Here is a 1,045,162-nt window from a genome sequence, read left to right as displayed (position 1 = left end):
CAATTACCATTTCTCTTATAGATAAAAGATTATAATATGATACTTACAATAAGACACGGTATCTTAATATTATAAAAACTGCACAGACTCATCTTTAGGAAGCTTTGCTGTGTTTATCAAACTAACAAAGTCTTAAGCAAAAGCATATCTTGAGGATACAAACACCACACACCTCAATCCCCAACCAGGATGCTTTTCTGGAAAATCTCGAGCATGTTTCAAGGTGGCTGGTTTGCGGTTTGTGCGTTCAGCTTCCTGCAAGTCATTCTCTAAGGGACTCTGTGACTGATTTCCTGGGCACCAGGTCACTGGCCAGTAAGTGCATCCCCAACACCTCCACTTTCAAATGATCGTGGGTCTGTCACACCAGGGTCTCTGGGACACTTGCTTCTAAAGTCATTCTCCACCTAACCTGCATATGTCACTGCTCTCCACTTTGAGAATCAAAGCTGGCTGTTTTCCACTATTGCTTCCCTTCCTTTTTTCTTCTTTTCTTCCACACTCTGGAATGGAAATCTCATCCCTAGGAGTTGCTGTGGGAGTATTAAGGGGCTGTAGGGGGAAGCCATGTGAAGCTTGAGTGCTGGAGGCCGACTTACTACTTAAAGTCTCCACCCTCCACTACGACTACCTTCCACTAGAACTTTCCACGTTACCTGAGTCTCAGGGGGGAGAGGATTATGTTACCTTGTGGTGTGGGGCTAAATCATTTATTCACATAAAACACTGAGCACAGTCCATGCTTGACAGAGAGCCAGCCATTGCATCTCACCATCATCATCACCATGAAGGAGCTGACTTGGCTTTTTGTGCCAAGATGGATAAAGATGGCTTTTTAAAAGTGGCTGGAGTGGGAGATGATACAACGTTCATAGCAGCATTATTTACAATTGCCAAGACATGGAAGCAACCTAAGTGTCCATATACAGATGAATGGATAAAGAAGATGTGGCATATATATATATATATACACACACACACACACACATACACACACAATGGAATACTACACAGCCATAAAAAAGAATGAAATAATGCTATTTGCAGCAACATGGATGGACTTGGAGGGCATTATGCTAAGTGAAATTAAGTCAGACAGAGAAAGACAAATACTGTATGATGTCACATATGTGGAATCTAAAAAATACAAAAAAATACAATAAACTAGTGAGTATAACATAAAACAAGCACACTTGCAAATATAGAAAACAAACTAGTGGTTACCAGTGGGGAGAGAGAAGGGACAACACATGGGTGAGGGCGTGAGAGGTACAAACAACTGGGGTACGATAGGCTACAAGGATGTACTGTACAACACAGGGAAGATAGCCCATATTTTGTAATAACTGTCAACGGAAAGTAACTTTAAAAAATTGTATAAAAAGAAAAAAGAAAACTGGAAGACAAAAATAATAAAACAGCGAAAAATTGGCTGGGGTGGAAAGAGGAGGAACGAGGCAGGAAGTGGCCTCTCTCCTACCCGGCACAACTTCCCTCTGCATCTTGGTCTTCCTTGAACTGGAAGGTCTTCCTAAGCCTGTCTGCCAGTGGCTGTAGTAACTGTGGTAGAGCAGAGCTGATCAGAGGAGAGGAGTTTATTATTTACATTTTGAACCCACAGGTCCTATGAGATCCCTGAACACTGAACTGGAGCTGCCGCCACCTTCTTTTCTTATTTCTAGAGATACATGATTTTCAAAATGGAAACTTACGGAGTAAAAAAGCCATTGAATCACTTTATAATGACTTCTTGTTTCCCTTTAATTGCTCTTACAAGTCTTCACGGAAATTCTTAAAGCTTTAAAATATTCCTAAAATCCCAACAAGAATTGTGTCCATTTGTCTTTTCTTCTGTCTCTCCCCAAGGCAGAACATGGCTCTGTGGGGTTGGGCATTCTCATGGAAAACTCTTTAGTTTCATGTCTCCACAGCTACTTTTGAATACAATTTTCATTTTTTCTCTGGATGTGATTATAATCAAGATAGAAATATTTGAAAGACTTAGATTCCTAATTAGTTGATTTTCCTAAAACATCAGGTGAATTTTTGAGCAGTAGTTATCCAAGTTAGTAGAAGTTTCTGAGTTGTGGTCAGCCAGGTGCACGCCCCAAGCATGGTACCTCACCTCTGCGTGGTCTCCCTGCGGAATGACCCATACAGCACTCAAAATGAACATTCTCATTCCTTCCATTAAGTAAATGGTTAGCTTTGGGAGAAGATGGGATCAGATAGCCCTTACTACTAGATACTTTATGTGGCCTGCCCGAGAACTTTATATTTTAAATATTTGAACTTGGTAAGCCAATGTGATGGCTGTCTAGCAGGAGAATGGGACAGGAAATGTCAAGTATGCACCTTGTACTCTGTGCAAATGAGGAGTTACCTTTCTGTAAAAGGAACCCTCCACCCCGTGCTCTCTTCCTCAAAAAAACCCAATGGCTGAAATAAATCAGGGGTCGTTTTTATCTCATGAAAAGGCAGAATGGAGATAGGTGGTTCAGGACCAGCATGGCGACTTCATGAACTTCCACTTTGCCGTTCTCAGAATGTGTCTCTTGTTCTCATGTTCCCAAGATGGCATCTGAGCCCAAGCCAACCTGTGCCCATATCAGATGGAAGAAGGGAAAAGGCAAAAGGAACTGTCCCACTTGTATCAGTAGCTTTTAAAGAGTATCTGAAGCCCTGTCCAATCCCTTCTGCTTATACATCACTGCCTAAACTATAGCTGTGACCAGCCCTAGCTGTAAAGGAGGATGGAAAATGCAGTCATTTATTTTGTTCTTTGTAACTGAGCACATGGCAACCCTGAAAACATGAGGTTCTACTGGAAAAGAAGGAGAGAATGAGTTGACTATTGGAGAGGTCTTCGCAGCTCTGCACTCTCCTTATCATAGAGTATGTCCAGATCCCAATCAGAGAAACGCTTTATAGACTAGAATCAACTCCTGAAACTCCATAAGGATTTTTTAATTTGTCTTCTGTCTATCCCTGTTGCAGAACATGGTTCTACGGGGTTGGGAGCTCTCACAGAAAACTCTTCAGTTTTGTGTGTCCCCAGCTAGTTCTGAAGCATTTTCCATTACTGGGGCCATTTATATTTAAACGCTTTCTACTGGTAAAACATCCCATCTAACAACGTTGAGCATTAAACACCTCCTTAAACTACTCATATGGTTTACTTTTTAGCTCACAGCACAGTTTACACCATCCTCCCAAAGAGGCAGTCAATTGATCACAGCCACCTGTGGCGGATCCCCGCCACCCCCATCCCTGACCTTTAGGTAGAAACACAGTATCAGCCTCTCAACCACTGCAGCGCTCACTTTGAAGTCAAAACTTGCTAAACTGTCCTGGGAGAAGCAGCAACAGCTCAAGTTGTCTTTTTAACTGGAATATTTGCCTGTGAATTTCTGAGTTAATATATTTTGACCCCAACCTGGTTTTCTGGCCTTGATTTTCTTTATTTCAAATTTGTGCTCTTAGCTCCTTAGAAGTTCTTGGAACTAGTTCTTATAAATGGTGCTACGATAAACCCTGGGCTGTTGTCTCTACTATCCCATTGCCCCCCCAAAAATGCTACCTTAAAGTGATTTTCCCGCCACATCAGCTAGAAGGAAAATCATTCCTTTATTCTTACCTTTGCTAAATCATCTGTCTTTGGCAAGAGATCACAGAGAAACTACAAACGGGTATAACCATCCTGCCTGTAGACCGACGGTCTGGCCAGAGATGCCTTCTCTTCCAGACCTCTCCCTCTCCCAGTCTCTCTCTTCTTTAGCAAGTTTGCTCTCCTATTGGTTTGCATACTGAATTTCTTCCTTCTGTCCGCATCACTAGCTCTATGTCATTGAATTATCTTCAGTAATGAAGTGAAAGAGAAATGAGGAGCAAAATGTTAAAATGATTTTCCAGAGGAAACCCTTTAATATTTTCTCTCTATATATTTTTTGTTTTGTTTTTTGTTGCTTTTTCTGTTTTTTTTTTTATATTGGAGTAGAGTTGATTAACAATGTTGTGTTAGTTTCAGGTGTACAGCAAAGTGATTCAGTTATACATATATACGTATCTATTATTTTTCAAGTTATTTTCCCATTTAGGTTATTGCAAAATATTTTCGATATATTTTAGCCACATAAACCTTTTTTTAAGCTCTTCTATCCATGAATCTGTCATAGTTCCCATAATTATCTCTTTCATACCAAGTAAATTTAAAATTCATTAAATTGCCTCAACTTTGATGAAGGATGGAGCTCTGAAACGCGATGGTTTGAAGTGAGGCATAGATTAGCAGAATGATTTCCTTTTCTCTATGCATGGAAAAGATTATGCCACATTTAGCAAGTACCTACTGGAATTCTTAACTGCAGTTAAATCATGCTAGTATTTTCCTTCGGGTTGAGGCAGAGCGGTTGAGTCCGGTGAGTGATTCCACACAGGTGAAAACTTGGCGAGGAGCCTTGTAACCTCAGGCTGTGAATCTGAGCTGAGCTATAATTTTCACACAACCCTCTGCATCCCTCAGAATACATAGGAGGGACTGAGTTCTAACGAGGGAGTGCAATTATTTCTATTTACTCAAGAACTGAACAGAGCTATTAGAAAGAAGGTCTTTTGCAGGATGAAAATAATTCTTCAACAGCAGCAAGACAGTGATGGAAGTTTTGTGAGCTAAGAGGAAGTCAGCTGAAAAGGGCTAGAAAAATCATCATGAGTGTTTTTCCACTCCTGTAAGTCATTAAAACTGACTTAAAATATTGAGAGTGATTTTTCATTGAAATCACTCATCCTACCGTAACCTAATGGTCAACATAATGCTTTCTCTTCTTTCTTTTTTTGATGTGGACCATTTCCGAAGTCTTCACTGAATTTGCCACAATGTTGCTTCTGTTTTACATTTTGATTTTTTGGCTGTGAAGCATGTGGGATCCTAGCTCCCTGACCAGGGATTGAACCCACACCCCCCGCATTGGAAGGCAAACTCCCAACCACTGGATCGCCAGGGAAATCCCTCTCTTCTTTCTTGATTTTTAAAAGTGTTACACTGAAGCAAGGTAAGTTTACTCAGAAACTAGACAGTGCTGATGCTTCTAGAAGCACTCTTGGATATTCTTTTCGCTGGTGGTACCGTTTAAAAGAGAATTGGTTTTGAAGGAAGAGTCTTAGAGTTTGATTCTGCATTTGTCAGCTATGACCTGGACCATTTCATCTTTGAGTCTCAGTTTTCTTGTGTGAAAAAAATGGAGAAAATCATATCAAATTGCTGGCTTGTTGAAGAGGTTATGCCAAAGCCCCTAGCACAGTGCTTGGCACACGGTAGGGACTCAAGAAGTGTTAAATGCCTTCTTGATGCTAGTGATGTTACTTTATAGTAAGATTATTTTATTATTTAGAGTACTACACTAGATTTATAAAGAACTGAAAGCAAGCAAGATAAATGAATGCAGCAAATCATTTCTTAGTAGAGATTAGTTAGCAGTACACATAATATTGGCATAGATTGACAGGTATTGCGTGTCTTCAGGGTTGATTCTTAGTTGTGAAAATACTTAGTCAAAAGGAAAGTACGTTTTTTATTTGATAGTTATTAGCAAATTTCTCTCCAAAAAGACTGCTCCAATTTTGATCCCCCCTAAAGGTGTATGGGAGCACCCAGTTTTCCAATCCCTGAGCAGAGCTGTTTATTTTAAAAGTTTTAATTCGGGCACAACTATGAGAGGTAAGATCATATATTATACTGGCAAACCATTAGTACAGGATTTAAACCTAAAAGTGCTGGGCAATTTCCAGAAGGCTTGGTCATGAAGTGCTCTCTGTATTTTACTAGCATGACTTACCTTCTTCCTTCTATTGGCCTGTTCTTCTTTCCACTGTTTAATTGCTGGGTGAAAATACCCTCCCCTTTGCCTTCACCGCCATTCCCCAGATTCTTATTTCTTTCCAGGCTTTTGCAGAGTCATGTTTCTTAATCCAAATTAACACAAACAGGGATGACCTTGTTATCACCGTCCCTTATTGCTAAAGAAACTTCTCTAGGTTAGACCTGTACAAAATCAGTAGAGACTGTGATACTCAAACTAGAGTGTGTGTAAAAATCAGAGCATTGTGATAAATAAAGATTTGTGGGGTCTCCCCAATAGTGTCTCGTTCTGTAGGTCTGGGATGGAGCCTGAACATTTGTTTTCAGTCACACCGTAGGTGATGCAGGCAACCCCCGAACCTGACTGGTTATAGGAGATAGCCACGCTTTACCCAACTAGATTCAGTCTCTGTGAAGATGTCTTTTATACTCATGATTGACAAGTAGGTCCCGGGCATTAGACTTCCCCAGTTACTGCGTACTCTCTGCCTTTAAGCTGTGTTGAGTCTTTGGGAGGTGCAGCCAAAAGGCCAATGCTTCATGTCAGTTAAGAAAGTATTTTATTGGGACTTCCATGGTGGTCCAGTGATTAAGACCCCGTGCTTCCACTGAAGGGGCCACGGGTTCCATCCCTGGCCTGGGAACAAAGATCCCACGTGCTGCTTGGAAAAAAAAGACAGTTTTATTGACATGGTGATAACTCAGTAGCCTGAAGGCAACTTTACTGAAACTCCTTGGCAGGACAGCCCTACACACCTGACCAACTTCTTTCTGCCCTTTGTACCACCTGGGTCCCTGTGACCTCAACAGAATGGGCAAAACTCTGTCAGGGGCAGCACCGTAATGGTGGTATGAAATCATGGCTTGGGAAGGGGAGGAGGGAAAAGGGGCATCTAGAATTAGCTCTTGTTTGTCTTGGAGTTTTTCAGCTCTCTAATCAGGTTTGTTAATGTTGCTATTGATTGATTCAGCCAGCCTGGCTTCTGTACATAGCATGGTTCCCAGTATGCGATGTGTAGCCAATACCTGTTTACTGGACGCTCGTACATGCACACATGCCTGCAACAAACTTCTACTGAGAGTCTACTTCTACTGAGGGCAGGCATTTGGATCCTAGGGGTATGATGGCAAATGAGATGGACCTGGTTGTTGCCCCAATAGGGTTTACGTTTCTAATTGTCAAGTTCACTGCAAACTATAATTCTATCAAGTGCTACAAAGAAGAATGTACAGGCTTTAGTGGGAATAAGCAATCTAACTGGGGGATCAGACTTAGAAAAGTATTTCTTCAGAGCATTCAAAACCAAAAAGAAACAAAGAAAATAATGAATCTTTTTGGTCAAGATGATCATCTATTTCAGGGTACTTGGAGTTGTTTGGAAGAAGAGCTTCCCAGGTCTGATGGGTTTGTCTTCTAGTGCAGTTATATAATGTATAGGCTTCTTACCATAGCTACTTGGTTCATTCTCAAAGGCAGGTAGGTATCTTTGCCTCTTTTAACCCGATATCCAGACCTGTGCTAAGTTCCCTGGGATCTTTCCAGTATCAGAGCTGATTTTAGGCCCCATACGTGGCTTCCAGCCAGAGTGTTCTTGGGACCACGTCCTGAACGTGCTCAGGGAAGCATGATAACTGTTGTCTGGAATGAGGATGCAGTTTCTCTGAGCTTTACAGGTAGATGACTCCATGGATGGATGGCTCGTGAACAGCTTGAACATCCTTCCGTGTTGTTTTTTGGATATCTCTTCATCACCATATTTCGGGACATCTGCTATTGGGGATCCTGTGAAATAAATTAATTTGGGATTTGATTGGTCTGCCCATGTAACCTGGATACTTGTTTCCTCTTCGCTCCTACTATGCAAATGAGTAATTATTAATGTCCATTAACGTACTCCAAAAAAAAAAAAAAGTATGTGCTGTTGACCCAGTGACATAATTAAGAATGCTCTCTTATCCTCAGGGAAGAAGCTTCCAATATGCTTATTACTGGTACCAATCAATGTCAGAGTGTGAGTCCGGAAGCGGTTGTAGAGCTGCTAAGTGGAACTTCTCTGAGCTAATTCCATGTAGAATCTGAAAATCCAGCAGTACTCAAATTAGAGAATGCACAGAAATTAGAGTGTTTGTAAGGAATTGATACCTTTTGGCGCCATAATTTGAACTGTTCAGAAGCAATGGTTTATGCCCATTGAAATCTATTTAATATTCTGCAGAGTGGCCTCACACTGCCCTAGAATTCCTGAAGTGACTCAGCAGTTATCCAGGTCAACCCAACACATACTTATTAAAGACCTCATCTGTTCCAGGGACCCTTTGCTGGATGCTGAGAGGTGATAAAGAATCAATAAATTAAGGTTTCCACCCTCAATATTCCATCAGCCTGGGGAATTTGTGGGATGTAAGTCACAAAGCAGATTGACCGATATCAAGGTAGTTTACTGTAATACTCCTTTGGACCTAGGACAAAGTGGAGGATGTATGGCTAGTTACAAGGGGGTGAATAAAACGATACGTCAGCCTTGATGTTAGTGACCAAACAGCATGATGTCATTTTACATTGTTCCTAAAATTTTCATATCTAATATAACAAAGCAATTCAGAGCTGAATGAAATCTCTCTGAAAATTATTTTATTGGTCTACCATTCACTTTTTAACCTTCAGGGCAATAGTTGCCTCTCTCGTGCGGCCACCCTGCCTGACCTCTCACCTTTATTCCCCATGTTCCTCATGTCTCTCTCGCACAGTATCCTCTGTCTGCCCACGGCTGAGAAGGCTCACAGGAAAGAACTTTGCCTTCTGAGAATCAGAACTTTCAACTCTCAGATAACAAATTAAAAAAATCAATCAACTAAAAAAAAACTTTTCTACGTTGCCATTTGGATCCATTCAGCTATTGCACTAATTTCCTAAAACACAAATGTACTTTTTGCACCAGGGAAAGGTGCGGGGGGAGGAGAGGCAGGATGCAGTCATCTCAACCTTCAACAGGCTGTCCTGGTAGGAGTTTTACCACTTTAGGCAGCCAATGCCACGTTGGCGTGCGCTGAAGCCTCATGGTGAAGTGGAATTTACACTGACTTCTTGCAGGGAATGAGACAGAGCAACCTAAACACATCCTCATACAAGCATCCAAAGAGTTGTTGTGGCTGAAGGCTAACCCTTGACTGACTTATCCATAGGCGACTGTCGATGACACTCCTGCTGATGCCTAAGGAGAGCTACTTCCGGCAGGAGGGAAGGAGGGGAGAGCTGAGTTCCTCCCACTGGGGGGTTGGATGGAGTTTAAGATGTTGGGATGCAGAAAGATGGGAGGTTGTTCCAGGTGGTTTCAGGTGAACTCGGAGACTTAATAGATGGTGCTGTGGCACGAGCTGAGCCTGACTGGGAATTCAAGCCCTACTCCCTGCATTACACAGCTGGCTAGCGTTTGGGGGCTCCTCTGCTTATGAATAGTTGCGATCACTCAATGTCAGGTAATGTGCATGATTACATTTTCTGGACTTTGTTTTAATGAATGAATGTCATATTTTCTCAAGATAACTCTTCCTGTTTTAGAATCTGTATTTAATAAAGGGAGTGATGAAATGGAAAGGCTCGGGGCTTTGGAGTCAAGCGGACTCCAAAGTGGGATTTGTCTTCAAATCCTGGGGGGCAAGTTACTGAAACTCTCTGAGCCTTAGTTTCCTCATCTGTCGGGTTGTGAGGAAAATGCTCACCTTGTAGGGATCTAGTGAGGATTAGCAGTAATGTACGTAAGGCATCTAACATAATATCTGGCCAAGATCAGGCACTGGATAAATTATTATATTATTATTTATTTCCTTGAATCTGCCAGCAGGGCTTTGGTATAATCCTCTGTGTTCATGGTCAAGGCTCAGCTGTCTAAACTGAGTTACAGACGTGGCAAAGAACACCTTTCCCTTATTTCCATGATCCTCTGGGTGAGCCTGGGCAGAATGTATTTTAGAAGCTGCTCTTTTCATTTCTGTGACATGTGCCTTTTAAAAAAATTATTGTAAACACCTGATTTATATAAAAAAAAAATATACTCAACATACAACAACCTCCCATGGCATCTTAGAATCTCCCAAGCGGGGCTGCAATTGGTTACCTGAGCAATGGAGACTCCCTCCAGGGCTGTGGTTCTACTTGTGAAACGTAAGTCTCCGAATCGTGACTGAGGTGGGTGAAAAGACTTCTTTCAGTAATGGTGCAAGCTGGTCAGATGTCTTGGCACCAGATGAGGCAGGGTTTTATAGGATCCCATTACCATATACGTTTTGGCTATAGAGACCGGCCCTCTAGACCTTTTTTGTTCAGGACCTTCTATTTTGTTTTTGGAAAAACAGGCAGCAAAGTTCTTGGGGTTCGATTAGCAGCAAGTATACAATTATCAGCACACTGCTTGTATACCCCTGAGATGTCATTCTGTGTACAAGATGTCCCCAGTCCCCCAGTAAAGGGCACACACATCTAGTTGCCTGCAAACTATACTTGACGGTGAACTCACAGTGGCTGCTGTTACCTTGGTTTCTTTCTTAATTTTCTCACCTTAGTATTGATTGATTACAAAGGGGCCAGGTGCTTCAGGGGATGCAGAGGTGACTAAGGGCTCCCCATCTCTGTACCCAGCTCTTGCGGGAGGGCACCAAGGGGCATACCCCAAGCGTACAAATAACTACTATATTTAGTTATTTGTATAATATACAAATTATACAAATAATTTGTATCCTATAAATTTATACAAATTTAAATTTGTATAATTTAAATTATACAAAGTACTGGATGAGAACTCTCTTAAGAGAGATAACAGACAAATGCCATGAAGATTCTAAGGAAGGCAATGTTAAATCCAGGGATGGAGAGTTGGGAAATTTTCAGAGAGAAAGACTCCTTCCTTGTGGTTAGAAGATCATGTGTTGGGTAGCAGTCCAACAGGTAAGAGGCAAGTAGGTCTTAAATAAAACCATACTCTGTGGTTGCAAAACCAACTTTGGACTAATGTGACGCTTGATCACTTTAGCATATAAGAATCAAAAAGGGAACAGTGAACTAGGGCTCCCCAAGACACACCCCACAGACCCTTCCAAGAGGCAACATGGGATTTTTGATGCAAGAGGTTACGGCTTATTCATTGAACTCTAAATACACAAATCTAAATATACCCAAGTGTACAGATGTTTGAAGACCGGTGGATCACTGTAGAGGGTAAATGGTTGTTTCTCTAGAGATGTTACTAGTGTCAGTGACCCATAAACCCACCATCCTATGTTTAGCTCATAACACCTTCAACCCTAAAATAAAGCAAAGCTGGTTTTATGACATTTTGATAGGATCTTGACTGCTTTCGAGAAACTTTAGCGTTCTTTTAAAAAAAGACCTACTGTTTCTTCCTCAAATCACTGGTTGCAGAAACATGGACAGATGTACAAATTAACATGGGAACCACATCCCCATTTTATCCAAGTTTTATTGTGGGCCTGGACTGGCCTTTACATTTCTCTTCAGGGCTTTGAGTTCTGGCTGGGCTGGAATTTTATAATTGAAAAAATGTCCATCTGACTTTGGCCCTTCAAGTAAATACTGTAAAAGCTCTTCATTTTAAATCAGGCCAAGTTTGAAGGGAGTCAAAGCTCATGTGCAGTGGGGATGGATCTAAACAGAGAAGTGATTCTGTAACTGTGCCATTCAGTGCCTTCCAGTGTTGCCCCAATTACTCGCCATCCAACAGGAACACCCCCCAAAGGATCGGTGCTTCATGCACCTTTCTCTCAGCATAAGCACTGAATGGCCCTGGCTCCATCCTTCCCTGTTTTCTCTTCTCTCCTGTGCTGCCTTTGTGCTCTATTTCCTCCCCCTCTCCCGTTCCCCATTCTCTCTGAAACCTGGGGTCACTTGCTGCCTAAGATGCCCTTTACCCCCTCTCCATGGTGACTTTTCCAAATGTCTTCTGTCCCCCAGCCCCATGAAACATCCCTTCTCTCTCTTGTATCTGCAGTCTTTCTCCCCGCCTGCCCCCCACTGGCTTACCCTTTCCTTCTGTTTACAAACATCTTGTTTTTTCATGTCTTAATAAAAACGAAGATTTATACGTGTACGCGTAGCCTTTAACCCAGTCACGTTGCTGTACACCTGAAACTAACACATTATTAATCAACTATGTGCCAACATAAAATACAAACTTAAAAAGAAATTTGATACATATAATAGTTTTAGATCAGTGCCAGGTTTATTATTGTTATCACTAACATAATTAGTCATGTCTTGCCTACCTCATGGAATATTCCATGAGAACTGGAACTTTTTATTTCTACTGTTTTACCCTAATGCCTTAATCACAATGTGGTACATAACAGGTTGTTGCTAAATATCATTTGAATAAATGATGACTTACACATGAAAAAAACACAAAAATTAAAAACAAACAAAGAAACGGTAACAATGAAAAACTTGCCCAGACCTATCAGGGTGGTTTCTGATTTCTTCCGCATCTAGACTTCGGATGAGACTAGGCTGTTCCTAAGTTGTTGCTTCTTCCACTAAATTCTGCTTTCATCTCCAAGCACTTTAGTCAAACTGATCACCCGAAGGTAACCAGGGGCTTCCTGTTGATCAGATGCAGTGCAGATTCTCCACTCCCATGTTATTTTTTTAAATTAATTAATTATTTATTTTAATTGACAGAGTTGATTTCCAATATTGTGTTAATTACTGCTGTACAACAAAGGGATTCAGTTATACATACATGTACATTCTTTTTTAAAATATTCTTTCCCATGATGGTTTATCATAAGATTTTTTTTTTCGGTACACGGGCCTCTCACTGCTGTGGCCTCTCCCGTTGCGGAGCACAGGCTCTGGACGCGCAGGCTCAGCGGCCATGGCTCACGGGCCCAGCCGCTCCGCGGCATGTGGGATCTTCCCGGACTGGGGCACGAACCCGTGTCCCCTGAATCGGCAGGCGGACTCTCAACCACTGCACCACCAGGGAAGCCCTATCATAGGATATTGAATATAGTTCTCTGTGCTGTACAGTAGGACCTTGTTGTTTATCCATTGTATATATAAAAGCTTACATTGGCTCCCATGTTAATTGACTTTACATGAACCCTGACACTGTCAACCACCTCTTCTAACCCCTTGACCTCCGTCCTTTAGAGACTCTCCTCTTCTGGCTCCTCTTCTCCTATCCACCTCTCAAAAGCAAGTGTTTCTCAAGATTCTGTGCCTGCTCTCCTTCTGGTCAGACTACATTTTCTTCCGTGTCATCTCATTTAGGTCTAAATCTTTGGATATCATGTCTACATTGATAACTTCTAAATCTGGCTTTCTAGCCCTCATTTCTTCCCTGATTACTGAAGACTGTTGAAAAAAAATTTGCAGGTGGCTATGCATCCAGACCCTTTAAACTCAACAGCACATACATCCAATTTATCTCCCCAATTTATTTTCCCATCTAGACTTGCTTCTTCCCCCGCATACCTCATCTTTGTTAACTACATCCATGTTTTTTTTGTTTTTTTGTTTTTTGTGGTACGTGGGCCTCTCACTGTTGTGGCCTCTCCCGTTGCGGAGCACAGGCTCCGGACACGCAGGCTCAGCGGCCATGGCTCACGGGCCCAGTCGCTCCGCGACATGTGGGATCTTCCCGGACCGGGGCACGACCCCGTGTCCCCTGCATCGGCAGGCGGACTCTCAACCACTGCGCCACCAGGGAAGCACGATCCATCTTAAAGCTAGGCAAGCTGGACCCCTTTGACATGTTCCCCACCTTCACTCTCATCATCTGACCAACCCAATACCCAAATGTTTCCTAAATTATACCTTTTCTGTTTTTATCACATTATTCTAATGAGGGTTTGGATTATTTCATTAGTCTCCTGGGTTCCACTCTCTTGCTTCTCCAAAGCATCATTTCCTCTGATTCTAAAGCTATCTTTTTAAATCATAGTCCAAACTATCTCACCTCTTCTTGCTTTCAACAGCTTCTCATTGTCTGAATGATTAAATCATCGCTCCCAAGCCTGGCCTTCAATGTCTTCCATTATGTGATATATCCCTTTAGGTTGCTCTCCCACAGTGTGTCTTCATGTACCTTACATGCAGTTGAAGACACACCAGAATACACAGCAGGCACCCTCAGGTCCCCTGACCTTTGCTCGTGCTCCTGTCCATATCAAAATGGCCCTAGGATTTCTCTGTTCTGTCCCTTGTTCTGCTCCACAACTTTCCTGAAGTCTTTCTTGATACTTCCAACAGAATTATCTGCTCGAAACCCTATAACATATTGTAATGGACACAGCATGATAGATGGGAAAGAGCCCTGATTTTTGCACTCGATGACCTGAGTTTAAATTCCTCTGTCACTGGCAAGTTTTGCAGCTCACTGTGGCTTCCAAGTGGCCCGGAAAGACTTCGCCACCCCCATGCCTACACTCTCAGGAAATGGCAGCTCCATTCTTCCAGTTGCTCAAGTTACAAACCTCGTAGTCATTCTTGACTCTTCTCTTTTTCCCACACCTTACATCGAATCCAGCAGCAAATAGTGTTGTCTGTGCTTCCTAAATAACCTGTAATAAGACCACTTCTCGCAACCTCCCTTGAGGTCTCCCAACCACCTGAGTCCACGCCACCTTGCTCCCTTGTCTGGTTATTTGCAGGAGCCTCCGCCCTGGTTTTCCTGCTTCCGCCCATGTCCTGCTTCAGCCTCTTGTCTGCACAGCATCTGCAATGATCCTGCTGTCCTGTGTCAGGTCTCATGCCTCTGCTCAAAACTCTGTGATTATTTTCTGACTCACGCATCAGTGTACAAAGATGAAGATGTGACCTGTCTCCCAGCATCCTCATTTTTCTCTCCTTATCTCCTACTGCTCTTTCCCTTTCCCACCCTTCCCTCGTGGTTCCTTAAACATGCCAGGGACAGTCCAGCCCAACCCTAGGCCTTGAATTTCCTCTTCCCCAGATAGCCACACTTCTCAGAAAAATGCTCCTTGGCCAAAAACATCATGAAAATCTGTTGGTAATAAAGACAATAGATTATTGTCTATTTATATAAGTATTTATTCCACAAGCAGGTAGAGGGGGACGTAAGTCACATTGATTGACCTCATTGAACTGGGTATTGAGTTAGAATGATTTCATTGTGTGACTTAGTTCTCATAGTAATCATGGAGCCCATTTTATAGGAAAAGAAAGCCAGGTTCAGAGATTAAGTCATTTGCCTGTAAGAGAGAAGAAGAGCTAAGATTTGTAGTAGGGCTTCACGTCAATGCCCAGGCACTGCTCTTTTTTTTTAATATTCACAATTTATTATTATTATTATTACTTGCATCTACTGTCCACCAGGACCTGTGCAAGAGGCTTCAGATACTGTAATGGATGGAAAGTTGTATTTTGCTCAGCGCGCTCAGTCTAGGGGGAGAGCCATCCTTCTGAGAGGTTCTGGCAGCCGGCCAGCATGCCATAACAGGAGGCAAGGGTGTTGGTAGCAAAACCCAGAGCCCTCTGGAGGGAACCAGCAGTCCTTCCCATGGGAAGTGATGATGTGTGCAACCCAGCACCAGAGAGAAGGTGGTGGGAGTCCTGGGAGGATCCCCCTCGCAGCAGGAACAGAGCAGTTCAAGCCACTGCTGGGAGAGATCAGCCGCTCTGCTGTTCCCTTGTACCCTGTGTGTTAGAAAAGAGCTATTCCTCCAGTGTCAGCATCCTCGCTAATTACTGGCAATAGTTAAAATGATTGCCTCAGTGAGAGCCCAAGGTTGCCAGATCTTCCTTTTTTCTCCCACCCCCAAAGGATCTTGAAATTTGCATACTTTTGTGAAATCCCCTAATGGTTAAATGTTGGCAGTTGGTTCCTTTGTATTAGAATAGTGGCTTGCCAAACGACACGGGTCTCCTGCAGGCCAGGCGTGGTCCCTCTGGCCCTACATTGTGGATCTGGCAACGGGGAGAGAGTGGACTAGTAAACAGGTGAGCCAACCCCAAGGGCTCGGAGAGGGGGTGACCTCACCGCAATCTCCGGGACCCTGCACTGGTCCTGGGAGTGAGTGCTGAAGGCGGCGTTCATATTCCTGTCCCCTCGCCACCAGACCAGCTGTGTCCCTCAGCATCCTCTCTGCTGAAACCCGGTGCCCCCACCTGCAGGCAGGCTCCCCAGAAGTCCCTCCCCGTAGTCTAGGAGGAGTGTGAGAGTGTCCTGCACCGCGATAAAGGGACAGCGAAGGAGGAATACATTCTGGACATCTCATCGTATGTTCTGGAGAAACGCACAGTGAGCAGAGATTGCGGGCACTGTGGTCAGCAGAGGGGCCGTGGGAAGGGGACGCAGGCTGGGTTCAGGAGGTTCGTGGAAGACAGTGACTCTGATGCCCTCACACGGGCTCTTCTAAAACAATCTCAGAAGGGCTCCTTCCCCATTTTCATGAACGTGTTTCTTACAGCAAAGAGTTTTTCAAAAATACAAAATTCAAAAGTGGAGCAACTCAGGAAGATTCTTTTGACCTCCAACATGTTCCCGTTTCTCAGCAGTGGGCTGATGTTTCTAAAACACGCGTCAGATTATGTCTCCACCTACTTAAAGTCCTCTGACGGCTCCTTTTAGGATAAGGTTCATTGTGGCCCCCAACCAGAGTGCCTTATGGCCTCACGCTGGCTCCTGTCTGGCCCCTCCTCCTCCTTCCCTTCCCTGCGCCCCCTGCCCCCTTCCCCCCATCATGCCAGGTGGGCCTCCCCATGGGAAGCTCCTGTGGTCCAGCACCTCCGGGCATTTCACACCTCAACCTTCCACCTGTTCCCTTTTCCTGCTTCCTCCACCCTCAGCTTCCAGCCTTACTAACCCTGTCCTTTAGAACTCAGTTCAAAGGCCACCTCTTCCAGGAAGCCTTCTTACCTCCCTCTTGTCTGATTCAGGTGGGTTTCTGTGTCCTATCAAGCATGCTACCCGCCTCCAACACCGCCTTTTCAAACTGATAGTACTTGTAGGATTTTTTGCACCCCCTCACCCCTCCCCACACCCACTCATTAGGCCATAAGCTCTTTTGAAGACAGGAGGAGTTCTTGTTTGATTTTTTACCCCGATCCTCACGGATAAGTCATACACCAGCGTGCCCTCTGAACGATGGCTCCACTCTCCCCTTGTGAGCCCTGCCTTTTTCTATCCGCTTCCCTCCTCTTTGGTCCACGTGGTATAGAATACATCCTGTTGCTTCTCCACTGCTTTCTCATCCCAGAACACGCTTCAACCTTCGAAGGAGTTCTGCTCTGAGTTACCAGTCGAGGGCCTGATAATGGGTCCTTCTGTGCAGCCTTACTCTTCTCCTTTTCCATGAAAATCTCACAAGGGATACAGATGTGGGCATTTGTGCATGAAGCCTAAGGAACTGTAGAACCCCTGCTTCTAGTGTTTTAACTCTGTTGTTGTCAGTCCTCCCAACAGGCCCCTGAAGGCGAGTACCCATATTTTACAGATGAGGAAACTGAGACTCAGGCAGGTTGAGACCCTAGTTCAAGGTCAGGTGTCTAGGGAAGGACTGAGCCCATGCACTGCCTTGCCTTCTTCATCAGAGGTGGGCAGCGGGGAAGGGAACCTGCAAGTTAAGGGGCACAGATGGGCCTGAAGGGATGAAAGCAGGACAGAGAGCCTAAATGCCCCAGGGGCTGGGCAAAGCGAGACCCACTCAGGGAGGACAGGGACAGTGGCCCCAGGCTTTAATTTTCTTTATGCCTTCCTTTTCACCACTGCTGTTCCTGCCATAGCAGACCCTGTTTGCTTTACAAATTTAAATAATTTTTTTATTGAGTTAATGCCGATTTCCGTGCAATTGTAAGAAATAAGACAGAGCTATCCCATGGACCATTCACCCAGTTTTCCCCACTGCAAAACCACACATAGCATCACAACCCGGGCTACTGACATTGAAACACTGCTGCTCTTATTCAGATCTCTCGTTTTACTTGCATTTGTGTCTGTGTGTTGTGGTGCATGTATGTATTTAGTTCTGTACACACGTGTAGCATCGTGTATCCACCACCACAGTCAAGACACAGACTATTTCCATCACCAAAGCTCCCTACTATTGCCGTTTTATAGCTACACCCACTTCCTGGTAGGGGAAAGCACTTCAACCCTAATCTGTCCCCTGTTTCTAAAATGTTGTCATTTCAAAATGTTCTATGAATGAAATCGTTCAGTATTTCACCTTCGGGGTTGGCTTTTTTTTCACTCAGCATAATTCTGTGGAGATTCATCTATGTTGAACCTATGTTTGACCATGTGGGCGAGGTGGGAATCAGCTGGCTAAAGTATATTCAGGATTTTGTGTCCATGATGGCATATGGCTACAAACCTGGGCTTTGGAGTAATAGTACTGGAATTCATATTCTAAATCTGCTGCTTATTAGCTGTGTGGCCTTTGCAAGTTTCTGAACTTCTCAGCCACAGTTTACTCATCTTTAAAATGGGGATAATCATAACAGCTATCATGTTTTGAGCATTTAATACGTACCAGCACTGTTTCAAACATTTTACATATAAGAATTAATTGTCACTAATATTCCTATTTTGTTGATGAAAAACTCAGAAACATGGAGAGGTTAAGTAACTTGCTTAAGGTCATGCAGTTAGTTAGGGGTGTAACCAATACCAGCCCGGTCTCACTCCAGTGTCCATGCTCTCAACTGTTCAACCGCTAGGCTAAACTCTCAGGACATATACCCTGGAGTATCTGCCTGTTGGGTTTGTTAGGATGATTTTTAAAAAGCCCATATAAAGGAAATTGTCTCATTAAGTTAGATGATCCTATTTAAAGCCTCAATGCTTGGCACGTTCGTGTTCAGTAAATGCTACCAGATGAATTATTATTATTATTAACATCCCCATTATCATTATTTGACTTTTCACTTGGCTGCCAAGATGCATTTAAAATAAATGGATTCCCAGTTGTCTTTTACTTTAACTCTCATCATCAAATCCGTTGAAAAGTATGCAGTTGTTTCTAATTCAAAAATTTCTTTCTGGCATTTCCAACCTCAGTGTTTTGCAGTAACAGGTACTTCGATATGTATAGTTTCTAAGCCGTGTCAGCAAAAAGCCGTTCTGGTCAATTTTAAAAAATTCAATGTCGAGCACAATTTATTTTTCCATCTTGCAAAGTCCTAAAATGTGTTAGGAATAACTAGATCTTAAGAACCTACGAGTTCAGTTTTAAAAATTAATGTGAAATGGTGTCGAGTATAAGAATGTGCGTAACTGTGACGGTGTATAAAATACTTGTGTCCCCCAGAAAGATCGAGACATTTACATTTTTATATCAGTGCTGAATGCTTCTTCAACAAGAGCAGTGTGTCATTTAATACAGCAACAACATGAAACTCTGCAGGGGGTGAGTGTTCAGATACTTTATGTTGCCTCCCCTGCGTGTCTTTTTCATGTTGGCCCCATGCTGAGTAGCAGCCTTCTGTTTAACCTGTCTTAAGGGCCTCAGTTGCTGAAATCAAGATCTCCATTGTCAAAAACTTGATTTTGTCTTATAACATGCCCTACTAAGACCCTTGCTTGTGAGAGTTTTGGTAGACTGAACTTCCCTGTAATACAAAAAACATCCTTCAGGTTTGGCTGTTTTCCTATTTCCAAATCCACAACTCCATTCTGAAATCTGAGTTTCTTCCCTAGAAAAGCTTTCATTTTTCCTCTTTATAGTAGGCTTTCTCTTTTCTAACATCACCACACCTGTGTCATATTATCCTATAAATTCATATTGAGTGCAAATGTATTTTTCTCTTTGTGGGATATAAAGTAACATGTATTCAGAAATATGAATCCATTTCTGCCGAGTATGTGCAATCAATCATTTCATGAATGAATGAAACTTTGGTCCTGTTCTGGTATTTTCAAACAGCTTCTTCATAATATTGCTAGATATTGATAAATTAGTATGCCATCAACCTGTCCAGACATGGCTCCCTTATGTAACAAGGATGTGTTTTATAACAGTTTTCCTCTGAAAGATTTTAAGTACAATTAGAGAATGAAATAGGTACGTGTGGATAAATAAATAATTTTAGACTAGAAGGCTACTATGAAGAAAAATCAGAAGTGAATTCTACAACGGACAAATACTGTTCCTAAAGGCTGTTGGTTCACGGGGCTTGTGGATTTGCCTTCCAAAGATGAACCAGCTGTTTCTCACCTCTGTGAGCAACTGGGAGCATACAGTGAAACTCAATAATTTTAGTATATAACACCTTTCACTCAAGCATCTCCAAAGACCTAATAGATGCTGAGCTCCTGCGAGACATCAACTCAATGCCACTTTTCAGAAAACAAGCCATGCTCTCAATCATATAAATCTGAAGATTTTGGTGGTGATAAGTCTGCCAAGTAATTTTGGCAATTCTTCTTTTCATCAGGTATTCTCGGGGTGAGGGTTGTGAGCTAAATGCTGCATAAACAGAATCTCGAAGATTGCTGCAACATCCCCAATGCCAGAGCCACGTGAATAGCACACTCGTCACACTATTGGAAAACCTGAAGCCTCTACAGGTCTGAAGTCTACAGCTGGGCTTTAAAAAAAATAAAATAAAATAAAGTCTTAACCCCACACTCCAAATTCTACCTCAGTTTCCCATTTAAGCATAATTAGAGCTTTTTCTGTTTTTTAACTGGCTCAACAGTACTGCTCCCTACTATTGAAACCCTCTTTCTCTCCACTCCTGTTTCCAAACTATTGTTTAACCACAATTGCTCATCATCATCCTGGGAAGTCTGCACTGTGCAATTATCCCACACTTTTTCCATCCTTCTCCGCTACCAAAGACTCAATAGTGCTCATTTCTCAAGGCCTTCAGCACCGTCCTTGATTTAATAAATATTTATTGTAGGTCTACCATGCTAGGGCCAGAGAAAAGATGGTTATTCTGCTCCCTGCTCCTTTAGAGTGTAGATTGGCAGGAATACGTACTCATCTATATCTGTGTTTCTTTTGGATTCGGCTGGGCGTAATTTTCACATGCTCACCGAGCCTATGCACATGCAAGTGTTCCATGATCATAAGAAACGTGTTTAATTTATAAATGTTGACAGGTCTTGACTCTTAAGAGTTGCATGGATGTTTGAGTCTGTAACAGGGGCACACATTGAGAATCTGCTTTTACCTTCTGAAAGCTGTATTAGGTCATAGATAATACGTTACTCTGTTCATCTTTGGACTTTTGAAGGATAGTATTTCAGAATGAGATTGTTAATCATGTTTTGAATAATATACAGAAATGAACTAGATGTGTTAATGCTTTATTAACTACTAAGATCTGCCAGAGTTGTGTGTGTGTATCACTGAAAGCATGTAGTAAGTACCTACCTGCAAGCATTAAGGGCTGTGAAGGAAGAACGCAGGGCTCAAGGAGAACACCTGCGGGGCACTTGACCTAGTCTGAGAGTCAGGTCCTGGGGGGGTGAGACTGCAGTGGAGATGGGATGGATCTGGGTTAGTAGGTCAGAGGTAAGTAAGAGTGATGCCGCCAGAGGGAGCAGCACATCGAAAGCGGCATGGGTGGTACTGCAAGAAGGCCACTGATACGTGACTGCAGAGAGCAAGGGGGATGGTTTGAGATGAGTCTGAAGAGGTGGGCGGGGGTTGAATCATCTGGCCTTTAGAGCCACATGAAGGATTTTGGCCTTTATTGTATTGGGTGTCCATTTTCCAGTCTCTACCATCTCCCACCATTATTCTCTAGGACCTCAACCTCCCTTCTATTGATTGTTCTCAAGTACTGGTCTCGTGATTCCTCAGCCTCTCCCACTACTACTCCAGAGCTGGTGTGGATATAGCAGATAGCACAAAAATTGTTAATCTCGGTGCTGGGTAGAGAATGCTAGCTAAGGAAGGGACCAAACAGAAAAGGCCTCACAGAAAATGTGATATTTGACCATCAGCATTTCTACAGGTAGACATGGGCCTCATAAGCCATACCCAGATGTTGATGTCACTCTATGCAAAGTTGGCCATCACAGGTTTAACAAAGGGTGGGGATGTGATCAGTTTGACCTCTTAGAAAGATACTTCTTAGAGGTAATTGGGAGAATGGACCAGAGCAGGGAGGGACCAAAGATTAAGCATTCAATAAGGAATAGGTCTCGATAGTTTAGGTCAGCCATAAGGAGGACCCAAAACTCAGGGACTAAGTTGGCAAAAAGAGTGCTAGATGGAAGAGATTTTCGAGGAGAAGGATGTACAGGATTTGAGGACCAAGGAAATCCAAGGGTGACTTACAAGAGTTCCTTCTTGGATGAGAATATGAATAATGAAGGTAATATAAGAAGCGGTGATGACAGAAGGAAGGATACATTTGGGGGTGAAAAAGGATAAGTGAATGGGGGTGAGGAAGAAGAATTAGTGAACTTTGAGACAGGTTGGGTTCAATGTCTGTGACTGACAGGAAATCCAGACTATATTTAATTTCCCAACCCCCATCTCTCCTCATATTTCTTCCTCTAATAGTTCACCAGTGACACATTTCAGTCAATTCTAGGACTTCGGTTGACAAAAGACTACCAGATTTACATTTCTAGTTTCAACCTCTCTCCTGAGCTCCAGGTATGCATTTCCAGATTCCTGCTGCACATCTATACCAGAGGGCTTGCGGGGACCTCAAATTCAACATATTTAGTCGGAGCTCCATGTCCCTTTCAAAGACCCCTATCTCATTTAAGGTATCTCTCTTTACCTACTCCCCAGGACTCAAAACCGAAGCATTAGTTTCAATACCTCCTCTGTCATCCACACCTCCAAACCACTGCCAAGTTCAGATGATTCTATTTCTATGGCTTGCTAAACTTTGTTTCCCTTCCTCGCTATTGATACTACTCTTGCCTTAGTTTGTGCCTTCATTATGACTCAACTATCCTATGACCAGTCTCTCCTCCTTTAATTCCATCCTACACATGGATGCCCAACCCATTCTCCCAAAGCTCAGATCATCTAATCATGTTTCTTCTAGGCAAACAATCACAACACAAACCAACCAACCGAAAGACAAGAACAACAGAACCACGCAGACACACAACTTTGATAATCCTCCTTTGCCTAATAAAATGTCCAATTGATTTTCAAAGAAGATGTGTTCTTTCATTCTTTGTTTCTAGCCTCTGTTCCCTGTTTTCTTCCGGCAAGCAATTTCCTGCACTGAGTGCTCCGTTCAACATAATCTGCTTGCTGTCTTCCTCCCTTATTGATTGGTTGACTCCTATAACCTATGTGATGCTCAGAGCACAGGAGGCACACTCGGAGCACAGGAGGCACACTCAACAGGTGCATTTGTATTTAGAACCGAGGTAAAAATAACTGTGTCCGAGTGGATGGATAATTTCAACTTTCTAGGGATGGAGCAAAATAGCAGCAAAAAAGGTTTAAGATTTATTTCCTTTTACAGATTCATTAACATTTAAAAGTAAGCTTGAAATCTACAAACAATAAATGCTGGAGAGGGTGTGGAGAAAAGGGAACCCTCTTGCACCGTTGATGGGAATGTAAATTGATACAGCCACTATGGAGAACAGTATGGAGGTTCCTTAAAAAACTAAAACTAGAACTACCATATGACCCAGCAATCCCACTACTGGGCATATACCCTGAGAAAACCATAATTCAAAAAGAGTCAGGTACCACAATGTTCACTGCAGCTCTATTTACAATAGCCAGGACATGGAAGTAACCTACGTGTCCATCAACAGATGAATGGTTAAAGAAGATGTGGCACATATATACAATGGAATATTACTCAGCTATAAAAAGAAACGAAATTGAGTTATTTGTGGTGAGGTGGATGGACTTAGAGTCTGTCATACAGAGTGAAGTAAGTCAGAAAGAGAAAAAACAAATACCGTATGCTAACACATATATATGGAATCTAAAAGACAAAAAAGATGCTATTAGGGGCGGGACAGGAATGGAGACGCAGGTGTAGAGAATGGACTTAGGGATGCAGGTAGGGCAGGTTAAGCTGGGACAAAGTGAGAGAGTGGCATGGACATATATACGCTACCAAATGTAAAATAGATAGCTAGTGGGAAGCAGCCGCATAGCACAGGGAGATCAGCTCAGTGCTTTGTGACCACCTAGAGGGGTGGGATAGGGAGGGTGGGAGGGAGACGCAAGAGGGAGGGGATATGGGGATATATGTAAATGTATAGCTGATTCACTTTTTTATGAAGCAGAAAGCAATTGTAAAGCAATTATACTCCAATAAAGATGTTAAAAAAATAATAAAAGTAAGTTTGAAAGTAACTGTTAGGACATGTGTCCTTCATCAGAGTGAAGGAAAACTTTTATCTTGAAGCTTAGGTTGAAATAAAGCAGAGCCCTCAGGTTCTAGACATCTTGGTTATATAAATAGTTTTATAGATTTGTACACATTTGCTTGTAGGGCAACATAGGCAGTGGAAGGAATGCATCACTTTGGGACCTATTGTTTGTCAGTTCATTCTTAATTTTCTTTTCTTTTTTTCCCTCCTCCCCCACTCCTCCTCTCACTCCCTGTCCCCTTCTTCTCCTTCCTCTCCTTCCCCGCCCCTTTCTTCTCCTTCCTCTCCTTCCCCATCCCCATCCCCTTCTTCTCCTTCCTTCCCTTCCCCGTCCCTTTCTTCTCCTTCCTCTCCTTCCCCGTTCCCTTCTTCTCCTTCCCCGTCCCTTTCTTCTCCTTCCTCTCCTTCCCCGTCCCCTTCTTCTCCTTCCTCTCCTTCCCTGTCCCCTTCTTCTCCTTCCTCTCCTTCCCTGTCCCCTTCTTCTCCTTCCTCTCCTTCCCCATCCCCTTCTTCTCCTTCTTCTCCTCAACTACAACGTATAGGAATCTATTCCTCTTTTCCAAGGAAGTTAAAATTATTAATTAGATTATGCCCAGTATGTGCTTTGCTCATTTCAGAAATGCATTATGTACAATTAAAATTTGAAATGTCCTCAGATATACAAATTAAAAATACTGATAAGTGGAATACTAAATCCCCAAACCTCATTTTAGGACATTTAACTTCAACTGTCCCCCATACTAAACATTTTAGGAGCTCTGTTATAAATAGTGGAATGGTATGTTTCATATTGTAACCCCTTTCCCCTTAGTATCAGGAAAATATATAATTATAGAAGAAAACTAGATACAATACCAGCAACAAGGGTTATCAGTATTCTACAACCTGGACGTTCAGATATTGATGGAGTTGATTATAAATACTAAACTATGTAAAAAAAATGTTTTGACTAATTTTCCCAATTTCCTTTGAGCAATATTTATTTAGAATCCAGGAGTATTAGGGATCTTCATTTCATAGCTGCAGAGTGACCCAGAAAGTAGGGTGATTTGTCTAATATCCTGTAGTTAGCTGGTGGCATTGCTGGGATATCATCTGGGTGAGCAGTAATTTCTAATTTAGAGCTGGGGCGGCCATTTCTATGACATCTCCCTGAACAGTTAGGTTCTGGGCCCAGAATGTGTAGGAAGCTCATCAAAGATCATGATGTGTATAATAATGCTGCCCATTTAGATTGCCCTGAATGCCATGTTTTTACTTTCTTCTCTGGGTCAATGAGATGGTGATAGAGGCAAGGATGGTAAACAACTGCAGTCAGAACTTGTTCTCTCCCTGAAGTTTCAGAGAACCACTTTTATACATTATATATTTCAGATTATATTTGCAAAATGAATCTTGGCTGAATAAAGAAATAGAAGTCTAGAGAGCCTTTGTCTTTTTCTGTCTCCTGAGTGTGCTCAGTTCTTCTCAGTGATCTTATGAACAATAAATATTTTACTTTTTTTAAGGTAAGGATCAGTCTAAGGAGTAGATGAACTTCTCATGTGGCTAAAGCCTGTATATCATTGTAACAAGAGACTCTCATTAAAAACTTTCTAGAAACAAGTTCTTAATGTGTACTTGATTAGGAAAATAAATTAATCATACATGCCAGCTATTTAATATTGTAATTAGGTATATATATATAGATACATCGTCAACGTGACACTAACACTTATTGGTAATGAATACATCATTAATGATCATAGATACTGTGAGGATCTTCCTTCATTCTTATTAATGCTTTATTGTGGAAAGGTGGAAAGTTCATTAGACCATATGTATATGTACGTGCGTATATATAATATACATATATTTTTTAGGTTAAGCTAAATGTTTCTACACTTTCTTTCTTAGCTATTTTCTCAACATAAAATGATGCTCTTCCACACCTTTGGAAAGAGCAGAGGATGCTTTTGGAGGAAGAAGTGCCTTGTAAGGAGGGAACCTGGTGTCATGTGAGGGAAAGGAACACGGGGACAGGGAGAAGAGGTCAGTGGATATGCATATGAGAGACCTGAGTGTGACCTGAGGGGCCTTTGAGGTCATTACCTCACCAAGTACCTCTCTTCACTTCTTCAGTATCATTACACAAAATTCAAAATTAAGTAGCAAGCAAGGTCAGACAGGACTAGAGCAGGATGCTGTTTTCTCTCCATTACAGTAAGATCTTCTTTCCTTCACTCAGCCCTTTATTGCTTTTCTCGCTCTTGCCCTTTTCAGCTCTGTTTCATCTTTCCACTGCTTGAAGCTGTTGTTTGTGTTGTCTGTGGAGTGGAAACGATAACTCTGAGTTTATAGGCCTGGTCATACACGAATGAGCACAAAAGTGGCTTTACCCATGGTTTCAAGGGCAATTAGTCTGGCAGGCTAACGCCCATGGAATAATCTTTCCAAAAAAAAAGAAAAAGAAAAAAAAATAACCCTGAATAAACACATTTTCTACCAACACGTTTTCTAACTTCAGGGGTATTCTACTAAATAGACAAAGCCCTTCAAAATTAGACTTTAAAAAAAATCTTTATTCCATTTAATTTAAGGAAAAAACACTGGTTTCTACATAACTTCTTTCTCCAATAGATTATTTGTGTGCAGAATTCAGAAGCACATATTAAGTTGTACAGGACCATGAGTGTCTGCGAGGGAGACGGGGCAGTGTGGCTTCTATTTTTCTGTGCTGTTGAGTTTTAATGCCAAATTTTAGGAAAATCACATTGTCCTGAATCACTCATGTAGAATCTATTTGGTTGTAGGTCATGTTGGTTTACATTAACATTATTTTAATTTTTGAATAAATCAGGATCTTTTCAGAGGTTTAATAGTCTGTCTTAAGGAAGCTTTGTTCCAAATACGCCTCAAAGGCTCATAGGACTATTTTTTTCATCTGTGATATATTTATTTGTGTTGATTTGCATGGATATAGCAATGATTTACATGGGGGAATGAGGAGATAACTAAGAAAACATGGTAATGTTTTCTTGGTTATCTTTCCCCTGAGTAAACATAGATTCCTATGAAGAAACACAGTGGATAGTATTGTTCATTACCTTAAATTCTGGTGTGCGTATTTCTGGCATTTTTCTCCAAAATGTGTTCTGACTGTTAAATGCTCTTCTTCCCAAATTATTCTTAAAGAGACAATCCTCTTGCATAGATAAAGGCAAATATAAGGTGCCTTTTCTTTAAAACATAAGAGCAGCCCAAATAAAGGATCTGTAAGAATAGAAAATGAATCCTTAAAATTAATCTAGGAACAGGAGATAGATCAAATGTTTCCAATTTATCTTGGAATTTGACATATGGCCTATTTACAATAAAAGATAATTGGGGTCAGACCCGATGGTCTTGTGGATTCTTCTGGCCACCCACCTCGCTTAGTACAGACTTTACAGTGTCAGGTAGCAGGTGCTATGGATAGGCAATTAGCACCAAACTCATGGTTTTTAATCATTTTTTATAAGGCACATCGTGTGGTTTTTGTTGTTGTTTAACTTGCTGTATTTCTTAGCCTAAACACTATGAGAGTTTTACACAACCATGATTAGAATCATTACTCCCTAATTTTTCAATATACTTCAATAATTTGAATTAAATACACCTCACTAGGTAGAATCCTTTGCCACTTTTGTAAGTGTTAGGGTTTTGTGAGATATTGAAGTGGACTGAAGTGGAGAATTATGATATTTAAAAATTTTCCTTTATTTGAAAGATGGTACTCAATGAATAAGTATTTTTGCTAACCTACCTTTTGTGAAAAATTGCCTCAAGTACCAAATCCTTCATGCCCCTCCTCTGTAATACAAAACACAAAGGACAACAAGATCTAGTTCCACCTTTTTCTGATCGTTAAGAATGATATTCAAAGAGCTACTGATAATGGAAAACTTGGCTTTCAATGCAAAACTTGGCCTTCCCTGAAACTTCTGCATATCATAGAGACAGGCCTGTTTATATATATATATGTGTGTGTGTGTGTGTGTGTGTGTGTGTGTGTGGTTTAGAGATGAATAGTCAGGGTAGATGTATGTATTTTGTGTGTGTGTGGGGGGGGGGAGATATAACTGTATCTGTTCCCTTCTTACTAGAACTACATCAGCTATTAAAACAAGAAGGACTCCCATGGTTATTTGGGGCTAGTAAATATTAGCCCACTTGCACACGTGTTTTGCCCTTGGGCCAGCTTCCGTCTGTACACTTCTGTGCATACATATTTAGCTCTGAGAATCCTTGATCTTGCCATTTTCCAGATAGAGGTATGAAGATTTCAAGTGAGTTAGTTTTGAATAAAGGATCTGAAAGAACAGATCTGATATGATCACAAAGTATCTCATGATTTTGTAAGCTAGTTGCTTTTCCTTTAAATTACAAAGTTTATGGATTCCATGCTTAATAATGAAATCACATGCAGTGTAATTTTTATTGACTGTGGATGAAAACTAAACTCAATGGGAATATTTAACTGACATCATCCGTTTCTCCCTGTGTACATTTTTTAAAATTCATTTAACAAGTATGAAATGAATGTCAACTGGTGAGATGGAAAAACAGGTGGCCTGCAAGCTGCTACTTCCTTCTCTTGAGCTCAGAGCAGACATCACTAATCAATCATCTGTAGTCTCTCTTGGTGGAGTCTAGTTGTGAATTCCTAGCTTTTCTCAAAGTACTTCCTCAGACAGACACTGCCACTAAAGTGAAGATGGGAAATAAGACATTTGTTATTCCTGATCTGTAATTTACTCAGCTCTGTGCTAGACATTGTAGGGAAACATGAGTATGAGATATAATTCTTTGAAGAGTTTATAATCTACTTAAGGAAAAACAAAAGAAACAATTAGAGAGCAGCATAAGGCTTCAGATTTAATTTAAACTGAATTGTAATTAGAAGAGGGAAATATTTTAATCATCTGTCATATATTTAACCACACAGCAGCAATAATGTTTTATGTATTCTGATCTAGTAGTTCCAAATTTTATCTGTTCATTTCTTCACTTTATCAATAATTCATGGCATTTGGATTGCTCTTGGAAAACAACTCTGTGTCCTTGGACACAATTCCTTAGATGTTGTGAAAATGATTTTGTTTTCTTTGTTTCTCTGTGTTAGCTTCATTTCAGGATTAACTTGGCTGAAAATCAAAAGATAGATAGCCCAATCAAAAGTTACAATGTGTTCATAAATTTCAAGGGCTTCGAATGTTTATGTTCAGAGATGTCTGTGAAGAGCTAATGAAAAGCTGAACTTATAATAAAATCTCCTTAAATCAGATTAATTTGGAGTTTATGATGATTTGGTCAGCGTCTGGGTGGATGGTTACCAGAATGTTAAGTATTTGAGAGGACTTAGAAAAAGTTAATGCTGCAAATGAAGTAATAAGATAAATTCCTTAATTATGTAAGAGAACAAACCATTTTTAACAATTTTAGAAGCATCTGCCTTACTTTTTCAGTGTAATTGCATGTAATCAGAGACGTGGCTTTTGAATACTTTTTTGATAGTAGTAATTATAAATCCTTCTACTCATTAGTAAACTATGACCTTTTCTAGGCATTGTTTCCTGACCTCACTAGAATTCCATTATGTATTTAGAAATAACATCACATTTCATTAAAAAAACTTATAATTCAGAAATTATGCAATTTTTTTTGACTTCTTATGTAGCGTGAGATACTATTTTGGTATTGGTGGTTTTCTTTACTTTATTTCCTTTAAAAAAATTATTTCCCCATCATGCTTTAAACTCCGAAAAGAGGCACTGGATCTTAAAGGTCCTGGAAACCAGGTGGCTTAAAATTAGATATCTAGACAGCATTATGGTCCTAGCCCCACTTCCTTCAGGAGTGAGGTAGTAGAAAAAATAGGAACTTTGAAGTCAGTCAGCCCTGAGGCCCAATCTCAGGTTGGTCTTGTTCTCTAGGTGTGTAAATATAGAGACTACATTTCTTTCTCCATTTATGAAGTAAGGATAATTTCTGGCATCGCAGGAAGTTATTAAGTCATGCTTTAGTATAATCATTTTCCTAAAAACTGTGACATAAGGCCTGTATATTAGTTAATATTCTTTTGTTTATAAGAAAAATAAACGGATTCTGGCTAGCTTTACATAAAATCAATTTACTGTAGTTTCTGTATGTCTCTCTGTCTGTCTCAGAATTGAAGGTATTACTAAATCTTGGGCAGGGCACATGCCAGAGCAAGGTTGGGGTTCTCAGCAGTAGGATTTCATGAATATTTTCTTCAAGACGCTGCATTAATGAGACTCAGCTTCAGCTCTTCTTTGTGTTCTATGTTTAAATTTCCGAGGGAAGCAGAAACTCTGTGATGAGTCTCAGCAACCTGTGTCTCAACAACCCCTACAGATGATTCCAATGATTGCCTAAGTTTGAGAGGTTACTGGTCTAACGCAACCCCTCTCTTCCTTCCCTGCCCCATCTCTGCTGCCTCTATTTAGAGGAGACTAGAACCAGAGAAAAGTTCACTCCCTGAAGGCCCTTGTGATTCTGCATGTATAAGATAACTGCGGTCTTCCGAATCCTTACTACTGGCATCATAGTACATGCAGGTGCCCTATGGAGGTTCCTCAGGTTTTAACTATATTCCTTCTACATGCCATGGGGAAGCAACCACCTTATTTTCCCTATGCTGTGAGAAATCTCCCAGCAAAAACCATGATCTGTGCCCCCCACCCCCCATTCCTCAAATTGCATATGGAAGACTTGCCTTCTAATGCGATGGAATCATTATTTATCTTCTAGGAATAAGCATTTCTCTTTGGGGCACTAAAGTCTTAAATCAATGGAGTTTAAAATCTTGGCCAGGAATCAGTTACTTGGCAAATGGATCATTAGGTACATTCATGAGAAGCACCAGCTCCACCTACCCAGATGGCTTCCCAGATTTCTTATATTCTAACCATTAAAGAAATGGCAATATATTTAGGCTACAGGCCTAGAGTACATGTTGCATCCCTCAAGACAGCATCCTAGTATTGCCAGGTATTATCACTGAGTCATAAGGTCACTGTCATCTTTCTAAAAGGTCATCTCCTTCTGGATGACACTGAAAATTACAAGACTATGAATGTCATCGGGATTAGCACATTATCACACTATGTAAAAATCAAAGCAGCGTGTAAGAGATTCAGTAAATACTTGTACAAGGATGATGACAAAGGAAGTGACATTAAATCCAAAATAACTGATCTTGATCATTAGGACAAATCGCTGGTCAAGCTATGGGAAAGGCTCAAGGGAATCGACCTATCTATCACATATTCTCTATGCCTGTTTCCTTGTTTGCAAAATGAGGATAATACCTACTTGACGACATTCTTGTTTTACAAACCAACAGTGTTTAGCATAAAGTTAGGACGTTAAATATTAATTCCTTTTCTCTTAATTTTTTCCTACCACCTTATCATCAAACTAGGTCTGAGGAAGAAGAGATGTAGCAGCATGGGAAACAGCATTGTGAAAGATTAGCACTTTGTCACTTACTAGCATTTGGACTTTGAAATAGTTTTCTTTCCTGGTCTCATATGTAAAGCCAGGGAATTGAAACACATGACCAATGGCAAAATTATATTCTAAGATACATGTTCTTATCGTTAGCAGTCAGGAGTCTAGAATCTAGTATAGTAGAAAGTTAGGATCAAAGAGATCTGTATATAAATCTTGAGTCTGAATGACTCTAAATTCTGATCCCGACCTCTGGCTTTTTCACTTGATAGCTGGGTGAGCCTCCCGAGGCCCTCTGAATCTCTGAGTCCTCGCGTGTAAATGTTGGGATAATGTCCTACCTTATAAGGCTGCTATTAAGAGTAAGCGAAGAAGTTATGTAAGGTATCTGGAGCACCACTCTTCAGTGTAGCAGTCTCTGTGATGATGTCAGTGTTCTATCTGCTCTGCCCAATATGGCAGACACTAGGCACATGTGGTTATTAAGCCCTTGGAATGTTGCTAGTGCAACTGAAAAACTAAATTTTACATTTTATTCAATTTTAATAATTTAAAGTACTAGTTGTTCAAAAATGCCTGAGTCCTTTTTATAATTTTTTTAAATTTTATTTTTACTTATTAATATAAAGTTCTAAAAGTCTTAAAATTGAATGTAAATGCTATGGCTTGCACGTTTGTATCCTCCCCCAAATTCATATATTGAAACCTAAAGCCCAAGTGATGGTGTTAGGAGGTGGAGCCTTTGGGAGGTGATTAGGTCATGAGGGTGGAGCCCTCATGGGTTAAATTAGAGGCCTTGTAAAAGAGACCCTATAGAGCTCTTGTGCCCTTCCACAATGTGGGGACACAGCAAAAAGACCACCGTCTATGAGCCAGGCAGTGGACTCTCGCTAAATACTGAATCTGCTGGTGCCTTAATCTTGGACTTCCCAGCCTCCAGAACTATGAGGAGTGAATTTCTGTTGTTTATAAGCCACGCAGTCTATGGCATCCTGTTATAGCAGCCTGGGCAGATTAAGACAGTAAATAACAAGTAGAATACAATCCATAGATTTTTTTCCCCCATCTGATCCTCCTCCTCCATAAAACAGAAGCCTGGAGGAGAGTACGGGGCTGAAAAGGCTGGTAAAGAAGGCAATGTCCAGGGGAGAAAGTGCACTTAATATTGGGCAGATCACATAAGCATATCAATCCAAAGGGACAAGTGAGAGTCAGAGAGTCTAGTAGTGAACCAAGGGGTGCAAGCCAGGGATACCAAGGATGACTGTGGAGGAATTCCCCAACCACAGGGCTCTTCACAGGTAAACAGGGAGTTAGGAGGGTCAGCTACTCTCAGGTGGGACATTCACTGACGCACTGAGATCTAGTACCAGACATCGGCAAGAACCTAGAACTGAACTCTGCTTTGAATAGCAAAAGCCTAGAAAATTGAAATTATTTGTTCAATGTCACGCAAGTGGTTACTGGCAGATTGAGAGTTAGTATCCCTTGCAAACTAGCCAGTCATTACGATAGACACAGCACAGGGAAATATAGCCATTATTTTGTAATATATAGCTTTAAAGGGAGTATAATCTATAAAAATATTGAATCACGATGCTGTACACCTGAAACCAACATAATATTTAGCTATAACTAAACATAACTGTTATAACTATAACGTAAATCAACTATATTTCAATTTAAAAAATGGGCATTTGGTTTTTACTGATGATCAACATGTTCACAAAGGTCATTCCAAGGAGTGATATAAAAGCAATGACATCAGCGAATAACAAAATGAAATTCTTTCTGGGATAATTAATTACAGAAATTGTAGGCATACAATGGCTCAAACTTCAGTGATCCCCAAATCTAATTCTCATAATCCTATCAGCAGTGTCACTTTACATTTCCAGTGAACAATTTACTAGTAAGGAATGATAGATAAAAAATTATGAAGACTTCATTGCCTTTACAATAAGCACTAGAAAGCATCTACTGCATGTTGCAAAATATCACAAATAATTAAAATATATCTACTTATTAAAATATCAGAATAGTGATGCTACAGCCTAGTTGTTGTTTATTTCCTCACGGTTATTTGTAAAATTCAATTTCAGAAGTTAACTGTCATTAGTGCAAAATGGAAAAACATGTGATTAATGAGTTGAAGAAAAAATAGGGCATTGACTGTATAGTTCAGCATACGGTCAATATACTGTATACAAATATACATTGATTGTGTATTTCAGATGGGAATTATGGTCTTCATTTGAGAAAAAATTCATAAATGAATCAACATTTTGCTAACACTCAATTGGAGTGTTATTTTGGGGACAATTATTGAAGTTCTACTTCTGAGTAAATTACAGTTGTATTCAACATGGAAAGACTGGTTAAATGAAAGTCTCTATTGTTGAAAATATCAATATGAAATTCAAACATCAAAATTCAAAAATCTTTTCACTTGTTTTAAGATTAGTAGCTTCAATCAAACAGAGAACATGTAATCCAACCTTGACAAGCTGTACACAAAGAAACTGTAATGAATCTGCAAATTATTCTCCAAACTATGGATAATATCCAGTATTTGATTTTTTTTTTTTTCAACATTACTTGATTTTGGAATTGAATTTGGAGTCAGCTCTCCTGGGTTCTTCAGAGTGGTGAGAGAATTAATGGGACACCATACTGTTTTTCATTGTTTCCTGATGGGAGTGTCTTCCAACAACTTAATTGCTCCTACTTTACTTCCCCCAGCCACCTAATTTTTATCCTTGTCCTTAATTGCTCCTGCCATTGGCACCATATGTGTCAGCCCATGAGGAACAATGTCAGTATCATTTGCTGCAAGATGATCCTCACTCCAGGTGGTTTCATGGCAAGATGAACAAAGGCGAAGGAGAAAGTAATTTATTTTTTAAAAACTAGAATGCCAATTTACTAATGGAAAATTAGAACTATAACTGTCACACAGACTAAAATATGCATCAGTAAGAGTTGTGCTAATAAAAACATTCTGGTCTGTGTGACAGTTATGATTTTTTTTGTAACTTATGAGTTTTTTAGAGTGTAGACTGGTATATAAGGAAAGCCAAATTTTATCCAAAAAGTGCTTGGTGAGGAAAGAAAAATTTTTAATTTTAACATTAGTAGTATCAGGTTAATAGAACCTGGGTCCATAGCCATTTCTAAATGGGGTGAACCTATTATGATTTTAGGATAGTGTACTATTGTGTACCTGAAATTTAAGAGATTGTCATTTAACTACATTAGGTCAAAGATAACCCAAACTTTATATATAGGGGACTATAGCAATAATATTTTTAACATATCTAGTTATTTGTTCAAAGATATCATTCCTGAAACATAGGGACATTGAAAACTAAAATTAATGCCTTAAATCTTACTTGGAATAGAACAGTCAGCCAACATGGTGTGCGAAGCACTGAATCATCTATACTCAAGTTATATTTGATGACATATCTTCAGAATAAAGAATTTATATTTCACTTTATGTGTTGAATGCAGATATGAACACTTTTGCATTACTATTTTAGTGCATTTTGTTATTTTAATTAGCTCAGCAAATTCTTTTTGATTTTATAACATAATCCACAGCCTAAACAAATAGTATGTATTAAAATTAACCTGGTATTTACACTAACATTTTATTGTGTACCTGAAAGACCACATGCAAACATATATTAGTAATTTGAATCCATTTGTGAAAACGATATATATATTTTGACTATATCTAAATAGCCAGCATTTTATTTATGATATGGCTAATGTCTTATTTTCCTAGGCTTTGTGCAACGTTCATGAGTGCCGAAAAGTTTGAGGTTGTATTATTGAACCTGGATGTGATTTTGTGGGGAAGGTGATAGGGAGTATTATGACTCTCCTGTGAAAAACACACACAGAGACATGCAAATAAACATAGTTTTTCTGATCATTTCAAAGACACAGAGAAAGACTTGATGAGGAGTAAGCAAGATGGTAAAATGATTTTGAGTGATACCATGTCCTTGAAAACAAATCACTGAAGTTGTGTCAACAAGCAAGAAGTTAGTACAGTTGGCCCTTGAAAAACATGGAGGAAGGGGGTGGTTAGAGGTGCCCACTCTCTGCACAGTGGAAAGTCCGCATATAACTTTTATCGGCCCTTCTTATCTGTGGTTCCACAACCACAGATTCAACCAACCGTGGATCCTACAGTACTAGGGTATTTACTATTGAGAAAAAATCCACATATAAGTGGACCTGCGCAGTTCAAACCTATGTTGTTCAAGGGTCAAATATATTTTAAAAAAGCCGTACAACTGAGTTCAGGTCATCAGGTCATCTATCTGTGATCCGCTCATTTGTTCATGCCTCCACTCATGTACCAACATAGGCATCAGGCTCTACACAGAGGCAAATGAAACTTGGTCCTTGCTGTTGACAAGTACACAGCCAAGACAGGATGACTATTTAATTCTTTCAGCAATGAATGTTACTTTAGGACATTGGTCTTAGCTTATTCTTATATTATTATGTACTTTGGTCCTTCCCCCATTCAACTTAGCTTTCTGTTCACCATAGCTGTGATTTATTGTTTTAATGCTTTGCATTGTTTCACTGCATTCATCAGTTCTCACTGAATTTCTCTGGATACACTTCTTGATAGGTAATCAATCCTCTTCTAGTTTTACTCTTTGATGTTTTCTTAATTGCTCTCTTCTGGACCTCACAGCTGCCCATTGCTTAGTTACCAACCCTCTCTTAAACTTCCTGTCTCTGATGGGTCTGGCCTGTGTTACTGGAAGGTATACCATACACACGAAGGAATAGGGTCTGCAAATTACCAAAATGGACCTGGGTTCAGGTAAAGATGGTGACCACGGTTGCCATAACCATCACTCTAGGCTTATGTTTCCCACAGGGGGAGAACTTTCAGAAGTCATGGTTTTAAAAGACAAGTAGATCAATCCCCACAAAAAATGTCAAAATGCAGAAGGAGAGGGAGAGGGAGTGGGGGGAGATTATTCTGGCAGTTTCAGAGGGTAACTTTAAGATAAAAATGCTTAAAAAGATTTTTTTAAATTGAAGTACAGTTGATTTACAATGCTGTGTTAATTTCTGATGTATAGAAAAGTGATTCAGTTATACATATATATACATTCCTTTTTTTTTCTTTTCTTTTTTTTTTTTGTGGTACGTGGGCCTTTCACTGTTGTGGCCTCTCCCGTTGCGGAGCACAGGCTCCGGACGCGCAGGCTCAGCGGCCATGGCTCATGGGCCCAGCCGCTCCGCGGCATGTGGGATCCTCCCAGACTGGGGCACGAACCCACGTCCCCGTGAGCTCTCAACCGCTGCGCCACCAGCAAAGCCCTATACATTCCTTTTTTTAAAAAATATTCTTTTCCATTATGGTTTATCATAGGATACGAAATATAGTTCTATGCGCTATACAGTAAGATCTGGTGGTGTATCCATTCCAGATATATTAGCTTACATCTGCTAATCCCAACCTCCCACTCCATCCCTCCCCCTCAACCCCTTCCCCCTCGGCAACCACAAGTCTGTTCTCTATGCCTATGAGTCTGTTTCTGTTTCATAGATAGGTTCATTTGTGTCATACTTTAGATTCCACATATAAGTGATATCACATGATATTTGTCTTTCTCTGTCTGATTTACTTCACTTAGTATGATAATCTCTAGTTGCAACCATGTTGCTGCAAATGGCATCGTTTCATTCTTTTTTATGGCTGAGTAATATTCCATTGTATATAAGTATCACATCTTCTTTATCCATTCATCTGTCTATGGACATTTAGGTTGTTTCCATGTCTTGGCTATTGTGAATAGTGCTGCTATGAACATAGGGGTGCATGTGTCTTTTTGAATTATAGTTTTGTCTAGATATATGCCCAGGAGTGGGATTGCTGGATCATATGGTAGTTCCATTTTTCTTTTTTTTTCTTTCTTTTTTTTTTTTTTTTTTTGCAGTACGTGGGCCTCTCACTGTTGTGGCCTCTCCTGTTGCGGAGCACAGGCTCCGGACGCGCAGGCTCAGTGGCCATGGCTCACGGGCCCAGCCGCTCCGCGGCATGTGGGATCTTCCCGGACCGGGGCACGAACCCATGTCCCCTGCATCGGCAGGCGGACTCTCAACCACTGCGCCACCAGGGAAGCCCCCATTTTTCATTTTTTAAGGAACCTCCATACTGTTTTCCATAGTGGCTGTACCAACTTACATTCCCACCAACAGTGTAGGAGGGTTCCTTTTTAAAGAAGATTTTTAAAATCAAGTTGCGCTATATATGATGAGATGTAACCTCTTTTTCCTTGATAAAACTTAATTAAGGAGCTCCATTAGTCTTTGAGGCTTTGGAGTTGGGTTTGTTTGGATGGAGCGATGTCCTGAGCCTGAGTTCAAAGGGAGAAAAAGAGTCTGGTTGCATTCAGGAAACCTGCCTCTTGGTGTCATCTGGTTAAACTTAGATTTACTCCCTGGAGCTGCTCCTGACATGATAAATCATAGTTGCTCTTGATAGTTCAAGGAATGACACGTTTTTCCTCGAATGTTGGAATATTTCAGGGTAAATGTTGCTGGACTTCTGATCCCAATATGTAGCAGAGTTTTGAAATTTTGGTGTACATCACAATTATCTATGCATCTTTAAAAAAAATATAGGCTGGGGCTTCCCTGGTGGCGCAGTGGTTGACAGTCTGCCTGCCGATGCAGGGGACACAGGTTCGTGCCCCGGTCTGGGAAGATCCCACATGCCGCGGAGCGGCTGGGCCCGTGAGCCATGGTCGCTGAGCCTGCGCGTCCGGAGCCTGTGCTCCGCAAAGGGAGAGGCCACAGCGGTGAGAGGCCTGCGTACCGCAAAAAAATAAAAAGTAAAAAAATATAGGCTATAGATAGGGTCTCAAACCAGACCTCCAGAATCAGTTTCTGCCAGTGGAACCGGCATGTGTGAATTTTCAATAAGTTTCGTAAGTATTTCTGATGTTCAGGAAGGGTTGAAGCCTGAGTTTCCATGCCTTCCCTTGTAGTGGCCTCAGGGACAGGGAATTCTGACTCCATGCTTTGCTCTTGACAGTAGGAAAAGCAGATCTGGAACTTAGAAGCCTGGATACGTACGAGTGCTGAGGCTGCCTCTGCTGAGGATGTACATAGAAAAGGAAAGCCGGGGTCCAAATATTGGAGAATACCTTCAGTGGTGGACCTCAGAGGAGAAAGCTTGCTGGGGAAGAAGACAAAGAAAAGACAATGGAAGTTGAAGAGAGCTCTATCTTACTCATTTCAGGAGAGTGGATTCATCAGGGCGTATGCTACGGGAGGATGAGCACCCAGCAAAGGCAGTTGAACTTGGTGATCAAGAGGTTATCAGAGATGTTCAAGGGAGAAAATCATGATGGGGATAGAAGTTAGATTGCAGAGGTCAAAGGCCACTCTTCTCAACCCTCCTTAAGGAGATTTAAAACCAAAGGAATTTCTGATTCCCAGCCCGGATTTCCAGAAGAGAGGCCTGAGCACCTGTCATCTGAATTTTTAGAAAGCTACACAGGGCATTTGGTAGTAAAGCCAAAGTCCGGGGGCCAGGAAGGAAGCAGAATGTAAGGAGTAGGGGCAGGAATATAGACCACTCTTCCAAAATGGTGGTAGGGAAGGGGGAAAAAACCAGATGGCAGAGAATGAGTGGTAGGTAGAGTGGGTAGAAGAAAACTTTTTGTGCTTTTGTACTTTCCCTGGAAGGAATCGAGCATGTTTGAAGGGCAAGAGTGGTTAAGACCAAGAGTTTACAGGAGCAACTAAGAAAGGGTAAATGAAGTTCTTGAGAAAATAGCATCAAAAACTAGCTTGGGGGGCGTGGGGGTGGGGAAGGTTAGATCAACACTGGATTCTTCTTTCATTGTGAAAATGAGCTGAGGGCAGCCCTTAGGAGCCAGAGAAGTAATTGGTCCTTACCTGAGACTATTTTGTCTTCACCTGTTTGAATGTTGCATTTCAGTGTAAACTCTTCAATCCACATCGCAGCATGGAAATGATGGACCACTGTCAGGTTTGAATGAGCTAAATGGGCCAGAAGGGGTGATGCTAAAGAAGTTCAGGAAAACCTGAGAAAGGTAACTGTTAGTCATTTCACAGGTTTATGGAAATGGTGATTAGGGAGAGTTTAAGCTTCTGTAGACTTTCAGGTCTATTAACAAGTTCCAAAGCTTCTATAATTCTCCACAAAGATGGACATTGATTCTGAACAAGTGCTGAGCAGCACTTATTTATGCTCTCAAAGAAAGTTACCATTTGCCTCTAAAACGATCGATTTTTCATTTCAGTGGAGTCTCCTTTCTCCTGCATTAAACTCCAGGAAATGCCGGGGTGCTGTGTATTCAGCCCGTATTGCAAGTAAATCATGAAAACTCTGGCAAACATAACTTACAGCTGTCAGCTGGCTTATTCTCAATGAATGGTTCGTTGGCAGTATGTGTTTAAGCTGGTGACAATGAGTACGAAGAATGGGATCGAATTTTAACACATGTCCTGCGCAGACCCTAGCTTATTTCACCTGGCTACTGTTCAATCTATTTTTCTAGGTGCAGCAAACGTAAGAGTTCAAAGAAAATAATCTAACTATGAACAAGTGATTTCTCACAAAAGATAGGGCAATGTGGCTGCTTCCTGTCACTGTGTTCATATCTACTCTTTTCTGCTCTTTGCGGGGGAGTGGGGTGGCGGCAATCATGTATACCACCCCTTTAATGGTATCAAGAACCTGTTAAGGGACTAAGAAATGCAGGTGAGCTTATTTAAACTAATGATTTCAGAATTAGGCCTAAGTAGTTAATTTTGTTAGATTCTCTTCTCTTTCCTTCAACAGCTGGATTTTTTTCTAAGATAAAGTTAATATCCACCGGGCCCTTAAAAATATGTAAAATGGACACATAATTTACTTGTTGACTTTATGGTGTTTTTGAAACCAAAGTCCAGGAGAGAGAACTCAGAATTTCTCCCTGCGGCTTACATCCGCTGCTGAGAACTGGGTAAGGCTTGTTACCACTACCTCCTGTAACAGGACGGCCTGTTTAAACTCGAGTCGGTGCATCTGCTCTACAGTAATGCCAAGTGATTCACGTGTGGTTATTTTAGATGCTACTCTTGTAAGAAGTTGCTTGTCCTCCAAATTTTGAAGACGTTATTGCTCAATTCTAAATAATTTTTACAAGTTCACTTATTTATATCATTTATTTATTCTGCCAACAATTTGAGTACCCTCTGCAACGTGCCATGCACCAAATGAATGAAGGAGATCCCGACTGCTGGGAAATCACTATCTAGTAGAGCAAGCTGACTTGTAAATGACACCAGCTTAATAATTAGTACTTTAGAAGTATTTGAATATTAGGCATGTTTGAATGGAGACCTATACTGTCCATGCTGGTGTGGCCGTTTAAGATGGGATTGCTTATCTCTGAGGGTCAATCAGGAAGCCTGAAAAACTCTTTGAAAGGAAGTGCGTTCACCTGTGAAGCAATTCATAAGCCCCGCCTCCCCCTCGCCCAAACCAGAGGGCAACGTCACGACGCAGGAACGTCTTTCTTAAGAAGCTGCCTCACCCTGCTTGACCATCACTTCAGGTCTTTCCCCGTGATAGGTCACTTCAGTTTCAGTGGAAGAGGATTTCTGTGGTCAAACGCTCGGGGTAGGATGAGTTTCCTTGGGTACAAATACCCAAAGTGAAAAACTGCGTCAGGAGGAGTACTCCATCCAGAGATTTATTTTGTTTCCTTCAACAGCCAAAGTGGCTTTTGAAGATCAATATGCCCTTTGTATTGCTGCCAAAAGCAAGCTAATGTGCCAAATCATAAACTGTCTTCGGAGGAATAACTACAGGAAAGCCGGCCAGGCCCGAGGCAGCTGTCTGGCAGCCCGACTGCTAGGAACCCGCCGCCCTTTGGAGCCGTAAATCTTCACCTTGTCGCCCCCGGGGTGACTTGGCCTCCCGGGCATCACGCGCAGGTGAGTGCCTTCAGAGGTGCAAGCTAGGGAGCCTCTCCGATCTGGTGACTCGGGTCACACACTTGAGTAAGAATTTAAATATGCCGAAAAGCAAATAGTGTTCTCACTTTGAATTTCATTTCCCGGGGGAGAAATGGGCCCCAGCCTGTACCATCCTTTCCAGAACTGCTGGAGAGGGTCTGGTGGCTTTTCGAGGTTTCAGAGAAGGTACAGGGGGTCCCGGCAGTGGCAGAGATGTCAAATCCATGAGAGTGATTTGAAGCTTCTTTTGCAAGTAGCTAAATATGGTCTTCCATGAAGCAAATGACATTATTAAAATACTTTTCCGTGGGCAGGCAGGTGGGGAGGAAAGGGAGGAGAGAAGCAGAAGCCTATCTCTCGTGAAAAGAAAACCAAGTCAACTATTTTAGTTCTCAGAATGTCCTCAAAAGAAACCAGGGTGATTTGCTGGATTTTGATAGAAATCTTAAGGAAAGTAGTGGATAACTGGCATTGAAGTAATTGAAACAAACTTTAGAGTGGGCTGAATAACTTCTGTGAACAACCACAGGGAACTATTTTGCAACGAAAAAAGTTGTGTGATGTATGGCTTAAGTCTCTGAAAGGACAAAACTAGAAGTACAATCTCTGTTCTCACTTTGGGACCAGGTTAGCGTTGCTACTGGACTGGGGGTAAGTGGTGTGGAATGTGGCAGAATGTGGTTTGGGCCCATCTTTCAGCTGTGTTAAATGAACCTTCTGGATTGGCGTATCAGTGAAATAGAGGGGGGTCTTGGATTTCCATGGTGAAGAATTCGTTTCAGTTGCTGCTTATTCATTCATTCATTTACGTACTACATAGTTAACTGTCTCCTACATGCAAAGCACTGGGCTAGGTGAAAAAATCACCATGAAAAAATATCACAATCTGTGACCTTAAGGTCCCAACACCAAGTTGGTAGGAGACCAATGAGTGCAGTTGATGAGGAAATCAGGTGGTCTGGAACAAAATGGGAAGAGCTTATTTGTCTTCAATAACTTATATTTTATCAGTAAAAGTTATTTACTGAGAATGAGGTGGAAATGGTTGGCCATTTGAGGAGCACTTGAAAGAGCACTTGGAAAGCCCACAGTGAGAAAGGTGATAGGGCGATGGTCAACAAGGAATCTCAGAGCTGCCTAGTGGTGGAGAGGGCAGGTGCTATCAATAGGTAGCACTAATTTGTTTTGAGATCAGCCTGAACCTTTCTCATAAAACTGCAACGTGGCAAATAATGACCAGGAACACATAAGAAAGTCCTGTGGGCTGGAGGCCATTGAAGATGGTTGTCCCAAAACAGGATGCTTCTGTCTTCTTAAGGGAAGATAACTCAGGAAACACGGTTTGGGGAATAATTTCCAGGCTTGCCAAGGGCAAAAAAGAGGTAAAAATGAACTAAGAAAAAGTCACTAGTGATGAGTCAACATCACAGAGATGAGAATAAGAACACAATCTTTCAGTGCACCACTGAGGCAGCAGAATGTGGCAGAATTGCTGGGGGTTGTTGTAACTCTATGTTTAACTTTTAGAGGAACTGCCAAAATGTTTCCAAAGTGGCAGTACCATTTTACATTTCAACCAGCAATGTAGGAGGGCTCTAATTTTACCACATTCTCATCAATACTTGTTAATTCTACCCATTCTGGTGGGTAGGAAGTGCTATTTCTTTGTGGGTTTTCATTTGCATTTCCCTTATGGTTACTGACGTTGAGCATCTTTTCACGTTGTTAGCCATTGGTATATTTTCTTTGAAGAAATGTCTATTTTGATACTTGACCCATTTTTAGCTCGGTTATTTGTCTTTTCTTACTGAGTTGTAAGTGTTCTTTAAGTAGTCTAGATACAGTTCCTTATCAGATAAATGGCTTGCAAATATTTTCTCCCATTCTGTGGGTTCTTTTTTCATTTTCTTGGTTTCCTCTAAAGCACAAAAGTTCTAAATTTTGATTAAATCCAATTTACCTATTTTTTTCTTATTGCTGGTTTTTGCTGTTGTATCTAAGAAATCATTGCCTAACCCAAGGTCATGTAAATACTGTTATGTGTTTTTTTTTAAGAATTTAATAGCTGTGGTTCTTAACATTTTGGTCTGTGATCCATTCTGAGTTAATTTTTGTGTCTGGTATGAGGTAGGGGTCCAACTTCATACTTTTGCATGTGGATATCCAGTTGTCCCAGCACAATTTGTTGGAAAGAACATTTCTTTCGTCCACTGAATTGTCTTGGCAATTTTGTCAAAAATCAATTGACCCTAAATGTAAGGGTATATTTCTGAACTTTTAATTGATCTGTATGTCTGTCCTTATACTAGCATCACACAATCTTTACTGTAGCTTCATAGTAACTTTTGAATAGGAACTTTGGGAATTCAAATTTTCCAACTTTTGCCTGTTATGGGCCCCTTGCGTTTCCAAGTGAATTCTAGGATCAGCTTTCCAATGTCTGCAGAAAAGTCAGCTGGGATTTTGATAGGGATTTTGCTGATGCTCTAAATCAACCTGGGAAGTATTGACATCTTAACAATAATAAGTCCTCTCTCTGATCCATGACCATGAGATGTCTTTCCATTTATTTAAGTCTCTTTGAATTTCTTTCAACAATTTCCTGTAGTTTTCAGAGTATAATTTTTACACTTTGTTAAATTTATTTCTATGTATTTTATCCTTTTAATGATATTGTAAATAGAATTATTTTCTTTAATTTTGGATCGTTCATTGCTAATGTATAGAAATACAATTGATTGTTGTATATCAATCTGGTACCCTGCAGGCTTGCTGAACTCATTCCTTTTAATAGATTTCAGTGGCTTCTTTAGAATTTTTCTATACACAAGATTATGTGGTCTGCAAAGAGAGAATGTTTTACTTCTTCCTTTCTAATCTGGATACCTTTTATTTCATTTTCTTACCTAATTGCCCTGGTTAGAACCTCCGGTAAGATGTTGAATCAAAGTGGCAAAAATGGACATCCTTGTCTTGTTCCTAATCTTAGGGATTAAAAATTCAGTCTTTCATCATTAAGTATTATATTAGCTGTGGGTTTTTGTAGGTGCTTTTTATCAGGTTGGAGAAGTTTCCTTTGATTCCTAGTTTGCTGAGGGTTTTCATCACAAGAGACGTTGAATTTGTTCAAACGCTTGTCTGCATGATCATGTGACTTGTCTTTTATTGTATTGGTATGGTATATTAAGTAAATTGATATTCCAATGTTAAACTAACCATGCATTCATGGGATAAATCCCACTTGGTTGTAATTTATAATCCTTTATTTCTGGATCTGGTTTGCTAGAATTTTGTTAAGGATCTTGGCATCTGTATTCATAAGAGAATGGCTTGTTTTTTCCTGTGATGCCTTTGTCTGATTTGGTGTCTAGACTACATAAAGAACTCTTACAACTCAATAATAAAGGACAACCCAACTAAAAATGGGTAAAGGATCCAAATAGACATTTCTCCGAGGAAAATATACAAATGGCTGATAAGAACATGAAGATGCTCAACGTCAGTAGCCATCAGGCAAATACAAATCAAAACAGTGAGATAACACTTGACACCCACTAGGATAGCTAGAATCAAAAAGTGTTGGTGACAATGTGGTGAACATTTAGAGTGGCATTATAAGAGCCCCAAAGTAGAAACAACTCAAATTTCTGTTAGCTGCTGAATGGATAGATGAAATGTGGTATGTCCATACATTGGAATATTAATCCTCAATGTAAAGGAATGAAGTACTAATACATGCTACAAATTGGTTGAACTTGGAAAACATTATTTTAAGGGCACAGGAGATCACGTGTTATACAATTCCATTTATATGAAAGGTCCAGAATAGGCAAATCTATAGAGACAGAAAGTGGATCAGTGGTTGCCTAGGGCTGTGAGGGATGGGGGGGTGGGGGGGAGAGGATTGTGGGGAAATAGGGAGTAATTGCTAATGGAGACAGCTTTTTATTTTTTTTCTTTGGTGAGAGTGTTCTAAAATTGATGGTTGCATAACTTTGAATATGTGAATAGAATAAAAGACATTGAATTTTATGCCTTAATTCACATACCATACAATTTACCCCTTTATCTCAATCAAATGGTTATGTGTATATATAAAAATTGATTCTGTGAGCTAGACATCGTGCCAAGTCTTTCACATCCATTACATTGTTTAACGGTGACAGCAACCCTGTTAGCGGGGAATATTATTACCATTTTACAAATGAAAAACACTGAGGCTTAGAGAGGTTAAGTAACTTGTCCCAGGTCATATACCTTGTAAGTAACAGATTAAAGCAGGCAGTGTGCTTGTGAAGCCCCAAGTTAACCATGGATCTCTTCTAGCTGAGGAGACATCTTATTTTAGTCCAACTTACCTCTATCTACTGCATTTTTTTCCATCCTTGGTCATACTCTTTGTATCAGCATAGGGAAAGAAAACTGGAGGCTAAAAGCTCTTTAAATACTGTGAATAGCCTTTTAAATTTGTACCTAGTAAAGAAGAAACAGAATGATCGACGCCAGCTATTTAAGACGACAGCTTAACTCTCTCTGTGTTTTTTCTGTGTAGACACATTCTTCAAGAGAATTCACGTATGTGAACATTTTTTTAAAAAGACTGGAGAGAAGAGCTAGGTTCAGACACTGATTTGTTCTGCAGCAAATTAAGTCAGGGGAATAAGGCTCTCTTTTCCTTTCCTAAAACTCTTGCCATCTGGTTCTCAGTGTCCCTTTAACATAGTTTTCAGGCTATGAAATTCTGTACATCTTTATGAGCTCAAGAATTGACCTTTGAGAGGGAAGTCTTATTTTATTATGCGGACACCACACATCATAACTCTTATTTTGCTTGGAGATCTCATTCACTGTCATCACCAACATGTGTAACAAGAGATACGTCATGTTTATGGCTAGAATATTCCTTTTATTTCCAGTTATAGTTTTCCCATAAAATCGCGACTAAAAATAATCTCCATGTGGTCATTGAATGTTATTGCTTAGAACAGAAATGCTAAAACAATTTGCTTATTTAGGATCCTGGGTGTTTCCCAACATTTTGAAGCACCTCAATCCTCCACGAAATATCTCTTCAGCCAGAGCAGTAGTAATGTAAGTCTGTGGCTTTTCTTTCCATGTATATTATGGGATTGTGTTAGCTGCATAATATATTTGGTACTCCTCCCACGTGTATTGGAGAACAATGGGTAAATAATTCTATTTTGACTCTTCTCTCCTAGATATTTTATGGCTATGATGGACGTTCTTTCAGGAATTGTTCATTAAAAAATAAAATTTCCCAGTGGTAAAAGGCAGGGCCTGCACATTGTACTGAGATCCAAAAACTACTTGTATGCATCTTCAAACTTAGATTTTGTCTTCTACCTATCGTCTTTTTCTATATGTACAAGTTCCCTCTTGAACTGGGTAAACAGGCTGGGAGGGAGACCTTGCCCCAGCAGACCAAGGGCAGAGAAACAGAGGGTCCTTGGAGAATCCTCAAGGTCAAGCGCTGGGAACAAAATCCAAAGGGTTGGTGGCGGGGTGGGAGAGGGAAGCTTGCAGGGGAAGAAGCAGAAAACAAAGTCCAATAGGGAAGAGCCTGGCAGAACTAACGGGATAGGGTCAGAGGAAGGAGTGATTTCCATAAATGTAGGCGACTGTCTAAAACTTGGTACTTGTGATCTGATGCAGCTAAATGAACATGGCTCTGGATTCAAATCTTAGTAAACTAGCTCAAATAAGTGACTTTACCCCTCTGCACCTGAGCTTCTCATCTATTAAATGTGTATCTTCATGATCACATCAACACCATTACAATAACTGTCTCTTCCCCAATACCTGTAATATGCTAGTTATTTTACATAGATAATTGTGTTTAATCATCCCTCCAACCCAATGAGCTATGTTTTATTATCCCCATTTTGCAGATGGGGGAAACCAAATCTCAGAAGTTTTAATTTGTTCAAGGTCCTTTCCCACAGCTGGAAAGTAATAGAAACAGGATTTTAATCCAAGTCTTTTGGACTCCATAGTCCCTTAGACCACCAGATTGGAATGACCTGGAACGCATGTAACCAGAGGAATCCTAGACTCAACTGTAGAGATGCATTAGCATCTCTGGGGATGGGGCCCAGAATCGTGCATTTGAACTCACCTCTTAGGCGACCATTATGCTCTGCATAAAAGTACTTGCTACTCAAGGTGGGGTCTGTGGTCCAGGGCCAGCAGCATCAGCATCACCTGGGAGCTTGTTAGAAACGTACATTCTCAGTCCCTATCCCAGCCCTGCTGAATTAGGATCTGCTTAGAGCTAACAGGATCCCCAGGTGATTCCTGTGCACGTAAGGATCAGTGAAGCCTGTTCTGCAGGGTTGTTGTGAGGATTAAAGATACTAAATATAAAGTGTCTGCCATATCAAAAGGACCCTTTGTTACCGTTCCCTTTTTTGATTGAATAGAAGGTAGTGTTCTGGGAGGGCCTACAAATACAGGGTTAGGGTAAATATCTGTTTTGCTCTCGCCTTCCTTTTGGGTCTGTGCCCAGTGCTGTTAGGTTGTTTTCCAGTATCTCCCACCCATCCTTCCTTTCCTGAAAGCGTATCGTGCTGTACTTCCTCTACCTACCCTTTGTTATGGAGTCAGAAGGTATGGGTTTGACTCTCGGCTTGGCCAATTACTGTCTGTGACCTTGGGAAAATCAATTAACATTTCTGACCCTCAATTTTTTCAATTATAAAAAGAGGATGAGGAGGGTGAAAATACTACATTTTATCACACTAAAACCTAAGAGTTAGTCCTATTTGCCACTATCGTTAGGGCATCAACTGGTGAAGTAAGCACGAAACATAGGAAGAGAAGAAAAGTATTAGAATCTGTATTTTCTTCTAAATTTTAAACAACCTTTAAATCTATTACTCATCTGTTTTAATGACAAAAATCTGCTTTTAGAAACAGGGTAGAAATAATCTACAATAAAAAAAATAAGTTTAGATCTAAATTCACAAAACTTAAAATATGGCCAGAACCTTTAGGAAATTGTGTCATCCAAATTCGTGATTTTTATGGTAGTAGAAACAACAATTAAGTGACTGTTTAAAATGATGGATTACGCTTCAAGATAAGTAAGGAGTAATAAGGAGGAGTAAGACTTGGAGATGAACTTCCTCCCCACAAATACATCAGAAATACATCTACATGTGGAACAACTCCTACAGAACACCTACTGAATGCTGGCAGAAGACCTCAGACCTCCCAAAAGGCAAGAAACTCCCCACATACCTGGGTAGGGCAAGAGAAAAAAGAAAAAACAGAGACAAAAGAATAGGGATGGGACCTGCCCCTCTGGGAGGGAGCTGTGAAGGAGGAAAAGTTCCCACACACTAGGAAGTCCCTTCACTGGTGGAAATGGGAAGTGGGTGGGGAAGGAAGCTTTGGAGCCACAGAGGAGAGCGCAGCCACAGGGGTGCGGGGGGCAAAGCGGAGAGATTCCCACACAGAGGATCGGTGCTGACCGGCACTCACCAGCCCGAGAGGCTTGTTTGCTCACCCGCCCGGGCGGGTGGGGCTGGGAGCTGAGGCTCGGGCTTTGGCCGGAGCGCAGGGAGAGGACTGGGGTTGGCGGCGTGAACACAGCCTGCAGGGGGCTAGTGCACCACGGCTAGCCGGGAGGGAGTCCGGGGGAAAGTCTGGACCTGCCAAAGAAGCAAGAGACTTTTTCTTCCCTCTTTGTTTCCTGGTGCGAGAGGAGAGAGGATTAAGAGCGCTGCTTGAAGGAGCTCCAGAGACGGGCGCGAGCCGCGGCTAAAAGCGCGGACCCCAGAGACGGGCATGAGACGCTAAGGCTGCTGCTGCCGCCACCAAGAAGCCTGTGTGCGAGCACAGGTCACTCTCCACACCTCCCCTCCTGGGAGCCTGTGCAGCCCGCCACTGCCACGGTCCCGTGATCCAGGGACAACTTCCCCGGGAGAACGCACGGCGCGCCTCAGGCTGGTGCAATGTCACGCCGGCCTCTGCCGCCGCAGGCCCGCCCCGCCCTCCATGTCCCCCCCACCCCCCCGGCCTGAGTGAGCCAGAGCCCCCCAATCAACGGCTCCTTTAACCCCGTCCTGTCTGAGCAAAGAACAGATGCCCTCCAGCGACCTACATGCAGAGGCGGGGCCAAATCCAAAGCTGAGCCCCGGGAGCTGTGCGAACAAAGAGAAAGGGAAACCTGTCCCAGCAGCCTCAGGAGCAGCGAATTAAAGCTTCCCAATCAACTTGATGTACCCTGCGCATCTGTGGAATACCTGAATAGATAATGAATCATCCCAAAATTGAGGCAGTAGACTTTGGAAGCAGCTGTAGACTTGGGGGTTTTTTGTATGTGACTGACTAGTTTCTGATTTTTATGTTTATCTTAGTATAGTTTTTAGCGCTTGCTATCATTGGTGGATGTGTTTTCTGGTTTGGTGGCTCTCTTCTTTTTTTATTTTAATAATTTTTTAATTTTAATAACTATTTTTGAGTTTATTTTTTCTTCCTTTTTTTCTCCCTATCTTCTGAGCCATGTAGTTGACAGGGTCTTGGTGCTCCGGCAGGGTGTCAGGCCTGAGCCTCTGAGGTGGGAAAGCCACGTTCAGGACACTGGACCACCAGAGACCTCCCGGCCCCATGTAATGAAAATCGACGAGAGCTCTCCCAGAGATCTCCGTCTCAACGCTAAGACCCAGCTCCACTCAACAACCAGCAAGCTCCAGTGCTGGACATCCTATGCCAAACAACTGGCAAGGCAGGAACACAACCCCACCCATTAGCAGAGAGGCTGCCTAAAATCATAAGTTCACAGACACCCCAAAACACATCACCAGACGCAGTCCTACCCAACAAAAAGACAAGATCCAGCCTTATGCACCAGACACAGGCACAAGTCCTCTCCATCAGGAAGCCTACACAGACCACTGAACCAACCTTACCCACAGGGGGCAGACACCAAAAACAACTGCAACTACGAACCTGCAGCCTGTGAAAAGGAGACCCCCAAACAATAAGTTAAGCAAAAGGAGAAGACAGAAATACGCAGCAGATGAAGGAGCAAAGTAAAAACCCCCCAGACCAAACAAATGAAGAGGAAATAGCCTGTCTACCTGAAAAAGAATTCAGAGTAATGATAGGAGAAATGATCCAAAATCTTGGAAATAGAATGAAGAAAATACAAGAAACATTTAACAAGGATTTAGAAGAACTAAAGAGCAAACAATGATGAACAACACAATAAATAAAATTAAAAATTCTCTAGAAGGAATCAATAGCAAAATAACTGAAGCAGAAGAACAGATAAGTAACCTGGAAGATAAAACAGTGGAAATAACTACTGCAGAGCAGAATAAAGAAAAAAGAATGAAAAGAATTGAGGACAGTCTCAGAGACCTCTGGGACAGCATTCAGTGCACCAACCTTAAAATTATAGGGGTCACACATATTTGACCTATAAATATCAATTAAGTCCAACTTGTTTAATGTGTCATTTAAAGCTTGTGTTTCCTTATTTATTTTCATTTTGGATGATCTGTCCATTGGTGAAAGTGGGGTGTTAAAGTCCCCTACTCTTATTGTGTTACTGTCGATTTCCCCTTTTATGGCTGCTAGCATTTGCCTTATATATTGAGGTGCTCCTATGTTGGGTACATAAGTATTTACAATTGTTATATCTTCTTCTTGGATTGATCCTTTGATCATTATGTAGTGTCCTTTTTCTTTTGTAATAGTCTTTATTTTAAAGTCTAATTTTTCTGATATGAGAATTGCTACTCCAGCATTTCCATTTGCATGGAATATCTTTTCCCATCCCCTCACTTTCAGTCTGTATGTGTCCGTAGGTCTGAAGTGGGTTTCTTGTAGACAGCATATATATGGGTCTTGTTGTTGTATCCATTCAGCCAGGCTATGTCTTTTGGTTGGAGCATTTAATCCATTTACATTTAAGGTAATTATCGATATGTATGTTCCTATTCCCATTTTCTTAATTGTTTTGGGTTTGTTTTGTAGGTCTTTTCCTTCTCTTGTGTTTCCAGCCTAGAAAAGTTCCTTCAGCATTTGTTGTAAAGCTGGTTTGGTAGTGCTGAATTCTCTTAACTTGTGCTTGTCTGTAAAGGTTTTAATTTCTCCTTCGAATTTGAATGAGATCCTTGCTGGGTAGAGTAATCTTGGTTTTAGGTTTTTCCCTTTCATCAGTTTAATTATGTCCTGCCACTCCCTTCTGGATTGCAGAGTTTCTGCAAAAGATCAGCTGTTAACCTTATGGGGATTTTCTGTTACGTTATTTGTTGCTTTTCCCTTGCTGCTTTTCATATTTTTTTCTTTGTATTTAATTTTTGACAGTTTGATTAATATGTGTCTTTGCATGTTTCTCCTTGGATTTATCCTGTGTGGGACTTTCTGTGCTTCCTGGACTTGATTGACAATTTCCTTTCCCATATTAGGGAAGTGTTCAGCTATAATTTTGAACTCAAATCAGTAGAATTAGAAATGAAAAAGGAGAAGTAACAACTGACCCTGCAAAATACAAAGAATCATGAGAGGTTACTACAACCAAATATATGCCAATAAAATGGACACCCTGGAAGAAATGGACAAATTCTTAGAAATGCACAATGTTCTGAGCCTGAACCAGGAAGAAATCGAAAATATAAACAGACCAATCACAAGCACTGAAATTGAAACTGTGATTAAAAATCTTCCAACAAATAAAAGCCCAGGACCAGATGGCTTCACAGGTGAATTCTATCAAACATTTAGAGGAGAGCTAACACCTATCCTTCTCAAACTCTTCCCAAATATAGCAGAGGGAGGAACACTCTCAAACTCCTACTGTGAAGCCACCATCACCCTGATACCATAAGCAGACAAAGATGTCACAAAAAAGAAAACTACAGGCCAGTATCACTGATGAACACAGATGCAAAAATCCTCCACAAAATACTAGCAAACAGAATCCTATAGCGCACTAAAAGGAACATACACCATGATCAAGTGGGATTTATCCCAGGAATGCAAGGATTCTTCAATATATGCAAATCAATTAATGTGAAACATCATATTAACAAATTGAAGGATAAAAACCATACGATAATCTCAATAGATGCAGAAAAAACTTTTGACAAAATTCAACAACGATTTATGATAAAACCCCTCCAGAAAGTAGGCATAGTGAGAAGGGAACTTTTGTCAACATAATAAGGGCCATATATGACAAACCCACAGTCAACATCATTCTCAGTGGTGAAAAACTAAAACCACTTCCACTAAGATCAGGAGCAAGACATGGTTGCCCACTCTCACCACTCTTATTCAACACAGTTTTGGAAGTTTTAGCCACAGCAATCAGAGAGAAAAAGAAAAGGAATCCAAATTGGAAAAGAGGAAGTAAAACTGTCACTGTTTGCAGATGACATGATTCTATACATAGAAAACCCTAAAGATGCTACCAGAAAACTACTAGAGTTAATCAATGAATTTGGTAAAGTATCAGGATACAAAATTAATGCACAGAAATCTCTTACATTCCTATACACTAATGATGAAAAATCTGAAAGAGAAATTAAGGAAACACTCCCATTTACCACTGTAAGAAAAAGAATAAAATACTTAGGAATAAACCTATCTAAGGAGGCAAAAGACCTGTATGCAGAAAACTATAAGACACTGATGAAAGAAATTAAAGATGATACAAACAGATGGAGAGATATACCATGTTCTTGGATTGGAAGAATCAACATTATGAAAAAGACTCTACTACCCAAAGCAATCTACAGATTCATTGCAATCCCTATCAAACTACCAACGGCATTTTCCACAGAACTGGAACAAAAAATTTCACAATTTGTATGGAAACACAAAAGACCCCGAATAGCCAAAGCAATCTTGAGGAAAAAAAAGGAGCTGGGGGAGTCAGGCTCCCTGTCTTCAGACTCTGCTACAAAGCTACAGTAATTAAGACAGTATGGTACTGGCACAAAAACAGAAATATAGATCAATGGAACAAGATAGAAAGCCCAGAGATAAACCCACACACATATGGGTCACCTTATCTTTGATAAAGGAGGCAATAATATATAATGGAGAAAAGGCAGCCTCTTCAATAAGTGGTGCTGGGAAAACTGGACAGCTACATGTAAAAGAATGAAATTAGAACACTCCCTAACACCATACACAAAAATAAACTCAAAATGGATTAAAGACCTAAATGTAAGGCCAGAAACTATCAAACTCTTAGAGGAAAACATAGGCAGAACACTCTATGACATACATCACAGCAAGATCCTTTTTGAACCACCTCCTAGAGAAATGGAAATAAAAACAAAAATAAACAAATGGGACCTAATGAAACTTAAAAGCTTTTGCACAGCAAAGGAAACCATAAACAAGATGAAAAGCCAACCTTCAGAATGGGAGAAAATATTTGCAAATGAAACAACTGACAAAGGATTAATCTCCAAAATATACCAACAGCTCATGCAGCTCAGTACCAAAAAAAACAAACAACCCAATCCATAACTGGGCAGAAAACCTAAATAGACATTTCTCCAAAGAAGATATACAGACTGCCAACAAACACATGAAAGGATACTCAACATCACTCATCATTAGAGAAATGCAAATCAAAACTGCAATGAGGTGTCACCTCACACCAGTCAGAACGGCCATCATCAAAAAATCTACAAACAATAAATGCTGGAGAGGGTGTGGAGAAAAGGGAAGCCTCTTGCACTGTTGGTGGGAATGTAAATTGATACAGCCACTGTGGAGAACAGTATGGAGGTTCCTTAAAAAACTACAAATAGAACTACCATATGACCCAGCAATCCCACTACTGGGCCTATACCCTGAGAAAACCATAATTCAAAAAGAGTCATGTACCACAATGTTCATTGCAGCTCTATTTACAGTAGCCAGGACATGGAAGCAACCTAAGTGTCCATTGACAGATGAATGGATAAAGAAAATGTGGCACATATATACAGTGGAATATTACTCAGCCATAAAGGAAATGAAATTGAGTTGTTTGTAATGAAGTAGATGGACCTTGAGTCTGTCATACAGAGTGAAGTAAGTCAGAATGAGAAAAATACTGTATGCTAACACACATATATGGAATCTAAAAAAGAATGGTTCTGAAGAACCTAGGGGCAGGACGGGAATAAAGATGCAGACATAGAGAATGGACTTGAGGACATGGGGAGGTGGCAGGTTAAGCTGGGACGAAGTGAGAGAGTGGCGTGGACATATATACACTACCAAACGTAAAATAGATAGCTAGTGGGAAGCAGCCGCATAGCACAGGGAGATCAGCTCGATGCTTTGTGACCACCTAGAGAGGTGGGATAGGGAAGGTGGGAGGGATACTCAAGAGGGACGGGATATGGGGATATATGTATACATATAGCTGATTCACTTTTTTGTACAGCAGAAACTAACACAACATTGTAAAGCAGTTATTTTCCAATAACATTGTTTAAAAAATAAATAAACTGATGCCAATCTGGTTACTGGATGTGTTTTATTTTAATTGGTATAATTGTTTTGCAAAAAGTTCTGTTTAATGTTATGTTTTTAAGTATAAACATCTCTCTTAATGCATGTTGAATAACTCCCTGTGGTACAATGTATGTATTAATTCATTAGTTCCAACATTAACTGGTCGCAGCTAACAATTGTCTACTGAAATTCAACTCAGTCAGTTACTAAAGGTGCATTTTGGGGTTGTTTTACCTTAGGAAGGACAATAGGAAGTTGCATTACTCTCAAGGTGTGCTTAGCTGATTTTTTTTTTAATGGTCTTATCAGTGCCTTTTGCATGATACTCTTGGCTTTAGGTGGTATTTTGAGGAAGAGCTTGGCCCCGTCTGTATACATAGCCCAGTTCCCTTCTCTCTGGAGTACCCTTTTTTAGACAACTGTCTCCTGGAGCTTTTGAAGTTCACCTCTTCAAGGAGGCCTTCGTGGGCCACGGTTCTGGGGTAGTTCTTCTTCTTTACATCCTCTCAGCACCCCTACTTTCTCTCTCTGAACTGATTCATTGTCGTTTCTTAGGGTCAATGCTCTCTGGATCAGTGCTTCTGCAGGGGCTATTTGGCAACACCTGTAGGCAGTTTTGCTTGCCAAACCAGTGGCGTTGCTACTGGAATGTAGGAGGTAGAAGACGGGGATGTTGCCAAACCCTCTACACTGTACAGGACCGGCGGCTCACCCCAGCAAAGAGTTATCCAACCCGAAACGTCATAGCACTGACGTTGCTCCAGGTTGATTTGCCATCCCCAGAAGGACCCCACCTTGGCCAAGCCTGCTTCGGTCACCTCTGTTAACCTAGCATGCAAACAATCTCTAGGAAATAAGAATGATTCAATAAGTGTAGAATTACTTTTAATTGATTGGAGGAGCGCATGAATGAAAAAGGAGAGCAACTTTTCATTTAGTACAGTGTTAAAACATGCAGGTCTGCTTTTAACCATAAATATTGGTATGAGGGAAGAGCATATCAAGTTCACTGCTGCACTCTGCTTTTCAAACTTGGGTTGACAATTAATAATGGAGCATTGGAAAAATGCATTGTTCGTGCAGTCTTGCATATGAAAAAACATAACCTAAGATGAAGCAAGATCACTGAGCTGTGAACCTGGACCACTGTGTTAACTTTTCCATCCTCTGAGTTGCTTATATAAACTGTGAACTGTGTGGCACCGTCAGCCTACATTGTAGTCCCTTGTGAAAAACTCCATAAGGCAAGCATGTACGCTAGGGGGTATTGTTGAGAATTTTGCTTATTATGTGACATAGTGCTTCTTATTAAGGGTTCATGGGAGAAACTGCCCTCCTGTTTCTACTGTGCTTCTGACTTGTTCTTGTCTTAGAAATGCTGTGAATTACAGAATTGACTGTGTTTCATTTGTGGCATTGGCTACTAAGAAGCTTAAATATAAATTTATGGCTCATTTTCTTCAAGTGTATAGGGTATTACGGTATGCTAATCTCACCCCGGCTGTCTTCTTTCTTTACATTTCTTTTCATTAAGGTTTTTATCCCCCCCTTCTCCCTCCCTTCCTTCTTTCCTTTCTTCCTGCCATGCTACATGTGTCTTATAAAAAGTGTTTTTCTTCAAAAGGGACATTTTGAGACATAATTTATTTAATCTGTAAGTATCTGAGTGCTTATTTTATTACAGCTGTAGCTTTTTGACAAAGAAATTTACAGTATGCCTTGGACACACAAAACTAATCAAAATGGTCATCATGAGTAGAGACAACCAGTATTTCTATCAGCTTAAGAGCAAGATGCATTCATGGCACTCTTCACTTGCTGTTTCTGGACCCAAGCCCCAGAAAGCATCGAAGGGATGCCCTGGAGATATCTAAGAGATGGAGGGAGAGGAGCGCTAGGTCTGCAGTAATCAAACTGTCTCACAAGTAATGCAGCCAGTTTCCTTTCTACTTAGTGCATATCACGGCTTGGCACACACTTTAACTCATTCCTAACCTTTTGAGGTTTTGTTCAGTTCAGCTGGTTTGGCTGTCCCGTGCTTAGGCTCGATGGGAGCGGGCCCTTTGCTAGTGGGGCCTCTCTAGCTCTCTCAGCCTTGGTTAAAAAAGTCATTACTGTTGAAAAATAATGGATTTTTAAAATTCATCCCATTCCCTGTAAATTTGGGGCTGGGGATGAGGTCTGGGACTGACAAGGATAAACACACACTTACTTGTAATCTAACCACTGAGAGGCAGTGACTACTAACATTCTGATAAAATCTTCTAGGCTTTTCTCCTACGTGTGTGTAAGGATCCATATGTTTTTTAATGAAAAAGGGATGTTATATATATTCCTTTGCAACTGTTGGTGTTCTCTTGTTTGTGGTGGTATTATCTTTCCATGTCAGTGAACATGGTTCTACAGTTTTATGTTTGGTGGCTGGATGGCATTCTGTTGTGTGGATATATCATAGTTTATTAACCAATCCGAAATAGACATTTAAGTTGTTTCCATTGTAAATACTATTAAAGTACGGTGTGTGTGTGTCGTGTACACACATGCTTTTTAAACAGCTTGATTCTGTGATCCAAAGTCAAAACATTTCATAACTTCAATTTAAAGTTTACTTGAGACGGAAATAAAGAATTGGTCCCGATGCAGACTGATATAGCAGCGTGATTTTATAATATACATTAGCATTAATACCAGTTGAATACTCCTTCTTTATATTTAGTCGGAGAAACAATTACAAGTTGTTTAAGAAAACTAAACAATATGGATAGCCTAATTCATCTGTGTATGTAGCATACACCTGTCTAGGCTAGGTGCATAAAGTAAGTGCTAAATCTTAATTTAAAACATTAGTGTTGTTTCTTATAGACCAAGAATTTCAGAGAGGCATTTTTCCTTTTCAAGAAGAAGGTAGGGTAAATATCTTTGAGATTGAATTTCAGTGAGCAAATTGTTGATCACAATTAATCTGCCACTTTCAGGGCAGAACAGCCCAATCTTCTTTCGTATTAAAGAATTACGAGGACTACTTTATCTTCACAAATTACGGAAAAAGAGGTAGAGATAAAAGAGAAGGGGAGGGAAAAGAGAGACAAATCCCCGCAGACCCCCCTGATTTACAGGTGGGATTCAAAAGTCCTGCTGTGTGAAAAAGGCACCATTATGAAGAAACTCTCCTCAAATTACTCAGTCAGAAACAACCCAAAAGGACTCGGGTCGAGCACACCCTTTCAGTATTGTTGCGCTGCCACAGCAAATTAAATTCACTCAGGCTGACTTCATGCTATGCCTCACTTCAAAAATGTTTTCTTGCCTGTGCCTCCCCTACCCTCCTACTTCCGGCCCCCCAACCAAATGAACTGGTTACCCTGGAAACAAGGGAAGGAAAAAAAATAAGTGCGGTGTTCGTAAACAGCATAGCTAAAATAAAATAGAGGAACATTCCAGGCGACTCTGCTGCTATCTTGGTTTGGGGGTCAGTTTTCTGCTTTGTAACATTTGGTAAATATGTTCTTACGTTCTGGCATAGTGTTAAATAAGAATGTAGGATCAGAAAGCATTGTTTTAAATAAAAGGGCTGCCTACTGAATGGGAGGAGATATTTGCAAAAGGTATATCCGATAAGGGGTTAATAGGCACTGAATAGATAAAGGCACCTGGACTGTGGACATTAATTAGGTAATAATCTGTAGAGAAGGGAAATAAAACATTTCCTACTTTTTTAGGTAAAATTTATATTGGTGACTTCAGGAAAGGCAGATTGAATAAAAATATCTGTTTATTTTATCATTTTATCCTTTATTCAGAGATCTTATCATTTGTAAGGTCTTTAATATAAGCCAGACACTATTTTATGTGATTTAAATTAACACCACATCAAAAAAAAAAGCATTGTCTTGACGCCATGGAAAGATTGGATTTTTAAAAAGTTTTATTGGAGTCTAGTTGATTTACAGTGTGTTTCAGGTATACAGCAAAGTGAATCAGTTATACATATACATATATCTAGTTTTATTTTTAGATTCTTTTCCCATGTAGGTCATTACAGAGTATTGCGAAGAGAACAGACAGAAAGATTGGATTTTGACGGACACATGAGTTAGTTTGAATGGGTTTTAAGACCAGGTGTGAAAAAAATTTCCCCAAAACATCCAGGAGCTCAGGAAGGACCGTTTCTACCCCGTGCTGAGATTTGTAAGCAAAGGCTCTGGGAGGTTCGTCTTGTTGGGGCCTTTACTACTGTGGATTTGCAACGGGAGAGTGAGGTCAACATAAGGGCCTCGTTCTGGAAGCTCTGAGTCATTCCGTCTGCCCTCTGCTGTACCTTTTCAACTTTAGTAGCATTTACGCCGCAGGGAGATGCTCAGAACTATGAATCTTTACCCAGGAGCGGGTGCAGTGGCGGCTGTCATGGCACCTGAACAACTCCCACTGTCCTTCCCTCTCTGACCCTGTCCTTGCTGCTGGGGAAATCTGGCCTTTACAGCACATGCTAATAAGACCATCAAGCAGGTGTCAGTTGTTTTTGGATGACACTAGGATGTGGTATGTAAACAGGGCATACCATGAAGGGAACTTCAACTGTCAGACTCATTAAAAAAATGTTTTTTAATTGAAGTATAGTTGATTTACATTGTGTTAGTTTCAGGTGTACAGCAAAGTGATTCAGTTATTTATATATATACTTTTTTCAGATTCTTTTCCATTCTAGGTTATTACAAGGTATTGACTATAGCTCCCTGTGCTACACGGTAACTCCTTGTTACTGATTTTATATACAGTCGTGTGTATCTTTTAACCCCAAACTCCTAGTTTAACCCCGTCCCCACCTTTGGGGACCATAAGTTTCTTTTCTATGTCTGTGAGTCTATTTCTCTTTTGTAAATAAGTTCACTTTTATCATATTTTAGATTCCACATGTAAGTGATATCATATGATATTTGTCTTTGTCTGATTTATTTAGTATGATAATCTCTAGGTCCATCGTCAGACTATTTGTAAATTGTCTTTCTGTACGCCCTTTAGTATGAGAGTGGCTTTTGGCAAAGCTATCAAACCATTCTGACTTTACTGAAGAGGCAAATCTATGTTCAATACAAAACCAAAGGAAAAAGTCTCTCTGTCACATCCTTCTGACCTGCAGTTGACGCCAGCTTTCCTTCGGTGAGTCTAAAATGGAGGGAAATGGCCTGAAGGAAAAGTGTTTGAAGACTGTGCTGTGTGTGTCTTTGTCTATGTACTATGTGCGTATATGTTATCTGTCCCAGGCCCCAGGGTAGGACCGGCTTTCCTGTGCCGGGAGCTCGGGCTTCTGCTGGAAAGCAGGTACACAAAGCCTTCTTTAACTTGCGTGCCGTAAGCGGTGAGATGAAAAACGCCCACTGATGGTCAACAGATCTGTCCCCTAAGACGCCACTCCTCAGAACATGGCATTTGTTGACTCTGGGCAAAGCTTTTAGTATTTTCGGCGTCTAAGATTTGGCCAGTAGCCCTTCTGTGGATGGTCGTATTCCTGAGCCAGAAATGTCAGTTACCAGTTTTCTTTCTTCATCTGTTCATTAAGCCTTTTGTATATTTTCTCTCTGATTCCCAGGAATTAGTGATGACGTGTGTCATTTTCATATCATTAAACTTCCTTAAAGGGGTAAGGTTATAGTCGTTAGCAATTCTCCGCTTTGTAAGGTTTCAAAGATCTGAACCAGGACAGTTCTTTATAAATGAAGTAAGCCCACAAGCTTTATTCCAGAAAGCTCATTCGAGGCAATAATTTTGTCCATAACAACTTGTTAGAACAAATGAAATTGTTCTATGTGGGTTTCCTGTCTTCTGATCCATCTGCGAATGATGGCTCTATGGGGAATCTTCTTACCTCTGTTAGGGTAATGAGAAAACAAGTTGTTGGAAGGCAGAAAGCCATGAGCTAGGAATGAGCCTAGGTAATCAGCAGAGCAAGTGATCACTTTGGGATAAATAAGTTACAGGAAGGGAGACTCACTGGAACCCTCGTTCCGCTGGACTGTCAGATGATGTGTCTCTGATTGTTTTCCTAGATGCCTCCACAAGCTCTGAATCTCAGCTTTGGGTCCAGGAGGGTCTTTCCTGGTCCATTTTTGTGCCCCAGTTGAATTGCCTGTTCTGTGGCTCCCCAGAGGCCCATATTCCCTGTAGAGTCTAATCTTCACATAGAGCTCAAACAGCTCTATTCTCTCTAGAGCAGGGGTCCGCACCTCTCGGGCCGCAGACCCATACCGGTCCGCAGCCCGTTAGGAACCGGGTCGCACAGCAGGAGGTGAACGGCGAGCTAGCGCAGCTTCATCTGCCGCTCCCGGTCGCTCGCGTTACCGCCTGAGCCATCCCCGCCCCCAACCCTGGTCCGTGGAAAAATTGGCTTCCTTGAAACCAGACCCTGGTGCCAAAAAGGTTGGGGGCCGCTGCTCTAGAGGACGGTGGATCGGAGTCTCACCAGCATCTTCCTGTGTAGTTTGGAGCCACAGGGTGGCCTGAAATGGGCTTGTTTTGGAACCTGACATTGTGTGTTTTAGAGAAGTTTCTGAATTGTTCTCTGATTGAGACCCATCCTCAAAGAGAGATCGACAGATTTAGTATGAAATTGCATAGGGATCTGATTAGTGAAAATATCCCACTCCACTGTTCTTCGCTAAGTTCTTTGTGTGTGTCAGAATCTTTAATTCACACTGTATATACGTTTTCTTGTTCAGTCTTATAACCTTTTGAGGTAGGGACTATTTTCACTTCTTGGATGAAGGAACGGAGGCTTAGAAAGCTTGTCGCTTGCCCAAGCTTCCTTAGCTGGGATGGGAAGTCCATCCTGCCCACCCGTGCAACCCTGTGCATTCTTTTTCGTTTGTTTGTTTTTGTTTTTTTGGTGGTACGCGGGCCTCTCACTGTTGTGGCCTCTCGCGTTGCGGAGCACAGGCTCCGGACGCACAGGCTCAGCGGCCATGGCTCACGGGCCTAGCCGCTCCGCGGCATGTGGGATCTTCCCGGACCGGGGCACGAACCCATGTCCCCTGCATCGGCAGGTGGACTCAACCACTGCGCCACCAGGGAAGCCCCCTGTGCATTCTTTCTCCGGGTTATGCTGCCTCTGTTCCACGGTAGACCGCCCAAACCACTTCTCATCTATGACTTCCTGCAGTCCTGTCCTCCACAATGCTCATCTTGCAAGACCCCGACCCTGGATTTGCCATCCTGATCCCAAAAGGGGGCAACTGATATCTGAGGGGGGGAAAACAAACTATAAAACTATGCAGGGCTTCCCTGGTGGCGCAGTGGTTGAGAGTCCGCCTGCCAATGCAGGGGACATGGGTTCGAGCCCTGGTCTGGGAAGATCCCACATGCCGCGGAGCGGCTGGGCCCGTGAGCCACAACTGCTGAGCCTGCGCGTCTGGAGCCTGTGCTCTGCAACAGGAGAGGCCGCGACAGTGAGAGGCCCGTGCACCGCGATGAAGAGTGGCCCCCGCTTGCTGCAACTAGAGAAAGCCCACGCACAGAAACGAAGACCCAACACAGCCAAAAATAAATAAATAAAATTTAAAAAATAAACCCAAACAACTATGCAGATCAGTACCACTAAGATTCCTTCTCCCCACCTCAGCTGGACCCTCTGCATTACCCATCAATCCTTTCAGAGATCCTTGGCCAGTTTCCACTCCCCACACAGAGGAATTCCAAACCATCACCACTCTCCTCCAGCCCCCCTTTTCACCTCTAAACTCAACAAAGCCTCAAACTTCTGGGAGAAACTGAGTCCACCGGAAAATTTCACCCACTTTACTTACAAGGTGACTTACAGCCACATCAATCCTTACCTTTGTATTGCCGGTTTCCAGGTACCAATTTCAGGCTGGGGTCAAACTTGTTAGCTGGGTAGCTGATGACATAACCTTATTCCCCATCAGATAGACCATGTTGATCTAACTGAGCTATTAGCCATTTTTCTCTGATGCACTGGGGAAAAAAACCCTGTTAGCTGGATTGGACCTGTTGTCTGGACCTTGTGAAACCCCTCACCTCCTCCTGTTTCTTTTGGGACCTTGTTCCATTAATCAAAATCCCTCAATTCCTCTACCTTTTATTCTTTCACTCTTTTCACACGTCTTCCCCTCAGCCTAAAATAAGCTCGTGTCTTACCCAATCTGAACCCCGAATCAAGCTTAAAAAATCCAACCCTCTAACGACCATCAAGTCTCTCTTTTTGCACAACTACTCGAAGAATAATCTATTCGATTGGTCATCGGCATCTTCTTTCTCCATTCTTTCACCCATAAGATTTGGCTTTTGTTCTTACCACTCGTTCTTACCTGTTCTTAGTAATCAGGATGCAACCAGGCAAAAATGAACAACTTCAGTGATTTGTGACAAAGAAAATATAAAGCAGGAGAGTTGATTAGGTGGGTGGTAGAGTAACTGAGAAACCAGACAGAGGATGGTGCGGTATCCCAGAGGTGGCCACAGCTGGAAGCTACTCCCACACTTGGAATGGAGGGACAAAGTAAAGATGGCACTCTCAGACCCTGGCCTGCAGATGACCCTAGGAGACATGACCCTTGGATTGGTTGGCTTGTCCTGTGGCAGCTGAAGCCATGGAGGGGATTCAGCCCACGTACTGCCAGACGCTATCCACAGCAGAGAGGAGAAGCAGAAATACCTGACGTCTCTGTTCCCTTCGTCTTTTAGTCTCTCATCCAGGCCAACCATTGGCTCTACTCAGCCCAGCTGGAGACCAGCTGACATTGGAGCCTGGAAAGTGCAGCCTGCAGGTTCAGACATCTGGAACACAGAGTGAGGGGAAGGGTAAGAGGGGAGCTAAAGGCGGACAGATCCAGGACCAGCACGTCATGCAAGGACAACGGTGACTTTCTAGGTGCCAAATCGAGTGGGATTTTAGTTTTTCTATTATTGGAAATTTCCTAATTACACCGGTGATTACTCCCTCCTGGGAATTCTCCACCTTCTTGGCTTCCAAGAGACACAGTATCCTCATTCCATTCTGTCTGTTCCTATAGACTGTACCCCCATAGCTACCACTTAAATATCGGTGTTCTCCAGGATATGGTTGTTCATCCTCAAGGTCTTAACTCCCATGTGGATTCTAATAATTTTAAGATATGTATCTCTAGCCCAGACCTCTCTCATAAAATACCGATCTGTGTTGCCAACTCCCTGCCCCCACAACTGCTTCAAGTTTAACAAGAACAAAAGCAAGCTCATCTTTCTCCCAAATTTCTTATTTCATTCCCCTCTGTTTGCTGTCTCACCCAATGGATTGATTCACTACCCATCTGTTAAAAAGGGTGAGTGGTCTGAGATTTGACCCTACTTATAAGCTCACAGACGTGCCTGCCACAGTTTCATGGTTGCTGGCAGAAGACACAAGTCTCCTGGGTGAGAGACAAAGGACTTTTTTTTTTTTTTTTTTTTTTTTTTGCGGTACGTGGGCTTCTCACTGTTGTGGCCTCTCCCGTTGCGGAGCACAGGCTCCGGACGCGCAGGCTCAGCGGCCATGGCTCACGGGCCCAGCCGCTCCGTGGCATGTGGATCTTCCCGGACCGGGGCACGAACCCGTGTCCCCTGCATCGGCAGGCGGACTCTCAACCACTGCGCCACCAGGGGAGCCCCGAGACAAAGGACGTTTTTACTCAGGGCACAGCAAGCAGCATGAGCTTCATGACTGTGTAGCTTTCCCTACATCCCCGCAAGACCCCCAGGGATGACACGGAGCAATCCAGGTGGATGACACGGAGCAATCCAGGTGGATGCTGCGCACAAGTTGGGTTTGCATCCCTGCTGAGGAACAGGGGGGCTTAGGACCCCCCAGCCTTTCACAATGATCTGCAAGCAAGCCTGCACAACCTGTGCTCCAGAGGGAGACATTATCTTAACTAGACTGGATGGTAAAAACATCTGCTCTTTGCTCTGGAGTGGGGAGACTACAAGACAGTCTGGACAAAGGAGGGGCTCTCTCTTCTATGAGGAAATTGCTACTTCTTTTTCTATGGCTTGCTTTCCTTGTGACTTGTGTTTCCCTTCCCCTTTGGTTTCTTGTCCATCTGAGCTCTACTCATCCTTCAGGGCTCTGCTGCCTGCCCTGCCGCCCATCTACCTGTGTGATAGCTTTTCCTTCCTCAGCAATCCTAAGAAATTCCATATGTTTCTTTATTTTTGGTGTTTCTCATATGACCTGTCTGCCTTCTCATCCAACTGTGAGTGCCTGGAGGGACCATGCACTGTCTGATGTCTCTGTAGCCCTGTGTAGTCGGGCATCCAGTGGACCTCAGTGTCATCTAATGATCTTCTAGACAGTTCATTGTGCTTCTTCCACAGCAGTTCCTCTCTTTTGAACAATCAAACATTAGTTCTTGTTTCTTCTAAAATGGTCTAGGACGCTGAGGTTACCACATCTGTGTTTCTAGGATCGGTTGACATCACAGAAGCATTAAATTGGGAGGGCAACTTTATTTAATGAGACAGTTAAGATAACATGGCAAAATAGCTATTACTTTTCTTTTTCCCCCGGAGTACCTATTATTCCTAGTGTGCTAATACTAGGTGGAACATCTCCCGTACTTCCCTAAAGAGAGAAAGTTAGTCCCAACCTTTCACCTGGTTTTGGTTATTTTACTTTCCTGTCAATAATTTTGAAACATGTACCCATTTTTATTACATGGATGTAACAGAGTGAGTTTGGAGTAACCTGTCTTTAATCAAATTTGGATGACATTTCAGGAGATTTTGCAGTTGGCAAGAAGAGAACCTGGCACACACATATGCACCAACATTTCAAAATGGCATCAGTCCCACTTTTTATTCCTTGAGCAGAGTTCAAAGTTGGTCAGGCTTCCTTCCATTTCTGTAAATTCTGGAAAGTCCAAAATCATTTTGCTCTAACCTCATTGGAAAAACCATGTAATGACTTTCCTAATGAATTGATAACCAGTCAAATATTTTGTCACGCATTTCACATAAAAAGATAAATCCCACCCACTGGAGGATTGATGGAGGAAAAGCATGAAACCACACTAAATCCCAACAATGGTGACTTTTATGAAATTGCTTTAGGTTTTATAGGAATCTGAAATCAATCTGTTATTCATCAAGCACATTACCTGGGTTTTTATTAATATAATCATTCGGATGATATATATTAGGCAGAGCTTTTGAGTCAAGTTCCTGGAAAATTGCTTGATTACTGTTAAAACTGATTAAAACTAAGTTTTTTTTTTTTAACCAAGAAGAAAAGTAAGAAATGAAATTTTTTTATGCTTCATAGTCTGGAGATATGAGCTGTTAAAACCATATCTTTAAAGAAGATAGTGAAAAATTCTACATGTGGTGGAATTTTCATCATTTAGTATATAGATATTGTTAAGCCTTTGCTAATGAAAGGCCAAGCAAAGTTTAAGTCAAATCTTGAAGTCTGTCCCAAACTGGGTCTGTGTTATAGGTGCCAATTAATGAGTGAAACTTTAAAAAAATTTGTCATTTATTATTTATTTTTGGCTGAGTTGGGTCTTCACTGCTGCACGTGGCCTTTCTCTAGTTGCGGCGCACGGGCTTCTCATCGCAGTGGCTTCTCGTTGCGGAGCGCGGGCTCTATGCGCGTGAGCTTCAGTAGTTGTGGCACGTGGGCTCAGTAGTTGTGGCTCGCGGGGTCTAGAGTGCAGGCTCAGTAGTTGTGGTGCACGGACTTAGTTGCGCTGCGGCATGTGGGGTCTTCCCAGACCAGGGATCGAATCTGTGTCCCCTGCACTGGCAGGTGGATTCTTAACCACTGCACCACCAGGGAAGTCCCTAATGAGTGAAACATTAGGTTGCTTAGGTGTTTCTGTGTATTCAGTACAACACAATTTAGGTGAATCTTTTTTTCCTGACAACTAGTGAATAGATTACATTGAGATTTTTTGTTTGATTTCCTTGTACACAAATAAATAAGTTGTGTACCTTTCACAGCATCCTAGATATACTAGCTATTTGCTGCGACCAGTGCTTGTCACCCTAAGTCATCCTGTAAATAGCGTATTAAATTCCTTAAGACAGCTCTGTGAATGAATGAGAGGAAGAAGGAGCAAAGAGAGGGTGGGACGAAGAGGAGGGTGGTACATGCCATGGCCATCTGAGTGGGAGGCAGCCAGTCGAGACCATTTTGCTTTCTGGACTTCTACATGGGTATGAAAAATAATTCTTCTGACTTTTATCTTCATTTGAAAAAGCCATACGTGCTTTTTGTAGAAAATATAGTTTGTAGAAAACAAAACTGAAAAAAGTGCAGTCTTTGTTTCCTTTAAAATAATCTTGAGAGGAAAAGTATTTTTTGTCACGTCACTCTATGTTCCAAGGTCCTGGTTATCTCAGTTGACTCTGTCCTTAGGGACAGGTGTGCATAGCTTCAGTTTCCTTGGCGGGGTGGTTTGTTTTCAGGCCATAATAGCTGAGAAGCTATTTTGAAAATGTGCAGTATTAATCACTAGGGAGACTTAACTCAGAGAATCCGTAATGCATAAAAACTAATCATTACCATTTCTTAAAGAAACAATGCAAAGACCCCTTTGATAGTGGATAAATAGTTTAATCCCAAGCTATAAAAAAAAGATAGTATATTATCTTCAGCGATTTACATAATGGACTAAGGCTTTACTCCTTCTTTTTTATGTCTGTCTGCAAAATTTGCTGTCACATAAAGCAAGTTCAATGGAAGACTCCCCCTAGACATTTTACCTGCAATTAAGGTAGTTACCTCTATATGTGAGCTAGAATTTCCCCAGGTGTGGCCAGATGAGGGACTTAATACAGGTCCTGAGAGTAAATATTTAATCATTTATTATAATTAGAAGCTCAGAGATACTATACAGATACAGCCCAGGAATTAAAGAAACACAAATATTAAGGTACAAATCAGTTTATTTTTTCATCTATAGCTGTGTAATTACTTTAAGAGTTAAGCTTGGGTTCTAGTCATGGTTTCTTGCCAAGTACTTGAAGTTCTCATGCTAATTACTATTTTGTAGTTTGGCTGATTTTTTTTTTTAATTCTACTCATTGATATCAGCTCACTAGTCTCTGTGTCTAAGAGGATGGCTATCTATAGTAAGTGGCTTCTCCTCTCTGTCTTTTTTTTTCCCTCCCTAAAACTAAAAATATGGATTCTGTGATTATCCTTCCAGCCAATAATTATCCATGTTTATTTAGGGTATACTTTGAACATACTCTTTCTTCTTCGACAGTATTCAATTAGTGTCGAATAACTGACTCATTTAGTTCCTGTAGTTTTTTTGTTTTCTAATAGCCCTTCTTTCTGTTTACTGAATCTGCTTTATTTTTTAAAGGGTGTCTATCTCTCTATCCATCCATCCACCCACATACATCCCCCTTTGTTTTTTTGTTTTTTTTTGCGGTACGTGGGCCTCTCCCTATTGTGGCCTCTCCCGTTGCAGAACACAGGCTCCGGACGCGCAGGCTCAGCGGCCATGGCTCAGGGGCCTAGCCGCTCTGCGGCATGTGGCATCTTCCCGGACCGGGGCACGAACCCGTGTCCCCTGCATTGGCAGGCGGACTCTCAACCACTAAGCCACCAGGGAAGCCCCACCCCACCCCCTTTGTTTTAAATGAACTCTTAAAAGGAGTATGATATTTTTAACTTGAAAGTTAAGAAATACAAGCTGAATTTAAGTCAAATGGTAGCTTACTTATGACAAATTAACCCCTGCCTCATACTTTCAAGAAAAGTATGACACAGATATTTAATGATTCAAAACAAGAAAGTAACATTCTTATAAATGATCTTCTAGTTAGTAACAAATCTGACACTTTTTGATTCAATAGGGAATCTAATAGGATCCAAGGGTAAAAATAGCACTTTTGTTACATAAATGACAGACTCAAACACTGGACTTTGATTTGAAGGAAGTAGAAATTAGGAATTTTTTTTAAAGGGTTTGAGATCAGTAAGTCAGAGAATAAAGTGATTTAGGAGGGAAAACTGACAGCAAAACGGTGATTATTTCAAAGTCAAGTGATACGTACTAAAGGAAAATTCTAGTTCCCGGAAGAAAAAAGAATTCAGCCCAGAGCCCCAGGAATAGCAAAAACACGAATGTGTCGGACAGTTGTACCTGGCATAGGGCAAGATCAGAATGTGTAATCACTTGCCATGAAAGTAAGCAAATATATCTGTTCTTGAAAAGAATATTGATCGAGTGAAGGTACAGAGTACTACAGGTTGAGCTGAATCACTGTTTTCTTCTGTAATCGTGCAACATTGCTTTTAAAAATTCCAATAAACGGCTGAATGTAGATTTGACAGATTGGAATCTGCTCCTGTGCTGAGAATCATTAGAGCCATGCCTAACCAGTACATACCAGTACACACTCATTACAACACAGTGTACGTAATTGTTTAGTTCATCATCACCTCTAGAAGAATGCATAATTTGTTAATATGCCTGTTAATAAATATGCAATACATATATAATGTACATATGCATTCACATGCATAATATAAAAACATATACGGACCATAGTATCTAGGACCTGTCAGTATTTGTACCTTCCAAAAGGTGAAAATTCTTCAGTAAACTGCATTTCAGTAACTCACTTATGTTTAAAACAAAAGAACGTTTGCTTTTAGATATTGCATTTTTATGTTTATCATCTGGCCCAAAGCTAGCTTTTTTCCAACCTGACTTGGGCACCATAGAGTGATCTGACCTGCATGTCACAGCTTCTTTTCTTCCCTCATCCGGAGGCGTCCCGTGGCTCTGTGTCGGGAAGCTGAGGTGGCCCTGGCCAATGGCTTTTCCTATTGCCAGCTAATCCCAGATTATCTGTGGATCCAAAAGAGAGCAGTTGGAGAAATGGAATCCTTCCAACTCCCAAGGCTGGTGCCATTCATCATTTCCTAAAACCATTTAATACTTAGCACCCAGAAAATTGTCCATTAAATTATGACAGCAAAGTAATTCCATACCCTCTCTTTCCAGCCGCTTTAGCCCTGGACTTAGTCATTGGCACAGTCGAACATAAAATCAGATAGTCTGGGACACATGAAAAACATTTCTAACAATGATAAGGAAATCTCTATGACAGGCGACTCAAGGAAATGTAAAGTGACAACAACGATACCAGTTCATTTTTTACACCTCCATTTAATGCTGGTCCAAGATTATGTGAGAATTAATGGCTTTAACATCGGAATACCTACAGACACAAGCTCTTCTTTGAAAGCCAGTGACTCCTGACTCTCCCTCAGATTCAATTTTTATTTCTGAGCCCTGGAGAAAAGAGGGCTTCTTAGCCCTTCCAGAGTTCTAGGCTCACTTCATTTATATGTTAATGCCAAATCTTTGTACTGTAGGCTGCTATGTCCACCATTCTAACGTGCTTCTGTTTACTTTTGTACGGTGGATTGAAGGAAAACTTAGGATCAATTTCTGAAAGTTATCTGGTCAGCCTGTGTCTTCTGAGAACATGCTCACATCAGTGGAGGAAAGAACACTTTGCCTCTGATTTTTCATGCTAAAGGAAAGCTAGTTGGTCTGAAAAGATCATTTCCTCCACCCAGTGCCTGGTAAAGTAAGAGGAAACCAGTTGATCTGATTTAATAATTGTCAGTTGGTGAAGACATCACAAATGGGTAATGATATCTAGATATCAGAGATATCTAGAGCAGCGTTAAAAACAATAGGTTTGTGTTTCTGTGTAATGTTCTCCTATATATAAGTAATAAGGTATATTACTAAGGAGTATAGGGCGTGTATGCGGGGTGGGGGAATAAGAAAAAATTATCCTAAATTATAAATTCAAGATTTTCGAAAAAAACAATAGGAGAAAAATAGGAATTGGGATTTACTTAGATTTTGCAATGGTCATCCTCAGATTTTTGCTGGGTATTCTATCATCCTGGCTACATCATTCTGTTCAAGTACAAATAGCTGGGTCAGCTAAGACTGCTGCTTGTACAGTAGAACCAGGGGAGTTGCCCAAGATGCTACGCCAGTTCACAGACAAGTTAAAACAAGTTTGCATATAAAATGAGAAACCATAACTAATTAACACCAGGCAGGTGGCCTTGATGGAAATTTAAAATCCAACCCGGGTCAGCAGGGAATACAAACTTGGCAGATGAAACTGTAACTGAAATGATCCCCCCAAGACCCGCCAAGTGAGCCTTGAGTCAACAGCCCTTCGAAAAAGCTTCCCGTGCCAGTCATTTCTGGGAAGATAGAGCCAAGGACAAATGACTGTAAATCTTAAAATGAGCACGATCACATTAAGATCTCAGGGCCTCCGCCCCCGCTCCCCCAGCCTCCCTGTGTTCACGCGGAGTTTTCGTAAATGCCAGCATCATTTTGTGAGAGCAGAAGTGGGACCAGCCTGGAGGCTGCTCCCCACGCACTTATGTATTAATAGCAGGGAGGACAGTGTGGGGAGGGGCAGGGGAAGCTTTCAGCAAAGGAGAGGGTGTGAAGTTTTGCTGGAATTAGCTGGAGTGGAGAGGGAGGAAATATTTAGACCCCTGTTGAGTGCCAGAGCAAAATCAGATACCAGTAAGGACTGAACTCTCGGAGTAACAGCCAGAATAGCTGAAGTGCTGGGAGTGAAAAATAATTTTACTGCCATGTGATGGGCAAGAGAAGGAAGGCTGAGAAGGTGAGGATGAAATAGAGAAGTAGAGAGAAGGGGGCTGAGGTGTGATTTCTATCACAATGCCATGATGAGATGACTCAGCGATGGATTCCTGCTTTGCTTTCTTTTCCTCCCCGAGGGGCACGTAAAATGCTGGGATGTCAGTGCTGGAGGGGCCCTTAGAGATGATCCCGTTCACGGCCCTCAGTTTATAGCTGAAGAAGCTGTGGCCTGGAGGGGAAGTGTCTCACCCAAGGCCACGGTGAATTCTTTAGCAGAGCTGTCTGGAAACCCGAGACTTGAGTCTTTCCGTTTGTTGCCCTTTCTATTCAAGACGAGGGAATGCTTTCACTGCTCCTTGTTCATTCGCTTTATTGATTAATTTCAAAGACAAACAGAGATTCTGAAGAGAACTGGAGCTTGGGTAGCAATCAAAACAATAGATGGATCATTCCCTGTGAACCGATATTAATTTGAAATTGGTAGGTTTTAAGGGGTCAGCACTGTTCTGAACTAAGCACGGGCTTGGTGGAAAAACTACCCTCAGTAAGATTTTACTTTTTCCGATTCTGAAAAAAATCGGTACACTTGAGGAACTGATAATACAAGACTGCCTCATAGAAGCATCGCTTATACTCTTACTACCGAGAAATAAGCACTGCTAATATTTTGCTCTTTCCTTCCAGGTTTTTCTAACATATTACATTTTATAAAAATTAAGATCATCATAGAATTTTTTAAAAATCAGCTTTATTGGGTTAAAATTTACATATAATAAACTCATTTTTAGGGAAAATGTTAAGGTTCTGACAAGCGCAATTCAAGCCCCCTTGGCGCCTTGTTGTCTGTCCTCTTGCGCACAGCTGTGCCAGCCCTAGGAGCCTTCATTTCTCTCCTGGTCTCTGTCTCAAGCTCTGTCTGTCTTTCTCTGGCTGTCTGTGTCTGTCTCTTTCTGTGTCTCCGGTCCTCCAGATTCTCAACGTATTCATGTAGGGAAATCACGGACACTCCCTATCCCTCCTTTATTTTAATCCAGAGGTCCCTCTGCGTGGGCTAGTGGAGGAGTATGACTGGAGAGGAGGAAGAGAGAGGCCCGATTATTTCCAACTAAAGATGTTATTTAGGTATTTTGCTTATCAAAGGACAGTTTTGCTCTCTAAATGGAAGTCGGTTTCTCTGTTACCCTATGAGAATAATTTAGATAATTTCAGTATTTAGTCTTTTCATCCAAGAAATCGGTATGTTTCACCAAGGTTTTATTTCTGTTGTTGGGTTTTTTTTTCTTTTGTCCTAGAAACAGCCATTTCTTAATTCCCTTTTCTTCTGAGTCACTGTTCTCACCTTAATACCGTTACAGGTGCCTGTCCAGTAGTAATACTGACACTCATGATGACATTTAGAATCTAGTGCTTGTAACACATCACATCACTTAATTCCCTCAGCAACTTTGTGAGATGACCCTTGTCATTCTCATTTTGAAGTTGAGGATATTATAGCTGGTAATAGTTACCAGCTATTTTGTCCTTATTTTGTTATTAATATATTTATATACACACTAAGCAAATATTTTTGTTTTTTTCTTTCTCTTTCCCTCTTACCATCTAACATAAACGTTATTAATAATGATGAACATTGTAGCACAGTGTTTCAGTAACAGGACATCAAAGGAGAAGTATGAACTTTCCCCAAGAATTGTCATTCTCTTCTGGGGAAAGGGTTGGTGTGTTTTCAGTTATGTGAAGGATAGTTGCATTGTGGTAGGCAGAGGTATGGCTTTGTTATTCTCTTTATTTGGAGATGATGATTTTAAGAGACGGGTGCCCAGTGGACAAGAGGTGGACTGTTATGGTCTTTTGATGAGTCCACTGGGCTAGGCTATCACCCCATTATTCAATCAAATGCTGATCTTGGTGTTGCTGTGAAGGTGTTTTGTAGATGTGATTAAAGACCATAATCAGTTGACTTTTCTGAGGGAGATTGTCCTAAATAGTCTGGGTGGGCCTGATTCAATCAGTTGAAAGACCTGAAGAGCAGAGATGAGGGCTCTCTGAAGAAGAATTTTGCCTGTGACTTTATTAATTTTTGTGAATAACTTACTGTATCGAATTAGGGAATGTGAGATTTTCAGGATTTTACCTAATTTGATATGAAAGTTACTTGTGTGTATGGAATTCAGGGTTTTTTCACTAACTTCCCTATAAATAACCACATGGGCTTTTCTACCCCATGTGTTGAGACTTTCATTGAATATAGTTCCTTGAGAAGGTATTCCTCAATTCACTAGACTGAGGGGACTCTAAGTTTTAAAAAGGGGGGGGATATGAGGGATCTCCTCCTCTCAAAAGGCTTTCTAGAAAATTGTTGGGGAAGAGGCTTTTCACTGAAAGCTGGGAGGCTGAGTACTTCAGTGGTTAAGGAATGGATACTCAACTAATCAGATGCAGTGCCCCCTCTATGAAAGAAAGGCACAATTTCTTACATTACATTTGCCATCTTGAAATGAGATTCACTGATAATATAACCAACCACACACACATTAAAAAAATAATAACAATATAATACCCTAACTAGGATGTAGCTGAAACTAAAGGAAAGCCATGTACAATAAAATAACACCTGTTTCTGAATGTGTTTGGGCGTGGCTATGAGCAAAGAGTTCATGAAGGAGTCTGGTGTTTGCCTAGTCACAGAGTCCCTGTCAATGGCACAGGTGCAAATGTAAACTGGAAAGACAAATTACACTGGTGGCTTGGTTGTCATGAGGAGTGATGCAACTGGTGATGTGGTTTTCTGATACAGGGAACAATTCTTGGTGGACTTCAGAACAAAGTTAATTACAATTTTTCCCTCAATTTGCATGGCGGTTGCATTTCAGGAAACATAATGGGATGTTAAGACAGTGCAAAAGTACTTTCTTTGTATATAAAATTGGGTCATGTTCCAGGCTCAGAAAGTTATAATAGGTTTTTATAAGCTCTGGGGATCAGAGAATTTCATTCACCCAGGACCCCTGAAAGAGGGGCTAGCACGTAGCACACATTTAGTTTATATTTGCATGAATGTCTGAAAGTTTATCAGCTCCATGAAATTAGGAGGGACATTTGAGAATCACGCAGGATGAGGGACAATTCTTTGCTGTGCAGGACCACCCCACACCCTGCAGGACAGCTAGCATCCATCGCCCTTGCTCTCTAAAGCCAGTAGTGTTTCTAATTGTTGCGAGAACCCCAAAAGCCACCACCACAAATTTCCAAATTGCCCCTTTGGGTGGTACTGTTGAGAACCACAGAATTAAGTAACGATGTGGGTATGGCGTCTGTCCACCAGATGCCAGGGAAAACCCACTCACAGAAATGATGCCTGAGCCAATGGCAATGGGGAAGCCCTGTTACAGGGACTGTCTGCTTTGAAGTATGTGCACGACAGTGTGGATATGGCATTGAGGGAAAAGTCAAAGCTTTGGAAAGGGGTGTGTGATGTGGGGCATAGCCAACACCAGCTCACAAGGACCTTTGTGTGAATTACAGAAAGGTCCCCTCTCTGGGCAGACCAGTTAGGATAAGGGCTCGGTCTGGTCGCTGTTAAGAGTGTATGGAAGCCACATGGCCTGGCATGTGGAACTCTGCTTGGAAATCAGGTGCCTCTCCTGACCTTTTGGCCCAAGCATCCTTTTTATAGGACCTGACTTGGACTCACCTTGCTGGATTTCCACATGAGACAGAAGTCAAGTGTCAAGAGCAAAAGATAAGTCAATCATGGTGTTGAGAAGAGGACTAAAGGGATTAAGACATGAACAAGAAAGCACAGGTGAAAAGAGGTTACATTTAATGAAATCTACCAACAGGTTGAGGGCGTCATCCCCTCATACTTTGTGTCATAAAGCCGGGTTATACTGGTGGCTTAGTCTATGTGGAATTCTTTGTGGAAGTTTGGAACATGGATAATTGGTGCCCTTTGGGGTAATGAAGTCTTGAGGTGTTTGTCAGAATTCTAGCTAAATGCACAGTTAAATTGACATGTACCAGGAAATCTATTTACAGTGTTCAGTGGTGTATATATTTTGTGGGAAGAGTTATTCTTGACTAGGAAATCAAACTCCAAGAATCAAAGGGCCTTCCTGGGGAGAAGGAAACCAGAGAAGGTCTTTAAGGACATTTCCTTAAGGCCACTACAGAACCCATTGGCCTGCCCTGCCTTATGCCAAAATGTGCCCCCCCACTTTTGTGGCCCCTGACTGCTCACGCCCTCAGAAGTCTCCCCCAACTTGACAGGCATAGAGAAACATGGACAGATTCTTATTCTTTGTCTCTGGTTTGTTGATACTCCATGTGGATCAGCCCCTTTGAACTGTTCATTTCATTGTCAATTTGTTTCATTTCCTTATGATTTTGTTAGAGGGAAGATGTCTCATGTCATAGGTGGCCCACAAGGAGACACCCCGGTACCACCAGGAGGCCTTCTCCCAAACATACGTAGGGTGGGTACATCAGTAAGGATAGGCTAAGTCATGCTGTGTAAAAAATAAAGTTGAAAATCTCAGTGGCGTAACAGAGCAAAGCTTATTTTTTGTTCACACAATGTCCCCTGCAGACCCAATCCAGTTCTCCAGGGAAGTGAAGGTTTAGGACTCTCGGCTACTTCCATCTCCTGGCACCTCCCTCTCCTCCTGTTCGCTGATCACTGTGGCATGGAAGAGAGTTATGGAGTGTCTTGACACAGCAATTTAATGTTTTAGCCCAGAAAGGTGATATGTTACTTCTGCTTGCACCTAATTGGTTAGATTTGGGGGAATTGTCTTCCTGTGCCCAGGAGAGGAGAACCTGGTATGAGTGAGCACTAGGGATGAACTAATACCTGCCATAGATACCATAGCATAGCAGGTGTATTAGTTTGCTAAGGCTGCAATAACAAAATGTCCTAGACTGGGTGACTTCAACAGCAGAAGTTAACTTTTCCCACATTTCTTGACGTTAGAAGTCCAAGATCAAGGTGTCATCAGATTTGTTTTCTACTGAGGCCTCATTATGTTTTCCCAAATTGCAGGGCACAGCTGACCTTTGGGTTTGTCCTCATTTGTACAAGTGGGATGCCTCCATTATGTTATTTGATGATGGCTGGTTGGACCGAGTCATACTAAAGAAGGACCTGGATGTAGGCTCTAGTCATGTCCTTAGAGACTATGGGTAGATTTTGGCAAAAACTGAAGATGGGGTAATATTGTTTTTCCTGTCTTCCTGCTTCTGCCATCAGCAACCTTTTCCAATTTTTTTGTGCTTCTCTCTTCCAGTGGTTAAAAAAGTGGGTTCATTCTTGTCCTACTCCCACAAGGAGGTGTATTTTTTCCCTAATGGGTTCCCTCACCACGGACTTTTAATACCACAGATATACTCTATATCTGTTTATTTACCTTATGTATATCTGTGATTTATACAAAAAAGAGTAAGGTTTTATTTTTCATCCCCCAAGAGCCAATTTTTGCCCTCTTTGTCGTTCCATTGAAAATCCATGTTCTAGGGCCAACTGGATGAAAGAAAGCTTGTCCAGGAGTTGGTCTAAATTAGCGAGTGAAATGGCCAGCCCAGTGCTCTCTTCTGCAGACTTGAGATGTCAGCCAGGCACTCCTATTGTGGCCCTGCACTGGTGCACAGATCACCCTGTAGTAGAAGGTCCACCTTTCACATATTTAGTGAAACAGAGCAGGGATTCATCATGTTCCAGCCTCTGGCAACCTTAAGAAGGATTTGCAAAATTCCTTCTTCTGAAATTCATTAGCTTCATGCTCCAGAGTGTGGTCGCCTCTGGCCCTTCAGGAGCGGGTGGTTCATGTGAGAGTGATATTAATGAGTGGTCGCAGCCATTCTGGGCTGCATTTATGTGGGCCTATTTTTTTTCTCATGGTTTCCATCAGGAAGAGCTCTCATTATGTTTAACTAGCTTAAGCAGCAATTTCAGTATTAACTCCTCATCAAATGGCTCTAGAGCCTCAACCGTGGCTAGTCGATGCCTAAAGCAATGTGGGATTCTAAAAACACGGTCATCAAATTGCTTGTATATGTCTTCCTGAAGGAACTCATCCAGGAGCAAGGCTGCAACCCTTTATTCTTTTGCCTCGGCTTGTATGTGCTTCCTCACACACTGTGATCTCTTCAGAAAGCTTGCTCTCCAAGGTCCTCACGAGGTCCTTGACCTGTACTCTGAAGCTCCATCTGAGTGGGTCATTTCACTCACAGTCATCTTAGTGTGCTTAGTGTACTCTCATGTCAGTACTTTCCTTCCGCCCCACTGATGGCATCGGGATCTCCTAAAGGAAGCAGCCCAGTTAGTGTGGTGACTGGTGGATCAGGGACAGGAACCTTTCCTGAGGTCTGGATGGACTGGTGTCCTTACCGGTGTGGTGGGACAGCACAGCATTGAGACTGTCTCTGCCACGATGTGTGGAATACTTGGGCTCTGGTTCAAATCCCTGTTCTACCACATCCTGTGAGACCTTAGAAATTACTTAATTTTTCTCTGCCTCAGTTTCCTCATCTGAAAATGGGGAAAGAATAGAAGCTACGTCACATGGGATGTTGTGAGGATTTAGTGAGTTAACACACGTGAAGCGTTTAAACTATTGTCTGGTACCTACTGAAGTGCTTGGTAAATTTTTGCTGCTATTCCTACCACCTACTATGATGATGCTTCTGCTACCCCTGCTGTCCTCCCCAAACCTTGTGAGTGTTCCTTCGTCCATGTATGGGGGATGGGAGGAATCTTTTGAGCATGTTTCTCTCCTTTAACTGTAGCTGTGACATTATGGATCCTCACCCTACTCACCTAAGTAAACAAAATAATAACTCAGAAGCATATATGTATTTGTCTCATTAAATTCTTGTTGCAGTTGCATTGTATACAGATCTTTGGTATCAGTTGTAACCTGAAATTAGATTGGAAACTCCATCAGGTCTGTCATTCATTCATCAAACATTACTGTGTGCCACTCCTATCACAGTGGGGATAGAAGACTAAGTCAGGTAGTCTCCCCTCGTCAAGGAGCTTATGGTCATAAGACAGAATAATGTGTAGGTAAAAATAATTTTAATAATAATTATAATAATAATAATAGACATCTGCTCCTTGGCAGGCTGTGCTGAGCACTTTTCCATTTGTTTCATAACTGACTTCTGAAAACAGTCCTACAGCACAGGGAGGCAGAGGTCCTGGAGTTTAAGTAGTAAGTGAAAAAGTGAAGAATTAAACCTTGGTCCTTCTGACGTCCGAGCCTGTGATATGCCCATTCATGAGACAGTGTCACAAGGCTGCTTGGGGGTTCAGAGGAAGGAGAAGTCACTTCTAGCTGGTGTGTTTGTGGTGCAGGTGTGCTTACAAGGAAGGTGAGGTGGCAAAGGTAGCTTTTTAACAGTTCATGCCTGGGACTGGTGGGTGAAATTTATCAATACATGGGAAAGAAGCATCCTGTGAAGGACCAGAATAGAAGTGCTAGACATTACTGTGAAGCTGGTCATTTCCAGGCCCCTGTATATAATTTGTTTTGACCAAAATAGAGGATATGGGCAGGGAAAGTCCAGCTGGAGACATCTTAGGTCCAGACTCCATAAGGCCTTGAATGCCAGATAAAGAGTTTGCATTTTTTTTTTCTCACTAGGGTAGTCTGGGAGAGTAGGGAGATCCCCAGCCATCCAATTGGATACCACTGCATGTGAATAGTAACGTGACCACTTACACGTCAGCTGGGGAGTGTGCCTCAAACTCTCTGATCTTCAGTTTTCTTGCTGATGACCTCAGTAAGGATGTATTCATGCTTGTTTGCGGAATGGGACTACCGCAAACAAGCGGTAGGGACTGAAGGGACCACCTCATCCTACCTCATATTTTATCATTGTGAGATGACAATAACCAAGGCAAAGCACAAGCTTAGCGGTCAGTACATGGCAGCTACCATCGTTAATAAGTAGAGACGTGTCCTTGAGGTTGTTAGGCAATGGGGTGGCATCAGTAGAGTGTGGTTTTTAGATTTCTCTAGCACGTGTGTCTGTGAGGAAGAGGAAATACTGCAAGTGGGGCGCTCAGCAGGAAGCCACTGAGTAATGCATCGGAGAGAGAATGAGAACCTGAACGGAGGTGCCTGACGTGAGGCCCTTGACGTGTCGGGGGGGGGTCAGGGCTGTTGGCTGCCTGTGGGTGACCAAGAATCTGCCCAGGAAGCCTCTGTGTCATAGTGTATCAGGGTACCCCCAGCTATTTCCTCAGTCCTTTTTAACCCATGGGATGTTTGCAGGAACGTAGGGTGAAGCTTCAAGGCAGAACCTAGTTCTAGATGATTCTGACTTCCGTGCATTGAATGCCTCTGCCTTAGTACCCTGCCTCACGTTATGCTAATGAGCTTCAGCATAGCAGCTTCTCCAGCTTCGTTTCTCTAATTCAACAGAAGCCACATCACTGTTGTGACTTGGTGTTTATAGCCTGGGAAAAATCATATGAATATGTCAAATCCAGTAATAGCCAGTAACTATGACCAAATGGATCCCCTCAAAAAATAAAGAGTTTACCTTAGCACTTTGTTCATTTCTATATAACCAAGGTACCGTGCAGCCTGCACCTTCCCACTTTATGAGTACTGCCCATGAGGGTTGCATATTTCTGATAAGAATGAATTCCAAATAATTATTTAGATTTACTATATAAATGCATCTTTGTTGTTCACGTTGCGCCTTGGCCACTGCGTTTCTCTTTGAGTCTGGGACTGGCCTCTACCACTTGAACATTTTTTTTTTTTTCCGTGACTCAGTCACATGAACCTCTTTTGGCAAAAGCAAGAAGGAGGTTTGTAGGACAGGCTCTGTGAGCCCACCAGACGATGGAGGACACCTCGGCCAGTGAGCGGTCAGCCCTGTTTCATGACAAGGCATGAAATATCAACAGCTGGGATTTTTGTTCCTAAACCAAGTCGGAAGGAGGTGAGACATGTTAAGACAGGGTTTTCTTTCTCTTCCTTCCTTCCTTCCTCTTTCTTTTTCTTTTCATTTTTTTTTTTTAGATTGTTTTGATGTGGACCATTTTTAAAGTCTTTATTGAATTTGTTACAATATTGCTTCTGTTTTATGTTTTTCTGGTTTCTTGGCCTGTGGCATGTGGGATCTTAGCTCCCCGACCAGGGATTGAACCCACGCCCCCTGCATGGGCAGGCGAAGTCTTAACCACTGGACTGCCAGGGAAGTCCCTCTTTTTTTTTTTTTTTTTTAAAGAAGACTGGGAATGTAGAAAAGCAGCAGCTTGGACAAATAGGAGGGAAGAATCATAAACATATCCCAGTAAGTCAGGGTCCTGACTTGCCTGTTGGAGCACTGCTCTGACAGCACTGGGATTGCTGTAGCTGAAACCACTTGCATGTTATCTCAGAATTTGCAAACTCCGAAGGGAGCTAAAAGATTCCCTGCGTCTACTACCACCGTGTGTTCAGTATCCCAGCCTCTTGTTAGGTCTCCTTCTGATCATGAGTTTTATTTGTTCGTTTACTGTTGTATTATCAACACTGACCACTGCAATCAACACCCGACACGTAGTAGGTGTTGAGTCAAAGTTTTTATTTTGTAAAAAATTTTTATTGGAGTATAGTTGATTTACAGTGTTGTGTTAGCTTCGGGTATGCAGCAAAGTGAATCAGTTACACACATACGTACATCCACTCTTTTTTAGATTCTTTTCCCATATAAGCCATTACGGAGTATTGAGTAGAGTGCCCTGTGCTCTACAGCAGGTCCTTCAAAGTTTTTAAAGTAAAAATTCCCAATGCTTGGACTCTTGTCTCGTTTCTCATGACCAAACCCTGTCCTCATACTCTGGTCCAGCGCTGAGTTCTCTGGCTTCTTACCCTGGCTTTGCTTTGGACCATTCTTTGATTCCTTGCATTTACCACGTCCTCTGGGACTCAAATCCTGCCATCCCAGTGGTCTCCCTAGAGCCTGAAATTCTTCTGCCTCTGAAGCACCTCTCCTCTGGCTGTTACAGATTGTTTTGCCACCAGCTCTCCTCTTCCTGCCTGCTCCCCAAACCCCTCCTCACACGTCCACCTGCCATGTTGAAGCCCCTCCCTCTTCTCCACCACTGGGACCCTCTTCTTAGCTGCCCTGAGGGGTGGGGCTGTCTAACCTCTGACTCTGGCTTTTTCCACCCAGTCCATCCTCCCACTGACCATGACCTGATTTAGCAGTTACTTAAAAATCTGTGGAAGGCAGCTGGACCTGGGGAGATGGGTGACCAACAAATGCCAGACCTTTTGATGAAAAAGATTTATCTGTGACTTCCAAGAGAAAGAGAAATAAGAGAAAATTCTAAATCCTTACTACACGACCTTTTCAGAACATGTGCTGTGGGTCCCTAGTAGTGAGTATACTGTGATAGTCCCTAATCTGACCAGAATTAGTATTCAGGGATGCAGTTAAAGGAGGTTCCTATTCTTCTTTCCTCAGTACTCACCCTACGCAGCAGGGCGATATCTGAGGATAACTTTCAATCTCTTAGTTGAGGAAATAGATTAAAGCCCTTGAAGGAAGCACCAGAGTTTGACGTTTTCTCCCTTGTACCATCTCTCAAACTGACAAAGGATAAAGCATCCGATACTTCTCACTGAGCCCCAGGATGACAGAGGAAGCTGATTAACATGGCCCTTTGGGTTGGGAACAAGGATCTGGAGAGCTAACCCAGCATGGCAGGGGATAGGCTGAGTTTCATGCTTTGACCCGGCAATTGCACCCCTAATTGGGCACACAGTTGCACTTTCATGCCATTTAAACACTTTAAAGAACCCGTACTCGAGACAGAAGGCTACTGTGTGTTTTCCTGAGGGTGCAGTCAGGGAGTAAAGAATGCAGGGGCTCTTTAAGCATAATTAGGCATTTAATTGCACGTCTAGGCTTCACCGATGGTTTTGCACACCCATTTGATTACGATTCACTTGCATACATCCCACCGATGATAGTCTGTCTTCCATTTCTCTACAAAGAAAATGAGGGAGGAAAATATTTGAAACATTTCATTCTTAAGCCTTATTTCTTTAGTTTCTTTTTAGTTCTAACTTCCCTTCAAGTTTCTAGAGAGTTAAAACAACCACCGCCGCAGGGAATTCCACATCTGACTCTTATAAAGCACATAAAACAGAATGTACATAACTGTGGGTAGTTTGCAATTAGAGCATAAGTATAGTACAAATGTGGTGTCTCTCATCTACCAAGAGCCCCCTTCTTGTTCTCTACCCATATTTTCAGATTGAGAAATCAAGGCATCGGAGTCAAATCTTTGACCTAAGTCACTGAGTAGCAGAGACGGTTTGGGAATATAAATTGCCCTTGGCATCATGTTCTTGTCTGTCATCAAGCCAAGAGACCAGTGTAATGTGTTTTACTCCGTTCTTCAGTTGCGCATGTAAGGCAGTAAACAATGGCTAACCTCTGAGACTTGGGTTATACAGAAATACGGACTTGGATATCTTGGTCCAGTTTCTTTTTCATACCCGTCTCCTTGGTCACAGCATCAGAAAAATTCAAATGCAGACTTTGGAAATGGACGCATCTGTTTCCTTCATCCTTTCTGCCTTCATATTTTGAGTACTTTGGGAATTTTTGCTTTTCGTCCAATTGTATGTTCCATACTTTTTAAATTGACATGTTCCATTGACCAAAAGCCACTTGAGTTGTGTTTGCTACACGTACACCGCTGGCTGCCGCCTCTCCCGGTTTTTCATAACTTGGCCATCCTCAGAGCATTCTCTAAGGAGCAATCTTTAACCTAGTTTTGGCTTAATCTGACTTTGGCTTACTGCGGTAGTCAAGAATGTGTCACCCGGAGTAGACGTCAACCGAATAGAAGATCTTGAGAGGTGGTTAGAGTACGTCTGAACCACCGCCATGAATCTAGGGCTATTCAGTCGTTACTGCATATTCATCAGAGGTGGATTTATACTGCGTAGATAGCAAATGCTTAATGGTAATATTAAACGTTGATTTCTAATCTCTTCTCATTGAGAAATAAGTGAAAACTCAGCCAGATACAGCTGGCTTGTCAGGTTCTTAACAGGAAGTGTGTATGGGAATCACGAGCATGGGGGTGGCGGGCTCCTTCAGAATGTGGAGATACACGCCCTCTGAATCAGAAAGTCCACACTGGGGCCAAAGCCTATATATTTGCAAAACGTTCCGTAGTGATTCTGATGCTTTGCTGTGGAGAAGCGTAAGGTGGGGAGAATAGTCTCTGTTCTGGTCCTTCCTGAAATAGATTGTCTCTTGCCAGGGTGTTAGGTTGGGATTCATGGAATTTGAAGACTTGAATTCAGTTGGGGACTGCACAATTTATTGTGTAAGCTTGGGCCCCAATGTCCTTACCTGTAAAAGGTGAGACGGTCATAGGATCTGTTGAGATTAAGAGAGGAGGTATGCTTGGCCGTGTCTCTGGTATCTACCAGCCATGAGTAGGGCTCATCAAATGAGCTCTTCCTGTCATTATCCTGATAAATTCATGCCCCACACATCCTGTCCATTGTCCTGTATTGGAGTGGTCAAAGTTTTGTATCAGGGTCCTTATTATAGTTTGCAGAGGACTGCCATACCTTATTCCTAATAAACAATGTGAGAGTAATAAAAAAGCATAACTTCCCTCAGATACGCTCTGTGCATTGCCTGCTGGTGCTTTAACTCTTTGCCCCAGCTCTCTGCCTACTCTAACCCCAGCATTGTTTGGCCAGCCTCGTAAGGGGAATAATTTCCTAACGGGTCTGGGCAGAAAGTGGGTTCTCCCACTGGGAAGAGACACGGTCATCCTAAAACTGCCTGTGTGACATCATTCTACCATCATCCTATAGGATGAAGGGTCAGTGAAGTTGACCATGTCATGTCAATGAACACACTGCCCTGTGTGTGGGTGTTTGGGTCTCAACGTTTTGTTTCCCAGCTATATTGTCAGTTCCCCAAGGACAGCCTTCCCCTGTCCAGGGCTTCACGGGGCTCTGGGAACGGGGAATGTGTGTGCCAGGCAGCCCCCCGGCAGAGGCATGGCTTGTTTATCATTCTGGTTTAAATTGCCTCTTTTATGTACCAGTATTTATACGTATAACAAGTGGGGACTGGCTAATTATGTGGTTCTTAGTAGGAGCTGAGTCTCTGCTGGAACCAGCCCAATCTCTGCCCACTATTTATAGCCTTCATATGTCCCAAATTTTCCAGTTCTGATTTCAAATATTCTATCCCACTGTCTCCAGAAGTATACTTTATGCTTGTCAGACCGCATGTCAGTTTATGGTTGAGAAATATAGTCACAGTATTATAGCGGCCACACCAAACACCATATTTTCTGACTGTTAGATTGGAATCCTGCCTTTTCAAAACAAATTGGACATACTTAGGAAGTGTAAAAAAAAACCAAAAATCTTCTTCAAATATTCTTGGTAAGCAATTGACTCGAGGCCTCACCGAAAAACCGTGCAGATCTGAGATTATATGGCTATGTAATAATAAAGAGCTTGATGACAATTGTCCTTGAGAGAGTACCTTTCACAGAGCACATGACCAATAGATAGAATAAACAAACAGATTGAACGATTATATAGAGATTTTCTTCTTACTGTAAACTACAGAACTCCGATCTGAGTGGGTTGTGTTTCTTCCCAGTCATACATGCAGGCAGAACTTTTTGCTGTATTAAGTGAGAAGGGGGCAGATTCCTAACACTGTTTGCTCCCTTCTTTGTACTGGGCGAGATGCTAGGCCCTTTATCTTACTTAACCCTCTGAAGAGCACCAGGGCACAGGCAGCATAATCTTCACATCACAGATTGGAGAATAAAGACTCAGAGATTAAGGGGCTTGCTTGGGACACTCACGGGGTTAGAACCAGAACTCAGGCCAGTGTGACTACAAAGTCTCCTTATAAATCAGAGCTTCTCACATTACTCTTCATTTTCCCGAGAACGATAATAGATGAAATTTAACTGAAATCATATCCCATCAGCCCCAAGCTCCCCATTATGTTAAGAGATATTTGCAAATGTAGCCAGCATGATAAATGTGCCCTTGCTTTTGTCACAGCTTCCTATCTTGTGTGTCAGTGCTGGGATGGGTGTCTGTGTTTTGGGGGGCATACATGGGTGGGAGTGTTTGGAGGCCATGTGGAGAGATTGTCTTCTCCAGGCTTGTGCCTTACCCGTGCTGAAGTCCTCTGGTGGCTCTGCATGGCTGGACCTAATCTTAAAACCTGGTATTTTCAGCAGCACAGAACCACGCCCTAGTCCATGGGACTACTTCCACGTGTCTCAGAAACCAAGGGACAGCTTCTTACCCAATGTCTCCCTACCCCACGTATCCCAACAGATTAGCACTAATTGAATCAGTACAGAATGGCAGCTGCGGGCTCTAGGAAACCGAAAGTCTTTTCAGATATGGCCACCTCTGTGCAGTCTGTGGAAAATGATTTCAATAAAATGTTTAGAGGTTTAAAGATGTGGGGTGCAGCTTCTGTAAGAGGAATGGCTCTAGGGCCTAGAACGGTGCCTGATCCAAAGTTGATGCTAAGTAAATATTGTTGAGTAAATGAATGACTTAACTCAGTGACTCTCTTTCAAAATTTATTATGGAGGAGTCCATAGACCATTGCAGCATCTCATGAACTGGCAGTCATTATGCCCAAGGCAGAGAAGAGTCTCGATTAATCCCTTGTTGGGTATAGCCAGAGGTGGTTCTATTTTCAGAGGTTCCTGGATGCCACAGGGAGCATGCTATCTGTGAAACCCAGATATCCCAGCACTTAGCAGGGTCCTGACATTTAAGAGGCAGGTAACAGTATCAAGACAGTATCTGGGGCTTCCCTGGGGGCACAGTGGTTGAGAGTCCGCCAGCCGATGCAGGGGACGTGGGTTCGTGACCCGGTCCGGGATGATCCCACATGCCGCGGAGCGGCTGGGCCCGTGAGCCATGGCCGCTGAGCCTGCGCGTCCGGAGCCTGTGCTCCGCAACGGGAGAGGCCACGACAGTGAGAGGCCCGCGCACCGCAAAAAAAAAAAAAAAAAAAGGCAGTATCTGAACCGTAGGTTAGCAATGGCTAAGAGTGTGAATTGTAATTCTGTTCTTGATTATGGGATATCCATAAATAGAAAAATTATCTATTAAAAAATACTGCTTTAGACTTAGTTGTTGAGAGAGCCAAGACAACATGCGATCTTCCCAGCTACAATGATCACCTTATTGATGTTGCTGGAAGCTTTGCTTTATGAATAATTTTCTACCACCTCCCTCTGAGGATGCACTGAAGTGGCTTCTTGAGAAAACACTGGTAGGATTGAATGCTTATGAGTTTGAAGCTGCTGGAACACTCTAAACAAAGTAAGTTACCATTAGATAATCCAGAAGATTCTTGGAGAAACTGGGGCTGCATCTGGATTCAGCTGTTACATCTTTTCATTTTAAAACTAAAAGTATGCCTGCCTCTGGGGAAGAAAAGGAAGAATTTGAGCATAAAGTCCAATGAAATGGCCTCCAATCAGTCAGATATACTTGAGGTACTGCGCTGTTTATTTTAGCAGGAAAAAAGCAAACGTATAGGGGCTTGTGGCCGTTTTTCTTCGCTGAACTGTAAGATAGATTATTTGAAGAAAGAAAAGGATCACAAGTTCTCGCCTTTCGAATATGGCTGAAAAACCATATTCGAATTGGATTGGAAACCCTTTCCACCACATGGCATTGTGCTGGTAAACTTTGGAGTGAATTCCTGCCCAGAAGACTGAGACTCCAGCCTTCACCAGTTATGGCAAAGACTGGAATTTAAAAAAAAAAAAAAATGGAGGCAGCATCCTGTTTTTATTTGCTCTGTATTTGGTAGGGCAGGATATATTTTAAACATCAGTTTGCTTAAAATGATACAAATGAACTTATTTACAAAACAGAAACAGACTCGCAGATCTCGAAATCAAATTTATGGTTACCAAAGGGGAAACATGGGGGGAAGTGATAAATTAGGAGATTGGGATTAACATATACACACTACTATATATAAAATAGATAACTAATAAGGACCTGCTGTATAGCACAGGGAACTCTACTCAATATTCTGTAATAACCTATATGGGAAAAGAATCTGAAAAAGAATGGAGATACACACACACACACACACACACACACACACACACACACACAAATATATATATATATATATATATATATATAACTGATTCACTTTGCCGTATACCTGACCCTAACACAACATTGTAAGTCAGTTACACTCCAACAAAAACTTGAAAAAAAAATCACTTTGCTAGAGTGAAAAATGAGGGTTTGTGGATTAACTCTTAATAGAAGCGAATTAAACTTTCCCCTTTACTTCCTGGAGGGTGGCTCCCGCCACAAGATGAAGAAGTGATCAGTTACCGTGGGTCGGGCTTGACAGCTGCTAAGGGTAGATACTGTTTGGTTCTACACCCAGCGGTCTCACATAGAGGCAGTCACAGGATGGAGTTCCCTCCTGCTGGTAAACTACTATTCCATCTGGCAAGGAGGTTAGAAAGAAAGAGGGAAGCGGAGGGTGAGTACCAAGGAGGTGGGGTTATGTGTGCCAAGCTGCACTGTGCACTGGCCAGTGTCCCTTCTAAATGGGTACCATCAGGCTCCCTGTTCTGCATCAGTCATTTCCATCACTCTCCAATCCACCGCAAGCCCAGAGTTTGAGGGTAAGGAAGACAGATGAACAAGGAATGGAAAACATGAATGTTTAAAGGGAAATTTATAACAAAATTGGTCTGGCTTTGTAAAAGGGACTGAACGATGATTGAATGATTTGACTGAATTTCCTGAAAACTGAATTTCCTATCACCAAATTTCTTTTCTCCTCACCTTTAATACTATTTTGAAGCTATTGTGTAGACACACGCGACAAATTGCCTAAAATTGTATTTCTTTTTCTAAATTTCGTTCAACGATGCCTCATTCAGTGATGCCACTATTAAGTGTAAGATTTATAAAACGTGGACCTTGTTTGATGCTTCTGAACTTGAAATGTGGGCTTTTTGATATTGATGATCCGATGGGTCCCATTTTAGATTATTAAACAAAAACAATTTTTTTCTCTCATCTGGAGACACCAGCTGCAGATTTAAAACACCATGTGATGTTTGTAGCGTCCAAAAGGAGTTTGTTGGAAAATCACAAAGTTAGGTGATGGCTCAGCAGAGTGCCTAGGAGGCAGTTGGTGCTCAGTCGGCATTTGTGGGATGAGTGAGTGAATGGCCAGGAGCATTTAGCATTCATTTAGGGGCTAAGCACATCAATACTCTTGACACAGCTATGGAACTCAATCAACTGGTGGCCTGAGGGAACACTTTACCGTTACAATTTGTTATTGATACAACTCACGGGACAGATGCTCATTAGAAGACAGGGAATTAATGAGGCCAAGGATCTCTGTTGAATGCCTCTAGGGGCCAGTTATCTTTGTTCTGTTCCAAGGCTGCATCACAACCCATAACCTTTGCCAGCTGTCACACACCAGGGCATGCTCTTTGTCACACAGAGGCCCAGAAAGGAGATTGTGAGCAGATTAGCTCAGACCCATTACCATGGAAGAGGAATAAAACTACAGGCATGCGCTCTTTAGACAGGGCAGTTGCAACAGTTGAGTGAATGGAGAACAGTCTGTTTTGGAGCCGACAGGACCGAGGCTGTCACCACATGTTGCGGTGGTGTGTGTACGGTGCCTGGGCATGGTTGGCTGTAGACAACCTAGCCACATTTGCTGAACATGGCGTCGTTCCAAAGCCCTGACTCTAGCAAAAAGCTCAACACGCAGAATTCAAAATGGACTTGGGCGTATTACAACCACTTACCCCTTCCAGACCCCCCCCTTTTGCTAAACCTCTATATTTCAGATGATTCCAGCATTACCTAGTAACATTCTTGGAATAGTGGACTAGTCTGTATATTTTCTTCCTGGCAAGCCTTACCTTGATCTGCATTATCATTTAGACCCCATCTGAAAACACCATTCATTTAAATAAGCAGTAGAGACTGAAATAAAATTCCATTCATGCTTAACTCTCCGATGTGGTTTGGAAATGCTTTCTTCTTCAGCCAGTCTTATGTTACATGCTGGATGGTCTTTTCTTTGACCACCTCATAAAAAAGGGCTCATAAATACTTTTCATGTGTTATTTAAACTAGCAGTACTCCCCGAGGCACTACACTCCTATTTTTTTTTAAATCCTTTGTGTATTTCTAAAGCATTTCTAAACCAGTAGCAGAGGTAAAACATATTCTAACTTAAGAGGACCAGGGTTCTATCACCATCAGGCCCCAGATTTCCTTTACTGATAAAAAGAATTTACTTCTCAGCAAAATGTTGCCTGAGTTCTATGCTTTCTTTCTAACAATAATCCTGTGTGAGCTCTAAGTGCCAAAGTTAGAATATGTTTCTTTTCTTAATGCTCAGAAGTGACTTTTTAGCACAAGGATGTCCTAGGATATTCTGATAAACAAGAGCTTTATTCTCTCATAACGATCTATTAACTTCTGTCTTCTCTGCCTCGTTATTCAGAAAAGTTGATGCTGCCTGGTGTACAGGCTCATGATGCTATGTGTGGCATGATCTTGACTTGGAGCTGAAATGGTCCATCGCCCCTTTCTAGCAGGTTAGCACTTCACTACCTTTCTAGGCCGGCACGTCACGGGTGCCCTGACTCACACATGTTTCTTTTCCCTCAAGTATCGTAGCCCTTGTATTTTCATGATGCTTGTCCTTCCAACTCTGAAATAAATTTTGGTTGGCTGTACTGCTGCATCCAACTACAGTGTTCTTCAGCTCAAGTTGACGTGAATCCGCCATTGCTCCCTACGCCTTCCTCAAGTCATAGAATTGTAATATCTATTAGGGTTAGAATGGGCCTGACGGACCATCAGTCCTCCTCCCTTCAAGTACAGGAAACGAAGTAAGGAAATCCTTCCTTCAGTAGTCCACATGCGTACCCCTTTAGTAGTTGTTTCCATCACTTTAGGAACAAATCGTTTTCGGCTTTGCACGCTGTACCCTCATTGCTCAAACTGTAAGACATTCTGAATGTGGATTCTGTCTTCAACCCTCTGTTGGCACTTACAAAGCTTACGAACTCAGTGGAACTTCGTGTACCTAATTTTGCTAGATTCCTTAAGGGTTTGAAAAATGTCAGCTCTAATGCTTCTAACTGCCTTATTTACAATCATACTTCTTCAGACTACATATTTCAATCCATGTGAACTGATATGACTTCTTGACAAAATTCAAGGACCCATATTTCCGGTTGCTTCTTGGTCATCTCTACCTGGATTAATTTTTCTTTTGTTCATTTAGCAGATCTTTATTGATACGTTCCAGGCATTATGCTAGGCACTGGTGGTTCAGATGTGAACCAGAGAACATCCCTGCCCTCTTAGAGTTGACATCTGAAGGGGTGGTTAGACAACAAATATATAACGTGCCCCATAGGTTCCTCAAACAAAATGTGCTTAGATGCTAACCTTTAAGCTTACTTCCTTTTTAAATGAACTCTTCACCCCCTGAAATCCTACATCAGTGCTTCTCAAAGTGTGTTCCCCAGAGTAGCAGCAGATCTGAGAACTTGTTACTGGATTTAAACTTTGGGAAGTGGAGCCTAGAAATCTATGTTAATAAGCCCTCTAGGTGATTCTGATGCACGTTCAAGTTAGAGAACCTTTGTCTATAGGGCATCACTATATAGCAGTCCCTCGATATCCACGGGGGACTGGTTCCAGGACACCTGTGGATACCAAAATCCGCGGATGATCAAGTCTCTTATATAAAGTGGTGCAGTACAATCAGTTCCCCACATCCACAGATTCCATGGTTGGCTGAATCCACAGATGCAGAGCCCATGGTTGTGGAGGGCAAATGCTATAGCCTCTCAAATGAGAAATGCCACAGCCCCCTTGATTTCTCAGTCACTTTTTCTTCTCCAGTCACAAAGTCTTGTTAATTCTCCCTAAGAAATTTCTTCTTCCAGGTTTTAAATTCAGAAATTTCTCCTGCCATGAGAATCTGCTAGGTTTTAAATTCAGACCCTTATGTCTTGCCAGGTGGCAAGACTTCCTAACTGGCTTCTTAACCCTCACTTACTTTCTCATCCAACGCATCCTGCACACAGCCAACAGAGTTATCTTCCTGGGTTAAAAAAGAAAAATCTTGTCCTGCAAAACAGCAGTGATGGAACACAAATTCCTGTTGGCTTCTTGTTACCTTCTGGATAAAATTTAAACTAAGTGAGACACACACAGGTCCTGAAGTTTGAATGGAACTGATCTCACAGCCTTGCCTATGCACCCTTTGTGCTTATTCCCTGATTCTCCCTAACCCCTGAATACACCATCTCTCCATCCCCTTTTGTGTTTGTCTCTGCAAATAGCTCTTGGTTGTGACTACACAGTCACCGCATCCCCTCCTATCCCACAGTCCTGTCCCTGTCTTTTTCAGCTGGTAAAATTCTACTTTCCTTCCAAAACTAGAACAAAGGTCACCTCCTCTGTGAAGCCCTCTTTAATTTCTCTTGGGAGAGTTCCTAGCTGCCCTAACTCCCCACAGCACTTTGTTCATCCCTAGCACAGCGGTGTTCAGTGACCGTTTTGATAAATGAGAATGTGAGACACAGAGACTATATGCTTTTTTCCAAAGTCACACAGCTCGACAATAGCAGAGTCGAGAATGAACCAGGTTCTCTTGGCTACTCATCCAGGGTAATATCTTCTGTGTTTCAAAGCACCTGTTTGGTGTGTTGAGTGGTGGGGTACTGGGCAGTATTTCTTTAGACACTACTAGTGAAATCCAGGAGATTCTTCCTAATCCCACTTAAAGTGGGAGCTTTTGTCTTTGCTCAATTGAGAGCTGGGGAAACTGGACCATTTTATGCTGCTGGAGTCTCCTGCTGAATTCCCGTACTATCAAGATTCTGTTACAACATCTGGCCACTTTACAGGGCATTTCATGGAGCAAATCAATTAACATTAAAAAAAAAAAAAAGTTGGGGCTGAGAGAAAGAAAGAAAATATTTGAATGGTAGCATAGCACTCTCCAAATTCCTGAACTGGGGTGGCGGAATTGCACCAAACCTTGTAACTAATCACTTCTACATAACACAACTTATTCTTAAACAAAATGTAAACTTTTTATTTTCCAATTTAGATCATCAGACTCTTTGGACCATGGACAAATCATAGACATTATTTAATATGAGTGCTCTTAGCTATACCACTAATTTATCCTCTCTCTGACAGTGGGGTCTGAGATCAAGACTGTGGGTTGAGAAATTACATTTAGCCGTTAAGACCCCAGGGGGTGGTTCTTTCGAGATGTAGTCATTGGATTCTGGCTAAACAGCGCAGGGGAGTCTTGGCAGCGGCTACGGCAATCACTTGAACAGTGCTTGATGTACTGAAAACATAGAAGCTATTTCTACTTGTGAAGTTAAATCCTGGTAAATTCACTTCAAATAGTTCAAACTGGTTGCTCCCATAGAGACTCACTGGTTGTACACACACACACACACACACACACACACACACACACACACGATTGTGAAGTCGCTCGTTTATCTCTATTTTGAACATGTAAACACCACAAGACACTGATATAGCTAAAGTACCTAGAACAGTGCTTGACACACATAGGTGTTCCATATATAGGTTGTCAGATTAATAAAGGAGTGTCAGTAAAGAACAGTGTGGATTCTCTAATGGTCTGTTAACCTAGTGTGGTCCCCCTTTGATAAATTCTGTGATATTTTGGAAAGAACCTAATTGCTCTGATTTGAAGAAGTCCTCATCTGCAACGAAAGAGGAGAGCCCGTGTGAGAATAAAATGACATTTACCGAGTGGCTCAATCCACAGTTAGCAGTTCTATGGAAATCGGCGTATTTAACTTGACTCTGTTTCTCTATTAAATGGGGCTTAACATGTCTGGCTTAGGACTCTCCCAGGGTCCAATAAGTCATAAATGTGACCGTACTTACTAAGTTGCAAATGTGAGGCGCTGTCGTCACACGCCTCTGCTAAGAGTTGACGAGTTGATGCCCTTCCCAGGCACTTACTCTGACCAAGGTGAAGATCGTGAAAGGATATGACTTTGAGATCACAAGGTTTGCCTTGTCTTTATTCTCCTCTCAAACATAATGAAATGAATTTACTATTAAGTACCTTTAAAAAAAATTCAACGGTCTTCACTATCACTTAACTGATACAAACGATGCTGAGAGTAAAGGAGCTGTGAAAGATCCAGTCCCCTCCAAGTATTCCAGTTAATGGCGAAGGGTTTCCCTTCTTTTATCCTCTCAGGGAACCTCTTGGGACGAGGCTTTTCCATCTAGTTATTTAACACACTGTTTTCCCAGTCCCTCCCCACCAGGCTCCCCCTGCCCCAGACACACACACACACACACACACACACACACACACACACACACACACACACACACACACACACACACACACAGATATTGAAGTGATACAGGCTTCAGACTTTGTTTTCTCTTTCTCCTTTCCCTAAGTCTTTTCCCATGCTGTGGATGGTAACGGGCTATAATCTGTTGAAAATGGGAACATAGCAATAACTCCAACAGGGAGCCTCACAAGTTTGAAAAACTGAGCCAAGCTGCATGATTTTCTAAACATTCCATCCCATTAATACCTTGTGGGTCTACAGGGACCTTCATCTAAATCTCTCCAAACACTTGCCCCAGTTTGGTTAATCCTCAGTGTAGCCAGAGTGAGACATTCCCACAGGATGGAGGGGCCATGAATGAAGCCCCCCTTGGCCAGGAAGCTGCTCAGGAACCCGGGTGAGAAAAGGAAGCTTCTACCTTGAGCTCCGTTGTCTCTCAGCCCACGCAGGCATGGCCAGCAAAGCCGTGCAGCAGGACGTGGGGAGAAGACAAGGAAGTTTGTTTCAAATCAAAATAAACTTTCAAATGGAACAAGAAACATATTGCTTTATTTTTCATAGCTGAAAGATTCTGTATTTGCCAAACGATGGAATCAAAAGACTCTGTCTATAGTCAACTGCTCTCTGTGGCCCCTGCCTGGAATTTTCCCCATGACCAAATTAATTATTAATAACGTTATTCAATAAACATTTACTGAGCACATTCCAGGCACTTGCCCTAGGTATTAGAAAAAAATAAATGTGGACAAAACTGTACCCCTTGCCCTCAAGGAATTTGCTGTGTAATAACAGAGAGACAAATAGACAAATTATTAAAATAACATGGGAGTAATTTACATGCGCCACACACATGCTTATGAATTCTTTCTTCAATCTTAAAAAACAACTTCTTTCAGGAAGCCTTCCCTGAATGTTCTCCACCTAAAATTATTCCCCTGACTTGCCCTAGGCTTCTCTCTGTGCTTCCATTGTGGTTCTTTTGTCTTCTTACCTTGCGTTACGTATGGTTATGTGCATACATTATTTTCCTTAGTAATCTAAGTCTCTTGAGTAACTCGTGCACAGCAGCCACTTAATAAATGTGAGTTGAATGAATGGATAAGGAACAAGTCAAGGGCTTCCCTGGTGGCGCAGTGGTTGAGAGTCCACCTGCCGATGCAGGGGACACGGGTTCGAGCCCTGGTCTGGGAAGATCCCACATGCCGCGGAGCGACTAGGCCCGTGAGCCACAACTACTGAGCCTGCGCGTCTGGAGCCTGTGCTCCGCAACAAGAGACGCCGCAACAGTGAGACGCTCATGCACCGTGATGAAGAGTGGCCCCCACTCGCCGCAACTAGAGAAAACCCTCGCACAGAAACGAAGACCCAACACACCCAAAAATAAATAAATAAATTTAAAAGAAAGAACAAGTCAAAACTTGGCCAATAACATAAGAGATGTTATACTTTAAAACAGAGCGATATAAATCTTTGTTCATCTCCTACACTGTTGATAGGAATGTAAATTTGTGCAGCCACTATGGAAAACAGTATGGAGGTTCCTCAGAAAACTAAAAATAGAGTTACCACATGATCTGGCCATCCCACTCCTGGGCATACATCCAGAAAAGATGAAAACTCTAATCCGAAAAGATACACGCACCCCTATGTTCATAGCAGCACTGTTCACAATAGCCAAGACATGGAAACAACCTAAATGTCCATCAACAAATGAATGGATAAAGATGTGGTACATATATACACGGGGATACTACTCTGCCATAAAAACAATGAAACAATGCCGTTTGCAGCAACGTGGCTGGACCTAAAGATTATCATACTAAGTGAAGTAAGTCAGACAGAGAAAGACAAATACCATATGATATCGCTTATATGTGGAATCTGAAATATGATACAAATGAACTTATCTGCAAAACAGGAACGGAGAAAACAAACTTATGGTTACCAAAAAGGAAAGGGGGTGGGGAGGGATGAATTAGGATCTTGGGATCAGCAGATACAAACTACTATATACAAAATAGATGAACAACAAGGACCTACTGTATAGCCCATGGAACAGTAATTGATATCCTGTAATAAACCATAATGGGAAAGAATATGAAATATATATAACTGAATTACTTTACTGCACACCTGAAACTAATACAACATTGTAAGTCAACTATACTTAAATAAAAAAATCTTTGTTCAATAAATATCTCTAGTAGCTGGTCCAGTGTAGACAGGGAGGGAGAGAGTGAAGAAGAGAGGGAAGGAGGAAGGACAAAAGGGAAGAAGTCTACATATGGATGATCTATAGGGAGTTTTTGACTAGATTAATGAGAATTTTAAGGCAGTACAACCGATTAAAATGGATTTTTGTTCTTATAATTCACTTCAGCAGATAAACTGAACAACAAATGATGGGATTCCCAACTCATTCAAAGCTCAAGTATCAACCCATATTTTGTGTGTGTGTGTGATTCCTATTCTTTTTTTTTTTTTTTTTTTTTTTGGCGGTACGCGGGCCTCTCACTGTTGTGGCCTCTCCCGTTGCGGAGCACAGGCTCCGGACGCGCAGGCTCAGCGGCCATGGCTCACGGGCCCAGCCGTTCCGTGGCATGTGGGATCTTCCCAGACTGGGGCACGAACCCGTGTCCCCTGCATCGGCAGGCGGACTCTCAACCACTGCGCCACCAGGGAAGCCCCCTATTCTTTTTTTGATATGACAAACTTAAAAGAGAAAAGCTTATGCCCTATATGCTTTCCTGTTCAAAATCAGTATCTGGTGAGTAAACTAGGGCTACTTTTAACTTTCTAAGGGTAAGTCTTTGGTGCTACATGAGTCAATCTGGATCCAAGTAAATTTGGAGGAGAACTTGTAAATAACACGAAAAGATATGAGGCACAGTCGAAATCACAAAACTGTATCTATGAAGCAGAAAAGCTGAGACGTGCAGATAAAAATAGGCATAAGGAACGATGTTAATTGCTGGGAAATACCCGGCAGGATCCAGGTGTACAAATACATGCTGGAGCCTAAGTGTATGCATGATGATATAACATTAGCTATAATAGAATAAGCATGTGAGGAAAAAGTGTCCATTCATTTTTTGGAGCTCCTTCCAGGTCTGCAAGCATGGTTACATAAAGCTTAGGAACCAACTGTTTCATTTTCCTTCGATGGATGCAGGACACATTTGGAACATAGAGCTGTGGCCGCCTGTTCTGCTGGGCTCTTCTCATCTTACCAGGCTGGGGGGGAGGCGGCTTTGTAATGGGGTTTTGGCCGGGTGGACTCGCGGACCAGACTGGGGAGAAGATGGGCTGCATTTCCCCGCCGGGAGGACAGTTGGAGCTACTTCGTTCCTATACTACTGGGATTCCCTTTCAAGGAATATCTTGGACTCAACTGTCTTTTTCCTGATGGAGCATGTTTTGGATCATCGTTTACCAAGGATATAATCACGGGCTGTTAACATTTTTTTGGACTTTGATTTGGCCGGTAACGACCATGTTTCTGGAAACCTGTTTTCATTTACTTTCATTTCCTCTTTCCTGTTAAGCACATCACTGGGCTAGAAGAGCAGAACCTCCGATTTTTGGAACTCTTTGTGTTTGGTGCTGTTCTTTGATTCACATTGGGAGAAGCCTGAGACACACTTCTGACTTGTGTGGTTCCCTCCACGGGAAAGCCAGAATCCACAGCCCGACCTGCCTGAGGTGGGTAGCACAAGCATGGAGACAATAGTCATTTCATACTATCGTAACATTACATAAGTCGTTTCCTTCCCTTCTAGAATGTGAAGGGATATATGAGAAGCAAAGAAAAACTCATATTTTCCACAGGCCTCCAATTACCCTTTCATCTGCCCCCAAATATGGAGGGTGATGTTAAAACCTTGTGTGAGAATCTGGCAGGGTTTTGTACGTTCGTGTTGTCTCTGGTCCGGTTTCTAAAACCATTCTGGTGATTTGGAAGATTTGCCAGCAAGGGCTGATTGTTCCACAGAAGTTGTCGGTTTAATTCTTAGTGGTTTTCCGTGGTTGGTTTGGTGTTGCTTTTAAAGAATACAAAACATGCACGGCAGGATTCCTGCTTACTCCTTTTTGGCAAGTGTGTTTGCCATCCATGTGACAAACAAATTAGTGGCATCTTTGGAAAACACAGGAAATTTATGACATGAGAGAAACATGATGCAAAGGAAAGAAGAAAAGTCTGAGGGAGTGAAATTCATTCTCAGCCGCATAACCCTGTGAACCTAACGGGAGATAGCTTTTCTGTTGCCACCACACAACAGGTAAAAAGGACTGATTTCCCTTTATCCATTCATCTAACAAACATCTTTGGAGCACCCGCTATGTGACAGCACTATTCTTACACTAATGATACACAGACAGCCCTGAGACACAGTGTGGGTTTGGTTCCAGACCACTGCAATAAAGCAAATAGCACAGTAAAGCGAGTCACGAATTTTTAAATTTCCTAGTGCGTGTAAAAGCTATATGTATGCTATACTGTGTTAAGTGTGCAATAGCATTATATCTAAAAAATGTGTATGTCTTAATTCAAAAAATGCTCTACTGCTAACCATCATCTGAGCCTTCAGCGAGTCATAATCTCTTTGCAGTAGTGACATGAAAGATCATTAATCACAGATCACCCTAACAAATATAACCGTAATAAAAAGCTTTGAAATATTGCAAGAATTGCCAAAATGTGACGGAGACATGAAGTGATCAAATGCTGTCGGTAAAATAGTGCCAATAGTGCTTGCTGCAGGTGGCCACAAATCCTCAATTTGTAACAAATGCAGTCTCTGCGAAGCGCAGTAAAGCAAAGCACAGTATGACAAGGTGTGCTTGTAGAAGTTAAAAAAAACAAAACAAACTAGTGCTGTCCTGAAACTTCGTGTAGTGAGATCATGCAATAGTGAAGCAGTGTTCAGTTTGAATAGAAACATGTTAGTGTCACTCGGCCTCCTTTTCAAAAGCTACCGTGAAAATAATTGGAGACTGGTTTTTAAAAAAAAAAAAAATGACAGTGACATGATGACCAATATCTCTTTTATTCTCTTCGACTTAAAAGCTGAGATCTTGCAGAATAGCTTCTGGAAGAGGCGGAATGGCTTATGATGATAAAAATAAAGTGTGAAAGAGGTAAGACACAAGCACAGGCTGTGCACGTGGCAGCATTTTTTCCGGGGAAGGATTTCTTGGTCCAGGCAGGTGTGGGCTTCCATCCTTCAATGTGCCAGCTGGACCACTCTTAGCAAGTCTTGGCCCTGAGAGCTTGTTTCCCATCAGTGGGCTTTTGCCGTCCTGACAGACGTGCTCCATGCAAAAGCTTATCCCTGGCCAAAGGTAGGTAGGATACAGTCAAGCTCACCAGCTTCCGCCGCCCACCTTCTCCCAGTGCCCTTGCTCACCACCATGCCCTCCATAAACCCTGCATCAAACCAATAAGCAAATGCATGGTCATCAGACTCTGGCTATCTGTAGACCACTAACAAAGTGATGAAAACATCTGGTACTCACTGACAACATGAGTGGCAGATATCGCCTGGAGCAGCAAAGGATCAGAGAGCAACTGGGCTTTGTAAATAGCTTCTCTCAGTATCCCCATCTCCTGGCCCAAAACAAGAAAAATAAAAATTAATGGACGCACACACGCTCACAGTTTTTTCCTCTTTTTTCACCATCTGATAGATATTGGGACAGCATTCATGTCCCATATACTTGCCAACCAGCTATTTCAGTGCTGATGATGTGTTTAAGAAAGATGGCTGGTATAGAATGAATTTGACATAAATACCAATAAACGCGACCCCTCCTTCCATAACATTATTCAGCAGAGAGAAGAGTTAATGCCATCTTTTCCCAGCCTGATGCCCAAGTCAAAAATGATCACTAATTGGAATTTTTCAGTGGATCAAAACAGTCAACGTCAAGCTTGTGCAAATGCCTTTTAATATCTAATTTCCCATCTTGATCATAAGGAAGTAGAGTCCTATCAATTCTTTTCCACCAGGAAAAAAGTTTCTCCTCATAAAAGGAAGGGGAGAAGTAGTTAAAAAGGAAAAAAACAAAACAAAACCCTTAAATAGCACACAATCCCTTTTTTCCTATTGAGAAAAAATCAAGTTCTCAGCTTGTTAAGTAACTTATAAATACAGAAGTTTTCTGGTTATTCTCTCTTTGGTGGCAGAGTGTGACTTTGTAGTCAGCCTCACTGTTGAGTGGCTGGACATTGAGCTAATGAGATTTTACTGTTTTGAGCAGCTGGTCAAATTTGGAGGCCCCTGGAGCCTAAAGGCAACTGCTGATTTACACGGATCCTGTAATATAGGCAGCCGTGGCCGATGCTTTTGTTGTTGACTTAGGCTGGAGCAAAGGTGTAGATTTTGTGATGCCTGTAAAAACGTCAAGCGATTGATTTGAGAATATGTAATTCCTGCAGGTAGCCCCTGCTAGGAGCCAGCATCTCGTGTGGCTCATGTTGGAGAATATTTTAGGAAGGTTTGGGTGTTCAATGTGGCCGTACGTTTTCGAGGAGGCAGCTTGGGATGAATTGGCTGTTTACAGCTGGGTGGAGATGGAAAGAAGCCTTTGAAAATTCGAACTCCCTCCTCCTCTCCCTTCCTTGTTACTAAGGATGTCAAAGCAAATTCCAGAACTCATATCATGTTACCTCTACATCTGTGTACCTCGAAAAAATATAGACGTGTTCTTCAGAACATAAACATCGTAATTCTTTGCTATCATCTAAGACCTAGTCCATCTTGATTTTTTTTTTTTTATTGTCTTGGAAGTATCTTTTAAAATTAGTTTGTTCACCCCCGGGGCCAAACAAGGTCACACATTATCATTTGGTTGTTAAACCTCTTTGTCCAAAATAGTCTCCCCTCAGGCAGGTACTTTTATCCCCATTTACAGTCAGGAAAACGGAGGCTACAGAGAATGAGGGGAAACAGTGGTCTCTCAGAACGCAAATCTGTTCCTACACTGCTTCCCTCTTTTTCCCGGCAAATTCATTCTTCCTGTTGAGCTTGAGTTGATTTCTCTGAGTACCTTCCTTTCCACCTTACTATCTGATCCTAATTGCGCCTTCGTAGAATCTCAGAAGCTCAGAGTTCAGCTCGTATTGCTTTCCTGTTGCATGTGTCTGTAGCTTTTTCCTGAATTATTTCAGAAGAAAGAGTGGCCGAAGCACAAAAGTTGGGCAGTGCGCCCTCGAGTCTGGAGGTGAGATGCTGCTGTTTCCCTTGGTAGTTTCTAGAATTCTTCGGAGTGCTCTAGTCAGCTCCCCGGCTCTTTGTGGGAGAAGTGAAGGCTGCAGATAAGGAGAGAAATAAGGCAGGTTTATTTCTCTATTCTTTTAAAGAGTTAGAGCTTCAGTATTTAAGCCAGTAACTAGTCTAGGTGGGTATCAGGGACAGAATTTGTAAATTGTGTTTTCACTAGTACAAGTCCAGAAAATAGAACTTCCTTTCAGGTAGCAGCGAGAGTACAGAGGGGGAGCCCCTGCTGGTCCCCTTGCCTTGGTGGGGCGGCGGGATCAAAGGAAAACACAGGAAACATTTCACACATCCATAAAACCTAGGCTTTACCTCTCTTCGTCTGGACCAGCATTCCATCCCTCCCAGAGGCAACCCTACCCCAGTCCCACCCTCAGCCGTGTCCTCGCATCCTGCCAAGAAGCGGTGGTTTGTTTGAAACCCCAGTGCCGGGTCTACCTTTGCTGCTGCCGCCTCTGGGGCTCCTCCGCTGATGCGCTCATTTCCCCTCAAGGCTCTCACCCCTCGTCCCTCCTGATGCTGAGCCCTGCCATTGCCCCCAAGCTGTGGCACGTTGCCCTTTGGACTTGCTGCGTGCTTTAACACCAAACAGGCCTGAGTTAGAGTCACCGGTCAGCCACTTACTCCCCATAGGATCTTGTCCAAGCCCCTGCATCATTCTGGTCCTGCTGTAACTGCTTTCTGATGAGACCCAGGATGAGAAGATCTAGCCCCTTGGGTTAGGACAGCTAACCCTTTCTGATTTTTTGTCTCAATTGTCTTAGGGAAACTCTGGTATAAAATTATTTCCTTCATTTTTTTTTTGCTTTTTATCTTTCCAGAGTACTAATATTCTAAGTCTCTAGTTAATGGTATTTCTTTGTAATGACCACAGTTTTATTTAGGTGACCTAAAACACTAATTCCTCCATGTAAAATCTGGTACTTCTTCTGTTTACCCCCAAAATATCCCTCTCTTGAATTACCATGAAGTCGTTATTTATTTTTATTATATTCCACATGGTCTCTTTTGAACCCTGCTTTTCTTATATTCTTATGTTAGGTGCATGTGTTCCATTTCTCTTACTGGGCTGTGAGTCCTTTGGAGCAGGGTCTTACCTTAAAAAGTCTTGAACCAAAGCTCCCACCCACCTCAGAACACCTAACAAAGTACTTCAAGCCCATAAAGTATTCGGTGCACATTTATTAATGAATCTGTGATTCCTCAGCGCACTTTGGGAGCAGAGTGGTATTGATTTCCACTTAATCTCTAGGTTTGAGTCTCATGCTAGTTTGGGAGAAGGGATGAAAGAAAAGGGTTGGAAATAGTTGGACGATTACCTGCCTCTCCACCATTCTAAGGCATCTTTCTAGCTTATTTCATTTGCTTATCTTGTTGACTAAATGTTTGTCTCCTGGGTTTCTTCTTCAATAGGTAATAAACATGGACGTACCTATTAAAAAAAGCCAGCTCCGTTTAGTCGTGAATGTCACGTGCTCTTTTAAGATCTCAAGTCAGTATAAGCTCAGGACCAAATGATTTTGGGGAAACCTCTGTATGGATCAGTTGTTGGTACTTATGGTGCCTACCTAGGAAGGTATTTCCTTGGTCTTAGAAACAGAGACTGTTGTAAGCAGTTCTAGAGAGCAAAACTGAGGTCTCTGCTGCACCTGAGAGTCCATTTTTGCTAAGTTTCCTTCCAGTCTTGTTGGGGTGAACTTGGGTGTGAGAGGTTAAAAGAGTGACTCTACCATGAGAAAAGTTAACTAAGGTATTGACTTACCTTGATTTGAGTGTTCATGGGTCCCTCCCCACTGCTCCACATCAGGAGTCAGGGGGCTTCCCACGGCTAGGCTTGCCCTAGGACAGAGGGTCTAGAAATCCTCTGACAACTTACCAGCAGACCCTGGGGGAGCTGATTGAGCGCTGCTTGAAAGTGGCTACACAGAGTTAGCCAAATGGTGAGATTAGGGCGCAGTCCTCCAGACTGCCAAGTCTGCCCAAGACCCTGCAAGGAGTTACGATCTAACAACAAAGTTGGAGGGCACAGTCTCACTTCTGACACCAACAGCAAGTTTGGGGGGCACGTCCTTCAGTCACCTTCAAGTTTGATAATTTGATAGAAGAACTCCTGGAACTCACTGAAAGGTATTATACTCACAGCTGTGGTTTATTATGGGCAAAGGATACAGACCAGAATTAGTCAAAGGAAGAGGTGCATAGAGCAGAGTCTGGGAACGTCCAAACACAGAGCTTCCATCATCCTCAAGGACGTGTTACCCTTGGGCATCAACATGTGACAGTATACATGGAATATTGCCAACCAGGGAGGTTCACCTAAACTTCAGTGTCCAGCGCTTTTACTGGGGCTTCATTACGTAGATATGATTGATTGATTGCCCAGGTCATTGATCTCAGTCTCCAGGTCAACTGCATGATCTAAAGCCTTCACTCAAAAGTACGTGTTTCGTCTCTTTCAGGTGGCCAGGTCCCACCTCAGACTATTGTATATGGCTGGCCCTACCCTAACATCTGGTGTGGCCAGCTTTCTCCCTAAGCAAAGACCCTCCTATCAGGTACGACACTGATTCCCTCCCAGAGCCTGAGGGCAAAGGCCAGACCTCTCATTGGACAAGTCCACCTTCTTTACCAGACAGTGACTTAGCAGGTCTTTTTACTATGCCCAGCTCTTCAACCTCTGGAGCTCTTTTCCTGGCAAATCAATTAAAATAAACCAGCAAAGTTGTTACTCTGTAACACTTCCCTTTAACCCTTGGACCCAAACATCATCACTTGCCAGATTAATGTATATGACGTTGTATTAATTCACCTAGCACAGTATGTAATACAAAGTTGGCATTCAGTAGACCAGAAGTTCTAGTCTGTGAACCCCCTGAAATCATATGTAAAATTTTGCAAGTATGTTTACATTTGGGTTTGGGTGGGGGAATCACAGTTCAAATGTTTCATCAGATTTCAAAGAGGTCTGTGTTCCATAAAAGTTGGAGCCCTCCTGGCCTAGATAAAAGTGAATTCTCTCCCCACACATCACCACTGCTGGACTATTTCTTCATGAGCTCTTGGAATTTTGTTTGCTAAGAAAAGGGGGCACAGAGGAGACAGTGCCTGGTCTGGCAGTGTAAGGGCAGTTTTGCTATCTTGGTTTACAAGGCCTCTTGGGTTAATTCTAGAAGCATCAAAGCAAGCGTTTCTTCTGTCTTTCCTGTGCTCTGCAGGCCAAGAGTTTCTTGTGCTAAAATAAATAACTGGCAGTTTCATTAGACTCCACAGAAGGAAGGAAGAAGTTTATGTTTCATACCTTTTATATTATATAACAACATTACTATGCAAACTTCAATTCTTCAATCTGTTTAGTTTATTTAAACTTAAAAAACAGTACTAATGCTATAAACAGAATAAACCACATCCAATCCTGAGCATCTACAATGAGCATGCAGCCAGTAATAATAGTCTCTGAAATAATAAACCACTTACCCTTGATGGTCAGGAGAGATAGATAGATATAGATATCTCTATATATCACCTTTAGGTTTTATTAAACTGCAGCTGGCTCGGGGGTGGGGAGAGGTTCTACTTGTTTTAAACTATAGAAAAATGCCCCATACACTTTACTTTGCACCCCTCGAAGCTCTTATATAATCATGGAAATTATGACGTGTTTGTGCCAGCCAGCGCTCAATTTTGTTTTACTTTACGTAGAAATTTGAAGTCTGATCATAAAGAAGATATCTGTTTATTTGCAGTTTGTTCTGTTCAGTTCTTAAAATATCTTGATTTTTTGTCAGACAAGGAAATAAGTATTTGATGCTCTGTAATCCTGATTCATTCAGAGGCATCGAGTGCTGCCCAGCACATGATTCAGTAATATATGCTGAGGAGGATACATATGAAATGATTACCCTTGAAATGCTCACAGTTTAGTGGGGAAGATTAGTGGTTCCCAACACTCACAGCGTTTTACTACAGTTATTGATTTACATGTTTTTGTTGTGGACGGTTTCAAAATCCCAATTCCCTTTTTTTTTTTTTTTTTGCAGAAATAGAAAAATCTATCCTAAAATTCATATGGAATCTCAGGGGATACCAAATAGCCCCCAGAAATCTTGGGGACAAAAAGAATAAAGTTGGAGGTCTTATACTTCCTGATTTCAAAACTTAATACAAACCTAAATTAATCAAAACAACATGGTACTGGCATAAAGACAAAAGTATAGACAAATGAAATAGAATAGAGAGCCCAGAAATGAACCCTCACATATATAGTCAAATGATTTTCAACAAGGGTGTCAAGACCATTCGGTGGAGAAAGGGCAGTCTTCTCAACAAATGGACCGGAGAACCTGGATATCCACATGCAAAAGAATGAAGCTGGACCCTTACCTCCCACCATACACAAAAATTAACTCAAAGTGGATCAAAACATTAAAGCTAAGACTATAAAACTCTTAGAAGAAAGCAGAGGAAAAAACTTCATGACATTGGATGTGGCAATGAGACTGTGTTTTATGTTCCAGTAGAGAAGAGCAGTCAAGTTGGGGGCTAGAGTCAGAGAGCTGGGCTCAAACCCAAGACCACCACTCCCTACCTGTGTGATTTTAAGCACATTGCCTACCCTCTCTAGGTCTCAGCTTTCTCATCTGTAAAAAGATGACAATCATGGAACCATGGTGGGAATTAGATAAATTAATGCATGTAATTAATCAACGCTGGTGTCTGGCACAGAGCTTACTATCAGCCACTCCTATCCATTTGGGGGAAGTGGGAGGCGACATAAGACAGTAGTGAAGTTGGGTAGGATTTGAAGTCATGTGTTATCGGTTCATATCCTAGTTCTATCTTTTACCACCTCTGTGACTTTGGGCAAATGCTTTACATTTCTGTAACTGAGGCTTTTTTTTTTTTTTTAACATCTTTATTGGGGTATAATTGCTTTTCAATGGTGTGTTAGTTTCTGCTTTATTACAAAGTGAATCAGTTATACATATACATATGTTCCCATATGTCTTCCCTCTTGCGTCTCCCTCCCTCCCACCCTCCCTATCCCACCCCTCCAGGCTGTCACAAAGCACCGAGCCAATATCCCTGTGCCATGCAGCTGCTTCCCACTAACTATCTACCTTACGTTTGTTAGTGTATATATGTCCATGCCTCTCTCTCGCTTTGTCACAGCTCACCCTTCCCCCTCCCCATAACCTCAAGTCCGTTCTCCAGTAGGTCTGCGACTTTATTCCTGTCTTACCCCTAGGTTCTTCATGACATTTTTTTCCTTAAATTCCATATATATATACAAATAGCATACAGTATTTGTCTTTTTCTCTCTGACTTACTTCACTCTGTATGACAGACTCTAGGTCTATCCACCTCATTACAAATAGCTCAATTTCCTTTCTTTTTATGGCTGAGTAATATTCCATTGTATATATGTGCCACATCTTCTTTATCCATTCATCCGATGATGGGCACTTAGGTTGTTTCCATCTCCAGGCTATTGTAAATAGAGCTGCAATGAACATTTTGGTACATGACTCTTTTTGAATTTTGGTTTTCTCAGGGCATATGCCCAGTAATGGGATTGCTGGGTCATATGGTAGTTCTATTTGTAGTTTTTTAAGGAACCTCCATACTGTTCTCCATAGTGGCTGAACCAATTCACATTCCCACCAGCAGTGCAAGAGTGTTCCCTTTTCTCCACACCCTCTCTAGCATTTATTGTTTCTAGATTTTTTGATGATGGCCATTCTGACTGGTGTGAGATGATATCTCATTGTAGTTTTGATTTGCATTTCTCTAATGATTAATGATGTTGAGCATTCTTTCATGTGTTTGTTGGCAGTCTGTATATCTTCTTTGGAGAAATGTCTATTTAGGTCTTCTGCCCATTTTTGAATTGGGTTGTTTGTTTTTTTGTTATTGAGCTGCATGAGCTGCTTGTAAATTTTGGAGATTAATCCTTTGTCAGTTGCTTCATTTGCAAATATTTTCTCCCATTCTCAGGGTTGTCTTTTGGTCTTGTTTATGGTTTCCTTTGCTGTGCGAAAGCTTTTAAGTTTCATTAGGTCCCATTTGTTTATTTTTGTTTTTATTTCCATTAATCTAGGAGGTGGGTCAGAAAGGCTCTTGCTGTGATTTATGTCATAGAGTGTTCTGCCTATGTTTTCCTCTAAGAGTTTGATAGTTTCTGGCCTTACATGTAGGTCTTTAATCCATTTTGAGCTTATTTTTGTGTATGGTGTTAGGGAGTGATCTAATCTCATACTTTTACATGTAGCTGTCCAGTTTTCCCAGCACCACTTATTGAAGAGGCTGTCCTTTCTCCACTGTACATTGCTGCCATCTTTATCAAAGATAAGGTGTCCATATGTGCGTGGGTTTATCTCTGGGTTTTCTATCCTGTTCCATTGATCTATCTTTCTGTTTTTGTGCCAGTACCATACTGTCTTGATTACTGTAGCTTTGTAGTATAGTCTGAAGTCAGGGAGCCTGATTCCTCCAGCTCCTTCTTTCGTTCTCAAGATTGCTTTGGCTATTCGGGGTCTTTTGTGTTTCCATACAAATTGTGAAATTTTTTGTTCTAGTTCTGTGAAAAATGCCAGTGGTAGTTTCATAGGGATTGCATTGAATCTATAGATTGCTTTGGGTAGTAGAGTCATTTTCACAATGTTGATTCTTCCAATCCAAGAACATGGTATATCTCTCCATCTATTTGTATCATCTTTAATTTCTTTCATGAGTGTCTTATAATTTTCTGCATACAGGTCTTTTGTCTCCTTAGGTAGGTTTATTCCTAGATATTTTATTCTTTTTGTTGCAATGGTAAATGGGAGTATTTTCTTGATTTCACTTTCAGATTTTTCATCATTAGTATATAGGAATGCCGGAGATTTCTGTGCATTAATTTTGTATCCTGCTACTTTACCAAATTCATTGATTAGCTCTAGTAGTTTTCTGGTAGCATCTTTAGGATTCTCTATGTATAGTATCATGTCATCTGCAAACAGTGACAGTTTTACTTCTTCTTTTCCGATTTGGATTCCTTTTATTTCTTTTTCTTCTCTGATTGCTGTGGCTAAAACTTCCAAAACTATGTTGAATAACAGTGGTGAGAGTGGGCAACCTTGTCTTGTTCCTGATCTTAGTGGAAATGCTTTCAGTTTTTCACCATTGAGGTTGATGTTGGCTGTGGGCTTGTCATATATGGCCTTTATTGTGTTGAGGAAAGTTCCCTCTATGCCTACTTTCTGCAGGGTTTTTATCATAAATGGGTGTTGAATTTTGTCAAAAGCTTTCTCTGCATCTATTGAGATGATCATATGGGTTTTCTCCTTCAATTTGTTAATATGGTTTATCACATTGATAGGTTTGCATATATTGAAGAATCCTTGCATTCCTGGAATAAACCCCACTTGATCATGGTGTATGATCCTTTTAATGTGCTGTTGGATTCTGTTTGCTAGTATTTTGTTGAGGATTTTTGCATCTGTGTTCATCAGTATATTGGCCTGTAGTTTTCTTTCTTTGTGACATCCTTGTCTGGTTTTGGTATCAAGGTGATGGTGGCTTCGTAGAAGGAATTTGGGAGTGTTCCTCCGTCTGCTATATTTTGGAAGAGTTTGAGAAGGATAGGTGTTAGCTCTTCTCTAAATGTTTGATAGAATTCGCCTGTGAAGCCATCTGGTTCTGGGCTCTTGTTTGTTGGAAGATTTTTAATCACAGTTTCAATTTCAGTGCTTGTGATTGGTCTGTTCATATTTTCTATTTCTTCCTGATTCAGTCTTGACAGGTTGTGCATTTCTAAGAATTTGTCCATTTCTTCCAGGTTGTCCATTTTATTGGCATAGAGTTGCTTGTAGTAATCTCTCATGATCTTTTGTATTTCTGCAGTGTCAGTTGTTACTTCTTTTTCATTTCTAATTCTATTGATTTGAGTCTTCTCCCTTTTTTTCTTGATGAGTCTGGCTAGTGGTTTATCTATTTTGTTTATCTTCTCAAAGAACCAGCTTTTAGTTTTATTGATCTTTGCTATTGTTTCCTTCATTTCTTTTTCATTTATTTCTGATCTGATTTTTATGATTTGTTTCCTTCTGCTAGCTTTGGGGTTTTTTTGTTCTTCTTTCTCTAATTGCTTTAGGTGCAAGGTTAGGTTGTTTATTTGAGATGTTTCCTGCTTCTTAAGGTCAGCTTGTATTGCTATAAACTTCCCCCTTAGAACTGCTTTTACTGCATCCCATAGGTTTTGGGTCGTTGTGTCTCCATTGTCATTTGTTTCTAGGTATTTTTTTATTTCCTCTTTGATTTCTTCAGTGATCACTTCATTATTAAGTAGTGTATTGTTTAGCCTCCATGTGTTTGTATTTTTTACACATCTTTTCCTGTAATTGATATCTAGTCTCATGGTGTTGTGGTCAGAAAAGATACTTGATACAATTTCAATTTTCTTAAATTTACCAAGGCTTGATTTGTGACCCAAGATATGATCTATCCTGGAGAATGTTCCATGAGCACTTGAGAGAAATGTGTATTCTGTTGTTTTTGGATGGAATGTCCTATAAATATCAATTAAGTCCATCTTGTTTCATGTATCATTTAAAGCTTGTGTTTCCTTATTTATTTTCATTTTGGATGATCTGTCCATGGGTGAAAGTGGGGTGTTAAAGTCCCCTACTATGAATGTGTTACTGTCGATTTCCCCTTTTATGGCTGTTAGTATTTGCCTTATGTATTGAGGTGCTCCTATGTTGGGTGCATAAATATTTACAATTGTTATATCTTCTTCTTGGATCGATCCCTTGATCATTATGTAGTGTCCTTCTTTGTCTCTTTTAATAGTCCTTATTTTAAAGTCTATTTTGTCTGATATGAGAATTGCTACTCCAGCTTTCTTTTGGTTTCCATTTGCATGGAATATCTTTTTCCATCCCCTTACTTTCCGTCTGTATGTGTCTCTAGGTCTGAAGTGGGTCTCTTGTAGACAGCATATATAAGGGTCTTGTTTTTGTGTCCATTCAGCCAATCTGTGTCCTTTGGTGGGAGCATTTAGGTCATTTACATTTAAGGTAATTATCGATATGTATGTTCCTATTCCCATTTTCTAAATTGTTTTGAGTTCGTTATAGGCCTTTTCCTTCTCTTGTGTTTCTTGTCTAGAGAAGTTCCTTTAGCATTTGTTGTAAGGCTGGTTTGGTGGTGCTGAAGTCTCTCAGCTTTTGCTTGTCTGTAAAGGTTTTAATTTCTCCATCAAATCCGAATGAGATCCTTGCTGGGTAGAGTAGTCTTGGTTGCAGGTTTTTCTCCTTCATCACTTTCAGTATGTCCTGCCACTCCCTTCTGGCTTGTAGGGTTTCTGCTGAGAGATCAGCTGTTAACCTTATGGGGATTCCCTTGTGTGTTATTTGTTGTTTTTCCCTTGCTGCTTTTAATATGCTTTCTTTGTATTTAATTTTTGACAGTTTGATTAATATGTGTCTTGCCGTATTTCTCCTTGGATTTTTCCTGTATGGGACTCTCTGTGCTTCCTGGACTTGACTAACTATTTCCTTTCCCATATTAGGGAAGTTTTCAACTATAATCTCTTCAAATATTTTCTCAGTCCCTTTCTTTTTCTCTTCTTCTTCTGGAACCCCTATAATTCGAATGTTGGTACATTTAATGTTGTCCCAGAGGTCTCTGAGACTGTCCTCAGTTCTTTTCATTCTTTTTTCTTTATTCTGCTCTGCAGTAGTTATTTCCACTATTTTATCTTCCAGGTCACTTATCCGTTCTTCTGCCTCAGTTATTCTGCTATTGATCCCATCTAGAGTACTTTTAATTTCATTTATTGTGTTGTTCATCGTTGCTTGTTTCATCTTTATTTCTTCTAGGTCCTTGTTAACTGTTTCTTGCATTTTGTCCATTCTATTTCCAAGATTTCGGATCATCCTTACTATCATTATTCTGAATTCTTTTTCAGGTAAGCTGCCTATTTCCTCTTCATTTGTTAGGTCTGGTGCATTTTTATCTTGCTCCTTTATCTGCTGTGTGTTTTTCTGTCTTCTCATTTTGCTTATCTTACTGTGTATGGGGTCTCCTTTTTGCAGGCTGCAGGTTTGTAGTTCCTGCTGTTTTTGATGTCTGTCTCCAGTGGCTAAGGTTGGTTCAGTGGGTTGTGTAGGCTTCCTGGTGGAGGGGACTAGTGCCTGTGTTGTGGTGGATGAGGCTGGATCTTGTCTCTCTAGTGGGCAGGTTCACGTCTGGTGGTGTGTTTTGGGGTGTCTGTGGCCTTATTATGATTTTAGGCAGCCTCTCTGCTAATGGGTGGGGTTGTGTTCCTGTTTTGCTAGTTGTTTGGCATAGGTTGTCCAGCACTGTAGCTTGCTGGTCGTTGAGTGAAGCTGGGTGCTGGTGTTAAGATGGAGGTCTCTGGGAGATTTTCGCCATTTGATATTATGTGGAGCTGGGAGGTCTCTTGTTGACCAGTGTCCTGAAGTTGGCTCTCCTACCTCAGAGGCAGAGCTCTGACTCCTGGCTGCAGCACCAAGAGCCTTTCATCCACACGGCTCAGAATAAAAGGGAGAAAAAGTAGAGAGAATTAGTAGAAGTATGAGGAAAGAAAGAAGGAAAGGACGGAAGGAAGGAAGGAAGGAAGAAAGAAAGAAAGAAGGAAAGAAGGAAAGAAAGGAGGGAGGGAGGAAGGAAGAAAGGAGGGAAAGAAGGAAAAAAGACAGAAAGAAAGAAGATACAGTAAAAATAAAATAAAGTATAATAAAGTTATTGAATTAAAAAATACTTATTTAGAAAAAAAAGGGACGGATAGAACCTTAGGACAAATGTTGGAAGCAAAGCTATACAGACAAAACCTTACACAGAAGCATACACACACACCCTCACAAAAAAAGGTAAAGGGGAAAAATCATAAATCTTGCTGTCAGAGACCACCTCCTCAATTTGGGGTGATTCGTTGTCTAAAGGAGGGAAGGAAGGAAGGAAAGAAAAAAAGAACGAAGATAAAGTATAATAAAGTTATTAAAATTAATTATTAAGAAAAATTTTTTTAAAAACCATGGACGGATAGAACCCTAGGACAAATGGTGGAAGCAAGACTATACAGACAAGATCTCACACAAGCATACACATACACATTCACAAAAAGAGGAAAAGGGAAAAAAATCATAGATCTTGCTCCTAAAGTCCACTCCCTCAATTTGGGATGATTCCTTGTCTATTCAGGTATTCCACAGATGCAGGTACATCAAGTTGATTGTGGAGCTTTAATCCGCTGCTCCTGAGGCTGCTGGGAGAGATTTCCCTTTCTCTTCTTTGTTCTCACAGCTCCCAGGGGCTCAGCTTTGGATTTGGCCCCGCCTCTGCGTGTAGGTCGCTGGAGGGCGTCTGTTTTTTGCTCAGACAGGACGGGGTTAAAGGAGCCGCTGATTCGGGGGCTCTGGCTCACTCAGGCCGGGGGTGGGGGGGGGAGGGAGGGGCACTGAGTGCGGGGCGGGCCTGCGGCGGCCGAGGCCAGCGTGACGTTGCACCAGCCTGAGGCGCGCCGTGCGTTCTCCCGGGGAAGTTGTCCCTGGATCCCGGGAACCTGGCAGTGGCGGGCTGCACAGGCTCCCCGGAAGGGGGGTGTGGAGAGTGACCTGTGCTCGCACACAGGCCCCTTGGTGGCGGCAGCAGCAGCCTTAGCGTCTCCCGCCCGTCTCTGGGGTTCGCGCTTTTAGCCGCGGCTCGCGCCCGTCTCTGGAGCTCCTTTAAGCAGCGCTCTTAATCCCCTCTCCTCGCGCACCAGGAAACAAAGAGGGAAGAAAAAGTCTCTTGCCTCTTCGGCAGGTGCAGACTTTTCCCCGTACTCCCTCCCGGCTAGCCGTGGCGCACTAACCCCTTCAGGCTATGTTCAGGCCGCCAACCCCAGTCCTCTCCCTGCGCTCCGTCCCCTGAGGCTTTTTTAAAAAAAATTCTGAACAATGGAATTAGTAATAGTACTCAAAGTTGTAAGGATCAAATGCAATAATCCCCTTGTCCAGCTCTTAGAAAAGTAGCTAACACTCCCCAGTGTTAGTTCTTACAGCTGCTACAGTGCTCAGTACAGTGTTGGACAAATAGTACGTGCTCAAATAATGAACCATCATGCTGCCCTAAACAAAGTCTTTTAGGAAGTGCTTAATGACATGAGTAAATAGTAATCATAAACTGTCAGGAAAAACAGCATAAAAAGTTGAATATGCAGTTTGATCTCAACTATGTAAGAATAAAAGCAGAATAAAAGTTTAAAAGTAACTTGTTGAACTATTAACAGTGGTCATTCCTGAGATGGAAAAATCATGCATGGGTTTATTGTTTCTTTATGTTTTTGTGGACTTTTCAGAATTTCTACCATGAGCATGTACTGTGGTCATTGGAAATACTAAAACGCAGTGAAATAAGCTGGAAAGAGGCATAGCAGTCCACACTGTCTACTGCCACTTGGTACACTGGCTTCTAGGAGTAGCTCCCAATAACCGGAAGAGTGCGAACACCATGGCCTTGAGGAAGTGGGATTGTTTGTGTGTGTGTGTGCTTGTGCACGTGGGTTTTGTCTCCCAGAGAGCCTGAAATATCCTTGAGGGCATAGACTCTTTGCCAGCCAATCCCCCAGGCTTTCCTTCTAATCCAGGGTCTAGCATAGATGTTCAGGGTCTACGCACTTATGGTCACTGAATACATCGTGAACCGGGAAATGGTATTGGTAGTGGAAGGAGAGGTTCAAGCCAAGGCTGCAGTGGCAGGGGGCTGACCTGCCTGCGTGACCCAGTGTTCCTCTACCCCACAGACTGGGCAGGCAGAGGAGAAAGTAGAGATCATGGAGAATCAGAAAACTTCACCCCTTGGATTGGGCATGGGCCTCAAAACACTCAGCTTCAGGGGAGAAATTCTCTCTTTGCTGAGTACATGGTGTTTGAGCCAAATCTTGCCAAATGTAGTGATTAGAAAATAGGGAAATTTTTATTTTAAAATTTAAAAAGCTTTGAAATTATTTTAGCTATATCATTTTCTCATTGGAAACTTCAGAAAATAAAGACATTATCAAGAAGTTAGAATGCTTCAAAATTCCACCACTCAGAGATTACCACTGTATATATTGGTATATATTAGTCTCTGTCTTTTACAGTGTGTGCTGTCTGTATCTTGACTTTTTTTTTTCTTGATGAGACAATATATTGTGGACAGCTTTCTATGACTGTAGGCATAGCCCTATATAATTTGTTTAATGGTTGCACAGCATTTCATTGCATAGATGTACTTCAATTTTTAAAAATCAATTCTAACATGTCCTATGTGTTGGAGATGCAATGGCCAAAACAGACATGGTGTTGCCCTCATAGGACTGAGGGGTTAGAGTGGACTTCAGACGATCAAACCTACACAAACAAAGTATGGTAAGTGTGATTTGGGGGTAGAAGTTTCTCTTACAGCACAGAGGCAGAAGTCCCCGGCTTACAGGCACATTTAAGTATAATTCCTAGTACGTCTATATTTGTCATTAAGCATTCATTTTTTTCTTTTATTGAGGTATAATTGACACATTACAAGCAGACCTCAAAGATATTGCAGGTTTGGTTTCAGACCACTGCAATAAAGTAAATATCACAATAAAGCGAGTCACATGAACTTTTTGATTTCCCAGTGCATATAAAAGTTATGTGTATACTATGCAATAGTCTTAAATGTGCAATGGCATTATGTCTAAAAAAGACAGTGTACATACCTTAATTTAAAAATACTTTACTGCTAAAAAATGCTAACCATCATCTGAGTCTTCAAGTCACAAGCTTTTTCTAGGGGAGGGTCTTGCCTCCATGTTGATGGCTGCTGACTGATCAAGGTGGTGGTTACTGAAGGTTAGGGTGGCTGTGGCGACATCTTAAAATAATGATGAAGTTTGCCCCATCGATTGACTCGTCCTTTCAGGAAAGATTGTAGCCTGCAGTGCTGTTTGATGGTATTTTACCCACAACAGAACTTTTCAAAATTGGAGTCCATCCCCTCAAACCCTGCAGATGCTTTATCAACTAAGTTTATGTCCTATTCTACATCCCTTGTTGTCATTTCAACAATCTTCACAGCATCTTCACCAGTAGATTTCATCTCAAGCAACCACTTCCTTTGCTCAGCCAGAAGAAGCAACCCCTCATTTGTTAAAGCTTTATCATGAGGTGGCAGCAATTCAGTCACATCTTCAGGCTCCGCTTCTAATTCTAGTTCTCTTGCTATTTCTGCGACATCTGCAGTTGCTTCCTCTGCTGAAGTCTTGAACCCCTCAAAGTCATCCATGAGAGTGGGAATCAGCTTCTCCAAACTCCAGTTAATCTTGATATTTTGACCTCTTCTTATGAATCACAAATGTTCTTTATGGCGTCTAGAATGGTGAATCCTTTCCAGAAGGTTTTCAGTTTACTTTGCCCAGATCCATCAGAGGAATCACTATCTATGGAAGCTATAACCTTACAAAATGCATCTCTTAAACAATAAGACTTAAAAGTCAGAAATGTATTTCTTAAACAATAAGACTTAAAAGTCAGAATTACTCCTTGGTCCATGAGCTGCAGAATGGATGTTGTGTTATCAGGCATGAAAAAACATGAATCTTGTACATTTCTATTAGAAATGTACATTGTCAATGAGCAGTAATACTTTGAAAGGAATCTTTTTTCTGAGCAGTGAGTCTCAACAGTGAGCTTAAAATATTCAGTAACCATGTTGTAAACAGATGTGCTGTCATCCAGGCTTTGTTGTTGCATTTATAGAGCACAGGCAGAGTAGATTGAGCATAATTCTTAAGGGCCTTAGGATTTTTGGAATGGTAAGTGAGCATTGGCTTTAACTTCAAGTCACCAGCTGCATTAGCCCGTAACAAGAGAGTCAGCCTGTCCTTCGAAGCTCTGAAGCATCGACTTCTCCTCTCTAGCTATGAAAGTCCTAGATGGCATGTTCTTCCAAAATAAGTCTTGTTCTACCTACATTGAAAATCTGTTGCGCAGTGTGGCCACCTTCATAAATTATCTTAGCTAAATATCTTAGCTAAGTATCTTCTGGGTACCTCACTGCAGCTTCTACATCAGCACTTGCTGCTTCACCTTATACTTTTATGTTTTGGAGATGGTTTCTTTCCTTAAACCTCATGAACAAACCTCTGCTATCTGTAAACTTTTCTTTTGCAGCTTTCTCACCTCTTTAAGCTTTTATAGAATGGAAGAGAGTTAGGGCCTTGCTCTGGATTAGACTTTGGCTTGAGGGAGTGTTGTAGCTGGTTTGATCTTCTATCCAGACCACTAAAACTTGCTCCATATCAGCAATAAGGCTGTTTCGCTTTCTTATTTGGGTGTTCACTGAAGTCACACTTTTAATTTTCTTCAAGAATTTTTCCTGAGGCTTCCCTGGTGGCACAGTGGTTGAGAGTCCGCCTGCCGATGCAGGGGACATGGGTTCGTGCCCCGGTCCGGCAAGATCCCACATGTCTTGGCTTTCAATATGCCTTCCTCACGAAGTTTAATCATTTCTAGCTTTTGATTTAAAGTGAGAGACATGTGACTCATCCTTTTATTTGAACACTTAGAGGCTATTGTACAGTTATAAATTGGCCTAATTTCAGTATTGTTATGTCTCAGGGCATAGGGAGGCCCCAGGAGAGGGAGAGAGATGGGGGAACGGCCAGTCAATAGGGCAGTCAGAACACACATAACATGTATTAAGTTTGTTGTCTTATATGGCCATGATTTGTGGCACCCCAAAGCAATTACAATAGTAACATCAGAGATCACTGATCACAGATAACCATAACAAATATAATGATAGCAAAACAATTAGAATTATTGTAAGAATTACCAAAATGTGATACAGAAACATGAAGTGAGCAAATGCTGTTCAGAAAATGGTGTCAATAGACTTGTTTGAGGCAGGGCTGCCACAAAACTTCAGTTTGTAAAAAAATGCAATTATCTGTGAGGCACAATAAAATGAAATACAATAAAACAAGGTATGTCTGTATATTAGGTTTTTTGTTTTTTCGGTACGCGGACCTCTCACTGTTGTGGCCTCTCCCGTTGCGGAGCACAGGCTCTGGATGCTCATGCTCAGTGGGCCCAGCCGCTCCATGGCATGTGGGATCTTCCAGGACTGGGGCACGAACCCGTGTCCCCTGCATCGGCAGGTGGGCTCTCCACCACTGTGCCACCAGGGAAGCCCCTGTATATTAGTTTTAGGTGTAAAACATAATGATTCGATATTTGTATATATTGCAAAGTGATCACAACAGTAAGTCTAGTTGATATCCAACACCACACATAGTTACAAATTTATTTTTCTTGTGATGAGAACTTTTAAGAACTACTCACTTAGCATCTTTCAAAGGTGTGAAAAGTATTATTAAATAGAGCCATCATGCTCTACATTGCTCCCCATAACTTATTTATTTTATAACTGGAAATTTGTACCTTTTGATCCCTTCCCCTGTTTCACCCACCCTGAACCCCTGCTGCTGGCAACTGACAATCTATTATTTGTATCTATGAGTTTAGTTGTATTTTTAGTTTTTTGGGGTGTTCGGGGGGGTGGGGGATTCAACACATAAGTAAAATTGTAGTGTATTTGTCTTTCTCTTTCTGACTTATTTTACAAAGCATAATGCCCTCAAGGTACATTCATATTGTTGAAAATGACACAATTTCATTCTTTTTTATGGCTGAATAATATTCCATTGTGTATATATACCATATTTTCTTTATCCATTCACCCATTAATGGACATTTAGGTTGTTTCCATGTCTTGGCTATTGCAAATAATGCTATAAGGAGCATAGCTTTTCTAATTAGTATTTTTTATTTTCTTCAAATAAATACCCAGAAGTTGAATGCTGGATCATGTGGTAATTCTATTTTTAATTTTTTGAGGAACTTCCATACTGTTTTCCATAGTAGCTGCACCAATTTAAATTCCCACAAACAGTGTACAGGGGTTCCTTTTTCTCCACATCCTCACTAACACTTGTTGTTATTGTCATTTTTGATGATAGTCATTCTGGCAGGTGTAAGGTGATATCTCATTGTGGTTTTGATTTATATTTCCTTGATGATTAGTGATGTTGAGAACCTTTTCTTGTACCTGTTGGCCAACTGTATGTCTTCTTTGGAAAAATGTCTATTCAGATTCTCTGCTTGTTTTTGTTTTTTTTTTAAAGTAATTAATTTATTTTTGCTGTGTTGCGTCTTCATTTCTGTGCGAGGGCTTTCCTCAGTTGTGGCAAGCGGGAGCCACTCTTCATCGCGGTGCCTGGGCCTCTCACTATCGCGGCCTCTCTTGTTGCGGAGCACAGGCTCCAGACGTGCAGGCTCAGTAGTTGTGGCTCACGGGCCCAGTTGCTCTGCGGCATGTGGGATCCTCCCAGACCAGGGCTCGAACCCATGTCCCCTGCATTAGCAGGCAGATTCCCAACCACTGTGCCACCAGGGAAGCCCTCTGCTCGTTTTAAAAATCAGATTTTTTTTTTTTTTTTGCTATTGAGTTGTGAGTTCTTTACATACTTTGGATATTAACCCATTATTAGATATATAATTTGCAGTTATTATCTCCCACCAGTATGTTGCCTTTTCATTTTGTTGATGGTTTCCTTTGCTGTGCAGAAGCTTTTTAATTTGATGTAGTCCCCCTTGTTATTTTTTATTTCGTTGTCTTAGCTTTTGATGCCAAATCCAAAAAATCATCGCCAAGACTGATGTCAAGAAGCTTACCACCTATGTTTTCTTCTAGAAGTTTTATCATTTCAGCTCTTACATTCAAGTCTTTAATCCATTTTGAGGTACTTTTCATGTATGGTATAAGGTAGTAGTCCAATTTCATTGTTTTGCATGTGGCTGTCCAGTTTTCCCAAAACCACTTGTTGAAGAGGCTGTCTTTTCCCCATTGTATATTTTTTGCCTCCTTTGTTATAGATTAATTGCCCATATATGTGTGGGTTCATTTCTGGGTTCTCTATTCTGTTCCATTGATCTATGGTGTTTTTAACACAAGTACCATATTGTTTTGATTATTATAGCTTTGTAATATAGTTTTAAATCAGGGCGCATGATGCCTCCAGCTTTGTTCTTCTATCTCAAGATTGCTTTGGCTATTCAGGATCTTTTGTGTTTCCATACAAATGTTTTGGAATTATTCTATTTCTGTGAAAAATGTCAATGGAATTCTTATAGGGATTGCATTGAATCTGTATATTGCTTTGGGTAGTATGGACATTTTAACAGTATTCTTACAGTCAATGAGCATAGAATATCTTTCCATTTCTTTGTATCATCTTCATTTTCTTTCATCAGTGTCTTACAGTTTTCAGTGTACAGGTCTTTCACCTCCTTGATTAAATTTATTCCTAAATATTTAATTTTTTTTTGTTGCAGTTGTAAATAGGATTGTTTTCTAGTGTTGATTTGCTCATGGGTGGGTCTGGTTCCTGACACAGCTGGCTCTGGGGTGTCCCAGAGCTTGTGCTGTCCTGCTGGTGAGGAGCTGGGTCCCAGGGTGGCTGGCTGAGGAGTCCAGAGTATCTTGGAGCTGGTGTTGGCCCACTGATGGCCTGGAGGCAGGTGGTCCTGGGGCTGGTATTGGCCTGCTGTTGTGTTGGCTGGGTCCTGTGTTGGTCTGAGGTGTCCCAGTACTGGTGCAGACAGACTGGTGTGGGGGGAGGACTGGGTCCTCCCAGCTAACAAGCTAGAGGGAGGATACTAATAGAGCAGTTGCCAGAACCAGTGTCTTTGTGGTAGTGTTCTTGGGGCTTATCTTCCTGGTGCAGGAACCCTGGGCTGGGGAGCCTGATGTGGAGCTTGTACTCCTCATTCCTTGGTGAGAAACTATGCAATTATAATTTTCCTCCTGTTTGCGTGTCTCGCACCCAGTGGTATGGCTCTCAACAGTACTGCATCTCCTCCCCTCCTACTTGTGTTGTTGTGGTTCCTTCTTTATATTTTTAGTTGTAGCAGGTCTTTTCTGGTACGTTCTGGTGTTTCTCAACAATAGTTGTTCTGTATATAGTTGTAATTTTGGTGTGCCCATGAGAGGAGGTGAGCTTAGGGTCTTCCTGCTCTGCTGTCTTGACCATAACTCATAACATCTACTCTTTAATTTCTGATTTTATTTATTTGAGTCCTATCTTTCTCTCTCTCTCTCTTTTGGTGAGTCTAGCTAAAGCTTTGTCAGTTTTGTTTATCTTTTTAAAGAACAGCTGTTAGTTTTATTCATCTTTTCTCTTGTGTTTTTAGTTTCTATTTCATTTATTTCTGCTCTGATTTTTACCTTCCTTCTACTAACTTTGGTCATCATTTGTTTTTCTAGTGCTTCAAAGTGCAAAATTAGGTTGCTTACTTGAGATTTTTCTTGATGTAGGCATTTATCACTATGAACTTTCCTCTTAGAACTGCTTTTGCTGCATTTGATATGCTTTGATATATATTTTTATGTGGACCATTTTTAAAGCCTTTATTGAATTTGTTACAATATTGCTTCTGCTTTATGTTTTGGCTTTTTGGCCCCAAGGCATGTGGAATCCTAGCTCCCTGACCAGGGACTGAACCTGCATCCCCTGCACTGGAAGGAAAAGTCTTAACCACTGGACTGCCAGGGAAGTCCCACTTTGATATATTTTTATTTTCCATCATCTCAAGGTTTTTTAAAATTTATCTTTCGATTTCTGCTTTGGTCCGTTGGTTGTTCAGTAGCTTGTTTCTTCTCCACATATTTATGAATTTTCCAGGTTTCTTCTTGTAATTTATTTCGAGTTTTATACCATTGTGGTTGGAGAAGATGTCTGATATGATATCAGTTGTCTTAAATTTATTAAGGCTTGTTTTGTGCCTAACAGATGATCTCTCCTGGACAGTGTTCCATGTGTACTTGAGGAGAATGTGTATTCTGTTGCTTTTGAGTGAAATGTTTTGTGTATATCTGTTAAGTCTATCTGCTCTAGTATGTTGTTTGAGGCCAATGTTTCCTTACTGATTTTCTGTCTGGGTGACCTATCCATTGATGTAAGTGGGGTATTAAAATCCCCTACTATTGTTGTTTTGCCATCTTTTTCTCTCTTTATGTCTGTTAATATTTGCTTTATATATTTAGGTCCTCCTGTGTTGGGTGCATAAATATGTACGAATGTTATATTCTCTTATTGGATTGACCCTTTATCATTATGTAATGCCCTTCTTTGTCTCTTATTACAGTCTTTGTTTTAAAGTCTATTTGTCTGGTATAAGTAGAGCTATCCCAGCTTTCTTCTGGTTTCCATTAGTATGGAATATCTTTTTCCATCCCTGCACTTTTAGTATGTGTATCCTTACATATGAAGCAAGTCTCTTATAGGCAGAGTATAGATGGGTCTTGTTTTTTCTTAATCCATTCAACCATCCTATATCTTTTGACTGGAGAATTTAGTCTATTTATATTTAAAGCAGTTATTGATAGGGGTGCACTTATTGCCATTTTGTTAATTGTTTTCTGGCTGTTTTGTAGTTCCTCTCTCTTCCTTTCTTCTTCTTTCTCTCTCTCTTTTATGATTTGGTGACTTCCTTTAGTTGTATGGTTAGATTCTTTTCTCTTTATCTTTTGTGTATCTAATATAGGTTTTTGCTTTGTGGTTACCATGAGGCTTACATGTTATGTAACAACTTATATTTACAACAGTCTATTTCAAGTTGATAACAAATTTGAACACGTTCTAAGGCTTTTCATTTTTACTCTCCCTTACCATATTTTATATTTTTGATGTCACATTTTACATCTTTTTTTATCTTGTGTATTCCTAGCTAATTATTGGAGTTATAGTTATTTTACTACTTTTGTTTTTTAACCTTCATATTAGCTTTATAAATGACTAATTCATTACTTTACTATATATTTAACTTTACCATTGAGATTTACACTTTCATAGGTTTTCTTGTTGTGAATTAGCACCCTTTCTTTTCTGCTGAAAGAAGTCCATTTAACATTTCTTGTAAGGCCAGTTTAGTGGTAATGAATTTCTTTAGCTTTTGCTTATCTGGAAACTCTCTCTCTCCTTCAATTCTGAATGACAGATTTGCTGTGTAGACTATTCTTGTTTGGGAGTTTTTTCTTTCAGCATTTTGATATGTTGTGCCACTCCCTCTGGCCTGTAAAGTTTCTGCTGAAAACTCTACTGATAGTCTTGTTGGGATTCCCTTGTATGAAACAAGTATTTTTCTCTTTCTGTTTTTAAGATTCTGTCTTAAACTTTTGACATTTTAATTATAATGTGTCTTGGTGTGGGTCTCTTTGAGTTCAACTCTGTGAAAGTCTCTGGGCTTCCTGGAGCTGGATGTCTGTTTCCTTCCCCCGATTAGGGAAGTTTTCAGCCATTATTTCTGCAAATAAGTTTTCTGCCCCTCTCTCTCTCTTTTCCTTTTCTGGTACCCCTATTATGTGAATGTTAGTCTGCTTGATGCTGTCCTTTAAGTCCCTTAAACTATCTTCACTTTTTTTTTTCATTCTTTTTTCTTTCTGCTGCTCTAACTGGGTGATTTCCACTGCCCTGTCTTCAAGTTCACTGATAGTTTCTTCTGATTCATTTGGACTGCTGTTGAACCACTCTAGTGTATTTTTCAGTTCAGTATTATATTATTCAGCTCTTTGACTTCTATCACTGGTACTTTCTTATATTTTCTACCTCTTTTTAAAAGTTCTCACTGTGTCCATCCATTCTTCTTCCGATGTTTATGACCATTATTTTCAACTCTTTATCAGGGAAATTACTAACCTCTGTTTCATTAAGGTTTTTTCCTGAGGTTTTATCTTGTGGAATATATTCCTCTGTTCCTTCATTTTGCTTGACTCTGCGTTGGTTTCTATGCATCGGATGAAACAGCCACCTCTCCCAGTCTTGAAGGGTTAGCCTTGTGTAGGAGATACATCTTATCATTCAACCCTGCTCTAGCTGTTAGTTGCCTCTCAAACCTTTGTTATTGTCTAAGAGGCCTGTTTTATCTTTAGTGGCTCCCAGTAGTTGAGGGTGTTCCAAGACCTATCAGTGATCTGAAAGGGAAGATCTTAGCACTGAGATTCAGAGTGATTGGAAGCCTGAACTTCAGGCGACAGCTTTTAAAGTATGCAAATATATATAGTCCTGTGGGACCACAGGTGTAAGCTCCACTGGCCACAGGTGCCAGGCAATCTGGAAATGTCCCTTAGGTGACAGCTGCAAAAATTTGGACTCCAGATGAGTGTATAAGTGCCTTTCTGGGAGATACTGGTAAGTTGTACTGAGGCAGAGGGAGAGTGCAAAGATGGTGTCCACTGGCCTATGTCTCCTGAGAGCACCTCCATCAGCCTCTAGATGTGTGCCAAACCTGAAGTCTGCCCCTCAGATTGAAGTTCTGGAACAAGCAAGTAGGCTTCATTTACAGAAAGACTGGGGTTGTGTCTCTGTCTACTGTCTGTGCAGTGCACTGGGGGTGGTAGCCAAGAACTGACTCTCCAGTTGTTACCGTCCTGTGGGATCTAGGAACACAAGCCCACCTGGCCACCAGAGCCAAGTGATCAAGGGGTATCCCCTGGGTGGAAGCAGCAAAAACATGGTACCAGATGTGTATAAAAACTCCCCTCTCGGAGACATTGGTGCTCTGGAGCATAGCAGAGGGAGAGCACAAAGATACCATCCATCCTCTCCAAGATCTTTGGAAGGGATTACAGTGGGCCCTTAGATGTGTGTTTAATTAGAAGCCTATCCCTCAGGCTGCAGCTATGACGATAAGATAATAGGCTTCTTTCATAGAAAGACCGAGCTCCTTGGTCTGTTGCTTTTTACTGTGCCTGGGGGCGGGGTCTCCAGAGCCAGACAATGTAGAGGTTCGCCTGGTGGCAGCCATAAAAATCAGGGCACCAGACCAGTATAAGCTCCTTCTGGAAGATACTGGTGAGCTGGAGTGAGGCGAGCTGGAGAGGGCAGAAAGATTGTGTCCACGGTCCTCCGTTTCCTGAGGGCATCTCTGTAGACCTCAAGATGAGTACCAAACCAGAAGCCTGCCCCTCAGGCCAAAACTTCTGGACAAGTTAAAGGCCTCTTTCACAGAAAGACTGGGGACCAGTTTCCATCGGCTACCTGTACAGTGCCCTGGGGGCATTAGTCTGCCAAGCACTGCGCTCTGGAGCGTGGCAGAGGGAGAGCACCAAAATGGTACCAGCCAGCAGACCCCCTAGACGTGCATTCAATCAGATGTCTACTTCTCAGACTGATGCTTTAAGATTTGCAAATATCTTCTGGAGGGGAGTTTTATATGTATCTGGTACCCTGGTTTTCACATCTGGTGCCCAAATTTTAAGGGCTGCTGCCCAGGGAATGCCACTTGATCACCTGGCTCTGAATCCTGGATCCCACAGTTGGAGTAACAGTTGGAGAGACAGTTCTTGGGCTGCCATTGCTCAGAGCCCTTTGGTGGGTAAGTCTACACGTGAGCCCTTTAAGAGCTGTTTCTCAGATGGTTATAGCCTGTGGGTCTCATGGGCAGAGGCCTCATTGGTTTTCAAGGGTAGATTCAGGTCTTAGAAGTTGGGGTGCCCACTGTGGGGTTCAAACCCTTTGGTCCTCAGGGAGGTACTTCAGGTTTAGAATTCCCGCAATTGTGGGCTGCTGTGCCGGGGATGGGGTTTATGGAGAGATCGTGTCCCAGCCTCTCCTACTTGCTTTCATGGGGGCCTTCTCTCACCTCATGTGTAGGAGTTGCTCAGCCAGTTTTTAGGGTTTCTTTCAGAGGGAGTTGTTCCATGTGTACTGTAGATTCAGGGTGTCCATGGGAAGAGGTGAGTTTAGGCTCCTCCTATGTTGCCATCTTGAACCAGAAGGCAAGCATTCATTTTTATGCTCTGATCATGATTAGCCCAGCCCGGTAATTATATATTTTTGCTCCCCATTGCATCCTTAGCTGTATTATGCCTAATACAACTTCTGGTGAATAAATGATGAATAATATTTCTCTGAATAAATCCCCAGAAGTGGAATTTTATAGCAGCTTATTTAATTGAAATATAAGATACTAGTGTATTTAATATGTAGAAGACATCAAAGAAAAATGCAACAATGGATTAGAGTTTTCGGGGTAACATAAAAATGTGCCTGTTGATCTAAACTATAAATCAATAGCACTGTCAACTGATAACTTCTGAAGATTTACCATGTGATGGGCTGGATACTCTGATGGTATAGGAAATGAGGCACTCTTCCTGCTCCAAGAAGTTTAAAATGCTGGGTAGGGGGTTAAGAAATATATATATGAGAACCAACTACTGTTTTGCAAGGCAACGGATAATACTAAATAAATGGTATAAAGAGTATCTTCCTCAGTAATCAGAGGAGTGCAGCATGATCCAGCTGAGCAGGTGTTGTCAAACAGTTTTACAAAGAGGCTGCACTTCCACTAGTATTAACTCTCTCTTTTATTTCAGTCACTCTGGTTGTATGGGAAGGTATCGCATTATTTTAGTTGTCATTTCTTTGACAACCAATGAAGTTGAGCAACGTTGTCTATTTTTAATCAGCCAGTTGGATATCCTCTTATATGGAGTGTCTGTTCAAATCTTTTAAAAAATCTTTTATTTTTTTGGTCTTTTCCATATTGATTTGTAAGAGTTCTTTATATATTCATTTTATGAGTACTTTGTCAGATATATGTGCTGCAAATCTCTTTTCCCACTGTGGCTTGCCCTTTCATCCTCTCTCTTTTTGTAAAATTTTTATTGAAAAACAATTGATTTACAATGTTGTGTTAAGTTCTGCTGTTCACCAAAGTGATTCAGTTATATGCTCTTTCATTCTCTTAATGGTGTATTTTGATGAGCAGACATCTTAATTTTAATTTAGTCCAAGTTATAATTTTAAAAATGGTTAATAATTTTTTTGTCCTATTAATAAATCTTTCTGAAGTTCATAAAGCTATTTTTATATGTATTTTTCTAATGTCTGTATTACATTTGGACCTACTGTCTTTCAGGATTTTATTTTTGTGTATGGTGAGAGGTAGGGTCAAGATGCATTTTTTACCCAAATGGAAATAAAATTGATCGGCACCATTTATTGAAAAGGCCATCTTTACTGTACGTACTGTCCTAGTCATCAGTGACAGAATATATGTAGTTCTATTTTTTATTCTTTTCCATTTTTCCTTGTTTATTCTAGGGCCAATATCACACTAATTGCTATAGCTTTGTGATTGGTTTTGACATCTACTAGTAGAAGTCTTCCTGCTCTGTTTAGTTGAAGGAATCAGCTTGTGTGTTTTCTCTCTCTTTGTAATATTCAGTCTTCTAATTTATGAACATGGGGCATCCTTCCTTTTATTTAGGACTTCTTCAATTTCTGTCAACAATATTCCTTAGTGTTTAGATTTTCGTTGCAATTAGATGATACACAATTTGATGTTTAGCTTTTACTTTTTGGGTCCAAGGGCTGGCAAATCTTAGAAATACCTGTAGAGTTTTTAAATAATATGGAAATCCAGATCCTACCTCAGAACTACTGCAGCAGGATCTCTGGCAGCAGGGTTCTGAGAGTCTCAAAAGCCTTCCAGATTTCACAATACTTTTGGTGGAAGTGTAAAAATGAGTGCAGTTTTTTTTGCATAATAATTTGGCAAATTTTATTGCATTAAATAGTCATACCTGTTGAGCTTGCACTTAAATATCTAGGAAGTTAAATTATATGAATTATTTGTGCACAGTTATAAATACCCATATAAACGAATGTTTATTACAGCATAGTTTGTAAAGGGAAAAGATAGCAAACTCCCTCAGTTCCTATCAGTGGAAGAGGTACGCTACTCACATATAGTGGAATACTAGGCAGCTGTGGGAAGTGAGGAACTAGGTTTATAAATACTGAAATGGAAAGATATCTAAGATAGTTGAAATTTTAAAATATCAAGAAGCAGGAAATTATGTAAAATAAGCCAGTATGTACCTACATATGCATGCACACATTACACACAAATGTGCAGACACATAAAGGCAGTCACATGACTGTATCCTCTGGGGAATCTGAAGCTTTCCTGTTTCCCGTCATCCCTCTCTCCTTAAGTTCTATAACTGAGCAGTAGTGCAGTCAGTGATTCAGAGTCAAAGTACATGAAACCCAGGATGATTCTAAATGGAAATAGTTGGGGTTTTTGCCAGTGAAGTAGTCAGTGCTGGCATTCAGGAGTCCAGTGGCATGAATTCCTAAGAGTTTGTGAGGGAAATGATGGTTCATTGTACGTTCATGTGGCGGCAGGTTGAGAACAAAAAATCCTTTTACAATTTTACATATTTCTCCATTTCTGATAAGTAGGCATGCTTATATTACATAAACTTTTATTTTGTTTTCCATGTTAATGTTTTTTAAGTATACCATTCAGTGGCATTAAGTACATTAAAATAGTGTGCGACCATTAGCACTGTCCATCTCTAGAACTTTTTCATCATCCCAAACAGAAACTCTGTACTCATTAAACAATAACTGGCCATTTCTCTCTGCCCTCAGCCCATGGTAACCTCTATTTTACTTTCTGTCTCTATGAATTTGCTTATTCTAGGTCCCTCATACAACGTTAGAATCATACAATATCTGTCCCTTGGTGTCTGACTTCTTTCACTTAGCATAATGTTGTTTAGGTTAAGCCATGTTGTAGCATGTACAGAAACATTTAAAAATATTTAAAAGATCATAAATGTGGTGAAAAAAATTCCCAAGTTCATTTTGGTACATGGCCACATTGGGTACCACCGAATGACATGACTTTCCAAAGTATGACTGATGCTGTCACTTGAGTCCGTTTGCCCTCCAGGCTCCTACCTGAGGCCAATAACCTTCCCAAAGGCCCCGCTTAGAGATCAGTTCCTCCAGGAAGTCTTCCTAGACATTCCAGCCAGAAATCTTTTCCATTATCTGCATGTTTTAAACTATGCCCACTGTCCTATTTTAATCCATCTACAGAATTTAAAATTTGGAGCCAGAATTGACAAAGTTTGAGATTCCCACAACCGTTTCCTCGCCCCCCCCGTCCCCCCCCCATATCAGGATATCTGGCTTCCTTGAAATCCGGAAAACCTGACACTCTGAGCCAGCATTCCTTCGTGGCAACAACTGGGTAGAGCTGAGAAGCAGCTGTCAGCTTCGTAGAGCCCTGCTCTCTTCTGACCATCCCCACCTCTTCCCTCCGAGGATGAATGCCTAGGGCTGATAACAGTATACTTTTTTGCATGTTTTTTTTCTAGTGTAGGAAAACTTCTGAACTGTCACTATCAAATCAGAATAAGGTTTTGTTGTTGTTGTTTTTAAATGAGAGGGCCCTGGGATTTCTATAATAGGCCTGAATCCCTCACCCACTTATATTACTTACTGGCCCCTGTTGTCATTTGAGTTTGTAACCTTTGGTGAAATGAACTCTGGGCATTGGTGTGCAGAGCACATCTCTCTTGCCCTTCTATGAATTTCTCGCAGGAGGTAGAAAGCACTCCGTGAATGGTTATAAATGTCATGCTTAATTTTTATAGCAATTTTAAGGCTCAATTTCTGAAACTGTTTTAGTCATGCTTAATTTTTATAGCAATTTTAAGGCTCAATTTCTGAAACTGTTTTAGACGTTATGCTCTTTCCCCCCAGCTTTGCTCTTCTTTCTTTTTCCATCTGTGAAACTCCCACCTGTTCCTCAGTACAGATTAAATGTTACATTCGCCTAGGAATCTTCCCAAAGCACTCATCTCCCCAGTGACCCCTGCGCCCAAAGCCTCCAGTTCATTCTGATCCTTACCGTTCAAGCCCAAATCACCCAACGCTGCCTTTATCTCAGCAGCCCACCCAGACTCCACCCTGGGAAACATGAACTTCTCAGGACCCAGACCCTGTCAGCACCTTGCACCGGGCTGGGCGTACAGTGGGTCTTCAGTACATGCTGAAAGGTGACGTGTCAAAGGGAACTATTTTTTCAGCATCTCATTTTCTTTAAAGCCTGTTGTTGATGTCAGGCTGTTTGGAGCAGTCTGTTGTTTTTCCTGATTCCTGCATTTCCCTTTGTTTTTCATGGAACACGTAGCACTGATTTCCTGTAAGGCTTTGCAAATAAATATCAAGGTCAGGGGCTGGAAGCCTTGCTGGAGCTCTCATGGCACCTTTGGATTCCACTGGGCCAAGAAATGCTTTCAACCCCAGAGGGCAGAAGTTTTTCAAAACAAGACTGTTCCACTAAGGGCGTGTGCTTCCTCTATCAGTGCAGGCCCCCGCCCGCTTGCATTTTAACTACTTTGAGAAGAATGGAAGTTCTGCAAAACCTTTGGTATTTTTGAACCACTGAGTAGGCTAGGTGATGGGGCCTGCGGTGATTTCTCAGTGAGAGGTTGGTACAGACAGGAACATGGGGGGAGGCGGTGAAAGAGGCCCTTTCTGAAGAGCCAGCGGAGGGGCAGGGCTGCCTCCGCTCAGAGCCCCTCTCCCCTTCCTCCTCCGCCCCGGGGGCTGTCTGGACGCGTGCTCACCGGGACTTTGATCCCTGCGACTTCAGGGGGCCCCTGTCCAGGCCGCCTGCACATCAGGGCTAGGGCAAGTACAGGGGGATCCTGTTCAGTTCGTTCTTTTTAACGTCCAAGTTGACACAACAAACCCTCCCTCCCTCCTCCTTCACACACTGTCTTGGTTTTCCTTCTCTTTCTTTCCTTTCTTTTCTTCTCTTCATGGTCGACACTTTGCCTTCCATCTGAGATGGGTGGCGTGCTTGTAAATGCAAGGGACGCAGTCAAAGGGGTTTTGCACTGAAGGGCCTTGGAGAGGCCTCTGGGTGCCAATTTCGTCTCTCCGAGGATGCAGCGTCCCTTAAAGGGAGGTGCGAGGAGTGAGCGTTCGGGGGACCCTCGTCCTCCTGCAGATACTGTTACCTGAAAACTAGGTTTGCCTCTTGGGGGGTGTTGAGCCAATAGACACAACCAAGCCAAAGACGGGGAGCAGGAAGGGCTTATTATTCCTTGCGGCCAGTAAGGAGAACCTTAGGGGTCTTTCCCAAAGCGGTGTCTCCCCAGTAGCAAAACTGGGGAGTTTTTAAGCTAAGGTCCATGTATATTCATGAAGGGGCTTGAGCAGAGGAGAATTCAGCGTAAAATTGGGACAAAGGTCGACAGAATCCGAACTTGAGTTGACTGAAGTCAGGAGGGTCAACTTCATCATTCTGTCCTCCCCTGGGTGGGGACCTTAGACCCTGCAGAACTCAGAGAGGTATTATTCTGTGTATTATCCCCTGAGGAGGCAGGAGGACTCTGCTTTGTCACTGCATATTGTTCTATTGTTCGGCTGGCTTTTCTCTCTTCCTGCATTCCTTTGTTCCCTAAAGCTCATTGATTACTGAGACCTGTTCAAGGGCCAGCATGTGGCCAGGCTTAGATCACAAAATGCTGAGGCCAACATGGTTCCTCTTATGTCAAGAAAGCCATTCCTGGTTCTCTTTCTTCGGGGACCCCATAACCTATCTGCTTACAGCACTACAAAGGTCCTGTCCCCTGCCCCCTGCCCCCCAGCCCATCTCCAGGTTAAGTTTTTGGAGGGTGATAGGAAGGGCCTCCTTGATAAGGAGTGATAAGGTATGCCTCTGGGACACCTGCGAAACGGGTTCCATGTTTCTATCCCCAGGGCTGCCCTAGGACAGACCCTCCTTACATCTCACTTGGGTTATTGCAGTCGGCAGTTATTAAATATTTCTCTCTCTCATTGATCCGGAAGAGGGTGAGGAACCTAGGAGCCTATCAGTATCTTATTCTTTTGTCTCATCTAGGTCGATGAAAATGTCATCCCCTCAATGAGACCTGTTTCCCCAGCCAACATTCATTGCTGTCCCCTCTGGGCTTCTATCATAAGTTAAAATTCTTTGCAACATTTGTCCCCCTAGATTTCCAGTGTCCTGGTCATCCAGTGAGGCCCTCGTCACATCTGCCTTTTCTCACATTCTCTCTGTTTCCCCACTAGATGGCCAATCCCCTGGGGACACCCCTGACAGCAGGCAGAACTCTTCACTCACAGGAGGAGCCCCTTAGATGCTTGAATGGAATTGAGTTGGGGGTCATAAGGATTTCCGGGGCATAGGCATGGCCAACCGGGAATCGGAATGGCTTGGAAGGGAAAGGCCAGGATCTGGGAACTCACACTCCACACATGGCCCAGCCTTGCTGGGAGTTGCGTTGAATGGAGGTCTTTCCCATACCTGGTTGGCCCAAAGCAATGGTTCTTTACCTTGACTGCTGCTGGAGCCCCAACCTAGACAAATTCAATTAGAATCTATAGAGAGGGGCTCAGGGAGTGTTCGAGGCACCCAGGCCACTTCAACGGGCAGCCCATTGAGGACCACTGACGGAAGGATATGAGAGCTTGAGGGGGCCTCCTCTCTTAGGGAGTTTCCCAGAGGTCCCTGCAGAGCCCTGCCAAATGGGGTGGCAGACAGAGGGAGGAGGTGGGGGGAGGAGGTGGACAGCACCCACATGGGAAACACGAGGTAGCTTATCTCCTTTCCCACCTCTGGGTCCTGGGGCTTCATGTCAAGCCAGAGACAAGGTGTGGCAGGCCACGGGGTGCTGGGAGCAGTAGAGAGGAGTGAAGAAAATCCACGTTCAGGATGGTCAGTCTAGCTATGGTCCCAGGCAGCAAAGTCCCCCAGTCAGACCAGCCGACAGACCCCGCCCAGGGCCACCAGGCGGTGTGTAGCTGCACACGCACTAGCTCTGGGCACACTTGGGCCCCCCATCAGAGAGTTCTCTCGGAAGGGCTTCCCTCTGGCGGGGCATCCGTTTTTCTTCTGTTGCCAATAAAAATCCCCGGCGCTGTTTTTTCTCCTTCGCTTCCTTCTATTGCTTCTGACAGAGTTTGCCAGTTAGCTGAGGTCAGGATTTCCTTTTTACAAACAACCTGCTTTCAGTCAGTGGAGCCAAAGGTTTCCTCAATTACAGACCCTTTCATTTCTTCTGCCACAAGTTCGCCTGTCAGTTTGGATAATTGCACAGAACGGAGAGAAATGGAAACGTTTCTGAGAGACACTGAAAGAAAGAAGTGCTATTGCTAACTGTCTCCTTCTGGATTGTCAGAAAACCATCCTGAGTGGGATGGACAGGGCGACGTGAGTCAGCTGAAGCTTCTGTAGCTGCAGAAAGAGAGTGTCGGGGATCCCAGGGTCTGGAAGGAAATTTCTTACAGGTCTTAAATGAACACAGGCTGTCCGCGGCAGCATCTCCACATTGTGTTAAGCAAATGGCTTCCTTTATAGTCATTTGAATTGGGGAACACCCAAGCCCTATTCAAATGTTTTGAAAAGCAACTTTTAAAAGTTATGACAGAATGCACGTGCATTGGACACGTGTAAATGCTGATTGGAAGACAAATTTCAAACCAATCTCTGGAAGGATGACATAGAATTGAGGTGCTGAGGTTTACAACCCAAAGCATTCAGACATCATCGGACAATTGTACTAACGGTGGACAGGACGCCAAATACACCTTGAAAATGGAAAGCCCTGGTGTGGAGCCAGGGAGCAAGGGGCAAAGCCAACTTCTGTTGACCCGAGAGCCCATGATCTTTTCATGATTCTGTGTTGTACCCAAGCGTCGCCTGGGGTTATGACTCTGCCTGATTTGGCTGTGACCTCTTGGACAGAGCATTTAACCTGAGTTTTGTAATCGGTATAATAAAAGGGGCTCCGCTAGGCACTACTTAGGGCTAACATCTAAGTCTAGTTTAATGTGGAATCGTGGCCCCAGTGAAGGGTCCCAGGCTGTTTGTGCTATAATGCAGGAGGCTGAATGCAACCTGTTTCTATCCTCTTGTCTTTCTCCTGTGAAAGAGGAATAGCCATGCTCGTGGGTAATAAAAGCACTAAGCCTGAAGTTCTACTTGGAAGTGAAGGACAGTTCACGCCCTCACCCCTCCCTCTCCCGGCCACTCTGACCCACACTCCCTGCGCTCCTGTAGTCCTGTGGCCTTTCTTCCCTTCTCATCTTCCCTCTCGGCCTCTCTCCTGTGCTCCCCTTCTCCCCACTCTGCTCAGGCCAACTCTAGCCGGCAGGGCTCAGCTTCGGGACGGCGTTTCCTGCCTGCCCAGGCTGCCCTGCTCTCCCCACCTCTCACGCCAGCAGGACCACTCACGGAAGCCTCCTTTATCATTGTGATTCTTTTCTAATAGCCACCATCCCAGTGCTTGAGGTCAGAAACTAGATGGCCTTTTTCATCCTGTTTCCTAGACTAGGCCAGAAAAATGCAGTCCCCTTGTAAATGGTCTGTGCCGTCAAAGAGCTGGTTCTTTAGTTGGGGAGAAAAAAAAAGTCTGAATACTTAGCCAGCATAGTCATGGGCAACATTAAAAAATATGCCAAGCAGTGTCCCAAACACTTTACACATGTTAACTTACTTGGTCCTCATAATGACGGTCTGAAGTAGGTATTATTGTTATTCCCATTTTACAGATGAGGAAACTAAGGCACAGGGAAGTTAAACAACTTGGCTAACTAAAATGGGAAGCTGGGATTCGAACCCAGGCAGTCTGCCTGCTGGGGCCAGGCTCTTAACCACTAGGTGTACTGTCTCACAGTGTGGAGGAGACCCCTCACTCTGGGGGCGTCCAGACTCCTCTTGTGTCTCACTGCTCCCCCCATTCAACCCATTAGCCAAGTGCTGTCCTTGCTGTCACTAAAAATAAATCCAGGTGTCCTTTTCCCCACCCTCATCTGAATCTGGCTGTTGTTCTCCTGGACTGTCCTACTGGCCTGATGACTCGTTGCCCCACTTCTTCTCTCACCCTTCTTTAGCCCATCCTCCACCCAGCAGCCAGAGTGGTCATTCCAAAGTGTGTGTCAGATTGGGTCACAACCCCGTGTAGACCCCTCAGCGGCCATTTAGAATAGCGTCCAAATCCTTCACCAAGACTTTCCCCGTCTCCATTCCTTTCCCAGATCATCTCTTCTGGGACCCATGAGTGTGATTTTCACTCCTAAAACACAGTAAATAGAAGTCTTCTCCTCTGAGGCCCTTTGCCTATATCTTCTGCCCCTCATCTTCACGTGCTGCTTGCTTCTTAGCAATCGGTCTCAGTTCACATGTCTCAGTCCATCCTTTCCAGGGAAGCCCTGTCACCTACCCATATTCCCTGTTTTAATTTTCCACAAAGAATGTTTCCAACTGAATGTATCTTATTCACTCATTCATTCAGTAATTCATTTGTCTGTTCCCGCCTACTCTGATGTAAACTCCATCCTCGTGAGCAGAGACCTCTTATCCTCAGCATCTCGGACAGTGGTGGGGGCCTGGCGAGCCTTTATTTACGGGAGTAGTCTGGACGGCCAGTAAGACTATGGACGTTGGGTGAGAGAAGTTCAAGAGAAGGTGCTAACACCGTGTGCCGTGGTGGGAAAGAAGGTTCTACCGAGGTGAAGGCTCTGGAGCTGGACACGGTTTGGGTGGATTAAAGGTGGAGGAAGTCATTGATGGCAATGGGAGAGCTCTGAGCATTTGGCGGGGATGCTTACGGGCTGTTTGGCCCATTAAAGAGCCCAGTCTATATGTACTGAAGGTTTGTTCCTAAGAATAACGAGAGACAACATGGGAAGAAAGTAGAGGCTGTACTTGGAAACTCTAGAATGGCAGGTAGAGAAATTTGGGCTCTCATCTACGGTTGAAGGGGAGCCCTTTAAGCATTTCGGCCAGAGTGGGGGGGGTCACGTTAGAAGTGGCGCTTTAGAAAATCCATCTTTTGAGGGTATGCTCTCCATTTTGCCTGTTTTCCATACTTTCTTCACCTGAGACCTAAAAGTCCCTCTGCTCCCCACCCCTGCCTCTCTTTACAGACATTCCCCAAACTTTTCATTCTCGGGTGTCTGAGCATGCGCACACACTTCACTAGTGCGTGCATGTGAAAAACGAACATCCTGGGCCTGATAAATGAGTCAGACCACTGCGTGTTTGATGGTCACATGTTTGTATGTATGAATGCTGTGTTTCTAAGATGAAATCCCAGGAGGAAGCAAGTTGTGCTGTTTTATAGCTCTTTGTCTGATTAATCTGGCCAAATCTTAGCGGTGTATGTTGTGGGCGTTCTTTATAGATGAAGCTCATTTCTGTTGCTGTCCCTTGGGTATTTAAGTGGCTAAATCTATGCTCTGGCATCCAAGACACTTGATGCTGAATTCTGTTCTATAGCATATAAGTCTGAGCGGAGGTCTAGTTTATATAGTTTCGGAGGAAGTAAAGAGCTTTTCCATTCATCTGTTCTTACAGTGATCAAAGAAACAGCTGTAATTTTTCTAGCTTAGCCCTCTCAAGGACTGATAAAGCCATTCCTACAGTTGCTCTGTACAACTTCCTTTTGTTGGACTGAGCTTTCTAATGCAACCAAGATCCTACTATTTCTTAGAACCAAGAGATGAAGAAAATACCGACAAGTCAAGGAGCTTACAGTACTTCACAAATCAGTTTTATTAATTTAAACACAAATTGAATGAAGAAAAATTCTGTACACAGTTGTGGACACAACACAACACACCTTTATACAGTAAGGGTAAGATAAACTTTGTCTTTTCAGTCTGCAGAGTACAAAAATGTAAAATGGAAAGGCTGAAAAATTGTCGACTTCTGTTTGCTTCAAGCAAAAGAGGAAAAACAAACTGAATTCAATGATTAAACGATTTTGAGAAATTCACAACTGACTAATTCTAGCAGCAACATGAAACTTCAGAAAAGGATAGAGTAGCTCTTTAGCTACTTTGGGTCAAAGCTGGTGTTATTTTTTTCCCCCAATATACTATTAAAGAAAATTCATCCAAAAAGTAATTTCATGACAATGGAAGGCTTTAGATGAGAGAAACTAGTGTCTAGATAAACTGATGGCTCACTTTTGGAGAAACTTTATTAGGGTATTGCAAAGGTGACAAATTTTATTTCCCAGGTTTACGCTTGTCATATAATACAGAATGGGGGTGAAGAGTAGCATTATTTTCTTGGTGATGATGACCGGGCTGTGTCCCCTGCTGGCAATGAACTTTCCTGGGAGGCTGGGGTGGGAGGTGAGTGTGAAAACAGAAGGAACATGAATGTAGGAAGTAATACAAAGTTTTGCTGATTTCCAGATATGTGGTAATGTCCTTCCTTAAACGACAAAATAGCATCTGAGCACATGAAAACTTTGCTAGTGTCCAATTCATGAGCCATTTCATTAATAAAATAGATCCATCATCTACATTCTTTCTGTGGGACGGAGCGTTTGAATCATCTTTTTCCAAGTAGTTACATATACTACATTAGTGTTGAAAATGAAAAAGTGAGGTTTTAAGAGGGTTTTTTTCCCCAAAATTATTTAAGACAGACACTGCCGTGTTCTTTTACCAAGGCCCTCCTAACAAACAGCATAAAAAAAGAACTGATGGGAAAAAAAATTGGAAAACAAAATCTTATTGACACTTGACATCCATGCTTTTGGTCTTGACAACATGATCTTAAAAAAAAAAATCCATTATCTACATATTTATACCCAGTACTTCGAGAAGGCACTGCACGTCTGTGCATATCCTGCCTCATACTTCACTATCAAGGCATTGCTACCTTTCAATATCATTTTCCTAAACAATATGTAAAAGAATCATCCATTATTACAAATTTACACCCAAAATTCTTTCTGTACATGATTGTCTCAGTGATGTACATATTATACGTTTAAATTAGACATATTTTAAACTACTTTGCAATGTGCTAAAATTCAAAGTACTTGCTGTGTCATGAGGCCAGAGCCTTCAGTCGCTTCTCATCATGCTACTGTCTCTTCAGTTATTTGATGTCAAAAAAGTCTGTTCGCATGAATTGTAGGGTTCCTGAATTATACCTCGATAAAGCTGGTTTTTTTTTTTTTAAGAAGTCTGTTCATAAATAAGTAGAGATGTACAGATGACCCTGGGTATGAGACACCAAAAAAGTAAACCTTTACAAGAAGATCCCCCCACTGGTAATCAGGAAACCCATTTCAGTCTCTGTTGTGCAATCAGGTTTGCTGTATTGGAGAAGCTGTTTAGGTCACACTGAAGATGCTAAAAACGTAAAGCGTCTGCGGGTCCTTTCTTCACAGGTTCGAACCATGTAGTTAATGTGGCCAAGACACGTTACACTGTGCTAGAACATTCTCATGGCTTATTTGCATTGGATTCACAGTACTAGAGTCAACAGCTGTTCTGAAGAAAGGGATGTGGTCCTTCATTTACCACAAGGGCAGAGGCGAGGACCCACAGCAGCTGGGCATCAAAATGTTGAAATCGCTAGTTTGGAGTCCGGCGCCGACTCGGGACTCAGCCTGCTGGATGTGTCCCTGGTCACAGGGCGGTTGTGTGGTTTCAAAGTGCTAGGGGGCCGTTACAGGTACTCCAGTTCCAAGGCATGATGTAGGGCCATGAGGTCCGAGTGACTGGAGACCCTCCAGAAGGGCATGGCGTGCTGCAAAGGGGCAGACAACGTGGTGAAGACAGAGAACACTCCCAGCACAGGCCCTAAAAGGCTGCTTTGGCACTCCACCATGCTGCCCACACCCCCTTATTCAGTACCGTGAAAACTGCCAGTTAAGATCTCAACATCACATCTGTTTAAAACACAAATTCAAACTTAATCCTCCCCTAAGAATACTGGACTGCGTTTTAAAATGTAATTCAGGAGTCTGTTTCTTTTAAGAAGGTGCTGGGTATTTCTTAAGCAGACCTACACTGCGACTTGCATGCCGATTTCAAATAAAATCCAGTAGCTATGAACAAAACCTTGTCAAACATTTGCCTTTCAAAATCTGGATCCAGTGCATTTTTCATGCTGCAAGTTTAAGCGGTTTTCCTTAGCTGGTAGTATTTTACATTTTGCAAAACTTAATTTTACTCCTGTAAGAAGCGACTTTTTTTTCGTTTTTTGCATTGACCCTGAAACAGGTTTACCATATGGGAAATTTTAAATGAACATCTAAGGTAGTTTTTTGTTTTTCTTGGTGGTAGTTTAAAACATCTAGAAATCTAAATGATGGGAATGTTTGTGAAACACCTGAATTAACCAGAGACAAGAAAAGCAGCACACACACACACAAAAGAGGTTACATCGTCCATGAGGGATAAAAACATGATTATAAACTTTACGGCTCAAAAAGCACTATACTAAGTATTTATGTATCAGCAAAATCTTTTTCTTGGTAAGAGAAAGATAATCATCACGCTTCAGAGAACACAATTCTATTAAGCCCACAGAAAACACTGTGGGGTTTTTCTATGCAAAAAATAATGTGAAGGCCTGAGTATAATTTGCAATTATAGGTCTAGGGAATTTTTAAACAATTCACACTATTAGGAGAAGATGGCATGAAAGCAAACAGAATTTAGAACTGAGGAGTTTTTTGGGGGGACTATCTGTAAGTGACAGTAGGAGCTACTAGCTATTTTGGTGCAGATCACATAGCTGTTATTCTGGGGATGCAAACTATTGTTACTTATTAACAAGTAATCTGCTAAAAACATATACCACAGTCCAATATTATATGTAGACCTTTCTGGATTCTATACTATTTTGGAGTATCTCTATTTTTGTTATCCTTCAATAACTGTCCAGAACCAAGTACTAGAGATTTCTTTTTAAAAATTTATGAAAAAAAAAATTTATGATGTTCCACTTGGCAATTTTAGATCATAAAAGTAGACTGTACTATTTTGCATTCATTCATTAGTGATTTTTCGCATTCACAGGCATGGTGTAGAAGACATCCCCAGCCCACCCTCTCACAGTCTGTGGGTGAGTAGCAGAAATGAACAACATAACTGATTCACTTTGTTATAAAGCAGAAACTAACACACCATTGTAAAGCAATTATACTCTAATAAAGATGTAAAAAAAAAGTTACAGTAAAAATACAAAAAAAAGAGAAATGAACAACAATCATGAATGTTCACCTAAAAGGAATAGGCAGGGGTAATTCCCTTTGCCTGGGGAACTGGGAGAGACACTGGTAAGAGGAGGTCATAGTTGAGCTAGTTATGAAAGGCTGATCATTCAGGAGAGCACTGTAATGTCTCTGTGCGTGTGAAGGGGGCTGGGGCAGAGGACAAAGGAGAAGTTCATTGTTAGGATACTGGCTGTGAGAGAGAAAGACATGGCTGTGACATTACCGGCTGTAGGAGCCAAGTGGTGCAGGACCTGGTTAGCCCTGTTAAAGAGTTTATTAATAATAATGATAGTTATGATTAACATTTAATAGTGATAGTTATGATTAACACTTAATAGTGACTAATTCTAAGAAGACTGAGTCTAGTGGAGAGAACAGGGGAGTCAAACATGTTAACAAGTAATTAGAACTAATATTGCAAAATAACATTTTCCCTAACTAAGCACATACTGATGTGAAGCTTTTATGGACCGACAAGAGCTTCCCAGGGCAACTGGGTGCAAAGTAAACAAGTTTTTTCCCTGAATCAATGTTTAGCGTGGAACAAATATTTCTTATATGAAGACAGAGAGATATGGTGGCAAAAGAGGAAAAGAAAAGCAGGTTCTAGAAAGAGGAGACCTGGGTTATACTCTCAACTCTGACTTTTGTCATGATTCGTCATGATTCAAAGTCATGTTACTAATCTCCCTGGAGCCCCAGTTTGTTTATTTGCAAAATAAGGGTTTAGGGGAAATGACTCAGGGTTGCTTCTCGGTTTAATAAAGTCTATAAACTTTTTCATTAAAATATTCTATTACTTGTACAGCTCTGTAGCTACAGCAGATTTGTAAAGTAATATACATACATATGATCCTACTGCCAAGAACCAGCAGGCAAGACATATCTGCTGAAACTATTTCATTACAATGTAAGGCAGTGTGGGACTAAGAATCAAACTGACCTTGCCAGAGAAATGAGGTAAGAAAAATAAATAAAAGCATCAGAATTGGAAAGGGAGAAGTAAAACTATTTGCAGATGACATGATTTTATATATAGAAAATCCTAAAGACTCCAAGAAAAGAACTGTTAGATCTAATCAATGAATTCAGTAAAGTTTCAGGATACAAAAATCAGCATTTTATACACTAAGAACAAATGATCTGATAATAAAGAAAGTGATTCCATTTACAATAAAGCATCAAAAACAATAAAATACTTAAAAAGTGAAGGATTTCTACACTGAAAATTATAAGACATGGATGAAAGAAATTGAAGAAGACACAAATAATAAATGGAAAGGTATCTCATGTTCATGGATTAGAAGAATTAATATTGTTAAAATGCCATCTACAGATTCAATGTGATCTCTATCAAAATTCCAATGGTGTTCTTTTACAGAAGTAGAAAAAACAATCCTAAAATGTATACAGAACTAAAAGACCCCAAATAGCCAAAGCAATCCTGAGAAAGAACAAAGTGGGAGGCAACACACTTCCTGATTTCAAGCTATATTATAAATGTATGGTAATCAAAACAGTATGGTACGGGCATGAAAACAGACACATGGAAAATGGAACAGAATCAAGAGCCCAGAAATAAACCCATGTATATAAGAGCCCAGAAATAAACCCATGTATATATGCTAAACTAATATTTTACAAGGGAGCCAAGAATACTCACTGGAGAAAAGACAGTCTCTTCAATAAATGTTGCTGGGAATACTGGCTATTCACATGTATAAGAATGCAACGATTAACCTGAAAAGGACTAAAGACTTAAATGTAAGACCAGAAACCATAAAAACTCCTATATGAAAACACCGAAAAAAATGTTTGGCTCCTTGACATCAGCCTTGGCAATTATTTTTTGGATGTGACACCTAAAGCAAAAGCAACAAAATAAAAAATAAACATGTGGACTATATCAAACTAAAAAGCTTTTGCACAGCAAAAGAAACATTTGACAAAATGAAAAAAACAACCTATGGAGTGAGAAAAAAATGTTTGTAAGCCATATATCTGATGAGGGGTTAATATCATACAACTCAATAGCAAAACAAAAATAATCCAATTTAAAAATTGGGCAGAGGACCTGAATAGACATTTTTGTAAAGAAGATATACAAATGGCCAACAGGTACATGAAGAGGTGCTCACCATCACTTCTCAGGGAAGTGCAAATCAAAACCACAATGAAATACCAGCTCACGCCTGTTAGAATGGCCTTCATCAAAAAGTTAAGAGGGGCTTCCCTGGTGGTGCAGTGGTTGAGAGTCCGCCTGCCGATGCAGGGGACACGGGTTCGTGCCCCGGTCTGGGAAGATCCTGTGAGCCATGGCCGCTGAGCCTGCACGTCCGGAGCCTTGCTCCGCAACGGGAGAGGCCACAACAGTGAGAGGCCCGCGTACCGCAAAAAAAAAAAAAAAAAAAAAAGAGGTAACAAATGCTGATGAGGATGTAGAGAAAAGGGAACCCTTACGCACTGTTGGTCAGAATGTAAATTGGTACAACCGCTATGGAAAAGTGTATGGCGGTTCCTCAAAAAATTGAAAACAGAACTACCCCATGATTAGACAGTCCCACTTCTGGGTATATACATGCCCAAAGGAAATGAAAACACTATGTTAAAGAGATATCTGCACCCTCATGTTCATGGCAGCACTATTTACAATAGCCAAGACGTGGAAGCACCCAAGGTGTCCACTGACAGATGAATGGATAAAGGCATTGTGATATATACATGATTGAATATTATTCAGCCATAAAAAAGAAGGAAATCCTGCCATTTGGGACAACATGGACAGACACTGAGGGCATTATGCTAAGTGAAATAAGTCACACAAAGACAAATATCGTATGATCTCACTTATGTGTGGAAGCTAAAAAAAACAAAAAAAAACGGAAGTCATGGAAAAGGAGATTAGATTTGTGGTTACCAGAGGCAAAGGGTGGGGGAGGGGAAATTGGATGAAGGTGGCCAAAAGATACACATTTCCAGTTATAAGATAAAAAAGTACTGGGGCTGTAACATACAACATGATGACTGTAGTTAACACTGCTATATGATATATGTGAAAGCTAAGAGTAGTAGATCCTAAGAGTTCTCATCACAAGAAAAAAATTTTTTTTGTATCTATAGGAGATGATGGATGTCAACAAAACTTATTGTGGTAATTATTTCACAGTATATGTAAGTCAAGTCATTAGGCTGTACACCTTAAACTTATACAGTGCTGAATGCCAATTATATCTCAAGAAAACAGAGAATCAAAATGATAAATTCAGAGAGAACTCAGCTGTAAGCTGGAGAGGGTAAATTGGGCCTGTATTGAATTTGTGAAATGGGCAACTTTGGTTAGGTAGATGGAGAGGGATGGGACTCCCAGTCAGGAGATGGTATGTGACAAAGGTGGGATGCACAGAGTACTTAGTGTGGAGGAGATGGGGCTGGAATGGTGTGTTCATAACAAACACTAATAAGAAAGGAGATATTTTTTCCAGGTAGAAGTATGTTATGCAATTTAATGAGGCACTAAAGGAAGGATGGATTGGAGGTGTGGCTGGCTGGTAGCAGAGAAACTAGGCAAAGGAACAGTGGAAATGGAGTGGGTGCAATGGATGGGAGACACACTGTAAAGACAGAGTTCTTGCTAATGGGGGATGGGTTGGAGGTAGAGAACACCAAAGCAAATCTGAGTGGGCGAACTGGTTTGGGACAGTAGAATTCATCTGCTGATATGCAGGTGGATGAAATGGGATACCTACATGGAGAGAGTCCATCAGGTAACTAGAGCCAGGGGACTAAAACACAGCTAAACCACAAATCTTAACAACAGTGATAGCCTAAACTGATGTGTATATGATTAGTTTATCAAGATTAGCATATATTGAGAGAAATGGGCACCAAGACCTAAATCTTGGGAAGTAGCACACGTTTTGGGATCATTAGAACCAAAATATTCCCTAATGATAAAATAAGGACACATCCTTTGTTCCTCTTGCCCACATGTGCAGCTTTCCAAATCCCCTTCTGCCAACTTTCCTCCTTGTCTGGTATTTTGCATTTATCCCTTCTGGGTATACATAAGATCAGTAATATAAAAAGCTGGGTGTGTGGACACATGTAATTTGAATATTGCTGAATTATTAAAAATGTATTAAGAAAATGTTTCAAAACCATAAAAGCACATAACCTTTGCCCCAGGTATTGCACTTCTAGGAATTTATCCCACAGATATACTTGCCCACGCATGAACCACGTAAAGACCACTCACTGCAGAACTGTTTACAATAATAAACACTGGCAACCACTGAAATGTTAAGCCCCAGGGGACTCGTTAAACTACAACATATCAAGGTAATGGAATTGTGATGCGGCCATTTATAAGAATTAGAGATGCAGAGCTCCATGTACTAATATGGAATAACTACCAGGATATATATTAAGTGAAAAAAGCAGGCACGGAAAAAAAAGTGTATAGTTACCATTTGTATAAAAAATAAAGAACAGATCTGTGCTTTCCTATGCATATATTATCTCTAGAAAATTTGCATATGGAGGTACAAATACTTCTCAAATTGTAAATAAAGAGATATTCTGAGAACTCATGAAGCTTACTGCACAGTTTTGCTCTTTGACTATTTGTATATCTGTGTCCCCTCTGGACAGGAGTGAGCTCTTTAAGAATAAAGATGAAATCCAATTTAAGACCTGGCATACAGTATGTGCTCATTAAGTTAAATGAATGTAATGGCTTTAGAGTAATAAAATTCTGTACTCAGTAATCCCTATGTCTCACTGAAATAAAACTAAAAGCAAAAACTTGCATTAAAAATGTTCTTTTAGGGCTTCCCTGGTGGCGCAGTGGTTGAGAGTCCACCTGCCGATGCAGGGGACACGGGTTCGTGCCCTGGTCCAGGAAGATCCCACATGCCGCAGAGCGGCTAGGCCCATAAGCCATGGCCGCTGAGCCAGCATGTCCGGAGCCTGTGCTCCGCAACGAGAGAGGCCACGACAGTGAGAGGCCCACATAACGCAAAAAAAAAAAAAAAAAAAAAAAAAAAAAAAAAAAAATGTTCTTTTAGAAAAAGAAGTTCTTATTTTTCTCCTAAATAAACTCACAATCAAGCATTATTAAGCAGATTCTCAGCTTCATCTTGGTTTTCAGCAAGTTTTGGAATGCACATTGAAAATGGACATTTTTTGATGAAGCGTTTGTCATTATGCAGAATAATGGTGCTTGCCATCCCCCCTTCCCTCCATGTTATTCACAAGAGATTCATTTTAAGTAATTCTCTAAAAAGTAAATAAAGTCAGAGTTATAAAACAAGGCTGTTTTTACTCTAGAAACCAAAACTGCTGTCAGTGTGCAGAAGACTATTATTTACATTTTGATTTTTTTTTAAATCATACATAGGCCTAATTATTTTCACTTGAGGAATGTTGTATTAGGGAAACAAAAAATTTTATGGTAAAAAAATAAGCATGGCAGATTTTGACAACAAAGACATATATCAAAGAAAGATATCCACCAGTAGTGAGATGGCTTCTCTGAATGGTCTTTCTAGGAACAAAGAGGTGCTCAGAGAAAACTCTTACAAGAGATCTTTTTAGAATTTGTCCATTTCTTCTAGGGTGAAAAAGGGAAAGCATTTCCTCTAAGATCAGGAACAAGACAAGGATGTCTAGTCTCACCACTATTATTCAACACAGTCTTGGAAGTCCTAGCCACAGCAATCACAGAAGAAAAAGAAATAAAAGGAATCCAAATTGGAAAAGAAGAAGTAACACTGTCACTGTTTGCAGATGACATGATACTATACATAGAAAACCCTAAAGATGCTACCAGAAAACTACTAGAGCTCATCAATGAATTTGGTAAAGTTGCAGGATACAAAATTAATACACAGAAATCTCTTGCATTCCTATACGCTAACAATGAAAGGTCAGAAAGAGAAATCAAGGCAACAATTCCATTTACCATCACATCAAAAAGAATAAAATACATAGGAATAAACCTACATAAGGAGGCAAAAGACCTGTACTCAGAAAACTGTAAGATACTGATGAACGCAATCAAAGATGACACCAACAGATGGAGAGATATACCATGTTCTTGGATTGGAAAAATCAACATTGTGAAAATGACTATACTGCCCAAAGCAATCTACAGATTCAATGCAATCCCTATCAAATTACCAATGGTATTTTTCACAGAAATAGAACAACAATTTTTACAATTTCTATGGAAACACAAAAGACCCCGAATAGCCAAAGCAATGTTGAGAATGAAAAACGGAGCTGGAGGAATCAGGCTCCCTGACTTCAGACTATACTACAAAGCTACAGTAATCAAGACAGAATGGTACTGGCACAAAAACAGAAACATAGATCAATGGAACAAGATAGAAAGCCGAGAGATAAACCCACACACCTATGGTCCCCTAATCTATGACAAAGGAGGCAAGAATATACAATGGAGCAGACAGTCTCTTCAATAAGTGGTGCTGGGAAAACTGGACAGCTACATGTAAAAGAACGAAGTTAGAACAATCCCTAACACCATACACAAAAATAAACTCAGAATGGATTAAAGACCTAAATATAAGACTGGACACTATAAAACTCTTAGAGGAAAACGTAGGCAGAACACTCCTGGACATAAATAGCAGCAAGATCTTTTCTGACCCACCTCCTAGAGAAACGGAAATAAAAATAAACAAATGGGACCTAATTAAACTTAGAAGCTTTTGCACAGCAAAGGAAACCATAAACAAGACGAAAACACAACCCTCAGAATGGGAGAAAATATTTGCAAACAAAGCAACTGACAGGGCATTAATCTCTAAAATATACAAATAGCTCATGCAGCTCAATATCAAAAAAACAACCCAATTAAAAAATGGGCAGAAGACTTAAATAGACATTTCTCCAAAGATGACATACAAATGGCCAACTAACATGAAAAGATGCTCAACATCACTAATTATTAGAGAAATGCAAATCAAAACTACAATGAGGTATCACCTCACACCTGTGGGAATGGCCACCATCAAAAAAATCTAGAAACAATAAATGCTGGAGAGGGTGTGGACAAAAGGGAACCCTCTTGCACTGTTGGTGGGAATGTATACTGGTGCAGCCACTATGGCGAACAATATGGAGGTTCCTTAAAAAACTAAAAATAGAACTACCATATGATCCAGCAATCCCAGTTCTGGGAATATATCCAGAGAAAATTATAATTTGAAAAATATACATGCACCCCCAACGTTCACAGCAGCACTATTTACAACAGGCAGGACATGGAAGCAACCTAAATGTCCATTAATGGAGGAACAGAAAAAAATGTGGTACGTACAATGGAATATCAGCCATAAAAAAGAACAAAATAATGCCATTTGCAGCAACAATGGATGGACCTAGAGATTGTCACACTGAGTGAAGTAAGTCAAACAGAGAAAGACAAGTATCATATATCGCTTATATGTTGATTCTAGAAAAAGGGTACAAATGAACTTATCTACAAAACAGAAAACAAAGTTATGGTTATCAGGGGGTAAGTGGTGGGGGAGGGATAAATTGGAAGATTGGGATTGACATAAACACAGTACTATATATAAGATAGATAATAACTAAGTAAGGACCTACTGTATATAGCACAGGGAACTTCACTCGATATTATGTAATGGCCTATATGGGAAAAGAGTCTAAAAAAGAGTTGATATATGTAAAAAAGAGTTGATATATGTATATGTATAACAGACTCACTTTCTGTACACCTGAAACTAATACAACATTGTAAATCAACTATACTCCCATAAAAATTTTGAAAAAAGAGATCTTTTTAGAATAACATTGTTTTTTAAAAAAAACAAAGGTATTTCTAACCTTTTCTCTTTGAAGCGTTTTTTTTTTTTTAATGATATGGATTATAGAATTAGATAAAATTACTGATGAAACGCCTGGGACTGTATTGCTAAAGAGAACAAAGGTGACAGAGCAGACTTCAAGTGACCATAACAAAACAGGTAACTGGCAGAATACTTACTAGTTTTCATTTCCGGGCTTAAAAAAATAACTACCTCTAGCAAAAGAACATTATTTAGGGAGATGAAAGACATCTCTACAGGGAAGAGAGGAGACTGTTGTATTAGATTTTTAAAAGGACATAGGAAATGAAGAGAGGCAGCTAAATGGTTAAAATTGATTTAGAAGAAATGCAAAATGTTTTGATTTTGCAAAACATTTTAGTGCCCAAACTTGCAGAACTTCACTGGTTCACTGTTAGTTTTATTTAATCTGAAATGCTTGTGAACCAAATTATAAACTAAAATTAATGATTTATTTGTTAAATTTTAATCATGAGTGTAAAATTGGGAGAAAGAGAACACAACATAGTTCTATCTACCTCCCAAAAGGAAAGAAACTGCACACTATATTCCAACAATTTAAAAAAAGCATTAAAATGTTTTTTTGTAAATCAAATCATATTTAAGATATGTAAGTAAAGTCTGTAATTTGAAGGAATTTTGTGCTGAATCTCACAGATATAATTGGCTTCAAATCCTAGTTTGGTGACTTTCTAGCTGTGTGAGCTTGGCCAAAGTATTTACCTTCCTGTGCCTCCGTTTCCTCATCTATAAAAGAGGTCTGAGGGCTCCTGCCTCATAGAATTGTTGTGAGGATTTAATGAGATAATGGATAGGAAGTGCCTAAAAGAGGTTCTGGGACATAATAAGGGCTTTATAACTGATAGTAAGGATAACCATCTCTTTATTTCTTTAGCTTGAATTTTCATATAGAGTTTGCTAAATTGTAGTGTTCCCTTAAATTAAATATTTCCCTTAAAAATATTAAATATTCTCTATTTCTATGCAGAACCCCAAACATTAAATATACTCATTATTTACTGTGAACTATTAGATCCTTGTCTTTTAACTCATGCACTAAGTACTGCTGTTTAAATACTAGTTAACCTAGAAAGCTTAGACAGACTATAAGAAAGGAATGGTCAATTTGTCCCTCAGGATGATAGATTTATGACATCTGAATCATAGGCACAATTATTAGGAATCTGACTATTTCTGAAAAATCTGTACACTTAACAAACACACATAAAGTTCTTACAACTCCTGGTTACAGTTTCATTAGAGTTCCCATGCTGGTAGCTCTCAAGGTGCAAAGAGTTCCTTTGTAACAGAGAGTACTGGACTGATTGCATACACTTATCCCAAGAAATCAGAACAGAAAGTTGAAGCTACAAGCATTCATTTACAGTCAAAAAACTTAAAGAGGATGTTCGTCGTAGGCAGCTGCCTAATTCTTTTTGGTATAGGTGTGTGTGTTTGTCCTGAATAGAAAGAATAACATGTCCAAAGACAAACAGTGGAAACAACTTTAACTGTTCTTCAAAGAGAGCAAGTACTCAGTACTGTTACTACTTTCAATTCTAACATCAAATCACGAATTCCTTTACTTTTCCCATCTTGTGTTCACCCACACAAATATCTAAGAAACATACTTGTGTTCTTTGAATTTTAGGTCATCACTTTCATAAACATTCTTCTGTCTACCACAAGCTAGAAAGCCACATTTTGGCAACCTCCTCTTGAAATTAAAATATTTTGGTGAGTACTAGGTGGAGAAGGACCAGCTTGGAAGGCAGATTCACACACCTTGGCCCTGGGCCATACTGGCATGAAATGCTGCTCTTCAATTCTGTGATGCTCAGAGGTGCAAATCTATCCCATGTTCCCATAGCCACTAGGAGGTCCTGTCTAGAAATGGCAGGGGATTCCAGAGGCTTTCTCAGGAAAAAGATTTGAGTCTGGATGTTCACCAAATATTCTCTGTAACTCTCCAGGGTTGAGTTTTGGGTACTCTGTTTAGTCTGGGACAGATTTCTTTTTATGAAGACAGCCCAAAGGGCTAACAGATGTACCTAATGACAATGGTGGTTGGCCACTGGTGAAGCTGGAACGCAGAATTAGTGCTTAGATAGCAAATACCGCTTAGAATCAAGCTTTAAAAAAGTGTGTGTGGGTTTCTACCAGCACCGAACACACGTGGGGAGACTGTAATCATGGGCACATTGTGTATCTATGGGTGTAAGTGAAATCTATTATTTATAGCATTAGGGTCAGCTTCTATGCTTCTACTGGAATTCAGAGGCACTGAAGGTGAATTAAGTATTCTTGGACTCTATAAGGAGGCTGGCCACGTGCCATGCTTAATGCTGCATCTATGGGCTGGTGCCATTTCTGGAGTACACTGGAATATTCCAGAAGAGCTTGCCTCCTTTATGGAAAAATGACTTCTGTGAGTGAGTGTATGGGGAAGAGAAGAAAAAAATTATTCTATTGGTTAATCTCATAAAATAATTAATGCTCTTCAATTTAAGAAATAATAGTGCATGACTGTGCCAAGATTTAGGGAACTGTAAAAAAAAAAAAAATGAAGACAGAGTCTCAAACAGCAATCAAGCAAAATAAGATCCCTACATCTCAGGAGCTCACACTTCACTGCTGAAACAGGCACATGCGCAAATGATTAATAATAAGAGCTGCCATTTGTTGCATACCTCATATGTATCAGGCTCTGTTTTATACCTGAACTAAATCTAATCCTTAAAATAGCCAATGAGCTAGGTGCTGCTGTAATCTCCATGTACAGTTATGGAAAGAGAATGGTAAAGTAACTTTTTCGAAGTCACAGAACTGGTAAAATGGTAGAGCTGTCATTCAAACCCAGGGTATCTGGCTCAAGAATCCAAGTTATTTACCAGAGCTTCTGCAATTAAAGTATAAGTGGTGCTACTATAACTGAGTTCGTATAAACAAAGGAAATAGAAAAGGTGGTATGTAAACTGGATTTTGAAAAATGAGTAAGACAGTGACAGTAGGGCACTGGGAAGAGGAGCATTCCAGGCACAACAGCAGCAGGAAGGAGGTGCTGGGCGTGGCCAAAGGAGAGTAAGAAGACCAACGTGCCTACGTTGTTTCTAGATTGTGAAGACCCTGAGTGCCAGGATAAGGAATGTGGCTCCTTCCCCACCTTTAAAATACAATGAAGGACATTCATGAGAAAGCTTTTGCTACGGGAAATGACAGAATCACACTTGCAGGGATGCAGAAGAATAACAAGAAATATCATGGGCAAACGGGGAGTCAAGGGACCTGCTCCTTTCCTCCTTTTTGAGCATCCCAAAAGAGGCAAGCATCGACCTCGTGATCAAAAGAAGGCACCGTACTCTAGGGCAGAAAATAGTTTTGCAAGCCAGCTCTGATTAGCTCCTAGAATCTTTCTGAACTGATGTCTGGAAGGTTCTTAGGCTGCATCCAGGCTCAGGTAACGGACGTCTCATCACCTGGCGATGTCTGCCATGGGTGCAGAAAGCGGCAAGAGCAGGCATGTGTGCTGTCTCTGTTCCGGATGATGGCTGCAGAACTAAGCCTCCTTTTCTGTTCCCCAAGTCTACATTCTGTGAAGACCAGCCATCCATGACCCCCGAGCTTGTGAATACCACTCTTCAAAAAGCTCGCTTCAATAATGACTTAATTCTACTCTGCCCTTGGTCAGCACTTACGGTTCAGAACACATTCATGATCTGTTTCAGAGAAATGGCATGTGTTGAAATGATCCAGTTCTGAAGATTCTGAGGAGTAAGAAAAATTAAAGGGCACAAGAGGCACCAAGGAGGAACACTCACCTTTTTCGCCCCTTGTTCCTCTTCCACACCGTCTCCTATGACAACATACACCACTTTTCTTCCAAACCTCTGAATTATCCTCTCAAAACAGCTTTCCTTTCCTAATGAACAAAAGTACATTGTGAAAAAATGTAAAGTTTGAGTAAGTCAGCACTCTAGGGCTTAAACTTTTTATATAAAATGCTTTTTCCATGCTTCTGATCCAAGTCTATCGTACTTGTGCAAACTAGGAAAAGAGTGCTTTTATATGCCATTTGGGGAGTATGTAGAACAGCACAATACAGCAAAAACTGTAAATGAACGACCCATGTGGTGTCCTGTCCCTTGGGAATGGACAATTTTAGTACTTTTTCTCCCCCAAGACTCATTTATTAAAAAGTAGAATCTAGATCTCAGTAGAGCATTTGGTGGAAAAAGTATTGTTTGGAAATAGTACTTTTCCCCCTACAAGCTGAGACTAAATGAAAGCATGCCATTCTGGCAAAATATTTTAACTTGACTTAAAAAATGTTTCATGATCTATCAAACTCTGAATACAGTATCTGATCGAAAGACTGTTGACAAGGATGAACAAAACCGAAGGATTGGTTTTGTTACGGCAAGAGAAATCCAACACTGGACTTAGTTTATCCCTTCATTTTCAGGTTGGGATGCTCTTTGAATGAAAGACACCCTCCCCCCACCCAGGCCTAATGCATTGACCTGAAATATTCTTGGACAACTGTTTCTGAAATGAATGTCAGGTAATTTGGCGCCCTACAAGACAGAGCGTGCTTACCTGGCCCAGACACCTAATGCTCAGTAAAGCGCTTTCCTAGAGGAAAAGTGGGATAAAGGTAACAGGATACCTGTACCTATCTATTATCTTTCCCATGTCAAGACTTAGTTTAGGCGCCCGTGGCAGCTACACTGTAAGCACGTCCCTGTAGTTAATGTGGCCATTGTTGCTTCTTGGAGCAGGAACTGGGGTTCCAAGTCCTGGGCTGCCAATAAGGTCATTTTAATGGACAATGGGACAGTTTATAGGTTTCAAATGTGAATGGCTGAACGGGGCCTGTACCTCTTTCAAATAAGGATCAGATATACACACGAACAAATTGCTTGTTTGCTTAAACAAATGTCTGCTTTATATTTGTATTTTGCACTAAAATCTCTAGTTTGCATCTGACAGAACGAAATAAGGCCAGCCTTCTTCAAAGGATGTCATTTCAATGCTTCTTCAGTTGCCCTCTAACCTGTGAAATATTAAATCACCTTGAGAAACAAATACAAAGGATGGTTTTCACTGCAAAAAATATGTAACCAAACAGTCAGATGTCATGAAACTTTCTTTCCCCGCTTAGAGGGAAATGTTTATGTGGCTTTGTAAAGTTTCCTTTTCATGGAAAAAAGGAAGGTAAACTCAATGTTATTTAAAAGTAAGTCCCCAACCTTTTTGGCACCAGGGATTGGTTTCATGGAAGACCATTTTTCCATGGACCGAGGGGGTGGGGGTGGGGGGTGGTCAGGGGCCGGGAGATGGGGATGGTTCAGGCAGCAACCCCAGCAATGCTTTGCTCCCCCTTCCGCCGCTCAGCTCCTGCTGTGCGTGTGGGGTGGGGAACCCTGGCCTACAAGGAAAATTCCTGGGTGGTTTTCTGCATTGATCCCCAAATTAGATCTCATTTGATGGCAAAACTAGCAGCAACTTACAGGAGTTTCAATCCCTACTTTTTTTTTATTAGAAATATGGAAAAGTGATTCTACCTATGGTTTTGAGATCGTTTCTACCACCGTACAGTTTTTAAATCAAATTTTTATTCTAGACTGAAAACAATTAAACAAGTCCAATATGGCAAACAAAATGCCCATTAAAAAGTACTTTCTTGATTGTTATTGCAACTTCCTATTATCCTCGCATTTTCAAATTATTTGGGATTAAAGTTCAATGTGCATGACGTGTAATACGCTAATTGTTCTTTTCTTCTGGGAAGTTAAGTGCTATCCCTTCTGTATTATATGCTCATTTGGAATATGTTCTTTCTTTCATGTGCTGATAAACCTTTCCCTTGGATCCTTGTTTACAAAACACAATGATTCCTCTTTACTGATACAGATAGAATAAAGACCTGAGTTCGTGGAAACTGATTGCTATTTTATATGACAACATATAAAAATTCAAGTTCTACTGGGCTACTAGGAGTTCTATTTGGTGTACTCCTTTCGTTTTATAAGTATTTTCCAGTATTCTCTCCTTGGCCCTTCTCAGGAGGCATCAGTCATTCTCAAACTCCAGCTATTTCCAACTTGACAGGGCTATCTGAATATCCCATAGGTTTTTCAAACTCACATTGGTAAGATCAAACCCTTATTATCTTTGCCATCAAACCTGATTTCCCCATCAGCTAACAGTGTCACTGCTGACCCAGTTGCCTAAAAGAAACCTCTGTGTCAGCCTTCTTCTGAATAAACAACCATTTATTCACCCACTTCATTCAACACTGATTGAGTACCTACCATGTGCTGGGCCCTGTAGCCACCATGATGAGTGAGATGGACAGACTCAGTTATCAAGGAGACTATGAACAAATAACTGAACAAGCAACTTTTTAGTGACAATTTAGTAAGTTCTTTGAAGGAGAAGTGCAAGCCAAACAGATAGGGGTTCTGTTTTGCACCTTTTTCTTTAGCCAGGAACAACCTTCTTTCCACCTACCAGGATACTCATCCTCCTTTCCTAGGACTCATGTACATAACATTCATCTCATTAGGGCAACATACGAGGCCACTTATGATAAGACCCAAGTCTACCTTTCCAGCATCAGCTTCCCATGGGCATTGCACATTAGTCACCCCGGACGACTCACAGGTCCCTCAGCAGGGAACACATTTTAATTCCTCTGTCACTTTGTTCTCACTAGCCATCTGCCTAGTAAACTCTTATTTACCCTTCTCTACCCAGCTCAAATGTCCTATCTTCCCTTTACTCTTAACTGACACGTGCCCTCTGCTGCCTCCTGGGTGGCAGTGAATGCTCTCCCATTGAAGTGCACATTTGGGCACTTAGTGGTAGGACCCCTTAGGCTGTGGAAGGGAGCCTGCTGGACCTTGGAATCAGAGAGATCTACTTTGACCTTAACTTTACTAGCTGTTAACTTGAACAATTAAGTCTCTGAGCTTTAGTTTTCTCAGCTGAAAAATGGAAAGGCTTCAAAGACTGACTTTAATATGTAAAATGTTTAGTACAATTCTGAGCATCTAGTAGATACTTGATAAATGCTTATTTACATACTACTTTGTCATATTATAGTTATTCTGATGTCTGCTTCCTCTGCTAGAGATAATGAACTCCCTAAGGAAAGAGCCATGTCTTCTTTTTATCCCTACTTCTGTTTTGTCTTGGTTTATATCTTAACTAAATTTCCCATTAGTCTTCTTTCCCAACTACATTTCCTTCTTGCAAGAATTTAATTTTTTTGATCCCCATAACAGAAATGGGAACTCAATCATTGTAAAATGTTGTAAAATATGGTGAAAAAAATAGTTGTAAAATAAGGTGAAAAAAATGTTGTAAAATAAGGTGAAATGTTGTAAAATAAGGTGAAAAAAATAGTTCCAGTAACAATAATTTATTATTAGAGTTGTTTAATTAAAGCTGCTATTAGCTATTTAATTTCTCCTTTGTATATTTCTATACAACTACTTGTTTAAGCTTATAAAATATTTTCATTGATGTTGCCTAAGAGAATAAAAATAAGATAATACTCTAGAAGTGATGCTAAGTTGCCTATAGCTAAAACGCATAGGTTTTAATGTTCGCCAGTAAAGTAAAATTTTCTGAGTTCAACTACATGGATCGTGCTTTATATTTCTCTTGATATCTAAAGCCAATTTTGACAATAAAATGGGTTAAATCGTTCTTCTAGTTTTCTGATATTTGGCATTCTGAAAAAAGTAGTCCTGTTTATTGTCTTTCATTTTTACTAGCCTGAAAGCAAAGGGTTGACTGTTAAATAAATAAATTAATTAAAAAGCAGCTTACCAATTTTAGTTGCACTGTAAATATTTTCTATGGGAAATACAATTCCTAATCCATACAGCAGGACTTTCGCCAATGCTGGGATAAGCTGAGTAGTTGTTACTAAAATATTAACACAGTTCGTCCTGTGAGAATACAAAGAAAAAAAAAGACAGTTGAAAATTAAATCTCCAAAATGAACAAGCACAGCTCGTTTTCAGGCAAAGGCACTTTGTATGAAGTGACCTGGGGAGAACTTACCGGGAGTGAATGAGTGTGAGAGCTTTCAGGGCCAGTGTCAACCAGGAGTCTGTCAGGGCTTCGATCTCGGCCCTCAGCTGCAACCAGGCTTCCCTCTTAGCTGGACCAAGCAGACCTGTGGATTTAAAAGCACATGAACTACTTCCTCACTAACGTGTCTCGTCAACTTTATAAACAGTAAACACTTAAAACTACTCGAATACTACCCTCAAGCTTTATAATATACTAAGCAATTTTTCACATTATCATTCATTTGACAAATATTTCGCACTGTGGGGAACATATATTGGTTTTGCACTCCTAGCGTCCTTCTTCTGGCTACAGACGTCATCTCTTCTTTTGGGGGAGCCTACTCTCCCCCATTCCCCAACCATGAAGATTGAGCAGAGCAGACCCTACCCTCTGGCTCCCAGAATAGCCATATGTCCTCAGCTTGGCCAGTGAAAGGCTGTTTTGGAACTTTTGCTCAATCTATTGGGAAAGACACTTCCCACCCCATGGAGGCGCTAGACTGGTAGCACATAAGCCTGGGTCTACTGGTAGGCACATTTGCCACCTTTCGGGAGGCGGTAATTTTCCAAAGGAAATTACAGGCCAAAGATTACTGATTGCATCATCTGAGCATCTGGATTTAGCCATGCCAGAAACCAACACCACCTAAACTTTTCATTAGGTCAATATGTTCCTTTTCATACCAAAGCCATTTTGAACCACAATCAAAAGATCCAAGCTAATGCAAACATCTACCCGGTAGAAGGAGCTTTATGATTCGTCTTAAGTCCTTTAGGCAGGAGGTCAAGAAACTTACTCCAGGTCACACCACTACTAAGGAATGGAGCGAGGACTAGACTAGCCTGGCCAGGGCAGCTGGCTCTAGTCTGTTACTTCAGTCACAGCAGAATAATCACTGGTTAGATGAAACGGCTCTCAAAAAAAGCTATTCTATCCAAAAAAGTGTGATGTAAAAGTGTGTGGTACTTTGAGCATCGTATCAAGACTATCTTAACTAACCCAGTAACCTACTGGTGATAGTCACTTGCCTCCAACATTATTTTTGTAGGTATTGTAGATCTCTTTTACTCGTCTGTAACGGAAGGCCAACTTTCTCATCCAGTCTACGCCGCCACGCACACCGGTTGCCAAGCATAAATTAGCGCTGGTTGCCGCAGCAGGAAAGCCATCTGTTCCAAAGTTATATGTGCTATTTAGATGCAAGAAAAGCCCAAAGTTAACCAAACAGAAAGTTCATCTTAATACGCTGAGCAATTAAGCTATAACATGGAGCCCATCACTTCCCATTCATGGGCTCACCTTAGGTCTTGTCCATTGTCATCCGAAGAGACATCATCTATATGAACTTGGTCACATTCCTAAAATGCAATGAAAATGATACATGTTAATTTTCAAAAAGCATCTACATTTATCTACATTTTTTGGAGGGGGGAAAATCCACACAAGCCTGTTTAAAAAAAAAAAAGCCCAAACACTGTAATTGGAGTGTTTTCCGACCACGGCAATCAGTAGGTGGCAGTCTAGTTAAATTGACATTTTTACCTACTTCGGGTCTTTTTACAATATAAGAAACCAGCAATGTCATTAAGGACTACTGTTATTCAGGTTCAGAAAACACATTTTTGTGTTTAGAAAGGAAAGTGATTGATTGAAAACAATTAGCATATGTGTTTCATAAACCTCAGGTACCTGAAGACATCGTGCTGCTCCGAGCTGATGCAGTCAATGCCGAAGCGTAACTGAAACCAGACATTTCGGTAAATCTAACATGCTAGAAAAATTAAACCTGATGCTAACTGCCAATGAAATTATGACCTCTGATTGCTGTCGAGCCACACACCAACACAGCCTGAGGCCAGCGTGTGGAGGAGCCCAGACTAGAAAATCTGTTACTGGTTTGCCATTGATTTGAGAGATGCAAGTTTTATTCTGTGTGTGTGTGTGTGTGTGTGTGCGCGCACGCGCGTGTGTGCGCGTGTGTGTGTGCGTGTGTAGGAAAAAAGCATGGGAGACTTCACAACCTAAATAAAAATAATCAAACCACGAGGTGTTTTTTTACTGTTTTTAAAACTTTTTTTACCTGTTTCACTATTATTACATATTCATTTTAAATATCGGATTGATGAGTTGATTATAGAATAATACGAGTTGAACAGACCTGATTTGAAAATCCCAATCCATGTGTAAAGTGTTTAGAATAGGAAGTGTAACTGTGGGTTAAAGCTCAGTTGGACGGGTTCACGTTGATACACCTGCTCACATATAAGCACGCCCACATCTTACTGCTGTGTCCCCAGCCCCCAGCATCATTGTGGGAAGAGCAGACACTCAGTAAACGTTTGTTGAACAAATGAAGGCAAACTAATTTGGAGACAGACACGGTCCCTAGTCCAGAAACGAGTAACACACACTTGGCATGCTTTACTGTTTTCAGTTATGATTCTCCTCTTGGCAGTCAGCCTCCAGGTACCCCAGAGGCCGTTCTGACACTTATTTCCATTAAAAGTTTTAGTTAAAAAAATTTTAAAAGAATTTTTCAGGCGTGCATCCTGTATTTTAAAAATGTTCTTCAGACTAAAGCTCTGGTTATCTTTCCTATAGAGTTAATTTTATAGAATCTAGCCTATCTGTCCCTCTAATGCTTCACATCCAATGTATAACAAGATGCCATAGGTAAGCACCACAGGAATAGAAGGTGTATTTTTATGTTGCTGGTTCCTTCTGAACAAATTCTTTTCTCTCCATGGATTTGTGAGGAAAGGAGCAGGAGATAGAAGTGGAAAGAAACTCAAACCAGCTGTTGCTTAACAGAATTAAAATCCTGACCCCCCAACCTCTTCTTTCTAAAGCATCTATTTTCCAGGCAACCCTCTCCCAGCAAGCAGCCAGTTCCAAGGAGGAAAGGACTTTGACCTTGTAACCCTCCCCTGCTCTCCCAGGTCCGTAACCCCAGATAAGAAAAAAAAAAAAGAATAAAAGTCTAGGAGGCCTCACAGGCAGGACTGTGAATTTAACATTTAAAAAAACAGGTCATTCCTGCAAAACATGTTTGGAAACTTCTCAGAGTTATTCATTATACATAATTCGGAGGGTGAAAGATGAATGATAGTTGTGTTTTTTCAACAACGTACTTATTCTGGGTTTAAAGAATTACTAAATCATGACTTTCTGCTATCTAGCCATTTATCTAGCCAGAAATACAAAAATTACGCTGTTGGTAAACTACTCTTTTAGGGTGCATGGTTAGTTACAAGACAAACAAATGCAGAAAAGTGTACTCCCCGCAAACAAACAAAAACCCCTAAAGCCTTAGCGCCGCAGTGGAGGATTTTTCTCTCTTGGGAGAGAGAACGGAGAGGAGGAGGAAGTTGAGAAATTAGAAGAGGAAAAGATATGTTAAAGCGAATTTAATTCAAGGAATCAACGGTGACCTAAAGTTACTTGGTTAACTCTAGGGGTGGGAGGAATTCTTTGCAAAAACAGGGTGTTAAGAGGCTTTTCTTAAGCTAATGCTCTTGAAAATCTCCATTACTAACAGAGCAGCCGTTATCTTCTAATGACTGTTGATGACTCTACCGTGGCTATTGTCCATCCACATCCTGTATTTGTTTTCTCCTGCCAGCTTTCCTTAAGACTTTTTGTTCCCAGGCTGAGGCCCTCATTTGAAGTATTGTTCAATATCTTGGTTCGCGCTAAGTGTCAACAGCTTCCAGCTTTTTTAACTGCAGATAACCAAACTCACTTCACGGTGATTTGATTAAAGCAAAGTTTGGCATGGTGGCAACAAGGAAATCCCGCTCGTTAGCTGGAGAATTTTTGTAGAACAATTTTAATCAAAATAGATTTAAAAAATCAAGAGCATTTTTTAAAAGAGCCTGGTTAGCACTTTTAGGAATTAAAACATCGTTAAAATGTCTATGTAAAATGTGTTTTTGGAATGGGTGCTCATTTTACTTAACAATAGACAAGTACTGTGTTGCACAGACTTGGAATTGATAAGCTACATATTAAAGATGCATCCTCGCTGAGTCTCTGTACGAGTTTACAAATAATGGTATAAATGTCTTGGGAAGCAAGCTATGTATTTTAAAAAAATTTTAATGAGAAACTATAATATTACTTTTGATGCTTACCTATGAAAAACGTTAATTCCTTAAAGAATGGAGAGCATTAAGATACTGAAAGATCATTTCATTTCCCAGCAGAGCCCTGTTACATGTGAACTTGTGCTAAGTGTCTTCACCCTCAAATTAGAAACTGCAGTTCCCTACATTCTGATATCCTGCAGTTGTCTCCTCTGTGGGGATGAGGCTCCCCTTCTCCCACTTTTCAGAAGCCATCTAGCTTTTTGTTTGTCTTCCTAAGAGCCTAATTTGAGGTTTTCATTTTTGCTTTCCAAATTTGGTTGCTTTTAGTTTCCAAATTCGTCATAAACCGAGACAATTCGGTAACTGAGGGAGGGAGCAGAGGGGGCTCTGCACCCACTGAAACAACAACAGCAACAAAGTTTAAATCCCCCACTGGTAGACACAGAAGACAATAATGGAAGCTTTCTGTATTTTCACGTCCCAAAATATATCCCTACAAGCCCTAATTTAATGCTTAATACGCAGAGTGCAGATATATAGAATTCCACAAGAAAATACGTTTTTATTCCCAAAAGACTGAATGTGCTGAAAATGTACTTTTGAAATAAACTTCCAAAAAGTATGTGATAGGATTTTAAGGAGTATGTCATTACCAAATCCAAGTCTTGGGGTGGCATCCACACGGGGGGCTCCCACTGCCAGCTCAGCCACTTGAGCATATTTCATGCATTAATCAGTCCTACTGAGACTTGAGATGCCTAAGGGACCCCTAGCATATATGGGTGTCAGGCTTGGGGTCTCACCTGGGCACACAGAGTAGTGATTTTCTGGACTCCTGGCAGACTTTGCACTCAATACCCATCCAAGCAGGCTAATGGATGGCTTGGATTTAAAAGGTGATCATTTATTTATTCATGTGTCTGATTATTTATTAAGGGGTGACTGTTCTGGGTATTGTTCTAGATGCTAAGGATACACCACTTAACACAAAAATCCTTACCATCTTGGAACTAACATTCTAGTTGGGAGAGACACCCGAACAAGAAAATATGCAAAATGTACAATCAGACAGTAATAAGTGCTAAGGAGAAAAAATACAGCAGGCGAGGGGAATATGCAAGGCTGTGGTGCTATCTGGGGAAAGAGCTTTGCAGGCCAAGGAAAGAGCACGTTCAAAGGCCCTGAGGCAGGAGGGGAAGAGTTACATGGGCAGGCAGGTGGCAAGCGGAGGAGCTGGCTCTGCCTTGGAAGTAGCATCAAGTTATCAGTCCCTGCCCTCAAGGCACCTACAGTTTAGCAGGAGGGCCAGAAGTTAATTTAACCAGCTACACATGTGCTAAGTTAATTACACTTGTGGTAAATGCTGCAGAACCCCCCTGGAATCCAAGGGACTATCCTCTTGGAGAACAGGGAACCCTCCTGCACTGTTGGTGGGAATGTTAAGTTGGTACAGCCACTATGGAGAACAGTATGGAGGGTCCTCAGAAAACTAAAAATAGAACTACCATATGATCCAGCAATCCCACTCCTGGGAATATACCTGGACAATACTATAATTCAAAAAGATACATGCGCCCCTATGTTCATAGCAGCACTGTTCACAATAGCCAAAACATGGAAACAACCTAAATGTCCATCGACAGATGAATGGATAAGGAAGGTGTGGTACCTATATACAATGGATACTACTCAGCCATAAAAAAGAATGAAATAATGCCATTTGCAGCAACATGAATGCAATTGGAGATTATCATACTAAATGAAGTCAGAAAGAGAAGGACAAATATATGATATCACTCATATGTGGAACCTAAAATATGGCACAAATGAACCTATCTACAAATGAACAGAGGCAGACTCATAGACATGGAGAACAGACTTGTGGTTGCCCGGGGTTGGGGGAGGGGGAGGGAGAGGGCTGGATTGGGAGTTTGGGTTGGTAGATACAAACTTACGTTTGGAATGGATAGACAACAAGGTCCTAGTGTATAGCACAGGGAACTATATTGAATATCCTATGATCAAACATAATGGAAAAGAGTACAAAAAAAGAATGTATAGATGTACATGTTTCCCAAAAAATAAATAAATAAAAACAAGGGACTATCCTCTTGCTGAATGGTGGAATTCTGTTTAGTCCAAGAGGGTTGCAGAGCTCTGAAAAACTGAAATTATAGTTTGCTAGATCAGAGAGGGACAGCCTGGCCCACTGTTAATTCTGGTTGCTTTTGTGATTAAAGTAATCAAATACAGACATACATGGTGGACAGCTAGAGGTGGTTCACAATCGCTGAAGCTGCGGTAACAGAAACAAAACATAGCTTTTTGATCCCAGACTGTCAACGCCGGTCCTCTACTTTTGAATGGCTGTGGGGTGGAGTAGGGGAAGGTGGCACTTTTGGGGCAAGCCATCCTTCTCTCTAGGAAATACCCTAGACTTAGAGATGCAAAGGGACTCTGTACAGTTAGTGAGCAGGTCCCAGAGGTGAGAGGGAAGGTTCTTGGACATAGTTTCTTTTGCCCCCCAAATTATAGATGTGAGAATTAATGTGGGACTGGAAAGGGATCAAGAGGTGGGCAAAGAGTTATTTGTTGTTCATGGCTTTCCAAAGGCATGTCAAAATCAGTATTTTTGCGTAAAGGCTCTGCGTCACGTCAATCCTAAAGGAATATATAATTAACATTTTTAGTTAACCAGTTTTCACATATACCCACACCTCACAAAGAGATTCCAAGGAAGAGTCAGGCCAGTGCTGGGCACAGTTGTGATTAACCTTCACTAGGAAAATTTCACAATACCAAATTAGATATTGCTAACGCATTTGGCCCACTGTTGCCATCCCGAGCTCAGTCCCTCCCTTTTCAAAAGTCCTAAAGCACCATCCGTTGACATTCGGTTACCAAAGTGTCCCGTGTTGACACTTCGTGTCCCGCAAAGAGCGTATTCCTCCTTCCCTCAAAGTGACGGCGAGCGACTCTGAGTCGTTTCTTATACTTCTGTGGAGTTCCTGCAGAGGCAGGCCCACGGTTTCTCTTATACAGACTCCTATTTCTTGTTGAGTTGAATTACTGTTATTTGTGTAGAACACAAAATAGTATTTAATGTTATAACCCATTTTATAGATGCAAATAAATGAAGATTCAGAAAAGTTAAATAACCTAAGTGCTGAGACACTTATACAGGTCTCTGACCCCCATTCACTGTTTCTTCCCGGGATCCCTGGATTTCACACAGTGTAGACAGGTGGCCACGACCTGGGCCACTGGCACCTCGCCCGTTGTTTCACGTTTAGGGGACCCCTGCTCCAGGATGCATCCCCCCCTTCGTCTGCCCCACACCCACCTGGGTCCAGAGTTTGTCACCACAGCCCCTCTCCCAGCCCGGAGCTCGGCATGTGAGTCCTCCATTCTCCAGTTCAAGCCCCGCCCCTTCATCTCTCCACCATGCCTCCAAATGGCACTCCAGAGAGAAACTTCCGGAAGGAGAGCCATCATGGGAACTGGGGTGGAGGGGACAGGGCACAATGGTAGGCAGTGAGAGCGTAGGTGTTAGTGTGACTTTGACACATGTCCTCATAGGAGCCTTGAAGCCAGGAACAAGGATTTTGGTCACAGTCACGGTAGAGTTGAATGAGGGCAGTTGGCGACGATCAGGGAGGCGTGAGATTGAGCCTACAGGTGCTGGCCTACAGGCTCTGTTCTACCTGAGAGCCTCCTAGGAGCATCCTTTAGATAAACACCACAAACCAAATGACCAAAGTTTACCCTCGCCTGGCTTCCCTTTATGTTCCATGGCTTGTGCTTCACAGAGCGGTAAAGTAAATAAAATTAGCAAGCTTCAGCTACTCCCGGCCCTCAGCCCAGGCATCTCAGCACTCGTGGGGCTGGATTATAAAATGCTCACATGCGTGGCTGGGGAAAACTGCCAACGCATGAAGCAGAACTGAATACCAGGTCTAGACTTAGAGATGCACAGGGACTCTGTGCAGTTAGTGAGCAGGTCCCAGAGGTGAGAGGGAAGGTTGGGAGCGGAAGCAAGCCACGTGAGTACCGTCTCACGGCCAGGCGGCAAAGGCACAGTCTCTCTCAGAACTCTGGTTGCACTGTTATTCTGCCTTTTTGGTCCCTTCTGTCATTATTTTTGGCACTGCGACTCAAGCTGACCTTTTTCTGATCCGTCATCATCTCTGGCCTTCCAGGGCCGGGCCACAGACATGTTCTTTTGGACCAAGCCCCGGGAATAACTCCGATTTTGTACAGGGGCTCATATGCAAAATATTAAGTTATGGCAGAATTTTTCTGCAAATATTTATTCTGCTTTGATACCTTAGTGGTTGGACTTTTCCCCCCAAGCCTTTCACTTGTGCCATAATTATGTAAAAATACACCATACCATTCACATTCATTTAGGAAAATTAATAAAAAGAATTAAGACAGTTACAATGGGTCCTATTATCTGTGCCAAGCACAGTGACGTCATCGCCAGGATGTTGAGGCGTTTATACCCCTGAATCCGACACTAGAAACATAAACTCCAAATAAACCTGCAGGCTTTGAATAAACAGAGACACTTAGAAGACTTTGAGGCAGCCTGCATGTTATGAAAGGGAACAATATAAAATTCTTACAAACACGTCTTTGGAGAAGTTGAGTTACAGAAGCCCTGATTCTGCTGACTGAAGCGGTATTTGCTCCATTTCCCAAATTTACCATGAGAAAACGGACACCTTACTGCCGACTAATTGTATCAATAACTTTCTTTACAAAGTAAAGAAGGAAGGAAGAAAGAGTCACCGGAGAACGAGCTATTTTCATTGTCTACATCAGCGAACCTACTGAGACCCCCTGGAGTTGGTGAAGGCCAAGGAAAGGACGGCTGGGTTCTCTCTCCCCACGTCTGTCATCAAGCAGTTACATCCACTGCTCTGACCTCCGCCCCTCCAACGATACAGATACTTGCCTGATACCTTAGACATCTACAAGTTACTAGGAAGTTTTCCTTTTATTCCTAAACATGAAAATGTTTAATTATACAGAGTACAGGAGTATTTCTAGTACTTTAGAGACAACGCATACAAATTGTCTGAAAGCTTTATTTTAACAAGTGATCAGCAGTGCTTGAAAATGTTTAAAAAAAAAAAAAAAGACCCCCCCCCCCCAACCCCGCACCTGTGGATCTGCCCACGCTATCCTCTTTCTCATAGAAAATCTAAATTGTACTGATGGCATTACGGGGTGACCAGTATTTGAGTGACACAGGTTTTAAGGGAGTGATTTCCATGGCGGCTTTTGGAAATAACTCCCGACTGCCTAGATATTTGCATAGCTTTGTTGGAAAAATAAGGTGAAATGGGTCATCCCTAGAGATTTTCTGTTATTCAGAAGTTCTATGTAGGGGGAAGGAGTGGTCAACAAACAAGTTAATTAATGACAAAGACGTGAAGAATCCTGCTTCTAATTCGCTGACAATTAGAGTCAGCGCTTTGAGCTCGGTGGTTAAGAAATTCTGTCTGTACTGTACAGCACAGGGAACTATATTCAATATCTTGTAATAACCTATAATGGAAAAGAATCAGAAAAAAAATATATGTATAACTGAGTCACTTTGCTATACACCTGAAACTAACGCAACATTGTAAATCAATTATATACTTCAATTAAAAAAAGAAAGAAATTCTGTCTGAGAGTAAATTTGCAGAAGCCAGGGTTTTACTTGCATATTTCGCTCTTTTGCTTTATAAAGGAGGCTGTTCGATCAACGTGCTGTGTATTTAGACTTACTGATGGGGAATAATATGCTTGTAGTGTGCTTTCTATAGGTGTGTCCAAACCCTCACTGCACTTTCAAATGGATGCAATGAGAAGCCATAGAACTGCTGCGTCCCTGTGCCCCTCACCATGGACTGGCGGCAAGCCTGCAGCGCGGGCCACCTGGAAAGAAGGGTATCCGGGTTGCAGCCCGGTGACTCTGGCGCTCAGCGGCAGGACCTGTCATGCCTGTCTGGGGTGCACCTTGTGACCTGCCGATTGCCTGTGCTACCCCACTACAATGCTTCCTTGCAAAAGAAAAGGGTGCAGATTACCCAGGGCTGAGGCACGGGAGATGAGGAACAAAGGGAGTTTTTGAAATCATTCTGTTTGACAGTTTGGGAAACACCAAGTTAAGGAATTAAAATAGAGCTGGACAAATTTATCTCCACATTCCCACTTTAAACTCGGCACAGCGTCCGTGCCAACGCGCATTTTAAGTCAATGTTTAAATATCCCTATCTGTTTTGATAGGAATAGGATGACACTACTATAGAAGCCAGTAGGAAAACATAAAATAAAAACAGAATTTTGAATCTCAGAAACCGATAAGAGGAATTTTAACATCTATTTTTAAGAGCTGGTAGTAAGATGCAACTTGTGGAGACACGTGCTGTTTTTAATTATCGTTTCTTACTTAGAAAAACAGTATTTTAATATATTTAATGTTACCATACCCTGTAGGGATTATATAAACGAGAGAGAGATTTTACTAGAATCATGTTTACTTTAGCTAGGAGAACTAGGTACCTGGATTCAAAACCCAAGATTTGAATTACAGCAGTTTCAACAAAGGCAAGATATTAACTATTTCAATCTCATTCTGTTTAGATGAATATTCATAAAACATTTAGAGAATAAAATCTTTACTGAAAGTACCTGGAGATGGCATATTAAGGCAAAAGATAAAGCGCTTAAGCTACGTTTTCGTATATGTACGAAGTTATACTAAATATTTAAGATCACTAAATAAAAATTACAGGACTCTCAAGCTTCTTATTAACAATAATTAAAGAAAAGATGAGAGCGTGTTTTTAAATTTGTAATATTTTCTTATAATATTAATTCCTTTAAAAATGTGCTCATTAAAAGTAAGATGTCATGATAATACCACTGCAGCATGCTGCTCGAAGAATCCCAAAGGAATTACATGAAGCTGGTTCCTTCTTAGAGAGTGGTACAGTGTTAATAAATATGTCAGTTTCACTCTGCTTGGAGTTCCTTCTTTCTAACCATGAATACCTTCTTTACCTCACGGTTATATTAAATATATTTGTCTTTATTTACACCCTCCACCTTAGGGTGAGGAAAAGAAAGGCTTACTAATGAAAGCCAGAAAGAATTGAAAATGAGCTTTTAAAATAAAATGGGCTTATTTAAAGTCGTTCAACACTGTGTCTCTAAAAGTAGTGGATTCATTTAATTGATAATTATGGCATATTATTACATTTGATCAAATGCTATCAACACATAACTTTACTTTTTAAAAAATATACAATGAATAAAAAAATAAAGTGACTAAAAAGCACAGAGTGAATGAAAAGGTATACAGTGAGTGCCTAATATCTAATGCTACCAGATCCATCTTTTTTTGTTTAAGTTATGTTTTGTGCAAGAGCACAAACTGTATTTCAGTGCATTCTATACCCCTACCACGTGATACTATACATAAACAGCTTTGGCCCAAATACACAGCTCCATTTATCATTCAGCTAATACAAAAAGATATGGCATTTTACACATTTGCAGAGAAATCAGTGAAAATGTTTTATACCTTCAAATCCAAAAATAGGGCAGTGCATCAATGTTTGATATGTCAAATTGTATTATACAGCTTTTCATTAAAAGATCATACATGTTTTTAATTATATCATGTAACTTAAAATCAAGTAGTAAGATAAAAGACTACAGGCTGACAAGGTACAAAATAATAATTCAGAGCCTTAAAAAAAAGGACAACTCAGCACATATCTAATATAGATGTCATTCTTTGGAATGTCAGGACTACTCTTAAGAATAAGACATTGATTTACTGCTGAACTGATTTCTCCGTTTTCAGTGGGTTTGCCCATCATTTTGCAAACATAATTTGTCATTGGCCACAGTGTTCTTTGTAATTCCTGTTGCCTTTCTTTTAGATTATTCCTGCTGAGAGTATCTACCAAAGAAGAATTTTTCACAGTGACACCAGCTCTAGTCTTGCTGTGAATAACCATATTCTCATAAAAATCATTCTTTTTATTGCAAACCTGCTGCTAGAAGCATGGAAACATACCCAAACCAGGAAACCTTTTATACTTTTCTGTAATCACTTTCTTTTAACCTTCTCTGCCATTTGAAGAAAATTAATCACATACTAATATATTCACGAAGCATTTAACTAGATGTTTTCATTTACATGGAATATTTCTGTTTTGATCACACATAAACCAATGAACTAAAGCTGCAATAATTAAACAGGTCATATTATAAGAGAACTCTTTTTTCCTGAAATAATTTTTCACTCTAAAATTCAATATTTGCAACAAACAGAAGTTCCTGTTTGTTGCTACTGTTACTGTTACTGTTCATGTCTATCGGTTCCTCTTTATTGAACTGCAAACCATATGTCAGGACAATTTTTAAGGACATATTTCAATGTAATTGATTTTTTAAGTGACTCTTTTTTGCAGGGGTGAGGAGTAAAATTTGAAACTTTAAAAGAGATCAATTTATTAATTTTAGTTAACTTTTATCATATAGCCAGATGACTTTATAATGGTAAAAAAGAATCAGTTTTGTGTAAAAGAATGTGTAGCTCGGAATAACATCCTTAGTTCATAAGTGAATAAAAATTCTCCAGGCTGATTTCCTCTGTCGTATAATTATTGCTGACTCCAGAGAGAAAAGTAGGCAGAAACGGACATAGGCACTTAAAAAAAAAAAGTTTCCCCATGAGCTTCAGGAAGGTTCCATCATCACCTTCCCTCACTGTCAGCCCCTCATGGGGGGAGTGAGGACCTCAGAGGAGGCCACTTTCTTACTCAAAAAGTTCTCTCCTCTCTTCCAAGTATCAGTGGGTCTGAAATTCCACCCATGGAAATCATCCCTTTTCAATCTTCTTTTATAAGACAAAGACTTCTGGTAAGGGTAAATGACTTAAGCTCCATTACTTTGGTGTGAACTGTCCTATCTGGTAAGTTTCCTCCAGCATGGGGGCTCTGGTGTGCCCCAAACCAATGGGTGTCAGTAGGGGAGGGGGGAGGGGCAAGTGCCTGAAAACTAAGGAAAAATCTTGTTCATACTCATAGTCTCACTCCCTACAAAACCACCCCTTTTCCCATGAATTATATATTTCAAGCCACAAAGACTATGTTTTGGTTGTTTATATATTATTCAGGAAAACAGTATATTATATACCATTAATATAGCATTAATATGATCTGTGTTACCTCTGGAAAAAATATCTTTAGAAAATATATAGGACACACATTCTGTATTCTTTCATTCATTTTGTCATGTATTCAACTATTTATATACCAGGCACCAAGCACACGAAGATAAACGAGATGCAGAAAATGCCAGTAAGCCTTTATAAACATGGGGAGGGGCTGGAGAGAGAGGGTATAAGTGAGTGTTACTATGATTTTTCTCTCAGAGAAGGAACTAGAATTCTCACAAAGCTACAAGAATGGAACGTGGGATTCATCATGCTTCTCGCCCTTCTCCTTTCAACCCAGCCTGTGCATTAATCACCTTCAGATATAGTTTTCTCAAAGAAGGTTTTGCTCTCCCGGGAAATACGATGGGAGAGCTGGTGGAAATCCTCCAGTTAATCCATTGTGGAGGATTAGCTTCTTGGGGGCAGGTAATACATTTCACTTCTGTTTCTGTCTGTCTCTGCCTTTTAACCAGAAGGTGATCAATAGATGCTTTGGAAAAATTAAATTAGAAATACGTTATATATTCCAGTGCAAATGGGCATTCAAGGGCTTCAATCATGAGACTGAACCTTGCCTATCCAGTGCTGTCTGTCTCTCCTTCACAGCCCATCCGGAGGAGGAACACGCTCCTCTCAGGCCAGCCTCGATCAGCCTGGCCTCCACTTCCCTCTTTCGCCACATAACGGTTGTGTCTATTGCTTGCTGGAATGTCTTCTCTCTCCTTTCTCTCCTGTCAAGGCAAGATTCCTCTGGCAAGCATTTTATTATTATTATTATTTGACCAATAAAACTGATGGATTCTTTTCTTTCTCAACCCTGATGTATGCTCTGGAGCTCACTGTCTGGATAACAGAAGCAACAATCATTAAGAGACACTATGCGTCAGGCACGTATACTGCACGCTATGTCCAATCCTCCCTTAAACTCTATATTTGATGGATAAGGAAATGAAGGCTTACACAGATCTGTGTATCCCACCAGGTAATAAATGCTTTGAAGGAAGAGAGAGCTTTTTATGGGTCTTTTTCTCCCTATTTGTATTCTAAGTAGAAACTTATTCCTGCCTGTTCCTTTTCTGTGTGGACCAAGCACATGGACGATACTGAAGGAAACCTTCCAGATTACCTGGCTGCCAGAATTTAATATGAAAAAATGGGGCGACCCAACCAGAAATTAGTTGCTAACATTACTGCATTTTGTCATTGCGGTGTTAAAAATTTAGTAGTTTTATGAAAATAAATTTATTATTTTATCTGATTACAAAAGATACATATTCATGTAGAGAACGCAGGCAAAACACAAAAATATATAAAACAAATAAACTTCAATTCCATTCCTCAGAAGGAGCCAGTCTTAAAATTCTTCCATTGTTCTTCCTGGTCCTACTCACTCAATTATCCATCGTTCTTCACGTTTTTCGTAGAGCTTAAATTTTGGCGCGGGATACGCACCCAAAAAGCCGGGAGAACCAGATACACGTTTTGTAGCTACTTTCCCCTCCACTCAACAATATGGAATAAACGTCTTTTAATATCAATTAATCATCTGTATTATCTTTTAAATTGCTGTATACTATTCCACGTTATGCATGTCTCATATTTCTTTTAACCAAGCGATGGCTGATAGTTTCTAATATTTTCTTAATTCCCTAATATTTAAGTAGGGCAACAACTGTCAATCTTCCTTCCAATTCCATTTTAAGCATCTAAAATAATTAATATTTAATTATTAATTAAATTAATTACTCATTAACAATTAATATTTAAGCATTTTTGTGCATAGAACAGTCATCACTTGATAAATGTTGAAGTGAATGACCACGCTGATGAACAAGCTTAGACAGATTCATGACATTCATTTATCTCTTTAGGCTACATTATACTTTTCCTTACGTGATATTTTTAATCACTCAAATCTCTGAGCCTTGTTCACTATATACCTTCTGCTTAGAACATTCTTCTCTAAAGCCCACCCCACACAGCTCTGTTTATTCCCGTTAATCCTTTGTGACAGTTTCAACAGTCACCCTCATCTTTCTGAGTACTCCTTACTCTGAGCTTATGTGACTTTAAGCACCTTGAGAACATGACTTTCATCTTGTTTACTATCATCCCTAAAAAGTTTTACAAAATTCATTTGTTTCTTAACTCAGATATAAAGTTTAAAAATTTTCTCCTGGATTTTGGAAAAGCCCTTGTCAATTTCCTTCAGGCCTTGGCCAATTATGGGGTATGACTTCTGCTTACGACCATTTGAACAGGTATGTGACTGAAAGTAGAGTGAATTATTCATTTCTGTCATTTTGAATTCAAGTAATTTTCCTTATATTTTAAAGAAAGTAAAGGTTATAATTACTACTTTAAAAGAGAAAATATTATTTCGCCGCACCTCTACATGTTCTTATTATATACATGCTAAATACTATCTTTCAACTGCTAATGTTCCAAGCTACTTACTTTTTGCTTAGTAGAAACATCTTATCTGCAAGTGCAGGGGGACTGCATTAGTATGTGTTTAAAACAAACAATTCCCACCAATTAAAAGGGATGGTATCTTGGATCTAAGAGGTCCCTTTAACTTTTTGACAAAACACCAATACTAGAAGATACTTCTTCGGCCATTATTTGTGAAGAGACAAACAAAATCACCAAATACTGTTGATCAGAAACGGCATCCTCTCCGCCTGCCCCGGCACTGTACCTGCCTTACAAAGGAGTCGCGCACAATTAGCAGCAAGAAGAATCCAGGATTGAGAAAGTTTTTACTTAGAAATGCTGTTAGCATACTGGCCTGGCTGAGCCCAGATAGAGGCTCTATTGTAACTGCCCCGAAACGGGAGAAGACTCCAGGGACCACAACTTAAGCACATTTTGGGGAAGTTGAAGTTACAGGCTTTCTCTTGCACTCGTCAATTTTTTTTTTTTTAAAAAGAATTTTTTTCTCTACTAAGCAAACTTCCTATGAAGGTAAGCGAGTAAAATCTCCCAGATTGAAGATTACTGAGCACCTGTCAAAATGAAGAATCTAAACAGAAAGTCTGTCATAGGTGACACCAACAGGTCAATTTCTCAGGATTTTTAAATAAACTGACAGCCATCGGCCAATTACGTGAAAGCTGCAGTGGCATCTCTATTTGGCAAGAAGGAAAGGCACCCCTGAATACTGAGGCCCAGCGCCATGCACCAGGCATTGGCTGGGGCTCCAGATGACCCTCTCTCCTAACTGCACTGTACCCCTGGGCCACCTCTGACGCTTGCCGGGGTGGATGGGTGAAGGTCGAACATTAGTTTTAAGCGAGACCTGAACTTGCGTCACTTCCAAAGAAGTGTTCGCTCGTTCCTCAGACCACGCTGCCTCCCAGTGGCTTCATCCACAGAATAAAGCCAGTATTTTATAATAACGATAAATGGAATATAACCTTTAAAACTGTGAATCACTATGTTGTACACCTGAAACTTACATATTATTGTAAGTCAATTATACCTCAATAAAAAATAATCAAAAAAGAGACTATGGTAAAACGAGGAAGATAGTTTCACAGGCAGGTCAATTATCAGTTTGCTAGAACGACCACTTTTGCTTTACATACGTTATTTAAGTTTCTGAACAGGGAATCAACAAGCATTTAGATTCTGTGTTTCCAGACAAAAATCTCACAAAGAGATCCCTGCTCTGAGATAATGTTTATCATTCAATACATTCTTCCTGAGAAATCGTAACCAATTTTATGGGTGATGACTTCAAGCTCAATTCTCTCTTCTGAGCTTCAGACCCGCATATACTGCTGCTTGCTGTAGTTTACCTGATGTCTAACACACACTTCAAATTCAACATCTCAAAATCGAACTTAGCATCTTCCTTCCAAAGCCAGCTAGTTGTCCTGGGTTTTCTATCTCTACCTTATTGTTCAGGCCGGAAAGTAAGATTCTTGTTTCCCAGCCCATTACATCAAATCTTTTCTCCCATGCTCTCTAGACGACTTTCTTAAGAGCTCTCCCATCTGCCCCCCGTATTCTGTTCCTACAGACGAACCCTGGTGATTCCTAACCTATCTTACTGACACCTCTGACTTCACAATACAATTCATCTCCATAGCAATGCTAAACATTCCTTAGTGATTACCCTTGGCATTCAGTATGACATTCAACTTCCTTAGCAGAGTGTACAAAGCCTCTTATGATCCGGCTTCGGTCTCCCTTTCTGTCTTCTTTATCTCACAACTGCTCTACATGTGCTCTGAGCTTTATATCTACTCAAACTGTTCCTAAATGCCATCCTCTCTCACACCAAACGTTACGTCATGGGGAAGTCATATCTCCTGTCCTCTCTGCCTTGCCACCTCTCTCCCAGGCTGGGTTAGCCACCCTGCCTTGGACTCTATTAAGATCCTTATGTGTCTCTGTCACTGTGGAGATATACTGTGCTCTGTTTTCTTTTTTTTTTTTTTCGGTACGCGGGCCTCTCATTGTTGCAGCCCCTTCCGTTGCGGAGCACAGGCTCCAGACACGCAGGCCCAGCGGCCATGGCTCACGGGCTCAGCCGCTCCGAGGCATACGGGATCTTCCCGGACCGGGGCATGAACCCGTGTGCCCTGCATCGGCAGGCGGACGCTCAACCACTGCGCCACCAGGGAAGCCCACTGTTTTCTTGCTTTTCTATCTTCACCCCCCATCGTGGCTCTTTGAGGGCAGTGAATATATTTCATCTCTTCTCCTCAATGCCTAGCATAGTGTCCAGAATGGAGTAAGCACGAGTAAGTTTATAGCACTGTAGCTCTTTTTCTGTGCAGTGTAGATACAGGCAGCTAAAATATTTTTGTCTACTCAACAATAGGAATTTACAAGCACATGTCTGTCTGTCCATTATCTGTCTGACAACCTATCTACCTACCCATCTACCTCCAAACCTTTCCAAGACAGATTTTAGCTTGCTTGGTGACCACTAACAGTAGAGTAAGACGTAGTGAGAAACAAAGCTAACAAATAATCCATTAGAGAAAACACGTTCGTTATTGGGATCTGCTGTATGACAACAGTATGTGACAGCACCAACATGCCACTACTTCCTTTATGTTGTTGCAGAGAAATAGCCAGGTCATGGGACACGGCTAGAGAGGTTTGTGCAATGATATTTGGGATCAGAAACCCCTGTTCCCACCTTAGCTTTACCATCACCTAACCAAGTGGCTTTGGGCAAAAATCGCTTCACTTCAACTGTCCACACACGTACACTGGAGATAAGAAGACTGAATTCCCAGTGCTGACGGAGAGTCAAAGTCAATGCTCTGTACTGATGTGAGAAGAGTTTCCCTAAAGCCTGCTGCCCTTCTCCCTCCTATATTGCTTTGTACACAGCAAGGCTCTGCTCCACGCTGCAGACACCACCGGCAAGATCCAGGAGCCACCCTTCAAACATGAAGCAGGAAGAAGACAAGGAAAGGACAACTTACTAGCACAGTCCATGGCCATGAAGCCAGCATCCTCGTTTTCCATGAAGGGACAGCACAGGGTGAGGGAAGCCAGATACAGTAGCTATTTAACTGCCCAAACGAAACCTCCCCTCTTGGAACTAGGGGTGGGAGGAGCATGTGAATGAGGAAAGAACAAAAGGAGTACAGTACACTGTGATGTGCCTGGGACCATCTGCATTTGCAAACTGAACACCGGCAGAACTTCTGTTGTTTTTCTCGTGTGATTTCTGTTGGAATTCTACACGGGAATTTTGGTGGCAAACCACTTATTATTTCACGCGCTTCATTTCCTAACCACTCCCTAAGTCACCCCCTCTTCTTGCTCCATGGCCCTACTCTCCAGTGTTTTGCATCAAAGATACTCGATAAAGAGTAATAGCAGATTGGACTTCCTTAGTGCCTCCTGTGGGCTAGAGCTAGTTCTATGCACTTAACAGGTATTCGCGTCTTGAGTCTTCACACTGACCCTAGGAGGTGGGTACTATCACCATCCAACTTTACAGATGAGAAATTGAGGCACAGAGGGGTCCCTCAAGAATGAATGAACTTGTGAGTTTAACCTCCAGTACCCCTAGAATTGTAAGATAACACACCACATAAATATAGGGCTTTGAGTCAAGTTGGAATAGTTGAGTCATGATTATTCAACAACTTTCTTATTATAAGAAATGTTAACTATAGAAAAGAAAAAATATAAAGAGAACTTATTGTTTACCTCATGGTAGCGTTATCCCACTATCCAGAGGTAAATCCCTTTTTTACTGTAGAAATTATTTATTTTTTGTAACATTTTTAATGTGGAAAATCGTTTTATCTTCTTTTGGATGTACGCGCCTTTTTAGAAAAACCTTAAACTGGATCTACACTGAATATCATTTTATATCGTACCTCTTGCACATCCATGGTGTTTTGCCACTAAAGACTTTGAAAATATGACTTAAAAAAGGATAATATCGGGGCTTCCCTGGTGGCGCAGTGGTTGAGAGTCCGCCTGCCGATGCAGGGGACACGGGTTCGTGCCCCGGTCCGGGAAGATCCCACATGCCGCGGAGCGGCTGGGCCCGTGAGCCATGGCCGCTGAGCCTGCACGTCCGGAGCCTGTGCTGCGCGACGGGAGAGGCCACAACAGTGAGAGGCCCGCGTACCGCAAAAAAAAAAAAAAAAAAAAAAAGGATAATATCAAAGTTTAACTTCTTGGACAATTTCAGTTATTTTTAGGATTTGTGATCAGTCATTTACTTTTAGAAAGTTAATGTTTGCAAATTGTAAAAAGAGTAGGGTTCATTGTAGACTATTACTTTCAAAAATTTGGAAAAAATTAAAAAGACATAGGAGAGCCCTCTGTGTAACCAAATCTGGTGTTAGTGCTTAGGCTTCAACTGGACGAGTCACGGTCCCCGCTCTCAAGGGACTGCCTGGGGGTGGGGTGCAGGTGCAGAAAGAGGTAGACAGAAAATCATAAGATATTACGGGAGGTATCTTTACAGTGAGAACAGCCTCCTCTCCCACTATGGAACCCCAGCTGCCTGCCTGCATCTGTACACCTGCAGAGTCTGCCTGCCTTCTTACTGAAGCCCAACGCTGTACCTGGTGTCCTGAATCCCATCCTCTCCTGCAACCCAAGGACTTCACTCCTTCCGCTGCTCCCTCCCTTTGCCACACCTTGTATCATCTCTACTGGATCATTCCCCCGACCCCCAAACATGTCTAAATATCTTCTATTTTAACACTAACCCACCACCCCTCCCCCCCCCACACACCTTGATCCTATGACCCTCTCCACATCCTACCCATCTCTTTGCATTTTGTCATTGTGGAAACTCTCAATCAATCTTTCCTGTTTTCACGGTGTCAACCCTCATCCTCTTTTCAACCCACTCCCATTGGGCTTACGTCTTCCGCTTCACTGAAACGGCGCTTACCAGGGTCATTACCAGCCAACATTCTTGGCAAATCCAACAGCCACTCGACACAGTAGTGCAACCCCCTCATTCCTGAAACACTATTCCCTAGATTTCTGTGATGCCTTGTACTTTCCCACCTACTTCACTGTCTACTCCTTACCACTCTCTCTTGCAAGTTCTTCTTTCTTGGTCCTGTTTCTAAGTGTTTGATGCCCAATCTTATGCCCTCTTCTCAATTTCCTCTTTCCCCTATGAGATGTTTTGTCTCATGCCTCTATGATTCCCAAAACTATATCTTCACATTTGCCTCTCTCCTCTGAGTTCCAAACCTAAATGTACATAATCTCTTGACCTGAATGTTGAATAGGTATCTCAAACTTAATATGCTCCATGCAAAATATTTGAGGACAACTCTTCCCCCAACCTCGCCACCCCAAAGCGCTCTCTGTCATCTCAGATAACGTGACCACCCATCCAGTTGCTCAGGTCAAAACCTAGTGGCCATCCTGGATTCTGCTTTCCTTCTCCTCCCACATCTGACCCATTAGCAGATTCTGCTGGTGCCTCCACCAAATTATACTGTAAATCCTGCAACTTCACACCACGTCCGGAACTGCTACATCCTCAGCCCAAAGCAACCATCTCCTTACTGGTCTCATTGAGTCCAGTTCCTCATATGATAACCAGTCTATAGTAAACACTAGTCTATCACATTCATGCATAAAACTCTCCAATGGCTTCCCATTGCAATTAGAAAAATTTCCAACTTCTTACCACAGTCTACAAGGCCCTTCATGATCTGGACCCTGTCACTTTTCCCCCATTCACTCTGCCCCAACCAAATGAAGCTCTCGTTTATTTCTTGAAGGAGCAAATTGCATTCCTACCTCAGGGCCTTTGCACAGGCCATTCCCCTTCCAGAATGACTTCCTGCTGTTCCAGCTACTTCCTCTCAACTTCCTGGTTTCTTCACAAATGTCCTCTTTTCAGAGACACCTGTTCCTGAATATTTCAGCTAAAGATGTTCCACTCTCAGCTAAAGAGCCCTTATCCCTTAAATTACACTCTGATTTTCTTCCTAGCACTTATCTCTACCTGAAATTATTTTATTTACATAGTGTTTATTTCCTACTTCCCCTCCACGAAGAGGGTAACCTTCACTCAATTATCGCTGCATCCTCAGCATCCAGAATTGTGCCTGGCACTTAATAGTTAATAAATATAGGGCTTCCCTGGTGGCGCAGTGGTTGAGAGTCCACCAGCCGATGCAGGGGACACGGGTTCATGCCCCGGTCCGGGAAGATCCCACATGTCGCGGAGCGGCTGGGCCCATGAGCCATGGCCGCTGAGCCTGCGCGTCCGGAGCCCGTGCTCCACAACGGGAGAGGCCCGCGTACCGCAAAAAAAAAAAAAAAAAAAAAAAAAAAAAGAGAAAGTTAATAAATATATATTGACTATTGAATGAAGGGCAGAAGGTATAAAGAGTTTACGCAATGCTATAAGCATCTCAGTTTTGAAGCACAACAGAGACACAGTATTTATAACCCCATCATCCAGACTAGCAACATTATAGTGTATTCACCTCCAGTTATTTTTAATATGTCATAGATGCTAAAATCAGAATTATACAGTACAATTTATTCTGTAGACTGCTTATTTTTAAAGTTACATAATGGTAGCTTTTAAAGCTGTATTTTCCTCCAGTTTTCTTAATACGCCATACTTTTTAAAAAAATTAATAAACCTTATTTTTTAGAGAAGTATTAGGTTTATAGCAAAACTGACCAGAAAATACAGAGATTATTCATATACCCCCTGCTCCTACACATGCATAACCTCCCCTCGTATTGACATCTCACACTAGAGCGGTACATTTCTTACAACCAATAAACGTATATTGACACACCATCACCACCCAAAGTCCACAGTTGACGTTAGGGTTCACTCTTGGTGTAGTACATTCTATGGGTTTGCGCAAATGTCTCATGACATGTAGCCGCCATTGTAGTATCACATAGAATAGTTCCACTGCCCTAAAAATCTTCGGTGCTCCAACTAATTCATCCCTCTCATCCCCAACCCCTGGCAGCCAGCTGACCCACAGTGTGCCTTTCCCAGAATGTCAAATAGTTGGTCTCATACTATGTAGCCTTTTCAGATAATATGCCATAAATTTTAACATTAAGGCTACACTGTACTGAACAGTCTATTTTTAAAACTTGAAATGGACCATGAATATTTTCCCTATATTTAATAAGCAGTCTGAAAACAATTTTCAATGAGGATGTATCGTTTATCACTATTCATCTATTTTAGGATATTTAAAATAGTTCTATATTTTAGTGGTAAAAAAACACCATGTGGGAGATATAGCATGGGGTTGAGTGGACTTCTAGAAAGCACTGGACCTGAGTCACTTGTCTAAGCCACTCAGCTGTGTGGCCTTAGACAAGTTTTGTTTTAACAACTCTAAGCTTCTCTTGGCTATTCTATAAAATGGAGATAATAACAGTGCTCTTATCATAGAAATATCAGGGTATCAAGTGGAATAACGTATGTAAAGCACTTAGGACAAGTGTTCAATAAATGTTCATTAATATTGTATCAATTCTCTGCCTCTAACTGTTTTCTTAGAAGTTAAAAGTGAAGTTACTGAGTAAAAGGATCCATACATTAAGGTTCTGAATACATATTATCAAGCTACTTTTCTCAAAACTTGTACCAATTTCTATCCTTATCAGTAACGTACACAAGTGTTCCTCCTACTGCACTGTAGACCATATTACTGATTTTAAAGCTTTGCCAATTTGATGGGCAAGAGGCTGAACACTTACTCTAACATTTCTGATTACTAGAGGTGAAATCCAACACTTTCTTTTCTACGTGTTGAAAATTTGAATGCTTTTCCCTTGTGAATTATCTGTTCATGTCCTTTGTTAATTTCTTTAGGTTTTTCTTAATGAGTTGCAATAATATTGATTATTTTATTGGTTAGAAATAGCTTTGTCTTTTAATATTACCTATGGCTTTCAAAAACAGTGTTTGTTTTCTTCCCTGACTACAAAAGAAATTAGTATATATGTTATAAAGAATTTGGAATACACAGACAAGTACAAATAAGAAAATAAAACCTGGGATCTCAGATAGAAATAACATTAAAATTCTAGAGTACCTCTTTCCATCTGTTTTTTGTTCCTCCATTTATTATTTAACACGTACTTACTGGGTGCCTTCTATGGGCCAGGCACTGTGCTAGAGAAACAGTAGTGCCTATATTTTACATAGGGTATATAATTTTTTAACAGAATCAAGAGCAAACTATGTCTGTGTGTATAGTCCTCAAAATGTTACTTTATAAAAAATAACTTTTTGTTGAAGAAAGTATATATTATAGCTCAATGAATTTTCACAAATGGAACATAGTCATGTAACCAGCTCCTGGGACAAGAAATGAAACATGATCAGAATTCCATAATTTGGAAATATTTATAAATAGTTGCCTTTGTCTTTGACAAGTAAAAATTCCTAGATGTACAATTAGCACAAATGGTATCAATCTTTTTTAGGCTCCGCTTACCGCCAAATGGCTACCCAAAAGTTTATTTCCTGTAAGCAACGTGAGATCTCCTTTTGATCTACCTATATTTTCTCCTTGAGTTTTATTCTTTCACATTTTAACTCTGTAATTTACCTATTTCTGTATATAAACTGAATAATCCATTCCTTCACTGGTTAATTTGTCTGGTTTCATTTAACACATACAAAATTTTTCTACAAGTTGGGTCTGTGTCTGAGCTCTCTCTTCTCCCTATAGTTCAATGTCAAAGCCGTGCCAACATAAATCTTCATATTATTGTCGAATTATAAAACATTTAATATTTGGTGGAGTTGGGTGCTCACTATTACTGCTTTCTGTCCAAAACTTCTAGGTATTTTTGCCTATTTATCCTTCAAATGGACCTTATAACAATTTTGTCATATTACAGAAAAGAAAAGGAATGGAAGAAATCTCATTTATTCAAATCTTCCTTTAGATCCTTCAGTAGGACGTCAAAGTTTTATTCATATATTTCCTATAAACCCTTCTTATATAGGTTACTCCTTATCTTTCCTTTTAATCTTTTTTTGTGTGTTATAGTTACTGCAGTTACTTAAAAATTATAATTTAATTAAATTTTCTACATGGGTGGCTAGAAGAAGGCTATTGATTTTTTAATTTAATTCTATAGTCTTTTACTTTTCTGAAGCCCACTGTAAATTCTAAAACAATTCCTGGAGATTCTCTTCAGTTTTCTATGCATATCAAATATTATGCAAAAAAACAATAATTTTAATCTTTCATTTTATTTCTTTCATATCTTACTGCGCTGCTCCAAATTCCTAGAACAATGCAGACTAACAGTAGTGACAGAGGACATTCTTATTTTGTTTCCATCTTTATGACAATTTGCCTTTATTATTTTATTGCTAAGTACAACGTTGGCTGTTGGTAAAAGGAAAATATCTTTTATTATGTTAAACAGCCACATATTTTGACTCCTAACTTTCTGGTAAACATCCGAATCAAGGAAGTCTTGGAATATAGGTTTATGTTTCTATTTTTTTGCTTCAGATAAAATAAAGATGATAGAATCTTGTGAGAAATGATGAGATAGGAAGAATACATACTTATTCATGAGTAACAATAATGGATAAAATACGGGTATTGCTTCATTTTGATCACCAGTTACAATATGTATTTTGTCTAATAATCATTTGCTGCTTGCAAACTTATTTTGCCTCCTAAACTGAGGGCTTTGGTGTTACTCTTATTAACTAAGAAAATAGATGAGGTCAAGCAACCCATCTTAAAACAGAAAGGCAAGGTCAAGTCCATTGTCTTCCATGGGAAAGGACACAGAAATCGATCTTCTATCTGAGGCAACAGATAAGAATTTAATCTAACAAATACTCATTAATGGTCAACATGTATAGGGCAATATTCTAGGTGTTATGAAGGATGTTACTAGGATTTTTTAAAAAATGGAATCCTTTATGTTTGCTAAATTTATCAGAAGAAAATTAAATACATATACAAAAGCCTGTGTCCAGAGCTGAAAATGACAAGTGGCATATACACATGCCTACGGGTACATTTATATTTAGAATGCAATTACTGATAGGCCCACACACTTTCATAGAGTTGTTTCTTGGCTGTGACACGCACTGAAAGAAGAAAACAGCTCAAGCTCTTCCGGAAGTGTCTTCTTTACAAGCACCTATGGAACCAGAGCATCCTGCGTCTACAAAGAAGCTGGACCCTGGGCATCAGAGTTCATTCTTGTTTAGCAACAAAGCACTTTGTAGGTGAATTATACTTTTCCACTCAAAAAGTCAACTTCTCGATTAGCTTACAACTTTTCCACTTTTGGAAGCACAAGCGTTAATTAGGTCACTACAGAACGCTTCGCTTGAGATCAAAGCTACTTAGCATTGGCATGACTGATATTTTGAAGGAAGAATTTTTTTCCTAGCTGAAAATCAATTTATAAACAAGATATATTAAAATAATTAACAGACGATAACCTAAGTTTTAGACTCATAACATATTATTGCAAATTTAAAGACTGAATGAAACCAAGGGGCAAACTAATTTCTTTGCTTTATAAGAAAACTCATTATAGCCTACTTGCTTTAAATTATGGCATTACTTGGAGACTGTCCATGGTGCCTTTCCTTGGCCTTTGACTCATCAAACCCAGCTCTACTGAGACCAGAACCTTTGGTCCCAGGCCTTTTCTGAATAGAAAATGTGAAAACAAGGAGCTACAAGAGTAGGTGATTGAAAATCAAACCTGGGACAGGAGTCTACATGTCAAAGGCCCAAGAAAGGTCTGGGGTTTTCACACTGTAAAACTTGACACCAAAGAATCCTCTGGTCTGTCCCAACTAACCAACATACTAGGAGCGTGAAGGAGAAAGTTATAGCACAGTTTCACACTTGACTAGGCGAACGTGGTGTGTACAACCCAGAAGACGAGAGGCGGGTCCCTGCTACTTCCCAACCCTGACCCCTGTGGCCTGAGAGCAGAGACTCTTGGAGGCTACCATGTTGATAACATCAGTTAGGATGGCAACCATAACGCCAGTGAGATGATATTACCTAACACCAGATAGAAAGAGAACATTCGACATCAGCTTGTGCCTTATTTTCCTTTAGACTCATATTAATCTTGATGAAATATCATCCTTTAATTGTGGAAAAATCCAGCAGGAGAATCGACAAAAGGCAAGTTAAACTGAAATGTTATCGTATTCAGAAGGTCGATCACCTTTCAGTAAAAATCCAACAGAAAGAGCTCTTTCTCCATTCAGTCAGAAAGAGACAGACTTTACTAAAGAAGCTGGAAAAAACCCTCCAATTGCATACTGTCATTCATAAAAAATGACTTCCATAATAAGCATCGTCGGATTGCACACGGAGACCTTTTGGTAAAATGATACGCAGGGTGTTAGTCAGACTTGGAAATAGGAAAGCCAGGAGTGCGTGGAACTCAAGTCTAAACGCTTCTCTGGGTGGGGGGGAAATATTATTTCCTCTGATAATTGTGTCTCCCTGTCACTCATGGTCCTTCACATGTCAGACATTTTTAATGGTTCGAAAAACCAGCTTTCTCCATTTTATTTATTTTTTCCTGAAGTGTCAACAGAATTAAATTGTGATTGCTTTTATTAAAAACTCTCACTAACTGAGATGACAAATAAGACTTTTAAAACTAAAATGGTTAACTTTTTTATGTCTTAAAATACAGGGACGATACTTCTAAATTACTTGAAAATCATATCGAAAATTTCCTAAATAATATCCTAATAACCATCTTAAGCAAATACTTTGATAACACAAGAACTGTTACTGGAATCTCCTCACGGAGTGTATTTCATTATTGAGAATCTCTTTTAAGTCACAGCTTGAACTAACCAAATTAGACAGAGCGGCTGGCAAAAAGTTAAGATTTTAAAAGAAAACGAGGCTTAAGTCAACAATTCGAGTTCAGAAATCACACTTCAAGCTAACCAGTAGATTGTTAATCTCCTTGAAATTACCTGTACTCTAGATCTTCAAAAGCTAAAAACATGTAATTAAAATATATTAAAATATTCATGTCCTTTACCACAGTACATTGCTAATTGGCATGTGAAATCAAGCATTACCACATCATTTTTGCCTGATGAGACAATTTTGGTTTTCTAAAGGGTATTAAGCTAATACATTTATTTTTGCCAGGAAATAATTTTACTCTATTTTGAAAGAAACTAATATTTGCAATGACCAGTCTCAGGTTTGTTGATTACAAAAATATAAAATGAAGGATTGAAATAAGTACAAAAACCAATGTATTTTTTAAATATTGCACAAATCAAAAGAAGGTAAATAATTTCCGAAGCCAGAGGCTAAGTGAATCTTTCATTTATACTTTTGCTTTATATTATTCGCAAGTAAAATAAAATCAATTTTGGGAAGGTTACAAGCTTAAATAATTTTTCACTATTGATTTTTACATTCGGTTGAATTATTCCTTCATTCTCTTTTCTACTTTACTTATAAGAAAGAGTCCTCATGCCAAGAGGAAAATCTGATATTTCAATATCTATGTGGATCCCTAGTTCTTCTTTTTTAATTTGGGCTTATGAAAAAACTACATCCACTACAAACCTAAACTAGAACTTTTAATATTTACTTTTACTTCAGACCTTCTCTATATAGTTCAGTGTGAATAATGTTAGTAAACAAATAAAAATCTGGCTATATTATATCCAAACTGAGTTAGGAAGCTTTTCTGTCTATATTATGCCAAGTTAACTACTTTGCCTAACTTCTCACTTTTTACCACATAGTTTTGGCACTGTACAGTCAAGCTTTGTCATTTTTAAGAGGGTAGAGTTTAAAAACAATAGAAAATTACGGCTAATTTCTTCTTGATGGATGCTATTAACACCTATTAACATCAGTAAGAGTAACAGGTTTGAACCCAATAGAAAATATCAGCCTAGTCTGTATCGTTGGAAACAACCGAAACTTAGGAAAGGAATTCTAACATATTAGTAAAATACGGAATTTTTTGGTGCTGTTCTCTTATGAAGGGAATCACAACCATAAGGCAGAAACAGCTTTTGAAAAATAAGTATGATTATTAAGCTTTTAGAAAGGCAATTCTGAACTTGTCACTCACTTGGAATATTTCCACCTTAAAAAATAGTAATGCCTTACATGTAATTTCCTTAAGGAAAGCAAACACTTTAAAATGCAAAAAAAAAAAAATAAAATTCTGTATTTCACCCTAAGTGTAAAAATAAATATTTCACTAAGGAATGGGGGAAAAATGAAGCACATTTAAATAATTTCATTGCACTGGAAGTTGCCAATTCGTCTGTGAGTAGTTTCATTGCAGATGAAAAGAAATCAAAATACAGGACAGATGTTGAACAAACCGCATTTAAGTTCTGTCACACACTGGCATTTTTCAAATGATTTTGGCTCATCTATGAAATAAGGTGCATTTTGCTTGATTTTGAAAAGGGGAAACATAAGGAAATATTTAAAGGCCAATTGCTGCCAATTAACTTTGATCAGTAAAAGTTCTATTTGAATCTTTCAGATTCTTCTCCTGTCTGAAATAACATACATTTATAAAATCTAGGAAAACAACAACTTGATGATTAATGCCTGTTGGCAGCCCTACCACAAGCTTGCTTAATAGCAGGATTTAAATAAACAACTCTCTCTATTATGAAGGGAGTGAAATGTAGTTACAGGCATATTTTCTCATAATGGAGCTATGAAAACCAATATTCTTTATTCTTAAAAATGCTTCTGGGGCTTCCTTGGTGGCGCAGTGGTTAAGAATCCGCCTGCCAATGCAGGGGACACGGGTTCGAGCCCTGGTCCGGGAAGATCCCACATGCTGCGGAGCAACTAAGCCCGTGCGCCACAACTACTGAGCCTGCGCTCTAGAGCCCGTGAGCCACAACTACTGAGCCCACGTGCCACAACTACTGAAGCCCGCGTGCCTAGAGCCCGTGCTCCGCAACAAGAGAAGCCACCGCAATAAGCCCGCGCACCGCAACGGAGAGTAGCCCCCCAGCTCGCCGCAACTAGAGAAAGACCGCGCCTAGCAACGAAGACCCAACACAGCCAAAAATAAATAAATTAAAAAAAAAAAAAGCTTCTAATCAAGATCAGCATGTTTGTTATTGCCCGTAACACATTTAACCATCTTACAAAAGTTTCCCCCCAGGTTATAAAGGACAAATAAAATCATCAGCAGTTTGACATAAGGAATTCTGGCAACCCGAAGAGCAGAGGCCTGACTAAAATGTTATACGACCAATTGGGCCAGCCAGACAGAAAAGAATCTGACCCAATACGGTAAGAGTCTGACATGGACAGCATATGAAAGGATCACAAATTCTGTTGGATTCTAAAGGTAACCCATCTCAACAGTGATTATGTAACTGAGAAATCTGTAGCTTCTGATAATCAACACAGTTTAATATAAAACATTCTTGACATCAACTTTTAATCCCTATCAATAATCATGTGGAATCGAATTTTGAAATACAGCAGCCAAAGTAAAGCAAAACAGAAATTCCATGAAGGCAAAACGCATGACCATATAATCAATAATTACTTTATCTCCTTATTCCAATTATATATTCAAAAAATAATATCCCATTGTTATTTTAGGACCAATCACGTATTTCCAAACATGCAACATGAAGAGTATATAAAATAATCAGAACTTACCTCTAAGTCGTTAAAAAATAGATGTGTGTCTGCCAAGTTGAAAATCATTTCTTCCATGCGTAGTCCAAGGGAAACTGAAGTAGGTGGATCCTAAAAGAAGAATTTTACAGGTCAAGAACATACATACTTCAGGGTACAAGAAATACAGTGTCACGCTGAGAGGGAGTTAGCATCAGGAAAGGACAAAAGGCTTGGACTCCAGCTGCTTTTAGAGTGCGTGGCTTATTCTGTATTTGAACTTCAGTGACTTATTTTATTTAAAAAGTACCTCTAAGGTTGTTGGTACTTTGCATAATGAAGAAAAAAATTGCTGCTTATAATATTGCAAAAAATATAAAATCTAGGGTTACTTAGACATACAGAGTAGAGGAAATACAGCTTCACACGTCTGTTTCAGGAGCAAGAAATTCAGTGAATCAGAAAGACATTTTTTTTTTATGTTCCACCTCAATCCATGAAGTGTCTAAAAGCACTGCCACAAATATCAGAAAATAGATATAATATAGATTAATTTCAGAAGGACAGAAAATACCAATTTCACTCCAGATGATAACTACCATTATTTTGTATTTATTCAGATTGCCCGCCAATTTTGAGTATACTCAAAACGGAAGTGATGGTGGCCACTCTGACCAGCTGGCACCATGCCAGTGCAGGAAGCTGATCTTGACATTCATGTGACACTATCCAGTCATCAAACAGCCAGTAACACACACAGGGGAGCACGGTGGCTTCTACCCAACGCTTCAAGCCTTCGACACTAGTGATAGACAGTTTGTCCCACACAACACACATCCTGATGACATCTGTTGGTACTGAAGATGGGGGATATAGAGATATTTGCAAGGTTTTAATGGTGTTACTATATTCGTAATGCATCCAACCCAGGAAGCAACACTGTTCATGGTGAATATCCTGCATAATTAGTGAAAAAGGAAAAATATTCTGTAGAGAAAGTATTCAAGGATATGTGAGTTTTTCAAATTTTTATTGGCATTTTAATAGCAATACCAACTTTCACCTTTACGGCCTTTAAATTTTTCCAAAGAACAAAGTTTCTGATATACTCTTTTATTATCACAGCAAACCTTTGGAATCTATGTGGATCATTTAATTAGAGAAACTGTAACTAGAGAAATTATGCCTTCATGTCGCCCACCCATCTAGCTGGGGTGTACTTTGTGTGTCACCTGTCTTTGAGTCTTAGAGTGGAGAAAAACCCAGAGAAAATAACTCTTGCTTTCTAATACTGTCCAATATAAACCCCGTACATTTTCTCTATTGTCTTCATTTCAAAGCTCAAGACTTGCCTGTGTTTTACTCCCTACCCTCCAAGTATCTAAAGTCCATCAACACCAAGCCCCATCTTCTCATGGGCATTGGGAGGCAGCGACAAACGGTGGAAGAAGAGCCCTAGACCCAGAGGCCAAGCCCTATACTTGTTCTCTTAGTTACTTTGGTGTCTTTATCTCACTGAGCCTCAGTTTGCTCATCTAATAAATCAGGTGGCTTGATGGCAAATATGTTGTTCTCCCATAGAATAAAAAAAAAAACAAAACTCCATCTCTTCATTTGTCACAATCATATGTGTTTATACACCTGGGAGAAAGGAGGGGCCTGGGATGGTGGAGGGGGCAGAGACTCACTGGGTGCCAGCCATGGGCCAATCAACTGTGGCCAGGGAGGCGGAGTCAACACCATCCCTGCACCACCCATCCCACTAGCTCCGCCCACCCCACCAGCACACCCTCAGCTCCAGCACCAGCATGGTTTATCTCACAGGAGTCCCAGAGATGGACAAGAGGAGGTTTGGGGAAAATAGGGCAGGATGGTACTGCTGGTCTCAATTCCCCTCCCACCTAGGCCTTCTCTGCCAGCTGACTGGCAACGTAAAGGAGAGAGAAAACACATTATTGCCAAAAATCTGGGGTTAGATTGGCAAAGGGGCAAAGCAAATACCCCAGGGTTTGTAAGAGGGCAGACAGGAAATAAAAACACATAGGCCAACTGAGTGTCCAAGAGCTGTGCAGGGAGGGACAAATAAAAACACTTCCCTCAAATTTCCTGTACAATGATTAAGGCTTGTTAAATCTTCCCTGCTTGATACTACCTAAAATCTATGAAATTTCATAGGTTGTAGAAGAATTAAAAACTGTTTACAAATAAGTAAAGAAAAACTCTCACTGAATCTTGGTTTTATAGGAAATTGCTCACTTCCAAGAATTCCAAGTATCAATAAGTGTGCTGGAAAAAACAAATGCTCAAACACATACAGCCTAGAGCAGAATTAACCAGGAAGGGAAGTTCAAACAGCTGTTTCTAAAACAAAACACCTGACTCAGGTGTGTCCTCCCTCTAGTTGAGGCCAATAAAAATACGCTGACTTGTCTCATAACCACATCAATGAATCTTTTTATGTGGCCAGGCGAAGGAGACTCACTGCAATTATTTAATGGGCAATTCTAGAATTGATATGCCATGGTATTGTTACTTCTGAAAAAGGATTATTTCTCCTTGATATGGTTGCTTATTTATACCACCATCAAAAGAATTACTCCATTGTTTGTGAATATATAGCCTACTCTAACTTTTCTTCATAAATTACAGTAATGACTTGTGAGTTGGAATACTAATAAATTTTAAAGGCTTGTTCAGTCTTGTGGTCAAATACAACATAGATGTTGGCCTTATTTACCTTTTAATGTTTTTCTCTTTTGTTATTAGCTGTCATTCCTTAACAGTTTTCATACCTGCCACTCCACAGTATTGTTAGGAAACATTTACACCACCAAAAGAACCGTCTGACGATCAACTGAAATGAAAGAATTTTAGAATAGGAAGGGGATCTAGTTGAAAGCAGTGTTTCTCAAATATTTTTTAACCATAATCCACAGTAAGAAAAATCATTTTATACTATGATCTAGTAACATCTCTCTCTCTGTCCCTCACACACACACAGCTGAAAAGTGAGCTTGGCAAAACGAGGCTTTCCACACTGTGTGGAGAGTATTCTGTTACTTTCCATTTCAGCGCCGTTAATGTGTCGAAGTCTACGGTTTGAAAAGCAGAGTTCTAAAGAACACCTACTTTGGATTTCAGAGACAGGAAAACTGATTTGCAGCCGGGTTATGATTTGCTTGTGGTAACAGCGCTGTTAGGGTACAAAGCTATCTCACCCTAAGTGTTTTACCTGAAAGGAAACTAGCCAGAAGAACAGATAGGTAACCATGGTAACAGATCTGCTTCCACATTCTAGCAACTGGAGTTCTTCTCAAATCAAGGTTAGATCGGATCTTCCTATTATAATAATCTTTCAATATTTTCATATTTTTCAAATATGGCTGATACAAGTCAAATGTCAAACAAGCTAACACTGAACAGTTAATAAATTAGTCCTAGCTTGATGGTTTATTTTGGCATATATAGAGGAAGAAGGAAAAAACACATTTTTTAGACCCAAACTGAGACATTAAAGTCACCATGTCTTTGGCTTAATCTTACTTTCCTTGTGCTTTGCAGTAACGAATTCCAGAGCTGTAGTTGTGAAATGGTGCCTTCTAAAACACCATTTTTTGCTACGTCACTTTTGAAAAATTATTTAGAACTTCGCCTCCACTTCCAAGAAACATTTCATTTTAAGTAAACCTTGTTGCCAAATGTTTCCATTCTTTTCTGAACTTGACTCCTCTGTGGTATTTACCACTTCTAATTTCTTCTTAACATTTCTTCTTCCCTTATGTCTGTATCATCAGTCTTTTCTGGGCATCTTCCTCGAATCTGATTATCCATCCTCTATCCCTTCAGTGATGTTGGTTCCTAGGACTGTTTTCATCCATTCCGCATTCTATTCACACTGCCTTACAGACTCCAACACACTCATACCTTCAACTATCACCCCATTCCCCTCTGTTGAACCCCAGACCTCATTTGTAGGCCCATATATCAATCACCTATTGGTCCTTTGTACTTGATGACCCATAGAGCACCTGAAACGCAATGGGCTGCAACCTGGATTCATCATATTTCCCACATCAAATGAACCACATGGTCCTGCCCCTTGGACCTGGAATTCATACCTTCCTTATATTCACCACCATTATCTTTTCTCATGTGTCTCGTTTGTAGCTATCTGTAGTAGCTTCCCTCACTGGATAGGTCTCTCCCGGTTACCGACATGAATACAACCAAGTCTCTGTTCAACCCCCATGCTCAGTCCTGCATCCCACAGGGCGCTTCTTTCAGTGCCCCTCCATCAATCCAGAGGCTCTTCCCCGACTCCTCCCAGCCGGGCTCATCAGCCGCTGGGTACCACAGCTGTATGTGCTCTTGTCTATGTCAGAGACATATCCCTGTTATCTTTCTCTCTCCATCCTTGGGACCATGCACAATGCCTGGCACAGGGCTTTCCCAAAGTTTGGTGGAGGAATAAATGAATGGAAGAAATAAGCAGCAGATATTTCAAATAATTGTAATGAAGAAAAAAATATTAAATTTGATCTTTAGTTAGTTATTAGTGTTTAGTGTCAGTAAAAAAAAAAAAAATCCTAGATACCTAGCTTAGGGGGAAAAAAGGACATTTGATTCCTAAAAGTCATTCTATCTACATAATATGGTATCAATATTAAACATGTTCATTCATACTTTGTACCTGATTAAAGAGCAGCTCATTCTTAGAAGAGCTACTTACAAAGCCTTACTTATCTATTTGATGCAGTGAATAAGATTAACATAAGATCAGCATACAATTATTTATTTTTAAAATTTATCAGTGGTATGCGTTACAACATCTTGCAAAATATATTCTCATATTCTCTGCAATCTAGTTCCCTAGTAAAAACTGAATAGTTCAGTGAAGAGGCTCAAACAGAGAAAATACAATCAAATGCTTTATCATTTTTCTTGTTTAATGAATAAACAGTGTAAACTTACTATAGTTCTTCTGCCCAGGAAATTCTACTAGCTGTTCCTTAACAAGACAAGACAGACAGCATCCAGCACCGCCCCTCACACACACACACACACACACACACACACACACACACACACACACACACACACAGAGGAATTAAATTTAACTCTGATCTTAAATTATTTTGATATGATAGTAAATTGCAAAGCAACCTAAATGTCCATCAATGGATGAATATATAGAGACAATGTTGTACAAATATACAATGGAACATCACTCAGCCATAAAAAGGAATGAAATAATGCCATTTGCAGCAACATGGATGGACCTAGAGATTATCATACTAAGTGAAGTAAGTCAGACAAAGACAAATATAATATCACTTATGTATGGAATCTTAAAAAAGATACAAATGAACTTATTTACAAAACAGAAATAAACTCACAGACATAGAAAACAAACTTATGGTTATCAAAGGGGAAAGGTGGGGGAGGGAGGGATAAATCAGGAGTTTGGGATTAACAGATACACATCACTACATATAAAACAGATGAACAGCAAGGACCCACTGTACAGCACAGGGAACTACATTCAATATCTTGTAACAACATATAATGGAAAAGAATCTGAAGAAGAATATGTATATATATATATATATATTCTATATATATATATTCTATATATATTCTATATATGTATATTATATATATATTCTCTATATATTCTCTATATGTATATTATATACATATATTCTCTATATATTCTATATATGTATATTATATATATATATATATGTAACTGAATCACTTTGCTATACACCAGAAACAGAACATTGTAAATCAACTATACTTCAACTTAAAAAAAATTGCAGTTGTCTGCTTAAAGTCATGAAAATAAGATGAAGGAACTCGTCTCAATGCTAGGCTACCCAGGGCTGTTTTGTGTAAGTCAAAAATAGTCATGTCTATTGAAGAGAAAGCAACATTATACAGATAAATTAGACCCAAGCCTAAAACAATTGTTTTGCTCTCATCTTCTATCCAGTGATCTTTAATTATCCCATTCCCTCAAGATCTTTTTCTCCTGTTTCTAGAACACAGAGCTGCCCACAGAGACTAAAGTTATTATCATCCTGTATTCAAACCATCAGTACCATCCCTGGCCTGTTGTCATTCTTTTACTGTTCCTTGATTTTTTTTTTAGCCTGATCACTGCTATTACACTAGATCCTCATGTGATGAAAATGCTTTAAAGAGAAGAAATTCTCGACAAAATCAGTGCATAGAAATGCTGAAATGCCATTAAATTCATCTTCTAGGGGGATTCATGTCTGTCAGTCTTGAATTGACATGTAGAAAAACTATAATGTGATTTGAAGTAAATGAAAGAAAAGGGTGTCCGTAAATGTATGTGGGTATTAGAACACTGGAGGACTAGGAATGTGGGCTCTTGTTGCCTTGTTTTGCTTTACAGATGAGCTAGGGCATTGGATAAACTTCAAGCATCACTAAAAATGCACTTTTCAGGAAGCACAATCCACAGCAGTTCAGAAATTTGATTTCACCAAGACTCAAACACCAACGAAGACACTGTTGTGACTGCAGGGCTGTGTCATTACTCCCACACATCCATCTAGGAATTCTCTCAGGATGACAAGTAATGAAACTCCTTGTGATCAGAGCTTACAAGGATGCCATCCAGTTCATCTTTGGGCTGAACTAGGTCTAACACTAACCCCAACACAAGGCATTGGCAGGGGTACTTTTTTGCTACATGTCACAGAAATTGAAGGAGCTTCTTCCAAGATAATTGTGCTTCCAACCTGCAGGCATACAGGGTAGAAGGACACTGGAAGTGCACACTCTCACGGTGGTCGTACCATGGGCTTTGCAGTCATGGAGTCTAGATTGGAATTCTAACTTTGCCATTTACTAGCTGTGTGGTGGGCAAGTTCAGTTACTTAAACCCCTGGACCTATTATAGATTAATCACATTAGTTCACTGACTCAGAACTATGGCTGGTAAACTGAAATTCACTATGCTGTTGAAAAGATAATAAAGGAATGTGGCACCTGCATGAGCCACTGAGGATATCTGTCTCCTAGAGGTGATCCTTAACAAGGATGTGTACTAATACTGGAGAGATATTCAAGGACAGAAGATATTTGAGAAAATCTCTAAATTCAGAAAGTGGTTTAGGTTTATCTCAACACTTTGCCTCACCAAAAGTAACTATGGGTTAGTTATTTGCAACAAGCACTGTCACATCTTTTTATTTCTGATGTGCATCCACATATACTTGGTTCTGCTGAGTTAATGAACTTGTGGTTTAACTCCCCTCCCGCCCCCGCCCAAAACTCTGGAATTTTCTCCTTCCTAATCAACTAACTTTGAGCCAATAAGAAAGGATTTACAGGATAATTACAATAGATTGTTAGAGGAGACTGTCCAACCAGCAAGCTGAAGTTTAAAACAAGAGCAACCAGACATTACACATCTCTTACTGGAAGGATATACCTCACCTACGAAGTCTTAACCAAAACAAACAAACAAACCATTAAACCTGAATCTAATTAAGCTTCTGGATCTAGCTACTAATTCACAGGAAATACAGGGGACAAAAGAATATGTGACAAAGGAACACAATGGAGATGCAATCAAGAAAACCCAGTCTCAGACCCTCTATAAGACAGATGATCTGGTTATTTCAACAGAAATACTCAAGGTTAAAAAAAAAGATTGAGTGAGAATGTACAGCTTAAAGACATGTAAGAGACATACAATAAACTGTAAAAAAAAAATTATAAAACCACTGGAGAAAAACACTTTACAAACTAGGAACAGAGGATAGAAGGAAACTATCTCAATACCACAAAGGACATATATGAAAAGCCCACAGGCAACATCATACTCAATGGTTAAAGTCTGAATGCTTTTCCTCTATGACCAGGAACAAGACAAGGATGCCTGCTTTTGCCATTTCTAGTTGACATAGTACAGGAAGTCTTAGCCAGAGCAATTCAGTAAGAAAGAAAAAGAAATAAAAGGCATCCAAATAGGAAAGGAAGAAGTAAAATGTCTTTGTTCACAGATGACATGATCTTATATGTAGAAAATGCCAAAGAGTTTCTAAAAACTGTTAGAACTAATAAATAAATTCAGCACAGTTACAGGATACAAAATCAGGACACAAAAATCAATTGCATTTCTATATACTAATAATGAACAATCCAGGAAGGAAGTTAAGACAATTTCATTTAAAATAGCATCAAAATGAATAAAATACTTAGAAATAAACGTAACCAAGTAGGCAAAAGACTGGTATACTGAAAACTACAAAATGTTGCTGAAAGAAATCAGAGAAGACACAAATAAATGGAAAGGCAGTCCATGTTCATGGATGGAAGACTTAATATTAAGATATCAATATACCCAAAGTGATTTACCCTATCAAGTTTTCAATGATGTTTTTTGCAAAACCAGACATATCCACCATAAAATTCACATGGAATCTCAAGGGACCCCAAATAGCCAAAACAATCTTGAAACAGAATAACAAAGTTGGGTCTCACATTTTCTGATTTCAAAACTTAGTTACAAAGCCACAGTAGTCAAAACAGTGTGGTATAGAGTGATATATAAAGACAGACATATAGACCAATGGAATACAACAGAGAGCTCAGAAATAAATTCCTACATATACGGTCAAATGACTTTCAACGAGGGTGCTAAGATTACTCAATGAGGAAAAGACAGTCTTTTCAACAAATGGTGTGGGGAAAACTGGATATCCACATGCAAAAGAATAAAGTTGGATCCTTACCTTACACCGTATACAAAAATGAACTCAAAATGTATCAAAGACCTAAACCTAAGAGTGAATCTATAAAACTCTTAGGGGAAAAGCTTCATAACACTGAATCTGGCAGTGACTTCTTGGCTATGACACCAAACCCACAGGCAACAAAACAAAAAAATAGATAAATTTGACTATATGTAAAAACTCTGTGCATCAAAGGGTCCAATTAACAGAATGAAAAGGCAACATATGGAATAGTAGAAAATATTGAAACTCATATCTGATAGGAGGTTAATATCCAGGATATACAAAGAACACCTACAACTAAGCAACAAAAAATGAACAACCTGATTAAAAAATGGGCAAAGAACTTGAATAGATATGCTCTAAAGAAGATATACATTAGAAACATCGTATCACTATGTTGTGCACCAGGAGCTAACATAGTGTTGTAGGTCAATTATACTTAAAAAGAAAACAAATAAACTCATAGAAAAAATCAGATTTGTGGTTACCAGAGGTGGGAAGTGGGGGCATGAGGAATTGGATGAAGGTGGTCAAAAGATACTAACTTCCAGTTATAAAATAAATGCTAGGGATGTAATATACAACATGATTAATATAATTAACACTGCTGTATGATATATATGGAAGTTGTTAGAATAAATCCTAAGAGTTCTCATCACAGGTAAAAAATACTTTTTCTTTTTTGTTTATTTAACTTACTGTGATAATTATTTCAAGATGTATGTAAGTCAAATCATTATGCTGTACACAAACTTATACAGTGCTGGATGTCAATTATATCTCAGTAAAACAGGAAGAAAAAAAAGCTAAAATAAAAAGAAGATATACAAATGGTCAACAAGCACATGAAAAGATGATCAACATAACTAATCATTAGGGAAATGCAAATCAAAATCACAATGAGATACCACCTCACACTCATCAGGATGGCTACTATAAAATAAAAAAACAATCTGGAAAATAACAAGTGTTGATGAGGATATAGAGAAACTGGAACCCTTGTGTGCTGTTGGCACAGCTGCTATGAAAAACAGTATGGCAGTTCCTCAAAAAATTAGGCATAGGGTTACTATGTGATCCAGCAGTTCTACTTCTGGTACCTGAAATAATTGAAAGCAGGGTCTCCAAGAGATATCTGTACACCCATGTTCATAGCAGCCTTATTCACAATTGCTAAAAGGTAAAAGCAACCCAAGTGTCCACTGACAGATGAATAGACAAAATGAGGCATACCCATACAATGGAGTATTATTCAGCCTTAAATGAAAAGGAAAGGAATTCTGACACATGCAAACAACATGAACGAACCCTGAAGACATTATGCTAAGTGAAGTAAGCCACTCACAAAAAGACAAATACTGTATGATTTTACTTATATGAAGTATTCAGGAGAGTCAAAATCAGATTATCACACTAACTGAAGTAAGTGAGACAGAGAAAGACAAATATATGATATCACTTACATGTGGAATCTAAAAAATAATACAAATCAACTTATTTACAAAACAGACTCACAGACATAAAGAACAAACTTATAGTTACCAAAGGGGAAGGATAAATTAGGAGTATGGGATTAACAAATACACACCACTATATATAAAAAGATAAAAAACAAGGATTTATTGTATATCACAGGGAATTATATTCAACATCCTGTAATAATCTATAAAGGAAAAGAATCTGAAAAAGTATATATACCTGAATGACTTTGCTGTACACCTGAAACTAACACAATATCATAAATCAACTACAGTTCAATAAAAATTAATAAATAACAGAGCAGTCAAAATCATAGAGACAGAAAGTAGAATGGTGGTTGCCAGGTGCTGTGGGGAGGAGAGGATGGGGAGTCATTTAATGAGTATAGACTTTCAGTTTTGCAAGATCAAAAGAGTTCTGGAGATTGGTTGCACAATAATGTGGATGAATTTAATACCACTGAACTGTATGCTTAAAAACTGCTAAGAGGGCTTCCCTGGTGGCGCAGTGGTTGAGAGTCCGCCTGCCGATGCAGGGGACACGGGTTCGTGCCCCGGTCCGGGAGGATCCCACATGCCGCGGAGCAGCTGGGCCCGTGAGCCATGGCTGCTGAGCCTGAGCGTCTGGAGCCTGTGCTCCGCAACGGGAGAGGCCACAACAGTGGGAGGCCCACGTACCGCAAAACAACAACAACAACAACAAAACACAACAAAAAAAACTGCTAAGAGTTTATCTTACGTGTATTTTACAATTTAAAATCAAAAAAAGAATCGGAGAAATGTAACTGTTGATTAGACATTCAATGATATTAAGAAATTATTATTAATTTTGCTAGATGGCTAAAGTTCTGAGTAACATCTACTATTTCTATTCTAAAAATTCTTTTAATGGAGTCTTAAACACATACTGAAATACATACAAATGAAATAATATGATCTCTGGGACTTGCTTTGAAAAATAACCCTAGGGTAGAGCACGATAGGGGAGGGATGTGGTAAAGGACATACATGCAACAAGATTAACTAGGATCTGATCATTGTTAAAGCTGGCAGAAGTTACACTGGGTTTTGTTATACTATTTCATCTACCTATGTAGATGTTTAGAAGTTTCTATAATAAATTTTTCAAAAATATTCACTGACTCCAGATTGGTTGTCTTTTGGTGGTGAAACTATAGATTAAAAATATTTATTTTGAAAATGTAAAGCACACTCAAACCATACTTTTAAAATGACAAAAGAAATTTTTAAGTCAAAATTACAAAAGTCTTGCAAAATTCCTCAGCATCTCCCTTTTATGGAAAAGATGCTAGGAGTTGCTTGGTAATCTGTACTCAGACTTAAGTGAGATTTGTCATATACAGAAGGATGTAGGTCAGAAGACAATGCTTTTCCTGTATTAACTCTACTAATTTTTTATCATATGGGATGGTCTTTTCCAGAAAACCAGAGAAACTCCTACATTCATAATGGAAGCCACAGGACCTATGTCTTATACGTTTAGGAGCAGCAGTGTCAAATTGCAATGCTGATCGGCTGCAAAGGAGAATTCCCAGTGTAATTTAAGAAGAGCAGTAACCCTAGAAGCATCTCATTTAGCACCTCTGGCATTTATTTTTTGGTTGTGCAGCTCCTGTGGATCCTGATCTTTTTTTTCTGGCTCACAATACTAGTGTTATCATCTGACATCCTATTATTGGCTCTTTCTTACTAGCTAAGTAATTGTAGCTATTAGAGAACACTTGTCATGAGTAATACAGGAAGACTTGTTTCCTTCCTAATATTGTTATTCCTTTGGAGATTCTGTGGTTTCACTCTTTGTGGATTTAGAGTGGCGTTAGCTTAGATGAATTTTGCCCCAATGAAGGACTGCTGTTGAAGACTCATCCATTTCCTACCGACTGCCTCCTTTATTAATTTATAAGCTCCCTGAAGGCGGGAATTACGGTTATGAACCTATTACATTTCTATGTATGTATTCAAGAAATTATAAAGGACTGACATATATACACTATTATGTATAAAACAGACAACTAATAAGAACCTGCTGTATAACAAATAAATTTAAAAAAAAAGAAATCATAAAGGACGGATATTCTGAATGACTCATTGGTATCAGACCAGGAGATAAATGGTGACTCAGGAAGGAGAGGGGTGCACACCGAAGTGTGTCTTAGGTACTACAGCCTGTATAACATGGGTGGTTTTGCGTGTGCAACTTGGAATGGTGCCATTTGGTGGTACAATTTTCTGAATTACTTAATGGATGTTTTCAGTGATCATTACTCACAACGAAACTACTACAGGCCAGAAGGCTAAGGAACTGCGTACCATCTACTGCTTCTACTATGATAAATTCTTTGGATGGGGTCTTAAATTTTGGTTAGTCCTAACATGGAGACCACAAGGCATTAGCGTGGACTCTTACCCAGATGTGTGGGGAGGAGCAGCAGTGGGTACTTTCTGACATGACTTGTGCTCTATTCCAGGGACCAAGATGAAGTTCATGCTGCTCAGATTATTTCGTTGGCCATTTACGTTGAGAAATATCATAGTTACATCTGCGTTGCTAATTCCGGTATTTGTACATGATATTCGATCTTAACTATCTGTAAAACTGTTTGGAAGGATGGGAGGCACTCAGCCCTAATTCTCATTTCGTGGCTTCAATGGCAATTTAATCTACTTTTAATGGCAAACACGAGCACCCCCCATACCTACCACCCCTCGAACTGAGACTGATTAAAAAATGCTTTTCTTGGGCTTCCCTGGTGGCGCAGTTGTTGAGAGTCCGCCTGCCGATGCATGGGACATGGGTTTGCGCCCCGGTCCGGGAAGATCCCACATGCCACTGAGCGGCTGGGCCTGTGAGCCATGGCCGCTGAGCCTGTGCATCCGGAGCCTGTGCTCCGCAACGGGAGAGGCCACAGCAGTGAGAGGCCCGCGTACTGGGGGAAAAAAAAATGCTTTTCTTAACCCATTTTCATTACTTTCTCAAAATTCTACTTTTTGGCTCAGAGTGTCCATGACCCTTTGAGGCTCAAAATAGATAGTTTGAGGAATACCTGTTTATCTCTTCTTGGGTTTTTAGAATAGGATCCAGAATGTTATTCTGAGTACAAAAATAAAATTCTTTGTCCTTTCTCTAGAAACCTTAAAGCTAACCATTCATCTAGCCATAAAAATATCTTTTTTTATATGACTATTTTAAAAGATACATCCCAAGATTTTTAGTTTTGGTTTAACAATGTTCCAATGCCAAATATTACATTAGATCTTGTGTAGTCCAAAAAGAATAAGTCGCTTAAGTTTTACTGAAAAAACAACTAAAAATAGCACCAAATGTTAATAAGAAAGCGATTTCTCTTTATTGCTTAGATATACCAGTAAAATATTAAAAGAAAAAATTGTTCGTATTGTTAATATAGCTCTGGTTCCTATTTCCACACCCTTGAAATTTTGCCCTTTTATTCCTTTTCTTTTACCATCTTAGTTTTCTACACTGAAAAGCAAAAAAATTTAACAGTGAAATAAATCAAGCAAAAGTATAAGGTAATATACATTTATCCAATTCAAATTATTTTAGCTGAGACCTTTAAGAAATATTTTAATATCCAAGTCGTTGTTCTAATATTAGATAGCTGCAGCATTCTGAGTAATAGGAATTCTACAGTAATAGTAATATAGTATAGTAATATAGTAATATTACTGTAGTAATTCTACAGTAATAGTAACAGGGTTCTACAAAGTACCAGTGATGCTGGGGGTTTATTTTACTGAAAGCCGAAAAAATTAATTTTGCTTTTTAATTTTTATCTATTACTATTTCCAATTGCCAAGTACCTTTTAAATACATGATAAATGTCTTTTGCATCTCTCCTATCTGAATACATACCCCACTACATCTATGTGATCAAACCTATACAGAGTCCTGGCAATTGCTATCCTAATACTTTGGATCAAAAAGTGGAATCTATCATGTTTTAAAAATGCTATTTAAAGAGTTTATCTTAGGCTAGAAAGAGGTGCCAGAAGATGGTTCAACTATTTCAGAAAGTCTGACTAGTTCCCTGGGATATAGTACTTACATTTTTAATTTGTGGACTAAAAGGTAAGGTTCTAAAAATTCTATCTGCTCTGATCCTAGGTGGGCAGCTAAGCCTCCACTGGCGAACAATTACTGGGATTGAAGTGGCCCAGTGAGGTGTGATGCGAAGGATGTGAACAGGTTTATGAGGATTTGTTGGTCAATGTGAAAATCTTGTAAAGTCTCCTCAAAGCAACAACAAATCTTGGCCAGTCTCAATCAAAGGAAAGAAAAAAAAAAATACCCATTTTGGACCCCTTAAGCAACTCCTTATTTAGAATGCTAATGTTACAGCCACAGACAGGGCCCAAATGCCATTTAAAATAAATTCTCCCCATTCAGGATCTTTTGTTTTGGAGAAAAAGAAGCTGAAAAACAGGAATGGGCAGGCGCTCTGAGTCCAGGAGTGGCTTATTTTCAAGGCCCCATGCTGGTTGCTCACAAGGGAAGGATTAAAGATAAGATGAGAAAATTAGCTCCCTTCTTGGAGAGAAGGAAAAAAAAAATATGCTAAAATATTATTTCATTTAAAAATATTTCTAAAAGTGTTATGTAAATGATATGTACAACCTATGAGACCCAAAGATTCCACTGTTTTCTTTCTTTTCTCTAACCTGTCTAAAGTTATCAACACCGTCAATGGTTTATTAACTTTTTGCAATTTTATAAGGCCCTATCACTGAACAGCTGGTGTGAAATGCCAAGGTTTAGGAGTTGGGCATAGTTCTGATGCCAATTAAGAAATCACCTGGATTACCAGGAGAGAAGGTACACACATGAAAAATAAATCACAGCTGAATTACTCACTGAATGATTTTAAAAAGAAAAAAATCCAAACCTGTGGTAGGGTTAATCAGGTCATTTTTACTGATTAGATATGTGACACTCGACTGCTCTAATTTTCTCCTATTTAAGAGACTCTCTTTCAACATCATGAAAATAATACCCAAGTAGAGAATAAGGGTAAGAACTTCACCATTCCAAAGAGGAATTGTGATTGTGGAGAAAACCCAATGAATCCCAAACATGGGACAGATGCCAAGACGTGGTACAAAGAGGGAGGAAGGAGAAGAAAGCCAGAACAGATCTAGCCAAGTTGGGGCCCATGCAGTGCCAGCAAAAAGCCTACACGGCTAAATCCAATCAAAAGACATCTAGATTTCACTTGTAACCACTCTCCTATCTCTCTCTCCTTCCTAGTGTTACAGCCATTCTCTTAGACCTTTATTATTTCCTACGGGGAGGACTGTAATAATCTTCTCTGCTATCACATCCATCTTCCAAATGGTACACGTCCATCATGTCGCTCTACTGTTTCAATATCGTTCATGGCATCCCCATGCCCACGTCACAAAATCCTGGCATTCAGGGCTCCTGGCACCCCCCTTTTGAGGGTGATGGGCCCATCAGAAGACTAGATGAAATTCCTGACGTTGTCAGTTAATAGATGTGCTTCCTTGGGCCAATCATTTAATCTTCTGAGCCACAGCCTCCTCATTAGAAAAAAAGAAGGAACTAATTGGATATTTAATCAATGTGAGATGGCAGTGCAGACTGTAGAAGCTGAACAAAGGTGCAGTCTTTTTATTACCATTTCAGTACATATTCTGCTACTCATCTTCTGCAATTCCGATCCTCTATATGTACTTAACAGATATCCAGCCACTTTGCCTCTCATTTCCCTAAACGGTTACACTCTCCTTCCACCTCTCCCAGTCTGCTACCTGGAACGACAAAGTAGTCACTATTGCTCACTCCCTCCTCTGAACCCCCCAAAGTAAGCAGTAACAGCTCTTATTTACAAAGTGCCTATGAGTATTTTTCTAGGTGCTTTACATTGTTTTCCCAACAGCCCTGTGACTGCTCCCATTTTATAGATGGGAAGATGAAGACAGAACAAGTGAGACTTGCATTATCTCCAAGGGGCTTTTCCAGGCCTTAGAGCAAGGGAGGTCCAAAGCTGGTGGTGGCAGGCCAGTACAGTGGCTGGAAAGCTGTGATGGTTCACGTTTGTTCACTGCGTTCCCTTTTACATGTGTGAACATGAAAAATAGGCTTCGTTCAATAAGGTAGCAGGAACATACATTTCAGTCTATGTTATAGCCAGTAAGTAGGAAGAGGCCGCCAGTTAAAGGGAAAGAGAACCACTGTCGGGATAAGGGCAAAAAAAAAAAAAAAAAAAAAAAAGGGATGAAGGAGGCTCTTTCAGCTGGAAATCGCTTTGATAGTCAAAAACATTGTGTTTTGGTTCATTTTGAGAGTTTAGGTTCCATGTCAATTCACAGTATCCAAAGGTTATATTGGGAACCCTAATTTATTTCATCATTTTGATCTAACTTGGCATTGATACACAAAGAAGAGAATAAAATCAGGGAACAATCCTTTGCGAGTAAGTGGCCACTCAGCACACCTGTCACACAGCCCTAGGGCACTTCCCTGCTGGGATGACCAGAGCCACCACAAAGGTTTGAAAGTCTGCTCTGGGTTTTACTCATTTGTCGAATATTTCTTAGCTGAGAACTGTGGCTGCCACGGCCACCCATGCACCCGAACCCATTCTCTGTTTCTTCCTGGGCACACAGCTAGGCTACATCTCCTGGTCCCCTTTGCGCTGGGCCAAGGGAGCAGAGGTTATGTACCCTTCTAAGCCTGGCCCATAAAGCCTGCCACTCGTGCTCCCCCCTGCTTTTTCTCCCTGTGGGCTAGAAAGCTGATGACAAGGATCACAGAAGCCTCAGAAGCTACACGGTGAGATGGTACAACCATCATCTGCAGTGCCAAAGCCTGCCTAAACCAAGCAACCTGCGAGATCCACTCAAGACCATTCAGCAGGAAACAGATACACTTCTGTTGTGTTTGAGCCATGAGATTTGGGGCCTATTTCTTACCACTATTTTACCTACCCTAACAAATTCATGTGCTCCCTTGTGCTTCACTGGGGCCCCAGATGCAGACACACAATGCCTGCATTGAGTTTACTGTCTAGTGAGCCACACTGTGGCCGTCATTGAATTGTCCCGATGTCCTGAAGGCAGGAGTAATATTAACTAACACAAAGTTCAGAGCATGATCTAGAGCGAGGGCAGGCAAACCTTTTCTCTAAAGGGACGGACAAAAAATATTTTAGACTTTGCAGGCCATATACGGTTTCTGAGACAAATTCTTCATCTCTCTCTCTCTCTCTTTTTTTTAATATATATAACCCTTTAAAAATTCAAACAACATTCTTAGCTTGGAAGCTCTACAAAAACAGGCCATGAACCAGATTTGGCCTATGAGATGTGATCTGTCAATCCCTGGTCTAGATTTTTAAAATCCAGTGGAAGGATCATATTTCATGACATGTACAAATTACATGAAATTCAGACTTGGGAACTGTAAGTAAAGTTTTATTGACATTTATTCAGTTACATATTATCTGTGGCTGTTTCTGCACTACCAGGGCAGAGCTGAATAGTTATGACAGGATATGGCCCACAGAGCCTGAAATATTTATTATCTGACCCTTTATCAAAAAAGTTTATGAAACCCTGGTCTGGAGGTTCCAAAAGAGAGATCATCCTGTTTAAGTAACCAGATCCTCTATAGCCCAAGGAGGACCCTGGATGTCCGGCTGCTTGGGTGCCATGCTAAGAACTTGACATCTATAGCCACCAAGGAAGGTGGCTCAACAGAGTGTGGACTTTTAGGGAGTTCTTACCCTAAAACAGGGTAAGAACAGCTATCTTTACTGGCTACCTAGAATGTTCTGATGAAACAGGTTAGATAAGCTGCTGTCAAATTTTTCTTTCATCAATGTGCTGAATGACCACAGTGATACACTCACTAGGGAGGTTCAGTTGATCTAAATTCACTATGACAATGGGGACCTTCCTAGAAGGCTGGTACATTAGAAAACAAACGCTCAGACAGCAGATACAAGATCAATCAGTGACATAGGCTGTTTTTATTATTGGATTATTGCTATTAATAAGGCCCTTCAAATTCATCACACGACTTACATCTTTTTTTTTCCCCTCCAGCCTTATTGCAAAATCATTGGCACTTAAAGCAATGAATTCTTAAAGCAATTATAAGTAGTCAGATTTATGGATATGGAAACTAAGGCTCAGCATGGATAAACAATTTGCCCAAGGTCAATGAACTGAAAATCAGAGCTTAGATCTGAGTCTAGTTCTATCTGAATTCAAATCTGATGCTCCTTCTATTATACCATAAGGCCTATCACATATTGGTACTTCAACAATTTAAAGACACTACCATAATTTACTCACTAGCAACTAAGCCAGATTCAAGGAGTTTTTTGTTTTGTTTGACAGCCAAGGTTCAGCTACATTAAAATACAACTAATATATATTTTATGCCAGACATGATGCTAAGTGTTTTTCACATTTGGTCTCTACCTCTTCAGTTCCCTCATCTGTAAATGGGTTTGGCAATAGCAGTTTCAGAGCACTAAAGTTGAGTTAACTGAGTCCTGGGCACACAGGAGATTCTTAATAAGTAGGGCCTACAATTAAAAATGTTAAGCTTTGGGGTCCCCTGGTGGCGCAGTGGTTGAGAGTCCGCCTGCCGATGCAGGGGACACAGGTTCGTGCCCCAGTCTGGGAAGATCCCACATGCCGCGGAGCGGCTGGGCCCGTGAGCCATGGCCGCTGAGCCTGCGCGTCCGGAGCCTGTGCTCCGCAACGGGAGAGGCCACAACAGTGAGAGGCCCGCGTACCGCGAAAAAATTAAAAAAAAAAAATTAAAAATGCTAAGCTTTATGCTGTCCTAAGTGTTCACACATTTAGGTTTTTGTATAAAATGAGGAGTGAAGCTCAAGACTTTGAAGACCTATTCGAGCCCAAATCTGTATGAGACACAGGTGGTAAAGCAACAATAAAAAGAAAGTATTAAAACAATCAACATACTGGGTATCGTGGGAAGTCCTCCCACCAAAAGGGAATAATGCTTGGGACATAAGCACAATACTTATTTTAAATACAAATCTGGGGTCTGTGCTTTGATATTAACAACTAGATTATTACATTGTCTATTTTAAAGAGAACATTCAACAAAAAATATCAAGACTAGTTTTCTTCAGTAAAATTGGGGAATTTGGATTTAGTTTGAAAGTAACTTAAAAAGAAGCATTAAACAAAAAAAGCTAGGATATTATTAACAACAACCTAATTTACAGTAACACCCATGGACTTCATTTTCCTGCTAATATGCTCTTTCTTTTCTCTTCCCTAAGATCTGAACTGTAGCTAGCACCCTCTTTTTGTTCCCATCACCTTTGTTATAAAACAACACTTCCTTATAACACCCAGCAGGACTGCTTCCCACAGCTAGGATTACATGGAAGGTGGGACATTCTCAAACTTTTTTTGGGTACATATTGCTGTAACATGCCCTAATTTTGCATTATATCAACCAGATCCTGTATCCCCTTACTGAATAGCCTACTCATCCAGGAGCCTAAGCTACTGTGACTAAGCTACTTCTCAAGTATCTGGTTCCCATAGAGACCGGACAGCGATCACATTGTCGGGTATTCAATGCTTTATATGCCTGAAGAGTAAGGCACAGCCACATGCTCCCTTGACAAAGCCCAGTAACATCCCTGAACCTGTGCTCCAAGAAAGACGGCCCGCCCCTGAACTGCTTTAAGATTTCTCTCCTGTGCCCCGAGCAAACAAGAGGGATGCAAGTTCTTATTATTTTTTTAAATTTTTATTTATTTTTTTATACAGCAGGTTCTTATTAGTTACCCATTTTATACATATTAGTGTATATATGTCAATCCCAATCTCCCAATTCATCACACCACCACCTGCCTCCCCACCACTTTCCCCCCTTGGTGTCCATACGTTTGTTCTGTACATCTGTGTCTCAATTTCTGCCCTGCAAACCAGTTCATCTGTGTCATTTTTCTAGGGGGATGCAAGTTCTGATCAGCTTGGTTATTATTATTGTTTGGAAGAATCCTTGTTGAGCCACATGATTATCAGATCTGAGAGCAGTTCTGCCAGACTCTGAAGTTCTCTAATAAAGAGAACATGGAGCAAGCTTTCTTGCATGCCTCAGGCTACAATTCAACATCCTCAGCAATAGCATCTTCAAAAGTCAGGAAGGGGCGTGGCCCAGCAACGGGACCACAGGCTGACCAAGAGTGCCCAGCACAAAGAAGGTGTTTAGGAAGAAAGCAAGCTAATATCGTCTGAGGACCTTCTGATCCTGAGCTGTGCACTGTTGACTAAATCTGACACCTCCTGCCCCGACCACTCCCCCATGCCCAGGCTCACCTTCCAAGTATCTCCTTGCCTAGTCCAAGTGGATGTCTAATGGGCATTTCAAACCAGTATAACACTGAACTCTCCATTTTCCCTCCAAATTAGTTCTTCCCCATCTCAACAAATCTATGACTATTCTCCCAGTTGCTCAGGACAAAACCCTGAGCCTATTACTTATTGCCCACCAGCACAGTCCAATTAAATCCTAATTCTCTATCTGCAATTGTAATAGGGAAGAACCTTTTGTATTCTACTACAAGTTAATCCCTAAAGGGATGTCACCTATAAGCTTACATTATACATAATGGCCCATCTCTGGGAACCCTGCCTCCCGGGTAATGAGCATTAAGCTAAAATACCTTTGTTTAGCTCACAGCGAACATTCTGAGCAGGCCCACCTGTGAATGACTGCAGGGAGGAAGAGATTAACACACCCCTTCCAGAGGCTGATGGGAACCAGCAAATGTTTGACTTTACTCCCTCCCCTTTCAGTATAAAAGAAGACTGAATTCTAACCCAGGCAAGATGTTTCTTTGGGACACGAGTCCACCATCTTCTCGGTTTGCTGGCTTTCTGAATAAAGTCATTATTCCTTGCCCCAACTCTCGAGTATTGGCCTGTCGTGCAGTCAGGAGTACGAGCTTAGATGCAGTAACACAATAGAATCCATCATCCAATCAGCTTCTCCATCTGTGCTGCTAACGCATCAGATCACCCCTGAAACCTCCTCTCTGTTCCTCCACCCCTCTCCCCGTACCATTAATCCTCCACACAACCAAAGTAGGCTAAAAATCTAAATCAGACCTTGTCATGTCCCCGTTCGAAGTCTTCCAAGGATTTCCTACGGCGCGTGCAATGAGATTAACCCTGCTGACCATGGTTGGGAGGCACTCTGTACCTGCCCTCATCCCAGCCCGCACCTCTCTTGACTCTGCATCTCCAACACTAAGCTAGGCAACACCAGCCTCTTTGTCTCTCAAACATCAAACCCTTTCCTGCCTCTGTGCTTGCTGTTTCCTCTGCTTAGAACACTCTTTCTCCTGATAGGCACATTCTCAACTGGACCCTTCAGGTCACTCTGACCTCAGGCTCAAAGGGTCATGCTCAGGAAGATTTTCCCCAACCAGGCTTTCTGAAGTTGTTCTCTTCCCAACCCCCATCAACTTATAAACAAAGGGTAAGCTTACACTTAAACATCTCAAATCATCCATAGTTGAAAGAATATATACCTTTGGCTTTGGGAAATTACAGAAGGTAAAACTTTTTATCACATGCCCCAGTATGAGAAAACTAAACATACAAACAAACAAAATACTATCGGTTGAAGTCTCAAAATACTAATGGCTGACACTTGTAAAAATAAAATTCATGATATTTGTAATGTTTGGTTTAGATCTTGTCAAGAATCCGAATGAAAAATTCTAAGCTGCCAGTGGCTTCTAGGTTAGGTGTGAATTCCATGTGTAAACCAATAATTTATGGCCAGAGATTGACACGAGGTCGTGCGGTCATGGGATGTTCACCACCTCTTTCTAAACTGACCCCTTTCAATGGCTAACAGCACACTGATCAAGACAACTCTCTTTACATCAATTTGGCCTCTAGTGACAAAGCTTTTAAAGACTTGAGACTTTCTGTGTGGTTTTCAAATGTTGGTTTCCTAAGTGCATGCCCTTTTCAACACCTTTCCTTGAGTTCCAGGAGCCAGCTCTCTTCCTTAGGAGTTAGTTGTAGGGAGATTAAAATTGTTCTGTTAAGATGATCTTCAAGACTCTTCATATTCATTGCACTTTGATATTTCAGGCTTTTAAAGTAGTAGTTTTTGTAGAAATAGGGATAGTAATAGTATTGATAGAAGAAATAATATAAAAAATCACAACTAATATTTATTGAATCCTTATTATGTGCTAGCCACAAATAGAGACTTATTTTGAATGACTGATTCTATGACCTTATTTTTTTATAATCTGTGTTTTTGTTAATTGTCTTCTCATAGAAAATCTGTTTAACAATAAGATGGGACATATTGTGTTTTACATATATCTTATTTCTGACAGACATTCAAATGGTGGAATATCCTTGTTCTTATAAATGTGCATTTTTCCAACCCTTTTTTGGGTTAGGTGTAGCTTTAGGGTTAAAAGAAGGAAGATTGCATTGTGAAGCTCATTGATCATTTCTCTACTTTCACCTTCAGACACCTACATATCAGGCACTCAATATGTATTTATTGAAATAACTATTTATGGAAAGAATGAATACCTGCATAAAATCTGTAAAGACAGCATGACCATTTTACATGTATCAATTTTAACATTCAACTGTGATACAAATCTGGAGTCACCAAGACACAAGGATTCACTTCCTAAGGCTTCAAAAAGATTTAATCTTTAAATCTTTCTTTAAAGATTAAAAAGATGAAAAATATCATATTCACAGGATATTTCAGAAATTACTTAAACGCACTTTAAATAACATGATTTTTGCATGGGAAAGGTTTATGCAACCACCAAGCAATCAGAAAGGATTTCCAAGGTTTTGAGAAACCCAAATGCAGAACATTGAAATTGAAGTTGTACTCATGGAAGGTGATCTATAACATTATTCTGTACCTATACCACCAAGATAAATATTGTAACGGCTCAGAATTGGACGTATTGGTCCTTTGTCATTCAGAGGCCCAATTTTACAAAGCATTCGCATAAATTTAGCTCCATAGCAAAGGGACTAATAAAGACATTCATAACAGGTGCTTTGAAAATAAAATACTAACACTGGTAATCACAGAAGACAATATCAAGCACAATATTTGCACCATTGAATATGTTGGGAATAAAGAGAATAAAAGGACATGACAAAAAAATACAACACAAAAGACCTTTCTGTATCATCTATATATTTTACTATTTCATCCTAGAATAGCATCCAATCACCTGTATTCATTGGGGTCTGAAATAAGAATGAATGTAATTGCATGAAGTTTATCTCATTTTTAAGAGCCTAAAAAGAATTCCTTCTGTTCATTTATATGTCCTTGTCTTACATATATGACTATTTCAATAAATCAAGTTATCTTCCTTTTTATATTTTAAATGTATTATTTAAAGTTAAGTCACATTCCCATTTGGATAAAAAAATTCAATTCTAGGAATACTTACTCTAAAGAAATTAAAAACTGATGCCTCGTGATACTCACCCTCCCGTATCTGTTGGCGTAGGACCCAGTGAGCAAGGAGTGGAAAACGATGATTGTCTCGTCCAAGTCCCAGATGAACACCCTCTACAAAGGAAGAACCAATCACTGTGTCTTTCTCTTGGTTGAGAAACCTGCTATTCAGCTAACTTCAACATGAAAATGTAGTCTTTAGATGGGAGACAAATGAAAAATATGAATTTACTATTTTTTTTAAACACAGCTGTTCCAAAGGGTATCTCCTAGCTTTCCTCAGATATAACCTCAAATGAGGTGCAAGAGGATAAATACATTAGCAACACTGACATAAATATAGGAAAAAAGACTATAGGTCCTTCCTACTTCTGTAGTTGTTTCTTAGTCTTAGTTCTAAAGAAATGAAACATAAGCTAAAATGAGTTTGTTTATAACTTCTAAGACAGAGAGGGGCAATCAATGAAAAATCACTCAATTGATCTTTTCCTTATCTCTGCTCTCTGTTCATTAAGAAGTGTTCAAATAACTAATCTTGTGTTTTATTCTTATCAAGCCAAGTATTTAAAAATTGCACATAAAAACTGAAACTACATCATCTATTCTTAGGTTATCTGCTGCGATGTTATCAAATGGATGATATATTGTTCCTGCCCAATTTTCTTCAGATTTCAGAGTTAACAACTTAAGCAGATGCAACACACATGCTCCTGACACACTCTTGGGGTATTTGGAATCGAATTATTGAAGGAACTCATTTCAAAAAGGTCTTTGAGATACCACAAAAGGCCTCCCAAGCCTGCTTTTCTTCTTCTTACCAATCCCACTTACACCAGTACATATTCATACAAGTTCTGCTGAAAATTTTCCATCTTTTCAGCCAAAAGAATCATGTTTTCTACCATCAGTTTCACTTGGGCAATAAAAAGAAACAATTCCAGTGGATTCAAGGCTATGAAATCTATCACCCTTTAAAGTTTTATTTAATCCCTCCTGCTTTGAACTCCACCAAAATATGTCTTGTAAGGTGATAACCTCTTCTGTTTAGAATATCCTGGGTTTTCCTTTCTCAATATACATAGAGTGTCTTTAATTTCCGAGTGGATTTTATTAAGCATTTTTCGTACAACACTTAATTTAAATGGCAATGACAGCAGTACAAGAGAATTTTGTCAAAGCAGGATTATATAATTTATGATGTTTCACTAAAGAGAAAAAAAATGCTTTACTACATAGTTAAAGTAGAAGAGAAAACAGAAATAAATAACTGCTCTATCTTCAATATGGAAAAAAAAAACTGGCTTACTTATAGTTAATATGGAACAGAATGCAGTAACAAAGGCATTTGGACACCTTGCTCACAGCAGGTATACAGAATCACCAGTTAGCTACTAAAACACCTTGCTATTTACTCGGGTCTTGCCAATGACATACCTCAAGATCAGAATCTGGCGGAGGAGAAGGATTATTGTTTCTTCGGCCCCGTCCACGTGACTTCCCATCTGAACCTCGACGCAATCGATCAGAATCTGAATCTTTAATGGGTGTTGACGGGCTGTGGATTGTACTGTACTCTGTGGAAATACAGCAAGGACTTTCATCTCTTGTTCTATCACCACGGTGCCAAGATTATCCTTGTTTTAATCCATAGGGAAGTTGGAAAAGTAAAGCACATTTCATTCTGCTCAAATTCTACATTATCTTTTACAGACATCAGTAAATAATTTAAGAGATAGTTGATGCTAGACTTGTTTGGAAAGAACGTGTGATTAGAAATAATTAAAAATTAATGGAAGGTGGGAGACAACAGGTTGTACCAAGTGGGGGAGATTTTCTTTGTGGTTCTCTGTGGTGAGACAACGGACCCCATCTCCAGGTCCACTTGCTTCTCTCTCATCCCACAAATAGCTGCTGGCCATACTGAGACGTCCACACAATTGCCTTACCAGCCATGCTCCTGCCTACAGAAAGGCTTCTGGTTCATGGAACGAAATGAAAAGAAAAACCCCTGGGCCAGGGAAAATGGAATCAGATGGATTTTTCTTTGAAAATTTAAAATTCTCCATTTTCTCCCTCATTTTATGTGAGAACAAGGGAGCGGCAAGATGAGGAGAGCTCATGTACGAGCAATGCCATACTCTGTACGGCATTCATCACAGGCTCTTCCTGTGTCTTCATCTCTTTGAACCAAATATCCCAAACCAGGCAGCACATTAAAAGTACTCATCTGGGAAACTCAGAAAAACCACAGAAATAATCGTAGAGAAACCACAAAATTAAAAACAACCCCCAACCAGCTCAGAGGAAGAGCTGGGCAGTGGTTGTGGAGTCGGGAAGAGACTCTTATCCTGTTTCCAGAATAAACAAAAAACCCTCTACTCTTAGCCCTAGGTATGTTCTTTTCACAGTCCAACCAGTTCACCCATCAGACAGTCTCTACCTGCCCAAACTCCAGATGTGCCGGCGTGCTGGCTCTCCCCCAACCTCTTTGCCAGATCACTCTACTAGATATGGGTTGGAATCTCTCAGTCTAATAAGAGGAATGATTATTCTCATGAAGACGCTGATGTGCCATTTCACCAAACAGAGAACTGTGGAGAACAGCTAAAGACGTGGTAGCCTTTATTAATGTACTATCAGCCTTGACTCTACCAACAAGGCCTTCCATGTGTCAAACTGTGTGATCTCAGTATTACCTCCAAGTTGAAGTGCTTCTCCAAAGCCTTATGAGTCAGGGTAGATAGGAATGGGCTCTGACAGAGTAAATTCTGTTTTTCAATCACATGAAACAGCCCTATGTCTCTTGTTTAACCTGAAAACCTAATTGATTCCTATCACTTTTAGATGTAGCTTTTGCATGTCCTCTGGCATAGCAAACAAGATGGCAAACTTCCTCATATAAACTGGATATGTGATCCTTGAACCTAGAAACCACCATGATGACTTTCAAGGCTCTTGGTTAATTACGGCAAGAAAATTCAAAACAACTCCACTCAATGCTCAATTTGTGTTAATCGGGATGATTAACATAAACTCTGAGCTAACTCATCTCATAGAACTGTTAGAATACTGTGCCGCCTGGTGAACGATAAACATTCTCTAAATCTATATTAGATGCTTTTCTTGCAGAGGTAGATGTTTGTGGCATCTTCTCAAGATGTTCCAAACCAAGCATCTCTCTTCCATGTTTTATAGAGAATCAGGAAGTTCAAATGAATTTATTTTTTATGGAGTTCATTAGATTCAAAGTTGTGTTTTAAAGAAAAAGTCTTGACCTCTTTTTCTTTAAATATTCTGTGATCTACATCTCCATACAGAATCTTTATAGCCACCACCCTATACAGAACACACACCAATCTCTTTTAACAGTTTCAAAACGGAGCTGGACTTCAAGTACTTGTCTGGAAAGTCTATCTTGAATGGTGCTCAGCTCTCCAGCTTTGGAAGTTCATATCTGAGAAGAAGCTAAAGACACCAAGCAATGTGTCTTATCGCATCATGCTTTACACCTCAACTTCCAGATAGTTTAGAGATAATTTTGTCCTCAAAGTCGTTTATCTTACCTAAGTTTTCTAAGCCTAGATTTCCTCCAGTTGATTGCCTATTCCTTTATTTCTTGGTGTTTACTTCTTTATCCCTTTTTTAAAAACTCAATTAAATCTTTAAAAATACATTCCTTCTCAATTTGTTTGGAAATAGAAAAGCTATAATGAAATCGATTACTTACTTCTATAAACCTCCCCCCAAAGAAAACACATTCAGTGATCAAAGTCTACAAGAAGACTTTTAAATCACGCTATGTAAAGTTTTTCCAGGTGAAGAAAAGAAGCCCTAAAAGATGGACAATCTGACAACTTATTAGAAGGAATATGAAATTTGAATAATGCAAGCTAGTTTTTTCAAAAACTCCTCCTCTTTGTTTTACGAGGTAGAATTAAATGCTTCTACTCTCCTAACCAGTTTTCCTGTCTCTTAGTTCTCCTTCCTCCTACAAGTACAAAACAACAAATAATTTAATCTTCTAATCCACTAACATCTCATGTTTCATTAAAATCCTCTCTAAATTGTTCAACTTTACCCCCACTGAGATAATGGATGTGAAAACACTCAGAAGAGCATTCATTTCATTTAACAAACACTGACTGAACGTTCACACTATTCCAGGCACCGTACTAGAAGCCTGAAGTATAATGATGTATACCAAACAGATATGGTTCCTGCCTTCTTGGAGTTTAACATTCAGAGGAAGGCACTGATTCATCAATAAAAATGAGAGATTACAAAACAACTTGGAAAAGGTTATGAAATGGGAAAAGCAGAATGCTAGGTGACCACAGAGGAAGTGCATATAGCTCCGATTTGCAGGGCCATAGAAGGTTCCTCATGATGGAAGACAAACATGCCAATAAAAAGGGTATGCAAATGTGCTCCAAGTAGTGACATGAGCACGTGTGAAGGTGCAGAAAGAGAGAGCATGTTGCAGAACCGAAAAACCATCAATGTGACCTGACTCTATAGAGATAGAGTACACAGACAAGGCTGGAGTGGCAGCAAAGAATTCAACAAGGGGCTGATGTCATCAAATTTACATTTTTAGATGGAGGACTCTAGCTCCAGTGTAGCAAGGGTCCTGGAGACAAATGAAGACTGAGAAAGGGAGATCAGTCGGGAGGATAACTCAGTCATCCAGGTGATGCATACGCTGGTGGCCCAGATGCAGGCAGTGGGGATAAGGAAGAGTTACAGGTTCAAAGAGTCATTTGGGGGCTTCCCTGGTGGCGCAGTGGTTGAGAGTCCGCCTGCTGATGCAGGGGACATGGGTTCGTGCCTCGGTCCAGGAAGATCCCACATGCCACGGAGTGGCTGGGCCCGTGAGCCATGGCCGCTGAGCCTGCACGTCCGGAGCCTGTGCTCCGCAACAGGAGAGGCCACAGCAGTGAGAGGCCCGCATACCGCAAAAAAAAAAAAAAAAAAAAAAAGTCATTTGGCAGCGAAATCCATAACTAATGGGATAAAGAAGAAGGCGGAAGGTTGATGCCCATGCTAGTGGTTTGGCAACTAGGCAGACTGTAGTATGAGCATGGGGCTTAGGAAGGAGGGATGGAGGGAAAAATGTAGGTGAGAATTTGGGTCCAGCTTTGGACATATTGAAATTGAAGGTCAGCACATTTTTTTGGCAAAGAATCAGATAGTAAACGTTTTAGGCTTTGTGGGCTATGTGGTCTCTGTTGCAGTGACTGAACTCCGCCATTATGGTGCCAAAGCAACCCCAGACAGGATGTTGGTGAAGGAGTATGGGAGTATTTCAATAAAACTTTATTTACAAAGCAGATTTGGCTTGTGGGAGGATATAATTGCATTCATTAATGTAACCGTGTGACTATGAGATTCAAGTAAGTGACTCTGTTGTGACTGAGATTCAAGCAAGTGACTGTCACCTGACTTTTCTGGGTGGTGTCACTTCTTCAAACCTGTTAAATGGTAAACAGTAAAACTGTGTAGTATAGATAGTAAGTGAAACATGTTGCTGAACTAACTGGAGAACAACGTCCAAAATACGGAGCTAATTTTGGGGGAGCTGATAACAAGCAGATAAGGAATTTAATACCTACTTTTGAAAAGGCCCTATCCCAGGTGCTAAGAGACCTGAGCCATCATGTTGTCAAAACATCCCTATCTTGAAAATGCAAACAAAGCAAGAGGAGGATAGGATTTTGTTTTTCTCATGGACACAGTAACCTGACATGCAAAACAGATTACAGATTCTCCTCGGGTTGATACGGGCACACCGACACCTCCATCCTGGGAGGGATTCTGTGTTCTCATCTCCAACAGAACAGACCTCCGTGCAGGCACCAAGCCTAACGAAACCACTGTACGACGGGCACTGTTCCAGATGTGTGACCTTGGGGACACCTGTTGACTGGGCTCTTCTCAGTTGACTGAATCCGGGGGACACAGTCACAGATGACAGTGACACTGCATGAGGAGCTAAGTTTGTTTATGGGAAAAGCAAAACTCAAAGGCCCTGCCTGCCATGGTCAAGCCATACTGTTCGCTAACCAGTCAGTCCTCTGTATCCTCAAGGGTAGTACATCCACAGATCAAAAATGTTTTTAAAAAATTCCAGGAAGTTCCAAAAAGCAAGACTTGAATATGCCACGTGCTGCCAACTATTTACATAGCGTTTCATTATATCAGGTATTATATGTAATCTAGAGAGGATTTAAAGTATAGAGAAGGATGAGCATAGGATATACGCAAACAACTACACCATTTTATATAAGGGACTTGAGCATCCGTGGATTCTGGTATGGTGCGGAGGGCGCGTGTCCTGGAACCAATCCCCCAGGACACTGAGGGATGACTGTACAGGAGAATTAGGAAATCAGGTGAAAGGGCAATTGGAAAAGGAGCACATATGCCTGGCACACCGAACACTTAGATTTTCCTTGACTTGCAGTCACCTCTGACACCTGAATCTGACAGCTATTCCCTCCCAGGTTCTCCCCCAGTCACCCAACAACACTCTGTAAAACGGATTCTCCTCTCCTGTAAGTCAGCCTGGAATCAACCTCTCTAGTCAGAGATCCTCAGAGTTGAAAACTGATATTCCTGGAAGTTTTCTGACAAGGGTTTCTGGCCAGTTTGAATTTGTAGCACACTTGGTAAGCATTGATACTTCTTTTGAGATAATGATTGCTGTGTATTCATTGCTTCCTATTCATGAAGAGGAAAACCAGTCAATGTTCATTTTGACATGGTGTATTGAGATAGAGAGCTGGCGATCTTCTGTCAATGTGAGCATTATATATAATGTACATTTGTGAACACTGCATACAATGTACAGTAGACATTTATACATTTGGTGAAAAGACCTGATTAAATTTGATTAGGCTCTTGACTTTTTTTTTTTTTTTTTTTTTTTTTTTGCGGTACGCGGACCTCTCACTGTTGTGGCCTCTCCCGCTGCAGACGCGCAGGCTCAGCAGCCATGGCTCACGGGCCCAGCCGCTCCGCGGCATGTGGGATCTTCCCGGACCGGGGCACGAACCCGTGTCCCCTGCATCGGCAGGCGGACTCCCAACCACTGCGCCACCAGGGAAGCCCCTTGACATTTATTTTTAAAGCTTGATAGTCTTTGACAGTAAAACAGAAGAAATTAATGTTGTCACTTAAAAAAATACAGTTGACAAGGCTCGTGTTACTTTGGGAACAATTAAAGATATAAAACTGGATAACAAGTACAATTAGGTAAACTAATTGCTCTTGATCTAATGTTCTAAACTAATGCTCTTGATCTTTCTTGATGTTCGCTTATTAATAGATTGAAGTCATCCTGAATGAAAATGAAAATAAAGTAGGTTCAGACAATAAAAAACTCCCCGAAATTCCCATTACTCTCCAAACTCTAAAGAAATTCCAGTGGTGGCCTAAACTTCACGCTTGCACCGTCCGGTGACAGAGTCACTACCATAGAAGACAAATGCTCACAGCAGAGCACGGATGTATATACACACAGTCATTCAGCTAACTTGCTTTTTTCTGCCCCCCAATAAAAGGGGAACAATGTTGGAAAGGTCTTCAAAAAGACCTTTGAAACAAGTCAATTTTAAAGCAGCTAAAAATTGGTCATCTTATCCTTGCCCTGGATCTAATCTTCCATTCATACTATCCTTCTCTGCTGGAGTTTGAGGAATGAATGGGGAGGATTTTCTTATGTCTTTTCTTTTTAAATCAGTCATTAATGCCACATCTATACTGATAATGGACTGTAAACTCCATTGCCGAGTTTCAGTTCTTCCCACCTTCCCCTTTCCACTGTTGTGATTTGGGGAATTCTGACTCAGGAGACACCGCTAGCAAATGTTTTTGGTGATAAAGGTTTCTAAACAGCTCTGATGCATCTTCCGCTCACTTTCTTAGAACGCTGCTATACCTTCACCTCTCTCCATCTGTGATGCCAGCAGCTTCTCTTTCGGATTTGATCTTTCTTAAACTTCTGAGAGAAAGGTAAACACGTAATGCTATCTTCTCAGGAAGTCCTGGCTCCAGCCAGTGCCCCTGGCCTACTGCCCACGGATGTACTTGATCAGATTCGACTGGTAACTGTGTACCAGGCCAGGTCCATGGACTTGTGGCCTGAGCGGTCACAAGGCTGTGCTCAGATGGGCCCTGCACGTGGTTGAAGGCTCTGCTGTGTGGTTTTGAAAGTCTTGATCTACGAACAAAGGGCCTGCATTTTGTGCCCTAGGGCCCACAAACCACGTAGCTATCCTGCCTGCGGCTGCCACGAGCAAATCCCTGAACCAGTGGAGCAAATGCCACTTTAGGATTACGTGCTGAGACCAAGCACCTACTTTGCGCCAGGCAGCGTGCTAAGCACTGGGGACCCAACTGAGCCGGATGGCGGTTCCTGCCTTCACAGAACCTCAGCGTTGCCTATAGTCATGACATACTGAGGCGTCGCGACAGCTTGGGACAGCTTGACCCTCAGGACCAAGTCTCCTTCTAGCCTCAAGCAAGAAACCTGCCTACCTGCCCCCTCATTCACTGAAAAAACAGAAGCACCACTCTCCACAATTTCCATGCCTGGGTAAACCCCCTGCCAGCACTTTTCAGGAACAGTCTCCTCCCCTCTTGTTAGGATGGATAAATTTCTACACTCCCACGGCCAGCCCCTCATTTGGGCATGAGACCCCAGCACCCTGTCACCTACTTCAGCCAGTGTTCTTCCGGATCCCTCACATATGTATACAGGCTGGATATATTTCCTGCCTAAAAATACCCCCAAATTCTCCCTCTAGTTTCTGCCCGATTTCTCTATTACCCTATAGTGTACAGCAAAAGCAACTGAAAGAATTGTATTAGCTGCATCAATTTCACCCTGCTGGACCAATCTTCTGAAACAGTTCACCTGTCCTAACTCTCTTCTCTTTACACACCAGGTCATCCTTCCAGGCACTTCTGTCGACTAGAGGCATTTTTATATTTACTATTGTCTGTGTGCTCCGGTAGAATGTAAACTCCCAGAGGGCAGAGACTTCATGTTGTTCACTGCTGAGTCCCCCGTGTCAAGAACAGAGCCTGGAACATTCTGGAGGTTCAAAACACATGTGTTGTCGAATGAACTAACAACCTGGCACATGGACATCCCTGGTTCACAAAATGCACATGATCACCAATAATCCGCAGAGCAAACATTTTAAACACTCTCTTAAGGAATGTGTCACAAGTGAGTACTTATCAAGGTGGCGTCACACTCGTTCAGGGAGGATCTGACAGAAGGAGAACTCAGACACACGCGGTTCCTTATTCCATCCTCTGGGTTCAGCTGACTTCATCCAGTGCAGAGCTAGGGGTAGACCTTACCCTTCACAGTAAAAGAAAAGTGAGGTCATATTTGGGTTGAAAAGCGGAGGGTAGATTGAACAGGGTTTCCTCTAGGCTTTGAGATGACTTCTCTCATTCTACCTGCCTTCTCTGCCTCATACACTTGACCGGACCTGCCTTGACTTTTCTCAGAGAGAGCATCACTTCTCTATGCCACAAGCCTTGCTTTGCAGTGATGAGAACAGCGTCAGGTGGTCCAGCCTCTGATGGGCTCCTGGATGGGGAGCTTTGGCTGCCACCTTCTCCCAGGGGTTTGGGGCTGGGGGAGGGGAGCTGCCCAGGACCCAGGCTTGGCCACATCAATTATGGAACCTGCACCGACTCTGAAAATATGACCTTCTTCTCTTTCAGTGTTTGGGAAATAATCCACCTATGGAGGGGGTGGATCCTGCAGGCTTTGGTCCATCTCCACTTTTCTCTAACTTATAGGACAGAACACGGAAAACTAAGCAGTTCAAATGTCATCACAGTGGACAGTGTAACCTACAAATCCAGACAGTATGATCTGAATGGGCGTGGTAAGTTGTCATTTAAATAATTATCTGCACACTATCTGGACTTCAGCTTCTTCAACAGTAAAATGAGGATGACACCATTATGAAGAGTAGGTAACGATTTTATGCTGCAGTATTTTGTACAACGTGTTAGTGCCGTCGTGTGAAGTGAATTGTTCAAAGTCACCTCCCTGGATTCAGGTGTCTTATTGGTAAAGACAGTCATAAAGTGATCTTCCAGCTTAGAAATGCTGTTCATCCTTCAGTGAAATGTAAGTATAGTTTAAGTTTGTTCTGATGGAAATGATACCATCACTGAGCTCATTGCAAAGGGTCTGTATCTCCAGCCTTGGATGAATATCCCTTCCCTGTCCTCTGTCCCTCACTCATTCCCATCTTCTGATGCTGAGGATAACTTTTACCTCCTTTATTAGTTTTTTCCCCAAACACTTTACATAAGAAATCTCTGGTTCCTGCATTCTTCTGGAGCGCTTTGCTGCTGCTCCTAGCACTACATTGTTTCAACTCAACCTTTCTTAGGTTTGACTGTTCACACAGAATGCTCCTTAAGGACAGAGAATAACCCTGTTGCTCTCTGTATCCCCACTGCACCTAAGAGTACTTTGTAATTAAGAGATGCACAATGATTAGCTAAGGGCATGTTGGAGAACATCGTCAAATCCTCATTTACAGGTAGCAGTAGAAGAAACCACGCTTTTTGCCCTTCCTTCAATTATGCAGCAGTGTAACAAAATTTAACAGCAAGATTAAGGAATAAATCTCAGGAGAAACATACTTCCTCTATAACCTTTCTCAACATCACAGCTGAGTCAAGGGAGGTAATTAGATGAACAAATGTACTGAAACAGACACATTAGGGAAAACACTAAATGAGAAGCTGGAAAGAAAAGGGATCCCTCAGAAAGAAAATTCTTAGAACGCTCAGAACATTTAAAATGTCATCGGGGATGGAAAAGAAAAGAAACTACAGAAGTTGAAAATGATGTCAGAGGTAGAGAAAATGAACTCTGACCTTTGGGAAACATATTACAATTGGCAACATATTTCTTTATATAAGTTAGCTGAACTGAAATGAATACAAGCCTATGAATTAGATGGGGAGGTATGAGACTCTGGGCAGAGAGAAGCAGAGATGGAGACACGTGTGCTCTTGGGAGGCTATTATTATGAGAATCCTGAAGAGGTTTTTGTGCATGCATTAACCAAAATGGCAGCATTTAAAAGATGGTTGTAATGTCGTTTGCAAAACAGGTGCTTCCTGAGCGTGAGTAGTTGTGATGATTCTTTTCTCTGGCCCTTATTCTTATTGAATCAAACATTTACATTCTTTATTTTATTTTCTGAGTAATTTATATCCTACCTTTCTCCAAAAAGGGTTTAAGATACACACCAAATCTATACACAATAACTCCACAGCAGTCTTTTAAAACAATGAACGAGGGCATGAGACGAAACACTGGAGTGGGGAAGGTAAATAAAATAAAGCTGGGAGGAGAGTGTCAGCACAGGTCTGCTTGCCCTAAGTCTGCAGTCAACACAGGCAGAGGCACAAAGACTCATGGGGCATATAAGGTGAGACGAACCAATTTCGCTACAGAAACGAGAAGGAAACACCTCATGGGACTGCTCATTGAGAGGGTGTGTATGATGCCAGGAACATACCCTCCTGGTAAATAAAACAGCACATTTCACAAGACTCTGACTCCTAAGGCTGATTACCCTGGACTCCATATGGCCCACTCGGCGCTTCAGAGCACAGAACATGGACGGCAGGCATCTTGCTTATCTTAAGGGTAAAACTGAAAATATCTAGAAGAACGAGCCCATTACTTACCCTTCTGGCAGCTAACAGAAGCAAGTTTCCACTTGGGTTTTAGACGGCAATGAGGGAGGAGGTTATACTGATGAGTCACTCGGAGGAGAGTGATTCTCGGCTGCTGGCTTGAGAGGAGGCTTGAACTTTCTTACTAAGTTAGCTGCACTGAGAATGGAAAGGATATTCCCCTATGAAAACCAAGAGACATGTCCAGGGACGATTCCCAGATGGAAGGCCGCAGCCCTGAGGGAAGGCCAGTGGCGTTCCTCAAAAAGCTAATTTAGGACCCACAGAGACCTACAATGTAACGGGCCAACAAGCCTCCAAAGTGACATGCCAATTTTAAACTGGGAGCTTTTTAAAGTGGGAGCTATCTATCCTGGCAACAAACAAACAAACAACCTCATCAAAGCCTTGAACAAATTACATTACATCATACAAGACTCTCAGTGAATATTACCTCATCAAAGGATAAGAGAAGACTTAAAGAAACTTTGATAACTTCAAGTGACCAGTCATAGAATCCTCCCACAAAAACTTGTGTAAAATAAGGCAAGGCAAGTATACTTGTTGACTAGTCTCATAGAAGTAACCAGAAGTCAGAGACCAGTAGATATTAATTCATTTTAGAGAACTGCTTTGATTTCTCTGTCTTCCATGACTATTGCTTCCCTTTCACGAATTACTACCACAGGTAAATTAGGTCCTCAGACAAGGTCTAGTGACTAAATTAAGAGAACTTTATCATCCCTGGAGTCAGGCCATCATCCACTCTCCAGTACTCTATGGAACGACCTCGTAGAAACATCTATCGTCCTCTCACATGCTTCAACCTCTGGCTTAAATCCCCGACAGCCATTCTACGTGAAGAGAACAGGTGAGACACACTTTGAGGGCTTTACCTCTGAAATAACCACAATGCGCAACGCACTACAGCGAGGCTGGGGACCTTGCCTTTCTTGTCACCTCTATGTCCCTGGCACCAGGCGCAGTGCCTGGCACACAGCAAGCACTTGTACAAGTCTGTTGAACGCATAGCTGAAGAAATGAATATCTGAAAGCCTAGTATCTGTCAGTCACTTTGCTGGCCACCACATAATTTCACTCCCTCGTTCATCTTATACACAAGAGTGGTATCATCCTCATTTCATAGAAAACTGATACACTAAAGAGCTAAGTGATGTGCCCAGAGTAAATGACAGAACCAGGATTCCAAGCCGGGTTAGCCCAACTCCGAATCCCTAGGTACCACTCCAGTTTCTCTCAATTATATTCCAAGGAAGTGTGTGGTGCCCAAGAGAAGTTCACAGATATGCCCTGTGGGGGTGGGTGGAGAGTGGTACCCAGGCAGGTGTGATTAGGACACTGTGCATTATATTCAATTCTCAGTGAGTATTACTGTATCAAAGGATCACAGAAGACTTAATGTAAAGGAACCCTGATAACTTTAAACCTGACATCTTGTGTCTCTAACTGATTCCACCTTGGAACTCATTAAAGGACATCCATCTCCATCTTCATGAGATAGCAGTGCTGCCTGGGGCAGTGTGGGAAAATCCATACCACGTCATATCTCCCAAGGCTGCCACTCCAACTTGCCATAAAGACATGTTGCTGACGGCAGGCCACGCGGCTTTGGAAAAATTTAACCTTTTTGGATTCCTTATTCATAATCAGTAGAGTGAAAGTCTTAGGCAAAAGAATCTATAAGGTCACTTCTAACTTTAAAGTTGTTCAACTGCTCCAGGGTAAAGTTACTCAAGTGGATTTGTAGATAGAAAAGAGTTGCCCATTTTCAAATCAGCTATGTTCTAAATATTTTTACATAAGCTGTCTGAAACTCAGAAACTATTTTCTCACAGAAACAATGGTAGACATGATTTCCAAACCAATCCATGATTATCAAGTCAATCAATAATCCAGGTGAAAACTGCACACACGCAACGTAAAACATTAGAAAACTGTACTCAAATATCGGCAGTTACGTAAAAGTGAAAAACAGAAAAATTTGTCTTACATAATGGTTCTGAAGAAAATGCAATTTTCATTTTATAAAGTTTCTAAAGGGGGTCACGTAAATATTTTCAAAAGTGTTGGAAGATGACTGTACTGGGTTAAGATGCCTGCTTTCACTTTAAAATGAATGGCTTTCCTTGAGACAAGAATATCATTATCCCTATACTTAACACTCATCAACCGTGAGCTGTGAGTGGAGAAATAAAGAAAAAAAGAAAAAGTTCCCAAGGTAGAGAATGAGGTCCTTGCAGGGAAAGGGAAAGGAAAGGGTAAAGGGCTGTTGTGAGTATCGTTTCCTAAGCAGGTCCACAGTAGGTAATTATTAAACAGGATAAATAGCGAGTAAGGACAGAACAGATGCAGGAAAGTGGAAGATAAGAAAGTGTACAACTGGTTGTAGCATCATTCGAGAGACCCACAAACTGATCTTATAATTCAGGAAATACAGTAAAAGATCACCTTAGACATATTACATACCATGTCCCTATAATTTCAGACAGACCTACGTTATTTTTATTAGCAAGTAGAGCTCATTCAAACATTGAACATATATTTAACTGAATGCCTCCTAATAGATGCCTTTGCTGAGTAATTATGCTCATATATGCTATGAATGATTAAAGAAAATGAACACCATATAGCTACTACCTTTTGTGACTCTCTGTTTACATTTTCATGTTTCCGCTTGTTTGAAATCTCAAACCCAGTGGTTTCAAGAAGCAGCATGCTTTCCTGATTAAGCACTCAAGTTTGAAGTCAAGCTTCCAGAGGTTAAATCCAGCACTGCAGCTGACCTCTCCTTAGCTGCCCTTGCCTGTAAAATGGGGATAATGATGACATCGCCTATTCTCTCGGACCTGGTAGAAACAAACTAAGTCGTGCACGAACAGTGCTTAGAATGCTGCTCGGTACACAGTAAGTGCTCAGAATATATTCGCCATTGTTATATTTGTATATGAAATATAAAAAACAACAAAACTACATATTGAATTTTTCTCTGTATATTACTAAGAGAAAAATGTAGGGTACAGAATAGTATGTATAGTATTCTAATATCTTTAAGGAAAAAGAAAACTAATTAAAAGTATACATACTTGAATATGCAAAAAAAAAAAGTGCTCAGGGGCAGGTGCTACGTCTATGTTTATATAAGCAAAGTGTATCTGTAGAAGGATACACAGGAAACTCTGCTGAAAGAAACCAAGGAGCTGGGTGTAGAAGATGAAAGGGGTTTTACTTTTCTCTGTAAACCCTCGTGGACCTTTATAATTCTATCCCATGCTCTTTTGTTAGTATTCAACAAATTTAAAAGACATTCATTAAACTTAAATTTTTTTTTGGCTATGAAGCTAGGAATAAAACTGATAGCCATTAATCATCAAAATTACTTTTATTGAAAAGTTAATCCCAAACTTATCCACTAAACCATTCAATCCCAATTAAATGAGGTGGAGGGATGGCAAACACAGGTAACTTTCAAGGTCCTTTTCCCCTGCAATCTCCAATTAAAAAATTGAATCAGTAAATTCTGATGTCCTTCAACTTAAACAAGGGAACTTATTACATTGATTTGTGTTGGCCCCATAGGATGCTTAATACCAATACTTTACTAAAACAATGACTCAATTAGCTACAAAAGAAGATGAAATAATAAATGTTTGGGAGGTTAGTAAACTAATTTAATTAGCTCTATAATGTATGCTTTCTGATTTTTATTATTTATATTCAAATCATCTGTTATGTAAAAATATCAGAAAGAATGACATACTGGAATCCAAGTGTACTAAAATTGACTCTATAAGGGATCCTGAGCTCATGCCAGCTAACTGAAAAAATGAGTGAAACCAGTAACGAGGCACAAAATGGGTAAATGCTAAAACAGTGAATTTTTCGCTTCTTAGAAACGAGTCCCAAATTCACAGGTATGGAAATTCATTTTTATTACATTCCTGGCAATACAGAAAAAGAGTGAATTTTATTTCCAAGAATTTTATAATCTCATTAAGGTTAACGCTGTACATCCCCTGGGGGTAAAAAAAAAAAAAAAAGAAAAAAGAAAGAAAACAAATTCCATCAAGACAACCAAACACAAGAACGCCAAACAAACATCTGTTTTGTTTTCTCACATCTCAATAGCCTGGTTATTTCAGATACAAATATTTGTTTTGCTGACAAATGTTTCCAAAATGTTAGTTAAAATTGTTTTGCTGAAATAGTTGCTTTTCAAGCTGAACACATTGCAAACTCTTCCAAAGTCCACAAGGCATCTGTGGAGCAAAAATATGGCCTAAAGATTTGCAAAACCGCTCACTTGGCAAAATATAGGAGTCAAAATGGAAGCTTACTGCAAACCTCAGGATCATATCTATAGCGAACAGACATAGACATGTTAGGTAGTATAGATGTGGCCCAAGTTTCCTACATTCACAGGGAAGACTGCCGGCAGTTTAGTTTTTCATCCTGTCACACTGAATTCCTGTGAGAGCTCAGAGCGCTCCTGCCACTTTGCACAAGAATGTTCCCCTGTTTTTCATGCGCTTTGCTCTACTTTCCTGGGCCTTGGCAAGGATCAAAGAAGTAAAGGGAACAAATGGTTTCCCATGCATATTGAATTCCCTCTTATACTGATTTTTCCTCTGTCACTTGAAATTCAATATTGGCAAGATTCCTGTACATCACCTTAACCAGTAAATTGTCTGCATGCAGTCAGAGCATGAAAAGGTAGATTTCAACATCAAGTTTTTTGTAAGAAATTCAAATGAACAAATCCTTTGAAAAAGGAACTTTTCTATAGCATCCGTGCTAAAATTCGTTCCTAATACATAATTAGCTTTTATTTCACATTAACCTAAAATGATGATTTATCATTTATTTTCATCCCTCTCTCTCTGATTGCTTTGTACTATTTTAAAAATACAATGTTACAGGTGAATAGCCCTTTCATAAGAATTTGGCCTCAAAATTCCTGATTAAGTTAATAACACCTAACATTTACTGAGCATTCAAGAGCCATGTGCCTCTTTTTCCTCATCTGTAAAATGGAGACATATAGTACCTAATTCATGGGTATATTTATAAGGTTGAAGGTAATATAATGTAAAGCTCTAAACACAGTAATTGTGTTTTTATTATGTATTATTATTATGGTCACTGTCATAATTATTATGAGATGTTCTAAGAGATTTTGGACAAAAAAAAATGTTTTCAAGCCAAATTATTTAAATATAGCACAGTAATTGGATTACAAATGAGTGTTCATATTTTGACATATGATAAAGAAAAACATTTTTTAAAGAATGGCTTAAGTGTTCTTTTGATAAACATCAATTAAAAAATTCCTTCATGAATAACTCTCGAGTGTTAAATTATTTTTTACCACTTTTTAAAAAATACCACTTTTTTTAATATACTCTTTACACTTCAGTGGCTAGGAGGGATGAGGGTTTAGATATTAGTACAAAAGGGAAACATCCTAAAATGTCTTTTTCTTTTTTTATTTCTCACCTCTATGTTTTTAAACATAGAAGAAAATCAGTAACTTTGCAAAGAAAAATATTTTAAAAAGAAATTTAAAAGAAAATTTTCTTTTAAAAGTTTAAAAGAAATTTTAAATGAAATCCATCATTTAAAAATTAAAGTAATATTGGATGTAATTTTAATATTACTTAGATTTGGATGAGGAAAAAAAAAAGAGTTGACTGTGACCAAAATTATCTTATATAGACAGTAGAATTGGAATGGACCATGTAATAATACCCTTCTCTCAGAAACTAAACACATTTTCTAAGAACTGAAAGCCATTTAAGTAGGAGGATGTGAATAACTATGACTGTAACAACGATTCTTACTGTATACCATCAAATTTCTAAGATTTTTCTCTGATAGGATGTTTATAAATATACACCTCTTTGAAAGGGAGGGCTTCAATGGTAATGAAAATAAAAATATTTTGAACTAAATGAAAATGAAAAAAAAAACCCTATCAAATATTGTGGTATGCAACAAAAGCAGTGCTTAGAGGGAACTTCATAGCATTGAATGTGTATATTAGAAAAGAAGAGACTTAAAATCAATCATCTAAACTTCAAACCTTAGAAAACTAGAAAAAGAGGGGCAAATTAAATCAAAAGTAGGCAAAAGAAGGGACTTCCCTGGTGGCACAGTGGTTAAGAATCCACCTGCCAATGCAGGGGACACGGGTTCGAGCCCTGGTCCGGGAAGATCCCACATGCCGTGGAGCAACTAAGCCCATGCGCCACAACTACTGAGCCTGCACTCTAGAGCCAATGAGCCACAACTACTGAGCCCGCGTGCCACAACTACTGAAGCCCACACACCTAGAGCCTGTGCTCCTCAACAAAGACAAGCCACCCCAATGAGAAGCCTGTACACCACAATGAAGGGTAACCCCTGCTCGCCGCAACTAGAGAAAGCCCACGTGTAGCAACGAAGACCCAATGCGGCCAAAAATAAATAAATAAATTTATATATATATAAAAAAGTAGGCAAAAGAAATACTAAATAACAGAGAAGCCAATGAAATTGAAAACAGGAAAACAACAGAGAAAAATCAATAAAACTAAAAATTGGCTCTTTGAAAAGGTCAATAAAATTAATAAAACTCTAGAGGGTTAACCAAGATAAAAAGAGAGAAGATTAAACTTACTAATATCAGAAATGAAAGAGGGGGTCCATCATTAGCAAGCCCATGGACGTTAAAAGGATAATAAAAGAATATTATGAACAACTCTATGCCCCCAAATTTTCTAGATCATAACATTAGAGAAAACCTATGGTTTGGCAATGAGTCTTTAGATACAAAACCAAACGCATGTTCCATGAAAGAAAAAAAATGATAAGATGGAGTTCATTCAAATTAAAAACTTCTGCTCTGCAAAAGGTAATGTTAAGAGAATGAAAAGACAAGACAGAGACTGGGACAAAACAACATCTGATAAAGGACTTGTATCCAAAATATACAAAGAACTTTTAAAATTCAACAATAAGAAAACAAACAACCTGATTAAGAAGTGGGGAAAACATCTGAACAGATACCTCATCAAAGAAGATACACAGATGGCAAATAATTACATGAAAAGATACTCAACATCATATTTCATTAGGAAAATGCAAATTAAAACAATTAGATACCACAACACACCTATTAGAATGGCCAAAATTTGAAAACTGACACCACCAAACCCTGGTGACGATGTGGAGCAACAGGAACTCTCATTCTTGCTGGTAGAAGTGCAAAATGATACAGCCACTTTGGAAGACATTTTAGCAGTTCTTATCAAACTAAACATACTTTTACCATACAATCTAGCCATCAGACTCTTAGGAATTTGCCCAAATGAGTGAAAACATATGTCCATACAAAAACCTATACAAATGTTTATAGTAGCTTTATTTATAATTGCCAAAATTGGAGGCAACCAAGATGTCCTTCAACAGGGAGTGGGGAGGTTGGCACTGCTAGCTGAAGAGTAGGCACTATTTTCTTGAATCCAATAAGTAAATTAAAACATTGGTGAATGATCAGATAAATCTCACTATGTTTCTCAAGTATATGGATTCTTACATATCTCCAGATGATGTAAATTGTATTTTATTAAGACAGTCAATGCATGACTAATAAACTCATTTTTTTTAAATGAATGCAAAGGCACTGTTTTTAGTTTTTAAAATTTGAGAGTAAGCTTTCATATGCAAGTTATGTTATTTTTAATGTATTACACATGCCTAATGAAAAGAGGGTAAAGTTTTCAATATTTAATTACAAACATATTAAAATAAGTTTTGAACTTAAGATTCATGAGGAGGTACATATTTATAAGTAATACTGCATAATATCACGGACTTGAAAGATTACTATTGTTCATACCAATTTTAAAATGCACAATTAAAAATAAATGAGTCCCTACATGTTTACCCTGAAAAAGCCTTACAAGGCTATCTTATTTGTTCATTATGACATAACGATTCTATGAACAATAAGGAACAGATATAAAGTATGGAAGAACTCATGTACTGTGGATTCATCTGTACTGCGTAATTCCATGAAACTGAAAGGCAGAAACCTGGTCATACATAAGATCAGATAATGACTAGAATTTAACTTTCCAGTTTTAGAAAATACTGACTTTAAACCCAATAGACTATTAAAAGAAAAAAACCACCTGAAATAACTTCAACAAAAATAGACATTCATTATTTTAACTATTTTTTATTTCAATCTTGAAACAAAAACATTAGGTTATATGTAATAAATCATTCCTTCTAATTCGTTAGTTTAATGATTTTTAGGTACTTTATCACCAACACTTACTTTTCATCAAGAAGGATAAGTCTATAATTTTACACATGACTAGTAAGAAAGGAAAGTTAATGCCAAACAACTTAGGCTGAATCCACAATCTTACGACAAAGTTTAAAAAATAAAAAAGACTAAATTTTCCTTGAATTTTTAAAGTAATCCACATTTCTTTTTCAATGTGTAAACTCACTGAACTTTCGACTCCTAACTATGTAAGACAAGAAAGGCTGATCCCTACACATGCGTTTTAGTGGGAAGTGGTGAATATAAAAAAATCTGAAAAATATTATTTTCTCCCCATTTCAATTCATTCCTATTCTGTAGCCATAAAGATACTGAAATTGAAATAAGTACCTAAAACACTAAGCATGTATTCAAATAAAACCTAAGATAGATCATTCAATCTTAAAATAAAATTATATATACCTTTCAAAAATTATAATTTCGCATTGTTTCCCATCTGGCGTGGCTTCGTGCCCACTCATCCCCACTCTCTCACACAGCATCCCTTTTATAAATAAAATTCACTCAGAACAATGTCAAGTTTCAGAGATAAAGTTTTATATGTCCAAATGGCCTTTTTTTAAAGCTCTAATCAACCTTAATTTAAGAAACATGATTAAGTCTTCACCAGTTTGTTTTATTCTGTTCTCTTCACAACCAAAATGTCATGAATTAAGTAAAATTATTCTGCTGTCTCCTTTTCTCAATCTCTTATTCCACAGACCCTAAAGAGTTTTTCTATTTCTCATTCACATAGCTATCCTCATTTCAAAATTCCTTCTGATCCTTGAGAAGTTTGCACGGACCCAGATGGTTCATGTAAAACACTGGGATACGATGGACAGTCCTACCAAATCAAACTTCTAAGGTTTCTCAAACCTTAGAAGACTAGAAAAAGAGGGGCAAATTAAATCAAAAGTAGGCAAAAGAAGGGACTTCCCTGGCGGCACAGTGGTTAAGAATCCACCTGCCAATGCAGGGGACACGGGTTCGAGCCCCGGTCCGGGAAAAACATTCTAGTTTTCTAAGTGCGAGAGAAAACGTAAGAAACCTAGTTAGAGACCAATTCAGGAAATTAAGCATACAATACTAAGAGTTCCAGAAAGAATTAATGGAGGGGAAGAAATGTTAAAAACATAGCAGATAAACTTCCAGAGATGGAGAGACTTGCATTTGAAAAGGCCCCTCAAAGGTTGTGCAGGAGTATAAGAAATGCCCACCCTCAGATACATTGTTAAAAAGTTCACAGCAAGTCAGGAGTGGGAAAGGTTAGGCCAGGAGAATCACTATTTTCCATGATCAACCCTTTGATGCTATTTGATTTTTTTGAAAAACATTAACTGTTTCATGATGATAAACATTAAATTCGAGGTGATGTCTTTTATCTTCATATTCATATGTCAACAGTTATAATTATAGGTCAGCATTATAGCTAAACATTTATACTTATGCATCTAAAAAGCTATATATATCTTGAAAACTGAGTATAGGTACGACCAAACCAAATCTCTATTTCATGTACTTTTGAAGTTACGCACTTTGTACTAAAATTTTTAAGCAAGTAGAAATAAAGCTAAGGTCACCGTCATGCTACTTGACTTAAGGCCTTGCCAAAACTTGTCAAAGGCGTGCGACCACTGTCCTGAATATATGACTGGGGAAAAATGCATCTCAACCACCAGAAACATAGCGTGCAGGACTAATAAAAATGCACGTAATTACCTGCTGTGGGATCTGTCACTGCTTGGCTGGTGATGCCAGATGGCGGTTCCTGAAGCTGGTAAGTGGCATTCGTGGACGGCGTCGTTGGGCTGCTGTTGCTACTTGTCATGTAATGTGCCGGGTACGGCGAGCTGTTGTAATACTGTGCATACTGACCCTGGCCAAAGCTGGGATACGATGGATAGTCCTAGCAAATCAAACCACACAAGAGCAACCTGTCAGAATACGGCTGCTGCTTAGCGTTTTCAGAACGTAACCGTGAATGTGTTTGCACTTCCGTCTTCTCTGACTTCACAAAGGGACACACAAGCACACGCTGACTGAAGTGAGCAGACTTGCAAACCAGTTTTATGTAAGATCAGATTCCCTCTTCATATTTCTATTCCATGATTTCTAGGTAAAATTCAACCAATCTGAGAACCAAACAACTCACCATATAGAACCGCTAAAGAGATTTTTGAAGGAGGAAAAAAAAAAAAACTATTAGAAGGCTTAAGAAAGGTCTCGCTTATAGTGTAATATAAATGGACCTTTCTTTACCTAAGAAACTCATCTGTTGCATTTCTTTAAATTTCAGAAGTTAAACTGGCTTTGAAAATTACCTGCTGTGAACTGTTAAATCCAGAGGAATTCGTGAGTGAATTATTTCCTGTATATAATCCTGATGATGTTGTAAAACTGCTACCTAAAAAATGAAAAGAAATATGGTTGACTAAGCCATGCCAAGTAATGTGCCTATAGGAAATTATTATTTAGATAAAGCAGGGTTGGAGTTCACTGCAAATGTGTTTGGTTTATCTTTGAAACCAGAATCCATTGCCATGGCTAAAATTTTGTTTTCTTAAAATGGTTGACAATTTTAGTTTCACTATACTACAAATAATTAAAAAGTACAGAGGTTTACATTTCTGAGGACATGAGGAACTCATATAAACTATGGACAAAATTATACATTTGTGCAAAAATATTAGACACTGAGCTTTCCATTTCAATTTGTAAAACACACCAGGATTTTTCATGTCTTTACATTAAATACGCTTATTGTAAAGTAACAGGATCAGATTGAATGATCTTTAAAGTTCCTGCTAGCTCAAAAACTATGATGCTACTTCCAAAGATGCAAAATGCTTTCCAACTTGTACTTGCCATTTGAATGGCCACCGAAAAAGCTGGTTATTTCATTTCACAGAAGAATGAATGGAAGCACTTGACGTATTTGATAAAAACAAAGATCAAATAGGAACATGACCAGTGTTTTATGTATTACATGTGCTGTGTAGGCAACATCCTGTTTGTTGAATGTCTCTGTGTCAAAAGATACAGCAGGCGTTGTACAGGATTCAAGCCAAAGAGCAAATCTTGGTCCCCTCCTTCAATGGATTTACTATCTTACTGTTTAACCACGCAAAGTGACAACACACCATTTTCTTCTTGAAGTATAGTTGATTTACAATGTTGTGTTAATTTCTGCTGTACAGCAAAGTGATCCAATTATACATACATATACATTTTTTAATATTCTTTTCCATTATGGTTTATCTCAGGAAATCTAATATAGTTCCCTGTGCTATACAGTAGGACCTTGTTTATCCATTCTATATGTAATAGTTTGCATCTGCTAACCACAAACTCCCATTCCATCCCTCCCCTACCCCCCAACCCCTTGGCAACCACAAGTCTGTTCTCTATGTCTTTGAATCTTTCTGTTTCCTAGATACGTTCATTTCTGTCATGTTTTAGATTCCACATATAAGTGATATCATATAGTATTTGTTTTTCTCTGACTTACTTCACCTAGTATAATAATCTCTAGGTCCATCCATGTTGCTGCAAATGGCATTATTTTGTTATTTTTAAGGCTGAGTAGTATTCCATTGTATATATATACCACATCTTCTTTATCCATTCATCTCTTGATGGACATTTAGGTTGTTTCCATGTCTTGACTATTGTGACAGCACTGCTATGAACATAGGGGTGCATGTACCTTTAATAATACACTATTTTTGATGAACATTTTGGCAAAGATTTTTGAAAAGATCAGGGACTTGCAAACGTGTAAAAAATGGCATTCATACACAACAAAATGGGAATTTAAATAAGACAAGCTATTGGGCTATTTGGTCATGATCAAGAAATTTTATATATCATTTAACCCAGCAATTCTATTGCCAGGCTATCTAAGAAAATATGGATTTATACAATGACGTAGTTAGTAAAGATATTCTTCAGTGTTATTTCTAGTAACAAAACATAGAGAGCATCCCCAAGTTCTTAATAGGTGTTATTTGGAAAATGGAATATTATGAAGCTGTTGAAATAGTATCATAATGACGTTTAAAGACACAGGAAATTTTTTCATACTAATTTGTTAAAATAAAAACTAAAGCAACAAAAATGTTCTTTGTGATCTCATTTGAAATATTTTTAAAGCATAAAGTATTTCCAGAAAGCACAAAAATCTCAATCTATGGAGGGGTGCAATCTATGGTCACATAATATTCATGGAGCCAATGTACATTTTTCAATTTTCCACTCAGAACTGTGTTACTTCTGTAAACAGAAAAACCATCTTTTTAAATTAAAATTTTATGGCAAATGAGCAGTCTAGGCAGTAAGTGCATGGGCAGTTTAAGGAGGACATCTTCGATGCGAACTGCCTAGTCACAGATGCCTTCAGGTACAATGTGGTAGTTAATATATGACAATTATTTACTTGCTACTGAACATTGAAGTACTGGCTAAAGAGTCAGAAAACATAGAGTTTCCAGTTCATTACTTATGAGCTGTTTGGACTCTGGACAAATCACCTAACTGCTCTAAGAAATAATTTCCCTAGCTGTAGAAACTCTATTTCATAGGCTTCCTAAACAGATCAAATGAAGTAATGTTTTGGAAAACATAATGAACAAGCCACAGTGACACACAAATGTTCGGAACCGTTACCGTTTAGTCCAGTAAACGTTTCTAAAATTCTCCACCGTATTTATCTTTTCCCTCTTTTGACTTTCCCAAACTAGATAAATATGACTTAATCTCTTTGCATATCTAAAATTCTTTTCCTACTTATTTATCAAGCATCTACGCACTTTGAAAACCCAATCAGAGGATTTGTTATTTTTGGATGTAGGGTATCTTTTTTGGTAGGTTCCAGTACTTTTTTGTTCAGCAGTTAGTTGTGATTCCGGTGTTCTTGTAAGAAGAGGTGACAGCACGTCCTTCTACTCCGCCATCTTGAGCTAATCTCAAGGATTTGTTACTTTTATTAAGAGGGGAAAATATTTCCTAAGATGGTTTTAAATGTAGTTATTACAGGCTCATATTTGAGGTTTCCTCATTTGTAAATTTTAGGAACATCGGTTGTTCAAAGTGCCCAGAACACCTATCACAGATAAGCTGCGAGCTCTCACACAACTAATACTTGTTTCACCACAAACGCAGGGGCAACAACAGACAAGCTTTTCATATTAATGATCATTTGCACGTGGCAACCACATACTTACTAAGCAAGTATTAAATGTAGGGCTTGTGGTGATAATTACATGAGGACAGAAGATACAGGCTTGGACCTCTAGGACTTACCAGGTTAACATTAGTTCTGTTTTTTTTCTTTTTAAACACTGGACTTCATGGGCATATGACTCATTCATTATTTGTATATCAGTGAACAATTAACATTAAATCTATATCTATACCTATATATCACAAACGTATAATGAGCATTTAAAAAATTCCTTATAAAAATTCAAATTTATTCTGGGTAAGAGTGTGAATATCAATACTTTTGAAAACTGTATTATGTACATTTTATAGGAAAAATTACTTTGGGTTATGACTTGTGACTTTCATTTAAACTACACATTTCTGAACAATAAATAGTGACCTCAATAGTCCCCATCCACCAAGAAAATGAAGTAAGATATAGAAAATATATTTTAAAAATGGACGTTTTTATTCCATAACTTATTCCCTGGAACAAAGTAGAAAAGACCATGGAAGCTATAATGGCACATATAGGCCATTGGGGTCTGACCAAGTAAATCACTGTTCAGTACTCTAAACGGTACCCCAGTGACTCCCCAGACTTCACGCTACTTCGACGGCTGTACGTTAGCTGGAATTCCACATAAGTTATACTCATTTACTGGCTGACTGCAGACTGAGATTCCATTCCATTTCACATGCAGGAGTTTAACAGCACTCCAGTGGCCTACAAGACTTAACGCAACTTCCACGAGGATCTAACTTACGTCAGGCAGAGATGGACATGCGGGAGAATTAGGCTCAGGCAGTATTAATTTTTAACCCCAGAATCAGATCTGCAGGGCTGCCCACCCGCCTCCACGGAGGACTTAGGAAATAGAGCTGATAACTTTTAGTCCAGGCCACCAGCACTGGATTTCTTCAACAGCCTGCTTCCTGGTCTCCTGCCCATCTTCCGGCCCCTACAGCTCATTCTCCACACCAGCAGTAGAATACTTTCTCTAAGGTGCATATCTCATCTTCTCACTCCCTTGTTAAAAAAGTAACTGCCCCTTATTAGCCTCAGGATCAAATTCAAACTCCTTACCAGGGCTTATTTATTAGGCCCTACTTGGTCTGACTGTAGTTTTTCTCTTAGATTTCTTTGATCTCTTCCCAGAAACTCCCAGCCCTCACCCACCCAGATACACATTCCAGCCTCATACAAGGGAAGCAACACGCGGTTCTCTGAAGGTTACTCTTTGCACCTCTCCCTCCCTCCCCACTCCCACTATATCCTGGCTAACTTCTAATCAGCTTCCCAATTCAGCACAGACTAGAAACTCCTTTCCTCAGAAAAACCTTCCCTGAATTCTCCTCTTCTCCTCTTTCCTCCTAAGCCTGGGTTACTGAATTTCTCTCTGTCTCCTGCTCCTTCTCTGTGATGTTTATATTTTATATATATGACATATATGAACAATAAAAATGGAAAACATGCATTGAATACTTACTATATGTTAGGAATAAGTTCATCTTTCACATGCTTTATCTATCAAAATAACTTGATACTATAGGGAACCAGAGGGTTAGGCTAGGGTAATATAGCTTCCATGGCATGGAAGTAAAATTAAACATAGCTCCGTCTGGTTTTAGCGTCTATACGATGCTCTCTCATGTCCTCTTACCCTGTTCTCTGTTGCTTTATGGGAAGATCTGAAGTTTACTAAAGTGTTCCCAGGGATCATTCTACAAGGATGAAAAAAAACAAACAAAAAACCCTAGGAAGCAAACATAGAATCAAAATAGGAGTGACAAGAATAATTATACTTAAAACATATCAAGGGCTTACTCTGAGCCAGGCCAAGCAAATATTTTACATGTTACAACTCACGAGCTCTCACAACCACCCCTCAGGAAGGTACTATTATACCCCATTTTACAGATTAAGAAGCTGCCCAAGATGACAAGCAGTGTGGCAGACCTGGGGTTCAATCCCAGGCCATTTGGCTCCAGAGTTGAAGTTCGCCGTGTATTGCCTCTCAAAGTAACCAGGGTTCTTTTTCCTTTAATATATATTTTTTTAACCAACGTATTCAACATATGGCTAACTATCTGCCACGGAATCACCAGGAGGTGTTTGTTAAATGGCACCAATCTGGGCCCTTCCCCAGACACAGAAATCACCATCTTACTGAGGCAGGAGGGGTAGGACGTGACCTGAAAACCCACAGGGTTACTGAACACCTAAAGTCCCTGATTTCTAGCCACTATGTTTTAGTACCAATTCAACTGGTGTTTCAGCAACTGCTTCAAAAACCCCCGCTAGTATAAGTTTTGTTTTTACACTAAGAAAGTAATCGCACTCACCAGGAATTTAAAGAATGGAAGCGTCTCAGGGACTGTTTTGGGTATTTGTGGCCCTTGAGCTGGGCTAAACAAAGCTCATAGGGAGTGAAGGGTCTGAGAGCTGATCTGATGCAGATTGGGTGCCAGCATTACCAGGTGAATTTCAGCGAAGCTTAGAACACCACAAAGGCAAAATAGCAATGACACTGCTCCTAAGAAAGCGTCCGTGAGTAGCTACTAAACCCACTTCCTACTCTACACAGGCCTGGGAGACGAGGCACATTTGTGTAGAAGGCCACCACGTACCAGACTTAAGCATGTATGCTACAGGGGAGAAAGGGCAGGACATGACGAGGAAAAACAGACCTCCTTCTTCCATTAAGATCCTTCCTCTTGAGAGTTTCTGTTCGATTCACAAGAGTCTTCACTTACAACGTTAGGTCACAGAATTAGGCTTAGCATTGAGAATTCATTTATCAAAATAATATAGAAGTATTTTCCTTCCTAGATCCAAAAGATTTTACATGAAAAGTCACCTCTAGGTAAAGAGAACAGAAATATTCTATGATAAATTGTTTTACATTTTATGTAACAAATCATGAAAATTCCCCAAAGTAGAAAGAATTCCCATTTCCAATCCATTATTTCTCACTCAAGGAGTTTGGCAGAGATTGGTTCAAATGGAGCTCCAATAACGCCCAATAGCATTCTTGGTAGAGTTTGGAATTAAGTTACCTTCCAAGCAGGGTGGCAGTGGTGATACTTTCTCCCCCACTAGTGAAAAGGAAATCTTATCTGTTTAAATAGTTTACTATTGTGAAAAATCATAGCCATCCTTCTTTTCTGGCATGGAGGGGAGACACTCATTTCCAGACTAGAACACTGGAAAAATCTTTCCTTTCAGAACTTCTCTAGGAGACAAAATTATTTTTCATTCCATTGTCTTCTTTTTAAAGTTGAAAATTTTTATATTCTGAATGGGAAGATTATATAGGTTATACTATGAAAAAAAAAAAAACCTTTCCAAGTTAGTTCAGTCCACAGCAACTACCGGCACATCTAATTGGCACACTTACTACTCTAGAGGGTGTTGTGGACCAAAAGAAGCGGGTGTCATGAGTCTATCCTTTGAGGAAAGTTAAAAACACACAATCTCATGAAAGCACCACGAAGAAACATTAGCTTGTGTTATGTACATGAGCACCACGAGTTCCGACATGGAGCTGCTCAGTCAATGAAATGAAAACATCTGATTAGACTGAGAAGGACAATACACAGAAAATACACAGAAAATGTCAAGGAGCGTGTTCCTGGTACACAGTGAGTATAAACTATCCAAAGGAGAAGATGTGAGAGTGAAAGGTTTATAGGGAAGTAGGGAAAGAGACTAAAGGTAGGTGACAGAAGTTTCTTGATCATTTAAGAAAAGGATAACAGTTCAGCAAAATGACATTCTTTATCAGAAAAACCCAGGAATCTGAATATTGATCATACCAATATTAGCATATTGGGACGTGGGAAATGTTATGATTCTGATTTTCCTTTTAAGGATTGGAGGAGGTGTTATAAATGCAAAGATATTTTTGTTTATATGACTGGGCCTGGAGATGGGGGTGGGTTAGCGTTTGGGGTGGAGAGGTGGGGATGGAGGTGCCTGGGAGAGGAATATGCTCACCAAGCTACTTTCCAAGGCTTGCCTGTCCACAGCTCACTACATGAATTCAGGATGGGGTCCCCGCTATCCTGAAAACGCATCTTATTCATTCTTGCTCCTCTTATTTAATGCTTCTCTCCGTCAATCCCCATTTCCCATCCTTCATGATCTGGCTAAGGTCCTATCTTCCCAATAAGCTTTCCCTGACTGTTCTTCTCTGCACTGATTTTACCTTCTGGGAACTCGAGCTCACTAATAATTGATACCATTGTTCTCAGAACAGCCTTCATTGGCCTTGCTTTTATCCTCACCGTAAGTTCCTTAAATTCATGTGTTTTACTTATTCACCTGTCTCACATGGACAAGGAGAAACCACGTCTGACTTTGAAGGGTTCGTGTAGGCTCCAGTAGGAGACAGAACTGGTACTTGAGTTTCAATCCAGGATGGTAATGACAACAGGGTCCAGTGAGAATACGACTGTCATAAAGAAGCAGGTGTAGTAACAAGAGGAAATCTTTCCACAATTATGTGTGTGAGTGTGTGTGTGTGTGTGTGTGCGTGTGTCTGGTAATGATGGCAGAAGGCTGTTTGGAAGAGCGATTTGAAGTCTCATCTCTCAACTTCCTTATGTGTTTGGCAATGAAAAAGACAGTGGGGAAAGGAAAAATAACAAAATAATAATTGTTTATTTCTCAGATTTTATCTAAAGGACACACACTTTACTGGTTTCTTTTAAACTGGATGATATATGAAGGCCTAGCTTTAAAAATTAGATTATAGGGGCTTCCCTGGGGTCGCAGTGGTTGAGAGTCCGCCTGCCAATGCAGGGGACGCGGGTTCGTGCTCCGGTTGGGGAAGATCCCACATGCCGCGGAGCGGCTGGGCCCGTGAGCCATGGCTGCTGAGCCTGCGCGTCCGGAGCCTGTGCTCCGCAGTGGGAGATGCCACAGCGGTGAGAGGCCCACGTATCACACACACACACACAAAATTAGATTATAATCACTACTTTAGATGTAAATTACATGAAGAATATTAAATACAGGACTTAGAAGCACCTTCTGGAAGGATTTAAAATATGTCTGAATTTCCGGAAAGAAAATCCAGCAGGGTTTTAAATCAAATAAAATATTAAATTAATTAAGCATCATGAATTTTGAACAGCTCATAAAATATCACTGATCTAGCTCAGATATTGGTATTTCATGGGTACATGAATGAAAATAAGAGCCTTGCTTACAGATGAAAAATCTCAAATTTAGAACGCAATAACATCCTATGATTTTACAGTCCATTTATATTTCAGTATTTCCACATCCATTGTCTCAGGTTATTTCCCACATCAGTATGTGAGGTAGGATCCTTGTCAGAGAGAGAATGGTGATTTCCTGGCCCAAGGACTCTGAGTTAGGGATTGGCCATTATCTCCACTTCCAGGCCACCATTTACCATTCTACCACACAAAACGCACCCTTCAGATGCTCTGATTCAGCGATGCTGAAAGTGAATTATATATTGTAAAAAGTCACATTTTTAATTTAACTTCAATTTTTTATTATTGAAGTAGAGTTGACTTACAATGTTGTGTTAGTTTCTGGTATACAGCAAAGTGATTCACCTACACACATATATATATATTCTTTTTCATATTCTTTTCCATTATAGGTTATTACAAGAATATGGAATATAGTTTCCTGTGTTATACAGTAGGTCCTTGCTGTTTACCTATTTTATATATAGTAGTTTGTATCTGCTAATCACCTATATGTGGAATCTAAAATATGATACAAGTGAACTTACTTACAAAACAGAAACAGACTCACAGACATAGAAGACAAATTTATGGTTACCAAAAGGGAAAGGGGTGGGGAGGACAGAAAAGCGGTATTAATTTTTCGCTGGACAAACATCACAGACACACAAAGGGTAGAGACAAGGGCATCTGAGAAATTTCATAAATAATGGTCTCATTTCTAAAAGACTTCTTCATTGTAACTCTTTTGAGGCTGGTGAATAATTTTAAAAGGAAATTATATAGTCACCCAAGGATAGTGATCAGAAATATTGGCTTTCTTCTTGTCACCATCAGGGGTTGCTATAGGGAAAAGGTGGTGGTCTCGTCAACCAACCGTAACAAACAAGAAACAGTCTTGCTAGAAGACCCTGTGTGGCCACCCAGTTCTATAGATGCTAAGCGATTGTAGTTTAAAAATAAACCAACCCCTCCAAACCTTTATTAATAAATCCTTACTACTGTTTCATAGTGAAGAAGAACCCAGCCTATGTTGATTTATAACATGATTTAAAATATCAAGTCAAAGTTTTGTGTGTGACTTAACCTGGAGAACACTGCCCAGCTATAACTTCAAAAAAAAAAAAAAAAAGGGTAACATGTAGGTCAAAGGTCTACTGAACAGAGAACAAGGACTCACATTAAAACCCAGAATCCCAGCCAACATAAGAATGCTGGAACCTGCTGGGGCCTGTCTGTATTTCCCATGTTTTAGAGCATTTTCTAGCACTTACTCGGCAAGCAGGATGCTATCTGTCCCTCGTGTATTTTCACAGAAGTCCATTTGCTTTCCTTCCCTGGCCTCTTTGCCATGGGCTATGTCCATCATCGGGCGCAATCTATGTGGCAGAAGTCAGTGGAGCTCCCTGCGGAAAAGCCTCTGAAGGCCAGATGGGCTATTTAAAAGCAAAGTTTTCCCCTTTTCTTACAAGAAGGCTTTTAAATGACCAAGGTTTCCTTTTTATCTCAGTAATAGTTTTTCTATTTCAAAGACAATTTGTAACTAGGGTAATAAAGACTACAAAACCTCGTTATTTATCTTTCTTCATCTATTTCTCTATATTTTACTAAAAACCAATTCATACCGACAATAATTTGGGTATTGATCTCTGATTAATTATCGCTATTACTGGATTTCAAAAGATCTCCATACAATTTTCAACACTTGTCATTTGAAATAACACAAGATGCCAAAAGAACTGAAACAAAATGTTACTGTTAAAAAATCAACTTAAGCCAAAAAAAAATTCTAGAATGCAAAAAATATAAATGTGAGTAGAATGGCAAAGCAATTAAGAGAAATTGTGAACATCGGTGCAAGCTGCAATAGCTTTTCTCCAATTGTAACTCTCATCTGTCATTTTATGCCAGAAAGTGCACATCTCGAAGGCTTTATCAGAGCAGATTATTAAAAAGGTTTAATAAATATTTTCTTAAAACCATATATTTGAAGTTAGGAAAAATACCATTTCTATAGATAATGAAAAAACTTTAACAGTACATTTTGGTAAGCAGTTTCGAGGTTCTAAAAAACTAATAAACTGAAAGACTTCAACTATATATTTGAAAAGCTATAGACAGGCAGACCAACGGAAGTCGGGGTGGTTGTCCTTATTAGATTATTATTGGACGGTTCCCGCTTCATAACGAGCCCCAGATCGGCGAGGTGCAGAGAACTGTGGAGCTGTCACCCTTCAGCGTCCCATTAACAAACCCCTGTCCTTGTTTTTTGTCTCTCCTCACTGGTTGGAACTCCAATCTCTCTAACAGAGCAAACAACATTATATACAAAGACGGAGTTAGAATTCGTGTGATTTTCTCCTTTAAAAGAGAGCAATAAAACCGAAAGGAAAATAAACCAAGCGGGGTTTCCAGAGCCCTCTGGGTTTCGGGCATGCGCATCTGTGTAGTCCCTCCCATCTATCGTGGCAAATCCTGACACCTTCTTGCTGCAGAATGACAGGAATATCCCCACCTCACTGCTTCTCTGGGGCACTAAAACACTCAGAAAGGCATTCCACACAACCACCGCGATTCTGTGATGTCTCCATCCAGCTCCCCCTACTAGTGTGAACACAGGGGAAGACTGCTTTGAACAAACTACGATAATAAAGTAACCAAGGATTTTACGATGCTAAATTCCAAATTCGTTTCCCCAAATGAAGAGAACTAGAGTTCTTATGAATCTTAACTTCCAACTGCTATTGTGAAACAGACCTCTCCACTCCCAGCAAAACATTTGTATATTTCAGACATACTACCAAATAAAATGAAAATATGAGAAGAGATGGTCACCCCCTGCAACTGTCGATCAATAGAACTAAGTTATTAGGGAAACCTGGGTTTGCCTCAAAGCTGAAGCTTAACCAGTTAAGAGACCAGACTTAACTTGAATTACTTTTCGTGTGAAAATTGTTTGCACTTCCTTATCTCAAACAGATTGCTAAACAAAATGTCATTTTCTTCCTATGACTCAGCCTCAAAATTTTGAACAGTTTCTTGTTTTCTGTGGTTGATGGTACTCTTAAGTCTATAGTGTATGGGACGGGGGGGTGGGTGGGTAAATGAATGAATGGGGATGCCAGCAATAGGTCTGGAACTTGTGTTTTTAAGAAATTATAACTAAAAGCTTGATTTCAAGTCAGATGCCTCTTTTACATAAAAGGAGAATAAAATTTGCTTATGACAAGCTTAGCAGATATTCTGTGAAACGGGTCAGTGAATCATAGGCTAAAGCAGTTTCTCCTAAGTTTCTTGCCCTTGGTACATGTACGCACGCACGTGTGCACACACACACATACACACAGACATACACATAAACTCACACGCCCCCCCCCCCCTTCATTCCTGTTGTCAGTGCCCTTTGATTGGCAGCATTGAAAACACTATCTACAGGATCTGCACGGTTGACCCAGGGGTCTCCAGGCACCCTCTGTCCGTCCACACTCCCTCATTCAACTCACTCATTTGCATGTTTGTCAATGGCGTGTGAAGAAAAATCTCACACCATCCAAAACTTCTTCCAGAAACACTGAAGCTGACCCTGGGGAGCAGGCAGATGTCAAAAACTACCAGCAAGGATTTCACTTCCTCAGGGTGAACTCTACAGTTGTCCACGAACAGAAACATCTTGTCTTTCTCTGTAAAACTTAAGTTTCTAATCTTTCACTGGATGTACAAAAGAGATCCAATAAAAGCAGAGATAGAATTTTCCAGAATCTTGCAGCAAAGGTAAAAGCAATCAGATTTTCCAGTGCCTGAGGTTTTACTCTGTGGGCTTTTAGTATTAGTGCATTTAAAAACGAGTGCATTTAAAACTCTGATCCTTGTTTGCCTTAAAGCGGCATGCGCCAGATTCACCGAAGCCTGCCACGGACATGAGTGTTGAACATTGGAGCTGGAAGGATCCAGAAGGTTCACCTGGACTAAACGAGGGCACCGAGGCTGGCCTAGTTCACAAGATAAGGCAGCGCCAAAATGCCCACAAATTACCAGTTCAACCTTCTCCTTAAGTGTCGTGAAAATGTTAAAACACAGTGCTCGGAAATGAGCTCTCTAAAAAAAGTTTTCTAAGCTTCACGAGCTGGTATTTTTTTTACTACTTACATAGCTAGCCGTGTAATGCAGTATCTCAGTTCCCAAAAGAGCAAATCCACCCTTCAGGAAACATACTACAGGCAACTACATTTCGTTGTTTTTGTTGTTTTCTGTAAGTGCCTCCCCTATAGGTGTGGTCATTTAAGCGTATAGAAAACATGGCAGGGTCGACAGTTCTAAACCATTCTCCATTTTGATGTATTCGTCAGCATATTCAGATTCTTAACCTTCAAAGCCATTGTTCAGGGTCGTTGCAGGGATGAAATAATATATGTAAGATAATTAGAAAAGTGCTGGGCATATGGTAAGTGCATATGATAAACAGTCGCTGTTTTTTTGTGTTATGGGCAGCAGAGTTTTCCATCTCGATAGAGCATAGCTTGTCACGTTCCCATCTTCCTCCCTAATCTTGGTTTCCGAACTAAATAATTTGGTGTTCACACGGCTATGACCTCCCTTTTCCCCACCAGTTCCTCACACTCAAGTCGCACGGTGGCTGCAGGGATTCCTGGGGCGTAAGGACCTGGTTGATGCCGCTTTCTTTCCCATCACGGCAGAGCTGAGTTTATTTCTTTGTCCGCGTGGCCCTTCTGTGTTACCCACTGCTCCTGCTTTCCAGCGCCCACCACCGCTGCTGCCAACACAGGCATTTCTCTCTTCTGATTTTCTTCTTCACGTTCTCGGCTGTTCTCTCTTGTTTCTTCTGTACGTTTGTATCGTGTACACAAAGCCTGACCCTTTTGATAGTGATTCTCCTTCCTTGCCAGCACATGAGTTAGATCTGGCTCTTTCTTTGCTACGCCTGTTTGGTTACTGGGTTCTTGGAGCTCTCTTTGCTGGTTATATATATATACATATATATGTGTACAGACACATATATAATAGTATACATATTAAATTTTTTATATTTATTTCATATAGAGAGAATTTTTTTTCCTCCTGGGGAAGGGGAGAGAAGGAGAATTTAGGTAATGCTTCCTAATCTGGAACTATTTCAGAAGCCTGGATTATGATGATGATGATGATGATAATAATAACAATAATAATAATAATCACCCCTCCCCCACCACTACCACATCACTGCCACAGTGAACACAGTAAAGAAAAATAAGCCTTTGAATGCGGACTACGTGCCAGATGTTGGTCAGTGATATACACGGATAATCTCAATGAAACCTCACAATGCTACTGTGGGAACAGATAATATTATCCCCACATTTGAGACGAAGAAATGGAGACATGAGACGTCGAGCCCCATGCTGAAGTCCCACGGACAGCAAGGGCAGGGCTGTTGCACAGGCAGTCTGACTCCAGAATTTATGTTGTTAGCCAGAGTGCAAGATTTCACTGTACCTTTAAGTCCAACCTTCTAAATCTCACAGAACCAAACAGGTGATCATCAAAAATTTTCCTGAAGTGAATCAGCATAACACTCACTGAGTCATCTGGGTTACTAGACTATTCCTTCTAGTATCGTGAAATCCTAACATTACGAAATCTTAGTAACTAAATCTCTGAATAACTCATCATCATACCTTATATTTAAAAGGTATATATTTAAAAGTTCAAAGGATATTGGAGAAAATACTAGGTAAAACGCTCCCAAATCACTAAAAAACATATACTGTCATCCAAGATTCTAAGATCTTTTAACCGATATAAGATTGATACAAGCAAAAATCACTGTTATTCATTAAGGATAATAGAATTTAGAGAATTTTGACAATAATTTCAGACATTATAGAAAGTTTTATATTAAAAAGAAGTATTGAAAAGACAAAGGTCTATAGACTCCCATGACTGGGCACATAAAATCATTTCATCCACTTCATTTTCTACAATGCACTTAATATTTAAGAAATACATATTAATCAGAGTTTACTTATTTATCCACATTTGACCATAAGGAGTTTATAGCATATCACGTATCATTATCCATCATCAGACTGGCAACTTTCAAGTTAATAGCATATTATTCTTTGGCTTGGTGTGTGAAAGTCATATTTTAGATTATTCTGAAAATGAGTGAGGTGCCGTTATAGAAATATCCCTATGAAATAATACCTCAGTCATGGAAAAAGGGCTCTAAAATCCCACTGGAAAGGCCATTCAACCAGGGGACGCCTAAAAACACAGAAAGTTGTAACGCAACATCCCAGATGCGATGAAACCTATAACTAGAAAAGCAATGCTATATTTGGTGCTACACATGTCCTTATTTCTGCTTTAAAACAGACTTTTTTCAGCCTCCAAATTAACGTTCTTTTCTCCTCTTTCATGTCCACTCTTCTCTCTACACTGACGCTATGCTTACAACTCTGACAGCTAGTTAGTCCTCTTAGGAACTTTCCTGCCACATAAGCTTTGGATCTGCGAGGACAGAAAGATAAAGCTAAGTCAAGGGCAATATTTCTCGAACTCTCTGAGACCCACAGCATGCTTCTCTTCTCCTAATCCTTCCCAGGCTGACAATTTAGCAAAATATAATAGTTATGTATGACTAAAAGAATGAGATGAAAAAAGAAAAGACACAGAGTGCATGTCTGATTTCACCACCATAAGATTTACTACGGACGTACCATGAAAGTTTCTAAACACTTAACTCGCAATTTCTGTACTCAGCCCATTGTGGATGGTACCCAAAGGGCCGCACATGGGCTCAAGCCCAGGAATCACACATGTAGTTACCTCTCCTCTCCGGAAGGCGCTTCACCTGTTTCATTCTGACCTTTAGGATCCACTTCTCCTTAAAGAGACTGGATGCCCGGAGTAGAACGGAACCGACCATAGTGCCAGATTTTTTCCCCATAACTCTCCTAAGACTCTGCAATTGCATAATGTATTTGTCTGTTTGCCTACTGTCTCTCTCCTTGACACCAATGAAAGCTTTAGGAGCGAACAGACTTTGCTTGCCTTATGATCCGTTTCATTACTAAAGCCTAAGACTATTCGATCCTTTAATGAAGTCTCATCGATGTTTGTTCTTTCTATCCCTTTACTTAACTGATATTCAGCATGTGGAGAAACATAGCTCTTTTCCAAGAGCAGCTTTCAAGTTTTGGAATCAAGCACATGAGTAATATCCTTCTAACACTAAACGCTATCTGTCATAAGGTAATTTTAATTTTGTAGCCATCAAATATATCAAAACTTTACAATCCATGCCTTTTTATACCAAAGGCAAAACCAAGTATGAAAGGATTAATGAATCTGGTCCCACAAAATTTTAGCTTCCCGTGCAGGAAAAAAAGCTCTTAAAAATGATAAACCGGAAATACATCTATAAAACATTACTAAAGTTTAAGAGACGTAATATAAGAAATAATAAGAAAAGACAAACACCACCATGCAAGAAAAGAAAAACTGGTTTACCAGCTCAATTTTCTAAAAATACACATGAAAACAACAATAAAATCTCGGATCTTCCAAAATGACAACTTTTTTTTAAAGTAAAATATTTAACGTGTTCACGCTAATTCACAGCCCTTCCTTGTGGAAATATATAACAAATCCCTAAGAGTTGAAAACAGTTTACCTAGCAATTCCACACTTAAGTTTACTCAAAGGAAATAATTAAGCATGCACATAAGATATTCGTGGCATTGCTCCAGACGTCCAATAATAGGGGGGTTAGTTAAATAAGATATATCTGTGAAACCATGCAGCCATTAAAATGATGCCATAAAATAGATTTTATTGATGTGAAAAGATGTCTATAACATAGCTGTTACTTAAAAGAGCAGGTTGCTAAGTCTACCAGCGGATGAATGGATAAAGAAGATGTGGTATACACACACACACAATGGAATACTACTCAGCCATAAGAAAAGAAAGAAATTTTGCCATTTGCAGCAACAAGGATGGACTTGGAGGGTATTATGCTAAGTGAAAAATGTCAGACAAAGGTGGACAAATACTGTATCCTATCACTTATATGTGGAATCCAAAAAATAAAACAAATTAGTGACTATAACACAAAAGAAACAGACTCACAGATACAGAGAACAAACTAGTGGTTACCAGTGGGGAGAGGAAAGCGGGGAGGGACAAGATGGGGGAGGGGATTGAGGGGTACAAACTATTATGTATAAAATAAATGAGCTACAAGTATGTATTGTACAACACAGGGAATATAGCCAGTATTTTGTAGTAACTATAAACGAAATATAACCTTTAAAAATTGTGAATCATTATGTTGTACTTCTCTAACTTATGTAATATTGTACATCAACTACACTTCAATAAATAAACAAATAATTTTTTAAAAAATAGCAGGTATTTAAATCTACTATAGCTTGGCACTATTGAAAGGATGCATATCATTTGTTAAACTGATTAGCGGTAAAAACAAAATATTAGGAGAATGTTTAAATTAGGTGAGAACAATTTTCAAGTATTTTAGACACATTTGCATGATAATAATCTAATTACAGTAATGCCTACTCGTGAAACAGCTCTGACAACTGTAAGCTTTCAGCTGTCATCCATATGACTTGCACTTACATTATGTTTTGTCTATAGTTTGAAAAATCAGAACCCAGGGATGCGTCCTTGGAAGCAATAGCTTGAAGATGCATTTAGTGGCTGTCAGTTTGATCTCCTGGTCTTTGGCAGATCATTTAGTCAACACCTATCACATGCTCTATTTCCAGAGCCGTGAAAATGAAAATGAAGAAAACATACCCCTTTGAGACAGGTTGATTGGCGACACCAAGTGCCAGGGTTTTTAGCATGTATCATACTACAACCTCTTACACCATTGACTTTGCTTTTTTTTTTTTTCACTCTTTTTTTAGTTGATAGAAGCAAAGGCAGAAAACTTCAATGACACAAAGAATTTTAGAGCTTTTTGTAAAAGAACCTGAGTGATCATCCAGTCTAACCCCTGGATGTTATAAATATGGAAATTTAGGCCTGGAGAGCAGGGAAGTAAAGAACCAGACTAGAACCAGGTATCTTGCCTCCAAGCCCAGCCCACTTTCACCATCATCCGCTACTTACACAGAATATCAGGTGCCACTTTAGAAAGTAATTATTGTCCCACAGGATTAATGAAAAGAGCAATGCCAGTGTGTATACAGACCTTGCATCTGGTAGCTGTACGGTGCCTGTCCAGGTTGAGGGGTCCCAAAGCTTGTACCATAGCTGAGAAATCCTGTCTGTCCAGGTGACTGAGACTGTGACAATCCACCTTCAGTCTTGATGCCTGCCCACAATGCACCTAAATCAGTTAGTGATAGCTTATCTATCTGTTCATTTTCAAAAGCTGGTCCATATACACAAACACTCCCACAACTATCCAATTACAAACGCTTCCCCCCGCAGTGTTATCTCAATAACCAAGGCCATAGCGTGAAATACCCTTCACCGTAACTTCAATTAAAAAGAATAAAACCAGGATTATTACAGATTTCAATGCGTATCCGCGCTATTCTTTTCTTTTGTTTTCCTGAATTCCGTTTTCTATAAAATTTAACTCCAGTGATATCATTTCTATAATTAGTTGTATTGCTGTACAAGAGTTTAAGATCATCTTTACAGTCCAGAAATGGCCATAATTAAACTTGAACATTATTCTAAATGTTGTTGCATTAACATCAGAATCAAAATATTTTTTCTAAAAAGTGATTAATTAGAGTCTCTAGCCTCGTAACATTAAAAACATCTTTTTTCTTTACTCTTTCTACCACAAAGCTGATTTTAGTACACATCACAGTTTGAGGTCAGAGGTAGCAATATTGGGCATAGAACTAAGCAACACAGGGGGAAGCCTTCTCCCAGATATCCAGATCCTACAGGCAGTAAGCACAAGAGAAGAAGAAGAAGAACTCAATCCTATAGAACAGCATAGCGCTTTATAAACAGCACAGAGAAATTGACAAGTAGTTCTCCTTCTGTCCCTTATAGTTTCAGGTTTTTATTCAAATATAATTGTTTTAAGTGTAACATAAAGTACACTTTCTTTTCATCACATAATGTAAAAATAGTGTATTTGTGGCCCCCCAATACTTCCCAAAGTGCCAAGCTGACATCCTAATTTCAGGACTTGGGTTTGGCGGTATCGTTGTACAGGGCTCAGCCCTGGACCATAATTAAAGACACTCATGAAAGTTAACAACTGTCCTTAATTCCCACAGAGGGAGGGGATGAAAATTTCTGCCAAGGGAATTCACATTTCGGAATAATTTTACTTTTCACTTAAGATAAATAATATCTTTGGGATCTAGAATACACAGTAGTCTCACTGTTTATTTCCATTTTAGGGGAATTTCATCAGTAGAATGAAGTTAGGTAACTTTCCTAAGGCAGTGGAAGAATCTGACTCTTGGCGAAGAGAGCCTACTCTAATTCCTGAAGTATCTCTAAGTAACCTCATAATGGCCTTACATTTCAGTCTTAACACAACCTTAGCATTTTTTAAAAATGTGACTTTCCCTGTACAGGCAATCCCAAACCAATGAATAACCCAAACTTATAAATGGTCCCTGGAAAAACAAGTGCCCAAGACAGGTGGTTAGATGGCTCTAGAAAACTCCCTTCCTTTTCAGGGTGTCACAATAGAGATTTTCCCCCTTCTCTCTCCATTTGATGCTATAATGATCTGCTTTCAGTCTTCACCTGTGCCACCTCTGTTTTTAGCCTGGAGGCTCAGGATGGGAATCTTTGTGATAAGAACAGGTAAGGAAAAGCAGGAAGAGGTAGAAAACACCCATAGCCACACCTGTGTCCATAGCTTCTATCCACAAGCTGTCAAACTCATCTCACTGGTCGACTCCAGGCAGATCCAGTGAAGAATGGCACGACCTCTTCCTCCTCGTGGACCCCTTGCTCTTACTATGAAAAGATTTGCCTATCTTTTCTTATTGGGTCTAGGTGAAAAGTCAGGGGACACAAGTCCTTGGAGAAAGTCTTCTAGAACTATCAGGACCTTAACTATCAGCAGTTAAAACCCCTAAACGATGTGCTCTTCCTTCAGAGCAAGCAATAGGGGAAGGCTACCATATTTTTCCATGCACTGGCCCAAGGAAAAGAGAATGGCTGGTCAGAAGCACTGGGGCATCTCCTTGTCCTCAAGGTACGAAAAGAGAAGAAAGAAGGTGATCAGAAAAATACTAAGGACTGAGAATTATTCCCAGGAGATTTATAAGCATGGAAGTTCCTGGGATCAAAGCCCTCTACACTGAGACTCACTCTCACCACCTCCCCGATCCCCACCTACCACATGAAAATCCCCATCTTCATCCTACTAGTTCTGAGCCTAACCTCCGAACCTCTGCTCATCTCACTCTACTGGAACAACTATTTCAGACAACAGGGCCATCTGTTGATGGTTTAGAACTAGAGAAGTCCTTACCCCGCAGCCCAGAAATTGGCAAAGGGCCCTTCCATGACTGAATGGGGAAGAGAAAGAAAAACAAGAGAGTTGTGTGAGTGGCAGCCAAGGCGGTAACAGGAATGGTACCTTCCCCCGGCAGCACTGATAGGTCTACAGTACTTGAGTATTGCTTGTACTGGAAAATACATTTCTACTTCAAATAATCAGCTTACAAATAAATTTTGAGGATATAAATTGGGGACTGCCTTAACTCACATTATAGAATTGAAGTTACACAATTCAAACCATAGACTCTTTTCCCTCTTTTAGCATAAGAATAGTTTAAAAGTAAATTACAGACAAATTTAATCTATATTTAACGTTATTTTGAGAAACGACTAAAAGTCATGGAAATGAAAGATAATTCTAGAAAGTCCATTTTATGGCTGTTTTTAAAGTCTGGTTGAAAAACGCCTCCCTAGATCACATTCAGTTGTGATCTTTTTAAAATAAAACTATGAACGTTGAAGTCATACATAATTTAGATTTTAATTTCTATATATTTTATAAGAAATTTATATATATGGCCAATTTGGGGTAAAGACAGAACAAAAAAGCAAAAAATAATTTACCTTCTAATGATTAATGAAATGCTTAAAGAAGAACATTATTTCTTTCAGACTGAGAAAAGATTATTATGAAATAACGATAGCAGCAGAAGCATAATTAGAATATTGATCACAAAATACTCCACCAGTTTTTTCTATCAGTCTTGCTTCCAAACTTTCATGTATTTTTTTCTGATCACTAGGTTTTATTTATTTCTTAATAAAATGCCAATAATCCACATTTTTCTCTTCCAACAAGTTGCAGTTTGTTTGAAATTACAGCTACCATTCAATGGAAGTGAAGGTATTCTGGAATCCTAAGCTTTTAAAAAATTAAACTTTGAGGTTTGGCTGGATTTATTTTTAATTTACAGGTATTGACCCTGTAACAATTGAGTTAAATTACGCTAAGATAAAGATAATCTCCAGGTGGGAAGGAACAAATAGGGATGTGAGCTTTAAATGTTTCCTGATTGGCCTCTTTAAAGTGCAGCCCAAGCTGTGATATAGATCACTTTTCCTAATGGTTGATAATGCTGAAATTTGAGACTACTACCCCCCCTCAAGTTTAGAGCCAGGGTTTGTTGAACTCTGCTTGTACTTCTCTAATCATAGCTCAGCATCTGATAAATAGGAAATGAATCTTCACCCCAAAAGACTCCATTCACAGAAGTTTTATCAGAAATATGCACCAAAATACTTTGGATTCCAGAGCCAAGCGCTCAAGTGGCAAATTAAGAATTGAGATATAAATGGAAACAAAACAAAACAAAACAAAACGAGAGCAAGAGGGCATATGAACCATGGTATTTGCCACCTCTGACCTCAAGATAAGTAACTACCAGCTCTTCCAATGCGCATTAGAAACGATCATTTTAAGAATTTAGACACAAAAGGTGACCACCCTTTCTCAAGTGGCCCAAGAGGACCGTCTTTAAGTACCACTCCTGTGAAACTTTCACATGTACAGGTGTGCCCACTAGGCAACGTCAGTGCTAAAGCCGAGGGATTACTCACCATAGGAGGAAATTCCATAGGGCTGTCCCGGCTGTGGGTACGTGGCATAGGCTGTAGCTTGTTGCATTCCTGTGGTAAACTGTGTTTGCCCATATGCAGCCATAGTTTGTGAGGAAGGGGTAGGGAGAATATGTGGGTATGGTCTGCTATTTGTCAGAAATGACAGAAAATAGAAAGCCCATGCATTAGATGGAAACATGCAAGGTAACTGATTAACAACCAAATCACAAATTCCAGTTAAGACTGTTTCTTAATGTATAACTTTCAAGTGTAATACACAAAGAACCAAAATACTACAGTGTCCCTCTTAGGTGATGCCCCAAATAAATTTGCGTAAATACATTCAGGTCTCTATGAAACACGCTTTAGGTTAAATTAAGATGTAACACGTGGGCACCAGACACGACTTGAAATAAGGTAAAAGACTACTCAGAGAAGTTATTTATTGATTAAGAGAAAATATATCTTACTTGGAAGGATAAATCTGTGGTGGGGAGAATTGGTGAGACGGTCTTGGGCTGAAGCTACTGCTCCCAATGGCTGGAAAAAGAAAAATAATGCACAATAATCCAAGCAAAATACAAATTATGTATAAAGCATTGATATAGTTTCAACTATAGGTTGTGGCCACATGAAACCGTAGACCTTTTGGACCCGCAGAAATGGCAATTTCATAAGTCAACCTAACAGAAAGTTAACTATATTAAGGAACCTATAGGAACTGATCCAGTGATTCGAATTTTAAATCAACTCTTAGAAAACACAGTCATAATATTCTTAAATACCTGTCAGTGATGGCTTTTACAGTGGCAATACTTTAAGAGCACAGGGAGTCCCGGCCACTGGTTGGAACCACTGCGCTGAAAGGGGAGGGATGCACTTGAATTACAGGGCTGGGCGGGACCGGAAGGTCCTCTGGTTTATTGTTTGTGTTCAAGGGGACACACACCCCTGAGACTGTGTTACTGAGAAATGCAGTCTAATCTCCGCTCGGGGAAGTAGAAATAGGACAGATCCTCATTTGCCTGCATTGATTCAGCAATTTTTTAAAAATAAGAATGCATTCCTACAACCATCTAAAATTTCTCAAGTTGCAAACTAAGCCCGTTTTTTCTTGCATGGAGATGGATATTCCTTTGCCTTTCAGTTATATATGCTCCACTTCAGCATTCAAGTCACAAAGCTTTTTTTTTAAGAGATTATTTAAGCATTCAAGCAGAATCTCATTTCTTTTTAATCACATATACTTGATTCAATAAGTCTCAGAAATGCACGAAACTCTTCTATCAAATATTCTTCTACAATCATTCTGAACTAAAGAAGCAAAAAAAAAAAGTGTTTTTTTTTTTCCAACATGAGGCCTTAAAATGGTGATTCTCCGCTTCTTTCATTGCTAATATGGGCCATCTATTTATGTACATAAATATCTACACACATTTACATATATACACATTTACATAAATATATACATACACACACACACATATATATGTATTTCCCCTTTTCCCTTCAAACTCATCCTACGCTTTTCCTGGCTAAGATGCATATGCTTTGGGCACAATTATTGTAAGATGTAATATGTTTATTTTCTTCTACGAATAATCACTGTCTGCAGAGGCTCATTATTTATTCATTATATTCTACATTAAAACCTTTCATAAGCTTCCATAAACTCTGGGTTTTATACATTTTCATGATATCACATCAGTACAGTTATGTTTCTCAAATGTAATTTTCTAGGTCGTGTTTGGGAAAACAGTGGTGGTTTTGGGTTAGAATCTCAAAACCTATGACTAATCCTTTCCCGGTAAAGCAAATAGGCCTAACCCAGTGACAAGAGAATAGATGAAGGTCAGCAGTACTCATGAGACCTGCCAGACTTCAACCCTCTGGCTGTTGGTCTGGCAGAGATGGAGGCCATATTAATGAGAGAAGGCAGGCCAGCTTGGCTGGTGTCCCCCATCTCTTGGCACATGTTGGGCCACTACTCTGTTCCAGGCATTGCACTCCATGCTGCAGATGCAAACATGCAAAGACAAGTCCTGTCGTCACACGTGGGGAGGCCAACATACAAATAGCTACGCGAGGATTAAATACAATTTATAGAAGGGAGAGAATGCCTGGACCACAAGCGCTGCCACTTGCCCAGGCCACCTGCAATTACGACCTTTCTAATCCCCTCTTCTAGGCCTGGAAAGAGACCAAGGGCAGAGAAGATTTATCCAGCAGAGCTGCTGGAGGGGAATATCTTCCCTGGATCATCATAGATAGAAAGAAGTTTTTGAAAAATGAAACCACAACACAAATATGTACTACCACACAAAAAACCCCAAAGCCATCTGAGGATGGAAGCCGCAGAAATCCCTTTTATTCTTTTCTTGCCCTATCCCTGTGTTTTTCAAATTATGGGTCACAACCCATGAAAAGATTGTAAACTCAACTTCATAGGTTCTGCTCAGCAATTTTTTATAAACAAATAGAATAACAGAATAGAAGATATCAGGGTGATTGTACAGCATAAGGTAGGTTCCATGAAGCTCTGATTTAGATTATATGCATAGTATATGTGTGTACACATGGAGAAAGATTTGGGAGGTTGCAGAGTGTGGTCATACGAACACAGTTTCTGGAATTAGAATTTAATTTCAGCTCAGATTCAAGATCCAACTCTTCTACGTGGTCTTGGTCAAGTTATTTGATCCCTCTGAGCCTTGACATGTTCTCATGTAAAATGATGGCAGTAACCCTACCTACACCTCATAGGATGGTTGTGAGGAGTGAATGAAGTAATGACACAAAGCAAATAATACTGTGTTTGTGTAAGAAATGTTTAACATCTCAGATTCCCAAATTCCCACTATCTTTGCCCCCACCTTTGCCCTTTTTCTGTATTTTTAATTCTACTCGATGGACAGCATCACCATCTATCCAGCAAAATGCTTAAAAAAGGATTTCTTTATCCCCATTTTATATATGGGGCTAGAAATTAAGTAACATGTCCAAGCAAATAAATAGGAAAGCTGGTATCTGAACCCACATCTGCCCGCTCTTTCCACCAAAACATACTATCCCCTGACCCCCCTTCATAGAAACTAGAAACCTCAGAATCATCTCATTTTTTTTCTCCCTCTGTGACTCTCAAGTCACCCATCTCCAATTCAGAAACACCCATTGAGCTGTGCTGCATTCTCCAGCCCTACCCTCCTGTCCCGGGGCGGGTCCTCATTATGTCTCACCTGGACTAGAGAAACGACCATCTAGCTACTCACCCTGCATTCCACCCACTGCCCTTTGACTCTCACTTCTGCCACCACACTGATCTTCCTTACCCGGAAACTTCTTCACGTCCATTCTCCAGTTTACAATCTCTCACCTGCACTTACACTATCCCTAGAAAAAAATTCCAAATTCCTTGGAAGATTATATAAAGATATTCAAGCATCCACCCTCCTGTGGGTTTAGAGTTACACAGCATCCCTGGACTTGAGGACTGCCCGTGCATGCCATGCATTTTCCTGTCTGTCTTGGCTGGTCTTCATGTCAGAGCCTACTGCCACGTTAATGCTCTTCTTCCCTCTGCCTGTCAAACACTCTTCCACTGGGACTAAAACATTATTTTCTCTTTAGGGTAATATCATCTTTCTCTGTACTTTTTGGAATGTTGTAAACACTGGCAAAGTTGCACTCACCACACTACATGATGGTTAGTTTATGTAGTGTATAGATGTTAGTTTCCTCGGCTACCCGTGAGCTTCCAGGGCCAAGGACCTCCTACTCTCCTTTGTTTCCTTGGCACCTGGTAGGGCCTGGCATGTGGTAGGTAATCAATAAATAACATTTGTTTAATGAGACTGTGAGGTTTAGGTCATAAGCAAAGTAGATATTTTTAAACCATAATAACTTGAAAGATGGTTAAATTATTTTAAGTTATTTATAAACACACAACAATAAACCTGATCTTTGGCAATATAAATGGGTCGATAGTTTTCCTTATGAAATAGATGTGAATAAGAACCATGATGCTGCCCGAGTATTTGCTGCTACTTACCTGTGTGCACCTAAAATTACTGACTATGTAATGCCATGTAAACAGCCATACCCTCAGGGCTTTCTCTAAATTCAAACCCCTGTGATCTCTGTGTAGCCTAAAGTCAAGAATCTTCCACCTTCTACCTCAAGTACTTTTTTCCTTAATTGCCTAAAACACTTTAAACTTTTTAATAATAATCTAAGAATTCAGATTATTTTTAATTTCATGAGACCAGAATAACCTAAGGCAAAAAGAATGCTCCCAGGCCATTTATCAAGGTAAATAAATTGGTTCTCTTACCATTAGTAAACTCCAAAGGCCACAGGGCAGAGCCCTGGGGAAGTAGGGACAACAGGTCCTTCTTTGTTTTAGCACTCTTGTTTCCTATCATTGCATTCTTTCTCCTACCTCTCACATGTAAGTTAAAGAAGCTCCCCAAATCTTACTGCAGGAAGGGAGAGAAGGACCCATGGTGAACTAATATTCATGAGCTAGAGAAGCCACTGAGAAAGTCGATAGAAATCTAAAAATTAGCAAGTCCTCAGTTCACGGCTCCCCTGGGCTCCCATCTCGTCCATGTCAACATCATTCAGCTGGACACACAGGTCAAAAGCCTAAAAGTTAAGTTTTGATTCTTCTCCTTTCCTCATACCCTTTTATCCTAAGTCCAGTCAGCTCTCCCTTCCAATATAGGCTAAAAGTGACAACTTCTCACTCTCTCTTGTCTGCCACTCTGTTCCAGTCACCAACGTTGGCCGTGGCCATCAGAGAGGGCAGCCAGGGCACTGCCCCCTGACCTCACCTTCCCTCCCCTCCCAGATAGGATACCGGCACACTGCATCCTGCTTCAGTGGTTCCTCCAGGAAACACGTGGGCTAACACAGTCCTCTTCTTCTGCACCAGGAAATGCTGGTCTCCCTGCTTCTCCTTACCTTCTTCCCACCCTTCTCCCAAAGAGAATTTTCCACATGACAAACAGTGATTTCTTAAAAACATAAATTAGATCATCATGTCAAACCCCTCCTTGCCCTCAACTCCAAACCCTGTTATCCTGTTTCATTTTGATTAACCCAAACTTATTCCCTCACTTCACTAAGACCTCTGCTCAGATGCCCTTTCCTTAGGGAAGCCTTCCTTCTAAAAGACACCCCTACCCACTCTTCACCATAGTCTTTGATCTGCTTTCGTTTTCTTCAGAGCACTTTTCACTGCCTATTTACTTATATTACCACTTACCACTTACCTATTTATCATTTGTCTCTCCCACAAGAATGAAAGCTCCATGAGAGCAGGGACCTGTCTACTTTTTCACCTCTATAGTACCACTGTCTAGAACACTGCCTGGCCCACAGTAGGTGCTCAATACAGAATTGTTGAATGAATGAATCAGATCCCAAAAGGTAGATCTTTTCATGAACAATTACGAAAACAAAGAAATCATATTTGTCAGATGTGATTCTTTTCTCCTCTAGAAATTTCCGATTTTCAAATACCCCCAGACATCAATGTTGAATGAATCCATATCAATTGACATTTTATTTAACAAATGAATAACAAATTTGGGCTTTGTGGAAGTGGAAGCAGCAGCAGGCAAAGACATTTTGTAATCCCTCAAAGCACATTATTTTCAACCCCAATTGTTCTTAACATTTTAATCATTAAAATATTGCTTTTCATTGGTCAATAGTAAATGAGCAGAACGTCACTGTGTTTTAAAAACACAATAAACAACCTTGCATTTTTCAATTCAGCCACATGCCTTGGAAAATCAACCTCTCTCCTCCAGTTTCCCCACACCAGGATACCTGGAGATTTCCCTGGAGAAGAGTGAGCCTCACTGCCTCCTTAATGCTTTAAGATGCTAGGGTTCCTTGAAGGACAAAGGTGGAAACAGCTATTACCAGTGTCAGGATGACTCCATATCTTCTTTATCCTTGCTATTTCCTTAAGATACCCAGAATATTAGGGATGTGAATTTTTAAGTTATCATAGAGAAGGAAGGTAGGCATAGTGACCACAGAGGTAAAGACCATCTTGGAGTTAATTCTTGGAGATTGCTTTCTCCAGCCTCCTCTTCCTCTTATAAACCCTAAGTCCTATTCACAGCCACTCCAGCATGCCATGGTTTTCACATCTTTACTTATGAAAGGTGGGGGGAGAGAAGGAGATGCGGGTGAAGGGGGGTGGAAGAGGAGGGGGAAGGAGAAAGAGGAGGAGAAGAGGAGGAGAGAAGGGAAGAGAAAAAGTAAAAGACAACAGTAAATGAAGGTCCATCCCCATGGTGCTCTGTGCTTCCTATGCCTTGACCCAGTTCCCCAGGTCACCTGATCCTTTCCTCTGCGTCCAACACAGACCATCAATCTATGGCAAATGAGATTCTCTACAGCTTCAGTCTCTTCACCAAACTATTCCTCCACCTTCCGCTAAGCCCTCCTCCAAGGCCCTTACTTCTCCTGCGTATCTTTTCCCAGTAGAGGCTGCTCATTCTCTCAGATTCCAGAATAACAAAGACCTACAAACACATCCTCCTTGTTGTTTCTTCCAAATCATTGTTTTTCTGCTCTCCCACAAAACCCTCCCTTCTCTGAGATTCCTGACAACTCTTTAACACTTCCATGAATGACCCACCTCCTAAGCACTTCCCTGCATTTATCAAAAACTTTAGTATTTGACTGTGTCCCCTGACACATCCCAACATCATCTTGGGTCATGCATCCAGCGCTTTTCTCATTTCTGTCTTGGCCTCAACTCTGGCCTTCTACGTCAACCATCAAGCTCAAGACCACATCCTGGACCTCTTTCTCCATTCCAGTCTTAAACCACAACAGCACTGACTGATTTCATTTGTTTATTTACAAACATGTACTGACCACTGCGTATGAGCTCCATTCTATGATGGCCACTGGGACTGTAAGTGTGAACAAGACAAACAGTATCTGTTCTCATAGGGCTACAGTTTAGCAGGAGGAAAGATGATGCAAAGATGATGCAAAGTTTAGCAGGAGGAAAGATGATGCAAAGTAATTTTTAAAGGAGTGATAAAGGCTGAGGAAGGGAAGTACAGAGAACCAACTCCAGAAGCATCAGGTGGAGGCCTCACTGAGTTCTGAGATTAAGGAAGGAACATCCTCTTTTTCCAGAATTTTCATTCCTTTATGCCCATCTCATCTATTCTCCAACCCATCAAGAGAGGCAGGCCCCCTGACATCCTTATCCTCTCTCAATTTATTATCCCCTTCCTTCACTTTTTTCTATCTATCCTAGATACATGAAGTTATTTGAAACTCGTCTTTTACTGATATCCTGAATTTTCTTCTCATATTGAGTCACTTCAGAGAGAAAAGTAGAAGCCATCATTCATTCATTCATTCATGTATTCAATAATTTATCTAGTAAATATCTGAGTGCCTAACACATGCTGGATACGTTTTCAGGTGTCAGGGATACAAATGAACAAAAGAAGACCAAATCCCTGCCATCTCAAGCTTACATTCTGGTGGGGGTGAGAGACCAGCAATAAACCTAATACACAAGTGGATGATATAGTTTGTAAAAGGTTCGAAGTGTTATTGGGTGGGTGTGGGATTCTGGAAGTTTATAGTAAGAGTTTTGTAACACTGAGTAAGGTGGTCAGGGTGAGCCTCAACGGTGGGATGTGAAGGTGGTGAAGCAGTCAGGCAGGTGCACAGAGACGTGTTCCAGGCAGAGGCACTGCCCCTGCAGAGGCCCTTATTAGAGGAACAGCAGGAGGCAAGGGAAGCAGGCAATAAGGTCTGATGGGGCTTGCAGGCTAATTGTAATGAATCGGCTTTTATTCAGAGATGAATGGGAGCCACTGGAAGGTTCGAACAGAGGAATCAGGCAGGAATTCCCTCAAAGTCTTGTCTCCTCCTCCTCCACTTCAAACTCATCTGTGTTACTTTCCATCAATCTTCCCTGATATTTCTGTGGAAAAGTTATTCCTTTTCTAGGCTGACCCACTTCTGTTCTGAATTGAAGCCATTGCTGCCCCATCAGGGTCACCTCTACCTTTCACCCCTGCCTCTATAAAGTTCGTGTTGGCAGCCCAAAACACCCTGACCTAAATGCCATCCCCAACCCTCCAGCCCTCTTTCTAACAGACTACCTTCTCTTCTTCTCCCTTTACCACTTATCGACGTGAGAGACATTTTTCTCTTTCCTGTCTCCACTTCCTCATCGTATTCATTAAGTCATTCATCCACTCAATAAACTTTATGAGCACATACTATCTGCTAGGAACTATGCTGGAGACATAGAAGTAGGGCATGTAGGCCAGCGGGCACAGGGGGAGATGAAGCCCGCTTGTCCACTGAAACTGCCATAGGTTAAATTCATTCATGCTTCTCATTTTTTATTTTCTTATTTTGAAATAATTCGACAACTGGAGAAAAGTTGCAAGAATAGTAGAAAAACTTCCCAGATCTCTTTCACCCAAATTCCACAAATGGTAATGTTTTATGAGATTAACTTTATCCTTTATTCTCTTTCTCTCTCTATATGTGTGTATTACGCACATGTATAACTCACATTTTTTTGGAGTTGCAAATATGATGTCCCTTTACTCATAAATACTTCTATATGTATTTCTTAAAAACGAGGAACTTCTTCCCCACAGTACTGTGATAAAAATCAGGAGAAACCATGATGCAATACTATTATTCACAGATACTTTCAAAATAATTATCTCTTTGCAGTTTAGTATGTGATTTTTAACTTGTACTTTAACATGATTACTTTTTAAAAGTATGAATGTTATACATATGCTCTGCAAAAAAATATGAAGAAGGCAGAAGGAATAAAATTCAAATTATATTCCACCATTCAGAGAGAGCCAACCATTAATTTTTATACACATACACACAGACACAAATACATACAAATAAATGTCTTTTTAAACAAAACTGTGATTATACGGAACATATTACTCTTTTATAATCTGCTTTACACTTAATATAAGTAAACATTTTCTCATGTCATTAAGTTTTTTTAAAAAACCATTTTTAAAACCTGTATATGAATCTATCATATAGAAGTGCTTCCTTGAAGTTTCTTTCCTGCCTTTACTTCCATTTCAATACTCTTTTTCTTCTTCCCCAATCACCTGTGTTTTCATCTTATCCTCTACCCATCTCTTATGTATTGGTTTTCCCTGGGTTCTGTCTTCAACCTTGTTATACCCTGCTAGCGTCAACTCTCTGTACACTTTCAGAATTTCCATTCCAGATCTTTCCTGAGCTCCAACATCTTCAGGTGCGTGTTAAATCACCACTAACAAGCCCCAAACAGAAGCTACCACCTTTCTTCCTCAGTCATACCTCTCAGATTCCCTCACTCCTCCCTTTTCTCTCTGCTTCACTCATCCCCACCATGCTCACTGGGCACTATGACCATAAATTCTATTTCATAAATACATCTTAATCCATCACCTTTTCACAGCCATTGCCAGCACCCTATCTCAGGTCTTCAGCATTTCTTGTGAAAATGATTGCAAAAACCCCTAACTGTTCTCTCCCCTTCAGTTCCCCAACCTCCCCTCCATCCTGCCTGAGTCCTTCCATAAGGGAAAGTGATCACGCAACCTGATGCCTCCCGTGGCACTCAGGATAAAACACACATGCCACGTGGAACACACCTGCCTGTTTAGACTCTGGTCCCTTCCTCTCCGTGCAGCACACCCCGCACTGCTCACACCGGACACACCAAGAATACTGAACCATCAGTGGTGCCTCCAAGTTCCACACCTCCGTGCCTCGGTCTCCTCCCACGGAACACTCCACCCGTCCAGCTTCCCCATCCTCAATTCTACATGTGCTTTATTCCTACACATTCTTTAAGGCTGAGTGCAGGCATCCTCTCCAGGAAACCCTCCCTGACCACCCCACCCCAACTCGGTCTCTGTTGGGTCCTTCCTGGGTATTCTTAGGGGTCCCCGGGCCTCCCTCAGCATTATCCAGCTGTACTATGATGGCCTGGTGATTACTTCGCCCTATTAAGTCGCAAGGCAGGACCGTTCTCATACACCTTTGAATCCATAACAGCACCAAGCACACTGCCTGACATAAGTCAAATTCTAGTAAATGCTTTATGAAAGAACTATGGGTGTAACACCTGTTGTTATCTCCTTATTGCCTCCAGCTGGTATCATCAGCATAAAAGTTGTGCATCTGCATTTCATTTCATATCTATTTATAACTCCTTCTAATTGGAGTGTATGTGAAATGATCCCAAGAGCTAGACGAAATCAATCACAAACTTAGAAAAGTATAGCATTTCCGATGGAGAGGTCTCATAAACACAGCAAATCACTTGAAAAGGGTTAAAAAATTGAAGAATTACTTCCGATAAGAATGAGTTTTAATTGAAAGAGTCCAAGCTGGGTAATTTGGAAAAGATACAATCAGAGCCTCACAGTGAATTTATTATCACAGTCACGTTCTTATCAGCAATTTCATCATCATGGAGGTGAAACTTGTATGTTTTGTTTGTTGAAGGCAGGCTTTCTCAAAATGAAAGAGATTAAAAAATTAATTAAGGATCTAAAGCTGCTTGACAAAGTCTGATCTCTAGTTGACATGACAGTTAGTTAGGAGGATGCCGTGGCAAGTCTGTTTAGGGGCTATCAGAAGCCAAATTGTGCGTGATTAGAAAAATCACATAGGGACTTCCCTGGTGGCACAGTGGTTAAGAATCTGCCTGCCAATGCAGGAGACAAGGGTTCGAGCCCTGATCTGGGAGGATCCCACATGCCGCGGAGCAACTAAGCACATGCGCCACAAATACTGAGCCTGCGCTCTAGAGCCCGCGAGCCACAGCTACTGAGACCGCATGCCACAACTACTGAGCCTGCGCGCCTGGAGCCCGTGGTCCGCAACAAGAGAAGCCACTGCAGTGAGAAGCCCACGCACCGCAACGAAGAGTAGCCCCTGCTCCCTGCAACCAGAGAAAGCAAGCATGTGGCAACAACGACCCAACACAGCCATAAATAAATAAATAAATTTGTTAAAAAAGAAAGAAAAAATCACACAGATGAGAGACAGAGGGAAGGAGTCATCAACATAATAAAGATAATTTAGAGAAGACGGAGAACAATTCCCCTTTTGATTTTTTTCTCCTTTACAGAATACCAACATTTTCAGCAAACACTTCATCACACCAAACAAAAACATCAGAATTGCAAATATGTGACGCTGAGAAAAACTATACAGTATTACACAGATGATATCCACATATATACTTATACACATGCGTACACACACATACATATACACACATATATTTGTATATGTAAACTAGGAAAAATAATGTTTCATATTACTGTGAAAATCTAATATTTATTCCTTACCTGAACCTGAGAAATTGTCTAAAGACCCGTCTGCTGTTGTTGAAACTATTTCACTGCTGCTCATTGGCTCTGTTTTAACTACAAAAATAAACAACATATATCATATACCCAATTAATATTTATAAAGGCATAGTAGAGAAGATATAACATTCAAAATAATTATAAGAAAATCATTTAAAAATCAATCTTTTCGTATTTGAATATAAATCAGATTAATATTCCTAAGAGTCTTTTTAAAAGAAATTCCCATGTTAAGTTTTTCTTCCTAAGGAAACAATCTATTGTGGCAAGTTACCTTTTAATAGAAACACTTTAAAAGTAGTTCAATTCATTGTTGTCTTAAATGTTTACTAAATTGCTTACTAAAATAAATAACGTATGTCTCAAAATTTACAAAATGTGGATGTGAAATTATTTCCTTGGGTTTGTAGCCATTCGGCCAAATAGAGTCCAAAGGATAGAAGAGAAAGACTTGAAGAAGTGGGAAATAACACCAGCTTTCATGATGCTCAAGGACAGGTGCACGCACACACACACTTTCTCAGTTATCCAGCATGGCTAAAAAACAGAGTGCTCACTTTAATGGACTGTTATTACCACCCAGCCATGACAATTCATCAAGGCCTGATGTACACTTAGTACCCAAACCACACTAAATATAAATGAAGCAGAAATAAAATTTTCCATTTCAAAATAACAGTAGCAGACAGTTTGTGGAAAGCATAACCTTCAGTAAAGTCCCTTGGGTCTGTAAACTAAAAACATTTCTCTTTATGCTATAGGTTCTCCAAAGGAAATCTACTTTACTGATATAGTGAGGGGATTATTGCATCCCTAAAGATAAGGCAGAATACCTCAGAACCCTATTTCCCCTAGTTTTAGCTTTTTTAAAATAAAAAAAAAAAAAATAGCATCATTGTTTTCCCTAGAAACTACTAGTGAAGTTCTATCACTGGAATTTGCCTAGCCTACTTTGTGGAAGTTATACATCCCTATTAACAGGTTTTCAAGAAGAGTGTAATAATACTTTAGAGGTTACTTAAAAATCAATAACATGTTTCCCAAAATGAAGGCCCTAACAAGAGAATATTTGGGGTGGCTTCTCTCACCAAGTAAACACATTCTGGAATGGGAAAGGATGATGGAGAAAATGAAGCTTTTCCTTCTCTCAACACTGCCAATCTCTTATAAACATCAGGCAAAGGACAAATTCACCCTCTTGGGCCTTCAAATCTTTTACGAGTGCATAATGAGTAATTCGAAAATTCACATTATAAATAGTTGCAGCCGATAGTTTCAAAAAAAAAATTATTTAGACTGTCTCTAAACCAAGTTGAAAAATAAAACCAGTGAGTCCAAAGGGAATCACTTCAATTGATTGCTTTAATGTAGACCAAACAATAGTGTAACTGAAATTTTCTCTTTTCCACCAGTTGTTTCAGATTAGAAGTCTTAGTTGATGCTAATAAATTCTGATATAAGCCTGTATTTCCCTCCTCTCTTCACGCCTCCAGGAAACCTAATGATTTTGCTCTTCATAACCATTATATAGTTACAGATTTAGGAAGGCAGGGACACCACTGCTGGTGCACGGTTTCATACCCAATTGTCCACATCCTTATTTTACATCTTTAAAAAGAACTCATATAACGCCCTGTACATAAAAAACAATGGTTCTATTTCACTCTATACTGGACAAATTACCATGGGATCTGAACTCAGTATCAAATACCACACACCCAGAAAAAGATCAGAATTAGGCCCAAGGGGAATGGGTCCTACAAAGTACCTCCTACGTGTCAGATTCTTTGTAGACATTTTGATTAATCTCTTTAAACAATTCTACAAGTAGGTCTCAGAACACAACACACAAACTCACTAGTTACGTACTGCCTTCTTGTTTCACAGGCAAAAACTGAAATCAGAGGGGTTAGGAAATTGCCCAAAGTTACACAGTAAGTGGCAGAAATGGGATTTCATGTTGGATATATTTTATTCCAAGTCTTGAAAACTAGCAGTAAGCGGCACTTCCCAATAATTAGAGCTACTCGACAACAGAGCAAGGCACTGCCACACCTGGTGGACACGGTGCAAAGCAAAACCCCTGCAGTCCTTGTCTTCCTAGAGCGTTCACGCTTCCAGGCTAGTGAACTTGCTGGAAGATCTCAAGCAGAAAGTCCACGCCTACCCGTCTGCCTGGGAAAGATGGTGAAGAAGAAATTTACAGTGTGAGATGTTAGCCCAGATGACTTCTAAGTCTTGGCCAAATCTAAGGTCTATGAATCTGTAGACTGGACTATAAAATTCACGAAAGCTTGACTACGCCAAACCACTCCTACTCCTGTACCCCAAGACCTACCCCAACTACTCTCCATAATTAGCTTAATCAAGTACAGCTTTCACTCCCAAGAGGCGCATTCAATTATACTTGCAATGCCATTAAAACTAGGCAAAAAGAATAGGAAGGAAACGAAGAGGATACTTTTTCTTTTAGGCCCCCAGCCCATTGCTTTTTGCCATTGTTCAAATATACTCATCTATACACTAAAGAATAAAGACTCCCTTTTCCTGATGAACCCAAGTTTTTAAAAGGCTCACTGTTGAAGAGAAGAGGCAGTATATAAAGGAACTACCAGGATATTCGCGATTTTATCAGGTACTGTAATTGAATCTGTGATCACCCGCTACCTGATGCTAAAGAGACTGGTGATTTATTGTGATGGAAAATAGTTTCTGAACGAAAGCCAAATAAACGGAGACCACTGCTGGCTTTGTGGTTGCCAAGCATACATCCACCAGAAAGTTAAAAAGAATCATCTCTGGCCACCAGAACTTTACCCATCCTCACTAGCGCCATGGCATTTACAAATATGCCACAGGTGATATAATAGAGCACCCTTCTAAAGCTTTGCATTTAAAAACACAACATGCTGAATTTTTTTTTTGTAAGTTTGAGAGATTTCAAATGCTGTCATGTCTGAGAACAATGATCCCATCTGAGCTATTTATCTGAAAAGAAAAATCTGAGTGACGTGTTCTCCTCTAAATAATGGTAGAATTCTTTTATCTCTGCCATACTTTTTCCTGCATTACGTGACTTCAGTCTATCAGAAAATAACAACTTTTAGTCTCTTTTGCCACCACTCAAGAGTCTCTCTTTTTCCTACCACTCCAAATTTCCAATCTTCCATCTGATACTTAAGGACCTACTCATCCTTTAAAAATATTCAGAAATTCTCCTTTACCCCTTTAATCTCCCTGATCCCCTCAACAGCTTCACCTGTCCATGTACTTTAGGCCTGAGTTATCCTGGGCAACTTGCTACCTTCCAGAAGTGCCACAAACTTCCATCTATCAATTTCTTTGCACTTTGGTTTTGGAGGCAAATAATCCAGCTACCTGCTATAAGACTTTGTAAAAGTTATATGATCTCTTCAACCTTAATTATCTCATATAAAATATTTTAAAAGTAATATCTACAGTGATATATACATACACACACATATGTGTGTGTAGGTGTGTATATATATATATACACACCTACATACACACACACACAATGGAACACTACTCAGCCATAAAACAAATAAAATCTTTCCATTTGTGACAACATGGATAGACCTTGAGGGTATTATGCTAAGTGAAACAAGTCAGAAGAGAAAGATGCCGCACGATTTCACTTATGTGTGGAATCTACAAAACAAAATAAACGAACAAACAAAGCAAAACTCATAAAGAGAACAGACACTCATAGATACAAAGAACAGATCGGTGGTCGCCAGAGGAGTGTTGTGGGTGGGTGAGATGGGTGAAGGGGATCAAGAAATACAAACTTCCAGTTATAAAATAAACAAGCCATGGGGATGTAATGTACAGCACGGGGGCTACAGTCAATAATATCGTCCTGCATATTTGAAAGTTGCTAGAAGGGTGCATCTTGAAAGTTCTCATCACAAGCAAAGAAAATATCTATATTATAGAAATGCAATAAGGATCCATAAAAACGTATGTAAAGTACCTGATACAAATAAGGAACTGAAACTATATTTATCATCATCATTAGTAGCAGCAGTATTATACCTACCTACCCTGAATGCCTTTCTCCTGGGGAATAGTACCAGGGAGCAATAAGGAACAGAGTTAAAATACATAATAAATAAATGAATGAATGAATAAAGAGTTAAAAGCACCAGCTTTGGAATTATCAGTTGAAGTTCAATCTAGCTTTGCTATTAACAGTATGAACCTGGAAAAATTACTCAACTTCTGTGTGCCTCAGCTTCCTTCTCTATAAGTGGGGATAACATGCTCACGAGAAGATTAAAAAAGATAAATGCTTAAAAATCATTCAGCACTGTGCTAGGTCCAGAGGCCATGTTTTTATAGCTACTTCTATCATTAGAGTGTCTTTATTAAAGTAATTATGAGAAATCAAAGTGTTTCTTCTGGGACAGAATCTGTTACAAACTTCACACTAAAGTTAAGCTTACCCTTTGAAAAGTAAATTAGAATAATCTAAAGCTAAGTGACTTGTCTAAGATCAACCATTAGGGCAACTGCCTCAGGACAGCCAAAATCAAATCACGGTAACTTGGCGGTAACTCAAGAGGAAGGACTAAATCATGATTATATTAAGTAAACATATCTGCTAATCCCAGAGTCCTAATTTATCCCTCTCCTCCAACTCCCTTTCCGCTTTGGTAACCATAAGTTTGTTTTCTATGTCTGTGAGTCTGCTTTTGTTTTGTAAATAAGTTCATTTGTGTCATATTTTAGATTCCATGTGTAAGCGATATCATATGGTATTTGTCTCTTTCTGACTTACTTCACTTAGTGTGATAATCTCTAGGTCCATCCATGTTGCTGCAAATTCTTCTGCCCATTTTTTAATTGGGTTGTTTGTTTTTTTGATGTTGAGTTGTATGAGCTGTTTATATATGTTGGCTATTAATCCCTTATGGGTCATATCATTTGCAAATATTTTCTCCCATTCAGTAGGTTGTCTTCATTTTGTCAATGGCTTCCTTTGGTGTGCAAAAGCTTTTTAGTTTAATTAGGTACCATTTGTTTATTCTTTTATTTTTATATCTTTATTGCAGTATAATTGCTTTACAATGTTGTGTTAGTTTCTGCTGTACAACAAAGTGAATCAGCTATATGTATACATATATCCCCATATCTCCTCCCTCTTGAGCTTCCCTCCCACCTTCCCTTTCCCAGCCCTCTAGATCGTCATAAAGCATCAAGCTGATCTCCCTGTGCTATGCAGCAGCTTCCCACTAGCCATCGATTTTACATTTGGTAGTGTATATATATCAGTGCTACTCTCTCACTTCATCCCAGCTTCCCCTTCCCCCATTGTGTCCTCAAGTCCATTCTCTACATCTGTGTCTTTATTCCTGCCCTGCTATTAGGTTCATCAGTACTGTTTTTTTAGATTCCATATATGTGCGTTAGCATACGGTATCTGTTTTTCTCTTTCTGACTTACTTCACTCTGTATGACAGACTCTAGGTCCATCCACTTCCTACTATATATATAAAATAGATAAACAACAAGGTCCTACTGTACAGCACAAAGTACTATATTCAATATCCTGTAATAAACCATAAGGGAAAAGAATATGACAAAGAATACGTATATATGTATAACTGAATCACTTTTCTGTACAGCAGAAACTAACACAACATTATAAATCAACTATATTTCAATTTTAAAAAAATGGTCAGGAGAACTAGCCATTTTTCCAACGAGGAAATGCAGATGACCAACAAGCACATGAAAAGATGCTCAACACTGCTAATCATCAGGGAAATGCAAGTCAAAACCACAATGAGATATCACCTCACACCTGCCAGAATGGCTATCATCAAAGAGAACACAAATAACAAACGGAGAAGATGTAGAGAAAAGGGACGCCTTGTAGACTGTTGGTGGGAATATAAACTGGTGCAGCCACTGTGGAAAACAGTATGGAGGTTTCTCAAAAAACTAAAAATAGAACTGCCATATGATCCAGCAATTCCACTCCTGGGTATGTACCCGAAAAAAATGAAAACACTAATTTGAAAAGATCATGCACCCCAATGTTCACAGCAGCATTATTTATAATTGCCAAGATATGGAAGTAACCTAAGAGTCCATCAATGGATGAACGGATAAAGAAGATGTGATATATGTATATATATACACACACAATAGAATGTTACTCAGTCTTAAAAAGAATAAAATTTTGCCATTTGCAGCAACATGGATGAACTTGGAGGACATTATGCTAAGTGAAATAAGTTGGAGAAAGACAAATACTATATCACTTATATATGGAATCTAAAAAATACAACAAACTAATGAATATATCAAAAAAGCAGCAGACTTACAGATATGGAGAACAAACTAGTGGGTACCACTGGGGGGGGCAATATAGGAGTGGGTAAGTGGGAGATACAAACAACTGGGTATAAGATAGGCTCAAGGATGTATTGTGCAACATGAGGAATATAGGCAATATTTTGTAATAACTGTAAATGGAAAGTAACCTTTAAAAATTAAAAAAAAAAAGAAAACATATACCTCAGTCATTACAATCTTTCTGAAGAAACAGGCTAGTGGGAGGATGGTGAACATGGCAATTGTGATAGAGGATTCCAGGAGAAAATGTGGGCATTTCTCTCCAGTACTGCTTAGTGGTCCATGGAAAAGAGAACCCTGTATTTGTTCACCATAAATTTAACTGGAGACAGAGCTATCAGATCATTGGAGCTTGGGGACTTTAGCTATAAAGATCATCCAACGAACCCATCATACCATGATTCCTTGCTCATCAAGCAACTTCTCATTATAATCTGAATGTTGCAGTCACATAATCTCCAGGAAGATGACAGGCTGATCAGAGGAGATAAGTACCCAGTCCATTTGTTTAGCTATATTTCTCACTATAAATTAAGAGGGCAGTTAAAGCACGTTCTCCCCCAGAGGACAGCTGTGCCTGATGGACTGGGAGCCGGCCTCTGTGTTAAGAATTTGCCCAGGGGCTTCCCTGGTGGCGCAGTGGTTGAGAATCCGCCTGCTAATGTAGGGGACACGGGTTCGAGCCCTGGTCTGGGAGGGTCCCACATGCCACAGGGCAACTAGGCCCGTGAGCCACAAACTGAGCCTGCGCGTCTGGAGCCTGTGCTCCGCAACAAGAGAGGCCGCGGTAGTGAGAGGCCCACGCACTGCGATGAAGAGTGGCCCCCGCTTGCCACAACTAGAGAAAGCCCTCGCACAGAAATGAAGACCCAACACAGCCAAAAATAAAAATAAATTAAACTCCTACTCCCAACATCTTCTTAAAAAAAAAAAGAATTTGTCCAGGATTGCAGCAAAGGCACCAGCCTGGTAAGCCGTAGATCCTCCCCAGGTAGTATCTAAGCTCATCTTATAACTTTGCTTCTAACTGTGACGGTACAGCTTGCCTTTGCTTGGCACACGCTCGGTCTTCCTCTCTATTTTGTTTCCTACTTCAATGCTCCAGGACTTTACAAACTCTGTTCATTATCCCTCTACTACTCTTTATGATTCCTTTCTCTCTTCTATTTCAATGAGATTTACTTTCATTCCACTTTGGTAATTAAATACTTCAGCGACACCACTTCCTAGAACTGCACTGCCTCTAAATAACACCACCTTTTACCTTTTTCATTTGCTCACTTCTGCTGGACTAGCTCTTAATGCTCCTCAGAATATCCCGTCTTTCCAAACCCCTATCCATTCTCCCACTCCAACCACACCAGCCCAGTCTGGAACCCAGAACTCCCACCCTAGAATCCCAAGCGTCACCTCATTTTTCCAAGCATCTTTTTTGCCAAGCTCCATTCTCGGGATTGGCAATCTCTTACTGTTCACTCTTCGGCTCTGTTCTGGCTGACTGAGCATAGGAGAGGAGACCACAATTCACCCGCTAACTGAATCCACTAAAATGTATGCTTTCTGTATTCTTCTGAGTCATCCTGTTGCTTGACAATCCCACCTTTCCATTTCTACTGCCTGAAAGTTTCCATCAAGTCTTTTCTACTTTACTCAACACTCCAAACCGCACCTTATCCCCCATCCTCTTTAGCACATGTCCTCGCCAACTATTTTATAAAGAATGTAGAAGCTGCATTAAATCTTTCAATGATCTTTCTACAACATTTCCCATTTTCCCACTGATGAATCTCAATAGAGGTTTTCTTTCCTCTAGCAGCGTTTAAATTTTATACCTTTATTCTTACGCCACGTCCATACCTTCTTTGCAACAATGCTCCAATATTTGATTGTTTGGTCTCAACATCTTCAATCGTTCCATCTCGAGGGACTACTTCCTTCTACTTCCCCTAATTTTAAAAACAGGCAGCAGCACTATTTACAATAGCCAGGACATGGAAGCAACCTAAATGTCCATCAACAGAGGAATGGATAAAGAAGATGTGGGATATATATACACAACAGAATATAACTCAGCCATAAAAAAAGAACAAAATAATGCCATTTGCAGCAATATGGATGGACCTAGAGATTGTCATACTGAGTGAAGTAAGTCAGCATGAGAAAGACAAATATAGGATATTGCTTATATGTGGAATCTAAAAAAAGGGTAAAAGTGAACTTATTTACAAACCAGAAATTGAGTCACAGATGTAGAAAACAAACTTATGGTTACCAGGGGGAAAGAGGGGAGAGGGATAAATTAAGAGATTGAGATTGACATATATATAAAATAGATAACTAATAAGGACCTACTATATAGCACAGGGAACTCTACTCAATATTCTGTAATGACCTATACAGGAAGAGAATCTAAAGAAGAGTGGATATATGTATAACTGATTCACTTTGCTGTACACCTGAAACTAACACAACATTGTAAATCAACTAGGCTCCAATAAAAAAAATTTTTAAAAATCCAATAAATAAATAAGGCAGGTCTGCCCTGATTTTAAAACAAACTTCTCTCAAGCATGATCTACCTCTCTCCCTTCTTTCATCACGAAGTTTTCTGAAAGTTTGCCTTCAAGTCCTTAATATCTACTCTGTCTTTAATCCTTTGTATCATCCCTTTATAGCTACTATTTTACTGAAAGGATTTTCCTAATTGCCCGATGCAAACTTTTTCCATCCTGATTTTCCTTAATTCTTCTGTGGAGTGGGCCTTCCTCTGACACTTTTCTCATCATTGACCAACACAACACAGCAGTGTTTCCCTTTTTTAACCTGTATATGTCTTCTTCTCTGGATTTTCTTCCTTTTCCTACTCTGTGGTTCTATAATTCTACCTCCTCATCTATCTAAATTGTCCCTCACAGTTATGTCTTTCCACAATTAAAAAAAAAATCTCCTTCACGTAGACAACTCTCAAATCTCTATCCACATGCACAACTTTTATCACAGGGACCAATCTTCACATTCCAATTATGCAAGGCCCTTGCCTGGATCAAGGTCAAATCAACCTGCTCAAACGCAAACTCCTCATTCTATCCCTTTGTAATGGCCATGCCACCTAGACAGAAAGTTTCCTTTTCACCCTGATTCCTCCCAGCAACTCATTCCTCACACTCCATTGCCAAGTCTATCATTTCTACCATTCCACTCTTTACAACCATTTCCCCCCCTAATTTCACAGCCACTAACCTAATTACCTTATACCTCTTCTCTTGGAAAAGCTGACCAATTTGCTTTTCAGTCTCTACTCTATTTTGAGCAGAGATACTTATCTTTCCTTAGCCGAGATTTGAGCGAGTCACTCCTGGCTCTGAGGTCTAAGAGCAGGCTCTCCATTTTCTCCCAAATTAAGTTACCATTCCTTTATCGTATTCATAAGGCCCTCTATACTCTAAGACCAAGCTTTTTATACTTTTATTTTTTCCTTTCCTTGCCAGTTCTTCCATACACATTTTACATTTGTATAACAAACGGTAACTTACAAGAATATAAGAATATTACAAAATATAAGGTCACATCTAATTGTCCTAACTTTCCTGTGTGACACTTATTATCTCCCTTTTACAGACAAAGAACCACATGTCCCTATATACAGTCAACATTTAAACCAAACTGGTCTACTGTATGTTTAATCCTTCCTCAAATCCACAGTATGGCTAGTGCCTTTCCTTCTGACATTAAAGGTTCTACAAATTCCCGTCAACCAATGTCCCACCTGCTGTGTGAAGTCTTGCCTAATCTACTACTCAGGGGTGATTCTTCTTTTCCTTGAGCTTGTACCTACCTCATTTAGAACACATATCCTATTCAACCTCATTTTACATTTCACAGTCTTATCCGTTTGAATATATTAGAAATTTCTTCATGAGAGGACGTCCAGCTTTTTATATCTCTACAGAACATAGCACCATGCTTGACACAGAGCTGGAACACAATATTCACTGAAGGAATGGATGAAGGTAAAAACGTACAACTGACTTTAAAAAACAGCTTACAACTGACTTCATAGCACTAGGCATATTGCATAAGGCAATTAAACACACTGTGTATGATCACACAGAAGATTACATTTTATTCTTCCCAAATTATCACTCTGTCAACGTATGTGCAGGTTCCTGTAAAGCCTCTCACTTACAGGACACATGCCCCTCATGTTATGTTGAGCAAAGTACTCTTTGGAGAAGATACATTCGCATAAAGGAATATCAACCATTGGAATTTTTGTGTGTTTAGAGAGAACCCTTCCTGAATCAGTAAAAAGAGAGGTAAATAAGTCACAAAGATTTAATAATAATTTGTGGGGCATGATCAGCCCAAGACAAATGTTAGATATTGCTGTAAGTAAGCCTTAAAAAGCCCTTTAAAGAGATTCAATTATGCTGTACAGATGAAAAATAACCTATAAGACAAAAGTATAACCATCATAATATTAAGTTATAGTTTGGATTCAATGATAGTATCACTCACAGATTTAATGACTGCTCAAACCATGAGGCCAAAGTGGAAATGTATGGGGGTTGTTTTTGTTTTGTTTTGTTTGCGGTACGCAGGCCTCTCACTGCTGTGGCCTCTCCCGCTGCGGAGCACAGGCTCCGGACGCGCAGGCTCAGCGGCCATGGCTCACGGGCCCAGCCGCTCAGCGGCATGTGGGATCTTCCCAGACCGGGGCACGAACCCGTGTCCCCTGCATCGGCAGGCAGACTCTCAACCACTGCGCCACCAGGGAAGCCCGGAAATGTATGTTTTTTAAAAAATGTGTCCAATGACTCAAAAAGTGGCATCAAGGGATACCAAATGCATATGTAAACAGAATAAAATTGTTACATGAAATATGAAAGTGCAAGATAGCAATATTCCCAAACTTATATATTTTATAGATCTTATTTTAGACATATGATTGAATTAATAAATTAAAGATTATAAGCAGCCATTCAACTCTTTCTTCTTTATCTAAAAGTGTATATATCTACCTTTGGTTAATACCCATTTGGAAAATGAGGTATCACAGTCTGGAATATGATTATTATTCCTCTAAAAATTTAAAGTCATCCTCTTTCTCTTAAAAGAGAGTAGAAAAATATTAACTCTACAAAATAGCAATACAACCTTATGAAAACCAAACCAACATACCTAGACTAAACTGGAACTTAAGGGTATACACAGCCAACAAGAAATGTTATTCAGTTTCAAAACTCATTATTCACAGAAAGTATAGCATATTGGAGTAGCCCTGTGCAATGATTTACGTCGAGGTCTGGACTAGTTGACTTTTTTTGGTAAAAGAAGTGATACTTGGTAAGTGACAGCTGCTCCAGTAAAATGTCTCCTGCGATTTCACTTTCTTTTTACTTTTTTTTTTTTTTTTTTTTGGCAATTCTCATTCTTGCCACACAAGCTCAGGTTTCTAACACGAAATCTTGGCAGATCAGATGAGCCTCCATTTTGCTGCACATCTCTCCCTCAATCCAATCTATCCTTGAAACTGCTGCCAGATTCATACCTAAAACACTTGCACCCTATCAATCCCTCACTCAAAATATTCAGTGGCTTCTCTACTGGCTCCAGGATAAAGTCCAAATTCCTTAGCCTAGTATTCAGGGTCCTCCACCTCCTAGTTTGGCTCTAGATGATTCTTCCAACCTTATCTACTATCAGTTCCTCTTCAGCTCAACTGGTCTCCTCCCAGTCTCCCAAACGATCCTACCTTTGTTCGTATTGGTCCCTCATTTAGAATGCATTCCATCCCTTCTCAACCTATTCAAATTCTACCCATTTCCCAAACACTCAGCTCAGATTCCATCTCCTTCTTGAAGCCTGGCCAGACCTCAGCAAGCTGAAGAGCTCTTTTCTCTGAACTCTGAGAGCACTTTTGTTTAGATCAGTGGCTTCTAACCTTCTTGAGAATGAAGCCCTCTTTCTAACACCAAAACATTTCAGAACCCAAATGATAGCCTATTTTTAATCTGTTGATGGAGAAAGTACCCGATGACAAAAACCTACTGTGAATTTTCGGACAAGAAAATTTATATTTTCATAAACATAACAGAACGTCCGTACGTGAAAAAGAGTTAAAGATGGATGTGACCTATTAATTTCCTCATCCTTCCGACAGAGCTCTTTGCACAGAACTTGCTGACTTTCAGTACTAGCTCTGCAACTCCTGGGGATCTCTAAGCCACGGACTGGAAATCTCTGCCTTCATAATTTAATTGACACAACATGATCTTTCAGTTTTTGCCAAAATTTTTAAAAAGTCTTATCTCCCCCAACCAGACTGTGAGCTTTTAAAGGCAGAGGTAGTGTCATACTTCATTGTATATGTGCTGGAACCTGGCAGAGTGCTTTGTACGCAGTGAAAACTAAATAAATGTTTCCTTCCTGGGACACTTTAAGTATCTGAGGTTCATTTTTTTCACCAATATTTTATTACAAAAAATTTTCATACATACTGAAAAGTTGAAAGAATTATACAGTGAACAGCCAGAAACCTACCACCAGGATTTCACCATTAACATTTTAATCTATTTACTTTCCCACATCTATTCCTCATAAAACCACCTTATTCTACACGCATTAAAAATAAGCTGCAGACATAATATAGTTCCCCAAAACACTTCAGCGCTCGTATCATTAGAGTTCATATTTGTTTATGGTCCTTTTTTCTTTTAAGTAAAATATACATAATGAAACACACAAATCTTAAATGTGCCATTTGATGACGTTTAACAGATACCTACATTTAGATGTCAAAGTGGGATCTAAACATTTTTAGTGTGTTATAAGAATGGAAACATGGCACCACGGTCTGAAAAGGTTGTTCCAATTTTAAGAATTGAGTTAGCAATGTAACAGTCTCAATGTATGGCATAGGCAATATTTACATAGAATTTTCATGTGGAAGAGTAGTCACTTTAAAAATAGCTTATATATATTGAGCGTTTACCACATGCCAGGCATTGTGCTAAGCACTTTATACGCAATAGCTTATTTGCTTCTCGTGGCAACATCATGAGATATTTATTATAATTGTCACATTTGAAAGATGAGGAAACTGCAGCTTAAAGACGTTTAAAAACTAGCCTAAGGTCACACAATTAGGTTTCAAATTTCTTTGATTACCATACCTTTTATGAAACCACTGAAAAATCAAACGTTGTCCAATTAGGGTTTTATCATCCTTAATCATTCCTCTGATGGAGATCTGAACAATCAGTGAAGGGCACAGCAATAGAAAAGTCCCAGAAGAGCAGGGCATTGAACAAAAGTGTATCACTGTATGTTGCAAATTAGCGGATGGTAAAATAAACTAGTGTATGAAGATTGGAAGCAGATGAGCTGGCTTGGGTTCATAACCTCAATCATATCAATCTGGAAAAATGGTTTACTTGCCTAAAATGTAATCAACCTACCAAATTTACATCTCAGATCATACCTTTTCCCATTCTTCACCGAATCACGGGAGCACCCAGAACTAAATCCTACCCTCTGTGTATTAATTGAGAAAGTACTTACTGAGTACCACAGGTACTCAGAGTACCTGCAAAGGCTATTAAGAGATGTGCAGATCTCACAAGGGAAGGAAACATCTTCTCTTTCCATGGAAACACTGCAGTAGCCAGCCAGCATGCAGTAGCCATATGTTTGCTTAAAAATATATAATATGTATTATTCTTTAATAATAGCTGCTATTCTTTGAGCATATAGTATGGCAGTGACTGTGCTTAGCATTTTAGGTCTGTCCCTGCCGTTAAAGAACCTTGAGCCTCTAACTAGGTGAAATACATGCAGTGAAAAAGGTATAACCCCCATTTTACAGTGGGGAAAGCAGAGGCTCAGAGATCATATACGATAATAACAGTAACAACAAAAACAGCCAATGGTTAAGTAATTCCTAGGAGTCAGACTGTTGTAAGTGCTTTACCCACTCATTTAACTATCCTCACACCCCTACAGGTCAGTACTATTATTCTCTTCATTTTACAGACCAGGAAGCAGAGATAAAGGGCATCACACTTGCTAACTGGTAAGGGGCAGGGCTAGCATCCTGGCTTCCCAGCCTTCCCCCAACCCCCTGCTCTGGTGTCTCTCAAAACCCACATGTCAGTTACATTGTTAAACTGACTTTTTTTTTTTTTTTTTGCGGTACGCGGACCTCTCACTGTTGTGGCCTCTCCCGTTGCGGAGCACAGGCTCCAGACGCGCAGGCTCAACGGCCATGGCTCACGGGCCCAGCCGCTCCACGGCATGTGGGATCTTCCTGGATCGGGGCACGAACCCGTGTCCCCTGCATCGGCAGGCGGACTCTCAACCACTGCGCCACCAGGGAAGCCCTAAACTGACCTTTTTAAGCCCAGGTTAGTCTGACTGCAAAATCCACCCTCTCATGATCATGCAATACTGCTCTGATATATTTTAAATATTATCCATTCTCTGCTTTCCTTAAGGCAAGTATCAAATAGAAATTTGTGCTGAAATAAAAATATATAAATAAGTACATGATTTTAGATAAAAATGCCCTCATAACGTCTCACCTGGAGTCTTTTCTCCCCACCTACCACCTGCTGAATAGAGTTTCAAAGTACTACCTAAGTGTATTTGCAAGACACAGACTCTATCACATCACTCTCCTATTTGCAAGCCTTCAGGTCACCCAGTTCCTACAGGATTGAATCCAAACTCCTGAACCTGGTACATAAGGCCATTCATCATCTGTCTGCCATGTCTCTCAACACCCCCCTGCCCGCACCCCCCCCCCACAGCCCCCGGGATTAGGGATGGCTTTGCTACACCTGAATAATCCATGGCCTCCCTTTCTGCCTTTCTGGCTTGGCATCCAGTGGTTTTCTACCTCTCCTTCAAGATTCAGTTTAAGCATTACCAGTGTGCAGAAACCATCCCTAGATCACCTCAGTCATGCTTAGGCATCCCTCCTCCTCTGGAGAATACAGCCCTGAGCATCAAGTATGGTGGTCATCTGATTATTGGTCTGCCAATCACAGTAGACCGTGAACTTCTCCTTGGCAAGAATGGTATTTGGTAAATTTCTAGACACAATCAATAACTATTTCTTGAATTAACAAGGCAATAGTGGATATATAGCACGATATATATTCTTACATGATATGTATATTCTTTTCACTGCGGTGTGTATACATCCTTGCTCCTGCAATTTTTCCCCACCTTAAAAATGTTGACCTCCAATCATGACTCCTTACCATCTATGTAAGGATACTAAACCCAAGTGTGCTAACTGCTTGATCTTTTTATCATTCAGCTGTTTCTTGGACTATGTGAAAGTTAATTCATCGCTGCTGAATAATACTGAGTCCAAGTGGAAGTTTCCATTTATAAAACAGTTAATTAGTACATATCAAATGCAAGTTAGTTCCTGTGGAGCAAATTCAAACTCAGCAGCAATGCTGACTGCGGATGTTCTCTGGATGGACGGCCTATGGCTACTGTAGGAATTGGTCTGTACAATGATCATTTTCAAAAATTTGCAAAATGGGCTTTAGCTACTTATTGAATCTGTTAATGCTTTGTAAATAAAATTAGTGAGCCTCCTCTTGGAATCATTCACCTGCATTATTTACCTAGTAATATGCAATAACAAATATTTGTTGACTGTTTTCAGGGCCAAGCCTTCAGCCATCTGCTAAGGACACAACAGTGAACAGACTTATCCCTGCCTTAGGGACCCGTGAGCCTCTACTAGGTGAAATACACGTATAAATGGAAGCTGTAGTTCCTTCAACGGGTAATAATCTTAGATAAAGTAACATAAAAACTTCTTAAGGCAGGTTAAGTATTTCAGTAAGTGCTAAGTTTTTAGGCTATTAGGAAGTCCTTTTTTTTTTTTTTGAGTGTAAAGGATGCAGCCTTTAAAATTAGCCTGACATGCCTTTGAATCTCTTTTCCAACACAGATAATATGCTGTGGGAGCATAGAATAATCACTTAAACTCTTTAAAATGAGGTGCAGAAAAGCTACCCTAACTTTTGTTAGGATAAAATAAAATAAGGTAGGTGGAGGGAATAAAAGAAATCCTTAAATAGATAGTAAGAACTTAGTCTATTCAGTTCATAGTCCTTATTTTGCTAAAACAGTATTCTCCCCACACAAAATTCCCCTTATCAGTAATAGATGCAGTGATAAAACAAGGAAATATTTTAGATTTTGATTTAGATTAATCTTATGAAAGAAAAAATGTCTCTGTCCTATATTACAGGGAGCACTTTAAAATACTCCTTGGAATGTGTCTGGTAGAGTTCACCCACCTTTTTCAGTGTAATGGGATACTGGAGGCATGAAATAGAACTGAAAAACCTGCAAACCCAGCAAACTACCTTGTACATAATCATAGTAAGCTTTTAGTTATAAACTACTTGGCCGTCCTAAAGCTTAACGTAAATCCTCGATTAGCTTCTCAAAATTTATGTTCTCTTTTAGTAAAGGCAATATTTTAGCAGTCTTTGAGGATGTCTATGTGACAGATGACTTCTTCCTACCTAAAGGGAAAAGGGAAAAATAGAAAATTTACAATTCTGTATATATTCTTTCTATTATATTGTAAGTTTGGAGGCAAAAAGAAGAGAATGAATTATTCTTGGACCTTATTCCAAGTAAGCAAGGTGAGAATAAGCACGCACGCGTGCACGCACACACACACCACTTTTATCTATATACTGCTCACCCCAAAACATCCTTGGGCATCCTAAGAAATTAGAAATTACTTAAATCAGGGAATTCATGACCAAAGCGATAAGGATTGGCCTAAATACTGGCACTCACTAAAGGTCTGCACGTCCCTCTGGGGGAAACCAAAGTTTCTCCCAGAGATAGGATGTCCTTAGGAAGTTATACATACTTCTGTTCCAATGAAAGTTCTGGCCCAGCTAGGGGAGAGGTGCCCCAGAACTGTAATTCTCTGAACTATTAGATATTGGGAGTAGATGAAAACTGTCTACATCGAGTCATTAGTTTATCAAGAAGCCTGGCCCTCTAGAAACTCTGAGCCTAGTTTCAGGCAGTATTATAGTTCCTATTCTTACTATGAAAGATACAGTTAGTGATATGTAATTGGCTAGAGTATGTTTGCCAACCTGCAAGCCCTACACATGCCAACCCTCTATTCCTCCCACTTGACCTCTTCCACTCCCTGTCATTCTCTCTCCTCCTGTTCCTAGAATGTAGCACGCATGTTCCCAACTTATGGCTTTGGAAACTGCTCTTCCTATGGAGCCCTCAACAAATGCCATTTAAGCTTCTTCTTTGAGTTTTGCTTGGTTACTATAACCTGGTTCTTAAAGTCAAGAGAAATGTGACCAAATTCATCACCCACTTCAAAATATTTTCTGAGGCCGAAAAGACTTACTCTGAGCAGTAGCAAAACTGCAACCACTTTTAAAATTTCACAGTAATACTGCTTCAATCCAAATGTGCATATAATAATGACTATTATAATGAAAAGCAGAGATGACTTCCCAACTCCGTTTGATCCCAGAGAGGCTTAACATAGATGGACGGCTGGTGGAATTATAATTAAGTCTAAAGCTTTGAAAATGAAAACTAGTAAGAGACAATCCCCTAGAAGTTAACCTATTGATGCAATATGCTATGTGCACACGACACAAGGAAGAAATCTCACACACTCATGCACAAAAGAACTTAAAAAGCAGAGTATGACTACCCTGGGGAGTTGTCCTTATAATGAAGTCCTTTTGTCATCAAAGCCTTTGCCATTGGTCCTTTTACAGCTCTGCTGTTTGCTAGAGAATAGTGTTCTCCAGTCACGAGGACAGTGGAGGTACCAATGTTTAGTACGAAGGTATTAGAAAAGGTATTGGCAGATGGTGGAATCATGTATTCTCTCCCTAGAGTGATACAGTGATTTGAAAACCCAGGCTCTGGACTCAAATAGAACTTGATTCAAATACCAGGTCAGATACCAGTGGTACCAATTACAAATCATGTGTCTTTCAACTTGGCATTTAACTTTCGGAGACTCAGTTTTATTGTACATGAAACAATAATGGTACTCTGGAAGGGGATATTATCTACATATGGTCTAGAAATTCACAGAGCACTTAGTAAGTTCCTAGTGTGTTACAAGTTTTACTTATCATCCTCACAGCAAGCCTGATATGAGACCTGCTGTTATCCCCCCTGCACAGATGAGACTGAGCCACACAGAAGTTAACGTGCCTGAGCTCACACAGCCAGCAAAAGGAGCTGGGATTCAAACCCAGTGTCTCAACCACTATGCTGGCGATCTCCAAGGATTTTCTGAAGACGAAAGAAACGAATCATAGAGAACAGTCAGCTTAGTGACTAATAATAAGTTATTCTTAAAAATTAGCTATTATTTTCATTAACTACCAACAGGCATGTGAAAATTATTCTCATACACTGTATACGCAAACATTAAATCCTAACAAATTATTTTTTTCATCCTTTCACAGCTTTTGCTAAAGAACAATTTAAAAGAGGCCAATTCTGTGGCTACAGACAGATTCTAAAAATGTCACTTAGAAACTCCTTTACTCACAATGTCCCTTCATCTTCCAGAAACTAAATCATGTACAGAATGTAAACAACAATAAAATTAGATTACCGTTTTTTCTACTGACAACAGAAAATTTGACCACAAATATATAAATATAGCTTTTAAAATGTAGCCTCAAACCATAATGTTATACACATTCACTCCAGTTGACATATTTTTCGTAAGTAAGAGTTCTTAAAAATACTCTAGTTGGCTATAACTGTATTTTACGAAATTAAAATTACAGTGAGGAAAACAAATTCAAGATACTGACAATTTGTTTGCATTCTAAGCTTTGTAGAAAGGATAAAGCAACTTTCAAATAACTTCTGATAATAGAAATTTGTAAAATTGAATTAACCTATCAGCCTAAAATATGAAATACACAACTAAATCAGTCTTAAAATGCAGAAAATTTAACCACCTAATCCAAGATTGCATCTCTTATCATCTGGGAAATCTGATATACCAATTCAAAATTACTACTTGAATTACCATCAGAATCCCTGAAACCCTATTTGTAGTGAAGATTCCAGTTGCATCTGGTTTTATGTCACTTCAAGACAAATTCCTCTGCTTTAAGACAAGTTTAGCCTCTTCTTGAGTTTGCCTCTAAATTTACAATCAAGAAAACTCAGAATGAGAGCTTTGAGTTCTGCTTGCTCACAACTCCTTTTTGCCCTTCACCACTCCTCACCCCTAGACAACCAAAAATAAACACTCACACTAGCAATATACGAACCGACCAATCTTATGCTCCCGTGGATTTAAGACAAGCAGAAAAAACAAAGATGGAAAGAATCACTGCTTTGCAAACAAGGCCTTAATTAGGTACGTAAATAAAAATCCTTTTACTGCTGGAGCCCTAGGTCCTTCTGAAGAAACGTTTCCCAACTACGTCTCACACTGACACAACACAAACGTCAACACGCAGCCTCTACCAAAGAGAGGCCGGAACGTATACCTACACACTGGAAATCCTCTCAGGTCCGACGCTCATATTTATCTAATAGGAGTATCACCACCCAAGAGCCTATGTCTTAAAAATTAAGCTTTAATAATCTAATAAAAAATTCCTCTTCCATTCTGTCCCGAAAGACGAAAAGACTAGAAGAAAACAGTTATAAAAGGAAAGCCACCACTGATGTTTCCATAACCATTCCATCAGTCTCTCCAGGTCAAGCTTTAATTATTGAACAGTAATCTAAAATAGTTATTAACTCATCTGGAGACATATCACTTCTAACAGTGCTTTTCTTAATGCAAGTCAAGCATTCATTTATACTATTTTGTATTTTTGCCTCTTTATGTTTTCTAGTTCAAAGATGTATAAACTGGGTGAAACCCACAGTTCACTGCAACAATAACAACTCCCAGAGAGGTTGGAATAGAATATACAAATATGAAGAGTTGAAACTTTTGAAATCTGAAACATTCAAACAACGAATCTCACTAAAGAACATTTCAACTAGGAAGGAGAAAAGCACAATATGTGAGGCTGCAGCTCAGTGTCTTTCTGTCTTTATCCCTTAGATGAACCATGAAAATAGGCACTAGCCTGTGAGGACAGAACCTACAAACACTGAGTCTTATGATAATTTGGCAGCCAACTTAAGAAGAAACTTAATATTCTCTGCCTCTCCACTCCATTCCCTTCTTGTTTGTTCTGCAGATGAAGTTATGGTTTTTGATACAGGAGATTTTCATGTTTTCTTAGCCTCATGATAGGAACAAGTGGCTGCAGGAAATAAAAAATGGCTCTGGTGAGAGAAGACAACCTATCTAAGTGGGTGGAGGGCCAACAACTATGTAAACTCAATGGAAGTTTTGTTGACCTAATTAAGGAGACTCATTGCAACTGGGCTGCAATAAAGTCACTTAAATATCCATCATGGCAGGGATAGCTAGAAATACTTGTTATGGACCTAGGGGAGGTGATTGATATTTTAAACACTTTTTAAAAAGTTAAGGGATTTCTTGTTTTTTTCATTCCTCTAATTCATTGGTAAATACTGCTGGTTTCAAAATAAATAAGATTTCAAAGAAGGAATAGGAAAATCTATAATGATTCTATTCCAGGAAAGCTTGTCAGCCACTGTGAATTCACTCATTTTTAAGCTGAACTCCTCTAGTGGTGACTGAGAGAAAAGACACAAATGCCTTATGCAACATGTAAGCAGCATGATAAATCAATTCACAAACTTAATAATAACCCAGAACTTTCTGATATCGTTTGCATCTGAACAGACATGTAGCATAGGTGGTGAAGAAAGTTTGGGTCCATGTTTTCAAACTGTACACTAAAGTAAAACTGATGCCCCAGTCGACTGACTAAAATTTCATGTATTCTTTGGATAATTTATACTGATATCTTCTCACTTCACTTTCTACCATAACCTTTGCAAAGTATACCAGTAAAGAATGCCCGAAAACAGAGTGAGGTGAGTAACTGGGTACCTGTCTGAAATAGGTCTAAAAAAAATCCATTTCTAAGCCATAAGATAACTAAGAGGTTTTTTTTTTTTAGGAGAGAAATAATTTCTAAGTATTTCCCAAATTGATAGTTCAGCAGATTACGCAGTTATCTAAAACATTTTCTTAGTTTGGATTTATTTTAGTTACGCAAAAATCTGATCAAGTACATATTACTGAATACAAACATGACATCAAGCTATGAAATATAAATATTCAGAAATAGTATCATTTCACATGTCCTTAAAAAGCAAACCACGCATCACTCACACAAAGCCATCCAAGGGGGCAGCCTCCAACACGTACCCTGTTTCAATATTGCCTGGTTCTTCTTTTGTAGGAGTTGATTTGCCAGTAAAACGATGACAAAATGAAAACATCTTACCCCTATTTCATGTCTTCATATATAAGAAAATTAACTCATAATTACTCCTACCAATATGTATTGGTCTATTCTATAAATCAAAACAATATAACATACTTAGAGCTTCTTTTTTTTTTTAAGTTACTTTAAATGATTGTCTTATTTGGACTTCACAGTGATGAGAATGACTGTTACAGGTTTCCACCTCTGGTCCCCTGATGCTGCCCTCAGCGGCCGCCCTGCACGCTGACACTGGCATGGGGCCTACCGGTCCAGGGCCCTGCAGTGGTCTGTGTGTCTGTGCACACACCCGGTCCAGTCCACACTGCAGCAGCTGTCATGCTCACACCTGAAGCCAAATTCCAAAGGAGAGGAAAAAAGGACTGCTGGTGTTTATTTCATCTGCTCTATAAAATCTTCCTAAATGCTAGAATGACTTTCCTATACATAACTGAAATTTCTTTTTGATTGCCTATCGAAATGGGCAGAAAAGAGTTTCCCATGTAAAGGAACCTTTTTCAGAGATTTTTTTTTGCTACGTCAGCAAAGTTTCTACTTTTGACAGGGACCATTTTCCATAAATGAAGGTATTTACTCAAAAAGGAAAATACAGACGACTTACATGTAAAAACAATCACGGAGGCTGTAAAAGTTATCTCCTATCAGAAACAACTGATTTTACATTGTATCCATTACCAGAAATTTCACATCATTATCAGTTTCAAAAGGCTTCCCTCACACATACGGGAATATTGCACCAAACGAACAAGTTTATGGCATTTGGGATTTTTTTTGTTGTCGTTTTTAAGAACTATGATGAAAGATCATCATGGTGATTGAGAAATGATGGTTAAGGGTTTTGCTTATGGATGGAACTCTAATGTAGATAATTCTAGTGAAACTTAGGTTCTAAGTTCATCAAGGTCCTAAGGCTTAGTAAGGAATAAATAAGCAAAAATATCATCTGTGAAGAAGGAATATTTCAGTAGGCTAAAGTAGAAATAAATACAATGCAATATGTAACATACCCTTCTATGAAGTTTTAAAAATATGTATAGTACCTAAATAAACGTGCACGACAGCTAACGATACAAATAGCTTTACCTCTATGTTTAGACTTAGGTATATATGGATTAAAGTAGGCGTTCCTATTTACATGAAATTTACATAAATATTCACATGTATTAATTACACAAAAATCATTGTAACAGTACTATGTTTGAAGTATATACTTAATCTTTAAGAAAGTAAATGAATTTCATGTTATCTTCCAAGTAAGGTCGTATATTTGTAAACAATAAGTATTTTTTTACTTCTTTATATTTCAATGGCCAAAGCCCCAAGAACATTAGGCACACAAATTATTTTATTGATATTTAGAGACAATCCAGTCTAATGTTGCCTTGAAACAAATTTGGTTATATTTAGTAACAAAGGGAAAGTAAAATAAAGGAAATAATCCAAATTTTCATGGCTCATAGAGCAAAACGATTGCAGATTGATACTGTGCTGTGGAGAACGATCAACAAGAAGAAAAAACACACTCAAAGCTTAAATATGTCATGCATACATATGCATCTATGTGAAATAAAACCAGTCTGTGTAATGTCACAATAACCTGGTAACATGCAGTCCCTAAGTAAGGGTGGATACTGATTCGTAAGTCAAATTACCTAAACAAGAAATAAAACAGCGGTTTCATGGATTTGACAACTGAAGTCATAACCACCTAGTAACACAGTGTATACTGATGAAGAAACAAGGTGCAAAGTAAACAGTGAGAAGGCAGACACTCACCTTCGGTGCCATTGGGAGTCATGGAATTACTATTTATATGAGAGTTATCGAGTTTGGGGGATTCACTACTACCACTCAGACGGCTATGCGGGCTGGTTAGATCCTGCATTTCCATAGACCTAAAGACAAGAAGCCTTCCGTTTGACAGATGTACCAAATTCATAACCCCACTATTTAATGCGCTAACGACTTGACACCTTCTTTGAAACACATTCGCACAAAAGTCCCATTGTATCTATCTTCTTCGACTCAAAATAGTTTGTCTTACGTTATGAAAGGATGGCTGAAGTGAAAATGTAACGTGTACTATTACAAGATGTCACTGGCCTTACCTATTCAGCCAAACATTCATATAGAGTTTTTTCTTAAATCTCTTTTTCTCTCCTCCGATAGCTCATCAAGTCCCAAGATCTATTGAGACAATTCCATCTATTTTTATTATCAAAGAAAACAGACCATCATGCTTTTCTTTTTAGGTGGGAAAAAAACCCCAAGGCATTATTTTTCTAAAAGACGAAAGTGTAAAATTGAAAAAAAAAAATCACTTTTCTATGGAATCTCTTTCATCTGATAAATTAGCACTAGGTACTCCTTTATAATTTACCGCCCAATTGTAATTTAATGGGTCTCCAAACCAAATACCACACTTGAAGCCTATAGTCCAGTGACAGGGAATGAGTTGTCCCTGATGCATGTGTTTACTCTGGTAAACTGCTTAATTGTTCCTCTGTCTCCCTTGAAACAAATGCAGCATTAAAACATCCTGATGTCGGCTCACTTGTTTGCTTTGTGGATTACATACAGCCTGCCCAAGTGAGGAGGGAGCAGGCCAGCATACAGTGAGTCCCCAGCAACATGAGTAGTCAGAATACCTCAGCTGTCACCCACTCAGGGAAATAAGAACAATGCCACTTCCCTGCTCAAATTGGGCATTTTTACAACACAAAACCAGCGAAATCCCCCCGAAAGTTCTTCCACTCGGCAGTTGCGTATGCCCTACAGGGTACAGAAGCCACGACTCATGTTCACAATTTCAGAGCCATTCACTTATATTGCATCTTTTCCTAATGAAGAGAGGCGAGCATTTGTTTAAAGTGACTAAAAACACACCTAGATACCGTTCTGTTTTCTGACAGCCAAGTGTTTGAAAGTCTAAGACCCATTCACTTTGTTTTAAACTTTGTGTTTTTCTAAAAAAAAAAAAAAAAAAAAAAAAAAGGAAGGGGGTTAATATGTATGAAGCTAAGACTGTCTGCTCATCCCGCCAGGCCAATAAAAGCTCCAGTCGTTTTAATTTGGAGGCTGCACTTAAACTGACTGTAAACGTCAGTGTTTAAAACGGCTTAACATGAACCGTTTTACTTCCAAAGTGAGTTTTGACTTCCCCAAGTCTTCTGGATTCAAATGGGAAATGGCTTAAAATCCAATTTTTCTCCCCTAATTCTCATGACACATTCACAGTTTTCCTAACCCCAGAAACTAGAACCCCTAATCATTTTCAAACCCAGGATCCTCTTCCCTTTCTACATATTTAACAATTTTTTACAGGCACACACACAAATGGTTAAGTAATTTCCAACCAAGGCTATTAATAGAAATAATTAAGAAATACTAGACAAAAATAGATAGGGGGGGTCACAGAAAGGTAATCTCCCCAAATGTCAAATATCAACGATATCCTTACCTGCAACTTGAGGAAACAGCAACATCTGAACTGGTTTGAGATGTTTGCACCTGTGATCAGGGGTAAAAAATTAGAAGCTGTTGTTACTCTGCTTCAGTGTCAGTTCTTAATTATACAGAGCACGTGGCTCAGGACTACAATGCTCTCTTTTAACCAAAAGAGAAAAAGGAGGATACTGCAGCGGTGAAAGGCATATTGTCTTTAAGTTGAGGTCTCCACTGTTGTTTCCTCCTCCAGGTCTGCCCTCCTCCTCCCCTTGTTAGGGGGGGAAGGCAGCCAAATGACGGGATAGTGATTCATCACTGGCCTATGACAGCTGCAAACGGGATTACCCCTCCCCCAATCAACATGCAAAGCAGCCTTATTCAGGCAGCTTGGACAAGGTGCTTGGAAAAAAAAAATAGCTATTAGCAAAATGAGTGTGTTTCACAGCAGTAGTTCAAGCATTAACCCTCCAGCATCCTCAGAAGATCTTTCATCTTCTGCTATCACCAGCTGAAATAGAGTTCCCACCCATGCCTTTGACACCTGACAGTTCTTATCCTTATCGGGATGGTTTTCTCCTATATTTACTATTGAACATTCACCAAAACGGCTTCTCGGCCACTTTTCAGGCAGTGCCGGACTCAACGAGAAATAGCAAAGGCAAGTTCTCCTCCCCAAAGTCCCATCGTGGAGCAATGTGCTCATGTACCCCAGCAAATTGAAAATTCAGTGAATGTTTAAATTCAGGGAAATCCATCACTGCCTGGTGAAATAGCAAAAGCCGTTCGCTTTTGGTTTAATTTTCCCCATTTTAAACCAGGAGAGAGAATGGATAGTTGAATAATCAATTCAGTGTCTCAGCTGGCCAGAGTTCTGGTCTCTTTTGTCTCCAGATGAATCTGTATTTGGCATTTCACTGAACAGCTAACTTAGCTTGCAGGCTTTGCTAGTCACTGCCCTTCGTCCAGAGACAGCAAAACTGCCAGCAGGTGATAAGCTCAGGTGAGGGTGGGCTGCTGGCCCACAAGCTCAGGCTAACGCCTGCCTCGGAGGTAAAGGGAATTCTGCATAACGTTTAAAATGACTCAGAATTCCAAATCTTTGATGTGTATTTTCATTCAACCGGAACAGACATCAATTAGGGTTACAGAACAAAGATGAAAAAACTGAAGCATCTCAAATGGCATTAAAGTTATCCAGCCAAGCATCTTCTGTTGAGTCCTGTTATTTTTTAATTATGATTTATGAAATTAAAAAGTACTACCTTTTTGGCAAGAATAAAGCATCGTTAAAGTCTAAATATCTTGGTATAATGTTACACGAAATTTCTAGGTATACTTTTCTAAAATATGTGCAGGATGAAAAATAATTTTAAAGAGATGCCTGAGTACTCAATAAAAGTTTCATTTTAATGCCTACAGATAGGTCACTTTGTGATAACTGGCTTCTGATTTTTTTTTTGAAATTAATGTTCTCACACAAGATGAAATGTTTTCCTTTAGAAACTGCAGCGATATACCTCAAGGATAAATTTCCTTTTTTTTCTCTTTTTTTCCACTTTTATACACCTGGAATAAATTATAGGTGAGAACTAACTTAATTTTAAGAACTCTCTTGGCTTAATTATGTGAAAGAGTTTGTAAAACATACTTTCTGTTACATATTAAAATACATTCCTATTTTAACCTTGGCTAGATAGTATCATCTTAAAAACCTAATTTTAGTTTCCTTGTATACTTTGAAAGTTTGATTATATTTATATTTGAGGTTTAACCTATCCTATTTAATTGCAAAGTCAATCTGTTAATTAAAAAAATGAACTTCAAAATAAGAATCATTCTAACACGCTTTCTCACTGAAAAAAATGCATTTTCACAACAACGTACTTTTTTTTTTAGGCTGGCTGGACTCAGTCTCTACTGTACTTCGTACACTACAATTTTTGAACCCGTATCCATGATCTTCATTTCATTAAGTATACATCAGATATATTCTTTTGTGTCTCAAGGATTAGTTAAACCATGTGTTGTGTGTTACTGTTTTTAAAAATGACTCTTTAATCAAAATAACTTTAAAACAACTAATCCTCACTTAGGCTGGTCAGCTGAATCCACATCGTGGTCCAGGAAAAATAAATCTACTCTCAAGAATGCGAATGCAGACAACAATTAGACACAGATGTGAGCAAAATTAGTTACAGTTTACAAAATGCTACACTTCACATGCTTTTAGTTTTTTATGTGTAGTACAAGATTACAGTGCAGTAAGAAAACATACTCTTGTAATGACTTATCTAAAAAGAACACCTATTTCTGATTGGCGTTAGTTTTCTCTTATGTTTGCCAATATCTCTGGAAGGTTCTAGGTTTTCAAGGTCTGAAAACATAATGTGCTGCAAAAATAATTAATTAGGCGCCTTTCCATTCAAAGAGAAAACAAAATATTTCATGGTTTTCAGAAAAATGCTGTTAGGCATTCAGTAAGCTCATATTCTCTGCCTTACATCCATAAACCTAGTATGTTTCTTGTCTCCTCCTAATCTGGTATTTTTAATTCAAATGCTCCTAGGAGTGCAAAAATATTTCCCATAACATTATAAATGGTCATCTTAGATTACAATGAAGTCATTTCACTTTAATGCTTTTTAAAACTCTTTGTAGAGAATACCCAGTGTAGCGTACTGACAGAGTTGTGAAAATACAGAGAAAAAGGGAGAGCAGAACTTCTTAGAATTTCAATTCAAGGATCCGCAACTAGTAACTTTGACTTCTGATTAGTTAATGAGGTCTTTTAAGTTTGCCTTTTTTCTAATTAAATTTCTAATTCTTCACAGATGTAACTTTTGTTGATGTTCAATTTGTCTCTCTCATTTTGTTAAACCTCACATAGTACTTCGCCAATCCATTGAATAGCCACATTAAATCTGTTAATACCATGCTCTTCAACCCCAGAAATTATTTCCAGAAGGCAAACTTGCTTTGAGAGATCATCAAACAAGACTTAAGGTACACATTTTATCACATTTTTCCCTACCACAGAGCTCAGGATGCAGAGCAAACTTCATGACTTTTGCACTGTTTATTATACTTTGCTAAATTACAAATCAAAAGCATCTGACAGAAGATCATGTATGAAGCCAAAAAGTTAATAATGTTCTGTGAAAAGTAAACTGTAAATGGAAAGGGATTCTAAATCTCAGCAGCAGAGAGCAAATAAAATGTAGGTACTTGTTTAAATTATGGGTTTTCCATTGGCTTTTTTGCTTGCTAGAAGCAATTTTTATAAAATGACTATAATTTTAAACTTTTTTTTCAAACTCAAAAGAAATTTTCAAAGTGAAAGTACTGAACTTATCTAAATAAATAGAGTTGGCAGGCGAGCTAGTTTTGCCCAACCACAGATCAACCTGAGTACTCCCAAATTTGAAAGACAATGGCAATTTTCTAATCAGAGTGTATTTTATAGGAAAGAAAATGTGCCTTAGGCAGAAGGCTGCTTTTAAATCACAATATATCCTTGCTAAAATGTTCCTCAATCAACATTTCCAACGATGGTGTCAGTGATGTAATAAAAATCTAAACCTAAAATTAAAATGAACTTCCAGGAAGAGGTAGATGTCGTTTCAGTGTTAACACTTACCTCCTTCTTTATCAGACTCCACAAAATGAATTCTTTAATACCCTTACTGATTTTAAACGTAATAGACTGTATCACTTTTTAAAGTATCTTGTTTAAAGCAAATGACAAAATAGAGTCCCCAGGAAAACAAAAACAAGTATGTGAAGGACACTGATTCTACCTATAGACTTGACGGATTGCTTTCAAAATTAGCATTTATTTAAGATGTTGAATGTAATACTTTCGATAGCTGATGAAATGGAAGGGGCTTTATTCTCACTGAGAGTGTTTTTTTCCCCAAGGTATTCTTACAAAATAAATTTTCGAATTCAAGAGGAAATTTTCTTTTGAGAAAATCATTTATTATGTCTACCAAACTCCCAGAGCTGTTGACTTCCCTTTGGCATTCTGAAACTGAACAGTGGCTCAGTTAGGCTGCTCTGTCTGTCACCGCGAAGAATTTTCAGGATTGAAAATCCATGGCTGTTTGCTCACTTACTGAACACTTTGGGCCTTAGGAGAACTCAAGCAGCGAGAAAGTCAAATATCAAATATTTGATAATGCAAAAAAGCATGACTATTCGTGTGTGCATGTCTTCAAATCCCAAACGGTGGGCGAAAAGACTCACACGCTTAAATAAAACCTACTAGGAGAGACACATCAAGAAAACAACCCCCAGCCTATAAAACTACACTATGTGCTTAACTAGCGACTTTTTGTATCCCTTGTCATTTTAAGAAATGAAACATAAAAACACTTGTCTACATTCAGTGACAGCTCTGAATTTACTGAATTCGTGCAAAAGCTGTGCTTAAATGTTTCAAAAACTCCTCCCAAGAAATATAACCCCATGAGTCATTAGCAATTCATATACTGATTTTGAATGACAAATATTTTAAGTGGTAATTCAAAAGTTTAAGAACCTTGTTTTTAATTTCAAGGTCCATTCAAGTCCTGTTAAATGTCAATAAGTGAGAAATATATTAATTTGGCAAATGTTTATTATTTCACCTTTTGAAGATGAGCCCTTTAATATAATGTTTGGGAAATTTGTTTATTGAAATGAAAGGATTTCCTTCCTTAAAAAGTGGTTTCAATTTATTTTTGTTATCTGTTGTCCTTTGAAAATGTTAATTCCTTCCTCCTTTTCTCCAATCCCACTAAAATGTATAGGAAAAGTTATCTGTGTGTTGCAATGGATATAGACAGATACCGCTTTAATCAATATCACACAGTAATAGTTGAGGTTTGTGCAGAAAAGAGATATGAAGTGATCTCCCTACAAGAATATAGCCATGCAATATACTTATTTACATAGAGCACAACAAAAGTCATCGTTAACAATTAATTTCTAATTACCTCTTAATGATTCTAATCGCTCAGCTAATTTGGGGGTTAAAACTTATACTTTTACGATGGAACCCAGTGGCCCATAAAGCACTGGGTACAAAGTGTCATAATCTTCCCCACGCCCTAATGTTTTTCTTTTAAAACAAATCAAAACAATAACTCAAAGCGCTCTTGTTATCTTCGGCTTTGCCCACAGGACAGCTGTTGTCATTCAGAACAGTTTTTCAAACAGTCAGCTTGTACTTACAGCGCTTACATCTGCTGCATCCACCAGTTTCCTGGGCTCCTTCGAATTTTCTGGTTTAGCAAACCTCCATTCCTGACATAGTTTTGCTCCTGGATAAGGACGCGGGAGGGCTCTTAGGGGCTCTCGGCGGAGCCCGGCGCTTCGGGAAGCGGAGCGCGTCCGCGGGGGGAAGCGGGGCCGCGAGGACCGCCGCCTGGGCGCCGCTGCAGGCTCGGGCTGCCGAGCGACTGAGCGCACACGCTGGCCCCGGCGAGAAAACCGCCACACTGGACGGCAACAGGAAGGCTCAGAGTCGGAAGTGGCACTGGAGAGTTTCTACCTCGCCCCAAACTCGCAGCCATCAGCTCCCACCGTTCTGTTTAGTCACCGCTTTGAGCCCCGCGCTCTTTCCCTCTAAACAGCAGCAGCTGATAGCATCTGAGAAGCCCAGACAAAGAAACAGCACCATCTCATCCCTCGATTTGTTGGCGCAGCCTTGTAGGTCTGCCCGTGGAGCCTCGGGGCTTTTTTTGTTTTTGCAACGCAAACCACAGCTATTCTCTTGTCCTATCCTTATTGGTTTAAATGCAACAATTGAGAGGAGCACTGCTCTCTCTGACTCAACCTTGCTGCTCCGAAAAAATTTATTATGTAAATGAACGCGCCCCATGCTATCTGAATAAACAGCTGTGTGAGAATCGCTTCTCAGAGACACTGTCAACACACATCTCTTGCTACAGCAGCTACCAATTACGAGCTTTGGGGAGTAGTTACACGTTATCTTTCATACTTTTCCAAAACTTGTTTTCAGGCCCTGAAACTTAGGGAATCGATACTTCCCCCCCCTAAAAAATTTTTTTTTCCGAATGTAACAACTAACAGGTCTGGGGAAAATGAAAATTAGAATGGCCATTTCCATATTAAGTAAGCAGAGGGAGAGAAAAAGCAAACGTGTAAGCTATTATCAGTTTAACAATGAAAGCCTGAATGTTAATTATGCAGTGATTTCTAGAATGGCAAGTTTTACAGGAGCAATTCTTTTGGATATGAACCAGATAATATTTCAGTGTTGATATTTTAAAATGATTTGGGGGGAAAAGATTTATTTTACCTAGAACTCTTTCCTTACAGTCTGTTCTTTTAAAAAATTCTAACTAAACTCAATCTATGCATGAAAGTCTACAATGCTCACCTAGGTAGTCGAGCTATTCAGATTATGACTAAATTACAGTTTAAAATATTTACTTACTATCATGTTTTAGGCAAATAAATGACTTCAGTTATTAAATCAATAACTTAACCATTATATTGATTTCAAACATTTAAAGAAGGCATCACTTACATGACTAATTATTATACTGCTTTTTGCCAGCCTTATACCATAGTTCAAATACAAATGTTTATTTTTACTCATCATAACCGATTTTGTACTCTAAAATAGAATCTTTATACCCGTTGGATTTTCCTTAAAACTGTTTCGTCATTAACAGTAATACTACTCTACGGATCTAGTCTTTTTATTAGTAATAATAAGCATCTTCTTCGTTAAGGCTCCTGCCTTGGTATGGAAAAACATTTTAAAAATCACAGTTACTTGTTAAATGATTTTATAATACATTTCAGATCATCAACTCATAAAACAGACAGTCTTACCTTTACTTTACTAATTTGTAAATGAAAGCACCATTCCAATGCAAACAAAGAAGAAACTTCTAATGACCAAAATTCAATATGGACTCCCCACCCCCTACCCCCCACCAAGGATGCCAATCTAAATTCCTCAGAAGAGAACACTTTGTCAAACCTAAGAGACTGCTTAAACTGCAAACTCACCTAGGATTTCATTTTGTATGGTACTGGCAAGGAATCATGGGCTAGCCACCTACCATATTTGGGAAGCAAGGTCAAAAATCAGTTGTTTGCTATTGGATCTGTTCATGCAGCCGAAATAGAATTACGTTACCACCTACGGCTCTTTCCCAGACCAGAAGTATCGGTTATTCAGTATACTAGAGTATATATGCAGAAAATAAAATACAGCATGTAATGGAGGTCTCTAGTGCCGTGACATAAAATAATTCAATCTATGATATCAAAGACCTGCACAGTAACTGCTTTTGCTATCATATTTATTTCTAAGCTCCATAAAATATAAAATTTGAGATGCTGTTTGGAGAATTCAACCGTATTTGAAACTTTAAGCTATTGTGGCCATGTTTCCCATAGTTTAAAAATTATTTTAGGTATAATAAGATAAAATATTATTTTTCTGATCCATGAAAGATTATACTGATGAATCTAGAAGACACAAACCATATGAAGTCAGCAGGAATATCATGTAACATATCTGACTTTTATATAATCAAATTTACCACATTATATTAGTTTTTATATTGAAATTCAATTATTTTTATTTATATAACCAAACAAGAACCATTAAAGAAATGATGCATGTCATTATGAAGAAAATGATGAAAAGCATGATGAATGTAATGTGAGCACTAATTGATATGATATAGGTCATGCGGCATAGTTATGTCACACAGAGCTTAGTCATTGGCTACAAGAAATATCCATGTATACCACTCATTTATTTTTTTAACTTTTCAAAAGTGTGTATCACTATTAAATGCCTTCCTTTTCCTAAAGCAAAATTAGATGGCCTAAAAACAATCACATGCATATCCATAAATTTTGTCTGGTTACTACTTCTGAATATCAAATATGTAATAAATACCATACAGCTCACACCAAAATAAGTTATCCTCTGATAAATAGCAAAAATGTAAGCCATTACTAAGAAGACCCAGTTTGTAGTGTACTGTTAACTTCCTATTTCTAAATTTTCACAACTATAATTACATGAATTAACCATATACTTTAAGGACCAAGGTGTTCCTAAATAAAGTCATACCCATTACAACAGAAATTAGGAAAACTTGCTGAAAATCCGCCATTAGTAAAAACAGGTGATAGTAGAAAACATTACTATCTGATATTTCCTGGAAAAATTTCAACACATAAACATACGAATAGGAGGAAAAAATTTCTAATATGCCTTTTCCACACTAAAACAAAAATAAATTTTATCTGGAAAAGGAAAACGCTTGGAATAGTCAACTGTAACAAAATGTTTGAATACCCTCAAAAAGGATGATATCTTTCACGTATCTCCAAACAAGTTTTATCATACAGAGCAAACTGTTGTCTAGATATGTGCCTGGTTATATAGAAGTCTGCAATTTTGACAGAAGTTGTTAGTGCTGTTCAATGAACAGAGAAGTTTAAATAAAGGCATGATTACAAAAATAAATGTGCCTAATTAAAAAAGAAAAAAGACATGGGTAGATATAAGGGATCCATTAGAACAATCGAAAAGGTAAGTTGGAACTTTTCTAAAATGACATGAATATACAGTTGATTAATCCAATTAAATATAACAAACACTGAGAAAGCAAAAGCTAAAACATGTCTCCCTTTTCCTTTTTCCATTCCAGGAACGATAATACAGTTCTTGAGCAGTTGTGAAGTTTCCAATAAAAGACAGACTCAGAAGTTTTTTTCTTCTAGTTTTGTTTACCTTTAAATCATTTTAGAATTAAGCATGCATGCAATTACCTGGTCTGATGCCCACTATCTCTTACCTCTCTGTTTCTACCATATTTTGAAGATTCTTACTCAAGAATAATGGTACAGTAAGTTGCAAAATAGAATTAGCACTTAAAGATCAGTGCTTTTTCTTCAAAAGCGAAATCCTAGTTATTATTTCTTCCACATTCTTAAAATCAGTAATACCTGGAAATAGTCAACATTTTGTGATTTAAACTGCTCAAAGTAGAACAGCAAATATTCCAAAATACTGTACTTCCAGTGCCTCTGCTTCCAGGTAACTCTTTTTCTCGTGGTCCATGCCACGGCTCTACATTCCTGGCTTTTAATGGAACCTTTGGAACAGTGTCTAGATGGCTGACATTACCATCCTTGCTGGCATGTGGAGTGGTCACTTCCACGACCTACTCTTTCCCAGTGGCACGAGACCTGCAATGAGGGCCCTGCTCCCAGTAGCCTTCTGCGGAAACGTAACCAAGTAAAACATCCTCTATTTATTTTAAGAATGATATTAAATCCGCCAAACTGAATGTCTACCGGTATTTTGCTAAATGTTTCCCATTCAAATTCCAAGATGAATAGCTTTTAACAGCAAATTTAAGGAGGCAATTACTAACTATTCACTGTACCATGGAACATTATTGTAATAAAAATTAGATCCTTTATACCAACACAATATGGAAATATAACCTATTTCCTGGCTCCCTAATAAGCACATTGGTTATTACATATGAATAATACCCATTTATTTATGTAGAGTGGGAGACTTGTTATCATATATAGTAATGACTGCCTATAGGATGTTTTTTTAAAAAATTATTATTCTTAATAGAAAGTTTGAGCAGCACTTCTTGAAACTAATAATGATAACAAAGGCAGCAGTCGGTTTTTAAGAAGAGGGAATGGGATGATAGAGGTACTTAATCTAAAAACAAAATAGGACATATTGGATTTTCTCTTTTAAAATCAACTGATTTCCCAAAATGGCAAAGAGAGTTACTTTTTCTTCCTTCTGCCAAAAATATGTAAACAATTGGTCTTGGGATCATATGCTTAATCTGAGCAATAAGCTATTTTGCTTTCTCAAGCTAAAAAATGGATTTCTGTTGACATGAAGCAACCTAGAAAACCCAGGTTGTCTCTTCAACCTTTTTTTCTCTAAGCCATGGGCAAAACCCATCTTGTCAGCACCTCCCAATACCTTTAAGAGGATCTGGAAATTTGCTGTGTTTTCCAGGTTTCATGACAGCTGAGTTCACAGTTTTTAAATTCTTCGGAAATGATGACTTTCTCACGGAAGAAGGAAGGGAATTAGCGTTTATTGAGTGCTTACTCTGTGCCGGCATTCTATATACATTCTTCTTTTTTTTTTTTTTTTTTTTTTTGCGGTACGCGGGCCTCTCACTGTTGTGGCCTCTCCTCTCCGGTTGTGGAGCACAGGCTCCGGACGCTCAGGCTCAGCGGCCATGGCTCAGGGGCCCAGCCGCTCTGCGGCATGTGGGATCTTCCCGGACCGGGGCACGAACCCGTGTCCCCTCCATCGGCAGGCGTACCCTCAACCACTGCGCCACCAGGGAAGTCCTCTTCATTCATTTTTAATACATAATGTAACAGCTTATCTGTATGAATCCTGTTTTTTAAAAATATGCTTCCCCCCCGCCTCCAACTATTTGTTCTGGAATCTGCCTTCTTTCTCTAGCACCATCAAAGTTACCGCTAAACAGTAGATGGGGCACTGGGACATCACTGTGTCCTGGTTGTATCATCATTTTGGAGCAAGGTGACACCTCATAAAGTTAATAAATCCAGAAAGGTGTGTGATATATGGAAATGATATATTTAATAGAGAATAGACATCATCACTAAATAATATCTGATTATTTACAAACACATATTGCAAGTTAATTTGCTGGTTCAAAAATAAAAGTACATACATTAAATGGTCAATTGGGGCAAAAATGTGATGAATCCTTAAACTTGAATGATCAAATCAGGAGCTATATATTTTTTTTCTCATTATTCACCAAAAAATGTGAATTATCTTCCTAAAGCAGGGTTATAAATATTCCCAACTTTTTCTTTATATTAAAAAGAGCAGCTAAGGGTCTGAGTTTACAACAAGCTATTGTATGGACAGTTCTATCAATTTCTTCCCTGTTGTAGTCCTTAATTTTATTTATCCAAGGTGATATTGCTTGGATCTTAATAGCTATTCCATCAGAAGCACTTGATTTATTCATCGAGGAAATCATTACATTCAAAAGGCACTCCAATTCTCCTTATGTATTTGGAGGTGTAGTTTAAGTACTCAGAATCAAGAGGCTCTATTATTGCTACAAAGGATATGCCAGGAAGGGGATAAATAAAAAAACCCAAATCTAATAACCTATAGAAATTTTTCCTTCCTTCAAACAGCATTAACTTTTCCCCCCTCTAGGCTCCCAAATCGGAGAAAAAGAGTAACCTCTAAAGCTGTTTTAGACAGAAGGTCAGAATTCAAAGGATCGGTAACTTAATCCACAGGGTGCTGCAATCACATTGCTATTGGAAACACAACCAGAAGCACCATTATTCTAGATGTTTTTATGAAGCAATGTCAATAGGTATGCAATCTAGAGGTTTCTCTACTGTAAAGATTCATACTTGCAGGCGATCAAGTTGCCTTGGGTTTTTGAATTTTACTTTAGAATGCTGTAGAGTAAGAAAAAGTAGACTGCATTACATGCTAAGGAAAACAATAGCTTCAGTTTGTTTGAATAGTAAGAGTACCTTTTTATGGCCAAAATATAAACAAAGCTTCAAGGTTTTTAGTCTTTGGATGCTCATAATTAAGAATTCTTATTTCAGATGGCCTAATGTTGGGTATATTAGACTGATCCTTTAAATTTGTAGTTCATATTCTTTGAAAAAACAGAAGTCTGGAAGCATCTGCTGCTTCTTTCAGGGATTCTGTTGTAATAGCATCGATGATCTGGTTTACCTGAATTGCAAAGTAAAACCAAGTCTGGGATCAGGGTTTTTTCCTGAAATCGTGTATTTTAAATGTGCATGATTCTTAAAAACAACACCTGGTTGATAGGGAGTTACAGGCTGGTGGCTTGTTTTTTTAATCAATATAAGGAAAAACAAATAGTTTACCAAGAGGTCAGAGAGCCAGTAAAGGAGACCTCTACCGCGCGGTTAGCATCGACAGCCCCTGCTGAAAGATCCGCAAAACCCCCATTAGCTCCGGCCTCCTGGGAGAGCTGTTCACTTTCCTTCCTGTCCTTGCCTGAGAGGACAGCTCTTCCTCACCAGCAGAAAGTGGCTGGAGAGGGCTAGGGAGGAGGTGCGGGAGGGCCAGGACCAAAACAAGAAAGAAGTTATTCAAGACAATAATCAGAAAGCCAGCTGGATCCTAGGCCTTTTTTAAAGGAGTGTCTGTAACTTAGACATTCTAAAGGAGAAAAAAGATAACATTTTTAGATACGCAGATCTTTGTATGTTTTACATTTACAGTACTGTTACTAGTATACTCATCTCTTTGGGGAGGCACTGCATTTGATAAATTTAAGAAAAAATGACCTAACTCTCCACAGATAAATTAATTCATGATGAATTACTGAAGATTATTTAAAAGGAGGAATCTACATCTCTAAGCTTTCTGTTTACAATTTCCCAAAATCATGCCTATTACTAACCAAGGAATGACCTAGATTTGAAAAAAGATATTTTATTTATTTATTTATTTTATTTATTTATTTTTGGCTGCGTTGGGTCTTCATTGCTGCGTGCAGGCTTTCTCTAGGTGCGGCGAGCCGGGGCTACTTTTCGTTGCGGTGCCTGGGCTTCTCACTGCAGTGGCTTCTCTTGTTGTGGAGCATGGGCTCTAGGCACATGGGCTTCAGTAGTTGTGGCACGCAGGCTTCAGTAGTTGTGGCTTGCAGGCTCTAGAGCGTAGGCTCAGTAGTTGTGGCGCACGAGCTTAGTTGCTTCGTGGCATGTGGGATCTTCCCAGACCGGGGCTCAAACCTGTGTCCCCTGCACTGGCAGGCAGATTCTTAGCCACTGCACCACCAGGGAAATCCCCAAAAAGATATTTTAAATGAGATATTTCATGTGAAGACCTCAGGAAGCAACATATGATAATCTTGATTTCCTTCCCCTATGTTTCCATCTTCTTTGATTGTATTTCTATTACTGTTCAAGGTTTAAATGGTGCCCTTTTCCATAAATGTGTAGAATTATTAAAATCTATCTACAGTTCAGAGGGTGCTACTCACTAGACTAAAACAAATGCACGACAGATTCAGGTTCTAATTCTGGCTTCAGCATGGGTTTTTTCTGTGCCCTTTGTGGTCATATCACTTACAGTGTCAATTTATAATCTGTAAACAGGCTAACCAATAAAAAGGATGCAGGAAGGTTCCACAACTTTCCAAAATGGCATGGGGATTAAAATGTTTACTGCTTTGGGAAAGCTCCTATGGATAGTAAAATAGCAATAGAAAACTGAATTTCAAATCAATTTAATTATACAAGTATAGAATGAGTGCCCAGACAGGCCATGGTTGAGTTTCCAGTTTTAGCACAGCTTGGTACACATAATAGGTACTCGATAAGTTTTATTCAAATTAATTAATACATGCATACTTGGCTACTTGAGGGAACATGCCAGGGCTCTGTGAAAGAAAAATGATTTCCCTGAATTTTCTTTGCTTCTATGTTTTCCTTTATTTTCCTTACATGTTGTTATATTTGTCCCCCGTTGGAAACTCTAAAGTTGGACTTATCATCCTAAGAGAGTTAATGTTGGTCTCATGTTCAAAACATACTTAAAATACTTTATGGAACAAAACTGAGTCATGGAAAATGTGCTAGAAATTTGCCATCCTAACATTGGGGAATAACCAAACTCTAAGGAAATTAAGAAATTAGAAGAGACCTGAAATCACTGTATTCACCTGGTGTATGTGTTTGGGTGAGACAGGAAAACGGAATAAAAAGTTAATGTTCAGTTTTTTAAAAAACCTACCATACGCTGTATTTTAGTTACACCCAACATATTTATCCTGAAGTGCCCTGTTACTCCAACATCAGTTTATGTTTCCTTTTTCAATTCTTAACCAAAAAATCTAGAAAAATGAATTTAAAAAATGTAAGGATACACAATAGAGTAAAAGTATCTTTAAATAAAGTCTGCCTCCTCTGCCTTTCAGAAACACCTCATTGTAGATGTATCCAGCAATGCTGTCATTTTAAAATTTTGCGTCTTTTAGACTGTTCAGAAATCTAACTAACCAGCCAGTCAGCCAGCCGGTCAGTCATTCAGCAAATTTATCATGCATTTAGTATGTGCCAGAAATGTGGACACTAGGAGATGAAGCAGTAAACAAGACAGACAGAATTCCCACTTGTCATGTATGCATAAAAGAGAGGAGATAAATGAAAAGGTGGCCAACTGGACATGAGCATTTATGTTTTGCTTTCTCTACAAGCCCCACTAGAGCAACACTAAATAGAGTTTTTTAAAAGCATAAATCTCAAAGAACTAAAAGGGAAGGTAATAAGAAAAGAGTAACACATTTTATAAGTGAAAAAACAGGCAGACCACTACTGACTGCTAACTGACTTAGCAGATCTGAGAAAGCTGAATCTAGTGTTGGCAGTGAGAAAAGCTGAAAAGCATCCCAATTTACACCACCAACTTGGATTATCTATGTCTGAGGAGAGCCTCTACCAAGAAATGCAGAAACCAAATGAATAGAGAAAAGCAACTTGCAGGAAACAGAGATCAGGCAAAAGGAAGCAAAACAAAAACAAACTCTCACTAAACTGATATCCCTCAAGAAATAAGATACTGTAACCATGAAACAAGAGAGGAAAATAATAATTATAATTTTTTAAAAAAGAAGAACATCCAACAACAGAAAAGAGCCTTTAGAAATAAAAAGTAGGATAACAGAAATGTGTTATTCAATGAGGTTTGGAAAATAAAACTGAGGAAGTTTCCCAGAGAATAGAGCGAAAGAGACAGAAAATAGGAGAGAAGAACAGAAAATATAAGAAAATGAGGAGCTGTAAGAAAACCTAGTGGTCCAACATCCAAATAACTGGAGTTTCAAAAACAGAGCAGAGGGCTTCCCTGGTGGCGCAGTGGTTGAGAGTCCGCCTGCTGAGGCGGGGGACATGGGTTCGTGCCCCAGTCCGGGAAGATCCCACATGCTGTGGAGCAGCTGGGCCCGTGAGCCATGGCCGCTGAGCCTGCGCTTTCGGAGCCTGTGCTCCGCGACAGGAGAGGCCACGGCAGTGAGAGGCCCGCGTACCGCAAAAAAAAAAAACATACCAACTGATATTGTTGAGAAATTTCAAAACACTAGGAGAGAGGGTAGCGCCTATAACCTTCCAGAAAGAAAAAACAGATCACATACAAAGCATGGGTCATGACTTCAAACTTCTTAATTGGAACATGTATTTCTAGAAGGTAATAAAGCAATGTTTCAAATTCCTTAAAGAAAAATAATTCTCAACCTAGAATTTTGTATCCTAACAAATTTTATAGCAAGTAAGAAAATTGAAGACATTTAAATTAAAGATATTTGCCAATGTGTCAAATCTCAAAAAATTTATTTTCCAAATATCCTTTCTCAGGAAGCTAAGAGATGATACGTTCTGTTCAAATATGGAAGCAAAGTTCCTTTACGAAATAAGTAAATGAAATAGGAGAGAGAAGTCTCCTATCCCTGGTGTTGATGATAAAGAGAATTTCTAGGAGGATAGCTCTAAACCAGGCATGGCCGTCCAGATTGAAGAAGGTCAGGAGGCACCAGGAACGTTTTCATCAAGATGAAAAAATTGATAGAAGAGTAGATACATCTGAATATATGGAAAGGAGAGTTAAACAATCAGAGAGAGTATGAAGTTGAATTATTAAAAAGAGCTGTAGAATACTACATGCTGTGGCTGTAAAGCGCATACATGTAGGTGGTGTTATTTTTATAGAATTCTTTGACATGTAAGATGATGTACATATAATTTTGATTAAAATCAATATACTGTAGAAAAATAGACATTTTCCTGCTCCTGTGTGTGTGTGTGCACGCAATGGTTATCGACAAGCAGAGAAAAGAATTCTGGTAAAATTTGGTAGAGAAGGACATGAGGGAAGTGGTGGGTGCTGTGTCAGCTAGTCAAGGAAAGCCTCTTGGGAGAGGAGTCACTTGAGTTGAGACACAAATGATGAAAAGGTGATAGACTTGTAAAATCTTGGGGCGGGTGGGCAGGGGAGAGGAAGGTGGGCCACACAAAAGAAACAGCAAGTTCCAAGTGAACAGCTTGACAAGTAGGAGGGAAGAAAGAAAGAACCGGAGGACAGAGAACATGAAGAAAAGAACAGGACCAGGGCTGGTGTGGAGCACGGGGCATTGTAGGCTAGGTAAGGAGTTGGGATCTTACTCTAGGTGTTATGGAAAGTTACTAGAGGTTTTTTTTTTCTCTTTCTATTTTATTTTGTATTTTTTGGTTTGCTTGCTTCTGTTTTGTTTTTGAGCAGAAAAATGCATGATCTGACTTATATGTAAGAGAGGGCACTCTGGCTGCTGCCTATAGGTGTAGGATAGACAACAGGAGACCAAGAACAGAGGCAGGGTGGCAAATGAGGGGGCTACTGCCGTAGTCCAGGTGAGAAATGGTGATAATCTAGACCAGGGTTTTATGGGGAGATGATAACGTAGTCAGATTTAGGGCATATTTTGGAAATAGAGCCAACAGAATTTGTAGATTGGATGTGGGTTTGAGGCAAAGAAAGAAATTAAGGATGACTCCAGTCTCTCCACACAAACAATAAACACCCCTGATTCGACTTTCATCTCCATTCGTTTCTTCTTTCTGCTTTCTTGCTCATACAATAACATGACATAAACACAAAGAACATGAATAATCAGAATGTAAATAGTTGAAAGTTAACTGAAAGTTTTTTCATGACTATCTAGTTGAACTATCTAACACATCCCGTCCCCCGCACCCACTTAGTCCACACCATCCTGTTTTCTGTCACCCATACCCTACGCTCACTCCTGTGTCTATGTATTTGTTTATGTTTCCCCATACCCACCAGCCTGATATTAATGTCTTTACCCCTCGTTCTACTTAGTCTACCCTTTATCCACTGCTGGCTTCTGTCTCACTGAATGGTCAATAACCAACAACTAGTAACCTTACCTGGTATTCTCTTGGGATCTGATAAGTTTATCATATAACTCCAGGAATACACAGAAGTACGTTTAAAAAAATAAAAAATGGGGCTTCCCTGGTGGTGCAGTGGTTGAGAATCTGCCTGCTAATGCAGGGGACACGGGTTCAAGCCCTGGTCTGGGAGGATCCCACATGCCGCGGAGCAACTAGGCCCGTGAGCCACAACTACTGAGCCTGCGCGTCTGGAGCCTGTGCTCCGCAAAAAGAAAGGCTGCGATAGTGAGAGGCCCGCGCACCGCGATGAAGAGTGGCCCCCGCTTGCCACAACTAGAGAAAGCCCTTGCACAGAAACGAAGACCCAACACAACAAAAATAAATAAATAAACTCTTTAAAAAAATAAATAAAAATAAAAAATGTATATATATGCATTATATTTTACAATAAAAATGTAAATTGTGAAGACATGAATGAAGAAAGCAGAGACTTTTACTGTTAATACTTAAAAGTTTGAGGATCAATAAGGTAATATATTTTATACTCATTGGGTTCTGTATATTCTTAGTCAACTTTTTAGGATATTGGAAATCTTTACTGCATCTTGAAATCATAGACTTGTGATTATAATTTGAAATGGCTAAGGGAATTTGATTAATTAAATGGAGTTAATGTTTAAAGAAGCTTCAATTGGTTAGATAGCTAAGTGAAAGTAACTCTTCTTATTTTGTGAAAAATAACCAGATTTATAAGTAAAATAAGTTCTGTGAGTTGACTCTTTAAGCTCTGGGCTAAACAACTATTTATTAAAACACAGGTGAATATGTGAATTCCTTTCTATACACAAAAGTCTTCTTCAGGCATGAAAACCCATCCCAGTATGGCAGAGAGAAGGTGGACAAGAATTCCTGGGTCTCCAGCGGGGACACAAAAGTGTTAAGAAACTTGATCAACTAAGTAAAGTTTCACTTTTGTGAAAATGAGGAGGCCACTAGTAGGTCACTTGAGCCTGGAGGCCACTGTGGGGACCAAGGACTTGAAGAAGAGCGGCCAGCATGGTGCTCTAGCCACACCTGTGCCTGCTACCAGGCAGGGTTCACGGCAACCAGAGGATATGTCCACGTGAGCCACAGGCAACACCCAGCACAGCACATGTACCAGAGATGCAAGAGCTACAGCTACCCCAAGGCCATCCCCAAGGCCAGGATGGTACATGAATGAGTCCCCCGGGGACTTAGGTCACCCCAGGGAGAAAGGTGAGCAAAGGCGCTCCCAGAGAATCCAGAGCTACCAGGGGTTACATCCTGAAAGGACCACCTGTTCACCTAAGAGATTCTGTTACCTTGAAATAGACACGTTTAAGGATTTTTGTTGTTGTTACTGTTGTGATTGTTGTTAGGTTTCGTTTTGCTACTGTGTGTGCTTGGAAGCAGGACGCCATTGATTGTGGAAAATAAAATTAACTTCGATTTCACGTCTGAGTCCTGCATAAACTGTAACAGCACAGCCTTAACAGACGACATCTTCTAAGCTCCAAACCCCATCTATCCAAAACACGGTGACCACACTGCCACACTCTCTTTATAAAATACGAATCTCATCATATCTCTGATTTAAAATATCCTTCATAGATTTGAAGGTGAAGTTCAAACTCACCAGTTTATCACAGGGGCCCTGGGTAATCCGGCACAAGCCTCCTTCCTCAGCCTGAAGTCCCACCCTGCTGCACACCCCTGCTTCCTTGTAGTCATTCTGAGACACAACTAGTTCTCAAACCTGACGCACAGGTTCCTGCCTTTGTGTTGTTCCCTGTGCCTGAAATTTCCAGTCCCTACTGTATATCAGAGTTCAGCTCAGCATCCCTCTGGACATACTTCCCTTACAATCTTATCCCCCTGTAGTGTCACCAGCTAGCTTTCCCATAAACACTTGGGATGCAATCTGAACTGAAGGAAACTCATATTCTTAGCCCCAAACCTGCTTCTCTATTTCTCTCTTTCACTTGGGGACACAACCAGTGAGCCAAGCTGAACACGTTAAGGTTTTCTTGGATTCTTCCTTCTCCACATCCAAAGCCAGTGCCATGTCAGCTGATGCCACCTCTCCATATCCTGCACGCAGTCTCCTCAGGTTCTGCCCCGTTTCCGCTGCCCCAATCAGGCAGCCTCCCGGCTGGTCCCACTGCGTCCAGTGTTCTCTTCCATCCACACTGCAGGCGGCGTCGACTTCAGACACTGGGACTCTGATGATTTCACTGCAGTGCTGAAAATCCTTTAACAGCTGACTCCATTCTCAGAGATTAAAACTGAATCCATAAAACAGCTTGGGAGGCTCTCCACAGTAAAACTGAATCCATAAAACAGCTTGGGAGGCTCTCCACAGTCTAGACACTGTCCACCTTTCCAGTTTGGCCGCCAGGATGACCTGTTTGCCCTTTCTGCTCTAGCCCTAAACCGTCCATAGTTCTCCCAGGACACATATGCTTTTCCTCAAGACCCCTTTACTCATACTGTCCCCACCATTTGAAATGCCCTTGAAACCTTCAGTTAGATACCAATTAAAAGCAAGCAAATTAGGTCCATGGTAGACCTCCAGGTAAGTTTCAGTAGGAAAAAAAAAACAGAAGGAAAGAGCCTTTTGCACTTCCTGTCTCTGTATTAACCCCTAACCCCACCTTGTGCCTAGTCTAACAGGCATGCTCAAGTATTTTCCACGCCCACGTGATATGAAACTGCCTGTAACTTCTTTTCACTCATCTGGAAACTTGGTACATGAGAACATTGGGAAACTGGGAGAAAGAGGAAAGAGCAGACTATAACCAGGGGCCAGGTTGAAGCCGGGGACAAGGCACACACAGACAATGACTTCGGAGCAAGTGGTTTGGGAAGGTTTTGGTTTTTTGAAAGACAGTGAAAAATTAGTATTCACTTTTACCAGGGCTAAGGTAAACGTCTTTTATTAAATTTATCCTCATGGTGTTATCTCTAAAGCCAGGGTTCTACAGATGTGAGTACCAATCGTGCAGACACACATTAGTGCTCTGGTTCTAAAATTGCTTTGAAGATTTCCCCCTTTCTCATCCTCTTAGAGGAATCTAAGATATTCCAACATACAACGTACTCATCCTCAAATGCTCCCTCACACGCATGTGCGTGTGCACACACACACACACACACACACACACACACACACATACACAGACTGCCCCCCGCCCCCATCACACACACTCTGGTGAGCAGACACCATTTATAATTGTCTCCCTCCGTGTGTCATTTGGGATTTACTGGTATTTTCACTAACAGGTTGATTCTAGACTCTTATAATATAAAAAGCACTTTGTATACACAACATGGGCACAGATCCAAAGTAATGTCTTTAAAGCCTGGGGCACTTTAAAATTTGTTTTACATCAAGCTAATCATGTTATGAATCTGCATTTTCATTATACATCATAACCATCCTTATTTTTACTAATGACATACAAGATGAGAAGAAACAGAACACATATGTTAAGGCTACCGTCTGATCTCCCATTTGAGTAAAACTAGACATTTTAGTAGAACCACAGATGAATTACATAATATTTATGAAGGGATCTTATAATAAAAATGAAGAAATCAAAACCAGATGAAAGTAGATAAAAGCTTTATTTTCATAATTAAAATTATATTATACTGAATTGGACTAGTACTTATACAGTGGTAACAAATTACCATGTAGAATATCGTATTACTTTGCATTACTAGTTGCTAAAATATACATAAATTTGTAACATAAAAAATATCTCAAGATTTCCTACCTTAACAGACATAAATTAAATTAAAAAGATCAAGTGTCCCAACTGTTGTCCAAATGGTTAAAGGTATATGAGATGTAAAGTATCCACCTTAAATAGTAAGTATATTAAATTTAATTTTATATTCACTTCACATGCATTTCAGCACACAATATTATTTTATACTACAAAGATTTCCTTCTAATTTTTTAAAGTTGCAATTTATCTCCTTAAAAGGTATGCATTAATAGGAAACAGATAAGCCATGTTTATGTTTTAAAGGGCCTGGCATTTTCTCATTGACTAGTACTGGAAATACATGCTTGTTTCTTAAATCACTGCACAAAATAAAGCAAAGCTGGTGATAAACTAAGGAATCTACATAGCATGGACAGTCAAACTAGATAAGTATAGACAAAAGTTTTCTCTGATTACTCACAAAGTCAGATGATCTGTAAGATGTTACAGAAAAACACAAACTTTTTGGCTAACCCAATATATCCAAGTTAAACTTAGTTACAGAATTCTATGATTTGGTGGCCTCCGCTTTCTAAATTCAGCAATTCTGTGCTTCAATATCTGTATTAAGTCATAATATAGAATAAACTGAAAGCTCATAGAAAGCATGTAAATTTCTAGGCTCTTAAGAAAATTCTATAATGAAAGAATAATTTTAATTTTTAGTATGAACAGAAAATTTGCACCATTCCACATTTTGGAAGAATGACATAACTAAATGGACGTGGCATGTCAGACCAACGTGAATAAAAAATCATAATTAAAACAAAATTCTAAAGCCACAGTTTTGTGGGGAGGTGCACCTTTGCTTAAGTAACTTTTCTTCCATGGGTCAGTTAAATGAATATATGATATCTGTAGTAACACTGTTTTCTAAGATTACCTTTTTTATACCAATTTTTATCACCTCATTTAAGAAAATGCCAATTAAAAAGACGTAACATTTCATTCTCAGCTCAACCAAAATTATAAATTCTGACGATTCTAAATGTTGGTGAAGTTGAAGCAACAGGAATTCTTATCCACTGCTGTTAGAAGTATGAAAAAGTATATCAATTTTGTTAAAAGGAAAGACACTCTCACACCCAGCAATTTCATTTCTAGGCATATTTCCTAGAGAAACTCCTATACATGAACACAAAGAAAAATACACAAAACACCACCACAACATTATTTCAAATAAATATTTTAAAAATACATATGTATGTATATACACTTGAAGCAAAAAAGCAAGTTTAAGGATGATAATAGATAATAGGCTATTTTTTACTTAAGTTTTAAAACACGCAATAATAAGTGCCTATAGATACAGATTTGTAGTAAAACTATAGAGACATGAGTGGGAATGATGAACACCAAATTCAGAATAGTAATCAACTCTGGGAAGAAAGGAAGGAGATAGAAAATGAAGAAAATGAACCATGGGATTCAATGCCTTCTTTAACGTTTCAAAAAGATACATGCTCCCTAATGTTCACTGCAGTACTATTTACAAAAGCCAGGACAAGGAAGCAACCTAAATGTCCATCAACAGATGAATGGATAAAGATGTGGTACATATATACAATGGAATATTACTCAGCCATAAAAAGGAACAAAATAATGCCATTTGCAACAGCATGAATGGACCTAGAGATTGTCATACTAAGTCAGACACAGAAAGACAAATATCATATGATATCGCTTATATGTAGAATCTAAATAGAAGGGTACAAGTGAACTTATTTGCAAAATAGAAGTAGAGTCACAGATGTAGAAAACAAACATCGTTACTAGAGGATAAGGGGGGGAAGGATAAATTGGGAGGTTGGGATTGACATACACACTACTATATATAAAATAGATAACTAATAAGAACCTGTTGTATAGCACAGGGAGCTCTACTCAATACTCTGTAACGGCCTATATTGGAAAAGAATCTAAAAAAAAACAAAGAGTCGATATATGTATATGTATAACTGATTCACTTTGCTGTACCCCTGAAACTAACACACTGTAAATCAACTATACTGCAATAAAAATTAAAAAAAAATAATGTTTCATATCTTGAAAAAGACATTTGAACAATACAAAACTATTATATTTTGGCAATCTGGGTAGATGTATGCAGGTATTAATTATATTACTATTTCTAATTTTCTGTGTATATAATATATTTCCAATTTTTAAGAGCAAAACAATTGCTTCTTCACCCTAATAAACATTACTAGAACATTTATTACTATTTTTATATACCTTTTTAAAATTCACTGTATCTCAGAGATAGCAACTACAATTTTAAGTGTTTTCCACTTCATAATCTTCTCCAGATCTTTAGGAGGGCATCGAATTTCCCAACCTCACTAAGAGACAAGCTTAGACCTCTGATGATACACTATCTGATAAGGTAATTGGTTGTTTTCATGTTGCTTACATGATCAGTCTGCATATATTTTAAATTGGTGTGTCTGTTCCACATTGAACATTTTTAGGAAGGTTTATTTAAATAGCTTAACCTCTCTGGACAGGTTTCTTCTTTTCTAAGCATTGTAAGATCCAGGGTGGGGCTGATTTATCCCTCCCCATGTCCCACTGCCCATTCACAGTGGTACTTTTCATCCTTTAGGACTTGCCTCAGGTGGGGCCGACCCTGGGTTGCCTTCTCTGACCAACTGAGGCCAGGTTGGGGCCCCTCCCTGGAATTTCCTTTGTTCCCACAAATATCTGGATTGGAGAATTTTTCACCCTGCTGTCTGGTAGATAACTCTATCTCCTCTTCTGAAATATAAGCTTCCTAAAAGCAGCAACTAAGTTCTGCTGTTACCTTTTCAAGATCTTAGTGCAGTCCTATATTTACTTGATAAGTGTTTCCTGAATGAATAAATGAAAGAAAGAAGCTGTAAAAACACCAGTATCAATCTTTCCCCACTAGTATTATTCTTTAGCTGGTGCTTTTTACAAAGGCGAAAGGCAAAATCATCGTTGAATCCTTCTCTTAGGAAATGGCAATGCTCCCCAGAGGGAGAAATACAACTTATCTTTGAGTCCAAGTTTTGAGCATGAAGGCATATAGTTTGCAACGCTTTGACCTGATAACGAATAGTTCTCAGAATGGCATATGCAGTGATTTTTAAGTAAGTACTAAATACTCTTATACCAAATTGTGGTGAGTAGACCCCCATAGACATAGAATATTAAACTATGATCCAGGGACTTCCCTGGTGGTCCAGTGGTTAAGACTTCACCTTCCAATGCAGGTTCAATCTCTGGTCAGGGAACTAAGGTCCCACATGCCTCGCGGCCAAAAATGCCAAAACATAAAGCCAAATGACTGTAAACATTCTGGAGCAGCCAGGCAGTGGGCCAGTGGTGAAAACAGATGAGCCCAGGCCTCAGTATGACAGAACACCCTGTAACCCTAAGAGAATAAGGGTCGATCTCATACTAGCCACCACAGAAGACAGGAACTGGGAGAAATATAGGTACAGAGGGAGAAAGAGTTAAGAAAAGAGCACTAAAAGCATTTTACCTGGGGCAGGGGGAGGAATAAATTGGGAGACTGGGATTGACATATACACACTACTATATAAAAAGTAGATAACTAAAAAGGACCTACTGTATAGCACAGGGAACTCTTCTTAATAGTCTATAATAACCTATATGGGAAAGAATCTAAAAAAGAGTGGATATATGTGTATATATATATATATATATACACACACCATATATATATATATATATATATATATATATATAAAACTAATTCACTTTGCTGTACAGCAGAAACTAACACAATGTTGTAAATCAACTATACTTCAGTAAAAATTAAAAAAAAATTTTACCTGTTACAGTAGCTACTGATTATACAGCAAGATCTTGACTTTATATATGCTTTATTTTATTCATAAAGTACTTTTCCCCATGTAATCTCATTAAAGGCCACAACAGTCCTGAGATTAAAAGGATCAGGTAACATTACCTGTTCTACAGATGAGGAAACTGAGGCTCAGGGAGGCTAAGGACAAAGAGGGAGTGTCAGAAGTGACACTGAAACCCAATATTTTTTATATTTAATCCAGTCTCTTTTCAAAATGTGGTACTGTCATTCTCCCTCAGTTAATTTCCCTCCACTTAAAAAATAATGCTTCTAAGTGAGTATAGTTGAAATGGAATTTAGAAAAATTTGAAACTCTTCTATAATTGAATAATATCTGTCTGGGTTAAACTTAGCTGTATAGTTTATTTCTAATTGCATAAATGTTCAAAGATAAACACCTAAGAGGAATATTCAAAGCACTGAGCGGTGTGGTTCTTATTACATTAACAGAGATCACATGGGTAAATTCCCATCTGATGCTTCGAAAATCTGTCCCCGACTTTTTACCATTTAGGTAGCTCTAAAGCACACTCCTGCTTATTTTGGTTTTGTAGTGAAAAATACGCTTAACTTGTATTACTCTCACATCACTTAGAAAGATGTTGCTGCTTTCCAGTAACGCTAATTCTCTCATTTAGGTCAAAATATTCCATCACACTTCTTTTAGTTTCTTTAATTTTACCATCTTCTGAATCTCTGAGCCTCAAAAATCTTAAACTCCCATGCATCTAAGATCAGCAATGTCTCTAAGACCTGGGTCAACACTAATGATGTAGGTGGCAAGCTTCAACGCCTTCAGGAGCCAGTTTGTGTGAAAGAAAAATGGGGAGGGGACAGGGCACAGTGCAGTGCAAGCTCTTATGAATGGATCTTTTGCTGTTCAACCCATGTGGGTTGGTGTCATACAGGAATATGGATTTACTGTTACTGGATCTTCAGAGTTTTTGAGAGAAGCCAGAAATCTGTATTTTTTTTCATAAGGTTACAATTAAAAATAATTTTTTAAAGTGTATGGACCAACATTTTCTAGAGCAATCGGCATTTGTGGACCTTGAGTTTACAATTGCTGACTCAGTTTTCTATTCCAACGTGCAGAATGGTGGACCCAAAGTCAGATTTCAGTAGGAAAGACTGTCTTCTTCCATGGTTACAATCCAATTCCTAGGCAAGTTTAGGAAAAAATAGGATGATATACACATAATTAGAATGTTAGAGAGCGACAGAATGAATATGGAGAAAGAAATTGCTTGCTCACGTCAGCATAAGTGAATGTTGATGAGAAGCCAAGAATAAGGAACTTGAAAAAGGAAGAGATGTAACCTTCTATTTTATGACAATCTGATATAAGGAGTCAAAAAATACTTGGAAACAGAAATTTTTATTCTGAATCAAACTACTTAGTATCATCTTATTGACTAATGGCTTTGTGAAATGGTTCGAGACATGGATTGGACAGATGGGGTTAGTTCAATTCGTGTCAATGAACATCTTATGGTCCCTCATGTGGGCCAAATTCTGCCAAGTGCTGAGAATACAGATGAATGAGATACGTTCCCTGCCCTCACAGAGCTCATCATCTAACAGGTGCATGATGCAATAGATTTATTTGAAGGCCTTTAGGGAAGTATAAGAAAAGATTGGGAGGCACAGAGGAAGTAGACTGTGAAAGTCAATGATGACTTACTTCAGGTGATCATGGAATTAAATATTGAAGAAGGAATGGAAGTCATTCAGGTAAACTGAGAATGACAAACAAAACGGCCTTTGCAAAGGGATGGAAGATAGAAGTAAATGGTGTCTGTATCAATGTACAAGCAGAAAGCCACTTACAACATTTAAGAAAAAGAGGAACTTTGCCATCTATTTTGGATAGATAATCCTGATGGACTTTGTAAAGGATAGAATTAAGAGAGACAAACATGGGGTAGAAACACCATTAAAGTGACCATAGCTGTGGTCCAATTGAGGGATAAGGACCTAGACTAGCGAAAAGAAGATATAAGCGTTTTTAAGAGAAAAGGGAGAGATCTGAAAAATATTGGGGAGACGTATTATTGGAACTGAATGATTTATATGATGGTAGAGTTGAGGGGAAGCAATGCCAATGACTCACAAATTTCTACCTTTGTTTCATAGTGTAGCTAGTGGTCGTGTCCACTACCCTACAAAGCGATCAAGAAAAAAGAGGAACAGGTGTCACGGAAGGTGATCCATTCAGTTTGGATGCTCTAGGTTAGAGGTGCCTATGGGATATTCAGGTGGAGATTTTCAGTTCTAAATCTTGGGGATAAGATGGGAGTTGGAAACATACTTTTGAGAATTCTTAGAAACAAAGTTGGTGGTTAAAGCATGAGAGCAGAGAGAACATTTAGTGTGAGTGTGTAACGAGAAGAACATAGAAGCCTAGGGCAACACCATTACTTAACACAGATGAAGAATCATCCGAGAAGTGGAAGAACTAATAGAATATGTGACAAGGTTTCAAGAAGGGAAGAAAGAGTATTGTACAGCTAGTACATGCCAGGAACTGTGCTAAACCTACACACACCGTCCATAATCCCGAAAGTTAGTTATCATTATATTGTACTCATCTTCCAGTCAAGGAAACTGAACTACCCAAAAAGGTAAAATATCTTGTTCAAGGTCACTCTGGAATTAAGACACCTGTAATTCAAACCTAGTCCTGCCACATTTCAAAGATTGAAAAATTTCTACTTCATCATGATGTCAGTGATCCTCAAGGTCATATAATGAAGTGGTCAAGGGTGAAAAGTGTCCCAGATTTGCAATATAAAGGCCACTGGTAATCACAGCTAGAATCTCTAAGTATCTGGAATGACTGGCAAGTCAGGAAATGGAGTTAGCAAATACATGCAACTCCTATAAAAGAGCTCGGCTATGATGATAGCAAAAAGAAAATGGAGGGGGACATGAGTTAGATAGCGAGGGTGACCATAGTTATTCAGTTGTCTATTAAGAATTTTACAAGGTGTTCACTATTATAATGGTTAATGTATCATTTAATACAGAGAGAGATGGTGAAAGGACTTTTCCAGAACGATGACTCTACTGATCATCTCTAGCTAGCTTCAATCCCAGCTATTTAGGAATAGGAGCTAAAGAGAATGATAATATTATCCAATCTTCTAATAATGCCACATGAAACAAACAAACAAAAATACAGAGTTCTGGGCTTCCCTGGTGGCGCACTGGTTGGGAGTCCGCCTGCTGATGCAGGGGACATGGGTTCGTGCCCCGGTCCGGGAAGATCCCACATGCCGCGGAGCGGCTGGGCTCGTAAGCCATGGCCGCTGAGCCTGCGCGTCCGGAGCCTGTGCTCCACAACGGGAGAGGCCACAACAGTGAGAGGCCCGCGTACCGCAAAAAAAAAAAAAAAAAAAAAAAGATACAGAGCTCCTATGACACTCTGATACTGAAGCCCTATCACACATGTTCAGGGAGAGGAAGTGAGCAGGTCTTTCTTGGCACTGTAGCTCAGATCAGAGGAAGTATACCTTAATAAGTATGAGAATTATAGTCAAAATCATCTTGGAAATGAACTGAATTATGTAAGTCAAGACGTACGCAGACTGGTCTTGGTTATTAAACATCATGCTGGCAACTTCACAGCATCCAGCTAGTTCCTGGGTATTTGGGAAGCCAGCCAGTTCCTACACACAAGTCCCTCTGTAGATGAAAAGATGTAGCGCATTCTCTTCTGGGCTCCCCTCACCCCTCTGCACCAGGATGCCTGCCAACCTGGTTCACCTCAGGACTTTACCAAGACAATTAAGCAACAAAAGCAACACAAACAACCAAAAAAAAAAAAAAAAAGGGAGAGAGGAAAAAACAACAAAGTTTCTCCTACCTCCCCTGCCCTTTTTTATGGGGGAAGATACATCTCTGCCAGGAAACTCTAATGATCTTTTTACTCTTTTTATTCTAATAGGATTTAACATTCAGTAAATCAGTACAGGGCTTACTTGTTTATCTTCTTCTCTACTTATTTGAACATATAAATATTTTAAAATATAGCAAATTATATTTACATTATTAAATCTCTGCTTTAGAGCAAACATGTTAGGCTATGTGTTCTCTCTTCTATTAATTATTAACAACAACAATACAAAAACAGTTCCATGTTATGCAGGTTAACTAAGACCTGAAACATATCAGAAATCCCCCTTAATGAGATGTATTAAAAACACTACATATAACCAGGAGCGCTTGGCAAGATTTTCAGAAAGTGAATTGGCAAAGCAGATTCTGTATTACTTAAACAGCTCTTGTCAAAGGGGTCAATCTAGAAATTTCATGTTTTGTTACTGGGCTTGGCTCCCCCCCATCTTTACTGAAGTATAAGTGACAATTGTTTTTATATCTAAGGTGTATGACTTGATGTCTCCATACACTTATGCATTGTGAAATATCACCACAATCAAGCTAATTAAGATCACCATCACCACACACAGTTACCATTTTCTTTTCTCTTTTATTTTGTGATGAAAACAAGTAAGGGCTCCCTCTTAGCAAATTTCAAATACACCATACAGTCAGTATTGTTAACTATGGTCACACTGCTGTACATTAGCTCTTCAGAAATTATTCATCTTGAATAACTGAAACTGAGTATATAAATGAACTATGAATTTTAGGATTGTTTTTTCTATTTCTGTAAAGAACGCCATTGGGATTTTGATAGGGGTTTCATTGAATCTATCCACATTTTAAAAATATTAATTTTTCCAATTCACGAACATGGGATAGCTTCCACTTATCTGTCTTCTTTAATTTCCCTCACCAATATTTTATAATTTTCAGCATACAAGTCTTTTACTTCTTTGGTTTAGTTTACTCTTAAGTAGTTTATTCTTTTTGTTGCTATTGTGAATGGATTGCTTCTTAATTTCCTTTTTGGATAGCTTGTTGTTTGAGTATAGGAATGTGAATGATTTTTGCCTGTTGATTTGGTATCCTTCAACTTTACTGAATTTATTAGTTCTAACAGTTTTTGGTGAAGTCTTTAGGGTTTTCTACATATGATATCATGTTATCTACAAACAGATGCAATGTAAAGTTGGGTTGTTTATTTGAGATCTTTCTTTTTTAAAATGTAGGTATTTATTGCTATAAATTTCCCTCTTAGTACTGCTTTTGCTGCATCCCACAATTTTGGGTATGTAGTGTTTTTGTTTTGTCTTGAGATACTTTTCCTTTAGATATCCTCATTGATCCAAAGGTTATTGTTTGGTTTCCATGTGTTTGTGAGTCTTCCCATTTTCTTACTGTTATCAACTTCTAGTTTCATTCCACTGTGGTCAGGAAAGATACTTTGAATAATTTTGATCTTGTTAAATTTCTTAAGAGTTGTTTTGTAACCTAACATGTGATCTATCCTGAAGAATGTTCTTCCTGTGCTTGAGAAGAATGGGTAAACTTCTGCTTAGGTGGAAAGTTCTATATATATCTCTTAGGTCCATTTGTGCTACAGTGTTGTTCAAATCAACAGTTGGGCTTGGCTTCTAAAGGTAGAAAAATCAAAATTATGAAAAAGTTCTCAAGCAAATGATACTAACACCTAGAAAAAATTGATGTCAAAAATACCTGATGGTCCATGTATGAGTGAAAGATTAACATTAAAATTCTTTTGAAACTGACTCTGATACAAGGTTCTATTCAATTGGTCTCTTTCCTTTGTGGTGTCCACCAGACTTTTGTATTGTAATGCCAATAGTTCAATTTGAAACTGTGAAGGTCTCTAGGTCAATATTCAATCCTCTGCATTTCCCAGTCTATCCCTCTGTTTAATTAGCATTATTTTACATATATCTTTTCCCTAGTAGATGCTTAAGTTTTTTGTAGTATTATTGAATGTATAATTTGAATGCTGTTATATTTACCAGATGATTTTTTTTTGCATTTAGTGATGTATTCATAGCAGTTTTTCTCCTTTAAAATTTTGAGGTAGTGTCATATATGTTAATAGATTTCCTTATGTTAAACAATTCTTAAATTACTGGAATAAACTTGACTTTGTAATGGTGTATTATGCTTTTAGTACACTATTAGATTTGATTTGCTAATGAAATTCCTTTAAAGATTTGAAAATCTTGCATTTACAAATGAAATTGGTCAATTTTGCCCTTTTTAAAATTTAGGTTTTGATATTAATGTTAAGCCAAATCATAAAATGAATAGAAGAAATTAACTTTTTGTATAATGTGAAACAATTTAAAAGTTTTAGGAATTATTATTTCTTTAAAGACAGAGCAACCTAGTCTGGTGTCTTTTCTCTTCAATTTTTTTTTCTTTTCCTGCACAATTTCTCTTACCTCTCCTTCTTAGAATCTCTCCATTCATTTCAACTGTCTTTACCCCATCTAGCATAGGTATAATAGCTTCTCTAAAATCTTGGACTATTCCAATATCTCAACTTAGAGTTGGCATTTACTGGTTGTTTCTTTCCTTGAGAAATGGTCACATTTTCCTTATTCTTTTTATGTCAGGTAATTTTGAACTTTATCCTGGACATTTTGATTATCATGTTGTGAAACTCTGGGTCCTGGGAGAATGTTGGTTTTTTTCTTGTTTTAGGAGACAACGAATCTGGTTAGTCTCAGACTGCAAGTTCTATCTCCTTTTTGGGTGGTGGTCCCAATGTCAGTTTAGGTTTCAAAGTTTTTGCTATGCTGCTTTGGTACATGTGTGAGCCACTCAGGGGCTAGTCTGGGAATTGGACAGTGGTATATCTAGTAGTGCAATCCTCAAAGCCTTTGTTTTGTTCTTTTGGATCTGTTCCAAGCATGTTGAGCTCAGATGTGAGCCCAGAATGCTTGCATTTATACACAGAATTAGGGAGTCCCCTTTTCCAACTTCTTCCTTTCTGGGATCCCACCACACTAAACCTCTCAGGGGCCTCTTTTATCTATCCTCTGACTAAAAAGATAGTTTCTCTCAGAACTGCAGCTGCAGCTCCTTGACTGGAGCCTGCCTGTGGTCAAAACAGAAAGATTAAAATAGGAAAAAAAAAATAACCGGGACTTTACCCCACACTTTTCAGACTACAGGGGTCTGTTTCCCCAGTTCCTACGGACAGAAAGACTGGGTTTCTCTGAGTTTTAGCGATCTGTACCTTCTATTCCCATAGTTCCACAACTGGGGCTGCTGTCAGGAGAGGGAGGGATGAAAAAAGGGAAAAAAATCCTGAAAAATTTACCTCCACACTCTTTGGCTGCCATTGGTTCCTTTTTCTGGTTTTATTGTCAGGAAGGTGAGATGGCTCCATTCTTTCTTCCCAAAACTCTGCAGCTACAGAATCATGACTGGGGGATGATCTTCAAGTTAAAGCCATGAGAGAAAAGAGAAAAAAAAAAAAATGGGACTCACTCCTGTGTAATTTGCTTCTTAACTTTTGACCTTCCTTTCCAACCTTCTTGCTTTTATTTACTTTTCAGAGTTCCAAATGGTGACTTGTTGTATTTTGTGCAGAGTTTCCCTTGTATCAGTGACAGAGACAGGCTACAGTGGGCTTACTCCATCTTGGTTGCCCTTGGAAGTACTAATGCTTTTTAAAATACAAACTTTTATTTATCTTTGTAACAGCTTTATGGTTTTTGGTCTTCTCAGGGTCTTAGTTTCTTCTTTAGTCCATGTTTTCAGTTCATATTTTGCTGGGAAATCACTCATTTCTTCTAATTTTTCAAATGTATTAGTTTAGATTTACCAAAAAAACCAAATGTTTTCGTAAGCATATTTCTTCCATATATGTGGTTCTATCTCTTCATAGCTAATGTGGCATATCTTTGTTTTAACTCCCTTTTCAAAAAATCAGGCATAGCAAAAGTTTCTCTGTTTTATTAGTCTTTTCAAAAAGCAGACTTCAATTTCATTATTTTTATTTCTTTAACTTCAGTCTGTATGAATTACTACCATCCCAGTATTTTCTGTTTATTTTGTTATTTTTTCATTACTGCAACTAAATAATTTATTTTCCTACTTTTTTCAGAATAAAATCATTTAAAGCTATAAATTTAAAGCTATAAATTCATGCTTGTAGATTATATTTAATTCACATGATATATTTATTTGTTTTTTTTTTTTTTTTTTGTGGTACGCGGGCCTCTCACTGCTGTGGTCTCTCCCATTGCGGAGCACAGGCTCCAGATGAGCAGGCTCAGTGGCCATGGCTCACAGGCCCAGCCGCTCCACGGCATGTGGGATCTTCCTAGACCGGGGCACGAACCCGTGTCCCCTGCATCAGCGGCGGACTCTCAACCACTGTGCCACCAGGGAAGCCCTCTATGTACATATTGAGAGTCCGCCTGCCAATGCAGGGGACACGGGTTTGTGCCCCGATCCGGGAAGATCCCACATGCCACGGAGCGGCTGGGCCCGTGAGCCATGGCCGCTGAGCCTGCATGTCCGGAGCCTGTGCTCCGCAACGGGAGAGGCCACAACAGTGAGAGGCCCACGTACTGCAAAAAAAAAAAAAAAAAAAAATTTTCAAATTTTTTTCAATTCAAAGCAAGGTATCTTGAATGGGAGTGATGATCTAGGTAAAATTACTTCAGAAGTCATATGAAATTTTAAAACGTTCAAGAATATCCCTCAAAATTTTGAATTGAAGACTAAGGCAGGACTTGATTTTCCAGATAATAAAAGTTAATATCAGATTACTTTAATTAAAACGGTGAGCTTTTGGCATAGGAATAAACACAGAAATTAGTGAAACAGAAAAGGAAGACCAAAAATAAATCCAAGTATAAATGGATATTAATTTATGACAAAGGTGACATTTCAATTCAGTGGAGAAAGTAGAGTTTACTTAATAAACAGTGCAAGTATAATTGGCTGGAAAAAAAAGTACAATTTTGCTTGTACACTACACAAAAATTAATTCCAGATGGATTAATAATTCAAGCATAACTTATTTTAAAAATATTAAAAAAGAAAACTAGGATACCAATTGTACAAGTTTTGACTCAGTATTATTTTCCTAGGCAAAACAGGAAACTCAAAAGGTGTAAAGGAAAAGATTAACATAATTGACTACATAAAAGTTTTAAATTATTGTATAGCAAAAGACAGCATAACTAAAGTCAAAGATAATAGACTGGGAAAATGTTGTACAGAAATTGGGTTAATAATCCTAAATAATCAAAGCACCACTTATTGATTAGAAAAAGACAAGTAATCCAATAGAAAATTGTTCAAAGAATATGAGTGAGAAATTGGCAGAGAAGGGAATCCAAATGGCAATAACTTACAAAAAGCAATGCATCATTACTGGCAAACCAAAGAAATTGAAAAAAAAAATGGGTGTGTAAGGTGTAACAGAGAGTGCTGGTAGAGTTGTGAAGAAATGAAAATTCACATATGATGATGGTGGAAGAAAAAAAATGCCACAACATCTTGGAAGCATAAATTGGTAGTATTTATTAAAACAAACTCTGAAGTTTGCAGATGCTGTGACCAACAATTCCACTTTTGAGAATGCATCCTATTGAAGAAGAAGAAGAAATAAAAGATTACTACGTGAGAACTGCTACTGCATCATTTTGGTAAAGGTAAAATGGAATCTACTTGATCATCTGAGGAATATATGGATAGATCACGGACTCTAAAAAATTGCATGCTGCTTCTAAAAAGAATAAGATAGAGCTATATCTATAAACCTGAAGGGATATGCATTTTCAAGTAAAAAAGCAAGTTAGACTTGCTTTCTTGTATACTATACCATTTTTTGAAAATAAAACCAGAACCTAATAAATAATATATATATTTAGAAAAGGATGGAGAAAGTTAAGAAAGCATACAACCCAAGCTGTTAGCAACTGGTCACTTCAAGAGGATGGGAATGGAAGGGAATTGAGGGAAGGTTATTCACTCTTTCTTTAAACATATTTGGATTGTTTCACTTCTTAAATTGCATACTTGGCTTTTTTAACTTTAAAAACAAACATTAAAGAGATTTTAAAAATAATTGTTCTTGTTGGGGTACAAATTATAAGTTAATTTGGCTATAGCACAGTGATTGGGAAAGAAAGAAAGCACTGTGAAGTTAGGTTGAAAATGGTGATGGGGTTCAGATTATGAAGGACTAACATACTTAGCTCTATTCAGGAATTTTCTGTGTTAAAGAAAGTGACCTAATAAGAAATGTACATTTAAAAAGCAATAACATTTTGGAAAAAGAGTAGGAGATTTTGGAGGTGTACAGATCATAGAGCTAATAAAAAGTACCAGTATGGAGAGGAAGGAGAAATATGGGAATAGTGTTTTTCAAACCACTGTCAAAACCTATTAATGGGTGTTGAAGTGACATAAATGGCTTGCTATTAACATTTTTGAAAAATGAAGTAGAAAATAAAATATCAGAGGGCATCACCCCTAATAACAGTCAACATCTCTATGAATTTTTTTCAGGCATATAGATGTTCACACATACAAATGTGTTTGTACTGGATTGTGATGGGAAATATTTCCAGCTGTGGTTTGCAGTTTAAAAAGTTTAAAAGTCACTGCTTTTAGAGGTAAAAATGACAAAACACATCAACTGATAGATTGTGAAGTAAAGGAAGAGAGAATCAAATGATGTTTAAGGTTCAGAAGTTTAGAAAATGAAAGAAAAATATACTCTATCTTATTTCACTTGGCCATAGCCACCTCCAGGAATCCATATCTTTAATTAACAACTACTCCCAGATGCCAGAACAAAATTAGGATCCAGGACAATTCTTAAAAATAAGAGTAGTATAGAGGTGCCAACCTGGTATCATATCAGGCATTCCAAGAAGGTAAATGGCTATAAATAGGCCCCCTGTTCCAGGACTTATTATTCTTTCATTATTGCATTCCCTTTTCTGAATCATGGTCCATTCCAGTCCAGCTCTGTCTCTGTCTCTGTCTCTCTCTGTCTCTGTCTCTCTCTTTTTAAACAAGAGATTCCATTTAGAACAATGGTTCCTTAAGTCATCCCCACTCTCATCCTCACTTTCCTCCTCACTTTCTCCTCTCCTCTCCAACCTTTGTCTGGGTAGCCATCTCTTTAACACACAGAATGTGGACCAGTCAGAATTAAAGACTGGACCCCTTTCTCCTTTGAGCCACCCACTGTTCCCAGGAAAGGTGCCTACAAAGTTGTTATCAACACTTAATTCCCTACTAGTTCACATGGTGATCTCTGTCTCCTAGCACATAAAGCCCTTGAATGTAGGGTAAGCCTTTTTTGGTTTGTTTTGCTTTTATCTTTATTTCCTCAGCACCTAGCACTATGTCTGGTACACAGTCTGGAATAGGTGAATAAATGAATACATGCTAAGTCACCCACTAAATTCTAACTCCATAACTTTCAAGCTTTCTCTTCATAAATGTCTATCTTTCCTGTACCTTAAACTTCTATCATCTGGATCTTTCCCCTCCTTATTCAATAAGTATGTATGAACTTCCCATATTAAACTATTTCCTTCCTTCATGTCACTGCACAACATTCTGGAAAACTAGTCAAGTTTTCTGCCTTCACTTTCTTAACTCGCATTCACTCCTCAACTCTTAAAATATGGCTTCCCCTGATCAAAACTTTAGATCCAACTGTAAGTTACGAGAAAAACAATTGACAGAGGAACATATTAAAATACAGCATAGGGAGGTGGCCAAGATGGTGGAGTAAGAAGACGCTGAACTCATCTCCTCCCACAGACAAACCAAAATTACACCTACTTACAGAGCAACTATCTATGAAAACAATCTAAAGACTAGCAGAAAAGATTTTCCACAATTAAAGACATAAAGAGAGAACCACAATGAGAGCAGTAGGAGGGACAGACATTGAATATAGTCAGGACTTACACCCCAAGGCTGGCAATCCACAAAGAGGAAGAATATCAATTGCAAAGGAGCAAGGAGGAAGGGGTCTGAGCTCCATATTGGACTCCCCAGGCCAGGGATCCTGCACTGGGAAGATGAGCCCCCAGAATACCTGGTTTTGAAAACCAGCAGGGCTTATGTTTGGGAAAGCCAGAGGGCTATAGGAAACAGAAACTCCACTCTTAAAGGGCATGTGCAAAATCTCCACTCTTAAAGTGCAAGTGTAAAAGAAGAAGAAAAGAACAAAAAAGAATGACAATGACAGCCAGAAAACAATCAACAAAATGGCAATAAGTACATACCTATCAATGATTACTTTAAACGTAAATGGAATAAATGTTCTAATCAAAGAAATAGAGTGGTTGAATGAATAATAATAAAAAAGAGGACCCATATATATGCTGCCTACAAGACACTCACTTCAGATCTAAGGAAACAGACAGAAAGTGAGAGGATAGAAAGAGATAGTCCATGCAATGAAAATGAAAATAAAGCTGGGGTAGCAATACTTATATCAAACAAAATAGACTTTAGAACAAAGACCATAACAAGAGACAAAGAAGAACATTATGTAACAACCAAAGAATCAATCCAGGAATATATGATTGCAAATATATGTGCACTCAACATAGAAGCATGTAAATATATAAAGCAAATATTAAAACATAAAAGGAGGAGCTGGAAAAAAAAAAGGAGGAGCTGATAGTAACACAATAATAGTAGGGTACTTTAACACACCACTTACATCAACGAACAGATTATGCAGACAGAAAATCAATAAGGAAACACTGGTCTTAAACAACACATTAGACCAGATGAGCTTAATAGATATATATATAGAATATTCCACACAAAAACAGCAGAATATAAATCCTTTTCAAGCATTCATGTAACATTCTGCAGGATAGATCACATGCCAGGCCATAAAGCAAGTCTCAATAAACTTAAGATTGAAATTATATCAAGCATCTGTCCCAACCACAATAGCATGAGACTAGAAATTAACTACAGTAAGTCCTCTACATACGAACCTTCAAGTTGCAAACTTTCAGAGATGAGAACGTGCATTCACGTGTCCAATCATGTAAGTTAGTTCACATGTCTGGCATACATTGTCATGTGTGTACATCCTCTACAAGTGGTTGTGCTTTTGTGTACGTACAGTACTGTATAGAGTACAGTAGTACAGTACCTTTATTTCAAGCCCAGGATGTCTGGAAACAAGTGTAAAAGCAGTGGTGATATAGCTGGTACTGCTAAGAAGCGCAAGCAATAACAATGGAAACAAAAGTGAAAATAATTGAGAGAGTGGAGCGACAAGAGGAAGAAGAAGTAACAAGAACCAGAAAGATCCATGATGTAGGAAATGGCAAGGGGATTTTCTTTATCTGAGGAGGCACTGTTAGTTTTTGAGGCACAGGATCCGAACATAGAACGGTACATGAAGGTTGCAGCAACCATTCAGAATGCAATCCCATGCTACTGTGTTATCTATGATGAAAAAAAAAGAGCCTACCCAGACATCACTGGATTGTTCTCTAAAGAGAGTAGATAGAACTGAATGCAGCAAGGAACCAGAACCTGTGCCATCAACCTCAGGCATGAGTGAAATGGCAGCTTGCCCTCCGTCTCCTATTGCTGATGATCCTGCAGCTCTACCATCTCCCACCTCCTCTCCCTCCTCCAGTCAGTAACTCTTCTTGCCTGTTTACTCATGGCAGCCCCTGTATGCCAGCTGCTGTACTGTACTACTGTACTTTGCAAGGTACTGTACTGTAAGATGAAAAATGTTTTCTTTATTTTTTGTGGTTTTTTATGTATTATTTGTGTAAAAATGAATTATAAACCGATTACAGTACAGTACTATATAGACGATTGTGTTAATTGGGTACCTAGGTTAACTTTGTTGGACTTACGAACAAATTGGACTTAACAAACATGCTCTCAGAATGGAACTCGTTCATATGTAGGGGATATACTGCACAAGAGAAAAACCACAAATGCGTAGAGACAAAACAATATGCTATTAAACAATCAATGGGTCACTGAAGAAATCAAAGAAGAAATTAAAAAATATTTGGAGACAAATGAAAATGAAAACACCAGGTTCCAAAATCTATGGTACATAGCAAAAACACTGCGAATAACAAAGTTTGCAACACTACAAGCCTACCCCAGAAAACAAGACAAATTTCAAGTAAATAATTGAACCTTACACCTAAAAGAACTAGGAAAAGACAAACAAAACCCAAAGTTAGTAGAAGGAAAGTAATAATAAAGATCAGAGTGGAAAAAAGTGAAATAGAGACAAAAAAATAAAAATAAAATAAATTAAAAAGGTCAGTGAAACTAAGCGCTATTTCTTTGAAAAGATAAAATTGATAAACCTTTAGCCAGATTCATCAAGAAAAAGAGAGGGCCCAAACATAATCAGAAGTGAAAGTGGAGAAGTTGCAACTGACATCACAGAAATGCAAAGGATCACATGAGATTACCATGAACAATTATACATCAATATAAAATGGAAAACCTAGAAGGAATGAACAAATTCCTAAAAATGTACACTCTACCAAGAGAGAAACAGAAAGAAACAGAAAATATGAACAGACCAATTACTAGCAATGAAATCCAATTAGAAGCACACAACTTCCAACAAATAAAAGTCTAGGACCAGACGGCTTCACAAGTGAATTTTACCAAACATTTAAAGAAGAGTTAACACCTATCCTTCTCAAACTGTTGCAAAAAATTGAAGGAGGAATGCTTCCAAACTCATTCTACGAGGGCAGCATCATGCTGATACCAAGACCTGATAAAGATACCACAGGAAAAAAATTAAAGTCCAATGTCACTGATGGATGTAGATGTAGATTCTTCAATAAGGTATTAGCAAACTGAATGCAACAATCCTACCATGAACAAGAAGGATTTATCCCAGGGATGTAAGGATGGTTCAATACTGGCAAATCAATCCATGTGATATACCACATTAACAAACTGAAGAATAAAAATCACTTGATCCACTCAATAGATGGGGGAAAATCTTTTGACAAAATTCGACATCCATTTATGATAAAAACTCTCAACAAAGTAGGTATAGAGGCAACATACCTCAATATAATAAAGACCATATATGACGAACCCACAGCCAACATCATACTGAACAGTGAAAACCTGAAAGAATTTTCCCTAAGGTCAGGAACAAGACAAGAATGTCCATTCTCACCACTTTTATTCAACTAAGTATTGAAAGTCCTAGCCATAGTAATCAGACGTGAAAAAATAAATAAATAGAAGGGATCCAAATCGGAAAGGAAGAAGTAAAACTCACTATTTTCAGATGACATGATACTATATATAGAAAATCCTAAAGACACTATCAAAAAACTATTAGAACTAATAAATGAGTTCACTGAAGTTGTAGGATGCAAAATTAATATACAGAAATCTGTCACATTTCTATACACTAATAACCAACTATTAGAAAGAGAAATTAAGAAAGCAATTCCATTTACAATTGCTTCAAAAAGAATAAAATACCTAGGAATAAATCGAATAAAATAGGTAAAAGACTTGTACTCTGAAAACTATAAGACACTGATGAAAGAAACAGAAGTCTGGACAGCAGATGGAAAGATATAATCTGCTCATAGATTGGAACAATTAATATTGTTAAAATTAACATGCTGCCCAAGGCAATCTACAGATTCATTGCAACTCCTACCAAAATGTCAAAGGCATGTTTCACATAACTAAGACAAATAATTCTAAAATTTGTATGAAAACACAAAAGACCCCAAATAGACAAAACAATCTTGAGAAAGAACAAAACTGGAGGTATCACACTCCCTGGTTCAAACTATACTAGAAAGCTACAATAATCAAAACAGTATGGTACTGGCAATAAAAGAGATACATAAATCAATGGAACAGCATAGAGAGCCCAGAAATAAAACCACACCTATATGATCAATTAATCTATGACAAAGGAGGCAAGAATGTGCAATGGGAAAAAGCCTCTTCAATAAATAGTGTAGGGAAAACTGGATAGCTATACGCAAAAGAATCACACTGGACTACTTTCTCACACCATATATAAAAATAAACTCAAAATGTATTAAAGACTTAAATATTAGACTGAAATAATAGAAGTCCTAAAAGAAAACACAGGCAGAGGAGTCAAGATGGCGGTGTGGGAAGATGTGGAGTTAGCGTCTCCCCACAACTAGGGCGCCTGCTGGCTACTGGTGGGGGACTCTAACCCCCAAGGAGACGGGAGGAACCCCAGAGTGAACTGGTAGGACGTAGGGGGACCGAGGGGGGAGGAGAAGTGGAGGCCAGACAAGATCAGCGCCCCTGAGACCAGGGAGATCAGGAGAGGCAGGTGGGAGGGACTCTCCAGGAAGAGCAGGAGAGGAGCGGAGGGTGATCGCCTGGCCCACTGAGGTCATGGAGCCTGTTGAGTTCCCAAGCCAGTTCCCCCCCTTCCAAAGCCCCATCCAGGCCACATGGGTCCTGGGGGCATTGGAGGGAGGCTGGGGAGATCAGGAGAGGCAGGCAGGAGGGGCCCTCGGGAGGAGCGGGAGAGGAGCAGAGGGCAATTGCCGCACCCACATGGGGAGCCTGCTGTGCTCCAAGACCAATCCCCTGCCCTCCAAACCCCGCTCCAGGCTACGTGGGTCATTGGGGGCATAGGAGGGAGGTTGGGGAGATCAGGAGAGGCAGGCGGGAGGGGCCCTGCAGGAGCAGAGGGCGATTGCCCTGCCCACTCAGACACGGGGAGCCTGTTGAGCTCCCAGGCCAGTCCCCTGCTCTCCAAGGCCCCCACTCCCCACCCCCTCATTGGTCCCGCAGGCATTGGAGAGAGGCCAGGGAGATCAGATGATGCAGGCAGGAGGGGCCCTCCCAGACCCCAGATGGGAGGAGCAGGAGAGGAGAGGAGGGCATTTGCCCCACACACTCGAGCCCAGGAATCCTGCTAGGATCCCAGGTGAGGTCCCCTGCCCTCTGAGACCAGGGGTGGGGGGAGGCCTGAGTCCCTTCTCTTCCTTGAGCTTAAGCCCCACCCCCCACAGCCACCAGGACCTTTTCCGGCCCTGTGGGTCCTGAGCATTGGCCCCACCCACCACCCAAATCTCGCCCTTGCTTAAGCCCCATTCTCCACAGCCAAGGCCTTTCCCCTCCTCCTTTTTTTTTTTCTTCTTTTCCCTCTTCCTCTTTTTTACTATTATGATACTGATGTACTTTTTGGTTGTTGATTCATCTATAATTTTATTTTTACATTCCTTCTAACATATCTGTTAGCTTCCTAGTCTAATTTTATTTCTTACTTTCTTATTTATTTATTTATTTTTTGCCACCCCATGTGGCTTGCAGGATCTTAATTTGTGAGCTCAGGGTCAAGTGGAAGCTCCTGAAATGGGAGCTCTGAGGCCAAACCACTGGACTAACAGAGAACCTCAGACCCCAGGGAATATTCATCAGAGTGAGGTATCACAGAGTTCCTCATCTCAGCACCAAGACCCAGCTCTACCCAATAGCCTACAAACTCGATTGCTGGAAGCCTCAGGCCAAACAACCAGTAAAACAGGAACACAATCCCACTCATAAAAAAAAAAAAAATGAGACAGCAAAAAATTATGTCACAGGTGAAGCAGCAAGGTAAAAACCTACAAGACCAAACAAATGAAGAGGAAATCGGCAATCTACCTGAAAAAGAATTCAGAGTAATGACAGTAAAGATGATCCAGAATCTTGGAAACAGAATGGAAGCACAGATTGAGAAAATACAAGAAATGTTTAACAAAGATATAGAAGAACTAAAAAACAAACAAACAGATGAACAACACAATAACTGAAATGAAAATTACACTGGAAGGAATCAAAAACAGAATAATGGAGACAAAAGAAAGAATAAGTGAGCTGGAAGACAAAATGGTGGAAATAACTGCTGAGGAGCAGAACAGAGAAAAAAGAATGAAAAGAATTGAAGACAATTCAGAGACCTCTGGAACAACACTAAATGCACCAACATTCAAATCACAGGTGTCCCAGAAGAAGAAGAGAGAAAGAAAGGGTCTGAGAAAATATTTGAAGAGATTACAGTGGAAAACTTCCCTAACATGGGAAAGGAAATAGTCACCCAAGTCCAGGAAACACAGACAGTCCCATACAGGATAAACACTAGGAAAAACACACCAAGACACATATTAATCAAAATAACAAAAATTAAATTCAAAGAAAAAAATATTAAAAGAAGCAAGGGAAAAACAGAAAAATAACATACAAAGGAATCCCCAGAAGGTTATCAGCTGATTTTTCAGTGGAAACTCTGCAGGCCATCAGAGAGAGGCAGGATATACTTAAAGTGATGAACGAGAAAAACCTATGACCAAGATGACTCTACCCAGCAAGGGTCTCATTCAGATTCACTGGAGAAGTCAAAAGCTTTTCAGACAAAAAAAAGCTAAGAGAATTCAGCACCACCAAACCAGCTTTACAACAAATGGTAAAGAAATTTCTCTAAAAGGGAAACACAAGAGAAGAAAAAGGCCCACAAAAACAAACCCAAAACAATTAAGAAAAAGGTAATAGGAACATACATATCGACAATAACCTTGAATGTAAATGGATTAAATGCCCCAACCAAAGGACAGAGACTGGCTGAAGGGATACAAAAACAAGACCCATATATATGCTGTCTACAAGAGACCTATTTCAGACCTAGGGACACATACAGACTGAAAGTGAAGGGATGGAAAAAGATATTCCATGCAAATGGAAAGCAAAAGAAAGCAGGAGTGGCAATACTCATATCAGATAAAATAGACTTTAAAATAAAGACTGTTACAAGAGGTAAGGAGGGACACAACATAATGATCAAAGGATCAATCCAAGAAGAAGATGTAACAGTTATAAATGTTTATGCACCCAATATAGGAGCACCTCAATACATAAAGCAAAGGCTAACAACCATGAAAGGAGAAATCAACAGTAACACAATAATAGTAGGTGACTTTAACACCCCACTTACACCAATGGACACATCATCCAAACAGAAAATAAATAAGCAAACACAAGCTTTAAATGACACACTAGACCAGATAGATCTAACTGATATTTATAGAACATTCCACCCAAAAGTAGCAGAATACACTTTCTTCTCAAGTGCACATGGAACATTCTCCAGGATAGATCACATCTGGGGTCACAAATCAAGCCTCGGAAAATATAAGAGAATTGAAATTGTATCAAGAATCTTTTTTGACCACAATGCTATGAAATTGGCAATCAATTACAGGAAAAAAACTGTAAAAAACACAAATGCATAGAAGCTAAACAGTGCACTACTAAATAACTAACAGATCACTGAATAAATCAAAGAAGAAATAAAAAAATACATAGAAACTAATGACAACAAAAACACGATCACCCAAAACCTATGGGATGCAGCAAAAGCAGTTCTAAGAGGGAAGTTTACAGCAATTCAATATCACCTCAAGAAACAAGAAAAATCTCAAATAAACAATCTAATCCTATACTTAAAACAACTAGAGAAAGAAGAACAATGAAAACCCAAAGTCAGTAGAAGGAAAGAAATCATAAAGATCAGAGCAGAAATAAATGAAATAGAAATGAAGAAAACGAAAGCAAAGATCAATAAAACTAAAAGTTGCTTCTTTGAGAAGATAAACAAAATTGATAAACTCTTAGCCAGATGCATCAAGAAAAAAAGGGAGAGGATGCAAATTAATAAAATTAGAAATGAAAAAGGAGAAATCACAACTGACACTGCAGAAATTCAAAGGATTATAAGAGACTACTAAAAACAACTACATGCCAATAAAATGGACAACCACGAAGAAATGGACAAATTCTTGGAAATGTACAATTTTCCAAGACTGAACCAGGAAGAATTAGAAAATATAAACAGACTTATCACAAGTAATGAAATTGAAACAGTAATTAAAAATCTTCCAACAAACAAATGTCCAGGATCAGATGGATTCACAGGCAAATTCTATCAAACATTTAGGGAAGAGCTAACACCTATTCTTCTCAAACTCTTCCAAAAAATTGCAGACGGAGAAACACTCCCAAATTCATTCTATGAAGCCACCATCACCCTGATACCAAAACCAGAAAAAGATATCACAAAAAAAGAAAATTATAGACCAATACCACTGATGAACATAGATGCAAATATCCTGAACAAAATACTAGCAAACAGAATCCAACAGCACATTAAAAGGATCATACACCATGATCAAGTGGGATTTATCCCAGGGATGCAAAAATTCCTCAATATATGCAAATCAATCAATGTGATACACTACATTAATAAATTAAGGAATAAAAACCATATGATCATCTCAATAGATGCAGTGAAAGCTTTTGACAATATTCAACACGTATTTATGATAAAAACTCTCCAGAAAATGGGCATAGAGGGAACCTACCTCAACATAATAAAGGTCATGTATGACAATCCCACAGCAAGCATCATACTCAATGGTGAAAAACTGAAACCATTTCCACTAGCATCAGGAACAAGACAAGGATGTCCACTCTCACCATTGTTATTCAACACAGTTTCGGAAGTCCTAGCCACAGCAATCAGAGAAGAAAAAGAAATAACAGGAATACAAATTGGAAAAGAAGAAGTAAAACTGTCACTATTGCCGATGACATGATACTATACATAGAAAATCCTAAAGATGCCACCAGAAGACTACTAGAACTAATCAATGAATTTCGTAAGGTTGCAGGATACAAAATTAATGCACAGAAATCTCTGGCATTCCTATACACCAACAACAAAATACCAGAAAGAGAAATTAAGGAAACACTCCCATTTACCACTGCAACAAAAAGAATAAAATACCTAGGAATAAACCTGCCTAAGGAGGCAAAAGACTTGTACTCAGAAAACTATAAAACACTGATGAGAGAAATCAGAGATGACATAAACAGATGGAGAAATATACTATGTTCTTGGATTGGAAGAATCAATATTGTGAAAACGACTATACTACCCAAAGCATTCTACAGATTCAGTGCAATCCCTATCAAACTACCACTGGCATTCTTCACAGAATTAGAACAAAAAAATCTTACAATTCGTATGGAAGCACAAAAGACCCTGAAGAGCCAAAGCAATCTTGAGAAAGGATAACAGAGTTGGAGGAATCAGGCTCCCCAACTTCAAACTATAGCACAAAGCTACAGTAATCAAGACAGTATGGTACTGGCACAAAAACAGAAATAAAGATTAATGGTACATGATAGAATGCCCAGAGATAAACCCACGCACATATGGGCACCCAACATATGACAAAGGAGGCAAGAACATACAATGGAGAAAAGACAGCCTCTTCAATAAGTGATGCTGGGAAAACTGGACAGCTACATGTAAAAGAATGAAATTAGAACACTACATAACACCATACACAAAAATAAACTCCAAATGGATTAAAGACTTAAATGTAAGACCAGACACTATAAAACTTTTAGAGGAAAATATAGGAAAAACACTCTTTGACATAAACCACAGCAAGAGCTTTTTTGACCCATCTCCTAGAGTAACAGAAATAAAAACAAAAATAAACAAATGGGACTTAATTAAACTTAAAAGCTTTTGCACAGCAAAGGAAACCATAAACAAGATGAAAAGACAACCCTCAGAATGGGAGAAAATATTTGCAACTGAAACAACAGTCAATGGATTAATCTCTAAAATATACAAACAGCTCATGGAGCTCAATATCAAAAAAAACAAACAATCCAGTTAAAAAATAGGCGGAAGACTTAAATAGACATTTCACAAAGTAAGACATACAGATGGCCAAGAGGCACATGAAAGGATACTCAACATCACTAATTATTTGAGAAATGCAAATCAGAACTACAATGAGGTATCACCTCATGCCGGTCAGAATGGCCATTATCAAAAATCTAGAAACAATAAATGCTAGAAAGGGTGTGGTGAAAAGGGAACCCTCCTACACTGTTGGTGGGAATGTAAATTGATACAACCACCATGGAAAACAGTATGGAGGTTCCTTAAAAAACTAAAATAGAACTACCATATGATCTAGCAATCCCACTACTGGGCATATACCCTGAGAAAATCATAATTCAAAAAGAGACATTTACCACAATGTTCACTGCAGCATGATTTACAATAGCCAGGACATGGAACCAACCTAAATGTCCATCGACAGATGAATGGATAAAGAAGATGTGGCACATATATACAATGGAATATTATTCAGCCATAAAAAGAAACAAAACTGAGTTATTTGTAGTGAGGTGGATGGACCTAGAGACTGTCATACAGAGTGAAATAAGTCAGAAAGAGGAAACCAAATACTGTATGCTAATGCATATATACGGAATCTAAAAAAAAAAAAAAAAAATGGTGCTGATGAACCTAGTTGCAGGGCAGGAATAAAGAGGTAGATGTAGAGAATGGACTTGATGACATGGGGTGGGAGGGCAAAGCTGGGGCGAAGTGAGAGTAGCATCAACATATATACACTACCGAGTGTAAAATAGTTGGCTGGTGGGAAGCAGCAGCATAGCACAGGGAGATCAGCTCAGTGCTTTGTGAAGACCTAGAGGGGTGGGATAGGAGGGAGGCTCAAGAGGGAGGGAATATGGGGACATGGGTATGCATATGGCTGATTCACTGTGTTGTGCAACAGAAACTAACATGGTACTGTGAAGCAATTATACTCCAATAAAGATCTATTAAAAAAAAAAAGAAAGAAAAGAAACTAATAGTTAATGAAAAAGAAAACATAGGCAGTATTCTCTTTGACAACAGTCTTAGCAATATTTTGGAGGATCTGTCTTCTCAGGCAAGGGCAAGAAAAGCAAAATAAACAAATGGGACTACATCAAAAGAAAAAGGTTTTGCACACTGAAGGAAACTGTCAACAAAAGAAAAAGGCAGCATACTGAATGGGAGAAGACATTTGCAAATGGTATATCCTATAAGGAGTTAATATCCAAAATATACAAAGTACTCATAAACTCAACATCAAAAAACAAACAACACAATTTAAAAAATGTGCAGAGGATCTGAATAGACATTTTTTTCCCAAAGAAGACATACAGATGGCCAACAGACCCATGAAAAGAGGCAGAACATCACTAATCAACTGTGAAATACAAATCAAAATGAGATACCAACTCACACCTGTCAGAATGGCTATTATCAAAAAGACAACAAACAACAAGTATTAGCGATTATGTGGACGAAAAGGGAACCCTCATGCACTGTTGGTGGGAATGGAAATTGGTACAGCCACTATGGAAAACAGTCTGAAGATTTCTCAAAAAATTAAAAATAGAACTACCATATGATCAAATAATTCCACTTCTGGGTATTAACCCAAAGAAAACAAAAACACGAATTTGAAAAGATAAATAAATGCACCTCTATGTACACTGCAGTATTATTTACAACAGCCAAAATATGGAAGCAACCTAAGTGTCCATCAACAGATGAATAGATAAAAAAAAGATGTGGTATTTATACATGCATTGGAATATTATTCAGCCATAAAAAATTAAATCTTGACATTTGCAAGAACATGTTTGGATCTACAGAATACTTTGCTAAGTGAAATAACTCGGACAGAGGAAGATAAATACTCTGTGATCTCACTTGTATGTGAAATCTAAAAAAAAAAGGAACAAACAAACAAAACAAAATAAAAACAGGCTCATAGATAGAGAGAACAAATGGCTAGTTGCCAGAGGGAGGGGTCGGGGGAGGGTAAAATAGATGAAGGGGATTCAGAGGTACAAACTTTCAGTTATAAAATAAATAAATCATGGGGATTTATTTATATAGCATATGGAATGTAGTCAATAATATTGTAATAACTACGTGTGGTTACTAGGCTCATTGTGGTCATAATTTCATAAGGCATGCAAATGTCAAATCATTATGCTGTAAAACTGAAACTAACATAATATTGTACGTCAACTATATTTCAGTTTAAAAATATCAATAAAAAAATTGTAAAGCAATTATATTCCAATAAAGATGTCAAAAAAATAAATAATTAATTAAAATAAAATTAAATACAGCATAGGGATGGAACCAGCAACATCCAGACTATGACAAACTCTACAGAACAAATGACAAATTTCTCTTAACAAGACATAAATGGAGGGAGGGGAAGTAAACATAGATTTTAATAATAGCAAAAAAATGCAATTCATGGATGTTTTGTTTTTGTTTTTGTTTTTGCGATACGTGGGCCTCTCACTGTTGTGGCCTCTCCCGTTATGGAGCACAGGCTCCGGACGCGCAGGCTCAGCGGCCATGGCTCACGGGCCAGCCGCTCCGCGACATGTGGGATCTTCCCGGACCGGGGCACGAACCCGTGTCCCCTGCATCGGCAGGCAGACTCTCAACCACTGCACCACCAGGGAAGCCCACGCATGTTTTTTGATTCAAACAAACTTTTAGAAAGCAATTTATGACATTCATGCAAATTGTGGAAAATGGCAATTATATGTTAGCATTAATTGGAATTTTGATGATATAAATAAATTATTATTCATTGATTTTAGGTGTATTGACAGTATGATAATTATACATTTTTAACTGATCTTATTATTTAATGATACATGCTGAAATATTTAGGGATGAAGTAATATGATGGATGAAATTTGTTTCAAAATAGTACAGGGGGTGGTGGATGGACGTATATATGAAAAAAGGCCATAAGTTGATCATATTAAATGTGAGTAATGGATACATGGGGGCTTATCATGTTGTAATTGAAATATTCCATAATAAAACGTTAAAAAGAAGCATAGTTTCCATCCCCAACATCTGTTTAAAACTGCTTTGGGTATGATCGCTAATGACCAAATTGGCCAACTTCATGGGGATCTTTTCAAGTCATTATCGTGGTCCCTGTTTTCTTGACTCTGTTACCTACCCCATCTTGATTTCAAGGTCACCTCTCTCTGCATTCTCCTCTATTTCTGCTGTCCTGATCACAAAGCCTGTTAGGAATATCTTTTGGGGACCGTGCTAGGGAAGGGGACTCCAGGACTGAATTAGAGGGTCTGAGATAGACTCGTGTGAAGCAGCAGAGTCAGGCTGAGAAAACAGAATTGTCATCCAAAGCCACCGTCATAGGTAAAAGTGCCAAGGTTCAATTCTACAAAATGAGTGAAGGAGCAAAATGGAAAAAACTTGTAAAGGTAGTTGTTTGGAGGTTCCGAAGTAGAGCAGAATCAAAAAGGAGGAAAAAGTCAAAACGATTATCTTTACAATGTCAATACAAGTGTGTTCTGGAATGCCCTTCTAAGGAGTTCTCCAGCACCTGTATGGTGGAGGTGATGACCGCTGCAGGTGCCACCCTGGGCCAGAAGCCCACCTCTCCAACAGGAACTGCTCAAACTCCTGCATGATCAACTCCCAGTACCCCTGGATATTCAGCAAGTATTTGAGTGCCTTCCACAGGCTCAGTACATTATCCTAGTTCTGCTTCTCATTTTACTTACACCAATTGTTCTTAAACTTTTTGGGGGCATGATCTCCTTTGGGAATCCAATGAAAGACACGAACCATTTCCCCAGGATAAAATGCCCATAAACACCTATGCACAAAATTTGGCATGCCATTTATTTTATTGCATTGGAAATTTACTTGAAATATGCAGACTATAAAACAATCTTCATGTCACAAATCAAAAGCTAGCCATTTCTGATGATGAGAAAGGAAAAACATCTATGGTATATGCAAAAGAAAAAGTAACCTAATTGTGTTCAAAAGTACATTCCAATGTTGCTAAACTTGACAGCAATGCTGCCATTGTTGTATGGCTCATGATTCGGTACATTTGTGTCATCTTTAGATAGTCAATTTTGAATTTCCATTTATTTAATAACCACTGCTAAAATTCTTACTTCTAAAGGTGGGCAGCAAGAAAGGAATTATTTTGCTTTGTCACTCTGTAGGCTGAAGGTAAGTGTTACAAGTTGGACTTCCTAGAAAGTAGAATCTAAGATGATTAGCACTTGGTCAATTTGTGAGAGGGTGCTGTTGGGATCAACACTGTGGAAGGGTAGGGAGAAAAGCAGGATGGGCGGAGAAAGAGACTGACTGCAAGGCAGCCTCTAGGAAGGCCTTGGCCACACCGGGGGCAGGCCCTTCAGAGGTAACCTGAGTTGGGACTGGAAGCAGGGCCATTATACTCCCATATTAAACAGTCTTTGGATGCACGCTGCCCCAGGAAATGTATGCCATCAGCAAGGCTGTGCTTTTCAGTCAAGGCAGCTCTGAAAGAGAGCTGACAGCTGATGAGCATCTTCCCGCAGCCCTGCTGGTGGCAATCCCAGCGGCTAGGGAATACGTCTTCATTCCTAAAGGGAGGTCTGGGTGGCACACGACAGTGTCCACTACAGGAGGCTTCTATCATTTCTCCAAAGAAGATATACAGACTGCCAACAAACACATGAAAGAATGCTCAACGTCATTAATCATTAGAGAAATGCAAATCAAAACTACAATGAGATATCATCTCACACCAGTCAGAATGGCCATCAGCAAAAAATCTAGAAACAATAAATGCTGGAGAGGGTGTGGAAAAAAGGGAACACTCTTGCACTGCTGGTGGGAATGTGAATTGGTTCAGCCACTATGGAGAACAGTATGGAGGTTCCTTAAAAAACTACAAATAGAACTACCATATGACCCAGCAACCCCACTACTGGGCATATACCCTGAGAAAACCAAAATTCAAAAAGAGTCATGTACCAAAATGTTCATTGCAGCTCTATTTACAACAGCCCGGAGATGGAAACAATCTAAGTGCCCATCATCGGATGAATGGATAAAGAAGATGTGGCACATATATACAATGGAATATTACTCAGCCATAAAAAGAGACGAAATTGAGCTATTTGTAATGAGGTGGATAGACCTAGAGTCTGTCATACAGAGTGAAGTAAGTCAGAAAGAAAAAGACAAATACTGTATGCTAACACATATATATGGAATTTAAGGAAAAAAATGTCATGAAGAACCTAGGGGTAAGACAGGAATAAAGACACAGACCTACTGGAGAACGGACTTGAGGATATGGGGAGGGGGAAGGGTGAGCTGTGACAGGGCGAGAGAGAGGCATGGACATATATACACTAACAAACGTAAGGTAGATAGCTAGTGGGAAGCAGCTGCATGGCACAGGGATATCGGCTCGGTGCTTTGTGACTGCCTGGAGGGGTGGGATAGGGAGGGTGGGAGGGAGGGAGACGCAAGAGAGAAGAGACATGGGAACAAATGTATATGTATAACTGATTCACTTTGTTATAAAGCAGAAACTAACACACCATTGTAAAGCAATTATACCCCAATAAAGATGTTTAAAAAAAAAGAAAGAAAGAAACACCAGAATTCTCTAAGACTCCTTGAACTGAATTCTTATCCCATCATTTCTGTGTCCAATTTATACTCCACCTTTGACAAGGTTTGCCGTCATTCTAATTTTGGCTGCAGAGAAATGGCTAGAGCGTTATCACTCTTTTCTCTGCCCATAGACACACTTTTTCAACTAAAATTTCACATGAAAACCCACCTGAAATTGCCTCTCCTAGTTTTCTTAGACTGTTTTCTAAGAGTTCCTTCAGATTCTTGAAAGAAAATATTTACCTCAATCATATATGGCAAAATTTTATACAAAGTATGTCAAGCTGGGTTGGAACTTTGGCCAAATATTCTAGGAGTGGCTTCCCGATTAACTCAGAGGAAATGCGATGTCCATTGGATGGTTAAGGGCTTTAAAGCCTTGACCTCTGGAATACCTGTGAACATCAGGTATTCCGGTGTTCTGAAGAAGCGGAGAACACTCTTATATTGTTTTCCCATTTCGGAACTAAACTTCTGGAAAAGATAGCGATTTAATCTATACCTCTAATTGAATTCATGACTCTCATATAAGATGATTATTTGGAAAACCCTTCAATAAAACAACAAAATCTGACAAGCTCTGTAGCATTGCAGACACTCCATTGATTCATAGAAGATCAATATTTTTTTCTAACCAAAAACTTAGAAAATAGAAGCCCTTTTTTCATGGCATCCGTATACACATAATAGAAGAAAACCAGCGAAACTGAGTGCTCTGAGGGCATCAGATGTTTCATCCAGTTGCAATCTGAAGGGAATCAGAGAAACATCAGTTTCATTAGAAGGTGACATTCATTGATGAAGAAACCTCTTCAGTTTTCTTCCTCTGCTTCTTTCACCACTTCCAGAGCACTTAAAGTTCTCACTAATTTCGACTCCTTTTATTTGGAAACAAGGCAATCAACCTTATGACAACAGTAAAGCTACTAATTATTGAGGACCTTCCACATGCCACATACAGCTCTAAGTGTTTCACTTGTATGATCTTAATTAATTCTCACAATGACACAAGTACTACTATATCTCCCATTTTACAGATTCCCATTTGTAGATGAGAAAATCAATACCAAATGATGTTAACGGTCAGCCTACACTCCCATAACCAGAGAGTGGGAAGCCTGGATTCAAACACACACGGCTGCCTGACTTCAGAGTCTACCCTCTTAACTACACTACATGGTGTTTCAAGCATCTCTGGGGGACAAATCATAGTTAGGGAGTCATCCCAACATTTTTTAATTGAGCCTTCCTCTCTCCAAAGAATTCTGCTTTGTACACACACACACACACACACACACACACACACACACACACACACACTGCTTCTTTAGTTTCACTGGCTTCATGCTTCCATCAATAGGACAAGGAAGCACTGGGGATCCTTGCTGTATGTTCAGCAACAAAAGTAGAACCAAAGACAGCTGAGCTCTGTTCCACTTTTGGTAACATTTTCCTATTAAGGCCAGAGTCATTACAAACAAGACAAATTTCTATGATCATAATAGCAGGATCTATTATTAACCCCCATATATTGGAGAATATACTTGATATCAAAATATGGGGATAATGACAAACACACATTTCTTGAGTATACATATTTCATATCTATGTGGAGTGTATATTAGTTATTCTTTGTATGTCTCCTCCTCACTCCAGACCCATTCTCTCCTCTTCTCCACCATCTCTCTCGCCTTAGAAGGTTGATCTCTACAGACTATATCACCCAAGCTCCCATCCGATGGGCTTCAATTGGACTTGGCCAATAGTAAGCACCAGGAGGATGGTCCGAGGGCTAGAAGAGCGAGAGAGGGAGGGGTATTTCTTCCCTTATCCCTCCTGCTTAGCGCTGTGGTTCTCCCAGGGGCTGCATCGCTCCAGGACCAGAGCTTGTCCTCAACCTCCCCTCCTCCATGGTGCCAGCGCTCTTTGGACATCCCATGGCTGCCAGTCTCTTGGCGCCTCACGATGCCTTATTGGTTTCCTTAACCTTGCCTACATCTGTGTAAACAGCTCCTTTATTAAATGCACTTCCTTTGCATTATCTGAGGGGAATTCTGTCTTCTGCTAGGACTCTGATCCAAAGTAAGAGAGTACAATGCTCCTCTAATAAAAATATTTGAGATGTAAAAGAAAAACAGTAAGTTTTAAAATAAAAGGAAGGAAATGAAAGAAAATCATCATTAGGAAGCCTAATTCATAACCCCCTTAAAGCCCACGTTTGCAAAGTTAAAACCACTGCTCTCTACAGCCTTCCAGAGCAGTCCTCATACGTTCTGAAGATTTCAGCTCAGCTAGGTGCTGTGTGATGACCTAGATGGGTGGGATGGGGTGCAGGAGGGAGGTCCAAATGGGAGGGGATATATGTATACATATAGCGGATTCACTTCACTGTACAGCAGAAACAAACACAACATTGTAAAGCAACTATACTCCAATAAAAACAAAACAAAACAAAACCTTGCACTCAAAGTGTGGTCCTTGGACTGGCAGCCTCAGCATCATCTAAGATCTTGTTAGAAATGCAGGATCTCAGGCGTTCTCCAGACCTACTGAATCAGTATCTGTATTTGAAAATATTCCCAGTTATTCATACTCACATAAAAATTCAAAAACATCAGACAGACATAACTTTATATCTTTAGTTCAGTGGTTCTCAACCGGTGACAATTTTTCCCCTCAGGGCAATTTGTCAATGTCTGGACACATTTATGGTTGTCACGACTGGGAAGTACTATTGGCTTCTAGAGGGAAGACACCAGGGAGGTTGCTAATCATTCTACAAGGTACCAGACAGTCCTCTACAACAAAGACTTATCCATCTCAAAGGTTAATAATGCCTAGATTGAGAAACCCTGCTTCACTCCATCTCCTATGTCCCTTGGCCCCTAGTTTTGACTGCCTAAAAGATATATCTATCTTGATATCTGGAGATAACTCAAATCACATTCTCTTCCAATCACCATCATCATTCCCAGAGCTCAATAAGCCTTCAAGCCAAACACGGCTGCTCTCCTAAGCTAGAAAACTGAAAGTAATCCTGAATGCCTCCCCTTACCTCATCCAATCACTCATAAAGTCTTGCCACTCCTACCTCTTCTGATACTACCTTCATGCGTACCTGCATCATTCTTGCCTCATCCACAATGGCAGGTTTTAGCCAGATTCTCTGCCTCTTGGCTCTCCCCAGGTGAGGCCACTCTTCACAACGATACTTGAGCCACTTCCCGGAGGACTTTCTATTTCCCGTCGAAAAAGCTATTTTGATCCCCAACGCTTAGTGCTGTAGTTGCAGAATGTCACCACTGAATATGATTGCCGTCGTTCACACAGCATTTTTAAAATTGGGGAATTTCATATAAAATTTCACTTTTTCAGATTCTCTTTTAAAAAATTAGAAGTTGAATCAACCCTGAGCTCAGAGTCTCATATAAATTGTTTCTGCTTCTCTCTCTTGATGGGTCATGAGCTCTTCAGTTTCCCCACCTCACCCCTATTCCCGTCATACCTGAACCTATTTCTTTTGCCTTGACCCCATTAAGCACCTGCAGGATAACACCTAAAAGCCTTAAATTTGACTTCTAATGCTGGTCACACACATGGGTCCTAATTTACCTCTCCATCTCATCCTCCCCCACTCCCAGCAATCTAAAAGGACTACTACATCATTATGGGTATTCAAACATATACATTATTTCAGAAAATTGAACAAATTCTTTTCTTTCATTTATTTGGCAAATATTCATTGAATATCCTATTATATCCCAGCCATTGTTCTAGGCATAGGAGATACAGAAGAAAGAAATACAAAGACAAAAGGCCTCTTCCCATGAAATTCATCTTCTGGTAAGAGAGGCAGAAATAAACAAATATGTCAGATGGTGATGGGTGCTATGAAGAAAAACAAAGCAAGGATGAGGATAAAGAACCATACGGTGCGGAGAGACATGCCACTTTATACATGGTGGTCAGGGAAGACCTCTTTGATAAGATATAACATGGGCAGAGAGCTAAAGCAAGTAGGGAAGTAGGCTATGGAGATGGCTGGGGAAGAGCAATGGGAAGGCCTTGAAGTCTGAATACGCTCCAGGTAACTGAGCATCTCCAAGGTCATTGCTGCTGGAGCGAAATAAGCAAAGGGGAAAGGGGTGAGAAATGAGACCAGACAACTAGTTAGGGAATTGGACTATGTGGACCTTTGTAGGCATATGCTGGGTAGCTTTTATTTTACCCAGAGTGAAATAAAGAACCATTGGGCAAAACTTTAATTTGAAAATATACACACACCCCTATGTTCAGAGCAGTACTATTTACAGTAGCCAAGACATGGAGACAACCTAGATGTCCATCGACAGATGAATGGATAAAGAAGATGTGGTACATATATATAATGGAGTATTACTCAGCCATAAAAAAGAATGAAAGAATGCCATTTGCAGCAACATGGATGGACTTAGAGATCATCGTACTAAGTGAAGTAAGGCAGACAAAGACAAATACCATATGATATCACATATATGTGGAATCTAAAATATGACACAAATAAACTTATCTACAAAACAGAAACAGACACACAGACATAGAGAACAGACTTGTGGTTGCCAAGGGGGAGGGGAGTGGAGGAGGGATGGATTGGGAGTTTGGGATTAGCAAAGGCAAACTATTATATATAGAATGAATAAACAACAAGGTCCTACTGTATATCACAGGGAACTATATTCAATATCCTGGGATAAACCATAATGGAAAATAATATGAAAAAGAATATATCTATGTATAACTGAATCACTTTGCTGTACAACAGAAATGAACACAACATGGTAAATCAACTATACTTCAATAAAATAAATTTTAAAAAAGAATCATTGGAGGGTTTTGAGCAGAGTCATGACATAATGTCTCCTTTTAAAAGAATCACCATGGCTGCTGTGCGGAAAACAAACTTTAGAGTGGCAAGGGCAGAAGCAGGGAGGCCAATTAGGGAGCTATTGCAATAGTCCATCACATTATTAAATATATATGTGTGTGTATATATATATATGTACATTATATGTAATCAATATGATATATATTATAATTTTTAAATAATATGCTTCCTACCATCTTAAGACAGTGCAAATCAAGCCAGAAGAATAATTAATTACATATTGATGGGAACTGATAGGAAAACCCATGCCATGAATTAACATTTATCATCATAACATTCACTAAAAACTCACTCCATTGTAAAAAAAAATTTTGTCTTTGAGACACTCAATTTTCTTTTCATAAAGATTGTCAAAATGATTTGTCTCAGATTTGCTTCAGTTGGGTGGAGAGCAGGTGGAGGGTGACAGTTGTAACCAGATTGGCTCTGAGTTAAAAACTGTTGAAGGTGGAAGGTGGTTACCTAGGTGGTCTACCATACCATGCTATTTTTGTATATCCTGAAACTTTAAAAGATTTTTAAATCAGCATTTAAGATACTACTAATATTAACATATTTAATATAGAATTGCTACAAAACTTCATGATTTAAATGCATACTTTACTAGCTCTATAATTATTCCTATATATAAAATTTCAGCTATATTTGATATGTTTGGTAGGTGCATAATAATAGAAAAGTTCTCTAAGTTGGGCTACAAACTATATTAGGAGCACTTACAAAAACTGGAAGTCTAGAACACTAGAATATCTGGCAGCAATTCTCTTATCTATTTTTCACACATAGTCATCTTAATCCTTATTATAGCAGTTTTTAAGAGGGCTAGATACTTATTCACATTAAGATCTGCTAGGTATAGTATCCTAAACGTACTTAATAAATTTCACCCTCCTTGAAAAGAAAAGGTGATGGATTGAAAAATGTTTAGCTCAACCATGCATAATTGATAGGTTCCCTAGTGCAAATAAGTGTCTAATAAATAATTAAATTTAATCTCATTATAAGAGTTTTCATAATGAGATAATTTAATTAAATGAAAGCCAAAGGGTTTCTGAGGGTTGAAAGATGTTAATGTTGCTATATTTGGCTAATGGTCTGGGGATGCTATAGTGAAGAAAGTAACTCACATGGGTGCATGCATTATTTAATGCATCCCTCTGAGATAGAAGAAAGGACAGATCAATGATAACTTGTCATTTTATCATTGCTTACAAAGCACATTTAAACGACCTAAGATATGTTAAAGGTAGAAAACATGCAAAAACGGACAATTCTTTTAAAGGACAAAGCAGCTACATTCATAATATTATACTGGAAGTTTTGATTAAGATACACATTTTCCATGCACTGTTATTTCTCCTTTGGATCTATTACTAAAATGAAAAATAAATAAAATCTCATAAGCTGCTGTACAATCAGGTCAGATCTGGCTCTAAGTGAAAGTAATAATGGATACAGCATGTATATCTGATACTAAAAAATTGATAGCTGAGTCATGAGGGACCCATTAACAAGCTTTCTGAGTGAGCAGAGTTTTGTGCTTCAAGTCTCCCGAAGCACTTAGCCAGACTAGAATAGTAAAATTGTAGTCTAAGTAGTTATCTCAGTTACAGGTGATCAGTTATGAGTTAATATGAATGGTGAAAGGCATCATTCTTCTATCAGATATTATTTTTAAAAGCATCATTTTGTGAGAGGTAAAGGTGCAAACACCACAAAATTTGAGCCAGGTAACCCAGGCAGGGGTTTTTTTCTTCCCCCTTCCAATAACATGGCGAATACCATTGTAGAGACCGAGCACACTCTTGATTTTAAGTTAAACGTAATTTCATGTGGTGACCATGTCCAAATTTGCACTTAAAACAGTACAGAATAAAATAGGAATTTGGGAGTAACATAAACACATTACTATATATAAAATAGATAACAAGGACCTACTGTATAGCACAGAACTATACTCAATATTTCATAGTAACCTATATGGGAAAAGATATATATATCACTTTGCTGTACACCTGAAACTAACACAACATTGCAAATCAACTATACGTCAATAAAAATATATATATAAAAAAATCTTTCAGCCAGAAAAAAGAACACAAAAACCCAGCACAGAACTAACCCATTGGCCTTAGAGCACAGCGTCTATATCTGGGGCAAATGGCTCATCCCCTGAAACCTGAGTCATGGGGCTCTCCAAGTCTTGGAAAAGAGGCACCTTGTTTACAGGGAAACTCCTTGTTTTCATCAGGGATAAGGAGATTGATGAGCAGTGGTCGCTACTTCAATCCCCAAGAGTGATCAATCAATCCCCGTAATGTTGGTGCTGTTGCCATGAATCCCATTGAAACTCTGATGCATCTTTCTCCTGGGTAGGAATTTATAACAGGATTATAGCTGAAAGGACTTGTGACATCTCCTAGTTCCAGTACTTCAAGGCCAAGAAAGGTGACTTGCTCAAGGTCATCCAACTGTTTATTAGCAGAACAAAATTGAACCTCTAGATTTTTAGAGTGCCAGTTTAGGGGTTATTATTTTTTACTATGCCAATTGGCCAAAAGGATTTTTTAATGATGGTGACATAATAGCGTATCTCAAAATTTATATCCATCATTACAAGCTCGAGTGTGTGCGTGGTGGGGAGGGGCAATCTGTGGATGGGGAAGTCCTAAAAGGTTGAGGAAATAAACGATGCAGCTCTGTGAACAATTGTTTGATGGTGGCAGCGGTCAACCGTGGGTTACACAAATACAGTGAATTGGCTTTAACCAGCTCTTCACTTGGCCTCCTCCAAACTTCCTCCCTGCTTGCTAACCTTCAATTAAGACATATGGGATGTCAAAAAGGTAGCTGAAACACTGAACTAATGTGCTCTTAACAGCTGCTGCCACTGCACCTGCAAAACGAACAAAGGCTTGTGTTGTCTGCATGAATATGGGTGTGCAAAGGGTGAAGGGGGACAGGGCTGACCCTAAGATTTCAAAAGCAGGGGCATCAATATTCTAGGTATGTTGCATAGTGTTGAGAGAAGTGATTACCCATAACTATCAATTTTTAAAGGAGATTTTTCTATAATGGTCAGATACCTCCTTTCAGATATTTTTTGATATGAATGTCTGGTTTCACTTAATGTAAAGATGAGTATTCTGTATTTGTCAGTTTCTTATGATGTAAATATTCTTTGTTTTGAAAGACTCTGAAAAAAAAGTGGTTACTCTGCTTTTGATAAGGAAACCTCCCAGTTTTATTTTGTTCTGTTTTACAAAGAAGTCAGTGATAATCTGGTGAGTTTTTCTAGGGAAGGACGGAAGTCCTTTAGTACAACTTTTCTAATCCATTCTTCCTCTGGGGACACTAAGGGTTTTATTTTCTAGGGCCGCGGTCTCTCCAGAAACTCTTCTGTTGATTACTGGTCTTTGGTAATGGAAATGGGAATATTTGCTTCTGTTGCTTCTCAAGCATAGAAAGTACAGTCCCTTAGGCAGACATACTCCTAATCTGTTCATAACTAGAGTTCTGTCTAGTTCTGACAACCAGTCAGAACTAGTTGTCAGCGCATTCTCAGGGAAAGGAACTTGTACACAGACACCTACCTTTACTAGAAACAACACTGTGAGACATGTCTGATTAGTCTCATTTTATACTTGAAGATTCTAAACTCAGAGACCTGCAGAAACTCATCCAAAATCAAATCACAAAAATAAATGGCAAAAATCAGGATCTAAATCCTGTTGTTTTCTTTTTAATTTAAAGAATGTATTTTTCCCTTCATTATAAGATGCCATAAAATACTGTTGTTCAGAAAGGCATTATGTTTTCATACTGTTGTGGTTGGGGAGAGGCGTGTATCTTTGCTACCAGTTCAAAGATTCAATCTCTTACAGGACAAAACCAGGCCGAAAAAAATATTCTTAAAGACTGGACTTAATAGCACAGGGAACTCTACTCAATATTCTGTGATAACCAATATGAGAAAAGAATCTGAAAAAGAATGAATATATGTATATGCATTACTGAGTCAGTTTGCTGTACACCTGAAAATAACACAACATTGTAAATCAACTATACTCCAATAAAATTAAAAAATAAATAAATATCATACAACATACAGCAATAGCCTCTATGACAAACAATACAGACCAAAAATGTCAATATTGCTGAGGTGGAGAAACCCTGATCTAGACTACTGAGGAATAATATTAAAATTTTTATCTAAAAAATCCCAACCAATCTCTCTTATTTTATAATTATATTGAAAATATTATCTGAAATAAATCTCAGTCTTTCTCCATTAAAAAAAAAAGACTGGATTTAAATAGTGACAATAACATACTGTTTTAAACATCTGAAATAATTTCCCTTGACAACAACAGTATAGATAGGATTCATGCTCTTTTCAATGACCTTAATTAGAATGTGACTTTCATGATCGTTCTTGGAATGTTTTTATCTTTATGTTCTCGGATCCATCCCATTCTAATGGGATATTATTTGTTTTATTCTTCAAATTTGTGAAAGAAATCCATAAATGATTTTATTTCTTTAAGATATCCAAATAATAGTAGTAATTTTCAACAAATGTATACGATTCCCTTGACTTTCTTGTTTAGTGACTCCCATTTTCTTCACCTTGCAGGCTGTATCTCTGCATAAAGGATTAGTGATATGTGACAGACAAGGTAAGGAATGGAACACATGTCTCCTTTGGTGACTTCATTTCATATAATTCGTGTATACAATACTTCTATTTGAAAATGTCTAATGAAATCATTTTGATATTTTCCCCTGTATATCAACTTTTTTTTAAATAAAATAGTTAACAGCAAAATATAAAAAACTCTTGATTTGAAGGCACACCTCCCCAAATAACTCTACTGCATACAAGTTTTTCCAGAAACTATATAAGCAAAACTTGAAAAGAGCTGAGTAGATACAGGTCTTGGGTAGCAGGTTAGGATCACTTTCTAGCTAGGTGAACTATTTTTATTTTCCTCCCTTATCTTTTGCTAATGCTTCTATTTTTTGTTGTTGTTGTTGTTAGCTTAGATTGATGTTAAGAAACAGCCTTATATGTTTAGAAAAACGGTCTATTCTTTATGGAAGTTGCAATCTTCTTGCTATTTTCAAATATAAAACAAAAAGTTTTATGGAAGGACCTAAAAGATACCCACTACTTCCTGAGTGCCACCAATTCCAGGACCAAAGATTTTTCAATAATACAATGTTGCCAAAAAAATATACATCTTGAGAATCACATACGCAATCAGATTTTCTACAACAGTTATAGTCAGATCCATGATCTTTAATTAATACATTCAGTCCTACAATATACTTAGGTCCTCACAAGTCAAAATTCAGTGATTCAGATGGTAATGTTGATTTATAAAATATATAAGAAAATAAGTATGATTGTTGGTTCTAAAATTAAACTTTTAGAACCAACGCCCTGATTGCACTTAAAATGTCCTAAAATGCTTTGCCTAAGAAGAATCTGGGACTTTTACATCCATGAACAGACATCATGCATGAAGATGTAAGTTTCCCCAAATCCAAGGCTCACCCAACAGATGAATGGATAAAGAAGATGTGGCACGTATATACAATGGAATATTACTCAGCCATAAAAAGAAACGAAATTGTCGTGAGGTGGATGGACCCAGAGTCTGTCATACAGAGTGAAATAAGTCAGAAAGAGAAAAACAAATACTGTATGCTAACACATATATATGGAATCTTAAAAAAAATCGTTCTGATGAACGTAGGGGAAGGACAGGAATAAAGACACAGATGTCGAGAATGGACTTGAGGACATGGGGAGGGGGAAGGGTAAGCTGGGACGAAGTGAGAGAGTGGCATGGACATATATACACTACCAAACGAAAAACAGATAGCTAGTGGGAAGCAGCCGCATAGCACAGGGAGATCAGTTTGGTGCTTTGCGACCACCTTGAGGGGTGGGATAGGGAGGGTGGGAGGGAGACGCAAGAGGGAGGAGATATGGGGATATGTGTATATGTATAGCTGATTCACTTTGTTATACAGCAGAAACTAACACACCATTGTAAAGCAACTATACTCCAATAAAGATGTTAAAAAAATAAAATAAAATGGGAAGCTCATTCAAATACAAATTTATTAGACAACATAAGTATTCTGACTGGGAATGTTGATCACAGTAAGATGGCAGAACTGGTGAATGTCATCTTATCTGCACAGCTAGAGAAGTGTGTTTGCAGTCTGTACATTGTTTTCTTGCTCTATGTGATCAATTCTAGTTCCCCTTGAACTTTCTGCCTGCTAAGGGTTTCACTTTAATTTGTATAAGGTGAGAAGTCTTTTGTGGCATTCCAGGTGTCTGTCCTCACCCTGGCCCGATGGATGGTTTCCTATGGCCTGCCAGGTTACACTTGCCTTCCCAGGCCCTAGACTGGGAGCCCTGATCAGGCCTCTAGGTAGGACCTGTCACCAAGACTCCTAAAGAAAATTCCCCATAGAACTTCAGAGAGGAAAAAAGAGCTTCCTGAGTCATTTTCTTCATTGTTTCTAGAAAAAATGTACACTTTAACAAATTCTTGAATTGGGAGAGGTTGAGAAAGCAAACAAGACACTTTTGAAACAGTAAAATATCATTTGTAAAAATAAGATAATGCTAATGAATTTACTAATCTAAAAAACAAGTCATCCTTATTTTTCAATAAGCCTATGAAAGTTTTACATGGTGTTTAATTCTTACATATTCTGAAATGTGATTAAACATCTCTCCCACAACACCCATGCAGTGGGAAAAGCCTTCTGTGTACAACTGATTAGTGGGAAATGCCCCTCATCTAAGCACCTTAATATCTATAATTACCTAACTTCTTTCCAGATTTGGATATTCTTGGATCATAGCTTCTTTAAAAAGTGAATTCTCCATTAAATCTTTACTCTGTGTGTGTGTGTGTGTGTGTGTGTGTGTGTGTATGTGTGTGTAGGTGAATATACTTGTTCCATTGGTATCATTGGGATCATGTCTTAGTATTCTAACCTAAACAAGCATGCTTGTTGGAATAGTTGGAAAGAAAGATAATATTCCTGGGAATCGATGGACAGGCCGGCACTGCTATGAGGCATGGCCAACGATGGGCAAAGAATCCAAAAAGGAAAGTTCTGAGACAAACTCAGCTCTAGGCTGGATGTCCAAAAGTCTCAAGGGAGGTGTGGCAGAAAAGGTGAAAAGGTCCTGATTAAAACCATAGAGACCTCATGAGGCTGAATTTGATACAACACAACTTCATATTTCTTTTACTGGGATGTTTGGACTAGGGGAGTGAGACTACGGAAGGAAATATGACATCACCCGTTCTGGTGCATATTTTATAATGTTGAATAATAATGAGTATGCACTTATAAGTTAATCAACTTTGGCATGGCTTAAATTGACTGCTGCAGGTAATTTCCCTAGTATAGGATGTAAATCATAGCTCTTAATAACGTGATTTTGTAACTTCTAAGAGAACTTTAAATGGCAATCTGTTCATTCTCACATAGAGATATTAACAAGAAAAGTAGAATTATCACTTACATGTGAAGCATCCTCAAATTGTAAGAGCTAAGTGAGGATGGGAACCACGTCTGGATGGCAGGATAGTAGATGTTCAAGATGTATCTGATGTACAAGATCTAGCATTTGCCAAAGAATCTGGCCAAGGGAAATATCACTGAAGTTCAGATGAGAGAAAGAGTCAGGGGACTGGGGAGGATGAGGTATGCAGGGAACCACCAACTCGGGACAGGTGAGGTATAATCCCCCTTGCTTTCTGACTTCTCTAACATCCCCCTAACTGGGTTAAACAACTAGGTCTGCAAAATAGAGATCTGGTTTACTCAAAACCAAATAAAAATGTTCATCATGTAAAAGATCAATAACTTATCATTTTGCTTTATGAATTAGAAAGATTGATTCCCAAATCTAACCTCTTTTAATATGGCAGTGCTTGGACTTTTAATTATTAGGGGTTTTTTTCTGAAATAAAGAGTTGTTTTTAAGAAAGTGACTTTTTGTGTATGACTGAAATTTTTGTCCTACTTAAAACACAGAATTTATCCTTTAACCCTGAAGTTTCCTAAAGGAGAAAAGAAACAAACAGGAAGAAAGAATGAGAAATTTAACACCCTGACCTAAAATGTGCATGTAATGGATCGTATAATAGTATAAATCACGATTGCAACTTGTGAGATACATGTGATTTGTAACAGAGTATTAAGCTGGTCTGCTTTGAAGCACTGTCTTTCCTTTCCCTTCTTCAGCGTGACTGATCTAAACTTAGAAGTGGTTTTGGAGCTATGAGTTTTGTTCTTTTGAAACATTGCCTTTTTTTTGCCCCCATCTCTCAGTTGAGTATTGAAGTTGACCTTGATGTTGCTCAGATGGGAATTTCGACAAGGCAAGCCCTGCTTAACTATGACAGTTTGGGGATGCTTTCCTTCCTCCGTTGTTTACTTAGCTTATTATATAGTCTCCCTGCTGTTTAATGACCTGGTTGTAGTTCTGTTTTACGGGCTTTCTTTTTAAATGATAAAGATTAAGAACAAAAGAGGATAAATTTCCTGGGCATCAAACAAAAATATACAGAGAAATAAAAAGACATGGAACACATAAGAAGATACCTCCATTCAGAGCAGCTGATTACAGTCCGAATTGTCTGTATTTTCATCATTGCCTCACTGGTTGTTACTGAATAAATCACACACTTCTCTCACCTTGTTGTGGACTAAGATTGTGTCTCCTTTTACACCTTAGATAATGCATAGTGAAGTCACTGACTTAAAAATTAATAATATGTTAACACACAAAATGCTTTATCCGCCTCTTCCCCTACCCCCCACCCAATTTTTTTGTTCACTATTTTTTTCTTGATTTCTACCATTGTAGTCTCTGGCACACGTATGGTTAAATAGAATGCCAGGTGCCGTTCAATATATATGCTAAAAAACTTTCAAAACCCCAAACCAGGAAACCTAGTGCATCTCAAAATGAGTTAGAGCTGGAGTAGTAATATAATTTATCCTTTCAGAAAAGGGTCATGTGAGTGAGTCTGTATTGGCTTGTGACCATGTTTCCATTGAATGAATCAGATGAGATAGGTTAGCAAAAGTTTGGCGCATGGGAGAAAATACCGCTGATTGATGGACTGAAATGGGTTACCCAGAAAAGCTTTGTTTAGTGGGGTTTTTTTTTGGAGGAGGGTGACAGGGGAGGTGTGGATAAACATTTTTTAGGGGGAAAAGGTATTAATAAAATGTACTTAACATCAGTTGCTGTTCTAAAACATTAATAGCACCCTGTGTTATGTGACATTGATGCATTAAAAAAAAAACTAATGAAATGCCAGAATAAGATTTATGCAATAGTTACAAAACTAAAACTGTCTCATGAATTAAAGTTTGTATAGAAAAAAATTAGCAATGAAAAATACATGAATAAAATCAATTTTCAAGGCTTAAACTTTCAAATGCTCACTTTTATCTAAATGCAGAAAAAACTGGGAGAAATTTTTGGTACAGAACAACAAGAAGAAATATACTAACTTTCTTGAACAAGATCCCGCTGTAGCCAATTCTACCCCACTGTCTCGGCTAGTTACCTCAATCTGAATAAGAATCGCTGTTAAATTTAACAAAGAACATCTGTTTTTCATTTGAGGTGCATTCAAGTGTTCATTAAAGTGTCCTAACTGCTCTTTTCTTTTTCTATTTCACAATGGCTTTCCTTTCTAATACTATTGCAAGTTCAGCATGTGACTTAAAAAACCTCAGAGTCATTGTGGCATTTCCTTTGAAATATGCCAGGAGAAACAAGGGAGAAAGCTGAAATCTCTAAGTTTAATAACATTTTACTACCATTCACCTTTTCCATACTTCCTAGGGGTGTTTATTTTCCGCAATTATTCAACTAGGCTTCACTGAACCTGAATACCCCAGAGGCCTTCAACTCCCGTCTGCAGGGAGGCCCAGGAAAACTGAGCTTGAAAGTGAGTTACTGGTATTAGCCCCTTTGATGGAAGTATTTGGTCACCTTCTATAGGAGGAGAAATCAGTTCAAAATAATTTAAACGCAATGCCTCAGACTGCTTTATTCTGCCAAATTCATTTGAATATATAATTTATCCTGAATGTCAAAGTCATTATTTTTCAAACATTTCCTTTGTTTTCTAGAAGGTGTTAGCCCACTGAAATTAACAAATGAACTTGGATACTTATTTCCTTGAAGAAACAAAATATTTTATGGACTTATAGGGCAGACGCATCAGATTTTAACCAATAAACTGCATGTGAATATAACCCAAATTACTTTCATCTTAGTAAATGATTAAAGATGTTTCATCACTGAAGTACACATCTGGGTTGATTTGGAAAAAAAAGTATATTTTAAATCACACTTTAAAAATGTTGCTAAATACATCTCTGTAATAAAAATCTTTGTATTCTAAATAATTTAAGTCAAATTATAATAATATACTACATTGGTAAGCGCCTGGTAATAGGAGAAATGTAGAATTATCTTGTGGTTGAAAAAGCAGCACAGAAATCGTCGATCGCAGTATGAAATACATCTTTGTCAAAGATCACTTATCTAATATGATGAATTGTTCAAAATGTTATAGATGGAAAAACGAAGCCTGACTCATAATAAGCTCTCAATAAACATTGGGCGCTCACAAATGTTTATCGAATAGAGAGGTAGAGGGGACAAGCCAAGAATCTATCATCATTCTATTTCATGGAAAAGGGACTCATGCTATTTCCTGATAGCACTTCTAATTCCTTGCCCAATTTGCTCTTTTGAAATAATTTTTTTCCAGCTGTATTGAGATGTAACTGACATACAATATTGTCTAAGTTTAAGGTATACAATGTGATGATTTGATACAAAGATATGTTGTGAGTGGGACATTTTGTATAGAAGGAATAGGATGGTTCTCATAGTAACACTGCTGCTATACTAGTCCTACTGATTAAAAAGGTGAGCTATATGGGACTTTCCTGGCAGTCCAGTGGTTAAGACTCTGCCTTCCACTGCAGGGGCCGTGGGTTCGGGAATTAAGATCCCACATGCCGCCCAGTGTGGCCAAAAAAAAAAAAAAAAAAAAAGGTGAACTATAAACTAGCAATTATTAAGACTTTCCAAATTAAGTTTTTTAGATCATTTGGGCAAAAACCACCCTGTAATTTAATTTTGACATTATCAATATAATCAAGTACTCTATGGAAATTAGTTATGAAAATTGGATGATTGAGATATATATATATATATATATATATATATATATATATATATATATGGCTTTAAAATGCAAGTAAGTTAGTGCTAGTAAAAATAACAAATACTCATGAAGCAATGTTTTGTTGGTATGGCCTGAGTCACTGTATAAATTTGAAAGAAATAAATATATTTTACTTAAAATATATTAATCCTATAATAAAAACCTTACTTCACAGGTTTTATCTTCTCTGAGAGGTTCAATAATAACTAGCCTTTATTGAACAACTTACGTGCCAGCAGCTTTGCTACATCCTTTACAGGTATTATCTCTTTTCCTATAATCATCAGGGAGATAGCATTAAGATAAGATAATTTTTATCCTCATGTTACAGCTTCAGGAGAGTGATGTTCAGAGAGGTTAATACAATGCCCAGAGTCACATACAACCAGTTCACGGTAGGGCTGTAAGCCTTAATTTGCAACCTGCTAACTATACCTGAGTACAAAAATTACCCTGAGAAATCAGTAGAGCAATGGAATAAATTAGGTAAATGAATACTGGGAAACCTATATTAAAATCTTGAAATAGGGGAGATATGAATAAGATGGAAGTCATGAATCAGTACTGTTTGGAATCGTGCCCTGCATCATCAACCCTGATTTGGGCTAAGAACATCCAGTTGAGTCAAGCCTAGAAATAACCCGTGGTAAATAATTAATTCCCTTAGGAGAGGCTGGAGCCAGCCCATCTGGGATGCTGGCCAAGGGGTTGTTATCCCTGAAACCAACTGGGGTGGGAGCTGTAAAGGTTCTTTAAGCAGCCAGAAATAGAGAAGCCAAAGGATAAAAACAGAGTCCTTGTAGAGTGCCGAGTCAAAAGCTACCTAAGTCATTTTCAGATCCAGCCCAAAAAGTGAAGTGGGAGAAGATAAGGAACAACCATAAAGCTGGAAGAGAAGAGGAAGCTGAAACAAAACCTGCAGAGCCTAAGAACAAAGGACAAGAGACTTTGGCTTTTATTAAGTGGATAAAGCCTTTGCAGAGTCAAGGTAGATACCCTAAAACCCACAGGATATTAAGAGGAATTTTAGTCTAGCTTTGATAGATATGGATAGCTTAACATATGATGTCTAAATAGTCTTCCCTCTAATATTAACTCAAATACTAGACAAGAAATCTATTACTACCTATTTGTTGTATATGGATCATGTTCTCAGTCCTCTGTTAAGTGCAAAGACAAAGAGAAAGGAAATAAGATACAATCCTTGTCCCTTGGCCTTACATTCTGGCTGGGAAGAGAGGAATAACCTCCCTGCCTCTCTTCCTCCAAACTTTATAATCACTCAGTGAGCATCTCTCTCACTTGACCCACAGAGAGATCATGTCAACTCACTCTGCCTTTGAAATGTCTCTTGAACCCAATACTTTCTTTTACTTTCCCTTTTCCACCACTCCAGTCTGGGCCCACAAGCCTAGACTAGCAATTCCTAATGTTGCTCTCCTGTGGATGACTAATTTCATAGGATATTTAGAGGCATTACTCTGCCAACTACAACAACAACAAAGTTTCAGGGGTAGAAAAGTGTAGGAAACACAGGGTTAAACATAATTAAACAGATGTCTTTACTGAGGAACTGCTTTGGGCCTTTAAAATATGCTAACTAGCTTTGAACATCCCCAAGAACACACTACAGATGGTCCCAACTTATGATGGTTCGAGTCACAATTTTTCAACTTCATGATGGTGCGAAAGTGATACTCATTCAGTAGAAACTGTCCTTTGAATTTTGATCTTTTCTTTGGCTAGTGATATCTGTACAATACTTTCTTGTGATGCTGGGCAGTGCAGTGAGCTGCAGCTCCCAGTCAGTCACAGGATCACAAGGGTAAACAACTGATAACACTTACAACCATTCTGGACCCAGACAATCATTCTGCTTCTCACTTTCACACAATATTCAATAAATTACATGAGATAATCAACACTTTATAATAAGATAGGCTTTGTGTTGGAGACTTTGCCCAACTGCTGGCTAATGTAGGTGTCCTGAGCACGTCTAAGGCAGGCTAGGCTCAGCTATGATGCTCTGTAAGTTAGGCGTATTAAATGCATTTTCAACTTACGATATTTTCAATTTACCATGGGTTTATCAGGATGAAACCCCATTGGAAGTCGAGGAAGATCTCTGTGTGACTTAACCACGAGTCCCTTCTTTTGAGGAAAATTTTCTTCTGAGGAAACACAGGATAACACTTTGGGAAGCATTAGTCTGTATGACTGAAATAGATTCCAAGGAGTGTCCTCCTCACTCCCCTCCCCAAAACGATTGCACACATTTCCACCATGTTTTCCCAAAGGTATTATTTTGGATATATCAGCTACCTAATCACAAATTTCAGAGGCTCCTCTCTGACTACTTAATGAAGTCCAAATTTGGCAACCGGTCAAGATAGGTCCCCTCCATTCAACTCATATTTCCTAGATTATTCCAGCTTCCACATACTTGTGTGTTATTTATATTTCATGGAGTAGAATTATGCCTGCTCCACTAGTCTTGGTCTTGCAAAGTTTTTAAGATTTTGCTTAAATATCATTGGAGTTTCTCATAGTTGCCTCCTTCTTTGAGTTTTTTCCATACTTATTTTAGGAACTACATACATTCTGTTTTCCCTAAATAGATGATAAGCCTCTCATGGTTAAGAAACATATTTGTTTTTTGTTTCATTTTGTGTTATTTGTATCTCAAGGACCTAGAAAAATGCTCTCTACACATAGATGTAAAAGATGACAATATAAGAAAAATAATAAACATAAACTATTATATTTTAGAACCCAGCAAAGCTCTTTGCCAAACATCTGCCTAACAAGAAGGCTGATGCAGTGTGCTTTCAGAATGCCTCACCTAGAAGGGCTTGTGGCCATTATATATCCGAATCCAGCATTCATCAATAGGATGCTATATTCGTTTTCTAGGGCCATCATGACAAAATGTCAGAGATTGCAGAGACTTAAACAACAGAAATTTATTTTCTTACAGTTCTGGAGCTAGAAGTTCAAGATCAAGGTGACTTTGTTTCTTCTAAGGCTTCTCTCTTTGGCTTGCAGTTGGCTGCCTTCTTGCTCTGTCCTTGCATGGTCCTTCTGTGTGCAGGTCTGTGTCTTAATCTCCTCTTCTTATCAGGACACCAGTTAAATTGGATTAGGGCTCACACATATGAGCTCATTGTACCTTCATTACCTCTCTAAAGGTCTATCTCCAAATACAGTGCAGTCAAATTTTGAGGTGCTAGGGGGTTAAGACTTCAACATATAAATTCTGGGGGGACAAAAATCAGCTCATAATAGATGCCTTTGAAAAATGGATTCAGATGAGTGGAACCAACCAGACTGAGAGATTGAACAAAGACTAAAAGAAGACAATTAGACATTGGAAGAACCACCACAGTACTACTCAAATTTTCATTTTTGAATTGCCTTAGTTTTCTGTTAACTTATATTACTCTTTACTCCAGAATAATGCCTGGTGCCTGGTCATAAAGCTTTTGAAACTAAAAGCGATTACCTTCTCTGTTTCAGGAAACATATAAGCTAATGTCATAGTTAAAGAGACACAGACTATTGCTAGGATTGATCAGCCATGTGGTCGAATACCAAACTGCCCACACTCGGGAACCCTACACAGAGGAAGCCCATCTTTAGTCCCAACTACTGTAGCATCTGGAAGCAGGGAAGGGATATATTTGGAAATTTTTCCTTAGAATTTCACATTTTTTTAGAGCTCTGGTATCTAGAAAATAATAGTATATTTTATATATGAAAAGGTAGGGAGAAAGATTTGAGGAAGAAAAAAAGAATATGAAAGTTTCAGGGCTTTTTAGTTTCTTCTAAGACTTCTTAGACTATTTCAATATGAGGAATTAAATAAGGACAAGAATATACTCCAATGTCACATGAATAGTTTAAAATAAAACAGAGAAAACTCCCTCTCTCATGGAGCTTACCTTCAAATAGGGAGAAAGGCACAAAAGAAACAAGGGAAATACCTAGTACATTATTCTAGTGCAATAGAAACAACAGTTCCCCGCTGGAACTGAGAAAGTTGCAATTAAAATGGGGACTGGGGCAAGTAAAGTTTCATGAAGAAAGTGCCATGTGAGCAAAGGCCAGAGACTGGAGAGGGAACAAACTGTGGGGATGTTAGGGAGAGAGAACATTCTAGAATATGGGAACAGCACATGCAAAGGCCCTGAGTGGAAGTGTGCTTGGTGGGTCTGGGGAACAATAGAGAGGCCAGTGTGGTTGAAGTAGAGTTAGTGAGAGATTGTGAAGGGCAGGCAGTGATGTTGGAGAGTACCTGGGGACCAGATCATTCAGTGCCTGAAGGCCGTTGTCTATTCCTCTGAGTGATGTGAGAAACCATGGAGGATTCTGAGGAGAGGAGTCACAAGAGGAGACTTGCATCTTAGGTGGGACACCTCTGGCTATGGAGAACAGACTAAAGCAGATGGAACAGGCAATTAAGAGGCTATTTTAACACTCCAGCTGGGAAATGGTGGTGGCTTGTTCCAGAGTCATAGCAGTGAAGTTGCTGAGAAGTGGTCAATTCTTGACTTTTGTAGGTAGACCCAACTGACTTTGCTAATGGACTGGATATGGGGTGTGAAGGGAAAAGCAGAATCAATCACAACTCCAAGATTCAGGGGCCAAATCACCTGAAGGATGGAGTAGCCATTAAATGGATATTTAAATATTTGCACTCCTATGACTCACTCCCAATGATAGTAATAATTTGTTCAGATATTATTGAAGTTGCAAGTTGATACTTTGAGAAACGACATGCTTTAGCACCTAGCACACAATTGCACACATAGAGGCGCTCCCAAGTTTCCTTGGTGAATACAATAATAAAATATGTGTCAGTCATCGCAAAAAGCATTTCAGTTCTCTGTAAACCTGTCTTTCAAAGGACATTCTTTGCACATTACCTCAGTGATAAGAGGATTCTTGCAGCAGGAAAAGTTTTATATAATTGGATAAGTTGTGGCATTAATTCAACCTGAAAAGCTATTCACGTTGGTTCTTTTGGTGAAAGATGAGTGGAATAACACAGACTTCTTACAAAAAGAAAAATTAGAGGTTACTTAGAAAGCTGAAGAAGGTTGCCAAGGAAACGAGGTCTTTTAGAAATCTGGTGACAATGCCTCACCATGAATGCTATACATTCTAACTGTGAAGCTGTTCAGCTTCTAACTAAATACAGGTAGATGTGAGTTCTTAGGGATAGTTAGAGGTGAATTAACTCAGCAGCCATATAGAGAGAGAAAAAACACTGTATGGTGATCAAAGTTTTATTAAATTTGAATAATAAACCAAAACAGAAGCGTTGAGTATAATTTCTAGAAAAAGTATGTGTGCAATTAAAAGCCTAAATGTATTTAAAGAGGCAATTCAAGCTTTCTCAAAGCGATTTTACCAAAGCAAGCGCTATTTAAGTAAAAAAAATTTTGTGTGTGTGTGTATATATATATATATACACACACACACACACACACACGTATATGTTTTACTCAATAGTATGCATATATATATACACAAACATACACACACAATACATGCCCATGTAGTTTCTCTTTCATAGAATCATAAAAAACTTCACAGTTCTGAAAATGTGGCAAATTCACCTTTCAAGTAAGCAAAGTCAGTTTCTCCAGACTTATGCTTTCATCTACCTAATTCTTATCTATCATTCAAGGCTCTGGGAAGCCTTCTTAGATTTTTCCAATCCACAAAAGTTCTTCTCTGAACTCACTCTATATGATTCCACTAGCATGATCCGTAATCACATGCTCCTGATATCTCTTGTATTGCAAGACTATACTTTTAATGTGCTTTTTTTGTTTGTCATTTTGGTGTTTAACCCGTGCTACCCAAAAGAATTGTGAGCTTCTTGAGGGCAGAGTACATGTGGCTTATTCCTTATTAGATAATTATGTAGTGGTATATAGGGGCATTATGATGCTTTAATTGAATATTTAAATTGATTCACATATAGTTGGTAATAGATTCATTTTCTTCCTTTTAATTGTTAAAATTATCTATGGGAATGTAGGCTTAATAAAAGTCAGCCTCAAAATAAAGGTTTATCTTAGGGATAAAAATGTATATGGAAATGATCCAAACACTTAAATAAGAATTCTGAGGGATAAAAAGCTAATATTAGGTTAACCAGAAGACTATTTAGACTCTTTTCTATGTTTTCCTATCCACATTTATGGTATTTTCCATGCTGCTTAAATCTCAAACATATATTACTAGATATAACCATAATTAAAAATAATATATTTAGTGTTATCCTATAAAGGGGATTTACTGAATTCTATGGAGAGGATCTCTAGTCATTGCTTTTAGCATCAGTCCCTAAGAAAATCTCCTGACTCAGAGCCTTCTCTCAGCAACATTCAACCCACCTCAATAGGGCATGGATTCAAATACAGCAAGAGTCTAGAGGCAGTAGTCTGTAATGCCAGTTTAGGAACTGTCTCTCCACTCCATGGTTAAGAGTTTCCACTAAACTTAGACATGATGGATTTTCAAGTATCTAAATATAGAAATATATTTCTCCCGTATCACCAAGGTCATTTTAACTTTAGTCCTCTAAATCTTTTGCTCCATATTGTCAAGAGTATTGACACTCAACAAAGCATTATTTAAATTGTAGTGCCATAAAATTGCAGAGCTGTAGGAATCTTCTGGCAAAACAATGGGAACACCTGACTATTCCAACGTCTTGACAATAGAACCTAAACATCTTAAATGATGTGAAATAATGTACATGAGAATAGCTTATAAACCATTAAACTTTATGGAAACTCAAGTTCAGATGACAGAGCCCACAGACTACCCAATGCAAGATTTACATTTCATTCATGGGTAGTTACAGTAAGTAAAACTAAAAAAAAAAAAAAAAAAAAAGTTTAAAATAACCCATTGCAAGGAACATAGCCTAAGAGGGAACCATTATTTATTTGCCTGATGTATATATGGTACACTTACACCACGCCATTGCTCTTCCCCAATAGTACCATTTAGTACAAACAGAGAAATAATTTGTTTAGCTATATAATCAGGAGAGGCTGCACACAATAAAAGAAAGCATTCTGGTTTTTAAATGAATAAAAATTGACTGTGTCCCTATAAAAACGAAATTGGCAGAGCGCTAACTGCATTTCACATAAACATCTGTAGCAGGCTGCGCCTCTCCGCTGTGCTGTAATGCAATATGGGACACAGGAATAAATGCATCCTCCAGATGAGTTCAGTGAGATTTTCTAAAAGCGCCTGATAAGATTGTAAAAATCGGATTAGCCGGGGCTGCTAATGACACTTAAAACAAAGGGGAATCTTTCAACAAAATTATTTTGCACTTCTCTCTTGATAAATTATATGCAAATTAGTGTTGATTGAAAAATGTTTGCCTTGAAGGTAAATTCACAGTAATAAAGGAGAGGTCATCCTGCCTCCAACACAGTACCTCTCATCAGGGGGACTTTAAAATTAACCATGTGATGTCCTTTCTGTAAACTATTTCGAGAAACAGTGTGATGATGTTAGAGACATTTATGTTTTATCTTCAGTGCATTCCTGAGTATTATAATCATAATATGCATGATTTTACATGATGTTTAATTCCAGGTGTGTGTATTATGTGCATGTGTTTCAGCTTTTGTGTGTATACACTTTATATAGAGTATAAGCATATATCCATATATACATGTATATACACACTATATATATTATATATATGAATATATACATATACATATATGCTTTTAAGCTAACAAAGTTTTCCATTTTGTTCAGTCCATTAGTTGGAGAAAAAGCTGTTGTTTCAGGATTTCTTAGATTTCTGGATAGTTTCATTCTTGGCACAATTTTTTAAAAATTCAGTCCTGATGGTTCAAGTAAATATTTTTATGTCATTTATCCCCTCTACTAAAATATCAGTGGATTGTGTTAGAAAGAGCAGAGTTCAAATTCTAGCTCTCCCTGTGCCAGATTTAAAACCAAGAACATATTTATGAAGGAGCATCTTTATAACCAGAAACCTGAGACATCCTTGAAGCCTCAGTTTCTCCACCTCGAAAATATGTAAGATAAGATATAGGTCTTTAAAATGGGTAAGATTATGCATTTCTCATAACCAACTCACTTGATCATAATCAAATGGTCTTTGGTGGATTAAATAAATTAACTTACATAATATATTTATGTATAATAAACAACTTAAATCAAGAAATGACGTAAGTAAATTCAGACATTTACTACTATATACATAGCAGTGTTGCTGGGCTCTGAAGAACGCCAGAGACATAAGCCACACTCTTGTCCTCAAAGATCATCAAATTGCATGGAAGAATTACAGACACTTAAAACAGTTAATAAGATGAAAGTGAGTGATACAGGCAGGAAGTGCTGTTAGGGTTGATCAATGCAGAGAGATGAGGGGTGATGACTTCCTGAAGGATGTGAGGGTTGTTAGAGTGATGCCTGGAATGTGGAGGGTGTACACAGGTGGAGAGAAAGGAGGGGGCATCCAAGTGGAGGGCCCAAAAGGAGCTGCGGTATGCACGGAGCACGCAGGGATGTGGCTGAGACTGGCTTAGCCACAGTGAGATCTCCAGGCAGAAGGAGAATAGCAGGAGACAGATCTCTAGCTGCAGCTTATCTGATGACGTGGCAAAACTTGCAAGGAAGGGCCAAGTCTGTGTATTAAGATTTGAAGAATGTCTTCATTCATCTTACAGATCCGTGCAGTTAATAAACTAGAAGGAAAACCTTGAGGGAGAAAGGATTGGCCTAAACAGGCAAAGAGTCAAATTCAAACAGCCAGGCTACACTGGATCAGTTGGGCTTCGAGGAGCCAGCTAAGCAGGGAACCAAAGACAAGGTCAGAGATTTTTCATACAAGGATATTCAGTCATTGAAACAGTGAAGCCAGTGAAGGCCTAGACAACTCTGTAAGTCCAGACCTCAGAAAGGTTAACATGTCTTTCCACGCTCACGATAGGAGGTGGCACCAAAGCTAGGGCTAGGACGCAGAATGCTTAACCACTTGTTCATAGCTCTTTCCCAAGGACCACCTCTCAAGTCCCCTGCTCCCCTGCACTTAGCCGCTTCACATTTTGAGCTTGTTTGGTCTCCAATGAACGGAAAGGATTGTGACCAGGTAGTTACTCCAGCTACTATAAGCTGGAGAAGGGGATATGTGATACACTTAGGAGTGCCTGCTCTAAGCTGAAGTTTGACAGTCATGAATTAGTTAGGATACTGGTCATCCAACTTGTCTCCCAGGAAACCCCTTGATGCTGTTAAATGTCTTTTCCATTAGAACACGATTCTGGAACACGTACTTCAGGGTAGATTCGTATTTTCCAATTAATTCACTCAATAAATACTCATTGGGTTCCTCCATCACTCCTTGACTTCATGGAATTACTTGGCTTACCATTCATTCTGGTGTCAGTGGCACGGAGGTAGCATTGTAAAGCGTGATGGCTGTGTAAATCCTTCCCATAACGATACTCAGCTGCAAGAACATTTGTTAATTTATTCATTCCACAAATATTTGCTAAGCACCTATGGGTACTACGGGAAGTATGGTGAGTAGCATTTTGTTTAATGAGCAGGCAAATTCTCAGTTCCTCCACTATACTAGCTGTGTGCCTTAGCTCTGCTAGGAACACGTTCATCTCATAGGGTAATTACGAGGACTAAGTGGGTTCAGACATGTAACATGCCTAGAACATGGCCTGGCACATATTACTTCTTAATAAATGTTAGTTATTATGATTACTATTTTTAGAGACTGGGTAAGCCACATCAAAGACGTTTTCTGGAGGTGGAGACACTTGTGTAGAACTTTGAGGTGTTTGTAGGCATTTTCTATTTAGAAGAAATAAGAGAAGGTCATTTGAGGCAGATTAAAATTGACCATGAAAATAATGGAGGTGTGAGGCCCTAAGATAGGGACTGATCATTCTGCCTGGAGACAAAAGATATGGAAGTAGAAGCCAATTGCAAAGGCCCTGGATGCTAAGCTAAGGAGGTTGAGTTTTCTATTTAAAGCTGTAGGAAACCATTGGAAGATTTTTTGATGGGGATATGACATGATCTGTTTTGTGCTCTAGAAAGATCGTTCTGGCAGTGGTGACAAAAACAATCATTCTGGAAGATCTTTGAGCAACAAGGGCAGGAAGTGGCAAGGGCCCGAGATAAGGGAGGGCTGGTGAAAATGAAGACAAGGGACACAATCAAGAGGAGTTTTGGAGGAAGTCTTTATATGACTTGATAACTAATTAGACCTGGGAAATGGATGAGAGAGAAGTACAGGATGACAAAAGTTCCAACTCTTGGGCCAGTAGGTCAGGGATGGGCCATTTTCTGAGATGGGCAAGACTAAACATGTGACAGATTTAGGGGTGTAATGATGAGTTCAGGTTCAGACCTGCTGAGTCTAAAATGTGGGACATGCAGGTGAGGATGTGCAGTAGGTACCTGGATATGAACTTGGAGCTCATACATCAAGTTCCTATTGGTCATCTCTACCTGGATGTCACTAAAGATATAAACTTTTGAGTTCTGAGTTTCTAAATTGTAGTTAACACATAATACGGATAAAGTTGCCTAGGAAGTGTATATAGAAAATAAAGGAATTTATAAATGAGAAAGAAAGAAGAAGACCCAAGTTCACGAGATGGAAGCTCCTACTAAGATCCCTAAAAGTGGAAAGAACAAACTAAGATTGCCCTCCTAGGGACACACACATGCTTAGGAAGAAGCCCACTTAAATCCACATGTGGACCATTTTACAGAGCAGGTTATACTGATTATGAAAGTCAACCTTTTTCTGGCATTCATTGAAACCACTAGTAAGTCCAAAAACAGACCCAGGTACATATGCACGAAGGAGAGGAAAAAAAACCGAAAGGAACTTCAAAGATTTGGGGCCTGAGTGACAGGCCCCATATCACAGTCATAACCAGGAGTTTTCATAAGATGTTAATATTGTATATAAACAGCAGAGAGCAGTAAAGAGAGATACACCCGTAATTTGCTTTGGATTTACCTACATATTGAAGACAGTTAAAACCACCCAAATCAGACTGAAAGGCTAATCTCTATGTGTTTCCCGTAGAAACAATACTGTAAGAGCAATGGGGGCGAATCTGGTGTTCAAACAGCCCACACTACAGCTTTCTATCAATGGACTTGAAGCAACATAGTACGGTATCTACAGAGAATGAGAGAAGATATTGGCTTATAAATTGGGTATTTCTGGCTTCAAAATCCAAACCTCTTCTTACTAACAATGTGACTAAGGACAAGTTAATGAATTTGTCCAAGTACCATTTTTCTAATATTTAATTCAATCTAATAATATAGTCCACTTATAGTTTGTTGTGCATGAGGATAAAGTTAGATAAATTATAACAGTTAATATTTATTTAGCTCTCAGTATGAGTAAGGCAAAGTGCTAACACCTTTACATGTACCATCTTTTTAAAAATTTTATTTTATTGAAGTACAGTTGATTTACAATGTTGTGTTCATTTCTGGTGTATAGCAAAGTGATTCAGCTATACATGTATATAATAGTTTGCATTGTACCATCTTTTTAATTCTTACAACAGCTCTCTGAAGGAATGGACTGAACCATTAATCAATGGGTCTCATGGGAAAAAGACATTTCCTTTCAAAGACATTTTCATCCTGAGGCAACTGAACGGCTTCCTAGATAACAAGATTCCTAGATAACGGAATCTTATTTTGTGTTTTTACAAGCTATCATAACATATGTGCACGTGACCTTCTCCAAGTTTAAATAGAAAGTGATTAAGATAGAAGCCTGTATCTCAGAAGTTCTATAAGATGTATGCAACTTCTGGTTCTGCCTCTTGACCAGAGGGTGGCCGTAATACAGTGTGGACCATTTTACAGAGCAGGGTGTTATTGACGGTGGAAAATCACAGGGCTAATACACAGAGTGGGGTCCTGTGTACCCTGTTTAACATGTCCTGGCCAATTATGTCGTCATAATACTTTATCTCTGAAATACTTGTCTTTATGTGCTTACAATTCACTTTTTATTCTCCCGTGCTTTACACTCAGAGGCAAACGAGAGCCAGTACAGGGCACTTGACTATATACTCTCAACTAGTGAGAATTTACCACACAGCAAATACTGTTAACCAACCCAGCTATCTACTAGACTATTCTAGATGGGTTACCTATAGTAGGATCTGTCACAAAGAAGCATAAGAAAGAATATCATGCTAGGTATCAAAAACAGTTTCAAGATAATGGTCCAGGATAGAGAGAGAATGATGAACAAGCCCTCTGACATCACACAGACTGCGATAACTGCTCAACAGTTCTATGATTCTCAGCTGGAGAAATCTATGGCCAGAGACAGGTAAGAGATTTGAAGAAAATGAAAGAATTGTTTTTACTGTGTAATATGCATCTCCAAGAGAACTGTGCTATACAGATGACACACAACCCTACCCAGTGCTGATTTCATTAGCACTCCCATTTCCAAGATACTTCACCCATTGCCCACCTGCCAAACCAAACTGGGTGTGCACGTTTAGTGTTTGCCCTTACATATCACTGAATGATATGACTCTGTCATGTGTCCACCCTCAAAACGTACAAGTTCTGAGACTCCTTAGTAAAAGTTATCTTACCATCTAAGTTTTGCCCTTATGTAAAGGAAAAATTTTTTTAAAGTCTACCAATACTAATGACATTAACTCTGTTTTCTGTAGGAAGATGAGACACACAATCTCAAAATTTGATTCCAAAAGCCTCTATACCCTGGATTCCTAATTATGTGACAAAACTATGTTTTCCATAAATATCTACTGACTAAGTGAATAGTTGGTTTGCTACAGGTATTACTTTCCAAGGAGAAGAATAATTCGTTGTTGTGTTTATTCCACCCATTCTGTGCCCAAGTGACCTCTATCACATAAATTTACCTCAACTTAGGTGACCAGTGTACATAAAATGAGATCTCCTCCAAGCAGAGAATGAAAGCCCAATCTTCCTTCCTAACAAAGGAGAAGTGGCTCGTGAGCAGGATAAGTCAGAATGGGAGGAGAAGTAGACTTCCAGGATTAGATCTAAACATGAGCCCACAGTCAGGCATTCGCTGTTCTAAGGAAAGACTTGTGGGGACACAGATTCAGAAAAGAGGGCAACAACAAGAGAGGTTAGTTCAAAAGCAGAAAACACAATCTTGTTCATTTGCCAAGAACAGAACACATGATCACAGACAAAAAGGCAGCAGAGACAGTGACCAAGAAAGATTTTGGTACTAAAGACAAAAATCATGGTATTGAGAATTTAGTCAACTAACATGAAGATGTAAGGAGGTCCTGCTTCTAGTAGTAGGTGGGAACCATCTGGTACCCAGGTGAGCAGAGAGCAAACTTGGTGCTGAGGACATAAGCATCCTTATGTGTTCCTTGCTCACAGTACTAATTCTACATGGAGAATCTGGAAATATAGGAGACAAAATTATACATTTGAACCTATACCCTTAGACAGGACTATGCCCTTAACCACTGAAGTTGGATTTGAACTGTCTGCCCTATTAACTAGATTTCACATCGTGTGAGGTAGTGATAGTAAAACTATCTTTAGAAAAATATTCCTCAAGATGGCCATTACCAATCTATTTGTGGAAAATATGTAGTTTAAGTGCAATTTTAAAATGTAATATTTTTTTTCCAAGAACTAGAGATGTTAATTCAAACCATGTGTGAAATTGGAGAGAAATGAAACTCAAATCAGACCCTATCAAAAAAAGTCTCTGTGTTTTCACAAGATAATTAACCCACTGTTTTAACATTGCCACTAGTAAAAAACCCTTTGTTTGGTTTTATTTTATTTTATTTATTTGTTTATTATTTTTATTTACTATTTTTTTGGTACGCGGGCCTCTCACTGTTGTGGCCTCTCCCGTTGCAGAGCACAGGCTCCGGACGCGCAGGCTCAGCGGCCATGGCTCACGGGCCCAGCTGCTCCACGGCATGTGGGATCTTCCCAGACCAGGGCACGAACCCGTGTCCCCTGCATCGGCAGGCGGACTCTCAACCACTGCGCCACCAGGGGAAACCAGGTTTTATTTTATTTTAATTTATAGTTTGTGCATGTGTTTTGAAAGATTTTGCATGGGCTGCTAGAATCTGGCTGAGTTCAGCAGTTCAAAATCCATCTTCGTCATCCAGTCTTCTTTTTTAACTCCCGTTCCTCATTACCGCTTTTACTGTACATTGCTATACTGCATGATTTATTCTGGGAAAAGAGGTTGGATTTTAAACTTTGCCTAGTGATCTAATAGAAGTTGAAATTGATAGCTGAAGTGGAGACTCTATTAAGAGAAAAATCAAAGACTGACTAATAAAATACTTTGTAAGAAAAACTATCAGTGAAGTAAAATGCAAAATTATACTCAGACTATGCTGAAGACAAAATGATCCTTTTGTCTGGCTTGATATCTAATGACAGTAAGAATGTAAGCATTAGGAGATTATTTTTTAAGTAATGACATTAATTAATATTAATTTAGGCTCTTATTTTGTAGATGTGTATTTTGCTTTAAGATTTTTCTTGTTGTCACAAATCATTCTAAACTTTTCAGAAATTAAGAAGCATGTGAGTGGTACAGGCCTTCACTCTGCAATCGTAACCTCCTTTCTACTCCCATTTAACTCATTTGCTCTCCAGAACTACACACTAGGAGAATACAGTTGAATGCAACCAGTAACCAGTCTTAGACAGAAGGCCTGAATTTTGTGCTTCCTCCACTAGAAAAGGTAGTAGCCCTATTTATCTTTTGTCACTCACTCACTACTAGGTCTTCCATTTCTTTGGGGTCCTCAGCCTCCCCAACTTTCAACCATCTAATATATATCTTGCCTTACACTATTTGCTAAATGGCTAGTGGTTATCAACCCCAATCCATTCTTTAAAAAGTCTGAAATATAAGCAACTGCAAAGTCTGCAAAAAACCCAGAAGAACCTCTTCAAAAGCCCCCTCTGTGTATGCTCCAGGAATTTCGTGGCATTTCATCTTTTCACTAAAGCTATTTCACATGACTGACATTACCACATGGCTGAATAACTATCCCTGGTTGCCTACATTTCTAGACTATTCAGATTAATCTGATTTGTGTAGCTTGCATTTAAGGGAAAAGTTCTATCTAATTGCATTGAATTAAATTGGAGTAATTCATAGCTCTTGAATGCTAATGTATACAAAAGGAACTACAAAGATTCCCACAGAGGACTTTACCAGGGTAGAGACTGCAATTTGTGGCTGTTGGATTTACTAGAAAGATATAACTGTAAGTGTATACATTAAAGTGGAATTACATTTCTCGAATGCTCTTTTAACTTCCTTGAAATGATTTCACAAGTAAGCAAAGATCATGAACTAAAAATATGCAAAGGAAGACATGACAACTGCCAATAAACAGGAAAAATGTTCATTTGCATTAATCATCAGAGAAATGTACCTTATAATACTATTATCATCCATAATATTGGGAAGAATTTAAACCATATTTTTAATGTGATGAGCATATAGTGAAATTACAGATATTTTTGTTCACTGATGATGGGAATAAAAACTGATAAACTGTTCTAGAAAATGATGTGGCACTGTGTTTTAATAACTTTCAGAGGTTGAGCACCTTTTCATTTTTGTTGGCCATCTGTATGCCGTCTTCGGAGAAATGTCTATTTAGGTCTTCCACTCACTTTTTGATTGGGTTGTTTGTTTTCTTGATATTGAGCTGCATGAGCTGTTTATATATTTTGGAGATCAATCTTTTGTCAGTTGCTTCATTGCAAATATTTTCTCCCATTCTGAGGGTTGTCTTTTTTATGGTTTATGGTTTCCTTTGCTGTGCAAAAGCTTTCAAGTTTAATTAGGTCCCATTTGTTTTGTTTTGTTTTGTTTTGTTTTTATTCTCATTACTCTAGGAGGTGGGTCAAAAAAGATCTTGCTGTGATTTATGTCAAAAAGTGTTCTGCCTGTGTTTTCCCCTAATAGTTTTATAGTGTCTGGCCTTACACTTAGGTCTTTAATCCACTTTAAGTCTATTTTTGTGTATGGTGTTAGGGAGTGTTCTAATTTCATTCTTTTATATGTAGCTGTCCGGTTTTCCCAGCACCACTTATTGAAGAGACTGTCTTTTCTCCATTGTATATTCTTGTCTCCTTTATCAAAGATGAGGTGACCATATGAGCATGGGTTTATCTCTGGGCTTTCTATCCTGTTCCATTGATCTCTATTTCTGTTTTTGTGCCAATACCATACTGTCTTGATTAATGTAGGTTTGTAGTATAGTCTGAAGTCAGGGGGCCTGATTCCTCCATCTCTGTTTTTCTTTCTCAAGATTGCTTTCACTATTCAGGGTCTTTTGTGTTTCCATACAAATTGTAAAATTTTTTGTTCCAGTTCTGTGAAAAATGCCATTGGTACTGAATCTGTAGATTGCTTAGGGTAGTATATTCATTTTCACAATATTGATTCTTCCATTCCAAGAACATGGTACATCCCTCCATCTGTTTGTGTTGTCTTTGATTTCTTTCATCTGTACCTTATAGTTTTCTGCATACAGGTCTTTTGTCTCCTTAGGTAGGTTTATTCCTAGGTATTTTTATTATTTTTGTTGCAATGGTAAATGGGATTGTTTCTTCAATTTTTCTTTCTGATCTTTCATTGTTAGTATATAGGAATGCAAGAGATTTCTGTGTATTAATTTTGTATCCTGAGACTTTACTAATTTCATTGAGAAAACCATAGTTCAAAAAGACACATGCACCCCAGTATTCACTACAGCACTATTTACAATAGCCGGGACATGGAAGCTACCTAAATGTCCATCAACAGAGGAATGGATAAAGACGATGTGGTACATATATACAATGGAATATTACTCAGCCATAAAAAGGAACAAAATTGGGTCATTTGTAGAGATGTGGATGGACCTAGAGACTGTCATACAGAGTGAAGTAAGTCAGAAAAAGAAAAATAAATATCATATATTAATACATATACGTGGAATCTAGAAAATGGTATAGATGATCTTACTTGCAAAACAGAAGTAGAGACACAGAGGTACATATGGATACCAATGGAGATGGGAGGGGTGGGAGGAATTGGGAGATTGGGATTGACATATATACACTGTTGATACTATGTATAAAATAGATAACTAATGAGAACCTACTGTATAGCACAGGGAACTCTATTTGATGTTCTGTGGTGACCTCAATGGGAAGGAAATCCAAAAAAGAGGAGGTATATGTATACATATAGCTGATTCACTTTGCTGTATAGTAGAAACTAACACAAATTTATAAAGTAACTATACTCCAATAAAAATTAGTTTTAAAAAAAAGAAAATAGAAGTTTAAGAAACTTGTATCAGTGGTATTCAACCCTAGTTACACATTTGAGTCACCTGGGAACTTTCAAAAACTACTGATGTACAGGTGAAAACCCTAAAATTTTGACTTATTTGGTCTAAGATGGGCCATGGACTTCGGAATTTTTCTTTTAAAGTTCCTAAGGATACCAATGTGAAGAACAACCGTGATACTTCCTGACACTTTCAGTATTCATTATCTGGACAGAAATTCACTAATTATTTGTCTTTTCATCTAAACCTTTAGTGTAATCCTAAGGGTTTCTTAGAGCCCTTTACATGACCAGAGTTTGCCTTCTTTTCTCATTAGTCATATTCCATTAACCACCAAACAGGTAAAACAAAAACAAAGCAGAGAGAGGGAGAGAGACTCATGATTAGCATTGCAAAATCATTTTACGTGTTCTGCCCTCAGATGTGATATGACTTTCTTCTTGACGCCATTGGTTTCTCTCATGCTTATCATGGTTGTGGCGATCATACATATAGTCATGGAGAGTGTTGGCACACTCCTCTATTTTTATATATGCTTTCCAGATGTCTTCACTTAGCATCTAAATATTGTTATGTCAGTCAAATGTTCACTTACCATTGCTTATTTGAGAACTAGGCTGTTATTAGTGAGACTGGTTTCAAATCCTGGTTCTGTCACCAACTGTTGATGGTGATCCTATCTGTAAAATTGCTAAATTGATATCTCAGTGGTATCCTCCAGCTTTAAGATTCCAAAGCAATGACTTTATGTGATGAGCTTGTCTAATACTCTTATATTCACAGAGATTTTGGAGGGGTGAGCAGGGGGCTAGCTTTAAAACCTTTTCCTACTCTAGGCTTAGTAAGAGACCTTCCACATTTCTCTGACATAGTCTGGGACTTCTTCCAATGTTTTCCAGTGCTCATTATGGCATGCCTTTGCTTCATACCTCAATTCCTATTAACTGACATTTGCTGGAGAAATCTCAAAAATCTGGTAGAATTAGACAACGTGACTAAATCCTTATATGCATTCCCCAGTTCCTTAGCTGTAATTTATGCTTTCAATTTCTGCCAAACCTCTACCTAACTCAATTATTTCCTCTGTTTCATATCTCCACTGGCTTTCAAAATATTTTCAACTATTTTACCTTTAAGTTTTGTCATAGTAGGCTTTTTTAACTCCCCCAATCGGCCACCATCGATCTTCATTCTCTTCAACAACATAGAACTCTAAAACATCTATGGATGTGCCTTGATTCTCTCATTTCCATATTAGCCGAGGTCTACACAGGCTTATTAGTTATACTTTTATTTTTGCTATTTTTGTTTCAAATGAATTTTCCTTAACATTCCTTGTTTATTTTTCTAATATAAATATTCTCTTTTTAAAAAGCTTTTCCTCCCTCCCTTTTTACTGTTTTCTTCATATTCATGTTAAATACTGTATTATTCATGGTACTCTGACAGTAGAGATTATAGGCTTTTTATTTGTCCTTCCAACACTGCTCTTAATATTTTTTTATATTCCTAGTCAAAATCCTTCTCATTTGTCCACTTAACTTCAGTTATACTTTTTCTGATTATGCAAAAGTAACTTTCAATTTGCATATCCAATTATCTGGCTTTTGGTAAATAAATTAATCCTACAATTAAGCCCATTTTCCAATTTTGCAAGCGTATTCCAGATTATCAGCATATGAAATTAGAGAAGTATCTCTCCTAAGGTTTTTGAAATAGATTTAAATGATTTCCTTCACATGCTACTTTTTGTCACCTCCCTCATCTATTCATTAAACTATTCATTCAAAAAGTATTTGAGCATTTTTTCATACCCAGTATCTGTGATACAAAGAAAATAAGATGTCCACATTATCCAGGTGCTCAGTTTAAAATGAGGAGACATATGTGAACAAATAATTACAACGTGTGGTAAAGCTCAAACCACCAAATGTGACTCTCAACAGAGGCATCCTGAGGAGCTTTAGAAGAAATAGTCCAATCTCCATGACCTCTCTTAGATCAAGTAAGTGAAAATTTTAGGGATTTGACCTAAGCATCAGGAGGTTTTTGAAGTTCCCAGGTGATTCAAATGTGTGGCTTGGGTTGCACACCCTTGTAGTAGGAAAACAAAGTAGAAAGTACTTATCTCTGCCTGGAGTGAGAAGAAAGTAAAGCTTTTCACAGGGGCCAGCAGTGAAAGGTAAGGACAGCATATCAGGCTTGGCAGGGTCGGGAGGAAGCATTTCAGGTAAGTGGAAGAACAGACATAAACCCAAGGCAGGAAACACTGTAACACGTAGGTCAGCGTAGCTGGAAGACAGTGTGAATGAGGTGGAGAGGAGGAGACAATCATGCAAAGATAGGACTTAACTGGATTGAGAAAGGTTTCAAAAAGTTCACATTTTGTCCTACAGAAATGAAAAACCATTGTGGAAACTTCTTCCTACTGCAGGGTGTGCCATCATGGCCAACAAAGGAGAAGCCCCCAGGAGAAGCTGATTCAGTAGTCTTAGAAGAGGCTCAGATAGCATTACTTCAGCAAATACCTCAGGTCATCTGATGATCCTGTGAGTTTGGGAAACACCAACTTAAATAATACAATCTATTGGAGAGTAGCTGTAGGGCCGTTAAAGTCTTTGGCTAGAAATTAACTTGGAAGTTTGGATTTTGTGTTAATCATATTATCTGATGAAATCTAGAGCTTACGCAGGAAAAAGAGAATATGCAAATAAAAGAACTGGCTGTAAATATGATATAGACTAGCAATGTCCAACAGAAATATAATGTGAGCAAATAATTCTGTTTTTATGTAATTTGAAAGTTTTCTAGTTGCCACATTTTTTAAAAAGTAATGTATTTTATTGAACCCAATGTACCCAAAATACTATTATTTCAACATATAATCAATATCAAATTATTAATGAAATATTTTATATTCTTTTGTTTACACTAAGTCTTCAAAATCTGGGGTGTACAGCACATCTCAGTTTGGGACGCACAGCCCTTCAAGTGCTCAAGAGGTCCATGTGCCCAGTGGCTACTGTATCAGACAGCACTGAACTAGACAAAAGTTACATGGTTTTCTGCCCCATGGCTTAAGAAGCCAAAATGATGAGCTATGGTGGTGAATCTCACAAGGACAGAGAGAAATGTGTTTCCCCGTAGATTTACTCACTTGTTTATAAACAGTAGAAAGGACTGCCTTGTAAATCCAATGGGTTCAGTTTCACTGATTAACTCTAAGCAGTGGTTAGACCACAATCTTGGTAAAATGTTGAGGAGGGGGTTCATGTATCATGACACAAAAAGTCGGATGACATGATCTCTAAAGTTAATTCCCACTCAGACACTGCAGGTCTGACACACTGTATTTGCAATCACACATCAGGCTTAGATTATTTCTTGACATATATATATTCTCCCTGTCTCTTTCACGCACAACATATATACACATATATTTACATGTATGTGCGAGTGTGTATCATTTACTCAACCACAATACAATCTCAAGTCTCCTATTCCTAATGGTCTGCCACAATCATCATAGAACAGTTTAAAAATGCCTTGGGGGGGCTTAATTTCCAAAATATACAAACAGCACATACAACTCAACAACAAAAAAAACAAACAACCCAATCGAAAAATGGGCAGAAGAACTAAATAGACATTTCTCCAAAGAAGAGATACAGATGGCCAACAGGCACAGGAAAAGATGCTCAACATGGCTAATTATTAGAGAAATGTAAATCAAAACTACAGTGAGGTACCACCTCACACCCATCAGAATGGCCATCATTAAAAAGTCTACAAATAACAAATGCTGGAGAGGATGTGGAGAAAAGGGAACCCTCCTACACTGTTGATGGGAATATAAATTGGTGCAGCCACTATAGAAAACAGTATGGAGGTTCCTCAAAAAATTAAAAACAGAGTTGCCATATGATCCTGCAATCCCACTCCTGGGCATATATCGAGACAAAACTATAATTTGGAAAGATTAATGCAGCCCAGTGTTCATTGCAGCATTATTCACATTAGCCAAGACATGAAAACAACCTAAATGTCCATTGACAGATGAATGGATAAAGAATATGAGGTACATGTATAAAATGGAATACTATTCAGCCATAAAAAGAATGAAATAATGCCATCCGCAGCAATGTGGATGGACCTAGAGATTACCATACTAAGTGAAGTCAGTCAGAAAAAGAAAGACAAATACCATATGATATCACTTATACATGGAATCTAAAATATGACATGAATGAACTTACCTATGAAACAGAAACAGACTTACAGACATAGAGAACTGACTTGTGGTTGCCAAGGGGGAAGGAGAGTGGGGGAGGGATGCACTGGGAGTTTGGGATTAGCAACTGAAAACTATTATATATAGAATGGATAAGCAACAAGGTCCTATTGTATAGCACAGGAAACTATATTCAATATCCTGTGATAAACCATAATGGAAATTAACACAACACTGCAAATCAACTATACTTCAATATAATAAATTTTAAGAATAAAATAAAAATTAAAAAAATAATAAAATAAAAAATTCCTTTGGACCATGGTTGAATTTGTAATGAACACGCAGTCTTTAATTCTGGCCTTCTTGTCATCAACCCTAATCTTTCTCCCCTTCTTGGAATCCTCTAACCTTTATATTTTCTCTAGTGTGAAGAACATTTCTCTGTAATTTAAAGCTGTTGGAGAGTACTATGTAATTGGGATTTAAACTCATCAAATGTGCCTTTTATGATCACCATCACTATGTAATTATTACAAAGTCCACTATACAGACCTTCTTTAGGTAGTTATTCATGTAACTTTTTATTTACCACATCTAAATGATCTTCCTCCAGGCAATACTCTCCCCCATCACTCTGCCCAAGCACTGCTCTCTATTATTACTGTGTTCTTCTACATTCCTTATTCTCCCGCCTTCACCTGTGGGCCTCTTTCCAAACTCTTCCCACAGCCATTTTTCTAGAAGTTACAAATTTGATACTGACGTTTATATTTCAAAAAATTCACACACTTTTCTGGTACTGATTTTATGGCTTTTTCCTTCATGTTCTTCCTCACCTTTAGTGACAAATATTCATCACTGATTACATCTTCCACCTCCTTTCAAGAGACACCTTTCTGCGCTGCTACAGTCTATTCAAATCTACTTCATTAGAAACAGCTGACTTTCTCTTTTTTTTCTCAGATTATGCCTCTTACACAGGTAAAGGGCACTCCAAAGCCAAACCAAATAGGCAGTGCAATGTACCTAGTCGGCCTAACAGCTATAGATAGAAAATAACATTTACAATATGTTTGCTGTGTTGTCATACTCATGGTACCTGGGTAGTAAGCAAATTACATTAACAATTTTTAAAGCTTTTTCAGTGACTTTATTTTTTTTTCACTCCTGACCATTTTCCCCAACTTTATTGATAAATATAATTATAATATATTTAAAGTGTACAAAGTAATGATTTGATACACAGTTAACCCTTGAACAACATGGGTTTAAACTGTGTGCATTCACTTATAAATGGATTTTTAAAAAATAAATTCACACTACAGTACTACTATAATCACAGGTGGTTGAATCTGAGGATACAGAACTGCAGATACAGAGGGCCGACTGTAAAGTTATACACAGATTTTCAACTACGAGGGGGTCGGTGTCCCTAACCCATAGATTGTTCAAGGGTCAACTATACATATATATTGTGAAAAAATGCCCACAATCAAGTTAATTAACACATCTGTCACCACAAATAGTCACCTTTTTTGTGTGTGCGAGAATGTTTAAGATCTATTCTCTCAGCAAATTTCAATTATACAATACAGTACTAACTACAGTCACCATGCTATACATTAGATTCTCAGAACTTACTTATAACTAAAAGTTTGTACCCTTCTACTATCAACCTCTCCCCATTTTCCCCATCCCTAGCCCCTGGCAACCACAAAATTACTCTGTTTCTGTGAGTTCGATTTGTTTTGTTTTGTTTTGTTTTTTAGATTCCACGTATGTGATACCATGCAGTATTTATTTTTCCACCTGCCTTATTTCACATAGCATAATGCCATCCAGGTTCATCTATGTTGTCACAGATGGCAAGATTTCTTTCTTTTATTAGGCTGAAATTTCTATATATATATTTATATGTATATATATACATATATATTACATTTCTTTATCCATCTATCCATCAATAGACACTTAGGCTGTTTCCATGTCTTAGCTATCGTGAATACTGCTTCAATGAAAATGGGAGTGCAGATGTGTCTTCAAGATAGTGATTGCCTTTCCTTTGGATATATACCCAGAAGGGGGATTGCTGGATCATATGGTAGTTCTACTTTTAATTTTTTGAGGAACCTCCATAATGACTGTACCAATTTACATTCACACTGACAGTATACAACGGTTCCCTTTTCTCCACATCCTGGCAACCACTTGTTATCCTTTGTCTTTTTTATAATAGCCATCCTAACAGATGTGAGATCATATCTCATTATGGTTTTGACTTGAATTTCCCTGATGATTAGTGATGTTGAGCATCTTTACATGTACCTGTTGGCCATATGTATGTCTTCTTTGGAAAACTGTCTATTTGGATACTTTGCCCATTTTTAATTGGGTCATTTGTATTAGTTCCTTGTATATTTTGAATACTAATCCCTTATTGGATACGTGGTTTGCAAAAATTTTCACCCATTCCATAGATTGCCATTTCATTTTGTTGATGGCTTCCTTTGCTGTGCAGAGCTTTTTAGTTTGACATAGTCCCACTTGTTTCTTTTTATCTCATTTGTTTGTGGTGTAAAATCCAAAAAATCACTGCCAAGACCAATTTCAAGGAGCTTATCCCTTATGTTTTTTCTAGGAGTTGTATGGTTTCAGGTCTTATGTTCAGGTCAGGATCCATTTTGAGTTGATTTATATGTATCATGTAAGATAGGGGTTCAATTTAGTAGATTTGCATGTGTATATTCAGTTTCCCAACATCATTTTTAAAAAAGACTATCCCTTCCCCATTGTGTATTTTTGGCACTTTTGTCAAAAATTAATTGACCATATATGCGTGGGTTTATCTGGGACCTCTATTCTGTTTCATTGATCAATGTGTCTGTTTTTAATGCCAATCCTATACTGTTTTGATTACCATAGCTCTGTAACATAGTTTGAAATCAGGAAGTACGATGCCTCAGTCTTTGTTCTTCTGGCTCAGATTGCTTTGGTTATCTGGGATCTGTGTGGTTCCATACAAATTTTAGAATTTTTTTTGTTTGTTTCTCTGAAAAATGCCATTGGAATTTTGATACAGATTATACTCGATCTGTAGATCGCTTTGGGTAGTATAGACATTTTTACAATATTCATTCTTCCAATCTGTTAACATAGACTCTCTTTCCATTTATTTGCGTCTTTTTCAATTTCTTTCATCAATGTTTTACAGTTTTCAGTGTTCAGATCTTTTATCTCCTTGGTTAAATTTATTCTTAAGTCTTTTACTCTTTTTGATGCTATTGTAAATGGGATTGTTTTCTTAAAGTCCCTTTCTGATAGTCCCTTGTTAGTGTATAGGATACAAATGGACTTTGTATATTGATTTTGTATCTTGCAACTTTACTGATTAGTTTATTAGTCCTAATAGTTTTTAGGTTTTCTACATATATGATCATGTCATCTGTAAGCAGAAACAGTTTTACTTCTTCCTTTGTGATTTGGCTGCTTTTAATTCATTTTCTTGCCTACTTGCTCTGGATAGGGCTTCCAGTACTATGTTGAATAGAAGTGTCAAGAGTGGTCATTTTTGTCTTGTTCCTGATCTTAGGGTAAAAGCTTTCAGCTTTTCACTGTTGAGTATGGTGTTTGTTAGCTGTGGGCTTGTCATATACAGCCTTTATTATGTTGCGGTACATTCCATCTATACCTAATTTGTTGAGAGTTTTTTTCATGAAAATATGTTGAATTTTGTCAAATGCTTTGTCTGCATCTACTGAGATGATTATGATTTTTATCCTTAATTTTGTTCCTGTGGTGAATTACATTTATTGATTTGTGGATATTGAACTACGCTTGTATCCCAAGAATAAATCCTAATGGATCACGGTGCATAATCCTTTTAATGTACTGTTAAATTCAGTTTGCTAATATTTTGGTGTAGATTTTTCTACCTATGTTTGTCAGGGTCATTGGCCTGCAATTTTCTATTCTTGTAGTACCCTTGTCTGGCTTTATTATCTAGGTAATGCAGACCTCATAAAATGAGTTTGGAAGTGTTCCCTTCTCTTCAATTTTTGAGAAGTGTTTGAGAAGGACTGGTATTAATTCTTCTGTAAATGTTTGGTAGAATTCACCAGTGAAGCCATCTGGTCCTGCACTTTTCTGTGTTGGGAGGTTTTTGATTACCAATTCAATCTCTTTATTCATAACTGGTCTATTCAGATTTTCTATTTATTCATGATTATGTCTTGGTAAGTTCTATGTTTTTAGAAATTTGTCTATTTCTTCTAGGTTATCCAATTTGTTGGTATATAATTGTTCATAACAGTCCCTTGTGATCCTTTTTGTTTCTAAGACATCCATTGTAATGTCTCCTCTTTCATTTCTAACTTTGAGTCTTCTCTCTTTTTTCCTAATTAGTCCAGCTGATCCTTTCTTTTGTTTGTCTTGTTTTTTGTTGAACCTAGCCTGCTGTTGAACCCCTCTATTGAATTTTTCAGTTCAGTTTTTGTATTCTTTACCTCTATGATTTCTGTTTCGTACTTTGTATTTTCTTCCTCTTTGTTGACATTTTCACTTTGTTCATGCTCTCCTGACCCTGGTGACCATTTTTGTGATCATTGTTTTGAAATCTGTCAGATAAATCACTTATCTCTGTTTCATCAAGGGCAGTTTCTGGAGATTTATCTTTTCCTTTTGTTTGGAATATATTCCTCTGTTTTTTCATTTTTCTTCACTCTTTGTATTGGTTTATGTGCATTAGATAAAAAAGCCACCTCTCCCAGTCTCAACACGCACACCTCATATAGGAGATGCACCTCACCAGTATGCCCAGCCCAAGCTCCTGGTTGCCTGTCAAACCTCTGTGATTGTCCAAGCTGCTGTTTCTGTTCTTAGAGACTCCCAGTAGATGAGGGGGTGCCAAAACCCAAGAGTGTCCTAAAGCTGTGAGAAATGTCCCCAAGCCTGTTAAGCCTCCCAGATCACTAGTTGCCTGCTCCTTCAGCTCCCCAATGCAGGCTAGTTGGAAGCCCAACCTTCAGGCGGCAGCCAGGAAAGTCAGGGTGTTGGATATGCAATCTAGTGCCTATCGGAGAAATCCGGAGCTGGGTATTTTGGCCTACTCATTCTGTGCTGAGTCAGAGGGAATGGCCACTGAGAGTGCTTTTGTGCCCAAATAGAATTGCCTCTTTGTTTTCCGTGGTCCTTGGGGACTTGGGAATGCTGTGTGCCATTAGGTCCCAGAGCTAGGTGATTTGGGGGCTAGGCCCTCAGGTTGCAGCTGTAACAGTTGGGGTGCTAGACGTGTGGATAACCTTCTAAAGAAAATTACTGTTGGAATAAGCTGGAGAGAGATAGCAGGGAAGATGCCCACCACCCCTTTCAGGCTCCCAGGAGAATGCCAGTCCACTCCAATTCTTACATAAACCACACTCATGATGTATCATCTACAAATTCCACTTTAGAATGGAATTAGAACTTTGACACTCATGAAACAATCTAATGTAGTATGCTTCTAGATTGTACAATTCATTGTTTTCCTTCTTTTGCTATTGTTATGACCACACCTAATTAGACAGTAGCATTTTTAAACTAGTCTTTCCAAAGAATTTCAACATAATACTACAAATAATTCATTCCTTTCATACAATTTCATTGGTTTGCACAATATTATATATATATATATATATATATATTTTTTTTTTTTTGTGGTACGTGGGCCTCTCACTGTTGTGGCCTCTCCCGTTGCGGAACACAGGCTTCGAACGCGCAGGCTCAGTGGCCATGGCTCATGGGCCCAGCCGCTCCGCGGCATGTGGGATCTTCCCAGACCCGGGCACTAACCCATGTCCCCTGCATCGGCAGGCGGACTCTCAACCACTGCGCTACCAGGGAAGCCCAATATTTAAATTTTTAATGACAAGAAATATAACTGTCACAAACAGGTTTGGGAGCAATTCACTCTTGGTAAGCACACAACTCAACCAGCAGCAGGAAAAGTGTGTGTGTGGACATACTACAGAGTATTATGTCAGTCCGTACATTTCACAGAAGGAATGAAACACATTAGTCCCTCTAGGTAGTCAGACAAATCAGCGGTCCCCAACCTTTTTGGCACCAGGGACTGGTTTCATTTTCCATGGACCGGGAAGGGGGTGGGGGATGGTTCAGGCGGTAATGTGAGCCATGGGGAGCGGCAGATGAAGCTTCCGTCACTGGCCCCCCGCTCACTTCCTTTGCACAGCCCAGTTCCTAACAGGTCGCGGACTGCTACAGGGTCCGTGGCCTGGGGCTTGGGGACCCCTGAGATAAATGATGATCAGTTAGGAGAGCTTCTATTCCAGCTAACGTTTTAAACAAGATCTTTACTACTCTTTTCCTTAACTTTTCAAAATTTTATGCTGTATGCAGGATACCTTGATGGATTATAACTGCTATAGCCTGCTCTACAGAGTTTTAGTTTCCCTAAAAAGATTGTTAAAATACAGAGAAACTGTTAAATCTTTATGCAGCCAATAATAATATTTAAAACTCCCAATTTAGAGGTAAATTATCATACTTTTTTTTTTTTTTTTTTTTTTTTTTGCTGTACGCGGGCCTATCACTGCTGTGGCCTCCCCCGTTGTGGAACACAGGCTCCGGATGCGCAGGCTCAGCGGCCATGGCTCATGGGCCCAGCCGCTCCGCGGCATGTGGGATCTTCCGAGACCGGGGCACGAACCCATGTCCCCTGCATCGGCAGGCAGACTCTCAACCACTGCGCCACCAGGGAAGCCCAAATTATCATACTTTTAATGACTATACGGTCAAATCAATATTTGAGTCAACTATATTTGAAGCACTGTTCCTATTTCATTCAGAAAATTAAAAATAATTTTAATTTAGTCGTTCAGACATAAGATAATTTTTTCAGAGTTTCTATTGGCAACTTTCTATGTCTATTTTATTTTTCTTAAAATTTAAATCATGAAGTTTCTACAACATTATAGAAAATTCATGAATAAGGCCAAAGTGGCTGATATTCCACAACCAAATGAAAAAGTAATTTGATTGTTTATTTTACCTACTAGTCTTTTCATGTGTGTTTTTCTATATAACAATGCACAAGTTGTATATCTTGCTTTATGTCTTCACCTAATACTAAATCACAAGCACTCTCATGTTTTTATGTGGTCTTCATACTTTTATGTATAATTGCTGAAAAGAGTCCAATGAGAAGAACTGGCCCAGTTTATTTAACAGCTTCTATGTTCAACATTTATATTATTTTCAATTTTGAGAAATCAGAAATAATGCTTCAATGATGATCTTTATCATATAACTTTAATTCTTTTTAGGAAAAAAATATATCTAGGATAAATTCTCCAAAGTAGGACTAATAGTGCAAAGGATATAAAGTTGTTTTTTTTTTGCGGTACGTGGGCCTCTCACTGCTGTGGCCCCTCCCATTGTGGAGCACAGGCTCCGGACGCTCAGGCTCAGCGGCCATGGCTCACGGGCCCAGCCACTCCACGGCATGTGGGATCTTCCCAGACCGGGGCACGAACCCGTGTCCCCTGCATCGGCAGGCGGACTCTCAACCACTGCACCACCAGGGAAGCCCTTAAGTTTTTATGATTTTTAATATTTATTACCAAATTGCTTTTTGTTACGATGGATTTATATCCATAAAATATAGTACCACATACATGGTTTTTTGTATAAAACGCTGTAAGAAAGTAGATAAATTTTATAATGTTCAGTAATGTATAATAGAAGGAATAAATGCATAAAATACAATTGTGTGCATTTGATACCATAAGAGAGATGGAAGAAAGTAAGGGCATACAGAGTTTAACTGCAGAGCTATTTTAACACAGCTGCAGTACAATAAATTCTAATTTGTTCCCATCTTAACCAGCATTGGATATTATTTTTATTTTTTGCTAGTTTAAAAATTTAAAAATAAATGGATAAAGAAGATGTGGTGCCTATATACAATGGAATACTACTCAGCCATAAAAAAGAATGAAATAATGCCACTTGTAGCAACATGGATGGACCTAGAAATTATCATAGTAAGTGAAGTAAGTCAGACAGAAAAAGACAAGTACCATATGATATCACTTATATGTGGAATCTAAATTATGACACAAATGAACTTACGTATGAAACAGAAACAGACTCACAGACATAGAGAACAGATGTGTGGTTACCAAGGGAAAGGGGGAGTGGGGGAGGGAAGGATTGGGAGTTTTGGATTAGCAGATGCAAATTATTATATATGGAATGAATAAACAATAATGACCTACTGTATAGCACAAGGAACTATATTCAATATCCTGTGATAAACCATAATGGAAAAGAATATGAAAAAGAATGCACATATGTAAAACTGAGTCACTTTGCTGTACAGCAGAAATTAACATGACATTGTAAATCAACTATACTTCAATAAAATAAATTTTAAAAAATAAATAAATTTTTTAAAAGTTAAAAAATACACTTAACCACATAGTTAACATAATTTAAATTAATATGTGTTTATGGACATTTACATAAAGGGTAAAACTTAGGAAAAGCAAAGGGATATTTAAGAGAAAATCAGGAGACTATTTCCCTCTGGGATGGAGGTTGTAAGGGTGAGATGTCATGGGGGGGCGGGGTAAGCCATGATACTGGTAGAGTTCCCTTTCTTCACCTTGTGTACTCAGTACCAAAATTGTTTTTATTATTTTATGCATGCTTTTGCATATATGATCTTTTTCACAATAAAAATAACTAAAAATCAGATGCATGGATAATAGCCCATCATTCTCATCTTTTGTCTGCATTGCTAGTATGCATTATAGAGAAGGTGGTGATGATGGCTCACGCATCCCCTGTGGGTGAACATCACGCAGCCCTCCTGCAGACAGGAGGTCTCACGGGCACATGCACCCAGTCCTTCCTGAGGCTAGAGATGCTAGTCGTATCCCTGATCCTCTGCTCACAGCAGCAAAATCACAGCAACTTTCCTTTCTTTTCTAAATGTCAGCAGTGCATTCTTTACCCAGAAAAAGTTATATTGCTCCTTCACTCATTAAAAGTGAAAGAAAAACAATTTTACATCAGGAAGAGATTTAAACCAGAAAATAGAACAGGAAAGCAGGGAGGCAGTTGCGGAGAGAGTAGGTACAGCGCTGCGGCTCCCCACCGCCAAGCCTTTGCTGCCCATCCTCAAATTACAAGAACCGCACCAGCAACACAAAGTCCGTGGCTGACATGTGGGAGGTTTGTGAATGCTGGATTAGAACTCACTCTTATAAATTAGATCACTTATTCTGTAGAACATGCCAACTACAGGCCCACTTTCTGGTTAAAATTTTGATCATGCGTGTCCCTCCACCATGACTGCACCACTGGCATTCCTGTATTATGATTAGTTGCATTGATGTCATTTGCCAGACTGTGTTAAGATGCTCAGAAGTTCTTAAGTGCTTAAGCGGTGAGAAGAAAAAACTTACTCACTATTAATACAGTTTCCTTAGAGAAAGTAGGAATTCCATATTTTAGGCTTCACAACTCACAGCAGTATTAGAAAAGCAGTATTCACCTACCTAAGATAATCCCTCAAATCTCTTGGCGACTCCAGATACTAATTGTAAAGTTAGAACGTATTTATGAAAAGTATTTTGAATTCAGAAAAAGTCAAGGCAAAATTATTCACACATTTAAATATAATTATCTTATATCTTACGTATTTATCCATTTATTCAAATATTTATTGACCACCTATTATTTCCAAAGTGACGGAAGGACACAGATTCTACAAAACGAAACAAAAGGTCATGTTCATACTTCATAGAAGGAAAAAAAAAAGGATTTACATATGAAAAAATAGTCTAACAAAACATCCTGCTCTAGATGGGTAGCTATAGCCTTGCTCTGAAAAGATATGCCTTTTTGCAGTGAAATAATTTTATTTTATTAAAAGGCTAATCAAAAGATTTTAGACTAGGGCTAGCAATATTTCTAAAATCATGTGGAGATTAGCCACATGAAAAGCTGTGGTGACCTCAGGATGACCATGAAAATATGCAAGCAACAACTTCTTGCCAACATGATATTTATGTCAGAGCACATATGGAAGGATCAAGTTTTTGTGCCTACACAGGCGAGCGCAAAACATACGCAAAGCAATGCTTGTTCGTGGAACTCTGGCATTTGGAGAAGAGGATAGTACTTAATCAAATTTACATTTTGCCCTGAGTGATGTAATTTGCAGTACTGTGTGTACCTAAAGTAACTTGACTCAATTATATTCAAACCCAAAGCCTTCAAAAAGAGAATGATAATATCATGCAGTGATTGCAAAATATCAACAAGAATACATATCATTTTATGTAAGCAGGTGTAGAGACACAATTTTTAATCAACATAGGATAGCTGCACACACTATAAACTTATGACCTCAGACATATTTCTTAACAAAATGTTTCCCAATGGAGCACTTTAAAAGTAGTTTCCTGAATTAAACATGTTATTGTTTTCCCATTAAAAGGGAATAAAAGTAATTGAGCAAGGAAAATAGATTTTTTTATATTTACAAGCAGAATCTCTGAAGAAAAAGCGAACCCCTGGAAATTAAGATTAGGAAACAAGAGTCTTACAGTGTTGGTCTTCAGAAGTCTTCCATCTATCCTTCTTACCACTGGGGTTTGGATAAAAGCCATTCAGACCCATGGGTTTAAAAATGACTTTTTGCTTAAACTTTGATGCTTACTAGCAATGGGATTCCTACATGTACCTTCAAACACTTATTTACATTATCAGATGAAATACCAGTTGGGAATAAATAGGTACACAGCCATATTCTAAACCATTTCAGGCTTTTTAGGTTAATAAAGTTGTAAATTTATTTCATTCTGGTATGTTGGAGCCCAGTTCTTCTCTCAAAAGTAATAATCAGCTAAATATGGGAGATAGAATTATATCTGCTTTAAAAAAGATATCATGATTTTAAAAATAAACATAATTTAAAATACACATTTTAAACATTCATTTTATTTTTGGAAACATACAAGAAATTAATGTTTTCCAGAGTCTAATATTTTTAAATATCCCTCGTGTTTAAGACAGTGTCTAAAGAATTAGGCATTAGAGCCATCTTAGCTGTTTGCCAGCTAGGGTATTATTGCAGAGTATTAAATGTTTTATAAGTCAATATCCTTCCTTTGTGGCATATTTCCTTCTGAGAAGGAACAACAATAGAAGATTACTAGTACCTAGGAAAAGGAAGTGAGTTTACTTATATTCTTGTATGTTTTTATTACTTGTATGCTGTATTTACCAGGTTAAATACGTTATAAGCTATTCCCTGCTTCCAAGGAAAGTTGGCACCTTTGGAATCACAGATGATCTTTTGTGTCTCTAGGGTATCATTTAAAACTCACTATTTTGTAATTAATTTTGGGAGTTTCTTAAATGGTCCTAAGTGCCTGCTCTTACTTAACTCATCTTGAGACATTAGTAGTCCTCAAACATGTGTGGTTCAGAATTTTATATTTGGTGGTCCTAGTTAAGCCCCAGAGACTAGCAATCCCTATAATAAAACTGATATTTCATAAGACTCACAGGATTCAATTAGCATAGAATCTGAATTGCTTCCTTCTCTGGGGAAAGGGTCAGAATTCAGATCATTTAGATAATGTGAACACAAATAGAAAACAATTGTTGCACAACTGACTTTTACAATTCATTTCAGAAATGACAGAGGCATTTAATCCTTATTTTCTGAATGTATGGAGAGTTTGATATTAAAAATTCTACACAAAGCAAACTATAACATAAGCCGACTGATAAATATTGACATTATACACACACATAATTTTAACATAATGATCGTATATGTGTGTATAAGGATTGTATTTGTATAATATTTTGTGTTTATGTGTATGTGTGTGTGTAAACTAAACCTGGGGGAAAAAATAACTGTTTTCTCATAAATAAAACACAAAAATTATTATCTAGTACTCAGTTTCTAGATTACTTTTGTCCTAGTTATAGTTTTACCCCTGAGTAAAGTATTAATAAAATTTGAAATTGTTTCAAATTATTTGATTATGGACACATTCTCCCATAGCACAGAGCTTCCAACCTCCCAAAGTATAAAAAGAATTTTGTTTTGTTTTGTTTCTTGCCGTGTTGTGGTTGGTTGGATGTTGGGGAAGGATGGGAGAAGAGGATGTTATCATATAATGGAAATGAAGTCTCTGGAGTTGTGGCATACTTGTGGTTATCAAACATCTAAACTTTGCTTTTGATTTCAAATCTTGCAAACCCCTTTTATAGGCCACTATTTCTCCAACATAAACTGGTCATTTAAACTGGCCAATGCAAAATCACCCTCTGTATGCTTATGATAAGTCTTGTAAGGCTCCTCCAAACACAAAAGCAATTCTGCAGAAGGATCCACTACTATTCCCTAGGAACCAAGAATCCTGCTTGCACTGGGGAAATTAATAGAAACAAAGATCATTTAGAGCTTAATATATGTCTTATATTCAACCATAAAAACATTTATCCCACTTTGCAACTGCCTTTCTCTCTTTTATGAAATCGTTCTGTAAGCTTGTACTAGTCTAATGTTTACAGCTTGGTTTCTTTTTTCACTTTAAAACAAGGCATTCAGCCAACTTTAAACACTGCCTACTTCTAGCCAATTGCCCTTTTTTCATTGTCAACATTTTTGTTAAAGAAAAAGCACATGACCTTTAAAAAGAAGCTGTAAGGCTCACTCCAGTCAAGTAGCAGAGAAATTCTATTGAGATGGTGGTGATGTCTAATAGATAGTCACTGCAGGTCATTTCTTGGAATGGTGTTTCCCAAATTCTTAATTTCCTCCCTGTAGTTTTGGTTGCTGATTTAACCCTATATGCAGTTTTGAATTGAAAATCGGGCAAGGCCATGACCATTTAATCATTAATTATAACAGATAAGAGGTATGAAACACTCCACTATCTAAATCCCCTACAATGCATAATCCCATTTAATCCTCACAATAATCCACTTAGGGTAATAATATTATTTTCCTTTTACAATGAAAAAATTGAGGCTCAGAGAAACTAAGTATCTTACATAAGGTAATTGCCAGGCATTAAGTGACTTCATGGCCAAAGTACAACTCAGGTTGCTTAAGTCGTGTACTTTAACCAGTACACTGCATGTATTGAGTACACATGTATTGAGCACATGCATTTTAGATGTGGCTTCGGAAATATATATGCATGTAGATGTGTATCTGTACGTATGTATGTGTCCATGAACACATGCATGCATGTATGTATCTGTGTACCTATGCATATATTTTTATACTTATTTATATTGCCAGCTTACCATCTTGACAGAAAAAGTAAAACACAGTATAATGGGGGGAGGGGGAAGAGTACATAATTGTTAAATTAACAGTGTAAAGAAATGGTTTTTATTTTGAAGGAACTGCCAAACTCTATTCCAAAGCGATTGTACCATTTTATATTTTTACAGCTATGTATGAGACTTCCAGATGCTCTACATCCTCTAAAGCATTTGGTATTGTCAATCTTCTTCCAATTTGTGTTTTAATTTGCATTTCCTTGAGAATCAGTGATGTTGAACACTTTTTAATGTGCTTATTAGTAATTCATATGTCATTTCTGTGAAGGGTTTGCTTAAATATTTTGTCCATTTTTATACAATTATATATTTTGTTATTATTGAGTTGTAGGAACTCTCTATATATTCTGAATATAAGTCCTTTGTCATATGTATTTGTTATGAATATTTTCTTCCAAAAAAAAAAAAAAGAAATGGTCTTTAAATATTTTTCTAGAGAGACATACGTGTAAAACATATTCTCAACCAAAATGTTATAGCTTAGATAAAAAGGAGCCCAGGGCTTCCCTGGTGGCGCAGTGGTTGAGAATCTGCCTGCTAATGCAGGGGACACGGGTTCGAGCCCCCGTCTGGGAAGATCCCACATGCCGCGGAGCAACTAGGCCCGTGAGCCACAACTACTGAGCCTGCGCGTCTGGAGCCTGTGCTCCGCAACAAGAGAGGCCGCGATTGTGAGAGGCCCGCGCAATGCGCTGAAGACTGGCCCGCGCTTGCCACAACTAGAGAAAGCCCTCGCACGGAAACAAAGACCCAAAACAGCAAAAAATAAATGAATAAATAAATTACTAAAACTCCTACCCACAACATCTTCTTTAAAAAAAAAAAAAAAAGGAGCCCAAATAATGTCCAATTCCATCTTGATGGCTTTAAATAAAGGAAGGCAGATACAAAATAATAGCATTATAATATGAATTAACTGATTCATTTATTTATTCAATAAAAATTTATTAAGCAAGAGAAATAATGATGAAGAAAAATATATTAAGGCCCCTGCCTTAACAGAGTTAACAGTCTAGTGGAAAAAACAGATATTAATCAAATAACCCCATATGTGAAATTCCAGCCAAAGCCAGTGCCATAAAAGGAGCCAGCCGTAGGGGAGGTACTTGTCAGGAACGTCAATAAAGTTTCCCTTGAAGTAGCAGTACTTGCTTATAGATCTGAAAGATGAGGAAGCAAAAAGGAGCTGGAATAGTGCTTCAACCAAAGAGGACAGGCTGTTCAAAGACTCCGGTGGAAGGAAGCAAAGCAAATGGGAGGCACAGAAGATCTGTGGGGCTGTGAGGGGATCAGGTTCCTGTGGATGTTGGGGGGCTGGGTGGTAGAGAGCACAGCATTAGAGAAGGCAAGAGATAGACGGCAGTAGCTTCCAATCTGTTCCAATCCATAAAAATATTAGTACAAGTCACTGGAAAGAGCAACAAATTATATGCAAATATCATATAACTGATGCTATCACAACATGCAAATTGAGAACAATTAGTGTATAATGATTTCACCAGAATCAGAGAAAGCGTGTGCACCAAGGATCTCCGTGGGAGGGTGTGTCTTCACAAAGAGAATGGGACTTCCCTAGCCTTACAAGAATGGGTATCCATTAGACAGATGGAGAAGAGGAGAAAAGTAGGGAGTCAAAAATGACCAAGGGGGGAAAAAAAATGACCAAGGAGTGGTCATTTACCGAATGAAAACCTGATCATCCAATGCCTTTACTCAGAGTGGACCGGTGCTCTCTCAACCTGGCAAATGCCGGTATAAAGGCTGTTGAAACTCCAGTCTGCAGCTCCTTTGTTCATACTTGGTTATTTGGGCTCCAGCCCATCATATTTAGTTCTGGACAAAATCCTGGCTGCTGACTCCATCTACCAGACCTGTCCAATAGTCTCTGTGTATGTTGTGTTGGGGGCAAGGGGTTTAGGAAAAGAGGAGCTCAGATTCAAATGCAACTTCTCTAGTGCCTTTCGGTTGGGAACCACTTTGCAGATGAATGCACAACACTGAAGTGCTCCAGAGGTGAAGATGAACGGAACATACAAGCAAGAGCAACAGTAGAGGACTACATATTTTAAGCAACTCCACCCAGCAACTGTGCCATAAAGACATCCAGCCATCCTACAGCACCATGTTGCTTTACAGTATGACAGAATAAAGCTTTTTCCTAGAGAAATACATTATCAAGATCACAGCTATCATACACACTCACTGTCAACTTTACAAGCTGTTTTCAATAACACCCACAATCAAACTTAAGAAACTATCTATTAGATAATGATATATTATATAAATTTGAGAAAATGATCATGTACATAAAACACTTCAGTATAGAACGTAGAGAATAATTTTTATAGTCCATGAAAAGACATACACTATTTTTTATTTCTCTCTTCTACATCAAAGATATGTAAAGATCATTTGTAATTAAAAAGAAAACCTACATGTTTAGCAATAGGTGACTGGCTAAATAAGTTACAGTCCATCTGTACAATGAAATAATCTGTAATGGCTATTCAAAAAATGAAATAGATATTTATGTGTTGACATGGAACCAACAAGAGACTATTTAGTTTAAAAAAACAAGGTACATATAGTGTGTATAGTTTGGGTCAAACAAGGTTAGGTATACGTATATGTATGAAAGTGTTCTGAAAGGTAAATAAGAAACAGTTTGAATGGTTGTCTGAGGTGTGGGACTGGAGGTTTAGAGCTAAAGGAAGGTTTGATTTTCATTGATCTATTGTCCTGTTTGAATAATTTTCAACCATGTGCATATGCTTTTTTAAAATAATAAAAAAAGCTAAGCTTGGTTTCAAATGTTAACTATTTGCTATAAAGACATAGGCAAAATAATAATAATAATAATAATGTAAAACCAGAAAGAACTAGGTAGTAAATCACAGTGAACTTTCTGTTGTTATATTATTGCTTCCTGCTCTCATCTGTCTCAAAGTCTAATTCTATAGACTCAAAATAAGCATGACAGTAAAATTGTTGGCAGGCAAAGACAAAAGTTTTGGTTCCTCCTCCAATTTCCTTTCATGGCCATTAAATTCCTCCTTTCCAGTTTGCATAGCTGGGCAAATGGTTAGAGATTGGAAATTTTTTTTTATAAACAAAAATCCTTGCTGGCTATAATTTTCATTTGTTTATTTTATTACTCAGTCTATCCTGAAATAGAACCTTAAATTATTACCCATTTTGTTGTTGACATAACTAAATTTCAAACTGATAAACAAATTCTTCAAGACTTTTTTAGTCTTCACTAGATATACTCTTAAGGGTCATAGAATAGTTTGAAATTTGGTTTCCCAATTTAAAATAGCCATTCAACAGAATGACTGCTCTAAGTCATGATTCACCTGAAATTCTCATCCAAAACTTCATGGTTAGTGAACTGATATGGGCTCAGCTGATCTTACAAATAACTATGAATGAAAAAACCTGAGTCTTTGGTCCCCTCTTCCTACCCCAACCCCTCAATCCCTCATACCCACTTTAACCACATGATGTTCTCCAAGCCTTACAAATCACAACATTCTTTGCATTATCTGTTGGTCTCAGAGTACAGAGCTTATATAGAAAATTTACAAAACTCAGTTCTTCTGGGACAAACGTGACAAAAATTCAAAAGTGCTTTTATCTTTAAATCACCGTGACCTTCCTATAGCCTAGATAAATTCTAATTAAGGGATAATTATACCCAAATCTCCAGCTACATTAATTTACCAAAGATCAGCAACACAGGTGTATTCATTTCTCAAATATGTTTGAACTGTACACTTAAGATTTGCACATTATCTGAAAGTGAAATTAAGAAAACAATTCCATTTACTATAGCATCAAGAAAGAATAAAATACCTAGAAATTAATTTAACCAAGAAGGGGCAAAACTTGTATACTGAAAGCTACAAAAAAACTACAAGTCTTTGAACTTGCTTAGTAATAGCAAATTTTAACTGCTTTCTTTACAGAAATGGACAAGCTGATCCTAAAATCATATGGAAATGCAAGAGACCCAAAACAGCCAAAACAATCTTAAAAGAAGAGCAAATTTGGAGGACACACACCTCCTGATTTAAAAACTTTCTACAAAGTTACCACACATTTATGGTCAACTGATTTTCAACAAGACTGCCAAAGCCATTCAATGAGGAAAGAACAATCTTTTTAACAAATAGTGCTGAGACAACTGGATATCTACATGCAAAAAAAAAAAAAAAAGAATTTAGAACCCTGTCACACATCATAACCGAAAATTAAAATCAAAGACCTAAATGTAAGAGTTAAAATTATAAAAAGCTTAGGAAAAAAAAACATAGGAGTAAATCTTTGTGACCTCAGGTTGGCCAAAGATTTCTTAGATACAAAACAAAGGCACAAGCAATAACAGAAAAAAATAGACTTCATCAAAATTAAAAACTATTATGCTTTAAAGTCCATCACCAAGAAAGTGAAAAGACAGCCTACAGAAGAAAATATTTGCAAATCATATATTTGATAAGGGAATAGTATCTAGACTATATAAAGTCTACAATTCAACAATAAAAAGACAAATAATCCAATTCAAAAAGGGCAAAGAATCTGAGTAGACATTGTCCAAAGAAATATACAAATGACCAATAATTACATGAAAAGATGCTCAACATCATTAGTCATTGGGAAATGTAAATCAAAACTAGAATGAGATACCACTTCACTCGCACTAGGATGGCTATAATTTAAAAATTAAAAAAAAAAAAGGAAAAGAACAAGTGTTGAGGAGGATGTGGAGAAACTGGAATGCTCATATATTTCTGATGGACTGTAAATTGATGCACCCTCTGTAGAAGATGGTTTGGTTTTTCCTCAAAAAGTTAAATATAAAGTTTCCATATGGCCTGCCATTTCCACTCCTAGGTACATACCCAAGACAAATGAAAACATTTGTTCACACAAAAACTTCTTAAAGAATGTTCATAGCAGCATTATTTATATTAACCAAAAGGTAGAAACAATCCAAATGTCCATTAACTGATGAATAAATAAGTAAAAGGTGGTATACCCATATAATGGAGAATTATTAGGCCATAAAAAGGAGGGAAGTACTAATACATGATACCACATGGATAAACATTGACAATATTATGTAAAATGAAAGAAGCCATACACAAAAGGTCACATATTTGTATGATTCCATTTATATGAAATGTCCTGAATATGCAAATCCATAGATAGAGAAAGTAGATTAGTGGTTGCCAGGGGCTAGGAGGAGGGAGGAATTGGATGTGACTACTAATGGTTATGGAGTTCCCTTTGAGGGTGATGGTAATGTTTTAAAATCAGATAGCGGTGATGGTTTCACACACTGTGAATATACATAAAACTAAATTGTACACTTTAATATAGTTAAAATGGTGGGAAAAAAGATTTGTGCATTTCACTCTATGTAAATTATAACTCAATAAAGCTAACATGGGGGAATAAAGGTCAGCAACAATTTTTTTTTTTTTTTTTTGCGGTACATGGACCTCTCACTGTTGTGGCCTCTCCGGTTGTGGAGCACAGGCTCCGGACACGCAGGCTCAGCGGCCATGGCTCACGGGCCCAGCCACTCCGTGGCATGTGGGATCTTCCTGGACCGGGGCACGAACCCATGTCCCTTGCATCGGCAGGCAGACTCTCAACCACTGTGCCACCAGGGAAGCCCACAGTTATTTTTAAGAAAGGTGAAGAGGACTTCCCTGGTGGTGCAGTGGTTAAGAATCCTCCTGCCAATGCAAGGGACATGGGTTTGATTCCTAGTCCAGGAAGATCCCACATGCTGTGGAGCAACTAAGCCCATGTGCCACAACTACTAAGCCTGTTCTCTAGAGCCTGTGAGCCACAACTACTGAGCCTGCATGCCACAACTACTGAAACCTGCGCTCTAGAGCCCGTGCTCCGCAACGAGAAGCCACTGCCATGAAAAGTCCATGCACCACAACAAAGAGTAGCCCCCGCTTGCTGCAACTAGAGAAAGCCCTCACGCAGCAACGAAGACCCAACACAGCCAAAAATAAATTAATTAATTAATTAAAAAAAAAAAAAGAAAGGTGAAGAAAAAAGATCAACATCCAACTTTATAAACAGAGGTATCTGCAGACATCATTTGGTATAAATGTACCAGTGCAAATCTATCACTGATACTACATTGAAACAGCACAATTAGTGATCGTCCAATAGAGCTATCTATATAAACGAAGAGGTGAGTAACAATAAGTGTAATAAGGAAGAACAAATCTGACTCCATATTGGATCTGTTTCTTTTACTTTAACCTTTGTATTCTATTGCTTTGGCTACAAGTTAAGAATGTTGCCTGTAGCCTGAAATATACAGGATAGCTCATTCTCAAGGCTCTGACCATTAAAGGTATAAACACTTTTCCATTCATATAGAGATAAAAAGTTGCAGAATAGAGAATAACATTTGTCTTGTTGGAGGTTTACAGGAACATCAGGACCTGACCTACACGGACAGCTGCAAGAACAAAGGATTCCAGCACCAAGAAGTCGGCAGCCACCAGCCACACCCCCTCCCCTTTTAGAATAAAAGAAGGCTGCATTCTAACTCGCGTATGATGGTTCTTTGGGACACGAGTCCACCATCTTCTTGGTGTGCTGATTTTCTGAATAAAGCCACTATTCCTTGCCCCAAGAACTCATCTCTCAATATATTGGCCCGTCGTGTGGTAAGCAACATAAGCTTAGACTCGGTAACACAAGGGAGTAGTATGATCATACTTTCTACAACAGTCACTTTAAGAAATGCTGTCTTGGGATGTGGAGAATGGACTTGAGGACCCAGGGAGGAGGAAGGGTAAGCTGGGACGAAGTGAGAGAGTGGCATGGACATATATACACTACCAAATGTAAGGTAGATAGCTAGTGGGAAGCAGCTGCATAGCACAGGGAGATCAGCTCGGTGCTTTGTGACCACCTAGAGGGGTGGGATAGGGAGGGTGGGAGGGAGATGCAAGAGGGAGGAGATATGGGGATATATGTACACATATAGCTGATTCACTTTGTTATACAGCAGAAACTAACACACCATTGTAAAGCATTATACTCCAATAAAGATGTTTAAAAAAAAAAAAGGGACATGGGACACAGTCAGGAGTAGATCACTTTCACTGAATTTCCTTGTCCAAGATTCACTTAGGAAGGCAAAGTGTGCTATTCACTTAGGAAGGCAAAGTGAAGAAAATGGTAACTTTAACATTACCATGGAAGACTATGTATTAAATACTATAAATAATAATTCTGTTTAATAAAGTAAAAAGAAATGCTGCCCTTGGGGAACCCATGGATACCATGAAAATGATGGAGTGAATGAACAGGGCTTTATACAAATTAAGGTCTTACTTTAATGACCTCTTCCTATTAACAGCCAGAGAAGGAGCTAGCAAGAGAAATACTGTCTGCAAGCCGTGGACACCAGCCACATAAAGTGCTCTGAAGATCCTTCTCCAGTTATTGTGCTCTGACCTCCAGGAACAGCTCTGCCAAACCCTGCGCAGGCTCATGGCTGGGTGAAAGGAGGCATGTGAGGCCTTCCACGGAAAGCCTAATTAGTCATAGCGTCCTGGGCAGAGAAAACACAACTATCCCACAATGTGGCACTTTATCAGCAGATTGATCAAAACCTGTGAATGGGTGGGTCACTATCTTCATTCATCCATTCGACAAATATTCACTGAGCACTGCCACGCACCAAGTACTGTGAGGATACAAGAAAATAGTTATTTTTGCATAACATTCTTTTGTAGGTATCAAGAAAAATGCAAAACGGCAGGGTCCTCCACTTACAATCTTGCAGTGGCTCCTCATTTTTCTAAGAACAAAAGCCAAAATCCTTACAATGGCCTATGAGCCTCCATACGATACTGGGCCACTCCCCACTCCAGCCACCCCTTTCACCTCTCTGGCCTCTGGCCTCACCAACTTGTCTAACTCTCTCCCCTCCATGACAGTCAGTGGCCTCTTTGCTAATTCTCCAACACACCAAGCATGCTTCTTCATTCCCTCGTGTTCCGTCCACCTCAAAAGTTTTCCCCTGGGGCTTCCCTGGTGGTGCAGTGGTTGAGAGTCTGCCTGCCAATGCAGGGGACACGGGTTCGTGCCCCGGTCCGGGAAGATCCCACATGCCACGGAGCGGCTGGGCCCGTGAGCCATGGCCGCTGAGCCTGCGCATCCGGAGCCTGTGCTCCGCAACGGGAGAGGCCACAACAGTGAGAGGCCCGCGTACCGCAAAAAAAAAAAAAAAAAAAAAAAAAAAAGTTTTCCCCTCATTTCCTCATAATTCACCTTCTTTACTTCCTTCGGGATTCTGCTCAATTTACACCTTCTTGATGAGGCCTAGCTACTCTGTCTTATTTAAAATTAAAGCCCACCTGCCCCATCATTTCCTATTTCCCTTACCCTGCTCGAATTTTTTTTTCTATGTTCCATTTTCACACATTATCAAATTTCCTTATTTACTATGTTTATTGTATTGCCCCACTCCCTACTGAAAGCTCCACGAGGGTAGGGAGTTATCTGTATCTGGATTGCTCCCTGCTGTCTCTCCAGCACCTACAGTGGCACAGGCTCCGTAAATATTTGTGAAACGAACAGAAGCGATCGATTCCAATACCCTTAGAACACTTTCATTACAAGAAAGTCCCCCTGGACTGGCCCTCTGGGGACACTATTTTCGTGCATCTGAAATCATAGCTGTATTCCCATGGCACCAGCCACTACACACAGCCTCTGAGATACGAAGATGAAGACACCCTATCACTCAACAGTGGATAGCATTTCCCCAGATACCTGAACACCACTCAACTGTGCTTCCCATCTCCCATTAATACCTGTCAGTGAGCTATGTGGGCGGACAAAAATGATTTCTATGTAAAATGTTTCTTATGTAATGGTCTGCATCTTCCACAAACAGATCTAAAGAGACTGGAAACAATGAAATGGAAGAGAGTTGTTTTTACTCTTTTTTCCTAAGTCGTCTCTGATTCTTTATAATCCCTGGTATTTCAAGCAAGACATGCAGTCACTTACAATTTTCATTTCCTCCTCTTGTTCTTATTTCTTTCACTCTCAAAAAAAAAAAAAAAGAAGAAAAAGAAAAGAATCCCTGGTGCTTTACTCCTAAGTAAAGTTTATCCATAATGTATGGTTAAAGTTTCCTTGATTTTGTTTGTAATTCTTGTCTAATCTCATACATTCACAGGCTAAAAAACCCTGAGGCCATTTAATCACGACAGTTCTAATCAACAGGTAAGACTTCATTATTAAAATGTTCATTTAAAAATGTGTGAAAAATGTAAATGGTGATTATCTGTATATGACATGAGATTATCAGGACACAAAATGGGGCAGAATAAGGCACCTTTGTTTGCCTTTATACAACAGAACAAAAGCAATACCTTAGCTGAAAGCAGACGCTATTTTCTATTCTCGTCACCAGTTAAGTCACTTGTAGATATGCATTGTCTTGAACCATTTCAACTAATCCCACTGATTTGTCTGTAAAATTGAGAGATTAAGATTAGCCTCTGAGCATTTTATTTACCTTCTAAAGTGAAAAAAAATTCAGGCAACTTCAACCAAAAAGTAAAAATCCCATGAATGCCTTTCTTGTTTTCAAACGGGAGCTTAATTTCTCAGTCCTGTGGAGTCCAAAATAATGTATGTCAATGGACTCAGCACTAAGGAATTGAAACACTATACCTGGTTCACTAAAAAAAAAAACTCAGCAGAAGGGATAGTTTAAGCTTCAATTTTAAATAGATCTTTAAGCAAAATATCAACTTGTTTAGAATATTCTAAAGCAAACATCAGTTATTTATAGCTACCCAATACAAATTCAAAGATTTTGACTCTATGCATATATTAACTATAAAAGGTCTGATGAAATTTCTTTGAGTAAAAATGGCTTTTCTCAATGGGCAAGAAAATTAGATTTATTTTTCTGATGAATGAACTTTCAAAAACCAATGAGGCAGCAAATGTACACAATATATATTTGCATTTGAATGAATAGTATTTTTTGTTAAGAAAAAGAGGAAGCATATGCTAACCAAGGCTGTCATCAGTTTTAAGATGAGAGTCACCGAATGACCAGAAACGCAGTTACCCCATCTCCCATACTGTAGTGGAAATAATGATAACTTCTAAGCTGTTATACTGACTACAAGAACCTAGTTCTTGATTTTTTTCTTCAGAATCAATTCACTAATCCTCCAAAAAATATTTTCTGAGTGCCTACTATGTGCTGGGGCTATGCAAGATGCTGGATGTTGTAAGGAATAAAATCGATACTGTCTTCACCTTATGGCGTCTACACTTGGTCTATGCATAACTGAACCCATTCCCTTTACATGACGAGCTTAATATACAATTGTAAAGCAAGTTGATCAACGAGAGTCCTCTGTTACATTCTGCCGCCCGCTTCTCCTGTAATCCAGCTGGGCAGGCCTGCACACGGCCTGGAAATGACCAGCAGCAGGTGCTACATGGGAAATGGAAACCAGGAATTTATCTTCTGATGCAGGAAAAGGGAGGAGGATGAGGACATGGAAGAAGAGATAACGAGGAAGAGAAGGCAAAGAAGGACAAATAAGGAGAGGAGGAGAAGGAAGACGGGAAGGAGGAGGGAGTGGGGAAGAAGGAGGAAGGGAAAGGAGACAGGAGGAAGTGGAGGGGAGGAGAAGAGACAAGATATTTTATTTATTTATTTATTTTTATTATTTATTTTTTTGCGGTACGTGGGTCTCTCACTGTTGTGGCCTCTCCCGTTGCGGAGCACAGGCTCCGGACGCGCAGGCCCAGCGGCCATGGCTCACGGACCCAGCCGCTCCATGGCATGTGGGATCTTCCCAGACCGGGGCACGAACCCGTGTCCCCTGCATCGGCAGGCGGACTCTCAACCACTGCGCCACCAGGGAAGCCCGAGACAAGATATTTTAGTGGGTGGTTTAGTCTCAGACCTGAAAACTGGGTTCAACCAAACAAAGTTGCTTCCATTTTTATAACTTTCTTGTTTAGACAGTTAAGAGAAGATCATACTTTCTTTATCAGGGCATAGAAAGGATCCATGAAAGAAAATATTAGTAAAATAGACTTCATTAAAGTTCAGAGCTTCTATTTGTCAAAAAAAAAATTGTTAAAAAAGTGAACAGGCAAGTGACAGATAGGAAAATGTATTTACAAAATATGTATCTAACAAAGGACTTCTATCCAGAATTTATAAAGAACTCCCACAAATCAATAACAAAAAAGATGGACAATCCTATATAAAAAGTGGGCAAAGGAACAGATACTTCCTCAAAAGGCAGTCTAAATGACCAATATGTACATGAAAAGGTGCCCAACATCATTATTAATCAGGAAAATGCAAATTAACCCATAATAATTTACTCAGGAATGTCAAAGTTACCTACCAGGAAGGCTAAAATAATCTCAAGTGTTGTTGAGGGTGTGGAATAATGGGGAACTCATACGTTGCTGGTGGGAATTTAAATTGGTTCAGCTACACTGGAAAACTGTACCATACACCTGTACATTTACCTAGCCTATCACCCAGTAATTCCACTTCTAGGTATGTACTCAAGAAAAATGAATGCGGTTGTTCACCCAATGATACATAGAAGTATGTTCACAGCAACTTCATGCAGAAAAGCCAAATATTGGAAACAATGAAATATCCACCAACAATAGAATAAATACGTTGTCGCCTATTCATATAATGAATATGAAACAACAATAAGAATGAACTCCTGACATATCCAATACCATGGACAACACTCACAGACAAAATATGGAGCGATAGACACCAGACACAAAAGAGAATATACTATTGATTCCTATTTATATGATAACAAAAAGAGGAAAACAAATCCATTGGTCAAAGTAGCTGTTACCTTTGTGGATGAATATCAACCGGAAAAGGGGATACAATGGAGATGCTGAAAATATTTTATCCCTTCTTAGTGATGTTTATAGGTTTGTATATAAAAATAAAAATCCATGCTCCCACCATGATTGTACCTCCTAACCGGTCACCTGGCTCTTTGAAGCCATAATCCGTATCAGGATGTTCCTCTGCTCAAAACCCATTGGTGGTTCCCATTTCACTCAGGGTAAAAGTCAAATGCTTTATAATGGCTCACAGTAACCTACACCATTTGGCCCCCACTACTCTCCTCATTTATTCTGAAATAATAAAGCCCTGTCTGTTCCTTCTGCCCGGAATGTTCTTCCCTCAGATACAGAGAGCTACAAAGCTCACTCTCTCACCTCCTTCAAGACTTTATTCAAATGTCATTTTCTCACTCAAGCCCTACCTCATCTCACTCAAGCCCTGATCTCTTCCTGGTTAAAACTTCATAGACCTCATTTAAGTTTGTGTGTATGTGGCAGGAGGGGGAAGGGGGGAGGGGGTTGGTGGGATTGGGGGTGTGGGGAGGTGAAGGGGGAGAAGGATTGACTGGACCCAATCACAGTCAGATTGACAACAGTGGAGAAGAAATGGAAAAGAAACTGAAGATTTTTGAGTTTTCAAGAAACAAATATATTTAGGTTTTTCTTAAAAAATGCAGTTTTTTTCAATATGCAAAATCCACTCACATTCTTTCCCCTTTAGTCTTCAGCAAGTATGTAGAATATACAAGAAAACTTTTTACATGGCCTCTGGGGAAGCTGGGGAAAACCAGCAGGATGTGGGAAGAATATGACCATATCCTCAGTAGTGCTAGTGGTGTGTGTGTGTGTGTGTGTGTGTGTGTGTGTGTGTGTGTTTTCCTGAGTATGCAAACATATAGGATAGAAGGCAAGGATTGAAAGTAGTGATGTAACACATAAAAATGGGCCCGGATGCTAAGTTAACAAGAGCTTTTCCTTCATTGTATCCTTATACTGACCCCCAGACACAACAGAAAGATTGCTTCTCATTTCTCCTTCAAGCTGAGGAAACGAGTTTGGCTAAGTAAGTTTGAGGTACTGGATTGGGTGCAGGGAATAAAGGGTGAATAAGAAGCAGAATGAGACAGTGAATTGTTTTCTTCTGTCATGGGATAAAGTTTAGCAAAAAAGAGAAGGGTGTCTCAGCCCTAGAATTCCCATATATCTGAAATTTCCACAGGGTCTATCACAGACATGCAGGGGCAACTTCTGAATGAAACTTGAGACATACACTTCAGTCCACTGGTCGACCCCACTGGTCCAAGAAGATAATTCTGCATGACCTGATTACCCATTCCTACCGGGAAACAGGAAAAGACTGATACTTGTCTCAAGAGTGTTTTAAGAGACAAAGGTGTGGAAAGACCTTTCTATTTCAGAAAAGCCATGTCCTGTGGAAAAAGACAAACAAGAGAGATAGCACGTTGTAGTCAGAAAAGTACAAGAATCAGTTTTGCTGAAGTGTGCACTGCAGAAGAACAAAGGACAGGAAAGTGAGCATCAAATTAGTCAATGAAAGAGAAAGTGCATACTAACTGTAAACTTCCAGGCAAAGTGTTCCATATTTCTTTTATTAGCTACCGCAGAGGGTGGTCGTGAGGACCACACGAGTCAATGCACTGGCTGTAATGGCTTGGTTTTGCTACTGTCATAAGTGACTCTCAGCTTGATACTTAGAATGAGGGGACTCCTGATCTAGGCACCGAGCATGTCCAGGCATGGAGGTTGAAGTCCCTTGGGGGTCGTCCATCTGCTGCAGGGTGGTGGACACACGGGAAGGGTACAACGGCTTCCCTACCCCTGTGCGCGCTCCACACTTTCGTTATGCAAATGATGTAGCCAGCCTGTAAAGTGAACTGGGCATGCAGGGAAATCCTCTTCACTGGATGGGAAAAGTTATATTCCTCCTGCCCCCAAGAAGGAAGCACAAACCTTCCCAGCCCTCAGCAGGGTTTGGAGGCAACATATTCTACACAAAGGGATCCGTTTCCACTCACTTCTCAGGTACCTTGCAAACAGAAGGTGATGCCAGCAGTCCTTCCAAATGGGCTGAATGACCCAGTGGGTCTATAGTACTAGTGATATCTGTAGTGGGAAAAGATGCTACATGGAGTATATGGCCAGCATCAGCAGAAGAATCACAGCATAGAGCCCTAGTATTCTGAAGAAAGGCCATGCCATCTGTAGCAGGGAATTATTTATATATCATTCAAAAGCAGCCCCCCACGTTCTGCTGGGCCAGGCAGAGACAAAGCCCCTGACTGTGGTGCCTTGTCTTCTGGAGCTCCAGAAATTCTCCCCGGTAACCATACGACAGTCTAGTTTGCTTGTCTACAAAGAAGACCCTTAAAGAGCTGGATTTGCTGTCCAGTAGCAAATACTGACTCTCCATTGTCACCTTATTGCAGACTCCTGGGAAAGCCTCAGGGATCTATTACACCTCCTGCCATCAGGGGTCATCATGCTGCCCACCTCGCCAACCCTGAGAAGCGCCATCTTACCACACCCCTCCCTTCCATTTACTGGCTGAGAACACAGGCCTTGTCTCCACAATGACCTGTCCCAGGGGAACTCTAGAGTAGAGAACAAGTGCTGGGCTGGGAGCCATGCCTGTGAATTCTTCACAGGCCACACGTAAGCCATACGCAAAGCTCTGTGCCCCTTTCAGCATCCTTCAACTGTGTGCGCCAAGCGCCCTAAACAGCCTCATAGTCATTCACAAGTGGGACTGGATTCCAAGGATGAAAATTTGGGGAGGATCTCGCCGACTGTTGTACATTTCAATCCAAACTGCTTGTTGATACATTTTAAAGTTTGTGTATTTACTGTTGTGAATAAAACATAGCTTTTGAAATTCAACCTTAGCAATGTTACATAAAGTGTCAAGATGGTTTCCTCCAATGAAAGATTCATGTAAATATTTAAATGATCAGATATTTCATGTTGAGAAAAACTTGTGATTTTTCATCTATGTGTAAGTAATAAGAATTTTATTTTCATATTTCAAAACATTTCCATTTAGTTTGGCAAAAATCAATCCATTAAATACAAATAATGGGTTCATTCTAAAAGTCGTGGGTGACATAACACTGACAGAAAGAGCTTAGGAATGAAGAAACATCACTGGCTAAGAATTTCAAATCCCAAACCCACTGTTTTCTCAGGTCTCTAAGTCATGTAAGAACTTTTAAACAAGACAAGAACAGACTTTAGAACAATAAAAGTACAAGTGAACAGAAGAGTAAACCAATTGAAAAAAAAAGAAGTTACTGGTTTTGGAAGCTGCCATCCCAAGTTCTTAATTAGCGCTGGATAAATGGATTATGGTTTTTATTTTTCTTTATACTGTATTTTTAAAGTGTATTGGGTTTTAAATTAAAACCTGCAGAGTTATTCTCTTAATCCAATTACAGGGGTTTTTCACTGAGGTCCAAGGCACCCTAAGGGCTCTGTGTTTGAGTTTAGGGCTTTTATGTGTCTCCTGAAACAGGTAAAAAATTCTGTTTGATGTCCTTTTTATTGAAAGAAGAGTCCATAACTTTTGCCAACTTTTTAAGAGACCTGTGAAATTCCCATCTTCCCTCCAAAGATTAGGATCTCAGAAACAGAGTTTAATTAGTGCAAGCGGTTTGGGGGGGAATCACTGTAGTATCGGGTTTCGTGGTTTGAGGGGTAGGGCTGAGCCATCTCAGCAAGTACTGAACGCCTGCTGCGGTTAAAGACTTTGGACTACTAGACCTGGTACTGAGGCACCATGCCTGACTTGGAGAAATTCTCTTTATAATGGTGGAGGCAAAGTCCGAATTCTAACGGTGGAAAAAAGTGCTATGCAAACACAGTGCGTTTCCTTCTGATGGTGAGACTCTACACCTAGAGGCATTCTTGGGTTGGTGCCTCCGATCCCTCAACAATCCTGGGAGGTACACAGAAGAAACCAAGGTGTAAGGAGGAATCATTCTCTTTCCCTCATGCTCCTACTATGATCTTTAGATCATGAAGCTTCTGCTTCTCTCCCCCAAGGAATACGTTTGGGAAGAACCTGCGGGGTCCTTTCTCTGCTGCTGGGTCACGTCTCCTCTCGCTAGCCGACGGGTCGGGAAGGAATTGGCCACGCGCAGAGCATCTTTTACTCAGCCTCTTCCCTGCTGCTTTGTTCCCATACTCCTCTGTGCAACCCTGCCTGGGTCAGAGCCCAGATGCCCCCAGCCCAGGCCAGGCTCTCAGAGGCAGGTCTGCAGGGCTGGCGCTCTTTCTCTTTCTGTCCCCAAAGGATGCGAGGGTGGGGTTCTGGGTAAGCACATCTGCCCTGCAGACACAAACTCTCCCTCCTCAAGAGGGTTGTCTCGAGGCCATGCTGGGGAAGGGGAGAGAGAGGATGGATATTAGAGACACCAACTGTGTCAAGTGACGTCCCGTTTTCTAATTCAGCCTGGTTGGTAATAAAGGTACTATTTTATAGCTTTATCTTCGTGACCCTATGTTACTTCTCAGGGAGTTCCAAATTCAGGGGTGGGGAATGAGGTCTGACTCCTTGTTGTCCCTTAAAATTCCAGCAAGAGTTTCATAGACGGTAAATGATTTTTTTTTTTTTGCGGTACGCGGGCCTCTCACCGCTGTGGCCTCTCCCGTGGCGGAGCACAGGCTCTGGACGCGCAGGCTCAGCGGCCACGGCTCACGGGCCCAGCCGCTCCGCGGCATGTGGGATCTTCCCGGACCGGGGCACGAACCCGCGTCCCCTGCATCGGCCGGCGGAATCTCAACCACTGCACCACCAGGGAAGCCCGACACTAAATGATTTAATCAGCATCACATACCTAGTAGGTGGTTTGTCAGGAGTAACCACATTTTCTCAATTCCCTTCCTTTGGAAAAATTTAATACCAAGAAACAATCTTAGAAATTCAAGTGTATTATTGGGATAACGTGACAAATTATTTGAAGGGAGGACTAATCCAGAAAATCTTCCCAGGTGTAGTTCACATATTCTTTAAGAAGCAGCTCTGATTTCACTTTCTACATCAAGTCTAATTACTTACTGTGGTTAGTTAACATTCTTAGGCCTCATTTTCATCTGTACAGTGAGGAGTTTAAGTAGATGATCTTCAAACATACTCCCAGTGTGAACATTCTCTAAGTCTTTGAGCCCAAACCAATCTACAAAGATCTGTAACTTTTCCTATACTTGTCTACCATACAATTACGACCTTATTCTTCACTGTTCTATTTTCTACCTGTACCTATAATTTAAGCATTTTACCGTAACATTATACTGTACTATAGGTTCTTGCCAGAGAATATCATTTGCATCCGTCTCTTTTCCACCCAACTCCTCCAAAAGCTCAGAATCTTTTGTTCATCTGAAAACAGTAAGGCAGTACAGAGGCAAGACACAGACTGGGAGAGGGTATTTGTAATTCATATACCCAAAAAAGGACTCATATTCAGAATGTATAAAGATTCCTACAAATGATTAAGGAAGAGACAAAAAATCCAATTTTTAAAAATTGGGCAAAAGAAACTAACCAAATGACCTAAGGCCTAAGAAAAGTTATTCAAAAGGTATTCAACTCACCAAGAAAATACAAATTAAAATCACAGTGAGATAACACTACACAACCACCAGAACTGCTAAACTTTTTAAAGATTAACAATACCAAGGGTTGGTAAAGACGTAAGACAACTGGAAAGCTCCAACACTGCTGGTGGAAGTGTACGTATAATGGTTTTGGAAAACAGTTTAGCAGTATCAGCTAAATCTAATCATGCATCCACCCTATGACCCGCAATTTCAGTCTTGGAAGAAATGAGTGCATATGTCCAACAAAAGACATGCACAAGAATTTTCATAGCAGTTTTATGCATTATTTTAAAAAAGAGAAACAATCCAAATGTACATCAAAGGTATAAAGGGTAAATAAATTGTGATACACTCATATAAAAGAATACTGCATAGCGATGAAAAAGAATGAACAATCTCTAAATATTAAAAAAAAAAACACAGGGATAAATCCTCAGACAATAATTGAGCAAGAATCAAGAGAGTAGATATTATATGATTCAATTTATATGAAGCTCACTGAGAGGCACAATGAATCAATGGTGCTAGAAGTCAGAACAGTGATGGGTGTTGACAGGGCAGGAGGACAAGGGACGTTCTGAGCTCCTGGAACTGTTCTAAATCTTGATCTGAATGATAGTTTTAAACTAATGTGTACCTATGTAAATATTCACCAAACCATGCACTTGAGATTTGACGTTTACATACTTTACTACGTGTATGTTATGCCTCAATTTTTAAAAGCCAACAAAACAGTAATAAAAGCCCAGATTCACAAAACAACATTCTTGAGAATTAACTGAAGAGTATCCACCCACTGACTTCTTGATAGTCTAAATTTTACTCTTGACTAAAAGCAGATCTACACACCTCTTCAATTGCACTGTGTACGTTTAGCTTCTAATTCGAAGTTTACTGAACTAAACTTTAGAGTTACCTCCTATCCATGTCAAGGGCTTTGTAAGAAACCAAGTGAAACCTGATGCTATTTTCCTATAAGGACATTGTTTGAGAACATTTTCTACCATTTCCCCTTTATGGAGAAGTACTGGAGGAAATTCTGTCAGTGCTCACGTCAAGAAAGCTGTTTCTCTTGAGCAATTGGTATGTTTTTATCTGATGGATGCTGTTAATTCTGTAGCTGAATTTCCTAGTAGTCAGAACAAAAAGGGAAAATCCCCATTGAGTTGCTAGTCACTCCTGACTTTCCACCTACTGTTCAAGCCATTCTCTTTTTGAACTTCCTGGAATGTTCATCTTTAACTTCTTTTATCCTTGGCTTCATTCTATCTCTATCCTTATTTTCACTACACCTCAGTTTCTTTATATTTTTATCTTACTGGACTCTTACTGTACTATGTAACAACCACTACAAATGTTTTGTTTTAAAACGAACAAAAACAAATACCTAGATGCATACATAACACATACATAAGGACATTACTGTTAAATACTGTTCTCCCCCTCACTAACCTTTTCACATAAAGCCTGTCTTACCCCTTCAGCTATCCTCTAAGCTCCATGTGTGAGTTTTTAAACAGTTTCAGGTAGAGAGTAGGGGCATAAAAGGCACCATTTGACTGCTTCTGTGCAATTAGACCTAATGGCAATGGTTTCAGATCATGTGGTGTGGGGCATGAACACATTTTCCAACCATGAAAGAGCTCTTGCTCTAAGCCTGCAAAAACTTGCACACTATTTGGCAATTGGGTTATTTTAATTACAGTGTCATAGAAAACGACATGTATTTTAATCAACTTCAGTTGACAACGCTGCAACCACATCATAGCTGATGCTGACTCCAAACCATCTCAAGAATTACTTCCAGGTTTGAAGAACTGGCCACTTAACGAGGCCAGTTAGGAGCACAGCCTGCCCAGCTGCTTCCCAAGCCCGACCTTGCAGGATCGGGGCCTTGTCATTAGGAAGATTTTGAGGACCAAGGTGCGAGACCAAGCGTGATCTCTAGGACTGGATCCCAGGCCCTGGGGTGTAGGCACCTCCCAGAGGCTACCCTCTTCCTGGCAAGAATTTAGCTTCTCTGCCCTTCAGCACAGTCAGCAAACAGCACCAGAGTTTTGCTTGGCAGTTCCTTTTGACAACATCTTGCAGTTTACACAGCTGGTCCTCTATTATAAAAGTTGTGGGTGACCTTTAGTACATAATAATGCCTTCAACTTTTGAGAAGCTGGTTGCCATTTTTGCCCACTGACCACAAGACTTCCTGAAGGGAGATGTTTCTGCACCATCAAAACTGACGGACAAGATTTCTAGATTTGTTTAATGAAGTAACCATGGGGTAGCTAATGCTAGAATAGTTATTTCAGAATTAAACCTTACTGGTTCTTTGTGTGAATGTTATTCTACACAGTAAACAAAGCCATAAAAGCTTCTATAATTTATGTTTCTAATGAAATAATTAGAAAATTGGTTGTTTATAAACAGATACTTCACATATATTATAAATGTTGGGAATATTGGATACACCAATACCAATGTTTATAGAAAACACGGAAGTACTTTAAATAAAATATTTGATGGGCTAGTATATAGATATGATTATATATATGCGTATAATATATATGTATATATGTAGATTGTAGAGCATGTATATGAGAGAAGGGTATGATTTAGGAAGTTTACAAAGTAAACCTCCTTTGGGAAACTATTGTATAATTATGTTTTAAAACGTGTTTTAAAACACACAGTGAAAAGCTTTAACAGCTTTAGGAAATAACTTTTTTTTTTTTAGGAAATAACTTTTAGAAGCAAAAATCAAGTGGAAAAGAATCCACAACATGAAAAGTTGTTTAGCAGAGGAGGTTGTAACCTGTGAAAACTTAAAGATTTTTCATTGAGGAAGTGACTTGCATGCTATAAAGAAGCACTGACTAGAAAAGAGTACAGTTGTCCCTCAGAATCCCGGGGGGGGTTAGGTCCAGGACCATGTTACTCCCCGCTCCACGATACCCAAATCTGCGGATGCTCAAGTCCCTTATATAAAATGGCATAGTATTTGCATATAACCTACACACATCCTCCCATATACTTTAAATCATCTCTATATTACATATCTAACTAATACAATGTAAATATTACGTAAATAGCTGCCGGTGCACAGCAAATTCAAGTTTTGCTTTTTGGAACTTTCTGGATTTTTTTTTTTCTGAATATTTTGATCCCTGGTTGGTTGACTCCACGGATACGGAACCCACAGACACGAGGGCCAACGAGAGAAAGGGAATGAGTAGCTAAAACACACGTAGAGGTCTGGCTACTTCAATTGGATACTTCTGAGGTATCCTCTGATACTTCGGAAGGATTGATCCTTCTTGAGAAGGTCATACAAAGTGAGTCACGCTACTGACACTCAAATAATTGGAGAATGAATAAATTACTGACTGAATAGAATTCTAAGTAGAGTCTCAAAATATCAGGTCTAAGGGAAACCTAAGCAATCATCTGGTCCCATTTCTTCATTTTATAGAGAATATAGAACACACATGTAGCCAAGTGGCATCTGCAAGACTGCATAGCTAAGTCGTGGCAGCAGTAGGGCTAAAACCCAGGACTTCCGCTTCCCAGGTCACTATTTTCTGCATGTAACTGTGTTATCTTTTTATTTTTAAAAGAAAGCAGTAAGAGAAAAAGAAGTGTTGTCTAAGAAAGCTGAACACTGTAGTTATTTGCTGGACCTGGAGAAAATTAATTCTTCATTCTGATAGAAAAGGCTCAACAAGAAGAGAGCTCTTAACCAGAGATTAAAACAGGTTGTCCTGGGCTGAATTGTGTCCCTCCAAATTCATATTCCAGAGTCCTAACACCTAGTACCTCAGTATTTTGGAGATAGGGTTTTGAAATAGGCAATTAAGGTTAAATGAGGTCACATGGGTGGGCCCTAATCCAATATGATTGGTGTCCTTATAAAACAAAGAGATTAAAACACACACAGGGCTTCCCTGGTGGCGCAGTGGTTGAGAGTCTGCCTGCCGATGCATGGGACACGGGTTTGTGCCTCGGTCCAGGAGGATCCCACATGTCGCAGAGCGGCTGGGCCCGTGAGCCATGGCCGCTGAGCCTGCACGTCCGGAGCCTGTGCTCCGCAACGGGAGAGGCCACAACAGTGAGAGGCCCGCGTACCGCAAAAAAAAACCCCCCAAAACCACACACAGGCATAGAAGGAATACCATGTGAAGACACAAGGAGAAGATGGCCATCACCAAGCCAAAGAGAGAGGCTTCAGAAGTAACCAACACTGCCAACACCTTGATCTCAGCCTCCAGAATTGTGGGAAAACAAATTTCTGTTGTTCAAGGCACCTAGTTCATGGTACTTTGTTATGGCAGCCCTAGCAAACTCATACACAAGTATTGACAACTACTGCCCTTAAGAGTCAGAACGAAACCTGCAATCCCGAATTCAGTTGTGTGGTGATTACTGACAGTAGATGAAGGTGTGAAACATGTGTTGCTTCCTGTGACTGTATTTAGCTTATTAAACGTATAACCAATTTATAGTTATTTTAGTTATAATTTGCATTTCTATTTAACAAGCAAATTTGACTTGACTGTACCCAGCATCTAGTTCATACCAACCAGCATGTTATGGGGAAAGAACTACTGGACTTATCTTACTCTGGATGGCAACTATCAGTCTTGCAGGAGCTATGATCCCTAAGCAGGATGGCACTGCGTTTCAGGTCAAGTGCCAACTGTAATCCACGTAGTAGGGGGCTGGCTGGGAATGCCTGTAGCAATAACCACCATAGGCACAGGAGGGGTGACGGCAGCACGGATGCCCCAGAGAGTGGAACATCCAACTGCAGACCTGTTAACTGCAGGTTGGTTCCCTTTTATGTTCAGCTATTTTTGGAAAATTGTCTTAATAGACTAATAATGAAAACAACATGTTTTCAGTGGAGTAAGAATATGTAGAGGCCACGCCACATAAGGAACAAGCTCACCACCCCCCTCAGGGAGCGAGCGAGCAAGGGAACCTGTTACTTGTTCTAGCTCCCCACTGCTGCAGCAGGGGCTCCAATAAAGCCTTGCCTGAGAAAAAAAAAAAAAGAATATGTGGAAGAGATGGCCGCAGGAGGAGACAGGAATGACGTGTCCTGGGCAGATGACACCTCCTGACTGAAGAAGGATAGTTTTGACAATAAACCAACACATACACATGTTCTTTAGGAACAGCTATACCTCTTCCACTACCCACCATCTTTTTTTTTTCTTCCACTAACCGGCCTCACCGCTCTAGGTCCATGGCTGAATATACTCACTTAACAGCTAAAAGGCCTGGAATTATACCACTGTAGGTTATCAAGTAAATAGTAATGTAATAGCTATTGGTATACAAACACTAAAACTGTCCATAAGGAATTTGCACCTTTCTTACTACATAAAAATACCACGGGAAATTAACTACTAAGAGAAAACTGTGTCATATGAGCTTTCTGAAATCCTTCTTATTCAATACCACATGTAAAGATCACTTTATTCCCACTGGGAGAGAAACGTACTTTCATTCTTTGGAACATTTTAAATACTGTGAGTTTCATTATATATTATACATGATATTTTTTCTGAGTGAAACTTTCTGTAGCGAATTTCAAGAGACCACTTCTGTTTACATAGGATTGGACTGGATCAATTATAGAAAATTTCAAAATAAAATTCAGTTTAACTTTTTGAAAGTTTCATTATAATTATAGTATTCCAGCAGAATAGCTTTGCACATAATTTCAAAGCTTGTCTTTGTAGATCTGAAATTAGATAGTGCTTCATTTCACAGATTCCACACAAACCTCAGAAACAACAGAATTATAAGACAATCATAAAATTATAAAAACTGTTGGTTTCTTGCAAACAAAAATGCTTTACACTGTAATGTGAATTCACTTAAGAGTTCCAGTTTGCTTATTTCTTTAGATTATACAACTTCTCCTCCATTTAATCAATGCATTATTTTAAGCAATTTCAGCAATGTAACATAATGCTGTATTATCCAAATGAAGACATAATGAATAATAAGTTAATAAGAAAAATTCATTTTACTTGTGCATTCAACTTACTCTTATGGCCTCAGCAATGTATAACCTAGCCAAAGTCAGTATTCTTTCAAGTAAAGCATGGAGGCAAAAGAATTTTAAGAAAAGTAGACCATTAGCTTCAGTCACCATATAACATTTGTGAATAATTTGCTCGGTTTCAAAAAGTGCAAGAAAAATGCTGCACATTTGAAATCTGGTGAAAGGTAAATGAAGACAAGGCCTAGAGCAAGCCTTACATGCCAAGGGTTAGAAAGGAAGCGAACACACAGCTGCTTTAAGTCAAGCATTTATAATCTAAAGTATGTAGAAGGAAAACACCCTGTAAATAACAGAATTAAGCATGAGAAACACATATGTGAATATGTTTAAGCCAAAGTCAATAAAATATCCATTAAACAAGTTCACAGAAAAAAAAATTGAACCATAAGTTTTGAAACTTGTATAAGGTTCATTCCACTTCTTAAGGCCAAAGCAATACTGTATTTACAAACACAGCAATAGCAAACTCCCGAGTAGCTTATGAATATTTTCCGTGCTTCTGGAAGGTACTACAATACAGAACATACTCAGGCAAACCACCAAGTTGAAGCTGATGACCTTGTGATTTTCTACTTTAAAAAAAGAAAGGAAATTGAGAAAAACAAAACCCACGTATTAGAGAGGTAAACATTGGTGGTTCTCTAAAATTTAACTGCTGTGAAGGATAATTCTTTTCTGCAATAGAATGCTTGAAATATTCAAAATTACTACCACAGTATGGCTACAACGATTTTTTTCTCTTCAACAATAAAAACAATAGCAAACAAGCTGTGGCGATAGCTCTGATTTGATGTGAAATTTATTTTGAGAGTTCATTAAAATTAAATTCTAGGAATTATTGGAACTACTAGCATTTATGTTTCGTTTTAAGTCAACATTCTGTACTGGTTATTTTTTCTTCTCTAATATAATTAACTCCTCAGAAGTCCTCTATTTTTAAAAAATCCATCCAAATGACACGCATGATTCAATAAGTAGTGAATATGAGTGGCCTTCCCCCGTGATGGGACAATATCTTGCAGCTCCCTCCCGACTCTCACTGTGACAGGGGATGCCCTACCAGGGCACTCTCCCCAGCAATGGCCCCGCAGGCACTGTGCGCACATTGTTTACTTAAAAGTAAAATTTTGTGATGAATGAAAAGTGAATTATTATTCCTAAACACTGTTTTTATTCTGACATAACTCAAACCAAGATTTTTACATTTTTAAGTCAAATTAACTTTTTTTTTAAGCTCATGAATTAAGACACTCTAATTTTTTTAAAATGTTCCAGTGAATGATTTTTAAGAAAAGGTCATATAACTAAACTGAAATAACGTAGAGGCAAATCTGATAATCCCCAATTCCCATAAAACTCAACACCTGCAGTCTATGTAATAAATCAGTTTGTGAATCTAATTGCTCTTGTTCTGCATGCTTCCATGAGCCTGTATAGCTAAGCTAACACCATTGTCATAGCCTTAATCACAGCCGGGTTTATTTTTGTTGGCAGCCTTATGCAAATCATTGTATTATGGGTCTTTGCACTTAATTCACTCAGATTATACCCTGATACCGAAAACAGGTTGTAAAACAGGAAGGGATCTTCGAACTGTTTAATTAACTATGAGTTGTAATTTCTATTTATGTCTAACTGAAATGTTATAGCTCAAACTGTGTTAAATATTCATAGGCAAACAGATTATTCTGTTTCTAATTTAAAATACTTAAGCTTGCTGTAATTTAGAAGTTACAGTTACCCACAGAGAGCATATATCAGTATTTCTTCAGTGTTTTAAGCCAATTTCTCTTATTCTGTGAACTAACCTCTGAAACTAAAATTCATCAACAAAACACTAATTTACTAAATGGTACCTTAGTGACCTAAAAGAGTTGCAGCAACTTCAAAATGGCCGCAAATTCTACCCTCTATCTTTAAATCTTTTACCACACAGTCTTTTCAGGGAACCACAGGGAAACCAGTTGTATCAGTCAATTACCACCAATTATTGTTGGTCCATTAAATTCTCAAGAGCCAGAAAAATCTGATATCTATCCCACATTGTTTACCTCTTTCACTTTTTCTAGTACAGTAAACTTTCTAGAAAAGATTCAAAAGGAAAAAAAAAAGGTAGAAGGCCCACCAATTAAAATTCAATCACAGGACATTCTTTTTCCCATGGAGGAGCCATTGCACATCGGCATCAAAATATGCTCGTATTTAGAGTAGAATTGCTTTCAAACTTTTCCTTTTCCCATTGTGACTAACCTGGGGTCTCAGAACTTTTCTGGATGCTGTTTTCACACCAAATGAGAAGTGGTGGGTAAAAAAGGAACAAGAGGATAGGAAAACACCAAGGACATTCATTCTGGGAACGTTGATCATTCGGTGAATGTAATGCTTATGAGCATTAGCTACTGAACCATACTCTGTCTACCAGACCACATGGCTGGAGAGGCTCAACACGGGTACTCTCAGGATCTCTCTGCATGTGAGGAGAAGAGAGTCCCAAAGACCAGAAGAGAAATCAGGGAAGACCTCTTCTACCACTGGGCAATCAATCTCCATGTCTGTTACAGTATATGGAATCTACATTTATGGTAAAAAGGTAGCTAAAGGACTCGGAAGGTCACTTGAGTGAATCATCAGAGACTACATTGTGGTCACAAGAAGAGCTAAAAAAAAAGTATCAAAGAAGAATGATCTGTAAAGCAATTATACCCCAATAAAGATGTTAAAAAAAAGTTAATAAATAAGCCAAAAGTATTGTATATATATAAAAAAAAAAAGAATGATCATTCATTGGACTCCAAGTGTCCATCACCTTCACGCCACTATTGGGTCATGACCTTGGAAGCTTCCTGCTGATAACAGTATCCATTATCCTCCCAAACAGGAACCCAGTTGTTGTTCAAGTTAAATTTAGATAAAGACAAGATGTCTTCCTCTGGCTGTGGAAGGAGAAGCATATTCTACATAGAAAGGGCCAGGCCTCATGGATACTGGGATACTAATTCAACCAGCGGTAGAGTATGGAGTCGGGGATCCTGGGCTTAGGGATTTCCCTCACACCCTAAATTAATGCCCACCAGCACATATGGCCCAACTCTACTTCCAAACGAAAAGTAGAGAGTAAGTCAACTCTCACTAGAGTCAGACCCTCATCAAATCCCAAGTGGTCTTTCTCCCACAATGACTTCTCTTTATACGCCTTCAGTTTTATAAGATATTGAGCATGTTATCTATAATAATTTATAACAGTGGGTTGCCTACTGTATGCCAAGTACTGACTGTCCCGAATGCATGATATTTATGTCTCACAACAAGACTGTGAAGCAGGTACTATTGTCCCTATTTTATAAATGCAGAAACTGAGGCACAGAGCTGCTAGTAACTTACAAGAGACTGCTCATTCCTAAATGATAGAGCGATGATTGAATGCAGTCTGATTCCAGGGCCTGCTGAGAGCCATTATGCTATGCTGAGCATATGAAAGTGAATGAGATTCTGTCCCTGTCCACTGGGAGACCATCGATGTTTTGCCTGATTGTTTATTTGCTGGTTTGCAGGAACACGGGTGAGTTGAAGGCTAAAGAAAGCTCAACAAATTATTTAAATACAGAGTGATATGACTGTAACAGATTTATGAATGGGGCATTTAACTCAATCTGGATTATAAAATACAGAGTGAGAAATGGGCTGAAGTGTTGCTGAATAGTTGAGATGGTCAGGCCATGAAGAACATCCTGTGCGAAGGACCTTGGGATTTTTACTGTAGTTTTAGTAAAACTGTCTTTTAAATAGACCATTCTGGCTGCATGTGCCAGATATAAAAGGGGCAAGAATGAAGACAGATGGATAAACTGGTAATTACTGAAATAATCCAGTCAGGGAAATGTAAGGAGCAAATCCTCTGAAATAGGGTGGTGGTAATTAGGATGGACTCGACAGTAAGGATTGAGAATTATTTTGAAAGTCAAATTAGCAGGATTTGATTGATTGGATTTTAAAATGAGGAATTGGCAGGGAACAGTAAAAGATGACTCTTAAGGTGAAAGGGAATGGAGCAGAAATACACAATGAGGTCAGTTTCAGGTATGTTGCATATCTCTCCATGTCTTGTGTACAAGGGATAGGGATGCCCAGAAAGCATCTGAATGTATGACTATAACCCTCAGGGAAGAGGTGTGAGCTTAAGATAAATGTGTGAGAGTATTAATATATTTGTTCTGATCCATTGCAACCATCTTAAAAGAAAAAAAAAAAAAGATCACATATGTTGCCAGGAAACTAATATGCATAAAAGCAACCTAATTTGAAAGACTGACCTCCACGAATGAGGAAAATAGAAACCAGACATGGTTTACAACTTCTACTGTTGTCAGAAGCTACAACAACACTTAGTAGCTAGGAGACGACTTATTGGGATATTACCAGAATGATTCTTCTGGATTTTTCATCCCCTCCTCAAAGAGCCCTCTTCCCTTCTCCACTGTGTTTCAGACACTGTTTTGTCCTTTCACTCCGAATTTGCCAGTGGTATCCCGGTATTCCTCCATTTGGGATCTTCCTACTTGCTGGAGGAGTCGGGTGTATACACTTAGTAAAAAGAAGAGGAAATCACCTGCCTTCAATTGGTTTTTACTCTAAGTAAGCTGCCAACTGGCTACTTTAACAATAAATGTAAGTGCTTTCTTCAATCTTGATATTTCTATATTTTTGCTTCAATCAAGTCTATGATCCAAATGAGGGGGAATTATCTATATTCTGCATTTTATTACCGCTTCGCTATACCATAAGAGTTTTTATTCACACAGATACACACACACACACACAGGGAGTTTTATCATGACTTTATTTTCCACGGTAAAGAGTAAAGGTGGGACTTCCCTGGTGGTCCAGTGGTTAAGACTTTGCCTTCCACTGCAGGGGCTGCGGGCTTGATCCCTGGTCGGGGAGCTAAGATCCCACATGCCTCACACCCAAATAAACCAAAATATAAAACAGAAGCAGTATTGTAACAAATTCAATAAAGACTTTAAAAAATGGTCCACATCGGACAAAAAGAAAAAGAGTAAAGACGTTTACAAGCAACTTGGATTCCTCATCTCAGCTGAACATTCAGAATCTTTACATTTTAAGTCAGACCCAAACTTAGGCCAGATAAAGAGAGGTCTAGTGGTGTGATTTGATGAGAGCTGAGATATTTTGTGCCAAAAAACTCCCGCCTTAACCTCTACCCATTCCAATGTATGCCTACCTTCCCACCTTGGCCTGAACTTGGTGTTAATCCACAAAAGGTCACCACTAAAATGTAAATATGTCATCTGGAGTAATAACTCAGCCAGCCATTGAGTTTTATTAGCATACTAGAATAAACTTATCATATTAACCTACAAGTCACTTGATATGACTTTAAGACGATAGTATAGTATATTAAACTTGGCTGGTGGGACAGAAGGAAGAGAATGGTCTACAATATAAGGCAAAGTCTGGGATAAAAGGAAAGCAGGGGGTCCTGGGGGAAGGGGGACAGCGGAAGGATGTCAAAAGAAGAAGGAATAAACACATTTACCTAGAGCAACCTTGCCCAGATGATGAAAAAGCACTTTCGCTTTTGAGTCTCTGCTTTTTTGAGATGACTTAAAATATGGTCATTATTTGCCTGAAATCCTCCAGGAAACTTTGAATTAAATATGTACATATTGTACTAGTTATCTTAGAAATGTGATTGGGCTGCAATTATGTCAGTAAAGCTCTAACTACCAAAAGAAAATTGTACGGCATCCTCTATCATGCCTGGACAAATTTAGATGATTGAAAGCATAAACCAGGCCATATTTTATACTACTTCGATGTAAAGCAAAGGAGGAAAACTCTGAGTTCACGCGTGCTGGATGTCAAACAACTTTGGGCTTTGTAGTGGAAGTAGCATGCTCCCTGGGGGAAATGGACACTCGGAAATACAGTAGCCATCCTGCCACAGCTACACAAAGTCAAAAAAAAATGGTCCACTAAGTACTGTAGAACTCCATAGGGTTTGAAACAACCCAACTCATAAGTCAGTTTTTCTGGAAATGTCAAATATTGTGCACTTAACTCTTTTAGCTACAGAAGTCTTCCTCATAATTCTCAGGCTCAAATGATGGGAAACTGTGGATTTATGGGGGGTGGGTGGGTATGTATAACCAGAACAACAGCAAGCACAGCATCTTGTCTCTTTTAATACTAGGAATTTTCAGACTCAATGAAGCTCTCTGAATTCTAGGACGTACTAACAGGATCCTTCATGTTATGAGACAAGCATGTCAAAGTACCTAGGATGGTACCTTATATATACTATGTGCTTGACAAGTGTTTGTAAAATATGAACCCAGGAAAACAAAAAGATTTTTAAAACACATCTCTCAAAAAACTTTCATCATTGGGATCTTCAAATAATGCAACACCAAATTATCTCTCTCCCCCTCTGACATTCTATCAGACTAGATGATATAAAAAGGATTTGAGGAACACTGGAGTGACACATGTGTGAGCCGTGTGATGCCTCCGAGTCTATGTACATCTTCTCTTATGCCTGCTTTTCAGATCCTTTTCTTTCTCATTATTTTTCTTGCGTTCCATGTATTCTTTTACAGGGAAAGAAACTACCAGACTTCTCAGTTCTCATCACCCACCCTGGCAGGGCTAGAGTTTAGGAATTCTAATTCACTCAAGGTTTCTTTTAGGATTGCCAGATTTAGCAAATAAAAGTATAGGATGCTTGGTTAGATTTTAATTTCAGATAAACAATGAATAATTTTTAGTATAAGTATGTCCCATGAAACATTTGGAATGTACATCTACCAAACAAAGAAAAATTTAGCTGGGCATCCTGTATTTTCATCTGGCAATACTAATTATTTGATAAAATCATAGATTATGACTTAAAATTTTAAACTTTACAGGTAAGGATCCTCAAGCATGGTGATTAAGAGATTGGTGTAACTCAGACTGACAGTAGCAGCCTTAACAACTACCTAGACCTCTAAACCCCTAGTCAAGAGCTCTTCAACAATCTTGCCTCTTTGTAAAAGCATCTGGTTAAACTTATCCACTTGCCTTTATTTAGCTGAGTACATGTCATTACTAGCTTCCAAGGGTAGAGGGCATTTTTTTTTTTTTTTTTTTTTTGCTGTATGCGGGCCTCTCACTGTTGTGGCCTCTCCCGTTGCGGAGCACAGGCTCCGGACGCGCAGGCTCAGCGGCCATGGCTCACGGGCCCAGCCACTCCGCGGCATGTGGCTTCTTCCTGGACCAGGGCACGAACCCATGTCCCCTGCATCGGCAGGCGGACTCTCAACCACTGCGCCACCAGGGAAGCCTGTAGAGGGCATTTTTATTACACTGAATGGTTGGTTCTGCCCCTGCTCCCACCATTATAACAAGGCCTTTTTTTGTAATAAACTTGGTAATCAGTTAACTATTACCTTCATCATAGCACTTCTGATATTGAATTACAATTGCTTCTATACATATATTTCTTTCCAACAAGAATATATACTCCATGAGGTCAGGAACTCTATTCATCTCTATGTGCTCAGTGACTAGCACAGGGTCCTGGTGACAGTAGCCTCTCAATAAAGACTCTAAAAATGGTGAAACAGTTCAAATAAACAGATACTGTTCAAAGTGAAAGAGACAGCTTTCAGTACTCCCAAATAAAGATGGGAAAGCCAGAGTACAGATCTGTCCTTGAGGCCTGCATACTTGGAATATCGAAAAGCACTCTTTCACAAAGTAGTCCTTGATGCTGTGATGGTTGATTCTATATGTCAACTTGACTGGCCACAGTGTGCCCAGATTAAACATTATTTCTGGAGGTGTCTAGGAGGGTGTTTCCAGATGAGATTAGCATTTGAATCAGTGGCCTTAGGAAAGTAGACTGACCTCCCCAAAATGGGTGGACATCATTCAATCCATTGGGGACCTGATTAGAACACAAGTGGAGAAAGGAGGAATTTGTCCCTTTTTCCTGCCTCACTGTTAGGCTGGGACATCTCATCTCATCTTCTCCTTCCTTCCGACTAAGGTTTATACCGTGGGCTCCCCTGGTTATCAGGCCTTCAGACTCAGGACTTGAGATTGAATCTCACTACTGGGATTGCAGGACTTCTCAGATTCCATAATTATGGGAGCCAAGTCCTTATAATAAACCTCCTGTTGGCTCTGTTTCTCAGGAGAACCCTGACTAATACAATGCCATTGTTGGAATAAATATACACTACATGGGCCTTGATGCTAATCTGATATTGGAAATATTTCCTCTATGACAAATGACAGCCAATGTTGAAGGTTAGTAATGCACCCATAAAGCACAGCAAAAAAAAAAAAAAAATCTGGATTTGAACCCAGGCGTCTCCAATTCTAAGCCCATGTGCTTAACTACCTACCACTCTGTAGGGGTCCTACTGGTGAGGTCACATCTCAGTGGTGCCTCCAGTTGTTGGATATTTCAATATCAGCTACTCCTTGGAATGAGAGGCACCTAAATTATATCAATAGTTTTCATAGATAACATGATCGCTTCCTGGCTTAAATAGCTTTTTTTTTTTTTTTGCTGTACGCGGGTCTCTCACTGTTGTGGCCTCTCCCGTTGCGGAGCACAGGCTCAGCGGCCATGGCTCAGGGGCCCAGTCGCTCCGCGGCATGTGGGATCTTCCCGGACCGGGGCACGAACCCGTGTCCCCTGCATCGGCAGGCGGACTCTCAACCACTGTGCCACCAGGGAAGCCCCTTAAATAGCTTTTTAATGTATTTATTCTTTATGAAATTATCTTTTAGGAGGTGAATGTGTTAATGCATCTGCTTTACCCTGCATCTCTTTCTGGTTGGGTAACAGATAATACAGATCACATTTTCATTTACTCTAACTTGAAAGGATTCCAATTTAAAATAAAAAAAAAAAGTAACACTGTAGAAATAGAATCACTAATTGAATTTCTAAGTATAGGGAGATTTTTGCTGGTGTACAGCTTGCATTTAATTGTAACTGAGTTTTACTCAAGTCATTAAAAAAAACTTTCAAATTCATAAATCAAGTGAATTTTAAAATATGTAAAATACAGGTACACTATTTAGATTTTTTTCAAGTCCCATTTTAAGATGACTATCTAATTTCTTTATAAACCACCCAACGAATTTTCTATTACTCTCTGCTTGATGTATATTTTTGCTACTAAAACTCATAGTTAAGTTTACATCTATTTTTAAATCTCTTATAAAGTAGATCTTCTAAAACTTGTTCAGAGAAAGAGAGACAAAATTTCTTCCCTATTTCCACAATGATAAAATTCATCAGATTTTAGATTTTAGATTTTCATCCGATTTAGTTTCAAATATTCCAGGCCTTACTTTCACATCAGTTCTCAAACTTTAGTGAACATCCAAAGCACCTGGGATGCTTATGGATTCCGACTTCTGGCCTCCACCTCCAGAGATTCTGCTTTGGTAAACGTGGGGTAAAGTCTCTAAGTCCCTTTTAACAATGGGGGTGATTCTGACACAGGTGGACCAAAGACTTCATTTTAAGAAACTCTTTTCTGTCCCCCACTATGGTACTTCACACAAAAATAAAATAAAATGAAGATTAATGTGCTGGTTCTCAACACTGGCAGCACATCAGAATCTCTAGGTCTGGAGCCAGGCCAAGTGCCTTAGGTTTGGTCTAGAGTCAAGGCTGAGAACTACTGGCTCAAAAAATATGAGGAATGACTACAGGGTACTGTGACACAATTCCTTAGGTTGCTTGTAGAATATGTCTTAATAAGCAAACCCTGTATTTAGAAGTAACAAAGGCAACAAATAGGCTTTTATTAAATTTCTTCATTTTTTCATTCCTTAGCAACTTGTAACAGGAATAGGTGACTCTTGGGGTGACCACCCACATAGGAGAAGCCATGTTCTCCCCTTGGTGTCCAAAAAGACTGGGAAGTTTACGAATGCTTTTACGGCAGCAGAGTTTGCCACCCTCTGCATTCCATAGTTTTCTGATCTAACAGATTCTTGTGGGTGCTTCAACAGCCACGGCCAGCTTGGAGGACCCAGCCAGCTCCTTGCTCAAATATCAGTCCCTCAAATGCCCTGGAAACCAGGAAAGCAGAGTTCATTCGCACCGTCAGCTCTGTTACCCCTTCCGAACTTCCGGTTGGATTATTTTGTATTAAAATAGAGAAAGTGAAAAGGTGGAATCTTCATTCACTTCCACACAGAGTAGAAAACCCCACTACCGTGATTAGATGTGCCAAGAGAGATCCACATGCAGAAGCATTTAAAAAAGGAAAGAAGTCGACTTGCAAAGAGGGTTTGCAAAGGAAGCCAGCCTTTAGAAGTACCAGTTCAAGGCTCCACTTAATTTGTCAATTCAGCGAGACAGGGTGGCCCTGGTTTTGTTTGTTTACCTCAGTATTCTTTACCTCAAAGTATCCTTCTCCCTGACTATGAGACATGACGTATATCTTTCTCCACCACTGCAATAGGGAGGCAGATGTTATGGGGGTTTCTCCTCAAACCTACGTGTGCCTATTACACTGGTTATTGTAATTTTGCAATTTTAATTATACTCCGTAAAATGCACTCTGTGTGTGAAAAGAGTTTGCTGTTGTTGTTGCTTAAAAACTAATGCTTAGGAAAAGGTCTTTGATAAAAGCAAATTAAAATATTTTCTGTAACCATATACCAATATAAATTCCAAATGGATTAAAGATTTAAATGTAAAAAACGAAATCATAAAAGTACTTGAAAAAAAACCCTTTGGAGAATTGCTTTACAACCTGAAAGTGGGAAAGTCTTTTCTGACTATGAAGCAAAATCTTACAACCACAGAAGAAAAGACTGATAAATTCAACTGCATAAATGTCAAAAGTGGGCATGACAAAATATCAAGCAAAAATAAAAGGCAAGCAACAGACTGTGCAAAAACATTTGCAGATTGTGTATAAAGGGTTAATCTCAACATATTAAAAGCTCATAAAAATCCATAAGAGAAAGACCAACAAACAATAGAAAAGAGAAAGGATAAAAATTCATAGAAAAGGAACAGTAATTGGCTCTTAAATACATAAAGAGATGTTCAACTCCACCAACAATAATAGCAACAATAATAATAGCTCAAACATACCATGTGCCAGATACTAGTGTAGCTCTTTACATATGTTAACGTATTTAATTATTAAAGCAACCCTATAAGGTAGTTAATATTCTTTTCAATAGAGGCATAGGAAATGGAGGCACTAAGAAGGTAAGAAATTTGCCCAAGGTCACAGAGCTGGTAAGCGGTGGAGCCCAAATTTAGGTGCTCTTAAGCATTATGCATACTTCCTTCCTAATAAGAGAAAAGCACATTAAAGCCACATTGAGATTTTGACAATTCTTCCCACTCTCTGACTGACAAAACTTTCAGTTTGATAATACTGTATACTCTCTAGGCAAAGTGGAGAACACAGGCACTCAGCTACACCGCTGGTGAAGTGAAAGCAGTTGCAATACCTACTGAGGGCAATCCAACAGTGGCTATAAAAATTACAAATGCATATGCTCTCTGATCCAGCAATCCCACTCCTGGGAATTTATCCTACATATATAATCGTGCACATGCAATATGACATGTTTCTAAGATCATTATTCACACAGCATTGCTTGTAATAGTAAGAAAAATTAGAAAACCGCCAAATGTCCATCATAATGGCATAGCCATTCAATAGAATACTATGAATCTGTAAAAGGAATAAAGCAGCGCTCTGTGTACTGATATGGAATGATTTCCAAGATACAGTAAATGCAAAAAGCAAGATGCAGACCAGTGTGTATAGTGAGCTGTCTTTTGTACAGAGAGAAGAAATAAGAATATATATTCATCGTGTGGGAAGGGAGCAAGAAAACACGATTCTGAATTCCAAACCTGAGTCCATCCTCAAAGGAAAAGCCTTAGCCTAATATCAAAACATTGACAAATAAATATACCTTATGTCTTTTAAGTTAAAATAGAATGACAAAATATGAATTCACTATATTCTTATGCATCTCTAGCCAACTTTGTCAATGAATCTGATCATGGTTTGTTGTGTTTAAACATGATGCTCCGCCTAAGGGACCCTACACATCATGGTGCCCAAGTAGGGTGACCTATGTCTCTGTGCTTCTGCTTTGCACTTTCTCCTTTGTTTGGACTCACATCTCTCTTCATCAAACAGAAAAACTTATTATCCAAACTCTTCCTTGGGTCTTCAGTGACACTATAAACATACAGAACTCACCAGAACAAACTGGTTTTTCAAAAGGGCACTGTTTCGGGTTATCCAGAGAAAATATATTTTGTCACCCTTATTCTACTGTACCTACCGAGGTGGCCAAAATATATTACTATACCATATTTCTCATAATAGATTGTTTTGTCTGACTTTTTAAAGTAAGTAAATATATCATTTTGCTGGAAGTAGCCTAAATCACACAACTTTGTAAATATTTTATTAAAAAAATAACAATGCTATTATTCCTCCACATAAGGTCAACTTTTTATAATTTATGCAATAAATTATTTATTTTAGAAACTACCTTCATACAGAAAGAAGTAGACAGTTTGTCACTTAACAAAGCTACTTTGTAAAGCATGCTAATGTAGGAAGAAACTCCAAAATATCTTATCTGTCTAGAAAAGAATTTTTGAATTTCTTAAACAGAGGAAACTAATTATTTGGCACTGGACTACACATGCTCCTTTCTGAGTGAACTTCAATGCATTTCGACTTCCATTACCTCAGATATAAAGCTCAACAGCATCTTAGCCAATGTGGGTCAACAGAATGTAGAAAGAAAATACCTCTACGTGTTTCATTAAGGATATGTCTACAAATGTGCTATAATTGTACACAAACAGAATGCCATTTTTTATTTCAAAATTATACTTAGAGAAGGTTTAAATACACAGCATTTTTACCATACACTTGCATCTGCTCCACTGGAGAGTACAATGCCATTGTCCTTAAAGATAATGAATCACTTTCTGGTTTAAAGTATTAACACTTTAACAGTACAAAGAAGAAAGTGCTATTAACAGAGAAAGTACCACAAGAATTCAGAACCAAAACACAGTGTTCCTAGCTGAGAGAATCACAGATAAGGGGCATTATATTTTGGACTGTTGTCCTGTAACTATACACTATCTTACCTTCCCACAATAATTTATTACTTTAATCTATAATAAAATATGGTATGGTTTTATCAAAGTCGGGCTTGAGCACGTGACTTTCTTCGACCCATGGGATGTGAGTAGATGTGACACCACTAAAATCTTTAAGCATGCTTGCTTTCACACTTGTGCTGTTTCAGGTAGTCATTAGACCCAGTGAGATGAGAGACGTATGGAGCAAATCTGACCAAAACAAACTCTAAAGCAAACACAGCCAACCCACAGTCTGAAACAGAGCTGCCCAGCTGAGCCCAGCCTGGAGCAGCCAAACACAGCCAACCTGTAGACTGTTGGCAGTAGATACAGGTCTGCCGTCATAAGCCATGGAGATGTTGGGTTTGTTTGTTCTGCGACATTATTGTGGCATAAACTGACGGATGATGGGTTTTGAATTGAACATAAATATTTAAATGTAAATATGTGAAAAGGAGAAAAAGGGCTTCCCAGGCTGAAGAACCACATTAGTAAAGACATCCCATTAATCAGTCATTGAGATCTGTCATTCTTTCTTTGCATTATTTCTTCCAATCTTCCTTTCTTTTCATTCTAACTGCTTTGACATCTTTGAAGAGGATGTTGAATTCATCTTCATATCTCACCTACTACTGTAAGTGTCTCCAAAGGAGTCTTTTCACTTAGTCTCTTTAAACTACCCTGTCCATAAAAGCCAGATTCATGGTGCTAAAGAAACTGAGAGTGTACATTTCCTATTGAGAAACCTTCAACACAACCCCCCATAGACTGAATTAATTTGTTGAGCTATTCTTCATTTCACTAAACATCTTTTGAGTACCTACTATATTCTAGCATTACTACCAGATGTATGCAATAAGAAGTCAAAATCAGACATGGTCCCAGCTGAGTAAGGAAACCAGCTATTTCACAGCTATGAGAAAAGACCGTGATTGCAATGTGCAGAGAGCACAAAATCAGGGAACATAGCACCCCATGAACTCTTCTTGAAAAATCACTCTACTAAAAATTTCAAAACAAACAAAAAAGAATGACAAATACTAGATTCACTGAAATAGCAGACAGTATTCAGTACTTAAGATTAAACAACTATTAGGATTTTCATAACAGAATGTTAGAAACCTTGACAATGTCAAAAGAATAGCTAACAAAAACTGTCAGATGAGAAAGAGGAAGTGGGCTAATTTTTGTCCTCTTCTCTTAGCATGAAGGTAGTTTCTAAAATAAATAATTTATTGTATGAGTTATAAAATGTTGACCTTATGTGGAGGAATAATAGCATTGAAGAAAGGTTTGTTTTATGCACATACACATCAAGAAAAGTCTGGAATGATACATATCTGATACTATCAATGGTTATTTTTCAATAGGAGGTGATCGAGGTGATTCGTTTTATTTTTAGTTTTTTTTGTATGAGGACATTTCATTTTCATTGTACTTGCCACTGATCCTCCTTTCTGGCAGCAAGGTAAAAAAGAACAATGAGGTACATATTTTTGGTGTCTAGTAAAAGAAAGCAGAACAAAATTGTCTTGGAAGAAAGAGAGAGACCAACAAATGTTAGTTGAGTAGCTACCATATGCCAACCACTCTATCATGTATTTCTTGCAACTCCATGACATTTTACTAGATCATTTTTCAGACAAGGAAGGCCAGGTAAATAACGTGATGTGGATCACAAAGCCAGTCAGTGACAATGGCCCAGTGAGAACCCAAGTCACATGACCTGAAAGCCATGCTCTCCCTCGCCAATCCTCTCCTTCCCAATTTCTCAATCCTAAATCTAAGAGAAGTTAATCTCATTTATCCTTTTAAAATAAATAAAGTGTTCAGTTGCTGGCTCTGTAAAAGTATGCAGTTAACCACAAGCTCACAATCAAGTTGAATCTGAACGTCAAAAGAATAAGTTAATTAATTATGTGATAGCACATTTTGACTACTGATACAGTTTATACCAGGACACTACCATGACAGAAAAGCACCAAGTCTAGAATTATTAGAATAAATGATGGGAAACAGAAAGTTATGTAAAGCATTTCTTAACCCAAGCCTTTTTTTTTACATTAATTTGCATTCTACTAACTTTGACAATTCTTATGCGGTGGTAGCAAACGTTGTAAAGAAAACAATTAAAAGCAAACAAAACTTTTCAACAGTAGCCTACTGAGCATTATAGTCTCTATTAAAACTATAATTGTATACTCTAAGTACTCCCAACAGGACAGTTTGCAATTCAAACTTCCTTTTGAAATTAGTTTATTTTCTCATACTTGGCAACTAATGATGAATATAATAAACTAAGTATATCTCTATTTGACATATTACATACAGTATAAAACCTACACAAACACATTCTTTTCAAAAGGCTGAGATTAATAAATTAAGTATGTTCCTACTTTAAATAAACAGGGACCAAGATGTAAAACATAATCTCAATTAACTGTAATAATTAGTCACTCTTTATAGATCAAGCTGGCCATTAGCTAGTTACACACAGATGAGTATAATGAGTATAAATAACCAATAGTCACAAAGTCAGTTTTTTTTTTGGTGCCTCTCCCAACACTTACAGTTTGTCTTTTCTCATGTCTTCCCTTATCCATTCATTCATTCAAGCAAAGTTGACCGAGTAGCCACTAAGTGCTAGGCAACGTGATAGGCTAGTGATTAAGAGACAGGACAGGTGCTCCTCTGAGAATTCACAGTTCATTGGAAGAGAGATGTGTAAATAGCTAGTTGTAAATCAACTCACTAAGAGCCACAGTAGAGCTCTTAAAGGATCACAGAAGAGAGAATCCAACTAGTTGAAGTTACCAAAGCAGACTTCACATAGGGGTTGGCCTTTGACTTCAAAATAGGAGGAGGAGGCTTCTGCCAGGCAGAGAAGTGGGCACAGAATGCATGAAGCAAGGGAAAAAAGTATAGCTTTTAGAACCACGACGGTTAGTACAGGTTGATCCTCAGCCAGTAACACATAAATCATTATTTGCTACTATGCAAATATAAATATCCTATGGCCAAAAATATAGCTTTTTTAAGTGCTTCTCCCATGTCCTACGATGTCATGTTCTCTGGAGAGGAGGGACCTATAGAGACAGAGCAACGTTGCAGGGAGTTTAGGATCAGAAGAGGAAGGATGGGCTTTCCATGGACTTCCCCTGCATGGGAAAGTCCTTTCTCCTCTGAAAATCCTCCTGCAGTCCATCTCCCTCTACTTAAGTCTCTAACTCTCCCAACTCAGCCAAACTGCTCCAAAGGGTAGTTGAATCTCAATATCTCAGTTCCCATTTACTTATCAACACAAGTAATCTGGATTCCACCCATCACTATCCCATCAAACTGCTAGGACTAGTGACTTACTGTCCATTGTATACCTTTCAGTACTTACGCATCTTAATCCCTCAGAGGAACCTGGCACCACTGACCGTTCCTCTCCTGCAAGTTGTATCTCTATCTCTGGGCCATGTACCTCTCCAACCGTACCTCAGACTTCATACCTGGATCTTTGTCCTCTCCCTGGCTCTAATATCCCCTTAAATCTTCTCTTGTTTGGTCCTTTTCTTCCTCAACACACTTTTCCTCTGTTACCTCACATAATGGCTTCAGAATCATCCACTCGCTGATGGCCCCAAGCCTATACTTTTAGGCCAATCCACTCTAGAAACCCACATCCAAATTTTCAACTGTCTACACAAATCACCTGCAGATCTGCAAAACCTCTCAAACTGCCCAAAATTGAACTCATTATCCTCTGTCACCTACAGCTAAACCTACTAAGATGAACTCTTCTCCGGCATGGAAATCTCTTAAGTATTTAGAAAAAAGAGCACTCAATCCTCACTAAGTCTTTTATTACCAAGTAACTGTAGTGTTAATTATCCAGAAGTCAAAGTTACAGTAATTTCAAACAGAAAGAAATGATAAACCTGTGAATAGTACTGAGAAAAATAAAGTTATCATGGAGTCAATTAGCATAACCTCAAAGAAAGAATCAGCTACCTTTTACCTAGGGTTCCTCATTATTATATGTCAACATAAGGTAATATTTATGTAATGATACACATTCACATTACAGTGATTTTAGGTAAAGAAATAGTATTAACTTTTAAAGATAAAATATGGCTAAGCCCCATTGAGAGATGTTGTTCAGAACACAGAGAAAAATACCAAATAGTCATCTCCAAAATGAAAATATTTATATGCATTTATTAACCATGAGTATGAAGGATTTTCATATTTCAATTACTTAAATTCCTGATCAACATATACAATCGCTGATTCCTAATGGAAAATATGTCAGATAATGAATATAAAGCTAACTATTATTGAAACTAACCATTTCCAAATGTCTTTTAATTCCTCATCAGTAAAAAAAAAAAAAAAAAATGAGCAACACATATCTATACATTATATTCAAACAGTGCTTTACTAATATATTACATATAAAACCCACACAAAATAAATATATGTTTTTTAAAAGGATGAAATTAAAAATTAGACGTTCTATTTTCTTCCCATGACTCAAGGGCTAGTAGACATTCTTCTATGTAGTCCACTGGTATAAGCAACTATTACCCCCTAATCTTCCTCCTACATTTTCCTCTGCACACGTTTCTCCAATCTCTGCCATGTAGTTACATAGAGTCTTGGTTCTTATTACCAAAGATAGCTTAATTTCCCTTCTACCTAAATTCATCAACATTGCTGGCCCCAGTCAATCATTACTTAAACTTCTCAATTACCTTCTTCTCCAAAGGCTATTTCTCACAACTTATTAAAAAGCTGACATTTTTTTTTTTTTACTCAGAATTTCAGTAGCCAAAAGAAAAACCTGAAGATGATATAAAGGTGAATGGCAATACTATTTTCTCTCTGTAACACCCAAGAATAATGTGAATGCCACCTCCCATTAGAACACTCTGCTTTCAGAGAATTTTCTTATATTTATCATGTACTTTGGCTTTGCAAGGGCGGCCAATCAAATGGAAAACTGGTACAAAACGATGCAACTTAGAGAAAAAAGGTCTGACAACTTCAGTAATGCAAATGTAGAGCTCCAATCACCCCAATTCAAAACTAGCAAACAAGCCCGAGAACAAATCAAAATCAATAAAAGTACTATTTATTTTTCATTTAAATTGATTTAAGACATACTTCACCAGTTTAAGAAGGACCGAGTGCCAGCAACAGGATTGGCATCTTTGTGGCCACATCAGTACCTAAATTACTCTGTAATTCTCCCAAGCTGTAAAATAAAGCCTAAATCCATAAAGTCGGTTGGCATCTACTCATATCCAGAACTCTTAAATGACAAATATTACCTAATCCTTTTTTCCTAAATAATGCTATACATTAAGTACATTACTGCGTTATCGGGGACATGGAATGTATTGTGTAAAAAGAAGCATTTCCTATTTCTACCTTAATGTGCAGTTATTTGCCTACCAATCCCTACTTTTAATTCATTTTATTTCACCAAAATGAGAAAAGGTATTTTTTCTTCTGCAACAATAAATATTTATGTATAGTATAACCAAGGAATCTCTTCAAAATTACTTTGATCTACCCCTCTGACCTGGTCATCAAAAAACGTTTGTTACACCTGGATACTCCTATGCTTCAGCTCATGTTACAGTTTGCTTTAAAGGATTAATGGCCTTAAAATCCACTAATGTTTTGAAAATTTGACAAATATGAAATATCTACTCAGTGTTTCTAGTAAACCCATTTAGCTGAGTAGACTATTTTAAATTATAACCTCCTGTTTGTTTAATAAAATTAAGATTGTAATATAGAAATATTTTAGATGGCAATAAATCAAAGCAGTTAACTTTCTCTTTTTTTTTAATACTAAGAAAATAATGCAGGCATAGGTGATGAAAATGCAGCTATTTGACTAAAATATATCCCCTGTAAGGTTTTTTTAAGGGTATAATAATTTTGATTTTTGCCAGCAATCTAAGCTTAGTAAATAAGCTTCTGCTATATATACCTTGGAACTTTATTCTCAGTCTGGTTGCCTTCCTGATTACTAAGTCTTTCTAAATTAGAGCAAGCAATTTCTCTTTGTTTTACCTAATATTTGAAAATGGCAAAAAAATCCCCTGGGTCACTGAAAATTATCCTTTCATTCCAGCCGCCTGTTTCAAGTCAGTCAAAACATTCCAGACTTCAAAAGGAGGCTCTGCCTTCTTAGGCCATTTTGGTGTCCCTCTATGGTTGGCCTAGGAGGGATCGGTTATTTGGATAAATTAATTTCTGGAGCCTGCTGGCCTTCTAGAAGACCTCAATGTCTGACTGCAAATTAGTTCTACTGAACATGAAGAAATCCCTGGACAGGCTAAAAGAAATAAATGGTGATAAAATCTAATACTACAATGTTTGTAATGTGATTTTATTCTGCTATGTAGCTTGTAAGCACAGTTAATGTTGAATTAAATATTTTAAATTTTTCAAAAAGGGCTGTAAAAGCAGAAAATCAGATCAGGATCCAAGTCACAGCAAAAAAAAAAAAAAAAGGCTAAAAGCCAACTTTAAAATAAAACTTCCAGCAGGAATCTTTTATGAGAACAAACAAAAATGTCCCAGTTTTCCACAAAATCCACTATATTTTTACATTACAGATACAAAACCCCTAGTCGGCCACCCCTCCTCTGAGACAGGAAGTCATGCAGTTGAATGGTGCTTTAGCGGGCCGTGAATAAACTGTGAAGCAGCCCCTGAGTACCGACTTGTACAAGTGCCTTAGGAGAGCTTATCCTGAAGGAAGAGAAGTCCCTGAGCCAAAACTAACAAACAGGGCCCCTCAAGCGGAACAATGGCCCAGAAAACTCAGCAAAAAAGAAAATAAACCTCGTTGGCAGTTTGTTTTTGACTGTTAAGAGCTTAGCTACAACTATCAAGATTTTTAAGAAGGTAAGAAATTTCACACATAAGGCCTTCTCACAGCTGCTTGAGAGTTTATAGTGCAAATGTATCATCTTGTCTTGCCATGTCTAATCCACTTTAGGAGATACTTGTATCTTTTCTTTCCAAAGTAAACAGAACCACACCTCAGAGAAAGAGATGAAGAAAAGCTTCCTTTCCTCACTTCCACACCCTCAGGCCAGAGTTCAGCTTGAGTAAACTGAATCTAGTTCCTAGTCAATTTGTGCTAATTCTATCAAAGAGGTAATGAAGATTAGAAATAAAGACTGAAGCTGGGAACATTTTTTTTTTTTTTTAGATCCCAAAGTATATACATATAAGATAAATGAACCCCAAGTACGGTATTTTCAAGAATTTTTAAGAAATTCACTAAAAAACGCACATCAGGGGGCTTCCCTGTTGGCGCAGTGGTTGAGAGTCTGCCTGCCGATGCAGGGGACACGGGTTCGTGTCCCGGTCCGGGAAGATCCCACATGCCGCGGAGCGGCTGGGCCCGTGAGCCATGGCCGCTGAGCCTGCGCGTCCGGAGCCTGTGCTCCGCAACGGGAGAGGCCACAACACTGAGAGGCCCGCGTACCGGAAAAAAAACAAAAAAACCCGCACATCATTCTAAAATGTACATAAGGAATTACAGTTAGCTGTATGTGTAGTTAGTTACAAATATATCCTGGTTCCCAAAGTTCCATTAATCTCAACATGTAACTACATGTGCAAAAGTTTTAAAAAAAAATTTATCATGAGACTGGACATAATAGATTAATTATTCCCCCAACCTTATATTTGGGTCCCCTCTTTAAAAAAAATAAATTTATTTTAACTCAAATTAAGCCAGCATTACTTGGAGTTGAAGCAAAGAAAAAAATGTGTATATAGTATAATTAATAATAGATGGAAACAGTCTCAACAATGAGAAAAAAACTATAAAAATGGCTGAATATGATGCCTTCAGTCATATATCCCAAATCTGTGCTCAATATCACACACATTTCAGTAAAATGGAATTAAGGCTAATAAGATGATCATAGTTGTGAATTTTATTCTAATTTAACTGAAAATACTCATAGACTAATTTTTTTTTTAGATTTGGAACTACATATGGAAAGCGATTCATGTATATATAAAGAAACAAGAAAAGTTCAAAGACTGTTCAAAGCAAAACGAAGATTCGTCAGTACATTCCCTGCAGAAATTTATAAAAGTAGAATGCGTGAAAAAGCAGGCATTTATTAACTGGAGAAATCATTGTAGAATTCCTTTACTTCTGTAAAACTTTAGATGGGGGGAAATACGGTCTCAACATAGTTTTTTAAACCATCAAAATCTAAGCTTTGTGTTTTCTAAACATTTGACAATAAAGCCCTGTTATACTTTTCTTTCAAGGCTGCACATATTTTCAAAGGTTTTTATTACTTATTCAACAAGTTATTAGTTAGATTTTGCTTTTTAAGGTCAGATCTGTAACTATTGATCTGAACTTCTGTTAAAAAAGAAAGGAAAAAGAAAAGGGAAAAGAAAAGAATAGGAAGAAGTTTATTACTCTGAGTTAAATTATAACCATCTAAAGCTTATACTACTTAATCATGGGTCAATACGTAATTTTGTTAGATATTATAAAAAAATAAAGGAATAATTCCTATATTTTGGAACTCACAGAGGGCTTGAAAAATGGCAAGAAAGAGCAGAAGTATTTCTAATCTGTATGTGCTTTGTGTGAACCTTTCTGGAAAAATATAGCACATTTTCTTCAAAATTATATGTTAACCCCAAAGGAACACAGAGAGCATTATGCATTTTGCCTACTTGAATATGGAAAAACAACCTTGATCCTTATAGCCCTACTTCCTCTCTTTCATTAAGCACTAGGTAATAAATCATGGATTCACTAAATCTCAGTGGTGAAAGGGATTTTTGAGGTAATCCAGTTCTACCTTGTTCCCATGCACGAGTCTTCAACAGATTATCACCAAGTAGTAATGAGCTAAGGCTATATGTGTGACATGCTTAGAATAGCAGTGCTACATAGTAAGTGCTTAATAAACGTTATTTATTCTTTTTAGTAATAGGCACTGCATATCTCCAAGGACCTAAAGCTGATGCCTCCCAAGAAAATCAGCCCATTTCATCTTTTCCTGTAACTTGTAGTGTTTAAGGACTATCATTGGTTCAATGACTCAAAAATTACAATGTATGGAGAATTTAGCTACCAATGCAAACAACTTTTTTGGCAACAACTTAAAAGGACTCAGAACAAAATCTCAATTTAATATGTAATATTTTATAATATAAATGCAGAATACATTTACAATTTTAAAACTTTTCACTGAACTATAGGATTATAAACTTTATTTTTTCCAAATGCCCTTCATATTATACTATCTTTTCTCATTTTTCAAGGTAGGCGAGAACATTGTAAGATTTTCAAGCCTGGTCTTCCAAAATAATACCAGAATCTATTCAACTCTTATTGGCAGTATAGGTAAAAGCCACTATTTTCAGTTAAAATTGCAGCGGATCACCTTTGTCCCAACAAGTTAAGACAGACTTCAAAGGACTCTAATGCTCCAGGTAATGAAGAAGTTCACCATAGACTCATGGTCACGTATGAATTAGCCCAGTACTCTCCCTGCTGCCATTGCAGATGGTTCTGTGAATTACAGTCCCCATTCAATATCACAAATAGATCACACGTTCATTTGAAAATTTTTGGCAGCTCTATTGTTTTAAGATGGTAGCCTGACTCACAGTTTGAATTTAAAATATATAAATAAAGGGTGCGTCAATTTTGATTAAAATCAGCCACTGTATTTAAAAAACTACCCTAGGGCAGACAGAAAGATAACCTTTTTTTTTTTTTTTTTTTTTTTTGCGGTAGGCGGGCCTCTCACTGTTGTGGCTTCTCCCCTTGCGGAGCACAGGCTCCTGACGCGCAGGCTCAGCGGCCATGGCTCACGGGCCTAGCCGCTCCGCGGCATGTGGGATCTTCCCGGACCAGGGCACAAACCCGTGTCCCCTGCATCGGCAGGCGGACTCTCAACCACTGTGCCACCAGGGAAGCCCCAAAAGATAACTATTTTTAAAAAGACAAAATGAAATGCTAATTGATTAAATTAAAATATAGATCTGATTTTTAGTCCATAGTAAATGATGAGTCTATTTTTTTCCAAAATAATTTGGCATCTTAGCAAACAACTAATTCCAGTGTCTAATGTGAACTTTAATAAAAGTCAGCTCCATGGATGAAACTATTTTAAGTTGCCTGGGTTCCATTTTGCCACCAACAGTTTCCTATTTTGAGAATACAAGTGGTTAAATGCAGGCATAACTAACTAATTATGAACATTTTTCAGGGCATATAATTTCACACACCTGAAAACAAAATATTTTTGAAGTTTTTAAAGTTAACCCTCCCAGCCTACCAGATAAGGTCAGGTAAACGTATGTTTTTTAAATGTTTCAGAGAATCTTCGATGGACAAGTCCACTAAAAATCACTAACGTAAACACCAAGGTTAAAAAAGTAAAATGTGTATTTGATCATTATTTCCTATGCCAAGAAAATCTATTTCTTTTATTTAAATAGAAATTAGAAATGCAATTTTAAATAACATATCACTTTAATCATAAATAATCCAGCATTTATCTTTTCTTTCCTTGTAAAACATGACTGATATTAAGGTTAATATGTGGTTACCCAAAGCATAAAATTTTATTCTTGAAAAACATTCGAGATGGCTATCCTTTGAAAGAAATACAACAGCCTCATTAAAGAAATAAATAAGCATATACTATACACCTTGCCAAATGATGTTTGATATAATAAAACATTTGAGAATTTCTAGGCATCAAAATTAATTTCAATACATTTTAGGATTCCTAAAAGGAATTTTAGTTTATACAGTATTTAAGTAAAAACAAGAACTAGTGAACGAACAACCATCCATTTCAATATCTGCACAGCCCATTAGGAATTATCTCTTGTGTCCCCTTATATTATACCACACCATATTTCAAAATGAAAAAAATAATGAAATAAAATCAGTAATTAAAAAGAAAACTTCTCATTTTTCCTTTCTCTTATAAAAAGAAGGGAGAATTTTTGAAAAGGACACAGGATTATTTTTTTTAAACACTACCTGGAAGAAGACAGATGTATTTATTGTTTTCTGATAAACACATAACATGCGTACATATATTGCTTAATAAAGGCACACCTGTTCTCCTTTTGGTCCTCACAACAATTCTGAGATACACAGGACTGAAATATCCCATTTTAGAGATGAAGACCCTGGCTAGAAATGATCAGAGAGATTTGCACACACTCCAGCTAGAACTTCAGCCCCAGCCTCCAGCTGCCTGCCAAATCCATGCTCCCTCCTGTACCTCACAGGTATCCACTGACTTGAACTGATAAGAACATAAGCTCAGTTATTGCCTTATTGATGTGAGATGGGAGTATACGTTCATAGCCTTGCAAGAATCAAAATTTTTAAAACAAGACACTGTTAATCTGATTTATGTTAAGTTTGAATTTGGGAGCACTCACAAAGAAATTTCAAGAATTCCTTTGAAATATAAACATTAATTGAACTAGTTTAACCAAAAACAGCACTTTGGAAAGATTTCTTCAATGAATAAGATTTTTTTTTTTTTTTTTTTTTTTTTTTTGCGGTACGTGGGCCTCTCACTGTTGTGGCCTCTCCCGTTGTGGTGCACAGGCTCCGGACGCGCAGGCTCAACGGCCATGGCTCACGGGCCCAGCCGCTCCGCGGCATGTGGGATCTTTCCGGACCGGGGCACGAACCCGTGTCCCCTGCATTGGCAGGCAGACTCTCAACCACTGCACCACCAGGGAAGCCCATGAATAAGATTTATTTGCAAAAAGCACATGAAATTTTTGGTATGTGATTGTCAGGTTATTTTGCCCACCTACTTTCCTATATTCACATACAGTTAAAATGAATCTATATTGTTATTTTCTTTTATAATCCTATTTTCATAAAAGAACATATGTAAGAATTTACTTCATTCTCTGCTTAAATTATCAGAAATTTTCCATTAATGGAGGTCCAACTAATGAGGTTTCACAGCAGTGATGTTTGCTTTCAGTGGACCTCTACTTTCATGAAACCTAATAGAGCAGGAAAAGCTCTGAGCCTGATTCTGGTATGTTTCCAAAGATGCTTGGCTCCCTGGAGCCACGTGTAGCAAAGTGTCCAAACTAGCATATGTGAGTATTTCTCTCCTTTTACATAGCAATTATATTCATTCATTCATTCATTCAACCAAAGATTTTTTGCATCTACAATGTGCAAAATAGAGAGGGCTGAATGTCAGAGGGAGGGTGATTATTCCTCTCTCATATTCTCTGCCCTCAGAAAACTCACAGTCTAGAAGGCAAGCAGATTTGTAGATAAGTGTGGACAATTTAAGATAGAATAAAATATATGCTAATTAGAAGTTCAAAGCATTTATTGTGTGAAGAAGAAAAACTTCTGTTTGGGGGAACAGAAAAGATAAATAAATCGACATCTGGATGTCCCCAGGTTGCAAATGAAATGCAATAGGAAAAATTAGAGTTTTATTAATTATATTTATATAATATTTATATAACTACTGAGTAGAGATAACTTTAATGCAAAAATAGGTTGATGAGATCACTGTATTAGTTATCTACAGCTGTGTAACAAAATTACCCCAAAACTTAGCATCTCAAAATAACATGAATTTATTATCTCACACAATTTCTGAGAGTCAGAAATCTGGAAGCAGTTTATCTAAGTGTTACTGGATATCAGGGCTCTCATGAGGATGTACCTTAATTGTCTGCTGGGGCTGCTTCATCTGAAGGCTGGACTGAGGCTGGAGGATTCACCTCCAAGAAGACGCCCTCACATGGAGAGAGGAAGGAGAAGGCTTCAGAGCCTGGCACACAGGCCTCTCCACAGGCTGCTTGAATGTCCTCACAACATGGTAGCTGGCTTCCCCCCAGAGTGAGTGATCCAAGAGAGAGCAAGGAGGAAGCCACAGTGGCTTTCATGACCTAGTACCTACAGTGGCACACCACTTCTGCTCTCGTTTCTACTTATCAGAAGTGAGTGACTAAGTCCAGACCATACCCAAGGGGAGGGATTCATCTCAAGGAGTTCATCATCAAGAGACTCCATGTCTTAAAGGGAGGAGTACTGTAAACATATTTTTAGATCACTACAAACACATTCAGGAAGGTGATACAAAATGTAGGAGTGCTTCTTTATGGATTCCAAGCACCTTTTAAAATTAATCACAGAAACATAGTTGATATTACATATAAACAAAATTATATATGTACAGAAGAAATGTGGACATCAAAGAACCCTTATCACAACATCAGTGCCAATATAAAAATATCCTATGGGCTCTAGAAATAAAAATACTCATTGACTGAGGGATGAAGGAGATTGCAAAAGGAATGATCAGGAGACCTTAGCAATGTGAAGATGCGTCATATGAGGGTTCAAAGGCAATCCTGGAACTGTGGTATTGGATCATCAAACTGAGCACTTGATGGGTTTGCAAAGTTACTCCGTGTCCTGATGGGTCCTCCTGCCCATCCCTTGGCAACAAATACATATTTATTTTGTGATGCATAAACTTTATTAACTTTGATTATCCAGTACCATAGGAAAATGAATGGATTCACACTTTGTTAGAACCAGAAAAGAACTTCTCCTCAGTTCTTCATTTTATAAATGAAGAAAATGAGGCTCAAAGGGCAGAAATAAGTCAAATCCAGGATGATGGAGCAAGCCTGATAGAAATAAAATGAGAAACCTTGACGGAGGTGGGAGTGCAATGGTAGACTGACCTGCAAGTGCTAATGGGAACAAGGGTGGGGATCCTCCATTTATCTGCAGGCATTAATATCGGGGCTCTGTTCTGTATTGTCAATACTTTCACACCACAACACATGCCATAGAGATCTTCTAGCCTGTAAAGCCCAAAATATCTATCTGATCCTTTAAAGAAAACGTTTATTGTATTCTCACTACAGTGAAATGGCTTTCTCAGAGAAAGACAAATATTATATGATATCACTTATATGTGGAATCTAAAATATAGTACAGATGAACTCATTTACGAAACAGAAACAGACTCACAGACTTAGAAAACAAACTTATGGTCACCAAAGAGGAGGCAGGGAGGGATAAATTGGGAGTAGGGAATTAACAGATGCACACTACTGTATATAAAGCAAACAACAAGGATTTACTGTATAACACAGGGAACTATATTCAATATCCTGTTATAAACTATAATGGAATAGATATATACATAAAATGTATAACTGAATCACTTTTGCTGTACACCTGAAACTAACACAATATTGTAAATCAACTAGACTTCAATTTCTTAAAAAAGAAATCGATTTCTTATTCTAGCTCACACTTTTGGTAACTTTTCAACATCACAGCTCTAGACCAGAAAGTGGTTTTATTTTTCTTTTAAGTATTTAAGCTGCCCTTCCTACTTCCAAAACAAAACAAAACAAACACAGAGATCCCAAAGTCTGTGCCTTTGCCTCAGAAAGAGAGATGCAGATGCCATCACGGCTAGCTGCTCTGCTCATAGATCCGGTTCCAAGCACCATGGTCACTGAGCTCCCAGCCCCCTGCATGTTTAAGAGTGCAGGTCAGAAGAAGGTCAGAGGCAGTGAGTCTCAATGGTTAGAGCCCCTTTCTCCTTTTTTTCCAGCATCAGCCACAAGCAATTTTCATCCTTGTCACACTCTATTTGTTTGATGCATAGGGACCAAGTGAGCTATCCCAGGACACAAGATGCCGGTCACCTCAGATAAACAAACGTTTACAGAGTGCACGTAAAGGGCTTGACATTGTGTTTGGCTTAGAAATATAAACAAGTCACCATCCTGGCTCTGGAGCAATTTTCCTGTCTAGGTTTTATTCTTCACCTAAAATACCCAACTGGTAATACAGCCTGGTACCCAATTTGAACTTTAACAGTCAGTCTCTTCTAAACTCTCAGATCGCATTCCAACCTGGGCTCTTTTAATGGGCCCAAACCAGCCTTGCCCATGCAAAGGGAAGTACTGTCTTATTCCTTCCAGCATGGTCTGACATCCCAAGACATCATCTCACCTTAACCATGTGAATGTGGGTCCATTACAATTCAGTTAAGAAATAGTATCTCATCCCCCTAGTCAAATCCATTTTAATTAAATAACAATGAGCATTTTTAAAGCACTTACTATTTGTGTGCCTGGCATGGTGGAGATAAGATTAGTAACATCAACAAATGCTAAGACAGCATTTCCTGTATGTCAGGCACCATTCTAAGTACTCTCACACATATAACCTCATTCAATCGTCTCAGCCACCCTGTGACCTAAGTCATTACCATCATCCCCGTCTACAGACAAGGAAAATGGCCCCAGGGAGGCACACAGACGTGCCCAACATCACACAGCCAGTGAGTATCATAGCTCAAATCTGAACGCAGGGAGTCAGGCTCCAAAAACCGTGTTCTTATTCACTAGCTGTCGTTCATATGCTATTTCTAATCCTATAAGAAGGTACTCTTATCCCTTCTTTACAAATGAGGAGGAACTGAGGCTGAGAGAGGTTTAAAAACTTGACCAAGTGCAGGGCAAAGACTGAAGCAGATATGTCTGACACAAAGTGTCCTGCCCTTTCCAAAAAGATGCCCCACAGGGCTTGATACTAGTGGCCGTATATATTGCTTTATAGTTTACAAAGTGCTTTGGCATGGGATATCTTATTTCTTCGTCACAGAGACCCAGCAATATAGATCTAATTATCCGTAATTATAAAAACAAAATTGAGGCTTAGAAGTTAAAATAACTTTCCCAAGGTGACTTAGTCAGTAAGCTGTGGCTCAAAACTCGGTATTCTGATTCCAAGTCAAGGTTTTCTTCACTATGCCCAACTGCCTTCCATTTTCAAGTTAGCATCTATTTGCTGTGCACCCATCATAGCCAGTTTAGCCCCAGTTCTAGGCTTTACTGCCTGGGGCTGAAAATGCAAAGCACCGCTTCTGTCAGATCAAGTGAGAGAGAGAAACTAACTTATTAGGGATCCAACTTATAAGTGATAGTTGTAACAAAGAACTTACATCATCAGGAAAGAATTTTATATATATATATATTCACCAGTAGAAATTTCCATCAAAATGATTAGCATGTAGGTGATGGTACATCAAAGGCTAAATCTGTAAGATGATGTGATAGGACTAAAACTGTGGTTTCATACCAGTGCCTCCCTGAGTACAAACTGGGGGTTTCTTGAAGGTTCATGGTGGGCACCTATTGGATGGTCTGGGCATCCTTCTCTGGGCATCAGCTGCAGAATCATGACTCATGCAGCACCAAGCAGTCTTTCTTTCTGCATGGTGGATGGTTCAGTAACATGTAAACCATGGTCAGCAGGCAGCCAATGCTACACAAGGGGAGTACAAAAGCCAGTCTACAAAGAAAAAGAGGACTGAAAAACATATGCAGAGAAAAATGGAAAGAAAATTGCTTGAATTTCCTTTCTTAAGACTTTCCTTTTGTTTAAGTCTTTCTTAAGACTTTTCTTTTGTTTGCTTAAACCAGCTCATGGGAATTCCACTACTTGCAACCAAATAAACTAGAGTTATTTAAAGTGCTAAGGTGGAGGGAAGTGGGATGGGTAGGCAAACAGATAAGGTCTGAAGCCTCACATTCTTCTTGGGCTTTGTTATGGGTTGAATTGTATCCCCCCACCCCACCCCAGCCGAAAAAGACAGGTTGAAGCCCTAATCCTTGGTATCTGTGAATGTGACCTTATTTGGAAAAAGGGTCTCTGCAGATGCTATCAAGTTAAGATGAGGTCATTAGGTTGGTCCTTAAACCAATATAACTAATGTCCTTACAAGAAGAGGAGGAGAGACAGAGGTAAGGGGGAGAATGCCATGTGACAACACGGCAGAGATCAAAGCGCAGGAGCTGCAAGCCAAGGAATGCCAAGGATTGTTATAGAGGTCTGGAAGTTACGAAGCAGCAAGGAAGAATTCCTCAGCAGCTGTCAGAGGAAGCCCTGCCAACACCTTGATTTTGGACTTCTAGCCTCTGGAACCATGAGACAATAAACGTCTGTTGTGTTAAGCCACCCAGTTTATTGTACTTTGTTACAGCAGCCTGACGGAACTAATACAGGCTTCCAACAAGAAGCTCATGATTTTAAAAAGGAAACTGAAAACTACTGAATTCTATATTTTTTAATTTATCTAAAAATTTCACTTACGTAAAATATCTCACTCATGATAAAGGTGAATAAATGTAATCTTGACCTAATTTATAATTTCCCAGTTAATTTGACTTATACAGATGTAATGTACATATATATATATATATATATATATATATATACTACTTTTAGAAATCTCTGCTTAATAGTGTTCTTCTCTCTGTTCATAAAATATATATTTAACTTTACCATTTTGGTTAAAAGTCACTTTGCCTTTTTAGAATGTCCAAACATAGAAATAAGGTACATACATATTTCAGTTCATGGTTTTCTTGCAAAACCCAGCATCTCAGCAAAAACTGCTGTTAGCATTTCAAATTTACCATAATCTAAAGAAGATGCAGTTATGAGAATACAATGGAGTCCAAAGATATAATTATTCCAAAAAGCTCTAAAATATCACCATCTGAAATTTTTGTAATAAAAGTAAATTAACAATCTACCATTTATAATAAAAAGCTCCTTTAGAGTCTCAGGAGACCTGATTCCCTCGACAGCTAACAACATAAACAAACATATGTAGTGTTGGTGTTTATAATACTTGGCACTGGTATAATGGTTGCATTCAAAATTTTTTATTGTGGACTTGAAGGTGGCCAGATAACTTTTTATCCATGACCACACTTTTTTAGCGATATTTACAATAAAAGTGCATGAGAGGTGTATTGTACTTTTCAGTTATCAAAGAACTTTTAAATACATGACCCCACTTGACCTACAAAATTATAATTTTAAATAAGAGAAGGTAAATATTATCATCTCTGTTTTCTAGTTGAAGAGACTGATGCTTGGAAATCTACCCCAGATCATACAATTAGTAAAAATTAAAACCCAGTCTTCGTATTCCATATCTAAAACGTAGTTTTCATGATACCAGGATTCCATCCAAATCAGACACAAGGTTTAGGTAACTGCAGAGCTCACAGCTTCTAAGGAAAAGATAGTGATTTATTTTTTAATTCACTTTTTTAAAAAGAGTTCGTAAATGCTTTTCTTATCTTGACATAATTTCCCTGTAGAAATCCTCATAAACTAAAGAAACTGAAAGATGCAGCTATAGCCTGGCCCTTCGATGTCTGTGTTTCAGAGGTGTCTACCTCGGAGAGGCCAACCATGGACATACGGAGAGAGAATGGGGCCGTGCTTATCCAAATGGGACTCCTCAAGAGGGGATACTGGAGTGGCTAGAATTATCACCCAAATGATGTAAAGCCCCACAAATGTCCTCCTCTCCTTTTGGTCCTCATGAGGCAAGTTGAAGAGTCGACAAAACCTACAAAATCTCATGAGCTACTTCTTTCTAGATGCGGAAAACACACAAGCAGAAAATTCCAGAATAAGAAAGGTGGAATTTCTGATTTAAATGTTTTGCCCAGGACTGTATCTCTTTAGGATCAAAATGAGAAGCTACTTCACCTCTGCCCCTGGTGTCTGGTCACATGAAAGATGTATTTCCAAAGTGCCACTATGGTCAGGAGGCTACATCCTAGGAATATTGGGGGTACAGTATACTCTTGTGTTTATTCTGAATATATTGACTTTTTTAAGCAAAACTTTGAAAGATGAATGTGGCAAGTAAGGGACAGTGAGAGTCACGTTGGGAGGTACAAGAATTTCTGGTACCAAGTCTCCTTTTAATCCTTTAGTTTCCTTCAACAACGACAAAATAAACAGACAACTCAATTGAAAAATGGGCAGAAGACCTAAATAGACATTTCTTCAAAGATGACATACAGATGGACAACAGGCACATGAAAAGATGTTCAACATTGCTAATTATTAGAAAAATGTAAATCAAAACTACAATGCAGTACCACCCCACACTGGTCAGAATGGCCATCATTAAAAAATCTACAAACAATAAATGCTGGAGAGTGTGTGGAGAAAAGAGAACCCTCCTACATTGCTGGTGGGAATATAAGTTGGTACAGCCATTATGGAAAACAGTATAGAGGTTCCTCAGAAAACTAAAAATAGAGCTACCATATGATCCAGTACTCCCACTTCTGGGCAGATATCTGGAAAAGACAAAAACTCTAATTCGAAAAGATACATGCACCCCAAAGTTCACAGCAGCACTATTTACAGTAGCCAAGACACAGAAACAACCTAAATGTCCATTGACAGATGAATGGATAAAGGAGATGCGGTACGTATATACAGTGAAATACTACTCAGCCATAAAAAAGAACGAAATAATGCCACTTGCAGCAATGTGGATGGACCCAGAGATTATCACACTAAGTGAAGTAAGTCAGAAAGAGAAAGACAAATACCATATGATATCACTTATATGTGGAATTTAAAATATGACACAAATGAACCTATCTACGAAACAGAAACAGATTTACAGACATAGAGAACAAACTTGTGGTTGCCAACGGGGAGTGGAGGTGGGGGAGGGATGGATTGGGAGTTTGGGGCTAACTACTACATATAGAATGGATAAACAACAAGGTACTACTGTATAGCACAGGGAACTATATTCAATATCCTGGGATAAACCATAATGGAAAAGAATATAAAAAAGAGTGCATATATGCGTATAACTGAGTCACTTTGCTGTACAGCAGAAATTAACAGAACATTGTAAATCAACTATACTTCAATAAAAAAATAAATTTTAAAAACTCCTTCAGTTTCTTGAGTTACCTTACTGCTTTCAGCTAAGTTCTAGGCCCTCTTCCCATCTTAAGCCTGTTTCCGCACCTTCCTAAGAAAAGGCGAAACCTGAGAGCCAAAGAAAGTGAGCCTGGAGGAGCCCACCTGGGGCCCAACACATAGGGACCTCTGAAAAGACTGCTTGCCCTTCGTGGTTGAGTAGGCAGGGGCCAAAATGCCCGGAAACGGCTTCTCCAATGCCACACACTGTTTGCCCTTGAGAAACATCACTCCCTAGCTTTCTACTTCTGAGGCAGCCAAGTATCTTTCAAGAATAAAACTGCTTCACTCTTCACGTTTCAAAACACCTCCAAATGATATGGAATGAGATGGCCCAATAAACACCATTTTGTTAGGACAGGTACAAAAATTTTAATCATTCTATTCTTTACATGTTTTTTTCATTTGTCTCAAATCTTAGTTAATTTCTTAAGTTTTAAATGAGAACTGGCAGAATATCAAAACCTCAAAAGAAATATTATCTGCAGCATTTATTGGCAGAGATTGTTAAATCTGTTAAGGATTCGCCAACACTGCAACTTGCATGAATGTTGGGAGCAAAGTTACACACAAGGGGCAGAAAACAGTAAGTTATTCGTGCATTTATTTTTCACTTATTTTATAGGCACTCCGAAACTATTCTTCATATAATAAGAACATCCAATATCACAGGCCCATAACATAAGTTTAAAAGGCCAAACAAACAACTTAAACGTGTTAAGGGTGCTTTTCCTGTTTAGGGTGAAAGCTACACCATACAGAATGATCTCGAAATGCTTTATGTGAATTACCTCACAAGATGATTTAGAAGAGCGATGAAATACACTCTGTAATTGCATACAGTATGACTGCAGAAGCACCTTGATAGCACGTGACCCTTTGTTATTAAAATCCTAATCCATTAGCAGTTACTGCTTATTACATAACCACCAGAAGGTCTTGTAAAACACACATTTACAGGAACCACAATGTCATTACTAAAGATCACACTTCCGGTTTGTAATAATTCTATGGTGAACAAAGCTGAGCTACAAAACCACAGGTCTAAAAGCATCTTAACTGATGAGAGACCTTTAAAGGCAAAGTCACATAGTGCCACCCCAAATATTGCTATGGAAATTTTCCAAGGAAACAACTCTAACTTACTGAAATAGGCTTTTTAAAAATTAAAATCCGTTGACTTTTTTAAGTTCGAAACAAAGGCTATTTATAAGATGAACTCTTATTGGGAATATTTGTTTATGAGCCAAAGGAAACTTTTCTTCTTCCCGATACGAACTTGAGGAACATTTCTGAACCCTTTCTCTTGTGCTCACAAGATAAACAAACAAAATAAAACCTCAGGTTCTCCTTAATTTAAAGCCCACTCAAGAGTTTATCAAACTGTGAAACTACCACACCACCCACACATTTTATTTTATTTTGCTTTTTTATCACACATTTTAAAGATACACGCGCACACACACACGTATACATCAAAACAAATACACACAAAACAATCCAAACTTAGACATTAATTTCAAGTTTCACGAGACAAATCTATGTTTTCCCTGAGGCAAAGGAAAATGTAAGTCTAAAAATTTTGTTAAGTGTATTGGTATAATTAAGTAATACTAAAGGTTGGCTTTTTCCTCTAGACCTCTACTTTTGATAACTGATACCTTTAAAAAAAGATATAAATTAGGTTAGGCTGATGAAATAATGTACCACTTAATTCATAACTTTAAAAATCATTAAAAATTGGTACAGAGCTTTTGAGGAATTTCCAGACACTCAAGTTACAACAAAAATAGTAATTACGATTTTAAGAGTAATAACTCTTGCCTTAGGACTGACATTCTGTTTACTTACAGACTGTCCATTTATCCCCTGGGGGTCTTCCATTGAAGATTTCTTCTTCCGAATTATATATGGGCTATTAGCTACACACTTCTTCAAAGGGTTCCAACACTCCAGCACCTGTGATGAACAGAGCATCAAGCCGCCGTATTAATTGTGTGGCATGAAATTAAGAGCTGATCTCTACGTCTGTAGCTTTCTATTTACTAGCATGTATACACAAGTCAAGAATGCTTACCTTCACTGATTGAATCTTTAAAATAAATATTATGGGCTCACTGTTTATCACAATTTACATGAGCCAAATGTGGCCAAATTATAGCTCAGTGTGTCTGCTGTCAGCAGCTGCGGCCCAAGGAAAAAAAAGACTGAAGAGGGCAGATAGAGAGCTTTCTACACGCATTATTTTTGAGCCAACAGTCCAAGAGCCCCCTTTTTTTTTTTTTCTTTTTGAATTCGGTTTCTCCATGCTATCTATCAACGTCAGCTGTATCACAATGCCAAGAGGAAATACTCACAAAGAAATATGATTGTAGTCTGAGCAAGGATAAAAGAGAAAAATCTAGAGCTGAGTGTTTTACCCTCAGGGCAAGGATATTATTATACCATTTCTTAGCAAGTTTACTTTAGGTCACAGTTTCACAGTTGATCAATTCTGAACCTTCAGAGACTCAACACCTTCGAGAAGAGTGGGGTTTGGGCATGCTTCAAGACATGGACGATAAATGTAGTATTTTGAAATATAGTCTATGTTTAGCTATCTGCAAATAATAACAATATAGCCATCTAGCTACCCATTCTCATTTCCTAACTCTCAGAATTAATTTTCATACTGATGCTCAAATGAGGAACCAAAAGGAACTCCCAGTTTTTCTTGCTCGGTCTTAGCAACTAAGAAATTAATCTACACACCTCACATCAACTTCAACACAGATAAATAGACATGTAAATTTAACCCAAAAAAAATAGACACGATCTTAATATCACCCAAGGTAAAATTACAGAACAGAGAACATGTAGTAGTGTAAACTTTAGTATCACTTCTCGTACAGGTACTTAAACTTCTGCATGTCAGCATGGTAGGAAAAACACCGCCGTTGGAAGTCAAAAGGTCTGAATTCAGGTTCTGACTCCGTCACTAACTAGTTGAATGACCTCGGGCAAATAATTTTGGCTCCCTGAGCCTAAGTTTTATTATCTGTGAAATGGGAGATTTCAACTGGATGATATTATATATTTTAGATTTATAATTTAATGAAAGTATGCATTTACACACTAATTGTCAGGTAAAATATTCCAAGCATGGCTCATTTGGGATATAATTTTGAAATGCCAGAGTAATTCTCATTTATGATTTTTGTTCACAATTATCAATGCTGGAAAACATACGCCTTACCCGCCATTAACACAAAAGTGATGCTTCTTGGACAACATAAAACTCATAACTGGGCTTCCCTGGTGGCGCAGTGGTTGAGAATCTGCCTGCCAATGCAGGGGACATGGGTTCGAGCCCTGGTCTGGGAAGATCCCACATGCCGCGGAGCAACTAGGCCCGTGAGCCACAACTACTGAGCCTGCCTGTCTGGAGTCTGTGCTCCGCAACAAGAGAGGCCGTAAGAGTGAAAGGCCCGTGCACCGCGATGAAGAGTGGCCCCTGCTCTCTGCAACTAGAGAAAGTCCTCGCACAGAAACGAAGACCCAACACAGCCAAAAATTAATTAATTAATTAATTTAAAAAAAACAAAACAAAACTCATAACTAACTAACTCCTAAAATTTGGAGAATCCCTATTAAAGCAGACTGTTCCTGTAGTTTTAACAAAAAACAATGTCATAATTTCAGGTTACAAGTAAATAAAAATCATATGGATGTATTTAAGTTCTGCTAACCCAAGGAAACACAATATACCACTCTATTTTGAATTGTGCAAAATTTCAGAACCAAATCTTAAAATCCACCGGCATTGCTTTTAGAGGATTTCTTGCATAATTAGGGAAGAGATATTATAGAAACTAGATTTTTTTCATTGCTTCCGTTACTCTCTGGAGGCACGTTAACTTTTCCAGGCGATAAAGTAGCATTTTAAAATAATGATAATAATTCTGCCTTACATTGGGAAAACACTTTACAGTTTACAAAGTACCTTCACATAAATCGCCCACAGTGCACCTATATGTGCTGAGACAAAGTCCGGTCTCATTCCTCACAGAAGGGGGCAGGCCCAAGACAAAGCCCCCTCTGATTTCCCCTACATTCCCATCCTCTCCATACCTGTCCTGAGAACATGTTTCAATCAAAGTCTGTATATTTGATATTCCAGGATTATTTCCCATGTGTTTCTTTTCCATATTTCCATATTGAACTTACTGAACAGTTTAAGGTATTAAGAATGGTCAAGTTACATGAGCATGAAAGGTATTTCATTCGTAATTTTATTTCTTCTGAAGATGAAACTATTCTGTACTAAATACTCTGTTTGTTATTGTTTCCTGGCCTGAAAAGAAAAGACTGAGATTATTGAGAAGCCAAACAGTCAGCATTCATCTAGTTCAGGTAGATGTCTCCACTAAGAACGACTACCACTCAGAAATCACAAAATCACAGAGACCCATGGACTTTATTTACAAATCCTCCCGCTTGCTAAATCAGCATAGTTGTTTCCAGATTTCTACATGTCAATCCAAACCATGAAATATATGCCATGACTGGGTCTACTGATATTTAGGAGCCTGGCTCTGGTAAACCCTTAATTCCCTTGTTGGACTTGATCTTTCATGGTTTATAAATAAGCCTGCCCCCATTATAGCTCTTATCTCATTATTTCTCTACCTGTCCCCCCACTAGACCGTAGCTCCATGAGGGCTGGGACCATGCCTTACTCTCTTGTTCTGGTCACATATGGCATTCATTAAATATTCTGAATGAGTGAATGAATGAAAATTATTGATACATGATAATTTTTGAATACATGTAAACTCTGAGCTAGAATTAGATGGGCAGTTAAATGGTGGTGCTATCATTCAGTCAACTTAAAAATGATTCATCGAATTTTAGGCCGTCAATATTTGTTCAAATACCCTAAGAAACGGGCTCAAGCAAAAACAGGTTAATTGGTTCATATCTATCTACCTACCTGCCTACCTACACATTACACACATAGGGAGTAGCTATTCATAAAACTATATAGACCTATAGAGTACTTAGAGGTGAACTTCAAAGGGACTTTGTTTAAACCAAGGAGTGGTTCCTAGAAAAAAAAGTAGAAGAATGTCCAAGGAGGCTGATCTAGGTGTTGGTGTGGGGAGGTGCACATTGATGGAAGGATCGGTGACATGAAATTTGTTTCAGGAGATCTGTGGGGCAGTACAGGCAGGAGGTGTCTTGATATCAAAAGTACCCCCACATGTCTGGATGCCATAAGCCTGGTGGCGGTTACCCACCCTTACGCCCATCCCCAGCACTCACCACGCCAAAGCAGGGAGTTGGGTTAATTACCCACTTGTGCATCTATCTCCAAAGACGAAACCTTTTATTTACGCACTCCTGAGCCAACTCTTTGGTACCCTCCAGAAGTAGGGGGTGGGTTGGAGTTGTACACAATGGAAGGCCACCTTTCTATTAGCCACTCAAGTGCAAGTTCCCTAATAAAGAGAAAAGGGACTGAGACACATCCTGGGGCTCTGCCACCCAAATTCAACACTCCAGAGTCAGTTATCCACTCTGAGCATAGAGCAAAAAAGCCTGGAAGCCTCTTCTTGGAATGGGTTTCACTAACCACTTAAGGAGGAAGAAAAGATCAACTGAATAAAACAGTGAGAAAAAGCTGTACAGCTGGGCACATATTTCATATTTGCTAGTTGCATGAGGCCACCTAAAGAAGATGCTCTTCCAGGACAGACAGCGGTAAGCAACCCCTTCCAAGGCCACCAAAGCCCACAGGTGACAGGGAAGGGGCACCTAGAGCTCTTGACTTGCATTCACAGCCCCAGGCCATAGGCCCATCTTGGCATCTGCTGCTAGCAGAAGCGGGCAGGTGGCAAGAAGGACAGTGGGAGGCATCCCGGACAAGGAGGAAACAGGAAGTACTGGCTCTGTTTGAAATGATCTTTCCAACACCTGAGGGAACTATGCCTTCTTCGGTCCCAATCCCATGGACTGTTGATGAAACACCATGGAAAAGTGAACTCTACTACAAAGACTCTTCTGACACAAGATTAACAGAAGCCTTAGGAACTTCATTTTGCACTCTTGGGGGAGTGGGCTGGGAAGGGGCTGAAATTAGTGTAGACATACTAGCGAATACACAATGGTAAATAAATGTTAGATTTATACACTGATAAAACAGACTCTACAGAAAACACCAAAACAGCATGACAATCTGACAAATCTTGCAATCACACAAAATCCCCTTTGGGGGCTCAGAGGTATTAAGAAATTGCATCCCTGGTGATGGCATTACAATGATGCCTATAGAGTTCAGTGACGCATATTTGGAAATGATATTTTATGCCCCACTGCAACTAACAAGCTTATTGTTAAAATACAAAATAGTTCTAAATACAAAAACGTTAACATATATGAGACAACACATCTATTCCGTGCATTCCTGCTATAATTTAAACCCTCCCCAGGATGACAATTTTTCTCCCCAATTCTACAGACAGCACTTGCTACTTAAAAAGAGTACTCAAGAGCTTTGAACCTCAAGCTTTCTGGATTCTGGAAATCCATTTTCACCACCCCACATACACACTTCCTATTCTTTTCCACCCATTGGCTAAAATCAGGCAGTTGATCAAATAAGCAACTGCACCTCATCTTACCTGTAAGCATTTCTTACTTTTACTTTAGTTCTAGCTCATCACAAACATCCCATCTATTGTCAGATCAAAAGATTGGGAGAAGAGAAGTTGGGATAAGTGTGCAAGTGACAGAGGCGTGAAGCAGGCAGAAAAAGGCTCTAGGCAGGTGCATGGAACAGACTTTCTAGATTGAAGAAAAACAAGGTGGGGCTGGAGGTGAGGATTGATATGATTGGGAAGAAAATAATCTTTTTAAAAACTTTATACATCACGTATATTTTAATTTTTCCTGCTGGGTTTGAAAAATGGGTTACAGTTTAGATGACACATAAATCATCTCTAATGAACCAGAGACCCATCAGACACTGTTAATAACTTGCGGCTCCTTGGATGAAAGAGTATTTTCATTACAACACACCATCACTTTCATCTTTGCCTTCTCACCAAGTGTTGAGTTTTCTAACATTCCTGAGAGGCAGAAGGAAACTAGTGGTTGAACATTGCTTTGTAGAAAAGAAAAGGGCTATTCTGAAGTATGTCCCCAGAAGACTACAAATGCAGATTGAATAAACATATCAAATCAAGGGGTCTTTAAGAAAATTTACAAACAGAAGCCTGCAGTGAAATGAACCATTGGATAAATGACCTCCAGAGACTTCTTCAACTCACTGTTCCATGGCTTCAGAAGCCATAAGCAGCTGTGTCTGAAGGTGACCTCTGCTTTCCTCACCTTCCTAAGAAATACGGTTATATCGAGGAAAACAGAGGTTGAGCATGCCCCGGTGAGTCAGATTCAGAAACTAGATTCTCTTTCCAATTGTTGTAAGGACCACATCCCAAGCACGGAAGCTATTATCGAAAAACAAGTTCAGCTCTTTACACTGGTGAAAGTCTTCTACAGCTGGAGACGTAGTTTCTATAGAAATAAATGTCGACACCAATTTGCTTTTATAGTTTTTCCACTGATTTACTGGTACTGCCGTTTTTAAAGTTTTAAGTATGAAGCCCATCCATTCTATATAGAACTTCTGAATAAATATGATCAGATTTCTGTTTCCACCATATGCAAGTTCCTTCTGTCTTCAGAGGAAGAATGTAAGGCAACCCAATGAGCTGACATTAATTAGGAAAATGATGACATGTGTTTATTCAGTAACTAAAGTTGAATTCAAATGATGTTTTCAAGAGCATTAGACCTACACATTATTTCAATGTAGTACTTTCTACATTAACAATATAAAGAAAACTCTAAAGAGACACACCTGTAATTCCATCAACCCAACTTGTCTGTATGTGTACATAGTTTTACGTAGATATAATCAGAGCAAATCTTCATGCATGTGTTTTTCTGGTTTCTCTTAACATCATTTCATAAGTATCTTACAGTCTGTATCCTTATCATTTTTAATGTCCATGTAATATTCCATCAGGGAGATATTCCTATAAAGTGGGATATTTGGGGGTTTTTTTTCCCACTCTTTCACTATAGCATATAACACTTGAATATCTTTACTCAACAAGTTTTTTCCTTCTTTTAACTTATTTCTTTAAGGATAAATTCCAAACAATCCAAACAATCTAATTACAGGATCAAGAGGTATGATAGCTAAAACTAGTAATTCTTTTAAGGTGAAGTCAAATTCACTCATGCAGATTTTTCTCTCATACAACACTGGCCCTAGTGGAAGGATGAAACATAGATTTCGTATTTTAAAATAGTCAAATAAAGTTGCTACAAAGGAACTTGACAACATTCATGAACCTCCCTATATCAGAGGTTACAGAATTTTTGTGTTCATGGCAAACTTTTGAATACCAAAGACCATGGCAGGACATTTGAAAGCCTCAACTAAATCACTGGCATAGGCTATCACTGTGCTGATAAATGTAAGCATGGTTATCACACACTCGTCAACTGCTCTTTCTTTTGCTCTTTGAATGGAATCTGCTCTCATGGACTCAAGACAAAAAGTCAAAACGGGGAGCTATACTCAGTATTTTCTAATAACCTATAAGGGAAAAGAATCTGAAAAAAGATAGATATACATGTACATATAACAGAATCATTTTGCTGTACGCCTGAAACTAACACAACATTATATCCACTATGCTTCAATTTGTAAAAATCTGAAAAAAAAAAAAAAGAAAAAGTCTTTAAACAAAACGGTGAAAATGCATTCCAGTGAACATGGGATCTTTGACCACTGCTCTAATCATTTCCCCCTCTTATCTTCAGCAAGGTAAATCACCACGTCACATGACTTAGTCGGTTGAGTCTGACAGCCATTGTCAGAAAATAATTTCTACTGAGGCACGGAAAAAGTCAGTGCTGCCGGCGGATGATGACTGATGGCACGCCCAGGATGGATTTGAGGAACATGGTGTGCTATAATAGCACAGTGCCTGAGGACTACAGCCTACATATCTTACATGTAATAAGGAAATTCAGGCATCTAAGAGAAAAATCTAGAACGTAATCACACGTGATAAATTCACCTAAAATTTCACCAGGCTGGCATATTAATTCTGCTGCAGCTACTGAATTTGGGGCATTGCTAGTCCACAATGTATCACAGAAATTGTTTCTCAGTTTCCCACAACTATAGTTGTACTTTTTTTTTTTTTTGCGGTACGCGGGCCTCTCACTGTTGTGGCCTCCCCCGCTGCGGAGCACAGGCTCCGGACGCGCAGGCTCAGCGGCCATGACTCACCGGCCCAGCCGCTCTGCGACATGTGGGATCTTCCCGGACCAGGGGCACGAACCCACGTCCCCTGCATCGGCAGGCGGACTCTCAACCACTGCGGCACCAGGGAAGCCCTATAGTTGTACTTTTAAAATAACTTACGCTCTTGAACAACTGGTAGCAAACGAAACTGGTTCCATTCAGTGGTTGCTCGCTACTGCCCAAACAACTATAACTAAATGATGAATTTTCTTACTTTATTCAAAAGAAAAGGGGATCTGAAATATCTACTCCTTTGCTTTTACATAGAAAGCTCTACCATCGAATGCCTCTGAAGATGCTAATAAAACATCACAAAACTCATCCACAGGGATGGAAAGCAGGATATTGCTTGGAGCCAGGGATGGAGATGGGCGCAGGGAGGGATTGGACTATGGGGGGGCATGAGGGTACTTTAGAAGTGTTCTATATCTTGAAGGTCGTGGTTACATGGGTGTACATAATTGTCAAAATTCACTGAACTATACACTTCATAAAGTTGATTTTTTAAATTTTACTTGATTTTTTTATACAGCAGGTTCTTACTAGTTATCTATTTTATACATATTAGTGTATATATGTCAATCCCAATTTTAATGTGCCACAGTTCATATTTCCTAACACTTGTCAACATCTTTTTTCCCCCAGTACCATTAATGAAGCAACAAACGGTTTTGAGAGTGACTGCCTTCTTCATTGGAGATGATAAGTTCTTGCCCCTCCAAGTCAAACATGATGTCAGTGCTGGTGTTCACCCACCAACACTCCTCTCTGATGCACGTGACATTTATTCCTGCTTGACTGCTTAACCCACAATAAGTTCAGCTGTCAAGAAAAAGCAGTTTTATTCATAAAAATAAGGTGAAAACATATTTCTCAGATTCTGACATTTCTTTTTCTTTCACTGCTAAAATTCAAAGGCAATTTGAACCATGGATAGAGGCAGAGACTTCAATATTCAGCTCATTAGGTAACGAATTTACTACAGGGGACCCACGTTCCTCATTAGACCTTAGAATGCATGAAGATGACATGTGTAGTTTAGGAGGAACTGGAGAATAAATGCCTCCCTGCTCCTTTACCTTTGACAATCACAAGCAAAGTTTAGCAAAGCAATTTCCTCATTTCCTGGATGCTGACTCTTATTTTTAGTTGCGTCTCGACCAGAGTAAGGATTGCTCGATGCAGAATAAGACTGCAGGGCTGCAGTCTCAAGAGGCCAAAACACCGAAAATAAAGACGGTAATGGAGAAAGCATTAAGCTGTCAGAAAAGAGGCGCTGACTCAGGATTTCTTTGGATTTCACTCTTTTCTTAAAATCAAAGGACAGGGCTTCCCTGGTGGCGCAGTGGTTGAGAGTCTGCCTGCCGATGCAAGGGACACGGGTTCGTGCCCCGGTCCGGGAAGATGCCACATGCCGCGGAGCGGCTGGGCCCATGAGCCATGGCCGCTGGGCCTGCGCCTCCGGAGCCTGTGCTCCGCAACGGGAAAGGCCACGACAGTGAGAGGCCCGCCTACCGCAAAAATAAATAAATAAATAAAAATCAAAGGACAACTTACATTACAGTGAAACTTGAAAAGTTTAAGAAAGCTCTCTCCCCTTAATTCATTAAGAAAACAGCTACTGGGTGGTACAATGTGACGGCAATATACATGGTATGGGATGTTGTGATGGAGCCGCGGAAGGAAGTTGTAGAATCCAAATTCCATCTAGGGCAGGAATCACCCGAAACCTCTTTGACTGATAGCCAACCTGCTTCTGCATGAACGCTTCTGGGGACAGAAATTCACCAACTTGGCAAGCCATTTGGTCTACAGCTGGAAGGTTTAACCTTTAAGAGGTTTTCCCTTCTACTGAGCCGAAACAGACCGATCAACACCCTCTCTTCTAGGGTCCATTTTTCTTCTGCACAAGCACAAATGTATTTTAATATGCCCCTGATACAAAATAATCCCTGAAACATCTGAAGATTTCGATGACATTTCCTAAAATTACAATCAGATCTCCTCTCTAGGCTCAAAATTTAATTACTCATCCTTTTAGAAACAAGTTACTTAACTTTCTGATCCGCCTCCACAGGACATGTCTGTGATCAGTGGCCTCTGGATCCAAACACCACGGGCACTTACTGAGCTTAGGGATACACAAACGCTTCTGCAAACGACCGGAGGCATCCATTCGGCTTTGTATAATATGCCAACCTCAAAACCATTCCTTTAGTTTCCTTCTTTCAGGTCACTGACAGAAATGATAAAGGAGAGAAAGCCCCCTACAGCTAGTCCCAATGCGTCCAAGGGTAGAGGAAAAGACTACGGAAAACTTGGGGAAGCTGGGTAGGGATTTAAGTCAGTAACTTGAGCACTCATCAGCTCTGCAATCTTGGAAAAATTAATGAACGTCTCTGAGCTCGTTTCTTCATCTACACAATGACATCAATACCATCTAATGGGATGGAGAAGATTGATAATGCGTCTTACACATAATACATGCTCAATGAATGTGTGAGTGGATGATAACAATCACTTTGTAAAGGATGAAAGGTCATAAAACTATAATGCAATATGCTTAACCGTCTCTCGTTTTTACGTTCAAAAATTATCGTGGAATAGGATAACTGGACACTTTTCAGAGCTGCATTTCAGGTTACTAAGATAACAATTAGTAAAACAATATTGCTCTTGTTGTGTTCCCTCTGTTTAATTACCTTTTGTGAACATTTTGACTTTTTTATAGGCTACACAATCCCACTAATCATTTTTTTATACCTCCTATTTTGTAACATCTTCATTAACACTTTCCTCTGCCTTCTCCCCAAGGCTTTCTTCACATGTTCCAAATTGTGAAACTTGTTAGCTTTTGCTCTTTTCCAAATAGGGAACAAGTCTGATTTAGTCTGTTTGGTCTGACATGGAAGCCCTTTCCAATCTGTCCCCAGCTACAGTCCCTACACATCTGTCCTGCATCCCAGGTCTCTCCTGCTCACCTGCAGCTACACCAGACCACTTCCAGATGCCCTTGGTGCCAACAGCTCTCTGCCTGGAGGACGCTCCTTCCACCCAGATTGCTACACAGCCTTCAAGGCCCATCCAGCCCTGCTTCCGGGAAGCCCGGTCCATCTGTGTTTCCCCATCTTAGCACTAGTCATTTTAGGTCACAACTGTCTACCAGAACACTCCTTCAGGGCAGAAACCATTTGAATCCATGTAACAAGATGTTTGGTACATGGCACGTTTCCCAGTGTTGGCTGAATGAGCAGCTCTGACTAGAGACAGAGGATTCTTCGGGTACTAAGGTCTCTGAACAGGATAGAAGAATGCCTTCCTTGGCCTCCACAGAGACACTGCTCCTCCAGTAGCCTTGCACTTCCCACTCCTAGCTGGGATCCTCTGTGCTGACAGTCGCCACTGATTCTTTTGAATATATAATCCACTCACATTTCTTGACAGGTTTGAGTCCTTCTCCTACCCAAATGTTTTCAAGAAGCGTTGAGTTTTATGAGATGACTTACCTAGCTAGCGTTAGTCAGTCTGGCTTCCAGAACAAAAAACTTGGGTGGGTCTTAACATGAAGGAAACAATGAAAGTTGTTTATACCATTTGCATTATTCTCACCACAGTTAAAGCAGAGATCCTGTTTATTTTCCCTTGCTTTCCTAATTATTCATAGAATAATAATAACGCCTCGCCGTCGTTGACCTCCTCCAATTCATCTGCTACTTCTTTTAACTGGTCTCTGTTAATTGGACCAACCAAACAACACACTTTGGGCCAAAAGAAGGGACTCCGGGGGCCGGAAAGCACTAAATATAAATATTCGTTTGTTCAGCCTACTCCCCGAATATTTCCTACCACTGGAGCTTCAAACGCAAGCACACGTCCAAGACGGCAATCACAACAGCAAATGAGGCCAAGATGACGCCCCCCACTTCCGTCCCCATCAGTCATCACCTCCCTCAAGGAAAACCCACCGGCCCTAGACACATCCCTCCACGTGCAGCGCCCTGATGCCGCGGGGCCGGGGGCGACGCCGGCGTCCCCTCACTGCTCTCCCGACGCGCGTCCCCATTATTGCGCGCGCGCCGCCGCGTCCTTCCAGGTGGCTCCGCGTACCTGGCGGCGGTGCCCACGCCGAGGAGGCGGCCGAGGAGACGGCGGACGGGCCGCGGAGCGGGCGCTGCGCGCGCGCGATCGTCAGCGGGGGTGGGGGGTGGGGGTCCGGGCGCCGCGCCGGCTGCGCCCCCTCCGCCGCCCCCGCCCCTCCTGGCCCGGTTGGGGCCGCGAGCGTCACGGTCCCGGGCTCTCGGCCGCGGCCTCGGCGCCCAAGGGTCAGATTTCGTTTCACAACAAAGTCTCCCGGTCACCGCAACCCCACTGGAGGCCAGAGCCGGCCGGGCGGCCCGGGGCAGGGGCGGGAGCGCGGCCGCCGGGGGCGAAGGTGGGAAGGGAGCGCGCGAGGGGAGGGTGACCAGCGACAGGGGGCCGGCGGCTGGACTTACTTGGGTCACAGCTTCGGCGACGCGGGGCCGAGGAACCGGTTCTTCCAAAACCAAACCGAAAATGGGTAACGGAGAGGCCGGGGCAGCGCTAAGAGGGGTTCTGTGTCGGTGTTTAGGGCCCAAACGGCTCTGGCTTCCAGAAATTCGAGCCAGTCGAAGCTTTTTTCTTTCTTTCCTTCGGAAATGCGCCTGTGCCTCCGGGTCGCGGGGCGCCCTTGGCGCGGCTCTGAGTGCGCAGCGACGCGGTGGCCGGCGCTGGCGAGGGGAACCCTCTTTTCGGCACCCCCGGTCTTCCCAGTACCCCCTTCCCCGCCCTTCCCCGCCCCCCTCCCCGGGCCCCGACTCCCCTCGGCGCCCGAGCTGGAGCCTGGGCCTGGTGCCCACGCCCCGAGGGGTGGCTCCGCCGCCTGGGCCCTCGCAGTGTTTCCACTGAGGCACAGGGTGGTAGCGTTTTCTCTGTTAACACGGGGGAGATAGGTGTGCAGGAGGTGGCCCCGAAGGAAAGGTGGGTGGAGTGACACAGTGATTTTTTTATTTTTCCCGGTGGGGTGGGGAGGATATAAAGCAATAAGCCGTCAGACTGAAACTTATCAAAACATCAGAAATCAAATAATTTTGCAGGTGGTCTTAAAATTATGTACTGTTCTTAGAGCTAGGGAAACCGAGGCAAAGAGCGGTAAGTGGATTCCCCAGAATTGTGCGTGGGGGCCTGGACGAAACGTCCACGTCTAGCCCAGTATCCTCGCTACTAAATGTTTTGTCTTTCTTGGCATCAAGGAACCCTTTGGGAGGGTAGGGGAAAGTTTCTGTCACCCCAAAGTTCTTTTGTATCTGTGACTTAACAGGGGCCAGAGAGACTCTTGATTCAACGCGTAAGGTATTTCAGCATTGGATGAAGCACCCATTACAGGCCGGTAATCTGAGCTACACCTTCTTTGGGAACTTCCTCTTACTTGATTAGGATCCAATCACAAGCAGCGAAAGATATGCAAATACTTTGATGATTTGCTCTTATAAGGACTCATCGGCCTCCAGTGAGCCTTCAAATTTTAGCACTTCTCTCTCCCTCTCATATGAAATCCCTTTCCCACCCCCACTCAATTATTCACATCAAATGAGATAATGTAAGCAAAAGGCCCTCGGAAAGTATAAAGCAGGGCATGAATACGGGTATTATGGTACAGGCTCTTTCAGAATCAGCTAGATTCACACGCTTTGCTGTTGTTTCTATCAGTCATCGAGTATCTGTTGACTTGTAGTAAGTACTATGAAGCTCTAGTCAGAACAATGAGACCTAATCCTTCACCTTCAAAGACCACAGATTATAGATTGGAAGATAAAACCAACACACAGGAGATAACTGGAAATCTACACAAAGACTGATTTTTGATCCTGACTGTTGGATGTTTATATGTAGGCAGACCCGGAAACTTTTCAAAATACGCCCTGTGTGTTGGGTGAAGAGGACTTCCGGTAGAAGTCAAAGCATTGCTAAATTATGTTAGCCCAATAAGACCCCAATACCTTGTCCAAATAGAAACATTAGCCAAACCAGCCAGTTGTTGAGGATGGCTTTGCCTTTTTGAATTCATTGCTTATCATTTCTACCCATTCACAAATATAAGGAATTTCTATAACATAAAAAAGTGAATCTAGAATCTCGTAAAGCGTATGTGATCAAAAGTATTATTTCAGGAGGGAGCAAACAATAACCCAAAACTACCAAATATGTGTCTGCTAAGAACTCACCAAAGACAATGAAAGTTTCTCTTGTCAAAAACTACAGGCTTGTTATTTATTTGAAAATCATATTTTGAAAAATCAATGTAGTTCAGAAGTAACATACAGTCTAAAATGTTTATGTTTGAATACAAGGAGTCTTTTGATCCTTAGCCCTGGTCTTTTCTTAAGAAATATATATATAGAACAACTTTCAACCCAAATGTCCTATCGTTTTAATTTTTTAACTTCTCGAAACCTAGATTCATATGGCCTTTGGATAGAAACAGATCTAAATTTTGTAGCAGTTTCGGAATTTGAAAGTGTGGAGAATTATTTCATTATTGCTCTTTCAGAAATGCCATGTGTTTAAAATATTGGCAATCCTAGATTCAGAAGATAGAGTCATGTTTAGACTTTTCTTTTAAGGAAAATTGTTATTTGGGCAAAGTACATTTATTTTAGCGCAGTATACAAATTCTTCCTATTCTCCAAAACGGGAGTAGCGGGAGCCAATTTATCGAGGATAATGTATTCCAGACACTTGCTGGAATAAACAATGTTCTTGAGCCCCTCAGATGCACAGCCAGTAGGGAGCTGTTGACTACTTGAGGTTTTTACACATCTCTCAGCCAAATCAGAAATCCAAATCCTAAATCAGTCACAGGCACATGGTGTGGATTTACGGTCCTGCCTGGGCATAGGGTCACAATCTGCAAATGAATTATACCACCCAAGATAGGTTTATTTTTGACCTAAAATATACTTATTTTTTTCATCTGACATGAATGCGATTATGAATAAAATTTTCAATAAAAACTTAAATGTCCTTTGCAACGCCAAGCCCAAACCCAATAAAACATATATTCACAATTCTCCATTTGAGAATATATATGAGTCTATATTCATCTATGGATGTGTATATAGAGATATATCTATCTGTTGAATTGCCCTGTGAGTAACTAGTAAATGCCATAAGGACTCAATTACGTATCTGTTAGTTTATATTGGACTTAGAACATTCAGCTGTTTACATGTCATAAAATGCTAATCCTAACTGCTAGCCTAACCTACACTGTGTACAATAAAGAAATGACAAAGTTTTTTTGCACAAAAAGGCACAAAAATTCCTTAAGTGTAGAGTTATCCTGTGGCTTATGGCATAAATATAGAACACATGTGACAGAAATGTACATTGATATCAAAGTTTCAAATACAGATCCACACAAGGCAGTGGGCAAAAATCAACAGGAGTTTTGTAGTTCTCTGAGTATTTGTATTCTGCCTATACTGACAGGTATGTTATGACTAGTCCTGATTCAAAAGACTTTTCTGTCTTTCTCTCCCTTTCTCTCTCTCTCTCTCTCTCTCTCTCTCTCTCACACACACACACACACACACACACACACACACACACTCTCCACGTTTTTTAAAATTCCTTTGTTATTTAGTTTGGCAATGTAATTTCATGAGAAACTTGTCAAATGCACCTAATGGGAGTTTTCACAAGGAGGATGTGAAGATCCAGCCCACAGGTTTAAGTCAAGATTTACCCCTAAGCATCAGGGAGAGAAGATTGGACCCTATGGGAACAGGCAAGAGGGAAGCCAGCTCTCCAGGTGTGAGTTGGAAATGCTCTTACGTACGGGAACCAGTTAAAGAAACTTTTAAAAGACCAGTCATTTTCCCCATACTGGCCTCTCTTCTTTCACTCAGTTAAATCACTTAGTACTGTTAGGAACCATGTTAATTCCTTCAGTGTAGAGTGCACCTCGCTGAAGAGCATCAACTTAAGGTACTAGAATAATAATACCAAGAAAACTTACACACAAGACTCAAGGCATGGTCCCTATACTCCAGGACCTTTATATATAAAAAGTACATGTGCTTTTTAGTTTGCTGGACTAAATGCTTATTGTTCCCCTAAAAAAACATGTGAGATAAACCAGGGAGAAGTCTATTCACTACATAGGAACTTACTACATGAACCATAAATTTTTGACTTTTCCATCCAATTTCTTGTTACATTAGGATTGGTTTTCTAAACCATTTATTGTTGACTCATGTCAGGAAATACATTTCCCCCTATCAAGACTTCTAAAACGACATCATCAAATGCTTTAATCACACCAGGCATTTTGGAGATATGCGGTGAGAGGACCTGGGGTGAAGGGAACAAGTTTAAGTTTACTTTCATCCTTATGCACTTCTAGCTTAGGACACCAACTGGGGGGTGCAAAACTAGGATCCTTGGCCAGATTTCTACTAAAGCAAAGACTTGGGATAATTTTCAGGTGATGTTTTACCCATATCCTTTGTCTCATAAATCATTACTATGGTAAACTTAATTGTATGTTTCACTAATTAAAAAAAAAAAACCCACACCTGTTCTGTTGATCTTTTCTTTTTAGGTGAACCTTCCAAAGTGGTTGAGATGTAATCCGTCTGCATATTTAACTAACTTGCCTGTTTTTTTCTTCTTATCATTTTTCTCTCTTGGCATATATATGCTTTTCATTGTCAACTACTGTTATAGATGGAACTTTCCTGAGCTTCCAGTTTTCTTTTATCCAGATCATTCTACTTATTAACATATCTGTTTGTGAGCTGCCTTTACCTTTATAAAGAGAGGATATTTAACAAGTGTTTTGGGGGAATATGATTCCTCAATGTGGAAATCACTTGTTTCTCCCTCCACCCCAAAGGCAGTGGCTTGATTGTTCCTTTTACGTTCCTATAATATCACATGACAAACAAGCATCAGATTTATTCTTCTTTCTCACAACTAGGAAATTTAAGAAATAGCACCTCTTCCTCCAAGAATAAAATTGCAGGTGCATTAAAAAAATATATATATCCAACATAATTGTTCTTCCAGTGTAGTTTAGAACAGAACTGCATGCTTCATAAGTAAACTCTAATGGCCAGGAGAATGGAAATATCTGGGAGTTTGACTCATGAAGAGTATGGAGTTGGACCTCTGGTTTATGACTTCTAGATTATATTTCCGCAGACATACTACTTGTACTTATCTAGGTTAAATCTCATTTGCTGTTTCCTAACCATGTATTTGGCAGATAGCTGATAGTACTTTTATTGACTTTAGGTTTACAGTTGTAAATTACTGTTGAACTTTTTAAAAATCGATTCCATTTTGTGACTTCTGTCATCATGCAAAAATAAAACTAAGCAGGTACACTCTGATTTCAGAAGGCCCAAGATAAGAATGCTTGGATTCATTGAAAAGATGTAATATAAAGGGTTATTCTATAAAAGCATAGATTGTGGGCTGAGGCCCATTTAGACCAAACAATCAGCTCTCTATTGGCCAACAATACGCCTGAAGAATAGCACCAGAGGTAGCTGTAAAGATAATTTTCAAACTGCCTTGCCTTGCACGCTAAGCCCAGCACCATCTAAGTGCCAAATTTAGTGCCAAAGGAGTAGTGAAAAGGAGAGAGCAAACAATCCACTGTTTGTTTGGTAAGCATAAAATATTTAGAGAAAAATCATGTTTCCAACACTGTAATTGTCTTTATTTCTTAACATGTAACAAGAGGCACTGAAGAGATGTTCTTGGTAATGAAAACCTAACATGTCCTTGAATATTAGACATTCAGAGAGCTGAGCTGCTGATTGAGGTTGACTCTTTTGTTCCTGTTTTTGTTTATGTCTGTTTTTTCCCTTTGTTTTGTTTTATTCTCTGCCTCCATGTGGTTTCTCTCCTAACACCAGACATTTTGTTTGCTTGCTTTGTTTTGATAGGGTATTCTATTTTATCTACCAAATGTCTGATAGCTTAAGCTATCCTTCAAGGAACAACACTTTACATTGCTTTGTGCATCATTTAAACCAGTGCTTTTACATGATATTATATCTATATGTTAACTGAATCATAGCCAAAACCCATGATGTTTATAGTGAGTATGAAAGGAAGGAATCTAACAGATACTTTTCATCATTCAGTTTTCAGAACACACAGCATGCTGACTGACAGCTCATGGCCATTTTCCTGTTTGTCCCAGGATTTCATAGTTTAATTTGCCGTAGATTCATTTTTAATTTGCTGTAGATTCATTTGTCCCAGGATTTCATATTTTAATTTGCTGTAGATTCTGAAGTAAATGGCGAGCCCAATAATTTGCCTAAATCTAACACGATACAGATATTTCCCTTCAAATCATAAAATTGATTTATGTAGGCAAGAGGAAAACTCAAACCACTTCACGATCAGCTAAGGAAACCACTGGAGATCAGCTGGGGCAAAATGTTTGTTGGAGTGAAAAAGGAGTTATTCTTCCGTATGTAAGAAAACAACATCCCTGTGGTCACTGCAGTGCGACTGCTTATAGCAATTTTTTCATCTTTGTTGTTATGTAAAATTTCGCAGCAGCCTCAAGTCACTCATTCAGTAGGTTTGGGTGTTGTTCCAGTAACACGGGGAATACTGAAGTTCAATCAGATGCAATGACATCGTCGGAGGCAAAACGCACGCACAGAGCGTTTACCTGTACCCTGTGTCGTTGCAAGTGGATTTCCAGCGAGGCGAGGCACAGGGGGGGATGAATGTCTGTTGAAATTTAAACGTGGGCTAGAAATGCTAATCGAACCGTTTGCCTCGGAAAGAGGGGTTCACCGTTCAAGAAATACTGCGAACGTGGCTGCGAGGAGCTCATTTGACGTGAAAACTGAGCAAGAAAGCCTGAGGAGAGGGACAGAGCGAGAGAGTCTGGGGTCGCGCGGGGTCTGTGGCGACGTGGGAGGAATCGCAGGACCAAAGACCGTGGAACGACTTGAGCCCGGTTCAGATAGTTAAGCGAAATTCACCTCAGGTAGGAGGATTGTCTTTGTCGATTTCGCCTTCACATTACGGAAGTCTAGCTCCTTTCGTGAGACTCGTCTTTTTCCTCCAGCCCAGGACGCTGCACATCTGCATTTGAGGCAGTCTCGGAAAAGCCCCCGGAGACTCTGGGTTGCTGGTACTGTGTGCAGGCGCGTCCGGTCGCTCTGCCTGCTGGCTCTGCAGTTCGATTTCAGGCCCTTTCCCCCCACCCCCTCCACCTCGGCATTGTTTTTCTGACTACTTGAGAGGAAAAAATCAAAAACTATCTAAGAAACTCGAGAAGAGACTGTGGGATGTAGAACCGCACACGTGGTCCTGAAAATTGGATAGGAGGATGGGGGAGGTGAGGAGGAGAGAAGTGAAACTAGAAATTACGGTACAGCTTTAGAATTCGAGAATCTCCCTTCTTCTTTCCCAATACATATTGTTTTTGGTTCTTCACAGCCGCACTTATCCAATAGAAGTGGAAGAGGGACAGCGACGCGTCTACGGAAATAAATGTAGGAGCAGCTTCCGCGGTGGGGATTTTTCCGGGAAACCTCAGAGAGAGATGCTGTTCCCCGGGCTGTCTCCAAGTAGGAGTAGATTATTTCCCGCAAAGACTATGAACAGTTCCTTTGTCCAAATCCAAGATACAGAAATGCATAGTCTCCCTTCAACAAGACATTCGAATTTCATTTATTTAGAGAGAACTGAAGCCCTCAAGTATCAGAGAAGTAAAGATGAAAAGACACCTCTTTAGGATATATTTTGGGTGGCTAAACAGGTAGGCAGATACGTGAAAGAGAGTGGTTTTCTTCTGGAAGGTGTTTTGCTTCCAAATGTACCTTCTACTTGCTAAAAGTATACATGATTGTAAACAGGATCTAAAGACAAACTTTTGTCAATGTAGCTGCACCGTTTGATCAATAAAATCGAACACAAATTTTCTTTGGGAAGGAAAGATAAAGTGCTACCGCTGATATCTCAATCAAGATTTAAGAAAAATTATTGCCTCCATAAGGACGTTCAGTTTTGTTTTTCTTTTCTAACATGTCTTGAATTAAACAAAACATGTTAACAAGATTGTAACGAAAACTGCATGATGTAAACATTCAAAGAAAGAAATTCTAGATTGATTATATTCTGGGACCGCAAAGATTTTATTACTAGATATCGCTGAAGTAGTGGAACCAGAGGCCGTGAAAGTAGGACTCTAGGGGGGATGGGGTGGGAGAGGGGAAGACTTTGGAGAACTTTCCCCCAATTAAAAAAAAAAACTCCATAAGATGTAAATGCGAAAAATGGAGCTGAATTTTATTTTTCCAGGGTTAAAATACGTATTCAGTAGGTTTTGAGGGCCAATTGCCAATTCATGAATGTATTGGAATAAAAACTCAAGAGCAAAAGCCAGATGCCTGTGGTTTATGTAAACTACATAAAATCACGGGGGTTTCATATTTAGATGGATCATGGACGGATATAAAATGATAGATCAAAAATCAGTTGTTAGGGCTTGTCGTGGATTTTCAGGTGCTTATTAATTTTCCGAAGTTTCTAAACGTTTTCATTTACAAACACTTGTCTAATATTTTAAGCTTCTGAAACTGCAACAGGCACCATTTCCTTATTTCCCTTCTTAGAAGTACATGGGAAGAGAACCAAAGAAACACTTCTAAGTGAAGCGCGTCCTTACTGCCTGATCTCAGAACAATGGGAAGTGTTTGGCCACTTCTGCAAGGATGCTGGGTGTGGGGGGAGGAGGTGAGGGGACTTCGGTTGCGGGCCGTGGTCCCACCTCCTTAGCAGGCTTTGAATAACACCCATCTAAGCACCATTCTTGGGGTGCAAGGAGGGAAAAGGAGAGCGCTCGTTCGGGTGGGAGAAGTAGGAAGTGGGGTGTGAGGGGCTTTCGACCCCGTCTTGGTGAGGAGGGTGTATCAGGAAAGCCCTCTGGGACTGAGGGGTCCCCCGCAAGGTGAAGGGGGTCTGCATCGAGGCCCGCGGGTGGAGCGGGCGCCTCCGCTGCGTGCGGTTCGCTCCTGCCAGCGGTGGCTCTGGCCTTCCGCGCGCCCGCCGCAGCCGCGAGCGACCGGGACTGGGAAACCCTCATCCTCCCCGGCGGCGCCGATTACCAGCAGCTGCTTCTGCTTAGCCCTGCGAGGATCAGTTTGCCCGAACCCACGGCCTCTCACTGGGCTCCATCTCCTCCCGCCCCTCCCTCCCCTTCCCTTCCCCGCCTCCCCCGCCAGCTTCGCAGCGGCCCGGCCCGTCGACGCCGCGGCGCAGACCCGCGCGCAGGTTCCGAGCTCCGGGATGCTGCAGCTGGGGTAGGGAGCGCGAGGGATGAGCCAGGAGGACCACGAGGCTTTAAGCCCACCGAGGGAGGTTAGAGGAAGGCTCAGCGGCGTTGATGTTAGGAGGCCGCAGGCGGGAAGGGAGCCGGGCTAGGCTCGCTGGAGACCGCTGCCTCTCACCCGCCAGGGTGCGCCGAAGAAGGCGCGGGAGGCCTGGGCGAGAGAGGGGGGCCCGGGCCCTGCTCGCCACCTGCAGCGTCGGGGAGATCGAACGCGCGGAGGGTGCAGGGGCGCTGCTGTCCCGGCGCGGGGCCCCGGGGGCTCGGGAACGGCTTGCCCGCGCCGGCACTGGGAGTGCGCTCTGTGACCCCCAAAGGCACGGCTCGCCGGGGCGGCCCCCTCCCTCGTCTTCGAACTCCACTTTCAGCGTGAGCTAGAAACAGACACCCGAGAGGCGAGAACAGGCGCTCACAAAGGTTCGATGGAAACTGGGACAGGAAAGCCAACGCTGGGGGGTGGTGGGGCGCCGCGATGAGCGCGGGACCCAGGGCTCGGCTCTGCAACGCCGGGGGGCGCAGGCCCGGACCCGGCCACCGCGGTGGTCCTGGCTCCACGGGCTGGAGTCGGTTCTCCTCCCAGCGCTGGGCGAGAGTGGGACCCCGGGCCGCAGCAAGAGTAGCCCGGTGAGGACTGGCCGGGCCCCTGGCCCCGGGCTCGAAAGGGGCCTGATGCCGGCCGGCTTGCTGCAGAGGCCTGTTTTGACACCGAGGATGGTCAGATAAGTAAGAATACGCTTCTGAAGAGAGGTTGCACCTAGGCGTGCGGTAGGATTTTGGAAAACAAGCCTGCGGGGGCTGCGATGACTTAGATTCCCGCACCCTCGCACAGCTGTGTTTTTCCGGCTTAGCCCAATAGTGTCTTGCCAGCCTAGAAGTGACCGAAGCAAAGGGCCTATCGGGTCCTTCTCCCCGCCCACCGCCGAGAGTAGGGGGCTCATCCGTCAGCGGAGGGCACACCCATTCGCGCCTGTGTCATATTTGACAGCTGGAAGGGATCTCAGTGACCTTGTAGTCATCCAACCCTGCAGCTGTATGGATGAAGAAATGACATTCCGAGGGGTCAAGTGACCAGTCCAGGATGACACGGCTGTATGCCCAGCCTCTGGACTAATGCCTAGCGCAGGGCGAGCCATCAGTCAATGTGTGTTCAGTGAATGAACACCTAGCCAGGTGGTCGAAGACTCGGGATCCGAACCGAGGTCGGACTCCCAGTGCGCCCTCATTAACCGAAGCGTAACCACGTGCCAGGCCATTTCCCGCGCAATCCCGCGCGCTCCAAGGCCAGGCTACAGCATCACCAAACCCAGATGCTCCTTTGCCCACAGATTCCGGCGAACGGAGCCCTTCGCTCTCCTTTACTGATCTCTAAGAATCCGCGATCTCCAGCCCCGACCGTACCCCCTCCTCGGTTTTCATTCCGCAGTTCTGCCAACTCTGCTGTGGTCAGTATCATTTCCTCAGCATCAGGAACTGCCGCAGCAGAAAATGACAAGGAGTGAATTCTCTCTCCTCGGTCTCCTTTCTCCTTTAGGAATACCACCCTGCACCCCTGTTTTTCCGGCGACCTACCTCGGCCAAGGTGCGTTCCAGGGCAGGGCTGGAGCTTTTAAAGGTCATCTGGGGAGGCTTTAGCATCCCTCCCAACACCCCCGCAGTGAACATACAATCTAAGTGGAAAATAAAAACCTGTGTGCAGTACATCACAGCTTGAAGACCCTCTGTCCCCCAACTCCCAGCCACACTCCAAGCCAATTGTTGCCCTGAGCTAAAGCCTCCTAGAATTTCTGGGGCCACCACTACTCTGGGGGAACCGTGGGACAGAGTCCCGGGAGGAAAGGTGACCAGGAGCGGGAAAGCGCGCAGGAGCCCGGACCGTCCGTCCACAGTGTGACGGGAGAAACACCTTTGCGAAGGCGCTTGAGAGGCTGTGATTCCTCTCGGCCAAGGTACCACCTGAAGACCAGTAGGGCTTTTTCCAGATAAAGACGCGCTTCCCTAGAGGGCAGATTCGCCAGTTTTCTGGAGATGGAGAGAGATGTGGGGCATTTTCGAAATTTAGATCAGCAGCTTACAAACCACTCTTTGACAGAAAAGCGTGTGTAAAACTCGACACGCATTGGAGAAGCACCTGCGGGAAAGACCCACAGGACTTGGCACATTAAAGTATAATGATCATTGAATGAATAAGCGTGACCCTATGCAATAATAACTTCACGTTCTCTCCTCTGGTGAGCCTCAGCAGCTACCATCTTCCCTGTTTTTAAGACTGCTGTGGGACCCACAAAAATAATTTCAACTTCCTGACTATCAGCCTATTGAATGCAAGTGAGATACGGCTGGTCTGACATTGAGGTTCCTTCAAACACTGTTGTCAATATTTTCTGAGATTAACTCTGCTCATTGTGATCAGAGAAACAGGAATCCATGCTTATATGCACAATTAAAGGATGTAAAAAGTAATATACAGTTTTTTTTTTGGACAGTGGAAAGAAACTGGCTTCTTTGGAAGAAAAAATGGCTGGGGGAGACGCTTTCAGATCTCTTTACTGATAATGAATTTGGGCAGTACATAATGGCTAGGGAATTGGTCACTGTAGCAGAGAAATCATAGTAGTAAAGCTATTTTCATGATGCAACTATCTTTTAAAAATATCCCCAGTATATTGCTGTACCCATGTGTTCATACAGAACCCCACATCTCTCTATTTTCTAATATTAGCAAAAATTCCAGAAAATATTACAACTCATTTAGGGGGAAAAATGAATAATGGCATTTTCAAAGACGTGTAGACACGTGCAAATCTCTCACTTCCCTGAGGTTAAACCTTTGCTTTCCCTTTCTGTTGCAATTTAAACTTGAAAGAATAATCATAGGTAATCTGAAATTCTTCGTGCCACATCTCTCAACAAAGAGATTTTCTTTTGCCTCTACCATATAAAACTAGAGGCAAGACATTTGGCAAGATGGGTTGGTTTTTGTTTTTTTAATTCCACCTTTGAATGCCCCACACTTTGTCTTCTTAGTATATTTCCAAGTATACTTCAAGCAAGCATTGCCAACATGTGAGTCGAAGGAACATAAAGACAAATCTCCCTTAGCCAGTCATCCCGTGGAGTCTGCGGGGATGCACAGCGCTGTTAATTCCTCTGAGCTCCATCTGTGGGAATGATGAAACTCAGCCATTATGGAAGATGATGAGGTTAAATTAATTAGGTTCTTCCATTATACTGCAGTCTTTTGGACATGCTTGCCATTTTCCCTTTAAATGTCATTATTTCTAGATCTAGTTAGCAGCTGATGCAATTAAAGAGGAGATAATGTAAATTTAACAATACAAATAACACTTTCTTTCATGTATGTTGAAAGATGCATGAAGAGAGAACCAGCCACATTGTACCTGCCTGCCATAAACAACCAATGCAACTTGTGCTTTAAAAGAATAAAATAAAACCAACCAGTGTGCACTTGGATTCTTCAGTGAATTCTTGAATCAATACTTTTGTTTCATGTTTTCATGTTCTCAGTAATGTTAACATATCCAGTTACAAACTCTTGCCAGTAAGAAAGAAAATATGCCCTGCTGTGCACCCTCCTAAACACTTTTAAAGAATCATGCTTTCTTTTCATTTGGAATTATGATTGTGATTGTCTGCTGTATCTTTGCAATCTTCAATGGATAATAAGTAGACACACTTAATTCCCTATGCTAATCACCTGAGTTGAAAACTAGGGTCACATTGGCAGGCCCAATAACCTCTCTGATCTTGTGCAAAAGGGGCACACATAGGCACAAAAATAGCATTAATTATGATATTTATTCTGCAACTGCAGAAACAGATCAGAAAGACCAGTAGGCTAATGATCTATACAGCAAGTATTGAAAACAGATGTAGTCCTGTTGCATTACAGAGTGAAAATGTATTATTAATATGTAATAAACTCCACATTCCTAATAAAAATAAATGCAATATAACAATTTCTTGATTCTTTTCAGCCTTTCGAGATATATTTTATTAGTTGTATAGTGAATAAAAACTTCGATAATTCAATAGCCAATATTTCTAGGACCGATATTTAAACAGATCACAGATCATAAATAAAAGCCCTTTGTCCACAAAAAAAAACCACTTTTGTTTTCTTTGCTCGAGGTATTTGCAGCCTTTCTCTGTTTCCTACGAAATGGCTAAACGTTTTTAATTGTTCGTAAGGGGCACTTCGAGACACGATTCGGCGCATTGAAGTCACAGCCCGTTTGGGTGCAGGAGATTCGCCTTCGGCCTTCTTTGGTGGATTTTCCCTGCTGGGTGGATGGGCGTTGCAGTCCGGGTTACCCGCCGCAGCGTCCTCAGTTCAGACATCTACTCAAAGGCGTGACGTCGCCACCACTCCCTCCTCCACTCTGGGGTGCCTGGGTTTGGGCGGGCCTGGCACTGGTGCATTTACTGTGGTTCGTGCAGCCTCGACGGATTCCAGGTGAAGAAAGCTGGCAGGCAGGGCTGCTGAGGTGCGCAGAGAACGCGCGTGTCCGGTAACAGCAGGCTCAGGCACCCGCAGACGGTGACAGCGCCGAAAGCGGCCTCTGACTTAAGATCTTAAACCCTTGTCCCAAATGAACGTGAAAACCTTTAGGTGGTATCAGTAGCCCCGGAATCTAAAAATGCAAATGTATTTCGAACTGCGAACGTCTCTAGCTTATGGAAATGTACAGTTTAGGAAATGGTAATTGGGTTGAGAATAGGGGACTGAACAATTAAGTCTAAAGATTCCAGCTAACCAAAATATCTCATAAACACTGCACTATCGGATAGCCCAGGGTATGCCACCAGCAATCAGAAAGCCATGGCGTCTGCCCTATCGTTTTTTCCACCTTCTCTCTTAATGTCAGCGTTCTCAAATCGACATTGTTCGTTAATTTCAAAAAAAAAAGGAGACTCTAGATTTGGGACCTTCGAAAACTTTACCCTTCCTGAACTACTAGAGATATAAACGTTTACTAAGACTGAGGTAGTCAGATCTGAGGGGGGTGGGGAGGGAGGGAGAGGGGAGAGAGGGAAAGAGAGAAAGCAACATTTTTAAAGTTTGCCCCTCCTCCCTCCCTCTCCCTCTCCCTCCCTCTCTCCCTCCCTCTCTCTCCCTCTCCCCCCCCCCTCTCTTTCTGTCCCTCTGCCTCTCTCTCTGTCCCTCTCCCTCTCTCTCTCTCTCCCTCTCCCCCCCTCCCTCTCTCTCTCTGTCCCTCTCCCTCTCTCTTTCTGTCCCTCTGCCTCTCTCTCTGTCCCTCTCCCTCTCTCTCTCCCTTCCCCTCCTTCTTTCTCTCGCCCTCTCCCTCTCTCTCTAGAGGAGGAAGGGGGAGCCATAAAATTCTCTGCAGCACATGCTATAAATTGCATTTTGCTGAAAGGGTTAATACTTAATTTAAAATCAAAGGATATTTTCTTGACCATTTTAGCTCTTCCTGTTCATCTGGGAGAAAATCCAGGTGGCAAATTTAATGTCATTCAGCAAAATTTTCCACGTAGCCTTGTTCAAGGCAAACATCTTGAGTGGAACAGGTATTATTAGATGCAAATCAAAATCTGTTTTTGTTGACAGAGAGGCAATTAGCATTCATTAAAATATTCAGAACTTTAAAAGTGGGTTCAGTGGATATTCAGTGCAGGGAATGGAACGGATGAATAATTAAGAGCAGAGTCACTGTTGGTAAAGCTCTTTAGGATACCTTTGGACAATCTGATCTCTCAAGCAATATTCAAAGTTGGTTGGGAGATCAACCCTTGATGCTTTTGTACTGTGAGATAGAGTTAAAGAATTAATCCAGCACTTCTGGAAAGACAAGGAAGAAACATGGTTTCTGACACTTAAAGGAATTAATCACTTTGAGTTAGCCTAAAAAGAAAAATATGAAGATTCATTCTAGGAAAGTTCTTAATCTTTTCTTATTTGTAACATGATAGGAAATACTTTTAATAATTGCATTAACTGCTTTCTGATTCAGACATATTTTTCATGCATTATCAAAATAATCTATTATTTGAACACATTTTTAAAGAAATTCTGTAGAATGCAAAAGGAATTCACCTTGTTTTTAAAAACAGAAACAAAAATGATCCCAGTGTAGGTAATACCTTTTTTTTTTCCACAAGAGATGTGATGAAACCAAGCCTCAGAACAGTTTTTAATGTTGATAGAGCAGACTTGAAAAAACTTGTCCTATAAATCAAGCTGTTCTGGGGGCAAACCCATGTTGTTTTTAAACCACAGAGTGGGTCAGTGGGTGTGGTAGTGCACACGGTTGAATGGTGAATGTATAGATTAAAATACGTTTTGCCACACTAGTTTCCAGAGGATTGTTTTGGCCTGGTGTTCCAAACCATGAGCCAAAACTTTGGTCAGTATTTTGACAACAGAGCCAGGAAAAACAAAAAAGCCTTAGCCTGTGAAAAAGAAATGAAGATGTAGTGAAGGAAAACAGTAGTCCCTCTGCCACTGCCTTACTCAATCCATATGTGGGCTTAAACACAGGAAATACCCACCATTCACCGCAATCAAGCCAGAGGCTTGTGCATCAGAAAGTGCCTTGTGGAACTAATTGGACTCTATTAAGATTGTCATTGACATGGGAAAGCATTCTGAAATTTTAAATCAGAACATGCAATGTACACAGAAAAAGATAACAGTCACATTGTTGACTCAGGACTACAAATATAGGCACAATACACATGTGGACATGAAAGATCTGCGTGCTGTGTTCAGTGATATACTGTATTAATTATCATTCGGGAGCATGTTTGTCTTCCTTCACTTTCTATGTTTGCTTTGCATCTACAATCTTTCCAGAATGGGCAGATTTCACTGAGTAGGTTCTGGCACCAGCTCAGAGCAGAGAAAATCTAAGCAATTGAAAATAATAATCAACAAAATTCGTGGTACTTTTGCCATAACAGCAAAGTTTACAGAAAAAAAATATATAGTTTGAAACAATGAAACTTCCAGGGAAGTTTTTCACTCATGAGGTTGGACAAAACCACATGTACTATAAGTATGCGTGTGCACACATGCTAATCTAAGTTTGCCAACAAATCTTTGGGAAAGAGTATACTTCAGCATTTCCATTACAGATGTCTTTTAAAATTACCCAAATATGGTGTATGTTGGAAGCTTACCCTCCTTTTGTTCTTATAGCCATCATATTATTACCTTGAGGACGACCTACAGTAGAGTGTATGTGCTTAGTTCTGACAACGATCTCAGTGTTGTGGCTGTCACTCACGTTTGTTTTATAGACAAGGCGAACTTGTTGCTAATATTCTTGGGCCTAAAATCTGTATCTGGTTTGCCTTTTTAGAAGTATGATTTCCCACTGTTATGAGGAACATGCTATATTTCATCCCCCTAAAATTTTTGGAAGGCATCACATTGTGTAGTCATTTGGGTCAAGATTTCTTTTCCGTGAAGGTTGACAATAACCATAGCCACCATCTATTTCAGAAGATAATTGATGATTAATATAGACAAGATGATCTCTTACCCAATTTTGAGTCCAATGTTTAACTGCCATTTTTTAGTAGGAAGTTTCTTTATTTTGTTAGTTTCAAAATGTCTTCTTTGTCATGGGTCACTTCTGGTGTAGTTTAGCATTTCTCCAATTTCAAAAACAAAATGATTGCAGCTAGGGAGGGTATGTAATTTGTGTTCATGAAACTTAGATTTACCATGAAGATATTGCCAAAGGAAAGGGAAAGTTGGACAAGCAACAAATCATTGGAAGGCTTTGATGTGTGTGTGTGTGTGTCTGTGTGTATGTGTGTCTGTGTGTGTGTTTAAGTACCTTCATAATCTTAGTATAATGAAAATTGAAATCTGATCACCCAATTGCCAGGTTCTTTATACGAATTCTGAGACCTAATTCCAGATCTTTATATGAATTGACTCAATCAGTCCTCACAACAATCTTCTGGAGTAGGTGAATTTATTATTCCCATTTTATGACAAAACTGAGTCAGAGAGAAGTAACTTGTAGAAATCAGAGCATAAGTAATTTCTTGGAAAATGATAAAACACTGGTTCCACTGGGACCTACACTAAGCTGTAAAGTGTGCAGAAAATATTAAAAACAACTTTTAAGGTGATTTAAGTGTCTACAAAACTCCACCCTCATTTAAAAATTTCCTAGCACCGGAAGTAGTATGCGAAAATATCAGGTGAAAAATAAGCAAATAAAGATAAAAAATAGCTACTGTGGAAATATATTATTATATTAGTTTGAGATAATGTCATTTCCTCCCATCACTCCATTGTCTTTCAAATATACACATCATGTGTATACACTTCATGCCAGTTGACAATCATAAAAGGGTCTCACTGAGACAGGGAGAGGTAGGCGACCTGTAAGTGCATTAGTATAAACACTTCTGTTTAGCCACATAGAGAAATTCTCTTCAGTGGAAGAGTAAAGTACTAGCCTATACAAAGGGAGAATGGAAGAATATGGATTTTACTTTTTTAAAAGAAGTTTTTATCTGAGTATAGTTGATTTACAATGCTGTGTTAGTTTGAGGTGTACAGCAAAGTGAATCGGTTATACATATACATATATCCACTCTTTTTATTTTAGATTTTTTTCCCATAGAGGCCATTACAGAGTATCGAGTAGAGTTCCCTGTGCTATACAGTAGTTCTTTATTAGTTATCTGTTTTATATATAGTAGTGGGTATATGTCAATCCCAATCTCCCAATTTATCCCTCACTCCTGCCCTTATCCCCTGGTAACCATAAGTTTGTTTTCTACCTCTGTGACCCTACTTCTGTTTTGTAAGTAAGTAAGTTCATTTGTACCCTTTTTTTTTAGATTCCACGTATAAGCGATGTATGATATCTGTCCATCTGTGTCTGACTTACTTCACTCAAAATGACAATCTCTACATCTTACATTTTTTTTTAATAAAATAATTTTAAGGGGGAAGATGAGATTAAGGAGACAGCCTGGTACAGGAGAAAGAGCTTTGCTTTGAATCAAGCAAGGCTGTGATCTTGCACAGGGCTAGGGCCTCAGTTTTTCCATCTGCAAAATGGAGGTAGGACAATCTCTTGGTTTTTGAGCATCCTGGGTGACAATGTCCCCTTAACTAGTTTAGCAGCCTGGTTTAAGGCAGATGCTCTGGAATTAGACAGCTGAGTCTGAATCCCGACTCTGTGAGACCGAGGTAAATAAAAGAACCTTTTCAGTTTGCATTTCTTCCTCTGCAAAGTAGTTATGAACACAACCACCTTACCACACTGTACTGAGAATTATATCAGATAATGTAGATTAAGCACCTAATAGAATTCTTGGCGTAGAGTAAATGCTCAGTGAGTGCCAATATAATTATTGACATTACTTGAGAAAGAGTAAAACAAATCAATAGGATTTGAATTCCCTTTCTAACAATCCCTTTAAAAAATCTGAATAATAAATTTCTGTTTTCCATATAGTGGAAGCCTAGGTTCTACATTTCCTTTTTATTTCCCTTTGTGATTTTTACATTTGAACTTCAGCTTTTTTCACCTATGAAATGGGTATATATCCCCTCTAACTCTGTCATGGTTTAAGTTTTGAAGATATCATTAAGCCATCTTTACACGGAATTGAATTTCTTAAAATGCAATCTCTATGGTACTGCACATAAAAATTATTAATGAACTGACATTTAGTTAGTCATGAGCTATAATTTTGTTAGGCTAAATTCTTAACCTCAGAAACCCAGGGGGTAATTTTGCTTCATTGGCTTGAATAGGATGATAATTTATCCAAACAGCTTTAATTCTAAAAAAGTAGTTTCAGGACAAATGTTTCCTTATTTGAAAACCCATTGTGTATATACATATAATTTTTAAGCAACAACTTACAAATGCCAGTGGAAAAGATAAGTGAAAGAAAGTATAAGATAATATTTCCAGACTTAAAGGAAAGACTGTCAGTTGAGAATGTCATGGATGACAGCTACACTGTAAGTCACAAGACACTTTGGACAGTACCTCTGTGTTCTTTATATCCTGACCTTTGTTATAGCAGACTTGGAGTGATCTTGACTAAAAATCACTCCTGAGGGTACAGTGAAATTTGCTCGTTAAACTATTTTAGTGTTTTTTCTGGATATCATGCATAACATGCTGCTGTCTTTCTGTGGCAGAACCCAAAGCTAATAGCTTTTACTGATTCTGCAGATAAATATCATATGTCACCACTCATTAAAAATCTGTTCTAAAACCCAAATTCCCATTAATCAACATTGTTCTTTATTTTCAAATAATTAATGCAAAAAATAACACTTAAAAAACCTTATAGAGAATCTATAGTTGGTTATGGATAGAAACTTTTAACTCGAATATTATAATTTTATAAACTCATATTTTGCCCCTATATATTTTCTTTATTTCTTTTAAAATATAATCTTAAGTTCTGTCCTGTAGCTCATTTGTCTGTGAGTAACCTGACCATATATTTTATTTTCTGAACCAGGATATTTTGAGAGTATTATCCAGAACAACAGGGATTGTCCTGGGGAAAAAGTGAGGGAAAGTCAGCTTATCTATAAGCATAGTTTTAATCAACCTAAGGATTTAATTCTGTAGACTGTGGAATAAGTTGGTGGTTTCAGGGAAAAAAAGCCACAATTTTTATCAATTAATACCCATATTGATACCAGAGCATATTGAAAACAAATATACAAGGATCTTTAAAACCTAATAATTTTTCAAATTAACAAGAGAGTTGTCAGAAATTCATATTATTCCATGCTATTTGTTGTCCTTTGAATTAGATTACACGACCATTTTTGGAAAATACTAAAAACTGAATACTAAATTTAACTTTTTCTTTTTGTGTTATATCTCTGGCTTTTAAAACAATATGTTGCACTTATGAGGTATTCAGTAAATATCTGTTGAATGGATGAAAAAGTGAACCAAGATGTTTTTGGTTAATCTGGAACTCTCTGGATAATTCAGAGCTAATCAACAAATGAAAAAAATTCCTTATTCCAAATTTCTATGTAAAAAGAAAACCACATTCTACCTCTTTTTGGAAGCTACACATATATGAATATGAACATATTATTTACTAAGAAATCAAGCCATTATTGACACATTACTGAGAGAAACCACACAAATCATTTCATAGACACAGGAATGCTACTTCTTCAACAAAATGAGCAACTTTGCTGTTTTGTCTTAAGGGAGCTGTTTTTATGACTAGCATGTTCCTTCAGATTCTTGAGAAATAAGTATCAGCTAATAATGTCTTTTTTCTTTCCTTCACCATGAGACAGTTATTTAGCAGTAGCTTTTTCATATTTAGATATTATTTAATACCACAAACTAATTTCATCCTCCAGAAAATAAGAATTTTTTGGTATGTCTCATTTGAGAAGCATTATGCCCAGACAATACAAATACTTTATGACATCTTGTTATTGTAGGGTCTCAAGGTTGGATAGCAGCTTGGAAGGTATGTGTTATAAACACTTGACCATCCATCTTCCACTTCTCAGTCATTCCTGAAATAGCCTTTATTTTCTTGTCCTTGACCCAGCTCTGAGACTTGGGAGACAAAGAAACCACTTTCATGAAGTACTGGCAAGTAATTGTCTATTTTCTAACACCTCATACTACTCTGGACCTAGGAGTGGTCCTCCCCACTGCTGCTCTCAGATTATTAGTCATCTCCTGTTTGAAACCCATCCCATTTGGCTAGGCTGTTCTTCTTCCAACTTCCCAGCCAATGGAAGACACTGGCCTTTGGCTATGGTCCTTTTCTCTCCCTCAAGCCCTGCCATCACCTTGAGCTACTTTAGGACCCACAGTTTCAACTGCCATAATCAACGCCTCTTGGTTCCTCATCTCCTCCTGACCTCAGTCTCCACTCCACTTCTGTCCATCAGGCCATAACCTCACACCAGACACTGTCGTCATCTGCAATTTCCCTAACTCCAATATCACTAATTTTGGAATCCATATGTGACCATGACCTTCCTGCTTTCAGCCTGTCTGTTCAACTACACCCCATGAGGTGATGCTTCTTTCACCTCACCTCATTTGGCGCCTCTAGGTCACTGATCATTTCACTTTATACAAATATATTAGCCTTTGCTTTTTTTAAAAAAAATTCATTCCTATCCAAATTAGAGCTTGCAAGCCATCATTCCAGTAATAAAAACAATCTTTTCAATAACCTAAATTTCCTCCACCTCTTATCTTTTGACTGTATTTACCTATAAATCACTAGGTTTGGTGACTCCAACTATTTATTTCCTCTGTGTCATATAACATGGCAGCTTGGTTCTACTACATTCATGGCCAACTTCAAATGGGCCCTCACCAATGCTTCATTATTTTGATCAAATCACTTTCTCATTCTCCTTAAACCTCTGATCTGACACCTCTGCCCCTTCCCCAGCAGATGACCTCACCTCCTAAGTTACAAAGAAAACAGAAGGAACCAGAGAGAAACCTGCTCATGTTTTTTAGTTAACACCAAATATACAAAAGTACTTTTATCCGTATCTATTTTATATTCCTTCTCTATTTCAAAATAACCTCTAACTTTTCATCTAAAGCTAACTCCTCTGCCATTTAGGTGGTTACTGTAGTTGTCTAAGTGGGATATGATGTCAGCCTAGAGTAAAAGGTGATAATTGGTTACACTCAAGGTATTTTCATAAGGTAGGATACACAGCACCTTCTGGTGGCTCAAACATGGGTGTGATACAGGAGAAAGAAAAAAAATATCAAGATTGACTCCTATGGGTTCTGCTCTGGCTATAGTGGATTTGAATTTATCAGACCACGCACTAAGAACTGGAGAAATTGGATAAAATATTAAAAACATGGGTATAAAGTCATCACGGAACCACCAAGACAGCCAAAATATGAAGTTCCAAGACCACTCTCCTCCCCCAAAAAGAGTACGTACAGAGAAGTAACCCAACATTCAGTGCTGCTTTTCACCTTGAGACATTTACAGATCCACGTATGTTCTGAAAAACTGAGCAGAACTCTCAGCACTCTCATGGAGCTAGGGAGACAGAAATGGAAGTTTCGGACTCATCAAGCTAGAGGGGCCCTGGAAAAACCTCAGATACTCTGTTGGGACCACTAAAGGGCTAAACTCTATGAGTAAAATTGAACTAAAAATGGGCCAGGCTTCCTAAGACTGAAAATCAAATCAGAATCAGCTCAAACACTGATATCTTTCAGACTTTTTGCTACTTCCTGTTAAATGCAAAGGCAAATTCTCTAAAGGAAAATATCATCCAGATCCTCAAATGTCTGACATTCAACCAAAAATAAACAAGGATATCAGGCAACGTAACTAAATAACTGAAAACCAAGAAAGTAATAGAATATAAACAGACCACTTGGAGACTCAGTTATTTGAGTATCTGACATGAACTCAAAAAACAAACAAACAAACAAAGAAAAAAACACATATGATTTAAAAAATAGACTGCAAGATGGTGAAGCCCAGATGATAACTAGATATTAATAAAAGTATTAAATAGAAATTCTAAGGCTGAAAAATAAAATAAATACAATTAGAGATCCAACAGCAGGTTTAAAAGCACACTAGACACAGCCATAAAGAGGATTAAATGAAGTGTAAGGCAAGTCAACACAAATAAAGCACAAGGAGACAAAAGTATGAAGAATGTATAAGAAACATGTGAAACATGGTGGGAAGATTCAGCAAATTGGTTTTTCAATTCCAGAAGGAAGGCAAGGAGAATGGGGCCAAAGATTTGAAGATACGGAAGTCAAAATTTTCCAAAATTGGTGAAGCCATAAAAGTTATAAATTTTGTAATGACATATAGGTTTTTGTCTGAAAACGTGGGTGAATAATAATGACATTTACTAAAGATGTGTAACACTGAGGAGGAGAGGCTTGAACCAGGGTGGGATTAGAGGAATCAAGAATTCAGTTTTAGATATGTTAATGTCAAGATGCTTATTATATCTTGAAAATGTTGCATAGGCAATTTGATACAGAACAGATGGGTGAAAAAAATCAGAACCCATAGGTTTTTGTTCTATTTCTACCTACCAGGCTGCTTTGCGACAGTTGGTACATTACTCTCAGTTCCTTTCTCTACGAATGACTTGTCATTTTTCATTAGGGATTAAAAACTTTATTCAAATACAAAGACTATTTGAGTACTTAATGTTATTTTGAATGTGTATTCAAAATAAATTGTGGGATATCTGAAATCTGGTTTTTGAAGAAATTTAGCTGCTGGTGATGAGCCATGAGGAATTCTGGTATGGCTGTGTTCATTTTCTCATTAGAGTTTTAGTGGACTGATTCAGTCATCTTGTCTTGCATTTATTACTCTCCACTCCATGCTTTTCTCTTTGTGGAAATTTAAGGGATGAACTTATTAGATCCTAAGTACTTTGTAGCTGGTTATGACTGCGCAGTTCTCATTGGCATGATTGTAACTGATGATCAATGGAGTTCTTCAGATTTTTATAATCAATGATATGTATCACCCTTTTTTTGTCTGAATGTTAAAGTTAGAGTGAACATAGGGATAGGGGTGGGGAAGGGTGGCTGTATCACAAGAGAAAATCTTGCAAAGGAATCCTTAATTCAAATATTAAATGTGAATTAAATTTAAAATTTAGCTTTAAATCAAACCAGCCTGAAATTAAACTAGTCAAATTATAATATAGAGAGAACTAAAAAAAAAAAGATGAAAGGTAAATGTCTCTGATAGTTAGATTTAGGATTTGATTAAAAATATTGACAGTCAAGATGGATGTATATGTTATTTAAAACAGGAGGAGATCACCTAGGAAGCAGGCCTAGAAAACTGAAATTTTGCAAAGATTTAGCTCTGGCCACACTGATACTTAGGATCTAATTCAAGGAAGAGATTCCAGCAAAGGATTCTGGGGAAGGACCAGTTAGTTGAGATGGGAGAAAAATTCAGGAGAGGTGGAAGTCCTGGAAAGCAAGTGAATAAAGCAAAATTTGATCATTAATACTAGATGTTACTGAAATGTCAAGATGAAAATTGGGAACCCACCACTGGAATTGTAAATCTGGGAGTCACTGGTGACCTTGAGAAGAACTGTTTTAATGAAGTGATAGGGATGAAATTATGATTTGAATGGGTTCATGAGAGAATGGGAGATTTATGCCCTGGTCATGGTAGCCTAGGTCGTTCATTTCTTTCCACTAAGAAAACTCAAAAATGGATGAAATATTTGTAAAAACTTCTAAAAGCATAAAAGAGCTGACAAGATATTGAATCACTACAAAGATACTATAAAGGAGGAGATGCTAATCCAGGGAATGGAAATCTGCAATATGGGGCTGTTTTTGCCCTGGGGTATCTATTAATATGAAAGAGTGAGCAGTACATCTAGTAGTTTCAAAGAATTGGGTAGCCAGAGTTTTAGTCTAGAGTTTTCCAAGGGAGAGAGGCTTGTTAAATCATCATACACTTTGGGTTAGTGCCCTGAAGGGATGCATGCTAATAAGGAAAAAGGAAGGAGTAGAACAGCTTTCACACTGATGCACACTTAAACTCATTTTATTAGTCCAGAAAAATATAAAGCCCTGAAATTAGACTGAAATGATCCTGGATTGTTATTTTTCTCCTAACAAACTCTGTTTGGCAGAGGGAAGAAAAAAAAAAAAAAACCCTCTCACATGGATAGATAGATAGATACATGATAAAGAAAGTGTAGTAAATCATTAAAAAATGTTAAAGGTAGAGTCTAGGTGGTGACTCTACAAATGTTCACTGTAAAATTCTTTAAATTTTTAATATTTTTGAACATTTAAAAAATAAAATGTGGCAAAAGAAGACAGCTGTCTCTGGAGGAAAGTAATATCATCTTAGGTCTCAAATCATGTTCAAAATTTATTTTTCAAATACAATGTGCAACAGACAATAAAATATAACTAGGCATATGCGAAGACAAGAAAACATGAAGAAGAACCAGCACAAACAACAAAGAACAGAGACCTACAGATATTGCACACAGAAAAGGCACCAGACATAGACTAATAAACAATTATGATTTCTATGTTTAGAGAAATAAAAGCTCAACTTAAATTCAGCAAAAAGCTTTAAATTAAAATGGATATTGTGGATGTGAAATGAACCAAATAGAAGTTTAGAACTAAAAACTGTAATAATTAAAATTGAGAATGCAATGGTTGAGTTTAACAACGAAATAAACTTAGCAAGAGACAAACAGTAAACTTGATGGTAGCTAAGAATAAACTGTCCATTATAAAGCATGGAGTGACAAAAAGATGAGGAATACATGAAAGACAGTGAAAGACAGACAGCTCAGTGAGTTGGTCTAACACAGATTCAATTGGGGACTTAGAACTAAAGGAGGTGAAGAATGTAGAAGATGCAATATTTATAGTGATTCTGGACCAAAATTTTCCAAGGGTTTTGAAAACTATCAATCCACAGATTTTAATTGTTTAAAAAATCTAAACTCACAGAAAATAAAAAGAAACCTATGCCTTGATACATCATAGACAAACTGCCCAAAACCAAAGACAAAGAGAAAATCTTAAAAGTATTAGGGGTAGTGGTGGTAGGTGACAGATTATTTCAAGAGCAACATTAGACTAACAGCTGCTTCTTAATAGCAACAAAGCTAGAAGACAGAGGAATGAGATCAATAATGTAATGTATGAAAAAATCTCCTGTCAGCCTAGAATTCTTTATCCAGTGAAAAATCCTTCAGGAATCAAGGTGATACAAAATATTTTCAAACAAAAAATGAAAACAGTTGTCACCAGAAGACCTACATTAAAATAAATACCTAAGGATTTTTTTTTTCAGACAGAATCAAAATCACCCCAGTTAGAAGAAGAGAGATACAAGAAAAGATAGGGGAAAAATGATAAAATGCAGGTAAATATAAAGAAATACAGTAAGGTCAGCAGTTGACCAGGCTTAGGATTCGATAGGTTGAATAATTAGAGTTGGCTCTGGGATACAGGGGTGATCCTTAAGTGTCTGGGTACCTGGCCCTAGGGAGATGAGGGCAGAGGACTATTAACTCCTAGAGTATGAGTGTTCAGTAAAGAAGACAGCTGGAGTATGGGCTTTGCGTTGGTTGGTATACATATGAAAGGTATGCTTGCAGTGGAGTCTTTTGCTTCTCTAGGAATTAGCTGGCCCTGGGAGGAGTAGCCTCACCTCTGTCAGTGAAGCCCCAGATGCCTGAAAATCAAGAATACAGAAAATAGAGTTAATATAGGTGCAGGCACTTTTCCTGGCCCTGGTGATCTGGGGGCACTGTTCCCTTTAATATTTTCGGTGGTTCTTTCCCTGGACTTGGGTAGTTTTCCTCAAATGCATGTGTTGATCAGTACCCAACTGAGTACTTGAGACAAACCTTTTACAGACATCCAGAGTGCCTCCCCATTGCAGTGCTCTTCTCTTCAGTACTCTGCCTTACAGACCCTAGCAACTCTGCTTTCCTTGGCTCCCAGATCCATCTCCACACCTCAGAGATACCACCAGCTTTCCTGGGGTTTCCCCTGCAAAGGCTTACTGACCTGCTCTAGGCAGTAAGCGGAGGTCACTGCAAGTCCTGACACCTTGATTTCTTGCCTTTCAGGGAGCACAGGCCTTAGTTTCCTTATGTCCAGAGTCTTTAGAGATATTTTTTCATATATTTCATCTAGTTTTTCAGTTGTTTCAGGTGGGAGGATAAATCTAGTCCCTGCTGCTCAGTTTTGTTTGGCAGTAGAAATCGAACATCAGATTTTGATGAGGCACATATTATAATTTCTAAGGTAAGAACTAATAAAATATCTTCCCCCAAATATAATTTCCAAACCAATAAAGAAATAGATGGAAAAGCTAATTAATCTAAAATAAGACGAGAATGGAGCGAAAAAGTAATAGAGGACAAGCAAAACAAACAGAAAGGCACAGTAAAATGATAGATTTAACCCAAAATATATTAGTAATTACATTAAAAGTTAAATATACTAAATTATGCCATCAAAGGGCAAAAGTTATACCAGATTAAATAAAAACTATGTGCTGTTTTCATATATACAGCAAGAACAAAGGTTGACAAGAAATGAGTTAAGCATTTATCTCAGGTAGTTAGAAAAGAACTGCAGCTCAATCCAAAAAGAAGAAGGAAATAATAAAATAAGGCCAGACATTAATGAAATAGCTATCATGAAAAAAAATCCAAAAGACCCATGGCTATTGAAGATGTTAATGCTGTAATTTTAAAACTTCAACAATAACCCAAACAAACAAAACAAAACAAAACAACCCTTTGGAACTAGATGGATCATTGGCAAACTCTACCAAACATTTATGGGAGAGTTAGCACACCAACTTTTCCAGGGAATTGAAAAAGAGGGAACACCTCCTACCTCATTTTTATGAGGCCTGCCTTACTACTCAAACTGGCAAAGCTTCTATAAGAAAAGGATAATTAAGGCTAATATTACTCAAGAAAATAGATTCAAATATTCTAAAGCAAATATGTGCAAGTAGAATGCAGCAATACACACATTAGACAATGTATTATGACCACATTGGATTGACTGCAGGAATGCCATGTTGGTTCCACTTATGTATTTATAAAATGCCTCAGTGAGGTTTGTCTCATTCCTTTCATAGAATAAAGGAAAAAATATATGGTTATTTCAATAGATGCAGAAACAAAATTCACAATCACTTATGGTAAATATTCTTTGCAAACTGGGCATAGAAAGAACTTCCTTACCTACGAAACGCCTGTAGCTAACATCACACTGTGAATCACATGGTCAATATGAGTTGGCAGTGTGATGTAGCTGCCAAAGCACTTGACCCGATCTTCTAAGGAAGCACAGTGCTTTGCTCCAGGAAGGCAAAGTCCTGCTTTATTTATTCTGCTTCGGTGAGACAAGACCTGGGATATTGTGCTGGTTTCAAGGGGCCCTAGTCTAACAGGGACGTGGGCCAACTGGAGAGACCCAGAACAGATGGCGAAGACCAGAAGACATGGTAAGTGAGCAATGATGAAAGCAACTAAGGAGAAGAAAGAACTTAACAAGTGGCCAGGGTTTTCTGGGCAGGAGGTGTCAACTTAATTTGAGTGTCTTTGGAAAATAGAACTAGTACTAGAGAAGGGTAGTTAAAGATAGATGCACTTAGGAACTCTACAAAGAAGAACATTTTAACAAATAAAACTCTCTGAAAATAAAAACCACCTGCTAAATTCTCTAATGCGGTTAGTGTTTATGAAGAGTCTGGATGAGCCCTCAGCAGGGGTATTGCAGAAAGCGTTGGGATGAATTTGCAACATCTAAGATGATTTCTAACCCTAAGATTCTCTAATTCAACAACCATAGATGAGAACTTTAGCGCTTTTTACCAAAAAGCCATTGCAAGTTTACTCCATGATGCCTTTTGGTTACAAACACAACAGCCCTACCAGAGTGGCTCTAAGTGTTAATGGCTTTGTAGCTCTTTTCTGAATTTTGTTAGAAACCACTGCTAAAACTTACTCTCCAAGAGGCTATTTTGCTTACATCATCATTGATAAACTCTAAAGTCGTTTTAGTAAGACTCTAGGTCAGTCAAAATAATGTTGCATATGGGTACTTAGAAGTTCATCACTTAGCTTCTACTTTTGGAATCAGGATACTTAATAAATAAAAACTCGGGGAAATTGAACTGGTTTCTCAACATCCCTGAATTTGCTCATGACTTCCTGAACTTTTCTCCTCCATTATACTCAGTTTACATATCATGTTTCTTCTCTTGAGACTGGCTTTATTTCCAAACTGACTTTCATATTTCTCCCCGCCTTAACAGTTTTTAAATTAAATGACAGCAAAAAAAAGTAGCATTTAAACAAAATTTCTCATCTAAATTTCCTGAGAATCATTACTTCCTTAATGTACATCTAAGTTATTTGCCTAAATATCTACTACTTACTTGAACTGTGTTCTTTTAAATTTGTGTCTCATTTCTATGATTTCATGAGTATATGAATGAATCATATTGCTAATAGTTTTGTCTATATATAAGCTCCATTAGAATATCTAGGTGGTTTTAATGTCTTGGTAGAGAGTTAGGGAATTTCTCTATTTCCTCCTACTCATCAGTTGTTCTTTCTCAGCTCAGTAGGGAGAGAGGGTGATTCACAAAGCAAAGCCTGTAAACCAGCTCTAGTCAAAGACCTCCGTGGCTTTGTGTCCAATGTCTGAAAGCCACTCCTGGTCTTATGTTTTATCTCTTCAGAAACATCTAAGCATTGAGGTAATGGTTAATGTCAAGGCTAGCTCTCTAACATCTAAATCCTAGTAATGCATCAAAAGGATTTATACACATGGGTATCATTTTTTCCCATCTTTTGTGATTTATGGTTTGTTCACATTGTCATGCTTAATATCACCTATGTTTCCCCAGTTACAATTCTTACTGTATTTCAGCTATGGTTGAAGGAAGCTTAAGAAAAGAAAATATTTCCCCACTTCTTTTAAATACATAATTTTATTCTAGCAAATAAATATTAATTACTTTCTTCTTTATTATTTTACTGATTACTTTATCAAGCTTGCATTTTTAACAGGGCTAGAATAGAATAATTATATGTTTTTAATACTGAGATATTTTTCAAGTATAACTAAAGATACTTTTAAGGATTACTACTTTTCAGGATTTGTTTTTACCTACACATAGATTTTAATATTACCACAGTTATGGGTGTAGTCTTAAGGAATCCTTCCACATTTATTTTTAAATTTACTTAAAAATTCTATTATAGCTATCTATTAGAAAGTATGCTATTACAATGGTTAATATAAATCTCAAATGGTGCTCAATATTTTAAACAACACACTAGTAACCCATCAAGTGATATTTGTAGGGAATATTAACACTTAAAATATCAATTTATAGATTTTTACATGAGTTCTATACAATTTTCACAAACTGAAACATTTGAAAGACGAAAATCAGGTATTTCACTACATACCTAATTTTCTTCAAATTCATTTATTTAGAATTTCATCAATTAGATTATAAACACCTTTATTATAATTTTCCTAAATAAAGTTGTATTCTAGATAATAAATTACAAAGCATTCAGAAAAAAATTACAAAATGCATGGGTGTTTTATTGTAACCCAAGATTGGGTAGAATTTGGTACAACACTAATATGTTAGGGGTTCCTTCCGAGAGCGGTTAGTTACTAAAAATCTAGAAATGCTGGAAGCAATTTATTATGACCTGGTCCTATAGCATGGACCCTGAAGGCTCTGTTAGAGCAATAACGAACAATTAAAAATCAAAAAGTGGTTAGCAAGTCAATACAATCAAATTTGACCTTATAGTAATTTTATGTTAAAGAGACCAAAACTACACTTAGGAGCTGGGTTTCCCAGACTATAGATCAAGCTAGGCTTTTTCCTATCTTCATTTAATAAACTGTTGTCTAAATAAATAAAAGGTGAACGAACTTTCAGCAATAGGGTAAGTTTTTAGAGAGGCCGATAAAGAACATTTTCCCCATGGGATATATAAAAATAAGGTAAAGAATTTTTGTGCTGCATCCTTTGCAATCAGATTTGAAAATGACATGGGGAAATATAAATATCTCTTACTCTAACAGGAACAATAAAAATGAACTCAAAATTACACAACTCAAGATTCAAGACCAGCACTAACCACAACAGTGTGAGACAGGGCTACTTAAAGTTAAATTTTAATTAATCAAATAGAGCTTAAAATTCACTTCCTCAAATGCATTTTGCAGCATTTCAAATGCTCAGTAGCCAAATACGGCCAGTGGTTGTTTTATTGGACAGCATAGACATAAAATATTTCCATCACCATAGGAAGTTCTATTGGACAGCACTGCTCTAGAATAGAAGAGAGGAAAGGTACGTGTGTATCAAAGGGAAAAGAGCCTAAATCCTGTGCATGGACAGTATCCATAGCACAGTTGGTCCTTCTTTTCCTCCTTTTTCTCTCCTGCAATTTTTATTTAACCAGAAAATCCATACTTTCCAAAAAATTGTTCTCTGGTCCTTTTGAAGCAATAGTATATTTTTTCTGAGAGCAAGCATTGCTGACAAAAACTGATCAGTTCTTTAAAAACATAGCCTAAACTTTACTAATTGGCAAGGCACTGAAAAGGCATACCAGTATTAGAGTAGTAGAACTGGTTGACACTAAACCTTTATAGTTGTAAGGGAAAAAAAATCAATAGTACAAATTGTACGTGGGCATTGAGATGAATATCTTGGTTACTGAGAATGGATTGGATCTCCGTAGCCTGGACTCCCTTAGATCTCATTGCTGTCTTCAGGAAGAGTTCTGTGTGGCCAACCAGGAAGAGATGAAGCCACATAATCCTGCAGGTTGTTCATGGAGGGATGTCCTCAGGCTCGTGATTTAGGAGAGCAAGTGAACCAGAGAATGGGTTGGAGTAGGGGGTCGAAAAGGCTCTTTAAGACAGAAAAAATGCTACACCATGTAAATTCCAACCTTCAGAAACCCATTCCAGGAAAACCACAGTGACTCAGCAGGAAGAGTGCTTATTTGAAGAAGTATCTCTAAATTGGAGACTCCCAAACTCTGCATTTGATTAAACACACTTGAGAAGAAAACACCCTCATTTTGTGTCGGCCTATTAGCTTGAAATGATTAAAATGATATCATTACCACTTATAAATTTTATATCTCCCTTAAAGATTACATTTAAAAAAACACTTAAATGATACCATGCTGCCATGAAAGGCAGTTTCTCCTCTCACTGAAATAATATTCCCTTAGGGTCAGATTTACATCTCGTGCAACGCCATGGGAGAATTAGACTCCAAGAAAGCCAAAGAGAATCCTCATAGAGTTACATAGGATGAAAATTTGGCTCAGACATTATTTTTTAGATAGAAACTGATAAACAGAATAAAAGTTAAAATATACAGAAATGGGGATCCGAGGTAACAATGCCAAAAGAAAGGGGCCTTTTGTTGTTGTTGTTTCCAGGATTTTTTTTCCCCTCCTTCTCTGTGCTATTTTGAACAAATTCTCTCCTGGTCTCTTTTTTGCTGGTGCTGCTAGAGCTTGCTAATATGGAAAACTAGGAATTCAAACAAAAATAAAATGGTTTCTCGTCTTATTTACCCTTCATAACGATGAGCTCTGAGTTGCATACTCTTTATGTGTCTCAAACTGTGATCTAAAAGTTGAGACTCCATGCTGAAATTATTCCATGGGACATGCTAACCACAGGACAGCAAGTACACAGAATGCCTCTTCTACTCTCTTCAAGAGACATCACCCTGTGCTGGGGCATATTCATGCTTAGAAAACCAATGAGGTCTCATGCTTATTAGAATTGCAAATGTGAACCTCAAGATGTGTATGTTGCAAGTGTACAAGTGATGCATTTTATTTCTTTTTCTTACAGATCACTTTCTTGCTTGTATTTTCTTTGCTTTATCTTTGCTTTATTGCTGTCATAAAATAATCGAGTATATTTTTGTGGTAATTCCAAGAACAGATGAACTGTACTCTGTTTTACTTAGTATCATTCAAATAGCCTCAAACAGCTCTTTCTCATTTCAAAAATCCAGACTGTAGTTCTCCCTCACTCTTGTGAAAAACATAATTTACTTTCGAGTTGCATGTAATATTTCCATGTTACATATTTTGGGCTGCTCCTAAATTAGTTTTTGATTGATATTATTTGGCTGAAATTCAATTCCACAACCACAAACCATTGTAAAGAAGGTGGGAAATGCTGTTTTATACCTGCATTAGGCATATTTTCACATACTCCTAAAATGCTAATTGCTGATTTTAGAGACATAAAGCTAATTAATCCCATGAAGTCTGTAAAAGAATTATTCGAAGCTCAAATCATTGCCTTATTTCTGTTGCAGTGGTACCTATGTGTGGTTTCTATGCACTGCGTTTGGTACATTTCAAATGTCTAGGTGTTTTTCTGATGAAGAAGCCAATTTTCCTCCAGCTTACAACCCAAAAGACCAGACCACTGTATTCAGAGAATATCTACCACATGCAGGACACTGCTCTAAGCCCTTATATGTCTTACTGTCTTCTTTAATTATCATAAACACTCTCTTATTGTCCCCACTTTGCAGACAAAGAAACTGAGCCCTGGAGATGTTAAGTGACTCGACGGGAAGCGGGGGAGGTCTCACAGCTGGAAAATGGTGGAACCGTAATTTGGTCCCCAGAAAATCTGACTTCAGAGAATCTATAACAGTGGGGAAAACGCACATCTGGATGTTTAAATCATCATGAGGAATGGTAAGGAAGTTTTTGTATTTAGTTGCTAATTACTGTTTAATTCTCATTGACATCCACAACACAGTGATGGTTTATATGTAAGGGTTGAAAGGAATGATGCTGAACTTATTGGACACCCGCCATGTGCATACCCCTCTGCCAGGCACTTTATGTGTCATTTCATATGATTAGCAGGAAAGTTTTAAAATGCTGTTTGACTTCCTATTATGCCAAAATAAAGCTACTTCTCTTTTAATATTCAAGTTTCTTCTACTAAATTATGTTGAAATATACCTGAAAGAAGAGATTATTGTAAAAGTATCACTAAGATTAGAAACAAAGGAACGATTGAATTCAAAGATTAATTGCCTATTTTCAACATCTGTCGCAATATGGAGACAGTTGAGATATATAAGCGTATCATATTATGGTAATATATAAGATTAAAAAGGTGACAAAATATTTTTAAAATGAGGAAGACATAAATCTATTACCTATCAATCTATCTATCCATCTATCCATCTGTCTATTCATATATCCATTCACCCTATCATCCATCCATTTTATTTTCATACAAGAATCTTTGTAGAGAATTATGGGTTTTGTCACCTTGTGCCATGGATGTGTAATAGCTCCAAATTTCTTTTTGCGGATAGACTTCAATCCATAATAGTTATGTGGCTTCATTAAACTTTTCCAAGGAAAAGATGACAGAGAAAGAAGTTTTCTATTGGAAACATATGGTTCAGTTTTTCTCTCCTCAAGTTCCCAGAGTCCCTCTTAGCATTGTCCCTTCTCCTCGGGCTTCCATCTATTCATCCCAATGCAGCCTCTGGTCAATTCTAGAACCACCATCCTACTCCAGTGAGAGTTATTATTCCATATGAGCAGCCTGGGTGGCCAGCTGGAGCAAGTGTGAATGCCTATCCCTGTGTAGGGGAACAGTGTGGAGGAGGCTAAGGGTGGGGCTTCAACGAAAGACTTCTTTGAATGAAGGGACTCAGGGAAATCTAAGAGATGATGGTGGCATGTAAGAAACATGTGCATGTATCAGGAAAAGAGGAGGAAACTGTTCTCTTGCCCAAAGACAGTAAGCACTCACTCCTACCTTCTCACTGTGGGGAACTATAAGAGGCATTTTCCATCCTTGTTAGAAAGTTAGCCAGGACAAGAGTTGGTTATCCCCTCTAAAGTGTAATAGTAAGGCAGGAATGTTGAAATATCCATATTTGTATCTACAAGGCTACCATACTGTCCATGATTATACAATCATGTATAAAGCACATTGTTGTTGCTTTATACATGATTGTATAATGCATTACCTAGAAATCTGGAGAATCCTGGAAATAGCCCACAGTATGAAGCAGCATGGTAGAGTATTGAAAGTATTGTCTTATCAGAGGTTTAATCTCTGTGCTACCCTATACTAGCTCCATGGACTAGGGTTGAAATTATTTTATCTGGCTGAGGACTTTTCCTAAGATGTAGTATGTAGATAAGTATTATTGGGTTGTCGTGAGGATAAAGGGAAACAATGTGGTAAGAATAACTAGTATTTACTAAATGCTTATTATGGGTAACATATTGTTCTAAGTTTGTCGTGAGTATCTGTGGGGTAGGTATTATTTTTATTTTTACTTTTTTCAGATAAAAAAATGAGATCCAACTGCCCAAGATTTCACAGCTAGTAAGTGATGAGTTAAGGTTCAATCTCAGAACTCTAGTGCTAGAGTCCACACTCTACCATTGTGTTCTCCTGCCACCCTGATTAACTATTGCTATAAGAATATATACAAAGGGCTTAGCACAGCACCTGATTCTCAGTTAGGGGAGAAAAAAAATTCATTCATTTGGCCAATACTTATTGATTATCTACTATGTGGTAGACACAGTCCTAGACACTGAAAGTAGAATAATAAGGCAAAAATCCCTGACTTCACAAATTTTATTCTAGTATGGGAAAAATGCAAAAAATACATTCATAAAATACGTGAATAATTTTAAGTAGTGATTAATATCGTAAAGGCAATAAGATACATCAATGACACAGAGCATGTGTCAGTGGTAATGGGGAAGGCCATGTTAGCTCACATAGTCAAAAATGACTGAGGAAGTGATATTTGACCTGAGATGTAAATGATAAAAGGGAAACAGCCCTGCAAAGACCTGAGTGAAGAATTTTCCAGCTAGAAGAAATAGCACCGCCAAGGCCCAGAATGGGAATGAGTGTGGGTTCGAGGAACCTAAAGAAGGCCCCACTCATGTGGGGTTTGGGGGTGGAAGGTAAAAGTTGTAGGCAAAGATTAGCTAGATTACTAGGCACTTCAGAGCATGGTGAATGGTTTGGAATTTTTCTTGGTATAATGGGCCATTTGGGGATTTTATGGAGGGTAGTGATATCATCTGGTTTAGCTTTGAGCATATCACTCTGACTGCTAACTGGAGAATGGAGGGTAGGCAGCAAGGAAACCAATAAGATGATACCAAAGATGATGATGGCTCAGACTAGAGTTTTGTGACGCCAAGAAGTGGTCAGATTAAGAAGGTATATTCGAGGTAGTACTGACAAGATTTGCTAATTCACTAAATGTAGATATAAAGGACGGAGAGGAATTAAGGATGATTTTAAAGATTTAACATAAATAACTAGGGGAATGTTGGGATGAAGCAGGGACGGAGAGTGCATGGGTAGAAGAACAAAGAATTCTGCCTTAGGTATGTTATATATGAGCAAATACGTAGCAGCCATCAGCTGTCTACCTCCCAAGGATGTCATTGGGGGAAAATAAATGTGGTTTGCAAATGATATACTAATTTGAATTTAAATTTTGAATTGAATTTAAAATGCAGTTGGATTGGAATTTAAAACTTAGCTCACTGAAATCTATGTTCTGAGGAAAAAAGGAGGAAATTCTTATGAGATTTTATATTGATCAGATTTAAGTTCTTAGAGCTCAGAGGTAGGAGCCATCAGGCAGCAAGTTGCTCCACAAATCCTACAAATGCCCTTAGTTTGTAGTCCCATCATCTCGATCTGAATTCACTGCTGCCTGACAGCTGGGACCTCAGGGAGGTCCTAGTTTGAGAGCTGAGTAACCTGGGTCTCAACTTGCCACGGCCGCCATGACGGGGGCTGCTCTCCATCCCTACACCCTTGGTCTTCAGTCTTTGGGACAAAGATTGGATTTTCCCAGGGAGTGAGTACAGGGGTGGTGATCGGTGTGGTAGCTCAGTGTCTTTTTGTACTTTTCTAGGGGTGGGAAGGACTGCCAATAACTGCTTCGTTGCAAATTTAGCCTAATTTCATGACAAGGGAAATTGGCCAGCCTGCTTTTGTAGGTGGTCCACTCCCCGTTTCCATGTCTCCCATTTGTGTCTTCTCACCTTCATGAAGGTGGCATGACCAACTTGATACCAAGGACACCAGGGCAGGCTCCACCTGCAGCACCGTCTGGAGAATCTGGCCCAGATCTTTCTTTCAAGCGTCTAAGAGCGACCATGGTGTGACTTTTGTCCAGAAACTCAATTTAAGAGTGCCTTAGGTGAGTGGTTTTCTGTGGAATCCTGAGGGAGAGGGGAAGCCAAGCATGAGCAACTCCGGGCCTCCCGCCTCATGTCTGCCAACAGCTCCCAGTTTTCTGTTTTAGATTTCGGAATTCTGAATGAGGTTACATGTGGAACTGCTGGAGGAAAAAAAGAAATGTTTGAAAAGCACTGTTTAGACGAATAGGCCTAAGATTTTCAAAACCAAGCCGACAGATTAGATCTGTGCCTTTCCTTTAACTTTAATTTACCTCAGAAACATTTTGCAGAGAAGTAAAAACAGATCTGGGAGCTGAGGTGCAGAAATATTGTCTGGCCCCCCCTTATCTATATACCATTTATCTGCACAAGTAGGGAGGGAAGAATAACATATCTTTCTCCCTCTGGCTCCGAGGGTCGGCCTGGATTGTTAAAATTTCTTTTGGCTCTGGTTTAGCCTAAAATCCTCATCAGGCTCCTATGTTATTGCAGAAAAAAGATTTAGTGATTGTTGCTCTGTCATTTACAAGTTTTCTGACCACTGGTGTTGACCTCCATGCATGTAGTAAGAATAGGTGGAAGAGCTGATGGTTTTTTTCTTTCTTTCTTCCTTCAGATTACTGCTGAGTTTTCAGAACCACAGCTCAGAAGTCATCAAAATAAAAAATTTCCCTCCGGTCATCTTTGTTAGGTCCAGAAGATGTGAATCAGCTTGTGGGTTTACCAGGATGATTTATTGTTTTCTGTGGAAAACTAGAGAGTTCGGTTAGGCCAGCAGCTTCCTTCTGCCTCTCTCTCCTCTTACACTCTAGCCCCAGCCATTGTGTAATTGGGTTTACAAAAAGAAAAAGAAAAAAAAAAAAAAAGAACATGGAAAAGTTTCTCAACTGAACTAACACACAGGGGACTTGTACTGCATCCAGAAATCCAGCAAGTCCTTCGGGAACCTGGCAGACAGATTCTGGCGTCAACAGGGCACCAAGCTCCAGCTCCAGCTAAAGGTCTACAAACAATGGAGCTGTCCAGAGAGCCCCGAGGCTCTGATACCTGGACCTGCTTACAGATACCGTTTTCAACGTCTGGGCTGGGTCCCATCAGTTATATCTATAAGCTGTGTTTAACAAGGCCACCATTAATGAGGTTCTGCTGTGTGCTCGACGAAGCCTTTTTTCTTTTTTTTTTTCAGTTTAGTTTCACTGGGCTGTGCATCTCAGGATCGTTATGCTCTTTCCAAGTTGCTATTGAACTGAACTAAAGTAACCTTGAAGGAACAATATAAGTATAGCCAGACCTAATGTTAATTGCTTGGACTTCAAGGAAAAAGTTTCAAATAAGCTTCCTTTGAGTGCCCTCGCTCCCAGATGACTGCTGGACGCTCCTTCCCAGGATACCACCCTGCCCCCGCAGTCCATATGGTTTACTACAGGGGTTTCCCATGTCCTTATATGACCTCACACAACCGCTTAGGGGTAACACAGGGCCCTTCGTGGTAGCCCATCCACCAGCCACAGTTGATGGATTAATCGGGGAAAAGATATCACTTCCAAGTCTGTTCTCTTGGCTAAGTGTCTAAACTTGAGATAGAGATGCAGAGAGGTCCTGCCTCTGTGGCTGGAAGACAAATGCGGGGAAACCATGGGCAGCTATGTTTTGTGTCATTTTAAGAAGCTATTTCATATCAAGGGCAAAAGAAAGTGATTTGCAGGGAGCAGCAGAGATTGGGGGCAAGTGAGGAGAATGGTTTCAGTTGTCCTGGGACCAGCTCGTCTCTAGCCTTCCCTGACCTCTGGTATTCAATATCTTGTTTTATTTTATTTTACTTTATTTTATTTTATTTTATGGTTAAGTACATTTCTTTCAGCTAATTGGAGGTTTGCTTCTGTAACTTGCATCTGAAAAAGTCCTACTGAATATGCTCTTTAGTACGTCTTTGGGGGAACTTCTCCTTTCAGAGGCTATATGACAGTTACCAGTCAGTCAATTAATACTTACTTGCCTACGAAGACAAGTTTGATGTGAAGCATGCTAGGCAAGAAAAACACAGCGTTATGAATTTGGTGAAGTTTATCATTAGATTCTATTCCCCTTACTTTTAAGAAGCTCACTTTCCTAACTGTTTGACCTAGGCTTACGTTACCAGAATTGACTGAAATTGATTTCTCAGCAATTTTTTCCTCAGGCTTTATGTTATCCAAAGTGCTTGATTTAGAAAACAAAAACAAAAACCTAAGTCAAATAGGCGTAAGCAAAGAAAGGAATTTATTGTTGCTTATCACTAAAAAGTCTAGGGTATATCTAGTGAGAAAATGTTCAAAAGCGCTCAACTCTTGTCATCAGGGTTTGCCCCTGTTCTCTATATTGGTTTAATTCTCAAGCAGCCTCTCTCCTCTTGGTGGCACGATGGACAGAAGTTCTCAATAGTTGGTGAATTTTCCCTCCCAGGGATATTTGACAATGTGTGTTGACATTTTTGACTGTCACAACTGGGGACAGGGGTGGGCAGTGCTGCCGGCACCTAGTAGGTAAAAGCCAGGGACACTGTGAAACATCCTACGATGCTCAGCCCTTTCACCCAACAAAGAACTATCTGGCCCCAAATGTCAATAGTGTTAAGGTTAAGAAACCCTGCTTGAGGCATTCTATCACCAGTGAAAGACAGTTTCATTGTCTAGAGAGATTTAGTGAAAGTTCAGGACTCATTGGCACTGGTTAGCTCAGCCTGGGTTATAGGCACATCCCTGAGGAAATCACTGTGGCCAGAGGGTGGTTGTACCCTCATAGGCAGGTCTGGGTCCAATACCCCACTCGTTATTAGGCAGGGAATTATTTCTACCCAAATTCCATGGACTTAGAGCGGGGGACGGGTGGTTCCCTAAAGGAAAATAATGATGTTCTTGCCAGAGAAAGGGTAATTGATACTTGGCTGTCAAGAAAAACAGCATCTACTAGAGTATCCTAGTTGGTTACCAGTGATTGATTCTATCAGATCAATGCCTGTGACTGTGCACATATGAGAGACCCTGAGGAGAAGGATGCCCTGGCCATTGTGTTCCTTTTCCTCTTGATCTGCGTGGGCTCTAGAGACAGTGTCCCCTTGTTTTTTGGTTAACCTAGAAGATCAACACCGGTGAAAGAACTTGCGTTAGGAATGGTCAGTCCATGGGGTAGAGTTTAGGGAGCAGGTGGTACTTTAGAGGAGCTTTTAAATTATCATTGACTTCTCTGTCTATACTAAGCTGAGTCGCAGCCCTTGTAGCGGCTCATTGTGATAGGCAGAATGCTAAGAGTCCCAACATTTCCCAGCCTGCTGTACATACACTGCATAATCTCTATGAATAGGATGGGTTTTACTTCCATATTTAGTCTGTGTTATACGCACCATAGATCTTAAAATGGGGAGATTATCTGGATGGGCCTAACCTCATCACACGAGCCCTCTAAAAGCTGGAAGTGTTTTCAGTTGGTGGAAAAGAAGAAGTCAGAGATTCACAGCATGGGAAGGATTTGAAGCACTGTTGCTGGCTTGAAGATAGAGGGCCAGGCAAGGGCTGTGTGTGTGTGTGTGTGTGTGTGTGTGTGTGTGTGTGTGTGTGTGTGTGTGTGTGTGTGTGTGTGTGTGTGTGTGTTTCCTCTAGAAACTGAGAGTGTTCCCATCTGAGAGCCAGCAAAGAAATGGGGATGTCAGTCCTATGATTCAAGGAGGTGAGATCCGCCAATAATCATGAACTTGGGAGAGAACCCTGAGGCCCAGATGAGAACAGCAGCACCGGCTGACACCGTGATTTCATCCCAGCGAGACCCTGAGCAGAGAATCCAGCCATGCCATTCTGGACTTCTGACCTAGAGAAATGGTGAGACAATATATTTTTGTTGTTTAAACAGCTAAGTTTTGGGTAATTTGTCATCCAGCAATAGAAAACGGATATAGTAAGGGATTAGCTCAAGATTGCCCATTTCCATTGCCACTTAATGCTCAAACATTGCGTGGCAAAATGGCAGATGTAACCCTACAAGCAGCAATAAATGTTGCAGGAGGACAGGTTAGATTATGTAAAATGTTACTTGATTTGAAAAGACCACACGTGGATTCAAGGTAGGAAGGGCCACAGCTATTTTTCCCATCCATGAATCCACGAATGGAGAATTAGCAGCATTGTTCTACCTCCTTTCTTTGCCCTTTCCTCTCATGGAGCTCCAGCTACGATAAATTAGCCTTGGCTCTCTGGATTTGCCTTGTAGTCTCACATCTTCCCGCTCTGGGTCAAGCTCTTTCCTCTGCCTGCGGTGTTCTTCATCCCTGACTTTCCCTGGTAAATTTGACTCTTCTTTCAAGGTTTGGCTCAAGCGTAATTTCCTCTGTGAAGAATTCCTCCTGTTCTCCAGCTCATGGTGCAATAAATATCTTCGTCTCTCTGTGCTTCAGATCTCCTTTGTCGAAGATAAGGATTTGGGGAGCAGGAAGTCCGACCTGATAGCTTTTGGTAATTCTCGTGGCCCCTGAGCCATGAGAACATCATGGGATTGTTGAACAGAAGTCTGCCCCAAGCCTTGGTGAGCTGTCACTACGGCAGGTCATCGGTTGGAACAGCTGGGGACAAGACCTCTTGAATGGGCTTTGCTTTACCATGTCTCTTGGCAGCTTTGGATGAAGAATCTCGTGTCCCCTGACAGTATCAAGGTCTCACCATCCCAGCAGGTGACGCTGCTTGGATGAACTGCTGGGGCAAGGACATTTTCCCTTGCCTTCACCGAAACTGTCGATAAAAATTAATTATTTTCTGCAGAAGTTCACAATTCCTGGGTATCAGCTTCATCACAAGAAACACAGTGTGCACAGAATCAATTTCTTGAATAAATAAAAGACAGCAGAGCATGATTTCATAAAGAATTTCCTATGCTCGTTCACCTGTTAACATAATTCTGGTGTTTATATATTTGGAAAGTGTAGTGTATATGCCCCCAGGGGTCTGCAGGCTGGGGGCAATAGGATGCATCCCTGAGAAGGGCTGAGAAATCTGCCTGACTCAAAGAGTATTGGTAGGGATCCCAAGCTCTAGGCTGGCACGCAAGAGGGATATTTATTTTACTTCATCAGTTGTTGACTATACCTCAGATAGCACCGTTTGTGGGAAGAGACTGATATCTTATTCTTGGTACTGAAAAGAAATGTCAGCTCAGGTTGTTTAGTGCACTTGGGACTTACTTCAAATATATTAGCAAAATCTAGCATTCTGTTTTTTTATTGAAGTATAGTTGATTTACAATATGACATAAATTTCAGGTGTACAGCATAGTGATTCAACATTTTTATACGTTATACTGCATTTAAAGTTATTACAAAATAATGGCTATATTTCCCTGTGCTGTACAATATATCTTTGTTGCTTATCTATTTTACATATAGTAGTTTGTATCTGTTAATCCCACACCCCTTTCTTGCCCCTCCCCTATTCCCTCTCTCCACTGTTATCCACTAGTTTGTTCTCTATATCTGTGAGTCTCTTTTTTTGTTGTTATATTCACTAGTTCGTTGTATTTTTTAGATTCCACATATAAGTGATAACATACAGTATTTGTCTTTCTTTGAATTATTTCACTAAGCGTAATACTCTCTAGGTCCAACCATATTGTTGAAAATTTCATTCTTGTCAGGATCGAGTAATATTCCATTGTGTGTGTGTGTGTGTGTGTGTGTGTGTATATATATATATATATATATATATATATATATACACACACACATATCTTCTTTATTCATTCACCTGTTGATAGACACTTGTGTTCTTCCATATCTTGGCTATTGTAAATAACAGTGCTATGAACATTGTGGTGTGAGTATCTTTTTGAATTAGTGTTTTCAGTTTTTTCAGATATATACCCAGGAGTGGGATTGCTGGATCATGTGGTGGTTCTATTTCTAGTTTTTTGAGGAACCTCCACACTGTTCCATAGTGGCTGCATCAATTTACACTCCTACCAACAGTATACAAAGGTTCCCTTTTCTCCACATCCTTGCCAACATTTGTTATTTGCGTTCTTTTTGATGATAGCCATTCTGACACGTGTGAGATGATATCTTACTGTGGTTTTGATTTGCATTTCCCTGATGATTAGCAATGTTGAGCATATTTTCATGTGCCTGTTAGCCATATATATATATATCTCCTTTGGAAAGATTTCTATTCAGGTCTTCTGTCCACTTTTCTGATTGATTTGTTTGGTTTTTTGATTTTGAGTTGTATAAGCTGTTTATATATTTTGCATATTAACCCCTTGCCAGTCATATCATTTGCAAATATTTTCTCCAATTTATTAGGTTGTCTTTTTGTTTTGTTGATGGTTTCCTTTGCTGGGCAAAAGATGTTAAACTTAATTAGGTCCCATTTGTTTATTTTTGCCTTTATTTCTTCTGCCTTAGGAGACAGATCCAAAAAAAATATTGCTACGATTTATGTCAAAGAGTGTTCTGCCTATGATCTCTTCCAGGAGTTTTACAATTTCAGGTCTTACATTTAATCTATTTTGAATTTGTTTTTGTATATGGTGTGAGGAAATGTTTTAATCTCATTTTTTTCCGTGTAGTTGTCCAGTTTTCCCAGCACCACTTACTGAAGAGACTGTCTTTCCTCCATTGTATATTCTTGCCTCCTTTGTTGTTGATTAATTGACCATTAGTGTGTGGGTTTATTTCTGGGCTCTCTATTCAGTTCCATTGATCTGTGTGTCTGTTCTTGTGCCAATACCATAGCATTCCATTTTTTAATCCATTAATTCTGCATTCAACAAATATTCACTGAGTGCCCACTACATGAATACAACAGGGAGGACAGGCCTTTGTGATGGTGTCTCGGAGTTTACTTCCAGTAGGGAAGAGAGACATAAATTAGTATAAAAGTGCTACTGCAACAGGTACTTCAGAAGAGAGGTTCCCAGGGTTAGGAGAGATCATAAGAAAGTTTGACTGAGTCAGGGAGGTGAAGGGAAGCATCTCAAGGAAAGTGATAAGAAGGAAGAGAATTCCAGGCTGATAAAAGAATGTGTGCAAAAATCCGTGCAGCGGGACAAGACATAGGGATCTCAAGACGCTGAAAGAAGGCTGGGGTCCCTGGAGTGCAGGGAAAGAGCAGGAGGGGAGCATGAGAAGGGGCCTGGAGGGGTTGTACCATGGCATAGATGTTGGGCTTGATCCTGGGAGCAACTGGAAGGCTTCGAGGGTTTGAGACAAAGTGATATGATCAGATTTGCACTTTCAGAACACTTCCTCTGGTTGCAAGGTGGAAAATGGATTGGGGGAGGCCAGCGTAGATGCAGTAAAGTAGGTAGGGGACTACTGTGGCCCTGATGAAAAGTGATGGCAGATTGGACAAGGGTGAGAGTGGAAGAGATATATTCACAGGAGGGGACTTGAGAAATATTTGGTATATAGGTGTGCATTTTCCCAGAAAAAGCTATAAAGAACGTTTGTAGAGTAGATCAGCTTCTGATTCTTAGGTTGAGAACTGAACACTTTAATACAGAGTTAATATATATATATAAATACAGAGAGGGAAAAGGCATTTATTTATGCAAAAAAAGACAAATTTTAAAAATAATTTAAATAATAAATGAATAATAAATAGTAAAAATAAGATATCTAAGACATTGCACTAGGCAGAATTACCGAACCCTCAAGGCACCAAAACAATCCTACCTCATGTGGCTTGCACTGAATACACAAGCTGGGTAGAAAAGGCTTATGAAATGGAGACTTTCATGTGATTCAAAGCTTTCTATAAATGTCTAGCCAGAATGTAACGTGATGGTTTACGTTATTTTTCTTTTTTTTCACATGGGACTCCTCATGGCTAAGATATTTTGGAGGGTACATGACCATTTCTAGTCCTGAAAATAAAATCAGTCTAGTCGAAGTAAATAATTATCGTCAAGGAAAAATAACTTATTTGAAGTAGTCAGATTCTAGTGAAAACATTCCAAGCCCAACAAGCAATTTTGTTCCTGTGTTTACCCTGGGACTCCATTACTACACCACAGAGACATGGGTCTTCTGTGTGTCTCTGTGCAGAGATTTAATTAACCATGAAGGTGCTTGATGGTGAGGAATCCTGCTTATTCATGGTGTTTTAACATCTATGAAAAGGAAATACCATGGTTTTCAGGTCTGGTCACGCAGCCATACGTTTCCATTCAGAAACAACTGGGAGGGGGTGTATTTCTTAAATAAATAAACTGATTGAAAATATGTGCGGCTGCCCATGAGACAAAATGACTGACAGTTACTGTTCTTTGATTGATCAAATGCTGATTGATTTATCCAGCATTTGCTTATATGTATATAAGCAAATGCTGAATAAATGAGAATCTATTAGGATCTTACCCTGAAGCAAATATTTAATCAGGAAACATCTTAGAAAATAGCTGAACAACTTGAAATCACAAACTCAAGTTAGACCACTTGACTGTAGCTTCAAAATATGTGATACAGATTTATCCCCCCGTGAAAAGTTATTTTTCGACAAGAATAACCCCAATTTGGATTAGCTAGAGGACTGGAAAAGAGAGACAGAAAAGCCACATGTGCCTCAACCATCCATAAAATATGAAACAAAAACGATAAATGTAAAGACTAGATTTCCAGTGCTCTCAACGTCTAAAACCTGTGTGAAGAGGGCACAAGGCCATGTTCATACGGTGCCATGTGTTACCTGGTGGCCATTTTCCCAGCACTGGATCCATTTTCAGCCCCATGAACCAGTCACTTTTGTTTGCAGCCGTCAGTTGGTCTAGACAGACAATTCTTTTGAGATTCATTCTCTTTTGATAGGTTTATCAGATTTCCACCCCCATTTTTCCTTTATAATTTTCTACTTCCTCCTGTCTCTCCTGCTTGCACATGTGATATAATGACATTTACTGGTGAAGGTCATTAATGCCTAAAGTCTTCGAGAGCAGCGGAAAGACCAGGAGAGAAGAACGGTGGATGGTGGATTCTGCAGGCCTCCCAAACTTTCCTGTTGGGAATCATTCCTTCCTCACCTACCATAAGAATAACCACCCCCTACCTGACTCCCAGTTTCCTGAAATATTGAATCCCAAGGAATGTCAGGTCACCTAAGAAGCAATGCAATGGAAGAGTTAGGAGCACACTCTCTGGATGATCCAGCGCCTAAGTTCGAGCCCTAATTTTGTCACGGCTAGATTTGCAATCCTAGGCAATTGCTAACCTTCTCATATTCACTTTCCCACCTGTAAAAGGGAGAGTAATTGTTGTGAGGATTACATCAAAAAAAAAAAAAAAAAAGCCTAAAGAGTTCCCTGCACAATGCCCAGCATATTATAATCAGCCAATAAATATTAGCTATTCTTACTAAAGGTCAGAGATGCAATCATTTGAACCCCAGCAGGGAGACACTGGGAGCACAGCGTATAAAATTCTGTATTTCTACTACCTTGTACAGATATTTATTTGCTCTGGCAAGCTTTATTTTGTATGAGCACATACAAGAAAAGAGTTCTGTCGATAGAGGGAATTACTTTTAAAAAAATAGAGTAGGGAGAGCTTTAATCAAGTTGTGCTCAGGCATGGGGATATTTTTTGTTTATTTTTAGAGCAGGAGAACTGTGCTTTGGTAGTCCTGTCCCGCCGGATGTGTGAGATATTTAAAAATCAATTCCAGAAACCAAAGCAGTACTGTTCAAGATGCAACAAGGGCCAGATTTGAGCTACACGGTCAATGTAAATAATGAAAAGGCGTAAGTCACACTTTATGGTAAGCCGGACAAAACAGAAGGAGGCGGACAAGCTAATCAAATAATTAAAATGAGTGGAAAAGAACTGGTTGACAGCAAGAAGTCCACTTCTGTAGACAAACCACTTAGCTCTAAAAACATATACACATTGATATATGATGGCTACAAATGAGCTTGCGATTTTCCTCTGAAAGTATTTGAGCAGGAAATAAAACCTTTTCCCAGTGGATAAAATAACAGTCGTTTCTGCCAATCTAAGCAAGGCAGATTTAAATTTTATATGTGTCCAACTGCTTGTTCCCCCTTAGCTAATAACCTGCATGGTGGAGACATTTCAAATGAAAGGGAGTTCACAGCCCCAGAACCCAGCTCGGAATATATCTACCATGCATGTAAACAAGCAAACCATTATGTTTCTTACTGAGATAAAGAATACAATGATAAGTGGGGACTTTCACAAAACAAAGAGCTTCCTATTGGGAGTGTGGATAATCTTCCAGAAAACCCTGTGTTTTGGCAAATCGCACCAGATTAATCTATTAGGCATCTCCTTTCATTATCAAATTTCCGCTGCCTATCACAGCGACTGCCTTATCAAGCACCCCTTTTTCAAAAGCAGCCCCATTCCTAAGATTTCAGATGCTGGCCGTCCCTGCTCAGAAAACAGGTGCCCCTACTGTTTGCAGGCAGCAAAGGTCTCTGCACAGAAGCCTGGGAAAGGGCAGGGCTATCAGACTCTGTTCTACCTGAAGGAACAGGTAACAGAAAACTGTTGATTCAATGAATAGAACTTAATTGGCACACATTAGCCAGAAGTGAGTGTTGTTCCGAATTAAAATTCCTTCAAAATTTCCCACTGACAAGAAAAGCTTAAAAAAGAAAAAAACGTAGAAGATTGTTTTGTGATTATCAAATGGACGGCTCCAAACAATGGAACTATTCTTTCCGGAATTCTTTTGTAAACATCACGTTCACCCAAATTCATTCTTCAAATCAGGTGTCGAGGTTTATGACAACTTCACAGAGTTACCTATGGGGCCTAAGCTGTTGGGTGCATTGTCTATATTCAGGAGGAAATGAATTCCATGGTTCTACAAAAGACTAATATTCCAAGTCAATTAGCATGATGTATCAGGTTTTCTGGTTTTCAGTGTCTCCACTTGCCAGCCCGTCTTCTTTCCTTACTTAATAAAACTGGGCATGTGGTTTCTGACCAGACCTTTTGTGTTCTATACCAGGGTCACCCACCAACACGGGGCAATGAAATCCACTGCTAACCAAAAACTCAGCTTTCCTGGGGATGCGCCCGAATACGCATATATAAGCACCAGATTGTTTATATCACAGATAATATTGGTAGTCTAGATATATGTCATTCTGATATTGAAAGTTATTTGCAGATGGTCACTCAGAGGAGGACGATTATTTTGTTTTGCTTAGTCAATAGCGTTAGGATTTCTTCAATGTCTTCTTGTCAGATCTGTCCACAGCAAGTTCTGGTCTTGCTAGTATTATCCAGGCCCATCTGCATTCTCCGGCAAGTAGAAAGACTTCATTCTCTGCTCTGAACTGAGCTCTTAAAAACTTGGCCAGCGTGCGCTTTACTGTAATAAAATCAAGGCGTTCAGGAAGGCCACCGTACTGACAACCGGAAGATCCAGTCTGCTTGCAACTCCCCTGCCTGCCGGCAGGATGGCTCAGACATGGGTGCTGGCTCTCCAGGGTGGTAGGAAGCAATTGATAAGCACATGCCTTTGCTTCCGGCCCTCTACAGCACCCGCTTTGTTTCATCTACAGATGATTAAATGGTCTACAGGGCGATTATGAACTGGAGGAAGGAACAGCCAGCTCTCTCCAGGTTTCCTCAATCAGCGTGATTGAATTTCTCAAAGGCAGAAAAGCAGTAGCAGCAGCAGTTTCGGGGACTTTTCTTGGAAAATATTCCGGCAGCTCAGAATTGAGCCTTTTTCATTTAACTACTTGCTGTTTCATTTTATTATGTGCAAATTGTGGCTTAATAGATTTACAGTTGCTATAAACTCTCAACCCTCAGGGTAGCCCAAGTGGCGAGTACTTAATAAAATGACTGATATGAACCCAAGAAAAGCGATAGCTGCAAATTCTAACCAGAGGCGGAATAAACTCCATTTTAATAAACGGCAGGCCAGCACCCTACACTCTTCCAGTCGAGGGGGAGTATTTTCATTGCCCCTTATAAGTGATAGAAAAATATAAGGTATTCATTTGGGGGGGAGGGGGAATAATGGGAAAGTGCTTGAGAGAAGTTGAAATAATTATTTATCGTGTCACGATTGATAGGTAAAGTGCTATTCCTTAAAGATATTGGTTTGGAAATTTATGCAGTAGGTAAATATGTATATAAATACAAGGTTTAGAAAGTTTTATTTTTTGAAAAATCAGAGATTGGAATGAATTCCTTTCCTCCCTGCATATAAAACAGCAATAAAACAAAACAAGTCATCATCCTGTAGTCCAATACACTCCCTACTCTTTCTGTGGCAGCATCTCCATCATGGGTTACCATCAACAATGATCATAGATCAGAATCCCAATGGTTGAGTCACTTACCTAATATGAATGATGTTTATAGACATGTTGAAATAATCTGTTACCCAAACAGGGCTTTGGAAAATAGCTTCTTTAAAACTGTGCAACTCATTCGGGCAACTGGCTTATAAAAAGAATCACTGAATAGGTGTCATAATACCTGCGTATGGTTCCTGAAGCAAAGTAACTTGCCACTTGACCTTGGACTTAGTAATTTAGGCTTCATTTTGGATCGCAGGGACTCAGGTTTCTCATGTGTTAAATGGGCTTTTATCTTCCCTGATAAGCTCATGCCATTTCAAAAATCCAAAAAAAAAAAAAAATTCGGAAATCCAAAAACAAAAGTGAAATAGCTTTGATAAATACAAAATGGTATACAAAGGGCAAATTAATGTAACCATAACACTCTGTCAAAAACACATCATTGGATTTGGATTGTAACACTGAAAATGTGGCCTACCAGAGAAAGGATGTAAACAATTTAAAGGGATAAAATCTTCTACATTATGACCTAAGTTTCCAAGAAAATCACATCAGCAATGACACATATTCAGGATTCTGTAAAGGGATACAGCCTTTTTAAGTCTGAGCAACCAGTGGTTTAGAGACTACTGTTTGAATGCTCAAATCCAGGGCTGGTTAAGTCTGGACCATTTCATGACTAAACAGAACAAAGTGAGTCCTAATTTTACATGACTTGTTGGAAACACACACAGATCAGTAAACATTGAATAATTAGAAGGTCATATGAAGGCTTCATCGGGATAATCTAATTTCTCTTGGTATCATTTATATTGAAGGAATCTTTTTGCCCTAAATTGTGTAATAAAACCTATGGTCAAATACTAATGTTAGGAATCTGAGTTCAAGCCACTAATTTAAATAAAATAATCTTTAAATATTTAAATAATATATTTTACTACAGCATAATTTCATTGACTAATTTATTTTTCCTTTGAGTGTTTTCCAAAGGAAATCAACTTAATCTATTAGAGACTGGATTAAGTAATTAGCAAATTATTCAGGCTGGCAATTGTCATTTCAACTTTTAGCAAAATCTGTGCAAGGAGGAAAAGGATGTGAAATTCAAGGCAATTAGCTTCCTAGGTTTTTGAAATTAGTAAAAGACTTGAAGCAGTAGGGGAAAAAAGGAAAAGTTACTTTATACATTTTATGGCAGGCAGAGGACGTGAAGCTGATTTTAATAAATTTAAATTCATTACTATGCTTATCTGAAGAAGACTGGCATTCTGTAATTCATTTGGAAATAATTAATAATATGGATACATGACCTAACCCAAATGGGGCAATGAAATAATTTAAATGTTTGGGTAAAAATGTGTTAAAGCAAAACCCAACTGTATAGAATGAGAAATATAAAATGTTTGCTGAGTAAATTATTTTATCCACAGCTCCTCTGAATTGTGCTCAAAATCCCCAAGACGTTTTTTAAGATGTGTACATAAAACATTTAAATATAAACGTTAATGTCTACATATATTTTTCTTTTGTCTACAAATTTCTCATCTTCCTAAAATCAAAGAAATATATAATTATTCAGTGAGTAACATCATTTGGGGGGAAAAATAATCTCTTTATGACATGCCCTTGAAATAACATCTGTTTAGTATAATGTAGATAGGAGAACAGTCTTTAATTCATCCATCCACACAGCCACTTAAAGTCTAAGGATATGTAAAGTATAATGTGATTTGCTGCATTTTTGTTGTGAAACATAATATCCAAATGGTTCAGAAGCTCCCAAATGTAATTTTAAAATTGCATAGACTTCTACACTTCATTAACAAATGACAGATGTACAGATAATAAGGCTCTAGATTGGAGAATATGCTATTGAGCAGCTGTTAGCACAATGCAGTAAAGGAGGCCAGTTGCAAATCTCATCAATAGTTCTACCAGTTTCCACTACTTGGATGAAAAGTGATAATGTATAGATCTCACAGTCATTAAGAACTTTCCGTTACTCCTTTAGGATTAATTTGCGTTGACCCAGAATTTTGTATTTGCTTAACACAAGCCATGGGTTACTTTGATGTTATCTGCTTCTATAAACAGTAATATACAGTCCTCTCCTAGGCTAAAACAGCTCTTATTCCAGTGAGAATAGACGGTATTAATCATTCTGAAGTCCAAGAGTGCTGATCATAAATTGTATGTGGGGCCCTCACTCAGTACCTCCCAGGACTCCCATTTATCAGTAATTCCTCTTTTCCACCTGCATATAAACATATAACGAGTAATTTATCTCAGAACCTGGGCTCTGTGATCTTCTTCATGTCTGGGAGACAGGAGAACCATTTTGTCAACAAATAAATATTTATTCTCCTAGCTTTTGAAATAAAGATCTAAATTATCTGCCATTTCTAAAGCCTGATTCCCTCAAGTGGCCAGAATAGAAAATGCATGTCTTGCCTTTAAGTTTCACGTCTATGAAACAAACTGGATGACGGCAGATAAAAGGAATCATTTTTCAACAATGTTAAAAATAAAAGATAGTAGCTTTAAATCATGTCTGAGATATCAACACAGACTTATTTTTGTCATACATTAAGACTAAAAATGCTAGTCTACAATTTATGAACCGTTGGGTCTGGAAAAATGTCTGGAGAGCATTATTTTTTTTAAATGCAAATCTGCAAAGATCTGCAGAAATATTTATCTTAAACAAAAGCTGAACAAATAACTCAGCTCAAGATCAATACAAATCAAAAGAAAGCACAGAAGTTAACTTTGTTTCACAGATATTAGCAAAGTCTCCCTACCATACCACCCAAATTAGCTAAATCTGAGAAGGGGTTGAATCTGGTACATATATTTTTAAGGGAAAATACCCTCATAAAGTTTGGAAGAAGATAGGCAAGGGGAGCAATAAGCAGAAAGGAGACTCGATGGAAACCTTTATCTTCAGGAGGTGTTCATTTCTTCATATGACCTCATTTGGTAGCTTTTGGGATTTTCCATCACATAAGTGAAAGAAGGCAAACCAGTACACACAGACTCCAACTCTGGAACACAGAGACATTTCTGCAACATTTCTGGTTTCATCCCAAGCTTAGCTTGGATTTGTGAATTTCAAAGCTCTCCCTGTTTCATTGTGAACACGTGGTTTTAAAATTTTGCTGGGCTCCAAACTTACCAGTATGTGAGTTTATTTTATGTTAAGCACCTTAAAAATCCAATCCTTAAAATGCTAATAGAAACAACAAAAACATAAATAAATCATTGCAAAGAGCCAAAAAAAATCCAATTTAAGAAGGTAAACCTAAAACAGTTTTGCCAGAGTGCAAATGGAAAGGATTAAACACTTTGTAAACACAATCTTTTCTTTTTGCTAAAACTATAAACTCCACAACTTTTTTAAAAACATGATCTAAAAAACAAAAACAAAGACAGAGTGTGGAAATATGTGATTCCCCAAATTATTCTACAGACTGCCATGTGACAGTTCCTTTGGTGGATTAATCTAGATTGTGCAGAGTTCTGCTATCAAAGCTCAGCTTTCTTGGGATTACTGTAGTTCCTCATTAGATGGGCCCTTAAAATGTGTCTGAGTTTGCCGTTTGTCAATTGCATTGTTTGTGGAGTTGAACACTGAACTAGCAGAGTCAAGGATAACCTGAATATTCTTGTTCCTATCTAGGGATGGCCCCTGTTCCCTACAGGTTGTACTCCGAACGACACAAGAGCCTTACTAACCAAAATGTCTCCCCTAAACAGGGGCCATGGTGTTTAACATTCCGTCACTAGGCTCCTTTTGGATTCTTCTCTATGACACCGTTTTGACAAAGCATAACTCCTGGGAGTTACAATGCATTCCGTTAGTGTATCCAAGATGCTGGGGCGAGAGAGAGAAGGCAGGAGCTCTAGGACACTGCATAACCTCTTCACGGATCTCTCTGTGCACATACAGGCTCTTCTCACTCCAGTTCCCTCTCCCCACTTCTCAGACTACTGCCAGTCACTCTCCTACATACGTCGAAACACCTCATCCCACCCATTATCTTTTGCCATTCCCTGCACAGCTGCTTAGACCTTCACATACAAATATACACATGCGTGCACGTGTGCATGAATGTGTGTATGTCTTAATGAACTTCTCATCGTGCCAAGCCCTTTCATCCTTCTCTACCATTTCCTAACTCGGTTGTATGTATATGCTTATTTTTTCTGCCTGCAGTTCCCTGTTCTGCCTTTTTTGCTGGTTAAACTCCTACCTCGTCCTTCAGGATCCAGTTCAAATGACATTTTCCCAGTGAAATCTTTCTAAGACATTTATTTATTGTTTATTCATTTATTCAAGAAATATTTATCGAGTACCTCCTATGTGCCAAGAAGAGCGTTAGGTGTGAGGATTATAATGGTAAGCAAAAATAGACAAAATTTTTGAGAAGTTTATAGTGGGAGAGACAAATATTCATCAAATAATCATCCAAGCAAATGAAAACCTTTACCTGTGTCAGTCAGTGCTATGGAAGTGAGTTTCACATGCCATGATCCAATAGGCATTTGACCTATTGAAGGGTTTGTCAAGGAAGACGTTTCTGAAGAGGTAATGTTTGTGCTGAGAGTTGAAGGATGGATTCAAGGTAATAGGTGAGGAAGAGGGGGATAAGAGTGTTCTAGGCTGAGGGAATAGCATGTACAACGGTTGGGGTGGGAGGGGTTACAACAAAAAGAAGAGAGTAAGAATAAGCCAGAGTTGAGTTACGCAATGATTCCTTAGATAAATCATTAAAAGTGCACAGAATAAAAGAAAAAGATAGATAAATTGAACTTACAAAAATTAAAAACTTTTGTACTTCAAAAGACACCATCAAGAAAGTGAAAAGATAACCCTTAAAATGGGAGAAAATATTCACAAATCTTATATCTCAGAAGTGACCTGTATCCATATAAAGAGCTCTTACAACTCAATAATGAAAAGACAACCCAATAAAAATGGGCAAACGATTTGAATAGATATTTCTCCAAAGAAGATATACAAATATTCAATAAACACATGAAAAGATGTTAAACTTCATCAGTTATTAGGGAAATGTGAGTCAGAACCATGATGGGATACCACTCCACACCCACAAAGATAGCTATAATAGGTAGACAGTAACAAGGGCTGACAAGAACGTGGAAAAATTGCAACATTTGTACACTGCTGGTGGGAATATATGAAATTGTGGAACTACTTTGGAAAACAGTTTTTCATAAACAAAAAAACCCATAGACATCATATGACCTAGCAATTCCACTTCTAGATATCTACCCAAGAGCAGCAAAAATATATGCCCACACAAAGACTTGTGCATGAATGTTCAGAGTAGCATTGTTTATAATACTCCTAAGATAGAAACAACCTAAATGTCCATCAGTTGAGAAATGGATAAACAAAATGTGGTCTATCCATACAATAGAATACTATTCTACAATAAAAAGAAACGAAGTACTGATACATGCTCACAATAGGGATGACCTTCAAAAATATAATGCTTAGGGAAAGAAGCCAGTCACCAAAGGATGCATAGTATATGGTTATATTTACATAAAATGTCCAGAAAAGGCAAAAATGTAAGGATAGAAAGTAGATTAGGGGTTGCCTCAAGGAATAACTGTAAATGGAGGTAAGGTTTCCTTATAGGGTGATGGAAATGTTCCAAAGTTACATTGTGATGATGTTTGTAAAACTCTAAATACACCAAAAATTTTTTAAATTGTTCACTTTAAACAGGTGAAGAGTGACTATTATGGTATGTATGTATTATCAATAGATTGTATAAAGTCGTTTAGAAAAATCATAAGCCTGAATGGCTGGAACCCAGAGAGTGAAGAGGACACAGGGGGACACCAGAGCAGGGTGATCTGGGGTCTTGCAGGCTGCCATGTTAAGGAGTTTTGTTTTTATTCTCAAAGGAGTAGAAAACCATAAAAGGATTTTAATCGGGGCGAGCAATGATGATGTAATTGGATTTGCATTTTGAAGAACACTGTGGTTAAAGTGTATGAAGAACTTAGATTTAGAGGTAGACCAGGTAGACTGTCTGTGTGTGTGTGTGTGTGTGTGCGCACGCACGCACACGTGTGCTCACCAAGTTAATGTTTCTAACTCCAGAGCTACCATATTTGATAGTGATTTACCCATTTATCTATCCATCCACCCATTCTTCCTGCAGTTCTGGAAGGTGGGAATGATGTCTTATTTACCCTTGTATTCCCAGTACCCAGCACTTATCTGGCATCCAGCAGGCTCTCGATGATTATACGATGAATGATGTTGAAAGGAACACAGGGGAAGTTCAACCTGAGCTCTACCACTCTGTTATTTGATAGGCTGCTTGTCTTCTGTCCCATTTGGTAGTTTTGCAAATGGAATAATAGTTTCATCTCTAATCAGAAGGCTCTACATCCCATTTTGCCCTAAACTCTTTTGGAATCAATATTTTAGGCACAAATAAGTAAGTAAATTGTGATAACAACATATTCTCTGTGTGCCTCCTGCAGCTGTTCAAATATTGGCAACAAAATTCTAATTTAGGTACTTTGCAAATTTTGTGTACTCTCAGCTGACAGTCTTGAGAGATTGCTTCCATAGGTTGAATTTGATTTGTTAAGAGAATAAAATATTGGTAAAATTGATTATGCAACCTAAAAATTGATGTATAAAGATATATATATATATATATATATATATATGCTAATAATATGACAGGCAAGCATCTTTTTTTGAGAGTCTCATATAATTGATAGTACACTGCAATTCATTTTTAAAGTAAAGAAGGGAACAAGATGGAAAGAAACTCGTAACATAGAATATGTAAAAACAAATCAACTCTCATCCTGTACCCTGGCGATAGTCCATGTTCAGCCTCATCACCTACATTTCACATATACATATGGTGTCTTGAAAAAGAACTCAAGTCCAGAATTAGGAGCATAAGACCCTGCATGATCCTACACAAGAAGTAAAGACCCTATTCTGTTGTATAAAGAGTTATAAACAAAGGCAAAAACAAAAACAACAAAATCTTTTTGAAAATTAATTGGCCACAACTATCTCCTATCATGTTATTTATTTAAAAGTCAATTCCATATGAATTTGACAAAATTGGAGTAAATTATGCAAAAGAAAATAACTGGCTTCAAAAGAGTCCCAGAGCACATTTCTCTGTATTCTTTTCACTATTTTGATAGAACCTCTATTGAGTCTGTGCTTCTACAAGTGAAGACCTGGGGTTCAGTGTAATGTGTATCACCTAGGTAAGTTCTGGTTGCCCTATAGTTTTTTTGCGCACACGATTCATGACCTTTTGGGCACAGAAAGCCAGATAGACACTGAAAAGAATTTGTCCCACAACCATTTCAATCAAATGTTCTGTTTAATTTTTTAAAAGTCCAAATTGACTGGTTATCTAAATTGACTGTTTCTGCCTTCGTATCTAGGGAGTAACCATTGGTGAAATTTTTAATTTGCTGTAATTAACTGGGCCAAAATCTTTACTGTTTTAACCAATACAGTCTTCTGTTTCATATAAGTAGTCTGACATTTTCAAACCACTTATACATTTTGGAGAACTTTTTCTAATTTGCTTTTCTCATTGAGCTCAACCTAGAAGGACTGCCTGGTGCTCTAAAGTTTAGATGTTTCTGAGAAATTTGAAAGACAAAAAAGGCAAAAGAGGTAAAAATATGTTTCTTTCATGTTGCTATCACTCAAAAATAAAAGCAGATTCCTCTCAGACTAGACCCCTACCCACAAATCAACTTTGGGAAGCATCAAACAGTAATATAATTTCAAAAGAAAATTTCTTAGAAAATAACATAAGCCATTATGATTGTATTGCTAAACAATTTGGAATCTATCTGTAGCACAGAGGTTTTATAAAGTCCAGGTGCTGTTTTAAACATTTTCACTTTAATAATTTAGATGATAGGAATGATATAAACCATCTGCATCTTCCTGGTTGTAAGCAGTGAATTTCCTTCTCACAGCTGGCCTGCGCTTGAATTGTATAAGCCAAGGGGGCCAGCAAAACCTCCCCATGTATGGTAGCCATCTTTTGTAATAGAATCTGAAATAAGAGTATGTTGTGCAGAGTTGTGTTATATGGTCTGAAACTTTAATAAATCTGTTTTGAATGCTGTTTAAACATTATTGTGCACTTTAAACTTAAGTTGTTGCAGTTGAAAAGTCAGGAAGATTTTATGAAGACCCCATATTTTGGACTACAAAGGCGCAAAATTTTTCAGTAGTCATAAAAGTTCACATTTTAGCCACCCAGAGTAAAAAGACAAAAAAACCAATCCATTAACACGTGTTGAGAACAGTCCACCAAAAGTTGGTGATATCTCGGGCTGTTTGGTAAGGCACACTTAAGCACATTCTTAATGAATGCTTAGAAAGTGCCATTAGAATTGGTTGTCAGGGAGAGATGACACAATGGGTCATGAAACCTTCCCTTGGCTGGCAATGAACAGAGCTATCACTTGAGACATCTCATAAGTATCCAGGGAGAGAACGAGTTAAAGGCAAGCCAGAATGGTACTCACCTCTGCAGCCCGAGACCACCTTTAGCAAGTGGGAGACGAGTCGGGTGGAGCAGGATAATGCTTATCAGGATGCAGTCAAGTATCGTGGAGAACAGTTCCAAAGAGGAATGACCGGTGTCAGCAAACAGAGCAAGGGCGCTGAGTCAGCGTGCAGAATCAGTAGTGAGGCAAGAGTCACCAGGAAAGGGACGATATCACGGGAGAGAGGGGTAGCACTTGACGTCATGCTCTGGGATCTCACAGCAACATCTTGGCCAGCAGGTCCTCTTCCTAGGAGGTACTTAGGGACTTGTCCTTGGGGCCAGATAGCAGCATGGGCCAAGCAGCCACTCTGCAATGCTGAGGTTTGCACGCTTCTGTCGTCCTTGTACTCATGCAGCTTGCACCTCTATATGCCAGACACTGTAATTTCAGGCAGGTAAAAACAAGACTGTTAAGTAAAAGGAAATGTCTATTGGAAACAACAATTCAGCGACTTTGTGCAATGATGAGTTCCGGGTTAATTTCAACACGTCAGGGAAAAAAATGATCTAGCCATGCAGGATAAAACAACTTTGACAGCTCAACAGAGGTTTAGTGTGTCGTGGCTGGCGGCAACCCGACCGTGGTCAGCTGCGTGAAAAGGGAGCCAGGTGCTCTCCTGGAGAGGCGTGGGTGCCCGCATGATTTTGCTCAAATACTCCAGCAGAGTACAAGACCATGACCATGGCCTGTATGGTGAAGGCACACTGGTCAATACAGAGAAATCAAGCCACTGAAGAGCCATGTGATGCCATCACTATACAGGTATGTGCACACATGTATGTCTACATACACATCTGTATACACGTATGAGTGTACACACATACACTTTAATGATTTTGCAATTAGAAAATACGTGATAAGCACAGGGAACTATATTCAATGTCTTGTAATAACCTATAAGAGAAAAGAATCTGAAAAAGAATATATATACATATATATACATATTTTAAATGCTGTGTTAGTTTCAGGTGTACAGCAAAGTGATTCGGTTATATATATACCGAATCACTTTGCTGTCCCTCAATAAAAAAGAAGATACATGATAGAAATAAAAGTAAAACCATTAATACCCTTTTAGCTCTGAAATTGTTGCAGAGTGGAAAATACATTTATCCACTGAAAAAAGAAATACTGAAACTTTAATTTCAGAAAAAACCCATAACTCAGTTCAATAAATATTTATTGAGCACCTGCTATATACAGGGTAGGTGTTACAAAATGATGCATAAAACATGTCTGGCCAGAATCTAGTGGGTCTCACCAGAATCTAGTAAGAGAGCAATACTTATATAAAGAATAATTATAATATATAAAAGAGGGTGAGATGCTTCCAGTAGAGGTGTTTACAAAATGCGAGTAAGTTACTGGGGAGGATGGGTTTATTCATAGTATTTTTGTAAAACATCAGCGATGTGCGGTCTCACGTGTGTCACTGTTGTGCCTAATGCCTAACGCCATAGTGGAAATAACTGAAGCTGTCCAGTTCAGGTCGATTCAGTCATTGTGGGCTGGAGTACAGACACTTGCGGGTAAATAATCTACTCAGGGCTCAAGCTCAGTTATTGGAAATGTCAAACTTCATACTGAATTTCCTCCTCTCTCAAGGAACCTCAGGAGGTTGTCTGAGTGTCTGAGTGTCTGAGTGTGTGTATGGGGCCTTGTCTGGATGCCGGGATGCTGCCTCTTTTCTCTCTGGTCTCTGTTGAGATGTCTTGTCCCCTGTGGACGATGGTTCTGGCCTCTGTCCTGCAGCGTCTTGCAGCTGCTGTACCTGGCTTCGTCTGCCTGTGGGCAGTGCCAGCATCTCCTGCTGTCTGAGCCCCAGGTTCTGGAGATCTGAGTCCTCTGCACTTTCCTCTCCTCACCCAGCACTGAGGATACCCCAAATGTGTGTGTGGGGATACACACCTGTGGGATGTCCCCCAAGCCAGGTCTAGGGCATCGGGGACGGAGGTTGTTATATTGGGCTTTCTCTCACCCTGCATATTTCATACTGCCACATTTTCTTTATCACAACCACCCCAAACAAAAGTTGGAAATATTGTGAGGATGCCTCCTTGCAGAATTCCAGGTGGGAAGTGGAGTCAAAGTCTCCTCTGCTCTCAGCATCCTTATCCAGAACTCCACCTTGGAGCTTCTCTTGCCCTTTGTAGGTAACAACCCTGAGGCGAGTATCAAGGAACACGTTCAGTCAGAGTCTGGGTTTCCTCTCCCTTTATCTCCAGCCTCCTCGGTTCAGACTTGGAAAGAGTGAGAAAATGACACCGCACCCAGTGTGCTCTGCTTTCTTGTTTAAAGACCCTTTCTTGGTGTTTAAAGACCCTTTCTTGATGTTTAAAGGAAGTGTTTGGAATTTAGGAAAATCTTTTACTCTCAAAAGCCAAGCTCTTGCAAATCAGAAGATCTTTGATTTCAGACTCAGGTACCCGATTATTGTCTAAAATTGCCTTCATATTTTTGATTGCATTCATTCTCCCTAGAAGCAGTCAATGGATGCCTTAGGTAGTCCGTCCCATCTAGCACATTCTTCCAGGTGGGTGGGTTATCTGCCTCTTTCATTGTCTGAGTTATTTTACAACTTGGCAAGTTGCAGAAAACTGACGCAATGCAAATGATTCTTGTTAATTGAAATGTAAATAAAGTTTGGTGGAAATGTGTGCACGTGTGTGTGTGTGTGTGTGTGTGTGTGTGTGTGTGTATGTGGGTTCCCCTTTGTGCCAGTTACAACAGTTAAACATTTTGCTCATTAATTAATGAGTTAAAAATCTTTGATATGCATTCATTTTATATTTGTATGAGGATTATTTTTATCTTTATAAACCCTTATGCTTTAACAATTTTTAATCCCATTTAACTGATGAGGGGATTTAGATTCAAAGAAATTCATCAAATTGCCCGAGGTTAGACAAGTAGTAACTGATAGAAGCAAAACTTGAACTTATATGTTTGCCCCAAATCCAAGCTCCTAAATGCTTGCTGTATTGCTCCATGACTAAAACATAAAGAAATCTAAAAAATATCTTAAAGGTTCTCAGACAGGTATTCTAAAAATAAGAATCCCAAAAGTTTCACATGATTAGTTTCCTTTACTACACTTGTCAACACCAGTTTTGTGCCTCTGTTGTGAGATAATCTAAGTTTTCTGCATTGCAATTTTAAAGCAAATAAGCTGTGAAACTCATTTTCACATGTGTAATTTTATAGATAGTACTCCCCACCCCACAGGTTAAATGACTGTCAGAAAAAAAAACTATGGCATTTCTGGACATATAGAGATTTCTCAAAGTACATTTTTAATGTACAAAGTACAATGCTTTGTGGAAAAAACTAACTATGAGTCATACCTAGGAAGAAATATCTCCAATTTCTATGCCACATAACTAAATACTCTATAAGGAGATAAGGAAAAATAACTTAAATTGTCTCTGGAGAGAGAGTTTGGTTAGTATCACCTCAAATTTATTTTTGAGTAAAAATTCCTAAACATCCTGAAAACATTCCCCAAAACATCACCTACATCGAGAAACAGAACAGAGTCCTTTGAGAAAAATAGAGCAACATTTCAGCTGTGTCATTTGTCAGCATTTCATAGTGCAACAAATATCACGTTTATTCAACCACATTTCAAATAGACCCCCCCTTTTCTTAAAAAATTCACAATTGTATGTTTCAAAAATGTTGAACTTTGGTAAACAAGGCTGACCACTGGTGTCAATTCATATTTTTAAGTGAATTTTTAAAAAATCCTAAGGAGTGATAAATGAATATCTCAAAATATATTTTAGGAAACTATTTCTGGGACTATTTCTAGTCCCAGAAAAGTTTTCCTGAAAGGAACTGTGTGATCTTTATTTTAGGAATTCTTTGGGAAAAAAAAAAAAAAAAAAAGGAATGAATCCAGTACTCTTAATTTTGGGTATAGGATTGAATACGTTTAGAGGCATCAACTGTGTACTATTCCACCTTGTTTTTCAGCCTGATGGGAGAGGGAGGACGAATTGTGGCAGACACTGGTGATTGTGATTGCCTCGCAATCATTCTTCCTACCTAAAAGAACTCCAGATGTTATTCAGGTAGTAAGTGGAGCCCCTTGATCTCATTGAAAGTACACCCCTCCTCAGACCCAGGGAATAAAAGTCACGACTGGTTAATGAACACTGGTATAATAAGTTGGGCCCATCTATGCCCCTTAGCCAGTCTAGGTGTGAATGTGACATTTAGTTTCATCAAAGAGATATAATGGAGATTCTGTTGGGACTAAAAATTAGACCTAGGTGAAAATAGCTTTTTGCTCTTGTCCCTTTTTTCTTGCTTGGGATGCTAGAACAAGGTCATGATGACTGGAGCTGCAGCAGCCATTTTATGACCATAAACCTAAAAGCCAACATGCTGAGGACAGTAGGGCAGAAAGGATAGAAGGAGAGTAGTACCTCGATGATATTAGTGAGCTTTCAGACCAAACCTGGAACTGCCCACCCACCTCCAGGCCTATTATGTGAGCTAATTCAATGTTTTTATTGCTTAAGTTACTCTTAGTTGGGTTTTCTATTGCTTTTGCTGAAAGCATTCCTAATACGTTCTAGTTTTAATTTCCTTACACATGTCTGCTTTTAATTTTCATGGCCAATTTTTCAATAGAGCAAGTATGTTGGGTCTTTCGTATCATTGTTCATATCCTGCTGAGAAAACCATTTTGTACTGTGAATAGAAATAGAAACACTAAGGGAATGGTACCAAATGTTGCCATTTGCTTGCTATTCAAGGCCAGGCCCAAGGCCAACTTTAGATCTAATGATCTCTTCCCACTGGTCAGAGGGAGTCTTAGCAACAGGGACCATAATCACTTCCACAGCTGGCAAATTGGGTTTCACTGGGGAGGGAGGGTTTTGTGTTGCCTCCAGTTCCAACCAGTCCACGCTGCTTAAAAGAGGTGAAGACTTAATGCCAGAAACACCAACAAAGGAAGAAAAGCTTTCCTATAGCCATCCACTTGGAACACATTTTTAGTTTTTCCCTTTCTGTTTTGGACAAAGTAGCCAATCCTGTGACCACTAGAATCAACCGAAATTCTCAAAAGTGTTTAACTGCTGATTCACCCCTTAGTTCAACTACCGCTCAACGATGGATTAACTCACTTTGGCCGAATTTTCAGGTTCCTCCCTAGCGTGATCACAACACACTTTTGAATGTGCTCTGAGTTGGAACTTGAGCCCCCTTCCACTGGAGGAGAACATGGAAAATAAGAATCCATTGTGTATCTATGTCTTGACTTTCCTATCACATATTGAGGAATTTCACACAACTTGGGATATGATATATTGCTCTTTTCACCCTCTTGCTCAGAGAATTTTTTTTCTATTGTGAAACAATTCTGTAATTTTATGAAGCTCCTCAGGAGAAAAGCAAATTCATTTTAAGAAATAGGGAAAAACAATCTCTAGGGAACATAAAGCAGCGGAAGACTATAAGGAAATGTGATATTTCTAGGAATTTGGAAACGTTAACTTTTGTATTTGATGTATCACTGAGATTAGAGGCCCATCTTCAGTTTCAAACCTGCTGGGTAACTCTTTCTATCATTAGCCAATAAACGTCTCCTTCGTTACATTTTTGTGGTGCATTCCCAGGGTTATAGAGTTTCTCTTTGAGTTTTTTCCCAAGGCTCTACTGCCTAAGGAAGGAAGGAGTTAATGCCCTTGGCCATCGGCAAAAAAGTTACAAGCAGAGGGAAACTACATGATTGAAGAACTGAACACTTAATTACATATAGAGGTATTAAAAGAAAAATTCCTTGAGCTAGCAGACCACAGGACAATGGATCAGCAGTTTTAGAATCTATTTCTGACTCTTTTCGTTGACTCAGGAGACTGGGAAAGCCCTATGTATCTGTTTTTCAAAACTGTATTGCAATCCTCACGTATTTGGATAAATGATGCTTACTGAGCACCCAGAATCTAGTGACTTTTCACCAGAGTGGAAAGTAAAATGATTTTTGTCTTCAGACAAAAGGGAAGAACATAATATGAATTCAAACATCATCAGAAAACATTAGCAAAGACATATACAGGAAAGAAGGAATAGGCTCTGATGCTGGAAATCTTCATTTTAGGGCTCCTGCAACCGTTTTATTTTCCCTGTGAGTCTGTGCATATAGAAGGGAGCTAAGGTTTATGGAACGTCATTTCCATGTGCCCAGAACTTAACATACTTTGTTTGCTCTAAAGCCTGTAGTAGGTATTGTCTCTGTCCCACAAATGGGAAAGCTGAGTGGATTTGCTTAGAAAGTTTGCTAAAGCTCTCAGTGTGGGTAGCTCTCAAGCTTGTACTTATTTCTTTTACTTCATGGACCTAAAAATGTTTCCCAAAGGCAAATGTTAATGCCAACCAGTTAACATTGCTTTCTTGTTCTCTTCTCCCTAATTCGACTTTATCTCTTAAATTCCAGAGTTAGATCTGGAAATACAGGGATTCCTGGACTCCCAGAGTCACCTGTGCGTGGCTCACGTGATCAGATAGTCTAATGGATATGAAAAGCCTCCTAAAGAGAGGGAGGTTCTCTGGCAGAGGTAACTCAGACTGGGGACAGCTCAAGGACCTGGTGGTTTTCTTGCCCTTGCAGCAGTCTCTGCAAGAATGTGTCTCCCTAGCAAGTGGCTAGGGAGGCCTTCCCCCTTCTGTCTCTGCTCCTTTTTCTTATGTAGTTGGCAGCAGTGTTTACTATCGCCTGTGCCAAAATTCCACTTGGGATCGGCAGGACTCTCTAGCTGTAAATTTGTAAAATCATTTGCTCCTACATCTTCTCTGACAGATTGCCATACCATCTCTTGATTATGAGGCTGCCCTAACTTTCACATACAAGTTCTAGCTCTGCTCCAGGACCAAATACAATCTGGGGCAAACTGTGGAACACTGTGCCAGTCAGTGTCCAACCAGAGAAGCAGAACCAGTAGGAGATAATATATAAGACATTTATTACAAGGCATTGGCTTAGATCCTGGTGAAGGCCAGCTCAGTAAGTCTGGAATCCATAGGACATGCTCTCAGGAAGGGCAGGCTGGAGCTCTCTGTATAGGCTGAAGCTGCTGTCCAAAGGTGGAATTTCTTCTTCACCAGCTCTGCTCTTAAGGCCTTTCAGCTGCTGAATCTGGCCCACCTGGATTATTTCAGATTATCTCCCTTAAAGTCAAGTAATTATGGGCTTTAGTCACATCTACAAAATACCTCACTGCAACACCTAGAGTAGTGTTTGATTGTATAACTGGAGACTGTAGCCCAGCTAAGTGGTCCCATCAAAAGTCCATCGCAGACATGAAGTATTAGGTTGTATCAAGTTTCCAGAAGCCAAAGGATGGCATGAAAGCCCTAGGCAGGTGAGAGGGCTGCAGCAGTAGACGGGGGACGGGGCGAGGGGAGGGACAAGGTAAGGGAAATAAGTACCATGTCAGAACTGTCCGAAGCAGGCCCATACTCTACCCACCCCCACCCAGAGCCAGGCAGGTGGAGCCCCTTTGCTGGGTAGTGGGGCTCTCCTTCCACTCCCAACAGATCTCTGCCCCCAACACTGTATTTGCTTATCACAGTGACACCTGACATTCATAAGAGATTTATTATTATAAACTAATTCTTGTTCTGTGGCGCCATAACAGGAAATTAGGCAAGTCTGTTTCAAGTTAAATATGAGGCAAACTGCAGCAGAGGACACGTTTGTTCTACAAAGTAGACACTGAATCTAGAACAGACAAATATGCAAAAATACAAGTGGAGAAATCCAGAAGAAAATACTAGATCTCATTGACCCCCAAATATCTTTTCTTCATCGAGCATCTTTTCTACTGCACTTCAAAATGCTTACTTAGCCTGGCAGTCAAATCCTTCTATTAATTAACAGTACCTTTCCTCTCCTGCCTCGTCTTGCTGAGACATTGCATCTGTCATCCACATCTTACTGCTTTTGAGCTGTAAGAATCTTGTATGCACTTTTGGGTTACGAGCTTCTCAGGGGAATTATGGACTTGAACTATGGACTCAGGAGATGAGGATGATAGTCATGGTGGAGCCATGAACTATTCTTATCACCTCAAAGAAGCTAACAGAAATTGTACATCCATTTTCAAATAGTCTACTCAGGTTGCCAAAAATAAATAAACTTTTAAACTTTTTGCTAGAATTATATTACTTCTCAGGAAAATAAAAAACTGGCTGGAGAAGGTGAATGTAACATTTGACAATTTTAGGTAAGGGAAAATAATAAAGTAATGGAAAAAATAATCAAATGAAGGAGTGAAGAATGAAGATATAAATGACACAAGAATAGCAGATCTTTGATAATTGTTGAAACTGAGTGATGAGTATAGGGGAGTTCACTATATTATTGTTTTTACTTTGTACATATTTGAAAATTTTCATAATAAAAAATTATAGTGGTAGGATTAACAGATTGGAAGGTGGAGTTGAAAAGAAGTTCAGCTTCTATAATGGGAGTTTAAGGCATGCTGTTGAAGATTCATGTATTAAGAGTTATAAGTTTAGGTCTACCAGTTAAAGTTATATTGATAAACAGGTGCAGAACTAAGGTCAAAATATAAGTAACAAAATTGGTGAAAGGATGGGAAAGGGAGAGTGATTACTGTAAAACAAATTCTTCATCTGGCATAGGAAAGATTTACTAATTTCTGTTAAAACTTGAAAATCAGAACATAGATGTACACATGAATTGTTTACCGTTAGGGAAACAATGACCAGAAGGACTGAATAAAATATTAAAAATAGGGCTGGAGACGTCTGTCATATTCTATTCATTAGAAGGAAGCAGCTAAGAGTGTGTGGCCAAGATGGTAGAGAAGGCCTGAGCTCACCTCCCCTCACAGGTCACCAAAATTACAACTATTTTCAGAGAAACTACTGATGAGAAAGACTGGAATCTAGCAGAGAAGATCTTCTACAACAAAGAGATAAAGAAGGAACCACAGTAAGACAGGTAGGAGGGATGGAGACAGAGTACCCAGTCCCCTGGTGGGTGGACCGCAAGCAGGAGGATAATTACAATTGCAGACGTTCTCCCCAAGGAGTGAGGGGTCCAAGGTCCACACTGGGCTCCCCAAACCCAGGAGTCGTGCACCAGAAAGATGAGGCCCCAGAAAGTTTAACTTTGAAAGAGAGGGGGGCTTACTTTTGGGAGAGTCAGAGGGCTGTGGGAAATAAAGACTCCACTCTTAAAGGGTGCACACAAAATCCCACACGCTCCAGGATACAGGGTAGAAGCAGTAATTTGAAATGATCCTGGTTCAGATCCACCTGCTGATCTTAAAGAGCCTCCGGAGAGGCAGGAAGCAACTGGAGTTCACCCTGGGGACACAGACACTGGCCTGATGTCAGCCATCTGTAGAAGCTTCTCTACCATGAGGACACTGCTGCTGGCAAGCACCACTGTGGAATTCTCCCTCTAGCTTATTAGCACCAGGACCCCTCCCCACCTACTAGCCTGTGTGCACCAGTACTGGGACACCTCAGGCCAAGCCAAGCAATTAGCTGGGCAAGGACATGACCCCCACCCACCAGCAGGCTGGCTTCCTTAAGGTCCCCTGACCCCACAGCTACCCCAAGACCCAGTCCTGCACACCAGTGCATCAGCACTAGCCATGGGACCACCAGGGCTCTGCAGCCAGAGACCCTGGGACCAATTTCCACCCACTAGTGGGTGGGCACTAGCCCTGGGCCTAGCCTCACACACCAGCAGGCAGACACCAGACTCAAGACAACTGCAGCCCCATAGCCTGCCCATGTCAGGACCCAACTGATGCACCAGCAGGCCTGCACAAGACCTGGAACCCCCTGGGCTCCAGCCTTGCCAAGAAGCAGGCCAACACCAGCTCTGGGACACCTTGGGCCCCTTAGCCAATCAACCTGGGATGCTGTCTCACCACCAGCAGGCCAACATAGCTTTGGGACAACCTGGACCCTGCAGCCAGCCATGTAAATAACTGCCCCCACCCCCCGCAACAGGAGGCCAGAACTAGACTGGGGACCTCCAGCCCTGCAACCATTCATCCCAGAAGCCAACTCTGCCCACCAGCAGGCCAGCACTAGCCCTGAGACCCTGGGCTCTTCAGCCTGCCACTTCTTGACCCAGCTCCACCCACCAGCAGCTGGCAGCCTCTGCCCAAGGCAGGACCTGACAAACAACCAGACCAAGGGCCAGCCACACCTACAAGACCACCCACAGCAGTCAACCCATCACAACAGAAGGATCCATGCAACCCAAATAGGGGGAATCCCTACAGCATATAGCTCCAGTGACCAGAGTTGGGACACATAAGATGTTTCCTACAAAAGGCGACTTCTCCAAGGTCAGGAAATGTAACCAACTTACCAGATACATAGAAGTAAAGACAGCAAATTAGGCAAAATCAGGTGAAAGAGAACTATGTTCCAAATGAAGGAATGGGATAAATCCCCAGAATAAGAAATAAGTACAGTGAAGATGAGCAATCTACCCATAAGAGTTCAAGGTAATGATCATAAAGATGATCAAAGAACTTGGAGAAAGATGGGATGAGCAGAATGAAAATTTAGAAGTTTTAACAAGAGTTAGAAAATATAAAGAAGAACCAGAGATGAATTATACAATAATTGAAAAAAAAATAAACTAGAAGGAACCAACAGTAGACTAGATGATACAGAGAAATGGGTCAGTAATCTGAAAGACAGAGTAGTGGAAATCATAGAAGCAGAACAGAAAAAAAGAAAAAGAATAAAAAGAAATTAGGACAGTTTAAGAGACTCTCTAGGACAACATCAAATGTACTAGCATTTGCATTATAGGCGTCCAAGAAGGAGAAGAGAGAGAGAGAGAGAATGAGGCAGAGAAATTATTTGAAGACATAATAGATGAAAACTTCCCTAACCTGGGAAAGGAAACAGACATCCAGAACCAGAAAGCACAGAGAATTCTGAACAGGATCAACCTAAAGAGGACCACACCAAGACACACTGTATTTAAAATGGCAAAAATTAAAAATAAAGAGAGAATATTAAAAACAGTAAGGGAAAAGCAACAAGTTATGTACAAGGGAACTCCAATAAGGTTATGAGCTGACTTTTCAGCAGAAACCCTGCAGACCAGAAGGGAGTGGCATGATACAGTTAAAGTGATGAAAGCAAAAAACCTACAATCAAGAATACTATATCCTGGTGGGATGAATTGGGAGACTGGAATTGACATATATACACTAATATGTATAAAATAGATAACTAATTAGAAAAAAAAAGTAAGGTGATAGCAGGTAAAGCCTGGAGCTTTTGTAGGAGGAGGAGTTGTTGCCCTACCCTCTGTGCCTAAACAAAACACTAATGAGAGACAGCAAAAACAAACACAATTTTGGCTTATGTCATAGAATAATGACTCAATCTTTAATGGTCTAGGGGGTGATCATAAGAGTTTTTGTATCCACACCCCTTCCCTATGTTTGTCAACTGCATCATATAATAGTTCCTATGTAAGAGAAATTTCTAGGAAGGAAGAACTCCAATGACACACTAGTTGACAGGTCTTAAAACAGCAAAACACTAAACTTACAATTTTAATTCTTTGGGATTGAGATCATTCAATGTTAAAGATCAACATTCATTAAATAAAGACCCTAAAACAGTGCCTGACATATATTAAATGGCAATAAATATTAACTATTACAATTACTATGAAAAAAAGAGAGAATGCTATATCCAGCAAGGTTTTCATTCAGATTTGAAGAAGAGATGAAAAGTTCTACAGACAGGCTTCCCTGGTGGCTCAGTGCTTGGGAGTCTGCCTGCCAGTGCAGGGGACATGGGTTCGATCCCTGGTCCAGGAAGATCCCACAAGCCGCAGAGCAACTGAGCCTGTGCACCACAACTACCAAGCCCCACAATGAGATGCCCGCACACTGCAACGAAGATCCAATGCAGCCAAAATTAATTAAAAAAAAAAAGTCCTACAGACAAGCACAAGCTAAGCATTCAGCACCACAAAATTAACTTTACAAGAATTGTTAAAGGGACTTCTCTAAGCAAAAAAGAAAAGACCACAACTAGCAATATGAAAATTATGAGTGGAAAAATCTCACTGGTACACATATAAAGCTAATAGAAAGGCTAAAAAACAAAAGGAGTAAAATCATCTATATCCACCATAAGTAGTTAAGGGATACACAAAACCAAAAGACATAAAATATAATGTCAAAAACAGTAAACATGGGGGGGGCAGGTAGTAAAAATACAAGATTGTTAAAATGCATTTCAATTTAAGAGATCAATAAACTAAAACAACAATGTATATATATAGCTATATATAAACCTCATGGTAATGAAAAACCAAAAATCTATAATAGATATGCACATAAAAAAGAGAGAGGAATCCAAACACTAAAGATTGTCATCAAACCACAAGAAAGCAAAAGAAGAAGAAATGAACAAAAACGAACTACAAAACAACCCGAAAACAATGAACAAAATGGCAATAAGTACATACCTATCAATAATTACTTAATGTAAATGGACTAAATGCTGCAGTCAAAAGACACTGAATGGCTGAATGGAAACAAAAACAATATCCATAAATATGTTGCCTACAAGAAACTAACTTCAGATCTAAAGATACACACAGATTGAAACTGAGTGAATGAAAAAAGTGTTCCAAACAAATGGACAGCGATACTTATATCAGACAAAATAGACTTTAAAACAAAGACAATAAGAGACAAAGAAGGACATTACATAATGATCAAACGATCAATCTAAGAAGATACAACAGTTATAAATATATATGCACCCAACGTTGGAGCACCTTAATACATAAAGCAAATATTAATAGACATAAAGGGAAAAATTGACAGTAACACAATAATACTAGGGGACTTTAACACACCAATTACATAATGGACAGATCATCCAGATAGAAAATCAATGAGGAAATACTGGCCTTCAATGACACATTAGATAAGATGAACTTTATATATATATATATATATAAATATATGGACATTCCATCCCAAAACATCAGGACACAGATTCTTTTCAAGTGCACATAGAGCATTCTCCAGGATGGATCACCTACTAGGCCACAAACTTAAGTAAATTTGGTCAGTAAATGTAATAAAACTGAAATCATATCAAGCATTTTTCCAACCACAAAGCTATGAGACTAGAAATCAACTACAAGAAAAAAAAATGCAAAAAAAACAGACATGTGGAGGCAAAACAATATGCTACTAAACAACCAGTGGATTACTGGAGAAATCAAAGAAGAAACCAGAAAATACCTAGCGACAAATGAAAATGAAAACAAAACTATTCAAAATCTATGGGACACAGCAAAAGCAGTTCTAAGAGGGAAGTTTATAGTGATACAAGCTTACCTCAGGAAACAAGAAAAATCTCAAATAAATATTGTAACTTTATACCTAAAGGAACTAGAAAAGAACAAACAAAACCCAAAGTTAGTAGAAGGAAAAATATCATAAAGATCAGAACAGAAATAAATGAAATAGAGAGTAAAAAATATATAGAAGAGACCAATGAAACTAAGAGCTGTTTCTTTAAAAAGATAAACAAAATTGACAAATCTTTACCAGACTCATCAAGGAAAAAAAGAAGGCCAAAATCTACAAAATCAGAAATGAAAAAAAGAGAAGTTACAACTGATACCTCAGAAATACAAAGAATCATAAGAGATTATCACAGACAATTAGACAATAAGATAGACAACCTAGAAGAAATAGACAAATTCCTAGAAATGTACAGTCTCCCAAGACTGAACCAGGAAGAAATAGAAAATATGAACAGACCAATGACCAGTAATGAAATTGAATCAGTAATTTTAAAAAACCTCCCAACAAACAGAAGTCCAGGACCAGATGGCCTCACAGATGATTTCTACCAACATTTAAAGATTTAACACCTACTCTCAAGCTATTCTGAAAAATTGCAGAGGAAGGAGTGCTTCTGAACTCATTCTATGAGGCCAGAATCACCCTGATACCAAAACCAGACAAAGATATCACATACAAAAAAGAAAATTACATGCCAATATCACTGATGAACATAAATGAAGAAATCCTCAGCAAAACATTAGCAAACCAAATTCAACAATACACTAAAGGTTTACACACCATGATCAAATTGGATTTATCCCAGGGATGCAAGGATTTTTCAATATCTTCTGATCAATCAGTGTGATACACCACATTAAAAAATTGAAGAATAAAAATCATATGATCATCTCAATAAGTGCAGAAAGGACTATTGACAAAACTCAACATCCATTTATGGTAAAAAACTCTCAACAAAGTGGGTATAGAGAGACCATACCTCAACATAATAAAGGTCATATATGAGAAGCCCATACATAACATATTGGATGGTGAAAAACTGAAAGCATTTCCCCTAAGATCAGGAACAAGACAAGGATGCCCACTCTTGCCACTTTTATTCAATAAGACATTATTATTCCTAGCCACAGCAATCAGACAAGAAATAAAAGGAATCCAAATTGGATAGGAAGAAGTAAAACTGTCACTGTTTACAGTTGACATGTACTATACATAAAATGATAGATGACATGATACTATACATAAAAAATCCTAAAAGGACCACCAAAAAAACTACTAGAACTCATCGATAAATTTGGTAGTTGCAGGATACAAAATTAATATACAGAAACATGCTGCATTTCTATACACTAACAACAAACCCTCAGAAAGAGAAAATAAGAAAACAGTTCTATTTACAATTGCATCAAAAAGAATAAAATACCTAGGAATAAATCTAACTAAGGAGCTAAAAGACTTGTACTCAAAAATCTATAAGACACTAACGAAAGTAATTGTAGTTGACATAAACAGGTGGAAAAATATACGGTATTTATGGATTGGAAGAATTAATATTGTTAAAATGACCATACTACCCAGGCAATCTACAGTTCAATGCAATCCCTATCAAAACACCAATGACATTTTTCACAGAGCTAGAACAAATAATTCTAAAATTTTCATGGAAACACAAAAGACCCTAAATAACCAAAACATTCTTGAGAAAGAAGAACAAAGCTGGAGGTATCATGTTCCTTGATTTCAAACTATACTACAAAGCTATAGTAATCAAAGCAGTATGGTACTACAAAAGTAGACACATAGATCAATGGAACAGAATATAGAGCCCACATTTATATGGGCAATTAATCTATGACAAAGGAGGCAAGAACATAGAATGGTGAAAAGAGCCTCTTCAATAAATGGCATTGGGAAAACTGGATAGCTACATGCAGAAGAGTCAAACTGGACTACTCTATTACACTATGCACAAAAATAATTTCAAAATGGATTAAAGACTTAAATGTAACACCTGAAACCATAAAGTGTCTAGAAGAAAACATAGACAGTAAGCTCTTTGACATTATTCTCAGTAGTATGTTTTTGGATATGACTCTTCAGGCAAGGGAAGCAAAAGAAAAATAGATAAATGGGACTACATCAAACTAAATAGCTTTTGCACAGCAAAGGAAACTATCAATAAAGCATAAAGGCCACCTATTGAATGGGAAAAGATATTTGTAAAAGATATATTTGATGAGGTGTTGATATCCAAAGAACTCATACAACTCAACATCAAAAAATACAAACAACCTGATTTAAAAATGGGGAGAGGATCTGGATAGATATTTTTCCAAAGAAGACATACATATGGCCCACAGGCACATGAAAATGCTCAACATCACTAGTCATTAGGGAAATGCAAATCAAAACCACAATGAGATATTATTACCTCACACCTGTCAGAAAGACTATTATCAAAAAGACAACAAATAACGAGTGTTGGAGAGGATGTAGAGAAAAGGGAACTCTTGCGCACTGTTGGCAGGAATATAAACTGGTGCAGCCACTATGGAGAACAACATGGAGATTCCTCAAAAAATTAAAAATAGCACTACTATATGACCCAGCATTTCCACTCCTGAGTATTTATCTAAAGTAAACAAAAACACGAATTAGAAATGATATATGCAGCCCTATGTTCACTGCAGCATTATTTACAATAGGTATGATATGAATGCAACCCATAGATGAATGGATAAAGAATATGTGGTATATGAATATAAAGGAATATCACTCAGCCGCCAAAAAGAAGGAAATCTTGCCATTTGAGAAAACATGGATGGACCTAGAGGGTATTATGTTTAGTGAAATAAGTCAGAGAAAGACAAATACTGTGTGATTTCACTTATATGTGGAATCTAAAAAACAAAACAAATGAACAAATATAACAAACAATCATAGATACAGAGAATAAACAGCTGGTTGGCAGAGCGGAGGGAGTGGGGGGAGGAAAGAAATTGGTGAGGGAGATTAAGAGGTATAAGCTTCCAGTTGTGAAATAAATGAGTCACAGGTATGAAATGTACAGTGTGGGGAATATAGTTAATAACTATGTAATATCTTTATATCTAACTGGACTTATCCTGGTGATTATTTTGAAATGTACAGAAATATCAAACTGCTATATTGTGTAACAGGAACTAACATAACGTTGTAGGTCCATCATACTTCTAAATCAAACAAACAAACCATAGAAAAAGAGATCAGATTTGTGGTTACCAGAGGCAGGCCAGGGTTAGGGGAGGAATTGGATGAAGGCAGTTAAAAGCTACAAACTTCTAGTTATAAGATAAATAAGTACTAGGGATTTAATGTACAACATGATAAATATAATGAACACTGCTGTATGTTATATATGAACATTGTTAAGAGAGTAAATTCTAAGAGTTCTCATCACAAGGAAAACATTTTTTCTATTTCTTTGATTTTGTATGTATATGAGATGAGGGATGTTCACTATATCTGTTATGATAATCATTTCATGATGTATGTAAGTCAAATCATTATGTGCTATACCGTAAACTTATACAGTGCTGTATGTCAATTATACCTTAATACAACTGGAAGGAAAAAATAAATAAAATAGGGCTGAAGATAAAAAAGAAGAGGGGGAAAAGGAATAAAAAAGCTATTCTTCCCTGATCAAAACCACTGATTATTTCTTGAAGATTATGACGTGAATTTTGAGGATGCCATGCATATTAGATGTGAGTACAGAGGAACAGTCAAATCTATACCACGATTAGCATGTGTTATTGTTTCTTAACTTTACATAGTTAGATACATGATTTCATAATATTGTGACCCTTTCCTAAGTGTAGATTGTTAAAAATCTGGAATACAACAGAAGTAGAAAAGTTGTGGGAACATAGATGGAATGAAATTTTTATTGGATAGCAATAACTATCCTATAAAACACAAATCCTGGGGTGAGGAGAAGGAATAATAAAAGTTGTGCCTGGTAGTGAAAAGTTTAAAAACTATTGCAATAGATAATGTTCTTGCAGTTTATTGGATTTGTTCTGATGTCACTTTTTAAAAAAATTTTATTGCCAACACCTTATCTCATATCTTCCACACCCGATCCTTAGTAAAAACATATCCTGAAGATATTTCGGTTTGTATGATTAAAAACAAAACAGAAACCCACTAGAAATCCAAAGATCGCAAATGTTCAAAACGGGCAAACAGCTTTAAAAATACCTTCTCTAAATACATTATCTGACATATTCTCAGAAATATAGGTAGAGTTTTTTTTTTTTTTTAACATCTTTATTGGGGTATAATTGCGGTAGAGTTGTTTTTATGCAGAAGCATCTGGGAACTCTGCTCAGAATACCTCTACCTTTTCCTGGCCGCCCTGTCACACCACCTGTACTGAGCCCAAATGCATGATTTTCTTCCCTCTTGGGCTATTTAGGTATTCTGTTTATGCTTAAAAACCTTTGCATGCTTAACCTCAATGTGCTGATGTTAAGGACTTGGTCCTGCCTTCAGTCTATTTATTTATTTTCTAGCAACCAATTCAAACAAATTGAATTCACAAGCCTAGGAGATGGGACTTTAATTTTTTGGATTCCCATGAGTTTTCTCACTCAATGACAGGGAAATTGAGGCAGGAATTATATAAGCATTGTTTCCAGGGGAGTTTTCCCTCTCTCTATCCACCCCTTTCTTTCTTTTGCATCCAAAGATGAAGACATAATCAATTAATTCACATGGAATTATATCACAAATGATGAAATGCTATGCTACCCCGAGCAAGGGAAGGAAGAAGAGAAGAAGAGCAGTTTTTGGAGCATGGAGGCCCCTTTTTGTATCCACATTAGAAACTGCCAACTTTCTTTTTGGATAAAATCTGCCATGAGTAGAGTACATGTCCCCTTACTTACTCAGATCCTTCAAAGCTCAGCTGAAGATATTACCTCTTTAGCCTCTTGCCTGACCACCTAGAGTGATCTTTCTCTTTCTGGAATTATTGTAATATGTGTGGTCTGAAAATAATCCAGCTCTTGATTTTATATAGGCTTGTACGGCTCACTAGCAATTTGTATGCTCTTTTCTTTTTGAGGGAGATCATGTCTCTGCTTTCTTTTGCACCTCTGAACACAACTGGCATTGAAGACCGTATAGAGTAGACCAAGTTTATATACTATTCATCCTTTCCCTTTTTGATGCTCCGCCCACATCTGCTATCCTGGCAACCTCCCATCCTATGCCTTTTTTTCCTAACTCCTTTTTCTGTCAATATGTAACTTTTCTGTGTCTCTTTCCTTTAGAGTCCTATTATCTGCTCTCTAAGAGGGTGGTTAATATCTAATTAGTTAATTCTGTGAAATATAGGTTCAACCAAATGAAATTGCCATTTTTTGGACCTACCAAAGCAGCAATTTTACATGATTTAACCTAATAGGTGAAGTTTTATTACCTCTCACACATGACAGCTGGTGACACAAAATTATATTCCAGAGGAGTGAATTCAGAACAATGTAATTTAGCCTTAGCAGTCCAGCAGAGGAAAAATTGGGGGCCTGAAGATGCCTTGACAGCCTTTCTCAATAATATCTGCTAGATGGTTAGCTAATCCGCAGAAGGTCAGGCCCCTGTCCTGGAAAAATACCACCAGGATAGTTAGTATCTGTCGACTTTCTTCCTCCTCCAGTGCCCCTCATGTTAACAATATAGGCTAGAAATTGCCTGTTTGGCACCAAGATGAATGGAAAGAGCTGCAAATAGATGAAGGCTTACTTGCGCTACCAAATCTCTCTCCTATTCATAAAGTTCAAATTAATAGACTGAACAAGACTGTAGGAAATGTGGAGAACATTGGAGAACAAGGCACTTTCAAGAAAATTCAAGCTCATCAAATAAACATTTATGAACATTTGCTGTGTCATTTAAAAAGTCTCCTCTCTCTGGGGCCTTGAATAACCAGTTTGTATGAGTTTTCCCACCGGTACACTGAGAAGGTTGGACTAGACATATACGGGGCTTTCAAATTTTATATTCTACAAAAGTCACTTTGTAAAGATTTCTAGGCAATGTTCCTGTATACCCTTGAAAGTAAAACTACAAGTCATTAAAATCACATAATGCACATATCCTATAATGGACTTCGCATTAAATCTCAATTCTTACCCTCCTTGGTCTGAATTACTGAGGGTTTATTCTATTTTATTGGAGCGAATTCCTTTAGTGTTTGCAACAAAGCAGATTCCTATTTTTATTGGCTTGTTACAGTTTGGAGTTTTTGAAAAGAATGTGTTCATATTTTAGAGAGCTAGATGGCCAAAAAATTGAAAATGCCTAAAGAAGACAGTCCAGGAGAAACGCTTTAGAACTCTTACTGAGGCTATCCTAGCTCTTTACAACTTTCAGGGCATCGTATTTATTCTGCTCTAGTGGCACTTTTACTTTGCCTTAATTATCTGTATGTCTATATCTCCTATCAGACTGTCAGCTTCTTGAGGAGGGAGACTACATATTACTCACTTTGTACCCACTGAAGAACCTAGCATAATACTTGCACATAGTAGGTGCTCCACTAATATTAATTGAATTCCCTTAAATTATAACTGTAGAATTTCAGAGCCACAGGAGAACCTCTGGGATCATCACAAACATTTTGCAACTAGGAAAGCTGAGGCCCAGAGGAGGTAAATCATTGACTCACAGTGATGCAGATGTTACTAACACAAAGAACCGTATCTGTTTCAGAGCCACTGGGATCCAGCCCTGTTTGCTCGGTTTCAGAAATAAGAGAGACCCAACTGAATCGTCCCTGTTCTGGATGGCCCAAACCATGCTGTGGTCACACTTGCAAATGCAAGAAAACACTTTTTTTTTATTTTGTCCTTTTGGTGCCTTGATTCATGCTGTAGCATTAACCCGCTTTCCTGTTGTTATAGTCACTCATTTCTTCCCCCAGCAAAGAGTCTGCATTGTGTTGCATACACATGTGCCTCGGAGGAAATAGTGTTTCCATAAGAGACGGATGGTCCCTGAAAATAAAGTTTGTTGATAAGCTTAGGATGTTGCAATAGACCAAATCTAACAGACTTTTAAGTGAATGTTGGTATAACCTCTCCAGACCCCAGCCCCACATTTCATGCCATGTCCACACGTCACCAAGCTCTACCATGCTAGTAGGTCAAAGCAGAAGAGGCTCTTTAAAACTAGCCCCCTATGGTTTTGAAATTATATTGCTTGCTGTTTCCTGCTATAAAATGCTGAGAGAGCTAAAATATTTTCAGATGTGAGTTTTCATAATAACTTCCCTTCATCTTACTGCAAGAGTAATATAAGTTTATTACAGAAAAAACGGAAATACAGATAAGGGGGAAAAAACAAAAATCACTGGAATCCTATTACATTGAGATACTGAGATAACCACAGCTAACATTTTGGTATATATGCACACAGAGTTATGTATATTACATACTTTTTTACATAATATTAAATATCTTTCCTTGATAATACATGTAATCATAAATCTTTGTTAATGTTCACATTGTATTCCAGTGAATTGATGTACCCTAGTTTATCAATTTTTTTCCTGTTGCATGCAGAGATTATTCCCAGTCTTTCCATATTGAATGACAACATAAGCATGTTTAGTAAGCATTATGTTCATTATTTCTTCTGCCTTTAGTTGTTCTTGTTTTAGTATTTTAAAACACTGACAAGATCATTTTTAAAATCTGTGATGTAGCATCATTTTTATAAGTTAATATATAGCCAGAGATTTTGCTGAAATGATCCTCTTAGAAAATATTACATATGAATAGGTACAATCTGTTTCATTGTCATGTGTCTTTCAGTAATCCAAGCTAGCTCATGCTGACTGGGAAATAAAAGAATACTGTGGATATGTTGAGAATCTTCATATGAAATTTTCCTATGGGCTTTTCCCCAGCACAATAATGTTTTACATCATCAAATAATAGTAAAGCACAAACTACATGAGTGCCACTGACCACAAGTTGCAGAGGTATTCAGTACCACATGGATGCCCTCGTACCTGACAACCACCCTCTTAGCTCGGTTTTAGCTATACGCTCTGTCCTTGAAGTCCTTGCTGTGATGTCCTCCTGACATGTGGGCATTTTGTCCTGGCCTCCATAACTCAGTAACCTCAACCTTTCCTCATTTCTTTTTCCATCAAGCTACGTTCTCCATTAAAAAAAAAAATTCAGTGTCTTTTAGCTGTGCCAGTATTTTTTTTTTTGCCTTAGTGCATTAGTATAATATTATACCTCACCTTTATTATTTTTAAGTTAACATCTTTATTGGAGTAGAATTGCTTTACAATGTTGTGTTAGTTTCTGCTGTATAACAAAGTGAATCAGCTACATGTATACTTATATTCCCATATCCCCTCCCTCTTGCGTCTCCCTCCCACCCTCCCTATCCCATGTGCCAGTATTTTAATTAGATTATTATTTTCTTTGTTGATGCTCTGATTACAAAGTTGCGCAGGTTTTGAGTGATCGATACATAATTTTCTTTTTTTCTATTAGTCCAGTTATTTTTAGTACAATTTTGCAGGGTGTGGAGTTATTCAGAAATGCATATATTGTGTTGAAGCCAAAACCTTTATCTCATGCTCAGGCTTCTGAATAAAGATAGCAGAATAAAACCAGATCATTAGTAATTCCTCCCCTGATACCTCACAAAATGAGATTCCTTTACCCCCAACCAAAAGGAGAAAAACCAAAAAAATAAAAATACCAATAGCAAGCTGATAAGGAAACTGACAAAACTACAGGACATGAAATTTAGAAAAAAACCCCAATATTTCAATGTGGTTTCCAATCATCACCCCTGTGCTTCCAAAAACACAGTATCAGGGAAAGAAAGTGAGACAAGAAAATCCAAAGGAATCTTCCTTACATGCCCCTGTGTGAAAGGAAGTATCCTAAAAGAATGAGTATGCAATTTTAAAAATTAGAGGAAAAATTCTTAAGAGTAGGAGCCCCTAGCTACTACCATCAGCAGCTTACCAGAGATGTGAAAAAGTTCTGTGTTCAGTAATTTTTAGGAGATCGTGCTCTAAACTTAAAGATCCAAAGCAGGAGTATGCCCCCGGGGAATAAAATATATCTCAACTGGGGCTGGGGTCAGGGTGGTACTGAATCTGGGACAGGACAGTTACCAAAATCCGCAGGGGAGAATAGAGCTTAGGCTACCTAACAAAAGTTGTTCAGTTTATAAAAAACAGGTAATACCATAATTTCCCAGTTTACAAATGGTCTCTTGGAGTGGGAGATAAACAGGGATCAGGTAAAAGAAAGTGGCACGCAGAAGAATTTTCCACCGGTATCAAACTTTTTGGAAGTCCTGAATTGGGCTGTCAACTTGGAATATGAAGATAATCAGAAACTACATGGTAATCACGCAAATAGTTTGTCTCACTCTCTCCCTCCAAAAAGAACAAAAATATATGTGTGACAACGTCTCTAATTTACTTAAGTACAACTGAGTTGTATATGGAAACTTTAGATTATTTTCTCTGTAACTGCTCTGATTTTCTTCACAAACACTCACCCCAGTGGGTAGCAGGGGAAAAGTCAGCAGAGTGTACTGATTCAGTAATTATCACAGATCAATAGGTGAATACTCAGTTTCTTTATGTTATAGTTGCCACAGGTCTTACACGCAATGAGAAGTCCAACCAGGAAATGTTATAATTTTTTATTTTTATAGTCATAAATTTTTTATTTTTTTTTTTCCAGTACACGGGCCTCTCACTGCTGTGGCCTCTCCCATTGCGGAGCACAGGCTCCAGACGCGCAGGCTCAGCGGCCATGGCTCATGGGCCCAGCCGCTCCGCGGCATGTGGGATCTTCCCGGACCAGGGCACGAACCCGTGTCCCCCGCATCGGCAGGCGGACTCTCAACCACTGCGCCACCAGGGAAGCCCTAGTCATAAATATTTTACAGATCTTTCAGGGAAAAAATAGTCTGTCATTTTTTTACCCAGATATTTACCATTTCTGTTACTCTTTCTTCATTCTTGATGATCCATGTTTCCCTCTTGTCTGAAAAAAATTTCCTTTAGCATTTATTTTAGGTCATACCTGCTGGTAATACATTCAGTTTTCAATCATCTGAGAATGTCTACCTAGCCTTCATTCCTGAAAGATATTTTTTGTTGAACATAGAATGACAGTTCCTGTCTTTCAGCACTTTAAAGATATGGTTCCACTGTCTTCTAGGTTCCATGGCCTCTGATGAGAAATCTAGTCATTCAAATAATTGTTCCCCTCTATGTAATGTATCATTCTCTGGCTGCTTTCAGGATTTGTCTTTATCACTGGGTTTTAGCAGTTTGATCATGATGTGACTGGGCATGGTTTTCTTTGAGTGTATTCCTTTGGGGAGGGGGTACATGTTCTGAGCATCTTCAATCTGTAAATTGATTTCTTTCACAAAATTTGGGAAGTTTTTGGCCAATATTTCTTCAAATATCTTTTCAGCCTCACCTTCTATCCTCTCGAGACCAATGACACAAATGTTAGACTTTTTGTGATTGCCCCACAAGTCCTCAGGATCTGTTCATATTTTTCAATATTTTCCCACTTTTTTCTTTTCCAAATTAGATTATTTCTCTCAAGTTTGCTGCATCTTTCCTCTGTTCTCTCTGTTTTGTTATGGAGCCCATCAAGTGAATTTTCTTGTTCCAACTATTGAATTTTTCAATTCTAAAATTTTCGTTTAATTCTTTTTCATAGTTTCTACTTCTTTGTTGAGAACTTCCGTCCACTCCTTTCAATTGTGTTCACCTTTATCTCACTTTTTAAAGACTCTAATAATTTAAATATTTGGGTCTTCTTGGTACTGGCAACTGTTCTTTGTCTTTTTCCTTGGAAATTTGCCATATATTCCTGGGATTTTATTTGTTTGTTTTTGGTATATAATTTTGGATTGTATGCTAGGCATTTTGGATATAATCTTGTGAGACTTTGGGATCTCTTAAAACCCTCTGGAGAATGTTGATTTGCTTGTTTGTTTTAGGAGACAATAAGCCCAGCTGTGTTCAGCTCACAGATTCTGTCTCGCCTTCCCTCAGTAGTGGTTCCAGTTAGGTTTTCGAAGCCTTTGTTATGGTGTTTTCCAATCTGCTCTGCATGCGTGTCACTTAGTGTTTAGTCTGAGATTTGGGTAGTAGTTTTTATCATAGCTCAGACCCTAAAGCTTTTGCTATATTTCTTTGCTGATGCAGCTCAGGGGTGAGCTTGGAACTTGGGTTGGTTGATATATAGATAGGGGATCCCTTTCTCCAGCTCTGTCCTCTCTGAAATTTCTCCCACTCTCTCTGGCTTTCAGAAGTCCTTTTTCCTAGCTCTCTGGCTAGAAATCTGGGATTTCTCTCAGATATTTAGCCCCTAGCACTGGTTTCACCCTAAGTGCTAAGCAGTGAGATAAAGGAGAGACAAAAATAGCAAAGATGAGATTCCCCTACACTCTTCAGACTGCAGGGACCCCCCTCATCCCAATTCTGGCTAGAGAGATGCATCTTCTTTTAGAGATGGTAGGTGCCTTTACTGCTACCATCACTTGGCAATGCAATTCCATCACTGGTGCTGCCCTCAGAAAAGAGCTAAAGGAGAGAGAGAGGGCAAGAGAAAGAGGAGGGGAGAGGGAGAGAGAAAGGAGATTCCCCCCTCCTACACACTTTCTAGCTCACAGGGTCCCCATTTCCCTGTCCTCTTGGAAACCGGGAGGTGTCTCTTGGAGGTCTTGCTGTCCACACTGCTACTCTGTTCCAGGACATCAGTTGCCCTCACGTCAAAGTCAAAAGATAAAGGAGGGAAAAGAGCCCAGTAAACTCAGTGCCATCCTGGTCATTCTGCAACTTTTGACTTCCTTCCCGAATCTGCTTGCTATTGTTTACTTTTCAGAGTGCTCACGTAGTTGCTTTTTTACTCTGTCTGGAGTTGTTAGTTGAAATCAGTAGAAGAGATAGGCAGTGGTCGGCTTACTCCATTTGGCTGGCACAAGAAATTCCTCATCCTCTTTATGAAAAATGCCCAGCCTCTTGGATTTTTCGTCTCTATCTCCTGATCCCAGTTCTCTCCATGATAATCTGGGGGATTGGGGAGGTGTGTGTATCTACATGTGTGCTTGCATGTGCATGTGTGTGCATTCTGCATAATCTAATGTTAACAGTAAAGTACAGGTCCTCATAATCCCTTCTGTGTCCTCTGGATACAAGCAGATAGGTTGATATGGCTCTATGAACCAGTGCCTTTGGGTGCGACTGGTCCCATCTGGCATTTTGGGGACAGTGGTTTGGTTCATCCCTGGAGTCCATGGTTCCAGTTATTTCCCACTGGTGTCAATAGTCCCCACCTATTTCATCCTATATCTTGTGATCATGAACCTTTCCTGTACCCTCTCTAGGTCCCATGAGAACCATGAACGTGCCTTGGGCTCACTCACTCACCTGTCTGCCTTGACACCTCCTCACATTGGCTCCTGCACCATGTCAGAAGTTGCCATGTAAGGGATTCTTCTAGGAGCTTACAACCTCCCCTGTGTGCCCAGGGAATCAAGTCACCTGGCCCAGTCTTCTCGAGAGATTGTTTGAAGAGCATATTGTAAAGGGTATTTGTGCATCACAGGTTGTCTCTAACTTCAGACCTGTCCCCACTCTGAGATTACATGATTCTGTAAACTTGAGAAGGCAAGTGAGTACCCACATTCCAAGCCTTTTAACACTGAATCAGTAATTTTGCTCTTGTCCACTGCTTTACTTTCCCATGGAAAAAATGAGAAGACTAGTTAAGGTAATCACTGTTACTTTTTCAGTTCTAACATCCTCTGATCCTATAATCTGCTATATATGATGATTTTATATAATTGAGTTTCAAATCAATTCGGCGAATATCCACTCCTTGTCAACTGCATACCAGGCCCCATGCAAGGTACCGAGACTGGGGTTTCACTCAATCTCCTCAGGCTCTCCGTCTGAGGGGAGCACATACCTGGTTATGGGGATGTGTCCTCAACCTGGTTTTATACCTGGTTATGGGGATGTGTCCTCAAGCTGGTTTTACACTGTGTGAAAAAACAAAACTAGCACATTCCAGTATGCACAGTTTCTATTACTGGAAGGGTTCTAACGTTCTCTCTGTGCTGACCGATGTCACCAAATAGTTACTTGTTAGCTTGGTGTGCATTTCTTCCTTGAAGAAGGTATTCTGACCGGAGTGTGAAAATTTCAAATCCAATTCCATGACTACAGGGACATGAAGAGGTGTTACATTATTCTAAACAACCATTCAGATTCATCCTAAAAAACTAAATCTCAAAGAATAAATGGAAAGGTGTCTCTTTAAGAAGTTGTGCAGAAATGACATGGTGACAGATTTCTGCTTCCTGCTGAGATGAGTAAAGCATGGTATTCCTTTATTTTTAAAAATGAAACCAACATTGTTATATGCGAAAACAATAATCCTCTCAGATGCACCCTCTCAGATGCATTTATTTTCTGTTGTAAAGTGATATGTAAAAAATAACTTTGTTGTAAAGTCACCTGTTGTAAAGTTTATATGTAAAACATGAGATTTCAACTAACTACCCAATACTAAGATAATGACATTTTGCATTTACTCAAATTAAGTTTTAAGAATAAAGTATGGATTTTCTATCACTGATTTTCTCCACCATTCCATCTCTGTTTTTATTCACTCTGAGTACTGTTTATTGAATGCAGTCATGGGGTGGAAAGTAAACAAACCGAGAAGATGCAGGTGTGTGATGTGATGAAATCTGATAGAGCCCACAGTCCCGAAGGAAAATAAACAGGAGCCATTGATTTAAATGAACTTAAATGTTGTCTGTAACCCTAAGGTCATTATCCTTCCTTTACCCCTTCCATTATCTCCTACATACATGCATTTAAGTGACACATAAACATTTGAACTTACAGGTGAATTGGGAGTAATTCCTCAGAAACTTAATAGATCTTTGCTCATCACAGAAAATTCAAAATTAATAAAGCCAAGTGTGCTAGCTGATTAAACAATATCAACAAGCAAACTTTGCCAAAATTTGCCACCTATGATAGAATGCTGATCCACTGGGGTAGTTTTTGCATTACTACTAATTTTTAAAAGGTACCTTTGAGAAAGCATTGCCACCGAATGAAATGAAACAAGTCTGATCATTGCGTATATGATTACTCTAAGAGAATCACAGATAATTTCATATACATTTCTTTCAGTTGAAACCAAACTTGCCTCAATTTATAATAATTCTCTACTGTTTCCTACTCTTCAACACGATAGTTGTTTCGAAATTTCTCATTTTTACTTGTTTTGCTGTGACAACTTTAATTTGAGTCAACAATCTTTGGCCATAGTGTTTTGGAAAAAACGTTTTATCCCTACATTAAAAAAAACTGTCTTCCAGGGCTTCCCTGGTGGCGCAGTGGTTGAGAGTCCGCCTGCCGATGCAGGGGACACGGGTTCGAGCCCCGGTCCGGGAAGATCCCACATGCCGCGGAGCGGCTGGGCCCGTGAGCCATGGCCGCTGAGCCTGCGCGTCCGGAGCCTGTGCTCCGCAACGGGAGAGGCCACAACGGTGAGAAGCCCGCGTACCGCGAAAAACAAAACCAAAACTGCCTTCCCGTTTTAGATGGTGTCAGGTGGTAGACCCTGATGCAGCCACTTTTAATTTTTATTCATCTATCTATTGCATTTCCCAAATCAGTACCCCATGGAATGCTGCAGGATGATAACAAGTGCTATAGAGTTTTCTCTAGGATACCTGTGTCCTTTAACATGCTAAGAGGAATAGAGGAGTCTACGGTGTGAGATTTCTTATACTTATTTAACTACAGCCTTTCTTTGTTATCACCTAGTAATGCCTCTAGAAACAAGTTTTTTAAGTAACAATATTTAGGAAAGATTGAACAACAAAGATGTAGGAAAAACTAACATCATACCAAAAACTAACATAATCCAAATATTTCTTGGTCTTCCCTTAAGACTCCTCTCAGCATAGTGTCATATTCTTAAGAAATAAAGCCTAACCCTCAAATGCCTTTCAAAGTAATGCATATTTTTTTCTGAAGTCCTTTAAGGAAACTGAGGCGAGGGTGGTATAGCACAAAATACAGCAAAACTTCCTAAAAATCCAATTTATATCCTTCACCCTTTCCCTAATTTCTGTGCCTCATTGCATCACCACAAATCTCTCTCTAACCTGTCCCCTGTACCCAGCCCCCATGGTCCCTCTCAAATATTTTCCCCCTCTAAGTATTCGCAAGCTCATTAACGCTGAGATCTACCTCACATGCATCCTCATCTATTCCACCCTTCAGCCAATCAAAGGGAAATTTCTTTGGACACATCCTCTTTTAAAGACCAGAGAGGGGAATTGCAAATATTAACCCAATAAGAGGATTCCTTGGGGGAGGGAGGATTAACTGGGGCCTTTTTTTTTTTTCTTGTTCTATACTCCCCTAAGAAAAATGAAAGTACATATTTCTTTTACCAGTTACTCCTACCCCTTTCTTCCTGGGAAGAAAAAAGGGATAGTTGTATTTCAGGGCCAGTTGGACGTAGAGTTTCTTGGAAGATAATCTCTTTTTGAGGACTAGGCTAGTTTGAGGCTAGAAAATTAGTGTGTTTAGTCTAAATAGGGTGGGTGGGAATGGGCCATGGCTGTGAGGCGCTTTAGGGAGCTCAGAGGAAGCCTGCCTGAGAAGCCTGAATACTGCTGACATCAGCTAGAGCCATCAGTATCCCACATAATACCTTCTTTAAAAAATGAGGAAAGGGCACTCTTTCCTCAAGAGTCCATCATCTGTCAGAAAATTTGGACAGTACACATTTTATTAGAACAAGAGACTTCACTGCCATCTGATAAAAATTTTGTCATAATAACTATGTGTATCTATGATGTCAACAGTGCATACGGCGCCCCCTTGGGTCATGCAGTAGCCAACCTACACATCTCTTCATGGCGGCCCCCGTTCTAGCCTTGGAAGCTGTGGTGAGGTCTCTGTGCTGTGTCTTTATCACTGGGTAGTAACTTGATGGCAGAATTGGGAGGCTAACTTGTGTTTGAGAGGATATTGTGTAGCAGAAGAAGCAATGCGGCTACTAAGAACCAAAGAAGAGGCCCCCTCCTCCAATTTTCAAGAGAAAGTCCCAGGATCCAGCCCAAAGAAAAGTGTGGAGGAGGTCTATAGGAGGAATTTCCTCTGATAGTAAGATGAAGAGGGTTCCATTAAGAAAAGTAATAAAAGTGGCTTGCCTCTGCTTTGCTTCTCCTGAAAGAATAGGGGAGGTGTCATCTGCCTCCTGACTCTGTAAAGGGTATGCAGCCTCTAGACCAGGGACATATAATACCACTGACTGCCACTGTTCTACCACCCAGGTGCTGGGATACTCTCTGTAGATAGGTAGGCTAGTGTACAGTTAAGAGGATGGCCCTTAGAACCAGACTTCCCAGGATCAAGTACTGGCTCTACTACTCACCTACTGCCACAAAGAGCTTGACTGTCTGTGCCTGTTTCCTCATCTATAAAGCGAAGATAATAAGAGGATCTACCTTATAGGGTTGGTCTGAGAATTAAATGAGGTTTTCAGGGAGTATATAAAATATATAGAACATGGCATGGTACCCAATATTGTTGGTTCTTACTATTATTATCCTTGGCCAACTTAATCCCAAGCACTTCTATATTCACTGGAAAACTGAAACTCCCAGAAAAATGTAAGGAAGAAAGTTAAGGGTGAGGGTGGTTTAAGTGGGATAAAGGGAGACTGAGGGGGTTACTGCCTCCGAAGCGGTAGAGTCCCCACAGTACAGTACAGAAGGCAAAGACAGACAGACAACGATGGTACTGCACATGCTAGGGATTGAAATATTTCAAATATTTGGTTCAGTGCTTTAGAAACTAGGAGCAAAGGAGTCAATGATCCTACCCAGAAAAGCATGACTCTCCTTGGTAAATGCCCAAGAGCCAATAACACTGGTCTGGAAGCCAGGCATTTTATCCTGCCCTCTGCTATAAAGCTGGAAAGGTATTTGCCCAGGACCTAAATGCACAATGGGAAAAACCAAGGAAAAGTCAGTATCTAGTCTTTTCGCAAACATGAGATCTCACTGTGGAATCAGCAGAGAGTTGGAAGAGCAACAGCTTATGGAAGAGCTTATTCAATGGCAGACACTATGCCAAGCCCTTCGGTGGATCATCTCACTAAATTCTCACCACAGCCTTTGAGGTTGATACTCTTATTGTCCAGTGTCACATGGTTATATGTTAGTGCAGAAGCGGATTTAAGATTTACCAGCAGAAAGTGGAAAAGGCATATTCTTTTGTTTCCGTATCAACGAAATCCTTATATTTCTTTACCTGTTTCTTATGAATAAGGCGTAAAGTTTTTATTCCTAGTATAGTTCTTAAAAAATGCTACTCTTTTCCTTAATTTTTTTATATCTAACCAAGCTATAATCTACTGAAAACTTTCCCAATCCCTGTGTTATTTTTGCTTTTGCTAGATCTTTCCCTACTTTGATTTCTTATGAAGCTTGAAGTACAACTTTTTGGGCTATGAGCCAAAGTAAATATGTGCAACCTCTTTCTTTTCCTTCTTTAAACATCTCTGGAAACTGGTGTAGTTTAGTTTAAAAATTTCCTTTCCTAATTATGTTCAAATTTTTGTATTTTTGCTATTTTTCCTGTATAACTTCATTAGCAAAGAGGAATTGAAAATGGATACAGTCTAAATCAAAGTTTTTTCTTACATAATTGAGCTGTCCTCACAGAACTAAGGATAAAAATGAGAAATTTATTATGTAGATACCTTTGCGGTATGTTGTTTTATTAATAAGTCTTTCCATTCAACAGGACTGGCTTTAAATTCCAAAGGATTAATTTCCTCTAAACATATTTAAAAATGAATTTTCCATCTTCTACCCAATTGCTCCCATACAGAATCTTCTGTTCAAATATCAGTTTTTTGGGTCCCTAAACTTGGGATCCTATTTTATTCCTTCTCTTGCTGCATTCAATCATAATCAAATCTGCCTATTTCTTCATGCATATCTCTCAGTTTTATAATTCATGCCCATTGCCATAGCTACCACTGTTGCCCAAGCTTCCATCACTGCCAGATCCCCCACCTCTGTTACACTGACAGTCTCTTAGCTTGTCCTCTTTCTACCTCTCAATCTGTCTCAATGTATTGTTCATACAGCTGCAGGCTTGGTCACCCTAAAACATCAAAAGCAGGCATTTTGTAAATGAATTAAAATTCAGCTGTAGGAGGAAAGCATTCTTTTAAAAATTAAAGTGGACAATTAGGTATATATGAATATGTTAGGTATCGGTGGAGCTGAAGCTGAGTGGCCTAAGTGAGTTTTATATATAATCCAAGTTTTGTACATGATTAATAGCAGGGGAATCACTGAAGAGTGGGAGGAGGGTCCTGGGTGAACAGGCTTGGGCTGCTGGGGGGAGGAATGAGGTGTGAAGCCAGGATCCGGTTCCTCCCTTGGCCTTTTCAGCTTTCCCTTTCTTCTTTAGTTTTCCCCTCTCCTACTATTCACTCATTTCCTGCTCTCCTCCTCAGTCTCTTTTTCTACTTCTTTCGCCATTTTATTCTTTTTCCTTCTTTCCTCTCACTTTTTCCTCCCCTCCACAAGGACATGAATTCACTCCTCCCTGGGGCTCTGGGCCTGGCTGTGCAGGCTGTGAGACCATCCAGCTCCAGGGGGTGAGTCTCCGTGAATGTGAGCCACTAGAGTTGAGCAGTGCACAACCTGAACGGAGGTCTTGTGCAGAGGTCTGCGAATACAGTCCATTTTAACTGGTCTGATGGCACACAACTCTTTGACACATCATAGATGACGTCAACACAGACAGAACTGAAGACTGGGAAAATGACCAAATTCTTCACTCCTGTGACACAGCCCTATCTAATTATCTGTATTTATTGAACACCAACAGGGTGCAAGGGATTATTTTGTGGGGCTGGGGATACCACAGTGAAGAAGACAAACAAAAATTCCTGAAATGTGACAGAGAATGAATGAATGAATGAATAAACATATAAATAAATATAACATCAGATATTAACAAGTGTCATGAAAAAAATAGGGTGTGGAAGGGCAGTAGGGAGCATGTGTGTTCCTGTGTGGGTGTGGAGGGACTGTAATTTCTACGGGATGGTCAGAGAAGTGACCTCCTCACTGAGAAAGTGACACCGGAGCATTAGCTGAGGAAAGTGAAAATCGATACATATCTGGGAGAAGAGCACTCCAGGCCCAGTGAACAAGGTCAAGGTCCCAGGCAAGAGAAGCCTGACACCATGTTTGGTGATGAGATGGTCCATACTTGTGACTACAAAAGTGACTGCAAAAGATGTGTGACCTGATGATATTGTCAGCAAATTTCAAATATTCTAGCTTTTGCTGCTGCTTCCCTTCAGCCCTCGCTGGTGTTTTGTTAAATGCTTCAGTGGTAAATAGAAGTTTGCCAAGAGGGATGATATTGAATCAAGGGCTTCAAAATGCTTTGCCACGCATAGAAGACCTAAGTAGACGAGTCTCCAAACAAGACATACAGATGGCCAACAGGCACATGAAAAGATACTCAACATCGCTAATTATTAGAGAAATGTAAATCAAAACTACAATGAGGTACCACCTTATACTGGTCAGAATGGCCATCATTAAAAAGTCTACAGATAATAAATGCTGGAGAGGGTGCGGAGAAAAGGGAACCCTCCTACGCTGTTGGTGGGAATGTATATGGGTGCAGCCACTGTGGCAAACAGTACAGAGTTTCCTCAAAAATTTAAAAATAAAGTTGCCATATGATCCAGCAATCCCACTCCTGGGCAGATACCCAGACAAAACTATAATTTGAAAAGATATACGCACCCCTGTGTTCACAGCAGCACTATTTACAATAGCCAAGACATGGAAACAACATAAATTGTCCATTAACAGATGAACAGATAAAGAAGATGTGGTATATACATACAATGGAATACCACCAGCCATAAAAAGGAATGAAATAATGCCATTTGCAGCAACATGAATGGATCTAGAGATTGTCATACTAAGCAAAGTAAGTCAGAGAACAACGAATACCATATGATATCACTTATACGTGGAATCTAAAATACAACACAAATAAACGTATCTATGAAACAGAAACAGACTCACAGACATAGAGAATAGACTTAGTGGTTGTCAAGGGGGAGGGGGCTGGAGGAGGGAAGGATTGGGAGTTTGGGATTAGCAGATGCAAACTATTAAACATAGGATGGATAAACAACAAGATCCTACTGTATAGCACAGGGAACTATAATCAATGTCCTATGATAAGCCATAATGGAAAAGAATATGAAAAAAAAGATGTATAACTGAATCACTTTGCTATATAGCAGAAATTAACACAGCATTGTAAATCAACTATACTTCAATAACAATTTTTAAAAAATGCTTTGCCACACAATAGATAGATCGATAGCAGCCTTACTCCTTTATTCAGTTATTTAAATGACAAGTATTTATCAGGTCGCTACTGCACGCCACTAAAAATACTAGGTTTCAGGGATAGTGTGGCCAACAAAAGAACACTATTTTCCTTTGGGGTCAGACAATAAGATGATTATGATAATAGTAATAATAATGGATTGTTAATAGTACTGGGAAGAAAATAAGCAGGGTTTGTTGATAATATAAAATGAAGGGAGTAAAGACAAGCTGGTCCAAGAATGCTTCCCTTTAAACTTTCTTGCTTAAGCCACGTACGCCGTTAGGACATTTGCGTTAAGGCATCCAAGGCGAGGGGGAGAAGGCTCCAGCCCTGAAGAGGGGAGGGAAGAACATCTCAGGCACTGAGTGCCTAGGCAGGACCCAGCAGGGCACGTGGTGGGAAGGGACAGAAGGTCCAGGGCCCAAAGCTTGCTTATCGAGAGGGAGAGCCTGATGAGGTGAGGTTAGAAAAGTGACAAGGGGCTGGAGCTGGAGCACACAAGACTTACAGGACATGGAAAGGGGCTTGGATTTTATTCTCCATTCAACTGGAAGCCACTGGAGACTTTTAAGTGGGGAGAAGCATGATCTGATCTGCCTATTTCAAGATTACTCTAGCAGCTGGATGAAGATGGGCTTGGAGGGGAAGTTGAAATAGGAGGACCAGTGAAGCAGCCATTGTGGTTACCTGGGAGGGATGCTGGAGCCGGGAAGACGAGGAAAGTGGGTACATTTAAGATACATCTTGAAGGCAGAGCAGACAGGACCAGCTGATGGATTTAACAGTGGGAGTGAGGATAAAGGAAGACACAAAGATGACTCCCCAGGTTTCTGAATAGAGTTGTCAGTTCCTAAAATGGGGAAAACTCAGGGGGAAGGGGACAGGTTTGGGGGTTCCCTGTGGATTTCTCCCAGTAGATACCACCCACACAGTGTACGCTTTATTTGGGATTGTGCAGAACCGGTCCGTTGTAGAAAGGGGGAGCCGGTCTTCCATCTCTGTCAGCCTGCTCATGGGGGCCTCTGCTGGCAAGCCGGGTCCTCTAAGCATCCCTGTCATTTGTCCCCGGCACCTGCCTCCCAGGCCCCAGCCTGCAGGCTGAGTGGGCAGCTCCAGAGTGCACAGGAGGGAGGTGGGTCCTGGCCCGGTATGCAAAAGTGTGAGGGCAGGGATGGGGTTCTGCTTTCTGTTTTTGAGGCAAACTAACCCACTTAGATTGACAAGGACCTCACAGTCAAGTTTCACTCCAATATTGCCCCTCCTGGGGAGCGCAGTGAAAACCCCATCTTATGTGGAAAACTGAGAAGCAGAATTTTTTGGGGGGGTTCCTGCCCACAGAACTCATATCCAAGTCTAAAGACTCAGCGAACCGCTCACAGATTGCTAGCAGGATGCAATAGGACACAATATGAAGCACAAACTCTGCTAACTAGCCCTGCTTTGTGAAGAGTTAGGAAATAGGAACAGTGAATACCAGCCTAAATATCTGTGGGAGGATGATTACAGTTAAAGCAGCAAATACTCCCCTGCTCATCATCATCATTATTGGATAGAGTGGCTCTTAGTGTTTATGATTTATGATTGATGTTTCCAGTAAAGAAAAATGTCCCAACTCAGACGTTTTAAAAATGAATTCACTCTGTTTTAATGGCTGCAACTCTGAAGTATGGCGAAAGAGCTCGGGTTCAGTTATAAAATTATTTATAAAGTACTAAATAAGTTGTTTAATAATGTGACTATTATAATAAAGGAGATTAAATGAACTTTTACATTGAATGTGTGTTGAATACATTAATAAATACATGCTAAAATAATATAAATTATTCTTCTCTAGGATTTGGGATGCCAAGATCAAGCTAACTATATTCTCTCTTACGTACTCTTCCCCCAAGCACACTAAATAGAGCTTGAAATTAGAACTCTTGTTTTCCTATTACAGGAAGACATAAAGCTACTTTAAGTCAGGTAACGAAGGTGGTACAGTTAGCTATGTGGTAAAAATTATTGCTTTCATCAATAATATTAAGACATTATTTATAGGTAATACTCTAAGAGCAATGGTTCTGCATTTGTTTGGTGGATTGAAACTCAATTCTGCAAAGGACCTTTGAGAGATGGTGTGAAGATAACACTTCCTGGAAACCTTGCAAGCATCTGATAGGTACTTCCTGAGTCCTGGACCACTGAGGTGGCCACTAGGGGCCGCTGGCTTCAAGAGAGGGTGAGAGACTCTGGAGGAGCCCTGGGTCCTTGTGGAACAGGCCAGGGCCTGAGGAGAGGGTACCTCCGCAGTGGATCAGCTGAAGTGTGGTATCAGAGGTAAGCCCCCAAAGAAGGCTGGACTGATTCATGTGTAACTTTTTAGGCTTTTTTTTTTTTAATTTAACATTTTAAATGCGATTTCTATTTAGTTTTTAAATAGGTAATTTATTCAGTGATTCAAAAGGACAAAAGGACTGATAGTAGCGTCCCAATGTACATTCTTGCTTTCTTCCTTACTTCAGCCCCAAACTACATTTCCAGAAGCCCCCTGAAAAATGTGTGGCCACATTCCCTAAGGTCCAGTCAGTGACCTGTGGTCGGAGTGTTGGGAAGGAATTCTGGGAGGCTTCCTGGAAAGAGAGGGACTTCTCCTCCCCTCCTCGTCCTGCTTCCTGGAAGGGGGTCTGATGCTGGTGCCATGAGGACACAGGTCGCAACCTGAGAAGGGGGAGGGGAGAGGCTGAAAGAATCTGGGTGGTTTTAAGTTTATGGAACTGTAGCTTCAGCCCTGGAGTGCCTACCTCTGGACTTCTTTCATATGGGAGAAATATGTTTCTCTTCCTTGTTTAAACCTCTGTAATTTTCCTTTTTCTTATAAATGCAGCCAAACTTAATTTGAATAATGAAAAGCCTCCCTTTTACCAAGTTTCCAAACAATGTAATTCTCTCTCTTCCAAAGATATTTTAGCTGGTAGCATATACAAGTGTGTGCGTGTGTGTGAAAGCGTATGTATCTTGGGAAATGATTCATATCAATACATGAAGGGTCTCCTCGTTCTTTCTGGAGGTTGGAGATTTCAAATGGATTGAAGAACTATAAAGTATTGATGAACATTTAGACTGTTTCCAATCTTTGGCTATTACAAATAATACTGCAATACATAACTTTGTACCTCTTCCATTTAGATCCTGAGAGTTTATCTACAGGATAAATTCCTGAAAGTCAAAGCACTAGGTCGAAGAGTATGTGCATTTGTAATTTCGACAGCTGCCCTTAGTAGATATTATACTGATTCATCTTTCAGTAGCAACATATGATGGTGCCTTCCGCCCCACATCCTTCCCAGCATGGTGTTATCAAAGAAGGCTGAATTTACATCCTTTTTGGAGCTACTTGGGAAAAAAAGAAGGAAAGGATGAGGGAAGAAGAAAGGGAGGAAGAAAGGAAGGTTTAAGTTGAGATGCAGTGTAAGTTTTACTTTCATAACTGTCCATGTTGCATGGAAGGGTGTGCAGGTGAGGGGCGAATTGGAAGAGACAGGCCTTTAGTTAACTGAATTCAGTTTCGTTATGGAGAAGTTGTAAGGATGACCGTGTAGGACTTAATCAGATGACGTAAAAGCCAAGGAGTGAATTGTGGTTTATGCGAAGAATCTGTCAGAGATGAGTCTGTACCGTGATTGGCATGTTTTTGTTGCTGAATCTTAAGAGGTACGGTACTCACACGGATGCTGTGGTTTTGAACAGAAGAGCTCTGTCTCTCCAGGAGTGTCGGAGGTCACCAGGCAGGAGGCTGCATGCAGGGAGTGCTGTGAAAGCCAGGGTGGCCCTGAACAAGGCTTCACCTCCTATTGGAATACAGGTTGGCTCGGGCCAAATCATGTAACGAGGCACCACCCAGAAGCTGTGGGCCTGTCCATCCTTCTCCCCCTGCTTTCACTGCAAGGCCCTCCCCCGGGGATCAGCACTCCTGGGCTCCAGGAGTGGGCTGTAAAAGCCCTCACAGCACCGGTGAGGAGAGCAGGCGCAATGGTAATGACCGCCATATAAGCGTTAGCACTTATTAATGGGCAAGGAGCGGTTCTAAACACTTATGTTATATTAACACACTGACCTTCATCACAACCCTGGGAGTAGCACTAATTATCATCATCTCCATTTTACGGGGAATTGAGGCCCAAAGAGGTTAAGTCAAAATCTCGCGGCTATTAAGGGCTGGCCCTACGATTTGCCTCTAAAGTGTCAGGATCCAGAGTCTGTGTGCTTAATCCCACACTATAATCTCATGACATTTTCCTGGAGGCCTCTGTTGCAGTGCTAACGCCAGATTCACTGCTGGTTTCTTAAAAGGCTCTGTGTATGTGGTATCTCTTGTAGTGTCTGATAACCAGTGTTTTTCTCCCAAAAGCACAGTGGCTTGAGGGGATGATTAAATAGCTTCCTCCATTGTGCTCAGAGGAGGAAGACCCAAGAGGATAAACACAAGGGAGGAAAGAGAAAAAACAAATGAGCCCAAGAATGGATGGAGGAAAGAATCAGCACCAGAAAGAGAAGGGAAAACGAAGCTGTGGAAAATGGAGCAGAAAATGTAATTGCATTTTCAATCCTGGAAGTAACAGCAATCGATGGGTTTGTGAAATTGCAAAATGCATCCAAACTCAAAGGAGCCATTGTCCACCACAGTGGGGCCCCCCAGGGAGTGACAGTGACTTGGGGTTCACATTGCCTAGAATAGGACTTGGCACCTAGTAGCTGCTCAATAAAAGTACAAGGAAGAAGGGACATTTACGAAAAGGACGCAGGAAATCAAGAGGAAAGAAGAATAAAGCTAAATATGAATCTAACATCCAGGCCTAGGAAAGTAAAACAAATAAACCAGGAGCAGAGATGGGAGGTTGTGCTTAAATTCAGAGGCCATATCGGGATGCTTTAGGCTACAGGTTTCAGAAACTCAACTCAAAAAGCCTTGAAATTCAACACAAGGAAAATATTTATCCTCATCTCTGTACCCCTAACATCTAGGTTTCAACACCACTCATCAATTCAAACACTGCCAGTTTATCAAATCGGTATTTTATATTGATACTATAATGATTCAATAAATGGAATTGATAATATTGGGTATCTGTTAATCCCATACTCCTAATTTATCCCTCGCCCCTTTCCCCTTTGGTACACAATACTATATATAAAATAGACAAGGATTTACTGTATAGCACAGGGAACTATATTCAATATCTTATTATAATCTATAATGGAAAAGAATCTGAAAAAGAATATATTTATATATACACACACGTATATAACTGAATCGCTTTGCCGTACACCTGAAAGTAACACAATATTGTAAATCAACTATAGTTCAATAAAAAAAAGTAAATAAATGGAATTGTTAACGTTGAGGCCAAACTAAAAGTCCTGAGTAAAAAGCAAGCATAGGAGGAATGGAAAAGAGTGATCCAGTCCAAAGAAGACTGATGACACACTGACAGTGAAACATCCTTTCTGGGACACCCGCTTAATCCAATGGTCCAGGAAGGCACACGTGCACAGCAGCTTTGCAACACTGTCAGGTTTGTGTGGCAACTCATCAAAACTAGATGCTAAGTTCAGTTCATGGCTATCAAAGTTTAGGCACGCTTAGTGACTCACTTAGTGTGTAGTCCTTAAGCATAGATTAAAAACAGCATTCTGTGCAAGTATGAGTTCTTCACCTGGCACAACTAAAGAAAGGGCTTGGATTTTTTTGTTGGTAGCAGAGAAGGACTCTCCTGGCCATGTGGCTGGTGATTATACTTGGAGAATCACTGATATATGAAGTCTTATTCCTTATTGAATAAAGACTTGAGCTATTTAGAAATGTTGTCAGTCAATGTATGATAACTTATATCCTACCATGCAGTTAAGTTGTGGTGAGGGTTTGAAGAAGCAACCAATCAAAGTGTGTTTCTTTGAATGGGGCAAAATGCTTATCTCACAATACTCAGGTGTCAATAGGAACAGTCAAGTAACAAATTAAAAACTTAAAAGCTCTGTGATCTTAGTGCATATCGTCGTAAATATTTGTGAGTTTGTTCCTTTTCTGGTACCTATATTTTTAGCTGAGTCATATACAGAGTCCAGGAGCTGCCTGGCCTGAGCGGAGGACTTTAGAACCCCTACCCATCCCCTCCTAAGCCACACAAAATAAACATACAATTAAGGAAAAGTAATGCGCTTCCAGGAAAATTTCTCTAGTCCTCCTTTCCAACCCCAAATTGTGGCTCCTAAACTTATTTATAAATATTCTGAGATGACTTGGTGTTTAGCTGTTATATGCTGGACACCAACACTATTATAGCTATTCCAAATCTATGGTCTTCAACATAAGGGATGCTATCGGAATACTACTATATAATATACATCTTGCAGTTGTCATCATCTTTACAGACACAAGGAAATAATAAAGATTATTAAATACTGAAATTGCGATAAGCATTCATCAATAGGAATAAGCAAAATTTTCATAAGCAAATGCATATCCAAGTGTCAAAGGACAAACAGGGAATTTCTGCTACTCATATTCCTCATAGAACTGTTTCTATCATCTGTAGAAGTTATCTTGTTCTTCTCCCACAGTTACCCATTTTCATTTCTAGAAATCATTGACAAACAGTAAACAGAAATCATTTCATATGATGTAACTGTGCCACAAACCAACCCTACAACTGAAATTGTGTGGTTTTGGAAACAATGCCTGTATTGAGATTTAACACCATGGTATGAAACTTACTGCTAAGATGAAAAGGATGCTGTAGAGGGCAATATTACATATGACAGAAAACACTGGGATTTCTAAGGAAAAACTTAGATTTGTTTTGAGAAAATATAATTGTATGTCATTTATTTTGTCTTTGCTTCCTGCATTATTGAGATTGAGATGCTTAATCTTAGGAGACTTTTATGGTAAAATGATTAATAAATAGTCCAAATGATTCAGGCCTTGAGATATATATATATATGTTTTTTATATATATATAAATTATATATAAATATCAATGAGGCGTTAAGTAAGCAAACCGTTAAAAAGCTGAGAGGAAAACTGATTAAGTTGGAACCTCACAGATGTTAAAACTAAATACAAAATGGAGAGCAGACTTGCAAATTACCTGTGCAGGCAAAACCATTTAAGCCACGTAAGCAAAGCTAAATCTAGCTTACTCATGAACATAAGCAAAACTTAGGTCATTTCATGAACATAAGCAAAACAACTTATATAAATGCCTCTGATAATCATAAAAGAAACTTAAGTTATCTTCCTAAAATTGGTATGAAATAATCCTTTTAAGAAATCCCCTGCTTTCTGTAAACCCCCATTCTAATAACCAGTCATTGTAAAGATTAAACAACTTTCTCATTTGCACTTTCTAAGCCACTCTGTGATGTTACAGCCCTGAGCTTCATATCGGTTTTACATTTGAAAGCTCCCAGTTGGAAAACTTCTTCTATGCGCAATAAACTTACTAAACTCTATTTACTGATACAGTGGTTTTAATTTTGCTCTTTCTGGATTTTTGAAAAGAGGCTACAGATTTCTGGAAGAATGAGAAAGGGACTGAGTCTCATAAACTGTTTTATGAAGCACTTAAAGACAAGAGACTTGCGACTGAAGAAAAGAAAGGAAACGGAGCCAAACATAGATGCTGGCGAAGGAAAATGAACTGTAGTTTTAGGATTCCCAAGAAGAGGGGTACAACTCTGTGATAATATTAATGGCTTTTGACTGTTTAAGTACCTTCAAATGATTGCTTGGAGCCGGCGGTCCATTTGTTTTGGGGCAGCGAAGTTTTCCTTTATCTTTCCGAGTGCAACAGACGCTTTGAAGTAACAAGGTCAACTTCAACCACTTTTGCCCAGACTCTGTGCAAAAATACTGGCCTTGAGTTTCCAGAGAACATGAAGAAGTCATTTCAGCCAAGCTTTTACCACCCAGAAGTCCTTTTAAAAGACTTTCAGAAGCATCCCGAATTTGCACATTACCTCCTTGACCTTTGGAGCGTGAGGTCAGAGCTGGAGCACGTGTTTTCAATTGTCTGATAAGATACATCGCTTCAGTCTTGGCCTGGTGGAAGGTTAAACCACCTGGTTTCTATCTCTTTTTCTCTAATCGTTAGGCATTAGGCAAGCCATGAAAATGTTATCACAGCATTTTATTCAAGTCGCTACCAAGTCGCATGATGAATGGGAAAAAAATAAAAACAAAACAGACAAAAGGAGACTTTTCTAACAAAAGCCCAGACTCCTAAATAAATTTTTTTTTTTTTTTGCGGTACGCGGGCCTCTCACCGCCGTGGCGTCTCCCATTGCAGAGCACAGGCTCCGGACGCGCAGGCTCAGCGGCCATGGCTCACGGGCCCAGACGCTCCGCATGTGGGATCCTCCAGGACCGGGGCACGAACCCCGTGTCCCCTGCATCGGCAGGCGGACTCCCAACCACTGCGCCACCAGGGAAGCCCTAAATAAATATTAAGAAAAACAAAAACAAAACCATGACTCTTGGTTTTCTGAGAAAAATTTAACAAAAATTTTGCTACGAAGTTTGTCTCTTCTGAATAACTGACAAGCTTCCTTTTAACAATGGAGATTATGAAATCCATTCTAATTTTCTTCTGGCCTTGGTTGCTAGAAAGATACACTTAAATGTATTGTTTAATGACAGTACCAGAATTCTGTACTCCATTTCCTATACAACCGTCTCTCCTTTCTGTGTGATTTCGTAATGTTTACTTTTTTTTTTTTTTTTGCGGCACGCGGGCCTCTCACTGTTGTGGCCCCTCCCGCTGCGGAGCACAGGCTCCGGACGTGCAGGCTCAGCGGCCATGGCTCACTGGCCCAGCCGCTCCGCGGCATGTGGGATCTTCCCAGACCGGGACATGAACCCGTGTCCCCTGCATCGGCAGGCGGACTCTCAACCACTGCGCCATCAGGGAAGCCTTGTTTACATTTTTGAATTCACTATTATCTAGTCATTTATATTGAAATGTTATCTTAGAAGTTCATCAGGTTAATTGAATATAACTTAATTATAGCAACAGAAACAAAAACACAAATACAAATAAGCGAGCATAAATTGTCCTGTAACTCTAAAGTGCTAAATTATCAATGACATTGAAATATAAGTCACACTAGTGGACCTACTTTTTAACTGACCTTTTGGGCCATGTGGAAAATAACCTTAAGTACTCAAAAAATATATTTGCTACCATCTAAGATTCAAATACTTAAGAACATAATGGAACCTGAGGCTGACATCAGGTAGTAGCTATTATATTAGGGCTCTTTCAATTATGTGTGGAGAATTCAACTCAAACCGACTTAAGGTAAAAAGAAAATACATTGGTTCATGTAATTGAAAAATACCAGGGTGAACTTGAAGTACAGCTGGATCCAAGGGCTACTACAGCTGTTATCAAGTCTGCCTCCCTCCCTTCCTACCTCCCTTTCTCTCTCTCTCTCCCTCTTGGTTCATGTTCCCCTCCCACCTTGCCCCATATTCCCTGGAAGTCAGCTTTCTCAGGATGGTACGATGGCTGTACCAATAACTACCTTATAGTCTATCTACTCATCAACCCCACGAGAAAGAGAGATTCGGTATTTTTAACAGGCCAAAAAAGTCCTGCTATTGAATCCAGCTGGTGCCAACTGGTTCACAATGTTTTACTTGAACCTCGTCTAAGTCACATGCCCACACCTATGGGCACAGTTCCACTCAAACCACATGAACTAAGAATAGGGGATGGGTATTTTCAAGGGGAAATCATGGTACTGTTATCAGAAGACATAAGCAAAAATCACAGATGTCTGCCACAATATTTCACTCAACCAGACCCTTTTTTTTTGACTTTGTTTTCCCAGGAACTTTGATGGCTACTAAACTGTTAAGATTCATCAGTGAACTAGCCAGGAGAGAAAATCCTCGTCTTGATTATTCACATGAGACTCCCATTAACCCCAGATGAATTTATTAATGAAAACTGTTAATGAGTGACATAGACCGAATTTTGCTTTTTACCACCAGAGTTGTGCCAGTATGATAGCTTATTCAAATACTTAACTTCACAGCGTGCGACAACCTTGCTAAACTCTTCCATATTTCCTGTACTATTTATAAAAACCTCCAGTTTGCTTTTTGCACACCCAATGTTTTCACCTGTTTTTTTAGCCAAGATATTTTGGGGGGTTAGATGGGAATTAGTACCTACTTGATGAATCCCTTCAATCTCTTACTCATCTGAATTATTACAAATAAATGAGGTATATTTAAAAATAAAGAATATATTTTTCTCTAATAATACCTGTTGAATAAAAACCAAAAAGGAATTGAAACACATATTTATGGCAAAAAAATATCAGATCAATTTAGTTACATTATGTGCTTGAGGTTCTTCAGGAAGACAGAAAACAAAGTTCCAGAAATGTTTGCACCTCATTGAATTTTACTTAGTGGTTATGTTTGTGTGGGTCACGATGTCAGTGTAGAATGTGCAGCCCTTGAACAATTAAAACAAAAAAGAAAAAAATCAAATCAAGGGCAGAACAGTCTGGCAAGGCAGCAACAAGCTAGGTCTCTGTAAGCAAAGGAAGCCACCAGCTTTTCACCCTTCCAGCCAGCAAACATTTACTGATTGCCTATTCTGTGCTGCAGATTATGCTGAGTCTTAGTCATAAAAAGAGCTCAGGACACTTACAGTCTACATAGATAATTCAGGGGCAACAAACAAATAATAATAACAATGACAAAAAATTAATGTAATCATAAAGATGAATTCTGGGTGCAAACAGACCCAGGTTTGGATTCTGATCATATCATGTCCTATCTGGGTGATCTTAGGGAAGTTACTTGACCTTTTAAAGGATCTGTTGGGAATTCCCTGGCAGTCCAGTGGTTAGGACTCTGAGCTTTCACTGCCGAGGGGGCGGGTTCAATCCTTCGTCAGGGAACTAATCCCACAAGCTGCACGGCATGGCCAAATTAAAAAATAAAGAAAATAAATAAAGGATCTGTTTGCTGATTTGCAAAATGGAGACAAGAATACCTACTTTGTGGGGCCAATGGGAATATTAAATGAGGCAATGAGAGCAATCATAGCAAATATTTATAGAATCCTTAACACTTGGCCAGTCAGTGTTAAGTTCTAAGTGCTTTAGCTACTTAATCTTCACATAACCCCACGAAGTAGATACAGCTGTTACCAACTCGGTCATAAACTTGGGGAAACAAAACACGGAGCAGTTAAGACCCTACCCAGAGTGGCAGAGTCAGGACTTGAACCTGAGCCGTCTGGCTTGGAAGCCCAGGCTCTTTGTGGTTGATCCGGAGGTTTGCCTTCAGATCCCACTTCAAGAAATGGCTTGTTGACCAGAAGCAGTGGGTTCAAGGGGAAGGTCCCCTCCAGATCCAGGCTGGACGAAGGGCTCCCTCTGCTGCAGAGAGATAGATCCCTTAGGCAGGATCATACACGTCCTGGGGAGCCCTGGATCTGGTGAGTGAGCAACGTGAGATTACGAAGGTCACTCAGAACACTCTGATAGGCATATTCAACCCAGTGCTTCCTGCCAGGTTGGCCAAGGCTTTGACAACCCTGCACCACCATTAGACCTCTAACCCTGCTCAATCTTGCTCGTGTTGTCTTCCTTTCACAGTGAGGATCCCTAATCCAATTACATGGCTGTTTGAAGTTGTCGCACACCTCACTGATGCTCTGTTCATGTTCAAACTTCTTTTCTTCTCACTCTAGTTCATTTTGGACAGTTTCAATTGTGATGTCTTCAAGTTTACTGATCTTTTCTTCTGCACTGTCTAATCTTCCCTTACTCCCAATCAACGCATTTCTCATCTCACACATTATAGTTTTCATCTCTAGAAGTTAGATTTGGGTCTTTATAAGCATTTCCCATGTCCTTATTTAACTTTTAAATATATTGAATACATTTATTGTGAGCCTTTTAATGTCCCTGTTTACTATATAATTCTAACATGTATATCTATTCTTGTTTGGTTTAGATTGACTGATTTTTCCCATTATGGGGCTTATTTTCCTGTCTGGCAGTTTGCATGCCTTGTAATTTTTGGTAACATACATTGTGAGTCTTACCTTGTTGAGTGCTGGGTACTTTGTCTGCCTATAAACCTTCTTGGGATTTGTTCAGAGATACAATTAAATTACTTAGAAACAGTGTGATCCTTTCAGTTTTTGCCTTTGAGGAATGTTTGTTCTACAGCTGATTTCTCCCCACTGTTGAGTGAAACCCTTTTGAGTGCTTTACGGCCCATGTATTATGAGGTTTTCCAGTCTGACTGTTGGAAGCGGGCACTGCCCCGGCCTTCTATGAATGCGGGGCACTATTCCCTCTCATTCTTCCTGGTGGTTCTTTCCTTAGGTGCTTTCCTCACACAAATGTGCTGATCATTACTCAGTTTTTGAGGAGGACCCCTGCAGATCATTTGCTGGTGTGAGTCCAGTGTTTTGCAAAAATTATATTATATATTTTGTCAGTTGTTTTAGGCAGGAGGGTAATTCTGGTTCTTGTCAGTCCATCTTGGTCAGAAGTGGAAATCTTACTCATTATATACTTCTTAAACATATAAAAATGTGTTATGAAAATATGAAGTAACTTAAGATTTTTGGAATTCAAGAAAAGTCCTGGAAATTCTGATTTCTTTTTCCGGTAGATACTGTGGTATTACATCTAGATCCTTGCCTCAGGGCCAGTTAATGCATCTCCTCACTCTTGAGAGTACCAGCTGCTGAAAGCTCACAGATGTGCCCCTCACCGAGAATTGCCTTCAGACACAGGGAACAGAGAAGATGTCTGGTATTCAGCAAAATACCAAGTGTGTCTCTTGGCACTCCTGCACCTAGTTTTAATGTTAAATGGACGAGTGCAGTCACCACAGCCTGTTAAACGCTTGGAAACCATGGGCTAGACCCCTCAAAGATGAAAGTCTGGATTATTGCCCCCCACCCCCCGACTAACTGCTTAGTCTAGCAGAGGTGTTTGCCAAGAGGGAGAGGAATCCAGAGTTGGTGGTGAGGGGATGAAGGATGAGTATCAGTTACAGCTTTAATTAGAACTGCTGAGGGGTCTATAGATCATCCTCTTAACCCCAAGTATCCCAGGAAATAAGCCCAACCAGAGTTTTGGAGGCCCTATTCCCATGTAGAATAAACTTATTATAATAGAAAAGTAGATCTAGGCAATACAAGAGGTGACTACAGTTGATACCATGGCGCTCCACAAAGATTCTACCTCTGGGCCAAAGAACCATCCCCAGTGGCTGTGAATATTGTCTGCTGATGCCTCACAGCTGTGCCCCTCACTGGGCATTGCCCCCGCCCCTCCCTGGCTGCAGGGACCTGCCCTACCCAAGGTTATGTGCCTTCCCAGAGGGTGGCCCATAGCCAATAACCAGCTGATATGAGGGTACAGCCTGACCCCCTTTCCCTCCATGGGAAACAATTCTGGAAAGCCATTCATTCAGCTGCAGAGCTGAGCTGGAGAGATTGAGGGAAGCTGTCAGGTGTCAGAGTAGCCAATTAAAGTTATAAGCCAGGGCTTCCCTGGTGGCGCAGTGGTTGACAGTCCACCTGCCGATGCAGGGGACATGGGCTCGTGTCCCGGTCTGGGAAGATCCCACATGCCGGGGAGCGGCTGGGCCCGTGAGCCATGGGCGTGAGCCTGCGCGTCCGGAGCCTGTGCTCCGCAACGGGAGAGGCCACAACAGTGAGAGGCCCGTGTAACGCAAAAAAAAAAAAAAAAAGCTATAAGCCAAAAATGAAAAAATAAATCAATCACTTCCTGTGATGGTCTAAGCAAGAGGCTAAAACCAGTCAGAAAGCACTGACTCCCTCTGGTCTATCTTCCCCATAGAAGGGCGTACTGGTTGAGGGTCAGCAGGATCCGTGCTCATGTGGGCATCATCTCACTCCTGAGGGATCCCCAAACAAAAGGCTCCAGCAGTTTTATGACCTCTGGGGTCGGAGGGGGGAAGGCTACAAGTAGAAATGTACTGGGATCTGAGTAAGAGTGGGGAAAGTTATATTCAAAGATTCTTCCATTATAAACAAGATGTGGTATATATATATATATATATATATATATATACACATATATACATATATATATACACACATATATATATACACATATATATATACACACATATATATATACACATATATATATACACATATATATACATATATATGTGTATATATGATGTGTGATATATATATAATGTGATAGATAGAAATGATGGAATATTACTCAGCCATGAAAAAGAATGAAACCTTGCTATTTGTGATGACATGGATGGACCTAGAGGGTATTAAGCTAAGTGAAATAAGTCAGACAGAAAAAGACAAATACTGTATGATTTCACTTATTTGTGGAATCTAAAACACAAAACAAAAGAGAAACAGACTCACAATTACAGAGAACGAACTGGTGGTTGCCAGAGGGGAGGAGGGTGGGGAGATGGGTGAAATAGGTGAAGAGGATTAGGAGGTACAAACTTCCAGCTACAAAGTAAATAAGCCACAGGAATGGAATGTACGGCACAGGGGATATAGTCAATAAATATTGTAATAATTCTGTATGGTGACAGATGGTAGCTAGACGTCGTGGTGATCATTTTGTAATGTACAAAAGTATTGAATCATTATGTTGTAAGCTTAAAACTAATATAATATCATATATCAACTACAATTAAATTAAAAAAATAAAAAGTAGCTTCAAGGAGTTCAAGCAGAGGACCTCCCAGTGCATTTCTGGTAGAAAATGCATATCTATCAGTTTTGTGAATATGAGAGAGTAAACTTGAACAACTTTAAAATAATGATCTAAACAGACATTTCACCAAATAAGACTATGAATGCTAATAAGCACATGAAATCATTATTTATGAGAGGAATTCAAATTAAAACCATATGAGAGAATACTACCTACCCACTAGAATGGCTGAAATTTTAAAAGGCTGACAGTAGCAAGTAGTGGCAAGAAAAAGGAGCAATCAGAACTCTCAAACCTTGCTAGTGGAAGTTAAAAGAAAAGATATAACCACTTTGGAAAATAGTTTGGCAGTTTCTAATAAAGATAACCATAACTAGTGTATGATTCAACAATTCCACTCATAGGCCCAAGAGAAATGAAAACAGATGGCCACAAAAGGCCTAATCCATGAATGTCTATAGCTTCATTTATAATAGTAAGAAATTGGAAGCAACGTATACATCAATAGTTGAGTCAATACACAGATCATGGTATACCCACACAATGGAATCCACAATGAAAAAGAACAAACTACCAATACACACAAACATGGATGAATCTCAGAAACATTATACTGAACGAAAGAAACCCAAATGAGTAACCTTCTGTATGACTCCATTTATGTAGAAATGGGAATAATGGTTGCCTGTGAGCTGGCGGTGTTGACTGGAAAGTGGCAAAGGGGAATTTTATGGGATGATTGAAATGTTCTATATTTTGATTTGGATGATGGTTACAAGGGTGTATAATTTATCAAAATTCAACAAAATAAAAACTTAAGACCTGTGCATTCTATAATGCAGATTTTTTTTTTTTTTTTTTGCGGTACACAGGCCTCTCACTGCTGTGGCCTCTTCCGTTGCGGAGCACAGGCTCCAGACGCGCAGGCTCAGTGGCCATGGCTCATGGGCCCAGCCGCTCCGTGGCATGTGGGATCTTCCCAGACCGGGGCACGAACCCGTGTCCCCTGCATCGGCAGGCGGACTCTCAGCCACTGCGCCACCAGGGAAGCCCTATAATGCAGATTTTTTTAAATACATGTAGTTGCCGTTAAAAGGTTAAAATTTTAATTCATTCATAAAAACATTTTTTGCTATTCTAACATCCTTTGCCTCTCATCAGCCCTTACAAATAAATCTCTACCACAGAGCAGAAATGTTAGAAGTTATATTGCAAATGGAGCACATTAAGTATTTTTAAAACTTAAAAAATGTGGCTTATGAAGAATTTTATGCAGCAGGTCACTTATTAATATGCTAAATATTAACAGATCTATGGTACCATTCTGGACAATCAAATTTCCTTGATATTAAAATGAAATCAGCATTTTTGTCAGGAAGGTATTTTAAACTTGTTAGGGGAGTTTTCATAGTGTAAACATAAGATCTGGGGTATATAAACTATACCTCATTAAAATTAAAAAAACATAATTTGCTAATAAATAAGATCTACCACCTGCCTGTAACTGACTGTGTTCCCAGGTCTGTTCTAGCTTAACAGTGGTTGAAGCATACCAACCATGGATTATGGGAATCTTCAGGCCTCTACCATAAGTACACTTTGGAGCAAATAGTTCCCGTTTCCCATTGAGCTGGTTGACCTCTGTTGGAACTACCCTACCAGAAAAAGGAGATAACCAGTGCATCTAATGAGTAGATGCACTGAGCTGGGGACAAAGCCTCAGCCAGGCCAACTTGGGTTGCGGTCAGCTCAACTAGGATGAAGCTACTGAAATGCCACAGTGGCCTGCACTAACCAAACAAGTTTTTTCACCTCTTGTAGGGAATCTGCTATCAGGCTACAATGGCAGAAAAATGGGGAATAAATACCAGTAATATATGGGACCTCCCTGAGTAAAGTAGGGACAGTCTGAATTAAGTCCTCAGTAGAGAGTAGAGAATAAGAAAGGATTTAAAGTGAAAGGTTAGTGGCAGGGAGTTGGAAAAAATGGAGATTAAAGGTTTGGGAACCAGAGGAAACTATGGAGGGGTGATTTAAACGACCCCCTTACCCCACCGGCAGATGAGCTTGTGGAGGACAGTGCTGTTTGGGATACTCTGAGTTGCCTTGGACAGTGGCAGGAAGTCATTTTGACAGAATGTTCTCGTTTTTAAACCTGTGATTGCACCATGCAGATGTAGCCACCGTCTGTGATTTGTGAACCCTTCAAAGTCGTATTTTAAAGGGAAAGAATTATAAACGCTAGAAATCTGAAATCTCCCTTTGAAAAATAAACTAAAAGTAATTTAGATTAAAATATACTGATTAAAATTGCCTTGTTTCAGATTTTGAGGCATGCCATTTCTTTCTGATTATTATCTCTCGGTTACTTAATATAAACCACCCCTAGATCAAGAGAATCAAGCAGAAATTTTGTGATAAAACTCAGGAACTACTCACAAACAGTCAAAAGCAGCTTCACAGATAGCCTCCTGAAAATACCTAATAAGTCCGTCATAATCAGCACATGATCCTCAAGAGATGAGAAGAAGAAACAGCTGCTTTGTAGCAAATCCTAACTACAGTAGGGATTAATTCTAAACTCATGTCACATTTAGTCAGCATTCATCTGGGACAACAGGGAATATCTCTGCCAGGCTAAGGGCAGTTATGTGTTTGTCAAAACAGATGAAACCTAAAATGTTAATTTTGTTTTTCTCTCAGATGAATATTTCTGTAGAACGTGGAATCTTTTAATGTTGGAATAATCAGTGAAGAAAGGCATCTAACAGTTCTTACTGTGTTCTGCCTTTCCTCTTCGACTTCACTGTTTTAAATCTGGTGTTAACTCACTTTGAAAATTCTTTAGTGGTGATGGCAAATCTTTCTCCTGCCGTCTCTCCTTTATTTGTCTCTGGATTATATACAGTCTTCATAATCAAACATAATGATACCAGTGGGGTTTCTCCTTATGGGTATGACCATTTCTGAGGATAACAAAATTGTAATTAAGACTCATACTTTTGGGTTCGAAGAACCTGAGTTTGAACCCCAGATCCATCAATGAGAAGCCATGTGCATTTTCAACTTTAAAAATGTTTTTGGATGTCAGCTATCTCATCGCTAAAATGAGAATAATAATAGTGATTTCTTTACATAGTTGCATTGAGATAATTCATGTGAAGGAACAGTATTAGCACATGATAAATGCTAAATGAACGTTAGGTATGATGGTGGTGGTAATAATGCCCAATGCTCTAGAGGCGCTTTTACACATTAACTGCACACGAATCACCTGGAGGAGGGGTAGTTAGAACGAATTCTGATTCAGTAAGGCTGGTGATGGGTGTGAGAGGCTGCCTAGCCAATACATCCCCAGGTGATGCCCATGCTGGTCCGTGAACCACACTTTGAACAGCAAGGACCTTTTTCTCTTACTGATGGCAATCTGGTCTGTTTTCTAATTCAGCGTCAGCCATATGTGATACTGGAAATCTGTCATTCTTCCTTCACTTATTAGCTAGAATATCTCTATAAAGAGAAACTTTCCCTCATCTACTATTGGGTTATCCAAAGGTATAGTTTGCATAGGAAAGGCCAGTATTCCAAATAAAGAGTTGATACTTGAGCATCATTCAACAATGACCAATAATGATATCTTTAAGAACTCACATATCTAAATGTGCTTGAAATGCTTCAATCCAATTGCAATTATTATCCTTATTTATCCCAACCCATTTTTGACCAGTGGGTAACTCTTTGAGTTGATTCCTGTGATCTTTGACGTGACCTGAGTCTTCTTTTATAGCTTCATTGCAATGCGTAGCATAATAAATGATCCAGATTCATCATGTACATTTCTTTCCAAGACCTGGAAATCATTGAAATCTCCATTATCTTCCTGTTAGTGGGAAACTGTATTTAGAGGCTATAAGTTGGGCACTGAGAGTACTCACTGCTACTGGGTTGGTCATTATTTCTAGGTCTTTTCAGCAAACAAAGCTAGGAAAGTTTTTATTTTAAATAAAATTCATCATAAGTTTAGATGACACTTCCAATCCAAATTGAGGACTGGCAGGATGTTTATTTAATCTTTTTGATCTTAAGTCTGAATCTCCTTTACCCCATACCCAGAATCTGAGTTCTAATGACATAGAATGATAGAATTAGAATAGCAAATACTTCTCATTTGCTTTCTCCCATAATATAACCACAATAATTTCAAAATAACAAAAAAATTTACTACCAACCATATGATTAATGAAAATAGTGTAAGATTTTTTCTTGTAGTTTCAGAAATTTTTCTTCCAACATATATCATATGAAAGATTATAACCAAATAACTGTGTTTTTTAGCCACTTTGAACTTCTGGGTGGTTGTGCTACCAACCAATTCATCCCATTTTATTTTTATTTTATGGATTTTTAAACTAAAATTTTTAGGATTAAAACATTAACATGGTCCAAGTCAAACCTATAAAATAAATCTAGTTTCTGCCCCACCCTATTTCCTCCCTTCCCCAATATGCAACCACTCTTTTCATTTTATGTTTGCTTTCCTCTATTAATTTTCTATTTATGCCATAACAAATTACCACAGACTTAGTGGCTTTAAAACAACACAGATTTGGTTTCTATAGTTACAGAGGTTAGAACACTGATAGCTTTCACTGGGCAAAAATCAATATGTCAGCAGGGTTGTGTGTCTTTCTTAAGGCTCTTTGGGAAAACCCATCCCCTTGCTTTTTGCAGCAAAGATGGTTTTCTCAGGGTATATGCCCAGTACTGGGATTGCAGGGTCGTGTGGTAGTTCTACTTTTAGTTTTTTAAGGAACCTCCATACGGTTCTCCATAGTGGCTGTATCAATTTACATTCCCACCAACATTGCAAGAGGGTTCCCTTTTCTCCACACCCTCTCCAGCATTTATTGTTTGTAGACTTTTGATGATGGCCATTCTGACCAGTGTGAGATGATATCTCATTGTAGTTTTGATTTGCATTTCTCTAATGATTAATGATGTTGAGCATTCTTTCATGTGTTTGTTGGCAATCTGTATATCTTCTTTGGAGAAATGTCTATTTAGGTCTTCTGCCCATTTTTGGATTGGGTAGTTTGTTTTTTTGATATTGAGCTGCAAGAGCTGCTTGTAAATTTTGGAGATTAATCCTCTGTCAGTTGCTTCATTTGCAAATATTTTCTCCCATTCTGAGGGTTGTCTTTTCATTTGTTTATGGTTTGCTTTACTGTGCAAAAGCTTTTACGTTTCATTAGGTCCCATTTGTTTATTTTTGTTTTTATTTCCATTTCTCTAGGAGGTGGGTCAAAAACGATCTTGCTGTGATTTCTGTCATAGAGTGTTCTGCCTATGTTTTCCTCTAAGAGTTTTATAGTGTCTGGCCTTACATTTAGGTCTTTAATCCATTTTGAGTTTATTTTTGTGTATGGTGTTAAGGAGTATTCTAATTTCCTTCTTTTACATGGAGCTGTCCAGTTTTCCCATCACCACTTATTGAAGAGATTGTCTTTTCTCCACTGTATATCTTGCCTCCTTTATCAAAGATAAGGTGACCATATGTGGGTGGGTTTATCTCTGGGCTTTCTATCCTGTTCCATTGATCTCTATTTCTGGTTTTGTGGCAATACCATACTGTCTTGATTACTGTAGGTTTGTAGTACAGTCTGAAGTCAGGGAGCCTGATTCCTCCAGCTTCATTTTTCTTTCTCAAGATTGCTTTGGCTATTCGGGGTCTTTTGTGTTTCCATATAAATTGTGAAATTATTTGTTCTAGTTCTGTGAAAAATGCCAGTGGTAGTTTGATAGGGATTGCATTGAATCTGTAGATTGCTTTGGGTAGTATAGTCATTTTCACAAGGTTGATTCTTCCAATCCAAGAACATGGTGTATCTCTCCATCTATTGGTATCATCTTTAATTTCTTTCATCAGTGTCTTATAATTTTGTCTCCTTAGGTAGGTTTATTCCTAGACATTTTATTCTTTTTGTTGCAGTGGTAAATGGGAGTGTTTTCTTAATTTCTCTTTCAGATTTGTCATCATTAGTGTATAGGAATGCAAGAGATTTCTCTGCATTAATTTCATATCCTGCTACTTTACCAATTCACTGATTAGCTCTAGTAGTTTTCTAGTAGCATCTTTAGGATTCTCTATGTATAGTATCACGTCATCTGCAAACAGTGACAGCTTTACTTCTTCTTTTCCAATTTGGATTCCTTTTATTTCTTTTTCTTCTCTAGTTATTGTGGCTAAAACTTCCAAAAATATGTTGAATAATAGTGGTGAGAGGGCAACCTTGTCTTGTTCCTGATTTTAGTGGAAATGGTTGCAGTTTTTCACCATTGAGGACAATGTTGGCTGTGGGTTTGTCATATATGGCCTTTATTATATTGAGGAAAGTTCCCTCTTTGCCTACTTTCTGGAGGGTTTTTATCATAAATGGGTGTTGAATTTTGGCAAAAGCTTTCTCTGCATCTATTGAGATGATCATATGTTTTTCTCCTGCAATTTGTTAATATGGTTTATCAGATTGATAGATTTGCATATATTGAAGAATCCTTGCATTCCTGGAATTAACCCCACTTGATCATGGTGTATGATCCTTTTAATGTGCTGTTGGATTCTGTTTGCCAGTATTTTGTTGAGGATTTTTGCATCCATGTTCATCAGTGATATTGGCCTATAGTTTTCTCTCTTTGTGACATCTTTGTCTGGTTTTGGTATCAAGGTGATGGTGGCCTCGTCGAATGAGTTTGGGAGTGCTCCTCCCTTGGCTATATTTTGGAAGACTTTGAGAAGGATAGGTGTTAGCTCTTCTCTAAATGTTTGATAGAATTCGCCTGTGAAGACGTCTATTCCTGGGCTTTTGTTTGTTGGAAGATTTTTAATCACAGTTTCAATTTCAGTGCTTGTGATTGGTCTGTCCATCTTTTCAATTTCTTCCTGGTTCAGTCTTGGCAGGTTGTGTATTTCTAAGAATTTGTCCATTTCTTCCAGGTTGTCCATTTTATTGGCATATAGTTGGTTGTAGTAATCTCTCGTGATCCTTTGTATTTCTGTAGTGTCAGTTGTTACTTCTCCTTTTTCATTTCTAATTCTATTGATCTGAGTCTTCTCCCTTTTTTTCTTGATTAGTCTGGCTAATGGTTTATCAGTTTTGTTTATCTTCTCAAAGAACCACCTTTTAGTTTTATTGATCTTTGCTATCATTTCCTTCATTTCTTTTCCATTTATTTCTGATCTGCTCTTTATGATTTCTTTCCTTCTACTAATTTTGGGTTTTTTTGGTTCTTCTTTCTCTAATTGCTTTAGGTGTAACGTTAGGTTATTAATTTGAGAGCTTCCTTCTTTTTTTTTTTTTTTGGCGGTACGTGGGCCTCTCACTGCTGTGGCCTCTCCTGGTGCGGACCACAGGCTCCGGACACGCAGGCTCAGTGGCCATGGCTCACGGGCCCAGCCGCTCCGTGGCATGTGGGATCTTCCCAGACCAGGGCACAAACCCGTATCCCCCACATCAGCAGGCAGACTCTTAACCACTGGGCCACCAGGGAAGCCCCTGTTTCTTAAGGTAGGATTATATTGCTATAAACTTCCCTCTTAAAACAGCTTTTGCTGCATCCCATAGGTCTTGGGTTGTCGTGTTTTTATTGTCATTTGTTTCTAGGTATTTTTTGATTTCCTCTTTGATTTATTCAGTGATATCTTGGCTATGAAGTAGTGTATTGTTTAGCCTCTATGTGTTTGTATTTTTTTCAGATTTTTTCCTGTAATTGATATCTAGTCTTATAGCATTGTGGTCGGAAAAGATACTTGATACGATTTCAATTTTCTTAAATTTACCAAGGCTTGATTTGTGACCCAAGATATGATCTATCCTGGAGCATGTTCCATGAGCACTTGAGAAGAAAGTGTATTCTGTTGTTTTTGGATGGAAAGACCTATAAATATCAATTAAGTCCATCTTGTTTCATGTATCATTTAAAGCTTGTGTTTCCTTAATTGTTTTCATTTTGGATGATATGCCCATTGGTGAAAGTGGAGTGTTAAAGTCCCCTAGTATGAATGTGTTACTGTCAATTTCCCCTTTTATGGCTGTTAGTATTTGCCTTATGTATTGAGGTGCTCCTATGTTGGGTGCGTATATATTTACCATTGTTATATTTCTTCTTGGATTGATCCCTTGATCATTATGTAGTGTCCTTCTTTGTCTCTTATAATAGTCTTTGTTTTAAAGTCTATTTTGTCTGATATGAGAATTGCTACTCCAGCTTTCTTTTGATTTCCATTTGCATGGAATATCTTTTTCCATCCACTCACTTTCAGTATGTATGTGTCCCTAGGTCTGAAGTGGGTCTATTGTAGACAGCATATATACGGGTTTTGTTTTTGTATCCATTCAGCCAGTCTATGTCTTTTGGTTGGAGCATTTAATCCATTTACAGTTAAGGTAATTATCGATATGTATTTTCCTATTACCATTTTCTTAATTGTTTTGTGTTTGTTATTGTAGGTCTTTTCCTTCTCTTATGCTTCCTTCCTAGAGAAGTTCCTTTAGCATTTGTTGTAAAGCTGGTTTGGTGGTGCTGAACTCTCTTAGCTTTTGCTTCTCTGTAAAGGTTTTAATTTCTCCATCGAATCTGAATGAGATCCTTGACAGGTAGAGTAATCTTGGTTGTAGGTTTTTCCCCTTCATCACTTTAAATATGTCTTACCACTCCCTTCTGGCTTGCAGAGTTTCTGCTGAAACATCAGCTGTTAACCTTATGGGGATTCCCTTGTGTGTTATTTGTTGTTTTTCCCTTGCTGCTTTTAGTATGCTTTCTTTGTATTTAATCTTTGCTAGTTTGATTAATATGTGTCTTGGCATGTTTTTCCTTGGATTTTATCCTGTATGGGACTCTCTGTGCTTCCTGGACTTGATTAACTATTTCCTTTCCCATATTAGGGAAGTTTTCAACTATAATCTCTTCAAATATTTTCTCAGTCCCTTTCTTTTTCTCTTCTTCTTCTTGGACCCCTATAATTCGAATGTTGGTGCGTTTAATGTTGTCCCAGAGGTCTCTGAGACTGTCCTCAATTCTTTTCAATTTTTTTTCTTTATTCTGCTCTGCAGTAGTTATTTCCACTATTTTATCTTTCAGGTCACTTATCCATTCTTCTGCCTCAGTTATTCTGCTATTGATTCCTTCTAGAGAATTTTTAATTTCATTTATTGTGTTGTTCATCACTGTTTGTTTGCTCTTTAGTTCTTCTAGGTCCTTGTTAAACGTTTCCTGTATTTTCTCCATTTTATTTCCAAGATTTTGGATCATCTTTACTATCATTATTCTGAATTCTTTTTCAGGTAGACTGCCTATTTCCTCTTTATTTGTTAAGCCTGGTGGGTTTTTACCTTGCTCCTTCATCTGCTGTGTGTTTCTCTGTCTTCTCATTTTGCTTAACTTACTGTGTTTGGGGTCTCCTTTTCACAGGCTGCACGTTCGTAGTTCCTGTTGTTTTTGGTATCTGTCCCCAGTGGGTAAGATTCCTTCAGTGTGTTGTGTAGGCTTTCTGGTGGAGGGGACTAGTGCCTGTGTTCCGGTGGATGAGGCTGGATCTTGTCTTTCTGGAGGGCAGGTCCACATCTGGACGTGTGTTTTGGGGTGTCTGTGGCCTTATTATGATTTTAGGCAGCCTCTCTGCTAATGGGTGGCGTTGTGTTCTCGTCTTGCTAGTTATTTGGCATAGGGTGTCCAGCACTGTAGCTGGCTGGTTGTTGAGTGGAGTTGGATCTTGGTGTTGAGATGGACATCTCCTGGAGATTTTCACTGTTTGATATTATGTGGAGCTGGGGGGTCTCTTGTGGACCAATGTCCTGGACTTGGGTCTCCCACCTCAGAGGCACACCCCTGATGCCTGGCTGGAACACCAAGAGCCTATCATCCACATGGCTCAGAATAAAAGGGAGAGAAAAGAAAGAAAGAAAGGAAGGAAGGAAGGAAGGAAGGAAGGAAGGAAGGAAGGAAGGAAGGGAGGGAGGGAGGGAGGGAGGGAGGGAGGGAGGGAGGGAGGAAGGAAGGAAGGAAGGAAGGAAGGAAGGAAGGAAGGAAGCATTTATGCTCAATGCTCAGATGAAGTGCCATGTTTATTTATTTTTAAAATCAACCCACACCAATCTCAACCCCCACTGACAAGGTTGTTGAGAAATCCAGTGTCTGTAATTTTTCATACTTCGTGGTTCATGCCTCCCACTTTGCACTGTAATAAGATTCTAGGACTTAAACAGTTGAGGCTACATGGAGGAAGAAGCCTCTGAACACCAGTCTTCCTGGTCATGCTGAAGACACTCATTGTCTAGGTCTGCATGGTCCATTCAAGGACTGGTAGTCCTCTGGCTCCATATTAAGCTTGGCCTCCAGGGCATTTGATGAGGCCTTGGAGCATGGACCCAGCCTCAACCTGGACTTATACAGTAGTCCACAGGAAGTCTGACCTGTTGGCAAATGACCTGGCGATAAGACCCTACACCTTTTCATATGCCTTGTTTCTGGAAAGTCCACAGATCCCAGTTACCCTGAAGTCATGAAGTCAAGAACTGGTGTGTGTGTGTGTGTGTGTGTGTGTGTGTGTGTGTGTGTGTGTTTCAGAACTGCCCACCTCATCTGAATGCCAAGTCTAGTAATATGTTCCCATAGGTCAGAGCCCCAGAATCAACAGCACAACACCTAACTGCCCATTCTTTAAAGAGAGGGGAGCAAACTACCCTTTGATATTTTATGAGAGTTTATTCTAGCAAAAAACAAAAGTGATTAAAACAAAAGCAAGCACAGGATTTTCCTATACTCAATTATTAATTGATACTTTATCTAACCTAACGGATTAGAAGACACATCTGATTAGAAGATGTATTAGAAGATACATCACTGATTAGAAGATACATCACTACTTTATGTACTACTATGAAAGAAAAAATGCCAATTAAACTGTGGCTTAATGCTTTTTTATCACTCAGAATTCTTAATTTATATTTACTGAAAGAATGTTTTCAGATTTACTTGCTTCTCTAATGTCAAATGTAAGCCCTTACTCTGTTTCTGTGACTTTCTGCATAAACAATAATCCATTTTGCTTCAAAACTGAATTATGTGTACTTTTTAAAAGAAATGTGAATGGCATTAACCCAGCATGTTGCCCTTTAACTCAACTGAAACCTGGAGCAGCTATGACCGAGCTTGTATACATGCCAGCAATCACAACAACATCCCAAATGACACTGACTGCAAGAGGCATCCCAATCTCAGGAATGTTAAAATGTGAAAGCATGTGCATCTGAGAATTCTTGGAATACAATACATCTCTTTGTGTACCTATATATCTGCGTGTCTACCTTTACAGCATAACTTTTACCATCCACTTCCTCGCATCCTGTATTCCAGCCACGCCAATCCACTGACAGTACTCTGCATATTACAAGCTATTTTATGCCTCGTGCCTTTCAACCTACAGTGCCCAGTTTCTGGAAGTCCCTCGTCCTTCCTCCTCTTGGCTGTAAGGTCAACTCTTACTCATCTGTCAAACCAGAGCTCACATGTTTCTTCACTTGAGAAAACTTCTCTTCCCCACAAGCGTAGCTCCCTTCCTCATGCCCCCCTTGAACATTGTACCCATTTTTATTCCTGCACTAACACAGAGGTTGGGAATTTCCTTTGCTCCACTAGAACTTCTGAAGAGCAGTTGTGTTGTTTACATTTTGATTCCCTGATGCTTTGCACAGTATTAATATATGATAGGCACTAAAAAGATCTTCAGTAAATGATTGGATAGTTTCTCAGTCAGTCATCCTTCAAAAAGAGGGGTGGTTTCTCCAGAATGGGTAGTCAAGGACAGTAGGACAGAGGAGGATTCTGGGTAACAAGAGTGGGTAGAATCACTAGGCTAAAGATAGATCTACAGACGAATATGTCAACTAGTACAAGACAGTCACGAGCCAATAGCATGTTCTTAAGTCTGATTTCAGCAAAACTGCTTTTAATCGCTAAGCAAATACCATTCTGGGCATGCTTAGTGGCCGGGGTGAGGAAAAGAAAGAGGTTACAGTGTTTGGTGAAATCTTAACAGTTAAGATTTTCTGTTAAGCACAGAGTGTTCATAATTCTGATTTTCATGCACAGTTTAATATCAGCTTCATTAATTTTATCAGGTTATTTTTCTTGACCTCCTGCTTGTTGTAAAAGAATTCTAAATAAACAATGTAGTTTTACATCCAAAGAAATGATGTTCTTTCAGATGTAAGGCATATGTTTCAATGTTACTTTGCTGTTAAAAAAAGTAATATCAAAAAGACTTAAACAATATAAATGTGAAAGATCCCCAGTTTATAATAAATATTCTGCATGCTATTATGAAGATCAACTGACAGACCAGTATTTATTTAAAATGGCTATTGACTGTGTTTTATCCTCTTTTGAAGGATCCAAGATACTCAATATCTGCTAAGTGTGGGTGTCTCTTAAATAGAAATTGCATAGTACAGACCTCATCCAAAGTAGCTGTTTGGATGCGATAAATTGAGTACAGAAGAGTTTACATTTCTGAGCTGTTCTGATCTGTGTGTATACTAAATATGACAAGCTTAAGTAGATCCAAAGTGGATAATATTTTTAATCTTCTGGCTATTTAAGTAGTAACTTTACAGTCTGTGTTTTAGTTTCAAGCAGAAAATTATATACAACATAGATGTACTTTATATTTATCACCAAAAAGTCACATACACTATGCCACTTCATTATATTTAGTATATGGGGAAAAAATTGAGGAAACAATTTTTTGAGTACAGTTGGTAAGCACTTGTGTGCCAAGGATGAGTTAATGTATATTTATACAACCATTTTCTTGTTATGGTTTCTTAATTTTAGGGGTGGTTAATTATATAGATAATAATTATAGGTATAGTTGAATTTAGGAGAAGTCAATTTAATATATATGTGATACCTAGGAAATGGGAGAAATCTGCTGTGATTTACTAGCTTTTAAACACTGTGTACCAATTACACAAAAAATCAGTTAATACAGGGTTGTTGATATTGAAAATCTGTTTAGAGCCCTCATGTAGAAATGTCACTTACAAATGAAAATATGAACATACATCTCTTAGATTTTGTAATTTAAAAATGCAATTAATATGGTAGTTCTATTTCTAGTTTTTTGAGAAACCTACATACTGTTTTCCACAATGGCTGCTCCAATTTACATTCCCACCAACAGTGTACAAGGGTTCCGTTTTCTCCACATCCTTGCATCATTTGTTATTTGTGTTCTTTTTGTTGATAGCCATTCTGACAGGTGTGAGGTAATATCTCATTGTGGTTTTAATTTGCATTTCCCTGATGATTAGCAATGCTGAGCATCTTCTCATGTGCCTGTTGGCTATCTGCATTTCCTCTAGGAAAAATGTCTATTTAGTTCTTCTGCCCATTTTTTAATCGTTTTGTTTGTTTTTTTGACGTTGAGTTGTATGAGCTGTTTATATATGCTGGATATTAATTTCTTATCGGTCATACTGTTTACAAATATTTTCTACATTTCAGTAGGTTGTCTTTTCATTTTGCTTATGGCTTTCCTTTGCTGTGCAAAAGCTTTAAAGTTTAATTAGGTCCCATTTGTTTATTTTTGCTTTTATTTCCTTTACTTTAGGAGACAGATCCAAAAAAAATATTGCTGTGATTCATGTCAAAGAGTGTTCTGCCTACGTTTTCCTCAAGGAGTTTTATAGTATCCAGTCTTACATTTAGGTCTTTAATCCATTTTGAGTTTATTTTTGTATATGGTGTTAGAGAATGTTCTAATTTCATTCTTTTACATGTAGCTGTCCAGTTTTCCCAGAATGACTTTTTAAAGAGACTGCCTTTCTCCATTGTATATTCTTGCTTCCTTTGTCAGAGATTAATTGACCATAAGTGTGTGGGTTTATTTCTGGGCTCTGTATCCTGCTCCATTGATTTATGTGTCTGTTTTTGTGCTAGTACCATACTGTTTGGATTTCTGTAGCTTGGTAGTACAGTCTGAAGTCAGGGAGCATGATTCCTCCAGCTCCTTTTTTCTTTCTCAAGATTGCTTTGGCTATTTGGGTTCATTTTTGTTTCCATAAAGATTTTAGAATTATTTGCTTTAGTTCTGTGAAAAATGCCATTGGTATTTTGATATGTATTGCATTAACTCTGTAGATTGCCTTGGGTAGTATGGTTGTTCTAACCATATGATCCAGCAATTCCAATCCTGGGTATATATTCGAAAAAAACAAAAACACTAATTCAAAAAGATACATGCACCCCAATGTTCCTAGCAGCATTACTTTAATTGCCAAGATATGGAAGCAACTGAAGTGTCAAGCAATAGATGAATGGATAAAGAAGATGTGAGATGTATATATATATATGTATAGATAGATAGATAGATAGATCTCCATATACACACAATGGAATACTACTCAGCCATTAAAAAAGAATGAAATTTTGCCATTTGCAGCAAAATTTGGATGGACTTGGAGTGCATTATGCTAAGTGAAATAAGTCAGACAGATGAACCTAAATACTGTATTATATTACTTATATGGGGAATCTAAAAAATACAACAAGCTAGTGAATGTAACAGAAAAGAAGCAGACTCACAGATATAGAGAACAAACTAGTGGTTACCAGTGGGGAGGGGGGAGGTGCAATATAGGGGTAGGGGAGTGGGAGGTCCAAACTATTGGGTATAAGATAGACTAGAAGGATGTTCTGTACAATATGGGGAATATAGACAATACTTTTTAATAACTGTAAAAGGAGTGTAACAATTAAAAGTTGTATAAAAAATAAAGTTAAAAAACTATAATTCTACTTAATAGCAGGTATTAATTCAGGACACAGATAACTCAAACAGGAAACACATGTAGATGATGAACATATCCTTAAATTATTGATAATTTTATTATATCTTTTCTTAACATCTTTATTGAAGTATAATTGCTTTACAATGGTATGTTAGTTTCTGCTTTATAACAAAGTGAATCAGCTATACGTATACAAATATTCCCACATCCCCTCCCTCTTGCGTCTCCCTCCCACCCTCACTATTGCACCCTTCTAGGTGGTCACAAAGCACTGAGCTGATCTCCCTGTGCTATGTGGCTGCTTCCCACTAGCTATCTATTTTACATTTGGTAGTGTATATATGTCAGTGCCACTCTCTCACTTCGTCCCAGCTTACCCTTCCCCCTCCCTATGTCCTCAAGTCCATTCTCTAGGTCTGCATCTTTATTCCTGTCCTGTCCTTAGGTTCCTCAGAACCTTTTTTTTTTTTAGATTCCATATATATGTGTTAGAATACAGTATTTGTTTTTCTCTTTCTGACTTACTTCACTCTTACTTCACTCACAGACCTAGAGTCTGTATGACAGACTCTAGGTCCATCCACCTCACTACAAATAACTGAATTTCGTTTCTTTTTATGGCTGAATAATATTCCATTGTATATATGTGCCACATCTTCTTTATCCATTCATCTGTCGATGGACACTTAGGTTGATTCCATGTCCTGGCTATTGTAAATAGTTCTGCAATGAACACTGTGGTACATGACTCTTTGAATTATGGTTTTCTCCGGTTATATGCCCAGTAGTGGGATTGCTGGGTCGTATGGTAGTTCTATTTTTAGTTTTTTAAGGAACCTCCATAATGTTCTCCATAGTGGCTGTATCAATTTACATTCCCATGAACAATGCAAGAGGGATCCCTTTTCTCCACACCCTCTCCAGCATTTATTGTTTGTACACTTTCTGATGATGGCCATTCTGATGTGGGATGGCCATCAGTGTGGGATGATACCTCATTGTAGTTTTGATTTGCATTTCTCTAATAATTAGTGATGTTGAGCATCCTTTCATGTGTTTGTTGGCAATCTGTATATCTTCTTTGGAGAAATGTCTATTTAGGTCTTCTGCCCATTTTTGGATTGGGTTGTTTGTTTATTTGATATTGAGCTGCATGAGCTGCTTCTAAATTTTGGAGATTAATCCTCTGTCAGTTGCTTCATTTGCAAATATTTTCTCCCATTCTGAGGGTTGACTTTTCATCTTGTTTATGGTTTCCTTTGCTGTGCAGAAACTTTTAAATTTCATCAGGTCCCATTTGTTTATTTTTGTTTTTATTTCCCTTTCTCTAGGAGGTGGGTCAAAAAGGATCTTGCTGTGATTTATGTCATGAAGTGTTCTGCCTATGTTTTCCTCTAAGAGTTTTATAGTATCTGGCCTTACATTTAGGTCTTTAATCCATTTTGAGTTTATTTTTTTGTATGGTGTTAGGGAGTGTTCTAATTTCCTTCTTTTACATGTAGCTGTCCAGTTTTCCCAGCACCACTTATTGAAGAGGCTGTCTTTTGTCCATTGTATATTTTTGCCTCCTTTATCAAAGATAAGGTGACTATATGTGGGTGGGTTTATCTCTGGGCTTTCTATCCTGTTCCATTGATCTCTATTTCTGTTTTTGTGCCAATACCATACTGTCTTGATTACTGTAGGTTTGTAGTATAGTCTGAAGTCAGGATGCCTGATTCCTCCAGCTCCATTTTTCTTTCTCAAGATTGCTTTGGCTATTCGGGGTCTTTTGTGTTTCCATACAAATTGTGAAACTTTTTGTTCTAGTTCTATTATGATACCTTTACCTACATCCCTTTTAAAGTTAGTGGACACACATTTTTATAGGAACTAATGTCTAATGCATCCTTTTAAGAAAAATACTTCTACCTAAAGAAGCTGGCAGTGAAATTACATGGCCTCATCTCTCCAGCCACAGGGTTGGTTATGTGGCTCAGGTTGGCTAACCAGACACTTTTTTCCAAACTACAATATTGTTATAGGTACAGTCTTAGGACAAAGTCTGTCCACTCAAGTTATTCCATGGATATTTGAGACAGTGAAAGAAAGAGCAAAAGTGTGAGAGAGAATATAGTCTGAACTCTGTGTCTAGCCTCTCTTGAAAACTGCATTTTTTTTTAAAGATTTTTTTGATGTGGACCATTTTTAAAGTCTTTATTGAATTTGTTACAATATTGCTTCTGTTTTATATTTTGGTTTTGTGGCTGAGTCATGTGGGATTTTAGCTCCCTGACCAGGGATCAAACCCGCACCCCCTGCATTGGAAGGCAAAGTCTTAACCACTGGACTGCCAGGGAAGTCCCCTAACTGGATTTTTTAAGTTAAAGTAAGCAATATATTTCCCCACTCTTCTTATTCTTCTCTGTCAGCCTGATAATTTAATCATATATTGTTTCATTTTTTATTTCAAGTTTTTTTTAAGTTATATTGAGTTTCATTTTAATTGAAATATATCCCAGATGTTGTGAAGTTGAGATAAACCCCTGATCCCCACCCAGATTAATGACCTACATAATATTGAAATAAAATAATGATAAATTTTTGTTTTAAGCCACTTGATTTTGAATAGTTTGACAAGATGGAAAAAATTGATAACATGATTATTAAAGACATTTTTCTTGATTATATTCTTATTTTCTTAGTATTCTGTTCTTCGAAGACATTATTCATGGAAACAAACAAACAGAAAACACACCTGGTCCATATTAATAATAAATCACTTATTAGCTTTTTGTTAGCTTTATTACCATTCCTAAATACTATAACTGACAATAAAATTGCATTGTTGGCTGCATCCAGTAGAAATCACTTCTATCACCCCACCTTTTTTATTCCACTGCCAGGAAATACCCAGACTCTACACTTTTCTCTTTCCTCTCCATATATTTACAAAGTGGTACCATCTTGGTGAATATTTTGCATACCATTTAAGTTTTGCAATATACTGTGATCATTCCCTTGCCTATAAACATTCTCATATAAATGCAAAAAGTTGATAAATAGCAGTTATGCAAAATGGAACTTATATTAGGGTCTAATAAATTTTTTGAAAAATTAGGTATAAATGCAAAAGAGGATAGAGTGAAAAATAATTCAGTGAAAAAGAACTAAGTAAGGCTGCAAGTTGAGGACAGTAACAGAGAGAACCACTTCAACACATCATTATTATCATCGCCATTATTCTTTTGTTATGTGTATATAAGTATACACAAAAGAATGGAAAAGGGAGTTAATAACAATAAATACAATACTTTACATATTCTATTATTTAATACTATATGTTAAAATGTAATTACACTGTCTTAGTCCATTTAGGCTGCTGTAACAAAATATCATAGTCTGCATGGCTTAAAAGCAACAGAAATTTATTTCTCACAGTTCTGGAGGCTAGGTCTAAAGGTGGAGCACCAGCTTAGAGGCAACATTCTAAAAGGGTAATATGCCTTCAGGCATATATGAATTTTCAGATTCAGAAAGTATAATAATCCAAACAAAATAAATAAAAATAGTTCTACACCACTTACATTGTAGTGAAACAGAATATTAAAAACACAATTTAAAGGATTAAAAGAAGAAACCAAAATGAAAAGATAGTTAAATTAACAGCTGATTTCTCATCTGCAACAATGAAAGAACAATGAAAAAATATTTTTCAAGTGCTAAAAGAATATAACTGTCAACATAGAATTTTAAAATTATCTTTGAATAACAAGCGTGAAATCAAATCACTATCAGAGAAACAAAAGCTGGGAGTATTTATGACTTTGAGATTATCCTAAAAGAGCTTCTAAAGGATCTATTTTAGGCCAAAGTAAAATGATTTCAAAACAAGGTCAGAACCTCAAGAAAAATGGTAGGCAAAGAAAGTGGCAAATATGAGTGTAAATCTAAAAAAAATGACTATATAGCGCAATAAGAACAATGTTTAGCCTGATAGTTAAAAAAATGAGAGAGAACCAAAATACTTACACAATAACATGTGTGCTGGGATGTGGGTAGGTGATCAAGTTGACCCATTCTAAAGAATCACTGTATTACTTGAAAACAACTCGGACTGTGAAACTTCCATACTATTACAAAGAAAATATGGAATAAAAATTTAAAAACTCAATTTACATCAAAGAAGATTTTTAAAAAGAGGAAAAAAAAGGATAGATACCAAAATAGTACTGCAGTAGAAACAAATTCAAATATATCAATAATCACAATATATTATTTTGAGATATACTTACATGTTATAAAACTATGAAAAAACAAGGGAATGATAGACCAAAATTTCATGATAATGTTTCACTGGGAGTGTGAAAGGTGAATGCTATCATAAAAGGGTACACAAAGACCTTCAAATGTCATAGGCAAAGTTTTTTTTCTTAAGCTGAGTAGTGGATACACATGTTTCTCTTTTTCTATCTGTCTGACTGCGTCTCTCTCTCATTATATATATATATATATATACACACACACACACACACACACACACACACACACACACACACACACGTATATATACACATATATGTAATATTTATTTTCATGTGTTTTAAAATATTTCATAATAAATTTTAAAAGAGAAAAAACTATAAATTGTAGAAGAGTCAGAGAAACATAATCATGGCAGAATTACTAGAGCATGGCAATCTTATTTTATGAGGAAAGCATTCAGAATTATAGTTTAAAAATACTATTTTCAGTTCTAAATGAAGTTATTAAGCTTGTCAAGTTTTATTTTTAGAGTTGCTGTTTGAGATCTTTCTTGGCTTCTCTTCTAGTGTTTATTTCTACTTAACTGCCGAGAACTTATTCTATAAATCTAATTGGATCATCACCTTAGGGCACCTTATAACATTCTTTTCTTTGTAAGAAAAGAAACTGAAATATTGTTCATTATTATTTCAAATCAAATCAGTGGCGTTTATTCCAGTCTCTGAGGTGGAGCTCTCCTGGCCTCTGCTGCCAGGGAATACGGAGGTTGCAGTTGTGTAGAATTGAGACCTTCCTATACAAGGCAACTCTTGTTTCCATTTAAATGCACCTCTTCCCTAGCAGAGGGGCATAAGTACCCACTTAAACATGCTTTGAATTCTTTTTGTCTTTTGTTTCTTCTGGATCCACTGCCTGCTTGATCTCACCCTCCCTCAAGACAAGTACAATCCAAGGTCCTTGCTCTAGCTGGGGGTTATGGCAGTTTGATGGGATAACTCTTCTTGCACTGTTGTGGCCACCAAATGCACAGCTAGTGTCTGAAGAAACAAGACATCACTCGTCAAAAACAGTTCAGAATGCAGCTTGTCATTACAGTGAAAGGAACAGTTCTCTAAGACGAAACCAAGGAGCGATGAGAGTAGGAGAAGGTGAGTTACAGAAATGTAACCTAAAACTACACAGCTGAGGTCCAGGCCTAAATGACGCGCAAATGTTGTAATGCTGCCCATGAAATCACGCGAGACTTGGTGAAGTTAATTCCTCTGTTTGAACAAGGACTACTTTGAAATAGTCTGAAAAGGCTAATGTTGTCTACACTTTTGGAAAAACTAGCTTCTTTGGGTGATGTATTCTAATGCCTCACAACCGTCATGATTAGGAGTGGGAATCTCAGGGCAGCCACTTGTGAGTTGTGGACATGATCTAAAGTCAGTTTCCTAACCTGTAACATGGGCCAGAGATAGCACCTATTATATAGTAGTAATCTATTATATAGGGTAATATTACTCTACGTAATAGCACTCCATTATGTAATAGTGTGCTTGGGAAGATTAAAAAACATACTGCAAGCAGAGTTCTCAATAAATATTAGCTATTCTCATTACTGATCTGTTAGAGCAGTGTTTTCAAGCTTATAAAATGTAAAGATCCATTTTAAAGGAAAACAATTCTAACAGACCTCAAGCTTTTATTCATATGATTTTAATACTTCTCAAATATGTATGAAAATAAAAAACCTAAACTCTCTATTTCTATAACTATTACGCAGCTATAAACAAGAGTGGTTTTTTTTTTATTATTTTTTGTTTTGTTTTGTTTTGTTTTGCGGTACACGCACCTCTCACTGTTGTGGCCTCTCCCGTTGCGGAGCACAGGCTCCGGACGCGCAGGCTCAGCGGCCATGGCTCACGGGCCCAGCCGCTCCGCGGCATGTGGGATCTTCCCGGACCGGGGCACGAACCCATGTCCCCTGCATCGGCAGGCGGACTCTCAACCACTACGCTACCAGGGAGGCCCAAGAGTATATTTTTAAATTAAGCTCGAACCCATGAAATCAATAAAATTCAAATTAATAGTATTAATTTAATGTTGTTTTGTTGAAAATGGTACAAGGTGCTAGGACAAACTCTTTTGACATCTTTTGAGTTTGGCCTGCCTTAATTACCATGTGCTATGTGATACTTTCAATTCTTCCTTTATTTAAAGTCTATCTGAATTATTTTAAAACCGCACATCTGAACACCAGATTGACATACAAAGTTCTCCTCTTTTTTTTCTTAGCCTGAAGTTCAAAATGAATATAGTGGTAGCCAACACTATTGAACGAGCACAAGCACTGAAGCTGAGATGCAAAGGCTCACTGAGAGATGGTCATCTAGGTGAGCCAGAGAGGGCTTCATTAAATTTTTTTTTAGATAATCATCTAAATAAGTGAAAACACAGGATTAAAATATTCTCATGGAAAACTTGCAAATTTCCCACATGAGCTAAATGGACCTCGGTTGAGAGGTCCATTTAAATTAATATATCTTTGTTGAAATTGAATAATCATTTTTTAAAGTACTAGGGATATAGCATTACATAATCGTTAAGCAATTTTCTTGATAAATTCCATGAGATCTACCAAGTGCAGAGCATCACTTTCCATTCTATACCTTTTCACTGAAAGCAAAAGACATTTCCTTCCCGGGGCAATAACAGCTCTTCCTGGCATACACATTAATCTGAGAACTCAGAAACTTTGACTCAGAATTCTGAATGCTAATGGTTGTGAGTGTAAAATGAAGTAATTTATGTGTCATAGCTAATTAAGATTACAGTGTTTCAACGCACTTAAAATTCAAGTTCAAAGAAATTTTAGTGCTTTGGTCTGATAGTTGGTGTCAAGGAGCTTTTGAGAGTGCTTCCTGTCTACAGCAATTGGCATGCAGTAGCTCATTCACCATATCCTATAATTAAAATAGAATAAAACTTCACCCTTACTTCTTTGGAGTACTAAACTTTTTCAAAGATAATTTAGTCATGATTTGCTACGATTTTATGAAAAATGGAAAGCTTTTGTGGAACTTATCTGGTTAGGATCTTTTCATTAGGAAATGGCTTTGATTGAATTGAGCTGTATTTCTGATGTAGATGAAATATGCAAGCACAAGTAGAAAGGAAGAGAGGGCAACCACACGGAGAAACAGCACAGCTTTATCCACTGGAGCTAAAGACATTCTACTCTGAACTGGGGTATATACCCTAACAATGTGGGCACATGTACACAAAGAACGATGTATAAGAATAGTGATAGCAAAATATGCATAATAGTTGAAAACTGGAAATGACAAAAATGTCCAAGACAGTACAATGGTTAAATAAATGTGGTCTACTCATATAATGGAAAATTACACAACATGAAAATAAACAAATTACAACTACATACAACATGAATGAATTCCACAAACAGTATTGAGTGAAAGACACCAGACACCAAATAATGCCTTCTGTATGATTTCATTTGTTTTACACTTACAACAGGCAGACTAATCTGTAATGCTAGAAGTCAGGATAGTGCTTAAAACTTAAGGTAGAGAGGGCTGATTGATGAGCTATGAGGGGGTTCTAATATGGTGGCAGTGTTTCATTATTGAACAATACTTACTGAGTGTTTATGGCTGAGTTCCTTAAACACTCAGTTTCACTGGTGCAATGGGATTATGTCCACCTCAAGAGGTCATTGTGAGGGTTAAATAACAATGTACGTAAAGTGATGCACATTGTACCTGATATATAATAAATGCTCAAACAGCTGTAATTGTCATTGCTATTATGATCAGTGTTATGCTGTGCATACAATACGTTTTGAAAACTTATAAAGGTAACCATGCTCTTAGAAGTACTTTTTTGAGTCTCCACTTGGTGTTATACAATTCTCAAACACTGAGGTACATTCCTGAAAAGAGCCCTATGAAACGAGCTATAAGGGTGTTATTGAGGGCATTGTTTATTATAGTACATGTGTTCTTTTGGTAAGGAACTACAGAAGAAATTTCTTTCTGATCTCAACAGGAAAATAGTGTACTTCCCCTGAGAAATGCATTTTGATTATTGTCCAAGTTTAATCTTACACATCTTGTGAATCCTCTAAATAGATGTATCTTTCTTCTTGGCTTTCTATCAAATCTGTGCTCTAACGTTATCAAATGTGAAGAGACAGGATACATTTTCTGGATAAATTCCATTTTCCTTAATTACTTTTTTTTATTTTGTTTTTCTCTAGTACTTACAGAAGCTATCTGAAATTCTCTTTGGAGTAAGAGGAAGGTATAAGTTAATAAATGAAGAAAAAACAAATGACATTATGTTGCATTCAGTTAAGGAAATCTCTGCCAAGACAGTGGTATTGTCACAGTTGACACTCCATCAAAAATGTCCTGAATAAATGAATAAAATAATGATTTGGCATTTGGGGATGGCTCCATAAAGAAGTGGAATCTGAACAAGGTTTGGGGAAAATAAAAGTCTGTGGTATGAACGATGGGCTGGAAAGGATTGAAATTAGAGACAGAAGCACGAATGGAGCTAAAGCCAGAACGACAGTGTGAATGTGGTCAACAGAACATTCTATCAGAGTGCTCCAGAAGTACCGAGCAATAGATGTTGGTTGATGATAGTGATGGGGGATCAGGGTAACAGCAGTGAAAATGGAGAATAAGGGGCAAATTCAAGTAAAAAATTAAAAGTCTTAGTGACGAATTATACAGAAAGTCCAAAAAATAAGAAATCAGGAGTGACTTCAAGATTGTTTTGCGCTTAGGAGAAGTATGAGAGTTTTGATGTACAGCCAGCTAAAGAATAGGTAATCAAACAGCTCACGAGATGCATGTAGAAATCTAGAAAATTCATTCCTTTCTCTAATATAAATCATTTACAAATTTAGAATTTGTGAATTCTGACAATCTAGGTTTTGCGTTATGTACATTAAATCACTGAAATGTAAAAATGCTCTTTTTGGGTTAGGAGGAAGCAAAGACCAGTTAGAGTGACCACTGGATAGAGAAGGGAAAAATTCCACTGTGATTTTAGTACCTTAAAGACAGAACAAAATATAAAAGCATGGTTTGTATTATAAAAGTCAATAAAACCACTGTTGCAATGATCTACAGTCATTATTATTATTATTATTATTTTGCTGTACGCGGGCCTCTCACTGTTGTGGCCTCTCCCGTTGCGGAGCACAGGCTCCGGACGCGCAGGCTCAGCGGCCATGGCTCACGGGCCCAGCCGCTCCGCGGCATGTGGGATCTTCCCGGACCGGGGCACGAACCCGTGTCCCCTGCATCTGCCGGCGGACTCTCAACCACTGCGCCACCAGGGAAGCCCTACAGTCATTATTTTTAATCGATCTGTTTATTCAAAACTATGTATTAAAATAAACTACATGAAAGATGTAATAGTGGACAAATGAACACAGTCCTTGGGAACTTATAATATATATGTATGTAATATATATTATATATTGTATAATAGCTTATATTTTGGGAACACAAGCCTAAGTAAATACCTATATCTGAAAATAAGTCATAATTTCTATTAAAGGGTTTGATCTTATTGATAAAATGGCTTCCATTCTCTCTTATGCCATAAGAAAATATTTCCCACAAAAATACAAGTTGCTGGGGCTTCCCTGATGGCGCAGTGGTTGAGAGTCCACCTGCCGATGCTGGGGACACGGGTTCGTGCCCCGGTCCGGGAAGATCCCACATGCCGCGGAGCGGCTGGGCCCGTGAGCCATGGCCACTGAGCCTGCGCGTCCGGAGCCTGTGCTCCGCAACGGGAGAAGCCACAACAGTGAGAGGCCCACGTACTGCAAACAAACAAACAAACAAACAAAACAATAAAAAACCAAGTTGCTGTCTCTTCACGACTTTTTTTGGTAAATTTAAAATCACATTAATATTCACAAAGCAGTACTACTAAAATAATGAAGACTTCTTCCTTATTGATTTTTCTGAAAACTGCCTTCCATTTTCCTTTCACACTTCATGTATAATTGGGAAGGAAAACTACTAAACTGATAAATTCTACAAGGGGAGGATATATCTTGAATATGAAGTATTATTACTGTTGACAATCCAATAAGAGAGACACAATGGAAAAATTTATGGGAGTTCCTGAAATTGGCTGAAGCAATTTTCAACACACTGTATTTCATTCTTGGACAAAACTAAAGCTCTATTTCTTACACATTTTTTAGAAGTCAACATATAACAGGCAGTAGATACTTATCCAGAAGTTACTTGGTGTTATCCAAGTCTATTTATCTTTAAAACACAAGTATTTGAATTTTAGGACTTCTAACTGGGATGTCTGGCCATTTCATAATTCTAATAGGTTTATTTTACAGAGTACGTATTTTATAGAATATGGCAATAAACCTTCCATAGTTGCTTAAATGCCTTATGTCTTCAATCTGCCATTAGAGGGTACCTGGTAGTTACACCTTATTAGGGTACTACGTGTTTGCTGAGAAGACAGGCAAATTTTAATTAATTTAAATTAAATGACCTTGAGAACTCGCCTGCTTTGTTTTTCAGTTGCCCCAAGTTTCATTTGATTTTTGCATCATTTTTTTCCCCTGTGTTACAAAAGTTTCTCAGAAAAAGCTGGAATCACTTCCCTCAGTGTCTGCTTAGCCCTAGTAAAAAAGTAAATCTTATTTTTCCTTTGCTTGAAATACATGTATCAATGAGTCCTTTCACTCAGCAGTCCTGAAGGTCCAGGATAAAAACTGCAGCTTGAGGTGGAGATGTTGAGATTGTATTTTTAAGAACATATCTTCATTCTGAAGGTGAGGAAGCCAAGTTGAAGTGAATTTCCCAGAGCAGAGCTAGGTTTAGAATTCAGAAGTTAAACACAAATAGCACACCAACAATGAATGCTGGCCTCTTCATTCATATTTTTCTAAATTCTGAATTTTTTCCACTTTTGGACTTTATCCTTATTTTTCTCTACATATCATCATTGCAACCAATATCTATTTGTGGTCAGATTAGGTCAAGAGTACTCAGTAAATTGCGAAAATTATGCTCTGAGTACAAAATAAATTATTTTGCTCTTCGTAGCTTAAAAAATCATCTGGGGCATACTGTTACATTTTAAATTATTTTAGTCTATATTTTTATGTTTTACATTGTGTTTGAAAACATTAAAGTATGTGTCCCTTGAAGATATTTTTCGGAAACAACTTTTCTTCCAGTACTAAAATTATAACAAGAACTGGATTATTTGGAGAAATTACAGTGGGTCTTTTTTCATGTGTGGTACCCTTCCTTCCTGTTATTCCTGAAAATACCCTCAGACACAACCCCAAACCATGTGCACTGTCCAGTCCATTGTTCAAAAATAGCATATGTTGAGCAAGTGTTTGCTTAGTCTTGAAGAGGTAGAGGAAAAAAGCCAATTGACCAGTTTGTAGAGAGGCTGCCCTTCAGCTGTTGGGAACTCTTTTTGTCCCTGTTATTCTCACACTTGGATAGCTTTGATGAGGTTACACTGACTACAGAATAAAGTTCAAATCTGGCTCTTGTCTACTCTTCCAGTGTAATTCCCCACCCCATCTGCCTCTGCCCTCACCCTCTACCCCAGGTGACAGATTCACCTGCCACTGGGCTGATTAGGTGACACACCTGGATGAAGCAGTTCAGGGAAATGAGCACATGCACTTGCTTGAGCAGTGGCTGGGGAGAACTGGAGAAGGTCCATGTGTCCAAGGTGGGATGGAGCGCTGCTAGTCAGCTCTGTCTACTGTTGCCTGCAAGAAGGAGGATCCAAGGTTGCTAGACCCTCTGCTTTTCTTTAAGAAAAGGCAGAGAGATAGCTATTCTAATTTTGCAATATCCTGATTTCTTTCTGACATTGGGCAGGGTATTTTTTATTCACTCTGCTTCCATGTTGGTGAACCATTTCCCATCCATTGACAGGCAGTGGGCAACTTGCTGAGCTGCACCCTAGCAATCCTGATTACTTGGAATTTTCTCAGAAAGCAGCATATTATCATGATGCTAAGCTTTGGCTCATGTTTCCTCTACCTGCAATGGCCTCCTCCGCTTATTCACTTGACAGTGCCCTACCCACCCATTCTTAAACACTGGCTCAAAGACAATGTGGATAAGCATTTCCCAGCCTCCCTCCTCATCTGATTTCCAACAGTCCTGCAGAATTGTTCCTTTTTTCCTATGTTTCACTTCACATTGTTCATATACTGGGGGAGGTGCTCCACTGGAGTGGGCTTAGCTGTGACCAGTACCCATCTCCCCCATGAGCATGTAAGATATATTTTCTTCCTCTTCACATCCTTGGTACTTTATACTTGATGATTTATACACTGAACAACACCAAAATTGGCCAGTGCTTGTTGAAATAGCATATAGAGTAAAGGTTTCTCACAAACTTCCCTGCCTGCCTCTTCATCAGTCATCATTTCCTACCCGTATCAGAGCCACAAAGCCCCAACAGTCTCAGTGATAATAGTCTACAGTTCAGATTTCAGAGTGACACCTGCTCTGAGACCATATTTTCATAACTAGCGGGGCCAATTTCTGCTGTCTCATGCAGTGTGAATATACACACGACCCTGCTTTCAGGTGGCTTCCATTCTGGGGGCGAGACCAGAGCGTTTTATTTCAATACTAACCATCATGCAAGTACCCATTCAACTGGTTCTAAAAGCAGATCAGCCAACACTCCCCTTTCCCATCCTTCTATTTGTTAGGTGCAGAACCCGAGACCCAGGAAGTGAGGCAATTTATCCAAAGACACACAGCACGTTAGCATTAGAAGTGGCTGTCGCAATCATTTTCAATGATCAGATTCAGAAAAAAAAAAAAAAAAAGCTCCAAATAGCTATTTCTTTTCTCTAAAATGCAGCCAACAACTTCCTCTCTCTACACACCCTACACACCCAATATGCACACACACACTCATATGCACACACACAAATGTTTTTAAACATTAGGGGTCAGCCACTCTTACCACATTTTTATTTGTTTGATCTTTCCATCATTTTGTTTGGCACCATCTTAAGTTTTGAGGTGAAGTTGGCTCTCAGGCCACAGGCTTAGGCTTGTTTTATATCATGGAACTTTAAAACATTTTGTTTCCAGAACAAAAAGCAATATAATTCAGTTATTGGCAAGTACTGGGGTAATTTTAATTTTCTTCTGTACTTTTTTATATTTTCAATACAATGGTATGCTCTAATTTTATAATTGAAAAAACAGGAAAATTTGTTTTTAAGAAGGAATACAAATATACAAATGGTCAGTCTAACTAATAATGGACATATCACATTAACCATTTAACATATTACTCTATGGTCTACTTAGTTTTTAAAGTGGCCAAACTATGTATGACCTTAAAATGGTTGAACTAAATTCTATTACAATCGAGACTGAAGGATATTTAAACACAAATATATTTATGAGGCAATCGTGGGAAAATAAAATGTACCCACAAGAGCCCCACAGATTTTCATAGTTTGCACACAGGCAACTCTGCTCTGGTTCAGAGAGAATTGCTTCAGGGCGTGCTTTATGATTTCTTGTCAACAAATTATACTTGCCAGACTTCTAGGCCGAAGCCCCAGTTTTCTCATCTATAGAACGTGGACAATAAGGTCTACCTCTTCCTTTCCCCCCATGTCTGTTGGAGACACATCAGCTCTTAGAGGATAAAAACACAATAGAGGGCTTCCCTGGCGGCGCAGTGGTTGAGAGTCCGCCTTCCAATGCAGGGGACACGGGTTCGTGCCTCGGTCCGGGAGGATCCCACATGCCGCAGAGCGGCTGGGTCCGTGAGCTGTGGCCGCTAAGCCTGCGCATCCGAAGCCTGTGCTCCGCAACGGGAGAGGCCACAACAGTGAGAGGCCCGCGTAGCGCAAAAAACAAAACAAAACAAAACACAATAGAGACAGCAGGTTCTGTAACACTGAGTTAGAAAAGATTTATATTGTGTAGAGTTGGTTTGAGGGTGAGAAAGTGTTTTCACCATGTGGAAGAATCCTGAGAATATAGCAATATTCATTTATTAATTCAATAAATATTTTTGAGGTCTAAGTGCCAGACTCACGCATAGGCCCTGTGACTCTGGGAATAGGAAAAGGTTCTTGCCCTTGTGGGATTTACAATCTAGCGGACAAGACAGGTGATAAATAAGGAAATAAACAACACGTAAGATAATTACATAATAATAGCCCAATTAATATAAATGATAGCATAATCACATAATTATTTTACAGTTAACTACAAAAAAATAATAGTGCTTAGTTCTATGAAGGACACTGGGTGCTGTGATATAAAGTAACAGAAGGAAGCTATTTAACGCTTGTGCTGACCATAAACATAATTCTTTGTAGGTCTTATATAGGTTGGGGTAGCTGTGTTTTGCCCTTTAAATACGGGAATTGAACGTTCAATGAGAAATTCTAATGAAACAAAATTGGCTGCAGTAAGAACTAATTACTACTTACCTAAAAAGAAGCATTTTTTAGTATTAGGGACATTTTGTTTCTCTAGACTTAGCTCATCTTTTATGACATACATACACACAAGTAATCATTTTGCTTTCCAAGTTTTTGCAGCATCTTCGACTTTGATGGAAATCTCAGAAAATTGCTGAACCTTTACTCAGCCCCTACTGAGCCATTATAAACCCATTTTGTGAAAGTAACAAGTAGAAGGATGGGTGGAAAAAAGAAAAACAAATTTTGTCACTTGTGAAATATGCCCAGATCCAACCTTCACTAACCCCATTGTGTAAAACATTCAGAATATTATTGAGAGAAAGCTTACAAGTGTAAATATACTTATTCTCAATGAAATCAACACCATCCGACTGATTTGTAACTATTCCCTTAATGCTGCTATAAACTTTATTGCAGTGAAAACACTGGTTCTACAGATTGCTTTCCTCTTCCTCAGGATGTGTTTGACCTTTGTGGCACTGCCACTATAAATCTCATGGCCCAACAACCCCTTGTCTGCAAGTGATTTCAAGCACTATCATAAAAATGAAACAGACAGACTTAATTTGAGTTCCAGACTTGAGGAAACTCAACTAAAATATTAGCATAATTTTGCTGAGGACGGAGGAAATTGTTAAAATGTGTGTATTAGAGAGTGTCTGCAACTCGATCCATCTTTTTTCTGGCTCTTGGGTGCCACCCAGTGATTAACTTAGCGGCAGTTTTCCGAAGGGATCTGTGGGGCACAGACAGCCACTGGTCACAGGAGACAGGGGCAGGGATGCTAGGGGTGGTAGGGGCTGAAGTCCTAAATTAAATTTAGGAATTAAAATAAATCTCTGTTTAGAGATTTTTGTCCCACCCAGAAAAATCTGGCCATTGATGATGTGTTCCTTCCAGACATCCAGACACTGTCGATGATCTGGTCCGTGAATAAGGAAAATCAGGTCTTTAAAACACAGACTGGGTGTACAGCCACCTGGGTGAGAAGAGCAGCAAGAAGCAACTGGCTGCCCCTTCCTAACCATCTTGGCCGTGCCTATCCCGTGCTGTCCAGTCCCTCGCCCCAAGTCTATCCTGAGACAGAGCTTTAAAAACTCTGCTTTATAACCACAAAGACAGGAGGCTGATTCAACCAGGTGATTCTTTTCATCTCATACTTACTAGAGTGTTTCCTATCCTTATAATTCATGGGGTGGAGATAAGAACAAACACTGCCCTTAGCCTCGCACTCCACAAAAATCAACAGCCAGCCGGTGTCGTGCTTATTGTTTTCAAACGGAGTTTTCTCTCTCTTTCTTGCATATAAATTTTGTGACACAATACATTTTACCAAAGATTTGTGTTGCTTTGTGGAGGTAAAGCAACATATACTCAACTTAATGGGCCTTTTGTTTTCCTCTAGAAAAATGTAATGAGCTTATAAAGAATACTACTCTATATATTATACATATTTTTATTTTTACTAGTATGCATCGTATATTACATATATTTTATTATATATTTTGTAAAATGTTACATATACATTTTATATTTATTATATGTATAATATATAATATTATCTACTTATTTTATCATTTGTCTTGTCTCTCCTGCACTAACTTCTTAAAGGTCCACCCAGGCCATGCCGAGGGCAGGGGCAAGTCCTATACAAAAGTATGAAGGTGAGATGGATTCCTCAAGCTGTTGTGTTTTCTCCTGGCTCAGCAGCTATCATCATGGTTACTGAGGGAGACAGGATCAGAGGACAGACAGTTGAGAAAGAAAAAGGAAATATATCCTTCAAAGGACTAAGAAGGTCCCTATGAACGAGGTGGGAAGGGCGGCCCAGATTCTGGGATGGGAAACGAGCATCGGCATTGGTTGTCCAGTCTCCACCACGTACCTGCTCCCCAGCACCACCAGCCCACCGCCGGCGCTCTGGCCGCTCCCTCCGCCCTGGATCTACAACTTGGCCGAATAAAGCCGAAGGGTGGTTGCAATGCTAACAGTAAGTCCAGATGTTGGCCCGACGCAGGTGGGGCCAGCGGGAGCGCATCTGCAGGAACTAGAAACCACCAAGATGCCCGTGAGCTGAAGAAGAGATAGGTGCCAGGCAAACTGGGGACAGACACAAAGAAGTTCACCCCAAAGAAAACTTTAGAGGAAGCCATGGACGTGTGGCCTTTCAATTCCGTGTGATTTGAAGGGCCTGGAAGTCCTCTCGGCCGGGTCTCTGTCCCACCCGCCTTTTCCTCCAGGTGGTCTTCCTGGTGCTTCAGGAGGAAAGAGGGAGGGGAACCATGTTCCCAGACCCTCTTAGCTATATGCTCCCTTCTCGCAAGGAGGCTGCTCTGTTAAAACCAAACTGATGATTAGGCCCGGACACTGGCCCACCAAAGAGGAGCGCAAGGCCCTCCTGATTCTAATTTCTCATGCTGGTATCACAGCAGCAGGAAGATGAAATGCTTTAGCTTATGATGGGATCATACTCTTTGGCCAATTTTAGGCATTTATGGACTGTTTACATACACCACGCACTGGGCCTATGCCATCTAAAACTTAAGATCTCTACACACCTATTATTAGCAGTACTCTTTTTCTTATATAGTTGTATAAACTGTAGCCAACAAGGTAAGTACTTGCCCAACCTGTGTTGTTGGTAACTAGCAGCTAGGATCCAACTGGCAATTTAACCCCAGAGCTTTTAGTAGCTCATTTTTTGTTACAATACCTAAAATAACATATATTAGAAACTTTAAAAACTTGCAAATTAAAATGATTTGTCTTCATATGGATTAAACAAATAACCTAATCTTAATATAGATTAAATAAATATTAAATAAGCTCATTTCCATTTTTTAACACCATTATAGCACCATTGTTTTTGTAAATGCACTCTGACTTCGTATCAACTTACAAATATAATTTTGAAACACGACTAGCTGGTAAGTTGGGTACTATGTACAAAATTTCCTTGGAAAACTTACCAAAATTGTTACTTACCACAAAATCTGATATTTTAAATCTGTAATTTCTGAGATCCATTCCAGCCCTCTTTATTTATATAAACATTCATGAAGGTTAATTCTTTTACCTCATAACTGCTGGCAGTCAAGAGTGACTTAAATAGAAGCTTTGGATTCATCCAGCGCTTAAGTTAGTACCTCACTGAAGCCCCAGGTTTCTGTAGTTTAACTCATGAAAGAAATAACCTTACTCAGTGATTTTTAGCCTAGGCATTAGCAAGTCTCTGATTCTGAAATGAGACATCCAGTGCACATTTCATTTTTCACAGGCTTCATCCTCATGCATCCAACTAGAAGAAACTGGCCCCTAAATTCATCCTCAAATAACTAATACATTAATATGTTGAGTGAAATTGTTTTATATTATCTAACTAGATGTCAAAAATAATGAGTTTGATTGAAGCATAATTATTATTTGTCCTTAAAATTATTGACCAAAACATCCATTTACTAGTTGATCACTGACAGCAGTGGCTCTCCTGGAATGAGATAAAAGATTCAACTGCCATCATATTAATGGATGAGTGTTTTTCCTGTTTGTTATTGGAGAAAAGAAAGATTCTAATTCATCTAAAAGCTTCAGTAGATTGTTGTACAAACTTTCAAAGGAAGAGCTGGAAAAAGCCTCATTTCATATCATTAAAAAAAAAATGGACTGTGTCAAAAGGTCATCACTGCTATTCTAATATTCTGTGTTGCACTGTAACAGGAACTCAAAAGGAGAATGATATATACCAGATCGATGATGAATTACACAAGTGGACCTGAAATCATAGAACAATATTGTGGTACCCGAATGCTCATCTGTGCTCTGGAAACAGACTCATTCCTGGGACTCAGGAAAGCCAGGAATTGGCTCCCTTTGGAGATGATCAGATCTCAAGGGCCCAAAAGGACTACTGCAAGACAGTCAAGGATGTTCAGGAAACAGAAGTTCAACTACCAGCAACTAATCCCAAGGTTTACAACTTTGGAATTGGACAAATGGACAAATGAGACAACCACACAAATATTCTAGGTCAGCCACTTTTTCACTGCTTTAGAGAAAGTATTTAACTTCCTCATGTCTGCTCAAATATCATATCAAAGCTTTCCTTGATCACTGTCCCTTTCCGTCAACTCTCTCCTCCCTTATCCTGCTTCAGTTGTCTTCAGAGCATGAATCACTACCAAATATATTATTTATATATTTGTTTACTAACAGTTTCCATCAGTTAAAATGTAAGGTCTGCTTATTACATGTGGTCATGTAATAAGCATTCAGTAACTAACTGGTGGATGAATAAACTTTTGGGGGGGTGTCTCAATTTATCTCTCTGTAAAATCTTATTTGTCGAGATTAAGCAAGCCTTTTCCTTACACAGAGTGGGTACTTTTCTGCATATTTCTCACATGGGTTAGAGGAAGAACAGCTTTGCTTCTAGAAATCTCTGAATCTTATATCCTCTAATCTACGTCACCACGAACATCAAAACCACAGTCATATTCTTTTATGGTTCGTGGATAGATAAGATGGCCTAATCATTTAAGTCATTTATTCACTCAGCAAACATTTATGCAGCATATATGGGGCTATTCTGATGCTCTGAAGATTCCTTTTAGCTTAGGGTCCTAGAATGCTCCTGAGATCAGACTGCTGTCTCTCTTGAGTTCAGCCTGAAAAACTGAAGCCAGCATCTACAGTGAGGGCCCTTTTTATTTTCCACAGCTTCTTGTTGGCATGAGAACTATGCTATTTTATCTTTCCCTTACTTAGAGTGAACCTCACTCCTTTATTAAGTTACTTCATCTAGAAAATCTTGTTTTCCTACAGGAAAATTACCCAAAGAATTTGATTTCAATTGAAGTAGCAGCAACACTTGTTCTAGCCCAACACGCCTTAGCAAAACCTCTTGTTTGTAATAGAAACAGGCAAAATTAGTGAAGAAAGCAACCACTAAAATATGGTCTTGTCTTAAACACTCATGCAGCCATAAATCTGGATTGAGTTAGTCAAGGCATCTACTGATACGCATCTCAGCAAAACAGATTCTTTTCTTCATTTACATGGAAAGAATTGTAACATCATTCTCTTCCAACAATTGCTCTCATGATATCCTCAAGTCATTAGCACTCTCATCTGGCTAATTATTTCCTTCAGAAAGATGAGGGATGATGGTGACAACCTGGGCAAGCTACCCACGAATTCCTAAAATCCAGTTGATGGTTTTCAGAAACAATGGCACCTGAAAACCCGTAGGTTGTGAATAACTGGCCCTGATTTCATTTTAGTATGTTAAGTCTGAGATGTAAGGGAAAGAAACCATTGTGAACCATGTTGGCTGATTTATCAGAACACAAATTCATTCTGCAAAATTCCTATGGAGTCTTGGCCAAGATTGCTTAATCCACTATCATGGAAAAGAACATGCCTTTGACAAAGTCATGATGCTTTCCAATCTTTGCTTTTAAGCTAAGATATTCCAGATACCAAGATAATGCAATGGCCACCTTCAGCCAAAGCAGTTTACCCACAAGTGGAATGTTTTATGGCCAAAGTAACTCATGCATATCATTTGGCGATAGCTTTAACTTCTCTGGCAGTTTCTTTACTAACTACCGCTCCATAGAAAATACAAGATGCAGAATCTCAAAATCTTGAATAATCTTATGATTTGGTTTGTCATTACAGATGAACCAGAATTTATTTTATTATTAAAATGTCCAATGTTAGTGGCGCAACATGATTTGGCTATTCAGTGGTAGACTGAACACATTTGAATTTGCTATTGTTCTTTAGAGTTGTGGGTGGTTTTTCAGTCAGAAGCCCTTTGCCAAACATACAGCAGAAAGGCGGGGATAGTCCAGATATAATTTTTGATCACTATGAATTTTAATACAAGGCCTTGGAAGCAACTGTAGAACTTCCTGATCCTGACAGAAATCGTTTTGTCAACTTGTATTTGGGTCTGTGATTCTAGTCTGTCTGCTCTTTTTCTTGAATAGTGAGTAATACACATTTTCTAGTGTTGTGTAGGAAAACATATTTCCAACACACTTGTACTAGGGCCCTCTCAAGGTTTCTTGGTAATGCTAAAATGTTCTATAGCCTTAAGTTTTACATGTGGGTTCTACTTTGGATATCAGTTTTCAAAGAAACACTGTTTTATATTAAAACAAAATTATTACAGAATAAAACAACAAATTTAAATGTATTTTAAGGATTAAACATGAGAGTTTGAAGAAATACTGACCTTGCCGTGCATCCCTTCTGGACAGGCCCTCAACCTAGAATCTATGCGATCCTATTTCTACTGTTGGGGATATTAAATAGGAAATGCTCAGAAGGACTGTTATATGCTAGAATGCGAGGGGTAAGAAATCTTAATGTGTTCCCAGACTTCGAAGTGAATGACCACTTCACAGTTTAGAAAACTCTCCTTAGACCACAATCCAACATCACGGAATGCCTTTTCCCTGCAGGCAATAATGAGGCTCTGCAATGGTTGCCTTTTATGGAAGAAAAATGTGGTAGAAAGTAAATAGTACCAGAATGACATGAAATGCTTAGTTTGCTTTTGGAGGAGGTACATCGTGGTTTATTCCCTCCCCCTTTATCTTGAATGAAGTAAATATTAATCGTTCTGGGGCAATGATTTAATGTCACTATCACAGTTCTGATTTTATAGTTTTCTTTTTCCACTGATAGGTCAAATCAATGTAGGACTTTATATAATATTTGTGAGTTTATTTTCAGTTGATGCCATAACATAATTCACCCAGTTGTCCTGTAGAGACTTTGAATTCATCACAGCCCTAAATCTTCTCTTCTTCCTGCATGCTAAGGGTTGGCAACTTTTTCTGCAAAGGCCCAGACAGTAAAAATTTTAGGCGTTGCAAGCTATGAAGTCTCTGTTACCAACTCTACCAACAGTCCTCAACTTTGTAGCAGGAAAACAGCTACAGACGATATGTAACACATGGGCGTGGCTGTGTTCCAATAAAACTTTATTAACAACAATATGGAGGCAGGTGGGGGAGACAGTAGATTTTAACTGAGGGGTGTGGTCTGCTGATACCTGTTCTATGCTCTTGCTTAGTGGAATACTGTCCATTCACTCCCTATGACCAAAGTTCTCCCTCTCCATTCATAACCAAACAAAGATTAAGTCAATTATTTTACCTCCTATATTAGTTTTCAGTAGACTTTAACTGAGGGCTGTTGTAACAAATTAAGATGAACTTGGTGGCTTAACACAACAGAAATTTATTCTCTCACAGTTCTGGAGGCCAGAAGTTCAAAATCAAGGTGTTGGCAGGGCCATGCTCTCTCTGAAGGCTTGAGGGGCAGAGTCTTCCTTGCTTCGTCCTGGTTTATCCCCAGCTTCTCTGAGCTGCAGGCAATCCTTGGCATTCCCTGGCTTGCAGCTGCATCATTCCAACCTCTGCCTGCATTGTCCCACGTCCTCATGTCTGTCTCTGTGTTCAAACTTCCCTCTTCTTATGAGGACAACATTCATGTTGGATTACAGCCAATCCAATCCAGTATAGCTTGATCTTAACTTTATTACATCTGTAAAGACCTTATTTCTAAATAGTGTCACATTCATGGGTTCTGAATGGACATAAATTATTTTTTTGGGGGGGCACTTCCTACTTTCTAATCTGTCCCCTACTATCTCAGCTACCACAGCCCTAATTCAGACCTTTATCACCCCTCATCTCTCATCTGATTATTCCAACAGCCTCCTAATAGGTCTTGCCTCCTACAATATCTAGAGTGACCTTTCTAAAATGCAAATTTCACCATGTCTCTCTCCTTTTAAAAATCCTTCTTGACCCTGTCATCTCAGCAGTGGTTCTCCTTCTTTTTGCCAACAAACATGATGGATGAGTTTCCTATATGACAACAACCTATTGGGTGTTCCACATGATGTGCAGACTAACTGCACCTCCACTCAATTAAATCTGCTTTAATTTATAGAGAAAAGTAAGTCATTTACATTATTACCATTGATGACATTACTTTCAAATCACCACTGATTGTGCCAAACAATGCTTTTCAACTCTATGGCTGAAAATCACTGGGATTCTGGATACAAATTTCTTGATGGGACCTTACCAGCTCCTCTTTCTTCTCTTTGTCCTCAAACAACTGGCCAACTGTGCTGCTTCTCATTACTGTTTTACTCATACTCACTATTCTTAACCTTTTTTCTGGAAAAATACAGACTCTGCCTTCAAGCAACTTAAAGATAACACGGTCTCTGGACCAAGAGATTATCATACTAACTGAAGTAAGTCAAACAGAGAAAGACGAATACTGTATGATATCACTTACGTGTGGAATCTAAAAAATGATACAAATGAACTTATTTACAAAACAGAAACAGACTCGCAGACTTAGAAAACAAACATGGTCACCAAAGGGGAAACGGGGGGTGGGATAAATTAGGAGTTTGGGATTAACATATACACACTACTATATATAAAATAGATAAATAACAAGGACCTACTGTATAGCACAGAGAACTCTACTCAATACTCTGTAATAACCTAAATGGGAAAAGAATCCAAAAAAGAATAGATATATGTATATTTATAACTAAATCACTTTGCTGTACACCTGAAACTAACATATTGCAAATCAACTATACTCCAATATAAAATAAAAATTTGGAAAAAAAAAGAGATGGTTTTAGAGGACAATGTATGAAAATGTGAAGCAAATAAAGCTAATTTTTGCTTATCTGAAAAAAAAAAGATAACACGTTCTTACTCTATCCTTGTCAATTGGAAGTTCATTGGTATAGTTGCACAAGTCCAACAAAGTACAAGTGTATGTTGGGGAATAATGTGAGCAGGTACCTGAATCAGGTCTATCCTGGAAAACCCAGGACACATGGCTGCCCTAAGAAAATATAACAATATACTAACAGTTTTTTTATTTTTTTATTATTTATTTATTTATTTTGCGGTACGCGGGCCTCTCACTGTTGTGGCCTCTCCCGTTGCGGAGCACAGGCTCCGGTCGCGCAGGATCAGTGGCCATGGCTCACGGGCCCAACCGCTCCGCGGCATGTGGGCTCTTCCCGGACCAGGGCACGAATCCGTGTCCCCTGCATCGGCAGGAGGACTCTCAACCACTGCGCCACCAGTGAAGCCCAAGGCCCTTATTTTTAATATGTTAAACAAGACCCTTCATGGCTTGTTCCTGCCAACATGTCAATCTCCTGGGAGGTGAGCCCAGGGTCTGGCCCTCAGTATTTCCTGAGAAATATTTACTGAATGAATGAATCAATAAATGAGTGACTATATGGAATTTTTACAACTTCCAGAAAATACTTTAAAGTAAGCTGTAGCTTATTTCGTCACAAATAAGTCCATTTGTTGGAGGAGGTCATCAAGAGGATGTGACCACTGGTTGACCCTGGAGCTGGACCCAGGTAGTCAGAGGCTCCTCACGCCTCCCCTGTCTTTGGAATGTACGCTCTACCTACTGTTCCCACAGTGGGAGCCATTCCAAGGACACAGCCTTGGGAGAGTAAGGTGCTGTTGAGACCATCTGGATTGAATACATGACTGAACCCCCTTAAAGCCTCTCTATAAACTTTTAAGATTTGGTGGGCAAGTACAGAAAACTACTCATTTTGCGGCCACTCAAGACCAGCCTCATAAGTTCCTTTGCTTATTAAACCTACCGCCTACCAACCTGGAATGGTCTGCCTCTTTCTTGGGTCTCTCCCTGCCCTCTGTGTTTGGGGACCAGTTTCAGATTACACCTAGGAAGCTCCCGGAGGCCATGACCCAACACCCTTTGGACAGATGAGGAAAGTAAAACACAAAGAAACTAAATAACTTGCCAAAAGTCACACAGCATGAATTCTAGGTATTTCTGACTTCAAATCCTGCTCCATAAAAGAATAATACATCTATTTCACTTTATCATTTTAAGTGTTCTAACCAAGGTATGCTGCTATAGTCAACTTTAGACTTTCAAAAATCATTGACCTGTTAGTAAGTTTATGTAAGTTTGAATAAGAAACATCTAATGGGCCCCATAAGATACATTCTGAACTTTTAACCACTGAATACATGGAAAGTAATCGTTTATGTTCAATTCATTCATCCATTCATTATAAAACTGTTAATAATCTAATGACCATGTCTCTACCGGGACTTGATAATGTATAAACATCATGGCTAAGCTACATGATGTTCAAAGGTTTGAAAACATGGTGCACAAAAGTACATTTTCTCCTTCAGTTTCTACTTCAGCGCCTACTTGACAATTCTTTATTATTTAATGTTATTAAGGTTCTTAGGTAAAAAAAATAGTTGCATGCCTTCGTCTGGTTGTGACTAATGCTTTAACAATGGTTCTAAGAAAGATAGGACTTGTCTGAAGATGATGATGATGCAAAGATAAATGTCTAGTAACTTGTCAAATTAAAGGAAAACAACTGTAGACTATCAACTAAACTATATTGTACAAGTTATCAAAAGAAACTGAACCCCAAACTGACAGGATCTCTGATTACTACTCAATGCTAAGATTACACAGTCAAGGGAAAAATACAAAAGTAAATATTTTCTCCTAGTGTTGGAGAAAAAGAAAAGAAACAGATTTAGAAAAATGTATTTTTTATTTGGATAGGTAGCAGCACACAAAAATCAGCATTATTTTTTTTTTCTGTCTTGATACAGAATTCAAGCTGCTCTCTGCTGTAGACATAAGCTTCATGTCAGTTTGCCAACAGCATTATAGAGCACTGTAGGGAATACTGTAGTGAGCCTTGCTCTTGTGGGTGGATAAAAAAGACGAATGTAGAGACCAAACTCCCTCAGCTTCCCTTCTTACTTCCTGGCTTTCCTGTCCTCAAAATTTCCCTGCATCTTCATCCAGCTTCTCCCCCACTTCACCTCTTCCTCCTATTCCATTCTAATCTCTCTACCTAATCCCTTGTTCCCATCCTGAAACACTGGTGAATCAATTAACTGGCTCCCACCCCACCTCCATTCACATTTGTTAATATTTCCCCTCTTCAAAAGTCCCTTCCATTCAGCCTGCCAACATGCTATTGTTTTCCTATCCAAACACGGCTTTCTCTTGATCCTGCCATTCTCTCCAACTCTCCCATGCTTCCGTTGTTCCTCCTTTGGGCCACGGCCAAACTTCAGGAAAGATGATTGTCCACCACAGTTGCCCAGCACCTACTCACACCACTGATCCGATTCTCCCAATTTCTTGAAATATCTCACTTCAAAACTCACTTACTGGGACTTCCCTGGTGGCACAGTGGTTAAGAATCCACCTGCCAATGCAGGGGACACGGGTTCAAGCCCTGGTCCGGGAAGATCCCACATGCCGCAGAGCAAAGAAGCCCGTGCGCCACAACTACTGAGCCTGCACTCTAGAGCCCACGAGCCACAACTACTGAGCCCACATGCCACAACTACTGAAGTCCACGCGCCTAGAGCCCATGCTCCGCAACAAGAGAAGCCACGGCAATGAGAAGCCCGCGCACCGCAACGGAGAGTAGCCCCCGCTCGCCGCAACTAGAGAAAGACCGCGCCCAGCAATGAAGACCCAAAGTAGCCAAAAAATAAATTTAAAAAAAAAACTCATTTACTTTGGCTTCTATATGACTCTAACTCATCTCTCCTGCTTCTCTTACTTCTCTGACCACGCCTCCTCTGTCTCTTCTTCCACGTGACATTCTTTCTCTACATGAATGTAGTCTGTAAGGATCTGGCTCCTCCACATCTGTCTCTGGGGCCATTTCCTTCCTTCCTTCCTTCCTTCCTTCCTCTCTTTCTTTGGTTTAGCCATCTCATCCAGTCTCAACTATGAATCCATATAGGTAAATAGCAAACCTTCTGCTTTAACTTTTGTTTTTAAATTTTTACTTTATATTGGACTATAGCTGATTTACAATGTTGTGTCAGTTGCAGGTGTGCAGCAAAGTGATTCAGTTATACATATACATATGTCTATTCTTATTCAAATTTCTTTAACTGCTTTTCTTCACTCTGGACATGTGTTTCTCTCTGTCTCCTGGATATGTTTATTTTAATGTTCTAAATTCATCTTAAGTTCATTCTTTAATTCATTTATTCAATCGTTCACTCAGTATATATTTACAAAGTACCTACTATGTTAGCTAAGGTGAGAGTTAAGCTGCTATCCAAGTACAATGACTTTCATAAGAAAGAAGTTCATCTTTCTCTTATTTCACAAGTCAGTGGAACACCTATTTCTACAAAGTCAATCAGAAACCCAGGACTCTTCCACCTTGCAGTTCTGGCCCCCTAAAGTGTTGTCTACATATATATGGCCAGAGGTGGATCACTTTCCTGTCAGCATGTGAAAAGGAGGCAAAGGAAATGGAAGAGGGCATGCCCAATGTCTGAAGACCAAGCACCAGAGTGGTCTGTGTTGCTCCAGCTCACATGTCATTACCCTGACTTAGTAATGTCACCACACTGAATGTGGAAGGAAGGCTGAGTCTTCAGCAGGATGTCCCTGTTGCTATGGAAGAAGGGAAAACAGATTTCTGGGGGGAGAGGCATCTAGTGATCGTCACTCCTACTGGGACTAGGCATTGTGCCAAGCATTGAAATTCACTGTTTGGAATAATTCTCATTATATTTCCTTCCAAATCTGGTTTTTGTTCAGTATTTTATATTTCTATGGATGGCACTATCATCCACGCTTCTTAAATAACCAAGATATCTTTCTTTATTGAAGTATGTTGACTTACAATATTATATTAGTTTCAGGTGTACAACATAGTGACTCAATATTCCCAAGATATCTTTAATGCTTAATCAACATCTCCTAACTCCCTCCTTGTAACAGCTACAATTTTCCGAAGTATTATGTCGTCTTCCGCTGTTATATTTCTAGCTTAACCCCATTCTTTTCTATTTGCCTTAATACTTTTAAATAGTGTTCGTTACCATTTTTTAAAAAAGGCTCCTAACTTATATCCTGTGTCCCATCTTGCTCTGCTCTTATTCATTTTGTATACCCTGCAGTAGTCTCTGAAGCAAGTATATAAATGAAGACTACAGACTCCTCAGAATGGCATACAAAGTCTATAAGAAGGATGTGTGTCTTGTCTGGGACTGGGGACTGGCTTCAGTCATCTTCCCCACCCATTTCGCTGCTCTGAGATCTCCTACTTGGAGTCATGGTACATGCTCCGTATTATCCTCCTCTGCATATCTATTCATATTTTTCTCTTGGTGGCAATGCCCTTCTAGATCCACAAGTCCAACCACTATCAATATTTCAAGGCCCAGTTTAAATTCCACCTTTTCCAAAAAGCTTTCTTTGTTTCTTTTAGGAAAAAAATTATCTCTCTGTCCTCAGATCTTCTGTAAAACTTTACATTTACCTCACTTGTGGTACTTAACTCTTTATTTATTATAGTATAGCTTATAGGTACATGCTTTATCTTCCATGGTAATCTCCTCAATTTGGGGATGAAGGCTGTGTATTCCACTTAGCCTCTACTATAATGCAGGGCACACAATGCATGTTTAACAGGTATCAGTTTAACAAATGAATGTTTGAAGAATCAGCTATCAGAGTATGGTAAATGCAGACAGTCTATTAGGAAAATAAGTCATTTTGACTGAAGGATTGATAGACTGTTACTTCTGGAACTGATTTCCACTCAGTTAAAATATTGGTAAGACATTTAGGAAGACACATCTGTAGTAATAGCAATCGGTATCTTCATCTTTTTACTTAGTAACAGAGATACAGGTTTTAAAGAATAATCATGAAAGTATTTTTCCCAACAAGATATACCTCCCTTATGATTATCTAAGATGCTTGTGAGGTCCTAAGTTTTAGAACTATTGTGGGGTTTTTTCCCTTTGCACTACGTTTTCCAGTTAAGCCTAAAAACATTGAAATAATTTTCATTCTAATTATTATGTGGAATTTCCAGTCACAGTCAGAAGTAAGGCTATGAAAACTCTTACTAGAAAGACCCTTTTCATAGTATTTTCCAATTGCATTTTATAGCCTGGAGATACTACAATTCTTAAGATAATTTTCCCCCAAAGTCCAACATTTTTCCAAGCAAGAACTCCAACTCTTTTGACATTTATGTATCCGAAGCATTAGTAAAATGAAACTAACATTTACTTGTAGCAATTCTACATTTGCCTTTTGGAGTTAGGACAACACTTTAAAGTGGCAGGATCTCATAAATGTTTCATGGAAAATAAGGGAAACATGCTATAAAAATCACCAAACCGTGAGATAAGAAGGAAGAGGAAAGAGTGGGTGATCAATGAAGCCCTCTGGGATGATTGTGGAATAAGTTCTTTTAAATATTGGCCATATTTTCACAACTGATAAGCAACTTTCTGGCCATCCATTAGATAATTCTGGAAATTGCTTTAACCCTTTCAAGAACGATACCTCCATTATCTACACAGAAAAATCTTGTCCTTTTTATTCTTGAATTCCACACTTCAATTAGAGTGGCTTCTTATTCACTGTGAAATCTTGGCAAGTTACTTCACCCTCTCTAAGCTTCAGTATAAATACCTATGAAAATGTCCATAATAGAGGTTTCTGTTACATTGATGATGGTGGGTACATAAACTTTTATTATTTTTCAATGTTTGAAATATTTTATTATAAATTTAATATGTGGCTCAAATATGAAAGGGGTATAAAATATAAGATTATGAATGCACACTACCCAGTTCCACACTTGGCTTAATAACTGATCATTTTTATTGCTAATAGTGATGCTGCCACAGATGATGATTACTGTATTTCTTTAGCAATAGTTATGTACAGAGGAATGTATTGGGCATTGGCGGGAGCAGGGAGAGAGGACAGTGATTAAAAAAATAATAAGACCTAATCATTAGAGAAATGCAAATCAGAACTACAGTGAGGTATCACCTCACACCAGCCAGAATGGTCATCATCCAAAAATCTATAAACAATAAATGCTGGAGAGGGTGTGGAGAAAAGGGAAGCCTCTTGCACTGTTGATGGGAAATGTAAATTGATACAGCCACTACGGAGAACAGTATGGAGGTTCCTCAAAAAACTAAAAATAGAACTACCATATGATCCAGCAATCCTATGCCTGGGCATACATCCAGAGAAAACTAATTTGAAAAGATACATGCACCCCAATGTTCATAGCAGCACTATTTACAATAGCCAGGACATGGAAACAACCTAAGTGTCCATCAACAGATGAATGGATAAAGAAGATGTGGTATATACATGCAATGGAATACTACTCAGTCATAAAAAGAATGAAATAATGCCATTTGCAGCAACATGGATGGACCTAGAGATTGTCATAGTAAGTGAATTAAATCAGACAAAGGAAGACAAATATCACATGATACCACTTATATGTGGAATCTTAAAAAGTGATTACAAATGAACTTATTTATGAAACAGAAATAGTCTCACAGACATAGAAAACAAACTTACGGTTACCAAATGGGAAAGGTGGGGAGGGATAAATTAGGAGTTTGGGATTAAAATATGTATACTACCATCTATAAAATAGATAACCAGCAAAATCCTACTGTATAACACAGGGGACGATACTCAATATCATATAATAATGTATAATGGAAAAGAATCTATCTATATATATATATAAAACTGAACTTATGTATGTATATATAACCAAATCACTTCGCTGTATACCTGAAACTAACACAACATTGTACATCAACTATATTTCAATAAAAATTTTAAAAAAATGTAAAACCTAATCCCAGTCTTCTATGATCTAAGTATTTTATCCTGGGACAATAGAACTTATAGACATGGAACTATTAAGCAACAATACAAGGCAGTATATGATTAAGGCCAAAATGAATTATGCAGATATATGTTCCAGAGGAGTTCAGAGAACCATGTGTTCAAATAATTAGTGTGTGTGTCTGTGTGTGTGTGTGTGTGCGCACGCAAGCGTAACGCACATTAACAGGACCATGAAGGACTTTTAGAAAGCAGAAACATTCACATTTCAGCCTAGAATGACACAGTACCGCCAGAATTCATTACTTAAGAAGAATTCTTTCAGGGGCCATTTTTTGAAAGCCAGAGGCCTGTTTGTGACAAGTCTTTTCCCTCCTGCCTACAAATGCCACCTGTGTACTATTATTCTGACATATATGGTAAAGTGTGAAATATGCAGAAACCACTGAATTGATGAGTTAACAAAATACACATGAACACCAGGAAATTAACAAGATAATGGTCCCAGGTTAGCGGGAGGCATATAGCATTCTGCTCCGTGCAGTTTTCTGGCATGCTTATTAGACTCCTGGGCAAGGAATGCCTCTACCTGGAGATTTAGACACTAGAATTGATACTCCCAAGCCAGAGCATACTGTTGGTAATAAAAGCAGTCTTTGTGTGGAGAAAATAAAACTGCAAGCTTTGTACACTTGTAAACCACCACTGGCTCACCAGTGACTATTCCTGCTTTACTCTCAGATTGAAAAGGGGTTTCAAATCTGATATATTTTAGCCTGAAAAAAAAGAGCACGATTCTGTCAGCCTAATCTCATTACACATGTAGCCATTACAGTCAAAATGAGTTTCCTCTGAGTAAGTCTGGGTGAGTTTCAAAAGCAGTTCTCAGAGGAAAAGAGTCATTACATTCAAGTTGTGTGTTGCGAGCCAGCACTTCCTATTGTATCAGGGCTTTCGTCTTTATGTTTGCTTTAAGTCAAAGGGTGATGAGATGAATAGTCCAAAAAGAAGGGGAGACAAAACATTTAAAATGCATAATGTTAACACCTCGTTAAACGTTTTCTTTAACAAGGAGAAAGTAATAGCTTTGGAAAAATACGTTCACAATACTTCTCTCTTGCTTCTATTTTATGTCCCATCAGTCTATTTATTGTACACTTGTTACTCAGAGCCATTTGCCAGTTGGCCCATTCATTCCCTTCAGTCATTTCACTTCCATCCCCTTCTTCATTCTTTTATGTAGAACTGTGTCCTCTAAAAATATAAGCTTTTGAGGGGACTTCCCTGGCGGTACAATAGTAAGGACGCCGCACTTCCACTGCAGGGGGCACGAGTTCAGTCCCTAGTCAGGGAACTAAGATCCCCACATGTCAAGCAGCCAAAAAAAAAAAAGAAATGAAAAAAAGCTTTTTGATGGCAGGGGCTTGGCTTGGTGTTCTGGTATTCGCTCTCTTTAGGGACAAGGAAGGTGTCTTATCCCTAATACATCTTCAATTAATGTTTGTCTGTATATTGACTATATTCTGGAAGCTCTCTCTCTACTGACTCCCTGTAAACCCAGTATCATAAAAGATGAAGTCCTCATTATGCATTTTAATAGTTAAGGACAGTAATGGCTGCATGTGTAATGAGAGCTGGCTGATAGAACCCTGGGTTCTAAAACAAAAGTTCAGAAAGAGCCCCAATAGTGAGGCAATGTTGCAGAAAAGTCAACTGGTTTAGGATGTAAAAACAAAGGACAAGTCCTTGAGTTATTGGTCATTCATTCTTTATTTCCTAGCTTTCTTCAAAAGTCGATCAATGAGGCTTTTTGTGTTTAGTATCACTATGAACTTGCTCTTGTTATTTTTACTGATACTCAGTTGTCTAATCCTTGGCCAGGGGAGCCTTTTCAAGTTGGCTCCTTGGTGTTTTTGACAAAACCCTAGATCACTTCCCTGTTTTGTAGTTATGACAAGATGTGGTAGCCTCACCTTGCTCATTCCTTGCCCTAAGACTTATAATCAGCTATTTCTCTAAGGAGGATTAGTTCTTTACAGCAGGAAATGATATTTGGAGGTCACAATTTGTGCAATAGGGCTGTTCATTGCTCCTGTGTTGGTCATTGTTCACAGGTTTCTTCAGTGGACCCATCGGGGAATGTGTGTGTGTTAAAATAAATCATTAGGTCATACTGATACTTCCAATTCAAGCTCAGGGATACAGGGTTTTCATTTAACCTCATGAGTGTTACATCTGTATCTACTTTCTTACACAACAAAAATCTTGGTTCCTCACATGGGGAAGGGGATTCCGGGAGGTGTAATTACAGGATCTTTTCTGGGATACAGAGGACACTTTGGAAGGAAGTAGAATGGAGGCAGATACCAATGAGACTTTGCTTGGCCTTCAGGGAACAAACAGATTTTTTTCCCCTCTACTTTGAATTTATTTCATTTTTTATCCACCTTTTGGATGGGAAAAAGGGATTGTGAATCCCGCTAATAATAATAAATGCAATAGCCCTTATTTAGCACTTACTATGCATGAGGTACTGAGATAAAGTCTTCACATATTTGGGGATGAGAAGGGGGGTCTTATTTTCACAGTATTCTTCATCTGAGTTCAAGCAATTATAAGACTGTGTAGGAAAGAAAACATATTAATAGTCCAGTATTCCCTTATGAACTGATATATAGTTAGACTACACTTAAATACCTTTTTAAATATTTTTAGCATCTTTCCTTGACCATAATTTAAATATTTTTGTTGGTTAATATCCTGAAGATTGTACAATTTTGTAAATATTTAGCAATAAAATTTCAAAATACTTCTGAAAAAGAACAAGAATGCCCTGTTTGTAGTCTCTAGATACATTCTCCACTAAAAGGAATCCAGCTCAGAGAAATATACAGAGAAAATATCTGGAACAGGAAATGTATAATATCAGCCTGGAAGGTCTTTTTGTATGAAAAGGAAAGGAAATAACAGTGACTATTGGGGTGGTACCCAAAGGATTCAGAAGAGAATCCCAGTGATCAAAGAGATAAGAGATAATTTGACCATTAATAATGACAACTTCAGTATATTGAAAGATATCAACTATGTTTAAATCCATCAGTTCACAATGATACATGGGTGGATGGCGGGGGAACTTCATTGGTTATCTTTAGAAGATGCTAGGGAACAATCTCATTCTCCCATAAACTGATAAAGGGGGGAAATAAGCATTTAATCTGCCTTTCCTGTTTAAATTGTACCTCATGGTAACCAAAGAGTTTATGAGGAGACATTTCTATTTTTATAGAAATTTTCCACCAAATAAATGAAGATGAAATGAAAGAGTATCATCACTTTCCAAAATGCTAGTTAATTAATGAATCTTAACAATAATCATCAAAGGCTACAACATAATGAGACGAGAGGCAACTGGAAATTATGCCCCTATTGACAGAAGTACACAGAATCATGTAATTAATTATTCTTGCCAAAAAAATCACATCTTCAACCTCTAAATATAACTACCTTTTTTTTTTTTTAACATCTTTATTGGGATATAATTGCTTTACAATGGTGTGTTAGTTTCTGCTTTATAACAAAGTGAATCAGTTATACATATACATATGTTCCCATATCTCTTCTCTCTTGCGTCTCCCTCCCTCCCACCCTCCCTATCCCACCCCTCCAGGCTGTCACAAAGCACCGAGCCAATATCCCTGTGCCATGCGGCTGCTTCCCACTAGCTATCTACCTTACGTTTGTTAGTGTGTATATGTCCATGACTCTCTCTCGCCAAGACGCAGACCTCCTAGAGAACGGACTTGAGGTTATGGGGAGGGGGAAGGGTGAGCTGTGACAGGGCGAGATAACTACCTTTTGATTTCATTGGCCCAAGCACCTTGGCAGGGAAGGCAGATAATATTGCCTGTGTGCAGACATTGCTAATCCTGGTGAGCTGTTGCTGATCCACAGATTTATGTAAAATGAGCTGGTGTGTGTGTGTGTGTGTGTGTGTGTGTGTGTGTGTGTGTGTGTGTGTGTGTGTGTGTGTGTGTGTGTGTGTGTGTGTGTACACGCATGTGCTCACACATTTGAGGGCAGGGGTCGGGTGGGGTGTCATCTTGTTGAAAGGGAGAGGATATTGAAATTTCACTTATAGAATTCTTTACACTCTGTTAAGATAACATCGATTGTCAATATCATAGAAGGGGGTGCTTAGGGAAATTCTGGAGGGGAGTCTGAAAGCTCCCTAATGTCCTGTAGTTACTCTAATGTTACTATATCCCTAAATAATGGAGCAATGTATCTTTGGGCTCCTGGAGAGGAGGAAAAAGATGTTATATTCCAACAAAGAGTTTAATAAGGGAACTATTTACAAAATGTGGGAAGCCAACAGGCATGGCTAGGACCTGACAGTTAGCAACAGCAGGAAGCCCTTACTACCCCTAGGCTGAAGGCAGGGGCAGGTTTACTGGAATTGAGAAAGAGCTGCGGCTAAGGCTGTAGATGAAAACTCCCAGATCGGAGATGTGGCCTTGAATAGGGAAATTCAGTCCCTGCGAACCTGTGGCCTAGCAGAGAGGAAACTGACACCTGTCTTCTCCTCTGCTCTGACATCCTGGCCTCCTCTCATCACCTCTCATTGGATGAACTGGACTTGAAGCCAACTGGAAGCCACAAGGCAGAGAACCCACTGAGGCACAGGCTCCTGAGGTGATGTCAGCAGATCAGTAGGGTGGGGAAGGGTGGAACACACACCTACAGTGGTAGATGGAGGTTATCCACCACAGACCCCCTCCTTGTCTAGTGAAAGCTGTCTGTTAACGGGTGATCCTATCACCACTTTTGATACTATATTGAATCTCTGACTTTGACACCATCAGCAATAAGGTCAACTTTTTATGATTTTATGGTTCTAGGCAGAAATGTAGGTTCTTTGCCACTCTGCACATCTCCAGTGATTCCTCACATTTCCCATCTATATTATGGAAAAGAAAACAGCAAATAGGCCACTCACTATTTGGTTGAGTTCAATCCTGCTCTCAGTTCACCCTTATTCCATTCCCCTTATTCAAGTCTGAACTCCCATGTCATTTTCCCTTTCTTTGCCCAAGGCAGGCATCATCAGTTGATCTTGGCTCTTTTTCCTGATGAGCTAAGATGCAGCCTTAGAATCATTCTTAACCTAGTGCTTTTAGCAATGAAATCAATCAGTTGGAGTTGGGGTAAAAGATGAAAGCCATTTGTCTTTTATCCCTGGTCTGTGGGTAGCCTTGAATCAGATGTTTCCACGTTTTCTTGAACAGATTATTTCCCATTAACCCTGACAAACTTTTGCTACACCCACTGTTTGTTTGTCTTTACCAATTGGAATAACATCATTATTATTCGCAGTACTAGTAGCAGTATCATTAATTGGAAGCCTTTCTTGAGCTTTCTAAATAATGAGGTTTTACAGCTTCACCTTTACTTAAGTTTCTTTTCCTTTGTCTAGCTTAGGTCCAACATTTCATCCTTTGTTCATCACTTTCCACTATCTCTGACTACGCTTTCATGGCTAGATTCTGACTGGAGCTTTGATTCTCTTACTTAGGAGATGCTGCTCTGTCACCAGGACCCAAAATAACAGCAATACCTCATATTTATAGAATGCTTTAAGATGCACAAAATACTCACACATATATTTATAAAAGTCTTTCTGATCAAAGGCAACCTTTTGTGATGTAATTAAAGGATTTTAGATTTTTGGTTTATGGGACTAAATTACTCTTCAGACGCTTATTATCTTCCTATGGCTTTCAGTCACCTTCTTTAAAAAATATCTTTGTACCCACAAATTTCAGAGCTTCTTTTTCCTCACATATTTTCCTTCAATTACGTAGGTAATTTTGGCTTTAAAGAGTTGGTCGAAGGAAGTAAGCCTTTAGAAAAATAAATGTATAAAACACACCTGTGACAGTAACTGATCTACAAATACTTTCTTCCTTCAAGATGATATTCAACAATTGGACTTAATGTAAACCCAAGTTCACATATGTATTTTTTAGCAATTTACTTGCGGTTTCAGAAACATATAGATATTACTTTTTAGATGCTTTTTCTTAAGAAGTGATCTTTTTGAGGATATTAATGTTTTAACCCCTTCCTTTAAAAAAAAAAAGGAGGGGGAAGAGTTTGATATATTTTAGTTGGTCCTTAGAGAAAGTTACAAATGAAATTTACTACATTTCCTGTGGTCTTTTTTATAGGGGGCCTTTTTTTAAAAAAAATCTTTTTACCTTTTTAAAGCCTGTTGCACCAATGCCTTTCCTCTTAGATGTAATTTGTCCAGGTGCTCCGGCTGAGCTTGTAAAGCTTTCTACCATGATGAGTCTTTAAACTGGAAGCCTTCCTAAGCTTTTTAAAATAATGAGACCTCACCAGGCAAATTTATGATAAGGTTTCTTTTCTTCCCAGCCTATCCCACTGAACCTCAATCAATTCATAGCTTGCCATTGGTGTGTAAGACAATGGTAATAAACAACGAAACGGGTTTCCAAGGTGTCCCAATCTCTTTACGAGAAAGAGGAAATGACCAAGTGATTTCATGTTGTTCTATAAAGTCACTGGATATATTGTGATATCATTATTAATCTTGAGTCCTGATTCTGGCTCCTCCATTTTTTTCCTCCAGACTGTTTGCTTCCCTTATACAATAAAGCCAATGCCTGTGATACACTGGAAAATAGAAAAAGAAAAATGAGTTAAAATTACAGTGTCTTTTATCCTCTTTTAATGTTCCTTCTGTTTCCCAAGGAGTTTCCAGGCCATGGTTAATCTGGAGTCTGCAGCTTTAACATTCTTACGGTATTTTCTCTCTTCTATAATTCAGGGCCACTAACACCCCAGGGAGTGTCTTTAAAACAGGAAGTTGCTCAAGCAAATTATTATCTTTAGGAGGACAGATCTATGGCCAAAACATTGCAAAGGCCAACTGCCTTTTCTTCAGGGAGGTGAGCAGACAGAGGCATACTTCAAGAGCAGAACTAAACACACAAGGCTGCTGCTTTCTGTCATAGCTCCCTTACTCCTCAGAGAAGCCACTGCTGAACTAAAAATAAGAGCCACTTAAGGCGAGTTGTTAAGAAGGACTTGTCGTCTTCAATTGAGTTAGCTCATATTTTTTCTGTAAAACAGTAAGCGGTTATAAACACACTCTTTATTTGCCTTCCATGTCTCCACCTTGCCTATGGTTCAGTGGCGAGCTTCATGAAGGCTTTCCATTCAAGTTTTACTTCTTTTTCCACTTCATTTGTCACGGGGGCTCTAACTCCTGTGTGCCTGGGCAGCTGGCTCCTGATCTTCAGGGGCGTGGGGAAGGCAGCAGAAAGTCCAGGTGAGGAGTTAGACCGCTGTAATGAAATCTAGCCAGTCCCTCTTATACCACTTTGATTTCAGAGCTTAAAGATCCCTGAATCTTATTTTCTACAGCTCATGACAGAAACGGGATATGGAGGGCATCCGTTAAAGGACACATGAAAAAGCTCTGTACTAAAGTTGGGAAGGATGTAAATAGATTTCCGATTCGGTGTTAAAATCTCTTCCAGAGTAGAACTGAAATTTTTCATTGTGCAGAACTTTGAAAAAGTGAACGATCAAATGATTCTGTAATAAACGTGTATGTTGGCCATCTGATATGGGAAAACTGCAGTTCGAATAGTCTGCTTAGAGTATAAAAGACCTGCACAGTGAATGCCGTGTAGGGTATGACTCCTGTCTTAAGATGCCTTTTGGCCTTTCGGGGCCACCATAGGCATGGAGCCTATGAATTGGATGTTAAGAATTCAAGAATTGCTTGTTAAATAAATAGGTGTCTAGCAAGTTGAGTTCATATCGAACTCCAAATAAGTTCAGAAAAGAGAAGTAGAAAGTGAGAAGGGAAAAAAGCCCTATATTCAATTGAATTTCTCCAAGATGAGTGGATGTGATGCCCAGTAAAAGATGAACCTGAGGTTATAGATCCTTCCAAGTCTCTTCCACTTGCAATTTTTAAGGTAAAAAAGTTTCTTTTAAAAACAAAGTATAGCACTATGAAAACACTGAATGTCTGATGTGGAAACCTTTTTAACATCAGTAAAAAAAAAGAGAAAAAAAATCTTCTTTTATTATTTCAAAAACAGGGAAACGGTTTTGGATTTCTCTGAACATTTTAGAATTTAAAAGAATTTCCCAGGCATGAATAAAATCAGATTTTCATCAAAAGCCTTTTAAGCAAAACTCCACACTTTTCTCCATAAAACAAAACAAATATTTTTCAGAGCAATATTCTCTTACACAAAAGATTTTTTACAAATCATTACAGTGTTCTGTGTGAGGAAAATAAAATTCAAAATTATTCAGTAAAATATTTTTCTTTCATTTTTTATTGCTACTAGGAATAAGAAAGCATTAAGGAGGATGTATGACTATAGATGAAAGTTACCCTGCCAAACATAAAAAACAAATTCTTTAATGTTTTGGTCACGAACTCTGACAATGATAAATCACTTTTCAACAGCTGCAGACAGCTGTTAAAGTCTGGAGCCTAAAACGCTTAATTGGGGAAGTGTGTTAAAAGTTAAAGGGCCAGTGTCCTTTTAGGCTACGTGAAGGCTTTCTTCAACAGACTCAAAACAATGCATTCCGGGGTTTGGGAAAGGACACGTTAGTCTCTAGGTTCATTAAATGTAAAATGTTAGGTGGACAAATTGTACAGTGCTCCCACTTATATATACGAGCAAGAAACAAGAGGCAGTGTTTAGTAAAGAAGACACTCAAGCTCCTTGGTAGACAGTTGTCATATAGTATTTGGTGATGTGACTGAGATTAGTAGTGTTCTTTTATTTCAGATGTTTTAACTGGCCACTCCTAATCGCTTCAATGTGGGTTTTACTACAATAAATCCATTTACCCAGGATTAATTTACTGATTGATGATTTCCAACCCTATTCAAATCAGTAGAACAGGAAAAAAATTTTTTTTAATTTTATGAGGTTTTTTTGTTGATTGTATTCTATTCTGACAGAGTTTGGGCAGTGAGTTATTCCAGTTAATTTAGGGACTTCTTCACCTCAAATTTTTTCTTCATTAGGGTATTTCAAACTGATTTGCAGTCATAATATTTATTCAAGACACACAAGTGCTGAGATACTGTCCTTCTGAAGCAGTGTTTGTTGCTTGCATGTGATTTTTTCCAAAATGTGTGTGTGTGTGTATGTACATATGTTCACTGCATGTTATATTCACTGCATATATTCTATATAATATATTCATTACATATAATACATATTCACTGTATTATATTTGCTTCATATGATATATAATATACATTCACTGCATATATATTCATTGCAGAGCCATATATATGTGTATGCATACGTGTGTGTGTGTGTGTATACACTACTAAGTAAGAACTGAACTGATGGTTTTATTTTACTTTTTCCATGGGTACCAAGTGTGTAAAGTTAAACATCATATATCTCTTTGAAGAGGGGTAGTTCCCGTTGAGTAACTGTTGGTAGGTCATTTCTCCTCTGTAAAACTGACATTCAGGAAAGGGAGTAGTTCTGTTTCACACTCCGTAGCAAAGGTGATCTCTGGGAATTGTTTGCTGAGTAATTCGCTGTTACACAATACATCATTTTTATTGGTAATAAGGCAGATGTCACCAACAGCATAGTTTGTCCAAGGCTGGCTCTGAAATTTCCTTTAATGCATCATGCTCCCAAACAGGCAGAAAATTGTCGTCAACGATTGCAGATTGAAAGATCACATTGCAGCGTCCAAGGACTGTTTATGACTTTTCCAGCTATACACAAAGTGGATGGTGGAAAGTGGCCTTGTGTAAGCGCCTATTTGTTCCAGTTATGATGTATCTACTGTATAAAATTTGGGAAGAAATGTACCATAAAAATATGTTGTGTGAAGTTTGTATTGTGTGAAGCAGATGAGTTTACTTAAAGGATAGAGGAAAAAAAGACCCACTCGCAAAGTCTTTCTCATAAGAGTATCTATTGGAAGCAATTTTACTTATTGCTTTAAAAAACTAAGATAAATGACTTTAAATGAAAGCTCCTTATTGCTAATATTAATTAGAGAGACATGTTTATACATTTCATAGGAATCTTGTGAGCCATTCTTAACACACTGGGTAATAACCATCATCTAAGGATCTATACTTTTTTAAAGTTCTGTGCTGGTTCAAATTCAATGAATTACTTCAAATTAGAGACAATATTGTACTAACACTCTACACTAAACTTGTAACTTCAATCTCCTATAAATGTGGAAGGATCTTATCCCACTACCCAAAGAGTTAAGAGCAGCAGAGCTAGAAGATAAATTTCATATATGCATCACAAGAGTGGCAAGATGGCTCTTGTCATAAGCCATACATTCGCTTGTTGCTTTGTTGTTTATAGTATGATACGGACTGTGTATTTCTAAAGGTAACACTGAAATGAAAGTTTGTTTCCTCTCATATCACAGTCCAATATGGATGTTCCCAGTCAGGTGATTCTATCCCAAGTGGTGATTCAGGGACCCAGACTTCTTAAGTCCTGTAGTTCCATTATCTTCAACATGTGGAGAGAACGGAAATGTTTGGAGCACTCATCCCATCCGCCCACATGCCAAAAGTAATTTCACAGATGACAACAACAAAAAAACAATTCAAGAAACCAAATGCAAATACGTCTGCCCCAAAGGGAAGAAGTTGGCTTTGATTCCTCAAGGGTAAGTTAAGTCCAGAGAGATAGCCAAGCTACGCCATATAAGAGTAAAGGTAAAGTAAATGGAAAGCTGTACTTATGTAGAAGAAAAAGTATGACAAATGCTAGTGTTTCCATTTAGTTACGTATACAAATACATCTTTAATTTTTTAATAAAATATTTACTTTAAAAATACTGAGGCCAAGCCATGCTTTGTTAAATGGGCAGGAAACCACCTTGTGTAGGAAATCATTTGATAAAATCTAGGTTAAAATAACTGGCCAAAGTCTTTGAAAAGACATGGGATGGGGACAGGAAAGAACCAGTATTGCTCATAATTTAGAAAAAAAAGAAAAGCCTTTGCCTTTCATTACTAGGTAAGTAGGAAAAGGAATCCAAATAAAATCCATTTGCACTCACAGACATAAAGGGTCTACGATCCCCAAGAACAAATACCGTCAGGCTGTGCAAATATCTGCCTCTAACAAAAGAGAAGCCAGCATAGGGCTAAGAGAAGGATTCCACACTCCCTTACTCAGCATATTCATTAGTAAACTAAGCAAAGTACCTGAGACCACTTAACTCAAGTATTTTCACACCTACAGAGCACGTCTTTCCGGGAAAACAGGTAGTAGCAAATCAGCATCAATCTTAGAAACAGTGTTAGCAGGCAGGAACTGGTCATCTAAACTGGTACCATTTTCAAGTGATCTTTGCATGCTGCTTCTTGAGGAAAGCCCCTGACAGATCTTAGTTGATTTCACAGCTGCCCTGATGCCTCTCCTTCATAGTCCTTATCTTGCTTGTAACTTAAATCATTGTTGGAAGTGATGATGTGTTTAATATTTGTCTTCCCCACTAGACTGAACACTCAGTGAAGGCAGGGCTCCTGACGGGTCTACTGCTGCATTTCTAGTATCAAACACTGTCTCTGGCAAATAACAGACTCCCAATAAATGCTTCTTAGTGAAGGAATGATCTAAGGGTTGGAAGAATGTTCTTACCTCTACTCTTCGCTTGGTTAACCCCTCCTCAACCCTCAGATCTTGACTTAAGCGTGGCTGTCTCAGGAAAGCCTTCCTTGATCCCCTAGACGAAGCCAAATCTACCTGTTCTATCACTGTTTTTGTCAAAGTCCCAATTTTACACTTAGTTTTGGGAAACTGATTGTCTCTTTCGTCAATAGTCAGAAAGCTTTATGAGAGTAGATCCTTTTATTCCTAGTACCTAGCATAGTGATCAGCATATAATTAATTGGCTGTTAATTAACCAGTTTATAAGTGGCTCAGAGAACTGAATGAACAAGTAAATGAATATGTGAATGAATGAAGAGAAAGATATTTATAAAGTTCGCCATTAAACATATCTTGAATCTGCGGATCGTATGTGTATATATAGTTAAAAGAAAATAAAAATGTAAAGTCACCTTTCACATTGGTATGGTAATGAAAATCAAAATGTATAATAATATAATAAGGCTAAAATACACAATGCACAATGCAGTGATAGGAATAATATACATTAGAAACATCTTTGCTAGATATGAGTCAAGTCAGAGTTCTGAGAAGATTCAAAACTGAGATTCCAAAATTATGTGGGAGGCATACACAAGGACAGTGTTGAATGCCCACCAGAGAGAAAGAAATGTGTCCATATCTGGCTACACCACTGCAAACAGTTAAAGAAAACTTGAAGCAGAATCAGGGGAATGTCAATCTGAGGACTGAGTCAGGGAGTGAAAACTTAAGAAAAATGTAAAAAAGACTAGCGTAATTGAGCTCTGAGAACAAGGAAAGCAGCAGCAACTTTCATGTAAAACCTTTTACACTGAGACTTTAGGGAACTATTTTCCAACTCTTCTGTTGCCAGAGCAATAAAAATGAACAAAATGCAGCAAGCAGGATCTATGTTAGAAGTTAGGTTGTTTGAAATTAAGCTTTTCAAACTTTGGACTAACTTACTAAGGGCACTGTGTTCCTCTCAAAAGTCTATAAGGACAGAGATTTTCTCAGTGGGATGAAATGATTTAGGGGAACACGAGAGGAGGTCCAGGACAAAGGCCTCTGTGACCTCTGCAGTGCCCTCAGCCTTCACACTGAATAATGAGAGTAGGTTGGAGAATGAAAGAGTGCTTTTTAATGGAAATCTTTTATGTCTTCACTGTAAATTTGCTCCATGCTCAACCACAGGATCTACTTACTTTGTTAGTGAAACACCTACAGAGGTTTATGATTAAAGGAGATGATCGCATCAGATTTATGCAGAATATGAGTGATAACGCAGACTTATTGGTTCATATGGGCATTTTTTAAAAAAATTGGCCTCAGGGCTTTTAAACTGAGATTGTGAGGGAAAATTCATACTATTAAACCAGAAATAGGCTGAAATTGGTGTAAGTTTATGAAACAGAAAGTTTTCAAAAGTTAAGTATCTGTTGATTTACTATACTGAGGATCAAGTGTCTGGGTATTGAGGAAGCTAGAGTTTTTGTCCTGAAAATTTCAGATATCTTTGGTTCACGATGGAATGTGGAATTGCCCTGTGACGAGCCCGTTCACTTTATTCGTTCATTTAGTGTAAAGTGAGTATTAACTGAACACCTATTATTGTGTGCGCAAAGTCAAGTGTTAAGATCTATGGAACTCAAGAAATGTGAACAGGAAACCTTCCCTCATGAGGTTTACAAACCTTGTTTTGATTCAGTGTATTGAAAACTAGATTTAGCAAACTAAAAAGTATCTACATTTATTCTGCCCTAATGTAATTAAACTCATTTATTTATTTTTTATATCAATGCCCACACCTTAGTGTTTGACTTTTTTTTGAATTTTATTTTATTTTTTTATACAGCAGGTTCTTATTAGTTATCCATTTTATACATATTAGTGTATATATGTCAATCCCAATCTCCCAATTCATCACACCACTCCCCCCCGCCAGCCACTTTCCTCCTTTGGTGTCCATACATTTGTTCTCTATATCTGTGTCTCAATTTCTGCCCTACAAACTGGTTCATCTGTACCATTTTTCTAGGTTCTACACACATGCGTTAATATACAATATTTGTTTTTCTCTTTCTGACTTACTTCATTCTGTATGACAGTCTCTAGATTCATCCACGTCTCTACAAATGACTCAATTTCGTTCCTTTTTATGGCTCAGTAATATTCCACTGTATATATGTACCACATCTTCTTTACCCATTTATCTGTCAATGGGCATTTAGGTTGCTTCCATGACCTGGCTATTGTAAATAGTGCTGAAATGAACATTGTGGTGCATGTGTCTTTTTCAATTATGGTTTTCTCTGGGTATATGACCAGTAGTGGTATTGCTGGGTCATATGGTAATTCTATTTTTAGCTTTTTAAGGAACCTCCATACTGTTCTCCATAGTGGCTGTATCAATTTACATTCCCACCAACAGTGCAAGACGGTTCCCTTTTCTCCACACCCTCTCCAGCATTTGTTGTTTGTAGATTTTTTTGATGATGGCCATTCTGACTGGTGTGAGGTGATACCTCATTGTAGTTTTGATTTGCATTTCTCTAATAATTAGTGTTGTTGAGCAGTTTTTCATGTGCTTCTTGGCCATCTGTATGTCTTCTTTGGATAAATGTCTATTTAGGTCTTCTGCCCATTTTTGGATTGGGTTGTTTGTTTTTCTATATTGAGCTGCATGAGCTGTTAATATATTTTGGAATTTAATCCTTTGTTGATTTGTTTGCAAATATTTTCTCCCATTCTGAGGGTTGTCTTTTCGTCTTCTTTATGGTTTCCTTTGCTGTGCAAAACCTTTTAACTTTCACTAGGTCCCATTTGTTTATTTTGGTTTTTACTTCCATTACTCTAGGAGATGGATCAAAAACATTCTTGCTGTGATTTATATCAAAGAGTGTTCTTCCTATCTTTTCCTTTAAGGGTTTTATAGTGTTCAGTCTTACATTTAGGTCTCTAATCCATTTTGAGTTTATTTTTGTGTATGGTGTTAGGGAGTGTTCTAATTTCATTCTTTTACATGGAGCTGTCCAGTTTTCCCAGCACCACTTATTGAAAAGACTGTCTTTTCTCCATTGTATATGCTTGCCTCCTTTGTCATAGATTAGTTGACCACAGGTGTGTGGGTTTACCTCTGGACTTTCTATCCTGTTCCATGGACCTATATTTCTGTTTTTGTGCCAGTACCATATTGTTTTGATTACTGTAGCTTTATAGTATAGTCTGAAGTCAGGGAGTCTGATTCCTACAGCTCCGTTTTTTGCCCTCAAGACTGCTTTAGCTTTTCAGGGTCTTTTGCATCTCCATATAAATTTTAAGATTTTTTTGTTCTAGTTCCATAAAAAATGCCATTGGTAATTTGATAGGGATTGCATTGAATCTGTAGATTGCTTTGGGTAGTATAGTCATTTTCACAATATTGATTCTTCCAATCCAAGAACATGGTGTATCTCTCCATCTGTTTGTATCATCTTTAATTTCTTTCATCAGTGTCTTATAGTTTTCTGCATACAGGGCTTTTGTCTCCCTAGGTAGGTTTATTCCTAGGTATTTTATTCTTCTTGTTGCCATGGTAAGTAGGAGTGTTTCCGTAATTTCTCTTTCAGATTTTTCATCATTAGTGTATAGGAATGCAAGAGATTTCTGTGCATTAATTTTGTATCCTGCAACTTTACCAAATTCATTGATTAGCTCTAGTAGTTTTCTGGTGGCATCCTTAGGATTCTCTATCTATAGTATCATGTCATCTGCAAACAGTGACAGCTTTACTTCTTCTTTTCCAATTTGGATTCCTTTTATTTCTTCTTCTTCTCTGAGCGCCGGGGCTAGGACTTCCAAAACTACGTTGAATAATAGCGGCAAGAGTGGACATCCTTGTCTTGTTCCTGATCTTAGAGGAAATGCTTTCAGTTTTTCACCATTGAGAATGAGGTTTGCTGTGGGTTTGTCATACATGGCCTTTATTATGTTGACGTAGGTTCCCTCTATGCCCACTTTCTGGAGAGTTTTTATCATAAATGGGTGTTGAATTTTGTCAAAAGCTCTTTCTGCATGTATTGAGATGATCATATGGTTCTTCCTCTTCAATTTGTTAATATGATGTATCACATTGATTTATTTGCATATATTGAAGAATCCTTGCATCCCTGGGATACATCCCACTTGATCATGGTGTATGATCCTTTTAATGTGTTGTTGGATTCTATTTGCGAGTATTTTGTTGAGGATTTTTGCATCTATACTCATCAGTGATATTGGTCTGTAATTTTCTTTTTTTGTAGTATCTTTGTCTGGTTTTGGTATCAGGGTGATGGTGGCCTCATAGAATGAGTTTGGGAGTGTTCCTTCCTCTGCAATTTTTTGGAAGAGTTTGAGAAGGATGCGTGTTAGCTCTTCTCTAAATGTGTGATATAATTCACCTGTGAAGCCATCTGGTCCTGGACTTTTGTTTGTTGGAAGATTTTTAATCATGCTTTCAATTTCATTACTTGTGATTGGTCTGTTCATGTTTTCTCTTTCTTCCTGGTTCAGTCTCGGAAGGTTATACCTTTCTAAGAATTGTCCATTTCTTCCAGGTTGTCCATTTTATTGGCATAGAGTTGCTTGTAGTAGTCTCTTAGGATGCTTTGTATTTCTGCGGTGTCTGCTGTAACTTCTCCTTTTTCATTTCTAATTTTATTGATTTGAGTCCTCTCCCTCTTTTTCTTGATGAGTCTGGCTAATGGTTTATCAATTTTGTTTATCTTCTCAAAGAACCGGCTTTTAGTTTTATTGACCTTTGCTATTTTGTTTCTATTTCATTTATTTCTGATCTGATCTTTATGATTTCTTTCCTTCTACTAATTTTGGGTTTTGTTTCTCTTCTTTCTCTAGTTCCTTTAGGTGTAAGGTTAGATTGCTTATTTGAAATTTTTCTTGTTTCTTGAGGTAGGCTTGTATTGCTATAAACTTCCTCCTTAGAACTGCTTTTGCTGCATCCCATAGGTTTTGGATCATCATGTTTTCATTGTCATTTGTCTCTAGGTATTTTTTGATTTCCTCTTTGATTTCTTCAGTGATCTCTTGGTTATTTAGTAACGTATTGTTTAGCCTCCAGGTGTTTGTGTTTTTTACGTTGTTTTCCCTGTAACTGATTTCTAATTTCATAGCATTATGGTCAGAAAAGATGCTTGATATGATTTCAATTTTCTTAAATTTACTGAGGCTTGATTTGTGGCCCAAGATGTGATCTATCCTGGAGAATGTTCCGTGCACACTTGAGAAGAAAGTGTAATCTGCTGTTTCTGGATGGAGTGTCCTATAAATATCAATTAAATCTATCTGGTCTATTGTGTCATTTAAAGCCTGTGTTTCCTTATTAATTTTCTGTTTGTGGATGATCTGTCCATTGGTGTGAGGTGTTTAAAGTCCCCCACTATTACTGTGTTACTGTCGATTTCCTCTTTTATAGCTGTTAGCAGTTGCCTTATGTATTGAGGTGCTCCCATGTCGGGTGCATATATAATTGTTATATCTTCTTCTTGGTTTGATCCCTTGATCATTATGTAGTGTCCCTCCTTGTCTCTTGTAACATTCTTTATTTTAAAGTCTATTTTATCCGATAGGAGTATTGCTACTCCAACTTTCTTTTGATTTCCATTTGCATGGAATATCTTTCTCCATCCCCTCACTTTCAGTCTGTATGTGTCCCTAGGTCTGAAGTGGGTCTCGTTTAGACAGCATATATACAGGTCTTGTTTTTGTATCCATTCAGCGAGCCTGTGTTTTTTGGTTGGAGCATTTAATCCATTCACATTTAAGGTAATTATCGATATGTATGTTCCTATGACCATTTTCTTAATTGTTTTCGGTTTGTTTTTGTAGGTCCTTTTCTTCTCTTGTGTTTCCCACTTAGAGGAGTTCCGTTAGCATTTGTTGTAGAACTGGTTGGGTGGTGCTGAATTCTCTTAGCTTTGCTTGTCTGTAAAGCTTTTGATTTCTCCATCGAATCTGAATGAGATCTTTGCGGGGTAATCTTGGTTGTAGGTTCTTCCCTTTCATCACTTTAAATATGTCATGCCACTCCCTTCTGGCTTGCAGAGTTTCTCCTGAGAAATCAGCTGTTAACCTTATGGGAGTTCCCTTGTATGTTATTTGTTGTTTTTCCCTTGCTGCTTTCAATAATTTTTCTTTGTCTTTAATTTTTGCCAATTTGATTACTATGTGTCTCGGCGTGTTTCTCCTTGGATTTTTCCTGTATGGGACTCTCTGCGCTTCCTGGCCTTGGGTGGCTATTTCCTCTCCCATGTTAGGGAAGTTTTCGACTATTATCTCTTCAAATATTTTCTCAGGTCTTTTCTCTCTCTCTTCTCCTTCTGGGACCCCTATAATGCGAATGTTGTTGTGTTTAATGTTGTCCCAGAGGTCTCTTAGGCTGTCTTCATCTCTTTTCATTCTTTCTTCTTTATTCTGTTCGGCAGCAGTGAATTCCACCATTCTGTCTTCCAGGTCACTTATCCATTCTTCTGCCTCAGTTATTCTGCTATTGATTCCTTCTAGTGTATTTTTCATTTCAGTTATTGCATTGTTCATCTCTGTTTTTTTGTTCTTTAATTCTTCTAGGTCTTTGTTAAACATTTCTTGCATCTTCTCTGTCTTTGCCTCCATTCTTTTTCCGAGGTCCTGGATCATCTTCACCATCATTATTCTTAATTCTTTTTCTTGAAGGTTGCCTATCTCCACTCCATTTAGTTGTTCTTCTGGGGTTTTATCTTGTTTCTTCATCTAGTACATAGCCCTCTGTCTTTTCATCTTGTCTATCTTTCTGTGAATGTGGTTTTAGTTCCACAGGCTGCAGGACTGTAGTTCTTGCTTCTGCTGTCTCTAAACTCATTTATTGATTCATTCAATCAACAAATATTTATTGCATGAGAAGTGAAGTCATATTTTATCTCAAGGAGTTTTTGTTTTGGTAGGAAAGGAAATCAGTTCACACCAATATATAAAATATTAGGCAACCTACATTCAGTGCCTGATATTACAGGTTGGCTCTCTCAACACCACCATTCCCAAACCACTTGTTTTTGTTTTCCTCATCTATCATAAAAACTAGAAAGCTAAATGCTTGATTTTGCAGTTAGGATGGCCTTATGACACAGTCTTTTACAAAAGGATGCAGGGCATAAGACCTAAATAGACATTTTTCAAAGAAGATATACAGATTGGCAACAAACACATGAAAAGATGCTCAACATCACTAATCATTAGAGAAATGCGAATCAAAACTACAATGAGGTAGCACCTCACACCAGTCAGAACAGCCATCATCAAAAAAATCTACAAACAATAAATGCCGGATAGGGTGTGGAGAAAAGGGAACCCTCTTGCACTGTTGGTGGGAATGTAAATTGATACAGCCCCTATGGAGAACAGTATGGAGGTTCCTTAAAAAACTATAAGTAGAACTACCATACAACCCAGCAATCCCACTACTGGGCATATACCCTGAGAAAACCATAATCCAAACAGAGTCATGTACCACAATGTTCATTGCAGCTCTATTTACAATAGCCAGGACATGGAAGCAACCTGTGTCTATCGACAGATGAATGGATAAAGAAGATGTGGCACATATATACAATGGAATATTACTCAGACATAAAAAGAAACAAAGCTGAGTTATTTATAATGAGGTGGATGGACCTAGAGACTGTCATACAGAGTGAAGTAAGTCAGAAAGAGAAAAACAAATACCGTATGCTAATACATATATATGGAATCTAAAAAAAGAAAAAAAAAAGGTTCTGAAGAACGTAGGGCAGGACAGGAGTAAAGAGGCAGGCGTAGAGAATGGACTTGAGGACACAGGGAAGGGGAAGAGTAATCTGGGACGAAGTGAGAGAGTGGCACTGACATATATACACTACCAAATGTAAAATAGGTAGCTAGTGGGAAGCAGCCGCATAGGGAGATTAGCTCGGTGCTTTGTGACCACCTAGAGGGGTGGGATAGTGAGGGTGTGAGGGAGACGCAAGAGGGAGGGGATATGGGGATGTATGTATATGTATAGCTGATTCACTTTGTTATAAAGCAGAAACTAATGCACCATTGTAAAGCAATTATACTCCAGTAAACATGTTTTAAAAAAAAAAAAGAAGAAGAGAAAGGAGGAATCTGTAAAGCCTTTAGGGGGAGGGAGTAGTGGCATTTATTTATATAACTTGAATTCCTATCTCTTCTATTAGACGAAAAAGCTCTTTGAGAAAAGCAAATGTGTCTTATCTATTTTTGTATGCTTATGCCTAGTAATCAGAACAGTCTTCAGCATATATAAGGTTCTCATAAGTGTAAGTTAAATAAATGAATGTTTGTATTCTTTCATTCATATTAAACATAACAAGAAGTACCAAAAAATTGTGTCATCTACTTAAATTCTCTAAACCAGTGTGACCATACATTTCTGTTCACACATTTCCATTAGTATATGGAATATACAATATATACAAATGTATATAGGTAATACACAAATATATATAGGTAAATACTTACATTAACACATTATGCATATCACAAAATACACCAAATAAGAGTTAAAAGAATGAGATAAAAATAAATATTATAAACATTCTGATTCCCTCCCCACCCCCACCTCAGTGGATCAAGGTTAACAAACCATCTGGGGACATGCTTTTTTTATAGATCCACTTGGGGAACATCATTCCAAATTAGAGTATCACAGAACTATTTTAAGGCCAAGGAGCAATTGATGAGTCACGTAAATTATATCAATATCTCAAATCCACTATTAATCATTTCATATCATTTCCTTCTAAGTTTTCCAGGTTTTATAGCTGTAAGAATTGGTGCACAATGGCTAAAAATAAACTAAGAGACTTCTAGGAATGCAACCAACTAATGTCACCTCCATTTACTCTGAAATGAAATAAAATGCATGTAGGAAACATTCACTGAGTCTATACTGTGCTCTAGACACTGTGTTACGTGCTGGAAATATAAACATTAATTGTCCCAACTCTTCAGGAACTCACCGTTCATTGGGGAAAGAGGCAAATGAATGGATGAAGCACCATAGTTTCTGTGACAGAAGCTTGTCTCCACACAATGGAGCCATGAAGGAGCAATTCCAGAAAAAGTTTCATAAAAGTCAGTGACATGAGCTGTCAAGGTCATTAAAATGGGGTCTGCATTTTCATTCACTAGTTTTTGCCGAGTAAAACATCCTTTATATTTTATTAATAATCAATTTCTACTCAATTTACCTTTTACTATGAATAAAATGTTTGAATTAACTGTTCTAATAACAGAGTATCTCTGGCCTAGATGTGCCATTAAAAGTTGTCTTGGAAGCACACAGCTGATTTTTGGCATAACAGTTTGCATAGCACAGGTCAGTCTTGGAGTCAGCAGGGATTTGTTTCAGAAGTAGAAAAATGGCCCTTATTCTAGGTATAAGGAATAAGGATTAAGGAATACCCTTGTGTATTTTAGGGTGGTTTTATAAAACATCTCACCCTAGAGCTCATAGCATGGCTCCTAAAAATATTATTGAAATAAAAGTCTAGGTTAGTAATTTAAAAAAATATTTTAGTAATCGTAGAAATGAAAGTATACTTGCATAACTTTCTTTTTTAGGAAAGATAAAATACGTGTATTAAAATAATAAAGTTGTTTTATTATTTTTTTAAATTTTTATTATTATTTCTTTTTGCGGTACGCGGGTCTCTCACTGTTGTGGCCTCTCCCGTTGCGGAGCACAGGCTCCGGACACGCAGGCTCTGCGGCCATGGCTCACGGGCCCAGTCACTCCGCAGCATGTGGGATCTTCCCGGACCAGGGCACGAACCCGTGTCCCCTGCATCGGCAGGCGGACTCTCAACCACTGCGCCACCAGGGAAGCCCAATTTGTTTTCTTTTATGCTCCACCAAAGAGGAGAGGTGATGAGAAAAATTCTTAGAAGAAAATTAATTCTTCCCTTGATTCTAGCCATTGAGACCCTCCCCTACCCCGTCCAGCCCCAGTTATTCCTATGATGGTTTCTATACACAGTACATCCCCCTTTTTAGATCCTGGGAGGCACAAGGCTCTTTTGCTTTTAGTCCTTTGACTTCCATCCCCTCCTCCATCCCTCAACCAACCCCCAGTGAGTTTTCATTCAACACCTCCAAGAGCAAATGAGTTTCTTCTGTCTCAAATTGTCTAGACAGATACAAGGGGGCAGGGAGAGTACCAAACCACTTTTTTTTTAGCATGGAAATTGAGGCTGTATAACTTACTCCATACCAGTTCATACTAAAGAGTTTTAAAATGGTTAATGTATATCCACTTATTTAGATGAAACTATAGTGCTGAGCTGTCCACTGTCTGGTGGTGTCTGAACGTTATGAACATCGTGTTAGCAGGAATCATCTCATATTTGGCTCATGATGAAGATCTTGATGCTTAAATCTGTCCCTTCACAAAGCCCTCAAGGATAGGCACACTTTTGTTATTGGGGGCCTACTGAAAGCAGAAAGTCCAATTATTAATTACATTCCTGTATTTTAGCTGAAATGTAGGCTTTGTTTTCACCTTCCTGACAGTTTTTCAGCTTCGGCAAGATTTTCATAGTAATTTTTATTCACAAAGAGAGTGACAAGAATTCCTCTCAGCTCGATTATCAGTGGACAAATAGACGACCTCGGAAATTGGCAATCTGCATCTCCTCCTGAGGATGTCAGCTGGATAATGAAGAAATATGTTCCAGGGTTCAGAAGTGACTGTTTTCTGCATGTGTGCATGCACACCTATGCATGTGTGTGCGTGTATGAGATGCTACATGTATTAGTGTGTTGCTGTGTGTGTTACTGTGTTAGTATTTGTGTATTAGTGTGTATTGGTGTATGTGTGCCAGCGTGTATGCTTGTGTGTTAGTATTAGTGTGTTATGTGTGTGTATGAGTGTCTGTGTGTCACTGTATGTTTTGGTGTGCATGTTCGTGTGTGTTGGTATGTGTGTTAGTGTGTGTATTAGTATGTATATTGTGTATGTCAAGATGTGTGTGTGTATGTTGGGGGGGGTGTGTGTTGCAAAAACAGGGGCAAGGATAAACCAACAAGTGGGAGTAGGAAACTTGGTTAGCATATTAATCAAGCAAGGCTGTGTTCTGTTTGTTTGTTTTCCATGAAAATGCTAGCTGGACCTATTCAATAAAGTACTGGGGCAAAGAAAAAGTTGGGAAGAGGAATAAACTGAAAGGGATCAAGAGTGAGGAAAGAGAGTGAGATCTAGACAGGAAGGTAGAAAGAGAAAGAAATCAGAAGAGGCTGAAAAGGTAGCACCATGACCTGAGCCCATGGATGCCCTTGGCTTCCCCACAGAATTATCACCATGGAGTGCACGAGGAAAACGATGAAAGGTCAAGTTCAACCACATGGGCTGAAATCCATCTCACCTGGGTTCTGCTTTGTTCTCTTTTGGAGGAATGTTAATGATCAGCCCGATTGAAGGACGGAGTGGAGGCCAAGACAACTGAAAAGTTCTAAGCTGGTGGTGACTTCCCAGAAATGGACAACAATGTCATCCTGTCAATGAAGCGTTGGCCCCAGAAACAACAGGAGAGCTGCCTCTGGGATTAATTCTTTCTGTGTGTGGGGAGTGCGGGCAGAGAACAATAGAGGGAAAGAGAGGCGTAATTTCCACATAGAGTGAAAGCCTCTGGAGCTGTCGAATAGTCCGACCCGTTTTCATGTTGAGATTTTACTAAAGGCATTTTATTATGATTACTAGTAAAACTTTAGTCATATTATTTATCTACACACAAACACACAAAACTAGCCAAGAACCTTGCCTTTCAAAACAAAATTTTTATTGCATTTAAAACTAAGGGAAGTTAAAAAAATAAAGAAAGAACATGTTTGTAGAGATAAATGTTCATTGCAAACATGAACATGAAAATGTGGTTTGGACTAAAGTCACGAGTAACATAATTAACAACAACAACAACAAAACCACTAAAGGATTTGTGAGAACTAAAACAAAACCCAAAAGGCATCCGATGGGTGATGGGCTTTCCTATTCCCCCATTCCTCGTGCTCAGTCCCCACGTCAATCATTTCCCTCCCAGTGGTCACTAACCTGGCTATTTGTCTGTTTCCACACTAATGCATCACAAAACATCATGCCCACTTGCCTGGAAAAGATAATATCTCACACATATGGGGCCTGCCTTTGATCTCTGTGGTCGAGCTAGAGGTCAGAGGCCTGCCTTCTCCAGACCCTTACTTCAAATGATTCCTTTCATTTGCTGAGAAACCAAACGTTAGCAGGGCAAAGGCAGGAAAAATAAAAGCCGTGATTTAATAGCAATTTATGTGTTTGGCCTATCTCAGTTTGGGTTTTATTCTCTTTGGGTCACATGTAATTCGTCATTCCTCACCATTCCCCTGTCCTCCCTCCCCCACCATGTGTTTATTTTGGGCCCTCAGACCGGTTGGCACTCTAAGGGATGCTCTTACATCCTCTTCCGCAACTTGTGGGGCACCATTCTGTCCTTCTAAAATGTAGCATTCAGAGACTTAATTCACTATCTATTGTTAACAGGAAGAAAATATTGTAAGTTATAAGGCACAATTATGGAGTGGACTCTGGTAAATTTAGTGTTTTAAATGGTGAAAATAAATGGCTTTTGAAACTCATATGATTCATTGAGGGAATGTTCTTTTTGCACACAAATGGGGAAAGGAGGTAGATGAAGGAAGTTGGACCCAAAATTGGAGTGGAATTTAGACATGAAAAGTATTTTATAATATTTTTCTCTTTTGTGAATAAAATAAAAATGATCATATCTCAGGGTGTAGCAGATTTTAAAAGTATGAATTTTCATGTAAGTTATAATCAATTATTGATAATTTACAAGGTCATTAATGATAATCACTGTGCCGAACTTCATAATAGCATGGAATGTTCGCATTTATTGAGGGTGTCCCATGTGAACCACTCACTGAGTAGGGTGCTTAGTTACCTTTCTTTCCAATCATCCTCACAATAAGCCTATGAGGCAGATGTTATTCCCCTTTGAAAGATGACAAGCAGTCAATCAGTGAGTAGCAAAGAAAAAGCAAACCCCTTTGATTCCTCTGGAATTATCAGTTCCCCTAATGAGATTTACTGGAATGGATGTGTTTTACTAAAAAAAAAATAAAAACTGAAAATACTCTACTATGCTCTTACAAAGGAAGGACTGGAGAGTTCAATTCAGTATTGCCATGCTTATATCATGGCAACTCACCGTCTTCCCTGCTGTGAATGCAGGCAACCTCACCAAGAGTTCTGGAGTCAGAGAACAGGGAATCTCAAAGCCAGTGTTAGCCATGTTCCACGGGCAAGTTATGGAACTGCTCTGGGCCCCAGTTTCTCTGTAATGGGGGTATAAAGAGAGTACCTACTTCATGGGGCTGTCATGAAGACTGAGATGACACATATGAAACCCTGGTTTACTGCTTTCTGTATTCCAATATATGTGTGCATGTGTGTGTCCCATATACATACCAATACATACACATACATGAGGAGCAGGCAGGGAAACAGAGAGACACCTGGAGACTGACTGCTGTGCCTGACAATGGATGGCACTGTTCAGTGAAAGCTGAGACTCATGCAGACAACACAGCAGACGTGTGACATAACAATCAAGACTTTTGCCGCTCAGAAAGGTACAGTGGGAAAAAAATCCTCAAAAATTAAAACTAGGACTACCATATGATCCAACAATTCCACTCCTGGGTACTTATCCAAAGAAACAAAAACACTAATTAGAAACGATATATGCACCCTGATGTCCACTGCAGCATTATTTACAATAGCCAAGATATGGAAGCAACCCAAGTGTCCATCAACAGATGAATGGATAAAGATGATGTGGTGTATATATATATACAGCAGAATATTATTTAGCCATAAAAAGAATGAAATCTTGCCATTTGTGACAACATGGGTGGACCTAGAGGGTATTATGCTAAGTGAAATAAGTCAGACAGAGAAAGACAAATACTGTATGATCTCACTTACATGTGGAATCTAAAAATCAAAACAAATGAACAAACATAACAAAACAGAAACAGAATTATAGGTATAGAGAACAAACAGATGGTTACCAGAGGAGAGAGGGGTAGGGGGAAGAAAGAAATAGGTGAGGGGGATTAAGAGGTACAAACTTCCAGCTGCAAAATAAATGTCACCAGTCTGAAATGTACAGTGTGGGGAAGATAGTCAGTGACTAATATCTTTGTGGTGACACATCATAACTAGACTTATCCGGTAATCATCTTGAAATGTATAGAAAAAGTCACCATGCTGTATAACGGGAACTAACATAATATTGCAGGTCAATTATACTTCAAAAACAAACTCAGAAAAAGAGATCAGATTTGCGGGGGGTGAGGGGAGGGGGAACTGGGAAAAAGAAAGGTATGGGAGAAAAAGTTGTTGAACATTATACAGTGATTAGCTTATGGAAACTTGGAAAAGAAGAACACAAGACCTCTTCATATATTATTGCCTGACTATTAAAGAACAAACATGGACTTCAGTTAATCTGGTCTGAGCAGCTTCCTATAGGCAGTAGGAGGGCAAAGGTACTGTCCTGGGGATGCTGCCTGGGGCTTGGGAAGTCTGTTGAGGACAAAGTCAGGCTACCGTAGTACCTGCTCAATTTTCTGTCAATAAAAGGGCAGGTGGTGTGGCAGTTAAGAGCCTGGACTTTGGAGCCAGGTAGCCTTGGTTCAAATACCAGCCCTGCCAATTATGAGCTGTGGGACCCTGAATAAGACCAGCATCTCCACTTCCCCACTGGTACAGCACACAATCATGTGAGGGTTACATGAGTTCGTGTATTGATATGTGAAGCACTTGGAGCACTGCCTGGCACAATGTCAAGATTCAAGGGATGCTGTCTGTATAGAGACCAGGTGTCAGGCTGGGTGGATGCATCTCAGTACTAGGGGCCACCTAGAATGTTTTTCAAAGCTTTCTCTCATAATCTACTAGAACTTTATTAACAAGAAAAGATGCAGAATTGAGAAGGGATGACATGAGCCTTCAAGAGGCTTCTAGTGTCTGATTCATTCGTTGTTCAGTTCTGAGAGAGTACACCACGCCTTACACCAACCAGGGTATCATTTGCTTCCTCTGATCCTGAGTAAAAACATTTATGATCCAGGAATCACCTAACTGCTGAGGAGAAAAGACTCTAGTGATTCTGTCTGACTGAGAGAGCAGGAAGATTATAGATGTTCAAGAAACAGGAGTTGGTTGGGAGCCAATGTCCATTTTTACTGGATGGTTCCATGAAAGTATGAAATTTAGAAGGATTTTGATGGATGGATTGGAACTTGAAGCTAATCTAAGAGAAACTTCCATCACAAGATGACCACGGAGCACGGGAAACAAAGGACACCATTTGTTAGCATTGTATTGCCTTGACGTGTTCATTCAGCAGTATCTACACTCATCTGACAGATTTGGGAAAGGAAAACCTTCATGATGATGGATTTTAAATGGTAGTTTCTCCCTTCACCCCGAAATGGATGAATCCCCTATTTGGGAAAGCTCATTGCAGACACCTTAGAGGAGAGGGCAATTACACACTTAGCCTCAGGTTTTCCTAGAGTTAGAGGGAAAAAGAAACCGCAACGGAGATGTAGATATTAGGCAAAGAAGTTAGTTATTCATTGGAATCCAAGAAGCAGGGTCTGGGGTGGCTGACACAGGGAACGCTGGTCCCTCTCCAGGGCCCCGTTAGGGCAGCTGAATTCTGTTTCTCAGGTGTGCATTCCACAGCTGGAAATGCTGCGAAAGAGGGATTAGCCCCGCAGCACCTGTGATAGTCTAAGCTTGGGCTTAGACTTGGAACACATGAAGATAAGCTTTTCCAGGACGGAATTCTTACTTTTGACTTGTTTGAGTGGAACCCAATGCTGTTTTCCCATGCTCTTCGCTTACCAGTGAGCCATCTTTCTCTTTTGTTTTTAAAGAAACTTGCTTGGAGTCTCAAGCTGAACCCCATCCTGATTCACTCACACTCACTAATCTCCTCACTTACAATAGTCTGAGGTCCTGAAAAACCTGGATCACTTACCCACCTGCTAGTCGTTAAAACAATTACATGGTTAGGAGCTCACAAACAAAGCGATTCATAATGGACCCGGGTCCTATTTCCTCCTGGTCCCCTATGTAGGCGGATGAATTGCGTCCTTGTCCCCTCCAGAACCGGTGTCTCTGGAACAATGGCACACACATAAGAGTGCAGAGGGGGGAGTCTTTTTTACTGCTCCTGTCTGGACACCCATCTTGCAAAACCCTCACCTCACAGTAAGCTCTCACTCCCAGGCTGTCATTATAATTTACTTAGAAAATCCTGTACAGTTTTTTTGCTCCACTGCATGTAAATGAATTTTAGCTCATTAATTCCATATTTAGCATGTATTCAGTGAGTGCTTACCGTCCTGGGTGTTAGGGTACAGCAGTCCCCAGAGAAAGTTCTTGACCTTCTGGAGCTGACGTTCTCTGGACTGTGTGGTCTGGCTGCAGCAGTGTTTTGCAAGTTAGATGGAAAGTTTTCCGAGGGTAAACAGGATGCTTTTCTAGACTTATTTTTAGCAACAGTGTGAATTTTAATAGCAACAATATTTGTACTCACTTCATAACTTGTAAAGAATTCTGGTCCTGGCATTCAATTTTGTTGCTCCCAGTAGAAGGCACTGTCTCCGCTGGGGTTGGCATTTTGTGACAAGAGGTAGTCTACCTTCTATTTCTCAGAAATCCTCAGACTGTCCTGTGGTACAACAGAGAGTGTGGCTCCTATAAATTCACTTAAAAATAATCATTTCTTACAATAAAAGTCATGCTGGAATAAAACATTAAAATGTGCACAGCAGAGTATAAACATTAAATTCAGAAAACAGGAAAAGGTAACCTTCTGGCCAAGGAAGGGGCGGCGGCGGGGTGCGGAGGGGGGTTAAGCCCCTTTGCACAAAGGAATCCTGGGAGCTGCCTTTTCAGTGTAGCCTCAACTAGGAAGTTGATCTTCTTACTCCCCCCTCCCCAATGCAGGTCACTGTGGCTCAGAACAGAGGCTTCTGGAAGAGAAGGCTGGGGACCCAAGAAAATAGTGGGAGCACAGGGCATTTTTTGGACCTTGGGGTATGGCAACCCTTTTTAATACAGCTGATGAATTCATTCCATTTAACAAACAGGAGCCAAGCATCTTCTCTGTGATAGGCCTTGTGCCAGATGCAGTGTGACGGGTGGGCTGGGGAGTGAGGATTGTAAGTAGGGAAATAACTGACTTTTTTTTTTTTTGCTGTGTATAATTATTTTTTTAATTGAAGTATACTCAACTTACAATATTATATTAGTTTCAGATGTACAACATATTGATTTGATATTTTATAGATATTTCATGTAAAATTATTATAAAATACTGGCTATATTCCCTGTGCTGTACATTACATCCTTGTATCTCATTTATTTTATACGTAGTACTTTTTACCTCTTAATCCCCTTCCCCTATCTTGCCCCTCCCCCCACTTCTCTCCCCACAGGTAGCCACTAGTTTGTTCTCTGTGAGTCTGTTTCTGTTTTGTTATATTTGTTTGCTCTTTTTTTTAGGTTCCACATAGAAGTGAAAACATTTGATTGACTTTTAATTTCAAGTGTGAACTTGGTACGGTTGTAGATATAAAACTGAGAATTAACATCCAACAGTTACAAGGGTCCTGATACAAGGAAACAAGAATCCCAATGTGTCCCAGAGTGACCAAGAGCAGTTAGTAACACAAATAAGAGGAGAAAAACGGCGAGGGAGGGTGTTAAGAAAACTCTGGTGTTAACTAGAATAGAGACAATTGTTGGCAGCGAGATTCAACCGATTCCTGTTGAAGAGGAATAGAAATCGATATAAAAACACTATCAGGGCTTCTCTGGTGGCGCAGTGGTTGAGAGTCCGCCTGCTGATGCAAGGGATACGGGTTCGTGCCCCAGCCCGGGAAGATCCCACATGCCGCGGAGCGGCTGGGCCCGTGAGCCATGGCCGCTGGGCCTGCGCGTCCGGAGCCTGTGCCCCGCAACGGGAGAGGCCACAACAATGAGAGGCCCGCGTACCGCAAACAAACAAACAAACAAACAAAAACACTATCACATATAATTTGTTGTGCATGGTTATGTTTAAATTAATTGTATAATGAGCTGTGTTCATTTAGGCAACAGATATGTATCAAGCATTAATACAAATATTTCCCACCCCAGGGAATCATTAGAATCACTTGGGAAGATTTTTATACTCAGAGCCCTCACCACAGACCAAACAAATCCGGTGGTGGGGTACATACACTAGTATTGCTTTAAAAGCTCACTCAGTGACTTGGATGTACATTCAAGGACTGAGAACCTTTGGCCTAGTGTGGTGGTTCTCAAACCTGGCTGCACATTATACCACCTGGAGAGCTTCTAGAATGTACTGATTCCGGGTACCAACACTGACCAATTAAATCTGACTCTAGCAGGATAGGACCTGGACATCAGTACTTAAAGTCTCCCCAGGTGATTCTCCCGTTCAGCCTTGGTTTTGAACCAACCAATACTAGCCACTCCTGTTAGGTACTTGTAAACAGAGAACAAAGCTGGAAAACAAATATAACATCATCCCTGTCCTCCTAGAACTTCAGATTTAATGAGAAAGAGAGGCAAAGAACATGTTACAAACAAGCAAATTATGATAAACTAAAATAAGTATGGTGATGAAAACCAAAAGATGGCAATAATTGGAAATTATGGTGGAGTGTGAGGGAATGATCAAAATTAGGCAGAATGGTCAGAGAGGTGACATTTAACTTGGAAATTAAAGGAAGACAAAGAGTTAGTCTTTGGAATTGGAGGAGAGAGGTGGGGAGAAGGAATAAGGAATAGATATTTCTAGGTAATCCAAACAACACATGCAAGGGCCCTGGGGTGACATGTTCAAGGAAGGCTTCTGCCTGGCAGGGAATAAAGACGAACAAGTGATATGAGATGACCTGGAGAAACTAGGCAGGAGCCGCATCATGCCATGCTGAAGAAGTTGTATTTCACTTTAAGCTTAATAGAATCTATCAAAGCCTTTTAGGCAGGGATGTGAGATGTTTCCATTAGTTTTTTCAAAGGTCAGGCAAGGGATGAGAGAGGCTTGGATGAGGGTGATGCAGTGGAGATGTAGAAAGATACCTCCTACTGGCTGGTAATTGCATGTGACTGTAAGTAACAGAGGCCCAGGATAATGGTTATTTAATACAGAGATTCGGTTTCTCTTACATAATGAGCATTCCAGGGCTGAGACGACACCTCCTTCAGTTCTCACCTTCCCTAGAAAGTGCCTCCCTCCTCAAAGTAATCTCATGACTGCAGCATGGCTGATGCAGCCCAAGCCAGCACGCCTTCACTCCAGGCAGGGGAAGAGGGGCAGAGCAAACAGTCTCCCCCTTTTTAAAAATTTTTACTGGAAACCCCACCCTGTTATTCCGCCTGCATCCTATTTACCAGGACCCTGGCTGCCGCCATCTGCCAGAGAGGCGGGAAAGTGGAGCTTTTCAGCTGAGCACATCACCACCTCCAACAAAATCAGAATTTTACTGAAATGAAGAAGGGAAAAATTGATATTGGATGGACATTACTTAGTTCGAGATAGATTTGGAATTAGAATCACTAGACCTTGCTGAATTGGGATGGAGATTTGAGGGAAAGGGAGCAACCACGAGTGAGGCCACAGGGGACTGGGGAAGGCCATGGAGCAATAGATTAGGGAATCAGAAGTCCACCTCGGAAATGTCACATTTAAAATACTTGTGAGATAGCTACATGAGATTGTTAGCAAGTGTGTGATTGAAAAAATAATTGAATCCAGAGAAATGGTATGGGCTGAAGGTACAAATTTGAGAGAATCTTATCTTACCAGATAAGAAATCTTGGACAAGTTATTGAATCATCTGTGTCTCTATTTCCTCATCTCTAAAATGGGAATAGCATCAATTCTTACCTCACCAGATGATCTGAGTACAAACTGGGATTAAGACAAGTAAAATTTAGCGCATAGTAAGTACCAAAAACAATTCCTATGGTTATCCTGTTGATAATGTTAGTTCAGGATGGTATTTACACAAACTCTTTGTTACTAAGGATATTTAATTCCACACTGAATAACAGATATTATTGTACTATAGTTCAAATTAAAAATCATGAAAAAATATTAATTAGAAACAATTCACAAGGAAAATGTTAATTGATGTAATAAGCTAAAAAATGCATGCTTGAACATAAAAAACATCTATTGTCCCTTCCTTCCCAGATATATCAATTCAATATTTCAAAACACAGAGGTACTATTATTCCAGTATTCCAAGCTTCCAAAATAAGAAAAATAATCTTTTCGTTATAAGGTTATAAATTAGAGGTGAATATATATATGCTAGGAGCAACAAACATTTTCAGCTCAGAATTTTTAATAATATTTCTCTCAAAGCAAAAGAAATATGAAATTATTGCCAAAATATTTCTAATATAGAAAAACACAAAAAAAGGATAAGGTACCTCATAGCCCATTACCCAGAGATTAACATTTTGGTATTTACACTTTCAGGTTTGTTTTCCCACATACACACCATGTTTTGTATTTTTTTCTTAACAAACTGAACTTATATTATATACAATGTTTGGCAAACTATTTTCTCATAACAATATATAATGAATTTTTCTCATCATTAAATATTCTTCTACAATATTATCAGTGTATATTTACATACCACAATATACTTAACCACAATATACTTAACCAATCACATTTTTGAACATTTAAGTTTTATCCACTTTATTGCTTTATAAACCTATAATATCTATTCAATAACCTCTGAATAATAATAATTCAGTGATTTTTGGTTTTATTCAAAATAAAATGTTTTGATTAATGAAATTCACAATGAGATAGTAGAAAGTTAATAGCTATAAAGATAATACAAGTTAAAGTTCAACGAATTTATAATTGTAGCAATCTTGATGAAATACATTCTAAAACTGCCTCTCTGAAATTCTTAACACAATAAACTTCTTAAAAAATGAGCCCCTTTTAAGTTCACTGCTGAGCTGGAGTTCAGATGCTTGGATTCTTAACTTTACTACTGATTCAGTTTTCTACCAATAGTTACCTCTGGATGTGATTTCCTCCCTGACTGGACACTTCAAAACTCTGAGGATCATATGTTGTCTCTCCCCTGTTGTACCACCCAGCCCAGTGACAAGCACTATATGCCTGAAAACTAAATAGGACTCAACTACGTGTACTAAGTTCCATCACTGAATATGCTTGTGATGTTTACTTTCTTCAAAACAAAGATGAGGGTTGGGGATATAGTACAAAGAAAATGATTAAAGATTTTTCTAGAAAAAAATTCTCTAAATGGTGATGATAAAAGTGAGCCCAAGTTAAAACACAGCAACGAAGGAAAAGAAGTTACTGTGGAAAAGTGCTTTTAGAGTTTATTTTAAAAGTTGTCTAAAGGAGACTAAAAAGCCATGCTAACTAAATGCAATGTGGGATTCTGGATTGGATCCTGGAACGGAAAAAAGGACATTATTGGAAAATCTGGTGAAATCTGAATAAAGTCTGTAGGTTAATTAATTTTTTTAGTTTTGGTAGCTGTACCATGGTTAATGCAAGGTGTTAACATTAGGGAAAGCTACAGAAAGCTGATTGAAGGGTATATGGAACTCTGGACTATTTTTGCAACTTTTCTCTAAGTCTGAAATTATTTTGAAATAAAAAGTTTAAAAATCTATAATGATAAACATAAATCCATAAAGCAACAACCAATGCCATTTTGGTCTTCTAAAATGTTAGAAGACCCAGGCAACATCTCGTAATTATTTATTATGAAGCTTATTAAAACAAGGGAGAAATGCAAACATTGAAACAGCAAAGTATATGATGGAAATCATCATCAGATGTTTCAGTGTCCATATCTATTCAATTCCAGCTCAAAGTTACAATTAAAAAAAATTAATTCTGTACTACTGAGGCTATATCTAAAAATGGATGATGAAGAGTTGCTTTATAATATTTTTGTCTATTTAAGCTAACTTCTGACAACGTGACTTAGTTTCAGAGAGCCTAATAAATAGGAATCATTTTCTTCTTTTCTTCCAAATGCCTGAAAATAAAGTGCACAAACCTCAGTGAGTTTTGTTAGACTTAAATCTAGTCACATATACTTAAGAAAATGAAGTTTCCACATATAAATTCATATAAAAAATTGATAAAGCAATGAGAAACATCTACATGATGGTTTATATGAGATACCCAAACTAACCATATAAAGATTTTAATTCATTATGAACTTGTTACCTTTCTATCACTTTTATTAAATAGTTGTATTAAATTTTTTATTTAAAAAATCTTAAAATGCTGAGTTTACCAGTTTACTTTAAGTCTTGTATTTTATGACATGAGTCAGCCCAATTATACAAGTTTTATAAACTATTCTCAGCTGCCATGCTGACCTAGTTTTTATATCTGGGAAGCACTGTCATCTGACAAATGAGAATTTTTTTAAAAAGTTAGACCAATACTTATTAGAGTTTTGCAAAGCAAAAAAAAAAAAATGTAGCTGACAATCATTTGCAATTTTTTTCTTTTCAAAATGTATCTCTAGAACGCAATAATTACTTTCCATTAGTACAAATATAGTACCAAAATATTTTCAGACACTGACAAATATAGAAAATTATAAGTCTTTACTCAAAATGTTCCTACAATTCCACAACCCTGCAAATGGATACTTACATTTTTTTGATAAGCAAATGCATCTATCCCAACAATAAAGGAAATTGAAATTGTCTTGGCGATATTCTCCCCAAACTAACTGGTATTGAAAAAGTAAAATTGCTCAAGGTTAATCAGCCTAATCTGAAGGAGAGGAAGTTTACCCTTCATTTCTCAACAGATTCTCTTTAATTTGGAAGCTACATTGACAGGTGGCCTCAACACTCAGGGCATTGCAGACCACCTTGAAGGTCTCAGTGCCAGCAGCCTTTGAAGTCAGAATAATCAACAAGCCATCTGATACCCGATCAGACGAAATGGCCCCATGGAGAAGGCCGTCTCTCAGGTAGACTGATTGTCTATCAAATACGAATAACTCGATACAGTTTGCTGAGCCAATTCATAGACTTAATGGAACTCTAAAGCAGAGATAAATGGGCATTACAAACTGATTTTCAGTGCTCTTACTTTCTAGATGTGTTAATATATTTTCTTTCAAATGTACATAAGCATCCACAAAAAATGATCCTTTACTAATAATGAAGGGAAGAAAAAGTAGTTTGTATTTTATGGGCAGATAAAGCTCCCCCTCTTATTTTGGTACATGGTATATTGTTTGATCAAATATTTTGAATAAGAGGTTATCTAAAGTCACGTACAGTACAAAGAAAAAAAAATTTTTTTGCCATGATGTGTGAATAGATGGAGAGAAGAATTTCCATTCTTGGGAAGGAATTGATGTTTTCCTATCAGGACAAAATAAAATTTTCTCGACATTAAATGTTCTCTATGATGATAGTTATTAAGATTTCTATTTATCAAATCCAATTCTAATTGCAATTATTGAGTTCTTAGTGGGGTTTTGCCCTGAGTTGAGAAGGGAACTTCATGTTTTTACCTTAAGTGACCAACACTTCCTGTTCAACTGAGGAGTAATTTATAACTGCATTGTGTGCTCAGGAAAGGACCTAACACCATTTGCATGTATATTTGTGACACTGATATTGTCAATGTTCATATCAATTCAACTTAATACAATAGTTTCTGAGCCCCTCCTATATTTCACTCACTGGACCAGGTGCTGGGAAGGGTATTCCATGGACTGCAGTGGCTTTCCCACTAGTACTGACAAATGTCATAGGTAATCTCTCCAAAGTGAATGATGTGCTTGACATCCTTTACATGGCTGCAGTCCCCAGAAAACCATTTTCCTAGTTCACAGGAATGCTCGACCTTATGGAATTTGAAGAGGTTCCCATTAGCAGGGACAGCTCCCATGATTCACTACATGCACTGGAAAAAAAATAACTGCTGCTGTTAATCTGTACCTTACCTACCATACCTTCCCGCCTCTTAAGAAGCTGAAATACAGTGAAGGAAGAGATGAAAATTAAATGGGTAAAAATAATTTTTTGAACACGAATCAGTAGCATTTGGAATGCTCCAAAACAACTGAAGCCCCATCTCTTTATGATGCCTAGATTCAATGACCATTTGCCTCGTCATTGGTGAACATTTGCCACCTGATAGCTGCCACATGGCGCTATGGCAGAGTTAAACACAGGCTCTGGAGTCAGGCCATGAATCAAGTTCCAACTCTGCCACTTACTGGTTGAGTGAACTTCAGCTGATTACTTGAGTTTTCAAAGTCTCAGTTTCCTCATTAGCAAAACATGGGTAAAAATATACCTACCACATTCTCAGAGGCTCTCATGAAGATGAATGAGAGACTGCATGTAAATTGTTAGCACATAGCTGGAACAGAATCAATGTTCAATGTCGTGTAGCTTCTATTTTTATTTGGGAATGTTGCTCAAGTTTTCCTCAGAGCTACTTGGCAAAACACATAGTATTTTTCAAGGCCCTCAGCTTCTGTACTTCTTGTTGTTCTTGTTTAGCTATCAAACCACTATTGTTCTTTTTCCCCTCCCATGATACCCTAACTTCCAGAACTCAAAAAAGATACTTAATGAGTAGATAAATTCAGATCATTCCGAATTTTCTGTCATGAAATAGGAGAAAATTGTTGTAAAGACTGTCTTGAATACTATTCTGCTGAGGTTGGAATGCAAAGATTTTTGAGTAACAGGAGGAAAGTTGTGGCTGAGGAAACCTGGCTGAGAATAGTATGTTGAGTACATTGACTAGAGACACAGAAGCCAATGACAGAGACTCTTAAAATAATCCAGGTATTAACTGGAGGGAAAGAATAGTGAAAGCATAATGAAAATGGATACATGGTTGAAGAGATGAACCCCCAAAAGGAACTCAGAAAGCAGTACCATTTACAGTAGCACCAAGAAAGATGAATATTTAGGGAAAAATAATCTAACAAAATATGTACAGGATCCACATCCTGAAAACTACAAGACACTGATGAAAGAAATCAAAGACCAAAATAAATGGAGAGATAAACCATATTCATTTACTGGAAGGCTCAATATTGTTATGATGTCAGTTTCCCCCAACTTGATCTATAGATGGGATGCATTCCCAATCAATATCCCAGCAGGATTTTTTGTAGGTAACAAACCTGATTTAAAAATTTTTTTGAAAAGCAAAAACCCCACGGAAAACTAGAATAACCAGCATAATTTTGAAAAATAAAAAGAAAGTTGAAGGACTACATGATTTCATGAAGTAATCATGATTACTGTACTATAAAGCTGCAGTAATCATGACAGGTGGTATTGGCAAAAAGAGAGACACATAGATCAATGCCACAGAAAGAAAGAGCCCAGAAATAGATATACATATAAATTGTCAACTCGGTCAAGTGGTTTTTGCCAAAGTAAAAAGACAACTTGGTGGGAAAAAAAAAGGCACCTTTTCCAACAAATCGTTCTGGGACAATTGAATCTCCACATGTAAAAAATACGAACTTCAACTCATACCTTGCATATATACAAAAATTCATTTAAAACGGATTATGGACTTAAATACATAAAGTCCAAAACTATAAAACTAAAACTTCTAGATGAAAACATAGAGGAAAATATTTATTGCCTTGGTTAGGCAAAGATTTCTTAGATACATCACCAAAAGCACAATCCACAAAAGAAAAAATTAATAAATCAGACTTCATCAAAATTTAAAACTTCTGTAAAAGATACCCTTAAGAGAATAAAAAGAAAAGCCACAGACCAGAAGAAAATATTTGCAAATTACATATTCACAAAGGACTTTATCAAGTATCTATAAAGAACTCTCAAAACTAAACAATAAGAAAATAACTTAATTTTTTAAAATGAGAAAAAGATTGGAACTGACATTTCACAAAAGAAGATAACAGGTTGGCACAGAAGCACATGAAAAGATGCTCAACATCATTAGCCATTAGAAAAATACAAATTTAAACCACCATGGGATACCATTAAAAACCTATGAGAATGACTAAAATCAAAATGACTGAGAATACCAAGTGATGCAGAACATAGAGAACAACTAGAACTCTCCTACTTTTCTGGTGGGAATGCAAAGTGGCGCAGCCATTTTGGAAAAGAGCTTGGCAGTTTCTTATACCACTGAACATATACTTGCCACATGATTCAGCAATTCCATGCGTAAGAGAAATGAGAACTCATGTATATACAAATACCTTGTACATGAATATTTATAGTGTCTGTGTTCATAATCACACACAGAAAAGAACTGGAATGACCCCAAATACCCTTCAACTGGTAAAGAGATAAACTGAGGTTCACCACACAATTGGATATTACTCAACAAGAGAAATGAAAAAATTTTGATAGATGAAGCAACAGAGATGACGTGAATGTAGCATGCTAAGGAAAAGTCAGACTCAAAAGCTACATACTGTATGATTCTATTTAATGACATTCTAGAAAGGGCAAAATTTTAGGAACTGAAAATAGATCAGTGGCTGCCAGGGGATTAGAGTGGGAGCAGGAGGTAATTGCAAAGGGGTAATGCAAAAAAATCTGGGGAGGTAATGGAACATTTCTGTATCTGGATTGCGGTGGTTATTACACAACTGCGTACCAAAACTGTATGTCTAAACCAATAGACCTGTAAGCCAAAAAGAGTTCATTTTCCTGCATGTACATTTTTTTTTAAGTGAGTAAAATAAAAGTAAAACAGAAAAAAAAAATCAAGGTGTTTGAGCTGGTGTGGCTAAAAGGAAAAGATGAAAAGGGTAAAAACTAGAGAAGATCTCATAGAAGTAGAAAGAAAGCCAAAAATATGTAGAATCAGGGAGGGAAAGGAAAAGAGACTTTCTAGAAGCGGATGATGGTAAACGTAGTCAATGTTAAAGAAAGTTATTGCTGATTTTAGAAACAGCAGTTTGAGCAAAAGAGTTACCCCATTTAGCAACTACTTTATTCTTTCTTAGGTCAGCAACACATTAGTTTGACATTTAACTAACTATTCTTGTAAGGGGTCTGGTAATGATAAGAAAAGACAAGGGTAGTTACTAGATGAGGCTTCAGGTTCAAGAGACAGAGTTTTAAACATGGGGCTAGGGACTTCCCTGGTGGCGCAGTGATTAAGAATCTGCCTGCCAATGCAGGGGACACGGGTTCGATCTCTGGTCCAGGAAGATCCCACATGCCGCAGAGCAACTAAGCCCATGCGCCACAGAGCCCGTGAGCCACAACTACTGAAGCCCTCGTGCCACAACTACTGAAGCCCGCAAGCCTAGAGCCCGTGCTCTGCAACAGAGAAGCCACTACAATGAGAAGCCCACGCACCGCAAGGAAGAGTAGCCCCTGCTCGCCGCCACTAGAGAAAGCCCTTGCGCAGCAATGAAGACCTAACACAGCCAAATAAATAAATTAATTAAGTGAAAAACAGTAAACTGATTTTTTTTTTTTTTTTTTTTTTGTGCGGTACACGGGCCTCTCACTGCTGTGGCCTCTCCTGTTGCGGAGCACAGGCTCCGGACGCGCAGGCTCAGCAGCCATGACTCACGGGCCCAGCAGCCATGGCTCACAGGCCCAGCCACTCCGCAGCACGTAGGATCTTCCCGGACCGGGGCACGAACCCGTATCCCCTGCATCAGCAGGCGGACTCTCAACCACTGTGCCACCAGGGAAGCCAAGTAAACTGATTTTTTAAAAATTAGAAAAAAATAAAGATGGGGATAGACTTGGGAATCTAAGATACAGAGGCAAAGAATTCACAGAGGAAGAGGAGATTGTAGGTGTTGACGGGAGGGAGGACATGGCCCCTCTGGAGATAGGAAGAGAGGTTAGCCTTGAAGGAAAGGGAGTGGCCTCTCTTCCCTGAGTCAGAGGGCAAGGCCAGAGATAAGACAGAGAAACCAAGACACTGAGGGACAAAGGACTGGATACTGGAGTGATTATCGCAGATGGCTCTGCACTTCATTCTTTCTCTCTAGTGGTGATGAGTCTTCATACAGTTTATTCCTTCCTGTGGTAACTTCAAAACGGCAGGTGGGAGGTTTTTTGTTTTGTAGTTTTGAATACTGTCTTGGGCAAGCTTACCCCACTCAGTGGTGTATCCAGGAAAGTGTTAAACTAGTGCCCCCTTGTGGCCTCAGGGAAGAATGGGGCCCATTGTACATTTGCGAACACAAACCCCTCAACTCACCAGGCTCTGTAAGAGGCATATGGAGGTGCTATTACATACATCAACCTTTGCATCTCTCTAACGTAACCAAGGTTTAGTCAAGTGTCGCCTTGAATAAATAGTCAGGGATAATGTGCAAGGAGAAATGTTAATAATGAGTAAAAAAAATGTTTGAATGAATTCTACTTCCAGATGTGCTCAAGTACATTTATAGCTTTCATTCAGACAAGACTTGTGAGTATATAACTTTTGGCATCAACAGAAAAAGGAAAGTAAAAATGGTTCTGAAATTGTTCTGACGATTACTAAGCTCTTACTTAATGAGTGTCATTCATAAATCTATTGGTAAGACTGTGGACCAATGACTGAAGCAGTGGAAACCAATTTGCTATGGTATTTGGAATGGGAGACTTAGGATATAGATGTTCAACATTAGCAAACTCGAGGCATTTTTCACAAAGAGGCCTAAGAATTGATCAAATTTGACATATGTCATAGCATGTTTGCCAATTAAATAAAAACCCTACAGAGACACACATAGTGCTTTAATTGCAAAAATAACACCTACACTCAGAAGTCCAGCAAGAATCCTCATGACTCCCATTACCTCTAATTGGAATGAAACAGCAAAATCCCTGGCCTCCACAAGGCATATTCATTTCACAGCTGACATTTGTTTTTTTTCCCAGCTGATGTTTAAAATTATCACACAGGCAGAAAAACGTTTTAGGACTCTGTTTAGTTCAATGTTCTAGCCTTGATTTGTAGGGTTACATTCAGAGGCCAGGCTGAGCCCTTTCTCCACACTCCTTTAGAGCCATATGGCAAAACGAAAATAGAATCAGGTCATCGTAACTTTTTCTTCTAAGCCATCTTGTAAATGAGAAAGTGCTGTGGTAAAGCAGAGAGAAGTGTGAATTTCCACACTCATAACCAGTAAATAAGGAAATAAATTACTTTATGGTTTCCATCCTTAAATGGAAACAAAATGGCTTCACCTTTGACTCATGACAATTTTGTCCATTTCATCCAAGTTGTTCCCAGAGGCCAAGCACTTCCAGATCTGGAAATGATTCAATATGGCAAAAGTGAGCGGCAGGATGTGCCCAAATGTTAATACGCACGTTGACTGTAAAAGGCTGATTCCCTGAAAGCTGAAATTTATAACAGCTTCAGAGCTACTGTGGTATTTATTTCTCAAACTGGCCTGGTTGGGGATTAATAAATCTGTTGAGAAGTACCATGGGCAATTCCTTCCCTGGTTGTTTGAATGGTGAAGAAGGATTGAAGTAACATGGCTGTTAGCTGAAATGGCATTTGGTGACTGCCCTGAGTCAAACAACGGAAAACAGCTGAATAAAAACTAAAAAAAAATGCAGCAAATTACCCTAGGCATTTGGCCTGTCCAACAGCCAAATACATAAAAGTACATAAAAGTATATACACAATAACTTGCTTGTAATATTGCTCTCAGGATCCACTGGAATTTTCTATGGAGACATTACTTTATAATAAGGTCTATTTTAGATAAAACCAACCAGAAGAATGGAATCACACCAAGAGCAGTGTTAAATCAGAAATAGAAAGGAACTGATATAGACATATATTTAGAAACTGGCCTTAGGGAGGATCTATGTGAGCAAACGAATTTCCCAAATTTTGAAGCATAGAAAAGGGCAAGAAGAAGGTCAAGAGAGATGATTGGCAGATACATATCTACCATCGTGCTCGTCTTCATCACCACTTGACATTATATACTTATTTAGCATCTGTCCTCCCGACCCCACCCCTATATGGAAGCTCTTTAAGAGCAGGTGTTTGTATTTTTGAAGTCCCGAAGCCTAGATCGTTACTTATAATGCAGGAGGTACTCTAAGGGAAATGCACAGAGCTGGTGAATGAGGTGGAGAAAAATATGAAGAAGAGAGATGAGAACCAGGAGAGAAACTGTGGGAAGAGTCACAAGAAATAGGTTGCTCACTGCTGTCAGATGAAGCTGAAAGGTACAGATGCAAAAAATTCTCAGAAAGGACTACATGCTAGGATAATGTATTGGAGAGAGGTTTAGTGGAGTTGGGAGCAAGCAGGCCATGTCACAAGTGGTATAGCAAGGCTCCTAGTGAAAAATGAGTATCTTCAGTTAATGCAAAGCATCTGTTAATTTGCAGTGAAAAAAGCAAGAGGCACAACAGAATATTAGAAGCTATAAACATAGATATTTTTCTCAGATGGTCACCTTTCCCCTTCGTTATGTGTTTTTATAAATGTGTGATGGAATATAGGACAAAATTTCTGATCAATTATTTGGAAAAGTTTCCAAAATTAAGATTGCTTATGGAAATCAGGATTGAAATGTATTTTGAGTACACAGTGTGATATCCTTTTGCAGCACATTGAATTTCCTATTTTGATCAGGTTAATATTAACATAGCTTTGTCGTTTGCAAGTATTCGTGTTGAGAACAGAAAAAGTGACCCCAGAGGCTACTATGATACAGGGAAAGCAACTTGAGATATAAATGTGTTCTGAATACATACAATGAGCCACCTAATGTTCCTGAGTTATCATTACTGTTCAAGGGCAGCCAGCCAGAGGAAATGTGTGTACTGGAATTCTATGGCGGTCTGGCTTGAGCTTGAGACTATTTAACTTTTTAATAAATGACACATAAAATCTAATTGAAAAGGTTGCCATCAAGCATATGGATGAGTAAATGAGGCTAGTACAGTGCTATAAAGAACCAAATTAAGAATAGCAAAGCAACCTTGTTAAATTGTCAAAGAGTTAACTCTTTGGAAAGGTAAGTTACGATTTGATAAGAATCAAAAAAGGAGGAAAGAGTAGGAGAGGGGATAAGAAGGATCTATTCTGTGCAAACTGGACAGAAAAAGATCTAATGGTCACAGTGATCTGCAAAATAAATACTAATCAGGAATGGAAAAAGTGTCATATGCTTTTATGAAAGCAGCTCTTATCATTCATACATGAATAGGGACATGGGGGTGGAGGGAGGACATATATGAGTTGTTTTCTCTGTTTTTTTAAAATTCAGATTAACAGAGATTGAAGTCAACCCGCCATAGCAAGCTGCCTTTCCCACTCAAGCCCACCCCGTTAGGTAGCTGAGATCTGCTAGTGTGAGGCCATCTTTTCCCAGCTAGGTTTTCCCATAGTTCCCGCTTCCTCTAGGGAATGGTGGCCACTGGTCTTGAGCATTCTCTTCCTAATCTCACAGTTATGTGAGAGTAAAGACGTAGTGAGAAGGAGCTGCCCCATGAGGAGAGCAGCCCTTAGCCATCTGGGGAACTCTGGTCCAACTGCTTCACTAACAACACCTGGAAATTAGTGGCCACCCTGCGCAGCTAGAACAGTTATCCTGCTACTCACCAAAGCACACTCAACCATAGCTCCCTCCAACATCATGGCCAACATCCCCTAGTCACTGTGGCCTCCCGCCTGTCATCACTAGTGAGAGATGGGAGCTGACTGGTCATGCAGGGAATGAGCTGGGACACAGGTACCTGAAACACACACACAGGTCACTGGAGTTTCAATTGCAACTTCAGTGTGTAGGGGACCAACTTGGAAAATACTCAGAAACAGTGTTTTTTTGTTTTTTAATGGTATTATTTTGAGTTCAGGAATCTGATCTGGAGAGAAAAAGAAAAATGTACTGTATATATTAAATGAACAGAAGAGAATCCCGACTGGGGATTTGATTCAGGGGATTCTGTTTGTGATGGTTAGCTGCTGTTTTATGTGAACTTGAGAATGGTTCAAGAGCCCTGCTCTGCAGCATGATGGACTGAAGTTAGACATTAAGACCTGCCTAAATGAATCATTTACAAAGATAATGAACTTCACTGTAAACAGAGGAGACACAGCATTTTGGAATATTCGAAATCAATTATACTAAAGGTATATGAAGGTATGTGAATTTTGAACTATCCTCAACTTCTGGGGAAGCATGTGTACTTTAAGGGAAAAAATAGTCTTCAAAGAAAGCTCAAGTATCCAGAGCCATTGAGTCATCTGGCCTAGAATATTGTCTTGTTTTCTTCATTTTCCAGATTTTCTCTCTTGAGCTCTGGAGCCATGTTTAAAATAGGGTCATAATTAAAGCTGAAGGAAACTTTTAGAGTCAGAGGAAAGGGGCTTGGAGATGGTTGCGTAGGGATGGGTTGAGCTGTTCTAGAAAGGGAGGCATGGCAGTGTTGGGGTCAGGCAACCAGATGAGTGACTTCTGACTCCAGATTAGTGACTTAACTAGCTCTGCAACCCTGAATTAACCTTCCTGAGCCTAACATTTTTATCACACGTAAAATAGGATGATGATATCTACTGTGCAGTGATGTTAATAGGATTAGCATTGATTAAAATAAACACCTAACATACAATTGGTACTCAAGTTGTACTCATGGTTACATCAGTCCCTTCACATTCTCCACCCAGAGTTATGTTATACCGTATTGCATTGTATATATTGTGATGTTTACCTCTGTAAACGTGGTACACAAGCACCCAATTAAATCTGATCTGCAATTTAAATTTTAGAGGATAACATTCTTTTTAGTATAAGTATATCCTATGCAAAAGCCCAGGAGCAGACGGCTGCACAGGCGAATTCTATCAAACATTTACAGAAAAGCTAACACCTATCCTTTTCAAACTCTTCCAAAATATAGCAGAGGGAGGAACACTCCCAAACTCATTCGACGAGGCCATCATCACCCTGATACCAAAACCAAAGATGTCACAAAGAAAGAAAACTACAGGCCAATATCACTGATGAACACAGATGCAAAAATCTGCAACAAAATACTAGCAAACAGAATCCAACAGCACATGAAAAGGATCATACACCATGATCAAGTGGGGTTTATTCCAGGAATGCAAGGATTCTTCAATATACACAAATCAATCAATGTGATACACCATATTAAGACTGAAGGATAAAAACCAAATGATCATCTCAATAGATGCAGAAAAAGCTCTCAACAAAATTCAACACCCATTTATGACAAAAAACCCTCCAGATAGTAGGCATAGAGGGAACTTACCTCAACATAATAAAGGCCATATATGACAAACCCACAGCCAACCTCACTCTCAATGGTGAAAAACTGAAACCATTTCAACTAAGATCAGGAGCAAGACAAGGTTGCCCACTCTCACCACTATTATTCAACATAGTTTTGGAAGTTGTAGCCACAGCAATCAGAGAAGAAAAGGAAATAAAAGGAATCCAAATCGGAAAAGAAGAAGTAAAGCTGTCACTGTTTGCAGATGACATGATACTATACATAGAAAATCCGAAAGATGCTACCAGAAACTACTAGAGCTAATCAATGAATTTGGTAAAGTAGCAGGATACAAAATTAATGCACAGAAATCTCTTGCATTCCTATACACTAATGATGAACAATCTGAAAGAGAAATTAGGGAAACACTCCCATTTACCATGGCAACAAAAAGAATAAAATACCTAGGAATAGACCTACCTAAGGAGACAAAAGACCTGTATGCAGAAAATTATAAGACACTGACGAAAGAAATTAAAGATGATACAAACAGATGGAGAGATATACCATGTTCTTCGATTGGAAGAATCAACATTGTGAAAATGACTCTACTACCCAAAGCAATCAACAGATTCAATGTAATCCCTATCAAACTACCAATGGCATTTTTTCACAGAACTAGAACAAATAATTTCACAATTTGTATGGAAACACAAAAGACCCCGAATAGCCAAAGCAATCTTGAGAAAGAAAAACAGAGCAGAAGGAATCAGGCTCTCTGACTTCAGACTATACTACAAAGCTACAGTAATCAAGACAGTATGGTACTGGCACAAAAACAGAAATAGAGATCAATGGAACAGGAACAGAAAGCCCGGAGATAAACCCATTGCACATACAGTCACCTTATTTTTGATAAAGGAGGTAAGAATATACAATGGAGAAAAGACAACCTCTTCAATAAGTGGTGCTGGGAAAACTGGAGAGCTACATGTAAAAGAAGGAAATTAGAACACTCCCTAACACCATACACAAAAATAAACTCAAAATGGATCAAAGACCTAAATGTAAGGCCAGACACTATAAAACTCTTAGAGGAAAACATAGGCAGAACACTCTATGACATAAATCACAGCAAGATCCTTTTCAACCCACCTCCTAGAGAAATGGAAATAAAAACAAAAATAAACAGACAGAACCTAATGAAACTTAAAAGCTTTTGCACAGCAAAGGAAACCATAAACAAGATGAAAAGACAACAATCAGAATGGGACAAAATATTTGCAAATGGAGCAACTGACCAAGGATTAATCTCCAAAATTTACAAGCAGCTCATTCAGCTCAATATTAAAAAAACCAACCAATCCAAAAATGGTCAGAAGACCTAAATAGATATTTCTCCAAAGAAGATATACAGATTGCCAACAAACACATGAAAGAATGCTCACCATCACTAATCATTAGAGAAATGCAAATCAAAACTACAATGAGGTATCACCTCACACCAGTCAGAATGGCCATCCTCAAAAAATCCGCAAAAAATAAATGCTGCAGAGGTTGTGGAGAAAAGGGAACTCTCTTCCACTGTTGGTGGGAATGTAAATTGATAGAGCCACTATGGAGAGCAGTATGGAGGTTCCTTAAAAAACTAAAAATAGAACTACCATATGACCTAGCAATCCCACTACTGGGTATATACCCTGAGAAAACCATAATCCAAAAAGAGTCATGTATCACAATGTTCACTGCAGCGCTATTTACAACAAGCAGGACATGGAAGCAACCTAAGTGTCCATCGACAGATGAATGGGTAAAGAAGATGTGGCACATATATACAATGGAATATTAGCCATAAAAAGAAACAAAACTGAGTTATTTGTAGTGAGGTGGATGGACCTAGAGTCTGTCATACAGAGTGAAGTCAGAAAGAGAAAAGCAAAAACCGTATGCTAACACATATATATGGAATCTAAAAGAAAAAAAATGGTTCTGAAAAACCTAGGGGCAGGACAGGAATAAAGACGCAGACTTAGAGAATGGACTTGAGGATATGGGGAGTGGGAAGGGTAAGCTGGGATGCAGTGAGAGAGGGTCATGGACATATATACACTACCAAATGTAAAACAGATAGCTAGTGGGAAGCAGCCACATAGCACAGGGAGATCAGCTTGGTGCTTTGTGACCACCTAGAGGGGTGAGAAGGAGGGAGACACAAGAGGAAGGGGATATAGGATATATGTATATGCATAGCTGATTCACTTTGTAATAAAGCAGAAACTAACACACCATTGTAAAGCAATTATATTCCAATAAAGATGTTAAAAAAAGTATATCCTATGCAATTTGGAGAACATACTTACACTAAAAAATTATTTGTTACTTATTTGAAATTCAAATTTAGCTAAGTACCTGGCATTTTTATTTTCTAAATCTGGCAAGTCTGCCTACTCAGCATTTATTCCCTATTTATCCCTTTCTAACAGCATGTCTATTTTCATTCTGGTAATGAACTGTCCCCTACAACAGGTGACTCCACCTGACCCCCCAGATAGGCTCTACATGGTTTAAGCTAATAAACACTTTTCATCCTCCTAGCCAAGGTAACTGGTTATTTGGTAGGCATGTGACCTAAGTCACAGTGAATTTAGGCACTCTTGTTTGTAACACAAAATTAGAAGTACTTGCTCTCTCTTAGGTGTCAACAAGAAGAACTCACCACATTGTCGGTAATCATTTGGCTACCATGCAAGAAGCTGACCCATGGAAGAAGCAAAGCCAAGGTTACAGCTGGGGAATTGCCATCCCTGGGGTTAGGAATGGGATCAGTTTCCCTTGAGGCACATGGCTGTGTGGGGAAGAGATGGACACCTGAACAAAACCTTTTTTCTTCGGAATAATTGATGCATCATAGGAACAGTACCTACCACAGGGTAAAAAATGAAACTAAGAAGAAGTGTGTCCTTCTATGAGTTAGAAGGCTTTAGTTGTAAGCAGTAGAAAAACCTAACTCAGACAGGTGTAAACAATAAAGGGAATTTATAGGTCTTGTAACATAAAATCCCAAGGGTAGGTGAGCTTCCGGGAAGCTATTTATTTAACAGTGAGTTACGGCAACAAAGAGAAAAGGGGGAGGGGGCTTGTTCCTTTTTAAAAGTTAGCCACTGCTTCTATTTTTATGATTCCATGATTTTATGATGATTTGGCAAACACAAAATGCAGCTGTACTCATCAGTTTTCCAAATTAATATTTATTTAACTTGATGCAGTACTGGGGCCAAATTTTTAGAACTTTACAAACATTTCATTGCACTTCAGTCTTATCTGTTTAGAAATGCAAGCATCACATTTTCCTATACACATCCCAGAATTACTTCTGCCAATTCAAGATTTCATGATTTTACATAAGTTTGCACTTGCAAGCTTCACTTCCTGATTCCTTGATTTGTGCCCTTGCAAATAATAATGCTGTGCATGTTCAGTAGAATTAAGAAGACAGTCAAAAAGTCTGGCCTATAATGGTCCTTACTACCTGAATTTATATCTCAGATTTTTTAATAATACTTTTCCCACAGCTGATTTTAATAAAATCTATAATAGTTATTACGAAAATAAAGAGTATGTGACAAGGAATCTTCCCTTCAACCCAGCAATCATGTTAAACACATTTGTGTCTAGCACCAGGATATTCTTATACACATGAACTACTAATATACACATAATAGAAGATCTTTGATCCAGGAGTCTGAATACTGGAAACAACCAAACCGGGATTTTTCTGAAATATTTTTTAAATGGCCATGCATTTTTAAAATTATGCATTGAAATACTTGAAAATAATATAGCTAGGTATCTTCCAGGGAACTGCAACGATAGGTCAGTGTTGCTCTGTGGCCTAATGGATACCAGGGTGGCAATCAGAGTAAGGTTGTCACCTGGTAGGCTTGTGGGTACCATACTAACTGCCTTAGCTCTCAGCTGGTGCATAGTTCAGAAAGCAACAACTACTTTAAAGTGTTATTTTCCAATCATGCAAATATGTGTTATATAAATCATTCCTTAAGTATAATGGAAAGAAATAACCCAAGAATTCATCTAGTGGAATAGTCTTTTCCTAATCGTGGGGCTCCACTGGAGTTAAGACATCTCAGCTCCAGAAATAAGATTTCAGACCATCCCAGTGAATTCTTGCCCTACTAGAAATACCATTTTATTAATAATGAAAATAAGAATGGCTCATATTTATCGAGCTGTTATTATGTCAGGAGCTGAACTAAGAGTTTGACATTCACAGCCCTGTGCCCATTTTGTGGATGAGCATTTTGCTAAGTCCAGAGTAATGAGTAAACTTTGCCCAAGTTTCTGTAATAGCAGAGCTAACAAGGACATAGATCATTCTGGGTCATGCTGGGGATCATAGGCAGTAGGCTACACCCTTAATACTAGAGTTTTGTGAGACAGGCATTAGTGTTCCCATTCTGTAGAAGAGAGAAGGTAGTCATTTGTCAAACTCACATAGCTGATAAATGGAAAGCCTGGATTTAAATTCAGACTTCTGAACTCAACTCCACTGCTCTTTCTACTAAATACCTGCTACAGTCCCATTCAAATACCTTATCAGTTTTTATTAATTTAGTATAAAATGTTTAGGAAAGGGCTTCCCTGGTGGTGCAGTGGTTGAGAGTCCACCTGCCGATGCAGGGGACACGGGTTCGTGCCCCGGTCCGGGAAGATCCCACATGCCGCGGAGCGGCCGGGCCCGTGAGCCATGGCCGCTGAGCCTGCGTGTCCGGAGCCTGTGCTCCGCAGCGGGAGAGGCCACAACAGTGAGAGGCCCGCGTTACCGCAAAAAAAAAAAATAAAGTTTAGGAATGCAGATGACCTCTCCCTTGATAAGAAGAAATGTTCCATGACAGAGCTAAGATGAGCTAAGGAAATTTTGTGGTATAATTGATTTGGAAGTATAAATTTTCAAGAGAATCTTCAGCCTCAAAACAACTCCTTTTTAGTCAGCATAAGCTAAGGTAGCTTAATCCAAGCAATAATGTTCTAAACCCGTATACTTCTTCTACCCATAAGACAAATAAATAAAACCTCACAAACACCACTAACTTTAAGAGAAATGTTTTCCTCACCGTGCATTCAAACAGCATGTACAAGCTCTATTATTGGCACTGCTGAGAAACTGGTTCTTTTATGTCATTCAAATGGCACTATATTCTTCCCTTCAGGGTCTGGCTAAAACTCAAAAAACAACAAACTACAAATTAAGACCTCCCTTTTCAAATTATCCTTTTGTTCTGTCCAAGTCAGAGAAATTGGTATTCCAGCAGAAAGCTGCTGCTTTAAGCAGAACAGCCTTTAATACGGAAAGATTCCTCCTTAGATAGCTAAAAGTTCTGCAATCCTACTCTTAGTCATCTTTATTATTATAACCTACCATCAAGAAATCTCTCTCCACAGTGAGGTCCGGAGAAGTATATGGAATATTCTAAAGGTCAGGTTGTCCATTTCACTCTCTGTTCCCCTCAAGGAGTGGACCAGACATGGCAGTGGAGCTTGTCATCCTGCCCATGTGGGGCAGGTTCTGGAGCCTAACTACACAGGATTCAATGTTTATGTGCATAAATGCATGTGCACATACGTGTGCAGGTGTGTTTTGACCTTTTCCTACCTGCCACCTTGGAAAAGATCACTTGCCCTTTTAAGCCTCAGTCTCAACAACACAACAAAGGCATTGGAGCAGATCAGCTACTCTCAAAGAATGGTCTGGTAGCATCTGAGGGTTCCCAAGACCCTTTCAGGCAGTCCTCATGGTCAAAACTATTTTCATGATGACACTAAATGTTTTATTTTCCTTTTTCACTCACATGCTTTCACCAGTGGACAGTGGAGTTTTCCAGAGAGGCTCCATGACATGTGATGATGTCATCAATCTGAAAATGGGCTTATGTAACCTTGTGTTTTAAAATCATTTTTAGTCTTAAGTATCTAATACTATAAATATCAATAAATATAACACATAAAATCTAATAGGGCTCCCAACAGTTCTGAGGAGTTAAAAGGAGTCTTAAGATCAAAAAGTTTGAAAACTGCTGGACCAGATCATCTCTGCCTCAGCAGTTTCTAACTGCTTGTGCTAGGGTTAAAATGTCTTTTTTTTTTTTTTAAAGGTGATGATGGTAGATTTTAAATACTTTTAAAAAGATCCTATTTGGTAAGAGAAAAAGTGTGACCGTCTGTAAGTGCCTCCATTAAAAAAAGTATTGTGCTACTAGTTTATACATATGCAGCCCTATGGACGCTGCTTGCGACCGCCTATGATTCAGAGTAAAATGTTAATTTCTGTGTGGATTATCACCCAAACAGGTATTGATGGTGTTCTCTGAAACTGTCCTTAGGCCCTCAGAGCATTTATACAGTTTGTACTTGGTTGAAAACCTAATTGATAAGGACACATTTATCCATTACCAATCCCCTAATGTCATGTTCTACCCTGTTTTGTCTTTACCTGGGCTTTCCTAGGTTTCCCGCCATTGCTTTCAAGTCAGATCCTGAGACTTGAGCCGAAAGCTCACTCCTCAAATATGATTTTAAGGTGTGAGGAAGAAGAACTGATCGATGTAAACTCTTCCAGTAGGTGTGTAAAAAATGCCTCCTGGCCATCTCTGAGAGGAAAATTCCCAACTCAAACAATAGCTCTCTTTGCAACATTATACGTCTTTGATGGATTACTTCTGGACAAGTTACAAAACTGAAAGTTCAATTTTAAATAGCAACTTTTATGCTTCATTTAAAGAATTGCAACTCAGGATAATATCAATGAATATTTTCTTTCCCAAACCAATTATATGGTAAAATAGGATTATCCTGTTCATTTAATCTGTATAAAGTCCATAGCATTAAATGATAGATCAGCTAATTAATTGCTTCCAAAGCACTTTGGTAGTGCTGAAGAATGCTTTTTTTTTTTTTTTTTTTTTAACTCTCAGCCTCCCTCTTTAATTGGCTTTCCATTACATGGTGCTTTTCTCTTGATTTTTTTTTCTCTTGATTTTTTAAAAGTACTTTTTTTTATTCTTCTCTATTATCTCATCTTTTTTCTGCCTTGTTGGACTGAAGTGACAAGGAGCCTTGAATTCATGATGAAAGAAAATGAAATTGAGCCTAGTGAACCAACCACAGGAAAATCTGAGTTCAAACTCTGGCACCATATCCCCTTTATTATCAAACCCTGGAGTTTCATAATCGGGAAAATGTATATTGTTATATTTCATGGAGATGTTGTAAAGATTACCGAGTACATTTCCTTTAGCATCACTAGTCTAAAGAGTGAGGCAGAGATAAAGGCTTTTCCAAATGCGTTCCACTTGAGTGAGGGCACAAGATTCTGGAAGCAACTCTCTCCCCAAATGTCAATCAAGTCAGTAGCAGTAGACACAAGGTGATTAGAAGTATGCTTTTTTCACTTGTAGGAAGTTGTAATTAGCTTAATTTCTTTTGGAGGGAATCTGAGGGACCTGTCTGTTGCCTGGGAAGTAAGCAGAACCTGTTCTTGCTGTGAAATCAACTTCATTATGGTATGGGTTTCAAAGGTAGGTGAAAGGATCAGGGAGCAGGTCTCAGATCTGAATGCCCACTTACACTGACCCCTTGTCTTTTTTTTTTTTAATTAATTAATTTATTTTTGGCTGCGTTGGGTCTTCATTGCTGCACACAGGCTTTCTCTAGTTGCAGCGAGTGGGGGGCTACTCTTCGTTGTGATGAGTGGGCCTCTCATTGCAGTGGTTTCTCTTGTTGCAGAGCATGGGCTCTAGGCATGCAGGCTTCAGTGGTTATGGCTCACGGGCTCCAGAGCACAGACTCAGTAGTTGTGGCACACGGCCTTAGTTGCTCCACGGCATGTGGGATCCTCCCGGACTAGGGATTGAACCCATGTCCCCTGCACTGGCAGGTGGATTCTTAACCACCGCACCACCAGGGAAGCCCTGACCCCTTGTCTTTTCAACTGCTCTCTGGGAAATTGCTAGCTAACGATTTTCAGTGCAGAATCCCTTCAATCACTGCAAAGTTCTATTATGCTCCCATGGAAGAACCTTCACAATGGTGACATCTCTGTCTACAGCAGGGCCTCTCAAACTTGGCACTATTGACATTTGGGGGTGTGATAATTCTTTGTTGGCAGTGGGAAGCTGTCCTGTATATTGCAGGATGTTTAACAGCAATCCTGGCCTCTACCCTTTAGATGCCAGCAGTGACAATTAAGAACATCTCCAGACGTTGCCAAATATTCCCTAGAAGGAAAAATCACCCTCAGTTGAGAACTGCTAGTCTATAGAGTCATAGAATGTCAGAATTAGAAAAAAATGTTCATATCATACAATTCTTTTTTCCCCAAAATTGTAGCTCATTTATCATTTGTGGTATACTTGATGATTTTAGGTAGAAAGCAGCATTAAACGGCATTGAATCTCATAGTGAAGAGTAATCATCTTTGCAGTTCTCTCAGGTGTTCTCTTCAATCAAGGAGAAAGTCTCTGTTTGGTAGTAGTGCCTCTTCAACACCTCCCCAGTGTTTGCATATGGTAGCTGCCAAAGCCAGTGGGACCTCAGGTCCACAGCCCTCAGCAGACATTATCTAGATACTATTTAGTAACATTGTTTTCCTTTTATGGTATTTATTTAGTATGGTTATCTTCTGTTTATGATAAGTGGCACTGGTTCTCCATTTGCCCTACTGATGTAAAAGTTTCTTTTAAAATTTGGTACTTATATTGGAAAACATTTACCTATCACTCAGCAATTCCGCTCCTAGGTATTCACCCCACAGAAACGTGGACTTATATTCACCAAAAGACATGGGAAGAATGTTCTAACAATCCTGTTTATAATAGTCCCAAATTGGGTATTATCCAGATGCCCATCCACAATAAACCATGGATGCTCACACAATGGAACTTATACAACAAGAAGAAGAATGAACCAAGACTACAGCAATGTAGGTGAATCTCACAAACAAAAATATTGAGTGAAGGAAGCCAGACCAGGCAAAATCAACCTATTTGGTTAGAAGTCAGGATAATAGTTACCCTTATGGAATAGTGACTGCACGGGGCATGAAGGAGCTTCTGGGTGCTGGTGATAGTATTCTGCTTCTTCATCTGGTAGCATGGATGTGTTCTGTTTGTAAAAGTTCATCTAGCATATAATTATGATTTATATATATATATATATATATATATATAGTAAACCTCAATAAAATTTCAAAATTAAAATAGATAAGTAAAATATTAAGTAGCCTGAGAGACAAATATTAAGCAGTATTCAATAAATAATTGTGCCCATCATACATCAAATAAAGGAACACGATTGTACATCTAGTTTGTAAATGACTGAAAATGGGGAAATCCTGGCTTCATACAACCCTGTGGTGTTAAAGACAGGACACTAGGTCCAGGAAAAGAAGGAGTGACCTTCCTAGAGTCCCCAGGCAATGAGTAGGTGGTGACTCTGCAACTATAAGCAAAGTATTAACTCCCAGTTCAGTGCCTTCTGTGATAAAACAGGCACGTTTCCTACCACCTGGCCTCAACCCTCAGTTTTTGGCCTCCCCTTATTCCTGCTTCCTCATTCAGCCACTTGCCGTGGTCACACCAGCACTCTGGAAACTTAGTGATATGATGCCCTTCACCGTTTTTGCCCAGTTTCTCCAGAACATCCAGGTACCCACAGATCTGAGACAGGCAAGAGACACCCTGCCTCTGCCTGGGGCAGTCCCCTTGTCTTTCCCTGTTGGTTGAAATGAAGGAACAAAGCAAACTGAGAGAACTCCCAACCATGTTTATTCTCATTATCTTCGTAGAAACCACAGTGACAATTTCTAAAGTTTGACGTTATTTTCAAATCATTTCAAAGCATTTCCCAGTATCATTAACATGAAAGCAAAATGTCTAACACTGATCGTGAAAAGGGAGGAGGAAAGAGTAAAGACACCCTCTTCTTTCTTGGAAAAAACATAAATTTGAAAAGATCCTCTTCAGGCCCATGCAGGGCAGCACTTTTCTCCACTGTCCTTTGTGCCTTCTAAGAACATTGCTCTTGAGTTCAGAACCGCTGTGGTAAGGTGGAAAGGATGCTGGGTTTGGTGCAGCATGCTTTGAGGGAGGCCGTTCATCTCAGAGCTTCAGATTCAACATCTGTGAGATGCGGACAATAAAAATACACCCTATTTATCCCATGGAGCTGTCGTAGGAACCATGTGAAATAAAGTATGTGACAACGTATATAAAATGTGAACTGAGGTTGACTGTTTCCTGTGTTGAGCCACTCAAATACTTTGCCTCTCCTAATGGACATTATATTTGGCATGTCTTAATAGTAACATGAAAATGGCAAGGCTAGTTTGCCTCCACAACATATTTTAATGTGGCGAGAGAAAGCATGTTACAATTGCTTCATTTATAACGGTGTGACCCCAGGCTTAAAATTCTGGAAGCTTTCCACTTCATTATGATGAGAAATTCGACTTTAAGAGATTTACAAGTACTGTGTCCCTAGGATGATTATTCTTCTAGATGGAGAAGAAAAACTTTTCTGCAGTTTTCCACATGATAAGCAGTACTGCATTCTGGGCGACCAGCCAGCTCCATGGAGAAGTCGGCATTATAGAAATTTCAATGTGAATACTACACAGAGTGATTCTGTATTGGTATTAGAAATTATGCACATGACACAATAAATGATTAAGCTATTATTCTCAAATGCTACTAAATCTCTTTGCATATTAAATCAGAATAACACTGATCTTTGGCTTTCGTAACACTGAGATTTGATTTCTAAAAGTGATTTTTGAGCCCTACTGGTAAGATTTTTTATTTCGTAGGTCAAAATTATGTCAACAGCAAAGACTTAATTGCTGTCTTGTCAATGTGTTTGGGTACAATGAAAGGCCCTGTTTTTACTTATATGTGACAGTCACATCAGTCTGAAAGAACGGGAAAAGCTACCATGATGAAAAACTCTGCAGCGAAGGGACCCAACCTTTGCAAGTTTACAAGTTGTTGGATTTCAAATGGCACGAAAGGAAGCCCTTTGGGCCAGAAGTTGACATGTCATTCTGTAGCCCTCAGCCTGACCTTCTCCAAACATCAGCTCAGACACAAAACACACTGTGCTCCAATTGACTTTCTTACCTCCAGGCTGGTAACCCTATCATCTTCCTCAATGACACCTCCGCCACCTCCACTCTTGTCAGGAAGGAAACCTTTGAATTCTTTGAAGCTCCAAGCCAGCGATATTCCTCACCGTGACCTTGAGGGGCTACTCACCCCTTGGTACTTGCCAACTACAGATTAATTTCTATTGTTCAGCCTACAGAAACCTGTCAAGGAGCTATGGATTCATGTAAGCTTTCCTGATGGGCTGAGTCACTTTAAATTTATTTGCAGGTGAATTTGTTTGTGATTGATATTTTGATGGGAATTACAGAACTATTACCAGGCTATTTAAAACACTCTCTATTAGAAAAATAGTGTTAAATATCGGTGGAGGTGAACATATTTGCCTCCATGTAAAGGCTGCAAAATTGTTAGAAGAAAAAAATAGAGGTTAAACTGTTCTATTTTTTTAAAAACTAAACCAAGAGAAACAGAGCCAAAGACTCAATTTGAGGGTTGGCCTCAACTAGTTTCCTGTAATGAAAATTGGGAGGAGAGAAACAATCCAAAAGCACTGAGAACCAACTTTGATTTAAATAAAGCTGTTGGAAGCTCGGAAAGAGTACTTTTCCTCACCTTGTTTTCCATTTTAAAAATCCTCCTTCTCACTTAGACTATGTGAGAAATTGCCTAGAGATTATTAACAAAAAACTTGCTGTATGGACTGTCCAACATACTTTGCTTCTGAGCAACAAAAGAAAAAGCCAAGGGATCCATCCAAGGTATCATTCAAGAACAGAGTTACTGGGAGTTGAATGTGAAGATGCTTTTGACAGTTTTGCGTCTTGGCTTTGAATTGAAACAGAAGAAGGCCTTTGGGACTGCTGGAGCACCATGCACTTGTGCTGGTCCTCTGTGTTTTAGGGTCTCTGTAAGCCTTCAGTGTTGAGGGGGTCTGTGTGTGTATATTTGTGCATTTTAATTGAGGTGAAATTCACATCTCATAGAATTAACCCTTTGAAAGCGTGCAACTCAGTGCTTTTTCGTATATTCACAATGCTGTACATCCCTCACCTCTACCTAATTCCAAAACATTATCATCCACAAAAGAAATCCCATCCCCATTAAGCAGTCACTCCCCATTCCCCATCCCACTAGTCTTTAAGTAACTACTAATCTACTTGCTGTCCTCATGGATTTGCCAATTTTGGATATTTCATAGAAATGGAGTCATGCAATATGTAAATTCTTATGCCTGGCTTCTTTCACTCAGCATAATGTTTTCAAGGTGCATCCATGCTGTAGCATATATTAGTACTTCATTCCTTTTTATGGATGGATAATATTCCATTGTATGGACAGACCACATTTATCTGTTTATTCACTGATGGACATCTGGGGTGTTTCCATCTTTAAGCTATTGTGAATAGTGCTGCTATGAACACTTGCACGTAAATATTTGAATACCTGTTTTCAATTCTTGGGGGTGTGTACCTAGGAGTGGAAGTGCTGGGTCGTATGGTGATTCTAAGTTTAAACCTTTGCAGAACCACCAAATTGTTTCCACAGCACATGCACACTTACTTGTGTGCATATAATCCATCTCTTTTCTTTGAACATCTTTCTGAACAGGACTCAAGCAAAACGGATAAAATGTTAGGTGACCTGGTCTTCTTGAATCTTCTCATTGTGGACTAGAAGCAGCAGTAGTTATCAGTTCCATTTGGAAAAACTTTCTGGGGGCCTGATGAGAATTTGTTCAGCCCATTTGATGAATCACCTCAAACTCCAAATCTTTCTCCATAGGGGAGGACAGCTGTCATATCTGGGATGTGTTAAGTACAGTAAACACTTACTATGATGTGGTCTCTTAAGACCTGGTTCTTCAGGTGGAAATCTGCCCCCTTTCCTCACATTCGTGTAGAGCAGCAAAGGGACTTTTAAATCAAAAGAACCAAGCTCCTGAGGCTATTGAAGACTCTGAGATTATTGTGTTCTTTTAATGCCTCCCAGATCACAGTGCATCCTCTTCTCATTCTACTCCTTCACATATCTAGGGCCTGGGTCCCTGAGTTCTGAGGTGTGAAGAATTTTAGCAGGTGGGCTTACAGAAGGGAATTCCAGGCAGAGAAAATGGCCCATGGAAACAAACATTGTAAGGGGCGAGTAAAAGGAAGGGCTCTTGAGAAAGATATGGGGTATTTCCAGCCTTCTCAGTGGGAACTGGAACAGGCAAGTCAAAAACTGTTGAGAGGAAGTAAGGAATCCCATATAAAGCAGGCATCACCTCTTTTTTTTTTGGCTGCTTTGGGTCTTCGTTGCTGCGCATGGGCTTTCTCTAGTTGCGGTGAGCAGAGACTACTCTTCATTGCAGTGCACGGGCTTCTCATTGCAATGGCTTCTCTTGTTGTGGAGCACAGGCTCTATGGTGCGTGGGCTTCCGTACTTGGGGCTCGCGGGCTCTAAAGCAAAGGCTTAGTAGTTGTGGCGCACAGGCTTAGTTGCTCCACGGCATGTGGGATCCTCCTGGACCAGGGATCGAACCTGTGTCCCCGGCACTGGCAGGCGGATTCTCAAGCACTACCCCACCAGGGAAGTCTCTAGGGATCATTTCTTCAAAAATCTTTTTTATCAGTTTTATTTTTGAGTTTTCATCCAAAGTTAGAAAGAAAGCTCCTTTACTCCAGCAAAAAAACCCAACAGACATCTTTGAACCCTACACATTGCCCAATTCGTACATGGATACAGAGAAATATGAGGTTTTGACATTCTGGAAACTCATCCAAACCATTGTTTAAGTTTTGAGACGATACTTGTTTTTACTCAGTCTTTCCTGGAGGCTCCAAGTTCTCCAAGATTAATAAATAAGAGTTGTTTAGCGATTTCTGTGAATTACTTATGTTACAAAGACATCTCCAATCTTTAGTCTCCAAGTATTCCATTTCTGTTCGCAGACAATTATCAACACACAAATTCTCTGACTCTGACTGTTCACCTGGGCTAGAGTTTCTTGTTAAGCATGGATTTAAGTTCATTCTTTCTGACTTTAAGTCACAATGACTTCTCCATCTCTGCTCATTTATTAGGAAGACAACTTCCTCTTGGAACCATTTTCTTGGTTCTTGAAATATCACTGAGTTTGACTCTTAACCTGATGGATTCAAAAAAATGCCTGGTTAGCTACCTTGGGCCCCCTGGTGGCTAAAGAGGTTTTTAGTTGACACTCCAAGTAATTAATTTATGACCCCAGGCTAACTTGGATACAGTGCAGTGGCAAATCAGAGTTGTGATTATTTTTTTTGACTGATATATTTAAAATACATATAATTTATTTTTTCTCTTAGTCAATAGACCATCTTTGTTTGTACTAATATAGTCTGTGTTGTCTATTCTTCCCCTTTACCCTTACATCATAAAGTCTTTGAAAATCCTCCTTCTACGTTTTCTCTTTTCATGGAACAACATTACTCATGAAACCAGGACATTTTAACAGTATCTCAGATATCACTTATTTTCCCTATCATCTAAAAATGGGAGAGCTCATATTTAAGAATTGTGCTTCCAGTGACTTGAATGTGCAGAGATGTTATGAAAAAGGGGCTGAAATGGAGCAAATCTTCTCCTAAGTCTTCTGGAAAAGGCAATGTAGTGGCTTGTGTGTTGTTCCCAGAGAGGTACAAGGTTGAGCTGGGGCAGGACCAACAGTGGAGACAAGCTAGGTCACAAAAGAGCCACTGGAGTTAATTTAATTCAATCGGTTGTGGAACAATTCACACTCTGTTCTCAACTATTTTCACAATGCAGTGCAGGATGACGTAAGTGAAGTGTTGAGAACTCTGGTCTAGGGTCATGTCCTGTGTTATTACGAGTTTAAAAATGTAGTTAAGAGGTTGGTGGTTGAGAAACCACCACTCAGAGGAGAGTGCAGACTCCCAGACATACCATCTTTGAGCTCCTTTTAGGCACTGCCAAGCCAGGCCCTCAGGTTTACCCTTATTTGGATGTGAGACAGTCTCCTTTTCTTTTAAGGGGGTCATGGATTCTGTTTTGCTTTCCATGCTTTTTCCTGGAAGTGTGCCATCACGTTACTATACCTTTCCCCCAAGTAAGTCAGACATGCTGACCATCAGAACACCAAAGTGGTGGTTCCCATAGCAGCCAGAACCACATGGAAGCAAACAATAAAATACCAACACTGTTCTCAAACCAGTGGAGAACTACGATCACTAGAGCAAACAGAGGATATAGTCAAAATGCTGTGCCTTTCTGAAGTTGACATGGCTTTTCCAAACTGCAAGACGTGTCCCTCCTTCTCTGAAGGCATCTTCACAAAGTGAATATTAGAGCCGCTCAGACTTTCCAAGGAAAGACACTCTAAGGTTTCCCCTCACATGCTCAGTTCTGGCTAGGATGACGTTATATGGTGGACTCACTTTTGTGGTCTTTCAGAGTAAAGCCAGATGTTAGCTGCTGCTTCCACAGAGACTAAATGAGGTTTCAGGTAAATCAGATCTTTGCATGATTATAAAATTGCATGGTCCATTTCACTGAAATCTGCACTGGTGCAGAACGTGATCTCCATGGTACAACCTTAAAATGTGGAGTTGAACCTTTACCTGGAAATATTTTCAACTTACATAGAATCATATTTGGGTGAAATATTTATAAGGACTTGCCAGTTTTAGAATATTTACCTTTGGAACAAGGAGACAGAAGAAACAAATGTTCTTAGAACTATGACCAAAAAAGATTTTCTTGATTCTGTGTAAATAAAACACAGAAGACATTAAGTAGAAGACAAAAAAAGAAAATTTTGGAACTGATACATTTGCATGCACTACAGAGAGACAGTGTAGTTTAGTGGTTAAGAGCACATACTCTGGAATTACACAGATCTGAGGCTAGCTGTGAGCTTAACAGGTCCAAACCTCGGTTATTTTCCCTTAAAAGGGAAATTAGAGTGATAGCAATAGTTCCCATTTGTTGAGCATTTCCTGTATGACAGACACGGTTTTATCCTCATTTAATCCTCAAAACAACTTTACAAGGTAGCTGCTATTACTGTCTGATTACAAATGAGGAAACTGATATACAGATAGTTTAAGTAAGTTGCCCAATTACCTCGCAGAATTGACGTGTGGATTAAGCAGTTACTACAGTGACTGATACACGTTAGCACTAATATACGATACCTATGGTGGGATTGGATAGTTGATATAATATGTATCATTATTTTGTGTTTCATTTTGAAATGCATTTTTAGAAAGTTTTTTTCCCAGTTTTTTTTGGGGTGTAACTGGTATACAAAAAGCCGCACGTAATTAATGTATCCAATTTTGTAAGTTTGAATATATGCTTGTGCTACATAAGTAACATATACTTGTGTTACCATCACCAGAATCCAGATAATAAACATATACATCACCCTTAGAAGTTTCCCTCTGTCCCTTCATTGGGTGTTCTGTGTTGTTGTGAGTGATAAGAACACTTAGCATTATATCTACCCCTCTTAAAATTTTAAGTATAAATACCTTATTATAATTATTATAATATTATAATACCTTATTATTAACTATAGGCACTGTGTTGTACAGCAGATCTTTGAAACTTATTCCTCTTTTATAACTGTAACTTTACACGCATTTTCAAATGTCAAATTTTAAATCCCAGAATCTGGTCTTCCCCACTACAAGAAATAAGCAATAGGTCCTCAAAAGAAAGATGTTCTTATGCTACTTCTTCTCTACCTAGAGTCACCATTGAACGTCAGGGGAAGAACACTAAATAATGATCAGGGGATCAATCCAAGAAGAAGATATAACAATTGTAAATATTTATGCACCCAACACAGGAGCACCTCAATACATAAGGCAAATGTTAACAGCCATAAAAGGGGAAATCGACAGTAACACAATCATAGTAGGGGACTTTAACACCCCACTTTCACCAATGGTCAGATCATCCAAAATGAAAATAGATAAGGAAACACAAACTTTAAATGATACATTAAACAAGATGGACTTAATTGATATTTATAGGACATTCCATCCAAAAACAACAGAACACACTCTCTTCTCAAGTGCTCATGGAACATTCTCCAGGATAGATCATATCCTTGGGTCACAAATCAAGCCTTGGTAAATCGAAGAAAATTGAAATCGTACCAAGTAACTTTTCTGACCACAATGCTATGAGACTACATATCAATTACAGGAAAAAATCTGTAAAAAATACAAACACATGGAGGCTAAACAATACACTATTTAATAACCAAGAGATCACTCAGGAAATCAAAAAATACCTAGAAACAAATGACAATGAAAACACGACAAAACAAAACCTATGGGATGCAGCAAAAGCAGTTCTAAGAGGGAAGTTTATAGCAATACAATCCTACCTCAAGAAACATCTCAAATAAACAAACTAACCTTACACCTAAAGCAATTAGAGAACGAAGAACAAAAAAACGCCAAAATTAGTAGAAGGAAAGAAATCATAAAGGTCAGATCAGAAATAAATGAAAAAGAAATGAAGGAAACAACAGCAAAGATCAATAAAACTAAAACCTGGTTCTTTGAGAAGATAAACAAAATTGATAAACCTTCAGCCAGACTCATCAAGAAAAAAGGGAGAAGACTCAAATCAATACAATTAGAAATGAAAAAGGAGAAGTAACAACTGACACTGCAGAAATACAAAAGATCATGAGAGATTACAACAAGCAACTATATGCCAATAAAATGGACAACCTGGAAGGAATGGACAAATTCTTAGAAAAGCACAACCTTCCAAGACAGAACCAGGAAGAGATAGAAAATATAAACAGACCAATCACAAGCAATGAAATTGAAACTGTGATTAAAAATCTTCCAGCAAACAAAAGCCCAAGACCAGATGGCTTCACAGGCGAATTCTATCAAACATTTAGAGAAGAGCTAACACCTATACTTCTCAAACTCTTCCAAAATATAGCAGAGGGAGGAACACTCCCAAACTCATTCGACGAGGCCACCATCACCCTGATACAAAAACCAGACAAAGATGTCACAAAGAAAGAAAACTACAGGCCAATATCACTGATGAACATAGATGCAAAAATCCTCAACAAAATACTCGCAAACAGAATCCAACAGCACATTAAAAGGATCATACACCATGATCAAGAGGGGTTCATCCCAAGAATGCAAGGATTCTTCAATATACGCAAATCAATCAATGTGATACACCATATTAACAAATTGAAGGAGAAAAACCATATGATCATCTCAACAGATGCAGAGAAAGCTCTCAACAAAATTCAACACCCATTTATGATAAAAACCCTCCAGAAAGTGGGCATAGAGGGAACTTACCTCAACATAATAATGGCCATATATGACAAACCCACAGCCAACATCATTCTCAATGGTGAAAAGCTGAAACCATTTCAACTAAGATCAGGAGCAAGACAAGGTTGCCCACTCTCACCACTATTATTCAACATAGTTTTGGAAGTTTTAGCCACAGCAGTCAGAAGAAAAAGAAATAAAAGGAATCCAAATCGGAAAAGAAGAAGTAAAGCTGTCACTGTTTGCAGATGACATGATACTATACATAGAGAATCCTAAAGATGCTACCAGAAAACTACTAGAGCTAATCAATGAATTTGGTAAAGCAGCAGAATACAAAATTAATGCACAGAAATCTCTTGCATTCCTATACACTAATGATGAACAATCTGAAAGAGAAATTAGGGAAACACTCTCATTCACCATGGCAACAAAAAGAATAAAATACCTAGGAATAAACCTACCTAAGGAGACAGAAGACCTGTATGCAGAAAACTATAAGACACTGATGAAAGAAATTAAAGATGATACAAACAGATGGAGAGATATACCATGTTCTTCGATTGGAAAAAGCAACATTGTGAAAATGACTCTACTGTCCAAAGAAATATAAAAATTCAGTGCAGTCTCTATCAAACTACCAATGGCATTTTCCATAGCACTAGAACAAATAATTTCACAATTTGTATGGAAACACTAAAGACCCAGAAGAGCCAAAGCAATCTTGAGAATGAAAAACAAAGCTGGAGGAATCAGGCGCCTTGATTTCTGACTATACTACAAAGCTACAATAATCAAGACAGTATGGTACTGGCACAAAAACAGAAATATAGATCAATGGAAAGGGACAGAAAGCCCAGAGATAAATCCACACACATATGTCACCTTCTTTTCGATAAAGGAGGCAAGAATATACAATGGAGAAAAGACAGCCTCTTCAATAAGTGGTGCTGGGAAAACTGGACAGCTCCATGTAAAAGAAGGAAATTAGAACACTACCTAACACCATACACAAAAATAAACTCAAAATGGATTAAAGACCTAAATGTAAGGCCAGACACTATAAAACTCTTAGAGGAAAACATAGGCAGAACACTCTATGACATAAATCAGAGCAAGATCCTTTTTGACCCACCTCCTAGAGAAATGGAAGTAAAAACAGAAATAAACAAATGGGACCTAATGAAACATAAAAGCTGTTGCACAGCAAAGGACACCATAAACAAGATGAAAAGACAGCCCTCAGAATGGGAGAAAATATTTGCAAATGAAGCAACTGACAAAGGATTAATCTCCAAAATTTAGAAGCAGCTCATGCAGCTCAATATCAAATAAACAAACAACCCAATCCAAAAATGGGCAGAAGACCTAAATAGACATTTCTCCAAAGAAGATATACAGATTGCCAACAAACACATGAAAGGATGCTCAACATCACTAATCATTAGAGAAATGCAAATCAAAACTACAATGAGGTATCACCTCACACCAGTTAGAATGGTCATCATTAAAAATCTATAAACAATAAATGCTGGAGAGGATGTGGAGAAAAAGGAACGCTCCTGCATTGTTGGTGGGAATGTAAATTGATACAGCCACTATGGAGAACAGTATGGAGGTGCCTTAAAGAACTAAAAATAGAATTACCATACAACCCAGCAATCTCACTACTGGGTATATACCCTGAGAAAACCATAATTCAGAAAGAGTCATGTACCACAATGTTCACTGCAGCTCTATTTACAATAGCCAGGACATGGAAGCAACCTACGTGTCCATCGACAGATGAATGGATAAAGAAGATGTGGCACATATATACTATGGGATATTACTCAGCCATAAAAAGAAACGAAATTGAGTTATCTGTAGTGCAGTGGATGGACCTAGAGTCTGTCATACAGAGTGAAGTAAGTCAGAAAAACAAAAACCGTATGCTAACACATATATATGGAATCTAAAAGAAAAAAAATGGTTCTGAAGAACCTAGGGGCAGGACAGGAATAAAGACGCTGACTTAGAGAATGGACTTGAGGACATGGGGAAGGTTAAGGGGAAGCTGGGATGAAGTGAGAGAGTGGCATGGACATATATACACTACCAAATGTAAAACAGATAGCTAGTGGGAAGCAGCCGCATAGCACAGGGAGATCAGCTCGGTGCTTTGTGACCACCTAGAGGGGTGGGATAGGGAGGGTGGGAGGGAGATGCAAGAGGGAGGGGATATGGGGATATATGTATATGTATACCTGATTCACTTTGTTATAAAGCAGAAACTAACACACCATTGTAAAGCAATACTCCAATAAGGATGTTAAAAAAAAAAAGTCAAGGGGCAGTTTTACTTTTAAAAAGTTGTTTTTATGCTACTCTAAAATTGGTCGTCTCACCTCCAAACTTTTTATAGTTTTTTTTCTGTTTTTTGGGGGGGCATTTCACCGGTTTTTCACCTATCATAGGGAAAGTACAGAGCACACTTTCTTTGGGGAGAATTTCTTCCAGCGAAAAGGAAAAGCCTAAAAATAAATCTGAACAATCCAAACATCCATAAGTGTTTAAAAGCAAATATTAGGATCCCCATATTTATACACATCCAGAGATAGACATATTTTCCTGAAGGTTGGACAAGATCCAACTCTGGCAGTTTCTGCAGTGATGAGAAAAAATAAATAAATGCATATGGAGCTGTGATATAGTGAAACTCTTAGAAGCCTTATTGTTTCATGCCAGATAAAATAAAAGTGAACTGATTGGGAAAGAATTCCTAATAATGCCAGCATCATCAAGAAATAGGCTAAAAGATTTGGGATTGAAATGAGGGCCAAAACAGATAATCATGGGCTTATTCTATAAATAATAATATGTCCTCATATTGTGGTTGTGGCCCATAAATCTTGATTCATTTTTCTGGCAATAGGGATGAATGTGCACTGACCCCCTTCACAGTCTTGTCTGGACCACCTTGTGCTGAGGGTCAGGAATTTATGGATAACAGGTGGGATCTGAGTGTAATCCAGAACATGAATCAGGGGCGTGGCTTTCTGGTCCAAACCTTGTCCTGGCCATGCTGCCATGCGGCTCTAAGCAAATGAGTTAGCACAGGAAGCTGATAGCTTCAACACAATATTTCCAGGGTTACAAAGGATGTTTCATTTACATTCATTGAACTCACACTTCTAAAAAGGTAGCTCCCGGTAGGACTGACATTCAGCAGGCATGGACCAGGACTCCAGCATTTCCTCTGAATATGGTGTCCACGAGTTACAGGTTAGTAAGTATTTTGAATGTCACCCCAAATGATAGCATGGTACAACGTAACCTGATTGTACAACATACCTGTCAAAAGTCTGAAAGCATATTAGATTTGAAAAGATCAATGCAAAATCAGACATTCAGAATCTGATATCTAAAACTGGCCTTGCTTTGTCCACCTAGATATGAGATTTTTAATTTTTGGCTTTGCAGATGAATCTCGTTCCAGAGTTGCCAGTTGATAAATGATTCTTACATGAAGGTATAGGCTTACATCATTAAAGAAATGGTTTAAGTCAACCTTCTATGACCATAGGATCTACCTGCTTAAGTCAATCACTGAGTCTAGGGACAATCTAGACTTCACAGCAGTCTCAAAGTATACATTTAGACATCACAGTTTTGAAAAACTTCCAATACATTTGCCAAGTGCCTTCCCCCCCCACCTTTTAATATTTGAACAGATTTAAGGGAAATCTAATCCATATGCTTCTGACTTATTTACACTTGAACCATAAATATATTATTATCTAAGAGGCATTTAATATCCAACAGCTTTTTGTCACTTGCAAAAATTTTCAACCTTCTTCCCTTGAAGACAAAACAAAACAAAACAAAAACCAACTTTGAGCAAACTAACATAGAAAATAGGTACAATTCTAGTCCAAAGTTTCTGTTTTGGGTTCATCTTAAACTTGGCAAAGGGTGCTCCTTACATGTTCCCTATTTGTTATGTTAACTTCAGAAGCATGCCAATTTTTCATTCTTTTACTATATAATTATTAACTTTAGTGCCATTGTGGTTCCTGTTAATTCATTCCACACGTTGAATATCCTCTGGAGGCTTTTATTTTTCAAGTATCTTTAAGCTTAGGTCATTTGGGGCTTAAGTAGTAAAAGAAATGGTTTGGGGGGGCAATTTCGCTGTTTTTGGAATGTGAATAATTTTTCGGCAAATAATTTCTTAAAAGGCATATACACTGTGTGATCCACAGCCAGCTCTGAATTATTTTTTTCTTCATTCTGAAAACAAATAAAATTCCAGACAGCACAATCATCCTAGGAAAATCCTCCAAGGAGGCCAACAGCCGTTAATACAGTCCTTGAATTTAAGGTGATTTGAATCGGTATCTGCTGTTTCCAACACACTCATGAATAAAGAGGATTGAAGGACTGGGAACCTCAGAAACACTAGTATTACACATTACTGTATGACAGCCAAAAAGCTTTTATTTTTTTAGCAAATATTATTTTTTCACTTTCTCCAAAAAGTTCATCTTGTTTAATGCATTTCAGTAATGGCCATAGATATGTTTATATTTCTCACTGAAAATATTTCTATTAATTGCTTCCATGTGTTGGTATCCATGCTGATGTAAAGCTGTCTTTGCTGGGAAGCACCCAGTTATTTACTTTGACATGACATTTTAAGTATCCTGTCTTTTCCTTTACATTTAACAGCTTCATATACTTGATGTAGTTCAATTGCTATCAGATTTATAGATCTATCTTGAGAAATAAAATGGAGCCAAAGAATCTTCAGAAGAATTACTGTTGGCCCCTTGAGATATTCCATGCGTCTGTATGTGATCTGGCAAGCGATTTTCCAATGAGTATTTATCATGAGGTATAATTAATACATGACAAGAATATCCAGGCTCCATTAAGCTATTTAATTCAAGATTTAAAAATTCACTTTTCATTAAAAAGGCAACTATAAGCATTCAAATACATCCATGAAGGTTAATTTTGACTCGGAGGTATATCAGAGGTTACTACAGGATTAAGTAAAAACAGTTCAGACTATGTCTACATGGCAAACTCATGGCAGTCTCACAATATGTGAGTCTGCAGTAATACATGGTAGATGCAAAGTCAATGGCATGATCAAAAGAACGGTTGGTGTGAGTGGCCTTGTCTTTGTAGCCAGTGATTTGCTGTCCCCACCCCCCTCCAGGAGCCATTTCATCAGCTTATGCACTTGACTGACAGCATCTCAGGACTTTTCTTTCTATTCTCCCATTTCCTTGACACTTGCTCCAGTGCCATCTCTCACCCTCCCTGTCATAATTACACATCCTATTCCCTTCCGAAGCTCCTACCAACATATACAGAAGGAGCTAATATTTTTGAAGAACTCACAGCAATTGAGAAGGCTTTTGTTATCATTTTCCATGACTGATCCAAGTTGGAGAACATAGGAAACTTTCAGTGACCAATAAAATCCTAGGATCACAATGCCTTGCATACCTAAGCATGCTTTGGAGAATCACCTGCTCACTGATAATCTACACAGTGTAATTCACCTCTATGGCTTGGGTGTTTCAAGGAGACACACACAAAAGGTTTTGTCAACTCCTTTCGGAGCCACAGTGCTTAAACGTGAATGGCACGTGTCAAAGAAAAAAAACACTAATATGAGCAGTGCCAGGAATAGCCAATGCTATAATTAAATCCATGTTTTAGATTCCTGATCTTGTCTTAGAAATGAAAATTGCTCTTTTTGATTCCTACTTCAAGCCAGTGAAACAGAACATATATTTTGGGAGTATTGGACAGTATTAAGAAAGTCTCCAAGCAGAAGCCATCTCCCTTAGAGTAGACATTCCAAAGGCTTATTTCTTAAGGACCCATAGTCAATGTTCAGAGAATTTATGTTCTGCATTTCTGACTCCGTCACTGGCTTGGCACACAGCCTAGGGCATGTCACTTGGATACCAAAGTATCATGAAAAAGTACTATGGAGTATGAAACCGTAGGGTCTTGGTGGAAGGGCCAGCCTGTACTCAGGCCTAGGTATGATTACAAACATTCAAATAGGGGAACCCCTGGTGGTTCACAGTATGGCTGGGGAGCAGAGACAGAGAGGAAGTAGCAGAAGAGATGACCTGGGACCAGACTGAGATAAATTCTTTAAGCCATGATCTTGAGTTTGTACTTCATCCTCATGGCCACAGGCGGCCACTGACATGATTAAGCAGGGGGTTGACAGTCATTTTAGAAAGCTCACTCTGGCTAAAAACAGGGTATTATTGAAGTCTGAGTTCAACAGAAGCACTATGGACCTTACCAGGCAACTCAGCATTATTCTACCAGGCTCAAGGGGGAGGCCACCACTTAACCAAGACCTACATTTTTTTTTTTTTTTTTTTTTTTTTTTGCGGTACGCGGGCCTCTCACTGTTGTGGCCTCTCCCATTGCAGAGCACAGGCTCCGGATGCGCAGGCTCAGTGGCCATGGCTCACGGGCCCAGCCACTCCGCGGCATGTGGGATCTTCCCGGACCGGGGCACGAACCCATGTCCCCTGCATCGGCAGGCGGACTCTCAACCACTGCGCCACCAGGGAAGCCCAAGACCTACCTTTTTAATTCTGATAATTATAAAATAGAATAAGGCAGATGGTATTGCATGAGTTATTTTTAATGACAAAAAAGCTTGAAAACTAAGTGCTTCCTCTGTGCACTAAATTCTATGGTTAAAAGAAGAGTCTAGTAACTGTTTTCACCACCTGATTTATCTTTAATACTGCTATTTCTATCTACCAAATTATCAAGTTTATACTAGGTGATAATAAAAGTAAATTATTCCATCTTCTTCTAGGTTATCTTTGGGAGTGAGACAAATTCATCAAATTCTCAATATGATCTTCAGATGTCCTCATGTGACAGTGACTCTGAATAAATTGCTAATGTTACTAAGGGACCAATTTCCTCTTATTCCAAATAAAATATTTTATTGAAGCAGCCATTCCTTTGAATCAATTCCAAACCCATTCCTGGACCACTCAGCTCCTTTAAAACCTATCAGCCTCACTAATATTTCTTTAACTGTGGCACCTGGAAGAGGCTACTGGAAAACTTGTTATGGTGGTCAGAAAGAGAAGGAACGGGAGAAAGACAGCTTGAGGTACCAGCTGAAAGACGATCAAGTGGAGAAAGAGAGTCATTAATCTGCAGGAAGAATTTTGCTCAATTAAACTAGGCCCAAGCTGGGGAGAACAGTTGTTCTGTGATCGCTATTACTTCTGATTGTCATACATTCATTTTCCACTAGAAAAAAAAATTTATTCCACTAGCTGCTCCATATGACTAATAAATAATAAATGGAAACAAGAACTCCATTTGGTACAATTTATTTCAGTGGGTCAAGGCACGTTTTTATTGCTTGCTGTCTAGGACCTTACGTTTGGAGTATGTTCATGTGTCTATTTATCAAGAAACAGGTACTGATATAGGCAGAAGAGGGGGACAACAGGAAATGATCAATTCCAACCCTGTGGTTTCTTTCGAGTTCTCCTGCTGCCAATGCACAGGCTGCATTCAACATTCTAAGAGCCTAGGAAACCACAAGCCAGTAAAACCTGCTTTCCTCTTGCAGTTCTACATCCTGTAGAAGGACAGATTTCCCTGGTTCGGGGTGCACTGTGACATTTGGTGGTGGGGAGGAGGTGGGGGCTGACACTGGCCTTCAGAGAAGGCCTGGCACTATTGACTGTTCAGCCAGCTGTCTGGCGTCACATTACTTGGAAAACAACCCTTCATTTTTCACTCCCCTGAAGCTGGAGGGCGGTAATTCTTGGGCTCATTACCCTTGTCTGTAAAATACTGGAATGTGAGAATGTGCTGGAGTAGGTTTCAAAGCCCTTGGACTTTGTGGTCTTGATATCTACTTGGGTGCCCAGCTCTGCATTTTATGGAACCCTCATCTTGTGTGCTTTGTGGGCATCAGGCTGGACAAGCAGTCTGCTGCAGCCACAGCCCAGAGGACCTGAAGTGACCAGACTATCAGGCTGTCTGTCATAAACACTCTGATTGCATGGAGATAGTTCTAGGCTCTACATTGTGATATGAAAAGAAAGGCTATAAAAGATGGGCAGATATCTGTATGCATATATATGTATGTACTTATGTATATATAAATTTTATAAGTAATACTCATAGGGGGAAATCTGGAAAGCTACACAACAGCAATGTTATAAATAGTTCCTTCTGAATAGCGGGATTTAGGTTAGTTTTTCACATGTTTATTGCCTGTACTATTTTAAGATAGCCAACTCTGGGTTTGAGTTCTGCCTCCACACACAATAATAGCTGGTGATTTGGGATATTACTTAACTTCTCTAAATCTCAGCTTTTCTCTTTGTACAAGTGGAAATAATAATAGTATCCGCTATGAAATGAAATGAAATGAAATATGAGGTTAGGTATATAAAAAGCTTAGTTCAAGTCCTGGTTCGCAATAGGTACTCCACAAATGTTCGTTATTGCTCATATAGTGCTATTCTGTTGGTGCTGTTGTTGTTATTGGTGCAGTATATATATTTGGTGAAACTAATAGGGGCATTTCCCCAGATCTGTGATTTCCTGCTCACATGTGTGTGTCACTCATAGACCCTACGGGCTGGTGTTGTGCCAGCAGCACTTGCCTAGAAGGGTGGAATTGGTGAGTTCCAAGCCCACCTACACCACTCATCAAACTGGCTTGGTCCATCCTTTATCTAAGAAAATCATGTTTTTGCCTTAACTAAAAAGAAAATAGTCTTCAGAGCATAGCTACTCACCAGGATCCTTTGCATTCTCTTCAATCACTAGGGTTGTATTAAATGTCACAGGCAACTTAATCAAAGCGTCCCATGAGGGAATTCAAGAATGAACATCTTGCTCTTATGATCAAGTCCCTCATCTTTATGAAACAAGGAGAAATATCCTCTAGTGCATCATTCTGAGTACAACAGCTGAGAATTGCATACTTGCAAACTATGTTTCATTAGGATGCTGGAAATCCTTACACTTTCAGATGCATCAAAATTGAGACATGTAGGAAGGGTTGTTGACATTTCAGATTGGCCTCTAAGTATTTTGAGCTTCTCCACAAGGTTCAAGATATTTTACCTGAATCTCCACTCTATAAAGCCATGTTGACAAAGCTATGTGCATTTTTATAAGGATAACTGATCTTATGTGAAGGCACCTTCCCACAGATGAGACTCCAAGAACCTCAAACCTCTTCCAAAACAGCAGTTACCATGTGGCTATAGACTGTGTAGATATAGATCCCCCAGCTTCAACCCCACACACACACTCAAGGCCACGTAAACAGAAGACCCAGATCCATAATGTTCTCTAACTCAGTCTCAGACCCAATCCAGAACCAGAAAAGGGCAGGGTAATAACCCTTCATCTGCACAACCATGAGAGCAAGTGTCCACAGAAGGCTCTCGCCCTGCCTCCTTTTCTCCTACCATGGAGGTGGCCAGAGAATCCTGGTCCCAGTGGAACAAGCCATGACAGGATCAGTCCTCATGGTCACCCATCATCCAGTGCAGAAACCTCATCAACAGCTTGTCTCTGGGATAGAAGTTTCATCTGTAGAGATGACTCTACAGATCTTCTACTTAAAGCCAAATTACAGTGGAAAACACCGTATTCTTTAGACAAGGCTGTCTAGACATGATTTAGATGATCTCTGAATGTTTTCTGGCCACTCTCTGAAGCTCCCCAGTCACAAGTGGCTTCCCCCCAGGTTGATCAGTGTGGTGATCCTAACTCCAGCAGCACCCAACTTCACGGTCTAAGCTATTCCGTGGGAAAGGGCCTCAAAATCACAGTGAGGGCAGGACACTATGCTTGAAGACCGATGGTAGGGGGCTCAGGCTTGTTCTTTTTTATTTTTTATTTATTTTTTTTTTTTTTTGCGGTACACGGGCCTCTCACTGTTGTGGCCTCTCCCATTGCGGAGCACAGGCTCTGGACGCGCAGGCTCAGCGGCCATGGCTCACGAGCCCAGTCGCTCCGCGGCATGTGGGATCTTCCCGGACTGGGGCACAAACCCGTGTCCCCTGCATTGGCAGGTGGACTCTCAACCACTGCACCACCGGGGAAGCCCTCAGGCTTGTTCTTTGACAGAGAGGGCTTCTGAAAGTACAGTGGGGCAACCAGTGGAGCCCTGGTATCTTGAGCTGACAAATGTGAATGATACCCTGTGTCTGTGGACATCATTCAACTCAATCCTTTGAATCCTCAAATTCTTACATTTGACTCAGACAAGATCAGGGTAACAGGACATGGTCGGAAGCTTCCTTGTTCACCTCTAAGTCTCTCGTGAGGGAAAACCCACGTTGATAATTAGAAAAATCAGAGAGTGGCAAAATAAAACAAATGAGATTTTAAAAAATATTTAACAGGGAGAAGCTTGCTGTAACAATAAATCAAGCAGTTAAATAAAGTAGTAGAAAGAGATTTGAAGTCTCTCTCTCAACACACACATGCACACACACACAAATGTACCGAGAATTGACATAACACCAGAAATTTTTTTAAAAAGCCAAAACACTGGAAAAAGGACAAGTCCAGAGTAACTGAATTGTGATGTAGAAGTTGAAAAAATATTAGAAGACGTTATAAAAACACAGAGTCAATGTTTCTGTTCGCAAATTTTGACATTTTGGCTGCCAATCCTATCATTCTGAACTTTGCCATATAAGTCTGCAGAATTAAAAACTAAGCTCCCAATAATGCTTTTCTTCATTATTTGCCCATCATTATAAATGTGTTTTAGAATATTTAGAGACTGTTTTGCTCCGAGAGATTTAATCATAATATTTAGGTACCTGATTCACGCAGGGTGGCAACACTCCCATTCCTCCACCCATACCTTCATGCACTGATGCATTCTTTCATTCTTACGCATGTATTCATTCACCTCCTGAGATTTAGAAGCTGAATTCCACTCCAAAATGATCTCATCCTCCTCGCTTAAATCATCCTCTTCTCCGATGTAGATTGTCTCCGGAATGGCAATCCTGTCCTCCACGTCCCTCTTTTCCTTACTAACCACCCCTTTCCCAACACCATGACAAGAATTCTTGAAAATCTAAGTATTGGCTAAATTACCCCCTGCCTCAAACAAGGATCCTCTGATTTTTCTTTGAAGCCCTTATACAAAGAAGATACCTGGTCAGAGTAGGTGTTTAATAAAAATGGAAGGAATGAATGAATGATTCATCCTCTAATTTCTCTCACATCCACATCTTCTTTTTACCCCCAGGATCATAATTCAGGTCTCTAACCCTCTGAGCAGACCATCAAGTCACTTACCAACACAATCTCCATTTCTGTTTTCTCTCCACCACCATCCATTCCTGGCACCATCCCCCTTCAAGCATGTTTCTGATCTCACCACATCTCATGAAGTTTAAAGTCCTTAAGCCGGCATTCATAGCCCTCCACAGCTGGGCTCCAATTTATCTTTTCAGTCCCAACTCTTGCTACACCCCATTAAATCCCTCTTGCTACACCCCATTAAATCCCTCCCTTAACCAGTCCAGGCTACAAAAATGGCTTTGCCAGTGTCTGAATCTTTCTCTCTCTCTAGAATGTTCCTGCCTGTGCACCCATGGCCACCCAATCTCATCCTATCCAAATTCTACTCACTTTGAAGGCTTACTTATACAGAGTCTTAATTAGTGGTTTACTCTGTCTCCTCGGGGTAAATTTTCCTTATTGCATTCATCACATTCTTTCTTACCTTTTGGATTTTGTGACCATATTTTATCTTCCGCTACTATAGTATCATGATGGGGAAAATGTGTGTGTCTTATCTTTCCCCCCAGTGTCTAGAAAATGCCTTATACATTTTAGGCGCCCAATAAACGATTCTCATTGAATTGAGCTGAACACGGAAATGCAATATAGTCCTTACCCTTAAAAGAATCAGGGAGAAAATACATGAAAGAACACAGTAGAGTGAAAGCCATCAGTTTTGGGCCCTGGAGATATTTTACTACTAACTAGAAAATGCAGATTTATATACCATGTACTATCAGTGTGCCTGACACCGACAGTATAGGGTTCTCTCTGTTCTAATACCTCTGGCCCAATCAAGATATTAGCAATAAAAAGTTAAACACACATATAAGTTAGCATTTTCAATTGCTAGTGGACTTAAAGATCTCTTCTAAATCCCTCATATCAAACATGAAGACGCTGAATGAAGTCCAAGGAAGTGAATAACATCCTTGTACATTTATTCAATACTACCTGCCAGGTGCTGTGCTAAATGCTTTATACGCAATTCACCTTGAATATTTATCACCCAATGAAGTGGGCACAGTTATGAGTCCACATTTCATAGGTATGGAAGCTGAGGCTTGAAGAGGTTGAATAATTTGCCCAAGTTACATAAAGCAAGGAGCAGGCAGAATCAGGGTTGAAATATATATTGTCTAGCTCAAACATATTCTTTATTACGTAGGTAATGCAATGTTTTCAAGATCTTTCAATAAATTAGGTAGGTACGAGATGACAACTCGAAATTTCCAACATCTGTTCCACGTCTTCTTCATTTATCACTTTCATTCAGATTTGGCTAGTAAATATCACAAGTTTGCAAGTGCTTAGGAAATGCAAATTAAAATCGAATACAATTTGCTTCATATCCGTGAGTGGTGGTGGGTATTCTTTATCTGTTGTAATGTCTGCTGTGCTTTTCTACATGTTTGAAATTTTCTATAATTAAAAAAGGCTAGGGGCTTCCCTGGTGGCACAGTGGTTAAGAATCCGCCTGCCAATGTAGGGGACACGGGTTCGATCCCTGATACAGGAAGATCCCACATGCCGCGGAGCAACTAAGCCCATGCGCCACAACTACTGAGCCTGCGCTCTAGAGCCTGCGAGCCACAACAACTGAGCCTGTGTGCTGCAACTACTGAAGCCCGTGTGCTTAGAGCCCATGCTCCGCAACAAGAGAAGGCACTGCAGTGAGAAGCCCACGCACCGTAACGAAGAGAAGCCCCCACTTGATGCAACTAGAAGAAAACCTGCGTGCAGCAACGAAGATGCAGCACAGCCAAAAATTTAAAAAATAAAGGAAAATAAAAGAAAAATAAAATTAAAAAGGCTATTCAGCTGATATTTTATAATAACTATAAATGGAGTATAACCTTTAAAACTGTGAATCACTGTATAACTTACATAATATTGTATATCAACTGTAGCTCAATTTAAAAAGGAAAAAATTTTAATTAAAAGGCTATGTCCAATAAAATAAAACAAAATAAAATAGGATTTATTATTCTTTAACACTACTAGAGAATCATTCTTTAGGGAAGGGCCGTGTCAAAAGCTCCTTGGCAGGCTTTATTTTATCAAAAATAATCTTTTTTAAGATGATTTTCTACTGAGACTCATCTGGGAGCACAAATTTTAATTTAGCTGTTAAGTTGGCAGAAAAGTGTATCAGAAGGTGAGGGAAGATCAGCATATGTTTGAGATCTGCGAGGGAGCACAGCCTTATTCCTTTCACAGGCTGAGCCTGCCCTCTGCTGTAAGAAATAAGCTTTTACAGACCCTCATCGGATTCAACAGCAGAACTCTTATATCAGATATGCAGCATAAAAGATTGTAGGGTACTAGTGCAACACTTACATTCACCATGTGAAAATCTTACTGCCTTGGATCTGAGAGGCAGAATCTGAGCTTCAGATTGGTGGATTCAGTTAATGAGATGATTTTCATGCACACCTTAAAAATCACCTTTTTTACTTTACAATGATTCCCCAAATGACCAAATCTTATTTCGTGGGAGGTCAGAGCCACTAGCCAGAGCACTTCTTTTACTTTCCTGTCAGAAGGAAGTGCCAAGTCCCCATCGCAGAATAATGGTCCAGATTAAATGAAGTATACAAAGCCCCCAAGCACAAAGCCAGGCACACAGTAATTGCTCAGCAAATACAAGTTTTCCTTATTATCTTTATCTTCATCATACTCATATTAAGAGCAGTATATTCACTTGCTAGCACTGCCACAACAAAATACTCAGGCTGGGTGGCTTAAACAACAGACATTTATTTTCTCACAGTTCTGGAGGGTACAAGTCCAAGATCAGGCGCCATTGGGGTTGGTTTCTGGAGAGACATCTCTTTCTGGCTTGCAGACGGCCACCTTCTCACTGTGTCTTCACGTGGCTTTTCCCCTGTGCATGTGTGAGGAGAGCGAGCTTTCATCTCTTCTTCGTTTTGTAAGGATATCAGTCCCATTGGATTAGGTCCCACCCTTATGACCTCACTTAACCTTAATTACCTCTGTAAAGTGCCCGTCTCCAAATATAGTAATGTTGAGGGTGGGGCTTCGACATATGAACTTTGGGAGAACACAGTTTGGTCCATAACAAGGAGGATAATAAAAACATCTCTTGGGCACATCTTGGGATGCACAGACAGGCTGGTTGCCTCCCCTTCCGTCATTTAGATCTGCAGCTAGGTAAAATAAGCACTCAGGTGTGATAAAATAACCCCAAAGCATTGTCCAATTCCCCTGGATCTTCTAGCATGGAATTCACAGGCTGGTCTCCCACATTTCAGGAAGATTTTCAATGAAGACTAAAACAGTTTATATTTAATATAAAAGGGGTTGGATGTATCTTAATTTAAGTTGAAGATTCAACAAGAAAAATCCAGTCCTCAAAGCCATCTGATTAACGGAAGTTTCACTTTTTAAAATTTTTCAGCGGTTTCACCTCACATCTTAAAGCTGGAATAGATTCTAGGGCTGACCAACTACAGAGTGGTCAGCCTGGCCGTGTCGGCATCAGCACTCCAATAGAAGTGAAGCAACTCTTGGTCCTTAGAGGGAGGTTGCTTTGTACTGGAAATAAACATCATGTTGTGCCCACAGGACAATTTTTTGGCCTCCCAAGTTGCTGTTTCATTCACAAGTCATTTAAGATCCAAGGCACTATTTGGCAGAGGGTAGTAACCACAGCAGAAACACTGAACATGCTAAGATCTTTGTGGATTTAGTTTAAAAAACATTCTTATGAGTGCTTCAGCCAGAACATCAACTTTCACGGGGCCCACACCACATTTCTTTTCAAAGAATAACTCAGGAAAATGGGACAAAACATCAACATCATTCCTATTTTGCCTGCTGAGGTTTAAATCTTCCTTGTGCTTTGGGGGTAAGAAATCAAGTAAGAAAAGGGAACAAATTAATACAGAGAAGAAGACAATGAAGCTGTATGTTTGGAACAATGGGCATCGGGCCTCTTCCTTCCCTTACTGTGGAAGTTATTTCATCCTTTGACAAGCAGTCAAAGCTTGTTGCCATAGAGTGCTTTCCTTTCAGAAAATAAAAATCTTTGTGGTTTTAAAAACCTTCTTTGTCCACCCAAAATTATTCCCATCAGTTTCCTGAGGTGTAGCTGATACTTTGGAACTTCATTCTTTCAGGGATCTCAAGGGACTTTCTAGGGATGAGACTTCTCAGCCAGGCCAGCCAGGCTCTTGAGAATCCAGCTTCAGGCTCCCTTTCCAGACACACCTACCCTCACCTTCTCCTCCCTCTGACCAACCAACTCACTGGTCCCTAAGCATGCTGGAATTACTCTCTTCAATCTCCATACCTTTGCATAAGTTGCAAAGAAGACGAAGACGTTCTGTCTAGAACGTCTCTCCAACCCCATCTTGCTTGCCTGTCAAACTTGTAATCATTTACATTTTAGATTAAATCTTCTGACCCTCTGGAACATCTTCATGATCACTACAGAATTCATTTTTTAGTAGAACATACCTCTCTTACAGCACTTCTTATAATGAAAGGCAACTATTTCTTTACATAATAATAGGTAATATTTTTCGAGTACATAATATGGTAAGAACACTGTTGTGTATTTTACATGCATTATTTCTACTCTTCCTACTAAATTGTACAGATGTGGAAACTGAGGCTTAGAGGAATTAAGTGATTTGCCTGTGATGACACAGCTTGGGTGTGTGGAGCTCAGATGTAAACCTGTTTTCTTTCAGTTCGCAAGCCATGCAATTTGTCACTACCTTACGCTGCCATTCTATTCACCGTCCCCACTAGATGATGAACTCCTTTATGTCAGGCTCACAATGGATTCCTTTTGGTAGTCCTACTGTAAAGCACGGTGCCCTGTATATAATTGTTGTGTTAAAATGCATGCTGAATGAATAAATGGAAATTAACAAATCACTGTAAAAGTTTTTTGAAATAAAGATTAATTAATAAGAACTCTACTTTCTAAGGTTGAGAAAGGAGGTGCTCCGAGGTAGTCAACATGAACTACTCCCGGTCCAGCCCCATATCCTCTCCTCCCACCCACTTCCCTGACTGTTCCCTGTCCCTTGCAATTCAGTCTAGCAGAGCTGTTTGATGTCCACTTCCTCAGAACTGCCAGTGCAGCTGCCCAGGTTACACTGGCTGTTTCCACTCCTCTCTCACCTTCCTCGCCAAGTCCCTTCTCTTTTTCATCCATGCAGCTTGTAAAACCCAGACTCCCTGACAACAACACTTTCCTGGATTAATCAGACGAGGAGTAAAGCACGAATACGAAAAGCTGTAAAGGGCCAACCCATGGGGCAGCAGTGTGGAGTGGTCAGATGTGAAGGCTCTGGAGTCAGACACACTTGAGTTCATTCGACGGTGCTGCCACTTACTGCTGCATCATTCTGGAAAAGTAGCTAAAGATCTCCACGTTAGGGAACCGCTGACCAAAACCACCCACCTTGGCCAGGCATGATCATAATTACTTGCATGAGTTATCTCACCACAGGGGGTCCCGGTAAGAACACAGTGCTGCCACCAAAAATTAACCTGGAGAATTCGGGAAGGGCCAGAAGGAGGGAGGAGATGCCAGCCCATAATATGTCCTGCCAACTTCCCAGAAACCCTCACACTAGAATCCATCTGGGCTGAGAGATGTGCGCACCACCAGGAAGGACCCTGAGTCAGACCAAATATGGGGACAACCAAGATGATTGGCCAGAAACAACCCAGAAACCAACCCCATTACCATAAACCCTGAGACTGCGAGCCATGTGGCAGAGCAGTTCTCCTGGGTTCCCTTACCCTGCTGCTCTCTACCTGGGTGCCCTTTCCCAATAAAGCCTTTTGCTTTGTCAGTACATGTGTCTCCTTGGACAATTCATTTCCTGGTGTTAGACAAGAGCCCACTCTCGGGCCCTGGAAGGGGTCTCCCTCCCTACAACATACACGGCAATCATTCTAAGTCTGTCCATCTCCTAGGGTAGTTCTGAGAATTCACTCCTCTAAAGCTTAGGATCTGGTACAATATAAACACTCAAGGAATATTAGCTAATATTATTAATAAAACAGAAAAGGAAACTGTAACCTTTTGCAGATGAGTGGTCGTGCAGAATGGGAAGGGAGGAGTGATTTTTAACCTCTCTCCAGAGTTCAAGGCCCAACTTTTAGTGTTGTTATGAAAAAAAGTAACTCCTGGTCTATGCACATGGATGTGACCATTGTCTATGAGTCTTTCCTTGAAAGCACGTTGAAATTTGGGATCAGAAAGCAAAAACTATAGACCTCCATCTAGTAAGTCAGGTCCCAACTCCACACCCTGTGATTTTTGGCAGGAAGATGGATTCTTGGGCAACAGTTCAGGAAAAACAAGCTATTTCTTGTTTTATGGAAACGGCTCATAAACACATGGGCTATAGTCTTTGAACTCAAGCACGTCAGGTCTCCAGAGACTCATGTTCATAGAAATTCTTAATTGCAAGGCAGGGACGCTTAACAAGTGTTGAGTCTCATAGAAAATTAAATTAATGATGATTTCTTCAGAGCTACAAAGAGGGAACATGGTGGAGTGTGGGTGAGAAAAAACAGGCTCCTACAAGGAGCAGGGACGCATGCAAAGACAAGTGGGAATGTTATTAAACGCCAAGTCCGTGTGCCCGACCCACAGTGAGGTCAAACAGTACCTGAAGGTCGGAGTTTGGAGCAGAGAAAGGTTTACTGCAGGGCCACGCAAGGAGACGGGTGGCTCAGGCCTTAACCCCAAACTCCCCGAAAGTAAAGCCCTTTTATAGGAAAGGTGAGCGAGGGGCGTGCTTAGTTGGTGCAAACTTCTTGGTGTCAGATCCTTTGTTCCTGAGGTCAGAGAACGATGTTCCTGTAAACCTCCACCGAAACAAATGTTATTCTCTGTTCTGACGAGAAAGGGCAAGGTCCCAAGGCTCAACTTTCGCCCTCCGAGGTCCAGGCCCTGGCTTGGTTACCCTGCCCAGGAGCGTTCCTCCAGCACCAGGTCTGGGTCCTCCCGCCAGTGCCCAGGCCCAGCTGAGGAGGCAGATCCCAGCTGGTGGCGCCCTCAGGGCCAGGTCCCCAGACCCTAACCCAGCCGTCATCACTGAGGGAGCCAGGCGCCCAAGACCCAGCCGGCCCTCAGGCTTTTCATTTAAACTGGAGAGAATCATTGTATAGGATCAATAGGAATACGTGTTGCAGCGAACACCGATCCCCAGCTCACAATAACTGCCCTTCGTTGACAACAGTGCCAACCACGGAGGAGGACGTGAAGTAGTGATGGGCGAAGTCCTGGCAACTTACCCCTGACCTCTGGCCACCTGCTAGGGGTCGACAACTGACCCAAGCTGTACCAATTTCTGACACATGAATGGAGAGACTTAAGCTGGTTGAAGCTCTTACCTGAATAGCAGTGTCTATATCCTCCAGCTGCTGAGGCCTCCATGGACCGCGACCCGTGGAGACGGCCTCCACCATTACGTCAAGGCCCAGGCGTGGTCAGCGGGCAGCTGTGGCGAGGGCTCTGGAGCTCTGCACGACACAGCCCTCTGCCTGTCGTCGGGTCCCCCAGCTCCCCTGCCGGCCCCGAGGCCGGAGGGCCTGGAGCGCTCCAGGGAGAAAGCCGCAGCCCACCTCTCTCCACATTCTCCGGCACTGCGAGGCTGCCTTTTGGCGGACCAGGCCCGCTCGCGCCGCCGAGGGTCTCGCGATAACGGCTGCGGGCTTGCTCCGCCCCTATTGCCGGACGAGAGTACTGCCCCACAGGCTTCATTTCTAATCCTTCTTCTCGTAGTGAGCTACGTATGTCGTCGTTTACTCTTTGACCTATAGATTTCCCAACAACTTTTTTAACAAATAAAGGGAGCATTTTCTCTTCCTAAGTGTCCCTTTGAACTAAAGGCTATGCCCCCAAACAATGCTTCCTTGGGGGAAAAAAAAAAAACACAAAACTTTGGAGGAAGCAGTAGAATGTGGTCAAAGCAAGAGCTTGAAGTGAGGTAGCCCTGGCTTCGATCCCAGCTCTGTCGCTCAGGCAACCTTGGCACTTAATCTCCCTGAATCTTGGGTTTTTTCACTGTAGTAATGTGGATAAATAATTTCCACTTCAGAAAGTTATTGTAGGGATTCAATGCAAACATCCATGAAACATCCTTAGCCTGGTGCTGGCACTCAACATTTGCTAACTATTTATATAAATAGATAAATAAACAAACAAATAAATATTTGTAATTAACCAAAACTATATTTCTGGTAGATTCTCAATGCCCTATGATAATACATCTATTTTATTTTAATTTTTATTTTTTATTGAAGCATAGCTGATTTACAATATTGTGTTAGTTTCTGATGTACAGCAAGGTGATTCGTGTATCACTTTTTCAGGTTCTTTTCCATTATACATTATTATAAGATATTGAATATAGTCCCCTGTGCTATAAAGTAAATCCTTGTTGTTTATTTTATATATAGTGGCGTGTATCTGTTAATCCCATCCTCCTAATTTATCCCTTCCTCCCCCTTCCCCTTTAGTAACCATAAGTTTGTTTTTTATGTCTATTTTAAATGCTAAACAGAATGACAAAGTCCATCCATAGTCCATTCATTCCCAAAGTCATCTTGCTACTCTAGGGATCATCACAGGTGCATGGATATGTCAGGTTGGCATAGTTTTCATCTTAGGGGATCTTCCAGTTTGGTTATAATTGGTGGAAAAATCCAGCTCATTATTCTGAGGGAGCAAGCAACTTGACCAAGTTAAGCTGAGTCTGATTTTCTTTGTAAGCAATTCAAGCCCTGGCTCAAGAGAGAAAGCTACTGTGTAGAAATTGCTAGAGAGTGCTAGCGATAGATTGTTTGGGTTCCTACCCTAGAAGTGAAAACATTGCAGGTCACTCACTGGGGCAAGCATCTGACTGTGCTTGAGAATGATCCAACTGTCCTACTAGAATAGTCAGCATTGGCTTCTCAGTAATAATCTTAGGTTAAGGAGAGAAGGTATTGAGAAAACTAGCATAAAATGGAATAAGCTCAAATTCAGCATCTCCACCTTAATAGAAATTGCTGTACATGTTACCCTTCTCTCCTCCTTCTTCCTCAACTAGAGCGAAAGCTTCTGAGGGTGGGGAGCAGATCTCGTGCTAAGCGCCCCAGGCAGAAGGTACTCAATAAAAGTCTATGGAATTGAGTCGAATTTACTGTGACATTGAAACACAAACTTTCAAGAGTATAGTACTGTCTGTTCCTGCTCTGTCTTCACAGGGAATTGTATTTGCCAAGCTCCACTTCCCCTGATTATAGTCAGGAAAAAAGGCACGTGAGTATTGCATTGGCTAAGAGCCCATCCTAATGAGAATGTCTGAACCGTAAATTGTGTGTTTGCTGGAAATGAATAAAAACAAGTTAAGTTTTAAAAAGACAAATCGGGCTTCCCTGGTGGCGCAGTGGTTGAGGGTCCGCCTGCCGATGCAGGGGACGTGGGTTCGTGCCCCGGTCCGGGAAGATCCCACATGCCGCGGAGCAGCTGGGCCCGTGAGCCATGGCCATTGAGCCTGCACGTCCGGAACCTGTGCTCCGCAACAGGAGAGGCCACAACAGTGAGAGGCCCACATACTGCAAAAAAAAAAAAAAAAAAAAGACAAATCATTGGTATATATTTATAAAATTCTCTAGCCACTGATCACTTCAACTTGTCTTCTAGAAATATGGTATATGATATTTATAAATGGAAAATTCTTAGAAAATGTATATTATCAATAAAAGAGCAAAACTTTCTTATATATCCCACAACCTTCCCTAGTAACATAGAATAGGTGAACAGTGATTACATCAGTGCAGTTTTCATACCCAATCAGAATATACAGACAGAGAGCTCTCGCTGAATGCTTAATGGTGAAACTGATATTAAGCCTGAAAGTGACATTAAAAATTCTATAAGTTAAGGCATTCTCTCCAGGTAGAAAAGTCTGGCAGGAGGAGAAAGGGTGGGTCCCATACTACTTTGGTTTTGTGCCTGCCATTCACCTTAAAATGCTATTTTTATTACTAATAAATTTAATGCCTTTTGTGTTTCTTTCCTGAATCCCACTCCATTCTTTCTCCAAGGGATAACCTCCATGGTTAATTGGGTGTTTATTACTTCTATGCGTTTCTTTTACTTTTGCTAGATAGTTGTGTACCTTCAAGCAACATATAGCATAACTTTGCCTGTGTTTCCACTTTATATAAGTAGAATTCTGCTATATGTTTCTACAATTTTTTGCTACATAGCAAGAAAAAGATTTATAAGTTTTCTTATATTAATTTTTAAAACTTCTGATTAACAGAAGACCCGAGGCAGAAGGAACAATTCTCAGATAGGGAGAAGATATTTGTAGAACTCATAACTAATGATCACCACCCAGAAACTAATCTGACAATTTATGTCAGGCCGAAACTTGAATCTATAGCATTCACTTTTCAGGCCGCTGGACAAATGCAGCCCACGATGCTCCAAACGATAATGTCATTAGAACTGGTCCCACAAAGCCTTCCTGTCATATTACAGCTGCTCAGTAATGAGAACAGATCAGAAATTGAGATCAAGTTCAGACAGTTGGTTTGGAGACCACCCAGAAAATATGTTGTCTGTGCCAAGAAATCCAACCCCAGCTAAATTAGACAAGCTAGATGATACCAAAGAAAAGAAAAGAGAAAGAAACTGGGGGTAGGGTGAGTAATTGGTGGTGACTGATGAGCTTATATAAGAAGCTTAAAAAGGAAAACTAAAAAGCCAACTAAAGTGACAACCAGAGTCCTTGGTATCATGGAACCCGAGTCCATAGGATGACCCATTGTAGTGAGTTGAATGTGTCCCCCCAAAAGATATATCCTCGTTCTACTTTCTACTCTCTGGAACCTATAAATGTGACCTTATTTGGGAAAACAGTCTTTGCAGATATAATTAAGTTAAAGATCTCAAGATGGGATCATCCTGGATAATCCAGCTGGGGCCTAAATCCAATGACAAGTGTCTTATAAGAAACAAAAGAGCAGAAGACACAGAATGGGAGAAAGTGTACTGTATTCTCATTGTCTAAGTTGGTTTTTTTTTTTTTTTTGGATTAGACCGTTTCCCATATTTAAAGAGAGCTGGCCTCCTCTGTTCTCTGTTAACCTCCAGACCTGCTGAGCTATCTGAATCTTCCACAAGTAGGTGGAGACTGAAAGACTCTTTCAATCTCCCAAATAGGGAAAAAAAATTGAGAAATTAATAAAACCTCACAGCAAATGGCTAGAGACTCCATTGTTCATTTAATTGGGGCCCACAACTAAAAAAAAAAAAATTACAGGCTAATTTTAGCTTGCCAGTTTAACGTTAAATGGGCAGACATGCAAAGTTATAAATTGGGGATAAAAAGACACAACTGTGCAAGTAGAGATTAAATAGGTTAGCGGTAGAATGTGTGAAAAAGAAACTAAATCACCTGGAGTTGGGACACAGAGGGAAGACCATGTAAGGACACAGAGAGGAGACTTCTGGGCAGCTACAAGCCAAGGAGAGAGGCCCTTAGAAGAAACCAACCATGCCAACACCTTGATCTTGAACCTCTAGCCTCCAGAACCAGAGAAAATAAATGACCGTTGTTGAAGTCAAAAAAAAAAAAAAAAGAATTGAAAGTGACATGCTTGTCAATAGCAACAATTCTGGGCTGCATTAATAAGAATGTAATGAATAGAGCAAAGGAGACAGTAGGCTGGGTCTCCTCTGCCGGATGCCGTTCCTGGAATCCATCCCATGCTGAGAGCAACATCTGCAAACTTGAACTCCTCACCCAAGGGAGGGCAGCTAGGCCTCTAGAGTGTAGGTGTCATGACCAGTGAACAAGCAGATGAAAGAGTTCATGATTCTCAGCTTGGAGAGAATCTTTAGAATGAATGTGATGCTGTTTTCTCACCTTCAAAGGACCATCATAGGAATTAGATTGGACTCTGTGTACCAGTGGGCAGAAGCAGGTAGAGGCAGCTGGGTCTTCAAGGGACTAACAAGAAATAGCCAGGGAAGGGTGGGGGGGGGGGCGGTGTGGGAACCGAGAGTGGGCTGTATCATAGAAGCCGAGGGACAGCTCCCAGCCTTGTGATGTTTGGGTGGAAAGAGACCCATGACATGGTGCGGATTGCCAGTCACCATGGCCGTGCAAACTGAAAGACCAGGAAGGAGATACAGGACTTTTCCAGAAAGGGAGAAATCTTCGAAGACTCTCACATTCACATTCTGTGTCTTGTCACGTATCTATATGTCCTTGATTTTGGCTAATCTGGAAAAAAAAAATTCACTGCTGCCAACCACCTGTGAGCAAAATTCCTGAAGGCTATTGGAGGAAAAGTTAAAACAAGGTAGTAAGTTTTCCAGTTGAAAGGGCTGCTCTTCATTTTGAAATAACATCCTTCCTACATTTTTTTCTGAGTGGCAAATACTCTGTCATTTTTGAAATCATGATAATAGTTGGAACTTGAGTTTTTAAGTGTCTGATTTTGGCAACATAAAAATTGACCGTCCCTTTTGTGGATTTTTTTTTTTTTTTTGGTGAAATTTCCTCTTCTCGTAAATCCAAAAATCTGAGATCCAGGGCTCCAGAATACAACAGAAGGAAAAATAAGATTACTTTTTAAAATTCAAAGGAGGAATCTCAAAATTATCATTGAAGAGCTTTTTCCTACGAAATTAATAAGGAAGGAAAAGATGTTTAGATAGGTTACTTAGATTTTGGAAAGGTTTTAAAATGCATTTAAGGTGGATTTTTAATATAGAATCAAATAAATTAGAATTAGATGTGAACTAATTCAGTTACAAGTGTTTACGTTTAGTGTTTCAGTTGAGGTCATTCTAGTTTAACAGAGGAAGGCATCATCCCTTTTGTGCTCACCTGGGCCAGGTACAGAGCAAAGTCTTTTCAGTTTCAGCTGCTCTCAGCCACTCTCTCAGGTATTCACTCCATTTTACAGAAGAGGAAACTGAGAGTTTGGAGAAGTTAACTGATCATGAAAGAATTTAATTCTGCACCATAGTAATAACCACCACAGTACAAGCAGTTTCCCAAAATCACTGCATTTCTTTCTCACTGGCACAGGCTCATTCCTGTGATACCACTATCAACCACAAGGGAGAAGCATAGACCCATATTTTAATGTGTTCATTTTAAATGACCAGTTTTACATATTCTTAGATTAATTAAAGCAGTTCAAAGCACAAAAATCTATGTTAACATTTTTTCGATGCTTCTGTTTTTATCCATAATATTATTTTCCTGGAGTGAAGAGCCAAAATGGACAAAGTGAACAGAGCTCGGTACTGCTCTAGAACGTGTGTTCTCATCTGAAAACACAGACGTTGGTTGAGTTTGTACATGTGGGATGCAGATTTTCCATGAAAAGGAGCAGAATGAGTCTAGTATTTTCATAAAAATACAGCAAATGAATCTACCACTTCGTATTTATTCTTTTTTTATTTTTGAAATAAATTTAAATCGACACAAAAGTTGCAAGATTAATATACAGACCTCCTGTATTCTGTCCGGATTCGCTAACTTTTAACATTTTCGACATTTGTCTCCTCTCTCCTGAGACAAGGATATTCTTTTTTTTTTTCTCTCTAACATCAATTCTTTATTGTATCAATGCTAGCTGAATCAAATACCACAAACACCAAAGGCTTCTAAAACATCATATTTACACCGTATTTGTTCTTAAAGACAAGGTCTGGGTCTAACACGTGTAAAGTGGTGATAATTATAATAATCTTCCCCACTTATCTCATCACACAGGACCGTTGGAGGTTCAAATGAAATGATCATCTCTGGCCCTTCCTTGAATAACTACTCCCTCCTCCCAACGCAAAAAATAAAAATCCTCTAAGAACTGTAACATTGCTTGCAAATGTGACCAAATCACAAGGCAACAGGAGCTAGCTATATATCTGTATCTCATTAATAAACAGAGTAGTTATGGGTAACTTCCTAAATCGATTTTCTAGACGGGCTCTGATGGCAAGAGTGTCCTTGCAGAATTACTACAGGGGATCTGAGAACCTCCAGATGGCCCACAGGCAAAAGAAACAGTGGCTGTGTCGTGGGCGCCCCTAACATGTGGACACACTTGCAGAGACCAGTTTATGGGCCTCTTTGGCTTCCCTCCAACAGGGTTAAGTCTCCAGAGACACCCCTTCCACCGGCTGCTTTTTTTTCTTTTTTCTTTTTTTTGCGGTACGCGGCCCTCTCACTGCTGTGGCCTCTCCCGCTGCGGAGCACAGGCTCCGGACGCGCAGGCTCAGCGGCCATGGCTCACGGGCCCAGCCGCTCCGCGGCACGGGGGATCTTCCTGGACCGGGGCACGAACCCGTATCCGAACCCGTATCCCCTGCATCGGCAGGCGGACTCTCAACCACTGCGCCACCAGGGAAGCCCAACTGACTGCTTTCTTGATGGTTGAGGAGGAAGAAGTTCCACCTCCAGGGAAGTAAATTTTGCTGAACACCATGGCTGTCTTCAGGAAGCGGACCACGTAGCCAGGAGGGAATCGTGACTTTGGGGGTGGGAGTAGGGGCGTCATCAAAGCGGGGCTGTGTCGTCGGAAGCGGGCGGGGCCTGGCACCACGTGGTGCCCAGGCAGGAGTACTGGAGAAGACTCCGGGGTGGGGCGCACCTCGAGGAAAGGGAGATGGAGCGGGTAGGAAATTCACCGCCATCCCTCCCGCAGGACCTCCACCAGCACCACCACCCTTTGGGGACCCGGTAGATTCCTGCGGCCTATCTGAGGACGTCCTGCTAGTCCCCAAACTGTAACCAGCTTCGCTCTTCACCACCTGAGGTTTGCTCTCCCTCCTTCCCTGCCTCGCTCCCATTTCCCTCCACTTCCTCTCTCCTGTGATCGCAGTTCCCCAAGAAGGTGTTAGCACGGACGCTTTGGCTTCAGGCTCTGTCCCCTAGGGAATCCAGGATGAGACAGAGTGTTTTGTTATTTTAGAATTTGAAGTCTTCAAGAAGGCGTGTAACCCCGGCCTTTGTATTCATGACCAGTGACCTAAACCACTCGAGCTTGGAAAGGCAGAAAGTAACCTCGGGGTTAATGTATGCAGGCTAAGGGTTTGCTGCAACTTGTAAATTGGCCACTAGATGGCGCGCTAACCACATCCTTTCATGATGGCCCCTTGTATGGAGCTCAAAACCTTTTTCAATTCAGTTATTTTTCTGATTGAATCCTGTGGTAAGAGCTTGAGCTGCAGAGAGTTCTCAAAATAGCAGAAACAGTGGTTATGTAAGTAAATAATATAGTGTGGAAACGTCTATCGACAGATGTGTTTACTGCCCTTGAAGGTGGGTTTCAAATGACTCTTTTCTTATACTTGATGAAATTCACCTGACACATTTTAGTGTGAATAATTTAGTGACATTTGTTACATTGACAGTGTTGTGCAACCACCATCTCCAACTAGTTCCAAAACATTTCCATCATTACAAACTAAAACCCCTTTTAAGCAGTCTCTCTCCCCGTTTCCCCTCATCCCAGCCCCTGGCAACCACCCAATCTGCATTTTTGTCCTGATGGATTGATTTATCTATTCAGGACATTTCATATAAATTGAATCATACAATATGTGATCTTTTGTGCCTGGTTTCTTTCACTTAGCGTAACGTTTTCAGGGTTCATCCACATTGTGGCATTTATTCATTTTTATGACTTCATAATATTCTATTGTATGGTGATACCACAGTTTGTTTATTCGGGACATTTGGGCTGTTTCCACTTATAGACTATTGTGAATTGTGCTGCTATAAACATTCGTATGCATATACTTGGTGAGGAGCTGTTTTCAATCCTAGGAGTGGAATTGGTTGGTCACATGGCAACTCTATGTTTAACTTTTAGAAGAACTCCCAAACTGTTTTCCATATCAGCTGAACCATTTAACATTTCCACCAACAAAGCAGAAGGGTTACAATTTCTCTATATCCTCACCAATACTTGTTCTCGTCCTTTTTTTATTATTAGCATAACCATCCTAGTGGGTGTAAAGTAGTACCTCATTGTGGTTTTGATTTAAATTTCACTAATGACTAATGATAATAAGCATTTTTCATGTGTTTGTTGACCACTAGTATATCTTCTTTGGAGAAATATCTATTTAAATTCTTTGCTCATTTAAAAAAAATTTGGATTGTTTTCCCTTTTGTTATTGGGTTATAAGAATCCTTTATATTCTCTGGTTCCTAGATCCTTATCAGAATACAATTTGCAAATGTTTTCTCTCATTCTGTAGGTTATCTTTCCATTTTCTTGGTAATATTCTTTGATGCACAAAAGTTTTTAATTTTGCTGAAGTCAAATGTCTCTATTTTTTATTGTTGCTCCTGCTTTTGGTATTATATCCACTGCCAGATCCAATGTCTTGAATATTTACCCCTACATTTTCTTCTAATAGTTTCATGGTTTTAGCTGTTATATTTAAGTCATTTATGCATTTTGAATTAATTTTTGGTGTGAGATAGAGGTCCAGCTTCATTCTTTGGCCTGTGGATACCTCGTTGTCCCAATACCATGTTTTGAAGAGACCATTATTCTCCATTGGATGGTCTTGGCACTCTTTTGAAAATCAATTGGCCATAGAGTACAGATTTATTTCTGGATTCTCAATTCTAGTCCACTGGTCTTGAAGTCTATCTATATGCTAGTACCACATTGTTTTGATTGGTATAACATTGTAGTAAGTTTTGAAATTGGGAAATGTGAGTCCTCCCGATTCCTTCTTTTTTGAGATTGTTTTGACTAGCTGGGGTTCCTTGCAATTTCACACAAATTTGAGGATTAGCTTTTCCATTTCTGCCTAAAAAGCCATTGGAATTTTTATAGAGATTGCGCTGAATTTGTAGATAACTTCGTGTAGTACTGACATCCTAACAATATTTAGTCTTTCAATCCATGAACACAGGATGCCTTTCCATTTATTTGGTTGTTCGAGTTCTTTAAGCAATGTTTTATGGTTTTCAGTGTACAAGTCTTTCACCTTCTTGGTTGAATTTATTCCTAGTTGTTTTATACTTTCCGATGCTATTGTAAATGGAATTTTCTTAATATTCTTTTCAGGTTGACCATTGCTAGTGTGTTGAAACAGCTGACTTGTGTGTGCAGATCTTGTACCTTGCAACTTTGCTGAATTCATTTATTAGCTCCTGTAGCTTTTAGTGGATTCTTTTGTGTGTATAGGATCGTGTCATCTGAGAATGGAGACAGTTTTAATTCTTCCTTTTAAATTCGGATGCCTTTTATTTATTTTTCTTATCTAATTGCTCTGCATAGAAATTCCAATGCAATATTGAAGAGCAGAGGTGAAAGTGGGCATCTGTGTCTTGTTCCTGATCTTAGGGGTACAGCTTTCAGTCTTTCACCATTGAGTTTGATGTTACCTGTGGGTTCTTCATAAATGCCCTTTATGATATCGAGGAAGTTCCTTCTTTTTCTAGTTTTCTGAATGTTTTCATCATGAAAGGGTGTTGAGTTTTGTCAATGGCTTTTTCTGGGTCATTTGAGATGGTCATGTAGGCTTTTTCCCTTCATTCCACAATGTGATATATTACATTGATTTGCTTATGTTAAAACCACCCTTGCAGTCCTGGGCATATATTTTAATAGCTTTTAAAAAAATGAAGACATATATAAAGTGTTGCAAGAATATAGAAGACGTAGAATTAATTCTGCAGATCAGGGAGGATGGTATAGTGAAAAAATGAGTGGAAAGAAGGAAGAGGAAGACAAACCAGCCAGTAAAAAACAGATAAGAAATGACCTTAAATGATACGGGAATGAAAGCCGAATCTTCAAGCAGAGACTTTCTTTAATCCCAGATAGTTGAGAAGCCATATCCAATTTCCAAAGATCCAGATTCACTTTCCTTATTTATAAAATGAATAGATTATTTTGGTTTTGATTATTATTATTATTTCTTATCTACTCATATCATAAGCCTTTCCTATGTAGTTACACAATTTGGGGACCATAAGTTTTAATTGTTGTATAAGAGCCCATGGTTAGGTGATCACAGTAGGCATTTAGATTAGTCTTTATTTTTCTTTATTTTTAGCATACTATGATGAACACAAAGTAGATTATCTACAAGACACCTTCTAGCTCTAAAATGCTGTGACTTTGCGATTCTATGAAATGGATACCACAGGTCCTACCCACAATTCCTAATCCCTAATCCTAGATGGTTAGAAAACCTCTCAACCAGATAACTTCCTTAGGTCTACCCTAATTCTCCCATGTCTCAGTTCAGACATACTGTCCCTTGTCCTGTCCTTGTGAAAATGGATAATAGTGAATCACCTGTTGCCGGTGGAAAGTTGTCTGTTCCTCAACTCACTTACACAATTCTCTATTACACATATCTAATCTGATTGGTTAATCTAGACAGAGTGGGGGGGGTGCCTCCACTGCTGGGCTCTCCAAGAGTATGTAATTCTGTGAGCTAAATATCCCACCTGAGGATAGATCTACCTCTTTTAGCTCAGCACACAGACATCAGGCATGTTTCAAATCACCTTCGTTAGGAGATAAATAGGAAAACATAACCAAAAAGAAACATGTCTTTATAGATGACAAGTGGCTTTCCCTGATGACTCTGGTTAGCACTGCCCGCTAAGCAGACAGACCCTGGCTCCTTTCCCCACATGCAGGCTGTTTTAAGCACTCAGAACCAGGTATAACTCTGTGACGCATCCATTGTCCCAAGTTCACACCCAAGGCTAAGGTGGCCTGGTTGGTGGGCACCATTTTCCCACCAGCTTCCTTTCTACCTGGGAGACATCCTTGGGGAGGCAATGCGATGGGGCTGGTTAAGGGTTTAGATTCTGAGCTAAAGAGAACCAAATTTAAACTCTGAGTCTATCACCTATCCCCCGTGTGGCCCTCGGCAAGTCACTGAAGCTCTGTGGCCCTCAGTGTTCCTACCTGTAAATGAAGAATATCAGAGACTTCCTAATGGTCTAAGGAGAGATTTAAATGAGATACTGTCTGTAAAGTGCATAGCATGAGACTTAGCCTGTTGACAATGTTAGTGTCTCTTCCTATTTTAAAGCTTTTGTCCTATATTATACTCATGCAATGAGTTTCCTTTCTGTCTGAGGGATCCCTAGAACCATCAGATTCTGTGCAGAGCTGATGCACTGCACGTGTGGCAGGAACTAGTGTAGCTTGTCAAGCCAGTGTCCTGGTTGCCTGTGATGATTATGTATCTCAGGTGTCTCTAAAGAATGGACTTTCCCAAATCACCATCATTTCACAACAGAAAAATAACTTAAACCAAAGAGTAGCAGTAACTGTTCTCTTTTAGGACTAATTCATTAAATAGTTATTGAGCACTTGCTTTGTTCCAGGGTTATGATTTCATAAAAACACAAAATGAAAAACCATGATCCCTGATCTGAAGACATTTACAATTTAAGGACAGAAGAAAGTCAAGCTCGTGCAAAACCAGGGCAAGGTCATTGTTTCCAAGATTTGTGTTTCTGAACGGAGGAGTCCTTGTCTCTCTTTCAGCTTCTAGTTGTTAGAGTACGCCCTTCGAATCAGAACCCCTAGAACAAGACTAAATTGAATAAAAATCTTGTTAGGCAAATGGGTGGTAGAGTTCCTAAATGAACGGAAGAGTTTCTAAATTCTGTACTCTTTTAAACTTACCCTTTTAACTTTTAGTGGTAAATGATGACTCATGATGCACTGTTCACTGTCTGGCCCAAGTTAGAAACTTTGTAGTCATCATTAATTTCTCCCTGTCTTTCGACCCACGTCCAGTTCACAAGCCAGTCAGTTCAATTCTAGCAGCAAAATGTCTCTTGAATCCACCCCTTGTGTTCCCACCGCCACCCTCAGCCTAAGGGCTCAGTTTCTCTTGCCTTGTCTGCCCAGTTCACATGTCCGTCAGCCCATCCTGCGCGCCGCAAGCCAGGGAGCGTTCCAAGAGCCCCGGCTCAGGTGAATCACATCTCATCTCTAGATGTGCAACAACTTCACAGGTGTAAAATGCTAAAGCACCAATCAAGATTTTGAGAAATCACAAAGGTGAAAAGTACTAAAGGAAAGCGATGGGAAAATATCCTACCTAAAGAGGGAAAAAATTCACCAGATTCTTGGAAAAATAGACCAGATTTGAACATTTCCTCGGCCTCTAGGAGTTTAAAGAAAGCCATCTTTTTTTTTTTTCCTGAAGTTTATTTTATTTAGATCAGTGTTTTTCCACTATAATTGTTAGTGTGAGGTAAATCAAATATAATTTTCAGACGCTTGTTCAAAGGGCTGACCAATCTCCTTGTCTTATCATTTTTTAAAACTAATGAGAATCTGCCTTTAGAAGGAAATAGCTTTAAGTACCACAATTGCTGCACTTACTTGATTTTTATACCACACTGAAGAAGCCTTTAGTACCTTTGTAAGACTGAGCATTTATAATGGAAAGGAAGAGTCTGCAGTGAAGTTTCTACTTGACAATAAAGTGACAAGGGAACAGCACAGTTGTTCTGTAGAAGTCAGAAGACACCTGAGGGGTTTGAGCTCATCTAAAACATTTAAGGTGGATTTTGTCCTTCTGCTCAGGGGTTCAGCCTCCCTGTTTGTAAGGTACCAATGAACTGTATCACTGATGCCATTCAGAAGACCTGTAAGAAATAGAGCATTTTAGAACTGACAGAGACTGGAGGCTTCATCTAGCCCAGGCCCCTCGTTTTCAATGAGAAGCCATAGTTGGAAAAGGGAGCGATGGCCCCAGGCCACCCAACTAGTCAGTTTCTCAGATGGCCCCAATTGTCACCCTAGGCAGACTCCCCATGTGCTTGGCTGGTGTACATCGAAAGCAGCTGCAGAAAATAGCTGTCATGGTGCCAAATTCTTATCTGCTGGTGTCCTTCAGATCAGGAGGGCTGAATGCCAATGGGAACCTCAGAGTCTGTGAATTCTAATCCTGGACAGTTCTGGTCACAGGGTCTTAAATTTCCCTCCAGAGCAGAGGTTCTGGGTCACATCAGAGGGGAGCTGGAAAGCATGAGTGCATCCTGTGGGTGCATCTGAATCTGTGCAGATTGTTGGTGCTGTTTATAACCTCAGTATGTTATAATGGCCATATCATCAATCTATGCATTGTTCTATCCAGCTGACCTGACCCTACAGATATATTTTAACAATCTCTTCTCGCATCCCAAAGTGAGCTAGATGTGTTGCTTGTTGTGCAAATCAATACCTTGAAGATTTCAAAATTCTAAAAGGCCAATCCCTTTAGAGGAGAGCTGAAACAGAATCACAGTTAAAGGCTTAGAATTGTCAGATTTAAGGAAAAATAAGGGGCTCTGAATGGTCAGGGACCCTTTGCACTTTCTCCTACATGCTAGGAAGATGACTCTTCCCAAATGGTCATCTCAAAGTGGAGATGACGGTGATGCTGACACTGATACTTAACAGATGAACATTTGTTGATGACCTATGATGCCAGGCACTAAGTGTTTGACATTCACTGTTGCTTTGAACCTTCACAAACAACCCCATCAGGTAGGTTCTATTATATCTTCATTCTACAAGCGAGGAAACTGAGATTCAGTGATTTTAAGTCACCGGTAAGAGTCCATGCTGTTCACCACCATACTAGGCCTTAACGTCAGTCACTAGACCAGTATTGGAAGGCCTCCATGACTTACAGTTCTTTCTGGGAAGCCCTTCCCCTGCCTTGTCCCCTGGCCTCACCTGTCAGCTCTCTGGGAAGCCCTCCATGGAGATCCAAGGTTGGGTGTTGTACCCTTCCTCCTGGAGGGCCATGTCCCCTCATAGCACACAGCACCCCATGCTTCAAGGATCAGTCCATTCGTCCACTTCTCTGTTCCTTTGCAGCTCTTTGAGGTGAGGCAAGTATGTCATTCATTTCATTCATCCAACGCTGTCCTGGCTCATAGCTGATGATCCATAAGTGTTTCTTGAATAACTGGCTAATGTGGAAATTGACAATATGTTTGTTATCTATCGCTGAGTCATAAACCACCCCCAATTTAGTAGCTTAAAGCAACTCTATTATGATTATCTCCCACAATTCTGTGGATCAGGAATTAGGACAGGGCCCAGTAGAGATGGCTCACCTCTGCCATCTGTCCTCCATGGCCCCTTCATTTTCCATGAGATGCTCCCCAGTTGGCCCCGCTGGGATCTTCCATCTCACTGATCTTGCCGTCAGCTGGGTCCTCCATTCTCGGGTGTGGACTCAGGGTTTCTGTCTCTCTTGTGTGGCCTCTCCATGTGGTCCCATCAGAAATGTGGTTGGAATTCTCACATGGAAGCTCAAGGATCTCAAATAAGTACAAGCAGAAATGGCTGATCCTTAAGGCTCAGGCCTGGAACTGTCAGAGAGTCGCCTCCACCACCTTCTATTGGTTAGAGCAGGTCCCTGGGCCAGCCCTACACAAGGGCGCGGGCAATGGGGCGCCTGGTTCATCAGGGACCATCTTTGGTGATTAGATACCCCATCATCTAGTAGAACCAAACCCATCCCAGTCCAAGTCTCCAAAGAAATGGTGTCAGTCAGAGGAGGACCAAGACAGAGAAGGTGGATAGCTTGACCTATTCCATCACCACTATTTGAGGGAAAACCTATAATTAAAGCCCATAAAAGTTAGGGATTGCCAGAGAGCTCTGTGCATGTGAACAGCCAGTAGAACAGGGCCTGGTGAGAAACACTTAAGATGTTCTGTTTAGAACATAACCTATAGCCTATATCCAGCAAGGCAGAGGTCTGAGATAGCGTTAGAACCATGGTCTTTCCACCCATTACAGTTCCCTCCTTTTCTCTGTGTACATTCGGTTTACCCATCTTGTCCCCTCAGGCTCCTGAGGCCTTGGTTTCCACCCCTTCAAGCACTGCCCTATGCAATTTTTTTTTTTTTTTTTTTTTGCGGTACGCGGGCCTCTCACTGCTGTGGCCTCTCCCGTTGTGGAGCACAGGCTCCGGACGCGCAGGCTCAGCGGCCATGGCTCACGGGCCCAGCCGCTCCGCGGCATGTGGGATCTTCCCGGACCGGGGCACGAACCCACGTCCCCTGCATCGGCAGGCGGACTCTCAACCACTGCGCCACCAGGGAAGCCCTGCCCTATGCAATTTTGATGCTCCTTAGTTGGATTTAGCCTGAGGAGTTTCTGCTATTACTTTTGCACAGATGATACTCCCTCCCACTGCCTGGCTCTTGGAACAGTTTCTTTAAGGATCATTCGAGTCTCTTAGACTCACGTCGCTGAGCTTTGTGTTTTGTGGGATCCTTTCTTTGCATTTGAAGACGATTGCTTCCAAGGCATTTGAGGATTCTCTGGGGTTTTGTTGTTGTTTGTTTTTATTTCTTTTCTACTCAAATTATGCATGTCAAGGCATTTAGTTACTTTAGTAATGTGCCCAGTATAAGTTAATCAATATTATCATGAATAAACATATTTTCCCTTACTTGGCAAGCCTACAGATAAAAAAACTCTTTATTGAGGAATACTGAAAATGATTCCTATGCTTCCTTAAATAAATTTCTTCATTAGTATGATATAATGACTATGATTCTAATAAAGCCCTTGGATAATATTAATATATGGACAAAAGAAATGGGATTTTGCAGTCCTGAACTTTGGGCATCACTTTCCCTTTCATCTGCAAATCAGGTCCAGCCCTGAAGCTACAAAGGCTCAAAATTAAGAGCCTGTAGGAGACAGGAGAGATGGGTATGAGGCAGAAAGAGCAGGAAGCCATACAGAGATTCCTCTGAGAGCAGCCTTTATGGAACCAGTGCACACGTTGATCCTGCTGACTTTCCTGCTAGACTACAGTGGCATCACACGGAGAAAGCCCTTCCCATCTCAGCTGTCATCCCAACCTCTCTAGAGAATCTTTCTGATCAAGTGTTTGCTCCTATATCCAATCTAGACTGATCTATAGGCTCCTGACCTACTGAGATGGCCACAAAATCAAGAAAACATGAATCTTACCAATGAAAAGGGCCTTAGGAATGATCTAGGCCCGTGGTTCCTAAACTTTTTTTTGCCTCTGATTTTCTTTTTACACTTTTAAAAGATCTTAAAGACCCTGAAAAGCTTTTGTTTATGTGGCTTCTATCTGTTGATATTTACTGGATTCGAATAGTCAAAACTGAGAGAAAACATCTGCTAATTCATCATGAACTAATTACATGTGAAAGCAAATAACATATTTTCAATAAAAATAACTCTGTTTTCCAAAACATTTTAATAGGAAAAGTGGCACCGTTTTATATTTATGCACATCTCTTTAATATCTGACTTTGTAGAATGTAGCTGGATTTTCATTTCTGTTTTCTACATCAATCTGTTGTGATACGTTATTTTGATCGACATGTGAAGAAAATCCAACCTCACACAGATATGTAGTTGTAAAGAGAAGAAGTATTTTCCTGACTACTTCAGGTAATTGTGGCTATTTTTTGATACTACACCAAGACTCCACAAGTATAATTTCTGAAAGGTTGGCTGCAATGTGAAATCTGAAATCATATCAACGAACTTTTTGTGTTGTTACATCAGAAACCATTGGTCTATCTTATGCTCCTAAATGAATTTGGATTTTTTGTCCCGTGGATAATTTTTGATATTGAGCATTATGATCTTTATTTTTTTAAGAGAAAACCAAATGAAAGTTTCTACTTAGTGGCAACAAAAAGAAAGGTCAGTGCAGGAAAACTAGAGGTGGCATAAAAGAGCAAGGTGATAAAAGTGGTAATGGGGAATGATGGGAGAAATTTGCAGGAGAACTAAGGACATCTGAACTACTGTTAGAGGAAAGGAAAGAAATCAAGACTTCATATTTTTTGTTTTCTTTTCTTTGTTTTTGTGTGTGTGTTTTCGGTACGCGGGCCTCTCACCGCCGCGGCCTCTCCTGACGCGGAGCACAGGCTCCAGACGCGCAGGCCCAGCGGCCATGGCTCACGGGCCCAGCCGTTCCGCGGCATGTGGGATCTTCCCGGACCGGGGTATGAACCTGCGCGCCCTGCATCGGCAGGCGGACCCCCAACCTCTGCGCCACCAGGGAAGCCCCCAAGACTTCATTTTTTTTTTTAAATTAGCATTTATGGAACATTGCCCAGGTGCTTAATAGAATTATCTTATTTAATCCATTTTCAATACTGTCTGTGATGTAGGATGTATTATTCTTGTCTCACAGGGAAGAGGGAAAGTGCGTGAGGATGCAGAGCTGTGAAATGGTGGGACTAGACTGAAACCAGCTACATCGGACACAGCACAGTGCAATCTTTTAAGAAATATGAGTTTTAAAAATCCCAAAAATAATATATAAAATTTTTAACAAAGAAAAGTAAAAGATAAAACCTCTTGCTCTTTGCTCCCCACTCCTCCCCATTTCTACTGATGAGAGTAATAGTCAATACAAATACCATATTTTCACCAAACTGAAAGCCCCTGCTCTTAACTGTTCCACAAGCTTCTTTACCACAAGCAATGAAAGACACCAAAGTTGATTCGTAACCCATGTTGGTGATAGCAGAGCCACAAGGGCTGAGAAAATTCAAGGCACTAGTACTTTAGTGCTAATTATGTTTACAACATTACATGTAGATTTCAGGTTCTGGCTACTTCCTAGAACTTCTCAGAGTCATGGATTCCAAGGAATTTTCTGGATCGTTTTTCACTGTTGTGAGAGAGAGAAGAAAAGAGAATACAAAGGGCAAACAGCATAGAAAAGGAGATGAATGGTGAGTGCAAAGATGCAAGCACTCTGACAGTCCTCAGGTGGATAAACAGAAATGCCCAGGGAAAAGAGAGTGGCCAGGTGACCAGTTACAAAGGCGACCAATCCTCGCCTCCTAGTGAATTCTCCCGGAAGTTAGATGCTGGGCAGTGAGAAGTCAATTATGAACTTACCTGTTTTTTGCCCTTCCAGACATTACTAAAATGAATTTCTTGGTTATCATTTTAACTTACTTAAAAAGTATCAGCCAAAATACCTACCTATTATCTACTAAAATAGGATGTGTTCCATTTAGTTCTTTTTATAGAGGAGGGGGATGTCTTTCTTATTTATTTTTGACTTATGAAGCTTTTATTACCAGGGGAAAAGCTGTGCCTGTAAAAAAAAAAAATCTCCTCTGGAAAGTAACGGTCATTGTCAACTGTCTGCTGAAGGAGCCATCAGACTATTAAAATAAAGTTGTAACTTGAAGCTCAGTGCAAAAGACTATGCCCCCAATCAATTTTACATCCACAACCAAGAGAAACGCCTAAATGTTTCAAAATTACAGTGCCGAAAGCATTTCTTTTAAAATATTCATCTTAGGAAGAGCCTGTGAAAGGGGATTTTTGTTCTCTTTGATTGAGTCACTCTCACTAATAATAAAGCTTTGGTCCCTCAAAAAGCCCCCGAAGAGTATTTTTCAATTTACTCATTTGATTTGTTTATTCAGTACTTTTTACATTTCTTAAACTTTTTTTTCCTTCAACTTTTCTCTCACAGCAGTATAATCAAATTGAAATAACCCTAAGGACAAACTTACTTCTCTCTCTTTTTTTAATTCGCTGATTACCCCAGCCCCCAACTCCTATTTCTCCAACCCAAATCCCTAAAGGAAAATGATGAAGGGAAAAAATAAGGATGGTTTTGGGATGCCTTTCTACCACTTAGAGCTCACGATAGTCACAGTAGATCAAGAAAGGACTGGTTCAAGGTGCTTCAGGCCTCTCCCAACAGCAACCCTTGCCCAGAAGCTTGAGCAATTTGAACTGATTCATTGGGACTTACTAGAAACTGGCCCCTTTCTTCTTTTTTTCGTAACATAATTCTTGACATTGGACTTTTTACAGAAACCATGGAGCAAAAAATTCTCGAGAAAGTATTTTTTCTTCTCTATAAATTATCAGATTATCAAGTGCAATAAAAAATGAGTTTGCAGAGAACAACATTCTGGGTATGTGAGTCAGTGAAAGCACCCCCTTATTTGGGATGGGAGCAGAGTAGGGGCAGAAAATCTGTGGGTTTGACCCTGAAGTGTCCTGAAAGAATATAATTATAGTAACAAAATATTTTTTATTTATGAAAATGTGCCCTAATATTTCCTTGTTTATTCAAATGCTTTTTCTTATCTGTATTCACCACAAATATAGTCTCTCTTTTTTTTTTTCTTTTCTTTCTGTTTCTGTTTCTGCTCTGGTGGGGCACTTCTCTCTCACTGTTTTAATCCAGGCATTTCAAAACAGGACCTAGTCTTAAAGACCGGATTCCTGAAATGTCCCACCTGTTTCAAGTGTCCTCATTTGCCGAAGCCTCCCCTCCCTTTTCCTTTAGTTATCAGTCAGCCTTTAGGGGCGTTGCTCACTGCCTTAGAAGGGTTGCTTAAATATTATCACATTCGTAACTGACGGCAATCTTCCAAGGTGGCCACTGTTATTACCCCATTTTGTAGACAGGGAAACTGAGGCGGAGTGGGGTTGCACAGGGTCACTAGTCTGGGGGGTGGCAGAGCTTGGATTCCAGGCTTGGTTCTGCAGACCTTCAGGTTCACCTTAACAAGATACAACAATGCCTCCTTTTCTTGAAAAGGACCTCATTTCCTGGAAGCTTTGGAAAAGATCTTGACTCGGAGCTGGCTTCGAGCAGACGCCCCACCCCCAAGAAGCCTGGCTTCCAGTGCTTACAAAAGGCCTGAGTGCCTTTAACCACCGTGATGAGGTTTTCTGTAACTAGTTACTCCCAAGTTCTCCTTTAACCAGAGCGCCCTGCTGAAACCCCCTGCTGACTTCTGCCACTGAAGACTGGATCCCCACCGGGTATGAACAAAGGCCCAAGAAAATGGTGCCAGAAAGCAGTTCTCCGGAGCTTGGGTTCGGTTTAGTTCAACACAGGAAACCATGTTCCCTCACCTCACTCTCACCTCCTAAACTCCAGCTGTAATTTCTCTGTCTGGGCAAGAAAACTGCCTTTCAACTTCATAAAATAATGGACACACCCCAAATCAGGCAGTTGTTTAGGTAGTTCTAGCCTTCACACTTTTCTAAAGTTTCTAAAGTTTCTACAAAGAGAATGCTCCTTTAAAAAAGACCTGTGTTTAGAAAACCATGTGATGGGTTTCCCAAGTTATTACTTCCTGCGTAAACTGCAGGTAGTTACGTCAAAAAGTCTATATAAACAATATTTGAAAAAAAGAAACGCTCGACTGAAGTACAAATTGGCGCCTTGTATTGTGGTTTTATTCTGCTAGTTAGACCTGAGACCCATCCTTCTCTTCCGGTATGTGGGCCTGTAAGGGGTTCTTGAACTACTTGCAATTGTTAGCACTGGTTTAGGCTGGAGAAATCGTAGTGTATGTGTGTGTGTGTGTGTGTGTGTGTGTAAAAGAAAAAAGTGCACATATATTACTTTGAAGAGTGTATACCTTTCAACGTGGCTCAGGCCCCAAAAGGTTCTTAGGGCCTAACAAGCCTCCAGTTCCTGCCTTCCAGTAACCCTTGCCTTGAGAAGATGAATCATAGAAAGAGAGTTACGCTTGAAGTTGCAGTGATCTACATGTGATCAACCCCCTCGGCCGACAATGACCTAATCCCCGTCCAGAGCCAAGAGGGCACCTTTAAATTAATTCCCAGACCAAACTCAGTCAAGGGCAACAAAGACCACATTCTGACGCCCCAGGGGCACTCGGTTTTCACAACGCGTTTTATTATTCATACAAAAATAAATTTATTTACATTTGCTAATTACTGCGGTAGTGCGGCCTGGCGCAGCGGCGCGTTCCCCCGGAGCAGGGTCACTAGGTACGCAACAGCCTCGGCGGCCCGCCCCGCCGGAGGAAGAACGTGGACGCCGAGAGGCAGTGTTGGAGGCGGGGGCCACCCCAAGCGGGGAGGCCAGCTGGGGACAGTCAGGAGTGGGGGGGAGGGGAGCTGCAAGTAGGTGTGGGAGGAGGGAGCAGAGGGAGGCGCGGAAGGAGACCCGAGCCGGCTTCAGTGGGGAGAGCCGGATGGGAGGCTCAAGCCTAGAAGGGGAGGGGGGAGACGGAAGCCAGGTTACGGAGAGATGGGCGCCTGGGGGGAGTGAGAGGCGTGACCGCACCTGAAAGCCGAACCGCCAGGGCCACTCCTGGCAAACCCAGCTGAGTTGGTCTCAGAAAGCGCGCCTCCACCTCTCCCCGAGCGGAGACTGCATCGTGTGCCCGCCAGGAGGGCGCTGCCCCGTGGGATACAAACCTGGCCCAGGTGTGCCACAATCTCTTTGCAACTTAAAGACGCGCCCCAGGTAGGTCTCACGTGAAGACCTCCGTCTTTGAAGCCGATTGTCGAGAGCGCGCTCTAACAATTACCTAACCGCGAAAGGCCTGGGCTGCGCGGACTCGTGCCATCACCCACGTACATCTGGCTCAGCCTGGGAACGAACGCCCAGGCGGCTGCGCGCTGGGCTCAGACTGCAACGCCGGCGTTAGTCTACACTGCTAAAGCCCGAGGTTGGAGCTGGGTCCGCGTGTAAAGTGTCGTCGCCCAAACCCGCGGCAGCCTAGCCGTCCGCACCTGCGACGACGGCCGCGCCGCGGAACCCTGGGGCTCTGCACCCAACGCCCGCCACCTGTCGAGTTCACAGTCCCGGGGTGGAAGTCTAGGAGAATCCAATGGAACTGTCCTCCCATTCTTGGGAGTTCTCACGCTCTCTCCCTTCTCTCCCTGACTCCCAAACACACTCGCTTAACCAATAATCCCTTCAAGTGAGTTCGAGTTCGATCTAAGCAGTGGTTCCACATAATCTGTTGGCTGCGGAAACTTCCTTGGTGTCAGAGTCGGGTCGTCCCGAGACCACAAATGGCCATGTCTGTAAAATCAAAAAGAGCATCAGATACTGGAGGAGAAACGACCGTTTCAAACCGAAACCGCTCTCCAAACGGAACCCTGGAATATCCCCGGCTTTGAGTAGCTCAGATTTTATCAGTATTCTGGGAATCTGCGTGTCTTCTCTCTAAACTAAGACTTTAACTTTACTGTATTTTGATCACGTGAGACGGGAGGTGTCCGTCCATGCTGTCCTCACGATGATTCCGCGAAATTTGCATGAATTTGGAATTCTGTTGCTTAGTTCCCTTCCCCCAACACACACACACACACACACACACACACACACACACCAATCAGCCATTCGCTCCAAATAGGAACTGGGATATGATCTTTCTCAAGCCTGGAGAATTGGCAGGTCGGAAAGGGACTTTCCAGACAAATCCCGTTTGGGGAAACCTCTGCTGTTCTTCAAGAATTGAAAAACCCAAAGGCTTTCGAAAAGAGATCGGCCTTCCCTCCTTCCTTTCAGAAAGTAAGGCTTGTTGATTCAAACCTGTCTGACGTTTAGCTGGAAAAAGCTAGGAAGGGAGATTTGCCAATCAATCTACAACGGGACAGAGGACTCAGATGGAACTTAGATTTAGCCCGGAAGCAGGATATTAGACAATAGCTGTCACTGGGTGATGCAAACACAGAAGGGTGGATGGTTCTCCTCCAGGAAAATGGCTGGCCCCTCCGGTGATCTGGGAGAAACTAAACTGGCCTCCTCACCACCCATACCGGAAACCCCCTACCCCCGGTTTTCCCCAGCGGTCAGACTCTGCCCGGCACCCGGGAGCGCGCCGGGCATCTCTCGGCCGCCCGCCCCGGGCCTCGCGCGCCGGGCCCCTACCAGGTTCACCGGGTGCACGTAGCCGTTCTCGTAGCGGTCCTCCTGCAGCAGCTGCCGCAGGTGCGCGATGTAACTGGAAGCCAGCCGGAGCGTGTCCAGCTTGGAAAGCTTGGTGTCGGGGGGCACCCAGGGCAGGCTGGTCTTGAGCCTGGAGAAGGCTTTGCTCAGCACGCGCATCCGGGCGCGCTCGCGGGCGTTGGCCGCGTTCCTCTGCGACTGCTTGCACTCGGCCGCCGAGCCCTTGGGCGGGAGGGGCTTCTTGCCACCGCCGCCCCCCGCCACCCCGGGCCGTTTCCTCTTGCAGCCTCCGGCGCCGCCGGCCGCTCCCAGCGTACAGCGCTCTTCCTCGCCGTCGGGGTCTTCCTCCTCCGCGGACGAGTTGTCACTGGGTGAGATGTAGCTGCGCTCGGCGCCGCGGAGGGGCGGCCTCTTGGAGACGGGGACCGGGTACCCGCGCTGCAGCTCCCGCAGCTCCATCTCCTCGGGGTCGCTCCCCGAGCTGGTGGACATCGCCGTGTCCCCCACGCCCCCGCCTTCCGCCCCCAGGCCAGTCTCGCGGCCTCCGCCTTCCGCTCCCTCGCGGAGGCGGGGGCCAGGCTGAGCTCTGGTGAGGACCAGAGACCCGGGTCGGGAAGCGCGGAGCCCAGAGAACGAGCCCCGCCGCTGACCCGGGAGAGCGTGGCCGAGAAGTCGTCGCCCGGGCCCAGGCTCGGCGCGCACCACGGCGCGCAGCGCCTTTTGACAGGACTATTTATCTGTACTCCTCGGAAGAAACCACCCAGGGCAAAGAAGAGGGGGTTGGAAAGGGGGGCAAGAGGTGGGGCGGGGGCGTGGAAGGGGTGGGGACCATTTTCAGAGTGCAGAGGATCTGCTGGTGGAGGCGGGGAAGGGACGTCTCTGTTGAGCCGGGATTTGGGCCCCTGTCCCCGACGGACCCATCAAGTGCGAGATGACTGTGCGCAGGGTGAGTGAAGGAGGGGACCTTGTTCGTACCCATGTACCCAACCCATTTCCACCCCGCGACTGATCTTAGCGATGGCGAAGGTTTCCAGACACGTGGAAACCCCAGGATCGCGACCTCTGCTTCTTTCCCGAGTCTTTTCAGCAGAACAGTATTTTCCAAGTTCATCACTCATAACGTCTGACTGCCTATTCAAGCCTGGCCCGACAAAAGAGTAAAAGCAAAACAAGCAGGCAACACCAAACAGTCCGCGAGTTACCTCTCATCTCTCTCCCCTCCTTTCCTTTAACTTCGCTGTATGATTTCCAGAGCGCTTTCATCTACATTGGTTCCTTTCATTTTCAGACATCTGTGACTTAAATGTTATTATCTCCACTTTGCAGAACTTGAAGCTAAGCCGCAGAGATATTAAATAAAGGACCCCAAATCAACAGGCTGGTAAGTAGAATATGGACTCAAAATCCGTGAGTAGAATCCCTGGACCCTCGGTATTCCAGTCGCTACACGCCTCCCCGCCGCACAGCACAGATGCTTATATTTGCTATTTTTTGCTGTCTTGAGAGTTCCATGTGTTAATTTTGTTTTTAACACCACCGTGCGTAAGATAGAGGATCCTGCCCAGCGGTTGAGTTATAGTCTAGGGACTCGATGACTATTTTAGATGGTATGTTGAAGAGCGCGCTCCTGGATGCAGGATGTAAGTCAACACAATCGTCCAAAGTAAAATACAAAAACAAAAAACCCCCGACAAAACGGCACCTAGAAGTATGCCCCTCAAAGGAGACAAGCCATAACTGCGGTCTTATCGTTTTCTCACTCGAAGGGCCTTTGCAATACGTGGTCTGGGGATGTGTACTTCATTTTGGAAGTGGACACCAATGGCCAGCTATCGAATGCGTGCTGTGTGCCAGGCACTGCATTAGGCGCCCTGTGCCTGCCCACTGAGTAATTGAAACAAACACACAAAACTAAAACAACAACAAAATAATTCAAACCCTATGAGGTTGGGTTGGCGTTAGTTACTCCGTTCTGAGGAAACTGAATCTTCACACCCGAATTAGGTGTTTACTGTCCTTTCCCTACAAGCCCACAGCTTCCCAAGCTGAGCGAAGCTTAAGGAGAGACTGATGGGCAGTTAGCTGGGGACGGAGCGGGCAGAAGTCGCGGCTCCTCCAGCAGAACAAATGCGCCCGGCTCCATGCCTGAAGGGCCGCAACAGGTGGCTGGCCCGGGCTGACTTCATCACTCAGGCATCATCGTTCCACCTTCGTCTCCCAGGCCAGGCCTCCCCCGTGGGGGTGTTTCGCCAAACCCTTCCCGCTCGCCGCCGTTTGCAGAGGTTTTCTCCCGGTATATTTTGTCATTTGGTTGGGAGGCGGGGGTGGAGAGTAGGGGGAGGGGCTCCTTTGGGATCAGTTGAGTAAAAAGATCGCTCGCTCTCAGTTCTCTCTGGTCTGGGAAAACGCAGGGTATACTTGACAGAGCGTAGACATCGTTCCTGAAACGCTTGAACTTGAACTTGACTCTAGGTGCGCCAGGTGAAGGAGAAAAGCAAAAAAAAAAAAAAAAAAAAAAAAAAGAGAGAGAGAGAGAGAAGGGGGAGCAAATAAATATAAAGAGGAGATCTCAGGCAGCTTTTTGCATCGCCTATTGATGACTTGAAGCTATCAGCATAAATACAGAGTCTCACACATTAGAGGCAGGCATATAGGTTTTAAAAATCGAGATTGTTTATACAGGTGCAGAACAAAGTCTTTTCTTTAGAAAAGATTAATGGCAGGGAGAGCGCTAGATTTTCTCTAAACAGTCGCAAAAACTGTACCCAGCCTCAACGCGAAGTGGGTCATGGCCAGTTTCTTTTCCTTGAAGGAACTGCCTGACCCCAAGGATTCTTTTTTTTTTTATATATAGCTCTTTCCTTTTTCCTTCTTTTTTCTTTTCCCTTCCTCCCTCCCTTCCTTCCTTCCTTCCTCTCTCCCTCCCCTCTCTTCTTCCCTTTCTCCCTCTGATCTCTTTCAAGAAAGACAGCTATTTTCTCTATTTTCTTTTATCTTGTTTTCATTTCCCCTTTCACTCCATTTCTTTCTAGTTACATTTTTATTCTTTCACTCTTTTTTTCAAGTTGCAGACTCCTAATGAAGATTAAGAAATGTATCTTCATCTACATTTCATGTTAGTATATAACTACAGTTTGCTTTAACAGGTTTGTAATGACATCTGACATTCGTCACCTCTTTAGACTTTCAAAATGCTTTTACTTTTCCTTCTCTCTCAGTGATTACAAAAACCCCGTGAGCTGAACAGTGCAAGTATAACTATCTCTTTTGAAAAACCTGTCGTTTTAATTGTTTTGGCAACTTCCCAAGTGAATATTGCAAACGAACACTGCAAATGAATAATGAAATCTTTACTTTTGTATTTTTTCTCAAAGTTTTATAAAATAAACTCGTATTTTTGAAAAGTTCTATATTTACAGAAAAGTCATAAAGATAGTACAGAGAGTTCTCATATATTTCACACCCAGTTTCCCCTATAATTAATATCTTACATTAGTAAGGTATATTTGTCACAATTAATGAACCAATATTGCTACATTATGATTAATGACATTCCACACTTTACTCCTATTTCCTTTTTTACCTGATGCCCTTTTTCTGTTCCAGGATCCCATTGTAATAATCAACCTTGATAGTCTGTAATTGATGATTTGACATCTTGAAGTCATGCCAAAACTGTTGACGTCCCTACCACCCCTGTGGTTTTACAGCACACAGAAATCATATTACTAACCTTCCAACTACTAAATAAAGAAGTGGTGGGGAGTTGTCTGGTGGGGATGTCCCCTACTTAGCAGGAAGCAAATACAGATGTTGGAGTTTGTGTTGGAAGGTTAGTACTTTTGTATTTTAAAAAAGCACGTTGAAAGCAATTCCTATCTGCCCATGCTTTACAACCTTTTATATTTGTAACACAAATATACAGTTGTCTATGGTATATATTGATGATTTTGAAATTCTTTAAGATGTTCTCTTTAAGTATGCAGTGGGAGGTGGGGTTAAAGTTACAGTCTCAAACATTAATACATTTAATAATAATTAATAAATTAATAATCCTGGCTCTCCTGCTTATTAGCTGTATGACCTTTGGCAATTTACTTTTTCTGAGGCTTAGATTACTGATCAGTATAATATGAAATATCTAACTTGTTGTGAGGAAGGGGGAGTATATGAGCAATTGCCCAGGCCACAGCCTGATGCACTGGAGAAAATCAATAAATCCTAGTTATTTTTATTACTATGAACTGCCTTGCCCAACATCACACACCTAATAAAGTGTCAGGGCCCAGAACTGACCCAGGTTTTGTACACCACGGCTTGATGTGGATTTCAGACAGCACAAGATGTTTCTTTGCTTTAACTGCAGGCTTCTAGGGTGTGAAGTGCATGGTCCCCTTGCCGGACAATTTCCACAGGCCTCATAAGAGACATCACGGAGGGAAAATGGATGGGACTGCATCAGAAACTTTCTTTCTCCAAGTTTTCTCACCATAAAGTCACAGCACTTCTCCAAGCCTCACTTCCCCTATTTGAAAACTGGGATAAAACTCCTAAATCAGTAACTGAAAAGGATTAAATGAGATTGTGGAGAAGCAGCACGCTAAGTGTAACAGAGAAAAGGTGCTTAATTTGCTAAAATAAAAAAAAAATGTAGACTTTGGTTTTTAAAAAGGGAGAATGAGGTGGATTATAATTACAGACCATAGAAAAGAAGGCCATTTAATGCCACCTTCCCCTTCCTCCGAAGTAAATACTGGGTAAGGAAGTGTAAAGTTGGTCAGGTCAAGTGGGTTTAGAGTTTGTTTGCGGGTGGGAGGTGGATACCAAGTCAAAGCATGTGGTAAGTAGGTGCTTAAGAAATGTTTGTTGTTGGAATGCATTTCCCATATGTCTTTCCTGGTGGTGTCTCCCCAGAGCCTCCTGATGTTCTGGGTTTGTCCAGTTGGCTGAAGAAATTGCCCACACCTTTGACCTAGAAAAACAAAGAGTCTAGACCAGCACTGTCCAATATGGATGTCACCAGCCACATGAGGTGATTGAGCACTTGGAATGTGGCTAGTCATGTACAGTATTGTAAAATACACACCGGATATTGAAGACAATATGAAGAAAAGAATGTAAAATATCTCACTAATTTTTTTTTAAATATATGTCAAACGATGATGATAGTTTTGATATACTGGGTTAAAGGAAGTATATTTTACCATTAAAAATAAATTATAAATTTTTACCGTTAAAAATTTTAAAAATGACCGTTGCTTTGTATTTTTACTATGTGGCTACTAGAAATTGGGAATTACAGATGTGGCTCGCATTATATTTCTATTGGATAATTCAGGGATTAACGAGGCAATTGTGCACTGAGTGTCTAGTGTTTGCTGTGGCAGGTGTTGGTGAGCCAGTCTCCCGCCCACTCGGAAGGCACATTCTCGTGGGAAAAAGCACCATAATGCGGGAAGCACACATTACAGCACGTCTGCTCTCACTAATCCCTGTCATCTCGGCTGCATCTCTCCACGTGTACCCGACCCCGTCTAATCCCTCCAACCCTAGAACACGCTGAGAAACGCTTCCAGTTGGTTTGGATTTCCGCAGCTCGTTGCACTGGGAAAATTTACAATGAGGCGTCCATTCCCCAGGCAGGATGGCCACCCCGCGGACACCGACCAGGGCTCCAGTGCTCAGAGCAACCCTGGGTACCGAGTACTACGCCCAGGCCCGGAAGCTGCAAGTTCCGGGTTAAGCGGTGCGCACGTCACGTGGTATACGGATCACGTGATACGCCGTCTCACGGGGACGGGGAGGGGTCACGTGGGGGGCGTAGGTTTAGGCCCGCCACGTTTCTTTGTCTCGCGAAGCCGGAGCTGGCTTGTGTTCCGGGGTTGTCCCCAGGCTGCCTGACCTGGAAGGAAAGGAACTCCTGGCTCCTGTCTTCCCGCCATCCACGTGGTCAGGTATCTGAGGGAACAGTGAAGCTCGCGGGAGGAGGTCTCTGTCACCCAGGACACAGGCGGCCCTCCCCCGCTCGTTTATCTAAGATTTGCGACCAGATTTTTGCCTCCTTGGAGCCCCGTGAGGCCTTAGCGTTTAGACAGGCCAGGGCCTGGACACATCAGGTGTGCAGAGGCTGAAGGTAGAAAGGCCCGAGTTAAGAATGAAAAAGGAGCACACAACATTGTTAATCAACTATACTCTAATATAAAATTAAAATTTTTTTTTTTTTTTTTGCGGTACGCGGGCCTCTCACTGTTGTGGCCTCTCCCGCCGTGGAGCACAGGCTCCGGACACGCAGGCCCAGCGGCCATGGCTCACGGGCCCAGCCGCTCCGCGGCATGTGGGATCTTCCAGGACCGGGGCACGAACCAGTGTCCCCTGCATCGGCAGGCGGACTCTCAACCACTGCGCCACCAGGGAAGCCCTAAAATTAGAATTTTTAAAAAATGAAGAAGGAGAGAGGAAAGGTGATAAGACTCAGAGACCTCATTTTCTCTGCCATTTAGGACAGAAGGAAAAAAATCATCATTGATCGTCTCGTCAACTAAAACGCAGGTGACTTTGAAAAAGATTTTTGTTTTTTTAAAGCAATTTGTGTGGGAGCCAATGCCAAGGCGTAACTGTTCTGCAAACCCCAGATAAGGAATAGAAAGCTGCGGGGCTTCTGCAAATGACTTTGAATGCTCCATTAACAGAGATAAGTAGCTCCACCCTCAAGAAGAAAAGCCCCGTGGCACAGCTTCCAGAGGCTTGTCTGCAGAATCCCTGGACTTCACTCGTTTGGAGGATCCTGAAGGGCGAGCTGGGCTGGGCTGTGGCTCATGGGTCTGATAGCAATCTTATTTTTAAAAATCCCTCGAGACAGCCTTTCATTCTTAGGCAAAAGCTAAGAAACTCTGTCTTAGAAGTTTTTTCTTTTACTGTTGATTTTTATCGGCAGTACTTTGGAAGTGTGAAAATACGCCATTACCAAAACAGCCCTTGAAATGTAGCACACAGCTCTGGTTTCCAGTATGTGGTCCCAAGCCTTGGATTTAATTGTGGAGTTAACCTGGGAGAGAATGACATTCTGCCATGTGGCACGTACTGGAAAAAAGCCCCTCTGCTGTGGACATTAGGAGATCTCTGCCTATCAGCTCCGTGGCCTTGGGCCACTTGCTGGCCTTCTTGGAGCTGTTTCTCTGTTTGTAGCCCACCTCTCCAGTGGTGACGAGGGTCAACAAGATTGCCCGGCAGCGCGCAGGCTCTCCTGGAAAGTATAGAACATGGTACAAGGTCAGTTATTACATTATTGTCCTCATTCTCTCTCCTAGGGGCTCATTCTTCTCCTACCCCCTCACCCAGTAGTCGGACCTGCGCAGTGTCACTCTCGTTTTAGTAGCCCTCCACCCTCTACCCCTTTCCCCGCAGTGCCTCATCCCCTATAGAACATCAAGTGAAAACAAAATGCCGCCTGGCGCCAGAAGGAAGTTCTCTTGTAATAGATACTTTGTGGTGTCAGAGAGAAGGGATTCTGTGCACTTTGTCAACCGGTGCCTTAAAATCTTATGTAAAAGCGGGCCTGGCTTATTTACATACAAGTTTTGCTTCCCTAGCCCCAAGCCCTTTTAAGGTCCAATTCTGAAGTGAGCTCTCATAACATCAGAGAACAGGGAGGTGTTGGGGGCAATGTGCGCACTTTTTCTTGATTTGTTTTTTCCTTTGGATTATTTGTGCTGCTTTGCCCAATTAGCAAGGATAATGAGGCAGTTAGCTTGCAGAGGAGGCTGCTACGTTTTCGCTGTAGGTTTCGGTCTCCAAGAGAACTCCTTGAGGATGTTGGAAACAGAATTGCATAAGATATCCTCATGCCGGTTTCATCACCCTGCCACTACTCCTTAGATTGCCACATTCAGGCAACTTCCTTTCGGCAAGACAGTCGAGGAATTAAAATAAACAATAAGAAAACGAAAAGACTAAACGGTCAACTCAATAAAGGCGGAGACTGTGCCTTGTTCAGCTGGGTATTCCCAGATGCCTAGCACTACCTGTGAAAGGTACTACCTAAATATTCGGTGACGAAAATCATTTGCAAACACGTGAGCACAATCTAGTATTCACCCATAATTAACGGGAGACACACACTGAAACCATTATTTGCCCTTCATTTAACCAACTCAGTCCAATGTGCTCTACCCCACTATCAGCCCTTACAGAGATCCAGTTCCATTTCTCATTAACTGAATGGATGATATATAGCTATGATCTATATCATAATGTAAGAGATGTCTATGTACTTACACTATACTTGCCACAACTCCAGCGTTCATCCTAAATAACTGAAGAATTACGTGTAATGTAAACATCCCAGCAATAAGAGTTCTTATAAAAATGAAACCTGGCTTTAAAAACTGTAACTGCTCTTCCTGATTGGAAGAAAATCAGAACTTTGATACAATTTCAGGGGATCACAGATCTACAGAGCCTCCGATTAAACCTTTATCATAGAGTAAGGGGAGAATGGAGCCCTAAAAGGCCCACCCATTTAATGGGTGAGTAGAGAGGGGGGATTCAGAGAAAGAAAGACAGTCATCAGAGAGGTGAGACGAAACCAAGAGTAGTGTTTTTGAGAGCAAGGGAGGGGTTTCCGGAAATAATGGGTGGGGACTTCCAGTTGAAGTGGTATGGTAAGGTCACATTTTGAAGCTTCTCTTGTACTCTAAACACATGGCAATAAGAGTTAAAGTGTAACAGTAGGAAACTAAAAAGACATAACCATGTTCAGAAGCAACAAAAATACCTCTGTGGACTAGGAGTAGAACAGAAACCGAAGGTTGAGTGGGGTCGAAGCTCCTGGCAAATCCCTGGGGGATCCTCCAGGCAGGAGAGTCCAGGAGTTGAGTTCCTTTGCAGAAAGGGGGGACATAACTGGCCCATGCGAGGAGGGAGACTGGCCTGTGTCACTGCCTAAATTAGGATTCTGGAGCAGGGCTACACCTTAGTGAATGCAGCCACTGGGGAAACAAAAGAAAGCAAGCCCAGTCAGCGTATTGGCTCTGTGACCGGATCACTTTCAATTGTTTTTTCTCTTAATTGTGGGTCACCGTTTCCCACTTCTTTGCATGCCTGGTGACTTTTGTTTGGAGGCCAGACATCGTGAATTTTGCCTGTTGGGTGCTGGATATCTGTGTTTCCTCATAAATATTATCGATCTTTGTTCTGGGATGAAGTTAAGTTACTTGGAAATAGTGTAATCCTTTCCAGTCTTGCTTTTAAGATCAGTAGAAGGAATCAGCCGTGCTCCTTCTGAGGCTAATTTTTCCCTCTACTGAGGCAAGACTCTTCTGAGCACTCAACCTAAAGCCCTGTGAATCATGAGATTTTCCAGTCTGGCTGGAGCAGGTATTATTCCTGGCCCTGTGTGAGTACCTGACTCACACCTGACTTTAATCTTTTTTGGTGGGAATTCCTTCAGCCTCAGGTAGTTTCCTCTATGCTTGTGCTGATCAGCTGAAAACTCCGGACGGACCCTCTGCAGATCTCTGGAGTTCTCTCTCTGTGCAGCTCCCTTCTCTCTGGTCCTCTGTTCTGTGAATTCTAGCTGCCTCGTTCTCTCTGCTCTCTCAGCTCTGTCGTCTCCACTCAGGGGGCCTGCCTGGATTCTCCCTTTCTGCTCCTCAGCCTGGAAACTTCTTCGGTGGCAACAGCTGGGGCAGCTGTAGCAATGACAGGGCTTTTCTTGTTTGTTTCCCATCTCTTAGGGTCCACTGCCTTTTACTGCCTCATGCCCCGTGTTTGGAGAACCATTGTTTCGTACATACATTTTGCCTGTTGTGTGGTTGTTTGAGGCAGAGAGGTGAGTCTTATCTCTGGAAGTCAATTTCGGCCACAAGTGGAAGTCTTTGGAATTACACCTTAGTAGGAAACTAGTTTTTTTTTGTTTTGTTTTTAAGGGTTAGAGTTGCTTAAGGATGCTTATATTTTGAGGAAGAAATTAAAGATATTAAAAATGTGAGAAACAGAAGGGAATAGTGATGGGCCAAGTTCCCACGGGAGGTGGAAGGAGATGGGGGGGTAGCTTTGACGAGCAAAAGATACACCCCTTTGCCTGAAATGAGTCAAAAATCAATAATGTAGGATGCCACCGTAGATCAGGAGAGGTTTCTTATGGGAAGAGGTTAGCCCCTGATGGGCTTTGTTTGCTCAGTGGAGTATACCTCAAGGTTATCAGTGTAGGATAGGTGAATAGGCATGAGGTATCCAGGTTAACAGAAGTGGGAAATGTGAGGAGCAGCCATTTTGGGGAATGGAAGTAAGGACCGGGTAGGTAAGGAAAAGTCTTTCAAAGCAGTGTTAAGGGCCCTGATAACTTTGACACATTAACAAATGTGAAGTTTTCTAGCACAGTGGTTGATATGTAATGGTTATTAGTTAGAAATAGTTGAATCTTGATGATAAGATTCCCTGTTTACATCTCTGGTAACAAGAACTTGCAAGGATAAGCCACTAATGGGTTCATCAGGTTTTGACGAGGTCGAGTGGCAGTTTAGGAAAATGGAGTTTAGGGGAGATACTCTTAGAGATTTAGATGAGGCTTCAGTAGTTGGAGACCCATGGTATGAAGGAGGAAGCAAAAATGAAGGCATATTTTTTTTTTCTTTTGGGGTTAGTGGAAAGGATTTGCAGACACAGTACCACTGTGTTGTGTAAGTTTTGACATAGACATTGACATAGAATACAATGTGGAAGAATACAAAGTGGAAGAATCCATATATTTAATTATTATTTATATATTATTTATTTTTATTATTTCTTATATTTTTCAGTTGTGCCTTGACCTTACATCCAAAATACATAAATGCATGCATACATGCATACAGACACACGAACTATACTTCAAAATTTAGGCTACCTGGAGATACTAGCAGATTTCTTTCAATATATCCCACAGCAATTTAGAACACAGCAAATATTGGGTATTTTAAATCAATGCTAGGCCCCCTGATTTCTTAATATTAGCCATAGGGCACTCACTGGCATGCGATATACAGTTTAATGGGGAAAAAAGGTAGAGTAGGTCAGGTTAGTCCCCAACTGCCCTTATCTTCTCACTCTTCACACTAAATTTCGATATTTACCCACATTTTACAATAAAGGTACCAAAGTTAAGAGAGGTGAAGTCCCTTGCTGAGAGATAGTTGAAGGGGGAACACAGATTTCCAGACTAGGCGTCTAGCACTCTGGTTACCATATCATGCCCATGATGGTTAATTTTGTGTGTTGGTTTGGTATAGGCCACAGTTCCCAGATATTTGGTCAGACGTTGTTCTAGATGTTTTTGTGGAGGTATTTCTTTTCTTTTCTCTCTCTCTCTCTTTTTTTTTTTTTTGGATCAGATTCACATTTAAAACAGTAGACTTAGAGTGAAACAGATTATCCTCCTTAATGTGAGTAGGCCTTATCTGATCAGTTGACTGTCTTAATAGAAAAAGACTGACCTCCCTAGAAGAAAAAGAGGAGATTCTGCCAGGAGACCACCTTCAGACTTGAACTCCATCTCTTTCTTCTGTGTCCAGCCTGCTGGCCTACCCTTCAGATAATGTTTTTAAACAAAGACTGTTAAATCCTAGAGAATTTGTAATCAGGATCATGTATAATATCAGGCATTTCTAAATTGAGAGTGTTTAAATTATAAAGGGATAGTGAATCTCACAGTCCTTGATATTTAGTCCTCATTTTAGAAGTCATGGAAAAATTAGTCTAGCCAGGGAGGAAAATGCCCCAAGTAACTATAAAGTATCAACACATTGACTTTTCATATTTTTTTGATATTACTGTGCTACTTGGTTGAAAAATACTGACCTTAATTAAAAATTTTTCTTTACAATCATTGTTTGGATGGATATAACCACTGAATCTTTTCCTTTAATAGAAATATAATTCTCATACCATAAACTTCACCCTTTACAAATATGCAGTTCATTGTTTTTTAGTATATTCACAAGGTTGTACAACCAATACCATTATGTATTTTCCAAACATTTTTATAATCCCAGAATAAAACCCCATAATGATTAGCAGTTAACTCCTCACCTCCTGGGATCTCTTCTGCAGTTTCTGGAAACCACTAATCTTTCTGTCTCTGTGTCTTTGTCTATTCTGGACATTATTACATAAATGGAATCATCTAATTCCATTTATAAGCCAGCCATATGGTAAGCTACAGACCTTTGTGCCTTATTTTATTTCACTAAGCATAATGTTTTTACAAGGTTTATCCATATTTTAGCATATATTAGTACTTCATTTTTACATGGATGGATAATATTCCATTGTGTGTATATACCAAATTTTGTTTATCCATTCATCAATTGATGGGCATTTAGGTTGTTTCCACTCTTTGGCTATTATAAATAATGATGTTATGAATATTTTTATACAAGGTTTGTGTGAACATATGTTTCAAGTCTCTTGGGTGTACATGTAGGAGTAGAAATGCTGAGTTATATGGTAGCTATGTTTAACTTTTTGAGAATCTATCAGATGGTTTTCCAAAGTGGCTGTACCATTTTATATTTCCAGAAGCAACGTAGAAAGGTTCCAATTTCTCTACATCCTCACCAACACTCTTTATTGTACTTTGCTCTGATTGTAGGCATCCCAGTGGGTGTCATGTGATGTCTCATTGTGGTTTTGATTTGCATTTCCCTAATGACTAATGATGTTCGGCATCTTTTTACGTGCTTGTTGACTGTTTGTATATCTTCTTTAAAGAAAAGTCTATTCAAGTCTTTTGTCCATTTTTAAATTGGATTGTTTGTCTTTTTGTTGTTGAATTGTAAGGATTCTTTATTTATTCTTCATACTATACCTTAATCAAATATATGATTTGCAAATATGTTCTCCCATTCTGTGGGTCGTGTTTTCACTTGATAGTGTCCTTTAAAGCACAAAATTTTTATAGAAATACCATACAACCCAGCAATCCCACTACTTGGCATATACCCTGAGAAAACCATAATTCAAGAAGAGTCATGTGCCACAATGTTCATTGCAGCTCTAATTACAATAGCCAGGACATGGAAGCAACTTAAGTGTCCATCGACAGATGAATGGATAAAGAAGATGAGGCACAATATACAATGGAATATTACTCAGCCATAAAAAGAAATGAAATTGAGTTATTTGTAGTGAGGTGGATGGGCCTAGGCACTGTCATGCAGAGTGAAGTAAGGCAGAAAGAGAAAAACAAATACTGTATGCTAACATATATATGGAATCTAAAAAAAAAAAAAGGTTCTGAAGAACCTAGGGGCAGGACAGGAATAAAGACGCAGACACAGAGAATGTACTTGAGGACACGGAGGGGGGAAGGGTAAGCTGTGACAAAGTGAGAGAGTGGCATGGACATATATACACTACCAAACGTAAAATAGATAGCTAGTGGGAAACAGCCACATAGCACAGGGAGATCAGTTTGTTGCTTTGTGTCCACCTAGAGGGGTGGGTTAGGGAGGGTGGGAGGGAGACGCAAGAGGGAGGAGATATGGGATGTGTGTATATGTATAGCTGATTCACTTTGTTATACAGCAGAAACTAGCACACCACTGTAAAGCAATTACACTCCAATAAAGATGTTTAAAAAAAAGCACAAGATTTTTAATTTTGACAAAGTCTATTTTTTTTCTTTGATTGCTTAGGTTTTGGGTGTCATGTCTAAGAAACCATTATATAATCCATGGTCACAAAGATTTACTTCTGTTTTCTTATAAGAGTTTTATAGTGTCATTTTGTCTAGCTCTGTGGTTGATTTTTAGTTAACTTTTCTGTATGGTATGAGGTAGAGATCCAAATCCTTCTTTTTTTTTGCATGTGGATATCCACTTGTCCCAGCACCATTTGTTGAAAATGTTGTTCTTTCCTGCATTGAATTGTCTTGATATTGACCAAAATGAGTTGACCATAAAAATAAGGGAATATTTATGGACTCTCGATTCTATTCCACTGATCTATATGTCTGTTCTTATACCAATAACATAAAGTCTTAATTACTGTAGCTTTCTAGTAAGTTTTCAAATTGGGGATCTTTTTCAAGATTGTTCTGGTTATTCTGCATCCCTTGAATTTCCATGTGAGTTTTTTTTTTTTTTTCTGAGGTACGCTGGCCTCTCAGTGCTGCGGCCTCTTCCATTGCGGAGCACAGGCTCCGGACGCGCAGGCCCAGCGGCCATGGCCCACGCGCCCAGCCGCTCCGCGGCACGCGGGACCCCCCCAGACCGCGGCACGAACCCGCGTCCCCTGCATCGGCAGGCGGACTCCCAACCACTGCGCCACCAGGGAAGTCCCTCCATGTGAGTTTTATGATAAGCTTGTCAATTTCTCAGCCAGCTAGAATTTTGATAGGAATGGCATTGAATCTGTAGATTAACTGGGGAGAGTATTGCCATCTTAATATTAAATCTTCTGATCGATTAACATGGGATCGTGATTCATTTATATGTTTGTTACTATCTTTCAACATGCTTTGTAGTTTTCAGGGTATAGCTTTTACACTTCATTTGTTCGATTTAGTCCTAAATATTATTTTATTTTATTTTAATTTTTTTGCGGTACGCGGGCTTCTCACTGTTGTGGCCTCTCCCGTTGCGGAGCACAGGCTCCGGACGTGCAGGCTCAGCGGCCATGGCTCACGGGCCCAGCCGCTCCGCGGCATGTGGGATCTTCCTGGACCGGGGCACGAACCTGCGTCCCCTGAATCGGCAGGCGGACTCTCAACCACTGCGCCAACGGGGAAGCCCGGAATTGTTTTCTTAATTTCGGTTTTGGATTGTTCATTGCTAGTGAATATAAATACAATTAATTCTTTGCATATTATTCTTGCACCCTGCAACCTTTTTGTACTCTTTTATTAGTTCCAATGGTTTTTAGTAGATTCCTTAGGATTTTCTATATATAAGATTATGTCATCTTCAAATGTAGTTTTACTTCTTTCTTTCCAATTTGGATGCCTCTTCCTTTCTTCTTTCCTCCCCCTCTCTCTTTCTCCCTCAGTCTCTCTCTCTCTCTCTTCTTCCCTCCCTTCCTTCCTCCCTCCCTCCCTGTCTCTTGCTTTCTTGCTTTTACTTTTTGGTTTAATTGTCTTAGCTAGAATGTTGAAAAGAAGAGGAAGAGTGTAAATCCTTCTCTTATTCCTGATCTTAGGGGAAAGCATTCATTCTTTGACCAATAGGTATGATGTTAGCTGGAGATTTTTTATAGATGTACTTTGTGATATTGAGGAAGTATCATTCTATTCCCAGTTTGTTTTATCATGAAGGGGTTTGGATTTTTTAAAATGCTTTCTCTACATCTATTGAGATAATCATGTGATTTTTTTTGTACTTTATTCAATTGATATGTTGAATTAATTGGCTTTTGGGTGTTAAACCAACTTTGTGTTCCTGGAATAAATCCCACTTGGTCCTGATGTGTAATCCTTTTTATATGTTACTGGGTTTGGTTTGCTAATATTTTATCAAGGATATTTATGTCTATATTTATAAGAGATATTGATTTTCTTTTCTTGTTATATCTTTTTCTGTTTTTGGTATCAGGGTAATACTGGCATCATAGAACGAGTTAGGAAGTGTTCTCTCCACGTCTGCTTTTTGAAAGAATTTGCGAAGGATTGGTGTTAATTGTTCTTTAAATGTTTAGAAGGATTCACCAGTGCATTTGTAGGCTTTTCTCCGGGAAATTTTGTGATTACTCATTTAATCTCTTGTCACATGTCTATTCAGAAATTTCATTTCTTCTTGAATCAGTTTTGGTAGTTTGTATCTTTGTCTGAATTTGTACATTTAATCTAGATTATCTAATTTGTTGGCATACAATTGTTCATAATATCTCCTTGTTCATAATATCTCCTAAAATCCTTTTTATTTTTTGTAAAGTCAGTAGGAATGTTCCGTCTTTAATTCTTGATTTTGGTAACTTGAGTCCAGTCTCTTCTTTTTGGTCAGTCTAACTGAAGGTTTGATTTTGTTGATCTTTTCAAAAAGCAAACTTTTGATTTTGTTGATTATTTTTTATTTTTATGTTCTCTGTTTTATTTCCATAGTAAGCAGTGTCTTCTTCCTTCTGCTTGCATTTGGGTTACTTTACTCTTCTTCTTCTGGTTTCTTAAGGTAGAAGGTTAGGTTATTGGTTTGAAGTCTTTTCTTTTTTAATATAGGCATTTACAGGTGTGATGGATAATTTTATGTGTCAGCTTGGGCTAAGGGATGCCCAGATATCTGGGAAAACCTTGTTTCTGGATGCATCTGTGTGGGTGTCTCCAGCAGAGATTGACATTTGAATCAGTAGACTGCATAAAAATGATCACCCTCACCAATGTGGATGGGCTTTATCCAATCCGCTGAAGGTTCTGAATAGAACAAAAAGGTGGAAGGGTGCTTCCCTGGTGGCACAGTGGTTGAGAGTCCGCCTACCAATGCAGGGGACGTGGGTTCGTGCCCCGGTCCGGGAAGATCCCACATGCCGCGGAGCGGCTGGGCCCGTGAGCCATGGCCGCTGAGCCTGCGCGTCCGGAGCCTGTGTTCCGCAACGGGAGAGGCCACAACAGTGAGAGGCCCGCGTATGGCAAAAAAAAAAAAAAAAAAAGAAAAAAAGGTGGAGGAAGGGAAAGTTCACTCTCTGCTTGAGCTGAGATATCCATCTTCTCCTGCCTATGGACATCAGCTGTCCTGGTTCTTGGGCCTTCAGACAGACTGAATTACACTACAAACTTTCCTGCTTCTCCAGCTCGCAGATGGCAAATTGTGGGACTTCTCAGCCTCCATGATCCTGTGAGCCAGTTCCTGTAATAAATCTCCTCTTACATGTATCCTATTGGTTTTGTTTCTCTGGAGAACCCTAATATAAAAGATATAAATTTCCCTGAGGCAGTGCTTTAGTTATATTTCTTAAGTTTTGGTTTGTTGTGTCTTCATTTTCTTCCATCAAAGTATTTTTTAATTTCCTTTGTGATTTCTTCTTTGACCCATTGGCTTTTTAAGGAGTGTGTTGTTTAATTTCTACATATTTGTGAATTCACAAATATCCTTCTATAATTGGAGAAATACTTTGTATTACTTCAGGCTTTTAATTTACTGAGACTTGTTTTATGATGTAGCATGTGGCCTATCATGGAGAAAGTTCCATGTGCATTTGAGAAGAATTTGTATTCTACTGTTGTTGTGTGGAGAGTTCTATAGATGTCTGTGAGGGCTGCATGTTTGATAGTATTGTTCAACTATTGTTTCTTTGTTGATCTTTCTAGTTCTACCAATTATTGAAAATGGGATATTGAAGATCCAACTATTATTTTTGATTTTTTGTAATTATTCCTTTAATTCTGACAGTTTTTGCTTTATGTATTTTGGAGCTCTGCATATAAGTTTATAATTGTTGTATTTTCTTGGTGAATTGACCCTTTTATTATTATTATTATTTAATCTCATAAAATATATTAAAGTCCATTTTGCCTGATATTGGCATGGCCACTGTAGCTCTTTTGGTGACTATTTGCAAGGTATATCTTTTCCATCCTTTTACTTTCAACCTATTTGTGTCTTAGAAGCTAGAGAATATCTTTTGCAAATAGCATATGGTTAGACCATGTTTTTTTAATCCATTCAGCCAATTTCTGCTTTTTAATTGGAGAGTTTAATTCATTTATATATATTGCAATAACCAGTGAGGTGGGGTTTATGCCTACCATCTTACTGTTTGTTTTTTGTATATCTTATGTCTTTTTTACTTCTCTGTTCTTCCATTACTGCCTATTTTGTGTGTTAAATAGATATTTTATGGTGTATGATTTTAATTCTTTTGTCATTTCTTTTACCATATATTTTTGGAATTATTTTCTTTTTGGTTGCCCTGAGGTTTACAATTAATATCTTAATTTATAACAATCAATTTTAGATTAATACCAACTTAATTTCAGTACCATTCAAAAACTTTGCTCCCATAGAACTCTGTTCTCTTCCCCTTCTTTTTTCTGTTATTGTCATACAAATTACATCTTTGTGCATTGAAAGTCCATCACCACAGATTTATAACTATTGCCTATGCAGCTGTCTTTGAAATCAAATTGAGGAGTTACCAACAACAGAAAACATTTATATTGTCTTTTATATTTACCTTTTTATATGTACCTACATGGTTATCTTTACCAGTGCTCTGTTTTTCTTTATCTATATTCAAGAATTTGAGTTACTATCTAGTATTCTTTCTTTTCAGACTGCAGAGCTCCCTTTACTATATCTTACAGGGCAAGTTAGATAGTGACACATTTTCTCAGTTTGTTTTTTTAAATCTGAGAATGTCTTAATTTGCTTTAATTTTTGAAAAATAGCTTTGCTGGATATTGAATATTTTCTGTCAGCAATTTGAGTTTGTCATTCCATTGCCATGTAGTTTCCATGGTTTCTGAGAAGAAATCAGCTATTAATCTTATTGGGGATCTCTTTTATGTGATGAGTCACTTCTCTCTTGCTGTTTCAGGACTCCCTCTTTGTCTTTGTTTTTTTCACAGTTTGATTTTGATGTGTCTCACTGTGGATATCTGAATTTATCCTGTCATGATTTGTTGAGTTTCTGGAATGTGTAGATTCATGCTTGTCATCAAATGTGTGAAAATTTCAGCCATTATTTCGCAAATATTTTTTTATGCTTTTTTCTCTCTCTCCTTTCCTTTGGGACTCCCATAATTCATATAGTATGTTGTGTTCTATAGGTCTCTAGTCTCTTCTATATTTTTTATTCATTTTTATTTCTGTTTCTTAGATGATATTTTCAATTCAGCTTTCTTCTAGTTCACTAGTTCTTTCTTCTGGCTGCTGAAATCTATTGAAACCTCTCTGGTGAATTTTTCGTTTAAATTTATGTACTTTCAATTTCCAGAATTTCTATTTGATTTCTTTTTATAATTTCTGTCTCTGTTGATAGTCTTTATTCAGTGAGAAATCATTCTCAGACTTACCTTTAGTCTTTAGATGTGATTTTCTTTTAAAAGTTCTTTGAATATGTTGATATTTAGAATATATAACTTAAAAAATTTGTCTGGTTAAGTCCAATGTCTCGGCTTCCTTAGATATAGTTTTCTATTGGTGGCTTTTTCCCCTCGTGTATGGGCCATGCTTTATTGTTTCTTTGCATGCCTCATAATTTTTATAGATAACCAGACATTTAAAATAATGTAATGTGGCAACTCTGGAAATTAGAACTTCCTCCTCCCCTGGGTTTGCTGTTGTTTGTTGTTGTTTTTGTTTGTTTAGTGACTTTTCTGCACTAATTACTGTATTCTTGTTTGTTTTTCTACTTGGTTAGCTTAGGGGTCTGCTGATGATTCGACAGAGATTTCCTTAAATGCCTGGAACCAATAAATCCAGTCTTTGCTGAGTGGCTCTCTGTCTGTGTTGGGGCACAGCTTCAACACTTAGCAGACAGTTTACAGTTCTGCCTTCACCTTCCCTTCCTGCTTGCACAGAGCCTCAAGATTATCCAGAAGCGAGAGTTTAGGGCCTTTTAGGTCTTTCTTAAGCATGTACACAGCTCTGAGAATGTGCACAGACCTACTTGTGTTTGTGGCTTTCTCCATTCCCAGAAGCATGTCAGAGCTTTTCAAAGCCTGTGTAGAATTCTCATTCCCAAGCTTTTCCTTTTAACATTTTTGGTTAGCCTATTATTTTCCCAAAACATTATTTAAAATCTTAGGCAGCTTCAAAGTTAAGTAGTTGACTGTAATTTTTGATAAATTCACCTGGAGAAAAGACTTTTTGCACTGAGTGAGTTCTGAGTCAGGTTAAATAAAGATATCACTTCAAGTGGGGTCTTCCAGGGAACTAACAGGTCACGTAATGACAGAGCTCCACCTCATGCTGCTCCCTTCAGTGGCTGCCAGTCTGCTGATTTTCACTGTGATTGTCAGTTTTCAAGGCTACTGTGGAGCTGGAGAGGAGGAATGGGCACAGGGCAAATTAAAATGCCTCAGAGCACACTGTTCTTACCAAGATTAAGCTGTTTTTCTTGAAAAGCCACTACCCAGATTGCCAGGATCTTTTGGTTAATTTCTAGCATTCATACAATATTGATCCTGACAATTTTTTGGGAGTTTTCTTATTGCTTTAATGGAGGATATGGAGGAGAGAATTTTTGGAGGTCCTTAATCTGCCATTTCTGCTGACACCATCCACTGAATTGTGGATGTATGTTCCCACTGAATTGTGATGTATGTTATATATATCATGAGATCCAGTTAGAAAGGCAATAAATGAAGTGCCAGTTATGCTTTGCATGTGTAGGAAGGAGAATGTTGAGAGGCCTCACGTGTGTTGAGGAATTTACTTTCAGTCTTCTTTCAACTCCCCTTGGTGCAAGAATCAGGGGAATCAAGAAGCAGCTAGCCACTGGGGTTCAGCAAGACTGTTCTCACATTGCTTGTCTACCACACTGTCCCATGTAAACCACACTCCTGTGCATTTGTGCATTTGTGTTTTTGCCTCTCCATCTTCCTTAATAACGTTTCTGTGGTTAAGACTTTCCACGGCAAGGACTGACTCATTCCCTTGAGAGAGTCCGGTGTGCTAGCCACTGTGTTCTAAAGACTTTCCCTCTATACCCAAGAGGGAAAGCTACTTAGAAGAAGGGGTGCTCTTAACTATTTGTATCTATGATGATGTCAAGTTAATATTATTTAATACTTTTGTAAAACAGTTCCTAGGTTAATAAAAATAAACAAAATGTATTTAGTTTCTTTCTTTTATTCTTATTTCCCTAATACTTTCACATATAAACACAAGTCTTCTGTTACTAACAAGTAGCAATAGTCATTTCAGCAGATATTCAGTCAATAAATTCTGTAATGAACCCAGTTAATTTAAGTTCACTCTTTCAGCAAGGACATGGTAAGCACCTACTATGGACTAGGCATGTGATTAAATTTGTTGCTCTTATTCTTCCAGCATTCTCCTATTCCTTCCATATCCTGGCTGTAAACTATGGACTATGAGATTGACTTCTTTACTTCCTCTTGCTGTATCCATAAACACAGAACCAAATGATCTAGATGTCACACAAAATATTCAGTGTTGTTTCTTTCTCTCTCTCTCTTTCACACACACACACACACACACACATACACACACACACACACACACACACTTACACACACAAAGTGAAATAGAAAAACCACCTATAAAACCAATGAATGTTAAGGGCAAATAATGTTTTAAGCTCACACCACTTCTTCGTATGAGACAAGGCAGACTAGAGTATGGTCATCAGTTAGTTTTTTCTCCACTGATCTTGCGCAATATCCAGAGATATGTTCAGATACTGATTTGAGATTGTGAGGTTGTGGGGGAAATTCTCCTCTTGAAAGTTTCCACCTCTACATTCAACACGTGCAAGGTATCATTTTTTAAAATATTTCATCAGTTTACTGTGTAGAGTTCAGAATTTGCTGGTTCAGTCTTGGAGTTAATGAGATTGCCAAGATTTTCCAATTTCCTGTGTGTCACCTTGTTTCCTCTTTGTACGTAAGCAGGCATAGTCCGCATGGGGCTTGATGCTCCCAGTCGTGTGGAGGAGGGTGGGAACATCGGCAGCTGCCAGCACGGCTGTGGTGGTGGACGGCTGGATGCAGGTGCACAGCCTGCCTCCATCTGACAGGCTTTAAGGCTTGCATTCTCTCTAGTGATATCCAATATCCTGGCCGATAGGGTCCTTCAAAACAACTGAAACAACCCAGTAACACAGTTTCACCAGGGCATCCAGTTGCATAATGTTCACTCAAGTCTACATGGATAAAACATCTTCAGTGTGTTATTTTTGTGATCTGCGGGACAGGTAGTAACTGCTGGATGAGTTGTTCTTCTGGTAGAATGTTCGTGCAGAATTCTGAAGCTGTAGAATGTTGGTGTGCCTCTGATTAGAAGAGTCTAGTCTCATCGTCTGATGACCTGGACTTAGTGCCATTCCACCACTAACTCACTAGACCATGGATGAGTCACTTAACTTTTCTAAATCTCCATTTTCTTGGCTGTAAATTGAAAGGAATAATCCCTGCCTGGCAGTCTCACAAGGTGGTTTTGAGAATGAAATGATAAGAATGCATGTGAAAGTAGTTTGGAAATGGCTGTTAGAGGCAGATAAGAGCTCAGGATTACCTCTCCTCCCTGCCAGGTTCTCACCTATAGAGGGAAGACTCACTAGCCAGATGGGGGTTCAGAGCATCATCCTGTTAGGCAGAGATGTAGAGAACAAAATTCAGGGCTCTGGGAGATCTACACTGGAGAACGTGGCTTAGACCTGAGGCCAAAATTGTGTCCCCTGCCTCCCAAGCCAAATAAAAACCTTTGTATTTGCAAAGAGAGCCGAATCTGCTGGGCAGCCTCCAGTCCACTCAGTGCCAGTTCCAGGGCTGCTTCTGCAGGGCGGGAGGAGCTGGAACACAGAGAGAATGGCAAGTATCCCTGCGGGTGGAGCAGGCCCTTCCGAAGAGGTCAGTGCTCAGAGACAGGAGGAGGAGGGGGCTGTCCTTGCCTGAGCCCGGGTGGTCAAAGAGAACTAGCCGCCCTGCCACAGGCGAGGAGTGACCTGTCATCTCATCAAGCAGAGAAACAGGCTCTCGTGGAAGCCAGGCTCCCACCAAACATATTAGCAGCCCTCCATCCTGAGGGGAGGAACAAGGAAAGGAGGAAGGAGACAGGGAGTGTTGACTTCATCACTCTCCAGAGGGAGGAGGAGACTGGCAGTCTGCCTCTCTATGGATTTGTGAGGGAGGGCAAGAGTCCCCTCCTGTCGCTCAGCCGTGGCAGTGAGGCCTCCTAAGGGATCAGGATTTGCCTTTATAGAGTTTGCCTCAGTGAAAAGTCTGAGGAAGTTGTTCATTAAGGTACATTAGAGATTATTTAAACAGGCCCCTTGTTTTACAGGGAGAAGGGGCCAAGGGCAAGTGGGTGACTGGCTCAACGAGTTGATGTCAGTTGTCTAGTTCTCAGAAAGACTAGGTCCAGAGAACAGGACGCTCACCAGGGAGGGTAGGACTTTAGTGGGGGGCCCTGGGCTACCAGAGAGACCAGTAAGGGAGCAGGGGAGTGTGTTCTCAAATAGGAGAGGAGAGAGCAAAATGGATGTGGAGGAGATGAAGATCACAGTTTTGTTTAAAGCAGGTTTCTTCAAATATTAAATCATAGCTATGATTTAGATAATCAAGATGAAGTGAGTTTAATTATGTAAAGAAGGAATAGGTATTTTCTTCTCACTCCCCTTCGAAGGTACATTTTCCCCTCTGTAGGATTTATCCTCCAAGTCCTTATGGTGAAAAAAATACACGAGGTTCCTTTGGGCACTACCACTCCCCACCACATGGGCAAGATGGGGCTGACCTACTCCCAAGGCTAATGGGTGGTCTGCTGACTCAGACCTGGCCACTAGGAACATTTTATTTCCCTGACCACAGAAACTGGTTCAGGGAAGGGCATGTGCCCCAATCCAGGCAAATGACACCCTTTCCCGGACCTCTTGGAATTGAAAATTCCCTTTGCTGGAGGGTCTGCCGCTGAGATGGTAGGGTATAACCTAAATATAAAGCATCTTGTCACCAGGAGGAGGAAGTTGGCTTGAGAATAAAGCCAGCCCAGAGGAAAATGAAACTGAAAGATGGAGAGAAACATATTTTTAATGATATTTTTGAACAGCTTAATCAGGCATGTCCAAGGTCAGCATCTCAATACAATTTTCAGTTACGTGGACCAATACCCTCCATACTTCCCTTTATTTTTTTTAAAGCAGTTTAATTATGGTTTCCATCACAAAGTCAAAAGAATCCTGACTAATACACTTTCTCTTTCTCTTTGGCACCTTTCAAACATGTTACCTGTGAGTAGCATTTTTCTTTTCTCCTCATCTTCCTTTCTCCTCTTTATTCACCAAAGTATATCCTAACTTGAATAATAAAACAAAAAAATCATATCTCATTTATCAAATGTTAGGAGAATGTTCTATTTTTCAGCAATATTAAGCTATTTTTTCCCTAGGCTGACTTTAGATTCACAGTATAGTAATATCACAGAAGAAAATTTTTTGCAGTTATTTATTGCTAAATAAATATTTATTTATTATATTTACCCCAAAACTTTGTGCTTACAGCAGCAGTCATTTTATCATCTTATGATGTTGTCTGTCAGGAATTTAGCTAGAGATCAGTGGATGATTTTCCTTCTCCACATGGCATCAGCTGAGGTCACTTGGACATGTTAAACTGATGGCTGGCCTGGTCTGGCTGGTCCAGGATGGCTTATGCCTGGCATCTTGATGGGGATGGCTGGAAGGCTGGGTTCAGCTGGGGCCCCTTCCTATTTAGTCTTGGGGCCTCTTTACGTGTTCTCTCATGGCAGCTCAGGACTTCATGAGTGATCGTTCAAGAGGTCTCAGGTGTAAGCTGCAAGACTTATTAAAGCCTTACCTGATTCTAATGGTCAAGCAAGTTCCTAAGGCCAACCCAGATTCAAGGGGGAAAGACAATTAGACTCCATCCTTCAATTAGAAGAGTAGCAAGGTATTTGCCACCACCTTTAATCTACCACAGGGTGGGATATCGGTGGGAAGAGCTTGAGCTTTGGGCTAGGACAAACTTGTCTAAGAGGGCTTCATCACTTCCTAGCTGTAATTACTTACCTCAGTTTGTAAAATAGGGGTTAATATAATCTCTCTCAGAGACTTCTGAGAATCAAGTGAAATAATTTGTTTGAAGTACCCTAGGATAATGCCCGGTACATAGTAGTCACTCAGTGAGTTGTAGTTGGATTGCTTTAAAGAGATTTATCTTTTGCTGATAGAAGTTCTCTTTTGGCCAAGAGTACAGTCTCTCTCAATTGTGACAGATTGTTAAATGTGCTGAGATTTTGTCTCCATCTGTTACCTCTCACTGTGTGGAGGCGTTCTGGGTGGTCAGAAGCTAATTCATGAACTCTAGCTGCCTCTTCTTGGTTCCAGAGCTTACCTAATTACAGGTTGTTACCGATAATATCCATCTACCTGGTGCCAGAATCACTTATTTTGTAGAAGAACAGTGTCATCAAAAGGTAATAAGTCCAGCATCTTTCTGCAGACTGCAGTTCCCTTTCAGCATGGGGTTTCTCAGTTCACCATTGCCCTTGCTGCAAACTCGACTCAGATCAGAGCTGAGTAGAGTTTAGCTGTGGAGTGTCATTGAAGGCATTAGAAAATCCAGTCAAGAGCTCAGCAGTTCATCTGTATAGAAATCTCATCCACGACATCTGGGATCCCCAGTCAGCCTCAGAATCCCCTTGGTGTTGACATCAGTGCAAAGAGGTGATTCTATATTTGTGAAGTCCCTTCCTCTTGACCCATAGGCCCCCCTTCTTTGTGTCATTATAATCATAATAAATTGGCTCTACATTATGGCTGCCTGGATGGAAATAAATTTTATGGTTCTAGTATAATGGGAAAAAAGAAGAAACATGCATAATACTCACACTTGGAATTACTAAACTTGGAGCCATTATTGTTATACCGATAGCTGAGTCTGTGGGTTTGCATTTGGTATATGAATTCCTAAGTGCTACTTCTGAAAGTTATGTGCAGGAGGTGTTGTTACTGAATTATGAGTCTTCTGTACTAGAAGGCTTAATATTTTGTTCAGTGCTTTGCATTAAATTGTGCAAGCGTCATGAGTAGTATGTGGGTCTTGCATCATTCTTCACTTGTTTGAGAAAAATAGTACCTTTTAAAGGCCTCTCATTTAAAGTTTTGTAAAAGAGTCATCCTTGTATTTCCACTGATTGTCTCTTAAGCTATTGTGTTTTTATTTCTGTAAGGCATCTCACATTGCAACATTGAGGCAATCTGAAATGTGGGTTTGCAAATTCTGTCCTGAGCAGCAGGCCAGCTGGTAGCCCTGCACAGATACCATGAGCCACTGCTGTGGGAAAATAGAAACCTCTCTCACCACTAATGACCCCTATAGAGTCAATCAATTTTTAAAAAAGATGTATATATATATATATTTTTTAATTAATTAATTAATTTATTTTTGGCTGCACTGGGTCTTCATTGCTGCGCATGGGCTTTCTCTAGTTGAGGCGAGCGGGGTCTACTCTTCATTGCAGTGCGCAGGCTTCTCATTGCGGTGGCTTCTCTTCTTTGCAGAGAATGGACTCTAGGCGCGTGGGCTTCAGTAGTTGTGGCACGAAGGCTCAGCAGTTGTGGCTCACGGGCTTAGTTGCTCCGTGGCACGTGGGATCTTCCTGGACCAGGGCTTGAACCGTGTCCCCTGCATTGGCAGGCGGATTCTTAACCACTGCACCACCAGGGAAGTCCCTAAAAAGATACATATTTTTAATAGCAGCTATTAAAAATCTCAACTTTTAAAATGAAGATATTTCTACTCAAACATTTAGAAGAAATGAAAGAAAGAGAAAAAGGATGATAAATTATCATAACTTTTTAAATGGATGGTAATGTCAATCAGGTCAACAGTAGATTATTAACCAAGGTATTACATATCTCATCTATCCAATTTCGAATTTTGAGATCACTTTAGGCAAGGAGATAGCTTTAAGGAGTTATACTTTAGGTTGAAAATTACAGTCACTCCTTGGTAGATCAACATATTATTTTCCTGATAATTTAGGCATTAAACTAAGTCTCTAGGAGGTAAAAAATTCCAGGCTTTGCTCTACTCATTGTTCTGCCTCATTAAGTGCTTCGTAGTCACTATCAAGCTGTTTGAACTGTGTTTGCTCCAGTAAACTATGGCCACAGTAAGACCTCCTCTGTTCTATTACATGAAAACGTTCATTGGATAGTATTTGTACAGTGCTTTGAATTCCTCCAAAGTATGCACATTGTTCCCCAAATTCAATATGTGCTAAGTCTCATAAAATACCCCAAATAATTTTTCTTCATAATTACTTTAAAACAACACACTTTTAGAAGATATGAGTCCTATTAACTAAAATATCTACCCTCCTTCCTACTTCCTTTAACAGAAGTGCCACCACCTACCTATTTTCTCTGTGTGGTTACATTTTATCACACAGACAACATAAGTATTTCTACACTAACAGAAGAACAGTCACACTGAACCAATTAAAGCAAGCAAAGGAAGAATTAGAGAAAATCCGTGGTGTTTAATGGATGTGATTTCATGTACAATATCATACCTCACAGTATCATAACTCACAGACTTCTTACTTTCTTAATGAGTGACAATAGCAAATCTGGGAAACATCTGCCTTGAAAAAGAACACTAACTGCTCTCTGCTTAAAAAATGTTGCTTGGCTATTACTGTATAGCAGCCATGCGTATCATATTGTGGTATGAGATGTCTTGGTTGCAAGAAATTAACATTCTCCTGTTTGATTTCAGATTGTCTAGAACAGAATCCCAGCATAATTCAAATCATTGTAAAGCCACAGTTGCAATAAAGAACATGATTTACTATTAGCAAATCTCCAACACTGCTACTCAATTCCCAGCAATCGTTACGACTCGGGTGAAGGAAATTTAGCAAACTATTGTGTGATTTTCTGCCATCTAAAAAAGAAAACCTGCAATATAAAAAGAAAATCTAAAAATAACCTCTCATTTATATAGCTAACCATTTCAAGTGGTTAGCAAGTTTTGGCTGTACAAGTAAAGTATATTCTTTAAATCTCATTACCGCCTCAAGAGCAGCTGCTATCAGAATACATCTGTCAAGGGAATTCGCTGGCGGCCCAGTCATCAGGACTCGGCACTTTCACTGCCAGGCCCACGTTTGATCCCTAGTTGGGGAACTAAGATTCCGCAAGCTGCGCGGTGCGGCCAAAAAATGAAAAATTAAATAAATAAAAGAATAAGTTTATTAACATTCCCACCTGTGTTTCTATTATGGACAAGTATATTTTTCCTTTCCTCTCATAACCAATGGATAGGTGTTTGGAAGATGAAAGAATGACACTTTTAGAAGGAACAAGAAACAATTCCAGTATGATTTTTGCATTGAATGTCCTAATTTTTCGAGTTGTCAAATAGGTCTGAAAATTAAAAGTAGCTGTTCATTTTTATTTCTCTTGAGGGTGGGAAGTAAGATCACAGTAAACTGCTTTCTCACTTTGAATATAATGTTCTCATTGTACTAATACTGTATTATTTCTAAACCACTGCAAAAGTGTAGAGTCTGGCAAAATGCTAATTATTTCTTTCTTGGCTTAGAAGATAAATTTGGTCATGGAAAAGAATTCATTTCTGGATTATCTCAGATATTTGTCATCATCTTTTTTTTTTTTTGTCATTTCAGTTGTGAGGCCTTATTACAAAGTGAAAATTTTCATTCAAGAGTGACTTTATCCAAGACATTATCTAATGGAACAGCTGGTACCCTTGTTCAGATTGACCCTGAACCATAGAAAAGTTCACAGTTCTTGCAGGCGTTTGACTTGCCTTTGTTATAAACAGAGCAAGGTCTGAATTAATTATGTTAACTATTTAACTCATCATCTATTGTTATGTTTGATGAAATAACTCACATGAACTGAAGATAGAATATTTCCATTTACCAACTGAGTTTTAAATTACAATTGATTTAATTTCAAACATTTTTGAGTATCAAAAATGCTCTCAAATTGTGTCCTCAAATTCATAATTTTTATATATCCATATATGTGTAGATATAGGTATCTGTTTTTAGGTAATTCTACTGTTGAGCCCAAAGCACAAGCAGGTTTGAATTTTTAATGTAATTAGTTCCAGAAGACAAACCTAGCACTGTGTAAAGAGGACTGAGCCAAGTTTGATGGTGGCTTGTGAACAGACTCTGAACAGAATCATATACTGTTTACAGTTGTCTTTTACATGCAGGTGCATTGTGGGAAAGTAACCCACCTCTGAAGTCACAGGAATCCTTCACTTCAAGTCTTTTAGTCACATCGTAAGAAATTAACAATGCTGCATTTGTTTCTGTTTAATATTTCTCATATTTCTTATTCTCATTCTGTAGGAATGCATTCTAATCCAAGGACACATTCTCATACATTCATTAAATCCTTGTGCTCCAAAATGATTCACATGAAAACTCAAAATCTGATGGTTTCATGTGTTCCAACTTAGCTTTTGCTAAAACAGGGTCATCCTTGAACTTGTCATCTGCTGAGGTATTGAATTCCCTATTTCATTCAATTACATGATCTTAAGAATGTGGCCATTTGCCATTTCTGTCTCAACTTTGAACACATGTTTTTGCATCTAACTGTTCGGCTTAGGAACCCCTCAATTATAAATGACCTAATGGAAAAAAAGAGTAAATCATTTAAGGAACTACCTAAGTAATACAAAAAAATGTTGTTTTTGTTTAAAACTAAGTATTATTAATGTAATTTCCCTGGTGATGACAGATTTTAACTCTTCAATGCATGCTACTACAATATCTGAGATAGAAATTAATTGCTTAAAGAGTAAAATATTCCTTTAGTTTTAAGAAGAATTCTCATGTTTAATGAATTTTTAATCAGGGTAATATTTTGAGAGAAAATTAGTTGTCATTTTTTTGTAATTTAAAATAGGATCCTAATGTGGACTAATTTAATTTTAAAAATTTATTTTCATATGTGTATATTGTGTTACTCAGTTTTCTTCTAAAAATGAAGTGGACAGATGTTAGTTTCAGATATTTATAATTAAATGGTTGAGTCAAATTAAACATAATTTGTCTTCTCTGCTGGGCTAAAAACTCTTTAAGGGCACAGACTGTGTCCTTTTCATTCCCCAGGTGGAGAAATGACTAGGACAGAGTTTAACATATAGTAGGTACTCATTAAATGTTGCTGAACTGATCTGAATCTTTATGTGGCCAGACGTAAAACACCTATTTTATTTTTATCATACAGTCTTCAACTAAAGAATAAAATAGAAGTTCATACTTTGCATTCATCCCATATCTTTTTTTTTTTAATACTTTTTAGATCACTTTCACATAGTTACACCATTTGATCCTTTTGGAGTGATGGGTCTAATTAAGTCTTACCAGTCCATTTTTCTTGCTTGAAGTCACACTCCTGGTTAATTAGTTACATGGCAGGAACCGGAGACTAGGTTTTTTTTCCTTTTAAAAACTTGTAGGCCCTTTACCTGTTTTATTAGCGATATGTGGGATGGGTCAAATTGCCTCTTTGTAGAATAAGACTTCTTATTTCAATTTGGAAATTAAGAGTGCTGAAAAGACTATCACTTCTACACAAACAACAAGAGAAAAAGCTGACAAGCTGGAAATTAATGACGTTTGAACCCATGAGAGAACTGAGTTTGCAAGGCAAACAACTACCCTGAAATATGGGGAGAGACAAGTACTTGCAAAGAAAGATGTTGCCAAATCCATGTAAGCCAAAGAGAAGATTCAGCTAGAAATTTTTAATGAATTTCTAAAGGTTGGGTGGGAGTGTGAAGTCCCTGGGGCTGCAGACATATGTGTGTGTAGGGGGGGTCACAATCTCATGAATGATTTTCCTCTAGGAACTCACAGGGCAGAGTGGGGAGAGGCTTAAGAAAACTTCCCCTGTGATACTGGCTGGAGCAGGGGAGAGAACAGAAGCCACTGCCAAAACACTGCCAGATTCATCTTCTGTATCACCTCGGAGGAACAAAACGCTGGATATGCAGGGAAAGGCAAGAAATGTATAGACTAAGACCTCTGGGGGATGGCTGGGACTCTATAGACCCAGTACTACCCCTGGAGAAGGAACAGGAGTACTTGAGAATGTCACAGACCCAAGACCCAGGTTCGCAATGCCTGCCTAAATCTGAGGCTTAGTAAGAACATCAGACAGTACCTCCTTCCCCCACTCCTCCACCTTCATTACCCTATCATTGTCAAATAAAATTAAGAGTGGAATTCAGCTGGGAGAGCTGCAAGAGAGAGAATCTCTGCTGCACAAAGGAAAAAAACCTAAACCAAGTGGGAGACCCAGAGCCAAGCAGGAAGCAAGCTTCAAACCCAGCCCAACTCCTGACTTGATGGGCATGAACCCCTATATTAACAGCCCAACAGAAGGAAAGGTGTGCCCATGTCCAAGTATAACAATTATTTATCTCAGTATCTATTGTCTTGCACAGTACATCCAACTTTAAACAAAAAACTTTTGGCATACAAAGAGGGGAAAAAACACCACAGTTTAAAATGACAAAGGAGTCAGCAGAGCCAGACTCAGATATGACTTAGATGTTGGACCTATCCAATGGGGAATTTAAAGTAGTTATGGTTAATATGTTAAAGGCTCTAATGGAAAAGGTAGACAACATGCATGGTTGAGTAGATACTTTTAGCAGAGACATGGAAACTATAAAAATGAAAATCCTAGAAAAGAATAATTCAGTAACAGAGATGAAGAATGCTTTCAAATATTTTACCAGTAGATTTGAGGTAGGTGAAGAGCCAATGAGCTTGAAAATGGAGATAGATCAACAGAAACTACACAAAGTGAAACACAAAGAGAAAAAAAAAGAATGATAAAAAAGAGAGCATCCAAGGGCTAAAGGCCAATACCAAATGACCTAACATGCATAAATGGAACTCCAGGGGAACAAAAAGAGAAGAGGGCAGAAAAAATATTTGAAGATGAGTAAGAATTTTTTAAAAACTCAGCACCTATGAACATCATATTCTAACTCCCAAAAGCCAAAGATGGAGAGAAAACCTTGAAGGCAGCCAGAGGAAAAATTAATGTTACATTAATGAACAAGGAAGAGAATTACAGCAGACTTGTCACTAGAAACCATGTAAATAAGAAGGCAATGGAATGATGTCTATAAAGTTCTGAAAAGGAAAATAACCTGACTTATATCCAGTGAAAAATATCTTTCAAAGGTGAGGCAGAAACAAAGCCTTTCCCAGACAAAAAAAACTTGAGGTAACTCGTTAGCACAGATCTACTCTGCAAGAAATGTTAAAGGAAGTTTTTCAGGTAGAAGAAATATGATACCAGATACTTGGATTTATACAAAGAATGAAGAATGAAGCTAAAATGGAATATATTTTTAATTTTTCGTTGTTGTAAAAGCTAACTATTTAAAGCAAAATTTGTAATAATGTGTTTATTCCATAAATAAAAGTGAAATGTATGACCACAGTGACACAAGGAATGGGAGGACTTGAGAATGTCCTGTTACATTGTATATGAAATGACATAATACTATTTGAAGGAAAACTCATTAACCATTAAAAAGTTAAGTGTTAAAAAATATATCAAGCCTCTGTAAGGAAGATACTGTGGCCACTGCTCCTGACTCACCACAGTTCCTTCTTGCTGAGGAAGAAGTCAGTCACAAAGTTATGCTCCTGCCATGTGGCAGCCATGGCTTTTAAAGCTACTGGAACTACACCAGTGGACCCAGAAGGGGTGGTTCACTGAGTAAGAATTACCCTAACTGTCCGCCATGTAAAATCCCTGGGGAAGGTGTGTGCTGATTTGATCACAGGCTCAAAGGAAAAGGACCTTAAAGTGAAAGGACTGTTTCGGATGTCTACCAGGACTGAGAATCACTGTGAGATAAACTCTTTGTGGTGAAGGTTCTAAGACTTGGGAGCATTTCCAGGTGAGGATTCACAGTGACTCATTGACTTGGACAATCCTCCTGAGAGTGTTAAGCAAATTACTTCTATCATTGAGCCAGGATTAGAGATTGAGGTCATTGTTGTAGTTGCTTAAATCAACTATTTTAATAAATTGATTATTAATCATTTTTAAAAGAGGTATAAATAATAAGTAATTGTAGGAGATAAAATAGATCGTAAAATGCTTAGTCATTCAGAAAAGGCAGAAAGTGAACAAAAAAGCAAGAAAGGCCAAATGGAACAAATAGAAAACAGCCAGCAAGATAGTAGATTTTAAGCCAACCATAACAATAATCACTTTAAATGTCTAAATACCTCAGTAAAAAGGCAGGTTGCTAGACTGAATTTAGAAAGAAGACTCACTTATATGTTGTCCATAGGAGACTCACTTTAAATATAAAGACATAGATAGGTTAAAAGTAAAAGCATATACAGGCACCCCCCACCCCCGGCTATCCAGAAGTAGAGTGTTCCTATGAAACCTTTCCTAAGCCAAAATGGCTTAAAGCAAAGAAGTAATTACCTTAGGACACATCTTGCTAACAGATGCAAAAAATAAATCGAGATAAAGCACAGATGGTCACACAGTTCAAAGCTATGGTGGCTTGAGCCTGAGATGCTCAGTGTAGTTCTTCGGGAAGGAGCTTGGTAGTGCCACTCTCTCTGCTGGGGGTGCACTGTCTGTATGCTGCAAAATAATGCTGAACGCTATTTATTTTTTTATTAAAGTATAGTTGGTTTGCAATGTTACATTAGTTTTGGGTGTACAACGTAGTTATTCAATATTTTTATAGACAGTACTCCATTTAAAGTTATTACAAAATAATGGCTGTTATTTCCCTGTGCTCTACAATATATCCTTGTTGCTTATTTATTTCATACATAGTAGTTTGTGTATCTTAATCCCTTACCCCTATCTTGCCCCTTATCTCTTCCCTCTCCCCTTTTGACTTTTGCCTTTTTTCAGAAGAGCAAAAATCCTCTTCAGATTTCTTAATCAGCAAAAACAGGTACTAATGTAGGGCTTTCATAAAAGGGAAGTGGTATAAACGGGAGGATACCTGTACCAGTCAAACACTGTGGCCTGTCTCCCCCCAAAAAAGCCAAAACTGGGTTTTCATTAAATTCAGTCAAAATAGACTTCAGAAAAAGAATATTATCAGAAATAAAATAGAACATTACATAATGATAAAGTGGTAAGTTCTGCAAATGGACCTAACAGTCCTAAAGGTATACACACCTAAGAGCATAGCTTCAAAATACATGAGGCAAAAACTGATGAATCTGAGAGGACAAATAGACAAATCTATAATTATCATTGGTAACTCCAACCCTCCTTTATAGTTATTGATAGAACAGTTAGGCAAAAAAAAAAAAAAAAAAAAAAAAATAGGGATATAAATGACCTTATTTGTTCTACCAACTATGTCAACCAATTTGACATAGTTAACATTATCACTCCACCAAAGAACTTCAGAATACACATTCTTCTTAGGTGCACATGGAACATTCACTAACATGAACCATATTCTGGGTCACAAAGTGAACTTTAACAAATTTAAAAGAACAGACATGATACCAAGTATGTTCTCAGATCATTATGGAATTATATTAGAAATCAATATAAAAGATAAAAGATAGGTGGAATATTTCCAAATATTTGGAAATTAAACAATACATTTCTAAATAAACCATGAATCCAAAAGGAAGTCTGAAGGGAAATTTTAAAATATTTTGAACTCTCAATAATAGGAAAATAAATAAGCCAATTAAAACAGGGCAAATGATCTTAACAGAAACCTCACCAAAGAAAATATACAGATGCAAATAGGCATATGAAAAGATGCTCAACATCATTTGTCATTCGGGAATTTCACATTAAAACAAGATACCATTACATGCCTATTCAAATGGTTAAATTTTTTTTTAAAACCCTGACAATACCAATTGCAGGCAAGGATGAGTAACAACAAGAACTCTCATTATTTGTTGGAATGCAAGATGATACAGCTACTTCAAGAGACAGTTTGGCAATTTCTTACGAAGCTAAACATAGTCTTATTATACAACCTCGAGATCAAACTCCTAGGTATTTATCCAGTTGATTTTAAAACGTGTTCACACAAAAGCTTGCACATGAATGTTTGTAGCAGCTTTATTCATAGTTGCCCCAAACAAATGTACCATTAATATAAGATGTTAATAATAAGGGAAATTGGGTGTGGGGTATATGAGAACTGTTTGTATTATTTTCATAATTTTCTGTGAACCTGAAATTGTAAAATTAAAAGTTTATTTTTTAAAATGTATCTGGAACTGAATGATAATGAAAATACAAGGTATCGAAAGTTGTGAGATGCCCCTAAAGCAGTGCTTAGAGCGAAATTTATAGCATTAAATACTTAATATCTCCAATCAACAGTCTGAGTTTCTGGCTTAAGAAACTAGAAAAAGAAGATTAAATTAAGCCCAAAACTAAGGAAATAATAAAGATTAGAGGAGAAATCAATGAATTGGAAACAGAAAAAGATAGAGAAAAATCAAAGGAATCTAAAGCTGATTCTTTGAAGACATCATAAAATTGAAAGACTTCTAGTCAGGCTGATCAAGAAGAGAAGAGGAGTAATATCAGGAAGAAAATGGGAGATATCACTACTGGTTTCACAGACATTAAAGGATAGATGTACGTGGACAACTTTAATTTCATCAATTTAACAGTTTAGATGAAATGAATCAATTCCTTGATAGACACAAACTATTAAAACTCACCAAAGAAGCACAAATAACCTGAAAAAGCCCATATCAATGAACAAAATTGAAGTTATAGTGAAAAACCTTTCAAAAAAGAAAACTTTTGACCCAGATAGTTTCCCTGACAAGTTCTACCAAATATTCAAGGAGGAAATAATGCCAGTTCCTCAAATTTTCTTCCAGAGAATAGAAGGGGCACACTTAATAATTCATTCTACAAGCCAACATTACTCTAATACCAAAACCAAAGAAAGAAGACTACAGAGCAATATCTTATGACTATAGACCAAAATTTCCCAATAAAATATGAGCAAATTGCATTCAGCAATGGATAAAAATTATAATCTATCATGACCAAGTGAATTTCATCCCAGAAATACAAGGCTGGTTTCACATTTCATAACCAATTAATATAATTTGATGCATTCACAGGCTATAAGAGAAACACCAAATGATCATCTCAATAGATGCTGTAAAAGCATTTAATAAATGTCTACATTCTTTCATAATAAAAACACTTAGTAAACTAGTGGAATAAAGGAATTTCCTTAACCTAGTAAAGGGCATCTACCAAAAAACCAAAAGATAAACACCGCCCCCCCCCCCAAAAAAAACCCCAAAACAGAAACAAACCTACTGCCTATATTATGTTGAATGGTGAGAGATGACATTTTTCTTCCAAGATCAAGAATGAGGCAAGTATGTTTTCTTTCCTCAGTCCTATTCAACACTATTTGGAAATCCTAACCAGTGCAATAAGGCAGGAAAGATAAAAACAGGGATACAAATGAGAAAAGAAGAAATAAAACTGTTTCATTTCATAGACATCATGACTGTTGATGTAGAAAACCCAAGAATCTACACTAACTTTCCTGGAACTAATTACAGAAGTTAGTATGGTATCAAAATATAAGGTCAGTCGATTGTATTCTTATTTACTAGCAATGAACAATTAGAATAGCATTTACAATGGCACCTCCTCCCCTAAAGGAAGTACTTATGCGTAAAGCTAGAAGAAATATGTGCAGGATCTGTATGATGAAAATCTATGAAATAGTGATGAAAGAAATCAAGATCTAAATAAATGGGGATATATACCAGGTTCATCCCCAGTGTATCAAGCCAACACAGTCTCAATAAAGATTCCAGCAAATATTCTATAGATGTCAACAAACTGATTCTAAAATTCATGTGAAAAGGCTAAGTAGTAGAATAGACAAAACAATTTTGAACAAAAGAAGAACAGAGTTGGAAGACTATACTACCTGATCTCAATCAATATAAAACTACAAATATCAAGACAGTGTAGTATAGTGAAAGGATAGATACAGATCAATGGAACAGAATAGAAAATGCAAAATTAGACCCACATAAATGTAGTCAACTGATTTTTTGAAAACGATGCAAAGACAATTCACTGGAGAAAGAATAGTTTTTTCAACAAATGGTGTTGGAACAATTGGACATCCATATGCAAAAAATGAACCTGGACACATGAACCTCACATTTTCACAAAAATTAACTCAAAATAGATCATAGATGTGAATGTAAAATGTAGAAATATAAAAATTCCAGAAGAAAACATAGAAGAAATTCTGTATGATCTGAGCAGATATTCTCCAAAGATAAATGGACAGCAAAAACCTTAACATTACTAGTCATTGGGGAAATACAAATTAAAAAAATGAAATGCCACTGCACACTTAACAGATTGGTTAAAACAACAAGAACACAAAAACCTGACAATAACAAATGCTAGCAAGGAGCACCAGGAATTCTCATTCATTGCTGGTGAGAAATGATGCAAAATAATACAGTCACTTTGGAAAATTGTTTGTCAGTTTTTTATTGTTATATGTCTATTTTTCATACTACCCAGCAATTGTACTCCTTGAAATCTACCCAAGTAAATAGAAAACGTACGTTCACACAGAAATTTGTATATGAATATTTTTAACAGCTTTATTCATAAATCACAAAAAAACTGGAAACACACATAAAGAGATAAATAATCTGTGTACATAAAATGGAATACTACCTAGCAGCAAAAAAGGAGGAAATTGTTAATTCAACTGTTCAACTGTTGATTCACACAACAACATGGGTGACTCTTACTTGCATTTTACTAAGTGAAAAAGGCCAGACCCAAAAGGTTACGTATATCATGATTACAAATACATGGCATTCTGGAAAAGGTAAAACTATTGGAATTGAAAACAGATGAGTGGTGGTTATATGTTGTAGAGGGAGTAGGGGTTGGCTACAAAGTGCAATTTTTTAGAAAATTAATCAGGATATTGGAAGATTCTAGGACAGGAAGAAGACTGAGATAAACTGTATTATAACTGTATTACAAATGTATGACATAACTTCTCTGGAGGGAGTAGGGAAAAGGAAACAGACCTAAATTACTTTGGAAGAGTGTTTGATTGGATACTCTCAGGCTAAAGACAAAAAAGAACTGTACATAGAAATTGTATTCTAGTCAGTAAATTTAGTTTCTCATTTGGTTAGCAATTCTGAAACTACTTTACATGTGTAGGAGGGTTGAGCAAATACTTAAATTAATTGTAGATGATGGGAACCATGTTTCTCCCTGTCAGAGAAAGAAATTAAAAATAAGCAGTGGTGGGGAGCCTAACTTCACTGAGAGGGCCTAGAAGCAGTGACACTCTAGTAGTCATGAGCACACCTAACGCCCAGATCTTAGTTTCTAAATACCAACCTGCCAAAAAAAAAAATTGGAGAAACAGTTAACTCTAGGGCTATATCAGGAAAATGCAAGAGGAATCTGTGGCATCTTGTAGCACCAGAAAGCAAGGAAGTGCGAAAAACAACCCACAAGACAGATAAAGGTATGTTAATAAAACACAGAAGTTAATCTGTAAGAGCTTCCAATGGCTAAACCTGGAACAAATTTGAGCAACAAAATACATGATATTGGATTATAACCTAAGAACTAAAAATCAATATCTCTGAGTTCATACTGATACAATTAAATTATTGAATAAATAAACAAAAGGAGGAAAAGGGACTTATCTTCCTTAGAGAATAATTCCAAATAATAAATATAGAAAGGATGAGGGAAATAGAAAATGACCATTAGAACAGCTTAGTAATAATGGTTACAGGCGTGATCCACAGATGAATGTTAACATTAGTGGGCAGAACTTTACAGAGAAACGGTATTTACACAGCCTCGGTGTATCTTTCCTATGATATTTATTAATCACTATTGTGGTTTTAACGCATTTCCACAATTTCCTGATACTCGCCTTTCCAGGAGGTGGAGTTCAATCTCCCTCCTCTTGGGTCAGGCATAGATTTAGTAACTTGCTTCTAATGAATAAAGTATGGAAAGGGGGAAAATAGTGAATTTTACAAAGGAAAAACATGCAGTGAACAAAAAACTAAGTGATCAAGTTAACTGCACTAACCTTATTAACCAGTAGTAAGTCAGGCTGATATAATGATACGATACATGAGAAGGGTACTTGACTCTGATATTCTTTCTCCCAGTCCATATTCCCTATCTAATCATGAGAAAACAGCAAACACAGACTGAGGTCAGCCTACAAAAATACCTGACCAGCAGTCTTCCAAAGTGTCAATGTCATGAAAATAAAACAAAACAAAAAATAAATAAATTAAAAAGTAAAAACGGAAACAGTCCCAGGTTGGGGGAGACTAGGAGAAATGATGAATAAATGCAGCCTGGTACACTGCATTGGATCCTGGGAGAGAAAAGGGACTTTAGTGGAGAAACGGGTGAAATGTTTTGATAAGCTATAGTTATGTAGACATTAGCCTGAGAGAAAGATGGGTAAAGAGTATTCAGGAACATTCTGTATTATCTGTGCAATTCTTCTATAAGCCTTAAATTATTAAAAAATATTTTTAAAGGCATGTAGTAAAAGGATTTGATAAGTGAGGCAACTTGACAGTTCTTTGATCTATGCAAAGAAACATAGATTGGCATAGCCATAGAAATTTATATAAAGATAATAGCGTGATAAAATAATTCTTGTGCAGTAGTGTGTAAAGATACTATCTTTATATAAAATATAACATAAAAGATAGCAAAATAATTTTGGTGCAGTGTACTGTATGCTATATATACCAGTAGCTCTATACATCCCACAGCTATGTAATTAAGATCTATTTTTTTTTAATTTCTTCTAATAATACAATCTCTAGGGTTACACTACCCAATAAAACTTTTTACAGTGATGGAACTGTTCTGTATCTGTACTGTGCAATATGGTAGCCACTAGCCATATGTGGCTATTAAACACTTGAAATGTGGCTAGTATGACTGAGGAGGTGAAATTTAATTAATTTAACTTTAATTTAAATATAAATTTAAGTAGCCACATGTGGCTGGTGACTGTCATATTAGACGACTAAGCTCTAGATGATAAGCGCCTTGAGAGCAACAATTTGTCTTACTGAGTTTTTTTTTTTTAATTAATTAATTTATTTATTTTTGGCTGTGTTGGGTCTTCGTTGCTGCACGCGGACTATCTCTAGTTGTGGCGAGCAGAAGCTACCCTTTGTTGCAGTGCATGGGCTTCTCATTGAAGTGGCTTCTCTTGTTGCAGAGCACGGGCTCTAGGTGTGCAGGCTTCAGTAGCTGTGGCTCACGGGCTCAGTAGTTGTGGCGCACAGGCTTAGTTGATCCGCGGCACGTGGGATCTTCCAGACCAGGGCTTGAACCATGTCCCCTGCATCAGCAGGTGGATTCTTAACCACTGCGCCACCAAGGAAGTCCCCTTACTGAGTTTTTATCACTTGTCTGAACAGTACTGGAGATGTGTGATAAATAAAGCTGACATAGTTTTTGGAGATTCTAGTCTAGTGCAGTGGTTTTCAGCCTGCATGCACATTAGAATCACATGGAGAGAACTTTAAACAAAGTTTAATTTCTGATCTCCACTCCAGACAATTAAATCAGAATCACTTTAAGGCGGGTGGATGAGCCAGAGGAGGGAAGGGATGTCCAGATATAAGTATTTTATATAAAATACCAAGGAGAATAAGATATCTTAAACATATATCTCTGCAGTTCAGAGAAAGCAAAATAGATAAATCGCAAATCACAGATTTTAGTGTTTGTTGTAGTAGAAAGTAGTTAAAGAGAATCATTGCTAGGATTTTTTTTTCCTGGTCTATATACTACCTAGAGATTAAGTAGATTTGTTACCTGGGCTCTAAATGGTAAATTAACATGGAATGAAAGGTTTGAACCCAGCTAGGGTAAAAGCCAAGGAGCTGACCGCCATTATTTCCTCCCTCCCTATGAATTTCCTCCTTCAAATTCCTGGATATTTGTGTTTTAATTTGGTGTGTAGCTTGGGAGATTATGTTTAAACCATTAAGGGATTTTAACTGGAGAAAGGTAAGAGCTGAGGGGTAATTGTTACTGGATGACAGTATAAGGTGCTATCAAACATTCAGCTTCAACTTGGATAATCATTTATCTTTTCTACATTTAGAATGCCAGCTATAATCATAATCAATTACGTGTTCCTTTCCTGTTGACTTTTTTCCTATTCTTTTTCTAACAGAGTGATTTGGGGGAATGGGGAGCTGAGAGGCATAAAAACCCTATTAGTCATAGAGAATTAGTTGTTGTATAGAATTACTTATTACTGATGGTGAACTTTATGGGCCATTTACTAAGACTTGGAAATGATTTAACTGGTGTAGTGGGAAGAGCAGGGACATTGTACACAAAGACCCGGTTTTGAATCTCAGTTCTTTCACTTACTACCTATATAATCTTTGGCAAGTTTACCTTTGAGTCTCAGTTTCCTCTACTACATGGTGGGAATAATAATACCTGTCTTAATAGAGCTGTTGTGAAGAATAAATGAGCTAATATCATAAAGTACATGGTAGGCACTTAATATATTCTAGTTTTCCTTCCTTGGTGACACCTTATGCTTCTCTCCACAGGATAATTCCACTCGCTCCTTCTGCCTCTCAGAGGTGCTACACTGTGTCCTCACGTGTCTGTTATGCAACCTTCCATTCACTCCAGCATCACTACCTCACCTGTGGTCCTTCAGGTTCCTGCAGGTCTCAGCACGGTAACTACTATTACTCCTCCTCTTCCTACTATGAGTTCATATTTATTGAATACAATGTTAAACTCTTTAGATGTATGTCCACTTAATTAATAATTAGTAACATAGTTAATTATGTCTACTTAATCTTCACAATAGTGTTATCCCTATTTTACTGATGTGCATCAAGACTTAAATGAGATTTCCCTCAGGTCGTGACACTCAGCTGAGGTGACACAACCAGTTCACTCTCTTGGTTGGCTCATAGGTTGCCCAGGGACCCAATGACAACTTCTCAGGACAGAGTACAATCCTGTTCATGGTTGGGACTCCTGTGACTCCACCTGAAGCTTCAGCACTCTCAAAGCCATTCCTTAAACATTCCGTATCTTCCAGGCTTCCTGCCTTTCCACGCACTAGTCCTTCAGCCCTGTTCTTTTTCCAACCATCTAGTTAGCTTCAGCTTTGGTTTTGCAGTCTGGCAAAGATGTCAAACCCTCTGTGAATCCTTCCTCGCTTGTTGCAGGCCCTCCATCTTCCACAGCCTGTGGCACAAACTTGTAACTATAGCACTTTTCATACTCTTTGGAAATTAGTAATTCACCTGTCCCTTTTACTATACTATATTATTTACTATATTATTACTATATTATTTATACTATACTGTTACACTATTATCCTTCAGCTGCTAGCAGGGAGATGAATTTTCGCCACCTACTTGGTGTTTAATAACGGTGTGTGTGTGTGTGTGTGTGTGTGTGCGCGCATTGAGTTGAAATTTCTATTAAGGGAATTTTCATTCACATGCAGTTGAAAGAAATAATGGAGAGACCCCTTGTGTGTGTTGCGCATTTTCCTCCAACACTAACGTTTCGTAAAACTATAGTATAACATCATAACCAGGATACTGATAGTGATACAATTCACTGAGTTTATTTAGAATTTCCCTAGACTCATTTGTGTGTGTATGAAGATTACATTAAAATTGATCACGCATGTATGTTTGTGGATCCACCACCACAGTCAAAATACCAAAAAGGTCCAATACCACAGGGATCCCTCCTGTGCCCTCTTATAACCACGTCCATGTCCTTCCATCCTTTGCCCATTTCCCACCACGTCCTTAACTTCTGGCAACGATTTATCTGTCCTCCATTTCTAAAAATTGTCATTTTAAAAATGTTACATAAATGGAATCATGCAGTACGTAATCTTTTGGGACTGGCTATTTTAACTCAGCATAAGTCCCTGAAGATTCATCCAAGTTATTGCATATATTAAGAGTTCATTCCTTTACTGCTTGGTACTGTTCCACAGCATGTCTGCGCCATGCTTTCTTTAACCATTCACCTGATGAAGGACATCTGGGCTGATTCCATTTTGGGGCTATTATGAATAAAGCTGCTATGAACATTCCTGTTCAGATTTTTAGGTGACCATAAATTTCAATTTCTCTGGGGTAAATAACCAAGAGTGCAAATGCTGGGTCATATGGTAGTTGCATGTTTAGTTTTATAAGAATTGTTTGCCAAGTTGTTTTCCAGAGTGGCTGTACCATCTTGCATTCCCATCAATAATGCATGAGTGGTTCAATTTCCCTGAATCCCAGTCAGCGTTCAGTATTTCCATTATTTTTTTATTTTGGCCGTTCTGATATTTCACTCACTCTCTCCCTCTCTCTTTCCCTTCTTCCCTCTGACTTTCCTTTCTTTTCTTCATCTTGAGAATTACCCCTATCTCACTGTGTGCAGTCTTCTGCGAGGGCATTTTCAGGAGGGAAAAGCAGGGGTCTTTTATTGTAGAGTGGGCTGCTGACCACTCTCCTGCTATGGCTCCTCCTTTCCAGGACCCATGGTTGCTCTTTATTCCCAAGCTTGTTTCTCCAAATATCTTTCCAAGAGACCTTCAATATGTTTTTCACAGATTAACCTTTGCTTCCTTTAGCCAGATATCTGTTACTTACAATTTAGAATCCTGGCTGATAATCATTTGCTTTTTAAAAATGTAAATAATTTTCACTAATTATTCATAGAATATTTAACGTATATTTCAGTGTCTATTCTTAGTGATATAAACACATAGAACCATTACATAATGTGGAATAGTGCTAAGAAAAATCATGTAGGTTGAGAGGGAGAACTATTATATTTACCTGAGTGGAGACAGGGAGAGGAAACCAGGAAGAGGTTCATGGAGGATACAGAATTTGAGTTAGGTCTTAAAAAGCAAATAGCATTTGGACAAATTATAATCCAAATTGAACAGCCATTTGCCAAATTTTGACTTTATATTCATCCAGATAGGCCACATAACATCCACTGAATACCTTTTCTGCATTTTCACTACTTATATATTCACCCATTCTAAATAGGTAGAAAATAGATCCTGTGCTCTAACGCAGTCTGATTACCTTAGATTGGTGTAAGTGTATCCCTGTCTGCCCTGAAAGAGAGTGATGGCGATTGTGGTGGAACTAAATGATCAGGACTGGGGAAGAGGGTGCAACCTGATATATCAGTACCAGGTTCTTTCTTTACAAGGCAGCGCTCAGAGTTTTGTCTTGTTTTGCTCTTATGATGATGATGATGATTGTTATTTTTAGTTTTTCCTAAAAACATACTGAGTTTTATCCAGTTGCAAAACAAGATGGAGATATGAGGTTTTAAAGTACACATTTAATTAGGCTGGCAGGAATTGCAAGGGGACCTACCCACCTATGTCATGCTTACAGGTGGTAAGGAGCAATATCAATGAAAGGAGCATAAAGTAACCTTGTAAAGAGCTTCGTCATGTGTTACAGACGTAGTTTAGCGTGTTTATTATAACTACTGAAGCCAGAGAATGGATTCCTACGTGGAATGTTATGACCTCACTGAATATTGTATTTCACTTAGCTCTAGAAGCAATGAAATCTTCTCACATTCTCAAGTCATAAGTTATATGAGAGGTGAAAGTAACATTTGAGGTATAGTTAATAGATAAAAGTATTATTCTAACTTATATCAAGGAATTGATTTGTGACATTGTTGAGATGAGCAACGTGAATCCCAAAACAAGATGATAAATCCTGGAAACATATATCACAACCCATATTTTTTTATTATGACATATATAATCTCTATAAAAGAGTATAAATAACTATATATACACACTTCAGAGAATAGTAAAGTAAATAGCCATATTCCTGGCACTCAGTTTAAGAAACAGAATGTTTCTAATGTCTTTACAATCTCCGTCCTCCCCCTAGAGCCCCTTTCTCTGCCTCCCTCCTGGAGGTGGTCGTGAGCCTGAAGTTTGCATTCATCATTCCCTGTCTTTCATGATGATTTTATTACATATGTATGTATCCATACACAATAAATACTTGACATTTTTCACACTGCTGAAGTATATAAATGCTCCATTTCGTTTCATTTCATATAAATGAAATCTACTGTGTGTGTTCCTTTTTTCCTCAGTGTTAGGTTTAAGATTTCATCATGTTGATGCCTGAGCTGAAGTTATTCATGTTTACTGCTCTATGGTGTTCATTTGTATTAATGTCCCACAGATATTTTTATCCATTCTAATTGCAATGAACATATTTCAGGGCCTACTCTTAGTGGATGTAAGCACATAGAATATGAAATAATTTATATAAAGACTGTTTTCTATTATAAATCTGAGCTCAGACACAAGAGTTTCTCTAGAATAGTATTTTATAAGCTTTTCTGACCATGACCTACAGAGGATATAAATTGGTTTTGCAATTTATATCTTTCACAGAACAATACTTTGATTACAAGGGATGCCTTTTGATATTTTCTGTTCCATTCCATTCCACTCCATTTCATTTTATTTAAAAAAATTCTGCCTATGGTCCCCTGTATTGATTTCTTGAGCTACTAACGGTTCATAATCAATCAACCAGCAGCTTTTAAAGTATTGCACTCACACCAGGGATGGAACTGCTGGGTGGCAAATATGCATGCTCTCGGCGTCATTAGCGTCAAATTGGTTTCCATTCATCTGTACTGTTACTCTCTCAACAGCGCAGCCTGTGTGTTCCTTTCACTCTTCAGCTTGTTAACATTGGGTACTGTCAGATTTTTACGTTTTCTGGTTTATTGTATCCCGTGGTTTTAATAAAAGAAAATTGAACAGGAACCCAATGGTAAAGCCCCCACAGGTAATCCAAATTAAAGTGAATCTATTCAGTCTGTCAATAAACATGACACCTTCAGAAGAAATCAGAAGTTTCCATTTCTGGGCATTTTCATATATGAGTTCTTTTAGTAAAAAAAACAAAACACCTGCTGTATGCTAACTGTATACACTAAAACGTGAACTGAAATCAGATTCCTAATTGACTCTCTGGGGGACTCAGATTGTCCAGATCAACAGCCAACTATGAAAAGTACAAACCTGGAGTGGTAAAAAAATCTACTTTGGATTTTAATCTGAGTCAACAGAAATTTTAGTAATACCCGCAAGCAAATGGGATGTGTAGGTTTGGGGCTTTCAGAGCTCAAGGTTACAGCACATTAAAGGGATTCCTTGTGTTGTGTTTCTGCTGTTTCTACTTAAACTTGGACAAAACTGTAATCCCTTGATTTTTCCACTGTCTTCAATGAAGAATGTTAGGAAGAGATTAGAATACTCTGCTTCTTTCACTTTACTTCTAGATCCTTGAGATACATTTCTGGTGAACTAGTGGTAAATTTGGGGCTTGGGGGGCACAGGAACTTGTCCTCCATGACTTGTGCCTCTAGCTGGCATGTGGAAGGCTCAGGAGAGTAGGATTTCTAAATTTCCATGCAGACAGTCCTTCTGAGGTTTGCAGCATCCCCAGGCCTCAGCCATTCCCAATGCTGAAGCAAATTAGCGAGACCAAGCAGTCCGTTATCCGCTTGTAGACGGACAGCAAATTTATTTATGGCAAATTCTTTGGCCACTTGCCAACATCAAAAATGTTCACAAACAAAACTAGTTGGGGAGGGGAGGCAGAGAAAGGAAGATGGTGAAGCTGGACCCTGAGCCATAGCATCACCAGGGCCTCCGAAGGGTACGGCCTCTACAGGAGTTTGAGAAGGGCTGTTTGGGGGAAGATTTCCTAATCCCGCTTAAAAAGAGAGATGTATTCTAATGCCAGGTGGGCCTTTCTGTTGCCTGGAAAATGATATGTTATAGCATTTCAGTAACAATATTCCATTTTGCAAAACAGTACCTAAGATCCAGGAAAGGGGGAGTGAGGCTGGTAGGAGTTAAGACAGGCAACTGTTGGTCCTGACTCTGTTAGCAGTTTGGTGATTGAAGAAAGGAAAAACAATTTCCATTAAGAACTTGTCAAGAAGTTTTTAGATCCATAAAGTTCCATCTCTATTCACAGATTAAATGCAATTTACAGCACCTTTGGCCATTTAACTCCCCGATTATAATCCCTTATTTTAACAACTGCTGATCCCTAATAGGAGGACCCTCCATGCAGAGTATTCTCCATCAGTTGAATTTGAGTTCTTAAAACGTATGGTTTTTAAAATATTATTTGGGTATTCATATTTATGTTTTAAAGAAATAGCTTTATTTAAATGTGAGTCAAAGGCTGAAAAAACCCCCAATACATTTTAGTTTATAGACATTCTCAGGTCTAATATAGATTAATATTTAAGTAATAACATTCATTTATCATTCATTCATTTATTCATTCACTAAGCACCATGCCAGACACATATCTGACATTTACAAAGGGCTTTATATATTTTTTTTCTTTTTTGTCATCATCAATGATTTTATTTTTAATTAAATATCCAGGGCTTTATATTTTGCAAAGTTCTCTTACGCATCATTTCACAAAAGTCCAGCAGAACCCTGAGTCTTAGTGGGTCCCCTCAGATCAGGAGTCATGATGTTCCCTGGCTGCTGGAGGCCTGCTGAACCAGACTGAAGCCTGAGGGTCTGCTCTGGGGTGTCGCTAGGCAGGCAAAGCACGTGTCTGAAGGCATTGGGACCTTTGCCACAATTTAGCCCTCCTCCCATCATCCTACACTGAGCCAGGCCCTATGCTTTGAATGACAAGGTTGAGATAAAGACACAGAGCTCTAGTGATTTACGATGCCACCCCTCCCAGAATACCCACCTGAATGCCATAGCACAGCCAGGAGGAAGAGCTCGCAGAACTTTCTCACGGCGGAGCTTCACGTGATGAAACCTAGGTGGAGGGAACGTTTTTGCTGATTACCTATCCCCCCAGGCCGGGAAAATCCAGGTGATAATTGTATCGACCAAACTTCTTCCTTAGTGTTATTTTTCCCTTTGCAATCACTCTAAGACTTCTGATATTTTTGTGGCTCTTTTAGCTGCTACATTGAGTAAAAAATTTCCCAAAGAGATAACAAGTTGGAGACATTTTAAAATAATTATGGGGAGGAGTGATTCTTAAATCTACTCAGGAGGCATCCGGAACAGCTGGAGGCTATGCCCGAGTCCCGAAAAGCTAAGAAAATAACCCACAGGCAAATCGATCAGCTAATGATGAGCACTGAGTAATTCTGCTCCATGAGTCCCGCAGCGTATTGTGGAGACTAACGAGCTTTTGCCTTTGCCTTTCCTCCACTTGCACATGTTTGATAATATTTTGCCTAACTTCATAGACGGCATGGAAACAGTTGCCAAGTCTTTCCCCCTCTATGCCCCTGGTGGTCCTAATGGGCGAGATACTCTGGCAAAGCAAGGAGGGAAAAGAGGGAAAAGTTGGCCGTGACAAAACAAGTAATGGCAGTCATATCCCTCTAGAGAAGTTTTAACGGCACATGTGCCTCCAGTTAAGAAAAGACTAAATAAGTTTTAGCTGCTTAGGGGTGTGCATCTCGAGAGAAGATGGGAAGTGACCAACCAAGGACTTGGTGTCAGATGCTGAGGATGCAAGGAATTCCAAGAATTCTTGTTTGCTCTCAAGGTTCAGTGCACAGAGTGAGGTCTTAGCAACTGGGAGAGCTGAACACAGGACCCAGTGCCCTCAAGATCTCACCTGCCTAGTGGGGAACAGTAATAAGCCCCACTGAGGACAGCCAGGGTGAAAGGGTAATGCAGACCACAATTGTCTTCTCACTTAAAGTTCATACATGGACAGACCACGAGTTGGTTAACCCAACGTCCATTCCAAATTGCCTTCTTCTGCTCTAGCATCTGGGAGAGCTAAATGCTTATTTTCACAGTCTCCCCTGCAGCCTGGGGCAGACGTGAGGCAGAAGCAGAAAACTGCTGTGGGGTAAGGAGTCGGGGTGGGGAATGTGGTGGGGAGTGGGGAGTGGGATTCTGGAAAAACTTCTGCTTTCCTAATAAAAAAGACAGGTGTGGCTTCTTTGCTCCTTCCCCTTTCTTCCATTCTTTCTGTCTTTAAGTGGGGATATGTTGCCAGAAGCTGGGGGCAACTATCTTATCAAGGAGAGAAAGGATTTCAGAATCACAGTCTCTGACGCTGTTGAGCTGCTGAACTAATACCAGCACTTGCCTGCCTGCAGAATTCTTGTGATATGAGAGAAATCAACCCCTGTGTGTTGAGGCCATGGTAAAACTTTTTTGATAAACTTGCTTATCGAAACGTTCCTTACTATATGGCATGTATATCGTCTGAGTTTTCTCTCAGTTAAAACCTCTCGTATAACTATGCAGTAAATGTCGTAGTCCTGTGTTGCAGAGATTTCTGGGTCAGCTAGGGAAGGCAGCAGAGCTTCTTGACAACATTCTGTGACACCACCTGGAAGAACTAATAAGACATCACTTGCATGGATGAGCTACAAATGTAATGGCACATTCTCCAGTAGTGAACTTACTTGCTCACTGTCAATTTTTTCTGGATTATTTTTCCAATAATTTGATAAATTATTATCAAATAATATCAAAAATTTGAATTGTTATTTGATAATAATTCATCCACTATAAGGTTATTTCCATTTGGGTACAGTCTGTGCCCCTGGTACTATTGAAGCTGGCAGGTCCTTTAAGATGAGGTCAGTGGTTTAGAGAAGAACATAGAGAACAAAGTCCGTATGAATGAGAGAGAAAAAGTTGTGGGATGGTTGGAACAGGGGTTAAAGAATATGCTCTATTTATTGTGTGTTCTCTTAATATTTCTGGATTGTTTTAAATGAGATAGCATTATTAATTTCAAAACAACAATTGCATCTCTGTTATTCTTGGTTTATTTTAGGGTCAAAGCCCAAAATTTAATTACCCCAAGGGAAACTTTTCTTCTGAAATGTGCGTCTCCTGTCTTGCATCCCACCCCTGCCCTTATTCAAAAAGTATAAGAAACATTCTAAAGTATGTCTAATCTTATGGGCTTTGTGGGTCTATTTTCAAGCATAAGTGTGGAGGATAAAGTTGGATGATCTGAACCTTTAGAAAAGGGGCGGTATCCATTGAATTTACATTTTACTAAGTGTGATGAAAACGAAATGAGACAGGTGTCCTTCACATGAAGGCCTGAAATCCGCAAAGGTTTTTCAGTTCAGCTTAACTGTAATGGTTCTCTCCTGTGTCACATTTGGTAGTGGCTTAGCAATTGAGTTCTCCCTTCTGTGGGGTATTGTGAAGGGCAGCGATGCAGGGGCTGAGCATGAAGGTTTGAAAGGTTTGAAAGTTAAAGCTGACTGGAAGTGTCTTCTAAAACTGTATTATTTCTGGTCTTTTTCCCTGAAAGTCAAATAAATCCGAACTCTTCACATTTCAAACATAATATTTTTTCACGTCCGTGAAGTGATTTTCTGAAGCTCTCTAGTATCCTTGCTCCATGCATGTGGCTTTTATGTCTGTACAGTGCTTCCCAGGGATGTTATTAGTTATGTCTCCTGAGAACTCTGAGGGGGAGCTCCTATTGTTACCCTGGTTTGGTACTTAAGAAAACTGGCGAAGGTTTATCAGAGGCCACCTCTGTGAGCTCTTGGAATGGTGACATGTGGCCAATGGCTGAATCGTTCTGTACTTTGTTTTTAAAGAGTTTAAACATATCCTAGTTAAAAAAAAACAAACAAAAATACCCCCACCACAGCTTCGTAGCTATCTTGCCACTTCAAGGTATGTCCTCCAGTAATATCTCATTTTTAAATTTAGCTACTTCCTAATTTAGAGTCGATACAGACCTTTTTGTGTGTAGATCTTGGATTAGGCAACATGCCTGGAAGATGATATACTCACATACAATACCCTTTCCAGAAACATTGCTCCAATTCCAGCTAGGTGTAGAAGGGAAGAACTAATCTTGGCTTCCTTACCTAGAAAACTGGAAAATATTCTATTTGCTAGGGATTTTGACCTGTCACTGACACCCTGTGTAAGAGACTCACTGAGTGTACCGAACTTAGCTCCCCAAAGCTGGCTGAGAGTAAGGCAGAGGGGGGATTGTGTGTTGCGGAGAGCAGGGTGGGAGAGTAGTTCCACCAAAAGCCAGTGACTCTCACCTCTGTTATCCTAAAGATGGACTCTTATTTTGCCTTCTCTGAGGACTGTTTGGCATTTGGCTCAGAGGGGATGGTTTTAGAATCAGGGGTGGCCAGGAGGAAGGTAAAGAGCTAGATCCTTAGGTGCTCGGTTTTACTGTTTTTCAGGTTTCTTGACCTGTGTCATGTAGGCCAGGGGTCATGACCATGTAGAGACTGCTCATGCTACCTTTGATGGGGCTCAGAACTGCCCAGGGACACACCAGTGGCCTACCCTAAAGTCAGGACTTTGAGAGGAGGAAGGTGTGGTAGCTAATTTTAGGGTTCTCACTTCTATTGATCTTCTATGAGTTAATAAACTATCTGCAATTTGAAGATATAGTTATTTCTAATCTAACAAGTCCTTATCAGCTCACTGATGTTACATTTGCAGGAAAAACGATGATAAACAGTCTCTAGATATATATTCAGTCTATAAAACACAGAATACCATAGAAATCAAATTGTCAATGTGATTATGCAAGTATGAAGTTGGGTCAAATACAAAGTCCATTATCTTTATAATGGACATTATTATAAAGAGAGGATCAGAAAATATTCAAACTGCAAATTTAAAAAAATTCAGTGTTTGGCTTTTAACTACTGTAATGTTCCCAAATCATGTTTTGTTTTTGACTAAGATGAAATTCCATTTCATTATATTCAATATTAATAGCTATCATTTTCTGAACTTCTGTACACCAGATAAAATGTTAGGGGATTTACATACTGTAATTCATTTAACTTTATAATAATCTTTCATGATATTTTAATCTTTGCTTTATGGACATAAATGAATCAAGTAATTAATTTATGTTGCAAACTCAATACCTGGCACTTACTACACATTTAATATTAGACATTTAGTAAATATTTTAAAACTCAGAGTGAGTAAAGACGAGTTGCCCAAAGCCGTAAAGCTTCAGAGTAGGCCGTGGAGCCGGCCGGGGTGCTCCGCAGCCTTCAGGCTGGTCCGGCTGAGTTCAGAGCTGGTTTTCGGGAGTGGTTCTGAAGCCTTGGAAACTGGAATCAAGTTGGCCGGGAGGATGCTCTGCACAGTTGGAGCTTCGCAGTCCACGTGATGCCGTGGAGTAGCTCCCTCCTGAGAACTGGGTTTGTCTTCTTCAGCAGGTCCACTCTAGTCGATATTATCAGCTTCTAACTCTGTCAAGTACTCTAACCCCTCTTACCACTGAGGATTGTATGTTATTCATTTGTGCCTGTGCTCATCAAACATTTACTGAGAACCTATTATTTGCTGGGAAATTGGTGGGATTCTAGAGATAGAAAAAACAAAAACAATCGTGTCAGATGAATATTGTGTCAGAGGTATGCACAAGTAACCTAGAAAATGACTGAGTGGACCTCTTGAATTGTTCCCAAGATGCCAAAGAAAAATGCTTTTGTGCAGAACATTTTTGTAGATCAGTGAATTACTGATTAAATGAGAACGTATCATTTCAGATGTCGAATTCTGGACTTCTGTATCACTTGATATAAAACACTTGGGAAAGTTTTAGAACAATCTAAACTATTCTGTGGAGAAAATAAATCTGAACACTGTTACCTGGGAGTGGGGGGAGTGGATAGTAACTGATTGGGAGCGTGAGAGAGTTTTCTGTGTGGTGACGGTATTCTGTCTCTTGATAGAGGTTTGCATTACACAAATACACACATTTGTCAAAACTTATCAAATGTGCACTCAAAATTGTGCATTTAATTCAAAATAAAACTAGATGTACATTAAAATTTTTTTAAATAAAAAATAAAACATCTGAGGGCTAAGAGAACAAGGAGAGAGGCATTTCTTTACACCAGATCCCTTTCACCCAGGCTAGCCCAAGAGCTATTGTCTTGAGCTATTTCTCATCACCCATCTAAGAAGGATCCTGGATCAGACATACCCAGCCCAAAGCCTAAAAAGCAGGCAATGGGGTATGACAGCTTTGAAAGTCATATTCGTTTTAGCTCCCATGATTCCCAGAGTGTGATTGTAACATGGCTCGTTATGCAGTCTTGACGGCTAACGATAGGTAGCTATTGTTTTGGAAAGGTCCGTGCATGCTTTCCACATGGTCTCAAAATAAAAATATAGAATCACGGACAGGAAGTTCTTACCATCTGAATTCTTCCCAAAGTCAAAGATCTATTTTGTCACAAAAGATTTTACTTGTGATAAGTGTATGTCTCTGGGTTTCTTCATAGATTTTTGAGGAAGCGCTAAGTTTCAGTGCTAAAAGCTAGTTATAGTGTCATGAAAGAGTCAAACCAGCCTTTAGAATTTTTTCCAGGATTTCCAATAAAATGTTTTTGCAAGGAACATTTTTTCCCTTCAAGGCTCATGTTAAAATACAGATCAGGAAATTCAGTCGAATAAACAAGTTAGCCACAACTTTCATCCAAAGGGACACGCATTGCAGGTGTCGCTCAGTGCTGCTGAGGTTGGTTTAAACACATTGGTCATGGTTATATATAGGACTGGAAGTCCAAACATTCACTCCAACTCCATCATCACTTGCTCGGGTTGTCCCAGAAAATTCCTCTTGGACTGTGTCTTTGCCAAGTTTAAAAAAGTAATGGATTCAATATTATAAGAGAAAAATCAACCTCTCCATTTTTTTTTTTTTTTTTGCATTACTCGGGCCTCTCACTGCTGTGGCCTCTCCCGTTGCGGAGCGCAGGCTCCGGACGCGCAGGCTCAGCGGCCATGGCTCACGGGCCCAGTCGCTCCGCGGCATGTGGGATCTTCCCGGACCGGGGCACGAACCCACGTCCCCTGCATCGGCAGGCGGACTCTCAACCACTGCGCCACCAGGGAAGCCCCAACCTCTCCATTTTTGAAAAATGGAAAAAGTTTTCCCATCCCTCCCCTGAAAAGGAAGCTTTTCACGTACAAATACGTTTGTAAATAAGTGCATTTAGTTAATGCAACAGTGAAAACAATAAATTCGTTTATCTTGGTAGATGAAATTTTTATAAATTAAAAAGTTATAAGAAAATAATGGCATATTTACTTTATGGTTTTTAAAAGCCATGGAAGGTACAAAGATAAGAAATAGAAAATTAATGTACCTATAATACTTTTTATTTTTTTATTATCTTTTTTCAAATTTTTTGGATTCTAAATAATTTTTTAACATGTTTATTGGAGTATAATTGCTTTACAATGGTGTGTTAGTTTCTGCTGTATAACAAAGTGAATCAGCTACACATATACATATATCCTTATATCTCCTCCCTGTTGCATCTCCCTCCCTCCCTCCCTATCCCACCCCTGTAGCGGGGGGGTGATCTCCCTGTGCTATGCAGCTGCTTCCCACTAGCTATCTATTGTACATTTAGTAGTATATATAAGTCCATGACACTCTCTCACTTCGTCCCAGCTTACCCTTCCCCCTTCCTGTGTCCTCAAGTCCATTCTCTATGTCTGCATCTTTATTCCTGTCCTGCCCCTAGGTTCTTCAGAACCATTTTGTGTTTTTTTTAGATTCCATATATGTGTGTTAGCATACGGTTTTTGTTTTTCTCTTTCTGACTTACTTCACTGTGCATGACACTCTCTAGGTCCGTCCACCTGACTACAAGTAACTCAATTTCATTTCTTTTTATGGCTGGGTAATATTCCATTGTATATATGTGCCACATCTTCTTTATCCATTCACCTGTCGATGGACACTTAGATTGCTTCCATGTCCTGGCTATTGTAAATAGAGCTGCAATGAACATTGTGGTACATGACTCTTATAGAATTATGGTTTTCTCCGGGTATATGTCCAGTAGTGGGATTGCTGGGTCGTATGGTAGTTCTATTTTAATTTTTTAAGGAACCTCCATACTGTTCTCCAGAGTGGCTGTATCAATTTACATTCCCACCAACAGTGCAAGAGGGTTCCCTTTTCTCCACACCCTCTCCAACATTTATTCTTTGTAGATATTTTGATGATGGCCATTCTGACTTGTGTGAGGTGACACCTCATTGTAGTTTTGATTTGCATTTCTCTAATGATTAGTGATGTTGAGCATCTTTTCATGTGTTTGTTGGCAATCTATATATCTTCTTGGAAGAAATGTCTATTTAGGTCTTCTGCCCATTTTTGGATTGGGTTGTTTGTTTTTTTTAATATTGAGCTGCATGAGCTGCTTGTAAATTTTGGAGATTAATCCTTTATCGGTTGCTTCGTTTGCAAATATTTTCTCCCATTCTGAGGGCTGTCGTTTCATCTAGTTTATGGTTTTCTTTGCTGTGCAAAAGCTTTTAAGTTTCATCAGGTCCCATTTGTTTATTTTTGTTTTTATTTCCATTTCTGTAGGAGGTGGGTCAGAAAGGATCTTGTTGTGATTTATGTCATAGAGTGTTCTGCCTATGTTTTCCTCTAAGAGTTTTATAGTGTTGGGCCTTACATGTAGGTCTTTAATCCATTTTGAGTTTATTTTTGTGTATGGTGTTAGGTAGTGTTCTAATTTCATTCTTTTACATATAGCTGTCCAGTTTTACCAGCACCACTTATTGAAGGGGCTGTCTTTCCTCCATTGTATATTCTTGCCTCCTTTATCAAAGATAAGGTGACCATATGTGTGTGGGTTTATCTCTGGCCTTCTATCTTGTTCCATTGATCTACATTTCTGTTTTTGTGTCAGTACCATACTGTCTTAATTACTGAAGCTATGTAGTATAGTCTGAAGTCAGGAAGCCTGATTCCTCCAGCTCTGTTTTTCTTTCTCAAGATGGCTTTGGCTATTTGGGGTCTTCTGTGTTTCCATACGAATTGTGAATTTTTTTGTTCTAGTTCTGTGGAAAATGCCATTGGTAGTTTGATAGGGATTGCATTGAATCTGTAGATTGCTTTGGGTAGTAGAGTCACTCTCACAATGTTGATTCTTCCGATCCAAGAACATGGTATCTCTCTCCATATGTTTGTTTATCTCTGTCCATCTTTAATTTCTTTCATCAGTGTCTTATAGTTTTTTTGTCTCCAGGTCTTTTGTCTCCTTAGGTAGGTTTATACATAGGTATTTTATTCTTTTTGTTGCAGTTGTAAATGGGAGTGTTTCCTTAATTTCTCTTTCAGAATTTTCATCATTGGTGTACAGGAATGCAAGAGACTTCTGTGCATTAATTTTGTATACTGCTACTTCACCAAATTCATTGATTAGCTCTAGTACTTCTCTGGTAGCATCTTTAGGATTCTCTATGTATAGTATCATGTCATCTGCAAACAGTGACAGTTTTACTTCTTCTTTTCTGATTTGGATTCCTTTTATTTCTTTTTCTTCTCTGATTGCTGTGGCTAAAACTTCCAAAGCTTTGTTGAGTAATAGTGGTGAGAGTGGGCAACCTTGTCTTTTTCCTGATTTTAGTGGAAATGGTTTCAGTTTTTCACCATTGAGAACAATGGTGGCTCGTTCCTGTCTCTGGAGCTCGTTTAGGCAGTGCTCTGAATCCCCTCCCTTTCACACCACGAAACAATGGTCTCTTGCCTCTTCGGCAGCTCCAGACTTTTTCCCAGACTCCCTCCCGGCTAGCCGTGGTGCACTAACCCCCTGCAGGCTGTGTTCACGCCGCCAACCCCAGTCCTCTCCTTGCGATCCGACCAAAGCCGGAGCCTCAGCTCCCAGCCCCCACCCGCCCCGGCAGGTGAGCAGACAAGCCTCTTGGGCTGGTGAGTGCTGGTCAGCACCGATCCTCTGTGTGGGAATCTCTCCACTTTGCCCTCTGCACCCCTGTTGCTGCGCTCTCCTCCGTGGCTCCGAAGCTTCCCCCCCCGCCACCCCCCCGACCCTGTCTCTACCAGTGAAGGGGTTTCCTAGTGTGTGGAAACTTTTCCTCCTTCACAGCTCCCCCCCAGAGGGGCAGCTCCCATCCCTATTCTTTTGTCTCTGTTTTTTCTTTTTTCTCTTGCCCTACCCAGGTACGTAGGGAGTTTCTTGCCTTTTGGGAGGTCTGAGGTCTTCTGCCAGCGTTCAGTAGGTGTTCTCTAGGAGTTGTTCCACATGTAGATGCATTTTTGATGTATTTGTGGGGAGGAAGGTGATCTCCAAGTCATACTCCTCCACCATCTTGAAGGTCCCCCCATTATGCTTTTTAAATAAACCTTTCTCTGAAGGAAAATATACATATAAAAATACACAGTTCATAAGTGTGCAGCTTGAAGATTTTTTACAAACTGAATATACCATTGTAACCAGTGCTCAAATCAAGAACTAGATTATCACCAGAGCATTATCCCACGAGCCCTTCTCTTGTTCTCTGCTGGTCGATATCATTTCCTATTCTTTAGGGTAATCATTACTCTAACTTCTGACACCATAAACTGCTTTTGCCTTTTTTTTTTTTGTACCTTGTGTAAATGGAATTATTCAGTAAGTACTTTTTGTTTCTGGATAGTGAGTAGAGCTGATGGGAAAATGGTTGTACACATCTTTTGGTGAATACATACATGTATTTCCTTTAGGTATAAACCAAACTGTAGAGTTGGTGGGTCATAGAGTATGTATATGTTCATTTATAGTAGGCAATGGCAAACTGTTTGCAAAGTGATTCTATGTGCTTTCTTTTTATGCATGTCTATGTTAAACTGTAATGCTTTTCCCCAGTCTCATTTGTCATGAGAGATTTTTAAACTGAAAAAATAATCTGAAAAAAAGGTAGTTTTGCTAATATCGTTATTTTGAGGAAACTTTTTTGTGACCGAAATCATAACTCGTGAAAACATATGTTCATAATGATACCAACAACTCCACCTAAATTCCAGGCTGGAAGTTCTGCAGTGAAAGGTGAATCACTATGAAACAAGGCAGTAATCCAGCTTAGAAAGAGACTGCATAGTCTAATTTTACATAAAGAAACTTTCCATGTTACAAACGGTACTAAGTTGCTTTCCAGGATAATCAGGTAAAAATGCATTTCTAAGTCTTTTCCTCAAAATATATCAGACAGTTTTTAATTGCAAGCAGTTGTAACCAATCCTGATTAATTTAGCAGAAAATAAATTTGATAAAAAGATATTTAATAACCACTCAGTCTCTCAGAGAGTCAGAGAACCAGCAGTGGAAACATTTCAGTCATGCAAGATGCCTTCAAACATGTTTTGGAACTGCCCCGGGATACAGATGCCGTAGCCTGCCCTCGATAGCCAGTCTCCAAGATGGTACCAGTGAGTCTCCCATCCTGGCATTCATGTCCTGTGCTATTTCCTTTCACATGAAGTTAGGGCTGCTCTGTGTGACCAGTAGAGTTTGGCAGAGATGACAGTGTTTGACTCATGAGGCTGGGTTATAGAGGACATTGAAGCTTCCCCTTGGTCTCTAAGACTGTACACTCGAGGGGAAACCAGATGCTATGGGCTGAGGATACACAAGGAGCCCTGTGGAGAGGAACTGCATTCCCAATTACCAGCTACATGAGTGAGCCACCTTGGAAGCAGGCCCTCCATCCCCAGTCACACCTTCAGATGATTGCAGCCCCACCTACTGTCTTGAGTGCAAACCCCTGAGGGACTCTGAGCCATGGCTACTCAGCTGTGCTGCTCTGAATTCCTGACCCACAGCACTGTGAGAGAAAGAAATGTTTGTTGTTTGAAGCCATCACATTTGGGGGTAATTTGTTACACAGCAACAGATAGCTAATCACCAGTCCTAGGTATGGGCTACAGCTGTTGGAACTGTTGGTATCACTGCCTTTGTGAACTAGATGCATCTGCAAGCAGCCCCACCAAAGTGAGGCAAACTAGAGTTCACACTATTGGCTACTCTGTCACATAGCCAGCCTCTCTAAAGTAACAAAAAGATTGATATGATCCAAAATATTGTGTCAAAGTGTTTTCTGGATATGGACTTTGTTTCCTCTTTGAGTAAAGGTCTTTGTGGAGATCTCTAAGAAAGAACTTGTAGGAAAATGCTATTTTTCTTAATTGTTAATATCCTGTATGTTACAGGAGCTCTGGTGCCTGCCTTCTACAACATTATAATGCCCTTGAGACATAATGAGTAGTTACATTCCAGAGTTATGCTTTTAAGACAAATCTCTTTATGTTTTTAGGTCATTTATGAATATGGCTTTTAAAAAGTATATCCTAGATGGGTGGGATGGGGGTGGGGTGGGAGAGGTCCAAAAGGGAGGGGATATAGGTATACATATAGATGATTCACTTCATTGTACAGCAGAAACTAACACAGCATTGTAAAGCAGTTATGCTCCAATAAAAAAATAGGAAAAAAAATAAATAAGTAAAACTAGTACAAAAATATATTGGAGTCTCTAAAGACTGACATACAAATCTCTCAGAATTTTAACTTCTGAGGTATGAAATGTTAGGTGGATTTCAGCATTACACACCAATTTACAAAATATATTTATATATATATATAATTTGATCCCTTAACAACTGTGGTCCATTTAGCAGACCATAAAGCTGATCTCCAGAGGTCAAAGGACCAACTCACAGTTATGAAGCAGCCATCCATGACCTCAGAGCACATCAGGGCAAGTCTGAACTCTAAGTTGGAGGCTTTTCTATACCCTGTCACAATCCACATCCATCCCTTACTGACAGAGCCCTGACTGAAGATTTCAAGCCCTGTAAATTCCCAGCACACTTCTAAGAAGTTGGGGATGGCTAAAAGTCATTTCACAGTAGGACTGATTTTCAGCCAGAATCAACCAGCCTTTGGCCTCATTTTTGTGTAGTTTGGATGATTCTATCATCAGATCTCCTCTCTATATAAAATGTTTCCTGTTTGAGTTTCCTTTTTCAAGTGAATGGATTTATTATCCTAGAGGAAGACTTGGCCTAGCTGTTCTGAGAAGGGCAGGATGAACGAAAGGTTATAGATCAAATGCATTTTATGTGGCCCTGTCAGCTGAGAATTGGTTTATGTGTATCATTTTATGGAAAGCAGAGGAGCAGTGACACACACATTGAATTTATTGAATCAGGTGTAACAGCACTGGGTAGGTTCTAAGAAAACAGATACATATGTGGAGAGAGAAAGGGAGAAGAAAAGAGGGGAGAGAATGAAAGAAGGTCAGGGAGGAGAGGACAGAAAGAGAGAGAGAGAGAGGTCACATGGTCACTTCTTATCTCACTTGGGATGTGTGGGCCAAAACTTTCCAGTCCAGTAAGTGGAGTAGAAGAGGGAGAGAACAGTGTTGGATGAAAAAGATTGAGAAGGCTTCATGGAAAATTTGAAATCTTAGGCAGGAGTTGGATAACAATATTGCCTAACACTGAATTCCTAATTTATTAAACATGACCTCATATGATCTTTACAACAGCCATTTGAAGTAGGTGCTACTGGGCTTTATTTTCTATTTTACAATTCCAGAAGGTAAATTGCCTATATCACATAGTTGAGAGGTGACTGGAGTTCAAACTGGACTCTAAAGCACAGGCTCTTGACTCTGCAGTTCGCTATGCTGCCTCAGTCTGGGCCGAGGAGAGGTGCCGAGTCCAGGGACGGGATGGGAGACAGAACAATCTGAAAAAAGGTTGGGAGATGAATGAAAGTATTTTCTGGAGTCGGTGCAACTGGCCTGACCAGTAGATGGCTTAAGTGGATGGTTTTGGAGGAGAAGTTGTGGTTGATAAAACTGGAGAATTGATAGAGTTGAAAATGTTTTAGGAATTAAAGATTACTCCATCAGTGGATTCTGAGCAAGGGAATAATATTATGGAAAATATTATTTTCTTAAGAAGGTGAAATCAGCAGTCATGCGTAGACGAACAGAAGAGAGAAGGACCAGAGGCTGGGAAGTCACTGAGAAGATATTTTACAAGTGACAGAGCTGAGGCAATGAGTACATGGACTAGCGCGGTAGCAGTTCTCAAAGTTTTGGTCTTGGGATCATTGATATACGTAAAAATGATGGCAGGCCCCAACAAAGTGCTTTTGTTTATGTGGGTTTTATCTATCAATGTTTATCAGATTTGAAATTAATACAGATAAAATTTTAAAATATGTATTAAATTATTTAAAAATAACAATAAACCCATTATGTAAAAGCATACAAGCATTTTCATGAAAAAATAACTATGTTTTTGAAAAAAAAACAGAAAAATGACCTTATTTTATACTTTTGCAAATTCCTTTCCTGTCTGGTTTAATAGAATCCAGCTGAATTGTCATATATTCAGTTGTCAGGCATTCAGTTTGTTGTAACGTCACAAGGCATGTGGGCTCTGGAAAAATCCACTCTCTGCTTGTGAGAGAAAGTGAAAAAGGCCAGTAACACCCTAAACTTATCATGAAAATCGTTCGACCCCCTGACACCCTGAAAGAGTCTTGGGGACTCCCACGGGTCCCTGGATGACAGTTTGAGGGCCACCGGGCTAGAGTGTGGCCAAGGAGATGAGAAACACAGAACCAACACAGAGAAATGAAACAGTAGCATCTGGAGACTGACCGATCAGGCTTAGGGGGCGCCGCGAAGGATAGAATCTTACGTGATCCACACATCAAACCTGGGTGACCTGCGAGAATTGTGAGGCTTCTTGCAGAATGGGGAAACCCAGAGGGGAAGACAGTTTGGTGGGGAAGTTGGTCGTTTCTGGTTTTGGTGATTTGAATGTGAAGTGACAGAAAGACATCCAAGTACACAAAGAATTGGGTCACAGAAGATGACAGAATCATTCATTACTAATGAAAGTAAATTTTTCAAAATTAATTTAAAATGTTAATTTGAAAATGAAATGGAAGCAGGTACTATACCTTCTATTTAATTCATCACAGAGTATTTATTTAGGCCTGGAACTTTAGAGGAATTCACTGTATTTGAAAGATTTTATTTCCTAAGATGAGAAATGAGTATATGGGCATTTGTTGCATTATTATTCATACAGGTTTATACATCTGGAATAATTTATAATAAATTAAAAAGTTTAAAGTTCACATCATACTAATTCACACCTCTCTCTCTCTCTCTCTCTCTCTCACACACACACACACAATATTTATATTCCTTAGATTAGATGCCATTTTATTTCCAGGTGCTAGTGCTGGGGATAGAACCATTTAGAAAAGGAAAGAAAGAAAGGGGTGGGGCGGAGGGAGGGAGGAAGGGAGAGGGAGGGAGGGAGAGAGGAAGGAAGGAGGAAAGAAAGGAAAAAGGAGGGAGGGAGGGAGAAAAAAAGGAGAGAGGGTGAGAGGGAAAAGGCAGGGGAAGGAAAGAAAGAACGTAAACTAAATTCAAATCTTGCACCTTCTCTTTAGACATTGAAATGCAGTCTGTAGGGAAAAGACTTAACTGCCACATTGGCAAAATCTAGGGCAAGTGTAAGCTGAATAGGAAGATGGGCCATTCTCAGGACACCAAAGACCTTTATGTTATCACGTGCATTGAGCAATGATTCAATCAGCCGTGAAGTTCCTGGAGGAGATTACAGCACTCTGTGGGAGAGGTGCATGGGTGACAAAGAATTCCCATTCGTGTGCGAAGTTTCCAGTAGAATCAGGGCATCAGAAGAACAGAGTACGAGAGGGTGCACCAGAGAGGAAGCATCTCCGTGTCCCTGCTCTGGAACTGGAGGAGGTCTGAACGTGAGCACTGGGTCAGGCACCACTAGCTTTTTTTTTTTTTTTAACATCTTTATTGGAGTATAATTGCTTTACGGTGGTGTGTTAGTTTCTGCTTTACAACAAAGTGAATCAGTTATACATATACATATATCCCCATATCTCTTCCCTCTTGCGTCTCCCTCCCTCCCACCCTCCCTATCCCACCCCTCTAGGTGGTCACAAAGCACCGAGCTGACCTCCCTGTGCTATGCGGCTGCTTCCCACTAGCTATCCACCCTACGTTTGGTAGTGTATATATGTCCATGCCTCTCTCACTTTGTCACAGCTTACCCTTCCCCCTCCCCGTATCCTCAAGTCCACTAGCTTTGAGACGTTGGGAAAGTTACTTAATTGCATAAGCTTCCGTTTTAAGATATTTTTATTGATTAGAAATCCAGTCATTGTAGCTGCTTCCCAGAATTGCAGTCGGGATTTAATGCAGGATAAGGCTCGGGGAATGCCAGCTCCTCGGCTCCTCTTACCGTGTGGCGCCGACCCACAAACCTCTGCCTGCCCTCCGCGCTCACGCCCACCCACCTCGGTGTCCGGTGTCCCCGTTTCTCTCCAGGATGACTTTGAAATGCCACTGGCTGCTAGCATGAACTCTCCACGTGCTAACTAACTGCTCTGACTACAGTCTTTACCGCGGAGTCATGCAATTGTCTTTCTCCTTAACCTTTAAAAGCCTGGGCCCAGCTTTCCACCACCCTCTGCCCAATCCAGAGCACTTCTGGAACATTCCTTATGCCTTCCTTTCTATTCGTTTCACAGGCTTTTTATGTTCTGATTCTTCTTTAGCCCTGAAACTATTACATATTCACCAGATTACATATCTTTCTTTGCCTTAGAATTCATTCCAGAGTGTGTCGTATCGCCATTTTAAGCAACTAATAAATGAAGTGGGAAAGAATATATAAGTTGTTTAATTGTTTCACACAAGAAATTGATAGGATAATAAAAACGTGTAAAATTCTTTTAAAGAGCACGTTTGCGGGGGGGGGGCAAGATAAGAGGGGATGATCATTAGAATATCTTAGATCATTAGCGAGTATATTTACAGGTAGACGACGACTGTCATTTACCTTCAGTGTCTATTACTGTGTCTATTTAGTGAATATACTCTCACCTGAGGCTCTGAACCAGACATAAGCCAGGCACTCCTGAAGCCAGGTACCTTAGATCAATGAACGAATGAATGAATAAGATAAGCAAAAATATATATGCAAAGACTGCTGAGCCAAAAATAATGTCCATATGCTGAAGTGCATGCATTTCGTTGTGTAGCTTTTTTAACTAAAAATGAAGCTAAACTTTCTTGACAAACAGGAATTTCATCTTGGATTCCTTTTCTTTTTACCCAGGGATATAATTCATGTAAAGTAGGAATAAAAGTTACCGTAATGCCAAGTAGAGCATCTTTCTACTAATAATTGTTTCATAAATATATGTGTTCTATAAACTGTCGTAACCCTCATTTTTTTGTGCTCGTTTCATGACCTTTGCAAACAAATGAAAAACTCACATTTGCTAAGTTCCCCTTAGTGCTTGATTACTCAGAATTTAAGGACCTAGCAGGGACTGCAGCTGTTCTGAGTTTCAGTTATTTTTCTGCTTATCTTCCGGGCTAGTAACTTGGAGGTCTGGGCTGAACGCCTTCCGTTTTTAGCAATGGAAAGCATCAGGAAAGTCTTGTTTCCCACATAACTGAGTGGAACAGCAGAAGCAGGTCACCCACAAGCCTCAGAAACACTCTTGGAAGGGCTTAGGAGATAAACGGGAACGTTTACACGACTGGGAACAACTGGTTTTAATCAGAAGACCCAGAAATAAAAGCGGAAAACTGGGCTGGAACAGAAGGGGTGGTAGGAAAGCCTTCCTGAATAGTAAAAAGTGCCGGCGTAAAATAATGATATACATTCTTCTGATGAATCTGAGCATTATAGCTATCGTTTAGCACCAAGACGTTGAATCATATGTCTCCCTTAGAATCATAGATTTTCACAGCACTTAATTGAATCAAAGGTGTTTCTTGGATCAATTTATTTATAACCAGGGAGACTGGGTCCCAGAGAGCTGAGAGGATTTATCCAGAGTCACACAGCTTGTCCATGGCAGAGCTGAGAACAGAGCACATTTCCTCTTCCCAGTCAGAGCACTTCCCTCTCCACCACATCTGCTTCCTCTACTCCTTTACACTTCTGTCCCTCAGGCGGAGCTCAAGTGTTCTGATGGGTTTTCTCAGTACGGTCTCCAAGATGGCTACTTTTTCGACACTTCTGTGTCTGGGTACCACCTTCTTGTCTCCTAACTTAAAAAATACTGTTTTTGTAAAATTATTAGATTTTGTGGTAGAGTCAGGCACTGATGTTTGAGAAGTTATTGCATTTGAACAATATCTAGATGGCAACTGATAATCTATAGCTGTGTGCTATTGAGTTAAGGTGTGTTTAGAGAATCATACGGTTGGAAGGAGCTATTCCGATCAAGTGATCCCTGCTTTGCAGATTAGGAAACAAAAGCTGGAAAATTTAGTGGCCATCAGTTCAAAATACAGAAGTCCTAATGTCGTGGAACATTCTATCAAAGCAACATTTATCTGTTTGAACTTTGACTCTATAAAAGATTTAACAAAAAATATTTTCATATTTTTATTACATTCCAAATAAAGTTGTTTGTATTCATCAAATGTTGATGTACAGTATTATATCATTCGTTGTTTTATTCATTTGGAGGGATTCTAATAGGAATGGCGTGAAACCATTAATGATTAAAATTTATTGGCGTGCTAGGGTCCAAATAATCTAATGTAATTTGAGCAGCAATAGATTACTATGGTCATCGACATTACCATTTTGATTAGATTGACTGTCAGTGTACTTGTCACACATGCTTCTGTCTGCATATCGTTGCTTATGCTGTTGCCATCTCGCCATCCTACACCTTCACCTATGAAATCCTTCCCATCCTTCAAAACTCAGGGCAAGCGCCCTCTCCCCCGTGAAGCTTTCAACAGTTGCTCCAAACCTAGGGCATCTCTCCCTCCTTTGCATCCCCAGGGCACTGAGAACTTCTCTTCTGTCACTTTTTACACCAGTATGTATTTTACTAATAAATTAAATGGTGCTATTACCCCTATTCTGGATTTTAAGCTCTATAAGGGAAGAGATTAGGTCAATAATTTTGGATTCCCCACCATGTCTTATGTTTTGGAGATGCACAGTATTTGTTAAATGAGTAAATGAATGAATAATAAATATGAAAGCACTTGGCTGGACACAAAGCATTATACTTTTTGAATATTGACGTTGAACAGCACAAACTAGGGAAGTCCTAACTTTTTAACGTTGGGAGTCACTTGAGAATTTATTGAGAAACTGAGAGTCCAGAACAGATATCATAAAGAATGGCTTCAGTTCCTCTCTAGGATGTCTTTATTCACAGAATAATCTGAGAAATAAGAGTTTGTGAAATGCTAAATGACATCCCAAGTTATACGGGTGGAGTTCCCATAATATTCAGTTCCCTGCAATTTGAAAACCACATGCTGTCCTTTCAGTAACTGTTTTAGCCATATCAGGTGCATGAACAGACTCCTGGAACTGCCAATTAAGTTTGCTCCAAGGCTGCCAATTACGTTTGCTGTGTTCTCCCTGACAGGCTGACTGTTCTATTAAAACGAGGGGCTTTTCCAGGAAAAAAGATCTTGGGATTTTCTTTGGTCATTAGATAGCTCTACACTAGATAGGAACATAAAAATTTTCTTTGTGTGGGGAAAGAGGAGAGCTTTCCTGAAGTCTGACTCATATTACAAAAGTGGGGGGACAGGGATTTAAGTGCTTATTTCAGTTCCTTTTCCAAACATGGAAAGCTAAAGAGTAGTTCAGCCTCAGTCCTTTCAGAGGAAGGTCTCATTGCAAATGTAAACTTCACTACTCACTCACAGTGTTTCATATATTGCAAATAACCCCAACTCAGGATTCAAACAGCCAAACGCAAATCCTAGTTTAAAAAGTCTGGAAGTGTTGGTGAAATCAAAAGCAAAAGAATTCTCTCGCTGCACTTAGATTCTGATTTAACTTTATTTCTTTTTAACTGTCTATATTATGGACCTGCATGTTTTATCCTGTTGAGTGTAAGAGGTGAGAAAACTAATATCACTACATTATTAGTTGGCCACAGAGTAAATCAGTGGCAGAAATGGAACATGGCCTTTGAATTTTAAACTTACTCAGGTCCATGAGGCCAGATTGCCACATACTTGGCTTTGCTATTGCTGCTGTGGGGTGAAGATGAACCAAGCATGCCTGACTATTGTTAGTGCACCTTCCTTAAGGATAACAGCTCCGTGGAACGTATTTCTTGAAACAATGGACTAAGCATCTGAAAACTTCATCTGTAATTCCATCTTTGCAATTTACGTGACTCTGTGAGACTCTTTGTTAACAGCTTGCAAAATAAGAGTAATCACTCACCCTGCATCTGTCTTAAATTCATTACAAAAATCAAGATAGCCTTGAAAATTGTAAGGTCCTGCATAAAGGTAAGGTACTGTTGTAACTGTGGGGTACTACATGTGCTCATCTTGTGAACCTTTGATTTTCTTTACTGGAAACACTAAAACACACGGAATGTCAGGGAGCTCCCCAGAGCATGCCTATTGCTCTATAATTGCTTACCTAGAAAAAGGAAAAGACATGCTATCCAGAGGGGGGCAGAATACAGAAAAATCTTGTTAATTAGCATATAAAACACATGTAGGGAATTTTCTGAGGATGTGCTTTTCTTCTTACTCTCTTCCTTCCTCTCTTTGTTCTTTCACACACACACACACACACACACACACACACACACCCCAATATAGACTCATTGATTCTTTTTTGTTGTTCAAGTCAGTAATAATCCATTATTTTTATTATTCATTTTGATGCTCAAATTGTCACAGATTGACCATGAGGAGGCCCTTAAGTTGTCTCTTGTGACTCACTGACATGTCCCATCATTCTTTGAACACTTCCTTACTTATTTTTTGCACAAGATGTGCTAGGCTCATCTTGTACTTTTCCTTCCCCAGCCCTAGAATCAGCCATTTTCCCAAGAATTTCTGGTTCCTTTTAGTAGAGAATGGGATTTAGAAAACAAGATCTTTGTGCTAGAAGTGTTCATTGCTACCACAGTGTCATTGCGTTTAGGTCATTTCAGAGAACAGAGGGGAATAAGGAAAAAGATGTAGCCAGTCAGAAGTGTATGTCTGTGTGTAGGTGACACAATGACCCTTCCAAGTAGAAGAAAGCATGTGCAGATGTGGGTGTGTGTCTTCTTATTTTCTTGTTTTTCATTTCTCTGATTACTAATAATGCTAAGCCCTTTTGCCATATTTATTTGCCATTAATTTGTATTCTTTTGTGAAAAGAAGTGTGTAATTTTTTCCCCTTTGCCTAGTTCTCTGTTGGGTTATTTGCCGCTATTCTTATGTATTTGAACCAGTTTTCTTTTTTGTAAACTTAAACCTTAAAAACAACTTTACAAGTATGTACATATTTGAAAACAAGGACTGAAACAGATATGCATATGCAAATGTTCCTTACAGCATTACTAATGATGGATAAAAAGTAGAAGCAACTCAAGTGTCCATCAACAGATGAATTGATAAACAAAATGTAGTACAGTTGACCCTTGAACAACTCAGGTTTGAATGTGAGGGTTCACAAATCAGTGGATTTTTTTTCAGCAGTAAATACTGCAGTACTGTATGATCTGAGGTTGGTTGAATCCAACCTCAGATACAGAACCACGAATATGGAGGAACCAGGTATATAAGGAAGGCTGACTATAAATTATAGGGGGATTTTTTTACTGTATGGGGCGTGGGCAACCCTAACCTCTGCTTTGTTCAAGGATCAACTGTATATACATACAATGAAATATTATTCAGCCATAGAAAGGAATGAAGCGCTGATACATGCTACAACGTGGACGAATCTTGAAAACATTGTGCTACATGAAATAAGCCATACACAAAAGGATAAATATTGCGATTGCATGTATATGAATGATCTAGAATGGGAAAATTCATAGAGACAAAAAATAGATTAGAGGTCATCAGGGGAAGGTAAATGGGGTGTTATTGCTTAATGGTTAGATTTTCTATTTGTAGTGATGGAAAAGTTTTAGAAATAGATAGTGGTGATGGCTGCATAGCATTGTGAATATAATTAATGACACTGAATTGCACACTTAAAAATGCTTAAAATAATAAATTTTATGTTTCATATATACATATTTTTAACCATGATAAAAAATAAATAAATGGATATATTTGTGTGCATGTACTTCTGAACTCCTTGTTCTGTTCCAACCATCTGTATATCCATCCCTCCACTGGTACCACACTCTCTTGATTACTGTAGCTATGTAATAAGTCTTGAATTTGAGTAGACTAATTCCTCCCATTTAATTTTCTTTTTCAAAATTATTTTAGCTATTCTAGTTCCTTTACCTTTCCATATAAACTTTAGAATAATCTTGTCTATATCTACAATAAAAATTCCTGGGACTTTAATAGGAATTCATTAAATCGGTATTGTTCTGTCTTTTTGATGTAACATTATGAGGTATCCATATACCCCTTATAATATTTTTTTGTTTCATAGTCTGATTTGTTTTATGTAAAAATTGCTATTTGAGCTCTCTTAACGTTTAGCGTTTGCATGGCATATCATTTTTAATCCTTTTAACTTGTCTGTGTCTTTATAGTTAATGTTTTTTACTGATAAACAACATATAGTTGGGGTTTTTAAAACCTAATTTGATAATTTCTGACTTTTAATTGGTGTGTTTGCACCATTTACGTTAAGATAATTACCTATGTGATTGAGTTTAAATGTTTTCTAGTTTTCCCATTTTGTTTTCTTCTTTCCTTGTTCTTGCCTTCTTTTGCATTGATTAAATATTTTTGTACTTCATTTTCCCCACTATTACTTGCTATATGTGTTTAAAGTTTTTAGTTAATGTTGCTAGTCTATCTTTAAATAATTTTATACCATTTCACTTATAATAGAAAAACCTTACCACAGTTATTTTAGTTCACCTCTATACTTTCTGCTATTATTCTCATGCATTTATCTCTACATATGACATAAACCCACAAAACATTGTAATTACTTTTGTTTTAAGCAATTATTTTCTTACCTCAGAAGTTTAAAAATGAGGAAAAAAAGGCTTTTACATTTATCCACGTATTTACCAATTCTGTTGCTTTTTATTAATTTATATAGACCCAAGTTAACACTTGATATCATTTTCCCTCCAACTGAAGAACTTTAGATATTTTTTTGTGATGAAGTTTTGCCATCAACAAGTTCTTTCAGCTTTTGTTTATTTGAAAACAAATTGATGTTCATTTTTCAAGGACATTTTTCCTGGATATAGAATGCTATGGTGTTGGTCTTTATTGTTTTTCTCCAGCGTTTCAATTTTTCTCTTTCTTGTTGTTCTCTTTATCTTTTGGGATCTGTGATGTGGTATCTTTAATCATTTTTAGAAATCTTTTAATCCAGTCTACCTTAAAATATTTCTGCTGCCTTATTCCCTCTTCTCCTTCTGGAATTCCAGTTACAGTATATTAGATTATTTGACTTTGTCTCAGAGCTCTTGGGTGCTCTATTATGCTTTTTTTGTCACTATATTTTTCTTTGTGTTTCCCTTTGGGTAATTTCTACTGATCTGTCTTAAGATCACTGATTCTTACTTCAGCTGTGTCAAGTCTAGTTGTGGACCCCTCAAATGCAATCTTTATATCTGGTACAATTCTGTTTGGTTGTTTCTTGTAGTTTCCACTATCTGCTGAAAATTCCCAGTCTGTTTATGAATGTTGCTTATCCTATTGACTAGAACTTTTAACATATTAATTATAGTTATTTTTAACTTTTTCTTTTGAAATAATTTTAGACATAGAGAGGAGCTGCAAAGATAGTAGAGAGTTCCTGTAGATGATTAACCTAGCTTCTCCTAATGTTAACATCTTACATAACCACGGTATAACTATTGAAATTAAGAAATTAACATTGGCACAATACTATTAACCGAACTGCAGATTTTATTTGAATTTCACCAGCTATTCCATTAGTGTTGTTATTCTGTTCCAGGATCCCATACAGGGCCCACAGTGCATTTGGTTATCATATCTTGTCAGTCTTCTCCAACTTAATAACAGTTTCTCAATCTCTCCTCTTTTTTTTATGACCTTAACATCAGCAGTGTCAAGAGTGCTGCTCAGGTTTTTGAAGAATGTCCCTCAATTTGTTTTCTGTGGTGCTTTTCTCATGAGTAGATTGAGATTATTGATTTTGGGGAAGAATATCACAGAGATGGTGGGCTTTCCTCAGTTTATTATATCAGGGACTCATAATATCAATATAACTTATTAATGATGGTGTTCATTTTGGTGGCTTGGTTTAGGTGGTAGCTGTCAGACTTCTCTGGTGTAAAATTACTATTTACCTCTTTATAATTAATAAATAGTTGGGGAGGAGATACCTTGAGGCTGTGTAAATATCGTGTTTCTCTTTAAACTTTTGTCCACTAATTTTAGCATTCAGTGATAGAATTTTCCTGTAGCAGTTGATACTATAGTGTTCTAATGGCCGTTTTCCATTCCTTCATTCTGTCTACATTAAATGATTGGAATTATTCTGTAAGGATGAATTGTTCCTTCTCCTTCATTTATTTATTTATTTGTTGTGTTTTTAATCAGTGTGTACCCATGGTAACCACCAATCGTTTTTCATCCTGATAATTTTCCCTTTTTAATGTTATCATATAAATGGAATAATACAATATGTAGCATTTGGGAGCTGGCTTATTTCACTTAGAAAAATATGTTGAGGTTTCATCCATGTTATGTGATTCAATAGTTCATTCCTTTTTACTACTGAGTCATATTCTAGTATATGATGTACCATATTTTGTTTGTCTGTTCATCATTTGAAGAACATCTAGGGTTCCAGTTTTCAACAGTTATGAATAAAGCTACTATAAATATTGTGTACAGACTTTTGTGTGAAGATAACTTTTTAATTCCTCTGGATAATACTTAGATGTGGGATTGCCAGGGCAGTCAGGCTTTCTTTTTTTTCTTTCTTAGTTTGCATCTCATAATAATTTATTGAAACTCAGGCATCATGTGTAGGATAGTAGAGACTGAGATAATTAGTATTTGTGCCTGAAAATGAACACAGCTCTTCTTTTGCTAGGTCTTCAGTGTTAGAGTTTAAGTTCTTGTTAGGAGCCTTCACACAGGCGGGTCTTTCTTAGGTCACCTATCCTGCCTCAGTAATTTTTGTGAGCATCCAGTGAAACCAGTAAAGGGTCTGTGAATGGATGTAAACTCCTATTATATCTGTGATTCTCAGAGCATGTATACTTTCACAATAGCCCTTACTTGGCCTTTAGTAATATGTCAGATATTTCAGCTGAAATTTTACCACCTTGTTTGTAGCCCTGCCTTCTTCAAGCCTGTGTGTGGAGGTACTTGCCTTTTCTTAGATGTCCGAGTAATTGGTTTCTCTGTGTCTTCAGTTCTGATGGGTCCAAGAAAAGTTAGGATTTTGGAGATTATTCAGATTTTTCTGTGGTTAGTGCAGGAGTGAAGCTTTTTCCATTACTCTACGTCTATGGTGGACTTTTCCCAGTATTTAAAGATGTAATTTTCTTGTCTTCTGACTTGCATTTGGTTGGGGGCGTGGGTTGGAGGATTTTTTTCACGAGGAGTCAGCAGTCTTGCCTTTATTCTTTTCTGTGTAATGTTTGTTCTTTATATATCTGCTTTCATAATGTTCTGTAACTTTTCTTTTATAACTTTTACACTAGTCTTCAGAAATTTGATTATGAACTAACTGCCTTGGTGTGATTTTCTTTGTATTTATCTTCCTTCAGATTCATTGACTTTCTTGAATTTGTAGGTTTATATTTTTCATCAAATTTGGAATTTTTTAGTTATTATTTCTATAAATGTTATTTTTCTGTATCCTCTTCTCACTTCTTTCCTGGTGGCGCAGTGGTTGAGAGTCTGCCTGCCAACGCAGGGGACACGGGTTTGTGTCCCGGTCTGGGAAGATCCCACGTGCCGCGGAGCGGCTGGGCCAGTGAGCCATGGCCACTGAGCCTGCGCATCCGGAGCCTGCTCCACAACGGGAGAGGCTACAACAGTGAGAGGCCCGCGTACCGTCAAAAAAATAATAATAATAATATGGTAGACCACACACCTCTGAGGTTTTGTTAAACTTTTCAGTATTTTTTGTTTCTCTGTGCCTACTTTTGAAAATTTTTGATTACTTGTCTTCAAGCTCACTAAATTTTTCTTTGTAGAGTTAAATAAGCTCTTCCTCCTATCCAGTGATTTAGTTTTTTGTTCTATATATTATCTCTAGACATTCCATTTGGTTCTTTTTATATATTTAATTTTAATCATTATTATATTCATGTTGTATTTTAAATCCCTTAGCATATTTATAGTAGCTATTGTTAAGTCCCTGTTGCAAAATATATCATTTCTTTCATTCCTGTCTGTCTCCATTGGCTAATTTTAATTTTGGGTATGGTTAACTTTTTTTCTGCCCCTTTGCATATCTAGCTGTCTTTAAGCAGAATACAGACATTGTAGATAATTATTGTACATTGTTGCATGCTGAATTTTGTTGTCTTTCCTCAAAGAGATATGGACTTCCTTTTGGCATTCAGTTAAGTTACATGGATCCACCCGATTCTTACGAGGCTTGTTTTTAATCTTTATTAGGGAGAGTTAAGAGTAGCCTTTACTCTGGGACATGGCCCTTCTGGAGTCTTTATTAAGTGTTCTGAATGTTCATCAAGCATTCTTCAGTCTGACAAGTAAGAAATCTGAACATCTCTGAGCCCTGTGTGAGCTTTGGGAATTGTTCAGTTTGTGGCTTCTTGTTGTTCTTTATCCGGTTTCATGGAATTTCACCCTACACATGTGTACGTTGGTAGTCAGCCAGTGATGCTAGATGAATGATACAGAGAATTCTAGAGCTTTTTCTAGGAAGCATCCTTTTCTCCCAAACTCTGATGCTCAGGAACTCTAACCTCTATCTCATAATCTCATTGAGACTCGTCTGTATCACTTGGGAGTCCTCCTCCCTGCAGAGTGGACCAAAACATATCTCAGACTGAATGCTTGAGTAACAGTAGAGATTACTTCATTTATTTATTTTCTTTCAGAAATGACAGTCTTGTGCTGTTATCAGATTTTAAAATCATTTGTCTCAGATATTTTGTCCATTTTTTTTAAAAGATTGTTGTTTACAGTGGGAGGAGAAGTATTATCCCAGTTATACCATCGTGGCATCCTCATTCATTTTTCTAATTTGCTTTAATTTTAATCGTGCTTTTCCTTGTCATTCTCCTAGCTAAAAAATCCTTTCTGCTGTATTTAATATGATGCTCCTGACTATCCTTTCAAATTGTTGTGACAGTTTTTTAAATGGCAGGGAATGCATTGTAGTATTGTGAAGTTATTGCTCAGGGTTTTTTTTCCCCCCCAAAAGAAATACCAAGGCTTAGGTTCATTGCATATCTACAAAATAAAATCCATATTTTAAAATTCTATGTACACTCAATGTTTGTAAGAGAGCTTATGCCTGACTCTGATTCACTGATTATGTTTATGATGTTATAATTTTCCTCACTGTCAAGATAGTTATATTGAGTCTTAGAAACAACACCATAAAAGTCAGAAAGATAAGTAAATGTCTTAAATTCCCCTTATTGTGTTTTTTGAAGTTAACACTTCATTCTTTTTAAACATCAATCCATGTTAGCCAGTGAAAATGTAATTTTAAAATGATGTGTCTAAATAGATCAAATAAGAGTAACCCTGAAATCCCAAACCCAGATGTTTATGAATAGTCCATCAGATACACTTGTAGCAATAAGCTGAATTGATGTGGAAAAAGCCAATTTTGTGTAAAATCAAAAAGAAACAAAATTAAACTGCTGATCCATAGAGAAGTGATTTTGTTTTTTAGTAAACCCCAGCAGACTGTGGTATCCACATTCCATCCTGTCAATTCAGATTGGCTCTTGTGTCCCAGCAGCGGCACTGAAATAGCAGGCTCCTTGGTACCACTTGTGAACGTGTGCGGTGCGCTCTTTAATTCAGCTACAGCGCTGAGTGGGATCCTTGGTCCCTCCTGTGATCCCGTGCAGTGTGCACCGTGACACAGCTGGAGCACTGATAACATGGGCAGTCTGGTACCTACACACAGACTTAAGAGCATCACCAATCTTTGACCTTTGCCTCCTACAGGAGCCTCTGACTACTGTGTTTCCTTTCCCTTCCTTCCCACCTTTCCTTTCCCTTCCTTGCAGCCTTTACTAGACTGACCCTTTTAGGAGGTTGGGTTTTTTTCCCACCAAATTAATAAGGGGGAGAATGGGAAAGAGGTGAAGTATGTGAAACTACTAGAAGTAACAAGCATGCTGAGTCTATGCCAGGTACTGTTCTAACTGCCTTACAAATCCTAATTCATTTAATCTTCGCTGTATAATGAGCTTGATATATTTTTACCTTCCTATGTTTTTCTATCTGCATCAAAGATCTGATATTGGTCTTGGCTTTACCAGTCTTTTGCTCAAAATTATCAGTTTTAAGGCACAAGCTTGCATAGAAATGAAAGCTCTCCTGATTTGTCTCACTCAGTTTCACTCCTCCATCCCCTAAATACTCAAGGTCGGCAGATGTGAAAAAGCAAGTTTCTCCTAATTTTGTTTTCATATATATATGACAAAAACTGTGAAATTAAAAAAAAAAAAAAACTACTTAGTAACACCAACGTTCCAGGTGGAAGTGCTATAGTTAGTCTGTGGTTTTGCATCTCTTTAGCACACCACTGTGAATACCCACCCAAGTGTATGCATAAAAATGACTTAAAGGAGTTTGAAATATTACATTTTAACTTTACTAGAATCTTCTTTTCTAGAGATCAGTCATTTTCACTTTTAATTGAATGATGCCCAAGTGAGATCCCAAGGGCAAGTCATAGAGAGGGCTGAAGGGATGATGCGGCTGCCTGCCCACAGTTAGCCATTGGAAGGAGAGGTCTGAGGCCAGAGATGGCCAGTGGGCATAAACTAGAGCATGCTTTGGTAGCACTTGCGTGCAGGAGATGGCTTGTAGAAGCTCAGGAGAGCTGAGAGTTTCAGGAGTTTTGCAAGTCAATTGTTAAACACAGCCATTATTAAAAATTAAATTATATAAACTTCCAAGTAAATAAACTATATTAAAAACAAAGGTAACAAACTGAAAAGTCCTCAGTCCCCAGTTGTTTCACTCTTCTCTGTGCTCTTGTAGTTGTTGACATGTATCGTATCTGTCTGATGTGCTACTACTGCATGTCTCTTACTAACTCCAAGTTCAAAGATGTCACTTTGGTAGCTTGAAATTGTCCAGGGATTTACACCAGAGAGAGCTGATTGTTAAACATTTACCAGCACACCACTGCTTGGAGGGAAGCCTGGGTCTGAGAGACTCTGGTTCCTGGGGCAGGCAGGGAAGAGGAAATGAGGACGGCAGAGATGATAAATGAAGCAGAGATTTGAGCAGAGATTTCGAAATGAAGGCATTCCCGCTCACAGATGTATTGTGTTTGCCTTCCACATTTAAAAAATAACTTGTATTAATCAGCAGCACTTCTAAATGGGAGAACTACATGTAAAAAGTCAGATATCCAGCCTTCTTAGAAAAGTAAAACAGACTGGCTGTACACTGGGTGGTCATACTGAGCCCCTGGTAACTTGGGAGCCATTGGCTGGAGCGATGATTACCCTTTAGAAGGGTATCTGTCCTCCAGGATTATTTTACCTTCCCGGCCCAGGTTGTCTTTAATGTTGTTATTCCTGCTGTAATGGTAAGTGCCATTAGGTTCAGTAGCCAAGGGAGTGGAAAGAATAGGGGAGAATGAGGTACAGACTCAGTGATGTTAGATGGCTCTAGGACTCAGTTTACAGACATGGGGCATGTCCTCCAGTGTTTCTTTTATGAGAAGCTTAGACTTGACAGGACGGGCGTGACTTAAGAACCCACACAGATCTAGACATAGAAAGGTCTCTAAAACATCAGGATAGATATCATATAGTTCATGACTTAAGGATTCTCTATTTTATTTATGACTCATGCTCTTACTCAGAGCCTGATAATATTGGGTTTAACATTTATTTTTTTAGACATAATCACAACATTATTTATATTATCTAGATTTCCATAGAAGATTATAAGGTAAAAATTGACAATAGGAACAGTATTACTAAAAACACCATTGTAAGTCAGAAAGGATGGTTGTTGGCAAAAATAAATTAATAAATAAGGATGCAGAAAAACAGATACATCAAATACAAGGCCTGAAGCACAATTATATGGGACCGTTTATTTCAGGGGCAGCAACTCCCCACATCTCTATAACTCCTAAAGAAACCATTTCTTAGCACAGTCTAACTAATCATTGATGATTAAAATGATGACTTGAAGAAGCCAAAAAAGTTTATACCATATTCAGCACATTTAGTTACAAAGGTAAGGAAATGCAAACCATTACAGAGATCCCTGTCTTTTTCTCTAATCCAGGAGTTTCCTTCCTCTCAGGTCCTTTTCTGCTCTGTGTAAGGTTCTTTTTGCCTCTCTCTTCACCTGGCTAATTTCTGTTTATCTTTCAGGTTTTAACTTACTGTTACTTCCTCAAGGAGGTCCTCCCTGTTTTTCTGGTCAATATTAGGTCCCTCTGTTATATCCACTACTTCACTGTACCCTAGCCATTTCCTTTATGGCTTATTCAGTCATAATTATAGTATTTTCTATCTCTATTTTTCTTTGTTTAGTGTTTATCAACATCACTAGACTATGAATCCATGAATGCACTAACCATATTTGTCTTATTCATTGCCATGTTGCCCAGTGTACATGATAGGTGTACAATAAATAATTGTTTTGAATAGATAATGGTCAAACTAAAAACATGTATTAAAATGTTGCCATATATCTACAAAACTTTGGTCTTAATAAAAACGTGGAGTGTGACTGAATTCCCACATATGCTTTTATTTCTTCTTGGTAGATCATATCACAGTAAGCATGATAAATATTTGCTGAATGATTGATACTGTAAACTTCACTTTGATTCTTCTTCCTTAGAGCCAGTGGTTCTCAGCACCTGAGACTTAACGGCACATTGGCACATTTTAATTAAAAATGCAAACAGGCAACTTCTGTGGAAATATTGGAAGATTCTAAATCTTGTCAAATATAACAGTGTGTTCCAAATGTAAGAAAATGCAAGAGTAGGTGCTTATTAATTCGCCACTTTCAACCCCCAAGTGTTCCTCATTTTACTTTTTTGAATCATAAGTACTCTGCAAACTCATAAGAAGGTCTATCTCCCCAAGTGATTCCAAAACTGGAAGCTGGCCTTTCCTATAACATAGGCATATGTGGTAGCCAGAGACAAAAGTGTTTTAGTCGGGAGGAAAAACAAAGGTTCTGTTTTAATGTAATGGAAAACTAGGAATCCTAAACAACTTGCTCATCAATCAAAACACTGGAAATTTTGAAAAAAAAGGAGCTTTCTAGTTAACAGTGTTTTCACCTGGGGCTCATTAGTGGTTCTAAAAGTGGTTCTTTCTCCAGTTTCTAACTAATGCACGCTGGGAGTCGGGCCAGGTGTTCCTTCCACGGATTTCCACTGTGAGCAACTTTATCTGAAAACCCATCCCCTTTACACCACACGAACGGAACCTGTTCACTGGTTCCATTAAATTAGCCCCATCTTCACTACGGTGCATAGAGCAAGGCAAGTGGCTGGCTTCAAATCCCAAAGCTAAGAACCCTAAATTCTTTTGCCTGAGTGTCTTTTGTTCATGAGAATTCGAGCTCCTTAAATTCAGAAGCCTGTTTTAGATTGTCTTGTTCTACGGAAGGAATTTAAATGAGACAGTTCTCATAGTCAGTTTACAGACGTGTTGAGCAATTAAAGTATTCGGCTAATATTTTTTAATTAAAAATTTTCAGCTTACAACCTTTGTCCTTTCCTGTGTTTCAGTGAAAGGACCTGATCTGTGCTTGGAGGAGGAGCTTGCCTCAATTGGTGTGGCTTCTCCTACCAAACTTGCCCGTGGTTTTCCAAAGCTAGAGCAGCCTTCCGTTCTTCCTGGATTAGGCCTTGGTGAGAAATGCCTTGATACAGCCTTTCCTGTAATTGATCATGTAAGACCTCGCTTTGAGAACTTTGTGTTATAGACTTCCTTTTCAAATCATGGGGCAGTGCTGGAAACTGAGAATATAAAACTTCACCAGACTCCACCACAACTTGTTCCAGGGGTGTTTCGGTAAGGGTTTTCTTACGTGCCAAATAGATGTGAAGACTTCAGGTTCAAGTGCTTTGGTGAGCGATTAAGAAATTAACACAGTTTTAATGGTTTGAGAAAATGGGGAACAAGTAATAAACTATCATAAGGGGAAGGCAACTTATGACTCCAGTGTAAAGAGGGAGTCAGAGAAAGGTAGACTGAAAGAAGTTTAAGGCAAGTCATGGCAGAATGAATAAAATTCTGAAAGTGAACCGTAGTATAACGGTAGTATGGAGGGGTGCACCATAAATTTCACCTGTGTCTTCTAAATTACGTCAAAAAAGTTGAATTAATGAGACGGAGAATTGTATCCTGTGTACTTAGAGGAGGACGTGACCTCCCATGGGCCCCCATGAAAAAATGTAAAGACTGTTTTCACAATCACTGGTTATACAACTATCGATGTTAGACTGACCACATCCTGATGCATGTGGGGAGGAAATGCACTTGGCTTGTACAGTAATCTGGGACCTTCAGTATCCTCTAGCTAGGGTGGATTTGTATGTTCTTCTGAGTCTCTTTTAAAGGGCAGTAAAATTTCTCAGCTGAAAGTAGCCTGCAACACATTCTGAGAATAGCTCTTCTACATTGAGCAGGCGGTATGTAATTTATGGTAGCAAGAAGAACCGACTCCTAGGTGTGTTCATTTTACTTACACTGTAGCATCCAGAGAGGAAGGTGGACAGAGTTCTCCCCCACTGTGGACTGTTCTGGGGTACTGGTTTATGTGGCTGCCCTAGTGGATGAGGCAGAACCAAGAGAGGCTCTGCCTAGCTGTGCTCCCTGTTTTCCATCAGGACAAGGAGTGGTTCCATATCCCAGTTCCCCTGTGTTCAGGGTGGATGTGTTTGAGAGAGACCCAACTGGCTTGGTCTTTTGAGAAGTAACTCAAGGCATAGCAGACCTCCTGCCTTGCCTTAGGTTACTAAAATCCGAAACGCACATCCCTAATCTACCTGCCCCTCTGTCAGCTTTCTTTAGGAAAGGGGGGCAGGTGGGGGGAAATATACTTTCTCTCTCCCAAAAAGGAGAGAGTGGTTGTTTGCATTTGGAATTTGAATAACTATCATCAACAGGTAATCCTATTAACCTGGGAAAGACTTTTCTCTCACATCACTTTTAAAGGGTTCAAATAACCCTGGAGGAGTAGATAGCTGTTACCCAAGTGCTCTTTTGGATGGGTTGGATGGGGATGGTAGAAATCACTTATCTAAATGTATTTTAAAATATCATTAAATCACTTCTTTCTCGCAGTTCTGTCCTGAAATCACTTCCTGGTTGTGAAGTGTTACAAAAATTCCACTCTTCCAAGCCACCAGGAAGGCGTCATAGTCATGGTATGGCGCCGATAGCTAAAGACACAGAGGCTCCACAGTTTGGAAATAGAAGTGGATCTAATAAAGCTCATAACTTCTAGTGATATTTGGGTCCAATGTACAGACTACGATACATTAAGAAGATAAACACTGGGTTTAATTTGCTCATTTCAGAAACCAGTTGAGCTGTTTCTGCTACTCCTATCAGCCTTTGGTAAAAATATACATACTCAGCCAAATGTGGGTGAGTTATGGTTCTCAGCAGGTATTTATTGGAGAAGGAAATCACAGTAGGTACTAGTTCGTACTTGTATGTGACTCTCACAAAATTAGCTTACTGACTACCTTTCAAGAAATTACACATGTGTAACACCAGCCTTTGCTTTGCTTTTAATGATATGAGTGGAACTAAGACCTTTTATTTTCTTGGTTTGGTAACCTGTAAGCTGTACCACAGGCTCAGTTTCAGGAGGCCAGAATCTCAAATGAAAACTAAAGACACAGTGAACTCCGTATTTTTGGATTTGCAGCAGAGGCAAGTGCATAGTTTTAAACTAGATCTTGAAGCTAAATCTCCCCCATAAGAAGCTGTAAATGTCCCTGATAAACCTATGTCCAAAGAGAGGGAGTGAAAGAGGTAGGGAGAGGAAGTTAAGAACGAAGGAAGGTAAGAAGGACAAGTGAATAAACATGGGTTTTATTGGGGGGGGGGGGGGTTGTGCTATTTAGGGTTTCTTTTAGCATTTGTTTAAAAAGTAATATTTAGGAATTCCACGATATTCCTTACCTAGTATGCTCTACATGCTATCGTTTTAGTACTTCTTGTCTTACGGCTTCTTCCATATTCAAGGTATTAATTCTTTCTGTAGCTCATCTTCCATCCCTCACTTTCTTCTTCATTTTATTCTCCTTTTATGACTTTCTTTCTAAATGTTCTTTTCATACTTTTTCTGTCTTCTTCATTCTCTATACAAAGAGTAAAACTGTCCTCATGAATTTCACGTGACCAAATTCTTAAGTATTGCATGCATTTTTGTTGTAGATTTTTATAAAATTGGTTTTCACATGCTATTAGTTTAATATAAAAATGGCAGGGGCTTCCCTGGGGTCGCAGTGGTTGAGAGTCCGCCTGCCGATGCAGGGGACGCGGGTTCGTGCCCCGGTCCGGGAAGATCCCACATGCCGCGGAGCTACTGGGCCCGTGAGCCATGGCCGCTGAGCCTGCGCATCCGGAGCCTGTGCTCTGCAACGGGAGAGGCCACAGCAGTGAGAGGCCCGTGTACCGCAAAAAAAAAAAAAAAAAAAAAAAGGCAGGACTATAGCTTATTTGTAATATTATATTGAACCATCAAGAACTAGGAATTTCTGTGAAAAATCCCAAAGAAAGGGAAAGGCCCTAAAAGTTCTTGTGGGAACCCAGATTACAGTGTATTTATTTACAAAATGATCTGACCTTTTTCAAAGTAGGTTGGTAGGAGGATGCAACCTTCAGGCACCATCCATACTAAAAGGAGACTGTTGCCATGGTCTTTAGCATTTTTAACCCATTCCGTAAAATATTTAGGGGACTGATATATCCAAGGAATTAGGAATTCATCTGGGGTCAGCTTTGGAACTTATTCCCCATTTTTATAAGTCTTAGATTATGTAAAAAGAAAATCAATAGTGATGGAGTCCTCTCTCTTTGTAGTCTTAATTTCCTACGTGATTTCCATTTTGTTGCAATGGTTATTTAGAAATATGTTTGTTTTCTAAATTAAAAACATTTTAACCTATTATTTTATTCCTAATATAATTTTATTATATTATAAGAAAGAAAGAAAGAAAATTATATTACTTATCATTTAGGATTTATTTAGGCCTAAATTTAGAGTTCATTTTGCAGCTAATACATGGTTTGCTTTTGTAAAATTCCATGTGCATTCCCCATTTGGTATTGTTTTATACATGTCTAACAGCTTGAGTTTCTTAAGTATAATGTTCATATCTTTGGTATCTCTGCTTAATTTTTGTTCACTTGATCTATTAGTTTCTGAGAGCCATGCAAATTTGGATAGAAAGGAGTTGGATAACTGAGTGTCCAAGGGCAGCTCCTCAATCAGCAGCCACTACCACCTTCATTAACAGTTTGCACACACAGGGCTTTTCAACTAACCTGGTATCAAAGGACGCCAGTACTGGTAAGCTTTAGGCTGTGTTGCCCATTTCTAGGGGATGGATGGCAATGATTGTACCAAGCCAATATGGGATGAAGAATGAGCAAATGAAATGCTTTCCTCCAGCTTGAACGTTTACTGCCGCCACTTCAAGCTCCCTTCTGCCCTAGGCTGCCGTTGCAGGCTCCCACACACATCGGCTTAAGACAGCCTGCAGTTTCAGCAGGAGGTTACCATGGTCTTTTCTTGCGGTTGTTTCTGTTATTTCTAGTCCTAGAATCCCTGTTTCTCTTTAGCTGATGTAATTTCTCCAGGTTTGATTTTGGGAGGGAGCTAGCAGTGTCTTTACCATCTTGACAGTAACAAGAAGATGTGAAAGGATTTCTAACTTGTACTTCTGAGGAAGGTCTCTTCTTACGTGCTGCCTGATCTTATTTTCTCATTGAGAAAGTATCTTTACATTTAGTTGCTGAGAAAAATATTAGGAATGCCCTCAGTGTTCTTATTGAACCTTCAGAATTCCACAGTAGCTAGATAATAATCTTGGTTTTCTAACATTTAAAAATGTTAGGAAATTTTTCATATGCTGTAATTTGACATTTGGATAAATAGCATGTGATTAGACTGTTGAAAATTATATTAATTTTCTATATTACTACACATTTTGTGTTGCCTAATTATTCAAATCATTTGTGACTATTACTTAATTAGCAAGAAAAAGCAAGCATGCTCAAATCGCTGATGTAATCTAAGCAATCCCTGCCTTGTCCAAGACTGTAAAAATGACTGTGTGGTCTGAAACTATACAAAGCAGTGTTAACAATCAGTGGGAAGAAATTATGCTTTTTCTGTGACCTTTAAACTTTTTTGTCAAACATTAAAAACTCTCTTTCAGTTATAAATCATAGTTAGTTATAAATATGTAGGGAAATAAAAATAGAGTAAAACTAAAATGTCTTTAGCATACTATAATTTAAAGGATTAGAAACACGGAGAAAGTTGTATCTTTGCAAATACTTGTCAATAGTGTTTTGAACAATGCTTGCCTCCTTCTTGTCATATATTAACTTACAATATTGAGTAAGCACTTTCCCTGTGCTTTGGTGAACCATCACACTCCTTTCTACATCTGGATCATCTTCCAGCATTTTATCTTTGCACTTTCAGTGTTGTGAAATATCTCTGGGAGTCCATTTAATGTGAAGGTTTTTAATGGCATCAGTTCTCCTGGAATATCTTTATCCTTTTCATCACAACTTTCCTCATTTATGTCAGTACCTCCGTCTTCACTATGTTCTTCTGGCTGCATGTCTAGAGTAGCAAACAGTGACAGTATCACCATTCCCATGATCAGCTATTTCTTCTCTGACTCTGTTTATATTCAGTTCAAACTTCACTTCTAGCTTTGTCACTTCTTGATTTTTTGTTTGTTTGTTTCACTTTCATATTTGTTAGCCAGTTCCCTCTTCTGATTATCCATTTCTGTAGTGTCATATGGGATTGTCACTAGGAGACAAGGAGACAATACAAATGCATGCTTTGCTATCTGTGCATGAACTTTATAACGGATGCACAGAGACAGATCACCAAAAGACTTTGAAGGAAGTGACATGATTGAACAGTGATCACTGTGCATCTGTTACTTAAGTAGTAGTTTGTGGACTAAAGAGCTAGCAGCAAAGTTTGTACTGTATGCAATTTACTCACAGTTAATATAACATGGTAACTGAAGTTTGAGCTATATTGTTGGAGGACTGTTTTCAATTAGTTAAATCATGGTAACTGAAATTCACGCATTTTGGAACAGTGCACCGTGAGGACTGCCTGTCTGTGTTTTATAATAAAGCCAGTCATTTGACAACTGGGTGAGTGTGGTAACCATAAAAATATGCCACTCACATCTCTGCTAGGGGAAGTGCTTGATGGATGGCTCCAAGTGCTAAGCTCTGAACCTACCACGGCGTTCCCACCGGTGCTGTGCTTCCCATGAGCTGCTCAGATAAAAACGTCCAGTCCAGATGGACGACTTTGGTCAAGGACTCCCCATTGGCCTAGCTGAACCTTTTTAGAACTGCCCTGCAAGTCTGTGGCTCTTGCCATCCAAGCCTCCTTCCTTCCCTCTCTCCTTCACAGGGGCCACACCCGCATTGTCGTCCAAAGGCTTTCCCCACCTCCCCTAGCTCTTTTCCTTGCAGATGTTTCCCTCAATAAATCTCTTGCACATCTAATTGCATCTTGGCATCTGCTTCTCAGAGGTCCAAAACTAACACAAGTAATCCTGAGAGTGGTCCAGAAAAACAAGGGTCACATGGAGATTTGGGTCTGTCGCCACGTGGCAGGTGAAGAGAATGCCATCATGAGTGGTATGTATGTAGGGTACAGATTGTCCCTTGCCTCGGATTTCACAGATGGAGAGCTGGACAGATGTCCCGATGAAATAGAGTGTTTACAGGTGTGATGCTTGGGTGTTTAGGAGAACATCTACAAAGATAGCAGAGTTGGCTAGTTACTGCTGAGTTGTATAGGTGTCCCACAGAGGGAGGATGAGAAATTATGGACTGTTGACAAGCAATTTTAGCCTTACATAAAGGTCCTTCTTTCCTGTACTTGAAGAGCAGAGGCCGCCGAGCAGCAGAATGATGATGATCTGATAGAGTCACGGAGAACCAGAGCTGTTTGAATGCTCTACTGAGCAGGGAGCTTTGGTTAAGAAAACCTGGTACCTGGTTTGGGGACATCTAGGTGGTTGCCCCTGAGGATTTTGGCTTCGCTGAACCACTCTGAAATTGCAGAGTTGGTGGCGGTGGCCTGAAACAAGCTAGCTCTCCCCAGGCTGGAAGATACTGAGGAGGCCACTCCTCAGAGACCACAGGTACCCCTCAGGAGTCTGCCTCACCTGCTCCTCTGGCTGCTGGGCTGATATCCAGCCAGTTGTTGACCTCATGGTATTTTCTATGTGGTAGGAAAGCCAGAAGATAAGGACAGCACAGGAAGCTGCGGAAGACAAAGGAGGGAAATGTAATTCAGACTTGACCAAAGGAGGGGCAGAGAGAATATGGAGACTGCTCGGAAAAGGTCAGGCATGAGATGGGGGTGTGGACCTTGGTGGGAGAGAAGGGCTGACCTGGGAGAGAAGGGGAGGGAGAAGGGAATCCTAGCAGAAGGCAATGGTGTGAGTAGAGACATGGATGCCTGGGAAAACAGGCATATCCAGGAGCTGAAATCAGTTCGGTAGAGCTGAAGAGCACGGAGACATTAGAGGAACATTGAGAGATGAGAAAAAGAAGGTGACAAGTGCCTGGTACGCTTCGATAAAAGGGTTAGCTTTTGTGATGAAGGTTACAAGTAACCCCAGGAGAATTTCAGCTGAGGGAGAGGGTGAATAATGTGATTATATTTGCATTTGTGAAAGATTACTCTGGTTGGCCGTATTGGAGATGACTGGAAGGGTGATAGATTTGAGGTGGGGATTATAGGGAGAGGCTGGGAGCAGGGAGGCGCCTTAGGAGGCCATTCCAGGGATCCATGGGAGAAAATAATGGGAGTTTGAACAAAGACGGGGCAGGGAGAAGGAGGTAAGATGCATTTCAGAAAAACTTAGAAGTAGAAGGAATAGGACTTGGTGACTAGATGTGATGTGAAGAAAGAAAGAATAGAATGGTCCTCGGGCTTCTGGCTTGAGTGACTAGATGGAAGGCTGAAGGTGACACATTCCCTTACATAGGCAAGAAAAGGAGAAGCAGGTTTTGGAGAAGGCCAAGAGTTCAGCTTTTGGACATGTTGAGTTTGAACTGCTAGTGAGCTATCTCAATGGAAATATCTAGGAGACAAAGGGATATATATGGATTCACATTCAGGATAGAGATGTGGGGCATATGTGTATATTCATTTTCATTTATGTTATGCAGTATTTATATTTATGTGGCTCATATATTACATATCATCAATGTATAATATATATAAGCATGTGTATGTGTGTGTATATGCATATCTGTAAATGTGTGTATGTATGTATATACAAACTATCACATATTTAACATATTTAAAACCACAGAATTGATCGAATAATCTAGGGGAATGTATAAAGGAGGAAAAGGTGAGCACATGACTGCAGTCCCGGAGAACCGAATGTTGGAAGTGTGGGGAGAAGAAAAAGATTCCCCTAAAAGTGACTGAGAAAGACTGAGCAGGAGGCAGCCGGAAAAGAGTAGAGGAGGCCAAGGGAAGGGTTCCCTTGAGCCTTGAAGGAAAGAGAGATCCACTTTGGTCTGTACCGTTGGTACAGATGTGTCAAGTGAGATAAGCATTACTATTCACTATGTTACTGCTAAGGGTTGGGAACCGTACCTTGTATGTGTGATATCCCTAAATTCACACAACCTGAAAAAAGATCACTGAGGACAAAACAGATCCATGAAGTTAAGCGCTATGCCCAGTATCACGAAGAATTTTGTCATTGGTGGAGCTTGGGTGTGAGCCCAAATCAAAGCTTGCACTCCCTTCATGACATTGTGTTGTCTCTGGACAAGTGCCTTTCACGTCACCCCAGAGCAGTTTCTGCAGAGTGACAGAGACAGTAGTGCTGGCAGCAGCCTGCAGGATGGTGGGGACAGTTTGGAGACAGTGGGTGGAGACTATGTTTTCAGGAAACTTGAGCACTTACTACATGTAAGACAGTTGCTCAAAACTGGTAAAGACACTTACCAGCTGAAATGGTGCACAAATGGTAGTGAAGGGCATGTAGTCACCCAACAAGGAGGTAATAAGCAGCACAGTAATGACAAAGCCAACAATGGGGTGTTTCCTTAGAAATACTCTCCAGTCTGATTACGTGATTACTTACTCGATGTCTGTCTCCCCACTGGCCTGTAAAGTCCTTGAGGGCAGAGACTATGTCTATTTTCACTCACAACTTTATCCCTGAACCTGGCACATAGGAGTTGAGTAAATACTTGTTTGATGAACGCCTGAACTCAGTTGAATCTTTTATTTTCAGCTATTCTCATTATTGATTTACGGACAATAGATTTGTGTAGATTTGTCTGCCCGGTGAAATTTGGTTATTAGGATGGTCAATTCTTGAAAATCATTTTATTAGTATCCTGTGGCTACCACAAACTGGGTGACTTAAAACAACAGAAATGTATTCCCTCACAGTTCTGGAGGCCAGAAGTCCAAAATCAAGTGTTAGCAGGGATGAGTTTCCTCTAAAGGCTCTGGGGAGATTCGGTTTCTTGTCTCCTCCCGCCAACTTCTGGCAGCTCCAAGTGCTTCTTGGCTTGTGGCCGCGTGACTCCAGCCTCTGCCTCTGTCTTCACACACCCTCCTCCTCTTCTGTCCATGTGTGTGTCTTTCCTTTGTGTGTCTCCTATAAGGATACCTGTCATTGAATTTAGGACCTACCCAGATAATGCAGGATGACTTCCTCTTAACTTAATTACATCTGCAAAGACACTTTTTACAAATAAGTTAACATTCACGGGTTCCAGGGATGTGACGTAGATATATCTTCGGGAGGCCACCATTCAGTCCACTACAGCCATGAAAGGAGAAAGATTTCCTACTTCAAGAACACCAGTCCCTGAGACTTATCTCATGGTAGCATCTTAAAATTATATATGCACCAAGGTAGTATCCTTGTTTTATTTCACTTGGCAGCAGAAATGAGGTGGTTAATTTTCAGTAAAAACACTGACAACATAAACTTTACTTTTGTGAGTAGGTGGAATTAGAAATGTAAATAGACTTGTGATTTGTCCCCTTAAAATGTCTGCGGAAGTTTGTAGGTGGTTTAGAAAATTCAGCAAGTTGAATTCACTGGATTTTCATTCTGAATCCTGGTCCTTAGGAAGACATTTTTTTCAGTAGGAAAGCCAACTTTTAGCTTCTGTGTTCAGTAGCTCTTTTCCGGTCAATATTCTAGTAATTGAAGGCTTTCTGGGGGGGGTGGTGCTCAGAAGCCAAAGGGAAATAATAAGTGGCAAAAAAAAAAAAGGATTTGAAAAATGTCAGAAATGTAAGGTTGCAGAGGAAGGGCAGCTTTGTTATAAAAGCTTTTTAAAGAACAACTGACTTATCAGCTGCCCTTGCATGCACACAGCTCTTATTGAAAACTTGAATTTAAGAGAAACTGGGCTGCCTAAAGATAATGCCTCTGAAATTAGAATCTAGGCATTTTGGGTGTACTTGTTTTGTTCTCTTCTGCTTTCCTTAGTGACATAGCAAATAGGGTTGTGAAGTTGATTCCGTTACGCAACTGGATAAAAGGTTGAAATTTATTCTCGGTATTGTTGTAGCCATTATTTGATGCCTCAGACTTGGAGATCCAGAGTCACACAGTGAGATATTTTGTCTGGAAAACATGGATTTGGGGTTATTGGGGAAATGGATCAAATCCCTAGTATTGTGTAAGAGTTAGATTAAATGTCATTTTAATATATATATATATTTTATTTGTTAGTGGGACATTAAAAATGGAATTGATGAGAACAGAAAATGTCATTTGATGATTGGGCAGGATTTGAATGATCAACAGAAAATAGTTTTGTCACCCTTCCAAATGAATTCTCTATGAATCCCCCTAATATGCCCAATTCCAGATGCTTCATAAAAGCCATCAGTGTAATGAATTAAATGGAAATATGAATCCTTCATCTGGTGTGTTTTGACCCCAGCTGGTAACAGGACTGTGACCCGAGGCAAGAATTTCCAGAAGTACTAAATGCAATTGGAATAGCAGCAACAGATATTAGTCTCAGTTATCATGTTATCAGATTTTTCGTTCTCCTCCAGCCTGGTGCTACAGGAAGAATACAGGCCATCCTATGAGATACTTCTCAGGCCCGGAGCTTTTGTGTCCGAATCCCCAGAATCTAAATCCCTACTTGCATAACGGAAAGAGAACCTGGAAAATGTGGTGGGAAGTGAGAGCTGGGGTACAAACCAGCAGTTTGTCAGGAATTTGTCCAACGTGGTTCACAATGTGGTACACGGACAATAAAGACGGACCAGCCCTGGTCACAAAGGGAGAGTTAAAAGACAACCAGCAGCTGTTCCCATCTCTCCTGAGGCTGGAGAGGAAATGGGTTTACACCGGAGCAGGAGGGATTTAGATTGGTCTATGAAAGGATTTCGGGCTCAAGGTAATGCTTTCTCACGAACAGCACAATCACATCTCCTGCTTCTGTTATTTAAAAGCGCACAGAATCTTGTGTCTTCTAAAGCAGGGTAGAGACCAGTGGTCCCCGGAGTCCCAGAGGCCCACAGGATGGCTCTTTTAAATATTTCAAAAACCCTAATAATAGAGATTAAACATTTAAAAGCAAAGAGTTGAATAGACAAGTAAGACTATCTCTTTGAAATCGTTTTGATTGAAATTATATCAGCTTAGTATTATTTCACGTTGGTCAGATGCTCTTATTTTAATAAATGTCTCTTATGACTACAAATGGAGAATTAGCTGTTATTTAATTTTTATAATTAGTTTGCTGGTGAAAATTCTATCAAAACTTGGGTCCAAGGGGAGAGAAATAAAAAAAAGAGGTCCTTGGTGGTGAAAAGGCAGGAGTCCATTTCTTTAGAAGGGAAAGCAAGATGTGTTAAGAAACTAAATTTAGTGTTCAGACACCTCTAGGTTAGAAGTCTAGCTCTTTACGCACCGTCCACGGACATTTTTCCTTGCCCTGCTAATGAGCTTTGCCCATTCTAAAATAATACTCAACTTGTAGACTGATTGTGAATATTACATGAGATAATATTTACAAAACTAGATTAGAAGATCTCTGGTTCTGAAGAAGATGGAAGCACAGAAAAAAAATTTCCAGGAAGGAAATCAGAAAATACCTGGAGCCATGCAATTAAAGAAGGAGGAATTCTGTCAAGTGAGCTTTAAACATGGCAGTCAGATTACTACTGCCTCTTAAACATGCACGCTCGTCTGTTTGTTTTTCTTCACTACATCAATGGAAAGGACCCATTTGCGGAAACACAAGCAATAAGTATAAAGAACTTTTACGAGTGACAGAGATTTTATTTGTTTTTTGCTGTCTCTGCCTTCTCAGTTATTGGTAATTTTATTAATGCGGTTTTAACTCCGTTGATTATATATCCAGCTCATTTATCATGTATAGGATCTATGTGTTGTTATTCCCTCACTGATTTCTCACGGCTTAAACATTCTTTAAACCATTGGAAGATAAATAGGATGTAGTTCTTAGGTGCTGCTCTCCGTGTCTCCCATTTTCTTTTGGACTGTACTGACACCTCACTCTTAGAGAGGAGCTAGCTGGGAACCCAAGTCTGTGTTAGGCTGAAACCTTTGATTGCTGCCCTACTTCTGTTACTCAAATACAGGTGATATTTAGCTTTTCCCACTTTGAGGGTTATCCAGGTGCTTTTCCGGCCAGGGTGAATCAGAGCAGAGACCTCAGCTCCTACTGCAAAGGGCACGGGCTGGGGCGGGGGACTGCCTATTATATACGGCAGCAGTTTGGGAAGCAGAGAAAGATCCAGTGGAGAACTGTGGGTAGCGCTTCTGTGGGTAGCATCAGCCTGGTTTCCAAGGAGCATTTCACTAGGAATGTCTCTTTCTGCTTTCTTTTGACAACTTACCACCATAGCCATCAACCATATATTTAATCTCCTTTTTTTAAAATTTTCTCTTTCTAAATTTAACATCTTTTGAGGTTTCTGAATATGGATAATTCAAAAGTAGTAGTAACAATGGTTTAGGTAAGGTAGATAAATAGGGCTATGATGAGTGTCAGTCTGTGGCAAGATTGATTTATACACTTTTTTTTTTTAAGTAACAAGAAAACATCCCTAATGTTTCGAAGTAACAAAAAGGAACTCTCTAAACTGAAATGTTGAAGGCTTTTTTTTTTGAAAGCAAATCAGAAAATAATAGTGTGGCCGCATCTGGTGATAAAGTTTGGATAGGATAATCTTTTGCAGCAAACATTTCAAAGGTTAGAGCATTTTCCTTAACAGAAGGGATTGTGTAGAAATTATGAAATATATCATGCCCCTGTATTAGACAAGAATTCCTGAGGGGCTGAAATGTTCCTCCTTAGAAGTTTATACTTGAAAGATACACTTGAGCTGTGTGTTTTCCCTGAGGAGCTCAAAGGCCAAGAGTGTCAGCCTGTCCAAAGTTCACCTTCCTACAGGGACTGGCCTCAAAATGCAATTAGTAGGACATTTGTAGACATCTTTTCAGTGTACAGTTACAGGGAGTGTAGGCTCCACTCAGCCTGGAGGATGGCAGCCAGAAGACCCTCTGCTGTTCTTTTCTGAGGACAGCAAAGATCTCTTTTTTGCTTGGATCGTGCCATATTTCACGTTTAACGACACTTAACCCTAGAACTCCTAAACGCCCTCCCCCCGCAACCATTCATCAAGATGTTTCCCCAGACATTCCATGGCCAGTGGCCTGAACTCCATTCCAGGCTCCACACTCCTGATTTGGAGAGCCTCTGTCATATTTTTTCTGCTCTCTGTTTTTTCTCACTTCTGATGTGGATGAAAGTCTGCACTCCCAGCTCTCTCCAATAGTTTAAGGATATTTGATCCTTCAGTATTTATCCATTATTGGCTCTGTTTACCCAGGGGAAAATTAAGTGCAGGGCCTTAGAACACTGAGCGCTTTAATACGCGGATGCACATGCTGATCTCGGACAGATATTGGCCTTTAAGAATAACAGAAGCGGAGCTACGTCATTTGCTTGGGAAGCTGCTTATGCAAACTGACTGATCCTGCAGGTGCCCGGGCCGCGTGGGGTGAGCAGACCGCAATGCTGAGAGAAATGTCTGGTGCAACGACAACTCCCGAAATACTATGGGTTTTCACACACACACACCCCAGCCAGCTGGTGGGGGATTCTGAGCAGTGGCTTATAGTAAAAATAGTGGCTCTAAGAGGTTTTGACTTTGAGTTGATATTAGAGGGTTTAAAGTTTAACTTTGTTTTTTTCCAGAAAAAGAAAAATCTTTGTATTTGTCACTAGGTAACCTGATTTATAAATCTACTTTTTTCTCAGGAAAAAATGGATTTCAGGCGAAGTGGTTTTTGTGCATGTAGGTGGTGTGTGTGTGTGTGTGTGTGTGTGTGTGTGTGTGTGTGTGTGGTCTCCTGTATATTTGAGGTAAAAGAAAGCCCTTCAGGCAGGTTTTGCTAGACTCTTTTGTTTCTGATTTAACTTTTTTCCTATTTTTTCTGCTATAGGAAAATCCTAGGAATGAGGTGATGTCTTTGTGAATGTGCTGCTTTTCTGTTGCCCTGAGTCAATGTGCGGAGGACACAGGACTGTAGACCACTGGCCCGAAAGCACCTTGAGGGCTGGGCCATCTTATTCACCTGGGTGTCCCCTGCACCTGTTGCACTATGGGTGCTCATGTATTCAATGAAGGCATGCCCATAACCCAGGCAGGCGTCCCAAACACCAGATGTCATTGCTTCTGTGTGTCTTGTTCCAAAACGGACAAAAATCGTACAAGGGCAGTCACAGCCCTGAGACTTTGTTTGAGAACTTTAGGGAAATTTTATCTTGATCGTGTGTGTAAAATCCTTCTTTTCTCAACCACCACCCATTGTTGAGGCCGCGTCGATCTAAATTACCATCAACATCTTAGCGGATTCAGGCACCCTCCTAGGACTCTGTGGAGAGCTGCCATCACCATCCTGAGACTTTGTCACGACAAGCAGCAGCCGGGGGGCCAGGTGGCCCAGGTTCACATCTGAGCTCTGCTTCTCCCTGGCTAACCTTGATGACAGCCTCTCTCTAAATCAGTTGTTGAGGTGAGGATTAAATTAGTCAACCCGTGTGAAGTGCTTGGGAGCAGTGGCTGACATGTACTACCTGTACATATTAACCATCGTACTATGTTATGCTATGTTATATGATATTCCATTATATTACTGAGTCCTCTGATAACCTCAGTCCTTCTGTTCATACCCAGGGAATGAGGTGAACTCCGAAGGGAATCTGCGAACATTTCTTTTCCTCCAGTGCTCAGAACGTGGCACTATCATGGGTGTTGGGCCTTCTGAGACCTCAGGTCTCCCCCCTGCCCCGCCTGCCCAGCCCGGCTCTGACTGTCACCTGGGCTCTGCTGCGTGTTGCCACTGCTCCGTCCCGTCCCCTCTCCTGGCTTTCACTCACACTCCTACTAGTATCCATCGCCCACTCTCCCCTGGGTGGTGTAACTTTCCAGTGGCTGAGGACTCTTTAATTTTAACTTGAATCAAGTTCCCCTTCCCTCAGGTGAAGCCAGGAATTCACATTTTGAAAATATTGACTGAGCGTCTTACTCATTGGAAAACACTGTTCTCAGTGTCTGGGGTGCAGCAGTGAACGAATCAAAACCTCTGTGTTCAAGGAGGTCTCGTTCTAGTGAGGGAGACAGACAATAAGCAAATAGATGTGTGATTGAGTGACAGGTTTCTGGTGCACCCCGATTTTCTTAGGGGTTGCAGTGTAGCCACCAAAATAATCTCCATCTAAGAAATGTTTGGCCCCATGGGGGCTCCTATGAAGTAATGCCCGGACTGCTACAGTCATTCAGCACCCCTTTAAGCAAGCAAGAGTCGTCACGCTGGCAAATGTTCTTCCTCCCAGGAAATTGTCACAGTGCATGCAGAGTTACCAGGTTGAGTTGGAGCTGGCGTAAGGGTGAGCCCTTCCTCCCAGGAGGAGAGCAGCTTCTGCAGGCAAAGTACTCCCACCATCACCGGAAGTCGTAGGGCCGTAGGGAAGGTGCTTAAGTGCCCTGGTTACAGGTTCAGGCTTTAGAATCAGACAGAACTGTTTCAGTGTTTAGTTTCACCATCACTTACCAGCAGAATAACCCTCAACAAGTTACTTAACCTCTCTAAGTCTCAGTTTTCTCATCTTCGTAATGGGCACAATGTAAGTGTTTAGGTCATAGAGCTTTGTGAAGATTAAATGAGATTATGCACACACGGTTTGACACATTACAAAATAAACTGTAGCTGATGCTTAAAATCAACGAGCTAACTGTTTTAGAGTTGGAAAGAACTATTCTGTGACAAAATTGGGAAGGTATGCTCCAGAGATCTCAAATGGAATTTGATAGTAAACAAAGAATAGTATTTAATAAAGCTTTTGCAGGGAGTACCATGATAGGAATATTGTGACTACTTTTGGGCTCTTCTTACACATGGTGGTAGAATTTTCAAGTAACAGTTTCTCCTAATAATTGATTCATGGTATCCGCCACAGCATCATGATAATTAACACTCTTGATGTTTGCCTACATGAAAGGAAGTTCATAGTAGGTGAATCTTTGTTGTTGCTCCAGTGGCATTCACCAAAGCATCACAACCAGTGGAGCTCCTCTGCCAGCATGTTCCAAACTGTCAGTCCTCAGCATTTTCCCTTGTGCCGTGTGTAACGCTGACTTTCACATTCAGCCTGTCCACACCATGCACAAGCTCTAATGCCATCATTATAACTCCTCCCCTTTCTATTCCATCCAAATAAGCATTTCAGAGTCCAAGGGAAAGGGTCTTATTGTAGAAATCAACTTGAAGCTCCTCAAATTAATTACAAAATGCAATTTCTAAACTCCAGAACAGTGTTATTACCAATAAATCATTTGCAACACAACTCATAAATGATTGTGATTTATCAATGGTTATAAACTGCTGTTCTGATCGAGTTCACCAACCATAGATTTGTCTAAATCAAAACAGTTCTGGAATCATAAAGCAGATTAACATTTTGAGCTTTTAAAGAAATAAACACCCAGTACAACCTAACACTTTTCCCCTTTCGTGTTAATTTATATGATCTTAAATTAATCTAGATTCTGATTAGTTTTTGCCTTTCTGTTTGGCAGTCATAACCCTCAGTAGTGGGCCCAGTGGTGCATTTAGCAGGAGTACATTGGGAGTAGATGGGTGTATGGCTAATATGAACTAACATGAAGGTAGTGTTGGCCCCCAGGAAGTCAGTAAGCCAATCTAGAGCCTTCAGGAGGGCACAGCTAATGTCTGTCCTGTCTGGGCTGCCACAGGGTGATGGGAGTTGTCCAGGAAGCAGCAATATTTTGTTAGGCCAGAGGCAGCCTCTTGGTTGACATCACCTGAAAATATGGGGAGCAAGGTCAGTTCTTAAGAGAAGGCAAAATGTCTTCCTTCAGCTTGGCATTGCCTTTCAGTTAAAGATCAACTCAACCTAACAGATTCAAAGAACCTCCTGGTAAGCCCATAGTCATGCCCGAGTTCCAGTGCAACAGTCATAACTCCTCCCTGGTCTATTCCACCCAAGAAAGCATTTCAGAGTCCTTCCCTTCTCATGCCACTACTTTGCCTCCAGCTACTGCAAGCAAATGCCAAAGAAGCTAGCTGCCTCTCTAGAATTTCTCTTCCATTACCAGAACCTTAGAATTTGAGGTTGTCCATTTATTCCAGTGACCTATCTGTGTCTGATCCAAAAACCTGAGCGCTATACTTGTAACACAACATCAAAGCAGAAAATAAGGATACCTAATATTTCAATCTAATTTCAGAATTAATATACCCCAGAAATAAGTAATTGTAGAAATACATAGAACATACTAAAAATACTAGAACATTCTAGAAATACACATTAGATGTCATAGTACCATTTCCCTTAGATCTACAGATGTGGTCATACACCATTCTACAAAGAGAGAAGTCTTTCCTATTGTGAAATTACTGGATTACTCCTTATTAAGATCATTCTAATGTGTGGTAGCCTCATCAACTCCCTTCCTGCTTGGACTATAACAATACCTGCTTATACCCTTGCCTTCAAACAATGACACTTGGAGCACCTAACCCTATCAGCATCAATTTGTTTCTTTAAAAATGTAAATACAGCCATGTTTGCGTATCTTAAAACTCTTCAATGGAATATGATTGTCTATAGGATAAAGTTCAGATTTTTGAACATGGCATGCAAAACCCTTCACTCTCTGGCTTCCACATGCTTTTCCAAAATGTCTCTCTCCCATGTCAATTCCCACCTCCAAGCATTTCCATCCTCTTGTGCTGTGAGGCCCATGGTTTCCATGCCTCACTCCTACGCTCTGCACTTGAGTCTTCCCTTCAACAGACGCACATGGAAAGTCCCATGTATCCTTCCTCAGCCTACCTTGGTTTCACCTTCACTTCTAGTCGGAGCTAAATTCTTCACTGTCTTTCTTCCCATATTACCCTGGATTCTATTGAAGTATTACCATTCACTAATACTTCTGAACTATCATTCAATATTGAAGTATCATTCAATACTTCTATTGAAGTATTTATCATTCCTTTGAATCTGTTGATTAATGTGCCTGTTTCTTCATCAGCCTGGGCAATTTAAGGACAGAGATTTTTTTCTCTAGTACATTTGTATGCTCTCAGGGATACGACAGAAGGGGTGTTAAATGTGTGTTGAATTAAGATTAATTGTTGAAAGTCTCACAGCCCCAAATTTCTCCAATCCTTTCTTACTGCAAATCTACTGAAATTATAAAATGCTTTTGAAATATGAATAATCTTAGTGAATGGCTTTGGATATCTATCATTCAACAAAGATCTTATTCTAAATACTCAAAGCCAAAAGACATTTTTAGTTGGGGAATGCAAAGGTCATGTAGCTATTTGGTGGTCAGTTCAAAAGAACCCTGAACAGGACATTGACAACAATGGGGAATAAAAAGTCCTAAATACCTATCACATAATATAACCTATATATAATGCTATATATAATTATAAATACAAACATAAAGTGTTTGTTAGCATGTTTGCAAACTGTTTTGTTTATTTTTGTTTGTTTTCTTGGGCTCCTCGGATAGTGAACTTGGCCTGTGAACTGATTTTGAAGAATAAGTTGGAAGTGGCCAGATGGATGAAGGGGAAGTGCCCTCTAGTGAACCAACTCACCAGGAAGGGAAGCTGAGGAGAATGCTGCAAGGCTAGGGGTGGGTGAGGAGTCCTTGTCTGAAGCACAGGATGTTTGTGGAAGTAGAAGAGAGAAGGCTGGAAGGGGAGTCGGAAGCAGATCATGGAGGGTCTTACAAACCCCACTAAATTCCAAAGACCATAGACAGTCTCAGAAGCTTTCTTTCCAGAGAAGGGTTGTTATCAGACTTAGAAAAAAGCAGACTTGAAAATAATTCCAAAAGTGTCACTGATGCTGGAAGAGTAACAGTGATAAGTACTGACACTTGAGGAGTCCTTATTTCGTGGCAGGATCTATGGTAGGCACTGTACGTATGGCACCACATCTCATCTTTACAGCAGCCTAGCGGTGGGTAGTAGCGTTTCTTTGTTTATTAAGTCACGTAAACAGTAAGTAGCAAAGCTGAAACCTGAACCAAGGTCAGCAGGCAGGGGAGTCTGTGTGTTTAACCACTGGGCTACAGCGCCGCCTCAAAAAGCTAAAGCAAAAGCAACATTATAGGAAAAAGAATAATAATCTAGGCCAGTGATAATAAGACAAATACAGAGAAACTCTAAGAGATATTTAGGAGATACAATTGATTATGTTTGGTAATGCATTGGCGGTCAGGTAAAGGGGACGGTCTCACATCGCCTTGGGCCCGTGGAGGTGTTGACTGCAGCAACAAGGACTAGGAGATGATACTGGGTTTGGGGTGGCGAGGGAGCTTTCAGCGTGGGGTGGGGCTCAGCACGCAATGCTAGTAACATTGGACGGTGCAACACGTGATATATTGAGAGTTAGGAACACACAGAGAAGAGGTGATCCTTTCTGCTTGAAGATGGCCAGATAAGTCAGCTGGACTTTGAAGGACACAGAGATTTTCTCCAGTTGCAAAGGAAAGGAAAGGCCGTTACAGGCATAGGGAACAAAATGCTCAAGTGTGGCATCAGAAAAGCAGGGTGAGCTCCAGGGGGCAGTGGGATTCGGGGTGGGAGCCGGGGGGCACAGCGAGCTGCAGAGTGGGGAGGAGATGAAGCTGGAAGGGCCAGCAGGAGGTGCTTGGGGAAGGGCGCCTGCATGTTCAGGAGCCTCTCATTGCTGCAAACTAGCAAATCTGTCCCCGTAAGGCCCGGGGTCAGGGGGTATCCGATTGCGGCTGTGCCTCTGGAAGGTTACACTCAACCGGCCTGTGAAAGTGGCTGCTGAGCTTCAGGGAGTCACGAAGGCGCCCCAAGGCCTGAGCTGCCAGCGCACTCAGACCCAGAAGCAGCTCTGTTCACTGAAGATGCTGCTCTGCACTCTGACCCCAGATGGGCACTGGCAGCAGCTGCCACCAGGACAGCGTGTTGTGCAGTGCTGTGCTCTCTGGCCAAGAAGATGCGTCCCTCGGGGGACTGGCGGACGAGGGTGGGCACTGGTTCCAAAGCCCTCCCCCCACCCCCGCCCAGGTCACTCTGTCTCTCACAGGCACCTGCATACGCAAGCCAGCTACTGAGGACAAATCTACTTTATCAGGCTGTTCGGTGTCCCCTGTGCCACCTTGTACATTAACTGGTGCATTTTCCTCCCTTTGCTGCCTGTGCCTCAGGCCCTCGAGTCTCAGTTTGGAAGCTTTTCGTTATACTTTCTAGCTTCCTAGCGTTTGAGTGCCAGTATCCCAGCATGTATCACACTTGATTTAATTATCTGTTTGATTACTTGCCTCCTCCCCTGGGCTGTGATCCCCTGTCCTCCTCCCAGGCCCTGCTTTCTGTCTGGATTGTGCCTAGAACAGTGCTCAGCACGTACTCAGCACGCACTGAAGTTTCTTATTGAGAGCAGCAACAAGTAAGAAAAAGGGAAGCTTATTTTCTCACATAACGTGTAAGTTTCTCTCCCTGTGATTATTAACCAAACTTTTTTCCTTTCTTCCCTTCCCCCCCATGTCAGAACCCCCTCACTGTAGACTTTGGAAATCCTTGATTACCTTCACAGAGGATCAAGGCTCTACTCCTATTCCCATATTTCAAATGATAATTTTTCTGGATTATGTGTGAAATGCGCTTGTCTGTGGAGGAATCAATTGGTATGACTGCAGCTCACATCTGCAGGAGGAAACACTTTCCTAAGGAAGATACAATGAGGTCCATAAGCTGTGAAATCATTTTAGCCCAAGTGAGTGTTTGGGGTCCTTTGCTCATGGAGATGATCTTGAAAAATCATTCTTGTATATCTGAGAAAAAAGAGAGGGCAGAACAGAGAACAGTCACTTCACAGAGAAGAAGGTAAAACTGTTCTCTTGAAATAGTGGGTTGCATCTTCCCCTCTTCAAATTGGCCTTGAATAGCAGTTGTATGCAATTTGCTTCCAATCCCAGTGTTCTCAGTGAAAGAGGGATGATGACCATAGGGTTTATTCCAGGGCATTCAGGCCTGATATGCTACCTGTCATGGGCAGAAAACTTTGTAAGTTCTTTAATCTGTGGACACAGGAAGGCAATGTTGACTGGTAATCTTGGCAGTTAATTTTTAGAAGATGCAAGTTTTGTTTTGAATATCCAAATCATCTTAAAAGGAGAGAAACAGTGGGCTTGCTAAAGGGGATGGCATCTGAGTTGGACTTTGAAGCATGAGGAGGAGTTAGCAGGCAAAGGTGATGGGGGGACAGGTATTCTAAACATAGGATACAGCACGTGCCAATGCAGAGAAATGAGAGACCAAGGTGTCCCACTGAGAAAAGTCGTTCTGAAATTCCGAAACACTGAAAGTAGTTCAGTAGGACTTGAGGGTGGGGTAAGGGGGTGGGAGATGAACCTGGAGACGCGGGCAGAAGCCACATAAGGAAGGACCTTGTATAAGTCCCCGGGGACTGTGCAGTTTATTTTGTAGTAAAGGAGGAGCCAGTTGAAAATTTTAAGCAGGAAAGTCACATTCTTAGGTTTTTCTTATACAAAGATAACTTTGGAAGAAGAGTGGAGCATGCATCTAATTGAAGCAAGACTTGGGAAGACCCAAGAGTGAATGCTACTTCCAGGTACATATATCTGAGAAAATGCCTCATGTGTGGGTAAGAGACACACGCAGAGATTCATTACAGCCTTCTTTGCAATAGCAAAGAATCAGAAACAATCAACTCATTTTTAAGGGATTGAATATATCAAATGATGTAGAGTCACATGAATAAATGTATTAACATAATTAAATTATATGAATTTGATTTTTATGTAGCAACACAGACTGACCTTAAACTAATAATGTTGAACCCCCAAAAAAGCAATAAACGTGAAAAATTTAGCATGGTATCCTTTCTGTAAATTTAGAAAGCACACATAGAACCAAATAACATATGACATGGGTGTGTAAGTAAAAATTTTAAAATGAACGTGAAGGCTATACACTGATCTCATAATATTGGTTGAGGAGAAGGGCAGGGAAGGAAATATGGCCGAATAAGGGTGGTAAATTAAAGAAGCTTTAGCTTTACCTGAAATGCAATATTTCCTTTTTGTTTTTGAATGATAATATAGGATGATTATTACTTTTATATCAATAATTTTCCTAAGGGTATAATTAGGGGGGAAGAAGGAGTCTGATAGCAAATATCACACAATGTTAATAGGTATTAATTCTGGGATGTGAGTTTGTTAAATTATACTTTACATTGTTCTATACTTGAAAAAACAATTCTCTCCTTTTAAGTAAAAAAGTAGGGGCTTCCCTCGTGGTGCAGTGGTTGAGAGTCCGCTTGCTGATGCAGGGGACACGGGTTTGTGCCCCGGTCCGGGAAGCTCCGCGGCTGGGCCCGTGAGCCATGGCCGCTGAGCCTGCACGTCCGGAGCCTGTGCTCCGCAACGGGAGAGGCCACAACAGTGAGAGGCCCGTGTACCGCAAAAAAAAAAAAAAAAAAAAAAAAGTATATGTGTGTGTGTGTCTTTGTGAGCAGTGGCCTGAGAAGTCTGAGTACCAGAGAGTCTGATGAATGTGAAACCAAGGGATATGAAAGTTGAAGAATTGTCAACAAGGTCAAGATGAGAACTGAAAAGAGTTGAATTAATTTGTGATTTAGCAGATCGTTGGTGACCTTGATGCGGATGATTTCAGCACAGTGATGCGAGTGGAAGCCTAGGGCAGCTGATGGAGAGAATGAGTTGAAGATGAAGATGTGACTGCGAATTCCATCTGTTTTCAGAACTTTTGACCATTAAAGGGAGGAAATAAATGGACTAGAACCTGGAGAGGGATATAGGTTTAAGGAAGATGGTGGTTATTTCTGTGAGTAGAAAACCTTAATATTGTTTATCTGAAATAGGTAAAATATAATGAAAGGGAAGAGGTTAAAGATACATCTGAGAGAGGAGATAGCTGATCTAGGGTCGGGAGAAAGAAGGAAGGAATAGCCTCTATGGCGAGAAGCTGGGGCCCTCCCTAGGGAGTGGAAGTTGAGGGGAGTAAGCAGAAACTCTGGGTTTTTGGGAGAGAGAGATGGAATGATTTTGAGGAAGTTCCAATGAACAGCTTCAATTTTTAAAATGAAAATGCATATTCCAGTTCTGCCTTTACTGAATATTGCCACTTACATAGAATAAGTATTTTAAAATATGTACTTTCATGTACATAGATAACTGTGCAACTATTTTTCTTATCATTATAAAAAATGACCAAAAGTAGTAAAAATATTATCCTTCTGGCAATGAGATCAATTTTGGTTTCTGCAGGTACAATGAATATTCGAAAGAAAAACAAATTACCAAGTAATGTAGATAGAGATATGGTTTTAAATGAAGCATATGCCCTTAGAGCATGGAGGTTAGGTTTACTTTACACTGATAGATCATGTAGGAAATTACATCAAAGTAATATGTTCTGCCCTGTCCTAAGCACATGAAATACTTCAAAGAATGATTAGATTGTGGCAAAACCCTTAAATGATCTGTGCCCCCCTCTCCCATCCCTACCCTGCTGAATTAATCTTGTATTTCACCTAATTAACTGGATTGATGGATATTTTAGCATTTTGTTCACGACACCTTCCTCTTAAATAATGCAAACATACCTGTAAAATGCTGCCTATTGATTTTATTCATTCAAGAATACTAATGGAGGGGCTTCCCTGGTGGCACAGTGGTTGAGAGTCCACCTGCCAATGCAGGGGACATGGGTTCGTGCCCCGGTCCGGGAAGATCCCACATGCCGCGGAGCGGCTAGGCCCGTGAGCTATGGCCACTGAGCCTGCGCGTCCAGAGCCTGTGCTCCGCAATGGGAGGGGCCACAACTGTGAGAGGCCTGCGTACCGCAAAAAAAAAAAAAAAAAAAAAAGAATACTAATGGAGCTCCTAATATCAGTACCTCTTATAATAACTTAATTTTCATAGATCATAGAATTCAAGGATTGGAAGAAATATTAGATGGCTTCTACTCATCTATTTCAGCTTCCATCCATAGGATTGGAATGAAAACCTGGAGGGACGTAAGGACCCCAGTGAGAGAATAAGGAGCCAGCAACGTTTTCTTCCTTCTCTAGGCGAGGCAGCCATGTATGACTGACCGCCCACTGATGAATACGCTAAGAACAGCAGTGAACATTTTTTTAATTCATTCAGTCAATAGTGACTGAGCATGTGTTTATCAAATACATGCAAAGTTGTATAGGAAAGGGTCACCTCCTTTACTGACCAGGAGCTTCCAGTCCAATAAGGCAGAAAAGCCCCCAGAAATCCAGTAAGACACACAAATACCCAATACCCAAGGTAGAGCACAACTAGTTTTATACTCATACACAACAGTTACTTGTTTGTGGACGTATATGTTGCTATAAAGATGTATAGAGATTACGCCATTGGGGAATCAGGAAGTCTTTCTAAAATTTCCTTATTTTCCCCTTATTGACTGGATCACAAGTAGGGACGTGGCCACTGGTTTTACTCTGCTCTTTGCTGATGGAAGAGGGAGTGTAAATCCTGGTTGTATTGGAGCAAGGTTAGTGATAAAGCTTTGCTCCTGGGGATCTGATGTCTGCAGGTAGACGTGGTGTCAGACCTTGCCCAACCTCTGCACACTCCGACCGATCAGCTATACTTACACTTAATAAAGCTTTTTAAATAATCAAGAATTCATTCACCTAGTGGCTTATTTGTGCTAAATCTGATTAACTGTATCATATTACCGATGATTACTTTCGACTTTCACTCACCAAACCCTTCCATTCTCAACGAATTTCTTCTGATTGGTGTTGGTGTTATATAGTTTTTCCTGTTTCATGGGTCTCTGAGTAAAAAGAACCATCATGAATTAACAGACATCATGACAATGCATGACTGGAATCAGATTGAAAAATCTAACAACTTGAGGATAAACTCAACAGAGATACCACACAGATCTATTTTTCAGCACAGAGGCAAAGGATAGAAGCAGAGGTTTTTAGGAGACCCACAGAGCTAGCCCTGTCTCTTTGTCCTATGGATTTTTGCTAATTTGAGTTACTATTTCAGTTATCTTTCTACTGAAGAGGTGTTTTATTAATTAACTAGTGAATGATCAAAAATTTTACAGAGCTTCAAGGTGTTTGGCGTGTCATTTTTGTCACTAAGATCATCTAACTTATATATTCTTGGAAAGCTCCCATGTGAAGAAACCTACATGGGTGCTCATGATACTATTACAGTTGAATATTAACACTGCTAGGAAATGACTGTGCTTCCCATTCATTCTACTGACTGCCTAACAGCGGTGGTTTCAGTTTCCAATTAAAGCATTGTGTGTTGGTGTTCTTGAAAAGAAGGCTTAGGGGAGGTGGAGTTTATGAGAGCAGCAAGATCCTCGTTTAGGGGATGTTTAACACTAGCCCAAATTTTCTTAAAAGAATTGGACCCAAAAACTTGGGTGCAAAAAGGAAAAGTAAATCAGTCAAATTTTCAGTTAAGAAGTTATGTTGTGAGGTTGTAACCTACAACTCTTTATTTACATATAAAGAACTAAACTTTTGATACTTTAGTTAATTTCAGCCAAGACTCTTCCTAAGTTGTTCTTCCAGACAGATTGCACCGTTTTTAGCAGATCTGTTGGTTTAGAGAAGCAGAAGGTGAATGCTAATTACCTTTTTATTTGGAAAGAATTTTCATCCTATATTATTACAGAGAAGGTCTGGGCAGACTGCGTATTTGAATTTTTTTTCTGATTGTTTTGACATATTTGATACAAAAGTATTTTATCATGTTTTTCATACGTAATTAAAGTTAAAATGTTTGTTAATGAAAGGCTAATTAGTTAAGGTGGAGGTGTATCTTGAATTTCTAATAAACCACTTCTTGGGAGGGGAGGAGCAAAGGTTGCAAAGCTAAGAGCTATTGTGCACAAAAGCACCATCTAGTGACCAGAGTGAGTAACTGCGTGCACACAATCCGTAAGAATAAAAAGCAGAACCCATTAAAGCACCAGATACAGGAACTGGCTGCCATGCGCTCACTCTTCAGCCAGCCTCAGTGTTATTATCAAATGAAGATGAAGAATAATTTGTCAGTAATTAGTTTCAAGCCCTACCTTCATCTCCTTTCAGTAAATTCTTAGGTTTTTTAATGCACTTTTCCCTTTTCAATATTGGCTAGGTTTCGAAATGACCTGATAATCACATTAAGTTGTAAATGACTGATAATTGACCTAAACTGTTCTCCCCCTAGGATGTATTCAAATTTTGAAAGACAGCATTCTAGTAACAATAGAGGGATCTTGGATGTCACCTAGATTATTGTGGTGATAATGTCACTATATATATACATATATGTATATACATACACATATATATATCAAGTCATTATGTTGTACACTTGAAACCAATATAATGTTATATGTCGATTATATCTCAGTTTTTTAAAAGAGGAATTTTGTGGGTTCATAAGTCTGTAGCTATTTTAGAGAAAGAAAAACTCCTCAATCATTTAACTGACCAACCATTAATAGCATGAAATTTCCCTTGATTGGATGGTGTGGCCATTAGAAAACCACTTGGAAACATCACCCAGACATTAAAATTAGTGACCTTTAGTAGTTTTCTATTGCTTAGGAGGGCAGTACATGTAAAGCAAAATGCTACAAAATTAAGTTGACATATGTTGGCATTATGTGATACTCTGTGTTTTTTCTTATGCAACACCACAATTTTTTGTTGTTGCTTTATATCCAAACTAAAGCTTACTAAAAGCTGAAAGATGACTAATTCCTCTTACGAAGAAGAAACAGACTTCCTGAGAGTACATCTAGAGAAGTATATTACAATTTTTTTTTTCAGACCTGGATTTTTGTTCCCTATCTGCTGTACAACCTGCCCATGTGGCATGTTCCCACATGCTTCTAGGGCTAGGGAAGTGTCATTTTTTTCATTTTTATTTTACCCTACTGCTTGTTAAGAAAATAGTATCCACAAACTAAATGTCCAACAAGGTGAAATAGTTAATAAAATACAGCTTATCTCTATGCTGTCCTAACATATGGATGGTAAAAACAAATTGTCTAAGAATATTTGTTGATATAGAAAAATGCTCCTAATATATCTTGATGAGATTTTTTTACCTTCATAACTGTTTTTAGTTTGATCTCAAGTTTGAAAAAAATTTAAAAAATTTTTTATACCCCTGGAAAAAAATCCTAGAACCATAACACTATTCTTAATTGTAGTTATTTGTGGATGCTAGAATAGGGGATACATTTTAATTTCCTATTTACCCTCATCTGTCTTTTTCAAAATTTCATCTACTATTTTTGCCAGATTGCATTAACGTCCTTAATTATTCACCCGTGTCTATATTCTTGCACTTCACCATGTGATTTTGTAGCTCTCCTAATAAAAAGGCATTTTTTCACCACCCTTTATATTTGGATTCACCTGTGACTTGCTCTGGTCAACAGAATGTTAACAAGCAGGCCAGGAGGGAAGGCCTGAATGGTGGTTTTGTTTGCCCTCTTGCGCCTCTGCTATCTCCACGGGAAGGCTGGCCTCAGCTAGCCTGCTGGTCCCAGGAGGACAATGAAGCACACATGGAGCCCCACTGACCCCTGCCCTGCTGCATGTCTTTGTCTGCGGCTGAGATTTTTGGGGTTTGATTGTTACGCAGCATCCCTGTAGCAATAGCTATCCAATTCACTGTTACTACAAGGAAAAAGCTATATGTGTGAATCTAACAAGTAGTGTCCAAAGTAATTGTGGAGTAGAAAAGAGAGACCCAGGATGTAAGAAATGTCTCCTCCCTGCAAAACAAGTGCAATCGTGTTCATTCTCAGGGTGTCCTCCCCACTCTTTTACATTGTCTTCTTAGACAACAAGATCTTAAACTCTTTGAAGTCCAGATGTATAGAGATTACAAGGACTCTGCTGGGTTGACTCAACTCATTGATATGCTTTTCCTTGGATTTTTTCCTTTGCTTTTCCTTTTAGTCATTAGTGAGGAAATTTATCAATAATATATTCCTTGTCAAAGAAGTCACTGTATTATTTTTCAATTTTCCATGATCCAGTTTCCCCCACCCACCCACCCCTTTTTTCTCTCTCTCTCTGTTCATCCCTTCTTCCCTCCCTCTATGGTTTTCTTTATTACAGTGGTGAAACAACACAGGGCAGCAATTCTAGAGGGTTCTTTTTAAGGACCATGCCTCTGGAACAACTCAATTTAGTACAGGACTTTTTCACTATATTTTTCCCCAGAGGTGTTGATCTCATGTGCCATCCATCCACTGGTTTATGGAGACTCCAGTGTCTTTGCAGACATTTGACTACATCGACCAGCCAGGCTGAGGGCAACCAGTTCAGTCACCAGTCCACTTGCCTTATGCCAAGGCGAGTGGAGTTTTAGTGGAGGTGGAGTACGCAGAACTCAGGCAACTTCTCTCGGAAACCCAGGGTGTTAGGACTGGCCCTGGATCATCGGCGATGCTGAGGAAGCAGCTATGTGCCTCCAGGCCCTGAGCTAGTCAGTATTCAGACACTTGATTCACAGATGGAACCAGGAGCCACTCAGGGCGGCGCAGAGAAGCCATGACAGAGGACAGAAAAAGACAGCATTCAGGGGTCTTGGAGCAGGCTGACACAATTTGGTCCACCTTCTCCCTCCTCCCCACTCAGCTGCAAAGGAGAAGATGGAGGGAAGAGGGAGGAGTCCCATCCCACCTCCTCTCTGGGCTCCTCCGGCCTGTGCTGTGCTAGACTGGACAGTGTGAGCTCGCCATGTTCGTAGGTCAAATAGGGGCACGTCTGCATATGCCTTAACCCCGTACCTCACACCTACCAAACCGAGGAGAGCGTCCTGGGGGTTGTATGTTGTATGTACATTTTACCAGAACTGAGTCAGAAGATACACTGTCTGAATAAAGCTCATGAGAATATTTTTTATCACTTCAAGCTTCCTTTTATGAGACGAGCACGTGGCTGTAGCCCACGTTCGTTTTAACACACTTGTGCCGTTTTCTGCTCAAGCACGTCAGTGTCTGTCTGGCAGTTACCTATAAACGATCATACATCATGTTAAATGTGACTGCGTGTCACATTGAAACATCAGTAAAAGAAATAATATGAAGCAAACCCAGAGAAACTAAGTCAGAAAAACACTCATGGACTCGTCATTTGAAAAAAAGTAGAACCATTGTTCAAAAAGAGCTACTCCTGTTTACTTCAGGAGTTCTCAATCCTGAGAAATTCACGTTCTGAGTGAGAGAGAATAGAGTTTAGCCTTTCAGGGGGGAAAAAAAAGTTCTCTGGAGTAGCTAATTCTCTTGAAACGTTGCTTAGCCTCTGATTCCAAGCGACCCCCTATGCTGCTTCTCTCCGATTCTAACTTGCAGCATTTAGAAAGGCCCCTTTCCTTGTTGAAGTCACACATCCTAAAATCCTGCAGCTGTTTGCCCAAGATTGCCAGCAGGATAACAGCTATAAAACTCAAACCGTAAGATGCAAATGTGCCTAGCAAAAATATTCTGCATCCTTCCCTGCTTCTCAGGAGCGGCTCGGTGGGGTTTTATGACTGTTGCCAGGGAAAGGAGAAGATCCCGCAGACCAGTTATGTTCTGAGACCCTGTGTCTCGATTTCTCGGGCCTACAATTGGCCCGGGAGTGACTCAGTTGAGAAATGCTGTGTTTGTTTCAAAGGACAGCAGACATGGAAAGGGCCATCTTTGAAGTGAGTGGGTGCAGACCACCCTTTTGCTTCCGCCAGTGAACAAAAGCCTAGCCTTTCTGCTTCTAACGATTTGGACTAATGCAGTGTGAAAAACTAAATATAGAATACTTTTGTTAAAATCAGATTGCACTAATTCTATATGAAGTGCTTTAATGAAAAATGTTTAATGGTTGAAACACTATAACTCTGGCGTTAAAATGCAGGTGCAAGAATGATATTCTACACTCCCTGGAGGGCAAACCAGTACATACTGTGAAATATCAATTAAAGTTTATAGTTGCCTGGGTTGGCTAAATGTCTTTTTCATGGGAAATTTTCATTCTCTTATGAAATAATCATTTGGGGTTAAAATATGTGCTGAATTAGGTGGGCATTCCAAGTTATTAAGAAATGGATTTATTTTACAAGCAAGCTGGAAGCATTCTTTGCTGTTTTTATGAGGTCATCGACATGACTTTTAAATGGGGCTCCGAGCCAACTCTGATTCTCACATCAGTTCATTAATTCACACAGCTGTCTCTGAAAACTACAAGAATAATATATACTGCAGACAGAGGGCCAGAGAGGGGGCGGGGTGAGATTTCAAGGCTGTATTTCAGTCGGGAGATCCTGCTGACATCATAAACTATGAGAAGACAGCTTAGGCTGTTTGGGGAACAGCAGTAGCCCCCCTGAAGGAAATATGGTTGGTCTAATTGATTCTTTTTCATCTCAGAATATACAGAGTGGGGACACCCCGTCATTTTTATTCTGAGCAAAGTCAACATGAAAGGCAGACACTGCAGGAATGCATTAGCAGGGAAACCCAAGAAACGACCTAAGGTGTGGGCACGGATTTGGTTGTGTTAATGACGTCTGAGCAGCCGCACTGACGTATGAAGGGCATTGGCGGAGTTACTACACGACGCTTTTGTTTCATAGGCGATTGTGAACTTACCCGTCTCTGTGAAGAGATTTTCCAAATGAGATGTGACAAGGATGATGGTATTGTCTTGTGAGTGAGGGTCTAGGAGAAGCAAATCCTCTGAATAAGGTCCCTCACCCTCTCTCTACTACCTGATTTATAGTAAACATTGGATATGAAATACCCTGCCGTGGGACTCCTGACAGCTTTTCCCGCTTGGTGGGAAAGAGGCATTGCTAGTAGCTGCATGAAAAACTCCTTCTGCTCTGAGCCCACATTCAGAAGGGTTTGATACCAAACTGAATTTGGAGGCATCTTCGGCAAAACTGACATTTATGAGAATGTCCTGGTTTCTGATCCCTCCTTCAGCGTTAATAGGATATTTTTTAAAGGCGATCTGCAGTTTCATATCCTTTAAATTCCAAATTTGTTGTGGTTGCCATGGGAAAGTGAGCTAAGTCTCTTTGAGAGTAATTCAGTTTTACCAATAAATCCAGCCAAGTTTTTATGTCTTTGGATAGGGGCAAGTTTTATGAAATGTGACATTTTAAGTGTGCTCTTCAGTGACTCTCCATTAAAACCTTGACACCTGGGTACATGTGGATGTTGGAGATTTCGTGGCCCTTATCTCATCTGTATACACAAATGTCTTTTTGTACATGTGAATTGAACTTCACATGAAAAACAGATGTGTCCTTAAAGAGTATGAGACTGTTAATGCATAAGAAAGAGTGGAAAAATTCAAAATTACTGAAGAGATCAGGGTTGAATCGTTTTAGGTTTCCCCTACATAACACACTTTTTCGTTCCCCTCCTATACTTAATTATTCTGTGGACAAATGCTGTGGATTTTTCTCTTGGAATCCTGAAAATACATAAAAGCCTAGCGTGTTTATCAGGTGCTGTCTTAGTCTCTTCAGGCTGCCACAACGAACTACCATAGACTGGGTGCCTTATAAACAGCAGACATTTATTTGTTTCTCACAGTTTGGAGGCTCGAAGTCCAAGATCACGGTGCCAGAAGATTCTGGCTGGTGTGAACCCATTTCCTCATACAGGACCTTCTTGTTGTAACGATACAAGATGGAAGAGGCAAAAGGGATCTTTCTGGGGTTTCTTTTATAAAGGCACTAATCCCACTCATGAGGGCTTCCCCCTTATGACTTAATTGTCTCCCAAAGGCCCCATCTCCTAATACTGTCACATGGGGGATTAGGATTTCAACATATGAATTGAGGATGGGGGACAGAAACATTCAATCTATAGTATTCCAGGGCTTCCCTGGTGGCGCAGTGGTTGAGAGTCCGCCTGCCGATGCAGGGAACACGGGTTCGTGCCCCGGTCCGGGAAGATCCCACATGCCGCGGAGCGGCTGGGCCTGTGAGCCATGGCCGCTGAGCCTGCGCGTCTGGAGCCTGTGCTCCGCAACGGGAGAGGCCACAATAGTGAGAGGCCTGCAAACCGCAAAATAAATAAATAAATATATATATATATATATATATATATATATATATATATATATATATATATATATATAGTATTCCACCCCTGGCTCCCCAAAATTCATGTTCTTCTCACATGTCAACTCAAACATCTAAGTCCAAAATCCCATCTAAATATCATCTGAATCAGATATGGGTGAGGCTCCAGGTATGATTCATCCTGAGGCAGATTCCCCTCCAGCTGTGTGAACCTGTGAAATCAAATAAGTTATGGGCTTCCAAAATACAATGGTGTGACAGGCGTAGGATAGACAGCCCACCCAAAAAGGGAAAAACAGGAAAGAAGTAAAGAGTAACAGGTCCCCAGCAAGTCCAGAACCTTAAGGCTCAAGAATAATCTCTTCCCTCCAAGGCCCTGGGACTGAGTTCCCACTTTCCAGACACACTGGAAGGCGTTAGGCCCCCTTGGCTTTGCTGGGCACAGTCCACGCTGCGGCTCTCCAGGGCTGGAGCAGCAAGCTGATGGCTCTGCCAGTCTGGAGTTTTGCGGGCAGCTCCGCCTGCCTAGGTCCACTAGGTCCCACCCCCAAGTCACCCTCTGCCTGGGTCTTGGTGGCTCGGAAGGTCCATCCTTGGAAATCTAGGTTGAGAGAGCCACATCCTCACAGCTTTGGGGGTATATGTGTGCTGCGTGGGGGCCCACCACATGCATCTGGGGCTGCCTAGGAGCACAGGGACATGTGGGGAGCAGAGACCACAGTGTGAGGCTGTGAGGCACACTGGGCAGCAGTGGCTCCTTTGAAACTGTTCTGCTTCACAGGCCCTGGCACTCTGGCCTTGGATGGGAGCAGTGGCCTGACGGCCTCTGAAATGCCCTCGGTGTCATTCTCCCATTGCCTTAATAGGTCCTGCCTTTTGTTTAGGTGACTGACTGGCCTCCTCATTCTCTTGGTGAACAGCGCTGGACTTCTGAACTAGCCTGTCCTTCTACTCCCCCTGGCAAATGTGACCACACATTTCATATTCTCTCCTGAATAGGCTTTCTCATTTTTAAGACCTGGACAGACTGAGAATTTTTCAAATTTTTTAAGTCTGCTTCCCTTTCCATTAAACAATTCCATCTTTAAGTCACTTCTCTTTTCTCTCATTTTACTGAAAACAGTCACGAGAAGCCAAGCCACACCTTCACACTGCGCCTGGAAATTTCCTCAGCCAGATGTCCAATTTCATCGCTCACAAGTTCTAGCTTCTCCAAAACACGAGAACACAAACATAATCCAGCCAAGTTCTTTGCCACTTTAGAACAAGGATGGCCTTCCCTCCATTGTCCAGTAACATGACCCTCATTTCCACCTGGACCTCATCACAGTGGCCTTCACTGTCCATATGCCTATCAAAAATCTGTTCAGGACTGGGTTTGTGCTAAGAAAATTGAGGCTTTCTCTACACCTCTCCTCTTTTCTTTCTGAGCTTTCACCAGAATTGCCCTCAGTGGTTCATTCATGGCAACGTAGGCTTTTTCTAGCATGCACCTCAAAATGCTTCCAGCCTCTACTCATTACCCAGGTCTAAAGCCGGTTCCACATTTGTAGGTATTTGTTACATCAGCACCTCCACATCCCAGTACCAATTTCATGTCTTAGTCCATTCAGGCTGCTATAACAAAATACCATAAACTGGGGCTGCCCTGGTGGCGCAGTGGTTGAGAGTCCGCCTGCCGATGCAGGGGACGCGGGTTCGTGCCCCGGTCCGGGAGGATCCCGCATGCCGCGGAACGGCTGGGCCCATGAGCCATGGCCACTGAGCCTGTGCGTCCGGAGCCTGTGCTCCACAACGGGAGAGGCCACAACAGTGAGAGGCCTGTGTACCGCAAAAAAAAAAAAAAAAAAAAAATTACCATAAACTGGTGAGTCATAAACAATAAACATTATTTCTCGTGGTTTTGGAGGCTGGAAAGTCCAAGATCAGAGCACCTGGCAGATGTGATGTCTGTGGTGAGCCCTCTTCCTGTTCACAGAGGTCTAGCTTCTCACTGTGTCCTCACATGTGATCTCTGGGGTCTCTTTTATAAGGGCACTAATCCCATTTCTGAAGGCTCCACCCTCACAACCTAATCACCTCTCAAAAGGTCCCACCTCCAAATACCATCACATTGGGGACTAGGAGTTCAGCATATGAACTTGAGGGGAACACAGACATTCAATCTATAGCTGTGGGACCCCAATAAACAGGCAGCAGTCCCCAAGCTTTACCTGAGAGACTTTCAAGTTGGCAGGCAAGACTCTGCACCCACCACCCCTGGCCTGTCACACCTCCACAGCCTCCTCCACTACTCTGATCCACAAGACAGTGGATCAGTTGGGAGCACTTCATCACCAAGAAAAGGTTGAGGACTCCTCCTGGGCAGCACTTGAAACCTTAAGAGGGCAGTTCTACTCTGATGGGCTTATGTTGAGAAATCCACGTTTTGTTAAATATGTTGTAATTTGTCTTAAAATGATGTTTTGTGTTACATTTCCATACATACAGGAAGTGTAAGTATAGCCCAATAATGGGTTTTCATTTGTTAAAAGAGAATGGTTCTTAACTTTGCATGCCAGCGGTAGTAGATGGTTGCGATAAATGACAGTTCTCATGGATGAAGAGACCACAATAAGGCAGTTAATTAAGAAGGAGTAAACTTATAAATTAGAAAAGGGAGCAAGAATTAAGAAAAAATTTAGTGCAAGTAGGAACCTTAAATGTTCAGCAACCAACAAGCAGAGAGTTTGTTGAAATCAGAAACCGATCTTGCTAGGTTTTTGAAGGTTAAGACCTGTGGAGCTAATAGTTGGCAGGTGTTATGGACGATGTTTGTGTCCCCACAAAATTCATGGGTTGAAGCCCTAACCCCCAATGGGATGGTGTTTGGAAGTGGGGCCTTCAGAAGGTAATTATGTTTAGATGATGTCATGAGGGTATAAAAAATATAAAATTCAACCAAGTAAATTTGAAGATCTAATTGGCTTTGTTCAACAATTCATGAATCGAGCAGCATGAGGGGTTGTACAAAATGGAAAGTTTTTATAGAAAGAACAGAGGGAGCTATTAGCAAAAGGAAAGAAAGGATTATTTTTAGACCAGGATATCTTCTTTTGGGGAGGCAGGGAGAGACACCAAGGGTTTATCATGCAAGTCCTCATCTAAAACATAATTAAGGTCTATCCTATTATCAAGAACAACCTTGGCCAGAGAGTCTAAGGATCTTTGCTGGGCAACTAATACCTTAACAACAGAATCTGCAATGTCTTCAAGAAATAAGGAGGGGTTTCTGATCATATTCCCATTTGTATCTATTCCTAATCAGGGAATGAATTTATTCACAGGGATTGCTGTGTTTATTCATTTTATTTTATTCATGTTTATTCATTTAAGCCAGTTATAGATTTTCTCCTAGCCTGAAATAGAGTCATCCTAAATTCTAGAGGTAACCCCCTGTCCACCCCTGGCCTTGGCAGGGGCCTGAGAGATACGCTGGCCTTGGCAGGGGCCTGAGAGATACGGATACTTGTGTTATCTTTCCAGGTCAATGCCAGAGTGAAGGAAAAAATAGAAAGCATTCTTAGTTAAAGAATGAAGTCTTGAGCCATTGTCTTGGGTGGAAATATTCTACGTTGATGTCAGCTACTTCTCTTTGTCAGTTTGATTAGGAGATCTCCAGCATTTGTACAGGACCAAGTGTCAGGTGGTGTCTTGGTCAGCTGTGACATGTGTACCCAAGACTCAAATCTCTGAAGTTTGATTGCTGTCTGCACAGTGAGGAGGACCTGGTACAGTCCCTTCCAGGGAGACTTAAGGGCAGTCTTTGTTCTAAGTGATTCCAAATCCAAAGGGTGGGAGAAAATTGGAAATGTTAGTTGGAGAGTCATGGTCAAATATTTGAGGAAACTAGAAGAATTCAGGATCCAGTCCAGTTCACTGATATAACAAGACCTCAAAGATAATTAGTAGGACTAGAATCTAATTTCTACAAAAGTGCAAACATAATTTTTCTCTTTAAAATACTCCCACTTTTTTTTTTTTAACCAAGGGAAATCACAGTAAAATTAATTTGTTCAATAGTAAGTACGAAAATAAGAATGCTCACTGAGAGTTTCTGAATTCTGGAAAGATCAGGTAGGGAGAAAAAGTAAATGTTTCATCGTTGCTCACAAAGGTATATCTTACCAAATTGTCAATAGCTTAAAAGAAAAGATTTCTTTACATCTGGAAAAAACATTTTAAGAACGAGCAATATTTTAAACACAGTCATAAAAATTATAATCACCCTCATTAGTTCATTTAGTCTCATGTTATGAATTCTTGTTCTGCTTGAATCCAGTTTGTCCATTATTTCTCTCAGCCTTGCTTTATGATCGAGGGTGATAGGGACAGTGAGAATTCCCAGAAGTTTGCAAGGTTTTTGTTAAGGCTCATATGGTTTTCCCAGTGAAGTGGGTGGCTCGATCACTGGAGATTGTGGAAGGTATTCTCCATATGAGGAACACATTCTCTAACAGTTTCTTTGCCACTGTAAGGGCATCAGCCTTGCAGCAAGGGAATGCTTCAGCTCATCTGGAAAACATACTTAAAATACCAGGAGCATACTGAGAGCCCACGCTAAGTGGCAGTTGAATAAAGTCCAGCTGCAGGTGTTCAAGTGTCCAGAGGGAGGAGGTCTGAGGCCTCTCTCTAGGGACAAAAATTGTTTTTTGTTTTTAAATGAGCTAGGTAACTAAAGGAATTCAAACAGAAAAAGAAAAATAGGGTTTGCCAGGGAGCCAGGAAGAACCAAGAGGCCATCTTAGGTTTCTCAACAGCCATTGTTTACCCATCTTAATTTCTCTGACTCAGGAGCAGACTGTTGTCATGTTTCAAAGACATCGAGATGGCGAAAGCCCGGCCATGAGGGGTCATTTTTTGCAGAAGCGGAGTAGACTTCATCCACACGTGCCACAATCTTTATAGATTCTATTGCTGCTGCCCTTGCACGAAAGTCAGGCAGGGCGTTCCTCTGATACTCAGGTTCAGACCTTATAATGTGAGCCTCAGTTTTGATTACAGACAACATTTTATACCAGGGCATATCAGACTTCTAGGAATTTTACATAATTTCTGGAACACTTATAAAATCCACCTATGCAGAAACAACATAAAGAAGGCTTAATGTTACTTCTTATTTGACAGTGTTTCCCAGGTAATTTAACACATCAAGTAAACCTAATTAGTTTTAAAAATCTTTTGGAATATTCCAGAGACCCTCTGGAAAAATCTCAAAGTTTCTCCCAGGTCAAAAAGACTTCATTTTTATAATTTAATTTTGGGAAGTTTGTCCAAAATGTCAAAGTTTTGGACACTTAACTAACTAGGATCACAGAACAATATGAAACAATACTTAATTGTCTGTTTAGCAGATGAAAGAAAATTAAGTTCTAGTTTTACATAAGTACAGTGTTGATATTAAAGGTTAATTTTCTTCTCTTTTTTTTTTTTTTTTGCGGTACGCGGGCCTCTCACTGTTGTGGCCTCTCCCGTTGCGGAGCACAGGCTCCGGACGCGCAGGATCAGCGGCCATGGCTCACGGGCCCAGCCGCTCCGCGGCATGTGGGATCCTCCCGGACCGGGGCACGAACCCGTGTCCCCCGCACCGGCAGGCGGACCCTCAACCACTGCGCCACCAGGGAAGCCCTAAAGGTTAATTTTCAAAAACCTCATAACAATAATTCAATTTTAGCCAGCTTGATTACACAGGGTAAAATCCTCTTTCTCTCTTCAGCCTTTTGAATACCTTTAGTTTGTCCTTCATTACCAGAAGTTCCATTTTAGACAACATTACTCTCATTTCCCTTAACAAAAATGCATCTTCATTCCTTATACCTTTTCTTAACCAAAAAACACATCACACAGAGTTGCTTCTCTTATTATTTCCAGTAGTTTTCATTGCATATATTAATTAGAATTCTTCACCTTTAGAAAGTTTAATTTCTAGTGAAAACTAAGAAGTAAACAATTATAAATGGTCTTTTATATTAGCATTCTGTGGCTTTATAAATACTTTTTATAATTTCTAGAAACATCTTTTTCATAGACAGTTTCTCAGTGTGGCGTCAAACATGTTTACTAATAGATCCAAATTTATCTTTAGTTTCTCTGTAATAAGAAGCCCAAAATCGATAAACCTATGTTCAGTAATTGTTTCAGTACTTTTTTCTTATTTGAGAATGACCTAAATAGTCAATGAATTTTTATCAGTTAACTTAGTCTTAGCAAAACTTTAAGATTTTAGGTTACTGAAAAGATTTGGGAAACTTATTTGAAAAGTTCACCTAAAATTTTTTATCTTACTTCTATTTGTTTAGATTACTTATGAAAATTTTATGATACCACGTTACTTTTCTTGCTAACAAACTTGTAAGCCTAGGTAGAATAAAAGTATTATATTTAATGCTGATAATTCTAAACACGTCTGTTTTAATTAAACCAACAAATAGAAACTAGCTTTTATATACTAATTATCTTAGATCTTGTGAACTTGAAAACATTAGGGTTAGTTTCTGTTATATTTTTGAGAACTTTGCAATGCCCAATCCTTACACGCTTGTCTTCAAACCAACTACATAGAGCTTTTTTACAAATTAATTTTGTCAATACCATCCAGAGGTAGAAAAATACCATAATTCTACAACACATATATTTGGAAACACACAGATGCAAACAGGTGATCTTAGAAGACAGTTTAATTCCCTAAATTTCAAATGATCTTTTTCCCACTTTTTGTTTTCCTTCTGGTAATAATTATCTCCCTGCAGTTTGCACTTTAATGAGATTACCTAGATAGGAGTTCACATTTATATATCAAAGGCACAGGGACAAGCTTTTGAGATAAACAGGGGAGGTATGAGGACTGGCAGAAGAGATTGGTGGACTTAGAATTGTTTCTGAAGCCACATCTCTGGTCCTATAAAGACTAGATTTGTAAAACAAGAACAGCTGTTTTTAATACCTCAAAGAATTGGGTTGCCACTTAAATGATACCTAAGGACTGACACACCCATCCACCTAGTGTTGGAATGTTTCTTTCCTTCTGAGTACATTTAGCTTAGGGGAGAAGGCCTAAAAAATCAGGCTCTGAATGTCAGCTTCCAATCTGGCCAATTTTCGGATCATAAATTTATTAAATCCTTTCAAATATCTTGTCAGGTTTTAGCCAGAACAAACAATAAATATTTGTAGCAATATTGAATGACCCCATCAATTTTAATTTTAGTTTTCCCTTGGCCGTTTGAGGGAATAACATAGCAGTTTACCAGGAAATCCCTCAGAATCCTGTAAACTTTGGAAGGGGCCCAGACAGGGACACTTAAGTTGATATTGAAGAACTTGCACGGGACCTTTGAGGATAATCTCTTTTCCAGTGCCCCGGCTGATTATAATTGAGACATCAATTTCTGAGCCAGTGTTTTGATAATGGACCTCTCGAGTGTGTAGTGGGGGAGGCCTAGGTGTGGTTTTGGGTCTCTGGCTCTGGAGCTGTTGTAGCTGTAAAGCTATTAACTTGGCAGATTTCTGTTTGTGATCCTGCTCCAGGATCCTTTCAAAATGCGCAGCTCGGGCTTCCCTGGTGGCGCAGTGGTTGAGAGTCCGCCTGCCGATGCAGGCGACATGGGTTCATGCCCCGGTCCGGGAAGATCCCACGTGCCGTGGAGTGGCTGGGCCCGTGAGCCATGGCCGCTGATCCTGCGCGTCTGGAGCCTGTGCTCTGCAACGGGAGAGGCCACAACAGTGAGAGGCCCACGTACCGCAAAAAAAAAAAAAAAAAGAAAATGCTCAGCTATAGTCACAACTTCAGTCAGGCTTGTGGCACCCCATCTTATACTCTGCCTTTTTATAATGGCTTGTGAAAGATCAGTTGCTATTTTGTGAGCCCTTTATCGTTGTGGATCTGGAATATCATCCTTGGGGTTTTGCCCTCTTGCTTCCTGCATCTAATTTTGGGCTTTCCCAGGTCCTACTGATGCCGAAAGCTTGGCCTCTGTGCATCGGTGCCGAATCAAAACTCGGAGACAGAGTTTTAGGTGACGTAGAAAAGAATGGCTTTATCACTTTGCCAGGCAAAGGGGGACACAGCAGGCTCCTGCCCTCGAAAACTATGTGTCCCAAGCTGGGAGGATTTGATGAGGAGTTTTTTTTGTTTTTTTAAAAATTAATTAATTAATTAATTTTTAACATTTTTATTGGAGTATAATTGCTTTACAATGGTGTGTTAGTTTCTGCTGTATAACAAAGTGAATCAGCTATACGTATACATATATCCCCATATCTCCTCCCTCTTGCGTCTCCCTCCCACCCTCCCTATCCCACCCCTCTAGGTGGTCACAAAGCACCAAGCTGATCTCCCTGTGCTATGCGGCTGCTTCCCACTAGCTATCTATTTTACGTTTGGTACTGGTACCTCTTGTATCTTTAATTTTGTATCAGCTTTTTGCACAGAATCTTTCAATGAAGCTATTGATATTTTGGAATTTTGAAATCTTTTGTAGGCTTTTGCATAGCCTTGGCTTTAAAGTGTGCTTTTTAAATGATCTTATCGGTTTGGAATGTTCCCCATAGGACCATTGTAATTCCCCTGAGTGCTGGTAGCAGTTTGGTAGGTTCTTGGCCACCAATAGAGTTTAGCCCATATTGCAGCCATGTCTAGCTGCAAATGGGGTGCAAATCACATTTCTATTTGATCATATATTGGAGCCCCCAACATGATGGCTACAAAACCAAGCTCTCAGGACATAAAACAAGCTTCTACACAAAATAAGGCAAACATGTGCACCTTAATATGTCAGCAGTAACCTAGAGATGTTACTGCATCCTGTCTTTTGACAGTTCCCGACGTGGAATTTGGGGAAGGATTCCAAACAAATGGGGAATTGCAGCCTAAACCATCAGCAGTTCCCATCATGGAATCTGGGAACAGAATCAAGGGCTGGGGTTTTCCACTACTGGCAATAACCAAAAGATATTACTGAATCCTGGGAATTGTGGTCTGAAAGGCTAGGGACTTGGCTCTGGGCAGAGCTGGCTGCCAGCTCAGCTGAGCTCCAGACAGAATCCACTACTAGATTAAGCTGACCTGCCGTGTAAAGGAAAGCCAATTAGGTTGGGAGCTTGAATACAAAAAGAGTAGAGCTCGGGACTTCCCTGGTGGTGCAGTGGTTAGGAATCTGCCTGCCAATGCAGGGGACACGGGTTCGAGCCCTGGTTCGGGAAGATCCCACATGCCGCGGAGCAACTAAGCCCGTGCACCACAACTACTGAGCCTGCGCTCTAGAGCCCGTGAGCCACAACTGCTGAGCCTGTGTGCCACAACTCCTGAAGCCTGCGTGCCTGGATCCTGTGTTCCACAGCAAGAGAAGCCACCACAATGAGAAGCCCGCACACCACAACAAAGAGTAGCCCCCGCTCACCGCAACTAGATAAAAGCCCACATGCAGCAATGAAGACCCAAAGCAGCCAAAAATAAATAAAAATTTTTAAAAAATTAAAAGTTAAAAAAAAAAAAGAGTGGAGCTCAACCAAGAGGAACTTAACATGGCCCTAGGAAATGGTGGGAAAAAGAGTGAAATCAAAAAGGTTCTCTGGGCACCATGCCTATGTATCTGGTTGCCCCCAAGTGCCACTGGAAACTCACTTCAATCCCATCACTGCTACCAAATATGTAAAAAACAGAACAAAACAAAATTCAGCCAATAGAAAGAATAGAAAGATCTAATTGTCCTTAGATTTGTGAATCAGGCAGCATCCCATCTAGCAACTGGAAAGGTGCTCCAAGGAGTTGCACAAAATGGAAGGCTTTTACAGGAAGAAGGGTGGGTAAGGGAGCTATTAACAAAAGCAAAGAAAGGATTATTTTTAGGCCAGGACACCTTCTTTCTGGGGGGAAGGGAACTGCAAGGGTTTTTTCATGCAGATGCATCTTCCTGAGGGGGATGAAGACAGCCTATCTGACAGATTACCTTACTGGTGACCAGAAAATTCCAGACTCATTGATTAAGATTACATTTCTGGGGAAGGTCACAGCTGCAATTAAGTCAGTTATTAAGTCTAGGTTTGGTATCATGGGCTTTAGCACAAGTGATGCCATTTTGGACCTGTGGTTTTCTCTTTAACACTGACTAAGACATCAGGTTTATTATGAATTTGATTAATTTGTTCCAGTGAATGAGTCCTTTTTTTAATAGTTACTGAATTTTTTTGTCGTTATAAAGTCTTGTTTCTTTTATTTGTAGATTATTGGTATCCAGAGTTATCAGTTGTTTCCTTGTAGCTGAATCTGCTGGGTTATATATTTCAGATCGTTGTTTGCACTATGTATCACACCCTTCCAGTAACTGGTAGCAGCAAAACTAGAATGCCCAGGTGACAATGAAGACATCACGAGAATTCCTATAAAGTGAGAGATGTTTTCAGACTTCTGGATCTTTAATATGTTCACCTGATATATCAGTCTAGTCCTTTCCTTGGTGAATGAAAGTTGAAGTTGTTAAAAAATATGTTCTTGTTAGAATGTGTGGTATTGATGTAATGATTAAACCCTATTTTGTTTTGTTTTGTTTTGTTTTTTTTGCGGTACGCGGGCCTCTCACTGCTGCGGCCTCTTCCGTTGCGGAGCACAGGCTCCGGACGCGCAGGCTCAGCGGCCATGGCTCACGGGCCCATCTGCTCCGCGGCGTGTGGGATCTTCCCGGACCGGGGCACGAACCCGTGTCCCCTGCATCGGCAGGCGGACTCTCAACCACAGCGCCACCAGGCAAGCCCTGAAACCTTGTTTTTGCCCTCAGGGTGTTCATCCTTGTTCTCAAATAGAAAGCTGACCTGGGAGGGGGATTCTAAATATTGACTGGATTCAAATTGTGAATAGTTTCTGCTTCATCTGTTTCAAGTATAGCAAATCATTCTAAGTTTGATTCCAAATATTTTGCATGTAACCAATGATCTCAGTCTCTTTTGAGATTAATATTATTTCCAAATGACCAACTATTCCTTCTGAGATTAGATGGCATTTTTAAGTGACATATCCCTCTGATTCTTTCTTAGAAAGAAAGCAGGCCACTTTAGATAATCCCATTACTTTCTGGTAAGGATTTTTTTTATTACTGATTTTATTTATTCTCAGAAGCACCTGGAAATGATTCCTCCACCACCCCTGATCTGCTGTCTGGAATCGTGGTTCTGTGGTGAACTAGGTGGCTGGGCCAGTTATCCAGCCATCAGGATCAACTGGACTTTCAGCCTTCTCCCCCGACACAGGTCTCTGGATTCCCTGAGTTATCTCATGTTCTTATGGCTTCCCCTCACTCTTTCTGGAGCCCTGAGAAGCAGAGTTAAGTAGTGGCTAAAAGCATGGATTCGAGTTTCAGACAGATCTCAGTTTAAATCTTGGCTCTGCTAGGTAAATATTATGTAACATTGGGAATGATTCTTTCTTCATCTATAAGAGGGGCATCCTTGGGAATTTCCTGGTGGTCTATTGGTTAGGACTTAGCACTTTCACTGCCATGGGCCTAGGGTTCAATCCCTTGTCGGCGAAGTAAGATCCCGCAAGCCGCTCACTTATGCAATGGTCATGGGGGTTAAAATGAGATGATGTTTGTGAAGTACCTGAGAGTACCTGCACACGGGAGGGATGCACTAAATATCAGTTTCCTACATATCAGACCCATTCTTCTGCTCGCTTTTCCAAGTTTCAGTTCAAAACTGACCTCAGGTAGCTGTCCCGTTGGAACAAATGTAACAAGGATTCACACATTGATATCAATAACTGCTAATACTGAGTTTCAGGGAAGTTACGCATCTTTCCTAAGATGGTAGAGTAAATGGCAAAGTCAAGGGCCAAACGCAGGGTGGTCCGCATGCCTTTGACCACTCCACCAGACAGCCTCCCAGGAGCTGCTGCCAAACCTACACACACGAGGAGCTCCTCTCAGAGGCAGTTTGAGATAAAGAGCAGAGCGGACGCCCAACGGCCAAACATAAGCAAAAGTCCTTCATCAGAGGATTTACAGTATCCTCTCTCGACAGCAGAGAGGAAGCACAACCATTTCTCCACACACTAGCTGATGCTGAATATTATTGGCCTTTGTTACCTTTGTCTTGCTGATGAATGAAAACTATCACTTTGCTGGACATTTGTATCAATATTTCTTCTTCAGTAGTAGTTTAGATTTGATTTTGACTGATTTCTAACGTCCATTCATTCAAAGGCATTTTCTAAAGGAAATAAGAAAATAGCTTACTGATAAAAATGTTATTTAGAGGACCTAACAACAGAATTTTGATATGCTAGTATTATTATTAAAAAGTAGCGAGCAGCTGTTTTCTGACTAATAAAATCAAAATAACAGAAAATATATTTCAGATGCTGTTGCATGATATTTTGAGTAAGAAAAACAGAGATATCATAAACCCCTAGAGCCGGACAGAAGTTTCCAACAGACCTACACCATATGTTAGGTCTCTGGTCAATATTAGGTGCAGTATTTGTGTCAGTCATTTTTCTCTCTTAGGTAATTGTGTTTTCTTCAAGTTGTGCCATTTTCTTAATGCACTGCACTCTCAACATTGGGACCTGAGCATCTAGACAGAAGTAGTATCTTTTTGCAATTTGTTTTTCAACAATTAGTATTACAGAGCCTGAGGTTAGGGATGATGCCCAAGGCTTGAGACCGCATAAAACATATGTATACGTTGTTTACACTTGCACAAATATGTACGTATCCATACAGATCTCTTTTAGTAGAATGTTGTGTTGGGGCAAATGCACCATTAACTAAAATATTTCACATACTAAAGCACAAAGTGAATCTCAACAAGTATCAAAGAATTTTTGTACATGAGAGAGACTATCCTCTGAGTAGAATGCAGGTAAATTAGCAATAATTAATCAAAAGATATCCTCTACATACTTCTGGACTATTAAAGACCTTGTAATTCATGAGTCAATAAAAAAAATCATAATTGAAATCTTAGTTTTGAATATAGAAGAAATTCCAAATAAAATATTTACATATTGAACCCACCAATATGCTAGAAAAATATATCAGAACCAATTATTATTTAGCCTAAGAATGCAAAAATGAGTTACCATTAGAAACTCTATTAAAGTAAGTTAGCACATTAACAATTAATTGGGATATTACATTATAAATTAAGAGAAAAAACGGTGGCCTATTAAGATAAAACTTGGGGGGAATTGTTTATGATATGGAAAAAATAAAATGAGGTCCCAAATTCACACTACGCACAAAAATAAACTCCAAATGGTTTCAGAGATTCAACTTGAAAAGTAAACTTGAAGACTTCTGAAAGAAAATCTAGTTCAATTTATTTATGACATTAGGATAAAGAAAGATTTCTTGAACACAACATTAAATGAACAAAAATAAAAGAACAGATTAATAAAATTTATTAAATTATTATTTTTAGAAAACTGATTAAATGAAAATATTCCCTATAAACAAACAAACATACACAAGTTACAAACTGGGAGAGGATATGCAACGTAATTAGCAAAAAGGAATTCATATAAAGAATGTATTGTAAAAGTCCCCCAACCCAGTTGGAAGATGGTCAATGGATTGTTGTTTAGTGACCTATAAACATGTTAAAATAGGCTCACCATGAACTAGCAACATGATAAAATTTCACACCTACCAGTTAGCAGGTATTCTGGTAATACTAAGTGTTGGTGAGGAAGTGGGAAATGGGAGCTCGTATACTGCTTGTGGGAATATAAATTAGTACAATCACTTTGCAGAGCAACTTAGGAATATCCACTAAAATTGAGGAAGCACATACCTGGGAGATGAGGGACTGTTATTTTTGTAGCAAATCTTATGGAGCGACTTGATTCTCAAAACCATGAAAAAATACAATTGAATAAAATTTTAAATATTAATTTAAAATAAAAAGAATAACAAGGAACAATGCCGGGGAATGTAGGCTGAAGCCAAACTTTAAAAGCCCCTGAATATTAAACCAAACTCTATTTGTAATTGATTCAGGTAGTAATGGTAAGTTACTGGATGGTTTGAACAATGAAGTAAAGCTCTTCTTTAAGACTGTCTTGCCAATATGTGGAAAATAATTTGGAGAGGTCAGTGACCAGTAAGGAAACATTGCGTTAGTCCAGGAATAGACTCTAAAAAGCTGAACTAGGGGATGGTGCTAGGAATTGAGAAGAGAAGATAATACAGATTCTAGAAATATCCCATCTGCTGAGTCTACCTGCTGCCCTGCACTGCTGTTGGTGCTAGTACAATACCTCTGCCCCACTCAGGACACCCTCAATCTCACTTGTCCTATGGTTCCCTCAGCCCTTAGAGCCTCCAGGCCCTTTTGGACAAAGTAGCCTGTAAGATCACTGCCTAACTCACAACCTTATCCTCCTGGCCTTTCCTGAGGTCAGCCCCTAGGCCCAATGAGTATCATCTCACTCTTTTGGAAGATAACTTTACTGAATTGCCTTACATGCACACCAAAGAAGCAAACTGACTCCTCAATTTTCTCTTCATCATTGGTTTTATGAGCACCCTGTGATCTACCTTCCATAAATCAAGCACAGTCTCAATGATTAAAGCCATCACTCTGGCAAGAAAGTTAATATCCTGTGAACTAGCAAATTATTTCTATACATATGTCCCAGAGAAACGGTCACACATGTGAACACAAAAACATATGTGAGGATGTTCATTATAGTATTGTTCTTCAGCAAAATACTGAGAACAATTTTAATGTATCTCAAAAGAGGATAATATTCATACAATGGAATACAATAGAGCAGCTAAATAGATGAGCAAAACACTGCATTTGTAAAGAGTGATGAATCTCTAAAGCTGAGGAAAATAAAGTCCCAATTGTGACAGCAGTTTTGAAAATATAGGTAATAAAAGTATAGCAACATACAAGGGAAGGACTGACATCCACCACAGGCCAGTGTCCCTGGGTACCGAGAGAAAGGAACAGTGTGGACTAGGTAGGGATTTGACTATTTTTTTTTATGTTTGATTTCTCTAAAGAATGTAAAGCCAGTATGATTACATGTTAATATTTGCTAATGGGGGATGGTAATAAAACAGGGTCCATTATATTATTTTATATACTTTTCTGAATGCTTAAAACAATTAAGGAAACAAAAAGGCAAATCATGTGCTTTAGAGTCAAACTGACCTTAAGGAGTTTTTTGTTTGTGGGTTTTCCTCCTTTTTTTCCTTCCTTTCTTTTTCTTTCTTTCTCTCTTTCCTTCTTCCTTTCTTTTTTTAAATTTATTTTTAAATTTAATTTTATTTTATTGTGACAAGAACACAGCATGAGACCTACCCTCTTTTTTTTTCAGTTTTTAAAGTTCTTTTTCATATTCTTTTCCATTTTGGTTTCTCACAGGATATTGAATATAGTTCCCTGTGCTATACAGTAGGACCTTGTTTTTTATCCATGCTGTATATAATACTTTGCATCTGTTAACCCCAAACTCCCAATCCATCTCTCCCCCACTCCCCTCCCCCTTGGCAACACAAGTCTGTTCGCTATGTCCGTGAGTCTGTTTCTGACTTGTAAATAAGTTCATTTGTGCCATATTTTAGATTCCACATATAGGTGATACCATATGATATTTGTCTTTCTCTTTCTGACTGACTCCACTTAGTATGATAAGCTCTAGGTCCATCCATGTTGCTGCAAACGGCATTATTTCATTCTTTTATATGGTTAAGTAGTATTCCATTGTATATATCTACCACATCCTCTTTATCCACTCATCTGTTGATAGACATTTACTTTGTTTCCACGTCTTGGCTATTGTAAATAGTGCTGCTCTGAACGTTGGGGTGCGTGTATCTTTTTGAATTATAGTTTTGTCTGGATATATGCTCTGCTCAGGTGTGGGATTGCTGGATCATATGGCAACTCTATTTTTAGTTTTTTGAGGAACCTCCGTACTGTTCTCCATAGTAGCTGCACCAATTTACATTCCCACCAACAGTGTAGGAGGGTTCCTTTTCTCCACATCCTCTCCAGCATTTATTGTTTGTGGACTTTTTAAGGATGGCCATTCTGATTGGTGTGAGGTGGTACCTCGTTGTAGTTTTGATTTGCATTTTTCCAGTTATCAGTGATGATGAGCATCTTTTCATGTGTCTATTGGCCATCTGTATGTCTTCTTTGGAGAAATGAGACCTACCCTCTTAACAATTTTTAAGGGTACAATGGTGTATTGTATGATCAGTAAAATGTTGTAGAGCAGATCTCTAGAACTTTGGTTTATCACCCCCCATTTCCCTCCCTCTGCAGCCCCTGGCCACAACCATTCCATTCTAACCTCCGTTCAGTTTTCTTTAGTGGCTGTACCATTTTACACTCCTACCAACAGTGTACAAGGATTCCAATTTCTCCACGTCCTCACCAACACATTATGTTTTCTTGTTTTTTGTTTTTTTGTTATTCTTTTGTTTTGTTTTTAATAATTGCAATCCCAACAGGTGTGAGGTAATACCCCGTTGTGTTTTTGATTTGTATTCCCCCAATAATTAGTGACATTGAGCATCTTTACATATACCTGTTGTTCATTTGCATGTCTTCTTTGGAGAAATGTCTATTCAGTTCTGCAGCCCATTTTAAAAATTGGGTTATTAGGTTTTTTTTACTGTTAAGTTATAGGATTTCCTTACATATTTTAGAAATTACCCCTTATCAGATATGTGGTTTGCAAATATTTTCTCCCATTCTGTAGGTTCCCTTTTTGTCTGTCGATTGTTTCCTTTGCTGTGCAGAAGCTTTTTAGTTTCATGTGGTCCCACATGTCTGTTTTTGCTTTGGATGCCTGTGCTTTCATGTCAAATCCATAAAAACACTGCCAAAACCAATGTCATGAAGATTTTCCTCTACATTTTCTTCTAGAAATTTTACAGTTTCAAGTCTTACATTTAAATCTTCTATCCATTCTGAGTTGATTTTTGCGTATGGCATATGACAAGGGTCCAACTTCATTATTTGCATGTGGATATCAGTTTTCTCAGCATCATTTGTTGAAGAGAATATGCTTTCTCCATTGTGCATTCTTAGCACACTTGTCAAAAATCAATTGTCTGAATATGCATGGATTTATTTCTAGGCTCTTGATTCTGTTCCATTGCTCTATATGTGTGTCTTTATGTCAGTATTATCATACTCTTTTAATTACTGTAGCTTTGTAATAGACTCGAAAATTAGTAAGTGTGATGCCTCCACCTTTCTTGTTCTTTCTCATGATTGATTTGACTATTAATATTCTTTTGTGGTTCCATATGGATTTTAGAATTGTTTTTTCTATTTCTGTAAAACACGCATTGGGATTTTGATATGGATTGCGTTACGTTTGTAGATTACTTTGAGTAGTATGACAGTTTGAAAATATTAAGTCTTCCAATCTATTAACATGGCTTTCTTTCCATTTGTTTTTATCTTCTCTGATTTCTTTCAGTAATGTTTTATAGTTTCCAGTGTACGAGTCTTTCATCTCTTTAGTTAAGTTTATTCAAAAGTTTTTTTATTCTTTTTGGTGCTATTATAAATGGGATTCCTTTCCTAATTTCTTTTTCAAATAATTTCTTGTTAGTATATAGAAATGCAACTGATTTTTGCATGTTAATTTTGTATCCTAAAGCTTTATTGAATTTTTAAAATTAGTTATAACAGTTTTTCATGACGTCTTTAGGATTCTTGGTATGTAAGAGCATGTCATCTCAAGCAGGGACAGTTTTACTTCTTCCTTTCCAATTTGGATGCCTTTTATTTCTTTTTCTTGCCTAATTGCTCTGCTTAGGACTTCCAGTACTATCTTGAATACAAGTAACAAGAGTGTGTGTCCTTGCCTTGTTCCTGGTTTTAGAGGGAAGCTTTCAGTTTTTCACCACTGAGTATGAAGTTAGCTCTGGGCTTTTCATAAATACCTTTATTTTGTTGAGTTCTTCCTTCTATTCTAGTTTTTTATCATTAAAGGGTTTAGAAGTTTGATGAATGCTTTTTCTGTGTATATTGAGATGATCATGTGACTTTTATTTTATTAATATCGTGTATCTCATTAATTGATTTTTGTCTGCTGAATCATCCTTGCATCCCAGGGATAAATCCCACTTGGTCATGGTGTATAATTCTTTTAATGTGCTGTTGAATTCAGTTTGCTAGCATTTTCTTAAGGATTTTTGCATCTACATTCATCAAGGATATTGGTCTGTAGTAGTTTTCTCTTCTTCTGGTGCTTTTGTCTGGTTTTGGTATCACAGTAATGCTAGCCTCAAGAGTTTGAAATGTCCTTTCCTCTTCAATTTTTGAGAAGAGTTAGAGAAAGCTTGGCATTAATTCTTCTTTAAATGTTTAGCAGATCTTATTTTTAAAGATAATATCTCGACTTAACAGCTACATGATTGAGAGAGTAAAAATAGCTACCTCATATCTTTTTTCATCTTTAAATGAGAAAATAGACATAAAGTTCTAACACAGAGTATGGAATATAAAGGAAGCTTAATTAAAGGTAGTTTTTCTTTCCCTCTATCTCAGTAGGCATATAAGGAAAACTCAATAAATGCTCATAGAATTTTTAAAACTTATCTACACACACATTGAATTTATATATTACTGTAACAACTTTTAGTAGGTATCCGGTATTGGATAGCACCTGATATAAGCTTCCAACTTTTATACAATAAACAACATAATATGTTCTTATTATATAAAATACAAACGTTTCAGACATTACATGAAATTTCTAAAAATCTTATATGTTCTGGTATAATGTTATAAGTCATAATTCTAGTTATTACTTTAAAATGTATATCTCAGAAATAACTAAATTTCCTTGTCAATTGAGTTATTATGACCTTTCATCAAATCTTTAACCATGGTCATTTTTTTTTTTTTTTTTTTTTTTTTTGTGGTACGCGGGCCTCTCACTGTTGTGGCCTCTCCCGTTGCGGAGCACAGGCTCCGGACGCGCAGGCTCAGCGGTCATGGCTCATGGGCCCAGCCGCTCTGCGGCATGTGGGATCTTCCCGGACCGGGGCATGAACCCGTGTTCCCTGCATCGGCAGGCAGACTCTCAACCACTGCGCCACCAGGGAAGCCCTAACCATGGTCATTTTTAGTCTTTTGTCATTTACAGACAGTTCTGGGTGTACTCTGATGCTTTTGCAAAAATGTTCCTATAAAAGGGTTTCATCTTCAAGTAATTCATGGAAAAGACTCTGACAAGTACAGGTTTCTGGTAACTGACTATACTGCTGAACTGAATGAATAAGTATTTTCAGAACTCTAGTGGAAAACTGATGAATTCATAAAAGTGCTAGCAAAAGATCAAGATAAAAAAAAATTAATTACATGGGACTGAGTGAACTGATGAGGATGATTACAGTTTTTGTGATTTTCTGTTTGAATAAAAAAAAAGTGACACTTTAAAAATATTTGATTAGTGATTTGTTATGATATTTACAGAAATAAATTAAGATAAGTTTTTATTCTGTATTAGTACATTAATATATTTTCAAAGTTAACCTTCAGACCTTAAAAATAACATATTTTGGGGAAAGTATATTATCAGAAATTGTTCAATAAATCCAAAAAACATGATTGCAAGAACGTTAATGTCTAACTTGTTACCAAAAAACTATGAAAGCTCTTTTTCTGGAAGGCTTCGATGCAAAATGATTCAGATCCTTTCCAAATATATTTTCTGGAATTATTATTCTGTCTTATTTTCTGTATTTAACCCTAGATTCTGTGAGTAGAATTCCAAAACATCTGATGGGTGTATGAAAATTTTCTATTTGATTTGCATTCTACACCGGGCACTCTATTCTTCTTCCTTTTCATTTACAAGAAGGTCACCTAAGTAACACCTAAAATAATGAAATTTAACTTTTGTTTAGACATACTGACTTCCTAAAACATCAAAACTGAGTTTCCAACCTACTTCATTTGTTAGACTGGAATTTTGCCAGTGTTATACTTTCCCTTTCAATATATTATGCATAGGTAAGAACAATGTATAACTGGAAATTGGGGAATATTTCAAATCTGTTTTCAACTGTCCAAATGTTCTGACTTTAACTTAGCAGGTTATACTTAAATATTGATCCTATCCTTACTATTTAGGAACCACGTTAGCAACATTAATTTTATTAATGACTACTTAAAATACAGTATGATTAAATGTCTTAAACTTACAATTGCATTTACAATAGGAGAGATTTCTTTTTCTCAGTATTATTATAAGGAATTTCCTAATTTTTATAATGTTCAGGTTGATTTTTTAAGTGCCAATACATGCAAGTATTTTCATTTGGTTATTTTCACTAGTATATTTTTCTAAATACTATCCTTAAATGGGATTATTTGTTGTATAGTTCACACAAATAAAGGCATTTAAGTTAGTTCATATCAACCACATTAAGTTAGATTTGGTTCATTTGTGGTTCTATGTAGTACTATTGCTTTTCTCCCCACTTTGAAAATGAGATTCTTACAATAGAAATATTACTAAAATATAACAAAAAAGAAAAGCCAGATGAAAGTTACTTTGTATGAAATTTGCCTCTTGCTGTGTAAAATTAGTGACAATAAGGTTTATGATGCTGACGATATATCAGGTAATGGCTGTGGAAATGGCTGGGTGTTTGCACAGGTAGACACGTGCACACACAGAATGAGTGTAACTTGATCTAGATGGAATTTCACTTTGAAAGAAGTAATTTACTGCATATATGATCCATTAGCTCTGATCAAGGGAAAGTATTCCAGAAAAAAATTGTAGTACCTCCTGTAAAGAATTTCTTAGATGAATGTTCTGTGCTATTTTTAACTTTGAACAGATTAGTCTTTTCTTAGGTCCTTGTCAGATAAAATAAGTCTTCATCAGACTAAAATGAAATTGCATATTTTAAAGTTTATTTGAAGATGAGCTTACTTTGGGTCAAAGATTGAAACATATTGTGTAATTTAAATGCAAATTATGTAATTGAATATGGAAAATAGTGTGTAACTATTATCAAGGGTCTCTTTCAAAATTAACTCAGCTTGTGGAGTTTGACACATTCTTTTCCATGTTGTTGGAGTGACTTCTTGAACTGGCATACTTGTCGTTAATTTGAAAGGAGATTTTAAACGGTCTCAGGGAAAGCTTTCCACCCTCCCACCGCCCATCTGTCTCCCATTCAAGTTGCCACAGCAACTGGCGTCTGCTCTTGCAGATCTTTCCCATTACTTTAGCAATGACTTAGTTCGGCAGGGTGACCTCCCAACTAGACTTCCTAGCTAGAAATTTGTGTATCCTTAGCCCTCTCTCACACACACAGCCTCCACACTCCACTGATCACAAATGCCCCTCATATTCTGTCCTTCTCCTTCTTACAGCTGTTTCCTGAACTCTCCGAGGACCACATTTCCACTTTTAGGCTGTTCCTAAGCTCTCTCCCTTTCATCTCCTGAGTCACTGATCACATGTCTTTTGCTTCAGACACATTAAGTTCTCACCTTTCCAGGAACATTTCTGGCCCTTTCACTACTCTGTGACTTTTTCCTCCTGGCTCTATTTTATTTTATTTTATTTGGCCACGCGGCATGACATGGGGGATCTTAGTTCCCCTACTAGGGATCAATCCCGTGCTCCCGGCAGTGGAAGCGTGGACTCTTAACCACTGGACGGCCAGGGAAGTCCCTGGCTCTAACTCTGCTTAGCCGAAAAAACAAAAAGCCAAAAAACAGAAACTACTCACCGGTCAATATTCGTCTCAAATGCCACCTCCTCCTTGAAGCCTTCCCTGACTGACTCTTCTGGGCTACAACAGCATATCTTTTACAGCACACAGTATATTGTAGTACAACAGTTTTGTTGGGTTTTTTTGCGGTACGCGGGCCTCTCACTGTTGTGACCTCTCCCATTGCGGAGCACAGGCTCCGGACACGCAGGCTCAGCGGCCATGGCTCACGGGCCCAGCCGCTCCGCGGCATGTGGGATCTTCCCGGACCGGGGCACGAACCCGTGTCTCCTGCATCGGCAGGCGGACTCTCAACCACTGCGCCACCAGGGAAGCCCAACAGTTTTTTTTTTAATAAATTTATTTTATTTATTTATTTTTGGCTGCGTTGGGTGTTCGTTGCTGCGCTTCAGCTTTCTCTAGTTGCGGCGAGCGGGGGCTTCTCTTCGTTGCGGTGCGTGGGTTTCTCATTGCAGTGGCTTCTCTTGTTGCAGAGCATGGGCTCTAGGTGCGCAGGCTTCAGTAGTTGTGGCACACGGGCTTAGTTGCTCTGCGGCATGTGGGATCTTCCCGGACCAGGGCTTGAACCCGTGTCCCCTGCACTGGCAGGATTCTTAACCACTGCACCACCAGGGAAGCCCTGTATAACTTATTTTTAACTACAGCCTCCCCCCCACTAAACTAAGCTTCCTGAGAGCAGGGATGACTTCTTGTCTGGGTCACTGACACAGCTGCATTTTAGATTACATGTCTGCTATAAGAAATGTATTCTTTTTTTCTTTTAGAATTAACTGCAGATATGCATTCTGAGACCATGGAAATACCTCACAAACTACTGTGACCATCCTGTCGCCAAGGTGAGGCTGCCCCCCCACAGTCCACAAATGCTCGGTCCAGCATAATTCCAAGAGACAAAAGGGCAAAGAGGCTGCCACCGCCCACACAAACAACGCTCCACTGCAATGGGACTAAAAATTGTTGGGAGATTTATCCTGATATGTGTGCTTTTCTTCAAATAGCATTGTGTGTTGCTTGCTGATTTTAAGGCCTGACTTAATCAATGCCATGACCCCAAACCGTACTTTTAGCTCCTGTAAGAATCCAGTGCTTCTGAATATTAGCTTTACTTAGTGACATCAGTTTGTTTTAACATCCCTGTCAGGGATTCTACTGTGAGAGGAGATGTAAATTAGGCTTTATATTACTTATTCCGAGTAGCTCAGGAGCAGAATTTTCATGAAATGATCTTTGAAAATTCAGAAGACCCTGTTTACCATGGTCGCATAATCCAGTTTCTCCCTCACTAGCCCATCTGACATCTTACGGGGGGAAAAAAATGAGTATTTTAGGCAGGAGACAAACTCAAGGGAAAGAAGGGGTTTGGGGTGAAAATGGGGGGCAGATGAGAACTCCAGTTTTGGTGAAATGGATGCTCACTCGGTGTACCAAGATTCTCAATCTGCCAGCTTCCTCTACTTTTCCACTCCATTTGACTCCCGGCACCTGCAAGGTCAGCTGCTCCAAGAAGCAATTTATAAACCTGCAGTTCATATAGTGGTTGCCGTTCCAGGACTGACATGAAATTAAATCAGTCTTGAGTGCTGCAAGATACAAAAGCTACCTTGCGAGTTTACTGAGCCCTCCACGACTCCTCATAAATCTTGGAAAGGTAGCATTCCACCAGTAACTGCCCAGTTTCTCCGCTCCCAAAAAGACCTTGAAATGGAAACAACGATGTTTTCTTTGAGGCCATATTTCGTACCACAGAGAGGAAGATGTACATGGAAGCCACATTCTTATAAGTACCCTTTTCCAACTCTGAGGCAAGCACTGGGTAAGACAGTGTTAAATGAACCCTTAACTTACTACTCCACGTTCCAAATTATTGGGGCCACAAGGTATAAAGACACCCACGAAAAGCTGACTGACTGTACCACAAAGGTTCTTTATTGTTTTTCAAGAGCAGAAGGTAAGATTTTAAAAATTCGATGAGCCTATAAACATGTCTTTGCTACAAATGTGTCACCTCTCAATTTCCAGGGACTCTGAAAGCTTATTGCCGGCGGCTCATCCATGTGGCTGAAAAGGAGTCTGAAGCAGACGCTGTCACGTGGTCATGCTGAGTTCTACCCGAAGGTAACACACATTTCTTGAATGTTTTAAAACTTAGTCTTAAAGCATAAGTCAAATTTGCCTTAAAATTTTGTGACGCAGAGTCCATTGCAAAGTGCTGTTTAGGCATTAACACTTAACTTTCCCCAAGCCCCTCTGAACGAAGTATTATTACGATCCCCCGTGATGGTTAATTTTATGTGTCAACCAGCTTGACCGTGGTACCCATGACACCCAGTTTTTGGCCAAACACCAGTCTAGATGCTGCTGCGAAGGTATGTTTTAGATGAGATTAACATTTATATCCAAAGACTTTGAGTAACACAGTTTACCTTCTATAATGTGAGTGAGCTCTTCTAATCAGCTGAAGGCCTTAAGAAAATACAACTGGATTCCCTTGAGGAAGAGGGAATTCTGCCTCCAAACTGCTTTTAGATTCAAGCTGCAGCACCCTTGCCTGGGTCTCCAGCCCCCAGGGCTGCCCTGCAGACGTCACACTCACCAGCCCCCAAACCAAATGCACCAATTCCTTAAAATAAATCTCCATATAAATAAGTGGGTAGATATTATATGTGTATCTATTACATTATATGTATGTGTGTATATATGTATGTATCTATCTAGATCTACAGATATATTATATACATATATATGTATGTGTATATGTATATACAGTTTTTGTTTGTTTTTTAGTTTTTTTTTTGCAGGTTAGCATTTTATTAGATAAAAATGAAAGAAGGGTGCCTACCCACTCCTTCCTCTGGCTCACAAGGGGAACTCCCCCCTCCCCAAGAGAGGGCAGGGAGTCTATAACACTGAGACAATGAGAGAGATTAGGGCAGAAAGCCCCAAGCCTCTTCCTTCTAAGTCTTGTGACAAGAAGCAACTTTCTCAGCTACAAATTCTGGGAAGGGGAACTACACCTGCCTTTGCCCCTAAGTGGGCGGCCTTCCCCTCCCCCAGCAAAAAATTGGAAGATAGGCAGTTACCCCCAACACCCAACTTGTCCAGGTAGGGGGAAGAGGAATAAACGTCAGTCTGTGGGCTTCATTTCTTAGGTGCCTTCAGTGCACAGGCATGGGGAAGGCCCTGGCAAACTGCTCCACCCATTGTCTGAGGCCAGCCAGCCAGTGACTTGTTTCTGGGCCTTTGAGCGGAAAGGATTTGAAATCCTGGAGTTTGGCGGTCTTGCTCTTTACCTCCAAGCCGATTTGACGCCTTCATCTGTAAAGCCCACAACTTTCCGGAAGTCCTCTTCACGGAACTATCGAGAAGTCAAGGCTGGGGCACCAGCCGCAGGCCCCCAGGCACTTCGATCTCCAGGACAGGTGTTCTTGCTGGCCGTGATGGATACGAGTTCCAACATGCGTTCAGCTCGAGCTCCATCCAGGCCCTTGGGCCGCAGGGCTACCAGCACTAGGTGGTTGTCAGTGCCACCAGACACCAGCGAGTAGCCTCGCTCTAGCAGGCAGGGCATCAGCCATGGCCCAAGCGTTCTTCAGAACCTGCAGGGAGTACTCCCGGAACGGCTGCAGGCCTGCTTTAGGGCCACAGACACTGCAGCAATGGCATGGTTCTGGGGGCCCCCCTGCAGGGGTGGGAACACAGCAAAGTTGATTCGGTCCTCAAACGTGGAAGGATATCCTGGCCAGTCTTGGGGTCCACAGCCCGCACCCCCTTCCGGCAGAAGAGGAGTCCTGACCTGGCCCCTCGAAGGGTCTTGTGAGTGGTAGTGGCGACAACATCCACATGCTTGAAAGGTGAGGGGATCACCTTGGCAGCCACCAGGCCACTGATGTGGGCCACGTCCGCCAGCAGGTGCGCCTTGACCTCGTCACACACCTCTCTCATGCGGGCGTAGTCGATGAGGCGAGCATAGGCACCGGTACCAGCTCTGATGAGTCAAGGTCGGAAGAGCCGAGCAGCAAGTGCCGGCTGGTCATAGTCAGTGAGGCTGGTTTTGGGTTGCAGCTTATAGGACGTAGACTTGAAGAAGATGGATGTAGCTGAGATCCGCTTGACATCAGACATGTAGCCATGGGTGAGATGGCCCCCATCGGGCACGGGGTCCCCCCATGATTTGGTCATGAGGCTGCAGAAGGGCTGTGTAGGCAGCCAGGTTGGCTGGGGACCCCGAGTAGGGCTGGACATTGACTCCCCACTGAGCAGGATCCAGGTCAAAGGCCTCCAAGGCCCGGCGCTGACACAGCAGCTCGATTTCATCCACTGCCTCTGCTCCTCCATAGTACCTCTTGCCAGGATAACCCTCCGAGTACTTGCTGCTCAGACAGGACCCCAGGGCCTCCGGCGCAGCTCGGCTGCAGAAGTTCCCTGGAGCAGTGAGCTTCCAGGCCGCGACACTGCCTGTCCTTCTCTCTCCGTAGCAGCTCCCGTATCTCAGGGTCACTGTCTGATAGACTCTCCTGGCCTGACCAGCCCTTGGTTGCTTTTCCAGTCTGGGTCTGGGCCGCCTCGCTGTGCTGGCACCTTATGGCCATGCTGACCAGGTGACCACATCTCTGCTGAGGCCAAGTCGCCCAGAGCAAAGAGAAGGGCAACATCGCAACCCGAGATGAAGGTCACAGGAGGTCCGGGTACCAACCCCGGCTGGGGAACACAAGGGGTTGGAAGAAGACTGGTCGGAGAGCGCATGCGCGAAAAGAGCTGCCGGGCAACCGCCGAATTGGGGCGGGGTCTACGCATGCGTAAGGTGGACGCTTTATGGTCTTTTGGGGATTGTAGTTTTTTTCCCCCTCTTCTTCAGTTCCATTGCTCATCTGTAGCCCCAGGGTCAGAAGCTTTTGCCCCCGACTCAGTTTCCCGCTGGAGCCAGTGGGCAGGCCTCTGGAGAACTGCTCTCTTCCAGTTTTACCTTGACCCAGGACTCTAGGCGAAGGAAGGCTGAAGATGAGGTGTCGTTCTGTGCCTCAGCTAGTCTGTACCTCCTCCCTCGCCCCAGTCAGGGGTATATATACATGTATGTATGTATGTATATACATATATATGTATATGATATATTTGTAGATCTAGATAGAGCGAGAGAGTTGTCTGGAGAACCCTGACTCATACATCTCCATTTCGCAGGTGATGAAACAAAGCCTCAGACAGATCCAATCTTTGGCCGTAGGACAGACACCCAGCTAGGTAGCGGTAGGGCAGAGTGCGATCTGCTCTCTCTTGCAACGCCATCCTCCCAGTCAGGCTAGAGCCCGGGCTCCTCCCAGCCTGCAGCCAACCACCACAGGAGGGGCGCGTGAGGTGCTGGTTGTGTTTAATCCTGCCAGCGCTTTATTGGAAAGCTTTTCACTGCAGCCCGCGTGAGGGAAAATGATTTGCTTGGGATGAATGTGGCCACCAGTGCGTTATTTCCCTTAATCTAAACAGAGCCTCAGACACACTCCATTGATCACGCCTTCAAGCTGAAAAGTGGCCTTAATGCTGGCCAGCAAGTAGGTTTCTCAGGCAGCCCTGTGCTGTCAACCACATTTCCTGATCCACTCTGATTAGATATATAAACAGCTTCAGTAAAACAGAGCCCGAGCTTTGCTGTTAAAAATATAAGATAAGGTTCCATAAAGATTCATCAAGAGCAGAGACGCTGTCTAAGTGAGCCTGAGCTTCTTTTTTTTCTTTTCTTTTCTCTTTTTTTTCCTTTGGTATCGTAAGAAGGGTTAGTGGACAAATAACCATGATTTATGATCATGTTTTAATAGTGGCTGGTGCTCTAGCGAAGGGACACCTTGGAGAGAAGAAAGGGTTAAAAGAATTGAGCAGGGTCACAAAGTGGTCTTGCATTAATGACCCAGCACACAATTGACGTTACTAAAAGTTACTTAGTCATTTTGTGTCTGCTAAGAAGTGTCACCCTGTCCCAAGAACAAGGAACAAGTGGGCTGATGTCTGCAAGGTGCAAGAGGCTCATGAAGGAAGGATAAGGAACTTCAGAAACTCATGGAAATGAATCGACCAAACCCAAGCATCTTACACCTTCAAACCATCACGTCTGTTTCAGATACATCTTGTACTATAAACACATACAAGGCAGGAAAAGTTTCTGGAATTTTATTATAGATGTATATGTTTAGTTGGTATGCATTTCAAAATACTCTTTAACATTTGTCCCAGTGATGAACTAAAGAATGTTTCCAGCTTCAGTTTCTTTGAATGAGAACATTATGCCTTTTCCAGGTAATTTTTGGTATGTGTTTTTCAGAAGGCTAAAAAGATTATCAATATCAGTTTTAAAACGGAAAACGTGAAGTGAGAGTAAGAAGAGAGCTATCCAAAACTGCTTGGTGGGAAAATGTAAGAAGTTAACGTGTTAGATAAAGTTTTAACATGCATGGATATTTATATGTCATTTCTAAAAGACACTTTGCTCACTTAAAGAGCTGGTTACTCATCTCTTTAAAGATTACTTACAATTTTTCTAAACTAAACAGTAACATTTCTACTCAATACCGAAAATAATTGCTAACATCTTTTGAGCATTTACTATATACCCAGCACTGTTCTACGTACTCTATACAAATTCGCTGAGAAAATCCTGCCAGCAACCAAAGAGCTGGCTGCTCTTCTTTCCCCTCTTAATTTGTCTATAAAATTATGCTTGGTGAATTTAAATATTTCGTGAACTAGAATAGCATTCTCCCAGGTTAATGCCTGGTTTAGGTTCACATCAAATATAAATGTCTTTTGGACTTCCCTGGTAGTCCAGTGGTTAAGACTCCATGCTTCCACTGCAGGGGGGCACAGGTTCGATCCCTGGTCGGGGAACTAATAATCCCACATGTCTCACAGTGCGGCCAAAAAATAAATAAATGTCTTTTATTTTCCTGAGACAGTAGTTTTATTTTCTTGGAATTATTGCAACCAGTGGTTCCTATGTCTAGCTGTTCATCAGAGTCACGTAAGGAGCTTTTCTAAAAATGCAAGTTCCTGGGCCACATCCCCAACTGCTGGAACCCCAAAGGGTGGGACTCAGCATTCCAGTAAGGAAGGGGCTATTTTTATCCCGCTCACAGAAGAAGTAACTGAGTCACATAAAGGTGAAACAACAGCCTGAAGTTACACTGATAGTCAATGGAAAAGCTAAATGCAAACATAGGACGACTTTGGGTTTTTTAAAAATATACTTTAGTTGGTCTTAGTGCTGTTTGTGCTTCTATAACAAGCAACATATTTTCTTTGTACAAGGTATTCAAATACTATATGCTAAAGTGAGATTCAGCTGCTTTGAAGGGTACATTTGGGAGAACTTGGGCCAGCTCTCTGAGGCTTCCAGAAAAATGAGTGCATGTGGAGTGTCTTTCATTCTTTCCTTTAGGTCAACTATCCTTAGGCTTGGTTTCCACATGCAGATAGGTTTCAATTGACTGGAGAGAACCCAGCAGACTGATGAGGGTCTGTGAGCCCGGCTGTACAGACATCTGGGACCACGAGCATTTTCAGGAGGAACAGACACAACATTGACCTAGAATCAGAAGCCCAGGGTGCTTGTGCTGCCCTGGTCACTTCCTGTCTGCTCAGCCCTGAGCCAATCTCAGGACCTCTTTGACATCACTTCTAGCTTTTGCCTCTGAAGGACAGTGCCCCAGGCGTTCTCTAATGAGGAGGTCTACAGCTTCCAGAACAAAGGCTCGGCACAGAGGTGCGGTGCAGGGCAGGCGTTTGATGAGCCCACTTCTGCATCAAGGCAAATTCCTCATGAGGGACAAAAAGTGAATCTCTGATAAAATCCAGGCATGGAGAGCCTTAGAGAAGCTTCTCCCCCTCACTTTCAATTGGCTTGCTTGACACATTACCAAGCCATAGATAGGTATGGGGAAGGACAGGGTGCACTTAATTTTTCATCTGTGGAAGAACATTCTGTTCTATGAGCTATTTTAAAAGTTCCTGCAACATAGTTCACCACATTTTCTAAGGAAAGGAATTTTATACTCTAAACATTACACTAGGGACTTTTACTGTTACAGTAGGTTTTTTCCTTAATTTTCTCTTAATTCCCAAGTACACAATGTGGAGATAAACAGATCTAGCCTTTTACCATGGAAAGCTCGGCAGTGTTTATATATAAATCCAGGAGCAGGGCAATCTAGTGTGCTGAGAGATACAGATCGCATTACTCTGTCTTACCGTGGGTTCTTTGGTTGTAATTTCCTGTTTATTCAAGGTAAAGAGGGGTCTTGCTACCACAGACTGGAATCAGACATAAGCCGTTTGCACCTCTGAGAGCTGCAGTTACGAGGACCATCTCTGTGTTCTAAACAAGCTGTGTTTAAGTTCTACAGGGTTTAGACCTGCCCATTTCCTTGTTATGTTTATGCTCCATTGCTCTATTTACATATTTCTTCCAAAACCCTGTGATAGCAGCCGCACACATTGTGATTTCTCTCCACTATAATGTAACACCTTTTCCTCCTATGTCACATGCGGCAACTGCTACCTTATGGCACTGCCAGATCTATTCTCCTGCTGTTTGTTGCCTGTTGATTACCTAGTAACATCTGAAATAAACATGAAGTTGACAGTGATTCGATTTCTAAAATAAACAGGGCGGTTCTCTGTAGCCCCAACTTCATGAAATGCTATTCCTTCCATCGTACCTAAGTTTAGTTAAATGGAAAGAAAACTCGGTCTCCCCAGCTGAAGGGTGAGCAGCTTGTCCAGTGAGGCTGAGCTTTGCTTGTCCTTAGTGCCTTTGTCATTATCTGCCAGTTAGGGGCCCCTGCAATGCTGCCCTTGTTCTTGCTATAATGCCTTTCAGAATGCAACTGTGATAGTGATTAAGCCTTCAAAGCAAGTACCTCAGAAAAGCTCATTTTTGGTTTCTGACAAGTCTTCCTATTTTCAGATGCAATGCTGACTAATCTTACTATTTTCAGATGTGGTGCTGAGTGGATTTACAGAAATGCAAAGTAAGGAGGTAGTTTAAGAATTAGCAAAGGTCTCTTAATGAGAAATTGATCCAGCATCGAGGGACCTCCACGTGGGTAGCTAGAACACATTTTGAGAGTATTTTATTGTCTTATAACTAGACCTACACATGAGCCCATGCACAGTGACAGGGCATAAATAGGCCAAATCTTCTGGAAATTCTAAAGAACAGTTAAGTGATGACTCTTCTCAGTTTCTGTCTCTGTTCTGTTTCAGTTTTAACTCTTGCAGGGTATTATAGACTTTTATAGTGTCCAGAAGTTGCTCCTCTAATCCAGTGTTTGCCAACCTTGAGCTATGGAATTTTGGGTCTAATTCTTTGTTGTGAGAGCTTTCCTGTACATTGTAGGACATTCAGGGACATACTTATTAGATGCAAGTAGCATTCCCCCACCCCAATTGTGACAACCAAAATGTCCCTGTCTCCCATTCTCTGCCCCCTTTGAGTACCACTGCTGTAATCCTATACTTCTAAAGTCACAGCAGGCTGCAACTCCATGAAGTGGGTAAAGGTATGTACTTCCTATGGGCCACATACAGACCCTATAGAAAGGAGTCAGCCACTAGCCATCTCGTAAAGGACCCTTCCCTAGAGGGCTTCCAGCCAGGGATGAAGAACCTAAGCCAAAAAAGGCTGGATATGTGACATCAAATATAAAAGGTAAAGAGTGAGACGGCAAAAGGGACTAACAGAGCGACAGAACCCACACCAGGGAGCTGCAGTTAGAGGTCCCCAGCAAAAAACTCTTAAGAACTCGCAGTAGCATCTTACGAGTTCACTTTGGATGCCTGCCGTACCCAAGGGGTTCAATGTTAGATTAGAGCTGCACTGATCAATGAAGACTTCTCCTCCTTTTCCCCTTCCTGTAAGAGACGGAGGCAGCATACTGAATGTGGAAGGAGGGACCAATGAGGAAAGAGAAGAGGGGCCAATATGACACAACCTCTCCACACTGCAGGCTTCTAAGGCAAGCCAGGCTAGGACAGAGGAAGCATGTGAAATTCGGTGATAACCTTTTGCTTTCAGACTGAATTTTTCATTACCTAAAAGTGACTGGAAGTTTTTCACCAATAGGTGAAGAGTTGATCAGACTTCAAATTGCTTTTCAGCCCATTATTTACCAAGTACTCAAGACTGTAACAGGCATATTCCCATCTTTGATGTCTTCAAACTAAATGAAAGCAACACACATTCTGCATTTAAGTTTCCAATCTTGAAATGGAACAGACATTCAACAGGAAGGTAAAATGCCCCAAAGAAGAAAAATACTGGCTCCTGTTCATAGAAGACCTGCAGGCTGTGTCAGGTTCAGCCTCTCTTGGCCTCCTCTCCTGTAAACAGTTGACCTTCCTGGGTATTAAGTTCTTGCTTCTCACATTTTCATGAATGTCTTCCTCTTGCATCCTACAGTGATAAAATATATCACTGGCCACTCTCTTCTCTAGATGCAGTGAGGGAACGGCCACAGAGCTCCTGCTGCATCCAGACCTTTTAAAGGACACAGTAATAAGTGAGACTATAGCCATAGGAAGACAACCAGGGTGTGGACTGGTCTAGATAGAATATTTCATTTAAAAATACTGGGGGAAATGAGCTGTGTATAAAGAGAAGGGGAAAGAATGGAAAAATAGAACCCACACGACTCATCTTTCAATTTATAAAATTAAAAAGGAAAAGTTATATGCTAACCAAGAAGGCTAGCTAGGGCAGGGGTTAGAGGAAGCAAGTGTGAGGTAAGCTGTGGACCATCTAAGATTTCACCTGTGCCGGTGATTGATGGCTGTCTGTCAGGAAAACACCTGAAGAGATCTCGAATTGGGTAAAAGTTGGCAGATTTCTTAAGCTCAGGAAAATTTTGTTTTTGTTTTTTAACTTTTCAAAAAATTCTTTTTCTTTGGGCAACAGACAAGAGTGGCTCCACAGTTTCAGAGAGCGAGTGTATATTCCTGTAAGCCCGAGATTAGCTGGGGCTGGAAGGACGTAGAATCAGGGCGAAGCAAGTCAAGTCTCCCCTGGTTCAAGGGCTCCGGTCTTCCGCGGCCCAGCGCTCTCGCCAGTAAGCGCAGCCCCAAGCCACCCAGCCGACCCTCCTGCGTATTGTCCTGTGAGCCCTCCACTCTTACAAGTTGTCTCCGAGCGTCAGGGGAGTCCGGATTGGCGGCCCTGCCCCGCTGACAGTTGGGAACATTCCTGCCTGCGCTACCAGCGCGGAGTCGGGGCAGCTGGGCATGCATCCTGCTCCGGAGGGAGCGCTGGACCGGCATCAGGCGGGGACCCGGAGGTGGCGCGCGGCCCGGGCGCAGCGCAGCGCAGGCGGGCGGAGGGCGTGGGCGCGGGACGCTTGGCCCCAAGCGCTGTCACCCGGGCCACCTGCGAGGCCACCTGCGCTGCCATAGTCGCCCCTGGACGTGGGTGGTGACAGGCTGGGGTGTGCGAAGCTTCACCGACCGAGTCCCAAATTTCTCTTCCCCTTTAAGTTTAGGATTGGGGACATTTCTTTCCTCTTGGAGGCAGAGAGCTTCAGACACCTGCAGTCGCCCTTTGGGGACCGAGGAGGATTGATTCAGTGGCCTAAAGGACAACTGGCCTCGTATCCCATCAGTCTGCCCGTCGTGCAGAGCGTGCGCGGGACTCCTGTGCCATCTCCCAGAACTTCAAAGCCTCGGAAGCCGGCTGAGAGAAGTGACCGTGGACCGGACGTTTCCCCCAGCCCGGGACCCCAGCCTGGAGAGAACCTACTTTCGTTCAGCACCTCGACCTGGGAACTTAAAAAGTACTAATGAAGACACTCTACTGGCCAAGATACCTTGGTTCTGTTTCTAACGCCTCTCTGAAGGGCTGCTCAGTGACCCCAGGCAAGTTACTAACGGGCTCTGAACCTTAGTTACTTCTTCTGGAAACGGATGGAGTTGGACCATGTGACTATTAAGGTCCTTTTCAGCTCTGATGGTCCAAGATGCTAATATTCTACTTCCTGAGGATGTGAAAATATAACACAATCTCTTCCTTTAGGAATATTATACACTTTCAGGGGACAAGAGTAACAAGTGGAAAAGAATTGCCACAGGCTTGTTTCACATATGGCAAAACAAAAACTAATAAAATATATTGTATATTTAAAAGATTCAGTATTTATTAAGAGCACTCCAAGTGCAAAGCATTTAAAGCATTTGACTAGGAATGGAGGACAATAACAATCAAAGGATGAACTGTGCCCCTGTTTCCAAAGAGTTCTTTTTATACAGAAGCTCTTTTTTGAAAGAAAAAAAAAAGGATATTTACATTAAGGTGTATAAATGTAAAAGATCACAACACAAGGCAGCACAAAAATGAAGACTAGAGAAACCCAGTGTAATACAGAAGATTGAGACAAAACTGTAGTTGCCCTTGGACGAGGGAGAAAAATAATGTCTTTTATAGATCATTTGGATTATAGCTAGAACAGGAAACAAGGCAGGAGTGATCAGGTGATTTTCGTTGTTGTTATTGTTGTTCTATGTCAAGACTCAAGACAGTCCAAATATGTTCATAATACCATTATTAATGACACCCGATTCCTATTTTTTGATAAGTACTATCATTCACTGCCATCTAGTGTTAACCAGATGAATGAAATTTTTTCCATATTCTTTTTCTTAAATTCCTTTCCCAGCCCTAACTAAGTATTCAGATTCAAGTGGAGTGTGCAAACCATCTCTCCTGAACATCTAGTCTTATGCTGTGATGTCTGTGTCCTAAAAACCCCTGTGTTTCCCCCCTGCCCCTACCAGGCATTCCCTGTGGCTCAGAGGTTCAGCTTATTTTCTGTTCATCTTCCCAGGACCTCCATCATTGGTTCCAGCCTCTTTCCATGGACTTTTCCTTCAGACGCCATAATTTCATTGGACTAGATGCATTAATTGCTGGGCAGAACATTTCTAGCAGAAAGACAGAGTCTGTAACTCACAAATAAATTGGGAAGGTGACTAAGAAAAGTACTCCATTTTTGCAAGTGAGTTTAAACTTTCACTTTAATAAAACTCCAAGTCAAGAGAAGCCTCTTAACTTTATTAAATATTTGAGTTCCAAAGGCTCTGAAATGTTTTCTAAAAACGGACTAGAAGTTATTTAAGTAAACATCAAGTTGCTCTCATGTTTGCCTTATAACTATAGTAAATACATCTCTGGGCATAAACAGAAATGGCCTTTTTTTCAACTGTCTTCAATTACTTTGTTCAAATGCCCCCAGTTTATTTCAAATTATCTCCAATTGTTCAAATAAAATTCCTATTATAGTTTTTTTAGTGAACTCATTTAAACAACAAAATCGACAAAATACTATACTTTGATTATTTAGAGATAGAGTAAAAAGAAAATAATTCACTCATAATATTCAAATTTAAATCATCTGTATTTATAAAACACTATCTTAAGAATTATAATTCTATCAAGCTTCTTTTTGAGTAATTTGCATAATCCCTAAATAGTAATAAAACTAAAGTATAGAAAATTCAAAATCACATTTTATAAGAGATAAAAATTATTGCTCTGTTCCTGAATCTTCAGAAGTAAGCTTATCTGAAGGTTGAATTAACTTCTGTGCTGAGGTTGTAGGGATAGGAAAACAAACTCAGCGTTTGGTGGAAACATTTCATATTGTGAACGGAAGATGTGTTGGAACAGGAAAACCCCTTGTTCTGTTCACTTAGTTTATTTACTCTCTTCTTCCCTGTTTAAGTTTCCTTTCGGTAAAGCAGATTTATGCTTTCCTGAAGATGGAGATTTTCATCAGAACTCTCTTTTGTGGCTCCCTTAAGCCATTCTTCATTCTTCTGATATTCATAAAGCTGTTTTGGTTGTAGCCCCTTGACACGGATTTTGATGCAACTTCTCAAATCTGGAGTAACTCTTTTTTGTCATGTCATCCGTTAGTTCAAGAGTCAGTGATTTATTAGACCTTTCCGTACCAGCGTGAGAACCCAGGGTCAAATTTTCAGGAATTTTACAAATATCTCTCTCTCTCTTTTTTTTTTTTCCTTGCTGTTGATTCCTGAGGTTATCAGAGCAGGAAGAAAGTTACTAACTAGTCCTCTTTTGGTTCAGCATATTGGTGGCCATGGACCAGCAGGTACTGAACTCAGGGAATGAGCAGAGAATCAGTGGTCTAAGTAACCCCATGTTAGCTTAGGGGAGAAAAGAAGAGAGAGCTCTGGGAGTGGATGCACTGGACTGTGGAAGATGTTAACTTGGAGTGAGGTAAAGTAGCCTTCTTTAATGAAACACACACTCCAAACTTCCAAAGTCTGCTCTAGAGAAAGTTCTGCTAGTAGGAAAGGACGGCGTGATGGACCACGCCGGTATCACATCTGCAATCAGAGAAATTGCTACTACCTCTACCATAGGGCCCTAGGTGGGCTCCACTCCATCATTTCAACATTCTGATCTAAAGTGTGAGCAGAATCCCTTGACTCAATAACTGGCTCACAGCTGAAACAGGAAAGAAATGATCAAAAATATAGTAAATTCTTGAGTAAAAAAGAGAAATAAACACAGAGAGTGTCATAAAACTAAATAAATTTGGCTTGCAAAATAAGTGCTGCTCACCAGGGGCTTTCAGCCAGTACCGCATCTCCCATAGACTTCCAGAAAGAAAAAGAAGGCCTTTCCTGGAATGTGATATTAACTAGTTTCTAATGTACATCCTTAAGACTGCTTTTCTGTTTAACACCTAACCTTTTGCACACCCTTGTGCCACTTCAAAGGCCTGATTGAGTCCTCTCTGCCTTTTAGCTAAGACTCAGCCTCCCAGAGAATGCTTGTGTTCTAAGATTCATGTCTTCCCCACGAGAGGTAACTGGCATTAGAAATGGTTCAACACCTTAAGAGCCTGTCCCCTCCCAACAGGTGGTGGAATTTTAGTTATTTTCTCTTATAATCTGCGGTAGAGATTGCTGGTTGACTGCTGACATCTGTTGGTCCACTCTTTCAAATAATAGCAAGTTTCACTGAGCACACAGCTGCATGGAATAAGAACTATATTTCTCAACCTCTCTTAAAGCAAAATGTAGTCATTTTACTAAATACAGATATAATAGCATATATGCAAAGTAATATGTACAGATCTTAGGAACCTTCTTCAAGAAGCAATTGGTGCAGTCCTTTTTCCTGTCCCTTTCTTTTTTTTTTTTTTTTTTTTTTTTTGCGGTACGCGGGCCTCTCACCGCCGCGGCCTCTCCCGCCGCGGAGCACAGGCCCCGGACGCGCAGGCCCAGCGGCCATGGCCCACGGGCCCAGCCGCTCCGCGGCATGCGGGATCCCCCCGGACCGGGGCACGAACCCGCGTCCCCTGCATCGGCAGGCGGACTCCCAACCACTGCGCCACCAGGGAAGCCCTCTGTCCCTTCCTTTAATCCACAGCCTAGGACCTTGGATGCCAACATTTTGGACCTTGAGTATAAGGGCGCATGCTTGGATGGTGAGCAAAGGATTCTGTGGAGCAGGGTTGCCGTATTGTCCTGTACTCCTCACCTCTAGCCTTTACGATGTCACAGAGAAATAACTTTTAGTTTATATCATTTTAACTTTAAACTTTTCATTTATAGCCATGTTATTTTGAGTTTTGCTTTTGTAAACAGATCTGTCTGTTATGGGCTGAATTGTATCCCCTCTGAAATTCATATGTTGAAGTACTAACCACCAGTACCTCCAAATGTGACCTTATTTGGAAATAGGGTCATTCAGTTGTAATTAGTCAAGATGAGGTCATTAAGGTGGGCTCTAATTCAATATGACAGATGTCCTTATAAAAAGGGGAAATTGGGGGGCTTCCCTGGTGGCGCAGTGGATGAGAATCTGCCTGCTAATGCAGGGGACACGGGTTCGAGCCCTGGTCTGGGAAGATCCCACATGCCGCAGAGCAACTAGGCCCATGAGCCACAACTACTGAGCCTGCGCATCTGGAGCCTGTGCTCTGCAACAAGAGAGGCCGCGATAGTGAGGGGCCCGCGCACTGCAATGAAGAGCGGCCCCCGCTTGCCACAACTAGAGAAAGCCCTCGCACAGAAACGAAGACCCAACACAGCAAAAATAAATAAAATAAATGAATAAACTCCTACATCTTCTTTAAAAAAAAAAACCCCAACATCTTCTTTAAAAAAAAAAAAGAGGGGGGGGAATTTGGACACAGACATGTACACAGGGAGAATGCCATGTGGAAATGAAGACACAGATCAGGGTGATGCTTCTACAAGCCAAAGAATGCCGATCACCAGAAGCTAGGCGAAAGGCAAGTAACAGATCCTCTCTCACAGCCCTCAGAGAACAGATGCTGCCGACACCTTGATCTTGGACTTCTAGCCTCCAGAGCTCTGAGAGAATAACTTTCTCCTGTTGAAGCCACCCACTATGTGGTACTTTGTTATGGCAGCCCTAGCAATCTAATACACCATCCTAACCAATTAAAGTCTGGATAGAATAACCTTAGCTTAATCCAGGACAATAGTCTACCATTCAGATGACAAGAACTATACTATCTGCGTGCCCACCTGAACTTCTATCATTATCTCTTAGCACAGTTACTGAAGAACAGTTTGGGCCAAATCTCAGTTTATCTGGAATGCCAAACCAAGGGAAGCTGGTGGCTGTCCCATGAAAGTACAACTCTATCACCAGGAGTGTTAGCCACACTCAAATGGTGGTTTATTTTAGTCCTCACATAGAATACTTTCATTCCAGTGGAGCAACTATCAGCATCTCAGCCAAAGTATATTCCCCATCACTGACTACTCCTGGTAGAATGAATACATGAATGAATGAGGTGGAGTTGACTGACACTAACCGAAGGAGTTACATCAGAACTTTCCACTAAGCACTGGCTATATTGTCTAAAGCTAAGGCATCTGGAATCATATGTCCCTGGATTCAAATCCCAGCTCTTTCGTTTACTAGTTGCATGATCTTGGAAAAGTTATGCAATCATTCTGTGCCTCAGTTTTCACATCTGTAAAATGGGAGAATAGAATATTTTCCTACAGAGTGGTTATGATTTATTTTATGTGAACTACTTAGAACGGTCCATGCCATGATGTGCTGCAGCTGGTTTGTACTGGCTCACAAGGACTGATAGTGTGCAACTTTTCTGAATCTGAAAATCTTCCCATCCCCATATTCAGTGATGTCCTATTAGTAGCTTGCAATTAACTGGCCTTGGTGAGAGTATTTACACCATGGAAACTGGCAAATACTATACATCAGGGGCTGGCTTGCCAGCATGCCACTGATTAAAAAGTACGTATTTGAAAGTTCTTTATAAATGTTAATATCTTTATTATTACCCAGTAGGTACTCCTACTCCCTTGTGGGTTTGAGAAGGCATTCTGCTAATTAAATAAATAATTTTGAGTTAAACTAACACTTATGGGATTCCTTTAGCAGTTGATTACCTCAGGGGAATCACTGCATACATTTGTGGTTTACAGAGCTTAGTCCTCAACTCACCTGAAACTGATTTTTGGCTCCATGAAAGTAGGAACTATGTCTGCTTTTCTCATTGCTGTAGCCTCCACACCTACTAACAGAGAAGGCACTCATAAATATTTGTTAAATGAATCAATTAATTAAATTTCAAAGGGCTGTCATATCTATTTCATCTTTTTCTTGGCCATGAATAAGTCAAGATTTATCTCCATTGCATAGGTGAGAAAACCGAAATCCAAAGAAGTACCTAATTGGTGATTTGCTTTCTTTCATCACATTATGTCCATTAGCTCAGCATCTCCCAAAATATGTCCTATAGATGGTGAATTCTTAAGGATGTTTAATAGTTATCATGTGACAGGGGACCCATGGGTAGTAAGTTTCAAACGTATTATGGAGTAAAAACAAAATATATTGGTTTATTCACTACAGGTTTTATCAGAGCCTTTATTAAGTCAGTATGCATTGTGAACCTGGGGCAGGGGGCGGGGGGGGGGTCGGTTAAAATACGACCATTTCCCATATTTGACTTAGGTTTTTTAAATCATGTATCCAGTGATATTAGTGTGAAACAATCACTAGAGCAGTGCGTCTCAGTAATCTGAATCATCAGGGACCTTGTTAAAATGCAGACTGTGATTCAGAGGGTCTAAGGTGGTATCTGAGATTCTGCATTTCTAACAAGCTCCCAGGGGATGCCCATGCTGCTGGTCCGCAGGCCACACTTTTAACAGCAAGGTACTAGAACATGCCAGAATCAAGAGTCATTTGGATTTGCAGATGAAGCAACTGACAAAGGATTAATCTCCCAAATACACAAGCAGCTCATGCAGCTCAATATCAAAAAAACAAACAACCCAATCCAAAAATGGGCGGAAGACCTAAATAGACATTTCTCCCAAGAAGATGTACAGATTGCCAACAAACACATGAAAGGATGCTCAACATCATTCATCATTAGAGAAATGCAAATCAAAACCACAATGAGTATCACCTCACACCAGTCAGAATGGCCAAAATCAAAAAATCTAGAAACAATAAATGCTGGAGAGGGTGTGGAGAAAAGGGAAACCTCCTGCGCTGTTGGTGGGAATGTAAATTGATACAGCCACTATGGAGAACAGTATGGAGGTTCCTTAAAAAACTAAAAATAGGACTACCATATGACCTAGCAATCCGACTACTGGGCATATACCCTGAGAAAACCATAATTCAGAAAGATACATGTACCACAATGTTCATTGCAGCACTATTTACAATAGCCAGGACATGGAAGCAACCTAAGTGTCCATCAACAGATGAATGGATAAAGAAGATGAGGCACATATATACAATGGAATATTACTCAGCCATAAAAAGAAACGAAATTGAGTTATTTGTAGTGAGGTGGATGGACATAGAGTCTGTCATACAGAGTGAACTAAGTCAGAAAGAGAAAAACAGATACTGTATGCTAACACATATATATGGAATCTAAGAAAACGGTACTGATGAACCTAGTGTCAGGGCAGGAATGAAGATGCAGACATAGAGAACGGACTTGACACAGGGGGTGAAGGGAAAGCTGGGACGAAATGAGAGAGTGTCATCGACATATATACACTTCCAAATGTAAAATGGATGGCTAGTGGGAAGCAGCTGCACAGCACAGGGCGATAAGCTTGATACTTTGTAACGACCTAGAGGGGTGGGATAGGAAGGGTGGGAGAGAGGCTCAAGAGGGAGGGGATAAGGGGATATATGTATACACATAGCAGATTCACTTTGTTGTACAGCAGAAAGTAACACAACATTGTAAAGCAATTATACTCCAATAAAGATATATATATATATATAAAGAGTCATTTGGCATCTCAGTGAAAGGGTAGATGACACCCCTGAAGCATATCCTATTCACCATGAGAACCAACTGTTCAAACAAGTGTCCTATTTAGAGGGGATGAGGGAATATGGGACAAACCCATATAAAGAGCATGTTTTGGAGGGAGCAGAGGGCAAGACTAAATTTAAGTAGCATAAGTAGGGCAGGTCTCATTCGGCTAAAGTTTAGGTGGTAAATTAATTGGGGAAGGGACACAGGGAGGGTTTAATACCCTCTCAATTGGCATATGGACTAAAACAGCTTCATTTTTGTCAATGAAAATCAGGTAAGAGGGGAAGAAAGCCAGACCCAATAATGGATCAGATTTAGCTATTATTTTCTGTCTCTATAATTTTTCTCAACTTCAAGTTCCGTGGGTTATGAATTTGTTTAAACTCTTTGTTATTAAAAATGGGATTTTAATGTCAACAATTGGAGGAGGAAAAAGTAGGCTGGGATCAAAAGAGGTTAACCTTGGGTCAGGTAGGCAGGTGATACTAAAAATATAATCAGATACTTAAAGGCTTCCTAAAGCCTCCTGTCTCCAAAGACCCATCTTTCTGAGCAGGTCCTGTTCTAGTCTGGGAACCTAATTTTGGCACCTGTGGTACCGCAGGAGCTGCTACTCTCTGCTGTGGTCTAGCAGACTGTTTTCTACTGCTTCCTTGGCAACTGTGTTGTCATAACCTCTGTGGGTCACACAATTCATAAATGTAGAGCTGGGATTAGCCTAATGGATTTGTGATAAGATTCTCCCACAAAATTTCTGCCAATGGTTCATTACTACCAGTTACAGTCTGACACATTTTGACAACTTCCTTGAAACAAAAAGGTTTATAACTCATGACTTCCTAATAGATCAAAACCTTTATTAGTGTAAAGCAATATATTTTTTTCTCATTTTACAATTTTTCCCTTGAGTTCTTTGTGCTAAGTTCATTTTGTCACTCCTGTTGTTTACATTTTTACACCTACCTTTGCTCCTCTTTCTAGAATGCTAGTTTAGATAATTCTCTAGTAATTAAATTTCTTAACCCAAATGGAGAGTTCTTTTGCCTTTTACTGATGTTTATATTTGTTGTCAGAATTGATAGGTTTTATTTTTTTTCTCGTTTATGATTTTGTATTTTTGTGGGTCTTGATGTTTTCCTTTTTTTATAAAGCTTTTCTTATATTGTTTGTTTTGTTTATTTTCCTCCCGTAAACATCTGTGTCCCGTGTCATATACATCCGTGCCGTGGTGTTCCTGATCTCTTGGAGCATTTGTTGATTAGTGAGAGTTCATAGCTGTCCCTTGTTCCAGAGTTTGGACTCAGGCATGGTCAGTTAAAAATGAGCTTTAGGGCTTCCCTGGTGGCGCAGTGGTTGAGAGTCCGCCTGCCGATGCAGGGAACACGGGTTCGTGCCCCGGTCCGGGAAGATCCCACATGCCGCGGAGCGGCTGGGCCCGTGAGCCATGGCCGCTGAGCCTGCGCGTCCGGAGCCTGTGCTTCGCAGCGGGAGAGGCCACAGCAGTGAGAGGCCCGCGTACCGCAAAAAAAAAAAAACAAAAACAAAGAGCTTTAAAACGTCATAAAATAACTATCCAGTGCCCAGTAGGAGCTTAGGAAGCATTCTTTCTTGTTTCAGTCCTGTGTTTTACTGTTCCTGTCTTATCTAGTGAAATTGTCACACATGTCAAATGTCCTCATTACCTTGAAAAATGAAACAAAAGGTGCTTGTTTTCCATTACCTTACATCCTGAAATAGCCAAAATATATACAGACGGAATCAGAAGAACAGAGAGTTTGCCTCTTTCTGACTTGTTTTTAAAGTGCAGTGCAGACAGGCTAAATCCAGCTGGGAATTCTGTGGGTCACAAGTGTCATTAGCTGTGCGGAGTTGAAGCCCCTGTCTGGGGCTGACTCTAGAATATTTACATGGTAAGGTTAAGCTGGAAGTGTATTTTCGTTTGTGGTGCCTTAAATCTTCTTTGAAGGTTATGCTAGCTGCTAAATGACTAAATAGCTATTTTGTTATCAGTGATACATTCTTTGTTTAATTCAAAAGCATCTGATACTTCTCCTCTTAATAAAAAGTTTTGTTACACACATAAAATTTTACATATTAACAAAAGAGCCCCAACGTAGAGTCCTAATTTGCTGTTTACCCATTTGATCTGTATCATTTGAAATGTACTGTTTAAATCTGTTCTTACATTTCAAAAATTATCTTCAGTAGGAACTCAATATGTTCACTTGTGAATGGTTCTTATTAGAATGTCATTTTTCAAAATATGCAGATATGTGTATATTTCCATGTGAGCTTGAATTCTGCAGGCAGTTACTTTCTCTGATATTCTGTGTGTATATACATGTAATATTTTTCTAGGATAATAATTTCTTAAAATATTTATTGAAAAGAAAATGTCAACAATAAACAAAAACATTTAAAATTGTACATATTTTTGCAACTGCTATTCTAAATAGATGGTTTAATCAAAACACCCACACTGACTTTTTCCCCCCTTTTCCTACTCATCCTTTCCCAGCAGGTAAGGAACTGAATCTTAGGAAACATTTTACCCAAACAGCAGAGCTGTGCCCAACCAGAAAGGCCTTCCCCATGTCTTTTGCTCTAGCTACATACTTTTCAAATTACAAACAACCTTAAAAACTAAAAATAGAACAGAATGTCCCTTTATGCAACTCAGTGCTTTTTTGGCCTTATTTTATTCCGTTTCAAAGTGGGTTTTGATAGCTGTGTACCAATCTTGGGGAAAACCAGAAGCAGCAATTCAGCTTTTCACAGATATTTCTCTTGCTGAATCTCCATATGCAAAGAACATCAATGAAGCCCTGGGTATTATTATTTTTTTTATTTTTTAAAATTTATTTATTTATTTTTATTGGGGTATAGTTGTTTTACAATGTTGTGTTAATTTCTACTGTACAGCAAAGTGGAGTTCCCCGTGCTATAGAGCAGGTTCTCATTAGTTATCTATTTTATACATATTAGTATATACATGTCAATCCCAATCCCCCACTTCATCCCACCCCCCCACCCCCTTTCCCCCCTTGGTGTCCATACGTTTGTTCTCTACATCTGTGTCTCTATTTCTGCCTTGCAAACCGGTTCATCTGTAACATTTTTCTAGATTCCACACATATGCATTAATATACAATATTTGTTTTTCTAAGCCCTGGGTATTATCTTCATAACAAGGAAGTTGCCGCATTTTGATGTTTCTTATTATAAATGCTAGGACTTAAAATGGCAGTATCAAAGATACGTCAAAATACTTTCACAGAATTAAGTAGCTTTTTCTCTCACTGGCTTTTCTTCAGATTAAAAAAAAAGACTGCCTTAAAAACTACTTAAATTGAAACTGCTTAAAAAACTTAGCGTTTTGAAAAATTCGACCTGCCACATAGGCAGTACACTTCTACACATCATGTTGTGAAATTAACATATTCCACATTTCAGAGTTCTGTGGACTGTCATTCACCAGTTTATGGAAACTTTCAACACCCCCGTTCTTCTGCCATGTTTTCGGCAGTGTCGCTCACCAGCTTCGGTCAAATCCATTTCAAAGCGTGCTGCGGCAGCACAGCCATCGCAGGAAGGTAAAATGTGCAAACAGGGAATGTGTACTGAGTGGTAAGACTACAGTGATTTGGATGAAAAGGGGCCCTTCATTCCTCGAGAACTGAGAAGGAAGGGCAGCGTTGACTACTAGATGCCAGGCAGTGCTCTAACTGCAGCAGGACTGGGCTTCTACTCATGTGAGTAGAGGGACAATTTGGATGAACACATTTCCCATCTTATTTAAATTTGGAAGAATACACATTCTTTTAGCAAATTTATATTTCGTAAAGTTTTCAAAGTGACACTGCATGGTGGGAATTGCACACATGTTTACAGGCAGTTCAGTGTTGTAGTTCTCGGGACTTCCCTGGTTTCTGTGGTACACTCAGCCTTTGAAAGGCTGAGGACCAACTGTCTCTGCTGGGGTGGAAGAGACTTTGAGTCCCTAGCTGACGACTGCCATTGGCTTACTGGTTTCCTTCCTTCACAGGACCTAAGCTGTATCTCAGTGGTTGGGGACACCACTCAGCATCACAGTAAATTTGGGATTTGCAGGTCTATCTGGTTGTAAAAGCTTTTGTGTCCGCCCAAGTTGCTCTGAAAGTAAAGATGTCTGCACTCTTCAGCCCCAGCTCCGGGTTTGTTTCCACTACGGTTTCCTCAGACAACTTCAGCCTCTTCAGAATCAACACCCTGTCTGCACAGAACGTGGTTCTTGCCTGAGCCTCAGGGTTTTTTGCCTTTACTGAGTCGATTTGTAGGCAGGAAAACAACTGCCTTTGAGCCACTTGATTCCCGCCCCGCCCCCGCCCCCGCCCCCGCCCCCGCCACATTTTCCACTTTTTGTTCTAAGTCCTTAAGTGGGGATTAAACTGAGGATCCTGCTTTGCACCTGGACCACGTCTGCAGCAGGAAGATGAGGAATTTGAGTTCCGGGAACAACTGCGTCTGTGGGGCTATAGAAGAGTTGGTTGTTATTCTCACAGATTCCTGAGCTTCAGTATTGCTTCAAAATGAGATTTTTGCCAGCTTGTTTAGAAGGTGCTAGTGAGACCCTCCCTTCAGGTTTTGCTGGTACTGACATACTGTCCTTCCTGTCCAGGAGCCATAATCACCCCCCTCCTCCTTCCCTTCTCCATCAATTTTTAAAAACAACTGAACAACAACTGAAGTTACCACTGAACGTTCTCTTCTGAGAGTTTTCTTCCTCATTACTCATTTTTTTCCAATTTTGGTTCTACAGAGGGGATTATATGTCCTTTAAGCTGCTAAGTACTTTTGATTCACTTGAAAGTATCATTTTATACACCTGGTTGCTCTGCGTATCTATTTATCAGAAGTCTAACTACTGCAATGTTGCAATTGCAGCTGAGACTGCTTTACACTAATACCACCAACTACCTTTGCCCTTGCAAGTGACCAATAAATTTCAATAAAGAATGAGCAGAAGAAACACCGTAGATTCTCCTGAGCTAATGCATCCTCCTGCACGAAATGGGGGTCTCCATCAATGAAGTCTTCTGTTCTGGCTTAGCATCCATCTCACCTCTAGAGAGCGCTAGTTTCATTGTTGACTTCGTGGAGTTGCAGTTCAGCTTAAGTCTCCTTTTGCACTCTTGAGAACTTGTGGAAATGCTCGAATGCCCTTTTTGGGGGGAGTGTACAGTTGGAAATTGCGAGGGGCAGACCGCAGCTTCCTGTCTTCCCTCGTCTCCCCTCTGAAACTGCTGTTGTTTGAAGGCATGTTAGTACCAAAGATGTTGGTGGCAGAGACTTCAGACCAAGTTTAGCCCATCAGGAAGCCACACAGTAAAAGGAACTGTGACAATCCCTAGAAGCAGAGGCAGATCCTCTGTCAGTTGGCTCTGATTGCTTTTTAGGCACTATTTCCATAAGGTCATCAGGAGGTTTCCCAGCTCCCAATTCCTGCAATTTCCCCTTAATGGTACTCTGCATCTTGCAGCCAAGTAGGCAGCTGGCTTGACACCTGGGATCCTGGGTTACTGGCCCCTCTCTCAGACCTGGCCCGCATATCCTGCATATACTGGCTAAGGGATTTATTTTTAATTGAGATATAGCTAATTTACAATATTATATTAGTTTCAAGTGTACAACATAGTGACTCAACATTTTTATAGATTATTCTCCTTTGAAATATGACTATATTTCACTGTGCTGTAAATATATCTTTGTTGCTTATTTATTTTATAAATATTAATAGTTTGTATCTCTGAGTCCCCTACCCCTATCGTGCCCCTTCCCCCTTCCCTCTCCCAACTCGTAACCACTAGTTTGTTCTCTATCCCTATGAGTCTTTTTCTGTTTATATTCATTCGTTTGTTTTATTTTTTAGATTCCACATCTAAGCTAAGTGATGTTTAAAGCTAAACGTCTCTTAGATGTACAGTTCACCTTTGCGCAACATGGGGAGGGGGCGGGATTAGGGACCTGCAGTCCAAAATCCCGGTATAATGCATAGTTGGCCCTCTATGTGCAGCGGTTCCTCCACAACTGTGGTTCTGCATTCTTGGATTCTATCAGTCTCGGATGGTGCAGTACTATAGTATTTACTATTGAAAAGGATCCACTTATAAATGGACCCTTGCAGTTCAAACCTGCGTTGTTCAAGGATCAACTATATTTTGACAGGTTTTAAAAAAAGTTCCTACTATATTCAATGATATTTGTTTTGGAAGGATGCAACTTATTTCCAGGCTGCATTTTAAATCTCAGCACCCTTCAAAAATCAGCCTTTAAAATAAATCTGAAGCCTAAACATATTTAGCAGATAGAAAAAGAGCCTGGAAAATTCTAATATGTACTGATATTTATATCTAGTTTTCAAGTGATACATTTTTATTTTCACCATCTTCTTATAAGTCATCATCCCTTGAAATAGACTCCAGACTAGTGAAAGGACTATTTAGGTATCCATTGTCTAGTTTAGTCACATTAAAAGAATCAATTTGCGCATTTGGGTTTTTACAACGTATAGAATATCACTTGTGATCTGGTAAGATAGTGAAGTCGTATCAAGCACATGAATTAAATTGTATTTGAGAAACTTTGGAAACAAACTGGGGAAAAAATCTGAAATATGATATAATAGCTGAATTTTTAAGACAGTGCATATATAGTTCTTACATTGCTCAGTTTGGATATAAAGGAAGAAATGCTCTAAATAAAAGGTTGTCCTGCCAGATCTTTGTAAATGACTGACTCTTCCCATAGTGGCTAGTATCTTGAGTGCTTATACTGAGAATATTGCCAGTTCTCCATTCCAAGCATTTTACTTGCATTAACTCATTTAATCCTCAGCACAATCTCTGAGGTATGTGCTCTTAATATCCCCCTTTAACAGTGAGTTTAAGTATGTGTCTTATTCAGGATCACACAGCTAGGAAGTATCAATAGGTTGACTCGGAAATGCCTCAAGCAGCCTTAATGCTCAGCCTTCACACTTTTATTTTCATGGTGTCTCTGGTGTCCTCTGTCTCCCAACCTTTAAATGCACTTGCCTGTGACTGTTAACATTGCAAATATCCACTCAGTAATCTTTCAGGTATAAAGCCCCTGAGGAAAAAATTATCTTTTCTCTGATTTTTATTTGAGACAATATAGCGTCATGATAAGAATACAGGATCAGAAAGCAGACACTGAGTTCACATCTCAGCAGTGTGTTTTGTTTTGTTTTTAGGGTTTACATTTTTATTTAGATAAACCTCTAATGTCATGATAGAATTTTTGCTCCTAAAGCTTTTTTTTTTTTTACAATGGTGTGTTAGTTTCTGCTTTATAACAAAGTGAATCAGTTATACATATACATATGTTCCCATATCTCTTCCCTCTTGCGTCTCCCTCCCTCCCACCCTCCCTATCCCACCCCCCTAGGTGGTCACAAAGCACCGAGCTGATCTCCTTGTGCTATGCGGCTGCTTCCCACTAGCTATCTACCTTATGTTTGGTAGTGTATATATGTCCATGCCACTCTCTCACTTTGTCCCAGCTCACCCTTCCCCCCTCCCCATATCCTCAAGTCCATTCTCTAGTAGGTCTGTGTCTTTATTCCCGTCTTACCCCTAGGTTCTTCATGACATTTTTTTTTCTTAAATTCCCTGTATATGTGTTAGCATATGGTATTTGTCTTTCTCTTTCTGACTTACCTCACTCTGTATGACAGACTCTGGGTCCATCCACCTCATTACAAATAGCTCAATTTCATTTCTTTTTATGGCTGAGTAATATTCCATTGTATATATGTCAGCAGTGTGTCTTTAAACAAGTTACTCCATCTAGAAGTGTCATGATTTCTTTCATAAAACAAGGATGGTGATAACAGTACCTACCACATATGGTTGTTTTGAGAATCAAGTAAGATAATACTTGGAGCAGTGACTGAAACAGAGAAATACTTTATAAGCCTTTTTCTTTATTTTATCTATTCTTATCAAAATGTCTACAATGGTTTTAAAATACACAATGACAGTGATTTTTTTTTAATTGAAGTCTAGTTGATTTACAATGTTGTGTTAGTTTCAGGTGTGCAGCAAACTGATTCAGTTATATGTGTGTATATATATACACACACACATATATATTCTTTTTCGGATCCTTTTCCATTATAGGTTATTACAAGATATTGAATACAGTTCCCTATGCCATGCAGTAGGTCCTTGTTGTTTAGCTATTTTATATATAGTAGTATGTACCTGTGAATCCCAAACTCCTAATTTCTCCCTCCCCCACTCCTTTCCCCTTTGGTAATCGTAAATTTGTTTTCTATGTCTTGTGAGTCTACTTCTGTCTTGTAAATAAGTTCATTTGTATCAGTTTTTAAGATTCCGCATATAAGTGATATCATATGTAGCTGTCTTTGTCTTTCTGACTTCCTTCACTTGGTATGATAATCTCTAGGTCCGTCCAACAGTGATTTATTCTAACTAGCAGAGAGTTGGGGCTCTCTTGATGTTAAGTGATTTGAATCTGAGGCAAAAATAAAGATAAGTAAAAGTGCTATAACAGTTAATCACTTTTCTCTAAATGTGAGGTTTTTATTGTAGTTCATACCTTTCAGGATTTGTTTGGCTAATGAGATCCAGAAGTTCCTGGGGGCTTCAGCTTGTATCAGGTTGCCAATGAGTAACTTCTGAGTAAATGCCATGATAGGAAATCGGTACAGTATGAAAACTGCAGTGTTTTATGACCCCTTTACCTCAGGTACATCAGGTCTCTTACACTCACTGCAATAGCATTTATTGAAGTAGGTATTCTGTATGCATGATATCGTCCATCCCTTGAACACCACAGGGATATATGTTCTTATCACCATTTTAAGAGATGTGGAAACATCCAGTCACTCAGCCCAGAAGAGTTAGGATCAGTATTAACGTTCAAGTTGTCTTATTGCTAAGCACACGTTCTACTGCCCATGCTCACCATAGTTAAAAACCATGAAACAAGCAAACATATTGAAGCAGTGAAAAAAGGCAGAAAAGTGGTGTTTCAGTGTCTCTTCCACCAGTTAGAGGAAAATCATTCAACTTCTCTGAGACAAGGGTCAACAGAATAGGGATACTCAACCACTTTTCTGAGGCAGGCTGGACCAGTTTTCTGGCAATATCTTTCAGGCTTACAGTATGCATTATTTTCCCTGAGTTTTTAATTATTTGATTTATGTATTTGCATTGAACATCTATTATCAGCATAGCCGTCAGAAGTGGCAAAGGAGAAATGCACAGGCTGCAGTGCGGAGGGAGCAGGGAGCGACACCTCTGGAAATTAGGAAAGACTCCAGGGTGGAGGTGCCATTGAAACTGAGCATGAAAAGAGTTGGAGAGAGGACGTTGTGGGCGGGGGAGAGTAAGAGGCATGGAGATGGGAAACCGTGAAGTGTTTGGATGGAATAGCGATCTTTCGATTTGGATCAAGTGTGGAATACTGGAAGACAAAACTAGATTGAGGAGATAGGTTAATAGATTAGGTTGCTTATGAAGGAAAAGGAAAGTCTCTAAAGCTTTTTAGCATGGATATAAAGGCTTAGAGCTGTACTTTAGGAAGATTAACCAACATAGTATATTAGTTTCAAGTCTAGGAGCGTGAGAGAATGGTGGTACCACAGACAGAAAATTTGAAATCAGGAGGAACTGGTTTACCGTCCTCCATTCATATTTATATGTATTTAATTTAAAGAACTATGGAAATACAGAACTGGACTTTGGGAGAAGGGGCAGAAGATATATCAATTTGTCAGATACAGACCTAAGTGAAGTTGTGCTATGGTGATTGCAAAGGAGTGTGTGAGGGAAGAGAATCAAGGACAGACCTCGGGGGTGTAAACATCTAGTTAGCAGGCAGGAGAGAGACGCCAGTAAGAGGAGAAGCAGAGGAGAAGCGGTCAGAAAAATAATGGAAGAGGCAGGAGAATGCAGTGTTTGGGGCTCAAAAGAGAGAATTTTGGAAAGTAAAGGATACTCATTAAATTGTAAACCTTTTAAGAGCAAGTGCAATAACCTGTTTATTTCAATATTTCCCACAACGGGTGTGGTACAGTGTGTCACACGTTGGAGTTCAATAAACGCTGAATGAAGATGTGTATTGCTCAAGCTACACAAAGTTTGCGAAGTGTGAAGACTGTGAAAGGACCATTTGTTTTCATGATCAGGACATCCCTGGTTATTGCTCCTGTACTGTGAACTTCCAGTCTCTCTTTTTTGGGAAAACAAAGGCCAAAGCTCTTCGTTTTCATATCAAAGATTAAGGCACATACAACATAGCTTCTAGGCCATCGGTTCTGTTGGACCACGGATGTAAAAATGTCTGTTTTTTTCATATTACATATTGTCACTCAGCAGTCTGCCTGAGTGAGTGTGTTTGAGAATGTGTGACAGCGGGAGGGGAGGCCACCGATGTGTCCATCTTTGGAGTAGGGATGAGTCCAATGTGCAGGTGCACACAGTGACAGTGAGAAGCCATCAGAAGTTCTTACTAACTGGACAGGGGACACCGCAGTTGTACCCTGCAGACATAACGTTCAGTGGAAAGACGTAAGAAAGAGAACAAGAGCCATAGCATAGCAACACACACACCTATGTAAATAAAAACATACCCAAACAACACTGTTCAACAAAACACAAAAATACATCCATGGCCAAAGACATTCATTAGACAGGGTGCTTCCTGGGGGTAATAACATGAGACTTGGGGTGAAGAGGAAAATAAAACAGGAGAGGGACCTTGGAAAGATCCATGATGAGGCATTTAATTGATTGACACGTTGTACTGGACATCAAAAGAAGAAAGGGCATACATGATGGAAGCATTTTTGCAAATCTCAAAAATAAATGTAATAAAACACTCACACGATAATCACTGGGGTGACTATATCGATTTTACACTTATTACCATCATCGGCAAACAAAAAAACAGAAAAAACAGACGCTACATATAGTAAAATTCATGCATAAGGTCTATTCATTTGGGCCTCATCTCAAAGTGACATCAGGTGTGTTAGGAGCAGCAGGAAGGTGGGGGGATTTATTCTGGTGGGAACAGAGCACACAGGGTTCCACCCACAGAGTCTTCCAACACATAAAATACACCAAGTGGTAGGACCTAATACGATACTTCATTGTCTAATGCATTTCCCTATTGTCTAATTATTAAACAGGAATCCAGTATTGATATTTGTATTCTAGCTTAATAGTTACATGTATTACTCCTTATCATTACAAATGTGTGTTCTAGCAAATTAGTTTTCTACCCATTCAAATAATGTGAGGTGAAGTCCAACCTAAACTTATTAGCAAGGATATTCCCTGTACATAGTGACTGGTAAAAAATATGAAGAGAGACAGAAAAAGAGAGTCTACCTTTCATATAGAATACAGGAACCATGACTTCACATATAGCGGAATCAGAATCATATTTCTGCTTTTTCCTCACTCTTGCCAAATTGGAATTTAGACACAGTAAGTCACGTAACCCGCCATCCCCCGTCGGAAACCCTGGTGCAGGCTGGGATAACTAATGCTAAGGGCTGTGTGTTTTTGCCTTTACTGCTCTCAGTACAGAATTCCATTTGCTATTCCTTTGTTCTAACTGCTGTTTCTTAAACCTGTCTTGAAAAGAACTGTGGTAATCTTCATCCTCTGTCTCAGAGGTGATTTCCATCTTCTGAATGATGAGTTTAATAAGCTCATGCTGTTTCTCCAGAAGAGAAATGAGATCCTTCAGCCTAAAAGGACATACATTTCATGAGTTTCTTTTGTTACCCTTTCAGCCCTTGAGTGCAGAAAGGCCTGTGTACTCAGGTGTTCTATATCGGATTAACTGTGCCCAGGTTGGAGCCCCCTGGTAGTCATAATCCTAAGAAATACATATCTTTAAAGTTTAAGTGATTTTCCCAAGCTTACACTATTCATTCATGGCTAGTTAACTTTTGTTCCCATTTTAAAGAGTGAAACACTGTTGCACAGAAAGGTTCAGCAGCTTGCCCAGGGCCATACAGTTAGTAAACAGTTGAGTAGGTCTTTGAATGCAGGTAAATTAACCCTAAAGCCCTCAGGCTTGACCACTGTACACTACATAGCTTCTCCAGGGATCTTCAAAGCTTCTAGAGTTTTGATGTAAGAATTCAGACGGCTGATGAAGAATGCAGTTTACGATACTGATTGGCAAACTGATTTGTCAGTAGCAGCAAATCAGTTATTGGGTCTAAAAAAAAGTCTCAAGATTCTCAATATACTAGCCACATCAGTCAATTAAAGCCTGACAATATAGATAAATAAACACAAATATACAATATAAACTTATACTACGCATCATTGTTAAGAGTTTTAAATTTTTCAAATACAGATGAAAGGAACCATACATACCGGTACTTTTGTTTCATTATTTCTGTTTCTAAAGATGTATCAACATTTGGTATTTCTTGTCTCACTTCTTGGGTGCAAAAGAAATAATGAAATACACCACGCCATGGGATAAAAGATTAATAGTTACGCAGGTAGAACTCAGTTCAGGAGCTATTTCTTGAACATGTGCCACGATTCAGCTACTGAGGCCAGCATGCTAGCACAAATACTCAGACACAGCCATGGCCCTCAAGGAGCTCACAGTCTCTTCATAGAAACAGACAAATGCAAAGAGCTATAAAATGAAGTCATATATGTTATAATAGAGAAAAGTGCAAGACATAGAAATAATATAGGGGAGTAAACTGGAATGGGGGATTGTTTAGGAAAAGGTGTAACAACCATTTTATATTTTCTCATGAAAAACGTCCATCATGAGTGGTGGTATTCCACACAGGATTAGTTGTTAGTTCTCTAAAACTGCTCTGCACCATTATCCAACACAACTGAATTTCACATGGGGACATCTCTGAAATGCAGTTTCAATATATTTTTTAAAATTTAGTGTCTTTTAAACCATCAGTGAGTGGACTGGAGAGGGTCAAGGGCAGGTGTGAAATGACCAGGAATGAGAAAATTCCAGCCATCCAGGCAAGAGAAGATGGCCACTTGCACAGGCCACCTGGTAAGCCAAGTGGACCAAATGTGGGACTGACTGGGTGTGAGGGGTGAGAAAAGGGAAAGGAGACGACGAGGAGGACGTCTTGCACAGGCAGATGAATGGGGCTGGCTTCAATGAAATAAGACAGTCTGGAGAAGGATGGCGCTGTTTCACTCTCCCCCTGTAGGGGATGTCGGGAGGAAGTGAAACAGGAGGAGCGGATCTCATGAGTGTGTTTTGCATGAGTGTGTTTTGAACATGTGGAATCTGAGGTACACTGAAGACATACCAGGGAAGATGTCAAGTAGACAGTTGGATACAGGGGCCTGAAACTCAAGGAGCTCTAGGCAGGAGAATCAACTGCTGAGTTTTCTGTGTTTCAGCAGGGACTGCAATGGTGGGTACGAGTGAAATCAAATAGGGAAACAGTTTAGAGTAGAAGCAAGCCTAGGTTCATACTGAGATCGACTTTATCATTTTATGACTACACAATGGAAAATTAACCTATGAAGAACTCAGAAAGAATCAGCATCCAGTACTCTCAACTCTTAGTATCCTCCCTTTTCCATTATAATGCAATGACCTTGCTTAGTCTTTGACAGTTTGTATGTTCTCTATAATGTACACTCTCCTTGTGTGTGTATATATGTACCTGTGTATATGTACATGTGTGTTCTAGACACATACACACCTGCACACATATGTCAGTGACATGTGACTAGGAAACACAAGTGAAGTATACCTACACTGTAAGAAAAGATCCTTAAGGGTATGGCTGGCCCACCCCCCGATCTGCTCTCACAGTGGTGTGGTATATATTTAACACAGAGACTGTGGACGAGCCACTTGGAAGACAGGACTACATGTCTCCTCCCCATTGATCATTACCAGGCGCCCTTGGGGATAACATGATGAATGAATGTCAAGCTCTATCATTATTTATGTCGATCTTTGTCACATGTACTTACTAACAGCCCTTCACCATATCTGGGTCTGTTGGGATACACGACGGTGGATTTCTGATCGACTTTGTGTAGGAACCAGAGCGGCAGCTTCTTTTCCAGGCTGGTATGAAGTTCCACCTAAAGTGCATTGGGGATTTATTGAAAGGAGTCCTTGACAAGCACCTGGAATCCGTACACTGCGGGGAAGCAGTCGTTAGCACAGTGCCCTGGAGACTGACTCCCGTGCCCTGGCCTGTGCACAGGCAGCCGGGCTGGCCCAGTTTCCTCCACCCTGAGTTCGAGCTCGCTGCCACCTGCCCCTACCTCTCACTTCATTCACCGACAAGACAGGGGCAGCCGTCTGCCATCGGGGCCAGCTGTTTAAAGAAGGGATTCCATTTAAGTCAGCAGACGTTTACTGTTCAGGGACCGTGACCAACACTGGGCATATCAAGAAGAAGAAGACTTAAGCCATACTCTCGGGGCGTCACACTCCACAACGTGCACAACCGTGAGGTGTGGGTGGTACGGATGTGCACCTACGACAGGGCAGAGGGAGGAGTGCTGAAATGGAGGGATACAAAGGTCAGCAGGGAAAGAATGAGAATCTAAGCACATCCAAGAGGACCTGATAAACCTTTCACGCTGTGCTATCAGGTACCAAATGGTTTATCCATGACGTACCTTGAGGATGATGTCTGGTTTCAGAGATACAAATTTTTGTTTAATGTTTTCACCTTGACTTATTACTGAATTTAATTCTCATATTTTCCACTTTTCTTTTTGTTTGCATTTGCCAAATTTATCTTTGATTCTCTTCTTAGAGCCCTTTGTGTCCGTTGTTTAGCTACATTTAATATAATGACCGTATAAGGGAGATTTTTCTTTCTAAGACCATATGCTTTTTTAATATATGGGCATCTAAGTGGTTGATATTCCTAAATGGTGTGATGGTAAGAACTGTCCTGACCACACTGTATAAAACTGCAGCCCCCCTCCCACATAACACACTCCCTAACTTGCTTCCCTGGTATTTTTATAGCACTATCGCCACTTAACATACTTTATGTTAGTTCCAGTTTCAAGAAAAGCTATATTTTCGTATATCTTTTTAACAATTCCAATTAGATGTTTTGAGTAATATAATACATAATTTTCAGGGATTCCTCTTCCCCTGGGTCTTTAGGGCAATATTCCTTTCCCTTGCCATACCCATTTTCAGAGGTCACATGCACTTACTCCAGCTCGACTGAGAAGGATTTATTCAACCCTCGTGTTTGCCAACAGATAAAGCACGTGGTGTGTCTTAACCTTGTTCGTTCTCTTTGTAGGAGCTGCCAGACTACCTCTCTCAAATACGGTCCTAGCGAGGCTGGAAGGCAGAGCCCGAAGTCTAATCTTGGTGGGTCCAGGGGGACGCACCCAGCATAGCTCCTCTGGCCAAGGGAGCATCTTCACCTCTACTAACCGGTGGGTCTTCCATGTTGAAGGGTAAGTAGCACTCCGTGGGTTTCCTTTTGTAATATGCAGCATGTATTTAAATGTTTGTGGATGTCTACGGCTCCCAGCCTGCTCTGGGAAATGGGGAAACTAGTGTTAAAAACTAACCAAACAGCTCCAAGCCCCTCAAGATACTCACGACTCCTGTACTTGAGGAACTGACACTTCACTTCGTGCGTGCGTCTCCCAGCAGCACTGTCTCAGTGACCTTTCTGGCCTCGCTTGTGTTTGAGATGATTTTGTGGGAAGACTAAATATCCCCGTAGGAACTGCACTGCTGCCCATCCTCTTTTGCCACCGGTTCTGATGTGGGCTCAAAGTTCGGTTGTTAAGTCTGATGTAGAGAGTTGTACATGGATAGAGAGTTGCTTAAAAAACAACTCGGGGAAGAAAGGAGAACGGCTTCCTGGTTTTCTAGTCAATACTATTATTGACCCAAAACAAGAAACAGATAACATGGGGGTACTTGCTCTGCTTCCTTCCTTGGCGGTCTCTGCGCTGTTTGCTTTCGGGGAGCATATCAAATCTCATATGGCACGGTGCCTTCCAGATCAACGGCACTGACGCTGTACCTTAGCATGCCTCCTCCAGGCGGTTTGCCTAGTGCCCTTGTTCATACTGTTCTTTTTATTTATTTCCCCTGGTATTTTCAGGAGTCATCAGTTATGAAATACAGCTGACATGCCAGCCGAGAGCTTAAACATCCCTTCTCCTCTCCTGTCCACCTACCTGGAGTCCTACACTCCCTCTTTGTTATGGAAATAACCGGTCAGTAGCTCTTCCTTCCTCCAGTCTTTCCCCACTAAACCAAGAGAGTAACAGATCCTCTTAAATGCCACTTTCATTTTGTTCCCATTCTTTGGAAGGGCTGATAATAACTTTCTAGTCACTAACAAAATAACTTGAAGCACTTCATCATTTACTGCCCTTTCTTTCCAAGCTAAGGTTTTTCTTTGTTTGCTGTTTTTGAGTAAAGCCCTCTGTCATCTGGAGCAGCCTTATCATCCTCTAAGGAGCCATCCCTCCAAGCCAGGAGGCCCCATCACACCTCCTTAGCCATTTCCCCTGTTTTGCCTTCGGCCCTTTGCTCCTGCTGGGTGCCCCCTTTCTGGACCGGCCTCGCAGGCCTTCTAAATCCCATCATCTTTCAATGCCCAGCTCACATCCCGATTCTTCCATGCAGCATTTCCTTAGTTATTTTTACACTGATTTTCTGTACCTGACACTCTAACCATTTAATTCATGTTCTTTAATGTTCCAAGCTCTCTGCATGATATACAGCTTAGTCACAGAGTTTAGAGTTGAAGGATGGTTCTAAGTTGACTTTGATAATTTTATACTCTGAATGTTTAGTTCGTGTGCTGATTAGATTGTTTTGCTTAGTAAAGTCAAAGATCACATCCCTTTAATTCCTCTGGGTTCTCATGCTAAGTTGTACTGTGCTTTGTACATCCCATGTACTGGAGTAATTTTTTAAGATAAATATTTACTAACATATAGCTGAATAAGTAACAGAAGAGAGCAGTGTGACCAAGAAAACTGAAGAGTGAGGAGAAAGTTATATCTTAGCATGATTTTTTTTTTCCTTTTGAACTGGCCTAAGTTCCTAAATATATATATTCAACTGGTCGTCAGATAGTTCTGAAACATCAAATATTCCCATTCAGATCTGAAATTGAAAGGCAATGCAATAAGAGCACAGAAATAGCTTTCTGTCCTGTAACAGGAAACTACCTCCCAAGATCCAGTAGCCAAGGATCTATCCAGGAACCTTGACTCTAGGGAATTTTACATCAAATTGTCTAAAAAGACGATTTCTAGGGAGCAAAATCTCACGCATGCAGTTAACACTTCAATATAGCACACGCTGGGAGGACCGTGTAATTCTGTGCCCAGAATATTAAGCGCTCCTTTGAACAGTTTGGCTGTGAGGAGACAGAATGCTTCACACCTGTGATGCTCTTGGTCTGGCCCCTAACTACCTGGTTGGCCACATGCTGACATAAAAAGAGGCTCAGAGAAATTTCCCAATTTCTCTGCTGAGATTGCTGTGGGAAATCTTCTTCACGACGGTTGATTCTCTGACCACAGCAGGGACATCACAGAACGTGCATGACCTGCACGGTGTGGTGCTTCTCAGGACTGAGACAGTACCCATATTCAATAACTGTGTTCTCAGAAACCAGCAGTTATACATTTGAATAATGAGGGTGGTGCTAATTTCAGCAAGTTCTAATTAAATATAACGCCTACCTGCATGGCAGTCCTCTTCAACAATGCAGGCTTCCGGACCTCAGCAATGTCACCAACTGCCAAACCAATACGAAGGACAACACGGCAGTGGATCACTCTTGGTTTAAGGGCTCATCTCAAAATACACTGGTGGTCTCTCTGGCTACAGTCAGGGAGTGGGTATGATGTTCACCAGCAGTGGCCTCAAAACACTGTGCTTGGGCTTCCCTGGTGGCGCAGTGGTTGAGAGTCCGCCTGCCAATGCAGGGGACACGGGTTCACGCCCCGGTCCGGGAGGATCCCACATGCTGCGGAGCGGCTGGGCCCGTGAGCCATGGCCGCTGAGCCTGCGCGTCCGGAGCCTGTGCTCCGCAACGGGAGAGGCCGCAGCAGTGAGAGGCCCGCGTACCGCAAAAAAAAAAAGAAAGAAAGAAAAAATTCACAGAGCAGTAGTTGAGGCGATATGGACTACACACTAGAACTTCCCTGAACTACTTATTTAAAAATCAATGGGAAAAAATAAGGGAATTTCATTAATATTCACACTAAAATTATTTCTCAATATTCCTTTCAGCTTTACAAATATGTGACCAAATAATACATTTGTGTGAATTTTTTCCAAAGCTATTTCTTAAGCAAATAGCTCATCACATGGACCAAAAGCAAAATGTTCTACAAGACAGTAGCTTTTCATAGAACCCACTGGAAAATGACTACTTTCTGAAAATGTGAAAACCTCCCCCAAACAAATGATCCAAGTTCTTGCTTTAATTCTGCCCTTGACTGGGACTGGTCACATTTGATACATGATAATATATGTGTCCAAAACCCTAATTTGTTATTTTAAAGATAACCGGAATGTTTCTATTAAAATTAAAAGCTATCATGAAATAAAATGAAGTCTTAAAGTACTTAATGTATTTTCAAATAGCTAATAAAAAATTGAGCATATTAGAATTCATTCAGTAAATATCAGGTTGAAATAAAACAAACTCTCCTACAATTCTGAACATTGGATTTTGCTCTATTATCACAGAATAGTACCTAAGAAATCACTCTTCAGTGATAGTCCCTTAAATAGAGATGTGTCACTTTTCAACCACAAAATTCTGTATAACCTATATACAGCTTTAGCTAATACAGGTTTTAACAGTGTGTTTCCAACCATTTCCAAATTTACGCATAGTCAGTAATAGATTTAAAATGAGCTTCTCACAGAAAGAGGCTCTTTCTCAATGTCTCACCCTATCAAAGGAAGTGTTTACCTAAATCCATTTGGAAGTATTGGAGCACTTGAATTTGACATGTTCTTCCAGTGACAATAAAGGGGTTCTATCGTCTACCCGACAGTGCCAGAAAGAGCAATTTATGTGTCTGCTCAGTGATGTGCCGTCAACACAAACCCAATTATACACTCTTGACAGCAAAGACTGGGTTCAGAGGCTCACAAGGCGCTGCTGAGTTCATAATGACAACAGAGCATCTAAATATTTTATACAAGCTCATCAGGTGTGCTAAGCAGTCTGAATTCAGTTCATGACTTTAAAAAATTTTTTATTTATTTTATTTTTTGCCGCACTGGGTCTTTGTTGCTGCGTGCGGGCTTTCTCTAGTTGCGGTGAGTGGGGGCTACTCTTCGTTGCGGTGCGTGGGCTTCTCATTGCGGTGGCTTCTCTTGTTGAGGAGCACGGGCTCTAGGCGTGGGGGCTCAGTAGTTGTGGCACGCGGGCTCAGTAGTTGTGGCTCGCGGGCTCTAGAGCGCAGGCTCAGTAGTTGTGGTGCACGGGCTTAGCTGCTCTGCGGCATGTGGGATCTTCCTGGACCAGGGCTCGAACCTGTGTTCCCTGCATTGGCAGGCGGATTCTTAACCACCACGCCAGCAGGGAAGCCCTCATGATATGTTAAGCTAGGCTTTGAAGAGATTTCTTTAAAGAAAGTTCTGAAAGTAATTCAAGGATGTCACATAGACAGGTTATCTATCCAGTCAATATAGTTTTCTACTGTCATGAGGTCACTTCAGATTCTTTGGGATTCTGAACTATATGACTAGATACAGAACATAACAGACTAGATCACGTTTACAGAAGCTAATTCTGAGCCCTTTAAATTGGAGATATCAAATACATCTGTTTTAGGTTGCTTTAATGAAATACGTATGATGGGTAACAGGGCAAAAAGGAGGGAAACTATATATTACAATGAGAGATTTTGACAAATGAGAGATTATAAGTATGAGAGATTATAACAAGTGAAAGACCAAATGCTAAAGTGTTAACTCCCTTGAAAGAAAGTCATTGGAAAAGCTTATAGGCATCAGTCAGATGGCTCATTTTCCACATTTCTAATCCTGTCAGGTTTCTGCCATCCTTCGATTTTGTCAGTATTCCTGAGATAGTGTGTGTGCTGGGGAAAATATGATAATTCCTTCTTAATGAGGAAATCCTTAGAGTTCAGAACTCTTCAGAGTGTTATATGTATTGATTTGTAACTAGTCTCACAGCTGAGATTTCTACAGGATGATCTGGAGTTAAGTAATAAAATAATATATATAAATCCCTCAATCTACAAGCTCGACTGTGGTTTCTAAAAGCCTTAAATAACATAAATGTCTCGACTGGACTTAGGCAAGAAAACTAAATAAAGACAAACAAAAACATGATGAAAAATAAGTTTGAGACTTTGTGTTGCAGAATTCCTTCACTAATATCTCCAGAAAACAAAACCCACATCGGTAAGCAAAGAAAGTATTTCCAGCATGATTTTGAAAACTTAAAAATTTCTTCCTGTCCCTTAATATTAATTCCAAAGACACTCTCCTAGCTTTTGATATTCATTTGTAACCTCAGTTCTTTTTTTTTTTTTTTTGCGGTTCACGGGCCTTTCACTGCTGTGGCCTCTCCCGTTGCGGAGCACAGGCTCCGGACGCGCAGGCTCAGCGGCCATGGCTCACGGGCCCAGCCGCTCCGCGGCATGTGGGATCTTCCCGGACCGGGGCACAAACCCATGACCCGGACTCTCAACCACTGCGCCACCAGGGAAGCCTCCTCAGTTCTTTTTATTAAACCAAAAGACCATAGTTAATAGTTAATAGACTAACATTAGTTAATAGTCTATTAACCATAGTTAATAGACTAACATTAAGGCGGAGGACAGTGTTTAATCTGGACGTGCAAATAGACTCACCTTGGGAGGCCTGTGTTTGTTGCTTTATGGGATTTACTACACATGCCTTGCTCGCACATGATTAAAAACACTGTCAATTCATGTAACCTATTTAGAGGGCAATGTGGCGATTTCTACCAAAATTAAAGCTGTACATAACTCTTGATCTTACTAGGACTTTAACATACTCACTAAGGTACTGTCGACAGACAGAGGAAGCCACTTCTACACTCACTGACGCTCAACCACATGTATAATAGCGAAACAAAACGAACACCACCTAAGTATACACGTGCAGGACTGGTAAAATGAATCATGACACATTCATACACGGGAATATTATAAAGCTGCTGTAAAGCGTGAGGTACATCTCCAGGTGCTGATTTTAAAAGTATTCCAAAATATATTTCATGAGTAAATCAAAGTGCAAATTTCTGTGGCTTCATACTTTGTAAATAAAAAAAGATATATCAACGTGTGTGTATCTGTATGAGCCATTTTTCCCTCCTGGAAAGTACGTAAGGAAATGTTAACATGGTTCCACCGTGTAGAGAGATTTGTGCTGGGGGTTAGAGAGAAATTTTAATTCTATTTTAACGTTTAAAAAGAGATTCTTCCTCCTGCTGACAACGTGAGGAAATCCAGGGCCGAGCGTTCTGAGTGTCCACAGCCTCCGCCCTCGGATCGCGCCATCAGGCGGCAGGGGACGCTGGTGCCGCCTTTTGGGCAGAGCGCCCGGGAATCGCAAAAGAAACAGAAGCCCCATCCTAGCCCTTGGGACCTCCGAAAGACCACCTACCCAGTTTCGAAGTGTCTCCTCCCCCAAAGCCCCTTCCGACTGCCCCACCCCTGGAGGAGCCCGCGGGCCCTGCCATTCCCTGCAGCACTTCACTGGTAAGTGCTGGTTTCTCTGTTTCACTCCACGAGACAAGCATATGCTTCTGAACCCCCAACACCTCGTGAATAGCTAGCTCTCCAACTGCCAAATACAGCCATCTAGCTGTTTGGTTCTAAATAAAATCCATAAAAAGGTCAAGCGGAACAGCACACGCTCAAAAATTGTCCTGATTTTAGGCAATTGCCTGATTCTGCCGAATGCTAAGGATACTTTGGGGCTAGGTCTCCCCAGACTGCAGCTGCCCATCACGATTAAGAGCAGGGTGAACAAGCAAACAGAAAGGACAAAGCAGGCACCGGGCGGGCGCCTTTTAATAACTCGGTCCATCACCCCACCCCCCGCCCCCTTCCTGAGAAGGTCCTGTCTTGAAAGGCACGCACACCCCGAAGCAGGCAGCCCTTACCTCGCCCGGTCCTCCCATCCCGGGGCTGCGGGCTAGGAAACTTCGAGTCGAGGAGGGCAAAGTTACGAAGAGCCGACCCCCGCCCGGACTTCGCGTCCCGACCGCCGACGGCCCGGGTACCTTAAAGTCCTTGGAGTCGTCCATGTGGTCCTCCACGCCCAGGTAGACGACGCCCCGGGGCTCCTTCTTCGCACCTGGGCGCAGTATCTTCCTCAGGCTGCGCCTCACTGACCACACCCCGGACGCCCCCTGCGGCAGCTGCTCCCCACGGGCGCGGGCACCTGGGGCGAGAAAGCGCGGGAGCGGTGAGCGGGCGCCGGGCGCGGAGGCGGCCGTGGGGTCGCGCGCGGGGGCGCGCGCCGCCGGGTCCGAGTACGGGTCCCGACCCGGGTAAGCGCCCGAGCTCTGAGCTCTTCTGTGCCCGGCGGTCCCCGGGAGCAAAGAGGTTTTCTTTGCGTGAGGCCGAGAGAACTTCTGGCAGGCGTCGTCCGGCTCAGGCTGCTTGTAGGGCGGGAAGCAGGAGCGGTGCAGGGAGGGGTGGGGACGCGGACATCGTGTCCACGCGCGGCCACCGGGCGGCTGCGCCACCTGTGTCCTGGGACTCGCAGCTTTGGGCGGACAGCGCGACTTGCCCGTCCAGACTGCAGCTGCGGAGCGCACCCTTGAGTCCCCTGAGTCTAGGGGTCAGGTCAGGATGGGTCGCGCGAATATGGAATCTTTTATGATAAAAACCCTAAGAGCCCCCGTCCTGTCGCGCAGTCAGAGAGAAAGAAAGGCGCCGGCCACGGGAACGAGGGAGAGAATGGGTACGCTGGAAAGATTTTTATTAAAGAAAAATTTTTTTCCAGCTAAAAGCCACTGGGCCTCAGTTTCCCGTGTCCGCATCATTGTAGAAGGCTCTTGGATTTGGAGATAAGGTTTTTAGAAAAACTTATCTTTCCAAAAGAAAAGGGGAGTGATTAAATCTTAGCAGCGGGTCGAGAGATTAGATGAAGTCCCTTTGAACCTCTGGTCCCGTTTCCTGTGCATAACTAATCCCCTGGGATTGGTGTTTCAGCAGGGCTAACGAAATGACTGTTAGGTTAAACAAAGAGTCGTGACTGACGTCTGCTTGTTTACCCTCGGCTCTGTTTGAAAGGCTTGTCTTCATGGGCCAGTGCTGAGTTTATTAATCAACAGCATTAGTGTAATTGTGGAGTGGAAGGCGTCTTCTCGCTGAGAGGCGTCTCTTTCTCTGAGAGTGGCTAGTTCCACATCTACCTACAGATAATAGAGCCTCTGTGTTGCCACTATGTTTCTGCCACAAGGTTAGAAAGCTTAAAAAACTTCATTCTGATGCGTATAAAATGGATGACTAATAAGAACCTGCTGTATAAAAAAATAAATAAAATTAAATTTAAAAAAAACATTCAGAAGCTGATTACTCTGCATAGGCTGGAATTTAGCTGTGACAGTCTTTTGACAGTCTGTGTGCTCTTTTAAGGTTCCGGATTGTCCTAGTAACCTGTAATCTCCAGCATCTGACCCAAGAACCTCTGGATCCACGACCTGGCAGAGATCAGGTACTAAAGAAAGGTTTGTGACTGCCTGCTCTATGGGTTACACTGGACTGAACTTAAGGGCAGGTGAAGTAGCATGATGATATTGTGGAACGATGGAAAGGTTCTCCCCAAATCTTCAGTAGTGATGGCAGGTTGCCATCAGTTCTACCCTTTGAATGGAATTCCTTGGAAGGGTAATATTGAAGAAGTTGTCACTGGTCATTGACCTGTGAATGTGGACTTTTGAAAGACTGGTGAAGGATAGAGCATTCAACTTCACCACCTGCACAGTTTTCCCATCAGCATCTGTGTTCAGGGAGTACAGAACTGGGGTCAGCTGCATACCTTAGTGTCATTTAGTTGAAGGTGGTAATGTATTGGGGAAAACCAATAAAGAAAAGAATCAGGAACGGGGAAAGAGAATAACCTTGAGTCACTGCTGTCTGCCTGACATTTTACATACATGAAGCCCTCATTTTTAAAAGGAAATGCCTTATAGGGATATTGACTTTTTATTTGTGATAATATAGTCAGTTACGTTGATCAATTGCTTTTCTCCTTACTCTTAGCTGAAAGGGATCACTAAGACAGAAAGAGAATTCAGAGGAGGGTGTTTCAGGGTCATTTTGGAAGCTGGGCAGAGGGTATGTTGTGGTGGTAAGCGTCCGCCGGCTGAGCTGACCTTAGAGACGGATGTGGGCCCAGGGAACTCCAGCATCGGTGGAGGTGCTGGCAGGAGGGTCACAGGAGGCTAACACTCCCCCTTTCCCGCCCTGCCGCCTCCTCCCACAGCGTGCTCCCCTCTCCCTCCTGCACCGCGCTGCCCATCGTAGGCAAGTCTTCCAGCTTCTGGGACAGACCCCTCTGATGCCAGGGGAAAAACTATAGTAGCCTGGCCCTTACTCCACCTGCCCGCTCTCCATCCTTAACCCTGTGCCCAGCTCTCAGCTCTTGCTGTCTGTTTGGAAGCCCAGTGCCCGCAGATTCCCTACTCCAGCACCTAGAAGACCTTCCTGGATTATGGCCTTAATGTTGGTCCTGAGCCCTGGCTCTTGAGAGAGACCCGGGAGAAGAGGAGTCCCTCTTCTACTGAGAAACACATCGAAATGTTGGACACTGGGGACTTGAGTGGCAATGCAGTGCGAGAGGGACCTGGAGACATCCCAGGGGAGATTCTGGCTCCCACGGAGCTGGGAACAGGAGCTGGATCCTCTCAGGAACAGAGCTGCCTGGAGTACTGAGACCTGGAGTACTGAGACCTGGAGAGGAAGCCACGCCAGCATTCAGAGCAAAAAGCAGGGGTTCAAACCCTGGGGGTGTGGGAGCAGAGGTGGGGTTCCGGAGCTGCATGGGAGACTGGAGTCAGCTCAGTGTGCATTGTCTGAAGACTTCATCCACGTCCCAGCCACCGAGCTGAGCCAATGGCCACCAGCAGCTTTAGACTGAAAGCAGGAAGCTAGAGCAAGCGGGGAGCTTAGAGCCCGTACAGAGTAACTCAGAAAGGTGACAGCACTTGTCCAGGGCCACACAGCTGGAGGAGGCAGAGCCAGGGCGAGATCCAGTCCTCTGAACTCCAGGGAATGCCTTTTCTGTTAAAACCTCCACCTCACCTGCGACATCCAGGTCCATTCTGACCTTGGGTTGAAAGGGACGCTGAAATCGCCCCAGGCAACCATACAGGAAAATAAAATGGGATTCCAGAGGTATTTGAGCTCCATATTAACAACAACAACAACAAAAAGTCACTGGCTTTAGCTGCCAGCTCAGCATCTCTGCATTCTTGCGTCTGTGCCCCATTTTTATCCCCCAAATCATGGCCCCCATCATAGAGGACAAATTCTTTTAATTTGTCCTCTAGTGTTTAAACACTGAAAAATAACGATGGCTGGTGGTAAAGATCTGCTTTTTTTCCCCCGGCTTTCTGCTTGTGAAAACAAAGAGATTGTAATATTATTTAATTTTTCCTTTTATCTTTGGCCGGACTTGTCCATTTCAGACACTTTTTAGGCAGTGTCCTCTCAAGACCTCTCATTCCCATCAGTGTTTCTTAATAATAGTTAAATTATTTCCTACCCAACAGTAGTATCGTTTTCTCAGGCAGGGCTTCCTTTTTAAAGATTCTACAAATCGTGGTTTTAAAATGCATAATGTAGACAGGAACAAGATGGTATCTAGCCATTTACAATTAAGATCTCGTTCCCTTTGAAGTTTAATTACTGCTGTTTGGTAATGAAATGCAATATTTTTACACCAATTTTAATTTCAAAATAGGGATGATCAGTAGAAAAAATAAACTTTTGTAGAAATTTCCAGAAGGTAATTTTTATTATCAAATTACATTTTGATGTTACACAGGACTTTAAGAAAATGAAAAATGATAATAAAGAGGATTTTATTTAAATTCTCAGGGGAAAATATAGTTGTATACATATATCATCTCAGTAACTTTTTACAAAACAATCTCGATGATCAAAAATTACCTTTAGGCATTTTTTCTTACATTTAAAAATTGTTTCTGTTTATTTGTTCACAAATTAATTACAAAAATATTTATTTTTTAAAAAACATCATTAATCCAAATATATTATTTGTAGAACCTATAACTGAAGGTAAAACTGTTTGGTTACCTTACCTTAAGTGCCTTAACTCAATAATATAATGAAAAGGGGTCCAACAAACTCACTAAGGAACAGAAAAGTTGTCTTGCATCTTTTTAAAAACTTTTCATAAAATTCACTCATGCTAAGCGTACAGCTTGATGATTTTTAGTACATTTATACACTTTTACAACTATTTTCACAATCCGGTTTTATACTACTTCCATCAATTCAGAATATTTCCATGTGCCCTAAAGGCAGTCAGTCTTCTCTCCCACCCTCCGCCCTAAACAACCTTTGATCTGTTTTCTGTCTTTATTGTTTGGCCTTTTCTAGAAATTTAAGATACATGGAGTCATAGCCTGTATAGTCTTTGGTATCTGGCTTCCTTTGCTTAGCATAATGCACTTTGAGAATAATCCATGTTGGAGTGTGTATTAATAGTTTCTTCCTTTTTGTTGCTGTTGTATGAATTCACAGCCCTCCACATCCACGCATTCAGCATCCCTGGATCCAACCGATCCCAGATTTCTAGTTTTTCCCTATCGTAAATAATGCAGCTATGAACTTTTTCATACACATCTTCTTGTGGACACATATTTTCATTTCTCTTGGTAAAATACTTAGTTGCTGAGTCATATGGTAAGCATGTATTTAGCTTTGTATGAAACCTCCAAACTGTTTTCAAAAGTGGTTGCACCGTTTTACATGCCGGGCAACACTGTATGAGATGTCTGCTGAGCTCAGCGTGTGTCCAATCTAAATAAGAATATGAAGCTCTAAGTCACCCTGGAAGTAGGAGGAACTCAGGAATTTTGTCATATCAACCTCCAAGATCCTTCTCTTCCAGTCCATAGGGTGGTTAACTAGAACTGGGTTCCTAGGGCTGGACGGAATCTAAATTTTAACCCTGGCACAGTCTCAAGGGTTCGATCTTGACCTGACATATACAGTTTACATATACTTTTCTCTAAGTATAAAAGAAAACGCTGCCACACTTATGCAATTCTGGTTGCTTTTTCATTACTGAAATATAAACTGTTCTTTCATGTTCCCTTTCTCTTGGACTTGAGAAATTGACACAAATAGCATGCGAATAAAATGATTACTTTTGGTCCTACGAAGAGCTTGATTTCAACTTGAAACCATCACCTAACTATATGCTATTGAAAAGAGGTAAGAGTAAGCACTTAATTTAAAAGGATTTGATAGTTGAAAAACTTTTCAGTGGAGGGAATTAGCTGCCATTATTCTTTCACACGTTGCTTGATCAGTATGACAGATTCTGCTAGTTGCCTCTCAAATACATCCTCCCCCTCTTGCTTTGTAATTAGACCCCAGTATTAACTTGGCGCAGATAAATGACACATTCCATGCCTCCCTGGCAGCAAGGGACGGCCATGGTACTAAGTTTTGGCAAAGGAATCAAATACAGAAGTGTCATGTGCCATTTTGAGGAAATTTCTTTAATAAGACAGGTCATACTCTTCTTCACTTCTCTTCTTCCTTCCTTCTGTATTGAATGTGGATTTTATATGATGGCCAGAGCTCGAGAATCCATCGTGTGCCATGAGGATGAGGATTGGTAGAGCAAATAACAGAAAGAAGGCTGGACCTTGGATGATTATGTAGCTACTAAAGCAGCTGTGCTACAGATGTCTGAATTTCTTTTTCATAAAAGAAAAATTGACTTTCTTCTTGCTCAAGCCATTGTTCGTTTGTTTAATCATATGGATTAAATGTAATCCTAAATCATGCAATAATTTAATAATCAATGGTATCTTTAAGAGCTTACTCTGTACAGCAAAGGAAACCATCAACAAAATGAAAAGACAACCCTCAGAATGGGAGAAAATATTTGCAAACAATGCGGCCAACAAGGGATTAATCTCCAAAATATACAAACAGCTCATGCAGCTCTATGTCAAAAAACCAAACAACCCAATCATAAAATGGGCAGAAGATCTAAATAGACATTTCTCCAAAGAAGATTATGGCAATGGCCAAAAAGCACATGAAAAGATGCTCAATATCACTAATTATCAGAGAAATGCAAATCAAAACTGCAATGAGGTATCATCTCACACTGGTCAGAATGGCCATCGTCAAAAAGTCTACAAACAATAAATGCTGGAGAGGGTGTGGAGAAAAGGGAACCCTCCTGCACTGTTGGTGGGAATGTTAACTGGTACAGCCACTATACAGAACAGTGTGGAGCTTCCTTAAAAAACTAAAAATAGAACTACCATATGATCCAGCACTCCCACTCCTGGGCATATATCCAGAGCCAACCATAATCTGAAAGGATACGGGCACCCCAATGTTCCTTGCAGCACTCTTTACAATAGCCAAGACATGGAAGCCACCTAAATGTCCATTGAGATGTGAATGGATAAAAAAGATGTGCTACATATATACAATGGAATATTACTCAGCCATAAAAAATGAAATAATGCCATTTGCAGCCACATGGATGGACCTAGAGATTATCATGCTAAATAAAGTAAGTCAGAAAGAGAAAGACAAATAACATACTATATCACTTATATGTGGAATTTAAAATATGACACAAATGAACTTATTTACGAAACAGAAACAGACTCAGAGACATAGGAAACAAACTTACGGTCACCAAAGGGGTATCGTAGCGGGGAGGGATAAATCAGGAGCTTGGGATGAACACACACACACTACTATATATAAGATAGATAATCAACAAGGACCTACTGTATATAGCACAGGGAACTCCACCTAATATTCTGTGATAACCTATATGAAAAAAGAATCTAAAAAAGAGTGAATATATGTATATGTATAACTGAAGCACTTTGCTGTACACTTGAAACTAACTCAACATTGTAAATCAACTGTAATCCAGTAAAATTAAAATATTTTTTAAAAAAGAATTTACTGAGGGCTTCCCTGGTGGTGCAGTGGTTGAGAGTCCGCCTGCCGATGCAGGGGACACGGGTTCGTGCCCCGGTCTGGGAAGATCCCACATGCCGCAGAGCGGCTGGGCCCGTGAACCATGGCCGCTGGGCCTGCGCATCCGGAGCCTGTGCTCCGCAACGGGAGAGGCCACACAGTGAGAGGCCCGCGTACCGCGAAAAAAAAAAAAAAGAACGTACTGAAAATATTATATTTGGTAAAAGCAACTGTACTCTACAAATTGGGAATTTATACCTTTTTTTCTCTAGTATTGAGAGGTCTACCTCACGCACTCTTTCCCTTGGTAAGAAAACAGCTGATCTTACTGGTGAGTTTAGGGAAAGAACACAGCATTCACTGGTCTCTTTTTCAGGAGAGGCTGCTCCCAGCTCCTCCAGTGGTCAGTGGTTGGCTCCGCCCATAGCAGCAGAACATTATAGTCACTGAGGGAAAGTCAACCTTGTGAGGAAATTATTCAGCGGCCTAATACAGCCTTGTATTTCCCATCTAGCTTTATCAATATGTAAACTGCTGTTTTTCATCTCCACTATTTTGTTTCTCAGTTGGCTTTGATTTGGGGCAGGGGGGCTGGCACATATACAGGAATGCTTATTTATCTCCCTCAAACCCCAAGAATAAAAGTCAGTAGGAGGATGAGGACTTGCCCATCAGGTTTTGCTAAGATATTTTAGTAGTTCAACTTTTATGAATGATACCATGCAGCAAAGATAACATAACTGCTCTTGGATTACTTCTGGGAGATAACTGACAAAAAGAAAATTCGTATTTGAAATTCTTTCTTCATTTTTAAGTAAACTCTGTTCCATCAGTGTTTATATAATTTCTTTTTTTTTTTCTGTTCTGGAAAATATTTGCCAGATTTTAGAAGGATGCCTTTATAGAAATATTGCTTCGTTCCAGAATCATGCAGACACAGGTTACAGGAAAAGAATTACAAAGTTTGAACTCATCTAGACCCTATTGTGGAAGAACCACAACCTGGCAAAATAATTGTTTGCATAAATATCCTGCAAGCCACAATATGGGGTCTTTACTACATAACTGTAGACAACTTGGATTTCAAAACATTTTACCACATTCTCTTTTCAGGATACAAAGTTGAAACCATTGGCTCTTTCGCTAAAAATGGAAAAAAATGATAAATTTATCAAAGTCCATACTTGAAGCTTTTTATTATATTTAAGGGCCATTATTCTATTAAAAGAAAATGTCTTACAAATGGTCATTTAATTTAATCAAACGTCATTATTATAAAATTGAAAAATGTGTATAATTTTTTCCTTCAAGTTTGAGATACTGCATATTAATGACTTTCCAGATATTGAATCTTCCCTGTTTTCTTCAAATAAGTCATTTATGATCAAGGCATATTATTTAAAATATATGGTTGCATTTATTAGCCAATATTCTATGTGGGATTTCCATATGTACATTCTTAATTGAAATATGTCTTTCGTTTTGGTTTTAGTTTGGGGGCTAAGAATAGGTTTTTGGTTCAAGTATTATGTTTGCTTTGTTAAGCTGAACTGTGAACCATACCGCTTGCTATGTTCTGAAACAATTTAATGGTACATAAATTTTCTTTGAAATATTTAAATAATTCACTTGTAAAAATCTAAAGTATTGTATGTAGACTATTTGATAAGTGTTTAAATTTGATCCTTGGCGATTAGTCCACTCATATTAAATACTTCATACTGAAGCAATTTGGTATTGCATACCATTGGGCCTGGTACTTTGTAATAGTAGTAACTTTCTTTATGTATTTATCATGTTCTCTTTGTTTTACCATTTGTTTCGCCTCTAGTTAGATTTTCCAAAGTTTGTTTACTCTTTCTCCCAAAGAACCATATTTCATTATTTTCTAAATATTCGGCTCCTAGATTAATTAATCCCATAATTTTCCATTACAATACTTCTTCTGAAATAACTATAAATGTCTGTATTTATATAAGTAGCAGATGTTTAAAGAAAGTTTTCTATAATGTGTAAAAGACACAGTATTTTATGTAATATTGTTTCTGTTTGGAGTCTCTAATGAATCATTAAACTCTCAAACCTCCTCTTTACTATAAAGCAATTCTCAGTCTGAAAGGGAAGAGAGACATACAAACAAAAAACTATAACACAGACACAGATAACAGATAATTAGCATATTCGCTAATAAGTATGTTCCAGAGAGATACAGAGGGGATTACAGAAACTCAGATCTGAGTTCAGTTATCCATCTAGGACTGGGGGAGTCAGGGAAACACTCTTGGAGGAAAGTGATATTTGAGCTTGGTGCTAAAGAATGCGTAGGAAATTCAAGCAAAGCTGGGAAAGGGGAAGGGTTAAGGCATTCCAGGGAGAGAAGAGAAAAGGAACAAAAGCATAGAAATGAGAAAAGGCATTGTGTGTGCTGGGAACCGTTGCCTGCCATTGGGGCCTGCTAGTGAGAGATAAGGTCAGGCAGAGAGGAAGCCCTCCGATGCCCTGCTCAGGAGTTGAACTCTATCCTAAGTGACAAAGGTTTAACCACAAAGGAGATTTGAAGTTGGGCAAATTTCCCTTCGGGCTGTATGGAGGATGTATTTGAGAGACAAGAGAATGGGAAACAGATGAGGTAGAGTGGAAGAGTGATTGAGAGATGAGAAAGTAGAGATTAGAATTTTTTTAAAAATTTGTATTGGGGTATAGTTGATTTACAATGTTGTGTACAGCAAAGTGAATCAGTTATACATATATCTACTCTTTTATTTTTATTAGGTTCTTTTCCCATATAGGCCATTACAGAGTACTGAGTAGAGATCCCTGTGCTACACAGCAGGTTCTAGAGATTAGAAAGTATTGATCGTGGCTTCAAGAAGTTTGGGGATTATAAGGAGAGAAGCAAATTGGATGGTGGCTGGTGGGAGCAAAGGTCAAAAAAAGGTTTGGAGGATTTTGTTTTTTAGGAATGGAAATATATTTCTCTTCTTACATGCTGAGGAGAAGGAACTGATGGAAAAGGGGAGTTAGAAAAGAAAGAGTTGTTCTTCCCAGATGGCCTCTTCTAGAGTGGAAAGTGGTCCATCCACTTATCTCCTGTTTCTACGGTGCTTATTCATCCGTGCCCCTACCCTGTGCTCAGGCCTTTGAAGTTGGTGCTGTATGTAAGCTTTCTGTATGTTATGTTTAAAATCAGTCACTCCCACGATGAAAGCAGATTTCTTCTGAAGCCATAGATATTTAGATTGTGCTTCTGGCTTGGTGTCATAAAGAGAAATGGTTAGTTAAGGCTGATCACAAATGAGTCTGTTTCAATTGGAGTCATAAAGAGCATGCTCGCTTTAGCTGCAGCACTGCTGCCACCTGCTGGACGCCTTCAGAACAACAGCTTTTCAGCGCTCTTCCGCTTGTTTTCCTTCTGTACTTCTTGAGCAGCAAGACCCATTATTCACACGCGCACACTCACAAAAATACAATTAGACATTTATAGTTCCCTGTTTGTTAATCAGGCAGTAACTATCTACGGGCAGTGCACCACACAGCCGCATGCTTGGGTCATCCAGACCAGCCAGCATCCTCAACTTGGGCAGCATCTCCTGGGTAATGGTTTGATTATTAAAAGAAGTATCAATGCCATAGCAAAGAAGCTATTTAGTGAATTCCTAACTTCATCCTCTAAGCCATTACCATAATAGATATTAATTTCATTTGAATTGTTATTACTAATGTTTGCTTCTCAGAAGCTAGCATTACTACTCTCCAATACAGAGGATAATTTATAAAGAAACACAAATTGAAGAAGATATTTTTAATTTTTAACCTACTTCCCCCACCCCCAGTGGAATAGTATTTGGGGGCTCTCTGACCTCTCACTTTATAATTTTTAAATATTTAAACAGTTAGGTCATTGGTTTGAATTAGAGATAGTGAAAGATTTTTTTTTTTCTAAAAGCAAAGTAGCCTTGATACACAAAAGGCATTTACTGTTTTATGTCATTTAGTAGATTTTGAGAATGGAAATGCCAACTTCAACTGCTTAGACTTGGTTCAGTTTTCCTAATCACCCAAATGATGGCAGCATATCCAAATTTTATTGAATTGGAACACAAAAGGGAAAAGAATTCACCTCCACTTATTCAGTACTGCTAAATACTACTTTTCTAAACTTAGCTCCATGTAATTTCAGTCTTCAAAGGTTTGTAATCCTAATACTATAATGTTTTATATTGTGAACAAAGGACTACATAATCACCATAACCGCATCTGCAATTTTCCTACTAGTAAATGGCATTTTGATTAGCACATGGCTCCTTCCTTGGGCATTAAGAGACCAAGTAGTCATTTCTAGATCAGTACCATCCAGTAGAACTTTCTACCATGGCGGTAATGTTATATATGCTGTCCAAAACAGTAGCCACTAGCCACATGTGGTTAATGAGCCCTTCAATGTCCTAGTGCAATTAGAGCTACTAGCATGTAGCACTACTACTAAGTGTGGTAGTGCTGCTGAGGGACTCCATTTTTTTTTTTTTTTTTTTTTTTTTTGCCGTACACGGGCCTCTCACTGTTGTGGCCTCTCCCGTTGCGGAGCACAGGCTCCGGACGCGCAGGCTCAGCGGCCATGGCTCACGGGCCCAACCGCTCCGCGGCATGTGGGATCCTCCCGAACCGGGGCACGAACCCGTGTTCCCTGCATCGGCAGGCGGACTCTCAACCACTGTGCCACCAGGGAAGCCCAGGAACTCCATTTTTAATTTGATTTACTTTGAATTAATTTAAACATAGAGAGCCAGTTGTGGTAGTAGTTACCATACTGGAGAATACAGTTCTAGTTCTAGATGATACAAATAACTTGGTCAATGGGTCAAAATTTTTCTCCTAACATCCAACTGATCAATGTTACTTTGTAGGTTAAAGCTTGCTCAGCTATTTTAAGTGCATTTACTCAGAAAATGTTGTCTCAGAATTAAACCTTTTTTGTTGCCATATTTTTTTTAATCCAAGTATAGTTGATTCACAATGTTGTGTTAGTTTCAGGGGTACAGCACAGTGATTCAGTTATACAGAGATATTCTTTTTCAGATTCTTTAGGTTATTACAAATTCTATAGGTTCTTACAAAATATTGAGTATAGTTCCCTGTGCTATACAGTAGGTCCTTGTTAGTTATCTGTTCTATATATAGCAGTGTATATATATTAATCCCAAATTCCTAATTTATCCCTCCCCCCTGCTTCCCCTTTGGTAACCATAAGTTTGTTTTCTATGTCTGCGAGTCTATTTCTGTTTTGTAAATAATTCATTTGTATCATTTTTTTAGACTCCACATATAAGCGTTATCATATGGTATTTATCTTTCTCTGTCTGACTCACTTCACTTAGTATGATCATCTCTAGGTCCATCCGTGTTGCTGCAAATGGCATTATTTCATTCTTTTTTATGTCTGAGTAATATTTCATTGTAAACATGTACCACATCTTCTTTATCCATTCATCTGTGGATATTTAGGTTGCTTCCATGGCTTGGCTATTGTAAATAGTGCTGCAATGAACACTGGGGTGCATGTACCTTTTCAAATTAGAGTTGTCTCCAGATATATGCCCAGGAATCCCTCTGGGTCTTTCTAAAGCTCACCACTGGCACCCCCAACCCATGCCTTCCTACCTCTTTATACTATGATTCTTTGTTGCTTTTGTTGCTCTTTGGTCGTCCCATCCATTTGCTGCTTTTGCCCATTGACCTCTGTGTTCTACACATTCTCCCCGAATTATCCCATTCACCTCATGGCTTTAATTCCCATTTGTCTGCTGTTGATTTTTTAATCTGTAGCAGCAGCCCTGACCTGGCTATGGCCCTTAGCACATATCCAGCTGCCTAGTGGATATCTCCACTTGGGGGCCTCCAACAAAATACTCAAAACTGACTTTGTGTTCTTCTAAGTGGGCTCTTTGAACAGGCTATATTACAGCCAATTAGTTTCCACGGCAGGTACGGAGCTCCTTCACTGCCTCCCGTGTAATCCATCACCACATTCTATTAATTTTAGCTCCTGATAACTCTCAAATCCATCTCCTTTTTCTCCATCTTTGTGATTACTGCCCTGTTCAATCTTTCATCATCTCTCTCCCAGGGCAGCAGCCTTCTCAATGGTTTCCTTACTTTGTCTGCCTCAAATCCTTTCTCCACACAGCCATGTCTTTTTAAAGACAGCTTCTCCATTTAACACCCTCCGATGGCTCCTGAGTCGCCTAAGGATCAAGTCCAAGCCTCTTGCACTGTGTCTTGCAGTGTTTCCATGACCTGCTCCACCAACTAACCAGCCCTGACCCTTAGCCGTCTGGCCTCATGCTTTGTCCTGCCATGATTGCAACTGCTTGTAACTCCCTGGAAACCTCAGTGCATTTCTTTTCTTTCTTTTCGAACCTCTAAGGGTTTATTCATTCGGCTCCCACCCTTGGAACTTTTGTCTGCCGTCCCCATCCCAAGACACATGCCCCATTTCCTGGCTGTTTTCTCCCTATTCAGGCGCAACTCAGACAGCCTTTCCTCTAAGAAGCCTTCTTTCAATTCCCAGGCTGGACAACATCACCCTACTCAGGCTTTTTGCATGTCTTATTTTTGCAATTATAGTGGTTGGTTTTCTCATTCAGCTACTTGAAAGCAAGGATTTTATCTTATCCAATGATTGCACCCAGTAGATGGTCAAAATTTTTATCCAACTTTTAAATGAAACTCATGATCCCATTGTAAGAACTGGTTCTCTCATCATAGTAAGTGTGTAGGAAGTGGAGGGTGAGGGTTTTTTTTTTTTTTTTTTTCCGGTACGCGGGCCTCTCCCGTTGCGGAGCATAGGCTCCGGACGCGCAGGCTCAGCGGCCATGGCTCACGGGCCCAGCCGCTCCGCGGCACGTGGGATCTTCCCGGACCGGGGCACGAACCCGTGTCCCCTGCATCGGCAGGTGGACTCTCAACCACTGCGCCACCAGGGAAGCCATCGAAAAGGTCAGTTTACATTTTTAACCCTACTTGAGTAGAAACTAAGATTTCACATACATACTTGTAATGATCAAATCTTCAAACCTAAAATTGAGTTCTTTTTATACATCATGGTAGGAAGGATATGTATGTGTAGATGTAGGATAAAATTGGAACAAAATTATATACTTTTAGGTAACAGGACCTAGAGATGAATAAAAACAATAGGACGGGCAAATAGTCTCTTGAACTGACACCACTGTATGAGGATATTAAGGTCCCATAGGAACAGTCAGCAAAGGCACTAGCTTTAAGAAAGGCTATCAATAAGCAACTTATTCATTCTTTGGATGTCAGCTAAAGTCTTCCCAAGCCACCCCGGTGTTTGCTTAATGGTCCCACTTACAAACACTTATGGGGCAGAGATGGAGGATATGCAGAGGCTCGAGAACAGGGGTCCCCCGCACCAGAGCTGGTTCCCCCACCACTGTTGACTGCCCAGCTTGCTAGTAGCAGAGACCAATACCAATGTCACCTGACGGCTGATTACCATAGACCCCTTCTACCTTACAGGGAAAAATTACATGCCCTCACTAGAGTAGATGCTTATTCCGGATATAGGTTTGCCTTTTTGCCTACTACACTTGTCCTAACACCTTCACGTGTGGTACCTTATTTACCTTCCCGTTCTCCCATATAGCGTGGCTTCGAACAAAGAAACTCATTTTATGGAAAGAGAAGAGAAGCGATCATACCACAGCCAAATAGTTTATTGTTCTTACCATCTACCTAGATGGAATTGGCCTATTGAAACCTCAGCTATAGAGCTAATTCTCTGTAAAGTTTCTCTGCAGTGTCCAACAGGATGTGGTGTGTGCATAAAATCAGCAACAACCATTTGATTCTGTTTCTCCCACAGTCAGAATATGTGAGTCCAGGATCAAGCACGAAAATAGGAAGGGCTTATCTATTATACCTAATAGCTTATTCACAAAATTTTTACTTCCCATCATCATACCTTTGAACTCTGGTACATTCCCACAGGAAGTAACAATTATTTCCCAACTGGAAACTAGGATGGCCACTTGGTCATTTGAGTGTCATCATTTTATAGAACAAATAAACAAAGAAGGAGATCACAGTGCTAGCTAATGTTATTGACCCCAAATAGCAAGATGAAATTTCGTTGCCACTATGTAGGGACAGAAAGGGAGGGGTGTGCCTGGAGCCTAGAGGATTCTATGGGATACCCCCTGATATTTCCATGTCAATTAAAGAAGACAGTGGCAACTCAATTAAGGTAGCATTGCTGAGAACGTGGATCCTTTAGGAATGAAAGTTTGGGGTATTTAGGTAAAATATCCTAACCAGCTAAAGTGCTAATTGGATGCAAAGATAATGGGAAAAGGAAATTATAAATGTAAACTGAAGTTATAAATGTAACTTTTCAGACTTTGCTCACCCACCCTGTCTCAGGTTATCTACCCACCTCATCGCTCTTCAGCCACTGGGCCTGCTTTACTTTTCCTCCTAGCCCTTATCTCTCCCTGAAATCATATTCTGTCTATATACTCTTATTTTTTTTACCATCTTTGTGTCACTGGGTGTAAACTCCACGAGGCCAAGGTATCTGTCTTTGTTTACTGCCTTCTATCTCATGCCAAGAACAGTGAGTGCTCAGCGCTTAGTGAGTCTCAGAAAACATTTCTTAAATCAATGCACTGGTTCATATCTTTTCCTTTTTATGTCTTCCATATTTTAATCTCTGCAGTTTTTAGGTTTGACATAGAACAAAACGGCTGACCCTCTCCCAAACAAGAGAGAGTTCTTCCTGCCTGACCGCCTTTCAGCTGGAGACATTTTTCTTCCTGCCTTCGGACTTGCACTTAAACATCAGGTCTTCTTGGGTCCTAAGCCTGCCAGCCTTTGACTGGAACTTCACTTTTGGCTCACCTGGGTCCCCAGCTTGCTAACTGCAGACCCGTGATCATCGTGTGAGGCAATTCTTACAATACATATATACATGTATTATATGTATATATACACATATATATAAGCAAACAAAACCCCAGACATATTCTACTGATTCTGTTTCTCTGGAAAACCCTGACTAATACACAGAGGTTGTCAATTTTTCCTGTAAATGACGCAGAGATAAACATTATGCGTGTCAGACTATCTCACAAGCGAATTCCATTGGTCAATTTCCTCAGGAGGATGATTACAGATGGTTTCATTCTAGTTACCACTGCTGTTAGACACAGACAGACCTCAAGGATCTTACAGATCTTGGCTCACTAAGTTCATTCAAAGGTGCAAACAGAGATCAACACCCTCAAGTTAAATGGAATAGCATTTCAGTAGTACTTTGCAAACCAAGTACCTTCTGACCTGCATCCCCATTTGATAGAGACTGTCTCAGTGCAAAGCCTGTCAACACTAAGGGTCCCTTTCCTCACACACCTTCCTATTGTGATTACAGTGTGTGTCACCCCATCTTTGAACTGTGTTTTCTAACAATGCGTTCATTTGCTTTGATGAGTTGGTTTCAATAATGAATAAATTTCTCTCTAACGTTTGAAATTACTTAAATCAAGTTTTTTTTTTTCCCATTCAGAGATTTCCAGGCAGTGCGTACATTTTAAATTCCAAAACATTTTTGATGATATTTAAAGGAATTTCATTTGTAGGATATTGAGAAACTGACACTTGAAATACAGGAATCAATTTTGTGGGATTTTGTTTTGTTTTCTTATACCTAAGAGGAGTCTAAAATATGTATCTTTTTCTCTGTGCTAATTAGATGTTTATTGGAATATAAGAGAATAAATTATAACTCAGTCTCCTCCAGTTGCACTGTATTTTATTTATACAGTTTTATTGATCGTAAGTCAGAATTTCAGAGACAGAAAGAGAGAAACCCAACAAAGTTGTACGTCAATTAAAAGTTCTTTTTGTTCTGCCTTTGCCACTCTTCTTTGGCATCTCTCTGTACCTATTTTCTTTGGATAATAGAGACTAATCTCAGCCCTTTTTACATCGTCAGTGTCTGCTGGCACAAAGTAAGTGCTAAATAATGATTTTTGATGATCACAATTACTTTTTACTTAAGTGATAGTAGAATTACACGTCAATGCCTTATACAAAGGTAATCAATCAAACACTGGTATGGGTTTGACTTCTGCCAAAATTTATACTCTTTTGAGTAATTCTCCTTGCTTTGTGCCTGGAGATTTTGGTGGCTTTTGTTTGTGTGTTTGCCAAAAAGGCACACTGTCCTCCCTCTCTTAGTTAGATACTTGTATTTTTACACTAATATTTTTATCTCATTGGGAGTTTATTTGTCAGTGTGTGGGCTCATCCTTGTGACTCCCCTGCAGAAAAAGATATGGTAGATCGTTTTCTAAAGGTTTTTGAGACAAACTTATCTTTATCTCCTCTTTTTAAAATTTTCTTAACTACTTCCATTAGGCTTGAATTGGTATTCCATATAACATACAATCTCCAGGCTCTCAAAGACAGGCCTGTCACGTGTCCTGTTTCTGTCTAAGCTTCATTACGTGAGTGTGGGCACCAGTGGCAGGCAGGGCTCCTCCCTAAAGTTGATTCAGTGGAACCATCAGTTCAAGCAGGTGGGTGTCTTCTGCTTTCACAATTTAGAGAGGAAACATATTATAAAGGAATAGAAAGATCTATTAGGTTGAATAATTAAATGTGAAAGATAACATTTATCATTGTAAAATTTCTGATTAATGTCAAGAGAGTCTTTTGCTAGGTACTGTAACCAATTAAAGATCAAGGAACAAAAATATTTGAGACCAGGAAGCTGTTGATTAAAGAAAGATATGAAACTCACAGAAAAAAAAAATCACAGAGAGAACAAATGTAAAGAAGATACTAACACAATTGTTATCAGTAGGAGGAAAGTCATGCTGAGGACAATGCCAAAATATTTAAAAGTCACCTGGCTAACTTAGACGAGTCAGATGTTAAATCATTCAGACGAAATATCCACTTCAGTATTTTAAATTTCAGGCTCTAGTCTCCCAAGGACAGAACCAGAAATTTCATTGCTAACAATTTTAATATGGACAGGAAAGTGATCAGATGTTATGCAATACAAAAAGAATTCCTGAAATCACAAAGTGCTTTCTATGAGACAGGTTTTAATGGCATTTCAAAATTTCCCCCAAAAGGCAGTTAAAGATGTTCTTTCAAAACAAGTCAAGCATGTCACAAGAAAAATAAACTCACCCCAAAAGGAATGGCGATACAGACCATTTAGTAAATTTTACTTCCTCTGGTCCAGTCATGTTAAGGGTTCTCTCTCCCATCTCATCCACAAGGAAGGCAGAGATTTGGAAGTAGAGTTGGATGTGTGATCTGCTGGCAAGAACCATCTAAAGTGCAAAGGACTTTGAAGATAGAAGGGATGCTGACACCATCCCTCTGACAAGAGATTAGAGCAAAGACTCTCTCTATCAAACTCAAAGGTATGTTCCTAATCATGCCAGTCAACGCACTCTCAAGCATGCAATGATTAGATAAACATTATTTTTGCTCATTTATATTTCTTGACCCTGTCAGGTGCCAGGTAGTTGGAGACTGTGTATAGAAATCATATGCATTTCTGAGTGCTTATTGACCTAATCCTTTAAAAATCAAGCTCGTAAAAAAAAAAAAAATATCAAGCTCGTATTTCTATAGTACATCCACTAGTTCAAACTAAAGCAGTGCAGAAAAGATAAATAAATAAATAAAGATATTAACAAGAATTGCATATGCATCCAAGCATTTATATATCTAAACAGTTTTAAGAACCATAAAAATGGTTGAACCTCAGGTTAGAATTATGGGAAAACATAGAAGAAAGACTAATGATGTATTAAAAGAGCTATCCAATCAGCAGCAAGACCAAAATGAACTGCATGAACTTCTCTGCGTCTTCCCTAGAGAACCCTGAAAAACAAGAAAAATTGGAAATAGGAAGAGTGAAACTAATCATCTAGAATTGCCAGGTAAGAGTAATCATCTAACTGTAATAAATGTGGAAGGATAGAAAAGAGATATCTTGTATAACCATGAGCACAGCAATGCAAGGATAAAACATGCCAAATGATTATAATATCTGTATATATTGATCAAGATTTGTTGGAATCGTTAATGTTTTAAAGGACTTAGTTTTTACTAGTTTTTATTATAATTCAGTATCATAGAGGATTTAATTTTTGGTGTTGGATTATAAAAATTTGATTATGATTATAATATTAGTTATTTGGGGGAATGGTCTTCCTTTTATTTAAGGAAATATGATATTCTCCCACTGGATGGCAGCAATGGCTCAAAAACCAGAGGAGTTTTGAGACGAGCACCTTGCAGTGTTGAAAGTCCCGCTTAAAGGATAAGTACAAACCAAACATAAGAACAGATAACTACTAAACTGCAATCATCTAGTTCAGTTACTCATGACACAAAGAATATAATTTCATGAAACTATAGTGCAGAGAAATGAGCAATTTTTAAAAAACGGTATGGGCTTTTGTCTAACGTTTTATTGGCAATACTGATTATGGTTTCTTACGTTAGAATAAGAAAACCAGTTCAAATGGCATCATACTTACAAATAGAATTAACTTCCATCAGACACACAAGTAAGCTCCAAAGAAACGTCAAGGCACTTCTCTTATCCAGAACAAATTTTAAAATTAATAATTTACTTTGAATTATTTTCAAGTAGGAATAATGTCATAACTATCTCAGTGTCCCCTACACCCAAAACATTGGCTGGTACCTATAGATATTCAAAAAAAATTTATTGAACAGAAACAAACTGAAGATATATCCAATTTTATATGGATATGCAAATGATGTAAAATTCCCTTCCAACCATCCCTGGCTTTCCATCTTTGCAAATGTTGTAAAGGAATGTCAGCGTTTATTTATTCACTCTACAGAAGTATTGAGGACTTACCATGTATCAGTCACTTGTTAGGTGCTGAGCGTTTAAATATAAATAACACCAGGTTCTTGCCCTCAGGAAATTAATACTCTTATGGAGTAGATACTTGTAAACAAACAATTTTAGAAGCCTCTGGAAATACTTATAGATACACACATATACAAACTGCTGTGCGAGAAGAGAGAAAGGAGCAATACTTTCTAATAACAGATGGGTCTTAAAAGTCTTCAAAAAGAAGAAACATTGAGGTTTTTTGCAAGCTGTTCACCTAACCATCAAAATATATAAATCTGTCACGGGTCAGCAGCATAAAATATCAGAACCATGGTACCTTCCAGAGAAAATGTAGAATTATAAGTCTTGTCGCTCCTGTTAAAATTCAGGCTAATATAAGGGAGATTCAAAGAAGAGATTCTATAGATAAAGAAAATGTGGTACATGTATATATATATATATATGTGCAGTGAAATACTACTCAGCCATAAAAAAGAACGAAATAATGCCATTTGCAGCAACATGGGTGCAACTAGAGATGAGCATACTAAGTGAAGGTAAGTCAGAAAGAGAAAAACAAATACCATATGGTATCACTTATATGTGGAATCTAAAATATGACACCAATCAACCTATCTGTGAAACACAGTCTCACAGACCTGGAGAACAGACTTGTGGTTGCCAAGGCAGAGGGGGTGGGGGTGGGGATGGAGTAGCAGGTTGAGGTTAGCAGATGCAAACTATTATATATAGAATGGATAAGCCACAAGGTCCTACTGTATAGCACAGGAAACTGTACTCAATATCCTAAGATAAACCATAATGGAAAAGAATATATATATATATATATATATAACTGAGTCACTTTGCTGTAAAGCAGAAATTAACACAGCATTGTAAAACAGCTATAGTTCAATTAAAAAACAAAAGAAAAACAAAGCAGAGATTCTAAGTGTATGAAGGACATTATCTATCAACTTATTTAGAAAATAGGACAGGTTTGGGCCAGATACAGAATGTTATTTTGCCTCTCCATGTCCCTCTGAATCTTGGTCAAAAACTGCAGGAATAGGGGCTCCCCATCCGCAAAGCGTCATTAGGAAGAGCCCCACAGAGCCCTTGTGGAAGGTGCTCCTTCTTGGGGTCCCTCTGCTTCTAACCCCTCCTCCGTTCCCCTCCTGCACCCAGGCTTCTACTGAAGAGCCCTTGCAGATCAGCATCCCCTCATGACTTGTGCCAGCAGCCAGGAGATGCCTCTAAACTCCCTTTGACGTGGTTTACGTAGAATTGAATGGTAGGGAGAGTTCTGTGGTCTTTGCTTCTCCTCAAATTCATTTCCATTTTCTCACACAGCAGATTTCAGTGGCTTGACTTTTGTGAGTACAATTTCCTGTCAGATATTTATTTTGTTTATTTAGTTCTATTTAGTAAATACAGGAAACACTCTCATAGTCATCCCCCAGAACTAGAACCGTCAGCTACTAGGAGCTAAAAGTAAGAGGGACTCATAGGCATTTCAACAAATACTGACATTTACACAGAATCTGTCTTCCTTTATTCTAAGAATCCAAAAATAAGGCCCAGGCAATTATTTTTCACATACTTAAGTACACTTCAGCTAAAAATAATGCTATGTTTTAATATCTGTAAGTTAGAATTCTCATCCAAACAAAAATATTCTGACTCCTTGGGGCTCCATAAACATGGGATGATAAACATCCCTTAGGGAGATTGATCCAATAAAATCGCTCAGCCCCTCAGTGATTTTCCCCTCTCCAATGAAAGTCCTTATTAGGAAAAGTAAGAAGAGAACTGACCTAGTTTGGTCTCTGTTAGGTTATGGTTGTCTGATAAGCAATTTCTACACATTCCCTCCTTCAGGCCCAATAACGGTCCTCTTAGGGAGACATTATTATCTCTATTTCCCCTAGGAGAAAATAGATTCAAGGGATTAAATAACATTTCAAAGATCACTCAGCCAGAAACGTGTCAATGCTGGGATTTGAGCCATGGTTGATCTTATTTTAAATGACTACTTCCAGATTTGTGAGATTTAACCTGTTCTTGACACACGTATGGAAGAGTAGACTCTCTTCCTCTAGCCCTGGTTTTGGAGGAAAGGATTGGAGTAATGAGATCATTTTCTACAACGTACAAGATCATGTACATCCAACATCACATTAATAATTAAATATGGTTTAATCGTACATGTGGTTATGTTTGGGTGCAGGTGAGACTCACAATTCAATAGCAACAAAGAGAATGACTTGGTATTTAGATTATAATATCTAGCCTGTACACCATATCTTCTTTACTCTCTTTGAATATATTGAAACAAAACCACTTTAATGTAAAATGGCTTAACAGTGAAGTAATAGAATGTCCTTGGTTTTGGGTGTGTGTTTGGGTCTTCCTGGTGTTCCAACTATATTCTTGGTCAGGAGATTAGAGCTCCTTCCCAATAATATCAACCCTATAGGTTGATATTATTGCCTTCTCTTATCTTTTAAGTTACCTGCCAATCAAGAAGATGGACAATGGCCTTTGTTTTTCATGTAGGAGGGCAGAACATTCCAGGCCTTTCCTGGCTCAACAACTTCTCTGAGTTGGTCTTGGGGCTTTAGCATCTCTGTCTCACTTGGTGAGGACGTTGTTGTGGCTTAAGGTGACTCTTTGAGATGCAAGAAAGTAACCCTCACCTCCAAGTTCTGACTCCATTTGTATTTCTCAACTCTCTGCTCCTGTCATGGCTCGTCTGATATCTTAATTTTGGTACCAGTTTAGTCCTTTCATAAGACCCAGCCTAAAAGCAGGCACTTTTCTTCATTTTAAATTTGCTCTTATATTTGTGTTAAACTCCTCTGATTTTCTTCCTAGGGAAGCCTACATAAATTTAGCTACAAAAGTCCCTTTTGACCTCTATATGTCATTGGTGCTCAAAATATGTTATCAGTAAAATAGTTTTTGCTGCAAGTAATAAACACCTGGATTCCAATGGTGATATCATCAAGGATCCAGGCGCTATCCATCTCTTCTCTGCCATTCTCTGGTTTGGTTCCATCTTTAGGCTGGTAGCAATATAGCTGCAGTGATTCTAGTTTTCTCATTCTGGTACAATATCTAGAAAAGAGGAGTCTATCCTTTCCTTGAAGCTCTCTCTTTGGAGCCAGGAAAGTATTCCCTGGAAGCCCCTGCAGACCTCTCCTCATGTCTCATTGGTCGTTTGCCCATTCTGGATCCACTCACTGGCAAGAGGTATGGACCTGCCATGACTGGCTTAGGCCAGTTACATGGGTAGAATGAATGTTGGAGAATCAACTACAATATTCATGTGTAGAGAATTTTTTCCAAACATTATAGATAATGGTGATGTTACTGTACTAGTTGGTTGTGGGCTTAGTGTCTTGACGCTAGAGTCTATTGAAAACAGAGAAATATTTTATATAGTCTAATGTTACTATTGGTTGCAAAACTGTAAAGTATGTTTAATGCAATGTTCCTGTTGTATTTATAGGTCCTACCACATGCTGGAGCTCTCTCATATAATGCCAAGAAATGTATCCAAGACTAAAATGTGAATGAATTGTATTATCTACTTCATCCTTTTAGGACAAACATGCAGCCTTAAAAATGTAGGCGGATAAGTGATGCTTTCTACTGTTGCCTAGTTGTAGCGGAGGTCCAGGGGCTGAAAAAAATTCACAGGGATCAGTCTGGTTCTGCAGACATGCTAAGAGATTGTGATACTGATTTCACCAGCATTAGTAGATCATCCACCTCCATAACATTAAGAAAGAAATTGAAGGCAACAGTAGATATCTTTGATGAGGTTTATCAGTGCATGTGTGTTCCCTTCCCTTGCTATGAGGGAGTGGAGAGGGGAGCTTATGCTATGTGAGAGGAGCTGCAGGAGTACGACTCAGGGAGCTTGGCGTATGCTTATCAGTATTTGGAGGAGATGGAGACTGGTGCCAGATGGACACCTGAGAAGGTTTAAGAGGAAGCTACTGGCCAACCATTCTGAAGGCAGAGCAAGGGGAGATTAAAACAATAAGAGGGAGCGACTTCTCCACTAAGAGCAAGGATGAGATGTGCGTTTCCCACAATGATCAAAACTCACAGGAGGACGGCAGGCTTGAGACCTCTCAAAGGTGATTGGGTAGTTTTAAACCATAGAGCTATGAAGAAGCAAGGCGAGTGGGATGTGGTGGAAGCCAAAGGAAGAGAGTGGGAAGCAACAGCAAACATTTCTAAGATATTGAGTGACCATTGGATTTATTTATTTTTAAAATTTTATTCATTTATTTTTGGCTGCATTGGGTCTTCATTGCTGCACACGGGCTTTCTCTAGTTGCGGCGAGCGGAGGCTACTCTTTGTTGTGGTGCACGGGCTTCTCATTGCTATGGCTTCTCTTGTTGCAGAGCACGGGCTCTATGCACGCAGGCTTCAGTAACTGTGGCACGCGGGCTCAGTAGTTTTAGAGCACAGGCTCAGTAGTTGTGGCGCACGGGCTCAGTTGCTCCGCGGCATGTGGGATCTTCCCAGACCGGGGCTCAAACCCCTGTCCCCTACATTGGCAAGTGTATTCTTAACCACTGCGCCACCAGGGAAGCCCCACTGGATTTAGTATAAAGCTCATTGGCACCTTTGCTGGTGAGGGAACAAGCCAGGCTATAGCAGGTTGCATTTTCATGGTGATCAATTATAGTTTTGATAGAGAGCAAGGGAGGACATTTTTAATCTGTATGTGTTATTTATTTTATTTATTGCTACATAGCAAATTACCCCAAAAACGTAGCCACTTAAAACAGCGCACATTAATTATTTGACAGTATCCATAGTCCGGGATTGGTTCTCTGCTTTAGGGCTTCTTAGAAGGCAGTAATCAAGGTGTCAGCCAAGAGTGGAATCTCATCTGAATGCTTGACTGGGAAGAAACTCTTCCCAGGTACATGTAGTCATTGGTAGGATTTAGTTCCCCCAGAACTGTTGGACAAAAGGGCCCAGTTCCTAGTTGGCTATTGACAAGAGGATGCCATCAGTTTCTTGCCACAGGGGCAGATCTGGGGGAAAATTCACTTCCAAGATTATTCAGGCTGTTGGAAGGACTTCGTGGTTGCAGGACTGAGGTCTGTGTTCCCTTGCTGGCCATCACTTGGAGGCTGGTCTTCATTCCTAGAAGCTGCCTGGATTCTTCATCATGTGGTCCCCTCCATCTACAAAGCCAGCAATGGCATGGTGAATCCATCTCATGTTTCAGGTCTCTCTTACTTCCTCTTTTACCACTAGCCAGAGAAAGCTCGTTGTTTTTAAGGACTGATGTGATTAGACCCACCCAGGTCATCACCATATCTTGAGGTCAGGTGTGCTATGTAACATAACATAATCAGGAGAGTCATATCATATTATATTCATAGGTTCTGGGGATTAGAACTCAACGTCTTTGGGGGCCCAGTTTAGAAATTCTGCCACCACAGGCAGTTTGATTCATTAAAGTGTGGGAGCCAAGAAAGCAATACAGACTGCCAGCAAGATGCAAGTCACAATGGTGTGTGAACAGCAGGACGTGGTGATCATTGGGGCCCATCATAACATGGTCTGCCAGCCACACCATCTAATGTTCTTATTTTCTCTGCAAATTAGGAGGCTGAGAGTAAGCAGGAGTCGCTATGACCAGAAGTTTAGGAAGAGAGGGGAAATTTTCAAATAGTCACAGTGGAGAACGATGAAGCACACAGACTAGGGAAGCGCAGAAGGATTGCTGGACAGTTCCTGATGATGCCTTGAGGTTGGAGGTTAGGAATTTCACTTCCAGTTTTCAAAAATCTCAGTCTAATTTATGTAACATAGATACAAGATGGCATTTATAGACTTCTGAATGATCTGAGAGACATTGATTAATTCAGTTATAGCAAACAGGCCATTCTTTGCAAGACCATCTGACGGACAGCCATGGCCCCAAGGAGATATTCCACCCAAAGTCCACAGGTTTACACTGTTTATTTTAGGGGAAAATAACCAAAATTTTAGTCAATTTGATAGTACAATTAAAATTTGAAATTACTACTAAGAAACGCAAGGCATAATTGGATAAATGTTTAGTGTTAAAACAATTGAGCTGACAACATTGAGTTAGCAACTGCGTTATTAGATTTCAAAGTTTTGTTAGGATTCTCCAGTCTCGCACAATTTGAACAATTGTGCATAGAACAAAGCTATTGAATGAAAATAGCATTCAATAGCTCTTATGTATATTGCTGGGCGGCAGAATACTCTTCTGAACTTAGACAAGTTACTTAACTTTTCTGAGCCTTAGTTTCTTTATCTGAAAAACTGGAACAATAATATATCTCTCACGGATGGATTATAAGTACTAAATGAGACCACATATGTGATTAGAACAGAGTAAACAATATATATATTGCATTTACTTATTATAAATGTGTTTTATTGCTCAATTTACTCAAAAAATAATTATTAATCCAAATGTTGTCATGCTAACCTAAATCATTGTAAAACCAAATCGATGCCCAAGGCCATTTCAAGACCCAAAAGGAACTGAAAGCAAATCTTGGAAATTTTTTTCTTGCTGGGAGGGAAATATGAAAACAAATGCAACCCCCTTTTCCATAATAGACACTTTATCTTAATTTTCTACTTGTTCAAAAGGCTGATTTACCATCACTTATTACATTCTGATGTTGGCAAAGAACCCAATTAATTCTCTAATGGAATTGACCTATAAATGTTCATATTTCAAAGGCTTAGTAAATAAATATTAATCAGAGAATCTCACAAGAACTATGAATGAAAAACATGTGTATGAGTTCAAGAAAGAAATGAATGTAATCAGACTGCTACTCGATTTTGAAACTGGAGAAGAGAGTAAACGGCTAATTTCATGACAAATGGGAATTACTCATTGCCAAAATACAATGGATGGTTTGTTGTAGGCTCAAAAAAAATGTACTATATTAATTGAATTTTAATTATATTGGCCTTTCCTGTGGTCTTTTCCGTTCACATAAAACTTGAACTTTGCAATTCAATTTAACTGAAATTGGGCAGTGAAGTGTATTTTAATTTAATATCTGCTCTTTTGAAATTAAACCATCACTGATAATCATGAAATATGTTATGGATACATGTGCTATTTTTATACCACAAGCCAAATTTACATTTTATATCACAAGCCTCATTCAAACTACTTTAATGGTACACACACAAAATTAAAGGCTGGAGTGATTATTTGACATTTCCAATCAGTTTTGACAGCTTGATTCTACTTTTCTCAGGAAGCAACATTTGCTGTAATATAATTCTCACAATTAATTTATTTGGATGAATTAGAACCATCCGATATAACATGGAACTACAAAGACCAACACCGAACTCAAGATCACACACACGCACACACACACACACACACACACACACACACCACATACAAACACCTTGACTATGGTACGTACATGTTTAAGGTAATACTCACTCGTTAATTCAATGAGAGAACAAAATTGAGCTCCACATCTTGGTGTCAGGCATTGACCTTTGTTTTATAGACAAAGTATTAAACAAGAAATAGTTGCTGACCTTAAAAACCTCACAGATCAGTCAGAGAATGAAACAGGCAACTGCAATGTCCTGTCATAAGTGTTCCAGATAGAAGGTATATAGGGTCATAGAGGAAAGCCAACTCCTATTCTCCTATCCCAGCCAAGAGACGACTTTTAGGAGGAGACAAAAAATATGGCTGACTCCATACATTGGCATAGATGCCCCTAGAAAATCTAGTCAATCCATATGTCCTACTGACTATGGGTTTCTAGTCTTCATATATTTGAATTACAATACATTTCTTTTTCAGACATCTAGTTTGCTCTATGAACATCCAGTTTCACCCATTCTCTTCTCATGTAGCTAGACTGAACAAATGAACAGAAAATATAATTTTTGATGTTTAAATATATCCTGAAAAAACTTAAGATAGGGTAAAGGGGTTAAAAAAAATATGGGAAGGGCTTCCCTGGTGGCGCAGTGGTTGGGAGTCCGCCTGCCGATGCGGGGGACGCAGGTTCGTGCTCCGGTCTGGGAGGATCCCGCGTGCCGTGGAGCGGCTGGGCCCGTGGGCCATGGCCGCTGGGCCTGCGCGTCCGGAGCCTGTGCTCCGCAACGGGAGAGGCCACGACAGTGAGAGGCCCGCGTACCGCAAAAAAAAAAAAAAAAAAAAAAATATGGGAAGATAAACTCTAATGACAAAGAAAGAGAGTTAGTTCAGAGAAGAGTTCTCTACAGAGGTACAGAGGTGATGATAAGGATGATGGTGGAGATGGTAATGACATGATGACAATAGGGAGGGAGACAAATGAGGTGGCCAAAGCTGAAGCCAAAAGTTGCCGGGCGCTAAATGCAGCTCTGTAATATCTCCACTACATAGTGCTGATTCCCCAGAACAAGTTGTGTCTTGTAACTGATTTGTTAGATGCTTAAATGAAAGACTGTAAAACTGTGAGAATAGCACCATTAGTACTGTTCCTGGTTCTGTTACATTTTGTTCTTTTCCCAAATTGCTTGTTTACTCTTTTAAAAATCTTATTTATACTTTCTAGGACGGATCACAATGTATTTTAAGTAAGATCATCACCATCACTATTTCTTATTGAATAGAAAATTTCACAGTTCTCAAGGCAAGTAAACAATAAATTCTCATTTTAATGAAGATTTTGACCTAAAGCAAATTAAACATGTCTAATCTTTTTTCAGCAATCGAATAAGTTCCCAGCAAGAGACCAGTGAAAGAAATCCCAAGTAATGATTTTCCTTGACATTAATGTTATTATTTCTTCATCTGGGTAGTTAGTCCTGTTCCTACCCTCACTTCTATCCACGCCCCCCCTCAAAAAAAGCTTTTAATGATGTGAATCCTTTTCACTATAACCCTGACACGTCCAGGCAAAGAGCAGAGCATATATCTGAAGTAAGCAATTCTCCTAATTCAAGAATAATATAATTTTCACTTCTATTGTAAGTCATGTTATACATCAAGATTAAAGAGAAAAACACCATTGCAAACCTACTCAATTCTTCTTCTTAAATCCTTTCTACATCCAATAATTCCAACCATCTTTCTCCTCTTTATTTATACCCAAAATAGACACAATGATAAGGATATTTCTCTAACCAATAATCATTTTCATGACACTCAAACATTTATGTTCATTTTAAAAGGTATACTTCCTAGAAGTAAGTTAACTATTTACTGGTCTATACTAATGTTTTTCGGTATTAAAGTTGTGGTGTTATCCTTCTGGATAATGAAGAAAAACATATATAGATGATTGTTTTGACTTTATTGTGCAAAGCCATGGGGTAGACAACGAGCAACCCCAGAAAGTTTTTTGTTTTACATTTGCTTTTATATGTCTAGGTATCTGAAAGTGACAATTAAATGATCAAAATATCGACAAGCAAGGTAGACCATGGGTAGCATGAGATTGTTTCAATGATTTTAGTGCAACATATATGAATCTGGCGTATATTGCACAGCTAATGCAAAAGAAAAGATAGGAAATAAAAGTGATGTCCTTCTTAAAATGTGAACTATAAAATATATCGCAATGTATTCCCATTTGTTTATAAACATTGCAAGATAATACCTTGAAATATTAATCTTTTTTCTTTTTCTGTACTTCCTTAAAAGGTACCCCTTCCATTGGCAGTCAGAAGCATGCAAGTGCCTAGGGAAGGCATAGAATATTTTTCACAGTGGACTGAAAAAAGAAAGAGTCGATGTTTATATTTTAAAATAAACTTACATGTTAAATCAATGATCCCCTATTCTTGAAAAGTCAGAAACCCTGGAAAGTCTATGATCACAATTACAGTTTTTCTATCAGGAGTTCATTGCCTAAATGGAAAGAGTACTATGAAGCTAATAATGGGATTTGCATGAGAAATGCAGCATAATTTGTGTAAAAACAATGCTTTTTCACAGATAGGGGTTTCCAGCCTTTGGAAATAAGTTGTCCTCACAATATTTTTTTTGCTCATTAAGAAGTATATATGGGGGCTTCCCTGGTGGCACAGTGGTTAAGAATCCACCTGCCAAGGCAGGGGACATGGGTTCGAGCCCTGGTCCAGGAAGACCCCACATGCTGCAGAACAACTAAGCCCCTGCACCACAACTACTGAGCCTGCGCTCTAGAGCCTGTGAGCCACAACTACTGAAGCCCGTGTGCCACAACTACTGAAGGCTGCGTGCTACAACTACTAAAGCCCACGCGCCTAGAGCCCATGCTCCACAACAAGAGAAGCCACTGCAACGAGAAGCCAATGCACCACATCGAAGAGTAGCCCCTGCTCGCCACAACTAGAGGAAGCCCGAGCGTAGCAACGAAGACCCAATGCAGCCAAAAATAAATAAATTTATTTTTAAAAAAAGACTAGCCTATAGCCCATGACTTTGTTTTCTTTATCTTTTTTTTTTTTTTTTTTTTTTGCAGTACGCGGCCCTCTCACTGTTGTGGCCTCTCCCGTTGCGGAGCACAGGCTCCGGACGCGCAGGCTCAGCGGCCATGGCTCACGGGCCCAGACACTCCATGGCATGTGGGATCCTCCCGGACTGGGGCACGAACCCGTGTCCCCTGCATCGGCAGGCGGACTCTCAACCACTGCGCCACCAGGGAAGCCCTGTTTTCTTTATCTTATTACATCTAAAATCGACAGTTATGATGAGACCAGTTTAAATTGTAGGCTTTCAATGAAAGATTCACCAGGGACTCTGTTCCACTCCCTTTATTTTTGTTATCAATTGTATTGTGTCCCTCAAGAAGGTATGTTGAAGTCCTAAAGCCATAGTACCTGTGAATGTGACATTATTTTGAAATATGGCCTTTGCATATTTAATTAAGGTGAGGTCATTAGGGTGGGGCTTAATCCAATACAACTGGTGTTCTTATAAAAAGAGTGCTATGTGAAAAGACACAGAGAGGGAAGATGCTATGTGAAGATGGAGTCAGAGATTGCAAGCCAAGGAACACCAGAGATTGCAGGCAACCACCAGAAGCCATGAGGAGATGTGGAACAGATTCTCCCTCAGGGTACTTGGAAGGAACCAACCCTGCTGACACCTTGATGTGGGATTTCTAGCCTGTAGAACTGTGAAATAATGAATTTCTGTTGTTTTTAAGCCACCTGGTTTATGGTACTTTGTTGCAGCAGCCCTAGGAAACTAACACAGCCTTAGAAATCACTTCGCTGTGCATTCCATTTTCCCCTCATCTTCAGATCTCACGGGGCTCAGATGACAGCAACACACCTTTCTGACTATGTTGCAGTTCATCCCCTTGCTGTTTACTCAATTCTTCCCTGGATCCCTTCAGATCATCAACAAGGGAGAAGGATGCCATCGTGTGCCCTTGTCTCTGACTGCATTACATTTATTCTAGGCCATAACACAACCCTTTCTGGTCATTTCCCTTCTTTGAAAAAAGAATGGCTTCCACATGAAGTCTTATATCAATCTTTCATTACTTTATCCTTTTAGATGGCAAGGAGACTTTCGAAATGTCATTATCAATTTCCAAAATTCTTGGTAGTCTATTACAAAAAACAAAGACACCTGTGTCCAAAGAGAGAAAATGGTCCATTAGACGAACCTTTTACATTTTAATTCTGCCCTTTGACATTGGTTTTTTTTAATTCTGCCCTTTGACATTGGTTTCCTGTGTCCAAAAGTGGGGCAAATCATTTAATGTTTCAGTATCTCAGTTTAATAATGTTGACTTACCTTACAGGGATTTCCTGAAGATTAAGTAAGGTTGCACTGAAAAACAGTTGAGAATTATAAGGATAAATGTAAAGGTTAAAAAAGAATGACCCTTCTTGACCAGAGAGGAAAGTTCAGGTCTTGATTAATTTACTTTACTCTCCAGCCACACACCATTCTCAAGGGATTCTTCTTACAAAAGAAACCAGACTGCTCATTATATTTGGAGCAATAGAAAGTCACCTTGCAAGGTAGGATTGATATATCTTTTGCTGATTTCAAGTTATTCACATTTCAGTCACTGTATTAACGATAATAGCAGGGTAGAACAACGTTCCTGCTTTCATGCGTTGCATATTCACACTACTTACTTCCACAGTATTTCTTAGAGGAAGAACCACCAGAATTCATCATGATCTTGTCATAATATATTACAGCTCCTAAAGTCATAGACAGACTCTATGTTTATAGTAGCCGAGGTATCTCCTATGGTTGAATTTTGTGGATATTAAATCATTTGGAGAGGAGGGTGGGTCGTTACAATTCATTTGACATTCTCATTTAAATGTCTTTAAATCGTTTACCTTCAAGAGTATATAGATCGGGCTATCAAGATCCTGCCCAGATAATGGAAGCTATAAGCCAAGTTCTTTTGTTATTTTGTTATATGAGTGGTTTCTTCTCTGCTCCTCCATTCTGTGCCCTGGTTGGGTGAACACAGTTGCTTTATCGTATTGAAACTCTGAGATTAATTTTATGTGTTAACTTATTTTATTGGCTAATTTATACAAATGTATTATTGTCAGATTTCTCTTTCAAGGACCTGGGGCCCAGGACACTGAGGAATGGTAAATCTAGCTGGCATTCCATTCTCCCAGTCGTCAAGGAGAGATGGCTGTAATACTCTTTGCAGGGTTCAGGAAGAACAGAGCAGAACCTAGTTCAATCATGGGCATGGAATAAATCTCTGGAACACTGATGCCTGGTTACTCCTTTGATTGAGCTTCCGTACTTCCTATTGGCTTAATGTAAAGGCTGTCTCTAGATTCCTGTGCCTTTTTATGGGTTGCCCCTTAGAGAGTGTAGTTTGTTAAGTTCTACATGAGCTGTGTGCTTTGGCCCCTCCCTGTAGGAGAAGAGCAAGTTTGGTCGTCCGTCGGGACTCAGGACCTCTTCTGGAAGCAATCTGACTGGAGGTGCAAGACCAGCCTGTCCCAACCTTGGAGCCACAGATGGACTCCCCACCTCACAACGTCTTCTATCCTCACATCTGAGAACAAGCTCCCTGTGAGACTCTGTTATTTCCTGAAAATATGCCCCTTTCTCTCTTATACTTTCTAAACTTTGCTAACAGAGAATTTGAGGCCTCTTTCAGATCTCTAATCAGTGTGAGTTTATGGTAAACAGCCCCAGAAGTCAATCATTTTAATAGAGAGTGGTTACGCTTTCTCTTCAGTAATGTTCATCTATATGACTTGTTGAACCAGCCTTTTGGATCCAAACACATAAGTGGAATCTCTTCTTCTTTTCTTTAAATTTATGGTCAAAAATTTAAGAGGAGAGATCCAACCACTACCAAACATTAACTAGATTGGGTCTCAAAAGGTAGTGCACTTAAGAATTTTTAGGGGTACTTGTTCAAAATGTAGAGTTCCTGACCTGACCCAGGGAATACTGATAGCAGGTGAACCTTATGCGGGCGTGTGGTAGCTTGCCTCCAAGATGGCTATCCACAAGTGGAATTGCTGGATCATATGGTAGTTCTATTTTTAATTTTTTTGAGGAAACTCCTTACTGTTTTTCATAGTGGCTGCACCAATTTACATTCCCACTGATAGTACATGAGGGTTCCCTTTTCTCCACACTCTCATTAACACTTATTTGTTGCCTTTTTGATAATAGCCATTCTGACACGTGTGAGGTGATATCTCATTGTGGTTTTGATTTGCATTTTCCTGATGATTAGTGATGTTGAGCATCTTTTCATGTGCCTGTTGGCCATCTGTATGTCTTGTTTAGAAAAATGTCTATTCAGGTCCTCTGCACGTTTTTAAAATCAAGTAATTTGTGGTCTTTTTATGTTAATCAAAAAGTGATGTTAATCACCTTTCTTACTTGGTAGTTACTCTGTTTTCTTTTGATGTGTTTGGCTGTTGCTTTATAAATAAATACACTGTTTAAGTATTCATATGCAAAATTAATAACAGAAACCTCAATTAAATAGAGTTAGGAGAGCAGAAAGGGGAGCTCTTATGCCCTACGAAGAGAGCAGAGCCCACCAGGCAGAAGAAAGACTCCTCTTCTTTCCTGGCAAGGACTCAGCCAATGAAAAACCATGGACTCTTCAGCCCTCCCAACTTCTTTTCCCCTCTATAAAAGCGTTCCCCTTCCCTTGGTGAGGGGGAAACTTGCACATGGCTCACCATGGTTGCAGACCCAGAATTGCAATTCTCTGCTGATCCCAAATAAACCCATCTTTACTGAAGAAATATCTGGTAGTCGATTTTTTTTAGGTCCACACATATGACTGTAAGTAGAAAGTAAATCCGTGATACTTAGAAAATGGATAAATCCCATATAGAAAAATAATCAATTTCAATATAAAGTAATTCTGTATCAAATACGTACCCAAAGAATTAATTTTACTAGTACCTGGAACTTCTAAAAGCATTCTTTCCAGAGGCAAAAACATGCTTTGTAAGGCATTCTCTTTGAAGACAGACAAATGCCTATGGTTTTACCAAAGCCCAAAGATGAAAACCAAACCAAACCAAAATGTGTCAGAGAAACATCATTTTAGGTGTAGTATAAGGAATAAAAAGTATCTCATTACTGAATTATACAGTGACCTTGCTCTCCAGTACTTCTAGTTGTTAGTCCATGAACAATGTGAATAGAAAATGAATAGTGTATAAATTGGGGGAAAAGAGTGGGTAAAAAATGAAAGCAGATCTACCTCAATATGTATTTTAAATCTAGGCGTCCTTAGATGCAGTAAAGATCTTCTCTGGAGGAAAGTTCACAAGTAATGCTCGGAAAGTCTTCCCAGAACACTTGGCCTTAACTCCTTTCTCTGCTGACATTTGCTGTTATCTGATCTATCCTTTGAAGGTAATTTTTCTTCTTTTTCCCCATGTACATGTGATTTCTTTATCTGTTAGGTTGAACCATATGAAGTTGCTATATTTAGCCATTTTGACCTACAAAAACCAACAATTTCATATATCACAACCTAGTAATTTATCAGGAACAGTGTAACATGTATATTTCTAACCTTATTTCTTTCGATTTAAATTCTTGCAGAAGGGTTGCTTGTAAATTGCATTATAATTTTTAATAAATAAACAAATTTATTTATATTATTTAGGATTCAGTTAACTGACTAGGCAGGCTCACTGAATTCACATTCTATTCTAACCATATTGCCACTATGGAGAGGGAGAACGTTCTAAATACCCATACAAATGCCTGCATAATGATCTGTTGTTGGTCTATTCCAAGTTTGTTACAGTACATCTTATTTACATGACTTCAGTTAGAAGAAAAGTTATAAGAAGCACACTGAACTTGATAATGATATACTTTCATACAATCTGGATTCTGTAATTTGACATACGTTAAATACTTTTCGGAATGAAAATTTCTTAATAATAATGTTATTATTTGCAACATGATTCTACATGCATATCCTGCCTCATGTATATTAAAAGAACTCTGATTATTCCCAGCTTCTCTGGTTAAAAGGAAATTGAATCTCTGGCTCAGTGGTTCCCAGCCAGGGGCGATTTTACCCTACTCTGTGCCCCCCTCTTCTCTCTCTTCTGTGCCACCCAAGGACATTTGGCAGTGACTGGAGATATATTTGGGTGTCACTACCGGAATCTGATGCATACGGGTCAGGGGTGCAACTAAACATCCCACAGGGCACAGTGTAGCAAACGCTCTCCTCCCCACAAAAGAGAAACCAAAAAATTTTCCTCCGCAAATTATCAATACCGCTGAGGTTGAGAAACCCTGCTCTCAGTTTTATTATAGACTGTTCCCTTCACATGTTATTTTTCCTCTGTCTCCATACCTCACTTTAAAAAGTTTAAGCCCACTGGTTTATCCAACCATCGTTTATGTACACCCCTCTAAAAACCATAGTTAAGATACTGTGGGGCATACAAAGATATCCTATAAAATAGGATATCTGGTCTTTTATTTATATCTGAGTGCAAGAACCTACCTTCCATTTAACTGGAGAATTACTCGGCTTTCCAAAAAGGATGAGTGACCAATTAAAACATTCCTTTTGGTGATGATACCAGGACATCTTTTGTGCACTCTGTTCATCACTCCGATTCTGTCTACCTTGAGGTGAATGCCATTTTGCACAGTAGAAGTCTGGTTCTGAATTCTCTGGAAGATAAAAATGCAGTTCTATTGTTCAAACTGCATTAAAGGCAGAACTGCGTGGGGCTAAGAAGGACAGGAAAATATGACCCTTTGTAATCATAATGTGAGGGAAATGTTGGGCTTAATAACAGGTTACAAAATTGATTTCTTAATCTAAAACGATAAAATCTTCTGAACAGGGGCAAGCTGATACCTCAGATCATGAACTAATAAGGCAATATTTATTCACATTGCTTACCTTGGGATAGATCAAACCAGTAATCCTTTCTTGTCTGCCGTTCATCACGTTTACTCTTTGACAATAGACAGATCTTCCTCATTTGCACCAAAATGGCGATGAGTCAAATCAAGGAGAGAAAATAACATCAGAATTGTGTAATAAATCCCTAACTGAACAGTCAAATATGGGTGTTGTTTGACTGCATTTGACTAAGAAAATATAGGGACACAGAAAAGCTAAGTATGAACAAAGCAAGGTTACTGTTTTTTTCCATCAATCACGACACACATACACTATGTGTGTGTGTGTGTGTGTGTGTGTGTGTGTGTGTGTACACACATATATTCTGTATTATCCAGAAACACCCATGTAATGAAGAGGTACCCTGCCTGTCTTTTCTTGAAAAAGCTGATTAAGTGGTTCACAGTAGAGCAGTGTGCTATTTGCTCTTATCCTCAATTTTCCTCATGATTCACCTAGAATATGTCTATCTGTCTTGAAACAGCTAAAATTAACAGAACAATTTAGAAAACCCACTGAGCTGAAGTTGCACAGTGCAGGCTACAAGAAGGGAGGAAGGTGGGTGACTCAGGGGATTCTTAATGGAATTTTAAACCTTTCGTTTTCATGCTCCCTCAATTTATGGATGAGGCGTTGTTCTCTTGGATACTTTCAAAGTGCTTTTTTGGTAACTCATTACTTCAAATTGGGAAAGGCAGTTAGCAGGTGTGGTGTTTCAGGAGTCTTTCTGGTGTTTAGAGACTTGCTTTATGGGGAAAACCATCCGTGACTAAGGGGCTGGTGGTACAGCATTTGCTGCCACTCTGCTCACCCTGGGGGACCTGCTCCAGTATTGACAAGCTCCTCGCTGAATCAGCTCCAAGGTCTGAAGGAGGTTCTGAGAATCCACTGAAGGACCCAGTGACTCCTCCACGAGCAGCTTGCACCCCTAGGGGAAGGGAAGTGGCTGGAACATCCCCCGCAGTCACGCAGGAGAATCTTCCAGACTGGGAACTAACCCAGCATAGGGGCCATTATTTGCTCTGAGTTCCCCACCTCCAAACAGCTCTCCAATTCAGATCACAGCATTTGAGTGGTCACAAGATCTGGAATGGTTCAAAGATTTCAAAATCTGCAACAGGGATACTGGGTAGTTTTCCTAAAATAGATAATCATAAGAATTGGTGCAAAGCCTCCCCCAAAGCCCATACTCATCTCAGGGTCTCCTAGTATCTGCCAACTGAAAATTGGTACTTGCCATCTGCCTCTACAAGAATTAAGTCACTAGCTACTGCCGCCGCTCACCTTCAACACCCCCTGAAAGGAGTTCAGGCTGGAGATCAGGAATAAGGCACTCTGTGCTCTGGGGAAAACTGGCAGATCGGGCCTTCAGATAGATTTTTTTCAGGAGGAGATTTTATGAGCCCGAATTCTTGCATCTCCTCATATCTAGAAATGCACTAAAATCATTAGCGGTGACATCTATTCGTCGTGACTAGCGGCCAGCTCTGCCAACGTGTGTGCTTGACTGCACGTGCCCCCCATTCACTAAAATCATATATAACACTGACCTTCCTCCCTGCCTCTTTGGAGCCAGTACCTCAGAGCTCTCTGAAATGCTGTCTCCCTGGCTATAGTCCTCATTTTGCAGCCAATAAAACTTAACTCGCAACTCTCACTTTGTGCATTTTTGTCAGTCGACATATCCCAGAGAAAAGATGATGCTTCCAATCTCGTCTTGTTATTATGGGGGAAAATTCTCCCTTTAATTCATGACCATGGACCTCAAGTGGGCCCAGGAGCCAAAATAAGACCAGGGAAGAGGAGGTTCTGGAGAGATCTACGAGAAGCTATGGCCCCTGTGTAGTCGTCCCCTCTGTAGGGTCCACAGCCAATACCTGGTGGTGAGTCTGGGGTCTCTGTTGGACAGCAGGGCCACAGTCAGGAAGACGGGCTAGACGCAGTGTAGAGGAGAGGAAAAGCAAGCTGCCCTGATCGATCACCACACCTCAGAGCAACGACTCTCTAAGGAGAGTAGCCACAGTCTTCCTCGTTCAGTTAACTAACCTGAACCAAACAGAGAAGGGAATTTAGGAAAGGAAGCTCCCAGCTTAACCGAGTTAACAATAGAACACTCCAGCAAGAAACAATAGTCAAGCTAGAGAAAGACTGAAAACGAATCATCGGATAAAGCAATGGTGACCACGGCAAGAGCTAATTTGGTGGCAGAACGGGAACAAGAGATTTCTCTAGCCTCGGTTCCTAAGAGATCCGTTGAAAAGATTTTGAGAAGTTTTACTGCCGAGAGCAGCGAAGACATGTGGTAGCAGCTGGGCGAGAAGCCTGGCCAAGGGGAGATTTTTTTTAAGTTGAAAGAATAACAATGTATTTGTATGCTCATGAGAACGATCCAGTAGAGAGTATGCATTTAATGTTGCAAAGTAAGAGAATTGCTGGAGCAATGCATTTGGATACAAAAGAAGAGAAAGAAGCCAGCACAGCTGAGGCATCGACTCTAGAGAAGAGAGGGTTTTTGGCCCTGCTCGCAAACTCCACCTCCACTGCCCCCAGCCTGTCCAAGCCATCAGGGTCTCCACCTGGGTGCCTGCAATTGCTCCTAAGTATTTCCTTGCTTCCGCCCCTTATCGACCTATAAACTATTCTCAGCACAGCATTCAGAGTGATCCATTGATGGATTGATTTTGGCGCGCAGCAAGGCATGCGGGATCTTAGTTCCCCCGCCATGGATGGAACCTGCCCCCCTGCAGTGGAAGCGCGGAGGAGTCTTAACCACTGGACCGCCAGGTTAGATCAGCCCAGCCCTGAGCTCGAAACCCTGCAATGGACCTCACTTCACCAGGAGAAAAGTTGCAAGGTACCTGGGGACTCTGGCTCTCTATTATGTCTATAATCCTCTCTCTCTCTCTCTCTCTCTCTCTCTCTCTCTCTCTTCTCTCTTTCTCTTCTCTAAACCTCTTGACTTTTCTTGGAACTCCTAGGAGCCCTCCCCGCCCGCCCCTCCCCCACCGCCGCCGCCGCGGGCCTTTGCTCTAGCTCTTGCCCCTGCCTGGGACACTCCTGTCCCAGACATCCCCCTCTCTTACTTTAAGTTTTTTTTTGTTTGTTTTTTTGGGGTTTTTTTGCGGTACGCGGGCCTTTCACCATTGTGGCCTCTCCCATTGCGGAGCACAGGCTCCGGACGCGCAGGCTCAGCGGCCATGGCTCACGGGCCCAGCCGCTCCGCGGCATGTGGGATCTTCCCGGACCGGGGAACGAACTTGTGTCCCCTGCATCGGCAGGCAGACTCTCAACCACTGCGCCACCAGGGAAGCCCTCCTTTAAGTTTTTGTTAACATCCCAATTTCTCCCTGACGACTTAAAATTGCAAACTTCGTCCCACCTTCTTATCCCCTTTTTGTGCTCTCCTTTTTCTTTTTTCCCCACAAATATCTACAACCTTCTAAAGATGATGTAATTGACTGTTTCCTTCTATTTACAGGATGTTGCCTCTCCCCCTGGATAGAGTGTGGTTTCCATGAAAGTCGTATTCCTTAGTGTATCTCCAGCTCCTAGAACCAGGCCTGGAATATAGGAGCCAAGAGATATTTGCAGGATGAATTAACGGAATTAGCTAACAGAAAAACCCTGGTGAACTCTTCGAAGATTTATGAATGAGAAATCAGAAACTGCCTCTCTGTGCCAGGTAAATATATTCTTCTTTGGAAATCTCATCAGGGTGTGTCTGCTAAGCTGCAACAAATTAATTTGAAAGCAAAAGGAAGTGTGTGATATTTTTATCTGCCTCTTTTGCATTCAATGCAAAGCGCATTCATCAAGTACATATTTATAATAACCTTCACAGGTGCTTAGCAGTTACAGATTTATCATTTCATTCAGTTAAACCTCACCAACAACATTGTGAGATGGGCATTATCATCCTCATTTAATTGGTAAAGAAAATGAAAATCAGAAGATTTAAGTGGTTTGCTCAAATTCTTACAAAACTAGTAAATGGGAGGGGGGCAGGTCTTAATTACAGCCTTTCTTTACATTCCATTGGAGATGCTTCTTAGTTTAGCTGTATTACATGGAGAAATATCACACGTAGCACCAAATGTGGTTATTTTAATATTGAAGAAATTTTAAAATTTCATATTGGTAGTTTGAGAGGCCTCATATCAAATTTTAACTAAATATTTTTATCTATATGCATCCATCTATCTTTCTAGCCATATATATATGTTTACATTTACTGAGTATTTATTGTGCCAGGCATGATGTTAAGAGCTATGCAAATATTATCTCATTTTTATCCTGTCCCAAACACAGCAATCAAGGTGTCTCATTTTACAGATGGAAAAACTGAGGCCCAGAGAGGTCCACTAAGTTGCCCCAGGTTGACAGGAGGCTGAGCCACACTGTGAATCTGGAAAGTCTAAGAGCACAGTCAATGTCCTAACCATCACAACATATATTTTCCTTCCTCCATTAATGAGAATAAGTTTGATTATCTTAGATAACATTTAGAGTAAAATACTTTCTGAACTCCTTTGCCTCACCCCTGAAGAAAGATGCTTGTTTCTTAAAGTGCCTTTGACTGATGTTCTGTTCTGGGCCTGGTATTGACCAGGACTGCTGTCCCGCATGGAGCTGATGCAACATTTCCACAGCATTGCAATTAGTGAGGCCACCCTGACCCAGCCCCATGTCTGCTGTAAGTGCTCTGTCTTCACACACACCCCTCACTGGCTCTCCAGACTGGCCACCATCAACCCAAATCCTGGAGGCTGAGCCTGGCATACCAGCATGATAGGTTAAAAGATGGATGTTTTCATAAGAACCTTCTTATTCTAAAATATGGTTAATGTGTCTTCATTGGTTAAAACATTTTCTGGAATGAGACGGTGCGAAGAGACCATGCTATAATTTTAGGTTCAGCATGCAGGTATGTTCGTGTGAAGAGACGGGCATCTAGGAAAGCAACCCACATGCCCGTAAGCTCACTTTAGCTACACTCCAGAAATGTCTCCATGCTCTGAACCAGACCAGAATGTCATAGCTTAGGATTTAAGCTTCTGTGGCCCTCAAAGAGCTAGGCAATACTTTTCACTGTTTCTCTTTAGAGAACAGAGGAAAACAATACTCTTATTTTTAAGAGGTCAAAAATGTTACATGGAACCATGTTTCTGGGGGCTTTTCCATCAATTTGTGATATAGGCATTCTGCATTTATCAAAATATATCAATAATAAGAAAGGCAGGTTTCCCTCATTTAACGTAATGAAATTAGGTTGGATAGGACTAACCTAACAATTAGCCTAAAACCAGTACAAACCCATCCCCTAAAGTGATTAACTGCATAGTTTCTTTCTGAATGATGTCTGATTTTTACTAGGCCGACTCCACTAAATTTCCATTAGGCTCATGTTGATATCTTTTAAACGCTGATCATTTATTCATTTAACAAACATTTTATTGAACTTCTATGTGTTAGAAAGTGCTCTAGGCATCAGGGAGAAAGACAAATTCGGTCCAGTTCCCACCCTGCCAGCACTCACTGTCTCATTACCAAAGAATTACCTGAATAGGTAGTTATACTCTAACGTGATAACCACAGTGATAGAGATAGTTACACAAGACACTGTGCCTTGTAGGATTGTTTTAAACCAGATCATTTCTTCTGCATCCACAAGCAAATCAGAAGTAGAAACTGCCACGCTATTGCGTGCAAAATTCTTTAGCAAATATACAATGCATACAGCCATGCCAGTGTTATCTCAATAAAAGAAAAGTTATAAATCTAATAGTTACGACTCTAAAAAAGCATCAAATCATGATATACAGGGTAGTGGGCTACTTCATTAGCCTAGCCATACTTGAAAAAATAGCACTTTACAAATGTGCTTTGTTATTTTTTAAATTTCTTTTTTATTAAAATATAGTTGATTTACAATATGTGCTAGTTTCAGTGTACAGCAAAGTGATTCAGCTATACATATATATGTATATATTCTTTTTTCCATTATTTTCCATTATAGTTTATTATAAGATCTTGAATATAGTTCCCTGTGCTATACAGTAGGACCTTGTTGTTTATCCACATTTTACATAGTAGTGTGTACCTGTTAATCCCATACTTCCAATCTATCCCTCTCCTCTCCTTTCTCCTTTTGTAACCGTAAGTTTCTTTTCTATGTCTATGATTCTGTTTCTGTTTTGTAAATAAGTTCATTTGTACTATTTTTTAAATTCCACATATAAGTGATATCATAATATTTGTCTTTCTCTGCCTGACTTCACTTAGTGTGGTAATCTCTAGGTCCATCCATGTTGCTTCAAATAGCATTATTTCATTCTTTTTTATGGCTGAGTAATATTCCATTGTATATATGTACCACATCTTCTTTATCCATTCATCTGTCAATGGATATTTAGGTTGCTTCCATGTCTTGGCTACTGTAAACAGTGCTGCAATGAACATTGGGGTGCATGTATCTTTTTGAATTATGTTTTTCTCTGGATATATGCCCAGGAGAGGGATTGCTGGATCATATGGTAGTTCTATTTTTAGTTTTTTAAGGAAACTCCATACTGTTTTCCATAGTGGCTGCACCAGTTTAGTCCTACCAACAGTGTAGGAGGGTTCCCTTTTCTCCCCACCCTCTCCAGCATTTATTATTTGTAGACTTTTTATTCTTAATAACCAAGTTTTAATCAACGTTGCATCTCTGTTTCTTCTGAATCACAATAGATTTTTGTCTTCCTCTTCCTGACTGGCTATATATTTTAAAATTTGTATTTATACTTATTTACTCAGAATGTAGGTTTGTTTCTGTCGGCCTCATTTTTAAGTGCTCAACTATTATACTCATGAATGCCTTTCCCTGTTATTGAATGGCAAAAAGGTCAAATCCTAAAACTGCAGAGTAATGAGCTAATTCTAGTTCTCCTTGCCATGAGCATGGTGCATTGGTATTAGCCGACCAGACTGGGGCCAAGGTGCTACTTAAACCCAGACTGACTAACATCCCTTCTTCTCTCTGTTGGGGGGAGTATGACTTATATCACCAGGAAAATAAATTCTTGTACTTCTCCATTTTACTTACAGAGACTGCTAGGGGAGATGGAAAGGGTGAAATTTCACATCTTTGCAAGTTCTTGGCAAGGATGGGACCCCATGTAAATTTGCTTGGGGGATCTTCTTGATTTACTCATATCATCTTTAGATGTATATAGTCAGCATATAGGTGTGCATTTCTTCGCATAATCAAGTAGAGACTTGAAATTCCTAATGCTCCTTGGAGGAAAGTTTGTGAGACTGATGTAAAAGGAGAGTAGAGGGGAAAGAAAACAAGCCAGTGGTAGGCAGAAGGCCTGGACAGAAAGACACCCTCGGGAAATGAACAGTGGTGGGTTCGATAAAGGATTTTAAAGAACAAAGATGCCATTAATATGCACTTTGTAGTTTTGGGCCATGCTGTAACTGCTGCAGCATGCTGTAACATGCTGTAACTCTGCTACATAAAGCAACTTTGTATTTGAGGTTGTTTAGGGAACATGAGGTAAAAGGATCCATAATGCACGTTAAGGTCATCTTGGGCCAGAGAAGGGACCAGCTACTTGAAGAGAAACTCAGATTTCAGTGGAAAAGGAAAATTAAAGCAAGAATTGACAGGAGAAAGGTGATCCCGAGATTTCCCAGGGTTGATATCCCTGGGTGCATCTGTAAGTGTGCGCACGTGTGCATTCAGGAGTGTTTTAGAAGGTAGTAGAATATTTCTCATTACATGTGGAATGGAACCTGAAACACTGAAATTTAAAAACTGCAAAATTAAGTTAACCCATAATGCTAAAGCATCTGGGGATTCCGAGGCGGGTAATACTCGGATTACACAACAAACATGTATCACACCAAATGGCGGTTCTACCTATAAACCACACTAGAAATGAGAGATATTTGCTGTTTGTGCTTGTTTTATAAATTGGGTAGCTCAGACGGTTTAAGCCTGCTAATGAGGCCAAACTCAAGAATTTACATCTCACTCCAGGTATTTCCTATTGTGCAGAGGAAATTCTGTGACCAAGGCGGGGCCCCTCCAGGGTTGTTGATGCAGGGCAGTGCAAAGGCCATCTTCCTCCAGGCCCTTGCAAATGCTGCCCCTCCTGCCTGAACTATCTCTCTGCCGCCCCACCCCAGACACAGTGCACTCTCACTCACCTTGTCAGGTTTAGCAGGGTTGCTTCTCTGTAAATCTGTTTTTTCTTTTTTGCAGTATAGCTGATTTACAATATTGTATTAGTTTCAGGTGTACAACCTAGTGATTCAATAGTTTTATAGATTATACTCCATTTACAGTCACTACAAAATAATGGCTATATTTCCCTGTGCTGTACAATATGTCCTTGCTGCTTATCTATTTTATACATAGTAATTTGTATCTCCCCTCCCCATATCTTGCCCATCCCCCCTTCCCTCTCTCCACTGGTAACCACCTGTTTGTTCTCTATACTTGTGAGCCTTTCTCTGTTTCATTATATACAGTCTTTTTTTTTTTTAGATTCCACATGTAAATAATAACATAGAGTATTTGTCTTTCTCTGTCTGACTTATTTCACTAAGCATAATACTCTCTAGGTCCATCCGTGTTGTTGCAAATGGCAGAATTTCATCCTTTTTATGGCTGAGTAGTATTCCACTGTATATATTTACCATATCTTCTTTATCCATTCATCTGTAGATGGACACTTAGGTTGCTTCCATATATTGGTTATTGTAAATAAAGCAGCTATGGACGTTGAGGTGCATGTATCTTTGAGCCTGTTGGCCATCTGCGTGTCTTCCTTGGAAAAATGTCTATTCAGGGCTTCTGTGCAGTTTTTTGATTGAGTCGTTTGTTTTATTGATAGAGTTGTATGAACTGTTTATATATTTTGGATATTAATCGCTTATTGGTCATATCACTTGCAAATATTTTCTCCCTTTCAGTAGGTTGTCTTTTCATTTCGTCAATGGTTTCCTTTGTTGTGCAAAAGCTTTTGAGTTTAATTAGGTCCCATTTGTTTATTTTTGCTTTTGTCTCTTTTGCCTTAGAAGACAGATCAAAAAAATATTGCTATGATTTATGTCAAAGAGTGTTCTATGTTCTCTTCTAGGATTTTTATGGTTTCAGATCTTACATTTAGGTCTTTGATCCATTTTGAGTTTATTTTTGTATATAGTGTGAGGAAATGTTCTAATTTCATTCTTTTACATATAGCTGTCCAGTTTTCCCAGCCCCACTTATTGAAGAGACTTTCTTTTCCCCACTGCTTATTCTTGCCTCCTTGTCATATTAACTGACCATAAGTGTGTAGGTTTATTTCTGGGCTCTCTCTTCTGTTCCATTGATCTATGTGTCTATTTTTGTGCCTGTATTATGCTGTTTTGATCACTGTAGCTTTGTAGTATTGTCTGAAGTCAGGGAGCATGATACCTCCAGCTTTGTTCTTGTTTCTCAAGATTGCTTTGGCAATTTGGGATCTTTTGTGGTTCCATGTAGATTTTAGTATTATTTGTTCTAGTTCTGTGAAAAATGTCATTGGTATTTTGATAGGCATTGCATTAAATCTGTAGATTGCTTTGGGTACTCTGGACATTTAAACAATATTCATTCTTCTAATCCAAGAACACAGGATATCTTTCAATTTCTTTGTATCATCTTCAATTTCCTTCATCAAAGTTTTATCATTTTCAGAGAATAGGTCTTTCACCTCCTTGATTAAGTTTATTCCTAGGTATTTTAATCATTTTGATGCAATTTTAAACAGGATTATTTTCCTGCTCTCTCTTTCTAATAGTTTATTATTAGTGTATAGAAAAGCGACAGACGTCTGTATTTTAATCTTGTATCCTACAACTTTACTGAATTAATTTACTAGTGCTAATAGTTTTGGGGGAGACGTCAGGGTTCTCTATATAAAGTATCATGTCATCTGCAAAGAGTGACAGGTTTAATTCTTCCCTTCCAATTTGCCTTTTGTTTATTTTTCTTGTCTTATTGTTGTGTCTAGGACATCCAATACTGTGTTAAATAGAAGCGGTGAGAGTGGGCATCCTTGTCTTGTTCCTGATTTTAGAGGAAAGACTTTCAGATTTTCACCATTGAGTATGTTGTTAGCTGTGGATTTGTCATAAATGGCCTTTATTATGTTGAGATATGTTCCCTCTATACGCACTTTGGTGAGGGTTTTTATCATGAATGGATGTTTAATTTTGTCAAAGGCATTTTCTGCATCTATGAGATAATCATGTGATTTTTATCCTTCCTTTTGTTAATGTGGTGTATCACATTGATTGATTTGTGAATATCAAACTATCATTGCATCCTCTCCATAAATCTTTTTATACTCCCCACTCAGGAAGAGTGTCCTCTCCCTCACTTTCCTGCTGTCCTGTTGTGCTCCATTTGGACCTCTTCAGTCACAGCTCATGGAACCCTGTGGAGAAAGTCAGCCACAGTACATGAATAATGCTGGGGTAACTATTAAGGAGTTTTAAGAAGAAAGGTGCTTTTGACATTTAATTAATTAAATGTTAATTAATTAACATTCTGTAATAGTGTATTGCATTGCAGCATTTCATTTGTATCATATGTCAGGCTCTCTGTATTATAGTGTGAATCATGGCAGGTATAGGGACCTAACCTTCTCATCCTATCCTTGAATCCTAGGTTCTTCCATAACAGGTGGTTACTAACAAATGTGTGTTACACGAATAAATTAATAAATAGGTAGATGGATGAATGGATTGTTGGATGAAAAGATATATAAATTTCTTGCCCCTTGTCATCTGTACTATTTCCCCAAAAGATGCAAGTCTTTTTCTTGTTGTTGTTGCTGTGGTTATATTTTGCTTTTTTAAAAAGTCACTGGGTGGAGAATAAAATATTTAACTGAGAGCTAAGATAAAACTGAAAAGCAACTGCTTAGGACCAACCTTGTCGATAATTATACAATGCAACTTATATAAACATGTCATAGCTGGTATTAAAGAAGAAAAAGAAAGAGATTGTGAAATTCTCCTGCAAAGCAATAGGAAATGACATTTTCTACCCTCCGGAGGATCCTTTTCAAGTCTGAGTGTTAATTACAGCTGCTTCCTTCTGGGCCTACTCAGAACACTGATTCCTCTGCCCCCTCAGTAGTAACCAGTGAATGCTGAGAGCTTTCTATGTGACATTTGGGTACCAGGTTCTGTTTTTTGTATTCCTTAATCAATTCAATTGTTCTATCACATGTGACTGACTCTGATTGTAGTCCAATCAAATCGGCTCTGAAAAATTAGCTTTATTTTTGTAGCATTTCTCGATTGCTAGAAACTCGCTCTAATCTGCTGCTTTAATTCAGTGATTACCACAACCAACCCCATAGTCACTGACTCATTTTTACTTGATGGCTATGGTATACCAGGTACTATACTAGACACCTGTACCTCCATTATTTAAAAGCTAGAAATACTTGGACAGATAAAGTAGAATCTTATTATAGTGAGCTCAAATTATTTACATGTATCATTAAAACATCATATATTAAGGTTATTGGAACTCTAGAAATCACACAAATTGCTATTGTGCAAAGCTCTCTTCTTTGCATGGTACTGGGGTGTGCGAGGGGAGTTGAGGTCTAAGATACAGCTTTTCCTCATTTGCTTCTGTGGTGTATTCCTGTGGCCTCTGCATTTTAATCATTCTTTACCATTTACATTCTTCTTTCAACTGATAAGCAGGTGAACTGATATAAGTCCCTTGAATAAATATTTCTTACATAAGTGGGACTGATTTACTAGGACTTAGTAAAATCATACCTCCTAAGGGCTCTCACAGCTAAATTTTCTTCAGAAACATCATCATTAATGTTGATTATACCACTTCACCCTGGAATCTGTAGCGCATGAAAATTTTGGTTTAATTTTATTTTAAATCTACCTGTTTCCTTATAAGCTATTTAGAGTAAACCAACACAGACCAAGATAGAATAAATAACTGCAGAATATATCCACTTTTCTTTCCAATTGACTTCAAAAGGTCAACTCAAGGTACTAAGTGACACATCCCAGGGCTCAGTTCCCAAAGAGGAAAGCTGGAGGCACTAGATAAAGAGTAGGCAACGTAATTTCTTAGAAGAGTGGCAGTGTCTTCTATAAGAGAAAAACATAACTGCTTCTTGATGCCAGCGGGGGATGGGTTGGGGGAAGGTGGGTGGGAGGGAAAGGCGGTGAAGGGTGAGCAGAATATAGATGTGTGGTCAAAGAGAACTAGAAGAAATAACAGATTTGGACTTTACAAATATCTTTGAGTGGGTTCCACATATGTGCTATTTACAAGCTAAGCCATATTGAAATATGCTGAAAATAAGGGAGACTGACTTAGAGACAGAAAGTATGGGGTAGAGATAAATGGAGAGAATAAAAATGCTAGATTAGATCTTAACTGAGTGAGATGATATGGTACTATCTCTCAATTCATAGATATGTCAGTTAGAAGGCTTTGGTTCTGAAACACAGAAGGCTCAATCCAAACTGGCTAAAACACAGTGGTTATTGGCTTACTCAACTGGAGGTCCAAAGGTAAATTGGGCTTCAAGATAAAGTAACTAAGCAACTTCAGGTTCACTTGGCTGCCGTTTTCTTACTTTTCCTCTCTTCTAGATGTCAGATTCATCCTCAGGCTGGGAATAAGATGGTAGCAGCTGCTCTGGGTCTTCTGCGTACACAGCTTCCCCCATAAAGGGTCAGAGGGTCATTTCTTAAAGTTCTTGAAGAACAGTACCAAAAAAACCCACCATTCCTATAAACCTCTTCTTGAATCTCATTGGCCCATATTGGGTCATATGTCCAGTTATGAACCAATCATAGGCACAAGAGATGATCTTCCCTCTCTCTAGACCAGAAGGCTCATCTCTGAATCTGGGGTTTGGTTAACTTGAGGACCCACTGGGCCGGTATAAGCACCCTACCAACCATCTAATACTGGGCTGTTTTTTCACTGCTGGCAATAATTATATTTGAGAATATTTGAGTAGCATATTTTGCAGTGAAGCTCTCTCCATTTTAAGAAAAAACTTCTCTTACAATGCACTTTATTGTTTTTTATTATGGAAACGATATTACTCTCTTTAGAGAACTGTAAATACAGAAAAGCATAAAGAAGAAAATAAAAGATATGTGCAATTTCTCACCACCATTAAATTCTGAGAATCTCTTGCTACTCTGTTTTCTATGCATATTTGTTTATCCCATATGTTATTGGGTGTTAATGACAGAGCCCATTTCAAATGGATTTAAACAAAAGTGAGAATTTATGTAAAGTACACTGGGCTTAATCCAGGGAACTACAAGTCAGCAGAACCATATGGGAACAAACACTGGAAAGTGAGAAGCAAGTGGGCATCTAGAAAGTAGAGGCTCTATCCTTCTCAAGAAGGCCTGGCCTTCTTGGCTTTGGTGTACAGACAGTCAAATATGGTCCCCTGTAGGTCCCAACTCTACACCTTATTCTTTCTACCATTTATTAAAAACAAGCCTGGGTTCCTAGAAGAGTCAGTTACTTTCCCCAAGCTTGTGCCAAGAGTCCATCCTTTGTCCAATCAACTGTGGGAAGGGAGCGCTCACATAAGACAACATGGTTGCTGAGGGCCCATGTATGTGGGTAGAGGATCATTTGTCAGTGAAAGAGAACCACTGTCCCCTGGACTATGCCCCCAAAGTTTACTACTATACTACCACCCCTACTGCTACTACTGCGACATAAAACATACCTACAAAAACAGGCAAGTGTCACTGAGATCATCCTGAACATGAAGTTGTATAACCTGCCTTTAAAAAAACTCCCAAGCATTCTAACATGAACTCTCTCTTACATGACTAAAATTGCTCACAAGACATCATCTTCAGTGGCTGTTTAATATCCCTTCTAATGGATATACCACAACTTAGTTGTACCATGTCTTAGTTGGAGAATAAATGTTTACATTTTTCCCAATTTCCTGTTATCCTAAACAATACTGGAACAGACATTTTACTGGAAGGTGTTTGCCTTCATATTGGTTTACTCCCATAAAATGGGGTCAATAGTGGAAAATATGGGGGTACAAAACTTACTAACACTTGATGTGCATTGCTAAATTGTTTTCCAGAAAGATTGTACTAAATTACATTTCTTGCAGCAATGTCTGAAGGTTCTCATTTTGTAGAGTGTATCTCTGATAATATATCTAATTATCCAGAAAATTCTCTTTAATGAACTGTCATCATATCAGAACAATTTTATATGTGCTTACAATTTATGTTATGAAAGTAGAATTCCCAAACATTGCCTGCTTCTTACATCCTGCCTAGCAGTTAGGAACTCTGGGTCCCACTCTCTGTCTCCCGAAAGCCTGGGGCCACCAGGCATTGCCGACTAGTTGGGTGTTGTCTGTCCGGCCTTAGAACAGGGTGTGGTTGAGAGGAAGTCTCTTCCGTTTTGACATGTGTACCTGGGGAGTGATGATCGGGAATTGAGTCCTCAGTGAATGTCAGGTCAGACTGAGAGTAAATTCTTCCAAACTATCAATCAAGAGGAAGTCAAGGTAGGAAGCCAAAAAGAAGGTGGATACAAGGGCATTGGAAGAAGATTGGAGGCAGGATCTCAAATGGCTGAAGGGACCAGGCAGGTACAAGGGTGGAGCAGATTAGGATGTAAGCTGAAGCTGTCTGGAAAGCCCACGTCTTACTGGAACTGACCACTCCTCAGCCCCAGCAATTACTACCCATGAAGATAGCTTAGAGTTCTGGGATTCAAAATCTTTTTGAAAGAAAACAGAAATATAGAACTCCTAGTTTTGGTTTCTGTTTTTTTTTTTACATCTTTTTTGGGGTATAATTGCTTTACAATGGTGTGTTAGTTTCTGCTTTATAACAAAGTGAATCAGTTATACATATGTTCCCATATCTCTTCCCTCTTGCGTCTCCCTCCCTCCCACCCTCCCTATCCCACCCCTCGGTCACAAAGCACCGAGCTGATCTCCCTGTGCTATGCGGCTGCTTCCCACTAGCTGTCTATTTTACGTTTGGTAGTGTATATATGTCCATGCCTCTCTCTCGCTTTGTCACAGCTTACCCTTCCCCCTCCCCATATCCTCAAGTCCATTCTCTAATAGGTCTGTGTCTTTATTCTTGTCTTACCCCTAGATTCTTCATGACATTTTTTCCCCTTAAATTCCATATATATGTGTTAGCATACGGTATTTGTCTTTCTCTTTCTGACTTATGTCACTCTGTATGACAGTCTCTAGGTCTATCCACCTCATTACAAATAGCTCAATTTCGTTTCTTTCGATTTGCATATATTGAAGAATCCTTGCATTCCTGGAATAAACCCCACTTGATCATGGTGTATGATCCGTTTAGTGTGCTGTTGGATTCTGTTTGCTAGTATTTTGTTGAGGATTTTTGCATCTATGTTCATCAGTGATATTGGCCTGTAGTTTTCTTTCTTTGTGACAGCCTTGTTTAGTTTTGGTATCAGGGTGATGGTGGCCTCGTAGAATGAGTTTGGGAGTGTTCCTCCCTCTGCTATATTTTGGAAGAGTTTGAGAAGGATAGGTGTTAGCTCTTTAAATGTTTGATAGAATTCGCCTGTGAAGCCATCTGGTCCTGGGCTTTTGTTTGTTGGAAGATTTTTAATCACAGTTTCAATTTCAGTACTTGTGATTGGTCTGTTCATATTTTCTATTTCTTCGTGATTCAGTCTTGGCAGGTTGTGCATTTCTAAGAATTTGTCCATTTCTTCCAGGTTGTCCATTTTATTGGCATAGAGTTGCTTGTAGTAAGCTCTCATGATCTTTTGTATTTCTGCAGTGTCAGTTGTTACTTCTCCTTTTTCATTTCTAAATCCATTGATTTGAGTCTTCTCCCTTTTTATCTTGATGAGTCTGGCTAATGGTTTATCAATTTTGTTTATCTTCTCAAAGAACCAGCTTTTAGTTTTATTGATCTTTGCTATCGTTTCCTTCATTTCTTTTATTTCTGATCTGATTATTATGATTTCTTTCCTTCTGCTAACTTTGGGGTTTTTTTGTTCTTCTTTCTCTAATTGCTTTAGGTGCAAGGTTAGGTTGTTTATTCGAAATGTTTCCTGTTTCGTAAGGTAGGATTGTATTGTTATAAACGTCCCTCTTAGAACTGCTTTTGCTGCATCCCATAGATTTGGGGTTGTCATGTCTCCATTGTCATTTGTTTCTAGGTATTTTTTAATTTCCTCTTTGATTTCTTCAGTGATTACTTTGTTATTAAGTAGTGTATTGTTTAGCCTCCATGTGTTTGTATTTTTTACAGATCTTTTCCTGTAATTGATATCTAGTCTCATAGCATTGTGGTCGGAAAAGATACTTGATACAATTTCAATTTTCTTAAATTTACCAAGGCTTGATTTGTGACCCAAGATATGATCTATCTCGGAGAATGTTTCATGAGCACTTGAGAAAAATGTGTATTCTGTTGTTTTTGGATGGAATGTCCTATAAATATCAATTAAGTCCATCTTGTTTCATGTATCATTTAAAGCTTGTGTCTCCTTATTTATTTTCATTTTGTATGATCTGTCCATTGGTGAAAGTGGGGTGTTAAAGTCCCCTACTATGAATGTGTTACTGTTGATTTCCCCTTTTATGGCTGTTAGTATTTGCCTTATGTATTGAGGTGCTCCTATGTTGGGTGCATAAATATTTACAATTGTTATATCTTCTTCTTGGATCGATCCCTTGATCATTATGTAGTGTCCTTCTTTTTCTCTTCTAATAGTCTTTATTTTAAAGTCTATTTTGTCTGATATGAGAATTGCTACTCCAGCTTTCTTTTGGTTTCCATTTGCATGAAATATCTTTTTCCATCCCCTCACTTTCAGTCTGTATGTGTCTCTAGGTCTGAAGTGGGTCTCTTGTAGACAGCAAATATATGGGTCTTGTTTTTGTATCCATTCAGCCAATCTGTGTCTTTTGGTGGGAGCATTTAGTCCATTTACATTTAAGGTAATTATCGATATGTATGTTCCTATTCCCATTTTCTTAATTGTTTTGGGTTCGTTACTGTAGGTCTTTTCCTTCTCTTGTGTTTCTTGCCTAGAGAAGTTCCTTTAGCAGTTGTTGTAAAGCTGGTTTGGTGGTGCTGAACTCTCTCAGGTTTTGCTTGTCTGTAAAGGTTTTAATTTCTCCATCAAATCTGAATGAGATCCTTGCTGGGTAGAGTAATCTTGGTTGCAGGTTTTTCTCCTTCATAACCTTATGTCCTGCCAGTCCTTTCTGGCTTGCAGAGTTTCTGCTGAAAGATCAGCTGTTAACCTTATGGGGATTCCCTTGTGTGTTATTTGTTGTTTTTCCCTTGCTGCTTTTAATATGTTTTCTTTGTATTTAATTTTTGACAGTTTGATTAATATGTGTCTTGGTGTGTTTCTCCTTGGATTTATCCTGTATGGGACTCTCTGTGCTTCCTGGACTTGATTAACTATTTCCTTTCCCATATTAGGGAAGTTTTCAACTATAATCTCTTCAAATATTTTCTCAGTCCCTTTCTTTTTCTCTTCTTCTGGAACCCCTATAATTTGAATGTTGGTGTGTTTGATGTTGTCCCAGAGGTCTCTGAGACTGTCCTCAGTTCTTTTCATTCTTTTTTCTTTATTCTGCTCTGCAGTAGTTATTTCCACTATTTTATCTTCCAGGTCACTTATCCGTTCTTCTGCCTCAGTTATTCTGCTATTGATCCCATCTAGAGTATTTTTAATTTCATTTATTGTGTTGTTCATCATTGTTTGTTTCATCTTTAGTTCTTCTAGGTCCTTGTTAGATGTTTCTTGCATTTTGTCTATTCTATTTCCAAGATTTTGGATCATCTTTACTATCATTATTCTGAATTCTTTTTCCGGTAGACTGCCTATTTCCTCTTCATTTGTTAGGGCTGGTCGGTTTTTATCTTGCTCCTTTATCTGCTGTGTGTTTTTCTGTCTTCTCATTCTGCTTATCTTACTGTGTTTTGGGTCTCCTTTTTGCAGGCTGCAGGTTTGTAGTTCCCATTGTTTTTGGTGTCTGTCCCCAGTGGCTAAGGTTGGTTCAGTGGGTTGTGTAGGCTTCCTGGTGGAGGGGACTAGTGCCTGTGTTCTGGTGGATGAGGTTGGACCTTGTCTTTCTGGTGGGCAGGTCCACGTCTGGTGGTGTGTTTTGGGGTGTTGTGGACTTACTATGATTTTAGGCAGCCTCTCTGCTAATGGGTGGGGTTGTGTTCCTGTCTTGCTAGTTGTTTGGCATAGGATGTCCAGCACTGTAGCTTGTTGGTCATTGAGTGAAGCTGGGTGCTGGGGTTGAGATGGAGATCTCTGGGAGATTTTCGCCGTTTGATATTATGTGGAGCTGGGACGTCTCTTGTGGACCAGTGTCCTGAAGTTGGCTCTCCCTCCTCAGAAGCACAGCACTGACTCCTGGCTGCTGCACCAAGAGGCTTTCATCCACACGGCTCAGAATAAAAGGGAGAAAAAGTAGAAGGAAAGAATTAGTAGAAGTAGAAAGAGAGAAAGAAAGAAAGAAAGGAGGGAGGGAGGGAGGAAGGAGGGAAGGAGGGACGGAAGGAAAAAAAGAAAGGAGATAAAAATAAAATAAAGTAAGATAAAATATAATAAAGTTAATAAAATAAAAAATAATTATTAAGAGAAAAGAAAAAAATTTTTAAAAACAAACCAAAAAAACGGACGGATAGAACCCTACGACAAATGGTGGAAGCAAACCTGTACAGACAAAATCTCACACAGAAGCATACACATACACAAAAAGAGGAAAAGGGGAAAAAAATCATAAATCTTGCTCTCAAAGCCCACCTCCTCAATTTGGGATGATTCGTTGTCTATTCATGTATTCCACAGATGCAGGTACATCAAGTTGATTGTGGAGCTTTAATCCGCTGCTTCTGAGGCTGCTGGGAGAGATTTCCCTTTCTCGTCTTTGTTCTCACAGCTCCCAGGGGCTCAGCTTTGGATTTGGCCCCGCCTCTGCGTGTAGGTCGCTGGAGGGCGTCTGTTCGTTGCACAGACAGGACGGGGTTAAAGGAGCAGCTGATTCGGGGGCTCTGGCTCACTCAAGCCAGCGGGAGGGCGGGGCACGGAGTGCGGGGCGGGCCTGCGGCGGCACAGGCCCGCGTGACGTTGCACCAGCCTGAGGCGCGCCGTGCGTTCTCCCGGAGGAGTTGTCCCTGGATCCCGAGACCCTGGCAGTGGCGGGCTGCACAGGCTCCCCGGAAGGGAGGTGTGGATAGTGACCTGTGCTCGCACACAGGCTTCTTGGTGGCGGCAGCAGCAGCCTTAGTGGTCTCATGCCCGTCTCTGGGGTCCGCGCTTTTAGCCGCGGCTCGCGCCCGTCTCTGGAGCTCCTTTAAGCAGCGCTCTTAATCCCCTCTCCTCGCGCAGCAGGAAACAAAGAGGTAAGAAAAAGTCTCTTGCCTCTTCGGCAGCTCCAGACTTTTCCCCGGACTCCCTCCCGGCTAACCGTGGCGCACTAACCCCCTGCAGGCTGTGTTCACGCCGCCAACCCCAGTCCTCTCCCTGCGCTCCGACCGAAGCCCGAGCCTCAGCTCCCAGCCCCGCCTGTCCCGGCGGGTGAGCTGACAAGCCTCTCGGGCTGGTGAGTGCCGGTCGGCCCTGATCCTCTGTGCGGGAATCTCTCCGCTTTGCCCTGCGCATCCCTGTGGCTGCGCTCTCCTCCGCGGTGCCGAAGCTCCCCCCTCCGCCACCCGCAGTCTCCGCCCGCGAAGGGGCTTCCTAGTGTGTGGAAATCTTGCCTCCTTCACAGCTCCCTCCCACTGGTGCAGGTCCAGTACCTATTCTTTTGTCTCTGTTTATTCCTTTTTCTTTTTCCCTACCCAGGTACGTGGGGGGGTTTCTTGCCTTTTGGGAGGTCTGAGGTCTTCTGCCAGCCTTCAGTAGGTGTTCTGAAGGAGTTGTTCCACGTGTAGATGTATTTCTGGTGTATCTGTGGGGAGGAAGGTGATCTCCGCGTCTTACTCTTCCGCCATCTTCCCGGAAGCCTCCTAGAGTTCCTAGTTTTTAAACATTGTCTCAATTAAAAAAAAACAAACCATGTGTTGGACAAATGTGTCTAAATATGGACACAGTTTGTGACCTTTGACCTAGAGTAATAACAAAGCTGGACTATAGTCACCTGCTGTGGCCTTTTTTCTTGAAGTATAGTTGATTTACAATGTTGTGTTAATTGCTGCTGCACAGCAAAGTGACTCATTTATGCATATGTATGCATTCTTTTCTATATTCTTTTCCATTATGGTTTATCCCAGGACATTGAATATAGCTGTGCTACACAGTAGGATCTTGTTGTCCATCCATTCTACACGTAATAGTTTGCATCTACTAACCCCAAACTCCCACTCCATCCTTCCCCCATCCCTCCTCCCCCTTGGCAACCACAAGTCTGTTCTCTGTGTCTGTGAGTCTGTTTCTGCTTTGTAGATAGGTTCACTTGTGTCATATTTTAGATTCTACATGTAAGTGATATCATATGATATTTTTCTCTGCCTGACTTACTTCACTTGGTATTATAATCTCTAGTTGCAGCCATGCTACTGCAAATGGCATTATTTTGTCCTCTTTTATGGCTGAGTAGTAGTCCATTGTATATATGTACCACATCTTTGTCCATTCACCTGTCGATGGACATTTAGTTTTCATAACCACAGATGCAGAATGGCTTGAAACATTTAAAAGTTTCAAGAAGGGGTGATTAAAAGACAGGCAAATATGAAGGTGGTTGGAAGTTCCAAATGGGAAAAGTTCTTGTCCATAAGTAGCGAGACCACTAGAAAGAACAAGTGGAATCTCCATTTTATAACAGAGAAGGTAACTTTACCTTGTGAGGCCACATTACTCAGATGGTGAGTATTGTCACATTCCTATGCAAAGGACACATCCTCTGTCAATAGGCCTCTGAAATAATGCACTCAGGTAGTTGATTTCACTGCCTAGCACCAGCACGCCTGGATTCTGTGACTCTTTTATCATGTACCACTTCAGCATGGAGATGAGTTCCAGATAAGACATCAATTTGTGATGCTCAGGTCTGAAAACAGAGCCAAGGTTTAGTCAACCTTGCCCTTTAGCTTCAATTTCCTTTCAGCATTGCTGGCAGCCAAGTCCCTGAGATTGTCATAAATCTGGTCACAAAAACAAGAGCCTGTGTTTAGGAAAGAAAATTGACTTTGTGTTGGAAATTGGTGGACATGGCTGTTTCGACTGGCTTGCTTTCCTCGGTAAACCTTAGCTATGACGTCTATCATGGCAGCGATAACGTGCATTACGTAGGAAGCCTTTGGATTCATAGCCTTCCAAGGTCTTTCATTGTGAATCAGTTCCCTAAATACAGGCAAGCGGAGCCCTTCTGGCCTTGCCTCTTGCATCGCTCACACCAGTGAATGCTTGCCCTCTGCCTGGCACTCTAGCCAGCTAGGGATGTGCAGCAGTCTGTCCCTGGTGAGGGAGGGATCACGCTGGCAGGTAAACCTACGTTGAACACTCAAGACAGGCGCACGCATTTCAAACTTTATTGCTCTCGGAAGCTAGTAGTGGTTTAGCAGAGCAGTCAACATGCAGGTTTTTCAAATAGACACATAACTGGAGATTCACAAACCAGCTATTGGTGTGGGAGCTACTGCTTGCCTTTTGCAGTGTTTCATGCTGTGTGGGTCTGCATGCTGCGTAAGATGTGCAGTAATCTGACATCATGCCCATGGTCCCGAATTAGATGCCCAGATGAATTCTAAGAAAAACGTTGAAGGGAGGGTGGTTTAGGATGAGGGGTCCTTTTTTATTCTCTAGACATGAAAGATTCCATTACCAAAATCTGCTGCTGGGGCCTTTGTCTCCAAATTCTCAGATGCTCAGGACTGGTCATAATTAGAAGAGCTCTCAATGATTATGATACTTAATGAGATATTACAAAGCACAGAAACAGCTGTTATTTATTGAACTCTCACTGTGTTCCAGAGAGTGCTTCCTGTGCATTTCCTTATTTAATTTTAATATGAGCCTAGGAAGGGACGTAGCATAATAGTTAAGCACAAAGCTTCTGGAATTAGACTGCTTGGGTTCAGATCCCAGCACACTCCTGTTATTAACCATGTGAGGTTGGACAGTTAATCACCCTGAGCTTCAGTGTCTGTATCTGTAAGTGGCCAAATATTGTATTAATGTCTGTGTCATAGAATTGCTAAAAAGATTAAATAAAATAAATCAGACAATGGTCTTAGCTCAGTGTTTGGCACGTAACAAATGCTCAGTAAATGTTAACTAATATATATTGTAATTAGTCTAATGTTGGGAAGCAAGGGTCAGATAATTTAAGAAAATGGGCCAAGATCTCATAGTGACAATTTGACCACATCTATCAGGGGCCAAAGTCCCTGCTTTCAACCCCCCTTGGTATTCATTTCCATGACAGATAAATAGATGTTCTTGAACTATCTTGCCTCCTGTGTGGATAAGTGGACTCAAGGTGTTGAGTAGGGCACTTGATTTACCAAGTCATTGGTCCACCAAAGATGGTCCAGCTGTCTCCGTCCCCAGCCTAGTGTCCCCAGCCACTTTTGTTTGAGAGGCCAACAGCAGTAGCAGTCCTCAAAGTGACCATGCATCTTAAAATCACAGACCAGGAAGGGCTGGAGCTTTTATTCCAGGTAGGATCCTATCACAGGGGGCTTTCACTGGAGAAAGATTAAGCCTTACCATTTTGGGAAGATCACAGAGAAAACTTTCTTCACACTCACGTAATACAATGCCAGAAAGTTGCTACCACAGAAAAACAGTGCTTCCTGGGATATGTAAGTTCTTTTTTAAATTGTAATTGGTAAACAAATTTATTGTTTACAAAGCACTATCACATATACCATCTCAGATGATCCTAATGACAACATTTTAGATCAAGCACTATTACCATCATGTTAGAATTGGGGAAACCAGCCCTCAGAGTGGTAAAGTCATTTATCCGAAATCCAACAGCTGGTAGGTAGGAAGGCAGGAGTCTAACCACTTCTAACTCCAAAACCTTGTTCCCCTTTTCCTCCTCCCACTGCCTTTTATGTGTATTTAACCTTAAATTCCACCTAGAATTGCAAAGTCTTATAATGTAAAAGGTAGAAAACATTTTAGAACCACGCTGGTTCCAAGGCTTTTATTTCACAGATGAAGAAAACAAGGACCAAAGAGGAAATTGACTCAGTTACAAAGCTAGACACCAGCAAGCACGAGACTGCATTAACTTACTGGGGAACAGCAACCTGTAGTGAACAGCTCAGAGGCTTTTAGTTCAAATTATGAATTTAGTCACATAGTAACTTTATGTCCTATTCCAAGTTCCTGTTTCTGCTAATTATAAAAAGAAATAACAGTTCTAAAGCACCCACTTATGTGATAGATACTATTTTACACGTGTGGAAAATTGAGTTGCAAAGAAGTTAAGTTACTTTCTCAAAAGCAGAGGTGGAAATGTAAAATAGATAGCTAGTGGGAAGCAGCCGCATAGCACAGGGAGATCAGCTCGGTGCTTTGCGACCACCTAGAGGGGTGGGATAGGGAGGATGGGAGGGAGACGCAAGAGGGAGGAGATATGGGGACATAAGTATATGTATAGCTGATTCACTTTGTTATAAAGCAGAAACTAACACATCATTATACAGCAATTATACTCTAATAAAGCTGTTAAAAAAAAGAGCAGAGGTGGGAGGTGGCAGAGCTGACATTCTGAACCCAGGCATTCAGCTCCGTGAACCATGACCCTAACCATGTGCAGGGCTTCTTCTCCAGCCTTGGGTTCTTCCCTTGTATAATTGAGGGTTATAGTACACACCCTGCTGCGTTATAAGATGGTATTTATAAAGACATAGTCCATAATCACCAAATGTCATTTTTTTCTCCTTTTTCCTGATTGAACAGGAGCAAAGGGAGATTTTTTTCTACCAAGGACACCACAACCTGTGAGGTGGTCATGGACTAAATTCACAAACCCACCAAAAGTTAAAGCTCTAAGCCGTGGAACAGACTAACTGTTGAGGTCAATAGTCAAAAGAAAAAGACAAGTACATGAAAGAAAACAAAACAGAGTTTAAGAAAAGAAAGACACAACTGCTAGAATGCTATATAATCCTTTCACTGTACAACAGCCCATCATGGCCCATCAACGAGGTTCTTCCTGACTGTTACAGATCATAAATGCCCCAGGCTCAGACTGCTCTTTCCTCAATTCAGGCTCATTTAACAGGATCCACTTTAGATACTTTATTAATGAAAGTCATGAAAATGAATGAGAATAAGACATATAGCTGCATGAATTGTGTCTCTTCCTTATTAGACTATTAACTCCTCGACATCAAGGACAATGTCTTATTCATTGTTGTATTCCCAAGGTGTCTTACCTGAATTGTATCTGCAGTGGCCCTGCTCAAGCCCTTATATATGAACAGATGCCCAACAAATATTAAAGAAATGAATGACCTCAGGAATATTTCCAAGGATCATGCTTCCTTGCTAATTTATTCTACTCCATACTACTCCTGAATGCAGAATTGGCAATGGTCTTTAGACTCTGCCTCGCCTTTGCTCCACAAAGAGTGAGTACCTCAGAAAAACAATCTTACTCCTCAGATTTCCTTTTTTTTTTTTTTTTTTTTTTTTTGTGGTACGCAGCCCTCTCACTGTTGTGGCCTCTCCCGTTGCGGAGCACAGGCTCCGGACGCACAGGCCCAGCAGCCATGGCTCACGGGCCCAGCTGCTCCGCGGCATGTGGGATCTTCCCAGACCAGGGCACGAACCCGTGTCCCCTGCATCGGCAGGCAGACTCTCAACCACTGCGCCACCAGGGAAGCCCTCAGACTTCCTTTTTTAAGACGTCATGTAATATAATACATTTCTGTCATGGGAATATTTCGAAATTAATTAGTTTGATATGTTGGTATGAGCATAGAAAAAAATCTGCATAAATATACACCAAGTTGTTAACAGGTTATCTCTAAGAGAACATGAAACATTTACTTGCTAATTTGATATATTTTTGTAAAACATGATTTTCTTTGACAATGAACATGCACTATTTCAGTAAATGAGGAAAACAATTCAGATTTTTGAAATAATTAGGTTTAATTTGTTTACACTCATTTTATATGAATTCACTGATCTCTTCTTTGATGATATTTAGGAGCTACTTTTTTTTTTTTTTTTTGCGGTACGCGGGCCTCTCACTGTTGTGGCCTCTCCCGTTGCGGAGCACAGGCTCCGGACGCACAGGCTCAGCAGCCATGGCTTATGGGCCCAGCCGCTCCGTGGCATGTGGGATCTTCCCGGACCGGGGTGCGAACCTGCGTCCCCTGCATCGGCAGGCGGACTCTCAACCACTGCGCCACCAGGGAAGCCCTAGGAGCTACTTTTAACTCATCAGCAAAATCTTTTTCCATCAAATGGTTTATCTCTGCGGTAACTTGTCAGGCATTTGTACTGATCTGTATTAGATTTTTTTAGAGGATTATATCTTCTGAGCTTCTAGGGATGCATAATATTGAGGGTCTTCAGTTGCACGTGACCCTAATGCATTGGCGATGCCCCAGGAAACTTGAAGAGGAGAGTAACATAGGTTCATAATGGCACAGAGTTGAAAGGCCTTTAGAAGTAATGTAATCCAATCTTCCTTTCCCTGATGGTCTCTCCTGCACCACCCTCTTTGGAAAAATTCCTGGAAGGGGGATCTTGGAGACTCATGAGGGAGCATTCTCTATGTCTGTGCAGTTGTGTTGAGAAAACATCCCTTATGCATTCAACTGCAACTTGCCCTGCTGTAGCATCCATCTATCCATCCCCACTCTACCCTCTGGAGCTACAGATAGGGGAATGTGTCCAGCCCCGTGGCTTTCTCCATCTTTAGGACCTGACAAGAGCTGTTTGCTAGTTTGGTGATGTAAGTAGGATAACACTAGTTGGAAGGAGCTGACATGAGAACATTTTGAAGAATAAGTGGGATGGGGCACAAATTGCTTTTCAAAATGAATCTTCATTAGTTTCACACAATCTTAAAACACAAAAGACTTTTTATTTCCTTTACAGGGGCAAGGGAAAAGGTAAACCAGCTTTAGATGAGGGGAAAAAAGTGTTTAGTCTTACTGAGATATATAGTTTCTAAAGGAAAGACCAAAATATTTAGTAGATAACCTAGGTTGTAGTCCACATCCAGGTAGGAAAGCAAAAAAATCTTGGTAGCCTCCACTAATTCTGCTCACAAGTCCAGAGTGTGGGGCCTTTCCTGAGGTGACTACCCTGTGGTGTTCTAACAGCTCTCCGCTCTTGGACGGAGCCAGGAGTTGAATGACCTTGCAGTGCAGAGGACTATGGTAAGAGCACAAAGCACCGTCACCCTGTGTCGCATTGCTGTGGGTTTAGTGCCCTCACTGGGCAGTTAGCTTCTCTTGATTCCATTGCAACTACTTGGCAGGCTTCTGATCATGAAAATGACCGAACGATGAACGGGAATGGTGGGGAGGTGCTGGGGAACTTCTGCACAAATCTATCCCAGCCGGAGATTTCTCTCCAGGTTGACTTGAGTCATTAATCAGCATCCTTAGGGCGGAGTTCAGACAAGGACAAGTCTTGTACCATCATCTAAAGTCCATGTTTCTCCTTCTGAGCCACTGGGATACAGTGAAGACCTTGCCAAAAGGTCTTGCCAAGAATCAGGTGTCGGGCCTTCATGGTTCTCCCCAGTGTCACCATTCCAATTCCAATTCCTTTCATTAGCATATGACCTTTTGACCTTTGCATTGTGTCAGTTCTGAGCTTAGTAACAGCACAAAAATGACTAATAATTCCTCCACTCAGAAAATGGACCAGTCTTTCTGTTCATTTTGTGCTGCATAAGCTCCTTAGCCCTCTCTTGCATGATTTAGACGACAATGGGAATGTTTCCCAGAAAATTTGTTAAAAAGTGGAAAAGTGAAATTCATAAAGATCTAGTAGGAGCTTTTGAAAGAGAAGGAAATACAGTTCCCCATATAGGCTGAGGAGGGGGAATATTATACAAATGACTTTTGAAGAAAAGAGAAGATGGTTGATAAAATAAGGTCTACAGTTGGAGAGATCACCTTGAAGGTGAGAAAGAAATCATGTTCTTCTGAATTAGGAAAGGAAAAAGGGAGCTTTGGATATATGGAAGTGTTAGAGTGGTGTTTTAGTTTTCTCTGCATGCTGTGAAAAATGACCACAAACTTAACGGCTTAAAACAACACAGATTTATTCCCTTATAGTTATGTAGCTGAGAAGTCTGATCCAGGTGTCACTGGGCTAACAGCAAGATGTTGGCGGGGCTGCATTTCTTTCTGAAGGCTTTAGGAGAAAATATGTCTCCTTGCCTTTTCCACCTTCTAGAAGTGCCCACATTCTTTGGCTCATGGCCCCCTCCCTCCATTTTCAAAGCCACAGCAACCAGTTGAGTTGTTCTCACATCACATCACTCTGACCTTTTTCTGCCTCCTTCTTCCATATTTAAGGACCCTTGTTATTACCTGGACCTCACCTGATAAATCCAGAATAATTTTCCTAAAGTCATTATTCGCAACCTTAACTCCATCTTCAACCTTAACTTCCTCTTGCCGTGTAAAGTAACTTATTCACAGACATGGACATCTTTGGGAGATCATTATTCTGCCTACCACAGACAGGAAACTGAGGAAACTTGTGTAGAGTGACTTGTTTTTAATTAGTGAAATTGAAGGCTTAATCATTTTCTCAAAGTGAGAAAAAAAGGAATAAGGCTGGGAATATTTTCATTTTCAAGAAGCTAAAAAAAGCACACACCACCTGCAGCAGCTTTGGCGTGCGTTCACTGTCTACCCTGATATACCAGCATTAACTTTACACCCTAGGATAAAGATCGCTTTGCTTACCTGTGATGGTTTAGTTCCTTATTTATACTTTCTTGTTTAATGTCTGTTTCTCCCTTAGAGTGTAAACAACATGGTATGGGGTGCAGGGGACTATGTCTCTTTTGTTCACAGCTGTATCCCCTGCACCTAGCATCCATAACAGGCTCTAAATGAGCATTTACTGACAAATTTCAATAAATCCTACCAGACAGTCTGACCTTTCCACACTCATAAAATTGAAATGGTTTTACCGGTAATGAAACCCAAAAGCTTCCACAGTCAGCTTGCAGCAGGGTTTCCAAACCATATGGTTTAAAGGCTCTCCTAAGCCCACCAAGCCCATGTTCTACCTCCCACTCACTCCCTTGGTCAGCATATGCTGTTCCACATTAGTCCTGGGGACCTGCAGACTTGTTAAGGTGGGGTTTATCTTGGCGTCTGGTGGCTCAATTTCCTGACCAGCATCCAATGCCCTGATTTCAAAGTCCTTTCTTCTGAAAGCATCCAACAGCTTGCCTCCAAGACAGACAGAGGTTTTTTAACAGCTTTACTGAGGTTATAACTGAAATACAAAACACTGCATATCCGTTGTTTAAGGTATATCATACGATGAGTTTTGACATGTGTGTACACACTTGATTGGGTAATAAACATACCCATCACCTCCAAAGTCTTCTCCTGTCCCTTTGGTTTTTTTCTGGTTGTTTTTTATTTGTTTTTATTGTGATAAGACACTTAATATGAGACCTACCCCCTTACCATATTTTTAAATGTACAAGACAATATTGCTAACTATAGGCACAATATTCTGCCTACTGCAGATTTGGTAGTGGTGTCTCAAAGAGTGATGCTTTTCTTCTTCCAGAGTCCATAAATTGAGCCATGAACCACGAGGTGCTCATTGCAGGGTTTCTGGAGCAGCATGGTCCGCAGGCCCTTCTGTCTCTCCTCTCTGGTTGAAGTCATTCTTGACGGGTCGAGGTCGCCCTGACTCCAGAGTGGCTCTTGGGAACAATGTTTAATCAACAACAGCCATTACTTCATGTTAAATTCCATCCCCAGTGCTATGTGCAATCTGGCCATGACCCTCACAATACAAATTACAGCAAACTTGGATTACATCAGTCTGGGCTACATAGTTCCTTCAGACATGAAGTTGGCTGTCCTGACACTTTGAGATCAGGGAACTTTCTAAGGGTTATTTTTCTACTTGGAATGATAGATTTGTGCTGATCTGTCCAGTTCTTTTTGTGCTTATCTAGAAAAATGAGACCGTGGACTTGGGTCAGGAGTATAGTCAGTGATGATCCAAAGTCATAAAGGTAAATCAATCTTTTGATTTAACCCTTAATCGTATAAGAAATCTAAAGAATTTAAGTTGTTTAAAATATTAAATACACAATGTTCATTTAATTTTGCTCATTAGAACTCCAAGGCAACTCCATTCAGAACCCCATGGATTCTGACAAGAGAGTCACAAGAGAGCCTGTGAGTCTTAAAAGGAACAAATTCATCAACCATTGAGGAGAACAATGGTTTAGAATCTCATCTCACTCCCCGCAACAGAGCAAATTCTAAATAGATTGAAGAGCTAAACATAAAATTTAAGAACATGGAAAAATGGAAGCAAATATTCATCAAGCGTTTAGGAGAAGAAATGTGTCTGCTTGTGGACACAACAGGAGGTATTACAAAAGAAAAGATTGAAAGACTTATATCTACATAAAACATTTAAATACCTCTAATTTAAAAATATAATAGAAATGCAGAGTCAAACAGCACATTAGAAGAAAGCATTTGTTATACCAGAAAGGATGATTAATTTTTTCATCTAAAGGGTTAACATTTTTTTTTTTTTTTTTTTTTTTGCGGTTCGCGGGCCTCTCACCGTTGTGGCCTCTCCCGTTGCGGAGCACAGGCTCCAGATGCACAGGCTCAGCGGCCATGGCTCACGGGCCCAGCTGCTCCGTGGCATGTGGGATCTTCCCGGACCAGGGCACGAACCCGTGTCCCCTGCATCGGCAGGCGGACTCTCAACCACTGTGCCACCAGGGAAGCCCGAGGGGTTAACATATTTTGATTAAAAAAAAAAAAAGTAAGATCTGATAGGAAAGTGAGCAAAAGATGAGAATACCCTTAACTAACAAAGAGAAAACACAACCGGTTGATAAAACTATAGAAAAATGTTCTACCTTGTAGTCATCAATGAACATTAAAAAAATTGAGATACCATTTCCACTCCTTTAGTTATTTACTTATTCAGTACGTGATTCACTCAACCAGTCTTTAGTCAACAAGAACAGGCAAGGTGGTGAGGATTAGTGATTAGACACCAGAGTTCTGCCCTTGGTAACACTTCAGCCCCATGGAGAGAGAAAGGCTCAAACACCAAAAAGAGATGAGAAAAATAGAAGGAGTGGTGAAATATACACGATGTAGGAAATAGTCTTGGAAATATTTCACATTATTAATAGTACCACTGCTGATAAGGATTTGGTGCAAACAGGCCTTCTTATACACTGCAAATAGGAGTCGAAATTGTTACCACTCTTTTTTCCAGACCAGAATGCTCATTTATTAATTTACCTTGAGAAATACCTGGACCTGTCAGGAGGTCCAGATATTATTCTGACTTAGCACATCCTCCCTTTTAGGCCTTGGGTTGTCTAGATTGTTACCACCTTTGGGGGCAGAAATTTGACAAATTATTTTAAGAACTCTAATGCATGAATTCTAAATTCATACTCTTTGATGATCCCGTTATTATTTTTCTGGGCACCGAGTCAAAAGAAAAGATTCTATGTCCAGAAAAAATTTACAGACAAAGATTTTCATAACACCATTAGTGATCATTATGAGCAAAAGATTGGAAGAAACTTAAATAGCCAAATTACAGAGAAATTTTGGTTCCTCATCTTCATGAAATATTATACAGCCATGAGAGATGTTTTTCATGAAAAGTATTCTATCGAGCAAATATTTGAAGTCTAAAGCATAGATATACTAAAATTAAAACTATGTGGTAAATTAGCCCTAACTAAAAATACTCCTGAAGGAAAGTTTTAGCAGAAGTGGTGCTTGGATATAGCAATTGTGGTAATATTATTGTTCTTAATAATTCACTTTCTTCATAATTGTAAGAGGGTTATACCTCCCCAGGCCCCTGGTTCTGGGCTTAGTTACGTGACTTGCTTTGGCCAGTGAAATGTGAATAGACGTGCACACTCTCTGTCCCACGAGAAGCTTTAGTGCAACTGCACAATTGGAGTCAGCTTTTTGCCCTTCACCCTCTGCCATGAGAACGGCACGTCTGGAATAGAGACTGTTCCCTCAGCCTGCATCTCAAAATGAACAGGTCACCCCACAGACCCCCTACAATGTGATAGGGAAATGGTATAACTATGAGTAGCTGAAGCTTTGGAATTGTTTGATTCTTCAGCAAAGGCTGATTAATACAGAAACTGTGTATTTATTTTGTCGAACACTGTATTTTCAGAAATTTCTTAGTAAACATTTAATGATTTTCAACATTTCAAATATAAACAAGTGCCTCTGCCTGAACCCTAAGAACCGCCCTGGAGGGAATGAAAATTGTTATTTTCCAACAAGATGGAGGATCGTGTCTGGGTACCATGGGAAATTATCATGACTTGTCCTGAGGATTAAAAAAAAATTTTCAGTTAAATTCAATAACTTTTTTTTTTCACTCTTAAACTTAGTGCACTTTTTATTTTTCTTGTTGAAAACAAAGGGGAAAGCCATTGGGGACAGAGAAACAGGAACGAATAATGAAGATCCAGTTTCAGGCACAGTACATATCCTTCTAAAGTGCAATCTTTCCCTTCCTAGCTTGATCTTATTCTTTCCAATTAATGTTCTCCTAACTATTTCAGAATAATAGGAACCAGCTCTGCCACTGCTATGCTAGCAATGAGTGTAGCGGCTCTGCCTGTTGGCAGGCGTGACAGTAAAGACCCCTAATATTTAAAGTACAGAACGGGCCCCTAATAAATAGCAGCAAATAATATTCAAAATGTTCATTGGAGACAGTATTTTTCTTGTTCCAGCAATGAGAATAAGAATCTATCAGTAAACTCACTATTGCCAATTACATATCTAAAATTGTGTACGGGAGATTTTTATCTCAGGGGAGATAAAGAGATGTCCTTTCATGAAGGACAACCTGAGAGTCATAATTTGGTATTGGATCTGGAAAAGACAATGAGAAGTGGACCACGCGTTCCTTGGCAAGCATAAAAATGTACAATCATTTCATCACGAGTTGATGCTAATGAATATTGGAATGTATGTATTTATTCAACAAAATGTTATTTAGCATCTACTGAATCTCATGCATTCTACAAAGTAGCAGGTGAAGGAGTTAGATTCTGCTTTTCCATACCCTTCAGAGGCTAATATGACCCTAGCCTTCGTCAGCCGTATAATCCAGTAAAAAGACATTAATTAACTAGAAAAAAAAAGGTTGCTATGGGAAAACAGCAGAATCAACTCAACTAGAGTAAGAAAGAGGCAAGGAAGTCTTCTTAGAGGAAATAAAGACTAAGCCCATTTTCAGAGGCTCCATAGGCGTGATCCAGGACAATAGGAGGATGGGGACCCTGTGATGGAGAATGGTCCAGGGACAATGAATGGCACATTCGAAACTGAGACAGAAGCTGTGCCTTAGGGGAAATTAGACAGGTTCAGTGTCAGTGAGGGATGATGAAGAGAGAAGGCTGGATGGCTGGCAGGGTCTGGATCACTCTGGGGCTTCACTCCTGTAAAGGGCCTGGGGCCTTGTTATAAAAAGAATGGGATGCCAATCAAAGAATTTCAGGCAGAAACATTATATGATCGGATTTGTGTCTCAGTGAGTTCACTCCAATTAATATGGTAGTCAGTGGACCATCACAGTAGAGTCTAGAGAAGAAATGATGTATCCAGAAGTGTAGTGAGGGCAGGGAAGATGAAGAGTAGATGGATTCGGGCTTCCCTGGTGGCGCAGTGGTTGAGAGTCCGCCTGCCAATGCAGGGGACACGGGTTCGTGCCCCGGTCCGGGAAGATCCCACATGCCGCAGAGCGGCTGGGCCCATGAGCCATGGCCGCTGAGCCTGTGCGTCTGGAGCCTGTGCTCCGCAATGGGAGAGGCCACAGTGGTGAGAGGCCTGCGTACCGCAAAAAAAAAAAAAAAGTAGATGGATTCAAAACATATGTAGGGGGAAGAATCTATTGGAATTATTGGAATCAGCCAGGTCACTCCTCTTGCTTTGTCGTCACGCTCCCCATCATCATGTTAAAATTTGGCTTCCTAGATATTTTTCTTTCTGGGAGAAATGACCCTTGCCCAGCTGACTGTTATATTTAGACAACTACATTTCTTATTCCTTGTTAATAAGTTATATTTCTAGATAGACACTTCAGATTCTTGGGTGCTTATTTAGTAAATTTGAATCCAGATTCCCAAGTCTGATAAACTCTAGGACTCCACCAAGATAATCTGGCTCTGGAAGACCAAAAGCGTATTCCTCTTACAGGAAATTCACCAAAGTCAGGCCATCCTGTGACTCCTCCTGGTAGGGTACCTCCCTTAAACTTCAGTCTCCTGGAGGCCTCGAGCCATTAATTAGTGCTGGTCCCATATAGTTGAGAGAGTAAGAGTAGCACCAGGAGATAAGCTGAATGTAAGTGAAAACTTTATTAAGGTAGACCAGCAAGGAACTGGTGTTCCCGGAAATCTTGAATATGTCCATTCGTGGTTCCATAACCATCGAGACTGCTGAGAAGTGTCAGCCACAAGCTGGGTCTAGAGAGGGGAAAGGATCACTAGGGCAGGTGCACAAGCTATCTTAAAAGAGAAGATTTATGCTATCCCAAAGCCTCAGTGCAAACGGCTTCGTAAGTAAAACTCATCATGCCTCAGTGCATTTACCGTTTTGATTTTGCAGGTAGCAGTGTCATTTGAGATAATCAGTAAATAATTGTTCAAGACTTGCTTTCAGTCATGTGCTGTTACATGTATTTCCTCATGACTGTCCGAGTGGCTCAAAATACAAACCCATCTAAATTAGTAACTCCCATTATACTCTTAATGCATTATGAATATTTCCTTCATACTATTTTTATCATGTTCAGTAATATATTTGTCAAATAATTTTCTTTAACATTCATTTATTCCACTAAGCTAGCTTTGCTCACCACCATCTCCGTGTCCAGGACCTACCTGGTAAGCGTTCAATAAATCTATATTGGTTAGTTGGTTGGGTGATTGATTGCATGAGTTAGGAAGTTAGATTACATGACTATAAAAGTCTGTGGTTTTATGATAGCCCATATTTCTTCAGATAAGGATTTCTGTGCAGGCTAGATGATCCTGACGGATTTCATCCTGCTTCCCCACAGTGAGAATAAATCTCCGAAAAGTTCAATAGTTTTCTGCAGATCACACCATCATGGTTCATCAGCTCTGGGGCTGGACTAGCTCCATGGCTTGTTAAGTGTGTGACCATGGACAAGTCCCCTAAAGTCTCTGAGTGCCAGGTTTCTCATTCATCAATTGGGGATAATAGAAGTTCCTACCTTATGGGACTGTTCCAGGTTTTAAAGCCCTTAGGAGAGCGTTTGGCACATAGAAAGTGCTACATGTGTGTGAGTTACTATTATTACATAGTTGAAAATTATCTAGCCTTTCTGATTCCTAGGATCATGAGTCCAACTTTCTATTCAACATGTGTACCGGACACTCTCTGTACTAGCCAGGAGTCTAGGTCTTGAAGATGCAAACGCAGTCTAGACTGAATTGAAGAGCATGAGGTACAGGAAGGACAAATAAGCCAGAGGACAGATATCACCATAAGATTATGATAAATATTGCTGCTGAACTAAACATTCAAGTGCTCCAGGAGTATAGATGGCAAAATAGCCAATCCTACTTAAGGCCAGATGAAGACTGTTTAATGGAAAAGCTGCCATCTCAGCTGGGCCATGAAGGATGAATATGAGTTAGATAGTTATGGGCAGACTCACATTTATGACACCCTCTCTTCTCTAAAGAGAGAAACTTATTTTTTCAAGAACCTCACAGAGACCCCTGATCTTAAGGCAAATAGGTCTCTACCCTGGTCCTGTGGGCTCTGTCGGGATCGATTTAAACCGGCCCTAGTACTCTCTGTCCTTTTAGCCATCAGATGGTTCAGTCTGTCAAATTAGATGCATGGAAAGGCAACCCTTTCTAAGTTAAGGAGACAAAGCCTTAAAATCAGAAGACCACTGTTTGCTTTTCCCTTCCTCCATCTCCTTGGCACATAGATGCAATGCTTGGAAGGAGATGCAGCAGAGGAGAAGGCCAGTGGGCCTCAGAGGAGGGAGCAGGGAGATAGAAGGAGCCCATGTCCCTGATCCTGTGGTTGAATCAGCAGAGCAGCCTGGAACGCCCTGTCTTTAGTCTTGCTGAGGGAGAAAAATACACCCTGATTTGTTGAAACCACTGTGGTCAAGTTTTCTGTTACTTAACAGCTGAAAGCTGTTCCTGACACGAAGCAGAAGTGGGGATGTCTTTCAAACAGAGCAGTGTCTGTGCAGAGGGTCTACTTTGCCTACAGATAGGTCAGCAGCTTAGAATGGTGGATCGTAGAAGGAAGAGAAAAGAGATCGAGACACAGCAGGAAATGAGGCAAGAAGGTAAAGTCCCTGAATGCTCTATGTTTGGATTTGGATTTGTATTGTATCGATAATTACAAGCCAACAGAGAAATGTAGGCAGTTAAGTGACATGCTCAATATTGCTTATCTAGGAAAATAACCCAGTTGATTGTGTACAACACACTGGAAGCCGGTTAATGGGTATAGTAGTTTAAGAAAGAGGATGAACTAAAACATCAATATGGGGTGAAGGAGAAGAGAGTCAGCCACAGGAGGTCTTCCTGAGGATCATACTTACGGCACCAGCAGGCTCACTTACTGTAGTTGTGGTTCAGAAGCCGGGATACTTACGGAAGGAGTTAAGTGAATTTGGCCTCTGGAGTCGGACTGCCAGTGTGGAGTCACAGCTCCTTCACCTGGCACCTGCGTAAGCTTCCGCAGGACCCTCAACCTCGCAAAGCCACGATGTTCTCACCTGTACAGCGTGCTCAGTAATGCAATTATTTTAGTTTATTTAACAGGCAGTTATATATTAATACCACTTACTATATGCCAGGAACTTCCTAAGTGCATTACAAATATTGCTAGATTTAATCTTCGTAACAAACCTATAAGTACTATTACTATCCCTGTTTTATAGTATTGCCTCGTTTATTATACTGTTGTGGGAATTAATTGAAAACAATACTTGGAAAATGCTTAACACAGTAACTGACACGTTGAAAGCCCCCAGTAAGCACTAGCTTCTGCTACTGCTTCCTTTTTTCTATTGAAATTGTTACCGTGAAACTTCTTTTTTTTAAATGTCTTACCCTTTGCATGGTAAAGAGTAGTACAGAAACATGGCATTTCTTTTATTTCTCTCCTCTGTCTCTCTCTCTGCGAGATGGGATAGTCAGGTTTATTGCAGGATAAATTACGTACAGTAAATTTCACCCTTTAAATGATTGCTGAGTTTAGACACTCACCACTTTGGAACACTTTGTCACCTACTTCTACCACCCCAAAAAGTTCCCTCTTGTTTTTCTGCAAATCAGTACTCTCTCCCCAATCTCAGCCCCAGGAACTACCGATCTGATTTCCTTCCCCTTTTTAGTTTTTCCTTTTACCAAGTGTTATATAAATGGAATCATACAGTGTGGATTATCTCGTTCTGACTTTTTTCACTTAGCAGAATGCTTTTGAGGTCGTGATGTGTTATCTGCAGTTCATTCTTTTTATGGCTAGTACTATTTTAATGTATAAATGTACAAGTCCGTTATCAAATAAATCATTTGCAAATATTTTCTCCCAGTCTGTAGCTAATCTTACCCTCTCTTCAGAATGTCTTTCAAAGAGCAGCAATTTTAAATGTTGATAGTTTGTGCTTTTTGTACCTTACGTCTTTTAACGCTAGGTCACAAAGATTTTCTTCTGTTTTCTTCTAGAAAGTTATGGCTTTATGGTATACATCCATGATTGTGATTAATTTTGAGCTATATTTTTATAGGCATGAGACATGGGTTAAAATTTATTATTTTGCATATGGATGTCAAATCATTTAAGCGTCATTTCTTTAGTTAGACTATCTTTCCCCTATTGAATTACCTCTGTACCTTTGTTGGAAGTTAATTGTCTGTACACGTGTCAGTTGATTTCTGACCTCTATTCAGTTTCATGGATTTATATGTTTTTCCAGTCTGTCTTAATTAATACTATATAACTTTAACGTAAGTTTCAAAGTCAGGTCGTGGGAGGGTCCTCAACTTTATCTTTTCCCCCAAATTTGGCTACTGTAGGTCTTTTGACAAGCTCTTATAAAGAGCTTGTCAATTTTTAGAAAAGAACATGCTGGTGTTTTGATTGGGATTGTAATGACATATATAAATCTATAGATCAATTAGGGGAGAATTGACTTTTTTTTTTTAAATAGATCTTTATTGGAGCATAACTGCTTCACAATACTGCACCAGCCCCTGTCGCACAACAAAGTATATCAGCCACATACATCCCCATATCCCCTCCCTCCCGAGCCTCCCTCCCACCCTCCCGACCTCCCCCCCCAGGCCATCGCAAAGCACTGAGCCGTCCTCCCCGTGCCATGCAGCTGCCCCCCACCAGCTAAACATTCTACATTTGGTAATGTATACATGTCGATGCCCCAGCTTCCGCCTCCCCGCCATGTCCTCAAATCCATTCTCTATATCCATGTCTCCATTCCTGCCCTGCCACTAGGTTCATCAGTACCATTTTAGATTCCATATATATGCGTTAGCATACAGTATTTGTTTTTCTCTTTCTGACTTCCTTCACTCTGTATGAGAGGCTCTAGGTCCATCCACCTCACTACAAATAACTCAATTTCATTTCTTTTTATGGCTGAGTAATATTCCATTGTATATATGTGCCACATCTTCTTTATCCATTCATCTGTCACTGGACACTTAGGTTGCTTTCATGTCCTGGCTATTGTAAATAGTGCTGCGATGAACACTGTGGTAAAAAACTAAAAATAGAACTACCGTATGAGAATTGACATGTAAACAAATTTAAGTTTTCTGGCATGTGAAATGGCATGTTTCTCCAATTATTTAGAACTTCTTTGGTTTTACTTAGGAACATTTGTTTTATTAATATTTTATGTATTACACACTTAACATTGGTAAGTTTCTCCCTAAATAGAAATTAAGCCATTTCCTGGCTTTATGCTACTATAAATGGTATAGATTTTTAATTTTAATTTTTAATTGCTTGTTGCTACTATATAGGCAAACCATTGATTTTAATATTTATCTTCTGTGAATTTGTTAAACTCATTTATTAATTCTAGAGGCACTTTTGTAGATGCTTTGGATTGTTTATATAGATGATCATATCATGTGCAAATGAAGACATGTTTCTTTATTTCTAGTGTGTATCCTTTCATTTATTTCCTCTTGCTTTACTTCACTGACTAGGACCTCCAAAGCAATATGAATAGAAGTTATGAGAATAGACACCCTTGCCTTGTTCCTTGTCTGAGAGGAGAAGCATTCAGACTTCCACCATTAAGTCTGATGTTAGCTGTCAGTTTTCACAGATGAGCTTTATTAGCTTCCAGAAGTTTCCTACTATTTCTGGTTTAGCGAGAACTTTTATGATGAATGACTGTTGAATCTTGTCAAATTATTTTTCTGTGTCTCTGGAGCTGAGCCCATGGTTTGGCTTTTATAGTCAGTTAAAATGGTGAATTATAGAGACCTGGGGATGTTGAAACAACCTCACAATCCTTGGATCAACCCCGGTTAATGAGGCACTATCCTTTTTTTTAGAGGCTGAGGCCAGGCCTTCCTTTCGTTCTTTTTCTTTTTTATTTATTTATTTATTTATTTATTTTTGGCTGTGTTGGGTCTTCGTTTCTGTGCGAGGGCTTTCTCTAGTTGCGGCACGTGGGGGCCGCTCTTCATTGCGGCGCACGGGCCTCTCACTATCGCGGCCTCTCTTGTTGCGGAGCACAGGTTCCAGTCTCGCAGGCTCAGTAGTTGTGGCTCACAGGCCTAGTTGCTCCGCGGCATGTGGGATCTTCCCAGACCAGGGCTCGAACCCGTGTCCCCTGCATCGGCAGGCAGGTTCTCAACCACTGCGCCACCAGGGAAGCCTGGCACTGTCCTTTTTATAGCTAGCAGGATTCAGTCTGCTAGCATTTTGCTAAGGCTTTTTTTTTTTTTTTTCATCTGTGTTCTATTTTCTGGAAGAGTTTGTGTAGCATATGTATTATTTCTTCCTTAAGCATTTGGTAGAATTCACCAGTGAAGCCATCTGGGCCTGAAATTTTCATTATAGGAAGGTTTTTAACTACAAATTCAATATTTCAGTAGATATAATGCTATTCAGGTTATCTGTTACTGCTTGAGTGAGCTTTGGAAGGTTGTGTCTTTCCAGGAATCTGTGCATTTCATGTATCAAATGTATTGGCATATTTGCTATCCTTTGATGTACACAGAATCTCTAGTGATGGTCCCTCTTTGTTCCTAATCTAGTGATTTGGTCTTCTCCCTCTTCTTAATCAGTCTGACTAGATGTTTATCAAATGAGTTGCTCTTTTAAAAATAACCAGCTTTTTTTGTGTGTGTGTGCGGTACGCGGGCCTCTCACTGTTGTGGCCTCTCCCGTTGTGGAGCACAGGCCCCGGACGCACAGGCTCAGCGGCCATGGCTCACGGGCCCAGCCGCTCCGCGGCATGTGGGATCTTCCCGGACTGGGGCACGGACCCGTGTCCCCTGCATCGGCAGGCGAACTCTCAACCACTGCGCCACAAGGGAAGCCCTAAAAATAACCAGTTTTTGACTTCATTGCTTTTTATTTATTGTTTTACTGCTTTTTTATTTCACTGATTTTTGCTCTAACATTTTAATTTTCTTCCTTCTTGTTTTGTTTAAGTTTATCTTCTAGTTTTGAAGGTGAATGCTTATTCATTCATTTAACGCGTTTCTTATTTTCTAGTATAAACTTTTGATGCCATTCATTTCCATCTAAGCACTGCTTTAGCAGCATCTCAAATTTGATATTATGTTTTTTTCATTTTCATTAAATTCCAACTAATTTCTAAATATCTTTGGGTTTCTTCTTTGATCCTTGGGTTATTAGAAGTGTGTTTAATTTCAAATACTTTGGAATTTTTTCCAGGTAGCTTTCTGTTCTAATTTAATTTCATTACGGTCAGAAAACAAATATTTTATGATTTCAATCATTTTAATTTGCTGAAGTTTATTTCATGATCCAGAAATTTGGTAAATGTTCCATGTACATTTTAAAAGAACATGTTTGTTGAGTGGTGAAGTAGTCTATAAATGAGATTGATTGAGAGTGATGTTTAGATTTTCCATATATTTGCTGATTTTTTTTAAACTCTTTTTCTGTCATTTGCTGAGAGCTGCGAAGTCACCAAGCGAATTGTTGGTTTACCTGTTTCTCTTTTCACTCTGAGTTTTTGCTTTATGCCTTTCGAAGTTCTGTTACGAAGTACAAACACATTAAGCTGGTTATGTCTTCTTGATGAATTGATATAGCGTAATGTCTCTTTTCATCCTGCCTATAGCCTGTGTTCTGAAGTCTAGTTTGTCTCATAGTAATAGATTTACTTCAGCTTTTTCGTGATTGGTTTTTCCTTGCTATGTATATTTTCTATCTTTCTTCTTTTCAAATAGATCTACATGTATCTATTTAAATCGGATTTCCCTGTAGCTCACCTATCATTGAGGCTTGCATTTTGATTCAATTTGATAATCTTTATATTTTAATCAGGATGTTTAGACCACCTAAATTTAGTGTAATGATGAATATGATTGGATTTAAATCCATCCTCTTCACAGTCGTTTTCTGTTTGTCTCATCTATTCTTTGTTCCTTTTTCCCTTTGTTTCCTGCCTTCTTTTGAACTATTTCTCATGCCATTTCATTTTCACTCTGGCTTATTAGTTATACTTTCTTTTTTGGTGGTAGATTTAGGGCAGTGATTCTCAAATAGGGGCAATTTTTCCCTCCAGGGAATATATGGAGGGAAAAATGTCTGGAGACATTTTTGATTTTCATGACTCAATGGAGCTGTTGCTGGCATGTAGCTGGTAGAGGTCAAGGATTCTGCTAAACACCACAACAAACAATGATCACATCAAAAGTGCCAGTTGTTTGTCTGGGAGGCTCCCTGTGACTTCACACTTCTTATTTCTTTTACACAGCCCACAACACTCTCTCACAGCTGAATGTCCTCTCGTCGTACTTCACTGAGCGTGGACCCCTCCCCTTGCTTCCGCCAGAGCCTCGCAACTCACATTCTGCATCCTCCCCAGTGGATGTTCTTCTCCCATCAAGTCCTGTCCCCCCCACAGCTACTCAGGACCCCATCCATCCTCACCATCTGAAGGGCTTTGCCACCTCAGTGAAACTCTCTCGCTCTTGGGTCATCAGTCAATTCCTCTCTATTAGATCATTCTTATCAGCATACGTATAGACTCTAATAGCTCCCTTCTAAAAGCAAACCAACAAATCTCTGTTGACCGCACATCCCCCCTCCAGCAACCACCACATTTCCTGCTTCCTTTCACAACCAAATGTGTTTGAAAGAGGTGTCCGTACCCGGGCTCTCCTTATCCCTACCTGCCATTTCTTCTCTCTTCCCCACCATACTCCTCCACTTCCAGTTTCACCTTACATGTCTCTTACGCCATCCCTGATCACCCTGTCAAAAATAAGTTACCCTGTCTTAGTTTCTTTCTCAAACTATTGATCAGTTCATTCAGACCACTTATTACTGCACATTTTTTTCTGTGTGTGTTTTCGCCGTGGGCTGTTTGCTCCCTCACCAGAATGTAAACTTTGTGCATACAGAAACCATGTCCAGCTTGTCCACTATTGTACTGTATTATCTATGAACAGCATAGAGCCTGGCATATAGTAGAGGCTTAAAATATTCCAGGAAGACTGACTGACTGACTATACGAATAAATAAATGAGTGGAACAGTGCCATTGAAAACAGGGCATTAGTTGTGATGTTTAGAATACACTCATCGGAGTGTGGCATAGCTATTTTTTAAAATTTGTTTTATTATTCACTGTTTTGATTGAACTTGAAATTTCTTTTATTATAATGCTGAAATGACAAAGTGGCATCAGGTTGTTCCCTTTGAATATTTTCATGGATAATTCAAAGGTGAATATATATATATATATATATATATATATATATATATATATATGCATATATTTTTTTAAATTCACTGTTTCCCAAGCATAGCTACAAATCCTTCATAAGTTTCTAATGTTCAATCTTAAGAAGTTATAACTAGATGAGTTATAGTGTTCCAGTTCTCTGTGAGGCACATTTTCCCTTTTTTATTCTGTATAGAGTTGCAATCTACAAAAAAGACAAAAAATCTACAAAATCTACAAAAAATATGTGGCATTGTCATTTGAAACTGGCTACAATTTAACTTTATTAGGATCTCCATTTAACCACAAGTTGGTTTTCAATGTCTGTGAATCTGTGTCTGTTTTGTATATATATTCATTTGTATTATTTTTTAGATTCCACGTATAGGTGGTATCATATATTTGTCTTTCTTTGTCTGACTTATTTCACTTAGGGTGGTAATCTCTAGGTCCATCCATGTTGCTGCAAATGGCATTATTTCATTCTTTTTTATGGCTGAAAGGAAGATAGAGGAGGGATTAGTTAGGAGTATGGGATAAACAGATACAAACCACTATACATAAAACAGATAAGCAGCAAGGATTTACTGTACAGCACAGAGAACTATATTCAATATCTTATAATAACTTTTAATGGAAAATGATCTGAAAAAATGTATATATATACCTGAATCACTTTGCCGTACACCTGAAACTAACACAATATTGTAAATCCGCTACGCTTCAATAAATTTTTTTAAAAAGATCCTCATTTATCATTTCTTGCAGTTTTCAGGGAGCACTACCATAAATTCAAAAGAGCTTTAAAAAAGGTTTTACAGAAACTACACCCTTCTTTTTTTTCTATATTTCATTTGCCATTCTTTGTGATAACCACCAGAGTATTTTTATATAAATCAAAACATTCTCCCTTTTAGTCCAACCACTTTTCTGGTTATATGAACAGTGGTGTCACACACCATTGTTTATGACATCACAGCACTTTATCATGAAGGCATTTGTGATGCTGTGAGCAAAGTTTAGAGCCTCTGGTCCTTCATTTAGCCTTAACATATCCCAGTGATGGGCTTTTCCCCCTTGGACCTTATCCAAGCTTTGATATTGAAACTATCCTTAGGAATGGGCATTTGTATCCAAAACTATGTGATGTTAGACAGAAGCATTCCAAAAGGAGAAGAAATTTTACAAAAACCTAAAATCACCCAATGCTTCCACTGCTAGAAATGTTAGGAAAGCAGAAATTCTCCTTCAAGCTTTCTACTAATCACTTCTGGACTTCAAGTTGCAGTAGAAACCCCAAAGAAGGCAAACCAAGGGTCACAAATTCTTCTGAAAACACTCAGTTGTTCAGCCATCGCATAAGGTTTCAACCAGTCTCAGCTTCAGTATCTGAAAGATGTCTACAAAATTGGGTTCTAGTCATTTTAACAGCTTTGCAGATAGACAAAATCATCAAGGTGAAGGGGAAATTGTTGGAGGCAAAACTCTCTCCTGCTTTTATATTTCACTTCTTTTATTTGAAATGATCTTCCATCCCAGTAGTATTCAGTCAATTATTAATTTCTTCTAGCACCAGGATGTTTGAGAGCAGGGAACTGGGACAGTGTTACCGTTTGATTAGTGGTTTCTGAGAAAACGAAGTTACAAAAAGTGCAATCCAAAAGTGCAGTGTTGCTCATTATTTTGAGACGAAAATGTACCTGGTTCTAATTTATGACATATATTTTAACTGGGCTTAGTTTTATCTTGTCACTCCAGTGATCTTTGCCTTTGAGAAATATTTTGAATTTTGAATGTCATAATAGCAAACTGTGACTGAAATGTAACAACTTATGTCAAAGGGATGCTTCCTTGTTTCCTCCAAGGACCTTAGAACTAGTGCTTTTAGCAGTGTGAGGATCTTATAAGAAGAGATCTTTGGATTATTTTTAAAAGAATTTTAGAAAGTAATTGCCAACTTTCTCAAGGAGAAATGTTTCCTCTTGTAAGAATTATGGAAACCTTGAACATCCAATTCTAATGTGGTTTTTTTCCCCCTAGAACTCATTAAAGTACTTGATATTTTCAAGGAGGAAGAAATTTTCCTCTAACCTTCTAGGTTCTTCTGGCAGGTCTGAGAATTAAATTGACATGAGACAGATTAACAAGAGGAAATCAAACAAAAATATAATACCATGGTTGCATGGGAGAGACCCTGGAAAACTGAGCAACTGATCAAAAAAGCCAAAGCCTTCACCTTGAATACTGTGTTTGGTTAAAGACAAAGAGGATGTTGGGGGTAGGGGTTTGGGACTTCAGAGGAGAGGAAGGCAATTCACATGGAGATGAAAGAGCAAAGGTTTGGTAAACAAATGTTTGCTGGGCCAGAAGAGACAATGGGACCCCGAGAGGACTTTGATCTCCAGGCCCTGCTAGTTTCCGACACCACACTTAGCCCATATTCTTCGCAGGTATCTCTGGCAATAGCTCTATTTCAGGAATAGGCCCTCTATCTAAATTCTTTTAGGCAGGTATAGGAAGATCAAAAGTTCTTCCAGAGTCTTTTGGGCCTTGATTGCTTTCTGCTTGAAATAATCCACATGACAAAGAGACACATTTTGGGATGGCAAAATTTGTTCCCCTGTAATATGCGTGTGACAAATGACTGGCTTTACTACCCTTTGGAGCCAGTCATTTTTAAACATGGTGAAAATAATCAGTAGAGCCCTAACTATCAAGATGCCCTTTCTATGATGATGGTCATTGTTCAACTACATAAGAACTGACGATTTCAAAAGTATTTTTTACACGATACTTCAACACTATTATTTCAATATTATAGTTAAAGTCCCTGATGCAGGAGAAATATAATTTTGTGTTTGTGAAACCACTAGGTGGCATTTCAGGGAGCTGGGAGGAGCTTCGGTCCTTTATGTCTCAGTGCAGAAAGAATTCAACGAGAGGCAAAGTGATAGACAAGAAGTGATTTATTAGACCAGGACGCTTGCGAGGCTTACAAGTGGGCAGGCGAGCATTGCGCTCCCCTGAGTACTTAATGGGTTACAGTTTTATAATCAAAGGAAAAGTGGGGAGGGGGAAAAGACCACCTTCTTCCTCAGTCTTGAGTAGACATCATGCTTCCATCATCAGCTCCTCCTCCAGGTTGGGCATGGTGGATCTCTTGTCCCTACATGGTCAAGCTGGGACTGTCATGGCAGCATGGAAAAATTATTTCAGGTCTCAGTACGATGAGGGTCTTTCACTTTGACATGTCACCTTTCCATAAATCACTGCTTTTTATGTGCGCAGGGAGCATGTCCTAGGGGTCATTAACTTAATGAGCTCATTGGGCAGAATGTGGGTCTCATGCCACCATAAAACATCTCATGTTTTATTGTTTTGAGTCATTTCTCATGCTTCTGTTGGCATGGTTTTGTTGCTAAGCAAGCCTGCTTGGATTTGTGGTTAAGTAAACCTACTTTCTTGAGTGATCATTAACTTACAGGGGTCTTTCATACTTCTTTTTATTTACTTACAGTCCCCTAGTGGGAGGAACTATTTAATTACCTACTTTGTCCCTTTACTCTGTCCCTATCATTTGTGCCTAGTGCTAACAAAATCATATCTGTGTTTTCTAAAGGTAATTGAATCCTGACTGCTTTAAGTTCAACCTCTACTATTGATGTTGAAAAACCCATATTAATGGAATTAGTATTGGCTTACTTGCTTTGGAGTCCTTGAAGCCCCATAATTTTTAAATAGGAATACCATCCAAGTTGTCACAAATGGCAAATTTCATTTTTTATGGCTGAGTAATATTCCGTGTGTGTGTGTGTGTGTGTGTGTGTGTGTGTGTGTGTGTGTGTACACACCATGTCTTCTTCATCTATTCATCTATCAATGGGCACTTATGAGGCTTCCATCTCTTGGCTATTGTAAATAATACTTCAGTGAACATAGAGGTGCATATATCTTTTTGAATTAGTGTTTTCAGGTTTTTTAAAGACATTTCAGGAGTGGAATTTCTGGATCGTATGGTAGCTCTATTTTTAATTTTTTGAGGACTCTCCATATTGTTTTCCATAGTGTCTACACAAGTTTATATTCCTACCAAAAGTTCACAAGTGTTCCCTTTTCTCCACACCCTCACCAACACTTGTTATTTGTTTTCTTTTTGATAATAGTCATTCTGACAGGTGTGAGATGATATCTCATTGTGGTTTTGATTTGCTCTTCCCTCATGATTTGTGATTGAGATCTTTTCATATGTCTATTGATCATCTGTGCGTCTTCCTTGGAAAAATGTCTATTCAGATCTGCTCATTTTTTAATCAGGTTGCTTGGTTTTTTGATGTTGAGTTTTATTAGCACTTTGCATGTTTTAGATATTAACCCCTATTGAATGTATCATTTGCAAATATGTTCTCCCATCTAGTAGGTCCCTTTTTGTTTTGTTGATAGCTTCCTTCCCCATGCAAAAGCTTTTCAGTTTGATGTAGTCCCATTTGTTTATTTTTGCTTTTGTTTCCCTTGCCTGAAGAGACACGTTCAAAAAAATATTTCTAAGCCTGATGTCAAAGAATGTACTACCTATGTTTTCTTCTAGAAGTTTTATGGTTTTGGGGTCTTACATTCAAGTCTTTAATCCATTTTGAGTTTATTTTTGTATATGTGTGAGAAAGTAGTCCAGTTTTCCCAACACTACTTATTGAAGAGGCTATCTCTTCCCCACTGTATATTCTTGCCTCCTTTGGCATAGATTAATTGCCCATGTAAGTGTACATTCATTTCTGGGCTCTTTATTCTGTTCCATTGATCTATGCATCTGTTTTTGTGTCAGTGCCACACTGTTTTGATTACTGTGGCTTTGTAGTATAATTTGAAATGAGGGAGCATGATATCTCCAGGTATGTTCTTCTTTCTCAAGATTGTTTTGGCTATTTGGGGCCTTTTGTGTTTCCATACAAGTTTTAGAATTATTATTTCTGGTTCTGTGGAAAATGCCATTGGTATTTTGAGAGAGATTGTGTTGAATATGTAGATTGCCTTTGGAGATATGGTCATTTCAACAATATTAACTCTTCCAATCAATGAGCATGGTATATCTTTCTATTTGTTTGTGTCATCTTTCATCAGTGTCTTATAGTTTTCTGAGTACAGGTCTTTTACCTCCTTAGTTAGATTTATTCCTAGGTATTTTATTCTTTCTGATACAATTGTAATGGACTTAGAGGGGGTTATGGTGAGTGAAATGTCAGACAGAGAAAGAAAAATACTGTATGATTTCGCTTATATGTGGAATCTGAAAAAACAAAACAAATTAACAAAGAGAAACAGAGTGGTAGATACAGAGAACAATCAGGTGGTTTCCAGAGGAGGGGGGAGATGGGGGGGAATAGGTGAGGGAGATAAAGAGGTACAAGCTTCCAGTTGCAAAATAAATGAGCCATGGGTACGAAATGTACAGTGTAGGGAATATAGTCAATAATTATATAATATCTGTGTGATGACAGATTGTAACTAGACTTATCATGGTGATCATTTTGAAATGTATAGAAATAACAAATCACTATGTTGTGTAACAGCAACTAACATAGTGTTATAGGTCAATTATACTTCAAAAACAAACAAATGAACTCATAGAAAAAGAGACTGAAGCCAGAACCACACACTTAGGCTTGTCGTGAATTCCTGACTATCATAACCGTATGGGATAATAAATATTTATTATTGTTTTAAGCTGCTAGGTTTGGGGTAGATCTTTACACAGCAATAGATACCTAATACAACGGGTTATAATGTGGAACTCCATTTTATCTTAGACGTCAGTTGCTCACAATTTCCCCTATCAACATTCTATTTTGAAGAACTTCACAAGATATGGATTTAATTGATTTTTTCCTCACGATTAGATTTGGGTTAAACATTTTGTCAAGAATAGTACATCAGTGATAACTTATTCCCAGCTATCTTTTATTGCTTATCCATTAGGACTCAGATTAAACATTGCTTCTGCAGGAAAGTCTTTCCCGAGCCTTTGTCCAGCTTTCACATCAGAATTTCTCTTTGTTATACTCTCTCATACAACATGGTTTCTTTCTCAAAGTGCTTTCCCCAATCACACAATCCGAAATGCAAATATTCGGTTAATGTTTACTACCCCCCACATCATGAAAACTCTGCAAGATCAGGGACTACATCTCTATTTTACCCAGTATTAGCCCTGTTCTTGGGAAAGAGTGGATTCTCGAAAAAGAGTTGTTGAATCAGTACATTTATGAATAAAGTCATTGATTTATTATATCTATTTTATCCAGCTATTCACATATGCATGTGAATTTTACCTTGAATCTATTGGATGCCTACTATATTCTAGGCCTGTGTTAGGCATTTTTTAATAGCTGTAATTCAATGAAATATACAATGTTCATTTATTAATTTGTATCAAATTGTTTTTGAATGTCTACAATGTGTTATATTTTGCATTAGGGACTTAGGCTACTGGCTAGTTGGTGCAATTGTGAACCTCAAATCCTTTAAGCAACAAAATAAGCCATAATTTCTTCAATATGTTTTAAAGAACTCAAGGAGGAGCTGTATGTCTATAAAACTGGTAAGAAACAATGATGTTCCAAAAACGTGTGACCTTGATTCATCTGTTAATCTAAGTCCAAAGAGAGACAGAAACTAAGAATTCTACCCGTGTTCTACAAGATTTGGGGGATTTGAAAAGGGTTTCTTTTTTTTGATTTATGGAAAAAACTGATGTGTTTAGTTTAGCAAAAATATTTATGAATTTTATGGTAGAAGACTGAACACAGATGGTCAGAATAACAAAAGAGATGAACATGGAGGGTTTAATGGAAGGAATTGAAATTGCTAAGTTGGGAAGTGTTTGTATTTGCTGCCAAATGTAACATAGAAGCAAATGCATCAATGCAGGAACACATGTATCAACTTAACACATGCTTGTTGTGTGGCTACATCCCACTTGACTGTACTGAGCATCCCCACTCAGTGGAATTGGCTGGAACCTCTTTATTTGTTTATTTTTGGATGTGAAAATCTGTGCCCAGTGCTCAAAACGTCTGGGTATACCAACCATATCAATTACCAAGCAAGAACAAAATACAAAAGAAATAAGAGAGCAAATGACAAAAGACCCAGATCCTCTTCCACTAAGGTGCTGCTTCCAATCAATATGTCAGAACTAAAGATGAACACGGAGGTCAGCCATCTGGCCAAGACTCTGGCCTCAAAGGACATTTCCTGATTTTCTTCTCTCCTTGGGGTCATACAAGCAGTGGGCCAGGTAAGGCAAATCACACAGATTAACAGAAACATTCATTGAGAGGAAAAATGGTTCAAATAAAAGAGGCAAAATGTTTATAACATCTTGAGCACGATTTTACTGTATGGGCGTGTGCATGTTTCTCTTTTTAGACTATAAACACACACCAACCAACCACACACAGATACACACACACTTATATACCATAGCCAAGTTAGTGAGATGACATGCAAAGTAAAAACTGAAAGAAACTACTTCTAAGCTTAGTAAAACTGAAATATTATGTTAAACCTCTTATGTCCTAAATCCTTTTCAGTATAACAAAGATAACAAACTCATCTTAGGAGGCCCACGTTTGACCACTGGATATAGTAAAAAAAAAAAAAAGGAAAAAAAATGTGGACATGTAAGGTATAAAGTTGGTGAGTAAAGCCAGATAGAAGCTTAGATTATTCTTGGTTGACACCTTAGAAACACATTTAATTTACCCAAATCTATAAACCAAGGTCAAGAGCCATGAATTTTATAGAATTGTTTTGCTGGATGTGGCTATTTCTCACTCATATGCTGGAGTGGAATAAAAACCTTAAGCTAAAGAAAGTGCATTGAGAAGATTCATCTCCAGAACTACACAGGGACTGCTATGGAAGAGTGGGTGTTAGTCCCTGGTTTTTTGTTTTTCTTTTTTCTGTCTCTTTTCAACCCTGTGGGTAGAACTCAAAGTACAGATGATCCCATTTTTTTAAAAAAGGAAATATCTGGTGTTCTCAAGATATTAAATTCAATAGTGTAATGCATTCCACCTGAAATTTGTGTCTCCTTTTTAATAGATTGCAATCCTGGAATCCTTAGGTCAAAATTCTGCCAAGGAGCAGACAGGTCTAATGCATGGCATTTCCATTATGACAACTAACATATATTATTGTCTTTTAAGGAAATCTACTGAGAATATTATAAGGTTATTTCCATTTTTTCACCTTAGCCTTTGACTCAGGTAATGGGTTAATTATGGGGTATGATGGATGGATTTAGTATAAATTCTCCTCCGATTTCCATACCAAGCCCATAGTGTAATGCTATTTCAGGAGTCTGAGAAGAATGACATCTTGAAACATAAAACAATAACTTCCAGTTGTCATTTAAAAATGATGCGTTCTGCCATCCCTCACTGCCAATCTCCACCATTTAAAAAAAATTTACCTATTACGAAGGAAAAATTCAAACATATACAGGCACAATGGGATAGTATAATAAAACCCTCATGTACTTATTTTCCAGCTCCAACAATGATCAACTTTCTACCTTCTTATTTCACCAAATTCCTCAGCCTACTCCCTACATCCCTAGACTATTATTATTTCGTTCAGAGTTCTTTTTCCACCACTCTGTTTCATTTTTAGCTTGACTACTTGATATCATCTCTGGATGGAGTGGATACACGACTTCTACTCTTGCAGATAGAAATGTAGGCATTTCTGTAGGTACAGAGGTCAAGGATTTATCATGATCTAGCTTTAATAGACAACTGGTCTGGCAATGCAAATTCTGCCAAAGAGAAGAACAGCAGATAATAATTCTGAAAACAGTCATTGTTTCTTGACCAGTTTCTAGCCTGCCCAGAATTTCTTCTTCTTCTGGGAACACATTACTTTCTTCTTTGCAGAACCTACTTGTTGTGGTTTGAATGGACCCAGACTGTCCAGAGAACTCAATTCCTGTGGTAATCAGAAGTCATGAGCACATGATATGTGAGCCCTCCTAGGGCAGATGCTCGTATATTTCCTTTGACATTGTGAAGTATGAGGACTGTGTGAACCTGAAGTTAAAAGTCATCTTTCCCATCAGAGAGAGAGAGCCTGAGAATGAAGCAACACAAAAGAAAGAGAGAAAGAGAGCAAGATAGAGACGACAGAGAGAAAAACAGAGAGGCAAAGAGAATCTGGTGAGAACCATACCAGCTGTGCGGGGGGCATTTCTGAACTTTTCAGATACATGAGGCAATAAATTCCCTTTACTGATTGAGTTTAAATTGGTTTTCTGCCACTCAGAACAGAAAGAATCCTAGTACAATAAATGTCTCCTACCACTTTACTGGCCACCAGCCATAAATACTTCACCACAGGTTCATTCAGCATTCAGCTACCTGGCAACATGTTTTCCAACCACCCTAGTGGAGGCATGGACCCTGTGCAGGGCCACCTCTGTGAAGAGCTGGAATGGTTTTGAATCAGGAGTGTGAGAACTGCGTGTCCAAAAATGAACTCGGTCTTTCCCTGCAGTCACCTTCCTCCTTCAGTGTTTCCCATCCTATAAATGGCGCCTTCATCAGTTACATAAAATGGAAACTCAAGTCCTATTCTTGCCTCTTTCACACCTTCACACAACCACCACTCATCCATCACTAAGTCTAGTCCACTCTGTCTCTGAAGCACAGCTCAGCTCCGGCCACTTCTTTCTGTATCTGCGGGCTTCACCCCTTGAGCTAGGTCAACTCTCCCTTACACAGCTCTACTCAAGAGTGTTTGCTAAAATACCAGAGTCTGTCACTCTCTTCCTTAAAACCACCACCCTGAAAAGCGCTACAGTGATCTGGTGCCTGACCAGTTCCCTCCAGACCCGAGTTCCATCATGCCCTGCCTCACTCATCCTTCTAGTGCACGGCCCTCTCTGGTTTGGGCCAGAATACCTGTCTTCTAATTACCTCAGCATCCTCAGGCAGACTGCTGTCCTCTCCTTGGAAGGGTCTTTCCCCAGTGTTTACTGGGCAAAATACCACTTATTATCTTGTTCTCAGTTTAATGTCATCTCTATCGACAGGCTTCCCTAACCCATCTACTTAAAGTAGTTTCCTCTGTGTGACCCTTGTATTCATCTTTATTCTTTTATCTTTGGGAATAATACAATTTTAATTTTGTTTATTTCTGTGTTTACTTGTTTGGTTTTTGTCTCTCCCATTGGGCTGTAAGCTCCCTGAAAGCACCATGGCTCCCTTCTTCACCACTGTGTCTCCAGGACCTAGCAGTTCTTAGCACCCAGTGGACACTTAATAAATCATTGTTTAATATATCTTTAGTAAATAGTAACAGCAATAAGTAGCTTTCAAGAAAAGCATATAAATTAAAAAGTTCTAAAAATAAATAATTGTTAAGTATTTAGGAGAATATTGTTAAATATATAGAAATTTAAACAAAAGTTTTTATCAAGATGTCTATACTGGGGAATTCCCTGGCAGTCCAGTGGTTAAGACTCCGCACTTCCACTGCAAGGGGCATGGGTTTGATCCCTGGTCAGGGAACTAAGATCCTGCATGACGCGTGGCATGGCCAAAAAAAAAGTCTATAATTAATCTATTATTATGATTATTATTAACCTGTCCTATATGTCAGGTTTCATTGGAGGCAGCTACACACCTGCCATTCACTGGTAGGCACCATTCACTGGTTGCTACTTACATGATGAGTCCATAGAAGTGACTTGTGTCCACACATGGTACTGTGAGAAAGGTTCTCCATCTTTATGCTGAATTAAAACATAAACCCAAGATATCCTGACAAGTTCTGAAATCAGAAATTGGAATAATGGTTGAGACTGTGGTAAAACCAAACTAATTTTTAGTTTTAAAAGTTTACTAATTCAGACACGAATTAACCATGGAAACAAAATTATTTTGTATGTTGTAAACAGCCCTAAACTACATATGCTTGCATAGAAACAAAAGACCAGCAGAAAATCCATCAAAATGTTCACTGTGGTTTCTTTCAATAGTTGAGCTTGAATGTGGTATTATTTCTTGCATCTCTAATTTCTAAATTTCCCACCATGAGCTACAAATTATGTTTAAGATTAAAAATAAATTTTATTCTATAAGATAAATATATAAATAATACTAAAGAAATGAAATGATAATCTTGGAAATCCAACATCCGCATAGTTTGAAGGACACTTTAGAGCAGGAAATATAGTAGAAAATGCATTGACCTGACAACTTCTGAGCTACAACATAATCATGTCTAGTATCATTAGGGTATAATTTCACTTCAGTGTAATAAGAGTTTCTGTGACTAACAGTAACTAAAATGAACAAGGGTTAACATTATTTAGGATTTTATTATGCACTAGGCATGGTGACAAGTCCTCATTGTATATTACCTCATTTAATCCTTTCCACGGTCTTATAGTTTAGGTCAGCAGTTCTCAGTGTGGTCAGGGACTTCTGGGAATCTCGAAGATACCCTCAGGCAGTCTGCAAGTTCAAAACTGTTTTTAAAATAATCCAAAGACACGATTTGTCTTGTTCACCAGCTGTTCTATAGGTGAGAAAGTAAGTCCAGAGACTTAAGTAAATTGACGAAGGTCACACCGCGTGGTGTTGAGAAAACCTTTAAAAGTTGTCAGTGTCCTTGTTGGTTTCACTCAACTCAGCCTAACAGATCAACCTCAAAAAGCTGAGATTTTGATAGACTGAGAGAGACCAAGAGAAAGCCATTCCTCCCTTCATGTCTGTGACTTAGAGGTAAGAATTTGGCTTTTACTTTCCTAGGTTTGGGCTGAAACTTCAGGGTCGTTGAAGGATGATGAGAGCAGTTCCTTGGCCTTTCCAGGAGGCTCCACCTTACCTTACCTTCTGACTTGTCTATCAATCCCATCCCCATTCTGCATTGCTGAGGTTTTCTTCTCAGAGTTACAGTTTCGGATTTAGAGGTTCCAATATTCTCGATGTGGCACTATTAGCGGGGCATATGGAAACCCTGGATTCACACCTCCCCTCACTGAGACAGCCAAAAATGTGGGGCAGATTCATCTGTGATCATAAAGGCAGTATGCTTAGAATCTGCAAGACAAGTGTTTATTATGAGCAGCTAAGCAGATTAGTTCATTGCCACCTTGAAGAACAAAAGAGACATTGACATTTGGAAGGTGAACAGGAAAAATTTGACAAGCAGGTTAAAGCTGTCCCAGGTAAACAAGATGTATGGTCACCTTGGGCATACAGGGAAGCTCTGTATTAACAGGACCCAAAGCAACTGAAGGCACCCTGAGGACCATGGACCCCTGGAGATTAGGACGGAGCACAGGGGTACACTCTGGAGAAAGCCGAAGGTGGCTTCTACTTCCTTGACGTTTTGCCCAGATTTTTTTTGCTCAGCGCACAAGGAAGAATTCCTAGCCCAGGCTATTAGAACCAGGCAAATATTGGAAGAATTCAAATAGAAAAACTGTAATTTCTTCTCTGCCTCCAAGTCTAAGAATTCTAAAGATTGCGACAGTAAAGGATAATACCAGGCAAGAAGCTATTTGAAAATGGGTTAAAAACAAACCAGCCATTGTTGGAAACACAATGTTGGGATAGGCAGTCATGTGTACATGGGCTTTTGACCTCTGCAAGGTCGCTTAAGAATGTGTCCTGGTCTAGAACTTGTCCTTACAAAGAGATAAAGAACTCTCACAGCCTGTGCTGGGCATACCTCTTTGGAAATGGCTTTCCCTGTTCCAGACTTAACATGTATTTCTTTGTCCTGCTTAAGCGTGTGCATCGGATGGCACCTGGCCAACCCCACTGCTGTTCCCAGCAGGAAGGGAGCGAGGTCCTTTACCTGCAGCACAGACCATCTCCCTGTGCCGACTGCAGGGTCAGACCCACTGGCCGTGGAGGACGGACACTCACCCTTGAAGCTGATTCTGCTCTGTCTCTGCTCTATGTGTCAAGCATTGTTCCATCCAGTGCCTGGGTGAGTCGTGTCTTTCTTGGAGACCCTGACATCTGCAAACCATGCAGTGGGTTGACAGCACCTGCTGCTCCTAGAGCTAGGCAACAGGTGTCACTTGCTCGACACTTAACGGCATCTCTGGTGCCCTCTCCCCGACCTGCGTGCTCACCCTAGGTCATAGAGCAGAAAGTTCATAGCCAAGACCCAAGTCCCATTAAATCTCAATTCATTACTTTTTCACCAAACCCATCCAAGTTATTGTTTACCTCAAAATATATACTCTAAGATTCCCACCACTAGAAGTTAAATTAAGCACCAAAAGCAAAACAAAAACAGTCCAAAAACCCTTGGATGTATATGTAGTATCGTGGAATAAGATTCCATCCTTCTCCAGTAAATAGGATAAAATTCTGAATGCAGACTGCAGTCTTAGTTGGCTACCAATCCCTCTTCTCCCCTCCTCCAGTGCATTAAAGCTTATCTCAATCATTCTGGTAATCAGTTAAGTATTGTAATGGGAAATGAGTTCCAAGTTCAGGTTCAGAGAAAATAGTCTCAGTATATCCAAACTTGTCTCTCACAGAATACAGTCTCATACTGGAGGTTAAGAAGATACAAGGAAGTTACATTTTTTTTACATTATCCTTTTTATAGTTGTCAATGTCAGTTGATAAATAATGACAGCTAATATTAATTGAGCATCGTCCACATACCTGAGGTAACACTGAATGTTTTATAGATGAGTGAGTATGAGTCTCATTCCATATGTTCAAGTATGCAAGAAATAGTTCATAACTTTATTTTAAATAAATCAACTTAAGTTTTATTTTAATGCCCATCCCTCTGGCTGGCAGGGAACTCAATGTCAGTCATTCTCTGGCTTTCTCTCCTACCAAACCCAGAATTATCATACTGTTCTGACACCATACAAAGAACCAAGGACACAGAGAGGAGGCATTTTTGCTCATGGATCATGTATTTTCATAGGTTCCCACTGAAACGTGCATCTTCCCCGCTCACGTGGCTTCTCAGCTCTGGGCATGCGCAGCTGCTTCGCGGCTGCTTTTGGGTCACAAGGAATGGTTGTGAGGTTTCCTGAGGTCTCATCAGCCTGCACCTAGCAAGTAGCCATTCTTCTCTCGGGTTTTGCTGCCTCAGGAGGCGCTGCCAGGAAGCAGCATGAACGTTGCCTGGTTTCAGAAGCCACAGACCTGTCTCTGCTTCTCTCACAGTCACAGGGTATTCGTGTGAGCTGAGAGAAATCCTCCTTCCTCCAAGTTTTTCCGCATCCTTTCCTCATTCACACACTCCTTTCTTCTTCCCTTTGTAAAACCCTCAAGCTCTCTGTGAGATTTGGAAAAAGGAAATCCAGATAGAGTCGCAGGCTACTTCTATCAATAATTTATTCCTTTCCCCACAGCTGCCCAGCAGTCAGAGGAGCCAGCCACTCATGGGAACTGGCAGAAGGAATGAGGAAGAAACGGCAAGGAAGCATGCAAGGAGGAAAAGTTAGCATCTCCTAACATCCAGCCTTCCATCAAATCAGCAGAACCGTGCAGTGAGCCATCTGTTACCATGTGAATTTTATAAACAGGAAAACTGAAATCCAAGTGATTACCCAGGTCACATGACTATTTAATACTATTAAAAACTCTTAAGTAACAGACTGGGAATGTAACTTTAATTGACCCCAATATGTTCAGTCAAACTTGTGTCATTCTTTGTAAATAAGCTATGTCATGGAATGGTAGACTATATCTATTTATAAGTATCTAATTTATCTGGATTATTGTAAGGATCTAATTAGTTTTTTGTTTTTGTTTTGCGGTACGTGGGCCTCTCACTGTTGTGGCCTCTCCCATTGCGGAGCACAGGCTCCGGACGCGCAGGCTCAGCGGCCATGGCTCAGCGGCCATGGCTCACGGGCCCAGCCGCTCCGCGGCGTGTGGAATCTTCCTGGACCGGGGCACGAACCAGCGTCCCCTGCATCGGCAGGCAGACTCTCAACCACTGCGCCACCAGGGAAGCCCCTAGTTTTGTTTTTAATTATGAGAGAGAACCTTTCTCGGTATTGTTTGAAACTGACATACGGATGTATATATTAAATGCTTGCTCCTTAAAGCATTTTTCCTCACGAACTCCACTAAGATTGTATTAACCCCACCAGTATCAACCCAGGAACAAGTATTTTCAAGGCAGCTTGACAAGTTTTCATACTTGGAGGATCTGAACAAGAATAATCACTCAGTGGGGCATTGCTGGCCACGACCCTCCTACCTACTGGGTTTTGGGCTTTTAGGCATTTTGACAATATGTAGTCTTTAATTGGCCTCTTTGCAAATGCTACTTCTCACTTTTGGCATTAATTGCTAATTAATAAAGGCATGGAAATGTCACTGTCAGCATGTGAGCCAACACCTCGACATGGAGGAGTTAGGTAGAAACACAGCGTTTAGATTTGGGATAGGCAAAGGGAAAATATTCATCAGGTTCCAACATCTCTTTTTTAAACTCACACTAAAGTGGTTGGAGAGTCAACTTTCCCAAGACCCGCAGAGCCTTATCTTCCCCAAGAGACTTAGATCAGAAGGTTCTGCATAAGCAAGATGCTGCGTAACTCTTGCCAGACCCTTCCAGGTACCCACCCACTACCCGAAGTGAGGATTTGTTTGACCTGAACTCATTGGTAAACGTGGGATGCTTCAGGTACAAATATAAATACACAAATATCACACACTTGAGTGGTCTCATCACTTCAATTTGCTGCACCTGGGGTAAGATGTGAGCTTGGCCTTGGCAAGGGAGAGAGGCTTCCCCTGGTCCATGAGACTCAGCCGCTGCTCCAGCCCAGGTTCTCGGAGAGCTCTGAATGAGTGATGTGCTGGAGCCCTCTGGAAGGAAGGGACCTCCAAATTCCCCTTTGCTACCGTAACAACTGCAAACGTGTCCTGTGGGAGCTTCATGGAGGACAGGCCTGCAAATATTTCTCCTCACTGACAGCCACTAAATACCAGGATGTACCATCACTGAAAATTCAGAAGGTTAAAAAATGGGGAGAGTTCCTTTCTCCACCACCTTTTCTCCCCCTACTTGAAAGCCTCTGTTAAAGCCGAAAAAAAAAAAAGAAAAGAAAAGCTATGCATTAAAATAGGAGAGGGCATAGCATTTTCTGAATATGATAGGAATTCTAAAAATGTTGAGTTGAAGTGGGCCCCCCCCACCCCCGCAAGGTATCAGCAACTGAAGACCTTATCACGTTGCTAAAGGGCAATGTGTATTGGACAGAGAAGAACGTCTCAATTCTCCACCTTGCTTTTTTATAATAAATTTATTTTGGAATATTTTTACAGAAAAATTGCAAAGGTAATAGAGACAGTTTCCTTCTACCCTTCACTCCGTTTCCCCTAATGGTAGATTTTACATGACCATGGTGCCTCTGTCAGAACTGAGAAACCAATGTTGGTTCAGATTTTTAACTAAACTCCAAACTATTTTGATTTCACCAGCTTTTCCACTAATGTCCTTTTTCTGTTCCAGGATCCAGTCTGGGCACAGTTCACACACCGTTGTCCCTCAGTGTGTAGCAAGGATGGGCTCCAGCAACCACGCCCCACGGTGGATCCCCAGATCCACAGATGCTCAAGTCCCCTATATAAAATGGTATAGTAATTGCATATAACCTATGCACATCCTCCCTTATACTTTAACGCATCTCTAGATTACTTATAATACTTAATTCAATGTAAATGTTTTGTGAATAGTTCTAAATGTAGAGTAAATGCTATGTAAATAGTTGCTGGTATATGGCAAATTCAAATTTAATTTTTAAAAACATATTTTTGATTGATAATTGGTTGATTCCAAGGATGTGGAACCCATGGATGTGGAGGGGCTGACTGTACTTATTTGTTTAATCCTAGTATACTTTGCCTTTTGAAATGGAGATGTAGCTCAGAATATCAAAATATAGAAGAGAATTGAAGTAGTGGTCTATGTAATTCATAAAAGTGAGACTTGAGGGCTTCCCTGGTGGCGCAGTGGTTGAGAGTCCGCCTGCCGATGCAGGGGACACGGGTTCGTGTCCCGGTCCAGGAAGATCCCACGTGCCGTGGAGCAGCTGGGCCCGTGAGCCATGGCCGCTGAGCCTGCGCGTCCGGAGCCTGTGCTCCGCAACGGGAGAGGCCACAACAGTGAGAGGCCCGCGTACCGCAAAAAAAAAAAAAAGAGAGTTACTGTCATAAAAATGAGACTTGTAAATGAGAATCCTCTCCCCCCATATAATGCAAATAAATTCAACCTAAGTACTGTTTAAAAAAATAGTTAAAACTCTGTAAAATGCCAAGGATAATCATTTCTACCTCATGAGATTACTCGTGAGAATTTAAATGAGATAACACACAAAAATTTTAGTAAATAGTAAGTCTGGCATAAATACTAGCTGTTATTACTACACATAATAACTAAAGCTGTTAAACTAGAATCCTTTGCAAATTTATATTCTAAAATGATAATTCTCGGGGCTTCCCTGGTGGCACAGTGGTTAAGAATCTGCCTGCCGATGCAGGGGACACGGGTTCAAGCCCTGGTCCAGGAAGATCTCACATGACGCAGAGCAACTAAGCCCGTGCACCACATCTCCTGAGCTCGCGCTCTAGAGCATGTGAGCCACAACTACTGAAGCCCGCGTGCCACAACTACTGAAGCCCGTGAGCTACAACTACTGAAGCCCGCGTGCCTAGAGCCCGTGCTCCGCAACAAGAGAAGCCACTGCAATGAGAAGCCCAGCACCACAACGAAGAGTAGCCCCCGCTTGCCACAACTAGAGAAAGCCTGCATGCAGCAACGAAGACCCAATGCAGCCAAAAATAATAGAGTAAAAAACTAAATTTATTTTATAAATAAATAAATTAAATAAAATTATAATTCTCTACTCTGCATAAAAACCTGAGAGCCTTGCTTAGAACAAACTGGAAATGGGCTTTGAGACCAGAACAGTAGGGATGACCACACTGGCTGACAAAGACAGGAGGAAAGTGCTGCCGCTGATGTCATGCTTCTGCAGCTGTACTAGTCTTGGTCGATCCCCCAAAGACCAGGAGGCCTGAGACTTCTGTGAAACCAAAAGAGTATCACTAAACAGAAGTTCAGTAAGTGCAATTCAGGAGTTAGAGGAGCATGTGGGATTTCAGCCCAAGCACAGTTTATTAAAGATAAAAAGTAGAGACTTACTTTTCCAAAATAGAGGGTACTGTCTCCCTCTCAGCAGTGTGCAAATGCAAAGAGCCGAAGATAAAAGAAAGATGAAAATATAATCACAGAAGACAAAAAACAAGAGCAGATAGGACAGAAAGCCTCAAACATCATCATCGCTTCTGTGAATGAGTCTACCAAGGCCCCATAACCAGCAGAGTCTAAAGATTTACCATGTCTGAAGGCCAGTGATTCTCAAAGTACAGTCAATGGCCCCTGCTGTGAGGGTCTTGTAACAGGCTGAGAAATTGACAGGAAATGCAATGTAAATCCCTTCTTTAGTTGTTACCAGTTAAATGATATCCCTCACTCCAGGTGTTCATTTTTACATCATTCAAGTCTGAAATACGGAAACTGAGGTTGCTCTGTTTAAGTCCTGTTTAAAATTTGTGTCTGGTTACTAAAGGCCACCAATAAATTTCATTTTACGTGAAGTTCATTAATGTTATAAGCTCCGTGATACAGCCTAATTCCTTTATTCGCTGGTAATAATATGCTGGTAAAAGGAAGTATAGTCTTATAGTCATTAGATTTGCTATCTACCCTGAAACCAAGGCCATAGCCCACTAATCAGGTTTGGAAAGCCATTCTCCTCTTAATTTATGAATGAAATGAAAGTACACTAATTATATCCTTGCAATGCTGCCAATGTATGCAAATAATTAAATACTTGGTTCAGGCCTCAGAAGGAAGTTTTAGCAATTCCAGACACATACTAGAAATAATCACTAATACTGGAGTTTTCAAGAGGTGATTTCCCATGTTTTTATGAATAAAAAATATGTGAGCAATGAATATGAATTGTTCTCTCTATATAAACACATCTTGCTTTACCCAGTGGTGAAAACTGCTAATTAAGCTTTTTGGTAGAGATCAGATCTAAAACATAAACTTAATCTGATGGAGAGTTGATGGGAAGTATAATTTGACCTCACTAATCATTATATCCAGCTTTTAGGAAGACCTTGTTCCTACCCTGTCCCTAATCTCAAAATTACATACTACTGTCTTTTCTTTTATTGCTCATATTCGTTTTTTTGTTTGTTTTTTTTTGCAGTAGGTGGGCCTGTCACTGTTGTGGCCTCTCCTGTTTGCGGAGCACAGGCTCTGGACGCGCAGGCCCAGCGGCCATGGCTCACGGGCCCAGCCGCTCTGCGGCATGTGGGTTCTTCCCGGACCGGGGCATGAACCCGTGCCCCCTGCATCGGCAGGCGGACTCTCAACCACTGTGCCACCAGGGAAGCCCTCATGTTGGGTTTTTCTGACTGCTTTGTCTTAGTCGCCTTTGTTTAAAAATTTTTTTCTGTCAGTTGGAATTTAACACTGGCATCAGTATGATATTTTCTATAGCATCTCACTTTTAAAAGGTTATTAAGGAAATGAACAATGTATCATACTTATTTCTTGATATCTTTAGTGTTCCATGATACCGAGAGATAATTAATGTCTACTCAATCTTCTATTATGGAATTTGGCTTAAACATATTCACAGGGCTTACTTCACTTTGTTTTCAAACCACTAGTCGATGTTAGCAGATGGCAGGATTTTTCCAACAGTTAGATCCCACTATTGAAAAAATTCACAAAAGCATGAACTTAAATTAAGAAATTATACTTTAGTCAATGATAATAAAGCAATATTTATACTGACTTAAAGCACACTTTCAACTGTTCCATAAGTAGACATTATGAAGTAAAAGGGAAAAGGAAGAAGACACTGGGGAGTCTGTAGGGGGCAGAGGTCTTTGAGGTTGTTATTAAAGTATTCCTTTCCTTTTTTATCCCTGTTTTTCCACTCACTGCAAAAACATACATTATATAAAATAAATGAGTCACGGGGATGCCATGTACACCATAGAGAATATAGTCAATAACATTGTAATAATTTTGTATGGTGACAGATGGTAACTAGACTTATCATGGTGATCATTTCGTAGTGTTTAAAAATATCAAATCACTATGCTGTACACCTGAAACTAACATATCGTAAGTCAATTATACTTCAATTAAAAAAATTTTTTAAAGGCACACATTATAGTTATTGCTTTTGTCCATCATTCTTCTGGAAGACAGGTATTGGTAGGGCCGGAGTGATAGGACCATGTGTCTACGTGCAGAAGGGAGACAGGCTGCCCTGGGACATGAGAGGGCCAATAACAGACGAACCATATCTGTTGCTTTTTCCCTGAGATTCTGTAAATCCTGGAAATTATCTTAGTGGTGACTGTTATAGCTGTCAGAAGCATGGAGGCTTTGGCTAGACTGACCGGACTCAAATGCCAGCTTCATCGCTTACAGCTGAATGACTCTGGGCAAGTTACCAAATCTCTCTGTGCCTCAGTTTCCTCCCCTGTAAAATGAGAATTAGAGGTGTGATTATTTTGTGAGGTTGCCATGAAAATTATATATATATATGTGTGTGTGTGTGTGTATATATGTGTGTATATATATATATATATATATACACATATATACACACACACATATATATATATATATTTGTAAATGCTTTCAAGAGTGCCTGGTATTTAAAAAATGATATGTCTTTATTAAATTAACAAGTACATGAAGTAAAATATTGCTCCTCTCCTGAAAACCTTCTAATTCTTCTCATTTCACTCAGAGTAAAATTCAAAGTCTCTCCAAGGGGTGTGTCCTATGTGATCTGTCTGTGTGATCCTTTCTTTTTTTTTATGTGGTCAATGTTATTTATTGCTTTTTTTTTACATCTTTATTGGAGTATAATTGCTTTACAATGGCGTGCTAGTTTCTGCTTTATAACAAAGGGAATCAGTTATACATATACATATGTTCCCATATCTCTTCCCTCTTGCGTCTCCCTCCCTCCCACCCTCCCTATCCCACCCCTCCAGGCGGTCGCAAAGCACCGACCTGATCTCCCTGTGTGTGACTCTTTTTTGTCTGACATCATTTCCTCCATTCCAGCACTCGGCTAGAAGGCATTTTCTAAACCCTTTTGCATAATACGCAGCTGACTTCTGGCTGTGGCATGTGCCCACGACAATGCACCACCGCGATTTCTAGGTCTGGCCGACAGTTCCCAACCATCCCAGTTTTAACACTGAAAGTCCCATACACTGGGAAGCCAATCATTCCCAGGCGAGCAGGGAGTGTTAATCACCCTACCCGTGGCCTGCAAACCCTCTTGTGATTTTTCATACTGTCTTCTACCACCTGCTGGATATCAATGTCCAGGGTGACCTTGAAAGTCACCTGTTGAAGATGACAGAGCCGTCATTAGCCTGGGCTCCTGAGTGAAGCAGACTTAAGTGAACAAAATAAATTTCTGTTCTGATAAACCATTAAGATTTCATTGCATTAGCTTAACCAATAAACTAATTACCACGCTGGTCATTCTGGCCTCCTTCCTGTTCCCTGAACAAAATAAGCATACACTGGCTGTCACTCTGCTTAGAATGCTCTTTTTCAGGCATCTGGACAGCAATCTCCCTCACCTCCGACCATTCTTTGCCTAACTCTTGTTTTCTGTGCCACTTGCTGGACCTGACCCGTTTATTCAAAATAAAAGCGTATTACCCCATTCTCCTCCTCTTTTTTTTCCACAGTATCATCACCTTCTAATTTATACTATATCACTTATCCTCATTTCTTATGTTTACTGTTTATTATCTGTCTTGCCTCCTCCTCAGAATATACGTTTCACAAAGGTTGAGAAATTTGTTTTGAGTACTGTATAGAGTCTAAAATATTTTTGCCTTACACAGAGTAGACACACAATAAATATTTGCTAAATGAATGAATGAATTCAATTTATTTCATTTTCAGAGTTTATCAAGTTGACAGAAATGCAATTAAACCTTAAAACAGCTCTCCTCCTCAAGAAGTAACACATTTCATGGTTTCAAAGCAGCAAATCCTTCCAACCATTTCCAGAATACGATCATGGATTTGAGAAATTCTACACAGGACAATCCTCTTCCTTACTGTTTCACAGTAACCTTTGCTCCTGGTTTGCACCCAAACTTCTCCAAAACAGAGAATCTAAATTGAACATGTCTAAAATCAGATACTTAAGTCTATCAGTGTCTTGGGCCTTGTAATCACCTTTATTACTAGTTAGACTCTGCAGTACCTCAAACCATGTTCTCTACCTTTTTAATGCTATAGCATTAAAGCTGCAGCATACAGCTTACTATGGGCACTCCCTCTCTTTTTGTTTATCTGTAGTCATATCAGTGCTTGCATGTCTCAGTAATGCCAAATGTTTCAAAGAGTGTTAGAGACTTACTCAATATTTACCCTTATAAACTGTAAACTCTTCTGCAAGTTGGAGGCTTAGAATCCTTGAGAAGGATGAAGGGACAACAGAGTCAATCGCTCTCCTATTGTTCCATTATACAAAAATAAAGAACATATTTGTCATTTTTGGTTCCTTGCTTAGAGAAGGTAGTATTATGTACCAGTCTTTTATGGAAATAACTAAAATGCAAAGATCCACAGGTCACATTTTGTGTCTTCTTTCCAAGAAACAGAAGACAAAGTATTACCTATTTCTATGGGCACTCTTTTTGGTTCAAGGTTCTAACAAATCAAGACATATATACACTAATATGTATAAAATAGATAACTAATAAGAACCTGCTGTATAAAAAATAAATAAAATAAAATTCTAAAAAAATAGTATTAAAAAAAAAAGAGGGCTTCCCTGGTGGCGCAGTGGTTGAGAGTCTGCCTGCCGATGCAGGGGACACGGGTTCGTGCCCCAGTCCGGGAAGATCCCACATGCCGCGGAGCGGCTGGGCCCGTCAGCCATGGCCGCTGAGCCTGCGCGTCCGCAGCGGGAGAGGCCACAACAGTGAGAGGCCCGCATACCGCAAAAAAATAAAAATAAAAATAAAAAAGAGAGATTTGGATTTGTCAGGAATAGCATCCCTGAGTGATTGCTTTCATAGTTCACAGAGCTTTTGCATTCAAGGAAATGTTACCACGGAGAAAGTCCTCCATCCACTGATAGGATTGGTATGATTCTAGAAAAGATGAAACAAGCCACCATGGTTAATTTAAGTGTTTATTTATACGCCTCTGAGAACGTTTTCAGAACTACTGTTATCACTGAAGGGTACATATTAAGAGAAAGTGCCTAATTAGAGATTAGTTTTGAAGGACTAGTTACAGATGACCTAATCCAAAAGCTTTCAGAATTAATTTTTTATAATTTATTTTGAATTTATTTCCCTGTGAACTTTTTAAATAAACCCCAAAGTTGACTATGTATCAGGCACTGGGCTAGGTGTTGAGATGATATGGTGAACAAGACTCTGCCCCCTCTAAAGGAGCTTGCAGGCCAGTGGCAAGGATGGGATGAGTAAATAGGAGAATGTAAATCAGTGCCATGGCATGAAAGAGGGAAGTACTTACCAAGTACCTTAATCCAGGTTTGGTTTGCCAGAGGAGACTAGTGATGACAGGTAGTTGAGGGGATGGTGAGTCTGGTGTCACAGGGAAATCGCAAGCCGTTCACTGTGATGGACGGTCGCTGGGGGAGGGAGTGAAGGAGATGTAACCGTGCAGGAGCACATAGGCTTGAGAGGTAGCATTCTGTGCACTGTACAAAGGAGTTTGAACACTATTTGAACATAAGACAAGCCATTAACGGTTATAAGCAGAAGGGTAACACTATCAAATGTGCCCTTTAGAAAGTTTGCTTCTCTGTAAAAAAGTGGAGGGGTTTTAAATGATTTTTAAAAAAACAAACAAAAAACAAAAGCAGAAACTAGAGGCTGAGGGACCTCCATTGACAGGCTTTCCTTGAAGAGGGTCGATGATGGTTGTGGTCTAAATAGTGGCCAAGACACTGGAGGGAAATAGAATACAAGCTGAATGTGTGGATTGGTGGTGACGGTCAACAAGACTGGAAACATTGGAAGAGTTCACGGAACCGGCTCAGGAGATTTTAAAAATTCAAATTATCGGTAGGAGAACTAAAGAGACAGCCATCCTTTTTGCGCTGGCTTCACATTTCTTAATCTTGTTAAAAGGCCAGTTTGGGGGAAAATGATTTCTCTATTTCAGAGGCTTTCAAATTTTTTGTTACAGCCCACAGAAAGAATTATATTTTACATTGTTATGCGCATGTACAGAAAATGGAACCAAAAAAATCCACAAAACAGCAGTCACCCTCGTTACATATACTGTACTCTGATATTTTCAATCCTGCTACCATTTTTATGATCTCTTCCCAACATAGTACATTTCATGATCATGAGTATAAAAGTTTAACTTAAGTAATGAGGAATGCTCTGAGGACATTTGCTTCCTTTGAACTCAAGGTTTTATGCAGGAAAATATGCCGGAAAAAGTTCTGGACTTTGAAATCAACGCTGGATTCACAGCTTACTAATTATTCTGCTTAAGGCAATACCTTCTCCATGAGGACATATGGTAATTCTACGAGCTATGATTTATTAACATTTTCTCCATAGCAGGCATCGTACTAATCTACACCAAAAAAGCAAAACAAAACAACCCGAGGTAAGGATACAATAGTAATACCAAATTAAAGGATTGCTGTCCTGATTAAATGTGATGAGCCCTAGCATAGAATCTGGCACCTAGTAGTTAAAAAAATGAATGAATGAAAAAATATATAATGTGAATCATTTATTAAAACCTTTATGAAACAGGAACTATTTTATTTTTATTATATAGTTTCAAATATTCAAAAGAATACACACACACACACACATGCACAGATGTTTAAAGAATTACACTAGCAAACCATAAACTCATGTACTCGGCAATGAGCTTAAGAAACGATATATTAGTGACACCTCGGAAGCGCCCTGTGTGCTCCTTGCCATCTCATCTTCTTTCTTTCTCCTCAGAAGTAATCACTGCCCTGAATTTTGTGTTCTTCTTTCCCTTACGTTGCTGCATTGTTTTCCCACATTTATATGAATCTTTAAAAATATATTGTTTCCTTTTGCATCATGTTGAAGTTATATCCATGGAATCATTTTGTGTACATTTTTTCTGTGACTTGCTTTTTTCATCTCAGTATTGAGCTTCTGATATTCACCCAAGAGGATACATATAAAAGGAGCTCATCCACATTTAGTGTTTGATACCTCACAATTTGTTTATAAATTGATGGGTTATTTCCAGCTTGTTTTTTTTTATTACAAACAATGGTCCTAAAAAAAATCTTGTACATTCTTCCTGGCACACATATGCATATGTTTCACATATGTGTACACATAACACATATGTTTCTAGAATTGGCAAATATAAAACAGGACTTCCAATTCAATTTGAATTTTAGAGAAAAAATGAATAATTTTTTAACATAATCATGCCCCATACAAAATTGGGATTTACTAATACTGAGATTTGTCATATCTCTGGAATTAAATTTAACTAGGTGTCCTGTACTTTTATTTGCTTAATCTTGCAATCCTATGGAATTCTTATTCTTAGGAGTGGAATTGCTAGGCCACAAGTTGAATCTTTGGGGTGTTGTCAAATGTTTTCTAAAATAGCTGAAACAATTGGCCACACACACCACCACCAGGAGATTATGAGTTCCCATGGCTTTATATCCTCACAGTTATGGAATGAATCATGTCCCCCAAAATTCATATGTTAGAGCCCTAACAACCAATGTAACTGTGTATAGAGATAGCTCCTTTAAGAAAGTAGTTATGGTTAAATGAGGTCATAAGGGTGGGACCCTAGTCCAATAAGATTGACGTCCTTAAAAGAAGAGGAAAAGACATCAGAGCCCTTTTTCTCTCCATACAGAAGAAAGGCCAAGTGAGAACACAGTGAGAAGGTGACAGCCTGAAAGCCAGGAAGAGAGGCCTCACCAGAAATCAGCCCTGTTGGCAGCCTGATCTTGGACTTTCCAGACTACAGAACTGTGAGATAATAAATGTTTGTTGTTTAAGCCACTCAATCGGTGGTATCTTGTTATGGCAGCCCTAATAGACTAATACCTTCATCAATATCTGGCATACCAGACAACTTTGTGACTCTGGTGGTAGGAAATGGTTTGTCTTTGTAATTTTAATGTATGTTCTTCTGATTACCAACAAAGTTAAGCATCTTTTGATATGTTTATGGGCCACTTCTGTGAAGTACCTATCTATGTCTTTGCCCATTTTCTTTTTGAGTTATCTTTTTCCTATTAAATTACTGGATATTAGTCCTTAGGTAATTATACATGGTTCAAATATCTTTTTAAAGTTTGTGACTTGACCTTTCCAGTTCTTGATGGTATCTTTTGATAAACAGAAATTATTAATTCTGATGAAACTGATTTATCTTTTCCTTTACGATTTATGCCTATTTCTCTTGCTTAAGAAATCCTTTCCTAACTTGATATCAAACATATTTTCTTCTAGAAATTTAAAACTTTCTGTTTCACATTTTCACGTTTAAATACATCAGTGATTGATTTTTGTGTATGGTATGAAGTAGGGATTTGATTCACTTATGTTCTATTGTCCCAGCATAGTTTATCAAATGATGTACTCTTTTGCCACAGGTCTACAATGTCTCTTATCTTATAAATCGAGTTTAAATATATGCTCCTATATATCTCTATTTTGTTCTGTTGATCAAACATTCTTTTTCTACTCGACACTAGACAGTTTCTTAATCACTGTAACTTTGTATTAAGTCTTGATAACTGGTAAAGCAAGACCTCCCATCTCGTACTTTTTCTTAAGCAGTCTTGGCTCTTCTGTATAAAATTTAGAATCTTCTTGAAAATTTCCCCAAAGAATCCCTGTTTGGATTTTCATTATGTTGGGCCTATAGATTTGGGAGGACCTTTATGATTTAGAATCTTCATATCCGTGAACACAACCTAACATGCCATTTATTAAAGTCTTTTTTAAAATACTTTTAAATAATGTTATAAAATTTTATTAAATGTTTGTTCTGCATATACTGAGGTCTCGTATCATCTTTCTCCTTTAGTCTGTTAATAAAATGAGTGGTATTTGTAGATTGTCTAATATTAAGCCACTCTTGATTTCCTGGAATAAACTAACTTAGTTATGTTGTACATAAACTTAGTACATAAATTTAGTTATGTTGTACATAAACTAATTTAGTTATGTTGTACATAAACTAATTTAGTTATGTTGTACAATCATTTTTAAACATCACTGGATTTTTCTATTTTTTTACTTAGGATTTTTGCATCTATACTCATGAATGAAATTTTACTATATATTTTTTTTATTCTACTGTTCTTCCCAGGTTTGTGTTACACTAGCCCATAGAATGAGTAGGAAAGTATATTAGTCAGTTTATGTTTTGGTAACAAATAAGCCCTAAATTCAAATGGCTTAAATGTCAAATTTTACTTCTTGTTCACTGGTCTGCAGATCAGCTTCAGCAATACTGGGCTAGGCTGTGCCCAGCTGGATTCTACATGTTTTCTCATTCCAGGACCCAGGTTAAAGAGCAGGCACTCCCTGGGAATAATCTTCACACAGACAAGCCCAAAGTCAATGGGAAAGCCACATGAAGAGAATGGGGATGTATTATCTTATTCTAGGGAGAGAAGGGAAGGTGAGGAACAATACTACAATCTACCACAGGGAGTGTTTCCTTTTTCCTGTGTTTTAGAAAACCTTATAAACTATTGAAATGATCTTTTTCTTGAATGTATGGTGGTGCTTATCCTTAAAAGCATCTGAACCTCGTGTTTCCTTTGTTAGAGGAATTTTAACTATTAATTCAGTTTCTTTGGTGGTTGTGTGTATTTTCAGATTCTATTTCTTCTTGAAGTTCTTTAGGTAAGTCACATTTTTCTAGAAATATATAAATTTCATTTAGCTTTGCAAAATTATTGGAATAACATTGTTTTTAATGTTGTTCAGTTGTTTTTTAAAACTGCTAGATCCATAGCTACGTATGCTTTGTCATTTCTAATGTTACTTGCCTTCCTTCATATCACTATAGGTTTATCTATTTTATTTTCAAATAAAAAACTTTTTATTATGTTGATTCTTTTGATATTATTTTTGTTTCTCAACACACTGAATTTTTTTTTTTTAATTTTTTTTTAATTTTTTTTGCGGTACGTGGGCCTGTCACTGTTGCGGCCTCTCCCGTTGCGGAGCACAGGCTCCGGATGCGCAGGCTCTGCGACCATGGCTCACGGGCCCAGCCGCTCCACGGCATGTGGGATCCTCCCGGACCGGGGCACGAACCCGTGTCCCCTGCATCGGCAGGCGGACTCTCAACCACTGTGCCACCAGGGAAGCCCAACACACTGAATTTTTAACCTCATTTTCTAAAAACACTTGAAAGACATCCTACATGTGATGAGAAGCACTAATTTCACCTCTATTCTCTCTGTATAAAAGATGATGCCCAATTACAGACTAGTGTCCTTTCATGAATATTTCAAGGGTTGGTAAATTTGTTAGTAGATTGAATGCAAATATTTATAGTGCAAATTATCTGCAGTATAATCATCTTCCATGCAGCCTGTAATAATCTTGACACATTTAGGTAAGTTCTTAGGTTAATTAAAAATTCCCAAATGGCCTTTTCTGAAATAAATAGGTACATGTCACAGAGATGTTTCTGTCTGTGCTTGGAACTTTATGATAGGCATATATGTTGTAACACACATAGAGATATGCTTCTTTTTTTATAGTAAATGTCACTTCTCTCTATTATTTCAGTGCTACACAGTATGACAAAATGCATGAGGCAGGAATATTTATAGAATGCAGGTTTTTGAGGGTAATTACTTTGAGATTTTAAAAACACATCGTTGTCTACATTAATAGTGATTGTGTCCACATCATAGAGAACACTACAAATCATATAGCTATCACTAAAGAAATTATCTTTAAAACATTCAAACGTTTTATGGTTCTCTGCTTATTATTCATATTTTGTACATTTTTAAATGTTACAGCTACTCTATGACTCGTTAGTTCGATTTCTTTTCTTCATTATAAAACTTACTTGAGCCATGTGCTATACTATCCTAGCTTGTTCTCATTCTTTTAGATCAAATATTTATATTGAAGGATCTCTTCCTCTTTTTAGTTCCCCAAGTGTATAGTAACTTCAATTAGTATTCTTGAGTTTTATAAAATGTAGAAAATATGAGAGGAATACAAATAAACAGAAGTGTCACAACAGTTAATTTTTTACCTTATACACAGCATGATTTTATTTCTGTTTTGTCTGGCAGAACAGGAAAGATAGGACATGTTATTGTGAGTATTTTATTTTTAAGAAAGTGAAATCAGGGACTTCCCTTGCAGTCCAGCAGTTAAGACTCTGTGCTTCCTCTGCAGAGGGTGCGGGTTCAATCCCTGGTCGGGAAACTAGGATCTCACATGCCACGAGGCAAAAAAATTAAATTTAATTTAATTTAATTTTTTAAAAAAAGTAAAATCAAAGTGAAAGTACACTGTATTTCTCACTTTAACTTACTTTATTGCTAAAATCTAATTATAATCAAGTGATTCATTAAGGATTACCTGATATGTAAATGAGCAATGAAAGTTATTTCAAGTTTTCTTCTATATCTGAAAATAGTTTTCAAAACTCATAATAGATTTTTCCATTTCTGAAACACGTTGAAAATGACAGAATTCAGATTCACAAAGTTGTTTGATAACAAAGTTGAGAAAATAATTTTCCCTGCCAAATTAGCACTTTAGTCTCATCAGAAAGGAAATAATAATGAGATGGCAAATATAGACATATAAATTTAGGGTCCCTGGAGATTTTCTTCTTTTACTCAAGGTGAGCCCTCTTTTTCTAATACAAAACATACAAATTAGATTCTTAGGGATGAAGCAATACGATGTAGAGATTTTTTAAAAAATACACTGGATGGGATAAAAAGAAAATTAGACATTTCAGAAGGAAAGATTGGTGAACTTGAACACATAGCAATAATTCACTTCTGAACCCATACAAATCTGGTTCTATACTCACTTTTCATGTAGACTTTCTCTCCGGGTCATCTCCTTGGTTGCCACTAGTATCCTCCCTCTGTAGGCTTCTCATCCTTCGTGTAAGTATTCTCAAGGCCCCCTCTCTTCTCCTACTTCCTCACTTCTCCCCTCCTTTCCTCACCCTATATGTTCTCCCTGGACAATCTTATGCATGCTCATGCCTTTAATTATAACCTTGCTGTTTATGACTTCCAGATTAATAGCTGACTCAAATGACTTGCCTGTCTCAGATCCATATGTCTAATGTCAATGTCTTCTCCACTTGGAATGCTCTCCAACTCAACATGTACAATAAGGGATTTATCTTCCCCAGAAGCATACCTATGACTTACATTCATTATCTCATATAATGGTACCACCATCATCCATTTACTGAAGCCAGAGACTTGGGAGTTACCCTAAATTTGTCTTTTCCCTTCACTATTGAACGAATCATCAATTTCTATCAGTTCTTCCTTTTATATCAACTCCACTACCACCATTTTCCTACTACTAACATACTGTGGGCCCTCGTCAGTTTTCCCTTATAGGAGAACAACAAGAACTGCCCTATGGTCTTTCTGCTTCAAATTTTACCCACCCCTAGTCATCCCTTCAATTTGCTGCCAGATAACTTTTTATAGTATACAGTTTGGACCATGTCATGGCCCTAGTTCTAAGTGTTTCAGTGGCTCCTTATCACACCAAAAGATGAGATGAAAATGCCTTACCAATGTCTCGCTGCCAAATCCTCTGCCTATCTGCTTGGCATCATCTCCCACCAGTGCTAGTTGCAGAACACCTCATGTTCTCATGCAGCTCTATGCCCACCCATGAAGGACCCTCTCCCTGGACATACTATCTCCATACCCTGACTTCCTACCTCAATATCCCTGAAAATTCCTACTCATCCTTAACTCTCCTTTCAAAAACTTTCTCCATAAAGCTTTCTAAGATTCTGCCAGTCAGCCTTAAGTGCTTCCTTTCCTATACATGCATGTGCTCTTTGAGTTTCATAAGACTAGGTGCAGAAAGAATTCGGTGCAAATAAAATCATGATAAATCAGAGCATGCTTTCTCACCAATAAGATTGTACAGATTCCTAAAGTAGGAGGGGTGGGAGCAGGAAGGAAATCAGAGGAAAAGGAGTTTAGCTACTGGTTAACCTCTGCCATTTGGACTGGGCTCTGGGAGAGAAGAGGAAAGGGTGTGGGGTGGGAAGTGATAACACAATGTCCAGATAGATTTGTAGGATCTGAGAGTAGAGAAGATCAGAGCATCTCCCTCAGGAAAGGAGTAGAACAATGGGAGAGAAATGGCCATATGGTGTATCTCAGCAGACAGGACCACCCAGGATAGAGCAAAACTAGGATGATGGCACTGTGGGTCTGAGAGCTGCAGGCAGATAGGATCTCAGAAAGCCACATAATGTATTTTCAGGCCTCATGAGTCTTGTGGCAGCAAAATTGATTCCTGTGCACCGATGAAGGGCACAGAAGTAGCAAGAAGAGTCACTAGAACTAGGACCCTGACACACTGGAACCAGAAATAATAGATCATGACTCTCATGGGCAAATTGCTTAGAGCCAATTAAGATTTACCCTTGGAGTTGCTTAGGTGTCCAACCTTTTCCTCATCTCCAACTCCAAAGGTAAATTGTAATTGATAGCCAGTCATGGTAGCCACGCCAAGTGATGGTGATTCCACTGGGGGTTCTAGGGAAAGCTTTGATCACTGCTAGGAGGCCCTGAGAAAGACGGTCCCTTTCTGTCTCTGAGCATTGTTGTCTCTTGATTATCTCTGCAACCACTGCTGCCATCTTATAGTCACGAGGCAAGACAGCCTGAGAGCAAAGCTAACGTACAGAGGAGGCAGAGAAAAAGATGAAAAAAGAGGTCCTTTATGATATTGAGCCACTGTATCAACCCTGGAAACTATCCTCCAATTAGCTGAGGTAATATGTTTTCCTTTATTACTTAAACCACTTGGAGTGAGAATTTTCTGTTATTTGAAATCAAAGATAATCTACTTATACAATTTTCTTGTACCTCAAAAAACCTAAAACTTACTCTTTAAAAAAACTGCAAGATCCTTCCTCTTTGCTCATTTGTAGGAGTTCCACTATCGATGGTACACCCTTTGTCAGCCATCATATGTAAATGGTTCAATGAAGCAACAAATAATGGCTGAAAGGGAGGCCAAGCTGGAGTACCTAGTACATTTTATATAAATACACCCAGCTGAGGGTTGTGCAGACAGCACACATCAGTTGAGAGAGTTTACAGGGTGAAGAACTGAGACTCACTGGTTGAGGGTGTAGAGCTTGGTCTGCAATGCTAGTTTTCACCGTCTGAGTGCACAGGAGAGTAGTCACCACAAGGAGGGGATGTACATGAATGGTTTCTTAGGAAAACCATCTCAGGGAGAGAGATTATACATTTAATTAAGTAATAATTTTATATAACTATAAAATTATATAAAAATCAGTGCTGCCTAGGTAACATCAAACAGGGTACCTAATCAGTATGGTTTTATGGTCTCTGTTCTGCAGAAATTAGAAGCCTAAAGAACAGAAAAGAAAGCAGGCAATGGGAGTTACACAGGCTGCTGTGGGGGCAGGCAGGCCAAGCATCTAAGAGAGGGAAGAAGGAAAGGCTGGAGGAAGAGGGAAAGTTAAAGTTTGAAGGATCTAGGGTGGTAGTGAGTGCAGTTCAGCTCCATCTAACCATGAAATTGGTTGAGGAGGGAGGCAAGTGAATCTAGAATGGAGTGACAGTCTGCAATAATTAGGAAAGGTTGAGTAGATACAATAGGGACAAAGAAGTGGGAGACAGGATGGACCAGAAGTGATGATTCAGAGTCTGATGTGTAAGAAATGGATCAAAGGGCAAAGGCTAAGATGCAACTAAGATGGCTGAGTGAGCGTGAAGCATGGAGGTCACTGAAGGACAGTGGAGGATGGGGACGAAGTACTGAGCACCACGTGCTAGCCTGTCATCTGTATGGATGGAAGGAGGAAGACCGTTTCAGAAAATAGAATATTCCTTCATTGTTATCCAAATATTCCACACGCAGAGATTAAAATTGCATTTAATGAAAGCATTCAGCATAACGCTAATCATCTCTTATTTTTTTGAAAACACAAAGAGATACAGTGCATATTTATTAAGGTGTCTGCCTTAGTCTGTTTCAGAGTGTAGTCACCATTCACACTGGCTTGCTGAGCCATTCCTGAAGGAAAACTTATGGGTTTGCTGAGAAGGCCATTTGATTATCTTGTACACAAGTAACAATACTCATTTTTTAAAAATTTCCTTTTCAATAACTGATGTTTTCTGACAGCTTTCTGCTCTGCTTACCAAGAAAGATTGAGATGAAAAAATTAAACAGCTCTGTCTCTAGTTTTCATTGTTTTCTCTCTTCTGCTGACTAGTTCTTTTTTTGTTGTTGTTGTACATTTGTGTTTGTTTCTGTTTACTTCCTTGCAGGTTGTTATCCAGGCTGAGCCTTTGGATTCCAGAGGAGCTACAGCTTCACCCTCAAGGTGCAGACTTCGCAGCCTCCTGGGCACCATCAGACACCTCCACTGAAGACCCAGAATGAGACCTTTGGACCGATGTCCTTAGACCACATGTCCTGTACGTTCCCTAACTGCTTAGAAGTAAGGTCTTTGTTTCAACACTTTTCTTTGAGAGTTAAGACTTTTATGTAATATGGAATGACGAGAGAACCTGAACTTTGAGATCCAATGGCTCTCGTATTGTTCCTAATTATACTTCCTAGAGAAAGTTACTTGACCTCTCTATGCCTCAATTTCCTGTCTGTAGAAAGGGGGTGACAATATTGTTTCTTATTCACAAGTATTATAAGGATTAGGTAAAAAAACACCTTATGATATCTGATAAAAATGTATGCTCAATGAATGGTAACTTTCTCCTCTAATTTTCTTCAGATAGGTAAAGGTTCAGTTTTCTAAGCAGCAGGAAGACTTCATTTGGGTCTTTGGTTCCGTTTTGTTTGTGTCTATAGCTCACAGGGAATAGAAATTTTCTTTCCAACAGACCTCTAATCCTGGTTTTATGTTTGGTTTAGACTCCCATCACCCAAATTTCCCTCAACTTTTCTTTCTTTTCTTCAAATAAGTCATTAAAGTCACCCTTATGATAACTTATTAAAGTCCCATGAAATGGACATAAGCAGACACAATGCACCATATAGCACAGATTTTCTAATATACCATCAATTGACACTACTTCAAATAACATGCATTTTAATTAATATTAAACTTACAAATAAAAATATTTTTCTTTATTCCTAGATTCTTTTATATGCTATATGAATGATCTCTTTAAAAAGTTTTTCAAGGACTTCCCTGGTGGTCCAGTGGTTAAGACTCTGCGAGGGGAAAAAAAAAGGACTCTGTGCTCCCAATGCAGGGAGCACGGGTTTGATCCCTGGTCGGGGAACTAAGATCCTGCATGGCTCATGGCACAGCCAAAAAAAAAGTTTTCCATAAAGTGTTTTTTCTCTTTAATCTCCTTCCCTTAACAGCAGAGGCATTCCAACTCCTGTCACCAATAATTATCATTAAGTGACAATTGCTGCCTCTTATAGTGGAAAAGAAAAAAAAAAACACCACAGGAATAAAAGTCAAGATACTTTGTTTTAGCCCCAGCTGTGCTATCAACCAGCTGGGAGAAGTTGAACTAGCTCACTAAGTATTCTGTTGCATTCAGTGATTAGAACAGAATTGCTCTTCCCAAATAGTCTTGAGCACAACGTTAACATTCTGTTAAGTAAGAAAAAGAGAGAGAAAGAGTGTTTCACACCAGATTAATCAGAGAAACATGTTTCTTAACTGCAGAACTTTTCAGGGTCTTTAGTACACTAATGAATATGATGACTCTTTAGAAAAATGTATATGCTGGATTTCCCAAATTTTTTGAATCTGGAATGGCTCTTTCCGGATATTACTGTTGGCAGAAGACAGAAGACAATTTGGGAAACTCTTCATGGGGTAGTTTCTGAAGTCCCTTTCTTTTTCAAAATTCTGACTACTAATTAATTGATGTTAAATAACATTGAACTAGTTCTTGTTATATACCCAACAATGTGTTAGCACTGGAGGTACTGAGATAAAAGATATATTCAGTAAGATAAGATAAGATTCAGTAATCTAATTAAGGAGAGCTATAATACCAGTTATACAAATCCAAATTGTTTGTTAGTTTTATTTATTATCCCCTCCTCACACCCATCTTCAATGATATCAAAAGATCATCTTGAGGCTAAACTAGGAAGTATGTATACAGTGAGATGGGAGGGTCAGTTAAGCCTCTTTGGTGACAGTGAGAGTTATGTCAGCAGAGGAAACCCTTCTGCTCACTCTCACTGGCTCTCCTAGGAGAGATTCTTATCCTCTACCCTTCATTTTAGTCATGCCTAAAGAGAGGGGTTGCTGCAAGGGATTTAATATCCCCATATATAAAGAGCTCTCACAAATCAACAAGAAAAATACCAATACCTCATTGGGGAAAAAAAAGATAGAGGACGCATGAATTAAAAATCTACAAAGATAAAGTAAACCTTAAAATATAATATAATAATAATATAATATAATATAATGTAATAATATAATATACACTCACACATATTCCAAGCCCTGGAAACAAACAAAAAAAATGACTAGAACAAAATTCTTGTCCTCAAAGACTTGTCAGGTTTAGACAAGCAGTTACAAAACACTATGGTAATGCTAAAATAGAAAGCTCCCAGGGTCCTACTACGGCACAGAGATGTTGTTTCTCTCTGGCCACACCCACAAAACCACCCAGGAGAGGTGATGTCTTAGCTGAGTCTTGAAGGACACAGACCAGGAAATGAGGGAAAGGAATTCAAGCAAAATATTCATTCTTTTCTGTGGTGTTATGTAAAAATCCAAGGATTGCCATTTCCAAGTAGAGATAAAGTCTGTCTTCCTATTTTTTTTGACCTTATTCCTAGCACCTCCCTTTAGATATTTACTTTGTTTATATATAATACAATCAGTTCCTTAATGCACAGCTCTAAGTTTCTTAATTAACGTGTCTTCTAATAAAGGGCCGTAGTCAAGCACGTTAAACAGATTGAGGCACACTTGTGAGGTACCACGTCACATCCTTGACCACCTGATTTTAGCCAAGGATTGTTGAACACTTAGTTGTATGCACTCTGCCATATCTCTCTACTTCACTATTTATAAGCTGTGGAGATCACTCGCCTATGATGCACAGGGACCACCCCAAAATGGGGAGGTGTTAATGTCTCCAATCTCAACCCTTAACCCATGGGGGACAGGAGGTGGTGGAATGCCTCAGTCTTTCTGTCCTGAAGTGCAACGATTCTGAGATGTATTCTGCACAGCTCCTCAGAGGACCACCAGCAAGACTGCATTCCACAAGGTTAATACACTCATCAAGGCACCATTGATTGGCCTTTCATTGATTGGACTTTCTGTCTGTGGTAGGCAGAAGATGTCCACATACTAATCCCCAGATCACATTAATATATTGCCCTATATGGCAAAAGACACCTTGCCAATGTAATTGAGGTTAAGGACCTTGAGATAGGGAGATTATCCTGGATATTCCAGGTGTGCCTAAGCTAAACACAGGCTTTTTTTTTTTTAATTTTTTTAATAAATTAATTTTATTTATTTATTTTTGGTTGTGTTGGATCTTCGTTGTTGCATGTGGGCTTTCTCCAGTTGCGTTGAGTGGGGGTTACTCTTTGTTGCAGTGCGCGGGCTTCTCATTGCAGTGGCGTCTCTTGTTGCGGAGCACAGGCTCTAGGCGCGCGGGCTTCAGTAGTTGTGGCACGCGGGCTCAGTAGTTGTGGCGCACAGGCTTGGTTGCTCCGTGGCATGTGGGATCTTCCTGGACTAGGGCTTGAACCTGTGTCCCCTGCATTGGCAGGTGGATTCTTAACCACTGAGCCACCAGGGAAGTCCTAATCACAGGCTTTATATGCAGATAATCTTTCCTAACTATGCTCAGAGAGACAGGTGACTATAGAAGAACAGTCATAGAGATGCAATGTTGTTGGCTTTGAATATGGAGGAAGGATCCATGGTCCAAGGAATACAGGCAGCCTCTAGCAGCTGGAAAAGGCAAGGAAACAGGTTCTCCCCTAGAGCATCCCTGCAGAAAGGAATGCAGCCCTGCTGACACCTTGATTTTAGCCCAGTGAGACCTCTGTTGGACTCCTAACCTACAAAACTCTAAGATAGTAAGTTTGTATTGCTTTAAGCCACTAAGTCTGTGGTCATCTTTGGCCACCCCAGTGTACAAGAGGCCTGTGAACAGAGCACCCCTGATGTTAGAGTCGAAAGCTATTCATGGACCCAAAGCGTGAGCTCTCTCACCACCGATACTGCTGTTGAAGCCTGACCTATCTGCAGCAGAGACCAAGTCTTAGCCCTTCGTATGGTACCGTATCTCCAGGAGAACACCTGATGGCAAGTGAATTGCTGCAGGTCTCTATGATCCTAGAGTTTACATATATAATTCATACCTAGTCCAGAGAGCAGTTTGCTTTCTGGCCGCAGTGCTTCTGCCTGCAGTGTAATGACGGCTCTAAGAAAGCTTGGTTCCTGATACAGGATCTCTCACAACACAGGCTCAGACCAAAGAACCCATTTTATGTGGAAAGGGGTACGCTGAGTGGCACGTGACCCTGAGATCCACTGTTTCTCCCATTCACCATATCACCATTCAGAAGCACTCAATCTGACAGATCCCTGGGATGGCCTATGAAAGGCTCAGCTAATGCACCAACCTAGGATCACAACCTGTAGGGTTGGTGTGCAGTTTTCCAGGAGGATGCACTGAAGCAAAGGATGATGTATCATGTGGAAGTAGGATTGGTGCATCTCGCCATCATTCCCAGTGTCCCACTTCCGAAAGCTGGGTTTCTCATTTACACTGAAGGTTGTATAAATTAGAGTATTATTCAGTAAACAGTCACTGCTTCCAGTCCCCCGACACTCCGTGGGAAGGGTACACTTCTCTGCTGTATTGTTGTTGGACTTGGCAGTGTAATATGCTTGGCCCCTTAGACTATATCTCGCACACTTTGACTTCAGGATCAAAGGACTCTGTTTAGCTGGTAGGATGGCACATGCAATGGCTTGATATGTGCTAGTGCACTTGGCTTTGTCTTCTTGTGCTTCTGCCATCACCATGAGAAGAACATACCCAGCTGGCCTGCAGTTCCCAGAAGAAGACACACACAGAGCAGAACCAATCCAGCCAACCAGCAGACCTGCAGCTTAAAGCAGAGCTTTTCCAATAGATCCGTGCATATAATACTTGTTTATGATTGGAGACTACTGAGGTTTGAAGTGATGTCTTCTACAATAATAGCTGACTGGGGCTTCCCTGGTGGCGCAGTGGTTAAGAATCCGCCTGCCAATGCACGGGACACGGGTTTGAGCCCTGGTCCGGGAAGATCCCACATGCCGCGGAGCAACTAAGCCCGTGCGCCACAACTACTGAGCCTGCGCTCTAGAGCCCACGCGCCACAACTGCTGAGCCTGCACGCCTAGAGCCCGTGCTCCACAACAAGAGAAGCCACCGCAATGAGAAGCCCGGGCACGGCAACGAAGAGTAGCCCCCGCTCTTAACAACTAGAGAAAGCCCGTGCGCAGCAACGAAGACCCAACACGGCCAAACATAAATTAATTAATTAATTTTAAAAAAATAGCTGACTGACACTGAGGCCCTAGTTCCAAGGGAGGTGGGGCACACTTCCATCAGGGGACACAAGTGACAGTTCCCCTGAACGTAAAGCTGGATTACAACCATCCACTTTGAGATTCTCATGCTGGTAGACCATGGAGTGGAGCCAGGGAGGAGTATACCCGAAACGTACCAGATTTACCAAAACATCTCCAGGTGCTTCTATATGCATTGTAACAGTAACCAGGCAACTCCCACAACCGCAGCTGGTAAAGACAAGATAACCAAAGGCTCAGAGTCCTCAGGGATTAAGGTCTGTGTTCTTCCACCAGGTGAGTAAACTAGACCAGATGGCCGATGGAGTGAAAAATGAAGAAGTTACAGGGTGGGTGATAGAAAAAGGAGATAATGGAATATAACCATGGCTACTTTGGGTCAACCTCAAAAGGTGGGACTGTAGTTTTTCCAGCTAACCCTTGTGTTCTAAGCCCTTTTTTTATTTTTTATTATTATTTTTTTTTTTGCGGTACTTGGGCCTTTCACTGTTGTGGCCTCTCCCGTTGCGGAGCATAGGCTCCGGACGCGCAGACCCAGCGGCCATGGCTCACGGGCCCAGCCGCTCCGCGGCATGTGGGATCCTCCCAGACCGGGACACGAACCCGTGTCCCCTGCATCGGCAGGCGGACTCTCAACCACTGCACCACCAGGGAAGCCCCAAGCCCTTTTTTTTTAAAAGAAGGATTATGATCTCCTTGAAGAGTCAGTGATAGCTTGGAATTGAAATGATGCATGAAAGGATAAAAGGAACTATCTGGTGTGAGGAGTGAATCAAGCAGAAGAAAGAAGGAAAGGAAAGAAGGAAGGAAAGTGTAACAGATTGAATAGTATGCCCCCAAAAGACATGTCCAAATTCCAACCCCTGGTACCTGTGAATATGACCTTATTTGGAAATAGGTTCTTTGCAGATGTAATTAAGTAACTAAGTTAATAATCTCAGGATCCAGACTTAAGTCCACCCTAAATTCAATGACTGGTGTCTTTCTTTATAAGAGAAAAGAGAGGGAGACTTGAGACACAGAGACACTGAGGGAAGAGGCGACGTGAAGACAGAAGAGGCTGGAGTTACACTGTCACAAGCCAAGGAACACCGGGGGTCACCCGAAGCTGGAAGAGGCAGAGAAGGATTGTGCTCTAGAGACTTCGGAGGGAGTGTGGCCCTGTGAACCCCTTGATTTCAGACTGCTAACCTCTGGAACAGTGAGAAAAGGAATTCTTGTGGTGTGAAGCCACCAAGCTTGTGGGAATTTATTGCAGCAGCCCTAGGAACCTAAGGTAGGGAGGAAAAAGACAGAAAGCAAGAACTGCCAATACTTGAAAGTAGCTTAATCTTTGATACACCGATTTATAAAATGAGGGAGAGGCAGTGATCACAGTGATTCCTTCTAGCCCCACATATTCATGCGTCTATAAAGATCTTGCATGAAGATGTCATCTACTGTATTTTGAAGGAAGTAAGAGAACTCGAGCAAGCTGGAATTCTGAAGTGCCCCCTTAGCCATGATGCGCAGAGGCTCCCCTGCAGCACAGGCTGAGGATACTCACTGGGGAAGTCTTTTCTCCAGAAACACAAATAAGAAAGTTTCCTTTGCATTGTTTTGTGAATTATATGTGGAAAATTGCCCTGGGAGAATTCAGTGAAAACTATTTGATTCAAAATAGTTAACACAATTTTTAAATACATAGAATAAAGAAAATAGATTTTAGTCTCAGTGCAGCAGAAATAGAAGAAAATGGAGAATCCTGATGAATGTAATTCAAGCATAAAATATAGACAGAAACGAACCTAATAAGCAAATTAGCCTCCAGGTCTAACATTAGGTTTCAGTTCTACAGGTAGAATAATTTGTGAAAAAAATCTTTTTTACTCACTAATGTCTTTGGTTCTCAATTTTGTTAATCAGTTAGGAAAGCTGGAGGTATAAAATTATTCTACTGGTTCTTAAATAGAGATGTACGGTGAACAAGTTGAGAATTTGCATCATAGGAATACAACTCTAGAGAAAATCATCCAGATGTTCCGGTGCTTTTTGAACATAGATATTCAGGTGTGAGTCATACAAATTCACTTGCTTGTATGTGTAGCAAAAACTACATATTTTTGCTATCCACAGTCACTCCTTGGGGAGCTCATTTAGTTTCCTGGCTTTAAATATCATCTTACTGACAACAACTCCCAAACGTATGCCTCCAGCCCAGACTTTTCCCCTGGACACCAGACTCATACATCCAGCTGCCACTTGACATTCCCACGTATAAACGTCTCAAACTTAGCATGTCCCAAACTCCTGATCTCCTCCTTAAGCAACTGCTCCCTTCTCCATTTCCATTAGTAGCATCCACATTCTAGTCACCATCTTTCCTCTCGAATCCCACACCCAATCCTTCAAGAAATTCGGTTGTCTCTCCCTTCACAATACATCCAGATTCTGGTCATTTCCACTGCTTCCGCCCTTGGTCAGTTCCATCATCCTGACATGGATCTTGCAATAGTCTCCTAACTGATACTTCGGCTCTGCCTTTGGCCTCCTGCAATCTGTTCCTCAGATAGCTGCAGGAAAGAGCCTTTTAAATCTGAAGTTAAGGAACCCTCCTACACTGTTGGTGGGAATGTAAACTGGTGCAGCCACTATGGAGAACAGTATGGAGGTTCCTTAAAAAACTAAAAATAGAACTACCATATGATCCAGCAATCTCACTCCTGGGAATATATCCGGGGAAAACCGTAATTCGAAAGGATACATGCACCCCAATGTTCATTGCAGCACTATTTACAATAGTCAAGATATGCAAGCAACCCAAGTGTCCATTGACAGTTGAATGGATAAAGAAGATGTGGTGTGTGTGTATATATATATATATATATATATATATATACACATACACACATACACAATGGAATACTACTTAGCCATAAAAAAGAATGAAATAATGCCATTTGCAGCAACATGGATGGACCTAGAGATTATCATATTAAGTCAGACAGAGAAAGACAAATATCATATGATATCACTTACATGTGGAATCTAAAAAAAATGACATAAATGAACTTATTTACAAAACATAAATAGACTCAAGGACATAGAAAACAAACCAATGGTTACCAAAGGGAATAGCGGGGGGTGGGGGAGTTTGGAATAATAATAAGGAGTTTGGGATTAACATATTCACAATACTATATATAAAATAAACCAATAACAGTGTCTTACTGTATAGCACAGGGAACTATATTCAATATCTTGTAATAACCTATAATGGAAAAGAATCTGAAAAAGAATATATATATATATATATATATATATATATATGTATAACTGAATCACTTTGCTGTACACCTGAAACTAACACAACATTGTAAATTAACTATACTTCAAGTTTTACAAGGTTAAAAAAACTTAAGTTATATCATGTCATTCCTTGGTTCAACACCCTGCGATTTCTTTCCTGGTCACTCAGAGTAAAAAGCACCCAATTACCTACCTCCCTGACCACAGCAGGGAAGGCTCCTCCCAAGGCTTTTGCTACTGTTGTTCTCTCACGTGGAAAGTTCTTCCCCCCAGTTCCCACATGGCTAGCTGTCTCCACCTCCTGCATGTCTTGGCTCAGATGACACCTTCTCACTGAGACCTTGCTCAACCACCTCTGTTTATCTGGGTCCTTCAAGAAGCAGACACCAAGAAGGGGTTAGATGTGCAAAGATTTTATTAGGGGAAACCCCTCTCAGGGAACTTCCGGTAGACATCTTGGGAAGGCTATGAAAATCAACAGATTGCGATGCAAGTCTGATCCCAGAAAAAGAAGAGATGGAAGTTGGGGTGGAGGTGTCCGAGACTATACCGTCTGCGGGGTTGAGGATTTTGCAGCATCTTCCAGCAAAACTGAAGGGCTAGATTTTACTAGAAAACAGTGGGCTACCTGTGCAAGCCCACAGGGTCTGGGAAGAGAGGGGTGATAAAGTCAACATCCTCGGGCACATCCGTAAAGATGTCCCCATCCCATGTTTCAGGATCCCCTGACTTTGCAGAGCAGACCTGCATTGGCTGAGCATTCAAACATCCCTGCAACTCTAACAGATCTTCAGCCTGTGTCTGCCCTGCTACTACAGGACATAAAAACCTCTTTATAAGCCATAAGACTGTCGCACTTGTTGACAGCCCCGTTTATTTTCTTCTGTAAAGTGTGAATACAACTTAGCAGTAACTGACTAATTCTAATGTCTTTACAGGCACTGCTCCCCGGATTTTTTTTTACAAATGCCTATATATTACACCTGCCACAGCATTCTCATTCCCATCAGGACATGGCTTCAAATCACCCCCAGTGAAATCTTTAGGAATGGAGGTGATATCATGTATCAAGGACTATCGGTGTCCCTCTTACCAACCAGTACAGCATCCTCTCCATCTGCTGCTGGGTGGTGGGGTGAGCCAAGCCCAGATGCCCATCCTACCACTTGTCTGTCTCCACTGATGGTACCACAAAGTCCAGGTGTTCCAAGAGGCAGGCACTAAGATGGGATTCAATGTTCATGGATTGTATTAGGAGAAATTCCTGTGATTCAAGTCTGACCCAAGAGAAAGGGAAAGGAAAAGAAAGTTGGGTGAGAGCATCCTAGAAAGTCATGCACTCTAAGGAAGGTTCTGAAAAGCCCTCAGAGGGTCCTCAAGCCAAAGTCAGCTGTCAGAGGATCCCATGTGTCCCAGGAATGGGCCTTCCTTTGTGCAGCAGCTGGAGACCTTGAACTCTGTGGTGGGTATAATGTCCTCGCAAAGATGTCCATATCCTTGTCCCTAGACCCTGTAAATGTTCCATTGAATATCAAAAAGGGGGTTTTGCCAATGTAATTAAGGATAGAGACCATAAGGTAGGGAGATTATCCTGGATAAGAAACCAATCTAACCACATGGACCCTTAAAGAATTTTCTCCCACTAAAGGCAGAAGAACTGTAGCAGAAGGTTGTCAGAGAAATTCAAAGCATGAGAAGGACTCAGTGTGCTGTTGCAGGAATGCAGGCGGCCTTTAGGAGGTTAAAGAACTCCAGCTGATAGCCAGCAAGGAAATGAGGACTTCAGTCTTACAACCACAGGGAACCAACTCTGCCAAAGACCTGAGTGAGCTGGGAGGCAGATTCTCCTCCAGAGCCCACAGATGAGAATCCAGGTCTGCCTATACCTCGATTTCAGCCCTGTGAGACCCAGACCAAAGGAACCAGCCAAGGCAACCCAAGGCTTCTGACCTACAGAAACCGTGAGACAGTAAGTACGTGCTGTTTTGAGCTGCAGGGTTTGGGGTAACTCGTTATAGCAGCAAAAGAAAACAAATACACACTTCCTATAGCTGGAGGCCTGAGGAACCTTCTCCAGGCCTCCACACCGTCCTATTGAAAGGCAGTCCAACCCTTTGCTCCCTAGCCTTCCCCCTGCCTTATTACACTCACATCACATAGCACAGATCACTTCTAACAATTTATATAGTTCCCTGATTGGTTGGGTTTATTGCCTGTTTCTTTGCACAAGGACAAGTGCCAGGAGCATAAGAAAATGCTTTTTAAAATTCAATTTAAAGTTGAATGAATGAATTCACTAATATGGCCATATTTCCAATAGGTTTGGATGGTGGCAATTAAATCCATGGGACATGGGTCAAGAGGTCTAAGAATAGACGAATGTAAAGCTACAAACAGTAAGTATCAGTGCCACTGACCTGCTCCATGGATTTGGATGGTCACGGGTCACCTGAGCAGCAGCGTGTCCTATGTACATGCTCACAGATTAATTTGTAATTTGCTTCAAGGGACACCTAGCTACAAATCACTCGCCTCATTGATTGTCCAGGACATGGCTAGACCCTTCCTCCCCCTTAGATATCCTGGAGCCACCCACTTAGTTCAAGAAGGCTGGTAAACCTTTACCTCAGCATTTTTTTTCCTATTTTTTTTTTTTTTTTTTTTTTTTTGCGGTACATGGGCCTCTCACCGTTGTGGCCTCTCCCGTTGCGGAGCACAGGCTCTGGACACGCAGGCCCAGCGGCCATGGCTCACGGGCCCAGCCACTCCGCGGCATGTGGGATCTTCCCGGACCGGGGCACGAACCCGTGTCCCCTGCATCGGCAGGCGGACTCTCAACCACTGCGCCACCAGGGAAGCCCTACCTCAGCATTTTTTTAGCTTACAAATCACACTGACGCCTGTGATCTGGTTATTCCGGTGAGGCCATTCACCTGAGGTCCAGGCAGTATAGTCTCCGATTGAGAGATAAACTGAAGCTCAGAAAGATAGTCATTTGCTCAGTCATGAAAATAATTACAAGCAGAGCCTGCACTCAAACCCATGGTTTTTAGTTTCAAAGTCCATATTCCTCACATTGTGATATGCTGCCTTTTGGCTTGATTGGTGTAAAAACTTATGAATAAGAAGGAAGGCATGTAGAGCCAGAGAAATTGGTTTAAGAGATCTAAGTGTGGGAGAGTGAGAAGATTTTGAGAAGGGGAAAAAAAACATAGGGCATAATACATTTAGAAACAGTACCAAAAAGCTTTATTTTTGAACATGGTTAAAACAGACCACGCACATTAAATATATACATGATCAATGGGGATTCACCCACATATCTTATTAACCTGGATGTGACTCAGGGAAAATTCTAATGAAAATCATGACTCCAGATGCTCTTTTCTCAATGCACTGAGTGCAGAATAAGGAGAGAATCATAAGCATTGCTGAAGTCAGAACATCTTAAATTACCATCTTTCCTCAAGCCCACTGGCCTTCACCTGACTAGGAAGGAACAACAGGTATAGGTGACAATACTTTCCTCATGTCCCGTGCTGTCTTCTAAAACAGAGGCTGCCACGATTGTGCCTGTAACATGCATGGTTTTTGAAAATGGGGAGATAACTACAAAAGTACTACTTGGTCATTTTAGAAAATTTGAAAAATGGAGAAAAGTATGAAGCGTAGGAAAAATATTGCCCAAAATGTTACCTTCCACAGTCACTGCCTATTAACATTTTAGTATACCTCTGTCCAACTCATTTTTGTGGGTTTTTGCATATTATAAAGAAAATGTTATAAATAAAATGGAAGTACTTTAAATTCTCCCTCTCCAGGTCCATTTTCTTCTCTCCCCAGAGCCAGCTGCTTTCAAAAATGTCATATATCCTTCAAGTTAATATTTTATTTTTTTGTTATATACATATTTGTGTTATTCTGTGTTTTTAACTTTTTTGCATAAATGCTACTGTACTGTAGTAAAGTTCTCTTCAACTCAGTTTTCTTCATTCAACCTACTTTTAAAATCTATCCTTATTGTCAAAAGTGAATGCATTGCTCATGGAGTTTTAACAGCTAGGTAGTATTTCATTATATGACTAGACCACAATTTATTTATTCTCTCTGAATAACATTTACTTTTCCATCCCTTTCTCTTATATTAAAAAACACTACTATGTATGTAACTATGTCTGGTGACAGATGTTAACTAGACTACTGTGGTGATCATTTCACCATGTATACAAATATCAAATCATTATGTTGTACATCTGAAAGTGATATAATATTATGTCAATTATATCTCAGTTAAAATTAAAAAAAATAAAATCTTTTCACATTAAAAATAATAAATACAATACTTGTCCTAGTTATTGGTCACACGCTTTACTGTTTTCCTCACTGGCTATTATGAATGGTCAATATTTCCTTCAGTCCCCGTAATCAACCTCAATTTCCTTTCTTTCTCTTGTTTCCTTGAGAAAATGGCAGTCACAATGATTAAGGTAACCCTATGGCTCTGTGAAATGTGTATTAGAAATGACCAGCATAAAGTCCTAAGTTTATGCCTGGAAATAAAAGATTCTTCATACTATGGTCTTGTATAGTTACTTCTCCAACCTATTCCATACCTCTGTCCTCCTCATACCTAATGTGACAGACATATTCAATGACTGAAAACATTTTATATGAACATGTTTTCAGACTCTTATGCTTTTGCTCATGCTATTTTTTTAAAATTTTTTTATTGTAGTATAGTTGATTTACAATGTGTTAGTTTCAGGTGTACAGCAAAGTCAATCAGTTATACATATACATACGTCAACTCTTTTAGATTCTTTTCCCATATAGGTCATTACAGAATACTGAGTAGAGTTCCCTGTGCTATACAGTAGGTCCTTATTAGTTATCTATTTTATCTATAGTAGTGTGTATATGTCAATCTCAGTCTTCCAATTTATCCCTCCCCCTCTCTTATCCTCTGGTAACCATAAGTTTGTTTTCTACATCTGTAATTCTATTTCTGTTTTGTAGATAGGTTCATTTGTACCCTTTTTTTTTTTAGATTCCATGTGATATCATATGATATTTGTCTTTAATTGCTGCACCCCTTCCCACTCCCATCTCTCCTATATGTACCCCTGAAAAACCTCATATATGATTAAGGAGTCAGCTTTGAAGCATTCCCTAATCCTTTCCTGTAGAATTGGTAGATTAGTTAGGGCAGTACTTGCTGCTTTAATAAATTATCCCCAAATGTCAATGAATTGGTATATCCACGCGGGCCCCTTCTATCTTGAGGCTCAGGTACATAAAACATTTTTTTTTCTATGTTCTAAATTCATTCCCTTTATGCTTTGGAGTTAGTTCTCTTTATTCTAATTTAACAGATGACATTTTAATAGTAACTTGTTATTATTTAAAACTTTTAGGCCCCATGCTTTTGTATTTTCTAGGTTTAGACCCAATATTTTGGAATGAAGTTGAAATGATTGATGGTAGTTTCTTGAGGATCACTTTTGTTTATAGTTGATGTCGTAAAGAATTCTCAAAATTGACAGTATATGACTCTGGTTTTAGAATGCTGATGGATACCTGGGAAAATGGGAAAACTATTTCTGGTGATGATAAACATGAACAGAAGGAACATGTGGGCATAATATCATTATACAGGGATGCAGTTACTTTTATAAAAATAGGACAAGTTATTAAGTATGATAGACCCAAACAGACAAAAGTGAATAAAATTTTAGTGACTGCTCTCTTAACGCCGAAAAAGATAAGAATTCTCCCTTTTCATATAACTTTGGAGGAGATTATACAGTGTTTAGGGTCATATACTCAGAAAGGGTGGGATAATGTTATGATGTTTTTTAAAGTATGGTTTAGTCATTGGGCTAATCTCCAGTAAAAAAAAAAATGAAGTGATTTGTTGCATTAGACCAAGAGTTCACAAAACCTAATTATTCCATCATTTCCTCAGGCATAATCTCCATGTCTGTTGTTTTAAAAAGCGAATTCTCAGAGGATGCTATTAGTAACTCACTTCTGCACTGTTTGTCCCACACTGGAAATAGTGCAGGTGTTATAAATGTCACTGTGTTTCCAAAGCATAAACCTCCATTAATCATTTATATTTATGGTTTACCAGGAAATAATGTCACTAGGTGGCAATAGGATATTATTAGGATAAGGTAAATGGGATACTGAGAATTTGTTAAGAACAATGTGCACTTTCACTCCTCTGTGCCTTCGTGTGTGTTGTTCCCTTGGCCCAGGATCCCCTTTATCTCCCCCCCCCCTTTCTTGAACTTCTTGGATTTCTGCTTGTATTCAAGACCTAGATCAAATATTAGCTCTGTAAAGTTTCTCTGTCTTCCCTGGTATAAAGTTTTCTCTCCTCTCCTTCCTTTTTGCTATACAAGTATTTTAATACTTACCAGGCTCTGACTATGCATCTCTCTTTAGTTCTGTGCCTGCTTCTTGACTGTCTACTATATGACATTTAAACTTTTAAATTCAATCCTGCTCATTTTTGTTTCCCCGATAGCTTGACACACAGTAGGCACTCAAAATGCTTACAAAACGTGTTGTTTTTTTTCTGAAGGGTCCCTTCACTCCACCCATGCCTTCACCAGTAGCTGTCAATATGGATGCCTCTTTGCAAATGTTTGTACAATCGAATAGAATCCATTTACATATAAGACAAATATTTGATGATCATTTTAATTTTCCTAACACTGTCTAAATGGCACTAATAATAGCAGATAGATGCCTATTGCTGTTACTATGGCTAGTCCATAATGGCACTTAGGAATGAGTAATTGGCTTCAACTTTCTTCAATAAAAGCCTATAAACTGAAACCACTATACATGGATTCTGGAATTAGACAATTAAGTAAATGGATGGCAGAAGGTGGGAGCCAGGTTTCTCCCTGTTGGAGTGGAACAGACAAGCAAGGGGAGGCTAGAATGATCCACTGATAATAGATTAGAATTGGAGATATCAGTATGAACTCCTGTTTAGCTTACTATAAATACAGATGTATATATAGATAGACTTGTAGATGCAAATAAATATACAGGGTAAGTTATTATGCACATATGTATTTCCTGGCTCTGTTAACTGAGAAGGTCTAGAAATAAACGCTTCAGCAGCAACAAGCACACCTAGTGCTCAGATCTTGATTTCTATACCATTCTTCAATAAAAGGAACCAGGAATCCTTGGAGAAATGGTTGATTATAGAACTGGAGCAGGAAATGTACAGGATGAGCCTGGAGTATCTTACAGTGCCAGAAAGTAAGAAAGTGCTAAAAAACCAACAATGAGGGGGATGTCAAAGGCACAGGAGTCAACTGGAACAGCTCTGCAATGGCCAAGGCTGCAACAATTTAAGCAACAAAATAAAGTAGTATTGGATTATAACCTAAAGTGTAAAATAGATATCTATGAGTCCATACTGATATAAATGATAGACAAACAAACAAATAGGGAGAAGCGACAGACCTTCTCTGAAGAAGAACCAATAATTTTTATAGCTACTCCACCCTCCAGAAGGTGGAGCATAGATCCTCAGTCCTTAAGTGTGGGCTGTGCACAGGGACTGCCTTCCAAAGAGTGCAGTAGGGAAAGACGAGGAAAGAGTAGCTCTGCAGTGGAGAAACTTGACAAACACTCCCTCAGTCAAGGACGTTAACCTGTTTGAGGTTAACAGTGACAGTGATGAGTCACATCGATGGTATGTGAGGAGAATGGTGATTTTTGTCGGTGGACCTTCTTTTATCTCTTTTGCTGTCTTCTTCCCCCAGACTCATAACCCCAGACTACTAATGAGAAAAACACCAGAACAATTCCAATAGAGGTAAATGCTACTAAATTCCTGATCAGTATGCCTCAACATTTTCGAGATCATCGAAAATAAGGAAAGTCTGAGAAAATGTCCCAGCCCAGAGGAACCTGACATCTGAAAGGAATGTAGGATATTGGATGGAATCCTGGAGCACAAAAGGGACATCAGGTAAAAACTAAGGAAACCTGAATAAATTGTGGACTTTGGATAATTAAAAAAACCCCAAAACCTATCAGTATATAGTGTAAAGAGCCCAACCAGAGTGTAGGCTATAGACTGCAGTATGGTGAACATGTTATATGTGTTAGGTAAATGAGTGTGGAGATGGTCCTTGCTTACATTTATGCTCCTTACCCAAACACACAAAGGGACCCTAATCATATAAACATAAATATTTATACCCATAGATGTCTATATATAGATATAAATACTGTAAGTAAGAGTAGATAGGCAATTATATACAGTTCCAGCTTATTAGTTTGACCTTCTTTTCAGAACTGGAGCCCTTTGTTTTCATTCACCCTCTCTCATTTCCACAGAGTATAAAAATTTCATTAGGCAAAGTGGTGACGCAACTATAGGGCTATTGGCTTCTGCAGTTTCGTAAAATTGAGAGATAAAGACACACAACACTAAATCACTGTACTTAGAAACTCTCACCAAGTGTAGCTTCTGATAACTTCTCTTGACATCCCCGTGACAAGTGACCATGTGTTCATTCACATATTTCACAGGGAGGCTGGGCACATTGCTTTCCTCAACCCCTGACCACACGCGGCTCACTCCCCATCTACTGAGAGATACAGACAGCTGAACCAGGCAAGTCGGTGCACGGTAACTGCATCCCACAGCAAGGAAGGCATCCCCAAAGAAGTTCGATTCAGCTGCACTTGAAAGATGAATGGTGTTCAGTTGGGAAGTATGACCACACTTGATCTTGAGAAAATTGAGACGCTTAGAAAAACAATTCATTCTGTGCTTCTACCTGAGGACAGGGGAGGAGCCTAGGAATAGAATTACTCTGCTAGAACAAATGTACGGATACCAAGGGGGAAGGGGACTGGGATGAATTGGGAGATTGGGATTGACATATATACACTATTGATACTATATAAAATAGATAACTAATGAGAACCCACTGTATAGCACAGAGAATCTACTCAGTGCTCTGTGGTGACCTAAATGTGAAGGAAATCCAAAAAAGAGGGGATATATGTATACGTATAGCTGATTCACTTTATTGTACAGTAGAAACTAACACAACACAGTAAAGCAACTATACTCCAATAAAAAATTTTTAAAAAATGAAAGGAAGGAAGGAAGAAAGGAAGAAAGAAAGAACGAAAGAGAAGAAAGAGAGAAAAAGAAAGAAAGGAAGAAAGGGAGAAAGAAAGAAAGGAAGAAAGAAAGGGGAAAAAAAGAATTACCTTGCTAAAGAAAAATCGAGGCAAAATGGCAAAGTCAGTGAGGGTTGAATTTTTTTATTTTTTTAAATTTGTTTTGAAATATAGTTGATTTACAATGTTGTGTTAGTTTCAGGTATACAGCAAAGTGATTCAATTATACATATATATCTATATCTATTCTTTCTTAGATTATTTCCCATTATAGGTTATTATAAACTATTGAGTATATTTCCCTGTGCTATACAGTAGGGAAATAAGGATTGGTTATCTGTTTTATATGTAGTAGTGTGTATATGTTAATCCCAAACTCCTAATTTATCCCTCCCCACCCTCCCTTTGGTAACCATAAGTTTGTTTTCTATGTCTGTGAGTCTATTTCTGTATTGTAAAAAATGTTTCCTGCTCTTAGGTGAAGAGAGTTTAGGGTCTGGTGTACTTTTTGTTTAACTTTTCAGGAAAAAATATTTTCTAGAATTCTTTTCTAAAAATCCAAGCATCTATGTACAAATTAAGTGCTTTTTTCAAGTTTTAAATAGTTCACCTCTGCTTCATGAGTGGGAAGGGCAGAAACATTTCAGAAGTTTCCAACTGGGTCTCCCCGATCTCGAGGAAGGAAGAGAAATTCCTGACTCTTCTATGGAATCCTGAATATCAGAGCATCCCCTGAGTGCTTCCTTCCCTAAATTTACCATCCTTTTCTCTCACACATCCCCTTTCTGTCGCTTCTAAATAGTATTCCAAACCCTACTCCTCCCTCACCACCAAGACTCCCCCCTTTAGTTTCTGAGTGTTTACTTCTTCCTTCATTCTGGAATTATCTTGTCAGTATCTCATTCCTTGGGATTGGATCTCTACTCTGTCCTAGAGAAAGCCCCCTCTCGACCTTCATTCCAAAGAGGGAAAACATACTGTGTAATATTTTAACTAGAAATAATGGCTCAAATTTGTGGCTTATCACAGAGGAATAAGTTAATGGCAGGAGTGCCCAGGCAAGTAGAAAGAAAGGGTAGCTTTTTGATGATCCGAAAGGGGAGGTAAGTACTACTGTCAAATTTTTTTTCTGTGGAAAAGGTAGCCTTGGGCCCAGGACCATGTATATAGAAGCTTTAGAACTTAGAATAACTTGGAATGTGTCCCCTGACAACAGAGCTATACTGGAGACATTTAATACCAAGAGTAACCTAAAAGGAGAAAGGAGCTCTACAAGGTGAAAATATATTATGAATAGTGGGGAGGGGGGCGGTGCAGAGGAGCAATCTCTCCAGCTCTGGCTGTTACTGCCAGAAAGCCTAATTCGTACATGTATGTGAACATTTGGTCCTTATTTAATGCACCAGCCAGTGGAAACTACCTGCTGCTCATGTTTCATTGACATCCTAAGATGAAACCTGGGCCACCACACAGTAGCCCCATCACAGAAAGCTGGGGTAAGGGTGATCATCCCAATTCTGCCACCATCTGAAATGGCCTCTGGAGTGGACAACTGACTTCTTTGTCAACTATATACTCCCAACCTCTATCAAGTCTATGGAGAACACAATAGCTTTGTGAGACTTAAGTAGGAAAGGCACCTGGAATGAGAATGGATGACGGAATGGGGGAAGGAGTGGGGAGACACAGAGAAGGGAAGAATCGCAGCCTCTACACGTGGCCAGGCTCTTAAAGTCAGTCATCTTTTCATTAACAGTGTCTCTACCATGTGACTTGATAACCTATGTTTAAAAAAAATGTAGTCACATACGTGGAAATAGTTTTCTGAATTAGTTTATTGTAAAATCTGTTCAAGGATAAACTTTTCCCCTATAAATAAAATGCTTACAAAAATATTAGTTTTTAACCTTTGAATTACAGTAACTTCTCAGTGAAGTCTGCCCTTGGGTCCCAATTGGACCCTTCAGGACCATTCAAAGCAAATTTAATCTCTCTTCAAAGTGACGACTTTTAAAATATTTAGAAACAGTTTTTATGTCCCCAACATACTAGTTATTTCCCTCAGTAGCAACAGCGTGGAATTTGTTTATTGAAATAAAATGTAACTAAGATAATAGCGTACAATAATTGAAAGGTGCTTTTCATTTTTCTTCATGTAAACATTTTCCCTGACAACCATTCTGTGTTTGCCTCAGGGACAGGGGTGACAGAGGCCACCTCAGGAAGAGCCTGACAGCTGCAGAGAGAGGAAGCTCCCACACCAATCTGGGAATCTTGGAAAGGAGAATGGGGGCTGAGGTAGGAGAAGCTGGTCTGTGAGACACGTGTATCTCTGCCCTACCTTTCTGGGTCAAAGTCGCAGAGTTGAAAGCATTTTAGGTAGAGGGAAACCAAAAGCTGAGGGACGGAATCCACCTAATTGGCTGACACAGTAAAGTGGCAGCATGGAGGGAGTTTGGGGGACACTCCTGACCACACTCAAACCGGGTGTGGGTAGAAGCGGCCTAGGAGTGCACGCACACCCGTCAAGCGTGGAGCCTACCTGGCCAGAGGGTTTGCAGCATGGGGACGGGGAGTCCACATGGAAGTCCACAGGACGACCTGCCCAACCTGAGACCAAAGGCGAGTCATGGCAAAACCTCTGGAGTCTTCAGCCCCAGACAGCACCATGCTGGGGCCTAGTCATCAGAGCGAGGACCCCAGGCTCTGACTGGACCCGTGGAACAGAGTGTGAGTTCACAAAAAATCCCCAAATTTTAAATCTGACAAATACCAAAAGCATTACAAAATCCAGAAAAAATTATTAATTAATTACCCTACCCACTTCTACAATATTTTTTGTCTACATTACTTTTGTCTACATTACTTTTGACAATTACTTTTCATAAACCATCTTCTATAGAGAAAATGGAAAGATAATAAATTCTTTCCTCTGAACATTGATTGCAAATTGTTTTTCTTATTAACAGTGAGACACATAAAACATGTGACTTCACATACAGACACCCCAGTTGTTTGTTGTAATGCTACGGGTTTGTGCTGTGCAAATACAGAAATTCTCATGAATTCTATTTTGTCCAAATCTCCTAAAAATGTGTAGTACCTCTGTAATTGTAGTTATACATTGTACATTTATATGAGTATGTTTATAATAGTATGCTATTGGCAGGAAAAAACTTCTACTTTTACCAGGTGGCAATGAGAACCAACTCTTTCACTTAACAATTTTACATGTCGAAAGGTAGGAATCATTTTTAATATAGCTACTGGCCATTTGGTTTTCCGTTCTCTGAAATGTCTGTTCATATCCTTTGGCTATTTTTCTAATTTTTTGTGATTTTTCTTATTGATTTGGATGTATTCTTTATATATGTTAATACTTCTTGCTTTGCAAAACTTTCTCTAATCTGCTGTCAAAGAGATGCACTGTGATAATTTTTAAGTTAAAAATTTTTTTTTCACATTTAGTTCTTCAATCTATCTGAATTTTGTTTTTGCAAAGGTGTGACTTTATCTTTTTGCTGCAAGAAAGTAACATTATACCATTACCAGTACTGAATAGACCATCCTTTCCTCACTGGGTTAAGACGTTATCTGTATCATAAAATAAGTCTCTACATCTATTTAGACCTAGACAACACATACATTATATCATAAGAGTGTTGTATGTAAACTTCTGAAATAGATGAATAGTAAATGCTAGAGAAACCACAATCCTGAAGGAGTACACTATTGTGAATAACTGAATTTTCCAGAGAGCTAGGGGGCAGCACTTTAAGGTTCAAAACTTTTTAAATTATATCAATTTTGAAGGGATATTATTCTAAATGAAATATCCCTATTTTTTATTTATCCTTTGAGTTACAACTCTAACAACTGTTCCTTGTAACATTTCAAACTGCAAGGGGGAGACGCATTTTGGCACTATGGTAGACCAAACTAATAAAGAAAACTTCATTATTATAAATTCATAGAAATAAGGGAAGAAATACAAACAATTTTGAAAAAATACATGACCAAGCTAGAAAGAAAGAGAAGGAAAGTCCCCGGTGCTAAAACAAAAGGGAAGATTAAGAGCAGAGCTGTGAACTCAGAAGCTGGAGCTGTGGCATCCTGGAGGGATATAGAATCAGTGATAAATTGGAGGGTCCAGGAGCTGGGGTTTCATCTCTGTGCTAGGGCAGATGTGACTTTGGGGCCCCATATGTTCGGGGTATGTAGAACTGAGATACCTGCAGACAACTGACCTCTGGGAAGGCTGCTTCCTCACAAAAAGGTGAACTTGAAAAACTTTCTCTGCCAATACCTCTGCCCAGGGAAGTGATAAGAAGCTGTGGGTGAAGAGGGAAATTTAAAAGTCTGAGCCATGTACCAGTGACTCTTAGCAAAGGCATGATAAGGGAAGCATCATAACAAAAAAATTAATGTTATCAATGAGTCCTGATAGGGGGTAACATCTGGGGCACCAAAGTCACATCCAAGAAAAGTTATTTCAGTGCAACACAATAAGAAAAATAGATTAATATATGAAACAGCTGTCAAGAGACAAGGAGGAAAGAATCAAGAAGGAGAGTGTATAAAGAATGGCAATACTGAGAGATAACGACTGAAACATTTTCAGAATTTGACAGAAATCCTCAGATTAAAGAAAAAACATCTCACCTAGTTAGGATGAACAAAAATAATTCACACCTGGAGAAATCATAGTAAAGTGTGAATGATCAAAAATAATCAAAGTGTGAAACTTCAAAATACCTAGTTTAGTTAGGATGAATAAAAATAAATTCACAGCTGGAAAAATCATAGCTAAAATATAAAACATCAAAAACAATAAAAATCACTCAGAGATGAAAGCTAGATTGTCAACAACAACAACAAAATGTATGCTGATAGCTATCTTCTCAATGACCATAATAGAGGCTAAAAACAAGAGGGTATTTTCAAACTACTGAAACAAAAGAGCTGTCATCCTTAAATTTTAAAAGTATTTAAACTCTCATTTAAGAATTAGATTAAAAAATACATTTTTAGGTAAATGTTTTTAAAAATACTAATGGATGTACTTTAGGAATAAGTATATTGATCATGATAGGAGTAGGATATATATGAAGCAGAGAAGAACAAAGGCATTAGAAAACATCTGGATAAATCTAAATAAACATTAACTGTAAAAACAAGAGCAAAGACTAATTTGGAGTTAAAGGATTTAAAAAGAAGGTGAAACTAAAATATTTCACAACTATGACAGGAAGACAGGAAGCACAGTAATTCAAGCCCACGTGTTCTAAGATGTTTCGATTGTTCAAGATAACGTCAGACCTGTTGATTTTTATTAGCTTTTTAGAATCAAACATGCATGTTAATAATTTAAGGACAATTACTAAATAAATAAGAAAAGAATCTATAACACTAAACCAGTCGAGAGATAAAAAAGGAGAGGAATAAAGAAAAGTTGATCAATCCAACAGAAAGACTCTATGATCTTACAATTCCACTACTAGCTGCATATCCTAGAGAGACTCTGGCACATGCACAAAAGAAGATATATTAAGTGAAGTAAGTCAGACAGAGAAAGACAAATAGCATCTGATATCACCTATATGTGGAATCTAAAAAATATTGACATTTGATATATCTAAGTGATGGGTAGACAGGTGTCTGCTACAGTTTCTGTAGTTTTTCATATATTAAAGTTATTCATTGTAAAATTTAAAAAACTATTCAAATAACTCAGAGGTATATAAAGCAAAATCAGTCTTCTATTCCTCTCCTCTGACAATTTTATCTTCCCATATTTTTCTGTTGCTTGTGCAAGAATATATACATATATTTTTAAAAATTGTATCATAGTTTACATATTATTCTGGAACTTAATATTTGACTCAGTATATTGTAGACAATTTATTCCAAGTAAATACACAAAGATTTCTTTGTATTTTTTCACAGTACGAATTTATCATAATTTTCTCCACTGATTCCCATATTGATTAGATTTCCAGGAATGTTTTTTTGTTTGTTTGGGGAGAACAACTAAAATTTGCTACTAAAATGATTCTGTAATGAATTGCTGCACTTTTATTTCTGTCAGATAAATTCCCAGAAATGAGATTTCTGGATCAAAAAATATATACATTTTACATTTTAATAACTATCACTAAATTGCTTGCAATAACAGTTATAATTTTTCAGTCCCACCAATCGTGTACAGTAATGCCAGTTCCATGTCTCCTGGCCAGCATTAGAAGTTATCGATCTTTTCAATCTTTGGCATTCTAAATTACTGGGTGGGTTTTTGTTTGTTAGTTTATTTCATTTTCTTAACAACTTGTAAACTTGAGCGTCTTTCCTATGTTTACTGGACACTTGTGTTTTCTCCACTGGAATTGCCTGTTAATATTTTTTGCTCTTGTTAAAAATAATTTGGTATCTTCTATATAACTTGCTCATTTGCTCAGTAAACATTCATGGAGCAGACAGTGAGGGCCTGACAATGGCAATTAAGATACAGATGGTACCTTCAAGGAACTTGTAGTCTAGTAGAGGGATTCGAGTGATAAAGTGTTACATGCACTGCAAGGAATGTCAGTCCAAACAGAGTACAAGGGAGACACTTTGGAGACCCAGGAAGGATTGGAAAGTTTACTTCAGAATGTGATGCTTCTGCTGCTGTGTCTTGAAAATGAATGAGTATTTGCCAGGCATTTCCCACAGCTGGGAATCTGTGTGAGAGAGAAGAAACGGTGTATTAAACCTCGCAGATGAGTGCTTAAGAGTTGTGACACTGAGATAGGAAATCAGGAGTTGCAGCTTCAGGAAGAGAATGAGGACGAGGAATTCCAAGTGCCTGTGACATATCTGGCTGAAGACATTCAGTGAATAGTTGAATAAATATGTCTGGAGCGCAGAAGGCTGGTCCGAATTAGAAATCTAGATTTGAGAGTCATCAACATACCGGTAGCGATTTGTCATTAGTTAAAGCAACGACATTAGTTACACCAGTTATAGAGCTGGTGAAGCTATACCAGCTCTCTGGGGTTTCTGGTGTGAAGGATGATTTGTCAGCAAACTAAATGGCCTCCAACTGCTATTGTTTAAAGCTCTTATGTCTGCTTTATTGGTTTTTTTTTTTAATGTATCTTCCTTTGTTTTTACTAGTCATTCTTGATGGTGTCAAGTATCACCTATTATACTCCATTTTCTGCCTACTTTTCTTTTGTTTTAACATCTTTATTGGAGTATAATTGCTTTACAGTGGTGTGTTAGTTTCTGCTTCATAACAAAGTGAATCAGCTATACATATACATGTGTCCCCACTACGTTTTTAAGAAGTTCTGTACATAGAGATTGGCTAACCTCCCCCCAAATTTAGGATTGTGGGTATATATTAATATCAGTATCTATGAATGTATCTAACTAGAGGTGGATGAGGAGCTGTCTTGGTAAAATACTGAGACATACGGAGGTTTTGTCTTTTAAGAAGTTTGTGGTTTATGCCCTTATTCTGGTGTGTTTTCCAGAATAGATTAAGGGGTCAGATACTTGGGTTCTGGCTCAATGAAACTTTGCTATGTTAATAGACTGAGACATAATCTCAGCATCTTTAACTGCCTTCCCTTTACAAATAAGCTATTTATGAATTGAATTTTTAAAGAAACTCATTTAACCAAATGATTTACATTTTAATTTCAGACACACTTTAAGATGAATCTTTCATAGCCCTACTTCTATCACTTCAGCTTGAAGACCATCTTCATCAAGCAGGTCAGGGCTAACAGTGAAATGCAGATAGCACCCTCACTGTTTAAATATGCCCATCACTCAATCCTTAGTAAATTAAGTAATATTTTGTAATCAAATCAGGACTCCAAATTATTCTGATTTAGGAATTCTAACCTGATCTCCTATTTTCTTTTCATTTGGCATTGCCTTTTGTATTTTACTTTATACTATCAAAGCAAGATATGCACGTGGTTAGAAAATCAAACAGAAGAGCTGATCATGAAGAGTTTGCTGCTCCGTCTTTCCAACACACTAGTTTGCTCTTTAGAGGCAATTCTTTAAAAATGTTTGTTTCGAGTCCCTTTGGGATGTCTCAACAATCTTTTAAATTGCTCATTAGTGTTTGTGGTTTTACAGCTTTTTTAGACAGTGTCTTCTGACTTCCTACTGATAGATGAAGGTTAATCTCATCTGTATCTCCTACTTCACGTCCCCATGTTTTACCACCGTTTACACTTTTTCTATTAGATACCTCTGCAGTGTTAAACAGCTTGTTAAACCTCCAGTTGCTATCCCAACAACCATAGCCAATATCTCTTGATCCCCCAATAATGATCAAGACATTGATAACACTGGCTTTCCCTACACCTCTTCAACTCCAACCCATCTCCTAAATTCTTACTTTTTATATTATTGAGGTGGATAACCTTTACATTCTTTCTTAGAATACAATTAAGTCTCTGATTTGTTTATGAGTTATTTTTTTTAATTTCTATTGGACTATAGCTGATTTACAATGTTGTGTTAGTTTTTGCTGTACAGCAAGGTGAATCAGTTATACATATATGTATACGTATATCCACTCTTTTTTTAGATTCTCTTCCCATATAGGTCATTACAGAATATTGAGTAGCGTTCCCTGTGCTGTACAGTAGGTCCTTATTAGTTATCTATTTTATATACAGTAGTGTGTATACAATTGTTTATGGGTTAATTTTTAAATCGAAATTTCACAGCTGTAACTGAGCAAGTGGGTCCTCTGCTTAAGGGAAAGACCAGAGAGAAAAGGATTTTTTGCAGGGCAGCCAAGCAAGGAGACAGGAGGCAAAGCTCAGCTGTCTCCTCCACTGGCTTTTTATTTTTTTTGTGGTACGCGGGGCCTCTCACTGTTGTGGCCTCTCCCGCTGCGGAGCACAGGCTCCGGACGCGCAGGCTCAGCGGCCATGGGTCACTGGCCCAGCCGCTCCGCGGCACGTGGGATCTTCCCGGACCGGGGCACGAACCCATGTCCCCTGCATCGGCAGGCGGACTCTCAACCACTGCGCCACCAGGGAAGCCCTCCACTGGGTTTTGAGTGTGATATTTATCGCAGGAATGGGGACTGGGAGGGTGTTGGACTTGAGAAAAGATTGGGGAAAGTAAAGCGAAGTTTCAAGGGTCCTCTGCACAGGCACGACTGTCTTCATGTCTGTGCAAATTTATGCAAGTTTGGGGGGGTTCCGTGTGTTACATGTGGTGGATTTTTGGCCCATGACATCTAAAGTTCGCTGATTGGTCATCTAGTCCCTCAATGATCCTGTGCAATGTTCAGTGCAAGGAGGTTGCCAACAAGCTGCTTCTTCATCTGTGATTTTCCTGCTGTTCTGCAGCTAAGCTCAAAGGTCTTAATTAATCATCTTTTGCCTTATTTTAATCAAGGCAAATGGATATGGGGGTATGGTTTCACAACTCAAAGTTTACAGTATTATGAATATGTAAATTCTGTTTACTGCAGAGTCAAGTTGTGGGATTGGATTACATTCCTTCTTCTGTAGATCCCATGTCACTACTGCTGTGCCAGTCAAAGGAAACATCTCTACAGTTAAGTTCAAGTAGGTCCTCCTTTCTCTGCTCTACCATATGTCTCTACTATATTCTCAAGCTTCTCAAAACTCATTCTATCTAATCAATTGAATCTCCTTCTAACCCTAAGACCTGAATCGGGAAATCTCGGACCCCTTGCTGAAATCTGAACTGGTTACTCTTTAGGTGTCAAACTACCATTTGGGGATTATATACTATTGTTCTTCTGGTTTGGCACTTGGGTCTCCTAAAGCTTACCTTGTCCTTTTTTTTTTTTTTTTTTTTGTTTAGTTGGAACATGTCTAAGCAACTATTTAAGAATTGATGAACATCTAACACATATATATGGAATCTAAAAAAAAAAAGGTTCTGAAGAACCTAGGGGCAGGACAGGAATAAAGATGCAGACGTAGAGAATGGACTTGAGGACACTGGGAGGGGGAAGGGTAAGCCTGGATGAAGTGAGAGAGTGGCATGGACTTTGGTAGTATATACTACCAAATGTAAAATAGATAGCTAGTGGGAAGCAGCTGAATAGCACAGGGAGATCAGCTCTGTGCTTTGTGACCACCTAGAGGGGTGGGATAGGGAGGGTGGGAGGCAGACACAAGAGGGAGGAGATATGGGGATATATGTATATGTATAGCTGATTCACTTTGTTATAAAGCAGAAACTAACACACTCTTGTAAAGCAATTATACTCCAATAAAGATGTTAAAAAAAACCTATTCAATCAAAAACGATTGAAGCTGAAAAAATTACAATAATGTTGAAAAAATAAAGTAAGTTACTTAGAATATTTTTTAAATGGTGAATAGAAAGAAAATATTTTGAGCCCTTGGAGTCTAAAAAATCTCTTTAATTTCCCTCACATTTTACTGATAGTTTAGCCAAGTATAGAATTGTAGGTTGAAAATCATTTTTACTTAGAAATCTGAAGACTCTTTGCCAGTGAAAAGTCTGATGACAGCTGCTCCTTGAAAGCTCTTAGGAATTTAGCATGTGTTCTTAAAATAAAACATACCTATTGAGGACCGAAGAAGTTCCAAATGGCCTTTTCCCTTATATTTTCAACTACAGACAAAGCTTCAAACTTGAATTATAGACACCTGATCTGTTAAGAAATCTAAGGATTAGTTATGGTATGTAAAAATAATTCATTCTTACAACCTTTAGAGTTCTGCAAATAATTGGCCACGCCAATCAAATGATCAGGCTGGGGTCTTCCATACCTATTCTAATAAGGAGTTTGAATCTTATGTGAGCACTTGTTTCTTTTTATGCCATGTTATAACTTGAAAATAGTGAAGTCCTACCCCCTAATCAAGTACTGTTGATCCTAATATAAAAAATAGCATGAAACTAATGATTAACTGTGAAGACAGAAGCACCATTGGGGCTGATTTTATTAAGGGAGACTGCTCAATATCTTTTGATACTAGAATTTTAATTAAAAGTGTTATGTGTTCCAATTTTTCATTTCCTTACCTTCCATGGGAAGATTGCCAAGCCTGAAGGATTAAATGCAAAACCAGAAATAATTAAAATATATAAAAAAGCAAGACTTTTAAATAAACTTTTTTCATGTGCTTATGCTCTGAGTTCATTTTAGGTGAAAAGAAAGCTAGTGATATTACCTTAATTGAGTTGTCTGCTAAATATTCTATGTACATAATTGCCATTACGATCCAAACATTCATAAGCTTATTTCTTTCTACAATTCCACTTCTGTGTTCCTTAATGTTACCAAAGAAACATAATCTTTTCTGCAACCAGAAAATCAATGATGAGTGCCCCCTAAGTGATATCAAGAAACATAAACAATATTACTGATTTTTACTTGTTTCTTAATTCTGTTTACAATTTGTAGGTAATTTCAGATGGCTGATTTCTGAATTCGTACTGAATTATCTATGCCCCTTAAAGCCGTAAAGATTTGAGGCCTAATTGCCTTTGCATCCAGCATCCCAGCAGCATAGCCAACCAGGGTACCACTGTCAACTGTTCCCACACCTGCATATAGAAACACAAGGAAACATTTCTACACGGCGACTTCTGCGCTACCATTCCCTTGCTGCTCCTTAGTGCTCAAAGCAAAATGCATGCCTTTGTTTTGCAACATTCTATTGAATTTTCTTCCTACTGGATTTAATTTAACTTGATGTAATGCTATTACTTTTTTCCAGTAGTCGATGTTGTCTTATATATTTAGTAAACAGTCAAATTACGTTATTTTCTTTTATGGAATTTCAGCCTCCTTTTGAAATCTGGCAGCACTGAGACCAGAAAAAGAAGAAAAGGACAAAGAACAGTTGACCGAGCCCATCTTACGGGGATCACTGCCTTTGGTACTGTTACTTTCTTTGTAGCTGTAGCCCTCCTCTAAAATGCGAGTCAACTCCATCATTACCTTACTGTTATCTCCCATTTCACCATAAACGTAGACCTGCATCTTAATTTTTGTGTCTGTGGAGTTACAAGCCATATGGTATATCTCACCAAATCTAACTCTAATAATACTATCATCTATGAAACAGAACATATATGTCATTTTTTATATTTTACATTCATGTGGTACATCACATCTTAGGAATTATGTATTATATATTTAATCTCATTTAATCCTCCAAGAAATACTGTGAGAAGGGGATTATTAATCCTATTTTACAGATGAGAAAACAGGGGCTCAGAGAGGTAAAGGGATTTCCCTAGGGCCACACAGCTATTCATTATCAAGGCCAGGACACTAGCCCAGCCTTCTGAAACGAAGTCTACACTTCTACAAATATCTAGCACCTATTCAATGTCCCTCTGGTTCTTTCCCACCTATCACAACGGGGGCAAATTCAAAAGAGAGCAACAGTTCACATGACTCTCAGGTCAATGTATTTCAGCATGTCTTATTTCAGATTAAGTGAGGAAAATCGTCCATGGCCTGACAATCCAGGTTTTCCTCCGTCTTGTACCAACCGACATTGTCAACCCATTATTCTCTAATCTCTCATGTGCACTTTTGCTCTAGTGAGACCAAGGAACTTCTTTTCTAAGAAATGTTAAACATTTAAATCGTTACAAAAATTTCTGTTATCAATTAATTTTGACAAAGTCCCCACTGTGAGTAAGCTACTCCGAGGACACACAGGGAAAAGAAGAACCCACATTTTCTGAGTGCCTTCCGTGGTTGATATCTCTATGTATATTAGTTTAATTAGCCTTTAAAGCAAGTTTTCAAACCATATAAAAGTATATCCTTTTCCTTTTTACAAAAAAGGTACCCGAGGCTTAGAGAAGCTAAGTAACTTGCCCACTCTCACGGCAATTTCTTGAGTTTGTTTTGAACTTCATAGACGATTGTAATTTCAAAGCTCATGGTTTTACATTTTGTCTTTACCAAATTTCTCTCAAGTCGCTGATCATCTAATTAGAGAAACAGATGACCTTTGCAGTGCTCTATAAATAGCAATGGTGAGATATAGCATTAATACAGATACTAGACATCCAATATAATGTACTGTAGAAAAAAGCATGTCTGTTCTAAATGTGAAATGCTACCATTTTCTAAGATAAATGAGTAGCAGATAATGTGTTATAGCTTAAGAGAGAACAAAACCTCTTCTGCCTAAAGTAGTCAAGGAAGGCTTCAGGGAGTAAGTGAGACTATGATTATTACTTAGGTGGGACTTTTTAGAATTCCGATTGATGGAGAAGGAAGGAAAGAGTATTGCAAGATAAGAATGTGGTGTGGTGGAAAGTATAGAACTGGGAAAAGTCGAGTCTCTTTGAGGGATAGTGACTAGTGTGGATGGTGAGGGTGGAAACATGGGCTGGAGTCAATCATGGAAAAGTCTGAACCTCAGGCTAAGGGGTTGGGGATTTATTCTATAGGTAGAAGGGAATCTTTTTTTCTTTATTATTTTTTTGGCGTCACCACATGGCCTGCGGGATCTTAGTTCCCTGACCAGGGATCAAACCCAGGCCCCTTGCAGGGCAAGCGCAGAGTACTAACCACTGGACCACCAGGGAATTCCAGAAGGGTATCATTTTTAAGTCCAGCTGAGATGGGATGATAGGAGTGTTTGGGGAAGGTGATAGTGGGGAAAGAATTCATACTGGAGGGAATTATGGGAATGAGGTAAAGTATGAAGAAGTTTTGTGTGTGTGTGTGTGTGTGTGTGTGTGTGTGTGTGCGCGCGCACATGCCCGCAAGACTGGGTTAGGAGACTTTATGAAAGAAAAGTCAAAGAGGCTTGGTAAGTAACTGAATGTGGGAAGCAGCAAGCAATGAGTTAAGATGCCTGCCAAAGCTTTCCAGCAGGACAATGGAAAGAACAGAGGTAACTTAGCAGGCCTGGAGATTGAGGGGAGGAACTATTTCAGATGAATTTATTTGAGGCGATGGCAGAATATCCAAGTGGAAGTCTCCAAGAGACAGCCAGAAATGTAACACTAATTGCAATTATCAAGGGTTAGAAAATATGGCTTTGGGAGTCATCTGGATCTCGAGGAAGGTTCTAGAGACAGTGATGGCCACCAAGAGAGAAAAAGGCAGGGACATCAGAGAGAGGCTGTGGTCAGCACTGATTCTAACTTTCCTAATTTTATCATTTCCGTGTGACTTTCTAAGGGATAACCCAACTTGTGGTAGAAATTATTATATATCTTTTAGCTACTAAAACTGTCACTCTAGCTGTGATAGATATAAAATTGTTCATAAAGTGTGACAAGAAGGAAATAGGGAAGGAATATCAAATAGGAACACCAAAAACTTGGCTAAATCTATATATTTCTTAAGGGAAAAAACCAGAAATTGTGTAGAAATTATATAGAAAAAATAGAAATTGTATAGAAATTATTTACTCTGACATTGTCAAGTAGCTTTTCATTTAGACATAAGACATGTTGAATCTTAATTCTCTAAATCATAATTATGGATAAAGCAATAAGTAGTCCAAGTATTTAATAATGTTAATGTTTATTATGTGATATAACTATATATTTTCAATATACAATGAGGCCCAAAGATATATTACATAATGTGCCTTATTATTTAAATGATCAAAGTATCATATTTCTTAGGTGCTCTTTACATTAGCAAGTATTATTAGGATAAAATGTTCTAAAGCACATTTTTTTTTCTTGAGAGAATAAGAAAAGTAGCTCTTTATCGTAAGCAAGTTACACTCTTTAAGTGTCATTTTGTTTTGCTTTGCTCTGTTTTGTTTTCAAGAGGGGCTTACTATAAGTACTTGATACTTTGAGACGACAATATTTTATAATAACTTTTCATATCTTACAAAAGGGATGTTTCAAAAATAGAGGTTTTGGTTATCTTAACCTCACTCTTCTGTTGTATTTATTTTGTGACACTAAAGTAATCTCAAAGTTACTTCCATTCATTCCTCAGACATAGGATTTGTAAATCTCTGTTTCCTCATCAGTCACTCTGGTAGTACAATTGTAATGTTCCTCTTCCTGTTTTCTTTTTTAATCATTTACGTTAATCTTTTCCAAATTCTCTCTAATCTGGCCACGTTCTTCTCGTAATAAAATGTACAGATTCGACTGTAATTTTCCAGGTCAAATTGTAACAGTCATCTAAATGTCAACAGTCACATTTTTCAAGTGGGGATCCCAGGAGTAGTTTATATAGCTCTGCAAACCAAACAATAATACTGTCTATAGGCACTCAAATCTCATGCTTCGGGAAATAAATTGGAGTGTCTGTAAAGAAATAGGAAAGTGTTCCTTCCTCAGCATTCACTATTTAACTAATTCAATTTATCCACTCGGCTTTTTCTGTGTAACTTTTCTTTTGCATTAGTTTCCAGTTCTACAACTATTGGTAATTGCCATAGGTGATATAGAAAATTACATAAGCCGATAACCTGGCACTGTATTGAAATTCTCGTTCCTGGGAACTCTCTTGAGCTTGTAGTTCTTAATAGGTAAATTTCATTTTATGTATATATAGAAACACATTCTCCTCCAAACAACAATTTCATGACATCCTATACGGTGCCCTTCAAATTTTCAAATAAACGTTGTGCAAAATGCTGAACTTTAAAGGTTTCTCATTGGAATATAAGTATTAGAAATGTTTTTTTGTTTTGTTTTGTTTTTTTGTCTTTGGCTGTGCCACGGCTTGCGGGATCTTAGCTCCCTGACCAGGGATCGAACCCGTGCCCCCTGTAGTGGAAGCAGGGAGTTCTAACCACTAGACTGCCAGGGGATTCCCAGAAATGTTTTAAATTAATGCAATTCATAGTAGAAAAGATGATGAGGCTTACACTAGATTTCTCTTGTTTCAATTGTTATCAAACGCAGTTGTCATAACATTACACTTAGGAATTTCAAAGCAGTGTAAGAGAATGACATGCTTCTTTTTGTGTGTACTATCATTAGCTAACCCTACCTGGTACCAGTGATGGACACCCCCAGCTAATATCAGGGGCTAGTTTTGGAGGTAAATATATGTCGTGAAAGAGGGAAGAAGAGAAATTCTCTAATTTCTGCAGGTGAGATTTCATCCCCCTACTCAAATTAGCATGAACCACTGGATGTGGTTCTAATTTTTGTTGCTGTTCTCAGGAGAGGTTAGTTTTCTATTGAACTCACTTTCTTATGTGCTGGGAAGGAAATGATAGGATGAGTCATGGCCGACTTAGAGCTCAGGATGATTTGTGTTACTAACATCTCTTTAGTGTTACTAATATCTCTCAACACAGTGCCATGTGAACTGATCCATTGCTGGGGCAGTATGGGGACTTCCATGATAGCTGGAGGAGAAAGTGCAATTAGATAGCTTTCATGCTAATTAGATTCATTTAACAGGCTGAATTTCCATGTTTGATTCTCCATTCCCATATCTGATTATCTCTATGAGCAATGCAATTAACTAAATCAAATATTAACTATGACAGATTCTAAAATCTGGTTGGGCCTAGTTTAGCTCTGCATAGAGTACAAGTGATGGTGGGGGGATGAGAAAAAAATAGTCTTTTCAAAATTTTCATCTCTGTGTTTTAAATTCCAGTCAAAATCACTTGCTCTTGTTTTCTGAAATACATACCTGTATTTGTTGAAAGAAGTCTTCATGTTTTCAATTGAAAAGGATTAGACTAATAAAAAGAACCAACCACCTAACATGCACATTGACAGTATTTAACTTCAAATAATGTACATAATATATAAAATAATAATATATTATATGAAGTAAAATATTGACTGTCATAATTAGCATATAAATGTAATTCTATAAACTGACACTTTGTTAGCAGTAATTAAACAAAGGTTGGCATTAGTGAAAATGATTGTTTTATTTCTGTATTTTTCAATCTGTGTGCCTTCTGATATGTGTTTTGCAGTTTTGACTAGTTATGCACGTCTAGTCATCTTTAATACTAAATGCTTTTCAATAATTACTGTGTTAAACGCTTGATATAATTTTCCTGAATATACAGTGCTAGCATGCTTTAAAAAAGCTTTGATTTTATATTTATTACCATAATATATTTTATTTAGAACAAAACATTAAAGCACGACTTTAATGACTAGGGAGAAATAATTGTCAGGCTGCGGATCCCAGTAATGATCAGTATTTCTACTTGACGCTGCAAGGTTTTAAAGGTGCAAGAGTGCTAACAACAGGAAACACCAAGAACTATGGCAGCATTACTTTTTCATCATTCTGAGAATTAGTGGCCCTTTGGGGAGGATGTCTCTGTTGAACGTACTATCAGCTCAGGCTTCATTCTCAGAAGGGAACAAAGGCACTGTCAGAGTATCTGCCACAATTTAAACCCAACTGCTAGGTCCACTCGGCAATTTCTCCGAAAAGACCATGGGTAACTAATTTAATTTTGCTTGCCGTGGCTGTACCTTGGCTTCTGAGAGACAAAGTCCTTGCAAAGCCAGGAAGGACATGTTATATCATTATATCCACTTTTTGCTTATAATAATGTAAAGTCTGGGGCTGAGAAAGATGTCCTTGCATTTGCAAAGAGGGCTCTTTCACTTGTAACTGGTTGTATTTCCTCTACTGTTGGAGATTATCCATTTGCTACTTATCCAAAGCCCAGATTATTCTAAGAGCCTCAGAAGCTTTCTGATCCACTGTGCTGGTGGTATGTTCACAATCTGGAAGTGTTTTGTCCTTCGGCGTGGATTGTGATCCACACAGATACCTCCCTATGTAAGCCTGAAAGCCTTCATCCTAGTGCATGGCAACGTGCCTCATCCCAAATGTACCCAATCTTGACACATCAAATCTCAGACAGATGTTATGGAGACAACTAGTGAGTGGTGTGGGTGATCAGCGTCAAGCTACCTGCTAGAAAAACAAAAGATGCCTGTCCTACCTCCATGCACTTTAAGGACCAGCAACAAATTCTTTCTTTTTCTTTTATCTCCTTTTTCCTTTTTTTTTTTTTTTTGCGGTACGCGGGCCTCTCACTGTTGTGGCCTCTCCCGTTGCGGAGCACAGGCTCCGGACGCGCAGGCTCAGCGGCCATGGCTCACGGGCCCAAGCGCCCCGCGGCACGTGGGATCTTCCCGGACCGGGGCGCGAACCCGTGTCCCCTGCATCGGCAGGCGGACTCTCAACCACTGCGCCACCAGGGAAGCCCTCCTTTTTGTAGATTGTCTTTGGCGACTCCTACATTCATCTTAACCAGATTTCCACCCTAAAAATTGAAAATAATACTTTATACACTATTTCCCACATGAACTTGAAACAACTTCTGAAACAGGAAGAAAGATGTTATCAGAGTGGGGTGAGATAGAGGGAAATAGCCTAAAATTTTAAGGTCACACTATCTTAGGTCAAATTCCGATTCTGACAGCGTGATCTTGGGCAAATAATTTAAATCTTCTCTGGTTCAGTTACTTTCTTTATTAACTGGAATAATAATGATAGTATCTACCTCAAAGAGCCATTATAAGGATTAAATTAGCCAATACCTGTAAAGAATGTAGCCCATTCAGTCCCTGACATGTTGTAATGTCTCTGTAAAATTTACCTGTTCTTACACAGCACAAATACATAACAGAGATGGGGCTCAGATCTGACTAGGAATCCAATCCTTGTTCTACCATGTCCTGGAAAAACATGATTAAATATTTTTTGTGTAGCATATTTTTGGAATTTCCAGTTAACTGGTCCCAGAAATTCTTTACCCCCAACTTCATGGATTCCTAAGAACTAACTAGGTTGCTTAGATACTAATGACGTTGGGAAGTAGCTCCAAAGATTGATTCAAACACTGTACTTATATTCCTGCTACTACATAGCAAAAAAATGTTGTGCTTAAGCGTTTGACATTTTCCAAAAAGTTCATGCTCCCTACAAGACCTGTTAAAAAAGATACAAGTACAGTCATTCTGGAGTTTATCTCTTACTTTAAATCTTCAAAGGACAGCCAACTCTGTCTCAACTAAATTCAAAAGAATCAGTGAAATAGTACTTATCTCCTCAACGATGAACACACAAGGGCTCATTTATTTTTCAAACTTTCGCTGCAATGTGCGAGTGAAGGATTTCAGTGGCTGCTAGGACTCTGTGGGTTGCTCTAAATTGCCCAGTTTTCCTCCCTTTTTATTTAGAAGGGAAAAAGAAGGCAGTTTAGGTGTAAGAATGTGGTAAATTCTAATCACCCTTCAGTGCCTGCTTTCTTGTGTGATGGTGAGCACCACAGCAGTATTTTCTCCATTAAAAAAAAAAAGTGTAGTCCTAATCTATGTGTATATTTGCTTTATAATGGTGCTCATGTTTAAAGAAGATAAATATTCACCCATCTTTTGGTAAAACCAAGTTATACCAAATAAAAGTAAGCCTGCCTTTCAACTGTTAAAGTAACTCCTTTAGCTGGTTAATGTTTATCCTTCCAGAAGACACACACACACACACACACATATTTACATTTATATTTGTGTATTTTTTTCCTTTAATGGGGTTCCCATCATTCTTAAAGACTCCTCTTTTAAACTAAATTTTGTTTTTGTTTGATTTTACTCATGTGTCATAAACTTCTTTCCATTTAACTTTTTAAATTTAAATCAAATTCTATTTAGCCTTCAAAAAACTTGTAAATTCTTACCTTTCTGCTTTTAACATTTTAAAATATATTCTTTCTCCAGTCTTTACTACTTTATTCTTACTTATATAGGCTCTTTCTGTAAGTCAACTTGCCAATGAAAATTCCAATTTGATAGGTTAAAGTGTAGTCAGTGACGATGTTATTCAGATTATAGTAAATATTTTTCAAACACTTTATTCAACAAAAAATACCAAAAACCCATTTTGCTTGACATCATGTGTATGTACATAAATATACCAATACACCAGCATTATGATGTATGAGGAAACACATGCTTCATCTAAATCGATCTAATGACACACATAAGAGTATTTCAGGTTAAACTTATATTAAAGTGATTTTCTTTACCACGTATTATGAGGAAAGCATTCTGACATTTTAAACAGATATTTCTCTCCTTTACTTTTAATATAATTTCATCAAATCTCATGATAAATCTGAAA

At 39.6% G+C, this 1,045,162-nt stretch overlaps 2 protein-coding genes, 3 long non-coding RNA genes and 1 pseudogene across 14 annotated transcripts; 3 read left to right on the top strand and 3 right to left on the bottom strand.

Moving 5' to 3' along the window:
* Window positions 1–136,098: 136,098 nt before the first annotated feature.
* Window positions 136,099–697,979, bottom strand: EYA1 (EYA transcriptional coactivator and phosphatase 1). Of its 9 annotated transcripts, XM_079902475.1 has the most exons (22): window positions 697,573–697,979; window positions 643,651–643,785; window positions 588,779–588,879; window positions 521,229–521,630; window positions 451,635–451,742; window positions 289,929–289,978; window positions 288,245–288,363; window positions 264,609–264,686; window positions 253,686–253,755; window positions 253,216–253,361; window positions 249,359–249,496; window positions 232,029–232,111; window positions 231,427–231,613; window positions 211,077–211,216; window positions 209,673–209,756; window positions 185,899–185,988; window positions 156,722–156,780; window positions 156,451–156,611; window positions 155,411–155,525; window positions 155,174–155,295; window positions 151,153–151,253; window positions 136,099–137,986 (listed from the first exon to the last, which is right to left on the bottom strand). In XM_079902475.1, the coding sequence occupies exons 5-22, from the start codon at window positions 451,665–451,667 to the stop codon at window positions 137,906–137,908; spliced, it is 1,857 nt and encodes a 618-aa protein (XP_079758601.1). In that variant the 5' UTR covers window positions 451,668–451,742; window positions 521,229–521,630; window positions 588,779–588,879; window positions 643,651–643,785; window positions 697,573–697,979; the 3' UTR covers window positions 136,099–137,905. The 9 variants fall into 9 exon arrangements, with proteins under 9 accessions (XP_079758601.1, XP_079758600.1, XP_079758605.1 ...); XM_079902474.1 differs by lacking the exon at window positions 588,779–588,879; XM_079902479.1 differs by lacking the exon at window positions 588,779–588,879 and having other exon boundaries at window positions 249,359–249,481.
* Window positions 697,980–719,928: 21,949 nt separating this feature from the next.
* MSC (musculin) lies at window positions 719,929–721,715 on the bottom strand. Its single transcript, XM_079902437.1, has 2 exons — window positions 720,893–721,715; window positions 719,929–720,040 (listed from the first exon to the last, which is right to left on the bottom strand). Exons 1-2 carry the CDS (start codon window positions 721,400–721,402, stop codon window positions 719,954–719,956), a joined length of 597 nt encoding a protein of 198 aa, XP_079758563.1. The 5' UTR covers window positions 721,403–721,715; the 3' UTR covers window positions 719,929–719,953.
* Window positions 721,716–721,753: 38 nt separating this feature from the next.
* LOC307176405 lies at window positions 721,754–856,304 on the top strand. Its single transcript, XR_013824730.1, has 7 exons — window positions 721,754–721,856; window positions 722,237–722,291; window positions 724,517–724,742; window positions 725,277–728,179; window positions 762,232–762,365; window positions 854,209–854,280; window positions 855,464–856,304. It is a non-coding gene; the product is annotated as an uncharacterized lncRNA (long non-coding RNA).
* Window positions 856,305–856,312: 8 nt separating this feature from the next.
* LOC307176402 (serine hydroxymethyltransferase, mitochondrial-like) lies at window positions 856,313–858,456 on the bottom strand (annotated as a pseudogene). The gene has a single exon. The product of its transcript is annotated as a serine hydroxymethyltransferase, mitochondrial-like (transcript).
* A 92,167-nt stretch (window positions 858,457–950,623) lies between these two features.
* Window positions 950,624–988,636, top strand: LOC307175788. Its single transcript, XR_013824484.1, has 3 exons — window positions 950,624–950,853; window positions 986,437–986,640; window positions 988,040–988,636. It is a non-coding gene; the product is annotated as an uncharacterized lncRNA (long non-coding RNA).
* A 437-nt stretch (window positions 988,637–989,073) lies between these two features.
* LOC307175786 lies at window positions 989,074–1,037,118 on the top strand. The gene is made up of 11 exons (XR_013824483.1): window positions 989,074–990,279; window positions 999,652–999,769; window positions 1,001,311–1,001,433; window positions 1,007,321–1,007,493; window positions 1,017,542–1,017,862; window positions 1,018,214–1,018,289; window positions 1,023,687–1,023,895; window positions 1,024,462–1,024,546; window positions 1,027,260–1,027,362; window positions 1,034,558–1,034,654; window positions 1,036,879–1,037,118. It is a non-coding gene; the product is annotated as an uncharacterized lncRNA (long non-coding RNA).
* The last annotated feature ends 8,044 nt before the right edge of the window (window positions 1,037,119–1,045,162 follow it).

Source organism: Stenella coeruleoalba (assembly GCF_951394435.1).
Source record: "Stenella coeruleoalba genome assembly, chromosome: 17".
NCBI lineage: Eukaryota > Metazoa > Chordata > Mammalia > Artiodactyla > Delphinidae > Stenella > Stenella coeruleoalba.
Note: the sequence above shows the minus strand (reverse complement) of the source record. Positions and strands in the feature narration are given on the sequence as shown.

What these genes read in the sequence shown, in the direction of transcription:
- EYA1 (XM_079902475.1), bottom strand. Translation starts at nt 451,667, where the DNA reads ATGGAAGACCCCCAGGGGATAAATGGACAGTCT. An exon ending in GCTGTTTCCTCAAGTTGCAG is followed by an intron (nt 288,364 to 289,928) that starts GTAAGGATATCG and finishes TCTTGTCTTTAG; the next exon opens with GTCTATGGAAATGCAGGATC. An exon ending in AGTGACAGATCCCACAGCAG is followed by an intron (nt 211,217 to 231,426) that starts GTAATTACGTGC and finishes GTATTTCCACAG; the next exon opens with AGTACAGTACAATCCACAGC.
- MSC (XM_079902437.1), bottom strand. Translation starts at nt 721,402, where the DNA reads ATGTCCACCAGCTCGGGGAGCGACCCCGAGGAGATGGAGCTGCGGGAG. An exon ending in ACGTGCACCCGGTGAACCTG is followed by an intron (nt 720,041 to 720,892) that starts GTAGGGGCCCGG and finishes TTGATTTTACAG; the next exon opens with ACATGGCCATTTGTGGTCTC.